Below are 1,069,322 nucleotides of genomic sequence, written 5' to 3' on the forward strand. Positions count from 1 at the left end.
TAAGTAGTAATCTATAATATACCTATAAAGTTACTACTAGGCTATACGCCTACCTACCTTTTAGTACTTACCCTAGATATAGGTAATATATAAGCCTAGGAACGTATAAAAGAAATACTTATTATATATAAAAACACTACGAAATATATATAAAAAACTAATAAGTAGTATATAAGATACTATAATAATAAAAAGCAGCCTAAAGAATATAAGGTAAGGGACTAGGTATTACTATTAATAAAAAATCTAAAACTAATATAACCTACCTATAAACTTATAGAGAAGTATATAGGACCTTTTTAGATTATCTTAGCGATTAGGATAGCTAAATAAGTATATAAACTAGACCTACCCTAAGGCTTAAGAATTTATAATGTGTTTAATATATTTAGCCTTAAACTATATAATCACTATAAGAGCGTAGTACTAGATATATAAGCCCTATTTAAGAACAATAATAAGTATATAGTTAAAAAAATCGTAAGGTATAAATATAATAGTAAATAAAGGCTCTTTAAAGTAAAATAAGAGGGCTATAATAATATAGAAAACTCTTAGGTTAAGTATAGTGACTTTATAGATCTAATACTACCTAAAAAGTATAAGCTAAAGCTATAGTCTTAACTATAAATTAAGTTTATAAAGTAGAAAAGGTAAGGGAGAAGTAAAAAAGAAGCGGGGAAAAATAGCAACTTTTATTAATAAATTTATTACTATAAACACACTATAAAGATAGTTTAAGCTTAAATTAAGCTTATAGTACTAAAACTCTACTTTTCTTAAAAACACTTTTACCTAAGGGCTAGTAATAACATAATAAGGGCGTAGCGCCTACTCCTCCTCCTCCTCCTTATCATCTTAACCAAAATCCAGCAAGGCTAGTACTAGCAGGACCTTAATATCGAGATCTACCTACATATAAGTTAGCTTTAAAGACACTATAAGAAAGTAGTAAACTTATAGCTATAGTGGCGGTAACGACGCCCTAGTAGTGGGCTATTCTTGCGCAGAAAATCTGCGCGCGCATAGTGGCGTTGGCGTGAGCGCCCCGGTCTGTAGTAGTGTCAGCGCGGCGCTTTAGACCCCGCGAGGTCGTAACGACCTCGTCAGTACAACCCAGCACCTTCTAAGCCTGGGTTAAAAGACCCTTAAGAACAGGGCCCTAGCGGCGAGTTAGCGGCGAAGGCGAAGGGAGAAAAGGAACTACTTACTAAATTACTATAGTAATAGGCAGCCTAGAGTGAGTTAAAAACTTACTACTTACTTATAGTAAGCGTAATATAAGGTTTGCCACCGTCTTAGTAGTGAAAACACTTTTATAACTTATCTAGCTTATAGTTAGGTTATAGGGAACTAGTAGGGAAAAGGGTACTTACTATTAGTCTATAGACATCAATAAGGGGCACCCTTATTAATAAGCTGCCTAAAGCAGCGGCGGCACCTAGTATCCTAACTTTAATATGAGTTAGTAGCGAAAATAACATAATAAGGAAGCACTTATAGGCTAATAATATATAGACCTTTCTTATTCTCGCTTATATAGAGCTATATAGTACTAAGTAGTGAGTTAGCTATAAACCTACCTTAAACTCGTATAGACTTACACGAGGGGGAAGGGGGCTATAGTAAGAATAGTAGACCTATAATAAGTTAGTAAGGACCTAGCGAGGAAATAGCGAACTTATATAATAATTTCTTTTTTAAAAAAAAAAGTTATTTAATTCTACGTGTAAATTAGCTATAACCTCGCTAAACTAAGTAATAAGTAAATATATAAAAAGAAATAGCGGCAGTATAGCGGCTAAACTTAGTAATCTATAAATTAAGTTAGTGGCAAATAAGATAATAATATATAAAGTAAATATAAAGATAATACTAAAACGTATAATTTAAGGTTATTAAAGGAAGAAGGAAAGAAGAAGTAGGAAATTAAGTTTTTAGTAGCTATTTATTATTATAAGAGCTTACTAGGGCTAGTAAGGTAGCTAAGAAGGCGAGAATAAAGGTAAAAGGCAGCTAAACTTAAGAATAGAAAGGAAGTAATAACATAAAGGTAAGTCACTATACACACACACAGAGCACACAGCGGAGGCATAAGCTAACACTATAATATAGGACGAATAGTATATAATATAAGAATAAAGTAAAGCTTATTATAAAGGAGGCTAGAAGGCGCTAAAACTAAGTTAAATAAATAATAGGCTTACTATAAAGAAGCTTTAACTTTATAACGCATAAGTAGCGATATATAGGTAGTAACGACGTTACTAAGAGAAAAGTGAATTATAAAGCGAACCCTAGCCCCACGACTATATAAGAGACGAACCTCCGAGATAGAAGCAGTACGGAGTGACAGCATACTAGCTGCGCGTATATAGGGAAGCAAAAGGAGAGAAGGCTTCACGCCAGGACGGCGTGTAAGAAGGAAGGGCAGCCTGTTAGGGCACCCGCAGGGCACGTTAGTTAGTAGGAGGTTATAAGTAACTAGAGGTATCACGTGTAAAGAAGCTACTATATAGCTGTGGGCTGCCGACGAGGGAGTAGCGAGGAGGCAGCGATAATTCCACCATCATTCTAAAAACCCAAGGATCATCTAGTGACTGAAGCTCTTCGCTGACAGCACCTTACACCTACCTTATACTCTAAGATTCTACTAAGAAGGCTAGAATTAAAACTAACTATTTTAGTATAAGACTAGGAGGTTACTTATTATAACTTAATAATAGGAATATTTTATACTTAATTATATATTACTTTTAGAAACTAATAATAGTAAAATAGAACTATACTATTTATAATAAAGAACTCCTTACTATAATTAAGTATATCTAAGTATAAAAAGTAAAGCTTTAAAGGTAAGAGTACCTTTTTACTATACTTACTAACTATAAAAACTTAAAGTACTTTATAAAACTATATATTATTTTAAAATAATAGACCTATTAAACTAAATTCCTCTTTATATTTTAATACTACCTTTATTACTAATCTAGCCCTTTTATATAATAGCTAGATATACTTAGTTATTAGGAGGTATATAAAGATAGACTAGACTGCCTACTAATAGGGATCTTAAAGCTAATTAATATTACTATAATAAAAGATAGTCTTTATACTAAAATACTAATACCTTTATTTATAAATAATAACTTTAATATATTATAGGAATTAGTAGTTTAAATAGACCTAAGTTATATAATAAAGATTATTATAGTTTAAAATAGCGCTTATATATTTCTACTTAAAGCTAACTTAAAAGATTAAATAGTAAACTATACTATCTCTACCTATTACTACTTATAATTCTAAAGCTATCTTTAGGTACCTAATTAGGAGCCTTTTATTATTACTCTAATTAAGAAAGTATATACTAACCCCTTTTTAGTATATTTAGAGAAAAATAATACCTTCCTCCTTCTTATATAGTTATACTACTAGTTTAGTATATTATAAGATATTATATAGTATATCTAAAACTATACCTATTTTAGAGCCTATAAGTTTAGGAAATTATAATAAGGCCTCTTTTAACTAATACTAATAGCTAACTACTACTAGTAATAAATATCTATTAACTTTATAACTAATTTATTAGTATAAAATAATAATATATTATAGTTCTTTATAGTAATTATAAACTAACTATTTAAATTTATTTAACTAAAAGTAATAACTATAATAATAGCTAAGACTTATACTAAATAGTTTTTTTTATATTAATAGTATTTTTATAGCTTTTTTAGGTAAATTATTAGTAATAAAGGCTCTAATTAGGTTAGGGAATTTTAGTATATACTATACCGCCTAATAGACACTAAGTAACTCCTTTTTACTATATATTACCCTTAGATAGATAGTAGTATAGAGAGGGTAAACTAAAAAGTATAAGTAATACTATATATACTTATCTTATACTTATAGTATAACTAGATATAATAACTACTAACTATATAATAGGTGTTAAATAATAGAGACGTTTTTATTACTAGTTATAACTTAAACTTCTTACTTTATAACTATAATAAGGAATTAATTTAAATACTATAAAAGGTAATAATAGTACTAAAATCTCTAATAGGATATATCTAGATATTTCTTAAATAAATTTAAAATAAAGTTAAGCTTATATAGTCTACTATTATATATATATAATAGTAATAAAAGAACTTTATAGATTAGATATATTAACTAGCTAAATAATTCTATATTAGTAATAAAGTATAACTTTCTTTTTAAAATATTATTATATTATAGTTAAATAAAAAACTTAATTAAGTCTATATAAAATATATAATAACTAATATACTATTACTATTAATAGTTATATTAGATATTTTTAGTAATATCTATAAAACTTTCTATATTAACCTTATTAAAAAAGCTATTACTAATCCCTTACTATTTTAAGCTTATAATAACTAGGCCTTAGTACCTATACTAGTAGAAGATAAATTAAGTTCTAATTTAACTAAAAAATACTTTATTAAGAAAATCCTATATACTTAGAACGCTTATAGGTATATAAAGAAAAAAAAAGTACTAGTAAAATAGACTAGCTATTTTACTTTAATATAAGAGCTCTTAGTAGTACTAATAAATAGTATAGCCTTATAGGAATTTAAAGTAAAATAAAAAGATATTTAGACTAATAATAGCCTATATATAGCTTATTACTATATAGTAAAAGCTATCTAATATTATAGAAAAGATATAAGCTTAAATTATAACTCTTAGAAAATTTTAATTAATAAATAGTATATTATTATAAGAGCCCCCTAAAAGCTTATAGCTTTTTTAGTATTATACTTAGCCTTTTAGTATATATAACCTAGACTTATATAAGTATTAAGAGAATAAAGAAATAGTAAAGCTATAAGTATATATTAGTATAATATAAAAGACTAGGTATAAAAGGCTAGGGGTAAAAGGAAAAATAGGTAAAAATATAGTAGTACTATATTAGGTATATAATAAAGATATTTTACTTTTTATTAGTAAACTACTTATAATTAAGGTAAAGGGAATATAAGTAATAATAAGTATATAGTAAAAATAACTTAAAAGAGTAAAAGTAATAATAGTACCTAAAATAGTAATAACTAGAATTATAATAATATAAAGAGTATAAAAAGTAATATATATTTTACTTATTATTAAGATAAGTAAAAGTATAGTATTAAAAAGTAGTAAGTATAGTAATTAATATAAAAGTAATAATTATTTATTATTATATTATAATATTATAGTTATTATATTTTATAATAGTAGTAATAATAGTATAGTTTTTTATTTATATAAATAATTAATAGTATACTAATAAAGGAGAAGTAAAGGGTATACCTAAATAGCTTAAAAGCTAATAGTTAGTCCTTAAAAGGCTTATATAGCTTATATTATCTTCTAAAAGAAGTTATAACTTTAATTAAAGGTAAGAGTAAAGACTATTTATAATAATATAAGAGAGGATAGTATAGATAAGGCCTTAGTTAGGGGGGGAGTAGTAGTAAATATATCTTAAGTAATATAAAACTATAAGTATATAGACTTTAAAGTACTATTATATTAATAAAGAGCCTTTTTAAAAGTAAGTATAGTAATAAGAAACTTATACCCCTTTTAGTAAGATATACTAGTAGCTACCTTTATAATAGCTCTCTTCCTATTAATAAAAGACTATAAATATTTAATAGTATAGTAAAGGCGTATATTACTAATAAAAAGTGCCTAGTTATAAATATAGGGCTTCTTTTTATACTAGTAAACTAAATAAGAGCTAGTACTTATCTAAATATAAGTAAGTATTAGATTTTTAGTAGTAATATAAAGGTATATAAGGTAAGAGTATTCCTTTTTATTCTCTAATATAAAAGCCTTATTATCTAAATTATTAATAATAAGAATACTATTAATAGAGTAATAAAAGGCTTTATACCCTAAAAGACTAGTACTACTATTACCTTATAGTAAAGGAGGGGGAAAAGGAGCTATTATAGTAGATATAGTATAAAGGTATTAAGGAATAGTAAAAGAGTTATCTAGATTTAAAGATTAGGAAGTTAATAGTATATAGGTAGAGAATAGAAAGTAAAATATAGTTATAGAAGTTTATAAGAGGTTTAGTAGGATAAAAAAGAGAGATAAGATAAAAGTAAAAAGAATTTTTTAAAAAGTAATAGTAATAGTTATAACTATAAGACTTCTTTTATAAGATATTTACTTTAAAGATAAGTAGTATTATAAAAGGGCCTTAATAGTTATACCTAGCTTTAATTATAATATAAAAGTAAAGTATATTATAAAAGTATTATATATAACTAGTTAAGGTAAGTAAATAAAGTAAAGTATAGCCTTTATAGCTTATACCTAGCCCTCTATTTATATATAAAGTACTAATATATAAGTTTCTCTATACTATAATATATATAGTAAAGGTATAGTATATAGTATACTTATATAGTATAAGTATATAAGAATAGTTAATTTATACTAGGATATATCTATATTAGTATAGTAATAAAAAACCTTTTTCTAATAGCTAATATATATATAGTGTATTTTATATCTATTTTAGCCTAACCTAAAAGGAGAGGGGTATATAAAGGATTTAAGCTTTACTTACTTTTTAAGGACTTAATATAAAAGCTTACTAAGCTCTTATATTAAGTATAGATTATACTTACTTTATAGTGTAGATTATAAGCTAGATTAAGGGAGAGGGAGAGAGAGAGAGCCTCCCCTTTCCTTCTTCTTTCTTCTCTCTTTAAGAGAATTAATAACTATTATAACACTTACTTATAGTAGCTATAAGGCTAGTCTATAATAATAAGGGCCTAATAGTAATCTTAGATAGTGGAGAGGGCAGTATAAGTACGTCCCTAATAGTCGCTCTATATAAGGGCCTAGCTAAAGACTTAGTTATTATCTATATTCTCTATAATAGCGCGGACCTCTTACTTTAAAGTATTAGGGCGGATAATACGGTATTAATAGGCTATCTAATCTTAAGTGCGCTTATAAAACTATAACTTACTCTACTAGTACTATTAGATTACTTATTTTAGGCGGCAGTTAATATAGCCTACTTAGGGCTTATTTATAAGTATATTAGAGTTAGGTTTAAACTTAATAGTATAGACGTGCTTAGTAAGTTTATAATACTAGGCTATAATTCTTATAGAGAGGTTATTAAGCTTATAATTAGTAGTACTAGATAAGGAGCTATTAGTATTATTTAGGATTCTCTACTAGATTATACTTAACTACTCTAGGTTATACTTAACCTACTTAATACTAGTATTAATCTCTTAGTACTTATTAAGGATACTATTTTAAGTGGAGGTAATTATAGTGACGCTAAAGATAGAAAGGTCTATATATAGTATTTAAGCCTTTAATATACCTATTCTAGAAATAGAGATAAAGTGTATAAGGAAATTAACGCCGCTAAAATTAGCTAGTAAAGACTTACTTATTAACTAATTATAAAAAACTATACTAAGTGTTTCTACCGCTTTACTATAGTTTATAGAGACCTATATTTATAAGAATCATTTATTAACTTTTATTATAATATAATAATATAGATAATACTATATAAATGGTATTAATATATTAATAATACTATGTGTGCGGTTTACGCTTTAGCTGTCTGCTGTCCCTAAAAAGAGTGTTCTTTAACTTAGCTAATCGTCAAAAAGCTTTTCGAGACATCTCTGTCGCCCCTATAGCGACTTATCTTGCCCGAACTACGGTTCGAGACTAAGTATGATGAGACTGTCGTCATTTTTTGTCGCAAATTGATAGTTTTTCATCTTATAAACGGAGCTCTACTCCAATGTCCGTGGATGAGTTATAATGCCAGGCTGAGCCGGCATTATGGCAGTTTATAGAACTCGGCGCACATAGCATGCAGCGATCTAAAACTAGGTGACCGTCTTATACCTGCTAACTAAGTGATGCTCGCCGATTTGGAGGCTATGCTGAGGAAGCACTTACAAGGTTGCCGTCATTTTGCATCACGGCTAGATTGTGTAGGCAAGATTTTCCTAGAAAACCACCTTCCACTTAATTTAATTCCTTATATAGCCTGTGTGTCTTATATAGCCAGTCTAGGAACGAAGAAGTAGGCGTCTCTATGACTACCTCTTCCAGGTGCTTTATATATAAGGCCTGGCCCTTAAGAACGTTACTAATATATTCTTTAAATGTATCCACTAATACTCGGCTACTAAGAATGATATTCTGAGCCCTAAACGTCCCGATCTAGAAAGGGGCATTTATATCGAACACATACATGCAGTCTATTAGCGGCGTCGCCTTATAAAACTCGCCCCAGAATAAACTCGAATGCCTGTGACTATAAGTTAGACTCTCTAGAAATTTCTGCGTTATAGTTTTGTTCGTAACGTTGAGCAGAATTTAGAAGGATCGTGTTCCGAAACTGCTTTCAACTAAGGTGTAGTGCCTCGAGTTGTCTAGATCTATGTGTTGGTCTAGGTAGTCTATAACTTCCGCCAGTTCTACCAGGCTTAGGCCACTCAGTTCGAGGAAAATCCAATTCGCGTATGGCGGAGAGTTTTGCAGTGGCCCGTTCGCTTCAGAACTCCTGAGGCAACTGCCGCTGCTGAGACATATGCCCTCCAGCGCTCGGCAGCCGTCAACCTACCCGTGCGCCCCGACCATCCATCCGCTCGACATACTCAGCAGCCCATCTCTGCTACGACCGAATAGGCGACTGCCCACACTAGAGGAAACAGAGGATCCCTTCTCTAGGGCAAAACCAATCCAATCAAGCGAAGCAGGACATACAATCACTGCCGATCGAAGAAACCAAATCGACAAGAGCATGGCTACAGCGCTGCAGAAGCGCTACGATGATGAAATGGAAGTATACGCTCTTTTTATGGGAGCTCTCCAAAGCGCCAGCAAACATGTCAACGGCGAGACGCAGACTGCATTGGTAAATGCAGCCCTCGAGAACCTCCCGAAAGTCTGGACCGCTCTTGTTACGAAAGAAGTTCTGCCAACCGCCCCAACTGCTAGCATAGAGACGGCGAGTCGCCCAACCTATGCTAAGATAGCCTCTACCCATGCTGTAAAAGCCCCGGTAGCATCCAGACAGCGCCTGACTAAGCCAGATTGTCGCGTACTGATTCGCATGCCCGACCATGCAGCAAACAAACTTTCCAGCTACAGCATCAAGAAGCACTTGCTAGACAGCCTAACTCTCAACCCAATGAGTCTGCTCGATGCAAGACGCATCCCAACCGGCTGGGCGCTATTCCCAGACTCCATGGAAACAAGGGACCTTATCTTATCATCGCAAGATAAGTGGCTCACTGCACTGAAGGCGTCAAAGGCCGACAAGAAAGAGACGTGGTATACCTATGTCGTAGAAAATACCCCCAGATATCTACAAGATTTAGCGGGCAAGTCAGTGGCAGTCATGGCAGCTGCCCACGATGAAATTCTCGGCCAGACGGGCCTCGTGCCCGTGGACTACCACATTCGCAGAAAAGATGATGGCACCACACCATCAACTGTGCTAGTAGTTTCCTTTAACCGGAAACCCTCTAGAACCTGGTGCCTTTTTGGTACCAGCAGCCCAGCACGCCTAATACGACAGAAGAAGCACCAAAACCAGATACACCGCTGGCAACCTGCTCGGGAATGCGCCCCCGGAGTACGGTGTAAAACGCCACCACAGACAAACGCCAACGCTAAACCCGCTCCAAGTACAACAGCTCTGAACGGTCTGTCTACGACAGAAGCACCAGACGGTCCGCTCCCACCCGCCCTCGTTACACCAGTAGCCATAAATTTTGTCGCCACAACCGACAGAAGGGAAATAACCGACGAAATATGGCTTGCTATAAAGGCATGGCTAAACTGCTGAGAATGGCATTTGATATGGAAGTTGACCGGCGAGCGGTCAGCAGAGCGATTGAACGGCGTGGGTGGTCCCGTCGCAAATCCCAACATATGGCCAAATAACGCGACGGCTGATTTGACCCCTGCACCCTGCTTATCGTTTTCTTAAGTTGAACAAGCTACAGGAGAAGGCGAACCGGGTGCCGTTGCGGTTTGCGCATAAAGCCTTGAGGAAAGAGCGGAAATGAGCGAGTCGTCGACGCCGTCCTCAAATTTGCCACAAAAAACAACAAGTTCATCTGCGACGAGGACTTGGCCGTGGAGCCTCTTTCATCAACGGCTGAGAAGTCCTCACGATGGTGTGATTTTTGCTTGGGAAACATTTTGAAAGGTTCCTTCTGCTATCGCTGCACTTTTTGTATGGGTGGCGATTTCGATCTCTGTGAAGAGAAATTGACTCGTAATGGGCTGGCTTAAAACCTGGCAATATCTACAACCAGAACTGGGTTGCCGAAAGGGTAAACTTCAGCACAATGTAAGTAAAAGCCCGCACCCTAAAGAGGCTCGGGCGCAGAATCACGGCCTCAGCAGTATTGTCACCGGCAATTAATATTTATTTCAGGTGCATCGCTAAGCATGCACGAGCTATCCAATTGATGGAGTTGGCTCGTTAAAACAGTCCTCCCAGCCCATTTTATCCGACTTCCAAAACTCAAGGAGCTTCCTGCGGCATTCAACGGGAGACGAGGTTGTGCCCGGGCTCATCCACATGTCAAAAAGGCACTTTTCTACAAACAGCTGGTCGGCCGGGTCGCCATCCACCAAGGCGACCCCGGCAACGGCCAATGGCCAGCAGAGAGCCGTCCGGTAGGGCGCCTGACCCCAAAATTCACGCATCTGCTTCATGAGCTCGTCGCGCTTGGACACGCGTACGCTATCGAGGGGCCCTAGACCGGCCAGCCGAGGTTGCGTCGCTGCCCACGGGCGGCTTGCTGCTGGCGGCAACGTCAAGACACCATAGAGAAGCACTGCGGTCTGGTAAATACGCGCTATGAGATGCGAGAGCGGAAGGCCATCTATCTTGACCTCTTTTGCCCATGCATCCACGTCAAAAGCTGTTATGTTTCTATACATAGCTGTTGCGGTTGGCGGTGCTAATGGTAGCCGGCGTTGGCTCTTTTTAGCCCCGTCTTTCTGATATGCGGCGAAAACGCGGTGACGTGTGATGTGAATAATGGCGAGAAACAGCTCGGTCGGGCAAGGCATGTCCTCGGGAACGTGGTGGCTGTGTACATAGCGTATCGTATCATCCGTATATTGGTCATGGCCCCAAATCTGCCGCCTTGCTGGGCTTGTTGCGTTGGAGGCAACCACCATTCTTAAGGCCCGCCAAATGATGATTAGTACAAACTAGCAGCGATTGCGGTTGCATTGCCAATGAGAAGGAGGAGTGTGTAAAGGAATAAAGTATGATGGACAGATGATAACTTACATCAGCAACGCAATCGCGCGATATCCTTTAAGCTGGAAATTTTCACGTAATAGCGCATGCATGCCGCCTACGCTATCAATATAGGCGAAGGCACCATTGGCGTGCGCCGGCCATGTCGATCCGTTGAGTACAAAATCGCTATCAAACATGTTAAGAATAGGGCCAAAGCCGCCGATGCGGCGTGACCACGGTCCCACCCCACGAATGCAGTCGTTAACAATACCCAAGGTCTTGCCTAGATACTCATAGTACCTTGACCAGGTACCGCCTAGACTAGGTTCTTCGCCTGGCTTCAGGATCTGCCCGCGAACCTTGAAACAAGCAACCAGGTAGAATGAAACGATAGAACATATATACACGTCAGGTATTATCCGTGAGAAATTGAAGTAATATGCCACGTCATGGCGTGGGACCGCAGGATCTAGTGTTTGCTGCATCTTGATATTGTCTATGACGCGTATCGCATCAGTATTTCCATATTCTGAGTCATGAAGCAATTCGACGTGTGAAAACGCTTGGGCAGAAAGAAAAGAACAACCGTGTATAGAAGAAACAAGTAGCTTCTTACAGTATTTGACAGCTTGCATGAGAGGCCAATCAGGAGGCACGGGCTCCTTGTGCACACGGCCGGCTTTGGCAGTGTTGACTCCAGGAAACATGCTACGCTTGACAGTGGGTGCTTGCTGTCGTGGAGGGACCAAGTTTCCTCTCGGCAAACCATAGCCCAAGCCAGAACATTCGCGGCGACCGATGAAGCAGCGGTGACAGGTCGGTTTTCTTTCGTCGCATTTAATGCGGCGCTGCCTGATTACATGGCTCGTCAGTACAACGCGCTTTCACTCACAGAAGTAAACCTATCATCTCAAACATATGCATAAGGAGTCAAAGAAGACAAGAATCGTGAGCACAGCAGGCGAGGGGAAAGCGCAAGAAAGGCCATCCTTACCGACATGTAAGGCAACCGGTCCTTGTCCTGATTTCCTTCACCGTCATCCGCGGCTTATTACTTGCACCAATAACCACCGCTTGCGCGGGTGCGTGTGCTGGCATTTGTAGATTGGGCGTAGCGCGACGAATCGCAGCGTATTGGAATGGGTGATGTCAGAAGTGACGATTCTAGCGTTCACAATGGAAATCACGGATACGTGAGGAACAGTTCCACCTGGTGAGTTTGAGCCCCTCAGCCGCATTCTGGCCCTATCGTCATGTGACATGAAAGGAATTCTTAGTGCACTAACACACCTTCTTGGAAAATATTAGTCCGCCTGTTATTATATTAGCAGTTCTTCAAATTGAGGCTATATTATCAGCATCCGTTTGAGATTGTTCTCATAAAGTCTAGAGAAATTGGCCTCTCGTGCGGGCATTCTAGGCAGGAACATGACGTTGTGTTTGATCCGGTGGCCTCTCGGACGCGATGCGCTGGCCACATCATCAACTTCTCCCTTCAGGCCTTCCTCTTCGCAAGCAGCAAAAAAGCCCTGGAAGCGGCCATGGAGGAGGCGCAGGACGAGGCTAACGATGCAACCATTGCTGGTGCGCTGCAGGACCGCAGCCACTCGGGTAGTGCGCAGCAAAGATCCCGCAGCCAACCCAAGGGTAGGTCGGATGCAGCTGCCCTTGGTCTTCTGTTCAAATTGCGGCGTATGCAGATAACGGTAATGGTTGATCTTACATACTACGAAACTTCGCCGAAAGCAGCGACAGGGGCAAAACGGAGAAAGACAGCCACTAGCAAAGCCCGAGAGAAGTTGCCGAGTGATGCAGTCTTCATGACTCGCGTATACAATAAATGAATGAATGAATGAATGCATGATTACAACATTGAGCTACTTTGATTATTCGAGAGCTAGAGATGAAGAAAACTTCTAGGCATATGATTATTGAAAGAAGTATTTTCCCAGACTTCAAACTTAACAAATATATCAGAGATGGAAAGAAGAAACTACTCTAAAGCTGTTCAAGCACGCAGCAGCTTGACGATAGCCTCGTGCCCGTTCTCGACGGCATATGAGAGCGGTGTCCGAGCCTCACAATCTTTGGCATCGACATCAACCCTGTCTGTCGCTAGTAGCAGCTTGACAACAGCCTTATGCCCGTTCTTGGCGGCATATGAGAGCGGTGTCCCACGGTCGTTATCCTCTTGGTCTATATTCTGCCAATCCTTTACCAATATGCGTACTATTTCTTGAATCCCGAAGTATACCGCTAAATGAAGCCCCGTTACTCTCTTTGGAACACGTTGACTCCAATTGGGAAACAATAAATCTTACTGGCTGACAAGTGCTTGTCAATCAATGTCAAATGACTTGCTGCCACACACGCTGCGGCTTAAGCTGCAAGTGACTGACAAGTGCCTCTGCCCAATGCGTTGCGGGAGCTAAGACGTAACTGACTGGCAAGTGCCTGTCAATTGATGGCAAATGACTTCCTCTGCACCAGCCATAGGGCTCGCGAATGTGCCCGCCATTAGGATGGCGCGGGACAGCATGGACCTACCAGCCAATCAGTCGTGAACTCACCCTCTCTCGGCGAAGGCTCATTCGTTCTCCTCCCGCTAACGGATTGTCACTATAATGTCTAATTGGTGCTTAATCAATTCGCAGCATGTCTTTGCCATCACCATTATCCTCTTGCGTCTCTTTCTGCACAGTGATGATTGTCGGACCCCTGCGAATCTACTTGACAAACACTTGTCAAACGATTGCCAGCCACTTAGCACAGCGATGTGGCCCTGGGCGAAGCTGGAGCTTTTGGGCACCGGGCGCCTGCAAAATGAGCTGCGAAATGGGGGGGCGCAGAAAGTTGCTGCTCATGCCAAGACGGCCGCAGGCGCTCAACGCACGCCAGGGGGTGGTGGGTGGGCAGCAACAAGTTGCTGCTCATGCCAGGACAGCGGCAGGCGGTCGCAGCACACGCCAGCGCACACCAGATGGGGGTGTTGGGCAGTCGAAAGTCTAGTAGGCGGGGCGGAGACCATGGGAGCAGAAAGCCGCGACTAATACCGATCCACTAGTAGTGGACACTGGCGACTCACGGGCTGGGCTACTTGGCAATATGCGGTCACTTTCATTTTAGGAGTCGTCGCGTACGACCAATGCACAATCTCCAGTTCTCATGCCACCCAGCATCCAGCTGACGCACCCTTCAGTCATGTACATCAAGCAAAGGGTTCCATCGCCGGCCTGACTTTCAAGATTCCTCTCATGGGACCGCCGCACTTGCCCAGCCGCCACTCTGAGAGGTGCTGCCAGAGCCAACCACCCTAGGGCCACAGAATGAGACCCGCAGTAGCCACAGACAGCTCAGGCCCGTTTGGGGAGAGATGGTGGATGCCGACCACAGAAAGAATTGCACCGCTGCCTTCGATAGTGGTGTACCTAAAGTATAAAACGTGTACAGTATTTGAAATCGCCCTCACTATGATGAAGTTTTATCGTACATGAAAGCCCGTCCCACCACATGCCAACTTCCGACCATCTCGCACTCACACGTCCATTCTGCTGGGGCCGGTTGAGCTGTGGGCCTGCCACTCGCGCTACCTCAGGAGTGATGATCTGGGAGCTGTGGCCTTGAGGTGCTTGAGGAGTCCACTGCGTGGATCCCCGCATCAGTCTCAAGTCCTGGCCACGCCCACCCCAGAAGACAAGGGCGCGCCTTCACTTCGGTGAACGCTGTGGTACGACGCGTACCATGAATAGTTCTGCTCGTTCAGTGCAAACCTGTGTTGCATAGCCTGAATGGTAAGAGAAAGCTGCCATTGTTTTTCTCGCACTCATCCTCCCCTGACCTTTGGCCTCTTCGACGATTCCTCAGTTATGACTGGCGTCTGCTGACTACACTTTGGTAAGGGTGGTGGCTCGTCACCAAGTGGCCAGGGTCGACAAATAACAGGTCTGTGGGATTGTAGGTCCATCTGTCGCATTTGCCGAACCGTGCAACATGGAGCAGCAAAGTCCTGTCGAATTCCGACTCCAGGGAGCAACCAGTTTTGGCAACCCAGGAAAAAATTGCAACCTGCCAACGCAGCACCGTGTAGCCGTTCACTTGCTGGACCCTTGGAGCTGCCCGCTCCACATGGCGACCCAATCCACAGGTCCCGAGGATCGTCACACTCACTCCGCGTTGAGAAACGGCTGCCTTCCGCACCAGTGCCTTGGTTTTGGCAACGCCGCTGTATGTTTTCCCGCACGCCAAAAGCTGCTCTTCGCACGCCACGGAGGACTTCCGCCTCTTTTGATTGCTCCACACCACTGGCCAGATGCCACTTGCACCAGGTACGTGAGAGCGTTGCTGCTCCTCTTCTTTATTAACACCCCTCGGCGTAGTTGGCAGCATAATTTCACCCAGATAGAACCATCTGCGTTACTTGAGCACTATCTCGCCGCTGCTGCAGCTGCGCTATGCCTAAACCAGCGTTCCTACGCCCGACATCCGTGGCCGCCAGCATGCCTTTTGTTACTGTCACGCCGAGCTGTTTGAACATGCTCCCTAGTGCGCTGAAAAGGACTCCGCATGGTCCAGTACGAGGATCAGCAAGAACGTACCTCCACCTGCATCATGGGTTGGCCAGAGGCGGCTTTTCGTCGCTGCCTTCCTACCCTACACCTAAGAGTGTCTGGAGTGCTGTACGCCGTCGTGAGGCCATGTTTGACCGCGCCGGCTTTGGCTGCTTGCTCTGTGCTGGGACAGTCTCGTCCGAATTGACCGCAACGGCGCTCTCTGAGGAGTTTGTCCGAGACCAGCCACCACAAGGTGGCACCAACGGAACTCGGCCCATGGCCACGCCAGCCAGTTACGAGCAGATGGCGTTCCGCATTCACAAGGGTACAGATGTCTGTGTACGTTGCTAAGGCCAAAAATTGCAGGTAGCTCAGACTGTCATCACTTGGCCCGATGCTCTAATTCAGTGGCCGCTATCGCTGCAGTGGCTGCCACTGTTGACTGTGGTTCCAGGTCAAGTGGGGCGGGACTGGCGGCGGACGAATTGTGCAACGCCACCGCCGCCGCCCACGGGACTTCTGGGCTCAGGAGGTTCGTACCAGTCAGTTGGTGCAACACAGGTAGGTGTCAAAGCATGAAAATGTACTGGTCGTGTGTATGCGTGTGCAATGCATCATCTTCGCGAGGAGGTACTAGAGGGATAGGGCATCTCCAGAGAATACATCGCTCGCCACCACATCCCCGCAGGTAAGGGGAGGCGAACCGACAGGCACGGCCTAACTGGGGTGGTTCTGGCCACAGGGCTTTCTCTGGAGGTCATGTAACTGAGCTTCCCCGACTATTCGCCGGCTAGCGTTTCTCCATACGTTCCGCATACCGGCGCACAATCTATGCTAGAGCATCTGGGGGCTCTGCTCATCGCACCGTCTTCGCGTCGAGGTACGAGACAGGGGGCTGGGTACCTCCAGAAAATACATTGGTCGCGGCATCCCAGCTCCTGTCGAGCGCGTCGTGCCAACTGTCCCGGGGTAAGATGAAGGCAGCGCGCCGTTGCAGGGTCCTCTGTTGGGGTGGGTGTGGCCAGGGCTTTCCGGGGCATGCGCTGTGGCTTGAGACGCGAGGCCCGCTGGAGGGCACAATGGGGCCGTCGGCGCGAGCACGAAGCTGGCGTCTTTCCTTCTGAAGTCTGGGTTTAACTCCAACCCTCATGAGACGCCGAATGGCTGTTTTACAGCAAGGAGACAACCCGCTGTAGTATTGTTTTGTGCAAAAAGCTTCAGGTTCACTCTATCTCTTAAAATTAGCGTGCGCTGTGAAAGCTCAAAGCGGGCGCTTATTAACTAGTGGGTGTTTCCAGGCCATGACGCTAAACAACAAGTCGCTAGGCGGGTGGGCCTTACGTTTTTTCCCCCAACAGTGTAAGTGAGGGATCTGATTGTGGCAGCTTAGCTTCAGATTGGCGAGAGGCGAGTCAACGGAGTATTCTGCACCGCCTGCACATGCCCTTGCAACAGCCGTAGAACCACTTTACCTGGGCTTTTGATCGCGAATTGCCAAACATTGACCACCGAGCCTACAGCGCGGCCTCTTCGCCCATATGCTTTCAAGCACGTCTGCGTTATTGAAGGCTGTATGTGTGTGGTGACTATTTTCCGACAAGCCAGGGGAACCAAAATCAGCAAGTTGCCGCCCAAAATGCCTTCCGACAGCTTCAAAACGAGGCAGAAAGGGACCAAGGAAGACAATTAGCGCCAGGAGACAAACTCTCCCAACAGAGCCTGGTCCCCGCAATGCGCAATGAGTCTTTCGCCTCTTTCACAACTTCTAGTTTACGTGACGGGCCAATGACGATAGCTTGCACGATGCTAGGTGAGTGGGAGTCGATTATAGCGGCAGATATGCTAGGAGAAGATTGCCAAATAGTACTGTTCGTAACGCTAGCTATAGCAAATAACAACCTCTAACTGGAGCTTTCCAACTAACGTATAATAGTCATTCGCCACGTCTCACCCTGCCATGATAACCCTGCCGAGGTGTCAATTGCGCTTCCAAATGCCCAGCCTTCATCCGCAGACACAAACGGGTAATCAAAAAATATACATACAAACTGCTGTAAACCACACCTATCTGTAGCAGGACTAGAATTAGAAGCGTTACATGACACTGCAACCCTGACGATTGTTTCTGTGCTCGCTGGCCCTCAAATCCTTAACATACATTTTAAATGCGTGCTGTGCTCTATCATATAGCTGCACGGGAGTATAGCCGTCATGACTTTCATGAGTAACATCACTCCCCTTTTCTTGTAGAAGCTCATATATCTGTCTGCAGCTAGTTGCGTCCCAAACATAGCCAAGGAGAGCCTTGTCGGATTGGGAAAGATGTAGACATGCACGTCCCGCCATTTTAGCCGCCAACCCTAGCGCGGTATTGCCGTCGCTGTCTTGCTTGCGAATATCGGCATTATGTTCAAGGAGGTATCGGGTAAGCTGCAAGTCCCCGAAGTCGGCCGCTATGTGTAGCGCGGTCTTACTAGATAACGTCGTGTAGTTAATGTCGCTGCCGCCGGTCTTATGAAGCAAGCGCTATACTTTAGGGCGACAACGATGTATCGCGAGAAGTAGCGCTGTATTGTCAGATCCGTCAGTTCTGTCCACGTCTGCGCCGTTATCGAGCAAATATTTGATAACCGCTTCATGTCCCTCCATCACGGCTATATGTAACGGAGTGCATCCCGAGACGTTCTGATAGTTTATATTACTACCCTTCTCGGTCAGTATCTGGCAGATGTTTGTTTTCCCCTCCATTGCTGCTACTCCTAGAGGCGTGTCGAGGTTCAATTTTAATTCCTGTGCGTGAATATCCGCACCTAGCTCAAGCAGGCACTGAACTGCTTTTCTTTTGCCTTCACGCGAGCAATAATGTAGTGGAGTAGAACCTGTCCAGTCCTCTTGGTGAATATCGCAGCCTTAGTTGGCTAAGAACCGCATCATGCTTGTAGATCCCGCCATAACGGCAAGCCAAAAGGCTGTGATGTTATCGCCAATTTCCGCGTCGATAGTGGCTTCTTGTTCTAGAAGATACTTGGCGGTTCTAAGATCTCCTTTGATCACAGCGATGTGGAGGGGTCTATACTTTCGAACGTTGCTGATTCCATGCTCCCCTAGAAGCTTTCTTCGTTCATTACCGTTTGGCTCACATAGCGTATCAACGTCTGCTCTGGCAGAGAGCGCCAACTTTATACCTTTGATATCGCCGCAAGCCGTAAAGTGTATCAATGCTCTCTGAGGATCTCGCCTGATCATAGACAGACGTGCAGTGGTAGAGACACGTCTGCTTGATAAAGCGAGACTTTTTAAATCTCCAACAGCCTGGATTTTTCCAGCGATCTCCAGAATAATTTCATTCGGCAGGAGAGAGAACCTATCTTTCTCTACGAAAGTTTCTCCTGACAAACCGGCGCTGCGTGTAGTAGATCGTGTCATTGCGTCACAGAATGTGGTCTTTGTAGACTGTAGAGTAAGCGTGAGTATGGCTGGGCGCTCGCTGGGCTATTAGGGATATAAATGTTAGCTTTTAGTATAGTAAGAGGCGGAATGAATGTCCCTTTTTTGCTAATTAAGGATAATAGTGGGAGCCTTTTTTAGCGTGCGGTGTGGCGGTGCGCTGGCTCCACCGGAGGAACCACTGTTGTACCTTTTGGTCCCCTATAAGTACACACAAAGGCGGAATAAGTGTCCCTCCTTTGTTAAACAAGGATAATAGTGGGAGTCTTGTTTTGCTGTGGCGCACGTGGCTGGTGTGGCTGGTGTGGCCTGCTGTGGTAGCTAGGAGGTACCTTCTTACCCATTCTTTGTATTATTCTGCTCAAAAGTAGCTTCCCCTCTAGCCCTTTTGCAACTAAATTTCGCCTCCACCAATGCTCTCATATTTAGTAGAAAACGAGTTAAAATGGAACTTCATCAATGGAACTCCCTATTACTCAGGTTACTGCGATTTTTAATTAAGATTTGGCTGTTTATGGAGGTTTTGTGATGCATACACGCTAGTTTACTGTGTTGCTATTTTGAGAATACATATTGTGTGGGGAGAGGAAGCTACTTTTGCGCAGAATAATAGCCTTTAAACCACGCTAAAATAAGAAAGTGCCACAAAGACCGTTACCTTGATGCGCTCAACAGCCATGCCCTTGTAGTAGCCATAACCCTGAGCTTTCGGCACCGGGTCAATGCTTTACCGTAGAATACGAATGGCCGCAGCACGCAAACTTGCTTACTTCGAGTAAACATCATTTTCTTCACTGCGTTACGTCCCTACATTATCCACAGCACATCGAATAAGCTTCTTCCCGGCTCTACACATCTCGAAGGTGCCGCGCAAGTATGCAGGCCAGAACACTCAACAGCCTCCCGCCAGAGTTACGCGACGCGATCTGGCGCCTCGCAATTCCCAGTACCATCTTCCAGATCAAAGTCCAAATCAGGGGGCCAAAATGGCCTCGTAGGCATACCCGGTGCTCCATCACAGCCACTTCCAACGTCAAGCACCGCAACAATCTCTTACGAGTCTGTAGGGAGTCCTCGGCTGTGTTTAAGAGCGTGAAGAAAGTGCGCAATTTTGAGCCCGTCGGCGAAATCGATGACGGGATGGGGAAGAAATGGAAAGTTGTCGTGGACCCGATCAATTTAGATCCAAGCTACGACATGATCGATTTCAGTGCCCCAGGAGCCAGAGTTGCTAAGTTCGCCGAAGTCTTCCCCGAGCTTGCATCATGTATTAACGCAGCGGTTATTTTTTTTCACGAAGTACCGTCCTTATGGTGGACAGTTGCCATTGCGCTTCCGAGAGCGACATACTTAACTGTCGTCGTTACTTCTATAGAGGAAAGAACGAAGCTGAGCGATGAGATCGAAAAAGTCGAGTTGCAGCCTTGGGTGCAACTCCGGGTTGATAGTGTCATCCAACCACAAGTCTCTTAAGAGACTATTATCTACAGCAGAATGAAAAATGCTGTGGATAGTGAGGATGCTAATGTTTTAGACTTTTATGGTACTTTTATCACGCAATTTCCAATTTCTATAAGGCCTAGCAGTTAAGAAAACTCAATAGAAATGGCCAACTTACTAGATACATCCCGAAGTCTATATTAATAACGTCCTTATTTGCCTTCTAATGGCGCTTTATGAACTTGTTTAAAACGGAAAAGAGGTCCTTGATTGGATGGAAGTCTGGCGAGTACGGCGGGAGATATATCAGCCTCACCCTAGACTAGCGTCCTCTTATATCTGGCAAAGTTCTTCGCTATAATGCCAGGGTGTATCATCCATGACGATTATAGACTTCGGCTCTGGGGATGTATTATTCCGTGCAAACCTAGCTTCACCCCGCCAATTAACAACACGGAAGATTGATGAGCGGCCGGCTCTCTGCGGGATACGTGACAATGACAAAGGGGCGCTCCTGCAGCACATTACTGGAGTTTCCGGTTTTGGAGTGGTGTGTCGCCGAAGTTGCTTGCCACTCGAGCCTCGCCAGAGCGCCTTTCCGGCCCGCGGGATTTCCAATTAAACGAACGCACATGCACAGAGAAATAAAGTCAATTTCATAGTTACTCAAATTAGATACCGAAAACAAATTAATTGCCACCTATGCTCACCACTCTTCGCCGTCTGCCTCTCGTGATTCGGCGAATCCTGCGACGCCCTTAATGAATCGTAATGTAGAGCCAAGCGGCAAACCCTTAGCTAACGTCCTTTCCTTGACGGCTTGTTGGTATTGATGGACGGATGCCAAGTCTACAGTAGCAGCTCGTACATTGCGACCTTGTTCGCTGCTTCCGTTCCATTCCTGTGTCTGTCACTCTGCATGTTTAGGTTGGATGTGCGATACTCCTTAATCACACCCTCTAGATCCCCTACAACCTCTAGACGCTCGCTATATCCATCTCCTCGGTCAGAGTTGGACTTGCGATTGCGGCTGTCGACGTCAGGTCTAGCACTCTCGAAACTCTGCAGCCTAGGCGGTAGGCGCTCAAAGCATTGCGTGCCAAGATGAGCGCCAATAGTCTTAGATAGAAATAACCGGTTGGCAACGTAGGAATGGCGGGTTCATGGCGTCTGTTAAGCTCAAGCCGTGCAGAACCTGCGCGGCGTGATTCCTGCCATTTCTTAGTCGTGTTAGAAACTGAGGCAGGTTGGCCGTGGGGCCTTGCTACAGCGGAACACAGAACTGGCAGGGCTTGCGCTACAGCATGCTCATTAATATCGACTAAGATACGACAATCCGAAATATATTCACTCTAATTATGTACTGCGTGCGTGCTATAGTCAATCCTGAGTTTGTCTTAAGCTATTACTATCTGTCTTTTTATAGGCGTATAGAAGATCTGGCTTCCCTTTGCTAGGGCTCTAGCGATAAATTTTAAAAGTGTTATTAAGAGTAGCTATTAAATCAGTAAGCTTCCTATACCTATAGTTATAAGAATTAAAATCTAGGTGTCTCTTTACTATAATATCACCTATTTTATAAATACCTACCTATCTATTATAGTCTAATATTACCTTTATAGCCGCTTAAAGTAAATTAGTAACGTTTTTAAGATTCTTTTTAGTATATTTAGTACTTCTACTATTTAACTTATCCTTAATCTGTTTTATTATATAGCTATTTAGTATTAGATTCTCTATATAGATAAATTTATTATATATAGAAATAAATAGCTTTAGTGTTATATAAACTTTATAGCTATATATAGTTAGTCTTAACTTTTAAATTTATAATATAAAGCGTATAAAGTTACTATTATTAGACACTAGGTAGAAACTGTCTAATTATTATAAATATAGTAGATCTATTATATTAATAATTATAGCTATATCTATTAAATTTTTGCCTTTTATATAGGCGAACTACTATATTAGCTATATTGAATCTTTAAATAACTATTCTTTCTAGCTTTTAAGAGTTAGCTCTATCTAATTACTATATGCCCTTTTAATACTTACTATACTATATTTTATAACTTCTATTAAGACTAGGCCTACTTTATAAAACTATATATTATCTATATTAATTAATATAGTAATTTTATTTAATATAATATTTACTATTTATAAAGTATTAAACTTTATAGTCTTATCTTAATAGGCTAAATTCTATAACTAATTATTAGTACACTTTAACTAGAAATAGAAACTATTATATACTATACTATACTTTAGAACCTATCTATACTATATTTACTATCTAATTTAGAAATTTATTTAACGTTTCTAGTATAGCACGGATAGCCCTACCTAGGTTTATATAATATGCCTAATAAAAGGTTATATCTTTTAAATTAGCCTAGTTACTCCTACTAAAAATTAACTTAATAGTGTCCCCTAGCCTTACTAAAAAATAGGGACTATATTTAATATAAATAGTATTTAGTTTATAATATATTATACTAGAGCTATAAAGAAGATTAAAATAAAAAGCTTCTATATATATAATTATCCTTTATTATTACCTTAGATATAGAAAGTAGTTAGTAGATAATATTATTAATTATCACTTTTCCTTAATATTAATATTAATAGTATAGCTATTAGAGCTTCTTAGTAAGCTTTAGAGTAAGATTATTAATTATTTAATATTTCCTAATAATATTAACTTTAAACACACCTATTAATATTTCTATAGATTAATTTATTTAGATTAAGTTATATAGATAGAGGCAGAGAACTCACTCTATACTATAAAAAAACGCTTATTTATTTATAACAATTATTACTATATACTTCCTTTTTAGTAATTTATAAATAAGATAATTAAAAGAAGTAGGGGATAAGGTGGCTTAAAGGCGTAGACTAGATTTTATATTAACTATAATATAACTCTAAGAGGGTAGATTTAAAGCTAATAATATATACTAGACTCTTATATATCTATATAAAGTGTATACTATATTATCTATCAGGCATATTAAACGTTTAATAGAGGAGGGTAGGATTACGCTTATACTAACTTACTATATTATATTAGTTATATTTAAAGATAATATATAATAGACTAAAGTCTCTAATAGTATAAAGCTAAATATAGATTAAGAGAGGCTTAAAGATAGAGACAGCTAGTAAGGTACGCCTTTTAGGGCTTAGACTATAATAAGGATATAAATAACTAGGACTTAGATAATTAAGTTCTAAGTGTAACCTTAAATAAACTTTATATAGATATAGTATAACTTAAGGTAGAGGCCTATATAAATAGTCTAAAAGCTGTTTTAAAATAAGTAACGTTTTCTAGATAATCTTATAGTTAGTATATCTAAGTTATATATAAAAAAGCCTATAATATTACTTAACCTAAAACTAACTATATATTTATCTTAAGAGACTATTTCTAATATCTAAGATTACTTTAGTATAAGATATAATATAAGATTATAGTATTACTTATTTAAAGTTAGCTAAGAAGTTAAACACTTAATAGAAAGTAGTAGCTTAATTTACCTATAAGTGTATATAATATTAAAATAAACTAATTTTATATCCTACCTAATATATCTACTAAACTATACTCTTACTTACCTATACTTATACTAAGTACTACTACCTTATATTAGCTAGTTATAGTGTTAAATACTCTACTAAAATGATTACTTAAAGCGCTACTAATACTGCTTAACCTAGGCTTAGTACTTATATAGAATTATTTTTGCTAGCTAAGCACTAATATAAAGTAGCTAGACGCTATTAATATAATATTAGTCTATAAAGCTATAAAAATGTCTAAGAATAGTAAAAAAAGGCTATACTGCTATATAATAACTTCAGTTAAATCGTAGTATAGTACCTAGAAAGCCGCCGTACTATAAAAAGCTATTCAGAGCCACTTTACGACAGCACTATTTTACCTATTCCTAAAAACATTTTAACACTTACTTATAACTCACTAAGTACTATTACTGCTAGTCGAATTCTCTAAATGTAATAGCCTTAGACTAAACTGCTAACACCATTTTATCTAGCACTAATCTTAAAGCTTTCCTACACGCCCTATAATAGTCATAATAGTATACTTAATAAGCTATAAAGGACAAAATATTAATAATCCTATATAGGAAACTTACTATTAGTAAAATACTATCTTCTTAGAACACTATTTCTTTATAAAAGCTAATAGATTATAAAGTTACCCGGTTTAATTTAAAGAACCTTTTTAAGACGTTACTAGTAACCCTAACCTAGTATATATTAAGCTAATAAAGGCCGAGTTTATAGCTATATACCGAAAAAAGAGCCTACTAGGCGTCCTAAAGCTAGAGAGTCTTTATATTTTATAGTAGCTCTTATAGAATCTCTAAAAGGCTAGTTAAATCTTGATTTTCGTTTAGATACTGTTTTAGAAGGTCTAGGTTATATAACTAGATAGTATTAATATTAATCTTATTTTTTATAGTATTCTATATAGCGTCTTTAATAATATTTAGATTATATTTATAATAATTATTTAAGATAGTAATTTTAGCTTCTAAGAACTAGTCGTAAAGATCTAGCGTTTCGTAGAAAACTAGCCTTACTCCTTTTAGATAGGGAAGTATATAGAAAATATTAGATAATAGTAGACCGATATTTTTAGTATCGTTTTGCTTTTCGAATATATTCTATAACTCTTTATATGCCTTACTAAATAATATAAAATTAATAAAGTATTCTTAGGGATTGAAAAGTTCGTAGACTATAAGTCCTATAACGTATATTAGCGTCAGTTCAGCTAGCGTGTACATATATATACTAGGCCTTAGTCGCTTTCTTACTCTATAGGTGAATAAAACGATATACTTATAAATACTTAATACTAAAAGACGTTCTAGCTTTTAGGCCTTATCCTAAGTAAATTTAAACCCTATATAGGCGAAAAGGGATAGTTAATAAACTTCCCTAAGCTATTTACTAACACTATAAAGTTACTTAACTTTATTAATATGTAGATACTAGACTATAGTAAGGAGTATCTTAGCTAGTAGTATCTTAAGGTAAACTAGTTTAGACGTAATAGCGGTTATAATAGTATAACGACTAGTTCTATAGTATATGTTATAATATATAAAAGTATAGTGAGGGAGAGAGAAATAGTGGAAGCTTTATATAGTTGTTATAGTTGTTATATGGGTCTTAAATGCCAGACTAGGGAACTTTTATAGCACTTAATAAGAAGTGTTAGACCTAACGAGGAATACATTTCTCTTACTAACTTCTAGACTAAGTCTCTGTTTTTAGTAGTGTTGAAGAACCTGCTAGAATGTGAAAAAAGGATTCCTTAGTGGCTGCGTAATAAGGATTTAGCTATAATCGTCGATTAGGCATATAGACATGACTGGGTTAGCGTAGTAGGCATTTAGCCTCATAGGATTATATTATTATATATCGTTATAATAGATATCTCAGGATATTATATATTATTACTCGCGTTTCTTAGCTAAAGTAGCTACTGGGCTATATATGACGGCTATAGTTTACCTACCTTTCTGCCTTATTTAGAGTTCTATATAGAAGTTATTTAGCTCTATTTATAGGCTATAAGGCGTTTTTCGCCGTATTAGTTATAATAGTCGTAGTTATTAATAGGAGGCCGTCAAGTGCCTTACTCCTACATGCTCTTTAAACACACATTATACGTAAAAGCGGTAAAACTATCAAAAAATAGCAGCTAACTCTTCCTATCTCCTAACGTCGTTATTCCTCTTTTAATTGTTTATCCCGTAACGTGATTAAACAGCGCCATATCGTCCCGGGGAGGTGGCATCACGAACTCCGGCGTCTAGGGTTTACGTGCGCGACTAGACTACAATGATAGCACATTGCAGCCCTCTCAACGCTTATGTAGACAAGACGAAGGCTCTTACGACATGTCGGATGCTCCGGAACTCCACGTACGTACTAAATGAATCCGAATAGCCTTCATTATTGAGTCTCGTAGATACTCACAGGGACACGCAGGACTTGCGAAATACTGCTTAAGACACCACGATAGCAGACTTGCCTGTTAAATCTTCTGCGAAGCGCGCAAGGCAAGCAGAAATACAGACTCTAAGCAAAAGTCTGAAGATCTCTAGGCCGAACAGGACGCCGTAGCGGAGCTCTAGTTAGTTAAATTATGTTATCTATCACTCCCCAGATTATATCGGTAAGAGCCTAATATAAAGTGAAAATTCACAACCACCGGAAGCTGTCACTGCAAATATAAGCTAGGCAGAAACACTCCTAGAAGTATAGTAAATAGCATACTAAGTAGCACTAGAAGCGCATTTAGGCGCTATCTTAGCTACTATATAAGCAGATATACCTTAAACTCTATAATACTCTATAATAGACATTTTATATACAGTTTTACCTAGTACTATACTAGTAACTATACTAGTAATATTACTAAGTGAAGGAGAGTTAGTAATTAATAATAGCTAGACTATCCTAGTAGATCTTAAAAACGAAAAGTCTATTATCTTAAAACTACTAAGTGAATAAAGTGAGTTCTTATAATATCTAATAATTAGTAACACTATTAATCTAGGGACCTATACGCTTAAGTATCTAAAGTATAAAGAAAGAGTACTAAAAGCTACTATAGAACTGTTTATAATAGGTGAGAACTAATAGAAAAGCGTTAATAAATCGCTTTAAAGAATAAGTACTATAGTGTCTAATAGTATAGATATAGTGTAAATTAATATAATAGCCTTTAAGCTACTTCTAAAGTAAGTTATTACTAAATATCCTAGACTTTTATATAAAATATATAGAGCTATAGCTAAGAGCTCTTAAAAGTGCTCTATTAGACTGCTATTATAGATAGTAGCGACGCCTAAGCTTTATTTAGTAGTTTATAGGCTGAGATTATTTAAAAACTAGGTGTTAGAAGCGCCCCTTAAGGAACTAATAATAAAAAAGATAAAAGAGGAAATCCCGCTAAAATTAAGTCTTAAGTTTTAGGGGTTTATATTTATCTTTATTAGAGGGGGATATTAGTATTATTTAGGGATAGTAAATAGGAATAAGTGTAAGTATATAGAGCTTATTAAGGCAATATACTAGTATCGTTTTAAGATAAAGAACGGTAATAAGTGCGAGTTTATACACCTTAAGTTAGATATTTAAGAATATATAGAGGAGTTATAAAAGACAAATTAGGGAAATAGTTTATACTTAGCTTTTTAATTATATATTAAAAAGCTAAAAGGTAGTAGTATTAAAGGATATATTATTAGTTCTTAAAGTTATTTATAAGTAAATTAGCTATTTTTAATTATTTCTATTATTAGAGAAAACTAATAAAGCTCTTTTATTATTAGAATAAATATAGCTACTAACTAAATCCTTAACTATAATTATTATAATAATCTAATAAGTTATATCTTATAGTTTATAGAATAAATTAGATAATACTATATAGGGTATAGATAAGATAAAGAAGCGAAGAAATTATACCTGATATATATAGCCTAGTAAAAGACACTTTATAGCTTACTAGCGAAATTAGAGTCGTTTAAAGGAGACTATTAATAAACGCGCATATAGAGTAATAAGGGACTAAATTAATTAACCTCTTAGGGAATATACTAACTATAGCTATCACTTATACCCTAGTAAAAACTACACTATAACGTTAGGATAAAATCTGATAACGTTAATATAATATCAGCTATTAGTCCTAAAGGCCACTTCTAACACTCACACTTATAGCGCGGAGTATGTCTTAGTAAGAGAGGCTAGTATAGTATAGGTGGCCTATAAAGACGCTTCTAATAATAGAGGGCTTAAAGTAAAGTGAGACTATTTAGATCTAAAGCACGCTATAAAGTAGTATAGTACTAAAAGATATTCTTCTACTATTTAAGTTTCTATTAGCCTTTATTTTACGCTTTATTTATAGCACCTAATAAGTTACTTACTGTGAAGGATTCGGGCTTTGCCCGCTCCCTAGGGACTCAATGCGAGAGCTTACTAAGCTCTCGTATTGGGCGTAGATCGTACTTACTCCACAGTGTAGATTACGAGCTAGATTAGGGGAGAGGGAGAGGGAGAGAGCCTCCCCCTTCCTTCTTCTTTCTTCTCTCTTTAAGAGAATTAATAACTATTATGACGCTCACCTGTAGCAGCCGTGAGGCCAGTCTATAACACTTACTATAATATAGAGTATTAAGGTTTAATAGTTAAAGATAGGCTATAAAGTTATAAAGAATTATTTATATTAGGTTTTTATAGATAATACTTTTACCTTAAATATAAAGCTAAAAAAATATAAAGTTATTAGTATATAACCTCTAGATAACTTACTTATTTTGCTTTTAGTTTTAATATAGGCTTTAAAATTCTTTATTAAGCTCTTCCTAAAGCTTAGTATAAACTTTAGGTACTAGTAGTGCTAGATCTAGAAAATCTATACTAATTTTCTTTATAGTTATTAGTAGTAACTTAATTTTATTCTTATAATATAATAAAGGTGTGTTTCTATAAAGAGGATATTTACTAATCTTATTATATTTACTAAAATAGCTATATCTTATATTATAAGTAAGATTCTTATAGTAAATATAGCTATAAAGTAAGATTAGTAAGTAATTTGCTTATTATAAAGTTAATAAGTATAATACTATTATTTATTATAATACTTAATATAAGTAATCTTATTATAAGCTTCTTTAAATATAAATTTAGTTTTATACTTACTTTATTAGGATTAGTTATATATAGTAAATAAATAGTATAAATCTCTTACTTATACTTATATATAATAGTAGCTAAGAGACTCTTATAAAATAAAGAAAATACTTTTTCTTTAGATTCTAAAAGAGATATAACTATAGTTTTATTATACCTATATTTAGGGTGCGCTTAATATAAGCACTATCTATAACTTAATATATAGTATTTAGGGTTCTAATAGTTAAATATAGGTTTCTCTTTAATATTAGGGTATAGTTTTAACTAGGTATAGAATAGATATTTAGTGTTATTTTTTATTATTACTTTAGATTTATATTAGATTTTATTAATAATAATCTGTTTAAGATATGACTTATTATTAGGGTTATTAGGTTATAATTTTAGGAAATATAGCTAGCTAGAAGAGAATAGAGCTAAATAGATATCTAGACCTGTTCTATATTAAATTGTAGTTCTAGATTCGCTAAATATAGCTGTGATTAAATTTTATAGATAACCTAAGTAGTAGAAGTGTTTTTTTAACCCCTAATAATATCGCCCTTTCTCCTATAGAGTGATATTAAAGTAGATTATACTAAATTTATTAGTAAGAAAAAGGTAAAGGTAGTAAGGTTAGGATTAAAAGTACTATTTTATATACTTAGGGCTAGTATTTCGTTTTCTACCTTAGTTAGTTATTATATTGTCACTATTAATAGCACCTAGATAGTCACTAAACTCTACCTCTAGGTTAAAGTTATCTAGCCCGCTCTTATCTATACTATTATTACTAATAATAATAATTTTAGACACTTTAGGACAATTAAATACTATTAGTAGCTGCTAATATAGACTGTTAGTATTAGGACTATACACTAAGTATTTTATAATACTAGTTTTTATAGTTAGATAGCTCCTTCTAATTATAAGCTACTATACTTTTAAACCTACTCTAATAGGGGGGTTTACTTATACCCTATTAATTTTATAAGAAGCTTTTTTTATATAAAGCTTTATTTTAGGCTCTAAAGGTTATAAGTTACTAAACCTATTTTAGTGTAATATATAAACGCTTTTAATAACCTATATATTTGTTTCTTAGAGGTATAGTAGATAAATTTAACAGCCTGGGATCTACTTTAATTAGATATTAACTTATAATCTAAAAAATAGTTATAGTTAGAGAAGGAAGGAAATATTAATAAATGTGTAGGTTATAAGAATATAGATAGTAGCTATTAGTACCCCTTTATAGTTTTAACACTCTTACTAATAAAGTATGTTTAAAAATTATATATAAGTAAGGTATAGCCTCTTACTTAATTATTTAATTTAAGCTGTTATAATAAGCTAAGTGTATAACGCCTTATAGCTTTTAGATAGTATTAAATAACGCCCTATAAGGCTTTAGTAAGGTAGAGCTATAAGTTAGTTTATATTTAATATAAATAGCTTTATAGATAATACTTTATAGCTTATAGGCGTTATTAAATCTATTTATAACTTTAAGCTATTAGATAATCTATATAGGGTTAAGTTATGTGATCTTTATAGTTTAAAGTCTACTTCTAACTTAATTAGACTTAATAGTAAAAGAAGTACCTTTTTTTCTAAGGTATTCTAAAGTTCTATTATACTAAAAAATGTTACCTATATTATACTATATTATAAAACTTATTATATACCTATATAGGATAAGACGATTTATAACTATATGTACTTAGTGCTCTTATAGCTATACTAATAACGCTATTCCTCTTATTTTACAGCTATTCTGTGGCTCCGCCTTAGGATAGACACTAGACTAATCTAATAGTAGTATTACTAAGAATTCTGATAAGGATAGGCTGGTTATTAGTGCTAGACTATAGTTATAGTGCCTAATAATAATAGCCTACTACTAATAGGTATAGTATAAGCTAAGGTAGACGACTATATAAATAGTCTAAAGGCTAGCTTAGAATAAGATATGTTTTATAAGTAACTCTAAATATAGCTATTACTTATACTATATCTAGGTAGAGAGTGTCCTATTATATAAAGACAAACTCTAATAACATTAATACGGTAATATTAGTTATTAGTCCTAGAGGCTGTCTTAGACGCTTATACTAGTAATGTTCTTTTAAGTTATTATAAGGATATATGTCCTTTTAAACTCTTTTCTTTTAGTATATAGTAGGTATTACACTTATACTCTTAGTTTATATCCTATAGTTAAAGCCACTTTTATAGGATATCTAAGTTCTAGAATTATACGTAGCTATTTATAGATATATCACGCTATGCTATACTACTTAAAGGTTAAAGGGTATAAGACTTATCTTATATCTAACAGCTATATATCCTTAACTAATAGGGGTAGAGTAAATATACCTTACTAATATATTATTAGGTTAGGCTAAGAATAAGTTAGTCTTACTAGAAGTATAGCTTTAGGGCCCTATTTATATATTACTATAATTACTATTTTACTTTACCTATATATTAACACTATAAAACTTCTTAAATCCTTTTTTTTCCTTATAAATAATGCCGCTTCTTATTAATAGCGCTTATAACTTTAATAGAGTTAGTGAATTCTAAAAGCTAGAGCTAGGAATATAACTCTATATTAAAAAGGTTTATAATATAGTAATAAAGTTAAGGCCTAGTAATAACCCTAAGAGCTTATACTTCTAGCTAAAAAAAGCTCTAAGTTATCTTAGTGTCCTTTTAAGTATAACCCTAAATACTATACTATACCTAAGATTCTAATAGCTTAGAGGGTCTATTAGTAGTTAAAAGACGTAAAAACATTTAGCTAGTATAAAGATAGTGACTTTAATTTATTACTCCTTACTAGAAAAGTATATAGCTGTTATTAGGACTTAGATAATTTAAAGATTATTATAGTGGAATAAATAAAAGGTAAGGATAAAGAGTTAATATTTAAGCTAGGTAAAAGACTACTTGTAATCTATAAAGCTAGCTATTATAGATTAGCTATATAATAGGCTGCTAGTAAAGGGAGCTATTCCCTAGGCACTAGACGGCCTGGACTTTTAGTACTCTAGGCTTAGTAGGCGATATATTATATAAGTGGCTAGTATATTCGGGCCTTAGAAGAGGATAACTACGCTATTTATTATAACCTTATAATTAGAGACTATATTAAAGCTGTTAGATAATATAGTTATTTATTTTATTAATACTATATAAGCCTTTAGCTATAAGGGTATAAAAAGTGTCCCTACTATTAGTAGTCTTAAGCTTAATTTATATATAACTTATTTAAGCTATATATTATAATTAAGATATCTTTAATATATTATCTTCCTAATTTAGCTCTTTACTAAGACTTATATACTCTATTTTTTATAAGTCTTAGTGTAATTAGGGGTTAAAATTTAGCCTGCTCTGATAATATTGCCTAGTTAGGTGGGGGCTTGCTTAATAAGGATAGTAGTGAGAGGCGAAACTTCCTAATATAGTAATACTTATTTAGGTTTATAGTATAAAAGTCTTTTTTAGCTATAATTATAGTATAAGTATAGTATATTCTGGAGTTTTTATAGCACGTAATATTAGTACTACTTCTAGCCTTAAGCTAGTGTTATACTTACTTCTATTACGCTATGCCTAAAGTTTGTCTATTATCCACTTCTTATACTATTAGTCTAGAGTTATCTCTTAGGCGAAACTATAAGGCTCTTTTAGTTATAGTTTTAAGCTATATAAGCGAGTATATAGGACTGCTAAGAGTCACTTTAGGCTAAAAGATAGGCTAGATATAGTTATAGTTTATATAATATTACTAGCTTACTTTTATAATATAAAGCCCTAAAAGTATAGCTAATATTATTATTACTATATTACTTAGTAAGACTTTATTATTAGTCTAGGTGTTAGTAATAACGTTATAATAATTATAAAGCTATAAGAGTGTATAAGGTAATAAAGTTAGCGAAAAAGAGATAGAAATTTAGTATTTAGGTAGTAGTTATATGAATATACTATATAATAACAGAAAATATTAATTAGGGGAAAATCCTTTAGGTTTTATTAAGAATGTTAAGTTAGGTTAAGCTTCCTTATCTTAAAACCCTATATATAAATTACTTAATGTCTTTACTAGCTGCTTTTTATTAGAGTAGTGGACGTATTAGTGAGACTTAGATTATAGATAGGCTACTATTTAATAGGAAAGATATTATCTTAGTAGAGACCTTAACGTCCTAGGTACTAGGTATAATAAACTTAATTTTTAGGGACCTATGTTTATCTAGAGCCTTTATCTAAAGGTTCGCTCTTATTAGTAATTCTACTTCTCTACTCGCAAAACTTAGCCGAAAAGAAGTAGCTTTAATAGATATTTTAGGGCTATATAATATATTTTAATTTAAGGGCTTAAATAATACCTTTTTCTACTTAATAGACTATATACTTCTTTTAGTATAAGTAGTATAACTTACTTTATCTTCCTATTCTAAGTTCTCTTCTATTATTTCTAACCTATTATAGCTTAGTTAATAATAAAGACTACCCTAAGTATACTAATTAATATTTATACTTACTTATATTAGTGTGTTTCTTATAGTTTATAAGGTGGTTTTTACTATTACTAGTATATAGATGTTTATTATCTTATTAGTAGTCTCCTTAATAGTTAGTAGTATAGTTTTTAAGCTAGAAGTCTTTTTAGACTGTTTAAAAGTTATACTACTAGTTAGTGCTTTATATTTTCCTCTTATAGATATCTATAGTGTTAGGTTAGGTTATAGTAATACTACTTTAGCGCTTTATATATTAGTTTAAAGTATTCCCTACTAAAAGTTAGCTTTAGAAGCTTTATCTAAATAATATAGGTACCTCTATTAGCTTTTTTTTTATAATATTACTAGTTTAGCGCTAGACTTACTAGATTTAGTTATCTTATTACCCTTATCTAAGCTAGTAGCTTAAGTCTTTAATCCTAATTTAAGGAGCTTATTATTACCGGACTTACTATATAATTTCCTGCCCTTCGCGCTACTAATAAGCTCTATTATCCCTATTAGCTTCCTAATACTTAACGTTTTGCTAGTAGTGTCCTTTATACTAGGTAGTCTGGTTATAGATCTAGCGCCCTATTTTAGCTGGCTAGGGGCTATAGATGCTAGTATATTTATACGCTAGGTTTGTCTTTCGACGGCTTGTTTAGCTAGCTTCGCACCTCTACTTTTATAGTTAGCTTAACCTTTACTTTTATTATCTAAGTTAGGTATTATAATAGCGTTACTACGCTTTATTTTAAGCTATAGTAGACCTTATAAGGTAAGGACTCCCCTAGTTTTAAGTATATTTATTACTAGCTAAGTGATATAAGATCTAATACTAGTTATAGGCAGAGGGCTTACTTACTATAAGGCAACTAAGCTATAATAAGTTTTAGTATGCCTTTATTTATAATCCTTAGTATAACTAAATCTACTAGTATTACTACTACTACTAGCCCTAATACTTTTAGTAGCTATTTATAAATCTTTTATATACTTAATTAGCTATGTCTTAGTATACACTATTACCTTTAACTTACTAGTATAAACTCTGTCTTTTATTTTACTTAAAGGGATAACTAGTAACTTAGGTGTTATTATAGGATTTTAGGCTGAGTGATTATTAAGACTAAGTGTAATATAGTTAAGGCTTTAGGCGATTAAGCTTTCTGTTTTAAAGGTAGTTTTAACTTATATTATAGTTATTTATATATAAAGAGAAGTAAAGATAATTTAGATAAAGAATAAGGTTATAATAAGGTAGTAAGTAGTAGTAGCTGCCCTTTTATAGTTTCGCCGCTCTTACCTATAATATATAATTAAGGAGTATATAGGAGTAAGGCACTTAAGGGTATCTTATTTATTCCTTAACTATAGTTATTATAATTAACTTAAAGAAAAACGCCTTACTGCCTATAGATAAAGTTAGATAGTACTACTTAGTGTATAGATGATAAGGAGGCTAGAGAAATCGTATCTAATATATAAAGCCTAGTTAATTGCGCTTTATAGCCTAGTTAAAATTGGATTTATTTAAAGGAGAAAGCTAATAAAAGGCATATAGAAGCTAAGCTATAATGTTTAAAGTGTATATTAGATTAGGAATTTAAACTAGAGTGTGTAGTATTATGAGATTTATAATAGATTAGTATATAGTATTATAATTTATAAATATAAATAACTATTACCTTAGCTCTTTTATGCCTATATGTTTTGTTTTTATAATACTATCCTCCTAAATTATAACTATTTTATAGTATTCCCTAAATAAAAATACTAAACTAATCTAATAGTGTTAGTATTAGTGCTTTTAAGTAAGGATATCTAGCTGTTTCTAGGTAGGTATAGGTTAGGTAGTCTTATAGTCTTTTATAGTCTTAATTATTAAGTGTTCTAATATAAAGCTAAGAGAGCACTTTATATAACCCTATAAGACTATAACTAAAGACTAAAGTCTGCCTTATTATCTCCTCCCTAGCTATTACGCTAGAAGTGATTTAATAACGCCTTAAGGCGTAGCTACTAGAGAATATAATTTCCTTTTACTAGATAAGGGCGTGGTAGAGTAATAGCTTAATATGTCACGGTAGGATATTTACTTTATGGTTTGGCACTAAGTAAGTTGCTTCTACTAAGTAGGCTTAGGATCTTAATTGCTAGTAATAAGTATAAGGAGAAGGTTTATAGCTAGTTAGGAAGAAGTAAGGAAGGCTAAGCGTATATCTTCACCTAGTGTTAAAAGTATTTAATCTATAAGGCTATATTAGCTTTAAGGTCTTAAATTTCTAGTAGATAAAGAACCTATATTAGTATACCTACCTTAATTTATCTCTACTCTCTCCTTATTAATAGTAATATCTCCTCCTTAAGGACTTTTCTAATAGTAGTAGCTTAGTATGTCCTAATTATAGAGGATTTTATAGCTATAAGACAGATATTATATTATTTACCCCTATTATTTACCTACTAAGTGATAGCTACACTTAAATTCTGTCCTTAGCTTATAGTCTTTATTTAAGTTAAGCTATAAATATAGATAGAAGTCCTTATTAGTAACACTAATAAGGATGAATTTTATAACTATATATAAGTAGTATAACTACTATTAGGTATATAGTTATAAGCTCTAAGTATTAAGTATAAATCTTTTAAGTATAAACTAGTATTTAAATAATATAAAGTAATATTTTAATAAGGAAGATTATTACTAATTCTCCTAAGTAAGGTTAGGTGTAGAAATAGATATAGATATCCTAGCCTTATTATATCTAAAAGCTAATAAATAATAATAGTAGAGGTAGTAGAATCTAATATTACGAACGATGGGAAGTGACGTAAGGCGACCGGGGAAGCGGCCTAAGAGGACGACCTTATGGCGCCTATAGGCTCCCCGATCGGGCCTTATAGTTATATGACCTCACTGGATCACTAGAGTGAGTAAGCTAGTAAGCTATAAGGGGATTATAGGAGTAAGTAAGCTAGTAATCTAAGGAAAAGTAATAAAGAGGTAAACTATTATATAAAGGAAGGACTATAGCTAGTCTAGATAGTTTAGATCTCTATTAATTAACCTAAGTAATAGTTTTACTATTAAGAGTTCTACTCTTAATAACTGTTTATAATACTGCTTAACGTGCTACCTTATAGCTTTCAGCCTAACTTACTCTCTAAGAAACAGACCTACTATAACTTAGTAAATAAGCTATTATTACATTTTGATTAATCCTGTTCAGTGAGTTACCCTAAAACCTTAAGCAGCTAATATATCTACTATAAGTAGAAGAACCACTAACCCTAGAATAGAGATCTAGTAACTTATAGCTAAGATTGCTAAGCTCGAGAAGTAGAACCGAAGCCTTCTCTCTCGTACTAATACCCTCTATAAGACTATAGAATAATATAAGAACTAAATTGCTACCTTTAGGATGCCTAAAAGGGCCTAGGCAAATAAACCTAAGTTTCCTAAACCTAAACCGTTTAATAGTTATAAGGGAGATATAAGGAACTTCCTTACCTAAGCCTAAGCTTACCTCTAGGTTAATAATAAAACACTTAATACTACTAAGGATAGAATCCTTTATATTAGAAACCTCTTAACTAGGAAAGCTATAGAATAGTGGGAGCCTATGTTGCGGGCGTACTTAAAGTACGGCGCTAAAGCCGGTATAGACGTTGTCCACGTCTTTTCAGACTATGAAACCTTTAAGGACTGACTCCTTAGCGCTTTTAGAAACCCTAATGAATATAAAGAAGCTACTTAATAGCTTACACGTCTCTAGCAAACTAGATCCGCCGCTTACTATATAAGAGAGTTTAAATAGATCGCGGCCAAACTTAACTAGGGACAGGAAGCTTTAATCGAAATCTTCTACTAAGGCCTTAAAGAAGAAGTTAAAAATAATATCTACTAAGAAGAACGACCTAAACTACTTAACACTTTTATTAAGACAGTTATTAAAGTGGATAACTAACTCTATAAATAACGTTAAGAAAAGACAGGTGGACGAAAATTTAATAACTATATAAGGTTTAATAAACCTAATATAAGTAAAAACCGATAAACCTCTACTATATATAGACACCACGTTAGACTAATAGAACTTAATACCGTATATAAAGAGAAGGGGAAGACTTACTATAATTATAGTAAGACTAGACATTTTGTGAATAAATGTCACGCCCTTAAAAAGAAATAATAGAAGCCTGTTAGAGAAGGACGAAAACTTTACGCAGCTAACCGTGAAGACTTACCTACTTAAAACCTTAGTATAGCAAATAGCGAAGAATACGTCTCTAATACTAAACGATACCTAGAAGCGGACAAACACCGCTTAGTAGACGACACTAGTTCGGACGAGGACTAGGACTTTAGAACCTAGCTGGTACCTAAGGAAGAAGATTAGGAACATAGCACTTAGCTACCAACATACACAACCAGGCTCGACCTAACTAACGCTTTCACGTGTGTTCTATACCCTTAAGGACCTAGTAACCTTATTAGTGTACTATTAATAGAAGAAGGGGACCCCGAACCTACAGCTATCGTAATCTATAGCACGGATATTATAGATCCCGCGATACTTATTAAATTACTATACCGACCTATTAGAATAAGTACCGCCTATATCCGACGAAACCCTGTTATAAGTATATCACATAGGGAACATATAATAATTTTATAGGCCTCTTGCCCACACTATGGATACTAGAGACACCTCTAGAAGAAACTTAAATATAGATGGTTCCCTAAACTATAGCACACAGGCTAAGGACCCTTTTTAGAGACAGACCTTTGATACTAGAAAATTTAGAGAAGAACCTCTAACACGTTACTTCTTAAAAAGAATAACGACGTAACTTACTATATTAAGGACAAAAACGCCTACACTATCTAAGCTATAACCTTATGTTATAAGGATAGAGGAAACCGTATAGTAATAAGAAACTCGCCTAGTCTAAGTTCGATTAATATAACTAGTAAGTAACTAGAACGCTGCCTAAGCTCTAAACAGTTAGAAGACTACTACTAATAATTACGAAAAAAGGAACGCGAATAAAAGAAGAATTCAGGAAAAGACAGCTATTACTAAACTTTCAACCAATTCCTTAACAGAGATCTAACAGGTCTCTATATACTATAAACACTAGTAGTACTATACACCTTATAATTACTATAAAAATTATAGGAAGAAAGATCTAGGTAATAATTAATAGCGGAGTATAAGGAAACTTTATCTTACTAAATCTTATTAATAAATTATAATTGTCTTAGACTATAAAAGATAAGCCCTACTAACTTATAACTATAAAAGGACATATAGTAAAATTTAGCTAAAAAGTAGTTAATATAGAAGTAGTGTAACTTCTAATTAATATATAAGGTATAAAACACTATATTTCTTTAGATATTATAGTAATCTTAAAATATAATATTATACTAGGGATACCCTAGTTATAAGTAAGTAATCCCTAAGTTAACTAGAGAATAGGCTAACTCTAATAGGATCTACTAGGATATAATTATAATAATAAGAGCGGCTTATAAGGAGCACCTTAATTAAATTAAGATAGGCCTTTAGGAATATATATAATTACTAGAGAGCTTAAAGCTAGTATAACGGAGATTCCTAAGGAATACTTAAAGTATAGTAAGCTATTTAGTAGAGAACTAGAAATAAGACTACTAGAGTATTTACACTAAGACTATAAGATTAAGCTCTAGCCTAGTACTAAACTAACGTTTAATAAGATATATCCCTAGAACCCTATATAAGATAAAGCTCTTAAGGAGTATCTAAACGAGATACTATAAAAGGGATATATATAACTATTAGAGTCCCTAGTAGGATACCTAATCTTATAGGTACTAAAAAAAAACAGAAAGTTATAACTATATATTAACTATTAGTAACTTAATAAGATTATAATTAAGAACTAATATCTATTACTACTTATTATAGAGATATAAGATAAGCTTAGATAAGCTAAGTAGTTTACTACCCTTAACCTAAAAGGAGCTTATAATCTAATTTATATAGCTAAAAGTTATAAGTAGAAAACCGCCTTTTAAACTATAAGAGAATATTTTAAGTATCTTATAATACTATTTAGCTTTACTAACACACCTATAATATTCTAAACTATAATTAATAATATTTTATAAAAATAACTTAATAAATTTATTATTATCTACCTTAATAATATCCTTATATTTTCTAATAACCTTAAGGAATATAAGAAATATATATATAAAGTACTATAAACACTATAAGATAATAAGCTCCTTATTAAGGTAGCTAAAAGCAAATTCTATTAACATAAAGTTAAATTCCTAGGATACGAAATTACACTAGGACAAATTAGGATAAGTCTATCTAAGATTAAAGATATTTAAAACTAGCCTATGTTAACTAATATTAGAGAAGTAAGAGGATTTCTTAGATTTATAAACTTCTATTAACGCTTTATCTATAGATTTAGAGAAATTATAATTCCTCTTACTAACCTTATAAAGAAGGATAATAAATTCTAATAGACAGATAAAGAAGCCGACGCCTTCTAGAAACTAAAAGAGAAAATCCTAGATAAGCTAGTTCTACTTATAGCTAATCCTAAAAAACCTTTTAAAGTAAAAACTAACACTTTTAACTATACACTTAGTGGATAACTTAGATAATAAGATAACGAAGATCGACTCCACCTAGTCGCATTCTTCTCTAAGAAACTTTACAGACTAGAATTAAACTATAGTATATATAATAAAGAACTTATAGCTATTATTAAAGCCTTTAAGGAATAGAAGTACTACCTAAAAGGAGCAAATTATAAGGTTAAGGTCTATACTAACTATAAGAACCTAACCTCCTTTATAACTATAAAAGATCTAAATAAATAACAGATTAGATAGTATAAAACCCTAATAGATTATAATTTTAAAATTATATATCGTAAAGGATCTAAAAATAGAAGGGTAGACGCGCTTAGCTAAAAAGAGGATTTAAAAACAGAACAGTAAGTAGATAACACACCTTTACTACGCTAAACTAAGGATAAGAACCTTATACTAGGTACCCGAGAAATCAATATAACTTAGTAAGTATAACTAGATGACATCTAGCTACGAAGAATTAAGTCTAGAATCTAAAACGACCGTCTAACTAACACTTAGAGATCGACCCTATTTCTTATACGAAAAGAAAATAACTACTTTTATAACAATTAACTATATATCCTAACTATATTATAAAAACAGCTTATAGAAGAAATACACACACACCTACTATATAGACACTAAGGTGTTATAAAAATAATTAGTTAACTATAAAGATTATATAACTTCCCTAAAAGCAGGAAGATTATATAAGAAATTATTAAGAAATACAACATTTATAACAAAGTAAAGTTAGCATAATATACACCTTATAGCGAACTATAACCGATATTACTACCTAAAAGAGTATAGTAAACTGTTACTATAGACTTTATTATTAAGCTATTAAAGTCTAAAGAACCTATAATAGGAGTACACTATAATAGTATCCTAGTTATTATTAATAAACTTATAAAGTATGCCTACTATATTCCTTATATAGAATCTAGCGATACTAAAGACTTAGTGTATATATTTTTTAAAATAGTTATTACTTAATATAGATTACTAATAAAACTTATATTAAATTATAATAAATTATTTATATTAAACTTCTAGAAATACCTTATAGAGATAATAAAGATTAAGTAAAGCTTATCTACAGCATTCCACCTACAGTTAGATAGTCAGACTAAGATTCTAAACTAAGTACTAGAATAATACCTATAAAGCTATATTAACTACTAATAAGATGATTAGGTAGAGTGGCTACTACTCGTATAATAGGCTTATAATAGCTCCGAAATTAACAATATAAAAATATCACTATTTAGAGTAAATTATAGATTTAACCCTATTATTAAAACATATATAATACAGAACGTGAATATACTAGTAGCTATAGCGTATATAATAATAATTATAGACATATAAAAACACTTATAATAAGAATAGATATTTTTATAAAACTGTATAAAATACTATATAGATAAAAAGAGATTATTAGTACTAATCCTAAAGGAGGGATATAAAGTCTACCTTATATATAAAAACATTAAAATAAAACGACTTAGTAATAAACTTAACTAAAAGAAAATTAAACTATTCCTTATTAAACGAAAAATATTAAATACTAACTATAAGCTATTATTACCTAATAGAATAAGGATCTATCCTATATTTTATATCTTACTACTTAAGAAAGTACTAGACGATATTATAGTCACTATAGATATTATTATAGAAAATAACGATACGTATAAAATCGAATAAATACTTAAGGTATAAGGAAACTATAAGAAACACGAATATCTTATTAAATAGAAAGGATACCTAAACTCTAAAAACACCTAAGAACCTATAAGGAACTTTACGAATTGCTTAGACCTACTAAAGGGCTTTTACTAGCAGTTAGTAAGGGGCCTAGCTTAGGAATCTCACCTAGACCGAACTATAACCAGTTAGGCTTGTTAGGGACACCTAACACCTATAAATTATAAATAACCCACTATTTATAAGAACCTAGGGCAGGAAGGATATTATCCTCCTTATCTAACTCTTATATACCCCGCTTGAATAGCTTCTAGCTTTTATTCTTTACTAGACGACAAGTTTTGCGGATCCGCGTTAAACGATTTATAGCCTAAGATAGTTAAACCTACAGTTTAACTAAACACTCCTTAGCCTTTTCCTTAGCGTTATCTAGTTTCTTCTATTATGTAAGTAAATATAAAACTATAAAAACAAATTAGTAAAGAAATATATAACTAAAGGGAGAATAAAACCTATAAAAAGATACTACTAGTATACTATTATAGGAGTGACTATAATAGATACACTCCTTATAATAAGTCTTACTATTAGTAAGACGATACTTTAACTAATAGTTAAAATAATAAGTATATAGTATCTTAGCGTCTTAACTGTAAAGAGCGATAAAGGACCTTAGGGTGTCTTACTTATTAGACTTTTAGGAGTGAGGTTTTTCTATACGACCTAACATATTATTAGTATATAATAATAAAGGAGGGAAGTTCTACGTACCTACTAAACGAATAGCTAGAATAGGATTAGTAGCTTTAAGGATAAAACTAATAGAGGAGGAGTATTATGTTATAAACGATAGGAAGTGACGTAAGGCGACCGGGGAAGCGGCCTAAGAGGACGACCTTATGGCGCCTATAGGCTCCCTAATCGGGCCTTATAGTTACGTGACCTTACTAGATTACTAGAGTGAGTGAGCTAGTAAGCTATAAGGGGATTATAGGAGCGAGTGAGCTAGTAATCTAAGGAAAAGTAATAAAGAGGTAAACTATTATATAAAGGAAGGACTATAGCTAGTCTAGATAGTTTAGATCTCTATTAATCAACCTAAGTAATAGTTTCACTATTAAGAGTTCTACTCTTAACGACCGTTTATAATACTACTTAACGTGCTACCCTGCAGCTTTCAGCCTAACTTACTCTCTAAGAAACAGACCTACTGTGACTTAGTAAATAAGCCATCGTTATATCTAACTACTAGAAGGAAATATTATATTTTAAAAGGGTTAGATAATAATCTATATTAAAGTAAAATAATAGACTGCCTTATTAGTATACTAATCTTTAAGGAGGTAGTAAAATAAGTATCTTAGGGATTATTCCTATACCTTCCTTTTATATTATAGTTTATAAGGAGAGGCTACTTATATAACTAATAGCTAGCTATTTAAATATAAGTATCTAAGAATATATTAAATTTAAAATTAAAGTAGTTAAGTTTTATATAGAGATAGCTATAAGAGATAATATTATCTTTACTTAATATAGTAATAAGTAATATAAGAAAGAATAGACATATAATTTAATCTACCTTATATATAAAGCTTTTCTTAATAGAAGATTTAATTAGATAATAATAGAAATAAGGCTTTCTTAGTTTTAGTAGAGTAGAAAGTAGTAATAGTATATATATATATACTTATATAGTATATATATATTAGTACTACCTATAAGTTACTATTATAGTTTTAACTACTCTGCCCTTATAGTAGAGTAGAGGTGTGTCTTTATTTAGTTTTAGCTTAATATAGGAAGGGAAGGGGAAGCTTAGTGAGTTACTTAGTCTCAGTAGGGAGCTTAGGTGCTGGCTCGGGTGCTAGCTCGGGTGCTGGCTCGGGATGTAGTTTAGTGGGGCGTCACTAAGGCTCACCTTATAGCAGCGCCGCTCAGGTTCCTGTCCTAGAAAGGAAACTGGGGAAGGCAGTTTTGCGGTGTGGTTATGGCTGTTAATAGAGTAAGTTAGCCTCAGAAAATTATAATTGCCCTGGGAACACTCACTAAGTCAAGCGCCGAGTCAATTTCTGTCAAATTTGTATGGGCCAGGATATGGTTTCCGATTGGATTATTACCGTCCCAAACACCATGGATATCGTAGCTCATCAGGTTGATCCAGTCGACGTAGGCTTCCATCTCCTTAACACGGAAGTGGCGTAGATACCAATATGATGACGGAGCGGTGAAAGTGACAATATAATCGTGTCCGCTGGCACTGATGGCTGCCCTGAGCTCTTTCAACAACACGACGTACTTGACAGGATCAGCATCAGTTCCTCCGCGATCATCTGCCCCAGGGTACTCCCAGTCTAGAGAATTTGTTAGCCATGCACTTCTCAATAGGTATGGCAACTAGCCGAAATCTGTATTTTGCGTTAGCTTGTGTTCTGGTCTTCTGCGACACGGGTTCCAGCTTACCGACACCGTCATAGCCATACTCCGACAAAAATCCCAAAAGGTTTTTAATGAATGTAGCTCGGCTATTCTCGGTCGCGACAACTTGCGAAAATCGGTTTTGCCAGGGACCAGGATCATTAAAGGTCCATCCGCCTAATGCAATCGAGATTTTCAGTGCGGGATTGCGAGCCTTGACATTGCCCATGTTACGATATAGATCATCACTAATACCGTCCATGTTGGTGATTCGAAAATCTTCACTGATGTATCCGAAGGCAACGTTGAGATGAGTCAGTAATTCGACGGGGATCTCGTCAAGGCCCATCCGTCCACACGGATGCTGTGAGTTCCAACTTTCCCAGTAACCGATTACGCGAGTTCGCACATCGTTACCCGAGCCGCCCGGGGGCTTGGGCTGGTTGCAGTTGGATTGACAACCAGGAGCGCAAAACTCGGCGGTGGTACCGCAAAAGCCAAACTCGGAGCAACAGACGTTGAGGGGGCAGGTTTTGCCCTGAGGCGAGGCATACAGTCCACACTCTGCCTTGGCATCACAGTTGGACTGACAGCCCGTGCCGCAGAAATCTGGACTGTAGCCACACCAGCCAGACTTGCCACAGCATGCCTTGTTCTTGCAAGGGCGATCGGGGCCACACGTGTGGTCATCCTGACCAGGTTTGTCTGCGGCAGCCGCATCCAGCCCCTGGAGTCCCAAGCGGCTGGCACTCGTCTTAGACACGCTATTCTGCGCATGGGTTTCATTAAGGTGTGTATTGTTTTGAGCAAGTGAATGAGTGTTATTATTAACAAAGGAATGGGCAAAAGAAAGTTGAGTAGCTGCGATGGCAAGTAGCCTGGCAACCTGCGTAAAACTGCGGGGAGCCATGGCAACGAGGTTATGGTGCAGTGCAGCCTTGACTGTACCAGACTCAGTCAGGGCAGTGGCACACGTACTTATTGAATATATTTTCGCGGGTTTGCATCTCCCTGGCCGAATACCTTGCTCTTACATATCCATCCACACCCATGCAAGATGCGAGGAAAGAAAACACCCCTGCCAGTTTCTCAGCCTAACGGCATTCCCGGTATGCTCCAAACCGGAAGTTCCGCCCCCCCCCCCCCCCCCCCCCTTCGGCCGCCCGCAATTAAACCGTGCACATCGAGCCCCGGCCGCCGCCACAATGACCCCAGTCCCTGTAGTACTTCCCTTCGAGGCTGAGGCTAGGAGAGTCATTCGTGTAATGTCTAGGTGTTAGTCCATTGTTGGCAAGTTTTCGGGGACTCGGCAATGGCATATTTCATGGCTGAACCCTGTATTCGAAGGGGCGATCGTCGCATTGTATCCCGAAAAGGCAAAAACCAGGAGTTTCTGCGCCACATATCACCTCTTTTGGTGGTAGCCTTGCGTCGCGAGACTAAGATATTGGGCGCCGTGTATAACCTCTTTTGGCAATGCGGCCGAGCCTTTGCATGCTACCCCCATAAGCCGATCGCCTAAACCCGAAAACCCCGAAACTGGCCATTCCCTCCCGATACGAGATGCAAGCTGCCGAGCATAAACAAAACAGTCAACCTACTTCTTCTGTTCATACTTGTTCATCGTTGATTATACTCGCAACGCAACCATGCAGTCCATGTTTGTTGCGTTGGTATGCAGCGCTGCTGGCCTTCTTGGCTTGGCAGCTGCTTCAAACGAATATGTTCTCAACAATCAGTCCACAGCGACTTTCAATTCTGCGTCCGTGGCAAACTCTACATCCAATTGTACTCTTTACACTGTTCAAAGCGGTGACAGCTGCGAAACTGTCTTTTATAAGACAAACGCGACCTATGCTCAGCTACTGCGTTGGAACCCAAAGTTGAGTCCTTCTTGCGAGTAAGTGCACTCCCCGTCACCATGCTGATACTAACTGAAACGCTAATTGATTCAGCAACTTGGAGAGCTTCTCCCAAGGCCTTTGCGTAAGCAACCCGACGGACACGGGCTTCGCCATTTCCACCAATACTGTTGGTGCTTCGTCAACGGCCTCGACCCCAGCGTAAGTATTGACCACCTTATTTATATGAGATGAAATCCCTCAAATTTTGCATTACATACTAAATCGACGGCAGAACAATTCCATCTCCTACAGGAGACAAGACCAACCCCAACTGTGGCCGATTCTACCAACTTGGTCCTGATGAAGACTGCGGTACCATAGCAATCAAGGCGGGCATTACCCAAAAAGACTTGTGAGTGGTGCTGGTTTTTTTTTTTCATAAGTCCCCAAGTTAACCAGGTTTACTATAGCATCTTTCTGAACCCCGAAGCTGGTGACGATTGCAAAGCAATCAAGCAGGGCTATTACTACTGCGTCCAGCCCGTCGGGCGCATTGAGGACTACCCGGGCTACGGCCAGCGTTCTCTGCCCCCATTCACTCCTATACCTGTCAAAACGACTACCAGGGTTAACTCAGGATCGAGCTCTAGCCCGTCCGCCCAGGCTGCAGTGCCTACGGCTAGTGGTACACGAGTTGATTGCTATAGGTTCGTCAGCCAAGCCGAATCATGACAAAGGATGAACTAAGCAACGCAACAACAGATATTCCTGGCTCGATCTTAGTGACGATACGTCTCTTTCCACTTGCGATGGTTGGGCCTTCACTTGGGAGATCTCTCTAGACGTATGAACCCCTCTCCATCTCTCTGAGACTGGTATACTTATGTGGACTGATAGGACTTTCTGCTATGGAATCCATCTTTGAACCCAGCCGCTCAGTCGTCAACAACCGGGGGTGCGACTGACCCCACGCCCTCTCCTGCTGTATGTACCGTGCCCAGAGGCACGCAATACTGTGTTGAATTGTCGCGGCCGACTCCCACTTCGACTTCCACGGGTAAGCTCGACCGCGAGACAGTATACCCAAGGGTATAGCACCGCATATACTGATGGCTAGTAGGAGAGCCCACGCCGGACCCCCCGTCTCCCCGCGCATCGGGTGAAATCTCGGACTGCACATCATGGTACCTCGTGCGAAAGGGCGAGACGTGTAGCAGCGTCTTGACCATGGCCCAGCTCAATTTGGCGCAGTTCTACAAGATGAACCCTTCCATTGGATCTGATTGCACCAGCCTGGTCATCGGTACGAACTATTGCATCTCGACGCTGTCAAATGGTAATCCTCCCGATGATGACGATGATGGTACCCCGACGACCACTTCCGCGCCGGTCGCCACGCCGACTCCCACCCAGCCGGGTATGATTGACTATTGTAACAAATTTTACCAGGTCATGGACGGGGACAAGTGTGGATCACTCTGTAAAGCTAATGGAATCGGACTGTCGGACTTGTTCAAATGGAACCCAGACATTGGATCTGCTTGCAAGAACATGAAGACTGGGAATTACGTTTGCGTTGGGGCATCCCATTAGTAATGGTAGATCCATCTCTCGGTAGTAATAGACTCGCTGGATGGCTCATTCATGTTGACCTTTTCTTTCAATAGCTGCACAATGAGAACATTGCCAGGCTTGACGCCTAGGATTTTGTGAAAGAATTATATGGACAGATAGCTCAATTTTGTGGAGGCGGAAGCCTAGACATCTTTGTGTTTCTCATGTATTGAGGGAAGGGCTGCTGTAAGCCTAGGGGGTTTATGTGTGAAATGTGAATAAAATAATCTTAATTCATACATTAGCAGTACTTTCCCCAGTGATCTTTTTCCCAGTCCATCAAATGGTTTTTTTTTCTTCAACGGGAACCCTATTCCGAGTAATGGCCAAGGCGGAAGAGGTCTTGGCGTTGCAAGTTGGGCAATTCCCAGTCACAGTCGAGCTCATCTTTCATAGTTCCAACGCCATAGTGAACCCTGTTATCGCCCCACTGTATGGGATTCTCTCCATCATCGCCGTATAAAAACTCGTTAACCGCATCGCTAATCCAAATACCACATGTTGACTCGGGATGGAAGAGATAATCTGGCAGAGCGGCGATAACCGTAGGTCGTTGGCCGCTCGGCCATGAAGGCCAGTCAAGCCTGGTTTTCATGGCATCAAATAGCGCTCTATAATGACCATTTACGCCCACAAAGGACAGGAAGGTCAACTCCACGGAACGTAGAGATTTAGGCAGTAGCGCAAGTGTTGATGTCAAATCGTCAACATCCACGACGAACTCAGAAATGCCAAAGTGTCTAAGGTTTTTCCACGTTTCCACAGGAAGCATTGATTGAAGAGGCGGGAATGAGGACTCGTTATCGGAAGCGTCAGCGCGAAGTCGAAAGTGTTCAAGACCGGGAGCCTTTTCGAGGAGACTCCGAAAGTTTCCATTGATAAGAGGGTCCCAACCTTCATCCTCCAATCCTCCGATTATAATCGGTAGGTCCAGACGCCGTAATCCTCGCTGCAAAACGGTGGCTAGGTTGTCGTAGTCCACGGACGGCTGGCCGAGCATGTGCGGGTTGAGGCCGGTGTTTAACCCGTGCACATCAAACACAAGCTCCGGCGGCACCAGATGCGGCTGTTGGGCCAACACCTGGAGTATGGAGACAACGCCTCGCCACAGCATCCGATGTTCTTCTGCTGCTAGGCTCTGCATAGGAGCACGAGGCCATGCCGGGGTATAATGCACAAAATTACCATCGCGGTATGGCCAGCCACGAGGGAGCACATAGTTGAGCCCAAAGGGAAGGGAACGGATCGTTGGTGTATGGTACCGGGGGCTGTATAGAGCTCCGTGAGCGGCCGGCGTAATTGTGATGCGCTTCAGAGCGGGGAAGCGGCCGATTCCATAGCGTAGAGCCTCGATATCAGCGTCCACCTCGGCGGTTTTCACCTGCTCCTTATAAAGCTTTTGATACAGGCCCAGAGAGACCTTCGCATCAGGTCGTGCCGCCGTTTTCAGCGCGCGCTCGGTCACAACTGGATAACGCTTAGGGCTCATTTTGCTATACCTCCTCCTCGCGTCATCCGCGGTCTCCTCTAGCCTTTCACAGTACCACTTTTCCACGGGGCAAATTGGCATTCCACCCTCACCGTGGGAGACTTCATTGAGACGGTTGATCTCGTCGTATTCTTCCGTCTCATCTTCGTTATTAAGGGGGTTTACGCGACGCTGTTCTTGTTCCTCCGCGCTCAAGGGGAATAGCCTAGGTAGCCGAGCATCATCGTAGACGATTTCGGTGACCTGCTGACGGAGAGGATGATCCGCTATAGCCTTAAAGACAGCTATATCACGAGGATGTAGCGATAAATAGACCCTCGGCAGGCGTAACGTGACGCTAGCTGAGAAGGAGGAATTGGTGAGCCGGAGTGCCTTCAAATCTTTATTATCCAAATATTGGCAAATGGACGTTTTGATTTCCGGCGGCAGCCCGGTCCAAGTATCTATTTCCGGCGAGGACATTTTTCTTACCGATAAGTATTGTGTGAGATCTAAACCGGATAACGGGAGCAGACGAAGAGAATGTGTTGAGTCACGTGACGTAATGCCCTTGTTGCATCCCGTTATGGACTCTGATTGTCTCAATCGCGACGTATTCAACGTTGATTATTACTATTTCATAGTACTGTCTATTGTGATGTTTTACTTGAGACGATGTGATGTATTTTACAAACCTCGTCTAAGCTCTAGTTACGACCACCACCTCGCCCTCGCTTGGAGCCCCAATTTCGAACCACTACTTACATGATCATATTCATCGCCTGCTCAGGTCATGGAACTGCCGATAGTTTTCTTTCTTGTCCGAAAAATGATCTTCACAAAATCCAGGTTCTATCTATCAGTGAGATACAGTGGGTGGCAGAAAGTATTTGACCCTGCCAGGTATCGACGCCAACGGAGAAGATAAACGAATATGTGCTTGGTAAGAAGACTCACGGCTAATTTACTTGTGCATGCGCGGGCAAATTGCCCAGGCACATGAGAGGGATGCGTCGGATTCATCCGCGCCCTACCGTGCCTGCAGAACGGATTGAGAAATTCGTAATAGTATCACAACCCTGGCAGGGGGCAAATACTTTCTGCCACCCACTGTATGAGATGTTGCACGCACCAAGCGCTGAAATTTCCCTAAAACAGCAGTTCCGCAGATTGTCCCAAGCTCGTCGGTGGCATGGCAGCCTTGATTCTGAGCTGGGGGTAACCCACTTTGTCTCCTTGTGATTGAAGGAAAACGGACAAGGTCCGCCAAGGAACTATTTTTGTATTTCTTGTGCCGCTTACCCGCTCTCCACCGTGACCCAGTCGATTCCTGCACAAACCATGGAACCAAGGCGGCTCAGAGGTGGTGGGTGCCAACAAAACTGACGGCGGCCCTCCCTATCCATCGCGCCGCTTCCCCAAAGCAGATTAGAGTAATCATTTTAGCCTGATCGTGCTCAGCATTCAAACTATCCGCCACTTGATGAACTGCCGATCATTCTGGACCATATCGGCCCATATCCGAACGCCCGACGTTGGTGAGAATTCCCCACTAGTTACTCTATTAGGCGAGACGCTGCGCTGTACTTGCCACAACGCAAGGTACGATTCCTTCATGGTACCTGAACCCTGACAGACCACCCGCTATCCGCATACGGCCATCTTGCCGAAGAAATTTTCAAAACGGGTTTAGGGTGTAGTCCCATTCTTCTCTCGTCTTGGATATCATCTCCGTTGGCGTCTTCCATGGGGGCTGGCGCATTGAGCTCGCGCCACAGCCTGCTGCGCGAACCGAGGAACTCCATGAGTGTGCGCTAGGGATAGAGAGCGGGCGTATGTACGAGCGGGCGATGCATCACTGATCGGGCACGACACGGTTGTTCAGCTTTCCCAGGCTAACTGAGCTAGCAATGGCACGCTGGGGTGGCGTTGGCAAGCCTCACGACAACCCATCCTGGTCCGGGCACCTATAAACGTGGAAAGTCAGCAACGGTTCTGTGGGAGAATGGGCGTGACGAACCATAGCCTCTGGAATACTCCTCCCAGTCTAGTACCATGAAGATCTCAACATATGCGGCCCTGGCCTGCGTTTCTGGCGCTGCAGCCAACGTGACTCGCGTTCCGCATCAGCTTGCCAGTAAGCCAGGCGGGACAGTACCGCCGGGTACAACTAACCAATGCACTTTCTGGTACGAACCAGTGAAGGGCGATACTTGTGTTTCCATTGAGTCTGACTGGGGCTTGGCACACAAAGACTTTGTTGCCTGGGTAGGTTGAATCTCTGCACGGCACACACTGTTGTTCTCCCCTCTAATTGTAGTGTTAGAATCCCTCTGTCAAGGATGATTGCAGCGGCCTCAAGGTCGGCTACTCATACTGCATTGAGGTGAACAATGGCGGCAGCATCACGACTCCTCCCCCTACATCGTCGACAACAACAACTTCCACGTCTACATCTCCAACACCGCAAGTCCCTTCGCCTCACCAGGATGGCATCAAGACAGACTGCAAGACTTACTACATGGCTGTCAAGGGCGACACCTGTGCCAGCGTGACCGGCAGGTACGGCCTCAGCCTGAGCCAGTTCATGCAATGGAACCCGGCTGTGGACCAGAACTGCAACGGCTTTTGGGCGAGCTACTACTACTGCGTCGTCGTCGACGGCGTTACGCCGACTACCACGTCTTCCTCGTCGCCATCGGGTTCCCCGACTCCCAGCCCTACGCAGAGTGGCCTAATCGCTTCGTGCCGGAGGTTCTACGTCGCGAAAGCTGGGGATACTTGTGGCAAGATTTTCGACAGCTACGGCACCTTTTCTCTCGACGATTTCATCAAGTGGAATCCAGCCGTGGGCAAGGACTGCGGAGGGTTGTGGGCAGCCTATTACTACTGCGTTGGTGTTCCTGGCACTCCCACCTCTACGCCCTCCACGTCCAGCACACCGACATCGACTGAGCCGGCCAATGGGTAAGCACTCGCTGCCCGTCTCCCCATCCTTTCCGTCTTTACACTCACTGACTGGCCTCGTACAGAATCCACACACCCAGGCCAACACAGTCCAACATGGTCAGCTACTGCGACAAGTTTGAGCTCGTCAAAGTCGGTGATACCTGTCAGAGCCTAACCAGCGAGAATTTCATTTCCCTAGACGACTTTGTGAAATGGAATCCGGCTGTGGGCAAGGACTGTACCGGCCTCTGGGCCAACACGTACGCCTGCATCAGGGCCCAGCCCGCATTCACCTTCGGCACCTACTACCACAACAACTGCAGCGGCACCATTCACAACGCCGCAAGCATCGCCATGGACAGCGACGGCGCATGCTTCGACACTGACTGCCAGGTGGCCTCTCTCAGCGCTCTCTCATACGGCGCCTGCCCGGACGGGCAGTTGCAAGTCAGTTACTGGGAGAACACAGGCTGCACGGGCCAGTGGTTCGGATACGACTACACATCACGGAATACATGCTTCCGCGCCTGGACGGACGGTTATAAGTGGAAGTCGCTGCACCTTCGCTGCGCGAAGAAGAGCGACGATTGCGTTTCGCAAAACCAGTGTAAGGCTGCCCCAGAGCCGGACCACAACCTTTGCTGAGTTGATCGATCTGTCTGGATAAGGACAAGGTGAAGGCGGTAGTAGCATTATGAGAGCCATTATGTCTTTGATTTACCATACCAAATCCACCAAACAGCTTAATTCCCGGTCATCCTTCTGCACCACAACTGTAAACACCTCCTCTTGGGTCAAATATCTTGATCTAGCTACGGATATGTTTCCAGCCAGTTCGCAACAGAGCTTTCAATTGCTACACTGAAGAAACGTGGATGATATGCAGTCGACCGTATAAATGAATAGAACTAGATATAAAGTGCCTCGAAAGCCAGGCAGGCAGCGCGGCCGTGCGTAACCGCGGGCGATCCCCGCGACCCCACCAGTTGTACCCCGTAATACTTTATAACAGAGATCCTGCGTGCAGAGATGACTGCCACACAGCGCAGACCAGGCTGCCAAGTAACTAAACCATGCTTCATGCTAGATGTTCTAACGTAACTATAATAATAGCCAAGAGTGTGGCAGGTTAGACGTCTGGACGTTAGGTGATCGTTGCTCTGTACCTATGCTCCCCGTCCATCCCGTATTAATCCAACCTTCAACCGTGATCCTCCCGTGGGCGGCGATATCTCGAATAATGGGTCTTGAATTATGGACAATAGGCCTGACATCCAAGGGCGACTGGTCTATGCTCTCGCACCAAAGCATCTTAACCAGAGGTCAAGTATTGAAACAATCAGGTGCCGGCATCCACATCACAACATAGATACGTCATTATTAGATCAAATACTTTATTCATCCCCAAAACTAAATCCCAAAAATACATCCCTTTTGCGCCAAGTTTCATTGCAAATAAACCATATCAACCATTAAACCCACAACAAGAACAAGACCAAGTGGCAGATCCAGATCCAAATCTAACGCAGTAAAAATTAGGCAAGAACAACTAACCAAAACAGCCCACCAAAAAAAGTGCCCAACGGGGGAACAATCAGAGTAAAGAGAATCAGCATCTTTCCATCCTTTCCACTCAGGAGAATACAAACACCTTATATATAGCATTAATAACCATAGTTTAAAAGTACAGCTCGCTAAGACTTAATCTCGATAGTTCCTCTCAATTTTCCCATTTCCAAAAGCTAGCTCTTTTTAGGCCAGTTAGCAGGCTACATATTTCCAATCTGCCACCCAGTAGCTGGGCTACCTACTGCAGCGGGATTATACGGCTGTAGCTAAGCCCCTGCTATTAACCGCCAAAAGCTAGGTATTAGTGTGTATTATTGACTGTGGCCTACTATCAACTAATGCGAACTGTTAGATCGGAATAGCGTATAGTAGCACTAATAATCACGGGATAGCTTTATACTCACCTAGCTAGGATTACTTAGTATATAAATTAACTATAGGGTCAAATCACTACTATATAGTATAGATTAGGTTAAAAAAGGCGTTATAAATTTGGAATTTAAGTTAGAAGATAAATTCCCTAATAACTACCTTAAACTACCTTCTAGCTATATAATTAAAATTAAGATATAATATAGTTAATAAGTAAGTCGCCTAAATAAGTAAGTTACTTATATTCCCTAACCTTTTATCTTTTAACTATTAATAACTTAACTATAATATAAAAAGAATATCTAAAATTAATTAAAATTCTCTTTCTTACTAATAATTATATTACTAACTATATATTTTAACTCTTACTTTATAATAATTATAAATTTATATTTTATCTTTTACTTAACTTTTTATATTTATTTACTTTTTTAACTCTCTTATATTTTATATAAAAAGAGATCTTTTAATTTATAACTTTATTTTTTTTAGTATACTAGTACTTACTAATTAGCTTATTTATAACTTTAAAGCTTTATACCTAAATATATAAAAATATAATATAGTTAATAAGTAAGTTACTTAAATAAGTAAGTTATTTACTATATCTAATTTTTAGTACCCTTTATTTTAGTACTTTTATTACTTAATAATAATTTATATAAATCTCTTTAAAAAAGATATATATTATTTTTACCTTTTAAGCTCTTAAAAAAAAAAACTAAAACTAAGTTATAAAAAAGCTATATTAATTTATAATATACTTAAAAAGATCCTTACTAACTATATTACCCTTATAGTAAAAAAGTACTAACTCCTTATAATAATAGCTTATTTACTAAGTTATAGTAGGTCTGTTTCTTAGAGAGTAAGTTAGGCTAAAAGCTATAAGGTAGCACGTTCTTAAGTAGTAGGGGATAAATGGTTATTAAGAGTAGAACTCTTAATAGTGAAACTATTACTTAGATTGATTAATAGAGATCTAGACTACCTAGCTACTAGAATACTTCCTCTTTAAGTACTTATCTATCTCTCTATTATATTCCTTAGCTTACTGCGCTTACTAGTGATCGCAGTGCGCACCGCTTACCACGCTCACTAGTGGGCGAGGTGATCGGTCACGTGACTGTCTGTCCTAATCGGGTAATCTGTATGTGCCCGTAGGGCCGCTGCCTTGGCCGCTCCTACGCCCGCTTCTGTTCTTTCTTTATTTGTAACACTCCTCTTTTTAAGTTAGATAAGGAATTACTACTAATAGTTTACTAAAATAATAGTTATAATAATAACTTAAAGGATAATATATATTTAAGTTTAAAGTAAAGCTATTTTACTTTTATAGCTAGATATTATAAACACTTTTAATAGTATTATTTATAAAATCCTAATTATAGTTATAAAAGAACTTAGCTTCCTTTTACTAATAGTAATATTAGTTTAGTCTTTTTTTAAGTTATATATATCTTAATTTAAAATAAATAGTATTAAGACTTAAATATAATAAGTTAAAAAAAGGGTTTTATAAAACTCTCTTTTTATTTATACTTTTTATCCTTTTTATAAGTTAAATTTATACTAAACTTAAAGTAATCCTAAGCCTTATTATAGTTAAGTTTACTAATAATACTAACTATTTTAGTATTAAATAAAATAGTAATAAAGTAACTACCTAGCTTTACTAGGCCTAAAAGGTCTATAAATACTAGATAGTAGATAATAGTATAGAATTTTTAGTTTTAAAGTTTACTATCTTTTAATTCTAATATAGCTATATATTAGACTTAGGCCTATTTAAGCTTAGAGATAAAGAAATCGTTTTTAATAAGAAAGCCTAGATATTAAGAGTATAACTTATACTCTCTTTTTTTTAATAAATATATAAGAAAAAAACTACTAAAAAGGTAAAAATACTAATATAAACTCTAAATAGCTCTATTAGGAAATTATAGAGGCTTTAAGGTAAAGTTATATAAGATATTTACTTATATAAGATTAGACTAATTATAACTATAAGTTTTATATTCTAATATTATTTAAAGATATAATAATAAGCTTATTATAAAGTCTAAGTGTCTTTTAGGTAGCCTACTTATAAAGAGTTATTAGTATATTTAAAGTAACTATTACCTACTATATAGAAGTAAAGGTATAAGTCCCCTCTCTTTATATTTATCTGTTATAAACTAGCCCTAGGGCGTCTATAAATAGGCGTTATAATTACTGTTAACTCTCTTAAGGAGAAGAAGGAGAAGAAATAAGAAGACAGCGAGCCCTTTCCTTTTCGTAGTAGTCTAGGTTTTATATAGAGTTAGTACGGAGTTTAGCTAAGGTCTTAATAAAGTCGACCTAGAGCTCAGCTAGCTAACGCTTAACCTATACCATTTAAGTTATAATAGTGGGCTAAAGCTTAGTACCTTTATATTATCTTATAATATAAAGGCTTAAACTATTATAAAATAAGAAACTAATAAAGCTTTAAAGTAGCTTTAATACGCCTTTATATAAGTCTTATAAGCTACTCTAATTATATATTAATAAAGATAATACTAACTAAAATATATCTCTAAACTACTTAAAGACCTCTTTTATAATTACCTTTACTAAAATAAATATAACTTATATTAAAATAAGTATAAAGTTAAATAATAAGTTACTACTTAATAGTACTATTATTAGGGCTATAAAGAAACCCTTTAATAATAATATTTATAATACCTTTAAACCTTTCTTATATATATCTTACCCTAACTCTAACCTTTATAAAAGAACTACTTCTTTTTACTACCTTTATAATATATAATATCCCTAATAATATAACTATAAATAGTTATAATTAGACTAAATACTTTTCTCTATTAATAATATATTTTTAAATATAACTTAACTTTTTACTAATATAAGTCAAACTTAAAATATATCTACTATATACTCTTAAACTATATTATTTAATATAACTAACCTACTTTTAATATACTTTTACTTTAAATAAGAAAAGATATTATATTTACCTTAAATAATTTAAATAAAGCTATATAAATTAATATAATTAATAAGTAAATAAACTAAATAAGTAAGTAAGCTACTTTATTTAACCTTTTACCTTTTAATTTTTAATAATTTAACTATAATATAAAGAAATACTTAAAACTAATTAAAATTCTCTTCCTTATTAGTTTTTATATTTATTATATAAGTATTTATATTATATCTTATTTAACTATATATATTATATTATTAACTATATATTTTAACTTTTATTTTATAATAACTATAAATCTAGATTTTTTTTATTTAATTATTTATAATTATTTACTTTTTTAAATCTCTTATATTTTATATAAAAAGAGATCTTTTAGTTTATAATCTAGTTTTTTTAATTTATTAATACTTATTAAATAGTTTATTTATAATCTTAAAAGTATATATTTATATATATAAAAAAATAACTTTATATATAATAGTTATTATACTTTTTTTAAAACTATTAAATATATTAAGACTTTTAATTAAAAAGCTATTTAAGTAATTAATAATTTATTTTTTTAAAATTAAAGACTATATAACTATTTTAATAATAATATTTAATATTTAAAAAACTTAAAACTTAACTAATTTTAAATATAAATTTAAAAGACTTAATATTATAAATTTAAGTTTTAAAATAAAAATAACTTTTTTAAAATTAAAAATAGTAATTTTAATACTTTAAAAACTACTTTAAATATTTTTTTTAATAAAAAACTTATTAAAAGTATTAAAAAATATAAAAAAGAAGTCTTTTTTAATAATATATATAATATTAGTTTTTATAAAATCTTTAATTTATTATTTATAAGTTTTTTTAAATAAACTAAAATAACTAATATTTAAAAGTTAAAATATATAAAAAAAATATATAAGTATATAAAAAGTAATAATATTCTTTTTTTAATAAAAAAACTTAAATATAATTAAATAATAACTTTTATAACTATTTAAAATTAAAAAATAATAATTACTTTTATTTTTATTTTTTATATATTTATTAAAATACTTAATCTAATTTATACTAATTTTATTTATTATATAACTATTTAAATTTATATTAATATATTAATTTAAAAATAGTTATTTATTTTTATATTAAGATATAAAATAAATTTAGCTTTTAATTATAATATATAATAATACTATTAAGCTTAAAGAATTTACTATTTAAATTATAATAACTTATTTTTTATTACTAAACTATATTATTTTTTTATTTTTTTAACTTAATTAGAGCTTATAATAACTATACTTATTATAATAAAGTCTATTAAAAATCTAATCTTATTAAAGTTATAAATATTAGATTTTATAATATTATATTTTATAGTAATATTTTTTAAGAATATAAACTAACTATAAATAATAATAAAATCTTTATATTTAGCTCTTTAATAGTTATATCTTTATTAAAAATATATTATAAGTTCTAATTATTATTATATAAAGTTTTTTATTTAATATATACTAATATATTATATATTATATTAAATAAGTAGTTTATTTATTATATTTTTTATATTAATATAATAAAAAAGAAAACTTTATAAATTTAGTTAGAAAATATAATTTATTATAACTTTTTTTTTTAGATTAGTAAGTTTTTTTAAATTAATAATATAATCTTATTATAATATTTAACTAGTATATTATACTTATATAATTAAATATAGTATATTATAAATTAAAATAGCTTATTTATAACTTAATTTAAAAATTTTTTTAATAGCTTTAAAGGTAAGAATAAGTCTTACTTCTTTTAATATATTTTCTATTTATTATTTTTAAATAATATATATACTAAAATAAAAGTTAGTAAAATATAGTATAGTAGTTTACTTACTTATCTAACCTACTTACTTATTAACTATATTACCTTATAAGTTATTAACTTAAAATAACTTATTTATATAAAAATTTAAATAAAAAATAAATAAAATATAAACTTATTTAAGATTTATTATAAATAATATATAAATATAAGTTTAAAATAATAAATATACTTTATTTTATTTAAAGCTTTATACTCTTTTAAGAATTAAATACTTTTAACTTAAATCTAAGCTAATTATAATACTAACTAGACTTTAAAAACTAAAAATAGTAAACTAATAGAAAAGATATAAGCTAGAATAGTATTAGTATTTAGTTAGAGATACTACCCCCCTTACTCTATCTCCTCCTCCTTCTCTTCCTTCTCCTTCTTCTCTTCCTTCTCCTCCTTCTCTTCCTTCTTCTCCTTCTCTTCCTTCTTCTCCTTCTCTTCCTTCTTCTCCTTCTCTTCCTTCTCCTCCTTCTCTTCCTTCTCCTCCTTCTCTTCCTTCTCCTCCTTCTCTTCCTTCTCCTCCTTCTCCTCTTTACTCTCCTCCCTTTTTATACTTATACTAGCTTTATTCTAGGCCTAAACTATAACTAGTAGCTATATAAATAGCTTATTACTATAATAGATCCCCTAATAGACCGTAGCTATTTTAGTAGTAATTATATTAAGTCTAGTTAAGATTTAAATAGTATTTATATTAATACTACTAAAAGTAAGAATAGTAGTCTTAGTAAGAGTAAGACTAAAAGTAATAAAGACTTAGACTAGTTATATATTAATCTTAAAAAAATACTCTTTAATTACTTTACTATTAGTAGTTTAAGTTTAAACTATAGTTAATATAAGGTTATATTACTTTTAGTTCCTTAAAAGAGTAATTAGGTCTATACTATTTTTAATATTAGTAGGTAACTAGTTTTAAACTATTTAAGTAATATTAACTATAATATAACTAACTTTTATAAATTAGAAATAAAAAGTAATATAAACTTATAATAGAATATATTTAAAGGTACTTTTAACTTAACTTTATATACTAAATATAAATAGTATAATAAAACTTAAACTTATTAGTATTATAATTTAATAATAAGTTTAAATAAGACTTAACTTACCTTTTTAGAAATAATATATTATTATATTCTTTTTAGCTATATAACTAATATAAGACTTATATAAAAAATATAGATTAGTATTAGTATTAGTAATAGACTAGGAATAGTTAACTACTAACTTTATACTAAGCTTAATATAGTGTTAAACTTATTATATTATAGTTAAACTTAATAAATTATATTTTATTTTATTTCTACTTTAAAAAGTTAGTATAAAAAAGTTTTAAAATTATACTAAAAGTAAATATAAAAAGTAAAAAGAGAGAGATATATAAGAGATAGTAACCCTAACCTCCTAACTACCTTTCTATCCCTACTATTACTATACTATTATACCTACTATAACCTTATAACACTCTTAACTTATACTAGCCTAACTAGGATATTACTATTAAGTAATATATTTAGTATATATAAAAATAGTATTTAAAAATATTAAAAAAAGGGGTTTATAATAACCTTACTTATATACTAAACTAAATAAGTACTAGAATAAATAGAAGTAAAGGTTTTTATTTAAGCCCTTTAGTTTTTTCTCTTTTTATTATTACTTATAAAAGTATTAAATAAGTTAAGTCTAATTAATATAATAATAATAATAATAATAATATATTATAATTATTTAATAATAACTTATAAAAAACACTTTTATAAAAGATAATATAATTCTTATTTTATTTGTTATTAAAAAATCACTTAAATTAAATATTTATAAAATAATAAAAAACTAAAAATACTTTATATTTTAAAATCAAAATAAATAGTTACTTTTAAATTAGTATATTAATATAAACTTAAATAACTTAATAATAAATTAAGTTAATAGAAATTAAATTAAGTATTTTAATAAATATATAAAAGATTAAAAAAATATAGTTATTATCTTTTAATTTTAAATAATTATAAAAGTTATTATTTAACTACTTTTAAGCTTTTTTACTAAAAAGAAAATATTATTACTTTTTATATACTTATTTATTTTTTTATATACTTTAACTTTTAAATATTAGTTATTTTAATTTATTTAAAAAAGCTTATAAATAATAAATTAAAAATCTTATAAGAGCTAATATTATATATATTATTAAAAAAAGACTTTTTTTAATATTCTTTAATATTTTTAATAAATTTATTATAAAAAGGGATATTTAAAATAGTTTTTAAAATATAAAAATTACCCTTTTTAATCTTAAAAAAGTTATTTTTATTTTAAAATTTAAGTTTATAATATTAAGGTTTTTAAACTTATAATTTAAATTAATTAGATTTTAAATCTTTTAGATACTAAGTATAGTAAATAAAGTAGTTTTATAGTTTTTAATTTTTAAAAAATAAATTACTAATTATTTAAATAGTTTTTTTAATTAAAAGTCTTAATATACTTAATAGCTTTAAAAAGAATATAATAGTTATAATATATAAGATTATATTTTTAAATATTTAAATATAAAGTTTAAAAGTTATAAAGTATAAGTTAGGTGTGTAAGTTAGGTATTAGTTAGCTTAGTTTTAAGATAACTTTATTAAGACCTTAGCTAAACTCTATACTAACTCTATATAAAACCTAAACTACTATAAAACAGAAAAAGCTTACCCCCTTTTCTATTTCTTCTTCTTACTCTCTTTAAGAGAGTTAATATTAGCTATAATACCTATTTATAGCTACTTTAAAGCTAGTCCTTAATAATTAGTAAGGTTAATTTTAAAAAAGCTATAAACTTTTAATCTTTTTATTTTATTTTTATTAATAATATTTAAGTTACTTTTTATATGAAGTATTACTCTTATCTATTTTTAGCTATATTTTATTTATACTTTTATTATAACCTTATAGTAAGAGTAGATTTAATAGTAGGCCTTATCTTATTATATCTTTTATCTAGTAGTTTTTAATTAGGCTATTATTTAAGTATATTATTATATTTTTACTTTAAGTTATTTATTTTATACTAATAACTTTTAGTTAATTTTAATATTCTTTAGTAATTTAACTTCCTCTTTTATAAATATTATAATTATTTATAAAGTGGTCTTTTTATAAGTAATTACCTTTATATTTAAAATATCTTATAAGAAAGTCTTTATTAATATATAGTATATTTATAATATTCTAACTACTTTATAGTTTATTTTTATTTAATATATATTATAAACTAGCTTTAAGGCAGTTATAAATAGATATTATAATTAATATTAACTCTTTTAAGAAGAGTAAGAAGAAGAAATAGGAAAGAGAGTAAGTTTTTTCTATTTTATAGTAGTTTAGGTTTTATATAGAGTTAGTATAAAGTTTAACTAGGGTCTTAGTAAAGTTATCTTAAAACTAAGCTAGCTAATATCTAACTTATACTATTTTAATTATAATAATAGGCTAAAGCTTAGTACCTTTATATACCACCCTTATTTACCCCCTCTTACTAACTAGTCTAAACTTCTTTTTTTATATTATTCCTAAGCTTTCTAAGCGTATAATATAGAAATATATAGGCCTAATAGAGCTATATATTAAGGTAAGTATAATATAAGAAAATATAACTTTAATAAGGCTATTTATTACTATTAGTAGAGGGGTTAATAGGTAATAGTTAGTAACTATATAGCTATAACTAGGCCCTACCTACTCTTTTAAGTGCCTAATTAGGCCTTTATTATAAACTATTATATAATATATAGTACTATTTAGGTGCTTTAAATATAAATAAAGTAAAGTAATTATGAAAAGGTAAACTATATAGTAAAAAGACTATACCTTTTAAAGGAAATATTTATAATAATAAAGTCTTTATTATAATACCTAATAGTATTTTTCTTTTTTCCCTTTATTAACTATTTTATTTCCTTATAGTACTAATATAATTAATAAATAAGCGGGCTAAATAAGTAAGTAAGCTATTATACTATATTTTACTAACTTCTATTTTAATATATATATTACTTAATAATAATAGATAAAAAATATATTAAAAGAAATAAGAATTATTTTTACCTTTAAAGCTATTTAAAAAAATATTAAATTAAGTTATAAATAAACTACTTTAATTTATAATATATTATATTTAACTATATAAGTATAATATATTAATTAAATATTATAATAAGATTATACTATTAATTTAAAAAAACTTACTAATTTAGAAAAAAGATTTATAATAAATTATATTCTTTAATTAGATTTAAAAGCTTTCTTTTTTATTATATTAATATAAAAGATATAATAAATAAACTCTTTATTAAATATAATATATAATATATTAATATATATTAAATAAAAAACTTTATATAATAATAATTAAAACTTATAATATATTTTTAATAATAATATAACTATTAAAAAGCTAAATATAAAGTTCTTATTATTATTTATAACTAATTTATACTTTTAAAGAATATAATTATAAAATATAATATTATAAAGTTTAATATTTATAACTTTAATAAAACTAGGTTTTTAATAGGTTTTATTATAATAAATATAATTATTATAAACTTTAATTAAGTTAAAAAAGTAAAAATAATATAATTTAGTAATAAAAAATAAATTATTATAATTTAAATAGTAAATTCTTTAAACTTAATAGTATTATTATATATTATAATTAAAGACTAAATTTACTTTATATTTTAATATAAAAATAAATAATTACTTTTAAATTAATATATTAATATAAGTTTAAATAATTAAATAATAAATAAAATTAGTATAAATTAAATTAAGTATTTTAATAAATATATATAAAATTAAAAAAAGGGTAATTATTATTTTTTAATCTTAAATAATTATAAAAGTTACTATTTAACTATATTTAAACTTTTTTACTAAAAAGAAAATATTATTACCTTTTATATACTTATATATTTTTTTTATATACTCTAACTTTAAAATATTAGTTATTTTAATTTATTTAAAAAAGCTTATAAGTAATAAATTAAAGATTTTATAAAAGCTAATATTATATATATTATTAAAAAAGACTTTCTTTTTATATTTTTTAATACTTTTAATAAGTCTTTTATTAAAAAAGATATTTAAAATAATTTTTAAAGTATTAAAATTATCTTTTTTAATTTTAAAAAAGTTATTTTTATTTTAAAACTTAAATTTATAATATTAAGTCTTTTAAACTTATATTTAAAATTAGTTAAGTTTTAAGTTTTTTAGATATTAAATATTACTATTAAAATAGTTTTATAGTCTTTAATTTTAAAAAAGTAAATTATTAATTACTTAAATAGCTTTTTAACTAAAAGTTTTAATATATTTAATAGTTTTAAAAAAAATATAATAGTTATTATATATAAAGTTATATTTTTATATATTTAAATATAAAGCCTTATAGTTATAAATAAGCTAATTAATAAGTATTAATAAGTTAAAAAAATAAAGTTATAAACTAAAAGATCTTTTTTTATATAAAATATAAGAGATTTAAAAAAGTAAATAAATATAAATAGTTTAATAAAAGATAAAATATAAACTTATAGTTATTATAAAAAAAAAGTTAAAATATATAGTTAGTAATATAATATATATAGTTAGATAAGATATAATATATATACTTATATAATAGATATAGAAACTAATAAAGAAGAGGATTTTAATTAGTTTTAAGTGTTTTTTTATATTATAGTTAAATTATTAAAGATTAAAGGGTAAAAGGCTAAATAAAGTAGCCTATTTACTTATCTAGCCCGCTTACTTATTAACTATATTATACTAAGTAATAATAATAATCTTATAAGGTGCTATTAGTAAAGAGTTTTAGTTACTAGATAATTTTTAGGTTTTTAGAATAATAGTGGAATTAGTCTACCTCCTTACTACTCTCTTATTAGTAGCTCGCCACTATATAGTAGCTTTTTTACACGTAACTCCTCTAACTGCCTATAACTTCCTATTAACTAGCGTCCTCTATAAGTGCCCTAACAATTATATCTTTTTTAGCTCTAAAGTAATAAGTAAAAGTATTAATAGGTACTAATAGTAGTAAAAGAACGTTCCTTTATAACTTATTATATCTCTCTATATAGTAGCCTTTAGGCCTAGTTAGACACTATAAAAATCTAATATAATTAATCTTCCTATACTCTCCTAGTAGCCTGTGACGTATCCTAGTAAGGAGGGAATGACCTCGGGACTCCGCTTTTGCCAGTCCAGCCTCCAGGACGGCCGTATTGTTCCCGGTGGCGGTGTGTATGTTGAGGCAAAACATATAATAGCCAGAGACTTGTAGTGGGTGATAAATGATCGATTCAGCCGCGCATAGACTTCCTCCGGTCTCACCGAGTAGTCAACTTCCAGCAGTACTCGGTCAGTCGCGAGCCCCATCACGCCGTAGAGCCGATCCCGATCATCCAAGGCGTCCATGCAACAGAAGTAGGCGGCCAAGGCAAGAAGAGAGAATCGAAGGCTGGTGCCTGGCTCTTGGCTAGCCTTGTATAAGTCCCATGCTATTCTCCGGTTGTTGCCGTGCTTGAATGCAATAGACTGTTTGGTGCCACTCGAGGTGCACTTGTCGGCCATACTAAGGCTCTGGCAGATGGCGACCCTGCTGATGTCGTGCATGCCGCACCAGAACGAGAGGCTCTGCGCCAGTACAAATTCCTGCATAGTCCAAATCCTGGACCACCACTTTTGTGACAGAAAATTCGTCAAAGCTTCCCAGTGGGCACGATAGTGACCATTCTCTAGCGTGGCGCGGAGGTCTGCAATGCTGAGCCTGCGTCGGCTCGTCTCGTCGAGAAGTTTGATAAAGTCTATAGCCAGCTCGCTGTCGCTCGAGGCTTCTCCCAGCCAGACAATGACGGTTTTCGCCCGGCTGACCAGTATTTCCATGTGTCCTACCTGGAAGCCCCTCTCTTTGATATTCGCCTGGTTGATGCAAATTGAGTCTATCCACCACCATTTACCGTCATGTAGCATGCCTCTGGACTTTAGGGCTTTAAAGAACTCTTGGAGCGTGTCCAAATTTGGGAGTTTGAGTTTGTCGATGTCGATTTTGAAGTTGCTCGGAGGGCAGCCTCCATTAGGAGCCCAAGTGTACGAGAGAGAACGAAACACAGGGAGCGCTTCAAGCGAGAAAGTTTCATGAAGCGCACATATCCCGTTGTCATCTTGGACAAATTTGAATAGCCGGACCTGGTTGGGCTGAATTGGATTATAAGTATAATGAGCAGCCTCCGCCATGTTTGTTAGCATTACTCCAACTATTAACGTGAAGATAACAAAATGTTTCATTCTTGGAAAATGATTTTTTTTCTTTTCAGTTTGAAGAAGCACCCAATCATACCTGAATAGTGCAGCGCTGAAGTCACGGGTAGCATGGCCATTCTATCAGGATGCGGGGTGTAGAGGAACAACCATCCGGTCACTGATTGGTCATGAGCGGCAAGGCTGATATCATGGACATTTGGTAAGTAGCTGTACAATAGCTTATAGAAATAGTATATATATATATGTAGTGATTCGTATTATGCCTGACCGGCTTTTTTGTCTCTAAACGCGATAAGTATATTTTCCAGCAAAAGGCCGAGTGTACATGGTTGTCACCATCATGGTGCGACATTGAATATCTGCCACAGACACGACTTGCAGTGCTCGGTACATGTAAACAGCAAAAATAAGCTTTGTATGATACCCTGATAAATGTAGAGAGATATCCGAGGCCTCCAAACTTTAGTTTGTCGTTTGTCAGCCAGAAGGAGTTCGTGTGATACCACTGGTGCCTGGCGCAACTAGCACGCATGGCGACGGTGGACTGGTGCATGACATGTCTGCATGTAAGCCACAACGCGCAACTATAGTGCTATTGCTACTGATGTTTCTTATTGAGACTAGCTGAAGGAAATAAAAAGAGACAGCGTTGGTATCAAATTTAAGCTACAATATCGCTGGCCCCAGGAAACCTGTGCAGGATAACTCGAAGGCTGAGTCAAGCACTAACTCTTACAGCAGTGGCGTCGGCTGTGATGCAGTATTGTTTTTACACTGTATGTCGACACCTAGGCATACAACCTACCTCCAACATGTTCTAAATCGAACGGTGCAATGTTCATAACCAAAATGTAGATTACGCAAGCTCGATACTACGTTCTATCCTCTTTGAACTGACACCAGTTACTATTCGCGTTGACTCTCATCTCGGGATAGTTGCCTCGTTCTAGCGTCGCCTCTTCCACCAGCCCCGCTGCATGGCCGCCCAGGAGTCAGCCTCGCCAAAGCCACAATATTGAGGACTTTGTCTATTTCATTCTTGGCCCTCACATCGTGGAAAACTCGCAACCTGTGGCAATGGATCCCCTCAGCGCCATTGGCTTGGCGTCCGCCATTGTGCAGTTTGTCCAGTTTGGCTTCCAGATCGCCGACCGCCTGGAGGACCTGACCTCGAAGCACCCGGGGCAGGTTCCCAAGGCGCTCCAGGGCATATCGATGCACCTGCCGCTGCTGGCAAACTCGCTGTCCAAGATAAAGTCCGACTCCCGCATTGGCGCCTTTGACTTTGACACGAAGTGCATCCTCAAGGGTATCGTGTCGGGCTGCCTCGCCCAGGTCCAGGAAGTCGAGGCCATGCTGGAGGAGATTGCCTGCACGCCGGGCGACTCGCTGCGCGCCAAGCTGAAAAAGGTCATGACGAGCATGAAGTACGAGGAGAAACTGTCCCGCATCGAGCGGACCCTTAACACGTACATTTCGGTCCTCATTCTGCACCACGTTGTTGATTCCGCAGATGCGCCCAAGGACCTGCTGGAGGAGACATATTTCGACGTGCGCGAGAAGCTTACCAACGACTATGTAGAGCGAAAGGCTCTTATTGAACAGCTTGACACTCATTTTTATGATGCTTCTCGCTCACAAGTCACGTCGCCGACCGTTTTATTGCTCTCGGGCAAAAAGGGCTGTGGCAAGACGCAGCTTGCCCTTGGGTACTGTCGGGCGGCCCACGAGCTACAGCAGTTTCGCACGGTCTTTTGGCTGGACGCCTCCACGCTCGAGAACCTGAATCTAGGATTTGAGCGCATGTACGCCACTGTGAATCAAAGCATACAAGGCTCTCGCGCAGACAAAGTCAACTTCATGCGCAATTTTCTGGAAGAGCTTTGGCACCCTTGGCTACTGATCCTCGACAACTACGATTCTGGGCTTCTTTATAACAATATCATGGACTTTTTACCAAGTCGGGGATCTGGAGCGATATTGTTGATCTCTGAGGAAAAAGAAAACGGGCTTGGGAAAGTGCTTCAGGTACCAAAATACTTGGGCCGCCATGAGCAGGACCGGGTCAACTCGCTGCTGCAAGCCGCTATCCAGAAAAAAAATTTCTCAGCCATCAAGGAGGCTGTTGAGCAGGGAGCCGACGTCAATACCAAAATCTGGGATCAATGGCCTTGCATTCACCGCCTTGCGCTGTTTGGCATGGAAGACGCCTTAAGATACCTCGTGGACCATGGCGCCGATCTGCAAATTGACGCTCAAGTCGCTCCGGCGTTGCACTGGGCTGCTACCGATGGCAGCGAAGGCGTGACTCGGCTCCTACTGGACTATGAGGACAAAGGACTCGCATTCTACTCGCAAGCAGTACATCAAGCGGCTTTCACTGCGGCTGTAGAAAATGGTCACATGGAGGCTGCACGAATGCTGTTGCAGAGACGTAATATCAATATTCATGCGCCAAACAGATACCAGGAAACAGCACTAGAGAGTGCAGCAGGCAAAGGCAAGGTTGATATGATAAAGTTCCTGATCAATGAAGGCGCCCTCTGCGACAATAAAGCGCCGGGCGAAAACGCTTTGATTAAGGCGACAGCGTGTGGTCACTTAGAAACGGTGAAGCTTCTGTGCCTGGAGGGAAAGATCAACGTCAATGCTTGTCGCGAGTCTGGGGAGGCTGCGCTGATACTGGCAGCTGACTCAGACTACAATGAAACGACGTTTCAGTTAGCTGAGTTTCTGCTGGAGCAGGGCGCACGTCCAGACCCCGTCGGAAACCAAGACGGCCTGCTTCACCGGGCTTGCGTCCGGGGTGAGATAGACTTTGTGAAGCTGCTTTTGAAGCACAAGGCGGACCCGACAATTGACGGTGCTGGATATTGTCCATTACAATACGCGCTGAAGTACGACAACCCTGAAATTATCGATATACTGCTGAGAACTGAAATATCTGACGCGGTAAAGCGCACGACCTGGCTTGAGTCTGCGTTGTTGTTTGCGGCCAGGATAGGCAAGCGTAGCGCCGTCATGCAGCTGCTCGAGCAAGGCGCCAATATCGATGCCCAGCTGAAAGAGGGCAGCCCCATTGGCGCAACCAGCCTGCTGCTTGCTATCATAAATGACCACGTGCATACGGCGCAATTTCTTGTGCGTCGTAAAGCGCGACAGGATGTGGCCGACGAAAAAGGCCGGCTGCCTCTACCGTCGGCGGCCGCAGGCGGTCATCACTTGCTCGTGCGGGATCTAATTCGTGCTGGTGGCGATGCAAACATGACGAGTGGGGAGAACCAAGATACTGTTCTTATGATTGCCGTGGCAGCCAAGCATGAAAAAGTCGTCGAGGTGCTCTTGAAGAATGGGGCAGATGCAGAGCTGGCGAACAAGTTTGGAGAGATTGCACTTGATATTGCGGAAGAGAAGAATTGCGAGGATATTATCAAGCTGCTAGATCAATAGACCATAAAAAAGAAATTAATACATAAAGGCGTCATCGAAAAGACTTGTAATAGCCACAATAGTAGTAGCAGCAACAGAACCAATTGCAGCAGTAGTGGTAATAATATGTAACTGGTAATAATAGTCTCGAGAGTAATGGTGGCAACAAAGCGATAGTGACAACACAGACAATAGATATTACGATTGCCCACAATTTTAGATTAATGTCTGCTCATTTTATATTAAAAAGGACCTACAAATGCTAGTTTACAAAAAAGGCTACCAGGTCGTGCCCATTATCTAGAGCCGAGACCTATTCGGCGCTTCAGGAAATATTGCTCAATATTTGTTGAGTCGGCTTTGCCATCGATAAGGGCAATATACGTATCTGGTCTTAACAGATACGCGGCATTCTTCACAAGACCTGCTGATCCATACTCGGCCGCCCATTCAAATACCGTCAGCCGCAGGTCATTGGCTTTGCACCAAGCAGCCAATTGCTCACTGGCAGTTCCGTAGACATGAAGCTGCCATTCAATATGAGCAAGAGACCCATGGTTGTCTTGTCCGTCAATTTTAACCCAGGGGAGACGCTGGCCGGCCTTGACAGTACCGGAGGGTGCACTAGCGCCGGCCAGCGTCGTGTCCGTATAGTCGATGATGAACTGGGACAGGCCGTGGAATGCGCGACGACGAACGGCGCGGAGGCGAAATAGGACAGGCATTATGTAGGATATAACCATCGAGCGGATGAAGCCAGCAAACCATCCGCGCCTTGTCATAAAGGTAAAGGCCTGATCGGTGGTGGCTACTAGTTTTCTGGCGAATCGAATACGCTCTTCTTCGTATGTATCCAGCAAGCTGTCCTGCGCTTGGTTGTTGACGACGGCGGCGATTTTCCAGGCCAGGTTGATGGCGTCGCCGATGCCCGTGTTCAAGCCCTGCCCGCCCGCCGGGCTGTGAATGTGCGCCGCGTCGCCGAGCAGAAAGGCGCGGCCCTTGCGGAAGTGGTCGGCTACTCTGTGGTGCGCGCGGTAGGTGGTGAACCAGTTGACTTTGATGTCGCCAAGCTGCATCTCTTCGACGGCGCGACCGCGCACATCGTCAAAGGTCAGATCGCGCGGCGTGGAAGCAGGACTCGGGTTGCTGGTGGGCGACACGACGCCGATGAAGCGCGCGCAACCCTTTTGCGCGAGGGGGAAAATGCCCAGAAAGTCGTGCGTGTCGAGGCAGAGGTGCAGCTCCCCGTCCATGGCCGGACCGGTGGCTTCAATGTCGGCCACGTAAAATAGCTGCTCGTACGTGTCGCCGGGGAAGCCCAAATCAATAGCGCGGCGGACGACGGAGTGTGCGCCATCGCATCCGGCGATATATTTTGCTTCGCAATTTTCTGTCGGCCCGTCCGACTTTTGTAGAACGGCCATGACAGAGCCCGCTTCCGTGTCCTCGACAAAGCTCTCGAGACCAGTCCCGCGCTCCACGGTGACACCGAGCGATTCGAGGTGGTCGATGAGAAGCCTCTCGTGCTCGTTTTGCGGGAAAACCGCGACAAAAGGGTAGGCCGTCAGCCCGACAGCCACATCGGAGAAACGAAGCCGGGCGCGATGCGAACCGCCGACCCACAGGTTTGGGCCGGTGAGCTGGGCTGAGCGGGCGGCGATGGTCTCGCCGAGGCCGATTTGTGAGTAGAGTTCGAGGGTGCGTGCCTGGACAGCCAGGGCACGCGTCGTTGTAGCGAGCGTGGTGGCTTTGTCGATGATGCGCACTGGGACGCCGAGTTTCGTGAGCCAAATGGCCAGCGCGAGACCGGTCGGGCCCGCGCCGACAATGAGGACATCGGTAGTTGACATGGTTTTGTGTCCGTGTGAAAAGGCTGCTGGGGGTGAGTAGCTAAAAGCACGATAGTAGATTGAATTGATTGTGAGAGCAAGCAAACGATTTAGTTTGCAGGGCTAATGGTAGTACTTATAGCGTCATGGTCTGTCTCTTGGCGTCGGTGGTCGGTGGCCGACCTGCTGGCGTCTCCGCGGAGCAGGGCGAACCTCCGGAGCGGACCGATCGGCCGGGCGTTGTCAACTGGCAGGGCACGAGCGAGAACCTTTTTTTAACCTTTTTTTATTCTTAAATCATTACTGCAGGCCGGGCATATGAAAAAGCCGAAAACACAATCATTGCCGTCGTCTTTCATCATTGTATTGTACCAGTTTATTTGGGCTTTTTTACCTTTCCAGTATCCCATAACTAGTTATGCAGTTCGACAGCTTTAGCACCACTAAAACACACTGTAACGGTTCCCTTAGCCCAAGTTAAGCTCCGTGGACGATCATTCGGAGGAAGTCGCGCCGTGAGTCAACGAGAATTTTGTACTCCCCATGTAAGCGAAAATGACTCTTAATTCCTGTTTCACACGAGTCCATGGTTTCAGACTCTATCGTACTATGCTGCAAGTGTCATACAAGCTTGCGCCTGATCTCGCGAATTCTTTGACCGCGAAGTGCCGCCATGCTAACTAACGAGGCTTAGGCAGAGCGCCAACGTTCGGCTGACAAGGCGTAATCGCCCGCATAAGCTGCTAAAACCCCCACGGTGACACTGCACATTCGTCGCGATTCGCCTGCACACCAGTATCCGATGGACAGAAATCCTCATGATCCCGAGGTGTGCACGTGCTGCTGCGGCCTGTCCGCTGAAGAGGCAGAGGAACTTGCCACCCTGGACCAGACCGAAATGACATTGAGCTTGCCACGGAAGATCGGGGATATTCGTGATGCAGCACGCCTGTGTGCCATTTGCGCTGTTTTGTCGAAAGTGCTGTCATTTTTCAGCGGGCGGCACGATGGCCACGAGCACGCAAAAGTCTTACTACTATTGCCTGTAGGCCCTGGCAACGTACAAATTGCCTTTCGCGCCCGTGGTGTACCTTCAGTCGCACAGCTGTACTCTTCAGATAGTAAGTCAAGGTGGCGAGGTTTGGGGAAACAAGCATTTGCGCCACGTGAGATGTTAATTCGCTTTCAGAGTTGTTTGGGTCTTGGCAGCGCGTACTTCCACTGCCCGACACTTGTACAAACCAGCTTTCGCCACAAGGCAAAGGCTTCATAAATACGTGCTTGCAGACATGTCTACAGAGCCATCCGCTGTGCAGACAAGAAGCGGCAACTTCGAGCAAAAAGCCTCCGCAGAGGCTCATACATGTCGGACGCGATGGTGACCAAATACTGCGTCTCATTGATACCGCTGGTGTAAGCCCTGGCGCGTATGCCGCACTGAGCTATAGCTGGGGAGGGGCAGTCAAGACGAAAGCTACTCGGGCAAGTATTGCCGGGATGAAAGAGCATATCAGGCTTGAAGATTTGCAAGAAACGATTGTTGACGCAGTTGTGCTGACTCGAGAGCTCGGCATTGAATACCTCTGGGTTGATGCGTTATGCATTGTCCAGGATTCCAAGGAGGATTGGGAACAGGAGTCTACTAAAATGGCATCATTGTATGCCAATGCAATCATCACCATCGCTTCTGTCTCGACCGAGTCTGCGGCAGTCCCATTTTTGCGCCACGAAAATAGTGCCGAGGCAGCCAAGCATCAGCGACGAGTACTTACTCACACGGTGCACACCGACAACGGGCCGGCTGTCATCAAAGCCAGGCTTGTCGAGCAGTCCGGTATTCACTGGCGATGGCAAAACGACTCCGACGAACGGTCCCCGAAAGAGCCGTGGGCCAAGCGAGGATGGACACTGCAGGAGCAGGTATTGTCTAGCCGGCTACTTATGCTCTCATCTACCGAGATGCAATGGGTCTGCAAGCAAGCCGAAACATGCGAGTGCCTATCCACGCTCAACCGTCGGCGCCAGTTCGGCCGTATACCACTGGCGCAGCTCGCTGACATCGGCGAGACCTTTCACTTCTGGCACAAACTCGTGGAAAACTACAGCAACCGGAGTCTGTCGCAATGCAGTGACAGGTTGCCGGCTATTTCAGGTATCGCGGAAGTTGTCCAGCAAAAGACGAATTCGCGCTACATCGCCGGCCTCTGGGAAGACAACATTGATTTGGACCTGCTATGGCACAAGACGGGTGATTTGGACACTGCTGAGGGAAGCGACCCGCAAGCCCCGTCCTTTTCGTGGGCGTCTGTCGACGGCGAGGTAGATTACTACTGCTTTCGCAACGGCAAGGAGCCGTATCGAAAATCAACGACCGTGCTGTCGATCGAAGCTTGCCCTAGCGTCCAAGCACCGCTGGGTAGAGTAACCGGCGGCAGGCTCACCCTGCGCGGGCCTTTGGCTCCGGGCCGCATCGCGCGATACTCAGAGGGCGGATGGGCTGCCATCGACCTTGGCAATCGTAGATTCGAATTCATACCTGACTCGCATCTCGGCTGCATCACCACGGCTAACGGCGACCAAGTGGAGGGAGTTGCGTGTCGTAGGCACCGTTACGGACAGGCAGGGGTCGAGCCGCTAGCGACACCGGGCCGACATGTCAGAACGGTACGCGTGCTGTCACCCGGGATGAGGTGCTGGGTCCTGAGACTTGGCGAATTTGCGCCGCGGCATCAGAAGAGCGCAGACTGGGGCGCCGAGCTCATGGTTCTGGGCATGTCTGTTTCTCAGCCAGGACGCTATCAACGTCTGGGGATGGTGTCAGATGTAGTTCGTGGGATGAATGGTATATTTGGACAGTCAACCGTGGCAACTATCACACTTGTCTAAAGAAAATAGTCCAAAATCTGCAATATCGTCCCTGTGTGTGTGTTTCCAACGAAAAGGGACCATGTCTGCAATCTTTGTGTGAGGATGTGCCAACCGAGCATTAAACCAAGGGGCCATAGCACAGCCTCGCGTGAGATAGGAAAGGATCAATATGGCGTGAGTGGCTAGTTAGTAGCGACGATGTTGGTAATACCTGCTCCCCGTCAGGCATCCGCGTTTAATATCGGCAATTGACAGGTTGTGCAATAGCCAGTTGCACACGCCACTTCTGGTTATTGATAAAGCCGGCCGGCAGTTACATACCCCAGTCCTGTCAGGCAGGCTATGGCGGAGACTTCTAGATCCAGGTCCTCGCGTCAGCCTTGCGAGATCAGCGGCCGGCCTTAATCGGCGCGGCCGACAGCTTAGCGCCGGCTATGTGCGTCGCGACCGCACGTTGTCGCCGACGTTGCGAATTCGCACCACCCATCTTTTTATCATTCTGATTCTTCCTCTCTGCCGAATGGATCTCGCATCTGCAAAGCCTCATCTAGATTAAGATATTTGGATTTCTGACCAATCAAGCGTCGCAGTGAGCGTCTAACTATCCGCCCGACTCTGCGCTGAACATTTACAGTGCGTGTCGGGGTGGCGAACGGGCGATTCAACCGGCAATACGTTACATACAAAGAGAAACTCACTGTTTACACTGGACAAGTGTAAATCGAATTCGCCCTGTCAAATATGCCGCCGACTCGAGAGGTCAAGACTTGTGAACGCTGTCGTGGCTTCAAGCGCCGCTGCGATCTAGTCAAACCATCTTGCACACGATGTGCACAGGCAGGAGTGCGCTGCAGTTTCGACATTCACAAAACTGCCAATTTGAATGCTTTATACCACGCATCAGGGCCTGATTCTACCTTGCGAGATGTGGCGGCGGACCATATGCCCCGTGCCGCTGCTGACCCCAGCAGCGCCAACGGCTCTACAGATCCGAGCCAGTCATCCACGGTGGATGAAAAGGGATTTGACAAGCTGCATTTGGGAGTCACAGACGATGAGGAAACAACGCAAAGGATACCCGGTAGCATTGAGGCAGTTGGCGGCCGCGTCATTCGCAAGCGCAAGCGCAACTGCTTAAGCTGCTTACGATGCCACAGGCTCAAGGTCAAGTGCGACAAGGAGTTGCCTTGTGGGCGCTGCAAGTCAAGCGGCAATGGAAGGGAGTGTTACTACAGCTACAACAAGGGCCGCAATGAAGGCAAATTTCCATGCCCGACAGCGCCAACAGGCACAAACGAGGATGAGAGCACCCTCTTGGCACCGTGGCAGGTCCAGCACAAAGTGCGTGGATCTAGTCACTGGCGTGATCTAATGGCCAAGGTATGTTGTAATATTTCAAGTGTATCTAATAACTAACACTACCGTACATAGATCATGTCACTCGGTGGAAAAGATACACAGCCACTAGTAAAAGCTCTACAGTCGATTGCGACGAATGCATGCCTAGCCAATTTCACCTTGCCTGGGAACTTCCCATTTGGCACTCCCGGAACCGCAAAATACTACCCTCGCGATGCGGTTGTTCGTCTTGTTGAGAGTGAGCGCCACAACATACAAGGCTTCGTCGACATGTACTTTACAATGTTCGACTGCGTCAACCCAATCGTGGACGAGTCTATTTTCTCCGCAGAGCTGGATCTGTACTGGAAAGAACCGTATACGACGAATGTCTGCTGGATGGCCCAGTTTTTAATGGTGATTGGACTAGGTCGGTTTGGTATGGACGAGGAGAACCCGGCCCTGGCCATTGAGTTCATGACGGCCGCGGAAGCATGTCTCATGCAGACGACATTCATGTTTCGGCCGAATCTTCTGACTCTCAAGACGTTATGTTTGGCCTTTGTGGCGAAGCAAGTGTGCAACGCGACCTGCTGGGCCTCGGACTCGGCTTGGTCCTCCATGGGGCTGCTCATACGGACAGCGCACATCTACGGCCTGCCGGAAGATCGCATCGATGTCGACGATGGTGCAACAAAGGCAGAAAAAGAAGCTCGTCGAAAACTGTGGCTGACCATCCTGTACTTGGATGTCAAGGGGGCCATTGCCACCGGCATGACACCGCTGACCAAGGCCGACGAGCTGGGCAGCTACTTTGCGCAGATGCCGGAATGGGGGTCGTCCAACCCCCTCCAGAGCGTGCTTCACCAGGCGCTGCCGACCGTCTTCACCGTGGTCGGACACCTCAACTCCAAAAAAGAGCACATTTCGTTCCCCGACGTGCTGCGGTACAACGCGCGCCTGCGGGAGCTCATGGGCTACGCGGCGCGCGTGTGCCAGAACCCGATCCAGAAGATGACGATGGACATTTTCCTGCGGCGGTGCCTGATGGTGCTGCAGCGGCCGTACGCGCTGCATGCCGACGGGCCGTCGCTGTTTGCCGAGTCGTACTGGTCGTCGCTCGAGTGCGCGCTCGCGCTGCTGATGCACTACCGCGACCTCTGGTGCAACGACATGGGCCTGCGGCTGCACCTCGTGGGCCGGGCATTTGTGCTCGACTTCTTCTCGGCGACGCTGACGACGTACGTGCACCTGCTGCGGCCGGATGCGCCGCTGACTTCGGCGTCGACGACGAGCGGCGCCGCGATCCCGCCGAGGCAGATTATCCTGGACACGCTGCGGAGCTGCGTCGAGATCTGGGAGAGCGAGCGGGAGAGCAGCGTGTGTTATAAGACGGGGTACGACTTGCTGCAGGGTATACTTGACTTGTTGCCGACATCGATGGATTGCTGAGGATGTCCGATAGAGCCGGCAAGTCTAAAGCGAAAGGCAGACAAGCTATATTGTAGCTGTACTCTGCTGGTTTCGTTGTTGGTTTCCAGAAACCGTTTACTCGTTCATGTATAGTAAGCTATAGTCTACTTAGCGGGTATGTTCGAGGACTGGAATGCCGGCCACAAAAGATCACACCACGCTCGCAACGCAGTAGAGGCATATAATCTCAAACTGCTGTGTGGCTAGAACATGTCTCTTCATTGTTCTTTGCCTACTCTCTTGGTTATTTTCCCCATTTGCCATGACTGCTGACGAGCGCCTTTTTCTCACCGCCTGATTGAGTCATGCTCAAGCGGCATGCAAAATGAAGAATCTCCGTTATATATCATGCTATCATTGACACCTTATTTCTTATGTTGTTGGCAGCTGATGAAGGTGCGGAAAGATGCGGGCACGTGGTGGTGCGATTGTGAGAGGCGCAAGGAGGTTACCGGTTCACCATGGCGCTTGTCAAAAGGTACTTCCATTTTGCCTGCAGCCCACTAGCTACCACAGGTACCTCACCCCACCGTTGCGCCGCCCGCGTGCCTTGTGCGTCATCACTTGGTCGCATGGACTCGGGGTTGGCAGCCTTACACCCATTCCGTCATATGCGCCTTGCACTGTCATAGAGTACTGCATCACCCGATTCGCCCAAGACAATCAGCTACTGCAACCTCACGCTCTATTCTGTTCGCCTGGTGTTGCCGCCATTTGCCAGACTGACAGCGTCACCCCGCCATTGGGAAACCGTTTCAAACCCCGCTCAAACAGCCCAAAAACAAAACAGCCCAACTTCCTTCCTGCACCTCACGCTGCCGACTTCCTCGAGACTCGCCTCGTGAGCACCTATACACACATTTATACACCCGGACTATAAGTCTTGTGCGCCTCTGCAGACTCTCATAAAACATGGCTTCCGCCGTCGACGACTCCCCCGTTCATTCGCCGCCCGGGCCAGATGCGCCGCGGCCCAAAGGTAAGAACCGCAGAGAGCTTGGCCGGACAACGGTACAGACCGTGTCTGAAGATTTCGATGCTAACCCAAATCCATCTATAGGTATTCTTAAACACTCTGGCGCGCACAAGTCGCCACCAACCGATGCGACCGCCTCCAGACCCGTCAACCGCCAGCGTTCCATGAGCAAGGAAATCACCCTCGAGAATACAAGCTTCAACGCCGGCCACCGACGCTCGTCGTCGGCCGCACGCATCAGCGCTTCCCGTCGCCAGTCGGCCACTAACGAGTCGGCCGAGCCCTCGCAGCGCCTTAAGTGGGACGAGGTCAACCTGTACCTGACGGAGCAGGAGCGCACCTCGACGATGAAGATTGACGAGCCCAAGACGCCCTACGTGAAGCAATATGATCCTGCCGAAGACCCGTCCGACGACGAGTACGGATGGGGCGAGCCCGGAGCCCAACGCGCCGACGCCGAGGCTCCCGTGGATGGTGCTCATCGTGGCGCTAAAGCTCCACGCGCGCGCGCTGAGGATGACATTCCGGGCCTTTCGCTGGGCGAGCCGGAAGAGGAGATCCCAGAGGCGCAGGGACAGGCGGCGCGCGCGGCGGCAGGAGCAGATGCGCACGATGCTGACGATGCCGCTGCGGCGCATGCGGCCTCGCCCAGAGCCCCGTCGGAGAAGAGCGTGCATTTGGACGAGGACAACGTCGCTGCCGTTGAAGACGCGCTGGTGGGCGCCTCCCCCGAAGAAGTCGAGAAGCACCACAAGTTTGAGGAGCTTCGCAAGAGACATTACGAGATGCGTGATGTGGCGTCGCTACTGGGCAACCCGGAGATGCTCCCCGACGACGAAGACGACGACGAAGAAGAAGAAAAGGTGGTCCCTCCCGTCCCACGGATTCCCAACGGTCTTTCGTAGCCCTCGATGAAGTGGTTTTCTTTGAGTTCAATATGCATCTCGGCGTTTGCTTGTTTAGGACTTGGCTTCTTCATGCTGTGTTATTGATACGGACAGATAGTCAAATTTGGCATTTTTGTTCCCTTGACTCGCTGCACATGAGATTTTTGTGTGCTTTCATGAACAAGGAATGATATATTAAAACCTTCTATCAATTTTGCGCCCCCAGTGATATGTATACAGTATGTGCTTCACCAAATCTCTTTACAACAAGCCTTTACGTGCCAGCTCAATCTTTCGCGCGGCCTCGCCGTCCTTGAAACCACCTCTCGACGCGCAGAGACGTTTTCCCTCGCCAAATTCGAATTTATCCTCATGCTGATCCCAGATGCAGGGGCAGTGGTGTGGAAAATGGACGCACGCGAGCGAATCGGGACACAGGTACTTGTCGCAGACGGCTGATATCGTATTAGCCAAGCATTCACGGTTGCCATATTCCACAATGGGGTTTGAGTGCTGCTGGAGAACTTACAGCCTTCGTAGCGCGCGTGATAATGTGAAGCGTCGCTCGGATTATTCTGTTGCTGTTGCTGGTGGTGGTGGCCGTGGTGCTGCTCCTGCTGGCCGAACATTTGGTCAAAGAAACCAAACTGGGCGCTCGCCAGCGAAAATAGAGACAACAAGGCCACTAATAAACGCATGTCGAATGGATTGCGCACTAAGACAATTTTTTTGTTCTGGTGCAGAGAATAACTGTACGACGGCTAGAACGTAAAAGAGAGCATGCCGTCACCGGGCTAGCTGGCCACTTTCGCAATTGCTTATCGATAATTGTCGGCCGCATGACTAAGCCAACCCAGCACCAAATTTGAAGCATCGCCCGTTCAGTCGAGCTTCAATTCGCAAAAGCCCCCATAAAAGCATCCTCGACAGCATCAGCCCGCGACGCCATGGCAATGCGGTTCCTCTCGGCCCAAAGGCCGTCGCTGATAGCGGCCTCGACTCTATCAAGGCTCGCTGGCCTAACCTTACAGCCACAATTCATTGGCGCCGCCATTCAGGGTCAAAGATACGCCTCCGTCAAGGCGCAAGGAGCGTACAAGAAAAAGAGCAAACGTGGCATTCCCAAGAAGCTAGGAGCCAAGCGAACTGGAGGTGCGCATATTTCAATCATTTTATAGTGCCATTGAGGCATTTGTGGCATCTCACGACCCCTACAGACGGAGAAACTGACCCCCCGACAGACCAGTTCGTCATCCCCGGCAACATCCTCTACAAGCAACGCGGAACGCACTGGTGGCCCGGCGAGAACTGCAACATGGGCCGCGACCACACCATCCACTCCACCGCGACCGGCTACGTCAAATACTACCGCGACCCGGCCCGGCACCCCGACCGCAAGTACATTGGCGTCGTCTTCGACAAGGCCGACACGCTGCCGTATCCCGCGCACGCCGAGCGCAAGCGCCGCCTCAACATGACGGCGCACCCGATCCGCGAGGCGCCCGCCGCGCCGGCGCTGTCGGCGTCGGGCATCCCCTTTGAGGTGACGCGCGTGCAGGCCGGCGAGCCGGACCGCCTGCTCAAGCTGCGCGACGACTACAGCTACCGCGAGGACAACTGGCGCATCGGCCGCCTGGTGCAGACGACGGGGCTCAAGCTGAAGAAGTTCCGCACGCGCAAGCAGTGGCTCCGCAACAGGCGCTGGCGCCGCGAGAAGGAGATTGCGGGCCAGAAGAGGGCAGAGACGAAGCGCGCCGCGCAGGGCGGCGACGATGGCTTCAAGACGGCCAAGAAGGTCGTGAGCAAGAAGGCGGCCAAGAAGGCCAAGGCCAAGGCGAAGAAATAGAGGCATGTGTAAAAAGTAGCATGGCCCTGAATCAGGGCGCATAATCCTGTATATTATCATATGATTTCATTTTCTGTATGAACACTTGCGATATTCAAATTCACTACACTCTTGTAATGTGACATTGTTGACGGCTCGGCCGCGCCACTTGATTTGTATAACTGCCGGACAAAGAGTTCCGCTTTGTCTGCTATCGAGTTGAATTCATGCCGATTTTTGTCATTCTCATTAACGATGCTGGGCGTGGCCGAGTCTCTGGTGGTGGATCTCTACTTTGCCGACAGTGCTCCAGCGTGCTGGGGCACTCCTGACCCTGGCCGTCTTCACGCGACGCGCTTGCTCGGCTTTCTGTCACCAGCACAAGTCGCATACAGCTTCACGGCTCATTTGACTTCACCCAGGCTCGTACTCTCATTCGTTCAAGTATATAGTGAATTCGTCTGCGCAGTCGATATCGCGACTCCGTGGTGCTGTCGGTAGTTCCCACGCTGCAGCTGGCGACTTGAAACCCTCCAGAATCGGCCCTCTCACCCTGCACCTGCCCATCATCGGCATGCCTAGATGACGACGCAACGGCCAGCTTAATCCCGTTTTCCATTGCACATCCATCAGGCAATCATGTCCTCACCGCGGCCTGACGGCCAACGGGCCGCTGGTCACGTCCCAGTGCCCCATGTTCCTAGGGTGGTCAGCCAGGTACCACTGCCTCCGTACGCGCAGCCTACCCAGACACAGGACGGCACAGGCGGCAAGCTCATGTCGCTGAACTCGACCATCATGGCGGCACAGCGCGAATGGGAGGAGAAGAACCAGGCTGGCGGCGCATCGAGCGGCGAAAGTACCTACTCCGAGTCTGCTGCGTCAACCGCATCGGACGAGCAGTCCAGCCCTGGGTCAGTAGAAGAAGGTGCGTAGCCTCATGCGTCTATGGGATGCCAAGTATAAATTTCGAGCATCAGACGTACTCTTCCTTCGCCGGTATTCTAACACAAGGCCAGTCTTACCCTCCATGGGTTCCTCGAGAGGGCCTGCAGCAGGCAAAAAGCGTAGTCTTGTCAGCGTTAACCTAGGAACCTCATCACGGCCTGCCAAACGGCGTGCCAGGTCGCCTATTTTGATGGCATTAAAAAGACCGCCTGGGTCGTCCCTGTCTTCCTCGCGAGCGGGCCAATCCAGAGCACCTAGCCACGCGCAACGAAATACCCAGAACGGTACAAACTACTCAGCGCCCGGTGAGAACGAGTGGCTGCAGTTTAATTCGTGGGATGCCATCGACTATCGTGCTGATGGAATTGCCTATCACTTTTATTACGGTATGCATGCAGTTGTGAGGATGGGAATTTTTCAACTAACAAGGGGTCGTGCAGTTGGTAATTATAGAATAAAGACCATGAACGGTGCGATCGTTCCGACCAATTATCGGTTAGATAAATTAGCTCCCAACCCCTTTGTCTGTCCAGATAGAGGGTGCAGCAAGGCTTTCGCGAGCGCAAAGGCCTTGGGGGGGCATTTCTCTTCGGGTCATAAAGGCAACGCGTACAATGACAACTGCGACGGCACACTCTCCAAGGTCGGCTTCTACGACAAAATTGTTGGAGAAAAGTGGCAGGCCATCGTGGTATCGCGGGTCAGCGTGACTGGAAGTGAAGAGGAGAATCCCCATGTCTCAACTCCGGGCCCGTTCACAACGGCACATGTCGCTATGACAACTCCGGATCCCTTTACATACGTTACTGGGTTCCTTTCACGCCATGTCGACTTTACCAAGTTTCTGAACACGGCGTACATTCGAGAGCTCTGCGAACTACCGAAGCGCCGCCAGTTACCTGCATCGTGGATCAAGTTCCACAGAAACAAGGGCTTGAGCGAAAGGATGTTTGCCCTTGCAGTTGCTTATGTCACAGGAAGAGAAGTGTTTGGCATGGACGTGTGCCTCGAGGGATTACATGAAGACGGCAGCAGGCTTTCGCGCCATTCTGTTGCTGTGCCCTTTGAACTCTCAGCCGCACAAAAGAGACTGTACTTTCCAGAAGACAGCTGTATTGGGTGCTACTACTACACCGAGTTCCACGGCAAGGAGTCTATCCGCTGCTCCTGGCTGGCTCAGGCGACAAAGATTGAGCTCCACCGTTACGAGAAACGTGTTGACGGGCTCTCAGACTCGGACGAGGACGATGGCGACTTTGCGTACCACGGAACAGAAGATCGCGTGGCAAAAGAACGGCAATGGGCCAGAGGTGTGGATTCCGCCATAAAGCTTGGCAAGGCGGCTCGTTTCCAAATGCCGTCGCTGAACCCTTTATCGCGCGCGTCTCAGCCCCCGTCCCAAGAACAAGCCCCATTACGGGACTCGGGGCGTGCATCGGGCAGCGGCAGTCCAAACGTCGCTTCGGTGCATCAGCGGCCGGCAGAGCGCCCATCATCTACGTTTGTCTACGACCAAGTCCGCACACGAAATGAGACAGCGACAACACCGACACATGATAGCCGACCTCGACGGGAATCAGCGGTGTCAAAGCCGAAACAACACCAGACTCTCGCCTCCACGCGTACGTCTAGGTCTGCAACGGCATTGCACATGCCGGTATCTTCAATCTCCCCGGAGCCGCCGTCCCAGACTAGTCCTCCCATTCAAATTCCCTCTACCCAGGCCAGCCACCCAGTTCAAGCCCCTCCGGCCCAACTTCAGATGGAGAGCTGGGAAGTTGCGCCAGGTCGAATGGTTGACGCGACACACGGAGAAAGTATGTGCATCCCATCCCATATCTTTGAATATCACTAACGACTGCACAACAGACATTGGGTACTCGAATGCCTATTTGAACGGACGTGAGCCGGTCGAGGTCTCTCAAGACGTTGCTTTCAACGTGATTACGATTAAGCCGGGCGACAAGGCGAGGTGGGAAGCGCACGAATCGCAGCTACGGACCTGCTCTGTGGCGTCGGGCAAAATCGAGATCAAGATCGGGACCAACAAGTTTGGCATGGGGCCGAACAGCGTGTTCATCATCCGGCCTGGCGAGACGTGTGTGGTAACTAACAAGCTGTACGTTGACGCCACAGTTCACTGCACGACAGTAAAGAATTACTCGCTTTTGTCTTGATAATTATATTGCTGTTATTTTGGTCGTCATATTCGCCATCGTCATTCCAGGCCACGGGCTTCTTTCTTATTATTACTTTGTCCTTTGTTTTTTTGTTTTTTAGGTGCGTGTCGTCTGGGTTGCTTGGGAGCACGAATATGGAATTATCTGGGACAAATTGTAATATGCGGGTGGCAACATGACAAGAGCTTGAAACTTGTAAACCTTTAACGTTTGTCTTTTCGTGCATGGAATATATCTAATCTGTCGGTTGTGGCGACAAAATTTATGGCTACCGGCGGAACGAGGTCCGGTGGGAGCGGACAATCTGGTGCTTCTCTCGTAGACCGTACGTTCAATGATGGAAAGGGAGTGCTATTGTGGCAATTTTTTTCCTGTTTCATAGCTACCAGCTGGCTATTATAAGCCATCAACACAGCTTTGCAGCAACAATTCCAAGAACGGACACCGCGCCGGCTATCGCAGCCCATCTGACCAGTCCCCTCGTGATTTGCTTCGTCGCAAACTCCTCGATGGCCTTGCCGTCGTTGATCTGCGGAAACGGCACACCCACGGGCACGGGCAGGTCCAGCGCCTTGCACAACGGCTCCCACCCGTCCCTGACGTCGAAGAAGACGAGCCGCTCGGCGGGCACAGTCTCCTTTAACCACTGCATGTGGCGCTCCCACGACTGGCGTGTCGGCGGTTCGGTCTCGCCGTACGCGCAGTACCAGGCGTCGCGCAGGCCGTTGATGTAGTCGACGAAATAGCGCATGGACGGCACCGGAAGCAGCACGACGCGCAGGAACCACTTGGTCGAGGCGCTGGCCACGCCCGCCATGCTCTTCTCCCACGACGCGGCGTCGCGGACGGTGCAGATGACCACGGCGTCTGGGTACAGCTGCATCAGCTCCGGCACCAGGCCGCAGCCGGGCGAGTCCGTGACGGCCGCGTAGCCCAGCGTGCGCTCCCGCAGCAGACGGAGGATGCTCTGCTGCGCGCCCTCGTCCTTGGCCGGCCACTGCGAGAGCAGGCTGATCCAGCCCCTGATCTCCGCCTCCGGGCCCAGCGTGACCTGGGTGCCGCCGTGGTAGACGGGGCCGCCGAGGAGTATCTCCAGGGCGCGTGTAAAGGACGCGGTGCCGGTCCGGGGGAGGCCGGCGCCGATGACGCGGAGTTTTGTGCCGTTCCTGGGCGCCGAGTAGCGCTGGCCCATGCTGGTGACGGTGAGTCTTGACGAGGGGAGAGGTGCGCAATCCTGAAGCGATTTGCAATACTCGGCAAATGATTTTGCTGGCTTGGAAATGACGGTTCACGCACCAAGTGGGAACGAACCTGTCGTCCACGTACTATTCTACTCTACTCCGGAACTTGCCCAATTCGCCAAACCCCCGGTCGATTGACTCTGTACCAAAGCCAAGGACGGGATCGGCGATCCACGCATTCTTCTGTCAGTGGCCGCTGATGCGGTCGCCTTTCCCAAAACTCACCATCGCAGTACTGGATTATGATACTTTACTTCTCTTTACTTTTCTCCAATTTGTTGTACTATATATTACCATTTGTTCTTTTATATATCACGTGAATACCAGAAAGCATAGTTCTTTGATTAAATACAGTTGAAAGCAAATAGTAAACTGCCCTTAGCTCCATCACAGGGAATCGAAAAGTATCGCGCTCCCCTCCCGCCACCACGTAATGAATGAGGAGAGAAAACTTTGCTATGTAAAAGCAGATAAGTTAATGTAGCGCTCACTAAATAAACGAAAGAGAAAATCCCTATGATGCGCAAAGAATAGCGGTCGACAGAGCCTGACCGGTGTACCGTGTAGGATAGCCTATAGTGTTGAGCTTCAGGAGAGAAAGGCCCTGTACGCGAGATGAACACGTTATTTCGGAGCACAATTTAAGTGACCGCATGTATTAGAAAGTTAATAGGGGCCTAGTAACGTACGCGCCTTTTATACGATGAATGATATAGCGTCCCTAGATTCTTGCTCTATTTTAAGTCTTTCGGCAGCTGCACACCACTGCCGATGTGGCGTCTGCAGCTAACAGCGTCGCGTTGAGGGGATGCAACCATGTGGACAAGTCACGGACGCCTTGGTCGTGATGCCACCAACGCCGACACAGACTCCTAGTGCAACCCGTCAAGAGAGTTGCGCAGTATGGTTCCAAACACGGAATATGGGACGTACGTCACGGGAAATCCGAAGCTCGACCGAAATGACGTCTTCTTTATTTAATTCGTCCTGTCGCTATTTTTCCGTCGCGGCGGACTTCGGCGTCCATAGTGCAGGGTAGCTTTCGATCTAGGCAGAACTGCGACCGTGACTGGCTTTATCTGGGGGCAGCCGAAGGCCATGAGACAGACTGACCAGCTGACTTTCTTTCGGGAACAGGCGAACAATGAGCCCGAGAGGCGTCAGGGATTGATAAAATGCCGGGGCGCACGATCTGTCTCTTGAATATCCTAGCTACATCGTTTTGCACTTTTTTTCTTCAGTATTTTTGTTGCCTGTTGTTCTTGTACACAGACACACACACGATCGCCGTCTAAGCCACTTACACGAACAAGGCACGAAGCAACAACTCAACCTAGATGGCCTCGAACCGGCCACTAGGAAAATCCACAATGCCGCAGAGCAGCGATTCCCCCAACTCCGCCTCCGCAAAGGGCTCTCTCGCCAGTCCCGCCAATGTCATGACGCCGCAGCGCTTGGCTCGTGAACCCAGCGGTCTGCCCGAGCAGCAGCAGTTACAGCCTCGCGAATCCGTCTCGGACGAGAAAGATAGCTACGAAAAGCCAGAAAATATTGAGGTTGAGAAGCTGGATGATTTTATTTTGCCTTTGCAGAAACCCGTAAACGACCAAGACGGCGAACGGTTTCTGCTCGACCCGGCCGGCGACCTCACCTACGACATCACCACCGTCGACGTCGTGACAGTGCCTTGCCCTGGCGGCGACCGACTCCGCACATGGAACCGCGAGGGCTTACTAGGTCGCTACTTTGGCGCCCCGTCGATGCGCGATGCCGAAGTCCACGGCAGCAGTAACAGCGAACGGCCCTCTACGTCCTGGGTGCGCCAGGGCCTCCGGCGCGAGGCCAACAAGGCGCGCATCCTCCTCTACGCGCACCCGCCGCTCGTCGAGGGCACGACCCTCAACCGCCTCGCCGAGGAGCTCCTGCAGGCGCTGCACAAGCTACGCACGCAAGAGGGCGGGCCGCAGCGGCCGCTCCTTATCCTCGGCCACAGCGTCGGCGGGCTCGTCGCCAAGATGGCGCTGGTGCGCGCGAGCCGCGACCCCAAGTACGAAGACATGCTCGACGCGTGCTACGGCGTCGCCTTCTTCGGCACGCCGCACCAGGGGTCCAGCTACTTTGCGATGCGCTCGCTCGCGGGGAGCGTGCAGCGCCTGCTGCAGCTCGCGGCGCCGCTGCCCGAGACGCTCACGACGGATCTACGGGTCGGGAACGCGCTGCTGGCGCACGTCGACGAGGACTTTAAAGAGATTGCGAACGATATGCGAGTTTGGACGTTTTACGAGACGATTGACTCGCGTCTCTCTGGGCGCGGTGCTGGTGGTGTGACACGCACGGCGACCGGGACGGACGGCAAGGGCGAGGGCGACAATGTGTACTTTACGGCGCCGCTGACGTCGATCAAGTCGGCGATTCTGGGCATGCGCCAGGAGAGAATCTTTCCGCTGCAGAGCGACCACGCAAACGTGGCGTCGTTTGGCCGGCACAATGTCCCGACCATGCGGCTCTTCCTGCGACAGGTCGCTGAGCAGGTCGAGCACGCGGATGCCAATATTGCCAGCAGCGAGGGGGAGCAGGGCACGGCGCACTGGAAGATGCCGAATCTGGAGCAGAAAGTCAACGTCGAGATTCACGGCTTCTTTGATGATTTTATCGGGGGGACTGGCATTACGGCGGTGCGGGCGTGGTCCACGAGGCTTCCGCTTCGCGAGTTCATCAGCAAGGGCCCCGACGAGTGTCTGAATGAGAGGCTGAACGAGGTCGATGGCTCGCCGGGCCAGGGGCAGTTTTTGAAGACACGCGGCAGAACATCGCTGGCGCAAGTGGACCGCAGCGTCGAACACTCCCCTTCGCCGTCGAGAGCTATCATATCCGTACCTCCTGTCATGACCGTCAAAGACGCCTTGGGAATCGACAGCAAAATAACTGGCCCTGTGGGAGTTATCACGCCAGGGTCGCCGGTCATACACGCCCTCAGCAGTGTTCCCGCCGTCCCGCCGGCCTCGTCACCACAGTCCGCACCCATCGGCCCCATCACCTCGCCACCATTTTGCGCACCCTCGCCGCCGACGCGACATGCCGCCTCCGTCGTGCAGCAAAACGCCTCGCCACTTCTCCGGGCACAGATTGAGCAGGATCTCGTCATCGACCGCCTCTCGCCGCCGCTGCGCGGCCGCAGAGCCAGCACGACGCCCGCTCTGTTGTCGCTAAGCCGATCTGTGAGTCTGGGCAGCGACGGCGGCGCGTCACGGTGCAGGTATCGCGACTTCCCGCCGTTTTCGGTCAGGAGTCGGAGCGCGGGGGGCGATGAGGACATATTCAGTGGCGAGGATGACGACTTGGAGCCGTCGCCTGCGTTGCCGGAGAACATCTTTGGTGAGCGGGTGGTGTTTGGGAGTGGTGGGCATCGGCATGAAGATGTGAATGCCGGTGTTTTTCTGAAGCCAGATGCTCATGCAAAGAAGTTTACCTGGATTCATCTGCCGTATAATAACCCCGCATGGGTCAAGGTATGTAAAGAAGGCTAAAAAATTGTTGACGAACGGCTGACTGACACAAATATTAGAGCATCTTGCAAACTCTTCAGGTCTGTTCGGGAAAAAACTTGTCACACTTGTACGGCCCGGATTTCTGGGCGACAAAACATACAAGAGGACGACACTCGCAACATTACGCGTACTTTGCGAAACCAGGCTGCTACTTTACAGCGCCAAGAGCTTGTAAGTTCGTACTCGTCAGTGCTGGAGCATTTACTAATCGTAAATCAGTGTCACCACTCAGTACCTCAGCTGTTAGTCCCACCATGTCACCGTTTACCGGCGACGAGGGCAAGTACACCTGTCTCTTCTTTCCGTACCTCCACTTTGACACCTACAAGCGCCTCCTCCGGCGCCGCAACCTAATTCTACAGCGCTTGAACCAGGGTCGCTCGCGCCCGGTGCCCAACAACGTCGCCAAGATGGACTCGCTCGAGATGCAGGTCATCTGGGAGTATCTGGGCAACGACCCGCCCATCAACTGCCGCCGCACGCTGGACCAGTTTGGGTATCCGTCGCTTCGCGATACCCGGTCGCGCGACGACGATCAGATGCTGTACAAGCTGACAAAGGAGCGCTTCGGCCTGCATGGGCATCGGCAGCAGCTTCATTCGCAGGGATCGAGTACCAGAGATGGGTCCAATAGAAGTGGCAACGAGGGTGGGAATGTCGGGTGGAAGGAGAGACTGACACGTCTGAGGGGGCAAAATGAAGATCAAACTGGGGAAGAGGACGTTTTGAATGGCAATGTCTTGATGGTAGATCAGCTGTGGCTGTGGGCCATTAATACAAGTAAGAAATGCCTGATGAAAGGATATTGACCATGGTGCTAACTGTTGCAGAAACCGTCGTTACTTTCTTCCCAAAGCGCGAGGGCGATCCTATCGAGGGGCCGCTGTTCCAGCAAGCCGACCTACGAGACAGCATCTTCAACGAAGTCAATGTCGACTTGACTCGACAGTGTGAGAATGCACTTGATCTGGCCGCACTATCCGTGCTGCACGCCGTTACCGTTCTTTTAGATCGGTCGTCGCATCCCGACCTCGAAATCTTTCGCATCTTTGAGGAAGCCATCAGCGTCTTGGTAAGAAACATGTACCAGTAACATTCTGCGACCATCTTACTAATGACTCGATAGACTGAGAAGCTGACAAGCTCGTTGAAGGAATTTCGCACAGAGGGCGTTCGCGACAAGACCTTTGACTTTGAGCCGGTCGAGAACCGTCTGCGCTTCATCCGCGCCCGCCATAAAGAAGAGGGCCGTCGCGCAGAACGCGAGAACCGCGACAACACCTCTGCACTGCTGGAGCTGCGCGATATCGAAGACGAGCTGGTGACGTTGCTGCACTTGTTTGAGCGTCAGAGCCGGGTAATCTCCTCCATGCATGCCATTTACGCCCGCGCCGAGCTGCGCGAGCACACCGTCAACGGCCGTCTCTTCCTCGCCGAGGCGCTGAAAAAGGTGACGGAATACATCCAGCAGGCCGAGGAGATGATTCGCCGGGTGCGCGACACGCGCGACGACTACGACAAGCTGCTGCAGATGGTCCAGCGCCAGGCGCAAGTCGACGAGGTGCGTCTGAGCAGGTTGCACGCCGACGTGGCGGGCGCGCAGAACCGCAGCGTCATGATCTTTACCGTCTTCACCGTCATCTTCCTGCCGCTGACTTTTTTCACGGGTCTCTTTGGCATGAACACGCAGGAATGGGGCGGCGACAACAACCTCTCCCTCAAGACGATTGGCACGATTGCGCTGCCCGCCAGCGTGCTGCTCATCGTGGTGTCGCTGGTCGTGGCCTGGAGTACCACGGTCCGCAAGCTGTTCAACTACGTGATTCGGGGGTTCCGACGCCTGCAAGAGTACTCTTACGTCTTTGTATGGGATCCGTGCCTGCGTGTGCTGCACGAGTTAGTCGGGTACGTGTCGTGGCGGCGCAGCGAGGCAGACAACGAGGGCGAGGCGGATGGGAGCAGGGCGAGCGGTGGTGGGAATGGTGCGCTTCGGCAGGAAGCGAGTGATTTCTGGCAGAGACACAGGCTGGAGCGCGATAGGGCGTATAGGATCCCGGAGGTGAACAAGAGAGGGGTGCGAAAGGGCTGGTCGGTAAGGGCAAAGAAAGACAACAAGGCCAAGTAGGGAAGCATTGCTAGTGCTGCATTTAGCAAGTCACAAATGTAGCATAATGATTTATGGAATGAGACACCACCATGCTATTGAAAGTAGATGGCAATGTACCATCTTTATCGTCGTTGTTGCTCTTCGGCGGCCCCTGACATCATTTCATTGCTGACGCCGTCGCGTTCGTCGGCGAGAAGTCGCGCGGCCTCGGCCCCGGCTACGGGCAGCCTGAGCCTGCTGCCATCCTCGCGGTCGACATGCGTGGGCAAAATGCCAGCCTGCAGAAGCACACCGGCTTGGTCCCACCATATGTGCTCGTGGTAGAGGCGGTCGCCACGGACATTGACAACTGCAACCATGGGCACGGAGAGCTTTGCGTTGGTGGGCGGCACGTTGGGAAGAAGCCACGGTATGCGAGTAGTGTGTGTGCAGGTAAATATGAACTCGTCTGCGATAAGTTAGCCGTTGCTCGCGTAGCTGCTTCGAAAGATACAGGAAGCCGGTCATGGGTTGGTGAAGACTTGCCTACTACGCGGTCTGGTCCTACGGTGCGAGATATGGGATTCAGCACCACGTCTGGAGGATTGCTAGGGCGGCTTTAGCTGCTGACACACGGACTGTTTCGCGGATTGGCAACGTACCAGAAGATGAAGTGATCTCGGTAAAAGGACGTGAGCTTCTCGCGTCCCATGCCTCCAGTCATCTGCGTTCATATTAGTCACAAAAGCTTGTTGAGGGAAGGCACTGGCAGTCATCTCACAGTGGGCACATGGTTGACATATGGTTCGGCCTGTCTTGTATTAGTGAAGCTGCTTTTTGATCTTTGCAAAGCTGCCGGCACTCACAACCATGGTCGCCATAGTCTGGGCAACACTGCGCTTCTCAAACTCCCAGTAGGTATGCTCCTCCCAGATCGCTTCTAGATCGAAATGCGGGCCGCCGAGGTGCTTTCTCAGAAACACCAAGCTCCTCGTATGCGCAATCGCCGCGGCGGCGGCATTGTACGTGCCGACACGAGGATCAAAGAAAAAGTCTTCAACGTTGGGATACGTCGCGACAGTCACGCTAGGCTTTACAGATACCGCGGCAGGCGAGTCTTTTTCTGCCGCCATGTGGATGTAGAGCGGCGTCTCGGAATGATGCGGCGGCTTCGACACGGATCCGTACCCAAGCGCGCAGACAACACCGCGGCGCCTCAGCTCCGGCAGCAGACCGCTGATGATCTCGGCGCCGTCTACAGTATAAATCACGAACCCGAGCCCGTCTTTGCCCGTGACCGAGTTGTGCGCCTTGAGCGCCGCAGCCGCGGCAATGAGCTCATCCGTAAAGTCGCCATTTTCCGCCCCGCGGGGGAGCGTGACGGCTGCGACCGCAAAGCCTTCCTCGGCCCATTTCTGGACAGGCTCCGGATCCAGCGACAGCGAGTCGGTCGCCTTGACAGCGTCCGTGAGGACGTCGATGGCGTGCTGGACGATGATGAGGCCGGGGCCGGTGCCGCGGCGAGAGAGGGGCGGCTGGAGGATGGTGTGCCGCGAGACACGGACCCTTGCGGCTGATGGGAGGGCCGGTGCGCTGCACTCGTCGGGGGATTCGGGATTGTACCTTGTCGGTGGAGGCATTATTGGAAGATGCAGAGAGGGTTGTGGAGAGGAGAGGCTCGGTGCATGACGTTGATACGCCGAGGCATCTAGCCAAGGCGGGGGGCCTTGGGGGCCGGCGATCTGGCATCTTGCTCATGCAAGGTTGGTTGGACATGACAAGCTGCTCTGATTAGTCTGACAGAGATGCGGCCAGTCGACTTTTACATTATTTCGAAACATGCTTACTCTGTGATCGTATAGTTTTTCTTATTTCTTGTTCCTGCTGTGGGGGTTTCAGCTACCACCACTGCTCTTAGGCGTGTCGCCCGTGCTATGTACGTTGCCACCACCGCCACTCTATGAACGCCAGAAAATTCGTTGCCGTGGAGGCTTGATTTAGCTAAATAGGTAGAAATGCGTCTGCTATTATCGATTCCAATACGCGTTAGGATGGCTGGGCTCTAGAGGGAGTTGACTTCATGTGAGCTAGCTCCATAGCAGACTGTGAAGGTGGTATGAATTAACAATTGTGCGGGTTCGCGTCGCCCATCCATTCTTCATCGGGGGAAACCCTGGACCCTGCTTGCTTGCTTATGATAAGCATTGAGACAGAACAATGCTGCTAACTTGCAACACAGAGCGAGACAGCGAGTCTTGACGATACTAGCCCCAACGCGCCATCCGAGACAAGAAGGGAGCGTGCAGCGCTGCATCTGCCAGCTGAAAGTAAGCACACGGCTGTGTTGAAATGTTAGAGGTGAAACTAACGCTGTGGTGGCATCTGAGACCGTGATTAAGTAACCACTTTCTGTCTCGGTGGTAGCATTATTGTAGCGAGACACGACTCAGCAAGAAATGTCACAGTGAGACTCAATTAGAGCATAGACACAGAAAAAGGGTTTATAAAAGCGACCACATTTCCTGTCTCGTAGTAAAGAGGTAATCCAAGTCACTTCGATACCTGCAGGACCTATTCACAGCCAGCATCATGAGATTCATCGTTATTGCTACGCTCCTGGCTGTCGCCGCCGCCTCTCCCCTCGCCTCTGGACCACCCCCTGGCTACGGAGGAGAAGATGGCCACGAAGGAGACGATGGCTATGGAGGCGGCGATGGTGGCTATGGGGGACAACGCGGGGGTTATCAACCCTGCAGCAAGGCAGGATTCTTCGGCAACGCTGCGACATGTTGCTCGTTTGACATTATCGGTGCCGCGTCGCTTGGTTGCAAGCCGCGTACGTTCAGCCCAATTACCAACTCGATCAGCGTTTCTGTCCGAGCTAACACCGATGCAATTAGCCGCGAGAAACCCCCGAAGCCCGGAAGAATTTAAAGCCCTCTGCGGAAAGAAAAAGCCGAAATGCTGCTTTGTAGACGCCACGGTGAGCTGCCCATTTAGTTCTGAAGGCCGTAACCATTTCGCAGAGTGCTAACAGAACATTTCTTAGGGTGGTATTGTGAACGCTATTTGCCCGACTCCGGTTGGGTTTTAAAATATGGCTCGAAAGGTGCATCGAGAAGGCATGTCCGCGGAAACCAGGATGTGGTGGAATACAATTCCAGACTGTTACAAGAGGACAGTTCCTGAGTTGCGCAATGCAGTATCGCGGTGGCTTGGGTCGCGGCCCTGATAGGTATGGCAAGTGCTGTCCATGTCGGGCTCACTTTGTGTTGAAGATTGAAAGGAATGAAAAAAAAAAAAAGGTGCAAACTCGGCAACTTTCAAGGGGTTTACTCTTAATACGATTCATCTTCATCCCAATTGCTCTCTGTCCGTGCCGCTCCTCCGCGAGCTTGTCCTCGGCGACTAGAAGAGTGGTAATGCGTCGTGAATGAAAGAGCTGGCGCGGTTTTGATGTGCTCGAATATGTACGATGCCCATGTGACCATCTTTTGAGCCAATATTGCAGTACTCTAAAAAGGAAGAAGAGTAAAAAAAAGTGTTTCAACCGGTTCTGAGCTGGCGGCGCAAAAGGGATCGAAGCAGTTCTGTAGTCGCACGGGGCCGTCAATGACTCGCTGTTTAAGGACGGGCTCCTTGGGCCGGCGATACCTCAGGACGCTGAGAACGATGACACGACGTAGTTCAAGAGGCAGGCTAAGAATGCCGGTGGGTTCTCCTGCTGTTTTCATTTCGGTAGCTTAAAAAGCCACTAAGCTCGCAGTCTGTAGTTGTTATAAAGATGATAAAGAGTGTAGCCTTGCGAGTCACGGGTGAGCAACTCGTGCCACGCCCCCGCTGGAACTTATGTAAGTCGATGTTATATTATAATGCAGGGCGGTGCTTAGGTTCGTGGTGCTTTGTGACTTTAGACCTCGCGGGATCCCGCGAAAATTACTAGGCGTAACTTGGTGTGAACTAGCTGCTCTTGAGTGGGATTATTTAGGCTACTTGTATGTATATTATTGCTTCATTATTCTCATAGAAACTAAGATCTAATATAGTCGTTTGAATCTTTACTATATACTTATAATCTAGTTATAGTGCTAAAAAAAAAGCTGGAATTATTATAATACAAAAGCATATTAGTTGTGATTTGCCAAGAATCACCTGAGACCTGCTCAAGTCGTATGACGCATCCCCGGGCGAGCTGCCGTACCACCGTTGCACCGCGAATCGTGCCCACTTGACCGACTGTAGCTTTCCCCCGATCGCCCCAAATCTTCACCCACCTCTCCTCTGCAACATCAAGGGCTCGAGTCATCGAATCCTGCTTGGCTTCACTCTCACCCGCCGCCCGTTGCCGCAACAATCATCAGATCCGTCCCTGCCCTCCCTCCCCTTTGCAGCCGCACTCGATCCACCTCTCGGTCGACTTTAGCTCGCCGCCGCCGCCGCCGCCGCAGCCCATCATGGCGCCTCTCGTCCTCACCCTGCGGATGCGCACGCTCATGGTCGCGCCGATCCTGCTCGCCATCGCCACCGGCATCGCCCTCTTTGCCCACTCCGACGTCAACACGCCGATGCTGTGGTCGCAGTGCCACGCCCACGCGCGCATCCCCGCCCTCAGCCGCATCCCCGTCCTCGGCACGCCCTCGTGCTACCTCGTCAGCTTCTTCCAGGCGGCGCTCGACTCGGTCCGCACGCGCGCCGTGCTCGCCGTCATCCTCGCCTTTGTCGGCGGCCTGCTCACCGTCTGCACCGTCGAGTCGGCGCGCGGCTGCAACGCCACCGCCCGCGTCGTCGCCCACCCCACGCCCTCCTGGCTGCTCTTCAACCTGCTCGGCGGCGCCCTCGTCTGGCAGCTGCTCATCGTGCCCGCGCAGATCCAGCGCCTGCGCAACATCTTCATCGCGCAAAAGAATGGCGGCGCGGGCGACGGCGACGGCGACGAGGAGGGCAATGTCGGCGGCGGCGGCGGCGGAGACAGGCTCGAGAGACTCGGCGTCGACCTGGACCGAAACATTGCGGGCTCCGAGGTCGTTGCTATTCCCGTCGCCGTCGCCGTGGGCTTTCTCCTCCCGTCGATCCTGATGCTCGTCTACAACAGCAGCCCGGTCGCGATTGGCGTCTGGCTCTTCTTCCCCGTCTACGTCTCCCTCGCGCGGCTCGGCGTGCGCTGGATGCTGCAGCGTACCTGGGACTACACGGCCGAGCGCAACGTGCACCTCGAGACGCACCGCCGCAGCCTCGTCGCCGTGTACGCCCTACCGCTGCTGGCGTCACTCTTGGCCCACGCCGCCATCATCTGGAGCATGACGCGCCGCGATGACCGCAAGGAGATGACGCGCTCGTGCGTCATGTTCATCGAAATCGACTTTGCCTTCATCGGCGCCACCGTCCTCTACTGGGTGCTCGTCGAGACCAACTGGAAGGTGCCCTTGTACATGGTGGCCATCTCGGTGGTGCTCGGTCCCGGCGCGGGCGTCCTCGGCGGCTGGCTGCTGCGCGAGAATGTCATTCAGGAGGAGCTCGGTGCGGTCATTGATCTCGATGCCGCGGAGGACACCGCCGGTGAACCATCGGAGCAGACGCCGCTGCTCTAAGCTATGGGAAGTATGTAATTTGAGTTGGAAATGTAGAACAACCGCTAGTTTGGAAAACATGGAGCTCGGTTGTATCTGGCAGTCCTTTTAATTAATTCTAGCGTGAGCCATCTTTCGACATAATATATCACAGAGCGTTACTATTTGCATGAAAGCATCACATTGAGCATCGAGCGGTAATTTGAATGAAAAAGGTTCTTTTATACAAGCCCGCCGTCTAAATAGTACAGTGTATGTGGTATACGTAGAGGGTATGAGTACAGGCAGCGCTCTTCTGCCGCATGCTTCAGAGAGAAAATGCCATTAGTTTTTGTTAATTCTCGCGAGGATGCGCTCGCGGATGACCTGCGTTGCCACGGCACCGCCGTGTTGCAGCGTGATGGCGCCGACAATGGCCATGACGGCACCAGTCAGGACAACCTCCACACCGCTCGACTCGAGATTGTCGACCTGCAACAAAGAAATATTAGCGACCTGATGAGAGCAGATGCAGTTGGCGCATGACCTACCGAGCGAGGCTTCCACCGCACAGTGTTGTCCAGACCAACCGATCTGGCCAGCGCAGCCAGCTGCTCCTTGCCGACAACATCGCGCGCGTCCTGGACGTTCAGGTTGTCCACGGGCGTGAGCTTGGGGTGCTCAAACGCTCGTCTGTCAAACTCGTCCGTCTGCTGCGCCTTGGGGTTCGCCGGCTTGCTGACAATGTCCTTGACGGCCTCTACATCGAGCGCCATGCGACCTGTGTCCTCTCGTTAGCGCGCCGTGGCCTTCTCTCCTGCCTCCGGATTCCAATCATCACGTACCGACCAGCGCCAATCGATCGTTGAAGCCTCTGCGCCCTTGGTCGAAGCTCTTGTGCGTGACCGCCAGCCACTTGAGCTCGTCGGGGAGCATCTTGCTGCCCCCCTGGCCGAGCAGCCTCTCGTACATTTGGTCCAGCCGCGCAGGGTCGTTGTTGACCGCCCATACCTTGTTCCGCGGGTTCTTGGCAAAGTCCATCTGCAGCGGCGCCTTCATGCCCGCGGGCGTGTGGCTCCATCGGGGCGATGACGATGAGGAGGTCGTCTTGGACGCCGGCGACTCGGAAATTTTAAACGACTCGGGGGTCTCTGCCGCTGTAGTGGCGTATGAGCGCGCGCAGGGGAGGAACGCGCGCGCGGCCTGCCGACTGCGCAGCAGACTTGTGCGGCACGGTTGTAGGGCCATCGTGTGTTGTGAGGTGGGATTGAGCAAGTAATCCTGACTCTCCTACACTTTGGAGTGAAGCTTTCGCCAGGGTCGCAACTTTCTGCGGATAAATTCCTGCACGTGACCAGGCGACAGGGACTGTGGCTGGAGTGGCGCAACCTCGCAAGCCATTCCATACAATATAGGAATTCATACCTGGTGTGCTGTAAACAGGTAAATAATAGGTATAATGTTACAATGAACTCGATTTGGCCCAGCGTTGATTCGCAACTGGACAAATACTGTATTGTGCTGTGCATTGTAACTTTGGCGCGTGGTGCGCCACATCGTAGTGACGTCGCGCCGTGGCTTAATTGAAACGCGTTTCCCACATTGGCGCGACTGGCTGGCCATGTTCGCCAACCGTCTGCACCTGTCGACAATTTTCTCAAGTTTCTGGACGAGGTCGATATGGCGACAACTGAGCCTTTAGATAATGGCCTTCGCGCCAGGTTGGAGCCTGTACTACCAAAGGGTCGCCAATTTGGCATCTTTCACCTCTCCACGCCGCCGACCAAGAGCGCCGCCCTGTATTCTGCGCCGCCCAACGAGAGACCCGACCGGACATTCTGCGAAAGCCACTTTCTCGCCGTTTCCATCAAAACTCCGACCGAGGATGGGGATGTCGCTCCAGATGAGAAGCATAAGAATGTTCTCGTCTTGGGCGTCGAGATTCTCCTCTACTCGACTATACACACTACGACCCTCTTCGTTTCCAAGGCCGACTCGACGGGATACCTAAACTTGCTAAAACTGCCCAAGGGGACGCCGAGTCCTATACGAGAGGTTTGCGGCGCATTCATCTCGCACCTGGTGGAGAAGCGACGGCGCAAGGATAAGCAATTCGTCGTCAGCCTTTTTGCGCGAGCCCAATCGCAGTACCTCTTCCCCGGCAGCGTCAAGAATAACGGAAAGCACGTGCTGGACGACCGCGGCCTAGTTAAGTGGTGGTGCCGCGTCCTCAGCCCGTTGCTCGAAACACCGCCCAAGGGTAGTCTGCCGCCCTGGGGCAGCGTTAGGGGCTACATCGTCGTGCCGGGCCTGGAAGAATACGAAACGAGGGCGTTTCTGCCTCGCACGCTGCTGCCGTCATGGTCGCTCACACATCCGCTGGAGATAATATCACACTACACAAAGGAGTTTGACTGGGTGCCGCCGCGGTGCCTGATTCCTCGCTACCCCGACGATCCGAAATCGAGATTCAGGGATGAGCTGGACGAGGAGGCCGCACAGTCCGGAGCCATGCGCAAGGCGGGCACGTGGCAGAGCGTCAGGACTTTGGACATGTTTTGGGAGATGATGGCTTTCCGACAAGAGTGCTCGAGTGGCCGGATGACGGGCTTCATTTGGGTCGTGTTCGACGACGAACCCCAAGACGGCATGCCCCCGGCCGCGCCGGAGACGCCGCGCAAGCAGCAACGCACCATTGACATTTCGACGCCAGGCACCACGCCGCGCAAACTCTTTGGCGGCACCACCGCCCCGTCAGCCAAGTCACAACGAGCCGCCACCGAGAAGAAGCGCGCAGAGGATAGAAAGAGAAAGAAGTCCAGAAAGCTGCGCGGCATCATCGTCACCCGGCCCCCGCGCGTTAAGACGGAGCAGAAGAATTACCTGTTGGAGCGCTGCCCGCCGTCCACGCCATACTACTTTTGGCCTGCTGGCGGGCGCGGAGAGCGCATCGTCGGGGAGAGCGCGTACAAGCGCATCGTGGAGCTGCTCCTGCATTTGGACTTTGCAACGCTCGACAAGGCCGCGGGGAGCACGCGGCGGTGGGTCGGCGAGGTGGGCATGGGGAGTCCTTGGGGCTACGATGTGACTGGCACGATGGAGGTTGCGGCAGGGACCGGGGATGGGGATGTAAAGGTGCCGCAGGTGAATAACTTGTCGGGGCTGGTCAAGAGGAAGCGCAGCAGCGCAGTCGAGACGGCAGAGGCGGCAGAGGACGGAGCTGTCAAGGTGCTTGGCGCAGGCTTGGTGAGGAAAAAGTCCAAGTCGGATGCGCCAGAGGAAGGGCATGCTGCTGTGCTTTCAGCAGGGTTGGTGCGCAAAAAAGAAAAGGCGTAGTCATTTACGAGGTTTGGTTTTGTATGGTGGCTTGGTTGTACGATAGAGCATGCAGTAAGACATCATAAAGCACAGGCTAGCCAGAACGAATACGAACTTGGATATCTACAAGTTGTCGCGTAAGAGTCTATCGCATCTGTCGAATCGCTGCGCCTCCATCCCCAACGTGTTTCTGTTTGAGTACCCAGTGTGCCTGTAATGTGTGCGGAAGATATGGCGAGGCGGCAATCGCTCCGCAGCGGCAATTTAGATACATTTAAGCAGTCGAACGCCACAAATTACTCGCCCGGTTTGTGTCGTGTAATCCTGCCTTCTCGGCTTACCCCACGCGGAGCCTGTCTCACGCCGTTGGTGCAGCCTGGTTCTGTTACGCCTGAGCCATCATCAACGTGAAAATACGGACACTGCAGCGGACATGCTCAGACAATCACGCAGATGGCTATAAATTGCTCATGTCTCGATAATTTTCACTTTGCTCTGGCATTTTAAGCCCTCTGCGGTCGAACTTTCTGTTGACAGCATCAGGGACACTGACGGTGTCACGCTCTCTAAACTTGACAACAGCCACTACTCCTCAGCGTAGCAACTCCGACTCAACCAGTCGACATCTCACTCCGCCAGCTCGGAAAGGCTACGGCGCATGTCTCAGTCATTCAAGGTTGGCGACATATGTCCTACTAGGGAATACCTAAAATTTCTCGAGATTCCAGACCTTTACAGCGAGAGCACCCCAAGACAGTAGCGCTGGGCCCCGGATGGCATGGCACTTTTAGCGTTATGAATTGCCGTGCGCAGAAGAGGCATTAATTGCTGTAACCTACTTCCTTCCTCTGCGGAAATGAAACAACAAGTCATACTGACACCCTGCTCTGGCTAGGTTCGCGCCGCGAATCTTGTGCTGGACGCTGGGAAGTCTGTCATTGTGCCCCCGAAGACTATGTAGCTAGACAGGCTGGGCAGCCGGGGAAGCCCTCCTGATGTCTCTGAGCTTGACGCGGTATGGGATCTTCAATGCCTCGCAGAATTGATAGAGCACTGCATCATCTCCAAGCGGATAATGTTGCCCGCAGACATGACAGACAAGCACCTAGATGCCTGCTACTCCCTACTCAATGCTGTAGACGAACTGATTAATGAGGGTCTAGAACCCTTAGTATTTACAAGTGTCTGCGCAATCAACCATTGAATCGATGGAGCCGCCGGGCCTCCATCGCCAACGTGCTGCTGGGCGTTTACGCGATGCCTGTGGTGTTGTTCTGGAGCTCGGTTATCGCTCGACGGGCGGCGTATGGCACGACGGTGACGACACTGAAGTCATATGATGGTGGGTAGCAAGAGAGACGGCGGCGGCCTGCCAGTAGCAAATTCTTCTTCTTCGTACGACTCGCCGAGAGTGGACACTCGCTCGGTTCGTATGGGCCGCCGTGGATACCGGCGACACGACAGGGCTGGCAGGAGAAGAAAGGACCCCGCTGCGCATTTCGGCCATGTTGCTCAATCGGGCCGGCTGAGCCAGCCGTGCCCTCGCTCTTTTGTTTTGCTGGCTGCATTTGCTGATTCCTTTGCTGCTCGTGATCCGCACGCCGGTAGTCTTGGCATGCTAGTCATTGACAGGGCAGGGTGGGCTCGTCGTCAGTCTTCACCCAATGGCTGCATTTTTATTCTCTCTCAGAAACATCAAGCAAATGGGGGTTCCGGTTTCCTCAAACAATAAACGACAATAGATGCTGCAGTGCCAGCGCTCTCACCATCATCTGATGGTCGAGGGGTTCCCGAGGCACTACAACGAGACGTCCTGATACAACATCTTCACCGCAGGAGAAAGACCAAAGAAAAAAATGGTCGGATATGGGCCAAGAAGACGCCAGTAGCTATTTAGCTAGCGCGAACGAAGAAACTAGCTAGCTCCTCTACCCCTGGCCCAATCTGCAACCTTAATGCGTCCGTCTGTTCCCACTCTCGTCAGGCCCTGACCCCTGTCTTGTCTTGTCTTTGCAGGGTTTCCCGGGAAAGCTTTGCCGGGGGGGCGTTCGCTAGTGCCCTCGACCTCCTTGTACTCTGCAGACTTATCGTGTTGAAATTGCCCAGGGGCTGTCTTCGCTCAGCCACTAGATCAAGCCAACCGCGCTGTCGCGGCTACACTAGGGAAGTGCTCACGTGCAAAGACAAGAAGGACAGAGATGATGGACAAACGAGGCTGCAGAAGATGCAAGACAATTTGCAAAAGAGCGGGATAATAGATGCTGCAGGCTGTACAGAGCATTCTCTTCGTGTCGCCTGATATTTACCCTTTTTCTTTTCGAGCGTCTGCCAAGATGTATGTATGTAGGTCTTGCTCGAGGTTACGCTCACCAGTAGAGAGACGGATTGGTCTAATCACTCAAGCCCGCCAACGCCTCCACGTGCCCTCTTCAACCAAGTCTAGGAAAAGCAGTATTTGCACCATAATGTAGAGTTGATTTGGCACGTGCAAACATATGCACCTTTGACAGGGAACTAGGCTGGTAGCCCATGGGGATGGGATGGGGTTGGGATGGGGAAAACTCTCCTCCTCCTCCCCTCTGTCTTGACCGAGCGGATCCTGCGCCGTCGGCACAACGGTCATGGCCGGCAAGGATATTCAAGGTTCAAGGGCTTTTCGCCTCTTTGAAGCCCAGGGAGCTAGATGATTTCCATTCTGTGCTCGCGTGCAGGTGGGGGCTCAGCATGCATACCCCGTAGCACCTACATACGACCTTTCAACAAGGCCACCCTTCAGCCATTCGTCTTATTTTTTCTCTCGGTTTTTTTTTCTTTGCGCTCCTCTATTTCTTTCCACCCCCGCGCTCCTTCCCCATATCTCTTCTTCTCCAACATTTCGTTCTTTCTTTAATTTTCCCCGTCCTCTGGCTGATAGACCGTCGCTGTCTGTCAAGAGAAAATGTTTGGTCTTGGCAGCAAAAAGGTAGAGTCGGCGCCCGCCGCGCCCACCAGCGATGCCGTCGATGTCGATGTCGAAAACAGTGTTGCTGCTCCACGCAAATCCTGGAGAGAAACAATGCTGCCCGTCTTTGCCTGCGGCTCCGGCCTCTTTTCTGACGGCTACATCAACAACGTCAGTTCCTCCTCCCCTCCTTCCTTCTCCTGTCCTCGTATCGCAACTAACACAATAACACAGGTCATTGGCTCGGTCAACACCATCCTCACCCGCCAATACGGCCCGGTCTATAGCGAATCGTCGGCCTACCAAAATGTCGCCAGCATCGCCTTTGCCGGCATCGTCGTCGGCCAGCTGCTCTTTGGCTTCCTCTCCGACCACTGGTCGCGCGCCAACTCGCTAACCCTCTCCACCATTATCCTCATTGTCTTTACCGCCCTCGCCACGGGCTCGTACTGGCTCGGCGATGCCGTAGGCATGTTCAATATCCTGACCGCGTGGCGCTTCTTTGTCGGTGTTGGTATCGGAGGTTTGTGTTTCCCAGTTCCCACATATTCCCAGTTCCCATGTATCGGCAAAGGGAAAAGGTGCAACGTTCCTGACATGAGAAAATACAATAGGTGAATACCCCGCTGGCAGTGTCGGCGCGGCGGAATCTACTGGCGAGCTCAAGGCCGGTACGCGCCATCGCTGGTTCATCCTCTTTACCAACACCATGATCAACGGCGGTTTCGTCATGGGCGCCTTTATGCCATGTAAGTTTCTGCACACACTTCAATCTTCAGAACGGGAGCAACGTCTGACATGAAAATAGTCGTCATTGCCTCTGGTACCAAAAACTACGAAGTCATGTGGCGCGCCGCCCTCGGCGTCGGTGTCATCTTCCCCCTCGTCCTCTTGTATCTCCGGTTTAAGCTCGAGGAGCCCGAAGACTTTACCAAGAACTCGATGCGTCGCCACACGCCCTACCGCCTTGTCTTTAAGTTCTACGGCTTCCGTCTCTTCTGCGTCTCCCTCATCTGGTTCCTCTACAACGTACGTCCCGTCCGCCGCAGCCCTGTCCCTTCTCTCCGTCTCTAACCCCGGCCTTTTTCTCCAGTTCTCCGTTTATGCATTCGGCATCTACTCCTCCACAATTCTCTCCAGCATCTACAGCAAGGACGGCCGGGTCCCCCCGCTCACGCAAGTCTTTGGCTGGAATACGGTCATCAACATGTTCTACCTGCCCGGCTCCATCCTCGGCGCCTTCATCTCGGACTGGATTGGCCCCAAGCACGCCCTCGCCTTTGGTGTCCTCGTGCAGGCCCTTGTCGGCTTCATCATGGCCGGAGTCTACGCCAAGATATCCCAACACGTCGCCGCCTTTGCCATTGTCTACGGCATCTTCCTCTCCCTCGGCGAGATTGGCCCCGGCAACAACATCGGCCTGCTCGCCGCCAAGACGTGCGCGACGGGCGTGCGCGGTCGCTACTACGGCATCGCGGCCGCCGTCGGCAAGATCGGTGCGTTTGTCGGCACCTGGGTCTTTCCGCTCATCAGCAAGGCCGGCGGCAGCGACACCGAGTCGGCGCAGTACCCCTTCTGGGTCGCGTCCAGCCTGTGCGTGCTGTCGGCCGTCATCACGCTGACGCTTGTGCCCACCGTCGGCCAGGATACCATCGGCAAGGAGGACGAGCGGTTCCGTGAGTACCTGGAGAGCCAGGGATGGGACACAACGCAGCTGGGTATGGGCAAGGCCGAGTCCAGTGCGCCCGAGGCCGTGGTCGAGAAGGTGGCCGAGAAGCAGTAAGGGGCTGCACGGCTGGTGTATTTTAAGGATACAAGCAAATTAAGATCTATCAATGCGATATCGACATGACGTAATAGTGGTCCGATGCATAATGAAAGATTTGGAACAGTTCATACATCAATAGTTGGTATAATTCTTGACTCGGCTATACGCTATCCTGAAATGCAATTTAAAGTTTCAACTGTAGTCGTGGCTGCACAAGGCAAGAATATCCAAAACAAAAATTGCCGTCACTCCAGATAAAAATGCTATAGCTAGGGCGCAGGGCCGTTATTCGTGTCTTCAGGAAACAGGTTGCTCGAGTGCCAGTTCCACAGGGGAGCGAGGCCGCCGATTTCTGCTTCTGTCAGATTGGAGAGATTGAGATCGGGCACAATGTGCTCCTGCTGCTGGCCGATGAACAGCTCGCGTGGCTGGGGCACAACATTGACAGGCACATTGTGGCCCATGATGGAATACGAGATGGTGGGAGCCATGGGCATGGCCGGGCCGTCCCAGAGATTGGCAATGGCAGGCACGTTGTCGGTGGCATTCATATTAAAGATGCCGGTGCCGAGCGGCGGTGGCCGCGGGTAGCCGGCTGGTTGCATGGGAGGGCTCGATCGAGAGCCAGCCTGATTCATGGGCTCGCCTGGTTCGACAGACGTTCGCATATCCGGCTGCATTGGTTGGAAGAACCTGGTGTTAGCCATGTTCATGGACATGTGCACTGCTTGCTGCTGTGGTAAGCCTTGGATGTTGTGGGTCCCTGTCACCTGTGGTATTTGTTGGTGAGCGATTTGCGAGGCGTCCATCTGAGGCATATGTTGAACCATAGTATGCGCTGCAGCAGAGGCACTAAGCTGTGCAGGCATAGGGGTGGCAATAGCTTGTGCATTGCTATACCCACCGAATGTTGTTGGAGGGTTGCTATATGCGTCCAACCGCGTTGAATGGTTGTTATAGCCATTTGATGTTGCTGGAGGGTTGCTATAATCATTCAAACTTGCCCCAGTGGGGGGAGCATAGCCCGTTGCAGCTCTCTGGGGCGCGTTCATGTGTTGGCGCAAGGGAGAAGGTGCTTGGTTTGACTTGGATGTCGCGCTGGGCGGGCTTGCAGAGGCCGTGGTCGTCGAAGGCGTATTTTGCGAAGGTGGTACTGGGGCCAGCTTTGCACGCTTCCGACCACTGTCGCCAGATTCTTTGGACATGCTGGGCTTCTTGAGCTTCTTGGTGAGGCGGTAAAGAATGTCATGAGACATTTTAGCCGTCTCAGATATGTTAATCAAGGCCTTGAGCATAGCAGTGGACTCTGCAATGGCATGCAAAACGTCTTCCTTGTTCTCGATGGTGTTGGCATGATCCTTTACCAGCGCGGTGCACAGAATGGCGGCAGTGTCAAAGATGGAAAATATTATAAAGTGCAACCGCCCATCTCTGCCATTGATCTTATCAACCCACTTGCGCTGGGTCTTGATTAGAACCAAGGACCAGAACAGGCCGTCTGCACGGCACTTGAGCTCGTCAGCCGGGGAGTCTTTCGTGTGAGACTTGACCATGTAATGGCGAGTGGGGTTCAGGATGAGCAAGCAAGCCATGGTGTAGAGGTAGAATCTATGAGGAAAGATCCACGGATGGACGGAGTCTCTGGACATATCGGGTTCGTAAAAGTCGTAAATTTTGGGGAAACGACGGACCCAGGCCTCGATAATTCCCTTGTATTCTTGAACCTCCTGTGTCGAGATGATATTTTTAGGAGCACCAAAACGCGAGGAAAGCTCGCGAGTCAGCTGGGACTGCATCTTCATATGCTCCATAGGCGAGGGGTCGTAGCCCTCGAGAGTAAGATCTGGGAGTTCTGCGGTACAACCACCACGATCGATGAGCTTGGGGCGCGACAAACCAGAAGATATTTGCCTATTCCATATTAGATTTTGCTAGTTCGGAGGAAAGGGTTAGTACTTACCAGTCCCAGGTGTCGAGGATACACCAAAGACGCCTACGCATCTCGCGGTCAAAGTCGGATACAGCTTCCGGCTTAGGCTCAATATGCAACTCGAGCTCCTTGGCTTCAAGAATAGCTTGGTTGAGAACGTGCCAAGCTTCGACAAAGCGAGCCTCGGCCTTGTACCAGTAGCAGGAATGAATCAAGCGCTGAACATTCATCATGTGATAGTGGCCGACTGGGATGACGCCGGACAGCTCTCGGACTGCGGCATGCATCTTGTCCGAGACGGGCTGAATGGGTTCTCCATACTCGGCGATTACGGTCGCTTCCAAGTCGTCCGCGACATGCTGAACGGTACAAGAGCAGATCATGGCGAGGAGACAAGTGTACTGCAGGGAAACAGGTTTGTTGTGGGCACGACGCTCCCACCAGATGTGATAGTCCTGTAGGAAAACGGGAGGATATATGATGTAGTAGTGAAAGTTGATATCATTGATGAAAAGCTGGACAAAGTCGTCTGAGGGGTGTTAGAGCAGTGTAGGAAGGTGGTTGGGACAGGTGGGTTATTGAACATACCCATTAAACGTCGCTGGGGAAGCAGCTCGAAGAGGCGATCAAACTGTGTCGAAGATCCAAGCTGGACCATGTCCTGCTTCTGCTCCGGAGGGGCATCTTCCTATTGGCAGAATGAGAGAAGGGTCATGGGAGGCAGATAGTTGTTGGTAGTGGCTTACTCTGGGTGCGCTGTCGATGCCGAGATTTACAAATGCTCGCTCGGCAAGGACCTCGAGGACTTGGCCGTCGCTGGCATTGAGGCTGTTACGATTGGATGGCTGGTCTGGAAAGATGTCTGCCTTTTCCGAAGAAATGCCATTGGCAGAGTCCGCGGGGGCAGTGGTCTCATTGTAGCGACAGCCATCAGGGACCTTGCGACGACGGCAGCTGTCACATGGCCATTCACGATTGCACTGAGAAAATGTGTTAGCATGCGTGATTTTGACTTGTGATGCTCGGCCAGACAGCCACAGTCACGGCCAATTTAATGAAAAGACATTGATGCTCCGTGGTAGAGAGGCGCTGAGATGGAGATGAAGATGGAGATGCAGGCTAAGGCATCGGTAACGGGCGCTCTGAGCCGGGGTGCGGGAGAGGCGACAGGGCTCGGAACGCGATCGGAACTTACCTTTTGCTTCCTGCGCTGGCACTCCACGCAGGCAGATCGATAATAACCCGTCTCGCAATGGATAATATTGGAACTCATGATGGCCTTGCGTGATGGTTCCTGAAGATGGCCAGGGCAGTCCGAGATATTTCGGAGAGGGGAAGGAGATTTGGGGAGGGAGGGGAGCAGCAACCAAGCAGGCAGGCAAGCGAGCAGTGCCGTGCCGATTTAATTTAATGAACAAGCCAAGCCCAGTCTGATGCAGTGGATGGATGGTGGGGTGGGTGGCAGCGAAAGAAGGAATATGCAGATGGACGGGACTGGCGGAGGCTTGGGAAGTTGGGATAGACGAGTGGATTTGGAGCTGAACTTAGTCGTGTAACGATGATCGGCCGAATAGCCAATGGGGCTGCAGTCATCAAGCCATGGTGTGCGAAAAGGGAAGAGCGTGCAGGAGCTGGCCAAGGGTGATGGCCGAATTCGTGTGCGTGCATTGATATCATGAGCGATCGATGGAGCGGGTTGTGGTGGTTGAGTCTACTGCCGACTGGTGACGTGAGGGGGAGCTGTTGCAGCGGGCAGTGGACGGACGGGAGAGATGGAGGGGCTAGAGTGACGAGAAGAGGGGACGCAGCCGGATTTGGGGTCGTTTACTAGGTGACTAGGTAGACTAATTGAGTAACTAACGTTAGCTGCAGCCAGGCTGTTTGTTGTGTGGGCGGTTAGTGGGTGAGCAAGGTACAGCTGGCAAGCAATTTGTCGCAGCTAGCAGACAGCAAACAGGCAAGCAAACAAGCAAACAGTGCGTATACTGTGCAAACGGACAGTAGAAAACCTACCTACCTACCTACTCGCAAAGGGGCCGAATCACCAGAAGAGAGACAGGACTGGCATGGACCGAATGATTCTATGCGGATGCTCGCTGCAAACTGGCCACTGCCTTGGGATGCGGCGGGGAGCCAAACCCGGTGCAAGGGAACGCTAAAGGCGCTAGTTAATTGATTATTATTAGCTACCTATACTGGCAATAGTAAGAGTAATCATACCGAAATCCCTGTAGAGCTGAGCTGCAGCCGGTCGAGTCGGCCAAGCCCAGCGCCAAAGAAAACGGCCGCCACCTTCCATGGCTGCTTCTGTGGGCTCCAGGCCCCGGGTAGCTGGTACAGTGGTGTACAGCGCAACAACTAGCGTCCGCCGCACATGCCCGTGTACCTCGCTACATGCAGGCCTCCCACCATGTGCCCATGACAATCATGGGAATTTGAATTTCGCATGTCTGCTGACAGGGACAGGCATCCGGACATGGGAGTACCCGTGCTGAAACATTTTCCATCACACCGTTTCGATGCATCGTTATATCCACCTGCTGCCCGAAGTCCCTCCCGCTGCCGTCCTTGCAGCATGTAGCATGTTCCACCCACTTTGCTTTCTCTCGCTTTCTCTCTCTTCCCCCCTCACCAAGCACGCACTCAAGCACTGCATGACATTCCGAGTCTGCACCTACCAGCCAGGCGGTGCAACAAGACACATGTCTGCAACGTCTTGGCAACTCAATCCCGCCCGTGAGTCGTGCATTTTTTTTGACTGGCGAGTGTACTGGTATGGTACTGCTACATTAGAGCACATACATCAGACATCCACCCTCCTGCGAGATATACCAGGTAGCACACCGCATCCAGCCACAGTGACGTTGAGTGACAGCCACGGACAGCTTGGCCCTTGCCCCAACGGATCCCACCATTTCAAACGCACACACTGCGGATCACCGCATCTGTCGAACCCGGTGACAGGGGCCATTCATCATAAATGACAGGTGATGTATACTTTTTGCTGCACGACTTGATCATGGCAACTCAACGGCTTTCTCTGGATCGCCCCGCACCGTTGAGCAAGTTGGCAGTTGCGTCGGCACGCGATCAATGGTAAGCGGGCAAGGGTGAGAAGAAAAAAAGTAAATCGCCAGAATGTTGCAATTGATTGAACTGGCCGAGGCTTGAACAAGTAGTTCCAGATCGTTTGGTAATAAGTGCAGCCGACCTTGACTGGTACAAAAGGTCCAACAGACACCACCTCTTTTACTATGGAGCTGGACGCCGGAGAAGAGGATGGCTGGACACTTGCAGCGCCGCAAACTAACATGCGTATTCGCTCTTCTCGCCAAAAAGTGATTTCCATTGTATTTCCTATCAGCCAACGCTATCTGCATAGCTTTTTATTCCCTCGTCAAGTTAAGTTTACTGCTTCGCTGCTTTGCTGCTCTCAGAGTCATGACGGCCCCTGTCCCCGTGCCCGGAGCAGCTGCCACCGCTATAACCGTTGTGGCCCATGTAGCCCGTAGCATAAGCCGTAGATCGTCACCAGAGTTCACGTAACAGTAATCGTCATCGCGGGCAAAGGACAAAAAAAAAGCCGATCATCTCTACCGCCAAACACCCATATCCATTCCACCACTGGAATTATCAGCATCAAATAGAAACAGTCGCTCCTCGCATGGTAAACTACCATTGACATCGTAGTCGTCCTGCATCTACAGGTCTCAGACTCTGGGCACTGATGCCGTCGCGCGACCAGCGACCGCGCAGCGCAACCACCACGGCCGCACCCACCGACGACAACTCCCGTCCTACGAATATTGCCGCCCCGGGACCCCCTCGCACCAGTCTCGGCTCGCGTCCTGCTGGCCATCATGTGAGCTACGATCTCACCGGCGAGGCTGCCGCCGCCGCATCGCGACTCTCGCCGCCTGCCGTCCCCGTCCACTCTCGCTCCGATACCGATGTTCCGCCCCTGTCGCGCGATGCTCAGCAGCAGCAGCAGCAGCGCCCACCATACTCGCCCAGCGGCGCGAGCCCCACAAGCGCTGCATTTGGCGCGTCCGGGTTGAGACGCCGCAGCAGTAAGGCGCCGACGTTTCGCACCTTTGACGGCGGCGAGGATGAGTTTGAGGTGCCTTTTGCCGGCGCTGGCGTCGGCTGGCATCCCGGCGCGGAACCTGGCTATGACCCCAAGCTGCCGGACGGTGGACACGCCTCGGTGCCGCAGCTGAGCGCGCCGTGCGAGATTACAGTCGTCGACTTCTCGTTGGATCGCATGGAGCAGTGGCATTTTGGCAACGATGGCTTCATCGAATTTCTGCAGGAGCCAAAGGAGGACTGGGCCAAGTGTCGCTGGATCAACATCAATGGTCTCAGTTGGGATGTGATTCAAGCCGTCGGCTCTACAAAGGGCCTGCACAAGCTCGCCATTGAAGACATAATGAATCTGCGTAACCGAACCAAGGTCGATTGGTCCGTCTTGTCTACTTCTCTACCTCAGTTCCTCTTGTTCTAACAGCTCTAGGTACCCCCACCATGCATTCATCATCATGACGCTGCAGAAGCTCGTCCACGTTGTTGATTCCGACGCCGACAGCATCAGCTCCGCCAGCAGCTCCTCGTCCCGCAAGACCATGGCCACCGTCCGCCAATTCTTCAGTGGCAGCCTTGACCCCAAGCACCACCCTGGTGCCGATCTCGAAAAGACGGACGTCACGCCGCCCTTTCTCGACCTGTCCGAGACGAGCATGCCGCGCACCTTGCAGCGGTACCAGGCCAGCGGCAACGAGGCCCGCACGCTGTTCATGGAGGCGCACTCGTCGCTGGCGCCCTACAACATGGCCATCTCGGCCGAGCAGGTGTCCATCTTCCTGACCGCCGACAACACCGTCATCTCCTTCTTCGAGGCCTCGGCCGGCGACGTCGAGCGGCCGATTGTCAAGCGCCTCAGCACGCCCGGCACCAGCCTGCGCGAGTCGTGCGACGCATCCATGCTCGTGCAGAGCATCATGGACGCCATCATCGACCTGGCCATTCCGCTGACGGCGGCGTACACGGATATCCTCGGCGACCTGGAGCTCGACGTCATCTCCGCGCCGAGCATCAAGCAGAGCAAGCGCCTGTATATATGCATCAGCGAGATCAACAAGATGCTGCGCTTCCTGCTGCCCATCGACAACCTGGTCAATGTGCTCCGCGACCATCGCACGTTCCTGACGCAGGAGCAGGCTATCCGCGAGCTCACGAACCCTTCGAGCGGCGTCTTGGTGACGCCCATGACGCACACCTACCTGGGGGACGTGCTGGATCACTGTATCATCATTACCGAGTCGCTACAGCAGCTGAAACAGTCGTCAGAGAATCTCATCAACCTCATCTTCAACACCATTACCGCGAACCAAAATGAGTCGATGAAGCAGCTCACCACCGTCACCATCATCTTCCTGCCACTGACGTTCATCACTGGCTTCTTTGGTCAGAATTTTGAGGACTTTCCCGAAATCAAGAAGGGGATTTGGTACTTGTAAGTTGTCAATCATAGACGTGGTGAAATTATGTCTAATGAAGTGTTCTGCAGCTGGGCATGCGCCGTGCCGACCGTAATCGCTACGATTCTCATTCTCATGCGTGAAATGATCTATAACTGGGGAGCCAGTGTGGTGCAGCGAAAGAAAATTATGTCGATTCGGAAGAAACGGCGGCGGCGGCCTGTCTCGAGATGATTTTTCTGTTTTTGTATGAATACTCGGTACATATTTCTTTGTCTGCGTCGTTGGTCTCAGGCCTCTAGTCGTCTCGTGTAGCCGGCAGAGTGGCATAGTGGGTGTGAGGCTGTAAGCGTAAGTGTGTATATTGTTTCTTTTCCAGAGAAATGTAATCAATTCTAGAATTTCAAAGTCAAGAGGTTACTCCGATGTGAATTTCTTCTTAAACTGTGCTATTCCGTCAGAATTGGCCACTATTCATCCCGTGTCTGTCGCTACCCGGCACTAAGACTGCTGCCTAGTGAAACTACCAACACAGATGATGATTTTACTTTTCCTTCCACTCCTAATTGTTTGTATTTATTAGTATTTTGTTTGTTCTCTATTGTCCTTTTTCTTCTTTTTTCTGATTTTTCTTTCTTCTTCTTCTGCCTGCTCTTCTTCTCTGCTCATTTTCTACTACATACTTCCTTTCAACCATAATTCATAGCCACCGGCGTCTGTTCCAGCTAGTTAACTCGCCCTCGTGCGACCCACCGTGGCACTTCTGCCTGGCGCAACGGACGTCCCACAGCCAACGATGTTCTTTATTTAATGACAGTCATTTCTCGTCGAAGCCGTGCGGCGGATAACAGTGTTTCTCATCAATGGAGCTTGTTTCATATCGAAATACTATCCCGCAGTCATGAGCCAATTGCGCACCAAGACGCCAGATGGTGATGCTGAGCGCGAGGAGGAAATTCAATACGGTTCTGAAGAGGCCCGACGTGAGCTAGACGAAAAGTACACTCACTGATCAGCCCGCTCATCAACAAACCATTCTAACCTCATATCCAGATACCCAAACAGACCACATAACTTCGCCAAGACGCTGCTCTTCTCGGATCTTTACCGAGACCTCTTCAATCCGCTCAATGAGAACAAACGGCAGCCCACCGGCGGCGTTGCCCGCAAGAAGGGCCCCCGCAGTCAAACGCAGCTCTCGCCGCAAGAGCAGCGTCGGCACATCATCGACCGCTTCATCGGGCGCTGGCGCAAGGAGGTCGGCCCAGACTTCTACCCTGCGCTTCGCCTCATCCTGCCCGACAAGGACCGCGACCGCGGCGTCTACGGCTTGAAGGAGAATGCCATAGGAAAGCTTCTCGTCAAGCTGATGAAGATCGACAAAAACTCGGAAGACGGGTACAATCTGCTGCACTGGAAGCTCCCGGGACAGACTACAGCGTCGCGGCTTGCGGGTGACTTTGCGGGGCGCTGCTTCGAGGCCATCTCCAAACGCCCGATGCGCACCGAGCCCGGCGACATGACGATTGCCGAGGTGAATGAGCAGCTGGACAAGCTGGCTGCTTCCGGGGGAGAGAATGAGAACCTGCGCGTGTTGGAGACGTTTTACAATCGTATGAATGCGGAAGAGATGCTGTGGCTGATTCGCATCATCCTGCGCCAGATGAAGGTAGGCGCGACGGAAAAGACGCTGCTGTACCTGTGGCATCCAGACGGCGAGACCCTGTTTAGCGTATCATCGAGCTTGCGCCGGGTGTGCTGGGAGCTGTACGATCCTGCGATGCGGCTCGAGCAGGAAGGCGCGGGCATCACGCTGATGCAGTGCTTCCAGCCGCAGCTGGCGCAGTTTCAAACGCCGGCCTCGTTCCAGAAGATGATAGACCTGCTGCGGCCGACGGCGGACGACCCCGAGTTCTGGATCGAGGAAAAGCTCGACGGCGAGCGCATGCAGATGCATATGATGGAGGACCCGAGCACCCCGGGCGGCAAGCGCTTTTGCTTCTGGTCGCGCAAGGCAAAGGACTACACGTATCTCTACGGTCATGGCTTCCAAGACGACAACTCCAGCCTGACGCGCCATCTGAAAAAGGCTTTCGCGTCGGGCGTGCGCAACATTATACTCGATGGCGAGATGATTACCTGGGACATGGGTGTCGACAAGATGGTGCCCTTCGGCACGCTCAAGACGGCCGCGCTCGCCGAGCAGCAGAACCGCTCGGGCTCGGACTCGTCGGGGCATCGCCCTTTGTTTCGCGTTTTTGACATTCTGTACCTCAACGACAAGCAGCTGACGCAGTACACGCTGCGTGACCGCCACAATGCGCTGGAAAAGGCCGTCAAGCCTGTGCATCGCCGTCTCGAGATCCACGGCTACACGAGCGCCACGTCGTCCGACGCCATCGAACCGCTGCTACGTGACGTCGTCGCCAACGCCTCCGAGGGCCTGGTGCTCAAGAACCCGCGCTCCATGTACCGCCTCAACAGCCGCAACGACGACTGGCTCAAGGTCAAGCCCGAGTACATGTCCGAGTTTGGCGAGTCGCTGGACTGCCTCGTCATCGGTGGCTACTACGGCTCGGGCAAGCGCGGCGGCATACTGTCGAGCTACCTGTGCGGACTGCGCGTGTCGCCCAACTACGTCCAGGCCGGCGCCAATCCGGAAAAGTGCTTCAGCTTCTTCAAGGTCGGCGGCGGCTTCCGCGTCGAGGACTATGCCGAGATTCGGCACCGCACCGAGGGGAAGTGGATTGACTGGGATATCAAGAATCCGCCGTCAGAGTACATTGAGCTTGGCGGTGGCGAGGCCAAGCAGCTCGAGCGTCCGGATGTGTGGATCCGGCCCAAAGACTCGATCGTTGTGTCTGTCAAGGCAGCGAGCGTAGGTCCGTCCGATTCGTTTGCCCGGGGCTACACGCTGCGCTTCCCGCGCTTTCGACGGCTGCGGCTGGATCGCGCGTGGGATAGCGCCCTGTCGGTGGAAGAGTTCCAGAGCTTGAAGCAGCATGTGGATGAGGAGTCCAAGGAGAAGGCCATGACGATGGAGGACCGAAAGCGGCGCAACCCGAAACGCCTAAAGAGGGAGCTCGTCATTGTGGGCGATGACAAGGCTCCCCTGCCGCACAAAACTGCAAAGGCGACAAAGCTCTTTGAAGGGATCGAGTTTTGCGTGCTTTCCGAGTCGCTAAAGCCCTTCAAACATACCAAGGCGCAGCTCGAAATCATCATCCAGGAAAATGGCGGCACTGTTTCCCAACGTGCCGCACCAGGCACAACCATGGTCATCATCGCCGACAAAAAGGTCGTCAAGGTCGCCAGTCTCATCAAGCAAGGCGAAGTGGACATTATCCGTCCACGATGGATCCAGGACTGCCTCACGCAGCTGCAGGCCGACACGGACGCCGGCGCCGACGCCTTTCTGCTGCCGTACGAAGAGGCGCACCTGTTCCACGCCACGGACGCGCTGCGGCACGTGGCGGCGCAGAACACGGACCAGTACGGCGACAGCTACGCGCGGGACCTGCCGCTGGAGGAGCTGCGCGCGTTGATGCGCGACATGCCCAAGATTGAGAGTGGAGGTGGAGTGCCGTTTGACAAAGCCCGGTTCTTGGAGGAGCTGGAGGAGAGAGGAAGGGATATATCGGCGCAGCTGCGGAGTATGGTGTTTCAGCGGTGCGTGGTGTATATCCACCGTGGAGGGGATGGTGCGGGTGAAGAGGCGGAGGCGGACAGGCTCGCGAGATATGTACGATATGGAGGTGGAGCGTGTGTAGATGGGCTGGAGAGCGAGGGTCTTACGCATGTTGTGCTGACCGGGGAGAGCAAAGAGGTTGCGGACAGTTTGCGGCGGGAGTTGAGCACGAGAGCGAAGCTGCCGCGTCTAGTGGGTGGCAGCTGGATCGAGGCATGCTGGAAGGAAAAGTCGCTCGTCGACGAGGAACAATACAGCGTCTAAGCACATATCTTCCAACGTTGGTATATATTAATAATGCTACATCTTCAACCCATGCCTCTTCATTTCCCAATCGTCAGGAACAGTCTATCGCCAACATCACCTAAGCCCGGCTTCACCATGCCCTCGTGCGTGAGCTCCTTGTCGACGCCGGCGACCCACAGCTCGGTGCCCTCGGGCCACTCCCGCGCGGCCTGGGCGACGCCCTCGGCGGCGCCCAGGACGCTGAGCACGAGGACGCGCTTGGCGCCCCATTCGCGGAGGGTCTGGATGGCGGCGGCGCAGGTGCCGCCCGTGGCGATGATGGGGTCGACGAGGATGGCAAGCGACGAGGCGACGGAGCCGGTGCTGTCGGCGGGGATGTGGTGCGGCAGGTTGTTGTAGTACTCGACGGGGTCTAGCGTCGAGGGCTCGCGGTACATGCCGAGGTGATGCACGGGGACGGGCCGCGGGAGCATGGTCTGGACGGCTGCAGGGGGAGGGGGGTAAAGTTAGGCTAGGCCAGGTACGAGAGGAGGAGGGGACGGACCGTCAACCATGGCGAGACCGGAGCGGAGGATGGGGACGATGCACATGGTGCTAGGGGAGACTTCTGTCGTTTCGTACTCGGCGCCAATGGGGGTATGGTCCTGGTTGTTTTGCTGATTAGCTGGGAGGGGAACGGCGGAAACTAGACGAGGGTCAGGTTGCGTGCGTACCTTGGGCCCGGAAATGGCGGTTAGCGACTGGGAGAGCGCCTCGCAGGCGACAATGAGGGAAATCTCATGGACGAGGGCGTTTGTGTCGCGCGAGCTGGCGGACTTGGAGCGCAGCTGGCTGAGTTTGGCCTGCAGACTGGGATGCGTCGAGAGGTGGACATTGGGCGGGAGCTCCAGGGAGGTCATGATGCCGGTTGGATGCACTGCTTGTGTTTTATTTTTGTAAAAGTAAATTTCTATATGAGGAAACAGGACGCTGCTGCTCGTGAAGGGAGGCGGTAAAAGACGAGGAGAATTTTGTGAAGAGGGCAGAAGAAGAAGGAGCTGCAGATGTCAAAGGAAGAGAAGAGGGGAAATGGAAAGGCAAGAGATAAGGTCAGGTCTGACGGTTGGGGTAGCTTGGCTTGTCAGCTGTTTGCTGTACGGACCTGAAGGTGGGGTTGATTGATGCGGAGGCGGGGCGGAGGGGCCGCTTTGGGCCGGCGATCGGTGTGGTCGAATCGGGCTGGCGTCGGACGATGCCGATTTGTCCAAGGACTGGGATATGGCTGGGTAAATGTATCGTGGCGGGTACAAGCTGGATTCGACCGAGGTACAGTTAGTTAGGAATATGAAGAAAAAAAACTGTTATCTGAAAAGGCTGCACCGCGGACGTACTCATATACTGGCATCAGCATTTTAAGCCGGTCAATAAATAGGGTGAAAAGGTCGGGCACATCTCTCGGCTTTTTTATCTCTACGCCTGCAAACTAATTTGTTTCTTATTTTTATTCTGGCAAGTTGCACCGAAATCCCTCAAAACTATTACATCAGTTTAGGAAAGCCGGTAGAAGGATCCACGCCCGTTGATTGGCTGAATGGAAACAAGGCCGGGCAGAGTCATCAGTGACTCAGCCATTCTGCATCGACGAACATTGGCCTTGCAAATGAGTCATATAACTAAGTCATTCTTGCAGACATCCAGGACAATACGTCGCCTTCTTGGCGTACCAACGTGTCGAAGGATGAGTTGCCGGCAGTTGCACGAGAAATCAATTATCATAGTGTAGGTTGAATTATGTACTGCACAAAAAACCGTAAAAAGTATAAGAAGTTGCGAGCATGGACGAATTGTAGCCGTTCAACCATAGCCCATCTGCTCTTGCGGCCCTTCAATCTACTCGCTCTGGCATCATGAATACCAACACCCCGTCACACACGCCCCCTCAGTCATTGCATCCCTTCAACGGTACCCCCGATCAAATCGTGGCAAGCGACAAAAGCATCCAAAACGCTCACAAGGCGCTTCTCAATGTCATTGTCGCGAAAAATACTCCAAAGACGGCCACGTTCGATTCCATCCTGCGTCCCATTCTCCTCCTCGAGGACGCCTCCGCGCAAGAGAAATGGGGAAACTTCATGTATCATAGAGTGTCTCCGTACAAGCCCGTCCGTGAGGCTTCCCGTCAAGCCAGCCTGCGCTCCGACGAGTACGAGGTCGACTGCGGCATGCGCGAGGATGTATTTCGCCTGATTGACGCGGCGTATGCTACCAGAGACAGCCAAGGCTTGGACGAGGAGTCGCTTCGTCTTTTGGAGCGCGAGAGACGCAAGTACATTCATAATGGGCTTTTACTTCCCGAGGGACCCCAAAGACTGCGGTTCAAAGAGATACGTAGACGCATCGACCAGCTCTGCGGCGAGGCGATGGAACACCTGGATGAGAGTACGGCTGGCTTTTGGGCTAAACCGGAAACCCTCGAGGGAGTCTTGGGGAAAGATATTGATATTATCGATCTTGAACAAGGCGTAGGTCCAGAAGAGGGCAAGGTGAGGCTGAGCTTTGGCGATGATCACCACGTTTCTATAATGAGGTTTGCCACACAGGAGAGCACACGCAGGGATTACTTTATTGCTCAAGCCAATTTTGTAAAGTCACGCTTTCACCCCGGCCATGTAAAACGGCTGCTGACATCTATAGGCCAACACCAACGCAGCGCTGTTTCAAGAGATCGTTGCTCTCCGTGATGAAGCCGCGCGGATGCTGGGCTACCCAAATCACGCCAGTCTCAGAATTGCCGACAAAATGGCCAAGACACCTGAGACCGTGGACACATTCCTTCGTGACCTGGTCGAGCGAACCAAGGACGGCGCACAGCGTGATATCGCGCAGTTGTTGAGGTACAAACGCCAATTTTGTCAGGAACACGACCTCGACTTTGACGGGAGGCTGTACCGCTGGGATAGGCTCTTTTACGATCGTATGCGCAAGAATGCCGAATTCGGAGTCGACGACCACGAAATCGCAGAGTACTTTCCCGTCGCGTCCACCATAGACAAGATGCTGAGTGTCTTTGCCCGGCTTCTCGGGCTCGTGTTTGTGCGGCTGTCTGCCGAGGACCTCGCGCGTCTGAGCCCGACGGGCCGAGCGGCCGACGTGCTCTGGCACGACGAGGTCCAGATCCTCGCCGTCTGGGACGACGCGGAAAGCGGCAGCGGCTTCTGCGGCTACCTCTACCTGGATCTGTTCCCGCGCGCGGGCAAGTACAAGCAGGACATGACGTTGACCCTGGGGCCCGGCTGCATCGCGGCCGACGGCGCGCGGCACTATGCCTCGACGGCGCTCGTCTGCAACCTGACGCGGCCATCTCTTAAGAAACCCGCGCTGCTCAAGCACGAGGACGTCGTGACCGTATTCCACGAGCTCGGCCACGCCATGGCTACACTCTGCGGCCGGACGCGCTACGAGCGCAGCCTGGACCTGCCGCAGGACGGCGTTGAGATCCCCTCGGCGATGCTGGAGCACTGGTGCTGGGACGCGCGCGTGCTCGCGCGACTCTCGAGCCACTGGAAGACGGGCGCGGCCATTCCCGACGAGATGGTGGCGAGGCTGGCGGGGATCAAGAGCCTACACGCGACGCTAGGCCTGCAGGGCTCACTGGTACGGCCGCTCTTTGATCTCCGAGTCCATACTTTCGCGTCCCGTGAGGATGCGGAAACTATTGACTGCGGGGTTCTCTATAACCAGATCGAGCATGACACCTGGATGCTGAGCGGCCCGGCGGTGGTTGGCATGGGCATGTACGCGGCCCATCCTCCGCTCTCCTTCTTTGCTTTGGTGGCTAATTATTTGCAGGAACTGGGGCAATCTACATCTGACGTACGATCATCTGCTTTCCGGCTACGACGCCGGCTACTACACGTACTGCTGGTCCGAGGTCATTGCCGCCGACATGTTCTACTCGGTCTTTCAGCAGGATCCGCTCAGCAGGACCGAGGGCCAGCGCTACCGCCGCCTCATTCTCGAACGAGGCGGCAGCAGGGACTTGATGGGGAGCCTGTGCGAGTTTCTGGGCAGGGAGACCAACCCAGAGGCCTTTCAGAGGAAGGAGCTGGTAAGCATATAAGATTGTGATAAAGGTCTCGAGCAGGGGTTTGCTGCTCAGGCACACATGGGTAGGGGGGGGGGGGGGGGGATCATGCTACACAGATGCTCCAGCGACGTAAAAAATAAGCTTTTGCTACAGCCTTCTCTCTTTTCTCTTTTCTTTCTTCTGTTTCGACCAGGGGCGGCGTGCTGATCGGCATCTCGCCGAACCGGGCCGTCGCGAACCTGCCCAATCCGTCCCATGTCCCAAGATCCCCCGCCTTCAGCCTCTTCAGCCCCAGCCGGCACACCACGCCCTGCCGGCCCCCAATTATATAACCTTTTCTCTCCACGATGCACGAATCTTGGCTCTTCTTTCGAGCAAGTGCGTGTTCCTGCCTGACGTCGGTCTGCAGATGAGGCGCGGTCTGGACCGAGAGAGGGGGAAGAGGTAACTCAATCTACGCCGTCAGCCCGATGCCGGTCTGTCGGTGGGCTGATCCCGACTTATAAATGCTACCTTGAGCATCCCCCTCTTCACCGTTAGCATCCAGATCTTCTCATCTTGCCCCTCGTATAAATACAAAGAAAAGTCTTTTCATAACACGATGTACAAATTATTCCTTGTCGTCTCTATTCTCGGCGCTGCCGTCGCCGAGCCCGTCGCCGAGCCCGAGCCCGCCGCTGCCGGCCTCGACCTCGACAAGCGCTGCACCGGACAGGGCCAGTTCTGCAACAACGGCATCCCGTGCTGCCCCAACCTCTACTGCGGCAGCAACCGCATCTGCTCCACGTGCACCGGCCAAGGTCAGTTCTGCAACAACGGCGTGCCCTGCTGCAACGGGCTCTACTGCGGAAACAACAGGATTTGCTCATCCTGTACCGGTCAAGGCCAGTTCTGCAACAACGGCGTCCCTTGCTGCAACGGGCTCTACTGCGGCAACAACCGCATTTGCTCGTCGTGCGTGGGCCGCGGCCAGTTTTGCAACAATGGCGTGCCGTGCTGCGCGGGCCTGTACTGCGGCAACAATAGAATCTGCGGCTAAGCTCGGCCCCCGCCTGGGTTGGGTTGGCCGGCGTTTCGGCACATCGGCTACCGCTCACGACACTGTTGGAAGAGGGGGGACTGCGGTGTGGTCTGAATAGTAGTACATATTGTGTAGCTGTGGTGCAGCGACTCTTCTAATGAGAACATGTTAAAAATATATTTACAAAGAGAGTGTCTGCCTCCCTTGGGTATCGTAAAATCCAAAATTGCTCATGGGCGGCACTGCAGCGGCGCAAAGCCCTGCGTCCACCGCAAACTGCCCATAATAACAATCATTAGCACCGTAGCCAGCACTACGCTGACTGTACCATAGATGTACGCGCTCTTTCTGCGCAGGCTGCTCAGCTCCGACACCCACGTGGAGACAGTCGTCAGGCACCCGCAGAAGCCGTCCTCGATGCCCTGCAGCAGCTGGCACCCCAGCACGCCGCCGGCGCCTGTCGAGTGCGCAATATCCCACGCCATGCCGAGGACCGCCGTGCCGAGCATGTTCGCCGCAAAGGTGCCGAGCGGGAAAGACGGCCGTCGGCTGTTGAGCAGCATGGAGAGGTAGAAGCGCGCGAGGCAGCCGAGCGGCGCAAAGACGAGGGCAAAGACGACGGTACCCCGCCAGCGATCGTGCGGCGGGAAGATGGCGAGAAGCACGGCGCCGAGCCAGCAGCCCCAGCCGAGCAGCACGGCGAGCTTGTCGATCACGCCGCGGCCGAGGCGGAAGGGGATCGACGGCGTGTGCGGTTCGAGCGCGGCGCCGAGATGCATGCCGACCACGTATGCACCGACCGAGAGGCCGACCGTCTCAATGACGACGGCGAGCAGCGCCATGAATGAGTAGCCGCCGTTGCGGTGCGGTGCCGCCAGTCCATGCAGGTCCGGGCTGACCATGTCGTTGGACAGCGCGAGGAAGACGTCGCGGATAAACGTGGAGAAGCTAGTGAAGCTGCCGCAGAAGCCGGTGGCGACGCCAATGTAGAGAGGAATCGTCTTCTTGGTCGCGAGGTGCGCCCTCTTCGCCGCCGCCAGGTCAATCGAGGCACGCTCCTCGTCGTTGTCGGTCTTGGCGGCGCGCGCCCGCCGCAGCAGCTGGTCGTATGTGGACGTTGCCCCCCACTCGTGCCGGAAGAGCTTGCGGTCCTCGGTCAGGAAGCCCATGACGAGGCTGCCGCCGACGTTGGCCCACAGCGTCGGGAAGATGGTGGGCGCGCCGGGGTACGTCGTCAGGTGGGAGAGGCCGACGCGCGCGAGGGTGCCGAGGAGGGAGAAGAGGACGAGGTGGGAGAGCGTGTAGAGCTGCGTGGCGAGGCGCGAGACCTGGACGGTCCCTTGCGCCTTTTCCTCGGGCGGCGTGTGCTGCTGCTGCTGTGCCGCCTCGCCGCGTCGAATGTCGTCGAGGGTGTCGCCGGTCGCGCCGCCCACTTCTTCGTCGAGGTCCTCGTAGCGGTCGGGGACGTCGTAGGGTGACGCATCATTGTCGATCGTGGCGGGCCCGTTGCCCGGCCTGACAACGGTATCCGAGGCCATGGCTAGGCTGGACGCAAGCAGGGGGTTCTTTTTGAGTATGGACAGCTGTTGTTGATGATAATGTTGGAGGTGCAATCTTTGAGCGGAGGCGGCGGCCGGGAATAGCGTCTTGGCGTCAACGGTGGAGACGGTGCTCTGTAAGAACCCGGGACTTGCTAATTGCCTGATCTAGGCACAGATCTACATTGCTCGACATTTTTGTTTAAACAGTGAACAATATGTACATTTTCTCTTTTTGTCATGCTATTACGTCTCTCTCCCTTAGGCCACGTCGTTCGCCCGCCATAACCAACACGGCAGACCGAGCTCCGGGGCGTACTAGTTCACTCGGAACCTTGCATCTTTGTCATGTACATCTATCGTGATATAAAGGTTTGTAACACTCACAAAAAGTGATGGCTTCCCATTTTTGAATTAATAAATCTCAAGAACCTCTGGTAAAACAAAAAACGGCTTATTAGTCGTGGTTGAAGTACCAAACAAATTGAGTGTGAGTTTGGTATACATGTCCGTGCTTTTCATTAAGTATACTCATCATTTAACATGTAGCGAGCCCATACAGCTTCATTACTAGCACCAGGACTCGCAGGAGCCATATATGAAACCGGTACGTCAAAGTCCCGATCCAGGTCAGGATACAGACCCGGTTCGACACTCCGAGCCACATTGCCGGCATCGTCTAGCGCATCCACATCTGCACCAGCACGCGTCAAAAGCCTCACGTGTCTTGCAAGGTTCTTTGACCTCGCCCAGTGCAGTGGTGTACGTCCCATATCATCCCTTCCATTCGCATCCGCCCCGAGACGGAGCAGCGTCCTGAGGCCATGCGGATAAGAAACAGCAGCAGCAAGATGCATCGTGCTTATCATGACCGCGTCTGTGCTGCCCATCAGGCGAAGACTGAGGATGTCGGCTCCGTGCTCAAGATGTGCCTTCATAAGCTTTCTGGTGCCGCAGCGCAGGCCAATATCAAGAGGTGCATGGCCTGTACTGTTCGCCGCGTTGGGGTCCAAACCTAGCCCCAACAGCCTCCTCACGATCCTCACTTCCATGTTCGTCTTGTCCTTGTATATTCCGTGCAACATGGTGTTTCCAGCGTTGTCAATGACCTTGTAGTCCGCTCCAAGATCAAGGAGTATTTCAAGAATTCTATAGTAGTGACGTGCCATAGCAAGCTGGACTGCGTTTCTCCCTTTTTCATCAACCGCGTTAATGTTTGCGCCCCAGTCGACCAGGGGTCTGACGAGCCCCTTGGCGAACTTCTCGGCGTTGCAATCTCGCAGACAGTCGATTAGTAACCTCGTCTTGACGAAGTCGCTGACTTCAAGCCCACCTCCAATTAGAATCGGGATGATCACGTTCCGGCGAGAGCTTGCCATCTGATCTTTTAGCATATCTTCTTTTTGCTTCTCGGTCATGTTGGAAATAGCACCATGTGCCAACAGGCTCTTCAATATCTTCACATTGTCCTGTCGTTTGCGAAATTTGGTGTTCAGCACATCTTGAATGAACCTTGACCGGTCGGCAAGAGAAGTGCCGGGGTCCGCGCCGCGCCGTCTGAGCAGCTCCGCGACAAGCGGCGAGCCAGCACAGCTAAGCAGTTCTGTGGGGGATGGTACTTCTGACATGTGTCTGGGCAGTGTTTTTTCAAACTCGGGGTCGTCAAGAACCCACTCCAGTTTCTCAGCATCGCCACTCAAAGCGGCAACATGGTGCACTGTTCGCTGCACGCATCGCATGCCGCGCCGAATGGCGCCATGCTCGACAAATAACCGGCACGTCTGGAGACTGCAATGTTGAAAAACATACTCCAGTCCTGATTTTGAATCTTTGTCGGAAGCTGTAAAGACATCGGCATGGTGCCGTAAGAGGAGCGCCACGATGTCCTCCCTGCCCTCTGTTATTGCACGTTGAAGAGGCTTGGGACCAGCGCCTCGCCTGCCCGACGCAGAAGCACCATATTTCCAAAGAAGTGAGGCGATTTCCGCTGCATCAGTACTCTGCCAATTCAGGTTTTCAAAGGGTGAGGCTGGCAGGTCACGATCCGAGCGGTGCCTCTCGACTGTCGCACCGGCTTCCAGCAGCATCCGCAAGCCATCCACGTTGTTAGAGGTTACTGCCTGGTCCAACGGGCGTTGCCCACCGTGGCGGGCAACTATATCGATGTCTGCACCCGCTTCAATAAGCATGCGAATGATGTGGTTGTTATTTCCTTCCCCCGAAACAGCGAAATGCAGCGCCGTCACACCGAGGCCATCGCTGAGAAGGTTCACGTCCGTAGTGGGCAACGCGAGCAGGTGCTCAACTGCATCAACATTGCCCAGATGAGCAGCTGTGGCTAAGAGACTAGTTGCATGGCCTTTTGCACACGCCTCATGCAGCTCATGGAGTGCGTCTGCCGCGTGAGGCTGTTCCAGCAGTCGCTTCAACATGCAAACTCGCCCAGACTGCAAGGCCCGATGGAACAGAGGCAACAATTTCGAAGAAAGGAACAGATTCAGCTGCTTCTCGTCCAAGCCCATTAACAAATTGAAGATATCAATATTGTCGCGGTCGATGGCGTATTCCAGAGCCTTGCCGATACAATTAGGGCTCTCGCCCATTGGGTAGGGCCATGTGCCCAGAGCCTGCCGGGTGGTGCGACAAGTACGTAGGCATGCGCTCACATCAATCGGCAGACGCAGGTCGCCGCAAATGTGCTGAATCAGCTCTATTGGAAGACCAGTAAATTGTGCCATCTTCTTTGTAAGTCTCCCAAATATTTGTAGAAAAGATCTGTGCGGGGGGTGTTCAAGCAGCTTGTATCCAGCCGTAGCTAAGTGGCAGCAGGGCTGAGTCACACGAGGCTGTGGCTGTGGCGGGCACCGCTGTACTAGCATCTCTGATGTATAAGTGCTCATCTCTAGTTTGTAGGAAACAGTACGATGCTGATTACTTCAAAACTTATGCTTGGTAACTTGGGCAAACAATACATTACCGCAGGTCAAGGAAAGATGCAATGAGCGGCCTTGTGGTCCCAGAATCGAGAATGAACACCGGCTTCCAATGTTTGCGCGGGCAGGGATAGCTCTTTAATGTCAGCGTTAATGTCAGCGGCCCAGATTCTAATTAGAGCAAGTCAATACAACAAGTTTCAGTGTTTTTAACTTGAAAAAATATGCAGCGTTTTGAGCAGCAGTGAAGCGCTGTCGCGCCCGACTGTCAGTGTTGTATTGTTAGGCTCGATTTCGAGCGCCTTCTCATCACATCAGGCTGTGCGCATGTGCGTCTACGTCGATCGGGTTAGCGTTTATGCAGGCGCGCAGCCCGGTTTGAACGGGCGCTGTATACTTCTAATTAATGTCAATACTGGTGCGGGGTGGCAGTGCGGGCGCACAGTTTGACCTGATTGTTGACGCCTTCTTTCAGCACAGATCGCTTCATGGCGACACAGAGTGCATGAGAGCGCGTGGTCGAGCCTGTTTTGGGCGCTTTGTCTCAGAAGGAAGAATGCCCTGATTCTTGGGGTGCAGGTGGTGATGTGTGATTTGATCTCCTCGCGACATGTGCGCTTTGGTCTCATGACGTTGGTGGCGCCTGTCTGCATTTGCCAACCAACCAACCAACCAACGCGGCTGTCACTTGTGCGACACTGTCGCCGCAAATCACACCAGGATTGTAGCAATGGCGTTTGTAGCACTTTTGTACGTCTGAAGCCCTACACGGCAGTCACAACGACCATCACCTGCGCAGGGGGTTCATCGTGAGTCTTTTCTTTTAAAGAGCCTGGCTTCCCTGTGCCGCACCCCGTCTCAACAGGACTGTCCCTCTCTCGCGCACGCATCTCCATTTGGCTGTGTAATACAACCTGCAAGATCAAAACCCACATGAAAATATAAACATCATGAAGTTCACCATCTTCGCCTCCGTCCTGGCGGCTGCTTCCCCTGTGCAGGCAGTCACCACCCCAGAACAAAGGTGAGATTTCATTATGATGCAATAGAAGCCCTTACCTCCTCTGACACGGGCGAAACTAATCTCAAACGCGAACAGAAAAGGTAATCTTACCATTGCCCTGTTCGCGGACAGCCAGGCCGACTCGTGCGGCGCCAACGACATCAGCAACGCAATCTCCTTGACCACAAATTCGATTCCCGTCAGCTTCACATGCTTCAACGTCCTCGACACCTTCTCGCGCAGCAATAATAGCACCACTGGATTCCAGCCTGGAGCGGCCAATTATCACGACGACGGCGAACAGCGCAACGGTGTCGCCTGGCTTCTTCAAAACAAGCATCTGTACGATGGCAATGCCAACTACAGCCGCGTCTGGTACTCGCAAGTCAACACTTCCAGGGTCGATCCAGGCAAGGCCGGGAAGTGGGTGTTTTACACGTACGCGCTCCCCAACTGTGAGCAGCTCGCAAAGGGTCGACCGTCGAGGCCAAACGACCACCCGTGGTATGAGACGAGCTGCCAGACGAGCGTGGACGGACAGTGTAGGGTGACGGCGGGGCCCATCGTCAGCTTCGCCATCAACACGGCCGTTGGTTACAATCCGGCGCATGACGGTTGCGCGACATGGGGCAAGTTGGGCGCGGCATCTTCACTGAGGCAGGGTGCTGGCACGAGGGTCCTCACTGTCGTCAGCGTCATGGCGATATGGCTCCTGAGTTAAATCAAGATGTGGTCTTTTTGGCATAGAGCCTTTGTCCATGGCAGACATCAGTCAGCGATAAACCAGTGTACGATCTGTATTTTCTCAATAATATCATGCATCAATTAAACAGCTACTTCCTTTTGAACAACATGTATTCAATCAAGTGGCGAGATTTCGTTGTGGGAGGAGGGTTCGCGAATGTAGGTGGAGCGCAACTTTGCGAGATGCGACGTGGCGTACGTAGGGTGATGGAGAGACGTGTGGTAAGGTGATGAAGTGTACTTGAAAAGATGGGAAATAAAGAGATAATCTACCCGCTTATTGCGAGAACCGACTAGCATCGAATCAACTGTAGCCCTAGTGGTGAGATTAGCGTCTCGTTAGCAACGTGACGCGGGGAACTTCTCCATTGGCCACCCCGTGGCAAGCAGTGCATTATATTGGTAATGCTGTATCACAGCTAGTTACTAGCCCTGCACCCGCAGGGTGTTCCGCAACGGGGCATGATGTCCAGTAGAATTGCGCGATGGATCGACACGGTCTGCGGAAACTTGGGACCCGGTCAGTCTACAAAGGTATGCTGGAGTGGCAAGGTGAGCCATGAGCCGTCACCACCAGGACATTTCTGTTCGGCATCGGCATGGACGATAAGCAGCCATTGAGGTATTAGTTGCGACTTTTGTCAGACTGCTTCCCCTCATTGTCGCAATCGTGCCCCAATCGCCGGTGCCATAGGCTACTGAATCGGGGTCCGTGCTGGCGATGTTACATCTGCTTACGCCCGGCGGCCGCTGGCCTGCATGCGATATGCCTGCCCTGCTTACACGGCAGATCTTAGCCGCATTGTGCGACACAGGGCTTCGCTTCATATATAAAGGGCTCGTCGAACAAAGTCGTCGAAGCGCTATCTCTCAGACGCTTACTACAGAGCGTTTAATTTCACTACATTTCATTTTCGAATAACAGTTGATAAAAAAAGAAAGGGATAATATCAGTCGCACGAGACCATGCTCACTAGCATCACCAGATACTTTAAAGACCCATTTGGCCGCAAAATGCGCTCACGAAAATCCCTCGAAGGCACTGGCTTTGAAGCCGAGGACCGCAAATACCCATTCACAATCTCGTCATGGGACGACTACCACAGCTACCGGCCCACGCTGCCGCCCTCCATGTTTGCAGCGTGGATCAAGTATCACCAAGACCACGGCGGCAAGCTCGACGTCGCACATGACATCGGTGCCGGCAAGTCCAATCCACGTCATCTCACTCATTTAAAGCCCCTATGCTGACCCCTCACCAGGCTCTGGAACCGGCGCCGCCTTTCTTTCCCAGGTCTTTGCGCACACCTACGTGTCCGATCCGGGCGAGGCCAACATTGCCGCCGCCCGCGCGCGCCTGCAGCCCGCCGACAAGTTCACCTTTAACCAATCGCCCGCCGAGGTGCAGTGGCCGGGCCCGTCCTCGGTGGACATGGCCGTCATCTGCAACGCGCTGCACTGGACCGACGCGCCCGTCGTCATGGCCAACCTCGCCGCGACGCTCAAGCCCGGCGGTTCCTTTGCGTGCTGCATGCAGGCCTTCCGCATCAACTTCCCGCAGAGCCCGCGCCTCGACGAGCTGTGGCTCGCGGCCACCGAGGCCGTCATGAGCAAGCTGCACCGCGACGGCCACCTGAGCGACGCCATCAAGGCGGGCATCCGCCACTCCTACAGCGGGTACGAGGGCGTCGACGTGCCCGCGGAGCACTTTGCGGATGTGCGCCGCTGGCAGGTCAACGTGCGCGAGGGCGACGCCACGCCGTACCGGTTCACGAAGCCGGGCGAGTTTGAGGAAAACCCGCGCCGCGTCAAGGACTCGGAGACGGAGGAGTACGTTGAGGATCCGGGTTGGCAGCGCCAGGTCGACGTTGAGTGGCTGCGCGGCTTCCTGCGCACAACGACGCTGCCGCTCGGCGACGACATTTGGGCGCTGCCGCCGTGGGTGGAGCTGGAGAGAGTTATCAAGAACGAGTTTGGTGGTCAGGTCATGGCCGAGTGGCCAGTGTACATGCTTCTTGCAACACGCAAGTAAATACGTATGGGATTATACCATGAGTTATGTTGATGTGCGATGTATATGCAAATTTATACCAATATTATAAGCCGAACATATCATACTTCAGATCTGCTTGCTCGTCCGCCGGTTTACACTCCAGGTTTGCTCCATGGCCCGCATCGTGAGTTGGCCACCGCGCCTGCGCTGATTCAGCAAATACGAAAATTACAAAAGACATGCTAGCTACGAGTAGAATAGTCTCGCAACTGCTTTTGTGTCATTAAGTGTCACAGATCGTGGCGGGGCACAAGTTGATTTCCCTGGCTGCAAGTGCTCCCTGGAACTCAGAGAGCAAGCTGAAATGTTTTTACGAGAAAGCTGATCTTTTAGCGCTTAGCCCATACAGAATATTAAATGCCCTAGCCCGCTCAGAGAAGTAGATTGTGTAACCTCTATTCGCCATTCGCGAGTTGTTAGTACAATGATGGACAGTTAAACATCTCGACTTCTACGGAGTAATGCGCGAGGCTACACACGCTACAGCGAAGCTCGTGTGACTGACGGATCATTTGTAAGAAAATAATCTCGATTTTGACAACGATTGAAGGCGCATGCTTGCAAAACATGCTCAAGTTGTTTTCAGCCGCTGGTGATCGAACCCCGACACAGCGACCGCGCCAAAGTCTTCGGCATCTACCCGCTGCACATCTATGACGAAACCTCTTCAAGACGCATATTTGTGACACGCTTTTTTTTTGCTTCAACAATGTCCTCGGCGCATCATCAGTGCTTCATGACCCCCTCATGAGTCCGGCGGCCGTGCACATTGTAGCTGCATCTGAACCCGCGCCGCGACCGATAACAGTCATGGCCTTTTTCAACCTGCGTCCGCGACAGTCGCACGTTGTAAACGCCGCCGGCGTATACATGCAAAATATGCCCATACTCAAATACGCTTTCTGCTTGTTCCGCTGCACCAAGGGTCGTTAGGCCTCGTCGCTGCCGCCCACGGCCGCCATGTGCAGGAACAGACCACTGAGCTACAGGTTCTCAGCTTCATGTGGGCGTCCCTTGGCTTCAAGACAATTTACCGCCGCGCGCGTGGGCGGAGATGCAGAAGACACTAGATGCGCTGCAAGAATAGAGTCTTGCAGCTATAGTAAGCTCGTATACTGAAGAAAAATACCAGTATTCTCATTTTGCAGTTTCCTTTGCCGTCGGTATAATTTTTCGGGTCTTTAGACAGAAACAAGCGGACAGGTCTTAGCAGCGTCGCCGACGGATCGACACACCTTGGTAGATGGTGGAACTAGAACCAACGTTGTAGTAGCTAACTAAGTTAGTGAATAGTTTTTGGAACACACGATGCCAAACCACCGAACGTGGGTGAGTGGCACGTGTACCCGACCTAGCCATGCTACAACGCCGAGATGCTTTGCCGATCCAGAGGGCTGGCTCTCAAGTATCTGTCACCGTTTACTCTCCTGGAAGGCAGAGCCATGAGCGGCTCTTTACTCGCGTACCAGTAAGCTCGGCTGCCCCTTGGGGTGCATACCCATCGCCGGCGGTTTAAAGTCGGCAGGTGTTCTCCAAAACACTACGTCACAGCAGCGGCGCCGACTTCCCAAAGTACCCAAGTTTGTGGGGAGGGATTGCAGATAGCTCACTCTTTATCGCTGCCCCCTTTTGAAATAGTACAAGTGCCATGCGCCCGCTAGGCTTTCGGCTAGACAATCTAGTGGGGGGGTGGCACATGTCCATGGAGGCTGCCAAGAAGCTTCCAAGGCGATTTTGCGATGTGGCTTGCAATTCAGTACTTGGCGCAATTTGCAGGGCGCTTCCGGGGGCTTCGTTGCTCTTTCACTGATTCGTGAGGACTTTGCAATATTTGTTCTGTCGTCTGCAAAGAGAGCGCGTTCTGACGTAAACGCGTTCTCTCCGCCAGCAAATAGATGGCACAAATAATAAAGCAGCTTAAATAATAAGACACCTTTTCGGCTAATTTTAGGCATAAATAAATAAGCAGCCATGGCGACTAGCTCCGGACTTGCTGGTTGTTATTGGCCGGGGCCCCGAACTTTTGTATCTGCCGCAGTATCGGCGCCGTCTCACGCTTCAGTGCAGAGTCCGGCTAAATGAAAATGCCGCAGCCTACTCATGCGGACGCCAAGAGCCTCTAACAAAGACCAAAATCGACGCTACCCGATACAATGCGAAATGCTCTACGCGCTACTTTGGCTGCGCATAAAACGCTTACAAGCTCGTGAAATACGGTGCTGCTGCTTACAAGAGATACTGTCCGAAAGCGAGGTGGTCATTCTTGACGGGCGGGATCACCGCTCGCATGACCAACTCCAGAAGAGCAGCTGTCAAGCTCGAAATAGCTTTCGGGTTTATTACTGGCAGGAGTCTCTGGATAAGACGGCACGTCAGTGCAACGTCGGAACTGTTTGTGTCTACTCATCTGTGGGGACATCCCCCGCGCCTTCTCTAATTGATCAGAAAGATGAGCCTACTGGTGCGTTTAAATGCACTAATTCCCACGCTATGGGCTGGGAAATCTTGCCTTCCTAAACGGGCAAATCTGCAACCAAGGTTCCTCGCCACCGATCTCGTGCCCCTGTCTCACCAGCTCGACCGAGATAGCGATTTTAGCGATTTCCGTAAAACCCCCCGCCAAGTGCTGTGGCATGCCTTGGCATCACTTGGCAGGTCATTGTTCGGCCGCTGCGACGACGATGGTGATCAGTAGTGCTCGATCAGGGCCGGATCTTCGCAGCCACACGACTTTACCACTACCCGGCTCAGACGAACCCTCTAAATACGCGTGGTACAGTATGGTCTTTGCAAGTAAATATGTGCTCTTGCACAACGCGCAAAGGCTATCATGATGCTGCGTCGCGGTGCAGCTGATAGTACGCACGGGCAAGCGTTCCAGCGGCACTTGCTCGTTTGTACCTGGTGTCCCGTTGGTAGCCAGCTTATGGTCCGCCTGGATGCAACCCCAAATTCCGACTTCCTAAACAGGCAAATAGAACCCCCCCTGGCTAATCATGCGGCGGCATTGGCGCTGTCACAGCAACAACAAGACTAACGTGATTGCAGAAGGTAGTCTGCACAGATGATTCCAACTGATGCTTTGTAAACGAGATAGGACGGAGCTAGACTCGTGGTCTACACCGGACCCGTAGGTAACTACGAGCATCAGGCATTAAGTGAGGGCATAATCGAGACGAGATTTATAATCGGGCAAAAGAGAATATAAATAGAGCCCACTGCCGCCTGTTTATCGATGTTGATCAGGCACTTCAAGCATCAGCTCACCAAACATCCAAAAAGCACTCTCAAAGCTCATCGGCATAGCTCATCATGAAGCTGAACGTCCTTGTCCTCGCCGCCACGGCCCTGGCCGCGCCGGCCTCCAAGATGGTCGTCCACGAGTCCAGAGACGCAGGTCACGTCGGCTACACCAAGGGCGCTGCTGTTGACACCAACACCAAGGTTCCCGTCCGCATCGCTCTCAAGCAGCGCAACCTGGACAATGCCATGGATCTCCTCATGAAGGTGTAAGTGATCACTGCGCTCTCCGACCAACGCCTGAGCAGCATTTTCTCCTTACCATGTGCCTCGAAACTGACGCAACTCTCACAGCTCCGACCCCAAGTCTGCCGACTACGGCAAGCACTACTCCGAGGACCAGGTCGTGTCTACCTTTGCTCCCGACGCCAAGTCCGTCGAGGCCGTCAAGGCGTGGCTCGTCTCCAACGGCATCTCGGCCGATTCCATCAAGCAGAGCCAGAACCAAGGCTGGCTGACCTTTGAGACGACGACCGGCAAGCTCGAGTCTCTCCTCGACGCCAAGTACAACCAGTACAGCCACCCGACCCGCAAGGGCACCTACATCGGCACCGACGAGTACAAGCTGCCCAGCGCCGTCGCCGACCACGTCGACTTTGTCCAGCCCGCCGTCGCGCTCGCCGCGCAGACCAAGATTGAGCGCCGCCTGCCCAAGGTGCCCTTCTTCCCCATCAACGAGGCCCTGACCACGTCGGCGTCGACCTGCCCCAGCCGCATCACCCCGGCGTGCCTGCGCACCATGTACAACTTCAAGCAGGGCACCCTCAAGGACGCCTCCAACGACCTCGGCATCTACGAGGAGGCCGGCGAGCAGTTCATCCAGTCCGACCTCAACACCTTCTACGCAAAGTACGCCACCAACGTCCCCAGGGGCACCGCGCCCAAGAACGCCCCCATCAACCAGCAGACGGGCACCCAGGACAGCGGCGAGGCCGACCTCGACTACGAGATGGCCGTCCCCATCATCTACCCCCAGGGCACCGTCAACTACGAGGTTGGCGTCCCCGACGACGCCCTGAGCTTCTTCGACCCTCTCCTGGAGGGCCTCGACGCCTCCTACTGCAACGACAGCGGCGAGTGCGGCAAGTACAAGGCCACCAACGTCATCTCCATCTCCTACGGCGTCGATGAGGCCGACTTTACCGCCAGCTACGTCAAGGTTCGTGACACCTGCCATTCCCTTGTGTACAAGAAACGCTGAACTAATTTGTCTCTGCTTGACAGCGCCAATGCAACGAGTGGATGAAGCTTGGTCTTCAGGGTGTCTCTGTCCTGATCTCCTCTGGTGACTCTGGTGTTGCCAGCCGTGAGCGTGAGTGCCTGGGTAACAACCAGGACGTCTTCGTTCCCGGCGTCCTTGGCGGCTGCCCGTACATCACCTCCGTGGGTGCCACCCAGCTCCCCGCCGGATCCAGCCCCGGCGACGCCGAGACTGCCACCATGCAGCTCTTCTCCTCTGGTGGTGGTTTCAGCAACGTCAACGCCGCTCCCGACTACCAGAAGTCCGCTCTCGCTACGTAAGCCTACAGCCTCCTGCAAGATCCGCCACATGTCCGCTAACCTCGTGCCATGCAGCTACTTCTCCCAGCACGACCCCGGTTACGACTCGTACAACACCACCAACGGTGTCATCCCCAACAACGGTGGTATTTACAACCGCGCCGGCCGTGGCTACCCCGATGTCTCCGCCAACGGTCTCAACGGTGTCGTCGTCGTCAACGGCCGCGAGGGCACCAGCGGTGGTACTTCCCAGTCCGCCCCCATTTTCGCTGCCCTCATCAACCGCATCATCAACGAGCGCATCAGCGCCGGCAAGAAGGGCCCTCTTGGCTTCCTCAACCCCACCCTCTACCAGAACCCCGGCATGTTCAACGACATCACCTCTGGCGACCAGCACATGGGCGGCCCCAATGGTGACGGCGCCCCCAGCGAGTGCGGCAACAACGGTTTCTCGGCCGTCCAGGGCTGGGACCCTGTCACTGGTCTTGGAACTCCCAACTACCCCAAGATGCTTTCCGTCTTCCTCAAGAACTAAGAGCGCCGCGAAGTGCTCTCCGTCTTACCGAAAAGCCAAGTATATAAGTCTTATTTATAAAACCCTGTTTATAGCAAAGTAAAAGAAATCTTGAATATAGTTCTTTCTATCGCGCAGCCGCCATACAAGATGTGTAGTCTACCAGCGACGGAGTTAAAACGTGAAAGAGAAGTCAAGTCAAGGACGAGGCCAAGCCAATTGGTGCTCGTCTTTCTGCTCAGTTCGCCATTGTTTGACTTCTGAAAAGACCACCACTCTATAAATCTCGCATCCTCACAAGCTAGCATACTTACTGCACGAGTCAGAGCTGGCCAACACATGGCCACCACAATGGCGCGGAGTAAGAATTGACGGCAGTGGGCGATGCTTTGGACTATCTGCGGCCTATGCCAGAGTGCACCTAGTGTTGAATACAAGTTTTTATATATTATCCCACTATACGATACTAGAACATGTAGAATAAATCCATAAATTCCCTTTATCGGCTCCTCGGCCGCACACAGCCTGCATAATCATGCAGCAGAGACAGGCCAGCTTGTCCATGCATGCTCGGAGTGTATCCGTCAGCAAGTTTCGGCATATAATTCGATGTGTTCATCTTTTACAGAAAGCGTGTTTTCCTCTCAAGATGCATCATTCCTGTTTCACTGCTATGCGTCGTCAATTCCACACAACGCTCAAGTGCAGTGTACTGTGACTTGACAGGTCATAAAGTTGCGCGGAGCCGGCAGTGCAGCGGATCTACACAGCGTTATAGCCGCAGGCTGCATATCCGTGCCTCTTTTCTGGGGACCTATTTACCCCGGCATGAGCCTTATTTGCCCAGCTTGGAAAAAGAGTTAAACAGGCTGTGGTGTAGGTAGATCGGCGGGGCACCAGTTTATCAGATGCATAGACCAGCTGCGCGACAGAGCACCTTGTATCTATAGAACGCATCACAGCCCGAATCACAAGGGAGAAGCACTCTCGGCCGGGAAATCAGACATGACAAGGCTTCGTCGGTGTAATCGCCCTCCCCCAAGCTCGAAGTCAAGCGGGTGGCAAAACAGCTCACTGCTCGACTCCTTCTTCCCCTACAAAGGAGACGCAAGAGCTCATCCTGGATACTTTCAAATACTTGTACTTGTTTCATCTCTAAAGTACCATGTCCTGCTGATTGTTTATTTACTGCGCGTTGTGTGCGCCCGTTTAGTGGTGGCAAGGCCAGTAGAGCGGGTGGCGTTTTCGGGTTACCCGCTGGGGCGCGTATTGCTGCAGCGGCAATGCAGTGAAACCTATACATGCCAGTGGCTAAGCCTTTCGAAGTCGAAAAACCCACACAGAAACGTTAAAATGCCAAGGTTGGGCGTGAGACCGACAGATGTGCTGCATTGCCGAAATATGCGGCTTGCGCATCATAGTCGACGCCAAGGCACGGAATAGCAGAGCAACATTTATAAAAGATTTAAAACAAGGAATAACCAGTTGCTGTATATTCATAGCTATGCTTCTGTTTCAGGTCGGACAGTTATGTGACGCCCAGTAACTAGACTTTGCACTACCTTTCGTGGGCTTGATCCTGCTTACAGTAGCCGAGCCGCTGCATACTTGTCACCATAACGGTGTCGCCGATAATGCAAAGCTTATCCGTCAAGATCCCGATGAATACAGCAGCTAAGGAACGGAAGAGGTTAGTCGAGGAGGGTTGCTGGCTGCCGCGGCGAGACATTGCCTCTCGCAGCATTGACTGCGGCCCGTCCGGTGTAAAGCACTCTCTCGTTGCATGATCAGCTTGTATGTACCTTCAGTGACACTCTATAGCATGATTAATGTACAGCTTCGGCACACTTGCGGCGCGATGCACCTTCCAGGTTGGAGTAAACAGCGGGAGTTGGGCGGCCGGGGCGAGGCGAATCTCGTATAAATTCGACGCCTCGTCACCAGCTAGCAGTCCAGGATCAAACACAAGCAGCCATCTCTTCACAGAAATGAAACGCCGAAATACACAAATAGTCTGGCTCATCTTTTCATCGTCACCATGCGCTGCCTTGCCATTTTCCCGCTCCTCCTCGGTTCTCTTTGTGGCAGTGAGCCCCATCGAGGCCGGGGAGACTCCCACGCCAATCGCCGATCCTCCACCGGCCGACGACCCTCAGCTCGCAATCACTTACAGCCAAGCAACTCTCGGGAAACGAGCAGCGATATTCCTACCGATAACGATTGCCACAACCTGCGTGATTCATTGTTGTAACGTGAACAGTCAGCCGTCTACTATGGCTAATACGATGAAAGCTCCGCCGAGAACAAAGGCACTCGATCCATCTTCATTCCGACCGGCTACTCATGCCAGATCCACGTGTATGTCCATAATAGAGAGGTCTATATGGTGACAAATACGGTTGCGGTACAGTTTATGAAAAACTTTCCAGCGGAACTGCAAAGACAGAACCTTTGTGTGCTGAATAAAACCGGTCGCGATTTTCGGGCCACCGCCAACTCCACCCAATGCAGAGGCTGTACTACAAACCATTTATTGCTGAACAGACTGGTCAGATATATGAGTGCAATGGCTTAATGAAAGTAACGACTCTGTTGTACTGGTAAGACGTTTGAAAGGCCATTCCATGATGACTACTCCAGGGTAGGAAAACGAGAAGACTGTCAGCCTTGCGCCGACATTCAGAAGGTTCATGTAAGCAGGTGCACAAAGCTAGAATTGGCGGTACGAGTACCATAATAAGGGTGGCGTTTAGTCTCTTGATTATAGAAGAATCTCTCATGTCGCTGTAGGCAGGTAAAGTGATGGCAGGTTTGCTTAGACGCATGTCACAATAGCAACGGCCGAGGCTGGCGCATGCCTTGAATTGATGGTGACGCAAAAGAGGGGCTGATCGACTATGGTGAAAGGACCCTGACGGTACATTACTCTTGGTGGTGGCTGATACCATGACGGAGGTACCGAAAGTCAGGCCATTTACAAGTAAATACATGATGCATGCAGATAATCCTGCCAAAAGTGCCGACTCATACCGTGACATGTGGCAGGCGTCAGCATCAGTGTGGCAGTCTTGAGATAGGAAATGAAGGCTATCAGCTGCAGACTCGAGAGAGGGAGGATGATGTGATGCAGCCAGTGCTGATGATGAAGAGGCGTCAGATGGCGTCGTACGGGCATATGTTGGGGCCGCTATGGTTCGGGCCATTCAGGGTCTAGCGCTGGCAAGACCTGCAGGTACGCATCTGCAGTGAGGGACGAAAATAGGTACCTAGCGAATGTTTTTCAATGTTTCTTGGGGGGTTCTTCTTGTTGCTTTACGTGCGAGTGACAGTTACGGGAGGATTCGAGAGCATCTGATTCAGCCGAGTTGGCAATTGCAGCCTGGGGCATCTCGAGGCAAACGGGCGGCCAGGGCCAGGGTCTGCATCGTTGTTGTTCCGTCACACCGTGGCTCGCCACCTTGTTCCTTGCGCCAATGGTAGCATCTGGATTAGGGTAGAAAAGATGGAAGCCAAGAATGCAACCGCGTGGAGAAGACCGGAGAGCGATGGACAAGCAGCATGGGCTGGTGATTGATCAACTGAATGGTATTGGATGGCTGGGCGTGGAAAACTGGGCAGAGGCCGGAAAGTCGAGGAAGCGCAGCACAGTCACAGCCGGAGCTTCTGATTGGCTGCGCGGCGGCTGGCTGGGGCCAGGCCTGGCGGGCTGGGCACGGTAAGAGAGAAATTGTTGGGGAAAGTCTCCAAACGTTGGGTTCCCGCTGCACCGCGGTGGAGACGGGGTACAAGACCGCGCCAGCTACTTTGTATGGGTGCCTCAAGTACCGTCTCTTCCCTGCAGAATAATTTTTCTTGCACGCTAGCTCCAGGTTGGCACGCAGAGCACGCCAGAAAAGCACCTCGGCTCGCCCAGATCTTGATGGGCCCGCCCACCAAGGAACGACGTCGACGGCTATATTGCTCCGTCCGCACTGATTGTCCTCTGTTTGGACGCAATGCACGCCACTGATAGCTGGCGCATGTCACGAATCTTTGCTCGGCACATGTGATGCTGCGCATGCTGGGGAGGTGGCCATCTTTATACCTGTCAATCGGCACGGATAGGCACGGGGTGCTTTGTTGGTGCAAACGGCGGTACCTGGGCATGTATCTTATCTTGTCTTGTACCCGACTTACACGCCACCCTCAACAAGTTGCCAGCTGCCAGACCAAAACTCGCCAGCTGTCAAACACGGCAGCAACACGTAAAAGCCATCACAATCAGGCTTGTAGATGATTCTCTTTTACTGGTGCACGGCATCTGGTACCAATTCGAATAAACAAATAAAAAACCACAAATAAATCAAGATCTTTCTGTCTCAGGAAAGATACGGACCCGGAACCTCCGTCTCAAACTGGATCCCGCCACGCCTCTTCCCCCAACAAGCACCACCAAGCACCACACCTGCAACACCCTTGCTGGGAAAAACGCAACAAACCCGGCCCCGCCCAGCAAAAGCTCCCGCCACGTCTAGCCGTCCGGTACAAGCTTTTGTCTGCTCGTCCAGCCAATTGCCAAGGTACTGGTAGAAAGCAAAAGTCACAAAGCTTCCCTGTCAACTGCTCCCGTCCGTCACGTTCCTACTGACACACGCTGGTACAGTACAGTAGCTCGGCCCAGCATCCGCCGCCATCTCGCCACAACAAGGGTCCTCCAGCCATTATTAACTCCGCCGTGCCCTTTTTTAAACCTCTTGACCTCCCCTTCACCCCCCTTCCACTCCTTACCTTCCTCCATCCTATAACCTCCTCCTCTCACCCACCGTCACTGGCTGTTCCCAAAGAACTACCTTCGACACCCACTGTCCACGACCCATCATGTCGTCCTCTGCTCCCGCGGAGAAGAAGGCTGCGGCCGCCTTTCCCGATGGCACCACCGACTACAAGCCTCTTCGCGCCGGCAACGGCCACGACGCTTCCAAGGTGCACATTGCCGACACCCCCATGACCTGGTCCAACTGGCACAAGCACGTCAACTGGCTCAACACCACCCTCATCATCATCATTCCCATGATTGGCTTCATCTCCGCCTACTGGGTCCCTCTCCGCCTCTATACCGCCATCTTTGCCGTTGTCTACTACTTCAACACTGGCCTGGGTATCACTGCTGGTAAGTCATACATTGCAGCAGGCAGTCTGAAACAATGAAGGAACTGGGAAACTAACCGGCTCCAGGCTACCACCGTCTCTGGGCTCACACCTCCTACAAGGCCTCCACCCCTCTCAAGATTTACCTCGCCTTTGTCGGTGCTGGTGCCGTCGAGGGTTCCATCCGCTGGTGGTCGCGCGACCACCGCGCTCACCACCGCTACACCGACACCGAAAAGGACCCCTACTCTGTCCGCAAGGGTCTGCTCTACTCTCACCTCGGCTGGATGGTCTTCAAGCAGAACCCCAAGCGCACTGGACGTACCGACATTACCGACCTTAACGAGGACCCTGTCGTCGTCTGGCAGCACAGACACTACCTCAAGTCCGTCATCTTCACAGCCCTCGTCTTCCCCACCCTCTTCTGTGGCCTTCTCTGGAACGACTGGCTCGGCGGCTTCGTCTATGGCGGTATTCTCCGTATCTGGTTCGTCCAGCAGGCTACCTTCTGCGTCAACTCTCTGGCCCACTGGCTCGGCGACCAGCCCTTTGACGACCGCAACTCTCCCCGTGACCACGTCATCACCGCGCTCGTCACCCTCGGCGAGGGTTACCACAACTTCCACCACGAGTTCCCCTCCGACTACCGCAACGCTATCGAGTGGTGGCAGTATGACCCTACCAAGTGGGCCATTTGCACGTGGAAGTTCCTCGGCCTCGCCACCGACCTCAAGCAGTTCCGCTCCAACGAAATCGAAAAGGGCCGTGTCCAGCAGCTCCAGAAGAAGCTCGACCAGAAGCGTGCCATCCTCGACTGGGGTACGCCTCTCGAGCAGCTCCCCGTCATCTCCTGGGACGACTTTGTCGCCGAGTCCAAGAACGGCAAGGCTCTCGTTGCCATTGCCGGTGTCATCCACGACGTGACCGATTTCATCAAGGAGCACCCCGGTGGCAAGGCTCTCATCAGCTCCGCAATCGGCAAGGACGCCACGGCCATCTTCAACGGCGGTGTCTACCTTCACTCCAACGCTGCCCACAACCTGCTCTCCACCATGCGTGTCGGTGTCCTGCGCGGCGGCTGCGAGGTTGAGATCTGGAAGCGCGCCCAGTTCGAGAACAAGGACGTCTCCTATGTCAACGACTCCACAGGCCAACGCATCATCCGCGCCGGTAACCAGGTCACCAAGGTCGTTCCTCCCGTTGCCAGCGCCGACGCCGCGTAAGCGATGCTCGCGGTGGCATGATTGCTCTGTAAATTTGCTTTTGCTTGGGGAGTTCCGAACGAAAAAGGCTCCACGTTAGTGGCTTGGTGGCGGTGAAGCGGGTTGCAACCGTCTAGCGCCCACCATACGCCTTCGCCACCTTGCTTGCGCGCGCCTGGAGCCGCCATATTTTGCGCATTGGAAAATGGATAACAGATTGTCCAAAATCATGATCATGGCGTTATTAGGGCCTGGAGTTTTATATGACTTGTTTTTATTTGTTTTTAAGCAGCTTCCATTCCACTTGAGAATACAAGAGGTTGTGTTATGACCGGGGAGCGTCTGCATGAGAAGTAATAGTTAGCTCGAAGGTGGCACAGCTGCCATGAATAAATATCTCAAACAAACAAACTTGCCTTTGTTGCCGCTCTTGTGTGACTGACTGTTTACCAGTACGCCACTTGGTTGTGCCACTCCAGAGTATCCAAAACAACCACAACCAAGCGTTCGACAAAGATTAGACTTTCCACAAGCTCAAGGACGAGACAAGCGAGACACAAACATATATGGCTTCTACCGCCGCTGAATATCGTGGTGTCGGAAGATCCGAAGAGAGCATTCGAACAATATTTTGCATGTAATATTCATTGCCATTTGCCCCGAAGTAGCTGGTTTTAGGCTTTTTCTGATCCGACACAATCCGTCAGAAAGCCACTCGGCATTATTCGACGCCGCAGAACTCACCCACCTCTTCTTTGTCGATGCGGCGCCGTCCGCGCGGCTCTACTACTTTGACGATTGGAAGGCGGTTCGCTTCTACCACGAGGCCAGCAGGGAGCGCTGGTATGGACAAAGCAGTGGTAGCCAGGCCGGTCATGTTTCGAGTGGAGCGAGGGAGATGTGTACCTGGCTGCGGAGGATGTGCGTTGGTCGTCTGCTGCCCAGCGTCTTCCTCCTGCTGCCGTGGCAGTGACCGGAAAAGGCAACGAGGATGTTCGAGGTACGCTTCCTGGGAGGGGTGGGGGGCACATGGCGCTTGCGCGTTGGCAAAATGTCTCCACGGAGCGCTGCAAGGGAGGGTGTTTTGTAGACATCACACACCTTGAATCACGAAGGATAAAGAACGAAATCAAATCCGTTGTCATTATCATCTCTATGTTTAGTCAATACCCCACGGACCGAAAGATGTCAAGCCAGCGAGAAATTCCCGGGGGAAAAAGAGCTGTCGAGCTGAGAGGTCTGGATCGATTTCTGTCAGCCTCCATGGCGTTTTCAAGCCTCTGGAGCCTTCAGTCTTTATAAATCAACAAGTTGACGAAGACGAAACGATATAAAATTAAAACCTAAAATGAAAGGTGACATTTGTCATGTTCGCCCCAATGCGCCGAGATTAAACACTACCTGGTATATATACTTGTATTCCCTCATCTGTCCGGTCGTCACGGCGCCGCCATCCTCGTCTTCATCATCATCATCTCGGAGCTCTTTGCCCAGCCCCCATCGGGCGTCTGCCGATAGCACAGCAGCTTGCCATCGTCGCCCGTCGTGCCCAGTATCTGCCCGTCGTCGTCAAAGCCGACGCGCCACACGGGCGTGCGGTGGTGGTGGTTGTCGAGCCGCGCAATCTCGCGCGCCGTGTGCGTCGCCGTGCCCGGCTGGCCGGCATGGGGGCCGCCCCGCAGGCCCGCGCCGCCGCCGGCGCCGCCGCCCGAGGCGGCCTTGCTGGCGAGGCTGGCGCTCAAGCTCGACGAGTGCGGCGGGTGATGCGGCTGGTTCTTGATGCTGTTGCTGTCGCTGCTGCCGTGGACGTCTCTGCTGGGCGAGGCCGATGACGTGGACGATTGGCCGCCGGCGGCGGCGGCGTTGGCGGCGGCGCGTTGCTGCTGGAGGGACTTTTCCGGCGTGACGAGGGCGCTCATGGCCCAGGACTTGCTGCTGTCGGTGCTGTCGACGGGGGTGTCGATGCGAAAGACGCGTGCGTAGCCGTCCTGGCACGCCGTCGCAATCATGTCGTACCCGCGGATATTGCCCGGCGCCCACGCGATATCCCTCACCAGACCTCTGTGCCCGTCAACTTCCACCGCGAGGTAAAACTCCTTCTTCGCCGTGTCCATGCCGTAGCTCGCGCCGACCGTGTCCCTCGATCTGTAAATCTTCACCACGTCCATGGCCGCCACCGCCAGCCCCAGCGCGTCCGTCGGGACCCCGGCCCGCAAGGCAGTATAGCACGGCTCCGGGTTGGGGTCAAAGACGCATTTGAACGCTGTCTCCTCGCCGCGCTGCGGCCGCTGGGGGATGACGAGAAACTCGTCGACGGCGGCGTAGTCGTTGAGCGCCTCGGGCTGCTCTGTCTCCCAGACGGTCAGCCGGCCCTCGGTGGTGAGCAGCGCGAGGTGCGTGTGCTTGGTCTCGTCGCTGTGCGTCATGGAAAAGGAGCGGTACGTGCTGCCGCCGCCGCGCGAGGAGCGCGTGTCGAAGATGGGTCGGCCGGAGGAGGTGCGCCCCGCGCAGAAGCGCCGGCCGGGCGTCGCGGAGGGGTCTTCGGCCCACAGCCGGAACCATCCCTCGGTGCCGAGCGAGGCGATGACGTTGGGGTAGACGGTGGATGGGAGCCATTGGAGCTGTGGCGGTGGTGTCAGTCTTGGCCGCAGTCAGGAAAGGGGAGGCAGGGAGGAAAGGCTACCTCGAGGACTTCGCCGCCGTGCGCGGTCCAGGTGTCGCAGAGGCGCCACGTGCCGTCCTTGTGCCGGTTGAAGACGCGGATCTTGCCGTCGACGGAGCCGGTCGCGCAGCGGTCGCCGTACGTGTTGAACGTGATGGCCTGCACGAGGTCCTTGTGGCCGTGCTGCAGGTTGAGCTCAAACGGCTGCTGTAGGGTTCCAGGCTGTGGCTTTTCGTCCATGGGCGGCGTCTGCGACGTCGAGGTGGCCATTGCGAGGGGGGTTGTGCCCGCCGCGTCGTAGGTCGGTCCAGGTGCGGCGCTCTATGTGTGGGATCGAGTTGGAATTAATTGATTGGGTGTCGTCAATGGATCGGAATCGAGGATGGCTTTTGCTGGGTATATGATGGGAGGTTGCAAGTTGGAGCTGCATGGTGATGCGAGGAGTGTGGGGGGAGCTTCAATGCCCCACCGCAGCCGGCCCCGTGCTGGAGAGCGTGTAAGTCGAAACAACAATGGAATGGAATACAGTTCAGGTTGGAGGGAATCAATTATTTTCATTGTTCAGCCGCTCAGCATGGGCTGTAAAACCTTTTGGCAACGACGGCATCTCTATAATAGCAAAACCCAACATTAATACATCATCATCTCTCGCATCACCGGCCCGTCCCAGAGACTCTCTTTCCGTGGCCACTGTCGTATCAAGCTCAGCAGCCTCTCCCTTGTTACCAAATCTCTACAATGCTTCGCTGCCACATGCAGCGTAGGTACAACTCCGACATCAATATGCGACACATTGCCACCCACCACATCCCCCTCCCCCGCCTGGATCCTCTCCGCAATGGCCACGAGCTCCTGGATGCGCTCGGCTTCGGCGAGCGGCGACAGCACCTCTGCCGCATCAAAAGGCAGCAAGTCCAGCGTCAGCGCGCTGACCCGGTGCCGCAGTAGACCCACGTTCATGGCGAGGTACTCCCGTGAGCTGCGGTGGTAGCATATGCCGTGGACGACGTAGTGGTCCGAAAACAGGACGCCAATGTTATCGCCGCGCTGCTTGAGCGTCCAGTAATGTAGCCGGTGGACAGGATCACTCCAGTACATGTTCTCGCTGCTGCTCCTGTGCCGCCGTACCATCCACGTAAATGCGTTGACGTCCTGGCAAAAGTCGTCGACGACATCTTGCAGCTCCTCCACCGAACGCGCCCTGACGGCAACTTGTTCATGCTGACGGGACTCGTACGCCTGCGCGGTGAGGCGCGGCTCGAAGTCAGCAGCGAGATGCCCGACAGAGTCCTCCCACCGCGTGAGAAGCCTGACCATGTACGCTACCCGCACATGGGATGTGTCCAGTCCCTGGCTCCATTTCGCAGGGTTGTGCAGAATATCCGCCACGTCTTCTGGCAGGTCGGCCATCATGCGGGTGCCGTTGGCAAGATGCACAAGCGCTTGGCTCAAGTCGCCGCGCAGCATTTCAATGCAAAAGAAGGCCACGCAGCACATCATGGTGATGCCGTACCGGCGCCGTAAGGGCAATGTACCGCAGTCGTGCGACATTCGCTCCATTGCAATTGAATACTGCTCTAGTACGAATCGTTCAGCTTCTGTCGGTGCAGCGCCTACACCCGGTCGCTGGGCCGCCGCGACGTGAAAGTGCATGTAAGCCGCCGCAAAGGCAATGTAGGCGTGCTTCACCGAGGGTACCTCGGCGCAGTACTGCGGGACAATCTGGCGCCAGAAGAGGCCGCTATGCATGTGTCGGATGCCGAGAGCTTCCTCGCCAATGTCACGGAAGCGGTGAAAGTACATTCTTTCGGTGCGCGTGCCCGAGATGTCGGCCATCAGGGGTCGCAGAAGGGTGGTATATGGGTAGGCGGTCGGAGCGGCGCCAGTCAGTGATACGGCACCCGTGGTGGCTTCTTCGTTGATGGCACGACGTTTTCTGACGAGGCGCACGCCGGCCAGGTTGCGGTCATCCTCGTCGTCGGAGGGGCTGGGTCTCTTGGGCCGCGGGCCGTAGCCGTCGCATTTGCGGCCCGTAGAAGTGCAGCGACTGCAGGCCGGTTTTTCTTCGTCGCATTTCACTCGTCGGATCCTTTGGAAGAGGTTAGTTGGGTGTCTGTTTCGAGGAACGATTTCGAAACGTACTTGCTGGCGAGGAATTAGTAGCTGCAGCCATCATTCGGTGCTGTCAAGAACTGAACCTACCAAGTGATACAGCCGGTTCGCACCTTTGGCTTACCAACGCGTGTGCGCTTAGCCTGAGCGCTATCGTCGCTGGAGCTTGATGAGAGTGGCGAGGAGCATTTTGTTCTTGAAGGCATTGTAGAGAGTGTGTGAGCGAGGATGAGCAGAGTAGTCACGTTGGAACAGAGGCCGATCCCCCTCAAAATCTTGGGTGGATGAAGCACATCTTTAATACTCTTCTGGGCGAGATGAGCTCCTTGGTCAGCATCATTTTTAAGCTTCCTTCCTTAGCAACTACCCTCGCATTAGATGCTTTCGCACCAGAACCCGGCACTCGCTGGGCCGGCGGTGACCTCACACCCTAACGACCCATGTTTCGGGGGGGGGGGCTGTAACAAACCTCTGTTCTCGACTGGAAATCAGCGTGGCGCTCTAGTCTAGTCCGGACAATGCTCCAGTCCGATGCACCTCGCAAGCCACATGGACGCGCAACCAGATGCGTGGGAGGGATCTAGTGTCGCCTTGTAATCCGACGGAGGAGCGTAGGGGCTACTAGGCAGTGACGGTAAGGCAGAGGCACCAAATCATGGGAAACGATTGCGCCAACCCCATTCGGCCGGGAAGCTAAATTGGATGTTCCTTGTGAGATTGAGATGTGGAAAGCAGGTCGCGCAAGATGGCACGGTGGACGGAGCTTGTTGATGCCGACTTTGGATCGGTCTTCGGTACAAGTAATTTGCGCCAATCAGAGAGGGCTACCACGCCCAAACCAGACGCAACAAAGTCGAGCACAATGTAGCATAAGGGCAGATAGAATTAATAAGTAAGATAAATGAAACATGCATATACAAATGGATGTAACGTCATTTTAACTCCAATTCATGAACAATTACGTGTACATCTCCCAAGAAAATCTTAGCTTACCCAGGGAACCTAGCCACACATGGGCTTGCCGTCGGTGTTCTTCACTCACCGATCCGACATACACGCCACGCAGATTGCCGTGCTAGGGGGCATCTAAAATAGGATATATAATCAAACAAGGCTCACCTTCTAGACTTATTGTCAACCAATGAGTCCATCCTCGCCAAGGCCATGGCCAGCGTTGTATCACGGACTATCGTAATGTCGCAGCAGAGCATGAAAGCTAGTGTAGTTTATGTTTCGCCAAATTCTCTAAAATTCTCAAAGAGAATATTGTGGCGGCTAGAATGTGCTCGGGATGCGGGCTAGCTTGCTCTTGCGAGCGCTGCACGCGTTGTGCTCACCGTTGTGGTTGCAGACTACCCTGAAAACAAAGACAGAAAAAGTGGTAGCTTGGCCACAGTGTAGGCTTTATGATTGGCCGAAGGAAAGAGATGGTAGGGAAATGGTGCGAAAGTTCAAGTTTTATTGCTTGATCGTTTAATATCTCGTTTACCACGCGCAGCCCTACCGACCACAACGTCGGCTTTCACGCACTTTTACGAGCGCCTTTCCATACACCGACCACCAGTGATGATAGATTCCACGATCAATAGACCAAAAATCTTTACGAGAAGATATGGCCGCTGCAAAAAAGAAAGATAATCATTTGCGAACAGCAGAGTGTCCAAAACGTCTCCAGATTCGGCAGTAGTCGCAGACGCGGTGCTCACAGCCCGGACAGGTGAGAGTGCCCGGCAAGACGCAGTGGTCGCACGAGCTGCATATCCACCCGGTCGCCTTGAACGCGACGTCTCGGCACTCTGCGCTGCCGGCGCAGTAGCCGTGGCCAAAGTAGTCGACCTTCTGGGTGTCAGCGCAACGACTCCAGGTCGAGGTGACGTTGTAGCAGTGTCGCGACGCCGGACAGTTCTCGGCGTGGGAGACGGAAAACTCGATCCCGGTTGTGTGGCCGCAGAGGTGCCGAAAAACAACAGCTTTGCACATTCCAACACGTATCCTTTTTTTTTTCCTTTTTTGGTTTTCTTTTGCTATGCACCTGTGTGCTGTCCTGGACAGTATGTAAAAGAGAGCCGTTTGCTGGGACGAAAGAGAGGATAGACTTGCGGGCTGCAGATGGCTATTTATAGAAGGGAACTCCTTAGTATTAAATGAAAGGGGTGGTGGACGACGTATTTTTGTTCTTGGTTGTCTTTGTCCTTCGCTGTGAGACTTGCGTCAATGAAAACCATTGTTGGAGATGCGCCCTTGACCCTTTTGAGATTCGATGAGTCGAGGCAGAAAGTACTGCATGGAAACTGGACGTAGAAGCCTTGTTTGCTTTGGGAGCTGCAACTGTAGCGCTAATTTGGGCTACATCGAAAGTTGCTTGTAGTCTGCCTCATACAGGTATTATACGGCGTGGCTGTGGAGCAGAACTAAATACCTGGAGGTTCACGATACTTGCAGGTCCTCAAGACGCCGATTCAAAGAGTCAATGAGCTTAACAGATAAGTAATTCATGAATCAAAGTCTATGGTCTTTTTTTATTTGATGCCTTATAGATGCGCTACTCATTCCCTTCTGCCAATTGGTACATCTTACCCTCTGCCCCGGAGATGCTCGACTGCGCCGCCCCCGAAGCCAAGTCAGGCCTCAGCAAGCCTGGTCTTTTCGAATACATCACGCAAAATATGTTTCATCACCATTCCTCACGTGGTTGACTCGTTTCTGGCCAGCTTACCCCTCGAAGGCTATCTCAGTCATCGCCAGTGGGCCAGTTCCAAACGTTGCAATCGGAGCACGGCGAGTGGTTGCATGAACTGCAAGAGTCCAGCTCCGCCTTCTTCTTGCCATCGCACAGATGGCAGATCCAACCTAGACGTTTGAAGGCGGCTCTTTGACAATCCCATTTGTTGGGGCAGTAGCCCTTGATCGTGCGCCGAATGAGGGGTCTGACCGGGCAAGCATCCCACCCCAGTCCCCGGGACCGGGCATCACTTACGGCTGGGCATTGATTGCGTTCTGCGGGTGAAACAAGGTTAGGGTGGCCGCTGTGGTGGCCACAAATAAAGTAATACTGGAACTCTTTACACATTTTGTGGAGTAATTAGATAGTTCGTTAGTTGGTTCGTGATGTAGTTGGTCGGTAGTGTGGTTGGTCGGTGGTGTAGTTGGCCGGTGGTGTAGTTGGTCAGTGGTACTGACTCCATCCCAAAGGCGCGGTATGCCAAAGAGTTTTGGTGGTGCAATCACAATCAATGAGATTCGATGCTTGAAACAGGTCAATTACCCTTTGACCTTTGTTGGGTCCAGGCCTGCTTACTGGTCATTGAGCGGACAGTGCAAGGAAACGGCAGTGGCCTCTTTGTAGAACCAAACGGTTCCTCAACGTTCCCATCTATAAAGGAATGACAAAAAGGATTGTGGAAAGTTTACAGGCGCACAAAAGAAAAAGACGTAAACTGAGGAGTATTCCCGGAGAGGCAATATGTCAGCTGGTTAAGCCGCTTGATATGCGTGAGAGCCTCGCACCTGTGCCAGGTAATATCTCTGCTTTGTCTCCAACTACGTTCATCCGGCCCATTTTACTCCCCACCAGCCCGACTAGGATTTTTCTAGATTTCCCTATTCTTGATGGAATCTTTAGAAGCCACTAAATAAATAGATCAACAGCCAAGCAGTACACGGTTTTGTTTAGTTTGGCAATGATCTAGTAATTTAAGTAGCGACATCCACTCGATCGTAATCCTCATCCAACAGTCTGTCATTTTCTTCCCAACCTATCCTTGATCTGCTTCTCCCTCTTAAACCCCCCATTTCCTTCATCTAATTTACTAAACATGCCTGATGTCGCCCCATATACTGCATCTTCCGCAGGCGGCATGACCACAACTGCTACATCTTAGGGAGCTGATATTGGGGTGCTCGCAGTCCGAGCAAATCCAACCTTTTTGTAAGAATACGGTCCGTCGGCAAACGTACCTGTACTTCGCGCGGCAGTATCCGAGGACTCGGTGCTTGATTTCCTTCGGCGGGTTGCATCGCCAGCTTTTGGGGTTGATAATGTGACGGTCCCACGCGGCGGAGCACGGCATCGCAAATGTCTTGCGGCCAGTGTGATGGCCGCAAGTGTAATAATATGCTTGTCGATGGCACATTGTGTCGAGTTTTTAGGCTTTCGGCTGGCTATTCATCTGCTCCGACTCAGTGTCAGGGGCGCGGCATGCACATACTCTTATAGTTTTTTCATTAAAGTGCTGCGCTTCCGAATATCTACATTTCTCTAGTTTGTTTTGCTTTGTATATTCAATGTTAACTCTGAAGATAATGCGGCGGAAAGGGTCCTTTGACCGCCTATGGAATTCTAATGAGAGGTCTAAAGGGAAAAGAAAATTGAATAGGGTCGCTTATATGGTTAAACGAACAAAAGAGATGCAATGCTCAATCGTCAGCTTTGTCATGATACGTTTAGATTGACAAGCTTTTATGGTGTTGTACACAGCTGCACGTCTGCTTTTAGCAAACCCATCGCCTTGAACTAGTTGAGGGAAGTCCGCGCACAAAGGGCGAAACGAAGAAAAAATGCAAGAATGCATTCTTCAAGATTTCTAAATGTTAATGAAGATATTGATTCGCGTCTAATGTTGCCTTTTTTTATTTTTGCTGCGGCAACAAGTACATTTTTCCCTTACTCCAGTTTGAGTGTAGTATATAGACCAAAATATGTCCCCGATTTTCAACAACTCGCGGCCATAGATTAGCTGGGAGATCGTCAGACTGAAGTCCAACTTCAATCCTACGGATTTAGATACCTATCTGAAGGTCGTGTGTTCGAGTCACACTGGCCGCAAGTCTTTTTTTGCCTTTTACACTGTCTTTTTTGTGTTACCGTTGGGCTTGTAGCCATTATCTTGTTTTAATTTATTTATTGGTGCCGTCATTGTGTGTTACAAGCCCTTGATGAGGCGGGTGTTTCTTTTCATGTGAGACAAAGCCCTTTGGTGCGCAAAAGTCGCCAACCCCACTGTAGCTTTCTGCGGTGCATCAACACCACGACCTGCCGAGCGTCGGCGCCTGCATCTCTCGACAATTTCTTTTCTAGAACGCCGAAGTGGCTCGGGCACTCCCATATCTCTTTGCTCGGTCGCGCTGGAGGCATGGCGCATCTGACGAATCCCCTTGCCACGGCGGAGCAGCTCTACCGCCGCTCGACCTTTTCGTCTCTGCCACAAGATCTTCAGGAAGCCGTCTTCTTCGCGACACAATGCCTCACGCAAGCAGCTGGTCTGCTGTTGGAGCTTCCGCAGTCTGTGACTGCACAGGCTAACGTCATACTGGCGCGTTACTGGCTTGTAGACTCGCCAATGGCACACGAGTTCAGCGTAAGTTCCACGCATCAGTGACCTGCAAGGGCGTCCGCCACCGGCTATGCTAATGCAGTGCAGGACGTCTCGGCTGCCTCTTTGTACCTTGTCGCCAAAATGGGATCGTTTCCCCGCTTACCTCGCGATGTTTGGACCGTGTACGCGTATCTACTATCGCCAAACTCGGCCTTTCTCAACACGCCGAGCGCTGCGACGAACACGAACGACCCGGCCTCCTACTATCAGACCGAGGACCAATATTACAAATTTCAGAAGAGCATGCTTGAGCTCGAGGCTCGCATACTATACACGCTTTCGTTCAATGTACACGTCGCGCTGCCTCACGGTCTCACGGTGACATACCTCCAGACGCTCGATTTTCTGTCGCATTCACGGCACGAAATTTCGCTTCGAGCATCGCAGTACCTGAATACAGCCTTGTTGAGCCCGCAACTACTATATCTCACACACCAACCGCATGCGCTCGCTACGGCAGCGATATACAACGCGGCGCGTGATCTGGGAGCGACGATGCCCGAGTGCGCCTGGTGGGAAGTCTTTGACGTGGACCGCGAGGAGCTGGGCTTTCTCGTCGTCGGCATGCGCAGTCTCGAGGGCTGGATCGAGACGCGAAAGGGAGAACTGCCCTCGATACTGGGGCATGGAATGCCTCGCAGAAAAGACGTCGAGGCAGAGATGAAGCGAAGGGGTGGTGATGCGGGTGACGCAGAGGAAGAAGTCATGCGAATGATGGACAGCAAGCAAGATGAATAATACCCGAGGGCTTAATCCCCTACATTAGCTCTGAAAAGATCAGATTATGTTTTGGTGAGAACAGAAACCAGCATGCAGCTACGAATATATCGGCGATGTCCGCCAAGCATCAAACTTAAGGGACGCCTGGCGCTCCACGGAGGTTACTGCCATCCTCTGAACCAATTGTGATTATTCAATTGAAAGTAGATTCAGTTCAGAAACAGTGAACCCATGATTCTCTCATCTTCTTCCAATGCCAGCACGGCCAAGTTCTGTTTTGCAAATGCGTTGGCATCAGCACAAGACCGCCTCAAATACCAGGCCCCAACCGAAAGAATCTCTTGAAGCGCCGCACTATCCGGGATGAACTCGCTGGCAAAGACAATCATTTCTGTCCCGTGAAATAACATGGCCGATCGCAAAAGCTGCAAGTTTGCATCGTCGGGGTTCTTTGCGTCATACCGGCGCTGAGCAGTCTCCCGGTAGCCAGAGCAGAAGCCAGAAATGAGGCGTCGCAGCAAATTGGTGAGTGTCTCGTTCTTGTTTCCACGCCGCGCATCGATCAGTATGCAGTGAATACTCGCTGTGAACTTCGCAGCATCATCATTGACGCCCCGTCCCAAGTGGGCGAATTCCCAGTCGATTACCGCCGTGGCTGCTGGGCTTGCGCTTGCTGAGGATACCATGACGTTTCCAGTGTGAAAGTCGCCGTGGCACAAGACGAGTGAATAATCGTATTGAGCAGTCTTGAAATCGCTCTCGACTCGTTGATAGAGTTCATTTCCATCCTCAAAAGATGACAAATATTCAGGGAGCGAGTCCAGCATGGCGCTCCATACGAGATGGTCAGTGAGGGATTGCGAAAAGACAGCCATTGTGCTCGGATGTCTCGCTATTTCGGCAAGCGTCTTCTGGCTATGCAATTTTGCCAGAGAAGTACCCAAAGACTGCCCTGCAGAGAATATATGCGCCTCCAAGTTTGGTGGCAGTGCCGGCAATTTGGCACAATCCTCCAAATAGCTCATGATGTCTTGCACATCCCCAAGATCTTCAATGAGCAGCACCGACGCTTCCGAGTCATTGTCCGTCAGTCCCAATCGGGACTCTGCTCCCATGTCATGCCGAATACATTTTGGCACTCGCCAGCGGCTGGACTCATCCTCCTTCCGGTCGTATAGAGGCTTGCCAACGTCCCATAGTCCTAAAGCCGCCCTTTCGATTTCCTGTTCAGCGGTTAGGGCAACTTCTGTATTCTGAAAGACTATCTGAAAGGAAGTAAAACTTGCTTGTCGCTTGAGCGAAAATTCTTGGATATATCCAGGCTCACCAAAACTGGGTCGCGCATGCTTGAGAATGAAACTTTCAGCAGTCGCAGTGCCTGACGTTTTCACGACTCGAAGGGTTGTATTGACACAGCCGCCGTTGATGTCCTGAATTCGCCAGGACGTGGCTGGGAAGACGGACTCAAGGTATTCATGATATTTTCCTCTTGCAGTCATGACGTGCACAATAATGTTCACTGTAAGTCTCGCCCATGATCTTGCTAAGAGTCTAAATCAATGAATACGACAAAAGGCGTGCGCTACTGCGTCAAGCGGGGTGTGGTTCAGCCAGCTCAGGACGCGCTGACGCTAGTTAGTAATTAGGATATCGGCACGATGATAGTTCGCTCGACAAGATCTCAAGTTTTGACTGTCGGCAATTTTTCAGTCTCTTCGTTCTATGTAGGTGTTGCGCACAAGCTAGGCGCCTGCAACCGGCGAATCAGAGCCCAAAATCCTCAACAATGACACAAGTCGGCTGTGACAATGTTGTCTAAAGCAGCTGCGTGGATTAACACGGGGAGCAGCATTGTGAATGAGCTGCGCCAATGCTTAGTATGGCAGGTATCAGCTGGCAGGCAAGCAAAAACCTGCAGGCGAATTCGAGAATGGTGCGATTTGGTTAATTTTACAATCTCAACTGCCCATCACCCTGGTGTACACACCAGAGTACGCCGAACTGCCGAGCTTTCAAAGACACTTCGACACAGGCTCCCAGCCCTATCCCTAGTCATTAATGTGCCCCGACTCAACCTTAATTGAAGAAACCTCGAAGCGTTATGCACGCTGCTCCACTGCCGGACCCAGACGGCGCCGCCAGACCACACACCTGCCTATTCTTCACGTCCGCGGTGGCGCAGCTTGGACGATTAACGGTATTCGCTCCAGTGTAATTCATGGGGGTTTGTGGGAGCAATTGGCCCGCAACGCGGCAGATTCTTGCCCAAGGCTCAAGGCATAGGTAGATAATTTAGGCCGCGCAGTGGATTACGGGGCTCAAGAGGTTCGAGTCCCAGCAGCAAAAATGATCTGTTTCTATTGAGGGTTAAAGTTGTTTATTGGTGGAGATCTTGTCGTATTGAGGGTCTACTGTACACGTTAAACTGTATAATCACCCGACACGTCCCCTACAACATCACATCGATCGATGCTTGCCAAAACTATACTTCTCGTTGGTTGTCTCAGCGCGACATTCTCGTGCTGCTGCAAGACAAATCTTCAACTCTTGCTATCCAACGAATCACTCATCATGGCCGAAGCGCACGAGGAGCCGGGACTTTCGTGTGCCTGCTGCGGCCGGGCAGAAGCAGATCAGCCGTACATCGATGCCGCCAGCCTCCATCAGGCGGCGCTCTACGGGGACTCTAAGCAGCTGCAGCAATTCATTCGCGATGGAGTCGACGTTTCTGCCGTAGACGCGAAGCAGCAGAATGCGACCGCTCTTCATTTCGCCGTCGAGTCGGGCAGCAAGACGACTGTCCAAGCCCTCGTCGATGCCGGGGCGAACATTTCGGCGCAAAACAGCAACGGCGTGGCGCCGCTGCACACGGCTTCCGCCAATGGACACTATGCCATAGTCCAGTTGCTGATTGAAGCCGGCGCCAATGTCAATGTCCGCAACAAGAATGGGGGGACACCTTTGCACGGGGCGGCCTTGTTCTGGCAGCCTAAAATCGCAAAGCTTCTTATTGACGCCGGGGCCGATGTCCAAGCAAAGGATCGCGACGGGCGGTCCCCTCTGCACGAGGCCGTCCGCGCAGAGTCTTTGGCGGTCGCCCGTCTGCTGCTCGATGCGGGGGCCGACGTCAATGCCACAGACGACAACGGCGACACGCTGCTGCATGTCGCACTGGCCGACGGCCGAAATTGCATCCAGCTTCTACTTGATCATGGCATCAATGTGTCCAACAAGAACAGCAGAGATGCAGAGGGAAACACGCTGCTGCATCTAGCAGCGGAGAGCTCAGCGGCGCTTCTCCAGGCTTTGCTTGCCACGGGCCCCGATGTCGAAGTGGTGAATAATGATGGAGCGACGCCATTCCTTTGTGCGGCTGCGCACGGAAGCCTTGAGCAGCTTCGGCTTCTCGCGGATGCCGGCGCCAACGTGATGGCGCTCACCAAGGAAGGCGAGACTGCCCTGCATTTGGCAGCAGGAGACCCGGAGCATTCATATGTAGGCTATCGACCGGATGCGGTCGAGAAGCTCACGTTGCTTGTCGGTGTTGGCGTGGATGTGAACGCGAGGACGAAAGGTCACACAGCACTCGGCCGGGCAATGGAGTGTGGGCATGAACCTGTAGCAAAAGGGCTTCGTGATAGAGGTGCTAAAGAATAGAATCATGGGCACCTACGTAGTTTTGGTCGACCGTTTCGAGTGTTTGTAGCGGAAAGGGTCGTAAATAGCGGTCGAATGTTTACATGAGCTGCAAGTTTGCAAGTTGCCGCAGGCAAAGGTGGCGATTTTGTTGTTCCGCCATCCACAAATGAAACTTCGGCAAAAAGCTCACTCAAGAAGAAAAGAATTCAGCAATGGCGCGTAAAAAGCCTAAGTGCCTGGAACCGGCACGATACCCGGCACGGAGGTCACCGTCAAGGAGAGGTGGCACGGGCTGCCGTCGCCTATATTGCGATGCTCTCGACGAGGACACAGCCCAGCAGAAATGCCTCGACCGTTTCTGAGATAGTGATGTTGGATATCGGGAATTTTTGCAAACAGGAACGTGACACTTGGTTGAAGAGTACGAGACCAAGACTAGCAGAGAACCATACACCGCGGGAGTGTCACTTTCCAGCACCGATGCTATCAAGGACCCGGTGCAACCACTGGACACAGAGCATAACTTAATGAAGGACACGCCAAAAAAAAAATTCTCTACCGGGCAGTAGCTGTTAGTTTTTCCTAGAGCAAGCCCTCTGACAAGGCCTGAACAACCTATTCTTTGCCTCGTTGCCCATTATTCGTTTCTTTTCTTACAGCTTCTCCATCTAGAATGATACATCCGTCGGTGGCCTTGCAGCGACCCTTATCAGGAACTTGGACTGATCGTCCCACCGGATTACAAGGATATGCAGAGCTTAAAAGTTGCAGCTTACATTGCAGGTTTCGCGTCCAGAGGTCGATGCGCAGCATATGCGGGGGGTGGGACGGAGTCGACTTTGCCAAGCCCTTTCCAACTGGCTCCTGCAGCCACGAAAAAAGCTTGTCTGTCGATCGTTCCGTTTTCTCGCGTATCCTCACTCAACAACACATGTGCGACCAGTGTTGGGCTCTGACTGGCGAGTGTTGTAGATCAGCCCCCGACGCCCGCCAAGGCCAGGCTCTGGAGCAAAGGCAAATGCCGACTACCTTGCTGAGGAAGACAAAAAGCGTACGAGTTGTGGTGGGACAAGCGTAAGCAGAAAACAGCACATGAAGCGCATTTACAGCGTTGGCAGCAGAAAAGACATCTTGGCATCCAAAGGCCGTTCTGGAAGCCTTGGCTGTGGCTTGCACTGCTGCATGAGTACCGTGCAGCAGCCATTTCCTCGGTTTCTAGCCTCAGAATGGTCGCTTACAACCGGCCGAGAACCACGTCCAAGTTCCGCGTCGCCACAATGCATTCTCTTCTGCAGAAAAATGGACAGGAAATTCCCAAGTAACAGGGCCTTGTGGCCGTTCCTGCGTCGGGAATTAGCGCGCGCACTTGGAACCCTCGGCCGGCAGCTTCGGAAGTCAGAGAGGAACAACGGCCAGGTGCTAGGCCGACAGAAAAAGCCGAATCCGACTCTCCTAGCGAATAAAAGCCCGCCACCACTGTTATTAGTGGCAGGTCTTGGCTGAGGCGTTGCATCCTTCTAGAAGGACAGAAGGGCTCGCGACCAGAATCCTGCAACGTCACGGGTGGGCTTCTGGGCGGTCGCTAAAAAACTTGGCACCATGTATACGACGTATTTTCTCTGTGTGTTGAGTTCGTTCTTTTGCTTCTGGGCGGCGCTGGGGTTTTACTAGCTGAGGAAGGGTGTGAAGAAGGCTGGTCGGCCAAAAAGGTGGGCGATCGTCATCAGAGGGGGGGGCCGACGCAACGCCCGTTGGAATGCGCTGGTGTTGGGTGATGATGACATTTTGTCTCTCGCTCGCCTCGTCCTGGATCGTCGCAGAACACGTGTATTGGGGCCTCTGCGCAGTGGCAGGCGAGACACGCAGCCAAGATCAACGATGCGAGGCATTCGTTATCGCTGTCCAATGCCCGGACATCGCACCAGGTGACGGTGTGCGTGGAGGTCCCCTAATGATGCTCGCTTGCTCTTCCGATCTGCAGCGCGCAGTGAACATGGCTTCTCCAGGGTCTACCAGCCTTGATCTACTTGTCTCATCCTGTCCAACTCGCCAAATTCCGTGCAACAATGCCAAGTTTAATTATGATGTCTATTTGTGAAACTCGGAATGACGGAAGCCTTTTGTCAAGGAAAAAACGCCAGAGGGCAGCCTCGTTGTTAGCAAAGGCTGGAGTGGGCGTGTGGTCGGAGACTGTTTTGCCGTGAGTATTGAACTAGACTCCAGCCATGTCGGACAGCTTACACACATGCTGGGCCACTTCTCCGCGGTTGGCTAATTCATCGTGGCGAACAACTGTGGATAGTGTTACAATCGCAACAGACAGGCAGGCAGGCAGGCAGGCAAAAAGTGGGAGGGAGCCTCGGAAATAGTAAAGCTTCAACTATTACTACGCGACTTACTTGGTCACCGCTCAAACTTGACAGAAAGATGAGAGGCTATCTTTTTGTGGGCAAGCCCAACCCATTGTATTCGCGCTTTCGCGGTCTTTTCTTGCTCCGTTTTCTCCATGCACCAGCGCTCAATTTGTACAAGAATGCCCAATTCCATGAGCTTGCTCTCCGTCTTGCTCCACAGCGCTATACTTTGTCTAGAGCCGGTGGCTGCTCCTTTTTTCCTCGCTGCAGGTTCCCGCCCGTCGTATTATTACCAAGGTGTCAAAGTGTGTGTATGTGTACCATCGACTTACTCGCCTTACTAACTCCAGCCTGGGCCAGAAAATGGCTCACCCAACAGCGTGGCGCCCATAACAAGTCGTCGTTCCCCACGGCCGGGTCGGTGCAGTTGTGACACTGCCGTCTGTCTCACTGTTAATTTTCCGTAGCAAAGTCAAATGACGATCATGGCGTCCAGCTGAGGACCAAGATGATCGTTCGTGCAACTTAAAGTTGGCTCCCAGCCTCTTGACTGACGTAAATACTCGCTAAAGACACAACCGTCACTGCATTTTGCGTCCCAAAATGTCTGGCTCAGGTGCCTGAAACCACGTCTCAAGCCACCCACCCTCCGTGGAGTATCCGGGTTGGACGTGCGAATGGGGCTGCCGCCTTTGCCGTCTCGTCCGGCCGGCCCTTTTTTACCTCACTGGTCGTTGGCTGGCTTGGGCCCTGCGAGTAATACGCCAGACGCCATTTGGCGACTCTCCTCGCCCTCTCGGTGCCGGAATGGCAAAGCACACTCCCACCCACCCACGACCCCCATTACAAGTTGCGCTCCGCAAAATGGGGACATCGCTGATATCGTGGGCGTGGGTGGGAACATTATAAAGTCCCCTATCTGCCCTCTCTCGTCTGCCCTTGACCCGACACTTGACTCTTTTTCCCGACCTTGCTTCTACTTACACACATCTCTACTCTACTGTTTCTTTGGAGGAGTCTGCCACCTTCGCAAATTATAGCTCGCAACCAGTATACCACATACACTCACACACAACACCGTCAACATGCCTGAAGCATCTTCCCAGCCTACTTCTGCTGCTGCCACCGCCGCTCCCGCGGCTGGCGTTCCCGTCAACCACTTTGGCGAGAACCGCGGCATCAAGTTCCATATCAAGACTGGCACCAAGACTTGGGCTTGCACTCTCCAGGACCGCACTCACTAGTATGTCAGATCGGATCTTTGCCATGTCTCGCAATAAGCCTAAACGGCGTTTGCGATACACGGCCCCGTGCGCAGGCTTTTTACTAATCCCGTCTTACAGTGAGCGCACCAAGACGACCCGCGCCGGCTCTACCGACTCGGTCACCTCTTCCGCCTCCTCCGTCTCTGATACCAGCTCCCACTAAATCATGCGTGTGAGCGGCATATTAGCGACGGACAACCCGGCCCTTGAAACAATCTTGTATCATGACAGCTTATTTCATGGCCATGATACCCCGGTGGGAGGGGACTTCCCTTTTTTTTTTCTGCTTTCGACTGCAATACAAGTGCACCAGGCATCTCGCCCAGGCACCGGCGTTGGACAAAAGCTGGCGCTTACCACAACGCTAGAAGCATGACTGTTTTTATGGACGGAGCGAATAAGACTTTTTGATACTCTTCCTTTTGAGTATTAGCGCCAACGGTCTTGCATGACTGAATGTTTACATATTTAGAATGAATTTAAGTAGCTGATGTACAATGTACAAATTTCGCAACACACGAGGCAATAGACGTGATGACCACAGGCTAGCATGGTCTATCCTTCGCAGTGCGTTTCCCCAACGCCCGACTCATATCACGATGGCCCAGCTTCCTTTTCGCCAAGGCTGCCACCAGTGTTCTAGAGCCTTTCCTGTAGTAGAAGGTGCACACGTGTGGCTGGCGGGGCGGCGGACCATGGCTGCATATTTTTATGCAACGGAGGGCGAGGCTGGGGAAGGCGATGGATTGTCAGCGGAATAAGACGGACCCTGGGACGTTGGGAGATTAAAAGGACGACATGGGCAAACGAGGGACCACCACGAGGCGTCCAATGATGTGGCGCGCTACTTCTTGAATTGGCGGCTGGTGCATTGTAGCTAAGCCTGTTGCAACACCGACGGAAGCGCAAGATGGCTTGAGAAGATGAAGAGCGTCACTGCGTATTACTGTTCTCTAACAGGTGAGACATATTACTCGTTGATCTACCTCGAGCATAATGCAGCTACATCCTCAGCTCAATCCCTACACTTCTGGTTCTACCTCGTCCACCGTAGGCACCTTGTTCAGCTTGAGCTCAAAAAATCTAGCAAATGCCTGAACCGAGTCCCACACCACCTGCGTGTCTTCTTTCGAGACACCGATGCGGCGCGTGCCGCGAATGTGCCAGTTCGTCTCCAGCTTCAAGTTCTGGGTCATGATGCAGGGTAGCACCACCAGCTGTGTGTCCACATCGTCCAAGACCTGTCTATCTGACAAGAAAAGGCCGTAGGTGATTGTGAGCGACGTCCAAGCAAAGTCCTTGTGGGCGTCAAAGAGACCAATGGTGTCCGAGGCGTTGCGCGTATAGACCTTGAGGAACCACTCGCGGGCCTTGTGCTCGTTCTCCTCGTCAGGCTGCCAGCCTTCGCGCGTCTGCGACAGATCGCGATCCTCTGGCCGCTCAATCGCCGCAATGGACAGGATGGACTCGATGGGCTTGCAGACTCCGATGACGCAGATGGACTTGAAGAGCGCCTCGCGCAGACGACGCACCAGGTGCTGGCGGGACTCACTGCTCTGGAACTCGGGCTTGGCGATGAGGTGCTGGTAGAGGTGGGCGGCAAACTCGGGCTCCGGCCCGGTGGCGATGCAGGACAAGGCGAGAATGTACCATTTCTCGTCGCCGAGCTGCGTGGTTTTGAATCTCGTCTCGATGTCTGAGAACAGCTCGGTCAGCTCCGGCTTCGGAGGAGGAGCAGCGGCGGCGGTTGACATGGCACTAGTGCGTGTGGTGCTGCGGCGCCGCAACGTTTGTGCAATCTTGCTTCTAGGTGATCGGAATGCTGAATTGACGACACAAGATCGGTATGGAAGCCGGTAAAGAGTGCGCAGAATCATCTTGTCAGAAAAGGCCGCCTTCCTCCCCTCACAGCACGGCAGAGGCGCCCCACCGGCCAACCTGCGTGATAGGCGGAAGCAGAATTCGGCCGATGGACAGCTGCAGGAGCATGCGAGTCCGGACCAGAATTTCTCGTGCTCTGCATCTACAGCAGACAGCAATGGGCACCTGTTCGACGGCTTAAGCTACATGGCGATAGTCACAATCAATCAGGCCGTCCGATTAGAAATAGCTCCGTTCAACGGCGTGCACGCCCTAAATCCAGCTGAGCCCCACCGCTAACATGGTGGTGGAACCGGAAAACAAATCCGGGGAACCTCGTCTCGGCTATTTTCATTTTGCATCCTCGAATGTCTCTATTGCATGCCACTTGAAATATATACCTGTCCCCATAGTGTGTATATGTGTGGATACAGTATCATTTGCAAATGCCAGCATTCTGCCGTGACAGACGCCGCATGTACCGTGCGCCACCATGAATCACTTCGACTTGGCCCTGCCCGGCCTCGACCAGGATGTCTCTGGAATCGACAACGACAGCCTCCAGTACGACATTTTCCAGGACTGGGACGTCTTGAACGAGTTTACGCTTCTCGGCCAGCAGCTGGACGAGCAGCATGCGCCCGCCGACGAGACATCTGCCAGTCTTGAGCCCGGGGCTTTCCCTGTCGCCACCCAGGAAAACGACACGCTCGGGGCGACGCCAATGTCGCAAACCGCTTCAACTCCATACTTTCCAAGCCCCCCGGTAACCACGCCCTCGGACACTGCTGGTGCAAGACCGGGCTTCCCCCAAAGCGCTGTGCGACTTCTGCGCCAGTGGATGACGGCCAACAGCCACTACCCGTACCCCACGCGCGAGGACAAGGAGATGCTCAGCACCATGACGGGTCTCAGCCAGACGCAGATTGTCAATTGGTTTGCCAATGCGAGGAGGCGAGCCAAAATGTCGGCGCCTCTGCGCGCACCCGCGTCTACGGCGGAATCAATCACGCCCATGGATATTCCAGCGCGGCGCGCCACGCCCGGCATCTTGGAAGGCCTGAACCCAATGCAGCGCTGGGAAAACTCCCCGCCCGATAATGAGCCTGCTGATGTCGCTGCCATCCTGGGCGCTGTCAAGGCAGCTCGCATTCCCGCCTCTCCCAGTGAGCGCTCCTGTCTCACGCCAGCATCACGCTATTCCGACGACAGCTCCAGCGTTGGCTTTAGCAATGGCTCCTCCCTGGGGAGATACGACGCACCGTCTAGTGAGGGCTCTGTCCGATCTGGCCGCTCGTCTCAAGGCGGTGTCTCTTTGTCTCCCTTTCCCGACAGCCACTCGGCAAGACGCAGACGCCGACGCAAGCGCGCCGGCCTGCCTACCCATACGACATATCCCATTACAACCCGAGGCGCATTCCAATGCACATTTTGTGCCGAAGACTTTCAAACCAAGTACGACTGGCAACGACATGAAAAGACCTGGCATCTATCCATCGATCGTTGGGTTTGTGCCCCAACTGGCCCTCTGGCGGTCGACCCCGTTACTGGTTCTCTGACATGCGTGTTTTGCTCGCAGCCGAATCCAGACGCGACGCATTTCGAATCACACAACTTCTCTCTCTGCAGCAGTCGAACACTGACCGAACGTACTTTTTACCGTAAAGACCATCTCACGCAGCATTTGCGCCTTGGTCACCACGCCAAGGTTCCGAAGGAGAGGCTCGAGACTTGGAAGGCAGCCTCACCAGAGATTCGATCACGTTGCGGATTCTGCAATGCCGTTCTGCACAGCTGGAGTGCACGCGTCGACCATCTTGCGATGCACTTTAAGAATGGGGCTACAATGGAGCACTGGACGGGAGATTGGGGTTTTGACGAAGCTGTCCTTCGAACAGTAGAGAACTCTATACCACCATGTAAGTTTTTGGACATATCATGCTTTCCGCTCAATTGCTAACGCTGTGTGATAGATTTAATTCATTTAGAGAAAATATCGCCCCTACCGTACGTGGCAAGTAGCGTCTCACCGTGGACACCCAATAGCCCTTACGAACTACTCAATATGGAGCTGGAATACTGGATAGCGAACCATACCGACGACACTGGGAGCCCGCCAACCGATACTGAGATTCAACTCGAAGCATGTCGTATTATTCGCAGCGCAGATATCATTTCGACCGATCTCGCTACTACAGCCGGTTCCTGGCTGCGGGATCTCGTCATGTCCTGCAAAGAAATTACTCGCGACGCCATGTTTCAGTCCGTCCGTGGTCAGGCAGAAAATCGCATGTCGACACTGCGAATCAATGGCAAGGATAACATCTTCCAAGACTGTGCGTTTGAGAGCGAACTGCGGCAGTTTACTCTATCGCTGCCTTTAGGTGGCAAGGACGTGGCCAACTGGGAGCTACAGGTAGAAGCCGACCGCATTCTACGACGCGCCCAGCAAACTTCCATCTCCCACAAAGATAATGTGCTGAATTGGCTGTTGCGGCTCACTTATAATTCGACCGATTGGCTGGTAGATTTTAGAAGGCGGCTCTTCCAGGCCGTGGAACAGGGCGAGAAGGCCAGCGAGATTAGCCCACCCGCCGTTGGTGAAGCCAATACACTCGATCCGAAGGCTCTTGGTCTTGACACCCCGATGAGTCTCGACCCGACGCAGCAAGACCCGACAAAGGAGCGTCAAAAAGCGGCAACGGCAAGCCGGAGGGGATTTTACGATCTGAATGATGCCAATGGCTATCGCCGTCTCGCGCGGGGCCTGGCTCGATTTGTGGCGTCGTCCATGTCGGACTGCAATCCGAACAAGCACATCCCGAGTGATGAGGAAATTCAGCAGCAAGCTCGATGGCTGGAATATGGAGAGTGAGTCTTCTGCCTGCTACACAAAAAAGAAAAGGTACTATGCTAACTGCTTTTTCTCTTGCAGAGGCGATCCGTGGAATCAGACGGCGGCGGATCTTCCAGACTGGCTGGAGCGGTTCAAACGCGATATTGGGCTACTGCCGCGAGACACGGGACCAGGCTTGGGCTTGATTAAGCGCACAACATAGGCCCTATCATAGATATACAACATAGCATCGAATTTATAGATGCATAAGGGAGAGAGACATGGAGCTTCCTGGACGAATTGACAGTGCATGTAAGCTAAAAGTGTGCCTAGGCTTGGCAAGAGTGTTGTCACGCGCGAAGATGTGTCTTTCTTTTCTTTGATGAGACTTTGCCAGTTGTCAGCTGCGTCGGATGCAAAAGAGCAGCTTGAAAGTGGAACTGCATTTCTTTGAAGAAAAAGTGAGCATCCTTCCGACAGTCCGCCCACCCGCTCGAGTCCTAGCAGTCCAGGTTACGAGTTTGTGGCGTCATCTTCTCTACGCGTGCACCAAGCGCGCTACACTAATGGAATGCCGTCCTGCTAGTAAAGCGATTTAAGTCGCTTTTTCATATATAGTCAAGTTTGTCCTATTTGGATAGAGCGGATGATTTCTTTACCAATGCGACGTTATCCTTTGCCATTTGTCGGTCTTGTTCCCTCTTCACTTCTTTTTTCCGCAGTGAAAAGAACGATCCGAAGCGGAGGGGTTCGATGTTTAGTCTAATGCTTTTAGAAATTTGCGAAATTTCTAGGGGCATCTACTCGAGCAAAGCACAAAACCTTGTTGCGACTCTCTGCAACCCAATTCTTGGCCGATGACATAAATGTGGCTGGTCCGCCAAAAGACCTTCTGCTCCTGCTTCAGCAGCTGTCACACGCCGTCACATATGAGGCTACCACTACCGCACGTAGACCGTCGTCTTTTTTGCGGAAGGCATCAAAAGAGACGAAAGCTAGTACCGATTAGAATAAGTAACTGGATGTAAAGTCAACGAGTTTGCTGATATTGAGTGGCCAGGACGGGTCTTTAATCAACTGTCTGCTAACACGTTGAAGCCTGCTCTACGCCATGAAAACGGAGCAGGAAGCCAACTAATGTACGCACGGATTAACAAATAAATCGATATAATTTAGCACATCTTTGGGATCCTGAAGGAGTTTCATCTCGAAGGTAGCTGTGGAGGTGTCTGTGATCGAGTGCCCAATTCAGTGGAGAAATTTCGTACGATCAGGAAGATCAAAGGAATAGAGGAGGCACGTGTGAGAACCTGGTGGGCCAAGGCATATTTGGGATCTGAAATACCATTTAATGGATAGCGCTAGTTTTAATGTTCATCGACAAAACATCATGGGACGTGCTCCGATGGGCATGCCTCGGCGTGTCATGGCCGGATCACGTTGACGTCACCTTATTTGACGGCTGCTTTCTACCACCACAACTGCTCGAACATCTCTGACATTTTGAAACATAAACCTTTCAAGCAACAACACCTTTAATTTTACACACAGAACAACATGCGAGCCAATCTCACCACAATTCGCCACTCGGGTGCGCAGCTCCGCCTGCGCCTTGCACCAGTCGCCGTACCAGCATACCAGCGCCGCTTCAAAACGTCCAAAGACGGCGAAGAAGGACAGTTCAAGGCTGTGACGGCGTCACAGTCTGGCCACGAGCCAACGTAAGAACCAACAAATATTTTACTGGATAGCGATTTCGATTTCTGAGCTGACTGACATTCCATCCAGGGAGAACAAGTTGTCGAAGCCTCCGCACAAAGCGGCCCAACCCGAGGTGAAGCGTAAGACGCCGACTGCGTGGGGTTCGGAGAAGGAAAAGTCTACAGAGAAAAAGGACAAGACAGATCGGCTATAGTGCGACATTTCTCGGCGGTGCCAGGGCTGGAGAGGATGCACCTACCTCATGCAACAAGGCTGAAATTGGAGCGAAACAATGCCCAGGGTCATGTCGCTTTGAGTAACTGCATCCAATAGCAAGTAAGTACATGTTGCCACCGATGTGGTCGTTGTTGGTCGGTGTCAGCATGGTGCCGCCGGCCGGCGTCGCTGCTGGGCTGCAAGGCCTCTTTGATGGGCACGATGGGCCGACGCCAAAGGTGGCGGGAGGCGGGTGTAAAGATGTTTCGGGAAAGCTGGAAACAACGAACGGCGTCGTAAAACGAGGCTGCACCTGGTTTTGCGCATGAGCGTATGTCTGGTAGATAAACGCCATAGAAGAACAAAATACAGAGACACATAAAGTAAGAAAAGTAAAAGAAATAGGAAAATAAGAAAAACGAGAGAAGAAGAAAGACAAGAATATGCCATTCCAATATTAGTAAGTAAGCTGATAGTCTACAAGATGAATGGATTTGTTCATCGTGCGTCACGACTGATGTAATTCGCTTGTCCTGTATACCTGCTGTCCGCCTCTTGGCACCCGCCAGCCTGCCTCATGAAGCGAGAACAGACCAGTTCCAACCCCCCTAGTCCGCGTAACTCCAGCAGAGCCCCTCCCTCCAATTGATCTTGTGCCTTGCCGACCAGCAAGAAGTCTGTTACGAGTCTAATTGGTCAATGATATTTGTACAGTCTGATCACATCCTCGGCGGTGAATGTCTTTCACGCAGTGCGGCACGCCGTCTGACACCAACACCCCGAAACGTGTTTCGATCAATTACTTGCTTATAGTTCACAGCGCGGCTCTCCTTCCCATCCAATGTCTTCGAATTGACCTCGGATCAGCTTTGACCTGGTCACATCTCAATCAATCTCTCGACTGATTTCTCGGCTACGGCAGACCGTCCTTCTAATCAATGAGCTTTTTCCGAATGACTCCAGATATGCTCTGATCTTGTCATACTCAATTAATATTCTGAATAATTGCTTAATCACAGAACTGTCTCCTCTAGAATCGTTTCAATCCGAGGCCTTGGAATTGAATTAAAAAAGAGCTCGGGTCTGATCACATCCCGATCATGCTCCGTCACAAACAAGATCCAACTTCCAATCCATGATCTCTTGGAGCAATTTCAGATAAGCTCTGTTCTGATCACAGGTCGACAAATATTTCGATTGAGCGGTTGTTCTTTTGGGCTTTAATTACGGTAAGATCTTCTTTCTAGTCTATGGCCTGTCGAAGGTCATTTTAGCTTAGTCTTACCGCCTTGACTGGCATATTGGCTTGAGCTGCAACATGGCAAGCTTTGCAACTCATGGCTTGTCGAATATTTCAGCTCAGGACGGGTTACTTGTCGGGCTGAGCTATCAGCCCCAAACGGGATCGAGATTCCAAAATGAAGTCCCCGCCAATTATTTCCGTGGCATCCCTGCAGACTGCGGACTAGCTCAGCCTTGTCGTGCCTCGCGACCGAGGCTCCTTCGCAAAGCCACGTTGGCCCAAATAAACCCATGCCAGACGATAAAATCGACTCTTCAGCTTTACTGTGCCGGTACATGAGTGAGTAAACGGCGGAATCTTAAATCCTGCAGCACGCACGACACCAGAAACCTACTGCTCAGTACGACAGCGTCGTGGCCTCACACTGTTTCCCTGCCCTCCAGACAAGATCACGAGAGCACATACCTACGAGCACACGGGACAAAATAAACCCTCCACGCCTTGTTTCTTCTACGTAAAAGCTTGCGTCCCTTCGAATCCATTTCCTCGGCATGTCTGAAAAGCAACCCCTCAGCGAGGGCTCCCCGCTGCCCTCCGTTGCCACAACCTCGGTCTGCGCCACCAGTCCCAATACATCCATCATCATCCAAGTTAGCGGTCGTATCAACACCAGGTCCAGCCTGAGCCGCATCAGCCAGCTTGCATTTTCCCCAGGCGGCTCGCGCCTCGTGGCCCTCTCCCGGCACCCGAGCACCGTGCCGGTAGCCAACAATCGGCGCTGGCAGAACCTGCACGTCTTTGACGCCGCCAGCTGGGAGACCGTCGCGCTCAGCAGTTATTCGCCCTCCAACGAGTACAGGGTGCGCGCCGCAGAAGGTGCGCGCGCGCTCGCATTTGGACCCGAGACGGTCGAGCAGCAGCCAATGCCGCGCAGCAGCGGGCTGTTCAGCCGCAAGGGAAAGGACAAGGCGGTGTCGGAGGCGCCGGCCGTGCCACACGTGCCGCTGGTATTCTTGCACGGTCGGCAGCATGGTAGTAACATGGAGAGCAGAGGGGACTATGATTTGGACATTGACAGAGCCCAAGTTGAGATTGGTGGTGCGAAAAAGGGTGCGCACACACGGAATGTGCCCATCACGGAGCCCATCGCCGTCAGTCCAGACGGAACCGCCATGATTGGGCGCAGCGCCGAGGACCCGACGGAGATCTATATCATCACGCTGCCTCCAATGGCGCCGCACCCGCACGCGCTCGGGCTCAAGATTCCTGCGTGCGTCCCGGGTCATCTGGCCAAGATTACGCACTTGGACTACATGCCCGACGGCAAGAGCATCGTGAGCCTCGGCACCGACGGCACGCATCGCACCAACAACATTTCTGGCAGTAGTCCCGGGCAGTGTCTACACCGCGTCCGCATCGACACCAAGGGCTATCCGGCAAGCCTCATGGCCATCAGCCCCGACGGCGCCATGGTGGTCTCGGTCTGGGGCCGCCAAATCGTGCGGTGGTATCCAGCGACCGACGTCCTGCTGACTTATGACCTCGACGAGGTGCGGGTGGTGGAAACCTGGCCGCTTGCATTCTTTGCCAACGGTAGCTTTCTTGTCTGTCGCATCGAGAGCGGCATCGACATTGTCAGAGTGGAGGACGGGGCGAGCGTGGGCCACTTGCAGTGGACGCAGAATGGCGGAAACTACGCCACGGCAGCCGCCGTGTCGACGGATGGGCGGCAGATGGCATTGGGACTGATGACTGGCCGCATCATGATGCACGAGCTGCGCTACGTGGAGACGTCGACGTTGTTGGTCCAGGACAAGCCGGAGGAGGAGCTGCCTGCGTACTCAAAGTACGATGACTGAAAGAAAGCGGGATATGAGCCGAAGCCGAAACATGCAATAAATCTCTGTCATTTACAACGCGCATTGGATATATGAATTGGATAAAAGTGGTAATGCGGATGAATGCAAACAGAAACGCAGGATTCCAATGATAGTTACAAAAAGAGAATATCACAGCACAGGCTTGATTTACTAGCCGCATTCATGACGCTCAACTTCTGACAAAATCTGCATCGTTGGTGATACTGGGGATGCCCAAAGCATCGTTTACAGCAATGATCTACCTTTTCGCCGCTTTGACGCCTGGAGCGCGGGTCGGCCCGTCTTCCCGCTCACTTTCTTCCCATCAGGGCTGCGTACGTGAGGCGGAACTCGCATGCGTGCTTTGCTAGTTATAGACTTGATGATGGACAAAAAATCGAATTGCTAAAGTAATAAAGAGATAATGGCTAAACTATGGTATGATTCCAAAAAGAAAAAAAGGAAGCACAACGCGCGCAGAAAGCAAAAATCTAGCAACAGATATCGTTTCCAATCATTTCAAGTCGTTTCATGATGTTCAAGAAGAAAAAGAACCAACGAAAAAAAAAAAAAAAAGTCATTAGCTTAGACAGTTGCCTGTCAAAAAAGCATCATATCATTCTACCTTGTGTACACACACACACACAAGGACAAAGTCTCAGAAAGATTAGTTGTACACAAATTATTGTTTTCTTTCCCCCTTCGCTTCAAAGAATAAAAAACGCCGTGCAAGATGGGTGGAGGATGAATCGCGGGCTGTGATGAAAAAAACGGCAAGTTCAAGATTTTGCGCCAGTCATGAAGCGACGTGTGGCATCGGGCCACAGGGCGCTGTCAAAATGGATATCGGGGTTGAGATCGGGGTTGAGATCGGCGAGGAGAGGTGCGGCGGCGATGCCCTGTCCAGGTCGCAGAGTGGGCAGGGTAGTACCGTTGGGCGTGTGCATCGGGTGGTGGCTTTGGTTGAGAGTTTTCATCGGAGTATCAATGATGGTCGTTGGAGGTAATTGGGAGGGGGCTGGGTATTCGGGCCGTGCAAAGTGCGTGTCGACGACGCTGAACGCAGTTTCGCTGCGCCCGAGCTGAGCGCCGCCGTCGAGGTCGCCGTCGGGACTGGATGTGCGTGATATGCAGGATGCAACGCTCGCATTGTCGTCTAGCTGCGCACTGGTCTGGGCAAGATCGGATGTGCTTCCTGGCTGCGTCGCGGTTTGGGGGGCGGCACATGTGCTGTCATCTCGCTGCGCCCTGGTCTGCGGAGTGGTAGAGGTAGTTTCCAGCTGCGTTGGGGTTCGTCGCGTGGTAACGGCGTTCTTTTCTTGTTGCGAGCTGGTCTGGGGGATTGTGGAAACATTGCGGTCTAGCTGTGTTGTGGTCCGTGGGATGGAGGCACTGCCGAATTGGGCCGTTCTTTGAGCGGTGGCATATGTATTGTCGTTTGGATGCGTAGTAGATTGGGGTGTGGCAGCACTCAGCTGGGCAGCAAATTGGCGATGGGCGGCGACATTTTGTTCCAGCTGCGCAGCGGCGTGGTGAATGCCGGCGTCATATTTGTCTAGTGGCGAAGTGATACGGGTAGTGGCAGCAGCATTGTTGCCCGGCTGCGTAGTGGCATGGGGCATCTCGTAGACATTGTGCATTTGTTGCGTACTGACTGTTGGAATGGCAGTGGTGTTACTTTCCTGTCGCGCAGTGGGATGAGGCATATTGTGACCATCCTCAGCCCGTGGCACCGCGAAGAGCGGATTGGCCAAAGCATTGCTATCCATCGGCGCAGTGGGCTGAGGCATACTTGAGGGATTGTCGGCCCGCTGCGCAGTGAATATTGGTATTGTAGAGGGGTTGCTGTCCATCCGAGTAAGCGGTTGAGGCATAGTGAACGCATTGTCAGGCCGCTGCGTAGTGAGTTGGCGGATGGCAGAGACATTGTCCGGGTGCGCGCTGATTTGAGACATGGTAGCCCGATCATCCTGACCCAGGCCAAAAATCGCATCCAGCGCCGATCTCGCCGCTCCGTTGCGCTCCAGGTCTTCGAGCAATTCATCCTTGATTCTCTTCGTGAGCTCTTGGGACTGGGGAGAGGTGCTGGGGTAAGCGACAGCGTCTTCGCTGTGCGACCGCATACAGATACCGCTATCAGTGGAATTTAGGTACGTCGTAGGTTGCTTTGGAGGTGTTGGCATGGTTGCAAACGATGCGGGCGGAGTCGCGGAACCTTTGCTAACGTTGTCAAGAAGGCTGCGTTCTGTATCATGGGACCTGGGCGGCGCTGGGTTCGTTCGCTGCTGCTTTTGGGTGAGATTTTCGGATTCTGGGGTTGGCATCGAGTTTCTATTCCGACTGGCATCCAGATAGCTCTTAGCTCTGGCGGCCATATCGTCATAAGAAGCTGCCACGGGGGCGTTTGCAGCCCAGCCTGTCTTTTGCAGACGAGACGAGTCACTCGGCATTGGGCTCGGAGGTGAGCGGCCACGCTGTGGCAAGAATGCTGCTTCATTCTTGGTCTCGCTGTTAGGCGCAGCGGTGGGGATGTTCTCTGCAGGCAGCTCACGCGGAGAATGGCTACGCTCCACGGCAGGACGAGAAGCGATGCGGCTGTAAGCTGGAGCGAAGCAAGGGTCTGGAATCATGGTGAGGAGCTGAGACGCCATCAGCCGCGATCTGGGATCATGGCTCAGACAGATCTCAGTGATTTGTCTATACCAATCAGGAATGTTAACCTCGGGACCAAGAAGCAATGGCCTGCCCTGAATTTCCGGCTCATCCTCCTCCATTGCCAACGCCCACAGAACCATTCCAAGTTGGAAGAGATCCGATTTGACGCCGATATAAAGCGAGAGACGCTGGTTTGTATCGACAAGGGGCCTAGCCTCGGGAGGTTCCCATCCCACAGGACAGCCGCGGCGGTTGACGTCGATAATTTTGGCATTCTCCTTGTCATCAAGTACAACATTGGCGAGCGTCAAGTCTCCTTGTACGAAACCGGATTCGTGAAGATCAGCAAGACCCTGAATGATCTGACGAGCCCATCGTTCCCGCTTTCGCCAGGGGATGCCGAGATAAGTCGTCTTACAATCGTCATAAATTCTGTCCATGAGGGTCCCCTTGGGGCAGTAATCGAGAAGCAGAGCCTTGACAATCTCATTATCGTCGTCGGTGACGAGTCCCCTGAAACCAATTACATGATTGGAGTCTTGCAAGCTGTGGAGGGCGTGGATTTCGTAGAGAAACTCTTCGACCACTTCGGCTCCTGGGACTTCCTTCTTTACCATGACTTGGTCGCCAACGCGAATTTTGTAGACAAAGCCGGACATGTGAGCATCAAAGTCAATATCGCACTCCTTGACCATCAAACAGTTGAGATGCTGCAGTGTTTCAACACGAGGATAGTCAATTTTTTCCTGCAAGTGTCAGCGAGCGGTTTGTTATCGGCGTATAAATTGGATACTTACATTGGCATCTTCAACCACATGCACGTGCAAGCGGCCCTCGCTCGTCTGCAGTTTAAGATTTGTGGCGGTGTCATAAAACTGAATATCTGGCAGGCTGTCACGGATGGCCTCGTAAATTTTGGCGCTTTTGTCCCTCTGCAGCGTCATAGTGGAAAGTTCCCCCTCCAGCGAGTCTGGTGGTGCGTTTCGATAGTCCAACGAGATGGTGACTCTGCGCCACAGAGTATCCCTTTCGCGATACGTGAGAAAGAACTTTTCTCTTTTGGAACGGTCACGAAAGTGCATGCTCAAATTCAGGATCCAGACATTCTCCAGTTCAGTTTGGATGAGGGCGTCAAACTCCTCACGAGGCATGCCAGTCGTGTCGGGCAGATTAGTGCCTGGGATCAGAGTGACCCCCGGCTGAAGCCTTGGGGGAGGCACATACTGGGGCGCTTTTCTTGGGGGTTCCTCTTCCTCTTCCGAATCTCTGGGTTCCTCCTCTTCGATGAGCCGAGGAGAGGATGTAGCTGAGAAGGCGAGATCGCTGAAGCAGGCATATGCGGAGTCAAAGGCGCTTGGGGTGGCGAAGGAGTGGGCGGCATCGCTGCGACCAGTGAGGAGACTGAATGGGGATCTTATTTCGGATGAGACAGCACGACGCTCCTCTGGGGGCATCTCTACGGGTGTAAGATGCTCTCTGCGCTCCGACTGCTGACGCTTCAGAGTCTGTGACCTTGGCAAGCCGGGGATCACCTCTCTGTGGTGTCTGCGAAGGGTTTCTTGACTTGCAGGCGGGTCGAAAGTTACTGGGCTGCGTTCAGTGGAGGTATTCCGGGGACTGGCAGAGAGCGGCGCGTGCTCTTGAGCGGAAGGAGAAGGTTGAGGAGGCTGCTGGGATTGCCGAGATTGCGGGGGATGCTGAGGATGCTGGAGTTGCCCAGATTGCCAAATTTTCTGAGATTGCTGAAGATACTGGGGCTGCTGAGGATGCTGAGAGTGCTGCTGGTGCTGAAGCTCGGGATGTTGAGATTGCTGAGGTTGTGTGAGGTTCTCGGGATGCTCGGGGTGCTGAGCGGGATAGCCAGCAGCCTGGAATCTTTGCCGCATGGCCTGATCGGGATCATATACAGGAGGGGACTTGCAGTCATTGTTAGGTTGGGCCGCCATGGCTATAACTGCGGCGAGTGGCGGCTTGTGATGGGCGAGTAGGCGAAACAATAAGGCAGCAAGCGCGAAATGCCAACGACACCGTGAGAAATGGAAGCTGTTATTGGTTCACAGGGGGGTAAACAGCGTGATTGATGGGCTGTTTTGGGCATGTGAACAATGGTGAGCTATATCTCGGCGATGCGAACAGGGGTGACGAGAGACGGCGACGCCAGAAGAGTCAGCAGCGCGAGAAACTAGGCAATGACTCGACAGGGCGACGCAAAGGTTCCATGTAGACCAGGTGTGGGCTGAAGTGACGAGGCAGAGAGAATAATCAACGTATGGCGAGAATAACTGAGGAAAGAAAAAAGTGTGCGATTGTGCGGTACTGGCTTGGGCGCTTGGGCGCGCGGTGGGAGGGCGAAGCCAGGCAGAACTGCTGACCGTCTATTCCCCTGGCTGGGGTCTGAGGTCGACCAGGCTGACGAGGGACCAACTGGCTGGGGCGGCGTTTAGAAGGAAGCGGAGAAGCAGATAAGATGGAGAAGAAGAAGCAGAAGAGGGGAATGATATGTGTAATAATCAGAGGGGTGGCCGGTGAGCGGCACAGAGGTAGGGCGAAGGAGAGAGAACAAGAGACAAAAAGCAAACAATGACGAAAAGGAGGAGGGCGGGCGTTGAATTAGTTGGTGAAGTGATGCTCGCTGGGAGTACAGTCGTAGGCAGTTAGTACCTGGAGGGTGTCGACGGCTGTGTGGTTGCACCGGTGGAGGCTAGACCAGGAAAAGGTACCGGCCACGTTTTTGCGGCAAATCAAAGCGAAGCAAAAATATAATTGGAACTAAATTAAATGCAACAAAAAATAAATAAGAATGCACCAGCGGTTGACAGGGGGTCGGGGCCTGAAGGAGGAAAGGGCGCGCTGGCTGGCTGGCTGGCTGGCTGGCTGGCTGGTGTGACAGCATGAGCCATGGGCCGGGTTGCAGAAGGTGGCAGGAAGAGGGGCAGCGAGTGGCTGGTTGGCAGCTGGCACGGACCGGCAGGCGGACGGGCGGGAGACAAACGGGCGCGCCCAAGCAAACGGGGGGCAGTTGAGCAGTTCCTGCGAGGCGCTAACCAATAAATTAGGTGATGAAAGCCACTGATGGTTAGCGGCCCGCTAAAAAGTGTGCCAGCAGCGAATTTTCTGTAGGGACCTCGCCCCCCGTCACCCCCCCATCACGTCCCCGTAGCACACCAAGCACACCTCTTCGGCGCTAAAATGTGATGCAGCTTTGGTGGCTTCTTCAAGGCTTCAATATCACTCGCCAGGCCTCAAAATGGTCTGTCGTCTGCAAAGCACCTGCACGCACCTCACACACACGCATACACAAACAGCTGCCGGCTCCGTGTCTTGGGCCAACCATCTCCAGATTCCAACAACTCCTGCTGCACCTTACAGCCGCATACCCAACGACAAGTTAGTCCTATTCCGCTTTTGTACCGGCCGTCTGCCATTAATCCTCACTCGACAATTCGTCACGGCGTCATCCTCCATCGCGCACCATTTTAGCTTGCCATTTGCGTCGCCAGCTAACCCTACCTTACTCTCTCAGTGGACGGCTCCAGTGTCCCTCCCGTCCACATGCACGATGTCCGCCCGCCAAGGACCCAAATAAAGCTTCGCTCACCCAAAAGCAACGACGAAAAGTAAGCCACGCCGGTATCGACTCGCCAGCCACCTACGCTCTCTCCCCCACATCAATATTGCCCGCCGTGCGACGACTTTGGACGGGCTTCGCTGGTCTGCCCTTTGCCCTTTCCAAACACAAGCACTGACTGGATGTGTCATGTACACAAACCCATCCGTCAATCACTGGCGCCTGTTCTCCATTGACCCTCTTCGGCTTGGCTGTGCTACCTTTCTCCTTTTTTCTTCTCGGTCACACTGAAACGCCCTCATCGTGTGTTTCTCTCAACAGTCTTGGCGGCCTGCAAGGCGACGAAACAGGAACAACCACAACTGGCCCGCACGACTAGTTGTCAAATCTTACACAGGATACGCAGCAGAACTTGACCCCGTGCGTCAAATACGTTTTTAGCTTACAAACAGTCTCGGAAATGATACAGACCAGGCTCAGCAGCCGCAAGAATCCCAACTGACACCTGGCCCCAGCGTGCCACAACTCGATACAATGGTTAGCCACGCGGCAACGCCCCTTGGTTACCACCGGCGCTGAGTCGTGTCGCAAGAATTTCTCGGCTCATACTAAATATTGAACACTTCAGAACGCCCACCTCATCCATCATCTCAATTGGCCCCGGGCTCCGCATCGGTGTCCGGCACTTGGGTACTGGTCCCTCGCTAGTGCCCGTGCAGATCCCCCTCCTACACCGAGAAGCACAAACAAGCTCAAGATGGCATGTCTTGGCCCAGCCGCAGCGGCCGTACCGCACGGACAACCATACAAGCAGTCCTGCCGACTAAATGCTCTACTAAGAAACCACACCCACACACCCTGCATTGTCAAGACACAATCTCGTCTGCTACATGCATTCCTCCGGGGAATATACTGTTCATGCAGCTACTGCTTTGCGTCATTGTACACTCCCAAGGAGCAAGTAGTCCATGGCTCGCTCCCTCGTATGCGTGCCCAACGACATATCGGGACGCTGTGCATTGCGCCAAGTGGATGTCGCGACTAGTCCATGGCTGATTTGTCTGGTGTGAGATCTAACCACGTCAGACTCACACACCACATTACCCATTTGTTCCGTTACTATCTTGCTCCTTTCGAAAAATAGTTGACGCAACTTGCGTTTTATGGCCCCCGTAAGGCTCGTCCTTGGGTTCTTCGCAAACCGCCCGACGCCCTGTCCCCAGTATCGGGTAGAGGTGCATAACGTGGCGCTCGGCGCTTGCGAACCTCACAGCGTGGCCTTGTCATTCTTGTCTCGGGAAAACTACAGCTACTCTCGGCTGGGACCATGTCAATTCAGCCTTGGATCTGGACACTTTACGGTCTGGCCTCTCTCGCTGACAGCGAAGCAGGGACAAGTGTAAAAACGCTAGAGAACTTTCTCCTAATCCAACAGAGGAAGTGAGGCGGTCAAGAATGCCCATTGGCTTGTCACCGCCCCGAAAAAAGATCCAAAACATGACGACCCCAGGCTCCGGAAAGCGGATACGGTTCCTCCTCCCAGGCAGGCTAGGCACGTCCCGCTACTGTGGTCCTGTTTTTTCCTGCGCTTGCTGGGTCAGCCCCCTGGCTCTTCCGTGAGTCCCGTCCCGTGTCCATCCGCCGACGACAGCAAGAGTCGCAACTTTACTTTGTCTGGTTGCGCAAATCGGTGCGCGCGCATATGTACGACCTACCCTCCCTGCCACTTTGGAACTCGACGTTGCGCAGCAGAAAGCAACCGTCCATGCATGTTCTCTGCGCAGTGCCGATTGATGATGCAATTGGGCGTTTTGCGGCCGTCAGGCTGCCATCCTTCCCAGCGTGATGTGCAGCTCATGTTGCGTAGCATGACGGCAAGCCACCTCCATCTACGTATGCTCTCCACGTGTTGTAGTTTTGATACCAGTGCAAGCAAGAACTTGGCATCCGATCGTGAAAACGCAAAAGTCGTGTAAAGAAGAAATTTCTATATGTCTTTGGAGCTACAATTCCCTTTGGTCTATAAACTGCTCCCCTTTCATCGAATATTCTTCCCGCAACATCACTTTAATGTACAAATACACAGAATGACAGATGGTGACACACTTCTCATCCTCCCCATGCAGAATTAAAAGAAAAAGAAAACAAAGAAATACAGATGCAATAAACAATGTCATCAAAGGACGTGAGCAAAAAAGTTTGCTCAGTGTTTGTGGAGGGGAGGTTGTCTTTCGGTGTTGTTGTGCAATGACATTCATCTATTCAAGTCTTTCTTGCTTTCATCAGATGACCGCATTTCTCTTCCATGATGTTTCATCCCCCCCAGCCGCCCAAGTTTTCCGACAAGTAAAAGTGGCGTTTTTTGGTGATCCCGAGAGGGGGTCGTACAACGCCGCAACGTCCAGCATCGCGAGACATGCAACACTCCGGGTACCACCACAATGGGTGTACTTTTTTGTGTTTCCTTCGCAAGGAGTTCTCGTGACGCTGCGCAGTGCAAAGATCCCAATTCGTGTGCCCTCGGTAAAGATGACATGTCACGTATGACAGAAGCGTCACGTCCGTTTTGTCGTATCGTACAGGAAACTACCAGTTGCTTTTTGTAGTGGTCGCTTTTCTTTGTGTTTTGGCGCCTAAATCGGAGACGCGGGTTGTGCCAAGCTACTCATCGTCTTGGCCCTCCTTCTTCCCGTCCTTGACCACTCGGCTCTTGTTGGCCGCGGCCAGGTCCAGGTCTGGAAAGACCAGGTCAAAGACTTGTGTGTACCACTCCACGGGGTGGCCCTCGATGCCCTCCTTGATCGCGGCCGGCAGCTCGAGCCAGTCCGACATGCAGTCCTTGGGGAAGATGATGGTCGTGCAGCCCGCGCGGCGCGCCGCCACCGTCTTCTCGCGCAGGCCGCCGATGCGCAGCACTTTGCCCGTGAGCGTGAGCTCACCCGTCATGGCGACAGTCGGGTTGACGGGGGCGTCGAGCGCGAGCGAGAGCAGCGACGTCGCCATCGTGATGCCAGCCGAGGGGCCGTCCTTGGGTACCGCGCCGTCGGGCACGTGCAGGTGCATCTTGGCCTTGTCGAAAAAGTCATTGTCGGCAAACTTAGTCGCCATGAAGGACTTGGCAAAGGAGTAGGCAATCGCTGTCGACTCCTTCATCACGGACTTGAGATTGCCGGTAATCTCCATGCCGGGGCGGGTGCTTTGGCGGAGAGGCGACTGCAGGATAGACTCAATGTACATGGCCGCGCCGCCCATCTGCGTCCATGCCAGGCCCATGGCGACACCGGCAGGGCTGACTTCGTAGAGACGGTCAGACGTAAAGACAGGGGGTCCAATGTAGTCGGTCAGGTTGCTCTTGTTGATGGACACTTCAACCGTGTCAGGCACTCGTAGAGCCTTGCGCGGTTTCTCCGTCGTTTCCTTTTCGGTGGCTTCCGTGCTAGGCTGCTCTTTGCCCTCCGACTCCGATGCCTCTTCAGCCTTCTTGGCAGACTCTTCAGCAGCCTCTTTGCCCTCTTCCGTAAGCGCCTCCTCTTCAGGGATGGCGTCTTCGCCGAGGTCCTGCACAATCTTGAGAGCAGACTTGCGGTAGACCTTTTCAATCTGCTTCTTCAGGTTGCGCACACCAGATTCGCGGCAGTAGGCTTTGATCAGCTCCTCAATCGCTTCATCGGTGAGATCGACCTTGGCGTCCCTGAGACCAGCAGCTTCCTTGGCGGCGGGAGCAAGATATTTGTTGGCAATAGCCTTCTTCTCGTCTGCAACATAGCCGGACAGGGTGATGAGCTCCATACGGTCGAGCAGAGGGCGTGGAATAGTATCAGTCATATTGGCAGTGCAGACAAAGAGAACCTTGGAAAGGTCAACCGGGACATCCATGTAGTGATCCAGGAACGAGTTGTTTTGCTCAGGATCGAGCAGCTCGAGAAGGGCGGATGAAGGGTCTCCCTGGTAACCACGGCCAATCTTGTCGATTTCGTCAATGAGAATCAGCGGGTTCTCGGTCTGGCACTTCTTCAGAGCCTGAATAATGCGGCCGGGCAGGGCGCCAACGTATGTTCTGCGGTGACCCTTGATTTCAGCAACGTCTGTAAGACCACCTACACTGAAGCGGTAGTATTCGCGATTCAGAGCACGAGCAATAGACTTGCCGATACTCGTCTTACCAACACCAGGAGGGCCGACAAAGCAGAGAATTTTGCCTTCAACGGAGCCACGCAGCTTGCCGACAGCAATGAATTCCAGGATACGATCTTTGACATCCTGAAGACCATAGTGGTCCTCGTCGAGAACCTTGATCGCATTAGGGATGCCAAAGTTCTCGGCGCTTCGTTGGCCCCAAGGAATCTGCGTCAACCAGTCCAGGTAGTTCCTTGTGACGTTGAATTCTGAAGCGGCAGTCTCTAAGTGGGCGAGCTTGTTAACCTCCTCATCAAAGACCTTGCGCACGGCATCGGGCATGGCCAGCTTGCCAGCCTTCTCCTTGAACTTTTCAACGAGCTTGTCCTTGCCGTCAGACTCGAGGCCAAGCTCGCGGCGAATGCCCTTCATCTGCTCCATCAGCCAGTACTCGCGTTGTCGCTTGCTAATCTTGCTCTCCACATCCTTGGTGATCTTGGACTGTAGTTGAGCATTCATGAGTTCCTTCTTGAGCACAATCAACGCCTTTTGCATGCGTTCCTCGACGTTCATGCAGCCCAAGACTTCCTGCAGTTCAGTCTGCTCGCCAGACGACACAGCCGCGGCGAAATCCGCTAGCTTGGCTGGCTCCGAAGTCACATTGCCAGTGGACTGACTCATCGAAAAGGTAGAGATTTGGTCTCTGAACAAGTTGTTCATCGTAGCAACTTCCTTAAAGACATTGACAATCTCATTGGTGACGGCTCGAATGACGGGGCTCTTGGGATCGTAGGGCTCGTCCGCGAGATTTTCGACATTGACTAAGCTGACAGGGTACTTCTTGAGGAATGAGGTAGGTTCGTATTTCTCGGCAACTTGGTCGGGTTTCTTGTCGACGGCAGTCTCTTCGAAGCTGGCGACGACATCTCCCTTCTTGTCTGTGGCGGGAGCTTCCTCGGTGGCAGGTTTGGCGGGGATGGGTTCGGGAACTTCGGGCTCCTTCTTCGTCTCTGCCTTTTTGGCTTCCTGTTGTTGCTGCTGAGGTGTCGGGGGCACGAGACTGGAGAGCTTGATTCGGCGGTGGGGGTATAGGATGGCAGTAAGGGCGCCTTCTTGGCCGTGGATGGGGAAGGCGCTTGTGATTTGAGCAAAGACACCGACGTCGTACACATCTTCAACATTTCGAATCACATCCTCATCTTGATTCTCGTCCTTGAAGAGGAAGGCGCCGACGTACGGTTGGCCGCGCTTAATGGACTCGGTAATGGCGGTGGCGACATCGGGGTCCTTGATCGTAATGGCTTTGTAAAATCCGGGGAATAACGGTCGGCGAGCAATCGGGATGGCGAGTACTTGTGGATAGACATCAGGTACGACAGGTTTCTGGAGAGCCTTTTCTGAAGATTTGCGCCCTCGCTTGCCTCCGTCACCGGAGCCGTCACCAGAGCCAGCGCCAGCGGCGCCGCCCGCGCTGCTGCCAGCCTTGTTCTCCTGTGCCTGCGAAGCACTGTTGTCGCTCTTAGCAGAAACAGTGGCGTCGGCGTCAGAATCTTTCGACTCATTTGCGGCCTTTTCAGCGCTGATAGCTTCCTTCTTCTTATTCTCGAGGTTGGCCTTAACCTCCTCTTCGGAGAGAGGCTCGGTGGACTCGGGCTCGGCCGATGGGTCAAAGAACTTGCTCGGCTTGTCCTTTTCCTTGCCCAGGAAGGCAGAAGTCGAAAAATATAGCGCGGGTATCCGGTGCTGGGCGGCGGTGCAGGCGGGTGCGGGCTGCAATCTCCGAGCGCAGGCGTGCTGCTGTGTATAGTGAGCCACGGCCGGGAAGCCGGCTACAGCTCGCGTGGATGTCGATGATGGCACGGTGCGAGCTGCTGAGCGCCCGATAAGGAGACGTCCGGAGACGCGGGACCGCGGGATCATGGCGGCGGCGTTGTGCGATGCGGCTTGAGGAGCTCCGAGAGCTGGCTCGGAGCACTCACGAGGGTATCGTGGAGAGAGGGCGTCGGAGCCGGGGGGATCGGTGCTACGCAGTAGAGTATAGGGCCAATGGCAACTGGCAAGCGAACTGGAAGCTCTGGGCGGGCAGAGGGCCGACTGTGATGAGAATTGATCCAAGGCAAGACCGTGCCGTTGTAGGATGATGGAGGTGGCGTGCTACGTAGGAGAGCGCATGTGCCTAAATCGACTTAATAATGCAACTCGGCGGGCCAGGCTAGCGGCTTTAGCGCAAATTTCCACAGAAGCTTCCATCGGCTAAAAGCCGGCCCAACCAGGAGCATTACCCCCGTAGCCACGGCCAGGAGCCCTGTAACGATCCACTACAGTGCTGCAGTGCAGCAGTACGACTTGTGCACTGCAACAGCCAACTTCTACCTACCTAGGGACTGTGACGTCTTGAATTTGCAGGTTGAGGCTTATTAGCGCGACCGGCGAGGATCCATAGAGTTTGGGAAATATAGGTGGGACAAGCAGCCACTCTCTGTCTCCCTCAACGGCCTCTCTGATCTCTCTACGTTTGCGTGGCCCACCGCTGGGTTGTACCATGGCGTCCAACAAAGATGAGGTGAGCTCCAGGCTCTCCAACCTCACCCTAAACAAAAACAAGCCAAGCAGCGAGAGCAAAGCAAAGGAGGAAGTGGCCGACTCCTGGGAAGACGAAGACGTCTCTGATGAGCCGGAGGAGCCAACAACGCCCAAGGCCTCAGCCTCAGCCAACGCTCCCGTCGCGCCTCCGCCCACCCCAGCGACGCCCTCCTTTACTAGGCCGCCCGACAATTGGGGGAGTCCGGAAACTCTCAGCTCGCCGCAGTCATCATCGTCGTCATCATCCGCCGCTGCCCGCGACGGCCGCAGACCGGAAAAGACGGACGCGGTGGCGCGCAGGCTCATCGCGGCGGGGCTGGGCCTCAAGGCGCCCAAGCAGACGGAGGAGCAGCGCGCATATCAAAAGTCGGTGCGCGAACAGGAGAGAAAACGCAGGGATGAAGAGCGCGCCGAGCAGCAAAGAAGGGCAGAAGCTGCGGAACGGGCCAAAGCAGCCATGTGGGATGATTAGCGGTACGCAGTCAAACAATCTTCTTGCAGGGTTCACGACATCACGACTCTGCACATTTCAATTTGCTTTGGCATTTTTTTTTAATTGTCATTACGTCTGCTGCTTCGACATGTATCTCGTGCTACACATTTTTCTCATTTTTCTTTTATGCTACTGACAAGACGTGTCGCCTACAGTCCGTAGGTCTTCTTGACCGAGGGACGGGCCAGCAGGCGCTGGTACCAGGCCCAGTAGTTGGGATACTTCTTCTCAGCATCGAGGCCAGCGGCCTTGAGGTCGTCGCCGAGGAAGCTATGCGCGGTAAACTCCCAGGGGACGAAGCAGAGGTCGACGTAGGTCCTACGAGAGAGTATCAGTTTACTACATGTCCTGCCCTGGGCGGTTATGAAACGGATGGTGAACTTACAGCTTGCTGCCGAGGAGATACTGTTTGCCCTGGACGAGCTCGTCCAGGACACTCCAGACGCGGTCAATCTGCTCGAGGTAGCGCTTCTTGGCAGAGGGAACGTCCTCGGCATGGAACTTGTGGAACCAAACACCCTGGCCGTAGTAAGGACCCTGTATGGTTGTCAGCGACTGGTTCTATTTGACGTGGCATGGGCTGTTGCGTGTTTACCTGGCCGGACATCTGGAAGTGGAGGAATTGCTTCAGGTGCCACTTGTCGGCGGCGTCGGTGGCATTGATCTTGTTCTCCTTGTCGTAGGTCTCGACGAGGTACTCAGCGATGGCGCCAGACTCCCACAGGGTGAGGTCGTTGTTGTTGGGGTCGACAATGGCGGGGAGGCGACCGTTGGGGTTGATCTTGCGGAACTCTTCATCCTTGGGGTTCTCAATGTCAATCTGTTGCGTTGTTAGTCGTTGAGCCTTCTCGCGCGTGTGCAGTAAGTGGTGGGCTATACCAGCTTGTAGGGAACATTGAGCTCCTCAAGGATGATGTTGAGCTTCTTGGGGTTGGGGCCACGGGCTGTTTGCCATTGTTAGTTGTGGTGTTCAAAGGCATGGTCGTGAGGAAACGAGGCCTAGACTTGCCGTGGTTGTAGACGGTAATAGGCTTGAGAGACATGTTGGTGATACTGCGAGATTCAGGTACAATAAAATGTAGAAGTGACGGGTGTGGACTTGGGTTGCTGAGGTAGACCGGGGGGAGGCGACAGCTTTATACCTTCCGTCCTCGCCTTCAAAGCAACCTTGACGACCCTGGAGCTCTGAAACGACATCATAGTTCTCGTCGAGTGAGGGGCCCTGATCCATAGGGGATGTGCTGTCCACACCACCAGAAGCCTGGTCCATGATGCAACGCGCCGGCGCTAGTTGCACGTTCTCCCATCGAAGCTACGTAACTGGGGCGCGAGCACTCCGCAGGGGCTTGCTCATGACTGTTGGGCACACCCTAGCCGGGGCCTAGTCGGCGCCGGAACGCATTCTTTCCAGTTGTCGCGGACAATTTAGGGCAGCTTGGAGCGGGGTCTGGGTTGCGGGTTGCCGAGTGACATTACGGAAGCACGCGATGTTGGTGGGATATGGTATTAGTAAACGTGATGAGCTGCAGAAGATGTGGAAAGCAGCATCGCACCCTAGCTTTGACCCCTGAGCAGATTCCACCATGGAGTTTATCTGTGTAGATTCAGTCGCAAGAGATTAAAACAGAGCAATTGACACAAAAAAAGGCTCATGGCATTTACTTGGATGAGTACCTGGCTAGACTGGCCCGTAGGTAGAGATGAGGGGTTGCCGGACGCCCACAATGGAACACAACCAATTGGCACGCACGTCTTCACTTGGAAAGGCTACCCACGATAATCATGATGCCTTTTGTTTCCTTTTTCAGCCTCCCGCAGGTTCATTCCGCAACTCGGTCCTGTCAGAGCTTTCGAAGAGGGGAGCCGCGCGGGATCGAAACTGGGGCTGCATCTTGATTTGTAAGAATAGCTCCAAGATCAATAATCCAAATCCAGCCAAGCCTCAACCTCAACTTCCCCCACTTTCACAGCAGCAGCGGTCCAGCCGGGGGAGCTGTCGGGGAGCTACGGGGTTCAACGAGGTCAGGCCTGACTCAAAGGCCGGCTGGAGTAAATCTCAGTTGAACACTGCAAGAAAGCGTACAACAACTCCATGCGACTTTGCGCGCGGCTGTTACAAAGATGTATGTAGATCCCTGCAGCCTCGACGGCCCTGGCTTGATCCGGTATCACGGTACTCTCATGCACGCCAAAGAACATGTCCATCTCGGGATATCGGCACGAAAACGAACCCCGAACCGTTCCCTCTTTTTTTTTTTCTCGTCTCATCTACTAATCCCCTGGATCTTGCATTTTTCAACCGCTTACAAACGGTAGCATCTTGCCTTTCCGCAGCAGCACCAGCTCCGTCTCCTCCCCGACGTGCCTCGTCCCGACCCCGACGCCCTGCAGGCCATGCTCCTCGGCCCTCTTGTTCCAGAGCATCTGCCGCACCGCGCCGCCGCCGCCCTCGCAGTACACAAACGCCATCGGCCAGCGGCTGTGGCCCAGCGCCTCGCGCACGCCCTTTGTCGCCGGCCGCTCGCACACCATGACCGCCAGCACGCCGCTGTCGCTGCCGCGCCAGCCCGGCGGCGCCCCGGCAAACGCGCCCTCGAGCTCGCGCATGTGCTGCGGGCCGACGCGCTGCCCGGAGCCGGCCTTGCACTGCACTAGAACCTTGAGCGGCTGGGACGAAGACGATGAGCTTTCAGCTGCCCCTGATGTGGGAATAGTCCACGTCCCGACCAGGTCTGTCCCCCGGTCGCGTGCGCCGCCGATGCGTCGCAGGTCGAACCCGTACCTGGCGAGGTGCGCCACGACGGCGTATTCGTAGTGTGTGCCCACGTAGACTGTAGACTTCTCGTCGAGGCCGGTTCGTTTCGCGTATGATTGGAAGGAGGCGAGGTCGCTGTGCTGTGTCGTTTTGGGCGCCGGGTAGATGAGCTGCTGTTGCTGGAGCTTGTCGTCTTCTGGGCGATCGGATTTCCATCGCGCGCTGGTCACGAAGGGGCTGCGAGATGATGACCGCGTCGCCAGTGAGATAAAGCGCCGTCGCGCAGACGGATTGCGCACGCAGTACATCGCAGGGCTGCGGCAGCTTCTGCAATGAATGTGCGCTGTTGGTTGTCAGGGACAGTCCGACATGTGCCACGCCACTTTAGCAGCTGGGGGTGCTGAACAGCCGCCGTAGCGTGGCAGTCTGCTAGTGTATAGCACGAATTCCCACCAAACCACTAACAAACGTCTCCCATCAGAATTCTCAACTAAAAATATAATTATTCGCGGTAAGAATCTTAATAATACAGCTTATAGATTTGCTCAATAGTGATTGAGTATTGTTATGCTCTTTGATCTTTTACAAGTCTTGCTAGATCTGAAAGGTCATCCAGTTATATCCTACCAGTTGTCACTCAGCCGTGTTCTTCCCTCGCTCACACCGCATCAAACAGCATGACCGACTTTAAACCAGACTAAATCTCGACGAAAAGCTTCAGTCTGAAATTGAAATGGAGGAGTGTACGGATCGCAGAGCACAAAAAACACGCAGAAAAACAGCTCGCGAGGATGCGGCAGCACGAGGTTACCTCAATGCCGCGGCTTCGCAAGTGCCACGGGTGGATCGAGGTATTGGTCGAGGAGCTGCAGGCCAAGATACCCAGGAGACTTTAGCCGCGGGCTGTCGATTGCGGCGACGTGGTGCGCTTCGCTCGGCCCAGTCAGACGCGGCACCTGGCTGTCCTGTGCGAATACATCGAGAAGGGCGACAACGTGGCTGGCAAGATGCAGGAGACGCCCGACTTTCTCTTCAACGCCGGGTTCTGTGAAAACATGTCTGCCATGACGCGCAATTGGAAGAGTTTGATGCTTGTTGACTTTTCAAACCTTGCCCATGCTGGCGGGGATGGGTAGGCTTGCTCCCTACAACTACATGTGAAGCAGGTGCTGAAGAATCACCAACGTCAAAGACGAATATTACGATTTACTTACTTTTGTATTTAGTGCCTGAGCATCAGTATTAATAAATACAGGTGGATTGTATTTGCCAACAAGAGGTTACTATCTACATCTGTGAAAATGGCGACGCGTTTCGACAAGAACTGGGTAGAGTTGGGGTGACTGCCGTGAACATTTTTTTGCGTGTTGTAACTCTAAAGCTAAACCCGGGAGAAAATCTCGGACTGTGATTCAAACACTGCCAAGCATGGCAATTTGCCGCATCTATTTGCCGACCTGCATGAGATAGTCGTGGAGCTTTGGATAGTTGGGTGTCCCCAGACCGGTGACAGGATCCCATCCGGGCGCTGACTGGAAACCGCGAGTGTGGCAGTCCCCGGGGTTGGATCCAACGGTAATGTCATTAAAAATTGCCTTCTTTTCGTCATACGCCTTGTACAGGGCCGGATTGACAAAGCCCAGTGTGCTTTTGCCCGCTCGGATGCGGTCTTCGTTGATGCGACTGAAGATGCTGGCGACAATCGGGGCCGACATGGAGGTTCCCCCGCTCAGTCCCTGATTGCCTCGGACGACAACGAAGCCATTGTCGCCAACGGCAGCAATGTCGGGGTAAGCGCGGCCTGCTTGGTTAAAGTACGTCGCCGGGAGCCCCGGGTTGTGCTGCGAGAAGTAGCTACCACCAACTAGAGTCAGCAGTGTGCACTGAGCGAGGAGAAGGCGTTTTCCGATTACTCACGTAGACACCGCGTTTTTCTGCCAGGGGGGCGTAGGGTGTATGTTGCTGAAACCGCCGCCGGAGCCAAAGCTAGTTGTTGCAATCTCGGAACTGTTTACCGTCGCGCCCTGGGGCAGCGTGGTAGATCCGACCGAGGTAATATAGGGGCACGCGCTCGAGCCGTCGACAAGAAAGCGCTGGTCGTGGTCGCAGTTGTCGTTGCCATTGCCATCCACTCCATGGTCTCCGGTCGCGAAAACGACCGTTGTGCCTTGCAGCGCAAGCTTCCCCCATTCATTGCACATGCGCTTTGAGTTTGTTGGTCAGTCTTTTTTTCCCACTGTCCAGTTGCGTGGCGCCGGGTGAGTTAATACATACCTTGTAAAGGTCAATCGTGGAAGAGGGTGCATTCAGCGGTTCAATGTCACCCCAAGATACAGAAAGCACACTGGGCACCGGGTATTGGTTGCAGTCGACGCCGCTGCCCTGGTCGCCGTTGTCGCCGCAGTAGGGCCCGAGGAGTGCATCCTGGAACTGTGCAAAGATGTAGTTGAAGTCTTCCAGCCCGTACTTGGGATATTGAATCTGATACAGCGCCGTCTGCTGCGGGTAGACGATGGGTACGGCCATTTGAAAATCGAGATTCGACTCGCCGCCCGCGTCGTCGCGACTTTCGTCCAGCGTTGCGCCGTTGATCAAGTATTTGAGTGGCTTGGGCTTCCCCGTGATGTTCTGAGCAGCTATAGAGATGAACTCGTCCAGGTCCGCTTGGTTGTAGTAGTCTCCCTCGGTTTCGAAAATGCCAAGCACATTGTTCTGAACTGGAGCGCCGCCGCTTGATGTTGGAATCTGGTACATTGCTCGGATGCAGGCAGGTGTGATAACCTCGTTACACTTATCTGTCGCGACTGTTCGTAGAGCGCAACGTCAGAATTATTACAAAATATTTCCTTCTTAGGTGAATGTCATACCGGGATCGACGAAACCTCGAAACGGTTTAAAAGACGGACGGCCGGGGTTCTTCGCCTGACGGCCCGCGGCCGCGTGGCTCGAGGTGTTGAAAGAAGGCAGCACAAACTCCACTAGCGACGAGATTTGCGACGGCAACTTGAACTCAACGTTCGTGTCGCGTTTGGCATTCTTTGACGCAGTAAGGTTCACTGCAAGGAGAGACTCGAGTTTGTCGACGGTGCTCTCGAATCGCACCCACGCTTTGTTTCGCGACAAGTTGATGGAGTTGGCGGCTATGCCAGACTTGACAAGCCAGTCCTTGACAGCATTGATCGCTTGCTCATCTGGGGCAAAGAGCGCATCTACCTGCGCCTGACTGTAATGTTGGCCGTATTTAGATGAAGTTGGGTCCGAGCTGTTGAGAAGTTAGACCGACAGAGCATGCGCGACACCATCGCTGGGTACTTACACCTCCAACACATAGTCCATCATGTTTTCAATGTTCTTTTGCTTCATACCTATCAGAACCGGGACAGATGAATTGCCGTGGACGGCAGGGCTAGCGGGCGGTTCATCGCCGCGTCCGCTTTCGCCAGCTGGTGCTGCCAAAGCACCAGCCAAAAGAATGAGGCCCAGGAATAGAGAATAAAACATGTTGATCAACGGTTCTCAGCAGCTTCTGATCGAATTCAAAGTCTTTTGTAGTGTTGGCTGATTGTAGAGCAGTACGATGTGGTCGACCGGAGCAGCAAGGCTTTATACCCCCTTTGTGAGCATGTATTTTCTGTCTGTGCTAATTGTGATGAGTGACTTTCCTACTACAGTTGCTTATCACGCCCCCTCTGTGCCTCTATGGATAGTCTTTACTTGCATGAGGCATAACTACCGGTATGACACGTCGTTTAGACGACCTCAATGTGGTAGGAGCTTATGTCGAGTCCGAATGACCGACGGACCCGTTGCCGATGTCATCGGCAACGCCACAGCCTTACCTTCCCGTTCGAGTGGTAATAACAAAAAAGCCACTACGTCAGGGGTAAAGGTTAATATGCACATGGGGTATTCTCTTTCCATCAAAATAGATATCCCATTTTCTCCCTACCCGAAGACGCGAGCCAGTCCAATAATCAAGTATAAGTCGCTGGCGAAAGCGAATAGATGAAATGCGGTAGGAGGACAGAAAAAAAGCCAGGCTGCCTCATAAGAATCTACATCTAACAGATACGTAAACAGTTGTCTACTTTTTCCTCTCCACACTAGGTAGCGATATTGCTTCGAGTTGACGTATTTGCGTAGTCCCGAGGGCTGTGCCACTACCGCACTAGTTATGAAACGCACCCAATCGTAGCCCAGAGGTTCCAGGTTCCTTGGATAGGCTCTGCAGACGATCGAGGATCTCGTTTTAGCACGTCCCGACCGTGCGAGCATGGTACTGATGGCGCAAGGTGCCGAGTGGCGAAGCACTCCCCTGTCGATCAGTACGCGCAAACGAAGCCAGCTATCCAGGCATACAGCCGACGGCTAATCAATCATATAACGCTGCGATGCCCGATGACCAAATTATGATTACTATTCGGGGGGTCTTTTTTCGAGGGTTCTTTTTTAAGGGTTCTTTTTTAAGGGTTCTTTTTCTCCCCCTCGAAAGTGTCGAATCTTTGATCATGCCAACTAGCGAGCACAGCACAGTACTTTGACGAAGTCTCCAAAGTAGCAAACACGCCATCAACAGCAATGTAGATGACAGTAGCAGAGACATCCTGGCGAGATCGAGCTACTTTGACATGGATTGCGCGAAACCCTGACTCGGTATCAATCGACTTTGAATCTCTGTGGCGCAGCTACTATAACGCCATGCCGAAGAGCCGACGGGTGGATAACTTACTCATATCATCTCGTATATGCATTGGAAAGTGCTACCTTCTACTTTTGTCAGGTTGAAAAAAAGACCGAGCGCACATTGCACGAGGAGTATAGAGCACCAAGCGTCGCGTAGATGACGCGGCGGTGCTGTTTATGGGAGCCTCGCCAGAGAATACGAGAACAGGGAAAGACGCTGGGATTGCACAGCCCTGCTTTTGTCTGCCATAGCTTGATGGTTCTCGTGCGCAGCGGGGTTCGATACCAGAGAGTACACGCAGGCCCGGGCCCTGGATGGATACGAAATAACTTGGATCTGCATGCAATTGCGATTTTGCTTGTAGTGGAATGTAAGCGGAACGCTGCTCATTGGTCAGACATTTATTCTCCCCGCATAGAGTGTGCAGAGGACGTTCTGACATTAGAAACAGGAATAATAGCCCAGCCACTCTGACTTTTCAGCGGTGCCCACATAGCAGAACCTTATGCCTTCGTCTCTTTTCTCTTGCCGACGGGCGATCTCGGCTTCCTTGGCATCTGCTGTCCGCCGACGGTAACGATGACGTTCCCTGCGACGTTCGAAACGAGATTGGCTCAGTCACTTCCACCCTTGGCAGCGCCCACATGGCAGAGCCCTACGACGACGTATCGGTCCTTTTTGCCGACGGCGATCTCTGCTCTCTTGGCATCTCCTCCACCACGTCTGTTGAGGACGAGGCCCCGTTGCAAGCAGTGGTGATTGGTTGTCTGCTAGCACTATGCTTCTGATGCTAAGACCTCTGGTGACTTGTTTTTTTCACAACGCCCTAGATCCCTTGTCTGCAACGAGGATGGTCTGTCTGCCAGCATCGCTCCCAGCACATACTGCAGGACACAGCTCCAGGCGCTTTTGAGTGCGACGGACTATACACTTCTAGTTTCACCTACCGCGGTCGCATGCTCGGAACCGCGAGTATATGCACCATCCCCATCACGTTTTCTTCTTAGCTGCAATCTCAACAATGCCGGGATTCAACTGAGAAGCTATTAAATTGTTAAATACTGAAGACTCGTTAGTAGATGTGATCGTTAGCCTTGGCCACGGTTACACCGTCAATCGTACTCGTGAAATGGTGTGGAGTGCAAATTTGGGTCTAAGAACGCCGCGAAGGCTACAACTGCCCAATCGATCATTTCCACCTCGAACTCCCGCTTCTGCATTATTTTTATTTAAGAGTAATATGTCTATTATATAATTAAGAATATTTTAAACCTTTTCTCATTATATGTGCTAGATTGAGCCGTAATTGCCAAAGTCAGGTGGGGTTTTCTAATAGATCATATCTTCATTACTATCTACATCGTAATCGCTTAAGTATACGTTCTTATGTTATAGTATTACTGCTAGTCTCAGGAGTATTCTGCGCCATTCCACTGCAAGTCTCTCGAGCACCTCATTTTGTTATAGGTGTTCGGACGCTGAAACCAAACAGTATACAGTTACAAGCCCCTCAGGAACTACAGAGGGGATGTACGAGATAGTGTCCACGAGATGGCAAATACCCATGAACTAGTCAGTCAAGTATTTCCTCAACTAGACTGTAGCCTCCGGTTTGATGTCGCTAGTGCCCTCTTTTCCTATTTTCTTGTCGCTTTCCTTGGCATTGCGGTTGATCCGGGAGCTGTTCTTATTCGTTGGAGATTCTTGGCAAGAACGACTGTGATTCTCATTTCTAGCGGATAAGCTGTTATTGTTGTGTTGAGACAGAGTGTGCAAGTGGGTGGAAAGCTTGGAGGAGACGGCAGTGTTTGCAGTGACCCAATTAGCGAGACTATCCTCGCAGTCCCGAAGGATAGCTCTACTAGCCTCATGACTGTCATATGGCTGTTCGAATTCACCAGGCATGATTGGGGTATCGTCGATGAGCTCAAGGAGGTGCTTGCCGTAGCCAGCAATGATAACGACCTTCTCGCAGTGCTCTCTGATAGAATTGAACTGATAGGTATAGGCAGTCTTGACCTTTTCACGAGTGGTGTTGGACAGCTGGGCCTCGGCGACGAGGGACACAGCCTCAGCACGGACAAGCTCCTGCTCCAAGACAAAAATCTTGGGCGAGTTGGGCTCTTTGTACTTGAGCCGGGCAATCTTGTCGTTGATTTTTCCCTTGCCCGGGATGTGTTAGCATCTGATCGATACTAGCTGCACTGAAATTGGTAACTTGCGGTCTCGAGTGGGTTGAACAGAGCTCTCAATGTCGACGATACCATTCATGGTGATGCGGTACTGGTCGTAGCAGTCAACGTATTGATCCTCAAGCTCGCCAATCTCGTAGAGGCAAACACCGAGCTTGTCGGTAAGATCAGGGATGTATCCTTCGCCATCCTCACCCCAGACGGACAATTGTTGCTAGAAATAGCTCGTTAGTACTAGAACTGTGTGAAATCTTTTCTTTGGAGCATACAGTGACTTCTTTGCGCTCCTTAGCGACAGTTTCGAGGCTCAGCATTAAGTTTGTCTCCATGTTGACGAGCCGGGCTAGCTTCTTGGCCAGCTTGGGGCTAAAAGCCCCGCCAACAATGCGGCGCAGGATGAAGCCTACTAGTTCATTAGTGTCGAGGGTTTTATAGGGTGGGATGCTGGAGTATTTTAGACATGTATGAAGGGTGGTACAAATTGAAATAACATGTTCTGAGGCAGCATCTAGACTTTTAGATGAGGGAGAAGGTGTAAAAGTCAGCTGAAGTCTCAAGAAGCGTAATTGGGGTTAATCGATATGCTTTACCTGCCGTTGAGACGCAGCGGGCACATGAGTGCACCGCATAGAGGCGCGATGCATTAGCTCTGTATCGTGTGTTGTAGTAGTCGCTCGGATGTGGTTGAGTGTTTTGCAGCAGAGTAAATGAGATGAAGGGATAGCAGCATGGTGCAGAACCGTGGACACATATAACGAAATACCCCGTACCCTCAGTCCCTAAGCTTGGCTTGCTTGTAGGTGCCCGGTCCCAACTTGCAGTAACTAGATGACGGTCGTCAAATCAAAGAGGAAAGAGACGGCCTTGCTCCGCGTGTTAGCGCCACTGCACATCACCCCACCGCGCGCCACCATCACACCACATCATTGCAAAACCATGTACTTGTACCACTTTCAGATTAAATGTGTAATCTAAGCTACACGCTACTATGTGTCACTGGGCGGCGACGTGGGTGAAAGGACACCACATAAATCCGCGAAGCCATTGTCTCGGGCGTAGATTGTGTGAGATTCTTCAGTGGATCGGCACGCCAAAAATCGAGAAATATGACAGCCGTCCCAGCTGAGGGAGCCAAGTTTTGGTGCGCCAAGTTGATGAGCAGTTCGAGATGGTGAGTCTACGTAGCAAAATGGCTGGCAAATAGTTAGTTTCCTGGGATTTACAAACAAAGAAACGACTTAAGTTAGTCATATTTTTATCCAGTTGAATAACATGATGGTATATTTACATGACTTTATGGTTGCACACTACGGAAAAGCAGCGGCCTCACCGTTGGTGATAGCTTTTACGCTAGCCTGTGTGCTACTGCATTAGAAAAACGCCAGAAGGGACACCGACAAATTACATCGTCTGGAGCTGATGGGATGGCGTTGCGCGTGTGCTTCGCAAGTTATTCATTCGAGGTCCCTTAATGTCGGCCCGTCAATGACTAGAAACTGACGCGAATGTTTGCCTAGCAGCAAAAGACTTGGCGCTTCCTACGTCAAGGTCGTTATACCCAGTCACCACCAGGAGCAAATTCTACTGCAGCATACCTGTAACTTGACGGGGTAACGATGTCCGCGGTGTCTGATGCAGGTCTCGCAAGAAAGTGCCAGGGTGTCGTGGCGTCGTCTTGGAACTGGACGTGTCGTTGTCCTCGGGCGTCGGCCTTGCAGTCTGTAGCCAGTTGCTTCAAGTATACACATACTTTCAGCTATCGTGTAGGATGCTTCCCACTGAAGTTCATGTGTAGCTGTGTGTACTACTGCCCACCAATCAGCGCATATGCCGTCGACAACGTCCTAGTTCTCTTGTGTACAGTCAGGATGATGTTTCTGCCAGCATCACTTTCAGCGCAGGCGGCAGGGCACAACTCCAGGCGCTTTCAAGGGCAACGGACAAATGAGTCTACAACTAGAGTTGAGGAATGGTCTTTGTCCAAGGCGTGTATATGGCATTGGAACATGGTGACTGTGCGCGATGCCGACTTCACGGTGTCGTAGCCTTGTCGGAAATAGATGAGAGCGACTGAAACAAGCTTGTCGCATATTCAAGCGACTGTAACCAGCTTGAATAGTTGAAATTTGCATATATTAATTTAAGTAATAGTTTATCATCAAGAGCTGCTTTCATGTGGATATTCATCAAACCGAGCTCCGGCGTCATAGCGGGGTCCTTCAGCCGCCCCAGGCACCGAGACGAACCCCGCCAAATCTTTTCTTCCCTAGCTTCCGCGATCGCATCACTCTTTTTCCTCTCCATATCTGCGCATTTCTACCCCCCCAACTCTCCTAGGCCGCTCAACTCGTCCGCCGCCATGGGCTCCGTCGTCATCCCCCATCTCAGCTCCGGCTGGCACGTCGACCAGGCCATCCTCAGCGAGGACGAGCGCCTCGTCGTCATCCGCTTCGGCCGCGACTGGGACCCCGCCTGCATGCAGCAGGACGAGGTCCTCTACAAGATTGCCGAAAAGGTCAAGAGCTTCGCCGTCGTCTACGTCTGCGACATTGACCAGGTGCCCGACTTCAACCAAATGTACGGTACGTATCGCATCATCAACCAGGGAGATTCCCCCGCGTCCTTGGTCCTTGGACTGACTTTGCTTCCGTAGAGCTCTACGATCCTTGCACAATCATGTTCTTCTTTCGCAACAAACACATGATGGTCGACTTTGGCACCGGCAACAACAACAAGCTCAACTGGGTCCTCGAGGACAAGCAGGAGCTCATCGACATCGTCGAGACGGTGTACCGCGGCGCGAAAAAGGGCCGCGGTCTGGTCGTCAGCCCCAAGGACTACTCGACGCGTCACCGATACTAAGCCCACCGAGAGCGCTTGCGACGTGTCGACATCTCTCAATCGCATCTATCTGAAATATAATACCCCAAAAGCGTTGATGCGGGTTTATGACATTATTGCATTTATGGTTTTGGTCGGCGTTACCTATCGGATATAGGATCGTTTTTAATTATTATACAGTCCATCACAGCAGCCAGGCTCATTTCAATATCCAAAACAGAATCTTTGTTTATTATTAGCTCTGCTTTTTTTAAATCCTGCAAACTATCATTATATCCTTATTTTCTCCTAAACGCCTTGTATCCCCTTTGTTTGTTTTTTGGAATATACATCAGTACAGATGTTGGATCGCTCCGAACTTGGGGTGCTCTGTATCCAACATCCAAGCCCAGTTCTGCATGAATTGCTTTTACTTTTTTATAAGAAATACGCCCTCTACAGCACATCTTGTTGCCCGCCTGCAAACATATTGGGGTTCGGTGTGGGCATTTTGGGTGTGGGCTGCGGTGGTGTCTTTTCACGCCCGCGGTGCTCGTCGCGAGACCGGCTCGTCAGTCTCCGCAAGTTCGACGACGACTTTGTGGCCCCCGTCGGCGTCGCCGCCGTGGTGATGACCTCGGGCTTGGGCGGTCGTGTCACCATGTGCTCGAGGGAGAAGACGCTGCCAATGTTGGTGGCTGCGCTGGGCCGCTCGTCGTCGGCGTCCGAGAAGCCGCCCGACAAGTACTCCTCGTCAGACGTCATGTCGCCCGCCATATGCGGATAGTATGACGCTGGGGCAGATGGGGACGTGATGGAACGCGAGTGCAGCGCTGGTCGAGGCGACGTCACAATGTTAAAGGCGCCAGGGTTCATGGCATTGGCGCTCGCTTCTCGAGACATTGCGGGTGGTCTGTCGGCGAAGCCATTCTGGAACGAAGTGTTGCTAGATGCTTGATGGAGGATTGGCAAAATCTGTTCGTCGTAAAGCTGCGTCTCCGAATCGAATGCATCCGGATCGTACTCTGTGACCGTCCTCGATGACCGGCCGTCGTCATCGGTGTGAGGGCTTGACGGCTCGTCGAAAAAGTCATCCAAACTATCCAGCTTGGTTACAAGGTCCCCTACAAGCGTATCGGCGCGGCCATCATCAGAGAGCATAGTCGCCGAACGCTCATGTGAGTTAAAGTATCCATATGCAAAGTCGTCGTTGTGGAATTCAACCTCCGCCGTCGGGGTGGCTTCAGTCGACGATCCCTCTGCGCTTTGGCACATGTAGAATGCAGCATGGATGTTTGCCCGAGTCGCCTCTGTTTTCTTGGCTGGCACGGGAATCGCCCAACCGGAAGCTTCGGGGATACCAAACAGACTCTGCGTGCGCTCATATTCTTTTCGGATGATCTTGGAAGTGGCGCGCGTCATGCTCATGCGCAAGTGGTGTTTGTCCATGTGGCTGCCCGAGACTGTCATGATGTTGTCAAGAACCTCAAGAGCATTCATACACAAGTCGGTCTGGAGCAGGCGAAGTAATGGCGAAATCAGATCAGAGCCGTGCCCCGCAAGCTCAGGGTTGCGCATATCCACTTCGGGGATTGCGACACACAGGATGCGCATCGTGTGAACTTTGACCCAGGTGATGGAGTTTGTGAGCAGACCAAGCAAAAAGGTGATCATCTTGAAGTCAAGCTGTGGAAGATAGTATTCCTTCAGCGCTCCAAATAATATTGTCAGTAGATCGCCACCACTGTGGATGTTGCCATTGACGTAGTCATCGAGCGTCAACGCAATACCTTCAAGGCCTTGTCGGTCTGCCTCGGCGAGCAAAACATGTGCAGACTGCAGGACATCATCTGCTGGCAGGCTGCGCTGATCCAGATCGTTGAGAAATCTTGGAAAGTTGGCTAGCAGCGTGAAGAAGAGACGTTGATCATCGCCAATGAGAGGATCATTGGGGAGCTTCACGAGCTGCTCCATGATATCCAATGTCGGCTGCCAGCAGACGGCTGAGCGGAGGCCTTTGTGAAGCAGCGGCTGCAGACCATCATAAGTCCCATCCCAGCGAGGTGGCTGCCCATCTGCAATCAGGCGTCGAACGCTAGCGGATCGCAAGTCCACTTTGCCTACAAGCTCGCTGAGCATGTCCACGGCTTCTCTAAACTCTCGTTCGTTGATGGATTCCAGACATGCGCACGTGGTCCAGAAGAGCTGAGGAAACGTGAGTAGCTTGTCGGATTCGAGCTTGACAATCAGTGTCTTCAAAGTTGTCAAAATTTCCATAGAGAATGACTGGATCTCTGGGTCTTCATCGGCAATTGTATTCGACAGCCGTGCCAACATATCGCCAAGCATGTACTGATCCAAGGATGTCAAGACGCAGCGAAAGATTTGGAACGAGCGACAGGCCAAATGTCTGACAGGACACGAGGTGGCCCAAGTAAGGGAAAGCCTTCCCCATTGCTCTTTGATACCGGGATACGCAGGTTCAAACGTTTGCAGCACTTCGGCAGTAAGGTATTCCATGCTGGGAGGTACCTTGTTGTCTTGCTCGTCAACCTTGCCATTGCTGTCTTCATAGCTCCAGACGACTGCTCGATCATGGCCACGAACTAGGTCTATGAGTTCCTCGATGGTCTGCTTTCTCGTATCGTGGGGGTTTTCGTCCATGCGAGAGAGGACGAGCTCGTGTATCAAGTGCACCAGCATTTCACGAGCCTGTTCTTGCACGAGCGGGGTATAATGATCCCACAGAACCGTAACCACGTGCAGCAGAGAAGGAATATTCTCGGGGATCAGGTTCACTGGTGCAACCATCAAATCGACAAGGAGTATCAAGGAAAGTTGTCCGAGAGAAAACCCTGCTTGCTTCGTTCCAACAGGCAGAGCTTCATTAAGATCAGCGCAGTACGGCAGGGCGCTAACGTCCGGCGGAGGAGGCATCGAGTCCCGCTTCTCGTTGGGTACCATGGCCTTAGGCGTGATTTGCAGCAGCAGAAACTCAACCACTTTGATACCAGGCGTGCCGCTTGTGGTTGACAGAAAAACGACAATCTGCTTCGCGTATTCGACAAAGTTTTGTTCCCGCCGTTCAAGGCAGAGTTGCATGATAAAGTCCAAAACCAGCCGCACATTTCCAGGGTGCGGACCTGTCGCCAAGGCCTGCCATAGCGCTTGTACCTCGTTATGCAGGGCAACGCTCGACTTGATCGTGATTTCGAGCAGGTTAGCGAGCAGGACGTATGATTGAGCTGTGGGTCCGCCGTTCGGATCCAGTTTCAGTTCAATCGCCTGAATCCACGGCAGGATGACTGCAACAACATTTCGCTGTGCATGCGGCTGGAGGTCTTTGAAATAGAGAGTAAACTCTGAGACAATGTGAAAGGCCAATTCAGTGTACGAGTTTGCGAGTCGCTTTGATATCTCAAACTGGGCCAGCTTGTACACCGCCTGCGTCTTGTCGGCAATACTGATGTCAAAGTCGCGAATCTTGGAGTTGCGTTGCTGCCTAAGCTCGAGGGATCGCAGAGCTGCAGCAGACTTTGACCGAATCTCGCTCTGGTCATTTCCGAGAGTGAAGAGACAGAGGCCAAGCATTTTCCAGAACGGGCAAGGATAGTCGGGGCATTCTTGAAGAACGTCCATGCAGACCATGAAATAGCTCTCGAGCACTTTGGGGGCCTCTGCGAGATAGCAGCGTGCGATGCAGTGATCAAGGAGATACGGGTAGTCTTTGTTGTGGATGACAAGGTTTTTCAGCGCCAGTCGGCCAGTGACATTCATACGGTCACTTCCAGAATTAAAGATGGCTTCAACCCATGCCAGCATGCGGCGTACGTCAAACTGCAGCGTAACGCCACTCTCGGTGGTAAACGTAACGGGGCCTGCACAGAGTGCTGCCATTGCGCTCAGAGCAGCGTTGCGCAGATTTCGTTTCTCAATCTCCATGGCTGCCGTCACGGTACCTCGCTCTCCCATCGACTGCTGGTCAATGACAGACTGCCTCATCGTATCTTCCCTAGCACGAATTTGGTTTTGGTTCGGGGAAAAGCCGCACCAGTCTTCCATCAAGGAGAAGGCAGACTTGCGTGACTCAAAGGTCATCCACCGTGAAGGGTCTTGGGTTCGGTTGATGCCCTCAAACAAGGTCTCCATCAGACCGCAGTAGTGCTGTCGCAGCTTTTGAAACTCCCAGTCCATCTGCACTTCACCGTCCATGAGGAACAGCTTCAAATCTTTGGCATATGATGTCAATGTTGTCAAGAAAAAGTCGTTGCCATGTACACGCTCATCCCGAAGGTGGTGCGATGTCAATTTGAGTACGTGCGTGATTTCCGTTCGCAGCAGATCCATCTTTCTGTTTCGACGGGGGCTGCTGTTTGTGCGCTGGTGAATTCTGGCTCTAGCCTCGTCGTTGCATCGAGCAACCTGGCCTTGCAATTCCTCCAGCAAAGATCTGTAAATATGGATATTGATTGAGCCCATCGCGACGACAGTAGCGTCGCGGCTGGACGCGGAGTGGGCTGAAAGCATAGGTATTAGGTATTTGAACAAAGTTCTGGCCGTCATGATCTTGTCGGTGGACGCATGCCGGGAGCCTTTCCGAGTATGTTGCAGGTCTTTCGGGTTGGTTGGTGCTGGTAGCGCTCCCGGATCGGCCATAGTTGTGCATGCAAATATCAGGTACAGCTTCCACTGCTCAATCATAACCTCTGGGTGCGCGGCCGCAGATCTGTTGCCCATTCGCTGATTCCCAGACTCTCCGCCGTACAAAAGGCCACGTGAAGGCTCTGATATACAAACAATCGACTTGTATAGCTGAATTATGCGATTGCAAATTAAGTCGCGGCAGATTGTGACTGCAAATGGGCATCTCTCAAAGAAGATGCGTATCAGATTCGGTACGATTTTGAACCACAGCGTTGCATCATACGTAACATCGCTGGTACATAGCTCAACAACGGCGCCTTTGCTGTTGATGTTCTTCAGGCCCCGCTGCAGGCGACTTCGCTCCGCAACAGAGAGGCTTTCCTCGTTGAAATTCATCACTTGGATGGAATCGTTTTCAAGGATGTCAATGAGCCTGAGCGTATCCTTCTCAGTAGAAGCGTCTTTCCCGAGGGCCTTGTCGAATTCGGTGATTAGACGCAGCACGGTAATGGCAAAGTGGCGCACGCGTCGAGATTGAGAGCAGAGGAAGAAAAGACCATGTGCTTCGGCTTGGTCAACTTCACCCCAAACCTGAGACAGATCCAGCTTAAGCGCTCTTTGGTCGGCTCCTCTGCCATCGCCCTGAACTGAAGCTGCATCTCGCTTCTTCTGACGGATTTCTTCAATCCAGATCTGCAACAGCTCTACATAGAGGCGCAGCGTATTCTCAATGTGTCCCGGCCCAAGCATCCCACCATCAGACATGGTCGAATAACGGTCTTCAAAATTAAAGATGTACCGTGCAAAGCCCATGGTGACTTGCTGGGCGTGAGCATGCTTGGCAATTGCCTTGAGCGAAGCGGCGGATGAATCCGCAATATGGAATTGAACATGAGCAGTGCCAGTGCACAGTAGATTGATCAGGGTATTGAAGGGCACATCGGTGGGGAGGCACCTGGGCAGCGCCTGCACAGAAATAAGAAGTAGTTCATAGAATGCGTGCCGTTGATCCTGGGCAGTTTGGCCGTCGTCTCTGCGGGAGAATGTAAAGGACTCGGAGATTGGCGTCTTGGGCCCTGGACTGTTGAACTTTTCATCCAGGGTCGCCTGTCCACCAAAGGTATTATCACATACAATTGTGATTTTGCCCAAGACTTCGCAAAACTTGAGGTAGTATTCGCGCACCCCATCTGTAAGAACAGAGGTGAGCACTGGTCTCGAGATTGTCTCTTTCTTAGACGAGGCTGTCGGACTTGAAGGTGACCTCGATCTCGCAGAGATCACAGGGGACGTAGAAACTCTCTCAAGGTTTGATGTGGCTTCGAATGTTTGCGGAAAGGGGGGGCGGCCTTGTTCGCCTCTTTCGAGGTCTGACATGATGCTGAGAAATGCGCGAATTCCGATCACGATTCTGTCGGGGTCAAGCTGGTCCACCTTGGGGTCTTTGGTAAGCATGAAATGGTCGGCATTAATCAGAGGGAAGATGATGGTTCGGAAGCAAAACTCTGGGTGTTTGAATCCAATGATGCGAATCAGCTGGATCAGAGGCTCAGTGACGGCAGCATCTGCAGCGATGAGACTGCGCTTCGAGGAAGGCATGACAAGTCGGATGACATCTTCTAGCTTCCTGCAGGCGCTTGGAATGCTGTCGTTTGTGCGATATAAATATGTCCAGACAAGCCGGGAGATGACCTGCAGGCAAAGAGGCTTTGTAAATCTATCCTTGATCTTGGTTTGCAGCGGCATGATCAGCTGCAACCACTGCGATGTAAAGTTCTCTGGTGGCGAGACACAAAGCAGAGTAGCTGTGAGAGGAAATGACACAGCCCAGTGCCTCGGCTTTGTATACATTTGTGCGAGGCGCGGTCCGATGGCAGAAAGCACATCGGCCCATTTGGGATGCATCAGATGACTGTTGAGAGCTTTGGCCGCAATGGGTCGCAGAAGCGTATCGAGCACCTGGCAAAAGGCGGACTTAACTCTCTGGCCATGGGATTTGCTGAACAGACGACCCAGTTTAATGAGAAAATCGCAGGACTGCTCCCACGACTCTTCCGGTGACACCTTGACGCGCAGGTGTTTCATACCATTCAGGACGAGATCGATCTTGCCGTCTACTTCCCGGCCCGAAGCTGATGTGGGACTCTTGACAACTCGTTCATGGAGACAAGCACTCAAGTCTTCGATGAATCGGCGAGTGATTCCTGCAAAATTAATTTCACTCATGTATCCAAGGAGTTGGGCGAAAAGGTTCCAGTTGGCCATTTTAAGCGGCGAGATAGCCAGCTGTTCGGGGTCGGCCTGTTTGAGCTGTCCAAATATGATACTCTCCAGTTTGTCCTCCATTTCTGGCGTGATTGATGCAAGACTGCTTTGGCAGATGACCTCGACAAGCACGCGACAGAGAATATAGATGGAGACTGTAGAGCGGCGTTCCTGTTTGGCAACATCCTCTTGCGTCGCGCCCAAAGATACGCCCGTCGGAAACGCATTATCGGCCGGGCTTATGCCTGTGGGCTCCGTGTTTCTTCGCATCAACGGTGTACCGGGTGTGTTGTTGCGTAGCTGCTGAAGCTTGCTGCGGGCATCGTTGGCGGCGTCGCTCTTGCTTTTGCGCCAAAGCATCATGGAATCTATCAAGGCCTTCGGTTTGGGGCTCGCAATGTGACCTAGAGCGACAATAAGCTGGTCAAAGGCGGGGTCAACGCCTGGACCGCATATTTGATCAACATTCGGTTCGGGGTCGAAGGGGACGGTAATGCATTCGTTGAGTTTTTCTTCAGCTTGCGCAATGAAGGATGTGAAGAGGACGTGAAGGGCATATTCTCCCACTGTTTTTTGGTCGTCACGATGTCGAGAGGAATGCGAGTGGTGGTTCGGGTGGTCGCGGCGTGATTTGCTGTGCATCTGGTCGACTTTGCGCTGGGTCGAGCCAAACGCGGGCACGTCGGTCGTCGAGGCTGACTTTTCCATCGCAGTTGGAGATACAGTGCCTGCCGCGGCAGAAGAATTTGTCGTGACGATGGCATCCATCCTAGCGCTGACCGAGTCCATGTCGAGCCCGACGCCAGCGGCGGCTATCATCTGGGGGCTCAAGGGGCTGGAGGCAGAGCTGGCGATGCTCCCATTTCTAGAGTGCTGTATGCCATGCACGATGGAAGTCTGCCGGTGGTGTCCGTAGGCAGCAACGCGCGTGGCGTCGATATTTTGTCGGGCGGCGGCACTGGTGGCGGATCGCGGCGAGGTCAGCGAGGCCTGGAGGCGCGGTACCTTTTCTGCGGAGGACTCTCGCGAGTGGGCGACGGTCGGCGGGGACAGCACGGGCTCGGGCGACACTAGACGGATAGTGTGCTCCCAGGAACGGTCATCTTCGTCGAGGCGCGAGGCCGATCGCGAGATGGTGGGATACTTGGGTTGCGGTGGCGGCTCCTGCGCAGAATCGGGGGGCGGTTGCGACGGAGCTGCGATGACGGATCGATTAGCAACGTGATAAGGGTCAGAGCTTTGGGGGTTTGAAGAGCGTCTGAGCAAATTGGGTGAGGTTGCGAGGTGATTGGGCCGCTACAGCAAAACGCGCAACAGTGCGCGGCATGAACGGATGATTTTCGCCCGAAGCACGTGTAGCTATTCTGGCCATTGGCTCAAGTGAGGCGGAGGAGCGAAAATCATCAGGTTGAGGCCGGGCGTGGGTATATTTGAAACTCACCCATTGCGTATTTCAATCAGGGGCTTCACCCCGTCATTGGGTTTCTAATCATGCGTGGCGGACGCTTAGAGACAGAGCGAAGCGTAATGGGGCGCGAAAACGTTTCGAAACTGAGGGTGGCTTGCAAAGGTGGGATGATGGACAAAGCACACGTCCAGCGAGACTAGCGGGAGCTGCCTGGATGACGCTACTCAAGCTCTGGGGCGAGCTAATGGTGTGCCTCCCTTGTTGGCGTGTTGGCCTGGCTTCCTTTTGCTTCCTTTTGGGCTCTTCTCGCCTTTTCGGTGGCCCTTCTGGAGCCGGCGAGTCAAGGAGTGTGCAGAAGTCAGTTGGCAGTCCAAGCCAGACTCCAGGCCAGGCACAGGGTCCAAGCGGGTCCGGGGCGGAGATGTCTCTAGGGTAGGCCCTGCGAGTTTTTGGTGGTTGTGTTTTGTTTCGCTTCCGAACGAGGTTTATAGGTGTTGGGGGTAAATCCGCTGGGTTTTATTTTCTAGGTGAGGAAATATATTCTTTCATGTTGTGCTACCAATACTGAGGTTGGTAATTGGCTGTGGATAGAATCTTATGCGACATGCCACACAACGCAAACACCGGCTACCAGCAGTCTCTACTCGAGGTGTAAATTGGCTTAGGCACACAGTCGCTGCACCCAGCCAATGATGTCTAAATTAAGCATTGTTTGAAGTGGGCAAGAAAGAAACATAGAGGAAAATCAAAGAGAGCATTTGGCCAGGTAGAAATGAACAGCGATGGCGCACCGAAATACTGATTAAATATCACGACAGAATCAGCCTCTACAAACCGAGCATGCCAGATCCCCCCACCCATTGCAATGAGCTTGCGCCACCATTTCTCGTACTTGCCGTATTGCAGTCAACTATCCAGGCGAGCAGAATGCGAGCTTTGCGGCGCCCATCAGCTGCGCAGTGAGGCTGACGCGCCATCCCGAGCTCTTCCAGGCTGCCATCGACATGTTAAAATATAAAAAAGTGCAAATCCTCGTCAACAGTGATACTAAACTCTATGCATGTAATATTTTCTCTGTCTGGCTACTAATCCCAAACAACCATTACACCACTATATCACAGACAGTTGTGCCAATCCCTCATCATGGCGCGCATATACGCCATTCATAAGCCGGCTCTCAAAAACCAGTACACTATTCATGGTCCTAGCCGGGACACCAACAAAACGGAGGAAACCAAATTCGCCAAGTTGCGTCCTGCACTGAACAAGAGCCCTTTTATTGTCATATATGATGGCCCCGACGCCAATTGCCCCGTCGCAGCCGTGTCTCACCTACCACCCTTTGCGCGACACTTTGCAATTGGGCTGGGAGATTCCACGGCGGCAGACAAGCAAGTCACAGACATGGTCTGGGAAGAGCTCCATATGGCGCACTCGTCCGGAAAGAAGCACACTTGGGCGATGGACGTGGCCGGCGACGGTAGTGGTGGTGGTGGTGGTGGTGGTGATCGGCGCCGACGCCTTAGCCTAGTCTGGACGAGGACACGCAGCGTCACTGTCGATGGGATGACTCGGCCACCACTCAGCACGCGCAATTGGAAGCTCACCGAAATATCAGCCGCAGGTGACCACGTCGGGCGAGAGGGAGACCAGCCAATTCTGGCCGTCTTTACCACCACCACACAAATGGGCAAATGCGGCAACTTGCAAGTCAATGTGGACTATGGTCGGGAATTTGACCTCATGCTGTTCGTCACCTGCCTCTCGCTCTACTCTTCTGGGAGATGAGGATTTTCAGCCACTTGCAGGACAACACGCATCTGCGCCCACACCCAGAAAAAGGCACGGAGGGCTTGGCAGCCAAAAATACTCCGGGTGCTGTGGATATGATGCATTGATGCGCATCGGACATGCGGCATCATCAAGCCATGTAATGTATAGTTTTAGCACCAGTAGCAAGCACTCCAACCGAGATGAAAAGAATCCAAGCTCGGCAAAACAAGACTGGCCATCAATTCCGACGACACCTGCTACCTGCCACTCAACCTTTACCTGACCCGTCCCACCCCTGCCCGCCAATTAGTTGTTAGTCCGATGTACGGCAGGGACAACGAGCGCGATCGGTTGACGGAATCGGGGCAGACGGTAAAAGTGGACATGCGAGCAGTATTCCGACCGGAATCAACACAACGGGTGGTGGTCGACGCACCACCAGCAGAGACTGATTAACTAGTGTGTCTGCGCTTTGCTTGGCTGCCAGCATTGCAACGTTAGGACGCATGCTCTGCTGCGATTCTGCACCCTAAGGCCGGGATTCCGTGGCTTCTTACTGGAGGAAACCCCGCGTCGGGAAGCCCTTCTCCCTCCGTTACCCCATAACGTTGCCCGTTGGCGTATTAACTACGGTGGCTTTTTTTTTGTGTGCGAGTGACGGGGTGAGGGGTGGGTGGTACGGCGTAACACTGGCCAAGCAGGAGGCAGCGATTTGGCATAAATATGTAGAAGCCGCCGGTAGCCATTCACCTCGAGTCTCTCTTTCTCTCTCATATTGTTCCGGCCATGAGGTTCTGATCGCTTTCCTCTCTCTTCTATCTTGTCTGTCTACCGTTGCCTGTTCGTCACCAAGGACGAAACCCCAGATCGTGACACAAGCCGGCGCTAAAAAGGCCTACACTTCATAATCATGGCGTCCTACGAGGTCATTGGCATCGCCGCCCTCGCCGCGGTGTATTTCTTGTACAAGTTTCTCAACGCGACCGACACGCCCAAGATCAAGGGTCTGCCCGAGATCCCCGGCGTGCCCATCTTTGGCAATCTTATACAGCTGGGCACCGACCATGCCCGCGTCGCCCAGAAATGGGCAGCCAAATACGGCCCCGTCTTCCAGACCCGTCTAGGAAATCGAGTAAGTGCCAGTATTGCTGCGGAAAATATCTAGGCTGCTTGTCTTGAAATCCAAGCTGACATGCCGGCCCCTGCAGCGCGTCATCTTTGTCAACTCGTACGATTCGGTCAAGCACTTTTGGATCACGCACCAGTCGTCGCTCATCTCGCGCCCAACCTTTCACACCTTTCACTCTGTCGTGTCCACCTCGCAGGGCTTCACGATCGGCACGTCGCCGTGGGACGACTCGTGCAAGAAGCGGCGCAAGGCGGCGGCCACAGCGCTCAACCGGCCCGCCGTGCAGTCGTACATGCCCATCATCGACCTCGAGAGCATGGCGAGTATCCGCGAGCTGCTGCACGACTGCGACGGCGGCGGCCGCGACGTCGACCCCATCTCGTACATGGCGCGCTTCGCACTCAACACGTCGCTCACGCTCAACTACGGCTTCCGCATCGAGGGCTCCGTCGACAGCGCGCTGCTGCACGAAATCACCCACGTCGAGCGCATGATTTCCAACTTTCGCTCCACCAGCAACAACTGGCAGGACTACGTCCCGCTGCTGCGCGTGTGGAACAAGCAAAATACAGAGGCCCAGGAGTTTCGCGCCCGCCGCGACAAGTACCTGACGGACATGCTGACGGATCTCCAGAAGCGCATCGCCGACGGCACAGACAAGCCGTGCATCACGGGCAACATTCTCAAGGACCCCGAGGCCAAGCTCAGTATGGGTATGTTATTTTTGCAACTCTGAAGCAGAAAAAAAGTGATGTTGATGCTGACTCGAGACCAATAGCCGAACTCAAATCCATCTGCCTCACCATGGTCTCTGCTGGTCTTGACACCGTGCCTGGCACCCTCATCATGGGACTGGCTTATCTTTCCACACCGGCCGGCCAAGCCGTCCAGGCCAAGGCTCTCGCCGCCATCCAAGAAGTCTACCCCGACGGCGATGCCTGGGAAAAGTGCCTAGTCGAGGAAAAGGTCCCCTACGTCACTGCTCTCGTCAAAGAAACGCTGCGCTTCTTCACCGTCATTCCCATATGCCTCCCCCGCACCAACATCAAGGACATTCCATACGAAAACACCGTCATCCCCGCCGGCACCACATTCTTCATGGTACGTACAAGCTCCGGACACAACTGGACAGTCTGCTGACAGAAATTTTCTTTCTATAGAACGCCTACGCGGCGGATTACGACGACGACCGCTTCAAGATGGCGGATCAGTTCATCGTCGAGCGCTTCCTCAACGACCACGAGGTCGGCACGCCGCACTACGCCTACGGCGCCGGCTCGCGCATGTGCGCCGGCTCGCACCTCGCCAACCGCGAGCTCTTCACCGCCTACATCCGCATCATCACCGCCTTCCAGCTCACGCAGGCCGACGACCCGGCCGACCGCCCGGTCATGCACTGCCTCGACTGCAACGCCACGCCCACGTCGCTGACCCTCGACCCCAAGCCCTTCAAGATGAAGCTCAGGCCCAGAGACGCGGAGCAGCTGCGCCGATGGATTGCCGAGGCGGAGGAGCGCACCAAAGACCTCTAAAGGTTACATCAGAGGTGGGAAAGACCATCTTGTACTCCAAGGCCACTCCAGAGTGTTCATGGACCCGGCTGTGGGCCGGTCTCGCCAGTCTACATGCAATCACCTCTCTTATGCCGTCACATATGGGCCAACAATAACGAAGAGAATGAATAAAATAAACACTTGAAATAATCGATTCATCAGCCAAAGTACCGTGCTCTCTAACTTTTTGGTGCTATCGCGCGAAGACCTGTACTGTCTGATCATGTGAGTAGAAAACGACGCAGAACAAGTCCGCATTGTGCTGTCAATGCCGACCGACAATTTTGCTTTCATCGCCATCCAGTCTCCCCAACATGACAGCAATCAAGGCAGCCATTACCTCGCTTTTGCGCTTCGGCTGAAGTAAACGCAACGAAAAAAAATCGAACTCGACGAGAAGAACCAGAAACACGACGAAAGATAATCAACCATAACAAAAAAAAAACAAAGATGTTCTCTAAAGCACTCAAGGTAGCCTGCCCATATTCTTCTTTCCACGTTTCAGCGAATTAAAATCCTCCTCCCTCTGTGTGGCCGCAATCCTTCTCACCGACAAGAGAAATCGTTCAGATCGTCCAGATCGTCAACAAGTTGTTTTTTGGGTCGTCGGCGTCGTGGTCCGTAAAACATAAGTCGTTGTTGTGCTATGAAATGCGTAGCGTTCCGTTCTCCGGCTTTGGATACATGAAAATGTCAACTCGAAAACGCGCTTCCAAAGTCTCAAGAAACCCTTTTTGTCTTTTTTTTTTTGTGGTGAGATGCAACCAATAAACTTTTTTGTCTGAAATAGCAGCAGGCGTCGCCCTGCCTGGAAAAGGCCCTCGTCTATAGTCGTGAAATCAAAGAGCAGAAAATATGGGGGGCGGCTAAATGTACAATCTCTTTTCTTGTCTCCTTTTTGCCTCCCGTTTAAGGGCGTCCCTGACGACCCTTCTTGTTGGGCACAGTGGTCCAGCCATCCTCGTCAACAGTAGTAGCGTCGCCGGCCTCAGAGGGGGCAGCGCTCTGCTGAGCACTGGCACCGTTGGCACGGGGTCCGCGGGTATCATTGCGACCGCCCCGGGGAGCGCCGCCGCGGCCACCGCGGCCACCACCACGACCGCCGCGCTGTTCACCGGAGGCCGATCTCCAGCTCCCGGCCTCGGCAGCTCTTGACTTGTAGTTGGGAACGCCCTCCTTCGGCTCGCGCGGCTCGCGAGGCTCACGAGGCTCACGGCTGCGCACGGGCAGCTGCTTCTCGGCGCCATTTTGCTTCTCCTCATCATCCTTGGCCTCGGTGGCGGCAGGGGTTTCCTCTTCTTTAGCCTCCTCCTTGGCCTCCTCCTTGGCCTCCTCCTTGACCTCCTCCTTGGACTCAGCCTCAGCCTCAGCCTCAGCCTCCTTGACCTCGGCTTCGGCCTCGGCCTCCTTAGCAGCCTGCTTAGCGAGACGGCGCTCTTCCTTGGCCTTCTCATCGGCCTCGCGCTTCTCCTGGATAGCCTGCTGGCGCTTCTCCTCAACCTGACGCTCGCGAGCAGCAGTGTCAATGGGACGGGCGGCGCCAAATGGGCTGGCCTTGGCGTCGCCAGCGGAAGCGCTGGCGTCACCAGACTCGGTGACCGTACGCTTCTGGAGGTTCAGACGGGGACGGCTGGCAGGGGCCGGGGCAGCAGCGGGAGAAGCAGCGGGAGCGGAAGTCTCCTCACCTCCCTCCTGGGAAGGCGACTGCTTCCCGGCATCCGGGCGCATGCGGTCGCGCCACTGGAAGTCCTTCTCGGCGGCAGTGGGGCTCCTCTCGACTCTCTCGGGCCTCTCGGGTCGCTCAGCGCGAGACCCACGGAACGACTCGCTGCGCTCACCCATACCCTCGGGGGCAGGACGAGGGGGACGGCTGTCATCGCGGCCTTCGCGACCACCAAACTCTTGGGCTGGGAGAGGAGAGAGAGGACCACGGCGTTCCCAGTTAATCTCGCGAGTAGGGCCGCCACGGTTCGAATCTAGAGCAGGGTCGCGCATTCTGCGCTCGCCACCAAACTCGGAGGGTTGACGACTGCTACCACCACCACGGCCTGGAAGATCAGGCAGGGGGCCCTTGCGAGTCCAATCGCTGAGATCGCGGTTCGAGTCCATGCGGCTGTCACCACCACGGGCTGCAGTTGTATTAGCAAGAGTGAAAAGACTGTGTTCTGCGTCTGCAAGTACTTACGAGGATCGGCGACCTTGATCTTGATCATGCGTCCCTGGAAGGACTCGCCATCAAGCTGAAGAGCTTTCTTGAGGCTGTCAAGATCGGTGAACTCGACATAACCGAAGCCCTTGGGGCGCATCATTTCCCGGTCTTCAATGATTCGGACGCTCATGATTTCACATCCGGCGAAGAAGTCAGTGACGGATTCGACCGTCGCATCGTAAGAGAGGTTTCCGAGATGAGCAGTGAATGGAGGACGCTCAGGAAGTGTCGCGGGGGCACTCTCGCGAACAGAATAGCCTTGTATCGAGTTAGATGGTGCTGGCCTAACACATCAAGGTTGAACGATGCACTCACCTCGGTCCTGCCAGGACGAAGTAGCGCCGCTGCCACCAAGGCGGGAGCGGTCGCTTGAGGGGAGGGGCTGAGTGCCTGATGTATGCTGTTAGTTTCGATCACTGCGACTCGGACACGGTATCTTGCATACCAGTAACTAGAGGAGCGTTAGTACAAGGACATGCAATAGGGGTTCCCAGGACAGAGCATTCACGTACCATAGGTCTCCTCAACCTCATCAGCCCAAGAGCCACCACCAAAACCTGTTGGAAATCGGTCAGCATATCGTTGCAGGTTGCGCTCTAGTGTTGGCGTGCGACGACGAACCAGAATCAGTCAGAAAGTCCCCCAGGGACATAGTCTGCTGTTGCTTCTTCTTGGGAGCTGAGAAAAGGACATGTCAGCATGGAAGCAGGATATGAGGATCGGTTTGACATGGACGGACCCATGATTGCGGCTTAAATAACCACGCGCAGCGGATTAGGTGACCGGTGCGCGTAGGGGACGAAAGTTAGAGGGGCGAGAGCCGACCGAAGCAGCTCCTGCGGGAAATTGATAAAATAGTCGAAAACTGGCGAGCGCAACAAAGACGGACGGCCAGGAGTTTCGAGATTCGGAGGAAGGGCGATAGTTATGGGACCCCGATAGCGTTACCGTGTCTGGGGTTGACGAGTCGAAATTTGCTCGAACGTGGGAAAAAAGACGAGGCCACCAAGGGCCACACACAGCAGGGTTGCCTCAATTTTCACCAGCAGGCGTGGTTGATGAGTGGGAGGCGCTAGCCTGGATATGGACTAGCGCAGTCTAGATTTTGGGCGGCCCACCAGATGTTCGCCAACTTGCCGGCGCAGCATGCCGTTGCTGAGCCACCTTCGCCGCCACAGCTTCAGCTTCTTGATAAATTAGCTGAAAGTCTTGGTGGCTGGTGCGCTGCCTGCTTCGGACCAAGGACGCGACCCTGATTTTCGAGGCCCATGAACCCGCATACCTCTGTATTGTACTCGCTTCCATCGCCCTGGCCGCGGCATTCTTTCTCCTGCTCTATATACTGGATCTAATTCAGCGCGTTTAGTATTTGTGCCGTGTGCCTGCATTTTTTTTATATCCAGACTGGCGACTTTCTTCGGCGTTGGAGCCTTTTGCCTTCTATCTGGCGCTCCCTTTTTCATCACCCCATCGTCACCATCATGGCTTCACAACCAAGGCCCCAGGACTCACAAGGATTAGCTCAGCGCAGAAAGCAGGGCTTCTTCTCACCAGAGCTGGCCGAGCTTATTTTCCCGCCATTTAAAGTTGGGTTTTGGGCTGGTATGTGGTCCTGGCGACACACTCGACAAGAGGATGCTAACTCTTCTGGCTCAACAGGAACTGCTGGAGTATTGGCTGGCGTTGGAGGTGCTATTGCTAGAGAGACAAATCCAATTCTCAGTGGATCCGTCACTGGTATACAGTGGTTTACTCTGGGCACCACGTTCTGGTGTAGGTATCATATCCCGTCCAGCCCTGGCCACCTGCTGACAGAAGCACAGTCTCAAGGACTCTCGCGATGCGGACATGGGGCAACCAGGAAGTGATGCGATCGTCTGATAGAGTCATAATAAGCACAATTGCCGGAACAACCACCGGCGCTGTATCAGGACTTTTGCGTGAGTTCCACTCCGGCCGTGGCAAACACGATTGCCTCTGCTAACCAGAAACAGGCGGTCCTACAAAAATCATACCAGCCATGATCATGTGGGGTTTAACGGGCGCTGGAGGACAGATGCTCGTACATCGATATGAAGCCAACCAACGTAAACCCCAAACAGATAACGGCCCCGGATTCTGGTCGCGACTGAATCCGCTGAGGAAGCTCACGGATGAGGAGTACATGGACATGATGAGGGAAAAGAAGCTCAAGCTCGATGTCGACATTTCGTTAATCGACGACCGTATCGCAGAACTCAGGGCAATGGAGCACAAGGCGCGGGAAGCCGAAAACGTGGCATCCCCCAAGCAAAACTGAGCAAAGTGGAAGAAGGATGCAGTGTATGATTATGAAATGTATGAGATATAAGCGCATCTCAAAACATTAAAAATGCCCAGCATAGCCACGGGTGGCTCAATGGCATTGATATTTAACAATCAATTGTGCCTCAACTTCATTAGCGTGGTCTCTGCATGTTCCAGAAGCTTTGCCCGTTATCAGTCAATCTAGCGTGCTCCTCTTCCTTCTTGAGCGGCCATAGATGATGGACGTCGTCACCACGTCACTAAGCTGCGCCGCATGCAGGCAATAAGCCACAGCGCGATAAATGGTCCGCTACCTATCACAGCAGAGTAACCCTGCTGGCGCAGAATCTCATGAAATTGTTGGTCTCTTCGACAACATAAGTTCGTACGATGGAGTAAATAAATAATGCAGCGGCTGGTATGCTTCCTAGCGCCACGCTGTAATTAATTGAGAAGCGTGATGGCAAAGGTGCTAATTTCACGACACGCGCCACACGTCATCGCTATCTAAGCACCTAAGGCAAGGTAGGTAGGTAGGGACTGATGGTTGTTGGGGCAGGCTGGGGCCATCAACACTGCTGTAGACTGCAGCCCAGCCCAGCTCCCTGGCCTACCTACCTAAGGTACCTACCTAGCCAGCCCACTTGCCCACCAACCGCTAATAATCAAATTCATGCAGCCACTATTACCCCAGCCCAGTCCAGAGGCCTCTTCACTGCTTTGTCTCACTCTGCATACCGCACTGGACAAGTCTCGCCAGCTGGTTTCTACCACCATCACCGTTCCCCAACGATTCTCGGGCAGGCCAGCCAAAACAATAGCCACTGCCATTGACCGTTTCGCAACTTGGCGGATGTCACGGTAGCTGCCCACAACCCACAGCCGGTCAAGCCACGCTATCCCCGTTCTGCTAAAAGAGGAGTCTGTCATTCTCCTGTACCGATAGCTACTCCAACTTTGGGATCAGCGCTCCATCGACCACTTCCTCGCCGCACTTCCGTACAGTCACACCGGCCGACGAAACAATCATTGACGACCTTTGGAGCTCGACTTATTACCCGAGTGTTGTCCTGTATCGCCCTGACGCCTGGTCCTCCTTATCCTATACGCTTCCGACTATCCGCCTTCGCCATGGCTCGCGTCGCTCCTCAAGCTTTTTAGAGCGGTTGGGGCGGATTATTACACTGCCCGCGCCAGACTGTTCGCCTTTCAAATCCCGAGACCAGGCTTTCCAGAGCCGAAGAAGCGACCAAGCTCATAAACACACGTCTTCCGCGCCGTCGGCCAGCGAAGACGTTGCGCAGCCATGGCTCTTCTAAACCCGACCTTTCTACTCGGCGTCGTCGTCCTCCTTTACCTATCGTCCTTTGTTCTTTTCGCCGTCGTCCGAATTCTTACCGGCATTTCCATCCAGCGAATAGGATACCTCTCCCTCCGGAGACTCGCCTACACCCCTAAGGATGGCTGTACGGTGGAGATTCGCAGTCTGGGCCTCCACATCCATCGCCCAACCTTTGCGCAGCCTACGTGGCTAAGTATCGTTCTGAACGAACTTGTTGTCACTCTAAACGTGCAGGAGCTGGAGGGGAGTAAGCCTTCCGAGAGTGGCGAGGAGACCGATGTGACAGGTAGCGAGTCCGAGTCCGCCAAGCGCGATGTCCCCAAGAAGCGCCCTTCGATGCGACAAGATGCCGATGCATCTTCACGACGCGATCCCTGGAAGCGGCTCTCGAAAATCAAAGACAAGATCAAGAAAGTCCATCGAATGGTGAAATGGCTGCGAATGATTGATGTTGTTGCGACCAACTCTACCATTCATGTTGTCGACGTGGGCAATATTCAGGTCGGCAGCATTACCCTGGCAGTCGACACGCGAAACAAAAAGGTCGATCGCGCTAGATTTTTTCATCAAAAGTCGACCTACTATAAACATGGACACCAAGCCGAGTGGATTGTGACAGTCCGCAGTGTCCTCTTCACGGCGGATGGGAACGAGTCTCTGGAAATCCTGGACAATGCACTGCTTAATGTGCACGGCTTTCTCCATCACTCCAGAGAAGGCCTACGCGACGCCACTGTGGCACTCAAGCTTGGCCGCGTCCACGTTCCGTATGATGATTTGGAGCTCTGTATTGCACATTATAAACGAGCCCGCCGGCGGGCAACCTTTTACGAACCCAAGGACTCCGGCGACATCTCCATTCGTGCTCCGCGGCAACGATCAGGCATTGAAGAGAAAGACGAGTCTGGTGAAGAGGTACCCAAGACCACGCCGGGCTCGCATGACTTTTTCAACTCTATTCTTCGTGGAATCAAGGAAGTGCAGTTCGCTGTCAGCTTCATCAGCATCAACAAAAGAGCAGGCTCGGTGCGGCCTAACGCTCAGCCCGTTTTGCTCAGTGCTTCTATGAAGGAAGTTGGCGTTGATCTTCACAGGTTAGATCCAAACTCGCCCTCACACAGAATGTACTTTCCTTCCAAGGATGTCGCCCACGAGGGACTTGCTGCTGCACTTTCACTCTCGGTTGGCCTCGACGACGGCAACGGAAAACCAGAACGCCTCCTTTACATTCCCATGGCTACGACAACAATTCGCACGACTCTCCCCTCCAAAACCGTACAGTTATCCGACGACAGCCATGGTAGTGTTGAGGAGAAGAATGCCAATATTTTATTCGCCAACTCTGTTGTCACTTCGCCTTCAGTCGACCTCGATCCAGCACATCTTCCACTTTTGATTGCTCTGCTACAACCAAAGCCTAAACCCCCAAGAACGAGTCGAGAATCCCGCAGCAATCTTATGTCGCGATTTTTGCCCAAAGCCAACATGAAATTTTCAATGCATGAGCCCGTTATCCGCATCAAACTCAAGACGCTTGAGAAAACAGATGACCCCGATGACTTTGATCTCATAATCTCGTCCATCTCATCTATCTCTCTTGACGTTGAGTCATCTCACTCTCCCCTCGAAGACATGCATTATTCCCTAGATGGCGCCATGCGAATTCAATCACATCAGCTATACTACCACACCAATTGCGGAGAAAGATTCAACCTCATTACCACGGAAGCAACGGAGCTGAAAGTACATCTTGCAGCCAACCCTGACGTGTCTGTGGAAATAAATGGCCTCATTCAGTCACTCGCAATTAGCATGGTTCGACCGGAAATCACAGATGGTCTCCATCAAATCATTCGCCAACTTCGCATAGAGGTTGAGCCTGAGAAACGAGCTACTCCTAAGAGCACCAGGCACAATAATATGCTGCGTCGAGCGCCCGACTGGCTACTGCGCTGCCACCTTGAAGCGAAAGACTTCAATCTCGAAATTGCCGGCATTGACGAAGACATTTCGGATGACACTCGCGGTGTATCTCTGCACCTCGATACGATTGCCGCAGAGTATCGTGCCCACCGCTTGGACGGACTGCAGCGTCGTTTACCTAGGAGAAGAACTCATAGCAGATCCATTACACAGTCCGACTCTGACATCACACCGTCTTCTTCGCCACGCATCAGGCGTAAGGGTCAAACACATGGCGACGGGAGAAGGTTATCGTTCAACATCAGGGGTGTCGAGGCGCAGATTATGGAAAGTATCGACCGGCTGGAAGTCGAGCCATTCATCAACATTCCACGTCTTGAAGTTCTGCTTTCCGCCGCGAGCGATAACCATGGTCCCATGTTCAACGTTCAAGTGTTGGTTCGGACAATAATGATGCAATATTCGCTTTTCCGCCACTACTCAGTTGGTGTTGCTGCGTTGACTTTGAGAAAAGCATTCATGAGGCCCGGACGAGAAGCACCACGAGCTCATGAGCCGTCGCACTTCAGGGCGAATCGTCTAGCTCCACCAAGCCGTTCTGGCGCAGATTCATCAACTACAACCCCAGAGCTGATCATATTGGATGTCAAGGCTGCTCTGGTGCAGCTCAAAGCGGAGATGCCTCATGATCCGCTCACTATGCTGCGAATTTACGGCCTGGAGGCGGGGAGACACAGATGGTCGACGCCGTACATGACATCCAAGCTTATCCGCCTCTATGTTCAGCCGCCGAGGATGCGGAACGTTTGGGCTCGTATGATTGGCATTAAAGCCGGCCGTCTTGATTTACGAGAAACACGACACAAGACTACAAGTGGACCTGTTGTTGAAGAGCGGCTCATTGACATCTCCACGGAGGCAATTCGAATTGCTGTGCCCCACGAGGTAACCGTCGCTCGAATCAGCGACAACATCGTAAATGTCGTCAAATCTGTCCAGCAACTTCATCATCGTTTCAAGACGGGAACCAATGAGTACATCCTCGAAAAGAAACCAGAAGGCCCGAAACATGTGCCAAAAATAGCTATTCGCTCGCGCAACTTTTTATTCGAAATCGAAGACGGCGCCTTCGAATGGAAGCTCGGAATGATCTATCGTGCTGGCCGTCAAGAACAAGTGCAGCGCTTAGCTCGTGAGGGGGCTTTCAAGTTGAAGATCAAGAAAGTTCAAGAAGAAGAAGCACGGCGAGGTGGTAGCAAGCTCCGCTCTCGATCTACATTCGCACGTGGGCGAGTCGACAAGAGCTCGACGTCTTGGTTCCGAAATCACAGTGCGGACCCTTACCAGCATGATCGCAGGGCGCGCTCCCCGCGCCGGGGCGGCATTCCCACGTACGACCCAGAAGGTGGCAACCGCGCTGTCAGCGGCGACGCAAAGATCAGCGAATCTGATGCTCGCGCTCACCTGGACATGTTCAATGCCCAATCATGGAAGAAGCGGATTGATCAGGCTTGCCGAATGTCCCAAGACAGCATTCGCGAGCTGCGAGAAACATTTTGGGGGCATAACCATCTCCCTGACGACATCCAAGAAACTGAGAATATTTTGGAGGTGCCACCCCGGCCGGCGCTCATGTCCACAATGGTTTCAGACTTGCAAGTGATCATCGACAAGCCTACCTTTGCCATGAAAGATCTTCCGGATTTTCTTTACAAAGTTGGCAAAGGTATGCCACGCGACATGAAATATGGCCTATTGATACCGATGCACATTGCAATCAATATGAATGAGGCGAGGGTGACTTTGCGAGACTACCCACTTCCAGTGTTGCACATCCCATGTCTGAAATCTGGGCAATCCTCGAGACAACCATCCGTCTCGCTTAAGACGAACTTCGTCCTGGCGGAAGAATTTCGCGGGATCGAATCCACAAGACGAGTTCGTGTCAATGTTGTTCCACCCAAGAGCAATGATCCTACCGCGTCCAATGACGGTGGCTTTGCGATCGAAGTCCGGCGAACAATGGGACCTGTGAAGTCTTTTACAGACGTCTCCATGGATATCAATACGGCCTTGCCTACTCGAATCACCTGGAGCCCATGCTACCAACCAGCTATCCAGGATATGATGATGGCCATCGAATCGTTTACGAAGCCACCCATTGACCCTTCAGAAAGGGTGGGTTTCTGGGACAAACTGAGGCTTAATTTCCATTCTCGAATTCATGTAGCTTGGAAGGGCGACGGCGATGTACATCTGGCACTGAAGGGAACTCGTGACCCATATCAGGTTACTGGCAATGGCGCGGGTTTTCTCATGTGCTGGCGAAATGATGTTCGCTGGAATATCAATGCAGACGACAACGCGAAGCAGTTCATGACAGTTGACAGTGGAGAGTACGTGCTGGCTGTACCCGATTATAGCCATCAAGTACGCGAGTCTGCCAGAAGACGTATCGAGGATGGCAGCCATCTGGCCGAAGACAACCTAAGGCAGGCAACGTCGTTCAAAAAGGTGATCATGAAACTCTCGGGCAAAGTTCAGTGGCTGGCTGGGTTGGTCTTTGAGAAGGAGATTGAAAATGGGCATCGCAGCTTCGATTTTATCCCGCATTACAACGTTGTGCTAAAGAATCCCCATTTTGCTCACAGCGACGGGAATCTTCCATATGATGCTTTCCGCGGTTTCAGAAGTCGCCATATCCATCTGTCGATTGCAGTGCGAGCGCCTGTTGACCGCGAATGGATGTCCTCGAATCCAGAGCCGTCGCGAAGCTACAACACCATTCATCTATCACCGAGGTTCTTTACGCACTTCTTCACTTGGTGGGGTCTCTTCAGCCAACCCATGTCCCTTCCGATCCGGCAAGGTAATCTCTTCCCTGGTAGAGAGAAGAGCAGCAAAAAATTTGGCAGACATCTGGCTACAGTCAAGTATAGCATCTTGCTTGCGCCGCTTTTCTTGAGCCATATCTATAAGCACAAGGACGCGGAGGACTACGCACAGAACGAGGCTGTATCGGCTACCGGTCTGAAGGTTCGCTTCGACAGCTTCATGCTCGATCTGCATCAGCGCCGAGAGGAATTCAACACTCTGGCGAAGACGAAGAACTCCCCTAGCCGGACTTCAGGTATCAAGATCCATGCTGGCCACCTTGATCTCGCCGCTGCGGACATTCGAGCTGTATCGGCAAGCTTGAAAGGAACAACGAGTGAAGCGATCAAGAAGGGCTCCATCTCATCACTGATTACGGACCAAGATGACAAGCCCGATCTATCACATTTCACTATCCCCGATGATGACTTGAGTTGGATAGATATGGATGATTTCGTTGAGCTAGACTGGATCTTGCCGACTGAGGCGCACCCTGATACCAAGATCCTTCCCCTGGCGTACGCCCCAAGATTCACGTACTTCCGGCAGACAGATATCGGAGGCGTTATCAATGGCGATCCGAACCGAACCAGCCCGTTTGGAAACGAACCAACTCACTTCTGTCTGCTCAGTCAAGAGGACGACAACAAAAAGGTTCAGATGGAACTGATTCAGGAAAGACTTGATCAGCTGGAAATTCAGATGCTTTCTCACTCGCGGCATGTGGGCGAAGCTGAACTGAAGCTTGTTCAGGCCGCGACCAAGGATAGCAGTCTCCTGGACGACCTTGATGCTCTGAAGCGGCACACGAACGTTCTCAAAGACAAGAAGACATTCCTGGAAAATATGCTGGAACAAGTCCGAAACAAGATCAAGGGTAGTCGCAGTCGAATGTTCACTTCCTCTGCTACGCGCGATTCGTCCCCGGATAGCTCTAGTAGCGAGGAGCAAGTCATGGACATCCCGCCCACCTCTCATTTTGAGAGTGAATTTAACAATCGGTTTGTCATTCACAATATGCAGCTCAAGTGGAACAATATGCTGCGAAACATTGTGCTGCGCTATTTTCACCAAAACAGTCAGAGGCGAGGCTTTGTTTACTACCTCTCTCGACGTGCAATCAAGTTCATTTTGGATATGGTAGATGAGCAGAACAAAACAAAGACCGCACAACCCGCAAGATCCCAAGCAACGCCAGCTGCCAACTCCTCTCCAGATACACCAAACAACGGAAAGCAAGCCCCCCAAGACTTGGAGGATCGCATCCGAAGCATTTTGGAGGATGGAAGGAGATTTTCTGCTAATTCCAACTTCCACCCGAATGACGATGGATCCATCAGCGGCACAATCGAAGATCTCGAGTGTGGTATCTCCAAGGACTTTAGTCCACAAAACAGCTATCACGTGCGGCTCATCGCGCCACAAATTCAACTACAGAGTGAGAAGAACAAGAAACACGTCGTCCTCATCACTGCCAAGGGCATGGAGCTCAAAGTCGTGGAGGTCATGGACAAGGACCGCATCTCTGATACTGTCAGCGGCCTGGTCCAACGCCGATTCCTCGTCAATATGGACAGCACTCAATTCTTCGTCACTCATCAAAAGTGGTTCCACACCCACCTCGTGTCTATGTATGCTGGCAGCAGATATGGTACCCCAGGGGGTTCAGCTTGGCCACCGTGGGTTCCCATGGAGATCATGTTCGACTTCCAAGCGGATCCATTCGGGTTCAAGCGTGTCGTCCAGAAGACGTCCGCAATGCTTCGATTCGACAAATACAACACGCTGCGCTTAAAATACAATGCGGAAGTCAGTACAGAGGAGAATGGCGAATCGGATGAGCAGGTTACGGAGTCTAGGACAGACAATCTCTGGGTCGAATTTCCCCAGGTTCGAGCCCTATGCAACTCGTCGCAATACTATGCCATGTACGTCATTGTGCTTGACTTGCTCATGTACAGCGAACCGCTTGAGAAGACGAGAAGCGAGCGACTGGAAAAAATTATGCTGGCATCGGACTTCAGCGATCTCAGCGGCGCGCCTGCAATGGTGATGAAACTACAAGAGCGAATCAAGCAGCTGGAAGAAATTAAGATGCACTTCCAGGTGTACTCTAAGTACCTTGACAAACGAGGCTGGGAAGAACGTCTGTTTCTGGAGCGCGATTTGGCTTCTTGTGAGGACGAGCTGTTTTTCCTGATGAAAGCGATAACAACCTCGCAGCGCAAATACGATGTGAATGCGGACTCTACACCATTGGTAAAGTGGAGTATTGCTGCTCGTGAGATCGTGTGGCATCTCATCCAAAACACGAGCGAACCTCTGGTGGAGATGCAGCTGAAAGACGTCGAATATGACCGGACTGACAACTCGGACGGTTCTCACGTGAACCTTATTCGCATCAAGAAGATTCTCGGTCTGAATCTGCTAAAGGACGCAACCTATCCAGAGATCATCGCGCCGTATATTGATGGCGACAAGGTCAAGAACAAAGACAGTGAGAACCAGGACATGATTCGTGTGTACTGGCACATGCTCGACGCCATTGCTGGTATACCGGTAATGGATAGATTTGAAGTGAACTTGTTTCCAATGAAAGTTCAACTGGAGCGTGAAGCTGGGCAGCGCCTTTTCGAGTACATTTTCCCCGGTATGGACGGGGAAAAATCCTCTGGAGGCAAACACGAAGCCCCGGCGATCATCAAGACGGAAGCAGATGACGATGACACCGAATCGCTCGCTAGCTCAACCGGCAGGCTGGGAACGCCGGGAGGACTGACTGCCGACAAGGAATCCAACTTTGCCACCCGCCCTGGGTCGTTGGAGCTACGACTACGTCCCACGCTGTCCTCTCTGGGCCCCGAAAAAGACCCAAGCCCTAACAAGGCCTTGAGCGTACACTCTACAGAGAGTCAGAGCGCCTTCCGTCTTTTCCGGTCCAGCGGAACCGGCAAGACAATTGCGAAGAAGTCTTCTCATGATTCCCTGAGATCAGGCCGGCCCGGTGCTTTGGGCCGGACTTCAACGGGCTTCTCGACCAAGGACAGCCGAGAGGCGGAAACCAAGAAGTCCTCGCGGTTCAACAAGAGCAAGAAGGTTGCTGACAAGCAATCCGACGATCTTACCAAGATGATGGATCGTGCCAGCAATTACATGACTTTTGCCCATATCAAGATGCCCTCGGTTGTCCTATGCCTGAGCTACAAAGGCAAGGACCAGCGCAACTTTGAGGATGTCCACGATTTTGTGTTTAGACTTCCGACCATAGAGTGGCACAACAAGACGTGGTCGAACCTGGACCTAGCCCTCGCGCTGAAGAAGGCGGTTGTCAAGGCCCTCATCTCGCACACTGGTGCCATTATCGGCAACAAATTCTCCAAGCACCGCCCTAACGCCGAGCAGAGAAGCAAGCTTCGCGAGATGGCAAACAGCTCGGTTCTGATCGCCCCTCTTAACACGAGCGGCGCAGCTTCTTCGACCTACGCGGGCAGTATCAATGACAGCGACGATTCTTCCAGTCTGTACGGCGCGTCTCCCGTGGATTATTCTCGATCACCACCGCAGTCGCGCGGCAGCACTCATAGCAACATGATGCCATTCCCGCGCTCGGAAAGCCGCAGTAGCAGCATCAGCGGCATCAGTCAAATGACTAGTGGCTCCGGGCAAACTGGCGGCGGAACTATCCCTGCCTTTTTGACCATGACGCCACCAACGCCCGTGGAGGGGAAAAAGCCAGAGGGCAGTGGTTTTGGCCTCGGAATCGATTACCTACGTCCGTCGTCCAGTGGTGGCGTAGCAGGCTCATCGCACCGTCGATTGCTTAGAAACATACCAGCGAACGACAGCAGGCCGGCCACCAGCGCAAGCAACATCAGCAGCAGTCATGCCGAGAGCTCGCCCCCTGCGGCCGAAGGACGTCGTAAGAGCGGCGGCGGAGGCCTCAAGGGCAAGATTAGTCTGTTTGGACGCAGGAGCCACAGGGAGAGCTCGGGGAAGACAGAAGATGAGGAGTCGGGGGATGAGGAGAAGAGCTCACGAGGGAAGCGACTGAGTTGGGCTCAGGGTCGAACAAAGACCGGGTGAGACAAGAGGTGGAAATCAAACTATGAAATACCGGACTAGGGAAGGGTCGTTGACGGAGGTTTGGAAAAGGAAAGTTAGATGACGCTTGGGGTGGTTACATGGTAGAGGGCGGGTTTGGCGTTGAGTGGTACATACGAGCACCTGCACACAGGCATGGGCATCTTTTGTGGTTGGCTTTTTTGATCATTAGAGGGCAGGGCGGCTACCCCGAGGCGGGTATTGATGTTTTTGTTACGCTTTCTGTGAGCCCACTTTCTTTCCCGACTTTTTTCTTTTACTCTTTTTATTATATGGTACTGCGCCAGAGGCGAAACCTCTTTGGTGTCGGGAACACAAACGCACATTTTATTCAGCAAGCAGAGTTCTATACACAGTATAGTCGTTAGTAAATAATTCGTATTTTTCAAGCTAATTTTTGTTCCAAATCGTTGCTTCGTCATGATGATCCACAATCTAACTACTATCCAAACACACAACGCCCCAAGCACACCGACTCGTTATTCATCAAGCACATCCCACGGCCCATCAAACAGAACCTTGTACTTGTTCTGCAGCATGCCCTTGGCATCAAACGAAACGCCCTCTGTCCTCAGCAAATCGAGCTTTTTCTGTATATTCGTCCCCGACGGCGGCTCCGTCCTCTCTTGCTCCTTCTTCCTCATGTCCGCCTTGACCCTGCCGGCTCTGCTCTGCGAGGCCTTGCCCGTGACCACCTGGCCGCCGCCCTCGCGCGCAAACGACGAGCGCTGAATCACCTCGCCGTCGTAGCCGTTGACGTAGCCGGTGCTGGCGACACAGCGGTGGCACGGGATGCGCGGCGCAAAGACGTTGTTGCGGAGGGCGTTGCCGACGGCGCGCGGCGAGGTGCGCAGCGCGCGGGCGAGGCTGCCGTAGGTGGTGACGCGCCCGGCGGGGATCTGCTGCAGGAGGTGGAAGACGCGTTTTTGAAAGGGCGTAAGCACAGCGGCTTCCTCGGCGGAAAGGACGGCGGAGGAGGAGGAGGAGGGTGTTTTTGTGAGCGTGGTGGTGGTGCCTTGGGGGTTGGCGGGCGTGTACATGGTGATGCGTGTAGGCATGGCTGAGTGAGGGTTCAGTTAGAGGCTAATGGAAGGTAAAGCTCTGGGATATCGGTGATGGAGAGTTAAGAAGTGCAATGTGAATATATAAGTTGTTGATATTGTTGATATTATTAAGATTGTTGCTGAAAGGCGAATGAGTCAATCGGGTGCAAGCGCGTCATGCACGGTTGCTTTGAAAGTTGTTCTTGGGACGCGCGCTGGCAAGTGGATTTCCAAGCGTGAATTTGTTCCTACGTTTTTTTGGTGTTGCTTTCAATGTCGAATGTCTCTGCTTTTAGCGTCCGTCTCAGCCCCTGGCAATGGCACAGAGGAGCTCGGGTGAAGTTCTGCAGAAGAGCAGCTGTAACTAAGTCGCAAGATCACGAGGGCAATGGTCATGGTAAATCATCAATAAAGGAAACATTGTATACGGACTTTATTTACATTATTGCTGCGTTGCATGGGCAGGTGTCTACCTTTTGCGCCAGTTGCGCCTTCCCAGCTCAGCTCAGCTCGCTGTTAAGGGCCCAACAACTTTTGCTAGTTGACAAATCACAAATCTCGTCGCCAAAATCATTCATGCTGTTTTATACCTACTTTTCGCTGCTAGAACTCATTTTGTCATCTTTCGCTACTTGTATATCGTCTTACCCTCGGCTGTCAAGTCCAACATGGGGATTGTCACAGGTAGGCTCACTAACATTATGTTTATCGGTACATGCTCACATACTAGTACCGATAATCCTAACAATCCTTCTGTATCCTGAAGTCATGGCAAGACTTCTTGTGCGTCCCGGACACATATTTCCTGCTGCTTCAGGCTACGTCTTTATCTGCAACGACAATGACTTAGCAAATACATGCCGCAGCCCACCCTACAATTTTACTCGCACTTTGGAAGGCTTTTTGAATGCAGACTTGCCCTTGGAAATTTGCAGAGAAGAGACGAAATGTACTTGTGAGCTGCAGTCACCGACTCATATCTCGTGATATGCAAGATACCATTCGACGGCGACCAGTGCCTAGGAGTAGTATCCAGCGTAGGCTGACGCAGAGGTCAAGTCTCAGTTCATTGAAGCGCGAATTCTGCCGTTTATAGACTTCACTGTACAGAAAGCTAGAAAAAAACCACAAGTTTTACATGATAAAGAAGCAAGCCGGAAGCGTTTCCCAGCTATGCAAGCCCTAATAGGGACAGAGCGCAAAGAATCGTGCCACCGCTGCCTTCGCCAGCGACAAACCCAGCGGCCACTCCAAATGCATACATTTCAAATCTTTGCACACTTTTCATTCGCCATGCCGCCGCAACTAGAGCACCGATCATCATGGTTGTTGCCGTCTGCGCGTTGGGAAGGGTAAAGGCCAACCCGAATATCATCATGTTGGGCCAATAAGCCTTGACGCATGAATATCCCGAGCTGCAAAGAATGTGCTTTGCAATTACCAAAACACTGGCAAACGCCGCTAGCAGGATGGAAAAATACAAACTCGAAGAAGGAATCGAGGGATTCGGGGTGCTGGCAACGACGGCCACTGCTCGCCAGGCCGCTACCGTTGGCGCTGGGAAGTCGCATGTACTTGCCTCCCCAGAAATAATGCATGGGTATGCTGTGGTAAAGAGAAGGAAGATGGCAGGCGCCACAAGTGCCGCGACGAGCGTGCCGATGAGCTGAGCCGCGTACTGGAGGTGCGCTGGGGTGCCCAGTAAGAAGCCGACGCGAAAGTCACCCATGAGATCTTTCTACGCGTTAGTTTGCTTGGACGCCAAGAATTGTTCTCGAGGGAGATCATACCGCAGCCTTGACATGCTCCAATGTTGGTAATGCTGGCGCCCACCAGATTGAGCCGTTGGGCCGCCTCCACGGATGCTCCAGACGCCCGCGTGATGGAACCGAGAGCGATTTGGGAAACTTTGGAGATGGCATTGATCGGAGTTGTGTCTGAATCGGCGAAATCAGTAGTGATTAGCCAGAGCTATCTTGTCAAATGGCGCTCAGGACTTACCAGTTGCGCCCGTAGCTTGTATGGCAATTAGCGACATGCAGAATGACAGGATCAAGGCTACGATAGCTTCCAGGAATGGCATGCTGAACTGAAAATGCAAAATTACAACTGCCGCAAGCATGACAATCCCAAGACCTGGAAGCCACATCCACAATTCAATGCCATCTTTTGCCTTTATCTTCTCGCTCAACTGGCCCGGGTCTTGGCCGACAGCCGCGTACTGAAACGAGTTGTCGCCTGCTCTGCGCACCAGTGACCGCAGCAGGCCCTTCATTGCAGTAGCGACAAGCGTACAGATCTTGCTGGATTGGCACAGAAGCTCTGCAATCTCCATTAATGGCTGCGCGTATCAACGCGCAAAGCGAACATCCTAGAAACGCCATACCTAAGAAAGCGACGGCGAGCGTACATGCCACGCCTGGCCACAACAACCAATATCGAGGGCTTGGGTACTCCGCTGTGGAAAATGTACTCGACATTGTCGTGTATGATACTAAGCCCGGCAGCGCTGCTTCTGTGCTGTCTGATGGCTTGCCGAATGCTAATTCAACAAACACAAGATATGGCCCTAACAAGCCCCTGCGCCAAAAGTTAGCTTGTTGGTAATTGTCAATAGGCGCGCAACATTTTGCGTACCATGCAAAAACAGCGCCGGTAAAGAATGAGCACGCGACGCCAATATCAACGAGAAACCCAGAGCCAATCATTGCCGGCGACCAGTCCAACAGCCAGCCCCAGCTCTCGGCAGCAATGGCAAATTTGGTAATCCCGGTCGAGATGCGTGCTTGTGCGATCCAGGCGAACACATGCCAGTTCTGGTGAGGAAGAGTCAGAGACAGCTCCGGAAGGATGAGAAAATTGAGCATGTCATACTCACCCAGAGAATATTGGGCAGGAATATGGAAGCTACGCGTAGTGCCATCGCGGCCACAAAAGCGACCACCGTCCACTTCATCTTATCCCTCGCCAGCTTCTCACCGCCAGCCGCCGAATGCATACTGCGAATTGTGGCGGCCGTTGCATAGGACGAAGGAAAAACGAGGTTCAAATCTCGCGCTGCCTTGTGGATAAATAATTTACGCACTAGGGCTGACATGAGAAATCGGGTTGGAGAATGAACGGTCTGGGTCACTTACATGGGACAATGGAGAGAAGGCCGAAGTAGCCGCCAATCGTGGTGAGGATCACCAAGCGAACAAAGTCTTTGGCGGGCGTAGTGAGGAGATTCAGCTGGTACAGCGCGGGGATGCCCGAGATGAAGACGTTGGACATGCCGCCGGAGGCAGTCGCCATGGTTTGCGCAATGTTGTTCTCGTGCGGGCCAAATGTCGAAGAAGCTCGCTTTAGAACGGTGAAGCTGACTATAGCCTACATGTACAGTGAGTTGGTATCTTGCGACAAGAAGAATGGCTGTAAAGGAAGTGTTCGGTAAACCTTACGCCTAGAACATTGGCCGAGGTGGTCCAGCCAGCCCGGAGTCCAATGTAAATGTTGGATGCATTCACGAGGACACCGCATAAAACTCCTACCACGGCCGCTCGAAGAGTGACGATGGGACCTGTGCAGTCTGGTATGTCGGCAAAAGGTACGAATGAATCCGACAAAGCTGGCACATCTGGCCCATCAGCGGCAGGAGTTGCGGCCAGTGCTTCGACACTGGTTTCGTCGCTATCGGTACTGGCTGTGTCTCTGTGAACAGACATGTCGCCGTTTGTTCAACAAGCAGGTACTAGCACACCAGGTTTTGGAGCAGAAAGGAATAACCTTGCAGAGTAAAATTCGCCGATGGCTACAATAGATTCGTTGGTTGGCGCTCTACAGGCAAGCGGCTGTGTCATCCTACAGCATTGGCTGTAACTGTATGACAGCCTCCACAGTCACTGTGGTTTTTTTTTTCATTACATTCAGCTTGTCACCTTTATTCAGTGGATTTTTTAAATCTATTTTTTTTTCATTCTCCGCTGACAGTGGAAATCTGACAAGCCGAGTAGCCCTACGGAAAAGAATCACAATGAAAGCATGGCGAGTTAGGAAAATTGTAATCTGTACTATTGAAACATTTAAGCAATTTGCACCGAGCTATGGTGTAACTCTTTGTCAATGGCCCCGATCCGGTCCCCTTCACCGTTTGGATACACCACCCCTGCCCAGACAAAACATTTTAGTATTCCAAAAAAAATGGTTTCTATTGATTTTGATCCAACTTACCCTTTGTCGGATGGATTAGCCACCCTGGCTTGAGCATGTCGACGGCGCGGTCTTGGCTCCAGTCATAGAGCTTCTCCCAGTTTACGCACTGATGCGATGTCGCGTTGACGACGGGTTGCAGGCTATCTTGTCTCCAGATGTATGTAATCAGGCCGATATCGCCGTGGCACATGGCAGACTGTCGTAAAAAGTCAAGGCAATGCTCTCCGCGACCGCATGTTAGCAGCCGTTTTGCAAATAGTAGGAGCGACAAGTAACTCACCGTTGTGCAGCCTGTTCATTTCCAGTTGATGCTCAGTAAAGTCGGGAAAATAATAGTCTGTATACATGAATTGGTGTAGTCTCTTTATGCAATGCAGCTCGTGAAAGACGTTCAAAGTGCCAATGTAGTGGTCGCTTCCTGGTACGGCGACGCCAATTTTTTCGCGACCATAGTGCTTGTAATATTCGGGTGCTACTTGAACATTCTGGCCTAAATGACAAATTAGCTGGCGTCTTTCAAATGAAAGGCTTCTACGTTTGCAGTTTCGGCAAGCCGGTGCTAGACGTACTGTTCAGCAGATCATGCCAAGCCTTGTCGAGCTCCGGCGACGGGGCACCTGAGTAGATGCTCAAATCTTGAATGTGGTCCTCGAGTGTGAATTTTGTGTCTCTCCATTCGATGATGCTTGCCGCTGGCGCTGTAGAAAATGTTACTCAGCACATTCTTCTGACTCGACACGACGTATGGGAGCTGCGTACAATATGATCTTCCATGTGCGTCAGAGCAAGAAGGCACTTTGCTGGCCGCCACCAGAGACAAAACCAATAGATAGAAACTCAACAGAACCCCTTGAAAAATGAGGAATGCTGGATCCTTCCACAATGGTCTTGGAGTTGCGCGCGACGAGTCTGCAGAGCCCTTTTCTAGTAAGCCTTCGCTTGAGCCACGCTCATCTTCATCATGAGTAGCAATAGGTAGAAATGCTGGCTGTTTGGCACGCTTAATGTTTGACCAGCTATACTGTTTGGCATAGTGAAAAGTGGCCGCCATTTGGTGCACCGTTCGTTCGCTGCTGCGAAGTGATTGAGAATATGCGAATTTGATGTGAGGGCCAACTCTACCAAGCTAGACAGAGGGCCAACATTGCATGCACCCACTACTGGACGCAGGATATCCTGATCTACACGATGCAACTGCTGACTTTCGAAAAGTAACGGCCTCTGTAGGACATGGCGTGTTTTTAGAAACGAGAGGGGGGCGCCTTTAAAAACCGTGACTGTCATCATGACCGTGCATAAGTCGCTGACTGACGGCCAATTAGGCGCCAGCATTCCCGACTTTGTTATCCGTTTTGGGACACTACTGTTGCCTGCCTTCAAGCCGAATCGCACATTGACGGAAGAAGCCGAACCGATGCTTGAAAGACATGAGATTCAAAAAAGTGCTCATTAATGATTTCTCGCTTATTTGACGTTTACTTGGGTGCTTAGACACAGACGTCAACCAGGTGTTCTTGACTGGAGATGCAGCCTAAAGCCATGATGCAATATACCAGGGCTTCGAAGACTGGGGTGCGGTAAAAGCTTCACCGCGTGTCACCAATTCTTTTAGCCTTGGAAACCACTAGCGAGTACAATTAACAGCTGATTCACAGAACCGGTTCAAAAATCAATTGTTTAAATCCACTTACTGGTGTGCCGAATCCACTGGCCACGTCCCAGCCTCGAGCCGCTGGAAATCCTGTAGTATTGCAGCCAGCAGTGCTTCCGTTTACAATATCCGTAAAGCCACCTTCCGATTCCACCGAGTATATCCAAGGGTTCAAAAAGCCGAGTGCCGATTTTCCTTGCGCCAAGCGTGCGTCGTTGAGCAAAGCGACGACACCCGCAAAAATTGGCGCCGATGCGCTGGTACCGTCCACAATCTTGGGCTGTCCGTTCCAGACTGTGACGATGCGATATCCCATTGCTGCCACATCAGGATAAGCCCTCCCCTGTGCATTGTACAGTCCCTTGTGCTGGTTGCCCAACTTGCCCAAGTACTGAGAAACGGCTTTTTCTTGGTACCTGGGCCGGGCAAAGTATTCGCTGAAGCCGCCACCACTTACAAAATGGTTGTTCTCATTATAGGCCACCACCTGGGGATGAATGCCGCGCGTCGCCGCCACCGAAGTTATGTACGGGCAGCTATCCGGGAAGCGCGCCGCAAAGCGATGGTGGCCGGCCTTGTTGTGGCACTGCGTGGGGTTTCCGACGCCCCAGTCGCCGGAGCCAAAGATCACGCTGACGCCCCGGGCGCCGAGCTGTGCGAAGCCCTGGCAGACGCGCCGGGCGTAGGACGGCGGCACTGTGTACTCGGTATCGGCGTAGGAGATGCTCAGTACCGTTGGCAGGTCTTTTTGCGCGAGCAACCAGTTGATGAGGAGCAAAAACGGCTCATTGTCATTGTCGGGGGCAGACGTATCGGCCGCAAAAGGTGGCAGCGGGCCACCCGTGGTGTAAGTGACCATGGGCGTCGGATGGCCAATCCCCAGGAGAACTTGCGCGTCCAAGCCGCCCTCTTTGCCGGCACCTTTGTCCAGCTCTTCTTGAGTAGACTGAGACTGACGATTGATGCCACCGGCAATCTCTACGATGCCGAATTCATCGGCAGCGGCTGCGGCGTCGGGGCGATAGATCTCTAGGAAGCGTTCGGCGTCCGTTCGGTTGTTAAATTCGCCGGAGAAATTGCATAGCGCCATCTTGTTTTTGTGAGTGGCTCGTGCTGTGTAGTTCAAGGTCCCATATAGAATGCGTAGACACAAGGGCGTAATGGCGGTTATGTTGCAAGCCTGCGCAGTGGTCAAATTCAAAGGAGGGTTGGCCATATCGATTCCGTTAAGAATCGCGAAACCATTATGAATATCTTCAGCATAGTCACTCATAGTCCCCGTGGAGCTTTTCGAAGATTTCCCTTTGGTGGCATCTCTAGTTCGGATGCCAAAGAAAGAATTGGTAGGATAAATCAGATCGATGATGTCGTGGAGGCCAGACGGCAGAGACCATTCTTGTGACCGAACGACGTCCTGGCCCTCGCGGCGATAGACATGATAGTTGGTCTTGAGAAGAGACTCTGCCACCGAAACTGTGATATTTGGTATGCTGATCCAATCCCTTGCTGGGCTGTATTGCAGCTGTTTTTGGCCGATGCCATGGGATTCTAGCCATGAGTGTAGCTTTGCTATTGTCTCATCCAAAGGGGCAATGAAGGTATTCACTTGCTCCGCAGAAAGATGTGCGCCATAGCTGTGGTGCAAAGGGTCAGAAATCTCGAACAATCGTTTTTCGAGGCCAGCAAAATTGCTTTGTCTGACTCCGATATGTAGGTGGAATAAATGGTTCGGGTCCGCCTGCGCAAGCCGAGTCCAGTCGTCAGGCGCAGCATGGCGCTCTTTCAGAATATGCAACGGTGGTATAGACATATCGCCGCCGCCCCGGAAAAATATACTGGTGGGCAAAGTGAGTAACAGCCAATATTTTGACATTGTGATTTATTCTTGCTTTCTCCACGACAAGATAAGAGTTCGCCCCAGATCCCTGTTGCTGCAAGTCAAGAAATTCTTAGAGATTCGTGTTGGGCCTCTCAGACAGCCGTCGCCGCCACCTACTCACTCACGGCCCCATGTTGAGTCGCTTGTACATAGGTTGCAGCGCTAGTCATCGCTATCCTCTGGGGAGCTAACGTTAGTCCTTGCTCGGTCACTTCGCTGTAGCTTACGCAGGCCCAAATTCCAGTGAAGAAGTGACATGACCGACGGCCAGGTGTGACTGCTAGCCCAGCCGTCACAGCACCCTTATTAGCTAATGGCGCTGCCGGTCACCAAGTACGGCACACTAACACGCACCGTCACAGCTCTATTTTGTAACCAAGACTCCACGTCCTGCTGCTTTTCTGTTCAGTAGATCTTATGAAAAATTGTACGCATAGCTTGCAAGGTCTCTAGCGTTAGGCATTCTCATTGTCGTCTAAGACTAAGCACATATTTCTGGTTGCCGGACAATTATGTTTTTTAGCAAAAGGAAGCTCCCTTTCCTCGTTGACAGAGCTGCGATGGAAAACGCAGCGCTAACTCGCCGCAAAACTGTTGATGGGTCGGAGAGCGGCGACTCATTCCTCGACGAGGAGGAGATTCGGAACGTGAGATCCAGGAGAGCATCGCAAAAACAATGGTGGATTGGGTTTCTCATCATTCATTCCATTATTTTGGCCATTTATGTGGGTACAGCTTTGCGCATGCAGGGACAGTTGACGACACTGCGCAAACATGGACTGCAGCTAGTCCAGTGTAAGTGACCCCCGCCGAACTTGTAATGGACATGATGACGATGTTAACTGCCAACTTACGCTTTAGCACCGGCTTCTGAAGCGCTGGAATGGTCTGAGACGACATTTGTTGAGAACAGCTTTTCCCATGGCCCATTTTCTGGATATCCCCGGGACGAAATTAATCAAAACTGGCATGACCTTATCAACGGTAGGTTCTGACAAACATCGCTTGGAAGAAAGAATTTTCAAATTGTTGTGGATCGATAGCTGACCACGAATAGCTGAAAACATCATCGTTGAGCCTGAAATCATCGCTCGCCTCGGGCGCGAAGACATTGCGCTGGCCGATCCCGAAGGTCGAGGCTATCTTGGAACGCTAAACGTGTATCATCAACTTCATTGCATTGTGAGTCTAGACTTGCATCACGCGATGCTGCGACTAATGTTTTTATTTTTATTTTTAGAAACGACTCTGGCAGTATACTTATCCAGAAGTCTACCGGAAAAACCAGACGGCGGCGCAAGCTGAAGCAGATCGCCTGCACAAAGGTACGCCCGGTTTGCTAGCCCAGACTAATTCGCTAACCGCTAGATAGAGCACTGCTTCGATTTCCTTCGCCAGTCTATAATGTGCCTTGCCGACGTTGGCATCATCACGTATCAGTGGTCTGATGATCGCCTGGTGCCCATCGCCAACTCGACCACACACCAGTGTGCCAACTGGAAAAAATTGGATGATTGGACCAAGAAGCGAACCGTCGATATGATGAAGCCGGGCTGGCTAATCCACCCGACTAAAGGTAAGCAATCGGCCAATTCGTGTAGCAATTCCATTATTGACTTTCTTAGGGTACGCATACAAAGACGGAGATCATCAGCATTAGCTACTGCATTTCTTTTTATCTATTTTCTTTGTATTTCACCGCCTCTTTCTCGCCCAAATAAATTGGATTCATTTTGTTGCGTTTGGCGTGCGGGTGAAAACAGTGCGTAGCGCTGGACTCGAGCGTAGCGGCTGTTGGTGACTGCTCTCGGTGTCAACCGCGCGCGCTGCGACAATGACAGCGCAAAGCGAAGTATAATGGATTGATTAGTAAATTTAGGCTGCCCGGAAATTTGAAAGTCTCTTCCAGAATTTCGTCCTTTTTAAACTATTCCTAGATTACTCGGGAGGCTGTTACCACTATACAATGTACCAGGGGTGATCCCAGCGAAACTCTCTAGCGAGAGCTAAATCTTTCAGTTCCGGGAACCACTTCTGGATGTCAGTAATGAGACTAAAACGATGACATTTCGTACACGAAGCTGCACTTACCGGTGGCCCTAATCCAGTTGCAGCATCCCAGCCGACGACCGCCGGAAATCCCGTGGTATTACAGCCAGTTGCCGAACCATGGGTAACATCGCGTAGCCCCGACCTCGCAGAGTAAAGCCATGGATTCAGAAATCCCAGAGGCGGCTTTTTCTCTGCTATGAGTGCGTTGTTGAGTAGGGCAACAATCGCGGCGAATGTCGGCGCCGAGCCGCTGGTACCATCCATGAGATGCGCCGTGCCGTTGTATATGATGGCAAAGTGGTATCCATGAGCGGACACATCTGGAATGGCTCGTCCATGGGCATTGTAAAGACCCTCGTGAAGCTTCCCGATGCCGCCCAAGTACTTACCTACTACCTTATGTTGGTATGATGGCCGACTAAAATAGTCACTGAAACCGCCACCTGGGGAACATCAGTTGGCATAACACAAATCAATGTAATCGAGTGCGGGCGGATCAACTTACCAGTAACAAAGTCTGATCGTCCATCAAAGGCAGCAAAAACCGGATCAAAATGGCGCGTTGCGCCAACAGCTGTGACAAAGGGACAGGATGCAGGAAAAGCAGGCATAAACCGTGGAGTGTTTTTGCCATCGTTTGTGACGCATGTTCCATCTTTACCTACGCCTTCATCTCCAGATGCCACTATGACACTAACACCTCGCGCCCCCAGCTGCGCGAAAGCAGCACAGACTCTTTTCGCGTACGCTTCGGGCACTGTCTGCTCTTCATCCGCATATGATACCGAGATGACAGATGGAAGATCATCCTGTTCCAGCAGATGATTGAGCCATTCCATGTACGGCTCATTGGCATTGTGTACTTTGTGGACGCTGGCTTGGAACGGGGGCTGGCTGCCAACATTCCACGTCTTCAACGGCGTCGGGTAGCCAATCCCTAGAATGGTTTCCACATCCAAAGCACCTTCCAACCCCATGTGGCGATCAAATTGTTCCTGGGTGTTGGGAGTCTGCTGGTCTTCTGCTCCAGCAAGTAGCACCGTTTCAAAGCTCTCGGCGGCCCCAGCAGCCGCTGCGTCTGGTCGGTAAATATCGAGGAAGCGCCGAATGTCGGACCGATTGTTGTTGTTGCCCAGAAAATTGACGACGCCCATACTGTTGGTGGCAATGGACTGGGGCTGGTATGAAAGAGTGCCATACAGGACTCTCATACACAAAGGGGAGACAGCCAGTCGATTACAGGCATCTTTTACCGTGGGATTGGCAGGAAGCTCATCGATTTTCGGGATGTCCAGGTGGCCTCTTTCTATTATATCCTCTTCTGCCAGCTCTGCGTGGGTTGGTAGCCGCCCTTGTAGCTCCCAATCTGGAGGGGGTGGCCCTCCGTAGCGGTTCGAAGGTTTGGGGCGGAAGAATGAGTCAGTGGGCTGGATGACATCGACGTATGGCGCAATACGCTCTGGCATCGACCACTCTGTGGTTCTGACCAGGAGAGTGCCATCTTGAATATTTTTAAACTCAAAGTAACGGCACTGGAGCAAGGTTTCCGCCTGCCGAGCTGGTAGTGAAGCTTTGATCCAATCGTTGCCGGGAAATTTTGTGAAGTTTGTGACGTTGTTAGAGATGAGCCATGCTTCAATCAAGTTTGTCGCTTCGTCGGATACTCTCAGAAAACTTGCCAATTCTCTTCGGTCGAGATGTCGTCCATATTTTGTGCTTCTCGGGTCCGAGACTATGTGAGAGAAATACCACATATTAACCTGGCTACGAGCATTAAACCCGATCATGTTCATAAGGTAACTTGCCTTCGAAAAGTCTCAGCTCCAGTTGGCTAGTCGCATCCTCTTTTTGCTTGATTCCAATTTGTAAATGGACTATGGCGGCATCGCTTGCTGGCCCAAGCCTCTTCCAGGCTGGAGGTGTCGCGGTCTTTTCGGTGACACGAGCTTCTTGGGCGGGCAACGCAAGGCCATGGGCTAGTAGCGCCACGAAAGTAATGAGCTGTTTCAGCATCTTCTCGGCGTCTTTTCCTAGAAACGAGCGTTGCAACTTGCCGCAATACGCATGGGCGGAAAGTCGAGGCTCTCGAGCGGCATGGGCTAAGCTGGCAACTCCAGCACACGTTCGTCAATAGCCAGATTTCCGCGTATAGCTAGGCTATTTCCGCCGAGAAATACCACATTTGCTTCCAACGCCTAGGTAAAATCGCTATTCGGCTGTATCGGGATTTAATGGAAACATGCACGGTCATGTCATACTACTGTGACGCTCGCAGTTAGTGAACCTTGGCAGCTCAGAAGCACTGTCATGCATTGTAGAACGTCACTATGACTATGGCCCCTTCGATTGCCTAAGGCATGTCCGAGCACCGTAAACTGAAGATTTTCGATACCAAGTGTGCTGTAGCAGGACAGGAGTTGCACATAAGTCGTGTCAGAGGGGCTCCAGCTGTGCTGCGCACTGTAAGCCACCATAGAACAGGACATTCAGTTCATCTCTACGCTGTAATTCTCCGACACGAAGCCAAGTCTTTTCTTATTGAAGGCAAAAACGTATCGGCAAGCGTATCGTGAGTAATTTCATCTTGCTTTCGCAGCAGATCACAGTAACTTTACACAATCGTTCTTTACCACTACACATCTGTTTCTTCCAAAATGCAGAGAGGGTTGCTTGGCCGCAGACTTCAATCTTGGAGCTTATTCCTTTTCCATCTGATACAATTTTGTGTCGCGGAGCCCTCGCAGTTCTGCAAATTTGGCCACCAGTCCAACCAGGTAGACTTCTGCAGCAGCTTCATGGCACACCACAATGAATCCACGAACGAGCACAATGTCTATGTCACATTCTCTCACGTTCGTCCAATCAACTCAGCCAAGGGGTGGTCGGCAATTGGCTTTGGAGAAGAAATGAAGGGTTCTCTCATGGTCATTGTCTATGGAGACCCAGCGTCTGGGGAGCGTCCTATTGTCAGCGTGCGGGCTTCGCAGGGTCATTCTCAGCCCACGCTGATCACGCCAAATGATCTAGCTGGAGGCGATCTTCGCGTCTTGAGATCTGACTGGACATTGAACAATTCTCCGGTCGGTACCGTCACGGCTATTGTTTCTCTGGTTTGCTATTCTTGCACCAAATGGCCGGGGACTAGCATCTCAGCGGCGTCTACTTCTCAGCCGTTCATCTGGGCGTGGAACGATGCCCAAGAGTTTGATGTTCTCACATACGACGCCCATCTGAAGATGCACAAGCACCACGCGGGAAACGGTGGCTGGGGTCGCTTTTACGTCAATATGGACCATGTCACCAGCAAAGTCCCACAGCTGCCTTCAGTACCTTACATTCGTCCAGGAGTTGCAGCATTTGCAGCTTCCGAAGAGCCTGACATCTTTGCCGGTGGCATACTTGACGCCATAACGAAATGGGCGCTAAACAATCGGGCGCTTCATATTCATGGCGCTCTCATGAGTGCTGCATTCCTACTTTTCATCCCCGCTGGCGTCGTAGCCATGAGATCTGGAAGTCCAAACTCGTTCAAATATCACTGGATCATCCAAGTGACAGCCGCGAGCACTATAGTCGCTGGGATGGGTGTCGGTCTTACACTCCAGAGGAAAGTCAACACAACTCACCAGATTCTGGGGCTAGCTATTGTCGGCTTGCTCTTCGTTCAATCTTATCTGGGGTTCAAGCATCACTTCGACTTTGTGAAAATCCGGCAGCGCACATGGATTTCGCACAGCCATATATGGACCGGCCGCGCGGTAATGGCGGCGGCATCAAGCAATTTGCTGCTTGGCATGACCATGAGCGGATATCCTCGAATCACAATGTCCTTGGCAGCCTCCTTCATTATCTTTGGGTTTTTCGGGCTCTCGTTTTATGTCTGGAGAAAAGCAAGGATCATGGCTAAACGTCCTGCCGACTCTCAAGAGGTCGATCAAAGCGATCAGGCGCATCGCTATTTTACTATTGCAGATGACACTGATGACGAAACGAGCGACACGGAGAAAGAGACTGAAAAGATGAACAAGTCGGGCGAGTCTTTTGCTACCGGGTAGTGTAACTTTGGCAAACATTTACTATAGTGACGCTTAGTGGGAAAATAATGAACTGAGTTCTTCAAATAAACAAATTGTCAATGTCATTTCCGCTCTTATTTGTGCTGCTCCAACTGTAATTCTGGTAGGGCGGGGTAAATCGCTGACAGGCACATGCAAATTGAAATATCACTGGAGTGGTCAAATTGCAGGTGATGTTAGCAAGTACAATATGATACAGGCAGTTGCAGCCTTTTGCTGTGGCGATTGTCCCGTGTTGTGGACGAGCTGTGTAATCAGCGACCATGTGTCTGGAACCTGCACTATGTTAGTCGTTGCTGCCAAGTACTACCAGAGGTCTTCTACTTACGGTGTCCTGCAAGTCTTTTCTGTCTTTTCGAACAAAGTCCTGGATATCCTGATCAGACGCGAGACTTTGGAGGCGGTGAGCGATGTACACCCGGCTAGTCTCTGCCGTAGGCTTTGACGAGCCAGCGATGGCCAGCATCTTACCGCTGCTGGTCCCAGTTGCGCCATTTACCATGTTCGAGAGCTCATCGGCATAGATGTCTTCAGCGGCGCGGGCTATTTCTTCCCTATAAGCGGTGCGCTCTTGTCCGCCCCATTCGGTGTGGTTACGATGGATAGCGGAGAGAAAGCCACGAAGGCGCCGCGACTGGCCGACTGCCTGCGCTGGTCGGGACGGCGAACTTGCGTTGAGATTGACACTGTAGTAGGCCACCATCATGGCCTCGAAGCTCTCGAATCCAGCATCCTCCACAGATGCTCGAATTTGCTCAAAAGAAATGTCCTGTGCATTGAAACTTGCGCTTCGGCTGTTCGTGGACGGGCGTGACTCGGAGCGCGGCCAGGAAAAACTTTGCCTACTAGTTGCTATTGACGAGTCTCCAGTAGTGCTGTGGCATGCAGATGCATTGCTGCCAAGCTGCGTAAAGTCGGGTGCATGGACTGGTTGGGGAAATTGGTAGGCTGGACCATCGTGTTGCTGGCTTTGTGACAATTGTGTCTGTGGAAACATGGCTAGCAATCGACTGCACGAGTCTTGAGATAGTTCTGGGAGAGTTTTAGCATCAATGCGTCTGTACAATTATGGCCGGTTTGCCTACCGTTTTGGAGGGTAAGTAAGAACTGATGCAGCGGGCTAGTTGGAGAGCTCGCTAGCCTCGCCGAGCTACTGTTAGCATTGGAAGACACTAGCTGTGGTTCCGAAATTCCCTTTTCGTTTGCATTTGGCTTTGCTGCCGGAGAAATCGGTTCTGCAGTGGTGGCTTGCTCTGTGGCAAGCTCTGCAGTGTTGGTGACGGTCGTATAGTGCTGATGACATTGATCGGCAATGCAATCTTGCTCTTCTAAAAAGGGATCAAAAAAATCACCGTCCGCCGCAAAGTTCCACGTCTTCTCCGATGGCTCCTGATTTTGGCCATCCGGTGAGATTATCGATAGTGGATCGGTATTGACGCTGGCAGCTCGGTTTCTTTGCCCTAAAGAAGTTCCCTCGTTTAGTCTTTTCGTCTGCATATACAGCTGCATTATATATGAAAATTGGTCTGCTGGCTGAAGTAGCAGGGGAGTGGGCATGAATTTACTTTCTCGTCGTCTTCGTTGCGCCAATCTGTTTCGCCTTCGTTGCTCTTCAAGTTTTGCGGCTGCGTCGACAATTTTTGCACCATGCATAATGACAGAGAGCAATGGTAGATAACGGCCGAGTATGCAAAAGGACAGTTGTTTGGAATGTTTTGAACCACTGAAGGAGACTGCGAATCTAAGTCTGACCAAAATGTCATGTTCAGTAGATGCTGCCGTCGCTTGGAATGCCCGGCCGACAACAGGGGACCTTGGCGTCATAATCAGGCAACTTCCGCGCTAATTCGAGAATTGACACGCGCCCCATGGACGAGCGCAGGTGATGCTAGCTGGACCAAATACGGTGGTTACTCGGAAAGCTGCTGTGATTGCATCCTTCGGAGCTGTTGTGTAACTCTTTGGCTCGGCTGCTCTAGTCCACCAACAGAGAGAAAGTTGGCCGTTAATGACTAGTCAGATTCGTCCGGTTGCAAGCAAGATTATTGGAGAAATTGTACAAGGGCTGTTGTGGCATTATTGGCGTTGCGTTGTACAACATCCTTAGACGCTGTGGTGCTTCTCCCAGACGCCGCTTCTTTCGTCTGTGCACCAAAGATGCTGCTGTCTGACTTGATCCAAGTACAGCCAATCGGCCAAGGTCTTCTAATTAGGCTTATAAGCATAATTCAGACCTAATAGCAAGCGATGGACATATACTCTCGGTGTTTTGTTGTAAAACTTCTTAATTCCTGTTGTGATGGCACCGCAATCAGACGAGAAAAGCCTAGCAAGCATGTGAGCTACACAAACAACACGATACGAGGCATAAGCGATCAGCCTCCCAGAGCGGAGATACTGAGCTCTTGAGCTCGCAAACACGATTGTGTTGACCCGTTTCAGCTTCAAAGTTCCAGTCTTTCCGAGAAGCAAAGGTAGCGGAATGCCAAATGAGCGACTGTTGGGGCTGGCGGTCTACGCTCTTTCCAGGATTCACCACAGCTTAGTACGACCGCTTTTCCCTAAGCTTTGGCGCGGTGCGGAAACGAACTGGCCAATAGCTGCTTTCCGATAGTGATGAATAATAGCAGTGCTCGAAGTGGTAGCGCGTAATGAAGCGTCCTATCACGTCATTTTCGTTGTGATACACAGCATCATCCTGCCGTGCGCTCTTCGGAACACTGCAGGTATGACCATGACTCTCGCGATCAGCTCGTCTCAACATTGGCTGCCGCTCCAAAAGGAAAAGAACGAATGATCCCCCGTCGCAGGAAACGGTAGTTAGAAAGCCATTATAACCATTCGCCATAAAGTTGATGCCTTCCCAATAGTTTCTTTTTCTAGCGAGATTCCGGCGCTCCCTGGTGGCGATGGCCTCACGACGGCTCCCTATGATCTCCTACTAGCCGTATGTTATGCAGGCGGTGGCCGAACTTTGCCGGTTCAGTCTTGAACCTGCAGAGCGACCCTTGTGGTCTTGGGAGGAAACATGGCGCACGCATCCTCCCACTGCGCCGCTCTGTCCTGTGGCCGACGCACGACAAAGGCTATTCCTAGACTAGTAAACTAGATATTCAAACACAGTTTTAAAAGTTTCAACGGTTCTAAGGCAGCTTACTGACTAACTGTTCATGCCAATTTCTGCACTTCACTTGTTCCAGCTTGCTCGTGCGCACTCACCTGTGCTTAGTTGAAACATACAGGATGACTTTCTGCATATCACAGCGAGAAATCAATAAAAGTTTGTTTTACATATAGAATACAGCACCGGTGGGACATATACAGATCACATGCCTCACCTAGCTGTTAGGCGTACAATGATGGTGCTCTGTGCTGCTTCTCAGCCCCAGTATTGTCACCGTGCTTGGCGTAGTTCCCCACGCGATGATCTTACCCGCTTCCATGCTCGTGTAACGCTCCGTTAATATGTTCTTTATCATTCTGTCCTTCGGGATATGCCGGTCCTATTTTCAGAAGGGTAAGTAGGAAAAAGACATGTTGCGGGTTACTGCGGATGCTGCAATACTGTCTGTGCGACTCACCAAGCTGCGGATGAATAATAAGTCCTGGCTTGTACATGTCTACAGTCCTGCCCTTGGTCCATTGCGCTATCCTGTCCCAGTTGGCGCAGGTATGGCCTGTGCCGTTTGCGCCGGGCTTGAGCCTGTCTTTTTGCCAACTGTAGATGACCAGGCCAACGTCGGCATGGCACATGGCGAAACTTTTCAAAGTGCCAAGACAATGGTCCGATGACGTTTAATTGTTAGCTACGTTGCGAGCAGATAATCTGTTAAGACGCGCTTGGAAGCCGCTCGCCCCCGTCTAGTTCTGTGACTTACTGCTGTGGATCTTGTTCTTTTCTCGCTGCTCGTCGCTCAACCCAGGCCAGTACTCGTCTTGGTAGACGTATTTGTGAAGCCATCTCTGGAAAGGTCATGTTGGCACCAGATTCAAATTACGGCTCCGTTTTACGTACCACGCAATGTAGCTCATGGTACACATTCAGCGTGCCCAGGTAGCCACTGCCGTCTGACATCCCAACGGCTGTCGCCTCACGATCAAACGCTCGAACCTCATCCAACGATAGTCGCACATTCATTGCTGGAATTATTAGCACTATTGCTCTGACATATGTATTTCAAGCTTCACTTACGCCCTAGTAGATCCTGCCAAGCCTTCTCGAGCGAGGGCCGAGGTTTCCCGACATACTTGCCGTGGGGATCGTTGCCGTCCGTGAACTCGCCAATATAATATTCCACGGCTTCGTTGGCAGGAGCTGTAATTACCGTTGTATCAGCATCTTTTGCAATAGAGCGCAGGTCCCGTAGCTCACAGTATAGATACCGCTTCTTCGCGCTTAACCAGCTTCTGCCAAGCAGGATTCCCATACCCACCAATGTCAAAATGTAGAAGCTGAAAATCGCCAAGTGAAATTTGGCAGAAGTCTTTTTTTGTAAAAGACGAAAAACTTTGCCATCATTTCTGTCACTATTCTCCCTCGACCTAAGAAGGCCATCGGAGTCCCTCGCATTCCAGCCTTGGTCTTCTGTGATCGTCGGCGTTGAAGCACGCGTGCCTGACTCTTCTGACTTCATTGCACTGTCTTATGAGAAACCCCTTTTCCAGAACGAAGGAATTTAGTTCTTACTTGCTAAGTTACAGATTTTCAGCTATGTCTGAAGAGAGAAAAGTCACGGGCAGATTTGGGGTGGCATAGTACTTCGCGACCGTGCTGGATCGAGCCACAGGAGCAGTACAACTCACGCATGTGGTGATACATCGTCATTTTTTTACTTTTGGTATTCTCTTGTACTCGAAGAAAATTATTTCTGCATTTTGTCACTGTGGAAGAGCATTGAATATGCGCGGTCAGTACGGTGACAGCCTGCTGTCACCGTGCTTGTAGGAGGTGTCCAACTCGAGCGCAGTGACTGCTTTGGTCACGCGGAAGAAGTATCTACCCACGCATGACGGCCTCGACTGACAAGATTGCTTTCCAGGGTCTGCTTTCTTGCAAGCGAAATACTATGACTTTGTAAAAGATACAAGTGATGCAATCAGCTTTCGTGCATTGTGTCGTGGTCGGATGGTAGCTACCAGGTAGAAACGAGCATCGCCAGGGTATGTAAGGCTGACACCTAGTGGTCGGTCCTGTGAGATTCAGTGACGGCTGACGATAACTTCAGCACAGGAGAATTAGTCATCTTGTGTTAGTGCAAACTCCACCAGATTCATGCTTGGTCCTACGTGAGTAACAGTTCCAGCGCAATGGTTCGATGCTATATAGTGAGCTTCTTCTGAACAGTTTATCATCTCGCGCCTTCTTTCTCAGAACGCATCCTTGATTTACAAAGACTAGGCTACGGAACTTTTTTGCTCGATCTAAAACTACTCGCAAACCTTCAATCATGCACTACCGATCCGTTTTCGCCGTCGGCATCGTTGCCACGCTCTCTGCCACTGCCATCGCAGTCCCTGGTTTGTAGACATAGCTGAGCATTTGTATGACCGGCACGCTAAATGATCGATAGTCTTCGCTCGCTCCGACGCTGATGCAGCTACCGCCTACGTCGTGGATAAGCGTTCCGACGCCGATGCTGCCACCGCGTACGTGGTTGATAAGCGTTCCGATGCTGATGCTGCCACTGCGTACGTCGTGGAAAAGCGCTCTGATGCCGATGCTGCCACTGCGTACGTCGTGGACAAGCGCTCTGATGCCGACGCTGCTACTGCGTATGTCGTTGACAAGCGTTCAGATGCTGATGCTGCCACTGCGTACGTCGTGGACAAGCGCTCTGATGCCGACGCTGCCACTGCGTACGTCGTAGACAAGCGCTCTGGTGCCGACGCTGCTACCGCCTATGTCGTTGACAAGCGCTCTGATGCTGATGCCGCCACTGCCTATGTCGTGGACTAAATTATTTTGCAACAGCATCAGCCAGGTTCTTCCAATGGCCCTGCCACTAGTACTCTACGCTTAAAAGTACAACGGCAGTTTGGTGCTGCTAGGACTCAAGACGAGGCAATGATTTTCTATTTTTTCGGTAACTTTATGAATATTGAGAACCTTCTTAGCTATTCCACATGGACTCTTTTCAATGCATTGGTTCTTCGAAAGCTTGGTTTCCTTTGGCCCCCTAAACTTTTCTTTGGCTCTTAATTTTGACCTGAGTAATTTAATCGTTGAGCACCGATGTAAGACTCTTTTTCTAAAATGACGATTATCTAGAGGTTTTCCCCTATTATTGTAGAGAGCTACCGAATGATGTCTCACTTGTCCCGCCTAATAAGGCTGCGATGGTCGCAGTGGCAACCCCACCTGGCGCAACGGGCGTCCCTTCGCCATTGCACAAAGCCAACGAAAAGCAGAGCCGCTGCGGACATTGCACAGTTAGACACGAAGGCTTTTCCGAATCCGGCCTGGATTGAAATCATGCCTCTTCCCCATGGACCCATGGTAGCACAGCAGCTTCGACCAAACGGGAGCCAGGCGGCATGCGATCCGTGCCGCGCGCGCAAGGTTGCCTGTGATCATGCGCGGCCATCTTGCTTTCGCTGTCGCTCAAGGAATAGAGGAAAGGAGTGCACCTACTCGGCCAATGCGATGCGCAAATTCAAAGCCAGAGACGATGCGCTACCTACGCCCGGCGATGGCCCGTCCGTGGCTCTACCGCCTCGTCCATCCAAACGGCCGCGCCCAAACATGCGTCTCGACTATACGACCGCGCTTGAAGAGACGCAGCCTACTTTACGACCAATTGCCCATAGCACCCTATACGGGTACATTTCGCCCATTGAAAAACTTGTACAGGATCGGCAGACAATATTTGGCCAGCTTCCGCGACCCGTCCGCGAAACTTGCCTAGCGGTCCTGCGAGCTCTACCCAACCAGCGTGACGAGCAGATGGTGTATCTCGAGGGCGAGTTCCAGGCTAAAGGTTGGCTGCATCTCGCGGCGCATCGGATAATACGATGGCTACAAACTGTCCTTGCTGGATCACCTTCACGGAGCGAGCAACAAACCGTGGAGCACGTCGCTGAAATAATATCCAACAATACGTCAAGACCAATGCGTGGCCCTTATGTAGACTGGGAGTCTTGGTTGAATTCATTCACGGGCGCTAATACAAGATGGGAATCTATAGGGCTGCTCTGGACGCACATGGAGTGCGTTTCCGATATTCTGGATGCCCTCATTCCCAGAAAGCTGGTTCGGTCAGACAACAATACGTCTGGTCAGACGGCACAATTTCACGTCGAGAGCTGCATCCGTCTTGCCCGGCACTTTACAGATGACAGCGATTTGTTGGCCGACTTGTACCGTCGAAAATCAATTCTGATATCTTTTGTAGACGGCGAATTAGGTGAGAACCCCAACTCAACTAGTTAGGCGTGCTCGCGGTTATTTACGTGCGGGCAATTCTTAGGACTGCCAATGTGGGAAGCGCACGGCGAATCCGTGACTTATGTCATGTTTCTGGGCCTTCATGCCTCGGAGAGCAGCACCCCGTATACCCCAACAGCGTGGTCCGAAAACAACCGGCGGCTAGCGGCAGCCATTTTTGTCTTTGACAAAATTGGAGTTTTGCTGACCGGGCGTCCACCCCTCATCAATCATCGCTACTATACGACGCCGTTGCCTCTTGACCTACGCGATGAAGACCTCATTGCTGGCTCAGCTACTTTGAACAAAGCAATCACTTCTCTAGATGAACGAGGCTGGAATACAGACGGTGGGCTTTACCCAGCGACAGTAGCGAGAGCCCGCTGCATGATGGCGATGATTCGTGATGAAGTTATCGAAGTCACCCTGAGTAACGGCCGCAATCCAAGCCTGGAGAATCTCATGTACCAGCACCTGCAAAATATTGTTTTGCCATTCCGGTCAAGTTGTGACTAATAGCTTCAGCAGGGATCTCAAGGATCGAGAGTTTACCTTGGTAGCCGAATTCCCAACCAGCCTGAAATACGACCCGCAAGACCTTGGAAGGCACCAAACAGACGCGAACCTCCTCTATATCAAGGTCATTACACACCTTGAGCATCTTCAAAATTTATTTTTCATTGATCGGCTCTTGATACGCTGTGGTTATGCAATCCGAGACAACTTGCTGGAGACCAGCCTTGCCCTGGCGAGCCTAGCTCTCCATATTTGGATTCACAAAGACCAGTTTGCGGACGCCGCTATACAACGCAGCTTCGAGTGGATTGTGAGTAGCACCACGCTTGAGCCGTAAGGATAGTACATTATTTGTCTAACCCCACGCCGTAGATGCTTACCTACGGCGCACCTGCAGCTGGCATCTTGTGCCAGGAAGCACTAGGTACAGGTGAGCACAGCAAAGACCCCAACATCAGCCGAGCTACCATAATTCAGCAGCTCAGCCTTCTCGTTGGTTTTTTCGATTGGGTCCGCCCGTCGGCGCCGAACGCGACGCTCTGCGCCAACTGCCGGAACATCATCCAGCAGGTGCTGGACCAGTGCCTCAACACAAATACAGATACAAGCGGTTTAACGTACCCAATCTGGGACTTTGGTGATCAGCCGAGCTTCAATTTTGAGCTCATGGATACTTTTGACTGGCTACGCGCTGCTGAGCAATAGGGCATTTAGGGTGCCAAGCACATTCATCACAGCATCGATTCAGGTCCTTGCTTCCGCGGCTCGGTACAATGTACAAGCTTTGGTAAACCTAGCTGAGCAATGAAAAACATTTGCGCTTTCTCACTGTATGTCAGCCTCGGAGCTCGGCATCACGAGTGACAAAGTCGTGGTGCGGTCTTGAAGTCCGCTGCCTCAGTTTTCAAGTCATACCAAACTCGGAGTCCGAAGAAGCCCCGCACTGTGTACAGCAGTGCACGAGTCGCCGCGGCCACAGTGCGTAGAATTAAATGCACTGTAGCCGAGGCTCCATTTACCCTGCATCTGACGATGAACTCGGAGTTTACACAAAAGGGTCTCTGTTTGCAGCCTGCTCCTTCCAATTTGCTTATTTTCTTCTTTTTTTCTCTTCTTCAATATATATCTACCTGCCTCTTGTTTTCTCTTTCCGCCAGGGACACTCTCTTCAATCGCAGCAATTCGCAGCTTCGTCTAAAGCGCTGGCAATCGAAAACCAATTTCACGGCGACCAAGTATATCCCAGAAAGCCGGCTTTCGATGGCTGATGTTGAAAAGACCACCGGTGATTCTACGACGAATACCGAAATGGCAAAGCCACGTGGCGAAATGAACGTACCCCAAGCTGATCCTTTGCTGGTAAGCATGGAACACTCCGCATCCAGGCCGTCCAATATGCTAATGTGACCACGACAGGTTAGCTGGAATGGCGATGACGATCCCGAGCATCCTTACAACTGGAAACAACCTCTGAAATGGGCCATCACCATTCTTCTTTCCTTCGGTGGCCTCGTTACCCTCATGTCTGGCGCAATGCTTGCTCCCGCTCTCCAAGACATCGCACACGACTTCAAAACCAACGAAAATAATGCTCAAATCTTCCTCTCCATCTTCGTTCTGGCTTTTGCCTTCGGTCCTATGGTCCTAGCACCTTGCACCGAGGTGTTTGGCAGACGACCAGTCTGGATCATATGCGCCTGCTACTACGTGGCATGGAACACGGCAGCTGGATTCAGCAAGTCCCCTGGTGTTCTCATTGTCTGTCGCATCATGTCTGGTATTGGCGCCAGTGCCGAGTTTGCAGTCACCAGCCCCGTGCTGGCAGATATTTGGACGCCTGACCAGCGTGGCAAGTCGTATGCAATCTCGACATTCTTGCCTCTGCTAGGGCCAGCTCTCGGACCAATCATCGGCGGCGCCGTGACGCAGACAATCGGCTGGCGATGGATCTTCTATATTCTGTCCATTTTTGACGGAATTCTTATTGTTACTGGTGTCTTCTTACTTCCCGAAACCTACAAGGTGATTCTACTGCAAAGGAAGGCAAAGAAGCTGCGCGCGGAAACCGGTGAAGCTTACTATACGAAGGAAAGCCGCGAGAAACTAAGCTCAAGACTGGCCATATCATTGACCCGACCACTTCGTCTGCTTTTTACACATCCTACCATTCAGGTTACGGGAATCCTACTCGCTTACAACTTTGGTCTCTTGTACATTGTTCTCTCGACATTCGCGACGTTGTGGATTGACCGCTACCACCAAAGCAAGTTCATAGGTGGACTACATTATCTTGCGCTGGTGCTTGGTTACACGGTCGCTTCGCAAGTGGGAAGCAGATTTATGGACAAGATCTGGGCACTTCTGAAGAAGCGCGCGGGTGGAACCAAGACAGCTCCCGAGTATCGCGTGCCGCTCATGGTTCCTGGAGCTTTCCTGCTTCTCATCGGTATCTTCATCTACGGCTGGACGGCCCAGTATCGCCTGCATTGGATTGCGCCTGATATCGGCATCGCAATCTTTGGCTGCGGCATTATTCTCAACACGCAAGCGATGCAAGCATACGTCACCGAGGCGTATCTTGGTCATGTTGCATCGGCCTCTGCGGCGTCGCAATTTTTGCGCAGCATTACTGGCTTTGCGTTTCCACTTTTTGCACCGGCGCTATACAATAATTTAGGCTATGGTTGGGGCAACAGTATATTGGGTTTTGCGTTTCTGGTTCTCGCAGCTCCTGCGCCGATTGTTCTGTGGTTGTATGGCGCCAGAATGAGAGCCATCGGGAAGCACAAGTAGTTGATTCACCCCACACATATATAGAAAGCTGTCTCATGCTATAAATGCCCAAATCAAACTCATATGCTTTGCTTTATACATGAATCATTCTCTATTGGTCTTGAGAACGTACGGTGATGGGTATGCACCACTGGAGAGCTAATTAGCTGCCTGTGATCTCAAAACAAGACATGTCGAACTGGTATAGCTCGACAGTCGGCTACAGCTCCCCCACTGCTCCGTTGTAGGTTGTCATGTCTCACAGGTCTCATGCCTTTATATGGAAAGCCCTTGGTGGTTTTAGCCAGCACACAATCGCTGCAGCGAATGTCTCGTCCTGTGAAAAGTCTCAGGGTGGATTTACGAGCTGCAGGTTGGGCTAGTAGGAGAACAGATCTGCGGCACGCTAGCTTGGGCATTGTGCTCGGAGACACAGTGTAGCAGACGATATGTTTTCTTTTTCTTTTTCCTGCTTGGCGCGACGGGCTTAGTTTTCTCGAGCATTTCGGCATCCCTTTCAGTTCTGTCGCGCAGGACAATTTCGAATCATGAGGACTGGGAGTCCACCAGTAGACACGGCGAGGAATCAATCGACAACAGGACTCAGTGGGAGCTGGAGGCGGACATGGCCGAGAGATCGACACGAAGCATTTTAGCTTTTCTAGCCGTTGAAAATAGATCCGACTGCTGCTCCGTGTGGGCATAGCAAGCCACTGACACTTTCTGCTTGTGCAGCTTCGAGGCGGATTTCCTTCTCGCCGATGGCCAGAAGGCCAGGCTGAAAGTCGCATCATTAATTCATTGCCCCAAAGCATTGACCGAGAGATCGTTTGTCGCAATCACTCCAACCACCAGACCTGTCCGAGGCCTCTTGACAGGCCCCATTGGAGGGCCCCTTAGCGGCGGAGCTGGCCGCATTGTCCTATCACCATCGCCATGTCGACCGTGTGCCGTCAGCACCAACTCCACACGACGCACCACGTCTGTGCCGAATCGCCGCCCATCGCGCGTTGCGGATCTTGACGACCTGCCAAAAGGGGTACTGTCCACCGCGACGCGTGATGTTGCGCCCGCTTAACCCGGCACTTGGGCTGGTAGCGCACGTCTTATCGCTCGCGATGCCACATGCTATCCTGTTCAGCTCGGCCTGCCTGCTCTGAGTTGAAGGATTCCCCTTTTTACTATATAAAGGATGAGCTGCATCAAGGTTGGCCCGCCGCTAGTTTGTTGCTTTTGAGATTTGTGCCAAGCCGCTATCTCGATCTGCAGACCCCGATTACGCCAGGTTCATCTCAGCGCAGTCAGTGTGCGACATACATTCTTGTCTCCTCTCCACACAGCCATGGTGTCATTCTACCACACCGCCGTCGTTGCGGCCACTGCTTTCCAGGGTGCTCAGGCTTGGGGTGTCTTGGGCCACGCCACCGTCGCTTACATTGCGCAAAACTACCTGACCAACGAAACTGCTGCTTGGTGAGCATATCCGGCCCGCTGTCAAAGGCCCAAAAGGGATGAGAAAAAGCAAAGAAAAGGACAATGGCTTACGGCTTTCTGCCACAGGGCTCAAGGTATTCTCGGGGATGATTCCGACTCGTATCTGGCCACCATTGCCTCCTGGGCTGACCAGTACCGCGCCACCACGGCCGGCAAGTGGTCTGCGCCGCTGCACTTCATCGACGCCGAGGACAACCCGCCGTCGTCGTGCAACGTCGACTACGAGCGCGACTGCGGCAGCAAAGGCTGCTCCATCTCCGCCATTGCCAATTACACGCAGCGCGTCAGCGACGGGCGCCTGAGCGGCGACCACCACGACGAGGCGCTCAAGTTCCTCGTGCACTTCCTCGGCGACGTCACGCAGCCGCTGCACGACGAGGCGTACGAGGTCGGCGGCAACGACATCAAGGTGACCTTTGACGGCTACCTGGACAACCTCCACGCGGACTGGGACACGTACATTCCGCAGAAAAAGGTTGGCGGCTCGAAGCTCACGGATGCGCAGTCGTGGGCCAGCGCGCTCGTGGGCGAGATTGAGTCGGGCGCGCTCAAGGGCCAGGCCGCGAGCTGGATTTCGGGAGACGATGTTTCAAACCCCATCGCCTCGGCTACGAAATGGGCCTCGGATGCCAATGCCTACGTTTGCTCGGTCGTCATGCCCGGTGGCGCGGCGGCGCTCCAGCAGGGCGATCTCTACCCGGACTATTACAACTCGGTCATTGGGACGGTCGAGCTGCAGATTGCCAAGGGCGGCTACCGTCTCGGCAACTGGCTGAACAACATCTACAGCAGCAAGGTAGCTAAGCGCAGTGTTGATGCTGTGCTGCCTGACCTGTCTGGCCGCGATCTTCTTCCCGCTGACCGCCCGCTGAGCCGTGCGAAGCTCGCGAGGGAGGCGATGGGCGAGAAGTGCTGCAACCACAGCCACTAAAATCTGCGCATCTCTGTATATAGTCTGGTGCTGAAACAAAAGCCTTTGAAGTTAATAAATTTTGTCGAATCTTACGTTCTCTGCTTCGCCGCAATTGCCACTCTTCCGTTTGCAAACGCCGGTTGCCAGCTGTCAGCTGCCGCAGGTACATTGAGGCGAAATATACCCTCCTTCACATACTCCGGCTACCGTGAACTTGCAACTTTCCATCACCTCATCCATCTAACACAGGACTGCTCCAGCTTTTTTTTTTCTTTTTTTCCCAAGAAGCCCAGATACAAATGTCACAACCAGCGGATCGCAGCGCGAGCAGCCAAGCCGCAGGCTCTGTGCTCGCGCAGTTAATGCTTTCTGAGGAGTACTCGGACTTGAGTTTCTCTTGCCGCGGAGAAGTGTTTCAGGTCCACAAAGCAATCGTCTGTCCACAATCATCAGTCATCCAAGCTGCCGTGAAGTCGGGGTTCAAGGCAAGCATTCCGGCAAATTTCTGCGTCTCCGCTGCTGACCGATTTGCTAGGAGTCTGAGAATTGCATGTTGAACATGGATGCTTTTGCGCCAGAATCAGTACGAAGGTTCATTCGGTTTCTGTACACGAAGGATTACAATGCGATCGATATTTCCAGTGAAGGAGCACAGTCAGTAGTCAATGCCAATACGGACGAAAACGCGACGGCCAACGGCGGTGAGAATGCAAACGAAAGCGCAACGACGGTCAACGACGCCAATTCGACAGATACTTCATCCAAAGCTGTGAAACATGCATCAAAAGGCAAGGAAGTCGAGCATCCCGAGACCGGGGACCCAGTATTCAGGACCATACTGGCCCATACCCGCATGAATGCAATGGGAGATTACTACAACGTCCCAGAGCTCGTTAAGCTCGCCAACACGCGCATCAATGTCACTTTATCGAGTGCTTCTCCCGATGCCCCTTGGGTGCCAGGCCTTCCGGTATTAGCCGAGACTGCTCTAGAGATTGTGAACAACGAAGGCTTATCCGAAGTCCTCACGGCTGCCGTCGCCGAAAACATTGGCACAATCCTCACCATGGGAACCCTCGAAGACTCGCCGCTAATGACACCTTTTTGTCTCGAAGTGCTAAAGAAATGCAACGCTACAAGCCAAGCGCTTTCGGAAACGCTGTCGTACAAAGTTCGGACCCTCAACGAAGTGAATACGAAATACCAGAAGGCCGCCGACCAGGCCCTGCAGCAGAAAATGGCGATGACGACTGTGAGCAGCGTGAACAAATGCCGAACCGTTGGTTGCAAAGGTCGATTTGAGTGCTTTTTCGATCAGAGTAGCGGCAGACTACGATGCCAACACTGTAAGGCGAAGCACTAATAGCAACAAAAAGGAGAGCACTTCTACTGGCTCGAGGTTAACGAAGCAGGGTATACTGAGGCGGAGTGGTAGCAAAACAAAAACATCCAGCAGCTAACTAGCTAATAACATGGCCCACCAGTTCTATCAATCTAAAATCTAGGCTCTTTTCTATCTCAACTTTTTTTTCACTCTTTTTCTTTTTCGAGGGGGGCGCAGCTCCAATCAAGACATTTCCACCATTGTTCCGTGCGCACTGTAAAAGGACACCGCTTCCGCCTCGCGAAACGGCCGCTCGTCTCTGCTTCGCAGCGTGCCAAACGCCTGCAACAGCCGCACCAGAACGTACGAAATCTCCGTCTGCGCCATCTGCTGGCCGATGCACGACCGCGGGCCCGACCCAAACGGCATAAAGTGCGGGGACGTTGCGAGCGGGCGCAGATTGTCTGCCCAGCGCTCCGGGCGGAACACGGCCCAGTCGTGGCCGTAGTGCAGCGGGCTGCGGTTCAGCGCGTAGATGCTCCAAATGACCGACGTGCCGGCGCGCACGGCCACCGGCGACTGGCCGTCCGGCCCGCCGCCGCGGGGCAGCGTGGTGTCGACGGCAGCCTGCCGGGAGTGCGAGGCCACGGGTGTGTAGAGGCGGAGTCCTGCGTGTAAGTGGCCAGCAGGTTAGTTCACAGAGCCGGCTGCCTGCTGGCATGGCGGGACGCACCTTCGTATAAAACACAGCGCAGATAGGGCATGGCAGAAATATCTTGCTTCGTAGGTATCGCTCCTTGAAGGATGGCAATCTCGTCGCGGAGCTTTTTCTGAATGTCCGGTCGCTGAGCGAGGGCATGCACCAGATTGGCGAGCAGCGCCGTCGTCGTGTCGAAGCTGGCAAAGAAGATGTTTTGCAGCTCGGCCTGCATGTCATCGACCGAGAGGCCCTCCTGCTCGAGCATACGAAAGAGCGAGGTGCTGCTCTTGCGGCCGCCGTCGCGGTGCAGGTATCGCTGCTTTTCGCGGAGCAGGTCCAGGCGCTGCTTGAAAAAGGCCTTCATGCCGCCAACGACAGCCAGTAGCTTCCTGTACGAAAAGGCCAGCTTAAGCCAAGCCAGCGCGCCCACGGCGATAAAGAGACCGCATGCCGGCTCAAACGCTTTTACCAGGTCCAGAAAGTCTCTGCCGTCCATACCGCTCGTCGACGACAAGCTGTCCACGGAGCCGTCAAACAGGAACTCCGTCACCACATCCAGCGAGAAGCGCGTCGCCAGCTCCATAAAGTCAAAAGTCTTGCCCTCGTGCCTTTGAATCGCCCTCACCATGTTCCGCACGTGCGGCTCGACCAGCGCCAGCTCGTCGAGTGCCGTCTTGGCAAAGACGGGCTTGAGGAGCTGGCGAGAGCGTCGCCACGCGTTGCCCTCGTTCATCAGCACGCCGTGGCCAATGTGCTTGGACGCCTCGTCGACCCACGCCGACTTTTGAAAGTGCGTAAACTGCGACGTCGTCACGGCGCGGATGTTGGCCGGGTCGACGGTGTAGATGCACGCGCCGCCGAGCAGCTCGCGCGCCTTGAACGTCGCACCGCAGCGCGCGTGCCGCAGGCGCAGGCCCTCGGCGAGCCGGCCGCGGGCAAAATCTCGCCACATGGCGAGCGAGAGATCGAGGCCCCAAAAAGGGTCGAGGTGCGGGTACATGGGTATCGCATCTTGGGGAGGGTTGCGTTGTGATTTCCTCGTCCGGTTGTTGAAGATGTTGTAAGCGGCACGGAGCGTGTAATAAGCCAGGGCGCTGGCGATAAAGACGAGGGCTACAAAGGCCATGTTTCCTTTCTTGATTTATCTTTTCAAAAAGTGATTGGGAATCTGTCTCTTGACCCTTGACTTTGAAATGCTGACAGTTTGTTATATATCTGAGATGGCGCCATTTATGTCTCCGGTCAGCCCGAGCCTTATTCCCCTCCCCTTCCTCTCTTCACATAAAACGGGCTCTTTTCCCACCTCAAGGGATGGAAATGGGCCAGGAAGGCAGCTGCACGCAAGCTGCACTACCACACCCCGTCGCAGAACAAGTTTGACAGCACCTGAACCACAAACATCTCCATCCAGTGTTACCCACATGGAAACTTGGCGAATCTCTTTTTAAGTGCTTTTTTTTGCCTTCGCGCCCATATATGTACCCGTATTGGGGCGCTGTTCTGTAAAGACCCCTGCTCTTGCAGTGTAAGCTTTGACCTGTCGTCTCTCATTTTCAACTGAGACCTGCATTGCATCTCCCCAGCCCACTGGCAATCGCTCCGCAGCACCCCGCTGGCAATCGCTCCGCAAGCCCGATTTCCCATATCGGAAATCTCGCAGGGGGAGAACCGAAGTCTTGGTGCGTTTGCGTGTCTGAGAGCGGGCTTTGCAAGGGGGGGAGGCCTGCATTGCGGCGGGCGCCTGCATGTTCGAGATGCGCTGCGCAAGGAAGAGCGGGATGTTACGGCGGCCCAGACAACCCGGTGCAGGCCGCTGCCGGAGACTTTTTTTTTTTCCTTTCTTTGGTTATACAAGCGTCAGACACGAGTTGGATGGTGGCACTGACACATCAGCTGGCAGGTAGGGAAATCCAAGTTTGTTCGACCTGTCTCAAAGTTAAGCCCGTACACCAAATCACAGGTTCTCTGCCTTCTGTGGACGCGCAGAGACGTTAAAAAGGTCGTTGACGGGCGATGAGTCAAGGCCGCATCAAACAACATTCATTCCACGATCGTTGCAACTCGGAGTCCTTCCTTTTTACACTCCAGATATTATCAAGCCTATCATGACTTTGATTTCGCTGTTGTACAGTAGCCTTCGCGGCTGGAAGCTGACCATCCAGTCGTTCCTCCGAGAGGTTGCCCGAACACTTGTCCTCAGCAGGCTCAGCTCATTTTCTTCAGGGCTTCTCTGCATACAGGACATGTACGGAACTGAGATTGCCGTCCTTGGCGATGCCAAAGCACATCACTTCCAGGTCCCCGCCGTCCTGGTCGTCCACAGCGACTCCTTCTGGCTGCGGGCGCTCCTCTTTGGCGACATTGGCTTCTCTCAGAGCTACATGCTGCATGAGATTTCGACCCCAAACCTCACCGCCGTCTTTGAGTTTTTTGTGCAGAACGCGTCCAGGAAGAGCAGCTTTGCCAGCTGGCGCGTCGTCGGCCTCTTCGGCGCCCTGACCCGCGCCGCGTTCAAGAGCGCCAACAACGTCTCGGCCGCCAAGCTCAACGCCATTGCGCACTACTCGCTCGGCAACGACATGTTCTCCGCCTTTTTGAGCCCGGACATGACGTACTCGGCCGCGCTGTGGCTGCCCAGCGCGGATCCGCGCTCGCAGACCGAGACCCTGGAGGAGGCGCAGATGCGCAAGCTGCAGCATGCCATTTCCGCTGCGCGCATCAAGCCCACGGACCACGTTCTGGAGGTCGGCACCGGATGGGGCAGCTTTGCGATTCTGGCGGCCAGGACGACGGGCTGTCGTGTCACGACTGTGACGCCGAGCCTGGCGCAGAAACGACTTGTCGAAGGCAGGATTGCGGATGCGAAGCTCTCCGAGCAGGTTGAGGTGTTTCTCGGCGACTACCGCGAGGTCGGGTCGCTCAACGTCAAGTTTGACAAGATTGTCAGCATCGAGATGATTGAGCACGTCGGCCACAGGTACCTCGATACGTACTTTGCGTGCATGGATCGCTACCTGAAAGACGACGGCCTCGGATACTTTCAGTGTATCACCATCCCCGAGGCGCGGTACGACGGGTACGTCAAGGGCGAGGACTTTATCCAAAAGTACATTTTCCCAGGCGGTCATCTGCCCACAGTCAGCGGCCTGGTCTCGAGCATCAATGCCGGATCCAAGGGCACGCTGGTTGTCGAAGAAATCATGTCCTTTGGCGGGCACTATGTGAAGACGCTGCAGTGCTGGAGGGACAATTTCCTCGCCAATTTCGATGACATGATTGCTCCGGCGCTGCGCAAGGAGCACCCGCGCATGACGGACGCCGACTTGGATGTATTCAAGCGAAAGTGGGATGTAAGATGTATTTGCCGTACTTGCCGATTTTCTTTGTAGCTGACATTTACCAGTATTACTTTTGCTACTGTGAGGCCGGGTTCAAGACCAAGACCATCGGCGACGTCGGCATCACCGTCGGAAGGGAGGGTGCACTGGAGCTCCTCGAAGGTATTCCATTTCACAGAGATTAAAGGATAGATTGATTAATAGTTTTTTTTTACATGACAGTACATAATTCAAAGACGTCGTCTAGCCTCAGGTACCTCCAGCCCCTCCGCTACTTCACTTGATAGTCACGGCTGCCAGCGTTCAGCGGCCAGCAGCAAGTAAAACAACAAAGAGCGCCCACCAAGAAAATGAAAAACGCAAAGTAAGAGACAACAGCAAAAATCAAAGACACGACCGATTTTCGAATCGGAACCTCTGCACTGCTCGGGCTTGCCAGTGTTTCCTGGTAGCCTCTTTACCAGGGCGGTTTGAGGATGCTGTTTTACCCTGATTCTCCTCTCAACGGTCTGAAGATCGCGGCACACCAAGTTTGTTCGCCTTTGCTCTCGAGCTCAATTTTAGTGCTCGAGTTAAATTCTGCTGTAGTTGCAGCGGCCGGAGCTTGCGCCTGGGCCGCATACCTGGCTGTGATAGCACTGTGCCATTCTGCCTCTGATGAGTTGGCAAACAAGCGACTCTATTCCATTTATATACCTTTGCCAGGTTATTACTTGCTTCTAGTAGTGGACAGTCGTTCGCCGTCATCCAGCCACACGCGCCGCGCCACTTGACCGGCAGCTTCACCGGCAGCTGCCAGCTGGCAACGGCCGGCAGCAAACGCATCAGCAAACAACACCCGCACGGAGAAAAAAAGGCGTGCATCATCAGCAACGGCAAAAATTCAAGGACAGAACCACGCTTCGAACTCGTGACAACCCAAAGGCTGCGGCCGGTTAGAGAATAGAGAAATCCGGACTGGTGCTGTGACACAGTCGCAACAACAACTTGAGGCGGGCGGTGCCAGGCGTCAAGGTTGGATGAGAAGGGCAGATTTTGATCAGATTCGTCGATGCAGTGATCAAATCGCAACGAGGATAGTGGCTTGGGCCTTATCTACGAGGGCTGACCTGGTCAGCCGGCCCTGGTAGAAATGACATGCCAGAGAGAGCGTCGCCGGGACGCCAGATTCGCACCCGACGCTTGGGCAACGCTCGAAACCGCTGTGCCATTCTGCCTTTGATAAGTTGGCAAACGGGCGTCCGTATTTTATTTATAGGCTTTGGCTTGTGCGCCCCGGCAAGCGGTTCACTTGGTGGGTAGGTAGCCAGCCACCAGCATCAATCACTTCGTTTCTTCTGCTCCTTGCCCCCATCTAGACGCACCACTGCACTGCGATTCAGTCACTCCTCCGAATAAGTTCTGCGCTGATCATATCTAAATGTATTGAGGTAATTCGCTGATTATTTCACAACCAGCGCCTCTCGCCGGCTAGGTGCCGTACCGCATCACTGTGCCATGGCTTTTGACATCGAAATTGCTGCAGACGTGGCCCTGGACAGCCGTTTTCCATGCTAGCGAGTCTGCGAACCACCCCGAAAGCGCCTTTGACCTTTCAAACTTCGGCAATATCCGAATCAAACTTCAGAGTCCTCAGCCCACTGGCAGGGCGTCTCCCTTGGTCCAGGTCTACGCAGCCTCATGGAGCTAGGCGCAGCAGTAGCTGGGCTCCTTTCCCACCGACATTTTGCATGTCACAGATACAGTTTCCAACAAATTTACGTGACATTCTTTTTTTTTAGGCGAATATGTCAATGCCACATTGGATCTCAGACACTTCCGTTGTTCTTCAACCCTCCATTTGTCCCTCGCTCTCCCCGAGTTGAGCGGGTGGGACGGTGGCAAACACCCGAACGAGGTTATACAGTCCTCACAGTTGGTTGTCCTTGAACCCCGTTTAGAAATCCAAGATACGAGAAATTCGTAGACCAAACGTACTCTCCTTGAGATTTACGAACTCTGCGAGATGCGAGATGTGAGCTTGCCTATCACATCCAGCGAGCAGGATAACCTATCAGCCAAGCCGGCATTCATTGGTTTTAGGCGCTCTTTCAAAAACTAGCACTAGCTGTACAACAGGCCAAACATACCACAAACTCGTCGCATTCTCTGTAAGGCCGAGGGAGGTCTCGCTGCGTCGCAAATCTTTTCTATCTAGTCCTCGCGAGCCTTTGGTCCCGCTACGCAAGCAGACCACCCCAGCAGTGTCTTCCAATCCTCTCAATTGTTCTTGATCTGACTCTCAAAATCCAATGTCTTGGATAGGCTCACGTCAATTTCTTGCGTGCTAGAATCACTCGACTCTGTGCAACGCGCACCTGGCGGTCGCATCCGGTGATGACGGTAACCTGTGATGAAATTAAAAGCCATTAGCACAACACGACAGCGATTCACGAATCTCGTGAAGCTCTTTATTTTCATGGTCCAGTATATACTCACAATAAACTCATCAGATTTTAGATAGGTTGGGTCCATGTCGTATTTGGTAGCAAGCACTATCAGCGCGTTAAGCTCGCTGGTAAGGAGCTCATCTTCAACGAGCCTGTTCTGTTCAATCTGATAGCCGACAACGAACAGTCTTTCTTTGTCGAGTACGCGATATTCCTTGTAGGCCTCGCAGACGGTCTGGATCTGATAGCGAATTCGCCCTTTCTCATCAAGGCTCTGCAGATATGTCGCTTCGTGACTGTATTTGAGGGTGATGTTAGCTAAAAACGTGACAAAGCGGTAGCGAGGCGTCCGCCGTAACTTGACGTCATTTTGGTTTCGCATTCAGTTCCTTTTACTCACTGGCCTTGTCGCCACCTGGCGCGAGTCGAGAACTCCCACAAGTACACATACGCAGCAGCAATGTCGTGCACGGCCATGGCCTCGTTAAACCTCGTCTCAGGGTCGTCTCTATCTTCCTGCTCCCAAGCTTCATTACCACGATAGTGAAGATCAGTATGGTCTAGCTCTAGTGGTTCTTTGAAGTCGCCGTCGTCGAGGATCTGTTGGATGGTGGCGGCTGGCATAGGCACCAATCTGGCCGTGCCCCCCTCATGCCCGATGTCGCCGGTCGTCAGATCTAGATGAGCCAAGCTAATTCCCAGCTTTTTCAAATCATCTTTCGAAACGTAAGGCTTCTTTTTGATTATGACAGGAGCCACATCTCGGGCAAATAACTCATCGCGGGTTTTAGTCTGCCTTGGGAAGACTCATGTTTCGACGAATTGCAGCACGCACAGCAGATTCGGAGGAGTAAAGTAGAAAGATTGTGAAGGATGGCGACTCCAAGCAAGGTGTTGTATGTGCTCTGTATTTGAATAATTCAGTCGGACGCCAAAGTAGGATGATCATCTTGCTCTAGGCAGCGAATCACGGGACAAACATGTTTGGGTTGCACAGCACGCGCAACTCCACCCCTCACACTGGCGCTGAAAGGGGCCGACTAACAAGCCGCAACTTGTTTTTCCTTGGCGACAAATGTAGACAATTTTGTTTATCCATTTTCCTTCGGTTTCTAGTCCTACGAGCTGCGTCCCTTCACCTTTCGTGCACTACAGAAGTACCACGTGTTGCCAGTCACACTCCCAACTTGCTTGTGGTACTATTTTTGAGCGGTACTATTTTTGAGTTTTCAATCAGATCACATCTGAAGGTTGCATCCTAGCCTGTAAATTGTTTTGGTATAACTGGGAAAAGAAAGCGCTTCAGCTCAAAATCCCAATGGTTACATACCACACAGAGTGCTACAGGGACCGGCGCGTGTTTTCACATGCGTCCTTTCGTGAGTCGATGTAGTGCCTACTGCTGAAAGTTTGAGTAGTTTTTGATGGGCTCTTACGCGCTTGTATTTCATTCTTGGATTGATTGGCTTGAAAACATACCACACTAGGAAGCAGGAGTGGCGCAGAATTCGCTGTGCCAAGCCGTGATCACTTTCCCCTGTACCACATAGACTATGGGGAGTAAGTGACAAAAGCAGCAATCGAGGCTTTACCAGGGCTGAAGCGCTGTTGCGGTACTCAGTGCTGGCCAAAGCTTGGCACTGGGATTGACCACTGCACGCGTGTGATTGTGTTGCCGTCAAGTCATCTCACGCAAGTCAACGGCGCTTGATTCCGTTTTTTAGATGACTTTGAAATTTACACTTCAAAATGCTTTCGCGAGGCATAAATAGCCATAAAATCAGCCTCCACGGTACCTTTCAATCTGACATGTACGCACAACACCACTTGCTTCTCTTATTATACACTCTCACATTGATCAATTCTTTCCTTCTTGCAATGTCCGTCGCTGCGCTTGATGGGGCAACCTGCACTGAACAGGCTGTTGCAGACTTACGGAAACTGCCGGAATCATCAGTGGAATGGTCAAGACATGTCACGACGCAGGGCCACAAAGACTCCTCCCTTATAAGTGTCAAGCCAGAATCTGCCTCAGAGGCCAACCTTGTACAGTTCTTCATGCTGAAGACGCTATACCTTCGGCTCAAGTCTCGGAATCAGCTTGAAAGAGATCTCAAACATCTCCTGCCGGATCCCCCTAATGATCAGCCCATGAATGAAGCGGCCATTACTTGTGATGAGTCCCTCAACAATTATTTTGTGAGAGCTGTCAGTAAGGCTCAAACCCTTTTGGCAAGCTCTCTTTATTGGTCGAATTACAAGAATTCCTTCTCTCGTTACGATCTATCCGCTAGTTGCAGGCCGTCAGAGGATATGTTTGGCTTAGTCAAGCTCTATCAGCAAAGGAGTTCGGATGGCCTGGAAGATAATGAAGCTGTCCGTCGGATTGCCTTCGACCTAGATACATCCCCCGATCCCCAGTCTACACCTGCCGAGGCGGGTCCTCAGCCTACTTTGACGAAGGAAACCTCTTCGGCTTCCATCTGGACCAAAATGAGTGCTGATGCAGTGCCCGATAAGCTAGAGGTGGAAGACGAAGAGATCGTGAACTTTGCACTTATTACCTTGATGAACGCATTGATTCGTACAACTCCCGCAGAAGACGTCCGGGGCAACTGGTGGCCGAACCGCTCTAGTTTCACAGTCAGAAATTCCATTATCAAGAAGGAAGGAGGGAAAGTCTATAAAGCGCTTGTCGACGGCATGTTCAGGGTCGAGGGAGCCAGCTATCGTCAAAGGTGGGACCAAGTTCAACACAAAGATCGAGATCTGTCAGCTCATTCAACAGTCGGTATATCTGACGTGGCAGAGGATATAAAGATATCTTCTAGCTCGGCAGCCGAGCCGGCCGTAGAGAAGAGTACCAGAAAGAGACGAAACGTGAGCCCAGACCAAAATTCGACTAGCAAGAACAAAGTGCCCGGCACAGGCAGATCCCGCCCGAGGGGGTCCAGAGCAGGCAAGGGTAGTAGCAAAGAATGCTCCGGCAAAGAAAATGCTTCTGTATCATAATCTGTTAAAGCCGTGGTGATCAGGGATCGTCAGACGCCAGGCTCGACTGTCATCAAAGATGCTACTCAGGAAGCAGAAGACCACCAGCCAAGTGACATCCCACCACCGCTGGTGGAGACCTCCAATATAACCATAATCGCGGAAGTAAAGCGTATGGCCCGGTGCCATTCGCGCTTGGCATTGTGCCAACAGATTCTGATTCAGGAATCGGCACAAATGGCGGCTTGGATCGCCGACGTCCCAATGCTGCTGGGCCAGAGTGCCGACGCGGCGGGAAGATATCGGTGAGTTTTTCTGTCATGCATATCTCTTCTTTTCCCCGTACTGACGATGTTTAAAGGCATCTGCTTCTATCACAAGGCCAGCGCGAAATTTACCTCACGATCGTGACCTACACTGACAAGTAAATTCATTACATTACGGGGTCCACTGACAAGGCCGCCTACGATGCTTCAACTCTCGGTGCATATTTTTTTCTCTCTATGCAACCGTATGGCCCATTCCGCGTTGACGTGCTGGAGCACATGGAACTGTTCGCGGTGATTCTGGTAGCACTTTCCTTTCAGAACTATGTCATCTAGACTGAGTGTTCCCTGAAGCTAGGGTCCGATGAGGCGAGGTATTACTAGCATCAAAACGGAGGACGCTTCTACTGGGATCTTTTGCTCGATTTTCTGCTTTTTTTTCTAGTTGTTTCAATTTGACTTTTTCTTTCCCTCGTTTGGACATTTGTGGTTTTCGTTAACTGGCTACGATTGACCCCGTCGGCATTCAGGCTGCCTTTTTACCAGTTGCCAATCCAACAATCCCCCACCCCCGCACTAAACTAGCAAAGCCGTGTCGTGTGCCTTTCCGCCCCCGGAAAACGCAACCCTCCGGATATCGTCAGCACGCGGCGGGCAACAGGCCACACTGGTCACTTTCTCTCTCTGGCTAACTCATGCTCGCGCCATGCGACAGTCCGCCCTGTCAGATGGGGAACCCTCAACGATGCCCGCGCCGCAACTTGTGCCCCAGAATCGGAACAAGGTGGCGGGGGAGGGGCCCGCGAGCGAGTGATCAGGTGGGCAACTTTTTGGTCGCTGTTGGTGGGGTGGCCACAATGAAGCCTATCCGATGACTGGTTGGCCTTGGGGAATTCACTTTTGGTATCTGGGGCAGAGCAGGTCGTGAAGTGACAGCCAATGGCCAACATGGCCAGCGGAACAGCAACGACAAGGGGGAAGAAAAGAACCCTTGTTTTTCGAACGAACCAGGGCGCAAAGTACGGAAGCGGGGATCAAATGATGACGTGGGTAGTAGGATGGTCGCCCTTACGACAAAGCGATACGGGTGCTGCTTTTGTGAGTGCTGCACGAGTTGCATTATCAATAGTCAATTATTCAGAAGACCTTGTTCCTTTGCGGCTTCGATTTTACATTGGAAGAGAAATGCGCACGGCAACCTTGACTAGGAGTAGACGTCCTGCAACACCCCGCGCTTTGCAGTGCAGGGAAGGCGGCTCGCCGCGTTGGGAAAGGCTCAGCTTCAGCTTTTCCCTTGGAGGCAAGTCGGGGGGACAGGACGAAAGAGCAGCAGGATCAACAGTCCATCGCGGCGCCGATCGTGTGGTTTGCATGCGAGGTGCCCCAGTACTATTAGTCTTTGGCCCTTGCCCTGTTGGCAGCCATTCACCACTCGAGCTAATCAGACTGTTGCAAGCGAGCAGTACCCCCACGATAATCAGAACTAGGCACTAGGAAATGACGGCATTCTGCAGGAGAAGGATGCGAAGGGCACCCAATGCAGATGAGCTGAGTTATCAGGACAACAGGTCGGCCAAAATTAAAAGGGAAAGAGAGAGACAATGTCAGGCAGACGTGTCAATGTGATGTGTAACAAAAATACGTCGCGCATGTTTATATTGAATCAGCCAAACAAGGAGGGCAGCTGAAAGCCTGAGAGCCGGCAGCAAATGAGACGCACCTGGGCTGTTAGTGCAGCGCAGGCGCATCAGCTGTGGTCGCTATCATTGGGCGAGTAACGTTGGCAAACTGCGGCGCACGCACACACAAGACACGGTAATGAACCATCAGGTGTCAATGCATGAGCCGTCGTGGTGCGTGTCACAGGCTGGCTGGCTGGCTGGCTGGCTAGCTAGTCCATCGGCTTATCGACGTGCACGTTGATATTTTTCTTTTTTGTGTGCTCTGCAGCCTGCCGGCGGTCGAGGCCGGTCTAGAATGGAGCGGCACGATTATTTCCGCGTTGCATTCCAAACTTTGGGCCGAAATGTAAGCTGCGGGCGTCACCAGAGAGTTTGCCGTTGGACAGTTACTAACTAACGTTAGCGAGGGTTTTGCAAGCCTCGTTCACAACTAGCAAAAGTGGCGTGAGGAAACAGACTTTCCAATACTGCTCGCCGGGCAGACATAGGGCCCGGAACGGGTAGGCTAGCCGGTTCGTTAACTGCTCGCCGTTAATGGAGAATGCCACATGTCTTTTATACTGATACTGTTTTCGCCGAAAATGAATACTTCAATATTCATTTTCAAAGACCCAAGAGGACACGGCAGCAGATTGGAAAGCGATTCCAGGCTCTTTAAGGAAGGGTTGCTGTCGGAATGGGGCGGAGGAACGGGTGTGTGTCGCACAGAGACCAGTCCAGTGCACGGGCATTGATTAAGACAATCTAATGTTTCTAAATAGGCGGCAACAACCTTACTCTTAAACTAGCGCTGTAACAGAGCCAGCGAGCAAGTTAGCTAGTCCTTGCGCTGGGATGGTCGCACAGTGAATAGGTTCGTTCGCGGGTCGGCATATCGGGTGAGAACCGACGGCGATGATATTGCGTGCTGGGCTATTGCATCGCAGCGAGGCGAGCAGAAACATGCCACATAAGAGTATATCTAAAGTCTTGCTATCCCGGTTCTAGCCTTTATTCCTTTTTTTTTTTCAATGTTTTTAATGATGACAATGATTACCCCAGACAGCACAGCAGCTTTCGCCGATGAGAAGTGGGTTGATAAGCAGCCGCTTGCTTGGCCCGCCCCCAGGGCCCGCACATCTTTTTGTGCGACATGCAGGTTTCGGGTGGTAGATAAGAGTCAATTGGGCATCAGGGGACCAAGCTACGCCCGGCGGGAAGAGGAAGTAAAATAAAATAAAAAGGCATGGGTCGAGTTGTCAGCAGCCATCGCTGTCTTGGCAGACACCAAGCCCGGGCTGCGCTCGTCAAGCGAGCCCCATTTGCACTCGGTTTTGGGTTACAGTCCATGTGAGCAAAAGGGCAAGCGCTTGCCGGATCTTTCGGATAACAAGGCTTCCTTTGGCAAGCCATGGCGGTATGACGCACACGACAGACGACAGCCTCGGTGTCAGTGTGTGTGGGCGGCGCAACACGAAGGACGATAGGGGAGCTGAGCTATTTGCTTTATTGTTTTCTTTTAATCGTATTAGTTTTGTATTAGCCACATAAGATCGTAAAGGCCGTCCGTCCATCGCCGTCGCCCCCCGCCTCGTACCGCAATCGGAGGCGATACATTTCGTTATCTTGACAGATGACGGGCTCGACTGACTGATAGGAGAATACAGTACTGATAGTGATAGCTCGCCGCCGCCGCCGCTGAGAACGGCCGAATGGGGCAGGCGCTAGGGCTCCTGGTGATTGCGGAGGCGGGGCCAGCCCAGGGCTTGTTGGGGCCATTTTTAGGGTCTTTCTAGGCTGCACTTGTCTTCCAGGGCCTCACTTGCGCCGACAAGCCTATGGGCAGTGATTGGGAGATACGGATAAGTAGGTTTGGTTAAAAATCTTGGAATATTCTCAGTGGTTTCCTTTTCTTCTCTTCTTTCGACTGTTCTCTTGTCAAGCATCGCAAAATCGCCGACCTTTTTTTTTTTTTCAAGTCGTTAATTCTGTTTGCAGAAACAGGCTGACTCGGAATCAGCAAGCAGCACCCTTCCGCGCTGCTCTTACCAACACCTCACTAGGTACCTACCTACCTACTATCCACCGCGCCTCACTGGCTGCCTGCGACTCTACGAACTCCCCCCCGAGCTGCCTCGTCGGCCTCCCCGTGACGCGCCCGACTCAAGCACCGACGACGCCAAGCCAGCCCTCCTGATTCAAGGGGGTGACGAGATTGCTTTTTTGGATAACGTCTTGCCATATTCCGTGACGGCGCATCACGGCTTCGAATCTCATCATTTGCCCTGAATATCGACCTACTTACCTGTCAACTGTCTACCGACCGACCTTGTCCCGGCTCCAGCCGACCGACCGACCGACAACTCGGTGCCTACCTGCCAGTACGCGTCCCAAGTCACAGCGACCGTCTCTTTTTTAGAGTTGGCCTGCAGCACGTCTGCTGAAAGCTTCCCGCCCCTCCTCTGCAAGGCACGCTACAGGTTGCATAGCCTTTGGTGGCGGACCCGTCAGCCACTCACTACCCACGACAGCCCAACGATATCCGAGCCTCTCAGCCAACCCAACCGGACAATTGCCAGATACTTATTACCAATCCGCACCGCAACTCTTCGTGCGACGTGTTACGAAATTAAAAACTAGGGACCTGCCCGAATCGCTCGAGGGTCCTTTTCCCCCCCTGCTCTTCCATGCAGTGGCCCTTTGTTAGACCCTGATCAGCGCCTTCACTTGCGGGCCCTCCCCAGCGACCTCCGTTATCCCGACGATACCGCCAGCACGCAACACGGTTGCCTCTACAATTACGTACAGGCACCATCGGCCAACACTATTACCTGCCTGATTCGCCGGCACCAGCGTGGGGAAATTATCATCGTCGCAGTGCACCGGACTTTTAGGCCATCGCTAGTTTGCCTAGAGGTTGCCTGTTCAGGGAGTTGGGCAGTCATCGTCCCAAAAGCCTGCAGCGACTCCACTGAGGTGACACCCCAAAACCCACGCTACAGCGGGCCTGCCAGCGGGCATACTGGTACTGATACAGCGAGGGTGCAGTGGTTACAGCGCCCCGGTCCAGCGACTCCATCCACTGGAAGCACCGGGCCTCCAGGCCTTCTAGGCGGCTTCCATCTGCTAAAGCATGCCCCCACCGACTCGTCACAGGTGCCGAACAGTCCCCGGTCCCAGTCAGCTCCATGCCTTTCATGGCTCACGCTTCCTGGTGGTCCACCAGACATTCGCCTCGCCGCCCAACGGCTGCTCCTCTCATCCCGACTACTTGTACAAGTGAAGCTGCCCTTCCGCGTTCCTCCCTCCACACCTTCGTCAATACAACCTCATCCGACACTCCTCTATCCATCCGCGCCAAGTATGCCGACTGCAAGCTGGACGCCTCCGTCACAGTCACCACCGCTGCAGTCTCTCCCTCTCTGTCCTCCACCTCAGAGTCGAACGGCGAGGCAAACAACAACACCACCACCATCATGAGCAAAGGTCGTGGTGAACGACGCTCCTCCACCACCACCAAGACGGCCGACTCCCTGCGCCAGGCAAAGACCTCGACCTCGACCAGCAGTCCCGTCCAGATCCCCCGTCAGTCTAGCCGCACAGGCAGCAACCGCGACAAACACCATGCTTCGCAACGCAGGCGCACCGCCAAAGATGTGCACTCGCCAGATGCCGTGTCTCCCTCTGTCGCGGCTCTCCTCGCCATGACTGATATCCCGCGCCAACGTCAATCATTACGACAAAAACAGAGAGCACAAAGGCCTATGACCGTCCAAGACATTGTGCACGATCAGCACGTCTCCGAGAAGCACCTCAGCCTATCGCTGACAGGCAGCAACCCACTTGAGGTGTTGTTGTCACCACCAGATACATCACCCGCTGAGGATGATTTGAGCACATGCGAAAGCGCCGATGGCTTCTCGTTACGGCACACGGTCTCCTTCGACTCGATTCCGTCGCTAGGCGACAGCTACGCTACCGATGCCGCGTCTTCGTTTGACTCATCACCCTACTTCACCGGCGCAAGACGCACGCGCAGCCCAGCACGCAAGTCCCTTGAACCTGTTCGCTCTCCTCCGCATATTCTAAGCGACGAGCACCCGCTATCTATCAAGCTGGAAGATGACGAGTATCCCATCGTGCTTGAGCAGGTTGATGACGAGCCGGCCATGTCGGTCTTTAGCGAACCCTTCAAGCCGCTCAAGGCCGCCTTCAAGTCTAATCTGACAGCCTCGCTGCGCGCTCTGCGCTCTGCTGCCAAGTCCTTCTCTAGCATCAATTTTCCCACCATTCCGCCCGATGACCTACTGTCCCGATCTATCCTCACCATTGACCCCAACGTCCCTTATACGGATGAACGCCGCCCCCCGGTGACCGAAGAGATGCCCTCAGCCGAGCTGCGCCGCTACCTCAACCCAACAACACGCCCGCTTGAGGCTCAGCCCCAAGATGGGCCGCAGCGCCCGCGCCTGGCGTCCATCCAGATGCAGACTTACAAGGTGCAACGCGGTCGGGTGTCGCCGTCACGGAACCTTCCATCAGCCCTGCCGCCTGCAGCCAGCGCGACCGGTCCCGGCGTCGTAGGTGGCGGCAGCAGCCCCACTACAAAAGCAGAGCGGGCGGCCATGCTGCCAGCAGTGATGCGACCGCGAGAGATGCGCGAGAATCCTGACTTCATTCGCATTGCTGTCATGGAAATGGCAATGCGCAAGCGTGGCAAGCTCGACGACCGCAAGCCAGGCCGCGCTCGCTGGGCCCTGCCGCCTCGCAAAGCACCCATCAAGTCTGCCGACGCTGAAGAGATCGGGCCCAACGGAGTTCCAACCAGGTGGATCCCTATTGCCTACGAGCAATGAAAGACGGGACAAAGAGGGAAAAAAGAGTCATAGGCCAACTACATCGGCCATTTGCTCCGGCAGTGGGCCGCGATAATTTTTTTCTTGTCGCACCCTGTTTATCAGACCCTGGAAAAGTGCCACGTCATGGGCGACAATTCCGCATATTCTACTGGGCTGCTGGCACTTTTCTGGTTGGTCCCCTGCGGCGGTCGGTTCCCACCATTTTGGGACCGCCCCCTTGGGGCCGCGACGCCGCAAAGCGCCCCCCTTCCCCTCGGAGGCAGGCACGCCGGTCCCTTGCCCTGAGAGGCATGATGAATCGTTGCATTCAGAGAGCTCGGGCCATGGAAGGACTTTTGGAAACCCGCCAGAATACTCAATGACACTGCGCAACGACCACGGGCCAGCTTGGCGTACTCTATTTTCTTACACGGTACCAATCGGGACAGTCAGCAAATGGCTGCAGTCGGATCGCCCCTCTCTCCTCGGATTTCGGATCCTTTTCATGCTCACCAAAGGAAAGTCCTCGAAAAGGAAAGGGAGGGGATGAAAAATTTTCCTTTTCTGATCCTGCAGGTTCCGGGATGACAATAACAGCTGTCACGAAAAAAAAGGCGTGCGTTGGGCAGCAGCAGGCCCACCCGGAATAGGAAGGCGGAAATCGTGGCCTCCATCCCTTCTCCCTGTGCGCCGCTGCATAACAGCGCGTATTATTATGCACGCGATTATGCACAAGGCCCGCCGCGAGCGAGCGAGCAAAAAAAGGTTCCCAGCCAAAATGAATGCGATGCTGGCAATTGCAGCGGCCCGCTACAAACGAGCCAAGTCTTTCGGCAATTCGCAGCTCACAGCAGCATGGCGGCACATCTGCATTTCCCGGCCTGGCTTCTCTCCCGCTGCAAGTAAATCACACAAGGTCCACCACAAACGAGGCAAAGCTTGCGTCCCAGTCGCATCATTGGCGAAACTATTCACTACTTTCATGATGGCTTTCTCTTGCGTCGCAATCATGACACAGGGCCCGCCATAAACGAGCAAGCTTCAAATCCCAACCGCTGCCAATCGCAGCGTCACCTTGTCCGGCGGTATTTCCCAACTTGGATGGACACCACACTACCTTTTTTTTTTTTTTTTTTTTTCTTTTGTTCTTTTGGAGTAGCATATCATTGCGTAGGTGTTTCTTGTTTTCTTGAATTTTTCAACACTTTTTTGGATACATTTTTCTGGCTTTCTCAAGCACGCGGAATTATTGTATCCCATGGCCGCGGTTGCGAAACTGGCGGTCTAGCATCACGATACCACCACTTTTTATTATTAAACAATAATGATTCTACATGAAGCTTATAGTCGTATACATCTTATCAATATGATTACTTTCTATAAATCCACCTTGCGTTTTTACTTTATGGTGTGCTTGCTTGCTTGCTGGCGCCTGCCACCGCCTTGTTGCTCGTCGCTCGTCTGGTGTGGAGCCAATCCGAATCCCGACAAGAGGGCAATGCCGGTTGTCGCTCGATGTCGGACGGTGCAGTATTTTAGTGTACGCCTTGGAAAAGCCCTTCTGTCCTTTTTTATTTGCTGATTTATTTCATGTAATTTTCACCCAAGTCCTACACAAATTTGAAGCATGAAGCGGCAGGTATTTGTCCTCAGCTTCATCCATCACACATGTACAGGAAGAAGAGTGGTTATGTGGCTGTGAAAGGAACACATGACATGGCCCAAAAAAAACCAATAAACCGCCAGCAGCCTGTTAAGCAAGCTTCTATTCCATCTGGCTAGTTTTCGGGGATGTCCCTTTTTTCTTACCCAATACGTGGCGTGGCCATTTCATAGTGTCATCACCCCCTCGGTGATAAAGCACAGTGTGCGCACAGTGCCACTGGCTTCAACGGATCAGAATCCCGGCAATATATCATTTGGCCGATGTTGGGGATGAAAAAAGTAAGTCGGCAGTAAGTTCGCGTCGGGTCCGACATCAATTTAACGTTTTGTCTGACCAATAAACACGAGCCTTATCGGTGCTTGTTTGCCGGAAGAAGTGCTTGTAGGGCCAACATGCTCTGTCTGGTCAGCCCTCCTATGTGGTAAGGCTCCCGTGCCGGGGCGCATCGTCTCGGGAATTCATGCACCTCGTTTAGCGATATAGCTGAACTGGGAAAGGAACCATCGTTCCTTCGATGTTAATTTGGGATCTTCCGGGCGCCGACATCCCTGTGTTTTGGCTTGACGCAGCTACTAAGCACACAATACATGCCAGCAGCGCGGCGCCAATCCCACCTGGTAAGGCTCCGAGAAGAGGGGTTTCTCGTTTATCCAAGCAACCAGCGTATGACGACCAATGGGCGCCTTGTGGGTAAAATGGGTTAACTTTGCAAATTCGGGCTAGAGCCGTTGCAGGATGGAGATGAAAAGTGACCGTTTGTTCGTTCCGTTTATCATCAGGTGTGGGTGGCCCAACGCAAGCGTAATATCCGATCCAGATCAAAGCCATGTGCTGATACACTGATGGTGTCGGCCTGTCATAACTGTCATAAAGTAAAGCCCCTTCGACAAGTCGCCGACCTGTAACCTTCTTGCTTCCCTTTCCTCCCGTTTCTCCTTCTTTTTAACCACGTTTCCACCTGTTATCGGCGCCCGATTTAGTATACTAGTATACAAAACGCTTGTTAACTGCCCAAAACGAGGCTCTTTTCCGTGGTGGGTTCTTGCAGGTGGCGGTGCCTGGTAGGGAAAAAATAGCATCATACCGCCTAGGTGCTTAATGATGGCATACGTCGAGACCGAAACGACTACCCATTTCATGCGAATTCGTCCCATGGACCAAAACCTCCATCAGCTCTCTGCCACAGTCCTGCAAGCCAAACTCACTGCTGGCGAGATCACCAGTGTCGATCTGGTTGAATCATGCTTGGCTCGTATCGAGAGGTACAACAGCCGTCTCCACTGTCTCTTGAGTATTCGACCGCGAATGCAGCTTGTCGCCCATGCCACATCCCTAGATGCTGAGCGCCGTGCGCGACCCAACGCCCTACGAAGCAAGCTGCATGGCATTCCGATCATCCTAAAAGATGTGTTTGTCACAGGTCCCGAGCTTGGTATGCCAACAACAGTGGGCGCCGCCGTATTTTCTGGCATGACGGCCAAGCGCAGCGCCCCGTTGGTAGACCGGCTGCAAGAGGCCGGCATGATTATCCTGGGAAAGGCCAACATGACGGAGTTTTGCGGTCTCAAATCGAATTCCATCAAGTCTGGCTGGAGTACGTACGGTGGGCAGACAAACTCTCCCTACAGGAGAAGAAACCTAGTGGAAGAGGATCAGCCAATCACCGCAGGGTCATCATCGGGCTCGGCCGTAGCAGTTGCGGCCGGTCTTGCCCCTCTGTCTATCGGGAACGAAACTTCAGCCGCGCTGGTATATCCAGCAAGTGTCTGTGGTGTATATGCGTATAAGTGTGGGTATAAGACGGTACCGATGGAAGGCGTGTTCTGCATCAGCGACAGCTTCGACTGCGTTGGTCCAATCGCAAGGGATCCGGCGGACATTGTTGCCCTGGCTGAAATTCTAGAGCAAAACCCCAGCTTCGGTGTAGCCATCGCATCAAAGGAAGGTGGCCCTAGACAAGAGTTCCGCGGCCTTGCTGTGGGTGTCGTTTCAAGCACATGGGGGGTGCATGAGAGCCTCGTTGCTGGGAAGTGGGGAGATGCTCGAGTGGTAAGTACACCCTTCATATGATGTACAATGGGATATTGTGTTTTAATCCATGTTTCAACAGATAAAGGAGTACGAGAATGCTGTCTTCAAAATGCGAAGTCGAGGAGGTCGTGTCGTCTATCCACTTCAGGCCCCGGAGCCTGACGGCATAAGGTATGACGGAGAGACTCTGATCAGTACAACGTGTAAGTCATGTGAGAGTCATTTTGCTCGGTTTAGTATTTGACTAATTTCTTTTCTCGGCAGATGGCGAGTTTAGCGACAAAATCAAAGAATTCATTCAATGCTTCGAATACGCCGGCATCAAAGACTTGAAAGATGTTATAGCCTGGAATCACGCTCATGCCAGCACGGCGTTGCCTTCTCGTAGGTGAATCTTCGAGATTTTTCTCATGCGAGAAAGATGAAAAAATCAAGTGAAATGTGATACTAACATTGCGTAGCATATGATACGCAGAGCGAGCTGGTTGCCGCTGTCAACAGCAAGATGCGACCCGAAATGCTTCAAAACATCATCCCACGTCTCCGTCATCTGGCTGGTGAGAACGGCATGTCCGAGATAATGCGACGCAGCGGAGACCTCGATATTGTGCTCTCATCGTCTGAGTGCCAACTGGTTACCTATGCTGCCGCCGCGGGTTGGCCTTGTGCGACAGTGCCACTGGGCAACTGGAGGAAGAACGGGCAGCCGTATGGCATGTTTGCTTTGTCGAAAGACGGTAGTGAAGAAACGTTGCTGCGATTTATGAATGCATGGGGGAAGGTCTTCGACGGCGTACAGGCTCCAGATTTGGAGATGATGCCGTAGGTAGGAAAGAGCTTGGGCAACTCGGAGGAGGAAGGTGTGGTCCGTCCACTGTGGGATACTTTGGTTTGCCAAGATCCCGGACAGCGCAGCGCCGATAGCATACACTTGATGAAATGATTCCCCTGTGATTTGATGCAATTGATCCAAAATACGAGATAAATCACTTTTTTTTGCTTCTAATCGGTGCTCCTTCCGCCTCCCTTTGCGCGCTCGAAGGCTTGTCAGAAGTTGCAAACCAGGATCTAACCCAATAATACGGCACGCTCAGAAAGGTACTTACTCACCACGGCCGATTCCACTGTAATGGGGGTACCGGCAGCTCTCCAAAATGCAAAAAGTTACATCATATTTCCCATGGGTTTGCAGGATCTAAAATCCTTGTATGCGTACCTTGTTGTATGACAAAAGAGTGGAAATCACCTCTTCGAGGTGCCACAGTGAAGCATCGCCGCTATCGATAACCCCAGGCAGCGAAGCTAGTGCGGGGCAGCGCTTCTACACTCGACCAACTCACCTCCTACATCGCCATCCGTCTTGACGGCAAACGCAGTCAAGATGGAAACGGCTCTCAAGTCATGGGGTAAGATTGCGTTGATTCGGATATACTTAACAATACTAATTCGGATAGAGCTCGACAACAACATAAAACTCATCGACCCGAAGCGAGATGCTCTCTACCAATACGATGCTGAGGCTCAAAAGGCTGCGCAAAATGCCCGGCCTTGGATGGCTGACCCAAACTATTTCAAGCACGTCCGCATCAGCGCTGTAGCGCTCATCAAGATGACCATGCATGCCCGCTCCGGTGGCAATCTCGAGATCATGGGTCTGATGCAGGGCTACACCGAGGGCGACACGTTTGTCGTCACCGACGCATTTCGACTTCCCGTCGAGGGCACCGAGACCCGCGTCAATGCCCAGGGCGAAGCGAACGAATACATTGTCGAATACTTGGATCTTTGCCGTGCTCAGGGTCGACAGGAAAACGTGGTCGGATGGTATCATAGCCATCCTGGTTACGGTTGTTGGCTGAGTGGGATTGATGTCGAGACTGAGGCTATGCAGCAGCAGTACCAAGACCCGTTCCTGGCCGTTGTCGTGGATCCGGATCGCACAATCAGCGCCGGCAAGGTCGACATTGGAGCATTCCGCACCTACCCGGCATCCTATAAGGCCGACGCGACTGGGGCGGACGGTTTCCAGGCAGTGCCGCTAGACAAGGCAGCCGAGTTTGGCGCGCACTCGAGCAGATACTACAGCCTTGAGGTGTCGCACTTCAAAAGCTCACTCGACACACACCTCCTCGAGCTCTTGTGGCACAAGTATTGGGTGCAGACACTGAGTCAGAACCCGTTGCTGACGAACCGTGACTTTGCAAACAAACAGATGCTTGACCTCGCATCTAAGATCAGGGAGGCCACCGCGGGTATTCGTCGTAGCCGCGGGTCGCAGATGTTGGTGATGGGCGGTGGCGGTGGGGCTGGCAAAGCTGGGGACAAGGCCATGCAGAAGCTGTCGAGCGAGGCAAGCATGATTGCAGCAAAGGAAAAGGCTGGTCTGCTAGCTACAGGCGTCAAGGCGTCTCTTTTCAATAACCTGGGAGATCAAAACAGGGCATGAAGAGTTTGTGAATATAGATATGGAACCTGATTACAGGAATGAGATTACTTTACGACACGTATTGCTGTAGCAAATTGGTGTAGACCATGCTGGAGATGCCTCTGAAAGTCCCAGAGTCCCTTGCTGGGGAACCTACCCTGTATATCAGCTTTTGTACGCTATGGACGTCTCGCGCCACGATGCCAGCGCATTGCAAAGACAAAGGCTGGTGTGCAGGCAGGTTTTTATGAACAAGTACTCAGTAGCACTGCAAACGTGCCGTGTCAATGCGGCGAACAAAATGGTAGCAGCGCATCAGAAGGCACTTGAGGAGCATGATTTTTTACCACTTTCAGTTTGTGATTAACAGCAAAGCCAGACAGAGGGGCCGAGACGAACTCGTTCACAAATTTTTTCTAGAATTCAAGGTGTCGAAGCCATTGTGCCCAATGGTTTCGTCCAATACAGATTTATAAGGGTCGCCCAATGTTGGCGGTGTGATGTCTTGTAGGGACTGAATACGCTGACATCACGGCGGAACAAGTTGTGAGACATGTCCAGCTAACTGAAGCGGGGTAAATAGAAAAGAATTGAGACGCAAAGGCTAGCTACGCATCAACCAGGGCCAAGAAAAATTGTAAGAGGTATCGTTCAATGGCCGCCATGACATGACTCTTCCAGCAAGGTAGGGAGAGACGTCTCTGCAGGTAGGGTAGTGTGGGAGTTTACAGCACAGCTCCCAACCAAAAGCAGCTACGGCTCAAAATTCAATCGTGTTATCGCGTTATTGTTAGATTAAGTTTTATAATGACAACTTCCCACCGCGAACGTTTACAACCGACGTGGCAGAGCAAAAGGGGACCAAAAATTTGTGATGGTGTGCTACCCTGAATCCTCACGAGAGGGCGCGCAACTAAGAGAAGACCCTGGTACAACTGGCAGGAAAAGTAACGAAATGGGAACGAGAAAATCGGGAACTGAAAAAAAAAAAAAAAAAACGTGTGCATGACATGGCAATGGCTACGCGATCTGGTCGTGATGGCTACGTCATGAAACTCAAAAAAAGCCGTTGCCAGTCCAAGCATCATAATGGCATCAGCACATGCAGGCCCTGGTCGTGTCAATCGTTGCCCAGTGTGGCTGATCTGGGGCTTGTGGGCGCCACAACTGTACACAGGCGGAGGAAAATCTTTCTGGGTGGAGGGGCGTGCCCAGGACGCTGTGGGCGAAAACCGATCGAATTCGGTAATGCTCGGACGACAAAAAGTATATTTGCTCAGGGATAAGAATAGTAGGTACTTAAAACGGAGCGGTGCTGGAAAAGAGGGATCTCAGGGGAAAAGCAGGAATGTGCCTGACGGTCGGGGAAAGGAGACGTGAACTATCGCGGAACCATCAATTGGCCGTACAAGTGTTGGCACAAGAGGGAGAAGCAAGCAAAAATGACTTGAGAACATGTAGCGGAATGGGAATTTGCGATGAGACTCGATGGTGAATATTCTGCTTCCCTGTCGTCAAACTACCAGTATCAGTACAGATCAGTGGGACAATCAGTGGGTTCCTGGGAGGATCACCACGACGGCGCGACGGCTGTTGAGCGAGACGAGTCCATTAAACATCAGTCGCGTACGCGGTCACAGTAGTCGATGGTGTCAAGTAGCTTAGGTTGCTTTGAGTCGCAGATGTTGAAAGGAGCAATTGGAATGGATGATGATCGGAAAAGTCCTCTGCAAGGGCCATGCAGCCTGTTGAGAAAACCATGAAACAATACTGGGCGATGCTGCCTGCGGCTTGGGCGCGCTGCAAGGTTCATTCGCTGGCCATTGCCATGGTCGTGTGCTCCCTGTCGTGCTGAAGCGTGTGGGCCAGAGACGCCTTCACATGCACCGCGAGCTGGATGGACAGACATCGTATGGAGTGGTTGAGTGGGCACTTGGCACCCTCGAAGATGGATGGCCAGATGAATGGAGAATATTGGTTTCTTGGCCACGTTTTTTGATGCAGCGGCGTCAGAAGGGCGCGGGCAAGAAAGGGAGATGTGACAAACCGGCGACCACGGAAAGCACATGGTGGCTTTCGTGCAAAGGGGCCACCAAGGAACGAATCAATTGCAATAGGGAGACGGAGAGGCTAGTTGGTGAACCATTACTACTATTGCTGCTTGTGATGGACGATGTCTGCACAGAGGAAGATCGAGGGGCGTGCCAATATTCATGCCAGACCTTGATTTATCAGATAGGTGGAGAGCTTTAGCCTGCACCGCCACAGCCGGAACCAAGCTTTGGGCGGGCCTGGCAGATTGGTAGGTGCTGCTAGCGGCGTAGCTGGGGGGATGTTTTCAATAGAGCTTGGACACGGCTGGGCTACCAAGTCACCTAGTGAAGCTCCTTTGAGATGGACCATCCAGGCGAGCTTTTCGTTGGCTCGTAGATTTCACAGCGTCCTCTCCATCTCAGCTGGCGCTGGCGCTCCCAATTTGCGTGCGCTGCGGTCTGCGGCAGACTAGGTGTGGCTAGTGCCGGTGCAGCAGTTCTGGAACTCGCATTGACGTCATGACTTTCTTGGTCTTTGTGCAAGGAAAATCATGCAAGCTCTGCTTCATCTTACCCAGGGAAAGGAAAAAGAGAAACCAAGAACGGGCGGGATCTTGCTGGCAAGTGAGATGAAATTTACAATCTGCTTGAAAGGGGCTCTTTTTCGCACATGGCATGGAGGAATTCCAAAGACAAAAAGAGCTTTGCTTGATGCGGAGGGAGAAGGAACCTGATGCTACCGGCTGCGCCCAGCGACCGGATTCAACTCCGGCGGTTGGGGGGCCAGCAGGAGGTGTGGCACGGATTGAGCACCTCCCTATGGCGTGCGGAGTACGGAGTACACAGTGCTTGTCCAGTGGCCGAGTGTCTTGCTCCTTGACTCTGTTTGCGTGGGCAGACACCCAGAAACTCAATTTGGTCTCGCAACGTCCAGACCATCACCATCGGCCCATATACTCGCTTGCTAGCTGGTGTGGGGCTCGGCATCACCCAGGCAATGCACCTGGACAGTGGTATTCTGCGCGAGGGCGAGAGCACCGCAACGGGGAGGGGGGGTGGACATGGGCGGTCAAACCGAAAATTGATTCAGATTGAATGCACGATAGATGCAAAAGAAGAAGAACAAGAAGGATAGATGACCAAACACGGCTGCGCATTCGGCACAATGGGCTCGACTGCTGGCTGCTCTGTCGTGTCCATGTCGTCAAACAAGCTTCGCAGCTCATGGCTGCAACTGTGGCTTGCCTCCACGCGCCGCACCAAGATCGCCGACGGCAGCCCTTTCGCGCCGCCCCAGTGCATAAAGTCGAGTCGCAACGATCCACTGTCAATTTCCCTGGCGTGGCGTGGCTCGAGTTCAATTCAGCGACAGAGTACGTGAATCACCAGCACAGTGTACCTATTTTCCGCTGGCCGACCTGACCATCGTGATGTGGCTTGACCCATTACCAGCTTTTGCAGCGTCCTCGCTGTGCCAGTAGCCACACACCCCTCCCCGTGCTTTCCACCCCTGGGAATCCTGGCCTGATGAATGCGTTCCTGGTTTCAATTGCAAGCGTTGGCGTCCCGTCCATCGACCAGACACGGACCAGCAGCACCCAGCATGGACAATGCCACCCGCGTACGGATACGTACCAGGCCGAGACCTATTTTTTTCTGCCCGCTGCTGCCCTGCCCTGGCTAGCTAGCTCTGTCTAGTGTGTCTGGCACGGTGGCACACCCCTCCCCTCCCCTCCCCAAAGCAGAGTCCAGCTGTGCTGCTGCGCTGCACCACCTCGACTGCTATGACGTATCCACGCTTCCCGCCCAACGTCACCATCCAAGCAAGCTTTACAAGCTCCGGCCCCAGCTAGCTCAGTCTCGCCGTGGCCCTGCAGCTGGTATAAACACCCCCTCGACTGCCGTTTCGCTCGCAACCGCCCCTTCTTCTTCTTTCCTGCTCATCAACTTCTCCTGTATACCCTCTTCTCCTAATACCCAAACACGAATCCTCGATTGTGATACCCCAAGAAGAAGATACCCCAAAACACAATACCTCTTTTCTAATTTTTTTTAACGACTACCCTCTTATCGCTCCCGTCTCTTGCTTCACCTTTTACTAGACTGAAGCATCTAATTTCATCAATCTCAAACTCGAAAAACAACAAAACAGATCTCGAATCAGAATTGTTGCCCGTCATGGCTAGCGCCAACGTCAACCGCCCTACGAACGTCAAGGAGAAGGACGCGGATATCAACCGCAAGCTCCAGATCTACGGCATCTTCCGCGCCTTCAAGGCTGGCAAGGTCCCCTCGGTAAGCTATATAACACCCCCAGGCAACGAAACCATCAATTGCTAACTGCCTCCACAGAACGACCAGATTGATGTCGCATTAAACAGCTTCCTGCAATCCGATGCTCTCACCAAGCCCAACACCAAGCTCTCCGCCGACGGCAAGCTGCTCGTCGAGGACACCCGTGAGGTCATCAGACTTGCCAAGAACCTGCTCCTCTCCAAGAACGACGGCAACCTCATTCAGGATTTCATTTGGCAGACTACCCAGTTTGACCCCAAGGCCGTTCAGGGCCCCAACGTTCCCGTCAGCAAGGATGCTGCCCAGAAGGACGGCGAGGAGGCTCTCCAAGGCCTAAGAACCCTCGGAACGCTGCTCATCACCAACGGGCAGTTCCGCAAGCTCCTCAAGGACTCCACCGTTCTGCTCCGTGATATGGCTGGTGACGCCGCTAGCAACGCTGCCGGTCGCATCCGCCCCGACGACGAGGACCTGTCTCAGCTGGACCAAGCTGCCGAGGACAACACCTGGCACGAGGCTCCCAAGTTCAGCAAGGAGGACCTTAAGAAGCAGGCCCAGGGCCTGTACAAGGGCGACGCCAAGAAGGATGCCCAGGACATCGCCGACAGCGCTAGATCTGCTGGTGCGCCCGCTTCTGGCGAGCCTAGGGATGCCAACGTCGCTGCCGGCCATAACGCCGCCAAGTCAACCCTCAAGGACAAGATCAACAAGAATATCGATCCTGAGACGCAGGAGAACATTAAGGCAAAGAAGGAGGAGCAGCGCCGCAAGGCCAAGGACTACCTGAACAAGAAGATGCCTGCTGAGCGCAAGGACCAGATCATCTTCCGCCTTAAGAAGATGGTTATTGAGTGCCAGCAACACACCGACTACTCCCAGGCTGTCCAGAGCCTGCTCCGTCTTGCCCGCACCTATGGTGAGCATGGCCGCTCCGTGAGCAAGGAGTCAGGCGGGTCCGTTAACCAGGCCCGCAGCGGCCTTGCTGCCGCCGAGGCTGATCTTCGCACTTTGATTGAGCGCTTCGCCAACGGTACCTCCACCTCCAACCTCTGGAAGGCTATTGGCCAGATCTACCAGGATGCTCAGAAGGACAGTGAGCTCAAGGGCTGGTTCAAGAACATGGACCACTATGTCAACCGCCTTCTCCTCGAGCAGGGCTACGTCCTGGAGGAGCAATCTACCAAGGATTGGGATGCCCTCTACCAGCAGGGTCGCTACCTTCTGCGTGAGAAGTACAAGGCCCATACCGACAATGTCTTCGACGAGATTAAGTTTGTCGGCGACCAGTTCGACAAGGACCCTCAGAACAAGCAGTTCGGCGCTGCTGTCCAGAAGCTGTTCAAGGACCTTGGCAATGGTTCTGATGGCAAGTCCGAGTTCAAGCCTCACCTCGCCAAGGATGTCTTTGATGTCATCCTGCCTGCTGTCCTCCGTGACATTGCCTACATCCCCATTCCTCGTATTGAGTACTCTGATCCTGGCTTTGACGCTGTCATTGAGAATCTCATTCTCGAGAGTGACAACTTCACGCCCAACGTCGCTGAGCTCGTCTCCAACAACAACTGGAAGTGGGGCCGTAAGAACATTACCAACCACAACCAGAACGTTATCGACCTCAAGGTCTCTGGCATCCAGATGGATCTGCGCGATGTTAGCTACCACATCAAGCGCAAGTCTGGCTTTCCTAAGATCACTGACACTGGCGTCGCCGACATCCTGCTGCCGGGTGATGGCTTCTCTTTCCGCATGAAGGTCTCTACTGCCGGTAAGAGGGATTCTCAGAATTTCTTCAAGGTCGAGAAGGTCGATGTCGACTTCAAGAGTCTTAATGTCAAGCTCAAGAAGTCCAAGTTCAAGGGCCTCTTTGCCATCTTCAAGCCCATCCTGCTCCGCGCTCTCCGCCCTGCGCTCCAGAAGGCTGTTGAGAAGGCCATCAAGGACAAGTGCAACGAGTTTGACCGCACCCTGTACGAGCTCAAGAAGGAGGCTGATGCTGCTGGCGAGAACGTTGGCGAGGACGGTACGAAGACCAACTACTTCAAGCGCTTCTACGACGCCGGCCAGAACCGCGCCCTCAAGGCGAAGCAGCAGAAGGAGAAGGTCAAGAAGGACATCCAAGACGAGAACAAGAAGGTCAACATTACTATGACCGATGATGATTCCATCTTCCCCGACCTCAAGTTGCCTGGCGGTGTTAGCTCCAAGGCCACTGAGTACAAGCAGCTTGCTCTCAAGGGCGAGAAGTGGGAGAGCCCCGTCTTCTCCATTGGTAAGGCCAGCAAGAGCACGGACATTCCCTCTGCTCCTCAGATCGTTAACAAGACTCGCGGTGCAGGCAACAGTGCCGCACACGGAAACAACGGTCATGCTAGCGGAAATGGTCTCGCCACCGGTGGAAACAGTCTTGCTGCCAACACCGGACTTGCCAGCGGCAATGGCATTGCCAACGGCCAGGGCCTTCATGCCAACGGCAACGGCCTCCACGCCACCGGCAATGGTATTGCCAACGGTAACGGCATCAAGAAGACTACTGCCCCGGCTCTTGATACTACCAACCCTGTTCCCCTCAACTAAGCTGCTGCTAAGTGACTAGGGGCTGTTAAAAAACACGGCAAAAATATGGTGCGAAAATGTTTGCGTGGATACGAATTATACCCATGGTGTGTCTATTTAGTTAGTCTTTTGCTGGAGACTTTGGTTTGCAGCGTCGCACCACAACCCTACAACGGCTCAGGCCGACCATCCTTAATTATTTCCTTACTGTAATAGTTTTCTATATTAATGAGACGGATTGCGACTATGTTACTCAGAAGCTCCTATTAAACACCTGTGACACATGATGGACAACTTGTCTTCGACGGGCTCAAAGCTAGATTAGCTGCGTCAGAGTGGGACACTCAGATGGATATTATGTTCCCTAAAAGCAACAACCCCTGAGGCCCAAACATGTAGCGGCTTACTGGGATGTCAACGTTTAATGCTCTCTGCAGGATGAAGGAAGAGGTAGCCAAATACTAGCAATCATTTGATTTGCTGCAAAAGAATGCGAAGTCAGGAGAAAGAAGCTGCCAGTGTGACCCGAGATAATTATCACGTGCTCAAATCCAAGTTCTCCGTTTACATCACCTCAATATTTGTGCAGTGCGGGGCGGAAACTGCCAATGTGCAAACTGTTAATGCTGTCCGAGAGTTACCTATGTGCATCGTCACAGACAGTAGGCATTTAATGCATAAATCTAAATCAAATACAAACCGAGGCCTAGAGCTAGATGTAATGTGCCAACTAGGTGCGGGGGACAGAGTGCAGCAATACATTCACTGAAGTGGGGACTTTTTATCTTCAACGTCATCTACCCAAGTTAACACACGGAAGCTTCTCATCCAGCTTGACAGTCCCCATTTACACTTGGCGCAGGCCTCCTTAATTCATCATAATATATAGCCCCGCATCAAATATCGCAATTCACGCATTATCAGAGAGGCGCACTCATAAACTCAAGACAAGCGCTGCCTCGTCAATATTAATCCCTTCTCCGAAGTATCCTCAGGGTCAAACGCGACCCACGATTCACCAGCACCCGAGTTATCTGCACGCGCCCATCTCGGCTGTCTAATCGCTTTTACTACAATTTTAATAGTATAATAGAGCAGCAAGACCGGCGTACACTGCCTGCAGACGCCATGTCTCAGTCACAGCTCCTGACGCCGGAGCAAACACACGCCCTCTTTGACATTCTCACTCATCACGAGACTTACTCTGAAATCGAGGCCTTCAAATCTGCAGACGCTGTTCTCACACATGGATTCCCTTTTCGCGATGAACAGCAGCAAGCGCGCGCTGCCCAGAAATCCGATATTGCCGCCCCGGCACCGACAAGCGGCGGCGGTGGGCTGACTGGCTTCGCGCTCAGTCTATGGGGACGCTCTGGCAGCTCCGGTGCCACGCCGACGCCCTCAGCACCGGATTCGCCGCGCGCATACACGCCTTCGATGGCGGAATCGTCTCTGGATAGCGACGGCAGCGATGCGGAGGGTGACGAGGAAGACCTCAGCAAGCTGTCGGCCCTGCCGGTGATGCAGCTACTCACGTCGACATTTGTGATGCGGCTACCGGCTCTCAAGACGATGCCTAGAGACTTTTGGGCAGTGCGCGTACAAGGGCTGCTGAGCCGGTTCGCCGAGGCGGACCTATCGGAGAGCTACGACAAAGGGACCATGGGTGCGCGCAAGACGCTGGCCTCGGGATCGGGATCGGTCATTGAAATGATTTCCAGAGGTTTTCTCGGCGGCGTTGGGAAAAAGACCGACGAGGCCCAGGGCGCGAAGCCAACCACGGAAGAGCTAAAGAAGAAAACGTACAAATTACAAGACGGCCAGCAGCTTGTTCGTGCGTGGGAAGATGTCCTCGATGGACTGGTGTATGGTGACTTGGTGGACAACATGTTTGACTACCTCGCCGAGACGGATAAGCTGGAGGAACACTCGGCCGCCGTTGATGCATCCAGCAGCTACATTGTCTTTCATCTCGCCGCGTTACTGCACCAAATCTTCGCACTAAGCCCCGACGGCCAATACCTTCTCAAGCTGCTAGACAACATACACGGCTTGATCCCCTACAAGATGATCAAACAGACGCTGCATATAGGCAATGCTGCTACCATGATTAACGGAATGATGCGACTGCTGCTCGCCAAGCTAAGTGTCACTGGTCTGACAAACTGGCTCGGCGTCACCCAGAACGAGGACGACGGCATGAACTTACTGCAAAACATTATTTCTCTTGTGCTGTCCCGGGACGCTAGCGAGTTTAAAAAGATCATCCACCGCATCGACAAGATGCAGGCCAAAGACGCGCCGACCGAGGAGATGCTCGAGGCGATTCAGGCATGTGCCACGAGCAGTAAGGCGGAGCACGAGGCGCTGCGGAAGATGAGCCTCGAGGCCAAGGAATCCATCATCGTGTCCATGCTCAAGGCGCGCGACCCGACGCTCGTGAGCCAGCTGAGCGAGGCGCAGCACGCGCTGTGTCTCGAGTACTACTCGGCGCTGCTGTCAATTCGCGACCGCGACGCCATCACCAAGGTGCTGTGCCGACAGCCGCCGGATCTTTTCACCAAGGCGTTGAAGGAGGCGACCGCGGCGTACAACCCGATGATCCGCGTGGTACATGAGCGTATTGATCTCGGCGACCACCTGCAGGATCTGCAGGAGTTCATCTCGCAGTTTGTCCGCGTGACCACACCAAAAGGTGGCCAGGGCGGCACCGTCACGGTGGAGGACTACGTCAAGCTGCTCAACGACCACAAGCCGCTGCTGCATAAGTTTGTTCACGTTGTGGCGAAGAAGTGCCCCGAGGTGTGGCGTGACTTTCGCGAATGGAGCAACGCCTCTATTGTGCGCTTCCGGCAGGAGACAGTGGACACAACTAGCGAAGAAGACGGCAAGAAGAGAAGCGTCATGGAGGAGGCACTCGGCGGGCTCGTGGCCGGGCTAGACGATGCTGCTCGGAAGTCGGTGCTCGCCGCCGTGGACACTCACGCTAGCTACCTCGCGACCTTGAAAAAGGGCTCCGACGCCCGCCTCGCCCAGCTAGCTGCTCGAGCAGGCACGGATGATGAAGCGCCAGTCGGCGATGGTGACGGCAGCTGGGGACCAGGCATCTACCTCGCGCGCTGGCAGGACATTCTCGACGACACGCTCATCACTGCCGGTGACGCCGGACAGCCGACCAAGGTGCGCCGCGGAGCCGACGTCCGGCACCTGACGACGCAAGGCAAGACGGGCGTCGCGGGCGGTGACCTTGCGGCAGGACAAGCAGCCGAGGCTGGGCAGAGGACGATGCCGCGCGCGCCGGACGTGGAGGTTGTTGTGAAGGAGCTAGGTGAGGCGTTTAGCGCGCTGATGCAGGCTGTGAATATGGAACGCCGGGTCTTTGGGAAGAAATAGGGGTTTCTCTATATAGGCTGGCGAGGGTATTCTATAACTCTACATGTTTGGCGTTATTATGAGGAGTTTGCTTTGTGTTTTATTGCTTTTTGGGGATCGACGGGCTCTACTATACATGTTCCACCTTGATTGTGCTTATATCAAGAGAACTTAAGATTCAGTTTATACGAGCCTTAGGGGTAGTTTTGCTATAATACTGTAGATATTGATACGCTCTATCTGACTTTGTGGACGAACATGCGATCTGTAGCCGCCGCGTTGCGGCATCTATACAACATTGGTAGGAGTGCCCAAGGCCCTCCGGCCAGTTACATAGAGGTACGCACGCCATAGATAAACTCCTCTAGTAGATGGAAGTGTTTTGGCAGTACCTTTAAAAATTGGAAAAGTATCGCCACAAGAGAACTAGCTATCGCCCTGCTGGGAGGCGACAAGGTTGCGTTGTACAAGAAAAAGTCCAGACCAGTACCAACTGTGCACGTAAACACGCACTTTAAAAACGTGATTAATATTAATTCGCTACCTAAACCCAATAATTGCCAAAGGGCACTGTAGATTGCTACAAAAGGGTTTCATTATTAGTAAAGTAGTGTCTGCGCCGAGATGTTATCCCACGTTAAAACTGCCAATTCTTAGTTGCCGCTTTTGTCATACTTGCTCGGGCGCTATGTGGTCTGCGCTTACTGGGGGTGCCGAAATTCTCCGAGCCTCGACTAAGCTGCCTTGCCCCTTCGCCTAAGTAGCCCCCGCGCAGCTCTTAAGCAGCTCCTAAGCAGCCCCTAAGTAGCTCCTGAGCAGTTCCTAAGCAGATTGTGAGCGGCCCCTAGACTCGCTAGGATTATAAGGAAGAATTAAGCTGTGTGTAGTGTGTTTATAGTAGCACCTAAAAATAGAGGCTGTTAAGCTAATAAGGCAACTATTACGAACGACGAAAAGTAACATAAAGGCGGCCTAGGGCGGCCGGGCTGACAGCCTAGACGAAGGCGCCTACACTCCGCCCGATTAGGACATATATTTATATAACCACCTAGATTAGTAGAGTCTACTAAGTGCTAGCTTAGTAGATTAAATAGAGTGGATATTTAGTAAGGAATACTAATTAAAGGATTATTATTATTATTATTATTATTATTATTATTATTATTATTATTATTATTATTATTATTATTATTATTATTATTATTATTATTATTATTATTATTATTATTATTATTATTATTATTATTATTATTATTATTATTATTATTATTATTATTATTATTATTATTATTATTATTATTATTATTATTATTATTATACTAACTAGGCTTAGCCTATCTAGTACTTCTATAGGTAATAATAAGGGGAGGAAAAACTAGAGTGCCTAGGGGAAAACCTCCACTTCTATCTATTCTAGTACTAGTCCAGCTTAGTATATAGGTGGGGTCGTTACGAACCCCTTCTCTTAATATTTTTAAGTGCTGTCTTTACGTGCACTAAATAAAGATTACCTTAATAATAAAACCCTTAAAGATAAAATAACTTAAATCTTTACTTATATTAGGGACCTTAAAGCTATATAGTAGATACTAGGGATATTTAGCTACAGTCTAGTATTACTTAATCTTTTTAATCTCTATAACTAAGTAGTTTACCTAGCGCCCTATTTCCTTACAGGATACTAGACTGTTATAGTGTACTGTATTAAGGATTGCGAGCTTAAGGCGCCTAGAAGAGGTCGCTAGTTTGAATCCTGGCTGTGGATATAGTTGCTAGGTTAGCTAGGGTATTACAGTATAAGGTTATTAGTACTAGTGTTTAACTAGCTAATCTTTATTATGCTAATAGGTGAGCTATAAAGGCGGCTATAGGGAGCCTAAGGGTCCTAATACTATATACTTCTAGGTGGTCTAATAGGTAGGTAAGACTTATATCTAGCTATAGTAGCTAGGGACAGCTATAGTAGCTAGGGATAGCTATATAGGAGGACGGGTAGCCTATTAGGGACCTTAAAGCTATATAGTGGATACTAGGGATACCTAGCTATAATCTAGTATTACTTAATCTTTTTAATCTTTATAGCTAAGTGGTTTACCTAGCGCCCTAGTTCCTTACACTACTTATAATATATTATATATAACTATACTACCTACTACCACTATATCTGCCTCTATCTTATAATTAGCTAATTCTACTAACACTACTAATACTATAATATTCCTAAAAGTACTAAAGGACGTTAAATTTAATAATACTAGAACTAGTCCGGCTCCTACTTGTCCGGCTCCTACCACTTCTTCTAGGGCCACACTAATAATAACTAGAACTTCTATAGTAAGTTCTCCGTCAAACTTAGCCTCTAGTATAACACTAATTACTATATTAACTTTACGCCCTAGTTAAAACCCAGAATTAGTACTAAGTTTAACACACAGTCTTTTAGTAAGTACACTATTAGCTAGCTTAGCTATTAGTTTGTAGCCTAGTTTGGCCTCTAACTTAGTATTAGGCTGAGCTATAACTTCTAACTCTAATATAATATCTAGCTTAACGTCTAATTTAACTTTAAGCTCTACTTAAGAGAATATCTTAACCTTAACCTCACCTCTAGTATCTAGCCTAGCGTCTAGAATAAGCCCTACTTTAATATCTAACTTAACACTTAGGCCTAAGCCTTTAGTAGGTAAGTGTTACGAACGATGGAGGTGACGTAAGGCGACCGGGGAAGCGGCCCAAGAGGACGACCTCATGGCGCCTGCAAGCTTCTCGATCGGGCCGCGTGACCTTACTGGATCACTGGAGCGAGTGAGCCAGTGAGCCATGAGGGGATCACGGGAGCGAGTGAGCCAGTGATCCAAGGAATATAATAGAGAGATAGACAGGTACTTAAGGAGGAGGTGTTCTAGTAACTAGGTAGTCTAGATCTCTATTAATCAATCTAAGTAATAGTTTCACTATTAAGAGTTCTACTCTTAACGACTAACTTACTACACTACTTAAACGTGCTACCCTATAGCTTTAAGCCTAACTTACTTCCTAAGAAATAGACCTACTATAACTTAGATTTAAGCTATTATTATAATAAGGTTAGTAATATTTGTAATTTATACTCTCTTAATAAACTAGACCTATTAGAATTCTCTTATATTTATAATAGAAAGAAAGTTATAGGTGACTTAAATAATTATTTATAGAACTAAGCTAGTGTTCTTAAGGTTTTTTCCTAGTAAGTCCTTTAAGGAAGCCTTTTCTATAACTAAGCTAATAAGAAATAGTAGAAACTAGTTATCTACCTATCTAGATACTAGAATTATAGTATATCTAGGTAAAAATATAAGAAAGATATTCCGCTTCTTTATAGCGTGCTATACTAGTAATAAAAGCTCTTATTCTGTATTATTAGCGGGCCTAATATCTCTAGGTAAGTTAGAAGCTATAAGAGAAAAGCTATTAGTACTAACTATTATAGGGGTAGAGGAATATTTTAGCTGCTAGAATAAGTAGTGTTTAACTTAGTTTTCTTTTTAGTAGAAAGGGTTATAGTGTGGTATATATAGTCTTATAGATTTAGTGAGAACTTATAGGGTAGGACTTATTATCTATCTTACCTTTCTTTATTACCTCCTACTAAAGTATAGCCTCCCTACAAATATTAATTAAGTATAAATAAGTACCTAATTACTAAGACATTACTAGTATAAGATATCTTATTCTTTTAGTTCTTAACTATTTAAAAAGGTTAACTTTAGTTAGTTACTAAGTTACATAATTTAAGAGAAACTTTGAGTATTACTTTAGTTTTTAGAGTGTCTTTATATAAAAAGATTACTAATAGAGGAAACTTAACTTATATATTATAAATCTTCTTTAATCACTACCTATATTCTTTAACTTATACGTTATATTATAAATAAATCTAGTTGTAGAATATAATTTAAACCTATAATACTATCTAGGTGAGGAATGCCCTCTACTAAAGCTAGTCTAGGACAATTCGCCTAAACCTATTATTTACGCCCTTATAAGGTAATGTCCTTCTGTAGGACGTTATTACCCCTCTTTCGAGCTATAGTGGTATACTTGTCACTACTACCTGGAGTGTGCTGTAAAGGCAGCTACTTAGGTCCTCTATACTAGGCTAGTATTAGTAGTGGCTTTTCGCTACACATCTTACTAATATCCGCTATAGTTCCACTCTTTAAATAAGTAGCGTTTTTTAGCTACACTCTTAGTATAAGTAGTAGCTTCTCCTACCTACTAACTTATAGATTTAGCTATATTTATAGTACTAGGCTAGTATTAGTAGAGTCTTTTTATTATATATACTATAAATACTAACTACTTAGCTTAACTATTAGTAGTGGTTTTCCGCCCTATTAGCCTCTAGCTTAAAGCTACTTACTAAATACTAGCTATAATCCCGCCCTAACTATAAGTATTAGCTTTCTAGTGCCTATATATACTAAGAATAGTAAGTAGGTACTCTAGTATATACTCTACCTAAAGTTAATATATTAGCTTTATATATATAATTCCTAATTTACTTATTCTTTTATAAAACTTTATAAGTATAATATCTTAATAATCTTTTTACTTATAATAGTTACTAGTATTATATTAGTTCTTAGTATATTAGCTTTAGCTTACCTACTAAATCTCCTACTATTATAAAGAGAGTGAGCTCTTAAGGTAGTAATAGTTAATATATATACTAACTATACTTATCTCTAACCTAACACTACTAACCTTCTATAGTAACATTATAGCTAACCCTAATTTAAATATAGTAAATAAATAGATACTATTAGATAATAATATATAATCGCTAAAACATTCTATAGAAATAAAGAAACCTATATTATAAATTAGATTTATAGTTTTGAATAAGATAGAATTATTAAGCTTACTAGCTTTACTATATAAATAGCTAAGAGTAGGTAAATATATATTAAGAAGGGAAATCTACTATAATAGCTAAAAATAGGAGTATAAAAGCTATAAGTAGGTAAAATAAGGTATTCTATCCTTAAGACTAATACCTATTAGATTAGATAAGATTAAGTTTATCTATAAGAGAGATATATAACTTAATAATTAAAAAGGCCTTTTTTAATTATAAAAAGATATTAGTTAACTTAAGCCTAAGAATAGATTATATTAGCTATTAAGAATTCTTAATAAAATAGAGGATAGGAAATATAAAATACACTAGATAGGTTTTAATAAGGAGTTAAATATACTAGAGTTAGTATCGAAAATAAGGAAAGTCGCCCTAGACTTAGTAGAGGAGTACTATAGGTAAAGATAACACGTAGGAAACTATCTCGATAAACACTATATAAAACGCTGAGCGAATAGCGTGGCAGCTAGCGGGCGTAGCTTCCACCAAGCCCAAGACGTCAACCTGCACACCGCCCACGAGCCCGCGGCAGGAAAAGACCCTCAACAAGGCAGCGAATTTGATCGGCGCAGGGTTGCTACTGCCACAGTAGTCGACCTGATATGTATGGGCTTGGTAGGAGCTGTCAGTCGCCAGAATTCAGCTCTACTTTCGCCAACTCGCAAGCAGACACCTGTTATAATATATTTGCCGCGTCCCGTGTTTCCAGCAGCAGCCTTCACCGCCTTCTCTGTAATAGTGATCTGGTCTCCTCGTGGATCGAAACGCACCACCACGCTGCTCTGTAGACATATAAACCCGAATGGCAGAACGACAGGTTTGGAACTATTTATCGAAGGAAAACCATCTTACTGCCAAGTTCAGTCTTTTCAAAATCGCTGTTATCCAGACCCAATACGAAACGGACGGCAATCAAGACGGCTCTGAATACCAACATAGCACGTATAACCCGTTGCTCTGTGAAAATGACCATTATTGTTCGATTAGCCTCGGCATGGGGAGGAGTGCTTCCTCCAGATGAAGACATCTGGTTGAGAATCTTGGACGTCTCACGTGCCGCCAGGGTCTGTTTCCTGTCAAGCCACCAGTCCACCTCCTGCAGTTGACAGCTCAGACATGTATCAAAGTACGCCTTATCGGCAGCGGGTTCGTAGAGCCGGCTTATTTCGCCACACCTAAGGAAGTTATCGCAGGCCAACAGAGCGTCGTCGAGAGCCATAAAGTTAGCATCGCCAACCCAAGGCCACTCAGGTCTCGCCTTAATTCTACGATCTCCACCCGCTTCGTGGACGTAGTCATGGTGCGTGGCTAGCCAGGAGAAACCCAAGTCAACGAATTTCGCATCCCCTCTTACTCTTGATAATGCGACCACCCGTGGCTCAACTCGGTCTCCCCAAAATGGCATGCTGAGAAATTGATCCCTCGATATGGCGGCGGCGCTGCCCAAAGCAGGTCTAAAACATTCCGTGAGGCAAGAAACTGTGCGATTTTCTTTCCTGCTCCAGAATGGACATAAACTTGAAAGTTCCTGTACGGTTTCCAGGACCTTGCTACTCCGCGTCGGAAACACCCGACTGGTAGTCGGTGAGTCGCCAGCTAAGAGCGCCAGCGCAGGTATACGGAGGCCCTCGTACTGGTTCAGTGTGAACGGAATTTCGCCGACGGCTTTGAGCTGGAGATCCTGTAATAATCTTTGGGGATGAAGTTCCCTTGCTAGCGACTCGAGAAGCGGTATTGTGTCACTAAATCCGTACGCGATGCAGCCGCTGGCGTGCTGAGACGCTCTTGCCACGGTTCTTGGAGCGTAGCCCATGCGTGTTGGAAGGCCAGGATCTTGCGTGAAGCGTCCGATCCATGTGTTGGATCCGCCGAGTTGGAACTCCAGTCTAGCACCGCTACCGGTGAAGACGGGCATGCCGCTGACAAATTCCAACATATCGCAACCAACGATTCCCACGAGATTCGCTAGTAAACTAAGTTCGATGGCAAAAGGATTCGCAATATCTTGCGGGATGTCGTCTTCGTCAACGGGCACCTGGTGGATGAAATCCGACGTCAGAATACTCGCAGCGCCGAAAATCATAAGCAGGTTCATCCAGGATTCGGAGTACATCCCAATCCTAGCGAGGCCGACTTGAGTTTCTCCTCCCCAGGTCCTTCCGACGAGCGGGATTGCCTTGTACCAATTCAGCCACGTTAGATACGGTATTCTCCGCCGCTCACGTAGTCTCAAATGGCTGGGAAAGTCGTCAAGCAAATGTGACGAGGTTTCCTGCTTGAGAACGCCCAAGATGGCCCGATACAGCGGGTCCGATCTGTCACCGCATTTGGCCATCTGCCTGTGGTTCGCGTTGATAGTCTCTACTGTTTCGAGTTGACGTGGTAGATCGAGCTTCGAAGAGAAGTCGTCAACGACCTATCCGCGCCATGATCAGATTAGCGAGGACATTGCCACATGGCGAGGTATATTGACGACTCGCCTTGTTGTCTAATCCCTTCATGCCTGACATTCCCTGCGACTCTTGAAAAGAGTGAATTTTGATTTCCGAGTTATGCACTATAGTCTTGAACTCTTCGTGAATGTTGTCTAGTACCTCGCTGTTCACCTCAAGCGTCTCAAGAATCCTCTTGTTTGAGTCTTGTAAGGCCAACCGCGCGAGGTTCGCCGCAATCTCACCCCATCCCGCGTATGAGCTACCCCGGTGTGGGGTACCGAGGAAGACGATCAGCTTCGTGCGCGACCGACACGTCTCCGACTTGTGCATCGCCTGCGAAACGTAAGCATCTAATGACCGGCCACCTTCAGCACCAGTAACACCGGAGACGTACATCCTTGACGATTATACCACCGAGGCTGTGTGCCACAAAATAAATCGGGTCCTGACACCACCGGTCAGTAAGTCTTGCCACTCTGCTGCAGTTGTAGAGGACAAAGTCACCGTATTGTCGATCTCCCGCTCGACCCGCACAGCAAGGTCTCTACCGTGCTGCGACACGCTGTTCTTGTTGTTCGCCTCGAACAGGCCTCCAATCACGTCCGCGACATATCCGTACGTCCACACTCTCGCCTCGGGTATATCATGCGCGAGGAGCTCGTCAGGCCAGAATAGCCTACTGGAAACAGAGTCTCGTTCGCCGGTTTTGGAGTCGGCGGTTGACTTTGACGTTTTGGCTCGGAACAGGGAATTGAACCTTCGTTTCCTCGACGTTGCAACAGTCGTTTCTCCACTATTCGCTGGATCTTCCTCCCATGTGTGCTTCGGATGGCCTCGCAAGCCGTGGATAAAGACGATGCTGCACACCGTCAGTCACACATCACCCAAACTAGCGATCCTCATACTTGACTCGGTACGGCCCCCTCCCAGCGCCCTGGCCGCCGAGGAGATGCGTAAAGCCGATGCGATGCACGTCGGCCATGGTCACGTTCTGAATCTGCCGCTGGTGCGGGTTACGAAGAAGCGTTGGCGAGGTGGTTTGTATCTGCGCAAGGCTCAGTCGCAAGGCGCATACGTCTTGGCGCTTATGTGGCATTTTCAGCTCTAGCTACTCTATGGTACTCGGATGATTATTTTTACGGCGCGGTATTTCTCACCAGAAAAGAGCGAACTACATGCTACTTTTGAAAGCACAGTACCTCGCTGGGTATCCCTCCAGGCAGATCTAGAAATGAATTGGGGACCGTGCATCTAGACATTCGAGCGCCATAACGTCAGCCACCCACTTCTTGGCCCTAACCACATCTCGGCAGCGTTTCACACCAAAACACACACTTTTAATCTAGCTATATTATAGCTACTAAAGAAAATTAAAATATACTAAAATATAGATAATATATTCTCTAACTTAGTATTTATTATAAAAATATATAAGTATTTTCTATAAGATAGTTATTTTTAAAGAGATTTTTAAAGTTAAGGAAAATAGTTTACTAGTTATTCTACCTAATTTATTTTTATTTTTATTTTTTAGATATCTTCTTTAATAAACTTATAGTCTTAATAAAATAATTATATAAGACTCTTTTACTTATAATCTATATAAAAAAGATTTTGTCTTATTTTTAATAAAAGTTTAATAATAGTTTAATATTAAGTACTTTTTTAAAATTCTTTTTTACTCTCTTTTTTAAGCTTTCTTAAATATCTTTATATATATAGAATAAAAAGACTATCTATTAATAGACTTTATAGTATATATTTATATCTAATTATCTATAATTTTTTTAATATAATATATAAATATATTAAATAGTTAAATAAAAAATAAAAGTGTTAAGATCTCTTAGTACTTTATACTTAAACCTTAACACTTTATTTTTTTATTTTGAAAAGAATTACTACTATTTAGAAAAATTTAGTTTAAGTATACAAAAGATAGAGTATATAGACATCTATAGAAAGAAATTAATTAATAATATTATTTCTTTTATATATAAAAAGTGGACCTAGGGTAGGTGGGTAAAAAGTGGTACTTTTAGTGTAAAAACGCTGCCGAGATGTGGGTAGGGCCAAGAAGTGGGTGGCCGACGTTAGCGGCTCGGCCTCCGCTGTGGCCTTCTCGCTGTCCGCGCCGAACAGGCCAGCCCCACCAAACAGAGAGGCTTCTTGCTCAGCGTAGCACTTTAGTTCAGCGTCGTTCCGACCCTCTGCTTCTGCTGTCTCCCTTGCTTTCTTATCCTATTGTTCTTCTACAAGGTTGCCAAGGAGTGGAGGTATGCTGTTCGGGACCGCCGCCGGCTCCTGGAGGATGATGGTTCATGTGCTTACAACTTATGGAATCCATCTGCGTTGCCAGAAGCACGATGTTACGAACCAGAATGCACGCAAGGCAGACCGGGGGAGCGGCCTAAGGAGCGACCAGGCGGGCACCTACAAGTCACCTAATTAGGATACTAGATTATATAACTAGATCACTATAGATTACAGTGAGCTAGCAGTAATTTAAGGTAGCACCTATAATAATAGATCACTTAGGACTACTAGTATATAAGTGATCTAAGGAATATAATAGAGAGATAGATAGGTACTTAAAGAGGAGGTATTCTAGTAGTTAGGTAGTCTAGATCTTTATTAATTAATTTAAGTAATAGTTTTACTATTAAGAGTTTTACTTTTAATAACTAACTTATAATATTACTTAATATACTACCTTATAGCTTTAAGCCTAACTTACTTTTTAAGAAATAGACCTATTATAACTTAAAATTAAGTTATTATTATATTTTAATTAATCCTATTTAGTAATATAATACTAGATAACACGCTTAATATATACACACTATACTACCCTTATATTATAACTATAAAAGCCTAATACCTTATAGTAGGTAGTAGAAGAATAACCTTTTTTCCCTTAATATAATATATTTTTAAAATACTATAATTAATTAATTATAAAGCTTTATATTTATAGGCAGGAATTACCCTTCTAGGTATTCTCTTTTAACCTATAATAATAACTTATTATTAAGGCCCCTACTATAATATATAAAATATAAATTTAATTTATATAAAGTAACTTAATGTAGTTTATAAGCGAGTAGGCTACCTAAGTAAGTAGGCTACCTTCTAGGACCTTATAATAAAAAATATACTTTAATAAACCGAAATAAAATCTAGTTAATAAAAATTAATTATAATTATTTAAAGAAGTAATTTCTATTACCTTTTTATATATCCTAGAATTATAACTAATTTTGCTATAATTACTATAACACTAATAGTATAGCTTAGGCTATATTAATAGACCTAGACTTTTAGACTTATTATATCTTCTTTTACCCTTCCCTTATAACTAAATAGCTAAACTTTTACTAGCCTTTAAAGTAAGAGATCTTCTAGTTTATAAGCGTTTTTTTTTTATATATTAGCACTAAAAAAGTTATATATTTACTACCTTTAGCTTATTAATTTATTTTTATATTAGTACTATCTATTATATTACTTTTATTATATACTTTAATAACTAAAAGATATTTATAATAATTTTACTTAGAGAGCTACTTTAATAAATCCTTATCCTTTTTTTAATATATTCTATTTAAGATAAAATCTCTATTAGGTTATTAGGGGTTTTTAGAAGTTAGGGAAGTTCTTAACTATTAGTAGTACTAAGAGGTAATAAAGTTTATAACTTTATATTAAGCTATAAAATAATATATTTTAGATTAAAAGGATAAATCTTAACACTTTAAAAACTACTAAAAATATTTAATTTAGTTATAAAAGCTTTATATACTAAGTAAACTATAAAGAATTTTTTTTTTAGTAGTATAAGTAACTTTAATATATATTAGATTATTAATTATATTACTATATATATATTTTAATAGTTAAAAATAAGTAATATCTAATAGTTAGAGTATATATAATAAATAAGTAAGTATATATAATATAATTATATTATTTACCTTATAATATAGCTTAAAATCTATAAAGTAATAGCTTTTATACCTATTAAAGATTAATAACTTATATTTACCAATTCTTTTAGTCTTTATATATAGATTAAAATACTTAAACTATTTTAAGTACTTTTTATTTATAGTCTATCTATTTTTAGTAATAAAAATAGCTTAGTTATAAGATAAAAGGCTATTTTTATACTAAAAAGAGAGATAAGTTTTACTTATAATAATAATAAATAAAGGAATAATAATACTAACTATACTAATATACTTTATTATTATTACCTAAATATAATTTCCTTATTATATTTTCTAACCTTTTTAATATCTTTTTATACTTATAATAACTATTTTAGATAATATTTAGCCTATTATAAAGCCTATCTTATTAAAATTATAAATCTCCCCCTTTTATATACTATATTTTATAATAATATTTTCTATTAACTAAAACTAGTCTTAATATTACTTTAGATCTTTATATTAAACTCTTTAATAGTTAATTTAATATAATAAATATATAATAAGTTCTAAGTATTACTTAATAAAGTTTATAGACTAGTACCTTCTAACTAAAATATTATATTTAAGCTCTAATAGGTAGTTAGTTATAACTTTTATATTATATAGATAAGATAGTTAAGATTATAAATTTAAATTAAAAATATACTAAATAAGAAGATCTTCTTCTTTATTTATTAATTTTTAAGAGTATATTATTATATTAGTTTAGCTTAGTTATTCTTATTAATAATATATTAATATTATTTATAGTATATTATAAATATAAGCTATACTTTAAAGTAATAGTATAAAGTCTTTTTTTAAAGCTTTAAAGGTATTAATAATATTTTTTTTATTTAAAGTTAAAACTATTTTATCTTATTAAGTTAATAAAGTTTAAATATAGTTAATTAAAAAATAATATAAAATAGCCTTCTTATTTAGATAGCTTACTCGCTTATAAACTATATTAACTTAAATTAACTTACTTTCTAAAAATTAGAATTAATTACTTAAAAGCGCCTTTTATTATACTAATATTTAATATATAACCTTTATAGGAGTAATATCTTAATATTAGAGTATATAGAATATTTCTATAAGTTAGTATATAGCTTTATTTAGTGTTTATATTCTTAAAATTATAATAGAGGTTATAGTAAGAAGATAACTTAAAAAGAGAATTATTAGAATTAATTATACCCTAAGAGTACTAAAAGAGCTATTATAATAAGAACCTAAGAACTTAAAGGGAATATAGAGTAATAGGAGACTTTAGGTACATCTTAGGAAACCTAAATAAAGGATAGACTAAAGTTAGCTATACTTTAGAAATTAGGAATAATTAATTAGTCTTTAATTAATAGGGATAGCTTTATTATTATACTAGAAAATAATTACTAAAAATTAAAGTATAAGGGCCTTAATTAGTTAGATATAATATAAGGCGTTAAAGTATAAAAAATAATATAATATAAAAAAAGGGAAATATAAATAAAAAGAAAGAGATAAGAAGTAATATCTATTATTAAGTAGATAAGAAAAAGGGGTATAAAAGGTATAAATAACCTATAATAGTTAACCTTTTATCTTTTTCCTCTTAATTAATTACTACTAAGATAGTACTATTATTACTCCTACTTTTATATATAAGAGTACCTTAATATACACTAAAATACCTACTAACTATCTAAAAGATTAATAATAACTATACTAACCTTAAATAATAGTAAAAAGGTAAATAAAGGTTTTTTAAGACCTATATTTATAGTTATAAGGGATAAACTAGCTATAATACTTAATAACTTTTTATCTAATTAATTATAAAAAGAAGATACTAGAAGTATCTATAAAAGAGAGTCTATTTTAAGAAAAAAGAAAAAGGGAAAAGAGGGTAAATTACTACTAGGAATAAAAGGCTTTAATAAGTAAGGAGTTAATAATAATCTATCTAATAGAAAGAAAAATACTAATATATTTACTATATAAACTAACTAACTAATAAAAGCACTCTTAAATTCCTACTTTTAACTAGATATAACTTTTAATAAGGTATTTATAGGAATTAATATAATAGAATATTTAGCTAAATTTAATAAATAGGTAAGTATTAAGAGAATCCCTAATAACTATAAAATTAAATAACTCTTAGAATTTACTTATAGTAAGGAATATAAGTAGATTAAAGTACTTACTTATAACCTTTCTTAGGAGAAGGTAAAAAAGAAGTTAATTAATTATTACTTTATAAATAATAAGGACTAGTATTAGACTCCTACTTAAAAACTAGTAAAGTTTAACTAGAAGTCTATTAGATCTATATATAAAGTAATAATTAAATACCTTAATAAGTACTTCTATCTCTACTAATAAGTAAGACTTAGTATTCTATTAGATAGTAGTTAGATAAGTTACTTTTAGTACTCTCTATTAGCTATTATATAAGGAGAGATAAATAAGAAATATAATATATTATAAGACTAATATAGTTAATAAGCGAGTTACTTAGATAAGTAAGTCACCCACTCTACCTAGTTTTTAACACCCTTTATCTTAGTACTTTTATTACTTAATAATAATTTATAGAAATCCCTTTAAAAAAGGCAGGTATTATTCTTATCCTTTAAGCTCTTAAAAAAGACCTAAAACTAAGTTATAAAGAAACTATATTAATTTATAATATATCTTAAATAACTATTTATAACTAATATAATAGCTAAGTTATATAATATAACTTTATACTTAATTTAAAGAAACTTATTAATTTAAAAAAGAAAGCTATAATAAAATATATTCTTTAACTAGATTTATAAAAACTACCCTTTTAGTATATAAATATAGAAGATATAGTAAATTAACTACTTATTAAGTATAATAGTAGATATATTAGAGTATACTAGATAAAAAACCTTATATAATAATAATTAATATAGTTTATAAGCGAGTAGGCCACCTAAGTAAGTAGGCCACTTTATATTATTTTTTAATTAACTATATTTAAACTCTATTAACTTAATAGGATAAAATAGTTTTAACTTAGAATAAAAAAGATATTATTAATACCTTTAAGGCTTTAAAAAAAGACCCTATATTATTACTTTAAAGTATAGCTTATATTTATAATATACTATAAATAATACTAATATATTATTAATAAAAATAACTAAACTAAACTAATATAATAATATACTTTTAAAAATTAATAAATAAAGAAAAAAATCTCCTTATTTAGTATATTCTTAATTTAAATATATAATCTTAGTTACTTTACTTATATAATATAGAAGCTATAATTAACTACCTACTAGAGCTTAAATATAATATTCTAGTTAAAAGGTACTAGTCTATAAACTTTATTAGGTAATACTTAGAACTTATTATATATTTATTATATTAAATTAACTATTAAAGAGTCTAATATAAAGATTTAAAGTAATATTAAGACTAGTTTTAGCTAATAGAAAATACTATTATAAAATATAGTATATAAAAGAGAGAGATTTATAACTTTAATAAAATAGGCTTTATAATAGGCTAAATATTATTTAAAATAGTTATTATAGGTATAAAAAGATATTAAAAAGGTTAGAAAATATAATAAGGAAATTATACTTAGGTAATAATAATAGAGTATATTAGTATAGCTAGTATTATTATTTCTCTATTTATTATTATTATAGGTAAAACCTATCTCTTCTTTTAGTATCAAAATAGCCCCTTACTTTATAACTAAGTTATTTTTATTATTAAAAATAGATAGACTATAAATAAAAAGTATTTAAAATAGTTTAAGTATTTTAATCTATATATAAAAACTAAAAGAATTAGTAAATATAAGCTATTAATTCTTAATAGGTATAAAAGCTATTACTTTATAGATTTTAAGCTATATTATAAAGTAAATAATATAATTATATTATATATAATATAGTTAATAAGTAAGTCACCTAAATAAGTAAGTCACTTATATTCCCTAACCCTTCCCCTTTTAACTATTAATAACTTAACTATAATATAAAAAAGTATCTAAAATTAATTAGAATCCTCTTCCTTACTAATATCTATATTTATAATATAAGTATATATATTATAGCTAGTCTAGCTATATACACTATATTACTAACTATATATTTTAACCCTTATTTTATAATAACTATAAGCTTATATTTTATCCTTTACTTAACTATCTATATCTATCTACTCTTTTAAATCTCTTATATTTTATATAAAAAGAGATCTTTTAGTTTATAGCCTTATTTTTTTAGCTTACTAGTACTTACTAATTAGCTTATTTATAGCTTTAAGGCCTTATACCTAAGTATATAAAAACATAACCTTATATATAATAGCTATTATACCTTTCTTAAAACTATTAAGTATATTAAGACTTTTAGTTAGAGAGCTATTTAGGTAATTAGTAATTTATTTTTTTAAAATTAAAGACTATAAAACTACTTTATTTACTATACTTAATATCTAAGAGATTTAAGATCTAGCTAATCCTAAATATAAGTTTAGAGGACTTAGTGTTATAAACTTAAGTTCTAAGATAGAAATAACCTTTTTAGGATTAAAAGGGGTAATTTTAGTGCCTTAAAAACTACTTTAAATATTTTCTTTTATAATAGACTTATTAAAAGTATTAAAAAATATAAGAAAAAAGTCTTTTTTAGTAATATATATAATACTAGCCTTTATAAGATCTTTAATTTATTACCTATAAGCCTTTTTTAGTAGACTAAAATAGCTAATATCTAAAAGCTAGAGTATATAAGAAGAATATATAGGTATATAAAGGGTAATAATATTCTTCTTTTAGTAGAAAAGCTTAAAGGTAGTTAAGTAGTAACTTTTATAGCTATTTAGAATTAGGAGGTAATAACTACTCTCTTTTTAATCTTTTATATATTTATTAAAATACTTAATCTAATCTATACTAATTTTATTTATTATCTAGCTATTTAAGCTTATATTAACACACTAATCTAAAAGTAAGCATTTATCTTTATACTAAGATATAAAGTGTTTTTAGCCCTTTACTATAATATATAATAATACTATTAAGCCCTAAGAATTTACCGTCTAAATTATAATAACCTATTCCCTATTATTAGGCTATACTACTTTTACTTTTCTAACCTAATTAGAGTTTATAATAACTATTCTTATTATAATAAAGCCTATTAGAAACCTAGTCTTATTAAAGTTATAAATATTAGACTTTATAATACTATATTTTATAATTATATTCTCTAAAAGTATAAACTAACTATAAATAATAGTTAGATCTTTATATTTAGCCCTCTAATAATTATATCTCTATTAAAAACATATAGTAAGCTCTAGTTATTATTATATAAGGTTTTTCACCTAATACACTCTAATATATCCGTTACTATACTTAATAAGCAGTTAATTTACTATTTCTTCTATATTTATATACTAAAAGGGAAGTCTTTATAAATCTAACTAGAGAATATCTTTTACTATAACTCTCTCTTCTAAATTAGTAAGTTTCTTTAAATTAGGCGTAAAGTTATATTATATAACTTAGCTATTATATTAGTTATAGATAGTTATTTAAGGTATATTATAGATTAATATAGCTTCTTTATAACTTAGTTTTAAGTCTTTTTTAAGAGCTTAAAGGGTAAGAATAATACCTACCTCTTTTAAAGGGATTTATATAAATTATTATTAAGTAATAAAAGTATTAAGATAAAGAGTGCTAAAAACTAGGTAGAGTAAGTGACTTACTTATCTAAATAACTCGCTTATTAACTATATTACTTACTTATTTATTATATATACTTTAACTATTAGATATTACTTATTTTTAGCTATTAAAATATATATATAATAATATAATTAATAATCTAATATATACTAAAGTTACTTATATTATTAAAGAAGAGTTTTTCCTTATAATTTACTTAGTATATAAAGCTTTTATAACTAAATTAAATATCTTTAGTAGTTTTTAAGGTATTAAGATTTATCTTTTTAATTTAAAATATATTATTTTATAGTTTAATATAAAGTTATAGACTTTATTACCTCTTAGTACTACTAATAGTTAAGAACTTCCTTAACTTTTAAAAACCCTTAATAACCTAATAGAGACTTTATTTTAAATAGAATATATTAAAAAAAGGATAAGGATCTATTAAAGTAACCTTTTAAGTAAAATTATTATAAATATCTTTTAGTTATTAAAGTATATAATAAAAGTAATATAATAAATAGTATTAATATAAGAATAAATTAATAAGCTAAAAGTAATAAATATATAACTTTCTTAGTACTAATATATAAAAAAAAATACTTATAAACTAAAAGATTTTTTACTCTAAAAGCTAGTAAAAATTTAGCTATTTAGTTATAAAAAAAAGATAAAAGAAAATATAATAAGTCTAAAAGTCTAGGTCTATTAATATAGTCTAAGTTATACTATTAGTATTATAATAATTATAGTAAAATTAGCTATAATTTTAAAGTATATAAAAAGGTAATAGAAATTACTTTTTAGATAATTATAATTAATTTTTATTAACTAGATTTTATTTTAGTTTATTAAAGTATATTTTTTATTATAAGGTCTTAAAAGATAACTTATTTACTTAAATAGCCTATTTACTTATAAACTATATTAGAGTTTATTATATATTTTTAATAGAGATATAATTATTAAAGGGCTAAATATAAAGATCTAATTATTATTTATAATTAGTTTATACTTTTAGAGAATATAATTATAAAATATAGTATTATAAAGTCTAATATTTATAACTTTAATAAGACTAGGTTTTTAATAAGCTTTATTATAATATAAATAGTTATAATAAACTCTAATTAGATTAAAAAAGTAAAAATAGTATAATTTAATAATAATAAAAAAGTTATTATAATTTAAGTAGTAAATTCTTAAAGCTTAATAGTACTAATATAGTTTATAAGTAAGTAAGCTATTTAAGTAAGTAAGCTACCTTTTAAGACCTTATAATAAAAAGTATACTTTAATAAACTAAAATAAAATCTAATTAATAAAAATTAATTATAATTATCTAAAAAGTAATTTCTATTACCTTTTTATATACTTTAAAATTATAGCTAATTTTACTATAATTATTATAATACTAATAGTATAGCTTAAACTATATTAATAAACCTAAACTTTTAGACTTATTATATTTTTTTTTACCTTTCCTTTATAACTAAATAGCTAAAGTTTTACTAGCTTTTAGAGTAAGAGATCTTTTAGTTTATAAGTGTTTTTTTTATATATATTAATACTAAAAAAGTTATATATTTACTACTTTTAGTTTATTAATTTATTCTTATATTAGTACTATCTATTATATTACTTTTATTATATACTTTAATAATTAAAAGATATTTATAATAATTTTATTTAAAAAGCTATTCTAATAGATCCTTATCCTTTTTTTAATATATTCTATTTAAAATAGAGCCTCTATTAGGTTATTAGGGGTTTTTAAAAGCTAAGAAAGTTCTTAACTATTAGTAGTATTAAGAGGTAATAAAGTCTATAACTTTATATTAAGCTATAAAATAATATATTTTAAATTAAAAAGATAAATCCTAATACCTTAAAAACTACTAAGGATATTTAATTTAGTTATAAAAGTTTTATATACTAAGTAAACTATAAGGAAAAATTCTTTTTTAGTAATATAGGTAATCTTAGTATATATTAGATTATTAATTATATTACTAAATATATATTTTAATAACTAAAAATAGGTAATATTTAATAGTTAAAGTATATATAATAAATAAGTAAGTATATATAATATAATTATATTATTTACCTTATAATATAGTTTAAAATTTATAAAGTAATAACTTTTATATCTATTAAGGATTAATAGCTTATATTTACTAATTCTTTTAGTTTTTATATATAGATTAAAATACTTAAACTATTCTAAATACTTCTTATTTATAGTCTATCTATTTTTAGTAATAAAAATAGCTTAATTATAAAATAAGGGGCTATTTTTATACTAAAAGGAGAGATAGGTTTTACTTATAATAATAATAAATAAAAGAATAATAATACTAGTTATACTAATATACTTTATTATTATTATTTAAGTATAATTTCTTTATTATATTTTCTAACCTTTTTAATATCTTTTTATACCTATAATAACTATTTTAAATAATATTTAGCTTATTATAAAGCCTATCTTATTAAAGTTATAAATCTCCCTTTTTTATATACTATATTTTATAATAGTGTTTTTTACTAGTTAAAACTAGTCTTAATATTACTTTAAATCTTTATATTAAACTTTTTAATAATTAATTTAATATAATAAATATATAATAAGTTCTAAGTATTACTTAATAAAGTTTATAAACTAATACCTTTTAATTAGAATATTATATTTAAGCTCTAATAGATAGTTAGTTATAACTTTTATATTATATAGGTAATATAACTAAGATTATATATCTAGATTAAGAATATACTAAATAAGGAGATCTCTTTTTTTATTTATTAATTTTTAAGAGTATATTATTATATTAGTTTAGCTTAGTTATTCTTATTAATAATATATTAGTATTATTTATAGTATATTATAAATATAAGCTATACTTTAAAGTAATAATATAGGGTCTTTTTTTAAAGCCTTAAAGGTGTTAATAATATCTTTTTTATTTAGAGTTAAAACTATTTTATCCTATTAAGTTAATAGAGTTTAAATATAGTTAATTAAAAAATAATATAAAATAGCCTACTTACTTAAGTGGCCTACTTACTTATAAACTATATTAGTTATAACCTTATTAAACTAAATAATAAGTAAATATATAAAGAAAAATAGTAATAATAAGGTAATTAAACTTAGTAATTTATAAATTAAGTTAATAATAAATAAGATAATAATATATAAAGTAAATATAAGGATAATACTAAAATATATAATTTAAGGTTATTAAAAAAAGAAGAAAAAAAGAAGTAAGAAATTAAGTTTTTAGTAGCTATTTATTATTATAAGAGCTTATTAAAGCTAATAAGGTAACTAAGAATATAAGAATAAAAGTAAAAGGTAGCTAAACTTAAAAATAGAAAGGAAATAATAATATAAAGATAAGTTACTATAATATAGTTAATAAGTAAGCAGGCTAAATAAGTAAGTAGGCTACTTTACTTAACCTTTCACCCTTTAACCTTTAATAATTTAATTATAATATAAAAAAACACCTAAAACTAATTAAAATCTTCTTCTTTATTAGTTTCTATATTTATAATATAAGTATATATATTATATCCTATCTAACTATATATACTATATTACTAACTATATATTTTAACTTTTATTTTATAATAACTATAAGCCTATATTTTATTCTTTACTTAACTATTTATATTTATCTACTTTTTTAAATCTCTTATATTTTATATAAAAAGAGATCTTTTAGTTTATAGTCTAGTCTTTTTAACTTATTAATACTTATTAAGTAGCTTATTTATAGCTTTAAAGGTATATACCTATATATATAAAAAAGTAACCTTATATATAATAGTTATTATACTCTTTTTAAAACTATTAAGTATATTAAGACTTTTAGTTTAAAAAGCTATTTAAGTAATTAATAATTTATTTTTTTAAAATTAAAGACTATAAAACTACTTTAATAATAATACTTAGTATCTAAAAAACTTAAGACTTAGTTAATTTTAGATATAAGTTTAAAGAACTTAATATTATAAATTTAAGTTTTAAAATAGAAATAACCTTTTTAAGATTAAAAGAGGTAATCTTAGTACCTTAAAAACTACCTTAGATATTTATTTTAGTAAAAGACTTATTAAAAATATTAAAGAATATAAAAACAAAGTCTTTTTTAATAATATATATAATACTAGCTTTTATAAGATCCTTAATTTATTACTTATAAGCCTTTTTAAGTAAATTAAAATAGTTAATATCTAAAAGTTAGAATATATAGGAAGAATATATAGGTATATAAAAGGTAATAATATTTTTCTTTTAGTAAAAAAGCTTAAATATAGTTAAATAGTAACTTTTATAGTTATTTAAGATTAAAAAGTAATAACTATTCTCTTTTTAATCTTTTATATATTTATTAAAATACTTAATTTAGTTTATACTAATTTTATTTATTATTTAATTATTTAAGCTTATATTAATATACTAATCTAAAAGTAGTTATTTATTTTTATATTAAGATATAAGATAAATTTAGCTTTTAATTAGAATATATAATAGTACTATTAAGTTTAGAGAATTTACTATCTAAATTATAATAACTTATTTTTTATTATTAAGCTATATTACTTTTACTTTTCTAACCTAATTAGAGCTTATAATAACTATACTTATTATAATAAAGCTTATTAAAAATCTAGTCTTATTAAAGTTATAAATATTAGACTTTATAATATTATATTTTATAATTATATTCTTTAAGAATATAAACTAGCTATAAATAATAATAAGATCTTTATATTTAGCTCTCTAATAGTTATATCTCTATTAAAAATATATTATAAGTTCTAGTTATTATTATATAAAGTTTTTTACCTAATATATACTAATATATTATATATTATATTTAGTAAGTAGTTTATTTATTATATCTTTTATATTAATATAGTAAAAAGGAAGGCCTTATAAATTTAGCTAGAGAATATAATTTACTATAGCCCTTTTTTCTAAATTAGTAAGTTTTTTAAAATTATTAGTATAATCTTATTATAATATTTAGTTAGTATATTATACTTATATAGTTAAATATAGTATATTATAGATTAAAGTAGCTTACTTATAATTTAATTTAATATTTTTTTAATAGCCTTAAAGGTAAGAATAATTCTTACTTCTTTTAATATATTTTTTAATATATTTTCTATCTATTATTATTAAGTAATATATATATTAGGATAGAAATTAGTAAAATATAATATAGTGGCCTACTTACTTATCTAGCCCGCTCACTTATTAACCACGTTATATATATATAAAGTATATAATAAAGATATAAACTAATATTATAATATAAAATAAATAGTATATAATATAAAAATAAAATAAAGCTTATTATAAAAAAAGCTAGAAAATACTAGAACTAAGTTAAATAAATAATAGGCTTACTATAAAGAAGCTTTAACTTTATAATGTATAAGTAGTAATATATAGGTAGTAATAATATTACTAAGAGAAAAGTAAATTATAAAGTAAACCCTAGCCTTATAACTATATAAAAGGCGAACCTTTAAGATAGAAATAATATAAAGTAATATTATATTAGCTATATATATATAAGGAAGTAGAAGGAGAGAAGGCTTTATACTAAGATAGTGTATAAAAAGGAAGGGCAGCCTATTAGGGCACCTATAGGGTATACTAGTTAGTAGGAGGTTATAGGCAACTAGAGGTATTATATATAAAGAAGCTACTATATAGCTATAAGCTGCTAATAAGGGAGTAGTAAGGAGGTAGTAATAATTCTACTATTATTCTAAAAACCTAAAGATTATCTAGTAACTAGAGCTCTTTACTAATAGCACCTTATAGATAGATAGATACTTAAAAAGGAGGAATTCTAGTAGTTAGGTAGTCTAGATCTCTATTAATTAATCTAAATAATAGTTTCACTATTAGGAGTTCTACTCTTAATAACTATTTATTACCTACTACTTAAGATCGTACTACCTTATAGCCTTTAGCCTAACTTACTCTCTAAGAAACAGACCTACTATAACTTAGTAAATAAGCTATTATTATAGCTAGGTAGTCTAGATCTCTATTAATTAATCTAAGTAATAGTTTCACTATTAAGAGTTCTACTCTTAACGACTAACTTATAATACTACTTAATATACTACCTTATAGCTTTAAGCCTAACTTACTTCCTAAGAAACAGACCTACTATGACTTAGAATTAAGCTATCGTTATACACGAGTAAAGAAACAGGGTTTATCTCAAGTTGGTTGCGCAGATGTCTATATGCCCACAGCATTCGGAACCTGCACTACGCAGATACACACGCACACCGGCGTAAAAGGGAGGGGGATTTACAGATTGTTGTAGCGCTTTAGCGCTTTGTCGCTGTACCCTGTCGGGTATAGGAGCCGTCTTGACGTATCATTTGCTTTGGGCAGTGGCAACATTATCATTAGGCGTAAAATTAAAACGTAAGTGCTTTGCTCTGCGTCTCGACAAAGCGCTTCTCTGCCCAGTCAAATACATTGTCGTGCTTGAAACCACTGGCATGGAAAAATCGCCTGAATGTTCGTCGTAAATACGCATAGTTGGGTCGTTCGTTGAATCCGAGAGAGCGAACGTAGATCATGTATGTTTTGAATTCGTCTGGAAGTCCGTGGCAGAGGGTTTCCATCGCAAAGCTGGACTTCACTTGTTTTACCAACTCGTCCCTCTCTTTCTCTTCGCGACCTTGAAACCCCGTCACGGAAGGGACTCTGAAAGCAGTATAGTAGCATGTATCCTAAGGACTCCAAATCGTGGCGCCAGGATTGCTCTATCTCATCATCAGTCTGGCGTCTCCTCGAGGCCAATAACTGACGAACCTCGATCGTTGTGGGCATTAAGACTGGCGTATCGACGGGTCCCGACAGAAGCACGGCCCTTCAGAGGCAAATCCCGTTCATTTTCGCGCACTTCCCTCGATAGGCCCAAGTCGATTGCGTACAAGGTGTTTCCCCGCCTGCCAACACTCAAAAGGAAGTTATCGGGTTTAATGTCACAGTGTAAAAATCCTTTGTTGTGTATATATTCGACTCGAGAAATAGCTTGGTCAGCTATTAGGAGAACGGTTTTCAGTGAGAAACGTCGGTCGCAATGGTCGAGCAAGGCTTCGAGAGACGGGCCGAGGAGTTCGTGGACCAAAACATAATAATCGCCTTCCCAGCCATGCCACAGAACATGCGGGATCCGGTGCCTCCAGATAGTGTTATGTAAGTTTCTGCCTCATTCTGGAGAATTTCTAGCTCGTCTCTTGCATCCATGAGCTTTATTGCACGTTTCGCTCTGTGACTTTTCCAAAACGGGAAAGCGCGCTGACTGCCCTTTCGAACTTCACGTTGCTTCGTTCCCTGCAGCACATACCGGGAAGAATGGAAGGCCATCGAAGAATAGGGGTAAGCCTGTCAAGAAGAACGAGAATATGACTACCAAGACGAATTCACTGTTTCAACCCCCACTGTTTGCGCCTACTGGCAAATTCCGCTTCGACGCGACACTGGGCGTCCACTACCACATTGAGCCAGCCACGACAGGAATGGACTAGCATGACACGATACCATAGCTTCATTTGTAAGCCTCTAATCTCGCTATCATTGCATTACTGTATGCTGTAGTACTAATTTGTGTTATAAGCGGCGGGATGAACTTACACTGTCCCTGTCAGACACAACACACGATACTTGGCAGTAGCGGTTCGGCAGCATTTCGGGATACTCATTTTTATGATACTGTAAATTAGTAGAAAATTCTGGCTCGTGCGCTGCATCTTTATAAAGTGAACAGCAGGTGAAGGCCGTGCATGCCACACCTATCAATCACAACTCCGCAGACCTACAATCTTTGCTTCGCAGAAGTTCTCTGTTGGCGTCTTTTCCTTGCATCATCTTTATTACATTTTATTTCGAATCAATCATCATCCGTTTTCCTTCATCTTTAGGCGCCGCATCGCCGCTTTCTCTTCTTCGCCAACCTGGCTAAGCTCCGCCTCAATTGCCCTAGCAGCTCCTCCTTGGACTCGTCCAGCCTCGAGAGTAGCCTCATCCAGACTCACAGACTGTGCTGGTCTTTTTTTCATGTCTTCAATCATCATTCTTATTACGTTCAATTTTTCTCAGTTCACCTAGAATATTATTTACAACAACCATGAGCCTACGCGGTACCTTCGACACCCGATTTCAGACTGAGGAGTCTGACCACACCTACTTCCTTCACCATGTCGATGAAGACGCCAAAACACTTTGCGTGCAAGTTCTCGGCTATGGAATTTCAAACATCTTCCTCCATCAGCAGTCAGCGACCGACAATCGCAAGCAAATGACGCTTGCTAAAAAGACCAGCGGCTTTCTTGCTGCTGTGACGGCCTCGCGGAAACGCATTGTGCTGGCGTGGGCAGAGAGCGGACATGGCATAGGCCGCCATGGCGATCGCCTCAAGGCTAGCGGGCACGTCCTTGGCAACACGAAATGGGCATCCATGGCTATTAAACTAGCCAAAATCCTCGACCTTGATCTCGCGTCGCCGTTTGATAAGCCCACTACGCCGCCTGGCAGCTTCCAAGCCGCGCACGTGGAAGTTAAGCTAGCCGCGCATGCCGCAATGCTTCTACTGCAGCAGTCTAGGGCACATATTACAGAGCGCAGCAGCAGTGCCCTGACACGGGCGAATCTAGCACAGCTTCGGCATCTGCAATGGAGTAATGGCAGTCCGATCCACTTTGAAGTATACGTCTCAAGGAGGAATTGCCCTCGTTGCGGGGCCTTTTTGAACAGGCTGCAGGAGCTGACCGGAGTGCGGATTGATCTCAAATAGGGCACGAGGGTCGTCCCCATTCGTTATCATCAGCAGCAGCTCAAGGCCGCCGCGAAGCTTGGCCTAGGCCGCAGCCCAGGTGCAGAGAGCAGGAAGCGCAAGCACAAGACTACGACTACAACTACGACTGTAACCACGACCAAGCTGCAAACTTACGAAGAAAATGGGGTCATCCATTATATGCCGCCTCAGAGGCCCGATGAGGAATCGGGTGCTTCACAGGCGAGCGCGCCTTTTCGAATCCCAATCCCCGTGCGCGTGTCGCCGCACCACCTTTCCGACGTTGACAAACCGCTCCCGGCCACGCCAGTTACCGAAGCACCCGACGTGAGCTCTCAGGAAGCTGACGCTGAAAATATGCTGGCAGAGCCAGTCGATAACCTCCCATTCCCGCCACGGTCCCCGCGTCCCTATGGCATGTCCCTTAGTTGACCGTGTGCAGCTTGATTATAAAGCAACTCGCTATCTGCTCGAATTATCTCTGCGCGCGTGCGCCGTGCTAACGACTATTATTAAATTGGCACATTGTTATGGAGGAATGCCATTATTGCGACTCGAAGCCTTTATTGTCTGAACATTGCTGCGCTTTAATGTATGGAAATATGTTGGAATATGAGGCTAAAACTGCAGACGGCTGCTATAAAAAAGTTTATTTGGACGAGAAGAGATACAAGAAGCAATAAACAGACCAACATTATAGAAAAGAAGCATTCAGTAGAAATATTTGTATGCCCACCTGTTTGATAAAGTGATAATAATGATGACAGCATTAATTCCCGTATGTAAGAACTGACCGAGTATGAAGGAGGTAAGTAGAGGCTGTCTAGGTCCTGTGGAGTACTCATTTGTCCTCATCTCATTTGTCCCGACGGCCCATCTAGCTCTTCTGCCCAATTGTATTAACGTATATTCAAGGCTGCTAGTGCGATACTAGAAAACGCATGTTATATACGCGTACCTCTTTAATTTGCATCAAAAACACATATATCTAGTACTTTATAGCTTCTCCTAAGATAGAATAAGTATCCTCTAACCGAGCTACACTGTAAATGTATGGTCTCTAGGGAAGGAATACTAATATAAGGCGGTTTTTAATGTAAACGCTACTAAATATACTAATGACTGGCGCTAATTGCCTCGGAATCTGCCTTCTCTTGCCGCGACCCGGTGCTGATCTCTCCTCTACCATCGGACATGTGCAGAACGACATCAGTGTCTGCAAGAACGGCCTCGCGGTGGCTGATAATAATCTTTGTGCACCCTGCAAAATACTCCTTGATCAAACTGTAGATGCGCTGCTCGGTCGCTTCGTCGATGCTCGAGGTGCCTTCGTCCATGAGGAAGAGCTTCGAGCCCGTGTTGTCCTTGTGCAGGATCGCGCGCGCCAGCTGGAAAAGCTGCCGCTCTCCGACCGAGAACTTCATGGCGCCCATGGCAGCGTCTAGACCGCCTCTGGCTTCAATGTGCTCCCACAGGCCAACTCGCTGCAGAATATCCGTCATCTGCTCGTCGGCTGATGCGTCCTCTGTTCCGACAAAAGGGTTCATGTTGAAACGGACGCTGGCTTTGATCGCGAGACCAGATTGCGTAACGGTCGTGATGCGGGCTCTGAGCTCGTTGCGTGGAATGGTTCTCAGCTCGCGGCCGTCAATGTAAATGTTTCCCGTGTACTCGAGCAGCCGAAGAAGCGCGAGCAACATGGACGATTTACCACTAAATCCCCATCAGCTGCTGTATAACCTAAGAAGAACGGATTCCGCTACTTACCTTCCTGTGCGCCCAACCAAGCCGACAGTCTGCCCGGGTTGGATGGACAACTTGATGTTGGCAAGCGCCTGGTGAGGCTTCTCACTCTCCGACCTAAAGAGATAAAAATTAGCAGTCTAATGCGAGCTTTGGAGAAAATGACCTACTTGTATGAAGCGTTGACACCATCAAACTCAACTTTCCCAGAGGTGGGCCAGCGTTCGGGTGCATCCGACGCGCCGTCGTCCGACTCTCTCGGCGTCGACTGCGCAAACTCCCTGATCCTAGCGACAGCGCCAAACATGTTCTCCATCTGGACAAACCACTTAACACTAGCACCCGTAAAGTCACTAAATGAGATCAGTGTTAAAAGCGCAAGGCCCATGGCGCTGGCTGATGTTGAACTCTTAAAGTTGAGCGCCAGGCTGACCACGCATACCGCCGAGCCAGCTGTGGTAAAGTCCATCACAGCTGTAATCCACTGCTGGATAGCGAGTAGGTAGTAGTATGGCTTTTGCGTTTCATGCAGCATGTGGTGTAGCTGGGCGATGAAGTTTTGCTCCCACTGGAAGGCGCGGATGTACTCGATACCGCTCGCACTCTCGGTCAGATGCCGGATGAGGCTCTTGGTCGAGTCGAGCTCGGCAAGCCGTACTTGGCGCGACGTGCGGAGGTAGAAATGTGCAATGAGACCAACCACTACAAGGAAAAACGGGACGATGGGCAAAGCATAGGTCGCGCCGGCGGCAATGACGCCAACGTCGATGATGATTGAGCAAAGGCCCCAAACGACTGGCGTGATAGCAAGAGGCAACTGCTGAGTTGCCATTTGGACATCTTGGCTGAAGCGATTTAGGAGCGTGCCGGCATCTTCTGCAGCGAGAAACTCAAAGGTGGCTTGGGACGTCGCATCCAAGAGCTCCTGGTGCATGCCAGGCGCGCAATTTGTGATGATGAGTTTGTAATAAATTAGCGGCGTCCAGTAGTAAAGACAAGGACTCAAAACGCCTAGCAGCGCGTAGCCGATGAAATAGAGGCGATTTTGGGGAGCCTTTCCCAGCCAAATTCTGGCAAAGATGGGCGGCATTCTGTCGGCAACAGAGGCGCAGGCCACCGTAAGCAGCCATGTCATAACATTGAGGAGGCTAACGTGTCGTAGAAAGTATTTGTAAATCGTCCAGTCTCCATACCGCAGAGTGGATAGACTCTGGCGCAGTGCGTTGTCAGGAGCCGCTGCGACCTCTGGAGGCTCCCAGGTAGGCTCCTTGTCGTGATCGGATTCGCCAATGGACGCAGAAGCGGTTGCCGAAGCAGAATCTGCCGCATCGACTGGCTGATCCGGGCCCACAGCGGTGTCACGTACTTCTTCATGCTTGGAGGACAAAGCAGCCGTTCCGTCGCCGCCCATCTCATAGGAGACATCGGCGTGGACAAGATGGCCTTGCATGCTAGTCGCCATAATGACAGTGGTGTTTCCAGACTTGAGTAGATCACTCTCGGAAAAAAGCCGCGATCGAATGGCAGACGATGTCTTAGTGTCCAGAGCACTGAATACATCGTCCAAGATGACGAGTTCGGCTTGGACATATAGGGTGCGCGCTAGTGAGACTCTTTGTTTTTGCCCACCACTGAGATTACAACCCTCACTTCCAGCGAGCGTCTGGTCTTGTGCAGACAGACGTTCAATGTCAACATCCAAGGCGCATACGTGGACGACCTTGTTGTACAAGGCCACGTTCAAAGGCCTTCCGCCTAGAATGTTGCTCTGAATTGTCTCATTCTGGACCCAGGGCACCTGACTGCAGTAGGCAACAGAACGAGTTGCAAGTGTCACGGTACCACTGGTTGGCTTGACTTCGCCGAGAATTGCTCTTAGCAATGTGGTTTTGCCGCATCAAACAGGGCCAAAAACCATGGCTGTATGGCCGGTCTTGATCTTCAGCGAGACGTCCTTTATAATGGTGATTGCCCCCGCGGACAGGGACACTTGCTGAAGCTGGACCACAAAGACGCTGCGCGAAGCCAGCACCACTCTGCTATCTTGTGGGTTCGAGGCAGAGGGGTTCGGCGTAGTAGTTTCAAGCACGGTCTTCTCTTCACTGATCGAACCATGCTGCATCGCAAATTCGCGAGGGTCCTCTGTCTCGGGCAGGTTCAAGTACGCTTGGAGGCGTCCCAAGCACGCAAACCCAGCTGACCAGCTTCCGACGGAATGGATCAGGTAGTACATGGGATTCGTCACTAGGGTTACGAGAGCCAAAGTGGTAAATATGCGGCTAGCGGATATTGGCTCCGAAGCTCTTGTCCAGAATATAATGGCAGCGACAACCAGGATAGGTGTCAACAACTCAGCGATGGCCGCTAATAGGGTCAGCAAAATTCTCGATGATCAGAGTCAACATAGTTCCTTACAGATGCCCATCGTCACTGCATAGTATTGCCGATTTTTCATCAACAATACGACTTCGGTGTCAAACTGCTGCTGCACACGATCAGCTAGAATGGGAGTCAACCCAAGCATTTTAGCCTCTTTGATCTGTGCAAGAACATTCGATGTAGACGCCACTCGAGTCTCAATATTCTCATTCCAAGCTTTGCGTGTAACCATCACTCGATGGCCAACCCATATCGAGGCAATGGTGGTCCCTGGTGAAAAGAAGACTGCTGTCAGCGCATGAGACAGAGATATTAGGATACAGAGAATGCTCACCAATAACAGGAAGCGCGGTAAATATAGTAGCAGCTCCAGCATAAGCACCAAGAATGCCAATACCCAAGCAAACTTCTAGCGTTTGTGCCCAACCTTCGTATGAGAGCGTAGCAAGTGATGCGATACCGGCTACATCCGCAGTCACGAGGGTAACGGCCGCCGCACCGTCGAGAGTTTCGGCGCCGAGCCGGAGGGACTTGTGGTAGACGGCTGAAATAAGAATGCCTCGAATACTGACCGACATCTGGTTCCTAAGAGTAGAATACCAGGATTTAGAAATCTGTAGTTGGTTAGTCTGCGTATGTGGCGCAGGGGAATGAAGAGATCTTACTGCTTTGCTGACATATATAATGGTCGTAGCGAGGATGAGTCCCTTTACCACATTTCCTGAGGGCGCAGCGTCGATGGAAATCTCGTTGACGACGTCTTGCAGTAAAAACGGCTGTGCAAATTCAAAGCCGATGGACAACAGCCGAGGCAGAATGATGTAAAAGAACGGCCACGGCATGGTGCAGACACAGGCTTGTACGAGAGCAAATTTCGAGTCTTTTCGGCCCTTCTGCCATTGACCGATAAAACCTCGATAAAGGACCTTGGAGTCGTACTCTGGCCCAAGATCGGCCATGGTAGACTGCGTAATTTCGCCGCGAAAGCCGAATAAAAGTATATAATTGGCCCACGCCAACACAGATCTGTTCCAGAAACCGGCAGTGGCTTCCCGGCTGATGAATGATGACGATTGGAGGGCTTCCGGGCGGAAGAGAGAGCGCTTAGAAACTTCTTCGAGAACGATTATCGCCACCTTGAGACAGGGTATAGCGATGTGCAGACGAGCGATCGTGCCAAGACCCGTGCGATTAAAATAGGTCAGTGTCGTGGTAATGTCGAGAATGGTTGTCAGGCTGAGAAAGAAGCCTAGGAAGGATAGCGATCGCAGGTAGTAAACATGCCCAGCATACATCAGAATAGTGATGCACAGGGCGCTGACAGCGGCCATGGCAGCCGCGGCTTCTGCGAGGCGAGAGTCCAACGGAGACCGCGCCCATAGCACGGCGTTGGCAATCTGGACGCCAACCAACGCCGCGGCGACTGCAAATTTGGCCCATAACAAGACGCCAGGGCGGACGAGGGGACTGCCGCGAAAGAATATCTGGTGAATGTAAAAAGGCGTCACGAAGACGAGGATAGAGGAAGGGACCAAGTAAAATATGGTGTGCTCGAACAGCAGGGTAAAGTCAAAGTGGCCAAGCAGCCGCGGGCCGAAAGAGTCGTCCATCGTGGGCGGCGCGTGGGCGTCAGCAGCTGCAGTTGGGCTTTGAGAGCGCTTACTCCAGGTGAAGGAGCTGGGGGAACGATGGGGGGAGGATGTGTGTGGGCAGCAGAGGATAGGAGTAATAGCTCAAGTTCTACGGATAGTGGTTGGCCCAGGACAGGCGAGCAGGAACTTTTGCAACCCCAGACCCAACTGCACAGGCATAGCTGCTGCAGTTGGCCGTGTGTGTTGTGCTCGTCCAACAAGAAACTAATTTACGGTCCTGCAGGTTGGATGCAACTACACAAGGTGGAGGAGGGGGAAGCTAACTGGGGCCTAACAAGGGTCCGGCGACTGGAGCGGTGGTGGGATCAGGCTGTCGCACACCTGCCTAGCCTGGGAAGAGGGACCGTCGAGTTGCATTTTGGCGTCTAGCTAATGCGCAAAAGTTGAATAATAATAGGCGGGCGAGGGCCGAGGCTATGAGGGGAGCCTTCGAGTGTAAGATGGTGTGGATAAGAGGGGGGTGCGTTGGAGGATTCGTTGGCCCACTGGTGAAGAAAATGGCAAAGAAGATGGATGAAAAGAGGGGGAGCGTGTATTGGAGAGGTGGAATAGAGGTGTCTCTTGCGATTGACAGTGATGCAGACAGCAAGGGGGCGTCGAGGCTGTAGGTGCAACACAAGTCTTGTCTTCTAAAAGCCAACTTCGGCCGCATATGGGCATTTGCTGCCAAGATAACATCGCGAGTCGTGCCAGTCCTACGTTTGCAAGCATTCAAAAGGCAAGATGACAATCGACCCAAGCAAGGTAAGCCAAACGATACATAGCCTCTCCCCGTGGTGTGGTGGGTGCTGCGCTCCGTCCACTCCTCGTCTTCACACTCGGCCGACGTGCGCCGCCCCCGCCAATAGCGCTCCGGATCGAGGACAATCAAGGCTGCCCGAGCTTCTCCTCCAACCGAGACAGACAAGGAATAAAGGCCCTGTCGTGTAATCTCAGCCTCTTGCACTAGAGTGGCACACCTGTCCGACACACAGGAATACACTCGGACTGAGGAGGCAACAATCCTTTAGCATAGAGACACAATTCCCAATCGTGCGCTTGTTAAAGGCGAAGCGCAAGAGGGGGGATCAGCGCCTCCAGCAACTGCGAGCCGATTACAGGGCGTCTGGAGCGCGCACTAGTTCGCGGTGGAGCGAAGAGCTGAAGCCGCTGGTGAGAGCAAAGGGCTGCTCGAGCATAGAGACTGTATAGTAGTAAGTAAGGGCGCTCGTCGGTAGAAAATAGGTAGCATGCCAGAGTGGTTGTGAGTAGGCCCCGCCACCATCAGTCAGTTTGATGTACTAACATAGAATCAGAATGGGTGGGACTCGAATCCGACAGACATCCCATGGCTTCGGCCGCGCAGGTTCAAATCCTGCTGCTATCGTTTTTTTGCCTTTACTTTTTTGAACCTATCTGGTGCAAACTGTGGTAGCCTCACTTGGGATAACACTCATTTTTCAGTTATGTTTTACTTTTTGGTCTATCAATGAAGCAGGTTGCATAATGGCGCCCACGATCTCATGAACGGGATCTTCACGACACATCACCAAGTGAGCAACGACAGAGCCGCAGCACGAGTGTCGGAAAACGCAATGCGTCTACTTCAATCGACCTACACTCTCCAGGTAAAAAGGCCCTTTTCATAAAGACCAGCAATCAGGCCGAATCCCGCCTTGCCATCCCACAACGTCGTGGCGCTGGAGCCATAGATGGACTCTACAAAGATGCTGCGCAGCCCATGCTTCTCGCTCCACTCCGCCACCCACGACAGGCCAGGAGTACTCGTGCACACGGCCTTTTCCTCGTCGCTCGCCGCCACGAGCACCTCCGGGTCGTTGCAGACGTGCCTGCTCTGCGCAAACTTGGCGAGGCTCGGCAGATGCGGGTGGCCGGTGATGAGCAGCGTCCTGCCGTCCTTGATCTCGACATTGTCCGGCAGAAACGGCAGCGTAATCTGCCTGCTGCGCGTGAGCGACCGGTCTGCCTCGACCGTGTAGAGCTGCACGGCGCCGGCGCTCGACGAGGCGACGGCCAGCGTGGAGTCGTTGAGCAGCGCGACGCCGTTGGCAAACGCCTGGTGGGCGACGACGCGCGCCGACTGGGCGGTGTAGTCGGTCGGGTCGAGGGCCAGGTGCACGACGCTGGCGAGCGGCAGCGCGAGGTACGTCTCAATCTTGGAGAGGAGCGGGGCGTCGCGCGTGGTGAAGTAGTGGTCGTTGGAGACGTAGAGCTCGTGGCTGCCGAGCAGCTGGATCGAGTTGGGGATGGTGATGAGCGGGTGCGTGAGCGTCGCGGCGTGCGTCGCGGTGAAGGCGTCGAGGTCGAGCTTGAAGATTTCGATGCGCGGGCCCGCCTGGGCGTGGTTGGTGACAAAGAGCGTCGACGTCGCCTCGTCAAACTCGAGGCCGAGCGTGTGGAAGTCGGTGGCGTTGGGGAAGCCGATGATTTGAAACGGCGTGAGGTTGCCGGCGCCGGGGCCAGAGGTGGCGTAGTTGTAGGCGAATAGCTCTGCGTGCGGGAGGTGACCTGGTACGTAGATTCCCTGAAGCAGCAATAGTCAGGCATCGCATTCATTATGCAAAAAAAGGCGATTGGCGTGGAATTGACATTGAATTGGGGGATGAGCTTACCATGACGACGTTCCACTTGTCGCGGCCGGGATCGCAGGCGGTGATTGCGAGCTGACGCTCCGTGAGCAGCACGGCGTCTTCGCAGTTGCGCAGGCGGTCCGCAAACTTGACCTCGTAGTTCTCAAACGTGTTCATCTTGGCCAAGCGGCCGGGCGCGTTGGCCACGAAGCTGTGCAGGACATGGCTGCGCGAGTAGAGAAAGGTGGCCAGCGCAGCGACCAGCACGGTAAGCTAGGAGATGTTGTTAGCAAGCGAGCACGCGATCGCATACACCACCACATCGGAGTGCCCGTTGTTTGACTTGCAAAAATCGACCTCGCTGCCATGTTGACGACAATCTAGACTGTGTCTCGTTGAAAATGGTGTTACTCTCTCTCTCTCTCTCTCTCTCTCTCTCAAAAACTCTACTGATGATGCCAGTATGAACAAGAATTGCTCGTACGAGACCCCCGAAGCAGCCGTGCTTATAGATGTCAGCAACATGTGGAGTTGGTCTTTGATAAGCGCGCCTCGCCCGTTGCCGGCACAGCAAATGGTAGGCTCTCCCAAACTTTTGTGTAGCACACACGTGCCTGAACCGTTTTACCGTTGGCCAAAAATCCTTTCCCGCTATGTGACGCTCATTGCCTCCGCAACTACCAGTACGTCTCCCCGGCTGCAAAGAGTCAAGTCCCGAGCAGGCCGTCCCAGCTGAGACACAGCGCCCGCACAAGGCAAACAATGGAGATGAAAACGGGCAAGCTGAGAAATGTAGCTGAAGGATCTGGGTCCTTGTCCTTTCTCACTCCTACCGTGGACATCAACAACGTCTCGTCGTTTACCCCGTGGATACGGGAGAGCGGCCGCTTGCAATCCTGTGTCCCACACCGACCATTGTGAAGCCCCATCCCCATGAATTCTCGGGATGGCGCCACGGATCCCCGATCGCGTGCCAAGTTTTGGCGCTAGCAATTGGGGATCTACAACCGGCTTAAAGCGGTGGAATTTCATTAATACAGCAGCTCCTGGACAGCTACAACAGAACTCGTACTTGCTGCCCGCCGAGGCAGCGTCCTTACTCACGCCGGCTCTTACTCACACCAATTCTTACTCACACCAATTCTTACTCACACCAATTCTTACTCACATCGCCAGTTCGGCTTCGTTCGTATAGCTTGGTGGCTTGTGATGGCTCGAGACTGTCCGGTGCGCACTCAGTTACCCCAACAAGTTAGCGACAAAAACTGACAAGTCACCGAAAGCACGCCGTGGCGCACCCGAGATGCTCGCCTGTATCCGTCAATTCGCAAACACATCAATTCATTGGTTCTGGTCCTCGCACCATGTCTCCGAACCGTTCCACACTAGCTAGCAAAAGCTGCCGCCAAATTGGTGCCAGGCATGAATGTAACAGTCCGCAAGCTATAAAGCCAGTCTATGTCCGCCTCCTTCCCACCAAGCTCGTCCCAAAGTTTCGAGCCCTCTTCCAAGTCCAATACTTCCTCATTAACCGCCCCGGAGACCTGAACTTCTGGTCTCGACCCTCACTGGAAGCCCTGCCGTGTCACATCCCCCGACATCGAGCTGCATCATGGTGGCTGCAGTCCCCGCAGAGGTCTCAGCCGACTGCATCATCGTCGGCGCTGGATTCTCGGGCTGCTACTCCATGTACATGCTTCGCCAGCAGGGCTACTCGGCCAAGATGATTGACGCGGGGTCCGACTTTGGCGGCGTATGGCACTCGCACAGGTACCCCGGGGCGCTGGTCGACTCGCCGCCGCCGCTCTACCAGCTGAGCATCCCCAAGGTCTGGCAGGGCTTCAACTTTCGGCTCAGGTTCCCCGACCAGCGGGAGATGCAAGCCTACTTTCAGCACGTCGCCGAGATCCTGGACCTGCGCCGCGACGCCATCTTTCGGCACTCCATCGTCGACACGAGATACGACGGCGACACGGGCCTCTGGCATCTTCGTTCGGACAAGGGACTGCGCGCAACGGGCCGATACGTCTTTTTCGCGACGGGGACTACAAACAAAGCCTACATCCCCGAGTTCCCGGGCTTGGAACGCTTCAAGGGCCAGGTGGTGCACACGCATGACTGGCCAGACGATCTGTTCCTGGGGGGGAAGAAGAAGATTGCTCTCATCGGCCAGGGCTCTACCGGCACGCAGGTGGCGCAAGAGATTGCCAAGCTCGACGCAGATGTCACCGTGTTCGTGCGCACACCCAACACGGGCTATCCGCTGCGCCAGGGCACATTGACCATTGGGGAGACTGAGCGGTGGAAGTCGCTGTATCACGGCTACTTCCCCGAGGCCAAGTCGTCGGGGTGGGCCACGCTCTCGATCAACACCCCCGCGCGCTCGTTCCACGAGGATGCCCTGGCGCAGCACCGCGAGAACTGGGAGCTGGCCTGGAGGAGCGGCGGCTTCGACGTCCTCGTGGGCAACTACCCCGAAATCATGGCCGACAAGACGGCCAACGCCGCCTTTTACGAGTTTTGGAGAGAAAAGACGCTTCCACGCATAAAGGACCCCGTGAAGCGGGAGATCCTGGCGCCGCGCGAGCAGCCGGTGTGGTTCATGGCCCGGCGGCCCGTCATGGAGGCCGACTACTACGAGATGATGGACCGCGACAACGTCGCGCTTGTGGACCTGAAGCAGTCGCCCATCAGGGAGTTTACAGAAACCGGCATTATCACGCAAGAGACGGCTGGCAGCAAAGAGACGCGGCTGCACGAGTTTGACCTCGTCATTTTCGCCACGGGCTACGACTCCGTCACGGGCAGCCTCTACGGCATGAACATCCGCGACCGCCACGGCGCGCTGCTGCAGGACCGGTGGCGGGCCGGCGGCGTGCGCACGCACCTGGGCATGATGGTGGCCGGCCTACCCAACGCCTTTCTGCTGTACGGCCCGCAGGCGCCCGGCCCGCTGACCAACGGCCCGACGTTCATCGAGCTGCAGGTCGACATGCTGTGCGGGCTGCTGGCGCGGGCCCGCGCCGACGGGCGGCAGGTCCTCGAGGCAACGGCCGCGGCCGCCGAGAGGTGGCGCGAGAAGCTGCGCGCGGGCTACGAGGTGCTGCTCGCAAGCGAGGCCGACTCGTGGTGGGTCGGGAGCAACATCCCGGGGAAGCGGAGGGAGCCGCTGACGTGGTTCTCGGGGGTCCCGGCCTGGCGGGAGGAGTGCGAGGCGAGCCTGCGCAGCTGGGACGACTTTGAGCCGGGCAAGACAGCGGCCAAGCTATAGCGGCCGTGGGGAGCAGAAAGAATAGTAAAAGTAATCGAGACGTAAGGAATACCAGAAGCAACCCACCTCAAGCCAGCTGTTCAGACCAGTCAATGAGGGCACATCTTCGTAGCATGGACACTTCCTGATCTGGAGCAAGACAAAGATTGAGGCATGCACTTCACCGGACAAGTAGTAGTTGAGCAACCAGAATGGCCCAAATGTAAAAGGGGAATCAAATTCATACAACATGTCAGAAATATCTATGACCTTTTTACGCCCAAATTCCATGTGCGGACCAAACCCAGCAGAATGAACAAAGACTGAGTTTTAAATTTTTTTCATTTTTCATTTTGTGAATGCTTTTCAAGCCGCGACCGTCATCATATCGGACAGCAGCGTTTACTCGTCATCCTCGTCCTCCTCCTCAGCCTCGGCGGTGGTCTGGGCGATACGGTCCAAATCACGCTGGCCGGCCTGGGTGATGCGGCGGCCGCCCTTGTCGTCGTCCTGCTCCAGGACGCCAATCTTCTCGAGGGCCTGCATGACCTTGCGGTCGACGGAGCCGGAGGCGTCGACGTGCTTGGAGGGGCGGGCGCCGCGGTTCTTGGCGGTGCCGTGGACCTTGCGGAGGCGGCCGACACCGATGGTCTTGCGGAGGTAGACGTGGCGGGCGACCGAGGCGGCGCGGACGTAGAACCAGTCAATGTCCTGGGGGGGGAGCTCCTTGGAGGGGCCGGTCTTGACGGTGTCGACCCAACCTGTTACTGTGGTTAGTGGCACTGCTCGAGTACGGTGGTTGCGTGCGGCGGCAGGCCGCAAGGCGAGGAGAATGGAGGAAGGATAACATACCAGGGATGGGCAGCTTGCCCTGGCGCTTCAGGAAAGCAGCATAAGCAGTGATGAACTTTTGCGCCTGAACGAGAAAGAGAACCCATTAGCAAATATTCCGTCTTCAGAAGTCTTGCGACTCCCTCGCGCCTGCTCCTCAAAAAAATGGTTCCCCAAGTAGAATACATCGACAAGAATGATGGTGTGTTGAACGGCTCCGCATCGCTATATTTCAAGTAGATGTGAGAGTGGGCAGTCCCCCCCCAGGACATTGGTCATGGAGATCGGAGGGGCGTGGGCATGCGGCAAGGAGAACGAGCAATTGGAAACCAGAGGGCAGTCGAGTCAGCGCCAGTATTCCACAGCAGCTGTCCGTCTTTCTCAAGAGCTCTCCATTCCCAATTGCCAGTCGTCTCAAGCGCTTCCATCAGCACCCGGCTCTGCCAGTCGCGTTCGGTACGGCGGGACTTTGTAGTTCCCTAGCATTCCGACGTGGATATAAAATTTTGGTTTCCGTTTTGTTTGTTTGTCGTCGGTTCTTTATCGTTCGAGGTTTCGAAGCGATGGAGGTGCGCAGCATCACGAGGGAGTCGGGGCATATCACTCGATTTTTGCGATGGAAAATTCGTGCTTCAATCTCTCAATCGTCGCATGAAAAGTCGGCTCGCAAAAAATCGGCAAGAATTTTTTCAGGGAGTACCTACATCAACGTCGCGAACAGTAACGCCGCCAGCCATTTTTTCGGTGGTTTTGGGGGGGTGAAAGGGGAGGGGTATTAGGTCGGTATGAAGAGGTTGCGTTGGTTGGGGTGGGAAAGAGAGGCCACTGGGGATCTTTCGCGATAGTATTGGGCGGCCCTGGAGCACTTTTTTTCGACGCTAGGGTTTGCGGCCCTAGCAAACTACTCTGTGTCTTTTGGTGGGTGGGACCGAAAGAAGCGAAGTGATGACTAAGTACAGTGCTCTCAGCTCTGCGACGCACCTCGCACTGTAATTAAAATGGGCCTGGGCATAACACGGCTTTAGTTTGTTCCTGTGTTGGCATGCTCAGCATTGGTTTTTTTAGCATTTCATCTCGACCGACGAGAAAAGTCACGCAGAGTCACATCACGTCGCCATGGAAGTGCTGCAGAGGTTGAAAACTTTGTAAACGTATTTTGAGTATCTGTACTCCGTATACAATTCTAATGCGCTATATTCTACATCAAAAACCCAATAATCCCCCCATCCCACGTGCCCTTGACCCGAACCGTGGTATAATTATCCAAATGCAAAATAAAACTGTTTTCCCATGACAAATTAGTCGCCCATAACCCTAAACTTGATGCAGTATCGAAAAAGACGTGAGGTGTGTATGTCCATCTATGCCCAGTTGGCGAGCAGAGCCATGATGCCAGCACCGAAGGCGATGCAGCCAAAGCCAAAGAGCTGAATCTTGAGCGGGGAGCGGCGCATGTGAGGGTTAAACATGAACTCATGGGCGAGAAGCTCGACGAGACCAGTGTACATGAGAATACCGGCACTGATGGAATCAAAGATACCGTTGGTGAGCTTCTGGTCGGTGGCGTTGGCGGGCTTGGCGCCCATGCCGGCGGCGATGCCGACGGGGGTAGAAAGGGCAAAGCCAATGCAGAGGAGGTAAGGAAGCCACTGCTTGCTCTTGGGCCAGGGCGCAGTGGCAATGCGGGAGCCAAGACCGAGACCCTCAAACATCTGGTGGAAAACGAGGACGATGAGAAGAATGACAAGGTTGTCAGTGGTGCCAAGAGTCAGACCAACAAAGACACTGTGGAAGATGACACCGAATTCAAGAACAAAGATGGCAGTGAGCTGGCCAGCAAGACCGCCCTCGCCTTCCTCGTGAGTGCGAGCGTGAGCAAGATGGTCCTCGCCACCAGGGGGGTAGCTGACATCGTCCGGACGGCCGGGGATGCTCTTGGGATTGATGCCGACCTGCTGCTCCAGGTCAGGGCTGTGGGGGCAATCATCGGCAGCGTCCTTCATGGCCGGGCGCTTCTTGGCGATGTAGTCCATCGACGGAGCCTCGCTGTCGGAAGCGTTGCCGTTGTTGTGGTCATCATCCTTTTGATAGCTGGTCACGACGAGCTCAACCAGGAACATGGTCATGACAGTCATAAGACCAATGGCAAGGGCCCAGGGGTATTCGGGGACACGAGCAGCGACACATTCGTCGCTGAAGTTGTCAATGGCGGGATCGAGCAAGTGCATCCAGGCCGTCGCGATAATAACACCAGTACCGACATATTTGCAAATGAAAAAGGTAAATTTGGGTACATGCATGCGTGTCTGGCGAGCCAGCAGCACAGGAGCCAGGGCACCGAAGAGCGAGGCGACCAGGATGATGAAGATGGAGGCGATACGGAGGCCGCGGCGGGTGTCGTCGGCGGGCGAGCCGTTGCAGTCCAGGGGGGCGTCGGTTTCGGCCATTGTGATGTAGTGCGAGGCTATGGCTTCGCTTGGGTGTATGAAGATTTTGATATAACGTTGCGAGGAATATCCTCTTTTGATCGTATATCTGGGCGAGGAAGAACAAAAGTTCCTTGGAAGCTAGCCAGAAGGGATGCTACTATTATACCTCGTCCAAGGAGGACGGGTTTGGGAGGGTGTGGGTGGAATGGGTGGAGGAGAGGACGAGGGAGGGGACAGCCGGAGGAGGCGACTGGGGGCGGATGAGGCGCGAGCTGCAAAATCTTGCAGGATTCTCAGCTGAAGCACCTTGATGTCCGCAGGCAACGAGACTTGGCCAGGGGATCAAATCCACTCGACCAGGCTGCCGGAGAAAAGGTGTCTGTGAAGCCACGCGACAGAGGAGCGGAAGTGGTTCGTCTCGGGAAATGAACGGTGGGAATCCGGCTCAGAGATGCCGTACCGACTTGGCGAATCGTCTTGGCAAAGCGTCAGAAATGCAGCTTCTGCTGTGTCCAATGCCGCAGTATGCACGATTGGCGAAGTTTGCCAAGATGAGGCGGACTTGCCAAGGAGGCAGTTGAGAGGCTGTACGATGTTTGAGATGAGGCTTCAGCGCAGAGATATGAGAGGCGCGCGAGAGACGACAACTCTGGAAAGAAGCTTGTATTATGCTTCTGCGGCTTAGATCCCAAGATGTCGTCTGGAAGAGCGGCAGGAGAGTCGTATTGCCGAAAGCAGACTATTTAGAATAGCGCTGTGGGTAACAGATAACGGCTTCGGTGAAGCGCGCGGTGACGGCCCTGGATTAGTGGGTGTCGGTTTGGTTTTGCGACGGGATGTGAGGACGTGATGAGGAATAAAAAAAAATCAATCAGGCACAGAAAGATGAAAATGCCCAGAAGATGAGTGGCGGCGGGTGATCAGCGGGATGGGGAATATGGGGGGACAAAGATAAATACTGGCCGTGGCCGAAAGCAGTCGCCTGTCGAGGAGGGTCGACGCCCGCGGATGCGCCAAGGGCGGGATCTGGGTTTGGGAGGTGGATTTGTTAGGCGAGAACCTTGATGGCCACCCAACTTTTTTTCTTCCTCTGCGTTGGCGCTAGTCGAAGCAAGTGAGGGAAAAACGAAGGTACGAGTCAGTGCGTGATAACGACATCGTCTGCTTTAGATGTCTATTTTTTGTAGCAAGTCCAGGTTCACCTTGTGTTTTCGAATTTTCCGAATAGAGACAGTGCCGCGGAACAAGACTCGCTGCTGTGAGGCGTGGAGGGAACATGGGCCGTCCACCACTCGAGCAATGATCCATGTCGGGTCCTGGTCCCGGGCAAGCCCAGCCTTTTCGTCATTCAGGCTCTTTTTTTTTTTTTAATCATGCGGGCAAGCCCATGCGTTCCCCAGTTTGCCAACCGTAATGCGACCATGCGTGGTCAAGTCCGTGCCAGAGCAGAACAAAGAACTGGGTCTGCCTGCCAACTCTGATATTATGTGGTCGGCATACTCTCGTAATAACCAAAACCTCAGCTCGCTCTTATTCCTGTACGACTGCAGGACACACTTCCCCGGCTGACAGCTGTCTCTGCTGTTGCATTGCAGCTGCAGGGCCTCGTAGTGTAGTGTTGCAGCCCGTCCATCCGAAGGAAGCAGCAGCACGAATACCCTCGACGCAGCCTCCAGAACAGAGCCTTGTCCGCGGTCGCTACCAGTACACAACGTATCAGTACTGATAGAACAGTCGGAGAACTTTCCGCGACATTACTCGCCAGCACTTGCTCGATTGACGAGAGGAGAAAGAACTTTGTGATATGGCGCAGGGATTCGGCGGCGGGGTCCCGCAACGCCATTGCTTCTCATTGCAGCGACGTGCAGCCACGCACCCCCACCTCGGTCCCCACTGGTGGCGCACGAAAGCAGCCACTCAGAAGAGCCACAAAAGCCAGAATTGGCCATCCGGGTTCTCACCTTGGACACCACCCACGACGACGACACTGACTGGCTCCAGTCCTTTTTACTAAACGGAAGACTGGCTCGTTATCAGTATCAACCATCAAGGTGCGCCGCCAGTCTTATTGGCACCTCCATAAAAACCTTCGGTCGCCGTTTGGCCCAAGTTGAGCAGCGAACGAAAAAATTCTAGTGTCGCTAGTACCGGGAAACTAGTGATCTGGCTTGTCGCAATTTCCAGCACCTGAATCATTTTAGTCACCATCAACTGTGAAAAAAAGAAAAAGAAAAAAAACGCAGCTTAATTTCAATATGCATCTATAGTGGAAATACATGTACGTGGAAAGTTTCCGGGCTTGACGACCGATCTGGCTCCATCCCCGAGGAAGGGGCGCACAAAGACGCGCAAAAGCCTTGTTGCGCAATAAACTACACGAGCAAGTGTGGACAACAAAGACAAAGACGGGATGGTGGCCCCCAAACAGTCCGTCGCCTCGTCTGCCCTTTGTGCCTTCCCTCTTCCTATTTTTTTGCCTTTTCTTAATTGGTTCGTTGGCATGCAAGCCACTTCGTCTGAACACTCCGTCCCGTCTGTGGCTGAAAGACGTCTCATCCTGGAACAAGGGTCATGCGAGACATGCCGCTCTTTTCGTAAAGATTTTGCGGAGCATTGCAACGTAGACTGCGATTCCCTTGCCTTGCATTGCGTCTGATGTGCCCTCCGCTACTGGTAGAAAGCACGTTTAATCCGGGCTCAACAGACACGTCGAGGAGAGAAGCGGATGTCATCGAATGACGGTCGTAGAATGCTGTTTTGAGGTGGGCATGGAGAGATGATTTGAGTCAGCCGGAAGATGTCCCTCTCGCTCCGGGAGAAGAGTGCCACATCTCTGAGGATGCGGCAGATGCATCCAACATTCACAAAATTTGTAAGCGGTACACCACAAAATGCGACCTGTCATGCTGTCGCCCACGAAAAGTCGGAACTGATTTGAAAACATTCAGAGACAAATACAGTGAGCGAACTCTTTACCTAAACACAATCTTTTCCACTTTCAACCTGCAGCGCCAACCAAGCAATGCTCAAGTTTGTACTGCAAGTTGATGATCCAGGCTGGAAATGTAAGTTCCACAAAGAGCCGAAAACACCCCCGAACAATGGCTTGCCTTCTGCCGAGAATGGTAACCAGCTACGCAAGATAAGATAAATCGGACAACACCCATCGTAATTGCACACCGTCTTTGACTACAAGTCGCCCACGGCCGCGGCCGACATCCGCGCCGCCTACCCCAACCTGACGCAGGCTTTCGATGGCATCTCGGAAAAGGGCACCCGTGAAGTGGAGAAACCTTTGTTTTCGTTTCGATTATCAGAATTCGTCAAGTCTACCCGCCTTTAGAGATACGCGATCGGCGGTTAGCTGTCACGGAAACCATCTGTAGCAGCAGCCATCTTTTTTCAGCACTACAGAAACCAAATTGAGAGGCCGCTGCCCCTTGCCAATATCTCATCATTGCATATCTAACATCAGTGTCACTTTTGTCTTGATTGTTGCGCCCAGACTGGCGCCAGGTTTTACGCGCACGCATGACCTGCTGTGCGGGCGACAGCCATTAACCTTAGCCGAACGTCTAATCTGAGCCGTCCTCAGCCACCGGCGGCTACCTGCAATTATGCTTTGAAATACATGAGGCACAACACACTACCGCGGCACTCTCATTTTCCTGCAGTTTCGCCGCAAGAACCAAGGCCCCAATGGGCATCACGGGTCTCATTTCGGCGCGTCGGACAGGTTCGTCTTACCACCAGAGTGCCGTCTCTTCATGAAGTATTATCAATTATTTGCTAATTTAATATGAACGGCTCATTAAAGCCGGAAGCCGCCTTTAAGTAAGGGTTTGCTTCCGCCTAGCGAATAATTGTGATGAATGAAGAGCGGGCTTAGCATGCAAACCATTTGGCTGGCCACCATCTCGGGATGAAAGGAGTCACACATTGCAAAAGTCATGCGAGACATGCTGTTCTTTTTTCTTCTTTTTTTCAACAGCCTCCGCAGGATAGTGCTAAACTGCTTGTCGCCCTCAGCATTGCGGCGGATGCGTCAATACGCCCTCGGGTGATCCCTACCAGACACGGCTGGTCGGCCGCAGCACCATTGCTTGGTAGTATTTCCACTTCATTTCAGGATGAGAACTGGATTTCCAGCCCCAGCGTGCGAAACGGCTTGTCCGTGTGGCGGAGGTCAATGCCGCTTCCTAGGCTAAACAGCAGCGACTTGACGCGGCCCTCCCACAGTAGTCCGATGCGCAGGTTCTGGTCGAGGCGCGCCTTGAGCACCCCCGCGTACTCTTCCTCCTCTGTTTCCTTGCACCCAGGCTGCCGGGGAAGCTCGGTATTGTCGTTGTTATTACCCGCGGGAGCCTCTGCCTCTTGACTCTGGGCCTGTACGCCTGTCGCGGAGGTGGTGCTGCGGCTGCTGCTGCTGCTGCTGCTCTCCGCCACATTCTTCCCATCTGCCAAGTCGGCCAGCAGCTTCTCGGGACTGTCGTCCAAGCGCCACTCCATCTTTGCTCTGAAGCTGCGTTCTCGCGGCCGAAGAGGAGATAGGGCAATCGTGTCCGAGGAGGGAGGGGGCCGCGCAAACGGCTTGCGCCAGAGCTCCATGCCGACGGCCCAGGCGCTCTCGTAGCTAAAGACGTTGAACTCCATGCGCGTCGCCAGGCTGCAGTGCTGGCCCGCGACGACCGAGTAGCTCGCGCCGATGCTGCCCATGAGCGGGTTGAGCGTGAGCGTCGCCGCCAGCGGCGTGCCCTTGTGCGACGGCAGCGTCGCAAAGCGCGTCGCCAGGCTGATGCCGCCCGACTTGTTGAGCGTGCCGTAGTAAATCTCGGCGCCGGTGCTGAAACGTCCGTAAATGCGCTCCTTGTCGTTGGGCGGCGGCGGCGGCATCGTCGTCGTCGTCTTGCTGGTTACGATCGCCGCCGGCGCCCCGTCCACCGCAACAGCTCTCGCCTGTGGCTGTTGTTCCGCATCGCCGCCAAAGTTGTATATCCCACGCAGGCCGAGCAGGCCTCCGTCGGACGATGCCAGGCCCTCGATGGCGTATTTCCCCACGTCGTACTGCGCAAGACCAAGCGTCGTGCCGCCGTTGCGCAGGTACTGGCCCGACACGGCGCTAAACTGCACCTGCAGGTGCTGCGAGAGCCGCTTCACCACGAGCGCCTCGAGCTGCGACTGCGGCAGGTAGAGCCGTCCGTAGAATAGCGATGCCTGCGGTTGGCTTCCGTCGCGGCTGCTGCTCGCCTGCAGGGGTTGGAGCAGCGGCGGCTCGGTGGTCGTCAGCGGTGTGAGGGGTCGGTAGGAGCGCAGTAGCGTAGGCAGCGGGACCTTTTCGGATTGGGGTGTGAGAAGCACGCGCAGCGGTACCGAGGAGAAGAGGTACGAGATGGAACCGTCGACGACGCCGACGGAGCCCAGCTGGTAGGACGTAGCAAAGTTGGGGCTCGCGAGGGCGGAGAGGGTGAGGCGCAAGCCGCGCGGCGTCGGAAAGTTTAAGAGAGCTGTTCACACATATCAATCAGCACAATCGTGATATCTCCGAGGTTTGCGCAACCTACCATCGCTCGTGGAATTCAGCGCCGCGTACGAATTGTCGCGGGACCAGCCGGTGGCTTCGTAAAAGGCGCTGTGGACATAGTCCATAAACTCGCGCATCTCGTCACCGTCGCGACATGTATCCGTCAGCACTCGAATGACGAAACTTGTTCGGGCGGCTTCCCGTTCGGAGCGGGATGTCTGAGCGGGTTCGTTGGTCGACAGTCGCAGCCTCGGCGCGAATCATTTTCTTCTTAGGAGTCCTGGTGACGATGTTCGCCGGCAAAACATCGGCGCTAGCGCCTAGTCAAGGAGACATGCGAACGGTTTGATATTCGGCACGCGACGGCGGCCAATTATATTTAGAATGCATCTCGAGCTCAAATTAGGTTCTTGAGCTTGCCGTTCCGAGAAACACGGTTCTCCTCATTTTGTACATGGAGACAGCGGGCAGAATCGTGCCAACTCCCAATTCTACCGAGCTCGACCAAGACCGTTTTGACAACAGTTCAGAAAGTGAACTGACGTGAGACCAAGCTCGTCGTGAAAATAATGCGGCGAGAAAGAGACTAGATCAATTAGAAGCACTTCGTGAAAGTAAGAGGCATAAAACTCTCCCACCACGAACAGCACGCAGCCGGTTGCCCGTTCGGTTTAGGCGCCGAGGCGGAGCTCCACAGCCATACCAGATGGGCCCGAGAAAGCGGCGACGATTGGTCATGACGCAACAAGGTTGCGGTGTTAGCCTCATCATGACCGATGACAAATCTGCCAATTGGCCCTCTAAACCTATCTTTTACCCATATATGAACTCTGATCCAAACCAATTTGGATTTTATCTTCTCTACATCATTTTCTCATCATCCATCTTCCCCTTCAGTTGCCAAGTTCTGAGCTTCTCCCTTGCCGTCTTTGTGTGACCATCACCACTTACACGCTACCCTAAACACCACCATGGCTACCGTCCCCGCCACCATGAAGGCCCTCATCGCCGTCCGCGACGCACCCAACGCCACGGCCCCGTCCTCGGTGCAGGGCCGCGGCGCCACCATCAAGGAAGTGCCCGTGCCGGAAATCACCGACGCCGAGATCCTCGTCAAGGTGACGGCCGTGGCGCTCAACCCCACCGACTTCAAGCACATTGACATGCTCTCCCCCGAAAACTCCGTCGTGGGCTGCGACTACGCCGGCGTCGTCGCCAAGGTCGGCTCCGGAGCCGACGCCGCCAACGCCTGGAAGGTCGGCGACCGCGTCGCCGGCTGGGTCCACGGTGGGTTGTTCCCGGACCGCGGCAGCTTCGCGGAGTACCTCAAGATCGACGCCGACCTGGCCTGGAAGGTGCCCGAGGGCGTCTCGGACCTCGCGGCCACGACATACGGCGTCTCGGCCACCACCGCCGTCCTTGGCCTCAACAAGCACCTGGGCCTGCCCTACCCCAGCACCTCCTCCTCCCCGACCAAGCCTGGCGAGCCCATCCTCATCTACGCCGCGTCCACCGGCGCCGGGCTCTACGCCGTGCGTCTGGCCAAGCTCGCCGGCCGTACCGTCGTGGCCACGGCCTCGCCGCACAACTTTGAGCTGGTGCGGCGCTACGGTGCCGACGACGTCTTTGACTACAAGTCGCCCACGGCCGCGGCCGACATCCGCGCCGCCTACCCCAACCTGAAGCAGGCCTTTGACGGCATCTCGGAAAAAGGCACCACCGAGTTCTGCGCGAGCATCCTGCAGCCCGGCGGCACCGTCATCGTGCTGCTGCCCGCCAAGGCTGCCGAGATTGACGGCGTCAAGATCCAGCACATCCTCGCCTACACGCTCTTTGGCCGCGAGTTCCACATCCTCCCGCCCAAGGGGCCCAAGTACCCCGCCAGCGCCGAGGACCGCGCCGTGCTCGCGCACTTTTACGCCCTGCTGCCCAAGGTCATCGGCGAGCTCGAGCCCATCCCCATCAAGGAGCTCGCGGGTGGGCTCGAGAATCTGGGCGAAGGCCTGAGCCTGCTTCGCGAGGGCAAGGTGTCGGGCACGAAGCTTGGCTATAAGTTCGAGTAAAAAAGCTGTCGGTTTCGATTTGTATTTAGCTCACTAGCTCAGCATACGTTGATAAATGGCGTGGTATAGAAGGCTGCTTAAACTAATGAAGAATGACTAACTTTACGCTCTCATGAACGGAAATATGTTGTTCTGATGCTCACGGTATTTTATTGGTACTATGTAAGCTTCTCTAGAGTGGGAGCGAGCCCAAATCCCAGCCAGCGCGTCAGACCTTGAAAAAAGACTGTACAAAAACACGAACCCCGTTTGCCAATACGCCTCGTAAAACAAATCAAGTGTCTTTGAGATTCCACACAACCTGGTCCTTAACCGACGCAGTCCAAAAAAAGCCTATTTATTTGTGTTGCTCTCCGTGTTGGTGCTAGCCATCTCGACGAGGCTTTTTGTCTTCTATGAATATCATTTTTCAATCGCTTTCGAAGCTCATTCCGACAAATTTTGAATCAGAGAGACGTTGTCACCCTTGAGGAGGATTTGTCCTGCAGCGCTCGCTTGTTAGCTTCATGCCTGGCCACACTGGCCTTGGTTCCACGCACCTAGTGGTCTCCTTGACTCCTTGTCGTTGGTCTTGGTAATCTGGCGGACCTCAACGGCGTCATCGAGAACGAGGTTCATGAACTCATCGAAACCCTGCGTGCCCGGTTAGTGCTGTCCACTACTGGTTGAGTCTGGTGGAGCTCACTCGAATCTTGCCCTCGATGCGGATGCCGAGCTGTTCGTACAGCCAAACGCTAACGGTAGAGTTCTATCATAGAGTCAGTAAAGCTCGTGCGAGTCTTCTCATCTGCCTTTGTGCGCCAGCTGTCTGCGATTCGCGATTCAACCCAAGTTGCTGTAGCCATCGCATGATCAGCGGCACTCTCTCTGCCGGGATGTGCCATCGCCTTGCCGTTGGTGGTTTTCTTTCATGCAGGGCCAAGCGTGACCCAAATAGCCGGTCGTCTCGTTCAGGGCCTGCCGCCGCCAGAATCACAATCGCATCGCTCGCATCGCTGGCGTCGGGGCATCGTCGCCCGTAGATTGGTTGGACTTACGGTCTGCAGAAGCTTGAAGATCATGTTACTGCAAGGATAATGGTTAGCGTTTCATGCGTCAAAGTTGCTGCGAAAAGCAAATAGCATTGGCTGCGGGGTGGCTGCCTACATGGGAGGAAGCAAAACGCGGCGTCCGCCGCCACCACGACCGGTCATTTTGGGCTGTTGTATATGACGTTTCGCAAAGAGACTGAAGCTGAGCAGTGCGCGACTCGGGAATCGCGGCGAATAGGCGGTAGGCAGGGATTGGCGCGTCGGCTTGATGGGCACGAGATGGCTGCCGTTCAAAACTCAGGTCCGAATTGGCGATTTGGCCCACAGAGCTTCCACGAAATTTTGGTGGAGATTTATTAATCCGGCCGCCGCCCGCAGCGTTGACGGGATGGCCAAACAGAAATGCAACTGTTAGTTCCAAAAAGAATAAAAAAAAGCCCAGCGGTTGATTAAGCTGTGATGCGGATGTGCTTATTTCATTGTTTATGTGTACATGCCATGTTTCCAACACCGGACGAGGCTTGACGACGTGCGAAGCACTACCACTAGAACGCCGCTTGACAAGCTCACACGGTTCGCTTTATGCTGAATCGTGGTGTCCGTCTTTGCCAGACCAAGCTGGACTGCCGTGGCCGATGTGATAATGCGCAAAAGAGTAAGACATCCTCAGCCCAAGAGCCCTCCTTTAGCAGTCCGGACATATAGTGCGGAGATATGCGGGCATATGCGGTTATATAGCGGGTTTAATAAAGTAGCACAAGGCGTAAGAGCAAAGAGCATTTACCACATTTTGTTTAATAATCAATAGCCAAGAAGGCACAAAGTAACGAGACCTTTATTGATGATCACATTTATCCATTACCAAGCCGCTAGAAATCTTGAAAAAGATAACTATATAAACCCATAGGCTGCAATGGCGAAACGCAAAGTGTACTCCCTCACTTTTTGAACTATAAATTGTAAAGAAGACTCTAGAAAATGGCCTCGCTTCCATTAATTCTCGTTATTGGTGGGACTGGTGCCCAAGGCCGCCCGGTCGTTAAGTGTAAGTGGCTATTGCTCTCTTTCGTGCTGTTACCCTCTAACACAAACAAGCCCTTTCCCAGAGCAACAGATACAGAGTGAGGGTTCTGAGCCGGAATGCCGAATCTACTCGAGCGCAAGAATTGCTCGAGTTGCCAAATGTGGAAATCGTACAAGGCCATCAAGACAGCCAAGAAGATCTCCATGTTGCATTTGCCGGCGTGTATGGTGCTTGGGTCAACATGGACGGGTTCACGCTTGGTGAAAAGAGTGAGGGTTTCTACGGTGTCAGAGCTTATGAAATAGCAAGGCATCACAATGTGAAGCACTACATTTGGGCAAATTCCGACTACGCTCTCCGCAAATCAAATTGGGACGAAGCTTATCACTGGGGCCACAATGACGCCAAGGGCCGAATTGGAGACTTGATACTCAGCCATGGTCAAGAAGGCATGAAGACGACACTTCTGACTACTGGACCATATATGGACATGCTGTTCGATGGCATGTTTGCCCCTAAGCAGCAGGAAGACGGGTCGTTCCATTGGATCAATCCTGCCGGTGCGTACATCTTCTTCATCTATCGCTGATGGATACAAGTCGCAACGCAATACTAAACAAAGAGTTGGATAGCAGCCCATGGAAAAATCCCACTAATTGCGTTGGATGATGTTGGCGTCTACAGCGCTTGGATTTTCGATAATCCGACAGAGTCTGCCGGAATGGACCTTGAGGTTGCGACCGATCAGGTTAGCATGGACGATATTGTCGCAACGTTTACCAAAGTTACTGGTATCAAGGCGAAACACGTCTATCTTCCGTTTGATGAGTACGCTCCATTAGCTGAACCATATCCAAATGCATGGGCAAATTGGGCGGCAGGACCCGACGCTCCTCGTGATGCGAGCGTCATGACTTGGCGCGCAAACTTCTCGGCCTGGTGGCGTTACTGGGGTGAAGGCAAGGGAGCGACACGAGATATGGCGTTACTGGACAAGATACATCCGGAGCGCATCAAAAGCTTGGAGGCTTGGATGGTAAAGGTTGGTTATGATGGCAAGGGCCGACCAATTTTGAAGGGACTGGAGGATTTACGACATGGAAATTAAGAAGCGAGTCTATGGTTATTAGCTGTAGTTCGGCAGTAGTAATACCAACCCAGCCACGTTATATGCAGTTGCCTGTCGAAACATGCCAGGCCCTTCCTATCGCGCCAAGTACGTGCCGAGCTTGACCTCATTGAATCCCGCCAGTGTACGAATCCCGACCGCAACGCTGCCCCCGCGCCGCAACGAAGTCTCTCGGAATAGTCACCTATCAAGTCTCATGCTGGTGCGCCTCATATGGCAATATCTAGGCTCCTGGTACAATCGGAACTTAACCCGCTGAGATAATTCTTCCACGACTTAGCGATAGCCTGCATGTTTCGCAGCGCCTAGGGTTGCCTTCTACCACTTCTTACTCAATTGTCAGCAACATACAAGACAAATGCATGTAATCTGATGCTCATTACAATTACTGCATTATTAATCCGCAATTATCTCAAGACAAATGGGGATCAGCGGAGTCGATGAAGTCGCACGAGGGGAAGACACGCAGGCGTCCCTCAGTATTTAAAAGAAGAACGAAGCCCGAAGTTTTCAGACATCGCTACTCATAACTGCCTGACTTTCGACAATTAGCACAAGTACGACGAAATCAGTACAAAATGGCAACACAACAGACGGCAAAGACGCTATATCTTCAAGCGCAGGGAGTTGGCTATGCGTATCGTCTCATTGGCAATGCCAGCGACTCATCTCCTCCTTTGCTCATGCTCAATCACGTTCGCGCCACCATCGATACGTGGGACCCAGAAGTCATCAACAATCTCACTGCTACTGGCCGACAAGTCATCACCTATGATTACGCTGGCATAGGCCACAGCGGCGGCCCTGTTGCACCCAGCATCAAGGTCTTTGCACTCAACCTGCTCGCCTTTCTCACCGCTCTTCTCCCGACCTTGGGTGCTCATCAAGTTGACGTTTTGGGGTTTTCGATGGGCGGTTACGTCGCCCAACAACTTACTCTCGACGCTCCGAATATCGTGCGGAAGCTCGTGCTCGCCGGCACGGGTCCTAGCCTTGGTCCCGGGCTCCAACGCCCGATGAACGAGGTTCAGTCCACCGTCTTCAACCCAGAGCCCGGCCCTCCTACGATTGAAGCGTTTTTCCCCTCCTTCACTACCGGCAGCCAGGGTGCAGCGTGGTTTAACCGCAGCACCGGGTCGCGAAGTGCCATTGCAGGAAAGGACGGGGAGCCTGAAATTGCCCCATTCACGACTGGCGAAGGTCTTGTGAACCTGACCCAGGCGTACCTTACGTGGGATGCTGATCCTGTGCCTTATTCACTTCTTCAAACTATTCAAAAGGAAGTCTTGGTCACCAGCGGCAGCAATGACCTGATTGTTCCCACGCAAAACTCGTTTGTCCTGGCAAGACAGTTGCCGAATGCAAATCATGTCATGTTTCCGAGCAGTGGCCACGGGCACCTATTCCAGTATGCTGGCTACTTTAGCAAGCTAGTGACTGAGTTTTTGAGTGGCGAGTTGCCAACTGCTTCGTTTTCAGCCGGCAAAGCACCTGCGCTTGGCTCATATGGGTCAATTAACTGAGGTTATTCGTTTATTGGTTCTAGTTTTAGCATAGTGGACATGCGAGTTAGTTGGGTGAATGGGATGATCTTTTTAAAAGATAATTTTATATAAGGGATTAATTTTTTAGAAAATCGGAAACTTTAAAGCTATCATATCTATCAAAACCCTCTCCTTTACAGATTCCTAAAAAATCCTTAGGTTGGATTGATATTCTAGTAGCCGTACGTATTGTAGGATTCCGAGAAATTTGGCAACTTGCTGCCTTTTCGACCAGGTGCATCACGTGCGGACAGGGGAGCTGCGGTTGGTTGGCTGGCTGAGTCAAGCCTGTCGGTGCGCGACCGTTGAGGTATAATCTTGGCCTCATGATGTTTCAAGTACACAATTATACAGGACTGCCGCGTTATTTTGGCTGCATTATTGGTTTCGGGAAATTCGCCGAAACGATTCCTCGATTGTCGGTGAGCCCTAAAGAACAAGGCTTTTCCAGCTGGAAATTTCTCCGACGCCACGAGCTAACGTTAACGTTAGACCCAGGCACGCAAAGGAGATGGAGCTTCCAATTCCCCTTCTAGATCAGTCGCCGAGCCTCACATCCAGGCAGTGCAGCTTGGAGGGGGAAAAAAAACCTATTAAAAAAATCCCTTGCGATCATCTGCCACTCTCTAGCTGTTATTACAGTGGATATCTCATACGAGTAATGGTGCGGCCCCCTTGTCAGCGACCGCGCCAGTTTATTGCCGTCGGCCAGGAACGTGGACCAAGAAAAAAAAGAAGAAGCTGCGGCAGGAATAAAAAAAGTGATCGGCCGAAGCTGCCCGTGGCAAGCCATGGCGACGGGTCCCACGCTGAGCCGCATTGCAATGACAAGATGGCGCGAAAGAAAGGACGAGGCCAGTTAAACTCGGTGCGCACGACAAGTTCATGCAAGGCACGGGCCAGGGTGTATACATTTTTGTCGCATGTCTTGAAGATGGATCGGGCCCCATCCTCTATCCACCGGAGAATCATGCGCACAGTCAGTTTTGTAGCTGATGTTTGATGTCCTTTATGGCGTTGAAATGTCACCATCCACGGCCTTGCAGTGCCGCCTTTCAGAGACCCAGGCCGGGCGGGCGCCCGCGGGGCCGACCAAGTAAGTGGCTACAGTTGCTTCGAGACCGTTGGAGGCAGTATTAGGCGGCCGTGGCTGAAGTATCACCGACGTTGCCAATCGGCAAGCCGTTTGAATTTAAACGAAAGCCTCGTTCATCACCTTCTGCTGCCGGTCAAGTGCGGTGTACGTGGCAGCCGGCGACGCATGCGCGCCTTGCCTCTGGAGGTCAACGTGGCCGCGGCCGCGACGGCTGGCTTACACGCGCCTTTCCTCTGGAGGCTGCTCACTCGCAATGGCTGCATGCCGGACCGCATGCGCGCCTTACCTCTGGAGGCCAACATGCCCGCGAAAGCTGGTTTATGCGCGCCTTACCTCTGGAGGCTGCTCGTCCGCAACGGCTGCATGCGCGCCTTGCCTCTGGAGGTCAAGATGGCCGCGACAGCTGGCTTACGAATACACGCGCCTTGCCTCTGCAGGTCATTAATCCGCAATGGCTGCATCCCGCACCGAGACTGAAGAAATATGGCAAAGGACATGTGATTGAAACCTGTTTTTGTTTCTTTTCATGTGCGCAAGTTGTTTCCTCTGCAAGTAAGATTTGCACGTTGACTGGCTTCAATGTATCAAGTTCGCAACATGTGGTGCTGGGAGTGAGTTTAGCAAGCTTGTACCAGTACTTGGCACCGCCAGTAGCGATTTGCAGGCATGAATTGCGTCTTTCCAGTTATATATATATAGAATGAGCTGATTTGTGTATTCTCAAACGTAAATAATGGGACAGGTTTAAATATGCGCACCAGCAGAGCACGCAACGGTGCGCGGATTCCACCGAGCGGGTATAGAGCCGCAGTGGAGCAATGTGGCCATGCCGTGTAAGGGCAGTGAAGGGAGAATTCTCTTTCCCATTGCCACTTTGGGAAATGAAGCAGTGGCTACGCCGTGGTATTACTCCGTGCTACTCCGGGCTTCATGTGTAAGTGTGAACATGGCGAGTGCCCGACTGGTATGGACCTGTGTCGTTGCGCTGCGATGAGCAATTATTTACAGTGTGGTTAAACTGGGCGCATTTTGGGCACTATACTACCAATTGCTGAGTTGTGTGGAATGCACGGATTGTGTGAAAACGGTTGGCTGTCGGCACCTGACGGCTCGGAGCCAAATGTACAAGGCGCACGCAACTGTCAACCAGTCAGCCCAGGGATACCTCTTTCGTGCGGTGCCGAAGCCCAGCCTCTCTCTCGGCGCGATCGTACATAAGCTACGGCCGTACCAGGATTCCGAGAGCCCCGTTCAGCCACTTTTCTCTCGCCCTAAAGGTTTTTATTTAGTGCCACTGAACCAGCTACGAGACGTGACAAGCCACGGCGAATCGGTTGCATCCGAGGCCACACACACCACCCAGCTAGCCCGCGTGCGCCTTGCAGACGACGAGGAGCGATCCACCAACTACATGGCGACAATGGCAGCAACACGGCCAAAAAGTCCACGGCCCGATGTCGGGACGCCATTGTAGCACTTTTGTCAGCAACCAACTCTTGGGGGCTGTTTTGGCGCAAGGCGAGGCGCCTCATTATGATGACCTATGAGTCAAAAGAATCATCGACGTCCCCCGTGGGGGATTAGTGGCTGCCGCAAAGGGCGCGGGGAGAAAAAGTACCTAGCCCACGCAGCCAGAGTTGCGACATGCATGAGACGGGAATATTTTTATTCACACCTTTTACAAAACACGGGCGGCAGGCGGGACGGAGAGCCACTCGGCCAGTCGATGGAGCTTGCTGGTGTCGGGTTGGCCATTTATGGATCACATGTGGACATTGGCATGACATTGCGCAGAAACCACATGTATGAACAACCACGCCGTGTTGCTGTCGACACGGTTGTGGACAGTTGGACAGCGCGAGTAAATCGCTTGGACGGACGGTACTAGGAGCGGTTTAAACGGCACGTCGGCCGGCCTGCAGATGGGTGCGACAAGAAACGAGACAAAACCGGGAATACGGTGGTATTGACGGCAGATCGCTGACAGGCTTGCGAATGAGCACCGAGGCTGGCAAGCCAGTAAGAAGGCGAGAGCAAGCACCCAAAAGTGAGTAGATCTGGCTCTGTGCATGCGACGACCGTCGAACCTAGCAGCCATGCAGCACTGGACCATGTAACGGTGCCAGTAGTACAACCTGCGCAAGCCATCGTGATGAGAAAAGTGAAAAACCTAGAATCAAATGTAAATAGCCCTTGATGCCTAGTTGCGATGGAGACAGTAGAGCGGAGATGCTCGATCCATTCATACGACCCTGGGCTATAAATCGATGAACAATTTTTCTTCTCGTTGCAGGACTGGGGTGGGCGTAGTAGAAAATCAGGTACTTGGACGTCATCCGCCTAGAAGAGCCTGGAAGGAGCGCTGAAGATATAGGCGACCAAGCCCCGGAAAGCTCGTAACCAGTACCTAGAGCGTGGTGCGTTACGGGGGGGCAACGGGCATGCTACAGGGTGTGAGGAAAACCTTTCAGGGCGCCCTCCAGCAAAATTTTCCTTTGGTTACCCACCGCCGGGTCTGGATGGTAGCGTCACTGGGGCGAGCCAAACGAATCGGTCGGTGGTGCAGCGCAGCGTGCCCAAGGAAAAATTTCCTCGGCCCACTGCAAACCGCGAGGGGCGTGTGGCTACGAGACTGCTCAGTATGAGTCGGAGCCGGGCGGTGAACTCCAAGTATGGTATATGCACGAGGTATCTGACTACTGCTGCTAGTGAAGCTCTGGCTAGTCGCAACTCTAGCCAAGTCGCAGCGAGTAATCAGCCTTTTGTTTGTTTTTTCGTGTTGTGTCTTTTTTTAGGTGGTGACATTGGCTAGCCGGCTTTCGCTCTCTCGCCCGTTGTCCGTGGCATTCGGCATGAAGAACTGTTTATTGCCTTTCATCTTGCCCCCCCCCCCGGCCTGATTGGTCCACAAGATGTGATCAGCCGTTGATGCATGTAAGATGCTGGGTTAAAAAAGAAAGCAGTAAAGTCGCAGCAAAAGTCATCTCGCGTCCGCATCGTGGCGAGTCGGATCTCGAGTCTTGGCCGCTTTTTTTTTTTTCGTTGCTGCGCGGGCTCCGGAGGCAGAGACCCGCAGTTCCGGAGCATCGAGCAAGGTCAAGTGGGGCGACAGTCCGGCGAGAGCGTTTGACGACCCGGACAGGGAAACTAGGTGTAGGCATGTACTGGGCTAGGAGCGCGTGATTACTTGCACGATGAGAATAATCAGAGCTGATTTAGAATCGTTGCTTTCGAATTGAACAAACAGCTGAGAGTCGCAATGGTAGTTAAAATCTTTGTAATGCACAAGATCGGCCTTGCATTGCTAAGCAAGCAAGCCGCAACGGCGGCCAGCCCATGACGTGCTGCAGCGAATTGCGCACGCCGCTGGGATGACAAAGCCCCCGCCGACGTCGCTGTAGCAAAAAAAGCCACAGGTAGGTACAGATTCACGACATGCGCTGTGCGCCCTGCCGTCTTGAACGGTCAGATGACGCCTGTTTCATTTCCGAGCTACCTACGTCCGCGCGAATCGACTGTTGGAGGAATAGCGGCGACAGGGCGACAAGTCCAAGGGCGTATTGCGTGCGAATTCAGCCCCATGAAGAAGACAAGGAGACACGTTGAGCACGATCCCAAGGTATGTAACAAGAGTGATAATTATGGCGAGATGTGAAATATAATCTGTGGTGAATACCTAACTATTGAGACGAAAATACGGTGTCTAAAACTATGGCCGCCGTCGCCATTCGCCTGTATGCTGAGTTGCATCAACAAGTGTCTGCTAACGTTAGTACGTGGTGGGACCGCTGCAGCGAAAAGTAACTTTTCGAGTGACTCTTGTTTGCTGGCAACTGGCAGCTGGCAGGCGTCGTTTGCGCCAGCCCAGGGCGCGCATGGCTCCACTGTCGACAAGTACAGTGGACTCGTTGCTCGCAACTGTGACTGACTGACTGACTGCTGGGGAGGCCTTGGGGGCGTGCGCTGGCTGGGTCCAGGGGTGCCGCTAGGCGGTACGTACTGTGCCTGGCTCCATCGTAGCCCATCAATGTACATGTTTTCTGGGTCCCTCATCGGCCGTCGACGGCTTCTGGCCCGCGAAACAAACGGAATCCAAGGTCGAGTCTTTTGCTCGGCCTTCGCTCTTCATGCCTCCCACCCACCCGTATAATACTCCTCGATGCCCTCTTCCCCATCTTCTTTCCTGCCTATTCTCTTATCTTGCAAGAACCGTTACCCGTCTCTACCTACCCCAGACTACACTATCTGCATCTCCCCAGCATCATATCTACTGCAGCCTGCATCATTCCTCTTGCACCACCACCTGCTACCTGCCTGACACCGCCTGCCCAGGTATAGCTTCATACGTCTGGATATCACCACACATCTTCGTCATACGCTCCTACGCTAAACCGATCCTTGACGTGCAGAGCACATCAAGCCCGAAAAATCAGCGACGCACACACGGCTACACGGCATCGCACCACACCCTGGCCGCTAGATCAAGCCCTGCAGCATCCTGCGCTATTCCCAGTTCCCAGCGCACATCAAGCTCGGCATTCGCCTTCCGTCCTCGACCTCCGCCAATCGACATTGTGTGGCGCCCTGCACTAAAACGCCCGATACTATATTTCTCCTCGGCAGCATTACAAAGCGTCACCTGTGCCGTCGTCATAAGTTTGAATGAGTGCATAGCTTGAAACCATTGGCTTACACTCTCGCGCCTCCGACGAACGGACACCACCACCTGCACACCACACCCGGCCTGCACCTTTCGCAGCCACAATTTCTCTGCCATAGCAAGGCTCGAGTCGTGCCCCTCCTGCTGTCATCCCAAGACGCCAAAGCAACTTCAAGGAGGGGTACGCTGGACTTTTATAAGCAGTCTTCCTAATCGTCTACCATCTAGCGACGCTGGTAATTGAAACAGCGACGACAACCGCCACATCATCACCACAACCCACTTACACCACCACGCCGCTGCGCCCAAGCGCACCGACACCGACAACATGCCTCACCTCGTCTCCAGCTTCCTGCGGTCCTCGTCCGGCAACATTACGCACATTAAAAACGCCGCCCGCTCCCGCACCGCTTCCCGCAACGCCTCGTGCGAGTCCTCCAGGAACAACTCCGTCTCCGGCAGCCCCTACGAGTCCGACGCCGACGAGCACGCCGTCAAGCCTCACGATCTGATTGAGGCCGTCAAGAAGCACCACAAGCTCTCGCTTCCCTTTGGCCGCTCCTCCACCTCGCCCGTGCGCGAGCTGAATCCCGCGTCCTGCAGCGTCGCCGCCGTCGACTGGAGCATTGAGAGCCCGCCCATCATCTTCCACGGAACCCGCGAGGACAGCACCGGCGCCATTGTCTCTGGCCAGATCTTCCTCGACATCAAGGACGACGTCGTCGAGATGGACAGCTTCAAGGCCAACCTCAGCATCCACACCACGTACAAGCGCCCGTGCCAGAGCCACTGCGCCGACTGCCAGAACAAAATCACCGAGGTGCAGGCGTGGGTCTTTCTCGACCACGCCACCAAGCTGCACCGCGGCAAGCATGCGTTTCCATTTTCCGCGCTGCTCAACGGCGAGCTACCCGCGAGCACAAACACCCCTCTCGTCTCCATCGCCTACGAGTTCAAGGCCGTGGCGCAGGTGTCGCGCCACGCCACCGGCACCACCATGCCCATCCAGCTCAAGTTTGACCGCACGCTGCTCGTCAAGCGCTCCGTCCCCGAGCCGCTCTTCCCGCACCACTCGGTCCGCGTCTTCCCGCCCACCAACATCAAGGCCAGCGCCGACTACATCTCGGTCGTGCACCCGACCAGCACCAACAAGCTGACGCTCAAGCTCGACGGGCTCATGACGCACAACGAGAAGGTCAAGACGGTCGATCTGTGGAAGCTGAAGAAGGTGACGTGGAAGCTCGAGGAGACGATCAAGACGGTCGCCCCGGCCTGCGAGAGGCACGCGCCCACCGCCAGCACTGTCGGCGACGTCAAGGGCACCGCCCGCAACGAGGTGCGCGTCATTGGCGAGAAGCAGCTGCACGAGGGCTGGAAGTCGGACTACACGGGCCACGACGGCTCCGTCGACATGGAGCTCGACTACAGCGTCAGCCAGGCGCGCAACCACGCCGGCGAGCTCAAGTACGCGTGCGACACCAAGACGGCCGACGGCACCGAGGTCTCGCACTCGCTGCTGCTCGAGCTCATCGTCTCCAAGGAGTACGCGCCCGAGGGCAAGGCTCACCAGGCCACACCCACCGGCACCGGCCGCATCCTGCGCATGCACTTTGGCGTCGTCCTCACGGAGCACTCGGGCCTCGGCGTCAGCTGGGACAACGAGTCGCCGCCCATCTACGAGGACGTGCCCCCCAGCCCGCCCGCCTACCCGCTCGAGTCGCCCGTCGACTACCAGGACCTCGAACCTCTCTACGCGCGCCCTTCGAGCATTGACGCCTCGGCGTCTGATGAGGAGGAGCCGACATCATCATAGCAAGCACGCATGCATAGCATTTTTTTTTTTCAGCTCTCGAGTGCTTGACTCTTATGATTTGCAAAAAGAGCGCTTTTTTTATGTTCAAACTTTTAACAATATACCCCGGCAGCGAACAACGGCACTGCATCGGAAGGATCTTGGGTTTTCGTCTTGTTGCAATTTTTTTTGTTTTCGTTTCTATTATAATACATGACGACTTATGAAACCATGAATGCGAACAGGCTACTCCGCTCTTAGAGCTTACTTGGCACAAGAACACTGCCCGCAAACATAAGATATCTAATATATACAATGAAATACACGACCAGTACATTCTGCTCAATGCGATGCTATACAATGCTGAAATCATGTCTCATCGAGATTATGCACCCTTTTTCTATGTGGAGCTTTAAGCTGCCACGGCCGGCGCCCCCCAGTAATACGTGAAGATGTCAACACCCATGTACTCATCCTTGTACGTCTTTGCCGCGCCGTCGTCTTCCCTCGCCGCGCCCGCGCACACAATCAGCGGCATAAAGTGCTCGCCGCCTCGTGGCGGGTGCATCATGTCCGCGTGCGGAAACTCGCGCCACCTCGCCACCTTGGCCTCTCTCTCCGTGCCATTCGCCGCCGTCACGGCCTCTGTCAGCGCGCCGTTCCACTCGTCCGTCTTGGCTTTGAACGCCAGCCAGCCTTTGTCGAGGGAGTTGCCCGAGAAGCCGCGCAGCGACTGCATGATGCCCAGATTGTGAAACGAGGCGAACCCGGACCCGACGATGGCAACGTTGTCGTCGCGCAGCGCCGCCAGCGCGCGGCCCATGCGCAGATGCTGCGCGGGATCCTCGCTCTCGAGCACCGAGACCTGGACGACGGGAATGTCGGCGTCCGGGATGGCGAGCTTGAGCGGGACAAAGACGCCGTGGTCCCAGCCGCGCGTGGAGTCGAGCGTCGGGGCGAGGCCCTGGGCGGTCATGGCGGCGGCGACGGCGGCGGCGACGTCGGGCGCGCCGGGCGCCGGGTACCTGACGGCGTAGGTCTCGGCGGGGAAGCCGTAGTAGTCGTAGAGGAGCGCGGGGGAGGCGCCCGAGGAGATGACGGGGTGGGGGGTGGTCCAGTGCGCGGTGACGAGGACGATGGCGCGCGGGCGGTGGGCGGGCGAGTCGAGGCGCAGGATCTGCGGGATGCGGTTCCGCAGCGAGGCGATGATGGTTTTATGGCCGGGATCGCCCAGCAGAGGCATCGGGCCTGTGTTGGTCGAGACAAGTTAGCGGGAAATGCGACGACGGCTTCTCGGAATGGAGAGTTCCGAACAACGTACCTCCGCCGTGGGAGAGGGCAATGACGGGACCGACGAGGGGCATCGTGGGCGGGGAGGAGCGGAAGAAGCGTAGCATAAACGGGGTGAGCAGGGCGAGTACGATCCAGATGAGGTCCATTTACTGCATTTTCATTGCGCACGTTCAAGGAAACAGGGCAGGGAAGAGGGGATTGCTGGCTTATATGGAGGCTCGGAAGTGTGGTGGGCGAGGAAGGAAAAGTGGGAATACAATGGCCATCTCGGCGACCAAGTGGGAGAGAAGAAAGAGAAAGCAGCGCTTATCAATCAGCGCACCACCCCGAGCAGGAGGGGGGATTGCGAAATAGCCGCGCGCAGTATCCGGGAGCCCGGGGGAAGTGGGTACGAAAGACCGGGAGGATGGATATATGGCTTTTATTTTCAAGGAATTATAAATCGTTGGTAATACATGGGGCGTCAGAGGCAATCATCCTTTGCAGACCAACTCACGATCTGGACGAATGTTTGTAAAAAGGCAAAAGCCGCATCTCGCCATCTCGCCCATCTGCTGGTTGTGTAGCAATCTGCATTATCGGCATCGCAATTGTCTTTGCACCGAAAATAGTGACGCGGTCGTTGCCCCGTCCCCCTCTCCTGGGGTTGACGTCCTGGAAGTGAAATCTACCATGTTGTGTGTGTTTTATGCGAGGTGAGTAAGGCCGGCCACGGCTTGGATGAATTGGTAATTTAATACATGCTGTTAGGGAACTGAGTCAAGTAGCGAGAAATGAAAGCCAAGTTTTTTTTTTTGGTATACCAGATTAAAGATTAAGGTAGATTAATTAATTTGGCCGCCTTGGACTTGGTTGGGTATATGACGCAGTCGTGGCAGTGTGGCTGATTGAGTGCTTTCCATGGTGTAACTTAGCAGCTAATAATGCACATGTTTTGATGCCACTCCATTTCCTCCGCGCTCCTGTACCGGTAATAATGGATAGTTGCAATATGCAAACGCTAATCGAGGAAAAGCCGACTTGAAGCAATGATCGCAACGTCGTGAGAACATTTAGAAGGGCATGTCTAACTTGTCTCGATTATAGACATGCCATCGACATACAATTGGGCGGACAAGGGATACATTGCAAGAGCGTCATCGGCACCAAACTCGTAAATCGACATGACGCGATGCCATCAACATTATTGTACGAGTATAATGTCCATCATTCGGTTGCTGCTGAGCTTGGTTTATTTGAGAACTTCCCAGTCACTTTATAGCGTATTCTCTGCCCTGGCGCAAGCGAGACACAGCAAATTACTGTCTCTATGCTATTCAATCTCTGTGGTGTTTTGGTCCATGCCTCAAAGTGTCTACCATTATTCTGAATCAACGCCACTTTTCCCCCACTGACGGCCCTAGAAGGGTCTTGTACCTTGTGCTTAAAGTTGGACCTCTAGCCCGCAAACGCGCTGACGTAGATCACGATCGGCCCTCTCATTTACCAAAGCGCAGCGAGAGTCAAGACACGATTACGGTTGCCTAGGAGTACATTGAATATGTGATTTTTCTCCTTTTTTTATAAGACGTGGAGTATTTATATGGCAAAGTCCGCTGTATAAACTATTTATTGTTTGAATGGTCATAGGCCTTACAGAAGTGACGTTTTAACAAATCGACATTTACTTTACTCTACAACATCCCGACTACTGCATTTCCATTGCCAAAATGAAGGCCGTGGTCATCTTTTCCGCTATTGTTGGGCTGGGGCTTGCTGCGCCGCCATTGAACGCCGGGTCCGGGCTACAAACACGAGAAGAGGCCGTCGGCGGCAGTGGCTGCCTCGTCTTCGGCCTCTGCAAGCCCCTGAAGCAGCAACTTGAAAAGGCGAATGACCCCAGCGCCCGTAAGGCTTATGATTCCTGCAAGAAGAATCCCAAGGCCGTCGGGAGAATTTGCAGCCCCGCCGCTTGCAACGCTATCGCTGGTGCTCTGAATCTCAACCCTGCAGCTGACGCTGCTGCTGGCGCTATTTGCGCCACACTAGGCTAGGTGAGTACTTCCCCAAGGCGACCAACACGCTCAATATGAGTTCTGGCCGAATGCTTACATGAATCATGATGGATGGGAACTAGAAGACCAACTGATTTAATGGCCCATGCCGCTTCTATTTCGTGGGCTTCAGTCACTGCATGGAGCTGTGCGCTGGAGTTCAAGTTCAGCCGACCGTTGGTAGAATTTCCGTCGTTCTTCCTAGAACTCAAGGAATATAATATTTCGGGGACAAAATCACCTATCTGTCATTCGAGATTTCCGTTATCTGGTGCTGTTGTATCTCTTCTCGTATTTGTTAATGATGTAGGAGACAGTGCGCTTTTAATCTTTTGTGACAACATGTGAAGATAAATGTAGTATGCTTGGGGGAAATACCTCGCACATCGCGTACGTGACATTAAGAACCGCTTCTCTCTTGCTTCTTATAGCCGAAGACTACCTGAAGATATATCCTAATCCGTTACCTCGTCGTGGAAATGCGACAGGCCATAATCTGGCGTTGATTCAATAGCCGAGTCGGCGCTACAGAAATTTGTGGCGGCTACTGCAGGTTCGCCACTGGCGCAACCATGGATTATAGATCTCGGCCCTGCCAAGGTTGTAACTAGTGAGCCCTTTGAACAAACTGACCGAGTTCATTCGCCGCGTTATTTAGCTTTTCTGTCTGATGCACTTATAATGCACCAGAAAGTAGTGTTATAAATGGGAGAGGCTGGGTTCGTCGCTTCTGTGCGACTTACACTCGCAGCTCACAGCGCCTCCACAGCGGCGTGACTAATTTTCTGCAACTGGCCTTACAGCTGCCCAAGTCAACCTCGCAAGGCGCAAAACCAGGACCCCCAACACACCACCAACTTCTCACCACGGATTTGATCTTTAAATGAAGGCGCACCTTCCGCGACTCACGGCCCTGACAATCCAAATTCACGTTCTAAAAACATTCTCCGAGTACGCTGTAGGCAGGGCTGCTTTTCCCAGCGTCTCGCAATACAGACGGTTCGCCGTTTACCGAACTAGACAGACGTCTCATCTCGACAAGGACATGGCTCAAGCCACTGACACCGCTAGCATGGATATACAGGATCAAATTATGGACAAGGTCCAAGGCCAAGGAGGCAAAAGCAGAGGCGGCGGCCGGAAAAGCGGTGGCGGACGTAGCGGCGGACGTTCCAGCGATGTGTCGCGCGCACTGTCACGACTTCTGCGACACCAGGCCGAGAACGCGGGCATCAAGCTCGACGGCGAGGGATACGCCCCTCTCGACAAAGTGGTACGCAACAATTCAAAACCCTCTAGTGCATGACGCTCATCTGCTAACACGCCCGGTCAGCTGCAATGGGGCCCTCTCAAGTCCCTCGGCGTCACGCTCGCCGACGTGCAAGACGTCGTCGCCACCAACGAGAAGCAGCGCTTCTCCCTCAAGCCCGCCTCGCCCTCCACCGTCATCACCACGTCCGCCAACCCCGGCGACTACCTCATCCGCGCCAACCAGGGCCACTCCATCAAGCTCGAGTCCTCGTCCCTGCTCGTCCCGCTCACGCCCGAAGCCGGCAACGTCCCCGCGCGCGTCGTCCACGGCACCTACTACGCCTTTTGGGAGCCCATTGTCGAGAGCGGCGGCCTGAAGGTCATGGGCCGCAACCACATCCACTGCGCGGCGGGCACCCCCGAGGAGGGCGTGGCGGTGGTCAGCGGCATGCGCAGGGACGCGCAGCTGCTGATTGAGATTGACGTGCAGAGGAGCATGGAGGCGGGCATCGCGTGGTGGCGCAGCGACAACGGCGTTATCCTGACAGAGGGCGATGCGGACGGGCTGCTGGGCGTCGAGTACTTTAGGAGGGTGGAGGGCAGGAACGGCGACGTGGGCGTGCTCTGGGAGGACGGGCAGGTGGTGGCCGAGCTGCCGAGGGATGTGAAGCGGACGGTGCCGCATGGCAAAGGGCCGCGAAGAGGAGGAGGCGGAGGTAGAGGTGGGAGAGGGAGAGGGCGAGGGGGGGATGCGGGGAGCAGTAGAGGCGGGCATGAAGAGTGATGGAGGCGTTGATTGGACAGGCGAAAGACAAGTCATCTTTGGCCGGTATGTAAAATGCTGATGTAGATTCAGCAAGATCTGATGGTGAAGAGTTGCAAGTTCCTCAATACGGTCATAGCATTGAAGGCCACATCTCGAATATGACCACAAAACCAACAAGTCTAGATAAACAAGTCACATGCATCTACCAAACATGACCACAAATCCAATCAGTGGTACTACTCCAATGCTGCACTTCCATACCCCATCATGTGCCATTGACAATCCAAACCTCAAAATTGCCCACCATGTAATCCCATCCAGCTTTCAATCCCACCATCAAAAACAAGCCATTCATCACTGCAGCAGCGCATCTGTCTGCGCCGTCCTCTTCGCCTCCTCCCTCTCCATCCACGCCAGCACCTTGGTCGCAATCTGGATCCTTGCCTGCCTCTTGCCCAGAACGTCCCTCACTACGGCGACATCCTCGGGCACGCGCGACGCGGGCGGGAACTCGGCGTGCCCGCTAAAGAAATTCGGCGGGTTCTGCGTGAGGCGGTACTGCGGCTGCGCGACGCCCAGCCGCGACGACAGACGGCGGATGGCGTCAATCAGCCGCTGCTGCTCCGCGGCGGCGTCGCCGCCCCGACCCCCCTGCGGCGAGACAAACGGGACGCCGGCGGCGGGGGCTGGCTCGGGCGAGGGCGTGGAGGAGGACGTGGAGGAGGGCGGGTGCTGCCGCTGCTTAAGGGGCGAGTCGCGGTGGCTGCTGTGCGCGTCGGACGAGTCGAGCGGGCGTTTGGGACGGGAGCCGCCGTCGCCAAGGGACGGTGGCGTGGATGGCGCGGCGGCGGCGATGCGAGGGACAGAGGCGGCTGGAGGAGGAGGAGGTGTGACGGATCGGTTTGACGTTGGCAGCAACTGTGGTTCCTGTTGCGGTCGGGGCGCGGGGTGAGATGGTGGGAGAGGCTGGGACTGCTTCTCGGGTCGCTGCTGCGGTTGCGGAACTGGCTGCGGCGGCGGGAGGTGCTGCGGCGGCAGCTGGGAAGTCTGCTGGTGCTTCGGTGGTGGTGGTGGTGGTGATGGCTCGCGAGGCGTAGGCAATGTCGTCGCCAGCTCCTTCGTCATGCCGGTGAGGAAAGCCATGGCCTGTACGGCGGCATACTGTTTCGCATCCTATCCATCCCCACGCATCAGCCATCATACTCAACCAACCAAGCCTTGAAAGACACATCCAGGTTTTTCATACCTTTTTGTTTGGAAACAGCGCCGGCTGCGCTCCCTCCTTCGTCGTTGGGAACCTCTCGCCGCACCACGGCAACACGCACTCGCAGTGCCAGCGCAGCTGCAGCGCGCCCTTGTGCGGCACGTCCACCGGGTCGCTCATCCTAAACGTCGGCTGGTCCAGCCGGTTTCCCTGCGCGAATTCTGATGGCCGGCACGCCGCCTTGTCGTTAGCACACCGGACGCCTTTCGTGGGGGTAGTGGCCATGTTTTCCGCGGCCGTCACCGACGAGGTCGACATACGCATGAGCTTGCCGACGTGGTCGTCCTTGGGCAGCACGCGCGGCTCCGCGCAAAAGGGCACGAGGTGCGAGAGCGCGAGCAGCTGCGGCTGCGTCAGGGTCGTGGTGCCGCGCGCGGCCGACGCCTGCGCCTGCGCGGCCGAGTCGAGCCATGAGCGGATCGAGGCCCACGGGATGGGGATCAGCTCCGATAGGGTGACGGCTGCGACGGGGGGCGTCATTGTCGTGGTTTACAAAAGATGTATAACGATTTAAATGAAGAAAAGATGGTATGAGAAAAAGTAAAACGGAAACGCTCCGTCGTTATACGGCCGCTGTATTGTATAGCTTCTTCCCAACGGTGTGCGTAGGGATGATGGACTCACGCAGAAGCGGATAGATGAAAACACCCATCAGCAAGGAGAAAGAGATGCAGGAGGGGCTAGATTGTTTGTCTTTTTTATACGTAAATCATGGACCGTGCAAAGAGAGTGTAAACGGCGTACAAGCCGCGTACGAAAAAAGCGGCGCAACTCGGCGTTGGCAAGGGAAGAAAAAGAGAGATGCAAGAAGCGATTGGGCGTTGCAGGATGCTGCTTTGGTCTTCACAACGTTGGTGAGGGATTGCGAGACTGCGCGCGCCACACCGTGTCCCGCCTTTGTGCAACGGCAACAATACGGCACGACGATGACCATGAAACGCGGGTACAAAAGAATACAATAAAAACATTTCACATAAACAAATAATAATGACATTGGAAATAATAAACACAGTCTTTATTTCCGGAGAATGTGTTGTATTTTGGACCAAAAAAATCGCTAATAGCAAAAAGAAATATAAAAAAGTGTTCCAACCGATACTCCATCCTGGTTCCTACCAAGCAAGCCAAGCAAGAAAAAATGTGTTTTATTCCAACAAGCCATCCCACCACCGTACCCAATCATCCAAGCGTGATATTGTTTTTTTCCCTAAAAAATAGAGCATTGCCTGTGTGTAGCGACAAACCACAGTAATACTCCATCTACCGCGCTCCCGTCGGCGAATCTCCCTCAGATAGCTCCTCGTACTCAAGCTGCCACTTGTCCACCTCGCTAAACTTCTTGGTCGCGCGCTTCAGCTCGTCTATCGACTGAAAGTCTGGCGCGGCGGCCGCCGTTGTGTCCTCAAACGTGTCGTCCGCGAGCGGCTGGAACTGGCTGTCGTCCTCGACCTCTTCATCGTCCGAGTTGTTTTCTTTGTCTGACGAGCGACGTCCGTACGTCTTGTGCTTGGACGCGCTGCGCGTGCGGCGGGCCGGTGTGCCGCCCTGCTGCTTCTGGCCAGAGGCAGAGGCGGCGCGGCTTGGTGGACGACTGATACGGCCACCGCGCGTGCGCGTCACGGGTACTTCTTCTTCCTCGTCTTCCTCCTCGACTTCTTCCTCTTCCTCTTCCTCGTCTTCCTCCTCGACTTCTTCCTCTTCCTCCTCCTCGTCGCTGTTAGCGCCCGCGCGACGTGTTTTCTTGTACTTTCTCTTAGGCAGTAGATTGGCCAGGTCGGCCGTCATCAGAGGCTTTGGTTGAGGAGCCCGCAGAGGAGCACGACCGCGGGGGACGGTGCGGCTCTCATGGTTGGGGGAGTGCGTCAATGACGGGGGAGACGAAATGTCGGACAGAATCTCGTCGTCCTCGCCAGCGGCAGCGCGGAGCGGCGTCGTGAAGGATGGACGCCGGCGACGCTTCGCCAGTGCGTGAATGTCGGGCCAAACATCGCCCTCATCCTCGGAACCGCTGCTTGCGGGTGGCGCGTTGATCTCGTCCAAGTTGACGGGGGTCATTGCTCGCTGGCGGACGGGCGTCGACGGCGGCATTTGTGGCGAGTCCAGATCGGAAATCTCCGAATCACTATCCGTTTCCACCGTCCTTGTCGTCTTGGCAGCCCGCTCCTCGGCCGCGGCCGCCTCGCTCTTTCGCTTCCTCGTCGCTGGCCCTGCGCTCACATTGGCCGAGACAGCTCTCCTCTGGACGGCAGCGGTGGCAGCGACGGGGGCATTCGACGCCAGGCTGGCCCGTGTGCGGCGACGCCCCGTGTGCAGCGGCGTGGACTCGGCGTCCGGCAAAAGCTCCTCGCCCTCGCTCTCCAGATCCGACTGCGCACCATCACCACCACCGCGGCTCGACGTCTCCGAGCGCGGTCCCTTGCGCGTGGTGCCCAGGATGCTGGGCTCCCTCGCCCGTCGACGGAACGCGCCAATGCTGAATGACGTCGTCAGGGCCGAGTTGTTGACGGCGCCGCCGCGGCTGCTGGGTCGGATCGGGGGATCGTTGCGGCCGACGAAGCTCGACGCGCGCGAGCGTGGCTTGAACGTGCTCCAGGAGCGCGTGGTCGATGCCGAGCGCGGCGCCGCCCGGTCGTCCACGTCCGACACGTCGGCGAAGCTGTCGCCCAAGTCGCCAAAGACGCTGTCGTCGGCGAGGTCCAGACCGGTGGTGTCGCGGCGGAGCGACGGCGTCTCCAGCGCGCGCCGGCCAATCTCGACAGAGTCGACGCTGGTGTTGCGGATGGAAGAGGCGGGTGGTGCGCGCGAAGGACCGGCAGCGGAAGAGGCGTTGTCGACGGATTCTTGTCGCTTGGAAGGGGCGGCTTGCTGTTCAGTGTCGCCTTGGGCTGGCACGCTGGCAGCGGGAGCATCGGCGGCCTGACGCGATCTCCGCGTGCGAGCCATCGTTTAGGTGTCTGCTGATGTGGGAATCGACGCAGTTGCAAGTTTTGAGATTCGGGCGATATTTTGACGCGTGTGAGGAGAAATGTCGTCGAGGACGGCGAGGTTGAATGTTTTGAGATTTGATTGTGGTGATACTGGGAGCTTGACGATCTCAGGCGCGTCGCGACGCGTGGGGAGTATTGCCCCACTAAACAGTTGACGGGGGCTGCAAGTTGATTTGGGACGTTTGGCAGTGGGAAGCAGCCTACGGATACATCCGAGCATTTTAATGATCGAAACATGGGAAATACAGGTTTCCATCTCAAACCATCCTTGTCGCCCAAAAGGGTGGTAGTGTGCTATTTGCGTGGAGATTTTTCAGCACTTCGCACTTTAAAATATGTACAATAACTAAAAATAGCTAAAGATTCTTTCTATACTTTTGTAATCTTTAGGCGCTCACAGAGAAGAGGTATTGCCCCTATAAAACGAGTATTGTAAAATGTTTTCAGCACAACAACCTGTCAATGCATTCCCCGCCATCACATTCTCAAGCCCCAAGTAAGGAGATCATGGCGCGGCACTCGTTGGCGCACTTGGCGCCAAACTTCGGAAGCTTACTTCTATTGCACTGCATGTCCATGTTTAGCTTTTGACGACGAAGAGTCACGACGGGCTCGGGCTCAGGCTCACCTTGCACTTTCCAAACCAGTAAAACGCCTCCGGCTTGACTTTCTTCTTCGCCTCGGCCGCTTCCCGGGCCTGCACCCTCTTGACCGCGTCCGCCAGCTTGGTGCAGCTCTGCTGAATCTGCGTCGTCAGCTCCGCGTCCTCTGGCTGCTCCGTTCCCATCTTCTCGCACACCACGGCCAGCTCCTCGAGGCCCTGAATGCGCTGCTTCTCCTTGTCCTCTTCCTGGCGGCGCGCCTCTTCCTTGGCGGCCGCCTCCGCCTGAAGCCGCTGGTTCTTGTCCCAGTCCGTCTCGAACCCGAGCTGCAGCGCGCCGCCGATGCCCTTGATCATCTTGTACTTGAGCTCGTTGCCGTAAATGTCGTCGCGCTGCGGGCCGCCGATGGCTTCCTGCAGGCTGGCCATGGCGTCGTCGAACCACTTGACGCCGTGCCCGATGGGGTTGTCCCACTGCTTGATCGAGTCGAGCGCGCTGTGCGCGTACGGCGCCACGAGCATGAAGACGGCCGCCCTGCCGGCCGACTTGGGCACCGAGAATCGGGCCATTTTGTAGGGCTTGTTCGCCTTGGACAGTCCTTTCGCCGGGGCCTTGGCCGGGGCCTTGGCCGGGGCCTTGGCCGGTTTGGCAGGCTTGCCCGAGCTGTCGCAGCAAATATCTCTCTTCCGAAAGCATGGCTTGCACTTCTTCTGAGGGCCAAGAGGCTGACCCGGGATCCTCGTTACACCAGTCTTGATGTTAGGATCCTTGGGCTTGTGATACGGCACAGGCGAGCCTGGCATTTGTCGCAGAGGGGGCTTGGGGCTCGAAGGCGGCTTCAGCGACCCGGCCGGCCCCCAATCCTTGATACCGGCCTTGATTGCATCACCGATCAGCTGGCCCGGCGGTGTCGGGCCCTGCGGCGCTCTAGCCAAATTTGCGACGTGGGCAGAGCTCAGCCCGAGAAGGGCAAGATGGAGGATTGCAATCTTCATGTTGTGTGTGATACTAGAAACCTGCAGGGTGTCTGTACGTTGATGAGAAGTAATAGAAGGCTTGTTGCAAGTATGTAATTATAATGAAAGCAAATGGACAACTTTTAAATAATCCATCTACATAGGTCGTTTTACGTGGGCATGAGTAGGCGCAGACCACGCAGTTGCAAATGCAATTTAACGGTGTATGACTCGAGGCTTTTACATGAATGATTTTCATAAACTTTTACCAGCATAGACTATACGCGCCGGTTCATTTATGCATAATCGTATTTTATGGTTAAACCCGACTCGCTTGCCATGGCTTTTCAGCTGAACCAATTTATGGCCTTTACCAGCTTGACCACACCCGCCTGGTCATTCCGGTCATTCCGGTCAGTCACGTATGTTGGCACAGTCTAGCATGGTTGATCCTGACTCGATTGCCATGCCTTCTCAGCTAAGTAGGCTTATAGCTCTAATTTTATTGATCACTGCAGTGCCACTTAATAAGGTTCGTAGCACGCTTCTATAATTGAATGCTGGTATATATCTACAGCGGGTCGGCTCGATCCTGGCCTTTGCCGGTTTCATAATTTCGCCAGGCAGGCTTATTTAGCAGTCCCCTTGACAGTGCATATTCGTGCCTGGATCTTAATATGCCGGCAGCGACTAACAAAGCTCTAATTACCACGACTCAAAATCATTATGCGCCGGGTTATAGTAAAGTATGTCCAAGTCTTACTAGCTCTACATTACGTCTGTCGCTCTCTACATATTTATCTGGGATCTACTATCCTAGGTGAAGCTTTTTTTACATCTCATTCAACTGAAATATACTGGCTATACCCTTCTACCCTTTTTCATCTTGACAAAAAGTCTTGCTATTCTATTGACATTTCCTGGCTGTACCGTTCTTCCCCCCTTTCTTTCGACAGAGTCTTGCCATTCTTAACATACTGCCACGCAAGAAGCTTCATCATGAGATACTTTTGCACCCTCGCCATCCCCTCCATATTGGCCGCGGCCACCCACTTGTCCCTCCGTCAAGAGACAGAAGTAGTGGCCGACCCTGACCAGCTCTTGACCCTGCGCGCCAACTTTTGCATCGACTACACCAAGCCAGAGTGCGAGGAGGCGATTGCCACATGTCAGGGCGAGGGCAAAATCATCGAAGACTGCATCCGGGACGAGCACCCCACCTGCATCAAGGACGAAGCTTCACCCTGCTCCAAAGCGGTCGTCAAGTGCCTCGCCGACTTTGGCGCGGAAGAGGACGCGGACGAGGCTGTGCACGACTGCCTTATCGAAAAAGTGATTTCGCAGGGTGCGAGCGGCGACGAGAACCTGCCCGTCGAGGCCGGATCAGCACTGAGTCCCGAACAAGCGGCGACATGCAAGAAGGCGAGCGCCGAGTTTCAAGTGGCGATGCTCAACGACGACTGCGATGTGGTGCAGGACGGAGACGAAGGCGTGGCCAAGAGAGCCGACTCGGCGGCGTGCGATGCCGCGGGGGCCGCTTTTGAAAAGGCCTGGAAGGATAATGAATGTGAGAAAGCATTCGCTGCTTAGGAGCGAAGCCACGAGATTGGGTCAGTTCACAAGTGCGAATGTGGTGGGCTTAGACTTGGAGCGTTTCTTCACCTTGATAGGATTTTACAATCAATGCTGTCCTACAACGGCTCTGCCAGTGCATCTTGGATCAATGGGTTCGTTGATTGTATGCAACGCTGCTACGAAACATGCAAAACAATACATAAGGGACAAGAATTGCGCACACACTTCAATGAGCTGCCCCAACAATGCTGCTCGGCGAAAACGAAGGCAATTACATTACGCGAGAAAAGAATACACGGCTCTGCTCTAAGAAATGTACGCTAAAGGTAAAAGTGCTCGCTTGTCGCCTGCACTGCTAATGTGACCTGCCGAGAAGCCAGCCCAAGCGATGGCTAAAACTATCTTCTTCGCCTTTAGCTAGGTAGAACGAGAAAATACAACGCGCAGCTTAGAATGCAATTTAATTCAACAGATGAGATCCCTTCGCATTCGCGTAAGAGTCCTGGGAAAACCCAATGGGAAAACCAGCACCAAGAGAAAAGGGTCGATCTAAGTACTAACGTTAGTTAACTAATCAGATCCGCGGCGGAGTCAAACGCCACGCCCGTGCCTGCAAGTGGCCGGCTCGTGATGTACCGTTAACGCCCTGTTGAACAATGCAACCTCCAGGGCCTCCAGTAGCGCCTCCTCCAGTACCTCCGCCAGCCGAACCTCCACCGCACCCTCCTCCAGAACCTCCAGCAGCACCTCCTCCTGTACCACCTCCCGCTGCTCCCCCACCATTACCTCCCCCAGAGCCTCCAGCGGCGCCTCCTCCAGTGCCTCCTCCGGCTGAACCTCCACCGTTGCCTCCTCCAGTTCCCCCAGCTGAGCCTCCCCCGGTGCCTCCTCCAGCCGCGCCTCCACCACCTTCTCCGCCAGTGCCTGCAGCAGCCCCTCCGCCAGTGCCTCCACCAGCTGAGCCACCTCCTCCTGCATCCTGTCTTTCTTTCAGAAGCGCTTTTGCAGCATCTAACAGTTGTATGCTTTTCCCAGCACCCGCAGCAGCACCACCGCCAGTACCTCCACCGACGGAACCTCCTCCTAACCCTCCAGCACCGCCTCCACCAGTTCCACCACCGACGGAACCTCCTCCTGTGCCTCCAGCACCACCACCGCCAGTGCCACCACCGACGGAGCCTCCTCCTGTGCCTCCAGCACCACCACCGCCAGTGCCACCACCGACGGAGCCTCCTCCTGTGCCTCCGGCACCGCCTCCCCCGGTACCACCACCAGCAGAGCCTCCCCCAGTACCTCCAGCGGCTCCTCCTCCGGTACCACCACCGGCAGAGCCTCCTCCCAAGCTTTGTCTAGCCATGATGTGGGCTCTGAGAATGGCTGAAGATCCTGAAATGTCAGGAGCCCCCCCAATTCCAAGGTCTTGCTTGTCTTCGAGAACGTTTTCAAACTGCTCGGCACGACTATCAAGTCGATATTCCGTCTGGATAACATAAGAACGTATTCCTTGACCAAGTTCAGTTACATCACAAGCCTTCTTACCATTGCAATCGGGCTGGCTACGACGCCGGAAAAGGCTATCATGACGATAGCGACACCACAGAGCTTGGACTGCATTTTGATAACACGCTTTCAAAGTAGTGAGGTGGTGAAGCCTAGTTATCAGCCTGATAAATAGAAGAAGCAGGAGATAGTGTAAACGGAAACAGCAAAATCAGCATACATAGGAAGATATAACCTCCCTCCGATCTATATAATCATTTCGAGTATGGCTCATTACTAGCACTGTCTGAGCAAGAACCAGGAACAGAGTCTCTTGACATGTTTGAGAGTTCGGTAGTTGTTCCTAGCATTGACTGTGAGCCTGGGCTGGAAAGCCAGTCTGGCTAGAATATGGGGTTTGATGGAATGATGTTCGGAGGAATGATGTTCAGAGGAATGGTGGTTAGAGGAATGGTGGGTAGTGGAATGATATCTGCTACAATGTAACATCGGCTATAAAGTAAACGGTTTATTGCAGTTGATATGAACGTTCTCGTGTTTCAGAAGGTACCTGAAATATTCAACAAGCCCATGCACCGATGTTGATTTGACCAGCTCGGGCAGTGCTTGGCAGTCCATCAAAAAACGAAAACTGCCTCCGGTGGAGAGGTCTAACAGACAAAAAAGCCAATAGTGGGAGGAGAAAGACTTTGAGTCTTGCGTCCTTTGGGCTGCTTGAGAAGTAAATCACAAAGTGCCAGAATGTAACAGTTACTAGAACGCAACATCTGTTAAATGGTAATATATTTTCAAATCGAAATAAACTAGTTACAAGCTCAACTGAAAGCACAGCTTGGAAATATTCCAAAAGCACTCGCAGTAAGCCTTGAGATGCAGAAAGCTACTCGCACATACTACACAAGCAGAGTTGCAATCAACTCCACGGGATCCACTGAGTGGGTCAACGGCTGGATTCATTGTCCTGATCGGTTAGTAGATTGCCCAATTCATCCATTCCACTGGAACTGCAGATGCCATTCCTGTAGAATCGCTAAAGGACTTGGGGGATTCGAAGTGGGGATGCTAGAGACATCCCACCAAGTTAGGTGTCCGAGCTTGACACAAAAAGCTCGCGTCGACTAATTTTGGAACCTGACCAGACCAATGTCGCAGAACTAGCCAACGGTTTTGTGCCGAAACGGTTTTTTAACTACTTGCCTGTTTGGAAGGCTCCCTCGATTCCTCGACTGAGGCACTCAAACAAGTCTCACAGCCCCGTAAAGCTTGGCCTTCGTAGGAACTTCCTCCCATACCTCCCTCGTTCTTTCGTTCTGCCTCTATCGCTTGACCTTATGATACTCACTGTGGATTCGGTAGTTGCGCAGCTGGTGATCGATACTCAGCTTGATCTGCTGCAAAGGTCTCCCTCTAGGAGCGGCTGGAATGGGTGACTAAATTATTTTGTATCCAGGCTCGCCAAATGGGTTGCTACTAATACAATTGAAGGCCTGCTACAACTATATAACTAGCCTTCCCTACACTGTAGACATAACTCTTGACTCTTACCTCAGTTTTTAGTACTTTTTGCGAAAGCTTCGCTACTCTGGCACTCTAGTAGTTATGATGCAGTATATTTTTTATAAAGTTGCTGTAATAATAGCCACTATTTCTATTGTCATTACCAGCCCAATTGCGAATGTAAGTAAGCAATAATGGCATTAATTCCATACTTATACCAGGCAGGTTAAGCCAGCGCAGCAGGCCCAGGAAGGCCAGCAAGATGCTCAGCATCAGAAGAGCATAGACGGTCATCTAGATTGGACTAAGGCCAACCTAAACATGCTACCACCACAAGACTTTTCGGACGTTCTCAAAGCTCCCATTGTTCCGAGGCAAGGCAGTGGAGGAGGATCAGCCGGTGGAGGTACAGGAGGTGGCTCTGCGGGAGGCCCTGGGGGAGGTAACGGCGGAGGTTCCGCCGGAGGAGGTACTGGAGGAGGTGCTGCTGGAGGCTCAGGTGGCAGAGGCGGCGGAGGTTCTGCAGGAGGGGGTGCTGGCGGAGGTGCCGTAGGTGGAAATTCTGGGGGAGGGGGTTCTAATGGTGGGAGCTCTGGAAACTCTGCTCCTTGGAGCATCAATAACCCCAACTTCAACCTTAACCTTCTGAACAACCTCGATCTTAGCTTGATAATCCACCTCCGCGCTCTTCATAGTCTGAGCCGCTTTTGAGTCTCATAGGCCAGTCTGGCATCGGCGCAAAGCAGATAGATACCTTGCCGATAATCTGAAAGCCAGGCAAATAAGATACGAGACATTTTATTCAGCCACATTCCCTGCAGAGCGACTTGCAAGTATTGAAACATTTTGACGACTTGACTTTGACAGCATCTTTTCAGGGTTCAGTCTACGTGATGTCAAACTCGGGTTTCTAATGATGTAGCTCAAACATTTGTTGTCTTCTGATTTTTGGCTTACAGTCACTTGCTACCCAAACATTCCTGTTCGAGGCAGGCGCTTCTCTCCGAGTCATCGAAAGTTTTCGAACGTAGACTAGCAGCGAGAAGTGCAAGCATTCATAGTTCTAACATTTTCTGCTCGCTACAACACTCCGGTACCTTAACAGCCCTCCACATATTTGACAAAATAGAACACAGACACACATTTCTCGATGGCGTTCATGCTAGCAACTAGCCAGATCATCTCACGCGTGGGATCTTCAGTCAACTTTGAATTCGCACACTCGAAGCTTTCGCTCAACTGTAGAATGTGGCGTCGGTACTTAGGCTGACGGTAAAGCAGTCGCTCGCGGCGATGCCAATGGTAGTGAAAAGCATTCCTGGCCGGAGAACAATCATGATGAACGCAACCGCTGCGCATTGCCCAATTCACAGCAGTAGAGGTCTAAAGACGATATATATCAGCGCATCATTGTCTTTGCAGTGCATTTTGACAAAGCGCATTCGTCATTGGCGGAGCGTACATCACGGCACTGTGGTGCGGCGTGCTTGCTCTGAGACACAGGATAGGGGCGATGCGGCGTGTTTGCTCCGAGACACGAGATGGGGTACGGGGTCGTACGTGATGTATGCGCAGGAAATGAATATGTGAAGATAATCAGAAGCATTACGGTAAAGGGCCGTGTCCTTCTGTGCCATGTCGCGTTATGAGATGTCTCGCGAAAGGGTTTATTCAGCCAAGTCAGGTCTCATATGTGGAATTCCGCACTACTGTCGGTGATATTTGGCCGAGCTATGATCGCAGTATGCCTCCTTGTTTGTGTCTTCGCACAGTTTATCTGCCGTTCTCCTTGACCGACCTGCCCTCTCAAAAAGAGCAGCAAAAGAGGGTTGTACCGAGTCCACTTAGCACAGTTCAGCCGGTAGATTGAGCGATGCATATGCCACCCTGTCGCAGCGACCGAGAAGAAACTAGTTGACTCAGCGACTCGCTCAAGCAGAATGATTCAGACGGTGCGACATGATAGATGATATCTCCAGGGTGCTGATATTGGAAGACGGGCGCAGTCCAGGCTTGGAAAGCTTCGTATTGACCGAACCTGTGCCCCTGCTGTCAGCCTCTGTTTCGACTTTGCTAAGTAACCATCCACGGCTTCAGTATGCGCCGCCATTTGACATATCTTTATATTTGAGACAGCTACGCTCTCCCCTGCAGCTCTTCCAAGTCCTGACACCGAGAAACATTTAAAGTGGTAGAGTGCCCAGAGATTACTCAACTGCCAAAACTAAGATAACGATATAGCATCATCAGACAAAAACATCGACCTTCGCTCCAGCCTATCGCTCAATATTGTTGAACAAATTATCTTGTCGCTGACATGAAGGTTTCTATTGTGCTTTTCACTGTCCTGGCCGGACGAGGAATGGCGAGCCTCGGCATGGACGGACGGTTGGACCACCGAGTAAGCATGTGTTGCAAGCAACGAAACTTCAGCCGGTATTATGCTAATGCGATTTGCGAACTCAGAAGGCGGTAAGATCACAGCTTCCAGGGTAATAATCACGATTCAACATTACTGATGCCACAAAAGAACGAGTGTGTAAGTAACAATATACGGTTGACGAGTCGGTCACAAAAATGCTGAGATAGCTGGCGCCACTAGATTGTAAGTTCCCAGACTGATACGGCATTGAATACTTGACAGCATGCTGACTTAAGTGGTAACTCTAGGCTGTGAGTTCTTACTTTTGGACTGCCCGAATGTCGGCTTGCTGGCCGTATGTTGATGTGACTGGCGAATCTAGGCCGTAAGTTCTGCCCTCAGAATGATACGCCTTTAATATTATGTAACATACTAATGTAGCTGGCGACATTAGGGAGTAAGTGGACCGATAGGATTTCTGCTTGGTGCAGTATGCTGATATGGCTGGCGGCTCTAGCAAGTAAGTCCTATCCTCAGATAATAGGGCGTCTAACAGCTAGTAACATGCTAATGTGACTTACGACTCTAGCAAGTAAGAGTTCCCACCCTTGAGCCAATGTGGCGTTTAGTTGCTGGCAGTATTCTAATATTACTGGCTACTCTTCCAGTGTGTAAGTTCTTCTGGGACTGATAGGACGTTTGATTGCTAGTAGCATGCTAATATAATTAACAACTTTAGCTTGTAGGTTCCTGCGCTATGATCAATAAAGAGTCTAATTGCTAGTACCACTCTGAGGTGCTGTAGCTAATAACTCTAGATGGTAAGGTCCCTTAGACTGATAAGGCGTCTAACTACTAGTAGTATACTAATATAACTGATAATTTTAGGCTGTAAGTTCCGACTCAGACTAATAAGACGTCTAACTTCCAGCAGACTACTGTTACTAATATAGCTTACAATATAGGTTGTAAGTTTTTACCCTCAAACTAACTTGGTGTATATTTGTTGCTAGTGTGCTAACATAGCTGGAAACTCTAGGGAGTAAGTTCTTGCTCTTGGAATTACAGGGAGTCTGATTGATAATAGTGTGCTAATGCGGTTGTTAACTTTAGCCAGTAAGTTCCTCCTCCTAGACTAACAGGTTGTCTCTACGTTAGTATAATAGCATACTAATGAAGCTGGCGACTATAGCCGGTATGTTTCTGCCCTCAGACTGACAGGGCGTCCAGCTGCTAGCAGCATGCTGATATAGCCGTGTTTTAGTGTGTAAGTACCTGAATATAACATATATTCCGTTAGAGCCTATTATTGGCAAACTGCTAACATATTTGGCACTTTAGTGTGTAAGTTTCTATTATCAGACTGATAAGGCGTCTGATTTCTAGCAACAAGCTAATATAGCTGGCGACTATAGCCTGTAAGTTGCAATTCTTAGACTAACAAGACGTCTAAGGGCTAGCAGTATACTAATATCGCTGGCGGATCTAGGGAGTAAGTTCCGATTCTTAGACTGATAGGGTCTAATTATTAGCAGTATACTAATATAGCTGGCCGGTTTAGCAAGTAAGTTCCCACTCTCTGATTAATAGGGCGTCTAGTTACTAGCAGTATACTAATATCTTACGATTTTAGCTTGTAAGTTCCTCCTTATAACGATAGGGCGTCTAATTACTAGCATTATACTTATCACAAGTACTTTAGTGTGTAAGTTCCCGCCTTCAGTTAATAAGGTGTTTGATTGCTAGCAGTATGCTGATATAACTGGTAACTATAGCAAGTAAGTTCCTTCTCGCGGACAAATTAAGCGTCTATTGCTACCGCTAATTTAACTGGCGACTCTAGCCAGTAAGTGCAGCACTCAATTAACAAGGCACATAATTGCTGGTACTATGCTGTTACTAATATAGCTGGCGACTCTAGCTTGTACGTTTCTACCTATCAACTTCTGGGCTTCTAATTGCTAGTAGTATACTAACAGCTAGCGACTTTAGCCAGTAAGTTCCTACCCTCTGACTAAGAGGGCTTCTAATTGCTAGTAACATCCCTAACGACTCTAGCCGGTAAGTTCTTTCTATCAGACTGTTAGTTACTAGCAGCATTCTAATGTAGCTACTCTAGCTTGTGAGTGCCTACCCTTTAGCTTACAGGGCGTCTAATTGCTGGCAGCATGCTGATATAGCTGGGGGCTCTAGGTTGTAAGTCCCTATCTTCAAATTGATAAGATGCCGATAAGAAACTCGATTGCTAGCAGCATGCTGACATGGCTGGCGACTTCAGTGTGTAAGTTCCTACCTTTGGACTGAAAGGGCATCTGATTGCTGGTAGCATGCTGATGTGGCTGGCGACTCTAGCAAGTAAGTCCCACCTTCGGACAGATAGGCATCTGACTACTGGCAGCATACTGACGCAGCTGTGAACTACATTAGTAACTGCGGCTTGCAAGACAACTACGGAATATGCAAGGCAGCTTCAGTCGTTGTATGGAGTTCTCCATTGGAGTTTCAGCTCGGCCGACCGAAAGCGGGTTCCTGTCTTTACGAGTCAGGATTGAAAGAAGGCTTGTAATTAAGTCTTTCCAAGAAACAAGCTAGTATCAATTTCTAAGTAATAACACCTACAGTGCTTGACATTGTAGCCAAATCTAGATTACTATCCTTTCAAGATGATACGTGATTTGGGCATCAACCGGAAACAAATCGTGTAACGAATTATCTGACGAGTCTCGTTCGAATACTGTACTGCATTTAGTCTCTAGCTCTCAATTCAAGATGCAGAGCCGGGATTAAGGGCTACCTTTTAATTCTCAAACGCCTTAACAATGCCCTCATGCCCATTCTTATCGTGCCATCACGATAGCTGTGTCTCCAATTAGTCCACTATGCCCGGATCTACCTTGGCCTGTTCCAGAATAGCTACAACTCTCTCAGAACTACAATACGCTGGCCAAAATAGCGGCGATCTGTGAAAAATTGATAAGGAGTTGACGTCCACGTCTGGCCGTTGTGCTAGGATCCTGACGACGTCATCGTGTCCCCGTACTCCATAAAGGTGCCTAGCATCGTGTTTGGGATTTTTCTCACTTATATTGCCGATTTCTCGTGTGCGATAGACAATTATCTTATCAATGCCGGCTCGTCGCATATCAGAGAGGCGCTTCCACATACGACGACGCTGACGCTGGTTCACGGAGCTTGTTCCAAAGCCTGCCTGATCCATAAAATTCTTGGTCGCATTCCTTTCTGCCCGAGTGAATTCATCCACAGGCTTCCCAGGTTTTTCAAAGTCGATGGGTCAACAAATTCTACCCTCTTCACGATGATGGCCCAGTAGAAGGGCTCATCGTATCGGACCTGCATGTCTTGACTTGCCGCCAGTGCTCTGCTCCTCTTTACCGCATGTAGCACGTATGAGCAGTATCGTAAACGGTCGTTAAGAGTAGAACTCTCAAATTGGATTATAGATAACTCACAGATCAAGTATCAAAGTAGAGGCTCTCTTTTCGGTGCAGATCTGTGTGAACACTACTGATAAATCGAAGTCCGTGGACGCCTAATAACAGATCAATAATTTTCTCAGCACTTTATTCTCATTGAATTATACAGATGCCAATGCCAGTAAAGATTGCCCCGTAAAGGCCCAAAGATTGAAGAAGTCGGATCCCATCTTCATCTAATGCAATCCCGCGCGGGTCTATAGCTATATCGCCCTCCTTCTCCAAGACGATATTAGATACGCCCGCTCTCCCTAGAGAGGCCGAAAGAAACACCTGTAGGTCTGCACCCACAAACTATCACGTCTAACGTCGGCCACCCCTGAGCCGTCACCCCCCCTGACCGTCAGCCTCAACGCACCCACTCTATCACCACAACCACCTTTTAGTAACCGCGTTTTCTCGTGTAATAATATTTATTCTCTATTAATTTTAGTGTCATTTAATTACTATAAGTAATTATACCTAGGAAAGCCTAAATAATGCCCTATAAGACGTTTATAGTGGTGTTAGTATCTCTATAAGCGTAAAGCGATAAGGAATTCCTTAGACAACACTATCTAGTTATGTTAATAGCTATACTGACTGAGAGGAGGCTTTTAAGCCTTATTAACGCCTTTTAAAGGCTTAGGAAAGGCATCTTTACTGTTAGGTTCTTATATAAGACGCCCTAGGCAACCCTCTAATATATATATAAGTTAGAGAGATAGTAGGTAAGATTACTTAATCTAGAGGCGATAAAGAACTAATTAGTAGGAACTAGTTAGAAGGCTTTTTATACTATAACCTAGAGGTTAAGACCTTAAAAGGTAAGAGAATTAATCTAAAAAGAGTTAATAGAGCCTTAACTAATACTATTAAGAAATTCTTTTACCTTCTTACTATTCCTACTATTAAAGATATCTAACTAGTATAATAATATAATATAGATAAGACAGGCCTTATAATAGACTAAAAAGATAATAGCTTTATACTAAGATTAGCTATAAAGAAGATAGCTATTAAGAAATAATCTAAGCTATATTATTAGAGTATAATCTTTAAGTGTATCTTAGCTACTAGCTAGAAGCTTAACCTACTAGTTATCTTTTAGGGAAAGACTATATAATAGTAGTAGTTTCCTAGTAACTTAAAGCCTTTTAAGAAGTAGAACTTTAATACTTCTAATAAAGGCTAGACAAATAATACTATTACTATCTACTAGCTTAAGACGATCTTTATCTTAGAGATAGTAATAAAGAAACCTTCCTATTAGTTATTAGTTATTAATAGTTATAGAAGTTATTATATAACTAAATTTCTATATAAATATTATATTAATAATATCTTTATCCTTTTCTTACCTACCTATAGCTCCTACGTCCTTTAACCTCTTAATATAGCTATCTTTAGCCTAGTTAAAACCTATTATTGCTAGTAGGTTAATTACTAACCTTATGCCTCTAACTTAGCGCTAATTAGAAAGCAGATATTCCTTAAGTGTTATATAAAGGCTTAAGAGCTTAAGATAACTTTAAAAAATATAATTATAGGCTAAAAGTTATTAGGGCTATAGCTAGAGAATACTATAAAGCTACTTATAAGCCTATTACTAGTTTATAAGCCTTTACTACGCCTAATTACACTAAAAACACAATTAGAGTAGCTTCTTAATTATATAAACACACTATTAAATAGACAATATATAAAAAGGTTATTTTCTAACCTTTTAATTAGCGAGAAGGACTCTCTAACAGCACGCCTTATTATAAAGAAGGTATAAAAGAGATTTAATATATAAGATAGTATTATTACTACTTTAGAGACTAATTTTATTAGGCTTTAAGAGAAAAATAAACAGGCTATAGTATAGAAACGTGCTTAGGTTCTCCTAAACCTAAATAACTTATTTGTTAAAGTTATAGACGTAGAAATAACACGTTACTAGCTTAATACGCAACTACTTAATACCTATAAGCCTAGTATAATTAAATTAGAGGAATTTAAATTATCTAATAATAAGGCTATTAAGACTTAATTTTCTAATAATAGTTTATATTTATTTAGTTGTGTTATAAGGCATTAAAGTGGCATAGTTATGTCGCGTTGAGGCTGACGGTCAGGGGGGGTGACGGCTCAGGGGTGGCCGACGTTATAGTCTATATACAGCCTCCATGCCGTAGTATAGATTCAGAGCAGAGGGGAACTTCTTAATACAGAGTTAACTGAACTGACATTCGAAGTCTACACTTACGTTTCTTAAAAATATTATCTCTTCCCCGCGGTGTAGCCATAGAACCCTCGTCGTGGGGCCTATATTGCTAGCCTCCCACACATAGGCACCACTAGTAGCTGATTGTTCCACCCGCAAGCAACCTACCATTTACGGCTATGAGATTCAACCCCAACCAAAGCCAGTATTGAAGCCGGGATAGTCTGTAATAATACCTTCCTTTTCCCTCAACTCTAATAGCCTTATTACTTTAATAGGCTTCGGGCTAGTGTGGCTCGTCTGGCTAGCGTGAGTTACGAAGCCGGCATGGGCTACGAAGCCGGCACGGGTTACTAAACCGACGCGGCTTGTGCGGCTAGTGCGGCCGGTGCGACCACCCAGCTGCTGGGCGGGCTTGGTGTATCGTCAGAGATTCGCTTATTAGTTACACATTCCCCTACTGATGTCGTACAAAATCTCAAGCACAGTGTTATAGTAGTTCTGCAATCCGAAACACTCACAAAACATCCCTCAAACGGCAATCGTACAGCACGTTCATCTGTGCTGTCATCCTCAAGATGCGTACTACCTCTCCCTTGATTGGTTCGATGGTTATCGCAGGCGTTCTGGCCAATGCATCGTTGTTCAGTCGCCGTCAGCTCTCGCCTGCAAATACGGCAACCGCGCCAGCCGCCACTACAACATCCATACAAGACGGTGGCTTCATGTCTAACAACGTTCAGCCCCTCAACAACGATAGTTCGGCCTACCATCTTGGCTATCGCGAGGAAGATTTTGCTCAACCTTGTGCTAGGTTAGGGAAAAGAACTCGGATCCAGCAATACATAACTGTATTTTTTTCAGATGTTACAATCCCAAAGTCCCTGACCTGAGACAGCCCTTTCTTGATGGATTGTCGCGAAACCCTTATGCTCGAGGCCGTGGTAAGTGACGTTGTGATCACGGAGAACATACAATGCAAGTACTGACTGCACCCTGCTAGGCTATACTGCGCACGAGGTCGCTGAGATCTTTTCATGTCCCGGATACTTTGAAAACGTCTATACTATTGATGCCAATGGAACGCTTATGATTGCTGTTATAAGTGAAACTCCGGAAGGTTCAGTTGTCCTGGGCCCTATATTTCAGAAGCAACCGTCCCGCCGTACATTACTGACTCTTTGATGGTTACTTGGTAACCGGTGATGCTTACGACTGGCGGTTCGACTGGCACTCTGTACAATCAGCACGGTACAAGCTCTAGGACCCCGTAGCCCACCAGTATTCATACCGACACCCTGACACAGAGTACTAGGGGACGAACACTACTCTCAAGGACCGCTATTTTGGCAGGACCTCTTTTATCAACGTGTACATCGGCGAAGAATCTGCACCACTCAGCATAAAATTTGTTGACCCTGTGCTTGCGAAACTCGTCAGGACCTGGCAAGTCCCACAGGTCAATTTTTTGTCTGCCGAAAGTCCACTCGAGATAAGCACGTTCTGGTCGAAACTCCCGGGCACGCCCTGCTTCCTCAAAGCATCCGCACGGCCAAGCTTGCGGAACAGTTCCATCGACCGCGGGTTGGTGTGATCCACTTTGGGCCATTTGGTGGTCGTCTCATTGCGCTCAAACAATACTGACTCGACTCCGTTAAAAGACAGTACGCGTGCCAGCAAGAGGCAAACAGGTCCTCCTCCCGCGAGGAGAACCGTGTCCTTGGGCGCATATTGGATATCTCCAACCAATTTTCCACTCATAAGAGCCATGTCGATATCTCTGAAAGGAAGGGGGGAGGGGGGGTGTGCGCTCATTCACCAGAGAAGTCATATTGAGCAGGTTCATGTGAACAGCGCCGATGAACCTATGTCCAGCATCAGCTTGATATCTACGAACCTCTCATTTACTTATGTACCATTTATGGAAGTGGAGTGCGATCTTCTCCTCGAGACGCAGACCCATATTGCGGTAATTAAAGTAGCCGAACAATAAGGAGCGCTACAATGTAGCGCTTCTCAAGGAAAAGAGCAACTTCAAATACAGGGTATCCCATAAGCCATGGTGCTGTGTGTGAACAGTACCCATGGGATCAACGGGATGCTCAGTGGGTGTGCACTATTAGATCTGTTGTTTCTTTCCTAGCTAGTCCCCGACAGCAGTCATCCTGCTTGCCGGTCACACAAGCACATAGATCCCACAAGGTAGCGCGGGAAGTAGTGCGATTGCGCGAGAGCCGGTTTCGGGTTCGGGTTCATTTAGTGTGGTGTCAGGGATGTTCAGCGATCGCTTGACTTAGCTAGCTGTAACAGGACATGTAGGTGTCCGCAGGCTCCTCACTTCGAATCAACTCGGCTTCGGGCTCGGGTCTGTTCAGAGCGGGCCAAGGGCTGACGGGAGGGAGGACAAGGCTCCCTTCAACGAGCCAGTGCGTGACTACAAGGTCGGTCACAGCCTATGAAGGCGTCTTTAAACTTGCTGCCGCTACTTTATCGCGCACTAGCGACCACGATAGAAACAGATGCGTGGCTTATATCAACTACCATGGCCGACAACGCGTCTCTCTGCCAGCATACAGCCAGGCAGGTGCGAGAGCACCAGCTTAACAGAGCAGAAACGGAATCTTACTTTTAAAGATCATCTGGTTATGACTTCAATTCTAACATGACGTCTCTACCCACCGTGGACTTTGATGCTCCGGCCGCCAAGGTGCTAAGCCCGGCAACCTTGGCTCATGTCGTACTTCGGACCGCAAATCTCCAACTCATGGCCGACTTCTACACGGAATTCCTCGGTGCCTCCATTACGTACGGTAACGATGTGATCTCCTTCGTCACCTACGACGAGGAGCACCACCGCATTGCCCTCGTCGGGTTCTCCTCAGCGGCACCCAAGAACCCCAGCAGCTGCGGGCTAGAGCACATTGCATTCACCTACGCCTCGCTCGCGGAGCTTCTTCTCGCTTATCGCCATCGCAAAGCGCGTGGCATCCTGCCTGCCCGGTGTGTCAACCACGGTCCGGCCACGAGCATCTACTACAAGGATCCGGACGGGAACATGCTTGAGACGCAGGTCGACAACTTTGACACGGTAGACAAAGCCACTGTCTTTATAATGGGTGACAACTTCGCCGAGAACCCTATTGGGGTAGACTTTGACGCAGAGAAGTTGATTGCCGCCCTCCAGAGGGGCGAGTATGAACGCATGCTAAAGACGCGCTGAGAAGTCGGGCCGCGAGGTCTGCCTGACCTGGCAAGCATGTGAGCCCTTCTGTCAAGCGTGCAATGTCCGCTCGGTTACTTTCAAACTCTGGCTCGTCTCCAGCAGTAGCTGTGCGGTCAAACAGTTACCTGCCTAGTGAATAAACATTCTGTGGAAGGCATATTTTGAAAGTAATCACCCTACAAGCTAAAATTATTCCATCTATTAGACCAACCGCATCCGCCTAGTTTGCATCGTGATAGTAGATGAGAATTGGTGAAGTAGACTAGCAGTATGAAAATTGAGTCCCGTCTCTAAACGCCTTTGATGCTTGGCCTTTCCAGGTTCTTGTACAAATGTGTAATATACAACAATATTTTTACAGGGGTCGCTTAAATCAAGGCCTGACCCATAAACATGCTTCTCTTGACATCGGCGACAACGTCACGACGGTCGTCGTTGCCGACAAGAACAATACCGCGTCCGCGACGACCCATGCGCCCAGCGCGGCCCAGACGGTGGATAAAGTCAATGGTGGTGTGCGGCACATCGTAGAGAATGACGTGGCGCACAGCGACGGTATCGATACCCCGAGAGGCCAGGTCCGTGACGACCAAGACCTTGATGCTGGAGAGCCAGCTGCGCGCTACCTTGCCGTCCGGCCGGGCCACGCGAAGAGGTTCGGGGTTGGTAAAGACTTGTAGGATTTCGCCGTGTCGCTTCTCGGGCGTGTCACGGTGCAGTGCTTGCGCATCGATGCCCTTGGATCGAAGATAGTCGGCGAGCTCTTCGGTCTTTTCGCGCTCGTTGACAAAGACAATGATGCGGCGAACGTCGACCTCCTCCTTGACGGGGCCCTCGTGCTGGGCGGATTCGCGGCCGATGCTAAAGATGGACTCTGCACAGGCGAGGTCTTTGTTGTTTCGATACGGATCGCGGGAGACGTCAATGACGCCGAGCTGCACGCGGCGAGGGATGGCGTGAAGGTTCGGCGTCACGATGCGCTTCATGTCGGGGTAGTTGACGGCCAGGTAGGTGTTGAGCTTCTTGGGAATGGTGGCTGAGCAGCAGATCAGTTGCTTCAGGGAAGGAGTCGCCCGCTCGATGATGCTCATGGTGACTGGTGCAAAGCTTCGGTCGAGGAGGGAGTCTGCCTCGTCGATGATGAGGTGGGAGACGCGCGACAGGATATTAGGGTCGGAATCGGCCATGGCGGCGAGCAAGTGAGGCGTGGCGACGACGACGTCGAGGCCCTTGGGCGAGTATACGTTGCGCTGAATCTGCTGGGGCTTGAGATCGGAGGAGAGCATCTCCGTTTTGAACTTGGCGACGTGCGAGATGGTCTTGGAGACGCGCATCACCTGCTGGCAAAGCTCCGCCGTGGGGACCAGGATGACGACCTTGGGCCGGGCCATGGTGGGATGGGGCTCGTCAAAGGGCTTCCACTTGCCGTGGCTTTCCTCCTGACGCTTCTTTTCGGCCGTAAATCGTTCGTTGTAGGCGGCAATGTCTGGGTCGTTGGCTTCGGCCTGCTTGAGGGCGTTGACGGCGGGCAGCATGTACGCCAGGGTCTTGCCCGACCCAGTCTCCGCGGCGAGCAGATACGACGGCACCTTGCCGGGCGCTATGCTGGTCGGGGCCTTGGTCTGCGCCTTTTCTATGAATCCGGTCGACGTCTGGCCCAGGAGGGCGGGAATGGCCAGGCGCTGGACGGGCGTGGGGCGGATGTCCGTCATGCCCTTGAAGAGCTCCTCGTTGATGGCGGTCTGCACCGGGGGCAGCAGGTCAAACTGGTCAAAGGACTCGTAGTCGGCCATGCGATCCTTCATGCTCGTCCGTCGGCCGTAGGAGACGGAGGCGAGGGCGCGGTGCATCTTGAGGGCCTTGCGATCGTCGATGGGTTTGCGGGTGTCGTTGCGCTTGTCGGCGGCCGCGCGGGGCAGTCGTCTGGGGTCAATGTTGGCGACTCGCTTGTTCATGCCGCCGAAAGGGCCCGGAGCTTGGCGCTTGCGTCTGGCGTCCTTGGTGGCCGAGGGCGTGCGGTGGACATTGTCGGACAGGACCATGCGCGAGGGGCGAGCATCGCGGCGCGTGGAGGCGAAGCGGGCGCCGAGGCATGGATGTGTTAAAGGCCGCAGGGCAGGACGTAGAGGAAGCGTCGTCCGGCTGGCCAGCAGGCCTGCGTTCAACAGCGCAGACTTCATTGTGGCGGCGCGTGCGAAGCTGTGGTGTTGATGGCTGCGGTGGCGGCAAGCATCCAGGAGAACATTTTCACTTTTTTTGCTACAGGCATCTGACGTCTCCAAATTTAGCGGGTACGTGCATCCACTGTAGCTTGGACTGGCGGCCCAAAGAGGAAATGGGTGAGTCGGCGAAGATGGATTTCGGCGAGCTAGCGTGGAGTAACGTTAGTGCATGCAGGCTCATTAGGACGTCAGAGGAACATCAGCACATTTGTGAATCAGCATGATTGAGGAATAGGATTCTTAGCCGGGCCCTCGTGGCGTGATGCACTGCAATTACGACGCACTTGGTTCTATGACGCTGAACGCTGGCACTATACCGTTGCCTGTTGGTGGGGGGACTCCACTGAACAGCCGACACATCGAAAACCGGCTTTGGACGCGACGGAAGCTTAACCAGATGCCAAGGCAACGGATAAATCATGCAGGTTTCGCCAGTATGAAAATGAAAAGGTCGGCGTAGTTTTGATTGCCATTGTCAACTGTAAAAGGCGGTATTCGCGGCTACGGGGATTATGGAAATTCGACCTTGACTCATGCAGGCTGAGCAGCAGGCTGACAGGGCGCCATCGGGCAGCGAGGAGAGTAAAGTTCTGGGCCGTTGCAGGGCGCAGCAGGCTCGAGGCTACACTAACAGCGAATCGTTACAGCGTGGCTGGTCCAGACCCAGGCTTGGGTACAGACAGATGGGCGACGAAAGAAGGCGCCGCTATAATGCCTAAAAGCCAGGACTCGTGCATAGATTTTTGTTTTTATTCATTGTCATAATTTTTGTGCTTCCTTATTTCCTGTATTATTTTCATGTCCACATTATCTCTCTCATCGCAGTGTGAAATAGCCAACGGCCCGGCCTTCTTCTCCGGTGTCTCAACCCCAGCGCCCTCTGCTGTACTGGTAGAGCGATGCTACTGTGGCTGGCCTTAGCGTTGCCTCTTCCCCGCTGCCATAGCAGCTGGGCGCCAATGCATTGCACGTTTTCGCCTCTCATCGCCTCAAATCCTTGAGCCAGTCGGAGCGGGTATATGATACATGGAGAAAAAGTGTGCTCTATTTTTTACCTTGTTTTGATGGTGGCTTCCCCCCCTTGTCGGCATCGAATCCCCTGCAGCCTGGCCGCCGCTGGGCGCACAACTCTTAAAAGCCCCGACGCTCCACGAACCGCTGCACGTCCTCTTTCTTCTGCGCCTGCATCCCGTCCCGAGACAGGCCAGGAACCAGCCTATAACTACGCTACGAACGAGACGTTTTGACCGAATAAGCTTCGCAACTCGCCGAAAATCGTGATCCATCGCCAACTCTCGATACCTTTTATCCACGTCCCACTCCCCCAACCCTCTGTCCGTGCACTGGCTCCGGCACCGTCTTCCGAACTGCACGTGCCTGCCCTCCTCACTGAGGTGTCCGCCTTGGCTACCAGTACCGCTGCAACGCCTCAATGTCCCTCATCTAAAGGCCTCATTCTTCTCTCTTACTTCTTCCTTGCCACTTCATCAACCACTTCCCAATCTGCTCAATTTCAGAAATTGCAATCCCATTTCGGCTCGGCACCTATTCCCACGACGCATCAGCCGGCCATCCGCCGCTCCGCGCGTCACGCCATTCGCATACGCTGGGCAAGCATGCCTGTCACACTACCGCCATAATCGACAAGGACGTCATTTCGCAGCAGAGCGCTTTAATCTCTTCAACAGAGTCGCACAGCCTTTCTCCAACCTTTGTCTGCCTATTCTATAGCGCGGCCAATTTTTTTCGTCGTCATGTCTCAGTCACATACCATCCCACAGACCATTACATACAGCGCTCCCTGTGACGGCAGCACGCTGTATGTAGCTGGAACGTTCTCGAAACCCGAGTGGCTTCTCCAAGAAATGCAACCATCAACACCGTCTGGCCATTCCAACACTTATTCAATTAGGGTCATGGTAGAACCTGGAAAGGAATACCAGTACAGGTTCAGGCACGGGCGAGATGGCCATTGGCTGGTCGATGAGCAGAAGCCAATTGGTAAGTCCATTGCAACTTCGAAAAAGGGCTAAAATTAAGATTTGCAGTGAAAAGCGCGTTGGGCACCAAAAGCAATATTCTCCGAGCAAAAGAGCCTGCCAAGCCCGGCAGCGGCAACGAAAACGACAATGTCAGTTTCACAGTGCCGCTGTTCGCGCACGAGCGTCTCGGCGCCTACACCCTGAGCGATGGCAGCGACCAAGCGCAGGACTCGACCAGTGAACTGAGAAGAGAAATCTCACCTAGAACCATGAGCGGCACCCCAGTTGACTTGAACGATCCCACCCTTGAATCGTTCCCCTGCGACAAGTCGTCCATTTTGGGCACCCTGCGTAAAATCCAGTCAAGCCTCGGTGAGCAGTCTGTTCCTTCCGAAGGCTCTCGCTCGAGCCGAAGAAGCAGCCTCGATTCCGACGACGGCTCATCGGGCTCCATGAGCCCTAATGCCTATCGGCGCAGAGAAAACCGGCTCTCGAATGGCAGCAAGCGCAATCCATCCGCGGCTTCCCTCGGCTCAATTGCAGAAGAGCCTTCCGGCGGGCTTCAAAAACGCGAGCTGAGAAACATTGCCGAAACTTCTGCCGCCGACAAGTGCGAAGCTCTCATGATGAGAGCAGCAAACCGACCATGATGAACTCGACACCATCTTTATTTGAATAACGATTAGCCTGGCGTTTACTCCTTCTTGTTTATTAAAGCCAGCTTAGTTTATATCCCTTGAATTTAAATTGATATAATTATCTTATTGTACGTGAACGCTGCTGCAGGGGAGTAAAGCGTTTAGCTCTACATCCGAATAACACTTATGATGAGTTTGACTCGCGTGGTGGTCGCACACCGTACGTAATGGGCTGTTGTACAGCGGGTTACAAGACTAAACCAAGCAATCTCCCTAAGTGCAGTGACTGAACCCGACTTCGACCCAGCTCAAACATCCCTCATCAAACGCAAAATGAGTCTATTTAAGGCTCCGTCAAGACGTAAATATGCTGAATCGCGGGCGACTTACAAGCGTGGCCAGCGGCTGACGACCCCACATGCCTTGGCCATTCCCTCCGCCACCACTTATTTTGGTCAACGACAAACAGTTTCCAGTAAACCAACGACACCTGACTTTTGCGCTCAGCGTCTCGGCTCCTCTGACGGCACACCACAGGCGCAACAGGGCTCTTTCTGGGAACCCGCATCCTATTATAGCTCACCGCATACGACTCTCGCCATGTCGCTGCCACCCAACGTCATCCGCGTCAAGCGCAAGCGGGTGGAGGAATCGCCCGTCACCTTTCTGCGTACGCCCCTCTCCCGTTGTGTTGTGTGACGGTGGCGAGGCGCGTGTATGGCTAATCTAAACTGTCTCTACTCTCAGAAATCGACGAAAGCGCCAAGCGACACCGCAGCGACAGCAGCCACTGGGTCTACCAGCGACGAGGCTCAACGGCGCAGCGCCCACCGAAGCCTTCTCCCCTCGGCGGCGATGCGAAGCCGCAGATACAGCTCTCGACGATCGAAGACAATGCGGCACAGGGAAATGGAGCGTCCCAGTCAAAACAAGATCATGATAAATTGACGTTGCCGCCGTCGGAGCCGCGCCGCTTCCGCGTGTCCAAGGCCATGCTGGCCGCCGCTGCTGCCAATGGTGGCGCTGCAGGCTCGGTCTCAAAGAGAGATCGCTATGGCACGCCGACGCTGTTTGTGGAACGCTCGCGGCGTAAGAAGCTCGCCCCCAAGCCGCGTCGCAGCATGCTGGGGCTGCAAGGCCTCGACGGCGAGGCGACTGCTGCTGAGGAGAGCAAGGAGCTTGAGGCCAGACCCCTCAAGCGGCCTGGCGTCGCAAGACGACCTCGTGAGGCGGCCAAAACGGCGAAGCCTTCCACCGAAGGTGCAGCAGCACCAAAGCCAAATGCGACCCATGCTGGCGCTGCGAACCCCCTCCCAGTATCCCTGACGAACCGCGCCACCGAGGACATGAGTCAGATCACCGCCGACATGAACGAATGGGTCATGCGCGAGATGGGCGCGAGCCTGCAGAACATGGAGGACGAGTGCCAAAGGGAAGCGAAACCGCCTGCGTCACCGTCGCGGTTCAAGCCCAAGGCCCCGGCGAAGCGCTACCACGAGCGCCACCCAGAAGTGCCAGCTCCGGGCAGTACGGCTATGGACGTCGAGGGCGACACCAACATGACGGACGCGAGCGAGGAGGAAGACGGCAACGACGATGATTGGGTGATTGAGGAGTACATCCGCATCCCGGCGAATTCGGTGGCGCTGGACGTCACCGCGCCGTCGGACGTTGGCTTCCTGGTGCTCGACGGCGAGGAGGAGAGCCTTCTCTTCTTTGGGCCGCAAAACGACGACGACGACGACTGGAACGAGGACGAAGAAGACGAAAATGGTATGTTCAACATGCCGCGTGCTTTTGAGATTTATGAATACAGAATTACAGAAGAGGTTTGGAAAAAGCTAACACCCTTTGTCTGCACACCAGCCGAGAACCACTACACGGCGGATTACCCCGAAGACGAGGTCGATTCCGAGGACGAGTTCAACAGGAACGCATACTACTTTCGGAACAGAAACGCGTCGGATGACGAAGAGTATGATCAGGACGAGTTTGATGTGGATGACGACGACGATGCGCACAGCGCGGATGGGAGGCCGAATGATGATGATGCGCGCATGACGAGGATTCTGGAGCAGATGAAGAAGCTGAAAGCATCTCAGAGGTGATTTTTTTAATAAAAAAAAAGCATAGATTATGGGAATGAAATACACGGTGGAGAACCAAGAACGGCATCGCAACGCATCACAATTTTGATTTCATATCCAGTCATGGCGGCAGTTGACGTCCAAATTGGTAAAAAAAAGACTTTGATTGATGACTGTTTTCCATTTTACTATTTTGACAAGCCCTCAATCCTTGACCCCAATTCTAGTCTTGCTTCCGTTGATCGCATCCATTGCCCGACCCTGTGCTAGAGCACACGGGTATGCCGATATTCCCCCAAAACTGTCGTGGCATTGCAGCTACCATGACATTTCGGAATTTGTTTTCAAAACAAAGAATTCTTTGGCGAACAGATCATGAGGACGTGTTTCTGTTGCTGAATTGGCTGCAAGCTGTTTACTGGCAGACCTTGATGTTGGGGAACTCGCCCTGCTGCTTGCAGTGCTTGCCGCTGGGGCAGTCGGCGTCGGAGTGGCAGAGGCCGGCGACGGCGGTGGCCAGGGCGAGGGTGAGGAGAGCCTTGAACTGCATGATGAAAGGGTTTTGTGTTTTTGGTTGTTTGAGTGGAGTATATTATTTTCTTTTCAGTGATGGAGATGTCGCAATCAAAGGGGAGAAGGGAACGGTAGTGGTCTTTATATATCCGTACTTGTTGAGCCAAAGCGGGATTTGTCAAGCGTCTCTGCAAGCATCTATCATCATCATCCACCAGTATTACTTGTCCAATCTTTTACGTCAAAGGCAAGACTGTCAGGGGAGGGGGCCAAGCTAGATGCTAGCTTTCTCCGGTTCTGCCATGGTTCGTTCCTCATCGTGACCAAATGCCGGCGGCATCGGGCAAGCCACATTGGTTCGTTCCTCTGGCATGTCTGTGTTGATCCATGTTACAATAGGTAGGTATAGCGACCTTCAGACTATGCCTTTTTCAGAATTCCTCAATGCCCCCCCGCCCTCGCTCCCACTACCCCCAAATATTTGGAAAAGCTCCGGGTTTTGGAGTTCCTGGCGGCGCCGTGTCAGCTTCAGCCTAGACCGCAACAGGCAAGTGCTGTCAGCACGCCTCCTCTGTTGATGTCACAAACTCTCGCTTTACCGATAGTCCGTCTCTTGTGGTTGAAGAAATCGGGCATTGCCTGTTTTCAATTAGTTCGGTGTACTCCACAAGGCTATGGCGAGGCGGGCCAGCTGAAGGAACGAACGGTGGCGTTGGACAACCTTGCATGGGGTTTGTGTTAAACGAACAGCACGGAGTTGGGGGCAAGGCGGGGTGGAACGAAGATTGTCTTTTCTTGCCTCTCGATACTTTCGTCACGCTGTTGAGCATGCTTGCAAATGTGCTGCCTGCTCTTTGCATTTCCTTTTCAACAACAACAAGAGCTTGCCGATTTTTCCATTGTGCCATGCGCTGTATGCTCACGAAATGATACGTTTTACATGTTGCGAAGTCTCCGTAGCGAGCCTCGTACAGCTTCGCGAAGACGATGAGAATGTACTCTCATCCGTCATCTTCCGTGCAGCCTTTCCATCGTCGCATTGGCAAATAATCGTTCAGAAGCCAACTCCTTGGATTTTACCTCTACCTTTAATATAACCCTTGCATAGATCCCCAAGCTTTACCTCAGTCTCTGTTGGATCATCCGTCCACACTAGGAGACTTGCCGCTACATGCGCAAACAGTCTCAAGAGTCAAGAAACAGTCGTCTGCACTCCCCATCTTGTGACACTGGCCTCAAGAAGCATCACCGACCGCAAGTATGAGCAGGAGTTTTCAGGCGAAAGTACGCATCGATACCCGCCGCGTCAAGACTTGCATGCTTGATGCCCAGCTCGTCAAGCAGCCCCGCCAGGTTTTATTTGTAGTGCAGCTGCGAGGTTTTCTGTGATACCCTGGCAGTATCGACAGCTTAGTACGCCTTGTTCACAACACTTGGGTCAGTTTGATTCAAGAACATGACATCTTCTTCTGTACCGTACCCTTACAAAGCGTAGTCACCGTCGTTGACGAGATCAGTGGGTCTTGGCGCGAGGCAATCCTTTCGGTTTCTCCAAAGAGAAAACGTTTGCTGGTATTGCGACGCGGGCAATTGCTTTTGGTCATGGATAGATACGATGTTATGACCTCGCAAGCATCGTGTTATTGGTGTACGAGGTATTGTGTGTCGAATATTGAAACGGCCAGCGTGGCAGGCCCATCTTCGGGAGTGAGGCCGAAGTGCGGACAATGAGTGCCGATAGCGACGACGAGTGTACAACTTTAATACGCGTGTTTGGTCAGTAAATTTCCAATCTGGGGCAATTTGCAGCGTGAAGACGCTATCGAATCGACTTTGCAGCCCTTGATCTGTCGAAGAGCCAATTCTATTCCCGGAGGTGCCTTGTGGTCGATCACACCTGAAGCCATGGTGACTTTTCTAAATTTCTGAGGGCAACCCATGTCCGGCCACTCAAAAAACCGTGGTCAAATTTTAGATACTTAGCGTGTAAAGGCTCTTGTCCGGCTTACACCACTCGGAACAAGACTCGATGGCATCAATGTCAAAGGACTAGAGGCGGTTTGGCACGCGGAGCACCGGAGCAAATACGAAATGAAATAGACTGTGGACAATAATCTCTTATTTCTCAAGATGCAATGTAGTCATTCTCGCATACCTATCGTGCCCAGGTCGGAATGGACCCAAGCGTAAGCTCAGTCCTCTCCCACATCCCCCTTCATCACGCTGAAACGCTATCATCTGCCCGCTCCATCGCCGCCGTCTCCTCCATCGCTGCCTTTAGCGCCACCGGGTTTCGCGGGACAAAGAGCGCGCGGTATCGGTGCGGCAGGGCCACGAGGCTGGTCGGGTCCGCGTTGCCGCTGATGGGGTGGCAGTCGACATTGTCATACTTTTCGATGCGGAAGCTGCTGAGCAGGCGCATGTAGACGAGGTACAGCTCGCGGTTCGCCAGCAGCGAGCCGGCGCACATGCGGTAGCCTGTTCCGTAGCTGAAGAGCGGCGCGTCGGGCTGCTCGTACCAGCGCTCGGGGCGGAAGACGTCAGGGTCGTCCCACACAGTCGAGTCTGCGAGGGGTGTGTTAGCTTTGTCTGCTTGTCGCCAGTCTGTCCGTGCGCCGACACTTACCCATGTTGCATGCCCATGCATTGAGGAACAGGATCGAGCCCTTGGGGATGGTGCAGGCACCGTAGGGCACGTCCTTGACCGAGGCCCGCGGAAGGGCCAGCCGCAGAACGGTAAAGTAGCGCAGAGACTCCTTGACGAGAGCCACGACGTAGGGGCACTTTTGGTCGTCCAGCTCGTCGCACATGGGGTGGTCTGCGTCGTACAGCTTGCGAATCTCGGCGACGGCCTTGTCCTGGATGTCCTGGTTCTGCGACAGGAAGGCGACAAACCACGCGACCTGCGTCGTGACGGTGTCGAGGCCGCCCGAGAGCATCGTCAGGCTGATGGATGTCAGCTCGGCCTTGTTGAGCTTGGCCTCGGCGTCCATGATGACGTTGGCCTGGATGCACGGCTTGTGCGTGCCGTTGGCGATGCGCTCGTCGAGGCCGTTGTTCAGCCGCGACAGGTAGACGTCGCGGCGGCGGCGCACCTCGCGGGCCTTGGCCGAGTGCCCGTTGATGGGGTTGAGGCGCAGCAGCGGGATGTAGTCCTGCAGGTTGCCCGTCGTCGAGCGGAAGCGGCTGATTTCCTCCTCGACGTAGGTGATTTCGTCAAAGAGGTTGTCCTTTTGGCTCTTGAGGCGCACGCCCCAGTTGAGCGTCAGGGCGAGCGACAGCGACAGCCGCTGAATCATGGGCATGGGGTCGGTGGGCGTCGTGCCAGCGTCGCCGTACTCGTAGAGCTCCTTGATGAAGTCGCGCGACTCAATGTCCAGATGGGGGATGTAGGTCTGGATCGAGGGCTTGTTGAGCGCGGTGGCGGCGCCTTTGCGCCTGCGCTTCAGCGAGTCGCTGAAAGGCGACGTGCCGATGGTGGTGCCAGCAGTATCAGAAACAACCTGCAGATTTCACCATTAACCTAACGCACTCGGGAATGGTACCAGATAGTTCTTGTAATTCCGGTGGAGTTTTTATTTTCCAACGTACCTTGTGGAATGTGTAGAATTCTGGACGGGAGCTCATGGCCTGCAAATTATAGCCAAAAAGGGTCTTGGCTGCAGCGGCCGAGTTGATCACGACGACGGGAATGTTGCCCAGCTGAACCTGGTAGACATCGCCAAATGTCTTTGCCCACTCGCGATACTTTTCCGCGGCGTTGACACGAATATCCCAGATATTACCGATGACAGGCAGACCTCTGGGGCCCTTCAGCCTGCCGATGCGGGCATTGTAGCGGATGAACTCGTTGATAACGAGGTAGATGAGGGGCGCAAGAAACAGGGTGACAGCAAGCGCCTCCAACGTGCCCCGACGTCCCTTATCAGTAAGGAGGGCCAACAGATCTGGAGACTTGATCATGGTTGCGGCTTGTCCTTGATGCGTCACAGGCTAGCTACCCTGATCTTGAAGGCCTTGGCTGCCCAAAACCGAAGCGGGCGAGAGCCTGCTGAAATACGCAACGCTCGTGTGCGTTTCCCCTCACAAGGCATTACAATGACACATCGCTGGTTGGCAGTGTTACACCCACCGCTCTCCGCCCTCTTGCACCCGACTGTAGCCCTTCCGCAAGCCACAAATGGCACACTGCCTGGGTGCGGCAAGACGATCGCACGAATGCGGGGAAATACTTTTGGGGGAGGGTGTTCCGGTCTCAGCTGGGACTAGTTTCAAAAGAGGCCAGGCGATACCGGAATCTTCGGAACAGCTCTTCCGCAAGAACCCGGCACGCCGGCTCCATTCTTTCCTTTTAAACATCATCAAGGGACCGATCGAGACAAAGCAATATTAAACCACAAGCCCACTCTCGGAAATAGGCAACCGCCTTTTTTTTAGTGTCATACGCTGTTACTGCGAGCACGTTTTCATTGCTAGGTTGCCATGCGACTGTGAGCACGCCAGCATGGCCAAAGATGAGTCGTCTCCGGCGCGCAGCCCGGGTTTGGAAGACGCCGAGTCGCTGTCCTCCGCGCCGCCGCAGCCGAAGCGCACGGCGCCGACAGAGACGACGGAATCGGCTCCGCGCATGAAGCGTGGCAAGTATACATCGCTAGCATGGTAAGTGGCATGTCGTTTGATCCTCCGTCCTGGTCCACCGCGTTGCTGGATTCCGCGCTTTCCGTCAACTAGTGCGTAGCGGGCTTTTTTGCTGACGTGGTACATGCAGCAATGAGTGCAAGAGGCGAAAGCTCAAGTGTCTGCCGATAGCCGACGGCGACAGCTGTGAGCGGTGCAATGCCCGCAAGCTCCAGTGCATCTTTGCCGTCAACTCGCCCAAGGGCGACAAGAAACGAGATGATGGGTGAGTTTTTTTGCCCTTGAGCCCCCCCTTTCCATCACCCTCCCCTCTCTCTCTTTCACGCATCCTCCTCCTCCAATTCCGAGGCAAATCTGGATGCTAACCCAATAATGCGTCCCTAGAAATCAGCAGATACAGCTTCTCGGCGATGAGCTGGCGCAGGTCCGCCACGAGCTCGCCAACCTCTCCCAGGCCGTGCTTGAGCTGCGGCAGCACCGCTCGCCGGCGCATGCCGCCGCTGTCCAGGGCCGCGCCTCGAGCCACACCGACCCGTCCTCGACGCAGTCCCCTTCAGGCGCCGCCCTCAGCAAAGATGCGGTGCCCAAGCACCCGCAATTCGTAGGGCCGACGCGCCCCGCCTACGGCCTCATGATTGCCGAGCGCTCGCTCACGCGCATGGGCATACCCGACTCGCCATCGTCCCCATCGGGCGGCAGCGGGCCTGCCTCGCCAGACGCCCCGGCGCCGCATGCCGTCGCCGACCCGGCCGCCGCCGCGGTGGCCGTGGACGTCGAGTTCTGGGCGCAGTGCTCGCCAGCCGAGGCGGCGCGGCTCATGGGCGTGTTCGAGGAAGAGGCCGAGTCGGTGTATCCGTACATTGACATCCTCGAGCTAGCCGCCCGGTCGGAGCAGATCCTACGCATCGTCCGCCAGCCGGAGCTGCTCGAGGAGGAGGCGCTGGCAGGCTCGAGCACAGGTCGGGCGCTCACCACGACAGACATTGACCTTGCCAAGATTGCGGTGGCGATTGGCGTTGCCATTGAGGCGCGCGGAAAGAACGACCTGTGTGCTGCTATTGCGGCGTCCGTGGAGCAGCACACGGCGCGAATATCGCAGACTGAAGTGTCCCTTCGAGGCATCCAGCTTTTAATTTCATTAGTACGTTGCCCGAAACCTGTGTTACTAGGGATCTGTTGCTGACCATGATCAGAGCATCTACTACTTCCACAGCGATGACGAGCTGCTCGCCTGGCGAACCATTGGCGTCGCTGCTCGCGAGGCTCTAGAAATGGGCCTGCACCGCAAAAGGAGCCTCTACGACAACTTTGCAGACCCGGCCGCCCGGCAAAGGGCGCTCCGGGTATTCTGCTGTTGCTACATCCTCGATCGTAGATGGAGCTTCGGCACAGGTCTCTCCTTTGCTCTTGTCGACGGCGACATCGATTCCACCCTACTCGAATCTGTAAGCGCGCCACTGCAAACCCCCTCTACCACCTCCCACCCACTAACCATTCTCTCTTCTTTCCTTTCTTTTAGGAGCTCGACTCTCCCTACCTGAAGTGCATGGTCGGCTACGCCCGGCTCTGCTCCAAGCTGTGGGAGGCCATCCCTCCCTTTGGCGCGCCCAGCCAGTCGATCCCGCACGAGCTCGCGTACGCGCTCGACGCCTCGGCGCTGGAGTGGCTCGACTCCATCCCGCCGCACCTGCAGATGCGACACTACCCGCGCGGCGCCGGCAGCCAGGGCAACGCCGGGACGTACACGTCCTCGGTGCGGCCGCCGCCGCAGCAGCAGCCGCGCGTGCTGCACCGCCTGCGCGCGCTGCTCTACCTCCGCGGCAACCTCACGCGCATCTCCATCTACCAGCACCACCTCGTCAGCCCGGCGGCCGTGGCCGCCGACCCGCAGCGCGCGCGCGTCGCCGTCGACCTCGCCCGCGACACGGTCCAGGTCCTCGTCCACCTCAACGCCACCTCAGACATTTACTCGCGCCAGCAAAACGCCTTCAACTACTTCTTGGCGAGCGCCTTTGCCGTCATCTCGCTCGCGCTGTGCCACGCTCCGCACATGTTTGCCGCGCAGTGCACGCAGAGCTTCATGGACGCGGCGGGGCTGGTCAAGGGCTTCAGCCGCCACAGCATGGCGAGCAAGAGGCTGTGGAAGAGCATACGTGGGCTGTCGCCGCGGCTGAAGAGCTTGGGCGTCGGCGGCGGAGCGAGCACGAAAGAGCAGCAGCAGCAGCAGCAGACTGGTGGTGGTGGTGTGAATGCGGCCGGCAGGGCAGCGGCAGCCAGTTCGGAACAGGGAGCGGCTCGGTGGAGAGGCTACGGCCAGTTCTATCCCGGCGATGGACGGCAGCAAGCGGGGGGCAGCAGTCAGCAGGCACCGGCGGCGGATAGCTTGTGGAACTATAGCCTGAAGCAGCCGTCTGCGGGCGCTGGAGGAGCGGGCGGTTCTGGTAGCAGCAACAACAACACCGAGCCGCTGCCGGGCATGAACCCGGACATTCTCAGCCTGTTTGACTCGCTGGGAGACGAGGCCATGTTTAGCAGCGGCAGCTTCGACACAAGTATATACGGTGGGATGGAGCCCGACGCAGATGGCGGGGACATTTCACGGCTTTTTCTTCAAGGACTTATGTAGCGTGGCGTTTGGGAATTAAGGAGTTTTGATGATGTATCTTCGCTGATTTTGTACTCTGTCTTTTATACATCGCTGTATTGTGGGATTGGAATTATCCGTTGCACTTTGTTCACTCTAGACTTGTAAGAACCTCAATTGGCATGTCATTCATTCATCTTTATTGTTACACGATTCATAATATTTGTCCCCAAGTGAGATGACGGCCAATACTTAGTGCCCGTTTGTCCCATTCGTGCCGTTGGCAGCGCTGCAACAGCCCCCATCGGTAAGCTTGGACCCAATGTCCGCATTTGACGGCACGTCCAGCGCAGGATTGCCGGTGAAGAAGTCGGACGGCGTGATGTGCACTTGAATCATTTCCACCGGCCTGTTTATTCCATTAGCATATGTTATTCTCGGAAAGTCCTCAGAGAAAAAGGGGCTTACATGACGGGCCAGTCTTCCACGCGCGGGTTGTGCGTCAGGCCAAAGACGCTCCAGAGCACAATGTCCTCGTCGTCGACCTTGTCCTTGCGGGCCGCCGCGTCGCTCACGCCACCGACCTCGTGGCGGCTCATCATGGTCCAGCGGCCGCCGGCGTAGAGCTCGTCGTCCTTGTGCTTGGTGACCCAGAGGTGGTGGCGGGCAAAGAGGGCGCGGTTGGACTGGATGGAGCCGGGCGCGGCGAGGAGCAGCTGCGTCGGCGGGCCGGCGACCTTGTAGCCGACGGGCTTGCCGCTGACGGGGTTCTTCTTGCTCTTATTCTGGATCTTGAAGACGCGGTTGTTGAACGGGTCGAGGTCGAGGCCGGCGGACTCTGTGATGGTGGTGGTCTTGACGTGGTAAAAGTTGCCGTTGGGGTTGGTCGCGGGGTCGACGGCGGCGGGCAGGCTCTCCTCCTGGACGAGGGTGTTGGCGTGGCCGTCGACGGCTGGGTCGAGGCGTAGGCAAAAAATGTGCTGGTGGTTCTGGGCGATGGTGCCCGGGTTTACAATGTTGCCCCAGGGCGCCGTCTTGCCGGCGTCCATGTTGACGACGGAGACGATGCCGGTGGCGCGCGCCTCGAGCGTGATGCCGGCGGCCTGGTCGAGGATAAAGGCAAAGACGTACTCGTAGTTGGCGAGGGTGAGTATGTACTGGACGACGAGCTCGCGGCGGCGGGTGACGACGGCGCGGCCAGTGCGCCAGTTCGTGTGCTTCCAGTTGATGCCGTTGTCCTGCTCGTGCAAGCAGACGACGTTTTTGGTGGGCTCGGGTGAGCCGTCAGGTTTGGTGAGCAGGCCGTCAAAGTACTACGGAGGCGATGTAAGTTGGCGATGTTATTTGCAAAAGGAAAGTAGGTTCGAACATACCTTGATGACGCCGAGACAATCGCAGCCGAGAGTGAGGTTGTTGACGCAGTTGCCGAGGCCGCCATCGCCAAAGTCGAATGCTTGCTTGCGATGGAAGGGTGGTCTGGGATCCGCGTACGGGACCGTCTGTGATGGCTTTTTGTCAGATTATACCGTAAATCAAGAACTGTTTTAACCGGGATGACGTACCATGTCACTCATGCTAATTCTGTACATGACACTGCGGCCGTCGTAGCGAACATCGTGCAAGACGGCGCCCTCGCGCGGGTTAAAGGTGACGCGGAAGCGCCACTTCTGCCACTCGACCAGATTGGCATCCGAAATGGCAAAGCTGGGCCCCTCGGGCTGCAGGACGGTGAGGGGCTTGAGGTCCTTGCGGACGCCGCCGGGGAGCAGCTCGGGCACGTACTCGGCCGGGCGGCAGTGGTCCAGGACGCCGACCTCGTTGGTGACGCCGACGAGGGCGTCGTCGTGGCTCCCCGTGGCGGGCTGGTCGATGCGCAGCAGCGTCATGGTGCGGGCGTCGACAATGGGGATAAAGGGCAGCGGGTAGGCGTAAAAGTTGGCGTCGGGGTTGCCGCTGCGCGCGTCGCGGCCGAAGCAGAGGGCCTGGAAGAGGCGCGTCTGGCCGTCGGCGTCGTCGGGCCCGCCGTACGGCCAGGGCTCGACGACGAGCTCGAAGCCGTCGGGGAGGGTGACGGACTTGAGCTTCTCCTTGAACTCGGGGGACTCCTCGACGCACTTGACGACCTTGTCAAACTCGAAGCTGGTTTACATGTTAGAAACGCGTGAGTGAGGAGGGGTCGGGGCCCGCGGTGACTGAGAGAACGTACATGCCCAAGCTGGCGTGGTACTTGGTATCAATCAGTTCATTGGAGATTCGCTTGCCGGCGCCGAGATCGACGACGGACTCGTGGTACTGGGTCGGGACGGCGGCGTCGCCGGTGCTGCCGCCAATGACGTCGTAGTTGAGCTGGGCGAGGCGCGGGGGCCGCGGCGTGTCGGCGGTGAGGGTCCCGGCGTGCTCGGCGTCGAGGAAGCGCACCACGTCGGCCTTGGGCGGCTCGAGCAGGTAGATGACGCGAAAGTCAATGACCGACGACGGGTGCAGCTTGAGGATGACGTCGCGCGCCTGGCGGACCTCATCGGCCGTCAAGGCCGAGAGCGGATGCGGGGTCGCGGTGGTGGTGGCAGCAGCAGCAACCATGATGCCCGTTTCGTGAATGGAACGATGATGAGCAAGTTTTATTGAGCAAGTTTTCTTTTCTTCTTCTATTTTGCTCAGAGCAAGAAACAATGCCGTTCCAACTTTATTTATAGCTGGCAATGGTCAGGGGAAAAGGTGTGGAAATGTGATTCCTATCTTCTCTCTTGCTTCTTTTTTATTGTCGCAGATCCGGGGATTTTTTTGGACAAGGGAATACTAGGACCCCGCGGGAGCCGTTTTGGAGGGGCAAGAGGGGAAAGTTTACTGGTGATGCCACCAGGCTGCGGAACTGCATTTCCATCACTGTGCTAACTAACTAGTTATCTAGTGTGGGTTGCTGGCAACTTGCAAGACGGCGCCACGGGTGTGTGTTTGTCAAGTATTCGACAATTGGGGTTTAGCGAGCACGTCCCGATTTGGGCAATACTTTACAACGGCGAGTTAGAAAGCTGGTGTTTTACGTCAAAGATAGGAAGCATCACGGACTCTCGGGACCCGTGTGTCGTAGCAGTTACAGCCTCTGTCCTTGCATGATACCAGTACTGTACCAGTATGCGTTTCTGTACACTAATTATTCAGCGGGCTTTGGGGGAGGGGGCCGATGTGAACCAGTCAAAGCGTCGCCGTTTCAGCAACGGTTCGACGCGTCCGAGGCGCCGTCGCAAGTTTGGTCAATACTCTAAACCAACTCACTTGACGAGAACTAAAAAAGACTAGACCGAAAGGAAAAGACCAACACGGTTTCCAAACCCCAATGAGGCCGAGAGAGGCCGCCCGGGACCAAGTGTGCCTTGTTCGTCCGGTCCGTCGCCGTGTCAGTCGTCCATGTGCCGACCGAGAGAGAAAAGGGGGGGTCGCAGCAGCCACCCCCGGCGCCGAAAGAAAGATACAGAGCCATCTGCCGGCGCGGGCACTCCGAAAAGGTTTGCCGCTGCTGCTGCAACTGACAGGAGCCCTTGTTGCTCCCGGGGCGGATGGTCAATTCCGTCGTCGTCGTCGTCGTCGTCGTCGTCGTCGTCGTCGTTCGTCTTGGGGCCCTGGTCGTCGTCATTTCGCCAAGCAGGCACAGTCACGAATTTATTTTAGTACACGAGTTTCGATATATCGATTTTTTCCTCTACCAAGTTACAAAAAAAAGGAAAAAGAAAAAAAAGGCCCGCTCGGAAGCTGCATCCGCTGAATAATTATCTGCAGTGTGATTCCGACGCAACAGTACGGAGCAGCTTACAGCGCCCGCAAAGCTTTCCTCAGCCTCTTCAGGCGGGTTTCGTCCCTTGTTCTCCGTACTGGTACGCTATTTATTATTCGTCCAGGGGGGGATGGGGATTGGAAGGGGGGGGGGCGTTGTTTAAACAACCCATTCTCCGGGCATCAATGCATAACGAACAAATATCCCGTTGCACCCAATCTTTCTTGACTGTCCATCAAGACAATTGGACAAACCCACCATTTTTCTTCTTCCTTTGTTTATTCTACCAGTAGCCCTAGAGGATGGATGGATGGGGCGAGGGGATTGTGTTCGTCATACTCAACCCCTGACACATATGCGCACGGTTGGGCTCCAGGGTGCTCTCGTCTCTGCTCTGCCGAACCGCCGTCTGTGTATCTTCAGTGTCTTGACCGCAGTCTGTGGCGGCAAGTGGTTCTGCTCACGGTTCCCTTTTTTATTTTCACCTGAACTTGAGCATATCTCAATTTCCACTTTTTTGCCCATTGGTCCCCCATTTCCCCCCGAACGAGATGACCCCCCTGTCCTGTCGTGATCCGCGCACCCGAGCGCCCGTCGTCGTCGCTCGCTCGCTCGCTCGCTTTCCTTGGCATTCAGATGGCAGCGCAGGGGCGGGGGAGACCCATGTTCGATGGGATCATCATGGTCGACTCATGGTACTGTCATGTATTGACACATCTGCCGAATTATTTCCAAGCGCTGAAGCCGTAGCCAACAACACCATGTCCATGTCCATGTCCGCAGACGGTAGAGACAAAACGAAAAGTAGTAGGCCTCGCTTATTGCAAGCTTGTCGACCTGCCGGTCAATGATGACGACTTCATATTCGAGACATGTTTCTGCTTTTCCTTTTCCGTTATTTTAAGCACAGTTTCCCGTGTCTCTTCACCTCTGTCACAAGTGATGACTCTTCTGTGGCACCCCGCGCATCGCTGTAGAAGAACACATATTCCCCCCTGTCCAGGGAAGAGAGAGAGGAAAAACGCCATCCGCACGGACATTGCCTACATATGATGCTTTATTCTCGTCACATTGACAGACCTCGCCCTCTCTCTCCCCCCACGCCCAGGCTATGGGTATGGCTGGGGCACACCCGGCGCCCAACAAGAGACGCGCCACGCAACTTGGCCTAGCGTCCAATGGTTGGCCGCTCGTAATCAATTTATATTGGCTTTGGTCGTGCAGATGAACAAGGAAGTTGTCATCAGCCCGCAGCCCCAGGCTGCCGGGACCGCTGTCCCGGGACCAAGAGCGAGACAACAATGCAATTTGCCCATGCATGCAGATTTTCTCCTGAGATTGGGTCGTCCAGTCTCTTCTCCATTGTGGCTTTCGCTGTGGATTTCTCGCTCAGCAGATCTCTCCGGAGCTGGGCTCCTCCTGGCCAAGACGGGCGAGAGAAAAGGCTGAGAGAAGTTGAAGAGGCTCTGCCAACTAGTTGCGTCTTCACCAGCAAAACAGATGATGATTTAAAGAAACGTGCCAACTGCGCCTTTTGTAGTCGACATGGGGGTGCGTGCGCCGCGGCGTGCATATGCAGGTCAAAGCCGTTGGACACCAGAAAAAACTGCCGTCAACTAACTAGCATTTGACAAGTCGCGCTAGCATTTTAGAGTATCGCATTGCAGATTTTGTCGCTTGACCAAAGCAAGGACCAACTTTTCGCGGTAGATGTAGATGGTGCTTCGCAGAGGCTTGCTGCCACCTGACCGCCCCTGGCGCTTTTTCAAGATTGCTTCCATGGCATCTTCTAGCTCGTGATGTATTTCGGCATCGCGAAATTCTTCTAATGGACATTCTGGACCACCACCCTCCCCCCCAGAAAATATCTGCAGGGGGGAGGTTCACATGTGCACCCATGTCAAGTTGGGTTCCGAGAGCAGGGTGTGCCAATCACAACCCTCTTCTGCCGAATGTGTGTGTGTGGACGAGCCCAGGGCCAGCATGAATGAACATGATCTTGATCTTCTTTTGCCGTTGCGCTTTCGACGTCGGCTGCATCGTCACTATCGCGGTCCAATCGGCCAAACCGTATACCCCTTGCAGCGACGCTACACGGCAGACAACCTGTGCCGCTTTGCTTGTGCAAGCTCAACTTCTCGGAATCGGACCCTGAGCCTGTGCCTGAGTCCATCGAGCTAGTTGAGTCAAGACTTTAGACGACCCCGGCTTCCCTGGAACGCGGGTGTTGTCCCCCTCCTTCTCCCCCTCCTCCTGGCCCCCTGGCGAGGCAAACAATTCAACTTACAGGATGGGACATTTTTCTCATCTGCCAATCTCTCTGCCTCCCCTCACTGGGCGTACATACATAACAAATCGTGTTGCACAAGACTGTAAGATACCCTTGCTCACGTCACATCCAAAAGAGGGGTGTGACCAGCGGCCCGGGCCCGGGGGGGACGGTTGCTTCCCTTTCCTCTAGTTGGTTAGCCCGGATGTTATCTCTTGTCACGAAATAAGCTAAGAAATCATGCACTTTTTTTGCGCCGATCCCCAAGTCCAGATTTCGGGGCGCGCTCGCCGCGACTGGCCAACAATTTCGCTCATCTTCATCATCGTGATTCGCCGCCACTGCAGAGCCCAGTTGCGCCACTTTCTTGTTTGCATGTGCATATGCACATCTACTTCACATTGCCCATACCCGAGGGCGTCGGTGTCGGCTTCCTCTCCATCCGACAGTTCCCAATGACCCCGAGCTTCCCTTGGGAAACCCCACCCACACACCCAGCGCCGCCTGCGACGTCGTACGAAGGGGATGAGATGTTTACTGCGCAGGCAAAAGGAAAGCGTCAGAGCGAACAAGACTTGCTGCCCTCTCTTTTCTGTGACTGCCCTTGTTCCAGCCCTACACCATCTTTTTCTCAGCTAAAAAACGCCATTGCAGCGTAATTCGGGCCGTTGCCATGTCTCGATGCAAAAACGCAAGCCACCAGAATCATACGCCAGGGCTCTTGATGAATTTTGTTGATCTTCCGTATTCCCGGGCTCTGCACCTGCAGCGTAGCTCAATTTATTCCTCCGTAGGTACCAAATCGCTAATATTAACATGCATGACAGCAGGGCTTGGCCCACCAAGTACCGGGGGAAGACTACCATGTCCTTGGGCAACCTAGTCATGCCACACCCACCAGCGCCGCCCGGCCTCGCTGTGACCAGAGCTTTGTTGATTTCCCAAGTTGGTCTACCAAAATAAGTCAGGGAGAAAGATGGATAGAAGAGAGCAACTGCTTGAGCTATTGTACGTGTTCTTTTCGTATTCAATCAAACTATTAGTTTATAATATATACATCTCCAATGTTGACCTTTTCTTCATTATACATGTGGGAAGAACCAAGGACAAAAATATCAAAGTATCAAAGTGCTTCCATCATACATCCAACATTAAGCCGTCAATATGCTTTTCGTGCCACAGGTCATAGTCCCTTTCCAAACTTTTTCTCCCAAAATGGAAGGCAGCGCCAACCTCTGAAAATAGTAAACAAGAAGAAAAAGCACCAAACACACCCCGCTAACAATACACAATGGTTTGTAGACAGAGCTCTGTCGAGGCGAGGGAGAGAGATCGCCCCGTCGTCGCAAGGGAGGGCCTCTGGGGTCGGTCCACTCCACCAAGTCGCTTCCCTGCAGGCTGTCCCAAGACAAGCCGAGGGAAGAGTCAAAATAAAAAATGCTCTTGAACAAAGGAAAAGATTGTCGGAAAATAACAAAAAAAGGAAAGCCGAATAGTGGTACATGTGACAAATATAGTACATGGGTCTCGTAAGGAATGTCGTGACTGCCGAAACGGGGAACCGTTTACAACTTCAGTCGGCGCTGCTCCTTTCTCTTGCGACGCTCCCGGCGTTCGCGGTATTGGATTATGCGCTTGGCGGCTTCAAGGTGGTCATGTTAGCATATGCCGTTGCGTCGGGTTGCATTTCAAAACGCAGGTAGAGACTTACCCCAGTCGCGGGATTTGCGCTTGACGTCCGGATCCACCCAAGAATAGTTAATGGCTCGCTCAGGGTACCGTTGAGCCAGGCCCAGGGGTTCCATGGGGCGGTCTTGGCTGTCCCGTTCGCGGCACTTGATGCCGATGTGCTTGGGCTCCAAATCTTCATCATTTTCGAAAATCAGCCACCCATCCTTGTCCCACAGTGGAATACGCTGGTTCATTCGGTAGTACCAGGCTTGCAGACCCTGGACGGTACGCTCAGGAGTTCTTCCAAACATGGCTGCAAAGTCTTGCTTGATACGCTGCCATTTGAGCTTCTTATCGTGCCAAGCGTAGATGATGAAATCTCCTTCCTCAGTGGTGTACTTTTGGTTGATGTGTCTGTTTTCGCCGTCTGGAGGCGGGCTCGGATAACCCTCATGGGTGCGCATGAAAGGGTCTTGCGTGAAAGGAGAGTACGTCTCCTGGGGCGAGTAAGCCTGAGGTGAGTACGCGGACGAAGCGTAGGTCTGGATGGGCGGCAGAGGAAGAGCTGTACGGCGAGCGGCGTGGGGATGAGGAGAGGTGGCAGGAGTCCAGCAAGGGACCTGGCCACCGTGGGCTCTAGCGAGAGCCTCTACACCCTGATCAAATTCGTCGAGGCTGGGCAGGCGGATAGTCGAGTTGGAAGGAGGTCCGAGACTAGAGAGCCTGGGGACTGGCGAGCAATCTGTGTTGAGAGAGAAGGATGATCCTGTCGTTGGTTAGTCAAGTGACAAGCAGTCGCAGTCAGTCTCGGACGACATACTCTCAAACTTGATCCTCGGGCTACCGGAGACGGACTCTGGAGGTGTGTTGGGGTGGACGATAGCTCGGTAGATGGGCGAGGGAAGAGCATCTTCAGAAAGCTTCCTCGGCGTTGAGTTGTCGATGTGAGTGAATGAGTTGACGCGAAACTTGCCGACGGAGGATAGCCCGCTATACTCTGGGCGATGCTGCATCATGGTAGTCATGGTCGAGGGCAACTGGAGAAATGCTCCCTGTTGGTCGGCTTGCAAGACAGAAAAGGGCGTATCGAGATTTCTGGGCGGAGAATATTGGTTTGCAGCAAGAGCGAGGTGCAGCAATGCGTATTGAGCAGGTTCGCGCTTGTCAAGACGATATGGGGCTAGAGAGCGTGAGGGGGAATAGTATAATGCTGGATATTAACGAGGGATGATGAGCCCAAGGGCTTGAGAGCAATTAATAGCAAAGGGCTTGGAAGAAGGAGCGGATAGTGGAGGAAAGTTTGACACGGGAGAGACTGGGTCCTAATGGAGAGGGAGTCGATGTATTTTGTAGTCGACGATATGGGGGTGCAGAGGCTGTCGAGACCCCGGGCGATGGTCAACGTCTGATCACTTTTTTATTTTTTGCTATTTTTTGCTTATGCAGGCTTATTTCTTCTGCCGGTGCCGTCAACATGGGAGCGTACCTGAATCACTGTTGATAAAAGACCGGGACAGGCAGGATAAATTGAGTGTCTTGGATACGACGAGGGGTCTGTGTGTCACCCTTGCTCCAGTCTGAACAAGACGGGACCAAGCCTGGTCAAGCCTGGTCAAGCCTGGTCAAGCCCAAGCAGGGCTTCGGAGCCAAGGAGCCTGGTGGTGGACTTGTGGTGCAGTGGTGGTTGCCGAGGCGGAGACGCGAGCGGGCTTGGGTGGACGACGGTGGGACTGAGTATTCACATTGTGCAGACAGCAGAGGTCGACGGAGCCTGCCTGGCCTGGCCTGGCCTGGTGCCTGGTGCCTGCGCCTGAGCAACTGCGGCGCCGTGGCAGGGGTTCAGCATATGTGTGGCAATGCGGGCAGAATTGCCACCGGCAGACTCCCTGGCTGTGCCGTCGTTGCTTTGTTTCCGCGCAGATGCAGGCCCTGGCCCATGGTGATGGAGGTGGTGTGTGATGCACGAAGAGCCGTACCAGTAGCACAGTGTGGTGTGGTGTGGTGTACAGATTAACTAGTTGGTGTCGTGTGGCGGCCGTGGTTGAGCGCGAGTGTGTGGGTGGTGGCTGCCCTGCATCGCACCACGCAAAAGAGGCCAGGCTTCGCTCGCGACTCTCCGCGCACCACACACCACCTTGCTCGTCATAGTGCTCGTTCAGCGCTTGTCTTGCCCGCGCACAAAGTCTGCTAGCCTCTTGCGTAGTGTTCGGAATTATTCAGCCATCCAAGACAACGGCCTTTCTCTCGCTCTCTTGCAGCCACGCCCAGAGGCCACGGGTGCTCTTCATCTGGCCTAGCGGCGAGCGGCGAGGTGGTGGGGACTCTCGCTGCAGGGCGAACAATGGCTAAGCCGCTGAATCAAAGTCAAAGTCGCTCCCAGGCAGTACTAGTTATTCCGTTGGTTCATCACGGACTCCAGAGCGCAGGTCAAGTCTTAAAAATAGGATCCGATCAATTGGCCGAGGTGGTTCGCCGGCGGAAGCGCGTATCAGTCAAGCTTCTTCTGCTGCTGCTCCCATGTCGGACTGGCAGATTCCATCTGCCACCACTGCCGTGTGGTCGACGACTTTGTAGTTAGTGATAGATACGATACCACACTCCCGGTACAGCAAGCTTCCAATTAGCTCCGTCACAGGGTGGCAACTCCGGTGCGGCTGCCTGAAAAGTCGTACTGGTAAGCCATGGCTGGCTATGTGCGAGACCCCCGAAGCCGATCCGTCAGCCAAGGGTAGCCGCCGCAACCCCAAGGCAATGGGACGTCGGTGATGGGGAGAAATCTTTGCATAGTAGCATCGGTGCTCCGCTCTCGGGTGTGCATAACCCATCTTATTGACCCAGCTTTTCCAGACTGGCCGTCGAAAATTTACCATCTACAGCACCTTTGCGGGTCAAGACTTGTATAACGCAGGCTGGCTATATTACAGAAACGGCCCAAGCACCGCACAAAGCAAGCATTGAATATCAGCGGGCGCAAGTAGTAAACTGCGGGGGTAGCCATCATCGAATTTCTTGTGGCTATTCTTGATAGTAAAAAGTGATCGGCGCGAGGGGTCCTTTCGTGCGAGGGAGCACGTCACGGCTGGGTGCCATAGCGAGCAGCCAGAGGAGCCAGAGAGTAGTCAACCGCCTAGCATGTAGCAGATCCGAGGGCTCAATATGACCGAAATGCTCCGCTAGGCATAGCTTGCCTATGTAGGGACTTTCTTTTTCTCCCCAACTAAGTGTAACAGCTAGTGTCCTGTGTGTCTGAAGTGCCACACACGATGCCAAAACATGCGTAGCACCTGACTAGATGACGGAGACGAGGGCGAGGGATGAACGTGAAAATAGCAGGTAGTTTGCGCGGTATCAAAAGTAGGCAAAAACTCGTTGCTGTCAAGAGACATTGCGTTAGCACAACACTTCGTTTGCAAGCAAAACAACTGCTGTCTACACAGCGAGCTCAACAGCGGACTGCAGGCATTCTGGCAGCAATTTGTTCTCGTCTCGCCGTTTCTTTTTCCCGCTAGGGCTTTATTGATGCTGCATCGCTCAAGGGCCATTCAACGAAAAAGCTGTGCGCAGCAGCAGGATTGCTTTTGCAGCGTCCGTGAGGGCATGAGGGCGGGGAAAAGCTGTACCTGAGGCTCCCTCTGGCTGGACGGTGAGCAGGGCGAAAAAGGAAATACTTAGCTCGTACTAGCCTGTATCAGGCCTAGCGCTCTAGAGTTCGCTTGCGCCAGTTGGGGTCCCGTTTGGCGCCGGTTGAGGAGCTATGACCAGCCTGCCAGCTGCCGTCCGAACTGACGGGTTGGCAGTTGGCAGGCTATTTTGACTGCATCGCCCGGCTACTTGCCACGCACTCTGTCCCTACACACAACCGGCTGCGCATTCAGCACTTTCTTTTGCAACACCATATAATACTCCATCGCTTATTACCTCCTCAACGTCGGTGGCGCCCCTTCAACGACTGCATGCTTTCTTTTCGCACCGCCTCCTGTCCGAGTGCCCGTGTTTCAGCTGCACGCCAGCTCCTCCTCCCCGGCCATTGTTACGTGAGTGCTGTCGACGTATATCAAGCACCAACCACGCCCTAACATCATCATCATCATCCAGGCACCGGCGACCCTCACACCGTTAATGCAGCGAACTGCGCCTCGTTTCTTTTTTCTGGTTTCACACGCTTTCTTTTGCTGCCATTGTCCCTGAGCTTGGCTTGGCTAATCTCATCTTCACCAGCGCTCATCCTGCAAAGTCTGTCTGCGGGGCGTCTGTGTGTGCATAATATGTGCAAGGCGCATGGAACTACTGTGGCTACTCATTACTGAAAGCGTGCGAGGCTAGCGCTGTGGAAATTATTTTCCTTTCTTTTTCCCATTGCCCTGCCTCGTCATGGTGGGAGGCTACTGCAAGGGCCAAGACCTCACAATTAGACACTTTTCTGCGTGTCTGCGGCTCTAGGTAGGAATCTCTTTCCACGATATCGGCATTTGCGGATGAGTTGTGGCGAATCGACTCTCACAGAGTGCAGAGCGGGCATCTTGATTAATCTCCTTCATGCAGGCCAATGAAGGGTTAGGAACTAATGGCTTCATGCAGCCACGAGGATCACCATCCGCCAAGACTTGATTAACCTGCTTCTTCAGAGTCACGCCTAGTATTTGTCTTGCACACTTGCCTTGGTGGCGACACGAGTGCACGTAAATCTTCGTATGCACGGTGATGCCGTCCCCAGTCGCCGGTCTGAGCAACGGTGAGTTGGCGACAAACACCTCACGCAATTAGCATGTTTGGACTCCCTGAAGGACCGTCATAATAACTCAGTTTTCCATGACATCGGAGAGGCAATCAGCGGCCAGCTTCTGCGTCAGTGGGCAAACCCTCTTTACGCCCGAGCTTGCCACGCGCCGACCAAGTCACGTCGACTGTTTTGATTCAGTAGTGACGGTACCAAGGCACACAGATTCTCTCTGATGCCCGCATTTTCGCCCGATCTCTACAGGTACCTGAATCCTACATGAACTACCCAGTCACAGTATGCAAGGTACCGTTGGCGCCAATCTCGTCGGCGATGCAAGGGAGTCGAACACCCACCGTCCAGCAAGTGGCACAGCCTAGCTCGCCTCTCCACAACACGCATCAGACAGGTCATGAAGTGGCTTTTGCCACCACAAGATTCCCATTGTAAGTCTCCTATGTGCCCTGATTCATAGCGTCGGATGACCGAATTTGTGGTGTTGTCATTAAACTGCTTGCGCCGGCTTCCTAATGCGGCCACGCAAGCCCTGCCTACAGAGATACGATGCCATCAAGCCTATTCTGAAGACAAGCCCTCATGCAACTTGAGATTCGATGATGTTTTGTTGCAACCCCCAGCTAAAAAAAAAAATGCATCCGCGACATAGCTTGATCATTGCCGTGATCGCGTTCTCACCTGATTTTCGTAGACGAACGGGGTCCAGCTTGGCATTGTCTTCGCCACCACAAGACAATAGCCCGGTTGTCGAACTTGCTGACGCAAGCTAAGAGACAGCATCGGATTGCTTTACTCCCACCAACTGTCAACACTCCGCTTTGCCACGAGTTCGTTGGAGCTGGTCCGACGGCAAACCTATTTCCAGAAGTCGCGTTACCTTGTTGAGCGAGAAGAAAACGGCCACATCCCGAAGAGAACTATCATCTGTTCTTCATCCCTTGAGCAGGTCTCATCTCAAATGTGCTCACTCCAAAAAAAAGGGCGGGAATCTCTCTGCCATCGAGCGTTGCCCAATTCCATCTCGGGTCCGATTCAGTAAGGCCTCGGCAAGATTCCCTTCCCTGCGGCATTGTCCGCCATGCCGGTGGCTGGCTCCGCAAATGATCGATTCTAAACCGGGATGCGGAATTCTTTATTTTCTGTTAGCCAAACTTTTATCCGTCATTACTTTGGCTTGGTGCGGCGGTTTCGTCCGTCGCTCTTTATCGCGCTAGCGGGGCGTGGAAGCTAACCTCAGACATTGTCTAGAGACTATGGTGTCCGCATGAACAATGACTGAGCCCACCCGCACCAGATGGTGAGAGAGGCGGCGAGACTTTCCACGGTCTCGGAAGATTACACCCCCTTCTTTGAGCAGCTTTGCGTTCATACGGTCTCAAGGTCTGTCTTTGCCTACAACTTAGACTCGACGGGATCATCCTGCGACATGGATCCTGTACCGGGAAAGGATTCATCGCCCGCAAACTTCCTAGACAGAAGTCAGTAAGGTCAGCGGATACGTTTGCGTTTAGCGGAGATCAGGCTCTATCGACAGAGAGGCACGACGCGTAAAAGTGTGTAGACACGAAAGTCAGTCGCGTCTCTTTGAAAAACAGCGCCAACAATACCAGCCAAACGTTATGATTATGCCCGGCGCGACGAAAACAAAGCAATATAGTGAAAAAAGTAACGTACCATCCACGTTCTTCGCCTCCGCTCAGGAAGCTGCAGTCGCTATTCCTTTCACAAATCCAGTTGCCAACTGTGTCTCAGTGGTCAGCATGATTCTCCTTGCCAACTTTTTCCCGTCGTCTCTCGGCAGTCTCTGAAACTCGTGACGTTCGCCACCGGAGAAACGGGGAAAAGGAAGAAAAACAAGTAGCGCTCAAGACATATGTGCTTCCAGACTCACCATTGTCCGACTTGCCGTCGGTGTTTTTGCCCTCGGCCCCTCTTCCCCGTGCATACACGCTCAACCCGCACGTAAATGCCTTGAAGTCCTCGGTATCCATCTCGTCAGGGTGCTGGCCGGTCAGTACCCGGCCCAGCACAATAATGACGGCCGCGTGCGAGCAAATGACAACGCTCCGCCTCCCCTCATCGTCGCACCGCCGGATGAGGGCCTGCATGGCCGCGCGCACCCGCGCGACCAGCTGCGCGTACGTCTCCCCGTGCACCCGCGGCTTCACCGGGGACACGAAGTCGGCGTCGTAGGCCGGGAACAGGCCGCGAAGCTCGGCGGCGTCGGCGGGCTGCGGGTGCTCAAACGGCGCGGCGCCGAACCACTCGCACACGCCGTGCTCGCCGCGGATGCGCACCGTGTCCGCCGCCCGCGAGGTCAGCGTGCCGGCGCTCGCGGCTGCCAACTGGAGCCTGACAAATGGATCGATGGTTTGCAGACAGCGGTAGTACGGGCTCGAGTAGACGGCCTCGACGGCGGGCGTCAGCGTTGCCAGGTGCGCCGCGAGCTCCTCGGCCTGCGCGATGCCGTGCGAGGTCAGGGGCGGGTCGGCGGCGATGCCCGTCGGCGAGGGAATGTGCGAGCGGTAGTTGCCCTTGTTGTCGACTGTCCAGGCCGTGCGGAACTGCAGCAGAAATACCCTGGTGTGAGCAGTTGATCCATGAGATGATGATAATGAGCATTGCAAAACTCACTCCATGACGGACAATGTAGATCTTTTCCAGAGACATGGTTCGTAGTAGTAGAAGAAGAAAACCCGCTTCGCTTGTAATACCACGCCGCTTATTTGAGTATATTTTCCTGCTACAAGGCTTTCGGGAAACAGTGGCTGAGGAAATCTTGAAGGAGGTTGAGATGATGAGATGTGGTATGTAGATCCCGAGGCACAAAGACACCAGTCCGCCAGCCGAGGGTGTGTCCATGGCCCCACAACCGCCCGCCGCCGCCGCCGCCGAGCAGCACCCGGACCGCATTCCTGCATGATGAGAAACATGCTTTTTTCGGAGAATTCCAGCATTCCAAGAGTAAGTAAAAAAGTACATGCGATTGATCTTATATTGAACAGAGAATACGCAAAGGTCGATGCAGGAGAATTTAATGTGGTGGTACAGCATAATCTTTCTGATGGACGCTCCACTGCACAACCATCCACAGCACCATATATAAAGAACATCAGTGTGAACAAGGTAATGTTATTCAGCAATCAATATTCAGGCTAAAAAGTCTCGTCATCAAAAAGTGACCTTATGCAATGACGCATCAATGTGCGTCAGTTTCTATCGAGGGAGGAAGAAAAAACGCCTGGTTCCGCTGCTCCATGTCTACCAGCACCAAACCAAACAAAAAGCTCCCCGCCAATGCCAACCAGCAATCTTATCCGGAATCGAAAAAAGAGAGAGAGAGAGAAAAAATCGCCCAACGAGTACATGTAAAAGGAGCGTTCTGTGTCCTACCGTGTTCGTGTACCGAGATCCCAGGTCATTCAAAAAAAAAAGAACAAAAAAACACAACCCCCAAAATCATGTCCATTAATAATGTCGTGTTGCTCATACTATTCCAAAAAGAAAATGCAAAACAAAGCCATGCCATGTATGTGTAAAAAGAAGAAAAGAGTGAGCGGAAGAGAGGAGGTCAAGAGAAGACGGCTACATGACGCTGCAGGATCCCATGGTTCGGGCTCGTCGTCTGCCGCCAAATCCTTCCTCCTCATCAAGGTGCAGCGCCTGCGTCTCTCGCGCTCGTCTCCTGCGGCGGCGATGTCCAGCACCGGCCGCGCCCGCCTCCTCAGTAGCCTGCATATAGTCTGCCCACTTGCGCTCGAGCCTGCTGGCCGCGGCAAAGTCACCGCGCATAACACGCTTCTGATGCTCGTCGACCGTCATCTGGAAGCCGTAGAAGCACTTGAGGCCAATCATCTCGCTCGGGTAAGTAACGCCGACCGACTTGGCCTTCATCTGGGCGTTGCGGAAGAGCACCTCGCGGACGCCGGCCCATGTCACGTTATGGCAGTCATAGACGACGAGGGAAAGCGTGATGGCGGGGGGGGTGGCCTGAGTAGAGCGCTTCGAGCGCTTGGCCACCATGGCGGTGGCCTCGGCGAGGACAAGATCACTGATGCGGGTGTTGTCGAGGTCGCAGCTGCGGAGCTTGGTACATCTCTGCATGATGGGCAGCACACCCACGTCACCAATATTTTCGCAGTAGCTCAGCGAGAGGTGTTGGAGAGAGGTGGCACAAGGAGCCTTGACGAGGTGTTCAGAAAGCAGAGAGTTGGTAAGTTCACCGAGATCCTCTAGTTCGAGATGGGTAAGACGAGGCGTGGAGGCGAGAATAGGTTCCAGGGCTGCGTCTGTTAGGGTCTTGCAGCCCGACAGTTGCAGGCCCTCTAGCTCGGGTGTGGCATATCCAATGGCCTTGACTCCTGCAGAGGTGAGGTGGGTGCATCGACTGACATCCAGATGACGAAGCTTTCGAGATGGGACAATGGGCCGCTCAGTGAGGATATCAATTTCTGGGTCCACGCCGTGCATCATGATTTGCAAGGCTTCATCGCTGAGGTCGGCGCAGCCGCTCAGCACCAGACGCTCAAGGCTGTTGGTCGTAAAGATGGACTCTGCCGTCTCCAGGTTGTCGAAGCCCTTTACCTCGCCAGCACGTAGGTCCTTAAGGCGCTTGCAGGAGTCGACGACCAGTTTGATACCCCGCGCATCGACCTTTTGGCACCAAGACACATTGAAGCTCTCCAACTGGGGACAGTGCTCGGCGACAATTCGGCATGCCGAATTGGACACGGCGTAGAGGCCAGTAAGGTTGAGATGGACCAACTTGTCGTTGCTTCGAAGCAAATTGTGCAATGTCGTCTTCTGAAAGTTGCGGCAGCCTTCGAGGGTAGCATTCATGAGGTTCTTGCAGGCCTTGACAATGGCTTCGGTGCGTCGGTAGTGCTCCACCTGGACGCAGCCACGCAGATTGAGATCTTTGATGAATGGGCCGGCAGCAACAATTATTCTGGCCAACGAATCGGCGGGAATATTCTGATAGAACTCGGAGGCATTGAACGAGGTCCAGAGCTGGCCGTCAAAGCAGAACTTGTAAAAGGTCTTGCTGACGCGCGAGACCCGGACCAGCTCCGTGGGCTCCAGGTGGGCGAAAATGGCAATGCGGATTTCCTGGGGCATCTTCTCCCAGAATGGGAACGGCGGCTTCGAGGCAGCTTTGGACTGGACGCGCAGGTCGGCGGGCAGCAAGGCGGTAGAGGGCCTCGAGTTGGGGATCACCCGGACGGTCCTGACGCCCGGCTGCTCCTCGACGCAGTCGTGAAAGGGAAACTCAACGTCTGGTGTATCAGATCGCACGAGTGGTGAGGGCTGGGGTGTTCCGTAGCGAAGGGGCGTCTGGGAAGGGACGCCGGCTAGGCTTACGCAGGACAGCGAGGTGCGACTCCCACCATGGTAGGGACTACTGGCGGACCGGCCGCGGCGCAGGCTAGTGAGGGACTGAGACGAGGAGATGCGCTGAATCCCTCGCAGCAGTCTCTGACGGCCTTTGATCTTGGGAGAGGGACCTTCGTGTGCGGCGGCGGCAACATCGGCGAGGGGAGGAAACGGCTCGCCGCCGGGGGTCTCTCGCATCTCTGCCATGTTGTAGTGCGAGACGGCTGGTCAGACAATGTGGTTTCTGTATCGATCTTTTTCTGTTCCAATGAATTGATTCGAGTGTTCTTATTCGATCGTCTGGGACACGTGCGGGCTCGAAAGTATCTCGTCGATTCCGAAGGCTTGTCGAGGGCCGGTGCCCGGAAGCAGTGGCGGCGTTGTAAGTGGTGCGGGTTCGGTTGGTTGTACGGGGCAAGGATGCTCCGCCGGTGCCGGAATGCCCGGGGCAGAAATCTAGCAGAGGATGGGCTTGTTCAAATCATGTCTCAAAGGCGGATGCGTCGTGGGAGGCGGGAGAGGTGGTAGAGGATTGAGAGAAGAAGAGGTTTGTGAAGTAGAAAATGTTGAGGAGGGAATGAATACGGTATGAGGGGAAAACGGGCGATTTAGGTGCATTGGGGAGCAAACAGAGGCGGGCAGCGGACAGCGGGCAAGAGAGGCCAAGACAGGCCAGGCCCAAGCCGGCAGCAGGGCCAACCAGGTAGAGCACAGGTGGGCCCCGGTAAAAAAGACCCTGAAATGGGTGACCTGCTGCCAGAATGTTTGGGGTGCCGCCACCTGTGGATCGGCTGCCCACCTAAAATGCGGGGCACCGCCGACAGTTTGTGGGAGCCAGGCCAGTGGGAGCCAGTGCCAGTGCCAGTGCCCGTCAAACAGTGAGATGGTAGGTACTGTTGGTGAGGCACTTGTTGACCTGTAACTCGGCACCTCTGGCACACTCACACCACACGCTGTCCTCGCTGACCCGAGCACGCTTCTCAGCTGGTTGGCTCGCCTTATCTTCAGCGCTCTGGCCGCCCAGGTGCCCAGATTGCAGCGCGCTTCCCTGCTGGTCAGCGGACTCGCTGCACCACGCCGAATCGCCATGCACATGTCCATTCACCCATCCCACAGGGCACATGGGCTCCTGGAATGTGACCCTGCAGACAGCCCGGGTGACAATCCACAATTGACTCTCCCATGCAATTCCGTTGCCATCTGATCCAGAGAACCGCTCATCTAGTTGTTTCATCTTCTTGCTATATTGTTCATGTTGTTATTCTTATTCAGTCTCACGCTCTTCTCGAGCACTCCGTACCAGGTCTGACAAAGATACCTCCACCCCACGATTACTTGTCCTGCAGTTGTCTTGTCACTCATGGCCCTTCCCCACCATGCCTCGGCGCAACTACCTACACCCACTGTACTGGTAGGTACCTACCTATTCAACCGCCATTCAAGCCTCGTCTAAAAAAGGTCCGTCTACTGATAACCAACTTGGGTGGTACTTGGAGGCTGACATGTCTTTTTATCTGCATTTTCTAGGTCAGGCACCTGCTCAACTCTCCTCCCACCACGCCCGCCCGTTTTGTTTTACGTATTCGCTCTCAGCCTCTACCATTCTCGACGGCTCGTTCCACATCGTCGCTCCACAGCGGCTCTGTTTCGCTGACAGCTTCCAAGTACCTTGCCTTCTACCCATAAGTAGGTAGGTAGGTAGCGCCGGCATGCCACCACCATGTGCCAGATGCCTCATCGTTGAATCGCCACTCTTATACCCTAGCCAGTGCTCAAACTGATACCACTCCTCAACCACGAGAGGCCGTCATCACCAACAAGGCCTCACTCGCCCAGTCTCTACCAAGCAGAGGGCGGGCCCCTCCGACATGCTGGGCGCTCGTACCCTGTAAGTTTTTAGCGCCTCCAGCCGGCTGTTGAAAGCCCCACGAGCCTTGTTCCGAAAAGGCAAAGCACGCAACGTCGCAATCCGCAACAGCACGAATAGAATCCGGGGCACTACCAGGTAGGCGACTTCTCCCTTGTTTCTAGCGCTTCTTTCTTCTCGGCGGTGAGGGGAACCCTGGGAAGTTCGGGGTGTGGCCCATCAACCCTGGTCAACTGACTGTACTGGTATCTGCTTTGATACCTGTCCCCCGGTCTTACCAAGCCATGGCTATCAAGAGTGACTACCCTTTGCGCTCACAAGACCCTCCAATGCTCGCACATTTATATGCCTTTGCGAGACTCGAGATGCACACCTGCAGATATAAAGAATACCAGGAAAAAGTCGCTCATCCAGCCCACCACCAACACGTGCTCCTTGGCCTTACCCACCGCCCTGTGGCGCACCTCCTCCTCGTAAAGCAGTTTGGTCCGGCGGCACCAGTACACATAGGTCCTGACTCGTCCGTGGTCCAGCCTCCGGGCCAGGTACGAATTTCTAAATGCGCTTACGCCCGCCGTCTTAGCCAAGCAAGGAACTTTGGCATGGCTTGCATGCTAGCGCCAACAGATACTCCAAAGGATGCGGCTGCATGGAGGCTCTAGAGCCTTGTTCAACTCCGAGCGTGCGATTAAATTTGCTGTTGCGAGAGGAAATAACCTTGAGTTGATATGTCTCGCATAATGACCCATTCTATTCGCTTTGTGTGGTTTCCTCTGTTTATTGCCTTCGTGGCTTATCAAAGGCTTGTGTTAGTGAACAGCGTGCCGTCACCCTCAGGTGGTCATGAGGCACATCCTTGAACCAGCACATGTCAACTTGAGTCTGCTGAGTCCTATACCTGTGCACCCAGTTCTCCAACCTCAATCAACTTGGACGATCAATGCAACACCGGTGCGGATCGACCCGGGCCGCCCTTGCGCAAAGGGTTGAGATTGAACAGCATTACAGGGTAGGTCGTAGTGAGTGGTCAACAAACCGTTGGTGTCACGTACTTCATGGCCGCTTTTACCACCCTCCGACTGCTAGCCTCAGAACTCTCTTAATTAAGTATATTTGCTTTTCGGGCTCTTCGGGCTTGTCAAAAGCAAGCGCAATACGATATTGCATAAAACACGCGTGAATGCAGCTGCCTGGCAAACGGAGCCAGGCCCGCGACGCGTCCCTGGCGCAAACCCCCCAAAAAGGAAACAGAGTTACCATAAATATCTTCCGTGGCCGATTTCGTAGTCCATTGTCCTCACAATATTGGTGCCTGGGACCTTGGATCGTCGCCGTCTCCGCTCCGTAGCCTCATCTGCTCTAATGAGGACAGAGCCGACCGAATTAATTCTGCTGCCTGAACTACACGGCAGCATTATAACAATGGCGTAGCTACAATCATCTTTTTTTCAGATGCGCCAAGTAAGATTAAGCATCGGAAGAAAAAATCATCGTCAAAAAATGTCGAAGCCTCTATTCAACCCCCAAACGGCCAACGCCGTGGAGCTCGCTCAGCTCCTCGGCCACGGCCAACTCACCAGCGTCCAGATTGTCGAGGCCTATCTCGCCCAAATCGACCTGCACAACCCGGGCCTCAACGCGCTCATCTCGCGTTCTCCGCGCGAAAATGTACTTCGGGCGGCTGAGAGACTAGATCAAGAGCGCAACAATGGTAAACTCCGCGGCCCTCTGCACGGCATTCCCATTATTCTCAAGGTAAGCCTGCCCCCGGTCATACACATCGGGCGTGCGCGCTAATGGAAACTTGCAGGACTGCTTCACGACGGCCTCGGATCTGGGCATGAGCACGACATGCGGATCGCTCGCCCTCGTCGGGGCCAAGGCGTCGAAAAACTCGGCCATTGTCCAGAAGATGATTGATGGCGGCTTGATTATCCTGGCCAAGGCCAACATGACCGAGTTTTGCGGCATGAAGATGACTTACATGATGCCCGGCTGGTCCGCGCACGGCGGCCAAACACTTTCACCCTACGTTCGCGTGATAGAAAAGGATGAAAAGATCCTAGGGCACTCTGTAAGGCGCTCAATCCTTTTCAAACCTTTTCTGGCCCGTCTAACTCTTTCCTCTTCCAGGCGCCGGGTGGCTCCTCAACTGGCTCGGCCGTCTCCCTCTCGGCGGGTTTCGCGCCGCTTGCCATGGGCACCGAGACAATCGGCTCCATCATCACGCCGACGAGCCGCAATGCCCTGTACGGGCTGAAGCCGACTGTTGGTGCGCAGGACACGACCGGAATGTACACCATGACGGAGTTTTACGACAGCCCGGGACCCATGGCCAAGTCGGCTGCCGACGTCCGGGAACTCGCTGGTCTTTTGCTGGACAAGGTTTTCGATTCGCCGGATATGGGGTCTTGGAAGGATTTGTCCGTCGGCATTGTTGACCCGCGTCTTTGGACCATGGACGAGTCCATGTGCCGCCAGCATGACGGCAGCGCAGAGAACATGGTAAGACTTGATGGCCAGCTGGCGCGGGAAGCGCGACTAACACGCTGCAGGTCGAAGAGTACGAAAGCATGGTAGAGACGCTGCGAAAAAGTGGATGTTCCCTGCAGTACCCCTTTGCTGTACCGGATCTTACTGGATATCCCGACACTATTTCTCTTGCCCGTGAGTGCGACTAGTGACAGCCGCGCGCGCGTGTGAAGAGGACCGGCTTGCTGATACAATGGCGCTTTAGACTGGGATTTTAAAAACGTATGCATGCCAGAGTTTCTCAAGGTATTCGACGAGTGCCCAGTGTCCAGCGTTGAAGACATTGTCAAGTTCAACGAAGAGAACAAAGAGCGAGCCATGCCTGAGCGTGAGTCAACGACCCAGCTTACCATTTCTTTGGCTTTCACTGGCAGCAGCAGCTGACAAGGCTTGCATAGCATACACGGAGCAAAACGACCTCATCAAGGCAATGAACAGCAACGATCCGCCCGAGGCCGTGGACGAAATCAAGAAGACGCTCCGCGGCAAGGCCAGGACCGTCCTCGACACGGCCTTTGACGAGGCCGAGGTGAATCTGCTGGTGGGCACGTGCGACTCGGCGTTTTGCGTGCACGCCGCGGCGGCTGGCTACCCAGTCGCCGCGGTGCCGCTCTCGACGCTCAAGTATAACGGCCGCCCGTTTGGGCTGTGCGTGATTGCGCGGGCGGACGGGGAGGAGGCGCTGCTGCGGTTCATGGCGGCGTACGAGGCGGCGATGCCGTCGAGGACCGTGCCGGTTCTTTAGATGGGAAGTCTTTTTTCCGTCTTAGACATGTCTGAGCATTGCCACGGAGTTTTCCTTTATTCGTCTCTCTTTAAACGGGAAGCAATTACAAATAGATGTCTATAGCTCCCCCGGTGAGCCCACTTTCATGTTGGACAGGCTGATGGCGGAACAGTGCCGGATGTTGTTTCTTGCAGACGACCCACATGTTCCGTCTGCATGCATATTGCTACTTTTGTTTTATACACTGTCCGGGAAGATACATGGTCTCGGAAATTGAATTGCTATGTAGAGGACTCTGAGTCAGATCTCGGAAGACTGCGTGTGAGTACGGTGTGGGTTGAAACGAGGGTAAAACGCCCAGGCCAGCGAGCAAGATGAAAAGGGGGTGTATTTAGTCACTTATATTTGACAGTGTCTGGTTAAAAGACAGATTTATGTTTGGACTACTTAATTGAAACCTTTCTCACGTTGAAAAAAGGACATGCTCCAATCAGCCCGTGTAATCACCGCATGCGCTTACCCACAGTGAATCTTGTCGGACCAACCTGATGACAGCGCCCGGAGCTAGCGCCTGGAGGAACCTAGCGCGGGCGGTGGTGCAGCGGTGCAGCGGTGCAGCGGTGCTCGAACGCCTCTTGCGCCTGTACCTATCCCAAAGCTTTCAAGCGCTACCTAGGCAGGTAACTACCTAGGTACCTAGCAGCCTGCGGTGCGGAATGGTGCTACTATCACAAAGGATTACAGTGGGCTCGTAGCACCAGCAGGGCTCCCCCGCCGCCCTCATTCGGGCCTGATATTTGCCCCTCCTGCAGTTCAGGCCAGCCCAGCCTGCGGTGCCCGGCGGCGACGACACTCATCATCTCCAAAACCATACAAACGCCTGCTGTCCGGCATCGCTGCTGCCAAGTCCACGCAACGCGCATCCGCATCCCATCAGCCTCATCATCGCCGCCATATTCAGCTCGTCTATCTTTCGTGTCCAATCGCTCCCCCTTTCCGCTTCGAAAGCCAGTGGCAAAGGGCGGCCGGGCCCTGGGCGGACTCTCTCTCATCGTTTCTCCGCCCTACCTACCACGCGCGCGCGCGCCGTACCGTAGCTCCCCGCCCCCTTCGACGTCGTCAACCCAGCCCGCCAGACAGGACCGTGTCGATGATCGTTGGCTTGCCGTCGTGAACTTTGTCGTCTTCTCGACGCACACTCCACCAACTATCGCTTTTCTTCCCACATAACCTGGGGGGCAAGCCACCATGCATGGTAACGGTACGCGCAGACAAAGGGCAGAAAATATTAGCCCACCACCACATCCACACACCACCAAGCCCACCCTCACTGCAGCATCTGGGCCTCCCCTCCTCCCCTCCCCTCCCCCTCCGTCGGGGCGTCATAGCTTCACGATTGCCGCAAGGGGGCCCAAACATGAATGCTGACTCTCGCTCTCCCGTCCTAGGCGCCAACAGCATAAACGACGATGATGAGAGAGGGCGTGGCAAGCTTTTGGCTCCCCTGACGCTGCCCAAGAACCGCAGCACCAGCAACCTCGCCCTCTCAGCTGACCCCGATCGCAGCCGCTTTCGCATGTCCTTTGACGGCTCGTCATCTGCCGCCGCCGCCGCCGACCATGACTTGATGACCAGGTCAGTCATTTTGCTTCTATTTTTATTCCCGTCCACACATTTGTCTTGGCTTGTTTCTTTCGCCTTTCCCTACCTCTTCTGCCGTGTTTGCTTTTCCATAAAACACAACTCCTCGCAGCCTGCCCGCCGTAGCGACGTTCCGCAGACCCAAGCCCTTGGGTGAAACACCGTCATGCGTGTCACCGCTCAGCATCATGCCGCTGCTAACATTCCTCTCAACTTGGTGCAGGCCCTCGCCCGTCACCGACCACGAACATGGCCTGGGACTCTCTGGCCTGCGCCGCATACGGCAGCATCCGCCCTCGCGCAATCCCACCATGCCAAACTCCAACGCTTCGTCTCGCAGCCCTTCGGTCGTTACTCTCTCCCGCTCGACATCGTTGAGTGCAAGTGTAACCGCGCCCGCGCCGCTCTCCTCCTTCTCCGCCGGTCCCGCATCTCCCAGCTTCTCCGAAGACCTCTCCCGCTTCCCGACCGAGTCGCTACATTCCTTCTCCTTTGCCCACCAGGCAGAAGACTTTCTCCACAACCGCCAAAATGTTCTTAAACGCTCCATTGAATTCATGAAGGACCGCATGGGCATGCCTCTCAGCGCCAACCAGGCTGGCTTGGCGAGTGCCCAGGCTAGGGTCACAGGCGACTTGGAGGCCCAGAATATGCTGGAAATGCTTGCCAAGGCCCAAATCATTGGGGCCAGCAACCTGCCCAACCCAGATGGCTCATTCACGGTGCCTCCGCTGACGGGGCCTCCGGACATGTCTGGTGAGAACATCTTCGAAAAGCATTTCATCACCGAAGAGCCTGCCACCATCGACGAAGAGCCCGACCAGCTTCCCACGTCACCCAAGTCGATACGTTCAACACCAAAGGAGGGGGTTCAGGATGATTCGCAAAAGTCGAGTAGAACGCCCACAGATGAGAGCAAGATGACAGCTACCACGTCACCACCCGCCTCGCGGCCAACAAGCTTAAAGCGCACCATGACGGATACCCTCTCAATAGCCCTCAAAGACAAGCTTCTAGATACCATGGCTCAGCCATTCATGGCTGGCCCGGCATTGCATGAAGAGCCTAGTCTTTCGCCAGTCCTCACCCAGCAAACCTTGCCGTCTCAGAACTTTCCAGCAGCCCTCAACCCTGCTGCCCTTAATCCGGCCGTACATGGACATACAAACAGATGGGTTCCCGCCGCCCAAGCTATTTTCACCACTGAGGCCAAACCTCCTTGGACAATTCTCGCCGCAAACGACCTTGCTTGCTTGGTATTCGGTGTTACCAGAGCTGAAGTCCGCAAGATGGGTATTTTGGAGGTTGTACAAGAAGAGAGACGAGCCTGGCTTGAACGAAAGCTTCTCAATAAGGACGATGGCGATGATATGCAAGATACCACTTCCGAGATGTCGCCTGCCAGCTCAGCCGCAACTGTGCTTCTTGGCGGGCGTTCTGGAATTACTGCACAATTGTTGAGCAAGCCCAACTCGAGATCCCAGACACCACAGCCTCCACGGAGAGCTCAAACCGTTCACAGTGGCGACATGGAGCCGGTCAAGGCCCGTGGCAACGATAACCATCGTAGCTCTGGTTCGCGGGGAGTCTTACTCTGTGGTGACGTCGTTCCCATCCGAAAACGCAATGGACTGACAGGTTCTGCCAGTTTGTGGGTCAAGGAAAAGCGCGTGGGCTTGATCTGGGTCCTTGAAGAGATTCACGAGGACGTCGCCAATATTGAGCTCGACGAAGAGGGCGTTGTAAAAACTGTGGTTGGCGCCACGGAAACCATATGGGGATTCAAGTCTGTCAAGCCAGGCATTGATATTGCGAGCCTCATCCCAAGAATCCCCCGCCAAGGCTTCGATCCCACTCAGGGCGAGATTGATTTTGCCCAGACACGGAAAAGACGCTACTTTACCTGCCCCAACTACCGAAAGGTCAATATCCCTTGCACTGTCGAACAGATGCAAGGCAAGCTTGAGCTTAGGGTTTCCACTTTCCCGCACATGGCTGGCATTATAGTCGTCGACCCGACCAACTTTAAAATTCGCAGTTCCAACTCCGCCTTTAGTGGCGCACTTTTTGGCTTTGAAAAGCCTGCGGGCACAGATATAAATGCCCTGATCCCGGGCTTTGACAAGATTGTCGAAACCCTTACTGAAGAAGACGGCCTACAACTACTTGACGGCACGGTCATTCCAGAGCATCGCTTCAGAAGAGCCGCTGCCTTTACCGCAATCAAAGAACATAGACCCAACGCCGCTGCATCATTCCTGCAACCGAACGGATTGGCTGCAAAGCATCGTGATGGCTCAGATCTCAACATTGACGTACAAATGCGCGTTGTTGAGAGTGAGAAGCAAATTGACGTTTCGCAAGATAGCATCGAAGAGGCTGTTGACGACGACAAAACCGACGTCTCCTCAACGCAACCACAGACTGAATTGGTTTTTGCTCTGTGGATCACTTATTCCAGACACATTCACGCATTTGCCAACACACTAGACCCGGCCAAGCGTATTCCTTCCGGTCCGCCAACGCCACTGCATCAGCCATCGCCCGGTCAAACACCTGTCCACTCACCCATGGTATTATCCGACACTGAAGCCGACGAGCCAATATTACCTTCCGCTTCACCCTCCAACACGTCACCATCCGGCATGTCCAAGTTTAAGGACGCAGCTCTACATGCCGCGGCAAGGCTCACAGGGCGCGCCCGATCACCGCCCAAGGCAGCCGCCGCGATGCCAGTCGTGACCATGCCTGAGGGAGAGGCACGCAAGGCAACCATAGAGGACTACACCATCTTGGAAGAAATGGGCCAAGGCGCCTATGGTCAAGTGAAGCTTGCTAGGCACAAGCTGACTGGCAAAAAGATGGTTCTCAAGTACGTCACGAAACGACGCATTCTAGTTGACACGTGGACACGCGATCGAAAGCTTGGCACTGTCCCGCTCGAAATTCACGTCATGGACTATCTGCGGAAACCCGAGTTCCGACACCCCAACATTGTCGAGATGGAGGGCTTCTTTGAGGACGAAGTCAACTACTACATTGCCATGGTACCTCACGGACTACCGGGCATGGATCTGTTTGACTACATCGAGCTGCGCTCCAACATGGAGGAAGCCGAGTGCCGCAGCATCTTTGTGCAGGTAGCACAAGCTATTCACTTTTTGCATACCAAGGCACTCGTCGTGCACCGCGATATCAAGGACGAAAACATTATCCTAGACGGCGAGGGCAACATCAAGCTCATTGATTTTGGCAGCGCCGCCTACACCAAGAGCGGACCATTTGATGTATTTGTCGGCACCATTGGTACGTCTCAAGACTTATGTCGCTCTTCCTTCTTTTCCACAACTAACAAGTGCTCTAGACTACGCTGCCCCCGAAGTCCTGGCTGGGAAGCCCTATGGCGGCAAACCGCAAGACGTGTGGGCGCTGGGCATCCTCCTGTATACCATCATCTACAAGGAGAATCCCTTTTATAGCATCGACGAGATTATGGACCACGACCTGCGCGTGCCCTTTACCATGAGCCCCGAGAGCATCGACCTCATCCGGTGCATGCTCGACCGCGACTTGGCCCAGCGCGCCGACATTTCGCAGGTGCTGGAGCATCCCTGGTGCAAGGGCGGCGCCACCGCAACGAAGTAATAGAAAGGAAAAAAAAAATTTGCATGGGACGATTTTTTTTATTAGAAGCGAGCTGGAAACCTTGAAACTTAAAGACTTGAAAGACTTTTTTTAAACCCCCATTTCACGATACCCTCAAGCTATCGCTATCATCATACTACATTAGCCATCAGCCAAATTTTTACATATTTTTAGACATGCATCACACGTTATCTTGAAGATGCTTTTTTCTCGCGCGACAAGCCATGCTGACCATGTAACTTGCAATACAATTTGTAATAAATGCTGAGGGTATATATTACTATAGCTGATACACGACGAAATCACCCGTGGACTTCGCATTCCTACATCCCAAATCGTCAACACGTGCTGCTGCTCCCGCATCAGTGATAGTTGAGCTCTGGGTTCGCCCGAAAGTTGCATTTGCACCGGCACTCGGGCACCGGGCACTCGACGTGCCGCGCGAACCACTGCCTCGCGTGGTCCAGGTGCAAGACGTGCTCGCAGCGCATGCAAAACGTCGGGAAGCGGCCCGCCATCTTGGTCTCGTCCTTTTCCTCGGGGCGGTCCGAGCGCGGCACGCCGACGACCTCGAGACACACGACGCACCGGGGCAGGTGCCGGCCGCAGTTGGGGCAGCTGACGCCGGCGTTGATACTGGTCGCGAGTAATGGATTCCGCGACTCCATGCTCGACGAGGGGGGAGGGGGAGGGTGCGCAGTGGCGGCGGTAATCGTTCCGCCGCTGGCGCTGCTGCTGCGATGGTGGTGATGGTGGTGATTGGCCAGGGAGGTTTCTGCGTCGCAGTAGATGCAGCGCAGGGCGATCTGTCGTGATGGCGGCTTGATGAGTGGGTTGGAGCCGTCGCGCTTGGAGCGCTTGGTGGACTCGACCTCGAACTTGGTGCGCTGGAAGAAGAAGCGGTGGCGCTGGAGCAGCGCGCGGTAGGCGTTGCGCCAAGCGCGGCAGCGAAAGTCATCAATGTATTTCGGGTAGCAGAGCGAGAGCACGAGGATCGCCGTCTGGTAGTCGTGGAATTTCTCGACATACTTGGCAAAGATGTCGACCAGGTGGTCCGAGATGCCCGTCAGGACGATGCCCTCGACGTCGCCCTCCTCCACGGCGAAGGCGACCTGGTCCGTGAGCCAGCGCGTCAGCTCGTCGTCGTGGAAGTTGCGCACGGCGACGTACGCGCGGTCCGCGAGGGGCAGGGAGCGCTGGTTGGCGATGAGGGACCAGTCGCCGGTGGCGATGAGGGTGGAGATGGCGCGCAGGTAGGGATCCGTCTTGGAGGCGACCGTGTCGTCGAAATCGAGCTGCTCCTTGGCAAGCTGCTTGTTGCCGCGGTCGATGAGCTGCAGCGCGAGCGAGACGAAGAGCAGCTCGGGGTGCGCCGAGCTCGCTTTCTTGAGAATGTCAATGGCATGGCGAATGTCGCCGTGGAATAGAGACCGGCAGGCGGTCATGGTGTGGATGGGCGTCGGGTAGTCTGGGGACGGATCGCGCTCGAAGTCCGCCGGGTCGTTGGACTCCGGGTCGCCCCAGCCGCAGATCTCGAGACAAAGCTGGCGCGTGTGCGGCCGCTTGGTGAAGACGGTGTCGAAACGCGGGAAGCGACGCTTCTTGCAGTACGGCCCGATGAACCGCTCCCATTGCAGGGCGTCGGGGAGGTTCGTGGTGCCTGGGCTGACCCTCGTTGTCGGGTTGCGTCCTGGCTCGTCAATTTTTGGGGTTGGTAGTTGAGCTTGTGGATGGCTTACCTAGGTCGTTTGTCCATATCGCGTGGACCCCGAGATAGCTGATATCGGTGCCAGACAGCACCAAGCTACTGTCATAAGCTGCCAGTTCAGCGTCTGTTCGTTTGTTAGCAAGCATTATGTACTAGCAAATCTCGAAACTTACCAGCTATCCAATCCCAGACATATCTCTTCCAAGGATCGTCCGACACAATCTTTCTGTTTACAGTGGGATCAAATAGGTACTTTTCTTTGGCGCGAAACAGCATGGCATGATCGACTGCACTCTGCGCGTCGGTGGGCAAGCCATTGGTCTTGATGGTCGCCGCAAGAAGCGCTTCATGAAACTCCCTGCAAGACTCGACACTATTTGTAGCCAGGGACAGTTCATTAGGAACGCGGGATCGACCTGCTGTCGAAGGATTTTTGGATTCTAAGTCTTTGATGAAATTGCGCACGGCTCGGAGCTTGCCGGCAATCGTCTTCGTCGCATAGAATGATTCTGGGAGTGGTGTAGCAATATCGTTGACTCGCTCAATCACAGCAGAGCTTGGGTCCTGGCTCTTCAGGGCTGCATCTATGCCCTCCTTGACAGCAATCTTGTCGGGGCCAAAAATGGGCACATCGTGCAGCGCCTGATCTACAAGTGTGGCAGCAAGAACTTCCATGCCTTGCTTGGATTCGAATTGCATGATGTCTTGGTAGGTGTGGCCTGACTCTAGGCCACGATGGGGTGACTTCCATGGAATGAGCTTATAGGCATGATCTGCTGAGGCCGAGGGCATTTCCAAAATGTCAAACTTGCCGCTGGTTCGTAGGGCGAGTAGCCTTGGATTAAGATCCGGCGATCCCAGAGTAACCCAGTCAAAAGACACAATGCGATCATTCTTTCTCGAGTTGTGGCGATATGATAGATCGAGCTCATGTGATTTTTCCACATGGAGCAGTTCTGGGCCCTGCTCCGTTGTAATGCTGCGAGACGGCGAATCTTTTTTTGTATCGAGGACACGAAGCTCGCCTGTACGCGAGAGGATGGCCAAAAGACCACGCTGGTTGCGACAGTAGCGAAGTGATCGGATCATGGAGTGTCGCTCGTCCACAATGGATGGATCATGATCAGTCTCAATCGCCTGGTCGAGGCGCAGAGCAGCACCCCACGGCATATCATCATCCTCCACAGTCTGAACGTATGATGCCGAGGCAACGGGACGATTGCTCGCTCGCCGATCCCAGATCATCACGCCGGGGTGATCAAGGCTAGATGACGCAAAGTAGTTTTGGTCTGCGTAGTCGATGGCAATATTGTTGTTGCATCTGGTGTGAAAGGTAACAGCCGGATTCGGGTCACGTAAATCGTGTATCCTGACCCCATGCGACTTGATACCGGCGACAAGGGTATGCGGGCTGTCTTCAAAGAATTTGAGACTGGAGACGGAGACACTGGGCTCCAGGTGTGCAACGTTGTCGACATGATCGTGGGCATCAGCCGGGAACCCTCGCATCGGAGGGTCTATCGACGACAGGCGTGAGATATCCCACACGTGCAAGCTCTGGTCCATGCGCACACGGTCCAGACCTACAGCTAATAAGCCTGTTGTGTTGAATGCCACCGCGTGACAGTTCCTCGCCATCTTCAAGCCCAGCTCCACAAAGGCATTGGAGCCATCATCTACGCGCAAGAGATTCACAACACCTCCGCCCGTGCCAATTGCAATCAGTCCCGGGTCGCAAGGTGACCAGTCATACGTTGTCAGCGGGGGGAAGTCGTCGTGTCGGACGCGCCGGACGTAGTCGAATCGACCGTTGCGCGCAAAGCCATTGGCTTCGTAAATCTGGACATATCGATGTTGGAGGTTGACTTGAACAAAACTGTCCAGCTGCGGATTGGCAGTCCATTTGATGAGACCTGGCTCTGGACGGTCCATCTTGAAGTCGGTTTATGGCGGCGCAGTCGCAAGTGAAGCTGTTTGCATCGGACACAGGGCGACGGGCTCGAGATCGCTTTGAAATATGTCGGCAAATCGGGGAAAATATCGCTCTATCACGAAGAGTTTAGTGTCTACGTCAATGGCCAGAATTCAAGGCCATTGATCCAATGTGGCATCTGTCGCATTGTCCAGCCGCGGGGGTGCAAGTTGAGATGCGACTAGGGTATGAAGTAGTGATGCACCAGCTCGGTCTACTGCTGGGTGGGAGCTACTACAGGCGTCTGTGGTGGCACTTCCCCCACAAAGCTGCCCAAGCTCGCCGCTCCACGTGATAGGCCCCACGTCGATCTTTATCAGCTTATCGGCCAAGAAATCTTTCCAGCATGTAGAAAAAGTTGGAAACAATTTCTAGACGACGTTTGCGGGTACGAGAATATACTGAATTTTTGTTCGAATTCCCATTTATTTTCGACGACGCCACCTGTTGATTTCAGCTCTTTACGGCAGCCGCATTGAAAGGACTCATATCCACGCCATGGACGAGAATCGTCGGAATCGTGGCCAAGGCGGCAGCAAACGCCAAACGTACAGCACGGGTAGACACAAGGCCAAGCAAGGTTCGGCGGAATGGGCGAAGAAGAGGACGAGAAGCATCCAGCGCATGATGTCGCGCAACGCAGACATCCCTGCCAACAAGCGCAATGAGATGGAGCGCGAACTGGTCGCCCACGAGAACACCATTGCCGACAAAAGCTTTCAACGGCGAAGAAGCGCCATGATTTCAAAATACCACATGGTTCGGTTCTTTGGTAGGTTGCGTGGAAATTGTATGTTATTTCTAGCCTCGCACTAACAATGGCTACTAGAGCGCAAAAAGGCTTCTCGCCTGGTCAAGCAGCTGAAACGCAAACTCGAAGCGGCCACCGACGACGAAGAGCGCAGCAGACTCCAAGCCGACCTGCACATTGCCGAAGTCGACGAGGCATACACCATGCACCATCCTCATGCTGAAACTTACATCAGTCTATACGGCAATGCCAAGAAGGACGGCGACGAAGACGACGACGACAAGGACGACGACAAGGACGACGAGAAAAAGACCCCCGCTGCAAAGGCTGCACTGGCGGCGGAGCGCCCGCCCATGTGGAAGGTGGTAGAAATGACCATGGAGGAGGGTCCTGACGCGTTGAAGCAACTGCGAGAGCGGAGATCAGCAACCGGCGACGACAACGAGAGCGCAAGCCACCCCCGGCCGCGCAACACAAAACCACCACACCAAAGGGAGAGAATGGCCAATGTCATTGCCAAGCAGAACCATTCCAAGAGCGCAGACAAGCCAACTGGCGACAGCAAGGCTGCTTCTGCGACTGCTGGTGAGCACCAAAACGGCGCCAAAATGGGCGGACTGAATCGTAGAGAGCGTCGCCGCATCATGCGCGAGACGATGGCTTCTGCTGACAAGGATGATGACGAGGGCGGTTTCTTTGAGATATAATGACTTCATCAGTCCATCTGCATACTGTGTTGTTTTTGTAATTAGCGAATGCATTGTCTATGCCCTACAAGGGCTGTACAGGAACGAATTTTCATGATTAGATTGGAAAAAGTCTATTAAATCAATGGAAAGTGGCGACAAATCCTGTACAAATACCTGGCAATTTTTCTCCAGCAGCACTCGAGACTTGATGACGTGGCCAGTGTGTATCTATCTGCCAAAAGCGCCCAACGCCTGTATGCAGATTCCATAGTTTGCGAAAAGAATCATTCCATCGTTACGAGAAACAAGATGCAAAATGAATCAACAATAGTCTAAGCCTCTCGCAACCGTACAGACTCGATCTTGTGCTCGACAGTCTTGAGGCACGGATCGAGAGCGTTGGGGTCTCGTAAATCGCTAGTGATGCTGTCGGGCAGACGGCCAGAACGATAAAGCGCCTGTTTCGGTTAGTACCACTACATTCATTGATAGTAAATTGCATTCGCATAGAATGGACTTACGTTCTTGACGTCGTCAAAGCTGGCCTCCTTCTCTGTATATTCGCGAATCACTTCGTCGCCCATGAAATCCGCGTAGACGCGTGTGTCGCGAATTCGCACAATGACGTTATCCAAGCGCATGAATAAGCGGCAGAGCAGCAGCATGCGGTGCTCATGAACTCTCAACTTGACGTTGTATTTGGATATGCCATTATCGTCCAACTCGCTCTCGTACAACACAACATCATCAAAGAACAACATCGGATCGCGGCGCTTGAGCAGATCGATCGGAATAGCATCAGTGCTCTCCTGGAGCTTTCTTCCGTTATCAGCTGGAGTCTCCGTTCCCGCATATGTCGTCGAGTAGCTCCAGTCGTACGGCCGGACCACTTCCTTGATCTTTTGCGTGGTGCCTTCGCGGGTGCTCTCCCAGTCGCGCGCGTACGCCACTTTGAGCATGTGCTTGTCCGTCTTGTCCACGGCGTCAAGGGCGTCGGGCGCGGTGAAGCCGATGGACCAGCCGGTCGGCACGTGCGTGACGCTGACGAGGTTGTCGCCAAAGATCATCTCGGGTATCGGGATGCCGATGCGCTCCGTCATGGCGTCAATAGCGCCGGCTTTAGAGATGGGCAGCTTCCTCGTCGCTATGCGGAAATTCTTCTGCTCGTGCCTGTTCGTGCTGGCCTCCAGAGCCGCCGGGCTCGGGAACGCCTCGTTCAGCGCGGTGATTTGGTTCATGGTGGGAGGTGGCGGGAGATGGAGGGTGCTTGGAGCGAGTATGGATTGAGGCTTTCGCGTAGGAATGATAGTTTCGAGGCGCAAGGAATAATCGTCGTTGACCGGTGTCTATGAATACTAAGCCTCGCAATGGCTCATTTGCGAGGTTCGAGGCGCAGCTTCTCGTAGCACAGATGGAAGAACTTGAAGTCGGAATAAACTTGGAGGGGCTGAAGCCGTCGAAGCTTCACTCCACCACCGACTGGGCCGGCACCCCACTTTCGACGACAATGAACTAGAAGGTCTGCTCGATCAACACGCATATTATCAGAGAATAAATCGGCATTTTTTATTGAATCAAGTCACGACAATTAGAGTGGATGTTGAACTATCCTTCAAAGTGATCATATTCAAAACGTGTGAACTAGACCAAGATCAAATACAGAAAACCTCTTCCACTCGCCCATGTCTTGCAAAAATACAAGAGGTTGTGCTTGACACAAGCCACCAAAGTCTTTTGTTCTTATATAAAAAAACATCGACAGTCGATTTTCGCTCACGACAGTAAGAACCCACAGTAGAGACGGAGTTTAGCTCTATGGTGGCGTTTATGCATGTGCCCATAGCAGTAGAATTGGACAAGCCACCAAAGACTCTATGGTTTGCTTGAAAGCATTTCACGGTTCCTCCCAATACTCCATTATGGTTCAACGCCACAAGCCTCCAAATCTAACTTCAATGCCTCTAAACTCTGCATCGTCCCCTGACTTTGGCAGCGAGGTATCGCTTGGTTATAAAATGCCGTCCGGACCCTGAACATAATGTTTCCATTGAACCATCATCATCACACACACACATACACACATCTACCCACTACGATAACGTTATGTCTGAACTGACATCTTCACAAACAGAACGCGGAGATGGCGACGCTCCGGCTCACAATGCTGCTACCATGTTCCCTAGCTTTACGACAGCTAACATGGCCACTCCATCAAGGAAATATAGCTGGTTGAACCCCCCTCCGGCTTCATTCCGGGACACTCAGCCATCCACTACAGCAGGAAATCATGACTGGTCGGTCTCCGCTTTGGCTTCATTCGAGATCCCTCAGTTACGCACTGGATCGAGATTTTTTGACCGCGGGATCCCCCGTTGGACTTCAACCAGCAACACCCAGCCGCATGCCGCCGCTTGGGGACCGGGTACACTTCCAGGACCTGTTGCGCCCGTTCCTTGGCTGCACTGGTCCGCGGCGACGCGTGAGCTCGTTGAGCGCGAGGGCTCCGTGAAAGTTTACGAAATGATCAACTCGCGCCAGATCACCCATGAGGGCGGTATCATGCGGCATGATCATGGGGGCTGGTTCATCGAGACCAGACCTGAAGACCATGCCAAAGGCAGCATCTTTCTGCCCCCGGTTGGCACTGCTTCACTGCTCGAGTGCGAACGATGTTTCCGGGTGTTCGATTACAAGATGCGCCCTGTTTTTCTTTCCGGTGGCCCTGCAGGGTATCAGACGTTTCAGGCGTCTTTTGCTCTTTGCCCTTTCAACAAGGACGGCCGGTGCCATGAAGGTCGAGGAAATTCATGGAAGATGCATCAATCGGGCATCGAAGTCGGATACCACGGAACTGCCAAAAAGACAATCAAAGCTTTGAGCCTTCTGGACCCTAATCAGTTGATCCGCTCTGTCTTTGGCGACCACTCGTACTTTCACGGCGAGAATGAGCTTCTTACGGCTTACAAAGCTCTTCGCATCATCTGGATCCGTGCTTTTCCAGCACTCCGCCCAAATCTTCCCGAAGAAAAACCAGATGATCAATCCAAAGACGCCCCGGCAAGCTATGACCAGGCAGAAGTCGATCAGGCAAACTCGTCCGGCTCCAACTCTCCTCCTCTAGTCTACCATGAGGTGTCTCAAGGCCCAAAACCAGATGCGCCAAAGCCTCAGCAGCAGAGCGGACACACTGCCGACCCAGAACCCGTCGAGCTCTTCCATCAATTCGGCAGTGTCAAACTGTGGGGAGAGATTGACTGTGATCTCAAGCTGTTGGCGGCCAATCCTGGCCTCCTCGAAGAAAAGCACCTTGTTCAAGTATACGGCATGAGCGCACCGGCGCTGCGATACATGCGCCTCAAAAATTGGCTGCACGAGATGGAGTGGCTCAACGCGTACGTGGGCCTCCGTCACCGCGTCCACAACGACCACTACATGCTGATGCGCACCGCATGCCAGCGCACCAGCACCGCGATGGATCGAGTCCTGCAGGCGGTGGCCATGGGCGCCCGGATCCTTCCCGAGGCCGAAAAGACGTACGCCCACGTCGGTCGGCGCTTCCACGAGCTCCTGAGCGCCTTGTGCGCCGACATGGAGGTCGCGCGCGCGGGACTCCGTGCCATTGACCAGCCACTGCGTGCAGACTTGTGGAAGAAGATGTCGAGGGTTTGGGCAGGAAGACGTGTGGACCCGCTGCTCGTCACTTGAAGTTAGGTTGGCATTGCGGAAAAAAGGAAGAATCGCAATGAGGCTGGTCTGTTTGCTTCAATTTTGGATGGTTTTCATGTTGGATGGTTTTCATGTTGGATGGTTTTCATGTTGGTTGGTTCTCATGTTGCATCGCTTTCATGCTGCATTGTTTTTATGTTGCATTGTTTTCATGCTGCATTATTTTCATGCTGTATTGTTTTCATGCTGTATTGTTTTCATGTTGTGTTGTTTTCATGTTGTTTTCATGCTGTATTGTTTTCATGTTGTATTGTTTTCATGTTGTATTGTTTTCATGTTGTATTGTTTTCATGTTTGTTGGTTTTTATGTTTGTTGGTTTTCATGTTGTATGGTTTTCATGTTGGCTGGTATTTCAAGCTGGATATCTCGAGATGGATGGCTTGGGTTATTGAATAATTTTCAAGATGGAAGGAATTTTTTTTAGTTGGATGTTTCTTTTTCTTTTCCAGGGTTGAACTTTTTTCCTTTTGCTCAAGATTGGATAACTATGTAAAATCAAAGGCCAAGGCCATAAAAATAGAGTCTTCTAGGACGAAAAAAAACAAAGTCTATTAGGACAAAAACAATCAACTAAGAGACGTGCAATGAAGCTTGCACCATTAAGCATGTCCGGCGCCAGAGCGACTGGCGGATGCTGAGGCACACACCGTGCACAATTATGCCGCCGGCCTCATATCTGTAGTCCACAGGAAATAACCAAAAGCCATTAAATTGAGAGGCAATCTGTTTACCCATTTCGTGCATTCATGAAGCAGACGCTGTGTCGTACTTATTCCCGTGGGCGGGTGTTTGGTGTAAGCTGGTCAGTGAGCGGTTGCTGCGCCAACGGCATCGCAACCAAATGTTTGGTTCGACCCGGCGCTCCGCAACTCGATCCGCCACACAACCCACCAGCGCAGCTCTCTAGAAAACGGCCTACTTCGATATTTGAGATTGACAAGAAGCATCTTCCTGCTCTTAAAGTCGACTAAACGATAAAGACTTTGCGGCGGCTCAGCAATCCTACCCCATCCCTTTCGCGTCTACTATCCTCCTACCAAGCCTACTCGACTGGCTCCCTGCTCTCTCTGTTTTCGAAAGGCAGCTTAGTTGAGCGAAAATGGCAGCGACCCGTACTCTGGAGGCTCGCTTCGAGCGCATGTCGGTGCTGGAAGAGCATGACTCTGGGTACTCAAAGACAAAGGTACGAACAGATGCTTTCCCACCCTCCTGCCACATGCTTCCTGCCACGATCGCGTGACATTTACACTCTACATGTGTCACGGTACTGATGCATACGGTTCTACGTATATAGGTCACATCGACTACGACACAGCTGCCGCAAGGAAGCAGTCGGACAAACCTGTTCAAGGTTGCCTTGCAATCACACGCCGCCGGCAACCCCGTCTCTGCCTCGGTGACTCTACCATCACAAGCCATCAACCGCAAGCTTGTGCAGCACCAGCAACTACACCACGCCGGTCCGCAGTCCCCTCCCGCCGTGACCCGAAAGGCGCTCCCGTCCTCGTCCTCGTCCGCCCGCCACTCGGAAGATTCCTCTGCGGGCACAGCCGAAGACAAGGCGGCGGCGATGCTCATCGCGCACCAGCCCATGCTGCCGAAGCAGTTCCACCTCGGCATGTTTGAGATTGGCCGGCCGCTGGGCAAGGGCAAGTTTGGACGGGTGTACCTGGGCCGCGAGCGCACGAGCGGCTTCATCTGCGCGCTCAAGGTGCTGCACAAGAACGAGCTGCGGCACGGCGGCGTGGAGCGCCAGGTGCGCCGCGAGATTGAGATCCAGAGCAACCTGCGGCACCCCAACGTGCTGCAGATGTACGGCCACTTCCACGACAGCAAGCGCGTCTTCCTGATCCTCGAGTTTGCCGGCAAGGGCGAGCTGTACAAGCACCTGCGCAAGGAGAACCGCTTCCCCGAGTGGAAGGCCGCGCAGTACATTGCGCAGATGACGTCGGCGCTGCGCTACCTGCACCGCAAGCACGTCATCCACAGGGACATCAAGCCCGAGAACATCCTCGTCGGCATCCACGGCGAGCTCAAGATTTCGGACTTTGGCTGGAGCGTGCACGCGCCCAACAACCGCCGCAAGACCATGTGCGGCACCCTCGACTACCTGCCGCCCGAGATGCTTCGCCCGGGCCAGACGGACAACTTTTACAACGAAAAGGTGGACCTCTGGAGTTTGGGTGTCTTGACGTATGAATTCCTCGTCGGTGAGGCGCCGTTTGAGGATACACCGACCATGACACAGAGGAGGATCGCCAGGGCAGACATGTCGGTGCCGTCGTTTGTGAGCCCCGAGGCTGCAGACTTGATCAAAAAGGTATGCACGCAGCTTCTCCCTTCTCTACACTTTTTGGCACGTAGCCATCTTCTGCCACTTGCCCCATTGTTTTGTCTCCTCTTTTGGCTTGCTCCCTGAAACTTTGGAACTACCGACCAGTTGCAAAATGCAGGGTGCAGATCAACATGAGCGCAAAGACAGCCAGGCCACAAAAAGTCTCCAATATTTACAGCCCGGATACTGACCGTGATATTCTGCAGCTCCTCGTTCTAGACCCGGAGAAGCGTATTCCGCTCGACCAGATCCCAATGCACCCTTGGATAGTGAAACACTGCGTCAAGGGCGAGCGGGTTGCCAATAGAGAAAGGTCGTTCAAGTGAGCTGCGCTGAGAGGCGCACCACTTATGACGTAGTTGCGTGGGAGACCATCGTCTGCTGAGGCTGCCTAGTCATCTGGCTAGCAGTAGCGCGATGCGGGCCTTTTTCTGTTCTGGTCAAATTCCATTTTGAAGGGGGGGCCAAGGTCAAACAAACATATCTTTCGGAGTTTTTAATAGGTCAACGGCACTGGGAAATACTGGAGAGCCCAGTTAGGCAGCATGTGAAGGAGTCATTCGGGTCTTTTCAGGTCGCGCTCTTTACTTGGTTTTGGTTACATTGGCTTCATATTGCATGCTACTACTACACAGCCATGGTATACGAAACACTTTCATGTTATCAAATTTATTGTTCATTTTTAATAAGGCCTGATTTTTGATACATGACTTGCTATGATTTCGTGCTATGCGAAAGGGAGGGGGTATCGTCAACGTCGCATTGAGCGTTTAATGTACAGGAATGAAGACAGAGGCTGGCAACTGGAAGGCTGCGCCGGGCCAACGGGTCAAGTCAGGACATGCAAGCCGGGACAATCAGCTAAGCCTCAAACCGACAGGTAATATAATGGTACAATGTACAAGTATTAAGCTAGACGCAAACTTGCATGAGGAGTAGGCTGTGAGGGATGAGGGGATTCAGGCGTGCGGAGAAGCAAAGGAGGGCTATGGCGCTTTTTGGTTGCATGTTTTCCGCTCTCCACATCTATCGGTATACTTCGTCAAATGGTCGAGTGTCCGAGAAGCACGAGTCCCAGACCTGGTTGACGACTTGTGTGGCTTGGATGTCGTCCTTGCACCTGGGACGGGCCATGACCGACTGGATGGCGCGCTTGCGGACGCAGCTCTGGAACTGCTGGGTCAGAGTCCAGTTGCCACGGGTAAAGGCCTCGCGTGTCCAACGACATTCACCGCTGAGCATAGATGCGCGAATCTGTTTGACAGGGCAACAAAGCACGGAATTGGTTAGCATGGAAGGTGTTCTGTGGGAAGCGAGGAGCGTTGTACAGTAGTGCGAGCTGCATGGGGGAGGGGCATGGCGTGCATCAGAAGTCTCTGTGTGTGTGTGTGCGGGAATATGCAAGGTTGGAAGAGGAAATGATGTGCGAGTATGGTGTGACGGGAAAAGGGAGATAGGCTCGGTAGTGCGCGTGCGTGTTTTTCAACGGAAAATGGACAGGGATGATGAAATGTTGGTGGTTGGTGAATGTAAGTTGAGTGAGTGTGAGTGTGAGTGTGAGCTTGAGCATCTCATGTTATTGTCCAGACATACCTCGGTACATGCGGCGTGCTTGAGGTCCTTGTCACCCATCCAGTCGACGTTCCAGCGCAGGTGATCCCAGGCATGCACCATCTCGTGGGCGAGGGTGTCCTCGAGGTGCTTGCGGTCGCGAATCTCGTTTGCGCAGAGCAGGATGCCGTGGCTGGGGCTGAAGCCGCCCGACTGTCGACGGACCTGGCCGTCGTCCTCGAGGCGGGCGGGACAGCGACGGCAGACGACGTTGGAGGCGTCGAGCCGGCCGTTGAGGTCGCCAATCTTGCCCTGGAGGAAGCGGACGACGGGCGAGTAGCTAAAGAGCCAGTTGCGGTAGTCCTCGCAGCGCTTGCAGTCGCGCTCCTCGTGGATCTTGTAGCGCCATTCACGGTAGTGGAACTGGCCCTCGGGAGTCACCTGGCCGGAGAGGATGCGGAAGTAGTTCATCCACCACTTGGTCTGGGGGTCGAAGCCGGTGCGGGCGGGATCGTTGACGACCTCCTTGGGGGTCGTTGTTGCGACGGCGGCCGGGGCAGCAGCAGCTGCTGCTGCCCCTATCCCGGCATCTGGGCTGGGAGGAGACATTTGATGCGAGGTTTTCGCCCAGCAACAGTGGTCGTCTGCGGGAATTGGAGAAACGGGCTGCGAGTCGCAAAAGAAACTAGCGGCAAATGCGAAAGGAAAAAAAAATGGAAAAATATAAAATAAAAAAAGCACTAAAACGATTAATCAAACGAAAAAGCACCGAATGAAAATTTCAATCCATGCAGCCGCACGTCACTGCAGCCAAGGCGTCAACCGTAACTCGTCGATTCTGGGGAATATGCGGGTTTGGGTGGCAGAGCAGGGACCGAGTACAAAAAGTACAAGGCCAACATGTACCTTTTCCCTGCGTGCCATGCCCACCGGAAATTCTGCCACACCTGCAGCCCAGCACGCTAGAGGTACCATTACAGGGGGCATGCGTGCGAAAGCTACAGGCGGCCTGGGCGCATGCCAGCTGCAGATTTAGGGTCTTTGCTAGTGCGTTGACAGCGGCTGGGCGTGCCCTTCAGGGGAGCATCAAGGGGGCCGTCCACTGCATCCAGGGCGGTGAAGCGGATCCGGCTGGCTGAAGTGCGGCTCTTTATTGATCCCTTTTGGGGCATCCGAAAGCCACTAGGCACTGCAAGGTCACAAAGGGAGGCCCGATACTTCACGTCGCTACGGACTAGCTCGTTAATCAATGTACCCAACCCGTGCCAACGACGTCACCCGGCCTATAAATGGCCTATTTTATTGTCGCAGAAAAATAGAAACTGCCCAGCCCAGCGTCCCGCCACTGACACGAGCTACGTACCGCCGGGCTTGCTTACATGAGTCCCTGCTGCCCCTCCCCCCACCCGCACCGCACCCACTTTATCGACTCGTCCAGTCCGTCTTCCACCACACAAAAGACGCACAAAGGAACAAAACCCACTCTCACCGCCCGCTTTCTGCCCACCCACCAAACGCCTCGCTCGCCTTAGCCTCAAATTTAATGCTCGGCCTTCCATGTGCATGGATCGCAGAAAAAACTCGCGTGCATTTTTTTTGTTTTATTCACGACGGCGTCAGACTGCTTTGGGAACCAAAAACGCTAATCCCTGGAACCCATTGAAACCATCCCAACCACGGCGCGCCCTGATTGACCGACAGCCTTCCGGTGGAACCCGAGTTGGGGCCTGGGCAGACGTAACTTCCGGCCAGCCCTCGTCTGACTGGCTTTGCTTGCATCTTCGGCTGTGACGCTACTCGAACGCTTGCTACCTTGTGTGGCAGAGCCGCCCCGTTCTCTTCCAACGACATAATAGCCTCGTACGTAGCACCGCAGGGATTGTGTCATCGATCTGCCAAACGGGCTTGTGAAAATGTCCCCAGCTACAAGCGACCCAGGTACGTACTCATGTACCTTTTTTGTTCTCGGGCTGGCCATCTTGTTGTTGACAGAGTTTTGCATGGCCTCGCGAGGTCCGCCGGCGGTCCCTTTAAATACAAAGAGGGCCGCCGGGCTCTCTCCAAGCTGCTGTCCCGAGAAGAGAGTCATTTTAAGTCCTCAAAAGCAGTAGTCCTGTTGAATACAAGTTCAGCTGGAGTAATGGCCATTTGTGTTTTCTGGTCATCATCATTTCAAATTACACGCTTCATCATCATTTGATATAATACACCCCCCGGCTAATCATCATGACTGCCAAAGCTTCTTGCATCCGCAGGGCCCAGCCCCTTACCGTCGTTATCAAACTAGGTAAGCATTGGCTCCCTTATCTTTCAAGATGTTCCTATCTTTGGAGTTGATCTATCTCTGTGTCTCTTATTCGCCCGCCTTTACTCACACACCCATCACAGGCACTAGTTCGATTGTCGACGAAAAGACTCATGAGCCTCTCCTGCCTATCCTGACCTTGATTGTCGATACCGCTGTCAAGCTTCGCAAGGAAGGCCACCGAGTCGTCATCGTCTCTTCCGGTGCCATTGGCGTTGGTTTGAGACGCATGGACGTTGATCGCCGTCCCAAGCATCTGGCCCAGCTTCAGGTACGAAACACCCCAGCAGAAGCAAATAAATCACGCTGTTCCCTCCAAACTGACTTTTTTCTACTCGACAGGCCCTGGCTGCTATTGGACAGTGCCGTCTCATTTCCCTCTGGGACAGCCTGTTTAGTCACTTGGACCAGCCTATTGCTCAAATCCTTCTTACCAGGAATGACATTGCCGACGTAAGCACACCCACCCACCATCGCCCGATCGTGGTGCACCCCTCCATCGTCACTTTAGATCCGCGCTAATCGGCAAATCTGTCTCGCAGCGCACCCGTTACATCAACGCCCAAAATACGTTCAACGAGTTGCTGGACATTGGCGTTATTCCCATTGTCAACGAAAACGATACCCTCGCCGTGTCGGAAATCAAGTTCGGTGACAATGACACCCTTTCCGCCATTACCGCGGCCATGATCCACGCCGACATGCTTTTCCTCATGACGGATGTCGACTGTCTCTATGACAAGAACCCCCGTTCGCACGCTGATGCCCGTGCAATCGAGGTTGTCGATGACATTGGCGCTCTCGAGGCTGATGGTGAGTTTCATCTACATGCGCACAATACCTAATACTATGCTAACTCACAATGACAGTGTCGAGTGCTGGCTCCTCCGTGGGCACCGGTGGAATGGCTACCAAGATTATTGCTGCCAAGCTGGGCACCTCGGCTGGCGTGACGACCATCATCACTCGGTCGTCGAATCCTGGCAATATCCTGGGCATCGTCAACTACCTCTACAGCTCTCCCAGATCCTCGGTGATAGAGGATCCTGACAACGTCAACCCCCTCTCCCGCACCACTTCCTTCAGCCTCTTGTCCTCGGGTCTTGACCAGAACGGCCCGCCCCTTCACACCCGCTTCCTTCCTTCTAGCGATCCCATCCGCGATCGCCACTTCTGGCTCCTTCACACTCCCAGCCCCCACGGCACCGTCTACATTGACGCCGGCGCCCACAAGGCGCTGCTCGGCAAGGCCGGCCTCCTGCCCGTCGGCGTCGTCGACGTCGAGGGCAACTTTGCCTCGCACGAGCCTGTGCGCATCGTGGCCGTAAACCGCCGCAAGACGCCCGGCCCCGACGGCAAGATGTGGGACGGCGTCCCCGAGGAGGTTGGCCGCGCTCTGGTCAACTACGCCTCGACGGAGATTTTCCGCATCATGGGACACCAGAGTGCCGACATTGGCGAGCTGCTCGGCTACGCCGACAGCGAGTACGTCGCCCACAGATCGCACATTGCCTTTCTTCGCAATAACAGCCGTCCTGTGTCACCCGTCGTCCCGATCAAGGTCCTCAACAGCAGCCGGCCCGTGTCTCCCATCGTCCCGATTGCCTAAGCATCAGGACCAGCACATATATCTACTATAAATGGCATATAAAGCATACCAGAGATGCTATGGAGTTTGGAAAATAGTTTTATCATTTGATGGCACATGACGATGTCTTTTTTTCAGTTTCACCAACTTTTTTAGATTGAATACTTGTACTCTGGCTGTTTTCTCTCAACTTGCCTTCCAAAACACTGTGACGGTTATGTTTGTTACACAGAGAACATGTGTTGTCCACCAGCAGGCCGCTTCTTATCGCAGTTATTCATATTGTAGTTGAAATTTGAACCTAGCAAACGCCTGTATATGTAAATGGTGCAAAAGAAATGTTCACACAACATGTCCATCCATGCAACTGAATTTTGGTAACCCCCAACGCCGAAGTCCCATTTCTAGTGGTATAAAACCTTGACAAAAAATCGCTGTGTGCTTTTTCACTATTTCCCTGCCACTTCAACCGAGTCACTGTGCATACTTTTTTTGCATTGCATTGCATCGTGGTCCGTCATATCGTGCTCCTCGCTCTCCCGCTCGCTTAACCAGTCGCAAACAGGTTGTCCTCGTCGCGCAGGAACTCGCCGCAGTCGGCCTGGCGGAAGACGACGATGCCAGTCGGGTCGAGGCGGCGCGACTCGGCGGTGCTGCGGGCGGTGACGCCGAAGCCGAGGGGCGTGTCGTTCATGTTGTAGACGACGACGCCCTGGTGCTCGGGGCAGTCCTCGGACCAGCGGCCGATGTGGGCCTTGACGACGTTGCCGCCGTAGAGGAAGGGCATCTCGCCGTTGCTCTTGATCCAGACCTTCCAGCGGGCGTGCTCGCCGAGAATGGGGAGGGCGGTGATGTGCAGGCGGAACTTGCCCGTCTTGGTAAACTTGCCTGTTGAGAAATGTCAGCAAGGTTGCCGTGTAAGTTGTCGTTTTTTTTAATCGTCCGCATAACATACCGAGACAGATTCCTAGAGACAGCAGATTGTCGCGCGCCATGGACGTGGCCAGGTTGGCGGTCGAGAGGAGGACATAGTAGACTCGGTTGCCCTGCAGGCGAAAGACGTAGCGGTCGGCGCTGGGGGAGTCGTCGAGCGGCGCGATGAGGTTCTTGAGAGAGCTGCCGGTGTAATTGGCGAGCTTCTCGAATAGGGTCTTTGTTTCTTGTTCGGTAAGAGGACGCATCTTGGCTGTGGAATTTGAGGTTGATGATGGACGCAGCAAATCGGCATATAGCAAGAAAAAAGTTGTCGCACCAGACTGGCAGAAAAAGTTATTGTGGGGACTCTGCGAGCGCAGCCAGTGGGAGGAGCTTGGAGCGCTGGTTCGCCTGCCTCAGCGCCTTGGGTACCTGAGCTGCGACTGTGTTGGCCTGGAAGTCCACTAATACTGGTAAGACGCGCTCTGGATTGGAGATGCGGCGTCAAGTCAGGCTAGAACCCCTTTCCAACTACCTATTGTACGACGCGCCGGCACCACCACAACACCTCTGTACTATAGTCTCATGATCCATTGTCGATTACACGCTTGCTTCAGCATATTGTAGCGCATCTATTTCGTTCCCAGTCTTCCAGCCCGTTCTGCGACCCGCCTCGAAAAGGTCCCTCGCCGCGACAGACGCACTGCCGACCCGCTCTCATTGAAAGCTCGCTTTTTGCTACTTCTTCCCGGTGGAGAAGCCAAGTTGCCAAACACTTTTTTTACGGAGAGCACTGAGAAAAAAATTGTTACAGCGCGCCCTCCACACTGTTGCTCCCAGTTACAGTGCAAGACACTCTGCCCTGAGTCACCCAACCAACCGCCACACGACCCCTCCTTCGATCCCTTGGGACAGCTCCGGCGCACGGCACCCAAGTTTTTCTTTTCGTGACTCACGCAAGCTCTTCCAAGACGTTCCAATCGTCTCCAATTACATTCCTGTCCTTTTTTAAAGAGTCATTGGGAAAGCCTTGTGAATGAATTCCATCCGTCACTTGTTTTCTTGCCCAGCAGCTCCACTCCGATACAGCACTTGCAGCCACAGCTTGTCGATAACCCGCCACATACAACACCACCCCGCCTTGACCTGCCGCACACATCGACAACCAACGCTCCCGCGACAACCACAACGGTGCTTTTCCACTGCGCCAGCGCGATACGCCTTCCAAGCATACCGATCCAAGACGAACCAGCAGAGATCGCACGCCGCCATGACGTCGCAAGCCACGACCCTCAAGGGCCAGCCCCTCGACAAGCCCGTCCTCGACGCCATGCTGCGCCGCCGCATGTTCTACACCCCGTCCTTTGAGATTTACGGCGGCGTCGGCGGTCTCTACGACTACGGCCCGCCCGGCTGCGCCCTCCAGGCCAACATTGTCGACATTTGGCGCAAGCACTTTGTGCTCGAGGAGGACATGCTCGAGGTCGACTGCACCGCCCTCACCCCTCACGATGTCCTCAAGACCAGCGGCCACGTCGACAAATTTTCCGATTTCATGTGCAAGGACCCCAAGAATGGCGAGATTATGCGCGCCGATCACTTTGTCGAAGCTGTCCTCGAGGGCCGTCTAAAGGGCGACAAGGAGGCTCGTGGCGAAAAGGTCGAGGAAAAGGACGACCCCAAGAAGAAGAAGAAGAAGACCAAGACCGAGGCCGTCAAGCTCGACGACGCCGTCGTTCAGGAGTACGAGGAGGTCCTTGCCAAGATTGACAACTATGGCGGCCCCGAACTCGGCGAGCTCATCAAGAAGTACGACCTCAAGAACCCCGCCACCGGCCTGCTGCCTTCGGATCCCGTTGCCTTCAACCTCATGTTCCAGACCTCTATCGGTCCCAGCAGCAATCTGCCCGGGTACTTGCGCCCTGAGACCGCCCAGGGACAGTTCCTCAACTTTGCCAAGCTTCTCGAGTTCAACCAATCCCAGATGCCCTTTGCCTCTGCCTCGATTGGCAAGTCGTACCGCAATGAAATCTCGCCCCGCGCCGGTCTTTTGCGCGTCCGCGAGTTCCTCATGGCCGAGATTGAGCACTATGTTGACCCCGAGGGCGGCAAGAAGCACAGCCGCTTCCACGAGGTCGAGAACATTGAGCTCATCCTGCTCGACAAGGGCACGCAGCTGTCTGGCAAGACGACCACCAAGACGATGACCATCGGCCAGGCCGTCAAGGACGGTGTTGTCGACAACGAGACGCTGGGCTACTTCCTGGCCCGCATCCACCTGTTCCTGAAAAAGATTGGTGTGGACATGAGCAAGATGCGCTTCCGCCAGCACATGGCCAACGAAATGGCCCACTACGCCTGCGACTGCTGGGACGCTGAGCTGTACACGACCACTGGCTGGGTCGAGTGCGTTGGCTGCGCCGACCGCAGCGCCTACGATCTGACGGTGCACGCCAAGAAGACTGGCGCTCCCCTGCTTGTCCGCGAGCGCCTGGAGCAGCCCCGCGTGATTGAGGAGTGGCAGGTGGACATTGACAAGAAGAAGTTTGGTCCCCTGTTCAAGAAGGACGCCAAGGCAGTCGAGACGGCTCTCGAGGCCACGACGCAGGAGCAGCGCGAGGCGTTTTCCAAGCAGCTGGCGGACGGCGGCAAGATCTCGCTCGATGTCCCCGGCGTCGGCGACGGCAAGGCCGAGGTGACGAGTGACTCCATCAAGATTGAGTTCCGCAAGCGTGTCGAGAACACGCGCGAGTTTACGCCCAACGTCATCGAGCCTTCTTTTGGTATTGGCCGTATCCTGTACTCCCTGATTGAGCACAACTTCTGGACTCGCGGCAGTGATGGCAGCGACGAGGCCCGTGGCGTAAGTGACTTTGCTGATCCACAATTTACGTTGAATGGATGACGAGACAACATTTACTAACATGCACTTTTTTAGGTTCTGTCCTTCCCTCCCCCCGTGGCGCCTACCAAGGTCCTGCTGGTGCCTCTGTCCTCCAACGCGCAGTTCAAGCCCGAGGTGCGCAAGCTGTCGCAGCGCCTGCGCGCCATTGGCATCTCGAGCCGCGTGGACGACTCGTCGGCGAGCATCGGCAAGCGCTACAGCCGCAACGACGAGCTGGGTACGCCGCTGGGCATCACGGTGGATTTCCAGACGCTGCAGGACCAGACGATTACGCTGCGTGACCGCGACTCGACGACGCAGGTGCGCGCGGACGAGGCCAAGATTCTCGAGGCTATTAAGAGCCTGGTGGACGGCAGCAAAGACTGGGCCCAGATCCTGACGGAGCTGCCCAAGTTTGAAGGCCAGGAGGTGGAGGTTGCGCAGCGATAGATGCGTAGAGGTTGAAGAATTATAAAGAAGAAAAATATTAGATTAAGATATATGATGAATGATGTAATTCAGGCAGAATTGACGTCATTATGTATATGTGATTACTTGACCAGATTGGTTTGTGTATGCATGCGATGGCCGGTTGGGAAATCATTTCGAAACATGAAGGACATGATGCGCATGTCGCTTGAAAAAGTTGGGCTTCAACATTGGACTACCTGAGGCCCGTCCGGTTTCCGAACAATATGAAAATGACGACGCACGTCGTAATAAGAGTTCGAGCCAGAAACAAACCAAGTGTCGTCCTTTGTTTCGCGAACAAGCCATGTCAAGCGGGCGCAGCATGGAAAAAGTGAAACGGCTAGATTTCTTAGCGTGTTTGCGGGCTGGGCCAGCTGATGATCATGGCATGTTGCTTCCAGAAAGAGTCCTCCGACGTCGAGCGTGTGATGTTGAGAGTCATTTTTTGTTCTTTCCAGGGATCAATCTACGTCACCTTCTTGGCTCAAAGGAGAATTGCCATGGGGGGTTTGGGGGGTCGAAAGGTGATCTAGTTAAACAAGTATGTTGTTACACCTCAAGGTGAGCTGGTGGTGAGGCTGTGGCGAAGGAGACAGAGGCCAGCGGTCGTTTCAGCTACGGAAGAATTGACAGCGAGGGGGTTTTTTTTATCTGCAACAGGCTAGGGAACTACATGTCATGCAACGTTGAACTCCATATTCTGCACGCTTTTCTTTTTGTCAGATTATTTGTATCGTGTGTGGTTCGCATACCAATCAACGACTGTAGTCGAGGAGTGAGTATACGCTGTTATGAGGGCCGTTTGATGTTTGTTTAATTTCGTTTGCAGCAAAAGTCGACTGATATTTTTTTGTATATAATGTGACATTTGATATCATTTTTACTCACGAAGGGATGTGGAGAGCTGAGGACGGGTTCTGGGGCCGTGGCGCAATCGAAATGGTTTGTGTTCTCTGGAGCAGTAGTGGGTGGAGGAATGACAGCCAGAGTCGGTAGATGGGAAACGACGTGATTTGTTAATATGTTATTTGATTTCCTTGTAATATTGCTTCGGGGGTGTAAATCGGTGGGACGAGATGGCATTGTTGGCAAGGAACTAACTAGTGTTAGCTCGTTGGCGGGCCGGCGATGGGCTCCCGCGACATGGTATTGTTTCTGGCTTTTTGGGCTCACCTTGTTAGCATGGACACGGACAATCACGATTGGAATACATGGTTACTTGATGGGAAAGCGGCATTGGAATATACTATGTATAAACTGGCAGCGGCAGGAGTTCAAGTCTTGTGGCCCCGCTTCCGTCGTTGTTGGCCCTGCGATTTGGAAAGGAGGGGCAACCCAACCTCTGCACAAAAGGCGGTTGAACTGGAGGCAACTACATTTTGGTGCAGATCCGTGCAGCGCCAGAGAGATGCAACGTTTGCTACCTGCCCAGGAGCAAAGGTACCAGCACAGAGCCGCTAGAAGAGTTTAATTTGTCGAGTCCTTGGCTTAGCACCTTGAAGACGACAGCGAACCCTAAGGATAAAGAAAAGTGTTCCCTCTGCGTAGAAAGTTTTTAACTACTGATACAAGACAGTGAGCTAGCCCGCCAGTGCCATCAGTGCACCACTAATCTTGCTCGGGCGCATCCCCCGTAGACCCCCTGTCCCGCAGTCCGCAGCCCACTAAAAGGGCAGCCCACCACCCCCCTGGACGGACAAGCGAGCCCGCTGTCTGTCGCCGGGCGCGTCCGCTGAAAGGCTGACTGGCTGGCTGACTGGGGGGGCCTGGCCTGGGCTGCAGGTGGCGGCTGCGGACGGTCCTCTTCCCCTTCCAATATGGGCTGGCCTTTGACCTCTGTCCTCCTCTCCTCTCCCCGGCTTGCCGCCAGCCAACCTCGTCCCGCCATCATACCACAAGCACCACCACTTCAAGCCCTTTGATCCTGGAGGCTTGCTCGTGTCGATTCTTTTTTTTGTGTGAATCCGCCATCATCGCGCCGCACGCTCCCAGGCGCCTCTTGATATAACGTCCGGCCCGCCTACCTAGTCGCGAAGCTTTCCGCCGCACTACCTGCTGTGCCGTACCAGATACCCCCGCTCTCCTGCTTCTCCTCTTCATTTCCGCCACCGTTGGCTCCAGAGACAGAGAGAGAGAGAGCACCACCACCACCACCACCACCACCAGCGGTAGCCCACCAGACCGCCTCCCTCCTCACAACCACATGTGTCCACCCCAACTACGCTCCTCATCTCTGGCCTTGGATCTTTTGCCCCTTCTTCCTTGCAGCACATAGCGAACTTGTGTCTTCTTTTTGTATTTCTGCGCGCTTGGTTTGGTCCTCTTTGCTCGTCACCGCTGTGCGCCGTTGCCGCCTCTTCTCGCTACGACGCCCGCCCGTCTGTTTCCCTCTGTCGCCAACGTTGCCGCATCTACAAATCCCGTCTGCCTCGTGCGCCACGATCCTCTTGCCGGACGAGCGTTGCCGGTTCTTTGGAGTCCCTCTGTTGCTCGCGGCGCCATTGGACAGCATTACACATGACCTAATTTTGCTTCCATAATACTAAATCTAATTCAAAATGTCGCAAAACAGGTACGCCTCGTCCTCGCGAGCCCCTCTTCCCAGTCCTTCACCATCTTCCCCGGCCTAGGCCCCATACCCATATCCCCAGACCATCTGCGCATTATGCTCTCCAATCATCCCGTGGCTGACGTTCTCTTGCTTCTCTTTGCAGTGTATACTCGTCGGGCCAATTCATGAACCCGGGCCCCGCGCCACGCCCCCCAACCGATAGACCCCGGCTCAACCTCATGCCAAACACAAATAACATGCCCGGCAGCATGTCGTCTAGCAGCATGTCCAGCAGCATGGCCAGCAGCATGGCCAGCATGGCCATTTCGCCAATCCCGGGTACCGCCACCTCGACATATTCCGGTTCCACCATTTCCCTGCCCATTGCTCGCCAGCAGACTAACCCCGCGGACGGCATGGGCGGCGTGGCCATCAAGAAGGAGGGCTGGGCCTCGGTCAAGGAGGGCAAAACCTTTATTCAGCCATGGAAGCAAAAATATCTCATTCTTCGCAAAGAGTCCCTCGATTTCCACAAGACAGAGGGCGGCAAGGTCTCCTACACAATCTACCTCAAGGACGTACTCAACGTTGGCCGAGTCGAGACCACCGGCATCATTTTTGAGATTAAGCGCAATCTAGTCGGCGCTTCCAACAACCCCGGCGACGACGACGGTCAGACCAAAACACTTCAGATTAAAGTCAAGACTGACGATGAGCTCTACGAGTGGATCGATTTGATCTATGGCGCCTCCCCCAACATGGGTGGCGTCAGCAATCCCACCAACTTCTCTCACGCCATCCACGTCGGCTTCGATTCCAATACCGGCCAGTTCACCGGCCTGCCTCCTGAGTGGTCCAAGCTGCTCAACTCATCCGCCATTACCAAAGAAGACTACTACCGCAACCCCCAGGCGGTTTTCGAAGTTCTCGATTTCTACACTGACCTAGCTAAGCGCACCGAGAACCCCAACCAGTACCCTTCTCTCACGCCTACGCCTCCCGCCGCCGCTCAGGCTCAGAAGCAGCTTGGCTATGCCGGCGCCGGCATTGCCCCTCCGCGTCCCGCGCCTCCTACCCCTCAAGGAGGATCCGCTTACAGTTTGGCATCCTCACAGTCTAGCACCAATGGCGCTCGTCAAGCTGAGCAGCTCCAGCACCAGCAGCACCAGCAGCACCAGCAGCACCAGCAGCACCAGCAGCACCAGCAGCACCAGCAGCAACAGCAGCAGCTCCAGCAACAACAGGCGCAGCAACAACAGCAGCGCCAGCAAATGGAAAATGCCAGAAAGGAGGAGCAGCGCCAAAAGCAGCTCGAGCAGGAACGTCGTGAGCTGGCAGAGTATAACGCTTCTCTGCCTCAACACAAGACCCCGCTGGCTCGACAAGAAGTCGGCGGTGGCTACTCAACCGATTCGCCTTCGCGCGACCAGCCCGAGCGATTCAACCCCACCAGAGCTGCTCCGCCTGCTCCCAAAGGTTCTCAAAACCCTCAGCAATTGCGCGCGCAGCGTCCTGCGCCTGCACCTCCCTCCAGTGGCGGCTCCTCGCGGCCTCCTGTCAACCAGCAGTCAAGCGCCAGTCGCGATCCCAACGGCCAGCGTTCTCGTGAAAACGGTCCCTCCAACCCAGGCCCTCGCTATCAGCCCAGCAACCAACAGGGCCAGCAGCGACCTCCTCAGGGTCAAGGCCAAGGCACCTCCCGCTTGCCTGCGCCTGTCAAGCCTCTGAATGTGGCCCCTAAGCCCTCTCAGAATGCCCCTCCCAGCGACTCGGTCAAGGCTGCCGAGGCTGCCCTGTCCAAGCCCGCCGAGAAGAAGCAGGATGTCCGCATGTCGACCATGTCCGAAAATGAGGTCATGGCCAAGCTCAAGGAGGCCGTGTCCAAGGACGACCCCAACCTGTCGTACTCGAAGCAGAAGAAGATTGGTCAGGGTGCTTCCGGATCCGTTTATGTTGCCAAGATTAAGGAGACTGCTGTGGGCATCGCCCGCGATGTCCTGCGCCAGCAGGGCCCCAGAGCTCAAGTTGCCATCAAGCAAATGGATCTCGCCCACCAGCCTCGCAAGGAGTTGATTGTCAACGAGATCATGGTCATGAAGGACAGCCGACACAAGAACATTGTTAACTTTCTGGACGCATTTTTGCGCAACAACAATGCGGAACTCTGGGTCGTCATGGAGTACATGGAGGGCGGTGCGTTGACCGACGTCATTGACAACAACCCATCCATTTCTGAAGAGCAGATTGCCACCATCTGCCACGAGGTAAGACCAAGCTGGCACTTGCTCCGCATACAATGCTGACTTTGATAGACTTGTCGTGGTCTCCAGCATCTTCACAGGCAGCATATTATCCACCGTGATATCAAGAGTGACAATGTCCTCTTGGACGCCCGCGGCAATGTCAAAATTAGTATGTTGATTTCTCCTGGGCCTTGGTTCCATTTTACTGACATAGTGTAGCCGATTTTGGTTTCTGCGCCAAGCTCACGGATGCCAAGTCGAAGCGCGCCACCATGGTTGGTACGCCATACTGGATGGCGCCAGAGGTGGTTAAGCAAAAGGAATACGGATCCAAGGTGGATATTTGGTCTCTCGGTATTATGGCGATTGAGATGATCGAGTCTGAGCCACCCTACCTGAACGAGGAGCCTCTCAAGGCCCTGTACCTGATTGCTACCAACGGCACGCCTCGCCTCAAGAAGCCAGAGAAGCTGAGCAAGGAGCTCAAAGCTTTCCTGTCGGTCTGTTTGTGCGTGGACGTCAAGAGCCGTGCATCGGCAGATGAGCTGCTCGCGCACGATTTCCTCAAGCATGGCTGCCCTCTCGGTACGCTGGCGGATCTATTGGCCTTCAAGAAGCACGCCAAATAGAGACGGGCCGCACGAGCGCAGCTGGAAAGCCGCCGACCAACGGCAGTCCCTTGAATAGGGAAAGAGCACGGAAACCTTCATCTGATAAAACATTTTCGGCGTTCGGGAGCCATGGGAACATTCTTTACTTTCGAGTTGTGTTATTTCGGCTGCCATATAACGTCAAGCCTGAGCGCGTGGAAGAAGACGACGGGCATCTTGACATACTTTTCTGCAGGCGGCACTCCTAGGATGAAATGAATTTTTATTACTACGCTACGATATACCCTTTGAGTAGTCGACTGGGCAGGAAGGGTTTGAAAGGATAAGGGACGGTGGCTTGTTTTTCTTTTCTCATGTTTCTGCTCGATCCTTGAGCGTTGCTGCATTGTTTGCCCGTCGTTTTCTTGTGTTGTCGTCTTATTTATATAGTTTGAATCGTGCAGCTAAATTCCAGGTATAGATCTAAACAAGAGCATTGCTTTTTTCCGCAGGCTATTGATGCAGTTTTATCGAGTGTGCCAGCTGTTGGCCCCTCGGCAATGACGACTTTTACTCGCCCCGTGAAAACGGATGTCATGAGATGCTGCAGCTGCCCACCAAACCCCACCAAGTATCCGTGTATGTTGCTAATGAGGCGGCTGGGGAAGCACGCAAACAAATGATCACTTTGCATTCCCCAATTGGGGAACCCAATTGGGCCCCCCCTTTCATTGCTGGCAAGCCGAAAGGGGGGCGGCGTTTTCGTCGCAAAGAGGAGAGCAAGCAAATAGGAGGAGGGGGGGCGGGAGGCAAGGGTAGGGGGGCTGTCGATGTGTTTCAGAGTTCTTGAGGGTTTCGGGCCATGACGCGTATGGTGATTAAGGCAGGGGGGTGGTAAAATGCCACATGTAGCTGAAGAATAGTGTATATATATATAAAGTGGAAAAGGCGGAAAAAAGGGAAAGGAGGGCCAGCTAACGGGGGCTTTTGATGATCAAGTAAATGGGTTGGGTGATGTTGAATTTCGGCGCTGGCATGTACTGGCGCGTGGTGAAACGTGGCGGCCCCGGATGTGCATGTTGTAAAAGTACTGCGAAATTGCAGGAGGAGAACATGGATAGCAGAGTTTGGACGGATGATTTGGATAGTGCTTTTGGCTTGGGAGAACAGACGGTGCATGCTGGGTATGCCAGTAGAATGGTAGCTTAAAAAAAGTCTAGATAGGCGAGGGACGATTGGCTGTGGTGCGGTGCCTTGGCCCGTCCGCATCAACGGTAGACGGGCGTAGCTAACGCTCGTCGTCCAAGGAGATGGGCTCAAGTTGCTCGATTCTGTTGGTGCTCAATCTATGATTCTGGAGATAATTATTTCCGTGATTCATTCATATGCAAGTCTGCCTTTTGAGGCATGGCAGCGCTGGCCTCTGGAACCACACTGGTCCCAGACCAGGGAAGGGTCTCTCGCCCGGTGGGAAACAGAAGAGAGGGAAAAAGGGCGGAGACTTGGGCCACAGCGTGTTAGTCTGCGCCCCCGACGGCGCGGGGAGGAGGGTGCATGATGTAGATCGGATTTAAAGGAAACATGCGGGAAAGGAGCATGGCGAACTACTACAACATGACGCGGGCGGGAGCATGGTTAACAGAGAGGCTATTGCTGTGGGCGAAACGGCCGGCGGCCCTGTGGTTTCTTGGACAGGGTGCTGCAGATTTGATGGAGGGAGGCGAGAGGGGGGAGGATTAGGGGTGTGACGAGACAATGGTAAGAAAAAGAGGAAGAGAAGGGAAGAAAAAAAGCAAGCAAGGAATACGCATCACTTGCGAGCGTGCTTTCAGCTCTTGTGTATCCCATATATCGAGGTTGGAGGAGCATCAGGCGCACAATTGTGCGACGGCCGAATGGTGGTGGGTGGTACTGATTGGGCCAAGACTCGGTTTCTTTCTTTCTTTTGTTTTTAGTGTTTCTGCATTTCGGTTGGAATTTTGTGGTAGCCCAACCTCGCAGTTTTATTCTTTGGCTCACACGACAAAGTGCTTTCGTTGACGTAGTTTGTTGGAGATTCTTGGTTGCACGACGGTAAGCAAAACCCTCCCCCCACACCAAGGAGCGGTACCTATTTTAGTCGACTAGCTCAATGACGGACGGCACGCGTGCCGGTTCAACTGCCAAAACAAAAAAAATATTCAAGGATAGCTGTATTGTCCTTGCGAGGATAATCTGTCTGGCGGGATGAGTGGCATCTTCTGAGCTTATCCAATATTCAAGAAGAAATTGCAAGCCAGGTATTGAACGGTAGGGGCCCAGGCTGAATACGATGGACGAGGTTGGTGGGCGTTGTCGTCGTCGTCCTCCCCCTCCTCCCTCCCCCCGGCCCGGAGGTAGGTACGGGATGCTAGCGCTGGAGCGGAAGAAGGTCCCAGAGAAGAAAAGGCTGCCCCCGCGCAATTGTACTGGTTGGTTTTGACTGGTAACTACTGGTAACCTCTCTCATTGCCCCCCATGCAAGTGCAGCTGCAAGAAATGCGCGCCCCCCCTGCGAGCTGTCAGGACAGGTACGGCGCCGCCCAAGCCCAAGCCATGTCTGCCTGACTGCCTGGTTTCGTGTCGGTCAGTGGCTTGTGTGTGGCTGGCTGGTTGGTGGTTGGCTCTTTTTTTTTTTTTTTTTTTTTTTGCTTGCATGGTGGGTTTTGGTAGCTTGTAGGTACCGGACGTCTGTGTGGTGGCATCCCGCTGCGGCCGCTGGTCAACACTGTGCCTACCTAGGTAGCTAGGTAGGTACAAAGTCGTCCCATCTCGGAGTCTGCAGCTCGTCCCCTGAGTTGGCACGCTAACAGGTGACTCCTTTTGCTGTGCGTTGGCATCAATCTATACTTTACCACTGGAACAACTCTGTTGCGTTTGTGTTGTCTATACAAAATATCCTCTTTGTCAGTTAATGGTCTGCCGCATTGCCCCTAGAATATCGTTTCGTGGCCGGCTGCGGCGCTGGAGAGTTTGGTGCTACCTGCCCAGCTAGGGTAGCGCCGCCGGTGCTCCAGTGCTCCCTTGTAAACTTACAGGAGGCTCCAACACTTGTCCTCTCTCACTCCAACGCCAACGTACCTACGTATGGAGCACCAAACGAACGACCTACGGCCACGACCGACTCCCTTCTCCTCCTTCTCCCCCATCACCAATCCCTCTCTTCACCTCTTCCTCTTACTCCTCCCCTCCCCCCAACAGCTCCCGCCATCGTGGCGTCAAAAGTCCTTCTTCTCGCAGCATCAATTTTTTTTCTGTAAATTATCTTGCTGCTTCTTCCACCTTTTTAAAACGTTATAGTTGTTTATTTTATTCTTCTTTCATTCTCCTTCCTCCCCCCCTAGCGGCTCCTCCACGACCACACACACACGCCCCCTTGGTGGCCCCCCGGTGTCTCGCTTCCTCGACGCACCAGTACACGCGCTCCATCAGTCAAGACTTCCGCCACGAGAAAAACGAGTGACCTACCGACGCCCTCATCGTCATCGGCAGACCCTGTCTTCGCCGTCGCTGCCTCGGGTTCGGCCCTACGAAGCTTCGTTGGCGTTTCGTCGTCCTGTCTTTTCATCTTTACGCAGCGGACACAAAGTAGTAATTTCGACATTTTTCTTCTTCCACGCCCTTTTCAGCTTCTACGTCGGCATCGACGACGCCTCGCCAATCCCCATCGTCGAATAAACAAGATCGATTGACCAAGTAATTCAATAATGTCTGCCCCCAGACCCGATCACCTGGGCTTGGGCTACTCGTCGCATTCTGGTGCCACCCAGGGCCGCTCCGGCTCGCCCAACTCCAACAACTCTCCCATCGACTCCTCAGCCCGCTCTCACTTTGGCCTCTCCTCTGGCTTGAACTCTACCGCCATCATGGCCGCAAACTCGCGCTCCGGCGCCGGCTCCCCATCCCACGAATTGGGAGGCTCTAGCAGGCTCTTCTCCAAACGGTACGCCTCTCGCTTCTCTCTCCTCCAAACCCCCCAATCCTCGCCCGCCTTGATGTACCTCCAGCGCCTCTACAAAGTTTCATTTACCTTTTGTTGCTGCATTTTCGACTCCTCCTTGCCTTTGTTGCCCTGCTAATGCGTGAACCTTGGCTCCAGCGCTCGCGAAATCCAGGCACAAGAAGGCATTTCTAGCATGCCTCCCCTGTATCCTTGGGGTGGTCCTCCTACAAGCGGAAACTCAACACCTCTACGAGAAAATATTCCCGAATCTCCAACCGACGGTTTCCCAGACTTTGGTCAGCTCCCAAGTCCCGACAGCATGCCTCAGACCCGACGTGGTCGTGCTGGCACTCTGCCCTCCAGACTGACCACCCCCGGTGGTCTCGGCGCGCCTGGCCTCCCCGGTGTGCCTAACCTGCTCTCCGCCCAGTCTGCTCGTGCCACCCCGTCACAGAGCCCATTCAACAAGTCGCCTTCTCCGAGCCTCGATCACCCTGAAAATGCTTCCGGCGCCTCCTCTCTTCTCTCCCGCCTACGTGCCGGCTCGCTTCCCCAGCGCGGCAACTTCTCCGCCGCTCCCGGCACCGCCCCCTCTCCCTTCGGACCCTCCATCTTCAGCAGCTGGAATCCCGCCAGCGGTGGCCGCGAGCGTGCTTCCACCCTCGCCAGCATCGCCAGCGTCGGCTCCAACGGCCCCAGCTCCCCATCGCAATCCCAATTCTCTCGCGAGGGCGGAGAGTCCTCCGACGCCCACATGCGAACCCTCGACTACCTAGGTCTCGCTGAAACTCCTCAGCCCCAGATTGCTACCCCGTACTACGACTATAGCAATAAGCAGGCCAACCGCCTTCGGTCCTTCTCCGTGAACCACAAGGACAAGTACGGCCACGAGGAGCAGCAATACGAGGTCGATGGCCTGCCCGTTGACAGCCGCTACGTCGCCGCGCTCCAGAAACAGCTTGAGGCTACCAACGCCGCTATCCATAACCACAACCTCGCCGTTCAGGCTTTCGCCAGCCAAGCCTCCAGTCGACCCAGAGCCCAGACGGCCAGCGTCCTCGACGCTCCGCAGAGCCGACTTTTGCCGATTGCTATCAACGGCGGTGTCAACATCCCCAACAGCCTCAACGCCGTCGAACGCCGCCTTCAAGACGATAGCGCCTACGACGACCTTCCCCAGGCCGTCGCTGGCCTGGGTCTTGGCCGATCCAACAGTCGCAATGCCGGAATGCTTAGTCCTGAGGAGCAGGGTCTCGATGGCCCTACCAGTGCTCTCTGGCTCGGAGGTGTGCCCACATCTACCACCACCTCGACCCTCAACGAAATGTTCAAGTCCCACGGTGCCATCCTTTCTGCTCGTGTTCTCACCCACAAGAACTGTGGCTTCGTCAATTTTGAGCGCGTTGAGAGCGCCATTTCCGCCAAGGCTAGCATGAACGGCAAGGAAATCTTCCCCGGCGCCGGCCCTATTCGCATCAACTTTGCCAAGCCTCCTTCTGCCTCCAACACCCCTGGACACGATGGCGCCTTCCCTTCGCCCAGCCCCGATCCATTCGCCAAGGGCGAGGTTGCGCAAACCGGTGCCATCGGTGACGCTCCCGTTTCATCTGCTACTCCCACGGTTCCTCCTCTGCCCGACATGATGGCTGATATGCTCGAGATTATTGCCCAATTTGGTGCCTCCGATGCAGACACCGCTCAAATCTCTAGAAGCATTCAGTTTGCCATCCAGTTTACTGACTTCGCCGATGAGATTCCTCCTGTTCGCGAGCCCACTCACACCCGTGTCCACGATGCGCCCAAGCTACGTGATATTCGCAAGCGTGTTGACAACCAACTCCTGAGCCAGGCTGAAATCGAAAACATTGCCGTCGACATGCTTCCAGAGATTGCCGAGCTCTCATCCGACTATCTCGGCAACACTGTCATTCAGAAGCTATTTGACAACTGCTCAGACGAGCTGCGCGATGCCATGCTCGGCGAGATTGCCCCTCACATGGCTGAAATTGGTGTTCACAAGAATGGCACCTGGGCTGCCCAAAAGATTATCGATGTCTGCAAGACCCCGGCTCAGATGAACATGATTGTCGACTACATTCGCCCGTATACCGTGCAGCTCTTCCTCGACCAGTACGGCAACTATGTCCTTCAAGGTTGCCTCAAGTACGGTGCTCCCTTCAACGACTTCATCTTTGAGACTATGCTCAGCCGCATGTGGGAGATTTCTCAGGGTCGATATGGCGCTCGAGCCATGCGCGCCTGCTTAGAGAGCCACCATTCTACCAAGGAGCAGCAGAGAATGCTCGCCGCCGCCATCGCTCTGCACAGCGTCCAGCTTGCTACCAATGCCAACGGTGCCCTTCTCCTGACTTGGTTCCTCGACACGTGCACATTCCCTCTCCGCCGCACCGTGCTGGCGCCTCGCCTTGTCCCCCACCTTGTTCACTTGTGCACTCACAAGGTCGCATACCTGACGGTTCTCAAGGTCATCAACCAAAAGGCTGAGCCAGAGGCTCGCGACACGATCCTGCAGGCTCTCTTCTTCACTCCCAACGATCGCATTCTCGAGGCTATCCTGAATGACCAGTCCTGCGGAGCTACTCTCATCTTCAAGGTGCTTACGACGCCCTTTTTTGATGAGACGATCCGCTCGCAAGTCGTTGAGACTGTCAAGAATGTCCTGCTCAAGATTGGTGCTCAACCGAACCAAGGATACAAGAGGCTGATGGACGAAGTTGGTCTTTCGACCCGCACCAGCGGCACTCCCAGCCGCGAAACCTCTGCTCCTGCTGAACAGCGCCGACCAACTTCCAGGCACGCCAACGGAGGCGGCAACCAGCAGTCGCAGCAGCAGCACGGTGGCAAGCCATTTTACAATGGCAACGCTACTACCCAAAACCCTGGATTCGACGCCGGTTACAACGGCCAGAGAGTCGATGGCGCAGCAGACCTGAGCATGGGGGCTTTCCCGCAGTACAACCAGAATATGATGTACAGCCCCCCGAACGCGCCCATGCCTCCGGGCGTGGGTATGCCCACTATGCAATACCAACAGGGTATGATGAACAGGGGCGCTCCTCAGGGCAACTACAACTACCCTCCGATGCAGGTGCCATACGGTGGGTACGCCCCGCCGCAGCCTGGCGCTGAGCAATTCCGCCAGCAAAACATGGTGCAGCCTAATGCCATGCAGATGCAGGGTGGCCAGGGCCAGTATGGTCCTCCTGGCTTCGGTATGGGCCTGGGCGGCTACGGGTATGGAGGCATGTCCAACGGTGCCCAAGGTATGGGCTATGTACCCCAAGACCAGGTGAACAATCGACGTGGAAGAGTAAGTCTATCGGGCGTAGCAATCAGGTGCAGTGCTAACAATTCGCAGCGCTAGTAAATGAGTGTTGTCGAATATGATTCGTCCAGCAATGGGTCGTCGGCCCTCGACCTATCTCTTGACCATGATCAACGCATGCCATAGCCGAACGAGATCGGCCATGATGGAGTTTTGGGAGCTTGTATACTTGATTTTTTATTTTCCTTCATCTCGGCAACGACTGGCTTCTCACGCCTCGACTGGCGCAGCTAATGATGTGCAGAGGCAGGCTCTTGGCACAATCTACAAGCTGCGCACAGGTCTGGAGTGCTGACGCTCTCTTGCACTCGTCTGTCTTGAGATGTTTGCCTCTTCTTTTCTTTCTCCGTTTGTCAATTTCATCATCCATACGATTGAACGCCACGCCTACTACAAACAAGCCCCCCGAATACATTTTTGGTATTGGAAGCGAGCAAAGCCGAAGACTTAAAAAGAGTTGAGGCAAGAGGAGGCAGCATTGTGTTAAACGTACAGACTAAAGAAAAGTTGTATTAGCCCGTTTACGATTCATCACCAGGTTTGATGTCGATAACGTGTCAGCCTGTATAGTTGTACTTGCCTGGCTTTTGCCAGGTGCATCACCCATTCTCTGGGTAGAGCTGGGATTTACCAACAGGCATTCTCTCTTCGTTTTTTTTTCTCCACTCCTCTATATTCTTTCTACGTGTTGTTTATAGGGCTGCTTTTCATTTTATATTGGTATTGTTTAAAAACAAATGGAAGAAAAAAAGCAAAACTCGCCGATTTTGCTTTTGGACTTTTTTTTTTTTTTCATCTTGAAAGGCGAGAAATTGTGGGATGATCAGATGACCTCGTGGCTATCACGCAAAAAAAGGAAAGGAATACAGAAAAAGGTGTGTGGGATAAAGAGGCGAGTGGGAAAAAGTGTGGCAAGAGGAGGGGGTGGTGTGCGAAGTAGTCGTTGTATATTACACTGTAGTTGGCACCAAAAGAGGCATTCCAATGACTTTTGATTTTGTGTGATAGTTTCTTATTTTGCTCATGACGTATTTATTCCAGAAAGTGGTCGTTTCTCAACGTCATCACTATTCATGGCATCTTGGTTTCACAATGCATAATCTGTCAGCATCCCATGCCCGTGACTCTGCTTGCCTCTGTTTTTCTACAAACATGACAAATCAAGCAACTTGCTTTCCCCATGTATTATGCTCAACAAAGAGGGTGTGAATGTATTGATCTTGTGCTTTATTCCTCCTATTTCCGCTATCCATTCCTAAAATAAAATAAAATAAACGCCTCAAGTCTTGCGTGTAAAAAAAAAAACACACAACTTTCCTTCCTCCTCCTCTTATGACAAAAAAAAACCCAAAAGTACTAGAAAGAAAAGCAAAAAAAGAACTCTTCAGGTAATGTATTATGAAGGTAAAAATGGGTTTCTGGGGTCACGCCCCATGCTTCTTCCCCCTGTGATTGAAAGTATTCCGTCACGTTTGCTCGTCCTCTTTCCCCTCGCTGTCTCACCGCTTTGGCGCTTAAAATGAAGAAAAAATAAAAAGAGATGTCAAATGGTTGGGTAATAAAGACAGGTCAAGCTGGAATTAAGAAAAAATGAGCGATTGCAGGAGACTAGTCAAGTCTTGGAATGGAGAGCTGCAGTGTCGGCAAAACAGATGCAACAGTGTCGTCTAGTCGAGGTCCATGGTGCCGTCGACAGTATCTATCGTGAGCGGCGGTGTAGGCTCCGTCAGCGTCGCCATTGTCGTCGTGGCAGCCGCCATGTCCTCTTCCTTTTTCGGCGCAATTGGGCTGCTGCTTGGCACGGCTTCATGCTGCAACGCCATCGTATCGCCTGTAAACGAGGGCGGTGGTGTGGCCGCCGTGGGATCGGGCGTCGGCATGCTAGATACGTGCTGCGGCTTGCTGTCGCCGAGCACCTGGCGGATGCGGTTGCTCATGGCGTCCATCTGCGCGAGCATGGCGCGCAGGCTCAGCTTGTCGCTGTCCGCCAGCTGGCCCAGGGCAATGTTGTCGGCGTTGCCCCGCGCCATGAGGCTGAGCACGTTTTCGTCCGCGTTGGACAGCAGCGCCGACGTCAGCTGGTCGATGCCGTCCGACTGTCTCTGCTTCAGTCCGATGAGGTTCAGCGAGGCCTGCATCTCATCTACCTGGCGACCGAGCGTCGATCCCAGAAGCGGTCCAGGGCTTTCGCCCTGCTGTGGTGCAGGGGACGGGTAAGGCACCCATTTCTGCTCATTTTGGCGTGCGCCGTAGCCTGCGCCTTGTCTGCGGAGCCTGCAGGTAAAAATTAGCGTGCTGATCAATGAACTACTTGCTGGAGGCACGTACTGCTCGATAAAGTCCAGGATTACACCGTTGGCGGACACCTTGTATGTGCGGCCAAAAGAGAGGGGATCGGGCCAGCCCGCGTTCTTGAGCGGCTCCGGCTCGTCGCTCCAATCAATCTCAATGTGGCCGTTGTTCTTGTTACCCCTGGCAAAGATGGGCGTGATGGGCTGGGCATTCTTGACCTTGCGGAACTTGTGGGCTGGCGCAAGGCGCGGCGTATCGGCCAGGACATCGTCCACGTGAGTCGGGCACCGCCATGTCTTGAGCACAGGAGGCACAGCCAGGGGAGGGTCCAAGCAGTCGAGATGCCAGTGAAACGGGCACACGCTGCAGGGAATAATCGCCCTTGCGTCACTGGACGGTTTTTGACAGGCGTGGCACAGTACCGGTTGGTTCTCTTCTCGCTGTTTGAACAGATCGGGCATCTCATCGTAACCCGTTCTCCTCCTGTAGTGGTGGTGAGTTGCGTTAGTCATTGATCCACGTACCCCTCAGATGAGCTGGCAGCCCAAAACCTTCAGATGAGGTCTTGGGCACGCAGAGGACAAGAAAATTACGTACTTGGCTGTTTTGCCGGCCACCTCCTCATAGTCGCCGTCGGCGCCGGCCTTGACGCCCTCGAAACGATTCTGGATGCGCTTGGGTAGGCTAAAGGCACGAGGTATGCTCTTTTCCAGGTTGTTGAGAGCCGAGGCAAAAGCACCCTTGTGAATAGGGACGCGCGAAGGAAATCTGCGTACAATGCACTCGTTGCAGTACCACTCGTCGGGCAGATCCTCTGCCTGGGCCAGGTTGACGCACTCAAAGTGGAACGACCTAGGGCAGCCATCGCAGCAGAGCACGTCGCCGGCGTTGCCGCACGCAGAGCAGAATTCATCATTATCCGTCGCCTAATTGAGGAAAAGTCAGCATAAACTTCTTTTTCGTCGTGGTTCATGACCATGGCGCATTTTGCACCCCACGCCGATTCTCTTTGGGACGCGCCGAGGAGCCCGGACTTCCGCTCTCCTAGACACCTGCGACCAAAGTGACGCGCAGAGGCTGCTAGTAGCCACGAGGGTCGTAATCCTAGCATCCTTGTTTGCACCACGTCCGCCACAAAATCGGTGCGCGATGTCTGGCAATGGCACGCGTCATCTCAAACGGGCAGGCCAGGCCATTGTCCGTGGGGTTTTTCCTTCGCATATACGATGATGCTTTGCAGCCTGATTGCCTGACAAGAAGAAAACACGTGTTGTGCGATACGTACCGGGTCCTTGGGAGTGCCAGCTCTGAATGAAGACTGGCTTTCGCTCGCCAACCTTGGAAGTCCCCCTGCAGGCCCGCCGCTCTTTTTTACTGGTCTATGGTGAAATAGTTAGCATTTGAATTCGTGTAACGAAGTTGACGATGACTTGAGCGCATCGCCAGACAGGGCCAGCATGCGGGGCAAAGGTGAAATTTTCGCCTCTCAAGTGAATGAGCCAAGACACGGTGCAACAAGGCGCATTGCCAAAAGACCATGATTCAGACAGCCGCGCGGGGATGGAAAGATAAAGTAGGAAACGCTGCAGTGATATGTGGGCGTGCATGTGAAGCAAACTTACGAAGACTTGACGCGCAGACCCTTGGGTCGCTTTGCCTGGCGCTGGCCCGTCGGCGTGACGGCGCGCGATCCTCCTACGGTGGAAGTATCGTCGCCAGTGAATGAGAACGGGATCGGCGCCACCGTCTCATCAAGCTGGTCGTTGGGGCGCTTCGTCGCCGAACGCGTAGTCCTGGTTGTTGAGGGTGCGTGGGCGACAGAGCGACGAGTCTTTCTCGTCTTGGTGACGGGCGTGGTGTCACGCTGCTGGCGACCGCTGCGCACCGAGCTCTCGGCGGCTGTGTAATTGTTGGTCATGTTTTGCGCATCGCGACGCCTTCTCCAGATGGCGTCGAGGTCCTCATCAGGCCCTCCCTCGCGCTCGGCGTCCTGCTGCATGGGTGCATCAGAATCCACTGGGGTCCTTGACTTGGCCTTTGACTTTGGTAGGTGAGAAGACAGATCCGAGGAAGCGGCCAGCCTGCCGGGCATGCTGGCCTGACGCGCCCTGGATGAGTGGATGTGGGCAGAAGGTGAGGTAGGATCAGAGCTCGGCTCCGGGGAGGCTGCGATTGAGCTGGATTTGGAGAGCGGTTTGAGGGCAGCGGCGGCAGCGGACCTTGCTAGCCTAATGGTGTTGGGCCGTGTTGGGATGTGGTCGTCGTCGCCGCTGGTGGTGGTGGTGGTAGTGGTGAGCTTGGTCTGACCCTGCTTGGGTTTGCTGAGCTTTTGGGTCCGGGGCTTGGTGCTGGTGCTGGTGCTGGCTCCAGTCGCCGTTCCAGTTGCCGGTCCAGAAGTGGCCCCCCTACTGCCACCACCACCACCACCACCACCACCGTCGCCGTTGCCAGCACTCGCACCAATAGTGGCTGCGCCAGTTTTGATGCGCATTTCTGGTGACGGCAGCGTCATGGCTGATGATAGCGATGAATCGCTCGATGCCGAGTTGCGCCGTCGGCGTTTGCGTGATGGTGTGTCTGACTCCGCCGTGGCCGTGCTTGCTGCCGCGTTTTGCTTGCCGTCACTGCCCTTCCCTGCAGTGCCGTTGGGTCCCGAGTCTCTGTTTCTGCCGCTGGCGGATGATGGGTGTGACGTTTTGGCCTTCTTGGCAGCTCGTCGCTCACCCTCGTCTGCCTCGCGTTCATCCGCCTCCGCTTCCGCCACTGGTGACTGTAGCTCCTCTGGCTCCTCAATCTCCTCCTCGTCCTCGCTGTCCTTCACCAGCTCGCCGTACTGCGCGTCCGTGGGCTTCCTCGCCGTGTGCGCTTGCAGGCGGCGATTTGCCGTCGCTGTCGAGGGCGGCGCAAAGTAGTAGCAGTCGCCATTCTCCGTCCCGCCCTCGCGCTTCCTGTCCCCGATGTGCTTGGAAAATTCATCAAGCGTGTCATCGTCTGCAGTTTGCTGTAATACGTCCGTCACCATGGAGTCAAACTCGGGGTCTTCAGACTTTTCGTCGTACAACGTTCTGAGAGCCCACGCCGTCGGATAGTGCTTGAGGCCTGCTTCGTCTGCCGCGTCAATAAAATTCGCTTGTGAAAACAATGAGTGCCGTGGAATGTTTTAATATTCACCGCTCATGAAATATGCTCTCATAGTTTGGCCGGGGGGGGTTAATGGTTTGCTTACCTGGCGAGAGCGCTGGGGCCGCCTGCTCCCCCTCAGTTTCTTGGTTCTCCTGAGTCTTGGACATGGCTGCCTGGGATCGTCGCGCAGGCTTCTTGCGCCGATTTCCCCCGGGATTGTAATCATCATCATCGTCGTTTTTCTTAGGGGCAACCTTGGATGGCAGCGACCGGCGAGACGACGCGACTGTCGGGCGCTCTCCCGGTGATGCCGCGCGTTTCCTGCCTGTCGTGGCGTTGCTCGTCGACGCAGCCGTCACGCTCTTATCGCCGTTGCTCTCCGCGCTGCTACTGGCACCATTTCTGTCTTTTCCCGCGCCGCCTGTCCTGAGAATGACCTTGCGCACGCCGTGTCCACTGCCGCTCCCATTGCCATCGCCGTTCTCCGGCTTCCTCGGCTTGGGCGGCACTCCAAGAGGCGCCATGCCTTCCAGCACGCCAGAGCGCATCAATCCAGCCTGCTCATAGCTAGCCTTGGTCTGTACCGAGGGCTCCAGCCATCGCTGCAGAAAGGATCGCGACGCGTCATTACCGGAGTTCTTGGACACTTCGAGTGGCGAGTTGAGGCCCAGCGGCGCGGCGCCCTGGTGTGCGGGACTGGAATACCGCGAGCGCGTAGCTCTCGTGCTTGACGACATTTTCATGCGTATGCCCAGCTCTCCAGTGCCTTTCCTCCGTCACTCTGTGCTCAACAAGGCTGGGCCTGGTGCTGGTTGCGCCCTGCTCCTTTGGGCCGCCGTGATGGCTCAGGGAGCGAAAGCGCGGCAAGCTTCACTGCTATACCAGCTACGAGGATGCTATATCGCCATAGGTCAGCAAGAAAGGTTCGACGCAGGAATTCAAAATAGCTTACCAGTCGGGAAGGCTACAACATGAGTTTCCCAGGGTCGGGTCGCGTTTTAGGAGTTGGTTGACGCGGTTTATTTTGAAACTTATCAAATGAGAAAAAAGAAGGTACAAGTTGTCGAGGCGCAAGGGGTGGCAACGCGCGACAGACCGGCAGCTCCATTTGAGCTCAAATACCTTGGCCGGCCGCGCCGCTGTCCGCCCCCAAGAAGCACTTGACAGACACCTATAATCACACCACACAGGCCCCTGTCAGCACCCGCCAGTCCCCAATTTACAGCGCTGAGACAGCCTGCAGTGGCGGGCCTCCAGCGGGCTTCTGCATCCACTATTGGGGGCTTGACAGCACCCGACGCGAACCACTAATCAAGCTAATGTACGTACCTATTCCAGCCCAGGCGCGCACAGCCATACTTGGCAAACCAGCATGTGTTCCGGTGAATAAAGTCAAGAGAGATTAGCCAGGCAAAGACATTCATCCGGTCGAGATGCCTCGTTCTCATTTATCCTGCCCCCAGGTTCGGTCAGTCGGATAACCCACTGCCCCCTTGCTCAGGCACACGCTCGCACACGGCTTTGGCTTCAGCACACGTTGACACGATAAATTATATCTGCAGTGAAAGCCACGACTACAAAATCCACCCTCTAGGCAAGGGGGGTGTGGTGCCGTGTCTCCCATGTTCGACGTTCCCTCACCCTATCACATCCTTGTGCTCGAATATTCATTCGGTCGCCGCTCGTGCTCGCTTCCGCTGCTATCCATCCTCTCCATCGGCTTGCATCCTGTCACACACGAGCACGGCCTCAGTTGAAGTCTCTACGAGGCTGGAGATGCACATGAACAGTCAACAGTCTGTCACAGACACCGGTCAAGGCAAAGTATCAGTTTGCCTCCATGGGGCGGCAGTTGTACTGGCCAGACCCTTTTCCTAGAATGAGTGCATGGGCTGCCCAGAATGAGTGCCTGGATATCCGAAATAAAGTGGCTGGAATATCGCGCACCATATTTGCCACTCACCTCCGTCTCACTCGACTGGCCGGCTTTTACACGTCACAGCCTCAGGGGTACGCACGCTATGAACAAACACTTTACCATCATCACGAAATGCCAGCCTCGGCGGCTCTTGTGCTTCCTTGGCCCATCCAACTTGAGTGTTAATTCGTCTATATGTATACGCAAAAGAAGGGGCAATGGAGGCTCAACCAATCCAGCCTTTTCAAGACGGGAAAACAAAGCCTTCCAACACTCCCCAGTCGCTGCTATGCTATGCGTAACCTCGCGCACAGTAATGGCGCGCATTTCTGCAACGCTTCCACTGCAAGCTGCGCGCAGTGACTCATGACAAATAAAGCAGAGCGTTGCTCTTGGTGAGTATCCGGCAACACAACACACAAAGTTCCATGTCGAGAGTTGGATGAGACTATGCAGTCTTTGTCATGGCCGTCAGGCTTACTCGCTATCAGAGTCATCGTCATCAGACTCGGCCTTCTTGGCAGTCTTCTTCTTCTTGCTCTTGCTCTTCTTCTTGCCCGTGTTGCGGGACAGGGGCAGCTCAAGAATTTTGAGAATCTCGTCGTCGGTGATCTTCTTGTCAGACTGCACCTTGCTGATGTCCAGGGCACTGGGGCCACCAAGTTTGGTTAGGCCGTTCTTGGTGATGGCTGCACAGACGTGTTAGTTTTGCATATGCATCGCAATCGCATGAAACCTTGGCAGCGGCTACTTACCAACAGTGGTCAACAGCCTGGCGACGGGCGCGCCATCCTTGTCACCAACAATCTCGTACTGGCGGAAGACGTTGCCACGGACGCACTCGACGACACCAGACTTGGCGTCACGCTCATCATCGAGCTGTCTCAAGCTGAAGGGGAAGGTGCCAAACTTCTTCTGGACTTCGGAGAGGATCTTGCGGGAAGTGGGACGCTTCAGGCCGTAAGTGTTGGTGGTACGGCGGTGGAGGGTGGTACGGCCATCAAGGGTCTTGCATTTGCCAGAGCCCAGACTGACGCCCATCTCGACACCCCAAACCTCACCGACCTCGGGGACGCCATCGCCCTTGGCACCCTCGGTGGGCGCAAGGACAATCTTCTTGGTTCCCTCAATCTCGTTGCGATCAAACAGCCACGAGGTGGTGCTCTCGACGAGGTGGCACTCGTAAGCCTCGCAGACCTTCTCAAGCAGAGAGGTGATCTGGCTCTGGGAGGGGGCCTTCTTGGCGGCAGCCTTGGCCTTTTCCTCGTCTGTGCCCTGGGCCAGAAGACCGGGAGGGACCATCAAGCGGAGGAGAAGCTCGTTGGCGTAGTAGTTGGCGAGGAGCAGGTCGGCGGGACGGCCAGTGATGGTCTCACCATCCTTGCCGGCGAGGACGGTGTCGCAAACAATGGTACCGAAACCATCGATCTGGGCACCGAGCTGGATCTTGACAGGCTCACCGGGCTGAATCTCGGTGGCAGCCTCAGTCTCGTCCGAGGTCATGGGGGTGTATGGGGTGACATAGGAAGCGGGAGAGATGGTGGTGGGGTTGGAGAAACCTGCATGCATATATCGTCAGCGATGAGCAGATTGGCTTTCGCAGCTCTCGGTCACGTACCCTTGGTGATCTTCTTTCCACGGTAAACCTTGGCGACCTCGTCCTCGAGAAGCTTGTCACCCTTCTGGCAGATCTCGACAATCTTTGCGCCGGGGACGCAGAGCTTGGCGACCTCGGCGAGGACCTTTTCGGAGATTTGACCCGCCGTTTTATACTTGGTCAAAGTATCGGGGTTGTTGAGGGAGTAATCTGGAGTCGAGGTCAGCGCCTGTATTGGACGTAGAACGTAATTGTAAGAGGTCGTGTGCGCGCTTTGGTGCTGTCATGGGCAGCAGCACAACAAGCTCCCAGCAGCGACACACTTTGGCGGGGTAATCTCAGGCCACCGTAGAGGCGAGGAGGGGCAGCGCAAGCTCTACTCTCAGCGGCTACGGGCTTGGTGCATGGGAGGAGGGCGTGTGTAAATATGCATGTTGAGGGCAGTGACTTACCGATCTCCTTTTCGTCAGACATGATGGGCAGCTTGTTCGATGGGAGATTCTTTGGGTTCGGTGTAGCTGTGGGAAAGGCAAGCTTGGTGGGAAAACACTGACTGTCTACGACTAAAATGGAGACTGGATGAGGGCGAGCTTCGCACCAAAATTTTGGTGTAAATGGCGGACCTCCAGTGGGAGGAAAGAGGGGCCCAAGGCCTGAAAGCAGGCCCGACAGAGGCCAGCCCGGCCCAGGCTACAGGCCAAGCCCTTTTGCCTGCTGATGGCAATGCGGGTTAGAGGGGTTGCTGCCCCCGTTGCGCGGGCACGCGTAGAGGCAGCTTGCATAACACAGCACAACTGGTCAGAAGTGGATAAATACCTGAATACCTAGCTGCACACTTTTTTATGAAAGCAGTGTAGGTCGTGATGTCACCACGGACTGCAGTGATGGAGCTGTTAGATGGCAGTATAGTTGATGTTGATACTGATGCATTGGGCTGTAGAGGCTAGACAATACATATCATTATCTGTTGTGTTTGAGCCTCTCAATCGCCAACTCTGGCTGCAAGCTGGCAGCTTCCTCGTGGGCAGCGGATGCAGACGAATGCCGGCTACCCTGTAGAAGCTTTTCTGCAATCTACACGGCACTCTTTCGCGACCAGCTCGGCTATCTGCTTGCTTAGATTGGTGTCGTGCCATGTTTGGTCATTCAGCGCCAGGCTACTTTCATTTTGTGGTTTCTCCTTTGTCGGCTTTTTGTCCAGTTTATGTACTTGTGTTCGTTACAAGTGATAATCATGGCAAGGAGATGCTCTGGTTTGAAGGGTGCAACCCAGCACCATCTAAACAACGCATACAATAAATGAATGTCTTCGCCATCGATCCCTTCAAGTCTCCAGTACTGCCCAGTCCAAACTATAGCCTCGAAACACCAATGGGCAGCTGCCATCTCCTGCCGACACATATTCACGAGCCGCATCTGGGCCGGTAAATCCCCGGCAACAGCCAGGGGCCGTTTCGCTCACACAGTGCGTACTAGTACTTAGTTATCCACATAAACTCACACACACGACGTGTATGGATACATTGACAAGCCACATTCAGCCGCAGCCAAATACAATCACACCAGCCACACCAGCCACACAAGCAATAGGAGCCTCCTGTTCGTTTGTTCGCGGCAAAGACGCAAGAGGCCCCGGAGCCTTTTGCAAACCACGCCCATTTATGACCACCGGTGTCGCGCCCATCGCCCACGTACCGCGCCTCGCTCTCCCGCTCCCCAAATCCGCATCTTTATCATTCGCCAACGTTTCTCTGCGCGACCCCATCATCGTCAACCCCCGCGCCGTCGCATTTGCTGCGGCGCCCTCGTCCCTTGCCTGCTCTGCTGCGCGCGCGCCGGTGCTTCGTGACAATGGCTGCCACCCAGCCATCCACGTCGTCGGCTTCGGCCGCGGGCTCTGGCAATGCGACGCCCACCGCAGGCGCTGCCAGCGCTTCCGACAACAATAGCAATCCCCGGGCCTCTACCGAAAACTCGCCCGCGGGACCCCCCGAGCCCATTGACCGCACACGGGACTCCTTCACCAAGCTCATGGTGGAGCGCTACACGTCCCGCGACGCCATCGCCGCCGCCGCCCTCTCGGACCAGCTCAACCACACGCGCATCTCCACAAGTTATCAACGACAAAAGATTAACGAGTACCGTCACATTCGAACAGACTACCAGGCCGTATTTACCCCCAGTCGATTATTCGGCGAAGGCTACAGGGGCTACGCCAATGGCTTCACCGAGAACCATGCCCCTGGTCGCATCGTCTACCCCAGTCAAAAGATTCGCCCCGGACGTCGAACAACGCCCGCCCTCAAATATGCACGCAAGGATATGCTCAAACAGGCAGAGCTCCACGAGGAGCTGGTACCTGTCCGCATCGAGGTTGAATGGGACAAGTTCAAGCTACGCGATACCTTCACATGGAACCTCCACGACCGCCTGCTCGCCGTCGAGCTTTTTGCCGCTCAGCTTGTCGAAGATATTGGCCTGAAACCTCCTGCAGCTCAGTCTGTATTCGACCAAATCGTTGGCCAGATGCGCGAACAGCTCAACGATTTTTATCCCTTTGTCTTTTCCGAAGAAGACGCGCTCGACCCCGAGCTGCCCTACTCTGCATACAAGAATGATGAAATGAGAATACTAGTCAAGCTAAACATCACCATTGGCCAGCACACCCTTGTCGACCAATTCGAGTGGGAAATAAACAACCCCTCCAACTCGCCCGAAGAGTTTGCTACCAACATGGCTCGCGACCTCTCTCTGTCAGGCGAGTTCACAACCGCCATTGCGCACTGCATCCGCGAGCAATCACAATTATTCACAAAGAGTCTGTACAGTATCGGTCATCCCTTTGACGGCCGACCCATCGAAGACTCGGATCTCGTGTCAGCATTCCTGCAGACACCTGTCCCTACCGTCTTCCGGCCGCAGCAGCAGGCCAAGGAATACGCGCCTTACATGTACGAGATGAGCGATGCGGATCTGGACCGCAACGAAACCATCTTCTCCCGCGAACAACGGCGCCAGAAGAGATCGATCAACCGACGTGGAGGGCCGCAGCTACCCGACCTGCGCGAACGCCAGCGGACAATCCGCACGCTCATCGTCTCGTCGGTGCTGCCCGGCGCCGCAGAGACCCTCGAGGAGACTGGCCTGTTCAAGCGCGCAGCCGGAACGCGCAAGCGGCCGAACCGTGAGGGTGAAATTTCCGAATCAGATGATAGTGAGGATTCGGCGCCCGACTCGCCCGCGCCGTCACAGTTTGCCGGCACAGCCAGAACACGCGGCATGCGCGGCGCCGCGTCGGCGGCCCAGCACCGCATGTCCAACCTCGGACGCTCCGAGACGCCGGATGCTCTGCACCTCGAGACGAGGACCTCGCGCCGCTTCCGCGAGGAGACCGAAGAGCCTACCAAGATGATTGTCACGCTCAAGATCAACAAGGAAAAGCTGCGGCGGCTGTTGCGCGGCGAGTACCGCTTCGCTCATACGCCCTCGCAACCTCCAACACCCTCCCAAGGAGCGACGCCCAAGGTTCCTGCCAAAGCTGTCCCACTGACCTCGACACCGTCACGCGGTATCAGTACCACGCCAGTGCCCATTCCTCATGTGGTTGGCAAGTTTCCGCCTGGTCAGATTGGCCGCCTGCCAGCGCCGCCCCCCGTACCAGGCCAACAACATACTCCAGTAAGCTCCTTCCGCCACACTTTGTATTTTCATGCAAGAGTGCTGTTTGCTAATTTACTACTTTTGTAGCCAAACCCTCCAGAATGGCTAGTCCAGGCCCTGAAGGGCCTCGAGAAGAAATATCCCGACGGCGACCGCTTCGAGGCCATCATGAAGTACTCGTACCTCGACCCCATCACCGAGCTGCCCGTGCAGATCCAGCCGCTCCCCGACGGCGTCAAATACGCGTGGCTGCCGCGCATCCGCTGCCTCGATTGCACATCTAAGCTATACACACCGGGCCCGGACATGACGGCGCAAAAGTTTGAGACGCATCTGCGCTTCTCCAGCCACCGCGAGGCGGTCCGCAACCGTCTGCTGGCGGAGAGTGGCGGTAGTAGATCTAGCGCTTCCTCATAGAGTGGTGGTAGTAGGTCCAGCGATTCCTCATGAGGGAGGAGGGAAGGGGAAACGAGCACAAGAACGACGAAGTAAAGGAATTCGGAAGGATATGATGTTTGTATACACTGGAATTGCAAGGGAAGAGAAGGGACAGACGAGGTGAGACTGTTTGAAGGGAAAAAAAGCATGGAGATGTATTTTTGGTGTTCCTTTGTTACTACGCCCCCATGAAGCGTTTCGCTTTTTCTACTTCCCTCTGCCATCTTCCTTCTCCGCACTGTGAGACAAGACGGAGGGAGAAAAGTGAATACTCGATCTCGGAAAAAAAAGGGTCAATCACTAGGCGTTTCTTTTTCTTTTTTATATATGCTGGCTAGCTCATGCCGAGGACGGAGCAGGCGAGAGAAGCGGACGTTGTCCTATTTTTGTTCTTGGCCAGAGAGTGTCTTTTTGTTTCGAATGACGGGGGCTTTCTAGGTGTTGTGTACTGTTCAAGTGTTGACTGCTTTTTTCACCGTATCCTCGCTGCTTTTCTTTTCTTGGAGTCTTTTTTTTTATAGGTTTATACAGTGAGAGGCGGGGTTCATGCACACAGCAAAATAAACAAGAGAGTTTTGATCACGTCCAGTATCCGCAACTTGTTACCATCTCAAGCTCGTCCTATTGGGGGGTCAGCGGATAAAATCCCCGACTCTGCAGTACTTTCACGTCCTCTTGTCCTAAGTGCCATTGAATACGATAATCTCGGATAGTCAGTCATGTGTATTACTGCCCCTATGTAAAAACGGCCACAACGGCAAGCGATGGAAAACAAGTACCTAACAATGACGGAGGAAAAGTAGGAATATCAAGGAATTTTTTTCGCATAAGCAAGCAATGACGGAAAACCAGAAAAAAAGACAAGCTCACTCCAGGAATGAGAATAAAAAGGGGCAACAAAATAAGCAACTCCAATCCAAGCATCACTCATCTACTCCCCCAAAAAAAAATAAAAAAATTCATACACCACCACCTCCCAGCTACCACATCAAAGTTTCATCAGATATCAAAAAAAAGAGAGGTTCGTCCACTGAAGCTTCCCATTTCCCTTTCACCCTTTCTCGTTCTCCGAGCCCAAAATATCCTTTATCCAGACATGCCTCTCACTGCTTCTTGGCACTTCCCCCCATCCTACCCCAGGGAGCTGCATCTGAAGCCCTCAAAAAAAAAAAACCAACGAGGCAATATTATCGTAAAAGGCAGGAAAACAACCGCCAAGGCAACAGTAGACAAGAAAAAAAATTCGACACATTGTGTTTGGACGCATTCCACAGTTTTTTCTGCATCTCATTTACTCGTCAGTGTCCATGTCGTCCCCTCGAGACGAACGCTTAGGTCGGCCTCCCCTTCGGGCTGCCGCCAAGACACTGGCTTTGATGGCAGGCTTCGCCGTCTGTGTTCGTCTTCCATTCTTCGTGGCGGCGGGCGGCTGCTCTTCCTGCTCCTGCTCCGGTTCCTGCTCTTCCTCCTCCTCTTCCTGAGCATCACCCGACTCCTCGCCCGACTCGCCCTCTTCGTCGCTCCCCTCATCCGATGAGTCGTCGTCGCCATACTTCCACTCAGCCACGCCATCAAGCATCTCCTCCTCGTCAGCCTCGTCGTCGCGCTCCTTGTAGTCAGAAGCCTTGGTGACGCGGCTGCTGCGGCGACGGTCGCCGGCTTCCGCGGCCGGCGACCCGCGACGCTGCTTCTTCGGACGGGCGGCCTTGACCTTTTTGACTTTCTTGGCCTTGGGCTGCTTCGGAGCTGCCTTTTCGCGAATGACGGTCTTGATCTGCGTTCTTGAGCGCTTGGACGAAGGCTCACCGAGTTCGTGCATCGACTTGCGCTTCTTAGTCGGCCTGTTAGCTTCACGTCTTCTTTATATCTTGTCAAGTCAATTGACGTACCTTTTTGCGTTCAAAAGATCGGAGTAGGGTATCTAGCTTCTCGTCCAGCGCCTCTGGAATAAATTGCTTCTTTGCAATCTCCTCCGCGACTTCACTAGAAGACAGTGGCGCAAAGAGACCAGTGGCCAGTCCGACCTTCCCAGGATACACGCGGAAGCTCCAGCCTCTCCTGTCCTGGAATTTTCGAATGATTGCCTGTGCCATGTCACTGAGGACATACAGATTCTCACTGGCGTCGGGGTTGATTGCATCGCGGGTCTGCTTCGTCCTCTCTGCGTACTTGCTAATGAGACCTAGGTTTGCCTCGGTGGCTACCGCGTTAAGGTAGAAGAGGAAGTAGTTGGCAAAGTCTGCCAGGTCGTCCACGCCAGCGCTGTAATCCGGGTGATGAGCCAGTAGCGGAATGAGTCGTCCAAAGATGGCCTCCATGACTTCCTTCTTGTTCTCGGAGTAGTACAGAGCCCTTGATCGAAGCCACGTCTCGACGCGATTCTTCACTTCTGGCGCAGGCTCAAAGGCAACGAGGAAGAGCATTGTGAGGAAGCGGGCCCGCAGCTTGCCGTGCGTCAGGTAGCTTTGAAGTTTCTCCATGAAACGGCGACGAACTTGCACTTCGCTATCCTGTACCAGCTCTGCGAGCTTATTGAAGGTGACAGGGTCGAGCTGCTCGTCGTACTTTTTGATTGTGCACAGCTTGAGCATCAAAAGACCAGCAAGAAGTCGTAGTCTTTTCTTGTGATGTTGAGGAGTGTCCTTGACTTTGCAGAACTCGCCTTCGCTAACCACCAGTGTCTTCAGCAGTTTAAACACTGTCTTGATCCTTGTTTCGGAATCGGGCTCGTTCTGGTTGGCAATGGCTTGGTTGGCAAGGATGCGCAGCGCCAAACATTTGGCCTGGATCTCCTCATCCATATCCGCATCGTCCACCCATGACGGGTCAGCCCCGGGTTTGGCATCCGTGTGAACTTGGCGAAGAATCGACTTGATGGTAAGATCTTGAATTGCATCACCCTCATCCACGGTGACACTGGGCACTAGCCGCTCCAACTGGCTGATTGTGGCAAGTTTGTTTATAAAGTGCGGCTTTCCATACGCAAGATCTTGCATGGTCTTGCGCAGCAGGTTGGTAGCAGTGATCTTGCTCTTGTCATCATCCTTGGCGAGCACGATATTGATTGCGTACTTGGCTGCCTTTGGTGGTGTGCCGTACATGGCATAATTGGTCAGAGTCTGAGTGAAGCTTCTATCCAAGCTGACGTCTTTGGGGTACTTCTTGGCATATGATGCGTATGCCTTTAGGATATCAACCACGGAAGCGTCGTTGGGCTTGCTCTCGGAAGGAGACTGCTCGATGATTTCTTTCCGAAGTTCCTCTGCGTGTGCCTTGAACAAATCAGGATTGCGCTGCGAGATGTCGTTGAGAACGAGGTGGGCAACAGCGGCAAGACCGTTCTTATCGCTCTTGGAAAAATCCATAATCGTTGCCAGGTGACTGCGGTTGAACATGAGAGAGCTGGATCGGTACAGAAGGGGGATGATGGTGTCGAGAGCAACAGCTGCGTTGCTAGCTTGCAGTTTTGTGATGAGTTCGCTGATGGCTCTTCGCACAGTCTTGAAATCACTTTCTGTCTCAATAGCGTATTTGACAAGTTGGTAGCTTCGGCGCTCGTTCAATTTGGCAAACTTTTGCAAATCGGCACGGACTTTGAGGCCATCAGGGAAAAATCGACCAATCCAGTCAATTGTCTTGGCGAGGCTGGCCTTGACCTTGTCATCATTGGAGTCAATGACACCGCCATTGTAGGCCTCGCACTGCTGAATCAGGATAGCGACACCCTTTGCGAACTGCGGTTGGCGCGCCTGCATGGCGAAAAAAGCCTTTTGTGCTGGCTGGTCCAAAGCCTTGAGCATTAGAAGGATTCTCTCGGCGCGGATGCTATCTTGCTCTGCCTGACTCATAGCATTCTTGTTGGAGTTGCCTTTGCCAGACTTGCCCTTGATCAAGGGAAATTTGAGGGGAACAAGGCACTCAAACATGACGCGATCAAGCAAGACATTGAGATCCGAGTCGTTGGCGTAGAAAGAGTTGATAATTCTGGACGGAACACCGCCGAGACAGGCAGTCACGGTCTCTTGCCCATCCTCGATATCTGCAGCGCCAACAGCCCACAGCTTTCCAAGCAAAACCATGGCGTCCACACGGACTGACGCCTTTCGGTCACGGCATCGATCAGACAAGCTGGCAAAGAGGGAGCCTTCCTTGTCAACGCCACCGGTAGCGCCGAGTTTGAGAATCACATCTCTGAATTGAAACAATTCAATGGCCTTGACGGCAGCCAAGCGCACCTTTTCCTCACCATCACTCAGCTTGTCAACCAAACCACGGACGAGTTCAGTCTCGTCTTCTCTGCTAAGGCCAATGCCACCTGCAGATGTAGAGAGAATGTATCCAACGGCAGTGACCCAAGCTGCGCGAATGGTGCCAGACTTGTCGTTCTTTCTGCTAACAAAGTTGCGATACGTGGCGTGGTGCGACTGAGCAAAGGACTGAGGTGAGAATGGGGTGGTGAGAACATTGGTCTCAGTAGGAGTACCGGGCTCGTCCATCAATCGCACAGGAGGATAGGCAGCAGGATCGAGAGCAGGAGGTGGTGGGGGACCAGCAGCACCAATGCCTGAAATCATATCGCCAAACGCTTCGGTGGCAATGTGACGAAGATGAACATTGTCGGCGGACAACTCTGCGTCGAGCTGTGGTACGACATTTTGCAGAATCGTAGGCGCGGCACGCCATAACTCTCGAATCAGGGCGTGCGCCTGACGCAGACTCTTTAGATCGGCTTCCGAGGGACCTGCATTGGTATCTTCTTCGTCGGAATCGTCGCCGTGTCCGTATCCATTCTTGGTAGCGAAACCAGAAGCATTCAGAATGACATCGCTAAAGTATTGACTAACATAACGCGACATTTTGTCGGCGCAGCCATTGCAGATGTTCTTGGCCATGATGTACGCAGGGGGCTCAGTCTTATGCAGGAGCGTCAATTGCTTGCCGTTGGCTTCTTTGGACTTGTTGCCGCCAGGAGGCGCTGCTCGGAGGAACTGACTGATGATGGCGTCGATGACACTGGCCGGCACACTACCGGGGGACTCTTCGATGAGGTGCATGAGCATGTCGGTCAGGTGGATCTCGACATCTTTGGCTACCTGCTCGTCAGGCGAAGCTTTGGAGCTGGATGAGACGCCGTCGAAAGCAGAATTGAAGAGTCGCAGGAGCAGGTCGTCGGCGCCGTGGATATCGCAGATGAGCAGGATACTCTTGACTTCGGTCAAGGACATGAGAACGTATTTGTGCTGGCTATCGTATGGATTTGAGGGGTCGTGAAGAGCAGGCAAGATGTCCTTGACGAATAAAGTAAACATCATCTGTTGGTGCAATTAAGTCAGTATGAGATGTATGTAGCAGGAGCTGGCGATCCGGTCGCCGTGGAAAGGTTAGGCACGTACCTTGAGCTGTTCGTCTGTGAAGGGCGCGTCTGGGACGTAGAGACGAAGGAGGTCCACAAGACAGCAGGCCGTGTAGGCCTTGACACCGCGATCCTTGTGCTGGAGGAGGTTGCGGTGGGCAAGCTGGGCGGCGATGGTCTTAAGAGAATCGAGGTCGACAGCGCCCTGGTCAAAGTCGGCGAGCTCCTTGGAGAGGCGCTCGAGGCGGGCCAACAAGGTGGCGCTGGGTATGGGCTTGGCTGGGCGCCACGAGAGCTCTTCGTTGAAGACGAGGCTGTGCTGTTCCTGCTGCTCTTCCTCGTCGCCCTCGGCCATGTCCTCGTCGTGGATGTCGGCGGGCGTCTCCTGGACAGGCTGCGGCTGTTCCTCGACGGGATCGACCTCGGCAGGCTCTTGCGCCCGACTGCTGCGTCGGCGCGCCATGGTGAATGGTGTGTGTGCAAAGACGGGCCCAGTTCAGCCGGAGCAGCGGTTAGGAAAAGAAAGCGCGAGGCAAGTTTTGCGCGTTGCGTGCGCGAGTATCTGTCTCTTTTGCAGGAAGACGGGGGGTAGTGGTGCGTGGGTGCGTGTGCGTGCTTCGCGGGCGTGGCTGGGTTTCGTTTGCGCGGGCAGTCGTGGTGGGTGTTTCAAAGGGGGCCGGATAATGGCAGCATCGCACGAGACGGAGCAGACGTCGCCAGATTCCGAGCTGATCCAATGCGCAACGGGCAGCGTGGGCGGGTGTCGCGATGGCTCGGCAGTTGGTGAGATAATGCGGAGGGAGGTGGGCAGCTGTCGGGAAGCTCAGCGCGAGGAAGTGCTGATGGACGAGGCGTTCGGCCGGCCAGATGGCCGGGGCTAGTGGTGCTTCAAAGGACTGCCCAGTCTACTGGTAGGTAGGTAGTACAGGCGTCAGTCAGTACGCGACGCGCCACTCCAACTGGGCTGGTAATAAATTGGCCCCGCGTCGTGCACCGAACGGGAGATGCTGGACATTACAATCGGTGGCAAAAAAAATAAAAATAAAAAAAAAATACAAAGGAAATACTATAAAGCGTATTGACCTTTATTGTACTTTTCAAGATATTTTACTGCTTCATCTGACCCTACAATACCACGCAGCGACCTGGTGACAAGTTGGCCGCGTCGCGACAGAGAGAGAGAGGAGATGATGGGCATTACCATTGACGCCGAGAAGGAAAAACACAAATAGCATCAGAAAAATCAGAATTCTCCCCCAGAATCTGTGAGACTTTGATGCCTAATTCATAAGAGTGTAGCTCACCAAGTACGGCCTGGTAGCAAATTGGCCCCGAGTCGCTACGTAGACGAGAGGTGCAGAGCATTATATTTTAAGTCAAAAGTGTCTGAAAAATCCAAGGAAACTTGCACGAAGCAATTTGATGTGCCTGAAATATCCGAATCATCGTTCTTGACCTTCTCTAAATGTTGCGCTGGTCATGCCTCGTTACTGTCTCTACACGCGTACACCTTCCTAGTAACCAACTATGAGCAAGCCCAATTCACACAAATAGCTCTCAATACACCGTCGTCATGTCCGGAATCTCTTCTCGTATAAGCTCAATAACCAAAAGCAGAGGATGCTCCGAGACTGTTGTCTCTGTCAGACGCCGCGAACCCTCCACCATCTGCATCAGTGTAGTTACCCGGCTGTCATACCGGCCAGACCGCGGTCGTTTTCTGCTTGACATCTTTTGCCAAAAAAAAAAATGAAAAAATTTAGAGGCATCTCAGCAAGAAACTGCGAGCACTCCGATACGTTTCGGCGCCTTCTGGCTGCAATGATCTATATTCGAAGAAGACTGTAGACCTCACTTACTGGCGGTCTGGTCTGCCGGCCTTGATTACCGTCACCAACTGGTAAAAATACTATAAGCTTAAGTCATACGTCCTCAAGTTCGAAAAAAAAAACGAGTAAAGCTACAAAATTCGTGTTTGCCTGATGGCGTACAACGTTTGGCACAACGCCCCTGCATCGCAGAGAGCCATTGCCTGTACCTCGAGACAGTTCCAAACTTGTCACACGGCAATCCTGCAATCTAGACAGCATACACCGTGCAAACGCTCTACTAACGTACTACCCAGTTAGAAAACTATTCTTTCAAGAGGACACTAGTATAAAGGTTATAAACCAGCAGAAGTCTCCGCCTCTGATTCATCACCAACTCTCTACTTCAACCGCCTGACCTGCTTCACAACTAGGTAGCCCACGCCCATATCATATCAATTGACGGCCAGTAAGTCAGGAAAAAAACACATCCAATCAGCCCCGTGGAATCGTACCTCTGCTGCCAAATCACTGAAAAGTGAGTGTCAAAAATTCGCACTACTGCAGCTCTGCCGGCCGCCAACAAAGAAAACACTCCGTTTGCATTTGTTTACCTCTTCTGCTCTCCATCACTCAACTAAAAGAGATTGCCCCCAGGCTGATTTTCGTGTTCCCTCAGAAAATATAAAATCACCCGCAAATTTGTGCGCGTTTCTCTTGTTCTCACCTTCACCATCATTCACGCTCGTTTTCGTTTGACACTCGTTACCCAGCAGTTTTTGGATTGCTCCCAACATCTATTCGCATCTTCCTTTTTTCAATACCGAATAAACAAACGCAAGGTAAGATATCATCGACTATAGATTATATTTCATCTGCTGACTCTACTCGAGGCCCATCTTTTGAACCATTCTGTTCCCATTTCAACAATCAGCAAACACTCGCAAGTGAGCATCTCTAGGCGAATACCTTCATTCCCCTCCTTTCCTAACTCTGCTCTCAAACAGTGTCTGTTCCTTGGATGGACTCCGTCATGTACGACTACAAGTCTCCTCTTGACACCATGTACCAACCTTGCCCCAAGCCTCGCACCGGCAAGGCCACCGCCCTCAAAGTGGCCGCCGCTGTTGGCATCCTGGCCCTAACCGGCATTGCAGGCGTTGCCGTTGCCTCTCGATGCGGTAAGTCTCCAATAGCCCTTCTCTGGTGAAATCGAAGAAAGAAATTCCGGCTGACAAAATCTCCTAGGCTATGCCCTTCATTCCCAGGATCCTGCCTCCGCCGCACGGGTCCAGTTCCGCGGCGAGCAGCTCCCTGCCATTCTCCGCCGCGAGAACTCGGACGAGTCGATCCCTGGCCTCCAGCCGTACGACTACTCTGTCCCAGTCGGCGTCGAGATGAGCGGCTCTGTTGCCTCTGGTGATGACGCTGCCCGGGCCACGGGCGACGATGCCACAAACGGGACCACCGCTTCCACTGGCGTCAGCGTTCCCATCATGTAAGTCCCATCACCTGGCGATATCATCACCCCTTCTAGTTCATGCTGATTCAAATGTTCTCTGCAGGACTCCGACTTCTCTTAGCACCGGCTACACCGTCCCTGGCTTGGAGCTCAACACCACGCAGACGTCCACCACGACCCTGAGCACTGACGTTGTGATCATCCCCAGTGAGACGCACACCTGCACCTCTCTCGAAGAGACTGTCGTTGTCACTGTGACCGCCCTCCCCAAGCAGTCGCAGCCGCCTGCCTATGGTACCCTGCCCGACGATTCCACCGTCACCGGTACTCCCGCCACCGTCACGGATGTGCAGACGGACGTCTCCTACACCAGCGACGCTCCCGATGCTACCGTCACCGGTACTCCCGCCACCGTCACCGACGTACAAACGGACACGCGCTTCACCAGCGGTGCTCCAGACGCCACCGTCTCGGGCGAGCCCGCCACCGTTACCAGCGTCATCACCAACACGGTCGGCGAACCCATGACGACCTTGACCTTCACCAGCATCAACACCGTCATCGTCACCGTCAGCACCACCGTCACCCGCAGCCGCAGCAGCAGCGTCGACGTCGACTCGTCTGTCCTGGACACCACCACCTCATCCAGCGAGCCCGTCACAACCACGCACACCGAGACGGTCACCGTCATCGGTGGAGCGCCAGTGACGAGCACCACTACTGTCGAGCTTCCGCAGCCGTATGGTGACGACTACCCTACCTCATACGGGACTGGTCTGCCCATCAATGCCACCGCCAGCCCAACTTACGTTCCTCCTGTTGTCTCTGCGGGCACGGAGGGTGGTGGTCGCTCTGTGGCCTACCTCTTCATTGCCGCTGTGGCCGCTGTGTACCTTTTCTAAAAGGGATCTTGGCGCATCAAGTTCCATGTTGCTTTGGCTTTTTGCGGATAGGAAGGAAATGGGCTGCTTGCAAGTAGTAATTTCGATAACCTAGAATAGTTGTGCTTCGAGCACGAAGGACCAAAAATGTGATGTTTAGGAATATGTTTCTTTGATTCCGTTTGCATTTAAAATAGTGGCCCTCGCTAGGCTCCATGTCCATCCGTAGACGCCCCCGCTTAAACGCCAATAAGACAGTACGACATAATGATACAAATATGAATAAGCACAAGCCTGCAAAATCACAAGTGGCCTGGATAGTTCGTCTTGACGTATAACTGCAGGCCTACTTTCGATCCCCTCTCCCTTGACGTGCTTTCCAGCTGTCACGAATTGGCCCAGCGGCTTTATAGAGATCTTGCTGCGTCACACGATCCTCGATGCTTTCGAGGACGCTGCTAACAGTGGACTTGTGATTCGCCTCCAGCTTGTCATCGCGGAAGCGCAATAAACGCCAGCGCTCCTGGTCATCTTTGTTGCACTCGACAATACGGTCGTCCAGCGGATCGCCGAGGGCTTTGAGCTTTTCCCACTCGTCTTTCGTGATGTACAACTGGTGGAAGGACTCGTACCTCTCCGGGCCGTTGTTGCCTGTGAACACCATGAGCTCCGCGTGCGGCACGCTGGTGTAGTCGACAAACGGCTCCATTCTTCCCTGTGCGCGCTCCGCCTGGTTCGGCTGCACTGTCGGGAAATGCAGCTTGAGGAGAAAATCGATAGTATTCTCTTCCGGCGGCTTCCACTTGAGAATGTTGGGATCCGTGCCGTGGCGGTATGGCGTGTGGCGGCAGGTGAAGATGAGCCCGTCGTTGCCGTGCCTGAGACTCGGCAGGATCTGCTTGAACATCATCTCGATGCCATACGCAAGCTGGAACGGTTTCATCTCGACGTAGAATGGCTGGAACTTGAGCTCCTCGGGAAATTCCTTGAATAAGCGCTTGTAAGGTGTGTGAAATCGTTCCTTGATGTATGCCAGCCTCTTGTCCAATGTGCGATCCATGAGCACCTGTCCATCCATGACGAGGCAGTCAAAGATAAGGAAGCGTGGCTCCTTGCCGCCGTTGGGCTTGCTGTCCCACACGAGCTCGCCGTCGAGGACCGTGTCAATGTGAAAGGCAGTCTGGTCGCTGTCGAGGGGAAAGTGTAGATTACGGTTTGTAATGAACCAGTAGTCGTTTTTGCGGTCGATCAGGTAGTGTGCTTCGGCGCCGCTCTCATCTCTCGTCGAATAGAGAAGGTACCGAATACCGTCAGATTTCTCGCATACATAGTAGCTGCGTGTCGTCTGTTAGTACAAGTAAATGGAAAAATAGAAGAAAAAAACCAATGAGGAGTACAAGAGTTATCAATGTACAGCACAACATACTCTTGATCTTTGAGCGCCTTGATATGCTTCCTTCCGAAGCTCACAGGCTGCGCGCCAGGGAAGCCGGTTTGGGCGCGACCCAACAGGTGCGCAACCTCTTTGCGCATGGTATATAGGAGCTGCCCATCCGCCTTAATGCCGGGCTCGGCGATGGAGGCGATTGGCCCGTCCTCCATGGTTGAACGTTGTTGTGTGATTGATGGGAGGCGCAGAAAGAGGGGACGTTGGGCTTGGTGGCCTGGGGCAAAAAAGGTAGATGATGCGAATGCAGATGCGCCCACGCTATCGATAGCCCCCGCTGCTGGGCCTCTGTAAGTTTATCTGTCACGCAGGGCAGTTATTAGTCATAGAGGGAAGCAGTTGATTGATCGAAGCTAGCTATGTGGGCGCTGAGACGCCTGGAGACACCCTAAGGGGGTGGCTCCCGCAAATTACGGATAAATGCATAGTAAAAAACAGCTTTTGTGGGATAGGGGCCCTAGTACGGTCGCAGGCAGTCCTGGCTGCGTGACATTATCTGATCTACGACGCATACGTTCTCTTTTTCCTAGGTTGATATTATTTGCTCTGTTTTTATTATCACCTTAATCTTCTTGGGTTTGTTTTTTCTTTTGCATCCGCTATTTAGTCGAATCCTTACGATTTCAGCTGTCGCGGTACGAGCTTCCTAGGCCTGCAACCTCATAGCTCTTGGTCGCAAGCGCATCTACGCTCAGTAAATATTGCCCTGCTGTTGCTGCTGGCACCCGTTCTTCCCCTTAACACAAACCAAAATTTCAGGGTCCTGCCGCATCCAAAAGTGTGATTATCTGCACCACTATAAGCCGTCTGCATCACTGGTATCAGCCACAGGTAAAGGCATACGAAGGCAAAGGTTCAGGTATGCCGGCTTGCACTTGACCGAGATGAATCATGTGTTTACCAATGCTGTCAATATTCTACCAACTATACAGCTGGAAGCCGCAAGTGGCTCCATTTTTGTAAAGTATAGTCCCCGTACGAATTATCTACTGCCGGCGTAAATTAATATACCAACTCCAAATGACAAAGTGCTCGCTCCCACGTTGGGGCTTTGCAAAAGTTTCGATCAACTTTCATCAATCTTGTCGACCTCGACCCGAGCTTCCTCCCACTGTTGCTTGCTCTTCTTGGCCCACTCAACCTGACTCTTGGCATAGGCGAGCTGTTGATTGTTAGCGCATGTCCTGGAAGGCTTCAGATATTCTTGTTCTTACCATGTAGCGGCGCAAGTCTTCCTCCTTGTCGTTTTGAAATCTCCGCAGATCCTTGAAGACACTGGCGCTGGCTTCTTTGACATCCTTTTCCGAGACTACCTGAGCTTGCTCAAGCTGGCCAATAGACTCTCTAGTCTTTCCAATCGTGTCACGACGCGTGCGCTCAGGATCGACGTCAACCACGCCTTGCACAGCATGGCGAAGCGGACCGAAGATTCTGTTGGTAATAGAGTTGCTGCTGGGCATCTTCTTGTGCGAGGCACTGGGGCTTCTCTCTGGAACGCCTTGACTAGCCTCCGGGGTACTCGGTGGGAAATCGCCGTGTGTTGGTGGGAAATCAGAGTCGATGGACTCGGTGTCCTCCTGGTTACCCTCGCGTCTCTGGTATGTTGGGGGTTCTCGGAGGCTAGTGGACCGTCTCGGAGGCGATGATAATTGCTGGCTACTCGAAAGATAATGCTCGATGCGGCGGGCTTCGGACTCACTGCGCTCCAGCTGGTCGAGCAGTGATCTCTTCTTCTCAAGCTCCTCCTCCGTCAGATCCTGCTGCACGCGCTTGAGCACCCGATACCTCACAACACTTCTAACGACACCAGCGAACTGAGCGTTTTCTCTCATAGGCTCGGCGAAGCTGGCCCCGAGTGAGCTGGCCAGTTCTTCCGTAGCAATGTAGGATGAATCAGCAGCCTGCCCAATTTTCTCAATCGCAGGTCCAAGGGAAGGGGCTTGCTCAGAAAGAGCAAAAGCGTTGTATCTGGAGCCCAGTTCGCAAAGATCCGTGGCTAAAGACGATAAGTGGCTGAGAGTTCGACGGTTGACCTTTTCCATTGGCCCTGCCAGCAACTGTTCGAGTTCTTTGATGGACGCTTCGTATGTAGTAAAGTATGGATCAAGCTCCTGCTCGCTGAGATTTGTAGTGTCGCTGGGGAATCGGCCAATAGTGTTGGCACCTCCTTGAATGACAGAGGAGCTCAAAGCTGCGTTTCCGCCTGACGCGGTTCGAATCTTTGCGGAAGATGCGGGGACCGGCAGATAGAGATGTCCGGCCGTAGGATTGGCTGTATCCAGGGGAGGGGCTTTCAGAACATTCTTGGGGATCGATGAAACCGGATGAGAGTTTAAAACCTCGCTCTATTGCTCAAATTAGCACCACATGCCGCACTTGCGTAACAAGAGACTTACCCAGCTTGCATTCGGATCGAGAAACCTCTGCCAAACACCGTCGTGGCGGACTGCTTCCATGCAGCGGCAACGATTCAGGAAGACTGCAAGCATGCGCTTTCGAAGATCAATAATCTGCTGGTCTTGCTTTGCGCTCGTAGGATGGGCCGCATAGTCCGCCATGGTGTGCTTCTCGGGGATCGGTGGAATTACGAGGGTCGGATGCAAGCGGGTGAGCGCGTCTCTGAGCGAGGCGAATTCCGAGTATCTTCGACGGACTTCGAGGTCCTTTAACAACGTCAGATTAGCGTTTCAACGTTGAAACCTGCTATACATACCCCGGTACGGATGGTATACACAATGTGTCGGCCACCACTCTCCAGGCTCTTGCCGGCGTCTGTTATGATGATTTGCAGGTCTGGATTCTCATAGAGGACCTGCTCAATGCGGCTAGCATACCCGCCTGGCTTGCGCTTGGGAGGCGCATCATCCTGAGTGGTGTCTGCAGTATCAAGGCCACCGCTGGTAGCGCTCTGGCCAAACGCAGGCGCCTCATCGTCGCTGCCCGATGGTGTTGCGGCAGATTCGTAGGAGTTGACTGTGAGGTGAGCCTGGTCAGCATACTGGCGGTGGAATTAAATCGCGATGCTCCTATCCCGAGCAGGCCATTCGTTACAAACTTACTGTCGCGGGTGGTCGGAGAAGTAGGGTTCACCGAGGATGACGTTTGCGAGTCTCGGCGGTCGAAGCTGGTCCCGTAGGGGTTATTGTCTTCTTCGTCGTTCCACATTGTGCCTCGGAGCAATGCGCTATATGATTTATCGAATTAAGTGTTGGCAATTATCGTTGACCCAAGTCCGAAAGCGAATGGTAGTGGCGGCAGCAATGGCTAGAAAAGCTCGGCTGAGAAATGGCGGGGAAGAAGCTGGAAGCGTGATGCGGGTAGAAGGGTTCGCGAAGGAGGTCAAGTCAAGAAGATTGAACAGGATGCGTCGCCATTCTCCGATGCATTCAAGTCAAGGGATATAACACGGTCCGTTACGATGCCCGGGTACGGGTGAGAAGTGTGAGGTTTGATGGAGGAACAGGGCGAAGCTGCGTGGGTAGGTAACCTAGGTAGGCAGCTCCGGATTCAGAGTGCGCCAGAATAAGGTGCAGAGCGGCGGCGCAGCAGGTCGCTGCCCCATGACGATCAGGCGGTGCACGGGCCAGTTGCGTCACCCCTCCCGCTCTGCTTTGGCTCGTGCCTTGCCGCGTGTCTGCTTCACGAGCGCTGTAGCAGCCACCAAAGCCTGCTGAGCACAACTGGAGCAAACACGGCCGGATTCAACCACATATAAGGCACCAGTATCCGTATGTCAAAGACGCATGTTCTACATGTCGAGAGCCCAAGGTACATGCGAAAATACATACTTGTAAACAGACATTTGATATGTTTGCGCAGCTACAATATCGTCATGCTCCAGTGCCAAATCACCAGCGCTTCTGCACACACTACCGACGACAACGCCACACAATAGCGATATCAGCGGCTCAGACTCTCAGACCCAAGAAGCTGCAGAATTGCGTGTCCGCACCTAGAGCTGAAAGCTAACAATGCTCAATGCAACTCTAAAAGCTCTCTAGTCAAGTCTTTCGGCCCCATTCATCACTCCGCGCAAAATGCTTCTGCCATAACGACCACCGCCTTGGTGGATGGCCTGTGGCGGACTTGGGCAACTGGAATCACTGCCTCTGCTACTCATTGACCTACCAAAGGATGGAGTTAAGACGAGTTCAATGTCAGCGTGGTCGAGCTGCGTACCTGCGTTCCCACGCTATCCGCTCCGCTTCTCGCTGACGCCGCTTCCATAGAGCTTTCCGTCTTGCTTGCTGCTGGACCTTTGTATCGTCCTCATCACAGCTATCGGTGCTGTCTATGCTTTGCTGTGGCTTTACCTGGTCATCTAGGCCAGCAGTGCTACTCTTGCAGCTCGATGTTGAGGGAATAGAAGCTCGGGAGGAGACTGAAGGAACTCGGCTGTCGTTGTCGAGCGTGACCTTTGTCGGCGCTCCGTCTGTCTCCTTGTCACCTAAAAAGCTTTTGTCCGTTTGTTGGACACGACTTGCTTGGGTCAAGGCGTCGTCGGGGTGCCGCTGTAAAGTCGGTTGATACACCTGAAAGTCGTCGCTGTGGACTGTGGCTCCTGCTGTGCTGATTATGCTCTTGTTACGTATTTCATCAGAGAAATTGGAATCGTATTCGTTCATTTGTAGTGTTTTTGTACTTTTCTTGGTCGTAGATCACGTCGTTAATGTTCAACAAGTCGGCTGTGCGGATGTGTAGGCAAGCCAGAGTCTGTCGTCCTTCCAGCACTAGCCAGTCTCGTGTACTCGTCCGAGATCCAATATTTGAAAAAAGAAAAAAATTAATAGAAAAATACAGAGGAAAGAATGAAAGAACAGCAGAAGAAGAAGGCAGCTTGAGATAGAGCAGATGACAGTGATCTGGTAAGTGGCATCCACAGCAAGAGCTAATCCATGCTCTATATCCAGTGATCCGCCGATAATCAACCAAGTTTTGGTCACATATGCAGAGAAAAACAACAATTCAATATTATTGCAAATCAATCATGTGCCCTCGTATTTTTCTGAGAATTGTCGCCCTCTTCCCCGATTGTTCACCTTAAAAAAAGCCACCGTGGAAGTGCAAATGAGTTACTGCGGCACAACAGGCGCCGTGCACGGACCACCTCCTTCGCCCAAAGACGCTGTCGCGAAATTCCATCTTCGCTTCCTTAGCGACATTCGCGGTATCTACCAGCGTTGTCAATCTCCTCCCACCGCCACAGTACAACGTCAATTTCGATCACGCCGTTGTGTAATGCTACGCGAGAGACCTGGAAGCTTGTGATACCGGAATCAGAGCCCTGTCTGCGTATCGGTGGTTGGCGCGAAGCTGTACAACCCCCGACGGCATACATAAGCCAGGCAACCGGCGGAACCTTTCCCGGCCTTCTCCATCAGCCTACACATCATCATGGCGGCGACTGCCAACGGAACGGCCAACGGGGTCACGAACGGTGATTCTGCTGCTGGCCCAGTCAGTATCAGATTCTCCGACATCCCCTCGGCAATCGACATTCCCGTACAGGGCGACCAAGAAGACGAAGCAGTCGAAATCGATCTCGAAGACCTCGTTGACGACCCGACCGAGCTATGTACACTCTTCGAGAACGAGCATGCTGCAAAGACCTACTGGATGACGGTCGCGCTCGCGTATGCCAAGCAACATAAAATCGACCATGCCATTGAGATGCTCCTTCGTGGCGGCGGCGCTATCCAGAGCAATGCCAGCAACCCACGCGACAAGGTCAGCATGATCTGCTGCCTTTGCTGGATGTATCTTTGGAAGAGCCGCGAAGCTCCGCGTGTTGCTCCCGATGGAATACGGGTATCCGAAGCCAAGACAAAAGAATACTACCTTCAGCTTGCGACATCATCGCTCAACGACGCTGCTCGTCTCAACCCGTCTTTCCCGCCCATTTTTCTTGCCCGCGGTGTCTTGCTTCTTCTTAGGGCCTCGCTACAGGCCCCGTCCAAAACGGCCGGTGGCATTGGCTCTGAAAAGCAAGAGCTGCTGAAGACTGCCGTCAAGTCATTCGACGACGCGCTCAGAGTTTCTCAAGGCAAGAATATGCTTGCTTTGATGGGCAAGGCGCGCGCATTCTTCTCTTTACAAAAGTACCCTGATTCTTTGGCTATTTATCAAGATGTACTGCAGAAGAAGCCAGATCTGGTCGACCCTGATCCCCGCATAGGTATTGGCTGCTGTTTCTGGATGCTGGGATTCAAAAAGGACGCCAAAACTGCCTGGGAGAGAAGTCTTGAGATCACCGCTGACTCCAAGGTCCCCAACATTCTGCTTGGATTGTACTACCTTGATGCCAGTGGTCACGTCCCTGTCAACAGCGAGGAGTTTGTGAAGCTCTACAAAAAGGCTATGACGGAACATACCCAAAAATCGTTCAAAGTCGACAAGGGTCTCCCTTTGACGTGCTCAACATTCTCCAGCTACTTTCTCTCCCGAAAATCATGGGACAACGCCGACAAGCTGGCCCATAAGGCCATTCAATATACCGACGTCAATGCCATTGCTAGTGATGGCTGGTACGTTCTGGCCAGAAAGGCTCACTACAACGGCGACACAGAAAATGCCAACGACTTCTACCGTCGAGCCGATGACGCGCGTGGAGGAACAGATACCGGCTACTTCCCTGCCAAATTTGGTGCCGCGCAACTGTCGGTGGTGAAAAATGACCTCGGTGAAGCCAAGCTACGTCTTGAAAAGATGATTCAGCAGTCGAAGAGCCACGAAGCGATGATTCTTCTTGGCACTTTATATGCCGAGGAAATTTTCAACAATCAGACGAGCGATGTTAAGGAGGACAAGTCGGCAGAGATGAAGAAGGCTATCAATCTCTTGGAAGCCGTCAGAAATGCTTGGAAGGATCCTAAGAGAAATGCTTCACCCGACGCTTCTGTCCTGCTCAACCTTGCCAGGCTTTACGAAACCGAAAACCCTGAAAAGGCGCTCCAGTGCTTGCAGCAGGTTGAGCAGTTGGAGCTGGAACAGATCCCGTCGTCCGAATATCCCGAGGATGTTACAGAGGAGGCTGAGGTCCAGGCTGCTATTCGCAAATTCCTTCCTCCCCAATTGCTGAACAACATTGGCTGCTTCCAGTTCCAGGCCGAGAAGCATGTGGTGGCAAGCGAAATGTTCGAAGCGGCCCTCGGCGCATGCATGAAAATGAGTGAAAAAGACAGCACTGTTGATACCGATGCCTTGGTGTCGACAATCAGCTTCAACCTGGGCCGCAGTTACGAGGCCCAAGGTCTCTCAGACAAGGCGGTCGAGGTGTATGAGGGTCTTCTGAACCGCCACGACGACTACACCGACGCTCGTGCTCGCCTAGCATATATCAAGCTACGGCAAAGCCCGAATAAGGAGGGTCCTGATGCCGTTGCCAAACTATACCAGGACAACACGAGCGATGTCGAAGTGCGCGCCCTGTACGGGTGGTACCTAGGCAAGGTCTCGAGAAAGCGGCCTGGCAATGTTGCAGAGGATCCGGAATTCCGTCACTATAAGCATACTCTACAAAACTACGACAAGCACGACCGATATGCTCTTGTTGGTATGGGCAATCTCCACATGATGCAAGCCCGCGAGATGAGACGTGAGACGGATGCAGACAAGCAGAAGCGCAGTGCGGCTTATGGGAAGGCAGTCGAATTCTTTGAAAAGGCACTGTCATTGGACCCCAAGAACGCGTACGCCGCACAGGGAGTCGCCATTGCTCTAGTAGAGGATAAGAAGGACTACAAGAATGCACTTGGCATCTTCAACAAGGTGCGCGAGACCATCAAGGAGCCCAACCTCTATGTCAACCTTGGCCACATTTACGCCGAGCTTAAGCAATTCTCCAAAGCCATCGAGAGCTATGAGATTGCCCTGTCAAAAGAGGGCAAGCAAAATGACCCGGTCATCTTGGCTTGCCTGGGCCGCACATGGCTGAACAGGGGTCGCGCAGAGCGTGACATTGATGCATACAGCAAAGCGCTTGAATGTGCTGAAAAGGCATTAGAGGTTGCCCCTGAGCAGGTCCACTACAAGTTCAACGTTGCCTTTGTCCAGATCCAGCTGGTGACTACTATCCAGGGTCTACAGGAGAACAGGCGCACGGCAGAGCAGCTGGAGAAAGCAGCCGAAGGTCTCGAAGCTGCTATAGAGTCACTAGACGCTATCGCAGCCCATCCACAGACACCATACCCCAAGCATGACGTCGAACAGCGCGCCAACATGGCCCGAAACACTCTGCGCAAGCAGCTCGAGCGAGCCATCGGAAAGCAGAAAGAATGGGAGGAGGTCAACAAGGAGAAGATTGCTGCTGCGCAGAGTCAGCGAGAAGCTGAGCTCAAGCGTCGCGAGGCTGACCGTGCCGCAGTTCTGGCCAAGGAAAAGGAGCGCCAGGACAAGATTCGCAAGGAACGCGAAGAGATGGCCGCCAAGGTCAAGCTAGAGACGGATGAGCGAGAGCGAGAGCTGGAGACAGAGCGCGCGCGAAAGGAGGCTGAGCTGACCACGGACGAGGAAGGCAACAAGGTGAAGCGCAAGCGCAAGCCTGCCCCCCGCACGCCTGGTGAAGGCAAGCCGAGACGCTCCAAGAAGAAGGCGACCAAGGACGATGACGACTCTGACGAAGGCAGCCACGCCAAGAAGAAGCGCCGTCTGACGACTCGCGAGAGCTCCAAGTTCAAGTCGGCCGAAATTGTCGTTGACAGTGACGAAGACGAGGACGGTGGCGCAGGCGGAGACGACGACGATGATGTTCTTGATCGGGCGGATCGCATGGGCCGATCCAGTCCCGCGGCCTCGGACGCCGGCGAGAATGAGTCCAACGCGGGTGGCGACGACGACAACGACGACAAGATGGACGTCGATGACGCGCCGCGCGAGGATGACGATGACGACGAGCCCTCGGCCCGTCAGCCAGCCAAGAGAGCACGCCGTGGTCGGGTCGTCGAAAGCGACGATGAAGATGATGAGTAGGGAGGGCGTCGTCGGAACAGGCGCAGGAAGCGAGTAACTCTGTAGAGTGGCAAACTAAAAATTGCAATGATATATGGCGCAAAGGGCGAAAGTCAAACAAAGGTCGTGGGGAAAATACAGGCAGGGAGGATATATATCGGCCAAGCTAGACGAAACGATCCATCCTTTCTTCCCTGGTTGTTGTATTTCTAGGTTTCTATTTTCTTAATGGTATTTTAGTTGGTTTTAGAGGCAGGACAAGTTGGCACAAGACAAACTTTATGGAATGATTTAAGATGCATATTTTGTATAAAGGGTTCGCATTTTATATTCAAAGAATAGCTCTATATGTCGACACCATCCACGAAAAAGAGCCAAGTTGCAAGTTGACGTCAATCAGTTGATGCTTTGGACACCATCTACTCAAATTAGTACATAGAATATGCTGGTCTCCTCTGCTTGTGTATCTCGCCGTCTCTTTCCATCTTTTCCCATGTTTTTTTTTTGGTCCTGTCCCCTATCCCGACTCTTTTTTACTTTCTCGGTTCATTTCACAATGCAGACATTATGCATGACTTTTATTCTTGTCGGCAAGAGAACGGTAAAAAAGATAATGGCATTTTGTAAAGCAAATGACATGATCCCTTTTTTCTCGTCTCGTTGCTTAGAAAGCAAAGACCTGGTCCTCGAGCTTGCTGACGGGACGGGCCTTCTTGAAGCCGAGGCTCTCGGTGGCCTTCTTCAGACCGCTAATCATAGGAGGAGGACCGCAGAGTAGGATCTTGACGTCGTCGGCGGGCTTGGGGAAGAATTTCTGAAACAAATGTTAGAATTTGCCGCGGACAAGAAGCGTCGCGGTTTGATTTCCGCAGAGGAGAGAGCTTACAGTGATCATGTCGGCGGTGACGTAGCCAACACCGCCGGTCCAGCCCTCCGGGGGGTTGTCGAGGACATAGTGGATGCGGATGCCCTTGTCCTCAGCGGCGAGGGCGTCGAGGTCCTCCTTGAGGAGGATGTCCGCAGGGCTGACGTTGGCAAAGATGAGATCGACCTCAGTGCGGTCGCCGGCCTCGCGGCCGCGGGTGATGGCGCGGATGATCTGGAGCATGGGGGTGATTCCGGTGCCACCGGCAATCATGCCAAAGTGGCGGACCATGTTGGGGGTGTAGACAAAGGCGCCCTTGGGGCCGCGGACGCGGATGGTCTGGCCGACCATGAGCGAGGCCATCATCTTGGAGATGTTGCCCTGCGGGTATGACTTGATGAGCAAGTCGAAGAAGCCGGGCTGGTGGTCGCCCGACACGGGCGTGTACGAGCGGACAATCTCCTTGGTGGTGCCGTCGGGTTGGGGCAGAGGCGCGCCGATGGAGATGTGCTGGCCGATGGGCAGGCCGAGGACCGACTTGGACGAGGGGAGCTTGAAGCGGTAGCTGCAGATGGGGGCGTGAGCAAGGTGATGGGGACAGAATGTGGTGAGGGATCGCGGGCGCAATTCCACTTACATGGCGACATTGTGAGAAATAACAGTCTTTTCCTGGAGCTCAAACTCTTGGAACACGTCGGGCTTGAGGACCTTTTTAATCTCTGGTGCGGCGCGTCAGTCAGTCGTGAATTCGTATAGGGGGGCGTTTGTTGGGGCCGCAATCGGGGATGCCGCATCACGCTGGGCCGGCGAGCGCATGTTGGCTGGGCAGACGGTCCTGCGCGGTATCGACTCACGGAAGTTGTAGAAATTGTAGGCGCCAAAGAGGAGGGCCACGGGGATGGCGTAGATGAGCCACTCTGCCTTGACAATGGCCACGCCGACGATGAGGAGAAAGCCGGGTACGTAGACGTAGTCAATGTACTGGCGCGCGAAGAGGGATTCGTCCGCCATTGTGTCGTTTGCTTGTCCTTTTCCTCCTCTATGTGTATGGAAGGGAAAACGGTCGGTCTTGGGGTGGCGAAAGATATCGTTGTCGGGTCTTCGTCTCAACGTTTAAACGGGCGGCGTCGGATGGGAGAGAGGGGGGGACGTGGCGGCCGCGGCACGACGTTAATTGCACGGACCCAAAGGTGATCGACAGTGTGAAGAGAACGTCTTCTTGCCGAACAGCAGCAAGGAGAAAAAAGGATGCCTGAAGGGTTGCCCGCGAGATGAAATCGGGGTTCAGGTTCTTGCAAGGCTGCGCGATTAGGGAAACCTGTTGAGAGTGTCGTCCGCAGAAACGGTTCCCAAAAAAAAAAGTGGCAGCTAATTGCACGGGGAGCTCTCATCTCAGGGCCGACCGTCGACCGGTAGACCTTTTTTCCCTGGTTGGCCCAATGATGGTTGACCCGAGCTCCTTTGCTGTGGGGTATCGAAAATCAATGTCTCTAGTATACGATACTTTATTTATCGACAGAGACTGTAGTCTTTCTAAGTAGAGGTTACTTCCAAGCCCAACAGCTCGGTACCTCGGTGGACTGAAGCCGGCAGGGCGAGCACGAGCTCTGGGAAAGACAATCTCAGTATCCGTACCCAAGACTGTAAACCTGGCCCTGGCACTTGGGTTTTCAGCATTCAGCGTCTAGCATGGCCACTGATATATGGAAAGGACGTAGACAACCGTCCGCAGATACTGGATGGGTATCGTTAGGCAGCAAGTCGAGAGCTTGGAGAAGAAGCGAATCGTGACACGTGACCGGACCGAGGCATCTCAGTACCGATTTGATTGATGATGGTGGACTGAGGTAGAAACCACCGCATCACATTCGGCCATGATCCTAAAATAGCTGTTGAATTTGCACTCGGGATCTTAGCGACAGTGCGGCACCGGGTTACCCCAATACTGAGCCGCAGAGCCAGGTAGATTGTCAAGATAGTGCCTAGCTCAGCCTACCCTATACCGCTCACAGATATTGCACTGCGGGACACATAGCTACGTTTTTGAAGCCAGCAAGAGGTATGTTATTAGTCTGGTTAGAGTCGACAGGAGCGAGGTGGGGTGTGTCGGTCATGGAGTGGGATGCTTGCGGCAGCTCCCGGAGGTAAATAAATGTGACTTGACCATGATTCACCTACACTGAACACGGCCAGGAGTGGTTAGTCATACACGGCGTTTGGTAACGGATGCAGATTCAAAGTACCCTGCATAGTCCCGCAGAAGGCTCATATACAAACGGCCACAGAATCGTGTCAGTCAACCCGCAATCTATATCCGCCCCGAGTGCTACACAGGAGCAATGCTGCCATAAACAGAAGAAACAGGCCATCGACGACCGGTACTCCGCAGCCGATGCTTGATGACCGAAGAGCACTGTGCTGTTCCCATGGAAGTTCCCATGGAAGCTACAGTGTTGTCTAGTGGTTACCTAGCAGACTCGGGGTTGTCCAAGCCGTCAAAGGATCCACGCGCCAGGCTGAGAGTATCTGGCTGGCCGAGAGGGAGATTGTAAGCGGCACAGCATTCCAGCACTGATCAACAGAATGCAACAAACCCGAAACCACCACACAGGAGAGACACGCGATGGCAGTCCCAATGTGTTGACCGTTGCGACTATGGAAACTATTTTGCAGTATTGCCTGGTTGTTTGACAGTCAACAAGTCGGTTGCCAACAGTGGCGGCCGAGTTTAAGCGGAACAGTACAGCAATCTTCTCTAGCGCTCTTCTGCAAACCAGATTGCCAGAGAAGCGAAAGCTGATAACTGGAGACACGGAGAAAAACGAGCGCACCAAATCCACAGCCAAGGAAAAAAAAAAGAACGCGAATGCCATGTCCATCGTAATCGGATTCTGCCAGCTCCGATGATGCTGGCGGCAGTTGTGGCGGAGGAGAGGCAGCCGAGCAGCCACCAAGACAACATAGGGCCGACAAAGAAAAAGCTTAATTATCTCAGGCTGGAGCTTTCGTGCCCAGTACTCAGACTGCAGTCCCCGGACGGATGGCTGCTCATCGCGCATTGTCTGGTTTCATACTGTGAAATGCTTGCGAAACTCGGTGCACAAACATGGCCAATGCCAAGAGAGTCGTTTCTTTATCTCGGTGGCAGATGGACGCGACACTTGTTCTGTATCCGCAGTTATCTGTAGTGTATGCCAACTAATCGCGCTCATTTCTCTCGCTAAGAGTGTCTGGCTTCAAAGCCTGACCGTTGCGTGTAATCTATTCATGATTCAACATTGCGCACATCCCCACAGCGATTGCGGAGAGGAGGCCACTGGCCATCTCCCTCCCATCCTTGTCGAGCTGGAGCCCTAAATAGCCGTGCTGGCCACGCAAAGCCCCTGGTGCAATTTATACTTTTCACCAGAAGACACAAGAGGCCCTCCTTTGCTCACTAGCTATTGTTGACTTTCTTTGTGAGGCGCAGACGGCAAGTGTCGTCCTGATGCTGCCCATTGCTAGTCGGGTTTAGAAGCCAGGCACGGGCCTGTGAGAACCTAGGACAAACTCTCCGAAAAGTCCCCCAAGAAGCAGTTCCCAAAAGAGCAAGTGTCTGAGGTCGCGATACGGGGGGGCTTTCTACTAGCGTGCGCCGCTAATGCCACCATTTTGCATGGGCTGCGAGGCCTGCGTACGAGATGGCTTCGGGTGGACCGGGAAGCAGGCGTTGTGGTGTATGCGTGGCTGAGATGATTGGCTGCAGACCATGCAGGCTCTGGGCTGCAGATGGAGCCCTCATCATGTTATCATGGCGGACGGAAGCGTTTTGGCCCAGGCTTTATCGCATCGGCATCGTACGCATCCGTCGACGTGATGACTGGCTGGCTCGGAGCCCTTCTCCCAGACCCATCACTGGATAGAAAAGCGTGCCTGCTATGAGCCTAAGTGTGCGCGACGCCGTGTTGATGCCCTGTACAACGCAACGCAGTAGATGCATGCCCCTCCAGTCAATCAATGGGGGTCTATGTACCGAGTCGAGAGAATTCGTATACCAATTCGAATAGACTGCTGCGCCGAGTGGTGGTAAAGGACGACGATGGCTTCGGCCCCAGCACATGGGCACCCATGTCGTGCCATGTAAATGGTCTTTGCGCAAGCACCAGATGACCTGGGTTCCTCGTCAATGCCTGTCAGAAAGAGAGCTGCATGCTGTGTGGACTGGCTGAGCCTGGGGGATGACGTTGGTTGCTGCTGCAGCTGGGCTTGGGTACGGGCTGGCCGTCAGACGGGGCCATGCTATACAGGTCAATAAACTTGGCAGCGGGCTGTCGTAATCTCATTGTCTTGCTAATGTGATTCTTTTGCTTCCTTTTGCAATTTTTGACTCTCTTTCAACAAGCTTTGTGAGCGTTGAGAAGGTGGGCTGCGGCTTTGTTGTAGTCGACAAACGAAGAACAAGCCAGAGGCCTAAACCTGGGTCCTTGTCCTGATCGCGACCAGCAGTGGGCTGCCCCCAGCGGCTCGACGGCCCAAGCCCCTCCCTTGACAACCAGCCACTCCGGCTGGGACGGCTCCTGTTGAACTCGGACAAGATTCATACCTGCCTACCTATTAATCAATTGGGTGCGCCCGTGGCTTCTGCTAGATTCTTTGTCTACGCAGCGGCCGATACGACACCAGGTTGAACCAAAAAAAGAAGCAACCGAGACTGAGCCAGAGCGGTGCTCGCAGGCTGCTCCGACCATCTCCATCTGTGCGACATCTCCATCTCTGCCCAGTGCGTCTGCTGAGCCGCTGACGTATGTATTTTTAGGTAGGCTCTTGGTGCCACAGCAGCGCTGTTTTTAGCATCTGCCTGCTAAGCCACGGCGCTGGAGCTCGTGCAAATAGCCCCGAAACCGCCCCCCTGGGGCTTGCGCTACCGACGTTTGCAGCCATCGGCCATCCACCAGCTGCCACACTCACCACCCACCTTGGCGACAGGCACCGCAACAGCACCACACCATCAGGCGCGCCCAAATCTACCTGCAACAACAAAAGCGACTCCAAACCTCCATTGCAAGCATCACCACTTTCCCATCCTAGCGTCGCCGACTTTGCCTTTCATCCACCAATATCCACCTCCCTTCCGACCAGCCCATCATATCCACTTCGGCCCGCTCGTCTTTCGTCACTCTCGTCGCTTTAGTCCTTACTCTACGCGCTATATTCCCTCCTTCCCGCCCGTCCTGGCCTGGTCCGACTGGCCGACCTGCCAGGCTTCCTGAGCTCTGAGCCTTTTCATTCTCGCCATCACCTTGCTCGCTAGTACTAGCCTCCCACGCCGCGCTGCACTAGTGGCTTCATCGACTCTTGGCCCGGCACAGAAGAGCCTCGACGACTCAGGTTGTCTATCGCCCAGCCCGCTGCGCTCCAGTCTCTACAGCTAGCTTGGCCCTGCTCATTTTTGCTCCTCATCGATGTGGCTTGCTTCGTCTGCCTGTTCTGAATTTCTGGCCACCTCCCAAAACCTTGCTTGCGTGCCATACTAGCCCCAACTTTGCCATACTTGTCTTGTTTTTCTTCTCTTCTGATTCGCCCATTTGTGACGCTTCCTCTTAAATCCCTTCTCGCTAGCGATCCAACCGGAGATTCTGGTTATTCTTCTTGCCTTCTCTCTTGCTCCAGCTTCTCTTCGTGTCCAGCCACCAGCCTCACTGCCCCTTTGCCTCTGGCTGCCTTCCCCTGCGACTTTCCTTTGGTCATTTCTCGGCGTGCCTGCCAGCTACGCCATCGTCCCATTGCCTAGCCAGACGCTTGCGGCGCAACCGGACTTTGACTGCCAGATTTCCAAGACATTGCAGTCGCCTGAGACAAACGCACTTGTCGACAACACGGCAGAATTCCACCATCCCGTACACAATATCGTCAGCAAAATATACGCTTCATCAAGGAAAAAGGGCATCACGCCGACTCGACCTCGCTGCTCTACGCTGGCCCAAGCGCTCTCGCCTACCGCGCCGGCATGACTGCTTAAACGCGGACTGGAGACAATTGCGACGGCCGATAGCCTTCCTTCCGTGTCCTCGCACGATATTATAACTATTTCTAGCCAATTGGCCCCAATTCGCAAACATGAGTGTCGACCGCTGGAGGCGCCGAGGCTCTATTGCTAGCCAATCCGACAAGCCTCCTTCGCCCTCCTTGACGCCTCAAGACTCGGATAACGCTGCTGGCAAGAAGCCGCGCGTGCTTACGAAAGCCCTGCGCTCTCTCAGCAGCTCGTCTATCGATTCCATGCCTACCCTCCAGGCCCGAAGTTCCAATTCCCAACGACGTCTGCATAAAACACCATCAGTTTCCGGCTCTATGATCGAACGATTGCACCGTCGAGTCTCGCGCGATTCTGCCACGAATTCGCCCGCTGACAGCTGCCCGAGTCCTTTCCTGGAATCGCCTCACGGCTCCATGGAAATAATCAAGCGCGGACCGCTGAAGCAAGATTCAAGTGGCCGCAAAGCTCGCTCCGATTATATAGTTCTCACAGACCAGTGTCTCTCGCGGTTTGCGAGCGTCGAGGCTGCCCGCGTCACCTACCCGCAACTTGCAGCCCAAGAGGAGCCTACTATTGGTCGATCTGCCTCTTCCGCGTCACTTTCTAGCAAGGCTAGCGCTGCAGCTGAGAATCGCCTGGAGATCCCTCTTGTGGCGGTGGTGGCCGTCTTCGTCGATAACAATGCAGCCCCTGCGCACATAGTCGAGGTTTGGTGGTCTTCGCCGGCCCCCAGGCTCGCCTGTTGTCGCACACAGCTGTCCTTCAATACGGCCAAAGATCGAGACGACTGGCTCGTACTCTTGCATCGTACCTGCAGACACAAGGTGCGCCAAAGCTCTCTCGCTGGTGTCATTCCCGACAACGTTAGAGAGCGCATACACCACATTGTCAGCTCTGCAGAGACTGTCCATGATGATTCCAAGATAACTATATTTCCTGTCGTGCGCCGTGTGGTCTCCTCGGCTAAATCTCCGGCTGATGACACTACCAACTCAAGTGACGGAGGAACTTCGTTCTACCTGGCTATCGGCCCCTTTCTGTGTTACTTTATTGAGATACTCAGATCAGACCACGCTACGCCTCCCAGCGACCTCATGGCCAAGACGTTCTCCTTCGGCACGGTCACGCTGATACGATTTCAAGCATCTGTCGCCAACCATCAACAAACCTTTGCCATGGGCTTCCGCGTTCCTTTCGGAAAAGAAACACGTTTCACGCTGGCCAGTGTCCACTACCGCCGCATCATCGACACGGTCATGAAAATGGATAGAATACTGAAGCCTACCTGGCCTCAGCATCTTCAACAAGCCATTTTTGAGATTCGTGGGCTTTCTCCTCCTTTACAACTTACCTCGGGCAATGACTTGGGTGGGCTTGACATAAGCTTGCCCGCTTACTGTGCAGCCTACAAGGTTTCCGTACCGCACTGGCGAATCGACTGGACCACGCCGTCGCAGCCTTGCTTTTGCCTTCTGCCGCTGTCTCAAGACAAGACTTACTCGCCCCTTCAGCTCTTGGCTGTCTTCAGAGCTTTGCGATACAATGGTTTCTTCAAGGCCGTTTCTTTTGCCGATGTCGACCTTAGCCCGCTAGCTTCGAGGCAGGATTATTCGCAATACGGCGACACTGTCGTTTATGCATCGGCAAACCGCATACGCATACCTGACGATCTCTACCACATCCTATCTCAAGCATCGGTTCTCGAACAAGAAATACACTCTCTGCTTTTCGCCTCGGACTCGATTCGATCCATCAACCTGTCCAATGTCGTTGGCTTATATGAGCCTAAAACGCACATTCGTCGAATGATTACCGACACGACCACTTTTGAGACGAAGACGTTCGAGTTGCTGCGTCCGATCATGGAACTGCTCAGGCGACAGCTGTCCCACTGCCACAGCATTGTGCTATCTCGCAACCCTATTTCCAAAGCAGGGGCTGATGATCTGCGCGATACTTTTAGCAATCATAAAGTGCGCCTTCGACGCCTCGAGCTTGCCAATTGTGGACTTGTCGACTTTGGGTTATCCGACATTTGGACAGCGCTGGACTACCAAGCAGACTCGTTGGAGATAATCGACTTGTCTAATAACCAAGGCAATGTTAAATTTGAGATCGTCTGCAACGCTCTCAGTCATCTGAGGCGCGCAACCAAGCTCTGCATTGCCCGCAACGTCCGTCTAGCGACTGGATTATCACTGTTTGATGACGACACTCTGGCTACTTGGCAGCTTCAGGAGCTAGACCTGTCTGGTATCATACTGAACGATGCTACTGTGGAAAGTCTCGCCAACTACCTATCCGCCAGTGGCTCGCAGTCTCTTCGCAAATTGTGCCTCGACTTTGCGGGGCTCAATGGATTTCAGGCGGCTCGCCTTTTCCGAAGTATGGGACCAGGCCGTGAGATGGAAGTCTACATGAACTCGAACCGCATCGACGACGGAATTGCGGATCTGTGCGACGCCATTAGTGCTGGGCTTGGCCCGTGGTGCCTGTTCTTGCAAATGATTGATTTTGCACGCGAGGAAAGTTACGTCAAACTACTTCGTGCGCTGGCGCAGAATACCTCAATCAAGTGTCTCAGTTTGGCCGGCACTTCGACCCCCGATGCGGCTAGCGAAACAGCCTGCCAAGCTGTTTTTGACTTCTTGGCAAAGAACAACACAGTTCGCTACTTGGACATGTCCGGTTTTGACTCTAAACTCGATGAGGGAAGGCTGGGCAGAGGTTTCTCCAGAGCCCTGGGCGGACTTCGCCACAATACACGAATCGAGCACCTGCGAGTTCGCAGTCAAATGCTGAACATCAACGTGGGCGATTTTGCAGGGGCCCTTGGCGTGAACAAAACACTGCGAACTGTGGATTGCTCATCGAACGACTTGACATTGTCCAACCTGCGGTATCTCATCACGCACCTCGAGGGCAATACGTCGATTCGTAACTTTTCGGCGTTTTTAGATCAGGAGCTTGGTCGCACGATGGAAAAGTCTATTAGTGATGCAACAACTCCGGCGCCCGTCAAGCGACCGTCCATGATGTCTCGATTCAGGCACGAGAAAACAAGCCAACCTCAACAAGGCCCAACTTTGATTCAGGAGCTGAGGAGTGAATGGGATCATGCTATTTTTCAATTGCAGTGCATCACGGACGAGAACCTGCGCAATCACGTCGAAGCGATGACTTCGGATGCTGCATCAACGAGCCAAGCCTCTCTTGAGGGCGAGAGCATGTTTGCGGCGGCCTTTGGCGGCCTCGCTGCGGACGACCTCGCAGGGCTCAAGATAGTCACCTCGAGGCGTAGTGACGATGAGACGCAGCGGATGAGTCTGCATACTCGCACCGATTCTAGCAGGTCTACCGCGGGACGGCCAGACTCGGTCGGTTCGAGCGAGGCGGCAGCTAGCCCCAGTAGCGAGGCTGGTAGCAGCGAGTCTGGCGCTGCGACACCACTTGATGTCGACTACGGAGTGGAGACTGGGCCAGGGCTGCAAAACGGCCAGGAGCAGTGGACTGTATACGGCGACAGCCCCGAACATAATTATACTTATGCCGATGGTCAGGATGCGGATGTTGGGCTCCAGATGAAGCGATACCGACGATTTCAAGGAGATCCGACGGATCGCATCGAGGAAGAGGACCATGGGTCATGAAGACAAAACTTCTCCAAAGACCTCTATGCAGCGGGAGATGGACGGAGTATATTTTTTTTTGCCATGACGTGATGTCCAGTTTTTATTGTACGAGGTGTTTAGCCATGGGAGCTTTGGATTTTTGAACATGATGTTATTGGGGGAATGTGCATGGTTTCTCATTTTTCACAGCCTGTTCTTATATATATGGATAAGCCGATACCCGAGTAGTGCTTTGATAGCGGAAGAATAATACCCAAGGGGAGATTTATATTCTCAATATTTTTAATGAAATGGACGAAATTCTTGCCTGTAGAGTTTAGTTGACAGCGACAGCCAAGTAGGTACTTATTCGAGACTTACAGAGGCGGTACGTACCGTTTTTTTGGCCGGGGTTCAGAGAAGACAGGGGTGTCAGCAAAGCCACAGCTGAGCCACGGCTCGCCGAAGATTTGACAGCAGGCTGGGGCTGCCAATGGCTCCCCACTGTGCCACTGGCGCACTGGAGACGGAACAGGTGTCTTGGTCAGGCCAACCTCCAACAAAGCCTGGGCTAGCTGGCTAGCTTTCGTCATCTACCTACCTTACCGCGCACTCTCCTCCTGCCAACTGCCGTCGGATTGCTCTCGCTCCCCGCAGGCCTGCTTTTCCATGCCTCGCAGCGACGCAGAGTTCCATCGCCTCAGATATTCCACCCATATCTGTTTCCAGTTCCCATTCATCGACGCAGTATTTGGCGCGGAAGCTGACACCCGTTCCCCTGGGCTCTGATTCACCACCCCCCAACTCATCCGACCAGCCGAAGCCAACCACCGGTTGCGCCTCAGCTCTGCCGCCAGACCCTGACGACCCGGACCATTGACGACTTTCGAGAGCGATTAGCGGCCAAATAACTATCGCGGCAATCACGCAACGCATTCGCAATGTATAACAATTTCGGACAGCAGCAGCAGCAGCCCGGTGGCCAGCAGTATGGAGGGGGCTTCAACAACTTGGGCCAGCAGCAACAGCAGCCTAGTCCCTTTGCGCCTCAGCCGACTGGGTATGGTCAACCTCAGCAGCAGCAGCAGCAGCAGCAGCAGCAGCAGCAACAGCCAATGCAGCAGCAGTTCACCGGATACCCCATGCAGGCCCAGCCGACCGGTATGCCGCAGCAGTCCCAGCCGCTCCAGCAGCAGTACACGGGCTACCCGTCGCAGGGCTTCAGCTCTCCTGCGCCGCCGCCAGTGCCATCCATACCGAACCAATACCAGTCGCAGTTCCAGCAGCAGCCGCCGCCGCAGCAACCGTCGCAACAGCAGAGCTTCCAGCCCACGCAACGCACGGGCTTCTCCCTATCGCCTCAGCAGTCCTCTGGACCTACGCAAGCACCGCCGGCGCCTGTGAAGCCCCAGGCTACCGGCTTCAGCCAGATGGCTGCCTCTTTCCAGGCGGCTGGTGCGTCTTCCCGCCAGCAGGAGACTCGGCCGTCCAAGACGAACAAGATCCCCAATATTCGACTGTCGTTCATCACCGCCAAAGACCAGGCGCAGTTTGAGACTCTATTCAAGTCGGCCGTGGGTGAGAGCTCTAGCACCATGTCTGGTGAGCGCGCACGCGATCTCCTGCTTCGCTCGAAGCTTGACGGCGACTCGCTCTCCCATATTTGGACGCTGTCAGACACCACAAGAGCTGGAGAGCTGTACTTTCCCGAGTTTGCCCTGTCCATGTATCTCTGCAACTTGAGGCTCTCTGGCAAGACCCTACCCCAAGTACTGCCGGAGAACATCAGAAACGAAGTCTCCAGCATGGTTGATATTATTGGTTTCAGCGTCGCCGAGGAAGCTGCCAACTCTGCTCCCGCGGCGACCAATAAGCCAGATTTCCAGTCTGGCAGCCAGCCCACTGCCCAGCAGTCCCAGCCTCAACCCTCCAACGCTCAGATTCTGCAGTCGCAAATGACAGGCTTCCCGACCCAGCAGACAGGCTTCGGCGGACAGTCGCAAAACATGCAGCCACAAGCGACCGGTTATCCTGGCATGCAGAATGCACAGCCTACCGGTATGCAGAACCCCCAACCGACTGGTTATGCCGGGCCAAGACCGCCAATGCCGCCCATGCCTACGGGCTACAACCAAAGCAGCATGGCCATGCCCTTGAATGCCCAGCCAACCGGCGCGCCAGGTCAATGGGGACTTGTCAATGCTCCTTCTTCTGGACTGCCCAACATTGATGCGTTGCAAGCCCAGATGATGCCCCAGCAAGGCCGTGAAGGCGGTACCTTTACCACCCAGGGTCTGCAAGGAAATGCTGTCATTCCGTGGGCCATTACCAAGGAGGAGAAGACGCGATACGACTCTCTGTTTCGGGCATGGGATGGTTTCGGCAAGGGACACATCCTGGGAAGTCAAGCTATCGAAATCTTTGGCCAGAGTGGTCTTGAGAAGCCTGATTTGGAGCGTGTCTGGACATTGGCAGACCATGGCAACAAGGGCCGCCTGGATCTTGACGAATTTGCTGTCGCCATGCATCTTATTTACAGAAAATTGAACGGCTATCCCATCCCCAGCAACCTGCCTCCGGAGCTCGTCCCACCCTCTACGCGCAACTTTAATCGATCGATTGGCACGCTCAAGAATATGCTCCACGAGGAGTCCAACTTTCGCAAGGACACAGGAGCTGCCCTGTTGCCACAAAAGACCGGCGTAAGCTACATGAAGAACCGCTCGCTGCGCGGAAACAATTCCCCCACCACCGCTGGCCGCAAAGATGCCACAGTATTCCGAAATGATGATGAAAGCTTTGGCTACAAATCCAGTGCTCGCCGCAGAGTTGGTCACAACGCCGCAGAGCGCTCTGAATCGCCCTCGTCTGTTGGTTCCAACGACGAGCTGACACTGGACCAGCTCAGAAAGAAGATCAAGGAGAAAGAGGTGCTCCTTGATGCCATGGACTTCCAGGACGAGAAGAACCTGGAAGAGGATGATGTCCTTGACAGACGCGATCGTCGCGAAGCCGACGAGCTGTACCGTCGTGTTCGACGTATTCAGGGGGACATTGACGCTCACCCCAATGCCTCTTTGGCCGGCGGAGATTCTGATGCTGAAAGACGTGCTCTGAAGCGTCAACTCCAAAATCTCCTCGACAAAGTGCCTGAGCTGGCATCGCAGGTTCGCAAGACCGAAAAGGCCATCATGGATGCTAGACTTGAGCTCTTCCGCCTCAAGGATGCCAAAGCCAACCCTGGCAGCGCTTCTACAATTGTTGGAACCGGTCCGGGGGGTGTTGTCACCGAGTCTGATAGATTAAAGGCACGAGCCAAGGCCATGATGCAGCAGCGTACCGCTGCGTTGACCGGCAAAAAGGTTGACCTTCCTCTTGATGATGATTCTGCTTCCAAGCGTCTGGAAGAAGAAAACATCAAAGTGAAGAATGAGAAAGAAGGCAACGAGAGAATGGTACGCGATGTCGAGGAAAGTGTTGGTGAATTTGCCCGCGGCATTGAAGATTCCCTCAAGGACGGTGCCCGCGACAAGAGCAGCGAGCACGAGAAGCGCCGCTGGGAGGATGCGCTCGGCGTTGAAGACGAAGTTCGCGACTTCATCTTTGATCTCCAGCGCGAGAGTCGTTCTGCCCGTGTTCGCTCCCAGGACAAGCGCACAGCTCGACCTGCAGCGGCTGAGGAGCCACGCCAGGAGCGTGCTGCTCCTGCCCCCGCTCGCGTTGATTCTCCGGCATCTGCTTCACGAACCTCCACGCCGCCCGCTGCTGGTGGTTCCTACGCTGCCTACAAGACGCCCGAGGAGCGCGCCGCCTTTATTCGGCAGCAGGCTGAGCAGCGCATGGCTGAGCGTCTGGCTGCTCTTGGCATCAAGGCTCCTTCCAAGCCCGGCGAGAGCGCGGCCCAGCGCGCTGAGCGCGAAAAGGCGGAGCGAGCTGCCAAGCTGAAGCAGGCCGAGGAGGAGGATGCGCGCAGAGAATCGGAGCGCCGTGCTAGATTGGCAGACGAACAAGGTGTACCTCCCCCCGCTGCCGAGACACCGAAGCCGGCGCCCCCCCCTCCTAGAAAGGCGCCGAAGGCCGATCATGCTGAGGCGGAACAGAAGCTTTCGGAAGAGCATCAACATCAGCAACAGGAAACTAGTGACATGCAGTATGTACAACGATCAAGTACCTTTACGTATAATGCTAACTTGGACTACAGGGATGCGGTGAAGGAAGAAGAAGACGAATTCGCCAAGGAGCAGCAGGCTACCGAGGCACGCCTCAAGGCCCTGGAAGAGCAGGTGAAACAGGGCAAGCTACGCAAGGAAGAAGAGAAGAAGAGAAAGAAAGCTGCTCTGGCCGAGTCCAAGGAGAAGGAGGCCAAGATAGCTGCCCGACGAGCAGAGGTCGAAGCTGCCAAACAACGAGAGCTTGAGCTGCAGCGCCAGCTAGAGGCCATGGAAGATGACTCGTCTTCTGACGAGGATGGTCCTGAGCAAGTCACCCCTCTGGAATCCTCGGAGCGCAGCTTGGACGAGGAACCCAAGTCTGCACCCCCACCCCCTCCCGTGCCGGTTGCCTCACCGCCGCCAACGATAGTGACGTCGCCACCTGCTGAGACAGAGAGCAAAAATCCCTACAAGAAGATGATGTCGCAGCCATCTGAGGCCGCCTCTCCTGCGACCACGTCTCCAGTGGCCGCTCCTGCGGCCCCGGCCCCTCCCGTACCCAAGGTGGCCACACCACAAGCTGACGCTTCTACGAATCCCTTCCACCGCATGACCCAGCAAGGTGGTGGCTCTGTTGCCCCGGCTGCTGCTGCCCCTTCGGCTCCCATCTCGCGCAAGAGAGCCGATTCGGAGGACTGGGGCTCGGATAAGGACGACGACGAGGAAGACTCTGACGATGAGCGCCCGGGCGGTGGCAACGCAGCCCAGCTGGCGTCGATCTTGTTTGGCACCATGGCACCACCCCGGCCGCTTTCTGCGGCCGGCCGCGACTCCAAGCCGGCCAGCCCAGCACCGGCCAGAGACGCACCGATTGCCTCGCCCCCTCCCCCTCCCCCCATGCCCGGTGCTGGCTCGGATGCGCCCTCTGGTCCGCCCCCTCCCCCCCCCATGCCTGCCAGCGGCGATTTGGGAGCACCCGCTGGCGCGCCGCCTCCTCCTCCTCCCATGCCTGGTGTTGCAGCTCCTCCACCGCCTCCCCCTCCTGCTGGCGGTGCACCACCACCTCCTCCTGCGGGTGGCGCACCACCGCCTCCTCCGCCTCCTGGCGGTGCACCTGCTGCTCCAGCAGCGTCTGGTGGCCCGCCGGCTGGTTTCTTGAGCCAGATCCAGGGTGGCATGAAGCTGAAGAAGGCGCAGACCAAGGAGGCTTCCGGAGCAACAGTCGGAAAAGTGATCCAGTAGGCCCAGAGGCAGCGAGTGTAAGAAGAGTAGAGGGTCTAATTTTTCGACCTCTTTTTGTCTCTTAGTTGGTAGTGTACGTACAGACCGAGGAGGTTTCCGGCGAAGTGTTGAAGGAATTAGATAGACGCCCATAACTGGATTTTCTTCTTTAATTGACAATTTCTTCACAAACTATCACGAATCAAGTGAAGAAAACTATGCGGCTTTCGGCGCATAACAAACTTCATGGGTCTGATGCCCTTGACACATTGATATCTAATCAGTCAACGTTCAGAGAGTTTCGCAAACGCAACTTCCGTCTGGTGAAACATACGTCAAGAAGCGATAAGATGCCACAAATTACGACCTCAAAATATAGTGGGCAAAGGGCCGTCGTCGAACATCGTCAGGTCTTGTGGTCTAGTTGGTTATGGCACCTCGTTAACACCGAGAAGGTCCCCGGTTCGAGCCCGGGCAGGACCTGAGTTTTTTGCCTTTGAGAGCAAGTTTGACGTTCTTTTTGCCTATATAGATTCAGTATAGAGGGTGGTATTAATTCATAATTTGTTTGCAGACTCTAGTAGCATTCCCTTTGCTGTCAAGATGTGTGTGTAGGCATTTTCTGTCTGTTGAGGCACACGTCATAAAACGATACGATGCTACAAATTACGAGAGCTCAGAGATGGTAAGAGACAGGCCGATCGACTCGGCCGGCTCAGGAACAAGAGACAAGCAAAGAAGAAGAAGAAGCAGAAGAAAGAAGTCCTAGACATTCCCCTCACTGGTTGAAGCTCTCTTTGTGACAGACTGACACGGGTCCGGTGTAGGGCCGCTGCAAAAAAGGGAGAGGGATTGTGCCGTAAAACCTTGTTTCTACCCAGGGAGAGAAAGAAGGAAAAAAGAGACGGCAGGACGGGTGGCGAGTGTGGGCGGTTCAGAGATGCAGAAATGCAGGGCGGAAGTTGGCTCCGACAAGGGAGGCACTTTTTCTGGACACAGGTGCACACTAACACGGAGATGAACAAAGACCTGTTTGTCTGGTCTTTTGGTCCATTTAGTTCTTTGAATCTTGTTTGCTAATTGGGAAAAAGGAAATGGGGTCTTGGGTAGAAGAGAATCTCAGGCTCAAAGAGACACAAAGGGATAAAGAAAATGGACATGAGCTGGGTAAGGGGCGGTTGGGTAACAAATGTAATTTTGGCAATGTTGGCCAGAGCTTCATGGGTAAGCTTTGGGCAGCAATTGTCACTTTTAAAATTATAAACCCCTGGTCAAGCTGCAATGCACGGTGATATCGAGGCCCCTTGCAACTTGTGAAGTGCGTTTGGTCGCAGGCTTCTTTGACGTTGATGGCCTGCACTCATTGGTCGAACGACGCAGCGGCCTGCAAGGTGATGCGACCACCCGTGTGCAATCATTTTGGGATGACGGCGGCAATTGCCAACGCCACCTGCTTGCGGGTGCGGGTTTTTTCCCCCCTGCCCATGGATTTTTTGTGCAAACCTGTCACAGCGTTTTTTATTTTTAGAGTTGTTACTCAAATCTTAGTGGTAACCTGAGCCAAAGAGCCTCATGGGGAGACACAGGCCTCGGGACCAGGCGGTAGTGCCGCCGAGACCCTTTGGGTAATACCATGTTGTACGAGGAGTCCTTTGGAGATGGACGAGCCAGGTTTAATCGGCAGTGCCGAAATTTGACGTGTAAAGCGGTCGTTTTCACGCATCAGTGGAATACGGGCGAAAGCCAGCAGCTGAAGCAGAGCACACTGATCTGATCGGTGCTTTCAGTTTCGTCACACTGTGATCGCCATCTGGCTTGTAGGCAATGCAAATTACAGCGGAGTTTCACCGGGCGGCTCCATGGATGCGCAGCGGCGTTATACCGGGGGTGCGAAGGACTGGTTTCAAGTTCGCTGTTGGTGCCGGCGGCTACAGCAAACACGGCCGTTCTCCCTTTGTTGAAACGGCCACTTATTTTCGGGAACCAAAGGAAACGCACAGAAGGAAAAAAAAAAAAAAAAAAAAAAAAAAAAAAAAAAAAAAAAAAAAAAAAGCCTGGCTTCCCGGCAAACAAGTCGTATTCCCGTTGGGTATTATGGAGTCTGTTGGCTGACTCGAGCACCAGCCAGCAGTCCCGCCGCGCCGGGCAGGCCGGGGAAAGCTATGGGAGCTTTGTGGAAAAGCTCCGAGATTGGTGCAGTTTATGCAAGCTCTTGGCTTTTTGGAAACTCAAGCTCGAGCTTTGAGAACCAAACCGGTCCAATTGGAATAGAGCTGTATGTAGATAGCTATAGCAGAGCAGCTGTTTACTTACGAAACACGCGTTGCATGAACGGGACACGCGCTTGCTTGAGGGGAGGGGGGGGGGGGGGCATGGCTGTGAGAGCCAAACTCAACGTCTGGTTACTGATCTGAAGAACCTCTGCTGATCCGGACGAAAACCGAGTTACAAAAAAAAAAAAAAAAAAGGTAAAACACTGATTTGTGTAGGTAGTTATTTTTCACTCTTTGGCTACGTGACAGAACTTGCAATGTTCCAGATGTCACCTTTTTTGTCTTCCCACGCGGGTTTCGTGTTGGAGTCACTTTGCTCGCCCTTGAAGAGGAGCCCCGGGTGGTCCATTCCAGCGAGAAAGGCCGCGCCGGGACGGGAGCGAGGAATGCGGGCGTGACAAGGAAGAGAAAATTGTAGCGGAGGAAACATTATCTACAATAAGTAATTGGAAGTATTGCAACAAGCAGAATCACATCGGAAATATAGACTCCAACATGGGTAAGTAGGTCTAGCTAGTCAGGATGATGACGGCATTGATCCTGCACAGCATAGCTTTGGAGGATTGGGAAATGGATAGCCGGGGCTCAGCAGCATAGCATGACTGTGTTGGGGCCGGGGCTAGCTTGGTGCTTGTGGCTTGGACAACGTTTGCAAGGATGTGAGAAGAAGGGCAAAAAGGTTAATAACTGCCGGATAGTCGGCTGAGAGTGGCTTATCAAGGTGTCGTGCCGAACTGCAGCGGCCGTCAGGAGCGTGTTGGCGTGGTGTCGAGGCCGTGATGGTGTGCTGTGACGTTGCCATGATGAGGGGGATCTTCAGCGGTCTGAGGCGCTGTAATGCCCTGTAAAGTCACTGGCCAACCGCTGTACTGAGTAACGGGTGGGGGTTCTGGTGGTGTGCCAACTGCGGGCGGCTCGCTACGGCCTCTGATTGGTCCGAGGACGCGTAAATCAAAACAAACCCGACGCGTCTCCCCAGACGCGTCCCTTTCCAGAACGAAGCTTGGAGATGGATGGCCAACTAGTTCAGAGTTGGCAGCTGAGCCAGCGCTCGGCATCGAATCAAATTCCCGCCACGACGGGGTTCTGCAGAGTTTCATCCAAGCCAAGGCGCATCCTTTTTCCCATCCATCCATCCATCCATCTCGCACGCAATCCACTCGTCTTTCGCAAAAGGTCTCACCAAACCTGTTCTCTAAATGTAGAGAGAGTGTGTGCCCCTCCCCACCTCGGCATGAATACGCAAACCCCTCACAGACCACACGGCCCGAACACAGGCCAAGTCTTGTGATGCAGAAGGTTTTCTTTTTCTTTGACGTCTCATCTTTTTGAGATGACGAGGGAGAGAAAAAAAAGTTGAAACGAAATTACTCCCGGCGCAAGGAGACGTGAGCACTGGGCAAGCTAAAAAAAAAAAGAAAAAAAGACGTCCATTTAGGCAGCACAGCACAGGCGCAAAGAACGGACCATGTAAAACACCTGCATAGCCGAGGAACTGGTTACACGCACGCAGGAACTGCTAAAAGAAAAAAGGATGACACAAAACCCGCAACTCATGTCTAATCGTTTGTACGAGCTTGCCTGTAACTCGGGCGCACTGGTCGTAGCACGGTGTACATGACTACAGATTAGTGCCAGGCCAATTGACCCAAGTGTACATTCATTGGCTGGCTGCGCACCGAATCCGAAACCAGGTTTATCAATTTTTTTATAAAGTGGCTTCATATCGAGATCGTGAATCCATAGCTGAGTCTCCACATGGTGGCATATGACTTTTTCCTTCTCTGCCGTCTCTGGATGGGACGACGGCAGGCTTACTGGCATTAGAGTTGAGAGAGGCTCTTGCATGGGTTCAACCACGCACGAGTTGGCCGCCCCCTCCTCCCAGCCGGCACAAAGTGTATCTCAAGTGACTGGTCACGAATGAACAAACCACCAAAAGACTGCGGGGGGCGTAAAATACGGGGGAGAAACTCGACGAGTGAGCCAGGTAGGCGCGTATAAATTCCTGTGCATTCCGAGAAACCCCGCTTCGGCAGGCCGTGAGACGCGGTCTTGGTGGTGTGGTCACAGGCCAGGCCAGGCCAGGCCACCACGGCAGGCCATTGGGTTGGACTGGCTCAGCCCCCCCGCCCCTGCTAGGCTGGCTGATGGGCGCAAATGGGGGGCCTTTAGTGGGATGGGCCAGCGAGCTTCCAGGTGGCTTTTGCGGCGTGCAGTCGCTGACAGACACACACACCTTGACACAACCGCAAACTCGCCGTGCACAGCTCTGATGGCGCCGGCGCGCCAGCGCAACGGTGCATTAGCAGACAGGTGCCCTGTAATAGCCTGCAGCCCAGGTGCCAGGCTAGGGCCCACTGCCTCTCCCTCCTCCCCACCCGCACCTCGCCAGGGCCAGACAGCAGCCTGGACTCCACTGTGGCCTGGCTTTCTTCCTGCCTTGGCCGCCGCTGTGTGCGCTGGCCGGTTCCAGTGGTTTGTGCCGCAGCGGACACGGTGCGCTGCAACACTGCCGTCTCAGGCCATCAAAGCTCGAGGCGTCCGTAATAGCGCTCGCTAGGTACCTACATCACTGGCCCTGCTGCGAAAGGCCTGCCGCCGCCCAGATCAATCTATTCCATCCTGCCCGCTCCACCACGCACACCCATCATCTATCTACCTCGCACCCCCATCCCTCCCTTCTCTTCCACCTACACCCGGCGACCTCTCCCCTCCTACATCCTTCTCCTCTTCTTCACGACTGCTCGCTCTTTCTCTTCCTCTCCCACCTGGCCAAAGTTTCCGCTTTTTCAAACTCTCGACTTTAATTCTACACGACGATTTTGACAACTCTCGACGACACCAAAAACACGTACCACCTCGCCGCTTGCACGCTTGCTACTAGAACTCAACCACTTTGGCGCTGACGCCAAACGCCCCTGACACGTAAAAACCCACACGCATCACTGCCTACATCCACGGCCTCAAACTACACGTCGGCTCCCTGCCCGGAAAAGAAAAGCGCCCAGAGTTCTTCTGTACGCGCCCCACAACTATACAATACCACCTTGGGTAAGCACGCCTCGTCCTTTTCTATCCTGTTTCTTTTTCACTTTCCTTTCCGTTGTTCGTTACTTGCTGCCTGCTTCGCGTCATCGATGCCCGGTTCGGCTTATCGTGAATGCCACAATCGCGTTTGACCGCTAACGCTTCAACCCGTCACCAACAGCTCCCACACACCGCGTTTGCTTCCCGCGCTTCACGTCCACGATCCCTAGCTTCTCGACCTGGCCGCCATGGCCAAGTCGACGCGTTATTTCGGCCAAAACGAGCCCCTCCAAATCTTCCAGGATGACATGTTCGAAAACTCGCGTCCAATGACGAGCCATGCCCCGATGCCCTCCATCACTCGTCCGCCACGCCGGCCCTTGAGTGCTTCTAGCTCCAACGTCATTCTCGACCCGCCCTCCTCGGGTTTCTCTGGCTACTCGCCCTACAAGACGAAATCTTCATCGCCTCGCTCTCCTCTCAAGTCCTCTCAAGGCCCCAGACTCAACATGGTGTCCATGGCCCCTCCCATGGCCAAGAGCAACACCACCGACAACCTCCAGAAGAAGCCACAGCTCTCCAAGTTCAAGACCGGCCCCCAAAAACCAACCTTTGAACTCAATTTTGGCAAGGAAAATATCCAGCCACAAATCTTCCCGGCTCCCGGCGCCATTAATTTCTCAATGGAGAACTACTACCACCAGAAGCCCAACGCCAATGGCAAGCGCGGCCTCATGGACGCCGCCCCGATTCGAGACGCCCGCGCCAAGAGGCCCAAGTCCGAGGACAATGCCCTGCCGCCTCACGACTCTTTCCCTCCCATCTCGGACGATGGCACGAAACCTCCCCACAGCTACGCTCAGCTCATTGGCATGGCAATCCTTCGGTCCCCCATGCGTCGCCTCACCCTCGCCCAAATTTACAAGTGGATCAGCGACAACTACTCCTTCTACAACCCCAACGATGCCGGCTGGCAAAACAGCATCCGTCACAACCTGAGCTTGCACAAGAACTTTATCAAGATTGAGCGACCCAAGGACGACCCCGGCAAGGGCAACTACTGGGGCATTGAGCCCGGCACCGAGCACCAGTTCCTCAAGGAGAAGCCCCCACGAAAGTCGGCTCCTTCTGCAGAGAACCTACCCGTCATGTCAACGCGTCTGGAACCCTCGATACGCTCCAATCCCTACATGAACCTCTCCGAGCCTACTCTGCCGCCTCAAGGCTCTCGTCGCCAGCCTGCCCTTCCGCCACTGCCTACCTCGCAGGCCAACATGTCGATGCCCGCCGAGATTTCCTCCGACGCCACCATTCCCGTCTCGGACCCGGCTGCTCCCGAGGACGGTGCCGACCGCCACGACAACGATCAGTCTCACGACGCCATGTATTCGCCTCTGCCCGCCACCATGCACTCATCGCCACCTGTGCCTCGACACGGAGAGAGAAGGGGCACGCCGCCTCCCATGGCAGGCCAGCCCGCTTCGTCCATTTCTCGCTCCCACAAGCGCAAGTTTGCCTCGATGGACGACAGTGGCTACATTTCTTCGCTCGAATCTTCTGCCATGCGTCCGAATCAAAAGGCTATGCTCCTGACCTCGGAAGCGGATCGTCCCATCATCAGGCCTGGTCGCGCTGAGGAAGAAATTGTCCGTCTGCGGTCTTCGCCCTTTAGCCCAACCAAATCTCGCTCTCTGTCCTTCTACGGCCCCGTTTCCTCCTCTCCCCTTAGACAGGCCCGCGAGAGCCAAGCTCTAATGCCTTTCACGCCCATCGTCAAGATGAAGCCTCCTGCACGCCCTCCTCCCTCCGTCTCGCCCAACACCAACCTGCGTATCCACCGCGACAAGGTCCGCCACATGCTCAACTCTCCCCTCCGTCGCGTTACTGGCGCCGCAGAGGAGGCGCTGCCCTGGAGCCCGGCTTTCAACCTCGACGAGACTCTTTACGCCTTCGATGAACTCCCTACTAACGTCCCCGATTTTGACATCTTCCAAGACCTTGCTGGTCTGGATGAAAACACTTTTCCCGTCATTGGCTCCGTGGACTCGGGCTCGCCTGTCAAGCGATCTGCCAAGCGCGCCCGTCTCGATCGATCTGTTTCGTCGTCTGGTATTGACCAGCTGACGGGGTCGATCAAGAAGTCCATTACTTCTGCTCCGCTGCTCCGTGTTCCCGAGCACTCGCCTCTGCGCTTCCTTGACACTCCGAGCAAGGCCTTTGAAGGGCTTAGCTCTCCGTCCAAGATGCTGCAGCAGTCCCCCACGCGTGCCTCGCCAAGCAAGTTTTCCGCTGCTATGCTGGAAATGTCTGCCGATGATACGTGGCCGCCGCTGGCCATGGACCCCAGCGATTTTGCCTCGGGCAATGAGAACATTGAGTTTGGCGGCCTTGATATACTTCAGGGCTTCCAAAAGATTGGCTCGGGCTCTCAACAGCCCAAGCCGACTCGCCCTACCAAGACCTTGGGACGCAGCTACTCGACGGCGTTTTGACGTGGGCCTTGAGGAGCCTTGTAATGATGATGATGTTATGATACGCGCTGCAGCACCTGCAGTGATGGCTGGTACAAATTAGAGCAGAGGATCCAGGCGATTCTGGCAACCCACTTATAGGCCTCACGGCCGCCTTTTGCTTTTTTTCTTTATACTTGGTGTTTTTTTTTTCTTTGGCAAATGGCGATGGCACGTTTTGATTTTGAAAAGAATATTTGCTATGGAGAATTTGCTTTCATCAGGACGAATTATCTGAGGGGCGCTTGGTCTATCGGCGTTGCTTTACTCTACTTTTGGTTTTTGGCTGCCTTGACTTTGGTTAACTAATGTCTTTTTTTTTGTTTGCTCTCTTCAGCACTGTATTCTTTTCTGTCTGCGCTTTTTTGGGATGCTCATGTTTTGAGGACTGTACGGATGGCACAGGGAAACAGAAACGGAATAGGGATAGGACTTTGATTAGTTTGATTATTAGCCGGCTCAAGGCCAAGAATGAATCCGACATTATTATTGTTACTTGAATAGCTGTCTTGCAATGTGAAAATGAATCATTGTATATTGAAAGGGTATCTATCTAGTGACATGGTGTCTATATGTGCTCCAAACGCCAAAGTATGCATAAAATCTAATCACAAAGAAGAAGGCTGTTGATCAAGGGAAAGGCTAATAGATGCGCATCCGCGCCGCCCAGCCTGTGCTCTCCTTTTGCTCGATGCTTATCTTGCAGGGAAACGGGTTGCCGCCCTGGGTGGTGATGGGCGGGATGTGGTCCTTGTGGGTGTTGGCAAAGGTGACGATTTTCATGGCGGTGGTGAGGAGGGTCTGCTCCATGGCTCTGCGGACTTTGGCGCGTTCTATGAATGTTGTTAGCTTCTTCTTCTTCTTCTTCTCCTTCTTCTTCTTCTCCTTCTTCTTCTTCTCCTTCTTCTTCTATTTCTGAAGGGATGTTATGCGCGCGCTGTTTTTTCATGTTGCACAAGGACTCACCAGACTCTGTCCTCGGCTCCGCGACCGTCACCTTGACCGTCCAGCACTCCCAGCACACCTCCTCGTCGCCGCGCGACAGCCACGCCTTGCGGCGTCTCTTCTCAAAGAAGCGCACGGAGATTTGCCCCCTCGCGCCGCTGGCCGAGGAGCTCGTGACGGCCGTGGCCGCCCCCCCGGCCGCGCTGTACTGCTGCCGGGCCGTCGCCGTCTGGGAGGAGGTGTTGGAGGAGCGCTCGGCCTCGAGCTGGCGCTCGAGGGCGGCGGCGCGCTGCTCAATCATGGTGGCGAGCTCGTCGTCGTCGACGTAGGGCAGGGTGAGGTCGAGGACGTCGCGCGTCGAGGGGTGGACCGAGGGGAAGAAGCGGTTGAAGAAGATGGTGTGCAGGATGGCGCGGACAATGTCGCGCACGGAGCGGGGGTCGGCGAAGACGTCGAGGATGAACTCGGGCGGGTCGACGGCGGCGGTGGAAGTGGTGGTGTCCATGGCTGGGGTTGGCGGACGATGTTGTGTTGGCGGTTGGAGGAAGGAAACGGGCGAGAGCGGAGGAAGAGGAGGGGAACGGGCAGGGTGAAGCGCGCCGGTTCGGTAGTAGTGGCGGCGATTGAAAGGCGTTGCTGGATCGAAAAACGGTGGGTTGCTTATGCTGGGGGGGGGGGGGGGGGGGGTCGCGGGTATTTGCCGTCTATAAAGGCATGAAGTGGTGTTTGATTTGAGAGGAGGGGATGTGGATCGTAAACGAGGAAGGAGGATTGGGGAGAGGAGGAGGGATGCGCAGAATGGCAATGAGGGAATGAGGTGCAGATGATTAGAGTCAGCTGCTCCCACGGGGCGACGGCGGCGGGAGCGCTCAGGACGTCACTGTGCGGGGGATGGGCAAAAGCTGTGGTGGGGTTCCATCAGCCCACTGCGCGGCCCTGTAAACTCGTAGAGGGTTTTTGGCTTTTAGGGGGCTGCTGATTGGTGGAAAGCTTATCTGGATCGATGATACGACGGGGTTCAAGTGAGTGAGCGGCTGCAGCAAAACAAATCAAGCAAAATTCGAGAGCATTTGTTGCACGGCATGGTCGTCACAATATTTTGCAATTGCTGTGCGGCGGAAATACCTACTGGGTGTGCGTTGTACGTGTTGGGCCGGGCGACGGAACGGGTGGTCGGTCGGCTTGGTGATGGAGGGCAACACAGAGAGGGGTCGCGCAGAGATGGGAGCCAAGGTTTAACTACGGTGAAATGCATCTCGTCGTAGTATCAGATGGAAGAGCAGAGACAAAGGCAATAAACATGTATACAAATATATACTAGAATATTTCGCCATATACTTATTCGTATCCTGGCAGGCGGCAGGCTCATTGTGCGCCTAGGCCACAAGCTCTGAACATCGGCTCAAGACAGGTGGACAGACTACTTGCTAGAGACGACGTATTGGTATAGCATTTCTTGTCATTTTTTTTTTGGCTTAAGCCGAAAATGTAAACACACAGCATGCTGTTTCTCCCCGCATATATTGTTGACATTTATTCCCCTGGTATTAGACATGGACACAACGGAGGTGAAAGGACAAATAAAGTCCGGCCCCGGGGACTGATATGCGGGCACACCACAGACGCTCAACCAACCTCCCAGCAACATGCCCATGCAGCCTTCATATATATACCTCTGCCTGGTCGCTACCAAACGGTAGACGTAGCGTGCCGGTGCGCTGCACCTACGGGCTAGACTGAAGCAAGTGCTGTCTGTGGCGACGGCAAGATGCTTGAATTAGGGGACAACTGGCGGGAATGCGAGGCCCTTTGAAGATGATTTAAGAGACATGCAATGAAAAAAATAAAGGAGACTGGGTGATCTGCAGCAGAAACGGACCGGAGCATATCCAGCGATTGTGTCCTGGCTCTAGATGGCCGTGTGTTGGGATGGATGCTCGCAGGACACACATCTTCTTCACTACTGCCACGCACCGCTATCGAAACACCCATCAACTCGTTCATGGCTCTTGTAAATCTTTCTCTTCTGCTTCTTCTTTTTCTGTGGCTCATGTTGCTTTCCGTCGTATCTGTTCACTTTGCTCACGGACTCTACTTGGATCAGATGCTGCTGGCTGGACGATGGCATTCACTTGCCAGCTTGGCGGCATTCTTCAACACTGAGTTTTCGTATCAAGGCCAAATTGGCGTTACATAACGCAGCAAGCGCCTGGATATTCTCCATCGACATTCACGTCGAAACACGCATCGAGCAGCAACTGTCGAGCACATGTTGTAGTTCATGTCAACGGCCGAATCGAGTTAGCGTGCAAAGCTCCCAGATTCCGGGGCATGTGGCGCAGGGCGTGGCAAGGCACTATAGAAAAGGTACATGTGTCTTGGTGGCAGCTGCGGCAAAACCCATGTACCCCGGCCACAGCTAAGCTCGGCTGTCTTGCCTCCGCTTGGCTGGTTCTGTTCGCTTTCGGGGGACCGAGGCCTCGGCTCGCGCGTCGCCAAAACTGAACCGCCCAGCCCTTCCAGTAGGTAGTTTGGCGTGGTGCAGCGCTGTCTCGTCGCGCCCTAGGCCACCTTTTTGTGCCCAAACTTCAGATGACGATAGCTTGACGGCACCTCTCCATCCTCAACACGTGCGCAATTCAAACATTGCCGCCTCCCTTTCGACCTCGACTCGCGCGTGAATTCCCCCCCTCTTCACTTCCTGCGCAAAGCCACAGCCCGGCGCGCACGCATCCAATTCACCCCCCCGTCATAGGCTTCGACACGGCCCGACTCCTCCATGACGGCGATCGGCACAACTCTGTCCATCTGAGCTCTCCGCACACGCCCTCCCATCGCCGGAGCTCAACCCTCAACACACATACCAGCAACACCATGATTTCCTCTGTACGGGGATGGTTCCGTCGGAACCGCACGCCGGTTGCCATTGGCGTCGGCATCGTCGGCGCCGGCTACGTCGTGAGCCAATATGTCATGTCCAAGATATCCGACGCGCGCGAGCGCATGACGAGCGAGCGCATCTCCAAAGAAAAGTGAGCATCTCCTTGAACAAGAGCCAAAGTACGCCATGACCCGTAAATCAACCTCTGACACCCTGTAGCCTGCGTCGGCGCTTTGAACAAAACCAAGAAGACTGCACCTTTACCGTCCTCGCCCTCCTCCCCACCGCCACCACAAACGTCCTCGCCGAGATGAACACGGAGCAAATCACCTACGAGATCCAGCAGGCCAAGGCCGCCAAGGTCGTCAAGGCCAACCCGGCCGATGCCGCGCCCACGCCGCCCAGCATCGCCGACACCGCCCTGACCGAGGACGACAGCAAGAGCTCCATCGTGAGCGAGAGCGGCGTCCACGCCAGCCAGGCATCTCTTCCCCAGCTCACGTCTGTCCCCGAGGATGCCGCGCAGGATGGTGCCCCGGCCCGACCCCGTCGCTCCAAGCGACAGCTCTGGGACGACTTGATCATCAGCTGTATGTACACCTTGACCAGCGCCATCTGCCCCTCGCTGATCTGCTAACACGTCGCCAGCCGTCACCCGTGCCTTTACGCTCATCTACACTCTTGCCCTGCTTACGATGCTCACACGCGTGCAGCTCAATCTTCTTGGCCGCCGAAGCTATCTCTCCAGCGTCGTCGCGCTGGCCACCGGCACCCAGTCCGCCACCATCAGCCTCGAGAACAACGACGACGACAACACCGACCAAGCCTACGGCAGTGATTTCGACACGAACCGCAAGTATCTCACCTTCAGCTGGTGGCTGCTCAACAAGGGCTGGCTCGACATTATGCAGACGGTTGACAGCGCTGTCCGCTCCGTCTTTGGCACCCTCAACCCTCGCGATCTCATCAGCTTCGACCGCTTCTCCGATCTCGTCATCGAGGTCCGCAGACAGATTGAGGGCTCGACCGCCGAAGAGCGACGCAGCGCCAAGTGGCTCAAATACCTGCTCCCGCCGCAGGACCAGGAGGACGAGGTCATTCGCCAGTCCGGCATCCTCGAGGACAACGCCGCCCAGGAGGGCATCCCGGCGCAGCCGTCGCCCGAGGCCCTGCGCAGGCTCCTCGACGAGACGGCCGACCTGATTGAGTCGCCTGCCTTTTGCCACGTGCTGACGCTGCTCCTCGACGCCGGCTTCGGCACGCTGGTCGAGAAGAAGCTGGCGGCCGAGGCCTTTGAGCTGCCCGTCGACGAGAGCGGCTTCATGGCCAACGTCATCACCGAGTCCAAGCAGACCAAGGTGGTCCTGCTGCCCAAGATCCTGTCCGTGCTGACGCGCCAGGCGCACGTGATTGGCAACGGCGTGCCCAACGAGTACCTCCAGGACATGGAGGCGGTGCGCGGACTCGAGGCCTTTGCGGCCGTCGTCTACTCGAGCAACTGGGAGAGCGAGGTGCAGCCCAAGCCCGCAGCGGCTGCTGCTACAGCGGAGAAGCAACAGACAGTGAAGACAACGACGGCGGCGAGCACGCAAGGCGACCAGAGCATTGTCATGGTGGAGAACCAGGGCAGCTTTGAGAGTGCGTGGGAAAAGGCCCAGGAGGCAAAGTAATAGACAAAAAAAAGAAACCGAATACACTACATTTCACGATAGCGGCATTGTTAGAGGGCATGTTGGCGCAACATATGTATAGTAACAGGAATCACTTTCTTTGATTTTTTTAGTGTTCTTGTATAACACACGAACAGAGGGATGAGACCATGGAAGGTAAAGCTTTTATTAGATGCGTCAATGTATAATCTACTACATTCAATTACCAAAAAAAGAAAAACTACATTATAACGACAGCTATTACTTACTAGCTAGGTGAAATTAACACTCACTCATAAGACTCAGAGCCTAGTGGGACCGAGTTCCGTGCCGTTATTAAGAACAACCGGATTGCTTGAGTATGTGACTATTACGTACGAGTGGATCCTGGCGCTAGAGAATAGCTATTTAAAGGCGAGAAGCTAGCTAGAAGAGCTAGGGAGGAATCTCTTCCTCCCTAGTAATTAATAAAGTTACTATTATACCCTAATATAAGGGTGTTAAGCTTTAGCTTATTATTATAACTAAAATAGGAGGGAGGAGGCTCTATTTAGTTAGACTTTAAGTTAACTTTATATTAATTCTATATAACTAAATTTTAAACTATAATTGAAAACTTTTTTCTTTTTTTTCTTTTTAAATAAGCTAATAATTGTTATAATATCTATTTATAACTATTTTAAAACTAGTTTATAATAAACAACTTTTTAAAAATTATTATTATTATTGTTATTAATATAATTAATACGTGGACCACGTCGGAGGCAGTGTAGCCAGCATAAAGCGCATTCACTTCCCTTTCACTTTCGCGGACCGCACGACCTCCCAACCACCCTCCCCCTGGCCACTAAACGCGCCGCCGCACCCGCCACCTCCCCGAGGCGCCCCAACCCGGACTAGCAAACACGACCACAGGCAGCAGCCGCCATATGACAGCGCATCCAGTGCACGTAAAAACGGCACTTTAACCTAACTTCTTAATCCTTACCCCCTCACTTATATAATATAGAAGACAAGGTACTCCGCCACGGACAGGGAACATCTCGCATTGGTCCACGCGGCACGGTGCTTCCGTGTGCTACTGCACCGGGACACGTCTGTCACCCGCGTGTGGAGTGACCATGCAGCTCTAATTGGTCGAAGACAGGAGGCTTTGACGCCAAGGCAAGCCAGTTACGTGTTGGATCCTAACGTTCGCCATTTCAAAGGAATCAACAGCGGGGTGACACTCGGAAGGAATGAGGAACTGTTATTAGCGTCCGTTATTAGCGGACGCTAGATTGCGTCTGGCAACGACTGGATTTAGTAAGCCTCGGCCGCAGTCTTCCCTGGCAACATTGAAGAGTATACTTCCCATGCCTACTCGCGGTACCTACGTAGTCCTTACGGTACATCCTTTCCAGTCACACTTGTTTCACTTCATCATCTTGTCACTCCTCGTTCCCGCTCACGTCCAGCGCTTTCGACAATAACCCGGCATGGAGCAAGTGCTGCTCGGCAATAACACCGTTGGGTTCACGCCCCTCCCAGGCCTCCTCCCCATTCCGCTGTCGTCCAGCCTCACATGCAAATCCAGCTCAAGCTTCAGCTCTAGTCCCAGCTCCTCGCATCGCCAATCATTCTGCGTGTCGCCCGAAGGCTGGGGACCCCTGAGTGGCAATGCTTTCTACCTGACACCATGCTTCGTCGACGGTGCAATTGGCATCGTATCGATATATGGCATTATCTGCGGCCTCGGCGCCGTCACCTACCTCCTAAGGTGTGGCATTGTCGGTAAAGCCCTGGTTGGAAAGTGGCATTTTGCTGCAAAATTGGTATGCTGATTCCCCCAGCGGCCGTGGACGCGAAGCTGGAGAGAATTTGGCTAACCAAGTGCAACACAAAGGTCACTGTTGCCGCAGTCTTCGGACTGACGGTCGCTCAAACGATCAACGTGGCTCTTAGAGAGCCAGAGCATTTCCTTCAGGATGTGTCATTTTGGTCACTCGTCGCAGTATCGACATCCCTGCTCGTCATCCTCAGGGCGCATTGGCTCGAAAACTTCTGCTCTTTGTGCGAAAACGCCGTTGTTTTGACATACTGGCTTTTGTTTGTGCTCGTGTATACCTTAAAAGCTGTCACGCTTGCTCTGGATCCAGCAGTTGGCCCTCGCTCGTCAGAGTTCATCTTCCATTGCACAGCATGGGCGCTTGGAGCAGTGGAGCTGTTTCTTGAGTTTGTTGTGGCTGAGCTACTGCTGAAACCGCGCTTTGAAGGTGAGAGTGGCAGGAGCCCTTTGGAATTTGCAAACATCTTCTCAGCTTTAATGTTTACATGGCTGTCGCCATTCATGACTTTTGGATACTGCAACATCATCACAGTCAAGAACTTGCTTGCTCTCCACCCAGACGACACCTCGAACACGTGCTACCACAGACTTGAGGCCGCTTGGGTTCGGGAGGAGAAGAATGGTAAAAAGCCATCGATTTGGATCACTTTAGCCAGGTCGTACGGTGCCGAACTCGCCATTTGTGGCATCACAGAGTTTCTCAACAACATATTTTGGATTTTTCAGCCGCTCGCTCTCCAACATCTCATCCAATGGGTGGCTTCCAGAACCACGGGAGATCCGCAGCCGTATACCCAAGGCGCGTTTTGGGCTTTCGCAATGTTTTTAGCGTCGTTCCTGAAGACAGTGGTCAGTATTCAGAGCCGCTGTTGTTCTGATTCATTCTAGCCTAAGGCTAATCTTTTTGTTAGGCTTTTCAAAAGAACATGTCTCAAACGGTCACTGTCGCAACCCATGTTGAGACAGCACTCAAGGTAAAGCTTTATCTCAAGTCGATCAAACTGTCTGGTCAAGCTCGCAGCACGAAGTCGACCGGCGATATCATCAACGTCATGAGTGTTGATGTGGCAAAGGTATCTGACATGGTCTCAGATGCCCATTCGGTCTGGTCTCTGGCTTTGCAAATAATTTTGGCACTAGTTCTACTATACCGTTTGCTTGGATGGGCCATGTTGGCCGGTGTTGCGCTTATGATTGTGCTAAGCCCTGTCCAGGGGCTCGTTGTCGTTTTCTACGAGCGATTCCAGGTCAGATACATGAAAGCCAAGGACAACCGGATGAGACTCATGGGTGGAATTATTGATAATATGAAAGGTGAGATACACGAACCCTGAAATCCGCTCGCATTGCTCACCAGTTCCGCAGCCATCAAATTGTATGCTTGGGACTCCGTTTATCAGGAAAAGTTGCGCTGTGTGCGCCACGACGAAGAACTGAAGGCAATGCAAACTCAATCAATCCTGGCCGGCTCATTCAACATTCTCTACTCTATGCCGCCCTATCTGATCGCCGCTCTCAGCTTTGGTATCTACGTACTCATCCAGTCGAAACCGCTCACAACCGACATCGTGTTCGCTTCGCTTGCTGTCTTCAACATGCTCAGATCCCCTTTATATCGACTTCCAAATCTAGTCTCAACCATGACGGAAGGTGCCGTGTCATTACACAGATGCGTGGAAATTTTCACAGCAGAAGAGCTCCAACCTGATGCTGTCACCATTGAAGCGAAACCTGCATCCCTGTCAGGTGGACTGATTATAGTCAAGGATGCCGCCTTCACACCTGGAAGCTCTGAAAGCAAAGAGCTCATCAGCATTCCGGACTTCTTATGTCACCAAAACGAGTTTTGCTGTATCATCGGCTCAGTCGGGTCTGGCAAATCCTCGTTCCTCAGCGGCATTCTGGGACAGCTCCACAAAACAAAAGGAACTGTGAAGCTAAGCGGGACTGTCGCCTATGTCCCCCAGACTTCATGGATCATGAATGGTTCGATCAAGGAGAACATCTTGTTTGGCTCTGCATGGAATTCTGTGTTATACGAACAAACTCTTAACGCGTGCGCATTGCGTCCAGACCTGAAGACACTACCCGAAGGCGATGCGACCGAAGTTGGCGAACGCGGAGTTTCCCTCAGTGGGGGCCAGAAGGCCCGAATAAGCCTGGCAAGAGCTGTGTATTCTCAAGCTGACATCTACATCATAGACGATTGTCTGGCTGCTGTGGACGAGCATGTTGGCAAGCACTTGATTCAACAGGTGTTAGGTCCACACGGCATTCTTCGCAATCAAGCACGTATCCTTGCAACAAACTCGACCCGTGTGCTTAGGAGTGCTGATGCTATCTACTACCTTCAGGAAGGACAAATAGCCGAGCAAGGCACTTATCAAAAACTGATGTCCACCGAGAGCGAAACTTTCAAACTGGTCAACACGCACCTGAAGCAGCAAGAGTCCGAGCGAACAAGCAGTGGAACTGAAACTTCGCTCATCACAATTGAAGCTGAACGATCTTCTCCCGCAACACCGTTGTCTGTGGACAAGAAGCACGACCTGGATGTCGCTGATATCAAAGAGGGACTCGCAGAGGTACAAGCTGCGCAGGCCACCACTCCGGCCGCCGTGCCAGAATTCATCACAGATGAAGTCCTCGACGATGCAACGGAAGTCACGCCTCTGCTTGCTGACAACGGACAAAAGGAGACTGCTCCAGAAACGAACGTAGAAGACGGTTCCGGCCAGCTCGCCAAGGGGAAATTAGAGACGTCAGAGAAAGGAAAGGTAAAGATGGCTGTCTACAAGGCTTATACATCAGCTTGTGGTCATTTCCAGCTCGCGGCGTGGGTGTGTTTCATGATTCTATCCCAGGCAGGAGATCTAAGTAAGCATTTACCATGACTAGCATTTGCACGCTCTGCTGACATCTTCCAGGCAGTGGCTTGTGGATACGAGGCTGGACTGACAAGAATGCCAAGTACGGTGGCAATTACCAGCCAGGCCAGTTCATTGCCATTTACACAGCACTCGGGCTCGTGTCTGCTCTGTCCGGAGCTGCCACATCGATTGTTGTCAATGCTTTCTGCCGAATCAGTGCCTCCAAGAAACTGCACGACAACATGGCAGCAGCCATGTTCCGAGCACCTTTGAGCTTTTTTGAGACGACCCCAGCTGGACAGATTCTCAACAGGTTTGGCAGCGACATGTCAAGGATTGATGGCGAGATGATTGGGACATTTACGCAAGCACTGAGCTGCCTGACGTCTATTATGTTCACGCTTGCAGTAGTGTGCTGGAGTAAGTAGTCGATCGCATCTTCGCAGTATCAGCACTGACGGAAGCAGCATCGCCCTTTTTCCTAATCTTCGTTGGACCGCTGGCCTACATCTGCGTCGTTCTTCAACAATACTACGTGCGAACATCTCGCGAGCTCTCTCGTATGGACAGTTCCACTAAATCCCCCATCTACTCCCACTTCCAAGAATCTCTAGATGGCGTAAACACCATCCTCGCCTATCGTAAACAAGACATTTTTGAAAGGGAAACCAAGACTCGTATCGATAATAACCTCCAGGCATATTTCCTCTTTTTCTACTCCAACCGATGGATCACACTTCGCGTCGAATTTCTCGGCAGCGTCATCGTCGGAGGCGTCGCTGCCTTCGCCGTTGCTGCCATGGCTACAGGCCACCCAGTCGACCCTGGCGCTGTCGGGCTTGCGCTCTCCTATGCACTTGAGATCACCACCGCTCTCATGTACACAGTCAAAACCTCTTCTCAGATTGAAAACAGCCTCGTCGCTGTCGAACGCATCCTTGAATACACAGCGATCCCCCCCGAGGCGCCTCTAGAAAGCAGTCCCTCTACTGCTCCACTGCCCTCTTGGCCCACGGCTGGCGCTATCGAATTCCAGCACTACTCGACGCGATACCGTCCCGGTCTTCCGTTTGTCCTGGAAGACCTCAATCTGTCCATCCCAGCAGGTGCTCGCGTCGGTATCGTCGGCCGTACCGGCGCAGGAAAATCAACTCTCGCTCTTGCGCTCTTCCGCATCATCGAGCCTGCCGAGGGCGCCATCGCCATTGACAACGTCGACACGACCTGTATTGGCCTGAACGACCTTCGTCCCAGACTGAGCATCATCCTTCAGGACCCGGCCATCTTCGCAGGTACTGTGCGAGATAACCTCGATCCAGCCTCTGTGCATACAGATGAAGAGCTGTGGTCTGCTCTTGCGCAAGCACAGCTGAAAGCCCATGTCGAAAGCATGGAAGGCGGGATCCACGCCACGCTGCACGAACGCGGCTCAAATCTCAGTCAGGGCCAACGTCAACTCATCAGTCTGGCGCGCGCTTTACTTACTTCTGCCCGTGTGCTGGTGCTGGATGAAGCCACTTCGGCTGTCGACCATCGTACTGATGCTATTGTGCAGGAAACGCTGCGTGGGAAAAAATTTCAGAACAAGACGATCTTGACGGTTGCGCATAGAATTAACACGATTGTGGATGCTGATTACATCGTCGTGCTGGAACAGGGCCGAGCACTGGAATTTGACACACCACAGGCGTTGGTGGAGAAGGGTGGCTTGTTTAGAGATTTGGTTGTTGAGGCCGGACTCTTGGGACGTTTTACAGCAGGCTGAAGAGTGTGTGAAGAATTGGCATCTGCACAGGAACACATATCACCACGTTGAATAAATATCATATAAACACGAAAGTATAGCCTAGACTCTATTCATAGGGGATTCCAGTAGTTTTCCTTAGCTTACAAGGGTCAAAAAAAGAAAAGGAAAACTACACCATAATGACAGTCAGCTATTGCTTACTACCTAGGTGAAATCAACACTCGCTTGCAAGACTCAGAGCCCAGTGGGACCGAGTTCCGTGCCGTTGTCAAGAACAACCGGATTGCTCGAGTACATGACGCCCACCATGCGCGACCACTCCTCCTCGCTCGGATTGCGCCACGTATGCGCCGTGCTGCGCTGAATGACCATGTCCCCGGGCTTCTGCACGCGCGTCTCCCCGGACTCGAGCGTGATCTCCACCTCCCCCGCGACCTGGACCACGACGTCGAAGCTGACAGTGCGGTGCAGCGGGCTGGCCGCGCCGGGCGGCGTGTCAATGTACCAGATCAGGCCCCGGCCGCCGGGGAGCGTCACGGGCGGGACGCTGCCGTGGGCCAGGTGGTCGAGGTAGGCGGTCAGATCGCGGCGGTGATCGAGGTCGATGGGGTGCGCGTCGGTGAGGTAGGCGAGGCGGAAGAGGGCGCCGCCGAGGTCGTGCTTGACGGCGAGGCTTTCCGGGGTGGAGGCGGAGAAGTGGGAGAGGCCGGTGGAGAGGTCGGTGTCGGTGATGAGGCGCTGGGGGTCGGGGAGTGGTGCGGGTGACATGGCTGCTGGCTGCGAAAGGGCCTTGGGGTGGTGACGAGAGAGTCCGGGCTGTTTATATGGGCTTTTTGTATGCGTTGTCAATGCAAGAAGTACAAAACTGCCAAGCTCAGTGAGGGGATTGCAGGGAGACGAGATTGGTATGAATGGGTGCCGGATTACGATGCTAGTACTGCAAAGTTTACTTATATGTGCGATGCGACTCTCGAAGTCGCCGAATGAAAATGAGCTGCTCGGATTCCAACAAGCTGGAAGCTGGCAGGAGAATTATCCCGGCGGCGCCTCGCCCGGAGGAATCGCTTCAGCCATCTTGAGCGCAGAGTTTGGTGATCGACGGCGTTAACGGAGTTTATACGAGCGCGGTGAGGCTCCTCTGATGCCAGAGATGCCAACGCAAGATCGCGCGTCAGACGAGCCACCGCCCACTGCCGTCCTCGTGCATCGCTGGTGGCTGTATTAATCACGGCACATTTGTCAGCTTGTCTTGCTTGGCCCGGTTGCCGGAATGGATTTGTAATGCAAAGTCGGCGGCTTGGTGGAGGAGAGGCAGTTCCAGGAAGGACTTGCAGTGTCGAAGTCGCCGAGTAAAACAGCTGGCCCGGATTTCGGCACGAACAAGCACCAACAAAGCCCCGGGTCAAACGCCGCTTCGGCTCCGGCCCCGGTCCCAGCCCCGCCAGTGACAGCTACAGTGGGGGAGGCCGCTAGAAGACCCAACTTGGAGCTAACCATACGGTTTTACGTGTGAAAGAAGGAACTGAAGAAGAAAAAGAAGAATTTTTTTTTAAAAAAAAAGAAGGAGGAATTTAGAGGGGGGAGAACGGAAAGGCAGATTAGGAAGCCTAGACACATTGCAGTAGAGCAAAGGTAAATGGGAAAGGAAGAGAAGCAGTATAGATAGGATGACATTCAGCCGCCCTATGTCGAGAGGAGATTCAACAATTGCTGGGATTGAATGCCCTAGGTATAGTTGTACCGCCTCGAGCCTCCATTTGAATATCATTTTATCAAGATTAGCTGTCGATCAGCAAGCGCCCAGCAACGACGGGCCCATCTGATTCAGTGTTCACCATGGCCAGGACGCTCAACTCACATGCCGGCCTGACAAAAACGCTTTAAAGGGGGAAGTTGAGATAATTCGCTAGACAAAGAGAGAGAGTTGGGAAAAGAGGCTGCTTCTCAAAAAAAAAAAAGGTTGCTTGATTTTGCTTTTATTGGTCGGGAACTATTTGCTCGGACGCGCCCCGTCGTGGCGCCCTGTGCGAGTCGCGCACGTACAGAACCCAAGAAAACGGCAGTCTTGGCATGCTTAGTATCCCTGTAAAAAAGATTCAAAATAACATTGTGTAAGTTACCCAAATGAGCCCGTCGAGTGAGTGCTGCGCCAACTCAAGGCCGACTGGCGCGCTGTTCTCCGTAGAGGTTTGTCTCACTGGGGACGTAAAAAGATTCCCATGGCATGCGCTGACCGAACGATCAGCCTTGGAGCAGAATGCCGTCAGCGAGGAACTCGGCGCCTTGCTGGCGCGCCAAGATCAAGGGCGCTGCTGCATAAGCCCTCCAGACTGCGCCCAGCTCAAAGACCCTGTTCCAGACTATATTCTGTCCCCGAGTCTTGAATCTTACTTCAACTGGGCAATGAGGACCCGGAGGCTAGGCTGCTGCAGGCCTTTGTCGCGGCCAAACATGTCCCCTATTTGCGCACCGTGGTGAGCCCAGACGAGACCAACACGAGCAATGCCTGGCTCTTATCTCCTGGCCTGGGTCTGGCTATTCGTCGAAGCCAGCTGAAAATGCGAGTATTGACTCGTTCGCCGGAGTATGAGAAAGAGCCTGTGATTATGGAAACAATCAACGCAATACAGGTACGTGAAAGTAGCCAGAAAGTACATTTGTTCTATACATACTCATCTCTTTATAGTTTGCTGGCTATGCATATGATGCCAATCTACATTATTGCGATGGTACTCCCTTACCGATGAACAAGATGAGCCTTGCCAGGTTAAGTACAGACTCCCCTTCTGAGCCACCACTGCCCTCGCCCTATCTTGTCCAGCTCCAAAGGTCATTTGCAAACGCGTTAAAGCAGTTCTCCGTCGAAGAAGAATGTGCGCAACCATGGCCAGAACGGCAGGCACCTAGTAAGTCAGGCACAGCTTGAACAGCATCTCCAATTCGCATAATTTGCCTGACAGGCGGCTTACTAGAGTTTTGGAATCGATCTTGGCTGTTATTCTTCCGACGTCTCTGGCATTTTGTGCTCAGATGCTTCCGCACTTGGAAATACAGACGGATGCTTCCTCCCTGCGATCAGATCTATGTCAATCAAATATACGAGTCCTCATCCGTCGGGCTGATTGCAAAGAGAGACAAGGGCAATGAAACAGCAGCTCTAGCGCTCCTGGAAGCAGAAGCGCCCGATGTACCGGCACCTCTCCTAATAGACACATTTGAAGATGGCGATGGAAACAGCATCGCCGCTATGACGCAAGTACCTGGAGTGCAGGCCATAAGCGTCCTCTATCGCATGACATACCAAGAACGTCGCCAATTTGCCGATGACCTGGGCGCCGCGATTGCGCAAATACGACAGATCTCTAACATGTCAAAGCCGTTGTTTACTGGGATATCAAAAATTCGTAGCCAAGGGTCCAAAATTCACGATCCTTGTGTCGGCTACGAAGCCTGCGGTCCATTTGAGAATGAATGGGATTGGAACATGTTCATGACGGGCGGGAGACCCGAATTTTGGCGCTCAAGCCATCCCGAAGCGTTTTTATCAGAGCATGAATCGAAATTTACGCATGCTGACCTTCATCTGAACAACAACCTTGTCGACGCGGGCAAGCTATCAGGGATCATTGACTGGGAGATTTCGGGATTCTATCCAGAGTACTGGGAGTTTGCCAAAGGCATGCACGCGGGGCTGAATTCTAGATCATCTCGCCCTATACACAGACAGATATGGCAAGGCAAATACGAAGCGAAAGGGAATTGGTGGAGGCTCTCATGTCTGTTTTTCCGTGGGGGCCTCCGCGCATTGAAGAGCGAAGGGAGACGAGTAAGAGCACAGAACACGAAAGGACAGAAAACACCAACACGAAAATAGTAGCATAGAAAATAAAAGCACAGGAAATAAAGGCATAGAAAATAGCAGCACGCAAATAACTGCACGCAAATAACTGCACACAAATAGCAGCATACAAATAACTGTACGCAAATAAATGCACGTAAATAACTGCACGCAAATAACTGCACACAAATAGTAGTATATAAATAGTAGCACGCAAATAACTGCACGCAAATAACTGCACGCAAATAACTGCACACAAATAGCAGCATATAAATAGCAGCACGTAAATTACTACACGTAAATAACTACACGTAAATAACTGCACATAAATAGTAGCATATAAATAGCAGCACGTAAATAACTGCACGTAAATAACTGCACACAAATAGCAGTATACAAATAACTACACGCAAATAACTACACACAAATAACTGCACACAAATAGCAGCATACAAATAGCAGCACACAAAGAAGTGAAGAAAAAAAGAAAACAACAGCCCAAGACCGACAGTTCAAGAATAAGAGCTCAAGAATAAGAGCTTAAGAATAAGAGCTGAAGAATAGTTGCTCAAGAATAAGAGCCTAAGAGTAACACTATAAAATAGCACTATAAGAATAATACTAAATAATAATAATAGTATAATAAGAAATAAGAAATAAAAATATAAAAGTTAATAGTATAAAAAGTCATAATATGTTAAAGTAAAAATAACTAATAAATTTAAGGACTTCAGAAGTTATTAGCGTCGTTAAGCGGCCGCGGAATTAGCCTGGCGAGATCCTCGTCCGTCTTATGTAGGGACACCTGATGGACATGGTGCTTAAGAACTCGAGCACTATCTACGGGGCCATCCATCTAGCTAGCTGGAATGAAATCTTCCCTACAGTTATCGAGCCGTGGTTCTGGAAGGCGTCAGCGGTATACATCATATTTAGCGGCGTACTCTAGTCGCTACTCAATCTGCTAGGCCACATGTTGGATACGATCTGGTTGTACTACTGGGCGGCAATCGGCGACGCAGTCATATATTAATCTAAATGCTCTGCGCTATTAACCTTAGGGACACATTATACTTTTCGCGCGCACACGTCTGGTCGTTGAGGCTTTTGTGTCGGTGCGCGCGTTGCCGGCTGCGGCCTACCACTCACCATCGTAGGTGTTGACTACTCCACATACATGATAGCTTCGGTCTAAAGTTCTAGACAGGTGCAAAGAGATGAACAAAAGGAAAGGAAAAATGTGGGAAATATTGAGAAAGAGGAGTTGCTTTGACAAAGTATACTAAAGCATAGGGGCTGTCGCGGGTCAGACCCCGGAGAAGACTCGGCCTGAAGACCTCGTTGCGCCGTCACCGATAGAATGGATCGCGACCGCGGTCGCGATACCCACGCCCAACCGTTGTCTACTCAGCGACCGCATTGGTCTGTGCCCCACACGTGCTATTACAAAAGATCCAGGGGATCTCTCCTCTTAGTTCTTTGGTGGCAAGATCGTTAGATAGATTTGAATAATCTTTCCAAGCCTCACAATAACCTCCAGTAGATGTAAGGCCTTGAAAAGTGAGCTACAGAGCGTTTGTGCTGCTCCTCCAGCTACTTAGAATGATAGGCTCGGCTTGAGCTCCTAGCCGGTGCCTTATATAATATAAGGTGACAGAAAGTATAATAATGTTGTAGTGTAAAGTATAACAAGTACGCTTGCTATCCTTGCCGCTGTTACGGAGATCCTATGCATGCCAGCAGTAGGCAACAACCCTGGGTCCACACTTCTTTACCGGACTACACTTAACCAATACTTGCCTACGCAGTTCACTGGAAACGAAGTGACTATGTTACACATCGAAGCCTGAAGGTCTTTGTGAGCTATTGCGCCGTATGTCGCCGTGTCCTCGTCGGTGGGATTTTACGCCGAGTCCAGGCTAGGCATGAGCACGATGCTGGTATTGCCTGGTGAGTATCGCTGACTTGAAATCGAGGAATGTGACTTCATCAACGATCAAAAGTCCATTCACAATCATCATCATATCCCTGCGCGATTCTCTCAACATCAACAATAGCATTCCACGCCGCCAACGTTCTCCTGTATCTGCCGTGTCCTTCATCAACATTCACAACACGCAGGTCTTCCTGGCGCCCAGTATCGCACTCGCAGCGCAAAACAGACCTCAGCACATCCAACAACTCCTTCCTCCACGCAGACTGATGGCCCCTAGACAGTCGTGCCGCGACATACTCAAAGTAAGCGGGCATGATGTTCGCCATCTCCCAGTCTAGGAAACCTGTCACAGCGAGGGTGTCCGGGTCTACGAGGATATTCCGGTCCGATAAGTCGCCATGCGTGAGGACAGGACGGTCCCAGTCACCTGCGCCGGTGGTGTCACGCTGTACTCGCTTGAGCTTGACTGCACGTTCAGCGTCCGGGGCAGATTCCTGCAGCGCGTGCACACGTGAGTCGTCCCACTCTGAGCGAGAGGCGCAACATGCAAATTTCTCTGTGCCAACTTCTGAGAAGAGGTATGGCTGCTGCCTGGGCCGTCCGTAGTAAGAGAAGCGGCGTGAACGCATATGCACGAGGAGACGGCAGAGCTACGCCTTGACGGCCTCGCGCTGCGGAGGCGTGAGTGAGGGCCAGAGCTGGGCTAGTGGCGTACCTGGCTGCTGAGTGAGGACGAGGCCCTGTTTAGTGCGGTTGAGCGCCGAGACGCCCGAGGTTGTTATTGGGACCGTGACGATGCTGACGACGCGCGGGACACAGGGCCCCAAGATGGAATGGGCGAGCGCGGTCATGATGCCTTCGCCATCGTCGGTTTCAAGCTTCAGGATGGTAGTCGGAGAATGCTTGAAAAAACGGCGTCCAACGGTCGCCCCTGAGAACAGAGGGAGTTTGGGGAGAGAGGACCAGTGCTCCCGAGGAAGCTCCTGGGGGTCCTGAGAACTAATGTTGGGTGAGATCATGGAGGGCAAAGCAACGGGCGATAGTGCAGGCCATGTAAGGTGGTTGATCGTAGACCGAGACGAAGTATCACGTATCACGTATCACGTGATTGATGATGACATATGTGCAAGAATCTTCCGTGACCTTTGCCAAAAGCTTCATTCAACCATTTGGAATTCATACAATCATGCTTTCCATCTAATGAACTCTTTGATATGCACATATTATGTAGCTACAGCCTGGGACATTACCTCTACATCTCCCATTTCTGTCGAACCAGGATACACTGTGAGCCGCTGTGGATATCAGCCGCAGCGGGGGCAAGGCTGTTGCCCCGCCCTAGTCTCAACTAGGCAATCTAGTAAACAACCAACGGCTCAAAATCAACCGACGACCTGCATCATATGCGCCCGAAGTGATATACAGACTGCGCGTGGGGATTTCCGTCATGTATGCCTCTCCAGTGTTTCCTTGTATGTAGACTACCGCGAACCACCACCTGCTCCGATCCCAAGCTGACCAAGATCTGGCACCAGCCTCTCCACTGTGCAGAGCAAGCGCGGACGGCAGCCTCGTCGCTACGCTCAGCGGGCAGACCATTTCTGTGCGCTCCGTCGAGACGTTGCAGACGGAGCACGCGATTCAGCTCCCACCCGGCATTGGCACCGTTAATTCGCTTCAATGGTCGCCTTCGTCGACGCGGCTGCTCGTTAGCGCCGGCGAAAACATGCACGTCTTCTCCGCCAGCATCGATTCATCCTTCCATGCCGCGATTAGCACTCCCTTACTGCCGGGCGAAAAGGCCAACATTGCGCGCTTCGGCGCCCGCGACGCAGAGCTCCTCATCTGCTCGCCGTCGGGCCTCAAGCTCGTCATCTTCAACCTCTCCACCTCGACGGCGGTCGAGGTCGCCAACCCCAAATTTCACCAGCCGTCGTCGGTGGGCCGGAGCTACTCTGTGCGACCGGAGACCGAGCATCTGGCCATTCTGACGCGACTCAACGGCAAAGACTTTGTGAGCATACACCACCCCGTCTCGAGGCAGGTGCAGAGGTCGTGGGCTGTCGAGACGGTGGACGCGCAGGCCGTCTCTTGGACGCCAGACGGGAAATGGCTACTTTTATGGGAGTCGCCCGCTCATGGACACCAGCTAGTTCTTTACACGGCGGATGGACAGCTTTTCAGAACTATCACTGCCACCAATCTATCAGACAACCCAGACGCTTCGCTGGAACTGGGCATAAAGACCTGCCAACCGAGCCATTCTTCAGAACTTTGCGCCGTGGGCGACCATAGTCGTGGTATTGTGATACTGCAAACAGATTCATGGAGGAGGAAAGCCACATTCACACACCCCGCGACCATTGTACCCCAAGATACATTACAAGTACGTTTGCATGAGCACACCAACGCCAGCGTCTGGTAACTAATCATCGCCCAGGTATGGCAAGAGCAACTCGATACATCCAGAGATGGCCAAACAGTCCACACCTTTCAGCGTGCGACGCAAATGTTCTCGCCACCGAGCATGCCATCAGATAGCAAACCGACAGAAACGAAGCCCGGTTGCTCAAACATCGCCTTTGACGCGTCCTCCACCCTCCTGGCCACACGACTCGACGATGCGCCGTGCACAATCTGGATCTGGGATGTCCCCGCCGCCGAGTTGCGCGCCGTGCTCGTGTTCCACTCCGTAGTCACCTTTGCGTGGCACAAGCGGACGCGGGAGCTACTCCTCATCACCTCCCACGACGAGTCCCGGCAGGGGCTGTCGTATCTGTGGGATCCACTGCTGCAGGGGCCGACGCCCGTGGTGCCCGAGGAGTTCATCTCGGTCAAGAGCTCGGTCGGCGCGCCCGTCAAGGCGCAGATTTCGTGGATCAACACCGACATGGAATATCCGCTGGCGCTGCTGACCACGGCGCAGCAGTATCGCATCTTGTCGCTGGGAGAGGGAGACCAAGTCCCAGAGACATGGCATGGCGCATCAAAGTGGGATAATGAGCCACCGCCGAGGAGGGGGAGGGGAGATATCGATCCGGATATCTCGGATATCTCGATTGGTGATGGCTCGGCGGTAGAAGACACCTTTCAGTTCCGAAACAGATGAATCAATGCTACAGTATTGGTGGTATAGCTGTATCATATATAAAGAAATAGAGCGCGCAGTCGGACTGCGATTTCTTTACCACGGGCCACGCCAGGTCACACTCGTACAAATCTCGTGTAACAACTGTTGGTTTCTCCTCTTCTGTAGATGGACAATCCGCCGGCTGACACCGCATCAGCTGTGGAAGGCTTTGCACTACATGGACACTTTTTCTTTTCTTTTTGAAAGTGACCATGATTCACGCAGCCAGATTGTTTATATATACACATACATGTATAAGTGAGACGAACAAGAAAAATCTAAACCGATGAATCGCAGCTCCAAGACACTTGCGCGGCAATCCCCAACCGCCATGGACGAGACGAAATCCAACGTGGAACCAGCTCTGACGGCCTACAACTGCAAGCCCAAGAGCAAGAGAATGGCCCGAAAATGAAAAAAACAGATGAAGCCCAGCACCGCAAAAGGGAGCCACAGCGACCACCACCAGAGGACGACGCCTCCCATGCTTACCGAGGGGGAAACGGCCGTCGCCATTGCCAAGCAGGTCAATGGCGGCGGAGGCGGCGGCACATCATACCGCAGCAAAAAGTACAAGCCGATGGTTGTGATGGCTGCGCGGCCGGGGATCGTCGTTGCAAACGGCTCGGGACGGCCGAGGTGGCCCTCGGGAGGACCCAACAACAGGTACGTTGCGCCGAATGGCGTCGTCATCGCCAACGGCTCCGGGCGGCCGTTTGACGTACGGATGGGGCTGCTGGGCCGGAGCAAGACGACGCAGTAGTAGCTCGAGATGATGTGGGGAGCGCAACAGAGTGGACGGTTTGCTGAAAGAAGATTCAAATGTGGTTAGTTAGGAAAAGTTTTGTTGTTTTAAAAAATATTCAACAGCCCTGGTATTCTGTTCCCCTTCTATTCAAGCATCCCTTCATCCCAACGTACATTATTTTATGCCCGTATCAAAACATGTCTCATTCTCTCGTTTTCAATTAAGCCGCGCCGCCAAAGTTCATCTTGAGCTGAATGGTAGGCTGGCCCGACGCATCCGTGTCAATCTGGTTCGCGTTGCTCGAGACCTGTCGGCCTGAGCGGGCCACCTCCTCCAGAAGGCTTCTCTGGGCGGTGCTCATGGCGCCGACGATGCCGCGGAATATGCCCTGGTTGATGGCCGCCACCTCGAGCAGCCGCGCGCTCGTCTCCGGGTATCGCGTCTCACCCTCGGCCGTCGCGCGCGACATGAGCATGGGAATGACGAGGGACATGGCGGCGGCGGTGCGCTCCCCGTCGACGGCGCCGACATAGAGGCACAGGCTGTGCGTGACGAGGGAGCGGGCCTGCTCGGGATCTTCGACCTCGACGTTGGTGACAAAGGCAATGAGCCGGGGCACGAGATACCGAGCAATGGTGATGTCGGACGACGAGGGCGAGCCTTGCAGAAGCAGAGACCGTATGCAGTTGGCGGCAATTTTGGCAGTCTATGATGATTGTTAGCAGCGATCTAGGTTTCGTTGTCGATGGTGGCCATACCATGCGGTCGGTGAGACAGTCCAGAAGCTCGTCCAGGTATCGGATAACCAGCGGCTCTGATGCGGGCAGATGGTTGTTCCCGCCGGTAAAGAGAATGGTCGTCGCCAGCGAGCAATTTCGGACGCAGAGAAGCGAGGTTGGCTCCTCGCGCTTTTGAGCATTGAGATAGATGGACAGGAAGCGTCGCAGGCAGCCCTGCAACTGCACATCAGTTATCGAGGAGCCGTCGGAAGCAATCTTGCGCGACGCGCTCATGCTGCCAATAAATCGCTTAAAGGTTGCTAGCGACTGCGGAACTATGAGCTCTTGACAGCTCGGTGTGGCGAGTATCGTGGCAAATATGTGAATGATGCATGCGTGCAAATCCGACTTGATAATGGCCGGGAATACCTCGGCGGCGTCAACAAGAGCATCCAGAGATGTGCGAATAAGGACGAGAGTTTCCTCGTTGATTTGATGTCGCACTGGCTGATTGCCTTCGGCCAAATTCGGCAACAAGCCCGACAAGACTAGGACAATGATTCTGGTCAGCTCAAAGAGCTGGTCAATGTCCTCAGACAAATCACCCTCTTCGGACCCTTGGCGGCTCGCAGAGGGGTGCGTGACACACATGGCACGGGCAATGTCGACAATGACTGTTTGCACATCAATGCCTTCCGTCAACACGAGGCGGTCAAGCAGATCCATGGTCTCTGCAAATACATCTGGGCGGTAAATGGCGTGCCCAGAGACGCTAGGATGCAGAATGCGCTTGAGGGCTTGGAGGATGGCCAGCGTCTGGTCGCGAGTGGCTAGCGAATCAGAGTGACCTGGCCGTATGGCAAGCGATTCAAAGGCCAAGCCGAATAGGACAAAGAAAAATGCCACCGGCTCGTCGCGGTAGTTGATGCCCGCCTTGCGATGTCCGTTTGTAGTGACTTCGCCTGACTCCTTGCCGTCGAGGGCATCGAAAACGAACTCGCTATCCTGCTCAATCAGGGAGGCAATGGCATCAACAAGCTTCAGCCACGAATCTTGGTAGAACTTGAGTAGCGTCTCCCGGTTCAGCGCAGCATATATCGAATCCAGGCTTCCAGAAAGTGATGGGGGTCCCAGTGTCATAGAAATATCGGGCTCAAATCGCAGCCGGGCAAATTCGCGGAGAGACTCCAGCCAAAGCGGTGTCAGCGTGCCAATATGCGGTTTTAAAACGTCCAGCAGATACTTTTGCTCGCTGCTTGCGACTTGAAGCTCAGCCCAAGCGGAAAACACGGCAATCTTGACCATGGTCTGCGCATTGGACGACAGGCCCTTCAGATCACCGATACCTGCATTCTCATCGTCAGACGAAAAGTTCTCCAGGGCATTGACGAGAGTCTTCAGAATGCGGCCCATGCGCTCGACATCCGTAACGATGCCGATGGAAATAAAGCTGGCGCAGACATTGACTGCCTCTGAAGCAAGCTCTGGAGACGAGTCGGCAGCAAAGGCTGGCGTCAGCGCGGAGCTGATTTGTGCCTGGTATTGCTCAAGCAGCATAGCTTCTTCAAAATCAGGGTCAGCCGTTTTGCCAAACATTTTCAAGACGGCACCGATGATTTTTAATCCCCAAATGCGTAGCTCTAGCACGCCAGACGTCGACGCAGAGAATGCCATGCGAACGACTTCTGCAATCTTGTTTTGGAGTGCCGTCTGAGCTGCCGATTCACCGTTCGAGGCAACGTCCTTGGTAACCATGGCGAAGATATCCCCGATGCAAGAGATTGCAAAAGTAGTGACCTGCCAGCGCAGAGGCTCGGCATCAGTCGAGGAACCCGCATCCCTGCCATCCTTTGTTGTTTCAGTCGCGGCGGCGGCGAAACCGGCAACCTCCTCATCGTTCAGGTCAACTGTACCTCCCGATGGCTTCACCACAGTCACTTCGGCCTTCTCTTTTACGCGCGTCAAACGAAGAACCCTCTGGAAGTGGTCCAGCCATTCATTTGTTTCAACGAGACACGTCTGCTGGAGCCAGTTCCTGATAATATTCTTGATGCCGTCATGCTCGGGCGCGGCGTCAAGCAACAGCCAGAGTTTCTCTTCAAACCCAGTCTCAGCATCTCGTAGGACATCGCGTGGGTTTCGTTTCATCATATTGTGTAATCCTTCAACAGCGGCATCTCTTAGCTCGCCGTGCTCAGACGATAGATATCGCTGAAGTAACCGAACATAGTCCGAGTAATGCATTTCCCCGGGCGCATAGAGAGACAGATGTTCCAGGCACATCAGAGCAGCATTCTCGACTTGCTTGTCATCAGATTCTTGGAACTGGCCGACGAGCGTAAAAATCAGTTCTCGCGATTTCTTCGAGTCCTGTAAATCCGGACCGAGCACATTGATCAAGGAATCAATGCATCGTGCGATTGCAGCCGGCGTGGAAAGCTCCATCTCGAGGGTCATCGTAATAGCAGACGGAATCTCTGGGTGATGTGTTTCAGAGACAAACAATTGAGCGAGCATTCCCAAGGTGCTTGGAACGTAGCCGGAGAAGCTCAGGCCCGCGGCATCGGAAGCAAGAGATAGAGCCTCCAGGGCCCAATAGTGCACGATGGGATGAGGGTCGTTGCAGAGAGACATCAGGATACCCAAAATGGTCTTGAGGTGATACCCAGCGGCCATACCACCAACTTTGGTTTGGATGGATCCAAGCGCCATGGCACAGCCCGCTCGTGCACTAGGCTCGCGGTTACCGACAATGGTGTCCACCAAGTACTTGATTTCGTGATTCGTAAATGCATTTCCATAAACGTTGCAGAGTCTGGCTGTAGCAGCGTATCCCAGGCTTCGTACGTACTGGTCTTGGTCAATGACAAAGTCTCGCACAATGTCTTGAAGTAGCTTTTCCACAGCAGTGTTGGTGACATCGCCGGCCGGAGACTTTGTTTCTCTAGTTGCAACCCGCATTGTGGCCAAGATTGCGGTGGCCACATTGACACTGATCGCGGCGTTTCTCGCCAGATCGCGCTGGAGAGAACCAGATGATCCAAAAGTTCGGATCTGCTCCAAAATGCTCTCTTGAACTTTGCCGGGTGTGAGAGGAAACGCGAAAGCAAATAGCTGAATGGCCATGTTGATGACTTCTGTAGCTGGAGGGTCAGGGTTGGCTTCTTTCAGATCCAGGCTGCCAATGTAGAGAGTAGCAGCATCATGTTCTAAGCTGCCGCAAATGGGTGATAGCAGGATGCGGTCAATGGTTTCCTCAGGCGAGTCGGATCGGGGTGCATCCTGAATGGTGGACTCGTGTTGACCAGGCAAGCTACGAACATTGAATCCGTGGACAAGACCAGTAATACCAAAGCCATCATTGTCGCCAACATCCCAGATAGATTCGTAGGTCGCTGCAGCATTGGCGATGGAAGCGCTTAGTGAATTGGCAGAATAGTTGTCGGGATCTGCAAAAAGAGAAATGGCTAGAGTAAGCAGATTAGACTGCAGAAGAGCTTCGCTGCCGCCTGCAGGACTTTGGTTGACCAGCTTGACATAGCATTGGAGGACTCGGCGCTGAACCATTTTCTCCAGATCTTGAAGTTGTATTGCAGGTGTCAGTCGTTGCGAGATATCTTCCGTGGTCTTCTTGCTTGGTAGCGTTTTCAAAAAGGCTGTTGTACTTTGCAGCATAGTAGCAATACGCTTAGACACATCCACAGTCAACAAGCGATTGTTGAACTCGAGGAACGCCAATATCGATCCGAGGGCACATTCTCGTACATGAGTGAGGAAGGAGGCTTCAAGCATACTTCTTGATGTAGTGTTGTCCTTGGCCAGTGGCTTCGGTAGTGCGTTCTTCCATAGCAAAAGCAGCTGTGATAGATGGATTTTCACAAAGTTGGGTCCGAGGGACATGAGACCACCGATCAAGATCCAGGCGACTTGGATCTGGGTACTCGAGACTCGAAGCTCAGTTTGGCCCGAGGATTTTAGCAGATTCGTCGCCATGGTTAGAACACGACTGTTGATGTCCAGCGAACCGTGGAGCGGTCGCAACGGGCTAGAACTGAGGGTCGCGGCCAACCCATGCGCCAAGCCGATGCATCGCCTTTGCGAATTTCTGCCGCCAGCGAGAAGGGACAGCTCTCGGCTCAGGCTATTCATGCAGACGGACAGGCATGGCAACAGTTGTTGGGGACACGCTACAGCAAAGACCTTCATGCACTGTGACGCAAACACTTGAACAGAGTAACTGGGGTGCTGGAAAACTTGCAGTAGGCCATCGCGGCACGACTCAGCAAACTTATTTGTGGCAGACCCCAAGGACTGGATCAAAGCTGCAACGGCGCGTAGTGCTGTGATGAGGGTCTGCTTGGATGGCTCAGGACGTTCGGGTAGAGCAGCGGGGTAGTTTTTTAGGATGTTGTTGATCACGACCTCTGCAATCTTGACCTGGCCCGATTCTCCTAAAATCTTATTGCCAATGACGTCGTGGAGGAGGGTATCAATGATTCTGCGGGAAATCAAGAGGCGATAGCGATTGTTGGCAACGCTCGTATTGCCCAGGATATCTGTAGTGAGCGTATCGACGATGAGTAGATAGTTTGGTTCGATAACGTTTTCGCCAAGCCGGCGGAACAGCTTGCCAAAGCACACGCCTATGGCGGCTCGTGCGCGATTGGATGTCGTAGGCTTCACGTACTGAGAGGCTAGCTGTCGGAGGATGTCGCCAAGTGAGAGGGCAAGATTTTCCTTGCGCTTCGCTCCCGGAGCAGGACTAGCGGTACGAGAGGGAATGTCATCGTCGTCGCCGGCAATGCCTGGAAGTGTAGATTGACGCTTCAGCTTGGGATTCACCTTTTTGCTTTTGGCGGGTTTGGCAGACGCGGCTTCAGAGTAGCCTTGTGCATAAGCCTCGGCGAGGCAACTCGCAGCGGCGTGTCGAACTTGAGCGATGGACGAATCAAAAGCTTTGAACATGGCAGTCTCGAGCTTGTCGAAGTCGGATGAGTTTCTAAAGTATACAGTGTGCTTCAAAAGAGTCTTAAGACACTGCGAAGCTGCAACAACAACCAAAGAGCCCTTGTCGCTGGAGGCATAGTTTCTGCCCTGCTTCCAAATGTCGCGTGCAATGCTCTCATCCATGGAACCTTCGACAATGCCGATAATCTTGGCCAGAGCAGTAAAGATGGCAGCACGAAGGCCCGCATTACTGGAAGACGATTTGAGGAGCTTAACCAGCGCCGTGCAGCAGAGCTGGTGTAGCCCAATTGCGCTATCTCCGGCGGCAGCATACACATCGCCTAGGCAGACGACGGCCGCATGCTTTGCACGGGTCTCCGTATCGGTTTTCGACTTGGCGCCAGAAATGACGCCCGCCAGGTCATTGATCGTCTCGAAGAGAAGCTTGCGGTCGCCATGGGTGAAGACGTGGGCGAGGCATAGCCCCAGGTTGTTGCGGATCACCCTTGACGGCTGAGGGGCAGCGAGGTTGATGATGCGGAAGATTTCCTTCTTGAGGTAGAACTGCTGCGCCGTGCAGTCGTCGGCCTCGAGTTTGCGGACATATTTCGTTAAATCGGTAACAAAGGTGAGGAGAAACAGCTCCTGCTGCTCAGCCGGCAGGGACTGGAGCTTCGGAAGGTCGAGCTGCGGGTTGTCGCTCTTCTTCCCGTCGGCGGGCGGTGGTGCTGGTGGCGGCGTGGGCTGCGATTCGGCGGTCGGAGGTGGAGCTTCGGGCTCCTCGTTGGATGACATGGTCTGCTGCTACTTTAGACCATTGAGAAGACTGAGGCCGTGTGCAGTGGGCTGTTTTGTTGCCCAGAGTGGCGTCCAAGTTGTCGTGTGCAGTTTGCAGAGACTCAAAAGTCCAGATGAGATGCTGTGGACAACAGGGGCAGCGACAGCCACTTGCAGTGACGAGCAGCCCACTGGAGCTTCGGTGGGTTCGCTCCCTTTTCGGGGCGGCACTTTGGGCAGCGGGGCGACCTTGAAGCTCAGGGGAACATCTTTAACCCGTCTCGCATCTGCCATCACGGAACTCACATGTTGCATCATTTACACCTTGCTAAGGAGAAATCACTGGGCTTTCCGAACACCGTTGGCTCTGAATGGCAGCGATGATGCTTCCAAAGCGCTTTGCTGGTGTGCTGGCACAACTTGTAGCACGCCCAGTCGCTACCCCTCGGGTAAGGAAGTGTCCTGCGTGCAGACAGCATCTGAGCACGACGAGGCCCAGAGAAGCTGGCCATAACAAGTGGTCTAAGACGAAGCATATTAAAGCGGTGACGGACAAGAAGAAGATGGTTGAACGCACAGCCTTTACAAAACTTATTACCATGTACTCGAGAAGTATGTAGATTCTATCCTACTGGCGTGCGGCATGCACTAACACTACTGTAGTGTATGGAGACGATATTCAGTTTAACCCAGCACTTGCCAATGCGATTGCAGCTGCCAATAAAGGTAAATCATAAAAAGAATGCCCATGCAAAGCATTTTTTTTTTTTAACAAACTCATCAGCCAGCATCCCAAAGGCACTAATAGAAGGTGCCATCGCAAGTGGGCAGGGCAGATCGGCTTCTGGGGCAAAGCTAGAGCCCATGACCTTGGAGTTTCTTGTACCGCCTGAAATTGCTCTGATTGTCGATATCGAAACGGACAACAAGCAGCGCACGCTCCAGGATCTGAAGCTCGCCGTGAAAAAAGCCGGAGGAATCACAGGCTCGACAGCATTCAACTTTGCGCGCCGCGGCCGTGCCGTGTTCAAGCCCAAGGATGGCGGCGCTGCGCTCTCTGATCTCCTAGACGAGGCAATCGAGCACGATGGCGCGCAGGATGTAGAAGGAAACGCCGAGGGCGGATACGTGCTGTGGACGGAGCCGTCGGTGCTCATGGCCATCACCAAGGCCTTTGCCTCCAAATTTGACCTCGAGCTATCCGCGGCCGACATTGTCTGGGCGCCGAACGCGGACACAATGGTGAAACTAGATTCCGACGAGTCCGCGGTCACACTCTCCTCTCTTCTGACAACTTTGAAGGAACACTCGGAAGTCAAGGCCATATTCACAAACACCAAGCAAGGACGCGCCACAGAAGCTGCGTGGGAGGCCGTAGAAAGGCATCTTGATGTTTGATGTCCTGCAGAACGCAAGCCAGCTATTGTGAAATACTGTACAATATTGTGATATTATGGGAAATTTGCAAAAAACCTTTTGTTTATTTCATTCTCCTGTATCTTTACGTAAAGAGTCACAGAAGGTGCCGCGAATCCGGCGCCGTTGCCGTTGTTATTATGTTGAAGCTATGTTTAGAACAGAATAGGACCCATTGTTGAGAAATTAGTGCTTGAAGGCCTGTGCCAGAGCTTTACCTTATAGAGTGATGTCCTGAGCGCCGCCGGATGCTCGACAGCTGTTGCTCCATGCATGATTGCACGTTTATGTCGAGAGAAAATAAAAAAAGAATTATGCTAGAGCAGCCACGCACAATGCTACATTTGTACCAAAATAAAAAGCAAAAAGACACTTACTTGAGTTGTGAATTGCTTCATTTGACTGGCAACAAATGAATTTAGTTACCTGGACAACCTTGACTTAGTACTGTGTGTTGTGTCAGTAGGGAACTATACTGCCGTAGAATAACTTCGTTTTCCTGACTAACATATCTCATCTGCATTGCTTTTAGTGTACCGTTCGAACAGTTCGACAACCCCCGGTTTGCGGAATGCCTTTGCCCTACTCATTGGCGTCTGTCCATCTTCTACGGGCCGGCAGGTATCTGCACCAGCTTCCAGCAGAGTCTTGGCGACTCCTGTGGTAATGTTGCCAGATGAAGCGTAGTAGAGCGCCGAGTGGCCCCGCGCGTCCCATGCCTCAACGTCAACAGTCGGCCACAGCGTCAGGACGCGCACCACCTCCAACGAACTGGCCTTGACTGCGTGGTGGAGGAGCATTGATCCTCCGCGCAATCTGTAGTTTGGGTCTGTTCCTTGCTCCAGAAGCTCCTGTACTGTCTTGCCATCATTATCTTCAACCGCCTGGTAGAGCGCCAGTGTCTGCCATGCCTCCGTTGGAATGGCCCTCTTCAGTCGATCCTGCACGAACCCCAGTAATTCTTCGTCGCCGCTGCCGGCTGCGAGCTTCAGCGCAGCGTCAGATACCGGGACGGCATCTCCTCTTATTTTCACAAACAGTTCTATCAACCTCAGTGCCCCCATCTTCCTCCCAATAGCAAACTCTACTACTTGCTCCGTGAGTTCAGCTTCTCCATCGCGCCAACAGAGCAGCCATTTCATTGTTTCTTCATCGAAATCGCAATTCCTCGCGCCAACTTTCAACATTTCTTCTGTAACATAGAAGCTCTCTCCCATGTGACGAGCCAACAGTTCGAAAATCTTGTGCTGCCTTGGTCCAATCCCCAGAGTCTTGATCTTCAGATGCCCTTCCACTCGGTCAATTGTAGACAAACGAACAAAAAGGCTGTCGTCTAGAAACATTGACCCCGACTTCAATGTGATGGCGACTTCATTTTCGCCATTGGACTCAAACACTCTCAAAAAAAGACCGCCCCTCTCTGTTAGAGACCCGACTGCCCCTGCCCCGTTTGCCATAACTGATTCATCGCTCCTGTAATCTCTCGGTCTCAGCTCTACCAATATCGCAAACTTGTGACCATCCAATCGCTCTCGGTTGAGATTCTCCAATGCAAATTCAACGCAGGCCCAATGCCCATGCATCAGAGCCCACCTCCATGGCTCTTGTCCATCAAATCTCACGTTCCAGTTTGCACCTTCCCTAATGAGAAGTTCCACGGTTTCTTCGTGATCGCTTGATAGAGCACAGTACAATGGAGTAATGCCGCTCTGTGCAGCTTCATTTACCATACCAGTCTTCGCCCCTTGAAGTAGAAATTTTATAGTTTCATTTTGACCCTCTTCTGCGGCAAAGTGAAGCGGACTGCGTCCATCTTCGTCTTTTGTATAGATGCTCACTCTGCGATCCTTCATCAATACCTCAATTGCCGCGACGGAGCCTCCAGATGCGGCGTGTGATAGAGGAGTTCGCCCAGACAGGTCCTTTGAGATTGGCAGGGCCTGATGGCTCAGCAATATTTTTATTATGTCGGTGTGCCCCTGTTCGGCAGCATAGCTCAGCGCGGTTCGGCCCAAACGATCGTGTGCATCAACATCGTGGCCCATTTCCAGGGTCGCCTTGACAACTTCTTGCCAGCCCTGTTGAGCTGCCCACGAAAGCACGGTACGGCCGCCCGCTCCCGCATCCAAACGCTCCACGCCTTTCTGGCTGAGTAGCCAGAGCGTTTGAACTCGGTCTTCGCCCGATATGGCGTCGATAATTTGCTGAGGCGGAGGTATATAATCACACATTTGTTTCATAGACAGCTCTAGGTATCGATCCATAACCTCGGAAGCCTCTACAAGAAGATCCGGCAGAGTTGCCCTTGTCTTTTGTATCCAATCGAGCCCATTACGCGCGAATGACTGCAACTTCTGTGTCGAAGAGTACATGTGCGGTCGGTATAGCTCCCCCAGCTCCAACATGATTGTGGCTAAGCTTGTATTTTCAGGGTGGTCCAGAGGGTCGTTTGTCATTTGGAGTGTAGTGTTCCAGGCCCATTGCAGAATTCTCTCTGCTTTTTCATATTCGTCCCCCCTTCTATAGTTCTCGGCAGTATTGATAATATGTGGCAGCTCTTCTTCGGCCAGCTGCAATTTGCCTCGGTTCCGAAGAGCTGAAACGATGATCGGATAAGCATCCTGCCTTGAACCAAGCCCGCTGCTTTCAAAGCAGTCGACAAGTTTGGATATCACATCATTCTGAAGAAAAAGACCCTCCCTTCCAAAGGAAATGCTCAATTTGCCCCCAACAGACTCAAGGGCTTCTGCGACACCACAAATGAATGAATGATAAACCTCGTGGGCGCAAAGGGTAGTGAGCGAGTGACGTATGCGAGTAGTCAAGGCAGATACTCCCGGACCGTTTGTGCTGTCTGGTTGTCTCAGAGCTTGCAACCCAGAAAATCGCAAAAGCTCGATGCCATCTCTCGTTTTGTCACATGGCCAGAAAATTGGATAGAGAGCACCTTCGGAGAGCTCCGACCATAGAGTAGCTGGGCTTCTGTGCATAGTTCGAGGCACTAACCCAAACTTCCTGTGTGACGTCAATACTGGAAAATCTTCCATCCAGAATTTCATTTCCGCCTCTATTTGTAGGAGACGCTCGGCATGCTCATCCACTGCCCAGATACGCTCAGCACATACTTCTGCGGCAGCTGAAACGATGTTTTCAAAACTGTCTGTTGTTTCTGTCAATGGATCAGATATCATTGACCACGCCGATAGGCCAATGACGGCCTCCAAGAAATTTTGTTCGATACGCCACGCGGAGAACTTATTCCCGTTTACTAGTGATCGTTCTAAAGACAGGTGTACCCAAGATTCTCGTGGTTGGTCGCCTGATCCCGGGCACCATGAGAGGTTGCTGGTCGACCAAGTAAAAGTTTGAGCCCGTTCCCAGGTCTTCTTTAGACTGGCGCGGGAAAATAGGACATGCGCACTTGCTTCAATAGCGCTCTTCAACTGAATCGCCGGAGATCGGCTTTTTACTAGCTCGTCGCCCCACGCATTCGACACTCCTGGTGATGGCAGCCGTGGTTTGCTCGTCAATTCTGCAAGTCGTGCACGACAGTAAAACAGCCGGACACCATGATGTGGGAGGAAGGAATCGTCCGGGCACTCATTCTGCTTCAACCACTCAACGTGTTTCGCTTTTACTTCCTCCTCGACCTTTGATGGTGCGGTCGAGGATAGCCCCGAATAGGTGATGGCACAAGCGGACTTCACGCCGCCGGCGCAAGACTCCGTCAGAAGAATTGATCCTCCGCCACTGCTTGATGGCACACTAGTCTCAGTAGTAGTCGTACTTGTGGATGTATTGTAATAAAAGGGTGTCGAAAGTCCATTTCCGCCATTGTTTCTGCTCCTTTCCATTTGCAGGACTAGCCAATCGAGCTCATAACCCTGCGCCTCGTCCGGACGATTGTACAGCAAGTTTTGCCCTCTTTTGAGCCGTTGTGTACGTAGCATCGAGCGTATGAGACTCATCGCCAAGATAGCACCAAGTTGGAACACGGAAACAGCCGAGTGCTGGGCACGCAGACTGACAAACTGCAAAATGAAGCCTACCATGGTCACGGCAACACTAACAGTTGTTGTTTTCGGATGGTCAGATTGCTGGGGGTCTTTCCATGATGTAATGTATTCCCTGCTGGGAAGTATCGCATCTTGAAACGAAAACGAATCAAGCGTCTGGTCCCCGACAACTTGATTTCCTGGCTGTACAACGTGCAGGGATGAGGGAGATTGTTTGCGTGTTTCCCTTTTGCGAAAAACCCGTTCTTTGGAGCTGACATCAATCAAGTGCGCACACCACCACATGCCAGAACATTGCAGCAGAGTTCCAAAGACCATCATCGGAAAAGCCCAAGGCGGAGCCTGAGTGTCATTCTTCTTCCAGCGCCACTTGTACGTTGCTAGAGCGCCAAACCACAAGACCGAGGCCTGGAGTACAAGTCCAGCAAATGCGGCCAGCCAATTGACGAGTTTGGGGTGCTTCTTTATTCCGTAATTGAGAGACAAATTGGGGTTGGGAGCAAACTTCATGGTGCGATCGCTTCCATTCTCAGCGTCTCCCCCCACAGCTGCGCCGTTTTCGGTCCACCCAGCGTCTCGTGCGACAGAGCTGCCAATATATTCTTGGAACGTGTAAATGCCACACTTTGCCGCTACATCGTCTTTGGCTCCGTCATGGCTGCCCAGCTTCTCGTAAAAGCTGGCGCCCCTAGGTTCATGGACCAGTTCCGCAATCTTGGGCCGCCCAAACACGCGCACAACAGCACCATTATGGTAGAGCTCACAGACGTCACGGCTGGTGGAGGAGCACAGTTCCGCCTCGGCGACGCCGCCTCCTTCCTGGGCGCGACCGATGAAAGCGCGCAGGGACGGGCCGCCGCAGACGCGAATGGCGGAGACGACAGCCGTGAGGATGCCCAAGGGCACCATGGCGAATATAAAGGTATCGAGCCTGGTGGTGGATTCGCTCAGGAATTGCTTGGTGACTTGTTCGCCAAAGAGGGCAAGGATGGGCGCGAGGTCAGAGGCGAGGTTGTTGGAGAAGTCGTCCCACCACTCTGCGTGGGCGAGCGCCACGAGGCACGGGAGAAGGCAATGAGGACGCATGATAACGACGGTCTCGCAAGATGCTCATTATGATGCGATGAGGTGAGGACTTTGTTGCAAAAGTCATGGCATACCCCCTGTCAATGGAGGCAGGCTAAACCTGCAGGTCCATTTTGCGCTGCATGATAGGATTGGGCGCGTAGCCCCGGTCATTGGAGGCCGAGCTGAGCCTGCAGGTCCATTTTACGCGCCGTGGTGAAATTCGGTGAGCAAAGAGGGACGAGGAACGCACGTCGATCGTCGCGGATAAATGCGCACTCATAAATGAATCGGGACAATTGTGAGGCAGTTGTTGAAGTGCGAGCAGTTGCCTCTCACTTGCTCGAATGAGTGGCGCAGCGGATACAATAAGAGGCGGGCTCGAAGAACGCAACATACCTTACACTTTTGTCGGTTGAATCTGCTCATTGCCCGTTCGCAAACTCTACATTTACTGCTTACGACACGGAGGGGCAGCCAGTATCGAGCTGCTTAGATAAAAACCCAAGGGCAGATATGGGTGGAACACAAGTCCGAAATTGAGCACCTTGTCAACTGTAGGGCGAGACCAAACAGAAAGGTTGTGACAACTATCCTCTGAAAGAAACTATAAATCCCTCTGGGCCCTCCTGTCCAGTGTTTTCTTGCACCCGCAGCTCCAGGCGGCGTGGCTAATCAGGCTGATCACACCTCGAGAGGTACCACATAGTAAACGCAACAGCAGCTTTGCCCCAGGAGCACAATGTCGAATACAAGATCGTGACCGCTACCGCTGTCTTAGTAGTTGAGGCAGCTTAAACAGCCCAGGCACTGGGATCTGAACTCCAGCGCTTTAAATCTGCGCATAGGGTGTCGATAATTTATAGCCTATGTAGTTCGCTGCTCATAGCGACATGGAAGGAGAGTCGATCAGTTGATTTGACGCCAGGTCCTGGCACAACAGCTATCAAGTATCATGATGGCCAAGCTCATTTTCGAGCGTTATCGTCGTCTTCCTCGACAGGGGCGCTTGTTGCTCATCTCTCGTCTTTCAGCTCGGAGTCAGTAGCCGGATCAAGGCTTATTTCGGCGGCATCACCATAGGAAGATTTGAAAAATGCTGTTCTTAGTCTGTTTATTATTCGCGGGCGCGGGCCGACAGCCGACGGTCCTCAATTCGGTAGCCAAAGATCGTGCTACTGCTTGTCCGTATCACACTTGGTAGGCCAAGAGAAGATGTCCCCATTAGGTGCTCAGCTGGACGAGCTCAAAAAGAAACATCTGCATGTTTGCACCGGTTCAAGGGGGTCGCGGCAGCAGCGCAGGGAGGATGCGATTGTTTTCAGAGAATATACAGCTGTAATTTTTGTTTTGTCTCCCTCTTCCATCGTACAAGTTGTTACAGTCTACGCACGCAGGGCTCATAATCTGGCCAGCAACTATGATACATTTTCTTCATCAATATGGGATCAAGAATCATTTCCACTGCGGCCCCCTCCCTCGCCTCTGGCGCGCTGCTCCTCCTCGAAGCGAGCCTGCTTGAAACGTTGTCGGGCAAGCATGCGGTCGTATTCAATCTTGAGCTCTTCGCGGTCGCGCGGCAGCTTGTTGCACTCTTCGGGTCGCGGCCAAAATTCGGGGACGGAGAAGCGGTTGTCAAGATTCGTGCCAAAGTAGTACATGATGCCAATCGGAAACATGACATACACGCCGAACTGGTGGTTTTGTCCAGGTCAGTGCTGATGAGCCAAGGGGCCGCGAGAGGCGGCGCAAGAGCTCAGTTCTTACCTTAAACACCTCCAAATTTAGACCAGCCATCTTGACGTATGAGCACTCGAGGTTTCTGGTGTAGTCGCCGGGGTAAGGTACTCGAGGTCGTGGGGATATTATTGCGCCAGAATGATGTCGAGCGGAAATGGCAGATCTCTTTCACGCCACTTCCGGAGCACTAAAATCAGAAGCCGCCCCGGAGCCAAGGGTCCACACAGCCAATACCATTCAACTGAATCAAATTCTCACAGGGGCGAAATCACTTGGTTTAATTTTAATGACTGAGAGCGCATTAAATAAATTAACAGGCTAATTCCCCTCCGGTTTGGGGGAGTCAAGGTCTATATCGTAATTCGTAAGGCAGGCCAGCTGCCTCGGGTCTTGCATGCAAGTCTTGTTGGAGCAGTGGTCCGGCATGACGCGCGCTACTAACGCTCTACAAGCTCCGTCCATGCATGGTAATATTTACAGATGGGCTGTTACATAGGCGTTTGTGCGACGCCATCACCGGCCACGTCCACTAGACTTGCGTCGGGGGCAGTCAGAAGCCATGTGACCAGGCTGGTGGCAGTTATAGCAGGTCATGGACTTGTTGCTGGGCGAGTTGCCGCTAGCCCCCGAGATGGACGTGATGTTGTTTAGTCGCACCTCTTTTTTCCTACGCTTATCGCGCAGTTCTTTAGCTTTCATCTCTGTGGCACTCGCGCGTGTGCGCGACTTGGAGCGCGATCTACTTTGGTCTCGCTGTGAGCCGCGTTCTTTGCGCTTTTTGGGATTCGAGTCCTCGCTATCGTCCGAGTCTTGTTCAGACTCGTCGCCAGATTCGTCGCCCCTTGGTTTTTGCGAGTCCTGGGCCTCTCGTTAGCAAGTGTTTAGCACAAAACCAGCTCGTTTGTTCTGGCATACCTCGCTCTTCGACTTGGGCTTATGTGTTGATGTGCGCCCGTGCGCTGCGACGTCTTCCCCGTCACCGCTGTCGTTTTCAGAGTCTATGTCACCATAGCCAACGTAGACAATCTTTCGTGGGGCCTTGGAAGCTTTTGTGATGGCTGGGTTCTCAAGTTTTGTGTTCAGCACCCAGTGTGTATCGCCAGTCGCATGCTGTAGAAGCGCCGCTTTGCGCGTAGCTTCCTGGGCTTGCATGGCGGCATCTACAGACACCTGGTCAAAGTCCATGCTGAGTCTACCTGCGGGCGATCCATGGTCAAGTTTTCTCTTCTTTGCAGAGCCCGTTTCCGACTCTGGAGAGGCTGCGGCAGAATTTGATGCGATTGCTCTTTGCATGAATTTCATCGTCAACAGCCTCGACGAAACTCCCTTTGGGGTTTCGGGCGCCATGGTTGCGGGAGGAGCCTCGGCAGCTCGCGTTGCGCAAGATTCGAATTCAAGAAGGAAAAAATGCGATAGAGCCTTTCGGTAGTGTATGTCGGGGAGCAGAATTGTTTTCGATTTTCCGGCTCAAATACTCGACTTCTTGCTTGTCTGTGGAAGATTGGCTGGCATCCTCGGACTTTTTTCTGGAGCTCTCTGGTAGCGGCGCGCCACGGAAATAGCTTTTTCCGCGATCTCTAATCCACTCACTCTAGTTCGTCAACCTGCTCTCGCCAGTGGAATCCAAAGCGAATCCGAGCTGGCAATCCAACGATCGGGCTCAATTGTGTCCTCGCTTCGTATCCAATCTTCACAACTATGGCCACGCCACAATTGAGAGCCCTTGGTGGCCTCGCGCGCAGCATGCGCGTCTCTCGCCGCGCCTTCAGCGTTTCCGCCCGCCAGCTCGAATCGACTGTCCCGACGACACGAGACGAGTTCAAGACGCCTACGAAGACCGGTGACTCCGCGCCCGTCGAAATCGGCCAGGCTCCCAACCGTGTGGAAGTCTGGTCCCGAAATCAGAAGCCGCGAGCCACTGCTATGACCGGCCCTCGATTCGAGCAGACCGACTTCGAAGTTCAGGTACGGTGCCTAGCGTGTTTACCCTTGACGGGATAGCTGGTCGGCAAAGCCTTGGGACTGAGAGACTAATTCCGATGCGCAGCCTCAACCTCTCTCTGCTATGGAGATGGTTCACAAGCAGCCTGTCCGATGGACGCACGACCGCGTTGTTGTCTGCGATGGCGGCGGCAGCGCCGCCCACGGTCACCCCAGGATTTTCATCAACACCGACAAGGCCGAGATTTCTACCTGCAACTACTGCGGCACACCTTTCGTGCGTGAAAAAATAAAGTCGAAAATTGGAGATGATGAGCTGACAATGCGCAGGCCAACGAGCACCACCGTAAGCACCTCGAAGCACTCCCCCAGACGTCCTACCCTTTGTCATAAACCACGCGCCGCATTGTTTTTAGAGGGGCGAGGAGTATGTTGATTAGCAAGACAAGAAATGCTTTGAGAGTTCTGTACCAGCTATTACACTAAGACCTAAATCCATTACATTTGTACATAATCGAATTGATTGCCCTGTAATGAACGTGAGGCTATAACCATCGTCGATCTTGTCTAATGTCCGCAGTAGCTTGGAAGGACACTTAACGTGCCAGTAATAACAGAATAGCCCAAATACTCTTGACTACTTACTACTTATCCCATTCTCGTTCCTGGGGAGTTTTGTTGCTCTTGCACCTGATTCTGCAAACTCTTTCCTCCAGGGTGGATATATCTTTCAAATAGAAGCAAACTTCCAGTCAACACTTTTTACGGCATATCACATTCCTCGCCAGAATTTGTTCAACAAAGTCGCGCCAAATGCCTGTGTGGCTGCATCTACCCTACCTCTGCGGTTCTGGCGAGGCACAGTCGCATAGGTAGGTGGCCCGACGGGGCCCACCAAAGCATTGCCACAGTAAGACGCAGAAGGTAGCCGTCTTGGTCTAGATTGGTGGTTTCCTGCTACTTCACACTGATAATTGCACAAATTCCTACAGGTCATCGGACTTAACTCGCCCTAGAAACCGCAGTCATCGTGAGAAGGACACGCTCAGAAGACAGGCGGTGCATTTTTAACCTCCCAACTGTCGCGTGTAACGGATGCCCCTCAAATTCGCCGAGCCATCGTTCACGAGGTAGAAGAATCCTTCCAACGCATGATAGGAGAGGTGTCACAGCGTCTGCAAAGCCCATCTCAAAATCGAACTGGCGTTGCTCACATTTTGCCCATTTCATAGCAGGCAAGCTGGCCTGCGAAAGCTTCTATGATGCCACAATCTACTAGCCATTCATACTCGCTCTCAACAACATTGCTTCTCGTCCTCGTGTTGACACTAGGACTGTTTCCTAATCTCTTCCATTCTATCTGGACGCTCCCTTTGTCGCTCCTACCGTTTGCCCGTACCCGCACCGGCACAGAAGGCGCCAGCATCTTGTCGTGGACCCAGAAGGAATTCAAACTACCCGCCCAGGCGCGCGGCTCCTATCTCATTACTGACGAGGTACTGAGATCAGTGCCCGAGATCAGGAAATATAAATCTGGCCTGCTCAGCCTCTTTATCAAACACACCAGCTGTGCGCTGAGCCTGAACGAAAATTGTAAGCGCCGAGCGCCGGTGGCCGATTCCCCAGTTCACATGGTATCATCGTGTTGACGAGCTTTCTTTATCCACAGTTGATAAAGATGTCAGGACTGACATGAGTAATGCTCTTGACCGCATCGTGCCTGCAGCTGACACGAAGGACGAGAGTCTCTACAAGCACAAGTAAGTGCTGCATCTTCTTCATGTACATATTTTTCTAATCGCCAGTAGTGCTGAGGGCTCGGATGACATGCCGGTAAGTTAATTTATTACTGGAGCCGCAACATCAGCAGACTCATTACCGTGATGTAGGCCCATATCAAATCTGCTCTCGTAGGAGCCAGTGTCACTATCCCCATCAAGGACGGTAAGCTAGTAGGTTACCACCGCAACTGAACAACTGCAGTAAAGTTGTGATACTGACTATTGAAAGCAAACCGGACAATGGCAAGGAATCTGGTTTTTGGAATTCCGCGCGTCTAAGCACGAACGTGATGTGATTGCCACCATCCAAGGCGAGAAGGCATGAAGGGCTTGCGATACTTTTTCAGCACGCCTGCGCGACAATTTGATGGAAAATGTTTATAGATGCGGCTTCAAATATGATAAACTGAAGAAATTTTTGTTTCCACCTCATCAACCACGGCTGTACTGTTGCAAATAAATCGACAAACCGCACACGGGCCGGCTTGCCTTGGAAATGACTAAAAATGAGTAACCCATACGCCCAACACCGTCGCCAATGAATTGAAAGGCATTAGTTAATTCCGTTCTCCTCCTTTATCTCCTTCATGTCTGTGTCGTCGCCGACGAGTACCTTTGTCTTGGGGCGCTCTTCTCCAGCCTTAGAACCGTCGCCGGGCGTCACCTTGACAACCTTGCCGTCCTCGTCAACGAATTCAAAGTTATAACGGCTCAAGATATGCGGGATCGCAGAAAGTTGAGGCCCGTATCGGCCGCTGTTTTCGTAAAGCTCGAACAGAGGCACGGCGAGCAGTTTCATGTTCTTGGGGACGCTGAGCACTTCTGTGTAGATTGTTAGCAAACGCGAGACTGGAGTCGACCATAGCATACGGATCCAGACGTACTGTTCTTGGGCAGGTGAATGAGGTAGATCTTTTTGCACTCCTTGGGGCGAGTGACGTGTGCAGGCACAAAAGGGTACATGAAGGTCTCAAAGTTGGGCCGCCACCATTGCGACAGACACTCGCCAATCTCCCACTCCCCGTCCTTCTCGTCCTCTCCGAGGCGGCCAACAGGTGCTAGGCGCTCGTCGAGACGCGCCTTGAATCCGTCAATCTCGTCGTGTTCTGGCCGCAGATAGTCGCCGGGAAGCTTGAAAAAAGCGTTTGCGATCTGCAGCATCAGAATGTGTGGCTGGTTGTGCTCGTGGCACACCAGAATACCCTCGCACGTGCGGCGCATGCCATGCTCGGCATAGTGCTCCTCAAGGCGCTTTAATCGTGCAATCACGGAAGGATCTTCTTCGGGCTGTGTCTCCTTGACGCCAAACGTGTAGTTCGAGAACGGGTAGACCCTCACCTTGGGCGGCTGGTTCGCGTTGAAATCGAGGGGCAGAACGGGGGGATTGCCCGACTGCAGGGTGTCCGCCGGTATCGTCGACATGGCTGGCAGATGAACTAAAGGTGTTCAAATAATATGCTGTCAGAATGTAATGCAGATTCCTCCCAAGATCTGCCGAGCTGCAGCTGTAAAAAGATGGTGCTGCTGTTGGAGGTACAAGAAAGTGGTAGCGGCTGGGCAGCAGGGCGCGCCAGCGCAAGCTCTGCTCCCAAAGTGGTAAGCGGTGGGTCACTGGTTAACAGTTTGTGCAACGAGGAGCGGAAGCTGTCATGGTCAAAGTTGGAGGCAATAGTGGTAAGGGAAAATGCAGCTAAATAGCTTCTTCCAGACTTGAAGCCAACGTGAATTGAACACGATTTCTATTTATGCTGTTGGAGGCATATTCTCACGATAGTTTCGACGCTGTACTAGGTGGTGCTTGGAGATGTTTGGAGATGGTTACCGCTCGCCTCATCGCGAAACACGATAACACTGAAATAGTAGTTCCTCGTCGAGCTACTACGATTGTGTAAGTCTCAGATTTGAAAGTGTGATTCACGTGATGAACAGTGTATCAGCTTGGCAGCTGTCAATGGGCTACACCAGGGCGAAAAACAGCGTCACTTCGGGCCAGCTATTGAAAGCCACAGATTTACTAATGCTTGCCGTACTACCTAATCTGTTCTGTTTCACGGTTACCGCAGATGTCAGTGCAATCGTGGGCTGCAACATACCCCAACACGGCCCAAGTCAGGCCGTATTGACCGCCACCTGGGCAACTATGACCCCTCCTCCTGGGGCTGTAAGAGAATAGTGAGCATGAGACAATAGTGACGTGCCAAGTAGCGCAAACTGGTTTAACTGAGCAAGTCGCCAAGATCAGCAGCCAATTGAATAGGAGAACTCATGACCCCGGAAAAATAGAGCCCAGAAAGATGGAAAATGCAAGCATATACCTCCGCCTTGGCAGGCCCTGGCGATCCACGTGACGCTGTGGGATAGCCAGCCAGCATTGGCAAATCGCAAAATAGCAGCCACCCGTAATCAAGAATCCACGACAGTGGAATCGCTTGCATGCATTGTCCAACTCGTACCTCCAGTTCAAGGCGATCCTGCCCCAGCCTTGAATGCATCTGCCTGGCACTGCCCTGCGTCATGCCCCCGCTGGAAACGCGCATAGCCATTCATCCGTTTAGTGTAGCCCGTCTTGCCCGTTAACAGCCATGGACGCGGCCAGCCTGCACGACGGTCTCCGCACCAAGCTCAACCATCTCGAGGCCAAGCTGGAGCTGTACCGCCAGGACTTGTTGAGCGAGTTTCACCAACACTATCACGAGCTGACGCACAACGCATCTCCGTCTGCCGTGGCCAACATTCAAGACAGCCTTTCAAGCATTTTTTACGATTATAAGGGACTTCGTCCGTGCCTCCCACAGCATCCGCCCACGCCGGCAGCTCCAGCACCAGCGTCTCAGTCCGCTGGCGCGCCAGCTGAGTCACCTCCGCCACAAGTCAACGATAGCCCCGAGACGGCGACCACACCCCAAACTCTATTGCTAGCGCCGCTGCCTGCCGACTCCGGTAACTCAGACGCTCCTGGCAGCCCACGCGACCGTGATCACGAGCTGCAGGGTCTTTTCACGCCGAGCTATCTACCGCTCCTAGTAGCTTCTCCCATACCTGCGCACGACACACCTATTTCACCCACAGACACAATCGGGACTGCTGTTACCACCTCGCAGCAATCCTCTGTCGCGGCCGACAGCCCAAAAAGCGCCGAGACCGGGCGGTTGCCTGCGACTGAGAGCAGCATCGACAACAGCACGCCAAACACCAGCATGGGCCATCCTGCCGAGGAAGACCGGTTTCCCGGTCGGTTAACGACAGCATCCCGGCGTCGGCCGAGCGAAAGTGAGGCGGCTGAAGCTGCGACGGCCGACGACGGAAATTCGTCAGCGTCATCTGACAAGGGCGACAACAAGGCTCCCCGTAGTGCCCTGCGACGCTCCTCCAGCATATATAAATCGCCCCAGAGCCCTAGGCGTGTCCGGTTCGAATTTATGGGTGCTGAATTTCTGCCCACTGCGTCTCCGCAGCCCAGCGATACCATGATGCCAAGGTCATCATCACCGATGTGGGAGGGCGAAAACGTCACAGTGGACTCGGTCCTAGGAGACGATGATTCCGATGACGACCTCGGGCCGCCGCCCAAGAAGATTTCTTCGTCCGATGCTCTCCGCGCCCTGTCAAGAGAACCTCTGGAAGAGGGCACTGTATGGACTGTGGTGAATCCCGACTCGGACAACGCCGTCACGCATAAGATGCAGCAAGTAGACTTGGACAAGTCGCCAGCGAAACCGGCGACTGGATTGCAGCAGATTCAACAACAGCCCAGCAACAATCGGCAGGCAGTAGATGATGACGCCTTGGACATGAAGAAGATGAGAGCTGCAACACCTGCACCCGTCAGCAAACCATCAGCCAGCACAAGCAAGGCAACGCCAAAAAATAAAACGTCTCTCAATGATTCAGATATCCGCGACGATGACGACGACATGTTTCAGTTCGAAGACGAAGGTGGCAAGACCGCGTCACAACAACGACCACCCGCGTCCGAGGTTGAAGACGAGCCGAGCGATGATGAAAACGACAGGACAACGTCCGCTTCCGATAAAGGGCTCAGCTCATTGCGCTCGCCAACCACCGTCCCTCCAGCCTCTGTGCCGGCAGCCAAGCCAGAGCCTGCAGAGCCTACCACGCCCACCACAACACGCTTCCACGTCGGTTCAGTAGGCTCATACAAGGGTCGCTCCATCATCATGCCAGTGGTCAAAAATCCGGAAGTCCACGCCAAAGCCGCCTCAATTGGTAACTTCAACTCGTTTGTCGGCGGCCTCGACGGCACAAGTGGCATGGACCCCGCCGATCTGAGCAGCTACAGAGCAAGTGTGCGAGATCGGGATGGCTTCACCGGGACGCCGCGAAGCTTTACTGAGCGGTTAATGATGGAGGACATGGAAGCTGAGAGACTGCAAGAGGAAGCGAGTCAACAACAACAATAGAGATGGGTCGAAAAGACTTGGAAGTCGCCGAGGAACTGGCTTATATTTGAATTTTTTGGCAAGTACCACACGTTATATATACTGGCTACGTCATGAGGGAATCTGGAATTTGGTTTTAGTACGAACCTGGCTGTGAGGACTGGTCGCGTACAGGCGTTGGGGCTTTTCGGTAGGGGTCGGTGCATACACGAACATGGGAATAAAGTGCGGGACCGGAAGGAATATAAAAAAGAAAACAAACAGGGAGCTCCTGATGAGCTGGGGCACATGGACATTGGTGTTGCGCAGGGTACAAGTGTCTGCTGAAAAGTGTCTGGAAATCCCGGCTCGGTCATATAGCTTGAACAATAATACGGTACTAGAGATATCCAACCAACTATGAGTACATTCGCAAGAATCAAGATTTGTAATATCGACCTAGTAAGTATCCGCAAAAGGGTCTGGTCTTGCAGCGTAGGGTCACGGTGGTGACTTGCAAGCCTGCAAGCGTATAAGCTCACCGTAATGGGCTGCGTGAAGATGGGCCGGGTAGATTGAACCTTCACGATGATCGTTTGCAACAATATCATAACTCCATAATTGATAAAAACAGTTCTCCCCAAACATTCTCTTGAACACAAAACACTGGAAGATAATGTATCAATATTATGGCGTCGTGAATTGGGTTTCGGCATATGCCAGTCAACTTTGAACATGTTGCCGGGTAAGGCTTCCCGGGTAAGGCTTCCGCTGCCAAAGCCGAGATGACTTCCCCAGCCGGCCGGCCCAAAAATCGCACGTGGCGAACATCGATTGACTTGCCTCCTATCGGACACAAGAATAACGTTGCACTGGGATTCTATCATCCGAGACTCTTCCCCAGTAATAAACCCAGTCCGGGGTTATTGGGCCGACATGCATCGCGAGTGTAACGGTGACATTATAGTCCCCCCCCAGTCAGGTCTACACCGACTGGTGCGCACATGGGGCTGGGTCGCAGCCAGCACAGACGTCAATTTATTAAGATGACTGTCGCAACTAAGAAAACTTACTTATTATTCTTCCCACTTCAGCTTTGTTGGAACACGGACGAAGCCGGTGCTGGCAGAGAACAACGGCCTGCTGCGACCTCAAGCTCGGCGAGTAGCGCACAGTGCCATAAGTAGTCATATACAGGAACCGGTTGAAGACCCTTTGCTCGTGGATATCAGTTTGCCGACGGCTATAGGCATCCACAGGGTAGACACCGGAAGGTCTGTGGAAGGGCGGGAGTTAAAAAAAAAAGCCCTGCAAATCTTTTGCTACACCGATATATTAACCCTGTCTCTACTGTCCGCATCGCCAGCCTGCCGCCGCCACTCTACATGGGTGTGGGAGTGGCCATCACATTTTACTACAGCTTGAACTCTGACACGTCGCTAACTTACTAAATAGCTGTGCATACCGACTCTCGGCATTTGGTAAACACTGTTCTCTTTCTGCCCTGAATCTGATGCACACATTTTTCGGTGCTTTTTCTGTCGTGCGCATGACGACACGCCAGCCACTTTCGTACACACTTCATGCTCTCAACCGATCTGCTGGTAAACCCTTTTAGCTGTCGCACGCCTGAGAAACGGCCGATTTGGGTCATTTATCTAGAATCGATCTGTGTTTGCGAAATCGTGTCCACTTGTAGCTCTCGATCGCAGTTTCAATGCCGCTTTGGTGTGCAGGGGGTGATGTATAACGCGTGGATGACGTAGTAGAGTCTGAGCTATGGGCTGATTATATAACGACGACAAGTAAAGAGAAAAGCCAAAATTGAAAGGGTGATTGAAACGAACTACACGCTACGCAATAAACTCAACAACAAGAAAATTACCGTCAATATGAAGGATAATCAGGAGGTTATTGAAGATTTCAATGAGCTCGTCAACATGACGGCGTCGGAGCTAGAGGCATGGCTCAAGTCTAAAGACTCTGGCGAAGCTGGCTGGTCCAAGGACGACGAGAGTGGTGAAACCGTCGGCCACGAAAGCGGTCGCAAAATCACGGAAATTTTGAAATCCAATCCAAACAAAGATCCCAAAAAGTACAACGACGACCAGATTAGCCACATGAGAAAAGTGGTGGCTTACTGCAAGCGTCACTTGGCTCAAGAAGAGCAAAGTCTGAAGAACAAGTCGGAGAGCGAGGCGAAAAAGACGAAATCGTACATTTCGCTCAAGAACTGGGGCCACGACCCCCTGAAGAAGGGCGACGACAACAAGAAATCAAACAAGGAAAGCAAGGGCGACGACAAGGAGGAGCCAGAAACCAAAGAGGAGGAGGAGGAGGAGACTGAGGCGGGCGACAAGCGAAAGCGAAAGGACAAGGGCGCCGCACCAGAACCCAAGAAGCATCGAACCCGTTCCAGTGAGTTATACAATATTCAAAACATATATAAGTGAGCATTCATTGACAGTTAAACTCTCACAGGTTCCAAGGATGCAAAACCGTCCTCCAAGGAGGAGGAGGAGGAGGAGGAGGCTGCCGACGAAACCGAAAGCGACGATGAAGCGCAAGAGAGCAACAAGTCCAAGTCCAAGTCCAAGAATGCACCGAAGCCCGGTGAGACGGTGAGCTGGAACTGGGGCAATGGGCAGCCCAAGGGTAAGGTCTTGGACGTCAAAGAGGACAAGTACGTTCTGCCGCAATTCAACTCGGCTGGTATTGGAAAATGCTGACAGCAATAGGGCCACGATTACTACCAAAAGAGGCAACAAGGTCTCGCGTGATGGCGATAGTGAGGATCCAGCTGTCATTCTAGACACTGGGAAGAGCAAAGCGATCAAGTCGGCTCATGAGCTCAATTGATGACATTATTGGGTGCGAAAACGGTTGTTTTCTGTATTTGTGAGGTTTTGTTTTCCTTTTCCTATAGAGTAATATGTATCAAACGGGAGTTTTTGCTACAGTTGTTTCATTATACCTTTTTGCGAAATATCGTGCTCAGTCCATAAAAGTGGCGTCGGCGGACACACCGGCTATTACATGGGCAGATGAAGCATCCAACGGGCCACATCAACGACCGCCCGGCCATCGTTCTACGGTCCTACAAAGGGTAATGATGTCACAAGGAGTTGCTGGGATGTTTGTGTGTGCATTTGGCGGAGGACTAGGCGTCACCTATTCGGTTTGGAAGCGAGAATGCTCGCTTGGTGTGGAGTGCTCCGTATCCATGGAGCCTAGGCGAATTCCCCAGACAGTGCCCGAGCAGCGATAAGCCACAGGATGCAAAGGACAGCTGGTCTGATTGGAGCGAATTGCACTGTCGCTAATAGGGGACAGAGTTTCCGATTCCGAATTATCATTACACTATTCCTGTGGAATTTGCCTTTGTGCACAGTCGGCTAACTCCGCAGTCACCCATGGACAGACGGGACAGACGGGGCCCATTGCTCTGGAACCCGAAAGTCGACGGCCAGCCTTCTGCGGGTGCTTTGTCTATTTATTTATTGCTTTGGGTGTGGTAGAGAAGGGCAGAAGAATGGTGCCGCCTGCGACAGTGTCTGACATGTAGAACGGGAGCGATGCTAGGCTGAGTTACCGACACGCTGGGCAGGCAAGGCCCGCGACGGAGAACGGATGAGGAGTGCCGCAGAGGGCCGTCCGTCCGTCCGTGGCTGCAGACGGATAGAAGCCGAAGAATCCAGGGTTGCCCTGTTTTTAGAAGGCGCGCGTGGGATGCAAGGGCGCTGCGCTGCACGAGGCAACTCTGATTGTTGAGATGCCGTGCGGAGTTGCATGGTAGGTAGTATCTGTGGAGGACGAGGACGCCGAGTCAGTCATCAACGAACGGGCATCGTGCTGCGTCGCGCAAATTTCAATGAATTCAGCCCAACCAGGGCACCCCCGACACCGACAGACAGGTTGACAGGGGTGACACGGCAGGGGTCGATGCTTGGGCCAGCCAGATCTGCCCAGCCCTTTTTTCGCTGTCTGCTCCCTCAGACTGACCACATCTCTGGGCCAATCAAACGCCACTACACAATAGTCTGCACCAAGGGTATAGTTACTCTACTCCGTACTACGTACTTGAGTATAGAGAGGGCGGATCTGCCACACAGACCCATCGCCGTCTGCAGCCTCTGCAGCCGCGTGGAGCCCCTGCAGCTGTGCCAGTACACTAAACTTACCGTCGGTCGGCACGAGCTGACTGTAACAAGCAGCATACCTATGTAGATGCTAGGTAATAAGTGCAATCACAGGGCCAATGGGCACATGCAAGCTTGTACACGCCGGAACAGCAGACAAGAAGCCGGTCGATCAGTCTGACGGCGCAGCATGGTCCGCAGCCATTCATTGCCACTTGCGGCGCACCGGAGCGCCAGACCAGTGACCAGCTGCCCCGGAATGCAGCGGTCCACTCGCTGTAGACCCGCTGTAGAGTTTTCTCTGGGTGCGTTGCATGGTGAGCGCGCTCGTTTGGCTTTTCTGCCTGCCCTTCAAGGGCCAGCAAGCCAGCCAAAGTACCTACCTACCTACTAAGGCAAGTAGGTAGGTACCCCAATGAGCTGCTGCCCGGAGTCAGTCAATTACCTAGGTACTGCCAGTCCACCCAAACTGGTACTGTTACGTCCTTCCTCCACCGGCCGCAGGCCCATCTTGCCAGAACCCCGAACAAAAAGCTGGGCCGCTTTAAGTCGTCGCATATCCCCCACGGCGCGAACATTCTTGAGCTTTCTCCCCATCAATGGTCCGCGGTGTCGTCTCTCCTCTACGCCGCCTGTTTCCCCATCTGCCGTTGCTCCCTCACCGTCGTCCAGCAATACGCGCCTCTAGAACTGCCCGTTGCTGCCTTTACACCATGGCCCCTTCAGCCGTGCCGGACCGGGCGTCCGCTCTTGGCCGCCAGGCTTCGGTTACCCTCCTGACCGACCGTCTCGAGAAGCCCTCGCTAGACGACAGGCAGTATCGCGTCGTCCGCCTCGAAAATGGGCTCGAGGCCCTGCTCGTTCACGATCCAGAGACCGACAAAGCCAGTGCTGCGCTTGACGTCAATGTCGGTAGTTTCTCCGACGAAGACGGCATGCCTGGCATGGCCCACGCTGTCGAGCATGTGAGTTACCAGATGGGCAATTGATCTGCCAAAATCCTCCCCCCAAAATGACAGTGTGCTTATCTTTCTCTGTGCTCAAGCTCCTCTTCATGGGTACCAAAAAGTTTCCCGTCGAAAACGAGTACAGCCAATACCTGTCATCCAACGGTGGCAGCTCCAATGCCTACACGGCCGGCACCTCGACAAATTACTACTTCGACATTGACGCCAAGCCCGCCAACGAAGAGGAGCCTACGGAAATAAACCCATCGCCGCTTCTCGGCGCACTGGACCGCTTTGCGCAGTTCTTCATCGAGCCGCTCTTCCTGTCCACCACCCTCGACAGGGAGCTGAAAGCGGTCGACTCGGAGAACAAGAAGAATCTGCAGAGCGACGCCTGGCGCCTCCAGCAACTGGACAAATCGCTATCAAACCCCAAGCATCCGTACTGTCACTTTTCTACAGGCAACTTTGAGGTTCTAAAGACGCTCCCCGAGTCGCAGGGCATCAATGTCCGCGACAAGTTCATCGAGTTCCACGCCAAGCATTACTCTGCCAATCGGATGAAGCTCGTGATTCTGGGTCGTGAATCGCTCGACGTCTTGCAGAAATGGACCGTGCAACTCTTCTCGGCCGTTGTCAACAAGAGCCTGCCGCAGAATAGATGGTCCGACGAGGTCCCATTCACACCGAGCGACATTGGCATCCAGTGGTTCGCAAAGCCGGTCATGGACACGAGAGAGCTGAACTTGACATTTCCCTTCATTGACGAGGAGGAGCTATATGAATCACAGCCAAGCAGATACATTTCGCATCTAATTGGCCATGAAGGACCAGGAAGTATCATGTCGTACATCAAGAGCAAAGGCTGGGCTAATGGCTTGTCCGCTGGCGGATACTCCCTTTGCCCTGGCACTCCCGGCATCTTTGATGTGCAAATAAGATTGACAGAAGAGGTACGTTTCTTTCCCGTTTTCTTGGCTTAATTTTAGTAACAAAATTGCCAACTTCAATAGGGCCTCAAAAATTACCCTGAAATCGCCAAAATCTTCTTTCAGTACGTGTCACTGCTTCGTCAGTCGCCTCCGCAAGAGTGGATATTCCAAGAGCAAAAAGGAATGGCCGATGTCAACTTCAAGTTCCGGCAAAAAACACCTGCTAGTCGATTCACAAGCAAAGTCAGCTCCGTCATGCAGAAGCCCCTGCCGCGCGAATGGCTGCTGAGCGGCCACAGCCGTCTACGACGCTTTGACGCAGGTTTAATAACAAAATGCCTGGACCTACTCCGTCCGGAAGCACTGCGCCTGAATGTTGTTTCTCGCAAGTTTCCGGGCAAATGGGACAAGAAGGAGAAGTGGTACGGCACAGAGTATACCGCTGGCAGGATTCCTGATGACCTCATGGCTGAACTGAAGAAGGCCGCTTCGATTTCGGCGGCTGAGAGGCTGTCAGAGCTTCACCTTCCGCACAAAAACCAGTTCATCCCCAACAAGCTTGAAGTGGAAAAGAAGGAAGTGGCAGAAGCGGCCACCTCGCCTCGGCTCTTGCGCAATGACCAACTGGCGCGAACCTGGTGGAAGAAGGACGACACATTCTGGGTACCCAAGGCCAATGTCACTGTCAGCCTGAAGAATCCTATTATACACGCTACGGCTGAGAATAGTGTCAAAGCTCGGCTCTTTGCAGAGCTGGTCCGCGATGCTTTGGAGGAGTACTCCTACGATGCTGAGCTCGCGGGGCTACAGTACACTGTCTCGATTGATTCGCGTGGGCTTTTCCTGGACGTCTCGGGCTATAATGATAAGCTCCCCGTCTTGCTAGAGCAGGTTGCGGTTACAATGCGAGACATTGAGATCAAGGCAGATCGATTTGACATTGTAAAGGAGCGGCTGACGCGCGGTTATGACAACTGGCAACTTCAGTCATCATACCAGCAAGTCGGCGACTACATGACATGGCTCCACGCTGAGTGCGACTATGTCGTTGAAGAGGCAGCTGCTGAACTCCCGGCCATCACCATTGATGCCGTGCGTAGCTTCCAGAAGCAGATGCTTGCGCAGCTTTACATTGAGGTTTATGTTCACGGAAACATGTACAAAGGAGATGCCATCAAAGTAACAGATCTTTTGGTATCGTCCTTCAGATCAAGAATACTGCCTCCTAACCAGTGGCCCATTATTCGGTCGCTCATCATCCCGCCTGGTTCTAACCTCGTATATCACAAGACACTGAAGGATCCGGCCAACGTCAACCACTGCATCGAAACTACGTTCTACATTGGCGATCGTGGTGATCGCAAGACTCGCGCACGAAGTTTGCTCGCTGACCAGTTGATCCACGAACCTGCTTTTGATCAGCTACGCACAAAAGAGCAGCTCGGTTACATTGTGTTTGCTGGCATGCGCAGCTTTTCAACCACTTGTGGCTTGCGATTCCTGCTTCAGTCTGAGAGGGAGCCGGAGTACCTGGACCGCCGTGTGGAGGCGTTCTTGATCCAGTTCGGCCTGACTCTGGACAAGATGCCCGACTCCGAATTCGAGAGCCACAAGAGGAGCCTGATCAACAAGAGGCTGGAAAAGCTCAGAAATCTAGACCAGGAGTCGTCAAGGCACTGGGCCCAAATATCCAAGGAATATTACGACTTTGAGCAAGGTAAGTGGTAGCCATGTTGCTCGTGCACGCTGGAGTCTTGACTAACCTGTTTCAACAGCTCAATTGGATGCCGCAGAAGTGAAGCTCGTCACCAAGGCAGAAATGATTGATTTTTACAACAAGCACTTCCATCCTTCCTCGAACAGCCGAGCTCGTATTTCCGTGCACCTCCACGCGCGGGGTGCTGTTGAGCGCGACAGCAAAGTTGTTGCTGCACTTGACCAAGCCGGGTTCGCGGATGTGCCAGAGCAGGACCGCAAGAGCCTGGACCTGGTCAAGGCTCATCTGCAGGCGAAGCACAAGCCTTCCAACACAGACCTAGAGAGCGTCATCGCCTCGATCAAAGAACTCGGTCTGGTGCAAACGGCCCACCCCGAGGACGATGCCGAGGCAATCGCCAGCGGCGGGCAGTGTGCGGTCGATACCGCGCAAGAGATTGAGGATGTCCGCCTGTACAAGTCGGGTCTGCTGGCAAGCTCGGGGGCGCGCCCGGTAAAGCACCTGTCGGAATTCGAAGACACGGACTCGAAGCTATGACGGGAAATGAAAGGGAAATGAGAGAGACACCAAAGACAAAAAACGGGACTAGAAGGGGAAGTTTTGCGGTGTGCCGAGGGCGACCTTGACGCGACCACATATAGAACTGATTATACGAATTTTCACGCGAATGCTTTGGGGGATTTTGGATGCATGGGGAAGACTGTCTCTTATTTGCATCATTTATGTAGAGATGTAGACTCAATACTTTTTCGCGGTCTGCTGCGGCGTGATCTTGCTGGCGTGCGATGTCAGGTGCAAGTGACATGTACAGGACCGTGCTTGTTATCGACGGTGGACTTGTCCGTTACTACAGCGGCCAAGCTAAAATTAGAAAGCACACCGTTGTTTGATCGAGTCAACGATGGCTGTGTTAGCAGGAGTCGCCTGATTGTGGCTTGTGCTGGTCGAGGAAGTGAATCGTCGAGAAGTTTCTCGGCTTCTTTCAGTATTAATCCGAGGAGGCATATACGCAAGCCAAGGTGTTGATGTACACCCGAATAAAGTTTTAAACATGGTTTACGATCAAAATGGCCGCTGCGATAATCGTTGGTGGTGAGTGGTGAGTGGTGAGGCTCTCAGTGAACCCCGCCATCAACCCTAGCACTAACTAGAGCTTGGTGTTAGTGGACGACGCCACCTGTGAGAGAGTTCAGGCGCCTGCTCCATGACGAGGCTACCTACCTACCTAAATGTTGCACATAACGTAGATGAGTGCGGAGGGCCTACCCGTGGAGATGCACAGAATACAGTACAGTAGGTAGGTAGGAGGCTGGATACGGGAAAAGGAGCCAAGGTAGTAATGTCTTAGCCGCTCGGTCTGTTTTACAGCGTTTCGCTACACCGGGTGCCTGGGTACATAAAATTACAGTTGCTGACAACCAAATTAGCCTGCATCATCCCTTTAAACATCCCTGACAGATTCCCCCCCGCCACAGCCTTTCAGAGCCCTCCCCGACCCACTCAAAGTGCCTCGTCTCCCTCCACTGAGCCCCGATATTTGCAGCCCTTGTCAGAGTTCTCCCTCTCTCCCTCTAATTTTTTTCTGCTGGTAAATTCACGAGAAAAAAAAGAAGAGGGTCATCGTCGTTTCCTAGGTTCAGAAAAAAATTCCCGACGTCACGGCCGGCTTAGCCCCTTCACGCTCGGCTCCTGCCTCGCTCCTTCGCACACCGTCACCAAGCCGCCCGTTCAACTTTGTTGCCCGAGCTGCGTCGCCACGCAGCTCAACCCTTCAAAACGTCTTCCTCAAAGAAGAGAAAGCTCGCCGCCAGACCATCCTCCAACAGGCAGGCTGACCCGCCGTCGTCGTTGCCAGACTCGCCCTCGCCCTCGCCCTCGCCCGACACCGCCCTGCCCTCCTGCGAGCCCGCCGACGACCACCACCACGACAGCGACAACGTCGCCTACTCCTTCACCACCGCGACGTCCGTAGACGACAACCGGAGCGTCCACCGCGACAGCAGCCCCCCCGTTTACCTGCGATCCGACTCGCTGCAGCCGGCCTCTAGCCTCCCCGCCCGCCTCCAGGCCGCCGCCGCCACCACCAACAGCAGCAGCAGCAGCGCCAACGGCACCAACGGCCACCACCACCACCCGCGTCATCCGTCGCCCCTGCACGACTGCACCTCGGCCGCCTCGCCCCCCTGCGCGTCAGTCTATGCTGACCTGTCCCTCGACGGCGAACGGGGGATTGGTGAGGCTGGTTCTGCGGTAACGACACTGCCCAGAAGCCAGTCTCCGTTTCGAGTGTCCAGACGGGCCATCATGAATGGTGACGCTGAGCTGCCCCACCGTTCCTCTTCGCCGCTCAAGCGTCGCGCCTCGAGCATGGATCCCGAGCCGGACGCCTCGCCTCGCAATGGCGAGGATGCCAACGTGAATTCTTCGCAGACCACGGCCACGGCCAAGTCGGCCGACGCCCCGCGTGCCATGAGCGTTGACCCGCCAGAGGGTGCTGACGCCCCAGCGCAAAGTAAGCTTCCAAAAAACAAAAAAAGAACCAACACTGTGGCGCGAGCCCGGGTACGGTGCAGCCTAGCTAACGTCAATTGGAATTGCAAAAAGACCCGCCTCCTGTTGCCGAGCAAATCAAAATCATTGAGACTCTGCTCAAGGCCTTTGAGGATGCCCCCAGCGCCGAAGGCGACAAGGCCTACCTTGTCTCGAGAGAATGGGTTGACAAGGCCCGCTCGCTGCAGGGCCCGACCAAGGCCAAGGCGGAAGATGGCGATGTGCAGCTTGGTCCGGTCGACAACTCTGACATTATCGACCAAGTCATCAAGGACCCCTCGGGAGCTTCCTTTACTCGTCTCAAACCCGGTGCCGACCAGGAGACTTTTGCCCTCTTCCCAGAGGATGCGTGGAAACTTGTCATGGAATGGTACGGCCTCAAAGAAGGACAAGAGCCCATCTGTCGTATTGCGTTCAACTCTGCTGAGGGTGGAGAAGACAACATTCTCTATGAGTTTCACCCTCCAATTTTCCGCGTTCACCGGGTGTGGTCGGAACTCAGCCCATTGCCTATTGAGCAGGCCTTGAAGGCTAATAATCCTCCTGCAATCCTGGCCCCCAGAAGCCGTGGCGCAAAACTGCAAGAATTTTTAAAAGACATCAAAACCTGGGCGGGCATTCCCCTCGATCGCAAGGTCATTGTCCATCAAGTCCGACATCCCGACCCTACCACCATCCCGACTACGCAGCAAGCGGGATCGGCATTGACGCCACCAGACTCTCCTGGCCGTGAGGCACAAAATGCCGATGGCGAGTGGCCAAACCTGCTGGTGGACTTGCCCACCTTTGCACAGTCCCGTGACCACCGTGAGCAGCTCTCTCAGATACAGGATAAGACAGGCCAAAGCTACAACAGCACTGTTACGCTACACATGAAGGACCTTACGACAGATGCCACATTGGTATTGGATGAAGTGATTGACAACAAATTTTCGGTGAGCACATACAAAGGTCAGCAAACAAAGCCGCAAAAGAACATGTCAAATCGTTCTGGACTTTCGTCGAAGCCAAACAGCGCCAGGAGCAGCCCGGGTGCAGAGGGCATCATGACCAGAGGCCGTGCAGGCAAGAATCGGCAGCTCGGTCGCACGGTGGGTCATGTTGGTCTGCACAACCTAGGCAACACCTGCTACATGAACTCGGCCCTGCAGTGTGTCCGGAGCGTCGAAGAACTGACCAAATTCTTCATCACTGATGCGTATTTGGATGAAATCAACAGCACCAATCTCTTGGGTTACAACGGTAAAATGGCCATGGCGTATGGCGGTCTCCTGCGCGACATTTACCGAGAGGGTCGTGGCTCCGTCAGTCCGCGAGAATTCAAGAGCACTGTTGGCAGATGCAGAAGCACCTTTTCTGGTTGGGGCCAGCAAGACTCTCAAGAATTTCTTGGCTTCTTGCTCGATGCCCTTCAAGAAGATCTGAGCCGTGTTAAGAACAAGCCTTATATCGAAAAGCCCGACTCTACCGACGAAATGATCAACGACCCTGAAGCTATTCGCGCAATGGCTTCCAAAGTCTGGGACATCACCAGACAGAGAGACGACTCCGTCATTGCCGACCTATTTACTGGAATGTATAAGTCGACACTAAAGTGTCCCGAGTGCGACAAGATTAGTATCACGTTTGACCCTTTCAACACTCTGCCGCTTCCCCTTCCCTTGGAGACTGTGTGGAGCAAGACTGTCAAGTTCTTCCCTCTGAATGATGTGCCCGTCAACATTGACGTCGAGGTTCCCAAGCATAGCTCCATCGAAGTGCTGAAGACGTATCTGTCTCTCCGCACCGGCGTACCGACTGAGCGGATGATGGGTGCCGAAGAATTCAAGGATCGCTTCTTCAAGATTTACGACAACAATCAGGACGTCTCTGAGGAGATAACGCAGTCCGACGTGCCTACATTCCACGAGCTAGAGTTTGTGCCCACAAACTGGCCCTCACGGCCGCAGAAGTATCGCTCCATGTTGGATATTGATGCGCAGCCTGAAGATGACGATCCCTCTACGGAAAGACTGGTTGTTACCGTCGTGCATCGCCGTCCTAATAGCCACGGCCGGCCAGAAGGCATCTCGCCGCCTCATTTCATTACTCTGACCAGGGAGGAGGCATCTAGCTATGATGCCATCCATCGCAAGATCCTCGAAAAGGTTGCGACATTTTCCACCTGGAGCAAGTTCAACAGCGACGAAGAAGTCGATGCCACTGACACAGACATGGTGGCCACATCGGATGCCGACTCATCGGGAGATGGCAAGGTGGCAGCAAAGTCGGTTGAGGGTGAAGATGATATTGTCGACGTCACAATGAAGGATGCCGGCGCTGCGCCCACAGGACAACCAGCCTTGCTCAAGCGCTTCAATAAATCTCGCCCCAAGTTCATGGATGCAGCCGCACGACTAAGTCCTTCGCTGCAGAACTTGTTTGAGCTGAGATATTTCGCTAGCCCCAGCGATGGGGCGATTCCCACAGGATGGCAGTCTACGGATAACAACAGGACACTACCCAGCCTGGCGGACCGCATGCCACAGCCGTCTGAAGAGGAGAGCGCCACTCCCGAGAGCTCAAACGCCGACGGTTCAGACGACGATAATGATGATGGGAATGAAAGTGAAGAGAAGGACGAGAGAAGCAACGAAGAAGAGGCCAAGGAAGAGTCGGTCCAGACTCGCATGGCCGAAGAGTCGAGTGAGGAAGAGCTCCCCCGTCGATTCGACCGCGGAGGCCGCAATCAAAGAAATGGCGGCCGAAAGAAATTCAAGGGCCACAAATCTTACGGCAAACGTGGTAACAAGCGACGAGACAAGCATGTGAGAAACGGCAAGGCCAACGGACTTCCACAAGTCAACCCCCAGCCGATGCCTCCGGCCGTTGCTGACGGTGGGCCGCTCATCCGGCTGCACGAGGGCATCGCTGTCGACTGGAACGATGACGCTTGGGAAATGGTGTTTGGCGGAAGCGGGAGAGACAATTTGGCTGAAGGAACCAGAACCTTTCTCGATCTGGAATCGCTACAGGACCCTGTCATCAAGATCAATCAGCGCCGCCGCCAAACTCGCAAGTCGCGGGGCATCACGTTGGACGAATGCCTGGACGAATTCGAGCGGGCCGAGATTCTTTCGGAGCATGACATGTGGTACTGCCCGCGCTGCAAGGAACATCGCCGCGCCAGCAAGAAGTTTGATCTGTGGAAGACACCGGACTACCTGGTTGCTCACCTGAAGCGATTCAGCAGTAGCGGCTGGCGACGCGACAAGCTAGACGTGCTTGTTGATTTCCCGATTGAAGAACTCGACTTGACGGCACGCGTCATAGAAAAGGAAGATGGCAAATCGGAGGTGTACGACTTGATTGCTGTTGACGATCACTACGGTGGACTGGGTGGGGGCCATTACACAGCATACGCCAAAAACTTTGTGGACGGCAAGTGGTACAATTACAACGACTCGTCGGTCAGCCTCGTGTCGGATCCCCAGTCTGTGATTACGAGCGCAGCGTATCTGCTCTTCTACAAGCGTCGCGCCTCTGGCCACCTGGGTGGGCCCAGATTCGCTGCCATCTTGGACAAGTACGAAAAAGAGACGACGGAAGAGGAAAGTGGTGGTGATGATGATGCCAGCGGCAAGGCGGACGAAGATCTGCCGGCTTACGAGGGGCGCACACTGGGAGGCAGACGGTCGAGCAGTGAAGATGAGTCTGGGCCTGGCAGGGTCAGCGCGGTGCGCAACGAGTCGCTCATGACGCAGACTTGGACTTTTGGGAGCCTCGACGACGGAGCCGAACCGTCAGCGGGAGCGGCCAGCGACGTGGCGCAATTAGAGTCGTCAGGAGATGATGACAACGCGGGAGGTATCGACGAAGCAGACACCGTCATGGGCGGCGCCGGGGGAGATGTCGTATCGTTGGTTGAGCGGGCAGAAGAAGCCAAAGACGACGAGGATGAGGTGACGGAGATTCATGTAGAGAATGCCAGGTCGGAGTAGATGGGGAAGGGACGTGTTATGATTTGAGGCTTTACGATAAAACGAAAACCATGCAGCACGACTGCTGCGATAGGCGCAATCCTGATAGAAGGTAGCAGCGGTGTCATTTTACATATATAGGTGACATTTATTTACAGCATGGCTATGGGAGTAGAAGAGGGCATTTACTTTGCTGCATTAGGCAGAATAAAATAAAAAGCAATACGATAGAGTTGTACTCACAATGATTTTCTCAGTTGTGATTTTGTTTCTCTCCTTTTTACTTTAGTTTTGAGCTGGTTTGGCGGCACGTGCTCTGTGACTGCGTGGCTGGCTGGCTGGCTGACCTCGTGCTGGTAGATGGGGGACGCGCGCTGATTTAGAGTGCTGATGGCGATGATCATCGCCGGACGGCGCAGGAGAGGGTCAAAAGCTGACAGAAGACGGCCTGGTGAGCTGAGAGGCTAAAAACGAAGCGGCACCGGTTTCGCAAAGAAATGGGCAGTTTGTGGCCCAGCTGCGGTGCCGGGGGGTTGGGCTGACAGGAGGACGGGACGCTGCGTGGGCTAGAGTGCATGGGATCTTGTGGTTGTATTTAGTATGGGGACCAGAAACGGTCGACGGTAGATGTTGGTTACTTTGTAAACCGGTGCTGCATCTTACATTTCAATGAAACTTTAAAACAAGAGAAAGATTTGACGCGCCAACTTGTCCGGGGCTGGGGGGGATTACTTTGTTGGCTTTGATGAAGCCGGTATTGGCGTGAGATTCCAGGGCTAGTTTGGAACTACGGTAGATCCTTGTCCTCGCCGGGGGGCCACTTGGGGGGGGGGGGGGGGGGAGAGAACAATGGACGTCTCACCTTCCTTGTTAGTGCGGTTTCTGGAAGGCTTCCAGAACGAGGGTGAGATGCCACCATGGTTGCAGGCGGGGGATGACAAAGGATTTGGTAATGGGAAAGATGATGGTGATCAACGCCTGCTTGCATGAAGAACCTGATGTATGCTGATTTATGCTAATTGAATCATGGTTGAATCATTGACAGAAAACAAAAAAGAAGAGAAGAAGGGGAAAATTATATGCGCCGTTGGTATATGGGAAAGCCGAGATGTTTGTTGGGGATCATGGACAGAGTTCGATTCTCATCTTTTGGTTTGGGGTTTGAAAGATGGGAAAGGGGACAGATTTTGATGGGGGATTTGTATCGGAGACGCGAAGCTGATTGATACATGAGGGCGCCACACGCCTTGGCATCACCAATCTCGCCCTTGTCTATTTTTTTCTTTTTTTTTTTCTGCTTGCGAGTTTCGGCGATAACGTTGTGGTTTTATTTGGGTGTCTCTGATTTTAGCGGTCCTTGGTGGCGGATGAACGGGGACTTGTTTCCTCCCCACAAAGCTTGGCTTTTTTTTAGGGGGGGAATCGGTGAGGTGATGTGTTAGCCGAGGCCGCCATGTGCACATCTACACCAAGTGTCTTATCATAGGGGGGAAAAACCGCGTCGCAGGACGAATTTGTAACAGTGGCAATTGCATTTTTATCAGTTCCCTGTTTATTAATCCGGGGCTGATCAGTGTGCCTTTTCTTTCTTTTTCTTAGGCGTCGCGCAAGGATGTCGTAGGACAGGCCAGACGGACATGGGCATTGTCAGACAGTAAGGGAATATATGGCGTGGAATATCAACGCCGATAAGGGGAGGGGGGGGACAAACTTGGGTGTTTCGATTCTGATTCTTATTCGCATTTTCGTTGTACAATTGCTGCTGTTCCCCTGGCCTGATGAACTATACGTTGCACCTGCATGTCGCAGGAGCGTGCGGGCGTGCATGCAGTTGCAATTACAGCGGGCGCACGCATGCTCGCCCTGCAGGAAATTTGTGGCTCGTGTCAATTTCCGAGTTGCATCTGGGCACATGTATTCCCTCTTCTTTCCTTGCCACGATGATGATAGTCTCTTGTTCTTCATTTCACACTGACGCGCAAGTTTCTTGTCCATCTTTTGCCAGTTTGGGAACCTTGCTGAGGCGACCTGCTAAAGGGGAAAAAAAAGGGGTGGGGCGACCGGATGCGGCAGGCCTTGGAGAGGTTAGTCGTTCGCTGTAATCTGTAATCTGCGTCTCCGTACCAACATGCATTTGCCAGCGGGGGTCCCTGCTCTCTTCCCCTCATCAGTGCCGACGCCAGGTGGACGGACTACCTTGTTGCTTGGGTATGTGTATGTATGTGTGGATGATGCCTTGTGCACGGCCATGACTATGAAAAAAAGAGAGCAAGGCCAGGTTTCATCCAAGGCGGCGCGCCCCATGGAAGGAAAAGAAGCTTCCATTCCCATTCTCTCGTCCCCGCTTTTTGGCTGTGTCTGCGCTTTGGGCTTGTTCCCCTTTGGCATAGGCAGCTGCTGCATTCAGCGCAGTTTTGTCCGCCTGTGTCGCAGCATCCGCTTACAAACCAACTGCCTTGCCCCCCCCTCCTCATCGCTGTGGCTCAGGGCGCGGGCGCCACCATAATCGTTTGTTTGCTCATTTTATTCCCACTGCCACGTTTTTCTTTCTTCCCTTTTTCTGATCATTGCGATAATGCAAGTTTCGTCATGACATGTGCGCTTTTTCTTTTTTTATCTACTCTCTCGGGACAGCTATTGTCCCGTGCCGAAACTGCCGGGGCGTCATCGAGCCCAGCAGATCAAGCCTCAAAAAGCATATCTGCGGCTGGGCTCGTGTCCCCCCGCCCCTGTAATTGGCGTCCGTTGGATCCCCTGCGGGCCATCCACTAAAATTGTCTCCCCGGCCTTCTGCGACCCTTCTGTACCACCTTCTGTACACTTTGGCACAGAGGCTCCTTGGTTCCCCCCTCCCCCCCCCCGTGGCCCCCCTCGTGCCCCCCTGCAAGCCATCATGCAGGCCGGTGCAGCTGCAACCCTTCTGGCCGTTCTGGCCGTTCTGGCATGCTTCGCTGCGGCTTCTGTCTGGGAACAGCGGACCCCGGCTTCGTCGTCCGTCCACTGTCTGTCCACTGTTCTGTCCACTCAAACCACTGTCCATGGGCCCGCCGCCCACCTGGCCACACTGCGTTGCGTGCCCATTTCTTGTCCTGATGGCCCGGATTTGCCCTGATGCTGCCCCCAATCCAGGCGGCAGCCAACCTGAGGCCCCCGAACTCGCCTGCACACCACTTTCATGACCACCTCGCATTCTCAACGGCAGCCCGCTGAAACCACTGTAATCGCCGCTCACCCTCACTGCATTCTGCTGTCACCCTCTGCTCAACCCAAGCAAGCTCCCCCCCCCCGGCCCCTCCTCGTCTTCTCCCCAGGCTGGCCGCAGCTTGCCATCATCACCATTCCAACCGTCTCTCTCCATCCCATCTTTCAACTCTGCCTCTTCCGCCATCTCCATCATCGTCGCCATGATACAATTCTAGAGCGCCCATCTCCGTCGCCAGCCAGCCCGTACTCATCATAAACCGCCGCTGCGTCTGATTCGCCCACCGTCCCTCCTCCGCAACCACCACCTTCGTCGCTGCTTGCATCGTCCACCCAATGCGCTAGTCCGCGCGGCGTCCCCGACCCTGCTTCAACTTTCCACGCCAGGAAACCCTCCTAGTTTCCCTTCTGACTGGGCCGCTTCCGCTTTCTCTGGCTTCCTTTTTTTTTTCCTTTTCCCCCAAATCCACTTTATGGCCCTCGTCTTTTGCGCTCCTGCTCCACCTTGTCACGCCCTTTTGCGCTGAGACGCCTACCAGCGCCAGTGATCGTTTTTCTCCTCCGTCCCTCTCTCGCCTCTGTCTCGCCGTTGCCTTGCCTCACCAGGTTCTTTTCCAACCCCGGGAAGCACGCCAGATTTGCCAGCTTGGCAGGGTCGCAAACTCAAAAGTTGGAATCGAAAAAAGGGTCTGCTTATCAGCCGCAATCTGCCCTTGATTATCGTATTCCGTCAATACAGCTTCGCCAACAACTACCACGCTACGGCTCCGATCAAGCCAGACCGGGCCAAGCCAAGCCAAACCGTTCCATCGTCGAAAAGCAAACTCACCCTCGATCAACCAACTCTTGTTCGGCTCGCGCGCACGCTCTCTCACCTCGACTGTCCTCCCAAGTCGTCTGGACTGCATCTGTCCCTCTTTCCGCCCGCCGCTTGCCGACCGGTTCCCTGCGGCGCTCGCTCGCCTTCTCGTCGGTCGGGTTTCGCCCCTTGTCCCGCGATTTTTCCGCCGCGTCCACCACCCTCGTCCTGCGCCTGCGCCCGCGCAAGACCTCGACTTCTCTCGTCGCTCTCGTCTGCTTCCGCCGATTGACGCCTGTCCAACTTCACTTCTCCCTTCCTCCCCTCTCCCAATTCGGCTGGGACTCTGCCAATACCGCGCAGCAAAGGGGGGTCCACGCAGTCGCAACCTCGCCCCCCTCCAAGTGGTTGACGTGCTCCGGTCGCGAGACTGGTAGCCTTCCGTTGCCACCATGGATAGTACCGCCTGCCATGTCATCTACGTCAATCGCTCCGTCGCCCACAATCGCTTCATCCCTGCTCGACGCGACGACCAATCCTCAGACGACTCGGACGATGAACAACCCGATCACGTTCGTCGCGACATCAAACCTCTGCTAGACGCCTTCGGTGATGGTAAGCCCCAGCCTGTTCTTGACGCTCTCACGCGTCTGTTTCCAGGCAATGCATTTTTTTGCTAATACTTTCCTACAGTGTACGTTTGCTCCACAGGCTCCGCCTGCCTCGAGCACCTTCTTACTCTCCAAGAGGACACCGTCTGCTCCATGTCGCCCGCCATTGTATTAATAGACACGCCTCACAATGAGCAAATACGCCCTTCCCACATATCTTCCTCGCCGGCCTGGCCTAACGAGGCAAGCACATCCGAAGCCGCTGAGTCCTCTGGGATTCAGGCCCCGGATGACGAAGTCTACGGTCTCAACCTTCTCCAGCAAATCATCACCGAGTCGCATCTGCGTTGTATGGCCAAGCGCGTCGTTCCGGTGCCCATCATCTCCTATCCCGAACCCACCTCGGATCAGGCACGCGAGCAAATGACAGATGGTGCCACCGACGTGCTTTCCCCCATCCCCCTCCACACCCTCGCCGCCCATCGTCCGCTCATTAGAAAGTGCCTCGACCTTGGCGCCGTTGATGTCATCATCAGCCCTCTCAGCTCAAAGTGCATTACCACGCTCGAAATCTGCGCTTACAAGGCGCATAGGGACGCTGCTCGCGAGCAAAAGGAACTCCTCGAAGTTACCCACGGCCGCAAGCGCTCCTGGGTCGGTGTCAGCGACCAGCAGCCCTTTGCCTACCTACGCGAGGCCATGGTCTCCAAACTTATGAAGGGCATCTGCCGCATGGCCCCCGACGACGGCGAAATTGCCAGCGCTCACATTTCCGTCTCTACAGACCGTCAATCAGATATTGCATTAGCCGTCTCCAAGTGGCACTTTTGCGCCAATTCGTTTACCGACGACGAATTGCTCGTCGCTGCCATGTTCATGTTCCAACACGCCCTTTCCATGCCCGAATTGGAGCGCTGGCGTCTCCCAGCCGGTAAGTCTGCGCCTGCAGTCTCTAGTCTTGGGCTGCCTGCACCCCACCGTTGAGCCGTTTGAGCCGTTGTAAACTCAAAAGCCATGATGAACTAACGACATTTTTAGACCAGCTCATCAACTTTCTTATCGCGTGCCGTACCGCTTATAACAGCTTTGTACCATATCACAACTTTCGCCATGTCGTCGACGTTTTACAAGCGACGTTTCACTTCCTCGTCAACGTGGGTGCCTTGGCAAGCTATCCCGCTCGAGGCCCGACGACCCCCATCACGAAATCTCCCATCGCTTCACTCTTGACTCCATTTGACGCCTTGACCTTGCTCATCACCGCTATCGGCCATGATGTCGGTCACCCAGGTGTCAACAACGGTTTCCTCGCCACACTGAATGCTCCCCTCGCCCAACTCTACAATGATCGCTCCGTACTCGAATCCTTCCATTGCGCCGCCTATGCCCAGATCCTCCGCAGATACTGGCCTGCTGCTTTTGAGGACAGAGGCATGCGTGCCCTCATGATAAGCTCTATTTTGGCCACCGACATGGGACTTCACTTTGATTACATGAAGAAGCTTGGTGACTTGCAAGAAAAGCTTCAAGATAACAATAGCTCCGAAGGTTGGAACGGTCGCCAGCTGGAAGAGCACAAGGCCTTGGCTTGCTCTCTCATCATCAAGTGCGCCGATGTCAGCAACGTTGCGAGGCATCACGATGCCGCCGTCAAATGGATGCACATCTTGGTGGAAGAGTTTTCGCGGCAAGCCTCTATGGAAAGCGAACTCGGCATCAAGTCCTCACTTATCGCTGAGCCAAAGCGGGACCTGTTGTCGCTGTCTACTGCCCAGCTGGGTTTCATGAATATGTTTGCGATCCCCCTTTTCCAAGGTGTTGCTGACATCATGCCGTCGCTCAAATACGCCGTGGATGAGTTGGAGCTCAACCGACAAATATTTGAACAAAAGGTGCACGACGAAAAACTGAGACAAGCCAACGACGAGATCGAGCGACGGAAACTGCTGCGCGAAGGAACCTTCTCGCCAAAAACTAGAAGCTGGGTTGCAGAAGAAGGAGATGACAGCACACAAGGTGTCGCTGCAACGCCGCAACGGACCGAGGGCTCCGATTCGACCGTGATTCAGGCTTCCGAGGTCTCTAGCAGCGAGCAGCTCGAGTCGGCAGAGGAAAGCAACGGCAATGCAGCAGCCGCCGGTCAAGATATGCACGACACAGTGCGCGATTTCTACAACCCCTCTCAGTCGGAGGATGATGTCTACAGACATTTGAACGGCACCTCGTCGGCCTTTGGCACTGTGCGTGACTTTGCTGATAGTGACCCTTTTCACGTACGTCCAAGAGATGACGGCGGTGCCGACGGCAAAGCGACTGTGTCTACGAGACAGCGCTGCAGCGAGACCACCGAAGGCAGTGTGTCTGGGGCTTTCACGGGCGACTGGACATCTCAAGCCACCAGCGCTACCGGAAAGGCCAACTTATCGCCCAGCACGCAGGGGACAAGCATCGTTAGCAACGACTCGATGGATCGCACCCTCGGACTGCCCTCTTTCAACGTTTCGCCGCCTGGCACACAAAGCGCCCCCCCGCAGAGCAGAGAGGGCCCGCCAGAAGATGCGAGTGAGTCGATCTCAAACTCGGGCAGCATCGGCAAGGCAGAGGGCAAGTCTCTACGCAAAAAGACTAGCAGATTCAGAATGAAGGACTTTCCCTTTTTTAGAAGAAACAAGGGGTCCAGCCCTTCGAGTCCGCCATTCCCTTCCGCCGACGCTACAAGCTGATTAACGCCTCGCGACGGAGCTAGCCTTGTCGCGCAGGTTTCTATTCTATCCCATCGCCATCGACTGCGATGCTGGAGCATTGCACCCGCCGTTGACGAGAACTGCCAGTCATGTAGATGCCCTGGTTTGAGCGCGCCAAGACGCGCATTTGTACAATATCACCGGCCAAGATGATACCCAGGTGGATTAATGGTGTCAAGTTGAAGAGGCAGTCGTGTCCAGCAACGGGTTCCAGTCCTGTCTGCACAGCGCACACGACCGCACTAGCATGTCACAATGCGTTTATGGAAAGTGGGATGATTTTTTCTCTATATATATTTTAAACAGGTACCGTCTATGGCTGCAGGAGAGGTGCGGACGACGCGCGTTGCTCTGCGACTTTTGTTGTCGGCACGGAGGCATTACGGAAACTTGTGTTTATTCTTATTTTTACTGTTTTTTTGGCGCTTTGTGGAAGGTTTTCGAGAGCAATGGCATATAGACGTCGGCGATTGACGACGTGCATGAATTGAGGAGGAGAAGAAAAGCATGGCTGGCGTAGGATTTAGAGCATGGTAGTGAAATACAACTTGTGTGTATTGCCATTTGGCTTTGTTGATGTGATGTAGGTACGGATTGTGACTGGGTGCCGTATGAGGCTGAGTGCATCTGAACTGCGTTGTGTGATACGTAATCCTCGTTGGGGCCGGGAGGAGGTGGCTGCATATATTGGGCGGTTGGCTCGTGTTGGTAGCAAGCAACACGTGTCGACAACATTACACACTCGGCAAATTCTAAACTGGTCTTTCTCAGAGAACCAAAAAATAAAATAACAGTAAAACCCGGCCGCTCATACCAAGACTATGAACGATCCGCCGCCGTCCTACGAAGACGCCGTCTTGGGCGGCGGCTCTACTTTTGCCGCCACGGCAGCGGCGGCGCTCGTCTGCGACGGACCGCGCTACCACGCGAGGAGATGCAGCGAGGCGGGTGTGGAGGCGTCTGGTGGATTTGCGCTGGACAATGAGGAAGATGGAGAGGAAGGAGAAGCGCTGCCACAGCAGCAGGAAGAAGGCGACAGCGGCGGAGAAGGAGGATTCTGGGTGTCGAGCAGCACAAGGCTGGGCGTCAACATCGGCGGGAGCTTCATCGGCCTGGTGGGCGAGGAACACGAGTTTGGGTTCAAGATTGGAGGGGTAACTGTCGGTGTGAAGACGATTTGATCAATCAACTCTCTCGCCAAATTAACTCGGTTGACATGCCCCATGTTTAGTCGTGCGTTACTGTTGTCGCTGTGTTGCATTGTCAGCCAGCTAGCTGGTTGCAAGAGTGAGTGCCATGTAGATATTAATAAGCTGGTCGGTCACTATAACGCATTTCATTGGCCACAGTCGTCTAGGGGTCAGGACACTAGTTTGTGGAGTTTACAGCACCGCGAACCACTGGAAACCGAGGTTCGAGTCCTCGCTGCGGCAAATTTTTTGATGGATTTTTTTAATTCCTTTTGGGGTTGATTTCACTTTTTGTATCCTTGTCCGAGTTGTAAAAACCCAAGCAAAAACATTGCGCTACCTCGTAGATCGGCTTCAGACGCCAAGAGAGAAAAAAGGTCGTGTGAGCATCGCTGGGTGCGTGAGTGGACGGCATCAGTAGATGGACCCTTGCCCCGATCCTGTGTAGCTGAGTGAACGTGGGGAAAGAGCCGCAGTCAGAAAGAACGGCAATTCCATGCAAACCATACATCGTACTATAATACACGTCGTGCGATTTAATATCATGGCGAATATATGGAGTATCGTACAAGAATACAATGACATGTCAGCACACGCAGCATGTTTACTCCGAGGCCATCGCACGACCAGCCCGGATAGCTAGAAGCGGAACAGACAGGGCTGCGTAAACACGACGATACGAGCCAGACGCCACAGATCGAGAGGACGAACCCCTCCTCCCACCGTCGCTGGGTGCTTTTATCGGTGACATGGCATAAGCAGGAGACGCCAATGCTGCCTTGCGCACAAAAGAAGAAAGGATGCCTGATGAGATATGCCACTTCATCAAAAGCTGCAGAGCCCCGTGTGGTTGCCATGGCTGTGGTCCAGCCGCGAGTTGCGCCGCCATCTCCGTTCGTGGGGTAAACTAAAGGCGTGGGATACTGCCGAGGGCGGGCCAGGCGTGCTAGGGTCAATCAGCCCATGTGTACCATAATCGAACGGGCTGTGTGTGTGGCGAGGGGTAGTTTTGTTGGGATGCAGGATGCGCTGATGATTTTAGCTTGCATTGCATTTAAAAACTAGTGTGCCTGATGATTAGTAGTTTCTTTGCTTCCTCGGCGCATGTGAACAGTTGTCTGTGGTGGCGCGGGTTGTTTGGTGTTGGTGTTGACAGAGACGGAGTGTTTGGAGACTACCATTCATGCTGTGCTTTCATATAACGAATGATTGATTATAGAATGCATAGGTAGGTAGGTATAAAATAAGTAGATGTGTTTTTTTTTTAACAATATGCCTACACTACTCGAATCCTAGCTGTCCCAGCGTTTGCACTGCTCGCGTTTGCCATGCTGGTGGCTCGCAAGTTGGCCCGCCGGTCCGTCCACCAAACGGGCCTGTTTGCTGCCAGTTGCCACCCCGTCGGCCCGCCAGAGCTCTCCGGACGTCCAGAGTCGTCAACTAGCGCCTCCAATTGCCAGTCCAATCCCCCACAATACCCAAGGCTGCTTGGCCCGGCCGCTTCCCCAACTTTTTAGGAACTAAACTCCAGGGACTTCTCTTCCAATCTTACCAATCACCTTTTCATCTCCTATACACAGCTTTGGCTTCAAGAGGCAGCCGTCTTCTTCCTCTTTCTCCGGCACGGGTTGGACGCTGTCGCATCTACATGCGTCTGGGTAACACTGAGAGCTTCTTGTAACTCCGATCTAGCCCCATACGATAGATAGCTGGAGCTTTCCGCATCCGTCTCCCATCGCATTGGCAACAACCGACACATTCTGCTGCCCATTCCCCGGGACGCAAACTCCTCCTCAAATGGCGGAATCTGTCCTGCTCGAGGACTCGACCATCTACACTCTGGCGGCCACCGACACCATGGCGCACACCAACGGCTACAAGCCCGTCCTGGACAAGGACCTTCCCGACATCACCTTCATGACCGATGCGGAATGGACCACCTTCTTCTCCATCGCCGAGGCCATTGTCCCGGCCGTCGTGCCCCAGACCAAGGTCCACGACCCCATGCGCCAGCTCGGCATCCCGGACAAGGAGTTTTACGCCGCCGTCGACGAGACCCTCGCCAGCCTGACCAACCCGCCACCTCAGCAGAAGCTCATGGAATGGCTTGCCTTTCGCGCCGTCGATGAGCCCGCCTTTCGCCGCGAGTGCGAACACTCGGTCGCCTCGGCGGCCCTGCGGATGGAGCTCGCCAATTTCATGAAGCTGCTCAAGTCAGTCCCTGTCTCTGCCGCGTGTGGCTGCATGCATGTCTCACTAACCTTATTCGCAGCACCCGATATGGCAGCCTGCTGCTGACCGGCCGCTGGACGCCCTTTTACAGACAGCCACTCCTCATTCGCCAGCAGATTCTCAAAAACTGGAGATCATCACGCCTCCTGCCGCTGCGCATCGTCCTCAAATCCATGAACGCGCTCACGCGCAAGTCTCTCGGCGCCTCGAGCCGCTACATTGAAGAGCTGGGAGGGTTCGAGACGCTGCCCAAGAACTGGGAGCGCAAGCAGGGTTACGATTTCAAGTTTCTGCAGATTGCGGAAGGCACAGGGACGCACACCATTGAGACGGACGTGGTCATTGTCGGCTCCGGCTGTGGCGGAGGTGTCTCTGCCAAGAACCTGGCCGAGGCCGGCCATCGCGTGCTCGTCCTCGACAAGGGCTACCATTTTGCGCCCGAGAACTTTCCCCTGAGCCAGGTCGGCAACAAGCACATTTACGAGAACAACGGCCTCGTCATCTCCAAGAGCTCTGCCATCTCGGTCGCCGCGGGCGAGACCTGGGGCGGCGGCGGCACGGTCAACTGGAGCGTGTGCCTGAAGCCGCAGGACTATGTCCGCAAGGAATGGGTCGCCGCCGGCCTACCGCTGTTTGGCTCGTCCGAGTTTGACGACTGCATCGACCGCGTGTGGACCGCCATCGGCGCCAATCAGACCAAGATCCGCCACAACCACCAGAACGAGGTCGTGCTCAACGGCTCCAAGAAGCTCGGCTGGCACAGCAACGTCTGCGACCAAAACACGGGCGGCGTCGAGCACTACTGCGGCCGCTGCCATCTCGGCTGCAGCGCCAATGAGAAGAGGGGCCCGGCCGTCGCCTTCCTCCCTGACGCGGCCGACGCGGGCACCGAGTTCATGGAAGGTTTCAGGGTGGAACGTGTTGTATTCGCCGCAGACGGCAAGACGGCGACGGGTGTGGAGGGTGTCTGGACGGCCCGTAGTGAGGATGGCACGGTGCACGGCGCGCCAGAGACTCGTCGCCAGCGCAGGGTCTTGATCAAGGCCAAGAAGGTGGTTCTGTCTGCTGGTTCGCTGTGGAGTCCTGCGTTGCTGCAAAAGAGCGGCGTCAAGGTCAGTTTGGTCCTTTCCGTAGTCTCCAGACGTGTATGGCTAACAGGTAGTAGAACCCCCAAGTTGGCCGTAACTTGTACCTGCACCCTGCGGCCTTCCTGGTCGGGCACTTTGACGAGATTGAGCCCCAGTGGGAGGGCGGTATCATTACCGCTTACAATGGCGAGTTTCAAAATCTTGACAAAAAGGGCCACGGCGTCAAGCTCGAGACCATGGCCATGCTGGTACGTACATTCTTCCCATACCCTACATGCAACGTGTGCTCACCGTTCAAAGCCATATGTCCTCTTCGCCATCCAGCCGTTTGAGAGCGGCTTCGACTCCAAGCTCTGCGTCGCGCGCATGAAGCAGCTGCACACCATCATCTCCATCACGCGCGACCGCGACACGGGCCGCATCACCGCCGATCCCGAGACGGGCGCGCCGTGCATCGACTACGACGTGTCGTCGTTTGACGCCGAGCACAGCCTCGACGGCATCGAGGCCATTGCCAAGCTCATGTACGTCATGGGCGCGACGGCGCTGTACCCGACCATCCCCAACGTGCGGCCGTTTGTCGTGGCCCGCGACGGCGACGCGGCGCTACAGAAGAGCTACCAGGACGGGACGGATCCGGAGTTCACGGACGCCAAGTTTGGGCAGTGGCTCAAGCACCTGCGCGAGGTCGGCGGCAAGGCCGGCCCCGAGATCAGCTACCTGTCGGCGCACCAGATGGGCTCGTGCCGCATGAGCGCCAAGCCGAGCGGCGGCGTCGTCGACCCCAAGGGCAAGGTCTGGGGCTGCGAGAACCTGTACGTGGCGGACGGGAGCGTGTTTCCCAGCGCAAGCGGCGTGAACCCGATGGTGACGATCCTGGCGATTTCAGACTACATTTCGCGCCAGCTGGCCCAGGAGCTGTCGGCGTAGAGATGCATGGGGAAGAGTGTCTTTATGTGTATAACGTAATGAGGGGGGGAGGGGGGGAGCGGGAGAAAAACATGAGTAGCGACGTGGCGATTTTGTATATTGAGTAACAACAGCTTTGGCTAATTTATGATTCTTTGCTTAAATGATGCTGTACTTTATTGAATGGTTGGAACCGCGAAGGATGTGACGAAATCAAGGCGAAACACGTATTGATTGATTGTGCATCTGGATACACCCGAAAAGTCCAATGGTACACCAGTCAATTTTACCTCGGGTCATCGTGTTGGGAATTTCAAGAAGAGAGTACGAGCACGAGCCACGGCAAGATGCGATCTCGTTGCGATCTCTTGGGTACGGGGCGAAGAGTCAGAAAGTGGGGAAGATGGCCAGTTTGGTTTCCCAGAATAGAAGACGACGAAAATCAACGGGGTACGCCGCTGCAAAGTTCCAGGATTATTGCCCGGGAAATGTGACTTTTATTTAAAAATAGATTGCTAGAACCATTTATTCCTTGTTGAGGGGAAACAAGAGTTCCCCCCACGCGGGCAAAAAAAAAAAAAAAAAAAAAAAGGCATCGCGGCTAACATCTGCCAGCGCTTTTACAGGGCGGGGGGGTTGTGACGGGAGGCAGCCCAAGCAGCAGCCACAGGGGCACACAGCCTCACCAGCCCTGGCGGGAGGTGACGACATGCTGCATTGTCCTTGACGGCGACGCCGAGTATACACGACATGGCTTTTGTCGATGTTGGGAAAATCATGCCGAGATGTGGATTCAGAATGGGAAACATTTGACAGCAAAGAAAGCAAAAAGCCTCTGCCGAGGGGTTTTACGTGTCATGTGGCAAACGTGGAGGGGGTTTTAGAAGACGAGTTGGTGTGCAAAGTCCAACACGAGAGGGCAGCTTTTTGAGACGCCCGTGTTCGGACCACGATGGCTTTCCATTCCCTTTGCAATTTGGCATGTGCATTGTCTGAGATGGACGAGTCAAACATTACACCAAAACTACGTCATTGTAGAAGAAACCGCCCATGTTCTGGCGGTTACAAACGCCTCTCGGTTCGGCTTTTTCTTTTTTTTTTTTTTGTGTGTGTCTCTCGCAAGAGCCTCACTCGAGGGGTCAGCTGGGGCCGTTGTGGCTGTGCACGCCACTTTTAGATGTGCAATCCATCTCGCCTTTTCGTTGTTCTTCTTGCCACAAAAAAATATTCATATTCAGAATGCACACGCCCTAACCTTGCATGTCAGAGCCCAAGGGATGGCCCTTTTCTACTCGACTCTGTCGGGGGTCCAAGTACAATGTCTTGTTTTTCGGCCTGGTATCGCGCTGTCCGGGGGTCGTCATCGTCGTCGAAGCCTAGCCAGGGTCTTTTGCTCCGCCACGGTCCGCCTTGCACCATCTCCTAACAAGATGAAATACAATAAAAATTTAAGTCAATTAAAAAGGCAAGAAAAGGCCAAAAAAGGTTTACTTGGGTGCTCGAGATCATGTACCGGTACTTTGCACATGTTCAAGTCCCCGTCATCTGGTGCCTACGACAACTCCCACACACTACACTAGACTCAACGTTACCATTCCAATCTGGGGATAGCATCGGCACTTGGTCCTCGCCGTTAACCGCCCGCGATTTTTTCTTCTTTAGCTTCTCTCTCTCCACACCACCCAGTCCATGACTTGTGGCAAGTAAAAATAAAAAGTATTCAGTCTTGTTTCTTTTTTTATTCCAAGCTCGCTTACCGCCAATCTCAACCCCCAGCCGTAGCAGAGATTTGTGCCCTGGTGTTTGCTCAGATGACTTCCTTTCTCGCCCTGGCCCGGGGGGGAAGCCCTCATGTGACGGGCTGCGCATGTGCGCCGTGGCCCTTGTGCGACCACCACACCCTTCCTTTCCAGCATGTGTGTTACCTTTCGAGAAGGTCAAAAAGATTCCGGGAGCCTGGGTGTTGTCTGCATGCGGCCGGCGGGCATCTTTGTAAAACGCGTGCCTGGCTTACACACACCTGCCAGTAGTACTGGTAGTGTATTACATCTACACCCCATGTAGTAAAGTACAAATCTCTTTCCACCCTACTTACCCAGTATTCATCTCGTTTCTGCTTTTCTAGTCCAGCATCATACGTTAATTGTAAAGCCTTCATTTTAGCATTCAACAAAACACTGGTCGACCAGGCCTCGACCGCCGTGGGCAGCCCAAGCTTTGCTCTATATGGCATCATTTCGCAACACCAGGAGCTGCCACGTCTTCTCAAATTACCCCTTGATCCCCTCATTTCATTAAAAACGGAAATCGCGTCTCCACGTTTTGACGACTTTTTTTTTCCCTTTCCCTTCACGGCGTCGTCCCATTAACACGCACACGCCCATGTCGTCCGGCGTCTGTCGTCTAATGCACATGATTGGCCGGCAGTCTACCAATCACATGCCGTCTCCAGCCTCTGGTTCCCACCACCTCTTGGATCTCTCTGGCCAATCAGCAGCCACAGCAGCACTTTACCAGCTACGCCTCTTCAAACCAAGACGACAAGTCGACTAATACGACCTGCCACTCAGACACCCTCCCCTTCTTGGTGGCGAGAGCCTCCCCTTTCTTCAAGTCCCCTTTCCTCAATCAGGTAGATGGATGGCCTGCAACAGCCAAGGGCCCTGGCATCCGTGAATCTGCCAGCCGGATACTCTGAATCTGTAGATGGTATCCGCATTATAACAGTAGTGGCCGCCTCTTCCCGCCGCTTGCGACCTTGGACATCGCCCACTTGGTCTCGTCCCGAGCGCTCCTGTCAGGGCAATCCCCACGGGAGCGTCGGAGCACCTTATCAAGTCGGGAACTGTTCCCGTCCTGCTCGCTCGCACGGCTCTCCACGCCTGCCCTCCCCCTGGCCGTTGCTCCGCGAAGGGGTAGCCGTAGGCTGGCTATCACAGGGGCACCAGCAGCCTCGAAATTGTATCTCGACGCGGCTTAAGAGACTGCCAAGGAGACTCTTGTTGTCTTCGGGCTCGCAGAGCGCTCAGAGTCATCGCAGCTCCTTCGTCTTGTGGCCATCTTTCAGGCTTGGTACAAGTCCCTACTAGGAAGGTAAAGATATTGTACACCTTTTCTCATCGTAAAAAGTCCCGACGCTTGTATCCACTGTCAGTGTTCCATTTGGCGCTGCGACGCATCCCACAACATCAGTCGGTGACTCGTCATAATGGAAGTCGGCATGCATGTTTGACGATGCGTGGAATCATTGTCCAAAAAGGGAGCAATAGAACAGGGGCATTAGCAATAAATGCAAGCTTGCTTCAAACATTGAAATTCTCCAAAAATGATACATGACAGCTGGCAATTTTTTGCTGGTAGGGAACCTGGGGTTGTGTGTGAGCCCTCGACATACGTACAGGTAGTCGTACAACACTCTGATTCAGTCGAGCCAAAGTTTCTCAGGCAGAAGGAAACAATGGCCGGGCCCCTATGGTGGCGAGACGCGACAACAGACGCCGATTCGTCGCCTTGAAGTGCAAAATGACAATCAAGACAAGGTGGTCCTAGTTTCCTGCATAAGCGTCCCAGCCTTTGCTCATCTCGCCCAGCTGCTGCATTGGCCACCGAGCTTCTCCAGCTCCAGATCGCGCCCGCCCGCTTGGACCAAACGACTTGCATGAATAGAAACCCGCTCATCTTCCAATAACGTTTCTCGGTTCACAAGTGTCATTTTTCCCAAGATGGCGTCCCTTGCATGGACGCGTTGCATGCGCCGCTTGTGTGAGATATGTAAAAGGAGACAGATGCAGTACGAAGTCTGCGGGTCGGCAAGTGAAGAATGTGAGGAAAATCGGCTCGACGGCAGTAGTTGATTAGTTTTACGGTGTCATCCCGACCTCCGCGACGGCGGCGACCTAGTTTCACCTGCAGCCGGAGGCATTTATATGCCATGCGGCCGTTGTCGACAGGGCATACGGCCGGTCGTGGTGGTAGCGTGTTTGACGAAGCGCCGTGAATCAATCAATCGGTGGCTGTTAGTTCTTTTCTTTTCTTCCCGGTTGTTCCCCAGCATATTCAACAGGTCATCTACGGCAAGGGGGGTTGGGTGGTGGGGTGGCGAGTGCTGGTGGTGTGTGGTGTATGGTGGCGGCCGGTCAGTGAGGCCAACACAAGACAAGCAGGTAGGCGGCTGTTGTGACCTGGCTACACGCCACCGCTGGTATCAGGAAACAGACTTTATCGGCGTGGGATGGGCTCGGAATGAAAGGGTAATGTTGATTCTAGAGATGATGGCCCAATCAAGCTGCGACGGAAGATGGACATGCAATGCTTGCCAAAGCAGGACTTGGCGACGCACGGTACTAGCGCAATCATTCCAACCGAGCAATCAAAGCCGGAGCTAGTTTCTTTCACGGTGCCATGACCGGGAATGAAGAGAGGGCTATCCCGGCTCACGGCGAGGTGGACAATGCCCATTTGCACACGGAGACTGGGTTTGTCGATTAGACCACGCAGAGGGAGCTTCGAAGGCCCTGGCAGGCAAGTAGGTACCCGACCTGTACCTGTACAAGTCTCAAGGCGCAAGGCGAGCCAAAGCCAAGGAGGCGGAACACAAGGATGGCTGCGTTGCGAGGACTCGGTACCAGCGACGTGGTTGAATGGGGGCGTGGGGTCTTTCGAGTTCAGCTTCGCAGGCCATCTGGTGTCGGTCGGCGAGGTGGTGATGGATGCCGACTCCAAGCACAGCCATAACGTCGCTAGTAAAGTACCTGGTTCTGCATGGGAGAGTAGGTGCGTGGCGGATGTATCTCTCTCTGCAGATGGGCACGATAGCTGGGGCAAGAGCGAGGCGTCGATGGCTGCAGAGATGGCTCTTTCAGAGGGCACAGAAGGCAACAGGCCCCGCTGCCGACGCCTGGCAGAGTGCGCCCGGCACTAACAGCAGGCACTACAAAGGCGTGCAGAAATGTAGCCACAGCAAGGCAAACTGGCCCGCTGTGCGAGGCAGATCCCGCGCAGTTTACCAGGTACGTGCATGTACGGAGCTAGATGACGATGAGTAAGTCGGTTGATTCTAGTAATAGCAACAGGCTAAAAGTCAATAGCGGGTACGGACAGCGCCGTGAAAGAGAAGAAAAAAAGGGCCGTTTTTTTCTCTTGTCTGTCTTGGTTACCTCACGGACTAGACCCAAGCCAGCAGAGGCTGCATGAAGGCTGGGCTTGGTGGTACCGGTACATGCATGGCAGACAAGCTGACAGATGGGCACGAGACTGAACGGCGGCCGCCTGCCAACAAGGTTTGGAAGAGAGAGAAAAGTCGCCTGGACTGGAGCTGCCAAGTGAAGCGCTTTTTTGAGCTAACAGCTGCACCAGGTATTCTGTTTTCAGACCTGCTGGCTCCTTGCCCTCCAGACGGTGATGTCGGCGACAGAGATCATGGACAGCGGCGGTGCATGGTACTCGTTGTGGCGGAAGTCAAGCCCTGTGGTAGCATCCGCACACCCCCGTGGTCCGCTGTAACCAAAGACGGACACCGCGGACGCAGACTCAGAGGTACAGTAGGTACCTACCTACCTTAGCTGCTCCGCGCCCACTCACACCCCAAAGGGCCAAAGGCGTAGACCGACCCCCCCTCGCTGTCCTGCGTATCCCTCTGCACGCCTCCACTTTCTAAATAATGCGCAGTCACCTGCGGGCTGCAGGCTACCTCGTGGGTGGTGTGTGGCGCGGTCTGCAGTAAAGGCCAGGAAAGAGGGAAAAGAAGGCGAAAAGGCCAGCAGAGGGAAGATCGAATGCCCACTCTGGAGGACACCCCAAGACCTGCAACCTGGTACCTAATGGTAATGCGCCAAACTCTTTTTTTATTTTCATCCCTCTTGCCCGCTTTCCGACGACTCTTTTTGTGCGGAAATGCTAGTCAACCGCCCCCGCTGTACCTACTTTTAGAGGCTAGATAGCTGCCGCAACCCACTGTAGGCCGCGACCCGTACCGCCTGCAGCCACTGCCACCCACTGCCACCAGCCCTTTTCCAGGCCAAGGCCAAGGCCACAGGTATATCTCCCCACCGCTGCCCGCCCGCCACTTTCTCTCTTCCTCTTTTGCTCTTCACGACTCTCGCCTCGTCCGACGTTCACTTCTTTCTTAAACCGCCTTCTCCCCCTCGCGGTTTGCGGCAAGCTCAGCAGGCGATCCATCGTCGGCAATCCTAATTCCCTGCTAAGCATATTTGTCGCTTCATCCTTCTTTATTCTTTTTTTCTTCCCATTATAATATTCTATTCCCCTTGCGCACCGCCGTTTACACCCTCGTCCTCGCCGCCCCTCCCGTCCATCCCCCGCCAATATACCTCACCCCTCCTCTCAAGACATATTTCACAGCCGCCAACATGCCCGCCCAATTACTACCAGCCTCCGCCGCCGCCTTCGCCCCCCGATCAGCCTCCGTCAATGTCGTCCTCGGCTCCAAGGTCGAGTCGTGGCTGACCCTGACGCTCAAGCGCATCAACCGTGTTAAGCGCCCGCTCAACTCGGTGGCCCAGCACCAGAGATGCCTCGCCGAGACCCTCGCCAACAAGAATGCCATCTGGACGCTCGCTTCCGTCATGCTGCCCAAGCTCCCCGAGTCCGACATGCCCACCGACTACGCCGAGAACATGTTCAGCCACCAGCTCATCCACATTGAGGCCTACATTGTCCACGTCGACATGGTCCACCGCAACGAGGTCGCCTACAAGCTCACCATCGACACCATCGACGCCCTTGTTGAGTACCACAAGGAGATTCACTGCGTCGACGCCAAGGCGAACTCGACCGACTGGTCTGGAAAGGAACAGCAATGCAAGAAGCTGCACGACGACTTTGTGCAAGCCATCAACAAGTTCGTTTTCCGCACCCACGTCACAGCCCTCGAGGGTCTCGAAGAGGATGGCGCCGGCGAGCTTCTTTGCGGCAAGAGCGACGAGGTCAGGAACAATCTCATGAACCTCATGAAGCCTCTTGTTCCTCCTCCTCCTCGCGTCGTCGAGAACTTCCGCCCGCCGCCTCCCCTGCTGCCCAGCTCTCCCATGAACCACTTCTGGGCCCCGGCCGTCTCCATGCCTCCCGTCGACGCCTGGAACGTTCTCCCTTCGAGCCCCAGTGTCGCCTCGTCCGCTGAAGCCACCACCCCGATCTGGCAGAACATGCACATGCATCAACAAGTCCATGTGCCTTCTCCTCCCATGGACTTTAGCCAGCCTCAGGTCACAAATGCCTTCTTCTTCAGCGGCCCTCAGATGACTGCGCCCATGTCTACTGTGCCCCTCCCCAGCATGTACGCGCCTAACCAGTGCGGAATGAACGTCTTCATGGGAAACGCTTTCGACTGGCAACGCTTCCAGGACTTTAGCACCCCCATTATGTGACTACCTCAACCTCCCCAGTCACATGGCGGCACTTTTCCTCCCGCGGGGCCGTCCTAATTCTTGCCCTTTTTTGCGTTCTCAGCTTCTCCTGGAGAGAAGTCACAAAAAACTTTTACACTGCAAGATTGTTCAGCGACATAGACTGGCATTTCTCATCACATTGGCGTTTTTCCTCTTTCCTCTTTGCATCGGGCTCGGAGTTCTCAAATATCCACTCTGGCTAAGCGGCGGCTTCCTCTAATCCGCTACTGGCTCTATTGGCTTTGCTTTTTGTTTCATTCGCAATAGCGAGCGTCTGTTTACTGTCTTGTTTCAAGGGCTGGCGCAACTGTTTTCACATAATCGGACCAAATCATTTGGATACCTCACGCCGCCAGATCGGCTGTGTATTATTTCCTCGTCCACACAATGGCTGGCTCCGGACGGGTATAGGATGCTTTCACAAGCGGACAGGGATTTCTGCAAACGGCTTCTTCCTTTTTTTTTTTCCTTTTTCTTCCTTTTTTTTTTTTTGCTCACCAATTTTCTTCCTTTTGTTTCGACAACTTTGGGTTAAAGACAAGAGGGATATGCAGCGATGCACAGATTTCGGCTCGGCCCGAGATGAACTCTTTTTCGCTTCTTTTACATTTCTTTCTTTTTATTCCGTCACGGTTTCTTCCCTTTTCTGCATCACTGGGTTGCGCTTGAGACGCCAACGATACCCCAGGTGCTAGCCACCAAACGTCTCTTGTTGCGCCCTTTTCTTCACGAATTATGACGACCACGAAGTTACGAATCGAATACGCTACTCCTTTTACGAATGTTGCGCCAATATGACTGCATTCGAAAATGACCAACTACGCATCGATTCAAAGCTGTTGTCTGGTCGGTTAGACTGGTTCTCACCCCCACTCAACAATCTGGCCGTCACGGAAGCCATGAACCGTAACCACGCCGAGATGACTGGAGCATCTCCGCGCATAAGGCACTGGATGTCGACGGAATCATGCACGCTCGCCATCAGGATGGATGAGTTTGTGCAAGTGAGACAACAAAATTTGAGCAATGCTGCGCATGGCTTCAATGGCGTTGCTCTCACAGTCTCTGATACTAGTCTTGGCTGCTTTTTGGCAGTTCATTGGCAGTACCACGAGGCAACTGTAGGACATCTCCCTACAGACAGACTGTGGCGCGGCCTCGGCTGCATCATGGTCTGGTTGGATTGGTAGCACAGGTGGTAATGGTGTGGTGGCAAACTGCTACGCAATTTGACATTGCACTTCCCTGGGCCGGATTTGACCCAGTCTGGCGCCTGTGTTGCAGGAACACTCGCGATCCACGCAATTGCGAGATGCTGGAACTTTATATAATAACAAAGGCGGGTGGCGACAGTGCCGTGCTAGTACACGCGCTCATCAAAGACTGGCCGTTGCTGGCAAGCGGCTGCCTCTTGGCTAGTAGTTTCAACCCTGGTGGTGAAGCGAACGGGAGAGCAGCAACTTGTCAGTCGGGTGTCGGCCCATCCGCACCAAAGAGAAAAAAAAAAGAGAAAGGAATGAGGAAAAGGAAGACAGCCCGAAAGTGCAACGTGTATTCAGGTATCCCTGTTGAGCTTGTGTTTTTTTGTAAACTTTTTGGGAATTGTCGCCCTTTTCTTCTTTTTTGGATAACCACATAAACTTCTCCTTGGCTAGTCCTTAGTTAATCAATACGAAACCAAGTTTCGCCACATTCTATATATTTTCTACTGTGAAATTTGAACCGTGAATGTGGAGCTTCCGTCTTTATTTTATTTTTACTTGTTGTTGGTAGGCCACGCGTTTCGAGTGAGCATCTCTGCTTTTTGAACTGTTGGAAAATGTTGAGGCAGCCCCATGTAAAGAAACGTACGGGATGCTGCGCCGAATTGGAGCCTCAACGTGGTCTGAAGAGGACGAACAAGGGCAGAGAACATGGAAAACAGGAAACAAGCTCCTACAAAAAATACATGACGAGAAAAGACAAGACGACCGGCCCATTTTAGCTTGCAAACTGCTCATTTGCGAGTCTATGCGGGACATGCAACCTACCTACCCTGCATCGTCACATCATCACCACACTCCCTCGGCGAGACATCAGCTTTTTCGACATCAAAATGGTAATATAAGTATAGTATCGTGGCTGTGTGTATACAAGCAGGCCCAGTCTGCGGAAGTTGGAGAAAAAAAAGCATAACGGCTTGCTGGAATTCGTTGTCTAAAAAGTGAAGATGCCAAGTCGCCATCTGACAGACCTTCCAACCGATGCATAATCAATCGACTAGTGTCAAGCCACCGCTCTCTCATCTTGAAAGTAGAGAGGCACGTAGGGCTCATTTCGTCTACTAGAATGCCTTTGTGCTTCCTCTTTCTGATCTTGTATGGCCCCCGGTGCAAAGTACGCAAAACGCCTGTCCACAGCATGTTGCTCCCTCGACTCTATTCCTCCCAAGAATATGTATGCCCGTCTACCCAGATGGCGACGTGACCACCACGCATCCTTCAATGTTTCTTTCGTTTGTTGTACAAAAAATGGTGTAGTCCTGAAATTATGCTCGTGCAGCTGACGGGGTAAAGACAAAGTCGTGCGTCGCATGCGCGTTTTATTCTTGCGAGACGGTTTGCTGCTCCAACGTCAGTACACTATGAAACCTTCCAAAGACATGAGGGAAGACAAAAAAAAAACTCACCACTAGCCAGTCCATGCCCTCGTTGACGCCGCTGCCGTCGACGGCTGAGCACGCCATGATGCTCCAGTTGCGGTCGCGCAGCTCGCCGAGGCGCAGGGCTTCTGAGATTTCGCCCGCGCCCTTGGCGCCGGGCTGGTCCTGCTTGTTGGCAAAGACGAGCAGGGCCGCGTCCTTGAGCTCCTCCTCGTTGAGCATGGCGGCCAGCTCGTCGGCGGCCGTCTGCAGCCGGTCAATGTCGGTCGAGTCGACGACGAAGATGACGGCGGCCGTGTTGGCGTAGTAGCAGCGCCAGTACGGCCGGATCGACGTCTGGCCGCCCAGGTCCCAGACGTTGAAGTTGAGATTCTTGTAGGTGACGGACTCGACGTTGAATCCTATCGTGGGTATCGTCGTGACGACCTCGCCAATCTGGGTTTTCCACCGAAGTCAGTGCGCGATCCCTTTCGCGGACGGCCATGCGACTATACCTTTAATCTGTACAGCAGAGTCGTCTTTCCTGCATTGTCCTAAATCGTCGCAAATAAAATTCCACAGGTCAGCGCTCAAAGAATCCCCCAAAGCGTAGTATTTCGCCCATATCCTCCACATTGCTAGGCAGGGGAGAGGCGGAGATGCCGTACGAGACCGAGAATCAAGATTCGGATTTCCTTCTTGGCCCAGAGGATGTTGGACAGCCACGAGACACCGGCGCCCATGTTTGTTGTCGCGTTTGTTCGGGTTTGGTATATTATGAATATCGCGGAGGAGCTATCAAGCTGAGCGGCGGCGCAAGTCGAGAGGTTCGAAATATCGCCACCCTGGGAGAAGAAGAGAGGGTATCGTATGCGTATTAGAAAAATAAAGTAATGTGTAAAAAAAAAAAGGGCCAGGGCTTGCAGACTAGAAAATCCAAGACCGCCCAAAAAACTCCCTATATTCCGTCAAAAAATAAAGAAGAAAAGGCTGGTGGGATTTCAAAGCAATGTGTCTTTTGCGAAGGAAGCAGAGCAGGAGACGGGGAGTTGAGGGGCGGCTTCATTAGAAATCCATAGTCCAGTCCCCTATTCCGCTCGCTGGCCTGGTGCACTGTGAGTGTGAGAGGCCTGCGGCGGCCTGCCAACTGCCTAGGCGAGACCCGCAGCGGCGTCCGCTCTTGGCTCGCTAGGCATCGGCAAGCATGCTTGGCATGTGAGCCGGTTGTGGTGTGTGTAGTTTGAATGATTAAAAAGATGTATGCAACGTGATGGTCCAAATTGAATAATTTGATTTGGGAAGAATCTCTGTATTTCGGCTCTTTGGCGACGCAGTCATACCATCTGCTGAGTCGCAAAGTCCGCGGGAGATGGCAGACGCTGCACGCGGTCCAACTGGTTTCCACCGGTGCAGTCGCTACTTCTGCTAAATAGCAGCCAATTCGTCGATCCGGCATAGGTAACTAGGTACTATCAGGCAGTTACAGTGTTTTCAACGCAGCTTCTGTGTCATTGTCTTCCGGTGCTGTGGCGTGCTTCAGTAACAAGTACAACCACAAACTACTTTATCAAAGTAGCAGAATCTGGAGATGATTAAACGCAAAGTAAAGCCATATTCGTCATCACCCGCACTCGCTAGGTATGTGCCGTTCAACTGCTTTGCAGTTACTCTGCATAACTCAGGCCCGTCTGGCTTAATGACAGGCATCTGGCCTACATCTCGCTTCCACTTCACCCCGGCCTTCGATGCGCCCCACCCTGCCTCATCGTCCCTTACCTGTCCTTGAAGCCTCAGGCATCAACCGAGCCACACCGGCACACTAGCCACATATCCACACCCACATCCTGATTTTCACTACTAGGGCTTTACGCCCTCGAGTGGCGCGAGCGAGCGGCCTGGGTGGCCCCCCCAAGCCAAAAATCCTTTTGCAACTCCACGCCAACTGACCATCATCGACAACCGAGCAAAAACGACCGTCAAGATGCCCGTATGAACGCCCCTTTCCAGAACCCATTCCCCGTTTCCGAAACCGAAAAGAGAGCAAAAAGAGGTCCTGTTATTTTCGCTGTATTATTTCCAGCGCTTTTTCGATGTTCCCCCGACCGCTTGCCGTGGCAAAATCGATGACCTGCCCTGCGCAAAACGAACCATGACGAAAATTCTGGACAGGATATGCTGCGTGGTTTTCGTCAGCGCCAAGCCGGCAGGGATAATCGAGCGCTTGAAATACGACATCGAAATGCCATCGGACCTCTGTTTGCCATCTTGAACCGGACGAAACGAATCTCGAAACCAACGAAGATCAACTGTTTGTTTGCTAACGCACCTCGCCCTCGCAGTCCCTCAAGTCTTTCCGTACCAAGCAGAAGCTTGCCAAGTCGCAGAAGCAGAACCGCCCTGTGCCCCAATGGATCCGCCTCCGCACCAACAACTCTGTCCGGTACGCTCTTTCTCGCCCGACGCGACACGTCGGCGCCCTCGACGAACAAGAACCAGCATGGCTAACATTTGTCTCCTCCTTCACAGCTACAACGCTAAGCGCAGACATTGGAGAAAGACCAAGCTCGGCATCTAAATGCCCGAGCCGTTGCTCTCCCTCTTTTTCCTTTGCTGTTTTATTCCAAACACCGAAACCTCGACAAGTCTTTCGACATTCTTCAAAACAATGACTTGGGATGTGACAATGATTTCTTCTTTTTCCCCCTTCTTCTCTCCCCGGGTGGGGGAAAAGTAAGGCATTGGCTACGACGGCTGGCAGTTTCGGGCATATGACAAAGATTTTATGGAACGCTTTCACACGACAACTAAAAAAAGACTACATTTTTTTGCATGAAAGTGACGGACGGAAAAGGAACTCGAGTTGTTTTTGTTAATGTCTCTTTTTTCAGCAAAAGCTCCTTTGTCCTTGCAAAACATGGTGGAGAGGAAACATCATATTAGGGGAAGAAAATAAAAAAAATTTCAAACCATTCTGTCCGGGCGTGTCGTGAAGCTGCAGTGATCCATGATAATGTGTGTGCCGCTGATTCATGCAGGTCCAGCCGTCATGTGAGGCTGCTTCACAGAGGAGCACGGCTTATCCTTGCACTGCATTCTGGCCATTCATAGCTATAGTTACTCGCAGCTCTTAACGTGACCGTTTGTGCAAACAACATGCGCGGCATCTGCGATTTATGGTCAACAAGAGACCCCATGCCCTCATGGTATTGGAGTAGTTGCTATTCGCGACAGCCGCATGAAATCACAGGCAACTTTTGTTTGGCATTCAAGAATCGGCACCTTTTGTTGGGCAATAAGAATCAGCTTTTCTACCAGCCTGAATGGCACGTGTCTTTCGCTGCATAATTTCCCCATAAACTACAATGAGTTGTCATTGCCACCAGCCATGTCCATCCCGGTCCGAAATCAAACGCCTGTAGTGTATCGTGCGATGGTTGGCGAGCTCCAAGTCATTCGTAGATGTAATAACAAGACCCAAATTCAAGCACGAAAAAAAGAGAAAGGGTAACCGTAATAAAGAAGGCAAAGCAAGCATAACCAGAATGCATCAACACCATTAGTCCCATGCAGACACAGAGGTGCTGCGCTTATCGGTCCTCGGCCCACTCGTTCTCGCGGCGAATCTGCTCCTCCTCCTCGGGGGTGAAGTCGTTGGTAATGTTGAACGTCTTGCGGATCTCCTCGGGCGACTTGCCCTTGATCATGTTGGCGACGGTCTTGCAGCCGACATCGAGAAGTGGCTTGATGTCGAGGTAGTTGGAGGCCTAAAGACACGGGGTGGGTTAGCGCTGGGAAGCTACGAGAAATGCTGACAAGAGGGGCCAAACGTACGAGGATAATCTCGAAGAGCATCTCCTGATCGACCTGCATGAACTTCTGGTCCCACTCGTCGATATCAGTCGTCTTCTTGCGAGCATCCGACTCGTCGTCGGCCGCCTGGGCGGGGTCGTCGCGGTGGTGGTTGCACCACTCGATGACCTTGCGCAGAACGGCCTCATTCACGTTGGGAATGGGAATGGGGTTGGTCTGGCTGATGGTGTCATCGCCGACATCCTCGAGCATGTTCTTGATGAGCATGGAGCGCTCGACAACGGCACGGTCTAGAGGGGGAGAATGCGGTTAGCGAAAGCGGCGGCCTCGGGGGCTTGGAAGGGAGACGCGGGCGAAGGCGTGTACGTACCGACTTCGATGGTGGCAGCGTCGTTGGAGATCAGCCAGATCTTGGACATGGGCTTAGCGTCGGCCATTTTGTGAGAGAAGAGTATTGAAAGATGGGAGAAGAACGGTGGGATGTTCTGGCGCGCTGGTTGTTAGCTGATGCTGAAAGCGATGGGTGTTTGCAGAAAAATGGTGGTCTGCGAAAGGAAGCAGGCTGGGCAGAGCACGAGGAAGAAGCGGGCAGAAAGCACCTGCGGGGTTTGGGAAGGGCTGTGACTGCTGCCGCCGCCAGAGTTCAAAGGCGGATGCGCAGAGGACTGGGCCGGCGCTAGGTAGGCCGCTGGAGGTATCCGTACTTACTGTGTGATTAGGTGGCAGGTTGACGAGCTAGAGCCAAGAGGTTGGAGTGGTGTAGAATGTAAATTGCTGATGGGGGAGGAAGATGGGGAAAGGGAGAGGAGGCGAGGGTTTTATATCATGCAAAGCAGACGAAATAATCGTGCACTTGAAGTGTTTGCCTTGTTTAATCAAAGTTAAAGGGCAGTACACTGTGACAAGTCTTCGGACTGTGCAAGGTGGAGGTCGCACAGCGCCATGATTACGCGCTGGTGCCTGGCGCAGCGCCTGGAGCACGCCTCAAAGAATTGCCCTTGAGCGCGCCGCAGGGAGCCCTGTGCTGCCTGTCGAGAGGCCCATTTGGCCCCAGAACCGGAGCCTTGTTGTTCGGTGGGTGACTCTTTTTTTTATTTTTGCGCCAGAGGAGCGCGGCGCTGCCTAACTTTTATTTTTTACTTTTATCTTTTTTTAAAAACAATGGGAGGAAGAGACGGCTCCCCGCCACCAAAACTCAAGCTCTGCCGCTCGAGGCCAAAACAAATGTTTCTTTGTGGATTTTATTCAGCATAGATAGGTAGCTTTCCATAATCTACACACTGCAAAGATGCAACCCAATCTGCTCGGACATGGGCCAGGGACCAAACGGCTCACGCCAATTGTGCTTGCCGGGTGCTTCCCATCTTTGCAGTGTGTTACGGCTCACGTGTACCATGGCAACGTAATAGTGACCGTGAACTGATGCCTCTCGTGCGGGAAATACTTGCATGGTGCTCAAGTAGATGCCAAAATGCCAGGGGTGGTCGGAAAGCTTGCCGTCGATTCGTGTAAGCCAACTCATGTCCATCAAACCAGTAGTACCATCAGCCCAAGACTTTTCGCGGCATTTGTTGGGACCGCCAGCTCATCGTTTGCGAGACATCATTGCCGGGTACTTCCCCAAGATAGCAAGCTGCTGGTTTTTTCTTCTCCCTCCATTTCTGTTTGCTTCAAAGAAAACTATCGCAGACCAAGCGCAACTCTAGTCTTGTAGCTGTATCCCGTAGAACGGGATGACAGCGTGATACGTCCTTCTAGAGGAAGAGGCTCTCGAATTTTTTTTCTGAGCCATGGTGGCCTTACCATTGCATGTACCATATTCCTTCCCTCGAGGCCAAAATTGAGGCACACATTTCGTTCTGGTCTCCAAACGAGGTGTTGTGCTGAGATGCGTTGATGGGGCCGAGGATACAGAGGCAGCTATATGCGTAACTATCAAAGACGCCGCTGTAGCAGAAAGAGAGAGGTAACTTAGCAGCTATACGGTCATAGCCAAGACTAATAAACACGTCTTTTCATTTTCGATACGTCTGATGCATTCATGTTATTTTGTTGATTTTTCGTCTGATTCGCCATGACTAGTGGCTAGCAGAGGCTCGTCTTTGCTCGGGCGACATCCGCAATCTTCTATTGCTCGCTGTCGCATAGACTTGTCAAGAAACGAAGTGTCTTGTCCCATATCGCGCTTCCCCCGTCTCTTATCGAGAGACATCTGCGATAGTCTCAGGTTAACGTAGACCATGAGAGAAGCGCGAGGCGGAAAGGCACCGCCGTTCTTGTTGGCCTCAGGTCAATCGAGGATAATCGGCTGTTGGCTGTGCTATGTTTGCCACTCTAACTTGGCTGCTATTTGAAACTGCAGCTTTCAGAAATTCATGTACGCGCGACCCTGTTGGTCAATAGGTTTGTACCATCGACTTGCTGTGTGCGGTGCAGCAGGCCACACCCATCCCCATGAGACAGGACAACGAGAAGCGCCAATAGATGTGCTTGCGATCCGGCGGTGCCAGTGACCAACATTTTAATGATGCTAAATTTACTACAGGAAATTCGCTGGCAGAGTTCTGGCTAGTTTTGCTGACAACGAAACAGCGACGAGAATTGATTATGCGACAGTGGTATCGTGTTGGAAGTCAAAGTGAACCATGCCAGCTGAAATTTAAGCAACGGATAGGAAAAAAAAAAAAAAAAAAAAGGAATGATCAACTGCGTATAGTCCAAAACAGCCGATTTGTCACGTAAACTGCATGAACAGTCTCAGCGCGTCGGCCAGGCGGGCTTGGGTCTACACTTATTAACTGCAGTGGGGATTGCTGCTCGGCAGGGCTAGGCTTTCAGTTGCTTTCGGACGGCCCGGCCCCAAGGCTTGACGATTGCTGGTTAGCGAGTTTCTAGCGAGGGCCCAACAGCGGGCAGCCCCATTCATTACCGCCAGGGGCCCCCTGAATCTTTTGGTCCCGTCAGGCCACTCGACGGCCCCTTTTCTGCAGCGTGCAGTTGAAATCGTCGCAGGGGTTGGTTGATTTTTTGCAGTGAATTTGCCGAAAAGCTTCAGTCATTATTAACAGTACGTACAGTTTTCTTTTTCTGCGTGTTCTCGCGAACACGTCACTTGGTCGCGCTGCTGATGGTTGCAGTCTTCTGGCTCCCGCAGCAACGCCCAATCACACCGTGCGAAACGCCCCCAGAATGACCAAGTAAACAACCAGTGATGAGGTCATGCCCCTCGGTCTATGAACATGCCAGCTGCCCAAGAACCTACCAGTAAGTATCCGTACTGGGTAATAATATCGAAGGGCTCTTCATTAGCTCGCTTGGGTAATTTGGCTGCCCCCCAGAATTAATATTGTTTGGCTCCCCCCCCCCCCTGTTGGCGCCCGTCTAGGAGGTTTCATTTTGCCGTTGTGCATGTACCGTGCGCGCTGCCACTTGTCGTAGATGTACCTGCGCTTCCGCAAACAGTGACTTGGCCAACCGCTAAAGCTGACCTGTCGGCAGGCACTTGTAGGCCCATTTGCGGGCCCTTCCGCTGTCAGCTCAGCGCCTCGCCCTCTGTAATGCAACTTGCCACGCTTGCGGTTTGCTGGTGTCTCTGCTGGTCCCATCCCAGACACACACCAACCCTTTCGTTTCTTTTTTATCCCATATCCTTGGACCATCTTCCCTTTCTACATCAACCCTTCTAAATCCTCTTGTTTTTTATTTCTCCTTTTAATCTTTGATTCTTCGTTGGGGAAAATAATCTCCCGCTTCTCTCCTCCCTTTCCCTACTCCGATCTAATCGACTAGCGACGGGCGCGCTCTACTGGCTTTTTTTTTGTTGCCGCTGTTAGTGTAGGGAGCTTCGGAGATCGATTCGCTTGGCGCGCGCGCGCCCGACTCGAGCCATCCCATGTCGTTGCTTCGCTCGCAGCCTCCGACAAGCCACTGCTTGCTGCGATTTCACCAGCCCTGAGAGGCATTTCGCCCGACCAGGAAAACAATGTGGAGGCGCACCTATCTCCTCCTCGTCGCCATCCGACTGTGGTTCGCCCTCTCGCCGAGCTACCTCCATCCGGACGAGAACTTCCAAGGGCCAGAAGTGATTGCAGGTATGTTTGGGTATTGGAGGTCCGAATGCGCTCTCGCGTACAGCTCGAGTGCGCAGTTGCCGCGTCACAGCTTCGCTGAGCTTGCCAGACCTTCGTCATGCTTGCGAGCCGAGAATACTGACCGAATGGCCCTTTTGCAGGTGAAATCTTCAGCTACCCCGTGCGACGAACCTGGGAATTCACAAACGACAACCCGATCCGAAGCGTATTCCCATTATGGCCCGTCTACGGCCTGCCGATGCTCCTCCTGCGCTGGCTATGGATTGGTAATGGCAACGATGGCGAGATTCGGCCCATTGTCGTCTTTTGGACGCTCAGAGTCCTCATGTTCCTCATCAGCTTCGTTCTTGAGGACTGGGCGCTGCACGAGCTGATACCTTCGCCGCGCCACCGCCGCGTGGCAGTTTTGCTCGTCGCATCGTCCTATGTGACCTGGACCTACCAGACACACACTTTTTCCAACTCCATAGAGACGCTAGTGGTTGCATGGAGCTTGGTGCTGATACAGCGCATTGTTGACGCAAAGGTGAGCTGGCCTCTTCGCGACGTGACACTAGTTCCACCTCAGACCGCCTCTGCTAACACCGCTCTTCAGCAACAATCTACCCTTCTGTCCTCTTTCGGTCTTGGAATTGTCGCCGTCTTTGGCATTTTCAATCGCATTACCTTTCCAGCGTTTCTCTTAATTCCTGGCCTTCGTTTGATACCCCATTTCCTGAAAAGGTAAGCAGGCTTACACGCGCCGCCCTTGCACCCTGTAAGCCACCGCCACTGACCGTCTCTCCAGGCCTCTTTCTCTCGCAGTCCTGGTCTCGGCTGCTCTTGTTACCTCCCTTGTTGCGATTGCGCTGGATACCGCATTCTACAGCTCTGGCCCTGTTACGTGGGCCGACCTAATTTCTAGACCAGTAATAACTCCCCTCAACAACCTCAAGTACAACTCGGACACGGCCAACCTCGCCCAGCATGGCCTTCACCCATGGTATCAGCACTCGCTAGCGAACCTCCCGCTGCTGCTTGGACCTGCCGCGGTATTGTTCGCGACGAAACCCCACCTCTCCATCCGACTTTACTCCGCCATTTCAGGGTTGGCGGTCCTATCGATATTCCAGCACCAGGAGGCGCGATTCCTTCTGCCGACAGTTCCCCTGATCTTGTCGTCAGTGCAACTTCCCACGAACAAAGCCTTGCTTCGCGTATGGGCAGGCGCTTGGATCATCTTCAACCTTTTCCTCGGCGTGCTCATGGGTATATACCACCAAGGTGGCATCATTCCAGGCCAAGTCTTCCTGGCCAGCCAGCCCGACGCCACAACTGCCATCTGGTGGAAAACATACTCGCCACCGATCTGGCTGCTCAATGGCAAAAACGAAGTTTTGCAGACCAAAGACGTCATGGGCATCAAAGGCGACGACCTGCTCATACAGCTGACCTCGCTCGCCACATGTGACACGCCCGCCGATCGTCGCAACCAAGAGTACCTAAAGGAAAAGAATGGTACCTACCTGATGGCGCCCGCCTCTGCCACATGGCTAGACCCTTACCTGTCAAATAAAGGCTTGCAGGGACTACGCTTCCGCGAGGTCTGGCGCTACCGCCAACACCTAAACCTCGATGACTTGGATATTGGCGACGACGGCCTCTGGAACACACTGACGAGAGTCGTCGGCCGCAGAGGTCTGGTTGCGTGGCGCGTCACGAAAAGCTGCTAGTCAGCCAAATAAAAGAGAAAATCAACTGTTACCTAGACTTATATAGAACCAGCATGTACATGATTCGATTACAAAAGTCAAAAAATTGCAAATGCCAAACAAACTGCTTGAGCGGAGCTATCGCACCATGGTGCGCCGCTAATAAAAGCTGCTAGTAGCTAAAGTGGCGGTCATCGGCGGAGTGGCTCAGGCTCTTCATGTATACTGCGCTTTTTCCTGAACGCTGAGCTGCGCAAACGAGGCAAAAGAAAGGTGCCTCATCGCGGCCCCGCCTGCAGCAATTGCCTGCGTCTACGCTCAGTCACGCACGGAGGGGACGAATGATACATCAGCTTGACCGGGTATATTGAAATTATATCTACGTCTATTCATTCAAGAACTCGTAACACATAAAGAGCCCCATACCCGCAAAGCCCATGTTTGCCCGATATTTGAAGTAAATCAAAGATCTGGACCAAGCACGAAATGCTTAGTAGAGACGCTTGGGGGGAGACATGGAGGCCTTGATGGTCAGGCTGCCGACGTTCTGCCAGCCCTTCTTGAGGAGGGAGACGAGGTAGTTGATGGCGAGCATGATGTTGCCGAGGAGCTGCTCGGTCTCCATCTCGACGTTGCCGACGGCGACGCCCATGCAGAGGACCTTCTTGAGCTGGAACTTGATGGTGGACTTGACCTCGGTGATCTTGGCGGAGAGGTCGTCGGCGTGGGAGACGGGGGTGGGGAACTTGCCGGCCTTGGAGAGACCGGGGCCGAGGAGACGGGGGATCTGCTTGATGAGGGCCTCGGAGGCGATGAAGGCGTCGTACTTGCGGGCGAGCTTCTTGATGAGCTTCTTGTTCTTGTTGAGCTTCTTCAGGTCGTCGGCCGACATGGCGTCGACACCGCCGTGCTTGGCGCGGTCGAGATCGTGCTGGTCACCGAGGATGCAGATGGCCATGTTGGGGCGCGGGACGGCGGGCAGCTTGATGGTGCCGGAGAAACGCTTGTCACGCTGGGGGTCGTAGTTCTTGAGGCCGATCTGGAGCTCGACGGTCTCGAGGAAGTTGCGCTTCTTGGTCTCGTTGGAGTACTCAAGGAGCTCCTGGACTTGCGTCCGGACATTAGCTAAAGAGATGGGTGTTAGCTACACTCTTCTTTTTGCCCTTCTTCTCGATCTGTCGCCTGGTCCCTTCCACAGCGTTCCGAGTTTGCATGTGCTGGATGCTGCCGAGACAAAAGACGACAATGTGTTCGAACAACGTACCGACTGTGATCTTGGACATTTTGTCAGTCTCCCAAGAGGTTAATCAATTGGTGGTCAGGACGGGGTTGGTTGATTCAAGGAAAAGATTGAGCGGAGCCGCTGAGATTTTATAATATTTTTGGGTCGCTGCAATTGCGCCGGCTTGGTGCGTTTGGTGGGGTTGCGATTTCTGTGGCAGGGCAAAATTTTCTCACGTGGCTGATCACGTGCACCGGCTTCAGTCGACAACGTCCGTGTAGGTACTCTGCGGACAGCCAGAAAAGGTCGAGATCGCGGTGAAACAAGTGATTAAAGTTATAAAAATGATGGCTTGACTCATTTTCCAAATTGTTGAGTCGCGGTAGGCTCAAATATTTATTCGAAATTCAACTTTTCGCTCTTGTGAGTCCATCGGTGTGGCCTTTGAGGCACAGCGCCTACAACAATGGCTGTGCAGCAAGGTTTGCTGAACCAAGAGGTGTTGAGTAATGCCGGCCAGCTCACCAGGTGGCTTGAAAACCAACCCGAAGAATCGCAAAAAGAGTATGAATTTACCCGGAGTAACATTATTAATTCACAATGATTTTGTACTAAAATTTACTAGGCTTGCTGCGTCAGCGTTTGAGAGCCTCTACTCTGACGCTGCGCAACCCAAGTCCGTCTCAGGCAATGCGTGCGTGAGGCTCTGCGGGCTCGTTGAGCAGTCCTCCAAGTCTGCGTCTCCGGCTCTGCGCGACTGGGCCTTTTCATACGATGTTGTTCTTAAGCTCTTCAACTTTTACATTGACTGGAACGAGTACGACCACCACCGGTCCATGCGTCTCGTCCTCGACCTCATCGCCGTACTGCTCCGCAAGAACCCAGACCAGCACGCCGCAGCGGGCACCAAAGATGCACTCCTGGGGGATCTCGTATCTGTTGTTTCGGGATGTTCGGTGAAGCCTGTGGCAAAATCTGCCATCAAGACGCTGGACCACTTCCTCGGCAAGCACGTGTTTACACTAGACGACATCCGCGTGAGCTATGTGAGTTATAGGAGCGATTCCAAGGGCCGGCCGCCGGTTGAGGTCTGGGGAATGTTTATCGGGGATTTGTTCGACTGGATGTGCCTGCACTTTGTGTGCCCGGCGGCAGGCAAATTGGTCGTAACCCTGTACAGGATGCTGCGTCAAGGGCGTGGTGGCCCGGAGCAGATTCCAACCATCGACCTCTGGTACTCGTGGCTGCTCATGTTTGTCAGGAAGGAGCCGACTCTTGTCGAGCGCATCAAGAACTACGTGTTTCTACCTTTGTTCAAGATTGACAGAAAAGAAGCCCTACTGTTCCTGCAAAAGATGAACAATGACCAGCCCGTATCGGCATCCGAGAAGCTAAGCGTTGACATACCGGCCCTGATCCAGCTTGCGGCTCTTGAGACGGGCAAAAGAGTTGGACTTGTCGAGGAACCAGACCTCGACGCCAACGGCCAAAGTGAAAGCGACAGCACCTGCATCGTTTTGCAAGAAGAAGTCCTTGAGAGTGTTCTCGGCCACCCCTCCCACGAAGTTCGCTCGCTGGCCTTTTCGATACTCATCGCATCGCCCTCCACCACAAAGCCCTACTCCCCAAAGGCGGTCCAGCTTCTCCAGAAGCATCTCGGCGCCTTCTTCGCCGACCCGGACGCCAAGTTCCGCGTCGACGTGTCGGCGCGCGCAAGAGACATGTTCAAGCGCGTTCGAGGTGCCATTTTCGTGCTGAAGCGTAGCATACCACGCGTGCGCGCCAAAACGGCCAAGGAAAAGAAACCAGTCGCTGCGAGCGACGTCCCCGCGACGGCCGTGTACAAGGCGAACCTCATTGCCCTACCGGAAGATGGCCTGGTGCAGTGTCTGGCGTACCATGAAGAATTCTTCAGGTGGTATCTGGAGTTTTTGTGCGAGGAGCTAGTCCCGACAGCATCTTACCAGCGCCACATTGCATCGCTCAAGGCTCTCGGCCATATTCTTCGCATCGAAGGCGAGAAGAACAAAACGTGGGAGACGGTAGACGACCAGACACTGTTCTTTGACGTGTTTGACGACAAATGGGTTCGCGCGCTGTTTGATCTCCTCATGGACCCATTTGACGACGTGCGCGAAGTCGCCTCGACGGTGCTCAAGTCCGTCTTTGCGGATGCGCGATACCGCAAGTTCTCCCTGCTCGCCGCCGCAGACTGCGACGACGCGCAAGACCCCGCAACAGAGCTGCGCGAGCTGTCCCGGCGCGCGAACCACCTCGCGAGAAGAACAGCGCGCGCCGACCACGCAGACGGCGTTGCGCGCGTCAACCAGCTGCTGTACCGGTTCCTCGCCACGCCGACCGAGCGTCTTGCGCTGCTGTCGGGCATGATTGAGGAGCTGGAGAGTAAGATTGCCCAGGCAGAGTCGGACCTCGGCCACGCGGTTCTCGAAGCACCCGTGCACGGCGACTTTGCCTCGCTATGCAGCATGTGGCAAGTTGTCTCTGAGCTGCCGCTCGCCGAAGAAGACTTGCATGCGGTTGGGATACTACAGGTGCGGCTGCTCGAGTGCTGCCAGCGCGCATGGGCCTCGGTGAGATATATTCTCTGCGACGACTCGCCCGAGGGACACCTGCCGTCGGAGCTGGAAGAGCTCGAGGGGCTCGATACCAAGGGTCTCATCAGCTACAGCTTTCGCTCCATCCACGAGTCGAGCAACTTGATGCGCATCATGATCCTGGCCATACGCAACAAATCACGCAAGGGCGCCGTCACGCCCAGCAAAGAGGTGTATCTTGGCATTGGCAGACTGACATTTGAGCAGCTGTCTAGTCTCCGACATCGCGGCGCCTTTACAAACGTCTCTGCCACCTTTGTTGCCTGTTGTCAACAGAGCAAGCACTTGGAACAGGCAGATGGCGACGAAAATATTCTGCTCACTTGGTACAACGGCGCCATGGACTCCATCAACTCCCAAGTTTCCACCACGCGTCGCTCTGCCGGCATTCCGTCCCTCATCACGGGCATCCTGTCCGCCAACGCGGCCAACCCGTCCTTCGAATCCATCATGGACACCCTCATGCACATTGCCAGCACCGAAGCCCAAGTGACGGAGATAGACGAAACGCAGCTGCTGCAAGTGCACGCCTACAACTGCCTCAAGGACATTTTCAAAAACTCGCTCCTCACCTCTCTCGGCAACAAGTCGGAGGCCTATCTGCCGCAGTGCCTCGAGCTGGCTGCCAGCGGCCTGCGCTCCGAGGTCTGGGCCATTCGAAACTGCGGCCTCATTTTTCTCCGAAGTCTGATAGACTGCCTGTTCGGCTCGCACGAGAGCAAGCAGATGATTGAGGCCGGCTGGGACGGACGAGCGAACCGCATCCCGTACCATCGATACCCGAACCTGCCCGAGGTGCTGCGCGACCTGCTCAAGTCTGGGCACAGCGTCATGGCCACCACGTCGACCCTGTCGGCCGCGGCGGCAGAGTCGGTGTTCCCCGCGCTGGACATTATTCGCCGAGCGGGACCGCCAGCGCTACTGCGCGACGAGATCCAGGGCGATGTCGCGCACTACCTCTCCAGCAGCGTCTGGCATGTGCGAGAGATGGCCGCCAGGACGCTGTGCTCGTGCCTGCTGCATGATAAGTGGCTGGGAATGATAAAGCAGATATACAGCGAGACACAGCGTGCGACTGGTGGCGCGCGTCGGAATTATGTTCATGGAGTCTTTTTGACGCTCAAGTTTGTGTTTGAAAGACTAAATGAGGTGTCTCTCGACCAACTGAAAGGTAAGCCCAAGTGATGCAGGCGAATATTGGAAATGTGTTTTGCTGATTATGCGCAGCCGATCTACCGGAGCTCGTCGACTTTCTATCAGAATGTAACGTGGTGACCGACTATGCGAATTGTCCAGATGTTGTTGCGGCATATCTGGAAGTCCTCAACCAAACATGGGCCCTGCAGCTTGCCGAGGGCCTTCCCCTGCAACCAGATACACCCCAGCTCCCGGAAAAGTCAAGCCTGGCCCTCTTCAAGTCGCAAAAAGTCATCAACGACATCTTTCTAGCATACCAGGCTGCGAACCCCGTCAGCGCCCTGCGCGACATCATATTCAGCCCGCACATTGGTGTAAACACTCTTGTCACTGCTCTGGAAACGATACCCAAGCTCTGGAATCCTGTTAGCGCAACTGAGCAAACGCTTCTGTTCCTCTGCTCGCTGTACATTGACACGGCGCTTCGCTCGACGTATCTGGAAGCGCAGACCGTGGCCGTCGAGAACCTGGCCGACGTGCTCGACGCGCTCCTTCAAGAGGGCAAGACACAGAAGCTGCCGATTGACGAGCTCGCCAGCCTGTGGGCTTGTCTACCCCTGGGGCCCATGAACCCGGCACTCGCCAACGCCGTCATCCGCGCGGGCGGTGGCATCGTTGCGGCGCTGCACGTTGCAGGCAGGCTTACACCAGAGGGCCTGAATAGCTGGGCGGTGCTGATGGCTGATGCTGGCCTAGATGACAAGGTAAGCAATGACGGATCCTATAGATGAATTCTTTTCAAAAGTCTTGAAAGCTAACTATACCGGGGCTAGATCTTTGACACACGACTCGCCGCTGCAGAGTCATTCTGCTCCTTCTTCACCGTCATCGGCCGCGACTGCACAGCACCAGCCTTTCTCCCGGTGCTCCTTGCGCTTTACGACACGCTCAACGACGACGACGAAGAGGTCCGCGACCTGGGCTCCGACGCCTTCAAGCACGTCGCGGGCGTCTCGCTCGTGCCCATCGAGGCCGCGGGCCGGCTCCTCCAGTGGCTCGCCGCGACGTTTGGCCCGCTGCCGCGGTTCCGCGCCGTCGTCGCCCGCCGCATCGTCGGGGCCTGGGAGCCGCCCGCGGCGGAGCAGCTCGCCGCGGCGCTGCAGTTTGACGACTCGCTGTTCGCGGTGGAGGAGCAGAACTTGTTTGTCGACGAGGTGCGGGAGACGAGGCGCTGGGTGGCCGTGTTTGACAGCCTGCCGCGGGCGGCAGCGGCAGGAAGCGATGCCGCCGCTGCTGCGCTGGCGCCTCTCGGGAGCTGGGTGCGGGGTGGCGTCGACGAGCTGACGGAACTTGCGCAAGGGCAGGAGGATGGGCCGCTGGGCTGGGCCTCGGACGCGCACGCTTTTGCGATTGCGACGCGGATCGTGCATGGGTACCTGGTGCTGGCCAAGAGCGGCTCCGCGGGCGAGGACTTGACGGCCCGGGTCGAGAGGCTGAAGCAGGCAGCTCTGAGGAAGGACAATAATGTTTCACGATTGCTCATGGATGCACTGAATTAGAAGAAAAGGAAGAGTACGTGTCACGATAAAAAGGAAGGAGAAGGGACAATACTGGGACAGAGATCACATAGAGCCTTGCTTTGAAAGTCAAATCTAGAAAAAAATCGTAAAACAATTCAAACTTCGGTACAAGACAAAACCAAGGGGCTGCTATATCAAACTCAAATAACCTAGCATGTCAAAAAAAACGCCAGAAAACGGACCAATAAACGTGGGTATGCTTCGTCATGTTCGCAGTAATGGAGAAGCACGCTTGTCCACCATCCTTATGCTTGCTTCTCTGCCGCCACATCCGACGAACTCCCCGACGACTGCAGCGGCAGCGACGAGCTGCTCAGGCCGCCCATCTTCCCTATCTTGGCAACGAGCTGCGTGTTCTGCGCCTGCAGCTCGCGCACCTGCCCCTCGAGGATGCGATTGTGCTGCAGGGCCAGGTCGCGCTCCGCGCGCGTGCGCTCCAGCTCCAGCGCCAGGCTCGACTTTTCCTCCTTTTCCAGCGTCTTCCTCCGCCGCTGCTCCGCCTTTTTGGCCTCGTTCTCGCGCTTCTCCTCCAGCTTCTGCAGCTCCCGCTGGTACTTTTGCTCCTGCTTGGCGGCCTCCTTGTCGAGCTTCTCGCGCAGCTTGGCGAGGGCGGCCTCGTCCTTGGCGCGGTCGCCCTGGCTCTGCCGCTGCAGGCGCTCCTGCATCAGGACCATTTTCTCGTCGATTTTGCGGCGGCGCTCCTGCAGCTTGCGCAGCTCCTTTTCGCCAGAGGGACCGATGACAGATGGCGCGTGCATGGATTTGGAGTCCTCCGACGGGCTGCCGCCGTTGTCGTTTTGGGCTCCCGCTTCTTGTGTGAGGCGCTTCTCGAGGGCGGAGAGGAATGAGCGGGTGGACGAGCTGTCGCTCTCCATGCCCTCGTCTTCGCGCTCCTGAGTATTGGTGGCGGGAACGGTGGAGATGGTCTCTTCACTGCTGGCATAATTGAGGCCGAGGCCGTTCGCGACGACGGAGGACGCGACGCCGAATATCCCGGTGATGATGCCGTAGATGCCGTTGCTGCTGGGGATTGAGTCATCCTCGTCGTTATGGCTTTCAAGTGCGTTGTGACTGTGACTGAGATGATTTGTTGACGTGGACTGCGTGTTTGCCGTGGCCACCGGCGCTTCTCGATCGACGCCATCTGCTGATGTTTGCTTCTCTGCTTCTGTGTCGGACTCCTTCCACCCCTTCCGTGACTTGGCCGTGGTCCATTTGAGGAATTTGCCAGCGTCACCGACAATACCAGGCGGGGTGCCCTTCTCGATGAGAAATCGAGGAACGCTGCCACCAGGATCACTGCGTGTCACCATCAGCCACTCCACCGCCACAGGCCGAGCATCTTGCAGACGCTCTGAGCTGCTTAGGTTGATATCGGAGCTCGCGGCGCGATCATCGCTGACTGCCAAATCAGCTGTAGACATTGAACGCTTGGCCATGGATGGCTCGAGGCGGACCTCTCGGATAATTTCCACAGATTCGTATTGCCCACGTATGATGCCTTGGCGGGGCGGGCATTCGCTGTGATTACACGGCTTGGAAACGATGACATACTGACGCAAACCGTCTGTTTGAGTTTCTTTGTTGTGGGAAAGATCAGAAGTTAGCAGCAGGGTAATGAAATCTCGCGGCGAGGTAGGACCCGGAAACTGGGCCGACAGCTGGAAAACTGGACAAGTTAGCAGATGGCTCCGGGCTGGCAACAGTGAAGAGGCATGTACTTACCACTGAGATGACCAGCATTCTCAATATCCTTGTCTTCTACGTGTCTGTCGGCCCCAATGCCTCTGATATTACCGACACCTGGCGAGCCTTGCACCTTTAAGCTCTCGGCAAACTCGCGCTCAAGACCGGCTCGCCAGTCGTCGAACGATAGACCCTCGTGGACGCTCTGCCGAGCAAACCAAGCACCTTTGCCATCTTTGCTGGACAGCTTAAAAACATTGATACCCAGAGGATTTTCCTTGGGGTTAACCTTGACCTCTTTCCAGTCCTTGCGCAGAGCCACGGCAGCGTCCAAGGAAGCCGCCGGCAGACGCGGGGCCCGAGACCGCTGGGCATCATTGTGCAATACGGCGGACTCTGTCTTGGCGCGCGCCCGTCCAGAAGTTGCTGGCGCAGTCGGGGCGGCGGCCGAAGAAGGCGACGGGATCGATTCCACGACGATCATGGACTGCGAGAAGACATCGTTGATGTATGTGGCGAGGTCATCCTGCGGAAGATGGTCCCAGTCGGCGGGGGCGAGTGCCTGTAGGGGCTCATGAGAGTTGGTCATGGCGATGCGATTCTCAGGCGCGCGACACACTGAGAAGGGCTGCCGAGGAGTTTGAGATTTGTCGATGCTCTCTGAGACACGCCTCAAACAACGGCAGGGCTGAAGCAAACGGATAATGCTGCGGTGGTAAAAGGGCAAAGAAGAGGATGCAAGAAAACAGCGGCTGGTTATGAGATGGAATCGGTAAACCCTGTTTGTCGTGCAAGACTGCAGCCGAAATCCGGGCTACACGGGGGTTGCTGAGGGTAGCGTGGTTGGTGACATCAGACAAGATGGTGTGAGGCGAGGTGGACAGTGGACAGTGGACAGTGGACAGTGGACAGTGGACAGACGGCCAAACAGCCAAACAGCTCACGAGAGCGAGCTCCAGACGCTTCTTTGGCGGGCCAAGGCGGGGGAGGCGGCGGCCAAGTGGAGCAGTCCGAAAGATCCGTTGAAGCTGGCGTCCAAGTTGCGAGATTCGTAGGCTGCTAGAGGAGTTAGAAACAAGGAGAAATACTGAAATAATCTGTATTCGAGAAAGAAAAATCTTGAAAAAAAATTTGGTCATCATCAAGCCAAGTTTGGCAGCTCCATGTATTGTCGTTGTGGTTATCTCTACTGCAACGTTGGCTACTCGGAATATGGCATTGGTACGGACAAAACGCTCTCGCAGGGTGCAAGAAAAATTGAATAAGAAATACAATTAGAAAACTAAAACTTCATTGAAATAAATCAATTAGAGGAGATGTAAAAAAAAAATAGGAGAAAAAATGTGAATAGAACAAGACAGCGTTAAGACCCTGGTCTGAATAGCAACTGTCTCTAACTACTACCACTAACAAGACAACCGGCATGATGGGCACGATTGGTAAAATTCACCAGATTTTATTTATTTATTTTATTTGCCCCCAACAAATGGCTCGAAACAAAATTGAAGCCTCGATCGACGCTCTAAAAAGTGTCTGCGATACCCCAGCCCCATCAAAAATTGCCGCCGCATCCCGCGTCATGAACTGGTCAGTTGACGTCACGTCGCCGTCAGCTAACACCAAAACCCCAGATCACCGCCATCATAATTATCGCTAGACTATCAGATTAAGCAGAACGAAAAAGAAAAGCATGGAGGATTGAATTCTATATAAACTACACAGATACTGCATTTCAGCATCGTACTGTGCCGATATTCTCCAGCAACATAAACATTGCCGATAATCCAACACAAACGACACATTCTTCATCAACACACTCCCGCGACAATGGCATCAACAGAGACTCTCAAAAGATCTAACCTGTTTGACCTCGCGGGCCGAGTAGCTGTAGTTACAGGTGAGCCACAGAATTTCAAGATCGCGTCGCCTGTAAAGGTTGCTGAAATTACGCAACAGGCGGAGGGTCAGGCATCGGCCTCATGGCTGCTCAGGCCCTAGCTGCCAACGGCGCCAAGGTCTACATTGCCGGCCGCACCCGAGAGAAGCTCGAGAACGCGTCCGACACGCATGACGAGCAGGCGTCTGGCCAAATCATCCCCATCACCGCAGACGTCAGCTCCAAGGTGGGCATCACCGCCCTCGTCGAGGAAATCGAGCGCCGCGAAGAGCGCGTCGACATCCTGATGAACAATGCCGGCATCAGCAGCACCTCTGGCACCATTGCCGAGGCCAAGTCGGCGCAGGAGCTGCGCAAGGCCCTCTTCGACTCGGGCGACTCGACGTTTGACGAGTGGGAGGACGTCTACCGCACCAACGTCACGGCCATCTTCTTCACCACGGCCGCGTTCCTGCCGCTCCTGCAAAGGTCGACGGACAAGCAGGCCGGCTGGTCCGCCGCCGTCATCAACACCACGTCCATCTCGGGGCTCGTCAAGACGGCCCAGCACCACTTTGCGTACAACGCCTCCAAGGCGGCCGCGCAGCACCTGACGCGCATGCTGGCGGCCGAGATTGCCGCCGCCGGGCTCCGCATCCGCGTCAACAGCATCGCGCCGGGCGTCTTCCCCAGCGAGATGACGGCCAAGGAGGAGAGTGACGACCGCCAGAAGAGCGAGCTGCCCAAGGACAAGGTGGGCGAGATTCCGGCCCGGAGACCCGGAAAGGATGAGGACATGGCCCAGGCGGTGCTGTTGCTCGCTTCGAACCAGTACATGAACGGAGAGAAGGTGATAGTTGATGGTGGTTACACTCTCACTCATGGTATGTAAGCGATGCGCAAACGCAGCATTATTCGTTTTAAAAAAAAAGTATAATTATTCTACCTGCGTTGCTTTATACACTTTGAAAACATGTCCGAGTAAAACGTCGAAACTCCATATGTAGGCTTGTGCAACTAGTCAATCTTGATGCAGACCTTGCCAAAATGCTTCCCAGACTGCAGATGCTCATATGCCTCTTTGAGCTGGTCCAACTTAAATACCTTGTCATCAATGACAGGTCGCAGTTTGTCAGGGTTAGCGTCGATGGCGCGGCACATGTCCTCGAGCTGCACTCTGTTACCCACAAGCACACCACGCGCGGTAAACAGGTTGCTGAGACACTCGAGGAAGCTCGGCTCCTTCTCGTGCTCGGTGCCGCCCACGAAGCCGATAATAGTAATGATGCCCGCCGTCTTGATGGCCTTGATGCTCTGGCGCATCGACGTTGGCCCCGCCACCTCGACGACGTGGTCGACACCGACGCCGCCCGTGATGTCGCGCGCCTCGGCGCCCCATTCGACCGTCTCCTTGTAGTTGATGACGTGGTCGGCGCCGAGCTTCCGCAGCGTCGCCTCCTTGTCCTTGGAGCCCGTGGTGGCAATGACGCGCGCGCCGGCCGCCTTGGCGAACTGCAGCGCCGCGATGCTCACGCCGCCGGTGCCCTGCGTGAGCACCCACTGGCCGGCCGTCAGCGCGCCGTCCGTGTGCCCGTAGAGGGCGTTCCAGGCCGTCAGCGCGGAGCAGGGCAGCGTCGCGGCCTCGAGGGCGGACAGGGCGGCCGGCCGGTGCACGAGGCCCTGCTCGTTGAAGGCGCCGACGGCGCGGAACGTGCCGTCGAGGGCGCCGCCGAGGCCGGTCGCGTTGTTGACGGCGTTGATGGGCCCGCCAATGTGCTCCTGGTTGAAGAGCGTGACGACCTTGTCGCCGGGCTTGAAGCGCGAGACGTGCCTGCCGACGGCGAGGACGGTGCCGGCGCCGTCGGAGCCCGGAATGACATTCTGCTTGGTGGCAAAGGGGTATTTACCCAGCGGGATGATGATGTCGCGGTACTACTCGGAAGTGAGGGGTTAGATATTGGTTGGGATGTGGCTATACGTGTTGGCTGTAAGAGAAACTCACGTTGAGAGATCCAGCCTCCACTGCGGTGTTGTTAGTCGGATGTTGGGAATCTTTTCGAGGGGCTAGATTTAGCACGCAAAGAACACTTACTTTTGACCAAGACTTGGCTGTCTCCTGGCGGATCAACAGGCACCTCGGTGAACTTGAGGGCATCGAAGCCTTCGCTGCCGTCCAGGGAGCTGAGCGACCACTGCTTGGTGGTGGCGGGAATCTGAGCGGCCATGATGCGTGGTATACGAGACGGTACAATGGGAACTTTTTTTTAATTGATAATCACTCAAGAGAGAAGGAATGAGCGGAGGCCAATGTATATATATAGGTGTCGTAAAAAGTTGAAGCCAATTGCGTCTTTTCGTATTTTGTATTTATACATTATCGCCGACGCTGGGCCGCGGGGCCACCGGCCCACGGAAAGTTGCTAGACCTTGACGTCAAAGATACCCCGCTCCCCATCAAGGGAGAAACCCGACTAACTCATTAGTAATTGAGGCATGTATTGTCCTGACATGGTAATTGCACTGAAACGGAGGAATTATGAGCTTTGGACTTGGTAGATCTGGAACGGCCGATATCGCCTTGGCGTTGTTCAGTACTTTTACGGGACGTTGGCTGCATCTACGGGCGCGCCGCCACATGCAAGTCCATCTGTCCATATGTCCGCACGGGTGGAGTCCTCGATGCAAGCAGTTGAATAAATGGTGGTTCTTTGATGTCTTGTATTTTCAATCCTATATTATAAAGCACTGCTTAGAAATCCTAACTCGTCTTGTTCCCTGGGCCCTTTGAAAACTTCTTCTCAACGGCATCCTCCATTGGTCCGCGCGGGTTAGAGGAGAGGTTCTGTTGCCCAACATCGTTAGCGTCAGCCAAACCAGACAAATCGCATGATTCAGCCCGTACCTCTGTTTGCGACTTGGACGACTCTTCAACCTGCTTGGAGGACTTGTCCTTTGAGTGGACACCTTGACCCATGGTGTCGTGCAGCTGAGCACCGGACTGGCGCTCGGGTTCGGGGGATTCTCTGCCTTCGGACATGTTGTGATTTTTTTGCTTTGGCGATTTTGTTACAGGGTGAGTATAGATGGGAAATTGAAAAGTGCAGAGTGAAATATCAACCCGTCACCTTATTTATCCTCTGCAAACGACCGTTATTCAATCTATGACGCAGCCCACTATTGTTGACACCCGTCACCTATCAGGCGCTGGAGTTACAGGGTCCTGATGTCAGAGTGACAGACGGTAATCGCCAATCTCGCAATCTCGCGCAACAAAATCATGGTGAGGTCACTTTCATCAACAGGCAAGATTTTGGGTTTGCTTTGCGATTTTATGACCACAATACCATGATGCCGATTGAAACCGACAATAGCGCCACCAACGCAATGCCCGAGGGGGTGGCGAAAGAAGGTTTCAGTCGATATTATTTGCTCGGAATGAAGAAAGAAAATACAAAGAACTAAAAGACAAGCAAGAAGCAACCGAACATGTTTTGCTTATACAGCCAACACATCTATCTCTCTACTGAAGAGCGTTCTTTTTGCTACAGTGGCGTCTTCTTTCGTCATTCGCATGATGCCCACATGGTGCGGAGCATAGGCTCCGAGGCTACCGAGTCTGTCCATCGAATTCGAAATCTGGATATACGGTACGGGATAGTGAAAGTTTGACCAAAAACAATCACATGTATAACGGTAGGGATGCTCACTGGCCGTTAGCTAATCAGAGACAGCCGTGGCCGTGGGAAGAAGACTCAACGGGCGTTTGCGCTTCATAACCACCACTAGTGCCCCGGCAGCGACAAGCGTAAATGTGTTGCTTTTCATCAAAACAACAGCCTCGAGAAATTTGCGCTCGAGCTCGGGACTGCGTGTGTTTTTCTTCTTCTTGTGGATTTGCTCCCTGTACCTTGTATCGCGGCTTTGAAAGTCTGGCGTGGCACATCTGGCGGCATGCGCCATACATGTGGCTCACTGATGACTCCTTTCCAACAGTATACATGGAAGTGACGCGAGGCGCCGTCTTTATCCGTCAGCGTCACGAGGTGGCCTTTCTTGGATGGGCGTAGCCTGCTTTCGACTTGCCTGGTGCCGTCGTTGTGAACCGATGAAGACTTCCAAGGCGAGGTATCCATGACTTCTTTGAGGCCAGGTCCACTACGGCATGAAGACAATTCAAGTCAAGGAAGACCATTGCGGGCTAGCGCAGACCGGGTGAGATGAGGCCGAAAAAGGCAAGAAAAGTCCGATCCAGATCGCCCTGGGCGCGCTATAAGCCAGCCACCAATACGCCTAAAATGAGTGCTGCAACATAAATAGGTCTGCAGCAAGCGAATTAGACCGACGGCTATCTCCAATAGCTTCCAGCTACTTTGCCATGCAGCCACTAATCCGTCATGTCTGATCCTAATCCAATTCTCGCTTCTAAAACGACGACGACAATCTGGCTATCTCGCTAGCGAGAATAAGGGCATGCCGCATAATGGTCATACGTGTAGGTGTTCAAAAACTCTTGCTTATTTACTCGTTATTTGTTTAAAAGATAATTACATCTACTGACCCTTGTAAATGGTCGTAGCGTTGGCAATGAACGCGTCAAAGACTCCGTCGCCGGTGGTGGGGGTAATAGACTTGGGGACAACCTTGCCGTCGTCACCCAGGCTGTCCACAGTCTTTGCCTTTGTCTTTTCCACCCACTCCTGGGCCGCCTTGTACTCCTCGTCGGCCTTGCTCTTGTCTCCCGCGTCAATAGCCGCCAGCATCGAAATCATGTGCTGGCTGGCCTTGGCCCACTGCATGGCGACCGCGGACCACGGAGCGACCTCGGTGGCAAACGGCTTCATGGCCATGCCGGGGAGCACATCGGAGGTGCTGGCAATGAGCTCGAGGCGTGCCGCGAGAGCGCTGCTGCCCTGCTCATCGTGAGACTTTCGCGCGGCCCAGAAAGCATCAATGTCCTTGCTGAGCTGGGGCGCGCTCTCGGTGCTGTTGCGGTACGGCCAGTTTTGGTTAATGTCGACAAAGGCGAGGAGGGCCTTGTGGACGCCCTCGTCCTTGCCGGCGAGCTCCTGGATGACGGCAGCCCACGATGCTTGGGCCTCGTAGGCGGGGCTGTTCCACGAGTAGTCGCCGTAGTTGCCCAGGGCAATCAGGGAAGCATACGACTGCACCATGGGGTTGGAGGTGAAGCCAATCATGTGCTTGTACAGGTCCGTAGCGCGCTCGGTCAGCGGGTTCAGGAACAGGCGAAAGGGCTTGTTGTCATTGACGGGAAAGTTGTCCCAGATGAAGAGCTTGTCGGTGACATAGGTGGAGTCGGCACGAACGACGCTCTCAACCGTAATCTTGTCGGAAAAGACACCCTCGCCGGTCCACTGGACCCGGATGTCCTTGTCCAGCTGCTTGCCAAACTCGCCCTTGTAAGGGTCGGGAGCGCTACCGGCGTAGTTTGTGGGAACAGTCTCCAGATCGGTGAGGCCTTCATGGGCCTTGATGTACTCCTTCTGTACGCGGTTGAGGTAGTAGGCTTGAGCGTCAGCGATCCAGTGCCAGTCGCCCTTGTTGGGATACTTTGCCTTGTCCGAGTCACAGTGGAACTCTAGAGGAATGTCGTCCAGCGCAATGTAGAAGCTGGAGACACCAAGCTTGCGCAGCTGCTCAAACTTGGAAACGGTGGAGTTGAAGTCGGCGTCGGAGGTGTAGCAGAGGTCCAGGCCGGGGGAGAGGGCATAGGTAAAGTCGACATGGTTCGCGTTGGCCGTCTCAATGAGATCCTTGAGCTGGTCAAGATCATCGCCACCATAAAGCTCGCGCCATGTGGCGCGCAGATACGGATCGCCCTTGGGGGTGTAGACGTAGGTGTTCATCTTGTGCTGGCCGTAGAAGACGTACTGGTCCTTGCGGGCCTGGTGCGACCACGGGATGCCGTAGAAGCCCTCAATGGAGCCGCGAATGGGCATCAGCGGCCAGTCGCGGACCTTGACGCCGGGGACGCCGCGCTTGCTGTTGACAAGCTGGCGAAGGGTCTGGGCGGCATAAAAGGTACCGCGGTCATCGACGCCATTCAGCACAACAGTCGGGTGGCCGTTGTACTTGCCGGCGCCCAGCACGTAGCCTTCGGCGGTAAGGTCCTTGGCGGAGTCACCGGTGAGCGCCTTTGCGGCGGCGGCGGCGGCGCCATTGTCGGAATCGGTGCCAATAAAAATCTGGGTTCCCTTGTCGGAGGCTTGCGTTGAGACGGTAGCCTTGCCGCCGGCACCAGCGACGATGGCTTGAACAGCCTTGATCGTGGGCGAGTCGGTGGCGTTGCCAGTGACAATCGTAACGTCGCTGCTGAGACGAACAGCGCAGGCACCGGAGGCGGCGATTTGCTGCGGAGGGGGCCAGACGGCGGGCAGGCTGCTCTTCTGATCCGAGGCGCCGCTCAGATCAATCTGCGCCGCATCGACATTGCTGCTGGCAACGGGGCTGGCAGCGACCGACCACGAAAGGGCGATACAGGATGCCCAGAGAGCCGCGGCACGCTGTAGATGCAACATGGTGTGTGTTGGGATGTTGCTATTCGTTGGACAAAATAAATATAGCGCTCAGCGAGGTATGTATATATATATCAGTATGTTTGTCGACAATACCGAACCCCAGTTGCACTTGACGGTACATGCAGCTAGCTTTGCCGACGGGTATATACAACGCCACCGGGCTTTAACGACGCCTAAATTCCCTGGAACCGGGTGCTGCACCCCTGCCACAGCTCGACTTTAATATCATTGTTACAACGATTGTGGAATTACTATCTGTCCAGTTCTTCTGTTACGAAGATCAGTTGTACCAGGGTGCTCGACTCTGGCAATTGGTCGGCAATGCATATCGCCTCGTCCCTCGTCTACACAGAGGCGGGAAAGATGCGGGGAAAGGTTCTCCAAGTGACCAGGGTGCTCTAATCGGTCCAATGCTAATTTGCCTGGCCAATTTGGCCTCGGACGGTTCCCGGATTGGCTGTGAGTTTGTGGTCTTCCTTTTTTTCCTATCCAGCCTGAGCATGCCCGCGAATAACACAAGAATTGGTTCAAATGACTGAGATCACGATTTAAACATTGCCAATGAATTGCGCCTCTACCCTTGTTCATGTACGGCCATGAAGTGCATGCATCAAACCCCAAACTAGCATGACATGAACGTCGGGAGCGTGTTGCGCCCTCCCCCTCCATTGCAACGTTGCAAGCAAAGAACAACCTCATTCAGAGCCACTACGCCAATACGAGCCTGCTTGAGGACCAGGATCTTCCAGCTAACTAGCGCTGCCAATACATGTGCCACGCACCCACTTGTGGGCGCTGGAGAAGATGGCCACTATAGCGGCCGGGCTAGCTAGTGCGTACACACAAATGTCACCAGATCACTAACAGATCACAACTGTCTAATATTGAAAATTGAACATTATTTTCTGTTGCTCAAGACATAAGATAAGATTTATAATTAAGTTGACCCAAAGGCTTGAAGGTCCTCAAAATGATGTTAGCATCTTTTTGAGGAATTAACTAACCTTACCCAACGACGCTTGTCCATTTCTTAGCCTGGACGAGTAGCGAGGACGGTGAGTGACTCACTTATTGGCTGTACTGTGGATTTCTAGCATGGACATGCAAATGGGCGAGAGCTCGCAGGAACTCAAAATTCAATGCCTCTAAAACATGAAAAACTTGTTCTTTAGTATTGATCATTCGGCTGTGACAACCCTGTCTTGATCTCTGGTAAATACTTCATAGCCCAGGCACGCACGCATGATTGCTAATTCTCGAAGCACATCAGGATAAAAAATGGCTACATTAAAACATATTCCCATCTGCCTCCAAGAAGACAAATGCCCTAGCAATTCAATGCTGCGAGACATTATAGGCGCATTTCTGACCAAAGAATGGCCGCTTGTGGAACCTGATGCTTTGACAGTCGATTATCACACATGTTTCGCAAATGTCAATTGCCATGTGCAACGACCGAAACCAACGGCCAGTGCACCGGAAGAGCCGCTCAAGGTATTCGTCAAGCTCCACAGAGCGAGCAGCGAGGTCAAGATCTTCAAGCATCTGATGCCAACAAAGCACGCAGAAGCGGTGCTCTGTCACGAATACGCCCAGACTGGACGAGGAGCTCTCATGTACGGTTTCTTTCAGACGAAAGACGGGACATTTGGTCGAATTGATGAGTTTCTGGATTCGCGGATCATGTTACCCGAGGACGCTGAAGATGCCGTCCTGCGGTCCGAGGTCGCCGAGGCATTCGCTTCATTCCATTCAATGAACCACTCTCTCGAGCTTCAGCCAGTCGATTCGTTCTATGCAGCGATTATGGGCGGGCTCGGCACGTTGCAGGGCTCCGACAAACTCAAGTCCATTGGCAAAGCAGGAGGTGTAGATGTGGACCGGTTAATCGACTACGATTTTGCCACGAGAGTGGGAAAAATTGCTGATAAACTGGCGTCTATGGGCGCCAAAACGGGACTTTGTATAAACGACGTGGCCTATATGAACGTCTTGGTAAAAAACGCGCCTTTAAAGGATGAAGAAAGTAGGGTGGCTCTGATTGATTTTGAATTCGCACTGCACAACTACCGAGCATTTGACATCGCTGCGCACTTTGCGGAAAAGACATTTACATGGTCCGAGGAGGAGAGCAAAGGGGCTGAAAGTCGAAAATACACAGACGATGAGAAGAGGCTATTTTGTGAGGCGTACGCTAGACGATGGAACCAGTCAACGGGGGGTGCCGATACGGCAGAGCAGGTGTTTCTCGAGGCACAGCACGGTTCCATGCTGAGCATTGCATGGAACGTGTACAATATGCTTTGTGTCGTAGAAGATCATGGAGAGAAAGGAAGTTGCAATCTTTCGGGACTTAATAATCTGCTGGAAGAGTTTGAGGCTCAGTTTACTCAATTAGGCTTGAATGATTAAAAGCTAGATCACTTCTATTATTCATGAGACTAAAGAAGTCAACTTATACTTGCTCTCTATTTAAGCATGCATTTGCCTTTTTAGAGCTGTTGTTTCTTCATGTCATTTCAGGAAAAGATGAGCAGGTTCGTGTAAGTGCTTATCATTGAAAGGGAGGGTGGACAGGCTCATCGCTCATGGAAATCCTGGAAATTTTCAATTTTACCAGGTTATTTAAATTTCATCCTGACAGGCTATAAATTATGAGAGTCTGCGTCAGAATCCTCTCACTTTGATACAATTGCGAACCCCGTTAGCCAAACCGGGTGCACATTTACGCCGCGAGCCGGCGCATCATGACGCGGACTACCCCAAACCCAGTGGCGATAACCTTTCCACCATGTCTTTGAGCAAAGAACGATTGCATGTTTGCGCATCTCCTGCACACGGCGCCGATCCATCTTTCTTTTCCCTTGCATCATCAAATATCAGAAAAAATAATGTTCACATATTCAGCGGTACAGGCATCAAACGCGTGCATCGCCAGCTCGCTGGCAGAGGGCGCTGTCGCCGTATTTGTCGGTGGCACCAGCGGCATTGGCGAGTACACACTCAAGGAGCTGGCTCGTGAAATGCGCAAACCGCGGATCTACATCATGGGACGATCGCAGACCTCATCCGATCGCATCGCAGCGGAGTGCTAGGAGATCAACCGAGAGGGCCAGTACATCTTTGTGCAGGGCGGCATTGGCCTGCTGCGCAACGTGGACGGTCTGTGCAAGAAGGTGCAGGATCAAGAAAAAGCCATCAATATCGTCCTCTAGAGCGCCGGGACCCTGATCAGCGGGCAAAGTAAGTTCTTTTCTTCTCGTTCTCTCCTCTCCTGCCTCGCCCTCCTTTCTTTTTTCCGGCGGCGGGAGGCGGAACATGCAGCAGCATGCTAACAAAAGCCTCCAGAAACAGCTGAAGGTCTCGATTTTGTCGCTGATTTGCAAGTTTACTCTCGTACTCGCATTATAACAAACTTCATTCCACAGCTAGAGGCCGTCTCCGGCATTCGCCGCGTCGTCAGCGTCTCGACAGGCACCAGCGAGGGCGAGATTGACTTTGACGACTTTCAACTACTGAACGGTGGCGGCATAGGCAAGCAACGTGCGCACAACAGCTCCATCATCTCCCTGGCTAACATCTACTTTGTTGAAAATTCACCCATTATTTCATTTGTTCATGATTACCCGGGGCATGTCAAGTCGGGCATCTCCCGAGGCACGACAGGCGTTCTCAAGGCCGCGTTTCTCGTCATCAATGCTCTAGGGTCGTTGCTTTTCTTCAAGCCCGAGCAGGAGAGCGGCGCTCAACATCTCTACTATCTCACGAGTGCGTGCTACAAGGCCAAGGAAGGCGTCGAGGAATCAGTACCCCTAGGGGAGGGCGTCGCGACGGCCAGAGGCGTCGACGGCGTGTCCGGAAGCGGTGTCTACTCTTGCGACGCCGACAACGAGGAGGCGTCTGACAAGGTTGAGAAGGTCTAGGTACGCCACAAGAAAGAGGGTGCTGTTGAGATGGTGTGGAAGCAAATCCAAGACGATAGGAATGCAGTCCTCCAATCTGCCGGCGAGTAAGCTCGACATGGCAGATGATGTCTCTAGATTTAGTGAGATGCAAAAACCGTATATTTTTCATGATTGTAAGGAATTCCCGACAGCAAATCTTCCATGATCGTGAACACGAACTGAAGCGCCAGCTCAGGCTGTCAGTCATCCCCCAATAACGCCTCTTTCCTGTTGTGGTACCAAACTGTTCTTTGCTTTGGCGAATCTCTGGGTTTTCTGCAGGCAGAAAATGAACAATGCTTCTCTCGCTACTCAGCCCCGATGCCATACGGATTGAAACACGAAGTGGCTGCCCGTAGGATATATTTCAGGCCCCCATCATCGCAGTCGTGGCCATATGCAGTGCAGCAGCGTGTTGGCGTAGGGCTCGGTCACTGTTTCATCTGCGTGCGCCATGGTGGCGCTCAAAAGCAAACATGTGTCTCTAATAGTTTACATGGTAGATGAGAGTTATTTGCATGTATATATGCTTAAATATACCATTGGACGAGGGCCATCCAGTTATTTGACAATGCGCTCGTCGTGGTGGCGTCTTATTGACTGCCCAACCAGGCCACCAGCTGAATTGGGCGCTGCAATTCAGCCTTGAAGTTGTCAAAGACCGGTCTAGCATCGCCCATTGTATGCCGATCACCCGATTTTCCTTTTCCCCGATTCCTCGTGGGTCCCTTTCGACCCGGCAGTTGGGTACCAATATGCAGCCATCTGCTGACCGCCCCAAGTCCGATCGTGTTCGAGAAGGGTCCAGCAGCGACAGGCTCACCGTTGCGCCCTGGCAATCTCAGCTCCTTTTTTTATGCTGCTCTTGCACAAAGTGATTCTTTGCGCTATTTCTGGCAGCAAAATTCAAGGGTGCACAGCCAATACGTGCAGGCTGTCACCTGCGCGAAAGCGAATGCATGACGATGACGGCCGTTATGTGACCACTCTTCTGCCGTCTCGATATGGAGTGTGTGCGGTCGATCTAGCTCGGCTGGTTTCTTTGGTTCATATTATCACTGGAATTTCAGTCTTCGAGGCGCTAGAGAATGTGAAGCGGGAAAGCTCTCGTTTCTTGAGTTTGTTGAGCTTTGCTGGGAGGAGCACGCACGCCCAACTGCCCAAAATCAATACTTGCCATCACAGAAGCCACGAAGAAGCTCCATTTGACGCCTTCGCAGCCTCTTGTCTTACAAACGTCTAGCTGCGCCTACATGGCTTTCAGCAGCCGCCAAGGCCCGTATTGGGCGTGGTCAAGATGGCTTCTTGCTCTTCTTACTGGACAGCTGTCGTCCAGCCACGTCGTGGTCAGGCATCTCAGCTTCAGGATGCACTTTCGAGAATAGAGTAAAAGAAGAACATAAGCAGCAAATTTGCGAATATAAAAGGTGCCGAATACCTCGCCTCTGGAAGAAACTTGCAACACCAAGACAAAAGCCTCTCACTCCTCAGACAGACACATACTGCACAACTCCAACTCTCTCCCCAACGTTCTTCAAAGCCAACTGCCGAAAATGAAGTTCATCAACGCCCTTGTGCCCATTATCGGCTTTGCCGCTGCTGCTCCCTCCGGTGGCTCGTCCCCTTCCAAGGTCAAGATCCGTGGCGTGAGCCTTCTCGGCAGCGGCTGCCCTGCCGGCACCGCTGACGTCCAGGTCGATGCCACTGGCAGTCTCTTCGAGGCGACCTTTTCGGCCTACCAAGTCCAGACAGGTCCCGGTACCAAGGCCATTGACTGGCGCAAGAACTGCAAGCTCACCCTGAACATGGAGTTTGATCAGGGCTTCCAGTACGTCTCCCCTGCACCGGCCGCCGTTTTCCCACTGCAATTGGGACTATTCCCGGGAGCATCTAACAAAACATGAAACAGGTTCTCCATTCTCGACACAGACATGATTGGCTTCGCCGAGATCCCCAGGGGCGCCAAGGGCCAGTGCACCAACACCTTTTCCTTCACCGGCAACGGCGCGCAGCACGTCGACTACGGCATCAGCCTGCCCGGCCACTACAGCGGCAACTTTGATCTGCAGAGCCGCGCCGGCATCGAGTCCTGGTCCCCCTGCGGCGGCAGCACTGCCATTCTCAACATGAACACTGCTTGCAACATCAGCCCGACTCACCTCCCCGCCCTCATTGCTGTAAGTTGAACAACTGCCGAGGCGAGCCTGCTTGCCTGACTCGGTCACACCATCTATCGGTGCAAGAATCATACAAGTCCCTCTCCTCCGGAAACGGAGATACACTGTGCTGATGCAACGCTTTTTAAATCTAGGTCGATCACGTTAGCGGCAAGCTCACGGTCAAGTTTGGCGTCAAGTGGAGAGGCTGCCCCAGACATTAAAGGGAAAAACGTGGGGAGATTGGAATGTGGCTCCTTTGATTGTCCTCGGCAGAGACATCGCTTTTTGTTCCCCTCAAGGTCTGCGCAGCCTCGGTGTCTCTGGTGGTGGATAAACTACGAGTCACGTACAGTTCTGTCGGAAATGTCGAGTTCTCGTCGCTCTTCTCTTTAAGCTAGCTTCCTCTGTCTCTATCTTAACTGTTGTTCGCAAATAAAACCCAAAACGTTGGATCCACGCATCGCTACTTCCAGCATTCGCTCAATTAGAAGCAGTGATTTGTTATATCTTTTGCTTTTGATTCTCTGACTTGATCTTACTCTCTCTTGTGTTCCTCTTTTCTCGATTTTTTCTCGTTTCTCCTACTTTTCATATTTGCCCTGTTTTTTGCCCCTTTCTTCTAATTTTTCTTCTTACAGTAACTTGCAGGCGTCAGCGTTCTTTTTTTTTTTTTTTCTTTTTAGCGCCGCCTTGCATCACAACTCGGTGAACTTTATTGCGCTGAATCGGTCAAGATTCCTTCCACAAAGGAACTTTAGTCTGCATCCCCTCGCCGTCTTTAGTGTGGCACACCACCCCTCGGCCTTCGGCACGGCGAACCTGCCACATGTAGAAGGTCGCGCACGCGGCGCGATTAGTGCATGGAACTTTATTAGTCGCGTTGTTCCTGGCAGCTAACGTTATTGGCGCAGCTCCTTTCCCCCAGCGCAGCCTGGCTTCCAGTAAGCACCAACGGACCGGGGTCTCGATTATGGTTTGATCGTCATTCATTTAATCCTTCTCCTCCTCCGTTCGTATCACAAACACTGTCTTCGCGTGCGGGCCACTTTTAAGCTTTCGGCCCGTCGTCATGTTCGTTGGCAGACACGGCAGACCTTGGAGGATTGTCCCGATACTAGACAGTGTCTCACCACGAACCAGGTTATGCCCAAAGCAATTTCTCCTAGATTTGTTTTTTCCCCGTCATCGTTGGGCCTTCGAGTGACGCCTGTTACATTCTGCAATACAACGAGATTAGCTCCGGCCACTTGCCATCTACGGTGGGAGGCCGATCCTGCGCTCCATCTAGAAGGTCAACTAGGCATCGCCCACTATTAATGCGACTCTGCATGGCGAAAGGTCCGCGCATGTGCTGGTGCATGTATATATATCGTGACGTGCGCCCACTTCGATCCTTTCAGACTCTTCAGGCAGCTTTTTCTCATTTCATATCTTGTCGTCGCCGCAGCATTCCGTCGTCATGTCGCTGAAGAATGTCCTCGCCTTCTTGGCTGCGGCCCAGGCCGTCACTGCAGACTCGTCGCACCCCGTGTACTTCCGCAAGGCTGGTGCGGACACCGCCAAGGGTGTTGCTGCTTTCAAGAGCCTCGCCCTTGCTTCTACTGGCGATGGGTCGCTCGTAAATGAGCAAGTAAGTTGACGCATGATTCAGGCAAGCAGGGCTGTCTCTAATCTCGCATCACTAGGGATTCTGGTTCTCTCACTTCACCATCGGCGCCAGCAAGGATCTCGAGATCCTGATCGACACTGGCTCCTCAGATGCCATCATGAACCCTGGCATCTACCAGCCCAGCTCTACCTCTCAGGATCAAAAACGTCGTTTCAGAATTGCGTACTCGACGACGAACCCCGATGGTTCAGGCTCCCTTGCCGTGAGTACTGTCCTGTGCACAAGGCCTTCGTGCTCAGCGATGCTAATTCTGTTCCCATGCAGGCCTCTGGTCAGGTGTACCACGACGTTATTACCCAGCTTGGCGCCAATCTCACCGTCTCGCAGCAAGCCCTCGGCGCCATTGACAGCCCAAGTGCGCCTCCCACCTTCCCTCACGACGGCCTCATTGGCTACGCCGGCCTGGACAGGGCTGCTCTCCGCGAGAAGCCCTTCTTTCTCTCCCTGTGCGATTCTGGGGCCCTGTCCGCCTGCCGATTCGGCCTTGCTTTCCGCACCGACGGCACCGGCCAGCTGCACTACGGCACCGTTGCCACCGACGAGTTCTCCGGTGAGCTCACCGCCGTCCCAACGACGGGCCTTTGGGCCCTCAACGGCAGCGCCACCGTCAACGGCAAGACAGTCGTTGGTAATATCGCCATCACTACTGACTCGGGCACCACGGTCATTTTCGGCCCCAAGGAGGCTGTCAAAAAGCTTTTCAAAGCCGCTGGCATTACAGCGAAGAATACCGGCAGCACTATCGAGGGTCACTACGACTGCGCAAAGCCCCCTACTGTGGGCTTTAACCTTGGCGGCAAGAATTTCAACATTGACCCTAAAGCGCTCGCCTTTAAGCAGGATGAAAAGGGCAACGACTGCACCGCTAGTATTTTTGGCACGGCTGACTTCGGCAGCAATTGGCTCGTCGGCCAGGCCTTCTTCCAGGGTCGTTACATTGATCACAATGTGGATGACGAGACCATGGGCTTCGCTGACCTCAAGTAAGCAAGCCTGTTTCACGAATTTAAATAGACGTACAGATGCATATTCTCGTATTTACGAACAATAATAAAAGAGGGCAAAAGCCATATGAACTTCCACCGAAACGAGTACCCGTGTTGGCTCCGGTTGATGCCGCATTCCTCCAATTAAGCTCATGTTTCTTGCCTGCCCAATACATACACATACACAAGAAAGAAAAAGTGAGTCGCTTCGCAAGAAAGAAATGGCCTTTTCAAAATTTTACAGTGCCCTCTGTCGCTTTTGCTCCTCAAGCCTGTCTCTCATCACACTTTTATAATCTGTTCGGCAGCTGCTGCAGTGCGACTTCTGCCATAGCTTCAGCTCCTCCACCTGTTGATCTGGGATCGGTTCCCAGACCTTTTGTCCCTGGGGAGACTTGTCAAAAGCCGCCCTGTACTCAGTCTGCTCCTCTTTCATGCCAAGCACATGACCCAGTTCGTCGCAAAGCGTGTTCTCGTTTGCCAGCCAATTCTCCCACTCTGACTGCATCATTTCGCGCTCGATGCTGTTGACCACTCGCATAGCCACCAGCAGATCATGTCGATACGTACCGAGACGCTGCCTTGTGCGACGGATGCGACGGGCAGTGGAGCGGCTCGCCGGCGCCAAGCTGCTGCCAGACTCTTCCCACGGCGCATCCAAGTCGGCCGCCTTCATCAAGTCTGCAAACGTGTCGTAGCAGGTGCTGTTTTCGTTGGCAAGGGTTGCGGCAAGGCCACCGGCGCCAGTAGCCTCGGCAAGGTCAGAGAAGTATATTGCTTTGCTCATAATAGGATGTGGCATCACACCAATGCGGCGCATGAGTCGCGCGGCACTGCGCTCTTGCCACCATGTCAAAGTACCAGAAGACGTGAACAATACATTGAGAAGGCCGCTCAACAAGAGCAAGGCAATGATAACGCGATGGGCCGTGATAATATCATAGAGTCGCTTCATGCCACCAAAAGTCCACATAATGACAGATGTAATGCAGCTCTCTGTGAAGGACCGCACCGTATCGAAGACCATCGATGTAAGTGTGCGCGGAGTGGCCGCCTGCTTCTTTGTCGAGTCTGTAGAGCCAGGCGAGAAGACAACGACCTGCGTTTGATTGCCGACTTGACCATAGACGTGAATGGCTCTGTTCGTCCTGGAGCGGGATCCAAGTTTGCGCACCTGGTCAGTTGCAATTTCTGCCAGCTCATCTGCTTGGCTCTTTATGTCGCGTAAAGCCTGGCGCTCCACCAAGTTCTTCGACAATGCTGGAGTTCTTGACCAATCAATTTTCACCCAGATGGCGAGTTTGCATTTAGACTTTGCCACGTGCGTGATGACAATCTTCGAAATAAGCTTGAACGATGTTGAGTGCGGTAGGTGCCACGCCGTCTTGGTATGCGTAACCACGTACGTGACATGGTCGCTGAAAAGATCGATCGTTTGCTCATCTTTAACATCAGCACTCTTCTCGCGCCCAAGCATGTCCGTATAGTTGACTTTGAACTGGAACTCGCGGCGCATTCGGCCTTGGTCTACCAGAACCCACGGTCCTTGGGCAATCTGTTGAGCACGATGTTCAAAATATAGCTTGGGAAACACGAAGCTCTTATCACCAAACAAGACGTGAAAACAGGCTTTGGCGCTGATTTCAAAATGACGCTCGGCCGCCATCTCCGTCATGTTCTCTGGCTCGTACTCAACAGGTCGACTTGGCAGGTGGATCTTGGGGAGTAATTTTTGACGCGACTGCGAGTGTCGTAGGCGCGGGGTAAACTCGATCGGAGAACGACCAAGGCTTCTGCTGGAACTGCCAGCGTCAATTGGGGTATAGACTGACGAATCGTCCCAGCCGTCAATGCTTGGACTAGGCCTCTCCTCTGCTCTTTCGAGGTTGATGAGGGCGAAAATCAAGTTCTCGGTGTTAGCAGGCTCTTCGGCTTGAATGTTGTCAATGATAAGGTTGAGGCGACTGTGTAGCAGATGAAGGTCATCTAAGTACACCTTCAGGTTGATTTCTTCCCACAGAGTCTCTCCTGAATCTTCACCCAGGCGGAATGTTATAGTATCAGAGTCTGGGCCGGAGCGTGCAGTCACTTCTGCAATGATGTCCAGGCTGACGGAAAAGGTTGTGATGAGGCCCATGCGCTGACTATAAAAATATATATAGTCCGGAGTGACATAGACTCTGCCATCGCCAGCAAAGGAGCTTTGATGCGAGTCTTTGGCCGCCTTGAAGGACCAGGATGCTCTGAAAACGAGCACAAGCTTTTCGTCTCCCTGTACATCGGGAAACAGCAGCTTGAACTGCGCAGTCTGTAACCGCAGCTCTGTTGGATAATTGGTCGGAAAGAGTTCACTTGGTGTCTTTTCCTTTGAGGGTGTGCTGAGCGTGGTCTGCATGCCTTCCGGTAGCACCACGCCAATAGGATCGTCAGCCTCTCTCCTGGGCAGCACGGGTTGGTGATGATTATCCGAGGCGGCCCAGATATTCGTCCCCCAGTAGTTGGCAACAATGGAAGCAGGAAGTTTCTTTCGGGACTCTCCCAATGATGATTTGTCGGCGGCATGAATAGCCGCTGCTCGGCTGAGAGTCGTGAAAACAGGCGGCTTTTCCAACGTTGACGGTGCCAAGGAACCCAACTGGCTATCAAGCTTTGGGAGCAGGGCACCTCTCTTTGCAACACTTGGGGAGAGTAGTGGGTGGGGGTATCCTGGCAGCATATTATGGCTTGCCGATATCAAGCTAGCAATGCCGCTGCCGGAAGCCGGCAAAGCAGGGCTAGGCGTTGTGCCCTCGTTAACAGTGCCAAAGGTTGATTTTCTATGAAGATCCAATTTCTGGATGATGCGCGCAGCATGCTCTCTGCCAGTTTCGCCGTCTTCACGGGTGACCAAGTCCTTGCTAAGTTCCTTTCCAAGAGCCGTAAAGGACCTCCGCGGTACAGTGCCAGCAGGGCTTATGTCAACACTATGACGGGCCATGTTGTGATCGCCAGGTGGCATGAGCGTAGTCCCCGCTCGCTCAAGGCCCACTGCAGCATCGTCGGAAGCAGTGATGTGTGTATCAATGCTGTTGGCAGAGAACTCGGGAGCGCTCGGGGGATTGATGGAAAATGCAGGGTCGCTGCGAGACATGGAGCTCGTGCTTCTCCCACGGCTGGTGTTGAAAGCTTCTTTTTTTGTAACTTCAAAAACTTCAAGCCACTCAGTCAGCTCTTTTTGGTTCTCCGCCTGAAGGACTAAGGACTGATCCTTAGTCTTGATTTCGAAGCAGAAGCGCCTCTCTTCACCGACAGCAGGTCTGGCATTGCAGAGCAGAACCCCGATCTCATCACCCTGAAGGACACCCTGTGTCCCAGGAATTAGCCAACCAAAGACTCCGTCTCTACAATAGTGCCATCTTCGAATCCAGGTATATCTGGTGGGTTTGTTGGACAGCACACGCAAAAAGAGCCAACCCTGCTTAGCAGAAACAGCAGTAGAGTCATTCTTGGGTTGTAGATTCACAGGCCCACGTGAGCGTAGAAACGGAATCGTTGACACGTTGTAGTCTTCAAGTTCTCGAGATGGCTTGACATTCTCGATGGCCAAGTCGTATATATTCTTCTTGGCTGCCTGTAGTTCGCGTCGGAAGACAGCATCAGCGGCCTCCATCTCTCTGGACCAGCCGCGGACACGTTCCATCTCACGGCTCCAGCGCATTGCATTGGCAGTCGCATCCCGCGAGCCTTTGATCTCCTTCCAGATGTCACTGCACACGGTTACGAGTAGCCGGTCGATGGCGGATCGAAGCTGGGGAACGGCCTGGCAAAAGTCGATCGATGCTTGCAGATAAATCTTGCGACTTTCAAACACAGAAAATGCATCCTCCCTCAATGCAGATGGCTCTTTCGTCTTGTGCTGTCCGACATAGCGAGCTAGCGTTGAATCGTAGGTTCGTTGCGCGGTCTCGAGGCCACGCCGGGTATCCTTGAAGTTGCGTAGTTCGCCATTCATGAAGGCACGGATGGGCTCGACAACGGTCGATTCCATGCGCTTCATGCCACCTTGCATCTGTGTGAGCCATTCGCGCGACCCCTCCCCGACCCTCTTAAGTGCCAGCAAGGTATAGTCGCTGTCGAGCAGGGTGTCACCGACCGGGGCTGCCGTCTTGGCGAGGTATGAGTTGATCGTGTCTTCGAGAGCCAAGAAGTCGTGAAGGAGCTTCGATGTCGAATTCACATAATTGTTTAGCCATTTCTCTATGGCCTCGATTTGTTCAGCAAAGTGCAAGGCGGTCGATCGAAAGGTCGGCGAGTCGAGCGCAGCTTCCAGCAGGCCGACGGGAATGCTGCGCTTCGAAGGCTGCGATAAGCTTGCTGGATCCATCGTTGCCGCAGAATTGGTTGGAAAATGTATATTTCAGATTTGGATTCCCATGGCTGACCGAATATGCAGAGTCCTGCTGGTGGCGATGGTGTTTGGCCAGCGAGCTGTATTGTTGTTTGGTTCTAAGCTCGGAGCTATGGGGGTCGAGACGAGTTGTCATTGAAGCGAGCTTCTGCAGGCGCCAACGGGCGCCCCTGGCTCCGCCCACTTCAGCGCCACACTCGCGTCCACTACGTTCTTCAGCGTCACTACCTTCGATTCTCGTAGTTAAATTGGTGACAAAATCTTGAATGTACTGAAAACTTAAATAAGATGGCAGGCCAAGCAGGCCAGCAAATGGATCATCTAAGATAGGTAGTTTGTCACATCTCCACAATACATATCATTCGCCATGCAGCTTGAAACGGGTTCAACTCCCCATCATCTATACGCCGAAACTAAAGTAATAATGTATTGTGCTCTATCTTGATGTTGCAAGAATTCTACTTGCATTTGTAACTTTTGCAGTCCAATGCCATCAATATCATTCATTCATCATGTGGCAAAGAGGCTGGTCATCTAAGTGATAGCGTGAGCATGAAAGCCTGAGCGCTATAGCCTGGGGTGCGGTCGTACCTTCGATCTGGTTTTGGTCAAATTCAATTCGTCGACATCATTGCTCGCAGTGGGCTTGGTCGAGACGCCTGGTGGCTTTGGTGAGCGGGCCGGGCGCCGTTGAACGCCGTCAGTCGCCTTTTGGCAACAGACGGCGGAGCCGCGCTGGACCGTGGAGCCTCATGACGCCAGTCGTTGGTGTTGTCGTCTGTGGACGCTTGAACTTGAGAGCCGCCCTCGTTGTCCACGAGGGTATCCACAGGTCAATCTAATTCTTGTCAGGAACGCGATCAGTTGTAAGGGAAATAGCGAGGTTCAACTAACCGTCGTAGTAGTCATCATCGTCAGAATCGTCAGCCAACTGTTCAAAGTTGACCTTGTAGCGGAGAATACCGCCAATGCCACCGAAGCCCTTTACGAACTGGTTGCCTTCAGTGGAACGGTCGGAGACAAACTCGAGCGTGGCACCAAAATCCTTGTAGTGCTCAGCGATCCATTCGAGGAAGGAGCCTTGGGTGACGACGTCCATCTCCTGGCCGGTGGCGGTATCAAGGAATTTATCCTTGTTGAGAGCCTCTTGCTGCTTGGTGTAGTTAAGGACGTGCTCCTTGCCCTCGCTGTCCTTGAGGACCCATCGACCAATCTCCAGGTTCTCGAAGACGATGAGGGTTTCGACTGCACCGAGCTCAAGCGCCTTGAGAGTGTCTTCGATACCGTAGCAGACCTTGCCGGTGTCCTGGCTGATCTCGTCGAAGTACTTTCCGATCAGCTTCTTCTCCTGGACGAACTTCACATTGCCGAGTGTCTCCGAGGACAGCTCAATAGCCTGGTTGAAACCGTTATCACCACCGTAGGACACATCCACGACCTTGATGACCTTGGTCTGCAGGCGAGGATCGAACATGTCAGAACCGTTGAGGTCGTTCTTGAAGTCGGCAGAACCAGCGAGGACGAGACCGGCAACGTTGGGCTTGTCGTTAGTGATGAAGTTTTGGACAGCGATCTCGGCAACCTTTCGGACGTAGTTGTGACGTTTCTCATCACGCAGACGAGAGAAACGCAGCGCAGACTGACCACCACGGCCGTGCTTCTTGGGCAAGTCGACGGAGAACTTGTGAACGACTTCACGGGTGTTGCCGCTGAGTGTGCCAAAAAGGGTGCTGTGACCATCCATGATGATGAAGCCAAACTTTTGGTCGGAATCAAGCAATTCAGCGAGAGCTTCGGTGTGGAACTTGTTGTCGCAGAGGTAGAGAGAGGTGTTGATGGGCTTGAAGGGCTCAAAGTCAATGTTGACCTTCTTTTCCTTGCCTTCCTGGGTCAGGATTTCACCACAGTAAACGACAAGGCCATTCGGCGGGACCTTGTTGTAGAGCTTCAGTCTGCTTTGGGTGGAAGTAATGGCGGACAGGACGGATTGTCTGTTGACTCGAGACTTGATGTTGGAAGCAGTGCCCTGTAGGCGCAAGTTAGCGATTGGTCACTGGTGTGGTGGAGCGCAGAGCTGCGCGGTATGCGGGAGCTGGTCGTACGTATTCTTCAGCCAACATCTTGGCAATTCGAGAAACCTGATCCTTGGGAGCTGTGCACGGCGTGAGTCAATGGTCGCTTTTTTTCGAGAGTGGTGTGGCGCGCCAGGCAGCAACGAGCGGTGGCGGAGCGTAGACGTACGGATGATGAGGGAAATCATGGATGTGCCATTGCCACGGGCAGCCTCAAGACGCTTGATGAGCTTCTTGATCTTCCAGATCTCAATCTATATGGCGGCGAAAACCACAAGTCAGCCATTTTGATTCGAATATTCGCAGAAAGTGTCGTGTGCCTCGTCGTCGCGGCGCGGGGCAGCCCAAGCGTGACAACAGTGAGGGGCATCGCCAAAAAAAAAAAGGTATGGCGCGTAAATTTTCCCACAGATGGGAGCGCACACAGAGGGGTGGACGAGACGAGGGGCAATTTCGACGTACGTTTCTCTCGGCTTCGCCGTTCTGCTCGGAGTTCATCTTGGCGGTGTTTTGGAGAAACAAATGCGCAGCCGCTTTTCCGGTCGAACAAAGACGAGGGAATTGAGCAGATGGCGTTCACGAGGGGGTGGTGACGCCTATGCTGCAGGAGATGTTTTGTTCAAAGTTTGGAGGGCTTCCAGATTTTCGTCCAAGACCGCCGGGGAACGGATTTTTCAGAGGAGCGAGCCGCTGTAAGTAGGTAGTTTGCTGTACCTAGCCAGTGGATTGGTTGTCTCGCTAGCTTGGGGGCGCGGTGGTGTTGTGGATGCGCTGGGCTCGACTGCACGTCAGTTGCAGTGTCACTGGTAAGAGTCGGGCCAGGCTGTCCCTGCTGCACTGGTAGCAAGTGTCATCACGCGCAATAACAGAGGCGATGGTACCCGCCACTGCTGCGCGAGGACCGCTTTTGATGGGCGGTCTGAGTCGCCATAATAATGTCGAAAGGCTCACTCCGTACTTCTTTCTGCCTTGTTCTCATCACCGCATTTTGTGCCACGATGCGTGCCTTTGACGGTGCATTATTACCTAGGTCCCTGACATGGCCCACTTATGCGTGCTGTACTCTGGCTGTTCCAGCGCCGTTCAGTACTGTACCTAGCTACCCTACCTCTTACGCGCGAGGGGGCTGTTTCCCGGGGTCAAATACAGTATTAGAATTAATATGTATTCCTCCCATCCTGTAAGGATATTAGAAGACTTAACACGTTTCAGAAAAAAGATACAAATTTTCTGATATAACTGGGTGCCCTAACATCCTGACACGATAGGAGGAAAACGTAGCAAACGGAGGACCTCTTGCCTAGGTACCCTGTCCAAAAACACCCCCCTCCCGCGTACCTACCAAACCTAGGTGCCTGGTTCCACTGTAGCGGCTGACTGTCTTTGCCATCAAGCCCTATGTGGCTGCTGTGGCTCACAGGCAGCTTGTGGATCTTGCTACTCCGCGCTCACTGTACCAATAACAGTGGATCTCTTCAACTGGCAGCACTGGAGCATGCTTCAACCAAAGGCGGCAAGCCTCCGATTCCAAGCTGTCTGAATAGCCTGGACGATTTGATTTCCTCATCGAGCATCCGAACGAACCCTTGTGAACAATCACAACCAAGGGCAAGGCATTCGCAAGGGCAATTTACTTGCATGCCGTGCGCTCCAGTCTGACAAGCGCGTTTCACGAATCGACACTCCCCCTCTCTCCTCCACCACCGTCTTCACATAGATCGCCATCATGGCTTCCGCCTCGCAAGATGCGTTCTTGACGGAGCTCCCGACCGAGATTGCCAGCACCATACAAGCAAGCCATATTAGAAGCAATCCGGACCCCGCCGTCGACATGGCACCAGGCACTGCCGCCGATGACAAGGAGGTTCTGGACGAAAAGTACGACTATGACGCGCTGCGAAACAATGCCGCCGAGCAGCTCGACGACATTGATGATGACGATGAGGATATCCCATATAGCGTCCTCAAGCGTCCGCGTCGTCAGCGTCAGGTGCTGCCGCCTCTGCCTGACCTGCGCTTCGAGCAGAGCTACCTCAAGAGCATCGCGGCGGCCGACACATGGTGGAAGATTGCGCTCATCACCACACGAGACCAGGTATGTTCTGCTATCCTGCAGCGATATTTACTCCTGGCTAACAGGGTTACACAGGTCATCATGCCTCTAGCGCAAGGAATTATCTACAACCTGTTGCTTTGCGGCTGGCAAGAGTGGAATCGCAATGCCAAGGTCCATGGCAACTCTGTCGGCGCCCGAGTCCGCAGATGGTGGTACGGCGTCAACAACTGGACAGTTCCCAGCAATGGCCAGCATCGCCACTACCGTAGATGATGAAGGATATGTGCTCTTGCTTTCCCCAATATATCAGCCTTGTTTTTGCAACACAGACAATACCACATAATGTTATAATAGACTAGAAGCGTCAATGCATCACATCGTCTAGTCCTCAGTTCACGTGTCTCATGATCAACGCGGGTACCAGAACTGTAATCCGAAAATGCTTTTAATACGCTAAACACATGCAAACCGGCATGATATCAGAATAATAAACCCGGTCTATATCATAGCTAATCACTCCATATTACTATGCCACCATGACCCCAAAAGCCGTTGTTTGCTCTTCCTTCTCAATCACTAGAAACCTTCCTACATGTATTCCAAACTCCGAACTGCAAGGAAATCAAACATCAAACAAGGCCAGGCATTTGTGCTCCGGCTTATTGAGGCGCATTGAGAATGTCCGGCATTGCCGCTGGCTGCAGATGCTTCTTCTCTGGGCTGCCGCGAAAAGCTAGCGATGCCGAAGAAAGAGCAACAGGGTTGACAGCCTTTGCATCAGGTTCAGTTTGCTCAGGCTTTGTATCGGACCTATACGAAGATTGCTCTGTTGGCTTGGTTCCAGTGGGCGACTCCGATTTCTTTATAGCCTCAGCCTGTGGTGCAGGCAAGTCTTTCATGGCAACATCACTAGCTGTTGTGGTTGGCATATCGGCCGGCGCTGGCTTTTGGTCCTCCGCGTCTGGTGCAAGAAGTGCATTTGGCGCCAGATCAATGGGGCTGAGAGCGGTTTTCAGATTTGGTGCTTTGACTGCGAGGTTGACAACAAGGCTTTGCCGGCGCTCATCAATATCATCATCGACCATGGCTTCATCTTCATCAAACTCATCCTCCTCTGGGTCGGATTCCACCGGGACCTGTGCATCTGCGTCCTCTTCGTCGTCTCCAAATTCAGCTTCGCTCACACCATCGTCCGAGTCCATGGAGCTTCTGCGGCTGCGGCCACGGCCATTGGTTTCACTCCAACCGTTTGCTGAGCCAGCTGTCGCGGATCGTCGCGGTCTACCGGTAGCCCCAACAGAGCCTTCTTGCTCAGCCTCCGAGTAGTCTCCTTGGACACTTACAGCGGTGCTGTCGTCGCCTGCTGTCATTCGGGGAGGTGCACGAATTTGGCGCCCACTGGCTGTTGTCACAGGACCGGACTCCGCTGGTGTGTTTGCTCCGGTATTGCGCGTAGAGCGGCGATTGGTCGAATCAGAATAGAATATATCCTCATCGTCCGAGTATGTGTACTTGACGCGCTTGCCACGCGTCCGACCTTCATACATCGAAAAGCCTGGTTCTGGTCTCTTGAATTGCTCCTTGCGCATTTGGCGGTACTCGCGGCGTCTTCGTTTCTGTATTTGCAAGCACGTCAGTATGGGGTGTCCTGTATCAGCCATTTTCCTCGAATACGCACCTCTTCACCAACCTCAAAACGAGGAATTGCCTGTAACATTTTGTTGCTCAGCTTCTTCGCCTTCGGACCACCATCTTTCGTGCTCAGCTTCTCCGCCAGTACTCTCAGTTCCTCAATCGAGCCAGCGACACTCCACCATGTACGGTTCGCCCCAGCAGGGTTACTTTCCCTATACACGCGGAAGGCAGTATCATCTTGGCCCTCCACCAAAAAGTATCTTCTCTTGTCGCCATCGGAACCCCAGGGCTGAACGGCGCGAGGTTGGTTCAAATCGTCTTCGTGTCGGTTCTGCTTGTAGGCTTGGTTTATGACGCTCTTGACGCTGTCGGAGGAAGACATGGTCCATAGAATTAATGTTCGCAGGAGTGTAAGCTATAAAACAAGTATCGTTAGTACCTATAAAGTTGGTTCATATTTGCTTCGGCGGCGCGTACTCTCTCCGTAGGATTCATGGTGTTGAAACCACCGCCACCAGATAAGGGGCTCTTGTCCTCCCACGATGCGGGCCATTGGCCCTTGTGCGACGCAATCGCGTCCTCTAGCGCTCTGTTGTAATGCCCAGGTCTGTGATAAAAAGTCAGTGTTATAATCGAGTGGATAGCGATCGCGTCTGGTCATACTTGACATCCTGTTTGCGATTCAGTAACAGTCCCAGCAGCGCGCACAGAAAGTGTTCTGCGCGGTCTCCTGGGATGGGCTCGACCACATCGCGCTCCAGCTCCTGAGGACCGAAGTTCGCGAGTGATTTGGGCAGCGCATCGACAAATCGGCTTCTGAACATGACAATGAACTGTTCCGGTTAGCATGAGCCCCTGCTGGCTGCGGTGGCCAAGTTCGCATCCAGTGGGTTACAGCCCGTACCGCGCGCAAGCGCAAGCAGGATGCAGAGCTCGAAAAGCAGAAGTACGTACAGCAATATCAGGGTTATCGGCGAGGACATATTCGTGAGGGGGCGACGGCGATCTTTTTCTCGGCGGAGGCGATGGCGACCTAGGCGATTGCTCTGATACCTTGGAGAAGAAGTTCAGAATCCCGCCCTTCTTGGGCGCTCCGCTGTCGGGGCCAGCATCAAGTTCGTCATCGGATGGAACCGGTGAAAGTGAGGAGAGCGATGAGAGATCTGACGAATCATTGTCGGAAGCCATTTTGCAAGCTTCGGTGTCTTCCTTCTATAGTGTTTGGTGTTGCAGGAGGCAAGGAGTGCAGAGTTCCAGATGTGAGGCGTGGCATGCGACTAAAAGTAACCGCGTCGAGGGGACCCGCGAAATCCAACGCGCCAGCGCTCATAGGCCAATCTGCCCGGTTGCCATTGCCGCTGCAGTAATACGCTACTACAATTTTCACAGAGCAATCCGCTGATTTGACAGGCAATTTCATCCCAAGTGTTAAATATAAGTCATCCTTCATCCTCATCACTTTGCAAAGCTCAATGGCCCTGCAACTGTCGCATAGAGCGGATTTCAAGAGGACTATGAGGTGGACGCGTCACAATTGATCTAATTGTACGCTGGAGCAACGTGCATGTTGCTAAACACCGCGTCCCTGCTTCAATTTGCAGAGGTCGAGAAATGTTGCGGTGCACGAGGCGGCTTCAACGACCACGATGCTTCGTCCTATGACAATTCAAGAGAGCTTAGAGAAGGGGGCGGCAGACATAATTCGCTATAGGAGGAGGGAATTGTAACAGTGTCCAGCAATGAGAATGATTGGCAGAACCAGGCTCGCATTTGAACCTTTAAAACAATGAGACCTGCTCAGAGGCAAGTTCCCGCGCATGTCAGTCAGCGGAACACTTTACGCGTGCTCTCCAAGGCGTAGATGGCCTTGCTTGCACGTGACGGTCGGAAGCACTAGCCACAAACACTACTATTTAGCCACATGTGAGAAATCCACATGCAGAGGGAGAAATTTTGGCGCAACATATCCCAGCGTCCCACCGGGGTCACGTGGTAAGGGCTGCTCATTTGCGGTGGACAGGGCCCGCACACAAAAATTATGTCGCCCCAAGCGAACGCCAGGGCTTCCCGTTAAACAACCAAGCGGCAAGAGATAGGTAATTGGCCTCCCAAACCCACGCATCTCGACGACTCGCCACTAACAACAATTACTCGGATAGATACTCTTCGAGTAACAACGAGTCGCCATGGGTAGAGTTATTCGCAACCAGCGCAAGGGCCGTGGCTCCATCTTCAGTCAGTCCCCCCGAGAACCGAAATTTTCGACGGCGGCTTCGAACAGGTCGACGATCGGCGGAATGTGTGTTTTCGACAAGTACTAACCGTTGGGAATAGCGGCCAACACGCGCCTGAACAAGAACCCCGCCAAGTTCCGCACGCTCGACTACGCTGAGCGCCATGGATACGTCCGTGGTGTAGTCAAGGACATCATCCACGACGCTGGTTAGTGAAACCCGGGAACAATCAACGACGAAGGACGAACAAGACGCCTCGAATCGCGCGATTGGAACGAAAGGAACGTGGAATAAGGAAGCTGACACAGGTTGATTCGCAGGTCGCGGTGCTCCCCTCGCCAAGGTCACTTTCCGTCACCCGTACAAGTACAAGCAGGTCTCCGAGACCTTCATCGCCAACGAGGGCATGTACACCGGCCAGTTCATCTACGCCGGCAAGAAGGCCGCCCTTACCGTCGGCAACGTCCTCCCTCTCGGTGAGATGCCTGAGGGTACCGTCGTCTCCAACGTCGAGGAGAAGATCGGTGACCGTGGTACTCTCGGCCGCACCTCCGGTGGCTACATCACCGTCGTTGGCCACAACCCCGATGAGGGCAAGACCCGTATCAAGCTCCCCTCTGGTGCCAAGAAGGTCGTCCACTCCAGCTCGCGTGGCATGATCGGTATCGTCGCTGGTGGTGGCCGTACCGACAAGCCCCTCCTCAAGGCTTCGCGCGCCAAGCACAAGTTCGCCGTCAAGCGCAACAGCTGGCCCAAGACTCGTGGTGTTGCCATGAACCCTGTTGACCATCCTCACGGTGGTGTACGTACAACTCAAATATGCGTGGGCGCGAAGTGTGATGCTAACAATCGTAACAGGGTAACCATCAACATATTGGTAAGGCTTCTACCATCTCCCGATACGCCGCCCAGGGTCAAAAGGCCGGTCTTATTGCCGCCCGCAGAACAGGTCTGCTGCGCGGTACCCAGAAGACGAAGGAGTAAGGCAGGGCGATGTCTGGATTTCATGGTCTCATTGGGATGGTGTTCTAGTGGCGTGCTTACATCTATGGATGGTACTGCTGAAGGAAGTAGTATGGTAGAACCAAAAGCAAGTACAATGGATGACATTTTAGCGCACTTCCAAAAAAAATTCTTTACTTTGTTCTACCTATTCGCCCGGAAAGCGTGGCGACAGGAGACAGTGAATATGGGGGACATGAGAACTGCAGGGCCGATTCTGCAAGTTCTATTTGGAGTACTCGAGAACGGAAATACGAGTTGAATGACACGATATATTTGACGTTACAGACATGGCAGAGACAGTATTCTATGTGCAAATCATTGTGTACTAGAAACGGCTTCTGCACTATATGCAGCAATTGAACCAGAGCCGGCTCCTTGGAGCTGAAGTAGTATTCAACCAGCTGGTTTCTTTGTATCCTGGCCCAGAAAAGGCCAACAGGTAGCTGGTATACCAAGTACGCTTCACAGAGCAGAGTCCCAGCCTCTGTCAAGATGTTTAGCTCGGGCCTGAAAATTTCCACTTACCCTACGTTGCAGGTACGTACCAGACAAGCTCAAAAAAATGTACCTTCAGGCGGCGCCAGCCCAGCCAGGTACCCGTTCCGCCAGGATATGACCCCGCCATAGCTTTTCATAAAATCTCCCCTCTGCCCCTCCTTGAATCTTGAACCTCCCGAACCCAACAACCACCCGAAACCACCAAATTGATCATATAAAAATGGCTCCCGTCAAGGAATACTCTCTTCTCTGTCTGGAGAACCCTCTCCTCGGTATGTAATCCAAGTTTTGTCTGCTTTTCGGCTTCCGACAGCACAGAAGCATCAAAATCATTTGCGCCAAAAAAAAAAGCCCGCGGGGTATTAAAACCCCCTTCTTAAAAACAAGGGCCTCCCTCCGCCACAACGGTTTATTCTTGAACCTGGGGCATTTGGTTTACTAACGCTACCTCTCTGCAGACATCCAGGCCGTCGGTAACCAGGAGCTCCTCGACAAGTACGAGCTCAAGGCCAACGACGCCATCCTGGCCGAGGAGAAGCACGTCCCGCTCTACGAGGACCTCCTCAACAACTACGAGGCCAAGCTGATCGCCGGCGGCGCCGCCCAGAACAGCGCCCGCGGCGCCCAGTACATCCTCCCCTCCAACAGCGTCGTCTATCTTGGCGGCGTCGGCGATGACAAGTACGCCGCCACCCTTCACGATGCCGTCAAGGCCGCCGGCCTTCGTGTCGAGTACCGCGTCGACCCCAAGCAGCCCACCGGCCGCTGCGGCGCCATTATCACCGGCCACAACCGCTCTCTCTGCACCGACCTCGGCGCCGCCAACCACTACGACCTCGACCACCTGAAGAAGCCCGAGATCTGGGCCCTTGCCGAGAACGCCGATATCTTCTACATTGGTGGCTTCCACTTCACCGGTATGTCTCTCATATATCTCTCTCCCTTGAATTTCTAATATGGTAGTTGTATCATCATACTGACCGCTTGCACTCCAGTCTGCCCTCCTGCCATCATGGAGCTCGCCAAGAATGCGGCCGAGAAGAACAAGATCTTTGTTCTGTCCCTCTCCGCTCCCTTCATCCCCCAGTTCTTCAAGGAGCCCGTCGACGCCAGCGCCCCCTACTGGGACTACGTCATCGGCAACGAGACCGAGGCTGCCGCGTACGCCGAGTCGCACGACCTCGCCTCCAAGGAGCCCAAGGACGTCGTCAAGCACCTGGCCAACCTCCCCAAGGAGAACGGCAAGCGCAAGCGTGTTGCCATCATCACCCAGGGCACCGAGCCCACCCTCGTCGCCATTCAGGGCGAGGATGCCGTCAAGGAGTTCCCTGTCCACGCCATTGACCCTTCTAAGATCACCGACACCAACGGTGCTGGCGACGCCTTTGCTGGCGGTCTCCTCGCTGGTATCGTCGAGGGCAAGTCTCTCGAGGAGTCTATTGACATGGGCCAGTGGCTCGCTCGCCTGAGCATCCAGGAGCTTGGACCTTCGTAAGTCTACCCTTTTTCTCTGTTCACTTTGCATTTTGAAAAGCACATTGCTTGATATAAATTGGCTTTTCATCTTCATTTCAAGTCATAATATGTCATCTATGCGTCTTGCGTCAGAATTATCGGCCCAACCCTAGCAATCCCCTTCTTCTACACAAGAGTGCTAATCGACTTTTCCCTCATCCCACAGGTATCCTTTCCCCAAGCAGACCTACAAGTCGTCCTAAGCGTAGATAATCGGCACCTCTTCGTGGCCGCCTTTGGATATGGTCACGGTGAGCGTGAGCATGCTCGCGCGAAGGGGCAAAACATTCGCTTGGCGTTGCGGTTAAGTGTCATTTCTTGATTTGTGGGAAACGGGTTTCAACAACGGCGTTTTGCATCCATGGAGCGTGCTCCCATCATAGCACGCTTTCGCAGGGGGAAAGTTTTTCGGGATCCTCCACGATCCGTCAAAAATACGTGCATCATTTTTATATAGAACGTTTTCTTCGTTTCTCATAGAGAGCAAAGCAGTTGCTTCTTAGATGAACAATCACGCATCTTGTCGCAAAGAGAGTGCTGCTGGCCAGTCTGGTGACGATGGTAAAAATGTATGTTGCTAAGGAGCAATGTTGCCTCATTTTCTGCCTTCGTATGCAGCGCGAAGAACGGCTTCATCGTAGGAAGACGTCGTATTGTCCGCCTGGAAGAGTCTTTGCATAGACTGGGGTTGCTGCTGTTGCTGCTGAAAAGCATGTTGCTCCCTGAACGCTCCGCCATATGTCTGGCCCAGGCCACCGCCGACATTATAGCTCGCTACCGCTGCGCCGGGCGTGCCGTGATACACGCTGCTTGGGTGAGAAAACTGCGACAGGCTGCCGGCCGAGGACGAATGCGGCACCGTCTCAGGTGCGCGCAAGCCAGGCGGCGCGCTCAGTCCGCTGTGGCGGTTTCCGCTGCCGCTGCCGCCCTTGTTCTCACCCCAGTGGCTAAAAGGCGAGGTGCGCGCTCCGGGAGGAGTGCTCGTCGACGGCGGTCGGCCACCTGCCGCCGCAAACGTCTGGAGGAGTGCAGCGCGGTGTGCGTGCTCGGCCGTGGAGCCACCGCTGAGGTTGATACCCATTTCGGCGGCACGAATGTTGCCATGGCTGTGCACACGGGGAAAGTGACCGTCGGCGGGTACATCGGCACGGCTTGGCGTCGAGGGGACGGAAAAGGGATCGTCAAACTTGCCCAGGGGTAAGCCTGGAGTGATGGGCGACATGCCTGTGGCAGAAAGAGGCGAATTGTCGCCGCGGATGGGCTTCGGCGTATTGAACCACTCCCATGGCAGAGGCTCAAACTTGCCCGAGGGAATAGACCGCGTCGGGCTTGGATCCACGTGGCGTTGATGTGCGTTGAGCAACTCCCTGGCGAAATTGTGCTCAGCCGTGTATGACGAAGGGCCATCAGACTCTTCCATGCCTGACTGCGGCTGCGGTGAAGGAGGCTTCAAGAAAGGCGCAAGCATATTAATGACTGTGCTTTCTGCATCGCCAACTTCACCATCCTGATTAGCCGGTGCTGGTGGGTTTGCGAGAGATTTTGACGGCGCTGAGGCAATTTCAGGCTTTTTGCCGTTTGATATCTTCGGGCTGTCTTGGCGTTCTTGGATATGTGTCTGCACTGAGCGACGTTTCTGTACGTTGATGGTGGCCGGCGCCGCTGCTGGTTCTTTTGGTGGTACCGCTGGTACTTCCGCCAGTGGTTCTGGCGTGGGCTGAGAAGCTTGATACTCAAAGAGGAGCCAGCCTTCAATTACACGGCATGACAGAGGTACAGTCGAGTCCTCGGCAAGGAAATAGGCGCATCGTAGAATGTCGAGAATCCGCGACATATTTTCCATGTGCGGGCTCAGTCGCTGTTCAGGCGAGTAGAGATGGGGCTTAGCTTTGCCATTATGCCCGCAGAACGAGCGACATGGCTCGGGGACGGTGCTCTCACTGAGTGGCTGAAAGCCAAGAATGTCGAGATCTTCGGGTAGTAAGTAAGGGCACGATACCATGTTGTCCTTGTTGTACGATTCCGCGCACAAGAGGGTAAAAACTCGGGCAAGAGTGCCCATCATGGCGCCGGTGAGAGACCCTTCAGCAGTTGCAGCAGCTTGTGCGGAGAGTTCTTGGCGTGATACTGCAACCCACATTGAGTAGATTCGTAGAGCAGGAAGCAATGATTCTGCGACTTCCGGGCCCTTTTCGTTTTCGTCGTCAGCAAGGTCGTCTGCTTTGGACATGCTTTCCTTAAGGTTTGCCTCCAAAACAGCTGCGAAAGTCGCAAGAAACTTGACATTAAAGTTGGAGATGTACTGATAAAACTGTAACGAGGTGGCATTCTTGTTTTCTGCTGTATGTTAGCCTGCCTTTCGTGGTAGCCATGGAGTTGGGCTCAGGCGCTATACTGACCGGAACACTTCAATGCAGCTATGTACTGCGCAGCAATGTTGATGAAGCTCATCTTCAGAATAATATCGCGACTGGTCCCAGTTGTTGCAGCCATCTCAAGTCGATGAATGACTTCACGCTCAAGCTCTTTATACTGCGGTGCCGCCTCCCCCTTGTAGAATAGGGCATGCAGGCGGACAAACCACATGATGAAGGCATCTCCGGGGCCGGAGGAAGCATGTTTGGATTTGTTGGAGCTGGGCTGTTGAAGGGATTTGAATTCCATTTCCAAGTTGGAGTTGGCATTAGGATGAGGAAACTTAATTGCCCATGCGCGGTAAAAGTGGTAGACGCCATCAAGGTGACTGCCCTGGTCGAGGCTCACGATACCCATCTGATGAAAAGCAAAACCAGACTTGGGCAAGAGGTGTTGAGCAAGCGTGTAGTAGGTCAAGGCCATGTCGTAACCGGAGTTCTTGTGCTTTGCCTGTACTCTATAACGGGCCAGGTCGCCAAGTCGGATCAGTGTCGAATGGCAGGACCTGAGCACTTTTGCATTGAGCTCTGAAGGAACGGGGCTGATGAGGTCGCTGGCTGTCATTTGCTCGATCTCTATGCCCCTGGCAACGCGTTTGAGCTCGGGGATATCATATCGTGCGGACAGTCGTTGGATATAGCCCTGGTAGAACTTTTGCGCGATGCGCAGAAAGTTGCTATAGAGCTTTTCCGTTTTCCGGCGCTCGACGGCCTGGGACGAAGACTTCAGCCTGCCAAGAATGCGGCGATATTCGGAATTGATGGATGTATGCAAATTCCATAGAATCTCTTCAGTGTTTTCGTTGACTGCATACTCAAAGTCGAGAAAGACGGTCTGCACGCAGGCAAGACGAAATCTAGTGTAGGGTTAGCAAACGGGCAAGTGGCGCCACTTGGCGATGGCGCGAGGCAGGCTACACACTTTTCGAGAGTACCATCGGCGGCTTCGAGCTGGGGAATGTCGACAGATGATGTAGTGTTTTTTATCTTTTCCAACTGCTTCAGCAGATGTTTCCGCAGCTTCAGGGCGTTACTATATGGGTGGATCGCAAAGTCAGCACCTGGAGGGGCATCGCATCATATGGTCGCACGGTCCATGCGGCGCAAAGCAGAGTCGCGATATAAGCGCAGCAATGTTGCAGCCGCATTCGGAGGCAGGGGATAGTACTCACTGCCATGCTTGGCTCGCCTGAGGCGCAGTTGAAGCCATGGCTCCGTCGTCGACGGTGCCGCAGGCGGGCACAGTGGCCGTGACCGTGACCGGGAGGAGCGTCGACTGCGTAGAGCGAAGGGCACAGTTGGCCAAGCGGCGCGGCAAAGAAGGGTAAGAGGGGGTAATCTGGTCAGCTGCTTTGTCGACTCATGCTATCTGGACGTTAAAATAGGGGAAGTCGGGCTGCCCATAGTCTAATGTTCGCGGTCGGGACGTGGTCGCGGCGGCTTGCTTCCCGGGGGGGTGATCGAGAAGTCTGGACGGTGGCGGCGGCGATACAAGACGACAGCATTTGGCGAGGAGGACCAGCGGCAGATGGAAAGAAGCTAACAAACATGCAAGAAAGAAACGCAATATGCGCGCCTTGGTCTCACGGCAAAGCGGCAAGACGAAGCAGAAGAAAGGGAGAGAAGCAATGGTGACCTGTCGGATGAGGCCAATGTGAAGAGCAGGACGGGGGTTCGGCGAACGGGGGGGGACCCCTCCAGGTTGGGCAAGGTTTTTTTTTTTTTGGCAGGCTTTTCTGGTAATTTTTTTCTTGCCATTCTCGCCCCAAGACGACAGCGCGCTTCTAGCTGAAGCAACCACTGCAAATAAATCTGCAGCCCCGACGCACCACTAAAACCACTGGGCTGGTCTTGGCCTTTTGCGCCGGTGGTAGTAAAGAAGGCCGGAAGGCATTGACTAGCACTGGTGGGTAGCCAATATGTTTTGTGTCTAATTGTCACTCCAGCTGTTCCCGTACTGTTCAGCTGATTGCCTCTTGTAAGACTCTTGCTGTCGTGAGTCCGTCCGTACATACCAAGGTACCTACGTGGTCATTCACTGGCCTCGTAATGTCTCCGTGCAAACGCTGAGAGGCGCGGACTTGCAGGATGCATGGCGCCTTACCTGCGCGGCGACCCTGTACAACGTTGACACATTGGTTTTCCATACCTACCTGCCTACGTACCTAAGGTAGGTATGCAAGCCGCATTCCGGATAGGCTTGCTGCTGTTCTTGGTCTGCGTACAAGCGCATCACGGCCACCCAACGACGGAGCCCACCAAATAAGAACTGCTCTAGCTCCACTGGGAAAGAAAATATTGGCAAGCTGCCAGCCCATAGTCTTCATCACTTCCGTCTTCTGTACATCTAATATACGTCAGTTTTTTAGATCGAAAAGATCAGCTGCTAGACGTAGTGCAACCTCGCCAAACCCCGCGCATCTGCACGTATCGATATTCTCCACTAATACATCACAACACACGGATACAAGCATGAAGCGTTCGCGAGAGCCCGAACAGGATATAAACCCTGCATCCCCCATCAATTCCGACGCAGACATGTCTCCCTCTGGTCCTCAGCACACTGCCAAATACACAGAACTCGACCCGGTCGTGGTAGACTCTGACAACGACAGCAGCTCGCCGTTTCCTGCAGTACACATACTCTGCTCCTTACCGCCTCACGCCGAGATGGCCTTTGACTCCTACACCGCATACGAGACACACTACAGCAGCTTCCACACAAATCGCTGCATGGCATGCCGCAGAAACTTTCCCAGCCAGCACCTTCTCGGCGTCCACATTGAAGAGACCCATGATCCCATCGTTAAAGTGAAGCGGGAGCAGGGCGCCCATACTGTACGATCTCAACCCTCCTCAACTGAAACTATACAAGGCTAATCAAGGGGTATGAACAGTACTCTTGCTTCGTCGAGGGCTGCGAAAGAAAATGCCTGACCCACCAGAAGCGCCGGATGCACATGATTGACAAGCACATGTATCCGAAGAATTTCTTCTTTGCCGTGACGCGGGAGGGCATCGACGGGCGTAGGTCTATGCTCGTGGATGGCGGTGCCGGTGCCGGAGGCAGTAGACACCAGCGACGCCGCTCCTCTACGGCGTCGCTGACCAAAGAGGCGAGGCGGCGAGCGACCACGCTGGAAAGACAGGCTGCGGGCGCGGGAGAGCAGGCTTCTTCCCCCGAACATGAGGCGGACAACGTGGGCCAGAGGCAGGCCACCCAGGCACCCACCGTCGATGATGATGTTGACGCTATTACCGACAGCATGGCATCGATGCGGTTTGTTCCCGGGGCTATCAGGTTTGGCAACAGAAACCGACAAGGTTTTGCCAAGCGATGAGATGGGGGGGCCGGTTGTTTTTTGCATACTCACGACGTGTACGACTTACGAATTTATACAGCATTGGCGGATTCCACATTTAGTTTTTTTGGATTAGAACGTTGAAGCATCTCATTCACAGTTTATTATGATACACTCTCCTGCTCTCGTCTTCCTCTCTTTCCTGTGTTTTTGCCCTTTCCTAGTAAATCCGCTGATAACGCCATGAAAATGCAATACCCAAAGTTGTCCTCCGCTGGGCTAAATCCGGTGTGCCACGCCACGACATGTATAGAAACCAAAAGTACAAGAACGCAGCCCTTCAGTCGCCAGAAGAACAACCTCGGCATCCGCAGCTGTTGCATTCTATTTCTTTTTGGTCTTCTTTCAGCTGCGCGCGGGGCACGCGACAGATGCATGTACTGTTGAAGTTGGTCTCTTTCGTCTGGACGCAGCGAAGGCAGCATAGCTATAGAGAGAGAAAAAGTGTTAGCATGGTCACGCTGAAGGAGGGTTCCCCGATTGGGCAGGGCGAGAAAAAATATCCACGGCATACCTTTTCGTAGCCTTGCTTCTTCCACTTGGCAATGAGCATTGCGTCCGCGTAGCCATTCTTCAGCAGCCAGTCGTACAGCTGCTTGCTGATGGCTTCCTTGTCGTAGTAGAGCTCGTAGACGTAGCGGCTGCGCTGATGCGAAATCTGGAACACCTCCCACTGCGCCTTGTACTTGGGGCCCGGCGGCGGCGGCTTGTTCTGCGCGTCTTTCATCTTGTTGGCAAAGATGAGCAGGTCGTCTTCAATGTCGCTGAAGCCCTCTGGCGGGGGCTTGCGCTTCGAGGAGTGGCGTATGGCTGGCATCTTGGCTTGTGCGCTTTTTTTCCTTGTGAATCTTCCTCGTCGTGTATGCTCCGTGGTGTTGTAGCTGAAAAGGAGTGGTCGACTCGGCGCAGTCGGGCGGGTGGCAACGAAACAAAAAAAAAATGTTGCTTTGGTATCAATCGCGGGCCTGTAGATTTAGGTGCCTACCTAGCTACAGGCAGATCGATACCGCAGAGGTCGGCAGAGGGGCAGCAAAAGTGTGGCGCGCGCCGTTGCCTTTGCTGTGGCGTAGTCGCTACACGTGACCTGCAGCCATTCTGGCGATGCGGGTGGCAGCCGAAGCTAAGCAACCTCATCAACCACGCTCCGAAAGACGGTTTTTGTCAGAGCACAATTGGATCGACTCGTCGCCCGCCATGGCCATTACACCAACTCAATTCGCCAAGAAGACGGCGCAGTGTGCGTATTCGACCGTTCCGGAGCAGCCCGCTGCATGGCACCGTACTTGTTAACTGACCCGGAATCCGCAGCCGCCAACTGGACAGAGGCCAAGCGCCGAGTCCTGTCTTCCTACCGCGAGTGGTTAAGAGGAGTACGTTTTACGGAGTCCCCCGAGCGCGATTCTTTTCAGTCCTCTCCGAATTTAATTGAGCGATATCCTGCGACGCAGAGCCGCCCCGAATTGGGAGATTGAATCGAATGTCGACACGAGAGGGACAAACAGCGCGATACCCCTCGAGAACGCAACGCTGACCATTGGGAAATCAAACTAGGCCCCGGAGGTGCAGACCATGTACAACATGCCCATGCCCATCTCCGTCATCCGCAACCGCATGAGACAAGAGTTTGAGCGCAACCGCTTCGTCAGCAAGCTGTCGGCCGTTGACGTCCTCCTCTTCAAGTCGCACGCCGAGTACCAGGTACGGAGGGCATCATCAAGACGCATAACGCGGGCAGAAACACTAACACTGGAGCGCGAAACAGGAGATGATGAACTTCTGGAAGCAGACCACACACGTCATGTCGTACTTTAAGGATGAGAACTTTAGAGGGGACGACAGGCTGCCCAATAGCTTCATGTCTGGATTCTTGCAGGTACGAAATTCTTACTCCCCCCGCCTCCCGTTGAGCATTATCTATGGTTACTGACAATTGGGCAGGGCCGCAACTAAAGGAACATGTTTGTCCTTTGGCGTCGAAACTGTTGTGTATATATATAATCCCTAGACTCGAGCGAATGCATCACCAGCCGTCGCGGATCAATCGGTATGCCCGTGCAGCATGCAGTGCCTCATTTAATTCCTTTTTTGTTATATTCCCATTTAATGCGATGGAAATTTAGATACATGAAACCCAGAAGAACAAAAAACATAAATTATAACGCTCCGAAATTACCCATAACCATGCAAATCAAATCGCCCGTGTCTGGGCCCATCTTGTGTCCCCCCTTACCTGTCAATGCCGTTGTCGTCGTTGAACTGTTGACGCTTGGCGGAGAATTCGTCGGCAACGACGTCGCAGACTTCCTGCAGGTCACCAAGGCCCTTCTTAAGAGCATCAATGGCGGTGCCCTCTGCAAGTGAGATGTTAGCTTCGCCTTGACGACGAGGGAATTGATACGTACCGTATGTTTGTATTCTAATGTTCATCTTGTCCTCTGAGGGGTGAGGGATTGTGTAGGCGCAGAACTCAACATCGGGGCTGTGAGAGAAATGTTAGCTACATCATCTGAGAGCCTGGGAAGCCGCGCGAGAGCAACGCACTTTTTCATGATGATGTATCGCAGGGCATTGCCCATGGTGTGGCCCTCTTCGATGAACTCGAATGAGGCAGCCGTATCTGTAGAGCCGGGCAGCTGCAGATTCTGGTCAGTATAGTTTTTCGATTTTATTCGGACGCGGTTGTGATGGCATCTCAAACTTCTCATCGGTAGGCGCAAACTCACAATCTTGACACGCTGGGCTTCAACTTCTTCCTCCTCCTCCTCTTCCTCTTCTTCGCCCTCTTCGGCGGCACCGTTCTCGGGCATGTCCTGGTCAGGCGCATCCTCGACCTGCGCGGGGACGGGGGCGTCCTGCATGGTGGCATCCTCGGACGCGGCGTCCTTCTTGGTCCTGGCGGGCATGATGGCGGTTGCTAATGTGAGAGTGCTGGATCTATGATGGCGATTGATGCTTGGCTATGGCAATAGCGATTCTTTATTTGAGAATACACGTCGCAGCCAATCGCACGGTTTCCTTTGCAGAGGCGTGGTCAAGAATAACGTCCTGAGCAAGAATTTGATATCGATAAAGGAACCGCTTGCAACTACAATTTTTGAGGCCAGAGTGAAAATTTTAGTGGGTCCATCTTTTTTTGCGCCGCGGTGGAGGATGCTGGGGCATTGACAATGCTATAAGTAAAATTAGTCCTATTTATCTGGTAGTTGCGCTGGTTTCAACCGTTTTCAGTGAACTGCTTATTATTTTTTGTCTTTTTGCCATTTTAGTTTGTAGTGGCCATCGCAGACTGGGGTTCGACTACTTGCCTAGTCACCGCGAACTGGAAGAAAGAGACAATCTTGGAGCTTCCATGTGTAGATATTTATCTTGTTAGTTCTGTTGTGGTCATTTTACATTTTACTTTCTGATATGTTTTGGGTCGTTTCTCTGGTATGGAATTTTTAGGATTACCTGTATGAGTACTGGCGCAGCCGTCTGGATGTGTGATGAGCGACTCTCTACGTTCTGCCGTATCACGGGTTGCTTTTTGTGACGATGCAAGCAGCAGTATATCTACAAGAATACTACTAAAAAAAACTCGCTTTGCCCCATGGAAAAGGAACAAGAGCTTTACACCTCGCTGCTATTTTGGTCATCAATTAGCCAGTTGAGTATCACTTTGAAAATGGAATTATTGTATAGGGTAGCCATTCCTGGAAGTAGACACCGCGCCGCACCGTGCACATCAGCCGCAGCGCACAACGGCTTCGTTAGTAGGCACTAATGCATGTCACGTCCGAAAAGCCCAGTAACATATAAAGTGGTTACAGTAAGACGGGTGTGCATGTCCTTTTATCCTGAGGCTGATATTTTGCCTCCATCACAAAGTCTGTGTAGTGCTTGATGGCCAATTCACCTCGTGCGGTCGTCCGAGAAAGGGGGGGGGGGGGGGGGGGGCGTGTCGACGTGTTTGACACGAAGCCCCTAGCTCGACGCCACCAGACAAGTGTTGAAACGCTCCAGGGAGTCGGACCAGTCCAAGTTCTGACAAAAGCCAAGGCCAAAAATACTTGTGCTTGCTTTTTACAATGCTCATTGTCTCTTTGTACTTGGCTAGGAAAAGTGCAGTTCAATAGCCAGTTGCTAAGTAGTTGCCAGTTGCCAGTTGCCAGCCATACGTGCCGGGATGTGGCGATCAGCGGGCAGACACGGAGACCCGCGTTTCTGCCAGGAAACAGTTAATTGCGAGGTGGAGAGATGGGACGACCCTTGTTTTCTCCCTCTCTTTGAGCACGCACGCGCCGCGCCGCCTTGCTCGAAGCCCTTGTAATATGGATCTGACGTGCAGGGATTCATCGTGTCCGTCTGTCTCAATGGTGTCGGCAAGACGAACTTCCAGCTGCGCGGGACGGAGACTGAGATGAAGATTGACACCAGAGGGCGGATAGAAGAAAGCCTGGCCTCGTATCAGGATTATTGGCAAGGCTAACCGGAGGTTTGCACATGAATATTACAGGCGGGAGATGCGAAACGAAGAGGGGCAAGATAAAAACAGCGATCGACGCACGCATGAGAGCGGTACAACGGTTTTTTCATTTCATTTCATTGAGCTTGTGATATTTTTTGTACGAGGCACTCACTATTTTGAAGGACATCGTGTGTGAGACTGTGAGGCGGCGACAGGCGAGGCGAACAAGCCACCCATGCCCGGCCCCTCTTAGCACCTGAGACGTTGACGTCTCAGGTGGCGGGGCTTGCTCGTGGGGGTGAGTCGGGGGCCGATGGGCGATGATGATTTTCTTTTTGTGCTTGCTTCTTTGTACATCTTATTGCGCGACCATACTGGACCGGAAGCTGGGGAATAAAAGTACATGCTGGCAAAGACAAGAGAGAGTAGAAGCAAAGGAACAAAGAGACATTGCGCAGAGTACATGGACAAAGGCTGCGTCCCGCGATAGCAAACAGGGCTTTATACTGGTAGAACCGTGCGTGGGAGCGGCTAATGTGATGGCAACTGCATGATTGTCTGCATCCAGCCGCCGTGGCTGCAGTGTTCCAGAGGTTTGTTTCTGGCAGCCTTGCCAGTGTACCGGTACGCAGTGCAGATAATGCAGGGGAACTCGCCCGCACGATGCCCTGAAGAGTTTCTGCGAGTCGGAATCTGGCTTCCGAAGAAACTTTCCACTGTTCTTACCAGGAGAGTTTTGGATCATCGAGAGGACCGTGCAGTGTCGCCCACGAGGCTGGCCACTCAGGCTTGGTTGACTGTGTGGGTTAAAGGCAATCTGTGGATGTGAAGGTCGTTCTCGAGCGCGGTCCCCAACTTGCCAACTGCTAAATCAATCTGCCATGGCAAGAAAGGGGAGGAAACCTTGCGCGGCAGTGGGCGCAGAAATGAACGAGACGGAATTATCAGTACAACGACTGCAGGATGGCCCCAGTTGTCGATCGCATTTGTAGCCCTGTGCGCGGGCCCGGCGCAACGACTTTTTTCTCTGGTAGATTGCTTTTCTTCATTGACCCCTTCCAAGGGATTGCAATGGTGGTTGAAACGACGCTACATTTCAGGGTTTGGCTCCTGCTGATGCCCGTTGCTATTTGCGAGAAGTGCCATGCGCGCGAGAGGTCAAGTTTAAGTTCGAATCTGTGACAGGGGAGGGAGGTCCCGGGGCGGAGAGTATCCCTTGCAGCCACAATCGCAAGTCGACTAAAATCAGAAGATATCCCGACAGAATTAAGCCGATGCATTGTGTTTACTTGTGCGGTATGTATCGGCGGGTAGGGAAGAAGAAAAAAAGTCAAATGTGTGATGGTGGTGGCGCCATCAATGCTAACCCCCTTCGTGACCCAAAGGGGTAACAAAGCGCCTGCAGGCTGTCGCTCGTTGGTGGAGATTTGTGCCGAGCCTTCAAACAGCGTTGGAAAAAAAAGAAAAGAGGGTGCATTGGAAGCTGGCGATGTTTGCGTGAAAAGAAACAAAGGCACATGGCATAGCATGGCTGATGGTCAAAAGATTTGGCTCAGCAGTTTCGAAAGCTGGGCGAATGCCCCCAACCTCGGGCTGCCGAGCCAGGGCGCATCATGGTGCCTGCGCTACGGTGGTCATTGAAGCGGACAAGCAAAATGCAAGCATGGCGAGCAATCAAGATGAAAGACGACAAAAGGCCTCGGTAGTGATGAGCCCTTTTGTTATCTGGTGATGCAACCGTTTGAATAGCAGAGGAGACGTTATTGCTACAAGTGTCGCGATGCACCACCGTATTTACTTATTGGAGAGCTGATAAAGAACGAAGGGCTCATGCTGCACACCCCCTTGCTGCACGTACGGCCAGCCACACGCCCCCTTGATGCCCGCAGATGTCGTCTTGAAAAGCGTGTGTGACATGGTATCGTCGGGGTAATAACATACTCGTCGGGCAGCAAAGCTACCAAGCTGGCGGGACAGTGGCAACCGTGAGGGTTGAAATGAAAAGAAGATGGCGCAGTCTCGGTTGTCGACTATTCATTGCACATGTCGTTGCTTTTTATCACTAATTCTCCTTGTCTGCAGCTGACTATCGCGTACGACTCGTGGCTCTGCATAATTAATGGCTGCACTCAGTAGTCTGGACTGAGGGTACCAATCAGTGTAAGACGAGGTGTGACGCTGACTGCTGCCTCAAGGGGCGATTTTGCGGCAGGTCTTGCTGGCGACTTTGAGAGCAGTGTATTGTATCATTGGTCTTGTCAGTTTTTTGCGTTTGTTTTATTCGACGACTTGCCGAGGCAGCCAGCGCCTTGCGAATGGAAAACTGACAGGCTGTCCGAATCTTGGAAACTTTCCCATCCTTTTTGTCTTCACCCACACACAAAGCTTCAACCCCCTGCTAGCGGTTTGGGCTGGGCGGCTCCAGCATCAACGAAATCGGCCAACCACCTGTGAGCTTTTGGCGCTCCAGTGGCCAGCGGTGGCCTCGCCCACACCCCTGCTCTGCGACAGAGGCCAGCAGACGACAGCAGCCAAGAGGTTCAGCACCATGCATCCGCATTCAGTGCTCTCAGCGAGGCCTCTGGACGGAGCCTCCAGCAGGCTCAACGCCCCCTGCAAATCTGGCCCCCCCCTCCTCTACGTCCACGCCGCACTTCTACGCCCCCTCCAACAAGCCCGCGCTGACCAATGCCAGGGGCAGCGCCCGGCCTCAACTGACAACTGTGCGCTCTCAACTGAACTAGTCTCGGGCTAGGCCAAACCCAAAACCCATTCCGCCTCCTGGCTGCTCCAGATTCGTGCATCGACACACCCCTGGCCCGTCAGTTCCCCCTGGTGCGTCTTTGCTGGTACGTAGTAGCCGGTTCTTGGTTGATGGTGGCGGGCGTGCGGTTGACGGTTGTGGGAGACAGCAAGCCTTTGACCACCTATCTGTCTGTGCGCTGCCATCAGGAAACAGGACAAGAAAAGGAATGGAAAGCAGAAAAAAAAATAAAAAAAAATCCACGCCTTCATAAACCACCCCCCTTCATCCATCTGTCTCTCACAAACCTCTATATCTGACCTGCGACTGGCTGCATGTCGCTTCCCACCTGGTAGGGACTTTTAGTGGAACTGTGCGCCCGCCCATACCGTCCACCGTCCCCTGATCCGCAGCAGCTTGCCCGCCCTTGCCATAGGTGGTAGGTAGTGGAATTCTTCTTTCCCCTCCTCTTACTGGCACTGGGTACCTTGAGCCCTTCGCTTCGCTGTCCGTCTTCATTTCTGCAACACTTTTACCCCCCCTCTGCCTCCGCCTCATCCTTTTCTTTTTCTCCCCCTCTTGTCCTCCTGCAACCGAGCGTCTGGCTTCTTCTTTCCTGCGCGACGTTTGTTTTTTGCAGTCCGACGTCCTTCAACATTCAGACCGCCCATTCATTTTGCTGCATCAGACTTGCCTGCCCGTTTGCGGTAGACCCTCTCGAGACAAAGCCCAGTCCGCTCTCTTTTATACGCGACGTCCACGCGCAAGCAACTCGCTTCGACCTTTCAGTCTGCCAACCTACGTAATCGCACATTACACAATTTCCTCGACGACTTGGTTTCATCGCATTCAACCGTCGATACTGGAGCTCAGAACAATTGACACTGGCCCCATTCCTGTCTTGTCGCCCACGTCTGGTATACCTGTCGCCCTGATCACCGCCACAGTCGACGCTTCGTTCCTCGCGCCCCCCTCGACTCTCAGACTCTAGCTGGGCAGTTTCACCTCGCATCTTTAAAGCTGAACTCCGCCCCTTGGCTCAGCGTAAACTATGAGTGCTGCAATCGCCATGGCTCCGTCTCCTGCGCCTCACGAGCGGCCTTCTGTCATCGCACCGTCTGCTCCTGCCTCTGTCGCCCCGACAGCCAACGGTGCCACATCTCCTCTTTCGCATAGGTCGACATCAGCTTCAAAACCTTCTTCCACACAGGCACCCGCTCAGAAGTCAGGAAGCAACAGTCCCAGAGCTGCGCCTGCTTCGGGCAAAGGCTCCCCCTCCAGCGCGTAAGTGTCTAGTGGTCCGCCTGTCAAGTAGAAACGTGGACACTAACAATAGGAAACAGTTCCAAAGCAGATGCAAGCACACCCAAAGTAATCATCAAGAAGGAGCCTGGCTCTCCAACGCTCAGCAACACGCGGCCTAGACCGCGTAAACTCGATCTCTCCAAGAACACCCTCAACAGCAACTCTCCCGCCTCGGCTCTTCCTTTGACCGCTAGAGATGGTCTCGGAATCCAGGAGGTCGGTCTGGCTTGTCTGTCTCCCGGCTTCGTCACCCAGGACCCTGTCATGAAGGAGCAACTTCAGCGCAGTCTAAGCGTCCGCGAACAACAGCGCCACATTATCGAAGCTCGTCTACAGCAGCAGTCGGCAAAGGGCGACGGCACCCACCCTGATCGCGACGGCGCGCCTCAGTTTTCCGCCAAGACGCCTGGATTGTCGTCCCATCGCAGACGGGCACCCCCTGGTCTCTCCATTGTTGCGCCTTCTCACGAGCAATTTGCCCACGAGCGTGTAATCCAGTCTGCGCCTCTCGGCCATAGCTTTACCGGTCGACACCACCACCAAGCGCCTCTTTCACGCCACGTTCCGACTCAGCCAGGCCATGGCAGCCAATCGCACATTCACCACGTTCCTGCCACACAAACCAGCAACCGTCTGCCACCCATCCACGATGTCTTCCCGGGAAGCCAGCATGGCGACAGCCACCCCTCCTCCTACGGCTCTGCTTCCCGTGCCCCCCTGGCCTCGCCAGGGCACCCGCAGTCTGCATACCAGGCTCCTCTCTCTGCGCGCCCGAGAGAATACAAGTCTGCGGAAGACGCTCAACAAGAACTCGCCGGCGGTCGCCCCGAGCTCTTGCCCAAGATTGTGCACTATGGCGGACACCAGCCCCCCACGCCGCCATCGCCGATTGGTGGTCGCATCCACAGCAGCAGCAGCAACCGAAGGAGAAACCGTGCAGAATACGAGGACGGAGCAAGCCCGCCGCTCGGCCATGGCCCCGCCTCTAGCAGACGAGGCCCTTTTGGCGCAGGCCGCGACAGCCCCGAATCACAGCGCGCAAAGAGGGAAGAGTTTTTGCGAATTTGCGAACGAGCTTGGGACCTTTTTCACTCGTAAACGCATGTGCATATTATGACTACGAGCGGCGTCTTGAAACAACTCGCGCGCAATCGCTGCCATGTGTTTTCCCAAGACGAATCGAACGGATCTTATTCTTATATTTTATATTTACACCTACACACTATTTCGCTTCTATGATCGGAAGAGGGGATAAGCTGGAGACTGAGTCTTGCAGCTGCTTTTTTGACGCTGAAACTGTATATGAACACGGTAGGAGACGCTGGTGTTTTCTTTTCCTACCCACATGATATTCCATGTTCGAATTTCTTTTTCATTTCAATTTTCGCATATTAGGACATGGCAACGGGTTGTATTTTGATGCTGTTGCAAAGTATGAATGGGAGGGGTTTTCCATGGAAGGATGGATGAATCTTGGCGCAAAGAGGGGACATTTATCTGTCGTTGGTTGTTCATGGTATTTTTTGTCATCTGGTAGGTAGATGAATGCAAATATGATTTTTACCATTTGAATGTCTTTTTTGCCTGCAAACACTCAGTTCGAACGCTGATATAATCTCGTCCATCTCGCACCACGTCTTACTTGTTTGCAAGTCCTTTCAATCCAACTTGGTTGAATTTGTCACTGTCACCAGCGCATTGTCCATCCACGGACATGTTGGTTTACGATCGAGTCTTTTTGCCCTTGACCCTCGTCTCTCATCCTCGTCTACATGTTTTGGCCATGCGCTGCCATCTCACCACCCCCACGCCAAAAACTCGAAATCATCAAGTCCCGAATCGTACAATGGTCTCAACTCCATACAGCATTCAGTACGCGGACGAAGACAAGGTTACGACCAAAGATGTACAAGGAAACATCGATTCCCAGCATGGAAATATCGAAACGAAACAAGCCAAGGTCGACCCATGCAAGGGTTCAACCTTTTGAAAAAAAGGACGGCATGAACCGTATATTTCTCATTAAAGAAAAATAAGAGCAAACCATACAATGAAAGGTGAAAGGAAAATGTATGCTCCAAAACGCCAGTGCTTATCGGTGTGTAACCCCGTAAACATACATTCCAAAAAAAAAGGTCATCAGAAATATAAACTCCCAGTAAAAGAAAAATAAATGTGTGTGGCGTCGGAGGCGTATGCAAAGGTTGTGCGAAGCTACAAGTTCAAGCCTCGCCATCCTCCTCCGATGCCAAAAAAGTTTAAAAAGAAGAGAAAAAGAGGTCATCTCTGATTAGCATTCTGGGACAGATATCCAGTGAATGCGTGCATTTCATGTCTCATCATCGTTGACTTGATATGTCTCAAGTCTTCTTAGAGCTGCACAGTGGGTTGTACAAGCAAGAAGCTGCAAGATGTGCGGCGACTACAGCAAAGTGACACTGTTGTAGCGCCTACCACCATCAGAGCAGTCCGCCATGCAAAGGAGCATGACGGACAGTGTGTTAGAGGCCCTCCTCGCCGGCCTTGCAAAGTTTTACCTCGCGCACCCATTCGGACTTGAGCACCTGCGCAGCTGTTAGGCGTCTTGTGGGATGAGGATCGAGAACAGAGTAGATGACGTTGCGACAGCGAGCCTGGTGCGACGAGTTAGTTTCCATTGTTGGACATGCTAGATAAGTAGAATTTACCCTATGCAGAGACTCAATAGGTCCGTAGCCGTCTTCGTCGCGACGTCCCTCGAGATAGCGAGCGTAAAACTCGTCGTCCTCCTTCTTGGCAACGCGCCAGAGATGACGGCCAGTACGCATGGCCATGTAAATAACACCGCAGCCCCAAACGTCGACGGCGCGTGCATCGAATTCCTTGTCGGTGTATTCTTCGGGGGCAATATAAGGCGCAGAGCCGCACAGACCGGAGACCATGTGCGCGTCAGTCTCCCAGGCCATGCGGAAGCACTCACCATTGCCAAAGTCTGTGATTTTGAGAGCGCCTCGAGTGGTGAGGAGCAGGTTCTCAGGTTTGAGATCACGGTGGGCTACGCCCATTTCGTGAAGATACTCGACACCTCTCATCATTTGCTTGAAAAAGCAGTCGGCTTCCTGGACCTCGAGCTTGCCACTAGACAAAATAAGAGTATAGAGATCGCCTCCGGCGCAGAATTCCATGACTTCGCAGTAGTCACCTTTGGCATCCTTAAGCAAGTCAAGGGTGTGGATGACGTTGGGATGGCGGAGGGACGAGGAAATGCAAAACTCGGCGGTGAGACGTTTGCTGTACTTCTTCTCGGTTTCTTCGGGGCGTCGACGGAATTCCTTGACGGCGAAGAGCTTCTCACCGGCGCCAAGCTTCTTGTGAGAGATGCGGACAATACCAAAGGCACCGCGGCCGACAATCTCCTGGCACTTGCCGTACTTTTCAACGAGAGTCGTAGACGCGCTGTTTACGCCGAGCTTGGTACCGTTGGCAGCGTTTTCCTTTTCCTGGCGCAAGGAGTCGACCCAGTTGGAGACGAGAGAAAGATCGCTGTCGGGGGTTGGCTCAGCCTTTTTGCCAATAAGACTACGCCACATGTCGGAGAGCTTCTCCTGACGACGACTGGACTTGAGGTAGTGCTCATGAGCGCCCTGTACGTCGGGGTTGGGCATGAAGCGAGTACTGCCTTCCTTGGGAGTGGAAGGCTTTACTTGGGCTTGGGCAGGCTTGTCCTTGTCGGCCGGCTTATCGGTAGCGGCGTCCTTGACGATCTTGGGAGCCGAGGTGCCGTTGAGGGAGGATCCACGAGAGCGGCCACCGGCCTCGCCGCTGCCATTGGTGACACCATTGGCAGTGACACTCGGGGTAGCAGCGCGAGAGGTGTCCTTGGAGGAGAACATGCGAGTGAGGCGATCTTTGACAGATGCCTTCTCCGAAGGCTTGCCGTAGTCGCTGCCAGCGGGCGAGGGGCCTTCAGCGTCCTCAGGACGAAGGCCGGGAGACCTCTTTACGCCATCAGTGGACTTGATGGAGGAAGGTTTAGAGCTCGGAGCAGAGCTAGGTTTTGACTCGGGCATATTTCGACTCTATATAGAGATATTGCTTCGAGAACGTGCGTATGAGGTGAGGCGAGTGGTAAGTGGCGGCGGAGGGCGACTTGGCCGTGAGCTGCATCAATGGCAACAAGACAGGGTCGCTCTATCGACAAGTAGAGAACTTCGGACCCTGAAAGCGCGGGGCTTGAGTCACAGAGACAGGAGATGAGTGCTTTGATTATAAAGCGTGGCCTAGTCAGAGTAAGGCAGAGCGAAGCGGGCCAGACAAGGACGGGGCGCAAGTCAGCGAGTTGAGAGCGTGAGGGCGAGGGCAAGGGCGAGGGCGAGGGCGAGGGCGAGGAGCGCAAAGGAGCGCAAAGGCGCAGAGGACGCCGTGTCGGCGTGTCAAATGTCTTGGGCGAACAAAATAAAAGCGCGTTTGACTGTCGCCACAGAACTAGCTGGTTGTGGACAGATGGGGGCAGACGATCGAGCGAGAGCGCGGGTCGGAAACGGAAAGCGCAGGCGCCAGAGGTGGTTGTAAACGGAAGTTGTAGGACGGAGGATTGTTGGAGCGAAGATGAGAAGCACAACAAAAGTGTAGAGGAGAAGAGACGACAGAGGAGAGAAAAGAATAGAGTACGTCCCCAGGAGGCGTAAGCCACGCGAGGTTATAAAAAGAGATAGAAAAGCCTGCAAAGTGAAGATTGAGAGTTTGGTAGAGGCGGACTCTTTGAGATGGGGAGGAGCGGCGGCGCCAGTGAATTATTAAGAGGAGCCAGCAGGTGGCAGGTGGGCAAGAGGCAGGCAGGTGGAGGCCGGCGGACTGGCTTGCGGGCTGGCGGCGGCGAAGACTGGAGGGGACGAGGGTGAGGACGGGGACAGGACAGGACAGGACAGGACAGGACAAGGGTACGAGAGGGTACATGCGACCATGGCCGGCCGCCAGCTGGTGGGAGGGGGCCACAGAGAGGAGAGGGACGAGAGAGAGACCACGAGAGGGTGTGTGTGTGTGGGCGCAGGCAAAAAAGGACACTAACTGGATTACATCTAGGGGCGAGAGAAGAATAAAAAAAAAAATCGAAAATCAAAAAATGATGGCCAGACAAATTTCTGGGGCCTAGACGTGGCCGCCCATCTGCTGGTTGGAGCGAGGACTGGCTGTAACAGGCAAAGTACAGGCGGCGCTGGAAGTACTTTTTAGGCACACGGCCGCTGTAAAGAGACTGTAAGAATGAGTGGACAGATGCGACGCCACTGCAGAAAAGCCGCTAGCGCGCCCTAGTTGCTTCAGTACTCGGCATCCTCCAACCCTCCAACGAACGAGGCTCATGGTGAGGGATTACTGGGCCAGCCGAGATAAATTAGTGGCTGCATAGGTAGGGCATTTCTGAGATGCCCCTATCGTGGGCTACCACTCGCCCTGCAGAATCTCACGCGCGGCCCCAGGTATCTCCAGCTAGCTGGTCAGTGGCGCTGCTGGTCTCTGGTGGAGAGGCGCCGGAGCATTGCGGACCACGGACCACGACAACGCAGCGATGCTGCAATTTTGCCGTTTCCATCTCGCCCGCTGCGCCGCAGTAACCCTCTGCCTGCACTGTAGTGCCCCAATCTGGCAAGGCTTCATCCAATGGGACAAGTAAAGTAATATTGCCAACCCAACATGTAAAATTTAACCGAGTACCTGCTGGTACCTGGCTACCGCTGACTTTTCTCTTAACAATTGGTCTGCGGTGCTCCAGTCCGCCACGCCACAGCCTCTTTGAGCGCTGGCGGCAAATTACAGCACCCACAAGCCCTACGGCCACCGCTGCCTACGGCCTCGATAGGGCACAAAGCAGGTACCTACCTAGGTAGGTCCGTCCGCTGCAATTATAGACACCTGGGTAGCGGTTTGACCAGTGGCCGTGCCACCGCCCAGCCTGCGGGCTACAGGCCATTATTGCAGGCCACCACCACTGCGCCTTGCTTCCATGCTCCAACTGCCAAGACGCTCCTACCTAGGTAGGTATCCTCATCAAACGCCGAGCAAACGCAACGCCCTGCCCTCTTCTTCTCTCTTTCACCCCTTCACTCTTTCACAGACCACTCCATGCATGTCTCGTGTAGCCGAATATTGTCCCTCTGCGGATTGAGAGAACTCTCGTCCAGTTCTTTAGACGCCAAGACTCACGCCTCAACAGCAGAATGGCACCTCACTTCCTGATGTTCCATTCGATGCTTCCAGACCGTGCTTTGGCAAGGTCGCATTGGAGCAAGTGAAACAATAACGAATTGTTTAGACGTGGAAAGACAAGACTACCAGGAGCTGCTGATTTTGCCATCATATAAATGCTGGTACAGCAACAAATCAAAGCCGGTGCCGCTTACCGCTTACACAACTCTATCGCTCGGTGCCCGCGGCTCACACCTTTCGACAGCATACTGGTACGCCTATGTCTCTAACCATGTATCCTCGTTACGAGCGATCAATTGCGCAATTCCTCATTCCGTGGCACCAACTTCCTCCCGTACCATTGCATCCACCCGCTATTACTGCTCTCAAACCCAGTCGCGCCTAATGTCGACCCATACGTGGATATCGCAACAACATGGAATATATCTTCAGACTGACCAACCGGATATTCCCAAGACATCGGATATGTGCGACAAATAATGGTTATTATTAGCTCCGATTGTCTCACTGTGGTCTGTTCGCTGTGACAGAGCTCTTCTCTGGCATGGTCTACACCCGTCCAGCGTCCTAGACATGCAGCAGGGCCGCAGAACCCCGATCTCGCGCCGTTTTCCCGCTACATGCTGTCTTACACGACGCACCGAGAACCAGATAACCAAAGTTCGAAATGTTTCGGACCCGGCTAGTCGGTTCCTGCCCACCAGTATATTCACCTGAATGTCTCTCCTGCCCTGTCACGACAGCCTTGAAACCCTGTACCCACGAGTCTAGGCTCCTGCAAATGTCCCGATTAAGCTCATCAGACGCAGCCGGGGGCTCGATTCACCGTGACCACGAGTGCTGTAAAGGGCCCAGACTCTGTTGGACTCCTCAACAGATTATTCTCCCGAAATGGGGACGCTGCAGTACTTTGGTCTCAGATTTCTCGCCAGATGCTTCCACACAAATTAGACCGCATTCTGACAGACCAACACGTACATGCCGTCGCCAATGAAAGAGGCCAAATGTAGCCAATGGTACCAGCAAACAAAATAAGATGGCTGCAGGCGCTTGCAAGTGGTGCTAGCAGCCTCGGCGACGTCACTACGCGGGGCATGCGGCATATTCTGAAAGGCACTACTCTGTACGAGGCACGACAACAGGCCATCCACCACCCACCCCGACGTTAGGTGCAGCCTCTCATTTCATTTGGTTCGTATTGTGCTTGGCGTGCTGCAGCTCTCCCACGCAAACGGTTGCATATTCGATCCGCCGAGCGAACCCTCCTGGAGTGCACCGATGTTTGCGGACCCGAGTCGCGATTCGGCTTGGTACCAGTATGCTCAGGGTCTTTGTTGCGCCAAACGCATACGGGGGCTAATGTTGAGCTGACAGCCGAACCGAACCCTGCCTCGATATTCGCCGCCGCCTAGTTTTGGTACGGTGAAAAGACGTGTGGATAGAACGAGATGGATCCCAGATGGAGCCAGGACGGACCCTTTGCCTGCCAGACCTGTGAGCCTTTGCCAGTATTAGTGAGGGTGTGAAGCGACCGGCTTGAATTGTTCAAAGAGGCGCTTGACTTAAGTCGTTACAGGCAGGTTCCAACATGCAGCCTTCTGGAGGCCTCGAGTTTCAAGAGGGCCGCTCTTTGAAAGCCGCTGACCGCCTCCAGCTCATTCTCGCCAGATGCCCATCTCTGACTAGCTCCAAAAACAGGCTTCGCGACAAGACGTACTGCCATCCGTCTCATGCAACAGCTGACTGGACATTCCTCGTCGATCAACAGCTGGCCAGCATCGCCACCTGCTCATCCTTATTTGCAAATCTGTCCGCTACTCAGTAGTTATGTTGTTCTGACATGTTCAGGGTGCTTGCCCTACGCCTTGGCCCCCAATCAAGTTCGCTGACAACTCGGGTCCATTTCCCACGCTTGGCTGCAGCTGCCACGGACTCTGGCCAGTACTTTCATGTACCAAAGGGCCACAGCGGCGTCCAATATCAGGCTGGGAAGCCACCTGAACGCCGTTCAATCTTGCCGGCCTGCCCCCTCTAATAACACTAAGTTACCAATGAAGCCTCCAGTACCCAGCCTCACTAGGACCCCTCTTGTATCCCCCCCGCTGGTCTAGCCCGTGTCCGCATCGGCTTGCTTTGCCGTCTTGGCTGGTCGCATGGCTTTGTGTTAGGGCACTGAAATTCAAACGCCACTGACTTGCTGGTCTTTGTCTTGTCCCTCGGCTGCACCTTTTCAGCATTTTGCGGCTGTAATTCGGGCTGGTTTCCCCACAACCGTCGCTTTTCCGGGTCCTTGAGACAGGCTTGCGGCGCCAGTGTAAATGAGGGCCAAGATTTGCGAGGCTGATTTTTGGTTGCTCGGTGTTGCTTTGTGTCTTGGATTGCTGCGTGGCTTCGGCAGCCTCGTCATCGCCCAGAACTTCGCCAATACTGAATACTGTCATGGTCATTCCGAGACGAAGCACATCGCGACCTGGCCATGCCTACCCGAAACTGCTGAACTATACATGTAGAATCTATATCTGAGCAACTACGGTTCTGTTTAAGCTTGCTTTGTTCGTTTGCGCACTGGAATGCCCGTGCGCCAGATTGCCATAACAGGTACAGGTACCCCTTTCGTTGCGACCCCGTCTGTTGCATCCTTTATGAACCGTCGACATGTCTTGTGTCGCACAAAGCATGGTCTCTCTCGCATTTGAGACACCCTGTGGCCGCGGTTTGCGTCACTGTGCCTGATGCTGCATTGCATGGGTGACGGGGTGGTGTAAGTGAAAAGCCCTCGCGCATCAGTGTTGAGTGACGTAGCCCATGGGCATGGCAGCATTTCGCAACGGCGCCCGTGCTGCAGGAGGCTCATCCGATGGGAATTCCGAACAGAGACATGGCTGCACACCATTTCCCGCTACCTCAGGCCAAAGTAGCTGATCTACACGGTGATTTGGGGACTAATGTGCCAGAGCCGCTTGAGCCGGCAGGTGGGTGCACAGAAGCATCGTGTGCTGCAGAAATAGCGTGTTTACATGCAGTCAACCTAAAATCGCTCAGAAATGCAAATTCGCATCGTCACAGCGAAATAACTAGTCAGTCCCGCCTCTCGGCCAACAAACGAAAAGAGCTTGGCGGCACAAAGCAGACGCCGAGCTTGTCTCGTCTTCCCCGCATGGTATCAAGCTCACACACGACACATCACCACACGCGCCCCTCCCTCCACGACACAGGCTGGCGAGGAGCGCTAACTACGTCACAGCACCGCGTGGGAAACGGCTGGGGAGCAGAAGGAAAAAAGTCTGCCCTGCTTCTTTTCGTGCGCGACGGCCCCCTCTCTGCTCTTGGTTGGAGGAGACCACGCGCGGGCCCCGGGGGCTGCGAGCGGGCTTTCGGGGCCCGGCAGCCGGCTCTGAAGCCCAAAACTGCTTACACACTGATTACACCAGCGAACAGGCCGTTTCCTGAGGCAAGTAAACAGGGTCCCGGCGCCCCGGTGAAGGAAGTGGAATCACTGGTATCAAATATCTCACGCATCCGATGCTGCCATCTAACGTCATGATTTCTGCCCGATGTTGCCAGCGCCTTCCGCCGCGTTCTTCCCACCTCTGTATCGCGCGGGAGAACATGCGTCATTCCAAGCCCAACCTCAAGTCGGCGAGTCGAGGCTTCGCAACTGCTGTTAGACAGGAAATTCGCTAATTTTTTATTCCTAATGAACACAAAATCGAGGCTGTGCGAAAACTACTTTTGCGCAACCGAAATGCCAAGAGCGACTGTGGAGAGATTATTCCCAGGACCGCCGCAACGTGCTTGTTTGTGTCATTGTCTGAGTCTGACAAGGCAGATTTCACCACGGGAGTGTTACGGCCTATCTGAGTATTCTTTTTCTCGGACACTTTTGATTTGAATAAGCTGCTAGTGTAGATATGCATACTGGTAGTAGGCCAGAAAACACCCTCTACAGCCTATGCATGTTTGCTGCGTTGATTACCAAACTTTTCGGTCACCGGGAATCGTGCCACAAAGACATGCTATCATGTCTGCCCAGGGTAATGGCCCTCTTGGCAAGGCTTGAAAGGATGAAGGGTGGGAGGCCGCCCTCCAACGACGCAGCCCCTACACGTCCGTTGCATTACTGGTACATAAACCCTGCCCGCAAGAATGTTTAGTCACCGAGAGGTGATGACGGTGGCGGGCCGGAGGGATTTCGATAGAGTAAAGAGAGCAGACGGATTGGGACGTGCATATATTCAGCCTCAAAAAAAAAGTACCGCTCAGGCAAGGCTTTTGGGGTATTTCAAAGCTGCAACTTGGCAAGGCACGGATAGCCTCTCCATAATAATAAAAACAACTGGCCCTCGAAAAAACAACTTAGACCCCGGCACAAACGGCTGAGGCTTCCGGGGACGGGGAGGGCCAACCGGGGCTCCATCGTCCTGACCCCGGGGGCGAGGGTTGCAATGGCAGAAAAGTGAGGCGACGATAACAACGACCAGACTCGACTCTGCGAAAGGGACGGCAACTATTGACTAGGATGAAGCAAAAAAGGGGAATGAGATGGCAACTCTCCACAGTTCCCGGGGCAGGGGCCAGCTCATCATGTTGCAAAACTTCACTATGAGAGATTTTTTTTATTAAAAAAAGGACAGGAATAGAGAGAAATGAGATAAAGGTAGCAGGTAGAAACAGGGTATCTAAGCACAAAAAAGAAAAAAAAGAGAACAAGCACACCCAAAATAAACACCCCTGGCCTGGGTTCCGCATCCATGAAGGGAACCCGGACGCTTCCCAGCCTTGCCCGTGCCCTCGCCCTTGATCCTCAGTGGCCAATAAGGAAGAACATCCCGGCAGGATGAAAAAAAAAAGGCAACACAAATAAACGGAATATCAAAATCCAAGAAAACAGAAATTGCCAAAGAGAAAGCCAATCGTGCTGTGCTCCTTCACCGACAATTCCTCTCTTTCATCATCCATGTTGTGATTGTTGTGCGACGGCGGCGTCAAGCGTCAAGCATCTCCAAACACTCCAATGATCTGCCCGTGCAGAATGAACCCTTTATTCATCCATTTCGTCTTTGTTTTCCCATTTAGATGCCAAATTGTACATCGCCACCCCGCCCTTTGCCTCCCCTTTCATGCTGTGCGACGCTCAGGGCAGGTCTGAGAAGTGAGTGGTGGCAGCCACACAACTGTCCCCCAAGCCACATGGCAGGTAAGTCGATCCGTAGCATATCCAAATTCCTTGTGGCAGGAGATCGTCAAGACACACAAAGAACCCCCCACGGCTTAAACGTCGCACAGAAATGGCTACCGGTGCACTGTCTGGCGGTCACACGGCCCAGGTGGCGCTGGTCGGCCGTCCGCGTGTTTGCTGCGGTGCGACCAGTCGTGCAGCGTTCACACCTAGTGATTCGGCACGTTCGTTTCCCTTCTTCACTTGTTTGAGTGGCGCTGCAGGTCTTTGTTCCAGGATGAAACCGCGGCCTTTTTCGCTGTGATGGCGTCGACGACGTTCTTCAGCGTCGGCTGCCCAGCTTCGGCCGCAGCAGCTTCCTTGGATACCTCGTCCAGGCCACCATCAGATTCGCTTTCGGACATCACTAGCGTGTTGATATCACCGTCTACCAGCTCCGTCGGCTTGGCGCCCTCCGGCGGATCCGAGAGGCCGATTTTGGAAACGAGCTTGGCCAGCTTGGTTGTCGATGGAGAGGTAAAGTGCTCGTGAATAGTCGCGCGCGTCTCACGCATCTGCTCGCGAACGGCAGTGGGAGAGAAAATGGTGCCCTCGACGATGTTCTCAAACGATTTGAAGCGCTCCGTCTCCTTGACAAACTTGGTAAGATACATGATTGGTCGCCGCGAGGACGGGTGCTCGTCGAGTTTGTCATTGATGGCCTGCTCGTAGGCCCGGTCGTAGATGTTGTAGTCGACGGCGCTCGGCGAGTCGGCGACTATTTCGTCCGCTGACTGGTCGTCTAGGTAAAAGGCGTGCCGAGAGCTCGTGCCAATGCCCAGGTATAAGGGCTCCTGATCGCTAATGTCCTTGGCATGGCCTTTGGTGGCAGCATCGTCGCCATTGTCATCGCTGCCGCTACTGTCGCGGGTTCTTCTGCTCAAGACCTCGCGGCGTTGCGCAAGCAGCTGCTCGATTTCTTCTGCGCGCGCCTTTTCTTCGGCGGGGTCAAACGTGCCCTCCGCAATTTCTTCGGCCATGGGAGGGCTCGCGGCCCGTCTCTCGGAGAGGAGGGACTTGAACTTTGAAATGGCCTTGAGTACGCAGAATACGTTATCCATCTTTCTCGTAAAAGCGCGACTGATTTCCAACTCATTCGGCGGCTCAACTTTGTGGGCACAATTTTCTTCCTTGGAAAGTAGAGGGTCTATACCATCCTTGGTAACCCATTGATGTTCCTGTAGCCAGTCAGTAGCTTTTCGTAGATGGGCGCGGGTGGTACCTACACGAAGCTCTGCCATTGTGATGCGCTGCTCCGGGTCCTTTTCAAGGAGCCTTTTCAACATGTCGGTAAACAAGGGATCCTCATCCTCCGGGATCTTGGGCTGTTCTGTCTGAATCGCCTCGTACATGTCCAGCACGTTCGCGCGATTAAAAGGAATCTTGCCGTAGCGGAGGCAATATAAGCAAACACCCATGGACCAAATATCGGCGGCGGTGCCGGAAACTTCGCCATGAGGGCTGCACAACTCTGGCGCCAGGAAGGCTGGTGAGCCAGCTGACTTTTTAATTTTCATGCTATCGGGTTTGTCAAACATTTCTGACACGCCAAAGTCAACGACTTTGAGAGTGTCATCTGCTGCCACAAGAAGGTTGTCCGGCTTAATGTCGCGATGAATAATGGATTGCGAATGCACTAACAGGTCAGCACGGCAGCTTCAGTTTTAAAGGGACAAGTACAACTTACAGTATTCAATGCCGAGGATGAGATCACGAAAGTAGTAGCGGCATGCGTCGTCGCCATACGGGTCCGCGTGATCTTCGAGCCCAACTTTCATAACGACACCTTTCTTGCACATTTCGAGAACCATGTAGAGCGAATCCTCGTCCGGGTCATCGAGCACTTCAATGAGCGATACAAGGTTGGGATGATCCAGCTTCTTCATGATGGCCACCTCTTCCCTAATGAGGTGCAGGGAATCTTCCTTCTCACCGGGCTGCTCTCCACCAAGTTGCGGCGTCAAGACCTCACCGTTACTGCGGGATCGCAAGGGCTGTCGGCGGGGACGGCCCTGGGGTCCGCGGCGTAGGATTTGAGACTGCGCTCGCTTACGCAGCCGCGATTTGGAAAACTCCTTGACAGCCTAGTTGCGGTTAGTCTGCGACTCTATTTGTCGTGAAAGCATTCATCGGCATTGCCTACGTATTCGGTGCCGAACTGGTCGGTCGCAAGGTGGACAGCGCCATACGAGCCACGGCCGACCTCCTCAAGAATGGTGTACTGGTTAATCTTGTGATGGGTTCTGCCATCATCCTCATCGCTTGCGTACTCCACACGAGCATTCAAGGTTTCCTTTCTGGTCAGCAAGGAATCAATGGCGGGCGCTGTCGGCTCCAAGTACATACCTTGACCTCGCGGTGGGCGCTGGGCTGCCGTTTATGCTGCCTGAGAGGGCTCTGGAAGGTCTGCAGCCCGGGGGGGTCGGATCTGGCGGAGGAGAGTGGTCAGCCATGCCCGCAATCTATTTTCCAGGATGCTTACGCATTTGTCGCCAATTGCGGTCTTTCGGGCGACGCCGACGACAGGTCTGGAGCAGAGTCATACCGCTGAGGCGGTTGCGGCTCACTTCGGAGAGCACTAACGATGGGCAGCGGAGCCGGATCTGCGACAGGCTGCTCGTTCATCTTGCTGGTATGAGCTCGCAGCATTCGCGCCTTGTCTACTCTGTCGATGTGTGTGCAGCGCGAGGGGAGAAGCGGGTAGGAAGGAAGCCTTGCTGCAGGGTCCCGCGCTGAGAGCCGAGTGAGTGGTGTGCAACGTACTTCAGCCGCGACCGTTTTCGTCCGTCAGCAGAGAGGGGTTGATAGTGTTGTATCAGTAGAGCAGCTATTTCCGGGGGCGTGATGAAGCTGCATGAAGGTGCCTCATAACCGATGTTGAAGCCAGGCAAAAGAGGGGCTTATCGTGGAAAGCAAAAAAAAAAAAAAAAAAAAGGATGTTGGAGCTTTATGCCATGCTGTGGGATGGGTTTTTGTGACTGGCATTGTAGGTGCGAGGTCTAGTTGGACGACTGGCGGACAAGGCTAGCACGCAAGGTACGCCTAGCGCTGCCAGTGGGCTGGGCAGGCTCTGCTGTGTGGGTGGAGAGAGCCTTTCGCTTGCTCGGCGTTGTGTACCAGTAGGGGCAGGTAGCTATCGCATCGAGATGGCTGCTGGATGTTCACAGACGCTTCTTGGCGCATTGAAACAATCATACGGCCAAGCCAGGCAGATGTGGTGCCAATCGATACAGCTCTGCTGCGTTTATCAGTCTTCGCCAGGAAGTCGCAATGCGGCACGACGGGCAAACATGGTCCCCTCCATGTGCTAGGTATGCGCCACCTGCGCCAGCGCGGATGCGCCACAAGCTAACTACCTATGGTACCTAAGGTAGGTAGACCACCAGTTATCTTCCACACCTCCTGCTCAAGCTTCGGCCTGCGACGACATCTCCATCCACCACGAACCTACGACGAGCGATTGTACCTGCACCGTGCCCTTCAGCACCCCATTCACAGACAAGACGAACTATAACCAATCGTCTCTCGAACAAAGTCCATACAACGCCGCGCCTTGGCGCCCTGCTCCTGCTCCCGCTACCATGACCGTCTACTCCTTCTACATCTTCGACCGCCACAGTACGCAGACCCTTTCCGAGCGCCGCTCCCCCATGACCCTTTCGTCGCGCGCACGCGTCTAACCTGTGGTCTTCTCACCCCATTCACAGCGGAATGCATATACTCCAGATCATGGCTCCCTGCCTCCGTCACGCGCCCCACCTCGAGCGCCGGAGGAGCTCCCGCGACGACAGGGCCGGTGCTCGCCCCGGCGCACGCCACCTCGTCGGACGACGCGAAGCTCATATTCGGCACCGTCTTCTCCCTGAGGAACATGGCGCGCAAGCTCGGCGGCGACGACGACGCCTTCATCAGCTACCGGACGGGGCAGTACAAGCTGCACTTTTACGAGACCCCCGCCAACCTGCGGCTCGTTCTGCTGACCGACACGGCCTCGGCGAGCATGCGCAACGTCCTGCACCAAATATACATTAATCTCTGGGTTGAATATGGTCAGTCTACAATTCAGCATCGACACATTGGCTCGCCGATTGAGAGCTTGTTGCGCTGACGAGGAATTGCGGTCTAGTGGTCAAGAATCCCCTGGCGCCGGTAGAGCATAAAGGCGGCGATGGTGTGCAGAACGAACTGTTTGAGCTTGGACTGGATCAGTTCATCCGCGGCTTGATGTGATATATTAATTACATGCACGAGTGCATGCAGATAACGTGTCGGGCAGTGCTGAGCGCTGCCAGACAGGCCAGGCCAGCCTCTGCCAGTCCAGAACCGAACGCGGGGGACAAAGCCTTGGGATGTGCTAGAACCAGAAACAGATCTTGTTGGACTTGAGCAGTGACTCGACGCACCGGTGTCTGCCAGAGAATACTGCACAAGTAAAGTCCGCCATCACGAAGTAAACTTGGCGACCAAATGGTTTCTACCCACACCCCGGGAAAAGGCAAGGTGATGGAAAGTACAAACCTGATAATGAGACACGACAGGATATATAGAGTAATGTGCCCATTAATCGGCGTTGATGAATTTGAATATAACCAGATCTCAATTGTTGTACAACACAAGCAAAATGAAAACAAAAACAGAAATGGACGGGGCATAGTGTTTACTTGCTCTTCTTCCCCCGTCCCTTTGCCGTTCTCGCCACCTTGGCCGGCCGCTTGTCCTCCGGCCGCTCCTCCTCGTCCGCCCTCCTCTTGTTCGCCATGCGCTCGCGCTTCGCCTCCCCCACGCCGCCCTCCTCCAATATCCCGAAAAACTCCTCCTCGGTAATCGTCTCGAGCTCCAGCTCGTCAATCACCTGCAGCTTCTTGGGCCCCGCGCGGTCGCCGAGCACAATGTAGTCGGTGTCTTCCAGCTTGCTCACCACGTCGCCGCCGTACTTTTTCGCCGTCGCAATCGACGTCGCGCGGTCCATGGTGTGGAACGTGCCCGTGAAGAGCAGCTTGACGCCCGCGAGGCAGTTGGGCTTGCCCTTGGGGATGGTCTTGCGGCTGGTGGATGGGTTGAGGGCTGCCTTGATGCTGTTGACCTTGACCCTTTTCGGGGGCACCCCCGCCGTCGGCTTGGCCGTCTTCTTCTTCTTCTCGGGCTTCACGGGCACTTCTTCCTCGTCGTCGTCCTCATCCTCATCCCCATCGTCGTCGTCCTCGCCGTCCTCATCTGCCCATGCGTGCTTGGCGTGGTCGAGGGGCCGCTTGGCCGTCTCTCGCGTGCTGGCCTTGTTCAGGGCGAGCTTGTAGATGCACATTTCGACTGCGACATGGCCGTGCGGACCACCCTCCAGCTGACCTGCGACCGCATCAGTGGCTGCACAGCAGCGACCAGAGACCTGTTAGGTCACGTACCTCTGTACAAGCCCTCGTCATCGAGATTGTCTTCAAAGTTCCATTCGTCCCGGTCACCCAGGGGGTTTAGTCGATCGGCGAGACGTCTCATGAGCTTTTCTGCTGCATTGTTGGCCGCGTCTTTGTTGTCGTAGACCTCTGGCTCTTGTAGACCCTCTTGGCTTTCATCGTCATCCCATACCCAGGTGGTAATGGCATAGAGTACGCGTGCAGGCGCCATTTTCAGCTAGAGCGGCGAGTGTCTCGTGTAATTTCGATCGCTGCTCCTCCGTTTTTACCCCTTCGTCAAGTATCAACTGCGAAATTGACGGAGCAAGATAAATCAGGCTCGATGGCTGTTGGCCCTGGCTGCTGCCCCCACAATTCCCCTAGGCGAGCACCTTTACACACAGGCAACACGGATTAGCATTACTGGCACTTCTCAGGTTAAGGTTCATAAACTGGTAGCGAGCGAATTGGACAAAGAAATGTATAATTAGAGATATTGCTACCGAACTAATCGCTGGAACACAACACACAGTCGGTTCAATACAGAACGACCACAACGTGTCTGGTCTGTGCAGTCTTCCATTTTAGAAGGGGGTATCCGACCACATCAATCTTTCACAAACAGACGATTATTCGAAGTTTCAGCTGAACATGTTTCCAGATGCACCTCGCGCATACCATTTACCGGTCGTAGATGACTTGCTGGACGCGAGGGTACAAACGGACCATCTCTTGGTACAACTCGGGGTGGTCGCGGACCATGACCTGGGGGTCCCAGCCGGCAGCGACAAAGATGGTCTCAATACCGCTGGAGATTGGCGTGGTGAAGATGTTGGCAATCTGGAAACCAATAAGGAAAGCAAAGGCCACAATAACAACGGTGAAGCCGCCTCCGTTGTTGTAGGCTGGCTTGGTGATCTCGAGGTAAACATATGCGAGCAGAGCGCAAGCGTAGCCGACGAACATGGCACCAAAGGACAGAACGGGACCAATGAGACATTCCTAGGAGGGAGGTTAGCGGATGCGTGCAAAAGAGATTGGTAGAAAGGCCAGGCTTACGTTGACGAGGGCATCGATACCGCGGTCTTTGATCATCTTCCATGTATCCTTGGCAGCAGCAATGTACTTCTTTCCGTACAAGGCAATGTGAGCATAGGCATATCGGTTAATGAATTCCACAGCCCACTCAATGATGCCCAGAAGGCACTGGAGAACACAGAAGAAAGCCATGCCAATGAAGCCGCCGATGCCACCATCTTGGCCAGACTGTTGTCTAGCAACTGAGCAGAGCTGGCGGAGGAATTGAATGATAGCAACAATCAGACTGCCCAACGCAATGGACCCGAAGCTGTAGGTCAGGGCACGTTTGGTGGAGCTGCGAGTGGCGTCCTTGGGGAAGTTATGAACGGCGAAATACCAGGCACCGTAGACGCCACAAATGATTGTGTGGATGGTATTTTTGAGCCACTCTGTAATCCAGTACATGGCGAATGTTATGAAGGCAACCAAGCCAATGACGGTGCTGCTGCTGCAGTTGGAGCCGTTGGGGCCGCAGTGAGGATTGTTGGCCGAGGGTTCCCATCGAACGTAGATACCGACCATGGTGGCGGAGAACCAGGCGGCGAGCGCTGTAGCCAGAAGACCGCCGACGAAGCTGACGATGAATACATGGCCGTACCTCTTGCTGACGTCGATGCTGGTGCGAAGCATGAGAGCTGAAAAGGGAATTCGAGGAATCCACGTCCAAAAAGCAAAGGCGGTGAAGAGGGCGAAGACAAGGAAGACGATGCCGGCAGACCAGTACTTTTTGTACAAATAGTAGATGGCAGTTCCAAATGCAAACACCAAGTTGAGAATACCAGTCACCCAGATGAAAGCTTTGGGAAAGGTGCGTGCCAGACCGAGATAGCCAATCGAGAGAATAAAAGCGCAACCGAGAGTGATGGCAAAGAGAATCAGGGTGTTGGAGTTGAGCGAGAACGAATTGCCATTGTCGATGCCATTGCCAGGTTGCCCACTGACGTAGCCGCGAAGAGCAATCACAGAGACAGCGACATAGCCGGCAAATACAAGGAGGAACTATACGTGGAGAAACTCGGTGTTAGCATGCAAACCTCCAGAGGTATTGCAGCGTTGCGCAGTGACAGAGACGGCATGAGGTTGGGGCGGGAGACGAGACGTACGAGAATACCAGCCCACAAGTCGTTGTACTTGGGCTTTTCAATCTTGAAAGCCTGATCGAAACCGTACTTTTCATCATTAGGCTTCGGAGGGTTGTAGCTATAGGCGGGAGGGGGCCCGTAGTTGTTGCCGCCCTGGTCGTAGCCGCCGTCGTAGCCTCCATGATTCTGCTGGGGCGGAGGCGGCTGCTGCTGCTGCTGCCATTGACCCTGATTGTATTGCTGCTGGTTGTACTGAGGTTGACCATACTGTTGTTGACCATTGTTGTACTGCTGAGGCGGCGGGCCGCCATTGTAGTAATTGTCACCCATGCTTGCGGTGGCTTGTGTGTTTTCGTCGCGACAAGAGGCAGGGGGCCGGGCGAGTTGCAGGTAGCTGCGCCTGGATATATGATCGATCGGAGCAAAGCTCGTATGCGCCGGGCCGAATTCAAAAGCACGCCCAAAAGGGAAGCACTAAAATGAAGGGCGAAGCTGGTAAAAGAAAGGAACGATGCCCCCGCGGAGAAAGGATGAAGAGGGAAAAATAAAATGCTGTCCTTGCAGAAAAAGGTGACAGGGAAAATAAGCTGGCAGACTGTAGCGCGGGGGGGAGGAAGCGCACGGCGAAACAGGCAGTGCTGGAATGCCAAGTCGCAAGGACAGCGGCCTGTTGCTGGGCGGGAGCGGGACAGACAGTCGCTACCAGGATTAGCGTCGCAAGAAGCCTCGTGCGCTGGGTCTCTGGTTATTATTTAGCTTGGCGTGCAGCTTTGTGTTTTCTGATACTCTTTTCGCAACTCACCTTTCCCGCCTTTAGCCTGGGGATGCCCTCTTCTCTCTCTCTTTTCCTTTCGCTCTCGAGATGCCGGAACCGAGTCGATGGAGACGAACGCGCAGGATCAACCATGCGCAGGCTGTTGACTGGCTGCTTGGCTCGGTAGCTCTGGTTTAGCTTCCGAGCTAAGGTTCTGAGGTGGGCGTCATCGGCCTATTTGCTCGCCTCCACAAGGCCAGCTCGAGCTCTGCATTGGCCGTGCTTGGGAGCTGCAAGGCGCTGTGTGGGCCGCTGCGATAGATTGCCGGACGCCGGAAATTGGCTGGGCCGTGTAGAGCCACAATGCCCAGGTGGTGAGGTCATACAGGTGCCATTTTTCAGCTGTGCTGCCAAAGTGTTTACTGAGTACTGGTAGGGTGCCTTCTTGATTGCCCCGATGTGCTGCGTGTAGGGATTGCCTGTCCATCGCAAAGTGGCTTCACGCCGATCGATTTCGTGTGCTTCAGAGCTACCAGTAATGTTGATCTTATTCATATCAGCACTTGAATATTATCGGTTCAGGCCACGGAATCAAAATGCCACCGCCTCTGTAAATGTACGCATTCGCCGTCTGCTTTGGCCAACGCCTTGCACAGGCCTGCGTTCAGCCTGTCTCAGCAGCGCTCCGCTCCTCCCACCAGCACCCACCGACTTGCTCCAGTTACAGCGCATTTATACTTTACTAGTGGCGTCTCAGGGGCATTTGTGATCAGAGGGCGGCTACTCGTATTTTTGGTTGCCAAATCAAGATGAAGGATAAAAGAAGAATCCGAATTCGGATGATTTCATGATGCAAGTCGGCTGTACCTTTTTTTTTTTTTTTTCGGAACCCGCCAGATAGCAACCGGCAACCAATTGGCCACCAATCCACGTAAGCAGGCTAGAGTCTTGCCGGCCATCCGTCTTCCACCAAGACCAATTCATCAAGCTTGGCTTGTGCTTGATATCATACAAGTGCCAATTTTTCCAAGGGCTTCATGGATCAGTCATTCTTGATCTCAGAGTTTGACCGGCTGGTTAGCGAGGGTCTGGTCCTGTACGACGACAAGCAGACTCTTGTGCAGCAGCAAGACGGTGGCTTACCTGTAAGTTGCTCCAACTTTCCACATGGGGCCTTTTCATCTCGTCCGCGCACTAGACTGACACTTTGCCAGTTTCAGTTTGTCCTTACCTCTGCTCTGAACAAGAAGCCGACGGCTGCTACTGCCGGAGAACAATCCAAGGAGCTGGTCGAGAACAAAGTGCGCCCCGGAAGCGACATTGACACAAACGGCTACGAGGTTGGCGAGGTCGGCGGCTCGCATCTTCTCGTCGCCAACAAGTTCTGCTATGCGCGGCCACACTACCTGCTCCTGACCAAGGATGGCTATTGCCGGCAGTATGAGCCGCTCAACAGAGCCGACCTCACCGCCGCCTGGTCTCTCCTCTGCGGCCGTGGCGCCGACAACTTTGCTATCTTTTTCAACTGCGGCAAAGGAGCTGGATACAGTCGGCTGCACAAACACATGCAACTGATGCCAATCCCAGTCAATACCTTTGCGTCTTTTCTGGATTCGGCAGATGGCGCCGAGCCGGACGTTCCTTTTCAATGGTTCTACCAGCGCTGCTCGAACTCGAGCCCAGCATCCGCCGACGACGTTGTCGAGACCTATGACAAATTGCTGAAGCAAGCTACCGAGGCTCTAGCCACATTTCAGGACTGCGAGAAGGACGACTTCCCCGGAGCTGCCTGCTCCCACAACGTCATAATGACCGCACGATGGATCGTCGTGATTCCGCGTCGCAGACCTTCTGTCCGCGCCGAATCTGGAGCAAATGCCATGGGAATGCTGGGATACATTGCCGTGTCATCGCAAGCAGACATTGATAACTGGACGGATCAAGGGCTCTGCAACTTGCTTCGCCAGCTAGGCGTGCCCAAGTAATGATTCACTTTAGCGAATTTAGGGAGCCGCGGATGGACACGACAGACATGACCGGAAGGAAAATACACGATAGAGTTTCACTTAGACTTCTGGATCGAGATAGAAAATCACTTGTAAGGGATCGACATATGCACCAAAATAACAGAGAAGGGAAATGGTATGAGCATAATTAGACTATAGATTCGTTGATATATATACTCATCAACTATGGCCCGCCATAGTTGCACATTCAAATAAAATATAGACATGTATCATAAAATGATATGTACAGAGACTTCGGAGACCTTGACAGCCCGCTAAGCCGTGGCGAATCGCGGGTTGATTCTGTCCTGGAACACAACTGTTCCGTTGAGGAAGACTGTGCCGCTCTTGAGGATTGGTACACGACCCGGGTGAGTGCCATTGGCAGGATTGTTGACAACTGTGCCGTTTTCGTAAATAATGCCATTCCACAGCGGTATAATCTTCTTCGGGCTGGAATCAGGCTGCAGACTCATCACAAACGTATTCTCTCTCGGCAGAAGCGGCGAGCGCTGCTTGCTAATGTCGCAGTTTTCGCTTATCATGTACAGGTTCATGCCGATGGCTAGAGTGTACATTTCGGCGCTGAGCTGATCCCAGCTGTGGCGCCCGTCGACGACGACACCGATGTAGTCGACCAGCGCGACGGTGGGGAAGACCTCGGGGCTCATGTTGTTCAGGCCCATCCAGTACAGAGCAGGATTCGTCGGCTGGATCGCCATCTGCTCAATGGTGAGCGCCGTCGTCGTGAAGGGGTCCGCGCTGATGATCCACTGGCCGATGAGGAACTGGTCGTTGTTGAAATTGCCTGACCGTCCGACAGTTTTCCACTTTGTCGTCTGGTCGTTGGCGACCTTTTCGGTGTCGGGCAGGTTGGACCAATTGTCCCAAACATCCATCATTTCCGTCTTGTAGATACCATCTCCAATAGAGTCGTGGGGAACGTCATCTTTTAAGTTTGAAGTGTCGAGCAAGAACAAAACACAGCCTTTGCCGCCGTTTTGGTCCATGAAGTAGGACGCCTTTTGCTTGTTGAACTTGGTGTTCATGTCAAGATTGCCGCAGCGGTTGTTGACGCCCTTGAGCTTGCCGAAGAACTCGTTGACCATGTCGGCTGTCCAGTAAATGGGCCCAAAGCTGGGGATATTGCGGATGCCAATTAGGTACCGAACACGGAAAAAGACAAGTTCGCCGGGATTCTCTGCAGTGAACTGGTTGACTTCCTGAATGACTTCATCAAGAGCCTCCCCGCTGTTGCCAATGGCGACATCGGCCTTTTCGTTGTTGACATGCAGGATCCAGTAGCCGTACTTGCTGGTGTCCGTCGCATTGTGAACCGTACCCACACGCAAATCAAAGAGACGCGAGCCGGCGCGCAGTTGATCGTAGATGGTAAGGCCCTGCGTCTGAGTATTGGGCGCAGAACCAAGGGAAGCTAGATTGCCGCTGATTCGGCTCATTCCCGCGTCATGTGTACCAGGAAGGAACAGGTGCTGGACTTGACGATCTTTGATAACATCATAAATTCCCTTCATCCAATTCCCAGGGCCATGACGGAGGGATGCTTTGAAACCGTAAGAGTCACTACCAGTGATAACGAGCGTCACCGGGGACTCCTTGCCAGGATCAGAGTACTCGCGCTGGCCAAGGCCCATCCCGCTCAAATCGAAAATAGTCCGGCGAGGGTAGTCATCAGGGATATGGGTGGTCGTGCGGACCATGAACTTCTTGTTGGCTCCCTGAATGGAATAATACGCCTCGCCATTGTCGTCGACGTGGTTTTTGCCAGCCTTGGAAGTATACTTGGCCACATTTTGGCGTGAGCGGCCCTGGGGAATGTCATCCCAGTCGAAAATGTCCATCTGGTACGAGTGGGTGGCTCCCTTGTCCAGGACAAAGCGGTGGGGGGTGAGGTTGACGATGGTGATGTATTGCTTGGCCGGGAAGCCCACCTTTCCAAACGGAATGAGTGCCCATGGCTGGTAGCTGCCAGCTCGGGGCACCTCGGGGCTGTAGGTTCTGTCTTCTTTTTGGCAACTGCTGTCTCTGGAAGAAAGGTTCTGCTGGCCACTGACGAGCACGAAGCTCCAAAGGCTGGCAACAAGCGCCGATAGCGCGAGGTGTCTCATGGTGACGCTGTATTTGGGACTGGAAACTGCAATCTACCAGAAACAGGAAACGCTACAAGACAGGAACCAGCGCTCACGAACTGTATATATAGCTATACAGTCAGGATACCGAAGCATCACATGGCCAGGGAGACAGGAGCTCTTTACTCTGCGCGAAGAGCGCAGCTCTATATAAGACTGCCAAGAAACCATCCGGGCTGACTGACATTGCCGCATGAACGAGCGGGAGGTTTAAACTACCGATTTGGCAGGTGAAGCAACCACGCACCGGCATGTAGGTGCCAGTGCGCCATTGCAACAATGGGATTTGGCAAATTGAACCCTTGCATGTTCATGGCGGGCAGCTGTTAGTGCCAGGGGATTGCGGTCAGCATCGACGCTGTCGGACGCTTCCTGGAGCGTGACTGGTGGATGGAGACAGGCGCAACGCTAAAATGGGCCACGGCGCCACCTGAATGTCCCATTGTGGGCGGGCCTCTTGGATGCCGAGCATCAAGTGACGCCGAGCAGCGCCCGTCAGACGACAAAATCGTTGCTTTTTGGCTTTGGAGTGTTGAACTGGGCTTGCTGGAGGCTGTCGTGGTTGTATTCTCGTGAGAAGTCTGTTTCCCGTTGCACGGTGTTGACAGCTGACGGATCACAAAACTTACAACCCGTTGAAAGTAGGATGGGCAAATATGCTTCTGGCACATATGTACGGAACTAGAAAATGCAGGATCGCCATGGCGGAGCGGATCGTAAGTTGGACACGGCTTGGGAGAGGAGCTCGGTTGCCCATCTTGCCGACCAGGATCTTGCCAGTCAGAGTGTGGTTTTTTCCCACCGACACAAAAGTGCGCTTTTCCCTTGCAGATGGGTTTCTCTTCCTCGTCGCCGCCTCTCTTCCTCGTCGCCGCCTCTCTTCTTCTGACTTGCATCGCTAGTCTCCCCGCACGGTGGCGCACAATCCCAGCGACCAATCTCCGACCAGAACAGGGCCTTCCCGTCCTGGCAGGGGCCGTTGTGGGCTGAACTCTACAGTTCCCTCCCTGCATGCCGATCGTCTTATTGGCCCAGCACTATTCGCGTATCGAAGTCCTGCGCTGAAAGCCAAAAAAAGGAAAATTGGCAACTGATCGAGGCGTAGGAACGCCGAGGCAGAATCGAAAGGATAACCCACGTTGCCGGTGAAGCAAAAGGGTACATGTAAATGCGAATACGATCGAGTTTGATGCGCACAAAATCGCCCGTTCCATTGTGCCCTTGTCATGCAGCTGGTAATATTGGCGTGCTGCATGCAAGCCACTTGTGGCCGGCCGCACATGGTGCGTGGTGCTAGCATGTGATGGGTTGGGTAACGGCCAATGACAGCAGATGAGCATTGCAACGACTTGGCATGGTAGGCCTTGCACTTTTGCAAACATGGATTCAACGAGGTGTTTTTGACCACGAAGTAAAAGGGGTGTTGACAGCTTGAATAATCTTGTGCAACAGAATTGTACGCTCGGTGAGGTTCCTGAATTGCTTGGCACTGGTAGAAGCTTACACGTTGGTCCACATGGTTGGCTAAGAGAAACATACCGAGCTTCGGCCCGGTATTCTGCAGGGACGAGAAAGTCATTTCCTAAAGACTTTGATTTGAAGTCGGGCATCTAATTGCTTAACTTTTGATGCCGACCAAAGTTGGGCATCGAACTGGTTTGGCTTTCACGCAATGCCCCTGTCTTTAAAGAATGCCTTTGGATCTGGCTCGCGACCCAGAAACTCGGTCAGATACTTCAGCTCATCCATCGTGCCGCCCCGTTCCAGAATAATGTGACGATAGCGCCGGCCCTGTGATTTGCTCATCGGGCTCTGCTTAAAGGCCGAGTAAAACATGTCCGCCGAGAAGACCTCCGAGAAGAGGTAGCCGTAGTAGCCAGCGTCATAGCCTGTGATGAAGTGATCGATAATCAGATGCCCATGACCCCATTCCCTGTATCGTGTCAGTTATTGGGGTTTCCAGTTCCAAAGAAAGACATGCACGCGCATCGACTCACACTCCCATTCCATCTGGACCGTGGAGGCCCGTAAGCTCTTCTCTCAGCTCGTTCCAAATCTTGGCGCAGTTCATCGCCTTGACGTGCTCCTGCGACTCGCCAGAGTGTATCACCATGTCGAATAGCGCAGTGTGGACACTGTCCCTCGCTGAAAGCGCCGCATTCATGTTTTTGGCCGCTACTAGCCTCGCAATCATTTCGTCTGGGATCGGCTCGCCTGTGTCCCAGCGACCCGAGAGGCGCTTCAACACGCTCGGTGTCCAGCACCAGTTCTCGAGCATCTGGGAGGGGGCCTCCAAAAAGTCGGCCTCTACGTCTCGCGCCCGTGCGTAGGTCGACTTGGTGGCGAGGGTATGGATGGCATGGCCGAGCTCGTGGAAAATGGTCACGACGTCGTGGTGCTTGAGTAGCGCTGGCTTGGCGGCGCTGGGCTTGGGGAGGTTGCAGATGAGTACCGTCGACGGATAGAACTCGCTGCCGTCCTCATTCCTGAAGCCGGATTGCAGAGTGAAGCATGCGTCGTGGCTGTATTTGTTGTCGCGTGGTTGTAGATCGAGATAGAGATAGCCACGGAATCCGCCACCAGCTTCATCGTCGTCCCAGACACTGTAAATGCTCGCATCTGGATGCCATGCAATGTCCTCAGATTTTCCAGTGGGACTGATCCTGGCACGATCGGCTTCGCTTAGATGCACAAAGACAAAGCCAAACAACTCCTCAAAGACTTTGAGCATGGCACTAAACGTCAGCTCTGCAGGAAAGTATTGTGATGTCGCCACCTCGTCAACACTGAACTCTTTGCTCCTTCTCACCCGGCTGTAAAAGAGTTTGTCCCAAAAATATAGTTTTCCGTCAAATAGAGCGCCGCGTTCCTCGCAGTCCTTCTTCTTGTAGCTGAGAAGAGTGGCAATGTCTGCTTTGACGCCGTCTTCCGTTAGATCTTTGATCTCCTGGAGCATTGCATTGACTCGTTCCGGAGTTTTTGCCATACGACCACTGATTCTGAATTCAGCATGGTTCTTGAAACCAACCAGGCGTGCCGCTTCGTCGCGCAACTCAATAATCTTCTGGAACAACGGGGCATTCACATTTGCCTGGTAGGGTGATCAGTTCCATCATCGTACCGTTGTCAATAACAAATACGCACCCTGTTAACCACTGCAAGCATATATGTCTGTCTTGTAGCCTCGTGAACGGCATATGTGTAGAGCGGGACCAAATGGTCGTATTTGAACGTCACTTTGACTCTGCCCTCATTTTCACCGGAGCCCTGTTCTAATCCAGCGATCTCGATATCATCTTCGGGAATTCCTTCCAGTTCTTCTGGCCGAAACCACACAGCGTCAGTGTCTTCGTCCAAAATCTTTTGTGCAGATAGGCTCAGGCTGCTGATTTCCTTTTGCACCGCTCTAAAGCGCTCGCGATCGGGCCCTGAGGGTAGCAGAAGCCCATTCCGGACGTTGCGTTGCCACTCCTTCTCAAGCAGGTGGAGGCTCTCCCCGTCTAGACCTTGGCTGTGTCGGGTGGCGTATGCTGCGTCAATGAGGGTAAATAGGTCCTCACGCGTGTTGCATTCGATATCAAACTCGTCAATGAGCTCCTCAACTTTGCGAGAGGCGTCTCGGAGTGAAGAATCGGGAGATGCCAGTTGATAGAATCCATTTACCCACTTAACCTTGTCGGCCTCATTCTCGCTCAAGAGAATGGGCTTCATAACCGTCTCGAATGTAGCGGTAGCAGGAGTGACCTCGGCAACGATTTTGTCAAGTATTACCCGATGGCGCTCAAAAACACCATTGATGGTGGCGAGGACCGACTCGGCCGTGCCATTGAAACACGGAGGAGGCTGCGGAGGGCTCCTGTACTTGGCTGATTCCATCGTGCAGTAACTTGATGTGGAAAAGCAACATGAAGCGAGCTGTCGGTCGATAATAGTCAGAGGTAAAACATTGCTATTATATAGCAAACGCGGCTGTTTATAAATTTGAGCCTGTCTTCAATTAGAAGCAAGGCACTACAAATAAGGCTGTCATCCAACTCGGCAGTGCCCGCTTGCCTGCCTCTGTACAGCCTCAAACTACGCTATCCTGCATTGTGTGTGGGGCGCCAGCCAACTGAGCAACATTGAGTTGACTCATTTGTGAGTCAACATAGGAACTTGTGTAGAGATCTTTACTCATCACGAATAGGGCTTTGTTGACCTCTCAAATGTTACTAGAAGCTGGACAAAAGTGTGCCACATTAAAAAAGATCAGCCACAGGGAACGAGAGTAAAAGCTGCACCTCGTTTGACTACAGAGAATTATCTAAATTTTACTTTCATGCTGAGATGATGTTGCTGTGAGCCCCTGCGGCTGCCGGCCTTTCTTGGTGCTGCGTATTTCTCTGACTGTTTTTGCGAATTCCGCCTCCACGTCGTGTTCTGACAGCCAAGTGAGATCCGGCCGGTTCTTCAATCGTGTAATCAAAGCCTTATCTTCAGCTTCCACAGAAGAATATGCCGAGCCATTCTTCTTCAGGGACTTGGGGACGATATGCAATAGTTTAGTGACATGCGGTCGCCTCGTTCTGTCGTATAGCGTCAAGGCATGTTGAATCTCGGCAAGGTGCAAGGGAATGCATGCTGTTCGCGATTCCAATACATGTTTGAACGCAAGGCCAAGCGCAAGCGCATCATTCAACGCCAAAGACCCCCCGGCAGCAAACGCGCCGCCGTGAGTATGCGCTGCATCACCAAGGAGTGCTACACGAGGCGCGGGTAGCCAGGTAGGCAGAGCAGTCCCAGCGTAATTGGGGAACAAGCGCACGTTTGGCGTCAGCTCAGTCAGACGTTTTACTACCGGGTTCCAGTCTTTGTATCTCTCCCTAAAGAACTCGACGTTACCGGCCTGATTCCAGGTGATTGCCTTGTCGAGCTCCGCGCCGCTTCGCAAGTCTTCATAGGCGCCAACTGTAGTGTACTGGTTCTTTCCGAGCTTGGAAGCAAAAAAGGAATCTTTGGGGCCCCACTGCAACTCGTAAGTTCATATTCTAAAGGTATAATGGCATTGTACTTACCCAGTGAACGGCATCGAGTGGCAAGTCGGGTATCTTACCCTCCAACATAGATGCATCAAATGTTGACCGCATGAAGACCTTTCCGGTAAATTCCAAATGATAATCTGGTAGCAGAGATTGTCTCACTTTCTAGACTTCTATTAGTGTTGACGCTTACAATGGGACGTGGCGATGCCACGAACAGATCGGATGCCGTCGGCGGCAATTAAAATGTCGCCATGTGCCTCTGTGCCATCCTCAAAAAAAAGTACGGCATCATTTTGATTGACGTCGGCTCGTGCTATTCGTTTGTTGAGATGAATAGAGGACTTGGGGACATGGCCGAGGAGCGCGGCGTGTAGATGGCCGCGATGAAACCTGGTCGTCAGGTGGCGGCGGTCAGAGACCTTGGTGTGAGTGTCCACAGAAACAACCTGATTCGACTTCCAGTGCCTGCAAGGGTTCAGTAAAGATACGCGAGGAGAATTTTCAGCTCCTTTATACCGATAAATCTGCGGAATTCCACTTGGACCTCTGAAGCCAAGATCGTCGCTCAGGGCCTCGTGTACACCTAGTCGTTCTAGCGTTCGCATGCCCTGTCATTTTGTAAGTTCTTCCGCCCCTGCTCATTTCTTCGTGACGACGGATAATTTATGCTCACATTTGGGCTGAGTGCGATGCTGGCGCCGATTTCCTGCAGCTCGGGAGCTTGCTCATAAATCTGGATGTCGAGGTTTGGTATGCCGGACACACGCGCGAGTGAGATTGCCGTCGCCAGGCCACCTATCCCGGCGCCCGCAATCAGAACACGGAATGAGGGGGCGTTTTCTGCCATTGTTACGATGAATGGCAGAAATCGCGAAACAGTGAGACTAAAAGGGTTACAACAAGGCTCGGAGTAGCTATTGCATGCGCGACAAGGCTCACGAATAAGCCGGAATGCGACCTTGTTAGCTCATCAGGCTGCCCCTCACTTCGAAGCTGGCAAAATAAATATGCAGACCAGCAAGAATAAAAGGCTGTCGATGTCAAGTCGCAAGGAAGTCATTCTCCATGAAATTTTGACTACCCATTTGTTGCCGGCGCCCTTTACACGGCAATTGTCCAGTCTCGAACTGTGTTTGTGAGCGACTCCCCATCACGTCAACGCCTTGGGTATGGCGTGCGGCAACCAGTAACATAAGAGTGTGCAACTTACAATAACCGGTGCACAAATCGACACAAAACATATGTTATTTGTTATCTCTGTCTTTGGCCATTCCATAGGCGCTAGAACTCTTGTTGCTTTGGAGTATATCGCAGTCCACCCTGCAGTCTGTCATCCGTCACGTCTCCCGAGACCAGAGTGACACTCTTCTCGCGGCCATTTGAACTGACACTGGGATTTACTAGTGCATACGCGTTAATCAACCCATTCAGTCGGAATTTCGGTCGTTCGAATTCGCAACTGGCATATTTCACGATTACTACCTACTGGTGCCCGGATCTCGCCCGGGCTCTCGTAGAAGTGCAACATGATGGAGACCCCCCAGAAAGATACATATGAGGCAACAACGGCGCAGGCTAACATCGGAGACAATAATGGCATAACTGCAGATACGCTGAAGCTCCCAGACCGATATGCCGACGAGAGCTACAAACTTTTCAGTGAAATCAAGGCCACGGAACCAACGCCAGAAGAAGCTACTAAAATTCGCGACAAACTTCTCTGGCGCATTGTGCCCTTTCTGTGCATCGGATACCATCTAATGTTTCTAGACAAGCAAACAGTACGCTCTGGGCCTGATGAGGGAGGCATTCCCAAAACACAAGACTGATTCCTGATTGTGCGCACAGCTTGGCAGCTCTGCAATTCTTGGCATTTTCAAGGACGCACATTTAAATGCCAATCAGTACAATTGGCTGTCATCCATCTTTTACTTTGGGTACATGATTGCAGAGTTTCCGCAAAATTGGGCGTTACAGAGGTTTCCTGTGGCCAAATGGCTCGCTGGTAACATAATTATCTGGTACGTCCATCGTCATCGTCGCGCGTCATGTACACACAAGTACACACGCAAGCCAAGGCACTCACGTACAAAATTTCAGGGGCGCCATCGTACTACTTCACATTCCTTGCAGCAGCTTTGCATCCCTCTTTGTCGTCCGATTTCTCTTGGGTTTGGCCGAGGCCTGCATCGTGCCTTCGTTTCTGCTCATCATGTCCATGTTCTTTACATACCAGGAGCAGGCTGTGGTGATGCCAATCATGTGGTCAATCGGCAACGCGAGCCCGGTTACAAGTGGCTTGCTGTCATATGTGACTTTGCACATTCATACCGACCACTTTGCATCGTGGCAATGGCTCATGCGTAAGTATCGGCGTCCGCTCCGAAGTCATTCTTCACGAACCGCCTCTTTAACAACCTCATAGTTCTTTGTGGATTTATGACCATAATATTCGGTGTTTTCGTCTACTTGCTGCTGCCCGACAGTCCGCTCTATGCTCATTTTTTGACACCTGAAGAGCGCGCAAAGGCAATCCTTCGAATCAAGGAAAATCATTCTGGCATTGAGCAGAAGCGCTTCAAGAAAGAACAGTTTATCGAGGCCATCAAGGATCCAAAGACTTGGCTTTTTACAGCACATGCCCTCACGCAAGAGATGGCGAACGGAACCACAAACCAGTACTCACTACTCATCAACTCCTTTGGCTTCTCGGTTCTGCACACGACGCTGCTCGGAGCCGTCCTCGGAGCTCTAAACTTTTCTTGGCTAGCGATCACTGCCATTGTACTGCGCTACACCAAAAATTGCCGCGCGTGGATATCCCTTTTCGCATACATACCCACTGCGCTTTCAAGCATTCTTTTGCTGAGTCTGCCTTCAAACGATCGCTGGGGACTGATCGTTGGCATTTGGATCCGCTCTGCTGTTGGCGTCCCATACGCTGTCGTCATGATTTGGGCGGCCAATGCCTCTGCCGGCCACACAAAGAAGACTACTGTCATTGCCCTATATCACGTCGCTTACGGTGTGGGTAATATCATCTCACCCCAGCTTTTCCGCCCGCAATGGAAGCCGCGTTACCGCCCGACCTGGATCATTCTCTTGGTGGTTGCCGCCATAGTACCCGCAATCTTCGTCGGGATTCTGCGTGTCTACCTTGACCGCGAAAACAAGCGCCGTGACAAAATCGAGTTGGAAAATCGAATCGAAGATAATGGTGTTGTTGAGACGGTCAATGCCGATGGCATTCAGGAAAGACAAATTGTCGACAGGAACCAGCTCGACTTGACTGACAGACAGAACTTAAAATTGTAAGTCAACTTGCACTGTGGTCCGAACTTCTAGCTTACGACAATGCAGCCGCTATGTGTTATAGAGAAGCCAATACACAATTCAAGTTTGCTTTTAAGATTGCCCTAGACTTTACGACCTTCCGCCTTTCTGGCATTGACAACATAAATGCGAAAAATGACTACGCCTACTCCCAAGCTAACTAGTGTCCACAGAAGAGTTCGTGGTAAAGCAGATGCATCAAGGCCGTCCTTGATAAAGAACTCTCGGCTAGCATCACTGCCATGATGCGCCCACTTCAGGCCCACAACTTTGAAGGCGAAATCCTTCTGGAAGCGAATATTGTAATATGGCGCTGGGTGAATGTGGCGTCCCCGTTGAGCCATATCTCGCGTTGATGTGAACCAGGTATATGTGGTGCCGTGGAGATTTCGAAGCGTAAATGCGTCTCCCCTTTGTCCCTGAAATGCAATCCTTAGATCACCTTTTTCCGAGAAAATTTCGACAAAAAAACTTCCTGCTGCGTTGTGATATCTTCCTTCCAACTCCTTTTGTTTTGTGGAGGGTGTTGTGTCGCCAACTTTAATGCCCTCAAATTTCTGAACGGTGCTCAGGCGTATGGCTTTGCTCGCATCAGCGGCATCTCTGGCCAGCGCAACATAGTCAGTTTCCGAACCAATCTCAAATAGTTCTTCTATGATGAGCTGTGCAACCCAATCCGGTGCGTCGCAGAAGCCGTAACCATTACTGAGCACAACCACGCCGCTGGGCGTCTTGGGACAGAGGTAGACGGCAGAGGTCGCGCCTGGGAGGTTTCCTTGGTGGTACAGGGCTAGCCGCGGCTTGTTGATGAGAGGCATCTGGGAAAGTCATGGATTCAAACCCATGGCACCCAGAGTGCCAGGGAGCTGGGTACGGATCCAGCCCAGTCCATAGAAGCGCTCCAAGATTGACATCTCGCTGTCTTTCATAAATGCTTTCCCAGAAGTTATCACTGAGAGTCCTTTGAGCAAGTGCTGGGAAGGACAAGCATCAGCCGTTCTAGAAAGTTGCTGCAGCATAGCAGCGTAAAAAACAAGAAGGTCATTCACCGGGCTGCTAATCCCACCCGCAGCAACCATTGTCGTCCCAGGCACAAAAAAAGAAGCATTATTTCTTACGGCGGTCCCGTCTTCAGTGACGAGATACGTCTTGGCCACATCGCAAGACTGGCTGTCATTGAAGCTCAGACCCGTCCTAGAAAGGCCAAAGGGCCGAGCGATCCTAGACTTGAGAAGCGAGCTGTATGATTTCCCCGTAAGAGCACCCATGGCGAGGCCAACTATCGCATACCCCAGGTTATTATAACTCCACTCCGTACGCAATGGGTGAATAGTAGGTTGTGAGCCAAACATAGGAAGGATACAAGAGTCATTCAAGAGCGGCTGCGCATGCCAGTACAGGGATTCGCCACCAGTGATGCCTGTTCTATGCGAAGGCAAGTCTAGCGGAGTAGTCCAGTTCGTGACCTCTGCTGATGTACTGTGGGAGGCGGGAAGAATCTCGCGGATGGGCGAAGACCAGTCTGCCAAGCCCTCGTGGACGAGCGATCCGTAGATGAAGGAGGTGAATGACTTGGAGAGTGATGCAATCGGGTATATGGTGTTGCCTGTAGTTGGCTTCTGGCCTGAGACGTCTGAATGACCGTATTTATGGCGAAAGACGACTTATCCTTCGTGAACTACTCCGACTGATAGGCCTGGAACACCAGAGATGGAGGCGATCATGTCGAGTTTGGGGATAACGATGGAGGATCAGACAAATTTTCGCTTGTTGTCGTTGTTGTTGTGGCAGTCTGTGACTGATACCGAGTGGGCAGAAAAGTTAAAGCGCGGTACCAAAATGTCGCTGCTCTGTATTTGAAAGTGGAATTTTGCAAATGGAGAGGGGCGCGGTTGGATTATGTGCGTCTCAGTATCTGGCAAAGAGCCTGACGCGCACAGTGTTACCGAGTACGGGCCGTAGCGCCTGTGTAACCGCAACAGGACGAGCAAATACAAAATGAAAAAGCGAGATAGTTAGGAAGTATTGATGAAATTGAATAGAATCGTAATTGTCACTGCCATCCGGATTCAAGCTCTTCATTGACACAAAGTACTCCGTTCTGTAATCAGGCTAGACACCATTTTAGGAATCCTTCTTATCAACAACGTCCCGCAAGTACGTTTTTGCATCCGTCATCTTGATGCCTCTCTCATAGTTGATGGTCTCCTCCATCTCCCATGCCACACCGACCCCGTGTGCAAAAGTCTCCCTGTACTTGACCATGACGTTGGGATCTTGCCTGAGCTGCTGCGCCAGAACGTCCAAGTCCCAGAGCTCCTTGTGAAACTCTTTGCCATGGTGCGCATCAACAAGATCGCCCACTTTCTTGTACGACAGCGTGTCGCCTGCCACAAACACGACCTGATTTTTGATGCCCTGTGGGTCGAGCATCACGTCGGCCGTGACCCGGCCAATGTCTTCCGGTGTCGTCAAGGTGATGCGGTTGTCCCAGCTGCCGAGGCCGCGCACAGTGCGCTTGTCCAGGTCGACGACGCCAAACGCCGCCAGGAACAGGAAGCTCATGAACAAGCCCGTCGACACAATCACCCACTCGGTCTCTGACTGCGCGCGTAGCAAGCGTCGCACAGCGAGCTGCTCGTCAAAGAGATCCTGCGAGCTACCCTGGCCGATCTTGTCATAATCCATACCAAACTGCCATGGGAAATATCGCTTAGCCCGTCCCTGACAGGCCGCCTCGGCCAGTTTCGTCTGCGTGCCGGACGGAAGCTCCATCCCGGTACAGCTGACCACGATGTCGTATTTGCCGAGAATGGGCGCCAAGTCATCCACAGAGGCACTTGACACATCTGCAGTTTCAAATTCGATGCCTAGACTCTTGAGATGAGCGATCTTAGCAGCTTTTTCTGTGTCTGTCGAGTCCAAGGAAGCTTGGCGAAGAAGCACCGCGAGCTTAGTCGAAGGCCGCTTGGGGTGCTGCGCCAGCGCCCGAAGCACCGCCAGGCCAAGCTCTCCTGCGCCGAGTACGAGGACTTTGTCGGCCATCTTGATTGTCAACTGAACTATTAAAGAAGTGCAAAATTGAGGTGCTGAAATGATTGTGATGTGAGGAGTGAAGTAGAAATGCGGCGTGGATTAGTAATTAGGCTCTGAAGCCGGCTTTTAGAAGATGCAGCTCTGCACATCATGTCGGAGTTAAGGATGCATGTGAAATAGTGCGGTGATACGGAGAGTCCTTTAAAAAAATCGTTCTATGCAGATACATTTCTATTGGATTTTCATAAAAGCGTATACCGGTAAATCTATTTCGGTAATCGCATCTCGTATTCCACCATGGTATCGTGTTTTGAGTCCAGCCTGCAAAGCGTCTAGCTTTCGGAAGCAGGGACTGTCTTCTTGTTGGCGAAACCGACAGCTAGATTGGCGCGGTCAAAAACAACAAACTGTGCCTTGATGAGAATATCACCAATCACCGAGAAGGGGAGGCCGGCAGATGTCTGCAAGCCACCGTAGCAATATGTGTCGTCGAAGCGCGCATAGTTGATGTAGTGGCCAGGGATGCGGCCGCGGTATTTGTCGCCGACGCCAAACACAAAGTCGGGCGGGGTCAGCTTGCAGGGAAACATCATAGTTCCCGTCCTTCTCTCAAAGTATGAGCCAGGCAGCTTGCTGTAATATTCATCGACAATGTGCTGAGGAAACATCACGAGGGACGTGCCCGTGTCCACGATGCCGACAATGGTTTCATTATTGTAAGAGTCCCCGCCAAGCTGGTAGCCAGTGAGCTGAACTTCCCAATAAGGCGTAAGGATGTTGATGGGCGTAAAGGCAATATCACCGATATACTCGGACTTGTTGATGTAGCCAAAATTGTAGTTGCCCGGCATACCCTTTTGCAAGTTGGCTGTGAAAAGCGGCTCGGCGAGGGAGTCCTTAATGTTGTCCAAAAAGGTCAACTGTTTGTTAGGTCTGACTGTGTTTGCGGAGCTGCTGCCCATGCCCATAATTCCAGAGAAGAAGGTGTCACTGGCAATGTCCTCGGAAATAACCTGGGCAACCTGGACGGCTTGCTTGTTGGAGCCCACGGGGCCAATGGCAGCGCGATCGGTGTAAACTGAGCCTTGGGCACCTGAGCCATCGCCATACTTGATTCTCCAGCTCTCGCCGCGAAGAAACTTGCTAGTGTTCGACTTTTCTGGATGGTAAATCGTCTGGCCCTGAAGCTCATCTTGAGGAGTTTCCGAGGAGAATACCCATCTATTACACGCGTTAGTCAATCTCATTAATTCACACCGGGGAATTCACAAGAGCAGCTTACAGGTCTGAAGAACCAGTGTCCAAGTTCAGTGGAAGAACTTGAGGCGGTGTGCCCAAGCTCACTGGAAGCACGTATTCGGAGTCGACGTCTGGCGCAGGTATGGCCTCGGCAAACACGGCGGAAGGATTCTCTGATTGAGGAAAATGGTTAGCGAGTTGCCAGACATGGAAAATATTTTTTCGGGATTTCAAATTCACCGGAAGATAATGCCTGGAATTTAGCTTTGAGCACAGGCTGCAGATCAATGACTGCCTTGATGTGATTTGGTACAGCCTTTGCGTATCGCGCATAAACGCGTAGCAAAGCGTCTGTCGGGTTAACGCCTTTGAACTTTTCATTGCGCATCTGCTCAAGGGTAAACTGCTCATTCCCGCCCGTAGAATTCGAAGCAGAGCTCCATTGGGCCGCAGAATACCCTCCTTCCACTAGGGCCAACGTGGCAACGAGAGTCGTCGTCTTCATGTTGAGAGGCGTATCCTGTCTGACGGGGAGATCGACGTGATGGCACGGACAGCTTCGATAAACCCTCAGCCTTTGTCAGTGAAAGATGAACAACGCTCTTCAACAGCTGAAGCAGCGCGCGGGACTGCGGCCTCCTTTTAAAGATTCTGCATGTTTCGCGCCCGAGACATGCTCCTGCTCCTGCCTGGCTTGATCCTTTCGTGGCGCGTAAGTGGACCGCAGGGGGCGAGCACAATCGCCATACTGGCGACTGGTAGCTGCGAGGTTGGCACGCACAAAGAAAAGGAAATCTGGACAGCGAGGAATGCTATTCATACAGTAAGAAGGAAGCCCTGTGCAGATCCAGGGGAAATGGGCACGTCGGCCCATCATGTCTCGCCACTGTGCAGCGGCAAAAGGGTGACGGGTGAGACATGGGGCTGGAGAATAGACCAATGTAAGCGGCGCATTCGTGACGGAGGGAGACAAACAAAGTCAATCTTTCAAATCGCGCCCTGGCAGTTTTCTGGATAGTCCGAGACATGGCAAGCAATTCATGCCTACTGATAGATACAGAAATGATGGTGCCTACGGGCTATAGCGTGGCTGGAAGGCTAAGTCGGCGCCGTCTATGAGCACGCGAGGCAACGTCAGCATACCGCGCAAAAGCTTGGCTCGACTAGCGCATCTTTTCGGTCGCAGCTTGTCTCATGGCCGATGATAAAAATGCACCCATTCAACAATTTGGACGAGAGGAGGATGCGATCTCTCGCTCGGCATTGCCGGCGACATCGGCCAAAGTGCGATGACGGAGAGAGCTGCAGGTCGTGCAGGTCGCGTGCGACACGGAGCAAATGTGCGGGGTTTGTCGATGCGGGCATTTGTAGGATCTTGTACCAGCAGAGTTGGCATCGACAACCGTAATCATGCGAGTCTCGAAAGCCATCATCATCATCATCATCTCTTCAGCGGCAGCTGCGGCCAAAAGTGCCGAGACTGTAGCTCCATGTGTTAGTGGTGGTCTACCTCTTTGATCCGCGGACAGATTCACCTCTCCGTGCGACTGTCTCGGGCAAACTTACCAGTGAAACTAACAGGTTGCTTAGTGTGCATCGCTTCAAAATGCCCCAAACTTGGATGGAAAGATATACTTGCCAAATTCGGCATCCTACAGGGCGCGCCTCGACTCGTACTGGTCGATCAACGCCGCACTGCCACCATGGTGCATGGTTCTACCAAGCTCATCAGAGGACGTCTCTGTCGTTATTAAGACCTTGGCTAAGCACCAATGCCATTTTGGAATCAGAGGAGGAGGGCATGGCCAGTTTCCACTGGCAAGTAGTGTCGAGTCTGGCGTTACGATCGATTTTGGTTAGTCGCCTTTCTTCCTGCTCTACCTAGCAGAGAATACTAATCACTGCCTGCACAGGCAACATGAACTCTACCACATGGAACCCCGAAACGAAGCTTGCATCGGTCGAGCCTGGTAGTCACTGGCAGGCTGTGTATGAGACTCTTGCCCCTTTCGGAATCGTGGTAGCGGGAGCCCGCGTTGCCGAAGTTGGGGTCGGCGGCTACCTCACCGGAGGAGGTCTCTCATTCCATCAATCATCTCATGGGATGGGTTGTGACAATGTCACCAACTTTGAGGTTGTCTTGGCCAGTGGAGAAATCGTCAATGCCAACGCAAGTTCGAACCCAGATCTCTGGAAGGCTCTCAAGGGTAGCAGCGGCAATCTCGGCCTCGTCACCCGTTTTGACATGTATAGTATCGAGTATGCTGATCAGACAAAGCCCGTAGTTTGGGGAGGAACTGTTCGTTTTCCGGAGTCATCCGGGCATGAGATCGCCGACGCCATGATCGACTTCACAGATAACATACACAAGGACGAGAACAGCTCCACCATTCTGGCCTGGGCGTACGACCCTGAGAGGTCGACTGGCCCCGTCATCTCCGCCGCCATCTTCAATGCAGAGGCAAGAGTAAAGCCAGCTGCATTCGACGGCTTTTACTCTGTAGATGGCATGTCAAGCGACAACACTCGAGTGGCTACTTTGACGGAGCACACGGCAGACCTGGGGTTCGGACTCGACGCCGGCTATCAGTACGTCAATTTTGTTCCCCCTCTTTTTGTGCTTTGCATCACTTTGCTAATAATCTAATCGTATCAGCGATGTCTGGTATACAGGTGCCTTCCAAAGCGACGCCCGACCCGTGAAGTTTGCCGCGGACAGATTTGCCAAGCTGATCCAAGAACTCGAACAAGTAGCCCCATCGCCGGTATCTGGACTAACGACAAGTTTGTTGTTTCAGCCTCTATCAAAGTCAATGACTGACAAGGGCATTCGAAATGGTGGCAATGTGGTCGGACTGGATCGCTTCACTGCTAAGGCCAACGGTGTTCTGGTGCTTCTCATAGCAGCTGTCAAGGATGCCGAGTCAGAGAAGCTGATCGAACCCAAACTGGCGAAATTCATGGATGATGTGGACGCCTACTCCGCCGCGCTCAGGCTGAAATGGGAGTGGAGATATCTCAATTACGCTTCTGGAATGCAGGACGCCGTGGCCAGCTACGGGACAAAGGTGATCTCCAAAATTCGAGCTGTGGCAAACAAATACGATCCTCAGGGCGTTTTCCAGAACCTACGAGCGTCGGGATTTAAAATTCCCATGGATATCACCAAAGATGAGCTCTAGCAAATCCGCGAGGGAGCCGCGATGATGATTGGAAAATAATTCGGCATCATCGCGTGGGCCCCTTATGCAGGCAACTACACGGCATCTACAAAGCGTGCATCTTATGGACATCATAAACATGATCATTTATGCTTCAATGGCGTGACTATTCCTCTGCCGACTCGTGTTTAATTTCATCTGAACATCGCCCAGGGCTAGCTAGCCTTGTCACGACCCCTGGGCGTTTGGAGCATTACCCGCTCCGTGCGGGCCGTGCCCAATAGTGTCCTACCATCCAATCTCCCGAAATGACCACGGAGCTGCCATTGCGGTGACTGGGCATGGGTAGCTAGGCAATACCTGATGCTATATAAAAAAAGTCCGGGCGCAGCAGTCTCGGTTGTGTCCAAGCGAAGAAATAAACCGGGGACTCTGTACATGAGACGATGTCTTAACTACTATGGAGTTGTAACGAACGACTTTGTTCAAAGAAGATTCCATCGCAGGCGATAAGGATAGCAGATCGTGGCTGACGAACCTCTCAGGTCCTATATCTCTAGACTGTATTTTACGCTTTTTAAAGAGCAGCAGTAAGCTAGCCCTAATACGTTTCTACGACGACCACCTCTGCTTCTATTACCACCATCACGCTCTGTTGCCTGTGCTAGCTCTGCTGGCCATGCCGATTCGATTCTAATTCATCTCTATTTGGGCCGTATTGACAATGAGTGCTAATGAATCAAGCTGGCGCAGGGCCATTGTTCGCAAAAACGGTGGTAATTTAAGACGCAGGCTCGTCACCTTCCAGTTTCAGCCACCTCACCCCACTGGGCTGCGGCCAACTCCATCCAGACCGGCGAACCCATCCGAGCTATTTTGGTAGACATGGAGACGACCTAGCACCTGCTAGCCGGGTTGCGAGGATGGCTCGAGACTGTATAACTAGACGATCCTCTGCCAGCATGGGAAACCACTGTGTGTCGATCCCCAAGGCACGATCTCATAGCCATTTGCCAACATGCGTCTGCAACTGAGCGCCTTCACCGTCTTTCTGAGCCTGACCTCGGCGGCCTCAGCCTCGTCACTCGGCTCAATAACCGAAGGCGTCGCTGGAGCCATCATTGGTACTTTGGGGGCGGCTGATGGAAAGTCTGGCAGTGACAGCCCGGTCCCTCTTCGACGAAGCATTACCGAGCTTGCTGCTGAAGCAGGTCCCCAATGGTAAGTGCAGCCCAAGTCTAAGAGACGCGATTCCAATTTAACATGATGTCCCAGGGATCTCTACCTTCAGGCTCTGCGATCCATGTACGACCGCGACTCGAAAGACCCGGAGTCCTTCTTCCAGGTTGCGGGTAAGATGCTAGCGTGTATCTGAAAATAGCTACGTGGATTGACTGACACGATCCAGGCATCCATGGCCGACCGTTCATGCAGTATAACAACGCGGGAGCGATGAACACCAACGGTTGGGGTGGCTATAGCACTCATGGAGTACGTCTTGCCCACGCAGAACCTCTCCTCTGCCGTGCTAATAAGTGTTAAAGGAGAATTTGTTCATCATTTGGCATCGACCTTTTGTCGCGCTGTTCGAGGTAAGCATTGTAGCCCTGTCTGCTCATTCCCAAGAAGTCGCACTTACAATGCTTTTTTTTTCCGCAGCAAACACTGGTCAAGGAGGCCAAGAACCTGGCTGCCAGCTATCCCGACGACCTGCGCTCCATTTACCAAAAGGCTGCCGACGACTTGAGGGCTCCGTACTGGGATTGGGCTCTCGAGCCACGGCTCCCCAGCGTGGTGCTCCCGGAAACGATCGAGGTCAAGGTGGCTACCAAGACTGGCGTTGTCGCAAAGAGTATCGACAACCCGCTGTACACGTACAGGTTCCCCAAGGAAGTGATGCAAGGCCAGTACGGGGCGTTTAATACGTACGACCGCATGTACCGATGCCAAAACCCGGAGCAGGCGAACCAAAACCTTTACAGCCGCAACTACAAGTCTTGGCTGGTGAGTCGCGCCGTGAATCACTTGGAACACACGAGCTGACTTGTTTCTTGCCGTAGTATGATACTTATGCAATGGCGAAATCGTTTTCAGAATTTGCTACGACTGCGAGCAAGGGTGGCAGCCTGGAAGGTGTCCACAACGCTATCCATTGGGACTCCGGCTGCGGCGGCCAGTTCATGGATTCCCAATTCTCTGCTTTTGAGCCTCTGTTGTAAGTTGCCTTTGCATGTCGCTTTGTCTCGGCCTCATACTAACATCTTCATTAGCATGCTGCATCACTCCAACGTTGACAGGCTTTGGGCGTATTGGCAGGCCATGCACCCTGAGGCGTCCACATTCAACGGCGCTTACCAGGGCCTCTCGCGCTTTAACACTTTCGCCGGAACCATGATCGGACTCGACTCCCCACTGCAGCCATTTAGACAGATCAATGGTGACTGGCACACGTCTCGCTCGGTCAACTCCATCACGACGTTTGGGTATTCGTATCAGGGCCTCGAGTATTGGACAAAGTCGGAAACCGAGCTGCAGCAGAGCGCTATCCAGATGATCAACTCGCTGTATGGCCCAGAGCAGAAACAGAAGCCTAGCACTTCGTCGGCGCCACCAAAGTCTACGCAGACAAACAAACAGTCCACCAGCACACAGTCGCCTGTGACTAGCAGCAGCAAATCGACGCGGTCGACCAAGCAGTCAACCAGCACCGTCTCCACCGAGACAAGCAGTGCACAGTCGGCTGAGAGCAATGGCAAGCAGTCGACCAGCACTCAGTCAACTGGGAGCAACAGCGTCCCATCGGCACAAACAACTGGCAGCCAATCAACGCCGACGAGAAATACCCAATCAGTGTCGACGAACAGCACCCAATCATCGTCGGCGGACATCAATCAATCAGCAGAGACTAGCAGCAAACAATCGTCGCAGACCAACAGCACCCAATCTAGCGAGACCGGCAATGTATCGACACAGACTAGCAGCAAGCAGTCGACCAGCACCCAGCTGACGCAGTCTCCGTCTGAGGGCGCCAGCACCGATATTCCGACGCCTTCGCCGCCTACGGCGTCAACTGGCAATTCGACTTCAAGCTCACAGTCAACGGTAGTCGCCAGCAGCCAGTCCAGCATTTCGTCGCCCTCACAAAAAATTGTGAGCTTGATTGCATCCTCTGCCGCCACGGCCGCTGTGCCAACGACTACTTCCGGGCTCGACGCACACCCCGACTTCAACACGACCGAGACCGGCGACTACAAGCGCTTCTACGCTGGCATCACCGTCGATGTGTCCTATCTCCCCGTGCGCCCATGCGCCATTGAAATCTCCATTGACATGTGGCACGCCGGTGGCATGGCCATCATGCAGATGCCAGAAAGGGGCGTCATTTACGACTCCATCTCGCTCTCCGACGCCATTGCCTCCGCAAAGTTGGGCAGCGTTCCCAACAATGAGCTGCTGAGCGAAATTACCTCGCGGCTGCATGTGACTCTTCGCAAGGTGAGAGGGGAACTTTGCCCGCTGTTCTGCAAAGAGAAAGTACTGACAAAGAAACCTCCAGGCTGATGGCTCGAGCATTGACGTGACCCAGATCTCTGGACTCAAAGTCGACATCGAGGAAGCCGATGTTGTTGCTCCCACTTCGGAGTTCGAACTGCCTCAGGTGGTCAAATCTAGCACTCACGTAGCGCTCGATAAGCCGGTTTCGGGCTGCGCCGCCCCTGCACAGTGAGAGCACCCAACCCAGAATTCGGGTTGTCAGTCATCTCGAATATCGATACTCCATCTTTTGGAGACGTCTGAAGAGAGCCTACCATTTGAGCTTTGTCACGATGTCCGGCAGTGTCTGGCCCAGGGACTTGGACTTTCTCTGCAGGGCGTTTTGATCTACGACAAGTAAGAGCTTACATAATTTTGTATAATTCCGTTTTTAAATGCATTCGCGCGGCCGAATTTAATATGTTTCGTATATAGCTTTACAATAGTAATAAGTCAATTATAGGTATCATCTGACCAGAGTCTATAGTCGTGAGGCTCCGCCGGGATCTGGAGCTTCCGAGTACGTTTAATCTCGGATGCGGCCGGCCCTAGATAACGCGCAGTTTTGAAGCTTGTTGCCCCGTTAGCAAGTCTTTGAGTCGCAATTGGTGGACTATTCTAGAGATACTTACCTCCAGTTTAGGTTGGCTTTCACCACTGCCTTGATGCCATCGATATACCTTTGCACCTCCGCATCGACTTCAGCGCCCCAGTGCGGGACAATCCCTTCGACTTCTTCCCACCGTCGATAGCAGCTCTCGAGGAGTTTGCCGACCGTGTCAAACGCCTGCTGCGCGGACAAGCCCCGAAGCTGACAAACTATGACCATGTTATGTGGAACACCTTCCGCCTATCTGGGGTCAATTTGCGGCTCGGTTGGGGAGGAAAACAGCAGGCAACATTTAACTGACCTGTTCTTTTTGATACGACAAAATGTCATTAGAACTATAATACCAATTGTCAGAAGGGCGCCAGTGTTGTTGAACGGTAGTAAAACGTACATTGCGACCATGTCTACACCGAGGTCTTCCAACTCCTGAATGCAAGGATCGTCGAAAACCTCATCTGGGAGTTGGAGATCATGGGCATATTCTACTAAGGGATAAAGTGGTCTGCACCCAGAGGACTCGTGCCGTAATGCGAGCATTTCCTCTAATGAAGGCAGTCGGTTTCCCAACCGGTCGTTCACTTGCATCAAAGCACCATGACAATAGCCTTGCATAGCGAAGGCAAATCTTCTTTGAACACCTGGCTTGTGTTAGTAGATAAAGGGCGGAAAGGGTTTCGGACCGACCGCACCAGCTGTTGTGCTCTAGTGCACCACGTTAGCAGGGGGCGCCTCGATCATATCGCGCAGTCATGACGAAGAGGCCTCTTACTGAAAGTACTCTCTCCACAACGCTGTCATGGGCTCTAACAATGTGTAATCGCTTTTCGTCTTGGCTGTTTTGCCCTAGCAGTGGCATCATCAAGCTTTCCATGACAATTCGGGACTCTTCCGGCAGGTCGCGAAGTCTTCCGTTGTCAAACACTGAAACAGGGCAAATTCTTAGCACAAAGCGTTGTAGCCGTTGAAAAGCTTTGCTTACTGTCGTCAAATGGGAAGACCTGCCAAGCAAGTCAGCGAGAGGTTCCACGACAGTGCCAGCGTGTGAGACAAAAAAGTACCACTGGCAGTTGGTCGTACATACCCAGTTACCCCAGTCACACAATGTGCGAAATCTCTCCGGGGGTGCCTCCGGTGCAGCGATTGCGCAAAAGTAAGAAAAGTCGCATTTGCTTATCTTCCTCGCCATTTTACTGTCAAAAGCGCAAACCCTGCCATGAGTCTTAGTATCAAATCGTGCACAGGGAATGAGGACACCAACCTGTTGATCCAATCTTCGGAGTCTGCCTTGACGGTTTCATAGTTTGGATTAATGAGCGGTTTATACTTCAGAAACGACTGAAACATGTCAGGAAGAAGCACTGTTGTTTGACGGGGGCTGCGGAGCAGCGATGGCTTTTGGAGAAGGGCTTGGTCGTTCATTTTTTTTTATAGCGGTTGTAAACGCAGGAATACTTTAGTTGCTCAAAAATTGAAAAAGAAGAAAGCCCGCAACCTTATAGTGCTAAACAAAGAGAGCGACAATGGACATTGTTTGCGTAATTGCCGGCGTTGCGGGGACCGCAGATCGAGACTCTCCGTTCTATTGGTCAAGACTTCCGAAAAGAGGCCCAGATAAGACTTCAAAAGCAGAGGTAAAGTAGGAGGCGGAAACTGTGTTCTACTTGAATGTTGCGCCTCATCTGTAGCTGATTTGTCATGATAGAGTCATGGCAAGCCCATGCTGGGAAGCGTTGTTGGCTAGAACCATCCCCGCGGCTATTTAAGCTCACTATTACAGCAAGACCAACGAAAAAAGAGCAAAGCTCCGTCCGATACTAAATCAACTATGTTAATCTAAATAAAGCATTTATGCACTATGAAAGACAATCCTACTGGAACTTGTCATGATTTTAGGCTGAACTCGGAGTGGCTGGATCGTCAGGTAATACCATCTGCCGTGGACCTCGACAGCGGGCGCTACAGAGTCCCAGCACCAATTAAAGCACAAATGGATCATCACGAGGAAAAGGTAGCATGTGTCTAAACTTCGGGCGTCTGTATCTTGCTTGTAACAATGCATGCTTGGCATGCTAGCATGCCAGGAAGTCTCCACCAAGTTGGTAGCATGGCTGGATTCTCAAAGACAGACCAACACTTGCCGCAACAAAATCAGCTGCTTTTCGCTGTGGTTTTTTCTTGCATTACATTTTCGCTATAACAATAGCATGTTTACGCGCTGTGCGAAGGGAGCAAACTTTCTTCAGACTAGCAGACGTCACATTGCAAGCGTGTCCGGACTGCATCCGGCCAGTTACAATGAAGATGTCTCATTGTGGGTGCGCATTTCTAGGTGGCCGAATATGTTCTTTGAGCGACTTGGGCGCCATCAACGGAATGGACGCCACCAACAATCCAACCCACCACACCACCTCTGCTGATCGTGGACCTTCCATTGCCGCCCAACTGTATTGAAGACAATGGAGCCCATTTAAATTTAGACCCCGGAAAGGAAAAACGACTGCGGCGGAATGCGGAAGTGACGCCCGCTGAGACGCCTCACCTAGCCACATGGTGGTGTTCAGCGCCCGCTTCCCTGCCCAAGGGTCGCTGAGCAGGGGAAACATTGCCCTGGGTGCCTGGAAGCTTCACTCTACCAGACGCCGCTACTACGTAAAAAGAATACCTGACATTGTTCAATTGCCGTCAATAGAGATGTCTGCCGCCGTTGAACTCGTTGAACTCCTGGGAGACTCACAAGTGCCGACCCACCGCGTATCGGTCTATCCTTTGTTGTCGCTTGGTCGCTTATATGTTACAACCCCACGAACTAGTGAATGTTTGCCTGTTTGATGCTAAGCGACTGGACGTGCCCAACGCGGTGGATATGTCTCAAAATACTAGCCCATCCGAACGAGACTTACAAGAACCAGCTCCGCGGCACACTCATGGCAGCTCTGCTGTCGCCGCGATGGCCATAGCTGAAACATCTAATCAGAGCCGGGCCAAACAATACGTTATCACCGAGAAAAAACAGATGAAGGCCTGCAAGGTAGGAAACTACAGCTTTCAGTGGACAAATTTGCATCTACCATCAGAGACGACGGATCCACTGCGCTATGAATATGACGAGCTCGGCAGCGACGCCGTAAAGACACTACAGCAGCTTCGGCAGCGCAAGGTAGAAGGGGGCGAGGCAAGTGCGGGAAAGTTTGATATGTATGCGGCTCTTCGAGATCATCATACCGAAGATGCAACACTTGCCAATCTTTGGACAGAGGTCCATACGGTGCCCGACTGGGTTGATTGGGAGCAGATCGAACGCGGCCAGAAGTTCCTCTATCGTTACGCCATGGCAAACCTTTTAGGCTTCGCGCTGCAGGGATTTCTTGGAGAGAACTCTGCCGCGTCGGGAGTTGTCGAGGTCCTCGTGAGAACCGGGGGCTTCTCCACGAATTCGCTGCGCCGTCGACTTATCGAAACATTTCAGTTCCTCCTTCAAGTGACTAAAAACATCGACGCTATTAAACCAGATGGCGAAGGCCACATCACAACCGTACGCGTGCGCTTGCTGCATTCCGCCGTAAGGGAACGAATCATGAAACTTGTCAACACTCGAGTGGACTATTTCGACGTCGACAAATTTGGAGTTCCTGTCAACACCTTGGACTCGATACACTCCATCACCACATTTTGCTGCAACCACATGTGGCTACAGCTCCCTCTGATGGGGGTCTACCCGAGTGAGCAAGAGACGGCCGACTACATTGCTCTGTTTCGCTGGATTGGATATCTGCTTGCCACTCCGGATGAGTACTTTGCGACTAGTGCACGAGCCAAAGCGACCATGGAGAGTATGCTTCTGCACGAACAAAAGCTGACGGACAACTCGGTCGTCGTGGGTTACAACTTTGTGCAGTGTGTCAAGGATCTGCCACCCTTCAACATCTCCGCAGACTTCATCGAAGCTGGGAGCAGGGTGCTCAACGGAGACGAGCTTTGTGACTCGTTGGGGCTTGGTCGGCCAGGCTTGCTATCATACGCCAGCTTCAGCGGCTTTTGTTTTTTCGTGAAAGTCTTGGCTCTTGCACAGCGATGGTTTCCTTCTTTCGATGATGCAGTCGTGAACTTTTTTCGCAGACGCCTACACGAAGCTATCCTTGAAAGCCAACACGGGGCACCTACGATGGATTTTAAACATGTGCCAGAGCTTGGCAAGTTTACGAGGAAAGAAGGAAACGGTCGGCCCACAGTGTCATATTCGCCTTTCAGTAGGCCAGTTGAGAGTTTCTTTCTCTTGGTATTTATCCTGGGCTGCTTACCTTGGGTAGGAATCTCTATGTATTTTTATGTGCTTTGTCGCAGGGCTTTCTGATGCCTAAAAGTTAGGCGAATTTTGCACTATCGCACCTTTGGGTCTCGATATGAAGATTCAGTTTTGTATTTTATTGTTTATATAATGTTGTATTAGTCAACCAATAGCTTTTTGCTCAGAAAACAGCTCTTTACAGTAAGCCAAGATGCCTTCCCTTCACTTCTGCATCCTTAGCAGCATAGCTGTGACATTCTCCTGTACTGCTACACCAACTGGCAAAAGACTAGGCATTAATCTCAATGACTAGTATTAACCAGGAGTCCAACTATGGCTTATATAACTAGCCCTTACATCTGTTACAGTTACCTCTTCCTTCTCAGAGCCCTGGCCCCCCGGCCCTAATTTGCAGCGGCGGATCTGCATCACGGCGCAGCTAAGATAGATTAAACACTTCCTCTCAGCCAGCCATTTACAGACAATTTCAATCAAATGAAGTGATTTATTGGGATCAGATGCCGGCTAAAGACGCGGCAAAAGTGCGGCGGCAAGCTTAATTTATGCATATTCAGCCTAAAGTCTGGTGCTGGAACACCGCCAGCCTATCTACATGACATCAGTGAGAACTGTGCCGCTGCTGTGGTCATCTAGAGCGACGTGCCATCCCTCCACATGTCTCTGTTGGGTATGTCGTTCCCTATCACTATTGAGCTTGTCGAGTTCCAGTAGATTGAATACTATGGCCACGGACTATCCAGGCGTCACGCAAAATTACAAGAGCTCAGAGGGCCGTGCAGGCTCGTATCGAAGGGTACCGCGCCAAAGGAATTGCTGGCGAAATGTATTTGAGAGAGGAGAAAACCAGCCGGTTCCGGATGCAGCGTGGCGAGAGGAGGTCATGCAGCGCTATTGCAGGTAGGTGCATACTCATGTTCCAGACTTCCAATCACTTTGCATTGGAAGAGTCTAAGCCCCATCTCTCGTCTTTCAGGAATACCTAGTCTCCCTTTTCCTGCATGCCGGCTCCAATTTTCGCATCAAGTGAAGCAGTGATGGGGAACACGGTCAGTGGCATGTCGCCGCTATCGACGCTCGGCATACCTCGGCTCCGAATCGTCGAGGTACAAGCCCTCGAATGCAGATTTGAGACAACTGGGAAAGCGACCATTCTTTTTTCTCTCGCCTTCCATGGGGCTGCACCCGCTTGATAAATCACTGACGGGTACGGATAGTGTCGCGCATATCGATGCCGAAATGATGCTTCCCACTTGCAGGGCCAGGGTTAGGGTTACCCAAGCGGCGACCGCACTGTGAGCTTGCACCCAAGGTTGGTGCAGAATAAAGAAAAAAAGGGGGAAATTACCACAAACTCTACATAAGCACCTATTTGATCGTTTTCCAATCATTCTCTTGTCCTTGTATTTGTCGGTGAGGACCTTGATAAGTGCCCAATTGCCCACCTGCCGCTGTGACTCTTCACTGCTGAGACTGCTGGAAGAACCGCTAAGACCCCCGCTAAGACGCCCCGCCAGCCGCCACCAAAGTAATCCACTTTGGGCTGCTGTACACCATTCCAGGCCGCGACCCCTCCAAAGAAAAAAATTATCCCGATAAGATAAAACAGCCATCATCACCGCCTCTTCAACTACAACCATCACACCCCTTTGGCTGCTGTTGTTACAAGCCAGTAATCATGACAGCTCCCACTGATGCGGTCGCCTCACCCGCGGCCCCTCACGAACCCCCATACACGTATACTGCCAACGACGGCTACGGCAAGACTGAAGATATCCCCGCCGAACTGCGCACACGACAGGATGCCCCGCCATCTGCAGAAAACGACGACGATCTCGATGACATCTTTCAAGACGACGACGATGACGGCGGCGCCGACGATTTAGAAAACGGTGACTGGGATGGAGGCTCAGGCGACCTGACCAAGTCCTTCAACCGCCAGCGACAGCAAAATGCAAATGGCGGCGGTGCGTCTGTCGCGCGCGGTAACCAGCAAAAGCCCTCAGCCAACACCTTTGCCAGCGTCGACGACCAGGTCTCGGCCCTCTCCAAGCACGCCGGCAAGATTCGCCTGGACGATGTCAAGCAGAGCGAGGATAAGACCAAGGATAAGGCCGACCGCGCCACCAGCGAGCAGGTGCTCGACCAGCGCACACGCATGATCCTTCTGCAAATGATCAACCGCGGCTTCGTCAGCGAGGTCCATGGCGCCATCAGTACCGGCAAGGAGGCCAACGTCTACGGTGCCGTCCTCGTCGACGACGAGACGGGCGCGCCCACGCACCGCGCCATCAAGGTCTACAAGACGGCCATTCTCGTCTTCAAGGACCGCGAGCGCTACATCACCGGCGAGCACCGCTTCAAGGGCGGCTTCGACAAGGGCAACAACCGCAAGATGGTCAAGCTCTGGGCCGAAAAGGAGTACCGCAACCTGCGCCGCATCCACACCGCCGGCATCCCCTGCCCCGAACCCCTCGCCCTCAAGCTGCACGTCCTCGTCATGGGCTTCCTCGGCGACCGCAAGGGCTGGGCCTACCCGCGCCTGCGCGATGCCGCGCTCCAGGGCGACGACATCGACGACCAGTGGCGCAAGCTCTACGTTCAGCTCCTCGGCCTCATGCGCAAAATGTACCAGGTCTGCCGTCTCGTGCACGCCGATCTCAGCGAGTACAACATCCTCTACCACAACGAGCAGCTATACATCATCGACGTGTCGCAGAGCGTCGAGCCCGACCACCCGCGCTCGCTCGAGTTTCTGCGCATGGATATAAAGAATGTCGGCGACTTTTTCCGCCGCAAGGGCGTCGACACCCTCGCCGACCGTGCCATCTTCAACTTCATCACCGCCGCCAGCGGTGCCACCGAGGAACCCGCCATGGCCGAGGCCATTGAGAAGCTGTACGAGTCCAACGTGGCCGCCGAGGACGAGGACCACGCCGCGCAGATTGAGGTCGACAACGAAGTCTTCCGCAACCAGTACATCCCGCAGACGTTGGAGCAGGTCTACGATATTGAAAAGGACGCCGCCAAGGTCCACATGGGCCAAGGCCAGGACCTCATCTACAGCAACCTGCTCGCCGAGCAGGTCGTCAAGGACAAGAACGGCGCTACGGAAGGCGGTGCCGAGGCGGATGCCAGTGGCTCGCAAGACGACTCGGATGATTCCTCGGGCGACGGCGCCGCGCTCCATAGCGGCGACGAGGACGACGATGAGAGCCGATTCGAAAAGGGAACGCCTCGCGGCCGCCGCTTCGAGGACAAGGACGAGAAGCGCCAGCACAAGCAGGCCGTCAAGGAGGCTAAGCGCGAGAAGCGCAAGGAAAAGATTCCCAAGCACCTGAAGAAGCAAATGGTCTCCAGCACTTCTCGAAAGAAGAAATAAGTACACAATGAAAGTTAAAAAAAAGTATACAAAAAAGAGAGATGATGATGCATATTTGCAATGTTTTACGCGTTGGGAACGAGGATTATCAGATACATTTACGATTTTGATTTAGACAAGGGACGAAAAGAGAAAAACAGCATGGGCCGGCGTTTATTCGGAATTCCAACTCATATTCTTGATAGTTTTTCTTTGGTCGTGGTGATGGCACGTGCATGGCATCGGAAATGGGCAAAGGCAGGCGGAAATCAAATCGAATGATGAGCACAAGCTGTCGCCTGGAAGCTGGTCGTTTTTGTGCAGCCCGTGGAACTTGTCGGTTTACGCGCCATCGCGCGCCGTAACCGCTCGTGTCTCTGCGGGGTGCACGAAGACGATCAACGGGCGATCCGATCATGGCATGCGCGCAGCTTTACAACCTGCGAATGCTGATGATGATCAAAGAGAGCACTGACGATTTGAGTACAGAAACAAGGAAATAGGGAAAGCCCTGTGTTGCATTTCCTCTTCTAGTATACCTCTACATCATGTAGTAGTGACAGCCTATAGAAGAATAGATCACCAGACGTGGACTTCTCTCGAAAGTCCATTTCCCCCATTCTGCAAGAAGAAAATGTGCAGCTATAACGTGGCAGTTTATGCATACATACAATTCATATCACATGACCCCTTGTCTTGTTCAAAAGTATAGCTGATGCTGCGACTGTCCCGGCGGAGGCTGCGCCAAAAAGTCAAAGTTCATGGGCTCGGCGCCGGGATTCCAAGGATCAGGCGATTCTGCCAAGGTCCTCACGTCAGCATCCACGTCGAATGGAAGCCCTGGCAGGCACAACATACCTCCCCAGATGGATTCATAGAGATCCATGGGCGCCATCAGCTGCGGCCCCTCTGTGCCGAGCCCATCGAAGCCAACCGGCATGGGTACCTGCCCAGGTGCGGACAGCGAGCTACTATCAATGTTAGTTACAATGATGCCGGAGTAAAGAGGGAAAAACTACAAACTTTTGAAAGTCCTGCAATGATGCGCCATTCTGCATCTCTGCCATGGCAAGAGCCGCATCCTCGCGCGGATCCGAACCGGGCGGAATAGCGCGGTACTGCTGATATAGAGGCACACCTTGGACCCCAGGAGGCAGCTGCATCAACGGCGTGCGGGTGCCACTACCGCCCGCAGACGAGTCAGCGTCCCGCTTGAAACTGTTTGTGATGGAGCCGTGGTCGTAGATGCTCTTCAGCGCCGTGAGCGCACGCCACAGTGGGCCAGACAGTTCAATGTCCTTGTCGGTGCGGACGACATGCGGTTCAGGAGAGCTGACGTCTTTAGCAGCAGTAGCCGAGAGGGCCGCGATGAGATCACCCTGCAGCTGTCGCACCTCGGGATCAGCCCGCGTGTCACACAGGATGCCCAGAAGGAGCGCGGAGGAGAGGCCGTGGTACGTAAAGGCCCAGCTGCGTGTCGGAATCACAGAGAGCTGATGCATAGCGAGAAACATCTTGACTGTTTCGGTGAGGTTGACTACGCATCTTGCCGCTAGCGTCTTTTTCTGCTCCGGGTCGAGGTTGGAATTTCTGCGGAGTGCTGGTCTGCAGGCAACTGAAATGACAAAGGACGTGTGCAGTCGGATGGCAAAATACTGCAAACGATCCAATGCCGTTTTGCACTTGTCCTTGTCTTTCATATGCGCAGATGCTCGAGTGCGCAAGGCTTCTACCGCGTCGCAATTGTCCACTATCTCTGCGTACGACGGTGTGGCCATAGCATCTGGATTCAGCCGCCTCGATATAATCTCAATCAAGTGGTACATCATTTCGAGATATGCATACTCGCCATTCGAAGATTGTAGGTTGACGGGAATCGAGCAGCTCGGAAAGTTTGTCATGGGTGATCTGCTGAACGATTAGCACCAGAGCATATAGCAAGCTCAAGTGTTTATGGCCTACCTGTCGAAAGATAGGGAAGTGAGGGTATCATGCCAGACACACTTCCACCACAGCTTTCTTCGGGTCATTTCTTTAATGTTGGGTTCGCCATCGTCGTTCGTTTCCGGGGCATTGGGCCGGTGAAGGCCCAATGACTGCGCTAGTCGGCAACATAGACCAGTGAGTGCCCAAGACGCCTCAGCTTTCATGTCATTGAGAAGCGTGAAGCTTAATAGTAGTAGCGCTTGAATGGAATCAAACGATGGTCTGCATCTCGTGTTAGACTTGGTTCTGTATAACTTCATGGAACCAACTTACCGTAATAGAAAATTTGCAAGTCGTAGGAAGTGGAAGGATATTTGGATATACTTTTGAGAATCACGAGTACGTATGTGATATGGTGACTCATGATACTGAGAACCTACTGCCATGACTGCGAACAAAATGGCTAGCCAGGAAGCAGAAACGGGCCGAGAAGACTTGTTCTGAATTGACGCATTGCGCGATCGTTCCTCCAAATATACCATGAGCTTCGACTCGAAATCGTCAATGTCGACAACGAACCCCCAAAATGGTTGTGGGATCTCTTTGTATGATCTAAAAAGTCTAAATTCAAGTCAGCGTGATGTGTCCACGTTGGAAAGCAATAGGGCCCATACTTCATAACCTCTCGATCTGAAGGCAGCTCATTCGAAATGTCCTGCGCTATACGGTGCATGTGATACTGTGACATGAGCGGGAAAGGCGCAGAATTGTCCAACCCAAGTATGGACCGCATGTCTCTTCGGAAGTCGACGCTGTCGTTTTTGTCGCTGGGTGTAGACTGCTCGCGCAGCAGCGCAGGGATACTGTTTTGGCCGACGTAGCGATCGCTCACGGGCTCTGTTTCATCAAGAGCTCCTGTGTCAAATTAGAAAAAAAAAGCACTTTTCTGCAACTGAGCGAAACGTACCGATGGCTCGTGGCCAGCTCTCCTGGCGATCCGACTTGCGAGATGACGTCTCCGGCTCCTGCTCTTCTGGCTCCGAATGCTGTCTCTTGCGATTCGTGGCCGCCGACGAAGATGCGTTGCCAGTTTTGTTTGATGCGGCGGCTGTGCGATTTGGCTTGTATGAACAAAGCTGCGGATGTTCACGCCTTACACAGTTCTCGCACGGATGCTTGTTGTCGCACTTCACTTTGCGCTGGCGACACGGCCAACAGGCGGTTCCTAATAGTAGTATCGTCAGTCAAACAAATTCGAGCAAAAGTATCAAAGCTTCTGGAGCAATGGCAGGGCCAGAGCACCGACGTATTAGACGCGGAGTGGGAGCTTACCGTAGCGCACCTTGCGGTGAGAATGAATGATGCGGCTGACTTCCTCCGGCGTCAGGTCATTGACGCCGCCATCTTGGCCCGCGCGCTCCGCCATATTGCATCAAAAGTTGCACAGGCAGCCTATGATATGTATTCGCCAACGAGTTACCCAACACGTGTGATTCCGAGATCGCGACGTTAGCTCGGACGATGCGGAGGAGACCCTACGTTGGCAGATGCCGAAAGCCGAGAAATAGCGAAACGGGCGCGATTGATGAAGAAGTGGGGAGACGTTAAATGGCCGCCAAGAGACAGTGCGTGATGCGGAGACAGGCACCTGGATACTGTACATACACACTGTGCTTCGTTGTACCCTCTTGAAGGCATCCGCAGGACGTCGATTGTCTCACCAATCTCACAGATCCCAGGCAGATTCTTTCGTGTCCTGTCAACTGCGTAATTACTACATTCTCATAATGTGGAAAGGGTAATACTGCCCCATTACTGCAGAATTTGTGGCCACCGACGTCGGCCCAATGTCTCGCCCCTGTGCTACAATGTGGCTGATGACTACTGCACCTCCAAGCCGAAAGCGATGCAATGCCTATCCACGAAGGGATCTGCACAGTCGATTATAGCCTCAGAATAATAGTAGTGACTCCAGAGTCCAGGCTAGTGAGATTTCGGCCACAAATCCCTCTTCAGCTGCCCGCGCTAGGCCCACGGCACAGACTAAAGCAAATTGACCCTTTCACCTGCATAAAATGCCCACTGCTTACATGATTATGGCAATAGTCGCATTTGTTCGTCGTAGAAAAGAATTGCGTAGCTCACATATCTGCGCTAGCCAAACTCTGGTTTCAGTGCCTTGCCTTCTTCGCGATGCGTACCTCCAGTCTCACTGCCTGCGCCAGTATCTTACTGGCTGCACGCACCACTGTCGCGACCGTAGTGACCGACAAACCTGCGATTGCCAATGGCAAATCTTTCGACTTCGTAATCGTTGGCGCAGGCCTCTCTGGCCTTACCGTTGCAAACAAGGTGCCGTGTGATGGACGCCGCGTTTTCTGCATACATTCTAACTCGCAGTCTAGCTCAGCGCAAGGAACTATTCGACACTCGTCATTGAGGCTGGCCCAGATGGTCGTTGGAGCAATGCCACCAAGTACGCCGAAGACTTGCCCTATCCGCCCGTGTTCTGTAATCGCAACTTGCCGCAGTATGACGAGAACGGAACCAAGATGTCGGATACCATTGCCGCGGGCGGCTGCATCGGTGGCTCCACCTCTAGTATGTCGCTCAGACTAAGCATTGACTCTGCTGACAGTTTAAGTAAATGGCATGGTGTGGTACCGACCGACACGGGCCGAAATTGACAAGCTGGAAGCCCTGGGGAACCCCGGTTGGAACTGGAATACACTTGAGCCGGTAAATAATCACAAAGAGGTCCGTGGTTGAAGTCTACTGACAAATAGCAAGCTTATGGAAGCAATTGAGCGTAACATACCTCCGAATGAGGAGCAAGTCATGCAAGGCGCATCCTACGATTCTTATGTTCATGGCTACCACGGGCTCGTCAATACCTCGTTTCCAGTAAGACTCGAGCTCCAGCTTCCAGGGCTCAGCTAATCGTGGAGATAGATTCCGATGCGTATACCGCAAGCTGTGCAATTGTATAAAAAGGCTCTCCCAGAAGCATTCCCGGGGTTAAGCATAGGAAATGACTTATCTAACCGCACGTCCGTCGTGTCTTCTTCTACATCCTGGACAGTTTGGCCAGAGACGTCTACGGGGAAAACTCGCCGCTGTTCTGCAGCGGATGCACTTCTCTGGGCACCCTCGCAGCAACGACAGAGGCTCACCGTGCTAGCAAACCACACTGTTACCAATATCCTCTTTGATCATGGTACAACGGCCGGAGGAGTGGCCTTCGCTGACGCTACCTCAACAGACCCCCACAGAAAGATACATCAAGTACGCGCCCATAAAGGTGTCATTTTGGCTGCCGGTACATTGGGCAGTACGCCGATTTTGGAGAGATCCGGAATCGGCAGCGCGAATATTTTGGCTGCCGCCAAGGTACAGCAACTTGTTGATCTGCCAGGAGTGGGCACCAATCTCAATGTAACTTTTCCCGATTCAATTGCTTGCTTCAAAGCTAACTATCAAAGGATCAACCTGGATCGGCCGTCTCCGCATTGGTCTCAAAGCGCTATCAAAATAACACTTCCATAATTGATGGCCGCAATATTTTTGGCCCGGAGATTTCGCTGGTCAATATCGATCAAATCTGGGAAGCTAGTAAGTGGCACCATGTCCACCAGTTGACTTTATGTACTTATTGTTGTGTAGGCGCATCGGCGATGGTTGCGTCGCTTACGGAGGCTTCCAGTCTAAAATCACGAGCTCAGTCTCTAGTGAACTCTGGTGCTGCAGTGAATATTGAAGGAGCCGAAATGCTCTTGAACACGACGATTGAGCTCATTGTGAGGAACAGATGTGAGTCATACCGCTCTACACATATCTAGGTCCATGCTAATGTGCTGCAGTGCCCGTCGCAGAGGTCGTCGCAGAAAGCTACCCAACATCTCTCAATGCCCCCTTCTGGCCGCTCATGCCCTTGTCCAGAGGCCATATCCATATCGCTTCGCCCGATCCTTTCCAGTATGCAATTATCACTCCTCGCTTCTTGACCGATGTTTTCGATCAAGGGGTGGGGGTCGCTGTTGCCCGAAGAATACGCAATGTCTTTTCCAACAAGGCGTTTGATGGTGTAGTCGAAAACGCCTACCAATCTCCGCCAATCGGCCCAAATGCGACAGACTCAGAATATCTCAAGTGGTATCGTGAAACCGCCGCTGGGGCGAGTCACTGGCTCGGAGCGACTGCTATGCTGCCACGAGCGCTAGGCGGCGTGGTAGATCCGCGTTTGCGGTGAGTCTACTTGCACGCCCAGACGTACACACAAATACTAATTATGCCAGTGTCTATGGAACAAAAAACTTGCATATTGTCGACGCCGGCATCCTGCCGTTCCCGCTGACTTCGCACACAATGTCAACACTATACGCAGTAGCACAAAGAGCAGCGCAAATAATTCTTGAGGATTGTTAGATAGCTGCACCTTAACGCAATACATATCTAGCTGGACACAATTCCATACCATATCAACCCCATCACGCAGCCGAGAACAATTGTAGTGGGCGGGTTCACACCGAACCAGTACCCTCCTACATATGCCGCAGCCGTCACCACTACCCACCACGGCTCAACTGCCAGACTGGTGCCTTGCTGAAACCCTTCATCAATATACCCAATCTGCCAGATTCGGTATACGGCTGTGTAGATCAAGCCCACAGCAACGGCATTGAGTCCCTTGAGAAACGACTTGACACCCGGCGAGCTGCGCACGGCACCCCAAACGCCCATCGTTCCGTGCACCAGGACCATTCCAGGCGCGAATATTCCCACAAACCCAAGCAGCGCACCCAGCACCGGGTTGAAACCGTTGTTCCGCGCAACCAGTGCGCCGAGATACACGGCAAAGTTGAAGTTGGGGCCGGGAAAGCTCTGCTGAATCGCCAGGCCGATGAGAAAGTCGCGCGGCAGCACCCAGTTCTCCGCGACGACGTACTCGCGCAGCAGCGGAATGACGACTGGCCCGCCGCCGAAGATGATGGTGCCGGCAAGGTACATATTGGCAAAGAAGCGGAACGCGAGCGAGTCCCGAACAGGGGTATCGGTGCCACGGAGAACGAGCACGATGATGAAGGAGACGAGAAAGAGGGCTATTATGCTTACTCCGACCTTCCACGACATGTTGAGCTGATGGCTTGCAGGAACGACTCGCACGCGATCGTCGCTGTTGTCCTGGGTCTGCATTGGAAGCTCTCGTGCAACAGCCATCTCATCACCAACCACATCATGGTTCGCAGTATAATCATCTCGGCGGACGCCTTGGGGACTGATGTTATCCATTTCCTCCTGTCCCGCGTCGCTACGGACTCCGCGCCCTCGGCTGCTTCGTGTTGTAATGGCCTCGACAGCAGCCGCAAACGAGCGATGCAGCCACCTAAAGTCATGTACGAGTGACACAATGCCGCCTAACGCCATCAGCAGAGGAAAGTACCACAGAGAATTGTACAGCAGACCCGCGGCTCCGCCGCCAAAGACTAAGAGCCTCGTCATCTTATTGGTGATAGTCTTTTCCGACAACTGCACGGCGGCAAGCACAATGATGCCCACCGTCGCCGCATTTAGCCCAGATAGAAGCGCGTACACGGGGCCTGGAAGTGACTCGCCAATATTCGACACGCCGAGAGCGAGACCAAACATGCCCAGCGCACCGGGGACGCTCCAGAGAAAGAAGGACAGTGCGGCAGGTAGGAAGCCATCGTGAAGCAGGTTGATGCAGTAGTGCATCTTTGTGCTTGCGGGCCCGGAAACGGCCTGGCAGACGCTGAACAGCTCTTGATACTGAGTAATTATTGTCAGTGTGGTGCGCCCGTAGCTTGCCAGGTTGAGTCTACTTACAATTTGTTCGTCGATCCATTGTAGCTTTTCGACATACAGAGTATGAAACTAAAACGCCAGTGACTCAGGTCAGTTGTCTGCCCTAGAACGAAGACAAAAATCCAATAGATGAGAGGCGGACGACCTACAATCTTGAAGTGCACGGGCGGGCCGCCAAACGAGGTAAATCCTAGGCTCCAATTCTGTTTCACGCTGCTCCGTAGCCGCTGCTGCAGCGTTCGACCTACGCGAGAAGTGGCCATTGTCGCAACTATCGAAAGAGACCAAATTCAAGCTTTTTTACCGTGGGATAGTTGACTGCTTGTGTGTTGAACGGCGTTGAGATCTCCTGCGCAGCTCTGATCTATTGCGCAATTTGGTGGCTTGCAGCTGGAATAAGGTACGGGCACGTGGGCTTGGCGTGGCCATCGGACCCTCGGGAGCAGCAGTTCACTGACTCACGGCAATTAAAACAAGAAATGAGTTTAATATAGAGAAAAAAAGGTAACATGGTAGATATTAGCAATGTATGGTAGCATAGACTCCTGATAGAATGAGGATAGACTGATGATGAACGAAAGGCAAAGAGAGATCGACTCAGCCAAATGTCTGTGTCTTTGTGATGATGTCGTTACCCTTGTTTCCAACGCCAATAAAAAGAATACAATTGGTATCCAACGCCAGAAAAGAAAGAAGAGACGAGGGAAGTGAGGCGATCAGGAAAGAAAGAAAAGGAGCCCCCTTACCCCCCAGTGAGATGCCATGACCTTTTATTAAACAGCGCTGCTGCCAACCTTTTCATAGGTTAGATGATCCGCCACAGGCACAGGGAGCCCCTTGCGCCGCCAAAAGTAATTGCAGATGTAGAACAGCATCGACACGCCAAAGATGGAACCGCCCATGGCGCCGGCCGCCGCCGTCGCCTTGACGGGCGGGTTGATGGTCGTGATGCCGCTCGACTGCATGACGGCCTTTCCCGTGCGCATGTCGTACACAAACGAGGCGCCCATGACGTCGCCACCCGCCGAGACGGCCGCGGCGCCAATGTAGCGGCGCGTCAGAGCGCTGTCGAGCGTGATTTGCGTCTCGAACCCGGTGCGGTTCACCTGCGCAATGACATTCTTGTAGTTGCTGACTGTTTCGGCCGTGTCCGAAGCAAGCTTGCCCCCGGTCAGCACGAAGTGGTATGTTGGGTTGAAAAGGATCACTCACAATAGCCCACTGGGCAACATCGGTGGCGCCGTTCCACGAGACGTAGACGGTCGCGTTGGAGGTGCTCTTGGAGGGCGCGTCAACTGCAACGCTCGGCGGCCAGGACGGCTCGCCCTGCCATCGGTGGCGGCTGACGCGGTACGCATACATGCCCTCTTGGAAGCCGACGCCGAGCAGACCGCGCTGCACGTCCATGACGGGTTGCCCGGCCTTGTTGTACTCTACAAAGGACGGGTTGTCGCCCCACGCGACCATGGTGTGGCCCTCCTTCAGCAACTGAACGCCGCCCATGTGGCCCGAGTTGACGCTCTCGGGGTGGTAAAACTCCTGCACCAGCTCAACCGTCTTTTGTTCCTGGTCTAGCCTCAATCGCAGGCCCCTGGATGCGCAGTTGCTATCACAGTGTTCAGTCGAGGGCACGTGGTTGTCAAACAAAATAATGTCGCTGGCGCCGCTCAGCTGGGCGTCGTGCTGCCAGGCAAAATTGGTCGCGTTGCCGCCGCTGAGGTCCTTGAAGTCGTTGTTCTTGCCTCCGAGAGTCCAAATGACGTGCCCGTCTCGGCCGTCAATCATGGCGAGCATGCAAAAGTGGCTGCTGGAAACCAGGTAGTTTCCATCGTCCGACTGCGAAACTGTGTGAGCATTCTGAGGGACAAAAAGACTCTCGAACATTGCTGTCATTTACACACCTTTTCAACAGAGTTGAGATGAAAATAGTCAAATACCGGCGGGGAGCCGACGTTAAAGTCTTTGTTGTACTTGATAAATGAGTCGCTCAAGTTAAAGTGCTGGCGCGCACTCCATTCGAACAGGACCTTGTTCGTCGCCGGGTCCATCTCTTGGAAGCCACTGTCCAGCAGCGGTGCCTCCTTAGGCCCTCCAGCAGCAGAACAATCAAAGCTGACAGTTTCATAAGTAGCCAGCAGGATTGTGTTGTCTCTCGTCACTCGCATATCGGGCATGTCGTTGCGCAAGTTTTTCGAGCCCTGCGCCGTCAGGTTGTACTTGAGCTCATACTTGCTGTCGTACATCAGCCAGCGGCCGTCGGCGCTGCTGTCGCCATGCGAACCCTCCCAAAAGGTAATATATTTGGTACCGTTGAATGTCTGCACCGACGAGGAGTAGACCTGGTCGTACTGTTGATCTGCGTATACCAGGCTGAGGTCCTTGCCGCTGAGGATCATGGGCGCGGCCTTTTCCTTCCCGTACGAGGCGCCGATGAAGATGTAAGACGAGTCGTCCGTCTGTGTCTTGTCCCACGAGTTCACCTGCAGCACGGGTGCGATTATGTCGCTGGATCGGAATGTTTGCCGAGGGAAGCCGTCCGTCTTGTTGGCAAAGGCGGCGTAGGCAGAACTGTCGGAAAAGCTGGGCTGGTCTGCCACCGCTCCCCCCACGGAGAGCAGCACTGCCGCCGCAACGGAGGCTGTACGTTTCGACGGCATGTTGTCGCCCGAGAGCAGTGTGTTGAATGAAGCAAAAGTGGTTCGCGTATTGAATCAGAAGATAGACTGGATTCTGGTCTGGCGGCGCTTCGTAAGGAGAGTACACACCCGCCACCTTCGTTAGGCCGCAATGCCAATAAAGTCGGATTTGATGCCGTCGTGCCGTTTCCAAGGAATGACTTGCCAAAGGCAGAATGATGCAAGAAACCAGAACAAGACACGGGCTACAGATTTAGCTACGAAAAGACAGCGACATACCCCCGCATGCAGGTACACCTGATAACCAGAAGCCAGGGAAATTACGCAGAGCTACTTTAGATATTGCTTTATCCCGTGGACGTTACGCTACACTGATGGGATTCATTATTGAAAGCAGGGCATGGGGAAGCACAGGTCCTGGTCTAGCGTGTCGTCGGCCCGCTGGCAGGCCAGGGCTCCTTGTGACAAAAGGGGGAACTCGCAGAATGTCACTCGAGAGAGCATGGTGAATTTACTGCCCTTCCCGGTTTCCATTCTTGTTTTCTTGCGTCAAGGGTATTTCAATATTATTCTCATCTCCAATCCAAGGAAAACTCAGAGCACAATTCAGCGGTCACTCGGACCCATCCCTCGGGGTTCTGTAGTGGCGTGTCGCTCTCGTTCCGAAAGCCCCGAAATTTGATATTCCAAAATGCCGTACCTGCCCCTCGCTCATCCTTGGGACGGAGAGGGCCTAGCCCGAGATCGTGGAAATGTGGTTTATTAGGTCGAAAAGCCCATCCTAGCGTGGCGGTGGTGTTGGGGCAATACAATATAAATGAGCGGGCATCACTACCGATCCTTCCGAACCGTTTCAACTACGAACACTTAGCGCACGTTGTCGCAACCGAACTTACGCCAAGTTCCTATTGAATACAGATTACTGAGAATGAACAAGAACTCATCAATCAAAGTCCAGGTAATGTGTCAAGTGTTCAATGTCGAGAGGTCCGGCCGAAACAATGTTGCATCATATCCCCTGTAGGCCGGCTTGGCCTCTCCACAGAACAGTCTAATTTCAGGGTCCACCAAGGCAGCGGAATCGTTCTAATGAGACTTCCAGGGGCTGCCAGGTGAATGGAACGATGCAATTCGGTTCTCAGGGCAGCTCAGGAGTTAATTGAGACAGACGGTGAGGTGCAGGGAAGATCCAGCATCATACGGATAGTCAATAGGCACTTGGGCGTATTCACTTCCATACACTTCCAGTACGCATTGTATGTGCAGGGCAAAATATTAACCTCAGTTCAGCATTATACGTTTCTAAACATGAAAATTCGTCAAAGGATTCCTCCACGCGTGAAAATAGCCTCCAACATCAATTAAATAGGTTCATCACGAGGCTCAATCAGAACCTCGTTCACAGCCACATGCGGAGGCTGGCAGACGGCGTACACAATCGACGAAGCGACATCGGTAGGATCAAGAACCTTGGCTCCAGTCGGCTCACCAAATTTCTTGATGGCTTCCTCATCCGTGGACATGCCAAGAAGTTCCGTCTCGGTGTTACCCGGCTGAATAGAAGTTACTCGCAAACCTGTTCCCGCAGTCTCAACTCGGAGACTCTGCAAAGTCGCTTCCACAAAGAACTTGCTAGCAGAGTAGACACCCAGTCCGGGGAAAACTTTGCGTCCCGCATCAGACGAAATAGCGACAATGTGGCCGCCACCGCGCTGCAGCATGCCCGGCACAGTGTTCGACAAGCAATGCAATAGACCCTTGCAGTTCACGTCGACGGTGCGCTCCCACTCATCTGTCTTCACATTCGCCATCATGGTGAAGTACATGACGCCAGCGCAGCTGACGAGAATGTCAATAGCACCAAGTTTCTCCTGCACGGTAGTCATCAAAGACTCAACGTCTTCCTTTTTCGTGACGTCAGTCTTGTGAGTGAGAACTTTTCCTCCATGCACAAGAACCTTTTTTTTGATTGCTTCAAGTGCGTCAAGACGGCGAGCGGCAATGGCAACATGTGCACCCTCCTTGGCGAGACCGGCTGCCACTGCCGCACCAATGCCAGAGGAAGCGCCGGTAACAACAGCCACCTTGCCAGCAAGGCGGCCCTTGGTTTTCAGGCTGAGGCCACTCACACCGTTGATGCCGTTGCTGCCATTAGCTTGCTGGCGGGGCGGGCGAGGCAGCCAACCACGGGCGTAGAAATGTTTGGCATATGTATTCCAGAGAGCGGCATCAATGTTTGGCCGCTTCATACCGTACAAGTCAAGTGCTTCTTGTGTCTTGTCGTCCTTGAGGACCATGACGCACTGGAGTGCTTCAACAGTCGGCATACCACCTCGGAGAATGTCGACAGTGAAAGGCTCATCTCCTTTGTGGGAACCGCGCTTCTCCTGCCACATGGCAACCCAATCGTTCCATGCGAGCTTCTTGGTGTCGTATCCAAGCTCATGCAAGCACTCAAAGATCTTTGCCGCAGTAGGGGGCTTGGAGTCGCCAACGTGGTAGACAGTTTGGCTGGGGTCGTCGTGGTTTGCAAGAGTTGTAATGGCATCACTGACAAAGTCGACTGGTGTCATCTCTGCATACCAACCGTCAACGTCCGGAACATGGCCCAGGTGCAGCGACTCAACAATGAGAGCGTTGAGCAGATCGTAAGTGTTTGTAGCGCCGGTGGTGGAATGTCCACTGATGGTGCCTGGACGATAAACCTTGACCGGCACACCACGGCGGCCTGCCTCGCATACAAGCTTCTCTGCAACCCACTTGGTTTGACCGTAGCCATCCAGCAGGTCCGTAGGAACAGCATCAATGCTGATCATTGTATCCTCAGACCATCCCTCGACAGAAGGCGGGAGCACACCGTTGGTGGAAATATGGTGGAGAGTAGCTCCGTTTCGGGAAGCAAGGCGCAACATCTCTCTTGTACCGCCAACGTTGGCATTGCGGAGAGCAGCATATGGGTAGACAAGGTTGACGGTGGCAGCCGCATGGATGATGACTTGGGCGCGGGATGCGAGATCATCGAACATTTCAGGTGATAGACCAAGGCGCTTTCGTGCAAGATTACCCGGGAAAATGTCAATTCTGTCAAGCATGGAATCTTCCCAGATGCCGAGATCAATCAAGTTCTTGCGGACGCGGGCAATACCCGCCGGTCTGCAGTCATCTTTAGGTTCGGTGAAACGCACTAGACAGATAATATTGGCTGTGGTATTCTCAAGCAGCGACTTGAGCAAAAATGCGCCAAGATAGCCAGTGGAGCCTGTCAACAGTACGGTCTCTGCATCGCGCAGTCGGCACATTTTGGAGCCGGAGGGAGCTTCGATATCGTCTGGCAGGACACAATCCGCGGCGAGAACGGCGGGCAAATCGGCCTGCACAGCCGCAGTGTGGCCATCACGGGCGGCCTTGACGGCCGCGAGATGGCCTTCCAGCGTCGGGTTACCAGCAAGCGGAGCCACAGGTACAGGGAAACCGAAGGCCTTGGACAGACGATTGGACAAGTCGGCGAGAATAAGAGAGTGACCACCGAGATCAAAAAAGTCAAGCTTGGGATCAATGGCCGTTGTCGGCATGCTGAGCGCAGCCGCCCAAATCTGTACAATTGTTTCCATCTTGACTCGAATATTGGTTTCCGGCTTCTTCTGGCGCGGCGGAGTCTTTGGCGAGGGGGGTGGTGGCAGCGCTTTCAAGTCGGTTTTGCCCGAGACCCCGTGGGTCGGTAATTCGCCCAGCTCAACCCACAGAGGCGGGATCATGTAATGCGCCAAATGGTCCGTGAGCGCACGTCGTGCCACAGGACTGTATCCTGAATCGTCAACAACGACAATAGTGCGACCAGAAATATCTTTGGTTTCCGGCACAAAATAGGCAACAAGCTGGCGCTGTAGGCCCTCTCCGGTCGCAACGACAGCGCAGTCGCGAACTGCCAAGTGCTTGACAACGCTGGTCTCAACAGCAGCTGGCTGCACAGTGTAACCTCGCGTCTTGATCATACCACCAACACGGCCAGTAATTTCCAGCAGGCCAGATGGCAAAATCCGGGCGATGTCGCCAGTGCGGTACATGCGCGCATTGGGGTTGTGCTCGAAGGGATCTTGCTGGAAAGCTTTTTGGGTCGTCTCGGGTAGGTTGAGGTACCCACGAGCAAGCATATCGCCACCAACGTAGAGCTCGCCGTTGACGCCAGGGGCGACACGGTTACCAGCCTCATCGAGAATGTATGTGTGCTCTGGATCGGTGGGAGGCCCGACAGGGCAGACGCGCGCCTCGTAGTCGATAAATGTCTTGATGTCACCGACGGCAGCTTCGTGGGTCTCGCTCGCACTGTAGACATTGAGAAGTCGAATGTTGGGAATCGCAGCAAATGCGCGGCGGCAGAGATCGGTCGTGACGACCTCACCATTGAGCCAAAGAGACTTGAGGTGGGGTAGTTTTTCACCCAGGTTAGGGTGACGGGAGAGGACCGTGGCGAGGAGGGTGGGGGTCATGAGGGTATCAGTAATTTTGCGGGAAGATAGAAGCTCGACAAGAGCAATTGGGTCATAGCTAGCGCTATCCGGGATTGCGACGGTAGTGGCACCGCGGATCAGCGGACGCAGCATTTCCCAGACGAAGAAGACATTGCAGGCGACCCGGTCGCCGGGTTGCAGATCGCAAACGCCAAATCTCGCATTGTAGGAGGTAATCGCGGCTCGGTGAGGGTTGGCGATACCTTTAGGCTTGCCTGTCGTTCCGGAAGAATACGACACAAAAGCCAGGCGATCCAGATCGTCGTCTTCCGGCAGCGGGCGCTTTGTGTCGACAATTGGAATGTCAGGATAGCCATTGGCATCCCCCTCGGACTGGTCGATAATGATGACGGGGATATCAGACTTGATTTGGCCAGCATGTGCTTTCTGGGTAATAATGACGGTCGGCTGGGCGTCCTCGACGACGTCGCGGAGCAGAGCAGAGGGGTAGGCCAGCTCCAGGACCAAGAAAGCACCACCTGCTCGGAGTGCAGCGAGCGAGGCAATGACGTTGTCGGCGCAGCGGCCCATCAGCACGCCGACCAGACTATCACGGCCAATGCCGCAATTGCGCAGGCGGTCTGCCAGTGCCCAGGTCTCGCTGTCGAGCTGGGCGTATGTAAGGGTACGGCTCTCATCTTCGAGGGCAATGGCGTCAGGCGTGGATTGAGCCTGAAGCTCGAAGAGAGCAGCCAAGTCCTTATTCGTGTCGATGTAGGGCATGGTTGCGAAAAAGGTGTGTGTTAGGAGAAAAGCTGTTGAGCGAGAGCGATTGTGGCGGATCCGGCCTCTTTAAGTCGCCACGTACCCCAGGCAATGGCACCACTGAAGAAATCAACGAAACGAGTGGACAAGGTCGGAAGGACGTTCAGGCAGTACGGACGGTCGGGACCGATATAGAGGCTGAAATTCTGCAAAAGAGAAGCAAGGAAAGTTGCATTAGCCTCGACGTGTCGGTGTAGCAACAAGGTTTAGTGTGCCAGTTTTTGGTGATTTGGGCAAGTCGTCACGCGACCGGACCAGGGAGGCTGGCCTGGGCAAGGGCGGGCAAGGGGGCAGGACGAGGGGTAGTGGCGGTGGACGCATAGACATACCAGTCAAGACAGAAAAGAGTCAATGTGCAAATTGGGAGTCTTGGAAGTTGCATGCGAATTTCTGATTTTTAAAGCTGCAGAAGATTCAATGCTGCGAGACGAAGAATGTCCTGTCCGGAGCTTTTGGGTTCGTCGGGCGATGGGTCTGTGGAGTGTTGGCTGAAAATCACATGCAATGGGTGGCCCATGATTTGTTCAACAAAAAACTGGCAAGAATCAGTATCCTGGCGACAACAAGGATAGCAACAGGCACTGCAATGGTGACAGGCTTGGATGTTTATTATTTTGTCTCAAATTGCGCAGCCGATATCCGTACTGTCCTGCCTGCCAATGACTGACTGTGCGCAAACGGTTGTCTCTGCGAGGTGCCCCGCGTCCAGCGCCGCTGCGTCTTGCCGCTGGCATGTTCTCCCCCGCCTATCTTTCCTATCTCGGGCCGTCGCCATCAATAGGAGCCGCGCTGCAGAGCGCGCCCCTTTTCCACTTCCCCCAACCCAGATGGGCCGGCCGTCGCAAACCGAACTTTTTGTCGTCTCCAGAATGAGCCGCCTCTCCAAACCATTATCTCTGACACGAAGCTGTCGAGCGGGCGGTCGGTGGGCACTACCTAATCGACAGCCAAGCTCACGCTACCACGCCACCACTGCTGTTTGTCGAGGTTGCTGTCGCCGGTGGCGCGCACGACAGCCTGTGGAAATGGACATTTCAGCAATGGGTTGGGTTGGAAGACATTATTTACTCGTCTCGGATTTCGATTGACACCGTTGTCCGACGGCTCAGCTCAAAAGCAACACTACCTCTTTGCATTCGAGGATAAGTTTAGCCGACGAATATCTGTATTCCTCGTCGCGCAGCGTCCAGTGTCCCTGTATCCGTCACTAGTGCGCCATGCCGCCCTGGGCCTAGCGTCTGGTCTCGCAGCAAGGAACAATTTCTTCCAAGTCACCAAGAACCACATTTTGGCTCAACAAATTCGTATTGTGAGTAGCTGCTGGTTTATTTTTGCATGTGAAGAACAGACTGCGGAGTATCGTGGAATCGAATCGCCGCATCTTTAATAATTGAGGTGGAAGCATTCAATTTCCTGCTCGCTGTCTGCCGGTGCGGGTTTGTGCCAGCTGGCAGACCGCGGAACGGAAAACGGCGCAGGGCAGACATAGATCATGACGATCCCATAATACGGCGCATATATTGGCGTAGAATATCCTCAAGTCTTTCGAAATTGGAAAACAGAAACAAAAAGACGATACACCCCTTTTAGCGACATCATGAACTACCACAGACCGCCGTGCAACGTCCCCCGCAGTCTTGTGTTGCTTGCTGACAGCCCTGCCACCTATTACTGGTACTGTGTCACAATTAACAATGGCAGCGCCACCGCAGCCTTGCGCTTGTGGCTGAGCGGGTACCACAGCACAGTACTTGAAATTGTTTGTAGAATAAACCACGCATACTTCTCCTTGCAAGACAGCTGCATCACGTCAAATCATGAAGCACGGTATTATCATATCAGGTATCATTGCTATAAAAAAACTCAACGGCTACTTTACTCCTGACCAGCCTTGCTGACAATTGTGTGCACCTCGTGCTCGTCAGATGCCCTCCCTGCCGTCAGCCATCAACCCCTGCGCCAAAAGCCCTGACGTCGAACAATATATACCCAAAATGCTGACAATAGTAATGCTTGAGAGAAACCAATAAATGTACAAGTTCGTGTCAGTCCTTGGGGGCAGTCAGGGGGGGCAACCTTCTCTCTGCCAAGCGGCCACTCTTTACTCGGATCGGCCCTTTTGCAAATCAACCTCCATCAAAGGCACAACTTTGGTGCGGTATACCAGCTTGTGGACGACATAGAACACCACAAAGATGAGCACACTGACGTATGCGGCAAAGAAGTCGCTCGTGTTCCACTTCATGAACACTGTGAAGCCACTCGTGATGATGATCAGAACATTGAAAAAGAGACCAAACCACGACAGGTACGGCTGGAGTGGCGCGACATATGGCAGGGTGCTGCGGTCAATACCCTGTGCCTTGAGCGCCTTCATGAATCGAATATGGCAGACGTTGATCAGCGACCAGGTGATGAAGCCTGCAACCGACGTGATGTTGAGCAACCACTTGAAGACCGTTGCGCCATTCTGGCTGAGGTTGAGAAAGCCCAAGAAGCCGAACAGGCAGCAGAATGCAACCGAAAGGTACGGTGTCCCCCACTTGTTGGTGCGCTTGAAGATCCTGGGTGCATGGCCATCTTCGGCAAGGCCGATAAGAATACGACTGCTTGAGTACAGGTCCGAGTTGGCGGCAGACAAGACGGCGGTGAGCAGGACAGCATTTATGATGTCAGGCAAAACCCGAATACCAGCGCGCACCGCAACCAAGACCAGAGGCGACGCACTAGCGTCCTGCTTGTCGCTCGCCAGCCTTTCATCGTCGTAGGGGACGTTGATACCGACGAAGAACACAGTGGCGATGAAAAGGCTGAAAATACCCCAGAATGTCCATCGAATCGCCGAAGGAATCGTCTTGCGTGGGTTCGCTGTCTCACCCGCGCCGACAGCAACTAGTTCTGTACCCTGGAAACTGAAGCCGGCAGTGATGAGCGTGGCCCAGAAAGCCACAAACTTGCCAGTGCTGCCAGTGACAATGTGCTCCGCAAAAGCACCAGGCTCGCGCCAGTACTTGAAGCCGATATAGCCTTCCTCTCCGACTCCCGCATTGACGCAAATCGAGAAGATGACAAAGCCCACCACGGTGACGACCTTGATACTGGACAGCCACATCTCAACTTCTCCAAACCAGCGGATCGGCAAGAAGTTGGCAGCCGTGAAAATAAACCAGAAAACGGCGATCCAGATACCGATGCTGAGTTTCTCATCCCAGTACTGGATGATTAGACCAGCGGCAGTAAGCTCGAGACCAAAAGTGATGACCCAGCTGAACCAGTAGATCCAGCCCATGGAGAAACCGAGCGTGGGGTCGACAAAGCGCCCGGCGTATACGGTGAAGCTACCAGCAACCGGGAGAAACGAGGCGATTTCACCAAGAGCGACCATGACCGAGTAGACGATGAGGCCAACAAAAAGGAACGCGATGAGCAGCGAGCCAGGACCGGCATCAGCCAAGGTGGAGCCGATACCCAGGAAAAGACCGGTCCCCAGAGCAGCACCGATAGCAATGAACTGAAGATGGCGGCCATGAAGGTCGCGGCTCAGGCCTTCGCCTGTTGAACCAGTCTCAATATCTGCGCCGCCTCCAGCGAGTACCGACTTTTCGTTACCGACTGGGTGCTTCTTTTCATTGCTCCCGCGTGGGGAGGGTTCCGAAGAGGAGGCACCATTGCCTGAAAGACCAAAAGCCATGGCGAATGAGTTTTCGGATGCAATGCGCTCGCCGTATTGATATTCGAATTATAGGTTGTCGCGGACTTTTGAATAGTCACACGAAGCGGACGAGTCGGATGCGACGGTGGGTAGGCGAGAGAAAAAATTGACGTCCCAGTCGTGTTGTGTTTTGGTGGTTCGACCTTGACGGCAGTAGCGACGAGGGTGCTCCAAAGCCGGCAACCGATACCAAGCAACAATGGAGGGCAGTGAGGGGATGGAGAGCGACGAGAGAAAAAAGAGTGCGTGAGGGTGGAGGGCACCCAGGTTTCTATGTATTCAGAATCAGCACTGGGGCTAGGTCGTCCCCGTCGTCGCAGTGCAGCGGGTGGCACATACAGCAAGTGCAGTGTGCTCCGCGATGGTCCGAGTGGAGAGGCCTAGAGGCAAAGCGGATACTGTCACGACTAAGAGCACGGAGGAGGTTGCAGGGGGCTTTGCAGAATGTTGGAAATTGGTGCAAGCGAACGAATGAATTTCATACTGGTCTCCGCTCTGAGATAAGAGGAGCGGGAAACCCGCGAGCGCAAAAGAGTTTGCGAGCGCCTGGCTTTTGTCGCTGAACTCTACTCTGCTCGCCTACCAGTTCGTGCGCGCTCTCCCGCCGCTACGCTTGCGGCCACCGGGGCGAGACTCACATTTTTCGCCGTGTCGGACCAGCCGCGGCGCCGTGGCAAGGCAACCCATTCTTCGGGTGGCGGCGACTTTTTGGCCGGACGCAGCCAGCCCAGCCCGCAAGGTAAGACACGCCCGGCGCCACGTTCGACACTTGGCAGGGCCGCATTCGCACTACTGTCCAGAGAGCGCACCAAAGAGCCCTTGTCAGCAACTCACTACGAGCGCCTCGAAATAATGACAACTATGCAAGGAAACACGGAAATAGATTGCGCGAATGAGGGGGTCACGTCGGGCGCAGTAATGCAGGCTAACCCGCAAACGAGTGGAGTTTGGGTATCGCTGCAAAGGGGAGAAAACCTTGCTTCCATTCGTCATCCCTCCACTGTTTGACCGAAGTCGCCTGCCAACTGCGCAGTTGTGGTGGCAGAGAGTCATGGACCCTTGCCCTCTCCAGGCGTTGGTGCTACTGCTACGTGCAGGGAGCGGAGAAGACAGCGCCGTCAAGCACAAGTTTCCAGCAGCTTTCCTATTACAGTCGCGAGTGACACACCATGGTGGTCGATGCTTTGCATTTGACCAATATCACTTGGACTTGTGTCGCTGGAGTCCGCACTCTCTGAACTCGCATCGCGCTATTCCTGCAGGTGCTCCGAGCCCGCTGTGGCTGGATAGAATAACGCGATGTCTTGTTGCCCATCGACTCGGTCTGGCCGTCACTGATAACGCTTGGTGTGGTTTAGCTTTTCCCTGCCTGCCTGCGAATCCCGGGTGGCGGCCCTACTAGCTCAGCCAAGCCATGCGCCGCACCATAAGCCGGCTCAGGATTCGACTGAGCACAAAACATGGCTTGGCTCGCGACCAATCGGCGCACTGGCGCGTGTCCAAGAAGGGTAAAAAAAATCTTCGCGTCGGGAGAAAAAATCTGCCACAGATCGGCAATTTTTCATGGCAAAACAATAGTAACGAGTTAGGACAACGGCGTATCACGCTACATCACGGCAGCGTGGCAACATGGCGCTACCCCAACAACTATACGCCAGCCCACATAGCAGCACAATGCAACGAGTCTGGCATGGGGAGACCCAGCGGCCCGCACAATGGCTTGTTACCTGAAGCTTCTGTGTCTCGGCGATACGCACCACTGTCGGCAACTCGGGATAGCAACAGCTGGACATTTATAGTTGTGCTGAGCAATTGGGAAAGCGCAATGTGTCTCTCATTGCCCCCTGCTTTCAGTACTGTGAGACTACGGTGGGCTTTTCTCTCGTCAACCGTCTCCTTTGCTAATGTCGGCGTTCGTTTGCCAGAGGCAGCACCATCCCAACAAGCAACCCAGCAAGAGCACGAGCCCGTCCCATCCTGAACAAGCTATTGCCCCGAGCTGATTAAGCTATACGGGGCCACGTTTCATTGCCCAGCGTCTTGAGTGTCTTTAGTGGTCCCGTCAACAAGGGCCATCTCAGGCGGGAGAGGATTCAAGGACGGCTGCGCTGCGACACTGGTGGTGGGCCTCTGCTTTTTACCCCATGATCAGGTAGCGGTTCTGTTGGTGCGGAGAGACAGGTCAAGGTCCAAGCCGGCTGTCATGGATGACGAAAAAGGTTGTTAAGAACACATCATGGAAATAGTCCAGGCCCGATGCAAGCGTCTCGTGTGGCTTGTGGATCGCTGCCAAATGTTCGAAAGGGCGCGTTCAGCGGGACCCGGCGCGATGAGGCCAGGCCATCTTGGCGTGGACGCGGAACGATGCAAGAGCTCGATTCACGGGCGCCATATCAACTACGCTTATGTGAAGTTAACTCACCGTGTCTCGCCGAATTTTTAAGTTCGGCAATCGACGGTCAACAGAGGGGCAATGCAGCTCTGCTATTTTGAAACCTGCGCCCGCCCCCCCCCAAGGCCCCCATGGGGAAGAGCATCTGCATCCATCCCGACCGCGCGCCTCCCCGCACGCTACTCCTCGTCAAAGCAACGGCGCCACTGCTGAGAACCATTTAATCTCCTCTTTTCCACGCCCTACATGGCCGAGAGCCTCGTCTTCTTTCCCCTAAAAGCAACTCTTGCCAGCTTTCACCCCTAAAAGCAGCTGTTGGCGACAGCCACCATGATGGGCATGGTCTGGGCTGATGTTGGTTCGGTCTGCTCGCAAATCACGAGGCCCGATGTCGGGCTCATCGGGCACCTCCGCCGGAGTAGTTGTCCATGTCGGAGTAGTTAGATTGTCAGGTATCTGGGCCATTTCCGATTCTTGATGAGGATTGCTCTCGATGGACTTGTAGTTCTTTGTCCTCCATTAGGCGACAGGCACCGGCCCGTTTTACTTGTGCCTGGCGCGACTCGGGAAATGTAAGCATGTATGACACGTGCTAGCCTAGCCGCACTCTCGATTTAACAAGTCGCGTCAAAGTTTTGATGGATTCAAAAAGCACATGCTGAACATTAGGGGCAAGAGTCCGAATTTCGATTGCGTAGCGGTGATTCGCGCTTGCGAGTTGAGGTTGAGGTTTCGCGGGTCCGTCGACCTCGGGTAGCAGCCTACCCTAGGCCAAATGTTTTGACGCCATTTTGCTACGTAACGGCTCATGCGTGAATAATTGAGAAGCAAAAAAAAAAAAAAAAAAAAAAACTTTATTGCTAGAGTAACTCACCAGAGACTCCTCGCGTTCTTTGTTCACCGCGACTAATAATTTGGGCCGCCCTCAGATGTGTGCGAGGAGCAAAAGCAGCGACGCTATTCCGGCTGCATACATTCACTGGCGGTCACCCTCCTCGGACAACGCCAAACCACCAAAGCCAGTAAATTACCAATGGGGTTGCAAACTCTCCTGGTAATAGCTGCTTACCGGGCTTTTCATGATCGACAGGCGGGATTTCTCCACAGCGATGAATTGTGAAGTCTGTAATGAAGCAGCTGATGTCGAACAGAGGTCTCACAGCTCCTATGTCTTGCGCTGCTGTGAGCTTCATGCCATTTTTTTTATACAAAAGAAAGTCGTAAAGCGGCCGGAGAGTGGTGAGGTTGCACCCCTATTGAGCTAACAAACATCTAGGGACTCTATGTCTAACATCAGGAGCGTTTGGGCATCGTTGACTTGGCTGCCGTGCTGTTGCGTAGCCACGTAACCTCATCGCATTCCTATCTGCCGGGATTGAAACATGAATGAGATAGGAGCCCTACCCGAAACAGACGCATGGATCTGAATTGTAGCCTAATTTTGATGCACTGAAGTTGTGCTCAGAAACAGGGGGCCTACCTGCTGCTTACACCTCGAGCTGAGTCCAAGGACATGGGTATGGCAATTGCAGCGAATTGGACCCTGTCGGCATTTCAGCAATACAATACTTGCTTTCTTACGCCGCGTACGACACAGCCAGCAGCGTCTGCGACTGCTAGAGCTTCGAAAAGTAGCAGATTTAAATAAATAGTAGATCTCTAAGCACGGCCTTTTGACGCGCTTTCGCAAGGCAGCCAATTGTGTCTGTGCGAAAGGTGCGAACCAGCGAATGGCGGCGCGAGAATGCGACGACAGCTTGTTCTGTTCTTGCAGCTGAATCATGAACCAGTCTCAAAGCGACTTTTTGATAAGTCAAATTTGAGAGTGAGACAGCAGTTGGGTTTAGCGACTCTAGACTTTGAGACAGTTTTCTGCATGGTAGTTATATAAAGGTCCTAAATAGCCCCAGCAAGAAGCAGACGCAGAGCCAATTCTCCAAGACCCATCAAAGCATTGAAGATTACGACAATTTTTTTTTTCACGCTTCATCTTCTCACTAGCAACAATGCAGCTCTCTGTTGTACTCTTCACGCTCATGGCTGGCCTTGCCGTCGCTATCCCCGCCGTGGAACCGAGAATGGAGGACACCTTGATCACTGTGTCCGACAAAACCTGCCCCAAGGGACAGAGAAAAGATCACCGGGTAAGTTGACACAAACTGATTTTTTCTCTTGGAGTCGCAGCTGGCTAATCTTGACTGTTTACTAGGGCAACTGCCGCAAGATCGCAAGCAAACCTTATTAATGAAGTCCGTCTAGAAGGATTGGCTAGGATTAGCAATGATTTGATCCAAGATTATGGAAAGACTTGCTGTCAGGGGTTCTTCCATCTTTTACATAGACAAAACAAACTTCATCTTGCCGGGGATTGACACTCCCTTTCTGGAGAGCGACGAGTTGTGCGTGACACGAGTGACAGTCATGATGGATGTCGCGCGGTGAAGCGCATCGACATGGACAGCAGCTACGATAGAGTGCAATTAGGAGCCAAGTAGCCCAAAAAAATAGATCTTTTGAAACGGTCAATGTGCAAAGACAGACAACGACACTGCTGCAAGATCCGGCAAGCAGATCGTGGATCGATCGGACGTAGCCGATGCTTCAGTAGCTGCCCCACTGAACGCTACAGGGTGTCGCCCCGTGCCCAACTAATCCTATTCGTACCCTGAGCAGTAAAAGTAAATGTTGGGAAAGATATCTGGGTTGTCATTCCTTGAAGCAGAAAATTCTTTCACCAAGTTCTAGAATCGGTCTCTGGCCCAGGCTGCGACGGGTAGACTGTCATGCGGCTGGTGCCTACTAGGTTGCCGCCCATCAGCTGGGGCGAGTCGACGCTACCTGGGCCTAGGTACAGCCTAACTAAACTAGTTAGGCTGCTGGCGCTGATGCACGGCTAACAAACTGCTTATCTTGCAGAGCACCTACATGTGTAGTACGCAGGCTTAGTACCCGAGGCTACACGGTGCAAAAGAAATATAGTGTCAATGCTGTGTTCAGTCATTTACTTGCAACACGAGGGCAGTCAGTGAAACCTGAAGTGTGGGAGAGGCGCATTACATAAGCGCCTGTATTAGGTGGTACAAGCGTGGCGCATGTGACAAGACGAGGCTGAGTGGCGGCTCAAACTGGGCCTGGAACCCGGGGTCGGGTCCAAGGAAACCTGGAGGAATGACGAGAAAATTCGTAGAAATGAGCGACGAGTGCGAAACAGGGTCAAGGTACTCAAATCAGCCTCGTTTGGGAGAGGCACAGAGGCAAGAGAGAAACCGTTGGGCGATGGTGCGGGCTGCTATGTGACTGCGCCACCGAGTCACACGCTCGCCATGGGCAGAGGCTGTGAGTCACGGTCATGCGCCGCCTCGCCTCTGGGCCTCATTGGCCTCTGCACCCAAGATAAAGGCCAGGACGGTCCGATGACATCAGCACCGGCCAATCATTATCGCCCAGTTTCGCCTCTCTGCCCAAACCAGACGGCCCAGACACCCAGGTAACTTGCAGGCCGAGCGCTTCCCTTTGATTCAAAAGGGCCAGTGCGGGCCAGCACATCATCACATACATAGTGTCACCACCCCCCCTCGCCGCCTACGCTGTCGCATCACTGCTTCTGCTTCTGCTTCCGCCAGTTTCCACAACAACAAGTTGCGACACCCTTCTACCTAGTCGCTCCTTTCACGCCCTGTGACTTGGTCCCTTTACCAGGGTCGTTGGCGCGTTTGACCTCTCGACGCCCTCCGCTTGTCATATCTACACTTCTCCAGCCGTCCACCTACACAGCCTCCCCACCGTTTGCTCATCGACAAACACGACAATACACGCTGTCCTGTTCGATTTGCTTCGCTCATCATCTACACCCTCCTAATACCATCTTTCCTGGAATATATATATATAGACCCAACATGGATACCGGATCAATACCAGACTTACCTGCCGCCATCTTCGAGGCCGGCCACTTTGGCGCGGTTCCCCACCCGCCCATTACCTCTCTTAACTCGTGGGCTCATGAGCTTCGGAGCCGGGCAAAAGCACTCGCCAAGAGCAGCGATCCTCATGCGTGCTGGAGAGAGGGCTTTGCCTGCACAAAATACTCTGGCGCCCGCGAGTGCCCAGTCCTGAGCACTCTCCAGCCCTCCGCCCGCCACCGTCACTTTGAGGAACAGCTGCTGGACCGCTATCGCAGTAATCCGAAGTCTTTCCAGACAAAGAGGCTCCACGCTCCGTCCGAGACACGGGTCAGCGCCCGCCGTTTACACACCCGCAGCAGATACTACCCCAACGAGCTCGATAACGACGTTGCCCTTGCCCGCAGCGGTGTTCCTCTACCCGGCGAACGCAACCACCAGCGCCGTCCCTCGTTTGAACGACAGGACGCCTTTTACGACCAGTCTACTTCCAAGGGAAAGATTCGCGTACGACGTCCCACCTCTGACGATGCCCAGGTGGCCGAACTCTACCACAAGGGTCTTCTCTATAACAGTGCTGAGGATGTCAAGAGCACCTTTGATCTGAACAGTATCCGCCATAGCGAACCCACCTACATTATTCGTTCTGCCAAGTCCGGGAATAAGAGTGCCAGGCACAGCCGTCACAAGGATGCAGATTCGTTGGAGCAACCTCTGCGTCTCGACCTCTCCTTTTCCGACATTGGAGATGACTGGGCCATCACTCAGTATTTCCTTGCTTCTCAACAAGCCCCCCCCGGGGAGATGATTCAACATGCATCCTCCCAAGATTCAGCAGAATCTGCACTTCCCCCTCTCCGAGTCATTTACGAGCTGGCTGGCTCGCAAGGCTCGGTTGACGTTGATGCGTCGCAGCCTCCTGATTTGATTCTCGACGAGGAATTTGAGCTCCTCTCTGATAGCGAAATGCAGGACACGCCCCAGAGCTCTCAGCAGTCTGCTGCCGATCCATCATCCGCTGCTTGGGTCATGGTGGGCGACGACTTGTAGCAGGTCCGCCAAGGATCCCCCCGTGCCCCGTCGGGATCTGGCAAAAATATCGAAATGAAGAGGTGCTTCCACCTCTGGACTGGTCCTCACAAGCCCAGCATGATTCTTTGGCGTTTGGTGGTTTGGAATAACAGCGAGTGTATGAGTACTGGAGTTTTCTGCATACATGTACTCTATTTGTTGCTTTGGAGTTTGAGACTGATTACAATGGTTTATTAGCGCGCACATAGAGTTGCACAATCTGATTTACTGTACAACAGATGCGTCAGCTGTCCAACAAATATGGTTATCTAATATGAATAACGCAATTTTGGCGAGATAGGAGAAATGAATCGTGAGCATAATTGATGGCCTCTTTGTCAATACACTTGACAGGTGTAGAATTGCACCACTCTGAACCACCTTGATGGCCAAGCGCCGCGTCAGCCCAAGCCCTTCTGCGCCTCGTAAGCCAAATCGCAGGCCTGACTCGCAAGCTCTGAGCAATTTGTGACAAATCTTCCATCTCATGTATGGACTGTAGACCAGCTCCCCTGCACAGGAACCCGTTCCTGGCGCGACGTGCACATCTCGGAGACTTTTTTTGGCATCGATGCACCGGGGCCGCCATCCGGGGGTGCGGCCCCACTCCGCAGGCGACTTGTGCTCCCCCGGAGAACCTCGAAATGTCGCCGAGGGGTCCGGAGTATATAAGTTGTCTTTCAATCTCTTCTTCAAAGTCAAGTCGACTCAGGGCAACCCATTTTTCCAGTACACACACCCGCCCACCCAAACACACGCATACAAGCTCAAAAATAAAAAGCACATTCCGCCTGACTACAACAATGGCACAAGTCTACGACGTCCTCATCCTCGGCGGCGGTCCCGCCGGCCTCGCCATGGCCACGACGCTCGCGCGCCAGGCCTGCTCGGCGCTTGTGATTGACGGAGGCACGTACCGCAACGAGCGGGCCGCGCGCATGCACAACGTGCCCGGGTTCGACCACGTCCCGCCCGCCGACTTCCGCAGCAAGCTGCGCCAGGACCTGGAGGCGCGGTACCCGTCCATTTCGTTTCAGGACGCGACGACGATTGTGGAGGTGCGGCAGCGCGTCGACAGCAGCAGCGGCGGCGGCTACGAGACGATGGATGCGGCGGCGGCGGCGGCGGCGGCGACGACGCACCACATTGTCCAGAATGTGACGGCGGCGGAGGAGAAGAAGAAGCTGGCGGATGCCAGGTTCGAAGCCCGAGATGAGCAGGGCAACGTCTACCACGGCAGGAAGCTGGGCATCGCGACGGGGGTTCGCGACAAGGTTGAGGAGCAGGTCGACGGCTACGCCGACTGCTGGGGACGAGGCATGTAAGCAGCCCCCAAGATGGAACCCGCCACTGACTGTGCGTTTGCTAACACCGGGCCTGCAGCTTCCACTGTCTCTTCTGCGACGGCTTCGAGGAGCGCGGCGCCTCCTCCGTCGGCGTGCTCGGCGTCGGCCTGCTGTCCGCCGCCCCGGCGCTCTCCCACGTCGGCCTGCTCGCCAAGCGCCTCGCCTCGCGCATCACCATCTACACCAACGGCGACGCCGCCCTCGCCGCCGCGCTTCCAGCCCCGTCCACCGCCTCCGCAACGACCGTTGAGACGCGCAGAATCACCAAGCTCGCGATGAAGGACTACCCGGCGTCGAGCAGCGTCATCGTCACGCTCGAGGACGGGACGACGCGCGAGGAGGGCTTCCTCGCGAGCCACCCGTGGGTGGAGCAGGGCGCGCCGTCGCTGGCGGCGCAGCTCGGGCTCGAGATGAAGGACGAGGCCGGCGGGCCGCTGGTCGTGCTCAAGTCGCCGATGGGGGAGACGAGCGTGCCGGGCTGCTTCGCGGCGGGGGACGCGGCGGCGGCGATGAAGAGCGTCGTGCAGGCGCTGGCGACGGGGCAGATGGCCGGCGCGGGCATGGTGTTTGAGCTGCTGCGGGAGCTGCAGGCCAAGGATGAGCTGTGATTGACTCTGGACGTGGACGATGTAGTCTGGATGTAGTAAAGAGAATGCTGTCATGCTTTGGTTGCTAATAGACAGAAAAGCCACAGGGTATCTAATAATCTCCGCCTATAATGATGTAAAAGAAGGAAAGCCATGCAAGGTGTATATACAAGCCAAGTTTTCGTGCTTCTCGTGACTACTTTATTTCAAGAGCAGCGCCTCTCCAGACGCCAGCTCCTTAAACTCATACGCCTTGTCCCCTGCTGCACTTGTCCTCTGCTTCTCGTCATGCGCCACCGCCTGCCGCAGCGTGTACCTCGTCCGCCGCAGCAGCGGCGCAATCAGGCCCTTGCCCGTCTTCTCCTCGTCGTGCGTGCCGATCCAGTAGCGCGCGCCCGCCGCGCGCACCGCCTCGACGGCGTTGAGCGCGCCGAGGTTGAGCTGCTTGACGGGGAAGAGCCGCACGTCGTGCAGGCCGTGCAGCATGGCGAGCGTCGTCGCGAGCCCGCACGACGGCAGCACGGCGGCCACGTCCTGCGCGGAGATGCCGTGCGGCGAGTAGATGACGGCCTCTGCCTCGCCGGGTGCCGCGTCAAAGGCGATGACGAGGGCCGAGTGGTAGTACAGCGAGTTGCCCGGCGTGACGAGGCGGCCGACGCGCAGCCACGGGGGCAGCCCGGCGTGGGCGAGCGAGGTCCAGGGCGTGCCCTCGGCGAGCCCCGGAGCGGTGACGACGGCGTCGGCGTCGAAGAAGCCCCAGCGGCGGATGAGGTCGGCCGCCACGTCGGCCGCGTAGATGGGCGTGCTCCGGGGAAGCTGCTTCAGCGTGGCCTTGTGGCAGTGGTCCGTAAACTCGTGGGATATCGCGACGGCGTCGATCCGCGACCCGTTGCCGTCTCCCGCGCCTGCCGGCTCGAGCTCGCGCAGCGCATCCTGCAGCGCCCCGAGCTCGGGCACCGCCGGCGCCACGACGTGGTACTGGGTGCTGAACCACGACGCGACGTCGCTCTGGGGGCCCTGCAGCCACGGATCGACGAGGAGGTTGAAATGGGTGCGATGCGGTTCCTGTGCTGCTGCTGCCGCCGGGTAGGGAAGCTGCAGCAGCCAGGTCGTGTCGCCGTTGAGATGGACGAGGACCGGCCGCCGGGGCTCTGCGCGCAGCAGGCTCGCCCACTGCGCGACGTCGCGAATGTTGATGGCTCCCATGGGCGGCAGCCTTTCTTTGACTTTCTGGGCCTGTTCTGCGCCCGACGAACTGCGACAAGGCGGGAGGACAGCAAAGACGGCACTTGACAGTGTGCGGGGTTGACGATTGCCTTTTTTAGTGGCTTGTTGGTGGCGTCGACTTGCGTGTTGCAGCCATCACGCGAGCTGCAGTCGGGAATCTACCACGCTCCGTCGGTACACTTTCCAAGATCCCAGCCATTTCTCATTAACCAATTTACAGCTGACGACTTGATCTGGATGCAGACCTTGCGATTCATCTGTCTCGGCACGCAGATCCCAACAGGACTGGTCCCTTTCCGTAGTCATTTCCAGGGACCATCCGAGCTGCGTGTGCGTCTACCATCCATTCCGCGCTCATGGGGGCCACTTTCCGGCTGCTCATCGTTCCGGCCTCAAGTACCAGATGGCGAGAAGTCTCCCCAGCAAAAAGCTTCACTAACTAATTAGCAAGGCAACAGGGTTCGCCAGTGCAACATTACCCTGACTCGCCACCTTGCTTTGCTGTGAAAACAAACCTAATCCTAATGTAAGGCATGTCAGAGCGGCAGCTGGGGGCAACCTGCTCATAAAAATCTGCAACGTGGAACTACAAAGGAAAAAGCAAAAAAAGTGATAATTTCTCGTCATATCATACCACATCTAGATGCATGGGCTGACCTGGGTTGCTTGCGGACAAAAAGAAAAAGAAATTAGAGCTACATTGGCAATTGCCGATCCTCGGTGGCTTGGCTTTGCGACCAGGGTGTAGAGCAGGAGAACAGCAAAGAGTTCGGAGCGTAATCTGCTCCCGTCCCTCCGCCACTGAAGAAATCCCACGAACCTGGTTTTGCTTGGAACAACAGGAGGAGGCATTCAACTTTCTGGCTTCAACAAGTCCATGACACGACGGCCACATAAACTAGGAGCAAATTGTCCACCCCCCCGAGCGATGTCGCGATTCAGCGCTGCTGCTAGCGACGTCATGGTTTTACAATCAACTTCACCTGGCTGCTTGCTTGCAGCCAGCTAGCTACCACCTTGCCAGCTAAAACTAGCCGGCGCCAGCCTAGCACGAGGTTGCAGAGAAACAAGCCGGGCTGCTTGTGATGGACCTTATCCCCTACAAGGCCTAGTACATTAGCGGCGGACGCTACGTCGTTGCTCTCGCAATTTGCACTGGCCTTGGTGGTTTACGGGGAGGAATACATGCTCCGAGAAGGGTGGCGTCGGAGATGGCAATTGAAATGCCAGAGAGGGCTACTTAATTGACTGATGGCTACATGTTTCCGCCACCACCAACGATCTTGGCATGATACCCGCATCTCTGCGCCGTGGCCGAGGGGGTGTAAGTGAGTCCGGCGCATCGCCCGATGGGAAGAAGGCCCGGAGGAGCAACTTCTGGCGCTGTCAATCAGCCTTGTGGGAAATGACAAGTGGTCTATTCCGACGAGTTACTCTCCCCATCGCGAGGAGAATTGGCAATTCAAAAAAAAAAAAAAAGTCTTTAAATAGCTGTGGCAAGTGTGTGAGCGGACTCGACGGACAAAGGGGGTTCTTTGTTCATCAAGCCTCCATGCGGGCGCGAATCGACGGACGGACCAATGCAAGCCACGTTCACTGATCCCCTTTTGCCCATCTATCTTCAATGCAATGCGGTCGACCGTGCGTATTAATTCTCTCTCTTCGCCGGCCCGTGAACGCAGAAACAAACCAAAAAAAACGCAGGGTTCGCCATCCATGTCCAGCGCAAGCGCAAGCCTGGCTGCATAGGAGTGAGACTCGCATCTTGTATTTGCTTTTTTCCCACTCTCACTCCCGCGACCCCCTGCTCACGATAAAATGACTACGACGCAGACTTTTTCCTTCTTTTCGCTTCCTGATCCGTTTGTTAGTATGTTTCCTTTTTCTTGCCCTATCCAGTTGACCGTTTTTCTCGCTGCCGTTGTTTGTCCTACCTCGGCTGCCCGCGTCACGTCACTTTTTCTCAACCCCAGCTCGGGTCTCTCTCCCTTGTCCTCTCTCTCTTTCACACTACCGAAATCTGAAACCGCAATTCCGCGAAACCGGGATGCCCACCTCGGCGGCGGATGCAAAAGGTAGCGAGATGGTGTTCTTGCGCGTGTCTCTTTCATGACGTGCAGCCCGTAGCTACCAGTACAGAAACAATACGCCCGTGTAAATGGGGCTGCCTCCTACCAGCAAATGTCGACCGTGGCTTGGAGCCTTGCCGATAACTAGTAGGGCATAGCAAGGCTTCGACTATGACGGCATCGATCGGAGCGATATACCTCCGGCATGACCAATTTGAAAATCAAGTCTTGTCTCTTTTTGCCAAGCAACCAAGCAATCAAGCTGCTCCAAATCGCAAAAAACGATGATCAGAAAAGGACTAGTTGGCGGAACCGAAATGAGAATCAGTTAATTCCGTTGAGAGAAAAAGAAAGCAACCGTAAACTTGGTGATGGGTCTGCCACTAACTAGTTGCTTAGCTCGGCCGTGTCTCAGCATCATAAATTAGCAAGAGGCGACGACATGGGAAAGCCGCAAGTTGGTGCAATTCCTCACGACTAAACCACAAAAGGGTGCCAATGCAACTTTTGGCCATCATCTTTCCTTTCACCTCCGGGTCCTCCGGAGGAAGAACGGGCGCAAAACACCTTCATCTACGGCCGTTGGGTGGAATTTGTCAAAAGAAAAGAATAAAGCGGGATCTGACTATGCGGCGTACGGGAGAAGATCAGTGGCGCCTTACGTCCATCTCCCCCACACGGACCAGTAGGTAAAAGCAGCAATGATTTGGAAGAGAGCTCTTTGAGCCTGCCACCCGGTTGGGTATTAGTTATTCTCTTTTTCCCCCAATGACAATTTATCCTTTGAAGCCCCATCCCCTCGGGGAAAAGAGCTTCCCCACCCCACCCTTTCCAATCTCATGCAATGCAACACACCCAGTTCTTCTTCTTTGTCTTCTCGTAGCTTAGCACCATCACACCCACCTTGGCCACCCCCCGGGTCAAGCGGCCGAGCTAATAAAGCTGTCTTGGAATCATGGATCCGGGATCTCGCCTGTTGATCAGAAAAGAAAGGAAACAGCGAGCAATCTGTGGAGCCCGCATGTTTCCCGTCTTCTCCGAGCATCTGTCTGGGCTCACACATATAAGATTTGCTTTCCCCGGCTCCCGTGTTTCTCATAACCACCGCTTCCTTGTGTGTGCGTGAAAAGAGTATCATTAACCCCCCCCCCCCCCCCCCCCCCCCCAAAACACCACTCTCCTTTTCTTCTTTCATTGCCCGGTTAGGATATCTGCTGCAAACATGTATAAGCTCGCCGTTGCCTCTGCGGCCTTGTTTGGCGCCGCCGCCGCCGATGCCCACAATGGCAAAAACTGCCGCGACATTACCGTCCCCGTCACCGTCGACACGACGGTCAAGTCGTTCGACTACACGCCCACCGACAAGGAAGTCGACACGACCAACTTCTTCCTCGACTTTACGCGCCACGGCGACGACTTTACGACGCGCATCATCAAGAGCGTGCGTTTGCCCCTGCCACAATGATCTCGAACCCTCCCCCCCAGGTCCCTCACTAATACATGAATTACAGAACGACACCAAGATCAACAAGGCCTACACCCTCGCCGCCACCATCTGCCACCCTCCCTCGGGCCCCTCCTCCACGCTGCAGATCCTCACCCACGGCGTCGGCTTCGATCGCAGCTACTGGGACTACCCCTTTGCCGGCTACAACTACTCCTACGTCGCCGACGCCCTCGCCGCCGGCTACTCGACGCTCTCCTGGGACCGCCTCGGCATCGCCGCCTCCTCCCACGGCGACCCCGTCCAAGAGATCCAGCTCGGCCTCGAGGTCGAGGCCCTGCGCCAGCTCACCTGGATGGCCGACGAGGGGCACCTCTGCGGCCTCGGCGGCCACCGCTTCACCAAAAAGGTCCACGTCGGCCACTCCTTTGGCTCGGCCATGACCTACTCCCTCTCGAGCAGGTACCCCAACATCACCGACGCCATTGTCCTCACGGGCTTCTCGCAGGCGCCCTCCTACCTGGGCCTCTTCGCCCTCGGCGCCAACTTTGCCCCCGTGGCCGTCAACCCCACGCTCAAGACAAAGTACACGACCGGCTACGTCGCCCCCAGGGACTCCATCGGCGTGCACATTGACTTTTTCGGGCCCGGCGACTTTTCCGACGACATGCTCGCCTACGCGACCGAGCACGGCCAGCCCGCCGCGCTCGGCGAGCTGCTGACCGTGGGCGACGGCGCCGCCAAGCCGAGCAGCTTTGCCGGCGCGGTGCAGATCATCACAGGCGAGTACGACGTGCCCTTTTGCGGCGGCAACTGCAACATGGTCATGACGGGCGACGCGCCCAACATTCTGGAAATGTCAAGGCCCATGTTCAGCAAGGCCAAGACGTTCAACGCAACGGTCGTGCCTGGCGCGGGCCACGGCCTCAACTTTGGCTACTCGCACACCGTGACCTACAAGGGTATTCTCGACTTCCTCAAACAGGAGCTGTAAGAGCTGTACCACAGAGGACGGTGGTTGATGCGTCAAGGCAAAAGGAGATACACGAGAAGCATAATTACTTTTAGACTTGGGGCGGAAATGGGTTTCCGTCGGCTTGGTGTGCAAACAGCAATGTTTAGTATATAAACCTTAATTCTAATTCTCGATTATACAACAACTCCATAAAGCACGTCTTGTCTTGTGTAACTTGCCCTGTGCTAGACTTGGGGGAACGGTTTTCCGTCGGCTGGGCGTGCAAATAGGCATGTTGAGTATATAAACCTGAATTCTAATTCTCAATTATCAATGACACAGAAACTTCATACAGCCTTATCCAGTCTTGTGCAACTCGCTCCGTGCTAAAACATTGCGTCACACTGCGATTCAGAGTTTGTAGATCGCGTTACACAGACTGGGGCCCTGGGGCTCGATCGCAACGGTGGCACAAGGTGGGCGAACAAACCAAGACAAGATTGTGAATCAAACGCTTATGCTATCTAAAATACCATCGTACAACGTGCCATGGTCTCCAACGATGCGCTACTGCTATGCCAAAATCCATACTGCGAGAAAGGTATAAAGCATGTCGGTTACACAACTTCGTGTCCCGAGTGGCCGGCTGATGCCTTTTCATTCGTGCCACCCGGTTGAGCTGTTGTCCCGATGGGCATACTTGCGTCTATCTGCCGTGCCTCGTCGTCCAGTCTTCTCTGCCGCTCTAATTCGATGCGGTACACATCTTGCGGGCTGTGCGTGGGTATTTTCCCAAACTCACGAAGCGGCATGCCGCTCGCAAATAACTGGTCGACCTCCTCCAACGTGCGTCCTTTGAGCTCAGGGATGCAAAAGTACGTAGCAATGACCATGATGAGACTCGTGGATCCGTAAATGTAGCCGACCTTGGCCCCGAGATTGGCGTACTTGTCGGAGATGAGGTATGGAATCGTAAACGAAGTCGTAAAGGTCGTGAGTACGGAAATGACGCACGCGAAAAGGTTCGTCTTTTCTCGGACGCGCTGTGCGGCAATCTCAGATACCACAATAAAGGAGACGGGGGCCCATGACAGGTTGTAAAAGAAGTAGAAGAGCATGAGGCAGGCTACCATGAGGTTTGTCATGGCTCCGCTTCTGCTATCTTCGTGTATGCTACCGATGCCTCCAAAGATGAAGAAGAAGACAGCCATGAAAGTGCCGCCGATGAGCAGAACGGGTCTGCGCCCAGTCGAGTCGACGAAAAGCCATGTAATCATGACAGCGAGCAAGCTAATTACGCTGTTGATGACGTTGAAAAGAAAAGCCGACGTTCCAAAGCCTTGAGACTGGTAGAAGACGACGGCATATTGTGAGGCAAAGGCTTGGCCAGTGATTTGCTGACCAAACATGGCGAGGGTGGCGACGGCGGTGCGCAGACGGTTTTCTTGATTGAAAACTTCGGACCAGGTTCCCTGGGTTTCTCTGTGATGAGAAAGAGCTATGCCGTTCAACTCGACGGCGACTTCCTCGAGAGTGGCCTTCTTTCGGAACTTGGCGAGACTGTGAATGGCTTCTTCGCGGCGACCTCGGCTCAGCAGCCAGCGAGGGGATTCGGGTAAAAAGTAAAGCATGGCCAAAAGCAGGCACGGTGCGATAAACTGCAGACCGATGGGTATGCGCCAGGCGGCCGCGCTCTCTATCGTCTCGGTACCGTATGTGACGAGAGTGGAAATGACTTGGCCAAAGAGCACCATGGCCTGTATTGTAGAGCCGAACATGCCGCGAAGAACGCGAGGCGAGGCTTCAGCTTGGAAGATGGGGACGACGACAATAGTCATGCCTGTCATGGCAAAGGTAAAGACACGGCCGACTGTAAACTGAGCGGCCGAGGCGGCCGAAGTCTGAAGTGTAACGCCACTGCCCAGTTAGAAGACGCGGCACAAGACACGGGCACGAGACTTACATGAAGGACAAGATGCAGAGACCGAAGATGGCGAATTTCCGACCCCATTTCTCAGCAACGGGACCGCAAATGGCACAACCGACAGCCTTGCCCAGGAAGGGAGTGGCAGTCATGATGGAGAGGAGCCATGCGGGGATGGCAAAGATGTTTTTCCTCTCGTTGTATTCGCCAAAGCGTCGAGAGAAGCTGTGCATGCCTTGGACACCACTAAAGGTGCCGACATCAAAGCCATAGTTGAAAGCACATAGTGCCATATATCTGTCGAGGTCAGGTGGGAGTCGGGCAGTTTGAACGAGGGAAAACGAACATCATAAAAAAGACTAGCATGCCATTGAAATGCTTCAGTCGGTCTCTGGTTTTCATTGGCGGTGGGAGATGCATGTTGGTAGACCCATGGCTGTCGCTTTCATCCTCGTCGGCCAGCTTAGAGACGGGACAGGGACGAACGTCGTCACCTGGGGTATACTCGGAGTCGGAGAGGGGTGATGTGGGCGGAAGTGTGTGGGCGAGGGTGGGCGAAGCTGCGGGTGTCGTCAAAGTTGAGTGGACAGGAGAGATCATGGCGCAGGAGGCGCTCGCGTCCAAAGCGCCTCGAGGAAGAATAATGTGCGGCGAAGCTAGAGTCGCAGGTATTCTAGCGATGCGTGGATTGTTGGTGTGGTAGTGTCTGATGCATGACAGCCGGAGGATCAATGAATCTCAAGAAATCTAAGCATTGGGGTATGATGCGTGACAGGCGGGCGGATGCGTTGGGGCGAATAAGGCGTATTTGAAGAGTTGTCGGACGAGAATGCTTGCGATAAGACCAGGGCCGGTTGTAATATGAAGCGACAGGGAGACAGGCGGCGGGCGTTTGCAGCTGGCGCCGAGGGAAGGCCAAGTCTCGCGATAATGATGACGGGCGCAACAATGACCCAAAAAAGAAGCGAAGCGAGATGATGCTGGGTCGCACGGGGGGAGTGCGATTGAAGAGAAGAAGAAGAAGAGAGGCAGACGAGATGAAATCAGTAGCGCGGATGGCGCATCGTCGAGACCCCAGGGTCGTTTCGCGGCGGGAGAGGGCCCTGAGTCGTGGCGAACGGTGGAAGTGCCGGGGGCGCGGGCCAATGAGGCCAAGAAGCCAAGGCGGCTTTGTTTTCCCAGTCTGCTCTGCTTATAACTAGCTTGTTTATTAAACGTTGGAGTGAAATCGAGGCCCCCCCTCCCTTTTGGGTCCGGCGTTGCTTGGCGGAGTTGCGACAATGTACTGGTACGGCGGCGGCGGCGGCGTCGTCGTTGTCGGCGGCGCAAGGAGGAGCAAACTGTGGCGGCGGTTCGTGTGGTTGGTGGAGAGAGCGGATAGGCAGGGAAGAAAGCCGAGATGGGGGAGGATGAGGATGATAATGATGATGATGTGGAAGAATACGTAAGGCTGTGTGACTGTGCGACTGTATCAAAGTACTAATGGAATGAATGGTGCGCGCGGCCAAGACTGAAAAGAATGAGAGAAGAAAAGAATAAGAATCACCGTCTTGAGCAGCCCAGACAGAGGAGAGGGAGGGATTTGGAGGAGGGACTTGGAGGAGGGTTTTGGCTAAGCTGGACCCGGTCTTGTGCAACGGGAAGGTGCGACCCTGTGGAACGAGGACCTGCCTAGACAAGAGGCAGAGACACGAGCTGGACGACGACTGGTACCCAGGTAGATGGCAGAATGTGGCTCTGCTCTTGATGCGGAATTAAAGATTACTTCAAAAGGGCTAACAAATGTCAAAAAAAGAAGAAGAAGAAAAAATCTGTATTTGTCCAGAGCTAGTCTCGGCCAGATTGCGTGAGATTGGATGCATCCTCCGATGGATAGATAATCCTGCAGTCTAGAGCCCGCCGCCGCCGCCGCTGGGGGGCAGATGCAGCTTTTTTTTCCCAGAGCACCTGGGCAGGTGGCTTGGCGCCCTTGGGGGGGAGGGGCACAGGGGGGCGAGGCTCTGTGGACTGGTGGGTGGGCGGGCAGCGGGTTAGCGGGCTGCCGTGGGCTGGAACAGTGGGCGGCCGCTGAAAAGATTTAAAAAAAAAAAAAAATAATAATTCGCGGCTGATGTTGTGGCGCTGCTAGGCTTTATCCAGGTAGCGCTGTACCTTAATGCTGGGGTGGAGGCTCTGTTACATTGATTACCTGCCCAGTTAACCATCTGCAGGGTCAAGCATCAGTTGCTTCCCCCCCCGGTACTATCTACTGGTCACAGAGTACCGGTAGAAGGGTGCTTCGTTCCTCTCGTGTCTCGCATGTCGCTCATCTGTCTTGTGTAAATGTCTCGCGCAGCAGCCATCTACACCACTTGCCACTGCACCAGTCAGTAGTTAGGTTTCTTTCCTCGGCCGCCGACACTGCCGCCTTTGCCTGGCCGTGGCGCGCCCGTTCCAGTCACTGTACGGCCTGGCCATCCGCGCACGTGTGTCCCAAGTGCCGAGCCAATGGCATGTTGCAGTTTCTCTTTTTCTTACCCATCCAAGTCCTTGCCTGCGCCTGTCGTTTCTCTCCCTCGTTGACTCTCTTGATTCAATCAATTCCTGGTTGAATGCTGCGGCGCGTGGTTGCGGCCATGTCTCCGTGCGTTTTGACTTTGACTCTGGCGCCACGCTCCCCCCCCCTAATCCGAACTCTCAGCCAGGGCGGCATTCCTACGCCTTCTCTCCAGGAAATCGACCGAAGCAAAGCCAAGCGCTCAGCTGCCAGTGAAACTTAAAGACGGCCACCCCCGCTTGAACCATCCCAAGGGAAAGAAACAGCGGGGCCGCAGACTCGAATGCGACCCTGCCAGTGCTGTCGCACGACAGGTTGACCAGATGAGCTTAAATAATTGGCTAATGTTTGCTGTTGCGTCCGTCGAGGCTACTGTGACCTGACCTGGCCGTTCGGTCACTGAGCGAGATGTTACCAAAAAAAAAAAAAAAAAAAAAGGCCTCGTTCACGGTGTGCAAACGCCTGTACATGGACAGCCAGTGGCTACACGGACACTGTGAACGACCCTCGTGTTGACGGTGGAGCAGACGCTTCTACTGGTACCAATGCTACTACTGATTGAATAATTCTTGACAACAAAAAATCACCAACACAAGGACGGTACTTGCAGAATAAAAATGCACATCCCCTTGTGCCCCTCCACCACTGCTGGCAATGTGGATGTTCTCTGCAAACCGTTAATAAAGTGGCTCCGCCCAACCACAGTCCATCGTCGTCTCCCTCTATCAGTAGTTCGCCAACACAGCGCCTCAAACAGACCCCAAGAACCAAGCCAGCCCTGGCACGCAGCGTCTCAGTTAAAGACCTCTTCGCGTTTGCTCATTTTGAAAATAGAATACGAACCCTCGCACGCAGAGACGAACCTGTCTTCTTTTCGGTATTGACAGAGCCAGCCATCTATCCCTGTCCCCTCTCTCTCCACTCACCTTGTTAGGCGCAGTGGGTACGGATAGTTGGTTACAGGGCCTGGAAATCAAATCGTCAGCTCTATCCGCGCCCGCCGACCGATGCTTGCCCCAGTCCCAGCTCTTAAAAATAAAAAATAATTTTTTTTTTTTTGACAAGGACAGGCAAGCCACTCGAGCCGCGCGCCCGCAAATCAATATTTCGCGACAGCTCAGCATTACCTAGTAGAACATTGTCAGCAAGGTCACGGGCAGTGCTTTTTCCAGCATTGACACACTCTTGTGATGTCAGGTCTTGGCTTGTGACAAGACACACCATGCCCACGATGGCAATCACCGCGCCCTCGCCAAGATCTTGGATTGCAGCTGGCCCCCAAGCCGCCAAGCCTTTTCTCTGGGTAACGTCCAAGGCCAATAAATATCCCACATATTGGGGGGGGCATGGGCATGCTGCGATGATCAATGGACTGAAACCCGTGGACACAGCCACCGCGCTTCTTGTTCTCTTGTATCGTTTCCTCGCACCATCAGATACTTGCCGCGCCAAGCTACCGATTCATTATTACTTTTTGCTTGGTCCTTTGAAACTTCCAACCATCGCCCACGCAGCGCCACGTTTTCCCAGCGTCCACCCGCGGCCCAGCCTCACAGAAGTGAAAGCCAGCGCTCTCAGCCCACAACGCAACGGGCCAGAACCCAGTTCAGCCTCACCTCGCCTGTAAGCAGTGTGGCTGCGATGGTGCAATGCCCTTTTATTCGGTTTTTTTCAGCTGAGACCCCGGTGAGCTGAGGCGAGCGGCTCATCCACCAGCTAATCTGTCGCTAGCCTGGCACGCTGGGACCCGGCCTGGGCGGCCAGCGAGACTGTTTTGCCTGCGCTGCCGAATTGGCACAGCCACAGGGTTCAAATCGTTGCATCCGACATCCCTCTTCTCTCTCATCCTTTCTCGACGAGGCCTATTGACTCCAGTCCGTGATGTTCGACCGCTCACTCCATCATCCATGCAACTACTCTTTTTGCTTCCCCGCTGCACTTTCACGCAAAAACGTAAACAGCAAACGCTCCGTGGTTGAACCCTAAATCCTACCGCCGATAATCTCATCACATCCCCTCCCGCCAAGCCGTCGATTAGGTAGTGCAGCACAACCAAAGTTCTCCATCTTGTCCCAAAGCCGCTTGGCCGCCTCCCCGTATGCTGTAAGCAACTCGGACCAATTTCCATCATCGGGGGACAACCTTTTAACCTCTTCCGTCCAAGTTGGCCGAAATGAAGAGATGAAATGAAGAAAAAAAAGTCTCCGTCGCATTAAACTACCCGCCACACGGGATCCAGTAAAATCAGCACTTGTTTCTTTCTTACATCCGGGGGTCTGTCTACCAGATCATCACTCACAGCAAGAAGCGACAAAGAAGGCATAAATAATGACACATTTGTGCAAACAAGGCCACTTTGCTTGTTCCAGCCCTGCCTGACGGAAATATTTCCGACACTTTCCAGCCTTTTCACGCTGGTAGGCTGCTTGTAAGCAACGGTGTGATGATGCAGGCCTTCCAAACTCTTCCCCAGCTTGTTGTGCCACCCACCCCTCGAACAGGCATTGCATGCAGACAAAATATTAGATGAGTGATTAAGATGCTGAGTAGATGGGCATAGCCCCCAATTACAATCACTTGACAACGTGGCAAATGCAACGCATAGGCCACAAAGTTACCGTGCAGAAAAGCCAATTTCGACTACAGACTCATCACTACTCCTCTCTGTCTCTCTTTCTCTCCATAGGGGGTCTGGATTGTCGCCGTAACTTCTTTCAACGCTACTTGTCAGAAAACGTGGCCAAGCCGCTGAATCTCGTTTAGTCATCGTGCGATTGTCCGAGATGCCCGGTCCGAGGCTCAAGCGTGAAGCAAGAAAACCTGATTCTGCCCCGCGTGGGCTTACATCTTTGGGATCCTTCCGCCCTACAGCCGTCATTGACGGCAGCTATTTAGCCGTTGAGGAAACACCACCAATCTATTCACATCTGAACGGCACTAGCCGCCCCGACCCATCTCGGCCCTCCCACGAAGGACCGCTTGTAGGTCGCAAGAGTCCGCAATCAACGGCACAGGTTCCCGCGACCCCTGTGAAAGCTCTCCGCCAATATGCACCCCCAAGCCACGAGCCTTGTGAGCGCGTATGCGCGTAATATACCTGTGGAGCCCATTGAAAGTTGTAGTACGAAATGACTGCGGCCGCGGCCCAGACTTGTATATTCAGTAGTATATCCGTAAGCAAACAATATTCCACAGAGCCCCAAACGGCTCGCTTGAACGCCACTTCATGCAAAATCACGCGCGATAACAATAGCTGTGGTGGAAACATCCTCTCCAAATTCGAGCAACGCCTCCAGCTCATCCCTGTCTTCAGCTCATAAATCTGAGGCGCTGTCCATACTCGATAAGCACGCTCCAAATAAAAACATAGATTAAAACAAACCAAGTCACACCTGTCAGCCTCGTAACCCTCTTCTCCATTCCATTCTCGGCTGGGCGACAGCTTGCGAGCGGCATTGCGCTGATCAATCCCTTCCGCAATGCTTAGCCTCTTGGCGCTGCTGACATGCCTGCCTGGCGCAAAGCCACACTCGGACAACTCGGCGTCAGATGTACCGGATTGGCAGCCTGCCCAGAGCTGGCTTATTCAACAACGCCACCAGCTTGCTGGGCATGCTGCACTCGAATCCTTCTGCGTCACAGCTTGTCTCGCAGCGCGCTGCTTTGCTTAGCTCGGGAGCAGCATATTGTCAAATGTGAACCACGGAGATAGGTCCGGCATGTTCCAAGTAAGCAGGTTCGACATTTCGTCGGCCGTTTTGATATAGTCGTCGATAGAGGGCTGCAGCATGGCCCCATTCTGCGCCATGACGCCTGCCGACGGCATAATCTGTAGAGGCGGCCGCTGCGATGTGCCTGGTGTCATGGGACCCAGGCTGCCATCCATGGGCATCGACATCATCCCATTGAACGGCGTGGCGTTTTGGCTGTTTGCGCTCCTCGGCGGTACGTTTCGGCTCGACTGCGTCATTGGTGACGGATACGTGTTGGACGAGGATGAGGTTTTCGGGCTGTGTGACGTATGCGAAGCCCGTTGCAGCTCAGACCGGCCTCGTCGGAACGGTGCCAGTCGGGACAAATGATGCATGTCCGCAGAACCAGTAACTTCTGTCTCGTCGGGCGATTCTCCGCTTGTCGCGAACTTTTCTGCGATTTCTCGGAATCCAAACAGTGTACAAATTGGAAGCAGTGCGCGAAGAACAGAGTTGCGGGTGGCAGTGTCGCGGCTAAACGTTTGGAGGCATTCGATGTTGGTACCGAGGTTGGACTTGGTTTGCTGAACGATAAAGGGGCTATGGTTGATGGTTGCGGCATAGACAAGCTGCACCTTGGAGGATTCGAAAGCCGCGTCGACGCAAAACAAGTCGTCAAAGACACTTCGCCCCATGCACAGCGCCCTGCGGAAGAGCAGCGATACCTCGATGGCGTGGTGTCGGCAGAGATCCTGACATCTGGTTTTGAAAGCGTCCGGTGCAACTTTGAAATCGTTTGACAGGGGAAAATTGAATCCGGCCAGGGATGTTCGCGTCAAGTCAAATATAACTGCATGCATAAGCAGATGCAGCACAAATACAGCTCCCAAGATGTTGTCTTCTCTGAGAATGTACATGTTCATGTCGGTCATGTAATACTTTTCGGGAAGCCTTGCGATAGTGGTCTCGAGACGCTGGATAATCTGAGTGAATTTGGAATCGTTATCCCATATCTTCTTCTCTTTTTCGGGGTTTCGAATGAGACTGCTTCTGTTAGCGATGGTTGAGGCACGAGAGTGCTTGGTCTACTTACTACATGACTTTCGATCGAAGTCGCAGCACCAATATAGACAGTGCTTGGAAATCCAGGTGCGGTATTATATCTGTCATGTCGCTCTGTTCGATCTCTTCGAGAAAGTATGGGTGAGCCATCGTCTGTGACGTGAAATTCTGCTCGGGACAGGGTAAAGGGATTGAGGGCACGTCGTCTCTCCAGCAGAGGTTCTTTTCGACGCCGTTTCCAACAAGAACGTCGAGATAGTAGCAGGCCCAGACAAGCCGAATCTCACTCTCCCGTTCCATGATTTCTGTCGGAGAAGCACTCGCATCCAGAGGTCGGTACGAATCCAAGCCCAGCAGCCGCACCATGCGGTACAAGACGGAGATGAGAACAAAGACCATGGCGTTTTTGTCCTCACGGAGGCTGTAGTCGCATAGTAGTACCATGGTCTATTCATCAGATGTTAGCTTTAAATACATTAGGGGACCGAGCTCCTTTGTAGTCATACCATGAGGTTGTGCACATCTGGCGCATGTAGATCCCGCATAGCATCTTGCCTAGCTTTGACAGCCCACTTCTCGCCCGGGATTTGGCTCGCATCAACGACCATCGTCTCACCGCACTCAGCGACGTGGTCGAAATACAAATGCCTGGCATAATGTTAACACTGATAGATTCATACTACACAAGTTGGGGTTAAACGCACCGGGCTCCGAGAGCGCACATGACGTAAAGAAGGGGCTCTCCGTAGTCTTGCACGACACTATCTTGATCCAGCGATTTCATGAATGATGGTCTATGAATAAAGGATAGATTGCGCAAAGGAGCAGACCGGTTGAAGTATGCTTTAATGAGCGTTTTGCGGAAGTTGCCGTTTTCGGGCAGCCGTTCCGAGTAGACGGCCTCGGGTTCCTGCGCCAGGACATCAGGGAGAGCTCCTCTAAATTTCGGGGTTTGCGGTGGCTGCATATGCTGCTGGAGATGCTGACGCGGTTGCTGGGGTGGCTGCTGGTACTGCGGAATATTCGACAGCGAGGGTGGCACCTGATGGTAGCTCTCATGGGCCACGGGCTGGTGAGTATAATTGTTTACCCCATTTTGCAAAGCGCTGTGGTTGTAGATCTGGCTTTGTGCATTTGGTGGCTCTTGGTGTTGACGAAGCTGTGGTAGTGGGTACTGGGTCTGCGGATAGTTCATCTGCATAGACTCTTCCGAGGGAACGCTCTGGCGGTTGAGTGGCTGAAACTGGCGTTGGTCGGGCTCGGGCCGCATGGGGTGTATGTCCATGGGAGTATACGTCTCACGGGGTTCTTGCTTTGTCGGCGTGGTGCCGTGAGCTTGCCTGCCGGGAGACAGACTGCCGCTGGCGGAGGGCTCACGATCTTGTCTACCGGGGTAGGTGCATTTGAGGTTGCGCAAAATGCAGCGGCGACAGGCGGGGCGGGTTTTTGTGCAGCGATGCTTGGAGGCGCGGCATTCCTCGCAGGAGCCTACCTTTCGCTTCTCGACGCCGGCGGCACGAAAGATGTCGTCGGCAGATTTCTGTAATTCTTTGCGGGAGATGAATTCATTTTCGCGGTCGTATCTGGGGCAGGGGACGCCGAGGCGCAAACAGTTGCGGCAGTCGGGGAGAGATCTATCGCACCGGACCTGGCGCGAGAAATGTTAGTAAAAGACCATTATCTGTTTCTTTCATTCTTCTCAAGTCTGAAACAAGTTGACGCAGAGCATCGACCAGGTTCAGCTAGAAGACGAGGCTGCGGGGAGGACAGAGACCGGACGGTCGGGAAGTGACGACATACCTTGCGGGAGCGACAAATGAGACAGGCTACAGAGGCAACGACAGGAACCATGTCAGTAAAGTACAAGCGAAAGATGCGAATTCAACAAGAAGAAGAAAAGAGGACGATTAAATGAGAGCGGATCTCGTTGTGAGATTTCTGGGGCACTGACCGATATCAGACTTGGGGCCGTCGTGGGAGGCTGCGGCAGTCGCAGCCTCTTCTGTAGGCTCAACGGCGGTCGCAGGCATGATGGTGGGCGCAGCAGCAAGCTTGGGGTGGGCTTGCGCGCGGAAACTGGGATGAGGTGCAGGCTAGCTGTAGAATGCGACAGTATGATTAAACATTCATGATAGAGGGCGCAAGCGGGAAAAGAGAGGCATGATCGGGCGGCAGGGACGCCGACAGAGAGAGAGAGAGAAGGAAAAAGCAGAGGTAAAATGTGTATGAGCGGCGGAGGAGGAGACAAAGGCGGTTCAGTTGCGGCGGGCGAGTCAGCCTCTGGAGCGACGGGCTTGCAGGCGTGAGCAGGCGAGGGTTGGCGAGTCGCAGAGTGAGCGTGGGCGGGCGGAAGTAAGAAACATCCGAGTGCCGGACGATCCCACCAGGTAAGGTAGGTAGGTCGTTGGGTGGGATGCGAATTGGGTGGTCAGTTGGCGGCAGGCCGTCGGCAGGTCGAGAGATGAGGACGAGGGATGAATGGATGGATGAATGGGTAGATAATTGGATGGGCTGGACGGGTTTGCTGGTGGATTATCAAGTGGATGTTTTTTGCGGAAGAATGGCCATATGCGGCTTGTGGTGTGGCGTTTGCGTGTGTGCGGAGGAGCTGAGCTCGCTCGACGAGAGAAAGAGGCAGGTCGACCAGCTAACGTAGCTGGCTTAACGTAGCTATCGGACCCGTCTCGTTTCGAATTTTGTGCGGCAATTTTCCCCCGAGCGGCCTGAATGCGGCAGACCGAGTAGTGCTTGTCGGGTTGGAGGCCAACACCGTATCACACGTGTACTCCGGGTACGTGCTCGCAAGATTCAACGCGAGGATTCTGAGGGGGAAAAGGCATTGGAGAGCAGACGGGAGTGGATAAGCTCTCTGTTATCAAGAAAAAAACGGGCACAAGCCACGAGAAAGCGCGACGGAGCCACTTGTCAACGAATGCCTACCTATGTTTGATGAACCTTGTCAATGCCAATTCGATGGAATACGGGGTGGGTGATGGGGTGGATAGCTTCAACGTCGGGGGCAAGCAGAGCTTATTCTCTGGCGGGCGAGGCGGGCGAGGCGGGCGAGGCGGGCACGCACCGGGATAGCGAGAGGCCGCAGACAAAATCTTACAGGCTTCGAGGCACCAGTGGCGGGCGCTGGGGGAGTGGCTTGCAGCGAAGGATTGTGGTGCAGACGGCGGTCGGCACTGTACTGGTACCTAATTACCTGGGTAGAGAGAGCCGCTAGAGGCTACAGGGGGGGACCAGGACGCTGGACGGCTCATTGTAGCTACGTAGTAGGCGTGCGAGTTGCGCTCGTTGGCTCGCAAAACAGCCACTAAATGATTAGCGCAGCAGCCCATAAATCTATTCATGCAGCGCTGATTGCCTGACAGACATGAGCCCAACAGGCATTGTTAGAGGCCTACTGGTATATTGCTCGGATGATTTGTACAAGAACGGCTCGTCTGTGCATGGATCTCAGAACGGATAAGATGGACCCGTGTTGCAGCTGTCAATTACTCTTAAATCCAAGCTAATAAGCACTGCTAGCATAGCGCTGCGCAAGCTCCAAGCAGCGAGCCGGGCAGCTGCCAGTACCTACCTATCCTTCTCCGCGGGCGACTGGTGACTGGCGACTGGCAGCCCGTGGCGCATTGCTTGATGCACTGCTGACGACAAGGCTTACAGCTGCAGGCCAACAGGCATGGAAGCTTCTCCAGGGAGGGGGAGGTACCTTTCTCCAGGCGGCCAGCCACCGAGGAACATGTTCGACAGTGCAGTGGACCGGACAGATACCAGCAGCCCCGGCGCTCCCAAAGCAGCCTAGCGTGTCATCTGGTTCGAGCTTGGCACTCTGCAACTGGCCGCGCTGGGTGGCAAGCAAAGGTGAGAGAGAGGAGGTGGTGGTTGAATTCAGCACGGACGGCCGCTGCTGACATGTCGAAAAAAAAAAGAAGAAAAAAAGAGGACGGCAGCGCGGGGCATCAGATCAACTGCACTATCGAACGATTATCATCATCTCCGTCTTGCTCCTCTTCATCAGGCCATATTGCAGAGGGCCAGCAAACAAGCCCTGACTGCCCTTGCCGACCCATCTGCAGCCAACATCTGTCACCAGCAAACACACTCGTGACAATGGCAACTAATCTGTACAAACTCTCTCTCTCTCTTCCCCGCCCCGCTCTACTGCCCTGCCCCGTCGATTTTGGCGTCTTCATAAACCATAATAAAGCCGCCCATATCTCCCCCGGTTACGCACCAGGTAAGGATTTGCCCCCAGCTCAGCACAGAGCTTCTTGATCTGCTAATCTTAATGCGGTGTGCCTGTCCCTCTGTGCACAAAAGCCCTCGTCTTCATGACGTCGCCAGAACCAAAGACGAAGCTTCACCAACAACTGAGACAAAAGAGAGAATAAAAGGCCATCCGGTCATGACCGTCCTATCTTCGTCGCATCCAATGCCTCAACCCGTGTGCTACGCTAATCCCGAAACTCTTTTTGCTATCCCAACTTCGTACAAGCGTCCGTGGAGTGTATGATGCATGACACCCATGTCCTGCTGTCCTCGACGATCCTATGGTGGCAATTGGCAAGAAAAATTAAGATGCCTCGGGCGACGTCGCTGACGATTCAAGACGTCTTGCATCTCTTTTAAACTCGTCACTTGAAAGAGTCATTGCTGTCGGTCGGCGCCCCGCGTAGGCCCCATCTGAGCCATCCCTCACCAGTTCATTCCCGAGTCATTTTCAGGTCATGTCTCACCACCGTTCAGCCCTCCTTTCTTCTCGTGTCTTCTCCCCTCGTGCTTGCTCATGACGTGGGCTGCCGCTGCATCTGCTGCGTGGCGTCTTTGTCTTCCCCACCGCCTCAAAGGCATCGCTTATTCTTCCATATTCCTCCGCGCGTGCATGGCGAGCCACCTCAACAAGGCTGGGTCAGTCAGGGATAAGAGGGCACACACTGCGACCGACCGATGCATTCAGGGTCCTTGAGCTGAGGGGTCCCGTGTCGTCGAGTTGCCCCCCTCTCACACGCATGTGCCCTCCTGCATGCTATTACTACCTGCCAAGCCGGCACTGCACATTCGGCTTTGCCACGCAAAGTACTATATTTCAACGTCGCTGATTCACCTGAAAGAGCTTGTTGCCGAGATAACGTGCGTGACCATGTCTCGCAATCTTGCACTTCCGGTCTGCCCTGCTACTTCATCCCAGTTATACGTGAAACCTGCCCCTCTTCCCAGATAGCTTAATCCTCACCTTATTTCCCTCGTACTTTTATTTGCTGGCCAGAGCGGCCAACTGGTCCCAGCCGCCCTCGCGTTTTACGGCATATTTCTCTCTGCTTCTGTAAAAACCTAGAGCGTGAAGGGAAAAAATGGTGTTAGATGTGGTGCTCGTGTTTCGGCTGTCGCAGATCTCGGCCCACTCCCAAAGCACACACGGCACAATCACGCGCAGTGCAGAGAGGTTGCGCACCTAAAGCTACATCAAATAATTGTCCTACTCAAGTTTCTCGCGGACTATGGCTTGTCTATCTCGTAGCTTGCGTTTGTCATTGTCGTATTGCTGCGCAGAATCTAGTGCGCAATACCACGACGACGTCCAATCCACTCGCTCGCTTTGAGTGATGGGTATGAAGCTCGATGGCAAGCAATCATTACCCTCGTTCACACCATTGCCAATGACGAAGAAGTCTTCCGACAACCATATTCGAGCTCGTCCTCATTTTTTTTATCAAGCATGGCCTCTGCCACTACAAGCAAGGACAGTACAGAAACGGAATCATCCCGATCGCTGCGATGGTGCCGAGGCAAATAATCGTAGAACAGCCGTCAGTGTCATCTTTAGTGAAAATATGAGACTCGTGATGTGCAATTCAATCACTTGCAATTCATCTCGGGATTTTTTGACACAGTCTTTTGTGATAGCATCTAAATATCCCTCGTTGCTAGTACCTGGTCCGTTCCTGTCACAATATCAGACAGCAGACCCTGCAGACAATCGATCTATGCATATATTCCTATCCTTGAGACAGATACGCGAGACTGTTGAATGCGACTTGCCCGCTCTCGCCATTCCTGATCACTTCGAAATTGGCCCTTGTGAGTCCGCGGCCCCTGTCAGCCATGCAGTGAGACAGGCAGTAGCTCTCTACCGGCTCGGGGACGGCGCGGCGAATCTTGTCGCACTTGATGGGCGTATCCTGGCGCAGCTCGCATTGCCGGAACGTGCTGTCCTTGACGCAGCCGCAGCTGTACTGCACCCGGCTCAAGCAGCACATTGTGAGTGAGGCTGGGTGGGGTTGCGCGACGACAAAACCTGTGACCGAGAGAATGCGAAACGGTTTCTCGGGAGTTCTGCGGAATGATTCCCGGACTTCGCTGATGATTTGCACCGGGTGGGAGACGAGTGAGAGTAAATTTTCTGTGCAGTGTCGTCCGTGGCAGTTGTGTTGGCATTACCTTTTCCAGGAGAATTTGTTTCGACCTGCGCTCGCCCTTTGCTGCCATTGGTGGGTTACGCGCCCAACAACCTCATCACCCAGATTCATTGTCCTCGCTGCAAACCTTTCAGTGAACAGTACACAAATAAAATTTCACAGGGACAGCACTTTTGTCTTCAATTGTTCCTTTATGCAGTCGTAGGTTTGTATCCACGGGAGGGAACCAGGAAATGGCACTGCTGAGATCGCCTACCCGGGACAAGATGATTGTTCAAAATTCTATTGTCATATTGTTCTATATTCGAAGCTATTTTCTATACCTACTGGAGGAGCTTCTTGTACTGTTCCAGAACAAATTCCTCCGAGCTGCGTCCTAGGCCCAAAAGCTCATTGTCAGACTTCTCAAAGCTGCCACCGTAGCCGGGAGTGACCAGAGAGCGGTACAGGAATGGAGCAATATTGTCAAAGGTAAAGATGCCCTTGGCCAGCCCCTCGCCCGCCTTCTTGACGAGGTCGTCCGTCTTGACGTAGCTCACCTGCCATGGCTTCTCCGGCGCTGCCTTCTTGGCCAGCTCGAGCAGACGCTCCTGCGAGATTTTGAGGTCCTCGAGGAGGACGGCGCGGTTCTTGGTCTCGTCGAGGTGCTCGACAATGGCGACAAACGCGCGGCCGAGCGTCTCGACGTTTGTGGTGCTGAAGAGGGCCTTGCCGTCGTCGAGCAGCGTCGGCTTGTAGTCGGCGACGTTGAGGATAAAGTGGTGCTGGATGCCCCAGTCGAGGAACGCGCCGGTGTAGACAAATGTGTACGAGATCTGGCCGGCGGCGGCCTTGGTCTTGAGGTACTCCTCAATCTTGACCTTTTCGGCAAAGACGGGGATCTGGCGGCCCAGCGGGTTCTCGACGTTGCTGCCGTACTCGGTGGGCAGGAAGCGCGGCACGCCGGCGGCAATGGCGGCGTCGATGATGGTCACCTGCAGCGAGGCCACCTCGGCGGGCAGCGTGGAGATGACGACGTCTTGGCCCTGGAGGGCGCTGGTGAGGGCCGGGAGAGAGGCAAAGTCAACGTCGATGACCTTGATGGAGGAGGGGAACGTCGACTTGGAGCCCAGGCGGCGCAGGACTTGGAGGTTGTGCTTGGAGGCGGAGAGCTTCTCGAGGGCAATGGCGCCGACGTTGCCCGTGGCGCCGACGAGAGTGACATTCTTGACAGAAGACATGATGTGTATGATTGATGTGTTTATATGTTCAAAGTGGCACTTTTTCTGTGTGTTTTGTAAAGATGTGAGTGAGTTGACTGTAGGTGCAGTGTGAGAGTTGAGATGGTTGTTGGATGCTGGATTCAATCGACAACAATTGGAGATTTGAACACCGTCTTATATAGATGGTTGAATCAAGGGTCCGCGACAATGACAGACAATGATAGACAAATATTACGACATATTGTGCAACATGTGGGAGGTCCGCCCGCCCCTCCGCCGGCTACAAGCTCCGACCCGCCTGTAGCTCCGCATGGCTGGCTGTCGGATTTCCAACCGCCAACTCTATTTCCGTAGGTGGGATGCCGACTGATTAACGATCAACCCACTGCGTGCATCACTTGAATCGGCGCTAGCCTGGGCGTTGAATCTGATTGATACACGAGATCGACTATTATTCAGCGGAGTGAGTTTGTTGTCATCATGTACTTTGCCGAGCCTCTGCCTCGTAAGGTGGTGTTGCTGGGGCCACATTGGAATCAGTGTGACCCGACACGGTGGAAGGTAGAATGACAATGCGGGCCTGTTTCTAGGGGTTTCGAGACTCTGCCTACGTTGAGAGTTTTGTTTTGTTATCATTAGGACTTGTAGTCTCTGTACGAAAACTACTTGGTGACCCGACTGAGTGCATGACTATGTGTAGGTAGAGGCTCGGAATATGCGTTTTTAAGTTGTTCACACACTCTGGCACATACGATCAAGTCAGTTTCTCCCGCGAATTGACATGCTTGTCTTGCTCTGCTCCTCACTTGGCGGTAGGTACCCAGGCTGGCTCTGTCACTGTGGTAAAGACAGGAGCGTCATGATGCCGTTGTGCCAAGTGAAAACCAGTTTTGTAAATATAAGCAATCCCGCAGTAGTTCCACGCGTCCTATGCGCTGGCTGGGAACCTGCAGTAATGCCAAGGGCGGGAGCAACAACAAACTCACCGTTTCTTCAATTGCGTAGCTGAGCAAAATCTTTAGTCTCTGCGGAGTATCCGGACTGTACAGTACAGTGCAACAGCAAAAATTCTGCACACGCGTACATTAAACTAGCCTGCAAGAGGATTAGCGCAACCTACAAACCAAAACGGCAACTCAAGTGGGATGACCGATAGAGACTCGGCCATCCCACCTGCTCTCACCAACGTACTCAACTTCTTCAACGCACCAGCCATGGCAGCTTAGAAAGACAAGGAGGCATTGTCAATGCTAAAAAACATTTCCTGCGAATGTGCCGTGTCATGATGGAAAACCCTATGCGTCTTTTTCTGTTTTCATTATTCATCTCCAAAAAGCCTCCATGATTTTGATTATTATTTATTGATTTCCAGAGCTTCCGAGACACTCTCAACCTGTTGTCTTAGTTATCCCGCACTCGCCATCCCACAAAGCTGGGTCTGCCTGCAGCCATCACGGCACAGCAACCAGTAGTGTCGGCACTCGTCGCTTGTACCTGCAGACCAAAGCGCGCCCGCAACGGTCGGAACGGTCAGCCATGGCTGAAAGCCCCGTCCCCGTCAAAAAGCAATTCGTCTGCGAGTGCGGCCGCGAGTACATTCGCAAAGAGCATTTGCAGCGCCACAAAGCCACACACGGCCGGCCCTCGTTCACTTGTCCTGCGTGCGACAGGTCCTTCACTCGGCTGTAAGTATCTCTCCCACCAACAACTACCCCTGCACTCAGAGAGCGCCACGAGTTTTCCCGGTGGAAACACAAAACCATCACAGAAGGCTGCAAGATATGCATAAACGTGCTTATTAGGAGGAGCGAACACTAATCTCTTCAGTGATTTGCTCCGGCGACACTCAAAAATTCATGGCGCGGTAGTGCCCGACTCTCGCAAAGAACCGGCCTGCGATGCCTGTCACGCCAGCAAGATCAAATGCGACGGAGGCAGCCGGTGCTCCCTCTGTCGCAAACGCGACATCGAGTGTACTTATCAGCGCGCCAATCTCGCGCGGCGGGTGATTGAGGCCAATCCTGATGTCGTCTTTGATCTCAGCGGCGGCAACTTTTCCGCCAACAGGACGCCGTCTACCACAAGTCAGCACAGTGCGCCGGTCGCCAGTGCCCCCCGAAGCGTGCGCGCAAACAGCCAGACCAGCAGCAGTCCCGTAAGCGATGCCTCGTCGCCACCGATTTTTACCGCGCCGACACACGTGACCCCGTTGGAGGCATCCTGGAACGAACGCACCAAGGCCGGTACGCGGGTTATTGCTCACGCCATGGGTGTTCTACGCGATGGCGGCGACAGCGATGCGTTGTCGAACCCTTCACCGAACATGAAGGACTGGCTGGACGACTGCTTCAGATCCTACTTTGGGCAGTTCCACGAGACCTGGCCCATTCTACACGCCCCGGCGTGCGAGGACGACCCAATTGAATATGTGCCGCTGGCGGCCTCAATCGCCATCATCGGCGCATGGCGTCAAGTCACGGACCCGGGCGCTATGCAAATGATTTTTGCCATTCATCAAATTTTGATGCAGTACTTGTTTGCACAACTGGTAAGTTGTTCCATCTTGCTGAGCCGAGCAACACCAACTAATCATTTGCCGACAGACGCGTTTTACGTTCGACTCTGGCAATCCCTGGCCAATCGAGCTATATCAGACTAGCCTGTTGAATGCTATATTTGCATTCGAGATAGGAGTATGTACCGCTGGACCAGATAAGCTCCTTTCAACTAACGTCTCCAAGAAGTGGTCCTTCATACCAAGGGGTAGGATGCTCCATGTGGCGGTATCGACAATTCTGCGACAAACAAACATGTTTAACAGCGAAAGCGCCATACACCATCAACGGAGGCACTATCCCAGCAACTTCATGCCGTGGATCTTTGGAAAGCATGACTCTTGGAAGAGGTCAGTATTTTCTTGAAAACTCAGCATTGTCCAAGTCCATCACGCTGACTGCAACAGGCTTGCGACGAGTGCCGTCAAGTTGGACCGCGACATTGCACTTTTGTACAACCAACCTCCGTTTATCCACAATGAGGAGCTGAATCTGCAGCTCTCATCCTCCTTTGCATTGTGGAACGCACACGGGCTCCACGTCTTATCCCAGCGTCTTCCGCGGGAGCTCACCCAGCGCCAGGAGTATCGGATATCGCAGCTCATGACTATGACGGATGCCAATCTCCCCTTTCCCCTCTTCGCCGAGGACGTGGAGCTCGTCCTCCTGGGCGCGGCCAACAACGTGTGGACCTACCGCCGGCAGTTTGCCGCCTCGACGCCCGCCGACCTGGCCGGCCAGCGCATCCACATCATGATGCAGCTCGAGCTGTGCAAGCACCAGCTCAACCGCATGTACAGCATCCAGAGCTTCCCCAAGAACCACACGGCGGAGCTCGAGGTCATGCTGACGGCCTACTACGGGCGCGAGGACGAGGAGACGAGCCCCGTGCTGCTGACCGAGGCCATGCGGCGCTTCTCCCAGGCCACCTTTAGCGCCGCCGTGCTGCACAGCCTCCTCGAGCTGCACATGTGCGCCGACGTGCAGCAGCTCGTCGACGTCACCTCGGGCCTCTACGACGGCAACGAGCTCTACACGGACATGGTGCTGCAGAAGCAGGCGCGCATCGCCGAGTGGGTTGGCAGCATCGACGCCCGCGCCGCCGTCATCCGCGCCGTCACCATCCTGCGCTTGTACGAGGAGCACGTCGCCAACACGGGCAACGCCAACAACCGGTGCCTCGACCCCATTGTGCATGTTGCGCTGCTTGCCGCGGCGGTGGTGGCGCGCGCGTGGGCCGAGGGCGTCCTTCAGGAATGCATCTGCGCCGTCGCGATGCCGACGCTGGAACTCGGCGGCATGCCCGGCCTACCGGACGACGGAGCGCCGGCGGTCGTGTCGTGGAAGGCGACGGGCGGCCGGCTGCAGTATCACGGCGTCGCGCTGTGCCGCTGCAACTTGCCGAGCTGGCGGGAGCGGTTCGCAAGAGGGCTTCCAGAGGGAGGCTGGCGGCAGCGCATGGATAGAAACTGGCCGATGCTATAAGACATGTACATTTTCATAGTTGGCTAGCGAGTATTTTACGAATCATGACCTTTTTATCATACCGTGTGTAACCTGATGGCGGCGCACAACGTTGCTCTGCTTGGACTGGGACTTGCTCATCAACTGCCGCACACACAGACATGCGGTCAACGCTCCTTTGTCCTGCAGTGAAGCACTCAACTCTGTACCACCCACACCTCGAAAAAATAAATAAGCGCCCCAGATGACATGATCGTGAGCCGCTGCGTGATGTTATGATTAGTGGACCAGATCCCGGTCTAGCGTCGCGCCACACACGTCTGGCGACGGGCTTTTTTCCGTTTTTCTCCTTTGTGCTGACATCCGCAACCCGCATCCATCTCCTCTTTGTCCATCAAGCATCTCACCCGACGGGAGGGAGTACAAGGGAACGGTTTAATTAGGCTGCGACTGCCCTCTCTTTCTTCTCTCACCTGCGCTCTCACCTCGATCTCGGTTTGCCCTCTTTCATGCCTCACTCAAGAACAAGCGCAACGCCATCGACCCAAGTCAAGAGTCGCACCTACAGCGCGAAGCCTGGCAAGGATTAAAAACAAAATAAAAAATCTCACCAGGCGGTCAGAAAACGCGTCAACCATGAGCTCGCTGCTGAAAATCGGCGGTACCGCCATCAATGAAGGGCACGAGGCCGAGGAGACGACGCCTCTCCTCAGCAGCGGCGCCGACCTCTCCGGCGCCGCTGCGAATAGCGCCAACCTCTCCGGCGCCGTTGAGAATGGCGACGCCGCGACGCCGCCGCCGCCCGACAAGCCGCTGCCGAAGCTGCAGATGTTCCTGCTCTGCTACGCGCGCCTCATGGAGCCCATCGCCTTCTTCGCCATCTTCCCCTACATCGCGGCCATGGTGCAGCGCAACGGGCGCCTGCCCGAGTCCGACGTGGGCTTCTACAGCGGGCTCATCGAGTCGCTCTTCTCCATCACGCAGATGACGGTGCTCATCGTCTGGGGCCGGCTCGCCGACCGCCTCGGCCGCAAGCCCGTCCTCGTCTGGAGCCTGGCGGGCATGGCCGTCGGCCCGGCGCTCTTTGGCATGGCCACGACGCTCCCGCAGATGATCCTCTTCCGCTGCGTCGCCGGCATCTTCTCCGGCTCCACGCTCATCATCCGCACCATGATCTTTGACCACTGCACGCCCGCGACCCAGGCCCAGGCCTTCAGCTGGTTCGCGTTTGCGGGCAACGTCGGCATCCTCATCGGGCCCATTGTCGGCGGCTTCCTCGCGGACCCGGCGGGCCAGTACCCGGGCCTGTTTGGCGGCTGCAAGTTCTTCGAGGACTATCCGTACGCGGCGCCCGGGTTCGCCGTCTCGGCGATTGCGGCGACGGGCGTCGTCACGTCCATCTTCTTCCTCGAGGAGACGCTGGACAAGGACGCGCAAAAGACGCGGCAGCAGGCCGGCAGCAACAAGGCCGAGCAGCTGTCCATCTGGCAGCTCATGCGGACAAGCGGCATCCCGACTGTGCTGTTTGTCAACGCCTCGGTCATGATCATGGCGTTTGCGTTTACGGCGCTCCTGCCCGTGGTGCTCTTCACGCCCGTCGACATTGGCGGTCTCGGGCTGTCGCCGTTTCAAATATCCATCTACATGGCCATCCAGGGCCTCAGCCAGGCCGTCTGGCTGATTGGCATCTTCCCGCCGGTGCACAGGCGCATCGGCACCAAGAAACTGCTCATGGCGTGCGCCCTCGGCTATCCCTTCTTCTTCCTCGCCTACGTTGCTCTCAACGAGCTGCTGCGCGCCGGCACGCCGACCGCCACGACGTGGGCGTGGATCGTCGGGCCGCTCGCGGCCATTGTCGGCCCGGGCGTGTCCATGGCCTTCACCGGCGTGCAGCTCGCCCTGAACGATGCCTCGCCGGACCCGCACGTCATGGGCACTCTCAACGGCATTGCCCTGACGATAGCGAGCGGGCTGCGGTCGTTTGTGCCGGGCCTGACGACGGCTCTGTACGCGGTCGGGGTGAGAGAGCAGATTCTTCGCGGCCATCTGACCTGGATCGTCCTCATCCCCGTGTCTATGCTCATGTTGACTGTGATACCTCAGCTGCCCAACGACAAGCAGCCGGTCGCTTCAACGGCTCCGGAAGATGAATCAGACCTATAAAATCATTTTGGTATATACTGCATATAGACTGTAAAACTCGTGTAAAATGAAAAGTCCAACGTCTACGGAAATGTATTCTCCTACCCCATTTTGTTACATGCTTCTTTCAGGTACTACCTAGGCGGAAAATCGTGTCCTGTTTTAGACATTCTTCTCTCCAGTGATCTTGCGCTCTGTGCGTGCGTTTTTCCAATCGAAAATCACGTTTGGCTTCGACCTGATGGTATGGCGCAGCTTCTGCTCGCTACGCTGCATCCACACACTTGCCGGTGCTGTGCTGACCGGATACAAGGGCAAGTTGCGGTCGCTGTAAAAGACAGACACGACCGGTTTCTTCTCAAACGATGCAATAATGTCCAGCTCGCTTGAGATTTGTTCGCAGAAGCTCTCAAGCGGCAGGTCATTCACGTCCTGGCCAAAGGGATTCTCAATCTCGCGGCCAATCAGCAGCAGACCCAGGATGATGTACGCCGCGGCCATGGTCGCGGGGATGGCGACGTAGTGCAGCAGGCCCACGAGCTGAAAGGGCAGCAGCATGACGTAGACCCAGGTGATTTGGCTTATGGCGATGCTGTACGCAATGGGAAGCGGCGTGTTGAGGATGCGCTCGCAGCCAGCCAGGACGTCACCGAGGGCATTGAGGTTGTTGTACGCCAGCGTCTGCTGCATAGGCACCACAAGCTGCTGGTTGGCAACGAGCTCGTCAACGGCCAGGGCAAGGTGGCTTATAATCTCCAGCGGCAGGTTGCCGAGCGGTCTCGTCGCACGCTTGAGCGACTTGCGCGGGTTGCTGGCGGCAAACGAAACACCGAGATACTCGCCGACCGACTTGAAGAGACCCTTGGTCCTGCTGGTGCCGATGCTGCCGCCGACGTCCGCGGTGGCGGCCTTGGCAAAGGTGTCGAGGTGTCCGATGAGGTGCTGCAGGTCGTCGTAGTCGGTGTATGGCTCGAAGCGCAGCGTGTGCTTGAGGGAGACGGCAAAGGCGACGAGGAGGTTCATGGCGCTGAGCTTGTCGAGTATGGCGGCGCGCGAGTCCTGCCCGGCGCGGTCCTTGGCGTGGATCCAGAAGATGCGGCCCAGGACCTGCGACGAGGTGATGAGGGCCGTCCAGTACTTGCGGCCCTCCTGGTACCGCTCGTAGGCCGTCGAGCTTCGAAACGACAGGCCCAGGCCGACGACGAAACCGGTAATCGTGAGCAGGACGGAGTTGACGCCGAGCTTGTGGGTAGTTTCGGAAATGACAGTAACAGCCGTGGCCCACGCTCCGACGAAGAAGAGCGGCAGGATCATCTTGGGCAGGATGCTGCCGTGCATCTGGAGGAAGACGGGCCATTTCGAGTGTCGTGCGAGATCGCGAGGCCCGGTGAAGTAGTCGTCAAGATGCTGCGGGCCGCGGCGCGGAAATGATGAAGGGGGAAATGTCGAATTTGGGAGAGTTGGTGAGAGTATATCGTCGCGGCCTAGAGTGTCGCCTGTCATGGCGCGTGAGGCCGTCCCCTCCTTGGGTAACTGCAGCGGCGGCGGCATGTGGTCCATTTCGCCCTCTGACATTTTTGCTCACGCGATGCTGGGTATACTGCGAAGGAGAAATGAAAAGAGTGAAAAGGGTGAAAAGAGTGAAACGAGTGCTTTGAAAGAAATCAAGTGAAAGAGCAAACAACAGTCCTGGCTCTAGTATTAAGGAAAGTATGACAATCACAGAGGAAGAAGAGAACAAGTTTGGCAAAGGCGCTTGGTTTGGAGGTTTGGAGATGTTAATAAAGCTGGCTGTGCCATCATCCATGTACTATACTAAGCCTTGTCGGGCATTCGTGTAACGACTTCCTTGCACGAGTACAGCCTCGCCGAGGAAGAGTCGGTGACTGCCTCACGGCAAGGAAGAAGAAAATTGAGCAAAGCCCCCCGTAAGAGCCGATGACAGGGCTTTGATACCAATCAGTCCCTGGCAGCGGCGGCCAGGCGGATCGCGGTGTTCCAGGCCCCGGCGCTGTGGACCCGGAGACTACGTGTTTGTCAATACAAAGGACGAAAAGAGCAGAGCCCCCTGAGCCATGAAACACAAAGCCAAAGAGTCAGGAGTCTGCGACGATTGGGCCAGTCCCGTTGCGACGCATGTCAGATCGGCGGCGGGCTTGCTGACACGGAGCCCAATTGGCGCGGCGCCCGTTACGAGATTGAAGAAAAAAAAGCAAAGACAGTGGCGTTGCTGTTCACGAGGCTTGTTCCCCTGCGTCTAATATAAACAATTTTTACCTCGAGGCTTGGCTTTTTGATGAGACCCGGGAGCTAATTTTAGCGCCTCCATGAAGGGCCAGGGGTTTCGGGGGGCGATGTTCGGCCGCTGTACCAGTAGAGCCTGGCACTCCCCTGCAAGGATCGGCCACTGGTTATTTGCCCTTTTGCTTGATTATGCCCCAAAGAAGCCGCCAGGGGTCTGCGCCTTTGACTTGGCCGTAATGATCGCCGCCATGGCAGTTGCGCGCAAGGTCCAACTTGCCAACCAACTCGGGCTGTAGTAGGTATAGTAGCCTATATGAAAGTTTCTGCTAAAACGCATTGTGATTATTGTCAGAATACGGATAGAGTAGGATTATAATGATGCGGTCAAAAATAACTGCTCACCCTACGGGCTGCTGTGGCTCCTTTGGGTGACTGGTACCAGAGGCGGACTACGTTGGCAGGTTGCTGTAGGCGATTGCTGCGGCGCCAGCAGACTTGAGTAGGACAACGTCCTTACTTATTCATCGAGACGCCGGAGTTTGTGACTATGCCTGCGGGTGACGCGGTTCCAGCCTACGTTAGAGACGGCGCGTCCTTTGACCCGAAGCAGCATGTTGAGTATGCGTTGAGCGGTAGAAAACATCGATCTTGTCATTTAGAGCTAAACAAAGCTAAACGCTAAAGTAAAAAGAAGGTAAAAACAAAAAGAAAAAAAAAACCACCGAGGAAAGAAGTGAAGAAATGCCCGAAAAGCAAGTCGTACTATGCGATTTTCCCACCGCGGTTGTCGCGGCCGCCCCAAGTTGACCCCAAGCGCCGAGTTTTGTCTCCCAAAAACGAGGATCGCAACACCATCAGAAACGCTATCCCGCGCCTTCTTCTACCTTTGACCACTGAATTTAGGAGGCGCAACAGCCGCTACCACTGCCAGTATTCTGTAAAATTTACATCACATCGGTAGCAATTATTGAGCACGGATCCACCACGCAATCGCAGCCGTCGACGGAGCATGTAGATAATGCCAACATTCGTCATAGTCGTACTTCCACTCGCAGGAATCGTGCACCTCGAGTTGCATCTTGATCCTTGTTCCGCTAACCTCGTTGGGCTCTCAGACTGTACGAGCAAGACCTGTCTACTAAATAACCGCCTTCAAAGAGATGACTGTGCGGCCGGTGTATGCTACGTGGGGTGTTGCTCGGCATGAAGTCCGGACAACGGACGGAACATGCGGGTGGCAAAATGAGAATCGGCAATGCGCGGGGACATGGTGTGACTGCTGCAATCATGACGGCAAGTGCGGCACTGGCGAAGCATTCTGTGGTAAAGAGTCATGTCAGCGGGAAAACTGCACCATTCCCATGGCCCCCCCCCCCCCCCCCCCCCGCCAATTATACAGCCTCCGTATGAGCCTGGTGTAAACGGCAACGCTACGGGATGCGCAAGAGAAGTATTACCCATGCTATTGGAACGTGGCTACTTCATAACTTACAGCCAACCCCGATTTCGGCAAATGCGACACGGCGACTTTGCTGGAATAGCTTGAAGTTTACTATTTTACTCTCATGTTTATTGCTATATTCTACAGATGTAGTTATATTGCGGCTCGAATAGCACGACTATAGTGGCTAACATACCGCTATAGAAGGGGTTTTCTTACAGCCGTTTTATATTTAGCCTTGAATTTGCTTTCTAATTCTTTTCTATACGTAATTTATGCTTTATATCTATCTCTTATCACGTCGTGTCTCCCTGGTTCTCTTCTGACTTGTTGGCTTGCGGCCGAATCTTATTCATGATCCATATGGCCGAGAAGCAGGCGACGCCAGCGACATACGCAGCACCGGCGAAAATGATGAGGCCGGTATATGAGCCACCGCTAGTCTGCAAAATTTGCCCGGCAATCGGAACTCCCGTAAGCGCACTGTGAAGGATGTTGGTCAGTATTTCTCATTCGCCTCGGATTCAATGACAAAAGCGAGGGGCGGAGTACGTTTACTTACCCAAAGCTCACAATCGTATAAACGGTCGTGTAATAGCGGCCGTAGTTGTCCGTTGTGCAGTACTCGCCCACGCACACCGGCACCAGACTAATGTTGCTGCCGCTCGCAAAGCCAAACACGACGGAAAAGACAATGACGGCAGCGGCATTGTTCTTGGCGGGCAGCCAGATGGCAAACATGGCCACGATGCACAGGAGGTTGGTCATGATCATGGTGTTGAGGCGCCCAAAGCGATCGGCCAGGATGCCGGGGAGCCAGCGGCCGGGAAAGGAGCCGGCGTTGAGGAACACAATCATGAGATGCGACAGGTTGCGGCTGATGCCATGCTCGATGGCGTACGACGCGACGTACTCGAGGCCGATGAAGAAGCCCCACTCGATAAAGAAGACGCCGGCCGTCATGAGAAAGACGGGCAGGCTCATGAGCACGCGCAGGTCGGGGAGCAGGCTCTTGCCCGCCGTGCCGGACACGCGCGCAAACACATCACGTCGCCGCACCGTCGCGCACCCGACGAGGAGCAGCACGACGGTGATGAGACCGATGACGCGCATCGTCCACGCAAAGCCCAGCCGCCCGACGAGGCGGTCAAAGACGAGCGGGAACACGACGCCGCCGAGGCTGCCGCCCGACATGGCGAGGCCCGTCGCCGCGCCGCGCCTCCTGCGAAAGTACTGGCCGACGGTGGCGACGGGCACGACAAAGACGACCGACGTGGCCACGCCCGCGACGACGCCGACGACAACCACAAAGTGCCAGTACAGGCGGCACCAGCCGAGGGCGACGTAGGCGGCGACGTAGAGCAGCAGCGCCGCGCACATGAGCGCCGTGGGGCCGTGGGCGTCAAAGACGGGGCCGATCTGCAGGCCGCAGAAGAAGACCATGAAGTTGTACAGGCCAAAGATCCAGGCCGTCTGGCCGGCGGGCACGGCGGCGAGCTGGTGCGTGGCGAGGTGCGACTGGTACACGCCGATGCTGTTCATGAGCCCGAGGCCGCCCATGATGGCGCAGAAGCTGCCGAGGAGGACCGTGTTGGCGGCGCGGCCGCCCTCGGGGTACGAGGCCACGTCGGGCTGCTCGTCGGCCGGGGCGAAGACGGAGCTCGTCTGGCACAGGCCATTCTCGAGCTGGGGATCGTCGGGGTCGACGGGGGCCTTTTCCGCCTTGGACTGTGGGTGGTTAGTTGCATGGGTGTGGCAGGGCTGGGAGCCAATGGCTTACATGGGCATGGTTCTCGAAAAAGGCCTTGACGATTTGTATCATGTTTCCTTTGGATATCGGGCTGGCGTAGAGTAGAGTGCTGATGGACCGAGTACACTCTTGCGTGTAACAGGGCCATTTGGCCTGCCTTTATACAAGAGCTCGCCCATCGACAATCTGATTTTTACTAGCCATTCGCCGAGATGGCGGAAGAGATTTACCGATTTTGGTTTACGATCGAGGATGGCGAGCTTAATTGTTGCTTATTTTCCGTGTAAGTCGTGGGGGAGCGATTCGGGCGAGCATCGGCCGAGGCTAGGCAGACATATTCGGCGAAAGTCGCAGTGGGCTGGGCTCCGCGAGAAGGTTTCGAATACAACCTCTCGGCCATTGTTGAAGTAAGCTCAACGTAAAGAAAACTGATAATACCGAGATGATGAGTCACTGTGCAGTCGGGCAGCCGAGCATGGTGGGTGATTTTTCGGGTGCCTGCATCACTGGGAGCTGGAAGAATAGGTACGCCGAGAGTGCCCTGTAGCTGCCCTGGTAGGGGCTGCTGCAGCTACGAGTAGATGGCACAGCGACAGTATCAATATTTACTCGTCGCCGTCGTAAAATCACCCTCGACTTCAAGTCCAAGGCATGATGTCAGCCTCGACTCTTCAGACACTTGTAATTAAAATACAGTTTGACAGGGGCAAGCACAAGAAGCGCACAGGATGGCTACAATTTCCCACTTTGGGGCGGCCGAGGCCGTGGCACCGCGGCATGGCCCGCTGAGCTTATCTCTGCATCAAGGCACAGCAGCGAATGTCGTGCAGCGCCAAGTCTTGATGTGGACAGGAAATAAGAACGAAAGAAAGGGGACAATGGCTAGAAAAAGAAAAGAAAAGAAAAACGAAACCTGCGTCGTGTGCTAGTTACCGCTGCGCCTCTGCCATGCATCCGACGCGTCCGCAGCAGAAAACTAGAAGAAAAAAACAGGTCAACGGCTTCCCGCTAGCAGGGGGACCAGCGCGACAGAGCCGCACTAGTAGTTCTAGGGGAGGGGCCGCCGATCAAGCTTTTGCCTCGTGGGCGCGCCGCAAAAAATGCGGTTGTCTGTAGCGTCCATTTTAGCTGAAACAAAAACTTGGCACAAAAAAAAAAAAAATTGGTTTGCCGCAATGGGTGATGGAGCTTTCATCTGGGGAAAATCGACACAGGCGTGGATAATTGTCGAGACACCTTGCAGGTACCCGTAGACTGCTGTGGTGGGCCGGAAGAATGGAACGTGCATGCCAGCCAAGAAACGTTGTGTGACGGTGGCGCTGGCAACTGGTTCGGGGCCCCCAATTCGTTACCTAGTTACTTGGTATTATTAGGTAAGTACTGGCTGGTAGAAGAAAAAGCAGCGACAGAAAACCCGGCTTGTGAATCCTGGCTTGGTCTCTTGAGCGGGCCGCGTAAGACAGCCCCCCCCAAGATGCCGGCGCTCCGTCCATTGCATTGCATTTCCCAAGTTTCTTGTTTCTTTTCCATAATTCGCAAAGAGCAGGGCTTGTGCACTACTGAGTATTCAGCCTTCAGCCGCTTGGCTGCTGCAGCATCAAAGCATGCATGCGCAAGCCCGCAAGTCGATAGCCACCCACACCGGGCATAAAACATGCCAGTCGACGTCACCCTTTCTCGCTCCGCCGATCCAAGCAGCAACTGCATCCTATCCAAGAACGTGCCCATCTTGTCATTTCCTGCATCGAATTTATCCCCGTTCTCCTCTTTTTCTTGTGCCCATAGTGCATCGCCATTAATCACAAACCCCTCTCTTCCCTCTTCTCCTTCTCCTCCTTCCCTTTGTCCACGCGTCTTTGACATTCCGTTCAGATTTGCCCAACATCACCACCATCTATCATACAAAACGGGGGGGTTTTTTTTTTTTTTTGGACTTTTGTTGCATACCCAATTTTATGCCGCCATCATCATGCTCCTAAGACGCGGCCAGAACCGTTGGCTCGTCTTTTGCGCCGCCTTTGTCGCAGCCTTTTTGTTCGTCGCCTACTATGGCGACCACTTGGCCACGCTCCGCCGCATGACGTCGTCAGCCTCGTCGTGGTCGCAAACGCACTCGGCCACGACGCTATCAAAACTACAACCGCAGCACAATGGCGACGCCCAGCTCGAAATCGTCGTCGCGACGACAAAGCACGAAAACGTCACCTGGCTGCACGACTACCTGCTCGATTGGCCCAAGAACATCTACGTCGTCGACGACAAGGGTGCTCCGCTGACGGTCCCCAAAAACAAAGGCCGCGAGGCCATGGTTATCCTCACGTACGTTGCAGACAAGGAAGAAGAACATGATGAAACCCCTTTCAGAGGAGTCGTCTCTTCTTCAATCATCCATTCGCACGGCCAAACTCCAACCAAGTCTTCAACGCTAACCCTTGTCCTCGTCCAGGTACATTATCGATCGCTACGACACCCTCCCCGCCAACATCCTCTTCCACCACGCCGAGCGCTTCCAGTGGCACAACGACGACCCCGACTACGACGCCCTGCAGCTGCTCAAGCGCTTCCGCGTCGCCCACCTCCAGGAGCAGGGGTACGTTAACCTGCGCTGCGCCTGGGTCCTCGGCTGCCCCGTCGAGATCCGCCCGCTCGCCGACGCCCAGGCCGCGCCCGACGCCAACGGCATTCCCCACGCCAAGCACATCTACGCCCAGGCCTTCGCCGACCTCTTCCCCGGCGTCGCGCTGCCCTCCGAGGTGGGCGTGCCCTGCTGCTCCCAGTTTGGCGTCACGCGCGAGACGGTGCGCGCGCGGCCCCGCGACGACTACGTCCGCTTCCGCGAGTGGCTGCTGGCGTCCGAGATGCAGGATGCCATCAGCGGCCGTGTGTTTGAATATGGATGGCATAGTATGTTATTTCCGCTCGAGCCCCCACCAAAAACACAAGTATGCTAATTTGCTTTGTGTAGTAATTTTCAACAAGGAAGCCGTGCACTGCCCGCACGCAGGTGACTGCTACTGCAAGCAGTACGGCATGTGCGACAGGCGCGACTGCGACAAGGAGGGCTGCCCGGGGCAGTATCATCTTCCAAAGTACTCTAATCTACCGCAGGGCTGGCCCATGATTGGTTGGGATGGCGAGGACAGACACTGGAGCGGCGAGCTCTAGGCTCGGCTCTCTGGGACGACAAAAGGCTTTGTGTGTTTTGACTATGGTTTGGGTTGGGTTTTGGCTGGACTGCATTATTTGGGGCGTTTTTTTCTTTTCTTTACGGATCTTGTTTCGGGTTCCGCCGTACATTACTGAAACCTGTTATAAACGGAACATTCATTTATACAATAATTTCTGACCTCTTGCGTTCAGTCCCCATTGTTCAGACGTGGGGTTGTAGTCGGCGAGACACTGCTCAGCATCGGAAAACTGCTCTGTCATGTCTTCAAATGCAGTCCCGCTGTTCGAAGTGGACAAATGCATACCGTGGCTGGACTTTTTTCTTTTCTTTCCTTTGTGTGCAGAGATTCTATGCTCACAGCCCACGCCAGGAGTAACTTCATCGAGCCTGTCTAAGCCAGCAGCGGACGGCCTCTCCCAGCCGAGTCCCGTCCAACTCGAGCAGCGTACAGCGGACAACGTCGTACTGCAGCAGACAACACAACGATGCATGACCAGACGGTCTGAAACTACAGGCCGCCGCCAAAGACGGATACTCTCCTCAGCCTCGAGGGCATTTTGCGATCTTTGCGGTCGTACAAGTCACACAGACCCAGCACACCACGCAGGCTGCAACGGCTTTGTGCTGCCCCACCACCTCTGCGAATGCGCCAAGCACCAAGTTTCCGACTCCCAACATCACGTCTCTCTACCTGGTTCTCATCTCATTCGCCCTCGGCATCGGGCTCCCGTTCGCAAGACTAATCCGAACGCGCGAAAATGGAACGCTCGCAGCCGGCGTCCTCCAACTTGATGGGTACGTCCTTTGGCTAGCCACAATTGACAAACATACACACACACACACACACACATGGCACGCGCGCGCGCTCTCATGACAGCCTGGAACCTGGCGAATTGCTAACCTCGCCCCGTTCTCACGGGCTGCAGAGACGCACAACCGCCTCATTGCCGCCATCCTCACGCACTACCGCACGCTCATGATGCTCGCGACCGTGCAGGCCGAAAACGACGACGAGAATCCGACCCCCGAAGCCATTGCCGTCGCCGGCATCTCCATGAAGCAGGAATTCGACGGCCTGGTGAGAACCCAACCCCCTTTTTTTTTTGTGTGCAACTTGAACCCATCAAGTGCCGCACCTACCTTCTTTTTTAAACATTGCTGATGAAAATCCACAAGTACTCGTCGGTCAAGGAGCTCATCACCCTCTCGCGCAAGATCAAGGAGCTGTGGGTGTTTGGCGCCCTCGGCCAGCAGGACCCCTCGCGCGCCGCCCGCGAGGTCCGGACCGAGCGCGACGTCGCCGCCGTCGCCGAGCTGCTCAACGGCATCGAGGCGGCCAGGATGCGCGCCCTGGCCGAGGGCCACGGCGGCGCGTGGGAGCCGCTGCGCAAGGAGGACGTGCAGGCGCTGCAGGCGCTGGCGGGTAAGCAATAACGAACAAGCAGGTGGGAACATTGGGCGGGCGTTGTGGTGTTTTACTTGCTGTTGGGCAACGACTTTTTTTCTTTCGTTCCTTTCGTGATGGTTTTTTTTTTTTTTCGGATCGTTCACAGGGGCATGGATATACCCCCGCGCATATAAAGATGCTCAATACACAAAATAAAAGAGGAAACAAGGTCATGCGCTGATGTGATTTGGCCAAACACGCTGTACATTTATTATCAAATAACAAGAAATACACATGGTGGATCAAGGGCAGGTCATGTCGTGATGTGGTTTGATCAAACACGCTGTTGATTTTATAAACGCCAGAAATTCTACAGGAATCGGGATATCTACTCTATCCCTGACCACCGTCGGGATCCTCCTCGTCTTCGTCGCCGAGCTGCTTGTCCACGTTTTCCGACTTGCCGCCGCTCTCTTCCTTGTTAATCTCAGCCACCTTGAGACCGCCAGCCGTCAGCCACAGGAAGTGGTTTGCCTTGAACTGATCAATCTGGTTGAAAAAGGCGTGGAACCTAGTACAAAACTTTGTTAGTCCATTATCCCCTTGTCCATGAGACATATGCAACATGCGGGGGGCAGACTCACGTATTCTCCTTTTCCTCTACGTCAAAGATGCGCTGATAAATCTCCTTGTCCTTGAACGCGCCCATCTTGTCCGCGTACCTTTCAAAGTCAATCTCCGCGCGGCCCAGGTTGTCCGACGCGCGGCGGTTGTAGTTTCCAAACACGGGGTGCTCCAGCAGCAGGCCCAGCCCGGGCGCCTTGGGGATGGCCATCTTGTTGTCGCGGTAGCTCTCGTCCATGCGGTCGAGCGGCGTGCCGCAGCGCACCATCAGGCTCACCAGCCCGACCATCTTGCGGATCTGGTGCATCATGAAGCTCTGCCCGTGCACCTTGAGCGACAGCCACTCGGTGTTGTTGATGATGACGGGCGTGGGGTTCACCTGGAACGACTTGATGGTGCGCTTGGCCGACGGGTCGCCGTACGGCTTCTGCACCGTGTAGTTGTGGAAGTTGCGCGTGCCCACGTACTTGTTGAGCGCGTCCTGCAGGCGCGCGCGGCGCTCCGGCGTGATGCGGTACCGGCGCTTCGCGTTGATGTAGGCGGCCTTGATGTCGCGCAGGGCAAAGTCGACGGGGCCGAGCTCGCGGCCCTTGGGCTTGGCGCTCGTCAGCACGACGGGGTTCTCCGCGGCGGGTTTCGGCTCGGCAGCGGCGGTCGACGGGGCTTCTTGCTCAGCGGCGGCGGGTGCGTCGTTCTTGGCCTCGTCCTTGGCCGCCGCCTCTTCCTTTTCGGCTTCGGGGTCGTCCATCGAGTGGATGCGCTCCAGCACGGCGGCGCGGACCTCGGGCTCTAGCTTGGCGAGGATCGGCTTGATGTCGTTCTCCTCGACCTCTGCCCAAAAGTTCTTGACGTCGGCCATGTTGGCGTGATATTGGTCCTCGTACCCGTATTCCTTGTTCAGCTCGACGAGCTTCTGGCCCAAAAAGGTCTGTGGGTGGGGAGGGAGCAGGCAGTAGCTGGGCAGCAGGTACTCATAAAAGCGAGAGTCGCAGTACTGGTAGCAGTTGAAGCTGTTGTTGGTGCGCTGGATGCCCCAGATGCGGATCTGCTCGGGGAGCGCCTCGTTGATCTTCTCCACAATGTCCTCGTCCTCGATGATGAGCTTCAGGCTGATGACATTGCCCGCGGCGTGGACGCCCTTGTCGGTGCGCGCGCAGCGGGCCAGGCTCGACTTGCGGGGGTCGTCGGCGTTGGCCTTGGAGATGGCACCGGCCTTGATGAAGGCCTGGAACAGGTCCCTCTCGATCGTGGGCTCGTCGCCGTTGACCTGCATGCCCTTGTATCCCGTGCCGCTGTACCCAATCATGACCGCCACCTTGCGCTTGGGTCGTCGCTCTTCGGCCGCGATTTCGTCCTTGGAGAAGGGATTCTTGGCCTCGATGACCTCGCCCGCGGAATCTACCTTGCGTCGCTTGTACTCGCGCCAGTCGTTGGTGCCTTCACGCTTCTCGCCACGCTTGCCACTACGACCTGTTAGTCTCCTCGGTTGGCGCGGTGTACTCGAAAAGCAGTGAATTCAAAATGTCGGGGTAGAACTTACTCCGACGACTTGCCGCCACGGCCCTTTTTACCACGCTGGTTGTTGCTGTTGAAGCGAGAGCCTCCGAAACGCTGCTTACGGTCCTGGCCTGCATTGCTCCCGCCACCCGCGGACGGGTTCGCAGAAGAAGACTCGCCGTTTGTCGCCATGGTAGCATTGACTCTAATTTGGCAATGCAATGGGGAGCTTGGAACATGGCAGATCTAGATAAATCTTGAGAGAAGAGAATTTCTGAGTCCGCCGCGACTTTGTGGGGCAGTGGGGCGCTGCCTCCTCCAGCGGGCAGCATCACTAACACGACAACATGCAACGACACCGTTCAGATGAATATTATGCTGAATATAAATTGAGGATGTGCTCATCAATTTCATACGAATTCCTATATGCCTTCATATTCTGACGCTACACCTCAACAACTGGGCCATTGTATTGTCTTTTGGCCAGTGCAAAGTAGTACACCACGCTGAAGATGACGACAGCTCCCGTTCCCAAGCAAGAATAGTTCATAGTGTCAGCTTTGACCGGGGTTGCAGGAGGCCAAAAACTGAAAAACAAGACAAAGACCAGGTAGCAACAGGCAAACATGTTGTTCACTGTGCCCAGCAAGGCATTCATACGCCAAGGACCCCATACCAGACGGTCCGGTGAGAAAATCTCATCCTCGTCACCGCTCGGTTCAGCGATCGCACCAGTCATACGACGATGCAAAAGCAAAACGAGAACTACAAGGTAGGAAGCATATAGACACGAGATTGAGAGCGACAGCACATCGTTGAGAGCCACAGCAGAGCCAATGTTGATGAGTGTGAGCAGACAAGTTATGACGGCGGTAATGGAGACTGCCCACACCGGAACTTGGCTTTTTGGGTTGACCTGCCTCGCTGTCAGTATACTTGTTTCAAAACCTAGCCAATATTCTTTGTCCTCCTCCTCCATATTTTAACTGGATACGTACCTTTGAGACAGTTCGCCAGAATGGGACGCCATGATCGCGCGCAAAGGACCACAAGACGCGCGATGCCGAGACGAAGAGACCAATCAAGGCACATGTTCCCATACTGAAAATGATGGAACCCATGGCCGCAGCCCCCGCAACGGAGTTTGTGACGGCTTGGAAGACATCCAGCATGGGGAAAGCGGACTGGGGCTCGCCTTTGAGGCTAACGAGACTGAAGCAGACGCCAATCAGCATTGCCAGACCGAGGGTACCGTTTAGCAAGATGCCGATGATCATCGATTTTGGGATCAAGGCAGAGGGGTTGTGGATTTCTTCGGCCAGCTATGGACAGTTAGCAAGTTTCCAGTCCGCGTCACAAAGCTATCGCGTACATGAAAAGCCGCATCGGCTCCTGTGTGCAGCAGTTAGTGAAAGGTGTTCAAGATGGCTTGGGAAAAGATCAAACTTACCAATAAAGGCAAAAGCATTGCCAATCATGCCAACCATGACGGAGATGCCCTGGTTCGGCCACATTCCGCCGTTGGTAAACGTGGTGAAGACGCTCGCCGCGTCGCCGTGCTCACCCATTCTCGCCAGCACAACCAAGATGCCAACGAAAGCGGTAATGTGCAGCACCAGGATGCAGATTTCAATCTTTGGCAGCAGGAAGTTGAGAAACACGGCCACGATCATGCAAAACGCCATGATGGCGATGCTGAGCAGCGTCTCCCGCCAGAGCGCGGGCACCCACGACGGCGTCGTCAGGACGGCGAGGGCCTGCAGCAGGCTGCCGGAGAGGTAGGCGGCCGAGGCGACGCTGCCCTGCCACCCGGCCGCCGTGACCCAGCCGGTGACGAAGCTGAGCAGGTTGCGGCTCCGCTTGGGCGCGAGCATGTAGACCCAGTGGTACTGCGCGGCCGCCGTGGGCGCCATGGACACGACCTCGCACAGCGCGCTGAAAGTGCTTAGATTGCCGACCCAGATGACAATGTATGTGTAGATGAGGCCGCCAGGGCCGCCATTCTCGAGGCCTTGGGAGAAGAGGACGAGAGACGCCTCCCATGTGATTAGCACAGTGACGCTGAGACTGAGGATGGACCAAAAGCTAAAGTTGCGCTGCAATCACAATTTTTTTTCATTAGCCTCAAAACTACCACGGACTATCACCTGGCCTTCGCATTTGTGAGCTCTTACCTTCAGCACAGGCTTCTTGCCTAGCTTGAGAAGCTGGTCGCTGTCATTCACATCGCCGCGGTTGGAAATCTCGCTTTTGGTCGGTTCCGTCTCCACGTTGCTGTCTGTATAAAATATTTCTGGTTTGCCGGCCATGATGCTTGGGTGGCGGGTACGATCGGGGGGGCCAGAGAGGGGCGGCCGGTAAGTGTGAGATTTCCACAGTCGTTAGGATCAGATCAGATCTCGCTGTGGGGAAGAGGTAGTTACGAATAAAGGGGAATCGGCCGGGTCAAGCTCCAGACTGCACATCGCGGGCAATGTCTCGTTAAATATTGCGACCCGACGAAAATGGTGTGGTGAAACGGGACAGGGTTTACGTAGCGAGAAGGAGACGCGGTTTCACCCATTGCACAGCTCACGGACCCCCGGTGTGCCGCAGATAAGCCTATGTTCTTCCCCTTAGACGAGCCTGAAATGTAGAGGCAAGCCAAGCAGCCAAGCAGCGACCCTTTTTCCATGCTTATCAACTTAGAAGTGCTCGGCACTCCTCCCCCGCATACAAAGGCCATAATAATAATGTGGCGCCAGCCACATAGTACCAGGGACAAAGTCGACGGAACGGCCAGCGTGTTTCCTATCTACTTGACAGAGTTCCGCCACCATAGTCCAGCCACCATACCATAGTCTAGACTTTCAAACAGAATAGCTATTTCCATTACCGAGCAGGGTCTTCCCATCGAAGGAGCCGACTTGCAGTAGATGGATGAGTATCTTTTTCTTATTTGTCTTTATTTTCAGGCTGTAGAGCTGTCCTTCGTAATCCTGACAAAAGTCCCCGATTTGACAGGCATATCAAGGCGGAGCCTAATATGTGTACTGGTGCAGCAGCCTTGGTGATCCGTCGTCATGACTAGCTCGAGCTACGCAGCCAAGAAACCCAAATTTAGTTGTCCAGTCCACTTAAAGCCTGGTCAATTGTTTTACCAGTGAGCCTGATACGATGGTTATTGATGAGCTGAAAGTATATTCGCGAACGTGACATTCGGACAAGACTCACTTTTGGAATACTTCCCTGTACTTACTTGTCGTCTCGGCGACGACATTGTCAGGAAGAACAACCTGGGAATTGTGACATGTCAGTGAAACTGTCTTCAAGGCCATCATGCAATCATGCTATGCACATACACCAGGCTTGCCCTTGAGACCGTTGGCGGTCAGGTAGTCTCGAATATACTGCTTGTCGTAGCTTGGCTGGTCCTTGCCCACCTGCACTGGAGCGGGCCAGAAGCGAGAGCAGTCGGGCGTCAGGACCTCGTCGACAAGGATAATTTCGTCCGTTGCCACATCGAGACCTAGATTGTGCCAGAGGGCGTTAGCCAACATGGCGGGGGTGGGGGAGGGGGCCAGGACGGGCCGGAAATTTGCAGCAGTGGCAGTTCCGAGATTGCGCAGCTGCCTCTCTGCCACTCACCAAACTCCATTTTAGTGTCGGCAATAACAATTCCGCGTTCTAGCGCGTACGCATGCGCAGCCTTGTAGACTTTGAGGGCGAGGGCCTCAATCTGGTCGGCATATTTGTCGCCGATAATCTTGCGCGCCTGGGCGGGCGAGATGTTTTCGTCCTTTTCGCCGGCAGGGGCCTTTGTCGAGGGCTGTTTGACATTATTAGCTCTCTTGTTCGACCAGGTAAAGCTGCGGCACGGGGTCAGCCTTTACAGTGTAGATAGGGCCGCCGGGGAATTCCTGGCAGAGCTGCAGTCCCTCGGGCATGGCGATTCCGTGGACGGTTCCGCTCTTGGAGTATCTGCAGTAAGTTGTTAGGGTCGCGTGTGGCATTGAACATGCGGAGGAGGGCCGGCATCACTCACTCGCTCCATGCGGAACCCGTAATGTAACCACGGACGATCGCCTCGATCGGAAAGACTTTGAGGGAGCGGATTTGCATGCAACGACCGCGGAGAAGTGTGCGCTCTTCCGCAGTGATGACCTCTGGGGCTGTGGGAGGGCGCATGCTGATAACGTGGTGCTTGAGCTCGGGGACGCGCTCGCGGAGGACGTCAAACCAATGCGCTATCTGTGAGTCAGCCTCGGTCAATCCATGTTGCGCGGCGATGGCATAGCCTACAAGACATTTGGCAAAGGATATGGCCCTTGTCAGGAACGCCGTTGGAGAGAATCTCATCATAGGCCGAGATGCGGTCGGTCACGGCCATGAGCAGCGACGAGTCATTAATCTTGTACAGCTCGCGTACTTTGCCGCTATGCGAGTGTGTCAGTATAGTCGCATATCTCACATAGTCGCCATCCATCAGGTACTCACCTGGCCACGAGGGGCAGCGACTGCAGCTCGACAGTCGTGATGCCGGCACCAGTCATTGTGACGAGAGGGCGGCTTGCGGCGGGGTTGCTTGGAGGGGTGTTTGCGCGGTCGCGGGCTGGACCAACAGGGGAAATGGCTTGCTGATAGCTATGCGGGTGCCTCCAAGGGTTTTCCAATCAGTTCAGCGGTCGATAAGCTGCCCAGGAGTCTGTCATCAATGGATATTATGGTCAAAATTTCCAGAGCGATAACTTTTTTTTCGCAGTACCCGCGAGCGCCCGCGCCGCCTTCGGATCATGGCGGGGCAAGTCGCTGTGGTTCAAGCAAGACTCCACAGGGCTGGGTCGAAATTATTACATACATATTTAAATCACGATAAAGTCGATAAACTCGCTGTCGGTCATTGTCAATTAAATTCGTGATAGCATGTATCTCACACTGATAACACACCAAAAGCTTTCGCAGTGCTCATCCGCAGCGCCACTTCCATCCGTCTTCCAGTCCGTCAATGCCCGGCCCGCCATCCTCGCTACAGGACAGTGCGCAGCGATAGCCCAGCTTGTTGCTCGACACTCTATAGGAAGTTCTGGCAATCACACAATCTTTCAAAGAATGTAGCGATACATCCACAATACTTTCTTCGGCTGTGGCATTCTGTGCCGGCTTGAACGGCACTGTCAGGCCGCAGAGATTGGGCTCGCTGGAAGATGTACCAGTCGGCCCTTGGGATGTGTGAGTGATAGAAGGTGTGATGTATGGACAGCTGTATGTCGAAAGGATTGTACCAGTTGGCCTCGCGATGCTATTGTGTGTCAAGGCCGTCTGGTTTGCGGCGAGGGTTGCCGACGGGGCTGTCGACGTGGTCCGGGCATTCATATTCTCAACCATCATAGTGTATCTCGTACCGTTAGCACTAATATGACGTGTTAGTCTAAAGGCGCTAGTATTCTACCGAGTCCAAATTCAATCGCATAAAGTAGTCGATGCTTACCTATGGGCTGCTGCCTCCTGGGCGTCTTTGTTGTTCAGCTGCGTGTCGTGTATTCGGCCGACCACGGCAGCGACAATGAGGCACACGATAAAGGCAATGAAAATTGATGTAAACAGTCGTATTATAAGCGTTTTTCTTGGCAGAGGTTCTCCGTGCCTTTTTTCTCGCCCAAAACCATCATCGTGGTACAGTGGTGGCTCGGCCAACACGTCCTCTCCGTAGGGCGGCGGCTGGTTTCGCGGGCTGGGAGGAAGACTCTCGGCCAGAGTGGTGTCGCTCGATGCGTAATGATGTGTCGCTACGCGGACCTGGGGATATGCACCCAGTCGGGTGCCAGAGACCGTCGGGGACGAGGCTGCTGAAGATGATCGACGACCCATGGCTTAGGCGGTGGTGCTAGTAGGGCAAGCGCTCTGGTTGTGTTGCGAAACCATCAACGCAGTTAATCACCAAGTTGACGACTACGAACGTACGGTTTGTGAGATATTTTCGTCTTCAGCCTCAAAATTGGGGGACGTATAGCTTTTTACGGCATCCTTTTTTTACTCGCCACACTTTTGAGTCCTGATCTCTCCATGCCAAAGAGCTGGTGTTGGCGGTCGGTGGCTGGTCCAGGACTGGAATGCGTCTCGGTCATGGAGTGTGTCACTTACAACAGGAGACCAACCACGGCAGAGAAATTCACCGCGCTAAACCCGTATCAAGAAAATTTCCCTTGATGCATGTCTTCAGTGTCTCACATCATCCCTTTCTACGTACGTCAAGACTTGTGCATAGCTTGCTCTGCGCAGGAAAATGTCTTTGACGGCGGCACGTCATACCATCGTATTGCTGTCGGCGGACACTCAGGACGGTTCTCTGACGCACAGTAGCGAGGATTCAACTTGCAAAGACGAAAAGGTCCAGTTTGGATGTGATTACGGGCTTAGCATACGTTTGAGATGACTCAGACATACAAGCGATGAACAACGCAAGTGGCACCGCTCGATACGATTCGCACCGTGACCATGAATGCTCCAAAGTCCAAAATTTGTACAAAATTCAGATGATTTGCAGAAAGAACCATGCCAAGCAACCATTTTCAATTGAGAACCGAGCCACAGTGCTGGTCAGCGTCCCCTGCCGAGGTTGTGCAGTAAGGCGGCATGAGCAAAGCCACACGTAGTGCGCAGCCCAGCTTCCCAGTCAGCAGCATTTGATATCATCGCAAGTTATAGCCAATTAATGCCCGGCGCCCTCCCAATACAGAAGCAAGATTTTAATGTAGAGCACATCTGAACAAACCGCTCTAGCGAAGGTCCACGCTATGTCATGCATGCAGCTATCAATATGTTATCTGTGGCAGAATCGTCAAATTGACAGTCACATACGCCCCATTCTGGAGCCACCAAGACGAGATCCGGGCAACACTCAACAGAATCCATGACGAAAAGACATACAACTCGGTTTTCACGGGCATTGAGAAAGAAAAGGCTGGACGTGAGCGGGGAAGTGCAATAACTGACATGGCAAGTTGGTTACACCAAGCCAAAAGACAGCCCACCCACAAAGAGAGCATATGTTTGACCAGAGCAATGTAGAAGATCAAAAGCTTCCTTACTTGACAAATAAGCTATCATTGCGCTTTATGCAAAACACCTCATTCAAATCTCTCCCATTCAAGGTAATCATTTAGCCTCGGTGTTAGCTACTGATGGGGGCAAAATGTACTATAGGCTGATCTCGTCCCCCGCAACACGACTGAAAATCCCAGGCTTATTTTCCGCCACTGGTCTTGCGTGTAGTTATATCCTGCGAAGCCATGCTGGTTGTATTAAAACTGCAGAAAGAGGTTACAAAAGAAACTTGCAAAAACAAGACAATCTAATCGCAAAAACACGTATAATCAGCCATCAGAAGCAAATTCCGCGAGACAGCGACAAAGCTGCATTGTGGAGATTCTTCTGTAAATGGAGCTTTGTTTTCTGTCCAGGTGACTGTCGGCGCATTTCGGGGAGCAATAATCCCTGCGGCCTATATGCGACCCTGTCTTGCAGGTCTCAGGTACGGGGCAGGCGAGCCGAGTTATCCGGTATGGTTTTTATTACATTATTTATATGCGCAACATCAATCATACTATACGCTATAATCTATCTCATCGAGCAGCGATGCCGGCGCGCCACATCCCCTGGGGTTTGTGGAAAGCTCCATCGTCCCGGGTACCTGACAAATCCCAGCGAGGATCAATTTTGCTGCTGCTATGTTCAGTTTGGATACCAGAATTGGACACAGCACGGGTTCATTTTAACAAGTCCGCAGTCTCGTGGGCAGACTTGTCCCCCGCTGGATCCCCCATCACAAAAGGCAGGTCGCCGAGAAAAGCAAAACTGAGACAGTTAGCCCTGTACATACAAATGGCCTAATGAATACGACCAGGTTACTCCATCAAGGGCAATATAATGTCATGTATAGCAAATCGCGGAGGCCGTCTCCAACTACTTTCAGCTGCCTCTTTTCCCAGATCTCCGCTCTGTATGAGTATGACCCTGCTTTGTATTGCATGCGGCACTTGATACCACGGAATAATTGGAGCAGTCCAAGCGAGGACAATAGATTAACGCGACTTGCGGGCCCATAAACTACCATTCAGAACCATCCACATATCCATGCCCGAGAGACATCGGTATACTCATCTCCATCCCAGGGACCCGTGCGGGTTTTTGCCGGATGACATCCGCAGCTTGAACTACACTAAACGCACATATGCATCTACATGTCTTCAGAACTCCAGCTCATGAATCCAGTTTAATGCCTCTAGGTGCGTTGATGTGTATTCAAGAGGGCCCATGGATGCGCTTTTGCCCCCGGCATCTTTCCTGCGAGCATGGGGTTGCGGCGATGCGTCCAGTGGCAAATGAGGCCAGGCTTTCCATCGGTATTAGGGCAAAAACTATTTAACCTATTGTATTCCTTCTCGTTGGAATCGAAACTTTTCCCCATCAGTTGCGATTTGCTTCTTTCCTCGACATGATGCTTCCTTCCTCGCTCTTTGTGGCGTTTTCCGTCCTCGCGACCACCGCGAGTTCGCGCGAAGGCCTTCACAAGGCGACGTACGGGCTCTTGCAGGTTTCCCCATCCTTTTCTGGTAAAGGCGTCTCCCTTTACCCGGCTCATCATCCTGACCATGATCCGTACGATCTGGAGCACCTGACCCCAAAGCTGGAGAATGAGCTATACTATAGCCAGGAGGGTCATAGACGTGAGTAAAGTCAACCCCGATCTCATCCATGTGCGCCAAGGCTTACTGTATTAGCTGCCATGCATGGTGCCAAGCACAGCAACATGAAGGCCGTTTTCAATCACCCTACGGTTGTGCTCGACTACAGCAGCCACCTCACCTCTCTACAGTGTCCAGCCAGCGGCATAATGAAGGCCTGTTTCCGGCCTGAAGCGTTTGAGCACGTCCAGAGCACCTGGAATATTAGCGTGCTCAGCATCGTGACGTATCATGTCGGGTGCGGTGATGAGTACAACGGACAGCGTTCCTACTTCGTGGCCGAAAGCCTACAGTTCGACGTCAAGTCTTCGTGCGTGTCGCTGAATGCCACTTCCATCGACCACGAGCATGCACTTTCTTCTGGTGAGATTACCTGGGGAACCTACGAACATCCCGAGTACAGGAAAAGGGTGCCTGTCAAGGGCCATGTTCGCGTAACACGGCGCACTGCTTCGCAGCGTGAGACGTCGAGCATGTATAGGCGAGACGACGGAAACGAGACAGAGGTGGACTTGGATGATCTCCTGGGCGATCCTGGCACAGACGACGAGGCGGACAGGGGCGAGTCGATTGATCTCAACAACAATGGCTCGGCTTTGGTGGACTTTTTCGGGACTGACAACTTTGACATGAGCGACATTGCGGATCCGGTGCCCCAGGATGAAGACCTGGACTTCATCAAAGAGGACGGCAAGGTCGGCACGGACGAGGAAGAGAATAGCCCCAAGCGGTTTCGCCAGCGGGCCTCTCCTTCTCTATGGGATGCACGGGACAGCCATTTGCGCCTCGAAGATCGCGGCATTGTAGAGTTCTTCCAGGGTCTCTACAACGGTGTCAAGAGTTTCTTTCAGGTGAGTGAAGACCATCTCTGGCCAGCCCCCCTGTAGCTTGTCGCCCGGCACTAATCTCCACATCTGTGTGTAGAGTATTGGCGACTTTTTCAAGCAGGCTGTAAGCCTCATCACCTCTGTCGGCAAGATCATCGTCGCGTCAGCCATCGTGGCTGCCAAGCTGATTGCCGTTCCATTTGGTGTGCCATTTGATCATTCCTACCACAACGACTTCAGGTTTACGCATAATGTCGTCGGCGAAGCCAGTAATCGCCCTCCCAAGATTTTTGGCTACGAGGACGGCTTCAACCTCGCCGGCACCGGAGGTATCTTTTCAATCCAGTGCGCCAAGTGCGGTGTCCACGGCGACTTCTCCGTGGATGGTCGGCTGGCTTTTAGTCTCAAGGACGGCATCACGGACGGCAGGGTTTCCCTGACCAACAATGATCCCTTCACGGTCGATGCCGTTTTTGGCATCACGCTCGAGGTGCAGTACGACAAGTCGGTCAAGGGCTTCGACAAGCAGATCGCGGCCGTGCCTCTGAGCCCCCTCACGATCCCCGGCATTCTCACCCTCGGACCGCAGCTGGCACTCAGTGGCGCTCTGGATCTTGTTTTGAATGGTAAGGCAGAGCTACTCATCGGCGGCAGCCTCGTCATGAACCCGGGTACAGCGGCGCTCAGCCTGGTGAAGAAGGAAGACAACAAGCTTGACGGGTTTCAAACGACCTTTACGCCCGTGGCCAAGGTAAGTACAACCACAACACCCACCCCGTACACTGCAATACTGGATGGATGCTGACGCTATGCCTCGGGACCTAGTTCACCGGTACCCTCACCGCAGCTGTCGAACTCGGTCTTCCCGTCACGCTTGAGGTCGGTATCGATGTCCTGAACGGCAAGTTCAAGAAGACGGTGGGACTGGTGAACAAGCCTTCTGTGTATGCCTCCGCGAGCGTCACCAACGACCCAGACGCCAAATGCAACAATGGCGTGGAGCTCCGTGCAGGAGTCAAGAATCGCATTTATGTGCAAGCCCTCGAGCTCTGGGACTATGACATCCGAACAGATATTCTCTACGAAAAGGGCATTGCTTGCGTTACGTATGTTCCACTCCGATTAACGTACACGATGCGTTTGCAGCTTCCTTTTACTGACACTTGGAATTTGTCCAGCGAGGATGGTTTCGACACCACCGCTGTTGAGCCCGACGTGTCTGTTTTTGACACCGTGTCCGGCAAACTTGACGGAGCCGACATTGCAAACGTCACGCCGCAGATAAATGATGTCGCTGCCAACTTGACAAGCAACCATGGCACCAACGTCGGGTTCCGCATCATCATGGATGAAGACAAGACTTCCATTCTCGTCTCCGGCCAGGACGGGCACATTTATCTGGTCGGAACCGATGAGCTGTACGACGTGAGCTCGCCGTGGGGAACCATAGATCTCAAATCCAACGGCGTCAATCTGGATGTATTTGGCCGCATCATGGCCTACTACCCAGATAAATACGCAAGGCTCATCGCCGATGTCGGCATGTACGAACCCGACAAGGTCCCTGACAAGGAACGAGCAGCGTATGTGTATGCATAGTCCCTATAAGGGAAGCCATTGCTAACCTAAAGCCCATCTAGTGCCCTCGTCAATCTCAAAACTGATGATAAAGACTTTGGTATCAGCACGCTGCTTCTCACCAGAAACGGAAAAAATGCCCTGTACTACCCGACCTTTTGCAAGACCGATAAGGGGCTGCGGCTCTATGGCACGTACATGGTCGTCGACAAGAACGGACAAGTCCGCGCGAACAGCGCGACCGTGGCAAACATAAAGCGCGGCCTGGCCCAATTTGGCGCCGGCCGGCCTTGCCGAACTGTCCAGCTGACGACGAAGCTTGTGGACTGAAGAATTTCGCGACTTGAGGGATGTTTCAGCAAGCAAGCAGAAGATCAATGTATCGCATCGTGCAGATTCCATCCTGTTCATAATTGAAAATGGAGCAACTTAGCCTGATAGTATGTTCTGCTATAGTCAGTAGTTAATAGCACTTCCAAGGGCTTGCATATGAATCAGATATCTTCCACGCCTTTGCTTTGCTTTCCGTCTTAAGCTCTGACCACCTGGCCACGAGATCTGCTACCACTCCCCGTCTCCGGTCATTCAGGGCCAGACATCCAGACAATCACGGAGTCGGCACAGTGAGATTGGCCAAGTGCTACGCACAGTACGAGGTCGCGCAATGCGCAGCATCGTCACACAGCAGGCTTGCACGACAGCGTTTATTAGAGTTTATTAGCGAGTCATCCGATACCTAGACGGGCACGCCACGGCAGCTAGTGCGCATTCATAAATTGTGAGTAATGCATGAGAGGGCCCGGATGGCTGGTTGGAAATGCAGGGCTGCAGAGGCAAAGAGGGTCGGCAGCGGCAGCCGAAAATTCTAGCACCTTTTGGGCGTAGCCAGTGTCTTGATCACCTTAGTAATATCGCGGGGCGGCTGTCGGACATGCGTGCTAACAGTTTTCCACGGGGATCTCACCCGCTGCTGTTAGCATATCGGGCGGCCTGTCGGGGTGGGGTGCGGGCGGCCCAGGGTCATCCAGACTGATAACGCCATTTTCGCCCCAGAGCACTCAACTCTAATCTCGACGAGCTAGCGAGCCAACTCGGATGCGTCTGTCAGCCATCAATCACGCAAGATCCCTCGTTCCTGTTTCGCCTCCCTGCCTGGCCCACGGCCCTGGTATATTGCGAAGCGCATCGCCCGACTTCTTCAGCACAGTCTCGCGGAATCTACCCTAGCCTGTCTCGCACGGCACTCGCAGCAAACAGGCCCCTCGTCTCGCGTGCTCTGATCCAAAATCCTTCCCGCATTGCGATACACGGAGCGCTCCCTCGAGCCAGTCCTGAAGACTCGTTTCAACTTTATTAGACAGAAGCCCCTGTCATCCATCTCATTCGATACGGCGACGAACTTTTTTTTTGGCTTTAGCTTTGCGCAGAGTTGACGCCATCCTACGCTGACAAGCCGCAACCCCGACGTCCGCCTTTTGGCTGCTCGACATACACGCAGAGCACGCCATTCCACCCTCTGCCTGCCTCAGCGCCCGAAGCAGCCGATGACTGGCCCTGCTCTGCAGCCACGCCATCCTTATTAAACGCATATGGCAGCCCATCCTCACCGCTATCCCTTCGAAATGGCACACACAACCGAATTCGACGCTGCTGTACTGGCGTCCACTGGCAATGACAACAATGTAGCGAACCAACACTACCACCAACAAACTGCTTCCGCGACCTCTCCTCACTCTCAACACAAATCCCACCCATCTCAAGACAACTGCGATCGAAGACGACCTGCGGAGGAGGACCACTCCCGCCTCAAAAAGATGACTTCGGCGCTGGTCGGCAAGACCGTCAGCCCGTTTCTGAAAGAACATATCCCAGGCATCTATGCGCCCGTCGGCAAAGACTTCCTAGATGAATCATCCCACACACCGCCAATATCTGTTCCAAGAGATGCCAATACCCGGTTTTGTTACCGCCACCGTCCGGACTCAAAGTGCCGGCGAACAGCGGACGAAACCAAGATGGGCATGATTCAAAGGGTATGTTCTCACTCTCGTCGACCTAACTGATCTTATGCTAACTAGCCTGCAGGATCTCAACAGTCTCTCCGCCGCTGACCAAGAGGCCATCACGCACGTTTGGTCTCTCTTCTCGGCTGCACCCGCCAAGCACCGAGAGCTGATGCTCCAGGGCATCATCACGCAGTGCTGCTTCCCACAACTTTCGACCGTCTCCCGCGAAGTACAAGAGCAGCTCAAGATTGACTTCCTGACAGCCCTACCGACCGAGCTGTCCTACAAGATTCTATGTCACCTCGACACCGTGTCGCTGTGCAAGGCTACTCAGGTCAGCCGTCGCTGGCAAAACCTCGCGGACGACGATGTGGTCTGGCACCGCATGTGCGAGCAGCATATTGATAGAAAGTGCACCAAGTGCGGCTGGGGCCTGCCGCTGCTGGAAAAGAAGAAGCTCAAGGCATGGAGCCGCCACCAGCACACGGCCCATGGCAGCGGATCGGCCCAGACTGCCGATAATGTCAACGGGTCCAACAAGCGTTCAGTAGAGGAGGAAGACGCCCCCTCAAAGCGGCAACGTCTCGATGGTACCGGTCCTTCCCCGGCTTCTCTCGAAACGGAGCGCAAGTTCCGTCCGTGGAAAGATGTCTATCGCGACCGCTTCAAGGTTGGATATAACTGGAAGACTGGCCGCTGCACCATCAAGACGTTCAAGGGCCACGAAAATGGTGTCACCTGTCTGCAGTTTGATCAGAACATCTTGGCTACTGGCTCGTATGACACTACCATCAAGATTTGGAACATTGAGACTGGCGAGGAGCTGCGTACCTTGCGCGGACACACAGGAGCATTGCGAACTTTGCAGTTCGACGACAGCAAACTCATCAGTGGCAGTCTCGACAAGACGATCAAAATATGGAACTGGCAGACTGGAGAGTGCTTGAGTACCCTTCAATGCCACACTGAAGGTGTGCTGTCGGTGCACTTTGACAAGGGCACGTTGGCGTCTGGATCAATCGACAGGACTGTCAAAATTTTCTGCTTCGACACAAAGCAAACATTCTATCTACGTGGCCACACGGACTGGGTCAACCATGTCAGACTTGACACAGCATCTCGAACTGTCTTCTCCGCGTCTGACGACTTGTCTGTCAAGCTGTGGGACTTGGATACGAAGCAGTGCATCAAAACCTATCTTGGTCACGTCGGGCAAGTTCAGCAAGTTCTTCTCATGCCTCCCGACTTTGAACCAGATGAGGTTCCTGGCCCGGATGATAACGATACTGCCTCTGTGCGCAGTGGCCGGAGCGTGACCCCGACACACTTGGTCCCGGCTGATCGCTCTGTGTTTGGTCCTGGATTCGTGTCGGAATCGCGGCCTCTTCCACCACGTTACATGCTGACTGGTGGCCTCGACAACACGGTGCGTCTGTGGGATATCGCCACTGGCAAATGCATTCGAAGCATGTTTGGTCATGTCGAGGGCATATGGGGTCTAGTCGGCGACACCCTGCGCGTGGTCACCGGTGCTAATGACTCAATGACCAAGATCTGGGAGCCTCGTTCCGGCAAATGCGAGCGAAGCTTCACCGGTCACGCCGGGCCGGTGCAGTGCGTTGGCCTGAGTGACAGCCGAATGGCTAGTGGGAGTGAAGACGGCGAGGTGCGCCTCTACAGCTTTGAGGGCGAGACAACTGAGGAGCGGGGAACACCCTCGTGAACTCTGCCCGCATTTGAAGCTTCATGATGTTTGTGATTTGATTGGTTTTTCGGTTGGACTTTTTTCTTAACTCGATATTGGCGTCGAGACGGCATGGCACGCGAGCAATGATGGTTTAGATAATGGATACCCCTGTCATGTACAAGATATATGGAAAAACAAAAAATACTGCATGCTGCTATTTGTGGTTTGGGCTCTCGACATGGCAGGCAAGGTACAAGATACTGAAAATTGGAATAAAATGTTAGAGGGATGGTGTTTGAAAATGGGAGTCTTGCTTTTTTTGTGGAATGAAGGAACTGAACAGACAGAAACTAGCCAGGGCACCAGTGTGCCAAAAACGCGTGTGATGATGATAGACTTGCTTTGAACAATGGCCCAGGCCGAAACATGACTCTTGGTTGCGGTGCTTTTACATGTGACTCCGATCTAGGTGAGTCGTCAGGGCCAGGACCACCGACAGTGGCGTTTAGGTCGCGTGTCCAGCCCAATTGCTCAGAAACCTCAACGGTCTGGAAAGCCTGGCTTGCCGAACCTTTCGTAGAGACGACCGTCTCTGCGCTAAGCCCTGTGCCCGTTTTGGCATGCTCACCTAGGTAGGTAGCTGCACGAGGAGCACCATGATTCCGCGGGAGATTGTTGTCTGACCATGCAACACAGCCCCCGGTCTGACAGGAGGTAAGCCAGCCTAATTGTCTGTAATAACGACGGATGAAATCACGCGCGATGTACCAGTAGTACGATGCGATGCCGGGGGCGCAAGGCCATCATCTGGTGCCAGTCGCTCACAGAGTCACACGGTTGGCGGCGATAGAGCCCCGGAGTCCGGTCGGAGCTCCGCTGAACCGGAGTTTTCAGCGAGGGTGCGCTAGTTGTGGGGGGGCTCCGGGAGCTATGATGCGCTTCTCCAACAGCCATGGTGCTTTTAAAACTCTCCCGAGGTTAAACTGGAACAAAGCGGGTAAAGATCGATTCGGTCTCGGGAAAACGCAATTCATTCGTTGGAGTGTGCTTTAGATTCCCCAATTGCTGCTCCTGATGTTCGCTTTCCAAAGTGGGCAGATGCCTCGGCACAAGGTCCCCCCCCCCCGACGTGGGCAAGAGGGCTACCAAGATGCTCCAGATTGGCGTGCATCGGAACGCTTCGGGCGCTGTGTTGGAGACTAGTAGTAGGCGCCTCTCCAATACCTAACAACAACTCGGTGTGTGTGTGTGTGTGTCTTCTAGAAGGGTGTTTGGCTAGTCTAGGCCGGTCAGCCGGCCGGTACGCCGTGACAGAGCCGAGAGATTCTACAACTGGTCTTTACTTGGTAGTTGTGCACTGCGTCGGCAGGAAATAAAGGCATTAGCATGGTGTTAAATAGTCTTAATAAAAAAGGGTCGGCTTGCGCTGCTCGGCTTAAGGAAAGTAGATGAAGCTTTTTGCAGTCCGTCAGGGAAGGTTACGAAATTATTTAGCAAAAAACGGTTGGTTCAATCGGGTATAGATGGAAGGGCGCTTGCCTCAGAGTACATCCAATTTTACCAGAATATTGTAGACTTTTCCTGACAAGCGCATCAGTATCGGTGCACCAGTACAGAAACCTCCCCAGTGGAAGAGACTACACGATTAGGCCCCTTCTCTCGAGTTTTTTGACGGCCAATCCTTGGCGCAGGGCCTGATATGAGGTGCCGCTGTAGTAAGCCCTCAGCAAACTGTGGAGAGGGTGAGGTGATGTAGATGATGCCTGGTGCATTGGTTCATCTGACTGGCGCGTGTAAGGTAGTGAGATGTGGGCAGTCTCAGTATCAGATTTGCGGTCCTTTTTTTTTTGTCTTTTTTTGCCAATTCAATTCTATGTGTCTAACAAACACTTTGCAAGGGGAGGCATCGTGACAAGAAACCGGCCTTGCATGAGAGAGCCGAGCTTGGAATGGCACCGACCCGGGCGCGCCCGTTTTCCCCCGGAACCAGAACAAAGAGACGCGCCAGCCAATGCGGCTCAAGAGAAATCGCAACACACCCACCCCCGGTTCTCTCTCTCTCTCTCTCTCTCTCTCCGACCGCAGGAAAAAAAAAGAGCGCCCCACGAACACGCACCGGTGGGGGAAAGCCGGGGTTTTCTGGTCGGGCGGCCCTCCCTCCCTTATTACGCCATGGTTTGCTCTGGGCTGTTTTGGCGGGGACCCAGAATCATATGCTAAAAGTAGCTTGGGGTGTGTGTGTCGTCGGAGCGGGCTGCATGTGCTCCAAAGGTCAAAGCTATCGGAGAGCCGTGACTGTACCTTTTTTTGTCGGAGCCCGGGCTCGTTGTCGAAACTCTCTTCTTCCTCTTCTTCTTCTTCTCCTTCTACATTGTGCACTTTTGTTACTCTTCTAACAGCAACTCTCCACTCTACACAACAAGTCTTTGCTGGCTTCTCTTGTCTGTTGTCGCTTCTTCCCCTCGTGCGAAAGCGCAGCTTGTAACTGTCTCCGAAACAAAAGTTACCTTTCCCTCCGCCCGAAACCAGCGTCATTTTGCCTCGTCGCATATCCTCGGAAGGAAAAGAAAAAAAAGAGCGAGTCGCGTCTTGCTTCCTACAACATTCCTCGACGGTAAAAACATTTGCGCAAAGTGTTTTTATTCGTTACCTGGCTTTCCCTTCGTTTCGAACAACTACCCACCCGTCCTCCAATCTACAACAATGCCGAGCCAAACCGACGGCAAGAAGAAGCCGCCTACGGCGGCCGTCAACCTGATCGGTACGTGATTGCATGCGCAAAAGAAGAAGAAAATGCAGATTCGCAGGAAAACTCGGTCAATTGAAGCTAACATGATTTGTTTTCTGCAGCTGGTGGCTCTGCCGGCATGATGGAGGCCCTCGTCTGCCATCCCCTCGGTAAGTTTCTTGGACAACCACCACCAGTACCACCCCAGGCGCAAAAGAGAGGCCCGGCGGGTTTGGCTCCCCACAAGTTTGCAACACACCCGATCGCGGGGCCGCGGCACAACGGGCTGTGCGACAAAGGGCCCGGTGACGTACTTGCGGTGCCCGTGAAAAGGCCTGCTCAATTGGCCTCTCTGCTGCAGCTACTGGCAGACCAAACCGGAATGAAGAAAGAAGAACCCATTGGTTTTCGCTAACATGGCCCAGATACCATCAAGGTCCGCATGCAGCTCTCGCGCCGCGCGCGCGCCCCCGGTGCCCCCCGCCGCGGCTTCGTCCGCACCGGCATCGAGATTGTGCAGAAGGAGACGCCCCTGGCCCTCTACAAGGGTCTCGGCGCCGTCCTGACGGGCATCGTGCCCAAGATGGCCATCCGCTTCACCTCGTTTGAGTGGTACAAGCAGGCGCTCGGCGACAAGACGACGGGCCACGTCTCGGGCCAGGGCATCTTCCTTGCCGGCCTCGCCGCGGGCGTCACCGAGGCCGTCGCCGTCGTCACGCCCATGGAGGTCATCAAGATCCGCCTGCAGGCGCAGAGCCACTCCATGGCCGACCCGCTCGACGTGCCCAAGTACCGCAACGCCGCGCACGCGCTCTACACCGTCGTCAAGGAGGAGGGCTTCGGCGCGCTGTACCGCGGCGTCTCCCTGACGGCGCTGCGCCAGGGCACCAACCAGGCCGTCAACTTCACCGCCTACTCGTACTTTAAGCGCTGGCTCATCGACTTCCAGCCCGAGTTCGAGGGCAAGAACCTCCCCAGCTGGCAGACGACCGTCATCGGCCTCGTCTCGGGCGCCATGGGCCCGCTGAGCAACGCCCCCATCGACACCATCAAGACGCGCCTGCAAAAGGCCCCCGCGCGGCCCGGCGTCAGCGCCTGGCTCCGCATCACCCAGATCGCCGCCGACATGTTCAAGCAGGAGGGCTTCCACGCCTTCTACAAGGGCATCACCCCGCGCATCATGCGTGTCGCCCCCGGCCAGGCCGTCACTTTTACCGTCTACGAGTTCCTGAGGGAGCGCCTCGAGAAGAGCAACCTGGCCTTTGTCGGTGGCACCTTTGAGGAGTAGACAAAGGGAAAAGGTGTAGAGGTACTGCGGTGCAGGCTGAACACATGAGAATTCAGCTCTGTGTCTCGACTTACACACACATACACACACAGCGCAACACACACACACACACACACACACACACTCGCGCTACATCGAAAGGACATGAACCTTTGGTCGTATACCCTGTCAACGATGATATGTGGTGGGTGTTTTTTTATAACAATTGTTGGATAGTACAAGAAGTCCTTTTCTTTCATTCATTTCCTTACTGGTTGGTTAGAGGTAGCATTTTGGTTGGTTTTTTACTTGAAATGGGGGTCGGGCCACACTGGCTCAGCAGCAAGGACGTTGGCAGAAGGACTCCAGAAAAAGATCGTGTCAAACACGGCAATGCCCATATTGTCATATCTTTGTTATATCTTGTCGAGTTTCTTGGATGTTGAAGACGAAATGAAAATAAAAATTTCTTTAAAAATTTCAAACTAAAGAAGACAGTTCCGGGTACTTCTAAAATGCGAATGATTTTCGTTCCATCTAACTAGCTTAATGCACGTCATCATCCTTGCGTGTCTCACCGGCCGGGTCGCTTCGGTCGGCTGAACCCTTGCCGAGCTGCTGGCTTGGGGTGCAGGTCTTCCAAGACGAGCTGCTCCGTGACCTCGCCCGTCTCCTCCACCTCAAACCTCTTGTCAATCGTGAGACCGGCCTCCTGCTCGGCAACCGTCAACACCGCCCGCTTCATCAGGGGATACATCATGCGGTTCTTTATCGACTTGGCGCCCGCAGACGCTGGGCAGGTGTAAAAGAAGAGCAGGGGGCTCTGCTCCTCTCCGTTGTGGGCATGTTTGTAGCGGTAAAAGGTGAAGCGCGGCTCCGTGCTGGAAATCGCTTGCGAAAGGTCGGCAATCGTGCTAGGGCTGGGCGATTCGGGGACAAGCTCGACGGCCTCGGTGGCTGGATTGATTTTCTGCTTCAGTTAGCTCGATACTCTTCCCTATTGCTTACTCCTGTCTTCTCCTCCAGTTCAAACATTCATGTTTCCACCAACACTTACCAGCATAGTGACAGCTCGGGCGCCCTGCATGTCCTTGAGGGCTGCAATGGCCTCCGCAGACACCGGCATTGCGAGACTCTTGCTCAAGTGGATTTCCCGGGTTCCAGTACCCGCACCAGCCTCCTGCTCCGCGCGCTTCACCTCGCCCAGCGTCCGCTCCTCCTCCGTCAGCGGCGCCTCGAGCTGTGCATGGGCGTCGGCCTTCTTGAAGCCAGCCTCCGTAAACTCGTCTGGCGTCGTGAAGAAGAGACTCTCGCGAAAGTGCTCGAGCCCCAGCTCACGAGTCAGCGTCAGACGGGTAGACGCAAACAGCATCTTCTGCCGCACTGGGGCGGCATCGGGTACGTAGGAGATTGCCGCGAGTTTCGGCGCCGCGTCGTATCGTCGGACAATGGCGTACAGTGCTACGTTGGGCTTGATGTGCGACTGCAGCGATTTCAGATCGCCCGCAAACGAGGATGTCGAGGCCACGCTGGCAACAGGCACCAGCGACTCCTGTTCGATGCCGACCAGCAGAGCAAATGTCGATGATGACGATAGCAGCGAGCCAAACTGCTGGTGCAGCTCTTGCGAAGCTGTATCATGTTAGGTGGCAGTCTTCACCACAAATTCCAGTGCACATACCAGCAATCCCAGACTGCATCTCGCGAATCCCAATAGCCTGGTTCGCTTTGTGTACCGCGATAGCGCAGTTGTTGTTCTTGTCAGCTTGGCACCCAAGTCAACAAAGCCACCAGAGGTATGTGGCGGGGTTCCGCCATCACCGTCACCGTTGCCCCGCTCCAGAGCTTCTGCCCGACAGTACCCTAGACTCTTAATCTTCAGCCAGACACACGTGTAGAGGTGTACAGAAACGCAGAAGCGAGGTAAAAAGGGTTCTTGGAAAAACTTGAGCGAAAAGTAGACCTTTGTATTAAACACATGATTTGACATGTGCGTGGCATCTATGATCCTGCTATAAGTACAATCAAGTAACTAAGAATCTGTGTAAAATATTCCCTCCACCGTTACAACCACCATGAGTAATTGCGAATGATTTGCGTCTTGAGCTAATTCCTGCCAAAAAAATGCGACCTAAAACAAACGAATGGAAATATGACATAGCTAAACTCGGCCCCAACAAAGTATAACCCGAACTATCACATCATCATAACCGCAATAAGGGCAAGCCCGCCAAGTGAGGATAAAGAAGGCAGGCAAATAGGAGCAGAGTCGGACCCTGGCACCTGAGAAGGGACTGGTGAATCGTGAGGCTTGTTGCTGGGTGCTGCTTTGGTTGCCATAGTAGACTCGTATTGTGGAATGGCGGGCGCCGAGCTTGAAGATCCAGACGAAGTAGCTTGGACAGCGTCTGCGGTGGAAGTCTCGTATGACTGGGGCTCTGGCGCCTGTCCGTCGGCAGTCTGGTACTGTGACGGCTGGGCTGGTGGGCAAGGCTCAGAAGTCTGGGTAGCAGCAGACTGTGAAACGGGCAAGGCAGTGGATTGACTCTGTGGCTCAGGTGCTGGTCCAGCAGGGGTCACAAGCTGCGAGCTGATCGGGGCAGCCGATGAAAGTGATGCGGATGCATCCGTGGTTGCTGGATTGGAAGCAGCGGTATACTGCTCAAGAGGGGGTTCCTTTCCGTAGACATTTGCGGTGCCAGGGTTCTCTTCTGGGCACGAGCTACCGCAGCAGCCAAGAATCGGGTTGTTCTGGCATGCGTGGTCACACTTGCTTTCGTCCTGAGGAGTGATGGCAGTTGAATCGTTCCCGCAGCGGCATTCCCTGAACATGTTAGATGAGAGCGATACATAAGATAGAGAGAACATACTCATTCAAAAGAGCAGCAAACTGGAAACCCTCGCATGCTTTCTGGCAAGCCTCCGGGGTGACACAACCATCGGGAAAGACAATGGGATCTCCAAAGCAGGAAAGATCAATGGAAGAGCAACCGATGTATTGAGATCCAGGAATACTGTGAGGGCTCTGAGCAAATGCCCCGAGGACCCAAGAAATGACAAGAATGGCGATAGCGGCCATAGTGAACGAATGAAGGAAGCGGCAGTAGGAGTGATTAATGGACCAAAAGGCTGGGAGCACAACGAACTTGTCCCGGATGAGATCTAGAATCAGGATTAAGGATCACTGAAGGTGTAGGAAAGAAGAAGAAAATGAGCCCGCGGGGCAGCGGAAAACGTTTACATGCCCGCAGAACGGGCACTTGCCCTGCCAGCTGGCAGCCGAACGAACGGCCAACCGAGCAGCTGGCAAGCTGTTCCTGCCAACGAACAACACTACGGCTGCTCATCCGAGACCGGATTTGGCAAGCAATACTGAAATGCGCTGGTGCAAAGGAAATTAATTCGATTATTTCCCCTTTTCGTGGGGTTTTTCATCGTCCTCGACTTACACGCAGGTAGTAGTCAAGGATGCATGCGCGATGCATACAAACGCAGCCCGTCCAGCCGTCTCTGGCTCCTAGTGCGTGCATAGAGCAAACGTCACAAGGCCCCAGAAATCAGACGCAGTATCTTAGTTGAATGATGCCCGTAACTACGATTGCAGACATTTTTTTCTTGCAATCCGCCATGTCGTAGCACGATACTGACTGTAATTGACAACACAAACGATACACCCGTGCACGGGTACGTACATGTTGTACTTTGCCCCACATCAACCAAAAGAGGTAATCGTCAAACAGGACTAGCGGCCAAGCCATCGCCTGTTGACTCACGTGATACCACACATCTTATAGCGAAAAAAAGCTGTGGCCCACAAATTGATCAGGGCAAGCGAGCCCCAATTTACAGACCACGACCAATTGCGCAAAACTTCTGCCCAGGATTTGTCCCGACTCCCATCATCGCATTTCGTTGAGCATCAAACCGTCAAGATGAGCGCCCAGGCCCAGAACAAGATCGCCCCCAACAGCCCCTCGAGGCAGAACCCCTCTGAGCTCGAGCAGCAGATTGCTCAGGCTCTTTACGACCTCGAGAGCAACACTGCCGACCTCAAGGCTGCCCTCCGCCCTCTGCAGATCGTCTCTGCCCGTGAGGTGAGATATACTTGAAAAGCAATGCTTAGACCGAACCACACAGACTTTTCGAAATCCTGTTCCAAAATGCGAAACGAAACGATGGTAGCGACGAGCGCATTCCGCGAGCGAAACTCAAATACTTGATTTTTCCGTGACCGGAAATTATTGGTCATGGATTTCGTAAATGGGACTTCGCACGGCGCCAACCAGCAGTCGATTGACTTCGCGGAACAGGACGGGAAGCGGTCCAAGGCATCATGTCCTGGAGCTCGCATGCTGACTTGTGGTCTTCTTTTAGATCGAGGTCGGCCACGGCAAGAAGGCTGTTGTCATCTTTGTCCCCGTCCCTTCCCTGCAGGGATTCCACCGCGTCCAGCAGCGGTATGTCTTTGAACCCCCCAAGTCCATGACGACTAGCAGCCATTCTAATTGTCACCTCCAGTCTGACCCGCGAGCTCGAGAAGAAGTTCTCTGACCGCCACGTCCTGATCCTCGCTTCGCGCCGCATTCTCCCCCGCCCCAAGCGCACTGCCCGGTCTCGCAACAACCAGAAGCAGAAGCGTCCCCGTTCCCGCACTCTGACCGCTGTCCACGACGCCATCCTGTCCGATCTCTGCTACCCCGTTGAGATTGTTGGCAAGCGTGTCCGCACCAAGGAGGACGGCAGCAAGCTCCTCAAGGTCATCCTTGACGAGAAGGAGCGCGCTGGCGTCGACTACCGCGTCGACACCTACGCCGAGGTCTACCGCCGCCTCACTGGCCGCAACGTCACCTTCGAGTTCCCCCAGCCTGCTGCTGAGTTCTAAGCAGCTGGTCTCGAACAAATAAAAATCTAAAATGAGACGGGGATGATTACGGTTTTGGCTGGATTGTGCCATTTAGCATTGATGGTTGGTCAGAGGGCTTGGCGTCTTGCGAAAAAGTAGCTGTCATAATGATATATGCTGCATGATTTTTTACCGTTCAATCGATCCTGTCCTCTCACCATCATTGTGACTATTGGGTATCTAGAAATGTAACATGTCTCTTCATTACTCCTGTGCAATTTTCCCCACTCCAAGGACACACCAGTAGGCTAGTTCTCGCTTCTCCCGCGCATCTCGATCCTTGCCCAGCGGCGTGCCCATGTCGTTTTGCACATCAGATTCCCACTCCATCCTTATAAACATGGGAATCTCCAAAATATCCTCCCCATCCTTGAGTGGCAATTTGCTGGGGTCGCTGACCAGAGAGGCTGGGACGACTTCGAGGATGATACTTACCCAGTTGCGGCCTCTTTCCCAAATTTTGCCCACCTCGACTTGATTGGAGCCGTCATTGCGATCTCTGCCGTCATCTTTCAGGGCATCATCCCACATGTCAGTGTTGGCATCAATTTCAAACTGTGGGCAGAGCACGGTGACTATGCTTGAGAATCTGCCAGGTGTGACATTTGGAGTCGCCAATGAGACCTTGATGTTCTCGAATAGCGGGTTTTTGAAAGTGAGGATATATTGACAGGGGCGCAGCGGCTTCAACAGACCCTCTTCTGACAACCCAGGACGATGAGTGACTGGAATGGGGTTGGCTGTTGGCTGCAGCGGCCGTATCGTGATGGTCGGAATATATGATCTCGCGACGAGTCGAATTTTGAACCTTGTAGAGGTGACTTTGTTTTCTGGTTTCGAGAGAATATGCCTGCACGCAGGACATCGCTTTGAGCGCTTGGTACGAAGTAGATATGGAATCGGCCGCAGTTCGTCTTGGAATCGGATGCCTTCCAGCTGATTCTCCTTCTGCTCAGTTGCAACAGTGGAGTCCCAGCCTCCTGTAGTGAGTTTTTTGACAGAGGAAGACTCATTGAGATGAGCTAGCTTGAGCCCTTCATCGGTGTTCAAAGCTTCTCGCATGACGTATGGTACACCCTGCTGCGACTTTTGCCCTCCGCGACCAGTGTACAGCGACATGATCCGTGATAAGGCGGCAGGCGAAGAGAAGCCGGCATCATGTGTCGCTGGCCCCCCTAACGTGGACCCTACATCTGCCAACTGCGATTGGTAGAATGACTTCAAGTTTGCAAATTGCAAGTCAGCGTCGACAAGGTCGTCGGGAAGCGGGGTATCGTCATGTGTTTCTTTGCGCCGCTCTTTCACTTCCTTGGCGGTTATTTTTGCCTCGCCACCGTTATTTACTCGTGATAATTGAGAGTGTATACCGCTGTGACGGTCGAATTCGATACCAATTTCGCGGGAGGACCAGTGACAGTATTGGCAGATTAGTGCAAACGGGCCGGTGCTGGTGCTCGATGCGCCGTCGGGGCCGAGTAGCTTTGTCTCAGCAGCGTTTGGAACGGCAACGACTTGAACAGGACCAACACAGTTTGGACACTGATAACAGCTTCGAGTGCACCTATCAGCCGGTGGTCAGTATCGCGAGAGCCTGTACAATGGTGGCTGACATGTACCTGTTGCCTTCACTTCGGAGATTGCTACTAGGAACTTCGAACAGGCAGTTCGGGCAGAAGTACGTGACCGTCTCCTCCGTCACACAACGCGGACATCTTATTTGCTGACAGTCTTCGCAATAAAGCAGGTATTCGAGGGGATACAAGCTATAGCTTGATCGAAGAGCTCGCGGATCGAATGTGCGGTCGTCGTCCTCGGGAATAGTGGCGGTCGGCGAGCCTCTGCCGGCATCGGCCGGAGGCTGATCGGAACAGGAGCACTGGATATACGTATACGGGGTGGTCGTCGCCATTCTAAAGCCCATGCGGATTGAGGGCACCATTAATCAAGCTTCAATCTACGCGGACCATGCAGCTCGCGACCAAGGAGACGTGATTTGAGGTCAGCCCCACCTCGGTGAGCTTCGGTGAGCTCGGGAAGCTTTCGGTCAGGTGACGAAAGGGCGGTTACCAGGTCTCCTGCACGTTTATTTCCTGAGCATCCTCAGATCCAACAATTTAATTGTACCGGGGTATGTGATTACCGCAGCTCCTTTTCGATGCCATTGGGATTTCTGTCAAGGACCGACCCTTGGCCAGTGTTACGGCATACGATGGGGCTCAATCCGTCAGCCAGGCATGCGAGCCATTCTTGAGCGGCAAGGGCCGCATTCTTCACCCGTCAGCCCAATCTCGCACATCCTCAGCCAGCATCAACTGCTACTGCAGTATCAAAACGGAGCTTCTCTTCAATTTTCAGGGCTTTTTTGGCTCGATTGCAATGCTGACCTTCTTCACGGCCAAGAACAAGCGGTGAGCTGGGAGAACATGTGTGTCAGTACACACAAGTTCTACGCGTGGTACGAGCGTGCGAAGAAGCAAATTCTGACACCATTGAATCACGGTCGATATTGAAACTGGTTTGAGCGTTCCGAGATTTTCACAACACCCGCTGCAAACACACGGAGAGTTTGGGCATCGGGCATCGATTTTTTCTCATGCTAGCCCCCGTGGGATACGATGTCAAACATGCTTCGCTGGGCGATTTGGAGAAGCTTCATTCTCTTTCGGTGACAACGAATTCGTGTTTCACCTCATTCCTACCGTCTGTTGGGGCACGGAAGGCAAGTCCACGCGCGATCAAAGTAGATGTCAGGGCCTCGAATACAGCCCAAAGCGCCGTACAAATCCACACCTGACGCAGCCAAAGGATGATTCTGCTGCTGTTATGTCCAATACCCGTATACCGTACCAAGTCGACCAGTTGCAACCTTAGCAAATGAGATATATGGACGCAAAGTAATCCGCCCCAGAGCAAATGAAAATAACCATCGTATGCACATGTTTTCAATCCGAGGGCAACTAGGCCATTCGAGGCTGGCGCTGCCCAAGCAACGTTTTAGCACTGGTACACGAAAGAGAGGGACGTGTAAGCATCACGATCCGAAATACGAGGCCTCTGTTCAGACGCCAACGGCCTTCAGCACGAGCCAGGGCAGAAGACAGGAGACACGACATGCGACAACTAGCTCTGCCTCTGCAGGACAAAAGAAATCAATCTCACTTTACGCTTTTTGCTGTCGAATTCGGCCTGGCATCAGCCAACCGTCCTAAGATAGGGTCACTCAAACCCGTCTTGAGCCTAGCGGAAGCATCAGCATCACACATACCGCTGAACATGGAGCTGCAGTTACTAAAGATAGTGCCGCTGCAGGACGCAGATGCCAGGCATACATGAGAGACATTCGCACAAGCAGCAATTGCCCGGATAACAGCACAACAGAGGGGTGCAGTCGTGCACTACAGCTATTCACTGGAAGCGCTATTGGTTGTCGAAGCAGAGCTACCATGATGCGTTAACCGTGCCGCTCTCTATCCAAATCAATGTCACAGCTAGTAAAGGTCGAAGCAGAGTCCTGAAAATATCAATGGCTAATCATGACTACGACAGTTCAACGCAGAGGGCCGCGGCCGCAGTTTCATCCTTTGGCTGCGTGGTTCGGCGGCTGCTAGCTGACTTTCCAGAGCCAGGCAGGCGGCGACAGGGAGGGACTCGCCCAATCACCACAACGTGCACGGCGGCGTCCGGATGGTGGAGGACAACGTGCTGCGAAACAGACTAGTGTACGGTCCAGTACGGAGTACCGGGCTACGTGCCACCTGGACCCGCCCATCGTTATTACCACCAAATCTTAGATTGCTTGTCATTCGTCATACTTCGTAGGTATTTCTGAGAATGCCATGCCCGCCCTTGTCAGGGCAACTGAGGTCAGCGTCGACTGACCGAGCGCTAGGAGTTTTGACCTTCCTCCTGCCATCAGAGGAGGCTGGAAATAACCCTTAGCTTCTCTGTCACGACGACTGATCTACATTAGCCAATTGGCCCAGGGCGGCCAAAATTAGCCGAGCTCATGCAGTGACGAGTGAAAGAATCCTACCCAGCTGAAGGCCAGGGAGCTAGCCAGCCACACTGGGGTTGAGGCGAGAGGATGCACCCGCAACACCCGCCAGCTACGGAGACTGGGGTGGAGGGCCAAAGCACTTGGCCTTCATTTTAGTCGAAGTACGCAACAAAACTCAAATGCGAGGTCCCCAATACAGACGGGTGCTGAGCGTATTGGGCATTCGCGACCGAGACATGGCTAAAGGCTTCTGCAGCGGTGAGTCGCAAAGTGCGTGTCAAAATTGCCCGATTCGAGCATAGTCAACGCCGGGCGCTGTGCCAACACAGCACTGCGTTTCTTGACGCACATCTTTCGTCATGGCCAGAGCAGGGATAAACCACCGTCTGGTAACGTTAGTGAGCGCTAAGACATGGCCCGATGGACCCATTGGAAACTGGACCTGGCTAGTCCTTTTCCAAGCGTTGCCAGCGAGTTGGGCTCCATACTACCACGGTTGCATGGGTTGCCGGCACTATCGGTCAACAGCTAATATCCCCAAGCTGCAGGCTGGAACCTGCAGCTGGAGGGGGAGCCGATCGAGCTTCTGCTTGTTGGGGCCATATTAAGTGCTGGGCCCCTGGCAGTAGTTATCTGTCGCGGCATTCCTCTTATCTTATGAACTCTCAAGCAGCTTTGCTCTCTCCTTTGCTGGCCAAGACTTTGGTTCATTTGGCGGGTAGTCGCTGGCGATGAGGCATACCAATTGAAGCTGTATCGGCGACTGTGCCAAGGCCAACTTTTGAACGCTCAAGAGCTGCTCTGGGGCCTTGTCCTTGTGGGAAACACCACAGAGAGCTATCATTGTACAGCAGCGCGACTGTACCAAAAAGAAAACGAATTCTCGGGTGGCTGCCTATATGACGACAGCGGAACGACAAGCTTGTGTCGGGTGAATTGACCACAGCGTACACCTAGGCTGTGTTACGAACTGTGCGGCTGCTGCTGCCACCAACGCTTCCGGCCTTTATTCGATTTTTTCGCACCAGTTATTCTGGACAGGGGATCTGGAATCTCTGTTCTTCGACTTCTTTTCTCGCACCAATTTCTACCGGAAGAGGCCTCAGACTGCTTGCTGCTCGCTAATCATGCCGTCCAATGCTGCCCAACGACAACGTGATGGCGAAACGCGAGCCAATACCACGCCTACTGTGAAACTGTGGGACGGGCACAAACGAATAGCAGTAGAATGGACAGGACTACACAGGGTAAGCAATCTGCGGCTACCACGTCGGGGTTTAATTAACTCAGCGATACAGGAGCCCAAACTGTGGACTGCCAAAGGCGATTGTCTTGTTTATTTGTACGGCAAGGGCCACTGTAATGCAGGTGCTTCGTTTCGCATCGACTTTAGTGCCTTGGTCAGGAAACGATGCTATGCTTTCGTCAAAAAGTACGTTGACTGGCAAGGCCTTGAGTTCGCCCTGCCCAAGACCGACGACGACTGGGATCGATTTTACCCTAAACGAATGGTGTCATTGTATGTACCAGCCGCACCGGGCAGCACACGATCGGAAATATCACAACAGCATCTTTCAATCCGCAACTTCCTAGCATGGGTGACAGGGCTGCCACTGGTTGGAACCCACCTCGGCGGCGAGATTCTGGCTTTGTTTCGAAACATGGTTCTTTACCGACCGTTTGACACGGACTCTACCACAGATCTGTTGGCGTATCTTGAATGCGCTGGATACCTGGACATTGTAGCACAGCAAAATCATGCTCTTGCCGTTTTATACGTCGCCGAATCTCTGCGACAGCGAGATCTATACACCCGCGCATTTGTACACTGCGTAGGGTTGGGGGAGCGCCTGTATCAGAGCACTGAATACACGGTACGTAGACCACTTTTGGGCGATGACCGGCAGCGCTAATAACTCATCTAGAAAATCAGCCTTGTCTCAAGAAAACTTATCAGAACTGCGAGCCATGATCTAAAGGCCAAGCTAGATGGCGCTGTTGAAGATCTCGGCTCATTTCTCGACGAGGAGCTGTCAGAAAGTCGACTTGGCCTGCCTCATGGTGTCCGTGCTCACCTCGACAGATTTCGCAGCGCTCTATCGACTTTCTACACGGCCAAATTTGGTTATTTCCCGCCTCGGGACTTTGACGCCAAAGCCGTCCAGGCGATGTCGGAAGATTTTGAGGCCTTGTACGACCTTCTGGTAGATGACGGCGCCGGAACGCCTGGCATGGTCGGAGGAAACAACGGCGGCGGACTGTGCATGTTGCAGATCATTCGTACTTTCGACAGCCGCAACTCGTTTGAGACACGTCAGCACCCTCTGCCTCTTCTCCCGACTGCATCCGAAGTCCTTCGCAAGACGCGCCGCATGCCGTGGCTTGGTCGCGGAGAGATGGAGAAGCCGACCAATCGACTTGTCGCTCATACAGCGCTGATCAAAGCATCCAACTGGCGCGAATCTTCCTTCAAGAATGGCCTCGTGCGAATGTATCGAGACTTTGAAGGCAAATCCTTGGAACCGTCCGCCAACAAGATGGACAAATCAGAGAATGTATCCATCACCGATGCCCGCAAGGTGCGCTGGATCTTGATCTATGCCATGTGCCAGGTTCTGCGCAACATCTCAAAACAGGTGCCGCAAGTGGCCGGCGAGCGGGCACCTTATTTTCTCAGTGCGTCCGCGGCCGACCTCCCGCCTTGGAACACGGCCATCGACACAGGAATGGACGTTCCCATTTTGAACAGCGCGTTGCCGACCATGCCTGAATGCGCCGACGAACCTTGGCAGCCCAGATTTGCCGACGGAATGGAGATAAAACCTGACGTTGATTATTTTGCGCTGACGCACGGTGCTGAACGCCAACGACCAGAAAAGCTGGGGCGCAGGCAGTCTATGCCAGTGACACAGGCTACAGTGTCACCGACGACTCTGTCGCCGTCAAAGCCGGGGACGGGTAATGCCATTGCGCGTCGGTCAACAATACGAAACTCCATCAGGCGACGACTTCGCCCAGGCTCTGCAAGCTCTGCAACTGCCCCCTCATTCTCCCCCACCAAGAGCGCCTACCACGAGATTGTGATTCATGGTTATGGGAATGGAACCAACGACGTGAAGCTTGAGCGGCGCAACACTGTGGGTTGTGACAACTCTGAGGCTGGCAGGATCCCTTCCGCAAGCCTACCAAGCCACCCGCGTCTCCCAAACATTACCTCGCCGGCTTTCAAGCATGAACCGACCCCGGCACAGAGCCGCCGTAGCTCCAATAGGAGTAGCAACGCCAGCTCCATTGGAACCCTGGACTCGCAAGCTGCATCGGGCTCGGCCTCGCCTGCGACCATTATCACCCCCGAGTTTGAGCAAACCGCGGTGGAGCCCATCATTGTTCGCAACTCTTCGCACAAGAGCCTCACCCAGCGCTACCCGATGAAGTCGGTGCTGGAAACCATTGGCCGCACCTCGAGTAAGCGTCGCGGGTCGCTCGCCGGCACCGCAGGCCAAGAGCTGCCGCTGCCGCCCACGTCGCAGCAGCAGCAGCAACCGCCATTCACTAGCGGTCTGTCTCGGGCCGTGAGCGTGCGCAAGAGCTTACTGCCGGAGAGCTGGACGCTGGCGGGGCGCACAGCGACGTTTGAGCAAGATATTAATGAGGAGGACGAGGTGGTGACGCTGCAGTCGGAAGCGGACGAGTGGGTTGCGATGCAAGCATTCTTGGACGACGACGACGAGCTGGACGGGAGGATGGCGCACAAGGGAGCCACGCCGGGATGGGAGCAGTATAACGACCTTGGTGGTTTGACTGAAGTTCGATGAGCAGCGCAACCGAAGAAGGGGAACTGACTGCTGGTAAACGAGAAAAAGAGGACTGAGAGGTTCCTTGGGGAAAATCTCACTAATACGCAGCGCTGCTGCCACTGCCCAGCCCGAGGCGATTCTAATATCGGTGCCAGATGCTACTCGCTCAATTTCCTTGCTTGTTTTCTGTTGAGTTTACTGACCCGCTCCGGGTTTCGGACACACATACACGCATGTGCATATCATGGTCCTGGCTTTTGTTTTTCGGTGTTTGGCAGGCCACAGAGCCTATGCATACGATGATACCACAAAACAGTTTCTCGCAGGACAGGGAACTAGTTTTTCTTTTACTTTCTTTTTTGAACGGGATGCAATGGAAATCACCAACGTATTAGATACATCACTTTGAAGAAAGGCCTTTCTCTTGTCCTATACAGGCGCTATGCGCGCCGAGACTACGAATACCGTATACGGCAGCTGTCAGAAAGCGTAGCCGACGCTTTTTTTTCCCAAGTCTATATCGTGCACATATATGGTGTGTGTATGTGTCTCGGCCGAGGGAAAGATTGATTCGTTGTGCTCAAAGGTGTGTAAATAGGACGGAGCAAGCACGCGGATCCAGTCGCAGCGCAAGGCTTCAACCGAAAAAGTAACCGAAGAAGGACGGACAACAGAAGAGTCACAGGAAACGAATTCGCACACACGGCTGCCAGGACAGCACATCGTCGCGACGATGCTCTCCATCGCCGCTTGTTTCTGTACTCATACTGGAGCGCATGCTGTTTCTTTTTCTTCCTCTTCTTTCTTTCTCCTTTCGCATTATGCAAGAATAAAACAGTGGTATATTGCGTAAAATAAGTATAGTCAGACAAGAGGGGTTTTCAAGGTTACTTCCTTGTCCTTGCTACTCGGTCTTGACATGGGAGGCAGTCTCGATGCCTCGGAGAATGTCGCTGCCGAGAGAGTAGATCATCCAGGTCGAGCCGACGAGCCAAGCGCCGCTGCGGGAGAAGGAGTCGACGGTTAGCACAGGCCGCACGCGCGCATTCGGCGTCTGACTTACTTGGGAATGATCCAGAGAAAGACGAGGCTCACGAGGTCATTGTGGCCAATGTTGTCAAAGCCGCTATAGTATTCATTGAGCCCTGCAGCAGTCCGGTCGCGTTAGCAAGTTTCCCCAGCGCGCGTACCCATGCGCGGCAGCACGTCGGGTGCCCAACGTACAGTAGAGAATCGTCTTGGAGAGCGTCATGACGGCGGCGCTAAAGCCGATCAGGACGGCCTGGGCGCCGCAGCGACCCGTGATTGCCCTCCTGCCGCCTGCGCCGCCGCCGCCGTCGACGGCCTTGGTGAAGAAGGCCCAGGCGTAGGCGAGGTACATGAGCGTCTCGACGGCGTTGAGGGCGCCCTGGGCGGCGGTGAAGCCGCTCTTGGCGTGAAAGGCCTTCCAGCCGTAGACGTGGTCGACCTCGCCGTAGAGCTTGTAGGGCGACCAGAGCGGCCAGTGCAGCCAGCCGTGCTCCATGGTGTGCGGGCGGCCGAGCACGTAGACCGTGTCCCAGATGACGAGCGGGAGGGAGACGCCGAGCCAGAAGAGCGTGGGCGCGTCGGGCGCGTGCGACCACCCGCCGGGCGAGGCGAGCGAGGACGACGAGGAGGAGGAGGCGGCCGGCCTGGAGAGCGACCTGCGGCGGCTGGCGGCGGCCGGGGTGCGCTTGGTGACGGCGGCGCGCGGAGGCGACGAGGGCGTCGCGGGGGCGGGGGTCTCAGGGGCGGCGCTGCCGGCGCGTGATGACGAGGAGCGGGTGCTGACCATGGTGACGAGAGGGCTCGACGACTGGGGGAAGGCTGGTGCGAGGAAAGTGCGCGCAATGGGCGACGGGTGCGAAGTGAACCCAGGGCGCAGCGAGCAACAAAAGGTAAATAGGGAATAGGGTTGGTGGTGGGTGTTGATGAGACGGAGGGAGGGGACGAGCGTTTACGGTTTGAACTGGCTTACGTAGCAGCAACTGCTGCTACATCAGGGCAGCTTATTATGGGAACGAGCAAGACGGGCGACAAAAGCAGCCCCCCTCCCGATACATCGTTGCGTGTTTCCGGCCCCAAGGCTTGTGTTTACTGGTACTATTTTTTCCTTAGCTCGATGCCACTCAAATCACAGCTTCCCTCTTCATCACCAAGTCCGTGTGGGGACGAGCAACCTCCAAACTAACTAGCGACATGTGTTTTTACTAGAGCTTCCCCAGACCGAAGCCCGGGGCATTTTCCATCTTTTGTTTACATCCAACGCTGGAAAGGGGCATCAGAGCGCAAACTGTTGCGACACACACAAACGCATCCTTCATCTCAACGATCGGGCCAAAGAAAGGTACTTTGGAATGCGGGGATGTGCGCCTCTGTACTCTGTACGGACACATCAACAAACCCCGGGACTAATTTAGCGGGCTGACGGGCGGCCGCTGCGATTGGTTGTGGCGACACCCCCAGAGAACGGGTAAATGATGACAATCACCTTTGGGACACACAGTGACGCCATGGTTGGTTGGCTTTTGTTTACTTTTTCTTTGGTCGTCTTCCTCACCAGCGCAGCCGACGCGTTGCGAGCTCAAGGTACCTTGACAGCTTCAAAATGTTGTATTTTGGCCGTCTTTTTCTTCTTCTTTTTGTCCAAGTGTCAATCCTTCTTTTCGCCCATCCTTTCCCGTCGACTGTTGTACCAATCTTGTTCGCACAAACTACTGCAAGGCTTCCCCCGGATCCATTCTCCTCCGGGATTGGGCTCTATCCACCGCCCACTCGGCCGGGCGTCTTAATCTCTCCGTGCCCATGGATTCTCTTCTTCTCCTTCACATTGGCCCCGAATTTACTGCCCCTGCCAAGTACGGTGTGGCGTTGCAAAGGCGAACACGCCTGTGACACGTTCTCGTAGAGTTCATTCCCGATTACGACGTTCTGGCGCTGCCAGTCTTGCCGAGTGTAGCATCCTGCAAAAACGTGCGCTGCGTAAACCTGTGCAGCAGATTGGCACAGAGTATTGACATGATGCTCTAAAAGCATATATATTCAAAAAATTTATGGAGCGCATTCAAAAGATTCATCTACGAGGCGTCTCAATTGCATCCGTCAGCTCCCTCAGCGCCGCCATAAGCTTCTCGTCCTCGCCCATGCCCAACGCCTCCATCTTGCCCTTCTCTTCCTTCTGCTTCTTCTTCTTCTCATCCTCCGGCTTCATGAAATACGGCCCCTCCGTTGGGCACTTGGTGTGCTCCTCCTCCGGCAGCGCCCCCGTCTCCAAGAACGCCCGCACGATGCGCGCCGAGCACGGCGACGGCATCGCCAGCGAGCAGTGCCCGTAGCCCTGCACCTCGACGAGACGCGCGCCGACAAACGCCCCGCGCGCCACTTTCGCATTCACCAGCGGGCAGATGGGGTCGTACGTCGTCGAGAGCACCAGCAGCGGGTGCCGCGTCTCGACGCCGTGTCGTGCCGCCCGAAAGTCGTGCGCCTTGGGAATCGCCCACTGCGCGCGGCCCATGTAGTGACCCACGTTGCTGGCGCTGTACGGCAGGTAGTCCTTGACAAACGGCAAGATAATGTCGAGCGCGTCGCGCTTCTTGGAGGGCCAGCGCGAGGTGCCGGCGGGCGCGTCGTTGAACTCGACGAAGCGGCCCGACTCGCTCATGCCGGCCTCGGGGTCGCTAAAGTTGCGGCCCAGGCCGCCCCAGGCCGTCAGGGCCCCGGTACCGTTGCCCTGCATCAGCTGCGCGAGGTTGTCGGCGAGCGCGTACCAGCCCTCAGGCTTGTACATGCTGCTGAAGACGCCGCCCATGACCGTCTCGTACTTGATGGTGCCGAAAAAGGTGCTGTTGACGTAGACGGTGGCCGGGTCCTCCTTGAGGCCGTCGATGAGACGCGTCACGTTGCGCTCCAGGTCGCGCTTCGTGTCCGCGACAAAGTGCAGCGGGCAGGCCTCGCCCGCCTTGGCGCACTCGTCAAAGAAGCCCGAAAAGGCGTTGCCCGTGTCGACAAAGTCCGTCTCCATGAGCAGCTCGTCGTACCACAGGAAATCGTCCACCACGCCGTCGACAATGACGCGCTCCGAGCGATTCGGGAACAGCGTCGCGTACGTCTGCCCCAGCACGGTGCCGTAGCTGAAACCCCAGTAGTAGAGGTTGTCCTGCCCGACAGCATCCAAGATCGAGTTCATGTCGGCGGCCGTCTGCGGCGTGTTGACGTGCGGCCCGTGCTCGCCCATGTTGTCGGCGCACGCGCGCATAAAGTTGCCCGTCTCGCCCCAGAGCTTGGCGTCCTGCTCCGGGTCGTCCGTCAGCTGCGGCGTCAGCTCCAGCCGGCGGTCGGGGCTGTCGAAGCACTCGGCGCGGGGCCGCGACCCCGCGATGCCGCGTGGGTCAAACGACAAGAGGTGGAACTTGTCCTCGCCGACAATGGTGTGCACGGCGCCGGCCTTGCGGTGCATAAAGTCGAGGCCGCTGCCGCCGGGTCCGCCCGGGTTGAGGAGGATGTTGGTGGTGGCGTTGGCGCCGCCGCGACGGCGCATCAGCGGAATGTAAAAGGTCTTGTTGCCGGAGCGCTCGTCGTCGAACTGGTCCATGGGCACGTCGATCGAGCTGCACTCGACCGGCTTGTCGGCAATCTCGCCGCAGGGTGTCCAGGCGATGGACTCGCCCGGGTATCGGAGCTCCTTGCCATGCTTGCCGTGGCTGCCGGGACGCACAATCAGGAAAATGGCGACGGCGGCGGCAGCGGCAGAGACAACGACGAGAAGTGCCCAGAGTATGCTGCGCTTTCGCCGCCAGATGGGGATGGGCGGCTGGCGTGCGGCCGCCGCCTCCTCCTCGGCGTTGTTAGGCAACAGAGGTGCTCGTTCGCCGTCCATGACTGCGGGCGGGAGATGCACGTATGCTTTGGCAATGTAGCGACGGCGATACGTCTGTTTGGCTAAGGATAAAATAAGACGGAAGCTGTAGAAGGTTGTAGGGAATGAGAATATGGCCAAAAGAACCCCCCACTTGACGATTGCTGATGAAACTGAGCTTGCGCAAGCACGTCTTGTGACTGAAGCTGAAAGCGGAAGGCAGGTGGCCGTAGAGGTTGGCCTCGGGTACGGTTCACGACTCCGAGCCTATTACCTGAGCGACGAAAGTCTAGCCCAGCCACATGAGACGCCTCTAAATCTCAAAAAAGTAATTACAAATCAGCTTTTTTTTATATGTCAAAAGAGGTAGTTTTAGAGATGGTAATTGTCGCCGTGTTAATGGTTGGATACCCAGTAACCGAAGCTCATGCAGCTCGCGATAAGATAGCATCGCGGCTTTAGCTGCACACCACTTGCATCAACACAAGACAGGGCAAGCCTAAAATGACCAAACTTTGCAGTCTTTTTAACCAAAGTAGCTACCCTCATAGATTATTTACTCCCAAACGTATCACCGCCGCTCTCCAAAAACTCCTTTTCCCTAGTGGTCGTCTCCCTCTCCAGCGCCTCATTCCGATGCGGATACCTTCCAAACTTCGTGATGATGTCCTCATGGCGCCTCGCAAAGTCGAGTTGCTGACGCACCAGCGCCCGCGCCGCCTCTTCATTCCCATGCACGACCCGCCACGCGCGTCTCCTGTACCCATCCGCCTGCTCATCCACCTTGTCCTCCGCCAGCAGCATCTCTACATCGCGCGCAAGCGCCTCGTACTGCCGGCGGCACTCGTCGTGCATGGCCACGTCCTCGGCATGCTCGAACGGCAGGTAGAACCACGCCCGGAACGCGAGCTGCCAGCGAATCTCGGGCGCAGAGTGCGGCACGCCCGCGGCCACAGCGGCCTGCGCCACCGCGAGCGCGAGCGGGTCAAACACGGTAAAGACGATGCGGGATGACGACCCGCGGTAGCAGTTGCGCGGGATCTGGTCGAGGAGCAGGATGAGGCTCAGCCAGTCGCACGGTTCCGTGGGCTGCACGAGCTGCAACAGGCCGGCGCCGTCGAGGCCGGATGCCTGAATGGCTTCGAGAGCAGGCTCGAATTGCGCGCTGGAACGTGAAGCGAGCTTTGCTTAGCTAGTGGGCTTTGACGGAGAAAACGCCGTGGCGGATTGGGGCGGCGGGAAGAAACTCACAGGCATGCCTTGTCAAACTCGGCGCCACCGGCGTACCAGCGCTGATGCGCGGCCTGGCCGGGCACGACGAGGTCATCGTCACCCGGCAGGTGCTCGTACCAGAAGTCGCGAACCGACTTCAAAAAGTCTCGTGTCAGCACCTTGTCGAGCGCCATGGTGTTGTTGTGAGCCGGCTTCACCGACGACGAGGCTGCCAAAGGCGCAGTTGACGTAAACGCCCGGATCGATGCTGGGCAATTCCACCTGTAGCGCCGCGCGTGTAGACCGCGAGGCGGTTGAGCTGCTGATCCGCAAGAGGCTCGCAAAAGCGAAACGCGAGAGAATTGGCGTGCTGTCGCGTTTGGTCAGTAAAAACAGGAACCGAGGGTGGCAAATGGTAAAGCGCCGACGAACCGATAGACCGTCGCAAGGGTTGAGACAACAAGGACGCGGCACCGAGTGATGCCATATGCAACGACGTCGGAGCGGATGAGTTGTAAAACCTGAGTCAGAATAAGACACAGACTTGTAATCGTGGTTTGAAAGTATTTAAAGCTGATTCCCGCGGTATCCGGGGTTGGAAACATGCTTTCAGTGCAGGGCAACACATGTGGACCGAGCTCCACTGAACCAGCACGTTACGGCCAGCACCCAGTCACTGCCGTATATACGAGATACAGTGGCGGAATAGTATTTTTGATTTACAATTTGAGCCACGGTAGTGTTACAGAGCTTCCCAGCTCGTTTTCTTGTTTTTGAGTGTACCTGCAGCTCTTTAGAACGTCCCTCACGGACCCTCGCTCCTATGATACAGCCCGTCTTGGCAGTTTATACCACTGGCCTCTTGAATGGATGCGCCTCTGTATTCAAGACATACTGATCCAAATCAATAAGATCAGGTGGAGAAAAGATGAGATAATAGTACTTGAGCGTCTCTCCAAACCAAAAGCTCTGCTCGCTGTTAGCATAAATCAGCATATTGTAGGATAGCTGCACTCACCTCCATGTAATCTTCCAGATTCTTTTGTCTAGAAGCCTCATCGTAAACAGTGACAACGTCGAGGATGGCCGCGTGGCCATGCGTTGTGCGCGAGTGCCTTTCGATAGACTCAAACATCTTCCATGCAGACTCCTGGTACTCGGTGTCGCCCGTCATGCGATAGAGTAAGAACAAGCTCTCGATTGCTTCTGGGCGCAGCAGGTAGCGAGGGTCTTTTGCGGTGGTAAAACCCTTTGGCAAAATCTCCTTGTATTCTCTTCGGGCCTTTGTGCCTTCCTCCCAACGCTTCTCATCCCATGGGCACTTGTCGGTGATTTTGGGCTCGCAGGGTACCATGTTGTATCTCTCGGGCATGACGCCGCTGTCAAAAGAATGGTAGACGTAGGCGCAGCCTTTTGCGAGCTTGGCCCCAATTGTAACATCTTCCGGGGTTTCCAACAACTTTCCGGCTAGAGCAACGGAGCCTCCGATAAAACATGTGAGGTGCTCACTCTCTGGGTCAAAATCCACGTCGCCGCTGTCTGATACCTTTGCATTACCAGAAATCAGAATATCCTCGCCACCGGGCAGCATGGGGCGAAAGAAGAGTTCCTTCTTCGCACCTGCCAAGAAGCCTTTGGTCATTTCAGCGTACATGGGGTTGCCGCCACCAAGCAGGGCGTGCATCTTGGGCAAATATTCGTAAAGAGAGTCAGCGCTGCCACCAAGGGTGAAGCTTTCGCGGCTATTGGTGTTTTTATTGGCGAGCGAAATCCATATCGGCCACAGTCCAGGGATCCTGGTCGAGTTTTGCTGATCTCTGAAAAGCTCCATGAGTCGGTTGACGACGTCGTAGTACTTGGGGTCACCAGTCACTTGCGAAAGTCTTGTCATCTCAAGTGACAGTGTACCGGGAGAAGCAGAGACGACCCATTGCTCCAGACTCAAGCCCGTGCCGAGCTTGGCGGACTCAAAGTTCATAAAATCCACTGGAAAGCGATGCTCGGTGTTGAACGCCGAGTAGAGCATGTCGCCGAGCTCTACAGCTTTCTTAAGCAGGACTTCTCGCTTGCTCAAGTCGTACGCTGCGAGGAAGCCGCCAAGGTATCGAATGGTGGTTTCAAAGACATTGACGCGATAATCAGTCGACCTGCCGAAGTCAAGCTCAGCAACAACAGCAAGCGCCTCCTCGAATTCCTCCTTTAGCCCCAACATCCAGAGAGCGTCGAGCCCGTCAACGAGAGTGGCCATCCAGCCAGAGAACTGGTTCTTGCCGGTGCCGGATTTGGGGTTCAGGGCATCCATTTTCCAGGCAAACTGTTTGTAGTTTTTCCAGTCATCCTGAAACACCTTGCGGACAGCAGCCCGTCGCTTCTCGCGGACCTGCGCGGCTTGCGGCGATTCTTGGCCAAAGACGTGCTGAACCTTGGGCAGGGCTCGGGCGTTGTCCGTTGGTAGCGGGGTCACACTGTCGGGCGGCAGATACTTGTGCTTGACCTGGCTCCAGTCGAAGCTGCTCTTCTTGAAAATGACGGGCGGGCCAGAGTCGGTGTTCATAAAACGGTCGAGGCTAACATGGTGCGCCGCGTCGCCGACCTGCGGCACCGTGTTGAGGACATAGTAGATGATGCCAAATATGACCAAGCCGCCAACGATGGAGCGGACATAGCGGCGAGGGGCCAGGAACATTGTGGGGAGAAGCCACGTTGATGCAGAAACTCAATGAGAAAGCACAAAAAGGAGCGTAATTAGCGAACGGCCAATGAGGAGTTTCACATCGGCGATGAGATGGAAATGCGATGGCGACGCCGAGAGATGTGGAAATGCAACTTGTCGGTACAGAAAGCGCCAAGGAGTAGGTACTGGTATGGGGAGACACGCATTAAGGTACCGCCGTAGTGGCTGGCAAGGCAGAGCCGAACTTCAGACGGGCAGTCACGCGACAGCGGCACTCCCGCGCCTTCCAGGGGATATTCTGGGGGTTCACAGTGTCTCTTTAGTGGGCTCCAGCGCGATCTGGTGGGCTTCAGCGCAGCTGACTGGCTGCTGCGAGCCCTACAGAGCCCTGCGGGCAGCCACCAACCGCCGAAAAGCAGCCACGCGGAGTGGGCCGTTTCTAGCGTTTCATTGGCATATCTAAACTCCAAGTTTGGTGCCGCTTTAGCTTTCGGGTATCTTTTAGCGTTGCTTGCCCCTGGACCGCTCAGGGGCGGCGGCGAGCTACGAGCTATTGCGGTGCGGATGGATGCTAGCAAAATACGGTCATCAGTACAATAAGCAGACTAAACAGACAGACTGATAATCGGATCGTCATTGTACCAGAACAAATCACTTTCCTTGCTTCTGTGTAGAAGTCGTGCTTTATGCCACCACTGCACTGAGCCAAGTCCCAAGTGGCTCACACTCACTCAACACCGAGCTGTCAAACTGTAACGCATTGTGCTTTCGATCGGCTATGAAGCTGATGTCTAGCCAAATGATGGCATTGATGCTAACACGGTCAACCCACGTCATGTTTCCCATACGCAAATGATGCCAACAAAGACTGGCCGGCAAAACACACGATTGAAGCTAGCCGACCAACACAAGGTCATTCAAGTCGCATTCAACTGCTTTATCTGCGATAGAGAAAAGAAAAGAACAGCTCATGGAGACAAAATGGAGCGCAACGCACTGCTGTTTTAGATTTGAGGTGGAAGACCTGAGCGCTTCCCGTGAGGGGAGCGCGCACCATCAAGGCAGTCTCCTTGGCTCGAATCTGTTTGAGCATCAGTCAAGAGCATGAAAAAAGACTGACAAGTGTAAACTCTTTCTAACGAAACAACTGGAAACATTCATTGAGCTGTCCGCTTTGTGCGGCAAACAATGTCCGTTTCACTCAAGTATCTCTTTGCCGCTGTCCATTGTTCCACGGACCAGCCACAGCAACATCACGGCATCAAAGAGACCCCCAGGTAACAAACAGTACGACGCTATATAAGAGTCGATGTAATCCCAGAAACGGGAGAGAAAAAATAACATTATACTCACTCGCCTCACCCACCAATCTACCAAACAACCTCCACCGGCCCAAGTCACCCATTAACACTCATCTACCAAGAATTCACCTACTCAGAAACCTCAACACTCAGAAATTGGAGTTGGAAAGTTTACAGAAAAAGACATCGCAGATAAAAAGGTAGACTTACAGACTCACAGACTCACAGGCATACGCACTTATTCACAACCGCAATCAGACACGGCCAACATGTCATCAGACCCGTACTACATGTCTTCTTCCCCCCGAAACACGGGCAGCGTCCGCCCATATAACTTTGGAACCGCTGACGGGCATAACCCTGAGATCATCTACCATCTCTTGGACGGCCAGAGCCGATTGACTCATCAGGTACCCTACAATAGACTTGACGATATTCTCCGCCTCGCGGGACCCTCACCCGAGCAGATGGAACTCGAGGAAATCGAGCGCCAAGAAGAAGAGCGAGCCATACTCAATGCATTCGGCGGGGAAAGATCATCTACACCCGCTCCGCAAGCAGAACAGAGCCGGCTCGGAGCACCCAATTATTCACCACCATCGTCACCACCACTGAGCATAACCGCAGCTGGCCAATCGATTGCCGGAGGAGAGGGGCACGGTCCAACCAGTGACGTTGATACGGAGAATACCGAATCAACTGACGCCGCAGATTGGGAGGATAGTTCAAGTGGTGACGATGATGCCAACCGTCCCATAGAGAGGAACCTCTGGGAAGGACCGGACGCGGCGAACGAGCCCCAAATCTACAATGGCCTGATGAAACGCCTCCTTCAGCGAACAAGTACTGATCTCGAAAATGATACAGACGACCTCCTTGGCAGAGACTACATGCATGGAGTCCTTCCAGTGTACCAACCTGACCTTCTCGTCCGGCACATGAAAACGAGGAGCGGCGAGAAACACACGTTCAGTCTGCAGTGGGATGGCCCCGACGATGCTCCTATGCCGGAAGGCCCCTTTGAAGTTCTCTGCCCGAACCCCATGAATGTCTTGCCCATTTTGTCAGAACCCATGGCTCTTCGCCACATCTACCTGCCAGGCTGGCGAGGGCGGCACCAGGAGGACAAGCTCAAGGCGAGCGAGTGGCAGCGCGGGATAGAATTGGCCGTGGGCCGCTGGAGAAAGTCATCCGTGTGGAATCCATTCCGCCCGGAAATACGTCTGGGGGACGCGGTAAGGATCCTCGGCTTCCCCGACCTACTGACATTTCAGGACTTCATCCACAGACCCAAGATCGCGGACGCCTTCCGCGAGCTGTGGGATGCTCACCTCCAATACGTCGAGTCCCAGGCAGAGATTCCCTGCGACGAAGCTGGACGGCGGCCCATCGCCCTGCGCATCTTCTACTCGCGCACGTGCAAGGGGGAGAGCGAGTTCGACGACGAGCACCCAGACAAGACGGACTGGGAGACGAGCAGCCACCTGGCCCGATTCTGCCTGCAGGTGGAAAAAGTCTGCAACGCGGAGCACCTGCCGCCGATCCGAGGACAGCTTCCTATTCTGAGAATGAAGGCTGCGAGCTCGATTGTGGCGTGGGCTGGCATCGAGCTCGCGAGGATCTTGCGGACCCTGCCGAAGCAGCCCGGCAACAGAGTGTGCTATTTGGATGAAGGAAGGCGCCCTCTGGTCGCAACGGTAACTGTTTGATTCTGCTGACTTGGCTGACTGTTCTACAGGAGTTTTACTTGGTTGGGCGTTTTGGTAGGTCTTTCTACATAGACAGTACATAATTGATACATTGGTTTCACTTATTTTACCCTAGTTTCAACATGGCCTTTTCGTTCGTGTTGAAATTCTAACTGCAGCTGTTTGCTTTTGGTTTGATGTTCTAATTAGAAGTCGTAGACGCGAGTCTTAATCGGTTGGCCTTTCATCAACGTAATACCTTGATCGGAGCCAGCAAACTCTTCAAGAGCTCTGTGAGACCTGCGTTGATTTCGCCAAACCCCCCCTCCTTATCGACTGTTTAGCCTTGCCAAGTTGTATTTTTGCTCCAAGTGGAGTTGCTCAACCTTAGTTAGACCACATCTCGCTTTTCTCGCGTTCAGCCTCACGAGTCACCACTAGACAATGGCTTTCAGCCGCAGTCCACCCTAGTCATTCTAGCGCATTTCTGTCGACTAGACAGACCAGGGAAGTGCAAGGGTATCGGGATTCCTCTGGAACTGTTGAACGGGAGAAGTCGCGGGGCTGTCATACACTCAGAGCTCAGACTCGGAGAATCATCTTTTTGAAAGTGCGAAACGGACGCTGTGTAACACCAACGAGTGACCAGAAGCTCCTGCTGCCAAGGCCAAACCACGTAACGGTTGGGAGTAAACGATCTGCACCTCTCTGCCTGCGCATGAGATTAAGTGTGCCCAATGCGCTGAATCTGGGCCCAAATTGGATGCTGCCTGCCGCGGCATGCATCAGCCCTATTATTCCCAAGGTTACACAGCTGAGTCGGGCGAGACAGCTAGACAGCACCACACATGCGAGCCCCGGGACGGCTATTTTTAAGATGACTTGTGTCAGCCTAGGAGGCTTGAGTGCCGCCGCCACAAGTGTTTAGGGTGGATCGCCTCACTTGTCCCGCGAGAAGCTATTCTGCTTTCTTCTCTCGACACCGCGCTGCCCCAGCACAGGCAAGGCCGATCGTCATGGAAGGTGGAGCTACAGGGCTGCTGCAAGGGCGTTTAGTCTTGAATTTAGGCTTTTTTTTCCTTTCAGCTTCTGGATATACTGGTAGGTAGACATGAGGGCGAAGGGCTGAGAGGACGGCTGGAGCCGGCCTCGGGCGGTCGTGCGGTGTATAAGAAGAAGCCCCTATCCGTCGTTATGCAACCTTGTCCGATATTTCGATTCTCAAAAATTGTCATTGAAAATTGCAGAGCACAAACCTACTTCATACAAATCCGTCTTTGTAATACTCTCCTCCACGATGCACGCTTTCGCTGTTCTGTCCCTCGTCGCCTCGACGGCCCTCGTCGCCGCCCAGCAGGAGACGTACGAGAAGTTCTCGCCTCTCACCACCTTCGGTACTCTGCAGGCGCGCCAGCAACAGAGTTGCTCGTCTCTCGGCGGCAAGGCCTGCGGTAACAAGTGCATCCAGCTCACCTACACCTGCTGCGGCAACGGCCAGGGTGCCTGCGAGCTTGGCTACACCTGCGGCATCGCCGCCAACGGCATCTACGGCTGCTGCCCCATCGGCAAGCGCTGCCGTGGCGATGCTCCCGAGCCCAGCACCACCATTATTGGCGGTTCTCGCCCGACCTCGTCCGTCGACGCCGGCGATGATGACGAGCCCACGTCGGAGGCTCCCACGACGAGCGCTACCTCGACCACGACCCGACGCCTGACGCCCGCCTCTACCTCTAGCACGCCCGCCCGCACCACCACTCCCGTCAGCGACGACGATGAGTCAAGCTCCAGCTCCAGCTCGAGCAGCACTGCTGTGGCCACGGGCGGCTCCGGTGGCAACACTGGTGGTGGCAGCTCTGGAAACGGTTCTGGCAGCAACGGCAACGGCTCTGGCAGCAACGGCAACGGCGGCAGCGGTAGCGGCAGCACCACCACTGCTGCTAGCGGCGGCGGCGGTGGCAGCGCGTCTGCCGCCGGTATGGTCACCGCCAGCTTTGCCAGCATTGCCGGTGGCTTCATTGCTGCCATTGCTGCTCTTCTCTAAACACAGCCGCCGTAGCGGCTGAGGGATAGCCAAAACTGAAAACGATAACACGACCACCGACGGGCAGCAACATACTATACTGGTGTAAGCCAGGCTCTTCTTCTTGCAGCCCAAGAAGATGTGGATGTTAAGAGGGAGGATGAAAGGTCCAAGTAGACTCCCAATTTGGAATGGAGGAATACCTTTTGAAAGCAGCGAGTTCTTTACGAGTCTCTGGTACATGGAGGTGCCGATGCAAGCGTGTTTACATAGTAGTTAATACTTTTAATTCCGCAAGTGTACATAATTAGTCCCAAATCAAATCGATGACCAAAAAGTCCATTACAATTGCTTTGGTGTGCTCTGTGAACATGGATGAAATTGCAGTGTCGCCTGTAAAGATGCCAATCGGTGAATATGCAAAGAATATCATCGCAGAGCTATCGTGTAGCCTTTATACAACCCTAAACATGTTTAGGATTCCGAGCATGTATTCGAATATGATTCTTGTTTGCATCTATGAATTCCATCTATTTTAAATCTTGGCAGAGGTATTTGCAGCATCGTACGCTGCTGAGGACACGACCTCGTTCTGGGAACCTGACATATCACTCGCGAGACCGCCCAAAACATTCGTTTCGTTTCTAAATCTTGTCCAAGATTCCATGGCAATGTTGGCAATCTCTTTACCCCGCGAGATACCAATCTCGTGGCCTCCCTTGACGATGTGCGCATCCACACCATCTTCGCCGAGCACAGCGCGCGCGTCCTCGATGCATTCTGCCGCCACGACAATTGGATCTTTTTCCGCCACAATGAGGCAGATCCGGCCCGTCTCCATCCCGGCGGGAAGATCTGCCTCGGAGCTGCCCGTCCTCCGCGTAGCCAGTGCCTCCGCCAGAAGGGGCCAGAGTGCTTCGTGCTGCGCGTAAATGGGCGCGTTGCGAATGGTGCTCACGTACGCGGGCACGAAGCCGTCGTTGCCGTCAAACTGCCACTGCACGACCTCGCCGACCTTGGGGCCGGTGGGCGCATCCCTCGCGACGGGCACCGCGTCAAAGTCGACGTCGGCGTCCTCTGCGCCGTCGGGGATGTCGACGCTCGTGTGGTGGGTGGGAGACGGCCGCAGCCTCTTGCGCGCCAGGCGCTGGATCAGCCACTCGGGCAGGAGGCCGCCCTCCATGTAGGAAAGACGACTGCGCCAGGATATGTGCGCGGGACGCACGAGTCCACCAGGGCAGATGAGCGTGACGGAGCGCAGCATGTTGGCGTGGTACGCGGCAAAGGAGGCGGCGATGGCACCGCCGAGCGAGAACCCCAGGAGGTGGAATGCGGAAGAGCCGGTCCACGGGAGCGGTGATGAGGACAGCACCAGTAGTATCTGCGTGGTGTAGAGGCGATCATCATATGGCAGATCAGCCGGGGCATCCGAGTATCCTCGTCCAAACAGATCTGTGATTGCTGTTAAAATGTTGATTTCATTGTCATATCTGTATATTGGTGAAACGTACCAAACAGCATGACTCTGCATCCTTTTGCTACAAACTCTTTTGCCATGTCGCCCATGGCAATGCACGGAGTGCCGATTCCATGCAGCAAAAGGACCTTGTCACCGTCTTCGGGCCCCCATTCGAAAACCTGCAACGTGCCGTAGGAGGTCCGAATCTGCCGTCCACCCGGGAACTCATCCAACCGGTATGGAGGCGGCGGCACATTGGTCGTGTCCGGGGAAGAGGCGGCCTCCCGCGTCCGCGCGTGGATCACATGGCGATCAATGGGCAGTGGGCGCAATTCGACCAGCGCTGGTCGCACACGGAGATAGATGCCCAGGACTAGAGTCGCCGTTGCGATTCCGGCAATTGCGGCGCCGGTCCCGGTCGGCCTGGCGAAGAGACCGCCCAGTTGAATCATGATTGTCGTTGAGGAGCCAGCTCCACGACCGAGTCAGATATGTGATATATACTCGGTTGCGCGTTGTCACAATTCTCCGGCGGCGTTCACTCTGAATGGCATTTCTGAGATGTCTTGTCGTGGTGCTGGAACCAAGGTGGTTCGCTCGGGGACTTCGGGCCAGCATTTAGTCGGTGGGCCAGGTCGCCAGGGCATGCATCCCAGCAGCTGTGTAGCACTTTACAGACGCCGCAGGGAGAAGATGGGCACTTTGCAAAGATGGCATATTTGTCATTTCACCATCTTCATGTACGCTTTCTAGAATCTCTTCAAATTTGATGACAGCATGCCTCATGATGCTGAATCTCAAAGTGTCTCCACAAATCCAGCCATCAAGTGGGAGATGCCCAAGTTGGCCACTCCGCACTGTAAACGTCAGTCTGTCACCAAACTCCAGAAACATCTGGATTGGTCTCATGTAGTCAACCTTGCAAGACACCATAGCGCGTCGTGTTGCTTGCTTGGGTATATTTATCTCAGAATTACTGCGGCGTTTTGAAGACTCGAAAATACATGGCTCCTAACGCACTACAGCTGCCAAATTCTCAGGGCGAGCACGATTCCGGCTCAGTACAAGCAGCGCCGAGGCGCGCCGTGAGCCCTGGCCCGACACGAATCGGCATTGTCGTGTTCTCCGGCGGCAGTGCTGCCAATAACCTCGTCGACGTCTTTGAAAGCGTCCGCGCGGCGAACGGAACGCTTAGCTACGTCATCCCGATCTCTGACAATGGCGGCAGCACCAGTGAGATTATTCGTGTTTTTGGCGGTCCAGGTATGATGAACGAGCTACTCACCGAGCATGGAAACATGTACTGATGCGTCAACTCGCAGGCATCGGCGATGTCAGGTCGCGTCTGGTCAGGCTGATCCCCGACGACGGGAGCCCCGAGACCTCCGCCGTCAAGCACCTCTTCAACCATCGCCTGCCCAAGGTCGCAGCCGCCGCGCGCAGCGAGTGGTTCGACATCATCGAGGCCTCGCACCCGCTGTGGCGCGACATCTCGTCGCCCAAGCGCGAGCTCATCCGCTCCCACCTCAACAGCTTCAACCTGGAGGTGGTCAAGCGCATGCGCCCCTCCAGCCGCTTCGACTTTTCGCGCGCCAGCATCGGCAATTTGTTCCTGACGGGCGCGCGCCTCTTTACCGGCAGCTTCGAGGCCGCCATCTATCTCCTGAGCTCGCTCTGCGGCGTGCCGGAACGCATTGCCGTGCTGCCGGCTCTCAACACCAACTTTGCGCATCACATTGCCGCGGGCCTCGTGGGCGGCGACGTGATTACGGGGCAGAATGACATTTCGCATCCAAGTCTGCCGACGGCGGCGGTGCCTGGGGTGGGAACCGGGGCGAATACCCCGGCACCATCAGACTACGACACCGAGGATCATGACAAGATCGAAGATGCCAACTTGCCAGGGAGCTTGCCGGCGCTGAGACGGCCAGCTATCAACTTCTCGAAAGAAAGGGATGAGGATCTGCCTTCGCGGATAGAACGTATATGGTACATTAATCCGTACGGCCAGGAGATCCGTATCCCGGCAAATCCGCGTGTGCTAGAAGCCATCAACACGTCCAGCACGGTTATTTACAGCATTGGCTCGCTATTTACCTCTCTCATCCCCAACCTCGTATTAAAAGGCGTTGGCGAGGCAATCGCGAGCCCCCTTGTCCGGAATAAGATTTTGATACTCAACGGTACGCTGGATCGGGAGACTGGTCCATCAACAGAGCCATTCAGCGGGCTGGATTTTGTCCGCGCCATCGCCAACGCATGCGCAGATTCTCGGGGTCTGCCGCCGCCAGAGGAAGAACAGTACTCACACTATGTCAGCCATGTCATTTATCTCGAGAGCTCTTTGTCACCAGTCGTCGACAAGCAGCGACTTGCGCAGATCGGAATTGAGTCCACAAGGCTGTACGGTCCGAAAGATGCATCGGGCCTGGGCGGACGATATGACGCAAAAGCATTGGCTCAGGCTCTGGAGACCATTGTTGGACGAAAGAATGTACGAATGGACAGGAGTAGGAGAAATACACTTGTGGGCTAGATTAGCTTATCCAGGTGGGAATTACAGGTACAGCAGAGATAATATCACTATGCAAAAGGTTCCAGTGTCTCAAACGCCTTTCAATTTCAACAAACGATGACCACGATTTAAAGACAGACATCATGCTCCCATATGCCCCAGTTCCCGTCCGCCCATCCCCCAATACCATTTGTTTCGGTCCCTTATTAACTGTTCATCACCATGTATAGCATGACGACAGGCCATGCCGTAGACAGCGCCAGCGCGGCAACGACTGACCCCGGTCCCGTTCGTATCTTGTCGGAGGGGCCTCTCCAGCGATCGATGAGCGCGCAGGTCGTCCAGATCATGACGATGGCGTAGAGCGAGCCCGCCCAGAGAGCAGCCGCGAGAATGTCGGCGAATCGATCCTGCGGGCTGAGGACAACCTTGGAGGTGTCGGGCTCAAAGGTGGATGACAGGTTGGCACCCATGATGACGGATTCGTAAGCGCGAACTTGTCGAAGAGTGGGATAGGCGTCGAGAAAGACTGAAGACTCGGTTCGGTTGGAAAGGATTGCTGAAAGAGAGCGGGCTTTGGGAGAAAACGAAACAGGGCGGAGGAAAAGAATGAATGCTATTGACCAGCAATGTTGCGTCCTCGACCCTGCGAGTTGATGATGGAGGTGGTGGAAATGAAAGACGAAACCCGACAAAGAACCAAAGAAAGACCACCAACAAAGGAGAGAATAAAAGAGAATGAAAAAAGAAAAAGGGACGGCAAACCAAGAGGACCAAGAAGAAAATATGGGGGACAGCTCTTTGTATCAATGCTCCTTTGCTCCCCGGTTCATCCCAGTTTTGCCCTGGAACGGACTAAGAGGCAGACCAGACGGATGCCAAACCGGACGCCGCCTCGCTTGCCTCGTCCGGATTCTGCTCGAGCCGCGTGGGCAAGGGACCAAACAACCTCTACAAAGAAAGCCTAGTTCATTTACCGTCCCATGACCCGGTCGGTTTGTCCTTTTGATTTATTTTCCTCACTTGCGCATCGTCATCTGGAGTTGCTCGGCATTGTCGACAGGCTTCAGACTTGTCGCAGGTTTCGCGGGTGGTGGTGGTGGTGGGGTCGGCCATCGTCTTACACGCACCGTCTCACAATGTGGTGATGCGAGGGGCCAGCCAGCTCGGAGGCGTCGCATAGCTGGGACGACGACTGCGACAAATGTAATTTCAGGGCAAAAGTCTCTGAACGTCAAGGAGACTTTTTTTTTTCCGAGGCTAGAGAGTTTGTCGTTTGCTGTCGAGGCGGAAAGGGTACACGAACGGAGAGGGGAAGCGGTAGAATGACAATGGCACCATGCAACGGCATCGCGGTTAGGGAAGAAGAATATTTCTAATTTCAAGTGCTTTCATTTTAATATATACTTTCAAAAGTCAGAGCGGATGATTTGTATAGAGACTTCTCGGAGAAAGTCTTTGGTCTCATCAATGACCGCTGCAAAGAAATGACATCTGAAACGCCGTCCAAACTCCCCAACCAATATGCAACCCGCAAATGAAGAAAAAAAAAAAAAAAGGCCCGACGAGAGAAGCATCCGATGCCTAGTCGTCCCAATGTCGTCGTCTATATCTGCTATCCGCTCGGTCGTAGTATCCTCTATGAGTCCGGCCAGCTCTCGCATCGTCCATCAAGTCTGGGTGGTACGAGTCTGGCAGCCGTCCCCCACCAATACCATGACGCCCGACGCGGTACACCGGCGACAGCGATTCGGGTAGCAAGCGTCCACGCTCTCCGCGAAAGACGAGAACCGGCTCCTCCGGCGGCTCCCGCCAGTACCCCGGCGACGACCGGCCGTTGTCGCGCACAACCACGATCGGTGGGTCGTCGTGGTATCGCCATTTACAGTCTCTATCTTTTTTATCATCCTCCTTTGCTTCTTTTTCCTTTTCCTTCTTGTCCCCCTTGTCCTTCTTGTCCTTCTTGGCCTGCTGCTGCTGCTGCTGCTCCTCCTCGAGGTGGCGGTGGCAGTGATCCGTGCCGGGGACAGCCTTGTTGCCGCAGCGCCCGCGCTGGCACTCGTGCTGGTTGCAGAACCAGGCTTGCGCCTCCTTGTACTGCGCGCAGTTGTCCGCCTCGCACCCGTGGCGTCGGCAAAACTGCGAGTGGCTGCGCGCGGCGAGGTCGCACCGGTCCACGTTGCACGAGTGCCGCTCGCAAGTCTTGATCGAAGGGTGCCTGTCGGAGCGCATCCGTACACAGGTATACGACTCGCAGGTATCTATTCACAAGAAAAGGAGCATTAGTCTCTTATCAAAGGAAATTGCTGGTGAAAATAACGAAGTGTGTCAACTTACGCCTTTCACACCATTCGCTTTCGCCGCCGTCTTTAATCTGTCGTAGCCGGTTGCAACCCGGCGTGCGGCAGAAGCTGTCGGGTCGGTAGGCCTTGTTGCTGTGTCGGTGCTCGGTGCAGTTCACGTCGCACTGATGCATGCCGGCAGGCGGTGCTGGCTCTGGGGCCGGTGACGACCCGCCGGCGCCGGCGGCCGGGTTTCTCGCCCTTTCGCCGTGAAATTCGCAAAAGGCCGAGTTTGGGCTGCGCTGTCCCGGGCAGCCGCCGACGGCGCACAGAGAAATGTGTGTGGAACAGTAGCCCCCATGGCAGCCATAAGATACGCAGCCTGGGTACACGCACTTGTCTAAGAGGCCGAGTGTGGTTAGCAAAGGCTTTTCTTGTTTGTTCACTTCTGACAGGAAGATGAAGAAGATGCTTACGAGTGTCGCAAAACCATGGCAACGGCTTGGTGGAAAGTCGCTCTGGCGTGGCCAAGCAACCCTCTGTTGTGCAAGTAGCATCTGTCAGAGATGCATCAGTACAAAAAAGACTGTCTAAATGGAGACAAAAGTTTTGTGAAAGGAAAAGAAGAGAGAGGTGGATGATGCTTACGGATTGGACAGTATATTTGATCCCTCGATTTCATGCGTCGACACCGCTGTGGGCCAATCATACAAGCGTCTGCCCATGGTCACTGTTAGCAAACGTTTGTCGAGGGCAAACATTCACGACGGAAACCGATCCATCAAACGTACGGTCATAGCAATATGGAGCGTAGTACTTCACGCCATCCACCGTGGCATAGCCACACTTGCCGTCGCAGCCAGGCTTGCCGCAGCGATTCTCTTTGCTGCTTTTCCGAACTTCGTCGTCGTAGCATCGCCGACCCCCGTCATGCCTCTCTTTTTTGAACATGCACTGGAATAACATAATTTTTTTTGCCTTGTCTCTCGTTGTAATTGGATCGGGAGGGTTTGTCGTTGGGGGGGAACTTTGTCGAACCTGTGATCTGTGTGGGAAGACAACGAGCTTGTGTTTCGAGAAACAGAGAGAGGCCCTCGAGCTTTATAATGTAGTTCCGAGAAAAGGGCACCCCGAGTTAGCTTGCAAGGCCCTCGAGCTTTGAGCTCTCTTTGCGCTTTTCTTTATTTCGACTTCATTCTTCTCGTCTCTTCGTTTGCGTCTTCTATGGTTTGAAGGGACTCGCTTTGCCTTGAACATAGCTTTTGTTTTGGCACGCGTCGGTCGCCTTTCTTCTGCTTGCCCCTTTTGCAGGCTATGACGGGAAGCGACGGGAAGCGACCTGACAAAGAAACCGATGTGCATGACGGCCTTTGCAGCACGTGCCCGGTGGTCGATGCTTCTCCCCCCCCCCCCCCTTCCACAGGAATATAAACCATAAAGAAGATGACAACTGCAACAAGGGATACATCAAAAAGAGATATGCAAGAAACGCACGAGACGCACGTGAAAGAGACATGCCGCAGTTGCCTTTGTGTTACCCAAACAGCTTTCGTCACACGTAGCTGCAAACGATGGCGTTACGCGAGCGGAGCATATCGACCCGCGGCCAGGGACGGCTATCAAGCTTGCAAGATCTAAAGCCGTTCACAAAAGACCGGCTCACTGGGTAAAACCCTCGCACATTCATGCATGATGCTCAACGGTCCATGTTTAGAGTAAATGAAGAAAAAAAGTTGATTTCTATCAACAAAATAAGTACAATATCGAATAAGTCTGTTAAATAATCGTGACGTTCATTATGCTACTTCAGCCCGCGCTCTGCAACACGACGCCCCTTTTTTGGCCTCATCACCATTGCTCTACTGAAGCTTGGCCGAAAGAGGCAGATTGCGAGAACTGCTACCGACCCAGACAGTCTTGGGCGCATCAGTCACAACCCAGTTCTGAGCCTTGACATCCCAGTTGCTGATGTCGCGGCGAGTGAGCTCGACACGGAAAGTGGCCGTGGCACCGGGCGCAATACGTTCAATGCGGTCAAAGCCACGGAGAACGCGGACAGGCTCACCCTCGCCACCATGGCTGAGGTACAGCTGAGGAACCTCGTCGGTCATGGTCTTGCCGGTGTTGGTGATTGTGGCAGTGACCTCGTACATCACATCAAAGAGCTCGCGGTTGCCGCCTGGCTCGCCACCAGCAGGGTGCTTAGGCTGGGGGTTTGCATCGATGGCATGAGGAGGGAGGAACTCGTCTGCAGTCTTGCCATAGCTGGAGTCGGCAGAAGCCTCGCGTGCTGACGAAGTGTTGTTCAGCCACGGGTAGATGAACTGCTCGACGTAGTGGAAACCGGGAGGGAAGCCATAGTCCTTGAGGTTTTTGCTGAAGTTACCAAAAGTAGGGGCAGCAATGGACATGCCAGTGGTAGGTGTGTAAGGACGGTCATTCTTCTTGACAATCTGAAGGTTGGAGTACTCGAAAGTAGACCAGGAAAGGCCGAAGCCAAATTCATAGACGGGAGCCTTGGGATCGCAACGAGGCTTAGCATCAGATTCCTTGTCAAAGTGACGATAGTCAAAGAACGCCCCCTCGGCGAAATCGTCTTGAGGAGCGTCATTGCCGTTGTTGGGCTTATAGAGAACGTCGTTGCCATAAGCCTTCTCAGAAGCGCCCCAAGTGAAGGGAGAACGACCAGGGCTTGTCTTTCCGTAAAGAATGTCAGTCAGAGAGTTGCCGGATTCTTGGCCAGGCTGGCCAGCCCAAATAATGGCAGTCACATTCTCGTTCTTGGAGATCTCATCAAGCAAAACCGGGCCACCACTGTGAATGACGACGATGGTGTTGGCACAGAGAGCAGAGACGTTCCTGATCAAGTCATCGCCGTTTTTCCAGAGAGTCAGGTTGTTGCGATCGCCTTCGTTGTGGTCCACAGAAATGTAGCCCTCGCCAGCATTGGAATTGGCAAAGACAATAGCAGTGACGTTGGGCTGGCTAACAAGATCGTGGGTAGCGCTCCAGTCATAATTGCTGAGAACGCTCTCATAGCGAGTGCCATCCTGAATAGCCTGTTGCTGCAGAGCGCTGTCGGGGGTAATGAGGTAGGGGAAGTTGGAGGTGCCAGAGCCCCAGAGCATGGCGTTTGTGCCGTCATCGCAGCCACGATCAGGGCAGCCGTTGGGGCCCTTCGGGTTCGGACCGGCATCTTCACCGACTATAGCAAGGAACTTGGGCTTGTTCAGGGGAAGAGCATCGTTGTTCTTGAGGATGACGGCACCCTTGGCGCCGGCCTCGCGGATATGATTGGCATGGTTCGCTCGAACATCAACTTGAAAGTTGACCTGCTCCATATTCTCCTTGGCGGCAGCGTGGCGGTAGTCGTACGTGTTTCGGCTCCATGAGTAGAAGTTGGTATCCTTGACACCCTCAACAGCCCAGCCGACCTTGAAAAGAGAAGCCATGATTCGCATGGCCATGTCGTCGATTCTGTACGCAGGAACTGTTCCATTGAGGACGGCAAGGGTCAGGTTGCCACCCCAGTAGCTGCGACCAGTGTTGAAGATTGTGTCACCGGGCATAGCCATGTCCATGCCGGCGATGGCGTTGGACACACCGGAGTGCTGAGCCTGCCAGTCACTCATGACGAAGCCCTGGAATCCGTACTCGTGCTTGAGAATTCCATTGAGCATCTTGGAGTTCTGACAGCCGTACGAGTTGTTGATCTGGTTGTAGGAGCACATGATAGAGCCAACTCCGGCCTTGACGGCATCTTGGAAAGGCCAAGAGTAGTACTCGTGCATGAGCTTGTCATTGACGTTGGAAGAGAGGGTCTCGCTAATGTTGAAACCGTATCCTTGAGCTTCGCCGGTTTGACGGAAATGCTCTATTCAATTGTTAGCAGCCTGCACTGGAGTTTGAGAGCGAAGTATAGACATGCCTTGCTCGTTGGCAATGTAGTGCTTGGCACAAGCAACGACACCGGCGCCCTGGATACCGGTGACTGTGTTGGCCAGGGCCTGGCCTTGCAGGTAAGGGTCCGCTCCAAAGGCTTCACCAATGCGTCCACCCTTGGCGAGACGACCGAGAGGACCGCTGGCAGGTCCAAGAAGAACGTCGACTCCCTTGTCGCGAGCCTCGGAGCCCATGGCGTTGCCACGATCGCGCCAGAGATGACGCGCCCAAGAAGCTCCAGCAGTCACGCCGACGGGGAAGGCACTATTGTAATCGCTGAATCGCAGGCCCAAAGGACCGTCCTGCATGCAGAGACTCTTCATGCCCAGGCGGGGCACGGAGCCGACGTTGCCAACGCACTTCTCACCCATCCAACTGCACGTTGCGTCAGTACTAATGAAGAGCGAGGTAGGGATTATGGAGACGCGTACCCAACACCGGTGGTGATGTTGACTTTTTCGGCGAGAGTCAACTGAGAAACAAAGGCCTGGGCCCGGGCATAGGCGTCCTCCCAGCCGGATGCTCTGGGGTCCATCCATGGCGAAGGGTAGAATGGAGGCGAGTGGGTGAGGGGACCAGTTTGCCCGTCTGTGCTGTTGGAGTTCGTGTTGTTGCCCTGAGTTGGGTGTTCATTAGCCGGGGGATCTTTGTTTAGAAAGCAGGAACAAGGGTGGACAATGCGCCGCGCAAATTGTATGTTTTCGCTAGGACTGCTGTCCAAGAGTCCAAACAGGGAGTGACCATGAGAAGAAGAAACTTGTCGCGCAATTGAGTAGTGGGAAAAGGCATGTAACGCGAATCGCGGAGCGTTCTCCTGTCTCTGGCGTCACAGAGAGGAAGGTACTCACATAGAGGGCGTCACTGCCGACAGCAAGAAGGGCTGCGGCCACAAAGGATGCTGTCTTCATCTTTCCGAGTCCTGACTAAATTAGCTGCAGTAGAAAGACGGGAGAAAGACTGCTATCAGATCGCTGGAAAGACGAGAAGGGACCAGTGGGACGGGAATGAGGGAACGGCATTCTTGATATATGTACCCAGCTGCGCCCGGGCGCGGAAGGGCCTTTGGGGCAGCTTGGGACAGCCCGAGGATCGGCAGCTCGATTTCTTTTGGGGTAACTATCAGTACAGGAATTCGCACTACATTCGTCATGGTGTACAGGGGTCCCGCGCATGTGGCTTTGCCAGGCACTAGCCGACTAATTAAAAAAGCGTCAGCTCATAAATTGGAGAGAGCAAGCCAGTTGCCAGCAAGGCCTAGCGTCACGTACCTTGGCCGTACCTTGTTGCCTGTCTTGTACGAAGTACTTTGTACCGTGGTCGAGTGGCTTAAAGGGGCGCCCCGCACGGAGGAGTCCATAGCGATGGATCCGGTCCATTCTTGTCCATGGTGGTGCTGTGGATTTGTTGGTTTTTGGTGGTCAGGCGGGAAAAAGAAGCAAGAAAAAAAAGGAAGAAGAAAGGAAATAGGTCCATGTGAGGGCGCAGTTCGAGTGCCGAGCGAAGACTTGGAGGACAAGTAAAGGACTGACGTCTGACGGCCAGCAGCTGGCAGCTGGCAGCTGGCAGTGGGCAGTGACAAACACGTTACACACCTCAGTCTGCCGGCCAGCAGCTCTCACGTTTGCGCAGAGCACGGAGTAGGTACGGACTTCTTGGCCACGAGATCGGTTTTCCTGTGGAACTTGCATCTGCACAAAGTCTATTCCCCCCGAGCCTCTACAGTGGCAGTGGCACCATCCCGAAGGCTTTTTTTGTCGCCAGTCTCAGTTGCATTGCCCTAGTGCGCTCCGTATCGACACAAGGGATAGACTAGCTTGCTCAATGTCTCTCGCCACAACGCGGTATTGGGTGGCCGTCGGCTGACGTCCCTCACAATGGCACGCAGAGAGACTCCATGGGCAACGGCAGCAAACCTTTGCTCTCCATATTGCGGGTGCGTTACCACCACGAAATGTCTGCACTGCCATGTCCCGGGCGCTTTCAAAGCGAGCAGCGTTCTCCTGCACCCGGCGCGACCTCGCCAACAGCCCATCGGCGACCCGCCACCAAGCCAGGGACAAGGATGAGCCACTCGCTCGCTTCTCGGTACAAAAGGTCTAACTACTATTCTTCGCGGTCGAAAAATTCCACCTGTCACAAGTCACACGCACTCGACGCCGCCCAGAACATACCCTGGCGGACCTTATTTATGGCTGGCAGGAGCGGGCTGGCTTATTCACGCCAGTCAATAATCTACCCAATGAATACGGGTTTGGGTCTGGTCGAGTTCGCGCAACGTCCCCCGCTGTGGAGGCTTGCTAGACTGGCTTGGCCACCAGAGATCAATCAGATTTGGGCTGGACGGCAGTGGAGTGCGGCTCGAGATGAAGGCCAGCAGGCCTCTGGGGGCGCCACCGACGGCGCCATTTGCTGCAGCCTTTTTGGTGCGGGGGAGCTCCAAGCTAGCGGCCCCCAGAAGAAAAGAACTGCTGCTTGTCCTGGTCCCCTGCTTACCTGCCTTGGTCTCAGCCGTGAGCTCCCAAAGGGTTCTTGACAGAAACAGGCAAGGCCACACATCAAATGGCTGCGCGAAACGGGCCGAACGCAAAAACGCCATCTCTTTGTCATGCCCTCCGCATCCTGCTCTTTCGTCGGAGACGACGCCTCATGAGCTGGCATCGGCAAGCCAGCGCAGCATTCGTCGCTGGTCGGTCTTATGACGACGGCAGCGTCGCAGTGTTGCTAGCACACTTGCCGGTTACTTCGGTCTAAACGTTGCACTGGCGCTTGGCCCTTGAAGTGTGGCCAAAGCATCAGTCTGCCTTTTCCTTCCGATTGACCTGCGTGTGCCAGTGTAGCCTTCCTATCACAGGACCAGACAGAGACGCCGCAGTCGGCTCGACGGCAAACTTTAAGTGGCCTGAAACTACACTACTTGGCGGAAAGACCAGAAATCTCCATTCTTTTCAGCGCTGTGCTGCTTCGCGCACATTGGCTTCTGGCCCAAATGTCTCGGGCTGCATATGTACAACTGGTAACTGATGCATGACACATATCGAAAGAATACTTTCGACGAACCCGCCGCGCCGCCACGAACAGCGCACCCGCAGAGCCAAGCACCCGTCAACGCACAGGAATCGTAGCTGCGCCGGAGCTTGGTAAAAAGAGCTCAACCCACGGCCTAACAAGCATTGTAGTGGACAGCCACAGTGGGTAGCGATCTCCGGTCCGCCAAACGCCACCAGAACGCCAATTGTTTACATCGTGCATCGTAGACATTTCTCGCCATTGACCTCAAAAAGCTGTGAGCCACGACTCATGTCTTACCGACTTGGACATGGGGCTCGCTCACCGTCTCTCGTGACCGATACACAGTTCGTGCCGTGCACACCATCATGCAAAGCCGAAGAAAGCCAGGGCTGGGAAAGGAAGAAAATCGACCTTAATTGGAGGCCCCTCCTTTTCGGGCCTTTTCCCCACGGCCTTTCCCCCACGGTGGCCGCCGCGCGGAGTGTCGGGTAGCGTCCCGTACACCATGCTCACGCCCAACGCTTCTGTCGTCAAATCCCCGGCAAAGAGCAAATTTCGGCGCAATTTGCCTGACGGCTGCGAAACTGGCTGTGGCGCCGTCGTGGCGCTTCATTACTCACCGAGAGCAGCCGGTCATGCCGGGCCAGAGAGCGGCTCACAGACAAAGGCCGGGGACCCCAGTCCCTGTTGCACATGGCCCAGGCAGGCACCAATCACTAGGAAACACTTCCTTCGGTTCTAGGTCCAACGTCTCATTGACAAGCATTTTGACGAGTACAGGATGTATCCACACTGACCTCGAGTCCACGGAGTGTCGTCCCGCATTGCCGTAGAGTCAAAGAGTTTGAATAAGAGCCGTGATCAAGTCGGCGATTCATCGGTGAAAAGGCCTTCTCTTGCTCCTCTCTTGAATGAGTCCAAATTTATACATATCGAGAGCTTGCGATAGCAGATCCTGAATTGAAGAGGTCTATTCACTGTCAATCAAGCACCACAGAGCGGCTAAAACCCGGACAAGTGAAGTTTACAAGGCATAGCATTACTAACAACAGAATATGATGCCGAGAGAATATTGCTCGGCATTCAACCACCACGGCCACAACTTCATCATATCCCCATTATGAGCCATCATTTACTCCACAAACTCTCAAAAGCCAAGCATCCCGGGCCGATTTCCCCATACTTTACTTCTATTCACCCGCTCCGATACAGGCCGCCAGCAGCGGCAACGAAAGCAAGCACGGCGAAGCGAGGGACTGAGCGATTTAGTAGATGCCGGGAATGATTCTCCAACGTACAGCCTCCTTGTACTTTACCCAGTCGTCTCCATACTTGCGGTGGCACTTTTCATCATCTCGGCGCTCGCGGTGGATCAGGAGCACGGCAAAATACACTACATAGAAGTAGGTAATGGGAATGGCCCAACCCTTGGCATTGCCCTGAATGACCTGGCGGCCATCGGACATGACGAAAGCACCAACAGAGTCCTCAACCAGGCTGCCGGCGGCCATGATCTGGTAGCCGGCAAGTCCAGTGGGAAGGCAGTAGGGCCAGGACTGAATCCAGTCTCCCAGATAGTTGATGTGGCGAGAAACACCCCACCAGCCGGTAGTGAGAAGCTTGCTGCCCGTCTTCGTCTGAATGTACTTGAGATGGGCGACGCTTGGGTCGCTGGGGTTGGTGCGGAAAGTGTTCTTCTGGCTGTTGGCGGAGCGGAAGACGAAGAAGCCGAGCCCAATCAAGGAAAGCATGGCTGCCAGTCCAACAGGGCCAAGAGACAGCGGGTGAAGAGATAGGTAGCGAGTCTGCTGCGAGTACACAAACGGAACCCAGACGAGATCACCGAAGGCAAGCATCATGCCAAAGCCATCAGTGGTGATGTCCATGGTTGTGAGGATGGCCGACTCGAACCACCATGAGTCGAAAATGTATAGAGCTTGAACGACAGTGATGCATACGATGCTGTCGGTAACGAAGCCGTAGTTGCGGTACTGCTGGGCGCACCAAGCGCAGTTGAGAATGATCCAGCCCATCATGCCAGGGCGAAGCTCGCACCACTCCTTGATGTCAACCTCGCCAATGAGGGGAATGGTGACGCGAGGATTGAGCTCGCGGCCAATGAACCAGTCGTACAAGAGGTTGCCGGTGTGGCCGCCAGCGGCTAGCTCGCGGTTCTCCGTGTTGGCAGCCTTGACGCTGAAGCTGCGGACATACACAAACGTCGCGATGGCGTATGAGATGATGATACTGGCTGTGAGAAGCTGAAGGTAGTTTTCGCTGATAAAGACCCAGACAGGAAATTCTGCACCTTGCGCCAAGGTTCCGGCGGCGAGAAGCGACAGGGTAAGCGTGTTGGAGTACAGCGCTATCGCAAACTGTTAGATTTGTCGACTACAGGTTCTGCGCGCGGGCAGGCTGAGCGATACGTACTGTTCAGACGGTAGATGAGACGACCACCAGTAACGAGCACGGCGCCCTTGGTCTCGGTGGCTGGCAGGATGCGGTAGAGTATCAGGTTGAAGAGGTAATAGGCGGCCATGGCGGCGCTGGCCCGCCAGCTGGCGAGGCCGTAGATGCCATCCTGGGGCCAGCCGACCTCGCGCTTGAGCTGTTCGATCGAGAGCGTCGTGGGGCTGAGGAGCGAGGGCGCGGGGCAGCCCGAGATGTCGTTGCACGCGAAAGTGAAGATGTAGCAGAGAATGGGCAGGCCAAACGAGATGCCCGCCGCACCGATCCTAGCACAATTGACGTCAGCGGTGGTCCAGAAAAAAAAAAGCGTTGATGGTGGCGCATAAACGCGGCGCGCGCTGTCGCGTGTGCTTTGATTACTTACGGGCCAAAGAATTCGTAGCCGTGCGGTGGAGGAGCTGCAGCAGCAACAGCCTTTGTCTTGGGAGCCATGATTGCGCAGTGTGTAAAGAGAAGAATACACCTCCGAGGAAACAGTTTGAGATGGAAGGCTGTCTCTATTAAAACAAGGGGTTAGATGTCGCAGCGCTCGGGGGGCGGGCGAATAGGTTGCACTCGTCGCAAAAGCTCGTGTACTGGGGAGCTGCGACGCGAATACGGCGGAGCTCAGTCCATCCGATTCACGCTGTCATAGATCGTGGCTCAGCCAGCCAACGGGGGAACACTTGCGCCGAATTTGTAGCGACTTGAACCAGGTAAAAGGCACGCTAAGGGCCCTGGAAATCGACAGTCAAGTGCGCCACTTGCGCCTACCACCTAAAGCAGGGCGGCTTGGCCCCGATCTGCTCGGCCCAGCTGTGCCTGTGCTAATCGAAGCGCATCCCGAGGTCTTTTCCACATCAAAACCTCACTGCTTTGGGTGGAAAGAATGCAAAGCTATGGAAATACATCGAATTGTCACAGGCTCCAGTGCTTCAATCATTCTTTTCTCTTTTTTTTTTTCTCTTTTTTTTTTTCTCTATTTTTTTTTTCTCTTGGTGACTTAACAGCGTTCTTGTAGAAGTACCAGCTGCTCTTGTGCAATGCGTGCTCCAACAATTTGCGGTACCATTCAGCTGTACAACCCGAATTTGAGTAGACAGGAAATTGCCTCGGGATTATATCATGAGTTTTCCGGCTGCAACGAGCAACTGCAGTGATTATTTTGATGATGTAGTAGTGCTGAACCGTTCAATCCTAGCGACATATGAGCTACTTTGATTGTGTCAAGGGTAGGCCACCTTTGGTTTCTCATTTGCCTCTATTTGGGCTACTTCTTTTGCATCCCAACCTTGTCCCCAACACAAGCCTTTCTCACTCTTAATTTTCCTACCGCGGCAGCACCATTCTCAGATACGGGCACTCCTCAAACGGCATGCAGGCCCCCTCGCACTCGGCCCCTTTCTCCGGCAGGCGGCCCGTCTCCATGTACCTGCCCACCATCTCCTTGGTGCACTCGCTCGGCGCGCTCAGCGTCGCGCAGTGCCCGTACGTGTTCTGCACCAGCAGGCCCGATCCCGCGTGCGCCTTGGCGGCCGTGACCGAGCTGCCCATTGGCGTCGCGGGGTCGAACCTGCTGGCCAGGAAGAGGACCGGCGCCGACGGCCGGCCGTCCGCCTGATGCTGCTTTCCACCGGCCTGCTCCGCCTCGGGCGACCCAAACGGGCCCTCGAAGCGCCAGTTGGGGCGGACCGGCCACTCGAGGCACTCGACGCTCATCCAGAGGTCCGCCCACTCGGGGGACAGGTCCCGCGCCTGCTTAAGCTGCGCGCGCCACGCCGCGAGCGTCGTGTTGCGCTGGTCGGGCCCGTCGCCACACCGCACCGCCATGTTGGCCTCCGTCTGCCAGCGGTACTCGGCGATGCTGGCGCGGCCGCCATTCTCGCATGCCGCCTCGTCTGGGCGCAGCTGCACGCCCGCGGCGGCGATGAGCGCCGTGTAGTTGCCGGCCACGGCGTCGGCGAGCGTGGAGGCGAGCTTGGAGAAGCCGCCGATGGGGTCGTAGAGGGCGTCGGCGAAGGTGGCCTGCACGACGGAGCCTGTGAGAATAGACGGGGCCATGTTTTTGCCGGCAATGGCAAGGGGCTCTTCGGTGAGACGCGTGGCGAGGTCAGCGACCTTTTCGCGCAGCGCCGCGGGCGATTTATCGGCCTTGGGATCGTAGAGGGCACAGGCGCTCTTGGCGTCAAAGCAGGCGTCGTAGAAATAACTGATGACCTTGGACGTGTCGGCAATATTCACTGCCCAGTTCTAGAGAGCATCGAATTAGTGTCCCGGAGCAAACTCCATCAGGGCGGTTTTGAGGTAGGGATCGCTACTTACTCCAGACGTGTAGTCTTCAGGCACGACATTGCCGTCCAGGATCATGCGCTTTACTCTCCCGGGAAACAGCGAGATGAAAGTATTTCCCAGCATCGTGCCATACGACGTGCCGAAGTACAGCAGCCTCGGCAGCTTGTCCTCTCCACCTTCATTGTCCGCGTGACCAAGCGTCTTCTGCACTCCCTGATCTCTTCCATTCTTCTTCCCCTTTGCTTCCTTGACGCGCAGCTTCTCCAGCTCATCCACCATCAGCAGCATATCCCTCGCCACCGAAGGCGTACCCACATACTCTTGCACCACGTACCCGTCCTCCCCGGGCACATTGCACTTGGCGCCGTGCGCTCTCGCCGCGGCCCTTTGCGCCGCGACAACCTCATCCCGATCATCGCCACGCACTCCACCAACCTCCATGCCAAGCGAGTGAGCGCTGTACAGCGTGCGGCTTGCCTCTTCCCCGGCAAAGCAGTCGACGTTGGGCGTGCTGAAGCCCATGCCGCGCGGGTCAAACGACAGCACGTCAAAGTGCATGCGTTCCGTGGCTACCAGATCTCGGAGATAGTGGCCGTTCTTGAGCATTTCCACCGTGCCCGAATCACCAGGGCCGCCCGGGTTGACAATCACCGTGCCGCCGTACGCGGTGCCGTCTGTCGAATTGGCCGTCAACCGGGTAAGCGCGAGTGTCATGGTGCGGCCGCCTTGGCGCTTCTCGGCATTCCTCTCGGTCCAGTCCAGAGGGACAATGAGTCTGGCGCACTCGTATTCCTCGTAGCATCGCGAGAACTCTAGTTCGCGCGACGGCGTTAGGGTCTCCCAGTCGAATTCGGCTGGGGCACGACGCTTGGGCTGGTAGGTGGAGAGCGTCGCGGCGACTGTCGCCGCGAGCGCGGTGACAGAGGCTATATTGGAGAAGATCATGGTTTTCTTTTGATCTGAAGTCGAAGGTGCTCTTTCAGTGCTCCATTCGTGAGATAATCATACCTCAGTTGGCGGAGAAGAGCTAAATAGTTCTCGAATTAGGCTGCACCTAGCGAGTTTCCTCACTTGCTACAGTACCCGGGTCCATGGTCTCGGGCACAGCCTGATGTGACAAGCAGCTGATGTCTAGTAAGCATGTGTTTGATACATTTTGCTAGGCAATCGCAAATAATACCACAATGGACGAGGAACTATGCTAAAGTCTTTGCTGGAAACCCCCACCCCGAGGTATTTCTACGTGTTGCACGGTAGCCATAGCCGATGCTCCGCCGGCTCCGAAACAACGAGCGGCAGGAATCGCACTGATCCAGCTCTAGGCGTATAGACAGCGTCAATTGCCGCCATGATGATTGATTGCGTACTCCAGTCAAATAGAGTTTTGTTTAGTTTTATTCTCTTGTTCTTACTGCTTGCCTCGCCGCTACAAGTGGACACGGTGGTTAGCAAAAAAGGCCCGCCGCCTGTTTGGCTAGGCTGCTAGTTTTAAGAGAAAGAACAAGGTAAAGGAGGATAAGAAGAGCAGAAAATCATGAGGTAAATTAGGAAAGTAAGAGAATAAGCAAACAAGAAAAATCAGGGATATAGAAGATGAATAATAAAAGATAGAAAGTATAATAAGCCATGGTGGGCTGATACGGACGGTGATCCACTGCGGCATGCCACTGTAGATATCTTTTCTAGGTGACGTGGCGGAGAAGCAAACGGCGACTTCAACGCTACATCATCGTCAACGACCACCTTGCGCCAATTCCCTCCGCGCAACAGCCACGCCTCACATACGATGCGCTTCTCGTCGTTATCCGCGGTAGCCTTGATGGCTGCCGCTGGGGCTTACGCTGAAGATGCCACCACAACGGCACCCATCCCTGCCTGCACGGCCGTGTCCTCGACCAGCAACGGCGCATTCTTCGACCTGCGGCCCGACATTGCGCAAAAGGCGGCCGGAAAGGCTGCGCGCTCCATTACCAAGGACTACCACGCGCGCGGCTACGACTATGGCAAAAACTTTACCCTCAACATCTGCGAGCCCGTCGTGGCGCCGGTCAAGGACGTTGTCGGCGTGTCCAAGACGCTGTGGAGTAACGTCAGCGCATACTATACATACAAGGACAAAGTATACTCAATAGGGTACGGGGAAAAATTGCTTTGCGCTGACTCGTGATGTCCTGCGTGAAAATGTACTGACCTCTGTTCTCGCAGCTCCTCGTCGCTCGACTTGCATAGCCGCGGCCGCAAATTGGTACTTCGATACGGCGACGGCTCGCCGTGCGAAACAAAGTCTAACAAGAGCGCCCGCGACCAGAAGCCCGCGGCCGGCGACAAGGACAAGGACAAGGGCTCCTCGCGACGCAAATCTACCGTCATCTCGTTTCTCTGCGACCGCGACTCTGGCAGCTCCCAGGCCGCCTTTTCCTTTGTCGGCACCGACCCGGACGAGTGCGCCTACTTCTTCGAAGCCCGCTCGTCGCACGCCTGCGCGCAGGCGGAGCCGCACAAACGCGGCAACGTAGGCCCGGGGAGCGTCTTTGGCCTCATCTTCGTCATTGCCGTCCTCGTATACGCCATCGGCGGTGTCTGCTACAACCGCACCGTCGCCCACGCCCGCGGCTGGCGCCAGCTGCCCAACTACAGCCTTTGGGCTGGCATTTGGAGCTTTGTCACAGTGTGTTCCGCCCCCCGTAAACCGGGCCTTCCAATCAGTCGTCGCGGGAGCTGACCTATTGCCTTTTTCTTTTTCTGCGCGTGTCTTGATAGGACATGTTTGTGATCCTAACTTCATCGTGTACCCGCTTCCTGCCGAGCAGGCGCGGGTACAGTAACGTCAGCCAGAGCTACAGCAGCAACAGAAACTCGGACGCAGAGAATCGATTGATAGATCAACTCGACGAGGAATGGGACGACTGATCGGGACCGGCTGATGAGGATCGACTGATGCGACCAACCTTTTCTGTGCGACTTGCGGGTTTCCAATGTTTTCAACGGGTCGTTGGGCTGGGTCTCGGCCGGTGCTTTATATATGTGTATAATTTTTGGGCATCTTATCAGGCGTTTGTGATAGAATCATAGGGCACATAAACGAGCGAATCGAACCCTTACTTGTTGCTCTGTATAGGGAAGACTTGATCGCCTTTTATGCATGCTTGCATATGTGACATTTACAATGTATACTGCGAGGCCACTCATTTGAGATACCCGCTGCTGACTGTTGCGGCGTCTTTGTCCTCAAGAAGTGAGATGAATAGGGGCGCTGGCCAGTGCTAGGTGTGGAATAGCATAATGGCAAGCGGGATGTTTGAGGCCTCTCCCGTCGGGTATGCCCAGCTAACAAAGCACTTGCGCCAAAGTTTTACGGTTCCTGCACTTGCAAAGGACACGCACCTTACCCATTTTAAATGATGCAGCTCGCTAAAGAGCCTCAAGTTCCAAAGTTTCCATTGCCAGCTTCCATGCAGGGGTATAGCTCAAGACACCATGTGAACGTAAAGCTGCGCCGCGCAACATGTGCCAACTGTCCAACTGTCCATTTGCGGGGAATACAACTATTTTCGCGATGCGCCGAGCCGTCACATGGTTTGCTTGCCGAAAATTGTCCAAGTTTGCTACCAACTCAACGGCTGGAGGGGCGGCGACAATACAACGGATTCACTTTCACGGGAACAGCCTCGCCACTTGGTCATTGCTTTGGAGGTGCATGCAGGGGAGTCTGAGAATCATCCAGGCCACGACCATTGCGCTTTGCGGGAGCTAGAGTCTGTGACGAAGCCCGACAGTGTGGATAGCTTGAAATCAGCTCCGCTGCATTGTGAGCCGTAGGCTGATCTGAGCATCTCCTTCAGCACCCCGGCTACACGCCGAGAATGGAGGCCGCTAGACTGAGGGCCTTTGTTGAAATGAATTCAAAATGGCGAATGCCAGGAATAGTACGGGTATTGGCTCCTCTTGAAGCTTGATTTTTTCCGGTAAGGGGGCACTCAAGGAGCAGTTGGCGGCTGCTAGGCTTTGTCTCGAAATCGGTGACCAGATAAAAACGGACTACAACTGGGGATTTTGCGCCCAGCTATCCGGTTGAGGGTCAGACTTCATTACGGAACCGAATGTACGGAGTCCCTTGTATTTTGATTTACTGAAACTGCTCCACGTATCTGCAGTTGGCAAGCAAGAAAAGTTAATATGAAGACCTTCAAGGCCGGCAAACTAGATTCGACTCGTTCCAAGTTGCTCTCCTTTTCTAGACATACTATCTATATACCCCTCAGGAATATCTTCAACATTCTATTACTCTATATACACAATTTTAATCAGATTCACTTCTTGGCCGGCCAGGAAAATCACTCCTCCGCTTTGTTGCCGGTTGCCAGCTGCCGCCAGCTGGCAGCCCCTCACGTCCAAATCAGCTTCACTTCGTCCACACATACCTCAATTTCTCCTCGCCATTCGTTAATCACCAATAAGCGGAGAACCCATGCCTCAGATTTGAAGCTCAAGTGAAATCGAAGCGTGATCTGTCTCGCTAAGCGAAGCCACCCCTCCTCACTGCTCGCGATCAACCCACCTGCACGGCCAACTGCTGCATCCCTCTGCCCACCTGCATTCCCTTCTCTTTCAACTCCTGCATCCTGCCGCCTTCTTCAACACCAACTTTCTTTCTGTAAATGCCAGCGCAGAAATACTACATATCCTAGGCGGTGACAGCTTCGCCATCATTGCCCATTGAAATATTCGACGGCATCCGTCTGCATCAAAGTTTTGCACACTGCAACGTCCCAAAAGGCCACCGGCGCGATGCAGCAGTCATTTCAGCTTACACCGCGCAGCTACTCGTCTGACGATATAACACTTCCATCCCCTGGTTATGTTTCGCCTCAGCTGTACAGCATTCAGCAGAATCATCAGCCTTTTCGTTCTCTGAGGGCTCGTCGAGCACAGCACAACCTGACGCTACCTTTGCATCTCCGACGACGCACACCCATGGAAAACGATTGGATGCAGTCCATTTCGGACGTTGAGGTACGCCTATATAATCTGCACATTTGTAGTACCGACAATCTGATTCATATTCACAGATTGAATCGCACTATGGTCGAATGCCTAGATTCGACAGAACGCCAATCGAGCACGACAACTCGTACGCTGCCAGCCCAAGCGCTTCCCAAACCACACAAAACTCATCCATGCCTGGAAGCATGTACAACGCCGCCCAAGCTTCTAACATGGGGTCTTCCCCGAGCTACAATGGTTCAGCCTGGCAAACTGAATCGAATCGGTTGGACTTTGGCGGCGTCTCCAGCGCAACTATGAGCGCAGTTTGGTCTCAAAACAGCTATCCGACGTATATACCCGATACAAGCATATCTCTTCCATGTACACCAGCCCCAGTTGGCCTTTATCAGACTCCAGGTCTAGGCCCGAGCAGCCAGATGCCCCATCTAAACACGCCTCCCGCCAGTGCAGTCTCTTTCTCGAAGCTGACCAGCGAAGACAGCACAGAAAAATCTCAACTAAAAGTCGACACAGGCGCACACGGTTACTTCAAGGAAAATGGCTCCGTGATCATGAACAAATGGTTCAGCAACACCACGAGCCAGATTGCCCCTCCACAGTTGATATACAACGTGCCACCTCCCGCGTCCCTGTCGTCGCAGGACTCTTTCAACGATGCTTCATCTATTGCATCTGGAAATAGACTAAGCGCGACTCCAAGCCGCCTTCACCCTGCCCGATCGGACTTTTCGAACCAGCTGTCTTTCACCAGTTCTGGGGACTTTTCCTCGCAATCCCCTCAAACTGGCTATTCTACCAGAAGAAGACTTCCTTATAATGCATCACCCTCGCCAACTATCGTGAAGAATTCAGATATTCAAGATGGCGGCAGCCACGACTCACCTAGTGGTGCCACCTCCGTCGCTCTCAGCGTCTACGAGAGTGACAGCAGCTACGGCGCCAGCGGCGCCCAATCAATCCAGCCTAGCAGACTCCCGTCCCCAGTCCTCTCGGAACATCACAAAAATGCCCAGAATGAATTTTTAGTCAAGGCACGTGCCGAGGGAATGTCATACAGAGATATCAAAGTCAAAGGTGGCTTCACGGAGGCGGAGTCTACGCTGCGCGGTCGCCACCGAATGCTGACCAAGGACAAAGAGGACCGTGTGCGCAAACCGGAATGGACCGAAAAAGATGTGAGCTCAACCAAAACGAAATGACCCCCCATTACTATCCAAACCATTCGACCTAACCGACCTGTTTGTTATTTTCGCTGTACAGATTGAACTGTTGAAAAAGGGCGTCAGAGCTCATACCCGTCCCAACATGCGTACTGGCAAGACATCTTGGAAGAGAGTGGCAGAGTACATTGCAGATCACGGGGGGTCCTATTCGTTTGGTTATGCAACGTGCCATAACAAATGGAAAGAGCTCCCAGCCGGCCGACGTCGATGAATGTGGTGCTTTTGTGCGCACCACTTGAAGCCGGAACTGATTTGTGCCAGCTTTCTTTTGTTTTCCAATTTGTCTGACACGCGCCTCGGTAGTCAGGACCAACTTGGCGTTTCCTTTTTCTTCCTTTTTTTTGTACTCACTGATTTCTTTCTGATATTGAAAACATAATATTAACAGTTTGTTGGGGGAGGTCTCGCATCTCCGATTTGGATCAGGCGATTTGAACCGCAGCAGCAGCGAGAGGGAGGCTGACAGAAGCAGGTTTCTTTTTTCGCAGAAAGCAGAAAAGTTTGGAACGCTGGCATGGGCTTTGGGCAACAGCGCGGACAGAGGGCTATGGTAAAAACAAAAGAATTGGATTGGGGAGTAGATGGTGCACGCAACAAAATGTGAGGAAAGAAAAGAAGATATGTACATTAGGTTTGCACTTTGATCGGTCATGGTGATTATCAATCTCGATTTCTTTTTAGCTAGCTAGTTTTTCTTTCTACTGCACATCTACAGTTTAATATTCTCTTCGACGAAATGCGGCTGCGCAACGCCCACACTCTTCAGTACCGCCGTCAGTGCCCGTGGACTCCTGCGCAGGGCATCCCACTCGGCTTCCGTCTTGACCAGCGCTGTGCCCGCCAGCATCGTGCCGTTGAGCGACACCTGCCCAACCACATCGCCCGTGTCCGGGTCCTTGATTGAGCCCCCCTCTGCGAGCCTGGGGCAGAGAACCAGCCGATCCCTCGTCATGGCCATGTTGTAGCTAACCGCCGCCTCCTCTCCCGACTTGGCAGCGGCCGGTTCGTCGTCTTTGGCAGCAGCAGCAGCGCGCACCGCCTGCTCATAGAGCCTCAAGTACGTCGCGTGCAGATCCTCCCGTGAGGTGTCCAACCCGATGGCGTCCGAAAAGGTCCTGAATGGCGCCACCGCGCCGTCGTCGCCGTCCAGCCGCGACGCCAGCACGCTCCAGGCGCTGTCCTCGGGCAGACCCTCTCGCATCGCCGCCACGGGCAGGAGCTGGATGTGACGGTGCGGCTGGCTGGCACCAGAGTGCGCGCCGCAGTTGAAAAACGCAAACAGCGCGCCTCCGCCATGCGCGGTGCTGCTGCTGCTGCTGCCCTCCTCGTACGCGCGGATGCAGGCGAGCGTGGCGTACAGGTCGTCGGCGTCGAGGACGTGCGTCTGCGGCTTGAAGTCCCGCGTCGCGAGGATAAAGTGCTCCGGCACAATGGCAAACTTGTTGAGCACGAGAAAGTGCGCGGCGCCCACGTCAGCGACGAAGAGCCTGGGCGGCGGCGACGTGTACGCAAACGGGTCAAACGGCTTTGGCGATGGCGACGAGGTGGTGCCTTGCTGCTTGGGAGGCGCTTTGGGCTTGTTTGCGAGAGAGGGCGAGAACCGTAGTTGGAACTGTCTCTGTCAGCAAAGGTAGCTGGCGACCATCAGTGGTGGTGTGGACTGACCGAGAGAGCGCCAACGCGCACATCCTGCACGTGCGTGGGAAAGTAGGAGAGGTCGCCTTCGTGAAGGGCTTTGGCAAAGGCAGCTTTGACGAGCTCCGGGAGACGAGCTGGCGCTTTAATAGTGGCCATGGGAGGAGGAGAAAAGTTGAATGTTGAGAATAATGGTTGCGGCAGGTGAGCTTGTCAGCGATCGGATACGTGAGAGGTCAAGATGTGGTGGGGCATCGCGGAGGAGCAATGACATAGTTGTCGTGTAGGAGAGCGGCCCGAGCCTTGGTGTACAATTTACAATTCTCTACGCATGAGGCGAGCTATTCTTGATTAATTTTGTGTATTGTTTCTAAGTTCTATTTAGCGGAGAGTAGCCATCCTAGCAAAAGCGTACCACAGCTGCGCCCATCCGGAGCAGCATCCTCTGTATTAAGTATGTCTATGCCAACCTTGATTCCGTACGCCAGCCACATGCAAAAGAGCAACATCGCAGGTTGTTATTCAAATCCCCGGAATGCCAAAGATTTGCCGGAGCGCTGGTACGAAGCGTGGCACAAAGTAGACGGCGTAAATCGCGATATAGGCGGTCAAAAGTCCAGTAAACTAAAACGTCATGTCAGAATTTCTGCCAAGCAAACTGTGTCAACAAGAAGAGACCATGACATACCTTTTCGAACCACGTATGAAAGTAAATCGCCGTCATGAGCAGCATCCACAGATTCAGCCCCAGGACACCCAGGGCAAACTTGCCTCCGTAGCCCAGCACCGTCTCCGCGTTCCTGCCCGCGCCGGCCGCTGTCTCCGCCTCGACGCTGGCGCCCTTGAGCGCGCCGTCGGCCATGACGACGCAGCGCTCCTCCGACCACCAGCCGGCCCAGCGCGCGAGCGGCCACAGCACCTCGTTCATCAGCAGCGCCGAACCGAGCGTCAGCAGGAACACGTGTCCGGAGATGTCGTGCCCGCCGCGCCACTTGCCGCCCGAGGCCTTGCACGCGACGGCCGTCATGAGCGCCGCCGCGTCGGCCGTGCCCGTCGCGACGCCCAGCTCCGCGAGGTCGCACTGGCCGCCCGTCCAGCGGAAGCCGCGGTCGATGATGGGCGCGCCGAAGCACCACTGCACGACCAGCACCCACCAGGCCGTCACGGCGGCCCAGCGCGCGACGGCGCGGGCCCTGGCCGCGGGGGACACGCCGACCGAGGGATGCGTCAGGACAAAGGCGAGCAGGGCGGCCGTCGTCCAGCCCCAGCCGCGCTTGACAAAGTAAAGGTTGAAGAGGTTCGACTTGCGCGCAAAGTAGCCCGGCGCGGAGCCGTCGGCGGCCGCGTGGAGCGACTGCGAGACGGCGTCGTAGGTCAGCGCGCGCGTGTGCGGCGAGAGGACGGCGAAGAGCGAGCCGAAGACGAGCAGCACGGGGAAGAGCCCGAGGGCGAGGCGCTCGACGGGCGTCGGGAGAAAGGGTGAGGTGCGCTGCGTCGCGGACGTCATGGCAGAGGCGTCGGTGGGGGGTGATGCTGTCGAGGGTGCGTTTGCGGCCGAGGATCGCCCAGCTCGTTTGGTGGTGGTGGCCATTTGCGCGCGCAGGCCCCTCGTGGTGGGTGGTCGATGTATGACTTGTTTTTCGAGAGGGATTGGATGAGGGGTGCTATGACAGAAGCATTGAGAGGTTGTCTTGTTTGCGCGAGGCAGAAAAAAGACGAGCGAGATTCAGGGAATGCAGGTTGCAAGAAAAAAAAGGCAAATTCCGGTTATGATGATGTATTGCGAAATGGATGCTGTCCTGGCCTATGACGTGGGACAGAACTAGTTCTTGCTAGCGCCACATCCGGTGGACGTGGCGCATGCTGGAAGGTTCGCCCTGCGCCACACCTCGGCAAGCCGTGATCGCCGATAGCAGATGCGACGGAAATAGATGGGACGCTTTTTTGTGGCCATTCAATATTGCCTGCCATTCTCGGTATAATTTGCTCTCTTTTCTTGTGTTGGTAAAGATGTGCCGTGTCGTTGATCTTTCTATTCACAGCGGCAGCCGCATCTCTGTGTGCTTCTCATAATTGTCTGCCACTCGCCTGTGGCGACCAGGTCATCCAGCAATGCCACTCATGATGTGGTATAGCCGTAGAAGTGGACGCGATTTGATCCCATCGCTATGGTTTTCGTCTCCGGTTCCCCTTTAGCACTTGCTTGCTGATTTCTTTGTAGAAGCGTGACACGATCATATCTGCTACTTACATGGGCCAGCGCTGGACGGCCGCCTCTAGGCAGCCATGCCAAAAACCTCTTATACCAAAATAGACCTTCAAACCTTGGCGAAGTAGCTACACTCCCCCAAAGATTCAGATCAGTTCTGCCGTACAGAAAGCCGCACACTTCGCTTTTTGCCAGTTTGGTTCGGCCACGTTCTCACAAGGCTATGACTTCGCATGACTTGAAGTTGCACTTTTGACTCTACTTCAGCTATTTAGCAGGCCTAGTTTTTAATTTACCGTGACTTTCTTGGACTATATTTTTAAGTCGTCCTTAATTCTTTTTTTGGCCGTGGAAAGGGTTACACCAAAGTGGAATTTTCCTATTCGCCTTCGGCATAGGCGGGAGTAGACTGGAGATTGGAGATCACACTAAGCCTACATCCCCAAACTGGACCACATCACCTGTCTCTCCTGTAGTAGAAATTATATTACCATTACTCTGGAAACGGGAAAGGTTTTGTTATTATCGTTTATGGCTTCTGAAACTTGCGACAATCTCAATTTTGAGATTCAACTAAAATTTCATCTTCAGGCTCTGGTGCACGTTCGAGTCGCACATATCGCGACTGCCATCTCGCCAAGTACTCACTATTTTTTACTAAGTCTTCATTACATAGGGGTGCCCATGACGAAGCCATCTGCATCATGCTCCCGTATTTCTGCTTTCAGGCGGGGAAGACGCATTTCCCTCTTCCGCGCCAATGTCAGCGACCCGAAATCCTTGTCTCAGCTGCAGCCGGCTTCGCTTTCCCCCCTCCCCGCACTGTATGCATCCCAGGCAAGGTCACATCAGCCGCGCCTTCGTCATATCTCTCAAACTCCATCTTATCTTGCAAAGATCCCAACGTTGACCAAAACATTACCTAAAAGATGCATCCGGCACTCGGACTAATTCCCGCACTTGTGAGTCCTGCTGGTGCATCTGATACCACGCCGCACCAGTCGGTCTTCGCAGTCAACGACGGCGCAGAAGTCCCCGCCATTCGCAGCTACTTCTACGCCGGCGGCGAGTACCAGATGCAAGGAAACGACACGGAAAATCATGTCTTGGTGAACCAGATGTATGTCGAGAAGCTCGTGCCCGCTCACGGCGTGTCGCAAGAGCTTCCCATCATTCTCTTCCATGGACGGGGACAGACAGGTTCGGTACGTTGAGATGAGCTATTTCCAGCGTAAGCTATATTCTCTAACGATTCGCCAGAATTTTCTCAACACGCCTGACGGACGGCGTGGCTGGGCTTCTGATTTCGTTGCCGCAGGCTACGAAGTATACATTGTCGACGAGCCCTTCCGGGCGCGCTCACCATGGGAGACCGGCCACGGATCCCGCGCGCTTGTCTCTTACTCCGCCGAGCATCTCCAGCAGTACTTTACCGCGACCTCCAAGTACAACCTGTGGCCCGAGGCCGCGCTGCACACGCAGTGGCCTGGTGCGGGCGTCATGGGCGACGCCGTCTTCGACCAGTTCTACGCCGCCTGCATCCAGTTCATGCCCAACTCGTCCTTTGAGCAGGCGGCGGCGCAGGCGGCCGGCGTCGCCCTGCTGGACCGCATCGCCAGGCCGGCTGTCATTGTCGGGCACAGCCAGGGTGGGCCGCTCCCTCTGCTCTTGGCCGACCAGCGGCCGGAACTCGCGGCCGCGCTGATCCTCCTGGAGCCCGCGGGCCCGCCGTTTCGCGAAGTCGTCTTCTCGAACGAGACCAAGAGAGACTGGGGCGTGAGCGAGATTGCAATGACATACGATCCGCCCGTCACCGACCCGGCCAAGGAACTTGTCAAGGCGGTCCGCACATATGACAACCCGCTGCGACGTGAATGCATTGTGCAAGCTGACAGCCCACCTCCGAGAAGACTCAAAAATGTTTCCGGAAAGAACGTATTGGTGGTCACGGCAGAGTCATCATATCATCACATGTATGACCACTGTACTGTGGATTTCCTGCGTCAAGCAGGCTGCCAGAAGCTAGAGCACGTGTACTTGGAAGACATAGGCATCATAGGAAACGGCCACATGATGTTTATGGAGAAGAACAGCCATGAGATCCAGAAATTTTTACAGAAATGGATCGAAAGTGTGCAATAGCAGCCACCAGCTCTATTACGTACCATAAGGTCTTGACTTAAGTTTGGCAGTCGAACTTCATTCTATCAGTCTCAATTGTCTAGCTACTGAAAACCGCGGCAGAACTCTGCCTCCAAAAACCCAAACTCTGCCCTGCCTCCTGGGCAGATAAAACGTCTTGTAAATATGGACCAAAAAAGAAAATGTAAAAAATGAACCAATGAAGAGAAAATCACAGAAAGACAGAGATAATCATCTGCAGCCGCGCAGGTTATCGCACTGATACCCTTCAAGGCTCACATATGCTCCCACAAGTACCTAGCACCACGGCTCTTAAGGGGGCGCGAGAGGCTTAGACGGTGACGGTCGCGGTCACGTACAGTGTGGTGGTATATAGGACTGTCGTTTCGAGCACGTCAGAATGAGTGGTCGTCGAAGGCGGCTTGGTGTAAATGCTTACTGTCGAAGTCGAAGAGGTTGCGGTCGGAGTCTTGGGGAAGGTAGGCTGCGGCTCGGCGCTGCTGCTGGGTCCAGTCTTGGGCCCGGGTCCGCCTGGGACGTTTTCATCATTCTAGGGTGAGAACGCTGCCAGAGCAGCACAGAAGTTGTTTCTGTTGTCCTTGTCGAGAGCAACGGACTGGCTGTTAAGAGTAACCATGTTGATGCTCGCCTTGGTGGCAAGACCGAAAATATGAATGCTTGAGTTTTCAATGTCCAGAATGTTGTCCTGGCAGTTGTTGCCGTCGACACACTTCTGATCGTAGTTATCAAAGAAGCTGTAGAGACCAGCACCGTAAACAAGGATGTCGCTGGAATCGACAGCGCGGAGGCCCCAGGTTCTGGCGCACTTAGGACCAGTGCACTTCGAAAAGTCGGGGTCGCTGTACTTGGCATTGTACTTGAAGGGTACCTTGGCATCAGGGTTGCCCTGCATGTAAGCAGTCTCGGTTTGGATGAGACCCATGTAGACATTCTTGGCCTTGCTGAGCTGGTAGTTGGACAGAACGCTGTGCTCGGAAGAAGTTCCCCAGAGCCAAGCACCCTTGGTACTCTCGATCAGAATGCCGCGTCCGTTGTAAATGTTGATCTGGTTATGGTCGCCAAGATCAAGCTCGTGGTCGGCAACCCAGAACCAGGTGTTCTCGAGGTAGGCGCTGGCCTGAGGGGTAATGTGCATGAGCATAAAGGCACCAATGCACTCGGCTTTAGGCCCAGCAATCAGCGAGGGATTCTTGGAGCACTTGTCGGACTGAAGATTGGTTCCAGCGAAGCCACCAACGCGGAAATGAGTGTCCCAAAGACCGGCAGCGCCCTTGTCTTGACCGGCAACGTTGAACTCCATCAGGATAGCACCGGGCTGAGGACCCATCGTGGAGAAGATAATATCCTGGATTTCAACAGTGCCAACGTCACCGGGGTTGCCAACTTGGAAGACAGGCTTGGGGTTGCTCTGGTCCTGGAAGTTGCTGTTGCCGCCTGCAAAGATGATTGGCCAGATTTCACCGACAATCTTGACATTCTTGGGGACCTTGACAGTGTTGGTGACGACATAGTTGCCGTGGTCGAAGTAGACAATTTGATCACTGCCGATGCTGTTGAAGACCGCTTGGATGGCAGCGGTATCATCAGTCACACCGTCGCCCTTGGCGCCTTTGGACTTGACAGACACAAACTTGGAAGCATCGACGTTGTTGTACTGGGGTTTCGACTTGGTGAAAATATTGCCAGAGCCATCAAGGAGCGCGCCAGGCTTGGAAACAGGGCTCTGAGTAGCCTGGACAGCGCTACCGCTGCTACCCTTGTAAGCCCGACCCTGGATCCAAGACTGAACCTTGGTGTTGCCTTGGAGCAATGTAGTCTTGGACTGGGGGTTCTGGACAGCCGCGGGACAGTTTTTGCTGAAATCGACATTGTCGACGACCAGGGTACCGCGGGTATCGTTCTGGCCAGTGCTGTAGCGCGTGGCAATGCCGACGGGGGTGTTGGAGAATACGCTGTCCTGGACAATAACGGCACCGACCTGCTGCTGGTCTTGGCCGTTGCTAGACATGTCCAGACCAATATCACAGCTGTCAATGTTGAGGCCATGGAAGGTCCAGGCCCAGTTCCAGTTCATGTAAATGGCAGTCCGGCATCCGTTGAACTTCAAGTTGCGGGTGGTGAACTGTTGAGCACCCCAGAAAACACCGAGGTTGCCGCCGTTGAAGGTAAGATCAGACATCCAGCCGCCAGAGCCGTTCTCGGTAAAGATGCCCTGCTGCTTGTTGTCGCTGCTCTTATCCTTGATCATGTTGAACTCAATGTTCTGGAGAGAAGTGGCCTGGGCGACCTGCCAGTGAATACCGGTTCCAGTAGACTTGCCCTGGGCAGTAATATCAATCTTGAAGTTGCGGATCTGGCGGAAAAAGTTGTTCTGGTTGGTGTACCAGTTGACACCACCATCAGCGTAGGGGTCGGAGTCGATCACGGCAATGCCCTGGAAGTTGGCGGCGGCCTTGAGGGTAGGCAGGGTGACAGCATCACCAACAAGCTGGGTATAGTAGTATTGAATAATGGGCTTCGAGACGACGTAGGTTCCAGGAGGGAAGTAAACAAGAGCAGGAGTCGTAGTGCTGGAGTCACAGCCTTGGCCGCAGCGGTTACCATCAGTGATGGCGGCGTTGATAGCGGCAGTGTCATCGGTAGAGCCATCGCCGCGGGCACCATAGTCCTTGACGTTGCGGTAAACTTTGAAGTTGCCGTTGCTGGGAACGGCACCCTGTCGTTTGATGCTGGAGAGCCACCAGCTCGAGCTGGAGCCGGCTTGGGCCGCCGTAGTGTTGAGGGATGCGGACGGCGCTGCCGAAACGGGAGAAAATGCACTCAGGGCCAGCAGAGAGGCCGTGAGGAGGGACCCGAGACCCATGGTGAAGGTTCGGTAAGGAAACGCGGCTAGGTCGAGAGTGCGCGTCAGTCGTTTGTGTAAAGGACAAAGGAGCAAGCGAAAGCGAGGGGTGTAGAAGAAAAGAAGCAAAGGGGCTGTAGAGAATGATGTGTCAAGTGTAATGTAGGACAATAGGAACTATGCTGGAAGGAAACTGTATTTGAAGAGCAGTGAATGTGGCTGAGGGCTACAACGGCCGCCAGCTGGTCGCCAACTGCCTGCCAGCTGTAAGTTGACGATGGTGGGGCAGGAAGTCAGCAGTCCGTTTTCTCCACGAGACTGCTACTTGGACTTGCCAAGGACACCATGATCGCCGAATCAAAGACGACTAGTCAAAGGATGTGTTGCGTGTTCACTCTTCCCCTCAAGGCACTCGCCAGCATGGTGTGTCAGGTGGGCGCACAGCGTCTTACACGGGTGATGTTGATGGCGCGCGCCAGAGCTGGTGTTGAGAGCAAACTTACAGCTGTTTTGCAGAATATGTACGCGCCAGTTACCTGCACAAGCGGCTAGGGAAAACGACCTAAGGAAATGTTCGAACCGGTTCGAGACAACAAACTGAAGTTGCCGAAAAAAATGCAAGCGTCGCCTGTCGTCAAGGCAGGTTCAAGGAGGGGAGGGCGAAAGAAGCACGGTTACCGAATATCAACAGGCATAAATCGGGACGCGGGAACCGCTCATTATAAGTAAGCTACGATCAAAGACTGCAAGGACCATCGGCATGCCTGGCCTGGGCGCTCCGCGAGGTCGGGGCAGGGACGCCAGCCAAGCCCATTGTTCTCGTCGCATTCACATTCGTCGGGGCGCGTAGGCATTCAGAAAGCGGAGGCCCCCACCCAGCGGCCACACCCTTGTGGGACACCCGATGTCAACAGGTACCGACCATCTATTGGCCCAATATGGTCTGTCTTTCGTTTCAGATACTGGGTCGCGATATTGGCTCTTACACATTGAGCTTGGGTTGGCGCCACGGAGTGTCCGCAGCCAAAGTTGGCAAGAAACGAACTCCGTTTTTGTTTCCTGCACCAGAAGCGATTCGCGAAACGGGCACTGATGAAATCTAGCCCTGGAGAAAGCGACGGCTAGGTGGAAATTGGTTGAACGGGAACCTTCAGCCACTATTAGCATGTCTCGGGCCGCCCAAGACCAAGCGCAAGCCAACGATACTCCCCGACACGATATTAGCATCAAGCCGAGAAGCAACTGCCATGCACGCCACCTCGCACTTCACACTACAGCGCCAAAGTGTCCACTGCTTCCTTAATGCATCGGTGGCACCGCATAAGCCGGACGCCTTCAAACCCACGCCGGAGCAGCGCCGAGCACTGGGCTGATGAAGCTCTTGGCTTTTTACCCAACAGAGCAGGTACTCCATCGTGGAGGGGGCCTTCGGCCTTGTGCCTGATGGAGCGCAGAGAGCCAATCCATCTATGGAAGCCACCCCGAGCTGACACCAGTCGACACACCAGGGTCTCCTTTTTGCAGGGGCAGCCAAAGAAGCTAGCGCTGTTTCACCCCAGGTAGCCAGCCCTGACAGCCCACGAGCCCCCTAGATAGGGCGCTTCGAAGCGCTGCCAAAAGCCGCATTGCTTGGCCTGGGAGCTGTTCTCAATGTAGGGCCTGAGTCGTGCCCATTTCTTGAAACGATGAAGGATCGGTTGATGCGTTTGAAAGCAAGTGACCTACTACCCAGTCAAGAGGGCAGTCTTGGCTATGCTGCCCCAATCAAGCCAACAGATCTGATGTCATGCGGCTGGCTGGTGAAAATTTATTTCGAAATGATTTGCCTACTAGGGTACATGGCACATGGGGGTCAGCCTCCAGTAGGTACGCAAATTAATGGCGTGTCTCTTTTCTCTCGATGCTTGCAAAGCTTAATGTGGCCCCCCTCCCCCCTCCCCCGGCAGTGTCTACAAGTCACATTCCTCCGACTGCAGATGACAGTGTCGATCGAAATTGCACTGATGGCTGTGGCTTTTCTACCTGCAACTCTGCACTTACTGCAAAATCACAGACGGTTTCGCAGTGTCGCTGAACGTCGCGTGGTCACGTTTTTGTCAATCCGCCGTCAATGTTTTCTTGACGCTGCGCGAAACTGATACCCGTACGCAAGACATCGGACATGGACTCAGCAAGCAGACGCGTGCACCAGTAGCAAGCGTGGCTCGTGCCTTGCAGCCTGCCAAACTAGGCAGCTGCTTGACTCCTAGTGCCCGGTGCGGAGAGCTCTCAAATCGCAAGTTCGCAACTTGCACCTCGGTCGACGACAGGCAGTGGATCGCCACCGACGCGAAGCAGATCACCCGACAAACCAGATCCACAAGCAGCAACTACATCGATATTACCACTTACAATGCACTTCTGCGCTACCAGAAGCACGCGAGGATACACGTTTGCTGAGCGAGGCGCAGTTATGAGTCAAACAGCCTAATCCAAACATACCTCGGGGCAATAGCTCACGACGACCCGGTCACCATTCAATGTGATACCAATATCGACCAAGACAAGAGACTTTGCAAGACAGTTAGTTCAGAATGCAACCCTACAGCGCGTGCCACACTTCACGCGACCAGGTACATACATTTGCATCGAGCCACAGTCTTGCGGTAACAACCACTCGTCTATTACCAACTCTTTGAACTCTCGATTGGACGGAGTAGCCCACAGCCCGCTGCAGGTGCTGTCAATGTATGACCGCCAGAAAATGGCAAATTACGCAGGGTGCGTACTTTTAGCTTTACCCCACAAAGCTACCAGATGTCACCGAAGTACTGCCCTCTTCCTTCCGCTAATAAGTGCTTCGCTAGGCTGGCACTCTGGGCAGCGTTGCAGTTCTATTACCCCACACCGAAGCCGACCCCAGATCTGGGTGCTTTTTACCCATCAGCCTCTTTTACCGCCACAATTCTTCCAACCAGCTGGGCTGATGATGCCATGCCACCATCCTATCCGAATTGCGACACTGTGGCGCCTCACTCCCAGCTGCCGATATCTGCTGAGGTACTCCGTAGATGCCGCGACTCCCCGACCTTGGCTGCATCTGAGCTCAGCATCTTATCCCGCCTTTCGCAGGGTTTGCAGCCCATGTGGCCCTCCCCGCAGAGATGCTAACGCCTGCAGCCACGAGAACGATGGGTTAGCAGGCCACGCGGACGAGTTCAATTTTCATAAAATGCCATAGTAGCACCGAGAAGCTGACCACTGGTGTCATTGCCATCATGTTATGCAATCGTGTGCACGTCTATACTGGCGGCGGCGCAGATCGCCAGGCAATTTTCTCACGGCGCGCATAAGCGTCCCTTGCATGTGGCAGCGCAAGGCTCGCACCACCGAGCCACACTTGCCACACTCATCTTTTCCAACTCCACCGTGAGACGGCCTAGAAACGGTATCCAGAAAAGGAACAAGGGAGCAAATTCTATGTCTAATGGTCTACCCGCACCCACTGCAGCCGGTGGATAATCCGGCGTCTTCTCGGTCTTGTCTGCCCTCGGAGGACATGTCAACTCCGTAGCTGGACAGCCTCGGGAGTGATCAGCAGGCGACAAGGAACTCGGTTACCAATGAAAATGAACACAATGAGAGCGGTTACAGCCAAGCACAGACACAGTAACGAAAACGGGGAGGGGAGTCGATGCAACGTGTGCTAAAGAGGAAGGCAGTCCAAAGGAAACCCTGTTGTGCGACATGCTTGTTACGGGAATATCTCCGTTTGTGGCCCGGGCCGTCAACTGTCGATCACTCTCATTGCGGTTCCCTTATCGTTACTATTCGCTTCCGGCATGCTTTCGCTTATTAACACATCTGGGCGTCGTGTCTTGGATCTTGGACCAACTCGTGGCAATCGATTGTTCGTTGTCACGATCGGTGATGTCTGGGGCGTGTGCTGTGACGATTGCATTCACAGCTTAGCCGATCACATGCCATGTCGCGCGTTATCGGTTCTAGAGACTTGAACTGTCTGCAGCACAGGTCGGCATGCATAGCACCGAGCTGGTCCAATGTGCGCAGCTATTATCTGTGTTTGCATGAACCCATGCCTACCCGCTCCGTCATCGTCATCGCGCCATGGGTTACGTATCTCGTTTCGGGTTCGCTTCGGCATCGCCATCACTGCCGTGGCTGGCTGCTGGCCTTTGTCTTGTCGTATAATCGCGCCACTATTATTAAGCTTCCTTGCCGACAAGCTTGTGTTGCCTGAAGATCACCATAGTTCTGTACAACGTCACACAAATACGCAGGAGGATGTAAGTCCATGTAGAATATGCTGTGCATATATTCTATGTAATCGGGGGTAGAAGTACAGAACCAGCCGCTTCTCATGCGAATATGAGACGCTTCGTGTAAAAACCAAATGTACAAATATCGATCCAATCAGAAACGAAGAAGAACAAAACTGCCGGCCCCCCAAGTGCGGTCTATATGCTGTAAGTGCTCCCTCAAAAACAAAGAATGGGAAAGAAAAAGTAAAATGCGCGCTAGCCTCTGTATGTGATGATGTATCGGTCCCAAGCCTCTCTCAAATGGAGAAAAAAAGTAGAATAATAGAAAAAACGCCAGGTGTAGAGTATCCAGGACAAGGAGGTCTATCGAGACATCCAAGCCGGATAGTCTGGGAATAAAATGATAGTATGCGCAGGGGCGGGCGCGCTGTGTATAACCGCCTCGCTCAGAAAAAGCCGCTGTCGCGCGAGGGCAGAGCATCGCCTTGGCCGCCGCCGCTGCTCTCGAGCATCTCGACGCCATCGACACCGGCGCCAAAGTCCATGACGAGAATCTTGGGCGCCTGCCCGGTGCTGACGATGCGGCGGTAGTCGCTCTTCGCCGAGAGGACCCAGCTGGCGTGCCAGCGCGGAAAGTCGAGGAGCTGGCGGCCCGAGGCCATGTCCCAGACCTTGATGTCGGTGTCGTAGCTGCCGCTGACAAGTCGTCCGCTGACTGAATCAATGTGCAGGCTGCGGACGAGGTTGTCGTGGGCGGCGCGCATCTCGTGCACGCAGGCGCCCGTGTGTGCGTCCCAGACGCGAATCATCTTGTCGTTGCCGGCCGAGGCAATGTAGCGGCCGTCTTCCGAGAACTGCGAGCAGGCGAGGCCCTTGGTGTGGCCGGCAAACTCGCGCACCGTCTTGCCCGTGTCGAGGTTCCAGAGCTTGACGAGGAAGTCGCCCGAGCAGGAGACGACCGTGTTGCCGCGCATCTGGACGGCGTTGACGGGGCCGGCGTGGCCGCGGAGCTGCCGCACGAGGGTGAGCGTCGCGCGGTCCCAGACGCAGATGGTCGTGTCCTTGCTGCAGGTGACAATGTGGGCGTCGTCAAAGACGAGGTCGAGCACGGCGGCGCTGTGGTGCTCGAGGCGGCGCAGGGGGCGGTAGCCGTTCTTGATGCTGTAGACGATGGCGGTGGCGTCGGACGAGCCCGTGACGAGGATCTCGTCGTCGTACTGCAGGCACAGGATCGACGCCATGTGGTGGACGTCAAAGGCGGCCACATCGGGCGTCGAGACGACCATGCGGTCGTCGTCGGGGCTCGAGGCGTAGTGCGTCTCGCCGAGCTCGTCGTCGAGGAGCATCTCCTTGGCGCGCACGACGTCGGGCGGCCCGATGACGAGGTGGCACTCGAGCGTGCGCATGTCCCAGACACGAATCGTCTTGTCTCGGGAGCCCGAGATGATCTTGTGTTCGTCAAACTGGAGGCAGTACACGCTATCGGTATGCCCGCTGAGGTAGACGGGGTACGCCCGCCCGTCCTCCCAGTGCTGGTTCAGCTGCCGCCGAACCTGGTACGCGCGCTTCCAGTCGTTGCCGGGCACCGTCTTGGGGATGCCGAGCCTGGTGCCGGGCTGCACGGGGCCGCTCGCCGCATACGTCTTGCCCATCTCGCGGAAGAAGGACTCGCGCCAGATGTGCTGGTTTCGGATAACGTCCGCCCATCGCTTGCTGACGGCGCTCAGCTTGGCGAGCGCGGCGGCATCGAGCTTGGCGAGGACCTGGATGGCCAGCTCCATGGGCAGCGCAGTAATGAAATCCACACGGCTGATGCTGGCCGCGACAGGAGCAGCTTCGGCGTCGAGGTCGAAGTCAGCGCTGGTGCCTGTAAGAACAATGCCGATCCCGCTTTCGCGATCGTTTCCGTCTTCGCTTGTCGACTGGTAGAGCCATCCGTTGCGGGCAAAGAACTCGTTTTGCATGGCAGCAGAGGCCTTGGCGGCAGCGCCGCCGTGCTCGGGGATGTAGGGGGGTGCGTCACCGAGCGCGGGAATGGGAACGTTGGCCGGTCCTGGCCGATATGGCAGGCTGGCCTGGTATGAAGCATCCAGGCCGTGGACGGAGCGCGTATGGCGGAAGCCGGTGGCCTGGCGCAGCTTGTTCCAGGTCGAGTTGGCTGTGGATGGTCTCGATTCAGAGTTGTCTTGCTCGTAGATGGGTTCTTCGCTCAGAAGCGACGGGCGGCGGTGCACCATGCCTTTAATGGAGTGCGACGCGCGTCGAAACATGCCTTTCAGTGCGCCGGCAGTACCGTGGCGTCTATGGTCGGGGTTTGTATATTGATCGTGGGAGTCGTCGATGGCATCCTCGTTTGTGTTATAATCGTCGGGGGCGAACAGGGCGCTCTTTGGGCGGCGCCAGGGCAGAGACAGACTGAGGCTTCGCATGCGCTGATCATGGGACTCGGGCTGAGCACCTGCAGGGTTGCGCGGGAACGACGACTCGTCGGCAGACTGGGGGTCGGCAGCAGAAAATATCTCCCGCTGGACAGCCGCCCAGTCAAACGTGCCAGTCGGTTTGGCAGGCATCTTTGGGCTCGTGCTATTCAGAAGTTTGCAAGGCGGGCTGTGCCGACTGCGGCGGGCGAGGGAGGCTGCGAGGCGTCAAACGTCGCAAAGCGTCGTCAAAGCGAATGATTGCTGATCGGGCGAACGGTACAACGCTTTGCGTATATCGGTACTAGCAGTGCTTCGATATGGCTGAGCAAGTAGAGATGAATGAGGCCAGAGAAAACAACACAAGGGGTGGCTAGCGAAAGGGTAGGGGTCGAGGGAGAGAGAGCCGTGCGCTTGGGCAAACGTAGTATCGAGTGTAATTAACCAGGGATGGCCAAATGGGTGCGGGCACGGTCGCAGAGCCGGTAAAGTGACTTGCGTAAGTATTCCAAGCTGTCGATACAAGCCAACGAGTGATGGGCATGCAGCGAGAAAAAGGTGACAAAAAGATTGAGGCCGCTCGGAACGTTGTGTTGTGGCGTTTGGTGATGTCCTGCAAGGGAGGACAATCGGTTTCGGGGGGCGGTAGATTGGCTACACGAGCAAGGCGGAACGCCAGTTCAGCGGAAAGATGAATTGGTGTGCGCCGTAGGAGTACCTTGGAGAGACAAGACGGAAAAGACAGAGCGCAAGGTGGAAGAAGAAGTTGAGAAATGAAAGAAAAGGGAGCGTTGAGAGTGAGGTGAAGATCTAGTTACGGGAAAAAAAGGCGGCGATGACAATAACAATACATGGGTGGGTTGGCTGCAAGCCTGCAAGCCACTCGAGGACCACGACGGGGAACGGGTGTCACTAAGAATAACCCTGAATGGCTACAGTGGATATATTTCAGTGGGCTTCAGGGTAAACTTTTTTTTGTTGTTCGAGGGCTTCCAGGGGACCTTCTGGCTATTTTAGGGGGTTTTGGCCGCTGAGGCCTTCTGGAGGGCCCCGGCTTGCTTGCCATGATTCTCTCCACAAGTGGCCCAGCCCAGTGGGGTCTTGCGATTACTCGCACCTGCAACCACTGTAACTGTATCCGTACTTGTAAGTACCGAGGGAGGCCGATCTTTTCCCTGCGCCAACCACGAACGGGGGTATTTTTTTTCAATCGTTCAGACGGCTTCCCCAGCTTCCATCAACCCGGATTTTTTTGTTATTTTTTACTGGACTCCAATCGGCTGTGGAGTTGCACAAGGGCTTACCTGTTCACACCCCAGACTGCCGGGGGACACCTCGAGATGAATGAGCGTAGGGTAGCATGGACAACTTGCAAAGCAGCCCAGAAAGACTGCTGGAAAATACCATCTCACCGACACTGCATGTGGCGCTTTTCAATCATACAGGAACAAAGCCGAGAGGGTTGCATCCGCAGGACTCTTGAGGGAAAAAGTGTCGGACCCATTTCCGTCTTCTGGCATTGGCCGCCGGCAGGTGGCAAACATCAGCCGAACCTTTGAAGCGGTGGCAATCGACTGCACGGACAGAAACCGCTCTTTTAAGAATCATCTTTCAACTACTCACTGGCAGCAAACTTTTCATCGGCGGGTAGTATTTCTGCAGCATTACGGCGGCCGGTCAGAGGTATTCTTTTCGCCGCCAACAAGATATCCTGAGCTACCTACCTACAGCTAGGCGTCGGTAATATGATTGTACCTTTCGCTGGGCACTAAAAGCACATGCCGCGAACCTTGTCTTTCGCCCAAGCCGGACCCCTAATAAAGACCTGAACTAGTGGGATCTTGTTAGGCTACAAATTTTCACAGGCCAGCGGCAAGACCGACACGGTGCCATTGGCTGGCGTCATTGGCGGGGGAGGCGGCCTGGCTGGGCAGCATGGGTGCTGCGAAGTCGCGACAATATTCCTGTCCCTATAATATCAAAATGTGGTGCCACTGTAGATGCTCTCTTCTAGGAATCTGAGAGACAGAGGTGCATCTTTCTCTGGGCACGAACCACTGATTTAGGTGGCAGTGTTAATCAAACCATGGTGCCCACTCACGGTGTAATGCAGCCATGAACTACGCGTCCACACCACAATTGTTACCCAACCAGATGAGGCGCTCATCTGGTGTCAAGTGGCCTCGAATAAAATCTGATCCATCAACTACGCGGCGACATCTCATTATATTCCTGATTTCGGAATTCTAACTACCCAGTTCCAGACTCAACGCTGCCCGTAAGCAGCTCAGACTACAAAGCCAGGCTACCCTGTAGCAACTCCACCACCTAAAATTTGCTGTCCCATCGTCCATCTCACACACGGTTCACTCGTTACTCAATCGACCTCTCTTCACACGAGCACAACTACCTACGCTCTACCGTCACTCGAGCCAATTAGAGAGTAGCAACACAGTCGCGTGAAAAAAAAAAATGGCTTCCCCCGCGCCCCAGCGAACAGGCTTCGCCCTGCCTCTGCTCTACCGCTTCTTCTTCCTCTTTCTCGAGCCCATCTCAGCGCTCGTGGGCGCCTACTTTTGCCACCTGCGCCAGGCGCGGTACCTCGCGCTCCTCGACGCACCTTCGGCCGCGGCCACGACCTTCACCACCGGCGCCCTGCCGCTTGGCACGTCGGTGGCGCTGTCGCAGCTGGCCAACATGTACCTCTTCTTCGCCCTCAACGAGGCCGTGGTGCTGCGCAGCACCAGCGACCTTCGCGTCTGGAAGGCCGTCCTGGCGGTGCTGCTGCTGGCCGACCTGGGCCACCTGTACTCCATGCGGGAGCTGGGACCGCATATCTACTACGACGTGCTGGGTTGGAACGAGGGCGACTGGGGCAACGTGCCCTGGGTGTACGCGGGTGCGACGCTGCGCATCTGCTTCTTGGCGGGGGTTGGCATGGGCCCAAAGGCGCCGGTGAAGCGCGAGTGAATGGACGGCGATGGGCAGCGGGACAACGGGCATGGCAAAGTCGTAAAATGGATGAGTGCTTGACCAGCGAGCCGCTGCAAATGAGCTGCGGATTAACAACCGCAAACAGCAGCAACAGCAGCAGCAGCAGAGAGATGGTTCATGGCTGCTCCACTGGTATTATTACGAGTGAAATTTTGCCATTCAAATCAGCTCCTGTGTATATCGAATGGCTGGGGAGGGAGGCTCGCTGACATTGATGCTCTATCTGAGTCAAGCCCTTCAGGGAGACTCATCTGCGAGATTTCGCCTCCTGCACTCGCTGCTCTGTGGGACTAGTTTGGAACAGCCACTCCTAGGCGACAGCGTCTATCTCAACAATACAATTTTATGGGCAGTTGCCCTTGCCCGTAACTGCTCGCCCCCCCCTTTGACCTACATGCATTGTGATCAGACAAGCAAACTCATACTAGACATCATGGTAGCACGGTTGCACGGCCAGATTACAGCCGCGCCCGATGTTATGTCTCTAGCACGGCGGAAAGCTCACGAAAAGAGACAGTAAAAAGAAAAATGCTGGGGAACAGGCGATCGGTAGAAATTGATTTGTCTCGGGCTTCTCGTACAGGCTGGCTGGCCATTTCAGTCGGCGGCCTGGCTGCCTATGTTTCCACTGTTTACACCTGGGACATGCAGCTGGCTACTGGTGCCGTATTCTCGCCGTCAGAACCTGCAGTGCTAATTCGTGGCAGAATGTCCAAAAATATCTCGTACGGGCTTTAGAACCGTACGAAGGACAGGAAAAAATCTTTCTATTTTTTCCTGATTCTCGTTGAGCCAAGATTTGGCGCCACGACACCCTGACGGCAACAACGCATCTCGGCCTGATTCCAGACACGCGGAAACATCATATGCAGGAGCCTGCGATGTGATCCTCAGACTGAGTCTTGGAGACCTCGGGGGATAAAATGCTCGACCGTCGTTGGCCAGCGCTGCGGCTCGTATGCACAAGACGCGGGAAGAATCCCCAGCGACATGCATGCAAGCGGCAGCGAATCGATCGGCCGGGGAGACTAAGCCAGTGCTTTATCGGCGCAAATGACCACGAGACAAAGGAAAGGGCTGCATGGCTCAATTTTGGGGTCCGCGATGATGACACGGGAGGGCAGCCCGTCACTAGTAGTGCCCGGCGCGGCACAGGGAAAAAGCAACTAATCACCTAGCCCTCAGTGCGAGGGAGCGAACAACACCCATCTTTAGTGAGACAGTCTTGCCCAGTTGCCCTCTGCGGCCAATAACACGCTCCTCGACTAAGAAAACAGTGCATGGCATTGTGCAGAGACAAAGAGAGAGAAAAGAAGGCATCCCTCGTTGTGGGGGAGCAGACTGCATAGTCCCATAGTGTGCCTGGCCAACAGCGCTGGGCTCGGTGTGATGTGCAGTCTCCCTTACAGAGGCGCCGCAGCAGATGTCCCAACCCAAAATTAGCAAGGGCAAAAAACATGGAAAAGGAAGCAGAGGATCATGGACTTGTTGGTATATAATGGTCTAGTCTTTCCTCTTTATCTACTCTTGCTTCATCACACTCACACAGCTCCTTCAAGTTCCAATACCAAAGCTTCCGTCGCTCTCTCCTCACACTCTTTTTACAGCAAGCTTTACCAAGTCTCTCCTTGACCAATAAACACACCGCAAAAATGCAGTTCTCCATCGTTGCTCTCTTCATTGGCGCCGCCATTGCCACCCCGGTCGCCCTCTCCGGCGAGCTGGCCACCCGTGGCGACGGCCCCTGCGGCACTCTCCTCTACGGCAACCCCCACTGCTGCAGCAGCGATGTCCTCGGCCTCCTTGACCTCAGCTGCAGTACCCGTAAGTTTCCCCTCTCTATCTACAAAGTCGTGGACGTTTCTCCCCACGTCTTAATTTTCTCTCTCTTCTTTTTGGTCTCGGGCTTACACAGAGAAACAGCCTCGTCCGCCAACGACATGGCCGACCTCAAGAAGTCCTGCGGCGACGAAGGTCTTCAGGCCCGCTGCTGCACGATCAATCTTGCCGGCCTCGGTGTCATCTGCAAGGCGGCCTAAGTGTCGTCGCTGCAGCTGCTTGGTCAGAAAACAAAAAGCGGAAAATCAGTGCTGAGTGGAGTTTCCTTGCCTGAGATATGGCAAGCACCCCCCTCTCTGGATGGAAGCTGTTTTGACGGACGGAGGATTTCAATTCTTGAACACAGTGTTAAACTGGCGACAAGGCGGCTTATAACAAGCGTGTTTGCCCACCCATTACTTTTTTTAACATTTACCTTTTGTATAGACGTAATTTTTGGAGGGAAGGGGTTATCTTGGGCTCACCAACCATTTCAGTGACTTTACTGTTCAAAGTATAGGACTGCAAAGGCTTGTGGCTCACCCTGGAATCTCCTACAGAGAAATATAAAGACTTTGGAACTTGAGTCAGTACGGGCTTTTTAAATGTGATGGTATTAGTGACGCTGCGCCTGAGAGCTCCGGCCCGGAGCCGGATCCCGGACTCCACTTGCCCGTCGTGGTCTACGCAGTTGTGCACAATGCTGCGGCAATGTACGCGCTCGAAATGGATAATTTTTATGCATGATAGTTGAAAATCGGCGGAGCCCTCTCAGTTTCTCAAAGATCAAAGTAAACAAATAAATATTATAGGTGATTTCCACCCTAGCATGGTCTGCGCGCGATGGTGCCCAAGTCACTGACACAGGGATCTAAAGCAAGCTTCTTGAGGATCCTCCGGCACTACTAGGCCCTTCCCCTCTACTGCCTAGCCTTCACAGGCGCATAGGAAGTTGCGATCGTTCATGTGGGCTACAGAGCAGGTCATGCGATGAGAAATCTGGGGTTTTCTGTATGCTGGCGAGTTTCGACTCGGTATGAACTGGTGGAGAGGCATGCAAGGACCGAGCGCTGAACTAGGCGACTGAAATTGAGCAAGTATGGGAGCCTGGGTGTCAGGCGACTTTTTTTATTTGCAAAATTATACAAGCGTCTTGAGCCGTGTTTCTAGTTATCCAGTCTTGGCAAAAGTAACATTGCCCTCAAACTCATTCCCGAGCATCACCTTCATCTTCAAGGCTGCAGGCTTTCCGTCATCCCCCTTCACAAACTCGACGGGGTGAAACTGGCCAGCATCGGCCATATAGTCCAGCCACGCTTCGCCGGCGATCCAGCTGTCCCCGGAGACGTGCCGAAACGTCAGCCCGTAGTCCCAGGTCATGTCCGGGCGTTCTGCAACGAGGACCTTGGCATCCGGCTTGCTCTGGTCGGAGCGGAGCGTCAGGGTGCCGTATCCTGCGTCAGAGTACGTGCCCTCCATTTCGGCAAGAGAAAAGGAGGGATCGGCGTGCGTGTGGTTGGGAAAGTGCTTGTTCGCCGCGTCCTCGAATTTCTGCCCGCCGCTAGGTCCTCGAGAGCGGCTGTGGTATCTCGTTTAGTTGTCTGCGCTGTTTTTGAAGGAAGAGAGAGGGGGGGGGGGGGGGGGGGACGTACCCAGCAGGGATATCGACAAGCTCTTCCACCGGTATGCTGAACTTGTCGGCAATGAGCTTCCACGAAATAGCGAAATTGGCGGGTGCAGCTTCGTCCGAATTTGCGAAGATAACGAAGCCAAACTTGTCATTTGGAAACCAGTAGACTTGTGCCCTGAACCCGATCATGACTCCGTCGTGGCGATAGAATACGTGTCCGTTGGTTACACTTCGGTACCAGCCTAGGCCGTATAGAAGGACATCGTTGCCTTTGCCGGCATCTGGATCCGAAAGCACTCTCGGCTTACGAATATCGTGCAGCATGTCGTCAGAGAATACTTGGGTATCATTGACAAGAGCCTGGATCCATTTCGCATAGTCTCTCACATTTGAGATGACGGCCGCTGCGCCGCTCAAATCCGTTACTGGCATGTAGGTTGTCTCGTTGTGCTTGCCAGTCTCATTGACCCAGACGTATCCGGTGGCGAGATCCTGCGGGCCCTGCTTGGCCTCTTCCAGCCCGAAGTAGGTGGAATTCATCTTGAGCGGGTCCCATATCAACTCCTTCATTACCTGTTTGAGACTCTTCTTGGTGACCGTCTCGATGACGTGCGAGAGCGTGATGTACATGTAGTTGCAGTAGTGAAATTCGGCTCGCGGCTCGTGGATATAGGGCAAGTTTCTCATGTTCCGGACGATGTCCGCCGTGGACAGAGGCAGTCCATCCTTTTCTCGCATGAGGGACCTGTCGTGACGAGGAAGTCCAGTCCGGTGGCTGACCGCATCATCAAGTGTTAGATGGTCCGTGGCCCACTGATCCTGAAGTACAAAGTCGTCCTTCAGAATGGAAGAGATGGTGGTCGACCATCCCTCGGCCAATGCCGGGTACGACCCATTTTGTACAAGTGCCGAGAGACAAGCCGCGGTCTGGGCCTTCGTCGTTGACCCGGCATAGAAGAGCGTTTCTGGGGTGACTTTCTTGTCAGGCAGAGCTGAGAAGCCATAGCCCTGCGGAGAAACAAAGTTAGGAGCTATAGGCGATGGGACAATGTCCTGGGAGTAAGTATTGGCAACGGCACATACCTCGGCAAACACATCATGGCTGTCGATTACGGCTATAGCCATGCCAGGAATGTTCCAAAAGTCCATGTTGTCTTTGACCAAAGCAGCAAAGTCGCCCGTAAGGGGACTTTTGCTAGGGAGGAGATTGGTGTCATTTCTCGTGACAACCAAGGCATCAACATGGTGTATCCAGGCGCTGTTGAGGGCTAGGGCCGTAATGGGCAGGAGATGCCGCAAGGTGTACATCCTGCTAGTATGTTGAAGAAGAGAAATGATCTTGATGTAGAGATTGAGGGTGTAAGAAGATGGAAGATCGTGGCAGCGCCGCTTTTGCGTGAAGTGGTGGATTTGTAGATTGACAGTGCTGGTAGGTCTTTGTTCATCATGGAGGGTTCGAACCATGATACTTATGCTTGTGAGCAACAGGCTCAACATCCCCAGAAACAAGTCCTCGAGATGAGATCCGTCTTCGCGTTATACCGGTGATCACTGCGCCTCTTGCTCTGCGTGGTCTGAGGAGCAGACGAGTCATGCGTGCTCGCTGGAGGACATAACCGTAAGTGCAGGGAATACCTTGGTCTTGGGTGGAGCTTGCTCAAGCACGGCGTCTATATGCCTACAGCCAAGCCATGGTTAGAGTTTCACATCAGCTCACGATTTTATTTTTATCAGAGCCAGGTTTCGACTCCTCCTGATGAGGGAGGATAGATTACCCTTGAGCCTTGAGTGCCACAACAAGCGCTTGTGGCTGTGTGGCTTACGCAGGGCCCTCACGCATTTAATTACGCAACTGTTGCTGAAAAAGTTACGCTGCTCTTATTAGGTGGGTTTTGCATAGATTCTAAAAGAGGACTGATATGAGGCAATCACCTTGAGGGAGCCAAAGCGGGTACGGCTGCGTCTGGGTTTACGTAAAAACACTTTACTGTATATCCGCATTCCGCCATCAAAGTTTAGTTTGCGTCTATTCTTGCATTGATTCTTTCGCCACAATATGTCGTAAAATTTTTTTTTTTGGCTTGGAAATTTCAGACGCTGCGATGGGCGCACATATTCGCCGGGCAGGTGCAGTGAGCTGATGATGGCTGTGGCTGCTCGCACTGGTACTCGCCGCACTTGACCAGACTGCCGATTGCCACGCGGAACATCAAACAGCACTTTTAAGAAACCACATCAGCATTGTGTTGGTACGCCAAAGTGCCGACGGAGAACTAAATTAGAATGGCGGGGCACGGGCAGGTGCTGGTGGAAACGCCAACATGCGAAGAGAAGACCGAGCCAAGGAAGAGGGATAGACTCATAATGAGCCAGGCAGTAACTACTACAACACCTATATTCAGCCCTACACATGGAGTCCATGCGGCTTGGAAGTTCCAAGGCCGACCAAAGCGGTTGGCAAGAGCCCATTTTCCACCCACTCCAGCCATCTCCACCATCACCGGACGCACCGTGATGAGGCTCAGCTCGCCAGCCTCACCCGACACCCTGCCCGTAGGAGACACCAATCGTGCCGCACCTGGTATCGCGCGGCCATTATCCGAGTGACCGACAGGCTGCTGTTGACCATCGCGGCAAGGCTGAGCTTGAAGCCAAGAATCGTCAATAGCGCGCCTAGCAAAAATCACCCACAGGGGTGGGCTGTCAAGCATGGACTGTATACGGGTACCCAAGGAAACCTTAAAATATAAAGACGCTAAATTTAGCGAAACATTCAAGACCGTTGATCGGACTCCCACGCCGATTAGTGTGCATCCCACATTTTGCCATGCTACAGAATCGCGCAAAAGGGGCGGGCGGCTGCTAAGCCTTCATGCGAGCTCCATTCTATTCATGGTCTGCTGCGGTCTTGCTCCACGACATGCCAGGGCGAGTGGCACAGCACATGTGCCCCATCATTATATTCGGGTATAGGTAGTCTCGGGGAATAAACAGCTGGGTTTGGTCTTGCATGACATTTTATGAGAGTCATTGACGATTTATATTTAGGGTATTGGTGGATATCGCGGTAGATGGTGCAACCTTGCGTTGGCCGACGATGTAGGCTGATATTAGCCTCAGCCGCACAGCCCTGCTTGCTTCGCCTTGCTCTGACAACCGCCTCGAATCCTGTCTCTGTCTCCGTCGAAGGCGACGAGAGATGTCCCAGCACCATGTACCCGTGAGGTAGTCAGTCTAGGCGGCCTCTGAACAAGCAACAAACATTGTCCTTTCTCGGCGGATCCATGGTAGAGCGCCGCGCTTTCTTCGACTTCACCGAGACAACACAACGGCCATCCCACGGCCCGCCCCAACAAAATCACAGGGAGTGCAAGGCTCAGGGACCAACCTTGACTTTTGTGCAAAGAATTCAAAGACTTGACAAGTTGAATCGAGACTGGGAATCCTAAACTTGATGATAATGTCGCACGGCTGACAGCTCCGGCCCGATCCCGGACTCCGGAGCCCACTTGCCCGTCATGGGTACGCGGGTGTGCAAATGCTGCTCCGACGCGCTGACTCCAAATAAAGGATTTTTTTTTCTCGCGCAATTCCTAAGCAGTGGACCAGTCACCCAAAGAACAATTGTGCGCCTGAATACAAGCTTTCTACAATGAGCTGCGTCCCGGGCCAGAGCCCTGCCACGGCCGGCCGGCCGGCCGGCCTTGGTTTGACAGCGGCGCGCCGAAGCTTGAATTTGAAAGCTTGGTAGCACGCAATATTACGCAGGCAGAACATGACGGCTCTCGCGCATTTGACCTCTGGTATCCGCTTGGCTGCGTACGTATAGATGCCGCCTGAGAGCATTACTCCGGGTCGCCGCGACAATTCAGCTGCGTAGTACACGCTCGTTGGTGGAATAATTTCTCCGAGGGGCTCTCTTCAGCCGCATGCCCCCACGGAGCCGGAGCCGGCCAACGACGCCACATTGACAGTTACGGGGCCGTTGTCTGTCAATCTGGCTCAATTCGGCAATGGGCTTGATGGCAGCCCGTGTCCAGAATTTCGGCGGGGAGGGGGACCCCATGATAAGGAGGGGTTGTTGGAGCTGTTAGTTTTTTTCTCCAAGCTCTTCGTTCATATCTTGCTTCATCTTCACTTTTTTCGAACTGTACTTTGAGTCTGACAGGTTTCAAGATCACAAACCCTCACCAGCATCGTAGTGTATTTTCGTCGCCATGTCCTATCCCGAGCAGTTCACCGGCTTCCAGGCCCCCAGCGCCGAGGCGTGGAAGGACTTCGAGAAGCAGTCGTGGGCACCGCGGCCCTTTGAGGACGTCGACGTAGACATCAAGGTCGAGTGCTGCGGTGTCTGCGCCAGCGACCTGCACAAGATCTCGGGTGAATGGGGCGCGTGCCCGTACCCGCTGGCCGTCGGGCACGAGGTGGTCGGCCGCGTCGTGCGCGCCGGCCCCAAGGTGACGCTCGCCAAGGTCGGCCAGCGCGTCGGCGTCGGCGCCCAGGTGTGGTCGTGCCTCGAGTGCCGCCAGTGCAAGAACGGCAACGAGACGTACTGCAGCAAGCAGGTCGACGCCTACGGCAGCCTGTACCCCAACACGCAGCACGTCACGCAGGGTGGGTATGCGTCGCACATTCGCATCCACGAATACTGGTAAGCGACTGTCCCGCCTGGAATAGCCACGAGGACAAGCTGACGGATGGCCAACACAGGGTGTATCCCATCCCGGACGGTCTCGACAGCGCGCAGGCCGCGCCGCTGCTGTGCGCCGGCATCACCTCCTTTTCGCCGCTGAAGCGCTTCGGCGCAGGGCCCGGGAAAAAAGTCGGCATCGTGGGCGTGGGCGGCCTGGGCCACTACGGCATCATCTTTGCCAAGGCGCTGGGCGCGGAAGTCTGGGCGATCTCGCGCACGCGCGCCAAGGAGGCCGACGCGCGGGAGATGGGCGCCGACGGCTTCATCGCCACGAGCGAGGCCGGCTGGCACGAGCCGCACAAGACGACGTTTGACCTGATTGTCAACACGGCGACGTCGTTTGACGGCTTCGAGCTCAGCCAGTACCTGAGCCTGCTCGACGTGCACGGGCGCTGGAACTCGGTCGGCCTGCCGGGCGGCGACGGCATCGTGGTGCGCAACCAGGACTTTATCACGAATGGCTGTTTCATCGGCACGTCGCACCTCGGCAGCCGCGCGGAGATGCTCGAGATGCTGCAGCTCATGGCGGACCGGAAGCTGCCGTCGTGGGTGGAGAGGATCCCGCTGTCGAAAGAAGGCCTGCAGGAGGCGTTTGGGAAGCTGGAGACGAACAAGGCGCGCTACCGCTCGTGCATGACCAATTACGATGACCAGTTTGGCGCGTGAAGAGGGTGATGGTGATGGTGATGGTGGATGGAGGATGATGAGACGATGTGGATGACCTTGTGTGCATGGGGGCTATTGTCACGCAGAGCAGTTATTAGTTATAAAAGAGAGCGTGGATTAAAGAAGAAAGCTAGTTATAGGGAGACTCGTGGGGACACCCTTATAGGGTGCCACCTATAAACGCCGGAAAAACACATACTAAATAACGAAGCCTCGTACGTGTCCTGCACCGTCACCCTTGCTTGACGCCCGACACCCCTCCTTTCTGTATTAGCATGAAAAAGAGCTTTTTCAGAAGACTGGCTGCAATGTTGTGCGATCGCTGCTGTGGAACCTTCCGAGGCCCATTTCCTGATAAATTGCGAGATCACTATTATAGTACACAGAAATTGGAGCGGGCGGTCTTCAACAAGTGCACATCTGTCGTATTACTAACTTCTACTATCACTTATAGCCACCACCACTAACCAATTGGAAATAATTATAGCTAATTTCACATAAGTAGCCTCTACCGACAACTACTGACCAGCACTAACTAATAGCCACTAACCAGACACCAGCACTTACTTACACTAACTGCCGCTCTCCCACCCCGACCAACAGGCGGGGAAGTTAAGTCGATATAAGCCTCAGTGCTCGCCTCTCGAAAGCCATAATCTATCATATATCATACACTATCCAAAATGGATCTAACGCATCATGAAGGACGTTGGCGTCTATAATTGCCACATAGGGGGTGGTGTAGAACGCTCGCGTCACTTGACTAGAACGACGGTATGATCCATAAAGGGAGCTCTAAAAGGCGTAGCCTCAAGACGTTAAGCCGAGAGTGATAGTGTAAATTATTCGCCAGATATTCTTCACGTTCAAGCTGGCAATGGCAGCTAGAAATCGACGTGGAAATACAACTCATGGGTTTGCCGAGGTTTGCCGAATTTGATTAGTCGAAAAGCTAAGCTACGGCGACTCAGAAATCAGACCGCAGCGACGCTCTCCCTTTTGTGTATTTTGTGTACTCAAATACCAAGAACAGATATGCACATCAACGAGGTCGGTGGCTTCCTTAAACTAGTATATGCTCGACCTTTTTGTTGTTCACGTCGCCCTCTATAGGTGACGAGCAGTAGCCTTCTAGCTTTCGCGATTAATAGTAGAGAGCAATGCGATTTTCTTGTATTTTGAGTGGCTAGGTCGTCGGCGAAGACAAAGTCAAGTACGACGCGCTCCCAAGGCAAGGCCACGACGAGGGCCAAATCGTGCATATAAGGCCTTATTTCTATAGCCCCGCTCCCATACATTGTTTTGTCTAAGCATATGCAGCCAGCAACACCACAACGGGCAACGCTGCGGCTCACGTACCCGCTACCCCGCGGCTCATAGGTCCTAGAATATATAACCGGAGGGCCTGTCAATACAGGGTCGATTCTTGCATCACTTAACACGGCATCACAATGGAGGGAAAGAACCAACTACTTGGGCAGGAAGACGGCCGGGCCATACGTGCTAAGCAGCGGCTGTATTGGTATCATCGGCTGGCCGTTGCCCTGGTCGCGATACTCTTCCTGCGCTCAACGTGGAGCTTTTTCGCTCCAAGCCCACATCATCATTCCGTAGAGGAAGCAATCCGTCGGTACGACGGCGAGAGCATCGAGTGGAAGCTCTGCGCCACCAACAATGGCCATGACCTCGAGTGTGCCTCTATCGACGTCCCCATGGACCACTTCAACGCCGCCACCTCTGGCGACAAGACGTTTAGCATCCCGCTCATCCGCCTTCGTGGCAGCAAGGCCACGAGGAACCTCCTCGTCAACCCCGGCGGCCCCGGAGGCAGCGGCGTCGAGTTTGTGTTCCGGCTTGGCGGCTTCGTCAAGTCTATCGTTGGCGACGACCTGCACATTGTCGGCTTCGACCCCCGAGGCATCAACGGCTCCCGGCCCGAGGCGCTCTGCTATCCGGACGCGATGACACGCATGCAGCGGTCGCAGATCTGCGTCTCCGACCACAGCCAGTTCGACCCGGAGCTGTACTCGTGGACCGAGAACTTTGTGCAGGCTTGCGCCGACACGACGGGCGCCGAGCACATCAAGTATGTCAACACGCCGCAGACGGCTGCCGACATGAACAGCATCCTCGACGCCCTCGGCCAGGACGCCATGGTGTACTGGGGATTCAGCTATGGCACGGTCCTGGGCCAGACGTATGCGTCCATGTTTCCTGAGCGGTCAGAGCGGGTTGTCATTGACGGCGTGGTCAACCTCTTTGACTGGTACGAGGAGATGATTACCTTGGAGGGGCTCGTTGATGCCGAAAAAGCCCTGACGGGATTCTTCGACAAGTGCATGAAAGAGGGCGAAGCCTGTCCCTTGGCACACCTGGCAGAAGATGCTGCAAAGCTCGAGGACAAGGTCATGGCCGCAGTCAATGCGCTGAAGGAGAACCCCGCAGACGTCTACCTCAGCAACACAGACTACGGTTCGCTCATATACGGCACGATGCTGTCGGCCATCTGGACGACGCTCCTCAAGCCTGCAGAGTGGTACGTGCTCGCCGACAGCCTCGCGCAGCTCGTCCAGGGCAACGCCACGGACGCGTTTGAGAGGTACGGCCTCAAGGGCTACTTTGTACCGGAGTTCTTCGACCACAACGCCATCGTCGCCAACAACGACCACATAACGGGCAAAGACAATTGGCCTCAGAAGGGGGAGCTGGTCAAGTGGTTTCAGCCCTTTCTAAATGCATCCATCTTTAGCACTGGGGCAGCCAGGGAGTTTTACCTGGCGTCGCAGTGGCGCTTGCCGACGACGCACAGCTTCAAGCCCAGCCGCAGGGTCGCCACCAAGCACCCGCTGCTGATCCTCTCACAGACGTACGACCCTGCGACGCCGCTCGTGTCCGCGCGCCTGGCCAGGGACACGTTCGAGGGCTCGAGGCTCGTCGAGTGCCTGGGCGTCGGGCACTGCACCACGGCGATTCACTCGGCGTGCTCAGCGAAGCTGGTTCGCGAGTTTCTAGTAGATGGCACCCTCCCAGAGGAGGATGTGCAATGTAAGGTAGACGGCAAGTATTTTATTCCTCTAGAGGAGAAGGAAAAGATCATGCTTAGGGGCGCTAGCGATGGGGCCTCGGACGAGGAGAGGCTTTGGGCTGCGCAGCTAGGGCTATCAAATGGTCTAACGCCACCGCGATTTTAAGCTTGAGAATAGTAAAAGGTTTTCAGTAACAAGTCGGGGTATATACTAGTTGAGGTAATAATCTAACCCCAGATGTAACCTTGAAAAAAGAGAGTAGTCAAAATAGAGAGTAATCAAAATAGAGAGTAATCAAAATAGAGAGTAATCAAAATAGAGAGTAATTAAAATAGAGAGTAATTAAATAGAGAGTAAAAATATAACCCTAGATGATGCAGGTGTAAAATTGCTCTCTCTGCCACCATACAGTACTCGTCAAACTTCAGTCTGATAGAAGAGGTTTTTACAGAATTAAAAGCATGCATCAAGAAGCATTGAAATGTGTAAAGGGCTCAGTGAGGCAGACTTTCAGGCCGTTTTGAGGCTCTGTGTCAGGACCGTAGGCTCAGGGCGGTAGCGGCACGGCCCATGATGAGAGATAATAATAATTTCTCCACCGCCTGCATATCATTGTTTGAGTCTCTCAAACAAGTCCATCTCGTCCCGATGGAGTGTGACCTCTGTAGTGGAATAGACTCCACAAGGAATCGTGCAGCCTCGTTGGAAATGACGGGCAAAACAAGCCAGACAATCAGGTATCCAAGACATGAAATTACTGCATCGTGTAAACGAACGGTTCAACACATACTGAAAACAAAAAGCAAACTTTCCCGTCATGTTTGGTTCAGCTGGTGCTCCACAGTGCCTCAGTTCAGCCAAACGTGACTCAAACGGCGGCGACCGTGAAGCCAAGGCAGAATCGCAAACACATTTATACAACCGCATGCACACCCAACTACGAACTCCAACTACGAATCGAAGTGCCATGATATCCAAGTGCTACAAATCAAGAGGCTGTTCCGAGAGATTTTCCTTGACTCCCACAAGCACACACACGCACACCATGTCAACAACCGACTTAACGGTCAAAACAGCGCGCCTGTCGCTGCGCGAGCTGCCGCCCAACAGCCACCTCGTGCACGCGACCAACTGCCTCGCGACGTGGGGGTCTGGCATCGCCGCCGAGCTCGCAGCCATATTCCCCGACGCCTGCAAAGCCTACAAGGCATTCTGCCACGCCGCCAAGTCCAGCGCCAGCGAGCGCCGGCCGCCGCGCAGCCTGGCGGGCCAGTGCCTCGTGATTCCGCCGCAGGAGGGCGACGTTGCGCGCGGCGCGCCCCGGGTGCACATTGTGTGCCTGTTCACCTCGTACGGCTACGGGACGCCGAACCGACGGACGGGGAAGCCGGGCAAGGACACCACGGACAGGATCATCCAGCAGACGCGGACGAGCCTAAAGGCGTATCGGAGCAAGGTGGACGAGGAGGCGGCGCGGGAAGGGGGGCGGGAGGTGGCTGTCTATTCGCCCATGTTCAACTCGGGCGCGTTTCGCGTGCCGTGGCAGAGGACGCTCGAGGTCATCGAGGAGGAGTTTGCGGGTGCCGAGGCGGCGTGGACTGTGGTGCTGCAGCCGGCGCAGCAGCGGAGCAGGTGATGGCGTTGCTGCGTTTCCGGATTGAACAATAAGACGGCTTGATTAGCGCTGTCTTGATGGATTACACAGCAGCCTCCAATGTTTGAGCATGACCTGGGGCAAGATTTAGAATTATTAAGCTTCGTATAGATGGCGAGGAGGCTTCGATCTCAGCTCTGTGGACCTCGAGTGTGCGCCACGGGGTCATGAGGGTGCTCTGGCGGAAACGAAGAGCAAGTGTATCGACATGCTTCCAGCCCTACAACAAGGAGTCGACTTGTTGAACAGAAAGGAGGGCAGTTGAAAAAAAGAAGAAGAAAAAAAAAAAAAAAAAAGAGGAAGAAATGCAGGGCCGTATTGCTAGTTTTACCCCAGTAATTCGGTAACCCAGAGCATCAGCATTGCCCATGTTCATGGAACAACCGGTATGCAGCAAAGCACCGTGAGACTAATACGAAAATGGACGCGGCCAAGAGACCCCAGTGAGTCAAACCCGTCGGCGAGCCCAAAACGTACTGGCCGCCACGGGCCAAAAGAGGGTCCCCGAATTCAGCACGCAGATTGGACAATGGCTCCCTTTGCAATATCCATCAGCCAACATTCGACCAGATGAAGCCGATTTCTTGACGCAGCTTCCGTGCACCGTTGTTCGGAGCGGCAAGCGCAGTCACATCAGCCCCGGTCGACGCCGTTGAAGGGAGCCCCGCCGTGACCGTTCCTCAAGCCACATTCTGCTCTTTGCTGGTGTCTTTCTGCCTTGCAGTCGCGACATTCGCGAATTTCTAAGCGATAACGGGCCTGGCAGAGGAAGCCCACTCCAGCAGTGGTGACAAAGCACTTGGGCGTTTTGCCTGCGCAAGCCACCTCCGATGTGGTTGTTGACTTGCCCGGCAGCCCTCGTCATCCTCCGGCACACTGCACCTCGAGTCACCAATTAGTGAATTATACCATCTGCTCCCCTGTCTTGGTTCGCATTGACACGATTCCTCTGCTTTTCAGCCGAGCCCCCGCCGCCCGCCGGGGTACTGAGCCGACCTTGGTGGGCGCCAGAACAGCCATCAACTAGCCGCCTGGCGAAAAAATTCTAGTGCATCGTGAATGACTACATCCTTCACGCACTTTATATAAAGGCTTGGCCTCACCCCCGTTGATGCCGTCGAGGAAATGGACACACTCTCAAAAAATATACAAGATATTACGCAACACTGCACACTCAACACAATTCGCACCTTTTGCCTCGCCGTTTCACGCGACTTACACGGTTCAACGTCGTCCCGTTGCGCTCTTTAGCAAATCTTGCTACTCTGCGGCAGTCCCATCCCAGCAGCAGCCATGTGAGCATCTTCTACGTCCAAATATCCCCCTCAGCATGCTCATGCAAAAAAAAAAAAAACAGGTCCGACTCGGTTGCCAGTCCTCCCTACTCCGCCACTGCCCCCGCGCAGCTCGGCCTCTCCCTCCGCTACCGCAAGCTCGCCGCCCGGAGCGAGATTCACAGCGTCGGCCTCTCCGCCGACCCCCTGCGGCCCGTCGCCTGCGCGACCTTTAACGGCGGCCAGATGGACCAGGTCTGGCTCGACATCTTCGACCTCGACTCCCAGCGCGGCCTGTCCAAGGTGCCCGGCGGCCACGCCGCCTTTGCGCCGCCCGCCGCCCCGGCGTCTGCCTCTTCCGTCGCGCGCGTCGCCACCCTGCGCGACTGGACCGTGCAGCTCGGCCCCGGCGTCGACTACCGCCACTCGACGTCGCTGCTGCTCCGCGACGTCCACACCGGCAAGTCGCTGCTCGAGATCAAGGGCGCGAGCGGCGACCCCGTCGCCTGGAGCCCCGACGGCCGCGCCGTCGCCGCCGCGGAGCCGCGCCGCCACCGCGTCGGCGTCTGGGACACCCGCACCGGCAATCTCCTGGGACGCGTCGTCTCGCACATTGACCGCGTCGAATTTGCCGCGTTTGCGCCCGACATGAACCTCGTCACGGCGTCGCGCGACGGCACCCTGCGCGTCACCAACCCCGCCACGAGCAAGACCGTCGCCAAGCTGGAAATCGAGGGCCTCGGGGCCGGCAACCCGCGCGCGCTCGCCGTCGCGGCCGACGGCACCATCGCGTCCGTCTGGGGCACCTCGGTGCACGTCTGGACGCCGCGCGCCAATCACCTGACGTCGTACACGCTGGCGTCGGTGCGCCGCGCCGAGGGCTCCCCGCTGGCGCTGTCCCCCGACGGGCGGTACATGGCCTGCTGGACCGAGGACGGCTTCGACGTCATGGAGGTGCGGTCGGGCGCGACGGTCGCGGCGCGCAACGGCGGCGCGCTCGTCACGGCGGCGGCGTTTTCGGCGGACGCGAGCGTGCTGCTCCTCGGCCGCATGGACGGCCACCTCGAGGTCTGGGACCTGTCCCGCAAGAAGGCCTAGTTTGCGGCCATGACTCGCAGCCCCTTGTTTTTCGTTTCTGCGGAAAATACCATGGCGACTTGGTAAACTTGAGGGCCTGGAAGTGGGCGACGTTTGATTCACACGGAGTTTTGATTACTTGTTCAGATTGGATATGAAAGGAACCGCATGGTAACGAAGCATTTTTTTCGGTCTGCTTCCAGTTGTTAAAACTACCGCCGAATTATGATTTGGTTGGTTTTGAAACTCTGGAAGCCGGTCTTTTTTTTTTCTACTTTTGGCCTACTACAGCGATGGCTTTTCTACCTACTGGTTCTTCTGCTTTTATTGCTTTTCGTCTACTTATACGGCTACTTCAACAGCCACAGCATCATACAGTTCAACTCAGCATAGTCTAGTTCTTCTAATTGCTTCTCTACTCACGAGGCCGTAATGTGTTTTATATACTGTATATATCAAAATAATAGATACCCGGCGTGTATGCCACTTTTTCCTTTTCTATCCTTTCATGCATTTTTGTCTAGTATCTGTGTGTGCGTGTGTGCTTGCGTGATTGCGTGCTCTGGAGGCAAAGCATCTTCCCCCGAGAGACATCACAGCAGTTCCATCTCGCGACGAAACAGCACCTCGCCACCGTCCAAGGTACCGCCCGCCTTTGGAACCTTGACAGCACCCCTCTTCACCAGCTCGATGCCCAGCCTCGTGACCAGGCCGTCGCAGCCGCGCGCGGCCATGATGTCCGCCGACACGGGCAGCGGCTCCTCCTTGCCGGTGATGTTGCTGTGCGTGTAGATCTCGCCCAACGGAAACGCCAGATCCGGCGTGCCCGAGAACGGGCTGTAGTAGACCGTCGACAGGCCCCAGGGGATGCTCACGGGACGCAGCGTCGTGCGCACGTCGGGCACGCCGTAGTGGTCGCTGTAGAGCAGCAGCGCGGACGAGCAGCTGGCGCTGCCCGTGGCCGTCAGGACGTGCGACCGGAACCAGCTGCTAAAAGTCTCCTGCTGGCGCTTGGCGGCCGGGTAGGCGGACGCGGGCGCCGCGCTGGCCCATTCCCAGCGGCCGCTGGCGGAGGGATTGACAAAGGGCTTTCGGCCGTCGTGCTTCTCTATACAGGTCAAAGTCAGCAGTTGGTCCGCAATCAACACGAAGTGGGTAACGCACCAGCGTAATCGGCAAAGAACTGTTTGCCGACGAGATCCCACTGCTCGCTCGCCACGAGCGTTGCATATGTGGTGTTGAGATACGTCGCAAGGTCCACGTCGCCGACCTCCTCCGGCCGCGTGCTCTTCCACAGCATCTCCAGGTCCAGCCTCTCAACCGTGGCGCCCGTAATCTCCACCGTCGCGTTCAGAAACCGCCCCAGCATCCCATCCACCTCGCGCCGCTTCCCCAGCGGCCAATCCATCACATACACCGTCTTGGGGTACTCTGGCGCCTCCACGCCCACCAGGGACGTGTAGTTGCTCCCGTAGAGCGCCTTTTGCGCCGCGTCCCAGAGCGCCGGATCGCGCGCCACAACCCCGGGCGTGTCCAGCGTCGGCGCCAGCGGCGTCACGCCGTCGAGCGCCACGAGGCCCGTCGTCGGGCGGTTGCCGAGCACGCCCGCGACCTGCGCCGGGTTGCGCACGCTGCCGCCCGTGTCGCTGCCCAGGGCAAGGTCCAGCCACGGGTACGCGGCGACGCTCGCGCCCGCGCCCGACGAGCTGCCCAGCGGCACCGAGTACCCGTCGCCGCGCGGGTTGAACGGCAGGTGCATGTCCACGGCGTCGGCCGCGTAGCGGTCGCCGTTGGCAAACTGCGCGAGCGCCTGGTACCCGACGACGACGGCGCCGGCGTCCACGAGCCGCTGCACCGACGGCGCGGTCGCGTTGCAGCTTGGATAGAGGTGGTACCACGCGCGGTTGGCGTTGGAGCGCCGCGCGCCGCGCACGCAGAACAGGTCCTTGACGCCGAGGCGCACGCCCGCGAGCGGCTGCGAAGGGTCGGTGCGCGCGGCGTGCTGGTAGTAGAGCCGTGAGGGCACGCCGATGGTCAGCGTCATGGCCGTGGGCCGCTGCGCCGACAGCGTCTGCACGCTGCCGTCGGGGTTGTGCAGCAGCGCGCCCGTAAACGAGTTTGTGTAGTCGTCGTAGAGGCGCAGCGCGCGGTGGACCTCGCCGGTGTGCACGTTGAGAAAGTACGGCCCCGAGGGAAGCAGGCTGGTGGTGCCATTCTGGAGGGTGTGCACCGACGCCGTCGTGTTGAGGAGCTGCGTGGAAGATGTCTGCGGCGAAGCGGCATGGCTGCCGGCGACGTAGACACCGCCGGCGAGGAAGGACGGCTGAAAGACATCGTCGAGCTCAGTCCAGCTTTGCAGTAGGGAAGCCAGGCCTGTTGCGTTGCCCTCGCTCTGGACCACCGTCACGGCTGCAAAGCCGCCGGCAGGCGCCTTGTAGCTGCCGCCGCGCGGCACGGGGAGCTCGCCGGCGACATTCGGGTCGATGAAGTAGTAGTCATCGCCGAGCTGGACACTCGCGCCGGTAAAGACCACATTGGCGGAGGCGACGCAGCTCAACAGACCAACAAGAGCCCAGGGGCTGCTTCTCACGAGAATTGACAGCATCGTACTTTACTATACCGCAAAGGACCAGAGAATCATTCAGCTTGGGGCGACAGCTCGGCTGCTGACCCTTTCCAAGCCCATCGTCCATGCACTACTTATACCACATTTCTTTCCCGCCGCGGAGAAAGTTAAAAGTCTCAGACACACAAGACAAAATCGCTCACAAGAAGAACCCTGACGGCGGTGGACATGCCGAGCAAAATGGTGCCAACGTGATTTAGAAAGGATGAGCAACTTCAAGGTAGGTTTATGCTTAAAATGGCCGTGCGGTCGGGAGGCTTGACTAGTGCACGAGGCAAGGCTATGCCTCTTTGACGATAGATTGGCCTTGGCGAGATGGAGACTTCGGAACATAGCCATGATTATCTGACTTGGCAACTTGGTTGAGCGATTTCCAACTTGCAAGTGCTGACACGGTCGGGGGGCCATGGCGCTTGTGGTAGAGAAAAGTCTTGTCATACGTGGGACACTAATCATGGGGTTTGCCAAATTTTGATTAAATGTATATATGTGTATATAGATGCAAGTCTCCACAACAGCTCTCATGACGCAGCTTTGTGTCGAATAGAGAGAGTGGGAGGTCAAAGAGAGAAAACTTCCACTTGCAAACTGTGGTGGGTATGTAGGTCTTCGCTGGAATGTTGTAAATCGCAATAAATGAAGTAAAAAAGCACGCTTCAGACAATTCCGCCCCCATATCGCTCTAAATGCTTCGTCTCCAGTCTAATATGCCTTTTGTACATTCCAATACTCTTGCAGCTTCTCCACAATGCTGTTTGTTTATGTCGCCAACGCCGTTAAAATTGCCCATAAATAGCTTCGCAGCTCCGAACACCTTGCAATGCTTGTTATTTTCGTCTTCTTTGTTCCTGCGGTATTTCGCCTCGAAATCGAAAGTGTCGCTGATTCGTCGGACCAAAGCCGTGTGCTGTCATTTCCATCTCGTCGAACTAGGCAGCCCAGCCAAGCGTCTCTAAGCTATTCTTTGCTTCCGACGCCGTCATGCTGCAGACGCCCAATTGTCGAGCTTGAGCACCGCGGCGCAGACGCTGGAGCGAGGCGCCAACCTTCCAGTGTTCGGTCTCGTCGATGACAAAGAGATATCGCTTGCCGTCCTGGTCACGAACTGTAGCGCGAAGCAAATGAAGCCCTCTGGCTTTCCACTCGCCCGACTGGCCAGTTGAAGGGGTGTTAGTTTTGCCAAACTTCTGCTCGCAAAGACCGAGACGGCAACAGTCCTTGCACGCCTTGAGCATGTCAGTCAGGTAGACATCCGCTTCTTCGCCAACGAATGGCTTGTTGGGATCCCTGTCTGCAGCGCGCGCGCGGCCTGTTGCCATCTTGTAAAGCAAATTCGCACTCTTGTTGTTGGGGTTGGGAATCGAAGCAGACGCAGAATTCAAACAGTGCGGGGGGCACCATACCTCGACCAGCTTGAGGGTCCATGCTTTGACGTCCCATTCGCGCTGTGGCACGCCGCGAACGTCATCGTCAATGAACAAACCTTCAGTGGTGATGCGCAAGATGAGACCGTCGGTGACGGAGCCCACGCCTGAAATGAGCTGGCTCGCAGGCGTTTTGGCGTATTGATTCATGAAGAGATATACAGCCTGTATGACGATCTTGTCTGGATCTTTGGTGGTATACGGACCGCGCATGGACGGCGGAGGCGAGGTGCGAGCTGTTGTGTGAGATGGTGCCCAGGAGCCATCGGAGGCCATGGAGCCGCCGGAGTTGCGTCGTTGCGGTCTCCTCGGCTTATCGTACGGGCGGTATGAAAATGCGTCTTCGTCAGTGCTGACAAACGTCCTCGCGGTCGGCGCTGGTGGCTTCTTAGGCGGACTCGGTGGTGCCTTTGGTGTGGGTGAGCTCGGCGCTGGAGGTTTTCCGTTAGGCCACATGCTCATCTTTTCCCCAACACCTGAATAGGCGTAACTGCTTCCTGCACGGTTTGCTGTCGGCGAGGGCGTTTGTGTCGGTGCTTGTGACGGTGCTGGTGCTGCCGCCTTTGCTTTCTCTGCGGCAGTCTTGGCTTCTGCGGCCTTGGCCGCCGCAGCTTTTGCCTCGGCAGCCTTGGCTTCCTTCTCCTTCTTGTCGGCTATTTCCTTTTCTTTCCGCTGCTTCTCCTTTTCTCGTTCTAACCTCTCTTTGGCTTCCTTGGCACGAAGCTCTGCTAACCGCTTGGCGAGATCATCACGGCGCTTCTGCTCAGCTTCCTTGGCTTTCCGCTCTTCTTCCTTCTTCCTCATTTCATCTCGCGCTTTTTCCCAGGATCCTTTGGCTGACGGCTTGGGGTTCTCGGGTCTTTTATTCCCCGTCTGTGGCGGTGGTCTCTGCCAGGAGGACTGCGGTTTCTCAGGGCCAGCGTTCGGAGGAGGAGGTGGCGGCGCCTCATTGGGCGGCGGTGTTGAGGCGTATCCGCCAGGGGCTGGACCAGCACTGGGCCCTGAGTTGGGCGGAGGAGGGCTGGAGGGATTGGGTTTGGAACTGGATGAGGAGCCCGAGTCGTTTTGCGTCCGTCCAAGAGCCCAAGCGCCGAATCCGACACCGACAATGAGGAGGGTGATGCCCATGTTGCCAAGACCTTGGAAACTGTCCCACCAGGCGCGAAAGGCAGGCGCCATGCTCTGGCACAAAGCCACGAGTATCAAGGCCGAGGCGAAACCAGCGACGAAGCTGTTGATGTTGGGCTGCAGAGACGGTAGGTATAGAAACCCAGAGCCGGCTGAGTGTTCGGGAATTACAAAAATGTCATATTTGCCTGGGGGAAGGCCTCCCGACCGCGGCATCTCGCCGTGAGGCGGGGGCGGAGGGGGGGCACTCATGCTGGGCGCGCCTCAGGCTGAGGGGAACGAAAGGAGAAACGCCAGAGATGATATCAGAAAGAAACGCTATAGTCGGGGGTATCTTGAGGACGCCATTGAGCTGAAGTAATCGTGCAGTCGTGAGAAGGAATGCGGAGCTGCAACGTGGTGTTAGCTTGTCTTGGAGCAGCTGATACCGAACAGGAGAAACACACCAATGAAGGAAAAGGAGTGATATAGAAGTGAAGAACGATGAAGCAAACGGCCGACTGTTGTAAACTTCCCGAGCCGGCCGAGGAGCGAATCGATGGAAGTACGGAATAGGAGGCGGGCGAGGTGGCCTGTTGAGGCTCGTGGACAAGGTGCTCGTTGTTTAGCTTGCCCCGACGGGCGGATAAGCAGACCAATATCGAGTCAGATGTGCTTTATGCGGCAGATGTTGGTTGGCAGTGATGGCAACGAAGCTTTTGAAGAAGTAAGAAGGCCAGTTTTAGGAAGAATTCAACGAGTAGCCACGAAGGTGGAAATGGGGGGAGCCGGGCTACATGGAGAGCGGGCGGTCCTTGTGTTTACTTTGACTGGGGAGGGATCCAGGTTCAGCGACTTTTTTTCTGCGCCCCACTTCTGGAGTCTACGGTGGATGCTGCGTTACGTTGCTCAACAGCTGTTTGGGGGAGCCTTGCAGGGGCCTTGGGGCGTCTTTTAGTGCGCAGCTCGCGGGCCGCAGTGCTTCCCGTTGTGCCTTGTTAGCGCAGCAAACAGCGGCAAACGCAGCATCTTGGTACTCACCAGTACAGTACCCGAATGCCTCGAGGTAGTTCCAAGCAGCAATGTACGACGACTGAGTGGACATTGGCTCAGGAATACTTCGAGGCTAATAAGGACACCAGGCAGGTGTTGGCTGCCCACCAAAATCCCTCGCCAACTGCCTTTACTCATGTCCTCGCTGTCTCTCGTCTCTCCAGCTTCGCATCCAGCCCGCTTCCAATGCTGCCTGCCATCTTCCATCACATCACAGTGATCACACTGCCTCTGCTGAAATTACCATACACACGCTCCTCTACTCATGCTACCTCCCAGCTGCTCCAACTCGTACCGAGCTTATCATACTGCGCCACCAGACGCTCTGTGATGGATGGACTGCTGATGAACCGGCGACAGGGGCCCATCCATAATGTTCCCCAATCATTGGCCTACAGCGCACGCTCACCTTGGTGACGAGACACATGCACAACGCACGAAAGCGGGTGTCCTCAGAGGGGTCTCTCGTCTCGCCACTGTTTGGACCCGCGGGGCAGCCAGTCATTGTAGTGCCGATAGGAGCTGATGTTTTACCGCTTCTCGGTGACGCTCTTTGTCCAGCCACGGCCCATATCCGAAGACGCCGAGCCTGCCAGGACCCTGCGGCGGCAGTTCTTCGAGCAGCAGCAGCAGCAGCAGCAGCAGCAGCAGGGATGGTTCTCGAAATGAAAAGGCCCTGCAACAGGATCCTTCCCAGAAGCCATGTTCCAGAAGGCCTTCTCCATGTGGTCTATATCTGCAATGAATTAGTTATCGTCACGAGCCATCCCATAGGACAGCAAGCCTCAGCCCTTATTCCTCAACAATGACCGCAGGCGTCCAAAGTTACGAAGCACTGCCCGCTGGCATTGGTGCCCAACGACACTGGCAACATGTTCCAATCGGCTTCTTCTGAAATCTGACCCGGCCGGAGCCAGGGGAGGGGCCAGAACCTCAAAGAAAAGAAAAAAAAGGCACATCTCCGCATAAGCGGTGAAGCCTGTCAATCCTCTCAAGTAAGCTTCTCTCGTTTCTGCAGCGGAAATCTACATGTTCCGCTTGCTGCATGCTGCTACTGGCCTGCATGACCTTGCCCATCGAGAAGTTGCCTAGAACACAAAACTGTGCGACAGTTCCAAAGCTATCCACGTCCTGGTCAAGCGCGCCACGCGGTGTCCTATTCACCCCGCTACATTGTTCCTAACATCAACAAGTCTGTGCCAGCAACATGACCATTGACCGCCGACTTGGTCACCAAGCAATGCTTGATCGACCCAGCAAAGAGCCAAAATACATGGTCCTGCCCATTGTTTTTGCCCAAGACCGAAGCGCGCTCGTCCTCAGGCACGACGCTAATGACTGCCCGTTGCTGGGCAACCACTGGCAGCTCCCACCACTAGTCTCATCTGTGACGTAGCCACTATTTTACGGCTCGACCCGTCCTTGCCGCTCTGCCTGCATATCCCGCAGCTAACTTAGCCACTCACGCCAGTTTGTCAGCCCACCGGCGTAGATGCTGGGGTGTAGTTCGCATGCACTCTCCAAGTTAGAAGCATTGCAGCGTTCTGGGGAGTACAGCAAGGGCGTGCAGACATGCACCGAACGCACCTGTCAGTTCTCGACTGCATGTCTTCCACGAAATCTGGGCACCCTCAGCCCACCCACTTTGGTCCTGCTACATGTGCACAGAACACACCGCGTGGGTATGCTTATCCGAGATTTGGCGCCCAGAGTCAAGACGCGAAGGCAACTGATTGATGCGATCGCCAATAATATTTGAGTAGTAGAATACGAACAGACGAGTACTGCATGTGCGGTGTAGTGAAAAAATAGTAAGCCAAGAGAAGAATACAAGAATATATAAAGTACACAGTGCATTATGAACATCCGAGGCATGCGTTAACAACTAATTAATGCACAGATATGAAAAGCTAGCGAAGCTAGCCATCCATGTATGCGTCTTCAAATCATACTAGAAAGATTTTTGCGCTCGACAATCCTGCCATCCGTCATTCTCACATGCATCTGTGTGTCGGCGATGCTCTCTGCGCGGTGGGCGACGATGATGATCGTGCACCCGTGAAAATACTCTCGCATCATTTCGCGCACAGCCTGGTCGCGCCAGCCGTCCAAGCCGCCGGTCGCCTCGTCCACCAAGACGAGGCTGCCACCATGGACACGACGACGGATGACGGCGCGGGCAATGCACATGAGCTGCGTCTCGCCGTGCGAGAAGCCAGCGGCGGACAGGAGCATGTCGAGAGGATTCTCGTGGTCCAGCGACTGCCATATCCCCAGCTGAATAAGTGTGTCTTGGAGGACCCCATCGTGCACAGATCGCCGGTGTTTTTCGCCGGCCTGGTCCGAGGCGTCCTCGGACGTTGCCCCATCGTCGTCGACCCCCCACGTCTTGTCGAACGGAAGCAGATTGTCACGGATGGTGCCGTCCAGCTCCACTTGGTCCTGGGAGATGGTAATGATGCGAGAGCGTAGCTCCTCGCGCGACACGGTCCGGAGATCGATGCCGTCAATGAAAATGGACCCTTCGTACTCGAGGAACCCGAGCAGCATCATGAGCAGCGAAGACTTCCCGCTGCCTGTTCGGCCCGTGATGCCAACTTTTTGGCCTGCCTCGACGGAGAGCGTGACGTCCCGCAGGACAGGACTCCGGCGCTGCTTCTCGGTGTCGCAGACGTAGCGCGCCGTGACGTTGCTGATCTGCACCTCGCCTCGGGAAGGCCAGTTGTCGGGCAATGGCCTGGCGTCGTCGGTGGTGGATTCTACTGGCGTGTCGTCCAAGAACATCTGAAGTCTGGAAAGAGACCCAAGTGCCGTTTCGAGTGCTGTCCACGTCATTATGGTCCTGTTAAAACTCGTGCCTAGGATAATGAGGACCAAGAAAGAAAGACCAGACGAGTTTTCAGTAGAAGAGTCCTTGATGTACAAGGTGAGCAGAGCCAAGACAGTTGCCAAGCTTGATGAAAGAGAATCCAAAATCAGTGATAGAAACTGCTGCGCGCAAAATAGGAGGTAGAATGGTTTTTGCGACTCATTTAAAAATTTCAGACCACGAGACATTGCGTGGGCTTCCCACTTAAAGGCTCGGATGTACACCAGACCGTCGGCTGTTTCTCGAAATGCCGTGGCAAGAGGCGCCTGACTCTCAATGTCAAGATGCCGAAGCTGACGGGAAGTGCGGAGGTAATAACGTTGTACGAAATACAGCACTCCAACTAGTACGGGAAGCATGGTTGCCATGTAGTTGGCACCCGACAGCGCTATTCCGACCTGAAAGAGAGTCGTGGTGCCAATGTACAGGTTGTTGTACACCCCGGCAGGTATATGCTTCGCGATGAGGTCCATGTCGACGCTGTATCTGTTTAAAATGGATCCGGTATCGGTAGCCCCCAGGAAGCCAAGGGTACAACGCATAACAACATCGGTCAGAAGCCCGTGCAGTCCGATGGAAGCCCTTGGCGATAGCTTCACCATGATGAGGATCACACAAGGCCCGCCCAAAAGACCGGCAGTAGATGCAAGTAGAGCATAGCCGATGAACCAGATCTTGTTCGAAGGCGAAAGCTCAATCCACCATTTGATATAAACAGTAGGGAAGCCTTCTGCAAAGCACATAGCCATAACAACGACGAGCCAACAGGCTAGTCTGCGACGCCCAACTAGGTCTATCCAGAGCCAATACAGCTTTGAATCCCCCTTTTGACGGCTATTTGGATCCAGAGTCTCCTCAGTGCGCTCTGGCTGCGTGGTGGTTGGCTGTGGTGAGGTCAAAGCCCGGCTCTCTTGCTCAGAATTGGTCTCCATGTCAGAGTCCCACGCAGGCAACGGGGCATCTTTTTTGTCCACATCACGATTAGCTTCTCGAAGCAAAGCTTCAGCAATCGCCCTTGAGTTATCATCGACCTCGCCAATGGGCATCTGAGAAAGATTACCGTCCGCTTCAAGAAGCAGCAACTCGTCGGCAATCTCAAGCGATTCGGGTAGATATGTTGTCATCAGAACTGTCGAGTTCGATTGGCGGAGAAGTCCATTCTCTCTATTGCAAAGGTTGGAAAGAATAGCTCGGGCAGTGCGTAGATCGAGCGCACTGAAGGAGTCATCGAATAAGATCGTTGCTGCTCTTGCGTACGTAGCTCTCGCGATGGATACTCGTTGGCGTTGGCCACCACTCAATCTAACACCCCCACTGCCGATTAGGTACTGATCACCTTCTTCGAATTGGTTGATGTCGAAGACGAGTTCGCAAGCTGTGATCACGATAAGAAACCAAGCTGCATCATATTCAAAGGCGCCGATGATACACTCCCGAATTGTTCCATTTGGTAGCCAAAGCTTTTGGCCGCACAAGGCAAACGACATATCATCGACGTAGACCACGCCGCCTAATACCTCACCCTCACCCAGAATATTATCGAAGATGGTTGTCTTCCCAGCACCTGTCGGCCCAAGAAGTACCGAGACTGAGCCACGGGGAACTGAAAGGGTAAGATTTGCGAGTATCGGCTCAGTCATACCAATCGCAGCTATAGCCACATTTTCAAAATAAATGACACGGGATGGATTCCACTGGACGGCTCTCGTTGAGAGTCTCTTTTCACCAGATTCCATCAGCCAGTGTCCTTGAGTCTGATTTAAGACAACGCGCTGGTCCTCGTGCTCTTCTTGATTTAGGTAGTCTTGAATTCTCTTGAAGCAGCCCAGCATTGCCATAGTGGATGGGTAGGCTTTCAGCAGCATCGCGATTGGCGACTGAACCAGAGAGATGAGCCCAAGAGCCGGAAAAACGACTTCTGTAGAGATTTGAGGACTGAAGATATTCCAAAATAAAGCGCCCGCAAAGACGATTACTGGTGTGCTCATGTCTAAGAATCCGGCGGTGGAAATTGAGGCTGCTTGAATATAGCGGTATTTCCGCGATGACTTGATCTCCATAATTCGGAGAAATTGAAGGTATTCAGCCACTTTTGGTGCTAGGCCAAGCATTTTGATCCCTGAGATCTGTGAAAGTACACGCGAGGTTTTCGCCACCCTAGTCTCGATAGTTGTATTCCAGTGCCTTAATGCGGGCGTTAGATATTTGCCGTATAGGATACCCATACCTGTGGCGACTATAAGTGGTAGGAAAACGATGAATGTGGCCTTTTCGACGAATTCGACCAAAAAGAACATGCCCAGACCGGTCTCCAACATGGCAAAGGGGATTTCTATGCACGACGGTAAACCGGTGACAATACCGTCGAGGTCGGTGCTCATTAATGTAAGAGCAGCCTGCTTCTTGGCCTGAGCGAGCTTGAGCCGATGGGTTTTATCGAGTAGTTGAGATACAATCCCTCCACGAATACGTGTAAGCAGTCGATACTGGAGGTGCATGGATGCAGCCTTAGCAATCGCTGCTCCCGTGTATGACAAAAGCGTGGCAGCTACCAGCCCACCCTCAGCCTGATCCTCGGCCTTTTGGCGATGAGCGAGAACCATGTGGCGAAGCACAAACGGTTGCGCAAAGACAAACCCGGTGGAGCAAAGGCGTGGAACGGCAATAGCCAGAAGAGGTGCTTTCCAGGTCCTCAAGCAGGCTAAAAACAGAGCTCGGGGTTGCTTTTTTGTAGCCTGATTCCAACGTTGAGATAGACTGGCAAATAAATGTGTCGAGGAAAATTCAATGCCGAGGTTCCCGAGATCATCAATGGAGATGATCCTACGGAAGCCAGCCCGAAAGATGGGTACCATGAAGACGAAGAACGTCCTGCTCCAGAAGCCACTGGTCGCTTCGCGACCAGATGCATCTCGAACTTCTGAGTCGATGAGCAGGTTCGTCTTTGGAATTTCCTGAACACACAGCAGAACGAAGCGAAGCGAAGATGCTGTCGCGGCCAGAACGGCGAGAGAGGAGATGCTTCGTATAAAATAGGAGCGTACTTTTGTGCCGTCAATGATGATACCTAGTGTGAGGTAGAGGCTAAGAAGCGCAGACGCTCGGATACCACGTCGATGCTCGGTATAGACAACTGTAACAATGCTGAGGGCCGATGCAATATCCAGCGCGGCTGCGGCGGCGGTCACGTCGGTGCGATAATCAGGAATCGCGCAGCGAACGGCGGCAATGGCGACTTCCGAGCAAAGCAGAAGCGCAGATAGGATCTGAAGAGAAACATTAGGTTTATGGGAAGCACAAGATTGGGCCCAGTAGGTGCTCACGAGCTTGAGCCATAGCAGCGGGCTGCGGCGGATATGGACTGGTTTGTTGAAGTAGTAGTAATGAATGAAAGGGGTCGAGATTGTCCAGAAAGCTGCTGGAAGGACATCGAGGACTACGTCCTCGAATTTCAAGCTAAAGTCCCAAATCGAGGCAAGAAAGCGTTGAGGCCAAAGAAGCTGGTCAGCGGCGTTTGGAAAAGACATGTTGGCATATGTATCGCAGCGCGACGATTTGCATATCGCACCAAAACCGGCCCTTTCCAGTCAAAAAAAGAGAAAATCAAGCAAGAAATCGCAGACCGCAAACGTAATGATAGGAACGATTGCAAGAGAGCGGAAGGGAGAAGTAAATAGTGGCTGGCCTAGGCGTGTTGGTAGTTGGTAGCCAAGTGGCGGGCTCGGGTGGGAATTGCATCGCATACATAAGTACCAGCCTAGAAAGGCTTAGATGAGGGAGATGTACTTATGCACGCACGGAGACGACCACAGGGTCATTACCCGGGCTCGTATCAGGCTGAGCAGGTCTGCCTGCATGCGATTGCAGCTCTGGGCTTGCTGCGGATGGGTAGGTAGCTTCGGTCGATACGGCCAATCCAGACCCCGGCAGCCAGGCAATGCGCCTCGTATGGGGCGTGACGTTATGGGGCCCGAATTTAGACCTACAAATACGTAGGTAACTAATAGTTATGTTATCCCTAAGGCAAGCACAATTTACTGATCCTTCCCAGTGTCAAGATGCACCCATCCGGTACTCCAGCCACCAAAACACTTTTTGCAGCATGGCGCTTGCTGCCGCTGGCAAGGCTATGTTAGCCGTTATTTGCAAATGTACTGTTAGCCTCCCCCGCAGCGGGCTCCGCTCTGGATACTACGCTGTGTTGGTTCACAAACAAGCAGAACGATGGGACGCAACAATTCTGTTGGATATACGAGGATTCACGCCAGAGCAATGCATTGTGTAGACATGCACGGTTGTTGCGCAAAGGACCATTGCAGAAGTGCATTTTCCTCTTGATACACCTTTGGCCCTCGCCTTTCGCCGTTCATAGCTAGTTCATAGCTAGTTAATGGGCGCTGCCTCCTACCCATGTAGCAAAATGCCACCAGAGTCTCGCATTGGAGCTAGACTTTGCTTATTTAGAACGACATGGCTCCAAAGTTGGCTCTTCTGGTGTCCTCCTCTCCATCTTGCGCACTTTGCAGGAGACAGCCATCGCTCCTCGCGGTCTGCGAAAGTGCTCGGCTCTCCTGGGGGGAAAAACAGCCTTGTCCTGCTGAGCTGAAAGCTGACCTGTTCTAGAAGGTCGCAGGAGTGAAGCCATCAATTGCCTATGAAGAGAAAGTATTCTGTCTTTTCGTAGAGAATTGGCTGTTGTTCATGAGCTTGGCCAACATGAGCCTGACAGCTCCGCTCGTCGGGTGTCCATGGGAAAGTCAAAACGTGTTATTTTGCATATGAACACGCTCCTGCATTCTCTCTTTGGTTGTGCCCCATGCAAGTTCTAGAAGTGCCACCATCTCTCTCCAACTCATCTGGCCCTCATACTCGATAGATGCGACATGACACACCACATCGAATACAACCTTTCATCTGCTACCGCAGCTCCGACAACAACGCAGCCGCGTCAACAGCCTGCCCTAGCGTGTCCGCTGCCTTCCCTTCTTCCTTTCTCGACTTCTTCTCAGTAGCATTCTTCTTCTCGTGCTTTCCCATCGAGCCCCAGAAGGTACTCCTACTCGTCATGCCCTGCTCATGCATCTGATACACCCTCACTGCCGTCGTCACGATCATGACCGTGCACCGCTCCCCCAGCAAGCCCCACGCCGCGCTTCCCCGCAACTCAATCGTGAACAGCCTCCTCCTGCCCCTCCCCCACGTCTTGAGAGCGCTCCCGCAGGTCAAGACCGCCACCACCTCGCCATCGTCGTCCTCTGCCGAGCCCTTCTCCGCCGCAGCCCTTTCCTCGTCCTCCGTCCTTGGAAAGGCGCAGCGGGACGCCCCAGCGGCTGCGTACCTTTCTCCATGTCGAAAGAGTTTCCTCACGAGCGTGTATTCGTTACCGCCTGCTCCGAGCCCCCTGCACCACGCAAACTTTGCCGGACGCAGCGTATTCGCCGTTCCGGCGCCAATCTCCAGCTTGAGCCGAAAGACCGGCGGCCCCCGTCGCGTGTTATGCACCTCCATGAGGACGTCGGTGTAGCTAGCGATACCCACCACGTTTCTACTGCCGCCTCCATGGTCGGCGGCGGGGGGCATGTGCGGTGGAAGCAAAACGACGCTGGTACGCTCCCGAAAGGACTCGTGCTGCAGGCGCTGACCCGCGGCCGCCAAAACAGGCGCCCTGTTGTCGAGGCCGTTGTGTAGATGCACGCCGAGGCGGCCGCCCAGAGGACCCGTACCGCTCATGCCCGTATGGTGGACGGCGTAGAAGAGCTTGGCCCGGCCGTCGGCGTCGGCGCACAGGTGAAGCCCGCGGTACGCCGTCTTGCTGAAGCCGTACAGCGTCGTCGGGATGGGCACGTAGGGAGTGAAAGACGCCTGTCTGTAGTCCGGCGGTGGTGCTGCCGCCGGTGGCACGCCGGCGCTGCGGCTGCTGCTCGATGCTGCCTCCGACTCGGCGGCTTCCGTATAAGGCGGCGCTTCGCTGTACGCGGGAAGGCTCTCGCCAGTTGCCTCTGTAGTTCTGTCTATCCGAGTGGGCATTTTTGTCCTTCTTCCGATCTTGTAGATTATGAAGTATGTAACAAATTTGGGATTGTTGAAAGCCGCACCTCATGACCACATTATCTCTTAGGCGGGGTTGCATCTTGGCATTTTGAGGGTTCCGTCGGCGCGATAGCCCACGTTGGTGTTGTCAATAAAACTAAGCAGGATTGCAGCCACAGTCAATGACATCATGTCAAACACTGCGCCATCTGACGCCGCCATGGATCTGTAAAAATTGGAGGCACAGCCGACATGATATAAAGGGTTACTGTTCAACTTAAGCAAGGCTTTTGGCGTTGGCAAAGATCGCGCGGTCGTCCCAAAGTCTGGCAGGTGATGAGACCGTCTCTAGGGTACTTTGATAGTGCAAACTCGAAGATAGAAGAAGCATCTATTATCAGCCGCGCAGTAAGAATTCAACAGAAATGTTGGTAAAATAAAGTCACTGTACTTCCAAATATGTTTTGTACCATACTGTGGCGTGTGAAAAACTACCATCCATGCATAAGCTGCGGCCACTCTATAATGAATGCAGTCATGATGACATTACAACAAGGACATCAAATGGGAAAAGCAATCAAAAAAAGAAATTCTAGGTTATTCGTCTATTTATGCATATCGTCAAATGCACGTTTTATAATCGCCGCGGCCTCGGCCGACACGTCCTGGCCCTTTCGCCATGTATACAGCGTCACCCCGAGCTGCTCGAGCTGCTCGTGCGCTCGCGCCACGCGCCGTCGCCACAAGTCCACTTTCTTGTTGACGCCCTGCGCGCCAATGGTCGGTGAGCCAGACGGTGTCGCGACGCCGGAGCGTGAGCCCGACCGATAGTATGAGAGTCCCGCCGGCGGCGGGTTAGCGGCCGGCGGCAACGGGTCAAAGTCGACGTCCGAGTTAAAGGAGACGCCACGGTTATGACCGAATAAACGTGGGCTCAGGTTGCGTAGACTCGGAGGGCCGCGACGTCGTGGAAGCGGTGGTGCCATGTCTGGCGAGGCAGGCGCTGTTCCGTCCCCGATCTCGCTCGTAGCCTTGGACGAAGACCGTCTGGAGAGATTGGGGGCGGTGAACGATGGTTCTGTGGTTTTAATGCGTGGGGGTTTGGGAGGGGGGATATCGCTGGCATTGCCGCTGGCACCCCTGATGCCGACGCCAGCATCTTTACTGCTGGTGGCCGACGAGGCGCCTCGCAGCGCTGCTGGCTTGGCAGGTCGCGGCGGCGGCGCCTTGCGACCTAGCAAGTCCGCTGCCGATACTGGTTTCTTATTGCGCACTTGCGCTAGAGCCGCAGCGTCATCAAGCTTCGCCTGCTCGGGCTCCACGGAGAAGTCAATCAACGTGCCCATAGCAGGGCCCGCAGGGGACTTTTCCTCTATCGGAGAGACCACTGGTGCGGAGCTTTGACGAGGCTTATAGTTGACATCGACCGCTGGTCTACCATCGTCCACGGCAAGGCTACCGAACCTCTTTCTGGTGAGGTCGTACGCCGAGTCAAAGTAGCCAGGACGCTCAGTTGTGGTGACATCACGAATGAAGATGGCAAGGATGCGGCCTGGATTGGCAATGGCTAGGTCCGTGTAGACCTCCAAGTCAGCTTCTCCACTGTCTCCTACTAGCAAGAACTTGCGGTCGGGGAAATCGTGGAGTAGCCTTGTCAGGGTACCTTTCTTGCGTTCGGCAACCGGCTCAAAGATGCCCTGCAACATACCAGAGTACTGCTTGAGATGAAGAGAGCCTGGTGGCAGACCGCCAAGCTTAAAGAAGCTTGCTAGAACTGGGAACAGCTGCCAAGGGCTATTCGAGCAGTAGTGAAACATGACGCCCTGCTTGTGCATGTCCGTGTACCATTCTTGCACACCTTCCACGGTCAAATCGCGAAGCTCGCGGATAAAGGTATTGCGAAAGATCTCGCGCGCACCGCTAGCGATGTTGGACTTTTTGACCGTGTCGTCAATGTCACTGATGAGACTCACGCCTTTTGGCTCGGTGATTTTGACTTCTTGAGTGGCGGACAAGTCTTCGTTTCCGAGGACTCTGACATGGGTAGGGACAAAGTCTAGCGCTGCGCGGATGTTAAAGTGGCCAGCATCGTCGGTGAGAACAGTCCGCGATTGGGACTGAGAATCGTTGTAAAAGAAAATTGTAACGGGCAAGGCGATGAGGGGATTGGTCATAAAGGGAGCGATGCGAGCCATGAGGTTGGCATTGGCTAGGGCGAGCTCAGCCTCCGAGAGCTCGTTCACATTGGATTGTCTTGGACCGAAGAGCGGGCTTGCTGGTGCGGACTCGGGCGTTTGGCTACCTCGGCGACGAGAGCGTCGCGAATAAAATGACTCGGAAGCACCAGCGCTGGGACCATAGGGCTCTTCAGTATAGCTACCAGCCGCGGCAGCTTGCTTCTCCTGGCGGCCTTTTCGTTCGATTTTGGCAGCCTCTTGTTCAATCTTTTCTTGCTCCCTCTGCTCTTCGTGTACTTGGTGATGGGTTGGCGGTGTGTCAGTCCCGGGATCCGTGCTATCCGTGCTATTAGCTTCAGCGCGAGGGGCAGAGATGCCACTGAGTTGACGCGCGAGGCCAATGAGGATGCGGTTCCGCCTGCTTATAGGACCGATTTGCGGGTTGTATATCCAGCCTCTGACATCAACATCGGCGATTGCGCGCTCATCTTCGTGTTTTTCAAACTCTTGTCGCCAATAGTCCTCGTCGCGAGGGCCCTCTTGTTCTTGTACTTGGCTCTGAGCCTGGAATCTGGACCAATCGCGCTTGGAATGCCGTTTCGCATAGGAAGGGAACAGTACCAGGTGCTCATCCCCCTGCACGGTGATGGCGGCGTCGGGGAACGCACCGGGGATGTGAATGTGGCCGCGACCATCCGTCTCTGTGTCAGCCATTCTGGCTCGTGTTTGAACATATGATTCTCGCATATCGGTAACGGCCTGTTGGCCTGTACGGTATATACTTCCAGCCATTTCTGCCAGCTTCCTCCGTCGATAGCCTCTTTCACCCTGGCCGGGTTGCGGGTCGTCGCTTCCCAGGCCGGGCATGGCGCCCGTCTGGTATCCAAAAGCGGGCATCTTGTTCTGCCTTATTATCTTTCGTCCCCGAGTACTCTCATCGCTGGGCGTGGCTGTACGCTTGGAATGCTGAGGGGCAGCGGCGGAACTGGGGTAGGGCGCCTGCAGCTGGTTGCGTTGGGCGAGCAGACCTGCGATCCGCCCTCTTTCGATACGTCGTGACTGGCGTCTGAGTATATATCGGTAGACGCGCGATTGTAGCCCGTGCTTGACGGCCGGCAGGGTATCGAGTCGGAAGCGCACGAGGCGGTCGTTGTATCTCTGACGCAGAGTGGCGGGGAAAGCTCGTCGCAGCAGGCCTAGTCTGTGTCGTAACGATTGTGGACGCAGGCGCCCCAAGTTGAATAGGCGAAATAAAGCCAGCTTGTCGGGTGGTGGCTTTGGAATGGAGCAGGGGTACCTAGATCTTCAATGTTCCTGGTTGTTCTGGAACCGAGGGCTGTGCTTGATTTTATACAAGTGTGCGGCTCTGGCTGTGGTGGCGGTATTACCAAGGTCTCGTGGCGCACAGCGCGTGAGCGAGGCCGTCCCTCAGGCGCGCCAGTCTTCTGACGGCAGGTCCAAGACTGCGACTCAGCACATGCAAGTCGGCGATGTGCGACAAAAACAGCTGACGGGGCAGAAAGAATACCGGAGAGCTGCTGCGTTGAAAGTTCACCCGTCGGTCGAGGAGGGGATGTAAGACGATGAATCGCTGGCGCCCTTCTGTGGCGGACGGCGTTTGCCATTACCTTGCCATAAATTACCAGCTCCCACTCTTTACCTTCTGTAACAGCATGTGCTGGTGGATTACCAGTACCTACGGTAGTTAGACGGCTTGACGGCCCACGAAGACCCTGTTAGTCTCTCGTTAGCGCCTTGCCAGCGCCTTACCAGCGCCCTGTCGACATCGCGACCACCCTCCTCCAGCCTTGTAGATGATTCGTCCATGGATGCTGGCTACAGCTGTGCTAGTGCCCTACCCGGCATGGCTGGGCTCCTAAAATGTCCGACAATCTCACCAAGATGAAGATGAACCGTTGCCAAGCCCCATCTACGCCAACCCACGAAGATGCGACCCTTACTGTCAGGCACATATAATCATGTGACGCCCAACTCTCTGACCTTCTCTCGTCACCCCTTCAGCACTCTTGCGGTCTGCATCTCGTTATTCTTGCAGTAGACCAGAGTCTGCGCCAATCGATGCTCGGCACAATGAATCCTCGGTTGAAATGACAAAAAATGAATGATAAAAAGTAGCTTTTGACAGGTTCCAATAATATGCATCATGTACACTAACGCCAAGCTCCGACAATATCTCATGCCGCGCTTCTTCATTTGCGCCCGCCGGCCTTGCCCTTTTTGCCCTTGGGCCCTCCTTTTTGGCTATGTTTTGTCTTTGCGTTCAGCGCATCTGCCTTGCCCTTCCTCCACCCCATGCCGTCTGCTCGCTCGGCCTTATTGTCCAGGCGCTTCTGCACCTTGTTGCTCATCTTGCCCAGGGCCTTCTTCTTGGACGACTGGCTTGCGCCGTTCAGCTCTACCTTACCCGCTTCCTTGGCCTTCTTCTTGTCGTGCTCCGTCTCGAACCATGTTCTCTTGGGGCGTCCCTTGATCTCCGCCTCGTGTTCAATCATGTTCTCTCCCTTCCTGACTTGCATTTCTGCTGCCGCAAACTGCTTCTCTTCCTTTTCTTCCCGCATGATTCCCTTAATCTCATGCTCCATACCATCAATCTGAGCCTGCAACTTGTCTGCCTTTTCAGCTTCAATCACGCGACTGGAGATCTTGGCGCCTTGTGCTTTGCCCGACTTGACTGCAGCCTTGACGACCTTTCTGTCAGATTCAGCAGCCAGGGTCAGAGCAACACCCTTGCGACCGGCACGGGCCGTACGTCCGACTCTGTGGACATAGATTTCCAGCGACTGAGGTGCTTCGTAGTTGATGACGGTGTCGACGCCTTTGATATCTAGACCACGAGATGCCAGGTCAGTCGCGAGGAGGTAGTTGACCTTGCCGTCTCGGAACGCCTCTACACTTTCGATACGCTATCGAATATTAATAAATGCTGCGCAATAATCATGGTGCTCGGTGGAACTTACTCCTGTCTGGCTCATGCTTCCGTGAAGCTCCGCACAAGTCATTCCTAGAATTCCAAAGATGACACGTGCTTCGTGAGCATCCTTCTTTTGACGGAAGAAGATAATGACTCGTTCTGTGTATAGCGTCTTGCAGATGTGCGCCAGGTAGCCCATACGCTTGTTTTCTCGACCCGGGCGCAGGCGGACAAATTCTTGAACCAGCGTACCGACAGTTCTCTTTTGCGAGTCAACCATGACTCGGGCGGGCTTGTTCATTCCAACTCGGATAAGTCTGTCGACAGTTGACGTCATGGTGGCAGAGAAGAGCATGGTCTGGCGGGATTTAGGCAGAGTGGTGAGGATTTCATTGAGTTCGTCGGCGAAACCGTCTTCCAACATTCGATCAGCTTCATCAAGAACAAGAATCTCAACAGTGTCGATGGGGAAGCTAGCCGAATTGCGCATGTGATCGATGAAACGACCAGGCGTAGCGATAATGACATCAGGACGGAGTCGCAGCTCAGCTTCTTGCATTTTCAAACTGAGACCTCCGACAGCCAGCGTAAACTTGATGTCGGTGTGTGCTGCAAGCTTGGTTGCGACGGCGTGACACTGAATAGCCAATTCACGAGTAGGCGTAAGGACAACCACTCGGGTGGTGGGGATCTTCTTGGGTCGGTACAGGAGCCGCTCAAGAATAGGAATAATGAAAGCACCAGTTTTACCAGAGCCGGTGACGGCTCCGCCAACAAGATCCTTGCCCATCAGAGCAATAGGAATGGTCTTGGACTGGATGGGGGTAGGCTTCGTAAAGCCGACATTGGTAAGACCGCGGAGAATAGGGCGAGAAAGGGACATGGCTTGGAAAGAAGCTACTTTTTCTTCCTTGCCGCCCTTGGGTTTCTCTTCCGGGGCGAAGAAGGCAACGCGTTTGGCCTCCTCCTCGGCATCTTCTTGTTCGCTGGCGTCGGATACGTCGTCATCGTCGGGATGGCCCTCGGGGGTGGCAATAGAATCGTTATCGGATGCGTCGCCTTCCTCCTGGTCGTCGCCTTCTTCTTTCTCGCCCTCAGCCTTGTTCTCATCCTCGTCCTCCTCTGATCCAAGATCAACATTCATGCCAAAGGCGTCCTCGGCAAGAACTTCATCGTCATCATCGTCCATTTCCATGCCATTCTCGAAAAGAAGATCTTCGTCGTCGTCGCCCTCCTCCTCCTCCTCCTCGTTTTCAGCATCTGCGGACACCTCACCCTTCTTTTCCCTCCGTCTTCGGATAATTTCGTCGATGTCTACCATCTTCTTGTTCATGTTCATGCTCTTTCTGGCACCGTCGAAACCCCAGCCCTCAAACTCCTCCTCGCCAAATTCGCCGGCATTATCCGCCATAAACTCAAAGTCAGAGTCCATGGCACCATCATCATCTTCGTTGCGTCCCCAGACACCCTCAGCCTCCTCCGCCTCCTCCTCATCGGCTGAAGCATCGTTGGCCTTGGAAGCCTTCTTTGCCTTTTTCGTCGTCTTGACCTTCTTCTTGGGTGGCTCGGCCTGCATTACTTCCTCCTCGGCAACATCTTCGTCATTATCCGATATTGTGTGAATGAAATCATCCTCGATAGGCTTTCTTTTCTGTGCGGGTGCCATTTTATCGTCGTGGAGGAATTCTGTCGCACAATGACAACTCAGTCGCAGCTGGGGAGCCGACTTAAAATTTACGGCCTTGGGCTGCTTGTCGATAATTTTCTGCCGTTCCTGAAATTTTGGCGGTGACGGCCGAATTTCCTATTCTGCCGCTTGAGCGTCTTGCGGTGCCTGGCCGGGAGGGGCGCTGCACGTGATGCACCGCTGTTTTGCCAGTAATTTTACCTTGGCACCATGTTCGACCCCACCATTGGTTGATTGGCCGACCAGGAAAGCCTGCCTTTGCTGCCCGCTGGCGCGTACTCCATACAACAGTTGATAATCTCACGAGCAACCGCCTGTTTCCCTGCTGCCTGTTGCCACCAGATCCCCCACGCGGAGTAATTTCCAGACGGAGCAGTTTGATATCCACGGCGTCATTTCGAAGCTCAATTTTTTGCATATCAATTTCTTTTCAGCGTCACCATCATCCAAATCCTTCACTCGGCACCCACCGCGTAACACACAAGGCACAATGGGCGAATCTCGGTAGGTCCATGTCGCTTCACCGCAGCTTCAGATTGCGCACCAGGGAAGCTCCCCGAACAAGACTGACGCATTCGGCGACAACAGACAAGAGCTTGTTCAATGGCTGAACAACCTCCTCCAGCTCAACATCACCAAGGTCGAGCAATGCGGCACCGGGTATGTGGCACCAGGCTTTTACCCCTCCCCCGCTTCAAATTGCGAGCGACGAACCATCGCTACGACTGCTACGACAAACGACTAACACCGCAACAGCGCCGCACTCTGCCAGGTCTACGACAGTATATACATGGATGTGCCCATGCACAAGGTCAAATTTAACGTCAATGGCGAGTATGCATACGTTCAAAATTTCAAGGTGCTGCAAAGTAGGTTGAGTCTCTCATTCAAATGGCGGCCAGGTTCTAACCGCAGTACCAGACGCTTTTGCCAAGCACCAGATCGACAAGCCTATCCCGATCGAGCAGCTCGTCAAGTGCAAGATGCAGGACAACCTCGAGTTCTTGCAATGGACGAAAAAGTTTTGGGATCTCAACTTTCCCGATCACGAATACGATGCGGTGGCCCGCCGAAAGGGAGGCACGCTTGCGACCGCCGGAGCCAAGGCACCTGCAGCTACCAACAGCGGTGCCAGAAGAGGTGGCATCACACCGAGCGCCCCTGGTCGCGCCGCCCCTAGAGTCGGCGGTGCGCCGTCGGCCGCCCTCCAGCAAGAGAATGCCACTCTGAAGGAGACTGTCGTGGGCCTGGAGCGCGAACGCGATTTTTATTTCAGCAAGCTGCGTGACATTGAGCTTCTCATCCAGCAGGCCATTGATGAGGACCCCGAGCTGGAAAAGCAGGAAGACGGTCTTGTGAAGCACATCCAAACCATCTTGTACTCGACCGAGGAAGGCTTTGAAATTCCTGAGGAAGGGGAAGCCGTGGACGACCAGGAGACGTTTTGAAAAGCTCAAAGAGCGTACCATGTGACGATTTAACGAAAAGGAGCTGCATTTGATCTGGAGCAACCGGGGAAGGCAAGCTGCGGACACAGTATAATTACAATTAAAGCCATTGGACAATTATTTGTCTCACTATCCGTCGTGATTGGTTCTGGCGGCGGGAATTAAGTAACTTGATCATTAGGTGTAGTGGTTCCAAGGGATGCAACGAATTCGTTAAGAGAGCCGGCCTAATAGGTCAGACGATAGACCTGAGTCGTGTTTCGTCTCGTCCAGGCCATGCCTAAGTACCTTAAGTAATTGCTGGAATGCGGTTGCATCATGTCACGAACAGGGCACTTGCAGTGGCTCAGCCCACTACCTACCTATCTACTAGGCGACCACTGTTGGGGACGCTACAAGGACTAAGGTACCTCCTACCTTACCTAAGGTACTGTAATGGCCGTTGGGGTCAGCGGTACGCCCGCAGCAACAGGGCGTGTTCTGGCTCTCCACTACCTTATATTTCCCAGGCCAGGCCCACCACGACAGCAACTGGGCGTAACATCTTGCATCACCATTCTCGAGCCGCCTGACGACCTCACTTAGACAGACCACGCGACCACCAGCGGTCGACCTCCGACAGACACCTTTATTTAGCGATCACCTTTCATCATCTCCTGGTTTTCTTTCGTTCAAGAAGAGCTAGGATACTCGGACATAGCGAACTGGACAGTCGAGCACACGAGCAGAATAATACTAGAGCCGCATTCGTCACACATCGGTGAATGATGGCGCCACCCCCGGAAATCGCCATTCCATCCACGAGCATCTCCGACGAGGGCTCGGGGAAGCCATATACACTATTCAACATCACACTGCGGCTGCCGCTACGGTCATACGTGGTGCAGAAGCGCTACTCGGACTTCAACAAGCTACACGAGGCGCTGCAGCAGCAGGTCGGCGAGGCTCCGCCCCAACCGCTGCCCCCGAAGCACTGGCTCAAATCAACAGTCAACTCGCCAGACCTGACACGCCAGCGACAAGTCGGGCTCGAGCGCTATCTCAAGACGATTGCGGAGTCACCCGACAGACGCTGGCGCGACACGTCGGCGTGGCGTGCCTTTCTCAACCTCCCCAGCTCCAGCACTACAAACTCGGCGGCCTCGGCGGGCGGGCGAGCGTCCAATGTTGCGTCCGGCGCCGCCGACCCCTCGACGTGGCTCGAGCTCCACAAGGAGCTCAAGCAGCACCTGCATGACGCCCGGATATCGCTGTCGAAGCGAGACGGCGCCGCCGACAGTGGCAACATGACGGCAGTGGCCGAGGCCGCCACCGCCGCCCGCAAGTCGATTGTCCGGGGCGGGACCCTGATTGTCCGTCTTGTGGATGGACTCAAGAAGATGCAAGAGTCGGGACGCATCGGCGACGGCGAGCTGCGGCGACGGCGCGACCTCGTGTCGACGGCCAAGATGGAGCGAGAGGGCCTCGACAAGCTGGCCAACAGCATGCCCGCCACTGTCGTTGGCGGCGGCGGCAGCGGCAGCGGCGGCTTGGCCGCGTCGCCAGAAAAGGCCAAGCTGTTTAACGGAAATGGCGCGCGCCCCGGTGGGCGTCGCCTCGGGGGCCCGCCGGCAGCGGAGACGGACAAGACGCGCGAGCTCGACAACCAGGGCGTGCTGATGCTGCAGAAGCAGGAGATGGAGGCGCAGGACTCGCAGCTGGACCAGCTGACGGCAATTATCCGGCGGCAAAAGGAGATGGGCTTGCAGATCAACGAGGAGGTGGAGCGCCAGACGCAGATGCTCGACATGCTCGACGAGGACGAGGCGCGCGTCAGCAGCAAGCTGGGCGTCGCCAACAACCGCATCCGTAAGATGTGACTGCAAATCGCGCTCACTCTTGTGGTTCGGGTGTGCGTGTCCGCTGCGGAGGCCGCGGCACGGCTCAGGTGGCTGGCGCGCCGCGTGTACCGTGGTTGTCTGTGGGTTATTCGCGTGCTGCTGCTAATCTTGGGCGTGATCCAGTCGTGATACCTATGATCTTGAAGCTCTGTTATCCATTATATTGTCGGGCATCTGAAACGGCGCTCCCTGCGGGTTTGAACTTGAGTCATGTTGTTTTTAAATTCCTTTTAGTAAAGCGATCATTTATAGCAAAACACGGTAGCCACTTATCACGGCAAGAAACTTAATCACCAATATATACATGACCACTATAATAGCTGCATCTCTGGACCTCCCATTTTTCTTTTCAGCATCTCATGGCGGATCGAGCGTGGGAAAGGCAAATGACCGATTTAGGCATGGGCAGCTCCGACAGGCCGAATCATGATGGCCGTCTCGTCGCGGGCCGGCCCGCCCCATGGGGACAGGTCAACGGCGAACATGTCGACGAGCTGGAAGCCATACTTTGCGTAGAGCCCGCGGCCCTCGGGCGAGGCTTGCACGTACGACGCCAGGCCTTTGTCGTCGGCCTCTTTGGTGCCCCAGTCCATCATCATGCGTCCGGCTCCTCGGCGCTGGTGCTTGGGATCCGTGTGCACAAACTTGAGATCTAATTCTCGGCGAACGAGGGGGGGGCATGTCAGCAAGGGAGTCTTGTCCATCTACATGGACGCGGAAGGTTATCCTTGGAAAAAAAAAATTGCGGTATGCGCGCAAACAACTTACAAGCATGTGGCTTGCTGCCGACATCGTCCTCCCAGCGCTTGTCCAGCCCGCCAAAGTACAGCTCGCACGCGGCGGCGTTGGTTCCCGGTCCCCAGACGGACGCGGGGAGCGGCTTGCCCTGCTTGTCCCAAAAGTACCACACGGCAAAAGCGACAATGGCGTCGCCGGGGCGTGCGCCCGGCGCCTCCTCGAGCGCGCGGTCGACGACCTTGACCCAGCGGCAGTCCGGGTCGCTCCGGAGGTGCTCGCGCAGCTGGTCGCCGCGCGAGGGCCCGCCGTCCGAGGCAAAGGGTCCCGGGAAGAGCGCGGCGCTGGTGGCGTCGTCCGGGAGGGCGGCGTGCTCGATGGCGGCGAAGCGGTCGGCGTCGGCTTCGCTCGCGGGTGCCAGGTACAACGACATGGTAGCTTTTATTGTTTTTGTGTTTGTTTGCTTGTTTGTTTGCTGAAATCAAGAATCAAAATAAACTACGGGATGTTTGTAAAGATGGGAATATGAATCTACCAGCAAATACAAACGAAGAGGAAAATGTATCGGCCTTTTTATCTTGGCTTCGGTTCAACTGCGCCCGCACGAAACATTGCCAACATCATTCTGGAAACGTCTTCACGCCGTTGGCCGTCAGGCCGGGCCGTGGTGCGGGGGAAGACGGCTTGGCCATCTCCGGCGAGCCTATTCTGGGAACCGCAAATGCCAGCCGGTCCCACCCATCACGACAATGATCCTGTGGCATGGCTGATAAGTCACGGGCAGTTTCTCCGTCTAATGCTAATGGCGGCTTTCAGCTTTCAAGAAGAAGAAAAAGGGAGGTAAAAAGTTGGCCAGAGGGTATGCCATGAATCTGGCCCCAGCGTTCGTCTCCATAGGTCAAGCTGCAGCGCCGTTGTGTGCTTGATCAGCGCTATGAGTGGCTATAGGCGCCCGCTAAAACAAGTTTGTGACTTCCGGGCTCCTTTTTCTTTCCCCGAGGCGCCTGCCTGCAGCGGAGGGGCGTCTTGCTTTTCCCGCATGTCGGCCGCTTGGAAGTCGACGAGGCTGTGTCAAAGACAAAGGAAAAGTAACTCACACTCGCCCACTTTTGCAAGTCTCGCGCCCGTGGTCACGGCAGTCAAAGCAGAAAAAATGGCTAAACGCACCCGATCTATCCCAAATTAAAAATTCAAGGCGTTGATACTTGTTCTTCATAGAGACGCCCGGCGTGGTTTCCCTGGCCGGACCACCAAACTTTGAAAGCATCCAACACAGCGGAGCGTTCGAAGTGGGCGGCCTCAGTCGTCACATTCACCAATGAACCCAGACTGATTGCGCTATTTGCCCAGCAAGTACGGCTACAGCGAGTAGGTGTTTTTGACAGATGAAAAACAAAAAAACAGTAACTGGGCGTAGCGGGCCAGCACAAAAAAAGGACACCGGTAGCTGGCTGGCTGCTATAGAAATGAAAGAATTCAAGAAAAATGGAAAATAACTATAAGAGATTGGAAATACTACTGCTTCTAATCACCCACTTGCTGGGCTGCGATTTGGGTAGCCATGTTGCCGTGCATAGATGGGCGGGCCCAAGTACATCCACACGCCTTGGAGTGGTGATGGCCGTTTTATTACTGGTAGGAGGCTGCTTATTACATGTGCCGATATTCGGGCAAAAAAAAAGAGAAGCCCGCCATGCACGCCCGAGCTGGCCACATATGCCGAGACAATCGTGCATTCGAGCTTTTTTTGGGGGGGGGGGGGGCGTAGTATGCAATAACCGGACTCCAGGTATAGACGGTTTGATCCTCCGGCCCCCGCCGTTCGATGCAACAAGGCTCTTGACAACCCTCTTCGGCTGATGCAATTCGCCTCTTTTCCGGCTGCAAGCTGACCACTAGCGCCACCTACCTGGGTAGAAGCAACCTTGCAACCGCCGAGCTTATTATAAGTAATATTGGGTGTTTCCTCTCAGCACCCCCTCGCTACCGCGCTTCTCCATTCCCCCTCCCTCTCCTCGCCGTTTCTGTCCTTGTTTCGATCAGTCTCTTTTTCGCTCATTGCCATCTTCCTCCTGCTCTTAATGAGAGCTCGGTTCCTGTCTCTCCATACCGGGACGACGAGACCTCTCTCTCTCCCTCCCTCTCTCGCAAGGTAAGCCCGTAGCTTGCCGTGAGAGGCCCCCCCACTCTCCCCCTTCACCCAGAATGACCTCTACTTTGGCAGACGACCAAGGATGGTCGTCTGGAAGTCTTGTGTCTTCAAATCCGGAGCTTGAAGATGGCTCTTACTCGCTCTTATCGGCTTGTTCGTGGGCAGTTCTTATACCCTTAGTGCATTATTATCATCGTCATGTCCGCAATCCCGCGGTGCCGCACATCCGCCGCAATGCATGGGTCTGGCTGAAATTGGTACGTCGTGTCACTGTGCCGGACTTTGCGTGCTTGTTACTAACATGCCGATCGCAGGTTCTGGCCGCCTCGTTACTCTGCTTGGAAGTTTCGAGTCTTGTGCTTCGTTGCTCGTTTTCTCAGCACAGACACCACATAACGGCCCTTACTGTCGCATCGGACATTGCGTCTGCTGCCGGCATCGCGACAGCGGTCCATCTAGAGCATCGTCGCGGCGTTCCAGCATCGGCATTCCTGAGCTTGGACATTGCCATTGGCCTTTTCAAGGACGTCGGCAAGGCGCAACTATACTTCTTCCGGGGTCAGAGTGCGCTCAGCCAGCTGGCAGCCGCTTCAGCTTCGCTCCGCCTTGCCCTACTCTGCATCCAGGAATTTGTAGAGCCCGAGTTGATCATTGGCTCTTGGTCTCAGTCTTACAGCCACAGAACACTGGGCAGCTTTTGTGGCAGGGCTCTCTCCCCCATCAGCCAGACCCTGCAGGCTTGGTTCTGTACGGTTCTATCTATTGACCGATCTGGCAGCCTTGGTCCTGAATTCGCACCCGCTTCGTCATTTGCTGCGCTTTGGCAACGCTCCAAGAGTAGCCGACAGAAAGGGGGAAGCTCGCTTCTCATCGACTGTCTCATGACTTGGAAGACGGCTGTGCTCGCCGCGGCTATTCCGCGCTTTGGCGTCACCGCATTCATCTTTACACAGCCGTGGCTCATCCGCTGCATGATACTTTCCCACCGTCAAGAAGCCAGCGAGCCACTCAGCCTGCGTCTAGTGGGAGCCATATTCTTCGTCTATAATGGTGCAGCGTTTTGCAGGGCAGCTGCGGCGCATCTTAAGTCTCGACTGGTTATGAAAATCCGAGCCGCTTTGATCTCTCAAATCTTGGCCAAGTCACAAAAGCTCAGATTATTAGAGGCCAAGAAGCATACAGCTGTTGCACTTATCAGCAGTGAGATTGACAACGTATCTGATGGATTCGCGAACTTCGTCGATACTCCAGTTTTTGTTGTTGACACGTGCCTGGGCATGTATCTCCTGGTGGGCGTCGTGCGACAGGCCGCGTTTATCATATTTCTCCCCCTCATTTTGGCGTCAATACTAGGGTACGTGTATGGCATTTACCTCACGCCTGCCTTACGTAAATGGAATCAAAACATCGAGTCGCGAGTGGCGAGAACAGCACGCATGCTGGCCCAACTCCCCACAATCAAGATGCTCGGTCTCGCGCCTAAAGCTGGGGACTTCCTTCGACATCTTTGGATCACCGAGATAGAATCATCATGGGACTATTGGAAAATTTGTGCGGCTTTCATCTCTAGTGCTGGATTTGTGGACATGATCACACCCGCTATTGTTATTGCTGGCGCGCTCTTCTGGCGCATTTTCAGCCCCGGGATCACCGCGGAGCTCGTCTTCCCAGCTTTAGGCCTCATCTCGCGGGTTCAGGATCCACTCTCCGGGCTTTTAAAATCAGGGCCGTCAACTGTGGCCTTGCTTAGCAGCTTCCGAAGAATACAGGAATACCTGTCCCTGGAAGAAGCACACGACCCGAGAGTACTCTTGAGCCCGCGGCCGCGAGATGTCACTCGATATTGGCCGACGGAGGAAGGCACTCAAGCTCTATCGACGAGATCTGTTCAGCAGGATCTGACCCGCGTCATATATTTTGATAACGTGAACATCGCCCCGGTCGGCATGGACACGCCATTGCTGAGCAATGTAAACGTGGCCATCGCTCCTAGTTCGGTCACCACGATATTTGGGCCTACCGGCTTAGGAAAGACTACACTCCTCAATGGCATCATAGGTGAAGCTGAAATATCGGGCGGAGTCCTATATGTGGATGACGTGTCCATTGCTGTTTGCGGCCAACTACTATGGCTGCCAGACATGACAGTTCTACAGTTCATAATTGGCGCGTCGGCATATGATGCACCTTGGTTTCGCACGGTCGTGACTGTCTGTATGCTGGACGAAGATATTGACCAATTCAGAGATGGCGAACAGCATCGAATTGGTAGCGGGGGTATGAAGCTAAGCGGAGGTCAGCGTCAGCGACTGTGCTTAGCAAGAGCCATATACGTCAAGGCATCTATAATCCTGCTCGATGATGTTCTGAGCGCGGTAGACAGATTGACTGCTCTCGCGATCCTGTTTGGCCTCTGTGGAAAGGAGAATGGACTGCTTCGGCGTTTGAACAGCACCGTCGTGCTGACTGGCTACCTGCCCGAATGCTTTGATGTTGCGGATAGCGTTTTGCTCATTGACGCGTATGGCAAAATCGAACACCGGTCCGGCACTGACCTGGACGATCCCCAGCTTGCATGCGTCATACGTCTGCTGTACCACGACGGCGCTGGTGACGACGGGTCCGAATCTGAATCCGAGCCCGAGGCGCCGCGGGAGCGCAACTGTCGGACAATATCACCGGAGCTGGCACCGGAGCTTGACGAGGAGCAACCGCAAGGTGCAGTGCAGCGTCTCACGACTAGACAAAGACCGAAGCCGCGGTTGTACAAGCTCTGCATTGACGTGATTGGGCGCCGCAGGCTTCAGGACTGGTTTCTGCTTATGTTGATTATGTCTCTTGCGGAAGGTTTTCCTGCAATCTACATGCGGTGGTGGGTCGATACATCGCCGACCGAAAAAATGCACATCTTCGGCTACGCCTTTCTCTCAGCCACCGCCGGCTTGCTTGGCGGCCCATGCTTGGTTATCATGGGGCTGAAGCTGTCACCGCGTGCCTCCATCGGCTTACATGACACACTCACCGACGCTGTCGTACACTCGACTCTCGGCTTTTTAAGCGCAAACAGTTCCGGCTCCGTATTGAATCGATACAGCGTGGATATGGGCCTGATTACGAGGCAGGTGTCCAAAGGTGTATACAACAATATATACCTGATCATTACAACGCTATTCCATATCGCAATCGTGCTGTTTGGCGCGGATTACATGGCGGCACTGCTTCCTCTCTTCGTTGTGCTCATCTTTGCAATACAGCGCAAGTATATAGACGCCTCGCGAGAGTTGCATGTGCGGGAAATTGAATACCGCGAACAACTTGTCACGCTGTTTCGGGAAACTGGTGATGGCATTGATTACATTCGAGGGTTTGGCTGGCAGGATTTCATAATGCAACACAACTTTGACCTGGTCGATAAGTCGCAGACGCCGTTTTATCTTTTGCTCTGCACGCAACAGCTGCTGGCGCTTTCCCTTGACCTTGTGTCGTCCAACTTAGCTGCAGCTCTCTCTGCCATTACCTTGTGCATCTCTGGTTCTGCTACTGAAAGCTCCTCTGGGCTTGCTTTCCAGATCCTCATGATTTTAAGCACAAGCCTGAATAGGACACTGACCGCATGGACGTCGTTGGAGACGGCTCTTGGGTCTGTCGAGCACGTGAGCGACTTCTTAGAAAGCACACCAGTAGAGTCTGACAACGGCACAACGCCATTGCCTGAGAACTGGCCTGCTCATGGCCGTGTGGAGATGACGAATGTATCCGCCGGCTATTTGTGCGATAGACGGGAGGAGCAGAACGCCGCCGTTATTCACAACATAACGCTCTCCGTCGAACCTGGGCAGAAAGTAGGCATCATGGGCCGCACAGGCGGCGGCAAATCATCGCTACTGATGAGCCTGCTCGGCTTGCTAGAGTATGAAGGCAACATCGTCATCGATGGTGTTGATATTCGCCAAGCGCCACGTGATCAACTTCGGTCGCGAATCATCACCATCACTCAAGACTCGGTCGAGTTTGAAGGCACAATCAGGGACAACTTACTTCCGTTCGAGAAAGACTGGGCTGGGGTGGTGCCCAAGACAGCGGACGCGACTGAAGCGGAGAAGCGGAGAAGGGAGTTCATTCTCCGCGAAACGCTGGTGCACCTGCGTCTTTGGCCCATGCTGGAGGACAAGAAAGAGCTCGAAACTCTCGTCAGCGACGCCGGCTTCTCGTACGGAGAAAGGCAGCTGCTCTGCATTGCGCGAGCTGCCGTCCACCGCCGCGTGTACGGTGGCAAGCTGGTTTTAGTGGATGAAGCCACAGGTGGCGTGGACGCCTGGCGCGACCAGATTGTGCGCGAGATGATCCGAGACTACTTTCGCGGGTGCACAGTCTTAATTGTTGCGCATCGCTCAGAGACCGTTGCGGATTCCAACATTAGCTTCAAGATGGTTCGCGGGCGGGTCAAGTCTTATAAACACTGGTTTTAGCTTATAAGCAGAGGGAATAAGCATTAGTAGGAAATACATGCGGAAATATTACACGTACATGTCTTTCAGCATTGGAATCCAGAGGCGTTCCGCGCTCTTCTGCGAATAATTAACTTGCACTTTTTGCGCGTCGCGCCAACAAGACAGCCTAGGCGTTGCTCGGGCGGGCGACTCATGTGTGTCAATGTGCGTTCCGTCAAGTCGGCGAAAAACTGGATTGGGCAGCAACGAATACGTGGTCAATCATGCTGACTTGTCTGCTGAGAGTGCAAACGTACAGGAGAAGGCGGGAAGGCGCGTGTTTGGCCAGAATAATAAGCATGATGATGGTACTCGATCCTGCGAAGAATAGCGTCGAATCGAGCAAAATCGACTTGAATAGGATGCTAGTGGCCTCTTTCATAAGTGCAGAAAGCGTTTGGCGAACATCACGAAGGTCTCTTGTTAACCCGAAACCAAAAGAACTTAATTCGAAAGTTTCTCTTGGTCATGAAGTAGCGCGGGCCAACTTTTTACGAGCGCGACCGCCAACTATACACTCGACACGTACACGGCTGAGGATAAGGACGAGTTATCGGCATTTATTCAACACAAAGGTTTTTCTAGGCCCATTGACGTATGGCTCGATAGCGTGGAAAATTTCATCGACCGTGAAATGAATGAGGAAATAAAATGGGTGTCAGACCTGCCCGCGCGCCTATACTTGCATAATGCGTTGTGGGCGGTAGTGTATTGCCAGATAATGTACGTGACCGTTTGCACACCATCGGATCCTGGGGGCGAATTTATTTTGACAGATGACTGCTATCATATCAGTAAGAGCCCGAATAATAATACCTCAAGCAATCTGTAGACTGGCGAATCAGAAGTCGTGGCGTGGCTAAACTTGCATAAGTTTGCGCCCGGTCTCCCCAACATTAATGTTTATTTTGCAGAGATATCTATTTACGTCAGAAATGGAAGATGTGGGGAACCCGAGAGCTAAAGAGCAGCGAGACGAAGCTCGATCTAATAATGAAGCCTCAATTGGAAGGATTGACATCAATGGGCTATTTGGTGACTGAAAATCTTAATGAGTCCGAGCTCAATTGCCAACATTTGACTGCGGTCTAAAGGCTATCGCACGGTTCAACATCTTCCAGTCGATATGCAATTCACGGTTGCGAGACGGGCGGTTCATCGAGTACGACGACGACAATACACTAGTAAAGACTTGAGGAGCTATATTGTGATTTGTATAAATATTTTGCCTCCCATGTCTAAGAATGCGGCTTCAAAATTGATCATAGATGATTGAGTCTTCTAAGCTTCTAAGATACGCTATTAAGTATTTTAATATATTCAACATATCATCTTCTATTTTTAAATAAGAACGGGAGGCAAGATATTCTCTCAAAGATATTATGGTTGTAAGTGGTGGCTCGTCCTCCGTCCTCGGAAAAGCGCAGCGGGACGCATCTTTTAACTAGTTAAAGAATATTGGTTTATAAAAGACTAATTATTCTTTTTTCTTAAAAAAAATCTATTCTTATTTTAGTAACCTTTAAACTATATTACTTACTATATCACATGCTGGGCTCAATCTAGTATCGTAGGCAGCTTACTTCATTGATAAAAAGTCCGTTATTGTCCGTCCTTTAGTCTACTTCGTCAGCCCAATGACTGGAAGAGACGCTTCAGAGCAGCACCGCAGCAAACTTCCGACCGCCGTATTCGGTGGGGGAAATCGGTGAACCTGGCTAGATTCTATGATGAATGAGTACTAACAAAGATCAGTAGTAATAAGAATGCTAACATTTTTCTACTCCGATCACCATGATCTAGGACCCGGCCTTCTTTGTAGCCTTCGTCCTAAGTTTCATCATGAGGAACACAAGCCCATATATACCGATTACAAAGACAACAACAATGCCCGCGTTTCTCCATCCATAATATTCTGCTTTGAGGTTCAGCGTCTTGAGGTAATCCGCACCCTCGGTGTATTGACAAACACGGCAAGCAGCAGTGGCATTTGGGTTAAGGAGATTTGTAGTTGCCCCTATACCGTCCTGGTAGTTGGCAAGATATTCGCCGCAGGTTTGATCAGGAGCTGGGTCGAATATAGCAAGTTCTTCGGGCCTGCAGTGAACAAGCTTGTCCCAGGTAGTGAAAACAAGCAGAGAACTCATGAGGTAGTTGAAAGGGTCGATGTAGTATATCCTAGGAGAAGCCACCGTTAGAGGCTGTTCAAAGCAAGGTTTTGGATGTAAAAGCCAAAAGAATTCTTACCAGTATCTCCAGAACGGTACAATTTGGCTATACGGTATCATGACGCCGCAGAATGAAACGAGAGTTGTGATGACCAGAGGGTTGACGAGAGACGCAAAGACGGCGTTGGGGGTATACGCGGCGATCATCTGTCCAATTCCAGTGTATAGGCACTCGTACATCACCTAAAGACTGTCAGCAGTGCCGCGGGATTGGTAAGGAGAGGGCTGGGGTGTGTGAATAATTACCACGACGAAGAAAACGCTGCCTGCGTGCGCTGCGGCGGTAGGAAGGCCGCAAGTAAAGTACCAACAGATGTAATATAGCAGCGCACACGCAAGTAAGTAAGGGAACTCTGATATAATGAGGCCGGCGACAAAGGGTGCCCAGTGATACATCTTGCTCTTCTTCTCGCGCGCCTCATAGATGTCACGACGGTCAATGAAGAGCGGCTGGAGCTGGGAAATCACACCCGGCGCAACAAAAATAAAGTTGAAGACTGTAAACAGGTTCTGCTGAAGGTCTGTAAGGCTGTCTCCAATCATCCAATAGGTAAAGCCGTTCAGCAGCGCCAGACTGATGTGCATGGCAAATTTGTTATCGAGGTATTCAGTGTTTCGAAAGAGCGAGACGTTCATGCGATGCGTTACCAGTTTGATCTGCGTCCACATGGAAGCTGCAAACTCGTTTGCATCATCGTTGACTGCTGAAGGTAGAGCGGCAGCTTCTGCAACAATATGGTCCAATTCCTTGGAGAGCCGGTTGTGTTCCGGCGATCGCAACCAGATTTGATTCCAGTCTTGATCCTGAGACGAACCTCCGTTCCCGGATACTACATCGATCATGTGCTCAGCAGGATTTGCTTCAGGCGGGCAGGGAGCTCCGTGACGACCAAAATATTCCTTGACTGTATTTGCATTCTGACCGATATCACCAAAGTAAACAGTCTTTCCCCCGTTGGCGAGCAGTAAGAGCGTATCGAATTGCGCGAATAGTTGAGCTGACGGTTGGTGGATGGTCACCAAGATGGCTTGTCCGGCTTCTGCAAGTTTTCGAAGAAAGCGCACAGTGTTGTAGGCGGCCTGACCATCAAGTCCGGATGTCGGTTCATCGAGGAATATCAGGATGCTCGGCTTTGCTACCAGTTCGACGGCAATAGTGAGACGCTTGCGTTGCTCAATTGAGAGACCAGTACCTGGGCGGCCTACGAGCGTATGCTCGAGGTCATGCAGCTCCAATAGGTCCACAATGGTGTCAACATATAGCAGCTTTTCTTGAGTAGGTGTATCGCGTGACTGGCGCAAGAGGGCCGAGAACTCGAGAGCCTCACGGACGGTTGCAAGAGGCTCATGGACATCCAGCTGTTCGACATAACCGGTAGAGCGTTGAAATGAGATAGGAACAGGACGGCCATCGACTAGGACGGATCCGTGAATGGTTCCTTCGGTTTTTCGTTGTGCAAGGACGTCAAGAAGGGTTGTCTTGCCGGCACCAGAGGACCCCATAAGAGCCCCGAGCATGCCAGGTTTGACATAACCCTGTACGTTATCGAGAAGGACGCGGTCACCGTCGGCGGTCTTGACGATGTACGTCAAGTCTTTCCAGGTGAAGATGCTTCGATTGCGCATGAGATCTTTGTTGAGGCTTCTGTTTGATGCGTCAGATCCAGAAACGGCTGGGGGCTTCCCAGCAGATCGCATCTCTTCGTCTTTGGCTAGCAACAGGTGCTTCGACTTTTGATGTTGTTCCCGAGGAATAAGAAGCTTGCGGCTGCCTTCTCCCGCTTGCTTCCACCGGGAGGTGAAAAAGATTGTGAGCGCAACAAATAGCACCCACCATGCGCAGTTGATGCCGAAGTTGCGCCAAACATGGTTGTGGCTGAAGGACATGTGTGCGAGATACTCGTCGCCTGTGAGGCTCGTGGCACCGGTTAACGCGCCACCAACACCAGCACATGACTGCCCACCAGTTCCACCGGTATATCCAGGTCCGTTCGGAATGATGTACGGACCAACACAGGGAATTTCCTGGCCATGGAATTCGTTCCCGAGAAGAGCTTCAAATCCGTAGGCCATAGGGTTGATCCAGTAGATCCAAACAAACCATGGATGCATCATGGGTTTGATAATCATGTAGCCCATGTAGACAAACAAAGCGACAATTGAAAGACCTGAGACCTTTGTCGCGGCGTCAAAGGTGGGGAATGCGGCGCCGATGAGTCGGAAGAATGCGGTCATGGTCATGGCGGTAATGAAGTTGGTCGCCAAGTACGTGAAGAAGGCGGCAGCGGTAGTTTTCAGACCCACCATGAAGTACAGAACGAGGCCAAAGTGTGTTACTTGGAATAACAGAATGGGGAAATCTGCGATAACTTGGGCGATGCATATAGCTGCTGGGTTATACAAGGCAAAGGAGCGGTGCTTGGCTAGAATGGGTCTGCCAGTGAATGAGTCTGTGACTTCTGACAGAGCGATAAGAGCGTTGTATAGAATGGAGAAGAACAGGGCGCCGCCCTTGAGAAAGAGACCGGCAGAGTTGGCGGGAGCAGAATAAAAGAGAGAGCCGCCGAGGAGAGCCTGTATGACTGTTGCACCTTGCTTCATGAACAGCGTCGACTTGTCACCCCATATGATCTGATACTGCCTGGTGACGGCAGTCTTGACTTGAGTGACAAGGTTGGCAGTGACAGGCGAGCCTTTGGGCACGCCCCAGTGCTTCTCACGAGCGACCATCTTTTTGAACATGGCCGTGTTCTCCGCAGCTGCCATACTTTCTGGATAGCTTCGACACTCGTCTAGCATCTTCTGCTTGATAGCTGACTGGTTGTATGCAGCAAGGACTGCATCGGCTGTGCGGGGGAACGTCTTCTCATATCCTGGGGCAATAACGCGCTCGGTAGGAATTGTTACGCCTGTCAGGAAATCTCCTCGGTTGGAGCCAGAGTCCCGAACGAAACCAAGGTCTTCCATGAAAGGTACGGCATCTTTCTGAGGGCCATAGAAGATCTGCTTACCCTCGTCGAGGACGAGCACCTTGTCAAAATGCTCGTAGATAGCGTTGCCCGCCTGGTATAGTGTCACAATAGTAGTGAGACCGAGAACATCGGTCATGACCCTGATGGCTTTGATCCACTCAAGAGCTGTGCTGGCGTCGAGACCTCTCGTCGAGTTATCCCAGCAGAAGACACTTGCACGAGTGGTCAGGCATTCAAGAATTGACACCCGCTTCCTCTCTCCTCCGGAGACGCCCCTGGTAAGGGCGTCCCCGACCTTTGTATGGGCAGTGTGGGAGATGCCAACTGATCGCAAGAGGAAATCCTTGTAGTATTGGGCGTACTCCTCTTGTGTTTTGATCCCAGGCGGCCTGTGGAAGGGGACCTTCATGCGCGCGGCGAAGTCGATGGTTGCCTCGACAGTCAGTGTTGGGAAGAAGATTTCTTCCTCAGTATTCATGATGATCTGGCCACGATATTCTTCGGTTTCTAGGGCGGACATGTTGCCGAAACTGACGTCTCCTGTAACTTCTTCGTAGCCGAGTCGTTTGTTGGCTAGTACACTCAGCAACGTTGTGCAGCCTGATCCAGGGCGTCCAAGAACGAGCAACATCTCTCCAGGTCTGACACATCCATGAGAATTGTCGATGATGGTCTTCATTGGGCCACCCTTGCTCCCCTTGTGGAAGACATTGAATTGGGAGACGACGTTCTCGTTAAACGTCGCGTTGCTACCGACTCCTTTGACAGTAAGGTCTTGCCAGCTCACACCGAGCTTCCTGGGCTTGCCTCCGCCTTCTTCATCTCGGTCTCGCATTGCTCGCAGCTCGGGTGCCATGTGCCATGTCGTCTTGTTGCCGGAAGAGGTTACTTTCTCCACCCCATTCCCAATGTCTGCGGTGGGCAGTCCTTCGTCCGCGGTGACGGAATCATCGTTGCCGTTTGGGTGACTGGCGGTCATACTGACTGAAAAGCTATTCTCCGGGACTGGAATATAGTAGAATGTGGAGAAGAGAGTACAGTTTTGGTCGAAATCCCAGAGGTTTGCAGAGTTATATACAAGGGGCGGTTCAGTTTAACTGAACGTAGGATGCCTGTGCAAAAAAGGCGATTACTAAAAGCATCATTGTTGACAAACACGGCTGTTTCCGGGCTCTTCCATAACTTGCGATTACAAAAGCAGCATAAATGCTTCTGGGGTCGGAAAGAGGGAGCAGACCTCGCCTGGCTAGCGCAATCTTTCAGCTTCAAAGCATACGCAACGGCGTAGTGGATAATTAGTTGACGCAATTGCACTGTGGCTACAACTTCGGTCACTCAAAGCGAAGCGTCCGGTCTCTTACGGAGTATAGTATTACCCTGATTGCGGAGCTGGCTCAGCTTCCAGAGCCAGAGGGTACAAGCCTCCATAATACCGGTCGTTGTTTCGCGTCTAGCAAGCAAGCCCAAGTACTCCGTAGTTAACCATGATCGGAAAGATTACCCAACTTTCCCCTGACCCATCCATGACCCAAAATATTGACCAATCAATTCGCGCCGGAGACTAGCGCCCATCATTTCGAAAAACCCTCCGCGGAGGATTTAGTTGGAGATCTAAAATAACTACTGAAATTGTGTTGGCGTATTACTTTGTAAGATTTAGTGTGACCTAAGGTAGATCTAAAAATCAAGCGTGCCAGGATTGCAGGAAGCAAAAGTGTACATTCAGTGACTTCATTTCCTAGGATTATCGCATGGATAGGAAAGTCGCCAGAGGTCTTTTTCTACCTCGCATTGGATAAGCATCGCGCTAACAATATTTCACCCGGATTGTACAATTTCTCGCATGCATCTCGTGTTCGCCGGGTGTGGGCAAAGGCAAATTGACTTGGACGATTTCACAGCCTCGGTCAGAAGGTTTAGCGCCTGACCGGCGGCATCGCCGTCGGCAGTGCGAAATGAGTATGTAGTATAATGGGAAAGTTTTCTATCCCAGCATGTGCGGGTAAGGTCGAAGGGTATTCTCCCGGGAACCTGGTGCTGAGCCAGTGATCGGTAGCGTCAGAAGACACCCTACTACATGTTGAAAACTTTCGCCTGACATCAAGTGCAGGGCACGGTTCGCAGGGGCAAAATCTGACGACTGCCTAGTAGATGGTCCTATCTAGTACTGGCTCTTCCACGGGCGCTTAACGCCCGCGGTTGTCGCAGATGGCTATCGACGTGTCTTTTGTGCCAGCTATATCGTCTGGCCCGGAGCATATTCTCAGTGTGGCGGGGCAGATGGTGTCAGCACATGGCAGGAAGGGTCGAGACCGATCTGGTTGGAGTAGCACGATGCATTTCGTCGTGGAAGAGGAGCAGGATTATCCAAACGGGGATATCAGAACAAATCCAGAGCTCAGTCCTGGAGAATCAGATGTACGGCGGGGAGAGAGCAGACTGGGTTTCGAAGTTCTAGCAGGCAAACAGGGAAAGGGTGTAGCTGCCGAACCCGAGAAGCGTAGTATTGATTCTGTGTCACTTACATTTTAATGGCGGGCAAATGTCAAACGCTTCCAGACATACAGATCTCGAACAAGCTAACGCTAACCTGACCATCGGTGATGCAGTAGTATAGCACAGTGCCTGTTCGTGAGTGATGACACAACGTGCTGGCCACGCTCAGTCATGGCGTCATCAAAGAGACTTCAGTTATGATCTACGATCCGCGTGTATGTTGCCTGACTGTGCGGGAACTATAAATTGGAACGAAGTTTTCCACCTCGCAAATAGGAGTAACCATTTCGACATCAAGCATGCCTTACTGGACAATTTATCATCCGGACGACGTCCTTCAGAATGACGTTGACAAACAGCGCCTCTCCAGCGCAATAACGCAAATTTACACTGCTGTTCCACTTCCAGAGTTCTACGTTGGAATTTTCTTTTTGCCCATGCCGCGAGGAAATATCTACCGAGGATGCCAGCCCCAGGTTAGTCTGATTAACAACTCGACTGCACCATTGCTGATGGTCGGAGTAGTCGTCTGAAAGCGAGCCGACATTCATTCATATTAGATTTACTCATATTGCACGGCAATTCCCACCAGGCGAAAGTGAGGCGAAGGACAGGTTTCTAGACAAAGTTACTGCTATATTAAAACCCTTCACTATCGACAAGGGCTGGCAGCTCGAACTCACCGGTGAGGAAGGCGACCTTAGTTTACTGCGCATGCAAGGAATGAAGCTCCCTTCTCCAGGGTCTAGCGAAGAGAAGATGTGGGTGTCTAAGAATAAGCCCATTCCATATGGTCCCTACCTTGACAAAGATTCTTGAATCTAAAGTGATTTCCTATTGGATAGGCCGGATAGTGTTGGGGCGATCTGATTTGCAGATGAGGACGCAGTCTAGGTTTGTTAGCTCGGTTGTAGCTAAACTCGAGAGACACACATTTGGCCCGCAATAGAGGCAAATCTTGAAATTTTGTACGAGCATTCCAGACTGCCGTATCATGACACACTAAATTGATTTCTGAGACAACGACATTCAGTGGTCCATGGCACCAGAGACTCGATAGCGTCGGGAGTTCCACAAACATTGAACTGCACAGGGTTGCATGGCGGTCTGGAGCAAATGCCTGCTCCGGATTGAGTTGGGTATATTCAAAGTGATGATGCGCCGGTGCATTTTGGCAGTGACTATTGAAATATACCGATCCAGATTAAAACGGGAAACCTTGGAAGGGGCTTCCCGGTAGTTGTGCCGTTCAGATCAGACTGTCCACCACGTGCCTAGTTGTGGTAGGTGCGAGCGGAGGGCTGCTTGGGTTGGTTGTACAGACCCTTGACCTCTCAGAATAAAATTTGCATTCTCCGAGGCTGTATGGGATTGGCGAGGGGGCAGATGTCCATGGGGTCAGTTTCAAGGACACTCGAGGGAGTATGGCACGAGGATCCTCGTACTTGTCAAAACCCTCCGCGGAGGGTTTTGGCGTAGCCCCACCTCGATTATAGGACTACATATTTCACTAATAAACGCAGGCAGAAGAGCTGATTGGGGAGGAAGCCTGTCATCATACCGATCGATTGGTTGGGCGCATCTAGCACCAAGTTCGGTGTGGCTCGATACTTTCATTGCGGATGATACTACGGATACTGGTATCATTCATCAGAGCGGCTTTCATGACGGAGGTTTCTCCGGGCCGTGCTGACTAGCGACTGCCATGTAGGCACCCGCCTGTGGCTATCAGGAGGAGATCGCTGCGCTCGCCAAACTCAGTCTTCAACACTCATGGTAGGAGTTTCAAGCTAATCATTCAGTTGTGCTTCCCTGCCGTGCTGTTCATGACATTATTCACTGCCAATACCATCTGCGATGCGGAAGCAGGGCATGATGACAAATCCGATGACCTAGACACTCATACCCTGCGATTGTTGATGCGTGCACCGTGTGAAAACCGTCTAATACGACAACGAATCGGTCCATGACCATCGCAGAGGACATCCAAGTACTTTTTTTCAAGACTAACACTGCGGCTACAAACAATTGCCGAGGTCGAGGTCGGCATCTAGCATCTAGCCGATGCAAGAACGACGCGCAAGAGCCGCAACAAGACCGAGGATCAACGTACGCGCGCTCCCGAAGACACAAATGTAAGTTGGTAGCAGTAGGGTCTGTCGTGTTGCCCACGAAAAAGGTGTGCATGCCACCAAAAGGAGTCCCGCGCAGTGTACGGAGGCACCTTCGCAACACTCGGGGCTCGGGCCCTTATCCAGCTCGGATACCTCCCAGTAGCTCAAGGATTGACAGGGCCACCGCCATTAAAACGGCACGGGGGTGGCCCATACATATGTACTGGTCACGGATCGCTTCCTCTCCACTAGATAAAAGAAGAAATAATATTATGTTTAATTTAAGATAAGGCAGAAGAAGACTAGGATAAAATAATAGTAGTAGCTAAGATAGAAGGTGATCCTTTTTCTAATAGATAAGGTGTAAGCGATATCTAGGAGGCTATAGCAGTGGACTGTGTGGTATAAGAGGCCCTATATTCAGGTGAATAAGCTTGTTGCAAGCACCTTATGTGGTGGCTGCCTATCAGGGCCTCGATAGCTTCTTCTTCCTTCATAGTCAGTCAATTCTTCAATACAGCAGGATTTAGGCTATCACCACTCATATTATTACGCAACTATCTGTATCAACAAAGCTACTGAAATTTAATTATTGACCACACCGAAGGGAGGCGCGGGAAAGCAAGTCAGTAGGGCGCGGCATTCTAAATCCGCGACCCGGCGCGAATGTACTGAGTAATGTTAAGGGCCGCCGATCTTTCACGTTGTAGCCATAATGCTTAGTAATGGCGGCGGACGGGGCAACCCAAGCACTTATCGGCCTCGGCAAGCGCTACTCTTTACGCAAGCATCATCAATTCGTACGGCCGGTATCGCTCAAGTCATAACTTGCAAATTTCTGCATCGTGAGACCCTCCAAACACGTAAAGTCTCGACAATATAGCCATCCTCAGCTTTTGACGTGGCGCCGTGCCTTCCTCTCTCACTTCAGCCGTGCGATCCGCACTGCAGCGCAATACTCTACACTACCCCGAACCGTCCAATATCGGATCCAGTTGTTTCTCACGATAAACGTTCAGACTGGCTTATTGGGCTTCGTGAACATCGTCATGGGCGCTGGAGAGGCCCATCCGTCGCAGATACGAGTCTCATGTGAAATATGCAGAAAACGCAAGTCAAGATGTCGCCGTCTGCATGTTGATGACGTCCGCTGCGCGCAATGCACAATGCTTGGTGTTGAATGTATTACCGGGTCTCAAAATAAAATTGGACGGCCAAGGCGAGCGCCTGATTCTGGCAATAAGCGTCCTAAACAACCGTCAAAAAGTTCCCCAGACACTGCCTGCACGACACCTACCGCCAGAGAGCAAAACAGGTTGCAGTTCATCGAAGCATCACGCGAGGCTTGTTCGTTCTCAGAGGAAGACAGCCCGCCGGACTGGACAAATGTTATTTCCACGGCAAATATCAGAGAATCAGTCCTCGATATGGCCGCGAACAACCCCTTGATTGCAGCAACAGCGTGGCCACCCATGACGATTGACCTTGACGGTCAGGCTTTACTTCCTTGGGGCATAATGAACGACCTTAATCCGATGCTCGCCGAATCAAACTCCAGCTTCGACATCATCCATTCTTATGCACTTGATACCCCTATCAACTCTCCTTCTAACCTCGAGCACTCCAACTTCGCCACGGTCGAACTTCGGGCGTCTTCAAAACAGGGCTGCATAACAGGAAAGGTCGATGTGACCGCGGATAGCCTAGTCAAGCTATCCAAGCTCAACATTGAGTTGCACACCCGTATGGCGGCGGTCGAGATGCATAAATCGGCTCTGAATCTCGATAGTTTTCTTTACCAAGCCGGCCCATTGTATATTGACAATGCTACGGGAGCGGAGTTTATGCTGAGGGCATCACAGGAGTTCTTGCAGATCTTGGCACAATTGCAAAACAATCGGCCGACTCCTAGCCATCGTCGCGCTTTGATGATGCACACAACCTTTCCGGAGCTTTCGCCGCCATTGCCTTCGCTTTTCCATGAAAATGACTGCTCTGCGCCTAGGTCCCCTCCATCCAGCTGTTCGGACGCTCCAGAGCCATCACTGTCCGCACCTCTAGCGTTGACAATAACGAGCATCTTCACTCAGTTGATCTGTCTCTACGAGGTGATTCTCAAGCATCTGACGGCCCGCATTGAGCGAATAGCCACCGACCCCATCAGCCCCATCCCAAACCTTTCTTCTGGAGGCTTGCCCCTGGCGTTGCCTTGCATACAAGGCATGCTGTTCTCTGACGTGGCGGTACATCTTCTGGAGAATATCGAGCGAATTCTAGGCATTAGTGTCGCGCGTGCTGGTGGCGACGGGAATTTGCTGTCGGCGAGACAGAGAGATGTGCTTTGGAGCGAACTTAGCGGAAGCTTCAGCGTCCTCTCCAGTCATGGCGCTATGAGGCCTGCCACTGTAAGAAGCACGTTTAAGAGGGTGGCGGGGATATTAGAGCAGATCTCGATAAGTGCGCAGAATTAGTTAATAAATATAAATATTAAATCATTTATGATTTTTTTTAGAAAAAAAATTTGTTAACTTGAAATTAAAAGTAGAAATTTTTTAAATTTTAATTTTAAAAATAAATCCTTTTAATATTCTTTTTATAAAATAACTCATTTATTTATTTCTTTATTTATTTAATTTATTTATCTTATAATTATATTATTTTTAAAGATATTATTAGTACTTTTTATAGTAGAGAATAGCCTATAAGTGGGTGCCTAATATTACCCCGCACTTTTAACGACGCCGCTCTTTCCTCATTCTATCCCCACATTGGTACCTCAAAGGTGATAAAATCAATCTGGCACATTTTCACCCTGGACTGTTCTCGGCTGAAGCATGACCCTATTCACGCACGCTGATGGCGCCGAATCAAGCGCCGAATCATTTAACACGGCGAGCTTGACGCCAAACGGCGCGTTCACGCCCGCCACCGAACTTGAAGGAGATGTATCCACCAGAATATGGCTCGAGTTGGCAAGGGCCGTAAGAACCAATCATACGCACGACCCTACGCCTGGCGACACCGTCATCATCGTCGACAAAACCTTCGCCCGAGTCTTGGCCTGCCATCCAGGGGGTCATCTGATCCTTGACGACATCACTGAGTATGATGACAAGCAAGCCATTCCTGAGCGGTGGCAGTGGCTCTGTACCCAGACCGACAACTTTATAGGGTTCCGTAACCTCGCAGAAGACAGCTTTCTTGGTCATGACCTTTGGTGGAACTTTGCTGCCCAAGTTACTGAACAAAAGGGATGGGAACATTTTGTGCTGACCAAAAATCAGAACGGGTACTACATCCAGAGCCCGTTCTGGTGGTCGTTAAGCCCGCTGTCGGCGCGCTGTGACGGTGCCGGAATCGAAGCAGTCAAGTCTGATGGTACATTGTGGGGGTTCATCCGTGTCAGCGAGTGATGGTGGCTTTGGCCAGCAGAGCAGGAACCGAAAAGGCTGCTCTGGCTGCAGAGCCGCGCCAGTTGTTCTTTTACTCAAGTTTTCCTAGCTCGAACTACTGCTTCACCGAGCGGGATCGACACAATGGTGAAGACACACTCATATAAGACAATTGAGCCTCTTGCGCAACTAAATCTAAATCGAGTAATTATCTGTGACATACCCCGATAGAGCCTGTTTGTAGAAGTACTGGTGGACAGCCAGACGGGCGCAGCTTGTCACGCTCATGATGAGCAGGCTCATGAACAACAACCAAGCCTCGTACAAAGAGACGGAGTGTCGTGTTCACAATGTACTGCTAGTTAGTTGCACTTTCGCGCTTGTAAATGCGCTGGCTCGTCAGGGGGGAAGTGTCAGATTAAGTTAGCGGAACAGGGCTGATTTTTTTCTCCAGCGGAGCCGGGCACGGCGGGCGCCCTGATGGAGCCCGTGTCCACTTGTTGTTTTATTCATGGTTAATTAATAAAAAGAAACGCTGTCCATTGTACTCCGTATGCAGGAACAAACTATATCAAAAGCCACGTTATTAACGGCGGATCGACTGTGCAGTTTCCCACAGCAAAAGTCTGGCCTTGGTCAACCGTAGATCATGACCTGGCCGCAAGAAACGTACAATTCATTAATGCCATAGTCAGCTGGCCCTCAAAAGCCTCGGCTAGATGCCCTCTGTACGCGGAAGCCTTTTGCAGCGGTAGTGCTGCTCTTTCCAGGCTGGAGATGGGATTGTACCAAACATAAAAACGACGGGGCCCGATCGAGGACAAAACATTCGCCGAGCGCGTAAACAGCTAATGAGAAAGCAGAGTGTCAACCTACTGGTAAGCAATTGAAAAACCGGGCTCAGCGAACTAGTCCGGGCCTTTCTACAGGGGTGTTTCGAAGAGAAAAAGTTGGCGTGCTGCGTGTTTCTAATTAAACTAGTTCGTTGCTGGCTGTCACCACATCTCCACCACGACAACCTGGTTTTACATGGGTTTAGAAGTTTTGGCGTGATCTACCCCCCGGGATGGCCATGAAACTAACCCCCCTCTCCAATCTGTTTCCCTCCGTTTCCGCCTTCTACCGAGTATTCCCGCGCCAGATATCTACAACTCTTGCAGCCAGGATTGTCGGTTACTAGGCTCGTCAGTTGCTCTTCTCTCTGTACCTTTCGCAACCCGGGAAAAAAGCGGCCAAGTGGTAGTCTCTCTTTTTCTTCTTCGCCTTCTCCCAATGTTGTTCACCAAATCTCCAATCAAGCCGGCGACGAGCATCGACAGCAATGTATGGTACCACGTCACCGAAGGCCGCGTCGACAGGGCCGGCCGAAAGTTCGGATCCATGCTGCAGGTAGACAAGTCGACCGGCGGGCTCAAAGTCTTTGTGCGTTTTCTTTCTCGTTACGAACCTTGCCAAACTCGCTTCCCATTGAACTAATCTTTGCAAAACAGCCAATTACCAAACCCCCTTACTACTGGCAGTTCCAAGCCCTCAACTCCTCCGCCTCCGCCTCCCCGGCGCTCTACGTCGTGCGCAACTCCCTCGACGGCGCCGCCAAGCAGCTCTCCGCCTGCCGCAACGAGACCGAGCCCGCCGACGGCCAGACGGGCCTGTGCATGGCGCCCGCCAACGGCGCCGACGACGCGCAGGTCTGGCAGATTGACCAGTGGGGGGGCAGCGGCGACATGGCGCGCGACGGCCTGCGCTTCATCAACGCCGCCAACGGGACCGGCCTCTGGCTCGACGTCCACAGCGGCAACCCGCCGTTCATGAACAGCAGCATCGACGCGGACGGCGACAAGGGCGAGCCCTCGCAGCACTGGTACATGACGAGCGCGCAGGCCGTCAACGCAATTGAGTATTCGACCATTCAGACCATTGTACGTCAGCAGAACACTGGGAGGGAGAATGATGTAGGCTGACTCTCTTTGGAAACGTCGTAGGATCCTGCCAGTGCCGGAGCGACAGCAACGACGGCCTCAACGACAGCAGATTCAGAGGCGACAGCTTCGGCAACCAGCGGCCCGGATAGTACCAGCGGCCTGTCGACAGGCGGGCAAGCTGGAATCGGCATTGGCGTCGGCCTGGCCGTCATTGCGCTGGCTGTTGCCGCGTTGTTCCTCTGGCGTCGTCGCAAGGCACAGAACCTCGCCAGCACAAGCAGATCCCTGCCGCCGATTGGCAGCGAGAAGAAGTTCCATCAGCTACCGAGCGAGCTGCCCGACGCGGACGCGGCCGCCAGCCCCCACAGCGCGGCCTTTCACCTGCTGCAGGAACTGCCCGCCACCGCGGCGCGGTCCTCGTCGCAAATAGCCCACGAGGCGCAGACGCAACGCTACGAGCTAGACTCGACGCCTGTCGTTCCACGGTAGCGAAGCTTGCCGAGTCTTTGGAGGAGGGGGTGAGATGAGAGATGCAGAAGAGGAGCAGATGTAAAAGGATGCATTTCGATGGGCTAAACAGTAGGAGTCATTACAGTTGGAAGCACACATTTGGCCGGAGTTTAGGCGCTTGGAATACTCGGAAACGTTTCACGTACACGTATACTTTAAAATTTGTCAGATACCAATTTCATTTATCAGGTTTCGATTTTTGTTGTCTGAAGCGACTACTGGTATAAAGATATATACAATAAAGCACAAATAATCAAGGCCAATCTACAACACAAGAAAACAAAAACTTCTTGGCAAAAACAGAAAGCAGCCGAATAAGTAACTACGCCAAAATAATTATATCGTGGTCTATGTTCATAGCAGTGTCCCATAAGACTGAGTTTTGCCAGCGATCCCTCCTTTTTCGATTCTGTTTTCAAACAATCCCTTCATCTGGGTGAAGACACGCTGCCACTCAACAATGCATGTGTCAGCACACGCTCACCTCGCCTCGCCTCGTCGAGCGTCCATATCGCTGGCAAGATTCATGTGCATGATTGCATCGGCCGTCCACCCTGCTTCCTCGTCTTCGTATTGGTCTGTATGCCCCTTGAACAAATCCATGCTCTCACGGCCATCAACTCCGGGCAGTCGTATCTGCGGAGCACCCTGGCTCTCGTCACGGCGCACAGCTGGTGTGGAATCAAGCTCCGAGATAAAGGTTGCATCCTCGTTGCTCGTAAACCCGTAGTCACTAACACCAGTATTTGACCTATCGGCTTGCTGAAAGTCATCGGGTGCGGCCATTGCCCCTCTGGGAGGATAGCCTGTCGGAGTTGTCTGATCATCCGGAATTATGCTATGTCTCGGAGGCGGCATGGTGGACATTGTATTGTATCGGCCATCATACTCCTCGTGCTCAGGAATTCGAGGGGCTGTCTCGACATTGCGGAGGCTCGATGCCCCAGCTGCCAATATTGCGGAGCTGCGCACGCTTCCGGTCGAATTTCTGCTTTCATCGGGAACCGCGCCATCACCCATGGCGGCCAGATCAACGTCCCGGATGGCGAACTGGGCCATGGTCCGTAGTTTGCGGGTTACCCACCCAGCAAGAATCTTGCCACGCTGCTTCTCACCGAGTCGCGACCGCGGGAAGTCGCCCTTGCTAACAAAAGCGACAATATCGACAATAATCTGATGCTCGCTGAGGATCGCATTGACAATAACAGGCACAATGGAAGCCAAGTAAGCCTTCCGATTGACTTCGACGAGGACAACATTAAGACCTCCAGCTTGGAAAACAGCACTTCGGAAATTAGCATCGCTCAATAGATAGACTCGAGCACAACTTACCAGCCATTGGGTATAATATTGCGATGGCACTTTTCTACCGAAGACTCGATATCCATGGGGAAGTGACTGAGCCCATTGATTTCGAACGTCTCACCTATTCCACCCAAGACAAAAAGCACCTGCATATCAACTAGTGCGCCACCGGGCCCAATAGGTCTGCTGACATTGTGCAGAAAGCCCAAATCGCCAGTGCGCACGTATTGTACAGCAGGGTCACCGTCGATTGTGCGACCAGCAAATCGTTCCGCGTCGAAGATATCTTTAGAACCGTAGAACGATTTGACGCACGCCTCCGAGTCGACCCAAATCTCGCCGTATTCACCATCTAAGCAGTGTGCTCTTAGCTCGGGGTTGACAATGGCAATCTGAGTCGAGACTGGCACCATTCCAGAGTCTTGAACCACGAGAGCCTTCGGATCTGATTCGGGATCAACAGGCATGATGAGTCCTCTTCGGAGAGCTTTTGTATCTAGGCAAAGCTCAATCGGTTCAATACACATATATGATCGAGATGCAATCATTGGGTTGAGGACATGAGAGTATACCGTATTGATGGCTGTGTGGTCCAGGCCAGCCTGGGCGAAGTGCAGGCGGACCTTTCGGAAGATGTCAACACGAGGACGACTGTCAGATGAGATCATCATGTTCTTCAGTTCGTGCAAAGTAAATGCCTTGGCTTGCATCGTGGCCATGGCGTGGTCGAGCATTTGCGCAGTGGCGTAGGTATCTTTTATCTTATACCTGGCTAAAGTGACAAACAGCGACATTGGATTCTGTGCGAACTCAACGGGGGATAGCAGATATGTCGGTGTACCGATATAGATACCCATCAAGCATGAGTGAAGGAAGCCAAGGCCAGTCGTGCTGCGGACACAACCAAGTACCGGTCTGGTACTCGTCATCTGGCAAGTCTCTTTCTGGACCTTGCACATGCCCATTATTGTGTCGTGACCAAGCTGGACAGCAATCCTGCGCTGATCCGGGGTCCAGTATGTCCAAATAATGACAGGATGACCAGGTCGGATCCAGGCAGGATCGATAGTCAGACCCAGATCTCGGAGACCATTGTTCTGTTTTGGCGGTTTCGATGTGTTGTAGTGACTTGGGATCGAAATCTTGAGGATCTGCGCCGACTGCTTAATGTGACTGGAGACTGGCTTGAGTTTAATGAGATGATCGACATCATTGTTGACTAGAACAGCCTTGACTCGGTAATCGGCAACAATGTGGAGGAAAGCGGGGACATCCTCGTTCAAGCGGTTTTGGTCAAGAGGAGCCATGGGGATAATGATGGCGCCAAGGCTGATGCACGCGTGTACTGCAAATACAAACTCCTCAGAGTGAGTGTACATGAGGATTAGGTGATCTCCCGGCTGAACCTTGGCTTTGTTTTTCAGATACATGGCCACAGCAGCAACTTTAGAGTCAAACTTGCGCCAAGTAATGCCCTTGCCTTCACGGCCTCTTCCGTCGATGGTGCAGTATGCTAGCTCCTCCGGCTGGCGAGCGACACGCCACTGAATGAGATCTGTGATGCAGGCAAAATTATTCAACGGCGTAGACGTTCTATCATCCATCACGACTTCGCGTCGATCAATGCCAGAATACTGCTTCTCAGAAGTCCTGAGCACATTCTCACGGGACACTGAGGATATTTCGGACCAAATGCCACCGATTGGGTCGACGCCGATTGGGAGGTTGAGAACAGCATGTTCCACGCCGAATTTGATGTGTACGCAGGGGAGGTTACCAAGATCAAACTCGCGACGACACAGCATGTTGCCAATTTCGCGTCTGCCATTCTTCATTACTCGAGGCAATGAGTTGGGTGCTGTGATCATGACGCAGTATAATCGGAGATGGTGCTCCTGCATCAGCACCTCCATGCAGCGTTCGGCAAGCGAGTCCAGGAGAGCCATGTCCGGCTGCCGGGGAGGGCCACCCGAGGTAAGGGGCGCCGTCGATGCCGCAGCAGTTTCCAGAACCACCACAGGCAAGTGCTCGTCGTTGACAAAGACGTCAAAAGCAGAGCAGTCGTATGTTTTGGGGACATTCTTAACAATACTGACAACCATATGCTGTACAAAAAAGTAGCGATACTCAGCCAGCTCAGTTCCATGCTCTACCCATTCAACCTTTTGTCGAATACGGTCTTCGTACAGGCCGAGGATGAAGATTTTACCTTCGATGACAGTCCCTAGAAGACCAGTGCGAAGGAATTCGGGATCCACAGCGGTAGGCGTGGCCTCACCTGGGTCGAACTTGTAAGGTCGGGCATGGAAGATGATCTCAGTGTTCTTGGGCTGAGCCCAAAAGCCGCCAGACAATGAAGGCGAGTCCACCCAAATTTCGCCGACCGAGTGTGGAGATGCAAGTAAGCCGGTTTCAGGGTCAACGATAGACAAGGTGGCATCTGGAATAGGAAACCCAAACGCTCCGACGCGAACCATACCCGGGTCGTTGGAGCCTTTCTTCCGAGCTTCTGCTCCATAAGCAATCACAACCACTTCGTTTGTCTTGAGTGCTTCGCGGTCGAGAAGCACTTCATTCATCTCCGTCTGAGAATCTTGTGGATCTTTGGTCGTGGTGGTCCCTCCGCCAAGCAAACTGCCAAATCCGTTGGAAGTAGCAGGCTTGACTTCTTCTTTTTCGCTGCTAGTGTCGGAGTCCACGTCTTCTTCGGATTCTGCCGATTTCACCTTCAGTGGAACGCCCATCCGCTCCTCACCACCAAGCCAGTCTCGCAGGCTGATCACCATGCCACCATGTTCTGGGAGACATAGCATGGGTGACACGACGTCGCGCGCTCTGGGGTTGCGCAGCGGTCGCAGCCATCTATCTGCCAGAACCTCATGGAACTCGCTATCAACTGTCAGGGTGTCGATCAAGCACAGTTTGACGGTTTGGAAATTGGGCTCGGTGCCCTTTTTGTAGTTTCTTGTCGTCATAGGATCCTGTTGGTAGTTGTATGCGGCACGCTTCAGGCCTGGATAGTCGGCAACCATGACTGTTGCCCTGTATTTGGTGATTAAGTGCGCGTATAGACCAGGCACGTCGACGGCCTTATTGTCAAACCAGATTGTAGTGTGGCCGCCATACACTGTAAGCAAGACGCCAAGAATCATGCCGATTCCTTGCCGAGGATCCAGGTAGGAAAGAATTGATTCGCTGCGCGAGCGATTACCCATGAGCCGTCCGTTCTTATCTCTGAGCGACGTATTAAATGTGTCCCCCGGTGTATTTCCAGGCATATTGGCAATGACAGCACTGAGAGTAGCCATTTGGTGCATGATGGTGCGGTGGCTGAGCACGACGCCTCTGAGATCACCGGTGGGCGCTCGCGAAAACTCGATATATGCGAGATCGGGAACATTAAGTCCAGGCATCTCTTCCTTTTTCTTGGGATGATAGCTTCCAAATTCGTTCGTTTTCCACCACTCAACGCCACGGGGCCAAGTAAGCTTTTGCCCCGTGATATCCCGCTGGAAAGCCTTCAGGTTGTTATCCGTGGTCAGTGCGAGATGAGCCTGTGTTGAGGTGAGAATGTAGTTGAGACGCTGGTAGTCTTGCAAGTCATTGATGGGAACTGAGACGACGCCTGCGATGAAGCAGCCCATGAGAGCAATGGCAAAGTCGATTACTTCGGAGTCTCGGTAGACCAGAGCGACTCGGTCACCGCGATACAGTGAGCTTTTGTCGCGGATTACTTGGGCCACCTTTTCGGCTCGAGAGGCAAACTTGTCCCATGTGATGGAGGCGGTCTCCTTGCCTTTGCTGTCGAGAACCCAGAATGCCGGCGTCTTTGCGATTGTTCGCCCGCGGTGTCTTAGCACTGAAGCAAGGTTGTCGAACCTCGACATAGCCAGGTTCGGATCGTGGGGGTCCATTATGCTGAAAGGAACCTCGCGAGGCTCCAACGGCAACTGATATGCGAGCGCCTCGGGTGGCGGAAGATCGTTGGCGGTAAGCATAGGCGGGGCCATGGCAGCCGTGGGCGAGAATGCTTCGCCAGACGAATAACGATTTTGGGGACCACCATAGTCGGCCTGCTGGGGCTGGTCGTAATGTTGCTCGCCAGCAAAATCGGAGAAGTAGCCCTGAGAATCAAGCAATGTGTGGGTTCTGCTGTCTGGAGGGGGTGCCTGCGAATGAGGGTAGGAGCCCTGCTGATCGGGGTTGAAGGCATAGTCGCCAGACACCATGGTTCCGCTTCGGGATGCGCCCAGTGTGTTTCCAGGGCCCAGAACAAACAATGAGTCGCGATGCGTCGGCCCGGGCGGGCGGTTTTCTGGGATCGGCACGCCGGGGCGCAATGTCGTCGGGTTGTGATCGGGCGTCGGGGCCCAGGAGCTTGGAGAAAATCCAGGATCGTCGGACTGCTGGTGAGAGTAGGAGCTGCTGCCGGGGCGCGGTGCAGAACCACCCCCCATGGCAGCCATAGCAGCTACCCGGTGACCATCGTTGACGGGGTGCGAAGAGTTGTCGACGGAATGAATTCGGAGGCCTGACTGCGGCGGCGGGACAGGCGGAGGGCCGTACTGGGAGAGGAGCAGAGCTCGTCGCTTCTGGTAGCTAGAGAGGGGTTAGACACGACGGATGGCTCCCTTCAATCGTGAGCCGCTTGGGAAGTCTTACCCTTTCTCTGTAATATCGCCTTCCTGTAAAGCTGCATTTCAGCAAATGTCCAATTGGCATACGAGACGAGGCGAGGCATCACTTACGTCGAGCTCGTGCTCGAGATCCCGAAGCTTGGCATCCAACTCGGGGTTATAGTCCGCCATCGTGCGCGTAAAAAGCTGTGCGATGGACAGCGGCAATCGCACAGCGCTTTGTGTTGAAGGTTGGCTTTCAGACGGCAGCCATGGGAGAGCCAAGCCAAGCGCAGTAACCAAGGCTGCAAGGTCTCGTGACGTAAGGATCGAGAAGGAGTGCCGCAGTACCAGGGCCAGTAGGACAGAACGAGACCGCGGGCCACCTACCTTTGACCCTTGGCCTCAGTACCGAGTAACTACCTAACGTTATAGGCGGCTCCAGTGTGCTGATGCCGCTGGCCGGCCGGCCCTGAACGCCCACCAAGCGATGCAAATACGGGCTCAATGCCGCTAACAGTTAGCGCTGTGGCTGCTCCTCGGCGGCGGCGGCGGAGAGGCGGGGCAACGCTGTAAGAAAAAAAGACTGTTTGGCTGTGGCTGTCTCTCCCGGGGCTCTGCTGGGTCCTGTCGTGCCCAGTCGGCGCCTACCGGACGTCGGAGTGGCCAGGTACGTACCTCGGAGCTGACAGCTTGTACCGCACAGTGCACAAGGCAGGCCGCAGCCGGCCAAAAGTGAAAATAATGATACTCTGGAAAAGCGATTTGTACTCAAGAGCAATGCAAGACGGTTCCGAGCACACGCCAAATATTCTGTCTGGAGGAGGCTTCTGTCCCTGGCAGCTACATCTATACCCTACAGCTTGCTACTCCGCAATCTCGAGTTGCCTCGTATCATGAGCGACCATAGCACGCCGCCAAGCCCTTCCAGTGCTCCCAGTGCTCCCAAGCCCGGATACAATAATGCGCCAGGTGATGCATTACCTCTTCATCTCGCGGATGAGGACAGGCGGCCACGCCAAAAGCGTTGGACAACCAGATCCAGGACTGGGTGCTTGACTTGTCGGTACGGTGCCCCATCAGCACGCACTTTCCGTGGATGATGCCTAATTTCTCAGCAGTGCACGGCGCGTTAAATGCGATGAGTTGCAGCCAGTTTGTTTGCAATGTCGAATAGCCAACCGCTCATGCGTTACCGCCGCGACCCCTACATCCTTGGTTCCGGCGACTCAGCAGCACCTCCGACCAGAGGCTTGGGGGACGATAGATGTCAGCTTGCATCAGTATTTCGTCGCAAAAATAGCCAATATTGCCTCCGACGAATTCAACGGCGATTTCTGGCAGCGCTCTGTTCTCCAAGTTAGAACAGCTCTGCCGGCAGTTCGCCATGCCAGTAACGCTGTGGCTTGCTTGAAATGGACGCGGAACGCCAGAGCCAACCTGAGCCACATGTTTAGGCAGACGCTGGAAACGGAGAGCGGGCGACAGTATGCAGCATCCATGAAATGCATCGTCGATATCATACAATCACCCTCGCCCTCGCCAGAAGAAAAGACAACGGTCCTGCTGGCGAGCGTCTTCTATTATAGATACTCCCTCGATTGGGAGAACATCCTGGCTATTGTAGCCAAAAGTTGCGTGCTCATTCGACACTGGAAATTTTGGGAGTGTCTGGATTCAGGACCTATATCGACTCTCGCCTCGCAAGTGCTATACTATTTTGTCAAGTCCGAAAGGGCTTCTCAGGAATTTTTATGCGAGACTCCTTCAAATCCCACCGGCAATTCCTAGCTTGAGGCGATTCTCTGGCTGCAAAAGAGGCCTCTTGCATCCACAATTCATGCATCCGTGGAGATCGAAATGCTGTGGACTAGTGTAAGAAGTATCATGGAGAATCTTCCTTTTCAGCCATCGAGCAGCGAAATAACTGCCGCGTCTACTAATCGCAGAGCGCTCCATGCATGCCTCAAGGTTTGGGAGAAGAGGTTTTATGCGTTGGTGACGTCTCTGTCAACAGATTACCACATACAGATCGCTGTTCTGGACGTGAGGCATGCGTTGGCCAGCCTCTTGTTTAAAATCAATTTGGAAGAGTTTGGTGCTCTCTGGAGCGAGACTTGCTGGGACCGCCTTGAACATGACTTTGCCATCGTGTTGGGTCTTATCGAATCAGTGCTCACCAAGGCCACCGATCCTGCGAGCCAGGCCTATCGCGACATAAGCTATACGCCATTTCTCTACAAGTCGCTCACTTTCATTGCCAGATTCTGTCGCAGCTCGGCTGTGCGGCACAAAGCAGCCGGGATCGTGCGTGTGGCCATACCCTCTGCGTTGGCGAGGTCGTTTGTGACTTCAGCTATGCCACTCCAGGTCGATAACAGCCCGAGAGTCAGGCCGCTTCCCGTTGACCACATCATCACGCTGGAGGAGAGTGCATGGGCATGCGAAGATGCGGAATCCGAATGCAGTCCAATCAAGAAATGCATACGCAACGAATATGTTTGCAACATGCATCGTGTGGCGCAGGTGTACCTGCGCCGCGCGATATACCAAGAATTCAGCTTCTTCACCGTGGCCGACGTTTTGCAAGGGAAGCCGGGACGCAAGGTGGCAATGCCAGTGACGTTGATTTTCTAGGCGTGTTTCATTTTTTTCGACGCTACTGTCTCATCCTCACAAGCTTGACGAACGGCGTAGATAGTGCTACAGTCCGTTTAGTGCTGAAATGTGCATTGTCATGTACTGTACATGATCATGTCTGGAAATTAATCAAATAAAAAGTAGCATAGTCGCATTGGAAATCCAATAGAAAATTATGCCCGGGACAAACAAGATTCAAGCCGTGTCGAGCTCTGCTCCCCACCGCCCACTGCCGGAACTAGCTGCGCCGAGCCGCCGACAGCCCAAATCTACTAAAAGGCCCACCGCGAATCTCCAAAAACCTTTTCCTTTCCTTCTTTTAACATCAACGCTGCAGCTTCCATCACCCCCAGTGAGGGCGCGTTATACTTACTAACCATCAGCATCGCCGGGCATTCGTAGCTTTGCCATGCCATAGCTGGGCCTGTCGGTAAGCCTACCTCTCCATCTTGCAGGCTTTCCTTTTCTCTCTCAACATGATGAGTTACCCATAACACAGACCTGTTCCGAAATATAATGTAGAAGAACATGCACTCTCTCCTGACTTGATTTTATCCCACACATTTTCTCGCATTCTTTTGCTCGAGTTTCTCTTCTAACAGAGTTATAGTAGTTTTATCTGTACCTCGCTATCGACGACTGCCTCTGACGATCTCTACATAACCAAAATCAGATCATGAATGAATAAAATGCAACATGATCAATTACTTTCTATTTTACTTGGCCTCTCGCACGACTTTGTTCTCACGTGATCACTCCTGCCGCCATCAACTCTAGTACAATATCAACGAGGGGATGTGCAGTTTGATACTGGTTGGCCATGCCGTCAAACGATTCGCTCACGATACTCCTTATCGTTGCCGGAGCGAGCCGCAAAAGGGCAGGCGTTCTAACGTGCTTGCTGATCAGCATGACTGAGTACAGGCAGCCGTCCGCATAGCAGCTTTCTTGTACTCGGCTGGTGTCTTGGTCCGAGGTACGGGCATGCAAGGGTCGTGCCGTAGTTGATGAACTCACTCCACGGCGGCGCGTGGTCGCGCATACGGTTCCATTACTCTGGGATCACTAGCTTCTGCTCTCAGTAGGAGAATCGTAGAACCGTAGCAGGTGAATCGGACTACGCCGACGCCGTATTGGTGTCGATCAAGCCAACATGAACTATTTCTTCTATCGCTGCCAGGTGACTGTTGATGTACACTAGGTGCATTGTGGCAGTGTCCATGAAAATGTGCTTCTGCATTGCCATCAGCATCGCCGCATACCACCGAAGTCCATTTACATCCTTGTTTATAATGCAAGTGGCGGGAAGTTTCCCATTCTTTCTGCGAGAATCACAAAAAGCATGTCTCAGATGGCTCGATCGTACCCGAATATGGGGTATCACGGGCCGGAGTGGCTGCCTATTCGTGAGAAACCGAGAAGTCATATACTTGTCCTCTGACCGTAATTGAAAGCTAAAGCGTCTTATTTTTTTTCTGTCTTTCTTTACCAGTCTATTGGAAACAGAAGCGCAAGCTCAACTAAGCGCAAGCTAAACTCTGTTTCCTTCTCACACAAGTGATTCAGAGTCATCGGGCTGGGATGGATCTGAAGCTGGGATCCCTAGCACAGCCCCAAACCAAACCCGGCTGAGATGGGACCATCACGAATGGACACCAGCATGGCGTTGAAGCAGTCAGCCTTACCGTCTACTCGGACTACTATTGACACAGCCTGAATGTTTTTTGTATATGGAAAAAAGCCATATTCGTACTGATGGGCTTCCATTGCCAGGATGCTCTTGTCCGCCTTGCCCACGCGCAGCGCCACTCGTCCGTGTGTGTCATTTAACCATTCATTAAAGCCACTGCGCTTGTCCATATACAGCAAATTAATATAGTTCCTTGGCCCATGTCAAAATCCGTGGCATTTCTGGAGTCATAAGGCGTCTGCGGCTTTCCGCTGTCGGTCGTCGCTACTTTGACTCACACCGCTGCGGCTGGCGTTCTCGCCAGGCTCCCGCTTGTATATATAGGTAGCTAAGGGGTCCTCTTCTCGAGAAACTTGAAATCGGATCAAGTGCAATTAAATCGCAGATCTGATTCATCGTCATGGAGTGCGTGCGCAAGATTTGTTTCGACCCGCTCCTAACCACCAAGGAGCAGATACGACAGAGACTGAGCAGCCTTCCTACAGGGACCGCCCATCCCTTCAGCCCGCAGCGAATACTGCTGTGCAAAGTTGGCGATGAGATTCAGGAGATTGACATTTCCACGTACCCCGAAGACTTTTTCTACAATGCTGTGGACCTCGGCGAGATGGGGGAGATTCTCCTTCGTCGCATGGCCAAGTTCCAGAACCACTTGAGTGAGTCTCATCACCTCTACGGGATATGGCCGACTAGGGCATGCGTGGCTCTGTAATTAATTGCTAACTGTTGCGTATATAGGTGTCTTTAACGACTTTCAAATAATGCAGGCCCCGGCGTCAACGTTCAAGGTCCCCATTTCGTCGGGCAACATCACGATTCTGGCAGTTTCGACGCTGGAACCTACCTACTGGGACTTTTGCTTCGCTGATGCACAGTGTAATACTTGCTGCTGGATTGCACGGAATACATTTACGGGCATCGGCCATAGCGGCGACATTATTCAGGACCGCGATTTGCTCGACTACGTCAAAATAGACGAGGCAACACTTACCGACAAGGAAATTGGCATATTCATATCTGGCTACAGAACAACGGCGATTACCAGGTTCCTCGGGACCTACCCAGCTCTACTAGTGGCTGATCATGTTGAAAAGGTAAGAAATATGCCCCTCCTTCATATTCTGGTCACGATCTAACTATTCCCAGACACTATTCATCATCCCCGTCCCGCTGGACGCCGCTACCATTGGAGACGCCACCATCTGCTGTCCAGTCGTCTTCAAGCGCGATGGAGATTCCATTGTCTTCTCAATTCTGCCCAAAGCGACCACAGACACTGGAATGTTCTGCAACAGCTCCAGTCTTTCTAGTCCGGCGTTCAAAGAAGCTATTTCAAGAGCAGACTTTTCTTTAACGACCGCCCTCCCAGCCCCTGCCCAAGGTTCGTCGCATATTCACAAAACAAATCTAGCAAATTATTAACAAATCGTGTCTAGTTCTAGAAGTCCCAGAGTCGGGAATCTGTCAGGATTCAAAAACTACAGACACAGTTGCATCCCGGGAGAACGCCGTCTTCATGACCAATGCCACGACCATCCCTTCACAGCTCAGCATGCACGACTCTCAAGTGATCAAATTTAGCACCGGGTTAGAATTTACGACTGCCGACTCTACTGCTTTCCTTTCAAGCAAGAGTACCTCTACAGTATTGCCTTGCATTTGGGGAACCGAATTTAAAGGACCCATGCTACTGGCTACTGGTACTTGTCCGTCGAATGTGCCGTTCTCGAGCGCGGAGGCGCTGCTGGAATACTACGGGCAGCTCAAGTCTGTCGTTTTCCTGTTGAATGATGGGATGACTGACAATGCCCGCAACCTGTCTCCGGCGCTCAGAATGAATGCGGTATTCATAGTGCAGCCGCAATCGGCAGCGCAGTCCGGAAAGCACGAGGATGTTGTCGAATATCTTGATTCAGTCAACATCAATGGGGTGACAGCGCTTGCTGGACCTCAATCCCTAGTTTTGGTTCAACTGGCCGACAGATTTTACTTTTACAGGGGCATTGCAAATCGCACGCATCTGAATACGTCGTTGCTCGAGTTTGGATCCGACGTCACGACCGCTGTTCAGTCTGCGGGCCTCCCAGCATTGCTTGAACCCACAGCAGAGCGCATTTGCAATCTTGAAGACGGCTCCAACACAATTTTCTTGCCTATCTCGAAAAAATTTGTTCGACCCGAAGAGCTTGTCCAATTGTTCTCCACGATGCCAGTTGTTGAGGTTCGGGGCATGGAAGAGGATATTTCAGCAGCCGTCCCACAGCTGCAGATGCTTCTGAACGAGAAGGATCTTCTTAAGCTATCCCATGCTCTGGTGGAGATATTGGTCAAAAAGACTGCAGAGGCCACATCGCCTACCAGAACTGCTTACATGGACTTTTTGACAACAAACTGGGACAAAAATGATTCCGCTGCGCTCAAGCAGAAGGCCTTTCTGCGAGGAGAGCTCAAGAAAGTGAGCAAGCAAACACAAGTCGCTCTCGAGCCTGTAATTTCCAAGCTTTCCGCAATGATTTCATTGAGAACGACATCGAAGAGAACGCATGACTTGAAGAGACTGCAACGACAGAGCAAGATCAAGGACAACGTTCAAGCAGCAAAAGATATGACTTTCGAAAAGCTGGCCGAGTACCTGGAAGAGTACGCCTCCGATATGGGTGTCATGGTGCTCAATATTGAGACGGGACCGTTTGCGCAGCTTTTGGGTAGCTTGACAGGCAAGCCGATTGACGCTGGTTCTTGTTGCGCTCTCGACTCGCGCATCCTTTATCTTGAAGGGTTGGATGCTGGCATCATTATGGAGCAATCACAAAGTTCTCACGACGGACCGCTACGAAACCAATCTGGCCCTATGGTCCCCATCATGTCAATGCCATACCTTAATCAGGGAGCAGGGTCCGGTTCCATGCTGGCATGGGTGTGCTGGGACGAGTTTGTTGATCTGGAAACTCCCTTTGGCACTCGGTGGATGGAGAAGTGCAACGAAGCCCACATTTCTGCACTGCGTATTATCATGCGCGCAACATTGAGCAGTGCCGTGATATCGCGCGAGTACAACATCAACGCAGGCGCTCCCGAGACTGGACAGCTCATGGGCGCGCTGCTGATGGCGTCCATGTCAAAGCTGGCACAGACGAGACAGTCTGCTCCAGTAGAGATGATCAAGGCGGAAGACACTGTAACAAAGTTGATGCGAGGGCTGTTCGGCAATCTGCTGACAATCGCTGGCTCCGGTGTGCGGCCGCTCAGCATGTCATGGCAGCTCTTTGGTCTGGAACCCCAACTTGACATCCCCGACAGCGACCAGGGATGGCTGTGGTACCAGAACATTGTCGCGCTCTACCCTTACACCGGCTGGCCTTTGGCACAATTTCGCCGGAATTTGCAAAATCTTCTCGACAAGGTCATCGTGCGCGTGGTAACAAAAGGAGAAGATGTTTCGAGAGCGAAGGAGAACCGTGTCGCCGCCATGGCCCGATTCTGCCGACTCAGGAACATACAGTTGGACCACTGTCGCACGATCATCACAGTGCTTATGCGGATGCTTACCGAGGATGTAGACAGGGCGGCATGTGCGTCACGACTGCTGGCGCACTTGCCCGCAACATTGGAGAGACAGACTGAAACGTACACGCGGCTGCTCGGGTACCTTCGACATTTATCCAGCGGCGGTGAGCGACGTCGCGCTGATGACGCGGCCGCTGCCAACGTCTACACGCGTCGTTCCGCTGCGTTTAGCACACTGAAGGCCCAGGTGGCTGAGGCATGCAAGGGCACGGACTGGGGAGTGATCAAGGAGAGCTGCAAAGCGCTCAAGGAACTGCAAAAGTCCATCGCGGAGCAATGGGATATCCAGCCTTCAACACTCAAAGTGCAGGGCATGAGCGTTTACGACAAGCTGATTGCCGCCAAGATCCCGACGCCGGACGTGGAGCAGCAGCGGCTAACTCTTCACATGTTGACGAGACAGGTCTTTGGCGATGCAGAAATGTCGCGTGTTCCTTGGCAGGTTGGCAAAGCTGGTGAATTTGGCGGCGAAATTGAGCCTCTCGACGAAGCATTCGTGGAGGAAATGCTGACAGGAGAGGTAACGGCGCCTAATGAAGCCGTGACCAAGATTTCACAAACTTTGGAATTGAAGCCTGCTGAGGAAATCAAGGAGGACGCCTTGGACAAGTACAAATCTTCCCTCACGCCGGCATTTGTGCAATCTATGGAAAGGCAATTGACTCCCGAAGACGCCTGCACCTTGATGCATGTTCCCGTGGAGACCATGCAGGTGTTTGCCAAGGCGCTGAATCCCGATTTCGCGTGGGAGGATTTAGGCTGCAGATTCAGAGTGGTTATAATGGGGTTGCTGGCGAATCGATCAGCTCGTATTGAAAGCCGTCCGGTGAGGAAGTTGTTCAATTTGGCTTGCGAATAAACGGGCTGGATAATTGTTCCACAAAGTAGTTAGATTAATAAGAAGCTACCGATCTATAATATACGATTGTTTTCTATGCAATCGCGTCAAATTTGCCGTATCAGTGTACCCGGTCTTTACTCTTCGGACTACCTTCTGTCAGTAATAATGGTGGATAAGAGGAGGTAGAGGTAGACAGGTGCTCAACTAAAACTACCCGGACAACGGATGTGAGCAGCGGATCAAGGTGATACATTAGGACACCTTTTGCGAAACGGTATTTATCCGTCTTCGCGTTTTCGATTTTTCGACCTCTACCGAAGCAGCCTCCGCCAATACAGCAGGCAGAAGTTACAGCCACAAATGCACCTACAAACGGTAACACGTCACCGTGTCCACCTCTACTATGGGCTGCTGGACATAATGAGACGGGAAAGCTTAGGCCGGCTACGAGTGAAGATGGCGGGGTGCCAGCGCCGTGCATGAGCCGGTCCCCGGCTTGCATCAGCTGGTCCTGCCTCCGCCCGTTGACGGCCGGAGGTTGTGGTGAGACAAATGGACGGTGTCTGGCGGCCAGAAACAATTAAGGGACAGGGGACTTCACTTCGCATGGGTATTAATACGTGGCACACTGGGCGGCCAGTACAGACGCAACGTTTGAGGCGATGGCAGCTAGGAGAGCTGCTGACAAATCCGCTGCAGCTGTAGGCGTCGTGTATGTGCAAAACGTAAAGGATTGCCTGCTGCCTGCTAATAAGCAGACTGAAAAGAGGAAGCCGTTGGGGAACTACTCAGTAGGGAGTTAGGTGGGTAAGGGTGCTTCCAAGAATTAGGGATACTAGATACCACGTAATCTACGCACAAAGGATAACTAGGCGACGAAAAGTGGTCCACCTTGGCCGCCTGAAGTGACGCCTCCCCGCCGCAAGTATTAGGCTTCGTGTCAGCTGAAAGCAACAACTTGCCTCATCGACTCGAGTGGTGTGCCAGTTTTCTCACCGCACCCGATACGCAGTTTCCTCCCCGCAAATTGAAAAGGCAAAAATAAAATAAAAATAAAAAATTGAAAAACATTTTGTTTTTCAAGATGCTCCACCTGCGCTGTCGGCTCGCCGTTGGGCTCTTGGCCTGTGTCGCGCTTCTCCTTACCGCTCGTTTTCTCATGGGAGCCCCCAAAGAGAAATACGGCACTGTCATCGCCATCGTAATTGCTTCGCGACCTCGACCACGCAGTGGAGCCCCGCAGACTAATGGTTTATAGGACTTGGGGACGGCTTACTCTCGTGTCGCCGTGATGAAAAATGGCAAGATGGAAATACTCGCCAATCATCAGGGCAACCTCGTTACTCCTTCCTATGTCGCGTTCACCAAAGAGGGGCGTCTGGTTGGCGACCCAGCCAAGAACCAAGCCGCCGCAAACCCATTCAATACCGTCTTTGGTGTCAAGTAATGCCACTTCATTTCTCCGTCAGAAAAACCGGAGGGCCTGTCGTTAACCTGACCTTAGGCGTCTCATCGGTCGCAAGTTCGACCAGGCAGACGTGCAGGCCGACATCGAGCGCTTCCCGTTTACAATTGTCTCCAAGAATAATAATCCTGTAATTCAGGTCGAGACCGACAAAGGAAAGAAACAATTTACCCCTGAGGAGATCTTGGGTATGATTCTTATGGGGATGAAGGAGATTGCTGAAGGTCACCTCGGCAGCAAGGTCACCCACGCTGTGATTACAGTTCCGGCCAACTTCAATGTGAGTTCAATTTTATGTGAGCTTAAATAGACTGAATCTGTCACTAATACCTCTATAGGATAGCCAGCGGCAGGCTACCAAGAAAGCTGGTACAATTGCCGGTCTAACCATACTCCGAATGATCGACGAGCCTATCGCTGCTGGCATGGCTTATAACCTAGACATGGACGTAATGGACGACGAACGTTATATTATTGTCTATGATCTCGGTAATAGCTTTGATCTCTCGTTACTATCTATTGACGGTGGATTTGTTGAAGTTCTTGCTACCACTAGTGATCCTCACTTAGGTGGCGAAGAATTCGACCAGCGCATGATCGACTTCTTTATTGATTCATACAACAGCGAAAACAATGTTGATATTGCGAAAGACTTTCAAGCCATTGGAAGACTAAAGCGTGAGGTCGAGAGAGCCAAGTACATCCTTTCTTCTCAGACAAGCACTCATATTGAGATTGAGTCCTTCTTTGAGGGAAAGGATTTCTCCAAAAATTTGACCCGTGCTAAGCTTGAAGAGCTCAATATGGATCTTTTCAAACAAACTATTACCTGCATAGATCAAGTTCTCAGGGAAGCTAATATGAAGAAGTCTAACGTTCATGACGTTATGGTTATTGGGGGCGCCTCCCATATTCCCAGAGTCCAGTCTCTTATCGAAGACTTTTTTGACGGTAATAAAGTCAAAGACCTTGATCGCGACGGCGCTATAGTGATTGGAGCTGGCGAGCAAGCGGGAATCATGTCCGATGGGCACTGGACCGTGCACCCTGTACTTACTGACTCTAGCCCTTTGACTCTGGGCATTGAAACCGCTGGCGGTACAATGTTCACATTGATTCCCCGCCACAGCCCTGTGCCTACTCGCAAGAGCCGTATCTTCTCAACTACTGCCGATAACCAAAGGGCGGTAGTAATCAAGGTCTTTGAAGGCGAGCGTTCTATGACAAGAGGAAACACGTTGCTCGGCACATTCGAGCTCGCCGGTATTCCTTTAGCTTCACGCGGTATTCCAGAGATTGAGGTCTCTTTTGAACTCACCCGAGCCAATACTCTTCAAGTCTTTGCCGTCGAAAAGGGCACTGGGAAACAGAAAGCTATCACCATTCTCAGAAAGGGTCGTCTCCCCGAAGAGGAAATTAATCGGATACTTATTGAGGCGGCGAGTTACGCAGATGAAGATAAAGCCAGTCGTGAAAGAATTGATTGCGATAATCTTGGGGATTTTTCTTCAAGTCTGAAGAGCTTGGACGGCAAGGGGGATGGCAACTTTCACGACGAGCTGTAGCTGTGTAAGCTACCATGACATAAGTCAGATGACAGTAATCTAGCCACTTTACCTTAATGTCGCTGTTAGACTTAGTGCTGATAGCTCTTCTTTATGCCTGTCCGTCAATGCGCGTATTTTGCACAAACTTCGTTGGGACACGATACCTCTGGCAAAAAAAAAATTGATATTTTGGACCCTACGCATCAAGGCAAGGGAATTTACGAGCTCCTTGCCAATGTAGCCACTAGCATACCCAGTTGGGTTTCATTATGTAAAAAGTCAAAGCCATTAAACTGAAGCGTCTTTTAAATACTATTATCCGAAAGGGCCCTCAAAAGTTAGAGTGCTATGTGTGTGCCAACAATTTTGACGCCGCGAACATGAAGAACAACGCTAGCGTGAACTGACGATAGTTACTGCCAGGATGTGCTTCGATCGCAGGTATTGCCCTTGTAGATGTAGTGAGATCTCTGCCGACTAAGTCTGCTGGAAAGCAGAGCTGCGCAAGTGTTGACCTGTGGGCAGTTACCCGTCGTCGAGTTTGACTGGCTTACCTGCCCACATCCGAGATGTAGTACGTCCGAGCACATGGCTGTACAACGACGAGAAACTATCTAGATGAACCTTGGAGAGAGTTTTCTCTTCCTAGCAAGCAATTAAACCACCCTTCGGGGGTCTCGGCCATCATACCTCGCTATCCCTGCCATGCACCTGCTCAAATTTCTCTGCGCTAGTCATAACCCTTGACACTTGTTGTCTTGAGGTAATATTAAGCAAATGTGATAATGAGATGGAGATTCTTTTTTTTTTCTTAACTGATCTTATCTTAACTCCATGCTCATGTCCCTCTTAATAAGTTCTGTCTTCCGCCTACTACGTGGTGAATGTACCTTTACTAAACTGACAACCAGACCTACCTCAAAGCCACACATGACCTGTCGCTAGTATAGCGCCACGAAAATTGTTGTGTTGATCTCTCTTATAACACACATGTTGTCCCAGTAACGCCTATTCCACATTTAGAGTAGAAGATCATAGCTGACAGCATTAAACGCCGACACAAGCGTACGCGTCTGCCCAGAGACCCTCGCACCGCGCCCCAATTTGCGCGTTCCAAGTGGAAAAGTCCTGCTGAGATATGTGGTGGTATGATGTGATTTGATCGCAAGTATTGCCCTTATAGATGTAGTGAAATTGTTTGCAGTAGGTCACCATGCCTGGCTGCGTAGGTTGCGGCGTCTGGATGCCATTGGATGGAGTCGTGGACGTGGGGAGAGGTTTTTCGCCAATGACACCAACACAGGCATAGGCATCAGCTAACAAACCCGTACATTGCTGTCCGATCTGAGGATTCCATCGAGCAAACTGTTCCTGAGTAATGCCATTATAAGAGGTGATTTGGCCGCAGGTATTGCCTTTGTAGATATAATGAAATTTGTTGCAGTTATCCACCATGCCTGGCTGTGTGGGCTGCGGTGTCTGACTGCCGGTGGGTGCCGTGGACGTAGTGGTAGGTGCGGGTTCCTCGCCTATAACACCAACACAGGCGTAGGCGTCAGATAGTAAACCCGTACATTGCTGTCCAATCTGAGGATTCCATCGAGCAAACTGTTCCTGAGTAATGCCATTATAAGAGGTGATTTGGCCGCAGGTGTTGCCTTTGTAGATATAGTGAAATTTGTTGCAGTTGCGAGCCATGTCAGGCTGCGTAGGCGTAGGCGTTTGGACGCCGTTGCCAGTATTGGTGCTAGTGGTCGTGACCAGCGTAGTTGATGTTGGGGGCGTTGAAACAGGTAGTGCTGGTCCTTCGACGCAGTATGACTGATTGATAGGGAAATTGCCACAGTTGGAACCGATAGATGGATTCCAGTACAAGAACTGTTCCATGGTGCAGTCATTGGCAGCAGGAACGTTCGCGCAGGCCACTGCTTCTGACCCGCCATTATCAAAAAACCAAGTGCAGCTCTTCACTGTCTGGGGATCAACAAGGTATTTAGGCTGAAAGCCAGATGCCATCACTGACGTCGCCAACGCCAGAGCGACCCCAATATGATGAAAAGAAATCATGATTGAGCTGCGACGAGATTAAGCCGAGTGTTTGCAAATTGAATAAAGAATAAATACAAAGCTTCTATCTGCAGCTGGTGCAGATTGTTGTTCAATACAGGGACATCACATTACTATATTTATACCTAGTTCACTCTCATGCCGACTAGATAGTATATGAGCTCCTTCCTCTATTCTTGCCCGTCGACTTCCAGGCTTCATGTCGTTGTTGAGGTAAGTAGTGGGAACAAGATAGTATTACAGTACCCACGTATATTCAAATTTACGTTAATTAAGTACTACGCTATCACATGACTTTTTACCTAGTAATGCGGTCAGCACAGCCTAAAACAAGGATTATCCAGCGCTTGACCGGGCTAGGGCGAATGAAACCCGATCGAGGATGAACGTGCCACGCACCTCCTCCATAGCAGCCAATTTGGAAATCAATAGTCTACAGGATCCGACCAGGTACAGAAAATAGCTCAGCCGCCCTTTTTGGACGAGCATTACCGTCCGAGCCCAACAGAACAATGCAAAGCTACCTAGTACAATGAAAGTGATTGAAGCTCACCTCGATGTGGCAAAATCGCTTGACAGGCGCTCAGCCAATACGCCCACGCAGGGGTTGTTGTAGCCTCTTACTTTCTACGTCAATAACCAAATTTGTCCACGCCAGAAGCACGTGGTGGTACCTTATACTTCAGTTCGGCAGACGAACTCAGCCGACGGCGGCAGGGGAAAGGGAGTGAAATTGTACCGGGATGGCTTGTCGGTGATAGATTCTGCGACGAAGGACGGGCGGGCCTGGTTAGGAGTACAGTATCTGGCAATCTCCAGCTGTAAGTATAAAAGGGCACTTAATCGCCCAGCACAGTCTCGGGCAAAGAAAATCTGCTGATCGTAAAACGTTACCGCTAGCACACCGGTCGTCATGATAAAACCTGTGCTGCCAGTAACCCTTGCGCTGACGCTTGGAGCTTGCTTTACCCACGCCGAAAATCTCAAGGCCAAAATTGGCTACTCCGAGGAGGAGCTTCTTGACGGACTTGTGCCAGTGCCAATCGGTTTGCCGAACAACGATCCCCAGGCACTGCCCCTGATTAATGGCTGCCCACGAGCCTGCGCGGCTGCTGGCTCAGATGCTGCCAACTGGACGCAGCTGTACAAGGTCAGCCATTTGGAGCCTTGCAACTCGACACTTCTCTTTGAGTTCAACGTCCAGAATGATCCAAGCCCCTTTACCACCATACGTGCGTGTTATACTGGAAGTGAAGTGAAAGACGCTTCCCCTAAGACACAGCGGCGCAGCTACCAATCTTCTGGTCATGTTGAGGAGGGTGCCACGTCGGCTGCGAAGCAGCCTCTTTGCGGTGCGGCGTCAAATGTAACGTCCGAGGTCAATGTCAGCGTTGGAATCGATTCGATTGCCAGCGAGATGCGTCCTGGTGCTGCTGAAGCGGTAGCGGTACTGGCATCGCACCTGTCTTACCATGCCCCTTGCGGAAGTACCATCATATTTGCCAAGTCCGGTGAGGCCATAGTTGGGCTCTATATCGGAGCTGACCTACAAAAGTCTGCTGCAGTGGAGCTGCTTCCCAAATTATGGTACGCAGAGCTCCAATCCCTTGTCTCAGTATCCTCGCTCTGCTAACTAAGCTACGCAGTAAGTTGATACCAGGCTGAGTTGCAATGTTTCCCGGCATCAAACAGAGCCGGATCCCTGAATGTACCCCTTTGTTTGCTTCATAAAGACTACTAACTTCGGTTATTTCAGCATCGCTTCTTGAGAATGGTAGCCAAAGCGTCGAGATCTGCGACTCTGACACAGCGCTTGATTCCACAATGGGACTGTTCGTCGCTCAGAGCTCCTCAGAACTTAGAAAACCGCACGAGGCACTCCGGATTTGGTCTGCTGGAAAGTGCTTGGAGAATCAAGGGCAGAGACAGCTCGAAAATCGAATACAGCTCCAGGTTCTGAGCTCATCAGCGCTATCCTCGTCCAGAACCAATAACGCAACGTCCAGTAACTCGAAGTCGACTCTCAACAATCGTTCCGATTCCATAAAGGCCAGAGGTGAGTGCCGCACCATAACTGTGGCAGATGGCGACGGCTGCGGCTCTCTCGCATCCAAATGCGGCATAAATGGCCATGATTTCGAGGGCTACAACTCGAAAAAGCCACAGTTCTGTTCCAGCCTTGTGAAGGGACAATTAGTCTGTTGCTCAGAAGGAACTCTACCAAGCAGGCGTCCCAGCCCTGGGTCTGATGGGGGCTGCTATGCGCACCAAGTTGGCACTGGTGAGACTTGCGCGGGCCTAGCGGCCTCATTCGACATTACAGAAGACGAGCTTTTCAAGTGGAACAAGCACGTCTGGGGCTGGCAAGGATGTGGGAACAAACTTCAGAGGCTGCAGATCATCTGTCTCTCCGATGGCAACCCTCCAATGCCTGCCCAGCTTGACGGAGTGATGTGCGGACCCCAAAAACCTGGAACTGCCAAACCGAACGGGAAGTTCACAGGTGAGGATCTGTCAAAACTTAATCCCTGCTCCCTCAACGCATGCTGTGACAGTTGGGGATTCTGTGGAACAACGGCAGAGTTTTGCACAGTGTCACCTGCCGACACGGGCAGCCCAGGCACTCACCAGGATGGTACAAATAGTTGCATATCCAATTGCGGCATGGACATAGTTCAAAGTCCCAGTGCCCCAAAAAGCTTCTACTCCATTGGCTATTTCGAAGGATACGGCTTAACTCGTGCTTGTGATCTTGTTGACATCCGCAGCATTGACGTCACCAGATATACTCATATCCATTTTGCATTTGCGACAATTAGTGCAGACACCTACGATGTTAACATGGGACCAACTATCAACCAGTTCTATTATTTCAAAAAAGTCACAGGTGTAAAAAAGGTTTTGTCCTTCGGCGGCTGGACGTTCTCGACAGAGTAAGTTCTTCCTTGATGTCGGGAAACGAAATGCACTCGCTCATAACTTACAATAGTCCTGCAACCTATGGTATCTTCCGCACCGGTGTAACCGGTGCACACCGGGCCACAATGGCCCAGAATATTGCCAAGTTCATCATAGATAATGATCTTGACGGTGTGGACATTGACTGGGAGTATCCCTCCGCCCCTGATCTTCCTGATATCCCCCCCGGCAGCCCTTCGGAGGGGATTGACTATCTCCGGTTTCTAATGACATTGAAATCACTGCTACCGGTTGATAAGACAGTTTCCTTCGCTGCACCAGCGTCCTTTTGGTATCTTAAAGGATTTCCAATCGACAGGATCACTAAAGTCGTCGATTATGTTGTCTATATGACCTATGACTTACACGGACAGGTAAGTGCTTGTTCAAATCATAAAATAAACAGTTTTTAACGTATCATGCAGTGGGATTACAACAACAAATGGAGCACGCCTGGTTGTCCAGCGGGAAACTGCCTGCGGTCGCATGTCAATATGACGGAGACAATCAATGCTCTTTCGATGATTACCAAGGCGGGGGCGCCCTCGGATAAGATTGTCGTCGGTGTCACTAGCTACGGTCGCTCTTTCAAGATGACAACCTCTGGGTGTACCGGCGTCATGTGTACATACGAAGGGCCCAAGTCTCAGGCTGCGCAGGGCCAATGCACCCAAACCGCTGGCTACCTCGCGAAAGCAGAAATCGACGATATCATCGCAAACAATCCAAGTGCTCACACCAGTTATGACAGTGCGAGCCTCAGCGACGTTCTCGTGTACAACGATCGAGAGTGGGTTTCGTATATGAGTGACAGCAACAAGGAGAAGCGGAAGAGTCATTACAAAAGCTCGCATTTCTTGGGCATCAGTGACTGGGCAATTAGTCTGGATACCAGCCATCTCCTACCTATCAACCAGAGCATGCCGGCCACTTCCAATGACTGGCCCGATGGCCCTTCTCTTATATCCGGAGGCATTTTGGACTTGCGAGTCCACCAAACTTGTATTGATCGTAACCATCTTGACAAGATCAAGACGAGCTGGAAGGATGCCGCGGCTTTGTCAGATGCCACTATGCAATGGACTCGATGGAATAGATATCAAGACGCGATGGAAACCTACTTCGGAAAACAGACACACAGTAGCCCTTGGTTCGGACCAGACATTTGGTGGGGTAAGTCTATGAGCATAGCTTCTGAGATTCTACAGTAAAGCTGATAACACGCTAACCCTGAGCAGACAATTTCAAGAGACAGAACAACCTGCACACACGTTATTGGTTTCAAGACGACTGGAAATACGTTTACATATATTGCGACGAAAACGACCTCCCGAGGAGAGCCAAGAAAGACAGGACAAATATCTGCTTCGATGCTGACAGAGGCAAACCTGTCAGTGCATGGACCTTTAACGTGCCTAAGAACTCGTACTCCAGCGAGTTTTACATCCTTGTATGCCCGGCATTCTTAGGTGAAATTGCGTCGTCACCGTATACAGATCTCGAGGCTCTTGCGGAGGAATCGAAAAGTGATGATTTTGTCAAAAAGTATATTGATAGGTGGATGAGCGTACGCGGGGTGACAATGTTTCATGAGATTATGCACTTCAAAGGCATAACAGTCCCTTGGTGCGGCGACGAAACCGAGATCTACAATCCAGCGTCGCTGTATAGGCTCGCACGAAGGAATACCGATGAAAAGAACAGAAGACTCAACGTCAACGCACACACCTGGGTGAGTGACACACTACTAACTACTGCAAGTTGAGGGTCGCGCCAAAAGAACTGTGACTAATGTTGCTTCTTCAAACAGGCAGTATCGGCCGTCGCAATATGGATGATGAGAAGGTGGAGCGACATCTTCACCCCTCTTCCATACGTGATTCAGCACCCCCCTTCGAAGCGTGACGATGGCGACGACTCTGATGATTTGAGCGGCATCAGTGTATTACCCGACGACCAAAGAAGAGATGAAGCCAGTAAGTAGAGCATGGCGCGAGGCATACCTCTCTTGAACACCTCGCAACGGATCTAATCGCTGACGAATTTTTTTCTTAATAAAAGCCGACTTTGATGCTTCCCAGATTGATCCGACCAAATTTCGTTGGCTCAGCCACTATGGCCTAACAAGTGGAATAACATCGCCGTGAGTCTACCCAGGCACTGTATGCCAATACACGAGACCATGCTGTTTTTAACAGAGTGACACAAAGTGAATGTACGGAAGGTGACTACATGAACGAGGAGCAGTGCAAGTATTTTTGCCACGCGGGTGACGAAGGAGATTGCACCAAGAACGACGACAAGAAAGTATGGACATGCAGTGGCTGTGTTCATCCTACGCAGTGCAAAGCAGGCGACTACAAGACAACAAAAGAATGCAATGCCAATTGCTTCAAGGGCACATGTATCGACAACGAAACCCTTTGCCCGCCAGAGATAGGGGACCCTAGTTGTATGCCAACAGAAGTTGTACACTGCGACTGTCCAAGCTAAAGTTCGCAAATTGAGCCACGTCTTCCGCTATGTCTCGAGTACTAGGTAGTGTTTGGTAGCCAATCTCATAGTTAATATGACACGAAATACTGCACTAAATATTCAGGCTTTTGACGCAGATTGTTTCTTTAGCGCATTTTATTAAAGGTATAATAGCTATTATATATAAAGTTGTATTCTTATATACTTAGATATATTGGCTTAAAGCTATAAATAAGCTAATTAGTAAGTACTAGTAAGCTAAAAAGACTAGACTATAAACTAAAGGATCTATTTCTATATAAGATATAAGAAACTTAAAAGAGTAAATAAATATAGACTATTAAGTAAAGAATAAAATATAGACTTATAGTTATTATAGAGTAAGGGTTAAAATATATAGTTAGTAATATAGTATATATAGCTAGAGTAGATATAATATATAAACTTATACTATAAATATAGTATAATACTAAATAATACACTTAATATATATATATTATAGTGTCCTTATATTATAATTATAAAAGCCTAATACCTTATAGTAGGTAATAAAATTTTAACCTTTTTTCCCCTAATATAATATATTTTTAAAATACTATAATTAATTAATTATAAAGCCCTATATTTATAAGTGTTATGGACTGGCCTCACGGCTGCTGCAGGTGAGCGTCACAATAGTTATTAATTCTCTTAAAGAGAGAAGAAAGAAGAAGGAAGGGGGAGTGTCAGGGACCTCGAAGCTATATAGTGGATGCTAGGGATACTCGGCTACGATCTGGTATTGCTTGATCTTTTTGATCTCTGTGGCCGAGTGGTTTACCTAGCGCCCCGGTTCCTCACAGGGAGGCTCTCTCTCCCTCTCCCCTAATCTAGCTCGTAATCTACACTGTGGAGTAAGTACGATCTACGCCCAATGCGAGAGCTTAGTAAGCTCTCGCATTGAGCCCCTAGGGAGCGGGCAAAGCTCGAATCCTTCACAATAAGTAAGAATTACCCTTCTAAGTATTCTTCTTTAACCTATAATAACGACTTAATATTAAAGCCACCACTATAACTTATAAGATATAAAATCGACCTATATAAAGTAATTTAACTTAAAATAACTTAATTCTTAAAGATTATAATTAATTACTTAAAGACGCCCTTTATTATACTAATATTTAATATACTTCTCTTATAAAAGTACTACCTTAATATTAGAGTATATAGAGTATTCTATAAGTAGGTATATAGCTTTTTTTTAGTATTTACATTCCTAGAATTATAATAGAAACTAGTAATAAAGAAGATTTTAATTAGTTTAAACGTTTTTTCTATTAGTTATAACGTAGTTTATAAGCGAGTGGGCCACCTAAGCGAGTAGGCCACCTTCTAGGACCTTATAATAAAAAATATACTTTAATAAACTAAAATAAAATCTAGTTAATAAAACTTAATTATAATTATCTAAAGAAGTGATTTCTATTACCTTTTTATATATCCTAGAATTATAGCTAATTTTACTATAATTACTATAGCGCTAATAGTGTAGCTTAGGCTATATTAATAGACCCGGACTTTTAGACTTATTATATCTTCTTTTACCCTTCCCTTATAACTAAGCAGCTAAATTTTTACTAGCCTCTAGAGTAAGAGATCTTTTAGTCTATAAGCGTTTTTTTTTTTATATATTGGCGCTAAGAAAGTTATATATTTACTACCTCTAGCTTATTAATTTATTCTTATATTAGTACTATCTATTATATTACTTTTATTATATACTTTAATAACTAAGAGATATTTATAATAATTTTACTTAAAGAGCTACTCTAATAGATCCTTATCCTTTTTTTAATATATTCTATTTAAGATAGAGCCTTTATTAGGTTATTAGGGGTTTTTAGAAGTTAGGGAAGTTCTTAACTATTAGCGGTACTAGGAGGTAATAGAGTCTATAACTTTATATTAAGCTATAAAATAATATATTCTAGATTAAAAGGATAAATCTTAGCGCCTTAAAAACCGCTAAAGATATTTAATTTAGTTATAAAAGCTTTATATACTAAGTAAACTATAAGGAAAAATTCTTCCTTAGTAATATAAGTAACCTTAATATATATTAAATTATTAATTATATTATTATATATATATTTTAATAGCTAAAAATAGATAATATCTAATAGTTAGAGTATATATAATAAATAAGTAGGTATATATAATATAATTATATTATTTACCTTATAATATAGCTTAAAATCTATAAAGTAATAGCTTTTATACCTATTAAGGATTAATAGCTTATATTTACTAATTCTTTTAGTCTTTATATATAGATTAAAATACTTAAACTATTCTAAACACTTCTTATTTATAGTCTATCTATTTTTAGTAATAGAAATAGCTTAGTTATAAAGTAAAGGGCTATTTTTATACTAAAAGGAGAGGTAGGTTTTACTTATAATAATAATAAATAAAGGAATAATAATACTAACTATACTAATACACTCTATTATTATTACCTAAGTATAATTTCCTTATTATATTTTCTAACCTTTTTAATATCTTTCTATACTTATAATAACTATTTTAAATAATATTTAGCCTATTATAAAGCCTATCTTATTAAAGTTATAAATCTCCCCCCTTTATATACTATATTTTATAATAGTATTTCTTATAAGTTAAAACTAGTCTTAATATTATTTTAGATCTTTATATTAGACTCTTTAATAGTTAATTTAATATAATAAATATATAATAAGTTCTAGGTATTATCTAATAAAGTTTATAGACTAGTATCTCCTAACTAGAATATCGTATTTAAGCTCTAGTAGGTAGTTAGTTATAGCTTCTATATTATATAGGTAAGGCAGCTAAGATTATATATCTAGATTAAGAATATACTAAATAAGGAGATCTTTTTTTTTATTTATTAATTTTTAAGAGTATATTATTATATTAGCTTAACTTAGTTATTCTTATTAATAATATATTAGTATTATTTATAACGTGGTTGATAAGCGAGTGGCGTAGATAAGCGAGTGGCGCGTTTTGCCCCACTTATTCTCTAAAAGTAGAATAACTAGATAAATATAAGAGTAAATTAGCTATATTTATAAATAGAGCTTACTAAGCTATTAAATTACTTATATATAAAGATAAAGTATTTAATATAATTATCTAAATTTATAATAACTAATTTAATAGTTAGTAGATTTAATTCTTTTTTAAACTCTCTAAAGAATTAATAATTAATTTAGTTTATTAGCTAAGAGACTAAATTATAGTTTATAGTATATTTATAATACCTAATTAACTATAAAACTTCTAAAATAAATATAGTTAATCTTTTTAATAAGTTAAATAAAAAAGACTAAAAATTAGCTTTAAATTTTAAATTTCTTTAATAACTTATTAAAACTTTTAATTATATTTTATTTTTAATTATATATAAGTAAAAAGTTATTAATAAAAGCCTATTATAATAAATTTAAAGTTTTAATTATTTTAAATTAAAGAATATAATTTTTAAAAAGAATTATAAAAAGAATTAAACTTAGTTATTATTAATTATTATATAAGTAGAACTTATTTTATTTATAATTAATACTATTTTTCTATAAGGAGTCTAATACCTTATTATACTTTAGTAAAAAGATTAGCTATTTTAACCTTATCTTTATAGAGTTATTTTACTTTTAGAGAATAAGTGGGGCAAAACGCGCCGCTCGCTTGTCTGCGCCGCTCGCTTGTCTGCGCCGCTCGCTTATCAACCACGTTAGTATATTATAAATATAAGCCGCGCTCTAAAGTAATAGTATAAGGTCTTTTTTTAAAGCCTTAAGGGTGTTAATAATATCTTTTTTATTTAGAGTTAAAACTATTTTATCTTATTAAGTTAATAGAGTTTAAATACAGTTAATTAAAAAAAGACGCGAAGTGGCCTACTCGCTTAAGTGGCCCGCTTGCTTGTGAACTACGTTATTTATATTTTAATATAAGTTTTTAAATATATTTTAAGCTATTAATAAACTACTATTATATAACTATACCTACTAAGTAGGTTTCTATAGAATATAATAAGTCACACTTATACTCTTGATAGAATGCCCTAGGGAATTCCTCTATAACTGTCCTCTGGCTATATTAGTTTCGCGCCTAATGGTATATGTCTGTCTCGATCGATACCTGTCCGGGGGTGTAACGATGGCTTATTTACTAAGTCACAGTAGGTCTGTTTCTTAGAGAGTAAGTCAGGCTGAAGGCTACAGGGTAGCACGGTCTTAAGCAGTAGGCGATAAACGGTCGTTAAGAGTAGAACTCTCAATAGTGAAACTATTACTTAGATTGATCAATAGAGATCTAAACTATCTAGACTAGCTACGGTCCTTCCTTATATACTAGTTTACCTCTCTATTGTTTTCCTTGGATCACTGGCTCACCCGCTCCTGTGATCCCTTCATGGCTCACTGGCTCACTCGCTCCAGTGATCCAGTGAGGTCACGTGACCACAAGGCCCGATCGGGGAGCCTGCAGGCGCCATGAGGTCGTCCTCTTAGGCCGCTTCCCCGGTCGCCTTGCGTCACTTCCCATCGTTCGTAACAGCGGGATCACGATGATGTTTTCTATATACTTACTGGACTCCCTCTAGCTAGAATTCTCTCACAGGAAGAAGGAAAAAAATATATGCTATAGTATAGCTCGGGAAAATCATCAACAGCCACAGATAAAGCGCAGGAAGCGTGTTTGCGCCCGAAGGCGGATGTTTGTCGGTATTGATACCCCTCAGCGGGATCACGATGATGTTGGCTGGATTACCGCGTCTGTAACCGCGGTTCCGTCAACAACTTTTATCGCTTGGTCTTCATACGGGGACCAACGGGAGCCCTTTTGTCATCGGTGGTAGCGTGCTACCAAAATATGCGAGAAGGTCAACCTCTTGCAGCAGCCACACCGAAGTCTGGCGCCCTCCGATGTGGCCAATTGTCAAGACATCGCACCTGGCTACTGGTCAGCCACCCAGCAGCAAGGTGAGCTATAGACAAGCTGCTCAGGGTATAATCTCTGTGCCAGCAGCGCCTTCAAGGTCTGGCACCCGGCCACCTACAAACCACGAAGTTTTTGTTATTCTATTTCACTCATGGGCCTTCTTGCACACAGGATGGACAACCCAATGGTTCAGTCGAACGGACCTTGCCTTCACCCTATGCCATATATCGAGGTTTTGCAGCTCGTCTTTCCACGTTGTCATCTCTGAAAGGTGCATAGCCACCATTTTTATGCGCGTAGTCCCGTTCCGTCTCTGGTAGGTGTCACTGAGCCCTCCTCCTCATGAATCTATGGTGGTACGTCCACTTTGTCATCGGCCTAAGAAAAATAGGTAATATTTTTGCCTGCCTACATAGTGCTATAACTTGAGTGTGTGACCCCTCCACTCTAAATTGGGCAGCCACTATTGGGCACCCATCATTCACTGAAACGCGACCTCACATGACACATCACGTGACCCCGTGTTCTGCGTTTTCCACTTAAAACGCGGTCCAACGCGCTGCCGCGGCTCCCACTCTTCCCTTCTACACAGTCTGATACGCCTTTCAGCAACCACCGCTGTCTAAGATATAGTATCAAGCTGTGTGTTTAGGTTTCGCATTATTGTTCACAGAGACGTGACAATGACGAATGTACGACGATCGATGCGGCGACGTGAGGGTCCCATGAAACGTGTGTTCACGTCTCCTGGCGGGGGTGTCGAAATCCCGGCTGGTAGAGAGCAGACCTTCGTTTTGGATGGACCGCATACAAGTAACTGGGACGAGGTAACGCGTCTCAGGGGAAGTTTGACCAGTGTATGGGCTGAAGTTGACATGAAGAGGAAGAGCAAGGATACTGAAAGTGAGGCAATCGTGCGCGCCGGCCTGACCCGTCTGTCTGGTGCAGACAAGGATCTCGTGAAAGGTTCGTTCTTCAAAAAGAACATGGATGCGGAGAATGTGCTGCTGCCTGTGACTCTGGACGGGTCCAACAGGAAGCGGCTGCATGGCGCTGTAGATGGTTTGCCTGGAACAATCAGTTATTTGGGGAATGAGACTCCTGGCATTGGCCTCTTGGTGGCGAGCGCCACGCAAACTATCAGACTTGGTTGGTATGGCCCGATCAGCAGTAGAGGGGGAGTGAGATTCACTCGAAAGCGAAGTTGCAAGGCGGCTATGATTCTTACCATTCAGGCTCCGAACGACACAAGTGTGATTTTGAAGGGAGTCACAATTTCTGTGTACGGTACGGGCTAGGTATTTCGACTTTGACGGCTTTAGATGAGTGGGAGAGGGAGAGAGAGCGCGAGAGGAAATGAGTGAGAGAAAAAGAGTCGGCGCGAGGATGAGGTAGAGATAGTGAGGGAAAAAACTAAACAGGAAAAAAAACGTGAAAAAACAAAGTAACTTGCATAACGACCTAAACGATGCTAACCAATCTGTACCAGTACTGTGATCAGCCAGTTGATACGAAAGCATACAATTTTGGAACCACAGGCGAGCCTTGCTCCAGTGGGAGCGGGCGCAGTAATAGCAGCAGATAGTTATCATGGTCTGGCTTCGTCGGTTTTTACAACCTACACAGTGGTTCGGCACCACTAAAATGCACTATCACTTGAAATTGCACTGGCTGCAGCCCTGATTTGTGGTTGAGCGTGCGATCTAGCGTATGGCTGGCCAAGTCCGCAACAAAACAGACGCGCAATCAGCCTTCATTCCGCCTACCTAAACCTCCAAGCGATAATTCAACATAAATACAGAATTCGAAGAGAAACTACTGGTAGTCTTTAATGCCAGTCACATATTCCTGCTCCCATGTGCGTAGCTCGAAACAATCTGCAGGCGCATCGTCAACATCTGACCTCGATTGCGTGGTGGCGATGAGACGGTTGCCTCGTCCGGCGTTCAGCGCTGCAGCCGATCCGTCGCGTGGCTGCTCTTGTTCCTCCGCATCTTGCTCTACATAGCTCTTTCAGCTGACACATGATAGAGCTATTGGGTGTCACCTGTACAAGGATCTCGTCCTCCCTCTTCAGCTCATGTAGCGTAATGTAAGCTATGTGACACTTTTTACTATCACAAAAAATTGCCCCGTTGGCACTGCGCCGGGGAAGATTACAAAACAGGTACTGCTAGGGCACGAACGGGGGGCCGTTATGAAGGCACCGGTAACTTATTTGAGGCGCAACTCCAAGAGGTAGCAATAATTCTTCCACCTTGTCGCTATAATATGCATTATTCGGTGACTTAAGCCTTCCGCGCCAAGCTGCTCGCAGGCGCACAATTGGCCGAAGTTAGTGAATCTGCCCGTTCAAGTTAAAAAGCAGTGGAGCTCGCTAAAACCTCCTACTCCCCTTCTGTCAAAGGGATAAGCAGTGCGGATGTTTGGTTTGTTAAGGGAATAAGTAATTACGTCTAAAGAATGTCCGGAAAGCAGTTCAAATTCCATTCCACTAATAAAGCGTACTCAGTCCGCCGATAACCGACTGCCGATTGCCCGTCGTCGACCGCCCACTGGTGTATGTACTTCTATATCATGTGTAACTTGGCCCTTGACTAGCAAAAACTAGCCTGACAAACTGACAACAGATTCAAGCGACTGACAAGGTTTTCGCCCACAGACAGGCAGCTGTTTCAGCGCGTAGTGGCGCGCCGCCCAGTGTCATCTCCACCGATGGGCAACGGGCCGCTACAGGTCAAGCCGTAGCATGGATCAAGGCTCGACGAAGGTGGGACGAAGCCGACGCATGACGCCAAACCTAGTATGGAGCGGGCGGGCGTGGGCGTTCTGCAACCTCGCCGACGGAAAATGAAGCGACCCAGATCTCGCATGCAGGGAGCGGGCGCACTGGGGTAGCCTGGCCTGATCCTCCTCCTCCCTTGCCGCGATAGGATAGGCTGGTGTCCTTCCCAGCGCCCAAGCCTCGCTGGCTTGATCCAAGCAAACATAACTAGGTAGCAATCACGTGCGGTCATCTCTACGCAAGTCAAGCGGGTTTAGCAACGAAAGAAGGCTGGGTAACAACCTTGACCAACCTCTCTATCTGCCCTATTGTCTCTTTTGTTTCATTTCCTTCAGTGTGGGAGTCACAGACCCCTCAGGCCGGGCGCATCCTCTTGCAGGAGGGAGAGCTCCATTGTTATACGTTTATTCCTACAGCGGCCGTGTAAGCCACTCCATCGGCGACCCCGGGGGCGCCGCACGCCTTGCTTTTGGGGGAGGGGTGGGCTGGTCCATCTTGCTTGCTACCCGTTCGGTCTGGGTTGCAAAGGGCTTGCGCCGGGCGTCGGAGTACACGCGTGTGCCCTTTACAACATCCGAAAAAAAGAAAAGCCGTCGCGTTTATCAAAACCTTCATCGGCGGATGAAAAGCCATGGCAGACCAAGCCAGTCCGTCGCTGCAGGTGATTGTCCTGGTGAGTTACTGCCCCCCCCCCCGGTTGATGGGATTATTTGCGTGTTGGCTGGGCGCGGAGTGAATGTAACGGCGGGTGTTGCCTAGCGCCCTTGTTATTAATCTGGAGATTGAAGCCCGGCCAGAGAATCAACAACGGTGTTCATTTCTTTTGAAGAGTAGACTGTGGATTGTGAATGCTGACGCTGTTCGCAATAGGGCTCCGGAGGCGGACCGCAAGAGTCCAATGTCACGGCATTTCTCGTCCGCTCAATCGAGCAAGACTGGCGCAAGGGCTCCCTCGTCGCCGTCGACGCTGGCGTGCACCTGTCGGCCATCACCCGCCTCATCGAGGAGGCGACGCCGTCACCGACGCCCACGCCTCCCTTCACGCTGACCTCGGGCCCTTTTGCAGGCCTGCGGCTGCCGCATAGCACAGCGTCGGCCAATGCCGCCCACGTCACACGGACGCTCGTGGACACGTACCTCATTACACACCCTCACCTAGACCACATCTCGGGCTTCGTTATCAACACCGCGGGGCTGCCGGGCACGCGGCCCAAGAAGCTCGCGGCGCTGCCCAGCACCATCCAGGCGTTCAAGACGCACATCTTCAACAACGTCATTTGGCCCAATCTGAGCGACGAGAACAACGGCGCGGGCCTGCTCACGTACCTGCGACTGATGGAGGGTGGCAGCCCCGCGCTCGGCGACGGCGAGGGCAAGGGGTACCTCGAGGTCTGCGAGGGCCTGCAGGTCAAGACGTGGAGCGTCAGCCACGGCCACTGTCTCGAAAAGCACAGCCATCGCGGGTCGACGGCCTCGAACCCCTCGACGCGGTACGGCAGCCACGATGCCTCTTCCGGGAACTTCAACTACACGCCGCGGCGGGACACGTACGGCACGCCGCACATGCAGCAGCCCATGTCGCGGGCGCACTCGCTTGTGAACCAGAGCTTCACGAGCGGCTCGTCGCCGCGCCAGCCCAACGAGACGGGGGAGCAGGGCGTGTGCGTCTACGATTCGAGCGCCTACTTCATCCAGGAGCAGACGACGCGGCGCGAGATTCTCATCTTTGGCGACGTCGAGCCCGACAGCGTGTCGCTGAGCCCGCGCAACCTGCACATCTGGCAGGAGGCGGCGCCCAAGATTGCCGCGGGCGCCCTGACGGCCGTCTTCATCGAGTGCAGCTACGACGACGCGCAGGGCAACGACCGCCTCTACGGCCACCTCAAGCCCGTGTTCGTCATGGAGGAGCTCCGCGCGCTCGCCGCCGAGGTCGACGTCGCGCGGAAGCTGCGCGCGCTGGAGCTGTCCAGGAAGAAGCGCAAGCGCCTGAGCGTCTCCGAGGAAGGTCAGCGCGACCGCAGACGGACCTCGGCGGCGCGCAGCAGCGCTGCTGTAGAGGACCCCGTGTCGCCCAAGTCGCTGAGGCCAAGCCTACGGTCAACGGGGGATGTGGCGATGAGGACGACGAGCGAGGGGCCGAGCACGCCGCATCTTGCGACGCCGACAGAGGAGCTGTCGCTGCACGATGCGGATATTGGGGCGATGGCTCTGCCACCGGCGGCCGCGTCGGCGCCGTCGCGGCCGCTGAAAGGGCTCAAGGTTGTTATTATACACGTCAAGGAGACGTTGTCTGATGGGCCGGTGCCAGGGGATGTGATCCTGGAGCAGCTGCAGGAATACGAGGAGGAGGCGCAGCTAGGGTGCGAATTCATCGTATCCAAGTCGGGACAGTCGTTTTATTTGTAGCGCGGGGAGAGATACCAGGACTGCGGATTGCTTTTGTCGGGTTCATTGGATATCATGCACGAGTTGGACAATGTTGGCCATAATTCAAACGTCTATAGGGAACATCTTCTGGCTATCCTTTTAGGGGGGGGGGGTTATGATGATCTTTTGGCGTATTATTGTTTGTTTGGGAATGTCTATGTCTGAAATCTGGGCGGCACTCTATCTATTTTGAAATCATGAGTACATCTCCATCATTTTTGCTTCCTCTTGATTATTTTTTCTCAAGGCCTCTTTTTGGCATACTTTAAGCCTTGCGCTCGGGTAGCTTCTCGTAGCCTTCCAGGCCGCCGACGTCCTCGTTGAACTTGGGACGAGTGAGCTCCAGGCCCTGCGTGGTGCGAGAGTAGGTGATGCCACCGAGACGACCCATGGGGCGCAGAATCTGAGGGAATCAGGTCAGCATCACGAGAACGATATTCAGAGTCGCGGGAGCTCGTCCACTTACTGCAGGATCAACAATGTTCTTTTCGTCGTTGAGCGCGTCCTCGCGCACCCAGAATCGCGTGCCCTCGACAAAGACCGTGGTGCCAGACTTCTTCCCCGGCTTGGAGCGGCTGTCCCACTCACGGAAGGAATCCAGCTTGGCCTCGACACTAAAGACAGCTTCTTTCACACGCGCGCACTTTACCGTCTCGCAGGAATAATCCGGGGTCAGGCCGCTGACGCGCCACTCGTCGGCGCCAAACGGCGCGTCCACGCTCGTCGAGTTGGCCGCCTCGAGGAACGTCTCGGAGATGATGTTGATGACGCACTCTTTCGAGTCGAGCAGGTTCTTGAGCGTGTCCTTGGCCTCGGCGACGCTCGACGAGAAGCCAATCATGAAGACGGGCGGGTCGTGGGTGACGACGTTGAAGTAGCTAAAGGGCGCGAGGTTGGTGACGCGGCCGTCGGCGCTGCGCGTGCTCACAAAGGCAATGGGCCGCGGGGTGATGGCCGAGATGAGCAGCTTGTAGTTGAAGCCCGCGGGGCGGTCGCCGGCGTGCGGATCGATGGCGACGTGCGGACGGGCCGCGCCGGCGTCGGCGAGGGCGTTGCGGCCGCGGCCAAAGGACCACTCCGGGTCGGCCGTCTTGGTGTAGTGGAAGCGCTGGTCGGCCTCCCAGCCGGGGCGCGAGGCCTCGACCTTTTTGAAGTCGGGGTGCGGGTTCCGGTTGATGCTGTCGCCCATGGTGACGGAGAAGGGCCGGCGAAGATGAGGTGAAGACGGTGGTGTGAGACGGAATGAGGTGGGAGAGAAGAGACGGGCACGGTGCATAGAGAGCGTGCAAAGTTTCAAGTAGGTTAACAAAGGGAGGGTTGCTTTGGAATTGGGTGACAAGAGAAAAAGGGCGCGTCTTATAAAGAACTTATAAAGCGATTAGATGTCCCGCGGCTCTGTGTGTGGTTCCGTCATCGCGCGGGCGTCCGCTCGGGTTGCAGCCCGGACGAAGGCCAGGAACCCCGCCATATTGGTGGTGGGGGTGGGCAATGATAAACGTCATTCGTTTTGACTTGTACATTACAGTGATGACAAATTCATTTTGCTGCATAGTGGCCTTCTATGAATATAGACTCTCCTTGATTCGGTATTTGCCATTTACCACTATCTTGACTGTGATTTACAGAATTCGGGGCGTACCTAGCGATGTTTCTCGTCCGACTTCTGCCGTTCCGAGCGGGTCGTGATGGGATTGGTCAAAATCGATGTTAGGGAGCGAGGACATCTCTGGGCACTGCAAGATTTAAATTCGTGGCGTTCCTGGTCTCTTTAGTAGAGTTTCTAGAATTCCGCTAAAATACGGGGTGTAGGAACTCTTGTGCCTTGTCGTCGCTTATCCCCGTTCTGCTGCTCCCAGAAACCGTTGCGCCGACACAGTAAGAAGCGCTCCCCCCATACTAAACTACACACACTCTCCTTCTTTTCATCTACGGGTGTGCACAGCACCAGACTCGGGCTAGTCCCGTCTTGTAACCGATTCCCGCCCAACACACAGCTCACCACCGGATTTCAGAAGCATCACGCGAGCCAGCCAAAACCATACCGGCTTATTCTCTGCACATGTCACCCATCTCACCTTGGTGTGCCGTCCAGTGACGGGATTGGTCAGGGTCTGCACTGTCACTGAGATCTCCCGTTACGAATGCGGGGAACATCACTAAGATGGCCGGATGGATGGGTGGCGCTTCTTTTTGGCGTGGCCCAATACTTGGGGTCTGGCCATGGTAAGCTTACAACTATAAAGGCAGCAGTATCGACGAGAAAAGAGGAAGAGGTCTTACCATCATTCTACCAGTTTCATCTGCTTTGTACTTGATATATTATAACATTGTGCCGCAGAACCGGCTCGCCAAAGTCACAAATAGCCACTTATACAAACTTTCAAGAACTACAAACCGCCCGGCGCAGAATACACACAACGATGCCGCCCGCTAAACTCTCTACCGCCTCCCCTGCCTTTATGCTTCTCGGGGGTGTTTCTTCGCTCCCTAGCGGAACTCTTGTCCGTGGTCTCCTCAACAAACCCAAAGCCACGCCGCCGCGCTTCCGCGACGTCGAGGCCGAGTGGGACTATTTCCAGCTCCGAACGTATGGCGTCGGCATCCCAGAGCGTGCGTCCAAAATGAAACGCCGCAGCGAAGCTAGCGATCGCGCTTGATGCGAGCCAGTTGATAACTCTTCACTCGGTTTGGGTTTATGGTACGGAGGCCATGGTACCAGCGTCGCTCCGCGTTTTCAGTGGACGCCGATGAATGTTTGTGTATCGTCTTTCTGTGAAGAATAGCGAGTTTCTTGTACAAATTTATTGACAATTGCATATTTTTACGCTTTTGCCGAACCTTGCATGCTGCGCCGATGGTATCGAATCTACACTGACGTGAGGTGCATAATATCCCGGCGTAATACAGCTTGGCGATGCACACTACATTCGGTTGCGCCTGAATAGACTAAATATTTTGATTCCCCACTACCAGATTAAGCTACATCACTTTTTATGACTACTAGTTTTATTTTGTCTATTTTCCCACTCGATCCCAATAGCAGTAGGGTGCCGCCAGGTGACACTGTCCAGGGAATGCGTACGAGTAGAGTCGAATTCCACAACAGTCTGAAAAGTGTGGAGTATTTAATCAAATATGGCCTAAATCGAATATTCTTTATTTATGTATTCAAATAGCCGTCCATCTTGGCGAGGCACAGCGCCGCCTCCGTTGCTCGTCACTAATGACAGCCAAAGCAAAACCGAGACCCACCTAAGCTGTCCGACGACGCAACTTTTTTTCAACCTCGCCGATGACTACATCCTCACATCTTTCTTCACGCCTGCTATGACGCATCAGTGCAAGCCCCAATGCCTTTCATGACGCTCCTTCGACTCTCTTTTTAACCTTTCTTCCCTCTGTTTGCCTCTCCATGGAATCATGGGGCATCCTGCAACGAAATTCTCCTCTCTTCGCTCTCCACTTCAAACCCCATTGTCCCCGCGACATTTGCATTAGATATTTTACTTGCCGCGTGGCAGCCGCCGCACCTCGACGACCGAATACATACACTACGCGCTCTCCCCCGGCACTCTTCCTCACGAAATCCGCCCGCCTGGGCTCGACTTTGGTGGCCAGACAGTCGGCCAAGGGAAGCGCAAAGGACCCCACAACCATGACTACGACGGTTGAGCTGGCTACGGTCCCCACGGCCGATACACCGGGGACCTGCATCTACGTGCACCATGAGAAGCGATCTTACGTATTCGGCCACGTGGCCGAAGGCACGCAACGCGCCTTTTCATGCCGCAAGCTGCACCTCGGTGGCACGGAGCACCTCTTCCTGTCCGGCGCTGTCGGCTGGTCGCAAATGGGCGGCCTTATCGGCTACCTCTTGAGCATCGGCGGTGCTTTTGACGCGGCCAAGGAGTTCCGCGCAACGGAGAATTCCAAGCGCGCCGAAAAGGGCCAGAAACTGCTACGCCAACTCCGGAACGAGGGCGTGACGGTCCATGGGGCGGACAACCTATGTCATATCCTCGCTGCGGCGCGGCCCGTCATTTTTCGCCAACCAGTCTCAGTGCGCGCAATGGAGCAGAGGGAGGACCCACGCGGTGAAGACCCTACGCTGACGGCTCCAGATTGGGAGGATGAGTCGATTCGCGTGTGGAAGATTCCGGTGCGGAGGGCCCGCTCGAATAGTCCAACCAAGCGGCGACGCAGCAACAGCTCGACAAGCAATGGGAGTAGTAGCGGCATGTATAAGCCGGCTTCGGAGCCCTCGGATCCTTCCGTGGCAGGCTTGATTATGGAAAAGATAATGTTCACTGGCAGCCATGATAAAATCATTCTGGTCCCCAAGAGCATTGACGAGCTGAAACCAGAGGACGACGCGATCGTAATCGACGGCAATAGCATGCGCCGCTATGATGGTCCCTTTGGTGCGGATGCGCTCCAGTCATTCGGCAGCGCAGCCAAGGCTTGGGTATTCCCTGACGCCAACGCTGTGCCCTCCAAGGGAGATATGGATGGCATCAACGCTATCTCGCACGGCGCACTGCCGCGAACATCGTACTCGGAAACCTCGATGAGTTACATTATGAAATGCCACGACCGACGAGGCAAGTTCAATGCCCAAGCCGCCAAGGAGCTTGGCGTGAAACCTCAAAGCTTCAAGCTCTTGACAGCTGGTGAGACTGTCACAACAGACGGCGGCACTGTCGTCACTCCGGACATGGTGTTGGGGGAGCGCCAGCCTGGCAAGGGCATCGCTGTCGCTGATATCGGCAGCCGCGACTTTCTCGACGCATTCTTCGAGCGTCCCGAGTGGACAAACCCCGAAATCATGTCCGACGTCACGTCCATGTACTGGATTGTCGGCGATGGTCTCGCCTCGGATCCCAAGATTCAGCAATACATCAAAGCACATCCGGACATTAAGCATGTCCTATGCTCCTCTAGCACATGCCCCAACATGGTCAGCAATGCAAGCTCCGCTGAGATGCTCGCTAAACTGCGTCGTATCGATCCTGAACGGTTCCCCTTTGTCAGCTTCGACAACACTGTCGACTATCAAACGCCTGATAATGTCCCCTCCATTGAGCTTGGTAGAGCGGGCCACAAGGTCCAGATCATGCCGCGACTGTTTTACAAGGACGACGCCATTGCACCGTTTCCTGATTTGCATGCTGCGTTTAACTCTGTTGACGAGGAAACCCTCGCGCTCGCTCAGAAGGCCAAGGCGAAAGCCACCGACCCGGCATTTCTTGCGCGCATCGAGCGCCAGGAAGCTGACATTCCCAACCGCGACACTGAAATCATTCCCCTCGGCACAGGCTCCAGCGTGCCCAACAAGCACCGCAATGTGTCTGGCACTTTGATACGCGTCCCCGGCATCGGCAACTACCTTCTTGACTGCGGTGAAGGCACGCTCGGCCAAATCAAGCGTCTGTTTGGTGCCGAGGAAACCGCCTATATCCTGCGCGACCTGCGCTGCATCGTCGTCAGCCACCTTCACGCAGACCACCACATGGGCATGGCCACCACCATCAAAGCTTGGTATGAGCAGGCTCTCGCCGACAAGAGCGATGCCCTCATCGCCATCAGCTGCATCGGTCGCTACCGCACTGTCCTGCAAGAAATCTCCCAGGTCGAGGATATTGGCTTCCACCGACTACGATTCCCAAGCTGCTCGGACTCGCGCGCCGACCGTGATCGCGACACCACGACGGCGGAGCAGCTCGCCGCCCTCGGCGCGCAAGACTCGTTTGGCCTGCGCGGCATCAAACGTGTGCCGGTCGCGCACTGCTGGCGGTCCTACGCTACGGAGCTCGAGCTCGTCTCGGGCCTGCGCGTCGCCTGGTCCGGCGACTGCCGCCCGTCGAGCAAGTTTGCGCAGGCGTGCCGCGGCGCGCACCTCCTGGTGCACGAGTGCACCTTTGGCGACGACATGCAGGACCACGCCAAGTACAAGATGCATAGCACCATGGGCGAGGCGCTGGGCGTGGCCCGCGAGATGCAGGCGCGGCGCACGCTGCTGACGCACTTTTCGCAGCGCTACAGTAAAGCGGACGCGCTGCAGCCCAGCGAGGACAGCGGGACGCCCGACGAGGACAAGGAGGAGTCGGTCCTGCTGGCGCATGATCTGATGCGCGTCAAACTGGGCGACTTTCAAAAGGCAGCTTGCTACATCCCTGCGATTGCGCAGGTCGTGGCCAAGACGTCCGACGCCTAGAAACATGCTAATCACATTTGTATTTGATAGACTACTGTCCACTCTGATATATACCCAGTAGACGGCGGAAAAAGTTGCATACACGTGTTGCATAAATCATCTTTCTATTTCATCATTTTTACATGTTCCGTGACAGGACCCAGCTACTAAAATTCCCCGGCAGGAACCTCATATCAAGTCAATACAGTGCACCCTCACACAGTATCATCAAGTCGTCGGATTTTTGCTCAAACTCCGACGACTTATCTACGATAGATCAGAGCGAAGATACGGCCGAGTTTCTGTTCCCATTCAGCCTCTGCGAGCACATCGACCAGATTTCATCGCGGCAGTGCGCCTCTGCTTTCCATCGCGACCGAGCCCAAGCAAACTCAGCATATACATCGGCTCATCGCTATCCCGTATTACCGCCGGTGGCCACCGTCCGCCCGTGCGTGTCGGAACCGGAATACCGCTACGCGGTCGCTGTCCATGCCGCGGCGGCGGCGGTGGTGGTGGTGGTGATGGTACGTCGTCTCGGCATCTCTGCCTCGCAGCATCCTGCATTTCCTTCGCCTCCTCCTCCACGGAGCTGTACTCGGACGGGGACGGCGGCGCCGCGGCCGCCGCCACCGTCACCGTCGCCACCCCCGACACACTCTGTGTAAAGAGCGACGACGGCGAGTGGAGGGTCGTGCTGCTGCTTCTGGCGCCGGCGGAGTCTGAATCATGGTAAGCATCGTAAATGTCGGAGAGGGGCGCCTCGGAGCACAGCGACGACTGGCTGCGGAGGATGTGCCGCTCGTGGTCGGCACGCCACGGCTCACCTGGAACGTTGAGGGATGCCCCGGCCTCGGCCGCGACGTCGACACCGAGGCGAGTGCTGCGACGGCGGTGAGAAGGCGGCATCGGCTGCAACGGCCTGCACGGCGGCGCCGGGGGACAGTGGTCGTCGGTCGTCGGCCGGGGCGGCCTGACGTCGCTTTGGTCGTCGAGGCGGCCGTGAGCATCCTCATCGTTGGAGTTTTCGCTAACGCAGACAGGCGGACGATAAGCAGAGGCAGAAGGGGCATTCTCGGCTGCGCGACTAGAGTCGATAGTGGCCCTCGCGGTCTCGATACTATCAACGCGCCGAATGATGAGGCTATTCGGCAAGTACTGCGAGTACCCTTCCCTCGGGCCCGTCCTTCGTCTCGGTCGCCAGCGACCAGCAATCCACCCGTCCTCCTCCGCATACTCATCATCATTATCAACATCATTCTCCTGCCTGCCGCTCGCGCCGCCGAGCACGTACGCTCCCTCCTTCAACTCCATCATCGGCATCCGCCAGCCCCGGCGCATATGTCCTCTCCCCTCCTCACGGCGGCTCTCCGCGGCCCCGCCGGCGCTCATCTGCGCCCCCAACAACTTAGCCACTATGCCCACCATCAGGTCGCTCTCGTCCCGGATATGGCGCTGCCTGCGCGCGTCGTAGCAGCGGTCGATCCAGGCCTCGGCCATGCGCAGCAGCGGCGGCTGCGGCGCCGCCGCCGCGGCAGTCCGCTTCCCCTCGACATCGTGCAAGTGCAAGTGCCGCCGCGCGAGCAGCGACGTCCGCAGATCCATGAGAAACTGCTTCGAGCCGCCGACGACGGCCAGCTTGCACGCCGCGCAGTCGTGGTGCCGCGCGCACTGCGGCACCGAGACGTCCAGCGCCCGCTGCATCTCGTCCTCCCAGCGGGTCTTGCCCATCCACAGCACCGTGATGCTCGACATGCTGCGCAGCCAGCGCTCGGCGGCCTCCTCGCCGACGTCTTCCCGCTGCTGCGGCTGCTTCGTCTCCTTCTGCTCCTGGAGGCGCGCCCGGACGCGGTCGGCGCGGACAGTCGCCTCCTCGGTGACGAGCGCCATGAGCGCCGACAGCACGTGCGGGTTGAGCGCGCGGTGGCTGCGGCAGAGCGCGGCCGTGCCCTGCGCCTGCAGCACCTCGTGCGGCCTGGAAAAGGCGCCGCGGATGAAGACGTCGGCCATGAGGGAAAGGGTGCCCTGCCGCCGGATCGACGCCTCGTGCAGTGCGGCAATGTGGAAGCGCTGGAGCTTGAGCCAGGTGTCGCAGGAGGCGAGCGTCTTGGATCTGGTGGTGGCGTGCTTCATGTAAAGGATGCGCGCGAGGGCGTCGACCGCGGGCTGCTTCAGGGCCGCAAAGGCTGCGCCGGGGTCATCTTTCATGGCGGGCATCTTGTTGGTTATACTCTAGTTGCTGATGTAGCTGGTGTGCAATACAGTCCAAACTTGTCATTGGAGAGTCCTATTTGAATTGAAGAAGAGCAGCTACTTTTTTATACATTTTGATACATTGCTGTTTGATTTTCGGAACAGTCTCAAGTTGGTTGTTCTTTTACAAACGAATACCGTCTTTGTGCAGTGTTCACCGTCGTGATAATTGGCAAAAGCAAACGGGAAGGTTTACGGCAACACGCACAGGGACAAAGACGACAGATGAGCCCAGTCACAGCCTCGTTCAAGCAGGATAAAAGCACTCCTTTTTCTCAGAAGTCAATCGTACGGCAAGAGGCGGGCAGCCGTTTGTGCAGCACAGTGTTGGGCTCAACACACTCGTTCTGTACACAGCGCCAGTTCTAGCATCCATCTCCTTCCATCCAATAGCAGCAATTTCATTAGAAGATAGTGTGAGAATCTATCTTTTGCCGCTGAACCAGTCATTCCAAAGTCTCACGCACATCTTGGATAAAGATTTCAAAGTAATTAATATTAAGGCCCTTTCTCCAGGTCAGTGATTACCACCCGAACTAGTTGCTAAAATCCAAAACACCTTCTTAACCCCTATTTTCCCCAAATGATCCAATGCAATGAGCAAGCTGCAGCTTCAATCAAACCACCCATACAGACCGGCCATGATGACGGCCAGCACGGGCGGGACCATCCAGTGCTGCGCCTCGCCGCCGCCAATCAGGCTGCGGCTCACGAAGCCGTCGGTCACGGCCAGCGCGGCGCCGGCGGCCAGGCCGTGCGCGAGCAGCCGGTCGTCGCCCGTGCGCCAGATGAGCGCGAGGAGCGAGCCGACGGCGATGTTGCGGATGCCCCAGATGCGCATGAGCGCGAAGCTCAACTTCCGCGCCGCCGACTCAACGGGCACGGGGAACTGCAGCGCCCAGAGGTGGCCCGCGGGCCGGGCCATGCCGTTGAGGCCGAGCAGGACGAGGGTGCTGCTGAGGAAGAGGCCGGCGGCGGCAAAGTTGGGGTGCGACGACATGGTGGAAGATGTTTGTCGTAGATGGTTGTATGTGTGTGGTGTGTGTAAGTTGCCAAAGAGGTGTGAGAATGTAAAAGACGAATGTGTATTGATGAGTTTAGGCTGAGCAAAAGAGACGAGTATTTGGTATTACCATTGTACTTAAATAAAGCCAACAAACTAACTACCACTTGCCAACTTAGTTGTATGCTAAAAATCCTGTTTGACATTTTAGTCAACATGTCCGATAATCCCGGCTTACAATGTCACTACTAGCCAACACCGCCAAAAAAAAAAAGCCCCCTCCACCAAGTCCGCACCTCGTTAATAAGCACCGCACACGGGCTTTATTACTATCACCGAGGCGAAAATACATCATTATTCATCTCTCGCGTAATTGCAGTATTGCGCATCTCATGAGCCATCAGATTCGAAATCGAGCATGCTCGAAAGGCCTCGCGCGTTCAGTGACGCGTACTGGTAACCCTCTCATAGACTTCAACAACGCAACGGCGCTAGTCCTCCGCTCGTAAACTACCGCGCTAATAATGTAAGCTTTGGCGGGGGCTAGAAATTGGCTGCGCTGAACTTGTTGACTGTCGCGAGAGTCAAGTTGGGGAAATCTACAAAAACAAAACAAAAAGCATCCTAATTCAAAAAGCATCATAGCTTTGAAATCATCACAAGCATTCTAGCCCAAAGCTTCATTTGTACCAAAACTACCAACCATGGCGCCCACAAAGCCATATCGAGACTATCTCTATGTTTTCATGGTGGTTATGCACTTGACCGCGATGATAGGTACGTACGACTACAAAACGTTTGACCACCATCTTCATAATGTGCACCAAAGGTTTTTACTTCTAACTTTTGCTGTTCTGAATAAGGCGTTGACTTTGTCCCCTTCTATCCCGCGAGCTTGGTCGAGCCTCCATCTTCACCCTTTCGGCTTCTCGTCGCCTATCGCAACTGGTACATCCGTACAATGTCCGACCCTTACTACGGCATGGATGCGCCAGGACACTTCTTCGACTTTCTCGTGTACATCGAGCTCGTCGTGCAGTTCCCGTTGGCTCTATACATGATATCTGGTGGGCTTTGGGAGACGACCCTCTCCGGCACCGTCGAGCTCGCCGGTGCTCTGTACGGGATCGTCACTGGGCTGTGTACCGCTTTGGTGTGCCATGACATGTGGCATCTTGGACCGGACACCATCGACGCTTCAGCGAAGCAGACGCTTTTATATGGTGCTTACTTGCCATTCGCTATATTCCGTATGTCTGAAAAAAATCGCTTGCGCTTTGTTTCTTTGCTAATCAAGGATGTAGCGACATTAATGAGTCTAGACATGTGTCTGAGACTAATGCCTAGACTGCGCACTGCACATAAATCTAAAATGCAGTAGATCTTACATACTCTCGGAGAGCATGCTCAAGAGTTCTAGGCACAATCGAATATGGGGCAATATTCTGGAGATGGGATGAAAAGTGAAAATGCAGTCATCAACTATATACAATGCAAATAAGCACCTCCACGGTATTCCCGTCCTCCACCTCGTGCCTACTCCAGCACGCCAATAAAGTCATTTCCCATCAGATAAAGATCGTAATATGTATGAGTTACCAAGACCCGTGACGCCGTGTTCGAACCATGCTAAACAATGGTGTGTTACCCCAAGGGCACAGAATACAACAAAAGAAAAGCAGACGCCTTGTCATCATAAGCACCTGATCAAACTCCTGGCAGGGGGAAAACATTGTAAACCACCAGCGGCCATGGCTAAGCCGACAAATGAAAGAGAAAAAAGTTGCAAAAAGAAAGTGTAGTGCAAAGAACGCCCAAGTAACTGCAACACAGCTGGCTACCAATCGCCGTACCAGCTCGCAGCTCCCAATGCAGCCAGCCTTCGAATTGCCGGCAATCAACGCCAGAATCATTCATAGATTGGTCATTGCAAATATGTATATACCCAACATTTATCCAACAGGTTGGACGCTCTGGGCATCCTGCCCCATACGCCTCTTCTCCATCCGAATTTTGGCGGCCTCTGTTCCGTCGTCGGGAGGTGCCATTTCTTTGAACCATGGGTGGTTCAGTGCCTCGCGGGCCGTGATGCGCTGGACAGGGTCATAGATGAACATTTTCCGCAGCAAGTCGTGGAAGTTCTTGAAGAACGTCGTGTTCTTCGGAATTATATCCTGGTAATGGTCAGTAACGTTATACAACCACAAGATTTGATAGACATACATCAAGATTTTTCATGGCTTTGACAAATCTCTTCGAACTCCGCGATGTATCTGGAGCTGGATAGTCGAGCTTCAGTCGTTTAAAGTATCTACTAGCATATTAGTTAATGTCCGCGGGGACAGGCTCGAGACACATACTTGGAAGCCGGGTTGCCGCCTGTTCTGGTGGACATCTTGTTGACGTTCTGGACAAGATGAGCGTCTATCCGCTGCCCAATAACCTGTTCCATCATGGCAAGGTGCTCCAGGTTGTCGTGTGTTTGGAAAAGGGCGTCTCCTGTGAAGAACTCCACTAGGATGCACCCGATACTCCAGATATCACAAGGGAAAGACCAGCCAAGACCGAGAATAATTTCGGGCGCACGATAATGACGGGTAGAAACGACAGACGAATGATATTCGTCCTCGAATGTGGCAGAGCCAAAGTCGATCAATCGAATTTCAGTGTCGAGCAGCACCCGCCTTTGCGTGGCTTGTCGATTAATCGTTGTCGAAGCGGACGGAATCTTTCTGTGATAGGTGAAAGTTTGATATGAGTTGTCGTATAGTAAAATGTTCTCGGGTTTGAGATCGGTATGTATTAGATTGAGGTCGTGCAGGACTGGTAAAGTGTTAGCGAGGAAGGTCAAGGTCAAGGGCGATACATACAAGCGACGCTGGTAAGCAATTGGCGAGCGAATTTTTGAATCTGGCTGTTGGGGAATGGGACGAAGTGGTTGCCTTTGAGAAAGTCAAAGACGCTTTGGCCGAGAAGATCCATGACAATGCAGATGTGGCCACGATAGTCGAAGCAGTCCCGCAGATGAATGCATCGGTTCCTGTTGGTGGGATCATTTGCTTTCAGGGTGGCAAAGACACGGAGCTCAATGCGTGAAGCGTCCCGGTATTTTTGGACCGAGCGGATAATCTTGACAGCGACGGCCTCGTTTCGCCGGCGGTCACGGGCTTGGACAACCTTGCCGAAAGTACCTTGACCAAGCAGGCATTTGACTTTATCTGGTAGAGTATTAGTATTGGTTCGAGCCGATGGAGGGGTTCGAAAAATCTTACACTTGTCGGTAAGGTCTGCATCGGGGACGACGATATAGTGACCGTCGTCATCGTCAACCTTGACATTTTTGGAGTATTGCTGAATCTGCAGGACAGTTAGCGCTGTGATCGTAAACGCCCAACGAGGAAAGAAGTACATACGTCATGGACAACTCGAACGTAGACATCGCCTGCCTTCTTAGGAGGGTATGGCGGTGGTACATAGGCTTCGAAGGGGTGACCGAGACCCTCGATATCACGACGTTTGGCCTCGATGGCGACCTGTTGACGGGTGCGCTTCCTCTTGAGCGGGGCAGACACTGAATCGGGCTGGCCATTGGAAGACAACGAAGTTGGAGCAGTAGTCTGGGCGGTGGAGTGGTGGCCATCGCTGGACAACGTCGAGGCACTGGGTGTGATGTTGTGATTTGGGGTAGTTGCGTGGGAGCCGGCCACAGGCTGGATGTGGTAGTGGGCCGGCTTCACATCGTCTCGTCTTCGACGCTTGGCTGGCTGTGCTTGTTGTAGTTGCTGCTGAGGAAGAACGCCGCCCGGATTGATGATATGGCTGCTGGCAGCATAGCCGTGGGCGAGCTTGCGGCCCTGGTTCGCCTCTGGTTCTGGTGTATCATCGATGACTATGATTTCTTTGGGGAGGCCGTTGCGGTAGAAGTTGTTCCAATCAGGCTCCCGAGAGCGTCGGCGTTTGCGGGAGGCGTGGTCGTCAATGGCACCGCTCGCCGTGGCCGTCATGGTCGCACTGCTGGACATGTTGGTGGTGAAGCTATCGTCGGGACGTGTGGCGGAGTTGTAGCCGGGCACGTCGAGGTACGCATGGGGAGGGGGAGGCGGCGGATGGTCTAGCAGGCCATCGGTCGGGGCGGAAGCGTTGTCGACGGGATAGCGACGCAGATGAAGCGGACTCGGGTGGCCGTAGGCGGGAAGAAGATGAGCGGTGCTCGACACAGCGGCAGATGGGGGGACGACCGGGCTCGAGGCGGCGACGGGGGCGGCAGGACGGTAGCCAGGAGAGGCAGCGTATTGTTGTTGATGGGCAGCGTAGGGTGAGTGGTAATGGCGCGGGTGGTGGTAGTGAGGGAGCGTGGCCGCCACGGCTGTCGCAGGTGTCGACATGCCGCTAGTGGTGCCTTGCGAGCAAGGCGTGTGAATTGCTGTGTTGTAGTTCTCGAGAGGTGCAGAAAGTCGCGAACAGGACCAGATGGGTTGTTGAAAGGACGATGTTTTCGAAATGAAGCCACGAATGTCCCAGTCAGAGTGTTCGGCTTGGGGGGGGTTATTTTCGGGAAAGTTGGAACACGGCCGGGGTGGGAGTGCTAAGAGGTGCTAGAGCGTTTGGTGCTAAAAAAGATGGGCTTGGTGGTGGTGCAAGTGGTGGTAGCATTGGCCGTTGTAGGTAGATAGTGGTGCAAGTGCACTGTAACTAAAGGTTTGGTGGCTGCAGGCCAGAGCGCCTTTGATAATTGGTGCGTGCTTGCCGTTTCGTTTATTGGCTTCCATGCTGGCTCAAGCGGGTGGCGGCAATGGTATCTTAGGTAGTGGACTATAGTGGGCAGCCGACAGAATACAGGGCCATCGCTCTCGAAACGCCGGCCAGCTGACAGTGACGGTAGAAGCGGTGGATAGAGCAAAAGTCACCTGCTGAGGCACCGTGAGTGAGCGTGCTTGCAGCGTCAAATCGCACGCCGATTTGAGTCCTAAAAATCTACACCGAGGGGAATGATACATGTGCTTTCATAAGGATGGCAAAGCAAGCCACCGACCAAGTCAACAAACCAGAGTGGGAGGGGGAAGCGAGAGGGCCTCCGTCCTCGTGGCTGCATGTTCCAGCGCCAGTCTGCGTGGAATGAGCGCGGAGGCAGACGAGGCGGTGGCTTCTGAAAAGAGGGCTACATCAGACAGAGGAGAATAGGGTTGCGGCATGTACCTGCAATCAATAGAAGAATACAACGAAAAGAAGAGAAAGAAGAACATGAAAAGACGGCAATGTCAAACGTGGACAAAAAGCCATCTTGATTCACAGTCTTTGTTGTGCCGCCTGCGTTTGCGTTGTCGGCGGACGCAAGGAGGGACTTGCCTCTAGTAGCGTGCAAAGCGCACTGTATCTACTGTGCATGCATGCACGGCGGTGCAGCAATGCACGATGTGGCGTTGGCCCAGCGCGCCGGCAAAAGTTTGTTTGTATCAAAGGCCACCGAAATTTCTGGCTACTTTGAGAAGAAAAAACCATAATATATGTCGACTTTTTTTCTCAAGCAGATGATGACCTTTGCAAATTTCAGCAAACCCTTCGTCGTTGCCTGGAGCCGTGCGCGGAACGTTCACCGACGCACGGGGGCGGCGGCGCGGTTGGCCCGGCAGACAGGCAAGGCAATGACTAGCGAAAAAAGCACAAAGGCCAGCAAAAATTCACTGTACAGATGCCAAAAGTCAGAGTGGTCCGCCTTTGCCATCCACAGAGGCAAGCGTAAGTAGTTGAAAGATGGGCCAAATAATGGGCCGTCGTCGTCATGTACACAGGCACAGATAGACATGACCACCACCAGTAAAATGCCCTTGTGCCTTTCTCAGTAGACCGAACAACGGGTGGGTGCCTCAGCACTTCTCTATCACCACGCATACTCCGTACCCTGGCCTCCTGCCTTTCCTTACACCATCAGCAACGGAACCCCCTCCGACCGAGCATACAAGCGACGGCGTCCTTTGCCACTCATCGACTCCCACGTTGCATGGGCATGGCAAGGAAACGAGATGTGCACTAACTGACATGTCGCCTGCACTAAACTGCTGCGCAGCGGGAGGGGTGGGGTCTGTAGACGATTGGAGGTGCGGCCCGTGGTACAGCATCGGCGCATCGAAAGGACGCGAGCGTCAACAGATGCGATGTGACTTTTTATCTCCATAACAGGGTGTCGGAATAATTAAAAAATCGCTGGAATTTATTCATGGTGAATGGCCTTTAGCTCATATGGGCTCAGTCTCTACGCCAGCCCTCCCTCTATTCTGGCTGCGGGCCTGTGCTGCCCAGCTGACCTGCTAATAAGGCGCTCCTTTTTTCCCCTCCCCGAATGGCGTGGTGTATATACCAGTGCAAAGCGACTCGGCACGCTCCTGATCGCCATACATTCACCTCTTCCGCCAAACCACGCCTTGTTCAGGGGGGAACCAGCTGACAGGATAGTAGCCTCACTTGCCGTTTAGTTAGTCCTTGGCTAAAATCTCCCTGGTCTTATCTGCATGCTGCAAGAGATCAGCACCAGCACTGGCACCGCACCATGTTCAGACGCTTGCCCGTTGGGCTTGAGCACGCCAACAACTCGGCGCACAACCAGTGCTGAGGCTTGGCAGGCTGGCTTCCAGGTTGGCCCAAGGCCCCTCCTTCCCGCCGTTGCACCCTGCCAACAGTGCCAGCCTGCAGGCCGGTACCGCCATCATGGAACTTGTCCGCTCACCACGTCCGCCTTGCTGTAAATAAAAGAGCCGGAGAGCCGTGAATGACGCCCAATCAATGGAGCATGCGAACCATTTTTGCCCCGTGTCTTGAGTGTGTTCAACGCTACCGCAGAAATCATGGTCGTACACGCAATTTTGTGCATGTTAATGCCTCGCGCGTTTCTTTCGGCTCTATTACTAGCATTTCCTTTCACGATGTCCCAAATCCGCCCGAGACCCAACGCCAGACTCCGAATCTTACCCAAGTAACAGGCTGAAATTCCGACCGCGCTCAACACTGCCGCTGTTTGCTTGCTTACAACTCCAATGCCATCGTTTCATGCATATACCGACTCCCTGGTGTCCTCGGCATACCATGGCATGTCCCTCTATCGCACACGCAACGCAATGCCGGCAAATATTCACCGTCCTGATTTGGCTACCCGGTAGTCAACTGCTCCTCCAATTTTGTTTCACATCGCCTGCAAGTCTTGGGACATGGTTCGCCGGCCTAAGCACGCCATGGAATCCTCTGCCTCGCTCCTCGCCATCCAAATCCTTTGCCCCCCCTCCTTTCCTTCCTGTCCTTGTCTTGCCGTGCCACTGACTGCAGCCACATTTGACCCGACCATCATCGCGGAGAGCGGGGGAGCACCGCTCCAAGGAATGAACAGCAGCACATTGGCCCGTTTAATACCGCAGCCCAACCATGAACCAAACCATGTACACTCACATAAAATCAAATTGCGACAGAATTAGCAAGATGGGTTGCTGCCAAGCTGCGCGATTGCCGCTCTCGCTCCCCGCATGACGCCCCTCTCTTTTGCATTATAAAAATGCCTAGGCTGGGCCTGATGCCCAAACTCCTCCTCAGCAACAAGCAACCAGGCGAGCGACTTCCAGTACCGCTATTCCGAGTATCATACCTGAGCACTCGTTCAGCTGACCAGGGTCGTACATCGTATTCCTGGCAGATGGGCCGCCAAGAGCCTTTGCGAAACTCTCAAGCCGTAGTCTCGTAGCATGTCTGTCGAAACATAGCATTAAACTTTTAAAGCTTTCACAACTATCATCTATCGCTCTCTAATGAGAAAATTGAGATCCAAACAAAATACGCCAAATGCCTGCGCGCCCGCCTCAACCCTCCTGTAGTGTCCAAAGAGCTCTTCGTCACACCCCCCATCTTGCGTCAGCCGTGGTCATCCTGCACGTCTCCCATTTACAGACCACGGTTGAACCAGACCTTGCCTCTGTCACCTCCCTTGCCATGGAACTCGGGCTCCAGATCGTCCGCGCTAATCTCCTGCTGCTGGGGGAACACGGCCAGCGCCAGCGGCAGCGCCGCAAACGACACGACTGTGATGAGGCCCAGGTTGAGGCCAATCGGCACCAGCATGGCCACCTTGGGCCGCGACTGCACCCACTGCTTGGCCATCAGACGCCTGTACCACGCCTGCTTCTCCTGGATGTGGTACAGCACCATGGCGGGGATGATCATGATGGGGCTGTTGTTGAAGACGCGGCTCGCCGCCGTCTCGTACACGGCCAGCTTGGCCGCCTTTTGGCTGCGGCCCAGCGACGGCACGTCGCGCTCCGACTTGCCCTCGGCCTGCAGCGCCTGCTTCTGCGCCTCCGAGATGACGGGCCGCACGTCGATGCCCGTCACAATCTCGCCGCGCCGCATGATGTAGGCGTTGAGCGCGCCCGCCGAGGCCACCGCCGCAAAGGGGATCAGGCGTTTGAGGATGTTGCGTGTCGACGGCGCCACGCGCAGCCGCGGCACCAGCGCGTTGAGCCCCAGCGCCACCGAGCACGACGCCGTCACCGCGATGCCGTACGACTTGGCCAGCGTCGCCGTCGTCATCGGCGACGACTTGTTGGCGTTGGAGCTGTTGACGGCCACGTTGAGCGACTGGTTGGCAATCTGCCACCCGACGGTGCCGACGGTGCCTAGGCCGGGCTGCAGCATGCCGACGGTGACGACGAGGTTGGACAGGACAAACGACGACATTCGAAAGGGAAGAAACACAGCTTCGCCGGTATCTGGACAGTTTGGGTTAGTTCTGTGCTGGGTTTGCCGATTTGTTTGCTCGTCTTGACATGCCTGGGTGCAGGGTCGAGTCGACAATCTTCTTTGCGTTCCAGAGCTCAGGAGTCATGTCCTTGAGCTCGCCCGTCTTGTACTTTGTGACGAGTTGCTTTGCGTTTTCGAGACCCGACTGTCCGGCAAAGAGCGTGCTGCGAAGAACAAGGTTAGCAAGCTTGTCATGGGACTGAAGAACAGGTGTCTGCCGCTGGCGGCGCCATGCAGTGCGAGACACCTCACCGGGACAAATTGCTCGCGGCGACGTACCTCGGGTCAGTCAGTGTGATGGCATGCTGGACTCGTCCAAAGTATGTCGACAAATCGTACTGCGAGCGCGGCAGTTCGCGGTCGCCGGGGAGGGAGGCAGACATTATCGCGGCTGTCGAGTCGGCTCTCTTGCGATTCGCAACGATGAATTGGCCAGGCTGCACCGTCTACAGACTACACTTGTATTCGTCGCGGGGTCGGGAGGCGCTTCCACTCTCGAGGGCGGTGCAAATTGAATGTCAATTGTCAGACTCTTGGCGGTCAAGGTCAATTTTCTATCGCCTGTGCCGAATATCTGGATGACGATGCTAGCCGCACGCTACCGATGTCGGCTGACCAGTGTGAGTGAATCGATTAGGCCAATTTTTTTTAGTGGTCTGGGGAAGAAAGGGCAAGTTGGCCAGAAAAGTCTAGCGTTGGTTGACTAGCGCAGGGACGCCCGCAAGGTCCAGCATTTTGGCCCTACGTGCACTCTCCTTCTTGGATGCCATGTACAGTGTGATACAAGTGCAACACATGGCAGTAAAATCAATATTTTAGAATCAAAGGTAGCACGCAGCCCACTCCCAGTCGGTTTGTGTGCTGTGCTGGTAGGTAGTTCGCCTTGTAAGTGCTGCCCAAGCCACTAGCATGACGGTGTAAGCTCGCGCGTAGAGACTCGGAGCAGACTCACGCAACCAGGTGTGTTGACTCGATAGATCCAGCAAAAATAAGTTCGGGATGAAACAGAATCCATTTTGGCAAAAATAAAACCACATTCAAGTGCTGTGCGACCACGCCAGGAGTCGAACCTGGAATCTCTAGAGATTACGGAAATCGGTTGGCCGAAATCTAGCGCCTTAGCCATTAGGCCACGCGGCCGATGACCATGTTTCCGACCTAATGATACCCATCACCTTGAGGCGGTGCCGATACGAGCAGCCTTTGTAGTTTCAATTATTGAAGCATGCAATCATGAGTCACTTGGGATCTACAAGACTTGACCTGCGAGCGTGAATGTGAATATAGGTACCCACTTGGCTGGCTTACACGTTGTGGTGCTCTGCCAGCTGGCAGCTGGCGGTTGACGCACGGTTGCCAGTTGCCAGCTGCGAGCGTGCAAACGCAGGATGTTGTGGATAAGAACATTTGGTATTGCAAAATTTTCTTATTCCTCATCTTCATCTTCATAATACACCTTATCAGTCTATGTTGCATACATCTCTTGACGCGAAGAAATGTCAGCCAGTGTGCAGGAGTGGTCGGCTGCTGAGGTGGCATCTACTGACAATCTACCCGAGAATTTTCTTGGCTTACTTGAATGGGTATTGGATGAATCAGTCATGGCTGCTAAAGACAGGCTTGATGGAGACTTTGAACAGCGCTCCAGCCAAGAAGTTGTCATGGATTCGCCGCAGGCCAAAGAAATTACGGGCGTTGGTACGTCCATGATTTTTGTTCTAAGCGTCCACTCAACTAATTGTTGCCAGACGAAGTAAAAGGGCACGAGAATGCCGAAGTCAGCCCGCTCCCAAAAGAGCCATTGACTTCTGAAGCTTTCATCGGCATAGATGACGCGCAAGATAAGAGCTCAAACAAGAGCAATGTCCCTGTCGAACAAGATCAATACCCCCCGTCCTTGCGCAACAGCCAAGAACAAGCCTCCCAGTCCAAGTCTGTCTCATCCGTGGACACCGCAAGAAAGAAAGCTCTGGAGCTGGCTTCGAAATGGAAAATCCCATCCGAGGCCATTCAAGACCAGGATCGAGCAACACCTGAGGCCAAGGACTCGATTTCGTGTTGGAGCATCAGCGCCCTGGGAGAAGAACCCGTCACGCCCCCGGTCGCAATTTCTCCGAGACAAGATGAGTCCGAGAACCTGAACAATGATGGGCCTTCTGAAAAAGTCGAAGAGTTGAATTCTGCGGACAAGCCGCGTTCACTGACCGTCGCTGCCTGGGTCATGGACACCGAACAAGCGCCATTGCCGAACCTCGTTATTCCAAAGGCGGCCAATGCTTCGGCTCACTGCTGCGCCATTGACCCTGAGACCGGTGCATTCCTCCCAGCTATTGAGCATCCAGAAACGAGGTTGAATCATGAGTTGGAGGTCCAGTCAGAGCCTGGATGGCACAGAGGTCACATTACTTCAGATATGCAGATCATCAGGGAGTTGAAGGCCAGGGCGCGACTTGCGCAACGCCTAAAGGAAAGACTTCCTACGCCACTTGAAGTGGAAAGCCCTGCGCCGGACGAAGGAGAGACGACCTTCCCCAAGGCAGACTGTACGATTCGGCCCGCGACAGATGATGACATTGCCGGTATTTCAGAAATAATTAACCTGGACCGACAAGCGAATGAAGAGGCGCATCGCAAAGCCCCGTCTGGGATCAAGAGTTGGGATATCGTGAAGATTTTCAACAAATGCAGAAAGGAACAGCGACCATTCCTCGTTGCCACGGGGGGTGAAGATGACCTCTTGGACCGGTCAAAATGGCCCGCGGGCGCTGACAAGGCGTTTCAAGAATATGTCAAGTACCGGAGCAACTCTTCAGGGCCGACAGCTACTATTGTTGGTTTTGCTTTTGCGATGCCGCGACAAGGACCAAGTCTCGATGCGCAAGAAATTCACGTTGATCACTCTTGCTACGTTAATCTCTGTGTTCATCCCGCACACAGAAACAAGAAGTATGCAACGGCACTCCTTGACAGGATCCTGATGTCTGTGTCTCCCATCCACCGCAGTCTAATCGATTTTGAATGGAAGTGCGATGACCCGGCCGAGATATATGAGCAGCCAGCCTCGAATAATGCCCAGCAGTACGCGCGCATTTTTGTCGAATATCCTGATGCTCACGACGAAGACCAGAGATTGCGGTCCAGGAAGAAACTGCTGGAAAAGTTTGGATTCTCACAGGTTGGTCATTTGACTTGTCTGAGGAGCGAATCTCGCGGAGGGAAGAGATACTGGCTGGATTTATTTATTTGGGAGCTCGAGGCCCAGTCCCTCGAAAATGTTCGGTAGATGGTGCGGATCTCTTTTTTTGTGTGCAGTAGCTGCCGTTTGTCGGGAAAGAATTCCGACTGGAAGAAAGGCATGTCCATCCGTGATTGATTAGCTTTATACAAGGGTCGAGTAAGATTTGCCAGATATTTCATTGCTAATGCAAATATTAATGACTATTCTGAAAAATGGTTGTGAGATGATGAATACAGCCGTAGGTTGGAGCGAGCCTCGAGGGCCTTAAGCGGTAGGAGGCTCCACCACGGGTTCTCGAGGCATCTCTATTTTGACCCTTTCACAGTATCCAAGCCAGCTCCGTCGCAAGTATAAAAGCGCGCCTCCCTAAAATAGAGCTCCGAGCTTCGATTGCCTTGAGAGGACAGGATACAGAGAACGAGTTATCTTCAATATGCTGTCGATTCTACGAAAAGCGCGGCTCAAGGACAAGGAGATGCGCATCCTGATGCTGTGGGTTGGCGACCTCGACAAGGCAGCAGGCGCAAGCTAATGGGTAGCGTTTAGTGGCCTCGATAATGCAGGAAAAACGACAATTGTTAAAAGGATCTTGAACGAGGATGTGCATACCGTCAGCCCAACGCTGGGATTCATCATCAAGACGATAGACTACGACGGGTGAGTGGAGGCAGAGGCAGCAAGCACACGAGGACTTTTGCTAACGCTTAACACTGCTCAGATATAAGCTCAATATCTGTTGGTTTTTCACAGATACGCCGGAATGCGCGGCTGCTAACCGAGTTAGGGGATGTCGGTGGACAAAAAACTCTGCGGTCATATTGGCGAAACTACTTTGAAAAGACAGACGCGCTGATATGGGTGGTCGACTCTACGGACCGGTTGCGAATTGAAGACTGTAGAGAGGAGCTCCACGGGCTACTGCAGGAAGAGGTAGGTCGCGGTGGCAACGCGCCGATTGAGGGAGTAATACCAGAAGCTGATAAGTTCTGCAGCGGTTGGCGGGAGCTTGCCTGCTGATTTTCGCCAACAAGACGGATGTGGACGGATGCATGACAGAGACGGAAATTCTACAGGTAGGTAGCAGAATTATCAAAGCTCCGTGACCGTGACACGACGCTAACGAAGCTCAGGGTCTCCGACTAGACGAAATTCGAACGCATCAATGGCACATTCTCCAGTGCAGCGCCATGACGGGCAAGAACCTCAACGAAGGGATTGCGTGGGTTGTGGAGGATGCGAAGAAGAGGCTGTTTCTGTACTAGCGAGCATACCGACTCGGGCAGCTGTAACGAAATATACCACAGTAGATATGAAGAATATAAGAAAAATCAGAAATATAATAGGATATTTGACAAGGGCAGTGCATATTGTGCAACCCATCAAAGGAGGGGGGTTGCAACAGAGAGAGTGCATGACGTGCATACGAGTAAGTCGATGGCGGCGATGCAACGGCTGAGACGATAGGATGCGACTGGAGCCGGAAAAGCATTGAGCCAATGGCAAAGGGTCAGATGGCCGAGACGACCCAGAATCTCGCTTTATACCGGCGCTGACTATCGACTGAGGCAAAGTGGGAGAAGGGGCCATGATTCGCCAACGCGGAGACGACGCGGTGCGGGTGGGCTTTTGTTTTCTTGGGCCGGGCTTTTGTTTACATGCCGCATTGGGCTATGATGCGTGTGCTAACAGAGTCTACTTGTAGACTTGGGGGGTTCGAAAAAGGAGAAAGGGACAAGGTAGATGGGAGGGAAAAGTCTACATGGGCAATGCGTGGTAAAACGAGGGTGTAATGCAAGCAGATCTTCCAACTTGTTCGCCTGGCCGGTATGATGGTTTTAATTGAAGACCCCCTGCTAGAGCGGCCAGGTATCGCGGCCAGCTCCCTTGCAGGTGGCAGGCACGCAGGGTACAAGCCTGCAGTGGAGGACAAGTATCTTGTCTTAGCGGTAACGGGCGCCGTCTGGGACTAGCCACGCCTGGACCGCGCGCTAAAAATAAAGACAGCCCGCTATAAGCTGGCCGTCGGGGTACATTTCCAGTCTTGAGTTCTTGTACCTTGACTCTTTGAGACACTCCGAGCAACGTGGAATAGTACGCAATTTGGCCGACTGCGCATGTCGCCGCCTGATTCAGAGCTGCGACTTCTTCTCGCCCTTTTTTCCCCATCTCTGGAACCCCGACGGACAACCAACGGTCCTTTTCCCCCTGGAGGGCAGAGTGCATTAGCGGAATCTCCAATCTGATTCCCCGACAGTCGCTACGGAATACGAGGAACTGCCATGTGCTCGGTAGCTTGACGCTGGCAGACCGATCAAGACAAGCCCCGACACCGAACAACGCGCCGGCGGCCGCAGAAGAAGCACCTATAATGTCCGACGAAGTGTCCCAGTTCCTCGAGCAGGTCGAGCAGCTGCGCGGCAAGCAGATTGAGGATGACCAGCTCAGAGCCCGCGAGCGCGAGGAGTTTATGGCGGCCAAGCGAGAGCGCCAGGCCAGAAGAGAAGGTGAGTCGTCGTCGTTGTCGTTGTCGATGCCCGATCCCGAGGTTAGAAATGCGGCATGTACAATTCTGGCCCGGTTGTGCAAAGAGACAAGAAAAATCACCGATCCAAAAAAGACATCAAGAGATCAGGCCGTACAGCTGGCCGGCTACAAGCGATTGCTCGTCTGTCTGGCAGCTGGCAGCTGGCAGAAAACGCGGTCCCCTCACCCAGGACCACCGTCATCAAACAGAGCACCACTACCCACCCTGCAATGACAGCAAAAAATCTCAAAGGTACCCTGATAAACTAACTGGCATCTCTTCAATTGCTTCAGAGCGCGCACGATCAATCTCGCCGCAAAAATCTTCACCCGCAAACACTCCGTCTCCGCGCGCCAATGCCCGCGCCGTCAACCTATCCGACTCGCTGAAGTTCGACTCCTCCCTTAACCTTGACGACGCCCGCGAATCCTCAGTGGAACTGGCACGCGGGATGGGATACTCGAACTCGCCCACAAAGGAGAACGAGGCACCGATTGGCGTCGAGTCCAAGCAAGACGCCACCGTTGGTGCCTCTGACGCCGGTCTTGCCAGAACCTCGACGCTGTCCTGGCAGCAGCGCCGGCCCAACTCGCGCGGCGGCACCGCTTCACGCCCGCTGAGCATGGTGGCCGCGCAGAATGCCACGCAACGTGGTGTCGCCCGCATGCAAGATCCGCAGCCCCCTGCTGCGACACCCGAACACCAGACCCTCACGAGAGAAGACATCGCCAAGACGCTGGGCTTGAAGGATCCCTCGTGGTTCCGCCAGACGGCTGAACGTGGCCAAGCCTCCGCTGCTTTTAGGAAGAACCAGGTGGAAGACGGTGATACCATGGACATGTCGTCTGTCAAGGCTCAATTGCCCGGCATGTCAGGCGTGGAAAAGGAATCCGTGGCAAGCCCGACATCTGCTACTCTTGCGTCCCCACTGCCACTCAATCCACCGGCCTTTGACTTTGCGGCGGAAAGGCAAGCTGACACCGACTTGCCCAGCGGCCGAAGTTCGCCTACCCGCTCTGCCTCTCCTACAAAGGGCCTGGGTGGGTTTGTTCAGAGTGCCATGTTGAAGAGAAGCGACAGCATTAAGCGCTGGAGCGTTACCAGCCCTCCTGGCTTAAGCCGTGCCGATTCGGTCTCTGGTAACATTGCTGGTCACAAGGGAGAAGCAGTAAGAGGAAGCCCACGACCGCGGAGCACGATTAGAGAATCTGCTACGCCGGATTCCAGCCGACCTACGTCACGAAGCGGCATCAAGGAAGAGAGCGCATCTCCCGACCCCTCAAGCCAAGGGACTCTAAGCCGCGAGCCAAGCGATTTGAAAATTCCCACCAGCCCTTCCAAAACAATGGATTCGAGACGATGGAGCCCGACCAAGTCCAGCTGGCTGGAAAGCGCCCTGAACCGACCCGAGTCCCCTCGACCGCAGCACAAGTCCAATCAGTCGCAGCCCGAATGGATGTCGGAGCTGGCCCGCAGCAAGGCCGCAAGCCCCAGCGGCGAAGGCAGTCGCCCAGGCTCGCCTTCAAAGCATCCCGTCAGCATCGGCGGCCTCATGAGAACGACACCATTTGATGGAGGCGCGAAAACCAACACGACCGGCCTGGGTGGAATCTACTCTCCGCCTCCAGGTGGCAACAGACCGCAATTCGGGCACGCTGCTAAGCAGAGCTTTTCTATGGCTTCAACCGTGCGACCGTCCTCGAGCTTCGAAGCTGAACCTCCGCATACCCCTACGCCAAGGGAAGCCAAGCCAGATCTTAAGCGAGAAGTCAAGCCGGAAGTCAAGCCGGAAGTCAAGCCGGAAGTCAAGCCGGCATTGAAGCCAGAGGTGAAGTCAGAAGCGAGGTCCGATACTAAGCCGGACACGGATACGGATGCGCGGTCGCAGCCCAAGCCGGAGCCTGTGAAGCGGATAGCCTTAGCTTCCCCCCCGGCTCTCAAGCCCAAGCCCGCTGTGCCACCGACGAAGGACTTCCGCTCAAGCTTAAAACCCCGTCCTGTCGACACTGACGCCAAAGCATCCGAAGAACCCGAGTTCAGAAATGCTCTGGGCAACTTGCGTCGCACCAAGACACAGAACTATGTCGCGCCTGATGAACTGAAAGGGAATATTCTTCGCGGCAAAGCTGGCCTTGCTGCTAGCGGTGGCCCGCAAAAGACGGAGCGAAAGGACGAATTCAAAGATTCGATTCTCAAGAAGCGAGAAGACTTCAAGAAAGCTCAAGCTGATGGGAAAGGTGTTGCACGAACTGTTGCAGCTGCTTCGGCTCCAGCAGCTTTACCGGAGGGTCTGGCCAGGAGAGCCGAGCTGGGCAAGGGTGGTTCCGTCCGGGGCAACAACCCTGTCACTGGTTCATCTGCCGCTGCCGCCAAGAAGCCAGAGCCATTTAAGCCAGTACCTGCGCCGAAGCGAGTCCCCAGCGGCGCTGCCTCGGCTGCCACAAAGAACCCCGGGCCCGAAAAGCCTCGCCGCGTCTCCACCGAACCCCAGAGAAAGGCCAGCATCGAAGCCCGTCGGGTGCCCAGCATGAAGAAGGAGACTACGGCGCCGGCGAGCCTGCAGCAAGGTCGTGCTGGGGCTGGTAAGCTCGCAGACCGTTTCAATCCCAGTCTTGCCAATATGCTTGCGCGAGGTCCGCCCCCAATGGCATCAAATGCAGGGCAACGGTCTGAAGACAATGGAGCGAGCGCCAGCCCTGTGGCCGAGCCATCCGCACCCGGACCGCAGTTGACACATATGACCAAGGGACGAGCTCGTGGGCCTAAGAGAAAGGTTCCGACGTCTGCCGCTGGCGCAAAGGCTAGCGCTGCGCCGGCAGCTACGGCGGCTCCTGTAGAGGAGCCCACGAAGCCCTCGCCAAGAACCGAGGAGGCCAAAGTAGCAGCCACTGAGCCCGAGAGGAAGCCCGGTGCTATGTCTGTTCAAGAGCAAGTTGCGGCCCAGGCAGCTGCTCGTAGCAAACCTCCGCCGCAGCGGCCTTGGGAATCAGCGGCAAGCAAAGCAAGCGCCGACGCCAGCTCGTCGCCCAAGACACCTTTGCAAAAGTCATCCTTCAACCAGGCAAACAGTGCAGTTACCTCGCCTTCACACGACGCCTTTCCTGGAAAGAGCACCATTGCAGAGAAGAGACAGTCTAAGCCGCTGAGTGCTAACCGCCTCTCTAAGTTTATAGACAGTGTTGAAGAGAAATCTGACAAGCCGAGCCCTTCGCCAAAGCCTCTCGCGCCAGCCAAGGTCACGCCTTCATCTAATTCTGCCTCCTCGCCCAATTCTGAAGTTTCGTCAAAGCTGGCGCCCTCACCGCGATCCGTCGCCTCGCCCAAGTCAGCTTCCTCAAAGCCAGCTTCGATCAGTGTTCCTTCGTCCGCGCCTATTTCACCAGAGAAGCCTACCACACCACGACAGAAGCATGCCACATCACAAGAGCAGCCTACCACACCACGGGAGAAACCCACTACACCGCGGGAGAAGCAGAGCGAAAGACAGTTTGCGTCTCCCGCTCATGCCATGCCCTCCAGAACATTTGGTACCATCGGCCCAGGCTCGCCCTCTAGAAGCTTTGGCACCATCGGCCCAGGTTCACCCAGGCCGACACTACATGGACCCCGTCCTCAGGCCGACTCGTCACGCCCGAAGTCGCGACACGGCCGCCCTCTTTCCAGCGCTGGCCTATCTTCTGCGGCATTCTCCGCACTGGAATCACCCATGCCTTCACCTACCAAACAGCCGGGCGAAATCACCACATTATTTAAGGATTTCTTCGGACCGCCACGCCCTAGAAAGGACTTTAAGGTTGACGCGGGCGAGGTGTTGATGAGCCACCCCGAGCCAGTAGCTAAGATCCAAACCCAGGAGGTTCAGATGTACCGACTCTCGGGCGACGGCAAGAAGACGCCCGTGTCGTCGCAGAACGAGCGTGTACTTTTTGATGGCGAGATGTACATTTGTGCCCATAGCTTCAAGTCTGCAGCTGGGTCAGGCACCGTCGAATTGTACTTTTGGGTCGGTGATGAGGTTCCCGAGGCTCTGGCACAAGACGCGCAAATTTTTGCCCAAAGGGAAGCCAAGGCTATCGGCGGCAGACTTTTGAAGCTGTACCAAGGAAAGGAGACGACCGAGTTCATGCAAGCCCTGGGCGGCGTCATTATCGTGCGACGCGGCTCCAGCGACCGCTTCGACAGTCTGGCCCCGCACATGCTTTGCGGCCGCCGATATCTCGGACAGGTTGCTTTTGACGAGGTGGACATGAGCACTTCTAGCCTCTGCGCTGGATTTCCCTTTATCATTTCGCACAGCGGCAAGTGCTGCCTGTGGAAGGGTAAAGGCAGTGATGTAGACGAGCTGAGCGCCGCCCGACTGGTTGGTATGGAGAACACCATTTCTGGCGAGCTCATGGAGCTCGAAGAGGGCAGCGAGCCGGTTTCGTTCTGGCAACTGTTCGAGGAAGGCCAAGCCAAGTCTCACTCTGCCGATCACTGGCGCCTCAAGCCCAACTACAGCAAGTATGGCAGCAGACTGTTCTGCTCTGACGCCGATGCGCGCCACCAGGTAAGAATTATTTAGTCCTCGGATAGAAAGTCAATGCTAACGCCGTGGCAGATTACAGAGATTGCGCCCTTTAACCAGACGGACTTGTCACCTCTGAAGATTTATGTGCTGGACGCCTTTTTTGAAATGTATGTTGTCGTGGGCTCCGGTGCGCAGTCGCAATACTCGTCCTTCCGCAACGCGCTCGATTTTGCGCAAGAATACGCCATCCTATCTGCGAGTATGGAGGACCGCCCATTTGTGCCCGTTTCTACCATTGTGCTGGAGGGCATCCCGCGAGATCTGAAGCGCGTGTTCCGCAAGTGGGAGGATGCGCGCAACCCCACGGTGACGAACACGTACCTAAGGCGCGGGCGCAGCTTGAGGGTTGTGCCGCTGTCGCAGGCGCTGCAGGCTCTGAGCGAGTAGATTTTGTACGAGCGTGTGTGAGCATACAAATGTGCGTTACTTGAACGATGAAGGAGGATAAGCATTATATGTGTGGCTGTTTTTTACTTGTTTCTTTTTTTTTTTCTTTTTTCAAATCATGGTTATATGTGTACATGAGATACTTGGTAGAAGAGCAAAAGAATAATACATGAAACCAAGCGATGGCCCCCATATGGCTCTGCACTGTGGCAAAATGGCACATGACAGCCGTAGTGCGCATATGCCCATGCCGTGACCGAAGTCGGACATGTGAATCCATGCAGGATGAGGTTGATCCCTGTTTCTGCTTACTCGCAGGATTCGACACAGAGAGCGATAGGCCATCATTTCTACAGGCCGGGGTTGACCACACCGCAACCCCCCACCATCGCCCCCGGGGGTTGACGGGATACATTGCGAGTGGTTGGAAAAGGCGTGCTTGGCAAGATTTCCCGGGCGGCGGAGCAGCGTAATCCGAACTTTACTTTTCCCCAGACCCAGAAAGCGTTGTGCAGATTACATGCGACCCCCACAAGTTATTGGCTCTCGGCCGGTGAACAAACTGCGATGCTAAGCGACCGAAGCCGAGCACTCTGGCGAGAGAGCCTTGTTGTGCAAGACGAAGAAATGTATTTAAAAGCAAACGCGCACAAGGCAAGAAAGGTAATGCGATGCAAGACTTGCCAATTATTGTGACCATGATGTCGATTTGATCATGATGGCTGTGGAAAACAAGACAATTCTCCGTGATGACGACGTAACGAATCAGAGACGACACTTGGACGACGGCGTCGGTGGCGCATCGAGTCCAGACGACGACGCTAAACAGCAGCAGCAGCAGCAGCAGCCGCCGCCGCCACCACTTACACGAGATGCGCGCCCAGAGTCGCCGGACCGCCAGCTCGACCCGGAGCAGAGCGACGATGCGTACGACGTGTACAAGTCGCCGGCGCCAGACGGCGGGCTGACGGCGTGGCTGGCGCTGCTGAGCTCGTGGTGCATGCTGTTCTGCACCTTTGGCATGATAAACTGTACGTGCGCAACGCTCCTTTGATGGCAGGCGAGAGGATAAAGGGGGGCAATGAAGACTGATGATTGTGTCGAAATCAAGGCATTGGCACTTTTCAGGGCTACTACCAAGAAGTCTATCTCCGGGAGTACTCGCCCAGCGTCGTGTCCTGGATCCCGTCGTTGCAGATATTCATTGCCTACGCCACGGTACGTTTCCTCTACCCTCGCGCCTTTTTTTTTTTTTTTTGGTTGGTAAATCCCAGCTAACACGAGACAAACAGAACCCATTCACAGGCCGCCTCTACGACGTCTACGGCCCGCGCGTCCTCGTCATGGTCGGCACCGTCCTCGAGGTCCTCGGGCTCATGACCACGTCCCTCGCGACGCGGTACTACCAGATCCTCCTCGCCCAGGGCCTGTGCACCTCCCTCGGCATGTCGGCGCTCTACGTGCCCGCGACCGCCCTCGTCGCCAGCTGGTTCGACCGCCGGCGCGGGCTCGCCTACGGCCTCGCCACCAGCGGCTCCTCGTTTGGCGGCGTCGTGCTGCCCGTGCTCATCGCGCGGCTCGTCCCCCGCGTCGGCTTCCCCTGGGCGCTGCGCTGCGCCGCCTTTCTCATCCTCGCGCTGCTCCTCGTCGCCAACGCCACCGTCAGGTCGCGCCTGCCGCCGAGCCCGAGGCCCCTGTCCCGGCGCGTCCTCGCGGCGCCGTTTCTCGACGCCAAGCTCATGCTCGTCAACGTCGGCTTCCTACTCATGACGCTCGGCGTCTTCATCCCCATCAACTACATGGTCGTCGAGGCGCGGCGGCAGCACGGCATGGCCGAGGCGCTGAGCCACTACCTCGTCGCGACGATGAACGCGGGCAGTCTCGTGGGCCGCGTCGGCGCCGGGCTCGTCGCCGACTGGGTCGGCGCGTACAACACCTTTGTCGCCGTGTCGGCGCTCGCGGGTGTGCTGGTGCTGGCGCTGTACATTCCGGCGGCTAGCGGCGCCGCCGTCCTCGCCTTTTCGGTGCTGTTTGGGTGCACGAGTGGCGCGTACATTGCGCTGCTGGCGCCGCTGGTGGTCAAGATCTCGCCGCTCGAGGAATCGGGGTACCGCATCGGCCTGCTGTTTGCGCTGTCGTCCGTCAGCGGCCTCGTGACGAGCCCGATCGGCGGCGCTATACTGGAGCGCTGGGGCGGCGACTACACGGGCATGAAGATTTACTCGGGCATCATGATGCTGAGCGGCGCGGCGCTGGTGTTTGTCTCACGCATGATGGCGACCAAATGGAAGATGAATGCTATTTTCTAAGGTAGCTCTATGAAAAGGGGGGTATCAGCCAGACAAAGAAAGTTACTTCTCTTTTCCTTCCCTCCGCGTCTCAGTCTTTTTGTTTTTCCTTCCTCGGTATATATACGAACGTGTGGGGGTAATTGATGCTTTCTTTCTAATAGGCCAAAAATTGCAAGTCTTGACAGGCAATTAAGATGTTGTAGGATGTTGAAAATATGTCGGGGCAGTGTGAATGTATCGTTCCTTTCTCATGGTCGAATCGTCTCGGCGTCGCGCTCTTCGAAACACGTAAACTGGGCAGCGTCAAGGTGGTGGATATTTGCAAGTCAACGCCGCTTGCTGTCGTTTAGTTCTTGATATCGACACCAGAAGAGACCGCCGAGGAAGGGTTGGCAGGGACAGCCATGGGCTGGCCACGGGCCTTGGCGGTCAGGGTCATGAGCTCCTTGAGCATGAGTTCGCGCGTGGTGCGGGTGAGCTCGTCGACGTCTGCAGAGGTGAGGCCCTTGGTGGGGATGGGGTCAAGAACTGCCATCACATGTTAGTCAAAGGTTCTTGTGTAATCAGAATAATGGGCTGTACGTACTTTTAATGGGCACTGTGCCGGCATTAAAGACATAGTCCTTGGGATACAGGATATGGCTGTAGTTGGCCACGACGCAGGGAACAATGGGGACCCCGGCCTGGACAGCCAGATGGAAAGCACCCTTCTTGAAGGGCAGCAGCATGGGCTCCTTGGAGTAGCTGCGGGTGCCCTCGGGGAACATGTAGACGCTCTGCTGGCGGGACTTGATCTCGTTGGCGGCGCCCTGCATGGCCTGGCGGGCGTCCTTGCTGTTGGCGCGGTCGATGAAGATGGAGCCGCTGAGGGTCATGAACCAGCCGAGAAAGGGAATGTGCTTGAGGGAGCGCTTGCCGGTGACGCTGCAGTACTTGGGGAAGACGGCGCCGAGCATGAGCACGTCGAGCTCCGTCTGGTGGTTGCCGAGAAAGACGGCGGGCCGCGTGGTGCCGAGGACGTTGCGCGGGTCGTCGACCTCGAAGCTGGCACCTGTGGTGAGGCGCGCCGAGTAGAGGAAGGCGCGGGCCGTCGCCCACTGCGCAATGTTCTGGTGCCCGACGAGGGTGAGGATGATGGAGGAGACGACGCCAAAGACGGCGGCCCAGAAAAAGGTCATGTACATGGCGAGGCAGCGCGCAAAGAAGCCCGCCTTGGGGATGACGAACGACATCATGAAGAGGACGGACGTCAGGGCGCAGTATGCGACAAAGGCGGCGACGTTGTAGTAAATAAAGGCGTTCATGGCGGAGGTTGGGTTGCGTATCCGGAGCTGGTCGCAGTCGCAATGCAGGAGGGTTTGACGGCGGCTGGCGAGAATTCTTGTAGTGAGGCTTCGTTTACAAGAAGATGGCGGAGCGTAGGTCTAGCAGACTGGAAAGCTCGCCGGGTGGTATGCTGAGCAGCTCGACTTTGCGATTGGAGGGGTTGCAAGCGGAAAAGGTTCGGTTCGGGATCAAAGCCGGCGAGGTCGGAGAGAGGGGAGAGACGGCACAGGACTGGGTTTCCTTGTCAGTGGCTTTTCCATGCGGCAGATTCGTATCAAAAGGCAGCTGTGACGTCGAGGAGGAGAGGACGATCGAGGGAGTGGGACACGGGGCTGTACAAGAGGGAAAAGCGAGGGTGTCACGAGAAAACGGAATGGACCACGGGATGGACACTGCAAACGCAAAATGCGGTCGGCGGCCCCGCGTGGCGGCGGCGTGGGGTCTGCTGTGGCGCAACAGGCACGCACCGCCGAAGCAGTTGTTCAGTGGCCGAAGCAGGCTTTACAGTGGCGGAACGGCAGGCAAAGCTTCAGCGTGTCCAAAGGCCCGCTTTTGTTGAGATGCACCTAAAGACCTCGGCAGCATGGCATATGATCATTGTTTGATGCTACTTGGTTTACTTCCTGGGAAAGAAAATCTAGAAAGAAAAGTCTTGACAGCTTTAGTTGGCAGAAATCAGGTTTCCTCAAATAGAAACCTGCCAGAACGAAAGTCCTCCACTGCAGTGTTACGCCGGAACTTGACGTTCAGATGTCACGGAAGCATGTGCTACAGGGCTTGTTGGGGAGGAGGACCCTCTTCAAGCTCCAGGCGTCTCTGGGCCTTCTTCAGCAGCTGAAGCGCTCGAGCTGGCGGATCAGCTGGCGCGCATTGTGCGCTAACGTCCTGTGACGCCCCTATAAATTCACCCCTCCACCTTGCTCGGCTTCAAGATTTGCACATGCCAGCATTCAAGTTTGAATATCGTTTACACGGATCCAAATAGCAAAAACCCAAATATTTGCACTTCGTTATTCTTGGAACAGGTTTATCATTCAACATGCTTCGGCGGTAAAACGCAGAATGCGGGGTTACGACAGATTGACAAGGCGGTGGACCATGACAGGCAACATCCAACAGTCGACTTCACAGGTGCAGATGTGAACCTCCGCTGGCATGATACCATCGGGCTTTATACAGGTCGCTCATTGTGTGCAAACGACAGCTGGCAGATCCCCCCTCTTTGATTAAAACAAACTGTTACATGCAGCTTCCCTCCCAAACGTGATCTGGTGCCACTGGCCAGTCTAGCATCCAATCGACGACGGAGAGCTAAAGTCAGCGTCCTAGTCTCCAGCTTTAATGATGCTGAAGTTGTCGAGGTGGCAGTGGTGGTTTGGTACCACCGATGACGCTGATGCAGGCTATGCGTTTGCCCATATGCTGGTGCAGCTGGCGCCAACCCTGGGGTTCCATTTGGTAAAGTCCTCGTGCGAGATGCTGTTGTAGGAGGTGATTTGATCGCACTACCCTTGCTCATGTAGTGGAACTTATTGCAGTCAACCAACATGTCCGGCTGCAGAGACTGAGGCGTGGCGATGCCGCTGCCCGGGGCCGTGGTGGTGGTTGTCGTGCTACTTCTGATGACGGAAACCGAGTCCATGATAGACACGCACGCAAACGCGTTGTACTTGAGCCTGGAGCAGTGCTTTCCAGCTCTGGGTTTCCACTTTATCCAGTCGTTGATGGAGATGCCAAACGGCAGGGTAATGCCATCGCACCTGTCTCAGCTCTTGACATAGTAAACCTTTTCGCAGTTGTCTACCACGCCAGGCTGCGCCGGGGTCGGCGTGGTAATGCCTACAGCAACAGCGCCACCAGCATACAGGCTTGAATGCAGACGATGCTGGGCAACTGGCGCGTTTCATGCCGCTTCCCGTTGGAGGGCTGAGTAGTGGTGGTGGGAGCCGTGGTGATGGGAGCCGTGATGAAAGGTGAGAATTGGGTGCTGGAAGAGTGTGTGGTCACGCTCAGCAGAAATTAAAGACAATCAGAGACCGCGCTATATACATATTGGTCTTGAAAAAGCTTGAGCGGAAGATTGGCGAAACACGCTTTGATAGAATTCATTTCCGGCACCCGTCCGCTCGTCCACTCGTCCACTCGTGAGAGACGGGGACCCCGGAGCAGGGGTCACTAACGATATACGTTTTCAGGTTTTTTTTCTGATTCCTGCGTGAACTCCTTTGCCAAGCAAGTTCTCATTCAGCGAGGCTGTATTATGATGGCCTCATTCCCGATGCTCCTCTTTGACGGTAATAATCCTCTGCCAAGCCACGTATATCATGGGTTGAAATCACACTGTGCCGGGCCCTTGTCCGCTCCGCAGCGGATATTGGCGTCGATAAAGAATTTATATGCTTGAATCTGGCTGGGATTTGTTCCGTTGCCCTACGAATGACCACCGACGGAAAATTTGCCTCGTCGCGCGTTGGTGTCGTGACAAAGCTGAAGAGAGTAAACACAGAGAGATAATTCATGGCCGGTTTCTCAGACCTTCCGATTGAGGTTCGCCTTACTATATGGCTCCTCATCATCCCCGACGACGAGGAAGGGGTCTGTCTCATTTGGCCCGGCCACAGCCCCGGCAGCGTAGGCGAGGGGCAACCGCCGCTGGCCTACCTCCCCGTGCTGCCGCTCACCGTCGACACGGGCTTCCCGCTGGCAATGCACATTTGCCGCGAGTCGCGCGCCGTGGCTCTGAATCCCAAGGCAGGCGGCGTGCGCCTGCGCGCTTCGCACGTCGCCCGCTGCATGACACCGTTTCGGTGCTTTCGCCCGGAGCTCGACGTGCTGTATCTTGACCAAGAGTCCATCTTTCACCTCGACCTCCTAAGTGAACCGGGGCGCTCGCATCTGCCCCTCGCGGGGCCGCCGGAGACGCCGGCGCGTTTGTGCTTCGAGGTCTTCATGGACATTTTGCGCCGCACGAGGCGGTTCGCGGTTCCCGTTGCGCTCGCGCTCGACGACGTGTTTCTCTTCCTCGTGTCCGACTACCTGCGCTACCACTCCAAGACGCCAGCGCCCGCAAGCTTGTGCATTGTATTGCCGTACACCACGCCGTACGTGTGGCGCGACAATGACAACGAGGGGCCCGGGCTGTTCGTGCCGCCAGGCAAACGATGCCGGCTCGTCACCGTGCCGCCAGCGGCCCTCCAGGATGACGCGCTGGTGGTTGTCGCCCAGGGAGGGGGCCTGTGCAGAGTCATGACCGCGAGGCAGGCCGTGGCAGACGTGTACGGGCTCGTCGTCAAGGAGCGTGAGGAAACAGAGCCGTGGGAGGAGCTGGGGATGCGCGACGGCCTAGAGCTTCAGGTGCGGGTGTTTGTCGAGCACCAGGGCAACGGCACGTGGTGTGAGGCGTGCAGGGACAGGATGTACAAGGGCGGATATCACTCGTCGTCGAGGATCGATGTGCCGCTGAGTCGGCGCCCGAACCCGGAGCTGGTGAGGGTGCATGATACTGATGCGGTTTTCCGTCCGGTTGATATTGACTGGGTACGTTGCATGTCCTTGTCTTGTCGGACGAGTTTTGTACTAACACGCTTGCGAAAGAAAAAAAAAAGGATGCGCCTTGGTAGTCGCACGGCACAGAGACTCCCAGGCAGGGGGGAAAGGGGGTTGCGACGAATTTGACGCTGGGATAGCTCTTCATTCTGGCCATGACGCAGAAAAGTTGGGCCGGCGTTGTGAGGGAGGGCGAGACTATCGAGATAAAGCATTGGGATCCTTTTCGGGCCACCGCCGGCGCTATGACGGAGCCGAAACGCGGTATAATTATCTCCTATCTTCTTATTTTTCTTGTTTTCCCTTAACTTGTCTTTTTTTATTAGCGAGTAGCTACTAGTATCTTGTTTTGCTAACCCTTAGACAGGCTGCCTTCTAATCCGTAAGTGAAGACTGTTTTCTAACTCTAAACATATATTTGTTAGTGCGTTAGAGCTGAGCCGTGAGCGTTTGCTGAAACTTTCGCTGTGATGGCGCCGCATCGAAAGCTCAAATAGAAATGCGCTGGAGGCTCACCCGCCGGTAATGAAAAGACCTTCATTCGCTCCTGCTGGCGGATTTGAAATACAATCCAGACGTGGCATTCACGTAGCGAATCTCTTTCAGTGTAGAACGCAGCATGTAGTTTCTACTCTGACCCAATGGACTACCCTCCAGATCACGTTGTAGCAACGCAGCTGACTGCTGTGAGTTTCGGGCCCAGGGCATGGCTACTGGCGACGGAACTCAACTAATGGCCAACAGCAGCCTGCTGCTTGGGTTCATATCGGTTTCCACTAGGCTTGGCAGCATCGATAATCCTTCGAATTTCTTTCTTGTCCTCCTCCGTCAGCTTGACATTCCGCGACGCCCAGTTCTCCTCCAAGCGACCGGCCTTGGTGGTGCCCGCAATCGGAATCAGCCCTTGCGAAGCAACCCAGGCGAGTGCGATTTGGCTAATCTTGCAGCCCTTCCGAGCAGCAAGCTTCTTGATCTCTTCCACGATGGCCCGGTTTTTGTAAAAGTTCTCGCCTTGGAATTTGGGGATCCTGCGGCGGAAGTCGTCAGCGGCAAAGTCGTCGGGGGACTTGTAGTTGAAGTCGTCGACGAGCCAGCCGTGTCCCAGTGGGCTGTAGGCGACGTATGCCACGCCCAGCTCTTTGGCAGTATCGATCAAGCCGTCTGTCTCGTGCAGCGTCTCAAAAGCAGAGTACTCGGCTTGCACGGCATCAATTTTGGCGACTGTTCCAAGTGACTGAATTAGAACCCTTTTCTCGACCCAACGTTTGCCAGGACCGGATTGGATACTCACTTGAATTGGCCTTGCGGAGCGTGGCGGCGGAGCATTCTGAAAGACCAATGTACTTTGTTTTGCCCGCTTTGCGAAGTTCATCAAGTGCGGGGATTGATTCTGTGAGGGGTGTGTCTACAAGGGTCAGTAAAATAGTCACTACCGTTATTAGGAACGAACATACTGGGGTCTATCCGGTGCAGATAGTAGAGATCAGGGGCGAAGCCGAGTCTCTCAATGGTGCCTTCGATATACTCCTTGATGTGTGATGCAGAATTGGTCACTGAACCACCTCCTCCGAAAACATCGAATCCGCATTTCGATGCGACTATACGTAGTAATGTTAGAAAATAAACCGATAGCTGCAAGTACGGAATGTGATAGCTTACTGAAGATCTTGTCACGAACATTGTGCTTTCTGATGAAGTCGCCCAGAAGCTTCTCATTCACACCGGCTTGATAGACAACCTGTGCCCCGAAGGGTCAGAGTCCGATCTATTTCATTTGGAGTAGTCGGATTCCTGGACTCACAGCAGTGTCCCAAAAAGTACATCCTAGCTCAAGTGCCTTCAACAGCACCGGCTCAGCTTCTTCGAGGGTCAGATTGCTGCCCAATCCGAAACTGAGGCCCATGGCGCCGAAACCTGGCCACGAGACCTGGACATCGCCAAAGGGAAGTGTGTTGACCATTCTTTTCTGTTGATGGATGAATTGCGCTTGTATAGTAAACCTGAGGCTATTCGAGTCTAGACTCTAATTGAAAGCGATGAAGGCAGGCAGCCCAATTTATAAACGGTGCATTTGTGGCACCGGAATTAAGAGAAGGGGTTAGGACTTTAGAGTCGAAGTATCACAGAATAGTAGTATGCCCATCACGTCAATAGTAATGTGGAGGCAGGCAGCGCGCGCCACTTTAAAGTACACGCGGTTGGAGAAGCCATCTATGCCTTTTTTTACGACGTGCGCAGGCCCAAGATGCGCGCCAAGGACGCTACTTCCCGTTCCGACATGGATTACCGTGTAAGTGTTCCGTATGTTTGTTAGTGTCAAAATACTCCACTCTCAATTTTCCGTCGAATTTCCCGGTCGTCCTTTGAAGTTGCGAGGCGTACGGGACGGCGATCGGCGATAATGACCCCACGTACGTCATCGCCATTGCCAAAACGTATGAATGCGAAAACGTCCGCGAAAAACACGACTTATCGCCGAATTTTCATGCGAATGTGATGCATGCATTTGATGGTTCCGCGAGAAATGCTGGCATCGTTTGTCGTGCTTCAAGTAGACATGATGGCACTGACGGCTACCATGGCTATTGTACTGCCATCGGCGACGGGTCCCAGTTGTTGAAGTACTTAAGACCTGATTCCACGCCAATTGGTGTCGATTCCCCATTTTGCTCTACACGACACCAGTTACTCAGTCTGCATTATCTGCACACGATCCGCACGCAGGGAGCCGCGGGAAAATGCTGGCAGTTGCTTTGGGATACGTCGGACCCAATGATCCAACTTGCAAAGCATGTAATCTCTACATCGTCTAAATCGATCTACCTAATATGGTAGTACAATAGAGGACCCTTTTTCTTTTTTTGAATGAGTATGCGAGGCGCCTGTCAACCTTGAACGATTCACTATGCTAGGACGCTATCATTATGCAAGGCAAAGACACAGAAAACAAGGCAATCCTACTATATATAAAAGCCGCTTGTCAAGTCTTGTAATCTCAATAAGACATCGGCTTAAAGGAAATAATTAGATAACAAGGCCCCGCTCTGCTAGATAGACATACTAACTACTTGCTCAGTAAGTCGCGGGATCTCGGGACATAGACAGCCACAGCCACACCAATCTCCACATCATGCTCAGGCTTGTCTTGTTAGCTATTTCTTGTCAGCTGCTTCCAAAATCTTGATATCCCCCCTGGCTGGGCTAATGAGCCTGCTTTGCGCTTATTTTGGCTCTTTGTTTGCTGTGTAGGCGCTGCCATTGGCTGTGTTGGTATGCTTGAAGCCGAGTTACTCGGGAAATATGACTCTCTTGAGGAAAGAGCCGAGCTCGACAAGCTAGACATGTCTTGCGGTGCAAGGAAGGAAGATGGATCCGACTTTGGTGAGAGTGTAGAGTCTTCTTTTGCAAATGAGACTGAATGATCAGGGTCAGGGAATTGTTGATCTTGCGATCCAAATGCAAGCCTGATCTGGCGGGCTACTTCAGGATCAGCATTGCGCCTTCTGTACCCCGCTTGTTTGAGTAGTTGTAGAACATCATCATCGGGAATAAATTCTTCCCAGGCTTTGCGTCCCGCTGGGAGAATATTGGGATCCGCGCCATGCTCAAGAAGCAGGACCACGATGGGAAGCGTGCGCTTCTTTGCGGCGTAATAGAGCGCCGTCCTTCTTCCAGAATTCATGCCATTTACATCGTGGCCCAAGCTGAGGAAGAGATTTATCATAGGGATGTTGCCCGTGGTTACCGCCTGTTTTATCGTCACAGCTCGTCGTAACCCCGTGACGGCTCTGCAACAGCGTGACTTGCCAAAAGCCAAGTTACAGATGGCTTTATAGCTATGGCTCGATGGCCGAAGATCGAGCCATTCTTCTGGTGTAAGGCCACTCTCATCAAGCAAGCCTCGAGGCTCTTGTATAGCAGCGCTGCCAAGCAGGACCCCGATAGTAGACAGATCTCGACTGTACACAGCTAGGTGAAAAACGGACCAGCCATGATTGTCCTGCTGAGAGGCATTCATTCGTACACGCTCGTCTTCCAGGAGACACTGGGCAACTTGAGAATGGCCCATGTAGGCTGCATGGTGAAGTGCAGTCCACCCGTGGCAGTTTGCCTTACGCGCGTCCGCACGTCGTGAAAGAAGCAGCTTCACAATGTTAGCATGCCCTCCATTGGCAGCACAATGCATCGCTGATGTGCCATACGAGCTCACAGCATCGACGTTGGCCCCTGCTTCCAGCAATAAGCGCACAACTCCCAGATGGCCCTCTTCCGCTGCCCAGTGTATGGCAGACCAGCCATCCCGATCACGAGAATTTGGATTTGCGCCCATATCGAGGAGCAACTGTGCGATGAAGTGGTTGCCTGCAGCAGCAGCTTCATCTAAAGGCATCATCATCGGCCCATTAAGTGTCCTCGACATCTTAGCACCGCGGTGCACAAGGAACCCAGCGATTTCTATATGACTCAGACCGGCTGCCCAAGCCAGCGCAGATTTTCCATCTGGGCTGACTGAGTTGGGATTCCCAGCGCCTAGGGATAAAAGTTTCTCAGTGGCCGCAGCCTGGCCAGCAACCACAGCCCAGAGGAACGGAGTAAACCCGTAGTTGTCAATGGGATCGGCATCAGCGCCGTTGTCGGTCAAAATTTGTATTCCATGAGTGTTGCCCGTCTGTGCAGCATAATGCAAAGCTGTTTGACCGTTGTCGTCGCCTAGATCCACGATGGATTTATCGCCGGCGTTGAGTAACAGATCTACAATAGCAGGATAACAGGACTGTTCCATGAAGGCGTAGTGGAATGTCGTCCTACCGCTTTTGTCTCTGCTGCTCAATTTTGCGCCGCCCTGGATCAAAGACTTGGCCAATTGCAACTCGCCGGTCTGCACGGCCTGGTGAAGGTTTGTCATTCCTGCCACGTTTTTATCCTCCAAGTCAAGTCTCGACACTGACGGACTGAGGCCTTCCGCTTCGAGATCCAAATTGACATTGGCTGCCTCAGCATCGTCGTCGTCGTCCTGGAAAACGAGATCTTCGTCGTCGTCTAGTACACTGTACATAGAACCACGGAACTTTACTAACCCAGGCCCAACCTCATCATCTAATGGGTGGTCGCTATCAAAACTCATATTGTTCTCGTCCTCATCGCTCGGCAGCTTTTGTAGTGTAAGCAAAGCGATTTCTTTTATATGGCCGGCAATGTGTGACTGCAGAGCTTCGCTCGCAAAGGCGAGACTCGGTTCGACTTTTTCTGGGGGCTGGAAATCGTCGTTAAAGGGGCATTGCAGCATCTTCTCTAGGACAGGTCTTCGTGCTGCGCTGCTGAGAATCCCGGCATGAGTTTCAGGCACGCCATGCTCTCTGATCGAATGCTCCTGGTGCTGGATTTCCTGGTTGAATATCATTGGAGCGTGAGAAGGGGCTCTACACTCCCATGCCTGCCCGTGAGCGTTTTGCATGTGGCTGACCCAAGCTTTTGACGTTTCAAATGTTGGTGGAGCAGTCGTCTCATGTTCTCCCTCCAAGCAGTGTGGAAAGACACAAATAAATGGCTCCAAGTCTCCGATGACGTGAGTCCTGATGCACATTAGGTCGGAGATAATACTATTCAGAAAGTAGTACTCAGCTTACTGCCACAACCTTGACCTTGAACCGGTCTTAAACTCAATAATAACGCCACAGTACGGGCATTCTGGTGACGGCGGTACTGGGGGGAACGATAGTTTGTTGTTCACTACAATAGATTTAGCCCGAGGGACCTCCGTTGCAGACTTCGCGTAGAAAGCGCCAACAGCAGTCTGTCGAGCCGTCGTCGCATTTGTCGCTGGCGCTGGCACAAAGCCGGCTGGTCCTGATGATTTATTGTCGCTCGCAGGCTTTTGGAACACGCCCGCAGCAAAATGCACAGTCTGACGAGGATCCTCCTTTATCTTGGGTAGTTGTGGACGAACAGCTTGGGTGAGTTGTGGATTCTGAATACTCATGTCAATGCGCCGTCGGTGGGATCGCTGGTAATACAGCCGTCGAAGTCGCAGCTCATTCGCTCTGACTAATGCTTTGCGAAGTGAATCAGGCGCCTGGGGAAACCGGAAGCGGATATAGCATTCTGTGTAAAGACGTAACTCAGCAATCGCGGTATTTGCCTCTTCATCGTCGATGTATCGTTCGATTTTGCGAGCCCGGTTGGCCTTTGCGGACCTTCGAACGGCATTGGAGAGGCGGAAGAGTCGTGCTATGGTGCCGTGGATTGTGATTGTGATTTTCGAAACATTTTCTTCAGTCTGATCCAGCTCACTATCCGAGTCGCTTGAATCGTCGCCGGTTCTCCTCGTGACTTCTGAATCTTTGTTTTCTCCTATGCGCTGTTTCTTCCTTCTCCGGTTCGGACCCGGTGGTCGCTGTTCGTCGACTGGTTGCACTGTTGTGGTGAATCCTCGTCAGCTTGAAATTCTTGACCTACAGTCCATTCCAAAATCATGCGACGACAGGCACTTACAAGAATCTAAAGTCTCACAGATGACGTCGAGGAGCTGATGTAAAATCTGGACGACTGTGGGACTGTATCGGAGTCTGTAGTCCAGCGAAACATTGAGCGGCCCATAGACGTCCATGTTATTTCCCCAGAGTGTGAAGCGTGCCAACTGGTCATCCAAAATCGTAGGATCCGGCACGATATCTGCAATGGCCATTTTCCTCTGAAAAAGGGAGCTGCACTGGGCTGCATGCTCTGCGATGGTCGGGCAGAGACCATCTTGAAGAAAGACATCTTCAGTAAAATCGTCCTCCATGGTATCCAGCCCACTCATGGCGACGGAGAGGGGAGGGACTGCAGGCGACGTCCCTGTAGGTGCGCGGAATATTCACGAAGCTGATGTCCGTCGGTGCGCAAGGAGAGGGGAGAAGAGCAGCAGAAAATCTTGAAATCGTAGACAGCACAAGCGAATTGAGACGACGACGGAAGTTTGCAAAAGTTGTTGTAAGTGCCTCGGCTGGGGACAAGTTAGGCCTCGCCGAAACTGGCGAAGTGATGAATTGTGGTACGGGTGCTCGGGGAGGGCGATTCAGAGCCCGTCACTATACTGACTGCCACCCACTACACTGACTATGGGCAGCTTCTGGCGACTGTACTGACCGCTAGCTGCTGTGCTAATTGCAGGCCGCTGGTGGCTCTGGTGCCGTGGTTGGCTAACGTAGTAAGTCAAGAAACGCCCCTGTGCACTGGTCCGTCGCCCTCATCGCACAAGATATGGTAAGATACTCCGTACGCGTGATCATTCCCTGCCCTCTCCATTGGTCCAGAACCTTTGCAGAACCTTTGCAACCTGAATGCATCCTTCCGTTTCAAAGCCTTGTGGCTTGTGGCGCTGAGGACTGGCGCGCCCACACTGGCTCCAAGATCCCAATAAATTCAAAGAGCCTGAAGTCGGGCGGGCCGGCCCTCCGCAGCCTATGTCGGGGCTGAACTTTGATAAAAGAACCCCCAGTCACTCGCTTGTATGGAATATGCACACTCCCATTCCACTAATTATGCACCATCCTTTATTTGAGCGGATTAGCTACAGTGCAAGCAATCCGCATCCCATACTGTACTGGTTGGCACAGTGTCTGGTATGCTGTAGCGTTACGGCAATCGAATATAAACCGCCAAGAAAGCCACATACCTCAAGGTCCTTTTTAGCGCTTCTGCTTGTGCAATAACAAGTTAAAGTGTGACTACAAAGTTCTTGAGGAGGCTGCATTGCACGGATTAAAAGCAGTGCGTGTCAAGCAAAGAGGAGGGCGAGCTAGTGCGACAGCCTATGTACAACGTGATTTCACTACACGCCGAACAACGGACCAGAGCGGTCTGGGAGCAAATAACTTGCCAAAGATTGTCCATCACACAAGTGTACAGCGTCCTTGACAAGGAATCAAGGCCCATGATCTTGATTTGAACCTTGTTGCGGCAGCCATGTCTTTCACAAAGACGTATTTTCTATGTCCCACGTCGGACTTCATCCACCCACCACCCGCAGGTCCCCTCTACCTCGGTTCTATTATTCGCTCCTCGTCAGCACCGCAATACCCTCTTAACAGGGCAAACGTCATCGCCGTACCTGACGCAGCAGTCTTTCGCGTCGTCGAGACTAACTGGAAGAAGAACGTCTCCGCCGGCAAAGACTTTGGCCTGGGTGTCTATGCTCAGTTCCTGCAGCTGGCCACCGGTGCTGAAGTGGAAGCGGCGCATTCGAACCAAACCACAAACACGTTTGCTTTTGACACGCTGACGACTCTGGCTTTTGAGCCGACGCAGGAATATGTGCAAGAAGCCATCAGGGCAGCACCTGCTGTGCGGTCGTGGCTGAAGGAGCCTAGGCAGCGGTTCGCACCATTTTCCTCGCTCTACCTCGTCACGGGCATGAAGCTCGTCAAGGGCGCGATGGTCAAGTACTCAGCTTCAAAGAGCACGACGGCCACGGGTAATCTTGGTTTCAATATGCCTACTTTGGGCGTGACTGTCGGCCCAAAAGGCCATTGGAGCTGCGCGGCTAGCGACGAGACCGAGTTTAACCGTGAGTCGGAGTTTGTGTTTGCGTTTCGTTTGAAAAGGCTCAAGTTCGGGCGCAATGTCAAGATGGAAGAGTATAACAAGGGTGCCTTTCTGGCTGTAAGTGATGCAGAGGAAGAAGGCAACGACGCATCTATTTCTGTTTTAGTGGAGGATGTGGATGGCTCTGATATCAACACTGCGAAAGCTGTTTCTGATGCAACGGAACAGAGTATGGTTTATTGCGTCTCGACCTGATTGTGGTATGAATCAAATCGTGAGATGAAAGATGCTAGTATGCTACATGTAATAGAAAATTTGACTAGAATCAGTTACTCAGCGTCTAGTCATACATATGCCGTCTGAGGTCCTTGATCTTGTCATAAACCTTCTCTCTCGACGCTCCCTTATCGAAAAGCTCACTCGGCCTGATGTAGTTGTACCCAGCACCCCTCGTCTGACTGGCCATGCTCTTCAACACCATATCCATAGAATGAACATCCTTCAGCCACGGCCCTAATAAGTCGCTTCCCACCCTGGCATGCTGGTCCTGCTGCCTCACAAACGACAGGACCGAAGCGGCAAGCCCCGCGGCAATGGGTGTTGCGACTGATGTCCCTGACATGGCATTAACAGGTTCACTAAGGCCATTTGCAAGGCCAACGGGCCAGTAGGAGGAGACATTCTCCCCGAGAAGACTAAAGTTGACGTCTTTGTCGTCTGCAGTCGGATTGAACGCAGACGGGTTGCCGTTTCCATCGGTCGAGTGTATACAAAAGATACTAGGATATTTAGCGGGAAACGCTCTTCCGAGATTTGCTCCATCGTTTGATGCCGCTGCGAATAACAATGTCTGACTATGTAGGGCATTCGATATGGCTCTCTTCATAGGCTGATTATATTCACGAATCCCGAACGACATTGATATAATGTCCACCTTCCATTCAGAAACCGCGTGGTTAATTGCCTTTACACACGATGAGCTTAGTCTGCGGGGAAAATAGGGCTTCTGCTCTACCGGCCAGACTTACCTTCGCAATGTCATCGTACGTGTTTCGATTCAGAGTCGCTCGATGCGCAATTTTCCCGATATAAATCTCAGCGCACGGGGCAACTGTCAGTAACAGACCAAGGGCATGAGTGCCGTGCCCAATCTCGTCTCGAATGTCCTGTGGTTCTGTGTCATGTACAAAACTCTGTGCAGCCTTGATTCGTGGGTCTATTCGTCCGAGGTCATCCCTCAAGAGCGGGTTTTCAGCGTCAAAACCGGAATCCAAGATGGCTATTCGCACAGATTCGACCGTTTGGAGCGCACCAGCTTGGACAGGCTCAAAAGGGTCAACGAATTGGTTAATTGAGGAGAGTAGGTTGTCCATCCATTTTCGCGATAGTGGATTCCTGGCGAATGGCCATTAGTATAACGCTGCTTTGTAAATCTTGAAACAATTCCTTACTCTTGTTCACAACCTGTCTGATGGCTTGCGTCGAAAAAGTACAAGCTATTCGTTGAATCCTCAGTGACTTGCGCACGAGCAGGCTGTGCAGATTTCTGCACCACCATGTCGGAATTGAAGCTTGGAAGCACATTTTCGGACATCGAACGTTGTGCAGGTGAACGCCCAACATCATTTGTATTAGTGGAAAAGTCATTCTTGCCAGTTTCAAGGCGGACGACTTCTCGACCGATGGAGCCCCAGCAATTTTCATTTTCTTGAGAGTCGAATGAGCCCAGATCCTCTACTCGAAGACGCCACGACTTGAACATTTCGGCCTCAAGTCGTTTGACCACATTTTGATAGAAGAGCCGCTGTACTGTCTCAGACTCAAAGTCAGCGTCCTGTCCAGCGGGCAAGTACTCCCAATGCAGGCACGCCTTCGTGGCAAGATAGTAATCTAAGCCAGCCTCAGCTTCTAGCGTCTTCAGTATCTCAAGGCATGTATACCAATCAGTGTTGACGTTCCTTTCGGTATCCGCGTCCTTTTGCCAGTGCTCCACGGAAGTCAGATGATGGAGCTCACACAGGAGGATGCCGAGCGCTAGCACACTGGCGTTGGGGTGAATACTCTGATTGGACACGTCAGAGCTACTGACATTTGTGCCTGTCTTTTTGCCGGCTGTGGTGATGGGTATGTGCTCCATGGCTATAAAAGGTTTCGTGATATCGGGCAGCTGTTCATCTTCCAGCGGCTGAAAAAACAGAATCTTGGAGTGGTTGAATGAAGGCTGCAGCCACGGTGTCTCCAAAAATGGAAGAAGCGCTGAGGCGAGGGTGATAGCTAAGACTCGCTTCCCTTTGAGTGATAAGGCAGATGAGCTCCCACGTAATTCTTGTTGACGCTTAAATAAAGCCGCCAAGGACATTGTCCGGGACATCTTATCTCCACCAAAGGTCTTCGGCTGAGGACGAAGCCTCTGAAATATACCATGTTCAAGAGTCAAGTGCAAGCAATTTTGCTGGCCGAGGGAGTCTGTGATGCTTTGGCAAATGTGAGCCAAATCGCCCGCGCCGCTATCTGCAGGCGCGGATAAGCTCCTACCCCTATTGTATGCGTCTCTGTCGTGAACAAAGGTGTCAGTGAAGCTAAGGTAAACAGGAAATCTTCCCAACGCTTACTTGATTGTTATCTTGGCCTCTTGCAACGAAGTTGCAGGTACAGACCGTACTCCGAAGAACACATGAAAGGACGTCTCAACTTTGGAGTCTTTCTTTTGTGGCAGGGAAAGCCTGACGCTCAGCCCTGAGCATTTCTGGCAAACGCACACCCACTGTTTCCGTAGCGCATTGTCCAAGGACACTAAATGTCTCCTTGTCAACATAGCGAAGTCGGTATCGGCATCTTCGAGATTTTCGCTAGCGCTAGGTTCTTCACGAGTGATGACTCGGCGCCTCTTTGAGTCCCTTTCCATTTGCTCAATTTCCTCGATTATTTGGTCCCTTTGTCGACTTCTTTTACCAATGTGAATCGTAAGGCCTTGATCGGAATTCGGACTATCGACCATGTTGCGCAATGCCTGAAGCTTCGGATACGGCCCCTCCGGCAAGGAGTTCTGCCCCGCAACCCCATGTCAGTAGGTGCAAAGTGAGAAACTGGGCAAACGAGTACAGCTTGCTGCATATCATCTCGGGAGCACTTACGGAATCTAGTTCTCTATCAGCATTAACTTCAATGTAGCCTTCAAGCGCATGAAGCGTCCTTTTACGCTGCTCAGGCTCCATCTCGTCAAATGTATTGGCATCATGCTGCAAGAAAGCATCCGTCTGTAACCAAGCATCTTGTGTCCGCGCTCTCAAAGATTTGGGTTTCTTTATGGGCCTCTGTAGTGGTTTTCGAGCGAGAAACCCAAACACGGACCTCAGAAGACCTGGAGTCTCGTCCACATCCATGATTCTACCAAAGAACGGCGAGCTTGGAGGTTTCGTGGAGGGACAATTCGGCTGTGTTGCGCGGGCTCGCGGACATATCGGAGGCGTCAAAGACTAGAGAACCCAATGTCCGCCGTGGCCGGGCTGTGGTTTGTGGGTTGTGAATTAATAATCTTGGAAGGTAGATTGGATGTCTTTCGGCGTCCCCCGGCTTGAAGTAGGTGACCAGACGCGCGAATCAGGGCCACAAACTAGGTAGTAATGGACTGAAATTTTGACACTGTATTGATGGCAGTTTTGGACTGAGCTGAGGAGAGGAAGAGAGCTCCTGCACAAACGCCCCAGAGGATCCGCCTCTTACCAGTACAGTGGTGAGAACCATGAGTCCCCTCCATTGGCTACCTCTGCGGTGGTATATACTGCCTTCAGGTTTCATTTCAGGAGCTTACAGCGGCTTGCAGCAGCCGACAGCGGGATGCTGCCATCCTAGCCTTGCTGGCCTTGATTGGCTGAATACCTCACAGTGTACAGTGCACTGTATGTAAGGAAAGAAAGACTCCAGTTAACCCCCCAGCATGGTATTTCTTGCGTTTTTGGCTTCGCCACGTCTGGGTGGGTAAGAGCACTAACCAGGCCTCACCCCAGCGGCAAACCAGTGTCCTTATTGGCCTTTGAGGACACGGCTGAACCTCGAATTTTTCTGCCGCCAAAGCACGGCGGCAACAGCAGGCTGGCCTCTGCTTGTGTGTGTGACAGAGTGTTTCAGGGGAAAGGATGCATGTGTTGCCTCTGAACTGCCTGAATGAGCATTGATTTACGAGGAAGGAGCAGTGTGTCGGAGGAGGTGCATGTGCTGCGGCTGACCTGCCTGAATAGGCTGTCATTTTCCGAGGCAGGTGCAGGGTTCCAAAACAGGTGCATTGCATGCAGATGCAATTTGCTTTGATGCAGTCTCCGACAGCGCTGGCCGAGTAAGTGGCTGGGTGACGTGTCGCTCGAAGTCCTTAGATCACATTCGCTTGGCCTTTTGAGGTACTGCTTTCTATCCTTGGCCGCTTGAGAGGACGGAAGCTGGGTCAGCCGATAATGAATCCTCGCTCGAATTCTGTCCAGCTTGCTTTCATCAGCGCCGGCTTCTTGCGGTTCTCGCAACTCATCCTCACGCTTTTTGAATGCTTCTTTGTACTCCGGACTCGCGTTGTTTCTGGCATGATACAAAAAAAAGCTTTGAATTGAACACTAAGGGCAGGATATTCGAGTCAAAAGCAGGGGAGAATAGGAGGGCACCAGCAGCCGGCAAGGCATGATCCCCTTGGATCTCTCCCGGACAAGAACCCTATAGCGTCGAAGTAACAAACCGGGCCACTGACACACTGCCATGCCCTCAATTCCAAGTGCTCCCAGCCATTGCTGACAAATCTTGGTCCGTGGAGTGAATATTCTCTCCTTCGTTATGAATGTCAACATTGTTGGCTCCCAAAAGCACCTTGCGGCCAGAATCTCCAACAGCGCTACCTAGTCTGGAAGGCCGCCGCTCGTTCCAATGGTTAAAAGCTCTACAAAAGGTAGTAACTCAAGAGGCTGAGCAGGTAATATTTGAGTAAGCATAGTCGAAGGCTTCCAGATACCCTATCATCTGGATAACAGCGGCGGAGACGACCAGCATGTGCATGAATGAGTGGGAGCTGCACATGTCGAATTTTCCAGGCCACCAACTTTCGGGAAACCTCATCTTTTGAATCGCGTGTGTTAGGATCGATTTTTCTCCTGTATGGGTAAAATGGGAGACTCACTGCATAAAGCCCGGTTCCAGATAGTAGGCAGCCTACCTTTGCCACCATAGTATAGGTAAAGGCTTTTTTGTTCATCAGGTCTAGCCCGAATATATCGAGCCCATGAATCAAGGGCGCCACAACAGACATGCCAGTCGCCACGAACGCGAGTGTTCGCATGGAGCGATACTTGTGGGTCTGGAGCTTAGGATGAACGTTCGTGATAATAGTTAATGCCCCGAAAAGCCCAATCTATTGACCGATGAAGGGTGTTAGAGCTGATTGCCAGTCTTGGAACAGAACAGCCGAGCATATGGGGATCTACTCACCATAGACCAATAGATATTGCGTAGCGTAGTCTCGCACCGAAAAATTATATATACGCCCAAGACAATGTCACCGACTATAAAGATGCCTATACCAAGCATATCTAGTCGGTGCCAGAAATGGTCGACTGTATAAGAGTGGTTCATTAAAGTGTGATAAATAGCCGAAAATGCATAGCAAATAGTCGCCGTAAGTATGAAGAATGAAAAGGCCACAAAATCGGTGCTAGTAACTCTGGAATACTTGCCGGCAAGGTACTGCAAGATGTACCACTCGCCAAGGAGGAAGACGACGGCCGGTATGAGATGGGAATAGATGTTGACCGTCTCGTTGTGGAGATAGCACCAACTGCGGAACGAGGCGCGAGCCGAGCCCGATATGGGCCGGTAACCGTTAAGAATCCACTGGTTGTTGTCGTGTTGAAACCATTCCGGCATCTCGTCGAACGAGAGAAGAGCCCGGCGTTGTGCGTCGTCGGACCCAGACCAGGATGCGTCGTCTTCCATTCCCGGCCCTTTGCGCGCCTCTGGCTCCTTGGGCGGGACTCGTAGACGGGGAGCGGACGCCATTTATTGTCGCGCCGGGTGATGGCTGTGTAATGTGTGAAGGTTGGAGTTTGAGAGTGCGTGAGAATGGAATCGAAGAAATGAATTTTCTGTTTGCTTGGTAGTTTCTTTGTGCACTGGCTAACAGGCGCTCCCGTTTCGTCTACGCGGCCGCCCGAAAGGTGGCTTGGACTGTGCGGGACACCCGACACCAGCATTCAACGGGATTTTTGTAGAGCTGCCCGGGTGACAGGCTGGCTGCCCGGGCCCACTCACACGGCCACACCTCTTCGGGGGGAATTGACCAGTTGACCAGATCGACGTGCCGATCAAAGTCTCAAAGATCCTGGTCTCTGATGCGAGAGCAATTGCAACAGATGCTAGCCTGGCCCCTGGGCTGCGAGGCTAGCACCAAAAATACCTACAGATGACTCCAACGCCATTAAGCCATCGGACCCCACATGCCGCCAGCCACAACCGCTACTTAAGTATTTGAACAGGGGCTTCAGCGAACGCGGTAGCCTGAACTGCCTGTACCAGTACTAGGGCGCTGTAGTGTTGAGCCCGGCCTAATTTGTTTTCCAGGTACTAGTGCGCGGCGGAGCAAGGCTTGGAAATACTGGGTGATGTGTCTACGCTAGAATCTGGTTCTAAACAGGGTACCTACTGGTAGAGGATGCATCAGGACAGGTAGGTACTTCTTATTACAGTAAGAGCCACTGAAAGTACAGCGATAATTCAATTACTTCAGAAGCCCTGCTCCCTAACGACTTTTCAGCTTAGGCGCCATCATCTTCTTCTCTGGGTACCTGTTACAGCGCCTCTTTAATTCTTTATGTACTTGCCCATGCTGAGTCCCTGTCGAATCCTTGTCGAATCCTTCGCGTGACGCCGTTGTTTTGAAGGCGACCTCCCGGCCCGTACGCAGCCTGGTTACGCGTCCTCAGTTGAGGCTGAACCTGAACATCCTGGCTCGAACAGCTCGACGTGGTTGGTTCTACTTGTCCCATCACCGGCCCAATGCGTCTCAAGCATGCAGTCAGCATTGATGGGTTGCATTAACTAGTCCCTTTTCCAGCGATACGCGTGTTTGGTAACAAGGATGCACCCCGCCCCAGCTACTAACTACGAGCTAGCAACGATGCGATGGTCTAAAACATCGCGAGGACGGACCGTTCAGGCAGCTTCACGCACCGCTAAGTCAACGCATCGGCACCGACGCTACCGGAGACTCTCGTTTCTGGACCTGTCTCTTGGCTGGAGATGACGTCCCGTGAAGACTATGTAGTCGGGTGGCTCTGCCGTTTGCCTGTCGAGGTGGCCGCAGTCAAAGCTGCGCTGGATTGCGTCCATGACAATCTACCCACGGATCAGGATTCAGACGGCAACAACAACTACATTCTGGGAAATCTTCAGGGCCACAATGTCGTTGTGGCGTATCCAAAGGAGTACGGCAAATCGTCATTGGCAGACGTGACCGCACAGTTGCATGCAAGCTACCCATCTGTCCGATTCAATCTGATGGTAGGCACTGCGGGAGGAGTGCCCTATACGAAGGACGATGTTCGTCTCGGCGATGTTGTTGTAAGCAAGTCGGCAGCTGGTTGGTCGGGTGTCCTCGAGTACGATGTGAACGGGGAACAAGCGAAAGATCAGGTTACTCTCGGCAGACCGTTGGATCAGCCGACACTTTTGCTTCTCACAGCTACGGGCAAGGCCGAGACAGCCGCCATCTTTGAAGAAAGCAAGATGCTCCGCTACATCTCCGAGATCGTGCAGAAAGACCCGGTCACCTTTGCCCGCCCTGGCCCTGAACAAGACATTCTCTTCGACGCAAATTATGATCATGCAACCTATGAATCCGAAGAAGGCGGATGCAGTCACTGTGACCCGGATAGGATCCGGTCAAGGCAGCCGCGTGAAGGGCAGAATCCCGTTGTTCATTATGGCTCAATTGCCTCCACCCGTCACTTGACGCGCAGTGGAGCAGGCCGGGACCAGTTCGCAAGCAAGCATGATATTCTCTGCTTCGAGAAAGAGGCAACTGGACTCAGGAATACCGCCCAGTACCTGGTCATCCGAGGAATTAGCGACTACGCAGACTCGCACAGCTCGGATATCTGGCGTGCCTGGGCTGCAGCGACCGCCGCAGCATACGCAAGAGAGGTCCTTTCATTCGTGCCCGCCGCCTCCAGGACGGTACCTTTGGTCGCAAACGCGTATGCCGAGGCCGCGGCCGTTCTTGACACCTTACTTCTGACAAGACCGGATGTTGATCGGAAGTCCCTCATTGCACTCAAGGGACGCAGGGTTGACGGAACCTGCGAGTGGGTTACGAAGCATCACCATTATCAAGAGTGGCTGGCAGATACGAGTCAACCACTCCTCCGGATCTCAGGTGGCCCTGGAAAAGGGAAGACAATGCTCGCGATTTATATCACTGAGGTGCTACAGCCACTAGTTGACGCTGGTGACAATGTTCTCCTCTATTACTTCTGCAGTAATCGTGACAATAATCGGAACACCGCATTGACCATATTAAGAGGCATCATGCATCAATGGATTGACATCGAGCCCCACCTGGCCAAAGAAGTCAAGGACTCCTTCGAGGGGGCGGAGACGGCCAAGTACACAATTTCCAGCTTTGTCGCGCTCTGGAGGGTCTTCCTGACTCTGCTCCAGCAGACCACATCTTCTCAGGTAGTCTGTGTCCTCGATGGTCTCGACGAGTGCGAGAGGGAATCACTCAGACAGCTTCTAGATGCCGTTGGAAGCTACTTGTCGAAGTCTGTGGAAGGGTCAAAGCCACGACTGAAGCTCATTATCCTCTCCCGACCTCAGCTGCCTGAGTTGGAGAGTAAACTCGGTCGCTATCAGCAGATTCAATTGGACGCCTCCGACACGGAAACTACACAAGATGTTGAGAGATATATCTTTGCCAAGGTCGCGGAACTGGCATCCGAGCAAGACCTTTCCGAAGAGATGGTCGCGCAGGTTCAGCAGAGTCTGCTAGCTGGCGCTGACGGTACCTTTCTGTGGGTTGCATTCGTTGCCAATGAGCTTGAGGGCCGGAGTTGGAGCAAGATTGATGAAGTGCTCCGTAAAATTCCGAAAGGTCTAGGTGGGATTTATCAGCGGCTTCTTCGGCAGGTCGACGACAAGGAAGCTTTGGCCCCCATTCTTCAATGGGTTGTTCTCGCTGCCCGGCCCCTCACATTGAAAGAATTGGCTATGGCCGCAGGGATCGAGGCGGTCGGTATTATTCCAGCAACGGAAGTGATCCGGAGGCAGCTTAGCGTCGGCGGGTTGCTCGTCAAGGTCGAAGGAGACGTCGTCTATCTGGTTCACGAATCGGCGAAAGAATTCTTCCAGAGCGATCAAGTCAACATCAAAGGGATCGACATGTTCCATATGGGCCAGGAAACCCACAGGAAGCTCATGCAGACTTGTTTGGCTCACGTAGAATGCGGGTACGGAAATTCCAGCACGCCCGACCGGGATCCCTTCTTATCTTACGCCAGCCAATACTGGCCGGTGCATTTCCACCACGCCATTCATGTGATCGATTCAGCGACAGAATTATCGCGTCCGTTCTTTCGCGTGAACTCTCCCATCTGGACAGAATGGTTAAAGGTTTACTGGGAGCAGGAGAAGAACGGCGGCAGCCCGCCCACCTTCACTCTCTTGCATCTCGCGGCATACTTGGGAAACGTACCCTGGGCCAAAAGGTTACTCGGCACACATGCCCGCCTTATTTCACGGAAAGACAATTACGGCCGGACACCTTTGTACTGGGCAGTCAACGGAGGTCACCAAGAAATGGTGGAGCTGCTGCTTAATCATGGCGCACATGTCAACTTCAAGGATCGAAGCATGTTGACTGCTTTACACATAGCAGTACTCGGTCAAAACAGAGACGTTGTGAGAGTACTGCTCGAGCACGGTGCCCACATCGAGGCCAAGGGGGAGACTGGCGACACGGACACCCCATTGGTGCGAGCTATTTTGGTGAACTCGAGAGAAATTACGGAGGAACTACTCCAGCAAGGAGCGCGTGTGGATAAACTGCCATCTCTTCTGGGAGTTGCTTCTCTGAGGGGGGCTATGGATTCGTTAGATGAACGGGTGAAAGAGCTACTTGGGCTCCAGGAGCAGGTCCTGAATGCGCGTTTCAAGAATTCGACACGACTTGTGGACTTGGTCACGAAGGGACTGGTTCTATCCATCCGCATTCCTCTGATCCTTGAATTGATGACCCTCTATCTCAAGTATCTGGCGTTGAACCGCATGGACAGTCTACCTGTGCTGCGGGAGCTGGTCCAAGGAAACAAGAGAAGGCAACTGCGGGCATGGGCAAAACCGTACCATGTGTTCCTCGCGGGGCTGGTGTATGCTAAGAGTGCAAGGAAGCTCCAGGCCATGGGCGACCTGCCGACATATGTCTTGCAGAAGGCCACGCCAGGAGATATGCAGGCACTGGTGGTCATCATGACCTATACCGGCATGGAGACGAAATTCACAGCTATCCAACACGGATGGAAGCCAGGAGACGACATCACATCTGCGGCAATCGCAGACTGGGCCGGGATCGCCTACGAGAGGGACTCTCTAGAGTACTTCCACCTCGGCATCCGAGAATTTCTGATCGATTTCGACTGTTGTATCCGGAAAGAGAACCGGGAAGAGAGCGTGCTCCGAACGACCCTACTCATGACGGTCCACTTCGCCATGCTCGACAAACAGAAAGCAGGGCCGATCGAGTACATATGCCGGGTCACCGCGGAGTTCTTTGAAGGATATATCGGCAGCGCTTACGAGGTTGGATTGTTCAGCGACGCGAACCAGGCGTACGCAAACAAGATGCTCGTCGCCAGCGACAGCCGGGACTCCGCCCTGCTGCGTCTCCTCCTCGTCACCATCTTCCAGTGCGCCCAGCAGGCCAACGAGAAGGGACAGGACCGCTTTCTCAACATACCCTCGGCCGCGTGCTTGATCCTCTGCCAGGAAAACGCCACCGCCCACCGGTGGCTCATTGGCGAGGCCATCCCGGAGGAGATGGCGGCGTTGATAGCCCAGCAGCATCCGGGAGCGCTGCAGAGGCGGGCTTCTAAGGCTTTGATAGAGTGTCTGATCATTAGGAAACGGTACGGCTTGAACGCGCAGAAACAAAGTGCCGAGAAGCATCTGCGGTCCTTGCCGGAGGTTGAACATGTGATGAATCGCATACTGGGTGTATAAAGAATTGCGCGATGCGCACTCAGGGTTCTGTATCGCGGACAAATTTCATCAATTTAGCGTACTAATTATGGACAGAATTAATGTATTTGCGCACTCTCTGGTTGTGCCTACTATTGCAGGTAGTGATAGCACAGATGATGGATTTGCTGAGCATGTGGGGTGTGTCCTGTTCTATTCGTATGTTTCTTGCATGTAGACAAGGTCAGCCATGGCATTAGCGCCTGTTGTCTGTTCGTGCTAGAAATCATGCAAAAGAAATTAGATACCTGGGTAGAGTCTTAACGTGGCTGCGGGCTGTCGTGTAGCATGAGCACTCTACTGACAGCTACCGATAGCTGTTGTACTCAATGTTTCACTAGATATTGATTTCACACCCGGGACAGATTCGAGTATATCTGAACACAGCTGCCGGCATTTATTTTTATTTTTATTTTTCCAGTGCCACATGATTGGCTGCCTGGAGCTTTTTGTCTGTTGCCTGGTAGTGACCAGTAGCCAGCCACATTGTCTCTACCTAGGTACCTAACAAGGCCGGAAGAGCAGCCTTATTACAGAGAGCCTGGCTCCCCGCCCACAGCACCTTTATGGCTGCGCCACGTGGAAACGCCCCCAATAACGGAGTGGCTCTTGCGGCCCTCACAATCCTCTGCTTCCATCACCACCGTCAATACCATAGCACCCATTTGTTTTGCATACACTCGCTCGCATTCGCCATCACTTCACGCCCTTGTTCCGCTGAGGAGGCGCCGCAGCCACCACCCTCGCTCACAGTACCATGCCATACTCTTCACGCCTCTAACCTAACCACTGCCAACCCCCGAGTCTCCCCCCACCATGTCTTCCTCGCGACGTCCCGCGCCGCCGTCGGCTTCGACCTCGACCACCGCCCTCTCGTCGGCCGCTCTCCCGCCGCTCTCGGCGCTCTTCCTCATCAACTTTGACGTCAAGGCCGGCTACACCATCGTCTGGCAGCGCGCCGCGCCCGCCGTCGAGCTCGAGGGCCTCGTCGAGTACAAGTCGCTGCCCTCGGGCCTCCACACCGTCTCCAACGACCTCATTTACTTTGTCCACGGCACCCAGCATGCCGGCCTCAGCGCCTTTGTCAACGAGCCCACCGAGGAGGAGGAGCTGCGCAACGCGCGCATGATTGCCGTCGGCATCCTCGTCCCGCTGAGCTACGGACGTCTGGGCCGAGCTTGGCGCCATGCCGAGCACCTCAAAGACATGGCAGCGTACGTTGGGCATAACCTCCCAAGGCGCGCAATGTGAATTCTTGGTAGCTATGCTAACGGATAATCTAGTAAACTTGCCAAGGACGCATCGCAGACGAAGCTCCTCGAACAATACTGGGACCAGCATCATGCTCCCGTCGACGGTGGCCCCAAGTCACCCGTGCCAAGTCTCCCTGCTTCGCCTGTTCAGGACCGCCGCGAACACAAGCGCAATAGATCTGCCTCTGATGGCGCCGCCCTGTCTGCAGGGCCTTCTGAACATAAACTTTCCACATACCATCCTGCCTGGAGTCTCGCGACCATGCTCGACACCTTTGGGCCGCTCGTCTTTCCCATATATCGCGCTGCCCTTTTGCGGAAGCGCATCCTAATTTCATGCCACGCTCCTGTTCACCAGATGTGTGATTTTGGTACGTCAGCTTCGTTACTTGGGATCTGAGCCCCAGCTAACAGCGCCAAGTATATAATCTCTCTGTTCTATCAAACATACCACTCTCCATCGCCGACGATCTCCCACCTTCTTCCACCTCGACACGTCTGCGACCTCTCTTCACAATTGGCGTCCATGATATTCCGTTCCTAGTCGAAGACCACAAGGCCGCCAAGCGCCAACGCCTTAATCCGGATGCAGACGACGAGTCCGGCTGCGGCTGGATTGCCTGCACCACAGACAGCATCCTTGCCGTCAAAGACACACTCTGGGACATGCTCATCACCATCCCACTAGAGCATACAACGGACGGGAACGAAAAGGCTTGGCCGCTGGTAGAGTGCCCGCGCGGCACACCCATCAAGGCAACGCAACGTGATCTGAGACGATTCAGCGCCCTGCGCGCCGGTCTGGCGCAGTTGGCTGCCGCCGAGGATCAAGACGCGCAGCGACCAGATTCGAATACCTCCGATCCCTCACCCGCCAGGCTCTCCACAAGTCACTCGGCCCGTCTGGTACGGGAAGAGGACGACGAGTCCATGGACCAGATTGTGGAACCCCCGAGCTGGTCCGCCCTCGCCTACAACGGCTTCATGTGGTGGGCGAGCGCCGGCGAGCAGATTCGCTCCGAGGAGCAGGAGGAGGCCGCCCGCGACGCCGCTCTGCTCGCAGACCTCGGCAGCGGCAGCGGCAGCGGCCCCTCGATGCACATGCCGCAGTCGCCGTCTCGCACCGACCTGGCCCTCACCGACTCGATTGCCTCGCTCACCCGTCACGACGCCTCCGCCGACGGTGACGCCACCATTGAGCTCGCTATAGTTGCCTACTTCCACCGCCTCACCACGCAAATCGTCTCCGTGCTCGCCGACGTCGTCGAGAGCACCGACGAGGCGTATCCGTCCGACGACCCGGAGCGGTACACTGACGAGGACGACGAGGATGAGGCGGACCTCTTGCTGCCGGGCCAGGACAGCAATCGCGACGCGGACGGCTCGGCGGACACGCAGCGGCAAGAGGAAGGGGTGCTGGAGACGATCAAGGTCGACAGCCACGCCATGGAGAGCATGGGCCTCGACGTGTGGAGCGCGAGCGATGCCGGCTTCGTGCGGGATCTCGCGCAGCGCTACTTTGGGCGCGATGCGACGATAGAAGCCAAAGGCGTCGAAGTGTGTGGTGTGCGAGTGTGCTAGATTTGTTCTTTTCATTTTGTTGTTTTCCCGCTTTTATTATACTATACCTGAATGTCTTTCAGCCTAGACATTGTAAATTCGTTTTAGGGGGATGAGGAAGTTGTATTGCATGCAGGGGTTGTATTCAGTTATTTCAAGGAACTTTCCTCGGCCAGGCCTTTTTTATATATACGTTTAGTCGGACTAGTCGGAAATTTTCGAATATATAATTACACGGAGGTCTATCTCTTTACATTTCCTGCCTGCACTGATGGGTAGATTTTTTTTTATATCATTTCTTTGTGCCTCTTTAAAGTCCTGCCTACTTTCCGTCTCTCTCGCCGGGCAGAACCTCTAAAATGCCCAGCCATGTTATAAATAAATAAAAACCCAACATGAACAAGGAAAGAAGAAACAAGGCGTCGCCCCACACTGACAACACTGAAACAAAACGATTGCAGGAAAGAGAAAAAAAAAGAATCATGCATTCTACCTCTTTTTTCTCTACGGCTCTCTCCACATTAACCATCCGCCGTCACACACATACACAGACACAGACACTACTACAACATCATCTATGATTCGTCCTCAGTGTCCGTGTTGGTATCGCTCGTGTCGTTGGCGTCGTCGTCTGTGCCACTCTCCTCGTCCGAGTCGTCCTCGTCTACTTGCTGCTGCTGCTGCTGCTGCTTCCGTCTCTTCGGTTGGGGAGCCTGTCCAGTCTTCATGGCGTGCATCTGACCAGCAATAGAATCTACAAAAACGTTAGCTTTCTTCGTGACATCTTGGTGGGTTGGTAAAACAAAAAAAAGAACTTACCCTCTTCTGGCTCGGATATCTCATCCTCGGCCTCAATCTGGGCCGCCTTGCTCGCCTCCTCGACGACGAGCGTCACCTCCATCTTGGTGTCGAAGCCGACGTACGAGTCGCAGACGACGTGCATGACAAAGGTGTAGTGGCCGGCCTGGGGCGGGGCCGCAAACTGCGCCTTGAGCGTCTGCATGGCAAACGTGGGCTTGCCGCTCTCGTCAAAGATGGGCTGGTCAAACTCGTCAAAGATAAAGGGCGGGACGGCGAGCTTGCCCTGCTTGGAGTCGCTGAGGAAGGCGTACCACTTGGGCGTCTGCACGCGGGCGTAGTGGGGGGCAAAGACCTGGGGCGGCGTGACCGTCTGCTCCTCGACCGAGACGGGCTTGCCGTCGGGGCCCTTGATCGTCTTCTTCTTGCGGCCCATGAGCGCCTCGAGGTCGTCCTCGGCCGGGTCCACGTCCTCGAGGTCCAGCTCGTCAACGGTGGGGACCTTTTCGGTGCCGGGCGGGATGAAGCGGCCCTTGATGACAAGGCTGACGAGCGACGAGGGGATGATGCAGCGCTCGCCCGTCACCTTGAAGAAGGCCTTGGCGACGCGGAGGTAGGGGATCTGCTTGCCGACGGCGACGCTCGTCTTGTACTGCTCCTCGGTGAGGCGGCCCTTGCCGACGGCCAGCTGGCGGCGCTGCGCATCGGGGAGGTCCATGAACTGCTGCACCGTCATGTGCGTCTTGGAGTCGCCCTCGACCTCCATGGCGATCTTGGGCGTGAAGTGGGGGAGCTGGAGGAGCGGCGAGGCCTTGGGCGGCATGGCCTGGATGAGGTGCTGGTTGGCGAGGAATGAGCCGGCAATGGGGCCGATGTTTCCGTAGGCGAGCGCGATGGCGGCAAAGGACTGGTTGAGGGTGCGGGCGATGGGGACAATCTCGTACATGGCCTTGGTCAGCGCGGCGTCGTCGAGCTCGACGCGGCCGAGGTAGGCCCAGAGAAGGGCCAGCGTCTTGCGGCGCACGCCGTTGTCGAGGTCCTCGAGCTTCTGCTTGTCCTTGACAGCGAAGCCGGCCGCAAAGGGCGACGCCTCGCCGGCCGCGGTGATGCGCGACTCAATCTTGGATAGGCCCGACTCGGCGAGATCGCCCTTGAGGACCTGGTCGTACTCCTTGCCGGCGGAGAGGGCGCTGATGATGCCGCCCTCGTCCATGGTCTCGTCGTACTGGCGGAACAAGTTGTTGGCGCTCTCCATGAGGACACCCTCCTTGGAGCGGCGCATCGTGCCGTACCACCATGAGCCGACGACATACGGGAGGAGGATGCCAAGGAGACCGGTGTAGAGGAGGATGAGATACTTGCCGTTGCCGTCCGAGATGATCCACTGGGGCAGGGCGATGCCGATGCTGAAGCTCTGCTTGCCGTCGGGGTGGCCGAACTGGATGTAGTTGTTGCGGACATCCTCGTCGGTGAGCGCTTGGTAGGCCTTGGTGAGCTCGACGTAGTGGTCGTTCATGGACTCGGCCGTCTCGTTCTTGGCGGGGTCGGGGCGGACCTTGTCGGGGTGGAATTTGACGGATAATTTCTTGTAGTGGGATTTGATTTGCTTTTCGTTCAAGGACTGTGCAGAGGGAACAATAAAAGTTAGCAATTAATTGAAGGGTGGTCGCGGGTCTTTCCACCCAGAGGTGGTCTCGGGTCAACGTACGTCTGAGATGCCGAGGATGTCATAAGGATTCCAGATCTTGTTGACGACGGGCGTCGTCGTCATGATAAGGTAGGCCATGGCGCCCATAAGGGCCCAGCCGCCGAGCGCAACGATGGCGCGCGTGATCCTGCGCTGCTTGCGCTTCTGCTTTGCCCGCAGCGCGTCGACGACGTCGGCATGTTTTTGCTTGTAGTCGGTCTTGATGGCCTGCGCCTGGTTGCCGCTGTCGCTGCTGGAGCGGAGGAGGGAGTATGTCAAGGGGAGCGTAACGAGGCCGCTGAGGGTGAGTATGAAGAAGGGGAAGAATTGGGCCTGGGGAGGGCAAGAGGTGTTAGCACACTGCATCGTGACAAGTTTCTGGCTGCCTCCATGGCCCTGGCGGCGACAGATTGGCCTTGGATTGTAGGGCTCACCTCGTTATCGTATGAGTAGTCGGAACTCATCGTGGCGACTGCCGGCCAAGGCTAGGCCTGGCGATACGAGTCGGCGAAAGGGTAAGAGACTTGTAAAGGGAGAACGGTTTTGCGGCCGGCTGAGAGGGTATCCAGAATTCGAGGGGCGTAATCTCCTGGATCGGGAAACGAGCAGTTGCGAATGCCCAGGGCGATTGGCGACAAAGTGCAAATCGAGAGAACGTCGCCGGGGGGGGAGAGAAGACGACAGATCTCCGTCGTATAGTTGGCAAGGTAAAGAAAGGAAAAGAAAGGCAAGACTAAAATGCCGTCTGGACAATGTGTCACGAACTATTTCCCCGAGCCAGAACAAGTAACGTGGTGGTTTCGAGAAGGCCAGCTAGCAAGGTCGGGCGATCGGATTATCCGTGGCAGTGGCCACTCTTTTCGCCCTCCCCACAATGCCGCCACGGTGTTCTCAAGGCTGGCTGGCGTCAGCGGCCTTGTCGTAGCGTGTTACTTACTGGCTTTGCCTGTGCCTCTGCCGGCTGCTAAACCGAATCAGACTGGCGCTAGCGGGCCTAAAGTGCCTCTGCGCATGCTTACCCCTGTGGCGGTCAACTTTCTTGCTTGGGCCTATTCCGAAGGCTGCGGCATTCCTTACATTCTTTACATTCTTTAAATAAAAAGCATATTTACATACTTGCGTTGCGATATCAATTGTAAAGCAATTCTATTGCCCTGATATGCGTATAGAAAAGCACGCTACCCAATTCAGCGCCAAGCCGGACACTGTATGCTCAATCTATCTTGTAATCTGTCAATACCACAAAGGAAAAAAAGTAACGACCGGCCCTGTGCAATTGCCTGCTTCACCTCTTCTTGATGAACAATCCTGCGTCTTCCTCTGCCGCCTCCGCTGCCTCTCCATGTTCATCCTCCACAATCACCTCCTCATCCACATCCGTAGTCTCCTCCTCCGTCGTCGCCCCGTTGCCGCTCGTCGTCATCATCTCGCCGACCAGGATGCTCCTCAAATCATCCTCGCTCAGGATCCTCTCCAGGCTGCCCCTGCGCACCCACGGCCTGGACTCGACGCGGCCCTGGTCAATCAGCCTCTCAATCTTGAGCCTGTTGCCGATGAACTTGAGCGTCGGAAACGCGCCCTGCTTTCCCTCGTGCAGCATGCGCGCCAGCCGCGCCGAGTCCGGGTCCGACAGGATGTGGTAAAAGTCCGACGGCACCGACTTGGGCCAGATTGTAATGGTGCCGCTAAACTGCTGCAGCCACAGCTGGCTCCAGTCCTGGCCGAGCGGCCGCGGCAGCAGCTCTGCGTGACGGATGAAGCGCAGCCACTTGTTCATGTCCAGCTTGAGATAGTGCTCCGTCGCCGACATGAGGAAGCCGCCGCGCCAGCCGCGGCCCTTGCGGTGCGTCACCGGGTGGCCCACGCTGCCGCGCGACGAGAAGAAGAAGAGGTTGACGTGCGGGTTCACCTGGCTGACAATCGTAAAGTTGACGTTAAAGTGCGTGTTGAGCGCCTTGATAGGAATGTCGGTCCGCAGGCTGCCGTCCTTCCACTTGTGACCAAACGAGTACGGCGCGAGCGTCCCGTTGGGGTTCTTCATCATCAGAACCACTGGGTTCAGGATGCCGGGGACCGCCGCCGACGCCAGTACCGCCGACCAGATGACGCAGTCTGGACTCGTCAGGTAGTTGCACAGAATCGTCGGCGAGTGCGGGTCGGCCGGCACGCAGCTGACGTTGAGGATGCGCCCGGTGCGCTCGTAGGCCTCGCGAAAGGTCATGGAGCCGCGTGTCCACCAGCTGCACTGCGCCGCCCACTTGACAGAGTCGAAGCGCGCGCCGGTGCGCCACCACCGCGGAAACCACGTCGAGATGCCCTCGGAGCAGGCATTGATCTGCGACGCGAGCGATGGCACAAGCAGCTTGTCCAGCTCCTCATTCGTTCGCGTGGCGACGAGGCCAGCAATGAGAGCGCCGCCGCTAGTGCCCGTAATGACATCCGGGAGCAGGTCAGCGTCCAGCAGCGCTCGAACGAGGCCAAAGTGGTAATACGCAAAGCTCGCGCCGCCCGACAGGCAGAGCGCCGTTCTTCCAAAGTTGGCCTGCACGTGCTTGAACAAGACTCTCTTCTCCTCCATCGAAAGCTGCTTCGTGCTGAGCAGAAATTTGAGACTTCTCTCCACTGTGCCACGCGTAAGTCTTTGTCAAGATACCAACAAGTCAATGAGAAAACTTACCCTCGTCGACGAAATTTTGAACGAGATTCTTGGTTCCGTAGTACGTCTGGCTGTACAGCTTTGGATTGTCAATACCCACAAAGTTGTTCTTGACGCACGCCTCGGTGAGCGCCTTGAGCTCCTCCACGGCTCGGGTTCCCTCCCCTCCACTTCCTGCTCCCTTGCCCACCTTGGCCGCCGCGGCCGCCACCGTATCCTTTTCCTCCGTCTCCGCCTTGGCTCTCGTCTTCTTCATCTGGTCCCAGACGCGCTTCACAGTCTTGCTGTCGTAGTATGCAAAGTCATTCTCCTCGCGCCACGTCTTGCGGCCTAGAAACGCATCCAGCGCCCGCGCCGCGCGCACCCACTCCTGGTACGTCGTGGCCTTGCGCAGCTCCCGCCGCAGGCTCTCGCGCTGGCCGCGCCACGTAAAGAACTGCTCGTAGACGACAATATAGAACCGCGTGGCCAGGTACAGCACTCCCAGGATCAGGAGCCAGCCAAAGACGAACAGCAGCAGTGGCCACTTGGCCAGGAGGTACAGGTACCCGTCGCGCGTCTCGTCTTTGCTGCGTGTGCCGAGCAGGCCCTCCACAGCACGCTTGGCCCGTCTGCGCCTCTTCTTGGGTCTGGTCGTCGCCGACCCGGCGCTGCTAGCCGCTGCCGGCTTGCGTTTGCTCTTCCGGTAGAAACGCGAGCTAATGGGCGCCCAGTCGTTCTGCGCCGTCACAAATGTGCCGTGTCCGCCGGGCGCCGGTGAGGAAGCTCGCGCAGCCGCCGCCGCGTCGCTACTAAAGTCGCCATTTGCAGCGGCTGCTGCCGCCGCCGTGGCCAGCGCGCTGCTGTCGTTGTTGTCGCCGTCGTCGAAGCCAGCGCCGAGGCTCTGCGAGTCGCGCCGGGTTATGCTAAAGGACCCGGGGCTCTTGGGCGAGCGCAGCATGTCGTGCGAACCGCGCCGCGAGTGCTGCGCTAGGTTCTGTGCGGCGCTGTGATCGGGTGCCAGCAGCGCCGTCTCAAAGGCGGCCATGTCGCCTGGTGAGAGGAATTCGTGGTTCGCATCGGGGAGGCGCGAGACGTCAAACGCCTCGGGAGGAAATCCATAGTTGGGTGGCAACGAAGAAGCCGAGGGAGAAGCCGTCGTCGATGTTGCGGCCTTGGGCGGCGCCGCCTTTGGCTTGGACTTTTCCTTGTCTCTGCTCGGCATGGCTATATAGTTGATCTCGCCAGGCGAGGCCAAGCTGCTAAATCATTGCCGTCGTTGAGGGTTAGAGGAAAGTGGATCTGGAAAAGCCGTGGCAGAGTGTTGTTCATCAGATGATTGGTGTGGTGTGCGTAAAGCTCAGATGAAAAACACAAGAGCCGGATAACGGCTATTTGCAGGTCGAGTTATGTGGTGTCGTAGCTGGATTGCCCTCCATGACGTCGGGTGACATAGCTTTCTGTTGGGGGAGCTTCTGCGCTGGGCGGGTCCCTGTTCTCGCCCTCGGAAGTCGCCCAGCGCCAATGCCCAGCACGGCTGGACGGCGCAACTATCGGTGGCCACCGGTGGCAACCTCGTAATCACTGAACCCTCGACAGCAACGCCCATGCCATAGTTAGCTGTAGTTGCTTGTCAAATTTCCTTCCTTAGATATTCTACGGGCAGCAAACAGCGATTCACATCCAGGTGGCCGAATGGGACAGTGTAACGTATCCAGTATTAATATAGGTTTTTTTTTACTACCAAACTTCGCCAAAGGGTAATGCTGAGTCTCATAAAACATTTCTTAATCGCACAAGTGGCTCCTTCCCGCACTACTCCGCCTAATACAGAACTCTTAGACGTACTGGGAGAGCCAGCGAATGCCGTCACCGTATCCCTGGCGCATGACTACCGAGCACATGAACACCTCGATCGGGCGGATGCCCTCCAGCGGCACCTTGCCCTTGCCAGTCGTCTGGTACAGGCCGAGCTCGTGGCGGAGTCTGTCCTCGGGGACCGCGCTGGGGTGATCGATCTTGTTTCCGAGAATGACAAAGGGAACCTTGGCGAGCTCCTCCATGGCGAGCAGGGCGTCGAGCTCGGCCTTGGCCTCGGCGAATCGCTCCTCGTCCTTTGCGTCGACAAGGAACACGACACCGTTGACCTCGGGGAAGTAGTCTCTCCAGATACGGCGGGCTGTAGTTTTCGTGGTGAGCTGCCGTCAGCGATCCTGTTGTGCAACAATTACGGGCAGGCGCGGGATGGCAGGCGCAGCAGGAAGTCGATGCGGGATTGTCAAGTCTTACCTTGGGGATGGCCACCGAGATCGAATGTGGTGAAGCGGACATTGCCAATGGCAAGCTCCTCAGAGGCTGCACACCACGTTAGTTCCCTGTTCCTGTCTTCAACGGTTGACGGTCATGGCAACTCACTAGGGTGGAGAGTGGGCTGCAGAACAGCGACGCGGTCGTTCTAGATAGTTCCAGCATCAGCAAGGTTTATTCCGACAAGATATCTGGGCATTTCTTCATCGAGTATCGTGCAGCGCTTCAAGTCCGTAGTCGCGTGGGTGGGCACCGTTTCAAGAGAGAGGGCGGACGTCATCATCTAACCTTTAGCATGTGCAGGAGGGTCGTCTTTCCAGCATTGTCGAGACCGAGGAACAGAAGCTTGGCGTGCTTGTTGAGCAGGCCAAGAGACGACAGGACGTCGTAGACTGTATTTCATCGCCGCCGCACACGTCAGTAAAGAATGGCCTAAAGGGGCATGGTGGACCATGTGTGGCCAACGAGCGAAGCATTCGGGGATCTTGCTACTCGCGCAAGAGTGAGAAAAGAAGAGGCAACATACACCAGTTCACAATCCACATGTTGAAATTCGTCGGTCGCGTTTCCGAATGCGTTGCAAGTATTGGTTGTGGTGAAGGGAAGATGGGTCGGCTTAGGATGGATACGTGGTGGTTCTGCTTGGTTTGGCTTGGAGATTGTTGCCTCGGAAGAATAGCGCGGATTATTTGGCCACTCTGCTGCTGACTACTGCTGCGCTGTGGCGCGCTGGTCTGTGATTCGCTGCCGTGGTTGCCTAGCGTATAAGGCCACAATCCAAGGCCATTGTAAGTCGCCAACTAAGGTTCTCTGGAATTTCATTAAATAAACAACCGCAACCAAATACGCAAAAACAATAGCATTTGTCTCGCAGTTCAAGAGGTAGCCTCAGTTCAAGAGCAGTGTCTTCAAGTAATTGTGGGTTCGAAATTTCCATTGTTCTATATACCTCATGTCTTCATAGCTGCCAAACTCCAGTCTTGTAAATATTTCCCGGTGCTATGCTGGGTATCCAAGCGAGTGCAAAAAAAGATAAGAAAATGGTTCAAACAGCGGATGACGCTCAATCAATGTACACATTGTGTCCTGATGGCTATAAGAAGAAGAATGTATGTACAAATTGGGTACGCCGATGACGTCCAGTAGATAGAAAGATATGTGCAGAAAGATTGCCACAACGAATGACAAGCTATAAAAAGTGTAATAAAGATGGTAAGCAAACCTGGTAATGTATGTGACACCCAGTTATCCTGCGCCGTGCGATGCAATTTCGAATGTGAAAAAGAAAATGTTGGCGTCTGCAAGAAGTTGCAGGGCCATAAAATAGTTATATAGAGGCAACCGTCGCCTAGACAGAGAGCACGTAGTTGCCGGGATCCTTTTTGCCAGCCATGAGAAGACCAAGCTCCTTCATGCGCTCAGCTCCTCGGCCCGGCTGCGTCTTTCGCTCGGGGATCTGCCCACGTCGAGCCTTGTTGCAGTACTTCTGGTTGAACTTCTCCTTACGCCTCTGGCGCTTCTTCTCAAGACCCTTGACGATATCCACTGCACCACGGATATGAATCTCATCGTCCAATCGCTTGGGCGCACGGGTCGACTTGAAACGAATCATGGCAGTAGGGCGAGGCAGTGACTTGGTATGAGTCACATCAGGACGTCCAGCAAGCTTGAAGTGAGCGACCTCGCCTTGACGCGGAGATTGAAGGGGCGTGGTGAGAGCACGAGGAGCAGGAGAGCGCATGCGACGGGGCGAGCGACGATCGAAAAGAGGCTTCGGGGAGCGAGCACGGGGCTTGGGGGCCGGCGACAAGCGTCGCTTGGGCGGGGGAGAGTGGTATTTGCGAGGCGATGCCTGCTCACTCTTTCTGCGGCGGCGGGATCTGTCGTCGTCATGAATGTCATCCATCTTGGCGGGCATCCAAGTAGCCTCGTCGCTGCCGTTGCGACGTTCATCCTCGTCATCCTCGTCGTTCTCGGGATCCGAGGTTGGGAAGCTCGGGTCAATATCCTGAGGGATAATGCGCAGCTTCTCATTTCGGCGAGCAGCAAGACAAGACATATAAGCCTCCTCCAGTGGTCGGTCCTCGTCGAGAGTACCACAGACAAAGTCGGTGCTGTCGGGCAGATCATGTGCCTCATGGTCCGAATGGATATCACGAGGCTTGGAGCGACGGGCAACCTTGCGGCTGCGGTTGGAGATGGTGGAGCAATCTGAGAGCTGGGAAGCAGCCGAAGGACGGCGAGCCAGGAGGGTGCTGGAACTGTGGCCGGTGGCATTGGCATGGCTGGGAGTCCAGAGAATCATGTTCTCATCCTCCTCATCATCGTCAGAGTCGGCAAAGCCGGTTTCCTCGTCAGTGGAGTAGCCATCACAGTCGTCCAGATCCTCGTCGTCTTCATCCTCGATGTTCACATCGTACTCGTCCTCGCCCCCATCCTCTTCGTCATCTTGATCATCCTCGTCATCGTCATCTTCCAGGCCTTCATCCTTCTCCTCGTCTTCTTCCAGGAGCGCTTCCTCTTCAGCCTCATCAGCAAGGCGGCGAAAGTTGATTTCCTTGGTCAGAGTATCATTGATAGTGAGCTTGGTGAGAAGGGCGACGTTGTTGTCCTGGCGGATCCAGTCGTCTTCACGGGAAATGCCACTGGCAAACTCATGAAACTGAGAAGAGTCCTTGACGAGGTCTGTCGAGTTGGCGCGCAGGAACTTGGGCCTGGCAGCCTGGGGTCGGTTGGAAGGACGGCGGATGGTAGTAGGGCTAGCAGCCAAGGCAGCTGTGAGAGCCGAAGTCTTCTTTGGAGTAGAAGGTGACTCAGCGGCGGGAAGCGAGGTGGATGAAAGGGAAGGCTCAGCAGCTTTGGGTTGTGCATTGTGAGTCTCTGCAGGGCGAGGTGGGCAAGCAAAACGGATGCATGAGCGTCGCGGCTCCTGCGTCTCAGGGGCCTTCTCAGAAGGAGCCGAGTTGACAGTGGTGTCTTGCTGAGGTTTAGCAGCGCACGCAAACTGGATGCAGCGTTTGCGAGGAGCTTCTTTCGGAGCCTCATGGGCCTGTCCCTCGGCAGTATGGCTCGGGGCAGCAGCGTTGGGACTGATGCGAAACCCGTCCCTGTTCAGGCGGAGCATGGCCATCTCAGGAATAGGAGGGCTGGGCGTGTTGGTGCGAGAAGGGCTGGTCAGGCCAGTGTCGCTGGTGAGGTCGGCAGTAGAGGCGATGCTGACAGTGCTGGCCATGGAGCGGCGACGCTGGCTGCTGGTGGTGAGGATGGAGCGGGGAGGCTCGCGAAAGTCATCATGGTCCTGTTCCTTGAAAGCCCTTGTGAGGAGCGAGGGCTGCTCGGAGGGACGTCGAATCGGGGCTCTCTGGAACTGCTGGGGCTTAGGGTGTTGAAGCTGTAGCTCGGGAGGCTCATCGAGGTCCTCCTCTTCGGTTGTTTGGGCGGCCCAAGTGGGCGCCTGCGGGACTGTATCTGCGCAGTTCATGGTGTGCTTTGTTGTGATGGGGCGAGTGTGGTGGAAAGGTTGTCGATCAACGACACAAGAGTTCGCAAAAAGCGTGTTTACTTGGCGTCAAGGAGCGTGTGGTGCGTGCGTATCGCCAGCAGCTGAATAGATGTTGTGTTGGTGCGTGGAGCAGACGAGACTTGTATGCCGGTACAGTGCCTCTGCGAGCTTGAAAAAAAAAGCTGATTATTCTTTCAAGTATTTGATAGTGTCCCTGAGGACGGTTGTGCTATAAGGCACAGTCGGTCATCGTCAACGGCCAGTAGAAGAGTAGTTGTGAGTTTTGTGATAGAGGCGGGTTGCGAGGGTTGCCGAGTCCTGACAATGGCAAGGCGCAGCGATCGCGAAGAGATGACTCTGAGCGAATCGGACAGTAGCCAAGAGGAAGTTTAGATGCCCAAGTAAAGGGATGGCGTGTTGTCGTGGCTGGACTGCAGGAAGGGTCGAGCGAAAGGTCTTGGCGATGAGTAAAATGACGTTGAGCCGGAACGCAGGATGACCAAGGAGTGGCGAGAGGAGCGCGCGGGCGGCGGGTTTGGCTCGGCGTAGACGCTATTCAGTGACTCCGTGGGTGGCTGTGGTGGTGGGCAGGAGGGGATTTGCTTGCGCCTTGTAGGGGCGTAGCAGGCTGTGACTTGGGTGGTGGGTGTCTGCTGCTTGCAGGGCGGGCCCCAAAAACGGCAAAAGGTTATCGATCTTTGTCTCGGTGGCCTTGGCAGCGAGATGCAGCGTAAAAGTGTGCTACCGTGATTGATGGATAGCGAGTCGGAGAGAAGTAGGTTTGTCGGTGAGGAATATCGATGTGTAGAGGTAAAAGGGAAAAAGAGAAGAGGAAGACGGCAAACGGGTGACAAGGACCGGCGAGTCGAGAGTAGGAGGAGGATGGCAAATGGGATGCTGGGCCCCCGAGGATATATTGGCTGCGGGCAGCTCGCAGCGCGGCCGGCTCGCAGCTGGCGACAGGGCTGGTGGGCACAGGGCAGGTTCCAGTGTTTGGTGTGGGCTGCGCCAACGGAGGGGGGAAAACAGACCGAGGGGAAAAAAAAATCAATCTTCTTAGGTGGTAGCAGAGTACTTGGATTGACCGTGGCAGACTCGCAGAGCCAGCAGGTACTCCTGTAGGCGACTGGTACGCTGGTATTACGCCGGATTGTTTAGGTGGGCGGGTGGCACCACGCGCAGCACCGCCAGCAAAAAAAAAAAAAAAGTCATGTCCCAGTGGGCAGACACTTTGGAGGCTTGGCTGGAACAAGCCAGAGGGCCCCGGCGGCCGGCCACAGTGCGCGCGGCATGTACCCTACAGGTATCTACACTTGCCGCTAGGGGGAACCCGGATGCTGGTTGTACTCGGGGCAGGTCCGCTGTAAATTGTCAGCGAGACGAGCACAGAGGCCTGCTGACTGCGCCGTCGGTGATGGAGTGCCTGGTGCATTACCAATTTGCAGAAAGCCGTTTCTTTTGGTTATACTTTGTATAATGGAATCCGTCTCCCAGAAACCCTGTGACTAATTGTCATTCGCTTCTCTCATTCTCTTTTCCTCTGTGATTCACAGCCTCTCTGCGAGTCACCAAATAAAAAAGCGTTGTTTTGTGTTGCTGGGCATTCAACGAGTCACATACCGGCGGCCCACAACAAGGCGCTATATTTTACAGGCGAACAGCGCGCTGGGAGATGGCGCGTCCCAGGTGGGCGGGACAGCGAAATGCGTGTTCTGGCTAACAAACACACATATTTGACCGATGCGTGGGAAAAATTGTGCTGTGGAGCCCTCTCTTTCCAACAGCTTGGGACAAGACCACCCACCTGGTTGCAGAAGCCACTGCGACTGGCGGGGAGACTTTAGAAACTTTTACTTTTCTGGTCAGAGTCAGGACCACCAGTTGAGCCAGTGCCAGGTACACTGTACGAAGGTTCAGTGGTCTCAGCACCACTAAAAGGAAAAAAACTATGGGCATCCACGGGCCAGAAATTTCAAATGCCTCACTGCACGTGCAGGAAGCCCGCTTTCGGTGGCCGAGGCCGCCCGCCTTGCCACACGTCGTCGCACTGTGCAGCATGGTAATGAACACCCACACTAGACAGTGCAAGTATGCCTCTTTGTTCACTGTCAAAAAGTCAGCCTACCGACAGACTACAGGTACACCGCTGCACTCGGCCTAGGGCCTTACGGAGCAGTTACAGCGGGATGCTCACCGTTCTTTTTTTCCCGGTTCCTCTCTGGGCTGGCTGATGCCGCCCTTGCACAGAAATCGCCTAGGCCAAGGAGAAATCCCCTTCTTTTTTAGTTCCTTTGTCCTGCCTCAGGCTGCTTGATTCTTTTCAAGATGCCTCGGATGCCCTGCCTGGTCCACTGGCTGGCAAAATGGGTCTGGTCATTTCCAATACCTACTTCTTCATTAGCCCGGCCGGCCGAAACCTTCAAGCCCTCTCGGTTATGCCCAGCCCGTAATTATTATTCATATGGCTACGCACTTGGCACCAAATCGCATGCTGACAAGGCCCGGGCCAAGTTTACGCTGTAGTGTTGGCGATCTCATCTGCCAGCGCGCAGTCAGACTCGTACGTAGCCAAGTAAACCCTTGCTCCTTTGCACCCATTAGGCTGATTCTCGAGATGCTGGCTACTCCCACCGCTGTAACGTCTTGCGACGCTATTACCATTGCCAATGGCACGGTCGCGGCGGTGCGCACGTCTCTTTCGCGGCCCTGGCCACCGTCCTAAGTCATAAACCTAGAGTTTATGCTTCTCTAATTGCAGGGCGCAGGCCACCAACCTTGTCCGTAGGCACTGTTACAGAGACACTTTAGACGAATCTCACGCTAGCCTAGAGTGAGACATCCAAACACAAAGCTGCAGAATCCGATTTTACCAGTAATAAGGCGAACATGGGCCTCTCCACCGTCGAAACGAGGTACTGTAATATGCTTTTTGTGAGTGCTGCCAGTGTCTACCCAGTGGCAAGATCGGCGCTCACACAATCATCAACAAAGCGAAACCCCCCCCCGTCGTCCTTTGGCGTCTGCCTCCGCAAAAAGCGGAAACTCACCAGCAAAGCAAAAGCCATGCAGACGGCATTGAGGCAAATTCCATCCAAGGGTCCTGCTGATCCTCGCTCGTCCCTCTTTCATCCCGGATGCCCTCATTGGAAACGGAATTGCCCAATGGCAGCTATCGTGACATGCTGGCACCTCCAACGCCACACCACGCTAACTACCGTCCTTGCAACGCCCACCTACGTAGCCATAGCCTCGTCTGCCCCCTTGCCCGTGATCTTACGGGCTACGCAAGCAAAAGCTGTCCCAAAATATTATACGGGAAGGGTGATGGACAGGCCACACCCACACCCTTCGGTAGCAGGGCTATTGGTGGCAGCCCCCTCATCCATCACCTGGCGTTTTCTTCTTCGTTCGAGTCCAAGAGACACGGGCTGTCACTGGACGGGGGACGGGACGGGCTTGCGTGCCAGCTAATGCACCCCAGCCTCGGACTCCCTCAAGAGGTTAAGCTTGGGCGGCAGGATGACGACACATGAGCATCTGACCCTTACAGCGACATGGCGAACTTACGGGCGGGATGGGCTCGTGTTTCATGCGATGTTCGGATGCTACCACCACTTTGAGCTTATCCATTCCTGATGGCATCAGCCAAGAGAAATAGTATGCAATGCCGTGGCATGGTGCCCAAAAGCATTCTTCCAAAATGCTCATCCGCAAGGCTGTTGATCGTAAGCGAGTCCTCTTTAGATTTTGAGGGATCATCCCCGGGCTTTTTAGCTGATCACCCTGGTGGTACGTGGTCTTGTCAAGTTTCGCATTGTACTCCCGTACTTTGCGGTGAACCGCAAACGCCACCCTTGAGTGCTGTCAGAAGCGCAAAGTATCGCATCGCAGCAAGCATCGAGAACTGCACAGGTTGACAGGCTAGGGGATAGACCCTTGGCAGCCACCAGCGTTCCTACGCTGACTCTTGGCACACACACGGCAGCAGCGTGCATGGCAAGTGCATGCACGTCGACTCCCTCCATACGGGATTGGGAAGAAAAGCGTTGTCTCGCTTACAACGAGCAGCGCTGGCTGCCGGGACGCTGCACCGTGGTTGCTGCAGCCCTCGTAATCTGTCTCGCCGTGCCATCAAATCATCGGAATTTCTTAAGAAGACTGAGTCCCTTGTCCCGTTCCAGGGTGGTGGTCGAGGCGCACAGAAAATAAAGGAAACAGTCAACTGAATGCATCCTTCACCTGAGATTCTAGAACGTCAGGCCCGGAAACATGCCCCAAAGAGGTTCGGGAAACATTCATGTTTCATTTCGGCAAAGTCTACCTCTGTAGTAAGATGAGACCTTTGCGATACCATCGCAAGGGAGCGCGGCCGAGGCCCTCCCGGGGAAGACTTGCCGATGAGATTACTTTTGCGGACGATGAGATGGTCAGATTGTAGCGGCAGCAACAAGGTCAGTTTGATTGCGCGATTTTGATCCTGCCGCCCCCCTGCGCATTCCGAACTACACAAATAGAAGCCAGGAAACCCGTACGATAACAAGGTTTTTTTGGCATGTCTCTCTCATGCAATCTACAAGAGCTGTGCGAAAGGGCTTGGCCTGTGGGCTGTAGCAAGTGTGCGCTGGCAAGCAAGCAAGCAAAGCATGGGGGTTTCGGAGCGCCTCGTGCGTTTCGGACTCGGAATTCCCACTATGGCAGTCACATATCAGGAAATTTATATTTCTGTGTTTGCGCCACGTCTGCACGAAGCGTCTGTACAAGGAGGATGGATGGGAACCTGCCTCGGGCCGCATCCCGACGGACGTTTTTCGGGGGAAGCTGGGGGGAGGGCAAGAAATCTCGCGACGTCACTCCGGCGGTCAAGACATTTGGAGATTGTTGAAGAGGGGCCAGCTAAAATCCCCTATTACACGGATGGTGAATAAAAGGCTGAGAAGAGGAGGGGAAATTTGCCAAGCTCGATCTGGCAGGCAGCTAGCTTGGTGATTTCGCGCGGCGCTAGCTGGGTGCTGATGAGAGCGGGTTTACGGATGCTGAGGAGCCCTAACCAAACACGCAATATTTGCAAATTGTCGCTCGAGTTGGCCGAAGAGAAGATTACCACTCGGTAGGGGAGAGGACAACAGCATGTCCAGTTGAATATTGCAACATAGGAGAGGCTTTGGTGCGGCGGCGTTGCCGTGCAGTGAGCTAGTTGGTGGCCGCCAATATTTGGTAGTATTGGCTTGCTCGTACATGAAGGGTTGCTCACCTGACTGAAGCTGACCTCTGCCGCGCACGATTTCTCAGCTCTCTGGTCCATCATGAGCAGAAGAGTCGGGCATAAGTGAATCATTGGGTGGCTTTTTGTGCTGGAAGCTCCATGACGCTAGGCAGTTGATACTGGTAGAAGAACGCTCCCACTTCTCCCTTGGGAACGGTCCCCGCCCTCATCTCCCTAATTTTAGCGCGGCACCTCTTGTGCATGGAAATGCGATCGTTCAACGGACGGGTATGTACTCGGGTAGGGGGGGGATGCTTCTTGGCAGCCAAGCAACTTTTCTTGGCGGCGTGACATTTGCAGAGGCCCTCTGTGTGCTGTGTCACTCGAACTGGTGTGGCAGCACTCGAGGTGACGAGTGAATAACAACAGTCTGGTCGGTGTGGCATATACTTGTTTACTTATTACCCATGGCCAAAGAAATGTGCAAATTAGACTCGCAAGTATCAGTACAGTCGCATCGCGGGTCTGCCAAATCGCACTGTGCGTGGTCTGGGCGTCGACGCGTTCTTTTCATATAAAATGATTCCGATGCGAGCCGCAAGTCAAAGAATCTAGGCTAGCTTGTTTGAGAGCCGTATCCACGATGGAAATTATGGACTCTGCTCTTGTTGTCGTGTTTTTTTCTGTTGCGTCTTTTTTTTTTTTTTTTTTTTTTTTTTTTGGTTCGCTGCCACTTGTCTGAGCTAGGTCTAGGCCACCACAGTGCAAAAACAAGTTCGATGTGTGTGCCTTCAAGGTTTTCCCTGCGAGGCCCGCGGCATGCTGCTGCCCCCAAAGCCCTCCTATCCCGAAACAATGCGAGCCTAAATTAGAATGAAAAAAATACGTGACAAAAAAGGCAACTCAGGGAAAACTTTAATTCCTGCTCTTCCCATAAAGAGTAAAATAGGGCTGCACAGTTCGTCCAGGAATAAAGACGCATACTCCTACTCCATCCTGCTGCTGGGATAAACCGTCAAAAAAGCTCCGGCACAACTAGTAAGCCGTCAATTTTGCTGTCAGATACGTTATAGACATTCCGAGTGTGCAAGCACTCTCTCGGTAGATGATTCCAGAGCGGTGGCTATCGGATGGCTGCTCTCGAGTCCTACCTACTAACTAGTCAGCCTTCAAGACAGCCAGCCCGCCCATCACCCACTCGCGCAGGCACTGACTAGCCGGCTGGCCGGGACGACTGGTCGACGACCGTTTCGCAACCACTTTTTACGCCTTTTTTTCTTCTTCTTCTCTCAGTGTTTCCTTCCCAATACTGTGTAGCCTGTGTGATACATTTTTGCCATTCCACAAATCCCGCGTTCCCAGCCCATGTCTCCCCTAGTCCCCCGTTCCAGAGCCCTATCATTTTTTTGTCCCACAGCGCTGCAGGTCTCTTACACCAGGCCCAGAACATTGCCCACGTCTCACGACAGGTCTGCTTCGCTGCGATTCACTCCTGAATTTGAGATTTACCCGTAATATAGAATCCTTATCGTCATCCTGCGGAGAGTAAGGGTTCTAGACTTGGCTTTTATTTTCCACCCCTCTCGGCTCTACAATGTTCTTGCTGCTGTGACGAGTCGTGTGCCTCCTCCCGCCAAGGAGCTGCATGGGAGCAGAAAAGGGCATGTCCGGATCGTGGCTTATACCAGCCATGCACGCATTTTCTCCCCCTGTGTCTCTCTGTCCATGCAAGGCGCTGCTGTCGACATGTTTGTCCCTTTTTCAATCCCGCCGTCATGCATCACACCAGGCAACCCTGGTCCGGCCTCGGGCAGCCAGCGGCCTCTTCATGCACACCACGGTAGCTGAAGACCGGACGTGGTGGCTGCAGCGATTGCATCCATGCGGAACCGAACCTGGTGTGTCAGAAAGGAAAACGCGTGCCGAGCCAGCCAGCCCCAAGATATGCCATCCACCCCTTTGAATTGCGCTTCTCGGTCGACGCTTTGTCCATCACTTTGCCGTCCAACACCAAAAAGCCACGGCGTGCACAAAGGAAGAAAAGAAGACAAGTGACCCAAGCTGCACGATTACGTGCCATGCAAGTGGAAGCTTTCTTCTTGCTAGCCTATAAAGCTACGTAGTACAGACGCCCAGGGCGCAGCGAATTCTCTACAACAATTGGTGGCCCTTTCTTGGCTCAATGGTCATCTGGACAGACAGTCGCTCCCGTTCATGTTCTCGCTTCCCGTCTTCCAAGTCATTCCCCGCCCAATTCACCCCTCTTTCTTTGACGATTACCGGGGACACCACTTCTCCGTCCAGCCCGTCTGTGTGCTTCCACATTTCCAGCATTAGAATGGCCAAGCAGCCACAACATGCGCTGTCACGCTGCGGTGCAACCTCGAGCTGCAGCGACCGGACCAGCCCAGCTCTCTATCAGTGTATGCAGTGTGAACGCCGCCCGGCCAATAGACCGATGGCGATACCGGACATCCTCTTACGTCTTCTCTGCTCGCTTTCTCCCGCTCAGTGTAGTCACGTACTAGCCAATCTACCTTCCCCGCGATCGCGCCCTTGTAAGCCCTCATGGACGAAGTTGCTTGTTGAGTCTGAACAATAGTATTTGTATGTTTGGTCCCTAGAAAGAGAGAGGCTGAAGATTTGGCAGAAATTAATATATAAATGTATTATTGAAATGGTTTCGACTTCGTGCAGTACTAGTCACAGTCTCCCAGGTGTTCGCTTGTAGTTCCTGGCAGACATAATCCGGCCACGGATTGTGCTGCAGTCTCAGCAATTCAAGTCTATTACGCACCCCTTATAAAAATCGTTTTGACGAAAAGTCCATTGTTCAAAGCGCTGGTCATTCAATGTTTTCTGCTGGCAATTGCAGTAAATACTTGTCCTGGTGCGCCTTCCAAGCAACTGGTGATCTGGGACTCCTATCTCCATCAGCAGTTGTCCTGAATATCACCCCATCTTCGTGAGACTGTTTAAAAGAATCAAACATCTCTGGCTCGGGAACTCCTCGTCTCGCATTTACCAGATTGGAAAGTTTGGCATGGCAGTCTGTGCCACTCGAGCAAGCAACAAGGACAGTGCTGGGGGTCCAGGCTCCTTCCGCGATGATTTCGCCAGGAATTTCAAATCCACAAGTTATAGTCATGTTTAGTATCATAGCAGTAGTATTACCGGCTCAGCGGATTCTTTTTCGACGGCAACCTTGAGACGAGGCATATTTTCAGGAGCCGACATGAATATGGAAAATTCCACGCGAGCAAGAGCTCCATACAGCCTTTGCTAATATACCGAACTCAGAAAAGAGCAGCTAATATGTGTGACAGTGATCCAGCTGTCGTATGGGTTCCAAGGCCAAGATTCCCTTTCGCACGGGGAGAGCTGTCCATCTGTCAGGCCCAGACGACACCATGGCTTGGAGCCAAGTTTAGAATCGACAATTTGGGTGCATATTCTTCGTTAAGATTTCCATTGCAGGCTTTCTAAGTCCACTCTAGTTAGTTTAATCAATGACTATACAAGATGAAGCAGGCAGTAGAAATTTACCTTAGCCGAATGAGGACAGCCGGGGTTGAATCATGCTTTGGTAAGAGCCGCGCTTCACAGAGTGTTCAAAATGAACCTACGCATTGAACGTGGCAGGATAATTCACGATCTACAAGCAGTCAAGTTTCCGTGTCGTGGCCAATAATTTTTTGACTAACCAATGGCATCCATGTTCCTTTACATCATCATTCTGCACCGTGTCTCTGCTTGGACAACCTCTGCAAACGTCTACGGCTCGTAAGCTGCGACCGAAAATTCGGCTACAATTTAATGCGCAACTCAGACTGGTCTGCTAATAACAGTCAGCCTTGCAAAATCACTCCCTCTATGTATGAAGCTATACCGGCCATTTTGTTGTACTGAAAACACTGTGAATGTCGAGGTTCTGGGTTTTCCAATTGCGGGTTCTTCATGGCGTGATAAATAGTGCCGCATAGCCGTAGTGGTTTGGCAAATTTCAAACCTACACGACATGGGTGAATCACAGCGAATAAACAGCAATCATGTTTAGGTCCATCACTTGACATTACTTTTCCAACTGAAGGAAGCATCCGAGCCTGCATTGGTTGCTTTCGGTACCCGCGAAACTCTAATCCTCCACCCTGGCCCGACGTCAGCCGCGCGAATTTCGACCCTGCAATATTCCCATTTGCCGACGCAGAAGCCATGGCCTCGGAGCTGCATCAAAGACAGAGCCATGCCAGACGCCAGGCCGATATAGACTCGGACAGCGAAGACAGAGAGGATGAGAAAGTTTTGGTAAATACGCGCCCGTTTACGTTCCGCGCCAGCCGCAGAACGCCAAGAGACTAATCGATCGTGCCCAGGAACAACTAGGATACACACCGGTACGCCAAGACAATTTCGGCAACAACAAAAAACCGGCCGCAATCGTTATCAGGTGAAGGAGAATATATACTAAACATAAGCACAGGTATTGCATCGATCGCTGAATGCCTTTCAGAACTTTGCGACAAGCTTTGGTATGTACTTCCTCCCCTGCTCTGTAGGTTTGTTAGTGAACGACTTTCCGGATCCTGACTTTGGATATAAGCTGCTCTGTATTTTATTGGCGGCGTTCGCGTCACGTTTTCCACTGGCATTGCCGCCGGGGGTAACCTGGCTTACTGGTACGCGACTTGCAAGAGCGTGATGCGCTAGGCAAGCAACGTACTAATACAGAACAAAGGACGAGTTTCATCGTGACGTGCGTCTTCACATTCATCACCGCGGCTGTCATTGCTGAGATATGCTCGTCCCTCCCCCTTGCTGGGTCCATCTACCTCTGGGCTGCTGAAGCCGCTGGTCCTCGATATGGGCGTCTGTTTGGCTATGTCGTCGCGTGGTGGAGTACAATGGCATGGACTACGTTTTGCGCAAGTAAGTAAAAGCGAATCGCAATTGTCGGCATAAGCATTTCTGTGCTAGGTCTGACACAAAGGTCCCAGGTAATACCCAGGCTGCTGTCAATTATATGCTATCGGTAGGTTTTCGCCATCGCGACTGACTGAGTTACATCTCCCAAACTCACACTCACAAGGAAATCACGGTATTTGAACTCGACTTTCCATCGGACAGCTCTAGTATAAAGTTTCGCGCAGTGCAGTGGATTGCCACCGAGTTTATGCTGGCATTTGCTGCCATCTGGAATCTGCTGCCTCGTCAGTCGACTCTCCATCACCTCGTGATACAACACGCGCTGACAGCGATACAGCGAAATACTTTAGGTGGATATTCTATCTATCCACAGGGTCTGTTCTGCTCGACTTTGTCCTGAACTTGGTCTGGTTACCCATCGCAACCAGCAAGACATACGGGTTCCGCTCGGCACACGATGCATTCATGACCACGTACAACGGCACGGGGGCTCCCGCGGGCTGGAACTGGTGCCTGTCATATCTCGCTACAGCAGGTATCCTGATTGGGTTTGATGCTTCTGGTCATGTCGCCGAGGAGACAAAGAACGCCAGCCTGTCCGCGGCAAGAGGCATCTTCTGGAGCACCGTTGCCAGTGGTCTAGGTGGATTTGTAGTGGTCATTCTCTTCTTGTTCTGCGTTGTGAGTCCACATTGAATATCCTCACATCATGACCTGTGCTGTTTACTGACGAAATCTGCAGCCGGACGCCAACACCCTCTTCTCGTTTGGCGGCGCTCAGCCGTTCGTGCCCCTATACGCTGCTATTCTGGGCGATGGCGGACATATCTTCATGAACATCATCTGCATCATTGCATTGTGGTTTGTAAGTCTCGCCAGATTCCGCCAAGTTCGTCGCCGATCTGTAACTAACCGACCCTTGATAGAACACGGCGATTGCAGTTCTCGCTGCGTCGCGTTTGGTGTTTGCTGTTGCGAGGGACGGTGTCCTGCCCTTCTCACCATGGGTGTCCAAGATGGTCAACGGCCAGCCCCGCAATGCTGTCCTCGTTGTCTGGGGAATCGCAGCAATCGTTACCTGCACAATCTTGCCGTCAGCTGTCGCATTCACCTCACTGGTCTCGGCTTCCGGAGTGCCTTCCGCGGCTGCATATGGGCTGATTTGCTTGGGTCGCCTTTTCCTGACGCCGAAAAGGTTTCCCAAGCCCGCATGGAGCCTCGGCCGCCTGAGTAAGCCATTCCAGGCCATTTCCGTGCTGTGGAACGGATGGGTCGTCGCCGTTTTGTACTCGCCGTATGTGTTCCCCGTCACGGCCGACACGCTCAACTACGCCCCAGTGATCATGGCCATTGTTACCATCTTCGCACTTTTGTCGTGGTGGTTTATCCCGCCTGAGAGGTGGCTTCCAAGCAAGCGGATTCAAGAGACGCTTGATGGAGGAGAAGGGAGCAATGAAGGCATTGGGTCGCCACAGCATAGAAATATTGTAGAGTAATTGAGGGGAGAAATAAAATGTGGCATCTGAGCCTCTTACCTTAAAGCTGTATTTAGCCCCTGTAAAATGCTCTGACAAAACGAGCATATCGGATCATTTTAATGGTATTAGTTTCGCGCGGTCAGTCGTTATGTCAAGTGCAATAATACCAGCGGAGGCCTAGTTAATACTGATTTCCAGTGTTTTTGGGTGAAAATCGCTTTTTTTTTTTCAGGTTGAAAAGCACTTTCCTGATGCCTTTTGCCTTGCTTCTGAATAATCAGCGACATTGGAATTTGCGCGTAAGTTGCTGGTACAGCAACAGCTGTTTGTCACTAACGGCATCACATTTGCAGCTTCGTTTTTGAACGCAGACGCCGCAGACCCCTGGCCACCTAAATTCTGTCTCCTTTGATCAGAACAATTTAGTTTACGGACATTATAGTGATTTCGCCAGCATAAATCGCAAATACACATGTCCAAAAGCTGACATTCGTAGTAGAATGAGGTATAGGGTAGGTACCTGATAAGTGCCATCGCACCGCATTTTTGGCATCTCGTTCCCGTCCGTCATTCACGTTATCGAGGCCGCGAAGGAATGCGACAAGAGATACACAAAAAAGATATACCATCTCTTCTTGCCCAGCCGGAGGATCAAGTGTCAAATGCAAACGTCGCGCATCCTCCAAGCCGATTCACGATCACGTGACGTTTCATGTGACCTGGAACCGGAATTTCCCGCTAGCCGAATCTGTTCGGTCTGCTTTGGCAAAGATTCATGCCACGACCTCATTGAGCTCACCTCATCCCCTCGATCCCAATCAATCCGCCAGCCCGTCATGAACTCCCTCCGCATTGCCCGCGCGGCCATCCGTGCTCGCCCCGTTGCCATGCGCATGGCTGCCCAGCGCAGAGGCTACGCCGAGGCCATTCCCGACAAGGTGCGACTGCTCCTCTTCCATTCCCCTGTGCTTATTACGCAAGGCTAACTGTCGCAAAAAGATCAAGCTGAGCCTGTCTCTGCCTCACCAGGTATGACCAATCCCTCGAATTGCTTCCGAGGCATACTCCGAAACGACCGATCCGTGTTTCGCGACTCAATTGCTCGCGCCGAACCCGTTTTCCCCGGTCGCCTCGGAGCGCCGTCGCCGTGCGAGAATTTATAGCAACGCATGCTAATTACCTCAACCAGACCATCTTCAAGTCGCAAAACGTCGTCCAGGTCAACATTCCCGCCGAGTCTGGTGACATGGGTGTCCTCGCCAACCACGTTCCCTCCATTGAGCAGCTCAAGCCCGGTGTCGTCGAGGTCATTGAGGAGAGCGGCAGCACCAAGTCCTTCTTCCGTACGTCTACCTTTCCGCGAAATCGGCGAATTGTTTTGAAGACATGACGAATTATTCGAGCCAACGAGGAACACTATTCGACAGCATGGAATTGCTAACCCCAATTAGTTTCCGGTGGATTCGCTACTGTCCAACCCGACTCTGCCCTTAGCATCAACGCCCCCGAGGCTTACGCCATCGAGGACTTCAGCGCTGAGGCTATCCGCAGCCAGGTTGCTGAGGCCCAGAAGATTGCCAGCGGTAACGGTAGTGAGCAGGATATTGCCGAGGCCAAAATCGAGCTCGAGGTACGTATCATCAGGAACTCTCGTGCTATTTGGAGCTCGTAAAGTGCATAGTATATACGCGGAACCTAGGCTAACACAATAATTGCAGGTTCTCGAGACCCTCCAGGCCCATGTGAAATAGACAACTGGTTGCATTGGCGGACGCCCATTTGTACATCATATTCCAACGCATTAGCGCATTGCCAGACAATTTATACTTGTCGCGGTGCTATTCAATGTCAACTTTAATTCCCTTTGTTCCTTACTCTTGCTTATTTGCTAGTGATTGTTTTTGCTTCTGGTTGTTACTGCTATGCTGCGTTGCTCCTACTTTTCCACCACCCGCCTCCTTCCTGTTGGCCAACCACGCGCCTCGTAATCGTTGGATCCAAGCAGTGTATTTTGCTAACGCATAGTTGCTTTCGATCTCAACGTCAGCGCGCACAACAGTCATTATTACGTGCGCAAACATGAATAGCTCGGAGTCGCCAAGTGTGCGTCAACAAACGACACCAGCAAGAACAGCAGGAAGCCAACGGGCCGACATTGGAAGACGGCGGCCTACTATCCCGAGCGGAATTGTCACCACGAGACTAGGGCAGCTAAAGACACTCACAGACGACAATGGCAGCATCATCCGGTACAGTTATGGCCAGAATTCACGGCAGGGCTCGGCCAAGGACGGCTTTGTGATACCTGCATCGCGAAGCACAGTATTCCTACATGCCACTCCACCTCGGTCCCAGGACAAAAGGGACAGTTCGCCAGGTGATGATCGGTTACTATTGAGGAAGCGGACTAGCCACTTCAAACCTATTATCGGTCCGAGAATATCCAAGAGTTACGATGTGTTAAGTAGTCGCGGTACAGCAACGACAACCGAAACTCTCACGCAACCTCTCCACGAGACGACACCTGAATCCATGCTCCACAATGCAGAAGCAATGCAACCAACGACCACTGATATGTATGCAAACTATTGGGTCAACGGCGACGGCATCCGAGATGAGTCCTCTGGAGCTCATGTCTGCCATTCTTGCGGCGAATGGATCACGTTCCAAGAGCCATGCGCCTCGTGTGGCCATGCATTCTGCTCCAGATGTACTGCTGATATAGAAGAGGACTCGGACACTTCGCAGGTACCGACTGTGAATTCCGAAGCGCCAAGCTCCTCAACTGCTCCGCAGCAGCCCAGTGATCAATCTCATGACAGGCAAAACAACTACGACGCTGAGAACTATCCATGGAGCAACGAGAGTCCCGACCACACGACTTCAATGTCCTCGAGCTCTCGATCTGCTCGAGCAAAAACTCTCCCCGATATGTCTGTAAACCAGCCTGCGCGTCATTGCATCTGCTGCATTGCGCGACAGCCCATCACAAGACGGCAAACAGTAGCGGCTATGCCAGGTGCTAACACGCAAATTTATTCATCATCGTACAGTGGAAGCTCGACAGCGACGCACGCTACCACCGTATCCCACCTCAGACTGCCAGAAAATCCGATAGCAGAGGAGGACTTGCGGCCTGCAGCTCTTCAGCCACGACGAAGCGAAGAAGCGAAAAGCGCGATTCCGCTGAAGACGGGGTCTTCTGACCCATATGCAGGACGTCGTCTTTTGCGACCGCACCCCCACGAGCCATCACCCGAAGTCGAAACTTGGCCCAAACTCCGTCAAGTTCCGGAACCCTCGATACAAAAGCCAAACGCAGGAAGCGAGACAAGACCATGGGGAAGGGATACACTGAGAAAGGTGTCAAAACCGGCTACAGGGGAGCCTGAGATTTACGAAAAGCCCGCAACGAAACCAGAATGGGTTGCCAATCTCAAGAAAGTCAGAAGACAGAGCACTATGCCAATCTCTCCCCGAGAAGAGCGATGGCAGCCACAGACACCGAGCTCACCACTGAATAATTCAAAACAGGAACGTGTCTACTGTGATGGGAATAGATCCATATCAGCGCGACCGAGCGAGAGACCGTCTATTTATGATGAGCCACTTCCACAGTGTGAACATAATCGAACTGTGCCGAAAAGCCCCAGTCTAGCCTCGCGGACATCTCGGGACAGTCTGAAGCAGGCGGACAGCTCATCGAACATAAACAGTCAAGTTTCTGAAAATGTGTATGCGGAGGGAATGGAACCGCGACGACAACCAGATGCAGCAGCCTCGAACAGGCCTAGAGCTAGGACAATGCCTCCCAGAGATGTTAGGCTTCCAAGTATAATGAAGGTACCAGGCAGAGCAAAGCCCCGTGATCAACACTCCTGTCATTGGAGAGACAGGTTTATGGATTTGAGTGCTGAAGTCGACCAGCTGCGTTCTGAACTGGACTCCTGCGAACCTGGCGAGATGAATTCCGCTCGTATGGAGCGAGAACATGAATGTGACGATGCTGGAATAGATGGGATAACAGTAGTTATTCATTTGAAGGGCCGCGACGATTTGGTGATCAATACGGACTTGCGAACTACTTGAACGGCTGGAACTCCAGCCTATGGCACAGTCCGTATACGTCGAAGCAACCAAGGCTGCCAAAAAGCATACCACAAGATAGAAACTAGAAAGCAATTTAAAGAGTATTCGCTTTGACAGGGAGCCAAAAATAGTGCTCAGAAGCAAAAAATCTAGATCCCGCCCGGGCTCGAACCGGGGACCTTCTCGGTGTTAACGAGGTGCCATAACCAACTAGACCACGCGATCTGATAACTCGAATTCTTATTCGATGAAACCGGGGGGACGATATTGAGTTCAAGAACGTTGTGATGCTAATTATGGATACGCAACGGTGCATCAGAGATGTCACTAGTTTTGCGCTTCAGTTGATATCGATCGCTGACCTTGTTTGGGTAGTTTCCAAGCTGAATTGCTTTTTTTCCACTGCACATTCCTTGATCTAGGCATAGACTGTAGCGCAGAATACGGGGGAAGGGGGTATCATATCATGGCCTAATTCTGCGGTTTTTGTCGAGACATTTGATGCAGCCACGATTTGTTCCCCCCTGACTCGTCTTTGACTCGTCTCTTTCCACGCGAAAAGTGTGCAGATGAGACAAGGAATAAGCAAAAAAGGAAAGAACGAGAAAAAAGAGTGCAACGGCTCGAATGGTCCGCAGAGAGAACCTCTCCCTCGGAGAACGAAACAGGCCGAAGGTGAAGGAGAAAGGTCTCAGTACGGTGAGATGAGACACGCAGTTGGCCAGGGTAGGTAGGGTGACACGCCCGCTACTTCTCTTATCAGTTATGCCGACTTTGCCCATACACCCATACACGAGGGCAAGTTTTGTTGGGGAAAACCAGCAAGGGATGGCGAGCTGTGTCTTTTACATACGGGCGCACGAGCCAAACAAAGTAAACGAAACGTTCTAATTTGCAAAAAGAGAAACACGCTTGATGCAAGTGACAAGTGACAACCGTGTATGGTGTTAAATACTTGACAATGTACATTAAACAGACACCTTTTTGGGTCCCTTTACATTTTAAACTTGAAGAGATCCATGCCCCGGACGCCGACATGCACCCTGAAGATGGCGCCTCCCAGCCTTTTGCTCTCGGCGTCGGCGTCATGCCCGTCGTCGGCCGCCGTCGTGACGAAGAGGTCCTCGCCGACAAACTGCACGCACGTCGCGTTGCGCGTCGGGATGCGGACGCGGCCCAGCACCGCGCCCGAGCGCCCGTCGATGCGCAGCACCATGCCCTCGCCGTAAAAGGCCTGCCAGACGTGGCCCTCGGCGTCGACGCGCAGCCCGTCGGGCTCCGCGGGGCCGGACGTATGGCGGTAGTGCACGCGACGCCTGCTCATGTCGCCGCCGCCGCCGCCGCCGGGCGCGGGGTCGTAGTCGAGGGCAAAGAGCTCGCGCGTCGGCGAGTGCGTAAAGTACATGGTGCGCAGGTCGGGCGACCAGCCCATGCCGTTGGGGATGGTGAGGCCCGGGATGAGCTCCCGGGCCGAGTCTGCCGTGAAGAGAAACAAGCCGCCTTTTCGCCCGCCCCCCATGTAATCTCAATATTAGCGCTACGTAAAAGGGAGAGGAGAGGATCAAAAAGAAAGATTGATGTAATTGAGTAACCAGGGACTTGAGAGGCACACACCTTCCGGCTGAAAAGGACCCTGGCCAAAATCCGTCATGCTTCCCAGCAGGAACCGCCCCAAGGGATCCGCGTAGCCGTCGTTGGAGCGCAGACGCTCGTTGCTCGGCTCGTGAAACGGCACCAGCAGCTCGTACTTGCCCTGCCCGCCCTTGACGTCCAGCGTCGCCAGGCCGTGCTTGACGCCGACGAGGATGCGCTCCCGGGGGTCCACGCCGTCAATGTCGGCCGTGACGGTCGGGCACACGTCGAGCTGCACGACCTCGGGCCCCGCGGCGGCTGCGTCGCGATTCTCGGCCGCGACAACGTCGCGAAAGTAGAGAATCTGCTTCTTCTTAATGTCCACGAGACGCAGCGAGTCCGTCTCGGCCTCGTAAAACGGACCTTCGCCGAGGGCGCAGTGCGGCTCCGCCCACGGCCTGGTGACGGTCCATTCCTGGATTGCGGCGCCCATTACTCGAAGGACGGGCTGAAGAGGGTCAGTTGAATTTTTTTTTTTGATATCTTTGAGGTGAAGAGGGAAAGGAAAAGGGAAACAGAAACGGGAGGATGCTGGAAATTGAGCAGTGAGATGGCAAAGGAAGCTCCGCCGTGACGGAGGGGCAATTCTGCGGGTGGTGCGGGGGCAGCTCCGTGCCGTAATGCCGTTTATTACGGATCCCGGGCCGATCACCGCGCACAACGCCATCAAGGCGGCCAGAGTCCCAACAGATGGCATCGTGTCTAGTAAAGATGTGATTGGGAATTATTCATTGAGCTAGTCGTCGTAGTAAATGCACGTGCGCCTCGTGTTGCCACTGCAAAACCTCTGGCCCGTATCCCTTTGACTGCGGTAAAGGAGCAAGCAGGTCACGGGACCCACATCGCCTTGACTTAGCGCAGATACAACGCGGTACTTCAGCTGTAACGCGACTGTCATAACAAATGAATTATATAGCATTCTAGTACATATTTATTTAAGAAAAAAGTTATAGACGAATTAATTAACAGCAACGTATTATTATCCTGTGATTTTGAGTTTTTTGCCCGTCTTGACGAGGCTGCACAGGCTGTGGAAGCCTTAGCTACTTACAACGCTTCTACAGGGCACGATACACCAGCAGAGCCACCAGCGGAGCCACCAGAAGAGCCACCAGAAGAGCCACCAGCGCGCCTATCGTCGCTATCATCACCTTCCAACAACACCAAATTCAAGCCTTTTAAAGTGCCTACAGAGATGCCAGTCGTACAGGACCTTCCGCAGACGCCCTTGTCACTTTTCCAGCTTTTTATACCCGAATCGATAGTCGGAACCTAGGTCAAATACACAAACAAACGCGAGTCTTTCTTGCCTGTTAGGCTGAAGGGAAGGTTCTCTCGCACCCTCAAATGGACACCAACGACAGTAGCAGAAGTCTATCTCTTCCTTACAATTATTATTTATATAGGAATTCATAGGGAATCTCGAATTCTAGACTATTAGAAGACTTCGTCTATGGTAGGAACGCGTCCACAGCATCCTATTATCCGGTATATGACTTATAACCGCTTCTATATCCTCTATCGCCGTATTACTCTCTATGACGTCGAAAATAATCCTCGAACCACGGTTCCTACACCTTTCCACCAAGTTAATACCTAGTCAGACAAGGTCTAACGGGCTTCAAATTCACTGCTTTGTCCTGGGACCTATGTGGCTGTTAACGAGTGTATGATCGGCTTCACTAGAAGGTCTCTACAGAAGGTCACAATACCGACAAAGCCAACGCCTACAGGCTTCAAAATATAGGTTATTACTTAGCGAGGGTATTTCTTACACTAGCTATAACATATTCCCGGCCAAAGTTATGATATTTCTGGTAATATGAGCCCCCGAACAACCAGGAAGCGGAAGCGCGATAGTAACGATAAGGACCTTCAATACCTCACACCGACACAGTCTGTCGTGGTTGCCTTAGTAAATAAGCTGCCAGCGAAGACATACTATGTCTTTATGGATAATCTCTTCACTTCTCCGCCTCTATTCGCAACTCTCCGTCAACAAGGCATCGCTGCAACTGGTACCTGCCGCGCTAAAGCTAGTATCTTCGAGCCCTTCATCTAGGCTAAGAAAGACGATATACGCCACGTTAAGCTATGGCAGTATAATGAAATTCGGTCACAGCTAGCAGAGGGTGGTCAGGTGAGAGGTCCTATCAACAAGCTGCCTAATAAATCGCTAGCTAACCTGTTCTTCCTGCCTCTAGGTCAACCAAATCGCCTGGAAAGATAACACTCTCGTCCTCATGCTTACAACTGTATACACTAAAGAGGAATTCGAACAGCGCCTACGGCGCCGGCCGACATCAATAACAGGAAGGTCACGGCCTGTTAGGCTTGTTTTTAGTGACAAGCCTATAAAGGCCCTCGACGTGCCGTCCATCGCCGCCCAATATAACGATCAAATAGGCGCTGTAGATATTAGTGACCAGCTTAGGGCCTCTGAAGGCTTTAGTCACAGGGTTTATAAGGGAAATTGGCGGGTGATCGCGTGGAAATTCCTGCTCGAGACCTCACTAGTTAACAGCTTCTTACTTCAGCGATTCAAAGAGCCTGCCTGGGGCTGTATCCAGCGGCAGGTTGACTAGCGGCAGCGCCTAGTTGACGAGCTTCTTAAAGCCTACGCAGGTGACGGCGCCAGCCGTCAAAGGTTTCGCGCCGGCGACACATTTACGCCCAAATTACAGCATAATCATGTCGACCGGAAGAAATCCTCAAAGTGCCTCGCTTGTCAGGGCTTTAGGGCTGGAGAGATTCGCTCCCGAAGCCACAGGAAGCCTCTTCAGGCTCGCAATCCTAACACGCGCACACCAGCAAAAACACGGCGTGGCTGTAATGTATGTGATGTAGCTATTTGTACCTCTGCGAACTGCTGGTACTTCTATCATAGCCTAGTTCCCACATAATATTAAGTACCTTCAGATCCACTATTGTCTCATTGGCTAACAACCCTGCAAGTTACCTGCTTGCTCCTTTACCGCAGTCAAAGGGATAGTAAGACGCAAGCCGGCACCTCGCTCGGGCTGCATCTGGAGTCCAATACTCGACTCCATCGACTGCGCATGGAGACTGAAGCCCCCCAAAAGCAAGAAAAGAGTACCATGTACGCTTATACAGGTCATTCGTTCCAAGATACTTGCCATGCTTCGGAGAGCATGGCGGAGGTACGGCGACAATGGTGTTCGTTGTCCTCGAACAGATGGCCAGGGGCACAATATAGCCATTAGACAAATAGGGCGCCATCCAACAGCCCAGATCTATTGTGCATACCAGTCTACAAGTAGTAAACTTGATCTGCCTGGCTTTGGAGCTGACGCAGCCTGCGCCTCTGAGCAATGACCTCTCCTAGGAGGACCAATTGACACTACACAACCGTCTTCCTGCCACTGGGTATAACTATGTTCCAGAGCAATGTTAAAGTATGAAGGCGTCAGTAGCTCCCTGTGGCTTGTCTCAATCAACGACATTCGCCTGTACTGGGTACCTGACATCCCAACGACAAGACAACCAAGCTCCTTCTAGTAAATGCAGCCCTGTCTGGGATCACTGCCTTTTTGACACCCGCCGCATCGACAGTCGTCCGACTCTCGAGTTCAAGAAACACAAAACCTTACAAGGTCAGCTCATGAAAACTTCTCCTCCGATACGCTGCTCATTTGCGGACAATTATTACTCCCTCGCGGGGTCTCATCCCCATTCGCTTCGCGCGCCTGCACTGTAAAATCCCCAAAGCCACTTCCAAGTTTATGCCTGCTAAATCTGGAACACCAAAAGGGCTCGAATCTACAAAAAAGCAAAAGGAAAAATAAGAAGAAGGAAAAAAAATCTACGGCGTGGGATCTGGATCAGGGGGGAGACAAGCTCCGATCGCAGCCATCGATGGAGCAGACAGCCAACAGCGAACATGATTGGCAACGATGGCCTTGGGCCGTTCATCCCTTCTTTTTGACGGGAGTGAAAACGACATCGAGATGTTTGAGAAAGAAAAGCAACAAGCCACAATCAGAGTGCTGCGATGTCTCAGCGCCCCAACGTTTTTCCCCAAAAAACATTACCGGGGCCATGGTTGACTTGTGCGACACCAAACTCCGCCAATCTGTCACTTGGAAGCGCTCGTTCCTCGCCGAGTTACTGTTACATCTTTGTTCGTAACTTTTTTTTGTCTCTGGTTTTTGCGTCTTTTTTTTTTTTTTTTTTTTTTTTTTTTTGCTTTGCTTGGGCTTTGCTACTCGGTCATAACTGAGACAGTGACATGCTCCCTTGCCAAACGTCGTACGTGCTTTGGACCCTTTCTTGGGACGAAACGAAACAGTGTCAAAGCACTCGCAGTCGGCATCCATTCTAGAGACGGTGGGCAAGGGAACCTTTGCCACACCGATGTTGGCACGAGCGTATTGCTTGGTATTTCCGGGTATTTGACATGTATCCGTACATGGATCTGTATTCCTTGCACGCTCTCGAGCCATCTTTTTTTCCGGGGAGAAAGACGTGCCGATGGCGTTGTCTCGCAGCCTTTGCTGGCGCCATTGACTTGCGCGTCTCGGCCATGTCTGTATGCTTCACGTGGCCAACTCGCTATGCGGCAGCTGGTCCTGAGCGCCTGCGGAGGAGCGTCTCATTTCCACGGCGCTGGGACCGCAGGAGGCCAGAGGCGGCCACCTGCATTTCCGTGGCACCCGCGAGCAAGTGTCTGGCTCACTTCGCTCACCCGTGCATCTCTTTGTTTCTTTTCCGCCAGGAACATCATAACCGGGCTGATGGGACAATCCTCCCTCGACGAGAGCATTATACGGTGTAGTGCTCTCCTTGATTTGGCTAGCGCGAGACCTGATCAAGACCTTGTGGATTCTACGGCTGGGCATGGATAGAAACTGGACCTCTCTCTCTGTGAGCAGGACAGCTGCCCGCTGGATAATAATGGAGCGTCCACCGGGCGGGCTGGGAGCAGCCGGAATCGGCGGCCCGTTGCTGCAGAATGCGCAATGCATTGGAGTTACCAGGCTAGCTTATTAGAATATGACGAGATGTACGACGCACCACGTCTGCATGCCGCTGGTGCCCCCCGCCCGCAGTCGTGTTGGGCATCAAAGTTCGGCATGTACGAGTAGCCACCGGCTGCCACGCGCGCCACCAATAAGCAGACCAGGCTTGGTGCGTTGAGTGACCGCCACGTCGATTGACCGAGTTTTGCAGAGACCGCTGTTGCAGCCAGCCCCCAAAAATATGTACTCGCTGACGGGGTACCCGCACCGTAGCCTGGGAGCGACGCGGCTGTTCATCCTGCCGGCTCTTTGGCTCGTCAGTCCACTGCAGCGAAATGATCTACTCCGTGCTGACAATCCGATTCCGCGACAATGGCGTGGGACGCCATGTCTGTTTCAGCAATGCTTGCGGCGCTGCCGATTTCCATAGATCAAGCCGCCGTTCAACGTGGTTTGTTTGCTCATGCACTTGTGTACTTGGCTGACAGCGGTGTGCAAAGCTGGCTACCTTAATCTGTACGTCGGTACAAGGCAGCCCATCTGGGGTGCCAGAACGGTTGATGGGCCTTGTCCCGCCCGCTGCCAGGGTTCGTGGCGCCTGCATGAACCAGGGCGATGGACGACCAGTATTTGACATCCTCCCCCCAGTGCGCAGAATATCGGGAGAGGGCCCAGCAGCCGCTAGCAATGCATGCCATATGTACGTTGTCCTGTGCTAGGCAGTTTGGGACGACCTGGAGCCGGCACATCTGACCTGCGGTGATCTGTTTCTGTCCGCACCCTTGTCAGCGGCTATGCAGGAATCAGCAGGATACACCCAACAGCGCCGCCAATTGTTGGACCACGTAGCTCATTCTTACGCTAAAAAGCTCCGCCTGATATGACTTGTGGCAGGCCGCCAAACCCTTCTTACATTTCGAGTCTTCCCCTTCACGCGCCTGGCCTAGGGCCGGACAGCGGAAGTTGATCCGGGGTGAATGTTGCGCAATTAGCAGCGATACGGCCAATTGCTGCTGTATTTACCAGTATCTGACCCAATCACGGGTTCGCTCCTAGGCCATTATGATTAGCCTGCCAGGGTTCGGCGCAAACCCCAGCCCATTAATAGAATTCTTGGGGGCGAGGATAAGAGAGTAGTGAATGCTCGAGCCCTTCCAGCTGTGAACACGGAAGCGACGGAAGATCAATCCTCCAGCCTTGTCAGGCCTGCCACGCGTGCATAGTCAAGATTGGCAAAGAGCCGACAACTTTTGGCTCGTATCGACATGTCGCTTGGCGCTCAGTTGTCAATTTACAAATTGGCAATCCCGCCGACAGATTTGGCCGCAGACCATGAATCCGGGAACAATGGAATTGTTCCTTGTTAGCACCCATCCGTTTGGAAAGCTAGTCTGGTGTTATCCGCAGCCACGGCCCGCAGGTACATCTAGCCACTCAACTAACGTTAGTCAACCTAGACCAGGAAAATGGTTCACATTGGAGCGTCACGCTGTCATTCTCCACTGCTGTGGAGTGACTCTTCTTCACCTTAGCAGACCTCCACCATGAAATCACGGAAGCACAGCTGCTGCTAGGTGTAATTAAACGTGTACCCATACCTTGCAATGGAAGCGTGACCCAAGTGTTCTGTAATTTATGTGCTTTCGTGCAGCAATACCCTGGCACCAGAAAAAACGGTTGTACGTGCGTTCGGCGGGTCTGCGCGGAGCAAATCACACCACAGCCGCACAACCCATCATTTGCAGCATCGCAAATCCACAAATAAAACATGGCAATTCAACTGGAAACCGAAACGAGCCAGTTCTGCCTTGGCGTGTTTTGTTTGGTAATAATGCTCCACTCGAAGAATCTTCTCTGCGTCTTCCAGACGTTGGCCTCTCAGCGAGTGATGTCGAGAGCTGGGGATGCAATGATTGAAGTGGCGCCACATCCTTGAAAGGCTCGGCTGGTCAAGGAAGCGAGTTTCTTGTTTCCAGTCGCATCTTGCTGTCGCATCTTGCTTGGTGTCTCTGATATGAATCAGGCTATGCTATCCGTACACACCAATTCGAATTCCACTGCTGCAAGGCCAACAGCTTACCGTCTAAGGCGCAGGCCGGCGCCGTAGCAGCGTTGCGAAATTAGCTGCAGGGCTAGATCTCACATGCATCCCTGCCAATTGAGATGACGGGCCACAACAGAATGACGAGATTGGGATGTTAACGACGCCAGACCTTCGTACTGTTGGACGAGTACTACTGGGTGTGATGGGTAAGTTTAACACCCCTGCATGTACTGTATTGAAGCTATTCCTAATTAGAATTTAGTGTGCATGCCGTCAGCCTTGATAACTGCCTCCATCCTCTCTGGCATCGAGGCTAAGAGGCCCTGTAGGAATTCCTCTGGGAGTGCCTCCCAGGCCTCATTAACATAAATACGAAGCTTATCATAGGAGGTATTTGACTCATAGCCCCAGCGATCCTCAATATAATCCTTCATCTAATTCCAGCAGCTCTCTATTGGGTTGAGATCAGGGCTAAAAGGAGGCTAAACTAGGGGCTTAATTCCTCTCTTAGATAGGTCTTTTAACACCTCTTTTGACGTGTGAGAGGTAGCGCCATCTTGTATTAGGACCAGCCTCTTTCCCTCGCCTTGTTGAAGCTGTATCTAGCCGTGGATAAGAGGAACTGTGTGGTCTGCGTACGATTCAGCATTAATACTGCCCTAATCTTTCTCCTAGAAGAGGCCAGGGCCCTTCCGGGAACTAGCAAAGCAGCCCCAGAACATCCATCCCTTCTTCCGTTGGAATCGCTCCTCAATACAGGTTGGTTTATATTCCTCGCCAGCTCTTCTGGTCACGAGGACCCGGCGATGTGTGCCGCCAGACACCCACGTCTCGTCAGTCCAGAGGATTTGGCTCTATTGATCAATTGACTAGCCCTTATGCGCCTCGGCGAAGGCGAGCCTCTTAACTCTATTGGCCTCTGAGATAGGGGGCTTCCGGCGAGCAACCCGGCGCCGAAAGCCCTGCCGTTAGAGCATTCGTTTGATAACCCACTGGCTAAATCGGCCCTTAAAGAGCCGCATAGAGAGCTCTAGATAGCTCATCCGCCGGGTCGCTTTTAACCTCATCACGTATATAACCAGCTGGTCTATCTGGTTATTCGTCATCTCAAGAGGTCTTCCGGATCGATGCTTTAGTGTTGGACTGCTAGCGCGTACTGAGTACTTGACTTGTGCCACAGAATAGCCTGTAATATGGCTTATTTTGGCTGGTTGGAGGGCGCCATCGAAGTATAGGGTACGTATACGGCGTCGTTCGACCTCTGTGACGTGTTTAGTGGTCTTGCCTGGTGTGCGAGTCATTGTTAGAGGTCTTGATAGCTGCTTGATAGTAGGAATTTCAAGAAAAAAGGAGGCATACATATAAATTTGTATATGGGGAGACTAAAGCTTAAAAAAGCCTAGCGTCAAAAAGAGGTACCTGGCAGGGGTATAAAACTTTCGCCTCGTACCCAGTAAGTATGCCCGTGGTGCGCTAGTCGAGCCAGGTTTTAATATTAGAATCAGTCTTGAGATTGGTTGTGAGTCGAAAACGTCCTCGATTCCTTGTCGATCTGTCCACGCCTCATTTAAAACCTTTCATTTCCTGGGGTCTCCAATCACAGGGCCCGGTTCCCTGTCACAGAGTGCCGTTGGCTGAGGAGGCGCCACGATATTCAAGCTGCTCGTCATTTCTTACCCTAGTCGGTCATTTAGATCCTGGTTCGTAGACGTTGGCGCCGGAGGGACCGCACGGCGTTCCATCGGGATAACCCAGTAAAGACGCGCCGACAGCAATGATCAGACTACGGACAGAGCACACGATGCCGCAGAGATGCAAGACCAAATCTGCTGCTGATGTTGGCAAACAGTGGCCAGTCCCCGCGCAGCAGTGCCCGGTGGCCTGTGCAAAAGGCTAGCGCCCTTGGGTCAACCTGCCCAAGTACATCAGGTGGTCTGGTGCAGATATATCGCCTTGTTGGACCAGTTCTCGAACAAAGCCAGGATTCAGTTGCTGCAATTAAACCTGTGAAACTGTGGCAGACAGAGATGGCGTCCAATGACGTGCATCAAAAAGTTACTGGGCCTGTCCCTAGCAACGTGCGTGTTTGCCGTGTTGGCCAGGGTACAGGTAAACATCAGATTTGGACTGATGATGCTTGCTCAGCTGGGGACAGCACCCTGTCAAAGTTGATGTTATGTGGTCTGATCCCCGTCCGAGTATGAGTAGAGTTCTGCTGAAATACGAGGTACAAGTGTTTCTGCCTGATCCAGTGGCGCACAAGGGTTTCGTGGTGTAGAAAATGTACCATATGTAGCCATTGCGAAAGTGAATGCACAGCAAGGTCAATTCCGTGCATGGAGCCATCCAAGCCCTGACCATTGATGAGCTGCAGCAGCAGGCTGAATCGCTGTTGTCGTCTCTCGATCCTTGGTCTACAAGGTTAACCAGTACTAGCCGCACGAAGCACCGAGCTACTAAGGAAGAGCAGATAGGTGCAAAAGATTACCACGTAGCCAAGAAACGGGCCAGTGCTTGGACCAACTTGCCAGCCACCCACATGGCCTCCCAGTTTTTTCGGGATGAGTCCATCACGCATGGGGTAAAACTTGGTCACATTGTGTGCATCCAGCCATGTCACCCGCCAACGACCTTGCATACTATTACCGTATTCACCATCGGGGCCCTGTGCTCCATTTGCATCTTGCATAGCGGTAGGCGACCAGAGCGGTCCAGCTTGTCGAGCTAGCAAATAGACGACTGTGTTGGCCATGTTCACGGCCAAGGTCGGGTATTCAATCTGGCTCACGCCGAGATAGCCTGGGCTAAGGATCGCCGAACGCAAACAATGGAGCTGATGCTCGGTTGAGGGCCCGCACAGCAAAAGGAATCAAACGTGGCAAGTCAACGAGCTGGATAGTAGTTGGATAGACAAGCTTGACGCCTTGACGGGTCACAAAGTTGGAGCAGACAATGAGCACTGGCCGACCCACGTCTCCTCTTCTCTCTTTGGCACATAGCTTTCTTTTTTGGGGTTCTGTGTTGCGCTTTTCGGATGCATTGAAGAGCGGGGAGCGGCCGACTTGCAGGGGTCAATCCACCCTCTTGCAGAGGTTGGCGAGCCTTGAGGTAGTTTGGGTGGGAGTGCGCAAGTGCGTTCCCGACCCAGTGGGTAGGTTTTGGGCTCCAACGCCACACCACCCAGGCCGCAACAGCGCTAGCGAGCTTATTGGAGTTGACTCGAGGCGTTGAAGCCGGGGTGCTGACAATCGAGTCGGGCGCGGTGTGCAGAGCAGAGACGATGGCGGTGGAGGGCGTGTTGAGGTTGCAGCAGACGAGACAGGGCGTGTCGGAAACCGTCGACGGGTCATTCGCTGCGGGTGCCAGTTCTTGTCAAGGTTGAACAGTACATTGATCTCGGGCTGCGTCATGCATGCAAATACGGGCATACTCGCAAGTCAGTTTTTATTTGTGACGTGCCAATGGCAGGGCGGATGACGATTGTTGGTGGTGGTGTTGCATTTGCGAGCGTTTGTACCTTGCTTTGCCCTGGAGCTGACAATGCCAAATCTGTCGAGTGGCTTGCTTGCCAGAATACTGATGGGAGACAAGCGGACGGTGATTGGACATACTGTCTGTGCATGAGTGAGCGGTACAGAGAAACAGAGTATCTGTAGGACAATGAAGTACTTGCCTTGGTTGTCTAATAAGGAGCCGTGTCACAGCAACGCATCAAGCCCAAGCACCCCAGCTACCCAAGCAAGCTTGGTGGCATCATGGCATCGCAGCTGCAGCCACAACACCGAGCTGCGAGCAGCAAACCAATTGGTGACTACCACCAGGCATGTAACGATATGTGCAGCAACAGTGAGATCGCCACGCAGCGAAGTGGCTTGGATGCAAGTGTTGTGTTGTTAGTTGGGCATCGTGCATGGATGCCACACTGGATGGGATAGTCAGGCTGAGGGGGAAGGATGCGGTGGTATATTGATGTAGCACGCTTTTTTGTCCGTGAAACGATTGCACGTATTGACAAGTAGCTTCCTGATGCAGCTAACATTATGCTGCTGATGATAGAAGATGGCTTGCCGCAGTGTTTGCTGCACAAGTAGAGTCTGTCTCTGTGGTACGAGCTGAGGAGGTAACTACCCCCTCCGCCCAGTGGCAGCGCGACGAGACAGAGCTACTGACACCAGTAGAGCAACGCCAGATGTCAACGTACCTAGCTCGTCCAGTCCGCTGGGAATTGGCTGCAGGCCTAGTCATGAATGGTAGGCTGCATGTAGCAGATAATAGAAAAATGATGTTCAAATCAACTTGCTACCTTGGCTTGGCCTGGGCCGCAACGGGCAATGGGCAGCTCATTCTTTACAGCAGACCACCGCCTAAGCATTTACCGGGCGGCATGTTTTAGGGGTGCTTTAGCGCTGCATTAGGGCCCTTTGGCGGAGAGTCCAGCGCACGACAGCAGCTCTCGTGCCGTTCTCTCGGAGCCCTCTGCAGCCAGCAGCCAGTGACCAGCAGCCAGCAGAACGCCCAGACCCAGCGGCATGGACCCGGCCAGCGCTCCGTTCCTACCTCTGTCTACCTCAGGCAGAAGTCCCCACCATCAAGACTCAAAAGACACGCCAAAAAACATCCCGGCCAGCCTCATTGCTACACTCTTTGACACTGCTCGTACTAACTAGCAAAGACACTGGCAGTCAAGCAGCCAAATCTTCTCGCCCTTGGCTACACCTACCATTCACGTCCCCTCCTGGCACGCTAGCAACTACCAGTGGGCGCTAGCTGTCTAGCCTGCCCCCTCCATTTACCTCTTCCAGCACCACGGCTCCTCCCATTGTCCACCGCCTCGCCTGCTTTTGTGCCTAATCTTTGGGTCGACGCTTGCCACAGCCCAGCCGCTGCGCGCTATGGTCCAGACTGCCCCGTCCAACAAAGCCACCAAGTATTCGCGAGGCTCACGTCCATCGTCTCGGGTCGCTTCCGCCGTCCTCCAATCCTGACTAGTCACTATCCAGCATGACAGAGAGCACACCTTTGCTACGACTGTGCCCGAATGGGCTGCTCCGGCGGACCCATCGCCTTTCTTCTCGCCAACCTTTGCTTTGCCTCGCTACTCGGAACTGCCTGCTTGCCAGTTGCCAGCGTGTCCCATCCCTTCTGCTGACCCGATGCCGCTGCCATCGGAGACAGCGAAAAGACAGACACCGAAAAAAAGAAATATGCCTGCCCAAGCTCCAACTTGCATCTCTAGCTTAACCACCCGAACGGGTCAGCTCGATCGGCGCCGTATCGCTTCCAATGCTACCAAGCATGGGTGTCTCTCCTGCACCATGAATGATCATTCCTTTTGCCCTCACGTGTATTCTCGTTATTACCAGTAGCTTCTCGACAATTTGGTCGCTGCCAACGGTACTTGCTCAGGTCTGATACCATGTCCTACTTACTTGACATGGGTCGCCGGTTCGCCCTGCTAGGAGGGGGGGGGGGGGGGGGGGGCTGTGGAGGGGTGTGTGGGCGTATGAGTGTGTACGGAGTACAAGCGCATGTATGTACTCTATTGTACTCCATGTACCTACCGTATGGGCCACGACCCTCCATGTTGCGCTAACCATTCTCTGCTCTCGTGGTGATGAGATCAGTCGCTGCTTGACAAGCCATTATCCCTACCCCTGTTCTGCGGGCTTCTGTGTTGGAGAAAGTTGCAGACCCATGTCCCAAATTGATCCTGGCCGCCCTGTTTCCTCTTCCAAAAGAAGCATGCTGCCAAACACATTCTCTTCTTTTGTCCTTTCCTTCTCTTGACTGTTGCTACGCATAATCCGTGAACCTGGGGTTTTGATTTTTACACCGACTGGCTTGGATATCTACTGCCTGGTATCTCTCTTTCGTTTTGACCGTCACAAGCTATATGACTAGGCTGTTACTGGTGAAAAGGCTGGCATAGACGATCTGGCCAACGTTGGCACTCAACTCACCATTGGAGCGCCGCGTTAGCCTGTATTTCTTCCTGCTGTCCCGTTCTATTATATGGTCCGCCCTCCCCTCCTCCGCCCAGCCGCTCTACCACTTCAAGTTTCTAGAATCACACTTGTGATTTTCCGTCTGCTGAAAGTAAGTTGAACCTTGAAATCATCATCGCGCCTTTTGGGATCTTGCAAGCACCACCTCCCATGCTTGTCCGCCACTGATTGGACTCTGGCAACCAAGCGGCCGTAGACGCCATATGCGTCTTGGTACAAGCAATGAAGCACAGGAATACTAACCGCAAGGTAGCCTATTGTGGCAGTCTATCTCTTAGACAAATTCGACATTGCACAAGTCTGTTTCCGCATCTACACAGCTTCTTTTGATATTCGATACTTGAGCCACAGCCTTTGCTTTCACCAGCACCACTCGCAGATTGACAATACCACGCGCCCTTATTTTTTCAATCCGTCAATCGCTATACATTACGCTATCCCAAAATTGGCATTATATTGACGAAGATCTGAGCAGATTCGACTGCTTATTGGTTCCAACGTCAGAGGCACGAGCGTAGACGCCACTGCCTAGGTACCGAAAAGCAGTCACCACCCCAAATCGCCTATCCAAATCACTGGGACTCTTTGGGTGTACAACCCGAGCCAGTCCCAAGCCGCCACGGACATTCTGGCGAACTCAGGATCCAGCCTGTGGCAACAGGCACCGCCCGTGAACCGGAGTCCTGGCAGTGCTGCGGCTCCCGATTCTTCAACTTCAACCACACCCACCTCGCCCAGAACACCGGTCACGCCTCCTTGGCCTAATAAACAGCTCGATCCCGAAACATCGCCAAGGAGCTCTGCCGTCCGGGATTTGATAGCATTCTCACAGAGTCAATGTGCGTACGCTAACGGCCCGACAAACGCAGGACATCAAGTCTCGATGTCACAGAAGGGGCATGCGGCTCTTCCTGCTTCGCATCCATCGGTGACATCCCCCGTCAAGTTTGAACAAGTCTCTCCTCACACTCGCTCGATACAACCCAACCACCAAGATGCACTTCACAGCCACGGCGAGATGGTGGGAAACGGTCAACTACCGGCGCCCGCCAAAGGTAAAAGCCTGGGAATGTACAGCATCTTGAACCCGGCCGGGTCGCCAGCGGGTGCTCGCGAGGCAGAGGCGGGAGGTCAGCAGTGGGAAAATTCGGAACACCGCGTTGGAGGACATGCCTCAGCACTGTCTGGAGGAAATGCTCATGGAGAATTGGTATCTGCGTCTCTACCAGGCACGCCGGGAGCAGGTAGCATGACTACCCAATCCGGCCGGCCAGCAACAGCCGCAATGTTTTATCCAACCGCGAACCAGAGAAATCTGCAGAGTCCCGAAGCGACTGAGAGCAACACGCGTCACGAGATCCATGCACGACCACCGCAGCCTCACCCAATTGCTGGGTCTAAACGGCCATTTTCATACACAGGCGATGGGTCTCTGGAACTTAAACTTCCGCCGCATAGCCACCATCACCCGTCAAACAGCCTTCCAAATGCGAGTACCATAGCATCACCCGTAAATGCTGCAGCGCAGCCAGTCCGACACATGGAGGGGCGGCATCAGGTACCTGGCGCAGCGTCTCAGACAGACTACCAGCGGCACTCGGAAGCACCGCGTTATCCTCATCTGCAGTCTAATTATCATCAAGGCCATCAAGCGTCGCCTCGCGCTCCTCCACAACCGACTACAGCTACTACCGAAGGCGGAGCAGCATGGCCAGAAATGATGCGTCGACCGGGGATGGGGGGCTCTATTCTCAACACTGACGGCCAGCAAGCCTATATGACCTTACCGGGAAGCGATGTACCGATTCCTGTCCAAGTTGATTATTCCCAGGCGTCCAAGAAAGCTGACGAGAAACGCCAGCGCAACGCCAAAGCCTCCACTCGGCATCGAAGGAAAAAGAAAAACCTACAGGAAGAGAATATTCGCATGCTGCAGGACCTCAAAGATGACCAAGAGGCAATGGCTGATCAAATCGAGTCTCTGACACGCCAGCGTGACTTTTATCGCGAGGAGCGAAACCGCCTCAGAGATGTTGTGCTCCGCACACCCGCCATAAGCCAGCATGCCTCCGGTCCTCCGAGCCCGATTTCTACGAGGAGCGTCAACTCCTACGCCGATCACAGCCCTTTGGGCAGCCAGCCACGGCTGCTGCATACGCCGTCCCAGGGCTATCGCAGCGAGTCATCGTCTGTCGAGCGGCCAGCGCAGCGACGGAGAACCGACGATCGCCCAGAATACTCAGTCAATTACTCTACACAGCCAGGACCTCCACCTACGACGCTGCCTCCTCTGCAAGTCCACCCTCAGGGTATGCCCCCTCGGCCAATGACGGCTCTCCCGACTACACACCAAGAGAGACTTCCGCCACTGAGGGCCATTGATGGACCGCCTTCCCACGAGATCCATCCCGGACATGCTACACACGAAAGGGACTTGGCTACAGGGGAATGGCGACTCACGCAGCCAAAGCCCTACGAGACTGGCTGGGCTACGCCTCGAAATCTGGACAGCCACCAACGATGACGACATTTCACTGCCAGTTCTACCACAATTTTGACATGGACACTTTCACCACCTGCCCATTGTCACCGCGCTTTTTTTACACGATAATACTACTGACGTATACAAAAATTATTTAATTTACGAACCCCTTCATTCCTCTATTCCTAAGCATCATTGTATAATCGGGCGGGCTTCTTTGCTACAAAGAGCAGGGATACAGAGTTTATTTGTCGGGCAACCGACTCGCAGACTGCATTGGCAACTGCGAGAGATATTTTTATTGTCTTGTGGCTTTTTATTTCCTGGACTTTTATCTATTCCTTTGTTTTTTGTTTGAAAGTTTCTTTTCTGCGAAATGCATTTTTGGCCGCGCTGGAGTTAAAAAATAACTATGGCTACAAAGGCGGAACACTCCGAAACTGAGACGGCAAGAGGGCAAGCCTCACTCTTCAAAGTACTTGTTACTACACCGAGATTGGTGTTTATTTGTTTTCTGAATACTGTTTGATTTTTGACCATGTTTTTAGTGGCGGCCAACCACTGCCAGAAGCCAACACTACACTAGGCTTTTGCGCACGTTTGGAATACATATACCCGATGGAATTTGGAGCATGGCTTTGTGTTTTCATAGCGAGCGAGGATACCGTGAGAGATTATATTACAGATTGATACATTGGCAAGATTGACAAAAACCCTCTATATATATATATATATATATATATTTATATTCAAAGACTTTTCTTCAACCGCGTGGTTTGTCACTGGAATGGCATCGTCACTAGCATACTGTAGCAGAGCAATCGAGGGAATGCAGTGTAAAACTGGCTGTGTAGTTCCGTGGGAGTAGTGGGAAGCTTCGGTATCGATTCGCATATTAGGGGTAATAATCACGTCCTTGAAAGTTACTGAAGAACAGCTGGTGACGTCAGAATTTGGACGACACAGCTATGCATCCATTTATAAGCTTACAGCCTAGCCGGCCATCAAAACACGAGAACTATCCTCACCACCTGCGTTGTGGCTTTGCGCAAATTCGTAGTGACTGGGGATCTTGCGACCTAGACAAGGTACTTTGAGTTTGTCTGATATATAATTTTTGCGCCAATTGCTTCAAATTAGACCATTTTGCAGTCCTCTTGGCTGTGGTTCAAGCAGATCATGCTCGTCTAACAAGACTTCTAGAGCAGCGCGACCCACATATCCTGCGAATATGTGGCCTCGACCTCAGCTGTCCCGATTTACGAACGACATCCATCGTCACTCCTTACCCCAAGTCGCATCATCAACAACCAACGCAGCGCCGTACAATTGAACTTGCAGGATCGAAACAAGTCTCTCGACAACAGCAGGTTACCTATTTCCTACCAACGCCCGTGGAGCGAGCCGAGCGCAAAGGGATACCCTACTGAGCGAAAGGAGCAGCTGCTCTGCGCAAGTGTTTCTTCGAACGAGAAAAGAAAACATTACCACGCAAACAATGTCTCAGCCATTCCCGACCACGTATACCAGGAGTGACTACCCTCTGTTTGCGGTCGCCTTTGACCCGGAAGATGATTCGCGAATCATAGCTGGCGGCGGAGGAGGCCCCAATCGTTCTGGCGTGCCCAACAAACTTGTAAGGCTATCTAGTCGCAATTGGAACGGCGCTATCTGCCGGTTCTGCCTTCCAATTATTTATTCTATTACACTGTACATGACGGTATTTGCTGACTTGCTCGTTCGCGTCGCTATAGACCGTCTTGGGAACCTCCGGCGTAGACGACTTGCGCATCGTTGGGGAGCTCGACCTACCACGCGATGAAGATAGTGTCATGTCCGTCGCATTCGCCGGGCGCAAAGGGAAGACGATCAACGTTCTTGCGGGTGTCAACTCGAGCTACGAGGACATTGGCAAAGGGAAAAACAATCATCTGCGCAGCATTTCGATTCGAGGCGCCGGCTCCGACACCAGCGTCAAAGAGGACTTTCGCCACCCTCTGATAGTTGACACGAACACGGCTGTCTATCAACGGCTGCTGCGAATTGCCGGGCCCCTCGGCGCAGTGGCCTCTGCGAACGGCAAGGACCCCCAAGTTGCGCTCTTCGACGTCCCTAGCAGCAAGGGCAACACGCTAAAACGTCGAGGAACGATTGAGCTTCCGCGGGAAGCGGAAGATCTCGATATTGTGCAACTGGCAGATGGAACTCATCTTCTGACGTATTGCTACGGATATGAGCTGTTCCTAGTCAAGATTGGCAAGGACCAAGAAGAGCCGCAGCTGATCTATAGCATCCCCGCGGACGAATCCAATCGCCCAAAGTTCCGCTTCGCTCGGTTCATTGGCCCCGAATTCATCCTCACCGTCGCCAATATCGGACGCAACGGTGCCGTTGTCCACGGTTTCCGTTTACCAAAGGCCGGACAAGAAAAGGCACGTCTGGCCGTGTCTGCCAAGCTGGGCCGCAAGACGCAAGCCACAGCGTTTGCGCTCACGAGTCTTACACCCCCTGCCTACAGTCCCAAGGGCGGTATCGAGTCCCTCGGCGACACGCAATTCGTCATGGCTGTTGCTCGCGGCGACGGCTCCATTTCGCTCATGTCGCTGACGCACGTCGCGTCATCAGCAATCAACATTCTCACCAAGCTTTACCCTCTGACGACACTCCAGGACGTCCACGGCAACAGCGAAATTACAGGCATGGCACTTTCCACGTTCAGCGCGCCCACGAAAAAGGGGACGGCGGGGGAGACCCAGTACCTCAAGCTCGTGAGCGTCACAATGTCAAAATCCATTGCGCTGCAGAGCATCCCCCTTAAGCAGGTTGTCGACGCGACGCCGCGAAACAAGAATGCACCCCCACGGCCCCTCCGCTACGTAACCAAGCTGGACGCGAAAGAGCCCACGACAGCCAGGACCGCAATCTCGCTCTTTTCGTTTGTCGTGCTCCTCCTCGCACTCATCGGACAGTCCATCCTGGAGATTTTCGGCGCAGGTTACCCGGTGCTCAACCCGAAACGCTTTCTGCCTGGGTTCTCGAAGCCGGCGGAGTTGCCTATTGTCGCGCCACCCGTCGTTCAACAGCACGCTGCGCCTGTCGTCGGCGAGGCCGATGGCACCACGTTTCTGAAGGACGACTTGCTCGCCAAGATTATCGGCGAAGGCCAAGTACCCACCGAGGTTGTCGTCTTGTATACCGAGACACCCGCGCCGACAGCTGGCGAGGCTGCCAATGCCGCTGCTGCGGATATCAGAGCCGCGGTGCATGACGAGGAAGTGCACGGCCCGGGCAAGACCTGGGAGGAGCTCGCGGAGGCCCAGCAGCACGCGTGGAAAGACCACCTGCGTGAGGCTGGAGCGTGGACCCAGCACATGGGCGAGAGTGTCTTCAAGGGTATCCTTTTCGGCGAGATTGGTGGTGCCATTGGCCAGGCCGTGGCTGGCTAATGGATCCACGCCCAGACCAACCATATCGTCCTTTTTTGTTATTGTATTTTGGATGGGAGTTGAATGGGGAAAACTAAATACGACTGTTTGAAATAACTCTGAATCTGTTGGGCATAGGAGTTTTGTGCTTGTACTTTCGACGCCTGAAGACTGCGCAGGCTCTTTGCATAGAAGAACAGGAGACTTGGGTGCCTGGAGACATGGGCCGATAAATTTTTGGGAAATCGAAAATCACGGGTTTGCTAGACATGTATTTCTACAATTGAAAACAAAATAACAGCAACGCGGATGTATGCCAGCCAACACTAAACTTGATACAAACAGTGGACAAACTAGACTCCTCTAATTCTCTCCAAGGGAGGCAAGCGTAAAGCGATTAAAGGCGCCTCTAGCGGCCGAAATTAAGAGCTCTAAGGCAGTGAGTCTTGGTCATAATTCGTGAGCTATAGCCGCCCGCGACAGAGCCGAAAGCCCAAATGTTGACGAAGGAGGCGTCCTTAGTTTGGTAGGCGCTTGCCATAAACTTGGCCGTCTCGTGCAAAACTTTTCTCCCTCAAGAAAAGAGATGAAGCGGGGACTTATTCTATAACGTCTCTTCTTCTCCAATATCATTTTTTTTCTTCTGCAGTCTCTAGAAGAAGAAGAAGAAGAAGAAGAAGAAGAAGAAGAAGAAGAAGAAGAAGAAGAAGAAGAAGAAGAAGAAGAAGAAGAAGAAAACATCAAACAACAACCTCCAGTCATCATGGACGACCCTCACCAAGTGGCCAACGCCCTTCAAGGTATGCACTCATCAACTGTGACGGACCATGAAGATGTAGTGAATGTCAAGGACGCTCAGCCCTGTTGGCTGCCATTGCTGTATTCTTTTCAGATCTCAATGGCCGGGTCTCAGTGGCCGAGAGCGATTACTTGACGCTGCTGGTCGTCACACGTCCACATCACCACAGTTTCTACATGGATGCTAAAAAAATACCTTAGTCGGGCTTTTCGTTATTGCGGTGACCGAGACCATGTCGACAGTTTGCATTCGTGCGTGGCGATACTACGAAGGACTCCAGAGACAGTCCCTCTTTCCGATTGAAATGGAAATGGAATTTCTCACTGCGTTCCTATTCCTCTTTACCATCGCCACTACGGTTAGCCTCTGCTTCTTTCTCCTGCAGAGCGGTCTAACCGGGCTGTACATAATCAGCATCACCAACCTCTGCGGCTCTGTCAGTCTAAATATCTTTGAGTGCTTCTATACGGAGGCTCTCGAGCGGGAAAGAGCCAGAGCTCTCGCAGCAGAGGCAGAAAGAGCCGGAGCTCTCGGAAGGGAGAGAGGTCCAGCCATCGCAGAGGAAGAAAGAGCCAGAGTTGTCGCAGAGGAAGAAAGTGTTAGAGCCGTCGCAGAGGAAGAAAGTGTTAGAGCCGTCGCAGAGGAAGAAAGCTCTAAAGCCGTCGCAGAGCAAGACAGAGCCAGAGCTCTCGCCGAGGAAGAAAGCGTCCGAGTTCTCCACGCAGAAAGCGTTGCCTTGCCGCCCTATAGTGACGGAGAAGCCCGGAATACATCTGAAGGAGGCAAGGCAGCACATGCGCCGCTCTAGGCAAGCACAGAGGCACAGCGATCCTCCGCCTGTGGCTGCAACGCGACCGCTTCTGTGAAGTGCCGAGCCGAACAAGTCAACCGACAGGCGTAATTACGGGAAGTGCCACAAGATCTGGCTGGTCATGGTGGTTTTTATGGGTGAGGGGAAAAAAGGCGCCGTTCACGTAGAAGCAGTGACTTGTTATGTCTTTCGTCTTTTTCTCATTTTTATTATGCTTGCCATCTTTTGATCCTTTAATAATATTTTCCATTTGTCTTACTTCCTATAGCCCCTCTATTTCTCTCTTTTCTCTAGGTTTCTTGGGTTTATAAAGGCTGACAGCTGCCAGCGTCGGCTTTGTACCCGCTAAAGTTGGCACGGCTTTCGGTTCCGCGCCACCGTCGAGCCGTCGCGCAGCCCTGTAGCTGTGGTCCGGCCCCGGCGAGCTAAAACGCAGCTCGCCACTGATTTGCAGGTTGCGTCATGGGCAAGATTCCAAATGCCCATTATTATATAACGAACAACCTGCGCAGCTCTGGCAGCCAGATATTTTCTGCAACACCAAAATTGCCGTTGATGCTTCACAGAAAAAGCCTTTGCAGGGCTCTTCCGCGAACAACGCTCCTATTTTCCCGCATGGCTAGCCACGGCTCTGCGCGCAGTGCGCGCCAGCTCTCGTACGAGGGCAAGCCGCTCAAGGACATCCCCAAGTCCTGGAACTTTACCTCGGGACTCACCCCCGACCCCCTGTTTCCTACCCCGGCCGCTTCGCACAAGACACCGCGGGATCAGATCGGGCCACGCATGGTTCGCGATGCTCTCTATACGTGGGTACGCCCGGAGAAGCAGGAAAGCCCCGAGCTGCTCGCCGTGAGCCCCGCCGCGATGCGCGACCTCGGCATTAAAGATGATGAAAAGGCAACCGAGGAATTTCGACAGTTTGTCAGCGGAAACAAGCTTTACGGCTGGGACGAAGACAAGCTGGAAGGTGGCTATCCATGGGCACAGTGCTACGGCGGCTATCAGTTTGGCCAATGGGCCGGGCAGCTCGGCGATGGCAGAGCCATCTCTCTTTTTGAGACGACCAATCCGGCCACTGATATCCGCTACGAGCTACAGCTCAAAGGTGCTGGCCTGACACCATACTCGCGATTTGCTGACGGAAAGGCGGTTCTCAGATCTAGCATCCGCGAATTCGTCGTTTCCGAGGCGCTGAACGCCTTGTCGATTCCTACAACCCGCGCACTAGCTCTCACACTGCTACCGGGGTCCAGAGTTCTTCGCGAAAGAATTGAGCCCGGCGCAATTGTCTTGCGTTTTGCTCAATCCTGGCTTCGCCTGGGAACGTTTGACCTGTTGCGATCCCGAGGCGACCGTAAGCTAGTTCGGGAGCTGTCCACCTATGTCGCAAAGGACGTCTTTGGAGGCTGGGACCAGTTGCCCGGAAGATTGGCGAACCCAGACAAACCAGCAGACGGACCAGAACCTTCTCGTGGCGTCTCGGAGAAGACGACAGAGGGTCCTGACGAGGTCGCCGAGAACAGGTACACCCGGCTGTACAGAGAGATAGTCAGGCGAAATGCTCTCGTGGTTGCGCAATGGCAAGCCTACGGTTTCATGAACGGAGTTTTGGTGCGTACATCACCCCCGACGCATCATTTACAGTACTAATGTGCTTTGTAGAACACAGACAACACCTCTGTCTTTGGCCTCTCTATTGACTTTGGCCCGTTCGCTTTCATGGATAATTTTGACCCGTCATACACACCGAATCATGACGATGGAATGCTACGATATTCGTACAAGAACCAACCTACCATTATCTGGTGGAACTTGGTCCGACTCGGCGAAGCTCTCGGAGAACTGATGGGCATGGGATCCGCAGTTGACAACGAATCATATATCGCGGAGGGTGTCAAGAAGGGGCAGGAAGACGAGGTCATTGCGCGAGCCGAGAAACTCATCACACAGGCCGGAGAAGAATACAAACACACCTTCTTGTCAGAGTACAAGAGGCTGATGACGGCGCGCCTCGGCCTGCGCCAGCAAAAAGACTCTGATTTCGAGGTGCTCTTCTCCGAAGCTTTGGACACTCTCGAAGCCTTTGAGCTCGACTTTAGCCACTTCTTCCGTCGACTCAGCAGTGTCAAGCTCGCCCAAGTGGCGACAGAGGAGGCCAGGCGTCAAACAGCCAAGGTCTTCTTCCACAGTGAGGGTCTTCCAAAGACAACTGCCGAAGGCGATGCTTTAGGCCGGATTTCCAACTGGCTATCCAAATGGCA

General features: G+C 52.1%; 346 protein-coding genes across 363 annotated transcripts in view; 178 read left to right on the top strand and 168 right to left on the bottom strand.

The window, feature by feature from the left end:
• Positions 1 to 11,358: 11,358 nt before the first annotated feature.
• On the bottom strand, positions 11,359 to 12,412 carry LMH87_008670 (uncharacterized protein; the record flags this gene model as incomplete). Its single annotated transcript, XM_056201878.1, has 3 exons — positions 11,359 to 11,810; positions 11,931 to 12,166; positions 12,309 to 12,412. The coding sequence occupies 3 exons, from the start codon at positions 12,410 to 12,412 to the stop codon at positions 11,359 to 11,361; spliced, it is 792 nt and encodes a 263-aa protein (XP_056056497.1).
• Positions 12,413 to 13,322: 910 nt separating this feature from the next.
• Positions 13,323 to 13,905, bottom strand: LMH87_008671 (uncharacterized protein; the record flags this gene model as incomplete). Its single annotated transcript, XM_056201879.1, has 3 exons — positions 13,323 to 13,570; positions 13,636 to 13,648; positions 13,885 to 13,905. The coding sequence occupies 3 exons, from the start codon at positions 13,903 to 13,905 to the stop codon at positions 13,323 to 13,325; spliced, it is 282 nt and encodes a 93-aa protein (XP_056056498.1).
• A 6,392-nt stretch (positions 13,906 to 20,297) lies between these two features.
• Positions 20,298 to 20,711, top strand: LMH87_008672 (uncharacterized protein; the record flags this gene model as incomplete). The annotated part of the gene is made up of 3 exons (XM_056201881.1): positions 20,298 to 20,305; positions 20,379 to 20,546; positions 20,612 to 20,711. The coding sequence occupies 3 exons, from the start codon at positions 20,298 to 20,300 to the stop codon at positions 20,709 to 20,711; spliced, it is 276 nt and encodes a 91-aa protein (XP_056056499.1).
• Positions 20,712 to 44,769: 24,058 nt separating this feature from the next.
• LMH87_008673 (uncharacterized protein) lies at positions 44,770 to 45,700 on the bottom strand (the record flags this gene model as incomplete). The annotated part of the gene is made up of 2 exons (XM_056201882.1): positions 44,770 to 44,780; positions 44,836 to 45,700. 2 exons carry the CDS (start codon positions 45,698 to 45,700, stop codon positions 44,770 to 44,772), a joined length of 876 nt encoding a protein of 291 aa, XP_056056500.1.
• A 739-nt stretch (positions 45,701 to 46,439) lies between these two features.
• LMH87_008674 (uncharacterized protein) lies at positions 46,440 to 48,337 on the top strand (the record flags this gene model as incomplete). 2 transcript variants are annotated; one of them, XM_056201883.1, is made up of 10 exons in its annotated part: positions 46,440 to 46,690; positions 46,746 to 46,853; positions 46,927 to 47,046; positions 47,105 to 47,341; positions 47,397 to 47,478; positions 47,532 to 47,618; positions 47,755 to 47,793; positions 47,871 to 48,051; positions 48,228 to 48,232; positions 48,302 to 48,337. In XM_056201883.1, 10 exons carry the CDS (start codon positions 46,440 to 46,442, stop codon positions 48,335 to 48,337), a joined length of 1,146 nt encoding a protein of 381 aa, XP_056056501.1. The 2 variants fall into 2 exon arrangements, with proteins under 2 accessions (XP_056056501.1, XP_056056502.1); XM_056201884.1 differs by having other exon boundaries at positions 47,532 to 47,691; positions 47,755 to 48,051.
• Positions 48,338 to 48,558: 221 nt separating this feature from the next.
• LMH87_008675 (uncharacterized protein) lies at positions 48,559 to 50,199 on the bottom strand (the record flags this gene model as incomplete). The annotated part of the gene is made up of 1 exon (XM_056201885.1): positions 48,559 to 50,199. The coding sequence occupies one exon, from the start codon at positions 50,197 to 50,199 to the stop codon at positions 48,559 to 48,561; it is 1,641 nt and encodes a 546-aa protein (XP_056056503.1).
• A 1,572-nt stretch (positions 50,200 to 51,771) lies between these two features.
• Positions 51,772 to 53,310, top strand: LMH87_008676 (uncharacterized protein; the record flags this gene model as incomplete). Its single annotated transcript, XM_056201886.1, has 4 exons — positions 51,772 to 51,853; positions 51,917 to 51,984; positions 52,043 to 52,683; positions 52,749 to 53,310. The coding sequence occupies 4 exons, from the start codon at positions 51,772 to 51,774 to the stop codon at positions 53,308 to 53,310; spliced, it is 1,353 nt and encodes a 450-aa protein (XP_056056504.1).
• A 12,346-nt stretch (positions 53,311 to 65,656) lies between these two features.
• On the bottom strand, positions 65,657 to 66,802 carry LMH87_008677 (uncharacterized protein; the record flags this gene model as incomplete). Its single annotated transcript, XM_056201887.1, has 1 exon — positions 65,657 to 66,802. The coding sequence occupies one exon, from the start codon at positions 66,800 to 66,802 to the stop codon at positions 65,657 to 65,659; it is 1,146 nt and encodes a 381-aa protein (XP_056056505.1).
• A 1,053-nt stretch (positions 66,803 to 67,855) lies between these two features.
• On the top strand, positions 67,856 to 70,228 carry LMH87_008678 (uncharacterized protein; the record flags this gene model as incomplete). The annotated part of the gene is made up of 3 exons (XM_056201888.1): positions 67,856 to 69,675; positions 69,737 to 69,765; positions 69,819 to 70,228. The coding sequence occupies 3 exons, from the start codon at positions 67,856 to 67,858 to the stop codon at positions 70,226 to 70,228; spliced, it is 2,259 nt and encodes a 752-aa protein (XP_056056506.1).
• Positions 70,229 to 70,503: 275 nt separating this feature from the next.
• LMH87_008679 (uncharacterized protein) lies at positions 70,504 to 72,057 on the bottom strand (the record flags this gene model as incomplete). Its single annotated transcript, XM_056201889.1, has 1 exon — positions 70,504 to 72,057. One exon carries the CDS (start codon positions 72,055 to 72,057, stop codon positions 70,504 to 70,506), a length of 1,554 nt encoding a protein of 517 aa, XP_056056507.1.
• Positions 72,058 to 72,838: 781 nt separating this feature from the next.
• On the top strand, positions 72,839 to 74,922 carry LMH87_008680 (uncharacterized protein; the record flags this gene model as incomplete). The annotated part of the gene is made up of 2 exons (XM_056201890.1): positions 72,839 to 73,157; positions 73,226 to 74,922. The coding sequence occupies 2 exons, from the start codon at positions 72,839 to 72,841 to the stop codon at positions 74,920 to 74,922; spliced, it is 2,016 nt and encodes a 671-aa protein (XP_056056508.1).
• Positions 74,923 to 75,645: 723 nt separating this feature from the next.
• LMH87_008681 (uncharacterized protein) lies at positions 75,646 to 77,694 on the top strand (the record flags this gene model as incomplete). The annotated part of the gene is made up of 2 exons (XM_056201891.1): positions 75,646 to 76,284; positions 76,336 to 77,694. 2 exons carry the CDS (start codon positions 75,646 to 75,648, stop codon positions 77,692 to 77,694), a joined length of 1,998 nt encoding a protein of 665 aa, XP_056056509.1.
• Positions 77,695 to 78,627: 933 nt separating this feature from the next.
• LMH87_008682 (uncharacterized protein) lies at positions 78,628 to 79,596 on the top strand (the record flags this gene model as incomplete). The annotated part of the gene is made up of 2 exons (XM_056201893.1): positions 78,628 to 78,694; positions 78,776 to 79,596. The coding sequence occupies 2 exons, from the start codon at positions 78,628 to 78,630 to the stop codon at positions 79,594 to 79,596; spliced, it is 888 nt and encodes a 295-aa protein (XP_056056510.1).
• A 243-nt stretch (positions 79,597 to 79,839) lies between these two features.
• On the bottom strand, positions 79,840 to 80,276 carry LMH87_008683 (uncharacterized protein; the record flags this gene model as incomplete). Its single annotated transcript, XM_056201894.1, has 2 exons — positions 79,840 to 80,033; positions 80,108 to 80,276. 2 exons carry the CDS (start codon positions 80,274 to 80,276, stop codon positions 79,840 to 79,842), a joined length of 363 nt encoding a protein of 120 aa, XP_056056511.1.
• A 249-nt stretch (positions 80,277 to 80,525) lies between these two features.
• LMH87_008684 (uncharacterized protein) lies at positions 80,526 to 81,424 on the top strand (the record flags this gene model as incomplete). Its single annotated transcript, XM_056201895.1, has 2 exons — positions 80,526 to 80,730; positions 80,820 to 81,424. The coding sequence occupies 2 exons, from the start codon at positions 80,526 to 80,528 to the stop codon at positions 81,422 to 81,424; spliced, it is 810 nt and encodes a 269-aa protein (XP_056056512.1).
• Positions 81,425 to 82,042: 618 nt separating this feature from the next.
• Positions 82,043 to 84,528, top strand: LMH87_008685 (uncharacterized protein; the record flags this gene model as incomplete). Its single annotated transcript, XM_056201896.1, has 5 exons — positions 82,043 to 82,331; positions 82,423 to 82,737; positions 82,792 to 82,821; positions 82,885 to 84,168; positions 84,221 to 84,528. The coding sequence occupies 5 exons, from the start codon at positions 82,043 to 82,045 to the stop codon at positions 84,526 to 84,528; spliced, it is 2,226 nt and encodes a 741-aa protein (XP_056056513.1).
• Positions 84,529 to 84,937: 409 nt separating this feature from the next.
• LMH87_008686 (uncharacterized protein) lies at positions 84,938 to 85,723 on the bottom strand (the record flags this gene model as incomplete). The annotated part of the gene is made up of 1 exon (XM_056201897.1): positions 84,938 to 85,723. One exon carries the CDS (start codon positions 85,721 to 85,723, stop codon positions 84,938 to 84,940), a length of 786 nt encoding a protein of 261 aa, XP_056056514.1.
• A 1,386-nt stretch (positions 85,724 to 87,109) lies between these two features.
• On the top strand, positions 87,110 to 91,445 carry LMH87_008687 (uncharacterized protein; the record flags this gene model as incomplete). The annotated part of the gene is made up of 7 exons (XM_056201898.1): positions 87,110 to 89,281; positions 89,338 to 89,358; positions 89,465 to 89,491; positions 89,540 to 89,599; positions 89,650 to 90,100; positions 90,151 to 90,392; positions 90,447 to 91,445. 7 exons carry the CDS (start codon positions 87,110 to 87,112, stop codon positions 91,443 to 91,445), a joined length of 3,972 nt encoding a protein of 1,323 aa, XP_056056515.1.
• Positions 91,446 to 91,549: 104 nt separating this feature from the next.
• On the bottom strand, positions 91,550 to 93,046 carry LMH87_008688 (uncharacterized protein; the record flags this gene model as incomplete). The annotated part of the gene is made up of 5 exons (XM_056201899.1): positions 91,550 to 91,875; positions 91,953 to 92,014; positions 92,069 to 92,130; positions 92,188 to 92,217; positions 92,273 to 93,046. The coding sequence occupies 5 exons, from the start codon at positions 93,044 to 93,046 to the stop codon at positions 91,550 to 91,552; spliced, it is 1,254 nt and encodes a 417-aa protein (XP_056056516.1).
• Positions 93,047 to 93,995: 949 nt separating this feature from the next.
• Positions 93,996 to 94,500, top strand: LMH87_008689 (uncharacterized protein; the record flags this gene model as incomplete). The annotated part of the gene is made up of 3 exons (XM_056201900.1): positions 93,996 to 94,242; positions 94,307 to 94,389; positions 94,456 to 94,500. The coding sequence occupies 3 exons, from the start codon at positions 93,996 to 93,998 to the stop codon at positions 94,498 to 94,500; spliced, it is 375 nt and encodes a 124-aa protein (XP_056056517.1).
• Positions 94,501 to 94,574: 74 nt separating this feature from the next.
• Positions 94,575 to 95,140, bottom strand: LMH87_008690 (uncharacterized protein; the record flags this gene model as incomplete). Its single annotated transcript, XM_056201901.1, has 3 exons — positions 94,575 to 94,634; positions 94,921 to 94,996; positions 95,061 to 95,140. The coding sequence occupies 3 exons, from the start codon at positions 95,138 to 95,140 to the stop codon at positions 94,575 to 94,577; spliced, it is 216 nt and encodes a 71-aa protein (XP_056056518.1).
• Positions 95,141 to 95,860: 720 nt separating this feature from the next.
• Positions 95,861 to 96,994, top strand: LMH87_008691 (uncharacterized protein; the record flags this gene model as incomplete). Its single annotated transcript, XM_056201902.1, has 1 exon — positions 95,861 to 96,994. One exon carries the CDS (start codon positions 95,861 to 95,863, stop codon positions 96,992 to 96,994), a length of 1,134 nt encoding a protein of 377 aa, XP_056056519.1.
• A 303-nt stretch (positions 96,995 to 97,297) lies between these two features.
• On the bottom strand, positions 97,298 to 98,200 carry LMH87_008692 (uncharacterized protein; the record flags this gene model as incomplete). The annotated part of the gene is made up of 3 exons (XM_056201904.1): positions 97,298 to 97,444; positions 97,504 to 97,733; positions 97,798 to 98,200. 3 exons carry the CDS (start codon positions 98,198 to 98,200, stop codon positions 97,298 to 97,300), a joined length of 780 nt encoding a protein of 259 aa, XP_056056520.1.
• A 432-nt stretch (positions 98,201 to 98,632) lies between these two features.
• On the top strand, positions 98,633 to 100,288 carry LMH87_008693 (uncharacterized protein; the record flags this gene model as incomplete). The annotated part of the gene is made up of 1 exon (XM_056201905.1): positions 98,633 to 100,288. One exon carries the CDS (start codon positions 98,633 to 98,635, stop codon positions 100,286 to 100,288), a length of 1,656 nt encoding a protein of 551 aa, XP_056056521.1.
• A 2,920-nt stretch (positions 100,289 to 103,208) lies between these two features.
• On the top strand, positions 103,209 to 104,994 carry LMH87_008694 (uncharacterized protein; the record flags this gene model as incomplete). Its single annotated transcript, XM_056201906.1, has 5 exons — positions 103,209 to 103,382; positions 103,446 to 103,734; positions 103,826 to 103,960; positions 104,020 to 104,240; positions 104,305 to 104,994. 5 exons carry the CDS (start codon positions 103,209 to 103,211, stop codon positions 104,992 to 104,994), a joined length of 1,509 nt encoding a protein of 502 aa, XP_056056522.1.
• Positions 104,995 to 105,248: 254 nt separating this feature from the next.
• Positions 105,249 to 108,182, bottom strand: LMH87_008695 (uncharacterized protein; the record flags this gene model as incomplete). Its single annotated transcript, XM_056201907.1, has 6 exons — positions 105,249 to 105,653; positions 105,750 to 106,890; positions 106,940 to 107,438; positions 107,498 to 107,597; positions 107,656 to 107,889; positions 108,105 to 108,182. The coding sequence occupies 6 exons, from the start codon at positions 108,180 to 108,182 to the stop codon at positions 105,249 to 105,251; spliced, it is 2,457 nt and encodes an 818-aa protein (XP_056056523.1).
• A 2,454-nt stretch (positions 108,183 to 110,636) lies between these two features.
• On the top strand, positions 110,637 to 112,620 carry LMH87_008696 (uncharacterized protein; the record flags this gene model as incomplete). Its single annotated transcript, XM_056201908.1, has 3 exons — positions 110,637 to 111,370; positions 111,423 to 112,421; positions 112,476 to 112,620. The coding sequence occupies 3 exons, from the start codon at positions 110,637 to 110,639 to the stop codon at positions 112,618 to 112,620; spliced, it is 1,878 nt and encodes a 625-aa protein (XP_056056524.1).
• Positions 112,621 to 113,287: 667 nt separating this feature from the next.
• On the top strand, positions 113,288 to 116,338 carry LMH87_008697 (uncharacterized protein; the record flags this gene model as incomplete). The annotated part of the gene is made up of 2 exons (XM_056201909.1): positions 113,288 to 113,385; positions 113,440 to 116,338. 2 exons carry the CDS (start codon positions 113,288 to 113,290, stop codon positions 116,336 to 116,338), a joined length of 2,997 nt encoding a protein of 998 aa, XP_056056525.1.
• A 59-nt stretch (positions 116,339 to 116,397) lies between these two features.
• LMH87_008698 (uncharacterized protein) lies at positions 116,398 to 117,219 on the bottom strand (the record flags this gene model as incomplete). Its single annotated transcript, XM_056201910.1, has 3 exons — positions 116,398 to 116,804; positions 116,865 to 116,964; positions 117,034 to 117,219. The coding sequence occupies 3 exons, from the start codon at positions 117,217 to 117,219 to the stop codon at positions 116,398 to 116,400; spliced, it is 693 nt and encodes a 230-aa protein (XP_056056526.1).
• Positions 117,220 to 117,366: 147 nt separating this feature from the next.
• Positions 117,367 to 117,710, bottom strand: LMH87_008699 (uncharacterized protein; the record flags this gene model as incomplete). The annotated part of the gene is made up of 2 exons (XM_056201911.1): positions 117,367 to 117,610; positions 117,691 to 117,710. 2 exons carry the CDS (start codon positions 117,708 to 117,710, stop codon positions 117,367 to 117,369), a joined length of 264 nt encoding a protein of 87 aa, XP_056056527.1.
• A 496-nt stretch (positions 117,711 to 118,206) lies between these two features.
• LMH87_008700 (uncharacterized protein) lies at positions 118,207 to 120,419 on the top strand (the record flags this gene model as incomplete). Its single annotated transcript, XM_056201912.1, has 4 exons — positions 118,207 to 118,842; positions 118,900 to 118,941; positions 118,994 to 120,093; positions 120,149 to 120,419. 4 exons carry the CDS (start codon positions 118,207 to 118,209, stop codon positions 120,417 to 120,419), a joined length of 2,049 nt encoding a protein of 682 aa, XP_056056528.1.
• A 568-nt stretch (positions 120,420 to 120,987) lies between these two features.
• LMH87_008701 (uncharacterized protein) lies at positions 120,988 to 121,425 on the top strand (the record flags this gene model as incomplete). The annotated part of the gene is made up of 2 exons (XM_056201913.1): positions 120,988 to 121,186; positions 121,271 to 121,425. 2 exons carry the CDS (start codon positions 120,988 to 120,990, stop codon positions 121,423 to 121,425), a joined length of 354 nt encoding a protein of 117 aa, XP_056056529.1.
• A 212-nt stretch (positions 121,426 to 121,637) lies between these two features.
• LMH87_008702 (uncharacterized protein) lies at positions 121,638 to 122,945 on the bottom strand (the record flags this gene model as incomplete). The annotated part of the gene is made up of 1 exon (XM_056201916.1): positions 121,638 to 122,945. The coding sequence occupies one exon, from the start codon at positions 122,943 to 122,945 to the stop codon at positions 121,638 to 121,640; it is 1,308 nt and encodes a 435-aa protein (XP_056056530.1).
• A 521-nt stretch (positions 122,946 to 123,466) lies between these two features.
• Positions 123,467 to 125,134, bottom strand: LMH87_008703 (uncharacterized protein; the record flags this gene model as incomplete). Its single annotated transcript, XM_056201917.1, has 1 exon — positions 123,467 to 125,134. The coding sequence occupies one exon, from the start codon at positions 125,132 to 125,134 to the stop codon at positions 123,467 to 123,469; it is 1,668 nt and encodes a 555-aa protein (XP_056056531.1).
• Positions 125,135 to 126,828: 1,694 nt separating this feature from the next.
• LMH87_008704 (uncharacterized protein) lies at positions 126,829 to 127,602 on the top strand (the record flags this gene model as incomplete). The annotated part of the gene is made up of 2 exons (XM_056201918.1): positions 126,829 to 126,902; positions 126,978 to 127,602. 2 exons carry the CDS (start codon positions 126,829 to 126,831, stop codon positions 127,600 to 127,602), a joined length of 699 nt encoding a protein of 232 aa, XP_056056532.1.
• Positions 127,603 to 128,591: 989 nt separating this feature from the next.
• On the top strand, positions 128,592 to 129,657 carry LMH87_008705 (uncharacterized protein; the record flags this gene model as incomplete). The annotated part of the gene is made up of 2 exons (XM_056201919.1): positions 128,592 to 128,829; positions 128,888 to 129,657. 2 exons carry the CDS (start codon positions 128,592 to 128,594, stop codon positions 129,655 to 129,657), a joined length of 1,008 nt encoding a protein of 335 aa, XP_056056533.1.
• A 3,333-nt stretch (positions 129,658 to 132,990) lies between these two features.
• LMH87_008706 (uncharacterized protein) lies at positions 132,991 to 135,013 on the top strand (the record flags this gene model as incomplete). Its single annotated transcript, XM_056201920.1, has 4 exons — positions 132,991 to 133,187; positions 133,273 to 134,137; positions 134,203 to 134,495; positions 134,554 to 135,013. 4 exons carry the CDS (start codon positions 132,991 to 132,993, stop codon positions 135,011 to 135,013), a joined length of 1,815 nt encoding a protein of 604 aa, XP_056056534.1.
• A 4,836-nt stretch (positions 135,014 to 139,849) lies between these two features.
• On the top strand, positions 139,850 to 141,342 carry LMH87_008707 (uncharacterized protein; the record flags this gene model as incomplete). The annotated part of the gene is made up of 2 exons (XM_056201921.1): positions 139,850 to 140,141; positions 140,207 to 141,342. 2 exons carry the CDS (start codon positions 139,850 to 139,852, stop codon positions 141,340 to 141,342), a joined length of 1,428 nt encoding a protein of 475 aa, XP_056056535.1.
• Positions 141,343 to 141,605: 263 nt separating this feature from the next.
• On the bottom strand, positions 141,606 to 142,198 carry LMH87_008708 (uncharacterized protein; the record flags this gene model as incomplete). Its single annotated transcript, XM_056201922.1, has 4 exons — positions 141,606 to 141,663; positions 141,738 to 141,763; positions 141,884 to 142,006; positions 142,070 to 142,198. The coding sequence occupies 4 exons, from the start codon at positions 142,196 to 142,198 to the stop codon at positions 141,606 to 141,608; spliced, it is 336 nt and encodes a 111-aa protein (XP_056056536.1).
• Positions 142,199 to 142,760: 562 nt separating this feature from the next.
• LMH87_008709 (uncharacterized protein) lies at positions 142,761 to 144,253 on the bottom strand (the record flags this gene model as incomplete). The annotated part of the gene is made up of 2 exons (XM_056201923.1): positions 142,761 to 143,942; positions 144,005 to 144,253. The coding sequence occupies 2 exons, from the start codon at positions 144,251 to 144,253 to the stop codon at positions 142,761 to 142,763; spliced, it is 1,431 nt and encodes a 476-aa protein (XP_056056537.1).
• A 360-nt stretch (positions 144,254 to 144,613) lies between these two features.
• LMH87_008710 (uncharacterized protein) lies at positions 144,614 to 146,301 on the bottom strand (the record flags this gene model as incomplete). Its single annotated transcript, XM_056201924.1, has 2 exons — positions 144,614 to 146,072; positions 146,186 to 146,301. 2 exons carry the CDS (start codon positions 146,299 to 146,301, stop codon positions 144,614 to 144,616), a joined length of 1,575 nt encoding a protein of 524 aa, XP_056056538.1.
• A 4,926-nt stretch (positions 146,302 to 151,227) lies between these two features.
• LMH87_008711 (uncharacterized protein) lies at positions 151,228 to 152,208 on the top strand (the record flags this gene model as incomplete). Its single annotated transcript, XM_056201925.1, has 2 exons — positions 151,228 to 151,452; positions 151,516 to 152,208. 2 exons carry the CDS (start codon positions 151,228 to 151,230, stop codon positions 152,206 to 152,208), a joined length of 918 nt encoding a protein of 305 aa, XP_056056539.1.
• A 191-nt stretch (positions 152,209 to 152,399) lies between these two features.
• Positions 152,400 to 153,689, bottom strand: LMH87_008712 (uncharacterized protein; the record flags this gene model as incomplete). Its single annotated transcript, XM_056201927.1, has 2 exons — positions 152,400 to 153,413; positions 153,477 to 153,689. The coding sequence occupies 2 exons, from the start codon at positions 153,687 to 153,689 to the stop codon at positions 152,400 to 152,402; spliced, it is 1,227 nt and encodes a 408-aa protein (XP_056056540.1).
• Positions 153,690 to 154,761: 1,072 nt separating this feature from the next.
• Positions 154,762 to 155,847, top strand: LMH87_008713 (uncharacterized protein; the record flags this gene model as incomplete). The annotated part of the gene is made up of 1 exon (XM_056201928.1): positions 154,762 to 155,847. The coding sequence occupies one exon, from the start codon at positions 154,762 to 154,764 to the stop codon at positions 155,845 to 155,847; it is 1,086 nt and encodes a 361-aa protein (XP_056056541.1).
• Positions 155,848 to 158,232: 2,385 nt separating this feature from the next.
• Positions 158,233 to 158,958, bottom strand: LMH87_008714 (uncharacterized protein; the record flags this gene model as incomplete). The annotated part of the gene is made up of 3 exons (XM_056201929.1): positions 158,233 to 158,447; positions 158,516 to 158,625; positions 158,912 to 158,958. 3 exons carry the CDS (start codon positions 158,956 to 158,958, stop codon positions 158,233 to 158,235), a joined length of 372 nt encoding a protein of 123 aa, XP_056056542.1.
• Positions 158,959 to 159,268: 310 nt separating this feature from the next.
• Positions 159,269 to 159,611, top strand: LMH87_008715 (uncharacterized protein; the record flags this gene model as incomplete). Its single annotated transcript, XM_056201930.1, has 2 exons — positions 159,269 to 159,426; positions 159,527 to 159,611. 2 exons carry the CDS (start codon positions 159,269 to 159,271, stop codon positions 159,609 to 159,611), a joined length of 243 nt encoding a protein of 80 aa, XP_056056543.1.
• Positions 159,612 to 160,470: 859 nt separating this feature from the next.
• LMH87_008716 (uncharacterized protein) lies at positions 160,471 to 161,325 on the bottom strand (the record flags this gene model as incomplete). Its single annotated transcript, XM_056201931.1, has 1 exon — positions 160,471 to 161,325. One exon carries the CDS (start codon positions 161,323 to 161,325, stop codon positions 160,471 to 160,473), a length of 855 nt encoding a protein of 284 aa, XP_056056544.1.
• Positions 161,326 to 161,801: 476 nt separating this feature from the next.
• Positions 161,802 to 164,367, top strand: LMH87_008717 (uncharacterized protein; the record flags this gene model as incomplete). The annotated part of the gene is made up of 4 exons (XM_056201932.1): positions 161,802 to 162,815; positions 162,888 to 163,227; positions 163,282 to 164,179; positions 164,244 to 164,367. The coding sequence occupies 4 exons, from the start codon at positions 161,802 to 161,804 to the stop codon at positions 164,365 to 164,367; spliced, it is 2,376 nt and encodes a 791-aa protein (XP_056056545.1).
• Positions 164,368 to 165,701: 1,334 nt separating this feature from the next.
• Positions 165,702 to 166,059, top strand: LMH87_008718 (uncharacterized protein; the record flags this gene model as incomplete). Its single annotated transcript, XM_056201933.1, has 2 exons — positions 165,702 to 165,865; positions 165,933 to 166,059. 2 exons carry the CDS (start codon positions 165,702 to 165,704, stop codon positions 166,057 to 166,059), a joined length of 291 nt encoding a protein of 96 aa, XP_056056546.1.
• Positions 166,060 to 167,855: 1,796 nt separating this feature from the next.
• Positions 167,856 to 169,163, top strand: LMH87_008719 (uncharacterized protein; the record flags this gene model as incomplete). 2 transcript variants are annotated; one of them, XM_056201934.1, is made up of 2 exons in its annotated part: positions 167,856 to 168,638; positions 168,689 to 168,691. In XM_056201934.1, 2 exons carry the CDS (start codon positions 167,856 to 167,858, stop codon positions 168,689 to 168,691), a joined length of 786 nt encoding a protein of 261 aa, XP_056056547.1. The 2 variants fall into 2 exon arrangements, with proteins under 2 accessions (XP_056056547.1, XP_056056548.1); XM_056201935.1 differs by having other exon boundaries at positions 167,856 to 169,163.
• A 779-nt stretch (positions 169,164 to 169,942) lies between these two features.
• Positions 169,943 to 173,764, bottom strand: LMH87_008720 (uncharacterized protein; the record flags this gene model as incomplete). Its single annotated transcript, XM_056201936.1, has 2 exons — positions 169,943 to 172,564; positions 172,616 to 173,764. 2 exons carry the CDS (start codon positions 173,762 to 173,764, stop codon positions 169,943 to 169,945), a joined length of 3,771 nt encoding a protein of 1,256 aa, XP_056056549.1.
• Positions 173,765 to 175,065: 1,301 nt separating this feature from the next.
• LMH87_008721 (uncharacterized protein) lies at positions 175,066 to 175,564 on the top strand (the record flags this gene model as incomplete). The annotated part of the gene is made up of 2 exons (XM_056201937.1): positions 175,066 to 175,205; positions 175,342 to 175,564. The coding sequence occupies 2 exons, from the start codon at positions 175,066 to 175,068 to the stop codon at positions 175,562 to 175,564; spliced, it is 363 nt and encodes a 120-aa protein (XP_056056550.1).
• Positions 175,565 to 178,047: 2,483 nt separating this feature from the next.
• Positions 178,048 to 181,422, bottom strand: LMH87_008722 (uncharacterized protein; the record flags this gene model as incomplete). 3 transcript variants are annotated; one of them, XM_056201940.1, is made up of 2 exons in its annotated part: positions 180,324 to 180,377; positions 180,427 to 181,422. In XM_056201940.1, the coding sequence occupies 2 exons, from the start codon at positions 181,420 to 181,422 to the stop codon at positions 180,324 to 180,326; spliced, it is 1,050 nt and encodes a 349-aa protein (XP_056056552.1). The 3 variants fall into 3 exon arrangements, with proteins under 3 accessions (XP_056056551.1, XP_056056552.1, XP_056056553.1); XM_056201939.1 differs by lacking the exon at positions 180,324 to 180,377 and having other exon boundaries at positions 180,690 to 180,714; positions 180,761 to 181,422; XM_056201941.1 differs by having other exon boundaries at positions 178,048 to 181,422.
• A 622-nt stretch (positions 181,423 to 182,044) lies between these two features.
• On the top strand, positions 182,045 to 182,557 carry LMH87_008723 (uncharacterized protein; the record flags this gene model as incomplete). The annotated part of the gene is made up of 1 exon (XM_056201942.1): positions 182,045 to 182,557. The coding sequence occupies one exon, from the start codon at positions 182,045 to 182,047 to the stop codon at positions 182,555 to 182,557; it is 513 nt and encodes a 170-aa protein (XP_056056554.1).
• A 170-nt stretch (positions 182,558 to 182,727) lies between these two features.
• LMH87_008724 (uncharacterized protein) lies at positions 182,728 to 183,848 on the bottom strand (the record flags this gene model as incomplete). Its single annotated transcript, XM_056201943.1, has 6 exons — positions 182,728 to 182,896; positions 182,964 to 183,115; positions 183,174 to 183,398; positions 183,458 to 183,522; positions 183,588 to 183,631; positions 183,721 to 183,848. The coding sequence occupies 6 exons, from the start codon at positions 183,846 to 183,848 to the stop codon at positions 182,728 to 182,730; spliced, it is 783 nt and encodes a 260-aa protein (XP_056056555.1).
• Positions 183,849 to 184,873: 1,025 nt separating this feature from the next.
• On the bottom strand, positions 184,874 to 185,641 carry LMH87_008725 (uncharacterized protein; the record flags this gene model as incomplete). The annotated part of the gene is made up of 1 exon (XM_056201944.1): positions 184,874 to 185,641. The coding sequence occupies one exon, from the start codon at positions 185,639 to 185,641 to the stop codon at positions 184,874 to 184,876; it is 768 nt and encodes a 255-aa protein (XP_056056556.1).
• Positions 185,642 to 186,778: 1,137 nt separating this feature from the next.
• LMH87_008726 (uncharacterized protein) lies at positions 186,779 to 188,834 on the bottom strand (the record flags this gene model as incomplete). The annotated part of the gene is made up of 5 exons (XM_056201945.1): positions 186,779 to 187,187; positions 187,251 to 187,537; positions 187,608 to 188,137; positions 188,201 to 188,595; positions 188,650 to 188,834. The coding sequence occupies 5 exons, from the start codon at positions 188,832 to 188,834 to the stop codon at positions 186,779 to 186,781; spliced, it is 1,806 nt and encodes a 601-aa protein (XP_056056557.1).
• A 1,438-nt stretch (positions 188,835 to 190,272) lies between these two features.
• Positions 190,273 to 190,805, top strand: LMH87_008727 (uncharacterized protein; the record flags this gene model as incomplete). The annotated part of the gene is made up of 2 exons (XM_056201946.1): positions 190,273 to 190,409; positions 190,469 to 190,805. The coding sequence occupies 2 exons, from the start codon at positions 190,273 to 190,275 to the stop codon at positions 190,803 to 190,805; spliced, it is 474 nt and encodes a 157-aa protein (XP_056056558.1).
• Positions 190,806 to 191,610: 805 nt separating this feature from the next.
• On the bottom strand, positions 191,611 to 192,825 carry LMH87_008728 (uncharacterized protein; the record flags this gene model as incomplete). 2 transcript variants are annotated; one of them, XM_056201948.1, is made up of 6 exons in its annotated part: positions 191,611 to 192,105; positions 192,149 to 192,180; positions 192,240 to 192,423; positions 192,479 to 192,612; positions 192,688 to 192,722; positions 192,800 to 192,825. In XM_056201948.1, 6 exons carry the CDS (start codon positions 192,823 to 192,825, stop codon positions 191,611 to 191,613), a joined length of 906 nt encoding a protein of 301 aa, XP_056056560.1. The 2 variants fall into 2 exon arrangements, with proteins under 2 accessions (XP_056056560.1, XP_056056559.1); XM_056201947.1 differs by having other exon boundaries at positions 192,670 to 192,722.
• An 897-nt stretch (positions 192,826 to 193,722) lies between these two features.
• LMH87_008729 (uncharacterized protein) lies at positions 193,723 to 194,217 on the bottom strand (the record flags this gene model as incomplete). Its single annotated transcript, XM_056201949.1, has 4 exons — positions 193,723 to 193,747; positions 193,805 to 193,928; positions 194,025 to 194,061; positions 194,152 to 194,217. The coding sequence occupies 4 exons, from the start codon at positions 194,215 to 194,217 to the stop codon at positions 193,723 to 193,725; spliced, it is 252 nt and encodes an 83-aa protein (XP_056056561.1).
• A 351-nt stretch (positions 194,218 to 194,568) lies between these two features.
• On the top strand, positions 194,569 to 195,071 carry LMH87_008730 (uncharacterized protein; the record flags this gene model as incomplete). Its single annotated transcript, XM_056201950.1, has 2 exons — positions 194,569 to 194,791; positions 194,863 to 195,071. 2 exons carry the CDS (start codon positions 194,569 to 194,571, stop codon positions 195,069 to 195,071), a joined length of 432 nt encoding a protein of 143 aa, XP_056056562.1.
• Positions 195,072 to 195,485: 414 nt separating this feature from the next.
• Positions 195,486 to 203,383, bottom strand: LMH87_008731 (uncharacterized protein; the record flags this gene model as incomplete). Its single annotated transcript, XM_056201951.1, has 2 exons — positions 195,486 to 203,134; positions 203,380 to 203,383. 2 exons carry the CDS (start codon positions 203,381 to 203,383, stop codon positions 195,486 to 195,488), a joined length of 7,653 nt encoding a protein of 2,550 aa, XP_056056563.1.
• Positions 203,384 to 204,489: 1,106 nt separating this feature from the next.
• Positions 204,490 to 205,134, top strand: LMH87_008732 (uncharacterized protein; the record flags this gene model as incomplete). The annotated part of the gene is made up of 1 exon (XM_056201954.1): positions 204,490 to 205,134. One exon carries the CDS (start codon positions 204,490 to 204,492, stop codon positions 205,132 to 205,134), a length of 645 nt encoding a protein of 214 aa, XP_056056564.1.
• An 895-nt stretch (positions 205,135 to 206,029) lies between these two features.
• LMH87_008733 (uncharacterized protein) lies at positions 206,030 to 207,780 on the top strand (the record flags this gene model as incomplete). Its single annotated transcript, XM_056201955.1, has 4 exons — positions 206,030 to 206,251; positions 206,328 to 206,961; positions 207,027 to 207,349; positions 207,409 to 207,780. 4 exons carry the CDS (start codon positions 206,030 to 206,032, stop codon positions 207,778 to 207,780), a joined length of 1,551 nt encoding a protein of 516 aa, XP_056056565.1.
• Positions 207,781 to 208,710: 930 nt separating this feature from the next.
• Positions 208,711 to 210,753, bottom strand: LMH87_008734 (uncharacterized protein; the record flags this gene model as incomplete). Its single annotated transcript, XM_056201956.1, has 7 exons — positions 208,711 to 209,930; positions 209,987 to 210,268; positions 210,326 to 210,400; positions 210,456 to 210,461; positions 210,523 to 210,567; positions 210,632 to 210,688; positions 210,750 to 210,753. 7 exons carry the CDS (start codon positions 210,751 to 210,753, stop codon positions 208,711 to 208,713), a joined length of 1,689 nt encoding a protein of 562 aa, XP_056056566.1.
• Positions 210,754 to 211,491: 738 nt separating this feature from the next.
• On the top strand, positions 211,492 to 212,309 carry LMH87_008735 (uncharacterized protein; the record flags this gene model as incomplete). The annotated part of the gene is made up of 4 exons (XM_056201957.1): positions 211,492 to 211,612; positions 211,670 to 211,783; positions 211,834 to 211,950; positions 212,005 to 212,309. The coding sequence occupies 4 exons, from the start codon at positions 211,492 to 211,494 to the stop codon at positions 212,307 to 212,309; spliced, it is 657 nt and encodes a 218-aa protein (XP_056056567.1).
• A 1,293-nt stretch (positions 212,310 to 213,602) lies between these two features.
• Positions 213,603 to 222,518, top strand: LMH87_008736 (uncharacterized protein; the record flags this gene model as incomplete). Its single annotated transcript, XM_056201958.1, has 1 exon — positions 213,603 to 222,518. One exon carries the CDS (start codon positions 213,603 to 213,605, stop codon positions 222,516 to 222,518), a length of 8,916 nt encoding a protein of 2,971 aa, XP_056056568.1.
• Positions 222,519 to 223,015: 497 nt separating this feature from the next.
• On the bottom strand, positions 223,016 to 223,594 carry LMH87_008737 (uncharacterized protein; the record flags this gene model as incomplete). Its single annotated transcript, XM_056201959.1, has 1 exon — positions 223,016 to 223,594. One exon carries the CDS (start codon positions 223,592 to 223,594, stop codon positions 223,016 to 223,018), a length of 579 nt encoding a protein of 192 aa, XP_056056569.1.
• A 1,156-nt stretch (positions 223,595 to 224,750) lies between these two features.
• LMH87_008738 (uncharacterized protein) lies at positions 224,751 to 227,283 on the bottom strand (the record flags this gene model as incomplete). Its single annotated transcript, XM_056201960.1, has 8 exons — positions 224,751 to 225,313; positions 225,370 to 225,516; positions 225,581 to 225,901; positions 225,966 to 226,159; positions 226,217 to 226,395; positions 226,458 to 226,663; positions 226,717 to 226,948; positions 227,020 to 227,283. 8 exons carry the CDS (start codon positions 227,281 to 227,283, stop codon positions 224,751 to 224,753), a joined length of 2,106 nt encoding a protein of 701 aa, XP_056056570.1.
• Positions 227,284 to 227,640: 357 nt separating this feature from the next.
• On the bottom strand, positions 227,641 to 231,451 carry LMH87_008739 (uncharacterized protein; the record flags this gene model as incomplete). Its single annotated transcript, XM_056201961.1, has 8 exons — positions 227,641 to 227,723; positions 227,789 to 227,992; positions 228,051 to 228,260; positions 228,340 to 228,468; positions 228,530 to 228,843; positions 229,324 to 229,394; positions 229,462 to 231,055; positions 231,426 to 231,451. 8 exons carry the CDS (start codon positions 231,449 to 231,451, stop codon positions 227,641 to 227,643), a joined length of 2,631 nt encoding a protein of 876 aa, XP_056056571.1.
• Positions 231,452 to 231,860: 409 nt separating this feature from the next.
• On the top strand, positions 231,861 to 232,960 carry LMH87_008740 (uncharacterized protein; the record flags this gene model as incomplete). Its single annotated transcript, XM_056201962.1, has 6 exons — positions 231,861 to 232,095; positions 232,162 to 232,284; positions 232,358 to 232,482; positions 232,541 to 232,625; positions 232,673 to 232,876; positions 232,926 to 232,960. 6 exons carry the CDS (start codon positions 231,861 to 231,863, stop codon positions 232,958 to 232,960), a joined length of 807 nt encoding a protein of 268 aa, XP_056056572.1.
• Positions 232,961 to 233,259: 299 nt separating this feature from the next.
• LMH87_008741 (uncharacterized protein) lies at positions 233,260 to 234,818 on the bottom strand (the record flags this gene model as incomplete). Its single annotated transcript, XM_056201963.1, has 4 exons — positions 233,260 to 233,331; positions 233,392 to 233,795; positions 233,858 to 234,530; positions 234,606 to 234,818. The coding sequence occupies 4 exons, from the start codon at positions 234,816 to 234,818 to the stop codon at positions 233,260 to 233,262; spliced, it is 1,362 nt and encodes a 453-aa protein (XP_056056573.1).
• Positions 234,819 to 236,147: 1,329 nt separating this feature from the next.
• On the top strand, positions 236,148 to 237,407 carry LMH87_008742 (uncharacterized protein; the record flags this gene model as incomplete). The annotated part of the gene is made up of 1 exon (XM_056201965.1): positions 236,148 to 237,407. The coding sequence occupies one exon, from the start codon at positions 236,148 to 236,150 to the stop codon at positions 237,405 to 237,407; it is 1,260 nt and encodes a 419-aa protein (XP_056056574.1).
• Positions 237,408 to 237,587: 180 nt separating this feature from the next.
• Positions 237,588 to 239,077, bottom strand: LMH87_008743 (uncharacterized protein; the record flags this gene model as incomplete). The annotated part of the gene is made up of 4 exons (XM_056201966.1): positions 237,588 to 237,704; positions 237,757 to 238,460; positions 238,514 to 238,817; positions 238,994 to 239,077. The coding sequence occupies 4 exons, from the start codon at positions 239,075 to 239,077 to the stop codon at positions 237,588 to 237,590; spliced, it is 1,209 nt and encodes a 402-aa protein (XP_056056575.1).
• Positions 239,078 to 240,857: 1,780 nt separating this feature from the next.
• LMH87_008744 (uncharacterized protein) lies at positions 240,858 to 241,855 on the bottom strand (the record flags this gene model as incomplete). The annotated part of the gene is made up of 5 exons (XM_056201967.1): positions 240,858 to 240,931; positions 241,010 to 241,135; positions 241,307 to 241,391; positions 241,444 to 241,568; positions 241,621 to 241,855. The coding sequence occupies 5 exons, from the start codon at positions 241,853 to 241,855 to the stop codon at positions 240,858 to 240,860; spliced, it is 645 nt and encodes a 214-aa protein (XP_056056576.1).
• A 1,020-nt stretch (positions 241,856 to 242,875) lies between these two features.
• LMH87_008745 (uncharacterized protein) lies at positions 242,876 to 243,384 on the top strand (the record flags this gene model as incomplete). Its single annotated transcript, XM_056201968.1, has 2 exons — positions 242,876 to 242,945; positions 242,999 to 243,384. 2 exons carry the CDS (start codon positions 242,876 to 242,878, stop codon positions 243,382 to 243,384), a joined length of 456 nt encoding a protein of 151 aa, XP_056056577.1.
• Positions 243,385 to 244,170: 786 nt separating this feature from the next.
• On the top strand, positions 244,171 to 246,072 carry LMH87_008746 (uncharacterized protein; the record flags this gene model as incomplete). The annotated part of the gene is made up of 6 exons (XM_056201969.1): positions 244,171 to 244,831; positions 244,895 to 245,315; positions 245,380 to 245,677; positions 245,740 to 245,797; positions 245,848 to 245,877; positions 245,969 to 246,072. The coding sequence occupies 6 exons, from the start codon at positions 244,171 to 244,173 to the stop codon at positions 246,070 to 246,072; spliced, it is 1,572 nt and encodes a 523-aa protein (XP_056056578.1).
• Positions 246,073 to 246,627: 555 nt separating this feature from the next.
• LMH87_008747 (uncharacterized protein) lies at positions 246,628 to 248,160 on the top strand (the record flags this gene model as incomplete). Its single annotated transcript, XM_056201970.1, has 2 exons — positions 246,628 to 246,726; positions 246,784 to 248,160. 2 exons carry the CDS (start codon positions 246,628 to 246,630, stop codon positions 248,158 to 248,160), a joined length of 1,476 nt encoding a protein of 491 aa, XP_056056579.1.
• A 1,321-nt stretch (positions 248,161 to 249,481) lies between these two features.
• On the top strand, positions 249,482 to 250,564 carry LMH87_008748 (uncharacterized protein; the record flags this gene model as incomplete). The annotated part of the gene is made up of 2 exons (XM_056201971.1): positions 249,482 to 249,612; positions 249,700 to 250,564. The coding sequence occupies 2 exons, from the start codon at positions 249,482 to 249,484 to the stop codon at positions 250,562 to 250,564; spliced, it is 996 nt and encodes a 331-aa protein (XP_056056580.1).
• A 541-nt stretch (positions 250,565 to 251,105) lies between these two features.
• LMH87_008749 (uncharacterized protein) lies at positions 251,106 to 251,909 on the top strand (the record flags this gene model as incomplete). The annotated part of the gene is made up of 1 exon (XM_056201972.1): positions 251,106 to 251,909. The coding sequence occupies one exon, from the start codon at positions 251,106 to 251,108 to the stop codon at positions 251,907 to 251,909; it is 804 nt and encodes a 267-aa protein (XP_056056581.1).
• Positions 251,910 to 252,113: 204 nt separating this feature from the next.
• LMH87_008750 (uncharacterized protein) lies at positions 252,114 to 253,696 on the bottom strand (the record flags this gene model as incomplete). The annotated part of the gene is made up of 2 exons (XM_056201973.1): positions 252,114 to 252,538; positions 252,604 to 253,696. The coding sequence occupies 2 exons, from the start codon at positions 253,694 to 253,696 to the stop codon at positions 252,114 to 252,116; spliced, it is 1,518 nt and encodes a 505-aa protein (XP_056056582.1).
• Positions 253,697 to 254,675: 979 nt separating this feature from the next.
• Positions 254,676 to 256,192, top strand: LMH87_008751 (uncharacterized protein; the record flags this gene model as incomplete). The annotated part of the gene is made up of 3 exons (XM_056201974.1): positions 254,676 to 255,920; positions 255,974 to 256,070; positions 256,131 to 256,192. The coding sequence occupies 3 exons, from the start codon at positions 254,676 to 254,678 to the stop codon at positions 256,190 to 256,192; spliced, it is 1,404 nt and encodes a 467-aa protein (XP_056056583.1).
• Positions 256,193 to 258,214: 2,022 nt separating this feature from the next.
• LMH87_008752 (uncharacterized protein) lies at positions 258,215 to 258,961 on the bottom strand (the record flags this gene model as incomplete). The annotated part of the gene is made up of 3 exons (XM_056201977.1): positions 258,215 to 258,295; positions 258,387 to 258,633; positions 258,738 to 258,961. The coding sequence occupies 3 exons, from the start codon at positions 258,959 to 258,961 to the stop codon at positions 258,215 to 258,217; spliced, it is 552 nt and encodes a 183-aa protein (XP_056056584.1).
• A 6,132-nt stretch (positions 258,962 to 265,093) lies between these two features.
• On the top strand, positions 265,094 to 265,544 carry LMH87_008753 (uncharacterized protein; the record flags this gene model as incomplete). The annotated part of the gene is made up of 2 exons (XM_056201978.1): positions 265,094 to 265,121; positions 265,276 to 265,544. 2 exons carry the CDS (start codon positions 265,094 to 265,096, stop codon positions 265,542 to 265,544), a joined length of 297 nt encoding a protein of 98 aa, XP_056056585.1.
• Positions 265,545 to 266,443: 899 nt separating this feature from the next.
• LMH87_008754 (uncharacterized protein) lies at positions 266,444 to 268,111 on the top strand (the record flags this gene model as incomplete). Of its 3 annotated transcripts, none has more annotated exons than XM_056201980.1 (2): positions 266,444 to 267,835; positions 267,891 to 267,896. In XM_056201980.1, the coding sequence occupies 2 exons, from the start codon at positions 266,444 to 266,446 to the stop codon at positions 267,894 to 267,896; spliced, it is 1,398 nt and encodes a 465-aa protein (XP_056056587.1). The 3 variants fall into 3 exon arrangements, with proteins under 3 accessions (XP_056056587.1, XP_056056586.1, XP_056056588.1); XM_056201979.1 differs by lacking the exon at positions 267,891 to 267,896 and having other exon boundaries at positions 266,444 to 266,840; positions 266,896 to 266,963; XM_056201981.1 differs by having other exon boundaries at positions 266,444 to 268,111.
• Positions 268,112 to 270,857: 2,746 nt separating this feature from the next.
• On the top strand, positions 270,858 to 272,616 carry LMH87_008755 (uncharacterized protein; the record flags this gene model as incomplete). Its single annotated transcript, XM_056201982.1, has 4 exons — positions 270,858 to 271,808; positions 271,870 to 271,993; positions 272,055 to 272,174; positions 272,252 to 272,616. 4 exons carry the CDS (start codon positions 270,858 to 270,860, stop codon positions 272,614 to 272,616), a joined length of 1,560 nt encoding a protein of 519 aa, XP_056056589.1.
• A 555-nt stretch (positions 272,617 to 273,171) lies between these two features.
• On the top strand, positions 273,172 to 274,236 carry LMH87_008756 (uncharacterized protein; the record flags this gene model as incomplete). Its single annotated transcript, XM_056201983.1, has 2 exons — positions 273,172 to 273,196; positions 273,245 to 274,236. The coding sequence occupies 2 exons, from the start codon at positions 273,172 to 273,174 to the stop codon at positions 274,234 to 274,236; spliced, it is 1,017 nt and encodes a 338-aa protein (XP_056056590.1).
• Positions 274,237 to 278,426: 4,190 nt separating this feature from the next.
• On the top strand, positions 278,427 to 281,117 carry LMH87_008757 (uncharacterized protein; the record flags this gene model as incomplete). The annotated part of the gene is made up of 3 exons (XM_056201984.1): positions 278,427 to 278,543; positions 278,601 to 280,812; positions 280,879 to 281,117. 3 exons carry the CDS (start codon positions 278,427 to 278,429, stop codon positions 281,115 to 281,117), a joined length of 2,568 nt encoding a protein of 855 aa, XP_056056591.1.
• A 1,107-nt stretch (positions 281,118 to 282,224) lies between these two features.
• On the top strand, positions 282,225 to 284,489 carry LMH87_008758 (uncharacterized protein; the record flags this gene model as incomplete). Its single annotated transcript, XM_056201985.1, has 1 exon — positions 282,225 to 284,489. The coding sequence occupies one exon, from the start codon at positions 282,225 to 282,227 to the stop codon at positions 284,487 to 284,489; it is 2,265 nt and encodes a 754-aa protein (XP_056056592.1).
• A 5,708-nt stretch (positions 284,490 to 290,197) lies between these two features.
• Positions 290,198 to 292,785, bottom strand: LMH87_008759 (uncharacterized protein; the record flags this gene model as incomplete). The annotated part of the gene is made up of 7 exons (XM_056201986.1): positions 290,198 to 290,325; positions 290,426 to 290,434; positions 290,989 to 291,784; positions 291,849 to 292,136; positions 292,198 to 292,248; positions 292,308 to 292,662; positions 292,709 to 292,785. 7 exons carry the CDS (start codon positions 292,783 to 292,785, stop codon positions 290,198 to 290,200), a joined length of 1,704 nt encoding a protein of 567 aa, XP_056056593.1.
• A 16,897-nt stretch (positions 292,786 to 309,682) lies between these two features.
• LMH87_008760 (uncharacterized protein) lies at positions 309,683 to 310,780 on the top strand (the record flags this gene model as incomplete). The annotated part of the gene is made up of 2 exons (XM_056201987.1): positions 309,683 to 310,258; positions 310,349 to 310,780. The coding sequence occupies 2 exons, from the start codon at positions 309,683 to 309,685 to the stop codon at positions 310,778 to 310,780; spliced, it is 1,008 nt and encodes a 335-aa protein (XP_056056594.1).
• A 683-nt stretch (positions 310,781 to 311,463) lies between these two features.
• LMH87_008761 (uncharacterized protein) lies at positions 311,464 to 316,080 on the bottom strand (the record flags this gene model as incomplete). Its single annotated transcript, XM_056201988.1, has 7 exons — positions 311,464 to 312,061; positions 312,116 to 312,208; positions 312,262 to 313,943; positions 314,007 to 314,455; positions 314,507 to 314,740; positions 314,805 to 315,084; positions 315,136 to 316,080. 7 exons carry the CDS (start codon positions 316,078 to 316,080, stop codon positions 311,464 to 311,466), a joined length of 4,281 nt encoding a protein of 1,426 aa, XP_056056595.1.
• Positions 316,081 to 317,716: 1,636 nt separating this feature from the next.
• On the bottom strand, positions 317,717 to 319,060 carry LMH87_008762 (uncharacterized protein; the record flags this gene model as incomplete). The annotated part of the gene is made up of 3 exons (XM_056201990.1): positions 317,717 to 318,646; positions 318,735 to 318,965; positions 319,040 to 319,060. The coding sequence occupies 3 exons, from the start codon at positions 319,058 to 319,060 to the stop codon at positions 317,717 to 317,719; spliced, it is 1,182 nt and encodes a 393-aa protein (XP_056056596.1).
• A 1,244-nt stretch (positions 319,061 to 320,304) lies between these two features.
• On the top strand, positions 320,305 to 321,963 carry LMH87_008763 (uncharacterized protein; the record flags this gene model as incomplete). The annotated part of the gene is made up of 1 exon (XM_056201991.1): positions 320,305 to 321,963. One exon carries the CDS (start codon positions 320,305 to 320,307, stop codon positions 321,961 to 321,963), a length of 1,659 nt encoding a protein of 552 aa, XP_056056597.1.
• A 381-nt stretch (positions 321,964 to 322,344) lies between these two features.
• On the bottom strand, positions 322,345 to 323,510 carry LMH87_008764 (uncharacterized protein; the record flags this gene model as incomplete). The annotated part of the gene is made up of 3 exons (XM_056201992.1): positions 322,345 to 322,703; positions 322,795 to 322,858; positions 323,478 to 323,510. 3 exons carry the CDS (start codon positions 323,508 to 323,510, stop codon positions 322,345 to 322,347), a joined length of 456 nt encoding a protein of 151 aa, XP_056056598.1.
• Positions 323,511 to 324,134: 624 nt separating this feature from the next.
• Positions 324,135 to 325,220, bottom strand: LMH87_008765 (uncharacterized protein; the record flags this gene model as incomplete). The annotated part of the gene is made up of 1 exon (XM_056201993.1): positions 324,135 to 325,220. One exon carries the CDS (start codon positions 325,218 to 325,220, stop codon positions 324,135 to 324,137), a length of 1,086 nt encoding a protein of 361 aa, XP_056056599.1.
• Positions 325,221 to 329,327: 4,107 nt separating this feature from the next.
• LMH87_008766 (uncharacterized protein) lies at positions 329,328 to 330,860 on the bottom strand (the record flags this gene model as incomplete). The annotated part of the gene is made up of 2 exons (XM_056201994.1): positions 329,328 to 330,706; positions 330,764 to 330,860. The coding sequence occupies 2 exons, from the start codon at positions 330,858 to 330,860 to the stop codon at positions 329,328 to 329,330; spliced, it is 1,476 nt and encodes a 491-aa protein (XP_056056600.1).
• Positions 330,861 to 331,694: 834 nt separating this feature from the next.
• On the top strand, positions 331,695 to 332,786 carry LMH87_008767 (uncharacterized protein; the record flags this gene model as incomplete). The annotated part of the gene is made up of 1 exon (XM_056201995.1): positions 331,695 to 332,786. One exon carries the CDS (start codon positions 331,695 to 331,697, stop codon positions 332,784 to 332,786), a length of 1,092 nt encoding a protein of 363 aa, XP_056056601.1.
• A 426-nt stretch (positions 332,787 to 333,212) lies between these two features.
• LMH87_008768 (uncharacterized protein) lies at positions 333,213 to 333,979 on the bottom strand (the record flags this gene model as incomplete). The annotated part of the gene is made up of 5 exons (XM_056201996.1): positions 333,213 to 333,268; positions 333,326 to 333,419; positions 333,472 to 333,534; positions 333,824 to 333,851; positions 333,933 to 333,979. 5 exons carry the CDS (start codon positions 333,977 to 333,979, stop codon positions 333,213 to 333,215), a joined length of 288 nt encoding a protein of 95 aa, XP_056056602.1.
• An 816-nt stretch (positions 333,980 to 334,795) lies between these two features.
• LMH87_008769 (uncharacterized protein) lies at positions 334,796 to 335,949 on the top strand (the record flags this gene model as incomplete). The annotated part of the gene is made up of 3 exons (XM_056201997.1): positions 334,796 to 334,862; positions 334,913 to 335,401; positions 335,474 to 335,949. The coding sequence occupies 3 exons, from the start codon at positions 334,796 to 334,798 to the stop codon at positions 335,947 to 335,949; spliced, it is 1,032 nt and encodes a 343-aa protein (XP_056056603.1).
• Positions 335,950 to 336,548: 599 nt separating this feature from the next.
• LMH87_008770 (uncharacterized protein) lies at positions 336,549 to 337,493 on the top strand (the record flags this gene model as incomplete). The annotated part of the gene is made up of 1 exon (XM_056201998.1): positions 336,549 to 337,493. One exon carries the CDS (start codon positions 336,549 to 336,551, stop codon positions 337,491 to 337,493), a length of 945 nt encoding a protein of 314 aa, XP_056056604.1.
• A 5,564-nt stretch (positions 337,494 to 343,057) lies between these two features.
• Positions 343,058 to 343,387, bottom strand: LMH87_008771 (uncharacterized protein; the record flags this gene model as incomplete). The annotated part of the gene is made up of 2 exons (XM_056201999.1): positions 343,058 to 343,249; positions 343,304 to 343,387. The coding sequence occupies 2 exons, from the start codon at positions 343,385 to 343,387 to the stop codon at positions 343,058 to 343,060; spliced, it is 276 nt and encodes a 91-aa protein (XP_056056605.1).
• Positions 343,388 to 343,598: 211 nt separating this feature from the next.
• LMH87_008772 (uncharacterized protein) lies at positions 343,599 to 345,083 on the top strand (the record flags this gene model as incomplete). The annotated part of the gene is made up of 1 exon (XM_056202001.1): positions 343,599 to 345,083. The coding sequence occupies one exon, from the start codon at positions 343,599 to 343,601 to the stop codon at positions 345,081 to 345,083; it is 1,485 nt and encodes a 494-aa protein (XP_056056606.1).
• Positions 345,084 to 345,474: 391 nt separating this feature from the next.
• Positions 345,475 to 346,501, bottom strand: LMH87_008773 (uncharacterized protein; the record flags this gene model as incomplete). The annotated part of the gene is made up of 2 exons (XM_056202002.1): positions 345,475 to 346,310; positions 346,384 to 346,501. 2 exons carry the CDS (start codon positions 346,499 to 346,501, stop codon positions 345,475 to 345,477), a joined length of 954 nt encoding a protein of 317 aa, XP_056056607.1.
• Positions 346,502 to 348,064: 1,563 nt separating this feature from the next.
• On the top strand, positions 348,065 to 348,388 carry LMH87_008774 (uncharacterized protein; the record flags this gene model as incomplete). The annotated part of the gene is made up of 1 exon (XM_056202003.1): positions 348,065 to 348,388. The coding sequence occupies one exon, from the start codon at positions 348,065 to 348,067 to the stop codon at positions 348,386 to 348,388; it is 324 nt and encodes a 107-aa protein (XP_056056608.1).
• Positions 348,389 to 349,271: 883 nt separating this feature from the next.
• On the top strand, positions 349,272 to 350,684 carry LMH87_008775 (uncharacterized protein; the record flags this gene model as incomplete). Its single annotated transcript, XM_056202004.1, has 3 exons — positions 349,272 to 349,661; positions 349,722 to 350,315; positions 350,589 to 350,684. 3 exons carry the CDS (start codon positions 349,272 to 349,274, stop codon positions 350,682 to 350,684), a joined length of 1,080 nt encoding a protein of 359 aa, XP_056056609.1.
• A 75-nt stretch (positions 350,685 to 350,759) lies between these two features.
• LMH87_008776 (uncharacterized protein) lies at positions 350,760 to 352,321 on the bottom strand (the record flags this gene model as incomplete). Its single annotated transcript, XM_056202005.1, has 4 exons — positions 350,760 to 351,578; positions 351,652 to 351,830; positions 351,930 to 352,130; positions 352,294 to 352,321. The coding sequence occupies 4 exons, from the start codon at positions 352,319 to 352,321 to the stop codon at positions 350,760 to 350,762; spliced, it is 1,227 nt and encodes a 408-aa protein (XP_056056610.1).
• A 608-nt stretch (positions 352,322 to 352,929) lies between these two features.
• LMH87_008777 (uncharacterized protein) lies at positions 352,930 to 354,612 on the bottom strand (the record flags this gene model as incomplete). Its single annotated transcript, XM_056202006.1, has 1 exon — positions 352,930 to 354,612. The coding sequence occupies one exon, from the start codon at positions 354,610 to 354,612 to the stop codon at positions 352,930 to 352,932; it is 1,683 nt and encodes a 560-aa protein (XP_056056611.1).
• A 529-nt stretch (positions 354,613 to 355,141) lies between these two features.
• LMH87_008778 (uncharacterized protein) lies at positions 355,142 to 356,253 on the bottom strand (the record flags this gene model as incomplete). The annotated part of the gene is made up of 2 exons (XM_056202007.1): positions 355,142 to 355,222; positions 355,285 to 356,253. The coding sequence occupies 2 exons, from the start codon at positions 356,251 to 356,253 to the stop codon at positions 355,142 to 355,144; spliced, it is 1,050 nt and encodes a 349-aa protein (XP_056056612.1).
• A 960-nt stretch (positions 356,254 to 357,213) lies between these two features.
• On the top strand, positions 357,214 to 357,804 carry LMH87_008779 (uncharacterized protein; the record flags this gene model as incomplete). Its single annotated transcript, XM_056202008.1, has 1 exon — positions 357,214 to 357,804. The coding sequence occupies one exon, from the start codon at positions 357,214 to 357,216 to the stop codon at positions 357,802 to 357,804; it is 591 nt and encodes a 196-aa protein (XP_056056613.1).
• Positions 357,805 to 358,254: 450 nt separating this feature from the next.
• Positions 358,255 to 359,403, bottom strand: LMH87_008780 (uncharacterized protein; the record flags this gene model as incomplete). The annotated part of the gene is made up of 6 exons (XM_056202009.1): positions 358,255 to 358,338; positions 358,426 to 358,772; positions 358,852 to 358,917; positions 358,969 to 359,031; positions 359,083 to 359,269; positions 359,329 to 359,403. 6 exons carry the CDS (start codon positions 359,401 to 359,403, stop codon positions 358,255 to 358,257), a joined length of 822 nt encoding a protein of 273 aa, XP_056056614.1.
• A 10,005-nt stretch (positions 359,404 to 369,408) lies between these two features.
• Positions 369,409 to 370,593, top strand: LMH87_008781 (uncharacterized protein; the record flags this gene model as incomplete). The annotated part of the gene is made up of 6 exons (XM_056202010.1): positions 369,409 to 369,644; positions 369,695 to 369,774; positions 369,834 to 369,987; positions 370,078 to 370,081; positions 370,146 to 370,418; positions 370,492 to 370,593. The coding sequence occupies 6 exons, from the start codon at positions 369,409 to 369,411 to the stop codon at positions 370,591 to 370,593; spliced, it is 849 nt and encodes a 282-aa protein (XP_056056615.1).
• An 899-nt stretch (positions 370,594 to 371,492) lies between these two features.
• On the top strand, positions 371,493 to 372,050 carry LMH87_008782 (uncharacterized protein; the record flags this gene model as incomplete). The annotated part of the gene is made up of 1 exon (XM_056202012.1): positions 371,493 to 372,050. The coding sequence occupies one exon, from the start codon at positions 371,493 to 371,495 to the stop codon at positions 372,048 to 372,050; it is 558 nt and encodes a 185-aa protein (XP_056056616.1).
• Positions 372,051 to 372,421: 371 nt separating this feature from the next.
• Positions 372,422 to 374,497, bottom strand: LMH87_008783 (uncharacterized protein; the record flags this gene model as incomplete). Its single annotated transcript, XM_056202013.1, has 2 exons — positions 372,422 to 374,421; positions 374,482 to 374,497. 2 exons carry the CDS (start codon positions 374,495 to 374,497, stop codon positions 372,422 to 372,424), a joined length of 2,016 nt encoding a protein of 671 aa, XP_056056617.1.
• Positions 374,498 to 376,029: 1,532 nt separating this feature from the next.
• Positions 376,030 to 376,907, top strand: LMH87_008784 (uncharacterized protein; the record flags this gene model as incomplete). Its single annotated transcript, XM_056202014.1, has 3 exons — positions 376,030 to 376,094; positions 376,188 to 376,276; positions 376,324 to 376,907. 3 exons carry the CDS (start codon positions 376,030 to 376,032, stop codon positions 376,905 to 376,907), a joined length of 738 nt encoding a protein of 245 aa, XP_056056618.1.
• Positions 376,908 to 377,495: 588 nt separating this feature from the next.
• LMH87_008785 (uncharacterized protein) lies at positions 377,496 to 379,003 on the top strand (the record flags this gene model as incomplete). Its single annotated transcript, XM_056202015.1, has 2 exons — positions 377,496 to 377,565; positions 377,643 to 379,003. The coding sequence occupies 2 exons, from the start codon at positions 377,496 to 377,498 to the stop codon at positions 379,001 to 379,003; spliced, it is 1,431 nt and encodes a 476-aa protein (XP_056056619.1).
• Positions 379,004 to 380,831: 1,828 nt separating this feature from the next.
• Positions 380,832 to 381,099, bottom strand: LMH87_008786 (uncharacterized protein; the record flags this gene model as incomplete). Its single annotated transcript, XM_056202016.1, has 2 exons — positions 380,832 to 380,914; positions 380,976 to 381,099. The coding sequence occupies 2 exons, from the start codon at positions 381,097 to 381,099 to the stop codon at positions 380,832 to 380,834; spliced, it is 207 nt and encodes a 68-aa protein (XP_056056620.1).
• A 614-nt stretch (positions 381,100 to 381,713) lies between these two features.
• LMH87_008787 (uncharacterized protein) lies at positions 381,714 to 383,458 on the bottom strand (the record flags this gene model as incomplete). Its single annotated transcript, XM_056202017.1, has 3 exons — positions 381,714 to 382,060; positions 382,122 to 382,998; positions 383,087 to 383,458. The coding sequence occupies 3 exons, from the start codon at positions 383,456 to 383,458 to the stop codon at positions 381,714 to 381,716; spliced, it is 1,596 nt and encodes a 531-aa protein (XP_056056621.1).
• A 541-nt stretch (positions 383,459 to 383,999) lies between these two features.
• Positions 384,000 to 386,759, top strand: LMH87_008788 (uncharacterized protein; the record flags this gene model as incomplete). The annotated part of the gene is made up of 5 exons (XM_056202018.1): positions 384,000 to 384,154; positions 384,264 to 384,398; positions 384,518 to 385,274; positions 385,327 to 385,578; positions 385,653 to 386,759. The coding sequence occupies 5 exons, from the start codon at positions 384,000 to 384,002 to the stop codon at positions 386,757 to 386,759; spliced, it is 2,406 nt and encodes an 801-aa protein (XP_056056622.1).
• A 210-nt stretch (positions 386,760 to 386,969) lies between these two features.
• LMH87_008789 (uncharacterized protein) lies at positions 386,970 to 389,297 on the bottom strand (the record flags this gene model as incomplete). Its single annotated transcript, XM_056202019.1, has 5 exons — positions 386,970 to 387,126; positions 387,186 to 388,030; positions 388,091 to 388,216; positions 388,280 to 388,856; positions 388,924 to 389,297. 5 exons carry the CDS (start codon positions 389,295 to 389,297, stop codon positions 386,970 to 386,972), a joined length of 2,079 nt encoding a protein of 692 aa, XP_056056623.1.
• A 3,841-nt stretch (positions 389,298 to 393,138) lies between these two features.
• LMH87_008790 (uncharacterized protein) lies at positions 393,139 to 393,414 on the top strand (the record flags this gene model as incomplete). The annotated part of the gene is made up of 2 exons (XM_056202020.1): positions 393,139 to 393,349; positions 393,410 to 393,414. The coding sequence occupies 2 exons, from the start codon at positions 393,139 to 393,141 to the stop codon at positions 393,412 to 393,414; spliced, it is 216 nt and encodes a 71-aa protein (XP_056056624.1).
• Positions 393,415 to 394,320: 906 nt separating this feature from the next.
• LMH87_008791 (uncharacterized protein) lies at positions 394,321 to 395,442 on the bottom strand (the record flags this gene model as incomplete). The annotated part of the gene is made up of 3 exons (XM_056202021.1): positions 394,321 to 394,397; positions 394,467 to 395,192; positions 395,247 to 395,442. The coding sequence occupies 3 exons, from the start codon at positions 395,440 to 395,442 to the stop codon at positions 394,321 to 394,323; spliced, it is 999 nt and encodes a 332-aa protein (XP_056056625.1).
• Positions 395,443 to 400,553: 5,111 nt separating this feature from the next.
• LMH87_008792 (uncharacterized protein) lies at positions 400,554 to 402,023 on the bottom strand (the record flags this gene model as incomplete). Its single annotated transcript, XM_056202023.1, has 4 exons — positions 400,554 to 400,629; positions 400,836 to 400,902; positions 401,053 to 401,725; positions 401,796 to 402,023. The coding sequence occupies 4 exons, from the start codon at positions 402,021 to 402,023 to the stop codon at positions 400,554 to 400,556; spliced, it is 1,044 nt and encodes a 347-aa protein (XP_056056626.1).
• A 723-nt stretch (positions 402,024 to 402,746) lies between these two features.
• On the bottom strand, positions 402,747 to 404,741 carry LMH87_008793 (uncharacterized protein; the record flags this gene model as incomplete). The annotated part of the gene is made up of 1 exon (XM_056202024.1): positions 402,747 to 404,741. The coding sequence occupies one exon, from the start codon at positions 404,739 to 404,741 to the stop codon at positions 402,747 to 402,749; it is 1,995 nt and encodes a 664-aa protein (XP_056056627.1).
• Positions 404,742 to 405,655: 914 nt separating this feature from the next.
• On the top strand, positions 405,656 to 406,543 carry LMH87_008794 (uncharacterized protein; the record flags this gene model as incomplete). The annotated part of the gene is made up of 5 exons (XM_056202025.1): positions 405,656 to 405,691; positions 405,950 to 405,992; positions 406,062 to 406,224; positions 406,304 to 406,422; positions 406,482 to 406,543. The coding sequence occupies 5 exons, from the start codon at positions 405,656 to 405,658 to the stop codon at positions 406,541 to 406,543; spliced, it is 423 nt and encodes a 140-aa protein (XP_056056628.1).
• A 1,310-nt stretch (positions 406,544 to 407,853) lies between these two features.
• Positions 407,854 to 409,678, top strand: LMH87_008795 (uncharacterized protein; the record flags this gene model as incomplete). Its single annotated transcript, XM_056202026.1, has 6 exons — positions 407,854 to 408,156; positions 408,212 to 408,475; positions 408,535 to 408,906; positions 408,957 to 409,068; positions 409,139 to 409,261; positions 409,332 to 409,678. 6 exons carry the CDS (start codon positions 407,854 to 407,856, stop codon positions 409,676 to 409,678), a joined length of 1,521 nt encoding a protein of 506 aa, XP_056056629.1.
• Positions 409,679 to 410,908: 1,230 nt separating this feature from the next.
• On the top strand, positions 410,909 to 414,946 carry LMH87_008796 (uncharacterized protein; the record flags this gene model as incomplete). The annotated part of the gene is made up of 4 exons (XM_056202027.1): positions 410,909 to 410,921; positions 411,109 to 411,295; positions 411,525 to 414,607; positions 414,666 to 414,946. The coding sequence occupies 4 exons, from the start codon at positions 410,909 to 410,911 to the stop codon at positions 414,944 to 414,946; spliced, it is 3,564 nt and encodes a 1,187-aa protein (XP_056056630.1).
• Positions 414,947 to 415,308: 362 nt separating this feature from the next.
• Positions 415,309 to 418,586, bottom strand: LMH87_008797 (uncharacterized protein; the record flags this gene model as incomplete). Its single annotated transcript, XM_056202028.1, has 3 exons — positions 415,309 to 416,636; positions 416,686 to 416,778; positions 416,828 to 418,586. The coding sequence occupies 3 exons, from the start codon at positions 418,584 to 418,586 to the stop codon at positions 415,309 to 415,311; spliced, it is 3,180 nt and encodes a 1,059-aa protein (XP_056056631.1).
• Positions 418,587 to 419,124: 538 nt separating this feature from the next.
• Positions 419,125 to 420,084, top strand: LMH87_008798 (uncharacterized protein; the record flags this gene model as incomplete). Its single annotated transcript, XM_056202029.1, has 2 exons — positions 419,125 to 419,398; positions 419,456 to 420,084. 2 exons carry the CDS (start codon positions 419,125 to 419,127, stop codon positions 420,082 to 420,084), a joined length of 903 nt encoding a protein of 300 aa, XP_056056632.1.
• A 314-nt stretch (positions 420,085 to 420,398) lies between these two features.
• LMH87_008799 (uncharacterized protein) lies at positions 420,399 to 421,304 on the bottom strand (the record flags this gene model as incomplete). The annotated part of the gene is made up of 2 exons (XM_056202030.1): positions 420,399 to 420,524; positions 420,588 to 421,304. 2 exons carry the CDS (start codon positions 421,302 to 421,304, stop codon positions 420,399 to 420,401), a joined length of 843 nt encoding a protein of 280 aa, XP_056056633.1.
• Positions 421,305 to 422,586: 1,282 nt separating this feature from the next.
• On the top strand, positions 422,587 to 423,771 carry LMH87_008800 (uncharacterized protein; the record flags this gene model as incomplete). The annotated part of the gene is made up of 1 exon (XM_056202031.1): positions 422,587 to 423,771. The coding sequence occupies one exon, from the start codon at positions 422,587 to 422,589 to the stop codon at positions 423,769 to 423,771; it is 1,185 nt and encodes a 394-aa protein (XP_056056634.1).
• A 1,121-nt stretch (positions 423,772 to 424,892) lies between these two features.
• On the top strand, positions 424,893 to 426,454 carry LMH87_008801 (uncharacterized protein; the record flags this gene model as incomplete). Its single annotated transcript, XM_056202032.1, has 3 exons — positions 424,893 to 424,976; positions 425,088 to 426,113; positions 426,335 to 426,454. 3 exons carry the CDS (start codon positions 424,893 to 424,895, stop codon positions 426,452 to 426,454), a joined length of 1,230 nt encoding a protein of 409 aa, XP_056056635.1.
• Positions 426,455 to 427,154: 700 nt separating this feature from the next.
• LMH87_008802 (uncharacterized protein) lies at positions 427,155 to 428,288 on the bottom strand (the record flags this gene model as incomplete). Its single annotated transcript, XM_056202034.1, has 2 exons — positions 427,155 to 427,382; positions 427,722 to 428,288. The coding sequence occupies 2 exons, from the start codon at positions 428,286 to 428,288 to the stop codon at positions 427,155 to 427,157; spliced, it is 795 nt and encodes a 264-aa protein (XP_056056636.1).
• A 1,304-nt stretch (positions 428,289 to 429,592) lies between these two features.
• Positions 429,593 to 431,593, top strand: LMH87_008803 (uncharacterized protein; the record flags this gene model as incomplete). Its single annotated transcript, XM_056202035.1, has 6 exons — positions 429,593 to 429,617; positions 429,919 to 429,966; positions 430,068 to 430,255; positions 430,327 to 430,437; positions 430,527 to 430,797; positions 430,854 to 431,593. The coding sequence occupies 6 exons, from the start codon at positions 429,593 to 429,595 to the stop codon at positions 431,591 to 431,593; spliced, it is 1,383 nt and encodes a 460-aa protein (XP_056056637.1).
• A 526-nt stretch (positions 431,594 to 432,119) lies between these two features.
• Positions 432,120 to 432,753, bottom strand: LMH87_008804 (uncharacterized protein; the record flags this gene model as incomplete). Its single annotated transcript, XM_056202036.1, has 2 exons — positions 432,120 to 432,460; positions 432,528 to 432,753. The coding sequence occupies 2 exons, from the start codon at positions 432,751 to 432,753 to the stop codon at positions 432,120 to 432,122; spliced, it is 567 nt and encodes a 188-aa protein (XP_056056638.1).
• A 1,004-nt stretch (positions 432,754 to 433,757) lies between these two features.
• LMH87_008805 (uncharacterized protein) lies at positions 433,758 to 435,821 on the top strand (the record flags this gene model as incomplete). The annotated part of the gene is made up of 2 exons (XM_056202037.1): positions 433,758 to 435,350; positions 435,426 to 435,821. 2 exons carry the CDS (start codon positions 433,758 to 433,760, stop codon positions 435,819 to 435,821), a joined length of 1,989 nt encoding a protein of 662 aa, XP_056056639.1.
• Positions 435,822 to 438,400: 2,579 nt separating this feature from the next.
• LMH87_008806 (uncharacterized protein) lies at positions 438,401 to 441,265 on the top strand (the record flags this gene model as incomplete). Its single annotated transcript, XM_056202038.1, has 4 exons — positions 438,401 to 438,414; positions 438,557 to 440,657; positions 440,706 to 440,805; positions 440,856 to 441,265. 4 exons carry the CDS (start codon positions 438,401 to 438,403, stop codon positions 441,263 to 441,265), a joined length of 2,625 nt encoding a protein of 874 aa, XP_056056640.1.
• A 3,686-nt stretch (positions 441,266 to 444,951) lies between these two features.
• On the top strand, positions 444,952 to 448,572 carry LMH87_008807 (uncharacterized protein; the record flags this gene model as incomplete). The annotated part of the gene is made up of 3 exons (XM_056202039.1): positions 444,952 to 445,187; positions 445,344 to 448,518; positions 448,567 to 448,572. 3 exons carry the CDS (start codon positions 444,952 to 444,954, stop codon positions 448,570 to 448,572), a joined length of 3,417 nt encoding a protein of 1,138 aa, XP_056056641.1.
• Positions 448,573 to 450,200: 1,628 nt separating this feature from the next.
• Positions 450,201 to 455,322, bottom strand: LMH87_008808 (uncharacterized protein; the record flags this gene model as incomplete). The annotated part of the gene is made up of 10 exons (XM_056202040.1): positions 450,201 to 450,629; positions 450,681 to 450,807; positions 450,862 to 451,308; positions 451,423 to 451,751; positions 452,111 to 452,204; positions 452,448 to 453,924; positions 454,052 to 454,644; positions 454,831 to 454,844; positions 454,901 to 454,912; positions 455,317 to 455,322. The coding sequence occupies 10 exons, from the start codon at positions 455,320 to 455,322 to the stop codon at positions 450,201 to 450,203; spliced, it is 3,528 nt and encodes a 1,175-aa protein (XP_056056642.1).
• Positions 455,323 to 455,775: 453 nt separating this feature from the next.
• Positions 455,776 to 457,937, bottom strand: LMH87_008809 (uncharacterized protein; the record flags this gene model as incomplete). Its single annotated transcript, XM_056202041.1, has 7 exons — positions 455,776 to 455,840; positions 455,896 to 455,934; positions 455,987 to 456,057; positions 456,348 to 456,555; positions 456,622 to 457,425; positions 457,485 to 457,673; positions 457,916 to 457,937. 7 exons carry the CDS (start codon positions 457,935 to 457,937, stop codon positions 455,776 to 455,778), a joined length of 1,398 nt encoding a protein of 465 aa, XP_056056643.1.
• Positions 457,938 to 459,314: 1,377 nt separating this feature from the next.
• Positions 459,315 to 461,540, top strand: LMH87_008810 (uncharacterized protein; the record flags this gene model as incomplete). Its single annotated transcript, XM_056202042.1, has 2 exons — positions 459,315 to 461,141; positions 461,211 to 461,540. The coding sequence occupies 2 exons, from the start codon at positions 459,315 to 459,317 to the stop codon at positions 461,538 to 461,540; spliced, it is 2,157 nt and encodes a 718-aa protein (XP_056056644.1).
• A 1,312-nt stretch (positions 461,541 to 462,852) lies between these two features.
• LMH87_008811 (uncharacterized protein) lies at positions 462,853 to 467,377 on the bottom strand (the record flags this gene model as incomplete). Its single annotated transcript, XM_056202043.1, has 3 exons — positions 462,853 to 463,392; positions 463,451 to 466,873; positions 466,955 to 467,377. The coding sequence occupies 3 exons, from the start codon at positions 467,375 to 467,377 to the stop codon at positions 462,853 to 462,855; spliced, it is 4,386 nt and encodes a 1,461-aa protein (XP_056056645.1).
• Positions 467,378 to 469,785: 2,408 nt separating this feature from the next.
• On the top strand, positions 469,786 to 471,086 carry LMH87_008812 (uncharacterized protein; the record flags this gene model as incomplete). Its single annotated transcript, XM_056202045.1, has 3 exons — positions 469,786 to 469,903; positions 469,971 to 470,220; positions 470,288 to 471,086. 3 exons carry the CDS (start codon positions 469,786 to 469,788, stop codon positions 471,084 to 471,086), a joined length of 1,167 nt encoding a protein of 388 aa, XP_056056646.1.
• Positions 471,087 to 471,411: 325 nt separating this feature from the next.
• LMH87_008813 (uncharacterized protein) lies at positions 471,412 to 472,667 on the bottom strand (the record flags this gene model as incomplete). Its single annotated transcript, XM_056202046.1, has 2 exons — positions 471,412 to 472,399; positions 472,492 to 472,667. 2 exons carry the CDS (start codon positions 472,665 to 472,667, stop codon positions 471,412 to 471,414), a joined length of 1,164 nt encoding a protein of 387 aa, XP_056056647.1.
• Positions 472,668 to 473,578: 911 nt separating this feature from the next.
• Positions 473,579 to 475,677, bottom strand: LMH87_008814 (uncharacterized protein; the record flags this gene model as incomplete). The annotated part of the gene is made up of 5 exons (XM_056202047.1): positions 473,579 to 473,674; positions 473,727 to 474,857; positions 474,909 to 475,175; positions 475,226 to 475,485; positions 475,572 to 475,677. The coding sequence occupies 5 exons, from the start codon at positions 475,675 to 475,677 to the stop codon at positions 473,579 to 473,581; spliced, it is 1,860 nt and encodes a 619-aa protein (XP_056056648.1).
• Positions 475,678 to 477,906: 2,229 nt separating this feature from the next.
• LMH87_008815 (uncharacterized protein) lies at positions 477,907 to 481,479 on the top strand (the record flags this gene model as incomplete). The annotated part of the gene is made up of 1 exon (XM_056202048.1): positions 477,907 to 481,479. The coding sequence occupies one exon, from the start codon at positions 477,907 to 477,909 to the stop codon at positions 481,477 to 481,479; it is 3,573 nt and encodes a 1,190-aa protein (XP_056056649.1).
• A 643-nt stretch (positions 481,480 to 482,122) lies between these two features.
• On the bottom strand, positions 482,123 to 483,334 carry LMH87_008816 (uncharacterized protein; the record flags this gene model as incomplete). Its single annotated transcript, XM_056202049.1, has 4 exons — positions 482,123 to 482,272; positions 482,345 to 482,888; positions 482,961 to 483,042; positions 483,178 to 483,334. The coding sequence occupies 4 exons, from the start codon at positions 483,332 to 483,334 to the stop codon at positions 482,123 to 482,125; spliced, it is 933 nt and encodes a 310-aa protein (XP_056056650.1).
• A 5,085-nt stretch (positions 483,335 to 488,419) lies between these two features.
• Positions 488,420 to 491,989, top strand: LMH87_008817 (uncharacterized protein; the record flags this gene model as incomplete). Of its 2 annotated transcripts, none has more annotated exons than XM_056202050.1 (1): positions 488,420 to 491,989. In XM_056202050.1, the coding sequence occupies one exon, from the start codon at positions 488,420 to 488,422 to the stop codon at positions 491,987 to 491,989; it is 3,570 nt and encodes a 1,189-aa protein (XP_056056651.1). The 2 variants fall into 2 exon arrangements, with proteins under 2 accessions (XP_056056651.1, XP_056056652.1); XM_056202051.1 differs by having other exon boundaries at positions 489,434 to 491,989.
• Positions 491,990 to 492,253: 264 nt separating this feature from the next.
• Positions 492,254 to 492,690, bottom strand: LMH87_008818 (uncharacterized protein; the record flags this gene model as incomplete). Its single annotated transcript, XM_056202052.1, has 3 exons — positions 492,254 to 492,278; positions 492,347 to 492,454; positions 492,557 to 492,690. 3 exons carry the CDS (start codon positions 492,688 to 492,690, stop codon positions 492,254 to 492,256), a joined length of 267 nt encoding a protein of 88 aa, XP_056056653.1.
• A 201-nt stretch (positions 492,691 to 492,891) lies between these two features.
• LMH87_008819 (uncharacterized protein) lies at positions 492,892 to 497,343 on the top strand (the record flags this gene model as incomplete). Its single annotated transcript, XM_056202053.1, has 2 exons — positions 492,892 to 496,100; positions 496,152 to 497,343. The coding sequence occupies 2 exons, from the start codon at positions 492,892 to 492,894 to the stop codon at positions 497,341 to 497,343; spliced, it is 4,401 nt and encodes a 1,466-aa protein (XP_056056654.1).
• Positions 497,344 to 497,978: 635 nt separating this feature from the next.
• Positions 497,979 to 498,432, top strand: LMH87_008820 (uncharacterized protein; the record flags this gene model as incomplete). The annotated part of the gene is made up of 3 exons (XM_056202054.1): positions 497,979 to 498,007; positions 498,150 to 498,353; positions 498,414 to 498,432. The coding sequence occupies 3 exons, from the start codon at positions 497,979 to 497,981 to the stop codon at positions 498,430 to 498,432; spliced, it is 252 nt and encodes an 83-aa protein (XP_056056655.1).
• Positions 498,433 to 502,954: 4,522 nt separating this feature from the next.
• Positions 502,955 to 505,117, top strand: LMH87_008821 (uncharacterized protein; the record flags this gene model as incomplete). Its single annotated transcript, XM_056202055.1, has 1 exon — positions 502,955 to 505,117. One exon carries the CDS (start codon positions 502,955 to 502,957, stop codon positions 505,115 to 505,117), a length of 2,163 nt encoding a protein of 720 aa, XP_056056656.1.
• A 660-nt stretch (positions 505,118 to 505,777) lies between these two features.
• LMH87_008822 (uncharacterized protein) lies at positions 505,778 to 506,585 on the bottom strand (the record flags this gene model as incomplete). Its single annotated transcript, XM_056202057.1, has 2 exons — positions 505,778 to 505,968; positions 506,102 to 506,585. The coding sequence occupies 2 exons, from the start codon at positions 506,583 to 506,585 to the stop codon at positions 505,778 to 505,780; spliced, it is 675 nt and encodes a 224-aa protein (XP_056056657.1).
• Positions 506,586 to 508,954: 2,369 nt separating this feature from the next.
• On the top strand, positions 508,955 to 510,631 carry LMH87_008823 (uncharacterized protein; the record flags this gene model as incomplete). The annotated part of the gene is made up of 3 exons (XM_056202058.1): positions 508,955 to 509,112; positions 509,181 to 509,551; positions 509,610 to 510,631. 3 exons carry the CDS (start codon positions 508,955 to 508,957, stop codon positions 510,629 to 510,631), a joined length of 1,551 nt encoding a protein of 516 aa, XP_056056658.1.
• Positions 510,632 to 512,088: 1,457 nt separating this feature from the next.
• Positions 512,089 to 517,073, top strand: LMH87_008824 (uncharacterized protein; the record flags this gene model as incomplete). The annotated part of the gene is made up of 6 exons (XM_056202059.1): positions 512,089 to 512,424; positions 512,496 to 513,287; positions 513,350 to 513,752; positions 513,804 to 515,315; positions 515,366 to 515,728; positions 515,776 to 517,073. The coding sequence occupies 6 exons, from the start codon at positions 512,089 to 512,091 to the stop codon at positions 517,071 to 517,073; spliced, it is 4,704 nt and encodes a 1,567-aa protein (XP_056056659.1).
• Positions 517,074 to 517,289: 216 nt separating this feature from the next.
• Positions 517,290 to 517,823, bottom strand: LMH87_008825 (uncharacterized protein; the record flags this gene model as incomplete). Its single annotated transcript, XM_056202060.1, has 1 exon — positions 517,290 to 517,823. The coding sequence occupies one exon, from the start codon at positions 517,821 to 517,823 to the stop codon at positions 517,290 to 517,292; it is 534 nt and encodes a 177-aa protein (XP_056056660.1).
• Positions 517,824 to 519,613: 1,790 nt separating this feature from the next.
• LMH87_008826 (uncharacterized protein) lies at positions 519,614 to 520,929 on the top strand (the record flags this gene model as incomplete). The annotated part of the gene is made up of 3 exons (XM_056202061.1): positions 519,614 to 519,685; positions 519,742 to 519,961; positions 520,028 to 520,929. The coding sequence occupies 3 exons, from the start codon at positions 519,614 to 519,616 to the stop codon at positions 520,927 to 520,929; spliced, it is 1,194 nt and encodes a 397-aa protein (XP_056056661.1).
• Positions 520,930 to 522,882: 1,953 nt separating this feature from the next.
• Positions 522,883 to 523,848, bottom strand: LMH87_008827 (uncharacterized protein; the record flags this gene model as incomplete). Its single annotated transcript, XM_056202062.1, has 2 exons — positions 522,883 to 523,355; positions 523,545 to 523,848. The coding sequence occupies 2 exons, from the start codon at positions 523,846 to 523,848 to the stop codon at positions 522,883 to 522,885; spliced, it is 777 nt and encodes a 258-aa protein (XP_056056662.1).
• A 428-nt stretch (positions 523,849 to 524,276) lies between these two features.
• On the top strand, positions 524,277 to 525,938 carry LMH87_008828 (uncharacterized protein; the record flags this gene model as incomplete). The annotated part of the gene is made up of 4 exons (XM_056202063.1): positions 524,277 to 524,301; positions 524,365 to 524,843; positions 524,979 to 525,215; positions 525,270 to 525,938. 4 exons carry the CDS (start codon positions 524,277 to 524,279, stop codon positions 525,936 to 525,938), a joined length of 1,410 nt encoding a protein of 469 aa, XP_056056663.1.
• A 445-nt stretch (positions 525,939 to 526,383) lies between these two features.
• On the top strand, positions 526,384 to 526,722 carry LMH87_008829 (uncharacterized protein; the record flags this gene model as incomplete). Its single annotated transcript, XM_056202064.1, has 1 exon — positions 526,384 to 526,722. The coding sequence occupies one exon, from the start codon at positions 526,384 to 526,386 to the stop codon at positions 526,720 to 526,722; it is 339 nt and encodes a 112-aa protein (XP_056056664.1).
• A 205-nt stretch (positions 526,723 to 526,927) lies between these two features.
• On the bottom strand, positions 526,928 to 533,168 carry LMH87_008830 (uncharacterized protein; the record flags this gene model as incomplete). Its single annotated transcript, XM_056202065.1, has 2 exons — positions 526,928 to 527,413; positions 527,466 to 533,168. The coding sequence occupies 2 exons, from the start codon at positions 533,166 to 533,168 to the stop codon at positions 526,928 to 526,930; spliced, it is 6,189 nt and encodes a 2,062-aa protein (XP_056056665.1).
• Positions 533,169 to 533,521: 353 nt separating this feature from the next.
• On the top strand, positions 533,522 to 534,548 carry LMH87_008831 (uncharacterized protein; the record flags this gene model as incomplete). Its single annotated transcript, XM_056202066.1, has 5 exons — positions 533,522 to 533,599; positions 533,678 to 533,762; positions 533,814 to 533,876; positions 533,935 to 534,392; positions 534,453 to 534,548. The coding sequence occupies 5 exons, from the start codon at positions 533,522 to 533,524 to the stop codon at positions 534,546 to 534,548; spliced, it is 780 nt and encodes a 259-aa protein (XP_056056666.1).
• A 436-nt stretch (positions 534,549 to 534,984) lies between these two features.
• On the bottom strand, positions 534,985 to 536,938 carry LMH87_008832 (uncharacterized protein; the record flags this gene model as incomplete). The annotated part of the gene is made up of 2 exons (XM_056202069.1): positions 534,985 to 535,013; positions 535,075 to 536,938. The coding sequence occupies 2 exons, from the start codon at positions 536,936 to 536,938 to the stop codon at positions 534,985 to 534,987; spliced, it is 1,893 nt and encodes a 630-aa protein (XP_056056667.1).
• A 1,682-nt stretch (positions 536,939 to 538,620) lies between these two features.
• Positions 538,621 to 539,668, bottom strand: LMH87_008833 (uncharacterized protein; the record flags this gene model as incomplete). Its single annotated transcript, XM_056202070.1, has 2 exons — positions 538,621 to 538,631; positions 538,858 to 539,668. The coding sequence occupies 2 exons, from the start codon at positions 539,666 to 539,668 to the stop codon at positions 538,621 to 538,623; spliced, it is 822 nt and encodes a 273-aa protein (XP_056056668.1).
• Positions 539,669 to 541,095: 1,427 nt separating this feature from the next.
• LMH87_008834 (uncharacterized protein) lies at positions 541,096 to 541,444 on the bottom strand (the record flags this gene model as incomplete). The annotated part of the gene is made up of 2 exons (XM_056202071.1): positions 541,096 to 541,341; positions 541,415 to 541,444. 2 exons carry the CDS (start codon positions 541,442 to 541,444, stop codon positions 541,096 to 541,098), a joined length of 276 nt encoding a protein of 91 aa, XP_056056669.1.
• Positions 541,445 to 541,900: 456 nt separating this feature from the next.
• LMH87_008835 (uncharacterized protein) lies at positions 541,901 to 542,572 on the bottom strand (the record flags this gene model as incomplete). Its single annotated transcript, XM_056202072.1, has 2 exons — positions 541,901 to 542,245; positions 542,303 to 542,572. 2 exons carry the CDS (start codon positions 542,570 to 542,572, stop codon positions 541,901 to 541,903), a joined length of 615 nt encoding a protein of 204 aa, XP_056056670.1.
• Positions 542,573 to 543,085: 513 nt separating this feature from the next.
• On the top strand, positions 543,086 to 543,721 carry LMH87_008836 (uncharacterized protein; the record flags this gene model as incomplete). The annotated part of the gene is made up of 3 exons (XM_056202073.1): positions 543,086 to 543,352; positions 543,435 to 543,605; positions 543,659 to 543,721. The coding sequence occupies 3 exons, from the start codon at positions 543,086 to 543,088 to the stop codon at positions 543,719 to 543,721; spliced, it is 501 nt and encodes a 166-aa protein (XP_056056671.1).
• An 866-nt stretch (positions 543,722 to 544,587) lies between these two features.
• On the top strand, positions 544,588 to 545,434 carry LMH87_008837 (uncharacterized protein; the record flags this gene model as incomplete). Its single annotated transcript, XM_056202074.1, has 5 exons — positions 544,588 to 544,921; positions 544,998 to 545,088; positions 545,137 to 545,161; positions 545,218 to 545,280; positions 545,339 to 545,434. 5 exons carry the CDS (start codon positions 544,588 to 544,590, stop codon positions 545,432 to 545,434), a joined length of 609 nt encoding a protein of 202 aa, XP_056056672.1.
• A 228-nt stretch (positions 545,435 to 545,662) lies between these two features.
• LMH87_008838 (uncharacterized protein) lies at positions 545,663 to 546,531 on the bottom strand (the record flags this gene model as incomplete). Its single annotated transcript, XM_056202075.1, has 2 exons — positions 545,663 to 545,931; positions 545,994 to 546,531. 2 exons carry the CDS (start codon positions 546,529 to 546,531, stop codon positions 545,663 to 545,665), a joined length of 807 nt encoding a protein of 268 aa, XP_056056673.1.
• Positions 546,532 to 547,691: 1,160 nt separating this feature from the next.
• On the top strand, positions 547,692 to 549,530 carry LMH87_008839 (uncharacterized protein; the record flags this gene model as incomplete). Its single annotated transcript, XM_056202076.1, has 1 exon — positions 547,692 to 549,530. One exon carries the CDS (start codon positions 547,692 to 547,694, stop codon positions 549,528 to 549,530), a length of 1,839 nt encoding a protein of 612 aa, XP_056056674.1.
• A 1,850-nt stretch (positions 549,531 to 551,380) lies between these two features.
• On the top strand, positions 551,381 to 552,347 carry LMH87_008840 (uncharacterized protein; the record flags this gene model as incomplete). Its single annotated transcript, XM_056202077.1, has 3 exons — positions 551,381 to 551,906; positions 551,970 to 552,171; positions 552,227 to 552,347. The coding sequence occupies 3 exons, from the start codon at positions 551,381 to 551,383 to the stop codon at positions 552,345 to 552,347; spliced, it is 849 nt and encodes a 282-aa protein (XP_056056675.1).
• A 1,993-nt stretch (positions 552,348 to 554,340) lies between these two features.
• On the top strand, positions 554,341 to 557,760 carry LMH87_008841 (uncharacterized protein; the record flags this gene model as incomplete). The annotated part of the gene is made up of 4 exons (XM_056202078.1): positions 554,341 to 554,592; positions 554,673 to 555,527; positions 555,588 to 557,223; positions 557,282 to 557,760. The coding sequence occupies 4 exons, from the start codon at positions 554,341 to 554,343 to the stop codon at positions 557,758 to 557,760; spliced, it is 3,222 nt and encodes a 1,073-aa protein (XP_056056676.1).
• A 530-nt stretch (positions 557,761 to 558,290) lies between these two features.
• Positions 558,291 to 563,753, top strand: LMH87_008842 (uncharacterized protein; the record flags this gene model as incomplete). Its single annotated transcript, XM_056202080.1, has 3 exons — positions 558,291 to 558,322; positions 559,050 to 559,735; positions 559,828 to 563,753. 3 exons carry the CDS (start codon positions 558,291 to 558,293, stop codon positions 563,751 to 563,753), a joined length of 4,644 nt encoding a protein of 1,547 aa, XP_056056677.1.
• Positions 563,754 to 568,184: 4,431 nt separating this feature from the next.
• Positions 568,185 to 571,066, top strand: LMH87_008843 (uncharacterized protein; the record flags this gene model as incomplete). Its single annotated transcript, XM_056202081.1, has 3 exons — positions 568,185 to 568,347; positions 568,426 to 569,274; positions 569,382 to 571,066. 3 exons carry the CDS (start codon positions 568,185 to 568,187, stop codon positions 571,064 to 571,066), a joined length of 2,697 nt encoding a protein of 898 aa, XP_056056678.1.
• An 842-nt stretch (positions 571,067 to 571,908) lies between these two features.
• Positions 571,909 to 572,268, top strand: LMH87_008844 (uncharacterized protein; the record flags this gene model as incomplete). Its single annotated transcript, XM_056202082.1, has 1 exon — positions 571,909 to 572,268. One exon carries the CDS (start codon positions 571,909 to 571,911, stop codon positions 572,266 to 572,268), a length of 360 nt encoding a protein of 119 aa, XP_056056679.1.
• Positions 572,269 to 574,074: 1,806 nt separating this feature from the next.
• On the top strand, positions 574,075 to 576,527 carry LMH87_008845 (uncharacterized protein; the record flags this gene model as incomplete). Its single annotated transcript, XM_056202083.1, has 4 exons — positions 574,075 to 574,490; positions 574,550 to 575,621; positions 575,675 to 575,845; positions 575,898 to 576,527. 4 exons carry the CDS (start codon positions 574,075 to 574,077, stop codon positions 576,525 to 576,527), a joined length of 2,289 nt encoding a protein of 762 aa, XP_056056680.1.
• A 5,168-nt stretch (positions 576,528 to 581,695) lies between these two features.
• On the top strand, positions 581,696 to 582,162 carry LMH87_008846 (uncharacterized protein; the record flags this gene model as incomplete). Its single annotated transcript, XM_056202084.1, has 4 exons — positions 581,696 to 581,720; positions 581,862 to 581,975; positions 582,034 to 582,046; positions 582,096 to 582,162. 4 exons carry the CDS (start codon positions 581,696 to 581,698, stop codon positions 582,160 to 582,162), a joined length of 219 nt encoding a protein of 72 aa, XP_056056681.1.
• Positions 582,163 to 582,874: 712 nt separating this feature from the next.
• Positions 582,875 to 583,891, top strand: LMH87_008847 (uncharacterized protein; the record flags this gene model as incomplete). The annotated part of the gene is made up of 1 exon (XM_056202085.1): positions 582,875 to 583,891. One exon carries the CDS (start codon positions 582,875 to 582,877, stop codon positions 583,889 to 583,891), a length of 1,017 nt encoding a protein of 338 aa, XP_056056682.1.
• Positions 583,892 to 586,493: 2,602 nt separating this feature from the next.
• On the bottom strand, positions 586,494 to 587,275 carry LMH87_008848 (uncharacterized protein; the record flags this gene model as incomplete). Its single annotated transcript, XM_056202086.1, has 4 exons — positions 586,494 to 586,514; positions 586,581 to 586,988; positions 587,048 to 587,086; positions 587,201 to 587,275. The coding sequence occupies 4 exons, from the start codon at positions 587,273 to 587,275 to the stop codon at positions 586,494 to 586,496; spliced, it is 543 nt and encodes a 180-aa protein (XP_056056683.1).
• Positions 587,276 to 590,119: 2,844 nt separating this feature from the next.
• Positions 590,120 to 590,779, bottom strand: LMH87_008849 (uncharacterized protein; the record flags this gene model as incomplete). Its single annotated transcript, XM_056202087.1, has 3 exons — positions 590,120 to 590,296; positions 590,364 to 590,632; positions 590,713 to 590,779. The coding sequence occupies 3 exons, from the start codon at positions 590,777 to 590,779 to the stop codon at positions 590,120 to 590,122; spliced, it is 513 nt and encodes a 170-aa protein (XP_056056684.1).
• Positions 590,780 to 594,324: 3,545 nt separating this feature from the next.
• On the top strand, positions 594,325 to 596,145 carry LMH87_008850 (uncharacterized protein; the record flags this gene model as incomplete). Its single annotated transcript, XM_056202088.1, has 5 exons — positions 594,325 to 594,433; positions 594,574 to 594,959; positions 595,029 to 595,156; positions 595,221 to 595,341; positions 595,399 to 596,145. 5 exons carry the CDS (start codon positions 594,325 to 594,327, stop codon positions 596,143 to 596,145), a joined length of 1,491 nt encoding a protein of 496 aa, XP_056056685.1.
• A 469-nt stretch (positions 596,146 to 596,614) lies between these two features.
• LMH87_008851 (uncharacterized protein) lies at positions 596,615 to 597,407 on the bottom strand (the record flags this gene model as incomplete). The annotated part of the gene is made up of 2 exons (XM_056202089.1): positions 596,615 to 597,249; positions 597,389 to 597,407. The coding sequence occupies 2 exons, from the start codon at positions 597,405 to 597,407 to the stop codon at positions 596,615 to 596,617; spliced, it is 654 nt and encodes a 217-aa protein (XP_056056686.1).
• Positions 597,408 to 597,812: 405 nt separating this feature from the next.
• LMH87_008852 (uncharacterized protein) lies at positions 597,813 to 602,657 on the top strand (the record flags this gene model as incomplete). The annotated part of the gene is made up of 4 exons (XM_056202091.1): positions 597,813 to 597,910; positions 597,972 to 601,132; positions 601,189 to 601,862; positions 601,932 to 602,657. The coding sequence occupies 4 exons, from the start codon at positions 597,813 to 597,815 to the stop codon at positions 602,655 to 602,657; spliced, it is 4,659 nt and encodes a 1,552-aa protein (XP_056056687.1).
• A 266-nt stretch (positions 602,658 to 602,923) lies between these two features.
• On the bottom strand, positions 602,924 to 604,953 carry LMH87_008853 (uncharacterized protein; the record flags this gene model as incomplete). Its single annotated transcript, XM_056202092.1, has 2 exons — positions 602,924 to 604,347; positions 604,404 to 604,953. 2 exons carry the CDS (start codon positions 604,951 to 604,953, stop codon positions 602,924 to 602,926), a joined length of 1,974 nt encoding a protein of 657 aa, XP_056056688.1.
• A 1,238-nt stretch (positions 604,954 to 606,191) lies between these two features.
• On the top strand, positions 606,192 to 607,132 carry LMH87_008854 (uncharacterized protein; the record flags this gene model as incomplete). The annotated part of the gene is made up of 2 exons (XM_056202093.1): positions 606,192 to 606,261; positions 606,321 to 607,132. The coding sequence occupies 2 exons, from the start codon at positions 606,192 to 606,194 to the stop codon at positions 607,130 to 607,132; spliced, it is 882 nt and encodes a 293-aa protein (XP_056056689.1).
• Positions 607,133 to 607,257: 125 nt separating this feature from the next.
• On the bottom strand, positions 607,258 to 608,465 carry LMH87_008855 (uncharacterized protein; the record flags this gene model as incomplete). Its single annotated transcript, XM_056202094.1, has 3 exons — positions 607,258 to 608,172; positions 608,243 to 608,262; positions 608,333 to 608,465. 3 exons carry the CDS (start codon positions 608,463 to 608,465, stop codon positions 607,258 to 607,260), a joined length of 1,068 nt encoding a protein of 355 aa, XP_056056690.1.
• A 533-nt stretch (positions 608,466 to 608,998) lies between these two features.
• Positions 608,999 to 609,277, bottom strand: LMH87_008856 (uncharacterized protein; the record flags this gene model as incomplete). The annotated part of the gene is made up of 2 exons (XM_056202095.1): positions 608,999 to 609,082; positions 609,143 to 609,277. The coding sequence occupies 2 exons, from the start codon at positions 609,275 to 609,277 to the stop codon at positions 608,999 to 609,001; spliced, it is 219 nt and encodes a 72-aa protein (XP_056056691.1).
• A 1,513-nt stretch (positions 609,278 to 610,790) lies between these two features.
• LMH87_008857 (uncharacterized protein) lies at positions 610,791 to 612,776 on the bottom strand (the record flags this gene model as incomplete). The annotated part of the gene is made up of 1 exon (XM_056202096.1): positions 610,791 to 612,776. The coding sequence occupies one exon, from the start codon at positions 612,774 to 612,776 to the stop codon at positions 610,791 to 610,793; it is 1,986 nt and encodes a 661-aa protein (XP_056056692.1).
• A 1,421-nt stretch (positions 612,777 to 614,197) lies between these two features.
• On the top strand, positions 614,198 to 615,188 carry LMH87_008858 (uncharacterized protein; the record flags this gene model as incomplete). Its single annotated transcript, XM_056202097.1, has 2 exons — positions 614,198 to 614,270; positions 614,344 to 615,188. The coding sequence occupies 2 exons, from the start codon at positions 614,198 to 614,200 to the stop codon at positions 615,186 to 615,188; spliced, it is 918 nt and encodes a 305-aa protein (XP_056056693.1).
• A 479-nt stretch (positions 615,189 to 615,667) lies between these two features.
• Positions 615,668 to 616,699, top strand: LMH87_008859 (uncharacterized protein; the record flags this gene model as incomplete). Its single annotated transcript, XM_056202098.1, has 3 exons — positions 615,668 to 615,685; positions 615,872 to 615,938; positions 616,125 to 616,699. The coding sequence occupies 3 exons, from the start codon at positions 615,668 to 615,670 to the stop codon at positions 616,697 to 616,699; spliced, it is 660 nt and encodes a 219-aa protein (XP_056056694.1).
• Positions 616,700 to 618,273: 1,574 nt separating this feature from the next.
• LMH87_008860 (uncharacterized protein) lies at positions 618,274 to 619,100 on the top strand (the record flags this gene model as incomplete). The annotated part of the gene is made up of 3 exons (XM_056202099.1): positions 618,274 to 618,548; positions 618,630 to 618,897; positions 619,032 to 619,100. 3 exons carry the CDS (start codon positions 618,274 to 618,276, stop codon positions 619,098 to 619,100), a joined length of 612 nt encoding a protein of 203 aa, XP_056056695.1.
• A 1,238-nt stretch (positions 619,101 to 620,338) lies between these two features.
• LMH87_008861 (uncharacterized protein) lies at positions 620,339 to 621,535 on the top strand (the record flags this gene model as incomplete). The annotated part of the gene is made up of 3 exons (XM_056202100.1): positions 620,339 to 620,509; positions 620,565 to 620,750; positions 620,813 to 621,535. The coding sequence occupies 3 exons, from the start codon at positions 620,339 to 620,341 to the stop codon at positions 621,533 to 621,535; spliced, it is 1,080 nt and encodes a 359-aa protein (XP_056056696.1).
• Positions 621,536 to 621,772: 237 nt separating this feature from the next.
• Positions 621,773 to 625,897, bottom strand: LMH87_008862 (uncharacterized protein; the record flags this gene model as incomplete). Of its 2 annotated transcripts, none has more annotated exons than XM_056202102.1 (1): positions 621,773 to 625,897. In XM_056202102.1, one exon carries the CDS (start codon positions 625,895 to 625,897, stop codon positions 621,773 to 621,775), a length of 4,125 nt encoding a protein of 1,374 aa, XP_056056698.1. The 2 variants fall into 2 exon arrangements, with proteins under 2 accessions (XP_056056698.1, XP_056056697.1); XM_056202103.1 differs by having other exon boundaries at positions 621,773 to 624,532.
• An 857-nt stretch (positions 625,898 to 626,754) lies between these two features.
• On the bottom strand, positions 626,755 to 628,491 carry LMH87_008863 (uncharacterized protein; the record flags this gene model as incomplete). Its single annotated transcript, XM_056202104.1, has 5 exons — positions 626,755 to 626,759; positions 626,816 to 627,947; positions 628,024 to 628,073; positions 628,163 to 628,247; positions 628,456 to 628,491. The coding sequence occupies 5 exons, from the start codon at positions 628,489 to 628,491 to the stop codon at positions 626,755 to 626,757; spliced, it is 1,308 nt and encodes a 435-aa protein (XP_056056699.1).
• Positions 628,492 to 629,719: 1,228 nt separating this feature from the next.
• Positions 629,720 to 630,322, top strand: LMH87_008864 (uncharacterized protein; the record flags this gene model as incomplete). The annotated part of the gene is made up of 2 exons (XM_056202105.1): positions 629,720 to 630,088; positions 630,143 to 630,322. The coding sequence occupies 2 exons, from the start codon at positions 629,720 to 629,722 to the stop codon at positions 630,320 to 630,322; spliced, it is 549 nt and encodes a 182-aa protein (XP_056056700.1).
• A 386-nt stretch (positions 630,323 to 630,708) lies between these two features.
• LMH87_008865 (uncharacterized protein) lies at positions 630,709 to 632,872 on the bottom strand (the record flags this gene model as incomplete). Its single annotated transcript, XM_056202106.1, has 5 exons — positions 630,709 to 631,665; positions 631,728 to 632,099; positions 632,162 to 632,291; positions 632,348 to 632,517; positions 632,639 to 632,872. 5 exons carry the CDS (start codon positions 632,870 to 632,872, stop codon positions 630,709 to 630,711), a joined length of 1,863 nt encoding a protein of 620 aa, XP_056056701.1.
• Positions 632,873 to 633,870: 998 nt separating this feature from the next.
• LMH87_008866 (uncharacterized protein) lies at positions 633,871 to 634,902 on the top strand (the record flags this gene model as incomplete). The annotated part of the gene is made up of 4 exons (XM_056202107.1): positions 633,871 to 633,919; positions 634,019 to 634,126; positions 634,239 to 634,720; positions 634,777 to 634,902. The coding sequence occupies 4 exons, from the start codon at positions 633,871 to 633,873 to the stop codon at positions 634,900 to 634,902; spliced, it is 765 nt and encodes a 254-aa protein (XP_056056702.1).
• A 739-nt stretch (positions 634,903 to 635,641) lies between these two features.
• On the top strand, positions 635,642 to 637,139 carry LMH87_008867 (uncharacterized protein; the record flags this gene model as incomplete). The annotated part of the gene is made up of 4 exons (XM_056202108.1): positions 635,642 to 635,693; positions 635,880 to 636,338; positions 636,417 to 636,912; positions 637,103 to 637,139. The coding sequence occupies 4 exons, from the start codon at positions 635,642 to 635,644 to the stop codon at positions 637,137 to 637,139; spliced, it is 1,044 nt and encodes a 347-aa protein (XP_056056703.1).
• A 392-nt stretch (positions 637,140 to 637,531) lies between these two features.
• Positions 637,532 to 640,560, bottom strand: LMH87_008868 (uncharacterized protein; the record flags this gene model as incomplete). Its single annotated transcript, XM_056202109.1, has 4 exons — positions 637,532 to 639,273; positions 639,336 to 640,207; positions 640,273 to 640,383; positions 640,523 to 640,560. The coding sequence occupies 4 exons, from the start codon at positions 640,558 to 640,560 to the stop codon at positions 637,532 to 637,534; spliced, it is 2,763 nt and encodes a 920-aa protein (XP_056056704.1).
• A 1,262-nt stretch (positions 640,561 to 641,822) lies between these two features.
• LMH87_008869 (uncharacterized protein) lies at positions 641,823 to 642,691 on the top strand (the record flags this gene model as incomplete). The annotated part of the gene is made up of 2 exons (XM_056202110.1): positions 641,823 to 642,188; positions 642,248 to 642,691. 2 exons carry the CDS (start codon positions 641,823 to 641,825, stop codon positions 642,689 to 642,691), a joined length of 810 nt encoding a protein of 269 aa, XP_056056705.1.
• Positions 642,692 to 642,992: 301 nt separating this feature from the next.
• On the bottom strand, positions 642,993 to 643,529 carry LMH87_008870 (uncharacterized protein; the record flags this gene model as incomplete). The annotated part of the gene is made up of 2 exons (XM_056202111.1): positions 642,993 to 643,139; positions 643,227 to 643,529. The coding sequence occupies 2 exons, from the start codon at positions 643,527 to 643,529 to the stop codon at positions 642,993 to 642,995; spliced, it is 450 nt and encodes a 149-aa protein (XP_056056706.1).
• A 377-nt stretch (positions 643,530 to 643,906) lies between these two features.
• On the top strand, positions 643,907 to 644,871 carry LMH87_008871 (uncharacterized protein; the record flags this gene model as incomplete). Its single annotated transcript, XM_056202112.1, has 8 exons — positions 643,907 to 643,949; positions 644,021 to 644,082; positions 644,264 to 644,410; positions 644,475 to 644,507; positions 644,564 to 644,585; positions 644,651 to 644,670; positions 644,718 to 644,756; positions 644,833 to 644,871. The coding sequence occupies 8 exons, from the start codon at positions 643,907 to 643,909 to the stop codon at positions 644,869 to 644,871; spliced, it is 405 nt and encodes a 134-aa protein (XP_056056707.1).
• Positions 644,872 to 644,938: 67 nt separating this feature from the next.
• Positions 644,939 to 645,615, bottom strand: LMH87_008872 (uncharacterized protein; the record flags this gene model as incomplete). The annotated part of the gene is made up of 4 exons (XM_056202114.1): positions 644,939 to 645,063; positions 645,115 to 645,191; positions 645,254 to 645,345; positions 645,436 to 645,615. 4 exons carry the CDS (start codon positions 645,613 to 645,615, stop codon positions 644,939 to 644,941), a joined length of 474 nt encoding a protein of 157 aa, XP_056056708.1.
• Positions 645,616 to 646,886: 1,271 nt separating this feature from the next.
• On the bottom strand, positions 646,887 to 647,346 carry LMH87_008873 (uncharacterized protein; the record flags this gene model as incomplete). The annotated part of the gene is made up of 2 exons (XM_056202115.1): positions 646,887 to 647,147; positions 647,332 to 647,346. 2 exons carry the CDS (start codon positions 647,344 to 647,346, stop codon positions 646,887 to 646,889), a joined length of 276 nt encoding a protein of 91 aa, XP_056056709.1.
• Positions 647,347 to 650,953: 3,607 nt separating this feature from the next.
• Positions 650,954 to 652,305, top strand: LMH87_008874 (uncharacterized protein; the record flags this gene model as incomplete). Its single annotated transcript, XM_056202116.1, has 2 exons — positions 650,954 to 651,186; positions 651,246 to 652,305. 2 exons carry the CDS (start codon positions 650,954 to 650,956, stop codon positions 652,303 to 652,305), a joined length of 1,293 nt encoding a protein of 430 aa, XP_056056710.1.
• A 1,403-nt stretch (positions 652,306 to 653,708) lies between these two features.
• LMH87_008875 (uncharacterized protein) lies at positions 653,709 to 655,256 on the bottom strand (the record flags this gene model as incomplete). Its single annotated transcript, XM_056202117.1, has 2 exons — positions 653,709 to 653,840; positions 653,895 to 655,256. 2 exons carry the CDS (start codon positions 655,254 to 655,256, stop codon positions 653,709 to 653,711), a joined length of 1,494 nt encoding a protein of 497 aa, XP_056056711.1.
• A 3,412-nt stretch (positions 655,257 to 658,668) lies between these two features.
• Positions 658,669 to 659,215, top strand: LMH87_008876 (uncharacterized protein; the record flags this gene model as incomplete). The annotated part of the gene is made up of 4 exons (XM_056202118.1): positions 658,669 to 658,706; positions 658,765 to 658,807; positions 658,958 to 658,966; positions 659,045 to 659,215. 4 exons carry the CDS (start codon positions 658,669 to 658,671, stop codon positions 659,213 to 659,215), a joined length of 261 nt encoding a protein of 86 aa, XP_056056712.1.
• A 3,593-nt stretch (positions 659,216 to 662,808) lies between these two features.
• On the bottom strand, positions 662,809 to 665,233 carry LMH87_008877 (uncharacterized protein; the record flags this gene model as incomplete). The annotated part of the gene is made up of 6 exons (XM_056202119.1): positions 662,809 to 663,786; positions 663,835 to 664,244; positions 664,296 to 664,692; positions 664,752 to 664,901; positions 664,955 to 665,036; positions 665,091 to 665,233. 6 exons carry the CDS (start codon positions 665,231 to 665,233, stop codon positions 662,809 to 662,811), a joined length of 2,160 nt encoding a protein of 719 aa, XP_056056713.1.
• A 956-nt stretch (positions 665,234 to 666,189) lies between these two features.
• On the top strand, positions 666,190 to 666,838 carry LMH87_008878 (uncharacterized protein; the record flags this gene model as incomplete). The annotated part of the gene is made up of 3 exons (XM_056202120.1): positions 666,190 to 666,226; positions 666,316 to 666,657; positions 666,735 to 666,838. 3 exons carry the CDS (start codon positions 666,190 to 666,192, stop codon positions 666,836 to 666,838), a joined length of 483 nt encoding a protein of 160 aa, XP_056056714.1.
• Positions 666,839 to 667,265: 427 nt separating this feature from the next.
• LMH87_008879 (uncharacterized protein) lies at positions 667,266 to 668,227 on the bottom strand (the record flags this gene model as incomplete). The annotated part of the gene is made up of 2 exons (XM_056202121.1): positions 667,266 to 667,951; positions 668,008 to 668,227. The coding sequence occupies 2 exons, from the start codon at positions 668,225 to 668,227 to the stop codon at positions 667,266 to 667,268; spliced, it is 906 nt and encodes a 301-aa protein (XP_056056715.1).
• Positions 668,228 to 668,676: 449 nt separating this feature from the next.
• Positions 668,677 to 670,487, bottom strand: LMH87_008880 (uncharacterized protein; the record flags this gene model as incomplete). The annotated part of the gene is made up of 3 exons (XM_056202122.1): positions 668,677 to 668,997; positions 669,055 to 670,074; positions 670,179 to 670,487. 3 exons carry the CDS (start codon positions 670,485 to 670,487, stop codon positions 668,677 to 668,679), a joined length of 1,650 nt encoding a protein of 549 aa, XP_056056716.1.
• Positions 670,488 to 671,948: 1,461 nt separating this feature from the next.
• LMH87_008881 (uncharacterized protein) lies at positions 671,949 to 672,896 on the top strand (the record flags this gene model as incomplete). The annotated part of the gene is made up of 2 exons (XM_056202123.1): positions 671,949 to 672,056; positions 672,126 to 672,896. The coding sequence occupies 2 exons, from the start codon at positions 671,949 to 671,951 to the stop codon at positions 672,894 to 672,896; spliced, it is 879 nt and encodes a 292-aa protein (XP_056056717.1).
• Positions 672,897 to 673,192: 296 nt separating this feature from the next.
• Positions 673,193 to 675,046, bottom strand: LMH87_008882 (uncharacterized protein; the record flags this gene model as incomplete). Its single annotated transcript, XM_056202125.1, has 1 exon — positions 673,193 to 675,046. One exon carries the CDS (start codon positions 675,044 to 675,046, stop codon positions 673,193 to 673,195), a length of 1,854 nt encoding a protein of 617 aa, XP_056056718.1.
• Positions 675,047 to 675,346: 300 nt separating this feature from the next.
• On the top strand, positions 675,347 to 676,200 carry LMH87_008883 (uncharacterized protein; the record flags this gene model as incomplete). 2 transcript variants are annotated; one of them, XM_056202126.1, is made up of 5 exons in its annotated part: positions 675,347 to 675,392; positions 675,620 to 675,646; positions 675,713 to 675,783; positions 675,970 to 676,112; positions 676,173 to 676,200. In XM_056202126.1, 5 exons carry the CDS (start codon positions 675,347 to 675,349, stop codon positions 676,198 to 676,200), a joined length of 315 nt encoding a protein of 104 aa, XP_056056719.1. The 2 variants fall into 2 exon arrangements, with proteins under 2 accessions (XP_056056719.1, XP_056056720.1); XM_056202127.1 differs by lacking the exons at positions 675,347 to 675,392; positions 675,620 to 675,646 and adding an exon at positions 675,848 to 675,879 and having other exon boundaries at positions 675,756 to 675,783.
• A 532-nt stretch (positions 676,201 to 676,732) lies between these two features.
• LMH87_008884 (uncharacterized protein) lies at positions 676,733 to 678,943 on the bottom strand (the record flags this gene model as incomplete). Its single annotated transcript, XM_056202128.1, has 4 exons — positions 676,733 to 677,000; positions 677,065 to 677,977; positions 678,056 to 678,158; positions 678,212 to 678,943. 4 exons carry the CDS (start codon positions 678,941 to 678,943, stop codon positions 676,733 to 676,735), a joined length of 2,016 nt encoding a protein of 671 aa, XP_056056721.1.
• A 427-nt stretch (positions 678,944 to 679,370) lies between these two features.
• LMH87_008885 (uncharacterized protein) lies at positions 679,371 to 680,693 on the bottom strand (the record flags this gene model as incomplete). Its single annotated transcript, XM_056202129.1, has 4 exons — positions 679,371 to 680,072; positions 680,122 to 680,250; positions 680,304 to 680,553; positions 680,605 to 680,693. The coding sequence occupies 4 exons, from the start codon at positions 680,691 to 680,693 to the stop codon at positions 679,371 to 679,373; spliced, it is 1,170 nt and encodes a 389-aa protein (XP_056056722.1).
• A 921-nt stretch (positions 680,694 to 681,614) lies between these two features.
• Positions 681,615 to 683,464, top strand: LMH87_008886 (uncharacterized protein; the record flags this gene model as incomplete). The annotated part of the gene is made up of 5 exons (XM_056202130.1): positions 681,615 to 681,869; positions 681,937 to 682,109; positions 682,189 to 682,451; positions 682,514 to 683,399; positions 683,449 to 683,464. The coding sequence occupies 5 exons, from the start codon at positions 681,615 to 681,617 to the stop codon at positions 683,462 to 683,464; spliced, it is 1,593 nt and encodes a 530-aa protein (XP_056056723.1).
• A 40-nt stretch (positions 683,465 to 683,504) lies between these two features.
• On the bottom strand, positions 683,505 to 684,239 carry LMH87_008887 (uncharacterized protein; the record flags this gene model as incomplete). Its single annotated transcript, XM_056202131.1, has 1 exon — positions 683,505 to 684,239. The coding sequence occupies one exon, from the start codon at positions 684,237 to 684,239 to the stop codon at positions 683,505 to 683,507; it is 735 nt and encodes a 244-aa protein (XP_056056724.1).
• A 1,306-nt stretch (positions 684,240 to 685,545) lies between these two features.
• LMH87_008888 (uncharacterized protein) lies at positions 685,546 to 686,466 on the bottom strand (the record flags this gene model as incomplete). The annotated part of the gene is made up of 1 exon (XM_056202132.1): positions 685,546 to 686,466. One exon carries the CDS (start codon positions 686,464 to 686,466, stop codon positions 685,546 to 685,548), a length of 921 nt encoding a protein of 306 aa, XP_056056725.1.
• A 323-nt stretch (positions 686,467 to 686,789) lies between these two features.
• Positions 686,790 to 688,201, bottom strand: LMH87_008889 (uncharacterized protein; the record flags this gene model as incomplete). Its single annotated transcript, XM_056202133.1, has 3 exons — positions 686,790 to 687,678; positions 687,740 to 687,869; positions 687,937 to 688,201. 3 exons carry the CDS (start codon positions 688,199 to 688,201, stop codon positions 686,790 to 686,792), a joined length of 1,284 nt encoding a protein of 427 aa, XP_056056726.1.
• A 905-nt stretch (positions 688,202 to 689,106) lies between these two features.
• Positions 689,107 to 690,878, top strand: LMH87_008890 (uncharacterized protein; the record flags this gene model as incomplete). The annotated part of the gene is made up of 4 exons (XM_056202134.1): positions 689,107 to 689,190; positions 689,287 to 689,551; positions 689,610 to 690,285; positions 690,353 to 690,878. 4 exons carry the CDS (start codon positions 689,107 to 689,109, stop codon positions 690,876 to 690,878), a joined length of 1,551 nt encoding a protein of 516 aa, XP_056056727.1.
• Positions 690,879 to 691,875: 997 nt separating this feature from the next.
• Positions 691,876 to 694,584, top strand: LMH87_008891 (uncharacterized protein; the record flags this gene model as incomplete). The annotated part of the gene is made up of 8 exons (XM_056202135.1): positions 691,876 to 692,078; positions 692,133 to 692,209; positions 692,266 to 692,348; positions 692,402 to 692,449; positions 692,517 to 692,861; positions 692,918 to 693,072; positions 693,128 to 694,352; positions 694,414 to 694,584. 8 exons carry the CDS (start codon positions 691,876 to 691,878, stop codon positions 694,582 to 694,584), a joined length of 2,307 nt encoding a protein of 768 aa, XP_056056728.1.
• A 260-nt stretch (positions 694,585 to 694,844) lies between these two features.
• Positions 694,845 to 695,613, bottom strand: LMH87_008892 (uncharacterized protein; the record flags this gene model as incomplete). Its single annotated transcript, XM_056202137.1, has 4 exons — positions 694,845 to 694,962; positions 695,024 to 695,241; positions 695,303 to 695,336; positions 695,393 to 695,613. 4 exons carry the CDS (start codon positions 695,611 to 695,613, stop codon positions 694,845 to 694,847), a joined length of 591 nt encoding a protein of 196 aa, XP_056056729.1.
• Positions 695,614 to 695,649: 36 nt separating this feature from the next.
• LMH87_008893 (uncharacterized protein) lies at positions 695,650 to 696,420 on the bottom strand (the record flags this gene model as incomplete). Of its 2 annotated transcripts, XM_056202138.1 has the most annotated exons (5): positions 695,650 to 695,703; positions 695,771 to 695,922; positions 695,981 to 695,999; positions 696,083 to 696,209; positions 696,260 to 696,420. In XM_056202138.1, 5 exons carry the CDS (start codon positions 696,418 to 696,420, stop codon positions 695,650 to 695,652), a joined length of 513 nt encoding a protein of 170 aa, XP_056056730.1. The 2 variants fall into 2 exon arrangements, with proteins under 2 accessions (XP_056056730.1, XP_056056731.1); XM_056202139.1 differs by lacking the exon at positions 695,650 to 695,703 and having other exon boundaries at positions 695,717 to 695,922.
• A 1,528-nt stretch (positions 696,421 to 697,948) lies between these two features.
• On the top strand, positions 697,949 to 699,093 carry LMH87_008894 (uncharacterized protein; the record flags this gene model as incomplete). Its single annotated transcript, XM_056202140.1, has 2 exons — positions 697,949 to 698,996; positions 699,071 to 699,093. The coding sequence occupies 2 exons, from the start codon at positions 697,949 to 697,951 to the stop codon at positions 699,091 to 699,093; spliced, it is 1,071 nt and encodes a 356-aa protein (XP_056056732.1).
• Positions 699,094 to 700,982: 1,889 nt separating this feature from the next.
• LMH87_008895 (uncharacterized protein) lies at positions 700,983 to 702,686 on the top strand (the record flags this gene model as incomplete). Its single annotated transcript, XM_056202141.1, has 1 exon — positions 700,983 to 702,686. One exon carries the CDS (start codon positions 700,983 to 700,985, stop codon positions 702,684 to 702,686), a length of 1,704 nt encoding a protein of 567 aa, XP_056056733.1.
• Positions 702,687 to 703,365: 679 nt separating this feature from the next.
• On the bottom strand, positions 703,366 to 706,017 carry LMH87_008896 (uncharacterized protein; the record flags this gene model as incomplete). Its single annotated transcript, XM_056202142.1, has 10 exons — positions 703,366 to 703,463; positions 703,524 to 703,633; positions 703,689 to 704,573; positions 704,628 to 704,873; positions 704,925 to 705,212; positions 705,266 to 705,506; positions 705,559 to 705,699; positions 705,749 to 705,766; positions 705,808 to 705,816; positions 705,924 to 706,017. 10 exons carry the CDS (start codon positions 706,015 to 706,017, stop codon positions 703,366 to 703,368), a joined length of 2,130 nt encoding a protein of 709 aa, XP_056056734.1.
• A 767-nt stretch (positions 706,018 to 706,784) lies between these two features.
• On the top strand, positions 706,785 to 709,016 carry LMH87_008897 (uncharacterized protein; the record flags this gene model as incomplete). Its single annotated transcript, XM_056202143.1, has 10 exons — positions 706,785 to 706,943; positions 706,997 to 707,192; positions 707,236 to 707,330; positions 707,382 to 707,495; positions 707,544 to 707,808; positions 707,893 to 708,026; positions 708,074 to 708,203; positions 708,255 to 708,401; positions 708,452 to 708,836; positions 708,887 to 709,016. The coding sequence occupies 10 exons, from the start codon at positions 706,785 to 706,787 to the stop codon at positions 709,014 to 709,016; spliced, it is 1,755 nt and encodes a 584-aa protein (XP_056056735.1).
• Positions 709,017 to 709,043: 27 nt separating this feature from the next.
• Positions 709,044 to 710,677, bottom strand: LMH87_008898 (uncharacterized protein; the record flags this gene model as incomplete). Its single annotated transcript, XM_056202144.1, has 3 exons — positions 709,044 to 710,378; positions 710,436 to 710,483; positions 710,564 to 710,677. 3 exons carry the CDS (start codon positions 710,675 to 710,677, stop codon positions 709,044 to 709,046), a joined length of 1,497 nt encoding a protein of 498 aa, XP_056056736.1.
• A 510-nt stretch (positions 710,678 to 711,187) lies between these two features.
• Positions 711,188 to 713,071, bottom strand: LMH87_008899 (uncharacterized protein; the record flags this gene model as incomplete). Its single annotated transcript, XM_056202145.1, has 3 exons — positions 711,188 to 711,574; positions 711,627 to 712,250; positions 712,316 to 713,071. 3 exons carry the CDS (start codon positions 713,069 to 713,071, stop codon positions 711,188 to 711,190), a joined length of 1,767 nt encoding a protein of 588 aa, XP_056056737.1.
• Positions 713,072 to 714,411: 1,340 nt separating this feature from the next.
• On the bottom strand, positions 714,412 to 718,281 carry LMH87_008900 (uncharacterized protein; the record flags this gene model as incomplete). Its single annotated transcript, XM_056202146.1, has 1 exon — positions 714,412 to 718,281. The coding sequence occupies one exon, from the start codon at positions 718,279 to 718,281 to the stop codon at positions 714,412 to 714,414; it is 3,870 nt and encodes a 1,289-aa protein (XP_056056738.1).
• Positions 718,282 to 720,424: 2,143 nt separating this feature from the next.
• Positions 720,425 to 722,014, bottom strand: LMH87_008901 (uncharacterized protein; the record flags this gene model as incomplete). Its single annotated transcript, XM_056202147.1, has 1 exon — positions 720,425 to 722,014. One exon carries the CDS (start codon positions 722,012 to 722,014, stop codon positions 720,425 to 720,427), a length of 1,590 nt encoding a protein of 529 aa, XP_056056739.1.
• A 76-nt stretch (positions 722,015 to 722,090) lies between these two features.
• LMH87_008902 (uncharacterized protein) lies at positions 722,091 to 722,722 on the bottom strand (the record flags this gene model as incomplete). Its single annotated transcript, XM_056202149.1, has 3 exons — positions 722,091 to 722,306; positions 722,375 to 722,415; positions 722,674 to 722,722. 3 exons carry the CDS (start codon positions 722,720 to 722,722, stop codon positions 722,091 to 722,093), a joined length of 306 nt encoding a protein of 101 aa, XP_056056740.1.
• Positions 722,723 to 728,323: 5,601 nt separating this feature from the next.
• On the top strand, positions 728,324 to 729,376 carry LMH87_008903 (uncharacterized protein; the record flags this gene model as incomplete). The annotated part of the gene is made up of 1 exon (XM_056202150.1): positions 728,324 to 729,376. One exon carries the CDS (start codon positions 728,324 to 728,326, stop codon positions 729,374 to 729,376), a length of 1,053 nt encoding a protein of 350 aa, XP_056056741.1.
• Positions 729,377 to 729,968: 592 nt separating this feature from the next.
• On the top strand, positions 729,969 to 731,351 carry LMH87_008904 (uncharacterized protein; the record flags this gene model as incomplete). The annotated part of the gene is made up of 3 exons (XM_056202151.1): positions 729,969 to 730,126; positions 730,179 to 730,718; positions 730,781 to 731,351. The coding sequence occupies 3 exons, from the start codon at positions 729,969 to 729,971 to the stop codon at positions 731,349 to 731,351; spliced, it is 1,269 nt and encodes a 422-aa protein (XP_056056742.1).
• A 180-nt stretch (positions 731,352 to 731,531) lies between these two features.
• Positions 731,532 to 732,536, bottom strand: LMH87_008905 (uncharacterized protein; the record flags this gene model as incomplete). The annotated part of the gene is made up of 1 exon (XM_056202152.1): positions 731,532 to 732,536. One exon carries the CDS (start codon positions 732,534 to 732,536, stop codon positions 731,532 to 731,534), a length of 1,005 nt encoding a protein of 334 aa, XP_056056743.1.
• A 1,843-nt stretch (positions 732,537 to 734,379) lies between these two features.
• Positions 734,380 to 734,668, bottom strand: LMH87_008906 (uncharacterized protein; the record flags this gene model as incomplete). The annotated part of the gene is made up of 2 exons (XM_056202153.1): positions 734,380 to 734,412; positions 734,492 to 734,668. The coding sequence occupies 2 exons, from the start codon at positions 734,666 to 734,668 to the stop codon at positions 734,380 to 734,382; spliced, it is 210 nt and encodes a 69-aa protein (XP_056056744.1).
• A 1,180-nt stretch (positions 734,669 to 735,848) lies between these two features.
• LMH87_008907 (uncharacterized protein) lies at positions 735,849 to 737,064 on the top strand (the record flags this gene model as incomplete). Its single annotated transcript, XM_056202154.1, has 2 exons — positions 735,849 to 736,067; positions 736,138 to 737,064. 2 exons carry the CDS (start codon positions 735,849 to 735,851, stop codon positions 737,062 to 737,064), a joined length of 1,146 nt encoding a protein of 381 aa, XP_056056745.1.
• A 578-nt stretch (positions 737,065 to 737,642) lies between these two features.
• LMH87_008908 (uncharacterized protein) lies at positions 737,643 to 739,549 on the bottom strand (the record flags this gene model as incomplete). The annotated part of the gene is made up of 3 exons (XM_056202155.1): positions 737,643 to 738,942; positions 738,989 to 739,246; positions 739,296 to 739,549. 3 exons carry the CDS (start codon positions 739,547 to 739,549, stop codon positions 737,643 to 737,645), a joined length of 1,812 nt encoding a protein of 603 aa, XP_056056746.1.
• A 5,603-nt stretch (positions 739,550 to 745,152) lies between these two features.
• LMH87_008909 (uncharacterized protein) lies at positions 745,153 to 748,269 on the bottom strand (the record flags this gene model as incomplete). Its single annotated transcript, XM_056202156.1, has 7 exons — positions 745,153 to 746,221; positions 746,271 to 746,686; positions 746,746 to 746,887; positions 746,944 to 747,149; positions 747,330 to 747,887; positions 748,040 to 748,065; positions 748,191 to 748,269. The coding sequence occupies 7 exons, from the start codon at positions 748,267 to 748,269 to the stop codon at positions 745,153 to 745,155; spliced, it is 2,496 nt and encodes an 831-aa protein (XP_056056747.1).
• A 4,718-nt stretch (positions 748,270 to 752,987) lies between these two features.
• On the bottom strand, positions 752,988 to 753,884 carry LMH87_008910 (uncharacterized protein; the record flags this gene model as incomplete). The annotated part of the gene is made up of 1 exon (XM_056202157.1): positions 752,988 to 753,884. The coding sequence occupies one exon, from the start codon at positions 753,882 to 753,884 to the stop codon at positions 752,988 to 752,990; it is 897 nt and encodes a 298-aa protein (XP_056056748.1).
• A 1,518-nt stretch (positions 753,885 to 755,402) lies between these two features.
• Positions 755,403 to 757,906, top strand: LMH87_008911 (uncharacterized protein; the record flags this gene model as incomplete). Its single annotated transcript, XM_056202158.1, has 5 exons — positions 755,403 to 755,551; positions 755,694 to 756,414; positions 756,470 to 756,559; positions 756,608 to 756,771; positions 756,829 to 757,906. 5 exons carry the CDS (start codon positions 755,403 to 755,405, stop codon positions 757,904 to 757,906), a joined length of 2,202 nt encoding a protein of 733 aa, XP_056056749.1.
• Positions 757,907 to 758,521: 615 nt separating this feature from the next.
• On the top strand, positions 758,522 to 760,048 carry LMH87_008912 (uncharacterized protein; the record flags this gene model as incomplete). Its single annotated transcript, XM_056202160.1, has 1 exon — positions 758,522 to 760,048. One exon carries the CDS (start codon positions 758,522 to 758,524, stop codon positions 760,046 to 760,048), a length of 1,527 nt encoding a protein of 508 aa, XP_056056750.1.
• Positions 760,049 to 760,189: 141 nt separating this feature from the next.
• On the bottom strand, positions 760,190 to 761,602 carry LMH87_008913 (uncharacterized protein; the record flags this gene model as incomplete). Of its 3 annotated transcripts, none has more annotated exons than XM_056202163.1 (1): positions 760,190 to 761,602. In XM_056202163.1, one exon carries the CDS (start codon positions 761,600 to 761,602, stop codon positions 760,190 to 760,192), a length of 1,413 nt encoding a protein of 470 aa, XP_056056753.1. The 3 variants fall into 3 exon arrangements, with proteins under 3 accessions (XP_056056753.1, XP_056056752.1, XP_056056751.1); XM_056202162.1 differs by having other exon boundaries at positions 760,190 to 760,717; XM_056202161.1 differs by having other exon boundaries at positions 760,190 to 760,585.
• Positions 761,603 to 764,008: 2,406 nt separating this feature from the next.
• On the bottom strand, positions 764,009 to 765,534 carry LMH87_008914 (uncharacterized protein; the record flags this gene model as incomplete). Its single annotated transcript, XM_056202164.1, has 3 exons — positions 764,009 to 764,195; positions 764,275 to 765,440; positions 765,493 to 765,534. The coding sequence occupies 3 exons, from the start codon at positions 765,532 to 765,534 to the stop codon at positions 764,009 to 764,011; spliced, it is 1,395 nt and encodes a 464-aa protein (XP_056056754.1).
• Positions 765,535 to 767,431: 1,897 nt separating this feature from the next.
• Positions 767,432 to 768,627, top strand: LMH87_008915 (uncharacterized protein; the record flags this gene model as incomplete). The annotated part of the gene is made up of 3 exons (XM_056202165.1): positions 767,432 to 767,781; positions 767,909 to 768,366; positions 768,428 to 768,627. The coding sequence occupies 3 exons, from the start codon at positions 767,432 to 767,434 to the stop codon at positions 768,625 to 768,627; spliced, it is 1,008 nt and encodes a 335-aa protein (XP_056056755.1).
• Positions 768,628 to 769,389: 762 nt separating this feature from the next.
• On the top strand, positions 769,390 to 770,065 carry LMH87_008916 (uncharacterized protein; the record flags this gene model as incomplete). Its single annotated transcript, XM_056202166.1, has 3 exons — positions 769,390 to 769,426; positions 769,558 to 769,709; positions 769,808 to 770,065. The coding sequence occupies 3 exons, from the start codon at positions 769,390 to 769,392 to the stop codon at positions 770,063 to 770,065; spliced, it is 447 nt and encodes a 148-aa protein (XP_056056756.1).
• Positions 770,066 to 770,411: 346 nt separating this feature from the next.
• On the bottom strand, positions 770,412 to 772,331 carry LMH87_008917 (uncharacterized protein; the record flags this gene model as incomplete). The annotated part of the gene is made up of 3 exons (XM_056202167.1): positions 770,412 to 770,589; positions 770,663 to 772,105; positions 772,183 to 772,331. The coding sequence occupies 3 exons, from the start codon at positions 772,329 to 772,331 to the stop codon at positions 770,412 to 770,414; spliced, it is 1,770 nt and encodes a 589-aa protein (XP_056056757.1).
• A 253-nt stretch (positions 772,332 to 772,584) lies between these two features.
• LMH87_008918 (uncharacterized protein) lies at positions 772,585 to 774,448 on the bottom strand (the record flags this gene model as incomplete). Its single annotated transcript, XM_056202168.1, has 5 exons — positions 772,585 to 773,055; positions 773,138 to 773,461; positions 773,512 to 773,531; positions 773,590 to 774,235; positions 774,314 to 774,448. 5 exons carry the CDS (start codon positions 774,446 to 774,448, stop codon positions 772,585 to 772,587), a joined length of 1,596 nt encoding a protein of 531 aa, XP_056056758.1.
• A 790-nt stretch (positions 774,449 to 775,238) lies between these two features.
• LMH87_008919 (uncharacterized protein) lies at positions 775,239 to 776,671 on the bottom strand (the record flags this gene model as incomplete). Its single annotated transcript, XM_056202169.1, has 8 exons — positions 775,239 to 775,287; positions 775,353 to 775,414; positions 775,481 to 775,647; positions 775,767 to 775,947; positions 776,012 to 776,099; positions 776,164 to 776,365; positions 776,421 to 776,554; positions 776,616 to 776,671. 8 exons carry the CDS (start codon positions 776,669 to 776,671, stop codon positions 775,239 to 775,241), a joined length of 939 nt encoding a protein of 312 aa, XP_056056759.1.
• Positions 776,672 to 777,083: 412 nt separating this feature from the next.
• LMH87_008920 (uncharacterized protein) lies at positions 777,084 to 777,986 on the bottom strand (the record flags this gene model as incomplete). The annotated part of the gene is made up of 2 exons (XM_056202170.1): positions 777,084 to 777,528; positions 777,607 to 777,986. 2 exons carry the CDS (start codon positions 777,984 to 777,986, stop codon positions 777,084 to 777,086), a joined length of 825 nt encoding a protein of 274 aa, XP_056056760.1.
• Positions 777,987 to 780,612: 2,626 nt separating this feature from the next.
• On the top strand, positions 780,613 to 783,597 carry LMH87_008921 (uncharacterized protein; the record flags this gene model as incomplete). Its single annotated transcript, XM_056202171.1, has 6 exons — positions 780,613 to 780,844; positions 780,899 to 781,713; positions 781,787 to 782,440; positions 782,515 to 782,795; positions 782,868 to 783,272; positions 783,330 to 783,597. The coding sequence occupies 6 exons, from the start codon at positions 780,613 to 780,615 to the stop codon at positions 783,595 to 783,597; spliced, it is 2,655 nt and encodes an 884-aa protein (XP_056056761.1).
• A 1,259-nt stretch (positions 783,598 to 784,856) lies between these two features.
• On the top strand, positions 784,857 to 786,996 carry LMH87_008922 (uncharacterized protein; the record flags this gene model as incomplete). Its single annotated transcript, XM_056202173.1, has 2 exons — positions 784,857 to 785,300; positions 785,353 to 786,996. 2 exons carry the CDS (start codon positions 784,857 to 784,859, stop codon positions 786,994 to 786,996), a joined length of 2,088 nt encoding a protein of 695 aa, XP_056056762.1.
• A 2,667-nt stretch (positions 786,997 to 789,663) lies between these two features.
• LMH87_008923 (uncharacterized protein) lies at positions 789,664 to 790,976 on the top strand (the record flags this gene model as incomplete). Its single annotated transcript, XM_056202174.1, has 3 exons — positions 789,664 to 789,721; positions 789,811 to 789,858; positions 790,114 to 790,976. The coding sequence occupies 3 exons, from the start codon at positions 789,664 to 789,666 to the stop codon at positions 790,974 to 790,976; spliced, it is 969 nt and encodes a 322-aa protein (XP_056056763.1).
• A 553-nt stretch (positions 790,977 to 791,529) lies between these two features.
• LMH87_008924 (uncharacterized protein) lies at positions 791,530 to 792,655 on the bottom strand (the record flags this gene model as incomplete). Its single annotated transcript, XM_056202175.1, has 3 exons — positions 791,530 to 791,925; positions 792,013 to 792,587; positions 792,637 to 792,655. 3 exons carry the CDS (start codon positions 792,653 to 792,655, stop codon positions 791,530 to 791,532), a joined length of 990 nt encoding a protein of 329 aa, XP_056056764.1.
• A 496-nt stretch (positions 792,656 to 793,151) lies between these two features.
• LMH87_008925 (uncharacterized protein) lies at positions 793,152 to 794,034 on the bottom strand (the record flags this gene model as incomplete). Its single annotated transcript, XM_056202176.1, has 2 exons — positions 793,152 to 793,779; positions 793,826 to 794,034. The coding sequence occupies 2 exons, from the start codon at positions 794,032 to 794,034 to the stop codon at positions 793,152 to 793,154; spliced, it is 837 nt and encodes a 278-aa protein (XP_056056765.1).
• Positions 794,035 to 794,887: 853 nt separating this feature from the next.
• On the top strand, positions 794,888 to 795,837 carry LMH87_008926 (uncharacterized protein; the record flags this gene model as incomplete). The annotated part of the gene is made up of 3 exons (XM_056202177.1): positions 794,888 to 795,049; positions 795,330 to 795,412; positions 795,474 to 795,837. The coding sequence occupies 3 exons, from the start codon at positions 794,888 to 794,890 to the stop codon at positions 795,835 to 795,837; spliced, it is 609 nt and encodes a 202-aa protein (XP_056056766.1).
• A 225-nt stretch (positions 795,838 to 796,062) lies between these two features.
• LMH87_008927 (uncharacterized protein) lies at positions 796,063 to 797,797 on the bottom strand (the record flags this gene model as incomplete). The annotated part of the gene is made up of 2 exons (XM_056202178.1): positions 796,063 to 797,419; positions 797,475 to 797,797. 2 exons carry the CDS (start codon positions 797,795 to 797,797, stop codon positions 796,063 to 796,065), a joined length of 1,680 nt encoding a protein of 559 aa, XP_056056767.1.
• A 3,185-nt stretch (positions 797,798 to 800,982) lies between these two features.
• LMH87_008928 (uncharacterized protein) lies at positions 800,983 to 803,670 on the top strand (the record flags this gene model as incomplete). The annotated part of the gene is made up of 3 exons (XM_056202179.1): positions 800,983 to 801,102; positions 801,154 to 801,729; positions 801,781 to 803,670. The coding sequence occupies 3 exons, from the start codon at positions 800,983 to 800,985 to the stop codon at positions 803,668 to 803,670; spliced, it is 2,586 nt and encodes an 861-aa protein (XP_056056768.1).
• An 886-nt stretch (positions 803,671 to 804,556) lies between these two features.
• Positions 804,557 to 805,468, bottom strand: LMH87_008929 (uncharacterized protein; the record flags this gene model as incomplete). The annotated part of the gene is made up of 3 exons (XM_056202180.1): positions 804,557 to 804,653; positions 804,716 to 804,797; positions 804,877 to 805,468. The coding sequence occupies 3 exons, from the start codon at positions 805,466 to 805,468 to the stop codon at positions 804,557 to 804,559; spliced, it is 771 nt and encodes a 256-aa protein (XP_056056769.1).
• A 1,278-nt stretch (positions 805,469 to 806,746) lies between these two features.
• LMH87_008930 (uncharacterized protein) lies at positions 806,747 to 808,549 on the bottom strand (the record flags this gene model as incomplete). The annotated part of the gene is made up of 1 exon (XM_056202181.1): positions 806,747 to 808,549. One exon carries the CDS (start codon positions 808,547 to 808,549, stop codon positions 806,747 to 806,749), a length of 1,803 nt encoding a protein of 600 aa, XP_056056770.1.
• Positions 808,550 to 809,080: 531 nt separating this feature from the next.
• Positions 809,081 to 810,227, bottom strand: LMH87_008931 (uncharacterized protein; the record flags this gene model as incomplete). Its single annotated transcript, XM_056202182.1, has 3 exons — positions 809,081 to 809,693; positions 809,780 to 810,110; positions 810,173 to 810,227. 3 exons carry the CDS (start codon positions 810,225 to 810,227, stop codon positions 809,081 to 809,083), a joined length of 999 nt encoding a protein of 332 aa, XP_056056771.1.
• Positions 810,228 to 810,586: 359 nt separating this feature from the next.
• On the bottom strand, positions 810,587 to 812,426 carry LMH87_008932 (uncharacterized protein; the record flags this gene model as incomplete). The annotated part of the gene is made up of 2 exons (XM_056202185.1): positions 810,587 to 810,709; positions 810,759 to 812,426. The coding sequence occupies 2 exons, from the start codon at positions 812,424 to 812,426 to the stop codon at positions 810,587 to 810,589; spliced, it is 1,791 nt and encodes a 596-aa protein (XP_056056772.1).
• Positions 812,427 to 813,984: 1,558 nt separating this feature from the next.
• Positions 813,985 to 815,424, top strand: LMH87_008933 (uncharacterized protein; the record flags this gene model as incomplete). The annotated part of the gene is made up of 1 exon (XM_056202186.1): positions 813,985 to 815,424. One exon carries the CDS (start codon positions 813,985 to 813,987, stop codon positions 815,422 to 815,424), a length of 1,440 nt encoding a protein of 479 aa, XP_056056773.1.
• Positions 815,425 to 816,700: 1,276 nt separating this feature from the next.
• LMH87_008934 (uncharacterized protein) lies at positions 816,701 to 817,444 on the top strand (the record flags this gene model as incomplete). Its single annotated transcript, XM_056202187.1, has 1 exon — positions 816,701 to 817,444. One exon carries the CDS (start codon positions 816,701 to 816,703, stop codon positions 817,442 to 817,444), a length of 744 nt encoding a protein of 247 aa, XP_056056774.1.
• Positions 817,445 to 817,958: 514 nt separating this feature from the next.
• On the bottom strand, positions 817,959 to 819,334 carry LMH87_008935 (uncharacterized protein; the record flags this gene model as incomplete). Its single annotated transcript, XM_056202188.1, has 2 exons — positions 817,959 to 818,875; positions 818,935 to 819,334. 2 exons carry the CDS (start codon positions 819,332 to 819,334, stop codon positions 817,959 to 817,961), a joined length of 1,317 nt encoding a protein of 438 aa, XP_056056775.1.
• A 258-nt stretch (positions 819,335 to 819,592) lies between these two features.
• LMH87_008936 (uncharacterized protein) lies at positions 819,593 to 821,418 on the top strand (the record flags this gene model as incomplete). The annotated part of the gene is made up of 4 exons (XM_056202189.1): positions 819,593 to 819,622; positions 819,818 to 819,838; positions 819,908 to 820,145; positions 820,205 to 821,418. 4 exons carry the CDS (start codon positions 819,593 to 819,595, stop codon positions 821,416 to 821,418), a joined length of 1,503 nt encoding a protein of 500 aa, XP_056056776.1.
• A 185-nt stretch (positions 821,419 to 821,603) lies between these two features.
• Positions 821,604 to 821,870, bottom strand: LMH87_008937 (uncharacterized protein; the record flags this gene model as incomplete). The annotated part of the gene is made up of 1 exon (XM_056202190.1): positions 821,604 to 821,870. The coding sequence occupies one exon, from the start codon at positions 821,868 to 821,870 to the stop codon at positions 821,604 to 821,606; it is 267 nt and encodes an 88-aa protein (XP_056056777.1).
• Positions 821,871 to 822,981: 1,111 nt separating this feature from the next.
• On the bottom strand, positions 822,982 to 824,630 carry LMH87_008938 (uncharacterized protein; the record flags this gene model as incomplete). Its single annotated transcript, XM_056202191.1, has 5 exons — positions 822,982 to 823,658; positions 823,735 to 824,079; positions 824,156 to 824,236; positions 824,328 to 824,396; positions 824,471 to 824,630. The coding sequence occupies 5 exons, from the start codon at positions 824,628 to 824,630 to the stop codon at positions 822,982 to 822,984; spliced, it is 1,332 nt and encodes a 443-aa protein (XP_056056778.1).
• Positions 824,631 to 825,538: 908 nt separating this feature from the next.
• Positions 825,539 to 828,529, bottom strand: LMH87_008939 (uncharacterized protein; the record flags this gene model as incomplete). The annotated part of the gene is made up of 4 exons (XM_056202192.1): positions 825,539 to 827,553; positions 827,608 to 827,996; positions 828,053 to 828,237; positions 828,470 to 828,529. 4 exons carry the CDS (start codon positions 828,527 to 828,529, stop codon positions 825,539 to 825,541), a joined length of 2,649 nt encoding a protein of 882 aa, XP_056056779.1.
• A 20-nt stretch (positions 828,530 to 828,549) lies between these two features.
• On the bottom strand, positions 828,550 to 829,309 carry LMH87_008940 (uncharacterized protein; the record flags this gene model as incomplete). The annotated part of the gene is made up of 3 exons (XM_056202193.1): positions 828,550 to 828,817; positions 828,890 to 829,014; positions 829,271 to 829,309. 3 exons carry the CDS (start codon positions 829,307 to 829,309, stop codon positions 828,550 to 828,552), a joined length of 432 nt encoding a protein of 143 aa, XP_056056780.1.
• Positions 829,310 to 831,895: 2,586 nt separating this feature from the next.
• On the bottom strand, positions 831,896 to 833,531 carry LMH87_008941 (uncharacterized protein; the record flags this gene model as incomplete). Its single annotated transcript, XM_056202194.1, has 3 exons — positions 831,896 to 832,995; positions 833,061 to 833,365; positions 833,464 to 833,531. 3 exons carry the CDS (start codon positions 833,529 to 833,531, stop codon positions 831,896 to 831,898), a joined length of 1,473 nt encoding a protein of 490 aa, XP_056056781.1.
• An 876-nt stretch (positions 833,532 to 834,407) lies between these two features.
• Positions 834,408 to 836,315, bottom strand: LMH87_008942 (uncharacterized protein; the record flags this gene model as incomplete). The annotated part of the gene is made up of 2 exons (XM_056202196.1): positions 834,408 to 835,328; positions 835,401 to 836,315. The coding sequence occupies 2 exons, from the start codon at positions 836,313 to 836,315 to the stop codon at positions 834,408 to 834,410; spliced, it is 1,836 nt and encodes a 611-aa protein (XP_056056782.1).
• An 841-nt stretch (positions 836,316 to 837,156) lies between these two features.
• Positions 837,157 to 838,280, top strand: LMH87_008943 (uncharacterized protein; the record flags this gene model as incomplete). The annotated part of the gene is made up of 3 exons (XM_056202197.1): positions 837,157 to 837,503; positions 837,576 to 838,038; positions 838,131 to 838,280. 3 exons carry the CDS (start codon positions 837,157 to 837,159, stop codon positions 838,278 to 838,280), a joined length of 960 nt encoding a protein of 319 aa, XP_056056783.1.
• Positions 838,281 to 840,344: 2,064 nt separating this feature from the next.
• Positions 840,345 to 841,811, top strand: LMH87_008944 (uncharacterized protein; the record flags this gene model as incomplete). The annotated part of the gene is made up of 3 exons (XM_056202198.1): positions 840,345 to 840,383; positions 840,440 to 841,552; positions 841,638 to 841,811. 3 exons carry the CDS (start codon positions 840,345 to 840,347, stop codon positions 841,809 to 841,811), a joined length of 1,326 nt encoding a protein of 441 aa, XP_056056784.1.
• A 498-nt stretch (positions 841,812 to 842,309) lies between these two features.
• Positions 842,310 to 843,394, bottom strand: LMH87_008945 (uncharacterized protein; the record flags this gene model as incomplete). Its single annotated transcript, XM_056202199.1, has 2 exons — positions 842,310 to 843,212; positions 843,266 to 843,394. 2 exons carry the CDS (start codon positions 843,392 to 843,394, stop codon positions 842,310 to 842,312), a joined length of 1,032 nt encoding a protein of 343 aa, XP_056056785.1.
• A 363-nt stretch (positions 843,395 to 843,757) lies between these two features.
• Positions 843,758 to 844,826, bottom strand: LMH87_008946 (uncharacterized protein; the record flags this gene model as incomplete). Its single annotated transcript, XM_056202200.1, has 2 exons — positions 843,758 to 843,859; positions 843,924 to 844,826. 2 exons carry the CDS (start codon positions 844,824 to 844,826, stop codon positions 843,758 to 843,760), a joined length of 1,005 nt encoding a protein of 334 aa, XP_056056786.1.
• A 1,547-nt stretch (positions 844,827 to 846,373) lies between these two features.
• On the top strand, positions 846,374 to 847,586 carry LMH87_008947 (uncharacterized protein; the record flags this gene model as incomplete). Its single annotated transcript, XM_056202201.1, has 2 exons — positions 846,374 to 846,649; positions 846,705 to 847,586. The coding sequence occupies 2 exons, from the start codon at positions 846,374 to 846,376 to the stop codon at positions 847,584 to 847,586; spliced, it is 1,158 nt and encodes a 385-aa protein (XP_056056787.1).
• Positions 847,587 to 848,136: 550 nt separating this feature from the next.
• LMH87_008948 (uncharacterized protein) lies at positions 848,137 to 850,470 on the bottom strand (the record flags this gene model as incomplete). The annotated part of the gene is made up of 1 exon (XM_056202202.1): positions 848,137 to 850,470. One exon carries the CDS (start codon positions 850,468 to 850,470, stop codon positions 848,137 to 848,139), a length of 2,334 nt encoding a protein of 777 aa, XP_056056788.1.
• Positions 850,471 to 855,157: 4,687 nt separating this feature from the next.
• Positions 855,158 to 857,281, bottom strand: LMH87_008949 (uncharacterized protein; the record flags this gene model as incomplete). Of its 2 annotated transcripts, none has more annotated exons than XM_056202204.1 (1): positions 855,158 to 857,281. In XM_056202204.1, the coding sequence occupies one exon, from the start codon at positions 857,279 to 857,281 to the stop codon at positions 855,158 to 855,160; it is 2,124 nt and encodes a 707-aa protein (XP_056056790.1). The 2 variants fall into 2 exon arrangements, with proteins under 2 accessions (XP_056056790.1, XP_056056789.1); XM_056202203.1 differs by having other exon boundaries at positions 855,158 to 856,057.
• Positions 857,282 to 859,600: 2,319 nt separating this feature from the next.
• Positions 859,601 to 860,098, top strand: LMH87_008950 (uncharacterized protein; the record flags this gene model as incomplete). The annotated part of the gene is made up of 1 exon (XM_056202205.1): positions 859,601 to 860,098. The coding sequence occupies one exon, from the start codon at positions 859,601 to 859,603 to the stop codon at positions 860,096 to 860,098; it is 498 nt and encodes a 165-aa protein (XP_056056791.1).
• A 1,676-nt stretch (positions 860,099 to 861,774) lies between these two features.
• Positions 861,775 to 862,161, top strand: LMH87_008951 (uncharacterized protein; the record flags this gene model as incomplete). Its single annotated transcript, XM_056202206.1, has 2 exons — positions 861,775 to 861,946; positions 862,046 to 862,161. The coding sequence occupies 2 exons, from the start codon at positions 861,775 to 861,777 to the stop codon at positions 862,159 to 862,161; spliced, it is 288 nt and encodes a 95-aa protein (XP_056056792.1).
• A 949-nt stretch (positions 862,162 to 863,110) lies between these two features.
• Positions 863,111 to 864,878, bottom strand: LMH87_008952 (uncharacterized protein; the record flags this gene model as incomplete). The annotated part of the gene is made up of 3 exons (XM_056202208.1): positions 863,111 to 863,519; positions 863,593 to 864,578; positions 864,654 to 864,878. The coding sequence occupies 3 exons, from the start codon at positions 864,876 to 864,878 to the stop codon at positions 863,111 to 863,113; spliced, it is 1,620 nt and encodes a 539-aa protein (XP_056056793.1).
• A 2,909-nt stretch (positions 864,879 to 867,787) lies between these two features.
• On the top strand, positions 867,788 to 868,929 carry LMH87_008953 (uncharacterized protein; the record flags this gene model as incomplete). The annotated part of the gene is made up of 2 exons (XM_056202209.1): positions 867,788 to 868,221; positions 868,281 to 868,929. The coding sequence occupies 2 exons, from the start codon at positions 867,788 to 867,790 to the stop codon at positions 868,927 to 868,929; spliced, it is 1,083 nt and encodes a 360-aa protein (XP_056056794.1).
• A 1,451-nt stretch (positions 868,930 to 870,380) lies between these two features.
• On the top strand, positions 870,381 to 872,120 carry LMH87_008954 (uncharacterized protein; the record flags this gene model as incomplete). The annotated part of the gene is made up of 1 exon (XM_056202210.1): positions 870,381 to 872,120. One exon carries the CDS (start codon positions 870,381 to 870,383, stop codon positions 872,118 to 872,120), a length of 1,740 nt encoding a protein of 579 aa, XP_056056795.1.
• Positions 872,121 to 873,000: 880 nt separating this feature from the next.
• LMH87_008955 (uncharacterized protein) lies at positions 873,001 to 873,591 on the top strand (the record flags this gene model as incomplete). The annotated part of the gene is made up of 1 exon (XM_056202211.1): positions 873,001 to 873,591. One exon carries the CDS (start codon positions 873,001 to 873,003, stop codon positions 873,589 to 873,591), a length of 591 nt encoding a protein of 196 aa, XP_056056796.1.
• A 438-nt stretch (positions 873,592 to 874,029) lies between these two features.
• On the top strand, positions 874,030 to 875,981 carry LMH87_008956 (uncharacterized protein; the record flags this gene model as incomplete). Its single annotated transcript, XM_056202212.1, has 3 exons — positions 874,030 to 874,052; positions 874,884 to 874,904; positions 874,967 to 875,981. 3 exons carry the CDS (start codon positions 874,030 to 874,032, stop codon positions 875,979 to 875,981), a joined length of 1,059 nt encoding a protein of 352 aa, XP_056056797.1.
• Positions 875,982 to 876,553: 572 nt separating this feature from the next.
• On the bottom strand, positions 876,554 to 878,565 carry LMH87_008957 (uncharacterized protein; the record flags this gene model as incomplete). Its single annotated transcript, XM_056202213.1, has 2 exons — positions 876,554 to 877,068; positions 877,125 to 878,565. 2 exons carry the CDS (start codon positions 878,563 to 878,565, stop codon positions 876,554 to 876,556), a joined length of 1,956 nt encoding a protein of 651 aa, XP_056056798.1.
• Positions 878,566 to 879,515: 950 nt separating this feature from the next.
• Positions 879,516 to 881,390, bottom strand: LMH87_008958 (uncharacterized protein; the record flags this gene model as incomplete). The annotated part of the gene is made up of 2 exons (XM_056202214.1): positions 879,516 to 879,737; positions 879,990 to 881,390. The coding sequence occupies 2 exons, from the start codon at positions 881,388 to 881,390 to the stop codon at positions 879,516 to 879,518; spliced, it is 1,623 nt and encodes a 540-aa protein (XP_056056799.1).
• A 66-nt stretch (positions 881,391 to 881,456) lies between these two features.
• On the bottom strand, positions 881,457 to 882,222 carry LMH87_008959 (uncharacterized protein; the record flags this gene model as incomplete). The annotated part of the gene is made up of 3 exons (XM_056202215.1): positions 881,457 to 881,527; positions 881,585 to 881,710; positions 882,159 to 882,222. The coding sequence occupies 3 exons, from the start codon at positions 882,220 to 882,222 to the stop codon at positions 881,457 to 881,459; spliced, it is 261 nt and encodes an 86-aa protein (XP_056056800.1).
• Positions 882,223 to 884,111: 1,889 nt separating this feature from the next.
• LMH87_008960 (uncharacterized protein) lies at positions 884,112 to 888,566 on the bottom strand (the record flags this gene model as incomplete). The annotated part of the gene is made up of 2 exons (XM_056202216.1): positions 884,112 to 888,305; positions 888,363 to 888,566. The coding sequence occupies 2 exons, from the start codon at positions 888,564 to 888,566 to the stop codon at positions 884,112 to 884,114; spliced, it is 4,398 nt and encodes a 1,465-aa protein (XP_056056801.1).
• Positions 888,567 to 889,956: 1,390 nt separating this feature from the next.
• LMH87_008961 (uncharacterized protein) lies at positions 889,957 to 891,066 on the bottom strand (the record flags this gene model as incomplete). The annotated part of the gene is made up of 1 exon (XM_056202217.1): positions 889,957 to 891,066. The coding sequence occupies one exon, from the start codon at positions 891,064 to 891,066 to the stop codon at positions 889,957 to 889,959; it is 1,110 nt and encodes a 369-aa protein (XP_056056802.1).
• A 608-nt stretch (positions 891,067 to 891,674) lies between these two features.
• On the bottom strand, positions 891,675 to 895,073 carry LMH87_008962 (uncharacterized protein; the record flags this gene model as incomplete). Its single annotated transcript, XM_056202219.1, has 3 exons — positions 891,675 to 892,636; positions 892,733 to 894,442; positions 894,947 to 895,073. The coding sequence occupies 3 exons, from the start codon at positions 895,071 to 895,073 to the stop codon at positions 891,675 to 891,677; spliced, it is 2,799 nt and encodes a 932-aa protein (XP_056056803.1).
• Positions 895,074 to 895,456: 383 nt separating this feature from the next.
• On the bottom strand, positions 895,457 to 897,844 carry LMH87_008963 (uncharacterized protein; the record flags this gene model as incomplete). Its single annotated transcript, XM_056202220.1, has 3 exons — positions 895,457 to 895,627; positions 895,685 to 896,170; positions 896,225 to 897,844. 3 exons carry the CDS (start codon positions 897,842 to 897,844, stop codon positions 895,457 to 895,459), a joined length of 2,277 nt encoding a protein of 758 aa, XP_056056804.1.
• A 511-nt stretch (positions 897,845 to 898,355) lies between these two features.
• On the top strand, positions 898,356 to 899,313 carry LMH87_008964 (uncharacterized protein; the record flags this gene model as incomplete). The annotated part of the gene is made up of 4 exons (XM_056202221.1): positions 898,356 to 898,369; positions 898,454 to 898,525; positions 898,622 to 898,734; positions 898,787 to 899,313. The coding sequence occupies 4 exons, from the start codon at positions 898,356 to 898,358 to the stop codon at positions 899,311 to 899,313; spliced, it is 726 nt and encodes a 241-aa protein (XP_056056805.1).
• Positions 899,314 to 900,077: 764 nt separating this feature from the next.
• Positions 900,078 to 901,172, top strand: LMH87_008965 (uncharacterized protein; the record flags this gene model as incomplete). The annotated part of the gene is made up of 1 exon (XM_056202222.1): positions 900,078 to 901,172. One exon carries the CDS (start codon positions 900,078 to 900,080, stop codon positions 901,170 to 901,172), a length of 1,095 nt encoding a protein of 364 aa, XP_056056806.1.
• A 416-nt stretch (positions 901,173 to 901,588) lies between these two features.
• LMH87_008966 (uncharacterized protein) lies at positions 901,589 to 902,361 on the bottom strand (the record flags this gene model as incomplete). Its single annotated transcript, XM_056202223.1, has 2 exons — positions 901,589 to 901,845; positions 901,962 to 902,361. The coding sequence occupies 2 exons, from the start codon at positions 902,359 to 902,361 to the stop codon at positions 901,589 to 901,591; spliced, it is 657 nt and encodes a 218-aa protein (XP_056056807.1).
• A 1,772-nt stretch (positions 902,362 to 904,133) lies between these two features.
• LMH87_008967 (uncharacterized protein) lies at positions 904,134 to 908,549 on the top strand (the record flags this gene model as incomplete). The annotated part of the gene is made up of 2 exons (XM_056202224.1): positions 904,134 to 904,337; positions 904,395 to 908,549. 2 exons carry the CDS (start codon positions 904,134 to 904,136, stop codon positions 908,547 to 908,549), a joined length of 4,359 nt encoding a protein of 1,452 aa, XP_056056808.1.
• A 1,820-nt stretch (positions 908,550 to 910,369) lies between these two features.
• On the bottom strand, positions 910,370 to 914,749 carry LMH87_008968 (uncharacterized protein; the record flags this gene model as incomplete). The annotated part of the gene is made up of 3 exons (XM_056202225.1): positions 910,370 to 910,748; positions 910,818 to 910,981; positions 911,045 to 914,749. 3 exons carry the CDS (start codon positions 914,747 to 914,749, stop codon positions 910,370 to 910,372), a joined length of 4,248 nt encoding a protein of 1,415 aa, XP_056056809.1.
• Positions 914,750 to 916,565: 1,816 nt separating this feature from the next.
• LMH87_008969 (uncharacterized protein) lies at positions 916,566 to 917,085 on the top strand (the record flags this gene model as incomplete). The annotated part of the gene is made up of 2 exons (XM_056202226.1): positions 916,566 to 916,742; positions 916,792 to 917,085. 2 exons carry the CDS (start codon positions 916,566 to 916,568, stop codon positions 917,083 to 917,085), a joined length of 471 nt encoding a protein of 156 aa, XP_056056810.1.
• A 15-nt stretch (positions 917,086 to 917,100) lies between these two features.
• LMH87_008970 (uncharacterized protein) lies at positions 917,101 to 917,347 on the bottom strand (the record flags this gene model as incomplete). Its single annotated transcript, XM_056202227.1, has 2 exons — positions 917,101 to 917,156; positions 917,200 to 917,347. The coding sequence occupies 2 exons, from the start codon at positions 917,345 to 917,347 to the stop codon at positions 917,101 to 917,103; spliced, it is 204 nt and encodes a 67-aa protein (XP_056056811.1).
• Positions 917,348 to 919,807: 2,460 nt separating this feature from the next.
• On the top strand, positions 919,808 to 920,292 carry LMH87_008971 (uncharacterized protein; the record flags this gene model as incomplete). Its single annotated transcript, XM_056202228.1, has 2 exons — positions 919,808 to 920,123; positions 920,243 to 920,292. The coding sequence occupies 2 exons, from the start codon at positions 919,808 to 919,810 to the stop codon at positions 920,290 to 920,292; spliced, it is 366 nt and encodes a 121-aa protein (XP_056056812.1).
• Positions 920,293 to 921,214: 922 nt separating this feature from the next.
• LMH87_008972 (uncharacterized protein) lies at positions 921,215 to 921,561 on the top strand (the record flags this gene model as incomplete). Its single annotated transcript, XM_056202230.1, has 2 exons — positions 921,215 to 921,483; positions 921,552 to 921,561. The coding sequence occupies 2 exons, from the start codon at positions 921,215 to 921,217 to the stop codon at positions 921,559 to 921,561; spliced, it is 279 nt and encodes a 92-aa protein (XP_056056813.1).
• A 1,483-nt stretch (positions 921,562 to 923,044) lies between these two features.
• Positions 923,045 to 924,183, top strand: LMH87_008973 (uncharacterized protein; the record flags this gene model as incomplete). The annotated part of the gene is made up of 3 exons (XM_056202231.1): positions 923,045 to 923,194; positions 923,263 to 923,691; positions 923,755 to 924,183. The coding sequence occupies 3 exons, from the start codon at positions 923,045 to 923,047 to the stop codon at positions 924,181 to 924,183; spliced, it is 1,008 nt and encodes a 335-aa protein (XP_056056814.1).
• Positions 924,184 to 924,684: 501 nt separating this feature from the next.
• Positions 924,685 to 930,317, bottom strand: LMH87_008974 (uncharacterized protein; the record flags this gene model as incomplete). Its single annotated transcript, XM_056202232.1, has 4 exons — positions 924,685 to 925,489; positions 925,537 to 930,108; positions 930,172 to 930,194; positions 930,258 to 930,317. The coding sequence occupies 4 exons, from the start codon at positions 930,315 to 930,317 to the stop codon at positions 924,685 to 924,687; spliced, it is 5,460 nt and encodes a 1,819-aa protein (XP_056056815.1).
• Positions 930,318 to 931,021: 704 nt separating this feature from the next.
• Positions 931,022 to 933,378, top strand: LMH87_008975 (uncharacterized protein; the record flags this gene model as incomplete). Its single annotated transcript, XM_056202233.1, has 5 exons — positions 931,022 to 931,191; positions 931,247 to 931,758; positions 932,143 to 932,432; positions 933,184 to 933,195; positions 933,376 to 933,378. 5 exons carry the CDS (start codon positions 931,022 to 931,024, stop codon positions 933,376 to 933,378), a joined length of 987 nt encoding a protein of 328 aa, XP_056056816.1.
• A 1,477-nt stretch (positions 933,379 to 934,855) lies between these two features.
• LMH87_008976 (uncharacterized protein) lies at positions 934,856 to 938,881 on the top strand (the record flags this gene model as incomplete). The annotated part of the gene is made up of 4 exons (XM_056202234.1): positions 934,856 to 935,111; positions 935,194 to 935,549; positions 935,602 to 935,836; positions 935,892 to 938,881. The coding sequence occupies 4 exons, from the start codon at positions 934,856 to 934,858 to the stop codon at positions 938,879 to 938,881; spliced, it is 3,837 nt and encodes a 1,278-aa protein (XP_056056817.1).
• A 1,066-nt stretch (positions 938,882 to 939,947) lies between these two features.
• On the top strand, positions 939,948 to 941,893 carry LMH87_008977 (uncharacterized protein; the record flags this gene model as incomplete). The annotated part of the gene is made up of 4 exons (XM_056202235.1): positions 939,948 to 940,064; positions 940,122 to 940,306; positions 940,368 to 940,608; positions 940,667 to 941,893. The coding sequence occupies 4 exons, from the start codon at positions 939,948 to 939,950 to the stop codon at positions 941,891 to 941,893; spliced, it is 1,770 nt and encodes a 589-aa protein (XP_056056818.1).
• A 1,029-nt stretch (positions 941,894 to 942,922) lies between these two features.
• On the bottom strand, positions 942,923 to 943,942 carry LMH87_008978 (uncharacterized protein; the record flags this gene model as incomplete). The annotated part of the gene is made up of 1 exon (XM_056202236.1): positions 942,923 to 943,942. One exon carries the CDS (start codon positions 943,940 to 943,942, stop codon positions 942,923 to 942,925), a length of 1,020 nt encoding a protein of 339 aa, XP_056056819.1.
• A 382-nt stretch (positions 943,943 to 944,324) lies between these two features.
• LMH87_008979 (uncharacterized protein) lies at positions 944,325 to 949,393 on the top strand (the record flags this gene model as incomplete). The annotated part of the gene is made up of 11 exons (XM_056202237.1): positions 944,325 to 944,392; positions 944,704 to 944,763; positions 944,843 to 945,389; positions 945,466 to 945,529; positions 945,699 to 946,875; positions 946,932 to 947,274; positions 947,326 to 948,073; positions 948,139 to 948,632; positions 948,711 to 948,876; positions 948,962 to 949,043; positions 949,111 to 949,393. 11 exons carry the CDS (start codon positions 944,325 to 944,327, stop codon positions 949,391 to 949,393), a joined length of 4,032 nt encoding a protein of 1,343 aa, XP_056056820.1.
• Positions 949,394 to 955,026: 5,633 nt separating this feature from the next.
• On the top strand, positions 955,027 to 956,429 carry LMH87_008980 (uncharacterized protein; the record flags this gene model as incomplete). Of its 2 annotated transcripts, XM_056202239.1 has the most annotated exons (5): positions 955,027 to 955,170; positions 955,231 to 955,492; positions 955,579 to 955,625; positions 956,182 to 956,201; positions 956,375 to 956,429. In XM_056202239.1, the coding sequence occupies 5 exons, from the start codon at positions 955,027 to 955,029 to the stop codon at positions 956,427 to 956,429; spliced, it is 528 nt and encodes a 175-aa protein (XP_056056822.1). The 2 variants fall into 2 exon arrangements, with proteins under 2 accessions (XP_056056822.1, XP_056056821.1); XM_056202238.1 differs by lacking the exons at positions 956,182 to 956,201; positions 956,375 to 956,429 and having other exon boundaries at positions 955,231 to 955,496; positions 955,579 to 955,600.
• A 1,330-nt stretch (positions 956,430 to 957,759) lies between these two features.
• Positions 957,760 to 959,534, top strand: LMH87_008981 (uncharacterized protein; the record flags this gene model as incomplete). Its single annotated transcript, XM_056202240.1, has 2 exons — positions 957,760 to 957,801; positions 957,999 to 959,534. 2 exons carry the CDS (start codon positions 957,760 to 957,762, stop codon positions 959,532 to 959,534), a joined length of 1,578 nt encoding a protein of 525 aa, XP_056056823.1.
• A 286-nt stretch (positions 959,535 to 959,820) lies between these two features.
• LMH87_008982 (uncharacterized protein) lies at positions 959,821 to 960,744 on the bottom strand (the record flags this gene model as incomplete). The annotated part of the gene is made up of 2 exons (XM_056202242.1): positions 959,821 to 959,958; positions 960,022 to 960,744. The coding sequence occupies 2 exons, from the start codon at positions 960,742 to 960,744 to the stop codon at positions 959,821 to 959,823; spliced, it is 861 nt and encodes a 286-aa protein (XP_056056824.1).
• A 1,231-nt stretch (positions 960,745 to 961,975) lies between these two features.
• Positions 961,976 to 962,212, top strand: LMH87_008983 (uncharacterized protein; the record flags this gene model as incomplete). Its single annotated transcript, XM_056202243.1, has 1 exon — positions 961,976 to 962,212. One exon carries the CDS (start codon positions 961,976 to 961,978, stop codon positions 962,210 to 962,212), a length of 237 nt encoding a protein of 78 aa, XP_056056825.1.
• Positions 962,213 to 962,967: 755 nt separating this feature from the next.
• LMH87_008984 (uncharacterized protein) lies at positions 962,968 to 965,769 on the top strand (the record flags this gene model as incomplete). 2 transcript variants are annotated; one of them, XM_056202244.1, is made up of 1 exon in its annotated part: positions 962,968 to 965,769. In XM_056202244.1, one exon carries the CDS (start codon positions 962,968 to 962,970, stop codon positions 965,767 to 965,769), a length of 2,802 nt encoding a protein of 933 aa, XP_056056826.1. The 2 variants fall into 2 exon arrangements, with proteins under 2 accessions (XP_056056826.1, XP_056056827.1); XM_056202245.1 differs by having other exon boundaries at positions 963,211 to 965,769.
• A 178-nt stretch (positions 965,770 to 965,947) lies between these two features.
• On the bottom strand, positions 965,948 to 967,965 carry LMH87_008985 (uncharacterized protein; the record flags this gene model as incomplete). The annotated part of the gene is made up of 3 exons (XM_056202246.1): positions 965,948 to 966,015; positions 966,408 to 966,470; positions 966,576 to 967,965. The coding sequence occupies 3 exons, from the start codon at positions 967,963 to 967,965 to the stop codon at positions 965,948 to 965,950; spliced, it is 1,521 nt and encodes a 506-aa protein (XP_056056828.1).
• Positions 967,966 to 968,614: 649 nt separating this feature from the next.
• Positions 968,615 to 969,001, bottom strand: LMH87_008986 (uncharacterized protein; the record flags this gene model as incomplete). Its single annotated transcript, XM_056202247.1, has 1 exon — positions 968,615 to 969,001. The coding sequence occupies one exon, from the start codon at positions 968,999 to 969,001 to the stop codon at positions 968,615 to 968,617; it is 387 nt and encodes a 128-aa protein (XP_056056829.1).
• Positions 969,002 to 969,708: 707 nt separating this feature from the next.
• Positions 969,709 to 970,385, top strand: LMH87_008987 (uncharacterized protein; the record flags this gene model as incomplete). Its single annotated transcript, XM_056202248.1, has 3 exons — positions 969,709 to 969,781; positions 969,868 to 970,254; positions 970,309 to 970,385. 3 exons carry the CDS (start codon positions 969,709 to 969,711, stop codon positions 970,383 to 970,385), a joined length of 537 nt encoding a protein of 178 aa, XP_056056830.1.
• A 571-nt stretch (positions 970,386 to 970,956) lies between these two features.
• Positions 970,957 to 973,389, bottom strand: LMH87_008988 (uncharacterized protein; the record flags this gene model as incomplete). Its single annotated transcript, XM_056202249.1, has 6 exons — positions 970,957 to 971,178; positions 971,228 to 971,315; positions 971,365 to 971,827; positions 971,875 to 972,222; positions 972,277 to 972,361; positions 972,418 to 973,389. The coding sequence occupies 6 exons, from the start codon at positions 973,387 to 973,389 to the stop codon at positions 970,957 to 970,959; spliced, it is 2,178 nt and encodes a 725-aa protein (XP_056056831.1).
• A 3,535-nt stretch (positions 973,390 to 976,924) lies between these two features.
• Positions 976,925 to 978,162, bottom strand: LMH87_008989 (uncharacterized protein; the record flags this gene model as incomplete). Its single annotated transcript, XM_056202250.1, has 3 exons — positions 976,925 to 977,748; positions 977,810 to 977,943; positions 978,059 to 978,162. The coding sequence occupies 3 exons, from the start codon at positions 978,160 to 978,162 to the stop codon at positions 976,925 to 976,927; spliced, it is 1,062 nt and encodes a 353-aa protein (XP_056056832.1).
• Positions 978,163 to 979,380: 1,218 nt separating this feature from the next.
• On the top strand, positions 979,381 to 981,062 carry LMH87_008990 (uncharacterized protein; the record flags this gene model as incomplete). Its single annotated transcript, XM_056202251.1, has 2 exons — positions 979,381 to 979,477; positions 979,528 to 981,062. 2 exons carry the CDS (start codon positions 979,381 to 979,383, stop codon positions 981,060 to 981,062), a joined length of 1,632 nt encoding a protein of 543 aa, XP_056056833.1.
• Positions 981,063 to 981,450: 388 nt separating this feature from the next.
• Positions 981,451 to 982,279, top strand: LMH87_008991 (uncharacterized protein; the record flags this gene model as incomplete). The annotated part of the gene is made up of 6 exons (XM_056202252.1): positions 981,451 to 981,509; positions 981,564 to 981,674; positions 981,736 to 981,752; positions 981,802 to 981,947; positions 982,010 to 982,090; positions 982,148 to 982,279. 6 exons carry the CDS (start codon positions 981,451 to 981,453, stop codon positions 982,277 to 982,279), a joined length of 546 nt encoding a protein of 181 aa, XP_056056834.1.
• Positions 982,280 to 983,385: 1,106 nt separating this feature from the next.
• On the top strand, positions 983,386 to 988,498 carry LMH87_008992 (uncharacterized protein; the record flags this gene model as incomplete). Its single annotated transcript, XM_056202254.1, has 3 exons — positions 983,386 to 983,521; positions 983,835 to 988,090; positions 988,142 to 988,498. 3 exons carry the CDS (start codon positions 983,386 to 983,388, stop codon positions 988,496 to 988,498), a joined length of 4,749 nt encoding a protein of 1,582 aa, XP_056056835.1.
• Positions 988,499 to 989,213: 715 nt separating this feature from the next.
• LMH87_008993 (uncharacterized protein) lies at positions 989,214 to 990,807 on the top strand (the record flags this gene model as incomplete). Its single annotated transcript, XM_056202255.1, has 3 exons — positions 989,214 to 989,529; positions 989,610 to 989,716; positions 989,791 to 990,807. 3 exons carry the CDS (start codon positions 989,214 to 989,216, stop codon positions 990,805 to 990,807), a joined length of 1,440 nt encoding a protein of 479 aa, XP_056056836.1.
• A 328-nt stretch (positions 990,808 to 991,135) lies between these two features.
• Positions 991,136 to 992,093, bottom strand: LMH87_008994 (uncharacterized protein; the record flags this gene model as incomplete). The annotated part of the gene is made up of 2 exons (XM_056202256.1): positions 991,136 to 991,317; positions 991,376 to 992,093. The coding sequence occupies 2 exons, from the start codon at positions 992,091 to 992,093 to the stop codon at positions 991,136 to 991,138; spliced, it is 900 nt and encodes a 299-aa protein (XP_056056837.1).
• A 2,539-nt stretch (positions 992,094 to 994,632) lies between these two features.
• On the top strand, positions 994,633 to 995,790 carry LMH87_008995 (uncharacterized protein; the record flags this gene model as incomplete). Its single annotated transcript, XM_056202257.1, has 2 exons — positions 994,633 to 995,652; positions 995,710 to 995,790. The coding sequence occupies 2 exons, from the start codon at positions 994,633 to 994,635 to the stop codon at positions 995,788 to 995,790; spliced, it is 1,101 nt and encodes a 366-aa protein (XP_056056838.1).
• Positions 995,791 to 996,391: 601 nt separating this feature from the next.
• Positions 996,392 to 997,621, bottom strand: LMH87_008996 (uncharacterized protein; the record flags this gene model as incomplete). The annotated part of the gene is made up of 5 exons (XM_056202258.1): positions 996,392 to 996,882; positions 996,953 to 997,066; positions 997,116 to 997,259; positions 997,321 to 997,399; positions 997,463 to 997,621. 5 exons carry the CDS (start codon positions 997,619 to 997,621, stop codon positions 996,392 to 996,394), a joined length of 987 nt encoding a protein of 328 aa, XP_056056839.1.
• A 1,375-nt stretch (positions 997,622 to 998,996) lies between these two features.
• LMH87_008997 (uncharacterized protein) lies at positions 998,997 to 1,002,463 on the bottom strand (the record flags this gene model as incomplete). 2 transcript variants are annotated; one of them, XM_056202260.1, is made up of 5 exons in its annotated part: positions 998,997 to 999,075; positions 999,171 to 999,805; positions 999,872 to 1,001,234; positions 1,001,289 to 1,002,075; positions 1,002,154 to 1,002,463. In XM_056202260.1, 5 exons carry the CDS (start codon positions 1,002,461 to 1,002,463, stop codon positions 998,997 to 998,999), a joined length of 3,174 nt encoding a protein of 1,057 aa, XP_056056840.1. The 2 variants fall into 2 exon arrangements, with proteins under 2 accessions (XP_056056840.1, XP_056056841.1); XM_056202259.1 differs by lacking the exon at positions 998,997 to 999,075 and having other exon boundaries at positions 999,676 to 999,805; positions 999,864 to 1,001,234.
• A 1,145-nt stretch (positions 1,002,464 to 1,003,608) lies between these two features.
• LMH87_008998 (uncharacterized protein) lies at positions 1,003,609 to 1,004,442 on the top strand (the record flags this gene model as incomplete). Its single annotated transcript, XM_056202261.1, has 1 exon — positions 1,003,609 to 1,004,442. The coding sequence occupies one exon, from the start codon at positions 1,003,609 to 1,003,611 to the stop codon at positions 1,004,440 to 1,004,442; it is 834 nt and encodes a 277-aa protein (XP_056056842.1).
• Positions 1,004,443 to 1,004,527: 85 nt separating this feature from the next.
• LMH87_008999 (uncharacterized protein) lies at positions 1,004,528 to 1,007,570 on the bottom strand (the record flags this gene model as incomplete). The annotated part of the gene is made up of 5 exons (XM_056202262.1): positions 1,004,528 to 1,005,151; positions 1,005,216 to 1,005,582; positions 1,005,639 to 1,006,739; positions 1,006,800 to 1,007,233; positions 1,007,322 to 1,007,570. 5 exons carry the CDS (start codon positions 1,007,568 to 1,007,570, stop codon positions 1,004,528 to 1,004,530), a joined length of 2,775 nt encoding a protein of 924 aa, XP_056056843.1.
• A 1,552-nt stretch (positions 1,007,571 to 1,009,122) lies between these two features.
• Positions 1,009,123 to 1,010,217, bottom strand: LMH87_009000 (uncharacterized protein; the record flags this gene model as incomplete). Its single annotated transcript, XM_056202263.1, has 3 exons — positions 1,009,123 to 1,009,281; positions 1,009,343 to 1,009,573; positions 1,009,651 to 1,010,217. 3 exons carry the CDS (start codon positions 1,010,215 to 1,010,217, stop codon positions 1,009,123 to 1,009,125), a joined length of 957 nt encoding a protein of 318 aa, XP_056056844.1.
• Positions 1,010,218 to 1,012,743: 2,526 nt separating this feature from the next.
• Positions 1,012,744 to 1,015,431, top strand: LMH87_009001 (uncharacterized protein; the record flags this gene model as incomplete). Its single annotated transcript, XM_056202264.1, has 1 exon — positions 1,012,744 to 1,015,431. One exon carries the CDS (start codon positions 1,012,744 to 1,012,746, stop codon positions 1,015,429 to 1,015,431), a length of 2,688 nt encoding a protein of 895 aa, XP_056056845.1.
• An 834-nt stretch (positions 1,015,432 to 1,016,265) lies between these two features.
• Positions 1,016,266 to 1,018,283, top strand: LMH87_009002 (uncharacterized protein; the record flags this gene model as incomplete). Its single annotated transcript, XM_056202266.1, has 3 exons — positions 1,016,266 to 1,016,663; positions 1,016,733 to 1,017,073; positions 1,017,124 to 1,018,283. The coding sequence occupies 3 exons, from the start codon at positions 1,016,266 to 1,016,268 to the stop codon at positions 1,018,281 to 1,018,283; spliced, it is 1,899 nt and encodes a 632-aa protein (XP_056056846.1).
• Positions 1,018,284 to 1,018,837: 554 nt separating this feature from the next.
• Positions 1,018,838 to 1,021,211, bottom strand: LMH87_009003 (uncharacterized protein; the record flags this gene model as incomplete). The annotated part of the gene is made up of 4 exons (XM_056202267.1): positions 1,018,838 to 1,019,016; positions 1,019,082 to 1,020,681; positions 1,020,769 to 1,021,080; positions 1,021,182 to 1,021,211. 4 exons carry the CDS (start codon positions 1,021,209 to 1,021,211, stop codon positions 1,018,838 to 1,018,840), a joined length of 2,121 nt encoding a protein of 706 aa, XP_056056847.1.
• Positions 1,021,212 to 1,022,032: 821 nt separating this feature from the next.
• On the bottom strand, positions 1,022,033 to 1,024,607 carry LMH87_009004 (uncharacterized protein; the record flags this gene model as incomplete). The annotated part of the gene is made up of 2 exons (XM_056202268.1): positions 1,022,033 to 1,023,369; positions 1,023,425 to 1,024,607. The coding sequence occupies 2 exons, from the start codon at positions 1,024,605 to 1,024,607 to the stop codon at positions 1,022,033 to 1,022,035; spliced, it is 2,520 nt and encodes an 839-aa protein (XP_056056848.1).
• A 613-nt stretch (positions 1,024,608 to 1,025,220) lies between these two features.
• On the bottom strand, positions 1,025,221 to 1,026,234 carry LMH87_009005 (uncharacterized protein; the record flags this gene model as incomplete). The annotated part of the gene is made up of 5 exons (XM_056202269.1): positions 1,025,221 to 1,025,561; positions 1,025,672 to 1,025,737; positions 1,025,798 to 1,025,837; positions 1,025,978 to 1,026,081; positions 1,026,216 to 1,026,234. The coding sequence occupies 5 exons, from the start codon at positions 1,026,232 to 1,026,234 to the stop codon at positions 1,025,221 to 1,025,223; spliced, it is 570 nt and encodes a 189-aa protein (XP_056056849.1).
• An 803-nt stretch (positions 1,026,235 to 1,027,037) lies between these two features.
• Positions 1,027,038 to 1,029,170, bottom strand: LMH87_009006 (uncharacterized protein; the record flags this gene model as incomplete). The annotated part of the gene is made up of 1 exon (XM_056202270.1): positions 1,027,038 to 1,029,170. One exon carries the CDS (start codon positions 1,029,168 to 1,029,170, stop codon positions 1,027,038 to 1,027,040), a length of 2,133 nt encoding a protein of 710 aa, XP_056056850.1.
• A 2,077-nt stretch (positions 1,029,171 to 1,031,247) lies between these two features.
• Positions 1,031,248 to 1,031,913, top strand: LMH87_009007 (uncharacterized protein; the record flags this gene model as incomplete). Its single annotated transcript, XM_056202271.1, has 5 exons — positions 1,031,248 to 1,031,279; positions 1,031,330 to 1,031,401; positions 1,031,497 to 1,031,637; positions 1,031,703 to 1,031,751; positions 1,031,806 to 1,031,913. 5 exons carry the CDS (start codon positions 1,031,248 to 1,031,250, stop codon positions 1,031,911 to 1,031,913), a joined length of 402 nt encoding a protein of 133 aa, XP_056056851.1.
• A 6,693-nt stretch (positions 1,031,914 to 1,038,606) lies between these two features.
• LMH87_009008 (uncharacterized protein) lies at positions 1,038,607 to 1,040,813 on the top strand (the record flags this gene model as incomplete). The annotated part of the gene is made up of 10 exons (XM_056202272.1): positions 1,038,607 to 1,038,699; positions 1,038,768 to 1,038,788; positions 1,038,875 to 1,038,923; positions 1,038,995 to 1,039,070; positions 1,039,130 to 1,039,320; positions 1,039,389 to 1,039,423; positions 1,039,481 to 1,039,601; positions 1,039,655 to 1,039,998; positions 1,040,060 to 1,040,182; positions 1,040,244 to 1,040,813. 10 exons carry the CDS (start codon positions 1,038,607 to 1,038,609, stop codon positions 1,040,811 to 1,040,813), a joined length of 1,623 nt encoding a protein of 540 aa, XP_056056852.1.
• Positions 1,040,814 to 1,041,631: 818 nt separating this feature from the next.
• On the top strand, positions 1,041,632 to 1,042,546 carry LMH87_009009 (uncharacterized protein; the record flags this gene model as incomplete). The annotated part of the gene is made up of 5 exons (XM_056202273.1): positions 1,041,632 to 1,041,733; positions 1,041,795 to 1,041,824; positions 1,041,985 to 1,042,138; positions 1,042,247 to 1,042,425; positions 1,042,514 to 1,042,546. 5 exons carry the CDS (start codon positions 1,041,632 to 1,041,634, stop codon positions 1,042,544 to 1,042,546), a joined length of 498 nt encoding a protein of 165 aa, XP_056056853.1.
• A 3,332-nt stretch (positions 1,042,547 to 1,045,878) lies between these two features.
• Positions 1,045,879 to 1,046,949, bottom strand: LMH87_009010 (uncharacterized protein; the record flags this gene model as incomplete). The annotated part of the gene is made up of 2 exons (XM_056202274.1): positions 1,045,879 to 1,046,384; positions 1,046,499 to 1,046,949. The coding sequence occupies 2 exons, from the start codon at positions 1,046,947 to 1,046,949 to the stop codon at positions 1,045,879 to 1,045,881; spliced, it is 957 nt and encodes a 318-aa protein (XP_056056854.1).
• Positions 1,046,950 to 1,059,551: 12,602 nt separating this feature from the next.
• LMH87_009011 (uncharacterized protein) lies at positions 1,059,552 to 1,060,309 on the top strand (the record flags this gene model as incomplete). Its single annotated transcript, XM_056202275.1, has 3 exons — positions 1,059,552 to 1,059,635; positions 1,059,798 to 1,059,842; positions 1,060,049 to 1,060,309. 3 exons carry the CDS (start codon positions 1,059,552 to 1,059,554, stop codon positions 1,060,307 to 1,060,309), a joined length of 390 nt encoding a protein of 129 aa, XP_056056855.1.
• Positions 1,060,310 to 1,061,261: 952 nt separating this feature from the next.
• Positions 1,061,262 to 1,062,612, top strand: LMH87_009012 (uncharacterized protein; the record flags this gene model as incomplete). Its single annotated transcript, XM_056202277.1, has 4 exons — positions 1,061,262 to 1,061,342; positions 1,061,406 to 1,061,853; positions 1,062,472 to 1,062,501; positions 1,062,575 to 1,062,612. The coding sequence occupies 4 exons, from the start codon at positions 1,061,262 to 1,061,264 to the stop codon at positions 1,062,610 to 1,062,612; spliced, it is 597 nt and encodes a 198-aa protein (XP_056056856.1).
• Positions 1,062,613 to 1,063,524: 912 nt separating this feature from the next.
• On the top strand, positions 1,063,525 to 1,065,472 carry LMH87_009013 (uncharacterized protein; the record flags this gene model as incomplete). The annotated part of the gene is made up of 2 exons (XM_056202278.1): positions 1,063,525 to 1,063,662; positions 1,063,781 to 1,065,472. The coding sequence occupies 2 exons, from the start codon at positions 1,063,525 to 1,063,527 to the stop codon at positions 1,065,470 to 1,065,472; spliced, it is 1,830 nt and encodes a 609-aa protein (XP_056056857.1).
• Positions 1,065,473 to 1,066,214: 742 nt separating this feature from the next.
• LMH87_009014 (uncharacterized protein) lies at positions 1,066,215 to 1,067,058 on the top strand (the record flags this gene model as incomplete). The annotated part of the gene is made up of 2 exons (XM_056202279.1): positions 1,066,215 to 1,066,251; positions 1,066,451 to 1,067,058. 2 exons carry the CDS (start codon positions 1,066,215 to 1,066,217, stop codon positions 1,067,056 to 1,067,058), a joined length of 645 nt encoding a protein of 214 aa, XP_056056858.1.
• Positions 1,067,059 to 1,067,676: 618 nt separating this feature from the next.
• LMH87_009015 (uncharacterized protein) overlaps positions 1,067,677 to 1,069,322 on the top strand; it is a gene marked incomplete at both ends in the record, with an annotated part of 1,974 nt that continues 328 nt past the window's right edge. The window contains 2 exons of the mRNA XM_056202280.1: positions 1,067,677 to 1,068,672; positions 1,068,724 to 1,069,322. The exon at positions 1,068,724 to 1,069,322 is cut by the window's right edge and continues 328 nt beyond it. Of these exons, the coding sequence (XP_056056859.1) occupies positions 1,067,677 to 1,068,672; positions 1,068,724 to 1,069,322 (1,595 nt within the window). The remainder of the gene's footprint in view (positions 1,068,673 to 1,068,723) is intronic.

This window comes from Akanthomyces muscarius, assembly GCF_028009165.1.
Source record: "Akanthomyces muscarius strain Ve6 chromosome Unknown contig_18, whole genome shotgun sequence".
NCBI lineage: Eukaryota > Fungi > Ascomycota > Sordariomycetes > Hypocreales > Cordycipitaceae > Akanthomyces > Akanthomyces muscarius.